Source organism: Cervus canadensis, chromosome 3 (assembly GCF_019320065.1).
Source record: "Cervus canadensis isolate Bull #8, Minnesota chromosome 3, ASM1932006v1, whole genome shotgun sequence".
NCBI lineage: Eukaryota > Metazoa > Chordata > Mammalia > Artiodactyla > Cervidae > Cervus > Cervus canadensis.
Genome location: NC_057388.1, coordinates 52,663,157 through 53,698,286, shown reverse-complemented (window position 1 = coordinate 53,698,286; position 1,035,130 = coordinate 52,663,157). Strand labels below are relative to the sequence as shown.

At 39.4% G+C, this 1,035,130-nt stretch overlaps 6 protein-coding genes, 3 long non-coding RNA genes and 2 other non-coding genes across 19 annotated transcripts in view; 6 read left to right on the top strand and 5 right to left on the bottom strand.

The window, feature by feature from the left end:
* The window catches only part of IMMP2L (inner mitochondrial membrane peptidase subunit 2), a 921,351-nt gene extending 777,910 nt beyond the window's left edge, over positions 1-143,441 (bottom strand). For 2 of the 4 annotated variants that reach the window (XM_043463176.1, XM_043463177.1), the window contains exons 1-4: positions 143,360-143,399; positions 142,781-142,853; positions 99,320-99,456; positions 64,736-64,839 (exon numbers count right to left, since the gene is read on the bottom strand). In XM_043463176.1, coding sequence (XP_043319111.1) covers positions 64,736-64,839; positions 99,320-99,454 — 239 coding nt within the window. In that variant the 5' untranslated portion in view covers positions 99,455-99,456; positions 142,781-142,853; positions 143,360-143,399. Of the gene's footprint in view, positions 1-64,735; positions 64,840-99,319; positions 99,457-108,134; positions 108,260-142,780; positions 142,854-143,359 lie in introns of those variants that run through there. The other 2 variants (XM_043463178.1, XM_043463175.1) reach the window with 2 other exon arrangements.
* A 31,681-nt stretch (positions 143,442-175,122) lies between these two features.
* LOC122438997 lies at positions 175,123-175,227 on the top strand. The gene has a single exon (XR_006268738.1). It is a non-coding gene; the product is annotated as a U6 spliceosomal RNA (small nuclear RNA).
* Positions 175,228-284,685: 109,458 nt separating this feature from the next.
* On the bottom strand, positions 284,686-756,202 carry DOCK4 (dedicator of cytokinesis 4). 3 transcript variants are annotated; one of them, XM_043463173.1, is made up of 53 exons: positions 755,829-756,202; positions 553,602-553,685; positions 551,191-551,231; positions 549,176-549,231; positions 544,352-544,448; positions 538,503-538,651; positions 534,523-534,607; positions 527,745-527,896; positions 504,964-505,045; positions 504,145-504,205; positions 500,021-500,153; positions 495,662-495,750; positions 472,882-473,007; positions 463,434-463,558; positions 462,296-462,458; positions 458,146-458,252; positions 437,557-437,713; positions 431,636-431,733; positions 431,445-431,528; positions 431,079-431,179; positions 428,181-428,262; positions 426,555-426,725; positions 420,573-420,765; positions 410,067-410,194; positions 407,531-407,665; positions 398,209-398,307; positions 380,784-380,878; positions 370,122-370,197; positions 367,888-367,988; positions 367,098-367,156; positions 355,402-355,550; positions 353,577-353,662; positions 348,480-348,506; positions 348,242-348,337; positions 347,358-347,418; positions 343,114-343,207; positions 333,827-333,975; positions 331,517-331,603; positions 329,547-329,651; positions 319,295-319,436; positions 317,503-317,669; positions 313,947-314,033; positions 304,914-305,090; positions 303,848-303,931; positions 298,839-298,958; positions 298,365-298,486; positions 297,969-298,035; positions 296,836-296,917; positions 296,593-296,702; positions 294,363-294,435; positions 292,528-292,641; positions 289,863-289,924; positions 284,686-287,268 (listed from the first exon to the last, which is right to left on the bottom strand). In XM_043463173.1, the coding sequence occupies exons 1-53, from the start codon at positions 755,863-755,865 to the stop codon at positions 286,852-286,854; spliced, it is 5,844 nt and encodes a 1,947-aa protein (XP_043319108.1). In that variant the 5' UTR covers positions 755,866-756,202; the 3' UTR covers positions 284,686-286,851. The 3 variants fall into 3 exon arrangements, with proteins under 3 accessions (XP_043319108.1, XP_043319106.1, XP_043319107.1); XM_043463171.1 differs by having other exon boundaries at positions 297,915-298,035; positions 755,829-756,201; XM_043463172.1 differs by lacking the exon at positions 348,480-348,506 and having other exon boundaries at positions 297,915-298,035; positions 755,829-756,201.
* LOC122438370 lies at positions 617,883-620,411 on the top strand. The gene is made up of 3 exons (XR_006268534.1): positions 617,883-617,934; positions 620,078-620,169; positions 620,282-620,411. It is a non-coding gene; the product is annotated as an uncharacterized LOC122438370 (long non-coding RNA).
* A 203-nt stretch (positions 756,203-756,405) lies between the features above and the next one.
* Positions 756,406-887,420, top strand: ZNF277 (zinc finger protein 277). 2 transcript variants are annotated; one of them, XM_043463168.1, is made up of 12 exons: positions 756,406-756,551; positions 824,763-824,964; positions 832,755-832,843; positions 833,083-833,165; positions 861,498-861,589; positions 868,356-868,466; positions 871,263-871,395; positions 879,883-879,950; positions 882,013-882,109; positions 883,801-883,843; positions 884,957-885,131; positions 886,572-887,420. In XM_043463168.1, the coding sequence occupies exons 1-12, from the start codon at positions 756,464-756,466 to the stop codon at positions 886,756-886,758; spliced, it is 1,368 nt and encodes a 455-aa protein (XP_043319103.1). In that variant the 5' UTR covers positions 756,406-756,463; the 3' UTR covers positions 886,759-887,420. The 2 variants fall into 2 exon arrangements, with proteins under 2 accessions (XP_043319103.1, XP_043319105.1); XM_043463170.1 differs by lacking the exon at positions 756,406-756,551 and adding an exon at positions 763,523-763,576.
* A 40,308-nt stretch (positions 887,421-927,728) lies between these two features.
* LOC122438367 (E3 ubiquitin-protein ligase RNF146-B-like) lies at positions 927,729-929,650 on the top strand. The gene is given in 2 exon segments (XM_043463167.1): positions 927,729-928,316; positions 928,319-929,650. Coding segments are annotated over 2 exon segments (1,056 nt in total). The 5' UTR covers positions 927,729-927,916; the 3' UTR covers positions 928,975-929,650.
* Positions 929,651-976,273: 46,623 nt separating this feature from the next.
* Positions 976,274-1,000,428, top strand: IFRD1 (interferon related developmental regulator 1). Of its 2 annotated transcripts, none has more exons than XM_043463165.1 (12): positions 976,274-976,755; positions 981,141-981,245; positions 981,386-981,470; positions 982,209-982,333; positions 984,236-984,393; positions 987,315-987,365; positions 987,449-987,627; positions 987,716-987,824; positions 992,876-993,010; positions 996,635-996,763; positions 997,219-997,314; positions 999,675-1,000,428. In XM_043463165.1, exons 1-12 carry the CDS (start codon positions 976,665-976,667, stop codon positions 999,762-999,764), a joined length of 1,353 nt encoding a protein of 450 aa, XP_043319100.1. In that variant the 5' UTR covers positions 976,274-976,664; the 3' UTR covers positions 999,765-1,000,428. The 2 variants fall into 2 exon arrangements, with proteins under 2 accessions (XP_043319100.1, XP_043319101.1); XM_043463166.1 differs by lacking the exon at positions 976,274-976,755 and adding an exon at positions 977,034-977,738.
* On the bottom strand, positions 985,583-989,565 carry LOC122438366. The gene is made up of 3 exons (XR_006268533.1): positions 989,461-989,565; positions 985,772-985,952; positions 985,583-985,698 (listed from the first exon to the last, which is right to left on the bottom strand). It is a non-coding gene; the product is annotated as an uncharacterized LOC122438366 (long non-coding RNA).
* LOC122439014 lies at positions 991,642-991,768 on the bottom strand. The gene has a single exon (XR_006268755.1). It is a non-coding gene; the product is annotated as a small nucleolar RNA SNORA40 (small nucleolar RNA).
* Positions 1,000,429-1,004,366: 3,938 nt separating the features above from the next.
* On the bottom strand, positions 1,004,367-1,005,925 carry LOC122438363. The gene is made up of 3 exons (XR_006268532.1): positions 1,005,791-1,005,925; positions 1,004,820-1,004,977; positions 1,004,367-1,004,418 (listed from the first exon to the last, which is right to left on the bottom strand). It is a non-coding gene; the product is annotated as an uncharacterized LOC122438363 (long non-coding RNA).
* LSMEM1 (leucine rich single-pass membrane protein 1) lies at positions 1,004,448-1,015,024 on the top strand. Of its 2 annotated transcripts, none has more exons than XM_043463164.1 (4): positions 1,004,448-1,005,065; positions 1,008,711-1,008,842; positions 1,010,632-1,010,760; positions 1,014,439-1,015,024. In XM_043463164.1, exons 2-4 carry the CDS (start codon positions 1,008,716-1,008,718, stop codon positions 1,014,567-1,014,569), a joined length of 387 nt encoding a protein of 128 aa, XP_043319099.1. In that variant the 5' UTR covers positions 1,004,448-1,005,065; positions 1,008,711-1,008,715; the 3' UTR covers positions 1,014,570-1,015,024. The 2 variants fall into 2 exon arrangements, with proteins under 2 accessions (XP_043319099.1, XP_043319098.1); XM_043463163.1 differs by having other exon boundaries at positions 1,004,452-1,005,344.
* The last annotated feature ends 20,106 nt before the right edge of the window (positions 1,015,025-1,035,130 follow it).

The window sequence follows — 1,035,130 nt, the reverse complement described above, 5'->3', positions numbered from 1 at the left end:
ACCAACAGTGTAAGAGGGTTCCATTTTCTCCACACCCTCTCCAGCATTTATTGCTTGTAGACTTTTGGATAGCAGCCATCCTGACTGGTGTGTTGTACCTCATTGTGGTTTTGATTTGCATTTCTCTGATAATGAGTGATGTTGAGCATCTTTTCATGTGTTGTTAGCCATCTGTATGTCTTCTTTGGAGAAATGTCTGTTTAGTTCTTTGGCCCATTTTTTGATTGGGTCATTTATTTTTCTGGAATTGAGCTGCAGGAGTTGCTTTTATATTTTTGAGATTAATCCTTTGTCTGCTGCTTCATTTGCTATTATTTTTCTCCCAATCTGAGGGCTGTCTTTTCACCTTACTTATAGTTTCCTTTGTAGTGCAAAAGCTTAAGTTTCATTCGGTCCCATTTGTTTAGTTTTGCTTTTATTTCCAATATTCTGGGAGGTGGGTCATAGAGGATCTTGCTGTGATTTCTGTCGGAGAGTGTTTTGCCTATGTTCTCCTCTAGGAGTTTTATAGTTTCTGGTCTTACATTTAGATCTTTAATCCGTTTTGAGTTTATTTTTGTGTATGGTGTTGGAAGGTGTTCTAGTTTCATTCTTTTACAAGTGGTTGACCAGTTTTCCCAGCACCACTTGTTAAAGAGGTTGTCTTTTTTCCATTGTATATCCTTGCCCCCTTTGTTGAAGATAAGGTGTCCATAGGTTTGTGGATTTATCTCTGGGTTTTCTATCCTGTTCCATTGATCTGTATTTCTGTCTTGTGCCAGTACCATACTGTCTTGAATGATGTGGCTTTGTAGTAGAGTCTGAAGTCAGGCAGGTTGATTCCTCCAGTTCCATTCTTCTTTTTCAAGATTACTTTGGCTATTCGAGGTTTTTTGTATTTCCATACAAATTGTGAAATTCTTTGGTCTAGTTCTGTGAAAAATACCGTTGGTAGCTTGATAGGGATTGCATTGAATCTATAGATTGCTTTGGGTAGAATAGCCATTTTGACAATATTGATTCTTCCAATCCATGAACACGGTATGTTTCTCCATCTGTTTCAGAAAAATACTCTTAAATTTAGGTATAGATTTAGATAAGAAAGCTGATAAATGAACTATCTGGTAAGTAGTTGATATTTTTTTTAAACTAAAGCACCGTGTATAAATGACCACCACGGCCATATATTTCAAAACAATTTATTTTAAACAGTCTAATAAAACACAATACCCAGACTGTGGAAGAAACAGAATGTGTAAATAAATCTAAATTCACCTTCAATACCTTTCCAACTTAAGACAAAAATCGACATCAGCACTTTCTGCCTAAATGATATATCGATGAAGGCTAGAATAAAAATGGTGCTTTAAAAAGTGCCATTTATAACTGAGGATAAATGTTTCTAAGCACTGACATGCTTCTGTCAGTTAAATTGCTTTTATGTGGAAATATTTTTCCCTAAATGTTTCATCTACTATTTTTATTAAAAAACTTTCCAATTAATTTGTGTTCCAAACTAATAATTAATCAACTATTTTTATGTATTGACTATACAAATCAGTAATGTGGATATTTAAACCATTCATTTAAAGTTGAAGACACCATTCCATAACAGAAATGTAATTCTAATCCTTAATTCTCTTAAAGTATAACATGTCTGCCTAGAAAGCAATGCATCAATAATAAATTTATGATTCAATATGGATATCAGCCTAGACCTAAAAATTTGCAGATCTATATAACCATGCACATTTAGTAGTCCTCCTAGGTAACAAACAACCATGAGTGACTCTCATAACTCAATACTCACTATCGTAAGAACCAGTACAACAGCCTGTATTCATTCTGAGTCCCAATTCAATTTTAAAAGAACCTGTAGATACTGCCAATGTAACGAGTTAAATAACTGATGTGCAACAAAAAGAGGGAATGGATGACCTAAAGGGTATTATCCTCTACGAAAAAAATCTCTGTGGATATTATTCTAAGATATTGGTCCAACTTTCATTAAATGCTCTTTTGGTCTTTATAAAACAACTCTTTGAAATCTCTGAAAATAATGTACTACAATATAAAGCTTGCTTCTGAAAGTAACTAGATTCTATATTCAGGTATAGAGCAACTACATTTAACACAATGCATTTCAATGGAAAAAGTAACTTTGCTGGACTGCTATAAGGGTGCTCTCCCAATTCTCTGTATAACTACAAAATGAGTAAAATATATAAAGCTATTTCAGATACTGAACAAAAGGCAATAAGCCCTATGAATTAAGAGAAGGGAAACAAATCAGGTCTAAGACTTCCCATATTTCATTCTAAAGGCAAAGTTCAATCTGTGGTATAGAGATTGTTGTTTAGTCACTAAATTGTGTACGACACTTTGCTCCCCCATGGACTGACTGTAACCCACAAGGCTCCTCTGTCCATGGGATTTACCAGGCAGGAATATTGGAGTGGATTGCCATTTCCTTCTCCAGGTATAGGGAAGGGGAACCCAAAAAAAGAAACTTCACAGACCATGTAAGAAACAAAAGTTACTGTCTGGGGCAGAGTACTGGTTGGGATGGGGGGAAAAAATTAGGTGGGGAGAGCTAAGCAGAAAAAAAGCTGAAGTAACTGGCATAGGAATCCAGACAGGCTCTGAGTATCCATGTGTTCTGAATAGGATAAATAAAGGTTGAAAGTGAAAGTGAAGTTGCTCAGTTGTGTCCTACTCTTTGCGACCCTGTGGACTGTAGCCCACCAGCCTCCTCCATCCATGGGATTCTCCAGGCCAGAGTACTGGAGTGGGTTGCCATTTCCTTCTCCAGGGGACCTTCCTGACCCAGGAATCGAACCTGGGTCTCCCTCATTGTAGGCAGACGCTTTACCGTCTGAGCCACCAGGGAAGTCTTTAATAAAGGTTATTGATATATATAAATAAAGGTTAAATCCTACTTAAAGGAAATAATAAAATTCAGCTAAAAAATGTACTGGGTTGGCCAAAAGATTCATTTGGATTTTTCCTTTCCTAAATGAAACTTTTGGCAAATAAATCCTAGAGTCCAATAAATCCTAATGCTCAATGCCTAATTGAAAAAAAAAAAAAAAGAAAGAAACTGACAAAAAAGAGGCAGGAAAAATGTTACCTATAACCCAGAGAAATACTGATCAATAAAAATAGGTCCAGAATTAAGACAGATTAAGTTAACATAAAAGGACTTTAAAAATAGGTTTGATGAAATTAAGACTTGAAGGAAAATATGAATATAATGAGAAAAGAAAGTGAAGATATCAAAAAACACCAGATTAAATGTCTAAAGATAAATATATATATACATATATATAGTATTTGACATAAACCTTTCACTGGGTGAGATTATCAGCAGATTAAGCACAGAAGAAAAAAAAAAATCAGGGAACTGAAAACATAGCAGTATAAATTGTCTTAGCCAAAGCATAGAGGGGAAAAAAGGCAAAGAAGTGAATACAGCATCAATAAAATGTGAGACAATATCAATTATCTAATATTTGTGTAATTAGAGTCCTAATAGGGGAAGGAAAAGAAAACAATGTCCAAAAATGTTGTAAATTTAATTAAAAAAAAAAAATCTACCTACAAACGTTAAGACATTCAACAAAGTCCAGGCAGAACAGTCTAAAGAAAATACACATACAAGACATGTTATAACCAAATTGCTCTAAGCCAGTAATAGAAAATCTTAAAAGCAGCAAGGAAAATATTAAAGTACATTATACATACATATATATGTAGGAACAAAGATAAAAATCTAGCAGATATCTCATCAGGATTATGCAAGCCAGAGGAAATGGGATACCATTTTTAAGAAGCTCAAAAAAAAAAAAGAAAGAAACTAAAATTCTATGTCCAGCCCAAGTGTCTCTCAAAAATAAACACAAAATAAAGGCAGAGACGTTGTCGTCAGCATACTTACATTAAGAGGAAACAATGAAGTTCCTCAAGTTAAAAGAAAAATAATACCAAGATAGAAACTTGCATCTACATAAATTAATAGAAAATAGTGTGAAGAATATGAGGAAAAAGTTATCTTCATTACAAATTTTTCAGTATCTTTAAGAAATACTTGTGTACAGCAAAAATAATGTATTGTGGAGTTCAAACACATGTAGATGTAAAATGTATCACCACAATAGCACAAAAGATGGAAGGGGCTACTGGAAGTACATAATTATAAGATAATTATAAGTGTAAAGGCATAAAATGATTTGAAGGTATACTATAAAGTGTTACTAATACATATTATACATAAGGTATTTGTGTACTAATATATATAAATTGCTGTTGTTTAGTAACTAAGTCACGTCCAACTCTTTTGCAACCCCATGGACTGTAGTCCACCAAGCTCCACAGTCCATGGGATTTCCTAGGGAAGAAAACGAGTGGACTGACATTTCCTCCTTCAGGGAATCTTTGCAACCCAGGGATTGAACCTGCATCTCCAGCACTGCAGGAGAATTCTTTACCACTAGTGTCACCTGTGAAGCCCTAATATATATAAACACAGCCAGTCAACTCCAAAGCAACCACTGGTTGGTTGGTACAAAGCAAAGTACTGACATAGAACAACAGTAGAGATAAAATAGCACATGAAATACCCTCAGTTACCCAAAAAGGCCACAGAAAAAGAAGAAATTACATCAGCCACCAAAACAAAGAAAGAAAGAAAAAACAAAGGAACAAAAAGATGACAGATTTAAGTAATTATATTACATGGAAATTCAACCCAGCCTCTCTAGCAGGGCTCCCCAAAAGAATCAAGTTCTAGTGCCTAAGGCATTTACTATATGCAGTAAATTAACTTCTCCCCTGAGCACTTAGATTGAGATATGTTTAGTCCCACACTCAGGAAAATTGGGAAAATACCTATTCAAATCATTTTCTGCAGACTTATTTCTCTTGCAGAAGTCTAGCTGAGTGAGGCTAGTATATATTCAATTTGAAAGGCACAGATTGTTTGGATTATAAGTAAAACAAGGCCAAATATATGCTAAGTTAAATCCAGATTAATTACAAAAACATTTTAAAAGTAAATTTTTTTAAGATTTATCATGCACACACTAATCATAAGAAAGCTTGAGTAGTTACATTAATAGCAACGTAGATCTCAGAATAAGTAATATTAGCAAAGATAAATATGGGCATTTTATTATGGTAAGAGTCAATTCATCAAGAATACTTAACAATCCTTAATGCACATGTGCCCAATAACAGAGAGTTATCAGGACACATGAAGCAACAATTAACAGAACTGAATGATGAAATAAACATCAATAAAGTGTGGAGATTAGCACACTTCTCACAGTAATTCATTGAACAAAAAGACCAAAACATACATAGGTACATAGGATACTTGACTAACACCATCAATACATCTGATCTAATAACATTTACAGAATACTCCAGCCAACAATGGCAAAATACACATTAATTTCCCAGTGCACATGAAACATCAACCAAGATTCATCACACAGCAGGCCTGAATTTTCAAAGTCCAATAAATTTTATAATGTTAAAATCACTCAGAATATTTACTGTGATCACAGGAAATCAAGAAAAAAGAAAGAAAAAAGAGAAACTGAAATATTTGAGAATCAAACAATGTGCTTCTAAATTACCAATGGAAAAGAGAGAAATCACAAGGGAAATTTTTAAATATCTTGAAATGAATTAAAATGAAAACACTATCAAATTTTGTGGGAGAAGCTAAATTGTGAAGCTCAGAGCAATGCTTCACAGAATGTGCTACACATCGGAATCAAGAATTCCTAAATATCCCATTGTAGCCCATGTCTACTTCCACAATTAAATCACAGTGTCTTGTGTTGGGAAACAGTCACTAGTATATTTAAAAATTCTTAGATCATTTTCATTTGCAACAGAACTTTGGGATCACTGGTTTAGAGTAAAATTTGTAGCTTTAAAAGTCAAATTTCTACCATAAAAAATTAGAGAAAGGAAAGCAACTTAAAAAAAGAAGTAAATAGAAGAGAGAAAATTGTTTTTTAAGAGCAAATAAGCAAAGACATTGAAAAGAGACAAGCCAAAGGTGCATTTTTTTTAATGCAAATGCTTTCATACTGTGATTCAGTGAATCTCTCAGGTATAGAAAGATGAATTAGAAGTATATGAGATAGAAAAAAAGAAGTATTATAGTTCCTGATAAAATGTCAGAGTTTAATGAAAACCTCACTTTTACCATAAAGTGAATTGATTCACCTGAAACTATCACAACACTGTTAATCAGCTACACCCCAGTACAAAATTGAATTTTGAAAAATAGTATTTAACATTCAATTATATTGTATCACTTTTTCCAAAATTCTTTTCATTCATTATTCATAACACACACACAATAATACACAGCACCATAGCTAATATCAAACCTTGAGTACTTCGTTTTCACTTGAATATAGTTTACTAACTAAAGATGCTTTAAAGAAAAAAAGAACTTAAGTGATAAACCTCTACCTAGAATGACTAAGGGAATAAAATAGGGAAGGTAAAATCGACAAGTACAAGAAATAAAAACAAAGACACTCTACAGATGCTTCTAACACTAAAACAATTAGGGAACGTTAAGAATAATTTTATATCAATATCCTTGAAATTTAAATGGATAAATTGCTTGACAGATGCAAAGTATGAGTGATTCAAAATGAAGCTCATCATCAATCTCAAAAATTGAATTTGTAACTAAATGTATTCTCACAAAGAAGCTTCCAGGACCAAAGCCTTCACTGGTAAATTCTATCAAAAATTTAAGGAAGAATTGAGACAAATCCTATATAAACTTGTTCACAAAAAGAGAGGAAGAAGGAATACTTCCCAACTTATTTTATGAAGCCACCAAACCCTCCAAAACCAAATGGCATTACAGAAAAAGAAAATCATAGACAACCCTTCCACCACACACACAGGGGGAGCAAGAGAGTAAAGTACATTGGAACCAGAAAGAGAAACCCCTTCCTTCTATCCCAAAGAAGGCTTCCTAGTGAGTTTCACCTCTACAGACCATTTCCCAGCAATGCTCAATAAGATCTAGAGAGCAGCCTACCAGATTAAGCAAACTGTGGTACAACTGTACAATGTAGTATTTTTCAGCAATAAAAAGGAATAAGCTATCAAGTCACAGAAACACATGAAAGAACATTAAATGCCTATTATTAACTGAAAGAAACCAGTCTGGAAAGGCTATATATTTTATGATCGCACCTATATGATATTCTGGCAAAGCAGTACTATTAGAGATAGTAAAAAGACCAGAAGTTGCCAAAGGCTCAGGGGAGGGAGGAGGGAAGGATGACTAGATGGAGCACAGGGGATTCTTTAGGAAAGTGATATCATTTTGTTCGATACTGTAATGGTACATACATGATATTATGCATCTGTCAAAACCCATAGAACAATATGAAGCATAAACCCTAACATAAACTATGGACTTGAGTTAATAATATAGTATTAGTATTGACTCAATTTTAACAAGTATACTGCATTAATGCAACAACAACAACAAAAAAAACCAGCAAACTGTGCAGAGGGAAAGAGTATAGGGAGCTCTGTACTTCACACTCTGTTTTCCTGTGAACCTAAAGTTGCTCTTGAATATATTGCCTGTTATTTTTAAAAATATATACAGATACAATTTAAAATTACCACCTAACTTCTGTGTAGTTGACAGTATTCCAAGATGGCCTCCATCTTAGAGGATGCCTGCTCCCTGGGGTAGAGTCTCTGTAATCTCTTCCTCTTGAGTACCGCAGGACTATAAATATGATAGGGTTCATTCTCTGTATTAGATGATATTCTATGACAGAGGTAAGAGGATTTTACAGCTGTAATTAAGGTTAAAAACTAGCTGACTTTAAGTCTGTCAAAGGAAGATTATTCTGGGCTAACCAGGGGAGCTCTCAGAAGAGACTTGGCCTTTCCTGAAGGAAGAGCCTCAGAGCCTAGGAGGGATTCTCCTGCTGCCTTTAGGAAAAGGGCCTCATAAGAGGGGCATGTAGCAAGGCCCTAAAAGGGCCTCTAGAGACTAAGAGCTGTCTCCAGTCAACAGTTAGCCAAAAAAAAAAGAAAAAGAAAATTAGGGCCTCAATCAGACAACCCCAAGAAAATGAATTATTCCAACAACAAGACAAATATGCAAGAAGACCCCATGAGCCCTCAGTCCAGCCAAGACCTTGAACTCAGCCTGTGAGATCCTGAGCACAGAATCCAACTATTCTGATCCTGTACTCTTGACCCACAGAAACTGTAAGATCAGCTACTTATGTTGTTTTAAGCCACTGTGTTTGTGGTAACTTGTTACTCGGGGATGGAAAACTAATACAGTCTGTTACTCACACACTGACAAATCACCAAAGTCAACAAATTAGACTAAAAGAAGTCATTTGAGGTTTCTGTTTATTCTGAAAAATGAGCTAAATTTCACAGTCATAAAAATGTAAATTACCTTATTTTGCATATGGCTGGCATTTGACATTTTGAAAAGCCAAATTACAACGAGCATATATGACACAACCACAGCCTGTTTTTTTAAAAAAAAAAGTGCACAACCAAGAAAGAATGCAAGAATAAATCCATCAGGAAGCAACTTTTTAAGATGCCACTGAGAATTTTGCAAATGGTTACCAAGTGATAATTTTTTAAAAACATAGACAGGTTCTGCTCCTCCAAAAAATACCAGGAGAAAACAAAATTTTAAAAATCTGCAAATAACACATATCATGAGTCCTGAGTTTCTGAAGAGAGATTTACTATGAGCAATGTTCATATCTCTCTATGTGTCAGTCTCTAGAAAAGTGAGGCCCAGCCCAGTGGAACAAGAGATTAAAAACAAAGAGCCCTTACAACATGATGCAATACATCTTATATCACAGATTTAAGATGGTGAAGCTCACCATTTTTTAAAGAAGTCTACATTCACTGATAGGAAAGGGAATATTAAAAATCTAATTTCTCGAGATTTCTTATGACTTTCCTTTTAAAAAAACTGGAGTATAGCCACTTTACAATATTGTGTTAATGTTTTAGTTTCTGCTATACAACGAAGTGAATCAGTTATATGTGTACATATATCCTCTCCCTCCTGGATCTCCCTCTCAAACGTCACCACACACAATCTAGGGACCACAGAGAACCAAGCTGAGCTTCCTGTGATATATAGCAGGTTCCCACTAGCTATCTGTTTTAGACATGGTAGTGTATACATGTCAATCCCAATCTCTCAATTCATCCCACCTCCCTAACCCCTACTCCATGTCTACACATCTGTTCTCTCCATCTGCATCTCTATTCCTGCCCTACAAATGACTTTCCTCAATGGATAAAAAGGATATTTGATTTTACTGTTTATTTTCTTATCAAATTATAGTTTAAAATATTAGTCTCATAGATCAAATTTTATTTTTACTTCAGCTTTATCATTCTATGATTTAGAATAAATTTAGACTATATCAGACTATCTCACTAACATTTAAAAAGAATTTTTAGAGAGGTTTATATAAAATGTTTAGCACAAACAGCATTAAAAAATGAGCAAATGGGAATGTGATTGAGGGTAAAAAATGAAACACTGGTCATATTTCAATAAGCTAAACCTGAAGAGTATTGAATAACTATAAACAAGAATGTTCATGGTCAATTAAGGCTTAGAAGTGATTAAGAAAAATTACTGGAGGACCTAGTTTTAATTTTATTTAAAAGCTATTCTACATAGCATTATGAATCAACTCTATTTCAATTTAAAATTTTTTTTTAATTTCTTAAAACTTAGTCTAATTGATGAATAGAAAAACAAAATGTGGTATATTTATATAAGAGAATATTGCTATTGTTTGTTGTTTAGTCACTAAGTCATGCCTAAATCTTTTGCAAACCTATGGACTGTAGCCCACCAGGCTCTTGTGTCCAAGAGATTCTCCAGGCAAGAAATCTAGAGCGGGTTGCCATTTCCTTCTCAAGGGGATCTTCCCAATCCCGGGATTGAACATGCATTTCCTTCACTGGCAGGCAGATTCTCTACCACTGAGCCACAAGTGAAGCCTTAAAATATAATATTCAAACTTAAAATGAAATAAGTACTAATACAAAGATAAGCCTTGAAAAAATTATATTAAAATGTGAAAGAAGCCAAGAAACAAAGTCCATGTGCTGTATTATTTCATTTCTATGAAATATTTGCAATAGCTATATCCATTTTGAATATGGGAGATTTCTTCAGTGATGTTGAAAATGTTTTGGAACTAAACAGAGGTAAAACAACATTGTGAATGTCAATTATTATATACTTCAAAACAGTTAATTTTATATTATTCAAATTTTACCTCAATTAAAAAAGTCAATCCAGTAAATCTAAATATTAATCACAATTATTACATGCAGATGTACAGAAAAAATCTATTCCCAATTTCTATCAACACTCAGCTGTTCAAATAAAAATCACCAGCACACGAACAGAAAATTATTAATTATCCCATTTAAATACACACTGAAATTTTATACACAAATCTTGAAAGGTCACCTGTACACTGCATTAATAATTATGAAAATGCTTCATTCTACATGAGGCATATAATGAATAAAATTTGTAAAGTTTCAGAAAATTGTATGTAATGATAAGCCATAGAAGTGGTTCCCAGAACTCTACTAAGCAATATTCATGTTTCCCCTTTTCTTTGACCAATTTAAATATTCATGAATTACTGTCAAATGCCAAGTCATAGCAAAACAAGATCTAGCCCAAATCTTGGAATCTTGTTTGGAGCACTTGAATTAGCAAACTAATCAGCCAAAAATAATATTAAACACATCAACCAAATATTACACTTGCCCCTTGTCTCTGGAAATGTTCCATTAGGTTTCTAAAGAAAAAAATAAAATGCTTCATACAAAAAGGCTTTAACTCCTACTTTGAAAACACATTTCAGCCCATAATATTTTAATACTTCTGATTCAAGATAACTTTCCAGCAAGACAATATCCCCACAAGAAGAAACACTTCTTTCAGCTAAATTTAAATAGATCTTCAAATATATATATCTTGGCTTCTTTAGTTTACGAGAATTCCCTACTTTGCTCAATAGGCAGTATCATGTAATCAAGAATGCAGGTTACAATGGAGAGTTTATATCTAAATAGTGTAAGTAAAGCCTAATATGATACATCAATACATAATATCTTTAACATGAGCACTAATTACATGAGCACTAATTTTATGTAAAATAGTAATAAAAATGCTAGACCTATACTGTCCAACACAGTACATTAGTCACAAATATCTCTTTAATTTTAAAGTATAAAATTAAGGATTCATTTCTTTAGTGGCACTAATCACATTTCAAGTATTCAACACAAGTGACTAGTGGCAACCATACTGGATAGCAGATTTCCCTCACCATAGAAACAGCACCACAGAATCCACAGAGGTGAATTTACCATAAATTTGCTTCATGAAGCTTAGGCTTCAGGGTTATTTTCTCATGTCAAATGGTGTGAGTCATAGCAGGCACTTTGAGGTTCCAATAAAGAGGAGAGGGAATTGGTGACACTGTCAATTTGGGTTAAGCAGGATCTATGTATGTGGGTCTCACTCATTTCCATGTGTAATTAATTAATGCTATCTATTCCACTGTAAGACTAGCTTCTAAGAATACACCTTTTTTACCCATTGCACCAACTACCCAGAGTCATGAAAACTTTCTGAAATGCAAGTTCAGAGACAGAGGTCTAACGAGACATATGATGTGTCCCATGGAAACTAGAACTACAGGTATGTGGTAAGTCGGGGAGGAAGTCTGAAACATACACAGCTAAAAGATAGTCTGTGGTAAGTTCTTCCAATCATGATATATGAAATAGTATAAGCATATAATTCAGTCTTTAGCCAATGCCTAGTAAATCAGGCATTTTCTTTTATTAGGAATATATTTGATAAGTCTTATCTAATTATAAATGCAGCACACATTTCCCTTTTCATTTTGTAGAACTCTTGAAATAGAATTTCTCAAACTCTTTTTTTGTAGAGCACAAACATGTAGCATAATCATGCCATAGGAAGAGGCATTCAAAGACTACACATCCTATGGGTGTCAATTTTTAAATTTTAGTAGTTTAAAGTGTGATCAGGAATTCGAAAATGTCGATTTTTCAATATTCTGATGATTATGTCATTGGCCATCTTTTTAAAAACATGTCATCCATTTTCTTTTCTCATTGTAAGTATTAAACTTGTATACATTAATCTGTAGTTGCAATTTTGTATTTTTTTTTCTCAAAAAATGTCTAAATTTCAGGTCCCCAACAAAGCTTTCATGCCCCTGAAACGAGGAAATTTTGTCTTGATCAAAGTATTTACCAATTAACAATATCTACATTTTTGTTTTTTCATTCCAGGAGTCACTTAATAACTCAGTTACATCACTGTCATTGAATCCCAGGATTTAAAAAGGTTAATTTGAAAAGCTTGTGTCCCACCCACTCTGGACCTTTTCTGGTATCTCTTCAACCTTCAGTACCAAAAAAAAGCAAAGACAGAAACATCATTCTATCTCACTGGCACTCAACAAACATCATTTCTGGTAACTAGGTTACATGGAGTACCTTTAAGCTTTGTACTGCTTATACCAGTGAAATTCCTCATACAATTAGAGCTGTGGCTATTCAAATAACTAGGACTTTTCTTTTAGTACACAATATATTGAACCAAATGCTGGCCTGAAAATACCAAATCGTTGAAAATAAAAAACAAAAATTTCAAACATCTAATTACCTTTATAAAATGTTCTAAATGAAACCAACATTAGTAAAACCACTTTTATGCATTATAAAAAAGCACTTGTAGTATAAATTTTAAAATGCCCAACAGCTAAATGCCATTTATGCAAATATTCCTAGGTTACATATTAGTTATCTTTCATTTCATACCCTTTACACTTCATTAAGCCATACTTCAAATAACCTAAGTTCTAATTATTGCATTGCAAAGATACACAACCTGAAATCACATCAAATAAATTGTAAATCAAACTTCTCAAAGCCATAGCCATAGGTGGAAATCAAATGAAATGCCTAATATTATATAAATGGCTAGTTTAAATTATTACATTTATACAATTGCCTAGGCACATTTCTTTCAAAGTATTTTTCTTGCTGCCTCCATGGCTATAGAATAAAAATTAGAGAATATGTTAAAAAATTAAAGAACTGAATTTAGGCTTGGAATATACATATTCTAGTAGTTAACCCTCAATAATAGTGTTACTAAAAAGAAAAACACTTCTTAAAACTAAGAGGAATGGAAGGAAAGAGAAAATTTAGCCCTCTTAATCCTCTCCCCCCCCCAAAAAAAAAACCGTCTATAATCCTAAAGACAAAAGATATGGTGGTGTCCAGAGGTGGAAAACTTGGAAAACTCAGCAATGGCCACAGGACTGGAAAAGGTCAGTTTTCATTCCAATCCCTAAGACAGGCAATGCTAAAGAATGCTCAAACTACCACACAATTGCACTCATCTCACACGTTAGTAAAGTGATGCTCAAAATTCTCCAAGCCAGGCTTCAACAATACGTGAACCATGAACTTCCATATGTTCCAGCTGGTTTTAGAAAAGTCAGAGGAACCAGAGATCAAATTGCCAACATCCGCTGGATCATCAAAAAAGCAAAAGATTTCCAGAAAAACATCTATTTCTGCTTTATTGTCTATGTCAAAGCCTTTGACTGTGTGGATCACAATAAACTGTGGGAAATTCTGAAAGAGATGGGAATACCAGACTACCTGACCTGCCTCTTGAGAAACCTGTATGCAGGTCAGGAAGCAACAGTTAGAACTGGACATGAAACAACAGACTGGTTCTAAATAGGGAAAGGAGTATGTCAAGGCTGTATACTGTCACCCTGGTTATTTAACTTAAATGCAGAGTACATCATGAGAAACGTTGGGCTGGAAGAAGCACAAGCTGGAATCAAGATTGCAGGGAAAAATATCAATAGCCTCAGATATGCGGATGACCCCACCCTTATGGCAGAAAGTGAAGAACTAAAGAGCCTCTTGATGAAAGTGAAAGAGGAGAGTGAAAAAGTTGGCTTAAAGCTCAACAGTCAGAAAACTGAGATCATGGCATCTGGGCCCATCACTTCATAGCAAATAGATGGGGAAACAGTGGCTGACTTTATTTTGGGAGGCTCCAAAATCACTGCAGATGGTGACTGCAGCCATGAAATCAAAAGACGCTTACTCCTTGGAAAGAAAGTTATGACCAACCTAGACTGCATATTAAAAAGCACAGACATTCCTTTGCCAACAAAAGCCCATCTAGTCAAGGCTATAGTTTTTCCAGTAGTCATGTATGGATGTAAGAGTTGGACTATAAAGAAAGCTGAGTGCCAAAGAATTGATGCTTTTGAACTGTGGTGTTGGAGAAGACTCTTGAGAGTCCCTTGGACTGCAAGGAGATCTAACCAGTCCATCCTAAAGGAGATCAGTCCTGGGTGTTCACTGGAAGGACTGATGTTGAAGCTGAAACTCCAATAGTTTGGCCACCTGATGCGAAGAACTGACTCATTTGAAAAGGCCCTGATGCTGAGTAAGATTGAAGGCAGGAGGAGAAGGGGACGACAGAGAATGAGATGGTTGAATGGTATCACCAACTCAATGGACATGAGTTTGAGTAAACTCTGGGAGTTGATGATGGACAGGGAGGCCTGGCGTGCTGTAGTCCATGGGGTCGCAAAACATTGGACACAACTGAGTGACTGAACTGAACAGAACTGAACTGAGAGGTGGCAGGGAGGGAGGTATGAGGAGTCACCGAGTTACTATTTAACAGGTACAGACTTTCAGTGTGGAAAAGATGAAAAATTCTGGAGATGGATGGGGGTGACGGTGGTACAACAAGGAGAATATGTTTAAGGTACTGAAAATGCTTAAAATAATACATTCTAAGTTATGATATTTTCCTACTAAAAAAATAGTTCTAAAGTAATTACACTTCAATTTTTGTATACATATATTTTTTCTTTTCTGTGATGCAGCCTAAATTGAAAAGTACTTCATTGTAAGTAACAGCAACTAAGCACGTAAGTTGTCCCAGGTCATAGCTAATAAAATGGAGAAAATCAGTTTCCTGACTTCTAGCTTCGTGAACTTTGTTCTCTAATACTATGCAAATTGAGAGATCACATAAGAAATTCCAGACTTCTCTGACTAAGAACAGATCTTTTTTTTTTTTTTTTTCATTTATTTTTATTAGTTGGAGGCTAATCACAATATTGTAGTGGTTTTTGCCATACATTGACATGAATCAACCATGGATTTACATGTGTTCCCCATCCCAATCCCCCCTCCCGCCTCCCTCCCCATCCCATCCCTCTGGGTCTTCCCAGTGCACCAGCCCTGAGCACTTGTCTCATGCATCCAACCTGGGCTGGCGATCTGTTTCACCCTTGATAGTATACTTGTTTCAATGCTATTCTCTCAGAACATCCCACCCTCGCCTTCTCCCACAGAGTCCAAAAGTCTGTTCTGTACATCTGTGTCTCTTTCTTTTAAAACAAATTTAAAAAGCTACCTGTAGAAGCAGATGCACAAATGAATCTTTATTAAAGTAAAAGAGTGTTAAATACACAGATGACTACACTGAGCATGAAGAGTTGATAGGTAGCGCAGGTGTCAATGATAAACCAGGTCCAGTGTTTCAGTTGTGAAAAGAAAAGAATTATGTCCACACCACAAATATTCAATCAACTTAGATCATGTATACCACCATATTTCGTTTTCTACAAAAGCTATTGACAAACTTTAAGATGCATGATGCTTTTAAAGTGAGCTCTGACTCATTAGAATTTAATGTTTACAAATCTAAGTACTAGTTTTAGAATCTGATTTACATTAAGATACTTTCTACTCACAGTATCTCCAGAATCTTATACAATGTTATATAGCCAGTGCACAATAAATACATTTTTAAGTAGCAGGAAAGGAAGGAGAAAGGGAAGGAGAGAATTAAGGAAGAGAAGAAAGGTGGGTGGGGGTGGGGGTGGGGTGGTGGACATTCTAACAAACCATCCACTAACATTCAGCCTTTATGCAAAAAGAGAGGTTAGAGACTAGAAATAGTGATAAATTGAAGATCAGTTCCCAAACTATGTTCTACTATTTCATAGATTTTAATGGTGATTTCTTTTTCTATTGGCTAAAGCTCAGAATTTAAACATATTAGTGATGGATACAAAGGACATGATTAATTCATTACACCTGCACAACCCTATATGATGTATAACTACACTATTAAAACTGTATTTTCAAATACAAAGACTCTTGATATTAAGTGATTTTATACATTCCAAAATATTTTTCTCTGTTGTACAATTAAAACTTGGTATTTGCATTAACGTTTTATAATTATTTTAAAAGCCAAGTATTAGCTAGCTCAATCACAAAAGCAAAACACTTGAAACAAATGTCATATTTCAACTTTACAACCTTTGTAAAGATATGCATTTATTTGGGTCATAGAATTATGTCACTCTCGCTGACCACCAGACAAAAATCTATCAAGTGACTTTCAGGTTTATATGGTCCAATACCATTAGAAGCAATTACAAGACTTAATGGCCGCTACCTGTGTGTACTTCTGGCATTGCCCTGAATTCATGTCATAAGTCATCTCATGAAGTCTTTTAGCTTTCCTTCATCAACTGCCCTCTCGGGTTTTACAGATGTCATTCTTAAGATCATTTCACACGACAATCTGTCACCTTCCTATGTTTTCCAGCTAAACATTTACATACTTTGACTTCTTAAAGATGTCATGTTTTGGCAAAACTTACCAAGGAACAGAAAAAAATCAGAAAAATTGTTTCCCATGAGGTGTGAGGGTAAAGGCTGACTGGGAATGGACATGCAGGAACTTTCTGAGGTGATGGTAATGTTATCTTGATAGAAGTTTGGGTTAACAGATATAAGCATCTGCCAAAATTAGCAAACGTTCACTTAAGACTATGCATGTCCATTGTACTTCAATTTACCTCAAGAAGAAAAAAAACGGAAACTACTACTGAAGTCTAGTTGATGATGTGCATGCTGAAGCATTTACCTTTAAATGTATCATAAGATGGATGGAATAGAGGGACGAACAAATGGACCAGATAATTGACTAATGTTTGCTCCCCCAGTGGATCACAGTAAAGAAACCACCTGCAATGCAGGAGACACAGGTTTGATCCCAGGGTCAGGAACATCCCCTGGAAGGAAATGGCAACCCACCCCTGTATGCTTGCCTTGGAAATCCCTCGGACAGAGAATCCTGGTGGGCTGCAGTCCCTGGAGTCAGACACAACTAAGCAACTAAACAAAAACAACAATTGCTAAAATGAGTGGTGGATAAACTGGTATTCACTAAATTTCTTTCAACTTCCCTATGTATGAAAACTTTCATAATAAAATGTTTTAAAATTTAGACTGTCATTATTCATAACGCTTTTTACTTTAAAACTCACCGGGTAAAGAAAGCGAAATCAGCAAGTGTTCCCAAAGACAATGAACTATGATGGTAGTTGCTCGTTTACTTGAATGTTTCAAATGTTTATATAAATTGATCTGAATAGCTAAAACTGGCTAAAAATTTTGTTAAATTAATTAAAAGTATAACCTATTCACCTATTCTTTCATTCATTCTGCAAATACTTGCCAATCACCTTCTATGTACCAGATGTCTCCAAGTCCTAAAGAAGAAGGACAACTTAACTGTAATACATCATAATTTTTACTGTTTCAGGAATATGGCTGGAAGGACATTTTCTGGACCATGAAGGATAAGTGAAATTTTTCCAGATAGAGGAAGCTGATTCTAAACTGTAGAAAAATGTGTACATAAGCATATAATACAAAAACTTTATTTTATAGCAAAAAGCAACACATTTATGGTAGTTGCTTCTTAAATATGTCAAGATATTTAAAATAAAAAAATAAAATAAATGTATATATATATATATTAGACTCTTCTTTTACTATCTAATATACTGCTATTGAAAAACTCTTCAATCTTTTCAGTCTCCAATATAATCCTGGTGTCTCTTGTTTACCATTCAACCCAAGCTGCAAATAATGAATTTTAAATAATTGAAAGTATGCTGTTGTTTGTATGTCACTAAGTCAGGTCTCACTCTTTTTTATGACCTCATGGACCATAGCCTGCCAGGCTCCTGTGTCTACGGGATTTCTCAGACAAGAATACTGGAGTGGGTAGCCATTTCCTTTCCCAGGGGATTTTCCTGACCCAGGGATCAAACCTACATTTCCTGCTTGGCAGGCAGATTCTTTCACTGAGCCACCTGGGAAACCTAACTGAAAGTATATCATATCTGATTTTATTACTTTGTAGGGATTTTTTTTCCATTACAAATTTTACCTGGTACTCACTACATGAAACACTTGCTCTAAAGTCTTAAAATTCCAAGAGTATATATTCTGGAGTTAGAAAGCTTTCTAGACCAGGCAGCAAATAAAAATGTGACTGTCTCACACAGCAACTTGGCCCACTATAAAATGCACAAAGGACAAATATCAACATCAAAGTACTGTCTAGATTGTATATAATCTACTTAGGTATTTTAAATATTTTAAACCTTTTTTAAGGCATATGGATAGTCACATTAACTTTAAAGAGCAGTCTACCTCTCTAACCAACTCTAACAAAATTCTAGCATATGTGGGTTTACTTCAATGTATCATATCTACAAAATGTAGGTATCACTAAAATACTCACATGTTTAATGAGAATTAAATGATGTTTTGTTTAGAAATAAACGCAGTTAGTGCTTACTGCTCAGTAAATAGCAATTAATAATAAAAAGTGTTTATCCATACATATTCATGCAATTCCACAGACACTTTTTAATCTGGGTCATGAACTAGATTAAACGTAAACCAGAATTCATTATATCTTTTCTGTTTAGTTACAAAGTCCAAATTCTCAGTCTTACTGCATTACTGACCACTTCAGAGTCATAATAGTTTTTCATTTGCTCCTTTTCAGATCCAAACTCCTTACTTCACTGCTCACCCAAGACTGGCACTCTTTACAGAGTTCACTAGCAAAGACCTTAAAATTCTTTTATCATTTATCTGTTAGTGGCCAAGAATAGAAATATCACTGGACCTTCACCTCGAATAATCCTCTAAAAAAATACTGAGTGACTGAGTTGGGCCAGAGGTTCAGACTCAAGATGCTTTATAATTTGCTTCAAACCATTTTCTATAGGTACCTTCAAATGATCCCTGGGCTGAATGAGATATTTTTGTTCTTGGGAAAAAGTCAGGTAGGAAAAGTAGTATGTGGAGAGTTCTTAAGACTGAACACTGCATTATTAAAGGAGAGGCAGAATATTCAGAAAGTCTAAAGAAAAGAGATATCCAGGATGGAAAAAATGAAACAGAAAGCCTGATTTCATCCTCTAGTACATACAACAATGACTTACACTATTTAATATAAAACTATATTATCACTTGGAGACAGAAAAAGACCTTTCTATTGATGAGCTTACTAATCTCCATGCTTTATTTCCACTAGGAAAAAATATTCTTCATATTTACCATTAAATTACAAATCTACCACAATATATCAAATATTTCAAAAGAGTTAAATTTTCCTTAATACCCTAAGAGCAAAGACAGAACCTAAAGCTTAGTTGTATTAGGCAAGTCCATAACATTGACATTTTCTTCTCATGAAATATGTTGAATTTAAGATATAGGAATGAATCTTTTTTGTTAGAATATTATATTTGTTTAAAACCTGAATGCTATCAAAGCTGATTTGTATTTTTTCATTTTTCATGATATGCTCTTGATACAACTGTTGGTTATGAGGATCCACTCAGGCTGCACTCCTCATTGGCTAAGACTCTGCAGCAGGTTGTACACATGTGAACACATTGCTTTTTCTCATGTGCATTATGCTGAGAGTGACTCTTTCTTCCCTGATCTTATATTTCAGCCTTAATGAAAATGATAGGGCAATGAGGACTTTATTTAGCAAATAAGTCAGTTTGCCTTTCTTGTCTACATAAAAAAATAGATGCTTGATTTCTTATCTAAGTGAGAAAGACATGGGCAGTAGAAAAATGAATACTGAAAATAAACATCAAAAAGAAATAAGGTTTCAACACTAATTTTTTAAGGTAATAAGGACTAGGAGGAAAACAATGTAATACGAAAATTTTTCGTGTCTAAAATTACTTACGTGAATCCCTACAGTCCTAAAAGTATCTTCACAAAATGACTTATATGTGAAATAAACAAATAACTTCAAAAAGAAAAAAGAAACTTTTGGTAAAAGGAGTAAAATCTTCATTTAAAACGTTTAAAAAAATACTCTGATTGAGTACTTTTCTGAAGAAATGATCAGATGCCTAGTGATTTTATTTTTACCCAAGAAAATCTATTCTGCTTTACTGACAATGTACTTTATTTTAAAACTAGAGCAGAACAAAAGGTTCAAAGGAATACTTGCCAAAGGAGAAAAAAAAGAGACGACGGTAAACCAAGCCAAGCTAAAATGACTATCTGTACAACCTTCCCAAAGTTATAAATGCTTAAAATTGTAGTATTATACAAAAACAAATATGTGTATATTCTCTACTTGAACAGCTTCATAGTTGCCATGAATCATTCTTCCATTTTCTGTATTTAGAAAGCAGTCTAGTTCCTGATTTAAGAAGAAAGAAAAGAAAGGAAAAGCAGAAAATAAAGTGTTTCAACAACAAAAAAAGCATCTGATAAAACACGGATAGATGGGTGGGTGGATGAACAGATGCTAAAGAATGACAGGTGATTAAATAAATAAGCTGCCTTTTACCCAGGTGTAGGGTAGGGTGGGGTGGGGTGGGGGTGAGAGGGAACAACATCTTGCTTTCTTCCTTTCACTTAAAACTTGTGTAAGTTCTTAAACTGGAGGTTGTCAACGTACTTCAAGAGGGGATTTATGAACCCCCAGGAACTAGGAAGGATGGGGATGCATGTTGATAAGAGTATACACATGAACTGGGGTGGAGAGGTGAATGTATGTAGACATCCACTCATGCATGTATTTCTGAATTAGATTAAGAGCTTCTAAAAGGCATAGTGACCTAGAAGAAGACGAAGGGCCACAACTGCAGATTGTTTTGCTTGTTTAATTAAATGGTAGGGCAATACTAGGTAGTCTTCTTTAAGCTGGGGAGCCATACTAAGAATTTCAAGCAAACAAAGCCTCAAACGCAGGGCTCTCATTAACCAGAGTTGTTGGCTACCCTAAGAGGTGGGAAATAGTATTGTTTAACATAAAAAGCACTTTTTAAAAAATGAAATTAAAAGCCTAAATGGGCAAAAACTCACTTTTAATGTTCTTGGAACTTACTTTTAATGAGACTGACGTTAGGACACAAAAGCTCTCAGGTGTCAGCACCGAGTACTCTGTGCAGGGAAAATTCTCCACAGTGTGGCCTGAGTTCCCACAGTGCGCCTGAACACACAGACACACGGAACCATCTCTCTAATTATTAGAGTATACACCAAAGGCCCCTTCTTCTGTCCCCAGAAACATATTAACCCACTCTTTCTTAGAAGTCTAGTTCACCAGAGTCTTTCATCTGTCACCAAAAGCAGCAAGACCTGAGTGAAGAGGCTGGCAAGGCGGCCTTTACAAGTGAATCTCCCTGCACAGACTAGGCAGGTCTGGTGCTCACAGATGGTGCAGACACAGGTCCTGAATTGACAGCAGCAGGAAACTGTCTACCCAATAGATAACAAAGCCACTGAAAGTCAGCCAAAAACAAAAATAAAAATTTTTTTTAAATTCCTGCCTTCGTATTTATCAAGCCTTTCACAATAGCCAAGAAGAATTTAGAATTTAAAGTCTCATCTAATTTAACTCCAACCCAGATGAAACAGTGTTTCTTAAATTGAAACTTCCTCCACTAAATTTTGCCTTTCAATAGCAACAGAACTTTAGAGAAATGATACCTTCTCAGGGATCTTTGCCAGCTTTTCACAAACATTTATCATGGTGGCAAATAACTTCGTAAGTTTCTTTACTGGACATGTCAGCTCACAATTTGAGAAATGCAGACTGAAGAATCAAATTCACAGCAGGAGAGGAAAGCATGCGGGACCAGAATTACATCAGAAGGCTTAGGGTTTTAGCTTTAAAACTAGATGGACGAGAATTCCTAGACATGAATGGTCATAATACATCTGGCTTTAAGTAGCTACTGCCACATGTATACAAAGCAAACACAAGGTAACACACTATACACTTAAGTCACTCTACTTCCTGTCTGGCTGGCTTTATCTCATACATAAAAAGCCCTGTTTGAGGTCCCAGTTAGAACATTCTAATTGGGAGAAAAAAAAAGTGAATTTTGAGAATATATAATAAGGTCAGGATACTGAAAATTAATACAATGAAAAAACATATTTAATATTTTTGCAATATCTGCAATATGCCTCCTGAATAACATAAATGACATGTCTGAAAACTACTGCTATTTTATGTAAAAATAACACACACTAAAATATTGTTCCTTCTTTCATTCCTGGTAGGAAGAAGTTTTTAGGCTTCCCTGATGGTTCAGTTGGTAAAGAACCTGCCCGCAACGTAGGTGACCTGGGTTCGATCCCTGGGTCAGGAAGATCCCCTGGAGAAGGAAATGGCAACCCACACCAGCAATCTTGCCTAGGAAATCCCAAGGACAGAGGAGCCCAGTGGGTTACAGTCCATGGGGTCACAAGAGTCAGACACAACTTAGCAACTAAACCACAGGCAGAAGTTTTTAAAGCATGTAAATATAAATTTTTAGGGAAAGTTAGATATCAAGCTTGCCTTTTACCTTGTCTAACTTTTTCTTAATCTGGGTTTATAACAGATCTATAATTCTGGAGAGTATCTTTGCTACTAGCTTATAGAACAGATGAGTAACTGAAGATAAAATTTTTGTACTTTTCACCCAATTTTCTTAATTCAGCAGATACTGCATCCTCAAACCAAAAGCCTTACTTAAGCAAACCAAATACAATGAACTTTTTTTTGGCCACACTGTGTTGCATAGCATGTGGGATCTTAGTTTCTGGACCACACTTCAAACCTGTGCCCCCTGCACTGGAAGGTTGGAATCTTAACCCCTGGACTTTGTTTTAAAGAATCTAAGTCGGGTAACAAAGTATTTTCCTGGATGCTGTACGCAAAAACTAAGAATATTTACCAGCTTATGAATATTTTTATTTTCTTTTTTACTCCAGGAAGTGAACAAACAATACACACTATTAAATTTAACTATTATTGTGCCCTATTTTACGTTGGGGACAAAAAATGCTCGATCTCAGTAACAGTTACTACAAGTGCAGCACTCCTATGGTATAAGGCCAGAATTTATAGCGCTTCTTTTAGATAATAAAACCCAGATAAGTAAAAGAAGAAATGCAATTCATGACAAGGTAACATCCATCAGTAATGCACTTAAGACCTTTAAGAATTCACTGGTCGAAGAGAAAGGAAAGTGGTGTACACTCACAAGCAAGCTGTTTGGCTACCGGATCTCCAGTTCTCATAGAGCATTTTACTTATTAGTTTTATTAATCCGTTAACCGATTGTTGGCAAAGACCATAGAATCCTAACAACCATCCACCCAGAAGTGGCCAGAGAAACAATGCTCAGGCTGCAAACAACCAAGGTTCTCTCTAGTCTATTTAATCTTCAAAGATTTTTTAAGTCTGGTCACTGGGTGGGAAGTCCATAAAATGTCATCAAACAAATAAGAGGACAGGAGATCCATAAAAGCATGGTAGAACTGAACTGAAGAGTGTAAGAGAAAGAAATGACCTGCATAGTTGAGGATTAGCTGAAGAATTATCAGCCTTTATCTTTTTTTGTTAACTAGAAAGTTTTCAGAGGATCCCAAAGATAGAAATTAAGACATGAGAAGATAAATTATATCAGTTAAACTTTAACATTGCTTTTTGAAAAATATAACTGGTGGCAAGCTTTGAATTCCCACTTGAGTAAATCGTTGCCTCCATCAGACTTTACCAAAACTATACCAAATACTCTAGTTCTAAACTTTGTTCTACAAAGTATAGTTTCTCTTTCAGATTTTTTTGCTTTGTTTTTTCTAGTTAAAACCTTCTTAGAATGGCTGATCATAATTTTTTTACAACCATAAAATGAAAACTTCCTTAAATTCTATGTAAAAAAAATGTTTACAATTTTTTAAAATTTTTTTAAATTTATTTGTTTTAATTGGAGGCTAACTACTTACAATATTGTAGTGGGTTTTGCCATACATTGACATGAATTACACTCTTGGCAACAAAGGAATTAATACTTAGAAATTCACATTTGGATAATCTCCCTTAAGATATCCAACATGCATTAAAAAATCTGTAAGCCACAGAATGTCTATCACAGAAATACTTATAACAGTGAAATTCCAGTAATAATTTTTAAAATTATGAAAAAAAGAATGAGTATATAAATAAACATATGCCTACTTTATCTTCTGTTTTGAAGCTATTTAAAATAACTGACATAAAATCCAAGTAGCAACATGGAAACACTTTGTGAAAAACAAAAGAGAGATAGAAAGTAGACTGGAAAAAAATACAGTATTTCCTAAAAAATGAACATTTTTAAGCAAACAATGTAAGAACACAAGCTAAACTGCTCATAACATTTTATAGACATTAGAAAAGTTAAATAAAGACTCATTTTTAACTGAAGACTAACTTATCTTCTGAGTCTTTTCTTTTCAAGCTTAGATATACATATCACTGAAAACTTAAAAAATTTTTTTCTCATTGTATAAAACCAAAGTTACTCAAATTTTTTTTTTTCATTTATTTTTATTAGTTGGAGGCTAATTACTTCACAACATTGCAGTAGGTTTTGTCATACATTGACATGAATCAGCCATGGAGTTACATGTATTCCCCATCCCGATCCCCCCTCCCCAAAGTTACTCAAACTTTTTAAACCTCGGTTTTATACTTGGAATCTTGTCACTGAGTTAAACTCAAAGAATTTGACATTATATAGGTTATTCTTTATTTATGAAAACCAGCCAAAATAAATCTTTTAAAAAATACATCCACTGCTAAAACAGTTTGAAAAAGTCCAGAGTGAAACAAAGAACTGTGTCAGACTCAGTATCCTTAGCAACAGAAGTATAAAAATGACAAACTTAAAAGATGTATATAAAATACTTTTAATTGTGCCACTTAAAGGTTTTTACATTGTTTTTTCATTATATTATTTCTTTCTGACCACCTAATCTAAAGTAGCTATCGGGCCACTATCACATCACACTTTTTTGTATAGCACTTATTATTATCTGATTTACTTGACAGAAATATCTACTAGTTTATTATCTCAGTTCAGTTCAATTCAGTTCAGTCACTAAGTAGTGTCCGACTCTTTGCAACCCCATGGACTGCAGCACTCCAGGCCTCCCTGTCCACCACCAACTCCCAGAGTTTACTCAAACTCATGTCCATTGAGTCGGTGATGCCATCCAACCATCTCATCCTCTGTTGTTCCCTTCTCCTCCTGCCCCCAATCTGTCTGAGCATCAGGGTCTTTTCAAATGAGTCAGCTCTTCGCATCAGGTGGCAAAAGTATTGGAGTTTCAGCTTCAACATCAGTCCTTCCAATGAACACCCAGGACTGATCTCCTTTAGGATGGACTGGTTGGATCTCCTGGCATACAGAAATACAGACCTCGAGAATAAAAGAGTATTTTCCATCTTATTCACCCCCAGAGTTGCATCATACAGGCTTGTAAGCTCTACATACATCTCTACAGTTATGCAATGCACAACCTGTAAAACTGAATATGACTTGCTTATAAATGATTAATTATATACATGTCATAAAGCACCACAATCTTAACAATGTCATTCTCTCTCATGATGCAACACTCTCAGCAAGCATACCAGAAAAACCTGTTCCTCAAAGTTTAAGTCCTAAATTTTCTTTAATATTTTTTCACATTAGCATGTATGAATTTGTTTCTTGTTAGGCCATGAAATTTATAAAAGCAAAATATTCCTGAGGCAGAAACCAATCCACAAGATTGGTGAACCAATGCTTTCACCATTAAAGGTTCATCCATAATGAGTTATGATAGCACTACATTTTTTAAAGTATCTCTCAATCAAAAATACTCAGTTTCTTACTACTGGCTACATCTCATTTTTAAAATGACCTCCAGGTAGTTTTAAAGAATACTGCTTATACATGCATACATATATACATACACACACACATATACCACAATCTAATCCACTTGAACTGTAAATACATAAGAGATTTTTAACATTAAAAAGTATAGAATTATTTACAGAACTACTAAGACTAAGTAGTCTTAAATTATTATTTTATTTGAGAGCCCCATACTGCTTCCAAACATGGTTTTTTGTTTGTTTGTTTGTTTTGTTTTTTTTTTATTAGTTGGAGGCTAATTACTAACATGGTTCTTTTTATAATAATGTCTGGAAAGACTCTGGAAAACAAAACCTCCAATTTTAATAAAAGGTAAAGGCTAGAACTATTTCCTAGGAAGCCTAATGAAAGGTAAACAACCTCTCCTTTACTAGACTGTTCTATTCACACAACTGTTTGGCTAGAAGAAATGATAATGGAGTATAAAACCGCTGTCTTCTGGGCTCCTGTTTACAACCTGGATGAAGCTGATGGCCAAAAGAAATCACACAGAGGCCAATGTGAGAAGAATGTGCAGGCTTGGTCAGTCACCTTCCTAGAAGACGTGTGCTGATCAGTAAGACTTTCAGCTACTAAATAATGACTTTCTCATCTCCCCACACACATGAAATATAAATTACAACCCTTACAACCCACTTGGAAAATATAAACTAAATTCAATATTTTTTTTAATGTGTCTACTATGTGCTAGGCAACAATAGGATAACATATGACTAGAAAACACTATCTGCCCCCAGAGAAGCTTCACATTCATATGAAGGCATGATTTGGCAACAAAGAAGCAATGGACACAGTATCAAATCCAGCTATTAGAAGGTGCGGTCCAGCTATTAGAAGCAGCCTGCCTATGCACAGACCCAGGACAGTCTTATCTCAAACCATGCACCCCAGTATCTACTCCTCTTCTAGAACTTCTTCCCTCTGGATCCACCCAGATAGTCCACAGCTAATGCTCTCATCTCTGTTTTTCAGAAATGGTTCTTCCCAATCACCCTTCCAATCTCCACTCTACCACTCAGGGTCCCCATCTCAGGCACTCTGTCTGCCTCAATTATTCTCACACCTCCTCAGAACTGCACTCGCAGACTTGATGACCTGGAGAGAGCAAACTTGTGTCTGCACATTATGTCAGAGAAAGTCAAGTACAGAGCTACCTAGAACACAAGGCAGGGTGAAAATGCATGAGAGCGCTGCAGGTACTGTGATCTGAGCTGGTCATCACAGGAACATCCAAACAGATGTCTGTTCACTGGACAGATAAGTGTCCACTGGAGAGTGGAGATTCCCTTGGGAGCCACCTACCATGTTCCACAAATCAGTCCCAAGATAGTGTGACTGCACTTTTTCTACAGGAAGTTTTATCAGAAACTATTTCAAGTTTTCACATTTTCAAAATTGGTTTCAATCACTGGAAGTAGCTTTAGAGACATACATTTGAAAACTTCATCATTTGCAGTTGACTGATTTTCTAGACTTTCCAAATGCTGGATTTTACCCCTTTAATGACCCTTTGCTCCCAATACAAACTTTCATCAAAGCCAGGATATTGGACAAAATAACCCTGAAACCAGGTGTCAGATTAAAGATGGACACAAGGATGTCTCTAGCTTTCAGTAATGGCCTGTGCTAATGAGAAGGCCCAGGTGTTCATTGAAATGTATGTGGAGCTACCTCAAAAGATTGCCAGCTACCAACCAAAAAAATCTGGTACAAATAAAGTAGGACTGGATGCAATTAATGAGGCAAAAATCACTGCAATGCTGAATGTAAATACTAACAAAATTTTCTAAAGTTACATGAGAGATGGTTCCTTGTAAATCATAGGAAGAAAACTGTTTTTAACCTTAAATTTTCCCGTATAATTAACTGCTGCTACCCAAGCAAGTCCTTTGAATCCAAAAACCAAACTGAGCTGGCTTGGTCCTAGTTATAATTACCATTTAAATACAACAGAACAAAAGCCTCTATGTTGACAAGAATATCAAAGGGGAACACAACACAAAATCTAGAATGTCTCAATTACACAACTGCTTTAGAAATACTGAGGGTTGTTCACTCCACTTTTCTTTTTTCCCCCCAGAATATCCAACAAAACTTTTAAATCAGTCAGTGAAAATACATACATATAATAACATAGTTGTTGTTTTTTTTTAAGATGGAGACTTCAAGATTATCTCATGAATCCTCTTCCTTTTAAAAGTGAGAAAATGAAGCCTAGAAAAGGTAAATCACATAATACCACACAATATATATATTAAACAAAAAATTCCTGTGCCCCATGACACAGCCCTTTCTTCAAATACAACAGAGTGAGTTATTTTGTGAGTCTATCCAAGCACTAGGCTACCTTCAAAACAGTATTATGACTACAGTCACCAGAGGAGGAAACCTGAGAGGACTGGTAAAGAACACAAGCATGACGCGCTTAACGGTGAGAACTTAATCCCCAGGAAACCAGAAGTGTCTTGGCTCACCTAAGCACATAGAACTCAAATGTGTATCAAGGCACCTCTGAACAGTTCTCAGTATGCGGACATCTTAGAGTGCTGCTTTACATTCCAAGTCCAAGCTTCACACAACAGAATTCTCCTCAAAATATCTAAGTGGGCCTTCACAGTCTACTTTTTCAAATGCTCTGACAAAACATTGAAAAGGCTGAAATTATAAAATCTCAAAAGCTATTCTGTTGAATTCAAATGTGTTCAGCTACTACCCATTTTCCCTCTATTTTTAAATACGTGGATCACTGTAAACATTCTAAAACTTACTGTATTTTCAACTCTTTCTACAGAGGCACAGTGAAAAGAAATGGAGATGTGGTAGAAGGGGAGTACTTTTATTTTCTATCCATTATATCACACATATAATTTAAATACATTATATGTGTGAAAATTTAAGTGTAAAGAACATTGTGTATATATCTTGACAGTATCCAATTTTGAAAAACAAAAATGTTTAAACAGAATTTCAAATTACTTCTCTATAAATCATACATTAAATGTATAGCCTTAGTTACCATGAAATTTTTAAATGCAGTATTTTTATTTAAAAAAAAAAAAAAAAACAGTTCCCTTATCCTTTGGAAGAAGTAAGCTTGTTATTTACTTCTGTTTCCCTATTATCAGACTCATGAATTTGTTTTTCTACATTGCTTTGTCTTAGTCACATAAGACATTTTTTCTTAAACTCTGAGTTGTTATGACAACAATCTTTATGACTAACTTTCTTTAAGCCCAGAGCTAATGATTACACAACAAAACAACTCATCCTGCTCAAGGGTATATTCTCCCTTAAGCTCTATACTAACAATTATATAACAACAAGTATCTTGCTCAAGGAAAAGTTTCTCCATCTTAACAGGAACCTTCTGATTAATCTGATTATCTTATACAGGAGCAGGTCTGGTAAGACCTTTGTATTGTTCTAATCTTGTTAATTTAAGATGTATGTAGTGGGAGTGGATGTGGTAAAAGTATATAAGGCCTTGATAAGACTAGAGAGTAGGACACCCCTTCTGATGTCTCTGTCAGAAGCTTTCTCTGTCCCTTTTTGTGCTTCGTCGCACTGTTTGGGACCGCATGGACTGCAGCCCTCCAGCCCTCTTGTCGCTTTTTACACTTTAATAAAATGCTGCTACACAGAAACCTTTGAGTGATCAAGCCTGGTCCCTGGTCCCGAAGCTAGATCCTCGGAGATCATGAATCTGATATAGTTCACTGTAAGCTATCACTTTCTCTTATGTTTTAACACAATCTGCATGTTTATATATCTGTTAATAAACACACACACATTTGTATTATAGCTCAGCTAATGCACTGGCAAACGTGTGTGTATGCACACACACACACACACACACACACACTCACACACACACATCAGTTTAAACTGTTGTAGGCTTCAGAGGAACACCACCATACAAGGTTATGGTGAATAAAAAGAAGCACAATTTGAAGACTGAGAATAATTTAAAGTACAAGTAGAGAATAGGAGTTCAAGTGCACTCAAGATATGAGCATTTTCAAGTACTTTTTAAAGCTCAAATTAGAAGATCCTTTTTGTGGGATGCTGAAAGGGTAAAGGTTGGAAAATGGGATTAACTAAAGAAAAGGGAGGGACAAAAAAACAAAGTAGGAAAGAAAAAAGGATGAAAGGCACACAATGTAGTATTAAAGGATGAAATCTTATCAAACAGACCAACTGCACAAAGGCCAGAAATTAATAGAGCTTAATCAATGATTGAAACACCTTATTAGCAGAACAAAATGCCCAAATGCTACTTAGTCAAGAAATAAATCCTTCATTTCTTCTGGACATAGCACTCATAGCATAAGAAATCAATAAATACTTTTTTTAAAAGGCAGGCTTAAGCAGAACATAAGATAAAATATATAGGTCATCGGAAATATAAAACTAATAATGTCTTTCCATACCTACTTAAAACAATTTTAGTCACTAATAGAATAATAGGCAGTGGAACTGAGTTAGAGAGATACTTCTAGGAGATACTAGACTCATGTTATTCACAGGGAGGATCTCTACCCTTTTGTTCACTCACCTATCCCAAGTACCTAGAGCAGTGCCAGAAACATAATGAAAAGTGAAAAGTGAAGTCACTCAGTCGTGTCCAACTCTTTGCGACGCTGTGGACTGTAGCCCACCAGGCTCCTCGGTCCATGGGATTCTCCAGGCAAGAATACTGGAGTGGGTTGCCATTTCCTTCTCCAGGGGATCTTCCCAACCCAGGGATCGAACCCTGGTCTCCCGCATTGCAGGCAGACGCTTTACCCTCTGAGCCACAATAGATCCACATAATAGGTACTCAAAAAAAAAAAAAAAATGAAGGAAGAGACTATCACTTTGCCTGAGGCTCTATCTATACCAAATTCCCCATCTGAGATTGCACTAACTAAATACATTCTGGTTACTTAATTTGCATTTGACTTTTCTCACTCTATTGTCATTATCATGGGTAATAGTCTAAAACAACTGAAAGTGTTCTCTGTACAGATCAGCTTTTATTAAAGCTTTAAGGATGCTTCTCTGCTGATTTCATTTCTTGGCCTTAAGAAATGGAAGCATCTAATCCTTTAGCTTGTTTACTTTATGCCTCCCCCCACCTTTACAATAGGTTTACTCCTCTGAGTTTTCCTTGATCAACAAAGTCCCTCAACAACCTCCATGAAAACTCATTAACATAAAAAAAGATAGTAATGATTAAATTAAATAACTATGGTGGACCCAAATCTAATATGACCAGTATCCTTATAAGAAGAGGAAATCTGAAGAGTCTTGTGCACAGAGTGACCATGTGAAGACACAAGAGGTCAACCATCTACAAGGCAAGCAGAGAGCCTTCAAAAGAAACCAACATTTGCTAACACTTGGATCTCAGACTTCTAGCCTCTTGAACTGTAAGAAAATAATGTCTGTTGTTTAAGATCAAGAAAAAAAATGTTCCTTAGTAATAGATTCATAGACACATTTGTGAATCTATTTAACTTACAAATGGATGTTGTAACATGTATTACTGTAAAAGTATTCAAATTAAGTCGTAGTTTTATTTGATGTCAACTTCAGCCTTAAATTAAGTACATATAGAGGTTAATGTCACCTACAGGACAGGATGAAACAAAGAGATGACCATTACTATTAATATGGACTCTACAATCTGTCCTTGAATCAGTGAGGGACAAGAAAAAAAGACTGGAGGGGAGCTGCCACTAGCGCACAGGGTGATTTTGAGCAGTGCAGGTATTAACTGACTGGCTACCAGTTACCTCTTACCAAAGTCTCAAACTAACCCTAAGTCACTTCCACAAAGTTAAGCCCAATCATTCCTGTTCTTTCAGTTGTGGAAAGGAAAAAACTCCTTAAAATAACATGCAAGTTACAAATGATTAGTACACAGAAGGCACTCAAATGTTTGCTAAAGTAATGAGTACCTCCCTATGGTTTGGGAAATTCAGCCCAAATTGAATGCCAAATTTTTTAATGTAAAGGGTTATGTCTAAAAAATGTGTATTACCAACATATTAGCAGATGAAAAAAATGTGTCTGGATACTCAATAAGATCTTTATGCATTCATATATTCAACACAGGCAGTTTTGTAACAATAAATTGAGACACTTTTGATTTGAAGTAATTCTCAAGTGACAATTTATGCTCAGTCATACAGTTACCAGAAAATGAAATACCTGTTTTCAAAAGTAATGAGTCAAAAACACTAAGAAACTGCTAATTTATTCTCAATTTTGAAGTAATACATATTTTGTTATAATAATTTTCATTCTGCTCTCTACAAAGCACACTTAATTTCCTATTTTTCCATATTTAAGAAGATCACACAAAATATGGAAATATTTTATTCTCAGTTCACTAACGTATACAAGGTATTAAATACAAAGACTCATTTTCAGATATTGCTAAGTTCATTAAGAATCTGTTGTTTATATGGTTTCAAAGAAACATTTCTAGAAAGTATTGCTAGAAATTCTTACTTTGGATAATTTCATTATTAATAATTATTCTTGGGACAAATATAATTGTCTTAATTTGCTGGGCTTTAACAAGGTATGCAATCAGTAAGTATTCTTTTTTGTTGTTTTTTTTTTTTTCCGGCCACACTGTGCAGCATGTGGGATCCTAGTTCCCCCATCAGGGATCAAACTCTTTTCCCCTGCATTGGAAGTACAGAGTTTAACCACTGGACCCAACAGGGAATTCCAATTCTTAATTTGTAAGTTCTTTTTTTTTTTTTTTTTACATTTTTTTCTCTACCCCAAAATATAATCTGGGCTAAATTCAATCTACTGACCCAAGATATGAGAAATTCAAAATTAGTAACATTCTGGAGTTTTCTGGTGGCCCAGTGGTTAAGTATCTGCACTCTCATTGCCAGAGCCTGGGTTCACACTCTAGTTAGGGAACTGAGATCTGGCAAGCTACACAGGGTAGCCAAAAAGAAGAAAAAAGAAAAGAGTAACATGGAATAATGAGTGATGGAGGAAGAGGCCATAAGATAAGGTACTGATCTTTCTAGCATGGCCTAAATGCAATCCTTTCTATGAAATTCAGTAAAAGGCCAGTTGGGAAATCTTCCAAACACTAGGATTTCTCAGAAAATGTGAAAGACTTTTAAAAAATGCAAAAAAGTATTAATGGGTATTCTGTCAGTGTACCCATCTAGATTATCCAATTACATCAGGGCTTTTAAGCCCTTTGGGCTTCCCTGGTGGGTCAGATGGTAAAGAAACAGCCTGCAATGTGGGAGACCTGGGTTCGACCCGTTGGGAAGATCCCCAGGAGAAGGGAACGGCTACCCACTCCAGTACTCTGGCCTAGGGGTCTAGGAGGCTACAGTTCATACAGTCACAAGGAGTCGGACGTGACTGAGCGACTTTCACTTTTTTTAAGTCCTTTAATATCTATCAGCTGCTTCACAACTCTAAGCTATAAAATACATATTAATACGAATGACTTTTTTCCATAGAAGTGCAAATTGTGCCCGTGCGGAGTGGGGGGAATCACTAAAGATCATGATCCACAGGATGGAACGTAAAGGTTGTACACGTGCTCTTTTAACTCTCCTGTGAACAAGTTGTATTATCTTACTGGTTCACTCATTAATTAATGAGCTAAATAAAATCTTTGACACATTCATTTTACATTTGAATAATACTCATGATTTTTTTAAAAAGTAACCTTTAAGAGCTTCTGTAAGTAAAAGTATGACTTTTGAAATGACATTCACTTTCCATAAACACACCTTAACATATCCTCTAGAATGTAAGTCATCTCATTTAAATTATTCAAGCTAAAATAATATAGTGAACCCAATGCTTCAGTGAACCCAAAACACTGGATTATATGATGTACCTTTATTATTCACATACCACCAAGAAAGAAAAAAAGCAATCCATGATGACACAATGGTTATCACTGAAGATTTGTTAGTTGTGTCTCTGTCATATGTTTCACTGCTCTGCTTCTATGCCTTTGTATACGTACGATTTCTCTTTGCAAGGCCAAATCTTAGGATTTGGGAAATATGTGTGTGTGTGTGTGTGTGTGCATGCGCACGCGTGTGCTCAGTTGTGTCCGACTCTTTGCAACCCCATGGACTGTACCCCACCAGGCAACTCTGTCCATGGGATTTTCCAGGCAAGAAAACTGGAGTGGATCGCCATTTCCTACTCTACTGGGAAATATAGTGTTACCTAAAATACGCATAACTCAATTAAAACATTGACACTATGACTACATTCATACATGCACAGACAATGATAATTCCATCAAAATCACCACCTGGCCAACAAGGAATTTAAGAAGGTATCGATTTAAAGATGTACTGAAATATGAACAAAAATGTACATTTTAGAAATCACAAAATACTTATAAATGTATACATACATAGCACAATCATAAATGACAAATAGCTTACAGTCGGAAACCCAATCACTAGATGGTCATAATTTGCTTAAATATTAAAAGCTAGAATACTCCATAAAGATTGCCAGCCATGTACGAATCTTAAAATTGAGGCCAAAAATCTCAGTGAATTCAAATTATCCTTTAGAGGTAAAATTAAAAGATGGGGTCTTTGACTGAAACACAGATATTCAGTCTCTTGCTGACTCAAAGAGTAATTATAGTGCTTTGATCTCTAGTAGGAGGACAAGAAAGATGTTACAGAATAAAAGGGGTGGTTTAAAGTAAAACAATGAAAAAAAATATTACCCCATGCTTTCTAAGCAAATAATCTTCCTCCTCCTTTTTGATATACTGCTGACATTCCTTTTCCATCTTCGATCTAGAATTAACAGTTTGCAAAAGTGATTTATTATAACAATGACCTCCATAAACATGGGTTTTTTGCTTAAAAGGATCATCTCTCCAACTAGTCATAATCTCCTTGAGGATAAAAGAAGACAAAGTCCTATTCTGAAGAGTCAGGTACTTCTTCCAAGTTACAAACCTATTATTCTAAATACTTATCAGATTTCCTGGTAAATTTTACTTAATTTCTGGCCTTTCATAGTGTTGTACAAAAAGAATCTAATTGTCTATTACTGGGATCTGCAGTAATGTCTAGAAGGTAGTAGTTGTCATAAATATTGGTAAACGACTGAATCTTCCTCTCCATAGCTTGATTAATTTATTCTCACAATTAATCTATGAAGTAGATTAATCATGACTCCTAGCTCATACATGAAGAAACTTGAGAGTTTAGGACTTTGCCCAAAGTCACACAATTAATGTTAAGTGGCACCATCAAAATTGAACCCCAGTCCCTCTGACACCAAGCCCTGAATGTTTTTTACTACCTTGATGTTACTATCACAGACTCAATGTCCTATGCCTAGGAGCTGTCCCTCCCTCTCTCTTTTCTCACTTAACAAATGGTACTTGCTGTCTGGATCTGACTTGCTCAGTTACTGAATGAAACCACATCAATGATTTTATCATTATTCATGAAGAAATTCTCTACCTGGTTACAGGGGTATTTTAGCACTAATATTATAATAGGTACAGCAGAAACTATAGGAAATACCTAATAGCCTGACAGGTAAAGCCAGGTTCTAGTAGGACTAGATCACTTAATTTTCCTGTGCCTCAAATTCTTCATTTGCTAAAGTGAGGTAAAATGTAAATGACCTAAGTCTTACCCTAATTAAAAAACCTAATATTCTAAATCTTTTCGATGATACTAATCAGATCCTGCTAATTTTTACATCTTAAAGTTTAGTCTTCCATAATGTGATACCACTCTAATGGCAGAAGGTGAAAAGGGACTCTTGATCAAGGTGAAAGAGGAAAGTGTAAAAGCTGGCTTAAAACTCAACATTCAAAAAACTAAGATCATGGCACCCAGTCCCATCATTTCATGCCAAACAGATGGAAGAAAAGTGGAAGCAGTGACAGATTTTACTTTCTTGGGCTCCAAAATCATTACGGATGGTGCCTGTAGCTATGAAATTTTAAAAGACACTTGCTCCTTGGAAGGAAAGCTATGACAAACCTAGACAGCATATTAAAAAGTAAAGACATCACTTTGCCGACAAAGGTCCATATAGTCAAAGCTGTGGTTTTTCCAGTAGTTATGTACTGATATGACAGTTGGACCATAAAGAAGGCTGAGCACCGAAGAACTGATGCTATCGAACTGTGGTGCTGGAGAAGACTCTTGAGAGTTCCTTGGACAGCAAGGAAATCAAACCAGTCAATCCTAAAGAAAATCAATTCTGAATATTCATTGGAAGAACTGATGCTGAAACTCCAATACTCATGCTGGGAAAGACTGAAGGCAAAAGAGGGTGGCAAAAGATGGAATAATTAGACAGCATCACTGACTCAGAGGACATGAATCTGAGCCAACTCGCAGATGGGGAAGGATAGGGAAGCGTGGCATGCTGCAGTCCATGGAATCACAGAGTCAGACATGACTTCGCAACTGAACAACAACAGCAGTGTCTAAAGGAAAGGGGAAAACTATAAAAGCCTGACTGTTATGCTCTACTGTGGGAGAAGAACATGGAATCCATCGGCAAAAACTTAAATATATTCCAAACATACCACCTGACTAAGGATGCGGTACTCATTTAAAACTAGAAAATTTGGAGGATCAAAGAGATCTATATAGATTCAACTGCCTCGGCAGTCGTTCTGGATATATAGTAGCTGTTACATTTTACTAGCTTACGGTATTTTTTTGGACATGGCAAAACTACACTTTTCTCAGTGCAAATGTCCTAGTTCTTCCCACAAAGTTATTGAAAAGTCTTCAAACATCACCAATTTGTCCCTTAAAGCAAACAAAGAAAATATTCTATGACATGAAAATTGGTCACCATGTCCTCTAGTTGCTTCAAGATATAGTATATAAATCACTGAGTTGAAAAGAAACATTCTACCCAGATATTTTTTTCTAAATGATTTTTTAAATTTCCCATCTTTTCTCTTTCTCTTTTGCATCTTCAGACCACTTAATCTGCTTCAGTCTCAGAGATATAAATTTCTTTACAGTAAGTGAATAAGGTTGGTATTTTTGACTACTTGGTTAGCGTGTAACTTTATATGAATTTTCCTTGTATGAATACATGTTCTTTGTATGAGCAAATTTCTATTAAGACTTAAATTATTTCTACTTATCACTTAAGCCTTTTACTAAAAATGGTTTTAAAATGGACCAAAAAACTTGTCAGTTTTTATGGAATGGTATTATTACCATCAATATCTATCATATGCTTCAATTTTAATAAGCTACCTAGCATTGTACTAGCCTGTTCAAGAAAAAAAAAACAAACTACTTTAAATAACCAATAAAATTACTCCCCCAATCTCTTTCTCCTTTGCCTCTCAGTTCTATTTCAATCAAAAAATTCTTTCCTCAAAAATTTCCCCAAACTGCAAATTTTCTAGCTCTCCTGTCCCTCTCAACTTTTCATCACTTTTGCCACGATCCTTTTCATCCTTTCTCCCACAACCACTCCTCTTTGATTTTCTGCCTGCATTCTTCTTCCTCTCAATTCACTTCTTTGAAGTTCATCTACTTCCAAGTTCAACTAACATTTCTAGATTGATGAATCCCCAAAGTACATTTTTAACCCTTATCTCCAACCAATCTCTGATCCCATATTTCCAGTTGTCTATAGGATCTGTCTACTTGAATGACTTGACATCCTATCAGAACTCAAAACGTCCTCTCCATCCTCCTTACCTTCCTATCCATTTAATCATACTTGAGTGAAGTCTCTCAGTCGTGTCTGAGTCTTTTAAATCATACTTGGAGACATCTAACTTATCTATGTAATCCTAAAAACTTAAAATCCTCACAATCTTGCTAGCCCCCAAGCTCAGATACAACTATGTTACCTGCTTTATTTCATCAGAGATGCTATAATGGTCACTAAGTCACCACTACAAATGAAGCAACTGCTTTCAGTAGAAACTCATAAGTTCATAATATTCCATAAGCAAATTTATTATAGCTATTTCCCTACTGGATAGTTGTTGCTAATTTTTCAGCATTACAAAATAAATTATAAAGTTTATCATTTCCCATAGTTTTGTATTTAAGAATATTGCTTTACTGTTGCAATTCAGAAGTGGAATTATGGGGGCCAGAAGATATATTCATAATGAAGATTCTTAATTAATATTGACAAGCTGATTTCCTAAATAGTGCTATCACAAGAATATTGGCTCCAGGAGAGCTATATACTGTTTTGTATATATGGCAGGCATGATAACACAACAATGTACAATAAAAAGGACTCAGGTTTAAACAAATTAATCAACCAATCATATCTATGAAAATACTCTCAAATACTTAACATTATTTTATATACTCACTATACTTTTCCATTTACCTTTAACAGTGACCATGTCATTTGTTTTGACTAATAAAATATGAGCAAAAGCTACCTGTGATACTTCTAGACAAAAGTTTCAAGAACCATTTGTCAGATTTTTCCCTCTGTTAGGGCACTGAAAATGACAGGCAAAAGTTTCTATTACTTTATTACAATGAATCATTATTATTTTCATGTGGTAAAATGCAGTTTTCTTCCTTAAAGCATACCCTCTTTGTTGAGCAGAGAGTCACAGGGCACTTCCAACAAGAAGCTCAATGCAAGGAGGCCGTTTGACAGGAAGATTGCAGGTGTGTAGTCCCCTCTCCTAACATAAAATGTGGAGCAACAAAGGAAATTGCTAAAAACTAGAAAGGTCATTGAAATCAAGCTGACTTCAAAAATTAGAGAATGTTTGAATTCAGAGAATTCAGATCAAATTTTGATAGATTTCAGGGGGAAAAAAAAATGCTTCTTAGCACAGCTCTAAGATAGTTTTACTGCAGCTCTACTGGCTCCAAAAAGGCATCTAGAAACAAGGAAAAATGCTTCATTCAGCTGTATGGGCTGAAATGCTAGCCTAGCATAAGGGCAGGGTGATAAAGGAGAGAAAGCGGGCAGAGCCTCAGATACAAAATGCAATTCAAACTCAACATGTCTGAATTGCAAAGAATAAAGCAAATGCACATATAAAGATGTGCATACAGAAATTTAGTTTTTAAAGACACTTTAGTTGCTTGCCACAATACTCAGTCATGTCTGACTCTCTGCAGCCCCATAAACAGTAGCCCACCAGGTTCCTCTGTCCATGGGATTTTCCAGGCAAGAATACTGGAGTGGGTGGCCATTTCCTCCTTCAGGGGATCTTCCCAACCCAGGAATCAAACCCACCTCTCCTATGTCTCCTGCATTGCAGGCAGATTCTTAAGGAATACTTCTACAAATGCAGCTAAACATTGGGATTACGAGTTTTAGTGGAAATTTCAAGACCAGTAAGAACTTTAAAAGAAGCCCAATCAGAAATGAGAACCAAGTTTAATGCCAATCAACATTTCAAAAGTTAGAGAGAAGAATGGGGTACTTATAATTGCTTTTCTTTGTATTTCATAGGTAAAGATATTTGTGGGAGATTTTTAAGTAAATGTTTGCCTTTTTTTTTTTTTTAAAGTGGTAAGGGTAGAAAAGGTAACTAAGAAATGGAGGGAAAGAGAGCATTCAGTTGTACAATTGCAATCCAGGAAAACCCTATTATTTCTTTGATGTTATTCTTCTAAGTAGGTCCCACAATTACCATAAATGACTAGAGCCAGGTAGTATGATTATCAAAAGTCAAATACCGTGTACCTTGTTTTTAATCACAATTCAAGTTTATTGCATTTTTCCCATCATAAAACTATATATGATATGGAACATATTGACTAGCAGACAAAAGGAAAAATAACTCACAATACTGTGATTCAAGTAAATCATTATTTCATATTTTGGTTGATTGCCTTCTCATGATTTCTCCAAGCCAAGCTTTTGTTTGCTTATTTTATTCTATACATCTTTTAAGTTCTCATTATTTAAACATAAGCTTTTACTCATGTTGCCTACAACTGTTTACAGGCTTCAGTTTAATACAGCATTCCATCAAATGGACATTTTACAAATTATATTTTGCCTTAGTGCTCGATAGTTGCTTTCAATTTCTTCTACCATTATAAATAATTCTGTAAGGAACATATTGGGTAAAAAGGTTTTCAATTATTTCAAATTCTTTCCTTGGAATAGAATCCTCAAAATTGAACTATTTATCAAAAACAATAATCAAAATTAAAGGGCAATGTGATGTCTGGGATTTGTAACAAAATTATACAGAGGAGCAAAATGGATGGGAGTTACAGATGAAATAAAATTGTATATATTTAAAATTTTCCAGAACAGTATGTTCAAACAAAAATAAAAAGCAGGGAATGTCCTGAGGGAGAAAAAAAAAATATATATATATATATATATATATACACAAACATTATATAATACTAGCAAAGATGAAAGTTAAGACTCTTTCTGCACATTGTGAAATTGCTTCCCTCAAGGACTGTAATCACTTTTACTTCCAACATATAGCTTAAGGTTTATTGTGAAGTATTCTTTAACTTTGAAATCTTTGTTTATACATTGACTTTGGCACATCTCTCCAACCTACTGAAATTTTTTTCTACTGAGATATGATGCTGAGTTTTCACTTTACCCTGGAAACTGGCAATTGCTTTTTTGATGCTCTGTTGTTTATCATGCAAACATGATCTTAAGCAGAATAAAATTAAGTTATTTATCTATAGGAATATTTATCATATGGTTTTTAATCTACCTCATATAACAAGAAAATGCTGGTTCAAGTACAAACTAGGAACATACCAACAATTAATGCCCCCAAATTATTAACGTATAAAAATCTGAAAACTTATAGTGATAAGGCTTTTCTTACCTAAAAGTTGAGCAATGCAGTGTCTATATACATGTTTTACCTGTATGGCTCTAGCTCTGACTCTGCCATTAAAGTTCTGCGACCCTGGGAAAGGCTCTCATCTCCAAAATCAGTGTTTTACACTAGTTCTCATTTCTAAACTCTTTATGGCTCTATGATTCTATATAAGCTTAAAGTAAAATTTTAAAAACAGTTGGTCAATGAGAAACTTCATCACCATATATGGTATATCAGTTTCCTGGATCTGCTATCACAAAGTACCAAGAACTAAACGGCTGAGAGCAATGGCAATGTATTGTGTCACAGATATGGAGGTCAGAAGTGTGAATGAAGCGGTGTGCACAGCCATATTCTCTCTACAGTGGCTAGGAAGAGATCTGCTCCAGGCATCTTGCCTAGTTTCTAGTAGATGCAATTAATACTTGGCTTGTAAACAGCCATCTTCTCCCTGTGTCAACGTCATCTTCTTCTATGTATGTTCGTTCAAATCTCCCCGTTTTATAAAGACACCACTCATACTGGATTAGGGATCACCCTTATGAGCTCAGTTTATATGATTACCTATTTCCCAAAAGATCCACATTCTGAGAAACTGAGGTTTAAAAATTCAATATATATGAGGTTTTGGAGCAGGGGAGGGGGGTGAGTACACACAATTTGACCCACAATAAATGGCAAACTGGTTAATCCCTGTTGCCCTCTAGATCCATTCCCTGATCTTTTCTGACCTCCACTCCAGAGACCTCTACCGCAAGTCTGTGAACTACATCACCCAAGCTTCCTTGACTTCTAGCTTCCAGTTGGGTTCAGCGAATAGGAGATACCTGGAGGAGATCACAAGCTAATGGAAGAGAGAAGGTGGGAAATCTGCTGCCACCGCTAATCTCCCAGCAGGCTGCTGTTTTGGTAGTCACTACATTCAGTCACTCAGGGCTCTGAATCCCGTCCACTGGCCCCTTCCTCGCGCTCTCATCAGTAAAGTCCATTCCCTCCCCCTCACCCTCCAGCACAAGGCTGTCATGACTTCCCACTGCTCCTAGTCCCTGGGTGCTTCACTATTTCTGGCTGAATCCTGTACTACTGTCTACCCCTTTGTGAACAGCCCCATTCATTAACCTCTCTCCATCACCCTCATTCATGTACCATCTGTTTCTTACCAAGACCCTGTGTGGCACATAGGGATAAGCCACTTCTTTACTTCAGATGATCTACACGGTTTATCAAACTCTAAACAAGAGTGTAACCTCAGGCATGGATGCCTCCAGTCAATATTTGAAACAAGTGGTAGTAAAGGTATCACTCTATATCATATATGCATTTGTTACTCTTTGCCCTCTCTCCTCCATCTCCATCTGGAGAATATATGAGAGAGCTTAATAACATGGATTGTGGAGGCAGACTGCTTCCCTTCGACTCTTGCCTCCACAACTTACCAGATGGTGTAAACTGAGCAAGTTACTTAACCTTGCTGTATATTAATAAAATGGACATTAAAGTAATAGTATACAAGTCATAGGGTTGCTATATGAGATAGACATCAAATTACTTACATTAATTTGATGTTTTTCACTTGATCTATGCTTTTAAGTCCATCTAGCCTCATCATTTCATGTGGACCCCAACTGCCCATTCAAAGGTATGCTAGAAATACATAAAAGCACAGCCAATCCTTTAACTTTTACCATCCAAACTACCTACCGAACTCAGAAGGTCAATAAGACCTATTACTCCTGCCACACCTGGCTCTCTGACCATTACTGCATACCTTCAATTGTCAGTTTTATTTCCTTACAATTCATTTTTGATGACTTCACATGCTGTCAGACAAGCCCATGATGTTCATCAATCCCCAACCTGGGCTACTCCAGGCTACATGTGAGACACCATGCTCCACCCACTACCCCAAGCTCTATTCAGCCTTTTAAACAACAGTTATCAAAATCCTCCTTCAGCCAGAGAGACAGCCTTTAACAGAGATTTTCATCTCAAGATGTTTACATTTGGTGTTATAATTGTGGAGAAAATGTTACTCAAAAAAGACATAATGTATAGTCAAAACTATAGTTTTTTCCAGTAGTCATGTACAGATGTGAGTGTTGGACCATAAAGAAGGCTGAGTGCTGAAGAATTGATGCTTTCCACCTGTGGTGTTGGGGAAGACTCTCGAAAGTCCCTTGGACAGTAAGGAGATCAAACCAGTCAATCCTAAAGGAAATCAACCCTGAATATTCATTGGAAGGACCGATGCTGAAGCAAAAGTTCCAATACTTTTGCCACCTGATGATTTGAAGAGACCCTGATGCTGGGAAAGATTGAGGGCAGAAGGAGAAAGGGGTGACAGAGAATGAGATGGTTGGATGGCATCATCAACTCAATGGGCATGAGTTTGAGCAAACTCTGGGAGATGATGAAGGACAGGGAAGCCTGGCATCCTGCAGTCCACGGGGTTGCAAAGAGACACAACTGAGCGACTGAACAACAGCAACAATTTGTGTGTTTATATAAGCACTTATTTATTAACACATCAAAATATTTTATCAACATCCCAAGAGAGGTTCAACTTAGAAATCAGAGTACTAGCTTTGAGTTGACTGGTAGCTATAGAGTTCATTGTTATAAAGCCAGACTGACTGGCTGACCTTGTGACTAGTTGGTAGAAAGGCCCAGTGGCCAAGAGCACAGATCTGAGGTGAGAAAGCCCTGGTCAGAGTCCTCACTCCCACACTTACTTAATGACCTTGGGCATGTTAAAGTCACCACATACCAGAAGTTTCTCACAGTGAAATAATAGTTCTTACCTCCCAGGATATTGGAAAGATTAAATGAGATGATATGTACAAAGTATTTAGGACAAATCACTAATAGGACAATTCCTGACACACAGTAAACTCTCAAACACTTTCAGTTCTAAAACTTCCAATTGTATATAATCAGTCCAGAACTACCTACAGTTCTATAAAAGATCATTTTTATAATATTCTGAATAACTCTCTTAATTATTAACTGGGAATGTGGGCCAGTTCTTTGACTTCCCTTAGCCTTGGCTTCCTCATGAGTAAAACAAGCATAATATAGTTTCAAGGGCTCCTTGTGATGTTCAAATGAAACAGTGAATACATAAAGCCCAAAATGAGTACAAGGGGCCATTCTCATTGATATACCCCAGACTCGGGACTAGGAAGAACATATGGTGGTGGTAAGGAAATAATGTGGGGTCTAAATTTCCACAATAGGAGACAAGGGTTCAATCCCTGGATCGGGAAAATCCACTGGAGAAGAGAATGGCTACCCACTCCATTATTCTTGCCTGGAGAATCCCATGGACAGATGAGCCAGGGGGGCAATAGTCCACAGGGTCGCTGAAGAGTCGAACACAACTCAGCAACTAAAGAACAAAAACATGCTTAGTAATCCTCCACAGGGAACCTGGAACACAGTCTGGGATGTGGGGAAGCATTTTTTCTCCTTAAAAATTAACAGGAAAATGGCATGAAGAGCTTAAACTTTGGAGTTAAATAAATTTGAGTCAAATCTGGTTCTGTCACATACTAGGTAAATGGATGGAATCAAGCAAATTATTTCTCTAAGCCTCAACTTAATTATCTGTAAACGGAAAAACAACAATATCTGCTTCATGATACTGTTTGAGAAAAAAGAGGGAAAATGTTTAAAAGGTATTTAGCAGAGTATCTAGAAGATCATATGTGCCAAGTAAATGGCAGTAACTGTTGTCTTAAAAAAAAAAAAAAAGATTAATTTTACTTTAAAGGAAGTATTCTGTGACAGTTACAGTTTGGCACTTTTTTATCCTCCTACCTACAACTCTCACTGCTCATATTCACTTTACCATCATATTGGTGATTTTAGAAAATAAGTTTTCACTGATGACCCATGTTTACATTAAAACAATATATGCTGAATCCTGAGTTCACATTTGGACTTGCTTGGAATTATAGAGGTGAGAAGGTATCACTACCATTTTAAATATGATTATTGGCTATTATCTTGCTTTCATTTTAAGACAAGGGCAAAACATTTTTACTATATGCAAAAGCATTCCTGTTGACAATTTATTCATTGCTGTTTATGACCTGCAGTTTTCTTTCAAATCAAGCAATTAGATTTTACACAAACTTCCATAAAATAGCAGCAAAAATGACTTCCTCAGCATATTTAGTATTTTTTTAAGGTTTCCCAGATCTAACACCCTCCAATTAATATTTATCTTCTTCCTCCCAGCATCAATGACTATGCTGCCTAAGGGAAGCCCCATGCCAGCTAAGGCACATGAGGTTAGTAATAAGATTGGGCTGGATGAAATAATACGTTGCATTATAAAGGATGAACATCTCATCCAAATGAAATACACTAGGAGAAGAAAGAGGCTAGGAGACAACCAATTATAGTAATATTAAGAAACAGGTAACAAGTCATTCTTTCTCAATGCAACTAGATGTACTAACTGCCATAGTTACTTTCTACTTACATTAGTATTACCTCAGGGGATCTATTGTTTTTCCTATAAAAGTCAGCCAAGCTGAACAGCTTAACTAAGATATTTCTCTATATTAGTTTCCAAGTGCAGAAAGTATATCTGTAAATAAAATATAAATCATTCATTGCTACCAGGATGTTATTAATTCTTGCTGCTCAGAAACTGAAATCGCTATACAGGACTTCTTTTACAGGGAAACAAAGAAACCTGCTTATTAACCTAGCTTTGACCACCACATAGCCGCACCATGCATCTTGCCATTTGTTATGAGCGCCCAAGTGCTGTCAAGCCATACTGTCCACACTTGATGCCTAGTTCCTTCCATTAATATCAAGAAGCCTAAAATTTCATCTTTAAAATAAATTTAGGTCTTAAAAGAGTTTCAGAGGAAAGGAAAATACTGAAGAGTATGTCTAGGGTTAAAGATAGAATAGCAGTCTAGGACATACATGTCACACAAGAGAACAAATGGAACTGGTAGAAGTTTTGACAGGAAAATAGCATTATCCGACTGTGCTCAGAACTTTGGTAGCAATGTCAAAAATATATTAGAGGAAACAAAGTAAGGGAGACCATGTGGGATTTTAGCACGGGTGGGAGGGACATGAAGTAAAACATTGCAAGAAAAGAGAAAATAAAAATATTCAGTATGTATTTCACAGGTAAACCCCAAAATATTGAGTCTCTAATTGTATGTAGCTGGTTAAAAAAAAAAAATTTTTTTTAAAGGAAGAAGCCGAAGATTATAGTAAACTCTCTAACTTTGACTTGTGACCAAATATGGGAGGTCAAGAACCAAAATAATAACCAGGGGAAGAAAAGTTTGGTATGGAGCAAAGGCTAGGTTGGGTTGGAATAATTCACAGAGTATCATCGTACAGATATATCCAATAAATAGCTAAAAGTATAGGCTTGATTCTTAGGAAAGAAGTCAAGGACAGTGGGCAAAGGAAACAGAAAATATATCCAAGAGAAGAACCAGCAAAACACAGGACTCAGGGAATAAGCAAGAAAGAGGAATGCAGTACATGACAAGGGACAAGGCAGTTTCAAGGAGGAAGTATGTACAGTGCCTGAGTTAGCTATGGTATAAGGAAGCATTCACACTGTGGCCACTATATTTAGCACCAAGAAGGTATGGGAGCTTTTTCAAGGAGTTTCTGTCCAGTATTGAACACAGAAGTCTGACTTCACTAAACTAAGGAAGTAAGTTAAGAACTGAAAAGAACTCAGACTACTCTTTCTGGATGTTTGAAAATATAGAGAAAATGTGCCGATTCAGCTCTAAGCTCTGTCACTACTGAATAAAAAAAGGGGAGAAAACAAGAGGAATTAAAGGTGATTCTAAAGTTCCTAAATTTGATTGATGGGTAGTGATGTAAAGATCCAATCTTCTCAGCTGCACAGTCCAGTACAGTAGCCATGAGCCTCCATGAAGCTACCAAACACTGGAAAAGGAGTTAGTCCCAAGTTGAGATGCGCTCTTGGAAAGCCACACCAGATTTATGACTTGGCATCTCAAACATGGTGAATATCTCATTAATAGTTCAATATTAATTACATGTGGAAATAATATTTGGGATACTACACTGAGCTAAATAATTATTAAAATTAATTTCACCTCTTTTTAGTTTGGCAATGTGCCAAGTAGACAATTTAAAATTACATATATAGCTCACATTGTATTTTTTTAGATATCTCTGATCTAAAGAATGAATACTGGAATTGGAATAAGAGTAGGGGTCAAAAAGGTTCTGTTGAAACCAGCCCTTCTATTTCACTTTAGGGTAAAAGTTTATGATACGGTCACCCCGGACAATGTCATGACACTATAACTTAAGAAACTTAAGTCCTAGCTGATGAGGTGGCTTACTCAGGTTCTCTGCCTAGTCAGAAGCAAAACTCAAACTAGAACTCACCCATGAGTATTACTATTATTCCACCTCTTGAAATGTCAGTGAAAACTTTAAAAGCTTGAATTTTAAAAAAGGTAATAGCAGCTTGGCTGTAATATATATCCCATTCTATGCCACATCTAATAAAATCACTAAGCAAAAAACACAACCTCGAAACATTAAAATCATGACCTCAGTAAAAACAGCATCCTATGTTCACCGCTCAATCCATACTGGAACTAATCTTTTAAGGTACCCATGCTAGGTTTTGCTTTTATTTGGGGCATATATGCACTCTGAATTTATTTCAACACAATTCCACATTAAAGACAGTATCATCCATTCAAGTATATGTCTCTTAAAAAATAGGTTTAAGAAAAAATTTGAAAAAGCTCAAATAATTTACTTCTCAATTCCTGTATTATTGTCTGCCATTCATGAGTGGTAACTCAGTAAAACATCAGGGGTTTTTAGTGCAATACTCATGAGAAGTTAAAAATTACTATGTTCAAAGCATAGCTACAGTATATAATATACTATATTTCAAATTCTTACAGAAGTCCAACTTTGTCCAATGAAACCTTAAAAGTTCATTCAATCTCTACGTTAGAGGTTAGCCACAGTTTCAGGATCACCAATAATTATAAACAACCAACAATCTCTGGTTATAATTTCTTCAATATTCCAAGCTCCTATAAATCTGTTCATATTTCCCATGTAAAAATGGGTGCAATTGTATTGTTAATGACCTGTTCTTTTCAAGCTAATTTTCCATAAGAAACTGAAAAAATAAACTTACTGCTTTCAACAGTACATACTACTAAATTTTGTGGAACAGTTTAATAAGCTATTAACTGCCAAAATGATGATAGCTATTTTCGTTGTAGAGTTATTGCTCCAAATGCAGTGCTGAAAAATGAAGATTATTTGATTAGGCAGCATGTTTATTTCATTTTATATATACACACCCTGTATTTATTTTAACAAAGAAAACTACTATTGGTATTCCAAAATGACATGATTGAGAGAAATAAAGAATGCCAGCTTCCACCTCTTGTCTACGTGCTGCTCTCTCATTGCACCAGGCTGATAACAGGCTGATACAAATCTAGCTAATGTAGTCAGGCATGCACATACCAGTTGTGTTTTCCAAAGGGGCATTTTCCATTTTGATCCACATGTTTGCATTTCTTTGCTTGCTGTTTGTGACCCCCCTTCACATAACTGGAGTTGGTGTGCTCAACTATTTCAAAGATTCCAGATTCCTGTATGGCAGCCTGTCCACCGGCTCCAGATATCACATTTAAAGCAGAGCTTCAGCACATTTTTAAAGATCTGTCCAGTTTCCCCTGCTTGTACTGGCCTCTTCCAGCTTACTACACAGTCACCGTGTTATATACATGCCAACCCATTGCACAGTAAGAGAAACTTGCAATTCATGGTGAGGAAATTGCGTATCTGTGATACACTCAGTATCAATATTCAGTAAAATTTTTACTGCAAGCAACATGTTACAGGCCTTCAGTTTGGTATAGAGTCTATAATCTACTGTAAAGGATTTTTATTTCCTTAACTCTCAAAGCATCACTAAGATAAAGTCAAAAAATTCAAGAATGGTCTTCCATTTTTAACTACAGTGCTAGTGAAAACCTGGCCATGTTTAGGACTTCTGATACAGCTTAACACATAATTTAGACACTGATACAGCTTAACACATGATTTAGACATTGTTATATTCCTATGAGGTGAAGCTTTGACACCTCTTCAACAAACCTACTTAACCACTTCTCCCACATAGCTATTCACTCTTTCCTCAAAATTCTTACACATGCCACCTCCTCCCCATGCCTCAAAATTGTTACATATGCCATCTCTGAAACTCTCCTGCTTCTCTGGTCAAGCATTAACCACCCCATCTTTAAAATCAGGTTTCAAATTCACACCTACTTTTCTTCCAGTGCCTCTCTTTTTACTAACTCATTACTTTCAATATCCTATCTATAGCAGTTCCTATGGTTCTATAAACTCACATACACCTGGTGTCTCTGCTGTGGCTATTTTAATCATAAGATACATATAGATAGGAACCATGTCTGCCATTTCTGTTGCACCACCTGACAACATTTTACACAAATGATATGCTATTAACCAGATAATTTTAAAACCTGTAAGCCCTCATGTGAAGTGTTTACCAATTTTGATGATATAAATACTCCCACCATGGCTAATTTCAAGCAACCAACACAGAGTCACTGAATCTTGGGATAGGAAGATATGGGCACACTGACTCTGGAACCAGAACAAAGCATTGTACCATGTTCACCATAACTCCTGAGTTGTGCTGAGCACAATTTACTGAATATTAAGTTTCCCCTTCTGATAGGCCCAACCTGCTACATTTTTGACAAGTTTCAAAAATGTCTGTTTTCAATTTGGGCTCATTCAAAACACAACTATCTAGTGGAATCATAAGTTACACAAGGGAAGAGGCTTTTCCTGTCTATTTTCTTTACAGCTGTACAAATGGCTAGTTCTGGGCCCAGAGTAAACACTTGAAAAATTAAATGCCAAATGAATTAATTGTCAATAATTTAAATATAGGAAAACACTATGTAAAATCCAGTAGGAGTTGCTATTTGCCTCCCATCATAAAATAAATTTAACCTACATGTGAAAATAAAACAATCATGTAGAAAAGAACTATCAAGTTAAAAGATACCTTAGAAATTATCGGGTGTGATCCTGATAATTTTATTAAAAAGGAAAACCTTTTCACAGTAGTTAATTGACAAGTTAATTGACATGCAGTCCCACAGTGCCAGAGGAAGCCTACAACTCAGGTCTCTTGGTATCTGGTCCAAATCTTTTTTGACTAGGTAATCATTAACTGCCCCTTGGGTTATTACCTATTTGAGCTATTAACCTATTGGGAAACTGCTAACATTTTGAAAAGCAGACTTTTTCACTGTATATTGATGTTGAAAACCAACACGGAAAAACATTTGATATAATATCTAATAAAAGAAAAGCCAAACTAATTGTATGACTATCAGTGACAAAGACAGATTATAATTATATAGTTCTGTATAAATTAAATGACATTTCCCTCAACATAGCATCATAAGAGCTGAGATTAGCCCAATTTCTATATTCATACCATCTTTAAATTTGGAATCATCTATGAACTTAATTATCTTGGTTACTATTCCCCCTAACTGATCATTAGTACAGAGATCATATAAAATTAGTCCTTATGTTGATTCCAAAAATTACCACCAAGATCTTCCCTTAATTCAGAAGCATAAGATACTTTAAAAATGGCCAACTAATAAAAATAAATGAAAAAATAAATAAATAAAAATAATAAAAATTACATCCACTGTGGGGAAAAAAAATGGCCAAGAATCTACCATCTTTAAAAGTTTAATTTATTTATATATGTGTATATATAATTATACATGTTATTTATGTTATTGGGTTAATTAGAAGTGTATCTCAGTTAAGGTCTTATTAAAAACACCTAAGTAACAATTCCAAATATTGCATGAAGATTTTTTTCTAAGAATTGTAATATTCTATACTGAATTTCTGTGAATGAGTCAAGTAGGTTGATAGTCTCTAAAGTTGTTTATACTATGAAACAGATGAGTAAAGCAGAATCCAAGTGTAAATAACCAGTAATATGTGTAGTGAAAAATTACAGTATTTTAACAAGTGACAGATGTTACATATGTTTCTCATGAGAAATCCTTTATCCATTTCATTATTTGCTACCATTTTAAAAATCCACAATAAAAGTGCTAAATATGCTATTTCCTTCTTGAAAATAACCAAAATCCCCACCATCTCCATTCCTAGACCAAAAGTGAATATTCGAAGATAACTGCAGCAGGTGAAGTTCATAAGCCAATATTCCCCTAACACCTAAGGCAGTTTTCTGATTTTTTTTGGTATGATCTTATTACTGTCTAATTATCCATATTGCTTTTCTTCCTTTTTGTTAGACAGAAATTCACAGAAGCAGTTTAACCTTTCATTTAGAATCATTAAATACACCCCCCTCCTTCACTGATAATTGGCCTCTTTATTAACTGATTTCTCCCGTTGATTTATTACATATCTTTTTCTTTTTTTGCCAAATTTGTATGCATTCCGTTAATACATTCTTTACCTTCTTTCAACTCGATTAACACACTGTCACTGTTACCAAGCTTTCCTATTATTTCTTCAGGTTCTTACTGCTCTTTAAAGATCCTCTAGTAGAATAATGAATTCTTAATAACCTGAAACATTTTGATGATTCATACTTAATTGTACAGTACAATTTATGTGAGACATACAACTAACACTTAAATGTTTCCTATTGTGTTGTCTTAATACTCTACAGTAATTTTGCAGCAATCCAAATACACAAATCTTTGCAATGTAACTTATGACCTCTAAAAGCACAGAGAGCCATATTACAATTATCATATTCATAGCCAAATCAAACTGAGTCAGCCTGTCAGCAGTTTCCACACAGTTTTTAATAAAATGAAACGGATACTTGTTGTGCCTTCAGTAAATATTAATGTGACCTCTGAATGTGAGTAAACCGGTCACTAGATTATGCAATAAGTAACCTTTCATAATAATGGGTTACTGAGGCTTCTCTTTAATGGAAATAAACAATTGCCAAAAAAAAAAAAAAAGGTATTTCTGTTCTTGGAAAGAAATGTTCTCCTGAACTCCAAAACACTGATAAAGTTTGGCTGTCACTTTAAGCCCTCTCCCTTTCTTATCAGCCACAGACACACTTCCCAGCAATGCCACCCCCTCTCATCAAAAACAGTGCTTTTGTTTTTTTGTAAAAGGAAAAAAAAAAAAAACAGGAAGGCAGCTATTGACCTTAGATCAAATAAGGTGATATTGAAGTTTTGAGATTTCTTCCACTTCTCCAGGACTTAAGCTATGAAATGGAATATGGGATCTAGAATCTTTTTTTTTTTTTTCCCTAAGAACAGGTACACAGAGTATTGACTGGTGGAAAGTGCATATGAAGTTGACAAAAGAGATGGAAGCCATCAGAACTAGATTAACCAGTGGAGCCAAAAACTCAACACCCAGGATAAATGACAAGAGATAAAGAAATAGATGTCTATAGCTTTTGTATTAATAATATGAAATCTGAATACATATCTGAATAATTACCTGTCTGCCAACTTTAGATTTTTTGATTTTCAATCATTTCAACTGAAGAGGATCTTAATAAGCATACATTCATCTGACTTCTTAGACCAAAAAAGCCCTGGTGTTCAAAGTCCCCTTATCTGTTATGAAGTGCCTGTTTAATGTATCTACAGAGCTTCTCATATTTTAAAAATGTCATATTAATTTGACTCCAGCTTCAAAAGTTCGCAGCATATTTTTCCAGTGTTCTGAGGGATTGAGTCTTATGTCTAGCTCTTTTAACAATTTCATCTGGATTCCTAAAACTATTTCATGCAATTTATTTTGAATGGAAGACACCTTAAAGATCAACTAGTCTATACGTCTTACTTTGCAGGTGCTAAAACTTGAGCCTACGAGTAGTCAAGAAAACCTCTCCCAGGTCACTCAGCTACTTAGTGACTGAAAACAGCTAAAAGGAGCAATATTTTCTGAAGCTTATTCTTCTATCTGGGGCTTCCCTAGTGGCTCAGTTGGTAAAGAATTTGCCTGCAATGCAGGAGACCATGGTTCGATCCCTGGGTCAGGAAGATCCCCTAGAGAAGGAGATGGTAACCCACTTCAGTACTCTTGCCTGGAAAATCCCTTGGACAGAGGACAGAGATGCCTGGTGGGCTACAGTCCCTGGGGTCGCAAGAGTCAGACATGACTTAGCAACTAAACCACCACCACTCTTATATTCTTATACAAAGCAACTTGCAAGTAGAGGCTTACAGGTTTGTTTTACACAAAAGAAAATAATTTTTAATTACTTAGGCAAGTGCTTAATAAAATTTTTCAAATACTTAGTAAGAGTCTTCCATAAAAGTTCATCCCTTTATACATTCTAAGGGTAGTATTAGAACCATTTGCATCTTTCCATTGCTAAACACAATTTTATATTGCCATTCTAACAAATTAAAACAAATGAAGGGGCTTAAAGTCAAAATTACAGCCATTTAAAATTTAAAAAGCTCACCGTCCTTCAGGACTGCAGTCTGGCAAGTTCAGCTGGGTACTCTGCTTGGAGTCTCCAAAGGCCCAAATCAAGCTGTAGGCCACTCTGGGTCCTTCTGTAGAGACTGGGGGAGAGTCCATTTCCAGGCTCACTAGCTTGTTGGCAAAATTCAATTCTGTGTATGACTGGCCTTTGGCAAGAGTTCGTTCTTAGTTTCTAGAGGTAACCTGTTTTCTTCTTCTCATGGTCCTTGAATCTTCAAAGCCAGCAAAAGTGCATGGAATACTTCCCATTCTCTGGCTCTCTCTGACTTGTTCCACTGCACTCTTCCTCACTTCTGCCTCTGCCTGCTTTTAAAGACTCATGTGACTACACTGGGCCCACCTGGATAATCAAGGCTAGCTTCTGCTCCTAAGGATTCCTGAGACATTGATTGGGCTCACCAGGATAACCTAGGCCAGCCTCCTCACTTTAAGGTCAACTGAAGGTCAACCTTAATTACAACCACAAAATCCCTTTGCCAATACAAGGTAACGTATCCATGAGCACAATATCTCAACATATTCACTGTCCTAGAAATTAGGTATGGAAACTTGAGGGCCAAAATTCTGCCTACTATACCTAGCACCTATTTTATTGATGTAACCTTAAAAAAATGTGACTTTTTTTTAAACAGATCATATTGTTCAAACTTAACAACTCTAACAAAAATGTAAATTTTCACCCTTAATATTTAGACATCCATTTCCAGGAATGACTCAGATTGGCCCTGTTTAGATGCAGTGCCTACCAATGAACCAATCACCCATGGCCTACGAATTTCCTAACTGACCTATCACCCAGTTCATAATCCTGCCCCTAGTTGTCTCTAATTTGCATTAAAGTGATCTAGCTCTTCAGTTATACTAGTTTTCATCTCTAGAATCCCTTTCAATTCTTCTTCTACATTCTGATTCTCTAATAAACTCTATCTTTTCATCAATTTTTAATATATTGATTATAATTATTTTATACATCATGTCCAATAACTCCAAAAACTAGAACACCATAAGAGTGTTTCTACTGTTTGCTATTTTATATTTTTAAAATCTTGGACCTGGTTTGTGATACGCATGGTAATTTTATATAGAATGCGAGGTGCTGTGTATAAAACGTATAGAGACTCTGCATGATATCTCTTGCTTCTGGCAATGAGAGATAGTTAAAGTGGAGGCAGATTACCTTAAAATCAAGATTGAGTTTATCAGAGGCTGCATTGTAATTTTTGTAACTTATAGTCTATTTCTAGTTCTCCCTAACTCCTATGACATAGCCTTTCAAGGATTTCAATTAAACATTGAAAGCGCTTCACTAGGGTCCTGCATATGCCTGAATTCTACTTTGCGACTTCTTAGCCCTGTGACACTGCCAAAAACTATGCCCAGCATCTCCCATCTTAGCCTCCACTGTTTCACGTCTCAGCCTCATGGCATGAGCTGTTTATAAAGTGACAGAAAGCCCAAGGTGAGAAGTGGCACTAAATATAGGGCTCACCTCAGCGTGTTTCTCTTCACTCTGGGATCTTTCCTGCTTGGTAGTACTATAATGCCTTTAGATATTCTTTATAACAATGTTTTCTCATTTTGTCAATATGTGCCTTAGTTTGAAATAAACTCGCCTATCATACTTGAAGAAATCAGACACTGATTGATCTCAGTGGTCTCTGTTTATGTGAGCATACATATCTTATTGATTCCAAAATTATTAAAGATGGGATGACATACATATGGGATAGTTGATTTTTTGTGTATTATATCTTCTGCTTGAAAGCTCAACAATTTACTTCTTAAATTTTTAAGTTATTCCTCTGTTAGAATTATTATTTAAAGCTTATATTCAAAATGCTTCTCCTTCACAGTTCAATCTGACACCTTACATATAACAAACAACAAGCATTTAGGAGTGTCTTTTTTGTAAACGCTGTCCTGCACTTTTTTTTTTAAGTAGGGTAACAGTGTCCTCTGAGATTGGTTTTTTTTCCACAATAAAAATAAAAAGTTACAAACATAAGTACCACTATTTCATGGACTGTGGCCTATATAACTTCGTTCTTTGACAACTTCTAGTCATCTCTCAGAGGATATAAGATTTATGAAAAGGGTTGAGCAGAGGCTATGGATAGCTCCTATAGTTACATTACCATAAAATCTCAATAATTCAAAATTGAAATTTATGATCACTGAAATATCTCTAAGCTATAATTTGTCTCTGAACTAAGAAAATGTTTTATTGCATAATTAAATGTATAAAAATTGTGAAGGCAGTTTATCCTACTCAAGAAAGGAAATTGCTTTTAAGGACCACCTTAAGGTTACCAACTTTCTATCCATATGCCTCTAAACAGTATTTATAAAATCAATTTAATCGAGATCAAATAGTAGCAAACAAAACTTATACTATCTCATTTTTTAAGTATCATTTGTAAATATACTCAGTAATGAATACAAATTATTATGGGTAAATGGAAGTGCCAAAACCTAAATCTCTCATTAAAGTAAATTACAGTCTAGGACTTCACTCTGCAGCATTTTGAATACCAATTAATTAAAAACAACGAACAAAAGCCTAGGCACTTCCTCCTACCTATAGAACCTTTCTCTTAAAGTCATGTTCTTTCTAGATTTGGTTCCTGAAATGTACAATATTAACTACAAACTCAAAACAAAAAAATGGCTCTCAACCAAAAACATTAGGAATAAGTACAATGGATACACCAGCTAAGTATTCACGATTATATTCTCCCAGCTCAACAGATTAAATGGCTTTTAATACAATTATAAGTCATTATTTGGTATTATCATTGCCCTGGGCATTTGTTACAAAACATGAATTTCGTGTTTTAGCAGACTGCAGTTAATTTCCCATGGTGGGTCAAGGGACCTTTAAAGATTTACAAGCAATCAAGACACAAAGGAACTAGCACCTTTCTTTTTTTTCCCAAAGGCTCTATTCTATTTCATCTATTTCCCTGGCTCACATCTTTGCATACTTACCGCTACAGAAGTAGCCATCACTGAAAGTGGCAATTAGCTTAGCATATTGCAAATCAGCTGTCAAAATTGTATGCAGATTCTATGTTTATAATAAAGTATTACTGCTATTAATGAAGAGACTACATTTCAGGAACCAGTGTATCAGAAACTTCATGGGATAATCCAATTGATGTAGAGATGCACGGGCTTGTGTGACTTCTTTGCTAAGAATGAGTAAGGATCCTCAACCAAACCATCACCTCTATGTACAGAAGCTTTACAGGTGGATAGTCAAGAACACTGATTTGATGGGAAGCCCTTCAAACCTTCATTCTTCCATTTACCACTCAGCTATATGATCTTAAACAAGTTACTTAACCTCTTTGTACCTCAGTGTTCTCACCTATAAATGGGAATAACCACATACCTACTTTACTGGGGTTTATTTTAATGAGGATTAAATAAAAATGAACATAGAATTCAGTCTGGGGACTGGAAAATGATAAACAGTCAATAAATACTAAAACTGTTGTGAAGCACATAAAAGAGATGCTCAATTATAATTATTAGTAAAATATAAATCAAACCTACAATGGGATATCACGTCACACTGATCAGAATGGTTACCAACAAAAATTCTACAAACAATAAATGCTGGGGACGGTGTGGAGAAAAGGGAACCCTCCTATACTGTTGGTGGGAATTTAAACTGGTGAACCCACTATGGAAAACAATATAGAGGTTACTTAAGAAACTAAAAATAGAGCTACCATATGATACAGCAATCCCACTCCTGGACATATATCCAGAAAAGATAAAAATTCTAATTCAAAAAGATACATGCACCCCAAAGTTCACAGCAGTACTATTTACAATAACCAAGACATGGAAGCAATCCAAATGCCCATCAAGAGATGACTGGTGAGATATATATAAATATAAGATGTGAGGTCTATACACACAATGGAATATTACTTAACCATAAAAAAGCATGAAATATTGCCATTTGCAGCAACACAAATGGACCTAGAAAATATCATATGAAGTGAGGTAAGTCAGAGAAAGACAAATATATGATACCACTTTCATGTGGAATCTAAAAATAATACAAATGAATCCACAGACGAAACAGAAGCAGACTTATAGACACAGAAAACAAACTTATGGTTACCAAAGGGGGGAAAGAGGTAAAAAAGAATAAATCTGGAACTTCGGATCGACAGATACAAACTGCTACATATAAAATAGATAAGCAAAAAAAAATGTACTGTATAGCACAAGGAACTATATTCAGTATCTTATAATAGCCTATAGTGGAAAATAATCTGAAAATATATATTTACATATAAAACTGATCATTGTGCTGTACACTGGAACCTAATGTTGTAAATCAACTATACTTCAATAAGTAAATATTTTTTTAAAAAAACAAAGAGACTTCAGTCCTACAAGAAAAAAAAATAATAAACTATATTGGATACTTTTCTCTCTTTGTAAATTACATGTCTTTTTTCCTTTGTCTCTGAACCTCATCATCCCAACACTCACCAACATAGTATTTACCTCTCTTTTGGAGTCTACTGTACTTCATAGCAACTACATTAGTATTTTTCCACTTCAGACTTTAGGATCTCATCTTAGTTCATCCTTACATGAGACACCATAGACACACTCCAGGAAAGCAACAGGTACAATAGAAAAAGATTTAGACAGAGCATTTGTCCATTTAAAATGTAATGTGTCATAGCAGCACTGTTTATAATAGCCAGAACATGGAAGCAACCTAGATGACCACCAGCAGACAAATGGATAAGAAAGCTGTGGTACATATACACCATGGAATATTACTCAGCCATTAAAAAGAATTCATTTGAATCAGTTCTAATGAGATGGATAAAACTGGAGCCCATTATACAGAGTGAAGTAAGCCAGAAAGAAAAACACCAATACAGTATACTAGCGCATATATATGGAATTTAGAAAGATGGTAACGATAACCCTATACGCAAGACAGAAAAAGAGACACAGATGTATAGAACAGACTTTTTGACTATATGGGAGAAGGCAAGGGTGGGATGATCTGAGAGAACGGCATCAAAACATATATATTATCAAGGGTAAAACCCTTGATCACCGGCCCAGGTTGGATGCATGAGACAAGTGCTCAGGGCTGGTGCACTGGGATGACCCAGAGGGATGGGATGGGGAGGGAGGCAGGAGAGGGGATCGGGATGGGGAACACATGTAAATCCATGGCTGATTCATGTCAATGTATGGCAAAAACCACTACAATATTGTAAAGTAATTAGCCTCCAACTAATAAAAATAAATGGAAAAAAAAAAACGTAATGTGTGTCACATAGGTAATTTCAAATTTTCTACTAGCTACATTAAAAAAAGGAAAAAGAAACAGGTGAAGTTAATTTCAATAATATATTTTATTTGACTGAATATATCCAAAATATGTCTTTCCCAGTGGTTCAGTGCTAAAGAACCCACCTGCCAAATGCAGGTGATGCAAGAGACTCAGGTTCAAACTCTGAGTTGGGACGATCCCCTGGAGAAGGAAATGACAACCCATTCCAATATTCTTGCCTGGAAAATCCCATGGACAGAGGAGCCTGGCGGGCTGCAGCCCATGGGGTCGCAAAGACGTGGACATGCCTGAGCACACAAGCAGCTGGCACACAAACACTGTCACGTTAACAAGCAGCAGCCACGGGACGTAACAAGCGCACAGTGGCAGCAGTAAGGAAGGCAGAGCGCCGAAGAATTGGTGCCTTTGAACTGTGGTGCTGGAAGGGACGCCCGAGAGTCCCTGGGACTGCAAGGAGATCCAACCAGCCCATCTAAAGGGAAATCAACCCTGAATATTCATTGGAAGGACTGATGCTGAAACTGAAACTCCAGTATTTTGGTCATCTAATGCTGACTCATTAGAAAAGTCCCTGATGCTGGGAAAGATTGAGGACAGAAGAAGAGGGTGTCAGAGGATGAGATGGCTGGATGGCATCACCAACGCAACAGACATGAACTTGGGCAAACTTTGGGAGATGGTGAGGGAGAGAGAGGCCTGGTGCATTGCAGCCCATGGGGTCACAGAGTGGGACACTCCTGGGCAACTGAATAACAAAAGCCACATTTAACAGCTCAGTAGCCACATATGCATACTATATGAAGCAATACAGGTTTAAATGGACCTGAATTCAAATTCTGGCTCTGCCATTTACTTGCTAAATCTTAGTTTTACCACTTTATGTCTGATAGATTTAGTGTATACAGAAGTAGAAATATAATGATTACATATGAAACATATAATATTATAAACCAAAGTTACCTAAATAAAAAGTACATTAAAAAATAAATTAATAATGTCTACTGCTGCTGCTGCTACTAAGTCGCTTCAGTCATGTCCGACTCTGTGCGACCCCATAGACGCAGCCCACCAGGCTCCACCGTCCCTGGGATTCTCCAGGCAAGAACGCTGGAGTGGGTTGCCATTTCCTTCTCCAATGCATGAAAGTGAAAAGTGAAAGTGAAGTCGCTCAGTCGTGTCTGACTCTCGCGACCCCATGGACCGCAGCCTACCAGGCTCCTCTGCCCATAGGATTTTCCAGGCAAGAGTACTGGAGTGGGGTGCCATTGCCTTCTCCAATAATGTCTACTACCCACAAAAATAATAATAACTATTTCCTGATACTGTTATGAGAATTAAAATGGCAACCCAAAGCGCTTAGTGTAATGCCTGACATACAGCAGTGTGCATTAAAGGAGAATTCGCTCACCCTCACCTTCTACTGTAGAAGTGAATGCTGCCATCTGTCACCTAGCCTTAGTTTCTTCCCTTCTACCCCTACTACAAACTGTAGCCTTCCCCACCTGCACAGGCCTCCCTCCTTACTTCCTAGCATCTAAAGAATCATCTGTGTGGACTTATAGAAGCCATGGGATCTATTAGTCAGGACACAAATATGTGGTTGCAAGAACCTGAAAAGCTCTGTGCCTGACCATTTCCATCTCCTCCCACCCTGTCTCATCCACCTTCCCACTGTTACCACTGCGGCAGCCTCCCCAGCAACTGCCATCAACAGCACCACCTCCTCACTGGAGACAGACTGACCCTCACACATTCAAAGGGATCATTCCCCAAAACATCTGGCCAGGACCCTTCAAAAGTGTCAAGCTTAAAAAAGACAAAGAGTGACCAAGGAACTGTTGCAGATTAGAAGAGACTAGAGAGACAAGAAAAATAAAAACAAAATACAGGATCCTGGGTAGGAGTTTGGCCTAGAAAGAGGACATTAGTGGGAACACTAGTGAAATTTAAATAAGGTCTGTAGACTAGTTAACAGTATTGTATCAATGTCAATTTCCCAGTCTCCATAATTAGACTATGGTTGTGTATGATGTTAATATTTGGAGGGTATAAGAAGAATAAGGTTTGAGAAGCTAATGTATAACATGGTGATGATAGTTAATAAATTGTGTTATATAACTGAAATTCACCAACAGTAGAACTTAAATGTTCTCTCTCTCTCTCTAGCTTATGCCCAACCCCCTCCCCACGCCCCCCACGTACAAAATGTAAATAGATGATGGGTGAGTTAATTAACTTGATGAGGGAAATTCTTTCACAATGTGTACATATATCAATTCATCCCAGTATACACTTTAAATATCTTACAATTTTGTCAATTTTATCTTAATAAAATTTAAAAAAATAAATAAGGGGATATGCGGGAACTCCCTGTACTATTTTTACAATCTTTAAGTCAATAATATCTCAAAGTGAAAAGTTAAAACACTCTTAAACGTGATTATTTGAAACTTTATTATGAAGGAAACTCTGTCCCAATGGTTCTGTTAATTGATATATCATTATAAAATAGTGCTACTTATGTTAAGTCTATGGCAGTAAGGCCATCACACAGGTTAATGAAAAGTCAATTCCGAGGTATAGAAAATCCACCTTAATCACCACTTTTAGTCTGCAAATCCACCAAGAGAGTATGATGTCTCCTCCATACACTCAGTAACACTGAGGACTCAATGACAGCAAATAATGTTTTGTGTGATGTTATTAAACAAAGACACTTTTCAATTTAACATTACTGAATAACGTGCTTAAACAGTTGCTGCCCTGCTACAGTCTTTTACAGAAAGAAAGTGACAGGAAAAGAGAAGGAAGAGATGAAAAGAAGCATATTTCAGTACGTACCCTTCCCTCACCCAGACCTTCCTTGCATTAGGGAATAGCGTTGGTCAATAAACTCTGAACGAAACAGAAGGGACAGTCTGCTCTGCTACATACTGTCTTACTGTAACATGAATTAGTTCATAGGCAGCTGGTGAGAAAGAATGGAGAAAGAAGTCGATATAAAGCAGAAGCTTCACTGGTTCACATCTGATTTTCTCCCAAAATCATTAATGTTATCTCATTAATAGCAGTTGAAGGCTGAGTATACTAAAGGCAGCAAGCTAAGAAGGAATCAGTATTATACATTCAACTTTTTCCTAGAAAGCTTACTGCAAGTTTAACCGGGATCTTTGTTTAAAAAATAAAAATTTACAACAAATAAAATAACACAAAACAATGAGCTGAACATCCATCTCTGGGATTAGTACATTTTGTACAAAGCCTGCAATCTTTTCTCTACTTGCAAATTCTGATAATAATAACTCTGGCCCTTGAAAACATAGATAGCCTCAAACCTTCCTTATATCTTCTTCCATCAAGCTATCTTCACCTTTATTGTTTTAAGTAAATCCAACATCTACTGCAGTGTTTATTTATTAGAAACTTCAGATGTCTTTTAAATAGTGCTATTGGAATTATTGTTATTTTCATTGGTGTTCTGGTTATGAAGATGCATAAGCCCTAGTAATTTAAGAATGAATTTGCAAACCACAAAGTTTGCCAGAAAGGCATATATAATATTATAGTAGAAATGCTGCATTTCCACATACTCTGAATACATAAAATGCTGTCCAGGAATGATTTAAAATATAAGCTGTCACACTACTTTGTTACCAAAGATTACTTATGTATCAATAAAATGCATAATTAACATCAATTTGTTATCTTTGTATTTTATATTTAGCCATAAATTCAAAATTTAGTCATGTGTTTCTGTATTAGTCACACATTTCTTATATTGACAGGATATTCTAATGTAAGGACATGTGTCCAGAAAGCATTTTTGCTCATAAAACTAAAAAGATACTTTAAACAGTGTCTTTTATTAGTATTGCATCATACTAAAGAAGTATAAGTCTGGTTGTTCATCAAAAGAAAGCAACAGTTACTGCTTGATGATTATTTGTTGTTAAATAATATGATACCAATCACTAAGCATTTTTATATGTAAATAGCTCCTACTAACAACAAGCATTATGAAAGAAAATTTGTGTTATTTATACCTGACAGAGATACATCACATGGTTAACTCATTTAAAATACAGTTCAACTGAAGTAGCTATCATTTAGTATGGCAACAACAATTTGAATATACTATTTTTGAAATTAATTTATATAATAAATATCAATCACTTTAATATTTACATAAAAGGATAACACTCTCTTTTTTTAATATAATCTAGGATATGCTAGGGTACCGTTTTGGATCCATGCAAACCTGGATTTTAAGGAGCCCTTTTTCCTCCCCAATTACCTATTCAAATTCATTTGGTTAAAGATAGTCAGCATGTTTCTCACAGAAAAAATATACCGCACAATAGTCTGCTTATAAGGTGACCTCTTTCACTTGGGTGGGTATCCTCTCCATCACAGACTAAGTGAGGATGTAACCTTGTCAAACCAAAAGCGAAAGAATAATGAGCACACGACAGGCTAACCCAGCATGGGAAGGTTGTTAGGAGGTTGCAGAAACAGTTCCCTGAATGACAAAGTAAAAGGATACTCTGAAGAGTAGTAATATTAAAGAAAGCACTCAAGAATATGAGAAGCATTAATCCCCATCCTTGGATGTCTGCCATACAAAACTCCACTCAAATTTATTTCATTAGTTACTGACCAGGTTTAGTTAATATGTTTTCAAATAAATCTTAGTAGAACAGGCTTGACTGAGACACATTTAGAAAACATCTCTTTCCACAAAGCAGTAACCAAAGGTAAGTAAGAACAAGTAGATAACGTTTTACTTTTACCAATTATAAATTATCACCCAAAAATAAACAATTATTCTAATTCAAGAATCATACTTAGAAGTTGGCAGTCTTCACCAAACAGTAGGATTTTACTATCATTAAAACAAATAACAGTAACTACTACATTAATTGCTTCCCCAATGCACTAACTGGCATAACAGGGAATCATATTAAAACATTTGTATAAGTAGCTGAAAACAGTAGAAATTAGGCAAGTTCTGTAGCAGTCTTCTCAGTGTAAATTTACTTTTAAAATAAACAAACAAATCTCAAGTCTAAATCATTCAAACATTAGGAATATCATTGTGTCAGTCATGTACATTTTGACATTCCTTCTCTACACTAAGATTGGAATGAAATTCTTCTTCCTGACCAGTCGTAATGCTTTAACAGAGAAACAGTGCCACCTTTTGGTCCCAAACAAAAGCCTCCAGTCTACCATCTTCCAAACTTCCTTTTTTCAGTTAAATTACTGATATATATATACATATATATATATGTATATATATGCCACTGAATTTCATGTCACATTTACAATGGTCTAGAAATATTTTGTAGCTACACAGCTAATAAAGCATGAGAGTAACATACAAGTTGCTTCCAAAATGCAATATTTCAAAATAACTCAAATACCAGATACATGTACCTTAGATCATCAATATAATAATTTCCAATCAATATTTCACTAAACACATTTTGCCAAAACCAAGTATGTCAATCAACGGATAAATTTTAAGTATAATAGGAAAAAATCTTCTTTCATAGTATTGTTACATTTCAAAATAGATTTTGAAAAATGTATTACATTTTAAGTGAACCTATTTAGTAACTGACTGTATGGTCATTACATTAAATATTATATAAAAAACAGGGAATTACTAGCTAAATCAGATCATTATAAATCGTCTCCTATAGGAATATAGTATGTTTCTGATTTACTCACACTAATGACACAACGTCACCACGTTGTACTTCAAAATTCCTCACTTTCCAGTGGTTCAAAAGCACCACATCAGATGACTGGCTGCCCCCAGGATTCAAAGAAGGCTAAAAAGTAAGAAGAAAGAGACACATCTGTCATTTGTAATTTTCAATCTTCATGGTTCCTTGCACTTCATAGCTGTAGTGCAGTGCAATAAAACATTTCTAACACAGTAGCTTTCAATAAATTGCTGTTCTAAAATAACTGCAAATGATGAGTTTTCAAAAAGGCTCATTGGGATTGTTCACAGGTAACCAGAAAAAAAAAAATTACCTATACTCATTTCAAAGGAAAATGTGCTAGATGGTCAACTCTTTACTAAACTCCCATAAAGAGGCATGGAAAATCGTAAGAAGAAAAGAAAAAAGTGAATCAAGCCTCCCCATAGAATATTCAGATAGGACCTAATTCCATAGTAAGTACATGTGATTGCTCCATTTGGAGAGAAGAAACAACCTCAAATCAACCAGGAAAATACCACAGGAAGCAGTAAAGAGACCAGAAGTAGCAAGTGATGAAATAATCTTGGAAAATATGGGAATTTCCCACTTTGATCTCTCTTTTCTCCAGAGAGCTTCCAGGAAGGGTCCTGGCTTCAGCTTAAGCCTAGTAAGCAGCCTTCACCCTAGGATTTAGACAAGTCTAGATATGCCTAAAGACCAATGGGGCAGACACTGAGAAATATTTTCTGTTAGAGTTTATCTGATGGTCAGGAATCATCTAGGCATAAGAAACTGATTAAGGAACCATAAAGTCAATACATCTGTCACCTGGACAGAACTGCTGAAAAAGTCAATGGATATCAAGTCTGAAACTTGATGGAAGAATAAGAAAAAGTAGAAGAGCTTTTTCACCACTGACTCTCCAGGGTCTCTGAGAACGTCATTGGTCTAAAAGAGCAATTGCTGTGGTGGTGGGGAAGGTGCTAAACCACAACGGAAGCTCCCCCCATTCACAGACGGTGGGGTGGCAGCAAGAGGAGACAGAGCCACAGAAAGCAGGGCAGCAGCGAGCAAAACAATACACGCCCAAAAACACACTGTCCCTGGAGCAGTAGTGACATGGTGATGGTTTAATCACTCAGTCGTGTCTGACTCTTGTGACCCATGGACTGTAACCTGCCAGTCTCTGTCTCCGAGATTTCCCAGGCAAGAATTCTGGAGTGGGTTGCCATTTCCTTCTCCAGGGGATCTTCTCAACACAGGCATCAAACTCCTGCATTGCAGGAGGCTTCTTTGCAGACTGAGCCACCAGGGAAGTCCCAGTAGTGACATACTCTTTTAAAGATTCCTGGAACTGCTCATAGATTTTCTAAAAAGCAGGTGTGGACAAAGGCGTAGAAATGTTGTGTGGGGGCTATTATTATGGCTTTATTTTTGACTCCCCAGATTTTTTGTGACCAAAAACTTATTGGTTATCCTTGGGGATCTCAAACACTCTTAAAGCATCTGCAACTCCTTTATGTGATAATGCCTAAACATCTCTAACTTTAGTTTTGAATTCCCTGATAATCCTCACTTGACTATCTGACATAAAATTCAATACTATTAAACGGAATTTATCATCATTTCCCAGCATAAAAGTTTTTTCCCTTTTCTTATATCCTACTCACTATTTCCCTAGACAACCAACTTAAAATCTTACTTACCCTTTTACTTCATATCCAACCAGTCACCAAGCTAAAGGGATTTTTTTTTCATAATGTCTTTCACTTAAGACCTATTTTGTCTATTCTTTCTTCTATCATCATATTTCAAGCACCAATCACCATATAACCCTTCACTGTTGTTTAGTTGCCAAGTCATGTCCAACTCTTTTGTAACCCCATGGACTGTAGTCCACCAGACTCCTCTGTCCGTGGGATTTGGCAGGCAAGAATACTGGAGTGGGTAGCTGTGTACCTATACTAATCAGTCTCTCACCTCCAACTCAAAAGTGAATGATTCTATTTCTTTCCAGCTCTAAGATTCTGAGAAACTTACTTTGCTATACTTTGTTATACTTCAATTTCCTTACTAGTAAAATGGTGATATTTAGTAACTTTTCCCTAATTAGTAATTAAATAATAATAATATCCAATACTCACCAAGTGCTTACCATGTGCCAGACATTGTTCTAAGGGCTTAACAAATATTTACTTACTTGGTGAGATCATGCATTTAAAGTGCTTAGAATAGTTCTTGACGCCTAGTTAAGCTCTCAATAACTTTTATTAGTGATATAACTAAATCACAATTTTAATTAGAGGTAGTTTTGTACCCTTACCCCAGGTTCTTCATCCAGCTTTATCTCTAATAGGAAACAGAGCTGCCGTGGCAGGACAAATCCAAGGGGCATTTTTGGGCCATGGTGCTAGGAAATGGAGCTTCTGGAGCCACTCAGTCAGGTTAGGCTAAAAGCCAGGCTTCCATATGGGGTTTATTCTCTCTCATCCATATTTCTTATTCATACTTTCTCTTTCTTCCTCTCCATCTCTACCCTTCAGTTCATTATCTTGCAAGCCCTTTCCCCTTATTTCTTTGTATTTTCCCTCCTTACATTACTGATGTGGTAAAGGTGGCCTGGGGGAAAGCAACTGTACAATGAAAAGGAAAATCTACTTCCCACGGCACTTTCACTGGGTCCATTTCTTTTCCTTGCCATCAGAGAAGTGAAGAACAAAAGTGATTTAATTATTTCCAACTGTTCTTCCTTAGTCTCTTTTGTTTTTTTTTTCAAAAGTTTGTGATTACAACTCATAATAAAGACATTTTATACTGTACCCAAAGTACAAATGCACATATCTGAACAAAACATCACAAAACAATAATCACCTTTACCACACATACCCTGATATCATAATTTCTATTCTCTCCTAATCCATGTTTTTAAAATCCTGTCTATAATCAATCATATTAATTTCCCATTCACTATTATTGATTTTGGTAGTGGTGGTTTAGTCGCTAAGTCATTATTGATTTTGCAACCTAATAATCGATTATAACCCACAGTGCTAACATCATAGATTTAGATGATTCTTCTTTAACTGTTATCCTATGAAGGTTGCTTTTGTCTAGAAGTCTACCTTCAGGTCTTTTATCTCTGTTTTAAATTATTTTCTTAGAAAATCTCATGAATATTCTAGGTGCAAACACCACCCATAGACCTATGACTCTTAAATGTGCAGTCCCAAACGACTTGCTCCTCTTCTACATGCAATCCATACCACTTCATACTACAACACTCAGAATGCAGTAATGTCATATTTATTTTCCTGCCTCACAACCAAGTAAGACGTATGTTTTACCCGTTATTGTGTCCCTTAGTTAAATTTATACTCTACCCTCAACTGTATTTCTGAGATTCTAGAACATGATTCTAACTGGTTGTTCAGCATCAAATCTGATCAAGTCATTCTACTTAAAATCCTTTATAATAAGCTTCCCTGACTACCAACAAGACTGTCTTCAACATAAAAATCAACACACACATGACATGTAGGACCCTACCCATCCCTACTTATATTGTTCCTACAAGTGACACTCAATCACAAGCAGACTGTATGCACAAGTTACTTCCTCACACTCCCAAGACATCATGTTGTTCTTGTTCAGTTGCTAAGTCACGTCCAACTCTTTGTGACCCCATGGACTGCAGCACACCAGGCTTCCCTGTCCTTCACTATCTCCCAGAGTTTGCTCAAACTCATGTCCATAGAGTCAGTGATGCCATCCAACCATCTTATCCTCTGTCGCCACCTTCTCTTCCTGCCTTCAATCTTTCTCAGATCAAGGTCTTCTACAGTGAGTCAGCTCTTTGCATCAGGTGGCCAACGTATTGGAGCTTCAGCTTCAGCATGAGTCCTTTTAATGAACATTCAGAATTGATTTTCCTTAGGATTGACTGGTTTGATCTCCTTGCTGCCCACGGGACTCTCAAGAGTCTTCTCTAGCACAACACTTGGCAAGCATCAAATTGTCAATGCTCAGCCTTCTTTGTGGTCCAACTCTCACATTCATACTTGACTCATGGAAAAACCACAGCTTTGACTATATGGACCTTCGTCAGCAAAGTGACGTCACTACTTTTTAATATGCTGCCTAGGTTTGTCATAGCTTTCCTTTCAAGGAGCAAGTGTCTTAATCTCAAGGCTGCGGTCACCATCTGCAGTGATTTTGGAGTCCAAGAAAATAAAGTTCACCACTGTTTCTACTTTTCCCCCATCTATTTGCCATGAAATGATGGGAGCAGATGCCACGATCTTAGTTTTTTTAATGTTCCATTGTAGGCCAGCTTTTTCACTCTCCTCTTTCACCTTCATCAAGAGGCTCTTTAGTTCCTCTTCACTTTCTACCATTAGAGTTGTATCATCTGCATATCTGAGGCTGTTGATATTTCTCCTGACAATCTTGATTCCAGTTTGTGATTCATCCAGCCTGGCATTTTGCATCATGTACTCTGAATATAGGTTAAATAAGCAGAGTGACAATATACGGCCCTGATTTTCTCAATTTTTAACCAGTCCTCTGTTCCATGTAAGGTTCTAACTGTTGCCTCTTGACCTGCATAGAGGTTTCTGAGGAGACAGGTAAGGTGGTCTGGTATTCCCATCTTTTTATGAATTCCCCAGTCTGTTGTGATCCACATAGTCAAAGGCTTTCACATAGTCAATGAAGCAGAAGTAGATTTTTTTTAAATTCCTTTCCTTTTACTATGATCCAACAGATGTTGGCAATTTGGTCTCTGGTTTCTCTGCCATTTCTAAATCCAGTTTGTATATCTGGAAGTTCTTGGTTCACATACTGTTGAAGCCTAGCTTGAAGGATTTTGAGCATTACCTTGCTAGCATGTAAATGAGTACAATTGTGTGGTAGTTTGAACATTCTTTGGCATTGTCTTTCTTTGGAATTGGAATGAAAACTGACTTTTTCCAGTCCTGTGACCACTGCTGAGTTTTCCAAATTTGTTGACATACTGAGTACAGTGCTTTAATAGTATCATCTTTTAGGATTTGAAATAATTCACTGGAATTCCATCACCTCCACTAGCTTTGTTCGTAGTAATGCTTCCTAAGGCCCACTTGACTTTGCATTCTGGCTCTAGATGAGTGTTACAGTGACTACACCATCATGGTTATCCAGGTCATTAAGACCTTTTTCATATATTTCTTCTGTGTATTCTTGCTACCTCTTCTTAGTATCTTCTGCTTGTTAGATTTCTTACGACTTCTGTCCTTTATTGTGCCCATCTTTGTTCCCTTGGTATCTCCAATTTTCTTGAAGAGATCTCCGGTCTTTGTCATTCTATTGTTTTCCTCAATTTCTCTGCATTGTTCACTTAAGGTTTTCTTATATCTCCTTGCTATTCTCTGGAACTCTGCATTCAGCTGAGTGTATCTTTTCTTGTCTCCTTTGTCTTTGGCTTCTCTTCGTTTCTCAGCTATTTTTAAGGCCTCCTCAGACAACCACTTTGCCTTCTTGCATTTCTTTTTCTTTGGGGTGGTTTTGGTCACTGCCTCCTTTGCAGTGTTATGAACCTCTATCCATAGGTCTTCATCCACAGTTCCCAAGGCATTATATAAGCAAAATTTTTAACTGAAATGTTTCCCTCTTTCCCCTTCCCACCATTTAACTCATTCTTCAAAAAAACACTTGAATTCTGTGAGGCAATCTCCGAGGAATTCTTTCACATGACTCCTCACCTCTCCTCCTCATTCCCATCTTCAGTCTCCATTAGATAAACAAATGTCCCCAAGTTCCTCATCAAGACCTGTGACTCTTACTATCATAGACGGTTTTTTAATATTAATTTATTCAGCTGCATCAGGTCTTACTTATGGCATGTGGGATCCTTTTAGTTGAAGCATGCAAGATCTTTAGCTATGGCTTGGGAACTTTTGGTTCCCAAGAGTTATATGGATCTAGTTCCCCAGTAGATGGATCTAGTTCCCTGACCAGAGAGCAAACCTGAGATCCTACATTGGGAGCTCAGAGTCTTCACCACTGGACCACCAAGGATGCCCAATTATAGCGGTTTTAAGCATTTTTATAATTATCTGATTGGCTCTCTTTCCAGGAAAATAAAAGCATTTTAAGAAGAGATTAGTTCTAAGTCTGTGTTTTTGATACCTAGGCAAGTACGGATATTAATACATTTTAATGAAAAGAATTTTTTTAAATAAACTAATGAAATTTCCAAAGACTTTACAAATTAATATCCCCAATACAGAGCCCTTTTTCCATCTTAGACCCAAAGTCTACTTCTACATTACCTTCCTTAGTAAACAATGTCAAAATTCACCCAATCCCCTATTCCAGAAAATCTTGTCATTCTGAACTTCTAACTCTCTCTGAGTCAGCTATCCTCAGACTTTCCCTCTTCCCAGAGTGCCTCTTCCCTACATGGAAAAGTTCTATTTATCTTTCCAAGCCCAGCTCAGTCGATGATGACTTCTCTGTGAAGCCTTAAAACGGAAGCTGAAGTTTCCTTGAGGAAATTAGCAAATTACATGCTGGTGCTCCACGGTTAGGGACAGAATAATCTCTAGAGACTCAAATCTTGACACCTGCATTCATCTTTCCCTTACAGAATCAATCATCCACCAACTTTTCTAATGTTAATTGTTAGAACCTAAAGATAATGCCTTGTAAACTACAGATTCATGCAGGGGAAAGGAAAATCCCCAAAGCAAGCATGCCAAATTTCAAGCAGTAAAATATCAGAATCATCAGTCAACACCTGGAAGACCTTGTTTGATTTTATAAAAGAAACAATGGTTTTTTAACTTTCCTCTTCTGCACAAGGCTAAATTAATTATCTCCCAATCTGTGCTCCTGTAGCAATTCAGGTAAACTTCAGGGATAGCCCTTAAAACCTGATTATAGGTATCCGCCTATACATACAACTCTTTCATTCACTTAACTGTAAGTTTCTCAGTTACAGGAACCATATTTCATGTTTGTATATACCCAACCCCAGAACAGTGGCTGGAAAATAGTATGTCTATACTTTTAAGCTTAAAAGATTAAAAGTATTTGAAAACATATTTAACTAAGATATTTCCCACCGAATGTACATTATATTAACAATGTATACATCTCTTTCAAAGAAAACACACTCTGGATAAGTAAGCTTAGTAAGAAATTTCTTGTGTTGGGCCAACTAGGTAATTTAAGCCTTAAGAATAAAGTTGGACAGTACTTCACTAGTATCCATAATGAAATAATGCTAATCAGAACATGAATTTTTTCTTTACAGTTTATTTATAATAAACAATACTTATGAATATGAGTAACATTATTCATAAAGAAAAAATTTCTTTAATTGGGAAACTGTTCCTACACCACTATAAAAACCCATAGTTGTTTGTACTTCAATTAAATTTCTTTATAAAAAGAAAAAAAATTTACTTCTTAAGTTTTCTAAAGCAACTTTTCAGAAGAAAAATAATGCTCTAACTTCAAAATGAAAATATTATATAAGAAATGAAAGAAACTTCATTTGGATGCTGCAATTTTAGAAAAATTAGTAAAACCATGTTATTTCTTAGAAATTTTACATCTTGTTTTTCCCCCCTGTGGGAATGGCAGTTTGCTTCAGACAGAACAAGAAGTCCTTTCAAACCAAAGAAGTTATACATATGAAATCTAAATTAAAAGTCATAAACTTTGGGAACTTGATGTAACCAGAGAGTCTATATTTTCTTGTCATGTTTTTAATACTTTAAATCCTAGATTTCCAGAGACTACATCAAAATTACAACCAATGGAAAATAACAAAGTTTTTTGAAGTAAGAAATAGCAGAGAATATTTAATTTAGGAGGGTTTTTTTTTTTAATTGTAGTTGATTTACAATGTTGTGTTAGTTTCTGGTATACAGCAAATGATCCAGTTGTATATTTTTTAAATATTATTTTCCATATATATGTAACAGAATATATTCATTCTGGTTTTTTGTATTACTAGAACACTGTGCTATACAATAGGACCTTGTTATTTACCCATTTTATATACAGTAGTGCATATCTGCTAATTCCAAACTCCTAATTTACCCCTTCCCGCTCTCCCCTTTGGTAATCATAAGTTTGCTTTCTACATCTGTGGACCTCTTTCTGTTTTGTACATAAGATCGTTTGTATCATATTTTAGAGTCCACATATAAATGACATCATATTCTCCTTCTGAACTTACTTCATTTAATATGATAACCTCTAGGTCCATCCATGTTGCTCCAAATGTTATTATGTCATTCTTTATCCATTCACCTTTTGATGGGCATTTAAGTTGCTTCCATGTCTTGGCTATCATAAATAGTGCACCTGTAAACACTGGGGTGCATGTATCTTTTCAAATTAGAGTTTTCTCCAAATAGCTGCCCAGAAGTGGGGGTGCTAGATCATATAGTAACCGTATTTTTCATTTTTTAAGGGACCTCAATAATGGTTTCCATAAGGCCAGCACCCATTTATATTCCTACCAACAATGTGGAACAATTACATTTCACCATGCCCTTTCCTATGTAGAAGTTTCTACCTGTATCTCAAAATGTGTGATTGTATCAGATGTTCCTACCAGCAGTGGAGATTTCCAGTAGTAAGAGGGAAGACATCACTAGTCATTGGGATTCCTGACAAAACAAACCCAAAGGCAGTCCTGCCTTTCTTTTCTTAAATGAAGAAAAGAATTTTCTTTTCTTGCATTCTCACACAATTCCTTAGCTTTTGCTGTGGAGCACTAGGATTAAAAAACAAACAACTTAGATAAGTCTTTTGGACATGAACACACTGCTAAATTTAAAACAGATAACCAACGAGGACCTACTATACAGCACAGGGAATGCTGCTCCATATTCTGTAATAACCTAAATGGGAAAAGAATTTGAAAAAGAATAGATACATGTATATCTATAACTGGAAAAAAAAGAAAAAATCGAACAACTTAGATAAATCTTTTGGATAGCCCTTACTCTAAAGAGAGAAAACTATGTTCAGATCTGGTCTCTACTTCCTTACTAGCCACTGTGTGTGTGTGTGTGTGTGTGTGCATGTGCGCTCACTCAGTCATATTCAGTTCTTTGGACTGTAGCAAGCCAGGCTCCTTTGTCCATGGAATTTTCCAGGCTAGAATACTGGAGTGTGATGCCATTTCCTCCTCCAGGAGATCTTCCCAACCCAGGGATCAAACCCACATCTCCTTCATCCCTTGCACTGGCAGGTGGATTCTTTACCCACCTGGGAAGCCCACTAGCCAGATTATCTGGCACAGATTACTTAACCTTTTTCAAACCTCATTTCCACATCTATAAAGTGGGGGTTGCAGTGCCACCCAGCTCACAGGATTGTTATAAGAATTAAAAGAGAGGTATAGGAAATTTTTTAACAGTGCATACAGTTAAAAAACTGTTGCAACAGTCAACAAATACGATGAAAATGATAACTACAGCAATTATAGGACAAAGGGAAACAAAATCAAGTACAATATCCTTTCCATAACATTCAAGACAAGATCAATCCTTTGCTTATTGCCTAGAATGTTTTTCCTTTTAAATACTGGCATATCTCTTCTTATTGCTTTTCACTTTATTATGCTTCACAGATACTGTGTTTTCACAAATTGAAGGCTTGTGTCAGTCCTGGATCAAGTCTACCAGTGCTATTTTTCCAACAATATATGTTCACTTCGTGTCTCTGTGCCACATTTTGGTAATCCTGGCAACATTTTGAACTGTCTTATTATATGATACTTACTGTGGTGATCTGTGGTCAGTAATCTTTCATGTTATTATAGTTGTTTGGGGGCACCACAGACTGCACCCATGTAAGACAGAAAATTTAACTGATAAATGTCGTTTGTAGTTTGACTGCTTTACCAACGAGCCACTGCCCTGCTCTGGCCTCCCTATTCCCTGAGACACAACAATATTGAAATTAGGCCCATGAATAACCTTACAATCACCTCTGTGTTCAAGTGAAAGAAAGAGTTGCACACAAAAGCTAGAAATGATTGAGCTTCATGAGGAAAGCATGTGGAAAGCCAAGAAAAGCTGAAAGCTAGGCCTCTTAAGCCAGTTACCCTAAATCAGCCAATTGTGAATGCAAAGGAAACGTTATCAGCAGAAATTAAATGTGCTACACCGGTGAACACACAAATGCTAAGAAAGTGAAATACCCTTATTGCTGATATCGAGAAAGTTTTAAGTCTAGAAGATCAAACTAGTCACAGCATTCTCTTTAGCCAAAGCCTAATGCACAGCAAAGGCCCTAAATTTCTTCGGTTTTATGAAGACCAAGAGAGGTGAAGAAACTGCAGAAGGGAAGTTTGCAGCTGGCAGAGATGTTTCATGAGGTTAAAGGAAAGAAGCCATCTCCCTAACATCAGAGTACAAGGGGACATATCAAGTGTTGATGTAGAAGCTGCAGCAATTTATCTAGAAGATCTAGCTAAGATAATTCATGATGGTGGCTGGCTACACTAAACAACTTATTTTCAATGTAGATGAAATACCCTTATACAAGAAGATACCATCCAGAACTTTCATAGCTAGAGAGAAGTTAATGTCTGGTTTCAAAATCTCAAAGGATAGGCTGATCAGGGGCTAATGCAGCTGGAGGCTAAGTTGAAGCAGAACTCACTTGCCATTCTGAAAATCATAGGGCCTTTAAGAATTATGCTAAACCTACTCTGCTTGTGCTCTGTAAATGGAACAAAGAGGTCTGAATTACAGCACATCTGTTTACAACATGGTTTCCTGAATATTTTAAGGTCTGTGGAGACATATTGCTCAGGAAAAAAAAAATTCCTTTCAAAACAGTACTGCTCATTGACAATGCACCTGGTTCTCAAAAAGCTCTGATGGCTATGTTGTTGTTTAGTCACTCAGTCATGTCTAACTCTTTTGCAACCCCATTGACTGTAGCCCACCAGGCTCCTCTGTCCATGGAATTTTCCAGGCAAGAATACTGGAGTGGGTTACCATATCCTTCTCAAATGGATCTTCTGTAGCCCAGAGATCAAACCCGAGTCTCCTGCATTAGCAGGCAGATTCTTTACTACTGAGCCACCAAGGAAGCCCTCTGATGGATATATTATACAATAAGACTAATGTTTTCATGCCTGTTAACACAACATCCATTCTGCAGTCCATAGATCAGAGTAACTTCAACTTTCAAGTCTCATTATTTAAGAAATACATTTTCAGACCTAAGAATAAAGATCCTTGGTACTTTAAACACACACACACACACACACACACAAACACACACACACATTTTTGTAACTCTATAGCCTTAGCTGTCAACCTTAGCCACCACAGTCAGTGATTTCTTGGATGGATCAGGGCAAAGTCAATTGAAAACCTACTTTATAGAGTGCACCATTCTAGATGCCATTAAAAAAACCTTTGTAATTCACGGGAAGAGGTCAAAATACCAACATTAGCAGAAGTTTGGAAGAAGGTGATTCCAGCCCTCATGGATGACTTTGAGGCGTTCAAGACTTCAGGGAAATAAGTCATTACAGACGTGGTAGAAAAAGAAAGGAACTAGAATTAGAAGTAGAGCCTAAAGATGTGACTGAATTGCTACAATCTCATGAAACACTAAAGGATGAGGAGTTGCTCCTTACTGAGCAAAGAAAGTGGTTTCTTGAGATGGAATCTACTTCTGGTGAAGATGATGAGAAGACTGCTGAAATGATAACAAGGACTCAGAATATTACACAACCTCTGTTAATAAAGCTTTGGCAGGTTTTGAGAGGACTGATTCCAATTCTGCAGAAGTTCTACTGCTATTTAATAACAGCACAAGCTATAGAGATACTCTTCATGAAAGGAAGAGTCAATCAATGCAGCAAACTTCATTTTTGTCTCATTTTGAGAAATTCCTACAGCCATCCCAACTTACAGCAACCACCACCCTGATGAGTCAGCAGTCAGCAACAATGAGACGCAACCTGACACCAGCAGAAAGATTATGAAGAGCTAAAGGCTTAGAAGCTAATAAAGCATTTTTTAATTAAGTAACGCTCAGTGATAAAGATAAAGGATCTGTTTGCCAATGAAAGAGACGTGGGTTTTATCCCTCAGTCGAGCAGATGCTCTGGAGAAGGAAATGGCAACCCCCTCCAGTATTCCTCCCTGGGAAATCCCATGACAGAGGAGCCTGGCAGGCTACAGTCCATGGTGTCGCAAAGAGTCAGACACTTAGCAACTGAACAACAACAACAACAAATACTTTATTTTTAGATATAATGCTCTTGCACTTAATAGACTACAATACAATGTAAACGTCTGTTATATGCAATGGGAAACAAACAAAAACATCATGTGAGTTGCTTTACACTATTCACTTTACTGAGGTGGTCTGAAACCAAACTTTCAATATCTCTGAGGTATGCCTAAACTAATCGGGAAGTCTTCAGGCTGAAATTTTTACTACCACCGCACACCCACCAGGCTTCCCTTGTGGCTCAGCTGGCAAAGAATCTGCCTGCAATGCAGGAGACCTGAGTTTGATCCCCAAGTCAGGAAGATATCCTGGAGAAGGAAATGGCAACCCAGTCCAGTACTCTTGCCTGGAGAATTCTATGGACAGAAGAGTGGGACAGACTGCAGTCCAAGAATCCCAGTCGGACATGACTGTGCAACTTTCTTTCACACACCCCCACTACTAAATTCTTTGTGCAGTGTTTCATTTCATCTAAGCAAATAAAGTAAGTCTACTTTTAGATTTCAATTGTTCTGCCTCTAGGAATTAACCCAGAAAAAACTTCAATGTGCATAACTACTGAAAAATAGCTTCTTCAGACACATTATGCTCATTATGTTTTCAAGTTTCATTTTTAAAACATACATACATATACAAATAAAGGTACACATTAAAAAAAATCTAAGTTCTTAGCTCTGGTTGATGAAATATAATTTTCTTTTCCTTTCTTTTTCTTAAGTTACATGAAAAAAAGGTTAAATGCTTTGCTCTGACCTAAGTACTATATCATTCACTCTAAGAAAGACCATATAAGTCAGCAGATTTCAACAGATGTTAGTAAATTATCCTAAAGCTTGAAACAGCAGGTATCAAACCTGTTTTAGAAACAAATATAACACAGAAGTTGAGCTTTAATGTTCTCTATGATCGAAGACGATGTGGAAGGATTTTTATTCCTCCTACAAACAAATATTATTGTCAAGGTATCCTAAATTCTCAGCTTGTGCCTAAGTTCAAATCATATGCAGTTGGGGTAAAATTTATGTCTTGATTCAGGAAAATAAAACTCCCCTAGAGAATTAAACAGAGACATGATAGATTTCTCACCTTGTAAGATTTAGCCACAGCCATCCATCAGTACATGATATTATTACAGTTTCAATTTTTTCTATAAATCTCTCATTCATTTATTTTCTCTTTCACTTTTTAATTAAAAAAAAAAAAAAAGTCCACAGCCACAATTCACTAACAATGATCTACCAACAAAGCCCAGTTTTAACCTCACTTCTTTGGGAGCTGTACTGTCAACCATTTCAGACCTCTATAAAGAGCACCACCCACCCTGCCTATATATACAATCTAAAATGTTTAAACAGAAGTTTGTGCTTTTCTGGCTTCCCTGATAGTTCAGTTGGTAAAAAAAATCTGCCTGCAATTCAGGAGATCCCAGTTCAGGGTTGGGAGGATTCCCTGGAGAAGGGAATGGCTACCCACTCCAGTATTCTGGCCTAGAGAATTCCATGGACTATATAGTGATGGGGCTGCAAAGAGTCGGACACGACTGAGCAATTTTCACTTGTGCTTTTCAATGACATAGTCCCCAGTTGCAGCCATGAGGAACCAACAGTGGCCCTCAGATTTCCTTTGAAGAACCATTATTTTAGGGAAATTATTGGGGTGGGGGTGGAGGACTATTAAAGTAAGAGAAGAAACTGATATAGCACTCTGCTGTAAACTTTTAACATTGTAGCACTAGCCAGGAAGCAATGAAGTATAGTTACGATAAATGTATATTCTGGTCATAAAATTATTATTATTATTATTATTATTATTAGATGGCATACTTTTGAAAGAACATGCATAAGATGGTCTAAAATGCCATCTTCCTTCTGTTACTATTCAGGTGTCTTACAGTTTGCATTATACAGTGGAAGTGAGAAATAGATTTAAGGGACTAGATCTGATAGACAGTGTCTGATGAACTATGGATGGAGGTTCGTGAAATTGTACAGGAGACAGGAATCAAAACAATCCCCAAGAAAAAGAAATGCAAAAAAGCAAAATGGCTCTCTGAGGAGGCCTTACAAATAGCTGTGAAAAGAAGAGAAGCAAAAAGCAAAGGAGAAAAGGAAAGATATACCCATTTGAATGCACAGTTCCAAAGAATAGCCAGGAGAGATAAGAAAGCCTTCCTCAGTGATCAATGCAGAGAAACAGAGGAAAGCAATAGAATGGGAAACACTAGAGATCTCTTCAAGATGATTAGAGATACCAAAGGAACATTTCATCCAAAGATGGGCTCAATAAAGGACAGAGATGGTAGGGACCTAACAGAAGCAGAAGATATTAAGAAAAGAGGTGGCAAAAATACACAGAACTGTACAAAAAAGATCTTCATGACCCAGATAATCACGATGGTGTGATCACTCACATAGAGCCAGACATCCTGGAGTGTGAAGTCAAGTGGGCCTTAGGAAGCTTCACTACAAACAAAGCTAGTGGAGGTGATGGAATTCCAGTTGAGCTATTTCAAATCCTAAAAGATGATCCTGTGAAAGTGCTGCACTCAATACACCAGCAAACTTGGAAAACTCAGCAGTGGCCACAGGACTGGGAAAGGTCAGTTTTCATTCCAATCACTAAGACAGGCAATGCTAAAGAATGCTCAAACTACCGCACAATTGTACTCTTCTTACACGCTAGTAAAGTAATGCCTAAAATTCTGCAAGCCAGGCTTCAACAATACGTGAACCATGAACTTCCATATGTTCCAGCTGGTTTTAGAAAAGGCAGAGGAACCAGAGATCAAATTGCCAACATCCGCTGGATCATTGAAAAAGCAAGAGAGTTCCAGAAAAACATCTATTTCTGCTTTATAGATTATGCCAAAGCCTTTGACTGTGTGGATCACAATGAACTGTGGAAAAGTCTGAAAGAGATGGGAATACCAGACCACCTGACCTGCCTCTTGAGAAATCTGTATGCAGGTCAAGAAGCAATAATTAGAACTGGACATGGAACAATAGACTGGTTCCAAATAAGACAAGGAGTATGTCAAGGCTGTCTATTGTCACCCTGCTTATTTAACTTATATGCAGAGTACATCATGAGAAACGCTGGGCTGGATGAAGCGCAAGCTGGAGGCAAGATTGCCGGGAAAAATATCAATAACCTCAGATACGCAGATGACACCACCCTTATGGCAGAAAGTGAAAAAGAACTAAAGAGCGTCTTGATGAAAGTGAAAGAGGAGAGTGAAAAAGTTGGCTTAAAGCTCAACATTCAGAAAACTAAGATCATGGCATCTGGGACCATCACTTCATGGTAAATAGATGGGGAAACTGGAAACAGTGGCTGACTTTATTTTGGGGGGCTCCAAAATCACTGCAGATGGTGACTGTGGCCATGAAATTAAAAGAAGCTTACTCCTTGTAAGGAAAGTTATGACCAACCTAGACAGCATATTACAAAGCAGAGACATTACTTTGCCAACAAAGGTCCGTCTAGTCAAAGCTATGATTTTTCCAGTCGTCATGTATGGATGTGAGAGTTGGACTATAAAGACAGCTGAGCACTGAAGAATTGATGCTTTTGAACTGTGGTGTTGGAGGAGACTCTTGAGAGTCCCTTGGACTGCAGGGAGATCCAACCAGTCCATCCTAAAGGAGATCAGTCCTGAATATTCACTGGAAGGACTGATGCTGAAGCGGAAACTCCAATACTTTTGCCACCTGATGCGAAGAGCTGAATCATTTGAAAAGACCCTGATGCTGGGTAAAACTGAAGGCAGAAGGAGAAGCGGACAACATAGGATGAGATGGTTGGATGGCATCACCGACTCAATGGACATGAATTTGGGTAAACTCCGGGAGTTGGTGACGGACAGGGAGGCCTGACGCGCTGTGGTCCACGGGGTCACGAATAGTCAGACAAAACTGAGCAACTGAACTGAACTGTTTGCACGGTTTCTAGAGTTACCAGATTTGTCTTACTAGGTGTGCATAATAAAATGGACTATGCTGTACCCAAGTCTGCATGAAGCTTTAAGTTAGAAGAGGAGCACTTTTTCTAGGTAAAAGGTACTTATTACCCATAGCCTTTAATACTTGACCCCCTACAATGACCATCCATCTAATTTAAAAATTAATCAAACTTTTGACCTCAGAGCCCTTAACCTGGCAAGGTGATTAAAACCTAGAGTCACATATACATACTCAGTTACACTTGAGTGCTACAAAGAAGAAATTCAAATCATAAAGCATCGCAGGAAATTTATACTTATTAATTCCTAGTTACATTTGACACTTTATTAGTAAGTATAGAATAATGGGCTCCTCACACCTGCTCCAATGTCCAGAGGCTGCCCACAGGAGCATTTGGCAATAAACAGTAAGTCCCAGAGAGAAAGTCCCTTTCATAGAGTTATTTCAGAGCTCTGGCTTAGACCAGTTACTGCACCTTGGCCAGACAATCCTGGTAGCCTCTCTCTGCTCACATGTGTAGACTTCGTACAGGTTTCACATGAGCTGGAACAGAGATATATTTTTATATGTCCAAATTAAAAGGCAACAAAGGATGCCTTCATTAAGGAAGTGAAGCTATAAAAATTCATTTGTGCTTTCTTTTACTCTTTCATTCCTTCATCACTGAAAAACTCCTGAATTCCAGTTCTGCCAAGCATTGTGTTAGACAATGGGATTCCATATCCTTGAAAGCCCAGATATGAATCTAATCACATTTTATTCAGAGATTTAAGAGCTTTTAAAAAAATATTCACTTTAAATTGAGGTGACTATTTTCCTCACCCTTTTGATATTTCTGCACGAAACTTTATTCACATAAAAATAACTTGTATTTCTGTAGATACTAAATTTCTCAACTTTTCTTCAAAAAGCAAGCCTTTAAAGCTATATTAATAAATTTTTTAATGGATACATACCATTTTAACTTAGAAGTAGAGTGAGTTGCTAATTTTTCATTCTCCTAGACTTAACTTGTATTCTTTATATACAGAGAGTGATACATCAAAGTTTTACAGACACTCCCATATATTGCTTGCACAAATAAAAATCTTTACTAACTATTCAAAAGGTGATTTGTCAAAATATATCTAAAGTCTTTAAAGTGGTCTTATCCTTAGGCCTAAAAATGTCATATTTAGAAAGTTATCCTCAGGAAATAATCAAAAAACATGTATAAGGATGCTCATCTTGCATTATTTATAATAGCTTAATACTTAAGCCAACCTAAATACAAGTAACAGAAAACTGATTAAAATAGTAATGGTTAAACCATGTAGTATATGGATACCAAAAGTGAAAGTGAAGTCGCTCAGTCGTGTCCAATGCTTTGCGACCTCATGGACTGTAGACTACCAGTCTACACTAGATACTAGATGTTATTAAAAATCACATTGCAGAGAAATACTTAAGGATATTTGGGTATGTTTGGTAAAATAAATTAGGTGAAAATGTGATAAATGGAAAAAAATTAATTGGTGGGATCAAGTTTAGAAAGGGAAGGGAGAAAAGAAAAGGAAGAAGGCAGGGAGGGAGGGAGGAAAATTGCAGAAAGGGTAGGAGAAACTTATAATGGTTTAGAAATGCAAACTTTTAAGTCAAAAGTCTGGGTTTAAATCTTTGTAATCTTCAACAGATTAATCTCTCTACTCTTTCTTCATCTGTAAAATGGATTAGTAATAGTTCCTTCATCATAGGATTTGCAGGCATTTAAACTACTTTATTTAAAGTGAATACAATACTATAATGCCTGTAACACATAGATCATTCAGTATTTTTTAACTGTGAGTTTCGTACAATAATATCTTAGAGTAACTAATTTTGGAAGGTGGTATAGATTATTTTTATGTTGTGTATTTTTTTATATCTTCCAAGTTTTCTTCAATCAAAATGTAATGCTTTTAAACGAAAAATGAAGCAATTAACTTTTTAAAATGAAAAAAGAGCATTTGATTCTTATACCCTTTTATTACAAATACTTTTTAAGTTTTCTGTCTTTTTAATAAATTCTTTAGTGTTTAAGCAACCCCTTTATTCAGATCACTGTAACTAGACTGCAAGGGTACATTCTGCAAACTTTCTGGTTCAATGCAATAATTCAGTTACTACAAAACACTACTATTAAACATGTGTATGGTGTTTCCTGCTAATAAAACAGATATTGAGATAGCTATTCAAATTAATAGTTTTAATTATGAAATAGATGATATACAATTAATGAAATATTAAATTGAGATAATAAACATGTCTACATATTAACAAGAAGACAGATTATTATATGTAATCCAAGTCAGCTACATAGATATGTCTATGTACTGACACCAAGATATATCTATATACCAATGAATCTTCAACATCCTCATAAAACTGAATAAGTCTTTCTTATTCACTGCTATGTCCTTCCCCATTGCCCAGAAGAAATCATGTTTCCCTCTGATTCATCCTCCTGACCTAAAAAGAGGTTCATAGTAAGGTGTGAAGCAACATCAAGAAGTTGGCTCAACAAATAAAAAGGATTTTAGAAGGGTGCTGGAATTATTTCCCCAGACGTACATAACTGAAAAGTACAACCTCCCAAACAGGTACAGGGCACAGTGATCTAGTCACTTCACTTTACTATATCTGTGAACAAATCTGTGAAGATAAAACCATGGATTTTAGATCCTTTAGCTCTTCATTGCTGAACCTGATACTGCATCATATTGGGGGTGGGGGGTAGACTTCATTCTAGCAGCATGATTGGGTATCAGTAGAAATTTTGGTCCATGGAACTTCTGAATTACATAAATCAAAGCTATTAGAATGGAAGGGATCAAAAACAAAATGGAAGGGATTAGAAAACAAAGAACCTACTGAAAGGAATCAAAAACCACTGTGGCAGAGGAAAGGGACAAAAGCAAATAATCCTTAAATTACTCACCTGCTGCTATAAAACAAAGTACTCCAAAACTTAAAACAACAATCAGTTATTTATTCTTCGTTCTGCACTTAGGCTATGCTGAATGACTAATCTGGCTGCCCTGGTGGCTCAACCGTAAAGAATCCAACTGCCAATGTAGGAGGCTCAAGTTCAATCCCTGACCCAGGCAACGAAACGGCAACCCACTCCAGTATCCTTGCCTGGGAAATCCATGAAGAGAGGACCTGGTGGGCTAGAGTCCATGGGGTCACAAGAGTCGGACACAACTGAGCAACCAAACCACCACCACCAAATGACTAACTGAGAGGTTAGTCAGCTAGTTTGACCTGAGATTATTCAGGCAACTGCAGTCATAGAGACAGCAGTGATGTCAGAGAACAAGCCCCACTGTGCAAGCTTCTAACAAGCCTCTGTTGAGTAATGTCTGCTATCATTCCTCTGGCCAAAGGGAGTCCTATGACCAAGTCAAGAGTCAGGGAAGTGGTCTACAAAAGAGCTTGAGAACCAAAAGGCATGACTTATGGGGGCTGGGGACAGGGGAGGTGATGTTAATGTAACACTCTATTGAAGTCTTGCCCTCTGGCCCCAGTGAATCACATCCCTCCCACATGCAGACACGTGGGACCCTTTCCAGGATTCCTGACGTCTCCTCTGACGTCTGCAAAAGGATCAAAGTCTATTACCTCATAATATGCACCAGTTCTAAATATGGATGAGAATCCTAGGGTATAACTTGAATGCAGCTCATCTTGAATCAGAGGTTTATAAAGCAAAAAGAGAAACTGTCTGTCCCCCAAATAGGCAACATACAATGGAAAGACAGGGACAGTATAACTGCAATAAATTTTAAAAGGGAAGAGGAGAAACACGGAAGTCATTTCTCCACAGCAGGTCTAAAATCCAGCAGCAGGTGTTTTGAGAGCCTCATACCTCAGGGACAGGAGTGTTCCTTTTGTTAGGGCCCACTTCTGTTCTCTGGAATGGTTTACTAGTCTATTCTCCAGGGCTCTTAGCTTTCCCTCTGGGCTTTGCGTGCATGTTCAGTCACTTCAGTCATGTCCAACTCTGCGCAACTCTATGGACTGTAGCCTGCCAGGTTCCTCTATCCTTGGGAATCTCCAGACAAGAATACTGGAGTGGGTTGCCATGCCCTTCTCCAGGGGAATCTTCCCAACCCAGGGATCGAACCTACATTCTCCCATCTCCTGCACTGCCAGGCAGGTTCTTTACCACTAGCACCATCAAGGCTTTGGGGTTCTTTTTAAACAGAAATGCTTCTATTCTTAGGAAATTGAGGCCCAGAGGCCTTTTTTTAAACTGACCTTCCCTTTTAGTGTAAGCCAATTCCAACCCTTTAAAACTTCATTGACTTTCTATTCAGTTAACTGAGGTTCACTCTATTCCCCCTTAAACTATAACCATAACTCTTTTTCAAACTAGACCTTTCTCTAATTTTGAAGTGTTGGGTTGCTAGGGCACAAAACCCTTAACATTCTTATGATTGTATCATCCTTTTCATCTAGCTAAAAGGATCTACCTTAAATTTTTCTAAGGTCTTAATAAAGAATACTTGATATTTACTCCAGACCGCTTCTCCCTACAAGAATCTTTTGCCTGCCAGAGACAACTAAAGACAGTTTTATTTTCCAACACAGAAATTTCTGGGCACCCTTTATTTCCTCTAATTTCTGCTTTAAGTTCAGTTCTCTCTCCCCATACCTTACACAGAGCTATCAGAAGCCAGCTGACAATTTCAATGTTCTGCCTGGATCTGCAGCCAGATCCACAAACTCAGTACATAGATCTTCTGGATTCTAAGTTCCTGCAGGTAATAGCTTTTAAAATTGTTTCAGTACCATAAAAATGGGTCACCACCACTCCAATCTCCAAAAACAGTTTCCCCACCACCTTTCAAGCTTCCACTGACAGTTGTTTGTCGTTTTCCCAGCCTCTGCCGACAATCCCATCACCATTTTTCTAGCCCCCAACTGCCACCCAGTCCCAAAACCGATGAGACACATTTTGGGATCTTGTTATGTCAGCACCTCACTAATAACACCAGTTTTTGTTTCAGCTACCTATTGCTTCCTAACAAATCATTCTAAAACTATGTCTTAAAAGAACAACCATTTATTTGATTGTGATGCTGCAATTTGGGCTCTAGTCAGTGGGGCAGATTCTCTGCTGCTCTCTCCTGTGGTCACTCAGGTGGCCATAACCATCTGGGGCTCAAATGGAACTGAAAAGCCCAACATGGCCCTAGTCACATGTCAGGCACCTACCTGGGGCTTGTTAGCCAGAATGTCTCTTTGGTCCTCCAATGTCCCCTCTAGCAGCATAGCCTGAGTGTCTTGCATGTTCCCAGTTCAAAAGTGCTTACCAAGTTTCCACTTGGATAACATCCGCTGATGCTAGCAAGGCACAAGGCCAGAGTCAATGCGTGGGTGTAGGGGGTGGGGGCAACTATATAAAGCAACGAGGCAGGTATGATTCATCGAGGGGCAATTACTATAAAAATCTACAAATCTCCCATCCAAAAATTGACACTTTCAAACTGTGGTGCTGGAGAAGACTCTTGAGAGTCCTTTGGACGACAAGGAGCTCAAATCAGTCAATCCTAAAGGAAATCAACCCTGACTATTCATTGGAAGGACTGGTGCTGAAGCTGAAACTCCAGTACTTTGGCCACCTGATGCGAAGAGCTGACTCATTGGAAAAGACCCTGATGCTGGGAGAGATTAAGGACAAGAAGAGAAGGGGCAACAGAGATTGAAATGGTTGGATGTCATCACCGAATCAATGAACATGAGTTTGAGCAAACTCCAGGAGATAGCGAAGGACAGGGAAGCTTGGCATGCTGCAGTCCATGTGGTCACAGAGAGTCAGACAGGACTTAGTGACACATGTTTTCAGACACAACTGAACAATACAGCTGGTAAAACAAAGAAACTAAATTTTAAAAATTAATAGATAACTATCATTAATAGTAGTTAACTATCATTAACAGATAACTAGAAAATGTAGGTCACACATTTTTAAAGATTTAATAAAGTAGGAAGATAACATAAAAGTAAAATTAGGAAGAAGAAATAAAAAAAACAAAGTTTAGAAATTCTAAAAATCAACAATGAAAATATTATAAATTTATATAACAATTGGTATGAGGTTAGAAACAAAAATAAGCTAAAACTAGCCCAAGTATATGGTGAATAACTCAACAAACAAACAAAAATATTAAAAAATTACTAAGAGTTAGAATTCAAAGGCTTGACAAACCAAGGCAATCAGGATTTTTTAAGCAAAAGTAGTTCTCATTTTGGCAAATTGCCCAACAATCTGTCATACCCAAGAGCTGGGACTCTATGGAAAAAACAACAACAATTCTCAAACTTAAGTATTTACAGAGCTTGTCACAATGCAGATTCCAAGGTCCCAGCAGTGATTCTAATTCCACAGATATGAAATGGGGCTCAGGTACCCAAGTAGTGTTAATTTAAAAGACCCAAAGACAACACTAACTACTACAGGGGCTTTCTCAGACCACGGGCCTCCTTATCCTTTGTGTGTTACATCTACTGCTTGAAGTTCTTACGACAAGCCCACCTTTAAAATGTCAGACTCAAGGGCTAACATGCTCCACGTCCTTAGCTAATAGCTCAGTTTGAGCAGGTTTGCCTTTCAATCCTCCCTCTTGCAGTAAAGCAGCATTTTTCATATTACAGGTCATGACCAATGAATGAGTCACAGAATCAATTTAATGGGTTGCGACCAAAATAGAAAATATCAGAGGGCATTGCACATAATGATGGCAATTACAGTTTAAGTACTGTTACATGAAACTTTTGTTTCAGTCATGTGTCTGTGTGTACAATGAAAATCTATGATATGAGTCATAGGTAAAAAGGTTTGAAAATTTCTGCTATAAAGAATATGATGGAGTCATCAAGGAGCTAAAAGTTTTTCAGGTGAAAAGTGCAGAAACACCCTCAAATTCAAAGGAAAAAAAATTTAATGATGATAATTTCATTTTATCATTATTGCTGTAGGGTTTAATTATTCAGGCACTTCAATGCTTCAAAGAACAAATTTAATATGCAGTTATTAAGCATCCCCATGAACAGGTAGGTGAGAGGAATATGGTCCCTATCTTTTAGAAGCTTATAGTATTAACATGTGGTTAAGATGACTAGAGAACAATATAAAAAAAAAGTATAATCATAAGTTAAATTTACAGGGCTGTAGGATTTCAAATAAGTGAATGATGGGATTAGGGAAAGTTGTATGAAAACAACCGAATTTGAGTTTAGCTTTAAAGGACGTGTAAAACAAGAAAAAGCAGAGAGGAAAAGGTATAGTATTAAGTCTTACTGTATAACCAAACTAGGCTAACTGTGAAAAGAATCTCCAAAGCTCAAGTGTATGACACAACAGTAAGTGGATTTACTACACCTGGTCATTGAGAAACCCAGGTTCTTTCTATATGGTAGATTCACCATCTCGCCTGTTGTCTGAGTCCTCAACTGGGTCCTCTGTCTGGCCAGCAGACAGAAGATAGAGCATCAGGCCTGGAAATGGCACCTCACTTTTCTGGTCTTTTTTCACAGGGCAGAACTCATTCACATTTGACTACTAGTAAAAATAAAAAACATAGTCTCGGACCAAAATGGTGTACCTCCATTCATCACTGGTCCTCTCTCACAACTAAAACATTCCAGACGTAATTAACAAATACAAGAAGATTCTGAAAGGTGTAAAGATATACTGGAGCCTAGGGACCTGAGGACATAAGGAATGACATGGTGGGTGAGTTCCCTGGGTGTCCCTTCTGCTTTCCGTGCATCCTAGATGAAGTGCCAGAGAAACCTGCAACCAGGAAATACCAACAGGCAGGACAAAAAAGCTGAAGAAGAGCCCACTTTATAGCCAAAAGACTGGAAAAGGATGGCCAAGGGGAACAAAAAATATTTTTATAATACCTGTCCTAATCCAGCCAAACACCAAAGGGAAACCTGGCCCAACACCAGAAATGAAAACATGTTCACAGAGTGTGCCCGTCTGCTAAGTCGCTTCAGTCATGTATAACTCTGGGCGACCGTATGGACTAGCCTGCCAGGCTGCCAGGCTCCTCTGTCCACGGGATTCTCCTGGGAATACTGGAGTGTATTGCCATGCCCTCCTCCAGGGGATCTTCTGCACCCAAGGGTGGAACTTGCATCTCTTATGTCTCCTGCATTGTCAAGTGGGTTCTTTACCATTAATGCCACCTGGCGAACCTATTTATAAGACCTGCACACAAATGTCTACAGAAGCATTATTCACAATAACGAAAATGCAGAAATAATCTAAATGTTCACTGACTGGTGAACAGATAAACAAAATGTGGTATATCCATACAATTCAATACTATTCAGCAAGAAAACTTTACAAACTATTGATATATGGTACAACAGAGATAGGGCTTCCCAGGTGGCTGGCTCAGTGATAAAGAATCTGCTGCCAATGCAAGAGATGTAAGAGACACAGGTTCAATCCCTGCGTAGGGAAGATACCCTGGAGGAGGGCATGGCGACCCACTCCAGTATTCTTTCCTGGAGAATCCCATGGACAGAGAAGCCTGATGGGTCACAAAGAGTGGGAAATGACTGAAGTGACTTCACAACAGAGATAAACCTCAAAACACATTATGGTAAGTAAAAGAAGCCAGACAAAAAGAGTACATACTGTTTGCTTCTATTTACAAGAAATATCCAGAAAAGGAAAATCTATAAAGCAGATCAGTGGCTGACAAACTCAAGATGGAACCAAGAATTAACTTCAAACAGGTATGAGGGATCTTGGAAATGTTCTAAAAAGTGATGACTGTATACCTCTATAAACTTACTAAAAATCACTCAAAATGGGTATAAACCCTTTTTTAAAAAAAGGAAACAGAATAGAATAATGAGCTACCATGTTATGCACCATCTAGATTCAACATTATGAACTCATGGCCAATGTTGTTTCATCTCTAACCCCATTGCACTTTTCCTCCTCCATATTAAAGTAAATCTCTGTTTTTTATATATATATAATATATATTATATTATATTGTATATATATTATATATGTTATATTATTATATATTATATATATAACATCTACATGTTATTATATATATATATTTCATTGCAAATTTTACCAGATTCATAGTATAGAAGATAAGGATTTTTAACCTAATCACAATTCCATTTCTATATCTTAAAAAATATATTAAAGCACAAGAGATTAAAAAATGGTACTTTGTTTGACCATTTTAAATAAGCTTTTGTTGCTTTCACATTATTTTCACTTTCCTTTTTATTTCTTCAAACATGCTACGTTGAACAGATGATAGTTCTAATATCAGAGAAGGCAATGGCACCCCACTCCAGTACTCTTGCCTGGAAAATCCCATGGATGGAGGAGCCTGGTAGGCTGCAGTCCATGGGGTCGCTAAGAGTCGGACATGACTGAGCGACTTCACTTTCACTTTTCACTTTCATGCATTGGAGAAGGAAATGGCAACCCACTCCAGTGTTCTTGCCTGGGGAATCCCAGGGATGGCGGAGTCTGGTGGGCTGCCGTCTATGAGATCACACAGAGTCGGACACGACTGAAGCACCTTAGCAGCAGCAGCAGCAGCAGTTCTAATATCTAAAGTCTTTAAGATCTGATTCTACTAAAGGTTACTAAACTCTAGTAGCACTCACTTCACTGTGTGACAGTTTTCACTGTGAAATCACGCTCGTCAAACTTTGCATGTGCCCAGGAGGACTGGAGATAACTCCTGCCAGGTGACTGAGACTACCCTAAACCCCTCGCCACTATAAATTAATATCTTTGTTTAGGGTTTTTCAGTTATAGTGAAGGTGAATTTAAATCTCAATCCCACATTAGGGCTTTTCCTCTGTACTCAGAACCTAGACAATTTTTCCCTCAGAACAGATTCTGGTGTTAGTTTATTCATTCCCTAACGACGTGTCTTTTTCATGATCCTGAATTTATTCAGAATTCCTGTGCCAACCACCTTGTATGAACCCAGGACCTTGTCTTCTGCTCTCCTGCGGCCATTAAAACCAAAACTCTAAGTTACCAGGTACTGACAAATGTCCATAGGAAAGCTGCTTATTTTAATGCATACTTACTACTCTGGAAATGCATTTCCTCTTATCTGTGGTCTGTGATCATTTCCCTTACCTTCCAGCAAGGTCACTATGCATTTTTAAAGATTCTTAATGTTTTATTTATACTTTTTAATGAGTTCTGCATGGGAAATACTTTCAATATGTCTACTCTGCCTAATTTTGTCTAATTCCTTCTTAGAGAGTCTATAGTCTTCAGTTTAAAATAGGGTATCTTTTATCAACCTGAGTTTCAAAATTTTTAAATCTTTCATCTCCCACTTATAAATGTAATTTCTATCTTTTTTAAATGCCAAATATACTATAAAACCATCCCCAAATTAAATAACTTGCTAATTATATCATTCAATAAATAAAAATCAAAATGGAACATATCTCCATGAGCAGGAATACTATCAGGAGACACTTGTAGCACTGCAATAAAGCACAACTTTTGTGGGTTATTATTTAGTAAAATGCAAAGGATTAACAGAGTTGGTTCAAATCATTTCTCAAACTTAATGGCTCTGCCACTTTATGTAAATCATCTCCAATGTCTGGCCTCCATTTTTCAAATGTAAAATTTAGAACTTGAATCAACATCTCAATGTATCAAATGTTCTATGCATATAAATCTGAATAAAATATTAAATTTAAAATTTTAATCATTTTTTAAAATTTAAAAAACATATAAAAGAAAAGCAGTAATATGCCAATTAGCAAACATCATGAATATACTCAGCAGAGAATACAGAAGTACTGTATACAACCTACTCTCCACTGGCTCAATAGCAATGTTTGTGGGTATATTTATTCATACATTCCAACTGACTCATTGCAAAAGACCCTGAAGCCGGAAAAGATTGAAAGCAGGAGGAAGAGGGGACGACAGAGGATGAGATAGTTGGACGGCATCATGGACTTGATGGACATGAGTTTGAGAAAGCTGCAAGAGTTGGTGATGGACAGGGAAGCCTGATGTGCTGCAGTCCATGGGGTCGCAGAGAGTCAGACACGACTGAGCAACTGAACTGAACTTACTCATACATGTGAGTGGTAAAGAACCCGCCTGCCAATGTAGGACACATAAGAGACATGGGTTCAATTCCTGGGTCCAAAAGATCCCTGGAGGAGCGCATGGCAACCTACTCCAGTATTGTTGTCTCGAGAATCCCACGGACAGAGGAACCTGGCAGGCTACAATCCAAAGGGTCGCAAAGAGTTGGAGATGACTAAAGCGACTTAACATATATACATGTGAGTATATACACATAGAAACACAGCTGCATATATTATATGTTATATATTATCTATCATATGTTACAAATTGGGGGAGGAGAGGGAAGGAAAGAGAAAGAGGAAGAGAATAAAATAAATGTGGCAAAATATTGAAAGCTGGGGAATCTGAGCAGAGAACACATGGGAGTTATCTGCTCTACTCTTACAACATTTCTATAAGTCTAAAAATACTCCAACATTAAAAAAAGAGAGAGTGCTATGAAGTCAGTGTTTAAATAACAGATCTAACCCTGGCTATATTGAACAGAAGCACCCTGTTATTTTATCATGGGACATGAAGAAAACCTCCAAAGGAACATTTTAAAGTCATCACTCATTCATGGTTTTAGTATCACATATGTTTCTTGCTATAAATGCAAACTGATCTATTTGAATTCTCTATTAATGACAGGTTGCAGAACTATATAAAAATGCATAACATCCTAAGGTGTAAAAACCTCAGGTGAGATTTTTTGAGCCAAAAGTAATTTGAGAAGAATGCACACACGTAAGCCAATAAAGGCTTCCAACATTAACTCCTGGCTTCCCAAAGTCAGCCCTAGGCCACCAAGAGCAAGTAGGAAGAGCACAGAGCAGTCAGCTTCACAGGAAACGTGTGCCAGGCAATTCCCAGCACCTTGGAAGTGCAAATTCAGCAAGTAACATAAAACTCCCTAACTCTACCTTAAACTGTGGCAGGTAAATCATGATACATCTCTTTCCTTGAGAGTCTGTTTATATCTAGTGTCTCAGAGTAGCAAAGAATAATTAACTACCACAACCATTGTATATTAAGCTCACTATAGGTTTAAATTTTTTCTAATAAAATAAAATAAATAATGTGACAAAAAGAGAGAAAGAGCATCAGCCTCTTTGCTTATTTTTTTTTATGGAACTTTTAATTTTAAACTCAGAAGGCAACAGACAATGAGTGCAAAGAGCCAGGCAGAAGTCTAAAAGGTTTATTACAAGCCAGTTTCTTCAGGATCATTATTCTCAGGTAGCTGAAAATCTACAATTTTGGACAAATGAATGTGTGGTATTGATAAATAAAGACCTCAATGTTGATTAGACTCTATTTTCCCTCAAATTTTCTAATTTTCTAATCTATTCTGCATAAATCTTTCTCTGAAGTCTGAGCTAAAGAGATAGTATTGTGCACTGTTTTCAAACATTTTCCCCTCTGGTTCTGGAAGAAGGCAAAGAGCATACTATGTAAAATTATGTGGCAACTGCAACAAAAAAAGAACAGTGACACAAAATGATTTCTTTCCGTTGTTCTTTTAAGTTTTACATCTTAATTGTGCATGTAGAACACATACACCTTTTATAAGAACCAGTGACCCTGCTTCAGGCATTCTTACTCAAATAAATTCTAAAACTTTGGCGTGAGGTCATTAAACTATTCCTAGGGCACCTTTTTATTCTAAAAGCCTTTGTAAGCGATTGAACTTCTAATTTGAATAATTGCATCTCACCGACATAAATTCCCTATGTAGTTTCAACTGTATGCAATATCAGCCTTCGCTTCCTGAGTTAAATTAATGTTGAGTAATGTGGTGCTTCTTGAAAAAAAAAAAAAAGGGTGCATCTACTTTCATGGTAACCTTTCAGCAGCCAGTGGTAGAAGTGATTCAGGTCAGTATGAATAATCATTAACCAACAATGTCTGCTAGCGCTCTGTGTGGGCAGAGCATGGCTAAAGGTACATCTCATCCAAGAAAAGAGACATGCCTATATAACTTGATAAAACAAAAAAGATCAACTATTTCATAAACTGAATCCTATTTTCCATTGAATTACATCACGTACCTTTTTTATATTGATGACTTACCTTTAACTAGCTGTGACTCCTCATGATGGACCTCCCCCATCCTTCTAGTCATACTGTAAATTAATACTGGAAAACCTAACCTCAAAAAAGAACTACTGAGTAGTATTTTAAAAGTAAAGAATTATTTCTTATAAGACAGAATCCTGAAAATGAGTTTCTCCTATTAAACCTCAAGCCAACAGAATTTTTTTTCAAGACATAAAAAGAGCTCTGGCGCAAAATTTGTCACTCAAAGCAAATTTCCAGGGTTGCTATAACAGTATTTATTCAATAAACTCCAAAAGATTGGCATTATGTGTACTTTTAATGAAATTCAAACTCTCTCAATTCTTGGATTTTCTTAAATAACATGTATACAAGTTGCAGAGTGACCTTTTTAAGAAGTCACTCTAAAGATCCAATTGGCCCTGGGCTATTTCAATCCATCCCAGAATTCAGTGACTTAGAATTTCAACCTATTACAATTTTGTCAGACTTGGACTATAAAGATTAGGGTTATTCTAGGTAGACTCAAAGGTTAATACAACTTTTTATATTACCTCTGAAATCTAGCATGTATCTTTGGCATCCTAGTGGTTGTGGTAGATATACCTGCCCTATTCACAATTCATCCTTCCCTCGTCACCTTGCCATGACTTCCCTATGGGTGGAATATACTTCCATCTAATTGCTTTGTGTTTTCGTGTGACTTGCTTTGATCAAAGGAATGTAGACAGAAGAGTAGAAGTTCTGAACTGAGGCTCTAAGATGTTCTGAGCATTTTCATTCACCCTGTGTCCTGCTATCACCCACAAGAAGGGCACACCCCAGACTGTCACTATTCCTTCAGCAGAGGGCCCACAATGAGAGATACAGGAAGCAGACTGATCCAAACCCTTAGTCTAGAGTGACTATAATCAATCTACAGACCAATGAGCAAGAAATAAAAATGTTATATAAACTCTAAAATTTTAGGGTTGTTTGTTGCCACAGTAAAAATAATAATGTTGAACTATAAAAGAGCTCAAGGTATTATTTTTCTGGTACCATTCTGTCTCATATTAAAACTTCCAGGTTCATTCTCTAAAACAGTACGCTAAACCAAACAAGTTTTTTTTTTCTTTTTCCATTTCCGGATGTGCTAGGCACTGGCCAAATATCTGACAGCTCGATATCTTCTATATCAAATCTCATCTGAAGATGTAGCAATTATCTAGGATTAATAATTCTTAAACCTCTGCTATAGCAAGACGACCTTGAATACAGAATCTGTATCTGACTCCCATACCTCAAGAGCAGTTTTGCACATACCAGCCATTTGATAAATGATTCCCTATTCCAACTCATAGTTACCAGTGCCTTTATTATTGTCTGTAGTTGCAAATGTGCAAATGCCCCCTGAGTCACAAAATGATTCCTATAGTTGAAATGAAAGAAATGACTACATGTGGTCTTTCTACCTGAATGCACAGGAGCACTCAGGTACTACGCAATGAGTGACGCTCAAGACTGGTTGTTGCTGTTGTTGTTCGGTCACTAAGTCAGGTCTGACACTTTGCAGCCCCATGGACTACAGCATGCCAGGCTCTCCTGGCCTTCACTGTCACCTGGAGCTTGCTCAAACTCATGTCCATTGAGTCGGTGATGCCATCCAACCTCTCATCCTCTGTTGCCCCCTTCTCCTCCTGCTCTCAATCTTTCCCAGCATCAGGGTCTTTTCTAGCGAGTCAGCTCTTCACATCAGGTGGCCAAAGTGTTGGCGCTTCAGTGTCAGCATCAATCCTTCCAATGAAGACTGATAACCTATTTCAATAGCGGTTCCCTCAAAATGGCACACAGATTCCTTCGATGAATACTGAGATTTAGAATGGATGGCTGGGTGACAAATCTCATGGTGTTATACACAAATGTGCAGCAGAGATGGGTCAGCATTCAAGGGTACAGTTCCAAGGAAGGTTCCACAAAAGGAGCCATGAGCGCCTTCACTGGAGCGGTTTTCTCCCTGTTTGTCACTGATCCTTTGTGCCGCTCTCGTCTCCTACTCAGGTGTTTAATTTTCTCCGTCACCCAACTGATCTATGATATTTTCCTTCCTCTTCTTCTCCACATATTTTTCTTTCTTGCTATTGTTTTATCTCTCTTCCTTTCACACTTTAAGCCTTGATATAACAAGACATCACCACACATCCAGAATACTCCTTCTGTTCACAACAAATCAACCAACTGCAATAAACCGGGAATAATTTTCAGGCCTGGTTGAATAAAAAGAGTCAATAAAAGCAGGTGTGTTCCTTGCAGGAAGCTCAGGGATTTCCAGAGAGTACCACACACCCTGCCAACTATTTAGTACTTGCATCATTAGAGAAATTTGAAGACAAGAATTTTTTTGAATTTTTTGTCAAAAATTCTGCTGAACCCCATGGCCTAAACATGTTCAGTTCATCAAAGCTGTAGCATAGCAAAGATCTCTTCAAATATGCTGAATTAATTAATAACAATATCTCATGACTACACTTTCTAGTCCAAAATAATTTTAAGTGTGATTCAGTTATATCTAATGAAAGTGTAAACAAATTACCTATTATCCTCAAAAGTAATCTAAAATTCTTATAATATAGACAAAACCATACATTTTTTTTTCCTTTCTTCCCAGAATATCTTTTTCCCTTTTATTCCAAAAATAACACCTCCTCATCTTCTGGGAAGTATCACCACTACCTCACCTTGAAAGCCCACAGAAAAATGTGATTCAAATATATGTTGCTGCTTTCTCATTCCTCCTAGCCACAGGCTAGGGGTGTGTACCTGTCCAAAGGTAGGCCAATCATGGCACCCTAACCTTCTGGTCAAAGTGGATCTGTATTTGCATGGATCAGGGCATATGGTCCAAGTTAAGTCAATCACAGTCCTTCTTCAAGATTTTTCAAAGTGAAATTAAGGCATAAGGAGAAATCTCGCTCAGACGGTAAAGAAACTGGGCATCTAAAGGCATGAGAGCTGCCAGCAGCCATGTGCCCTGAGTCGAGACGAAAGCTGGTCTGAGAGAACTAAGCCAAGATGCTGACAGAAGCAGATGTTCAAACAGAAAAGACTGAGCACCCTGGCAGCATTCAAGTCCCTGGTTCCAGCTGTCCCTGACGACTGCCACATTCCTGCCTTCCACCACCGTACTCACAAGCCTTCCAATCAATTTCCCTGTAGATCAAAGTCAATTCAAACTGCTCTTCTCTAACCAACAGCTAAGGAAATCCTACCAAACAAACCACAAGGTAATAAATTTGATTCTTGGGGTAGTGGTCCAGGAATACTGTAAGAAATTCTAATGTATCTGGAATAAACTTACTATTTAATCAACAGATCTGGCATTTAAATGACAGATCTTGTCATCTAAAGGCTTTAGAAGACAAGATCTGGCATATTCAAGACTTTCTTCATTGTCTTCTTCACTGGGGATAAGCTTTGTGTTTTCATAAAACAGCTAGTTCCTTGTGTTTTTTCCCTCTGAGCACAAGTCATAAACATACTGGGCTATACTGGGCTAAAGGCATGGAGACTGCAATACTATGATTGCCATATGATTCTCTGGAATATCATGAGATCCAAAATTATGAGGTTCTGTGTTCTGGAAAAATTCCATCTCAGGATAGTGCGGGTTGTGTAACAAGATAGCACTAGCAAAACTGGAAAAAAGTCATTACTCATGTGATCATTTGTTATCAAAAAATAATACCTGTAAATGGGTTCAAAGGGATGAAAGGGACCAAAAAGGAATTTGGATGGCTGTGGACAAGGCAGTTTTAATCTCAAATGAGGAATCTGATTCAAAAGCTCAACAAAGAAAGTTTAATTTCCCCAAAGAATTGGGTCTAAGATGAGGCTGCTAGGAATTTAAAATTAAAGAGGAAGGAAATGTAAAACCCACCTCTGTTAAAGGTATTAAACTGCATTTAGGAATAAAGCCATACACTTATAAACCCCTCTTCCTTTGTTTGCTGTACCCAGGCACTACAATATTTTTGCATTCAAAGTAAGTAACCGGTTTGCTTGGAGCTGGTGACCCACTCTAGAGTGAAAGTGAGAGACAGGGTTTAACTCAGAAGCCCCAACCCAAGAGAAGGCCCCCATCATTCTCAAATGATGGAAGCACAAGTCAATAAGTAAATATTCAGGCAGCCATGCTTTAGAACCCTAGTTTCACCCCAAAAGCACTCACTCAGGATCTCACTAAGCACCTGAACTCAGGAAGAGACCTGATTCTCAGTGCAATGGTTACAACTTTAACAAAGCAATTTCATTCTAACTCTTCAAAGCTGATGTCTATGCCCTCACCTAGTTTAAAGACTAAAAAAGGGAGGGGGAGTAAGCTGGTTACTCTCTGTATCATTTTAAACTCTTACAAGTTTATACATTCATTTTATTTGTTTTATAGAAATATTTAGTATAATGCATAAACTTAATATACAAAATAATGGAAGAAAACAAATTATATTACAAAATGCAAATTCTTCTTAGTTGATAAACTTCCTGAAACAGCTAAGTTCCAGATATCAACATTAGAATAATCAAGTTTTCTTTGAGTTACTGGAGACTATTTGTGTTATAACTTTTGGAAATCTCCACTCCAAAATTTTTCCAATGCAAATGGCATTTAATCTTCTTAATCAGCAACATGCTTAAAAAACACACTAGAATATCTGAAATCAGTGCCGTAGACTTTTCTACCTATCAGAATTCTATGTGTGCATAAATGAGTGTGTGAGTGCATGTGTGAGAGTGTAAAATAATCAGGTAACTGAGTTGGAGACAAATTCATCCTGCAATTGAACTCATAAATCTGATCTCAGTCATATATGGATAATTGAAAAAAAAAAAACAAACCTTAAAATCTCAGGCCACAGCAACAGAAAGTGATATTATTTTGTAAAATTCCTTTAGAATCTCAATTTATCATTTCTAAGGTAGGGGGAACTATAGATAAAGAGAACTATCAGAGAATTATTTTTATTCACCATTGCTTATAATATGACTGCATTAGAAGACCTTATAAAGACATTTAGTAATGTTAAAATTTAGTTCAAGGCCTTTCAAAAACCTTTCCGTTTCTAGCATGGAGACAATATACAGAAATCTCATCTCTAGTGCTTGAGAAACAAGCAAACGTGTATTTCAAAGAAAGGAGTCATATCAGTTTTACCTGCATCGATGCTCCTTCCACTCTTGCCACGCAGGCAACTCGATCCAAGAAAGTCACTGCCACAGGTACTGCCACAAAGAAGCCTTTACAAAAGGCCTTGAGGTACCTTCTCACCCAGCCTTGTGACTGCGCCATGCCTAAAAGCACAACAAAAATAATATTAGATTAGCCCCAAGAAAGGTAAAAAAAGAAAACATAAAAACAGTCCAAGAAAAATAAGAGTTAAGAAAAAGCAACCTCATCTCAATATGTTTCATACTCATCCCTGCTGCTGCTGCTGCCAAGTCACTTCAGTGGTGTCCGACTCTGTGCGACCCCATAGACGGCAGCCCACCAGGCTCCCCCGTCCCTGGGATTCCCCAGGCAAGAACACTGGAGTGGGTTGCCATTTCCTTCTCCAATGCACGAAAGTGAAAAGTGAAAGTGAAGTTACTCAGTTGCGTCCGACTCTTCGCGACCCCATGGACTGTAGCCTACCGGGCTCCTCCGTCCCTGGGATTTTCCAGGCAAGAGTCCTGGAGTGGGTTGCCATTTCCTTCTCCAATACTCATCCCTATAACCACTGAAATATATCTGACTTAAAATCCCAAAGTCAAATACAATAACTCAGGTGAATTCTTTCCCACAGGTCAAGTAGCTTAATCATTTCAATAGAAAATTTCTCCTCATAAAGCAGTGTTAGAAAAAAAAAAAAGCATTCCAAAAGTAAATCCTTTCCTGTTGCTGACTATGGTGCAAATGCTCCTTAGGCCCTGATACCTGTCCTCTTCTGCAGTAATAGAAGTTTTAGGGAAACACATGGCTGCCCAGCCTCCCTTGCAGCTAAGTATGACCATGTGAGTGGGACTGATGAATGGCATATAAGCAGAAACACTGCCTTAGAAGAATTATGTCCTCCCCTCCGTTCCCATTTGCTGACACTTGTGATGGTGTTTGTAGGTACAGGAGTAGCCATTTCAAGTTAAAGATGGCAAAGCAATAAAATAGAAGGGTCCTACATCTCCAACACCATGGAAGCACTGTAACTGTCCTGTGTTGCTTATGTTCAAGTTGTTAATTAAGAGATAAATCACTCTACATGTTTAAACCAATGTTATGGGGCCTATGTTATGGCAGCCAAATTTATCCTAATATAACCATGAAATATATGAGAAATCAAGAAAAAATATCACTGCGTGAATTCAATACAGATAATTATCAACCCTCACTTACCCTGTAACCACTTGGTTAATTTTCAGATTTTCTAGGGCTAATGCAACCCTTTCATGGTCTTAGGCAATGAAAAACAAAATAGTGAGAGATCAAGAGATTCTACCCTACAAGACCAAAATGGAGCTAAACACAGTCTAACAGATGAAGAACCCTCCTGGCTGGGGAAGATAAATGACCAGTTTGTTCACAAGTTTCTCAAAATAATACTGATTCATACTATGTGATAAGCTATAATTTCAGTCCATTCTATTTCTTGACTAGGACTAGATAAATACAGGAAGACCAGATTATTCTAGTGGGCTAGGGCAAGAGATGATGGTAGGATGGATTATAGTGGTGGTGGTGGTGGTGGTGATGGAAATGGATCAAAATGGGCAAACTTCACATATGCCTTTTGGAGGTTAAACAGACAGAAATGAAAATAGATGGGCAAGGATTGGGGAGAGGAGATGAGAAAAGTGTTGAGGTAGTTGTGACCTATTCAAGCACTGTTATTTTATCATGTCCTTGGATTACATTCCAAAGTACTAAAAACATGTTCATCATTCAATTTCTCAAAACTCTAATAAGTACAAGGCTGGATGCTAGAGATACACAAATGAAAAGCAGACACAGTCCTCGCTCTCAAGGAGTTACAAAGTGGCACGGAAGATTGCCTTTAGACAAATATTTCCAAGGGAAAAAGGCATTGAAAAGGGCCAATGTGCCTGGGGCAAGGAAGTGCATGCATTAGAAAATGATTAAGAAATGTCTCCCAAAGGAAAACGCATTTGAGGTAAGACCTGGGCACTTCGGGCAAAAGCAGCAGTGTGCATGAAGACCTCAGAGCAAAATAAAACATAGTTATTTAAGAAACTATAAGAAATTCAGTTTTGTATATATACAAACTTTAATATGCTCATGTTTAATTCAGTAAACATTTATTTCCTGCTAAACACCAATGCTAAGTTCAGGGGATATAAAGACAGAGATATACAGTATAAAATCATTTAAAAACTCTCATGAAACAATACTTCACATTGTTCCATGATCTGAGAACTAGATCCCACATGCTGCAACTAAACTCCCACATATGGCAACTAAGATCTAGTGTAGCCAAAAAAAAAAAAAAAAAGTAAGGGGTCGGATTCAATTTCTAACATTCTTTCCAGGGCTGTCACTCTATATTCCTATATATTTTTCTTTTATTTCTCCAACTCTTTGAGAAGATACTAAAATAAAGAAATGCACTTAGATTATTATTGCCCAAGAAGAGAGATTATGTTGCCTTTTAGGTTTGAGAATTGTTGTTTTTGTTTTTTTAATGTTGAAAGGAAAGAAGACTTTTATTACACAACTAGTCACAAAAGGGGAGCAGAGATAAAGTTGGAATTAGTGCAAATTATGTGAAGGGACATATTAAATACAGGTAAGACCTGAAAGTCACTGCCCTTTCCCTTCTCAGGGTCACAACTCCACCACTGACCCAAGAACTGCTGCCATCTCCTGCACAACTCAGAACGAATATTTTTCTACTGTTGTTGTCACTGATAAGCCACTAAGTCATGTCTGACTCTGTGACCCGATGGACTGCAGCATGCCAGGTTTCACTGTCCTTCACCATCTCCCAGAGCTTGCTCAAACTGATTCCATTGAATCAGTGATGCCATCCAACCATCTCATCCTCTGCTGCCCCCTTCTCCCGCTGCCTTCAATCTTTCCCAGCACAGGGTCTTTTCCAATGAGTTGACCCTTCATAACAGGTAGCCAAAGTATTGGAGCTTCAGCTTTAGCATCAGTCCTTCCAATGAATACTCAGGGTTGACTTCCTTTAGGATTGACTGGTTTGATCTCTTTGCTGTCCAAGGGACTCTCAAGAGTCTTCTCCAGCACCACAGTTCAAAAGTATCCATCCTTCAACACTCAGCTTTCTTTATGGCCCAACTCACAACTGTACATGACTTCTGGAAAAACCACAGCTTTGACTATATGGACTTCTGTCAGTAAAGAGATGTCTTTGCTTTTTAATAGTTGTCTAAGTTTGCCATAGCTTTCCTTCCAAGGAGCAATTATCTTTTAATTCCATGGCTGCAGTCACCATCTGCAATGATTTTGGAGCCTAAGAAAACAAAATGTCACTGCTTCCATTTTTTTCCCCTTCTATTTGCCATGAAAATTATGTGGGCAGTGTGTCAGTTGAGGGTATGCGGACTCTGCCCAAGCCCAGGGTAAAAATAAAAGCTCCCTTGCAGATGAGGGGCCACTATTTTCAGAGGCTCAAAGCAAAAGTCTCAGTATCGTCCTGTCCTACCTGAATTGTGAATGATATCTTTAACTCATAATAATAAAACCCTCTTTGGGATTTCTATCATTAAAATACTAAAGCTATGCACAAAGGAAGAAATGAACATTACACTTCTATGTCAAGTTATATTAAATAAAATGTTTAAAGTGCTATGGCATTCACATTTTGGTAAAGTTAATACATTTCCTTTTTTATAAAGAATCATTGGGATGATCTGGTCTTTTGTTCACATCTTAAATATTTAAAGCTACCATACTAATAAGCACTGAGCATCTGCTTTCTCTGAGAAAATTTCCCTTAAAGCAATAATAATGTGATATCCCAAGCAAAAAAGGAATAATTTTTATCAGTAACCTCATTCTTCCAGTAACCATGCAAGGCATTTAGGTTCAAAACATTGCTCCTGAGAAAATTACTGTTTAAATAGTAGGCACACCTGATTGACTGCTGAAGTACCTAAACAGAATATTTTTAAATAAGCTTTCAGATTCCATTGAAATCATATTTGCCACTTAGTATATACTACCTGCAAGTAAAAGTTTTTTTGGCATTACTGACCTCAACTGCCTAATGACCTCCACTCTAAATACCTGTCTTTCCTCTCACGTGTTATGGTTTGATCACGCATGAATTCATCTAAAATCATTCTTAAATTCCCATACATTTCATCTTATACAAAGTCACTAATCACTCACCCAGGGCAACCAAGTGAATAAATATACCTCAAGTCATCCTAATTATAAAAACTATTTTAAAAGAGACACGTGCACCCCAATGTTCATCGCAGCACTGTTTACAATAGCCAGAACATGGAAGCAACCTAGATGCCCATCAGCAGACGAATGGATAAGGAAGCTGTGGTACATATACACCATGGAATACGACTCAGCCATTAAAAAGAATTCATTTGAATCAGTTCTAATGAGATGGATGAAACTGGAGCCCATTATACAAAGTGAACTAAGCCAGAAAGATAAAGACCATTACAGTATACTAACGCATGTATATGGAATTTAGAAAGATGCTAATGATAACCCTATATGCAAAACAGAAAAAGAGACACAGATGTACACAACAGACTTTTGGACTCTGTGGGAGAAGGCGAGGGTGGGATGTTTCAAGAGAACAGCATCGAAACATGTATATTATCTAGGGTGAAACAGATCACCAGCCCAGGTTGGATGCATGAGACAAGTGCTTGGACCTGGTGCACTGGGAAGACCCAGAGGGATCGGGTAGAGAGGGAGGTGGGAGGGGGGATCGGGATGGGGAATACATGTAAATCCATGGCTAATTCATGTCAATGTATGACAAAAACCACTACAATATTGTAAAGTAATTAGCCTCCAACTAATAAAAATAAATGAAAAAAAAAAACTATTTTAAAACTGTGTGGCAGGTTTGGAGGTAAGAGAAAAACAATAAATGACAAAGCAGTATCTTATACAAAATGTAACCTTTCGATCATAGAAATCAGCCCACACATTTGGACAACCAAATCAAAATTTTATTTGTAATTCAAACTGTATATCAAACTACAAATGTCAGAAAATACAAAAGCAGGGATCCAAACAAACCTGACACTAAATTCCTGATTCAGTCATTATATACTTTATTGATCACCTACTATGTAACTGTGCTAAGCGGCACATACAATGCACAACAAGGAAGGCGTGGTCCCTGGCCATGTGGAGCTTACATTTTCATTCTTTCTTCATTAAGTGCCTACTTTGTGCTACTCACTATGCTAAGGTTTTGTTGTTGTTCAGTTGCTAAGTCGTGTCGAACTCTTTGTGACCCCCATGGACTGCAGCATGCAAGGCCTCCCTATGTCTCACTAAGATACCAAGAGTAAAAAGGCACACAGAGCCACAGTTCCTTCCCAAAGGTCCTGCGACAAGATCACAAGAAATAGATGACCACACAAGATCAGGCCACCTCCTCCATGTATCTCTCCGGAAGCTCCTGATACCAATAACCTCACTCTGCAAACAGAGCCTAAGCATGCATGTTACGAGGCAGGAGGCATCTGAACTAAATCAGGGAAAAAATAATAACTGATGAATGAGAACAATTTTTATTCCACTAGAAGCAGATCTGGGAAAGTAATCAATGGATACTAACCTAGAAAAAAATTGGGGGGCTAACTTCCTCTTTTCAGATTATAAATAAATAATGTATTATAAAAATAGATATTTAATGCTTAAGGTTTTCTACACAATACTGAACAATGGTAGGGATTTCAGGCAGTTTGCTAGATAGGAATCTTGTTGACATGTACAGAACTGGCAGTGACCCCTCGATGGATAGCAATAGCACTTTAATTTTTTTGAAGTTTTTTGAAATGTTTTCTCTCCTACAAAACTGTATTTTTCTAAAAACAATAGGAACATTTAGCCATCATCTCTAGCAATCTAATTTTTTTGGCAAACTTGACAATCAGGAAAATAAAGCCATTGAAGGTGACTGCAAATGCTCTGTTTTCTGTTTCCTGTGTTCTTCCAAGAATGGGAGACTTCTGTCAACTCAGGAATGACAAAATGCTTCAAAGGAAAAGACATTACTTCTTAAAAGGGAAAGTAGAGACCCAAGAGTTTTCAACCCAAGGGACCACAACTAGGCACAAATATAGCAGATTATCTCATAGCTAGGAAATGGCAACCCACTCCAGTATTCCTGCCTGGAAAATCCCATGAAGAGAGGAGCCTGGAATCACAAACTGTTAGACATAAGTGAGCATGCAAGCACACATCTCACAGCTAACACATTACATGAATAAGTCATAATCGTAACAAAATGGTTGGCCTTTTTGGTATTGAATTCAGACAGATTCTTTTCAATGAACCAGAATCCCCACCAAAAGTGGAGTAACTGGGAGTCTTAATTATTGGTTTAATTCATTAAAACTGCTAGGTATTGGCTGCCCCCAGTATCTGGGTAGATGTGATTTTAAAAGGGTCAGAAAATAGATTTTCCCAGAGTAACATTTATCCCACTGTGCTCTGCCACAATGCTGAAAGTTCTTAGCATTGTAGAACATGGGCAGAGTTTCTTAAACTTAAGTGATCACAATAGTCACCTGTCTTGCTTATGGAAAACATAGACTCCTGGGACTCAACCTGATTAAGAGGAGATTCTCAAGGGTAGATGTGTGGATCGTGTATATCAGAATCATGTAGGGGAGCATTTGCAAATGATATATGTGTGCTTAATCACTCAGCTGTGTCCAACTCTTTGCGACTGTATGAATTATAGTCTGCCAGGCTCCTCTGTGCATGGGATTTTTTCAGGCTAGAATACTGGAGTGGGTATTCATTTCCTTCTCCAGGGGATCTTCCCAACCCAGGGATCGAACCTGAGTTTCCTATATCTCTTGCATTGCAGGAGGATTCTTTACCCACTCCTCATAATATATGGTGATATTCTGTGATCTCTAGGGATTATAGGGAAGAACAAATACTTGTGTGTTAAAAAGAACTCTTAGTTAATTCTAATATGCTGTCTCTGGTCTTCCTCTCTGTCCACAACCCCCATTCACCCTCATCGGAGAACCACTAACCCAAAAAATGAAGTCTTTTAAGGGAAATATTTTTTTAGTAGCTTCATTGAAGTATCATTTATATACCATAAAATTTACCCACTGTAAGTGTATACAGTTCAAAGATTTTTAGCAAATTTATGCTGTTGTGGAATCATCACAATACATTTTTGGAGCATTCTGTCACCCCCATAAGTTCACCCATGCCTATCTGAAGGCCAGTTCCCATTCCCATCCAAGCCCCAGGAATATACTGCTCTCTTCTCTAAGAGATGTGCATTTTAAAGAAATTTTAGTAGTTTTTTTTTTATCTGGCTTGTTTCATTTAACAATATTTTTAAGGTTCACCCATGTTGTTGCATTTATAAGTAGTTCATTTTTTTATTGCTAAACATTTCATTGTATTGATATGTCATAATTTACCTGTTCATCAGCTGATGGGACATTTGGATTATTTCCAGTTTTGAGCCATTGTGAATAAGACTGCTAAGTCTCCGCATACAAGTCCTTGTGTGAATTTATGCTTTCCTTTCTCTTGAGTAGTTACTTAGGAGTGGAATTGCTTGGCTATATGAAAAGTGTGTTTTTAGTATTTTGAGGACTGCCAAACTGTTTTCCAAGGTGATTTTATCATTTTACATTTTCACTAGCAATATATGAAGGTTTTTTGGCTTCTCCAGATCCTAGCCAACACTGGGCATTCTTAGTCCTTTAGATTATGACCATTCAAATGGGCATGCAGTGTGGTATTTAATTGTGGTTTTGATTGGCATTTCCCTAATAAGTGATAATGTCAAACATCTTTTCATGAGCTAAGTAGGAAGTCTTGCCTTTATTAAAGTGTCTGCTCAAATCTTTTGCCAATTTTGTGATTGGTTTGTCTTCTTATTTGAGCTGTAAGGATGTGTGTGTTTGTATAAATATACATATACATATGTGCTTAGTTGCTCAGTCATGTCTGACTCTTTGTGAACCCATGGACTGTAGTCTGCCAGGCTTCTCTGTCCGTGGGGATTCTCCAGGCAAGAATACTGGAGTGGGTTGCCATGCCCTCCTCCCGGGCTTCTTCCCAACCCAGGGATCGAACTCAGGTCTTACATGTTGCAGGCAGATTCTTTACCATCTGAGCCACCAGGGAAAACCATGTGTGTACATGTATATAGGTACAAGTCTTTTATCAGATACATGTTTTGCACATATTTTCTCCCTCTCTGTGTCTTGCTTTTTAATTTTCTAAAAGATATCTTTTGAAGATCAAAACAAAAAGATAATTAGTAATCTTCAGAAATGTGAACTCCAGCATCAAATTATTTATCTTTGAACTGTGTGACCTATATGTACAGTTTAAGTCAAAAATTCTCAGAAGGAACAAAATGGCAAGCAAAATTAAAGAATGAAAAACTGTCAAAAGTAATAAAGGAGAGAAATACAATGGGGTTAGACATAAAGTGAATCATGTTCTGGCAAAGAAACCAACTTTAAAAGTCTACACTGGTAGACTGATGAAGATAAAGGTCCTCTATTTTGACCTAAAACCACTTCTCTGACAGAGATAATTATAATTGTCTATTGCAGAGTGATAAACACCTGGATGCTAAGAGAAGAGAGGTGAAATTTTAAGTCAGAAACATTAAAATGCAAATGAATGCCAAGGGCATGTTGTACTACAATGATGTAGAGAGAAAACACCACCCAAAATCAATAAGAAATGCAATTTCATATAAGCTTCCTGAGTTTGGGGAAGGACTCCTTCCACTTGCAAACCTCGCATTTATCCCCACCTCTCCTTCCGCCTTTGTCGGAGCTGAGGCTGGCAGCGCTCTGCAGAGGCAGCGTCACCAAACAGGGGACTCAGCAGGAAGGTGAGTGGCTCCAACCGTGCTCAGCCACTCAGTCGTGTCCGACTCTTTGCGGCCCCATGAACTGTAGCCCACCAAGCTCCTCTGTGCTTAGGATTTCCAGGCAAGAATACTGGAGTGACTTGCCATTTCCTACTCCAGAGGATCTTCCTGACCCAGGGATTTAACCTGTGTCTCTCACGTCTCCTTCATTGGCAGGCAGGTTCTTTACCACTAGTGCAACCTGGGAAACAGATCTCAGGTCAAATCATGATCCAATCATGTGAATTTGGGCAAACTACTTCATCTTTCCAAGCCACAATTTTTTCAAATAAGAAATCTTGTAGGGTGTTTCAGATATTCAAAATGTTCATATTGTGTGTGTGTGTGTTTCAGTAAACATTTGCATGAAGAAAGGAAAACACCCATAAAACTAGCATATTATGTCCAATGTATTAGAGAACAACGGTGAGATAATGAAATTAAAGGTATTTCTTCAGATAAAAGCATTAGCCATGTCCAAAGAAGAGGACTAACAATGACAAATTTAAAAAGGGCAAGAAACTTAAGAACATCCATTACTTATAATTAAACCAATAAAGCCTATTTTCTAAATAATGGGACACCTAATATCCAGATGATAGTTTTCTTCTGCTTTGAACCTGATCTTTTTCTAAGATTTGATGGGTTAAGGATGATCATAGTTCCTGATACCAGCCAATTAATAAGAATTATGAGTGCCAACACCAGCAATGCCTTAGGTGTCTTGAGGATTATTTTTAAGCAGAATATAAAAAACATATGACTTAGCAACAAAATTGGACCACAGGAATAAATCATATATTAGATACTGGAAAAAAAGAAAAGAAAGATAAGAGATGGAATTGGAAGAAAAAAATTCATGAAAGAAACTTTAAAGAAAAAAATTAATTAGAATGTATGTGGCAGGTTTAGGAATGTTCACTATAAAATTCTCAAAACTTTTCCATATGCTTAAAAGTTTTCATTGAAATGTTGAAAAATAAAAGAAGTATAAATTACACTTAGTAAATGTCTCAGGCAAGAGGAAAATGTGATTATGAGAGTAAAGGTACAAATGGGCCTACTGAGATAGTGTGAATGCTGGCCAAACCAGGGAACAAGAGATATATTAAGAGCAGTGAGGGATAGGACTGGATTTAAAACTTATTTTTTATTTTGTTTTGCTTTGTTTCTTAGCAATATGGAAATCTTCATCACTCTAATATTTTTGGAAACCACATAAAACAAAATCACAACAGTTGCCCTCTCTAAGAGCTGGCTCAGGCCATCCTAATCCTACGGATTATCCTTATCCTTTAACTCCACATAGACACCATTTGACTGCATTTACAACTAAGGCCCAATCACAAATTTCAGTTATTAAGATGCCATAAATTCTGCAAAAAACAGTTTACCCTAAAAATTAACAGGACAGCAAATAGTTCTTTATGGAATGAGAAAAATCCTATTAAGTGATAACCATTAGCAAGGAGAAGCTAGGTAAGATTTAAACTCTAATAACCACAAAACTGAGATTTCAACACTGCACTCTATATATTTTTTTCCAATTTAATAGGAAAGCATAACTGCTGTCATTAAGAAGAAGCTAAAGGCAATGTGGATGTTAAGCTAACAATGTGGCAACTTAAATATATGTGTAAATGAAACAGACCAGGTACTTATCCACAACCCAAACAAAGTAATTAGAGGACTTTGGACTATTTCACCATAAGCCTATTTATTCCTAAAGCAATAAAATTTTGAATTAGCTAAAGAACTTATTTCCTGCATCAGAATACTTGCTGAACAGCTAAAAAGAAAATACCACATTATTTAGCATTTAAGCTATGAGTGCAACTGGCTTTTAAAAAGTTAAGCAAGCCTATAAAAAGAAAAAAGCATGCCCATCAAAAGCAAAATCTCAAAACCCTTCAAAAATCAAAACTAAGAAATAAAAGTGAGACAAGGGAAATAGGGAAAAAATAATGACACTGAGAATGTATAAGAAGAAGGACACAAGATAAACAAGAAGAATATTAGAAAGTAAGTGTCAGGCAATAACATGGGTGATGGGGAAATGGCCCCAGAAACACCATGTGACACATATTTCCTAGAGCATAGCTGTCCTACTGTCCACTACTACTTCATACTCATTTATGCTAGTTACTTTTCACAATACCTCTGCTTCTGCCCTATTTTTATATGGCACAAGGGTCTCAATGGGTTGGACAGAAAAGGCAATTTTTCAAAACAAATATGCCATTAGGGTCTCATGAAAATCCTATCCTGACCCCCTCTCCCCACCATGCCTCAAATATGTTGCTTTCTTTAACTAGACACCAACTCAAATTCACAACAGGAGATAAGGAGCAAAAACATGGCTTTTGGGGCGGGACAAATTGGGAGATTGGGATTGACATGTATACACTTTGTTGTTGTTGTTTAGTCGTTGTTGTGTCCAACTCTTTGCGACCACATGGACTGTAGCCCACCAGACTCCTCTGTCCATGGGATTCTCCAGGCAAGAATATTGGGGAGGTTTACCATTTCCTTCTCTAATACACTATCATGTGCAAAACAGATAACTAGTGAGGACCTGCTGTATAGTGCACGGAGCTCAGGTTGGTGCTCTGTGATGACCTAGAAGGGTGGGATAGGGGCTAGAGGTGGGAGGCAGGCCCAAGAGGGAAGGGATGTATGTATACTTATAGCTGATTTCACTTCATTGTACAGCAGAGACATAACACTGTAAAGCAATTATACTCCAATTTTTTTTAATGACTTTTCCTTTGATCAGGATTGGAAAGAGGACGTAGGCAGGTTTCTCAAGGTAGTCAAGCCCACCAGACCTCAAAGAGGCAAAGATGGGAAGAGAAGGTCACAAAAAAAAAGTGAGATCAGGAAATACAAGGTAACCAGCAGACAGACAGCCAGCCCAGGGACTTATTCTACTCTTCAGAGAATCAGAAATCTAAAAATTAGAAACACAGGCTCCCCCAGCAGGGGAAGCATATTAAGGCTCTGATTAGTCTGTCAAAAATAAAGCCTGTCCAAACCACGGTTGCAATTTTTGGAAGGCTGCCACAGCTGGTCCACGGCAGCCGCGTGTCCACGGGGAGCCAACACACTGGCAGTGCCAACTCAGAACCAGATAAAGACGCAGCCGGGTGAGAAGATTCGTGCGATTTAAAGGGAGAGCAACAGTGACCAAGGTCTTGAGGGCGAGTGGCTGTGGTCTTTTAAACTTTCAAGTGTAAGTGCACCCTCAGGCATACACACTTGTTGAAACGGCAACAAAGGCCAGGCTGGCAACATGTTTTAAAAAAAAAAAAGGCAGCCTAGAGGTCAGAACACAAAGAGGCTCCTCCGGTACAGCCTGGGGACTGAGGCAGATGGAGCCCAGCACTCCATGGACTCGCGTGTCTGCTGCACAGAAAATCCAGGGATCGTGACGAGCCCCTGGTGAACGTCACAGCATATGGAGCTGAGATGCTTATTTAGATTGCTCCCCACACAGAAATGCCTTCTTTTGATTCTGCTTCCTTGCTGGTATATTAGAAGATTCTGTTTCAGATATCTGTGAAATTTCATTAACATGCAATGCCCTGAAGTTACAATGTATCTGCCAAAGTATTTAAAATTACTCATAGAAATATGGAAGGGTGTGAAAAAAAAAATGGTTTAATAAGGTAAGCAGGGATCTGCAATGAACTATAATGACCCCTACTACATAATTCCAAAGAATTATCGGAAGTTGAAGGAATAAAGCAATTTAAAAAGCCCTCCATTATTATCATTATTATTTTGTGGATCTGTTTTCAAATACTTGATCAGTAAGAGTTGATGGCTGTCAAATATAGCTTAGCAGAGTGTTATGGAACATTCCATCAGTTCAATATAAGACTCTTTAAATAAACTAATGTAATATTAGAGAAGTAGTCAAATATAGGGCTTCCCAGGTGGCTCAATGGTAAAGAATCGGCCTGCCAAGAGGGAGGTGTGGGTTCGATCCCTGCCCTGGAGAAGGAAATGGCAACCCACTCCAGTATTTTTGCCTGGAAAACCCCATGGTCAGAGAAGCCTAGGGTCACAAGAGTCAGACACAACTTAGCAACTAAACCACAAGCCGAATACATGAACGGAACAGTCAAGGGACCTATGGAGGTGTAGATATATTCCTGCAAATTCCTTGTCAGGTCTCCCTTCAAAATGAGTAGTCCAATTTCCATCTTTTCAAGGGTGGGCTGATCTTAGAAAGAGACTTGTTTCTAGCAAAGAGAATGTGGTAGAACTGATGCTGTGTGACTTCTGAAGCTAGTCAAAAAAAAAGGTAGCTTTCTCTTGCCTCTCTCTGCTGGATGACTACCTCGAGGCAAGCTAGCACCAGGTCCTAAGGACAGCCAGACCTGGCAAAAGTCCAATCAGAGAACAGTTGAGGCCCCCCTCCCTGCAAGAGCCAGCACTCTCTGGCCAGACATGGGAGTGAGCCACCTGTAAGGCAGACCCTCCCACCTCAGTTAAGCCTTCAGATGACAATGGTTCCCGTTGAAATCTTAACCTCAACTTCAAAAGAAATCATGAGCTAGAATTGTAGAGCTGAGCTGCTCCCAAATTTCTCATCCATGGAAACTCTGAAAGAGAATAAATGTTTAAAGCCACTGAGTTTGGAGGTAATTTATTTAGCAGAAATAACTAACACAATAGTAAACCCAGAAATTAATACAAAGACACAAAGAAATTGGGTATATTATGGAGACTTTCACACTGATGGAGAGGAGCTTAAATTAACAAATGATGTTAAATAATCAGGGTTTGGAGGAAGAAAAAAAAATAAGGTGGATATTCATTTTACTCATTATAGAAAGATAAATTCCAGATAATTCAAAGATTAAATATAAGAAATAAACACAAATGCAATAAAAGAAAATAAAGGCAGACAGTCTTTTAGGAGTGGAAATAGGCATTTTTGAACACTTTACAAATGCAAGAAACATAAAAAAGATTGATGGATTTGACTTCATAAAAATCAAAAAAAAAAAAAAAGAAAAAAAAAAATCAAAACATCCCATAAATAAGGTTATGAAATAATCAGCATGATATTAAAAACTGCAATATATATTCATCTCAAAGGTGTAATATCCCTAAAATCACACAATTCTTATTTTTTAAAAAGGTAAATGTTCTGAGAGAAAAGTGAGTAACATGAAATACATGAAAGGCACTTCACTGAAAGCAAAATATGGGTGTTATACAGAGGTATGAAAAAATGTTCAATCACATTAATAATAAAATCGATACAAATAAAAACAAAATATTGCCTCTTTAACCTATCAGACTGGCAAAGATTCAGAAAACTAAAACCATCCTGTGTAGGAACACAGACTTTCTCATGCTCTCCTGGGAGCATAAATAGGTACAATCTTTCTTGAAAGCAACATTGCAATAAGGACCAAAGTGTTATGCAAACACATACCCCTGATGCAGAGACACCACTCCCTGGGTACAAAGATACGATCTAGAATTTTCAGTACACCACTCTTTATAACAGTGAAAAACTGAAAATAGTCTAAACATCCACAAAAAAAGAAAGAAATGAACTTCGACATGCATATAGTAAAATCATTTGCAATCATTAAAAAGGACATTGTATAGCTATATTGTTTGACATTGCCCTAAAAGAAAGTTGGAAGACACTAAGTGTAATATGAATTCATTTATGTGAAATTTTATATACACACATCATCAAAAGAGGTCAGATGAAGAACAGTAGGCACACAGATGATGACAGTAATATTTACTGGCAGTCAAGGGATTTTTCTTTCTTCTTTATTCTTTCCCACATTATTTAAATTCTCTATAGTGGGTATATATTATGTTTACATACTAAAGCAAATTAACATTAGCCTCTTCTGCTACAAAAGGTATTTCTTTAATGTAAATTAGTTCACATGCAGGAAAGTCTCATTTCCTGCCTTCAAGACTCTCCACTATAGTAAACTATCCAAGGAAGCTGAGAGTACAGATGAAGAAATGAAAAGTATTTCCCCCTGTGTTTAAAATAAAACTGATAAGTCAACACTCTGGACCAGATTTTTAACTTTGATGAAAATGGTCTCTGTTAAAAGTGAGTAACTTTAAGGACCAAAAACTCAAAGGAGGAAAATCACGGTGTAAGGCCAAGGACTGATGGTGATGCTGGGTATAAATGCCAATTGAGATTTAATCATGCTGTTATTTTTATTGCAATTGTCATTTCTTGGTGCCAGTTCTGTTTACAAAATTCCACTGGTTTCAAACCATCTGTTCCCAACCCTATTTTCCCTGGAAGTTCTATCACGTTTAGCACAAGATTTTGCAGAATTAAAGATTTTCCAGGAATGCAAACACGGCAGGAAGAGAGAACTGCCTCTGCAATTCTGAGTAAAACACAGAGGTAGAGAAACATTCCATAAGTAAAAAAGAAAAATGAAAAGAAACATTAAACTTTATTTTGATTCAGCAAGAGTTTCTAAGAAAAGATGTGAAATACAGGACAAAACAATCTCAATATTCTTGGTTTTGACGACACATTTATATACATATAGCTATGCAAGTCAGAAAAGTCTAAGCAAGACAGAAAATTGAACAGGCATCAATTACAGTGGATGAAGGGGCATTAATTCGATTAACGCTTTTAAGTGGCACAAACAGGGGAGAGTTTTTTTTTTCTGATATAAAAAATTTCTTGAAGTGGGCAGTTTAAACTAACCCTATATTGCCCACCATGGCAGTTCACCTGTCATCTTTTTTTTAAGCTATCTTATTAAGCTTATCTTATGATTGATATACCAAAAGCTATACATATTTAATGTATCCAAAACTTAGTAAGTTTAGAGACAAGTATACACTCATGAAACCATCACTACAACACATATCATAAACATAGCAGACCTCTCCAAAAGTTTTCTCCCACCCTCTTTTAATCCCATTAATTTTTGAATATCATATTTAATTACATATTTAAGCTGGATTTAGAAAAAGCAGAGAAACCAGAGATCAAATAACCAACATCCATTAGATCACAGCAAAAGCAAGCGAATTCCAGAAAAACATCTACTTCTACTTCATTGACTATGCTAAAACCTTTGGTTGTGTGGATCACAACAAAAAACCATGGAAAATTCTTAGAGATGGGAATACCAGACCACCTTACCCGCCTCCTGAGAAAACTATATGCAGATCAAGAAGCAACAGTTAGAACTGGACATGGAACAACAGACTGGTTCAAAATTGGGAAAGGAGTATGTCAAGGCTGTATATTGTCACCCTGCTTATTTAACTAATACACAGAGTACATCATGCTGGACTGGATGAAGCACAAGCTGGAGTCAAGACTTCCAGAAGAAATATCAGTAACCTCAGATATGCAGATGACACCATATGGCAGAAATCAAAGAGGAACTAAAGAGCCTCTTGATGAAGGTGAAAGAGGAATGAAAAAGTTGGCTTAAAACTCCACATTTAAAAAACTAAGATCATGGCCTCTGGTCCCATCAGTTCATGGCCAATAGAGGAGCAAACAATGGAAACAGTGACAGACTTTATTTTCTTGGGCTCCAAAATCACTGCAGATGGTGACTGCAGCCACGAAATTAAAACACCCTTGCTCCTTGGAAGAAAAGCTATGACAAACCTAGACAGCATATTAAAAAGCAGACATTACTCTACCAACAAAGGTCTGTCTAGTCAAAGCTATGGTTTTACCAGTAGTCATGTATGAATGTGAGAGTTGGACCATAAAGAAGGTTGAGCAGCGAAAAATTGATGGCTTTTGAACTGTGGTGTTCAGTAAGACTCTTGAGAGTCCCTTGGACTGCAAGGAGATCAAACCAGTCAATCCTAAAGGAAATCAACCCTGAATATTCATTGGAAGAACTGATACTGAAGCTGAAGCTCCAATTCTTTGGCCACCTGACGCAAAGAGCCGACTCATTAGAAAAGACCCTGATGCTAGGAAAGATTGAAGAAAGGTGGAGAAGGGGACTACAGAGGATGAGACGGTTGAATGGCATCATCAACTCAATGGACATGAGTTTGAGCAAGCTCTGGGAGATGGTGAAGGACAGGGAAGACTGGCAGTGCTGCAGTCCATGGGGTCACAAAGAGTTGGACAGGACTGAGAGCCTGGACAACAACAATAATTGAGGTAGGTGGAGGAGAAATCCAAACAATGAGGGCAGCAGTTATGAAACTATTTTAGATACATTGTAGAACTGAGCAAAGGAAAAATGGTGTTAGCTGGGAGCCAGGGTGCTCACTATGGAAAAGAGGCAATACAAATACAGAGGAGAACCAAGGAATAACCTTTCACACACCTAAAAGCAAAGTCACCCTAGTAGCAAAGTGTATATCTAGAACTTGAATACTAGGTTCGAATATGATTTGTTACAATAAAAAACCAGGGCTCTTCAAGAAAGGATTGATTCCAGGGCTGGGCAGGGAAGGTACAGAATGGAAAGTAAAATGGAAAAGTGTGTGAATCTAAACTATTTCAAATGTACAGTTTTAGTAGTTACACCAGTAGTATAAAATGATTAGACCTTTGCAGGTTTAAGAAACAGCTGATATTAACATTATCTAAATTTAAAGAATATGGGACGAGGGTGGTGGGGCTGGGGGGAACTGAGTGATGATTACCAAAAAAAGAGAACTGAGTTGGCATCTCTTTCTTCAGCATTTACTCCTTTCATGTCAATAAACATTTATTGATTACCTATTATGTGCTAGGCATCATACCAGTGTCTTTACTGAAAGAATGAAGATATATCTATGTATCTGTATAGACATTGAACATTAAACACTGTTCTTTTGAATTACACTAGCCTTGTGATAAGGTTAAAAGGGCCATAAAAATAAGATGAAGAAAGACAGATTTCATAAAGGACAGGGGTGACTGGGGATGTTATGGAAAGACAAACTACACTGTATTCTATAATCTTTGGCCTTTCTACTCCCAGAGAATGACTTTATCACCCAAACAGCTTCCCCAAGGTCAACATGGTAGTTAACCAAAGGGATCTCTCCTGAAAAAAATACAAATGGTAACTTTTCTGGCTTGAAGTCCTTTAATATGTTTCCACTTCCTATAGCACATCCTGTTCTAGCCAAACCCAGCAACACAGCATTTATCACACTTGTTTTTCTCATCCTCACCTCCAATTAGCTGTGAGTTGTATGATGGCAGGGACACTTGTTCACTGCCATACCTCATTGTCCTGCAATGAAGTGTTCAATACAGCTTTATTAATAAATAAATCATTTCCAATAACATTACTAAAAATAATTCTTCATTTAATGATTTTTGGTATGCTAGCCTCAAAATTTCCTGTCCAGGTCAACTATCTATATTAGATTCAGAATGAGATGGCTGTTGGAGATGCATGGGTTGAGGAAAGGCAATTACCCAATCAACATGAAACAAACTGTGAGTTGTATGTGTGTGCACACACAGGTGAGCATGTGTGTACGTTTATCTGATTATCTTCGTCTCTCATCTCGTGTGTGTGTATGTGTGTGTGTGTGTGTGTAACTTCCAGAGGTTTTTTGCTTTTTGGGTTTTTTTGGTGCTTTTTTCTTTTTTTCTTCAATAAACCATAGCACAGCATTCATGTCTAAAGGCAGTAAGGATGGGTAACAAGATCAAGTAGCTTTCACAATCCATTCAATTATCAGACAGTAAGAACTTTCTTTAAAGGCTTACTTTTACAAAGTATTTAGCTTGTTTTTCCTTAAAAGCAGTGTTTTTCAAGCCATGCTCCATGGTGTCCTGAGGATTCCCTAAGGCCAAAAGAAGCAGGTACTAAGTGAGCAGAGCTCTGAGCCCCGACTCCTGGCTTCAATCAGAGCCACTCTGCTTTTATCTTTTTTTTTCTTTTAATAATAATTGAATTCCAAAAAAAACTTTCCTTGAAGAAGAGTGCACCATATTAAAATAAGAAGAAAAGAAAAAAGGTTAAAAAAATCACCACCTTAAAGAATTAGTGGTAGATTGAGGCTCACACTCTATAATTCAAGCCCTTAATGTCTTTCATATTTCTTGTTTAGAGTACATTCATCTCTGTCAGGTTTATAGGCCCTTATTTGTGCTAAAATGAGAAATACCATTTGAATACAGAAATATCTAGGTAGAGAGAAAATAGCATGAGTTCTGAGAAGTGTATTTAATCTCTGATGCAGCTGTTTCTAAATTTATTTATCTTATAATGTTTAATGGCATTATTTATGTACCAATCTTCAAGTTAACGATTCATAACACAGAATACCAAAATATTCTAATTGAACAACAGAAAACCCCAATGTAAATGCCAGCTGCTGCTGTTTTCATGTACTATTGACAAATATCCCATCTGACTTTAATACTCTTAGGAAAAAGATTTTTGTAAGTGGAAAAACCCACCAAACTCACATTTAACAAGCAATTTTAGCTATTTTTGCCAAGAAACAGAAGAGGAACAAGATAACTGAAACCAGGCCCTCTAACATGCAACATTCAGAAGACCAGTGGGGAGAGTGTGATCTGCTGTTGAACACACTCACAGAAGAGAAGCAGAAGTGGGATTCTCTCACATAGAAGGCTTCTGCTACCGATGCACAATGGCATGGAGACTGTGGAATGGCACACCCTAGAGAACACCTGCTGTAAGTTGAAAGTGTTAGTCGCTCAGTTGTGTCTGACTCTTTGTGACTCCATGGACTGTAGCCCACCAGGCTCCTCTGTCCATGGGGATTCTCCAGGCAAGAATACTAGAGTAGGTTGCTACGGCCTCCTTCAGGGGAACTTCCCAAACCAGGGATCAAGCCCAGGTCTCCTGCATTGCAGGCAGATTCTTTACCATCTGAGCCACCAGGGAAGCCAAGCAGTAAGTTCAGTTCAGTTCAGTTCAGTCACTCGGTCGTGTCCAACTCTTTGCGACCCCATGAATCGCAGTAAATTAGGGGAATCCAAAATCTTTAGAGCTGAACACATATAATTATTGACAAGATCTAATAAGCTGAGAAAGGTTCAAAGATAAACTGAGGCATATTAAAATGCTAACAGTTTATTTGAGCAAAAATCAATTCAAACAGGTCAGTGCCAAACCAGAAGTGGTAAGAAGTGCTACACTAAGAGGAGTTCAAGGAGACATTTTTAAACCAAAAAGAAGGAACCAAAGAATGGAAATATTTGATTGGCTACAGATGAAAGTTGAGTTAGTGGCTGGTGATTTGTTGTCCTTAGGTTTCAATTTTGTAAATTTGAAGCATCTACAGGCTTAGATTTTGGCTTAAATAGGTCACTCTCACGGCATTAGAGCTACCTCGATCAAATGGCCTCCTTGTTTAACAGAAGCAACCAACCTCATTTTTACCTCTTCTGGGGAAACTTACGTGAGTATTCTGACTCACAGAGCCATCTTCCACCCCTCAACTCCTCTGGCATGTACTAGCCACACCCACATATGCCAGCCAGTATTGTTATATTTTCATAGAATGTCTCTTCTCCCCAGCTGGACTGTGTGCCACCAAAGGGCAAGCACCATGTTTCACTCCTTCCTATATATCCTAAAAGTCTGAGAATTTTACTAAGCATTTGCAGGTGCTAAATAAATATTTCTTGACTGCTTGTTTAATTTTACATATGGTTTGTATTAATACCCACTTACAGTGTTGATGGAAAGACAATTTGGCATGGTAGTATCTGACAGTCCATTCTTTTTTTTTTTTTTTTTTTTTTTTATTATTTGGAGGCTAATTACTTCACAACATTTCAGTGGGTTTTGTCATACATTGATATGAATCAGCCATAGATTTACACTTATTCCCCATCCCGATCCCCCCTCCCACCTCCCCCCGATTCCTCTGGGTCTTCCCAGTGCACCAGGCCGGAGCACTTGTCTCATGCATCCCACCTGGGCTGGTGATCTGTTTCACCATAGATAGTATACATGCTGTTCTTTTGAAACATCCCACCCTCACCTTCTCCCACAGAGTTCAAAAGTCTGTTCTGTATTTCTGTGTCTCTTTTTCTGTTTTGCATATAGGGTTATCGTTACCATCTTTCTAAATTCCATATATATGTGTTAGTATGCTGTAATGTTCTTTATCTTTCTGGCTTACTTCACTCTGTATAATGGGCTCCAGTTTCATCCATCTCATTAGAACTGATTCAAATGAATTCTTTTTAATGGCTGAGTAATATTCCATGGTGTATATGTACCACAGCTTCCTTATCCATTCATCTGCTGATGGGCATCTAGGTTGCTTCCATGTCCTGGCTATTATAAACAGTGCTGCGATGAACATTGGGGTGCACGTGTCTCTTTCAGATCTGGTTTCCTCAGTGTGTATGCCAGGAGTGGGATTGCTGGGTCATATGGCAGTTCTATTTCCAGTTTTTTAAGAAATCTCCACACTGTTCTCCATAGCGGCTGTACTAGTTTGCATTCCCACCAACAGTGTAAGAGGGTTCCCTTTTCTCCACACCCTCTCCAGCATTATTGCTTGTAGACTTTTGGATAGCAGCCATCCTGACTGGCGTGTAATGGTACCTCATTGTGGTTTTGATTTGCATTTCTCTGATAATGAGTGATGTTGAGCATCTTTTCATGTGTTTGTTAGCCATCTGTATGTCTTCTTTGGAGAAATGTCTGTTTAGTTCTTTGGCCCATTTTTTGATTGGGTCATTTATTTTTCTGGAATTGAGCTGCAGGAGTTGCTTGTATATTTTTGAGATTAATCCTTTGTCTGTTTCTTCATTTGCTATTATTTTCTCCCAATCTGAGGGCTGTCTTTTCACCTTGCTTATAGTTTCCTTTGTTGTGCAAAAGCTTTTAAGTTTCATTAGGTCCCATTTGTTTATTTTTGCTTTTATTTCCAATATTCTGGGAGGTGGGTCATAGAGGATCCTGCTGTGATTTATGTCGGAGAGGGTTTTGCCTATGTTCTCCTCTAGGAGTTTTATAGTTTCCGTTCTTACATTTAGATCTTTAATCCATTTTGAGTTTATTTTTGTGTATGGTGTTAGAAAGTGTTCTAGTTTCATTCTTTTACAAGTGGTTGACCAGTTTTCCCAGCACCACTTGTTAAAGAGGTTGTCTTTTTTCCATTGTATATCCTTGCCTCCTTTGTCAAAGATAAGGTGTCCATAGGTTCGTGGATTTATCTCTGGGCTTTCTATTCTGTTCCATTGATCTATATTTCTGTCTTTGTGCCAGTACCATACTGTCTTGATGACTGTGGCTTTGTAGTAGAGTCTGAAGTCAGGCAGGTTGATTCCTCCAGTTCCATTCTTCTTTCTCAAGATTACTTTGGCTATTCGAGGTTTTTTGTATTTCCATACAAATTGTGAAATTATTTGGTCTAGTTCTGTGAAAAATACCGTTGGTAGCTTGATAGGGATTGCATTGAATCTATAGATTGCTTTGGGTAGAATAGCCATTTTGACAATATTGATTCTTCCAATCCATGAACACGGTATGTTTCTCCATCTGTTTGTGTCCTCTTTGATTTCTTTCATCAGTGTTTTATAGTTTTCTATGTATAGGTCTTTTGTTTCTTTAGGTAGATTTACTCCTAAGTATTTTATTCTTTTTGTTGCAATGGTGAATGGTATTGTTTCCTTAATTTCTCTTTCTGTTTTTCATTGTTAGTATATAGGAATGCAAGGGATTTCTGTGTGTTAATTTTATATCCTGCAACTTTACTATATTCATTGAATTGTTCTCGTAATTTTCTGGTTAGAGTCTTTAGGGTTTTCTATTTAGAGGATCATTGTCATCTGCAAACAGTGAGAGTTTTACTTTCTTCTTTCATTGGATTCTTTTACTTCTTTTCTGTCGTGTTGCTGTGGCCAAAACTTCTCCAACACTATGTGAACTATAGTGGTGAGAGTGGGCACCTGTTTGTTCCTGATTGCAGGAAATGCTTTTCAATTTCACCATTGAGGTTGATGGCTGCTGTGGTTTGTCATAAGCTTTTATTAATGTTGAGGTAGTTCCTCTATTCCTGCTTTTTCTGGAGAGTTTTAATCATAAATGAGTGTTGAATTTTGTCAAAGGCTTCCTCTGCATCTATTGAGATAATCATATGGTTTTTATCTTTCAATTTGTTAATGTGGTGTATTACATTGATTGATTTGCGGATATTGAAGAATCCTTGCATTCCTGGGATAAAGCCCACTTGATCGTGGTGTATGATTTTTTTAATATGTTGTTGGATTCTGTTTGCTAGAATTTTGTTAAGGATTTTTGCATCTATGTTCATCAGTGATATTGGCCTGTAGTTTTCTTTTTTTGTGGCATCTTTGTCAGGTTTTGGAATTAGGGTGATGGTGGCCTCATAGAATGAGTTTGGAAGTTTACCTTCTTCTGCAATTTTCTGGAAGAGTTTGAGTAAGGTAGGTGTTAGCTCTTCTCTAAATTTTGACAGTCCATTCTTTTAAATGCTTGGGAGCATAAGGGAGCAATCGGTCAGCCTGTGTTGAGATTCACCCAATCAATCTGATAATACCTCCATGCCTGTATCACCCCCAAAGAACCAAGTACCCAGCCTCTCCTAGAGCCAAACCTCTTCTCCTCTTCCCCTGCTCAGCACCAAATCAGAAATCAGAAAACTTGGATTCAAGACCCAACTGCGCCAAGGACTAGGCAATACATTTCATCTACATAAGTAGACTAACTCTAAGGTTCTCTGCTCTATCTATAATTCTGTGAGACTAATTTCAAACCTTTACCTTCCACATCAGAAATTCATGGAATGGTCCCTTCCTCCCATACTAAAATAACCTGTCTTTCATGATACCTCTCATCATTATCATCATTGCACCTGTGCTCCAACACCTTTTGGACTTCTGTAAGTTAACATACTCATGAAAGTACATTCATTTCTAATGATGACACTGTGAAATTTCTCTTCTGATCTTTATTTCATATCTGTGTTTATGTAACTAACATACATCAAGTAACTAATTGGATAGTATAGAACAAAACACACACTTGGGGAAACCTCTTAACATGTCCCTACTTTCAGCAGCAAAGATAAGTATACCCCTATTTACAAAGAAGCACCAGTAATAATAAATAAAATTAAATTATCTTCATGTTGGTCACCAAATAAGTTCTTTTCAAACTAATCAACAGCTCAGTGGCCCCGAAAACAATACTCTGATCCTTTCAATTTTGTAAGAAACTTACTGTCTAATCAATATTAAATGATATTAGGGAATGTCACAATGTTACAGTAAATGACTTAGAAAGAAAATCCAGTAAAATTTTTGATAGGTTTGGATGAATATATAAGCTAGATAAAAAAAGAATACAAGAGTCATATAGAAATTCAAATTAATTTAAATTAATATTTTAAATAATGAATAAGTTTTGCAGAACCTAATGTATCTCTGTACTACAAAAAGACTAGGCATATCACTCAAAGACCTTTCCCTAGCCAAGTAACTTGTTAACCAATTAATTAAAAAGTAGGGTGGCAATTTCAGTTCTTCTTAGCTAGAAAAAAAGAGCCATGATAAAACCCAGACAAAAGATCCAGCTTTACAAGTGAGATATATGTATCTGAATCCTTCAGGAAATATTTAAATGTTATTTTTCCTTGGTGAAAATTATACCAACACTTTGTGACATTCTTACTCAGTAGTAAAGAATCTGCCTGCCAATGCAGGAAACGTGAGTTTGATCCCTCGATCCAGAAGATCCCCTGGAAGAGGAAATGGCAATCCACTCCAGTATTCTTGCCTGGAGAATCCCATGGACAGAGGAGCCTGGCTGGATGCAATCTGTGAGGTCACGGAGAGTCAGACAAGATTAAACATATTACGTTTGTGACATTTGAGGTATTAACCTCAAACACCCAATAACCTCAATATTAAACAGTTGCCTAAAAATTTTTGACTAACAGAACATGAGTTTTGCTTCATTTTTAACAAACATAGAGCTATTGGCCAATCATACAAAATCAGTGAAAAGTACTCTTCCACAAATTATCAAATCCATAAACCCTGAAAGAAGCCTTAATTGGAAAAAGAAGGAAAAATTAAAAAAAAAAAAAAACAACTTTGTGAAACTAATGAAATAAAAATTTTAGTCTAGTGAAGAAAGTTCATTTTGTATTGTCTAAAATAGTATATCACTATGTCAATGACAGACACTACAACAAAAATTTTTGTTATTCTAATTATATCAACTAATCCCTACATTAACTCTATTTTTATCCCTAAACACAGATGTAAACTGATGCTCAGAGCATTTAGTAATCTTCCTAAGGTCACATAGATATTAGGCAGCAGAGCTGAATCCAGATAATCTGACCCTGTGGCCTGTACACTTATGCACTATGCTCCACTGGCTCCCAGTAAATATTCACCACTCCCAGTAAACACAGATCAGGATGGGTTATTGATCTCATAGCTGCTATTATAGCAATGAGGTGCAAATTATAGGAAAAGTGTCTGAATACTCAATTAGTTCAATCCACCATAATAGTCGGACCCAACTTAGCGACTGAACAACAACAAATATAAAAGACATATTCTTAAGTCTCTTTCATTTCTAATAAATGTTCAAATCAGGAAAGGATACAAAAGGAAGTATAGTACAAACGTATACAGAGAATCAACTAATAGAAAGATATAACTAGAGTTGTCTTTGAACTTAACAAGTACTGAAAACCCGAAACCCGTACTATCACACTGTCCTTTCAGCTCTCTGAACTGCCTCTTAGAATTTGAAATTCCACTGCTGAAACAAAGGAAAGGTGGAAGACAAGTGCATTCCAAAGCATTGTGCCCTTTTGCAATTTCCCTTCCACATTTACTACCCTGGATCTTTAAACACTCTATCAGAAGCTAAACCAATTCAAATGTATGTGTAAAATGTATAACTGGAAATGTCGCAAAATCAACATGACCTTTAAAGTGTAACATTCCCCATAATCATTTAGTTAATACTAGAAAAACATTTTACAGTGTTTAAAGCATAATCTTCATGTGTAATATCTGCAGCAAATATAAAAGCAAATACAGAACAAAGTACTTAAAAATCAACCACGTTTTTTAAACAAAAGCTGCAATTAATTTTAAACTATGACTTCTTCTGTAGTAGTTACATTACCTTTTAAACATCCATAACCTTACTAGGGTACTCAGCTTCTCAAATACAAAGCTGATGAAACCCCAGTCACCTCCTGCAAGTGGTAGGGACTACTAGTATGACTAATTTTTCCCCAATTTACCCATATTCATCTGCTTGAGAGCAAAAATATCTATCAGGCAAAAAGCCAACTGGGCCCTCTCTGACAGCCAACAAGACCACACTTGATTAATCCCAAGGCACTGGTCTCAACAGCACATTTTCTAACCAACCAGTCTCCTCAGTCAAAGATACTTTAAGCAAAAACAATAATTAGGTAGTCGATATTATCATAAAATTAAATTTTGAATGAGAGCAAATGTAGTCTTCTCACTTCAGATCCAATCATACATTTGTTAAAAGTAAAGATATGCAAATCGATGCTAATAGGATGGCAAACTTTCCCCAAGAGAGAATCACACTTGAGATAAATCGACACTCATAATTTTTTTATTTCATAATCAAGTAGCAATCCTTGAGAATCTCTTTCCCTTTTGACTACTTTGATTAAGTATTTTCAATAGAAGCTGATCAGAAAATACATTTTCTCAGACTCTTTTTTTTTCTGCACCTCTCCAAGTAGGAGAGAAAAATTAGCTAGAAAAATGAAATCAGAATCCACCCCATTCCCATTTACTAAACGGTGCAGATGTGTATATCCCACTGCCTTTAACACTTGAGAATTAGGAAAAAAAAGACTTCAAGAAAACAAGCTGAGCAATCTAATATTTGGCTAAAGGACAGATGCTCTCTTTAGAATTGAATATAGTTTCTATCAACTCTAGGAATTCAGTTCATATTTCTTTAATGCAAAGAGTGAATGAAAAAGGTTACAGCATGAAGAGATAAAACAGTGAAACATCAACAAAGGAACTAAATTAGATACCTTCACCTGTCACAGAGAAAAATCAATAAGACTCAATGAATTTATATTGTACATGGACTTAAGGAAAAACTGTGAAATATAATGTCTCCATGGCCTCTGGGTGGAGGGCAAATAGGACTCAAGCTATATTTTAACAGAAAAGCAAAACAAGATGGGAGAAAAGCAGCTGGGGAGGGAAGGTTTACATTCAATTTATGTAAAAATCAAATATATTGGGTTTTTTTACAGGGAAAGGAATATAACTGGCAACTCTAAGAATGAAACAGGCAGAATCAACTTGGCAAGAAACAAAACAGCAAGGGGATTAAGTAGCCCTGAGGGTGGTTAACAGCCCCAAACAAGACAAGAGTGAGGTTAACTCAAGTAGGAAAAAGACAAAACCCCCACCTCCTTGTATACTCTGAGAGACAGGAACAAAGTCTCAACCCAGAATTCAGGTGCTCTGGTTCTCTCTTTCTCCTTTCCTTCTTCCCTTCCTCACCCCTTCTATCTCTCTTTACTTCCCTCTCTCTCATACTCTGAGAGCAAAGGGATGACATATTTTACATCAAGAGAAAACCAAGAAGAAAACAGCTTTGCCTGGTTGGTCATCTCCGCCCCCCCCAGAGGCATCCTACAAACCCCATGAAACTTCTTTTGACCACATCTTCATTTCCCAGAGTTGGCCCTAGAATCTATCCTGATTCTTTTCCAGCATCATCTTGTTCTGCTGTATGACGATACCATTCACTTTCCCTCATTTCACTTTTACTTGTGCTACTCCTGTACCGAATTTTTTTCTATTTTCTCTACCCTATCAATACTGTACCCTAATATCAGCTCAAAGTACCACCCCCTATCATGTGAAATCATAAGCAATCTCCCTTATCTACGTCCCACCCTATGCCACCCCAAAGCTTCAATTATACCCATTTTGGACACAGATTACATTCTGAATTACAGCCATTTATTTACATATTCATCTTCCCTACCTCTACACCACAGGGTTCTTGGTGGCAGCAGCGGGGAGTTACATTATCTTTTTTCAAAGTGTGGTATACATGGCATAAAATTTACTGTCTTCACCATTTTTTAAGTATACAGCTCAGTAGTGATAAGTATACTTACATTGTTCCACCATCTTGTAAAACTGAAACTCTTTACCCACTAAACAACATCTCCTCCAATTCCCTCCTACCCCCAGCCCCTGGCGTTCATCTTCCTACTTTCTGCCTCTATGAATTTGACTATTCTAGGTACCTTATGTAAATTGAATCATACAGTATTTGTCTTCTCATGACTGGTTTATTTTAGTTAGCATAATATCCATCTTGTCACATGTGTCAGAATTTCCTTCCTCTTTAAGACTTAATAAAACTCTACTGCATGCATACACCACATTTTGTTTATTCATTCATCCCCCAGTGGAACTTGTGTTGCTCCTATCTTTTAGTTATTATGAATACTGCCACTATGAACACGGGTCTTCAAGATCTTGCTTCCAGTTCTTTAGGGCATACACCCAAAAGTGGAATTGCTGGATCATACGGAAACATGCCAGGAAAAATATCAATAACCTCAGATATGCAGATGACACCATCCTAATAGCAGAAAGAGAAGAGAAACTAAAGAACCTCTTGACGAAGATGAAAGAGGAGAGTTGAAAAAGCTTGTCTCAAACTCAACATTCAAAGAACTAAGATCATGGCATCCAGTATCATCACTTCATGGCAAATAGATGAAGATAAGATAGAAAACAGTGAAAGACTTTATTTTCGTGGGGTCCAAAATCACTGTGGATGGTGACTGCAGCCATGAAATTAAAACACCCTTGCTCCTTGGAAGAACAGCTATGACAAACCTAGACAGTATGTTAAAAAGCAGAGACGTCACTTTGCTGACAAAGGTCCATATAGTCAAAGCTATGGTTTTTCCAGTAGTTGTATATGGATATGAGAGTTGGACTATAAAGAAGACTGAGCACCAAAGAATTGATGCTTTTAAACTGTGGTACTGGAGAAGATTCTTGAGAGTTCTTTGGACTGCAAGGAGATCAAACCAGTCAGTCCTCAAGGAAATCAACCTTGAATATTCAACGGGAGGACTGATGCTAAAGCTGAAGCTCTAATACTTTGGCCACCTGATGTAAAAAGCTGACTCACTGGAAAAGACCCTGATGCTGGGAAGGACTGAGGGTATGAGGAGAAGGGGACGACAGAGGTTGAGATGGTTGGATGCCATCATCAACTCAACAGACATAAGTTTGAGCAAATTCCAGGAGATAGCAAAGGACAAGGAAGCCTGGTGTGCTGCAATCCGTGGGGTTGCAAAGAGTCGGACACGACTGTGCAACTGAACAACAACGGAAACACTATTTTCATTTTTTCAAGGAACTGTTTTCCAAAGCAGCTGCAGCATTTCACATTCTCATTAACAGTACACAAGGTTTCCAATTTCTCCACATCCTCACCAACACCTGTTACTTTCTATTTTTAATAACAGCCATCCTAATAAGTGTGCATGTCCCTAGTGATTAGTGATTTTGAGCTTTTCACGTGCTTATAGGTCACTTATCTTATCACTTATCTATCTTATTCAAGAAATGGTTCAAGTCCTTTGCTCAATTTTTAATTGTACTGTTTGCTTTTGTTGTGTTATAAGAATTTTTTCATATACTCTAGATATTAATCCCTTATCAAATATATGAATAACAACTTCTTTTTAAATTTAGTTTTCTAATTCTCTAATTTCTCAGAGTTGGCTATAAGTATTACAGAAATATATTTTGAGTTGAACACGTTTCTTCTTTTTAGGATTTTTTTTTTCTTTTGTATAATACAAAATTCAGGATATCCAAAGATGAATACACAGTGGAAAATGAAACCCCCTCCCATCCCAGTTGTCCAATATCCGAGTTTCAATCCCCAGGGGCATTTTCCATTTTGCTGTAATTCCCTCCAGAGACTTTCTATGCATTTAGGAGAAAATACGTATCTTAATTTAGTCTCCTACAAAATAATAACCTATTAATACCCACTGTTCTGTACCTTGCCTTTTTGACTTAATAATGATTGCATTTCAGTGTATATATATGCAGCTTTATTCTTTTTAACAGCTACTAAATATTCTACTATATGTCCCATAATTTATCCAGTCCCCAAAGGATGAGCATTTATTTCAAACTGCTGCCAGGAATATCCTTAAATATATACTATTTCACACAAGTACAAGATTTATGGGTTAAATTCTAGGAGGATAAAATAATATGTGCATTTTAAGTTCTGATAACTATTTCTAAATTGTTCTCAACAAAAACTACAAAAATACCTACATCCATTAGCAATAATGGCATTGTCTATTTCCTCATATCCTCAGTAACTCCTCACATTTTCAAAATTTTTTGTTAGCCAATTTGATAGGTTAAAAAAGAGTTTCTCACTGAAGTTTTATTTTGCATTTCTCTTTTATGAATTGCCTATTCCTAATCTTTCATATCTTTGCCCATTTTTCCTCTGATTGTTGATTTTTCCCCATTGAGTTGTTGGTATTTTTAATATATGTATGAAATTAGTCCTTTTTCTATGGTATGGATTGCTAATCTTCCGAGTTTGTCTTTGCTTTTTGTTACAGTTTTTACTTTTTATAGTTTTTTAATCTATTTTTGGCAATGCATAATTTTAATACAGTCAGGTTTTACTATTCTTTTCTTAATGGTTTCTGAGCATCTCTTATTTTCCATTCACACAATTATGACAATGAAAATCCTCACTACCTTGTAAGCAAATTACAGCTTCCCAAATGGTCTACTTCTCATTACTCCTTCTACCTCCAACTGATTCCATACACTTGTCAGATTAACCTTCTTAAAATACTGTAAATTAGTAGGGCCACAAAAAGTTTAGATTGCAATATATTAAAGATGCCAACTGTCCTGCCAAGAAGTGACCATTACACTTTTGTCTGGTACTAATTAAGATCTGTCAAGCATTCTCAAACTCAGAAGTGTACAGTTTTGTATAATATCACAATATCACTGACCATACCTCTAAGTATATTAAACAAGGACATTTTGATTGTAAATTAAGATTATATTAAATTTTCCAGCTGCATCAGGATTTCAACTTCATGGGACTATTTTTATTCTCTCACACCAGAATCTTTCTACCAAAGTCTCCGCTGCCCCAGTGGCTTCAACTACACAAAGACTGGTCATAAGAGCTTAAGAATCCAGACTTTTCTCACAATAAATAAGAAATAATGTGTCTCTGACTCTGTACAGAACGTGGCACTATAACTCATGCTTTTGCAAGAAGGACTAACATTTCAAGCTGACAGTTAGGTAATAAATACAACCAGGAGCCAAGCACACAAGCAGAATACCCCAAAGTGTATACCTTTCACAAGAAGAAACAAGCAGGCCTATCAGTAAGACAAATTCAGATAAAAAATGCAGGGTTTTTTTCCCCTCAGGCACAGTTAAATAAGCATCTTTTCAGCAGTATTGCCTTCTTAAATCCAAATCATTATTTCCCTTGATTACTTGGGAAAAAAGAAATTAAGTTGGAAATAGTAACCAAGTATGACTTATTAACCAAATAACTCTTCACATTTCTTTGTAATAAGTTTAAATTTACTTAGGATTCTTACTAACAGCTTACATACACAGTCCTCAAAATTAACCAATGAAGTATATTTTATCTCCATTTTCCCAAAAGGAAAATGAAATTCAGAGACCAAAAGTTCATGTTCACATAGATAACAGTAGAGCTAGCATTTGAATAAAAGTCTTCATAACCTCATTTCATATTCTATATCACCACTTTAATGTCTGGAAATTTACATTTAATGCCTATTTTTTAATTTCAAAATAAGACTTTGAATAAATTGTTTATAGTATTAATGCCATGCAGCCATATACAACAAACATGCCTCAAACTATTAATATTCTAATGTATTTTCACAACCTATTTGTTCAGATTATAGTACTTTTCTTACCCAGAAGAAACAGGGAGGCTCATAAAAAATACAAGCTAATTAGTTTATAAAGTGCCTCAAACTACTGTTTGATAACAGCAACACTAAATAGTTATTATTTAACAAATCAAGTAATAGTTATTTAGTATCCTCATCTGACACTAATACAACTCTTATTAAAGTAACTATTAAACAAATAAGCTTTTGGAAAATTATCAAAATGCTTTGTAAACAATCAGCTATACCAGGAAAACTAAAAATTCAGGCAAATTGGCAGCATACTGAATACACTGATTCCAAGTATATGATATTCTAGTAAAGGCAAAACTATGGAGATAGTAGCAAAATCTGTGGTTGCCAGGGGTTAGGAAGAGGGATGAATGCATGGAATATAGTGGATTATTAGAGCAGTGAAACTACTCTGCGTGATGAATCCATAGTGAATCCAAGACATTATACATTGCCCACACCCACAGAATGTATAACAACAAGAGGGAACCCTATACAAGCTATGAGCATTAGGCATAATGACATGTCAACACAGGTTTATCAACTGTAATAAATATACCATTCTGGAAAGTAAGGTTGATAATGGGAGAAGTTCTGCATGTGTAGGGATGGGAAGTATATGGGAAACCTCTGTACCTTCCTCTCAATTTTGCCATAAACCTAAAACTACTCCAAAAAAAATAAAGTGTAGTTTAAAAATTAAGGTTAAAATATCTGTGGCAACTCTAACCTTTTCCACCAGTGCTTTAGTGGTCCACTTTTACCTATTTAGTGAAAAAGTACCCTTGTCCATCAACCCTAACCTTCAGAGATATTCTGCCTTACATACCCTCTGCTCCTTCCAATACTGCTCCACCCCTCACAAGCAGCTCACCGTCGTATATGACATCGGTCAACTAAGTCCAAAGACTTAATACAAACAACAGGTGGAGAAGGCAGGTAGTGACTAAGAAGATAAATAATGCCTGCAGAAAAGTTCCCAAGAGAGAGTAGAGAGGAGGAAACAATTCTAAGATGCTCTGAACTTACCTGTCTACATAATGCAAAAATCACGTGAAATTAAATTGTCGTTAAAATATAAAACATGATCTTACAAGCATTTCTTTTCTTTAAAAAACGTCTTTGCTGAACATGATTCCTAAACTCGACCCTGATAATGTGTTGACAATGTGTCCTTCAGTCACAGAAAGATGGTTTTTCAATAGTAAACCATAAATACTATACTTTTCAACAGAAAGATACATCTAAAAGTGTGTGTGTCAAAGTGCCAAAGACCTAGCTCTCAGAATAAACTTTTGGATAAAATGGCAAAGATTAAGTTTTGATGATTTATTATGTGGAAGAAAGATGTACACTTGTATCTTCTGGGTATCCTTAATCTCAGATGTCAGAAACATATAAGCTACCAAGTAGAGCAGGAGTTCAATGAGATCTTGAAGCAGTCACACAGAAAAACAGTGGGGGTGCTTGTTTGCCTGTTCGCTGGCTTCCTCCGTTTACCTATGAGGAGGTCAGGCCGAGCACTGGAAGCCCCAAACACCTGAGTCATTTGGAAGAGGCTCAGGACTCCAGGGGCAAAAACAGGGACCCATAAGACAGGCTTAAAAGTGTTCTGGCAGGAGCCATGACCATCACCACCACCACCACCCGAGCAAAAATCAACCTTCTGTATCTCAAGTTTCAAGGGAGGCACAGTCTGGAGCTTGACCAGCAACCCATCTCAGTTTAGGAAATACCAATTAAGCATCAACAAAGTACTAGGGTAAAGATGCAGGGAGACACCAAAGAGACCTTGGTCTCCTGTATCGCAGTCTGGGGAAGCCTGAGAAGGAACAGCCCCATGGAAAGCCAACTTCGTCGTGAAGAGAAACCAACTCACCAACACTGACTTGTCAATCCCCTAAGCAGGTCACTGTGGAAGAATCTTTTAGACTCAGGCAGGTCCTCCACTACCTGTACGTTTACCTGACATCTGATGACAACCTCACGAGACCGTGAGCAAGGGCCAACTGAATGGCAGACCCACAGAAACCATGAGATAATAAACGATTACTGCAGTCTGCAGCCACTAAATTTTTGTCACGCTACAAAGTAACCGAGAATAAACGCATCCAGATTTTACATACAAGGCTCAGAGAGGCTAGCTCACCTCCTGTCATAGGAGCGAGCACTAAGTCACATCTGGAAGCCAGTCTCTAGGCTTCAGATTCAATTTCCTTGTTGTTAAGTGACACCACTTCTCAAGTAAAATCATTTATAATGCCACAAGAACAATCATACCCATACAATCACATGACTGGCACTAACACACCAGGCTTTCCAGAGCACAGAGACACAGCGCCATGTCTCCGCAAACCCAAAAGACATGACAGGACCTGCGATATAATCGAATTTGTGACTCTCCAAGAATCCCATGGACAGGGGAGCCTGGAGGGATAGAGTCCGTTGGGTTGCAAAGAGTCGGACACCACTGAAGCAACTACACGCACGTGCTATTTGGGGGGTTTTTACTATCTTCTAAAAGAACTGGTTTTTTTTTTCCAATGTACAGATTTTTTGAATAAAAATCTAACGTATTTATAGAATTTTACACTAAACAATTACATTATTGATATTGAGAATATTTATACACTTTACAATCTTAATCACAATATATATTTGTATAATTTTAAACAGAATTCATATATCACACTAAGAAAAGTTCAACTGCTCATTGTTTTAAGGATTTGATTTTGTGCTTTCAGTCTCCAACTTTTAACATTACACAAACATTGCAAAATGAATTACCAAAATGCTCATGATAGTGAAATCATAAGTCCCAATCCACCAAATGGTTACTATCTTGCAAGACATAGTGGCTGGCTCTTAGCCTGTCTCCCGCTGGAGAAGGTGAACAGAACATTTCACTGTTACAACCGCGTCTGCAAGCAATGTTCCTTTGCACAATTGCCCCTTTTGACTCACATGATCTTACAAGACAGACAGGACAGGCATACCACCATCCCCATTTTCCAAAAGATGATGGGGCTTAGGAAAGTCTAAGTAACTCAAATAAAGACACCTAGTTATTAAAAGGAATTGCAAGAATTCAACCTACAATTTTTTAGCTCCATATCCCAGACTTCTCTTCTGCCCCATGTTTTAGCCAGTGGTTCTCTGCCTTGAACGCCTAGGGCACTCTGAAAATTACCAGTACCTGGACATCATCCCCCAGAAATTCTGATTTGATTGCTTTGGTCTGTTTTAGCCATCTAATATATTAAAAACTGGCTTCCCAGGTAGTGCTAGCGGTAAAGAACTCACCTGCCAATGCAGGTAGATGTAACAGACTCGGATTTGATCCCTGGGTTGGGAAGATTCCCTGGAGGAGGGCATAGCAACCCATTCCAGAATTTTTTCCTGGAGAATCTCAGGGACAGAAGAGCGTGGCAGGCTATGGTCTACAGGGTCACAAAGAGTTTGACATGACTGAAGCAGCTCAGCACACACACACACACACATATAATAAACCAGTGGTGATCAATTCACAGCAAGTTTATGCCATAAAGGGAGAAACTGTGGATATCTCTCCATGTAAGCTAAAATAGCCTTATCCCCTAAGACAAAAAAACTTTGCAACAAATAAAGCAGAACAAGTCCAGTAGTCATGAATGGATGTGAGGGTTGGACCATAAAGAAGGCTGAGCACCAAAGAATTGATGCTTTCAAACTGTGGTGCTGGGGAAGATTTTTGAGAGTCCCTTGGACAATAAGGAGATCAAACTAGTCAGTCCTCAAGGAAATCAACTCTATTCATTGGAAGGACTGATGCTGAAGCTGAAGCTCCAATACTTTGGCTCTTTGATGCACAGAGTCAAATCTCTGGAAAAGACATTGATGCTGGGAAAGGTTGAAGGCAGGAGGAGAAGGGGAGAACAGAGGATGATATGGTTGTTTGGCATCACCGACTCGATGGATATGAGTTTGAGCAAAGTCCAGGAGATAGTGAAGGGCAGGGAAGCCTGGCGTGCTGCAGGCCATGGAGTCGCAGAGTCAGACACAACTTAACGACTGAACAGTTCCATGTAAGCTAAAATATCCTTATCCCCTAAGACTAAGAAATCCGGCAACAAACGAAGCAGAACAAGAAGGAAGAGGAGATGGGAAAGTCAAAACCATTCTACAGCTTTCATGGAGTCAAGGAATATTTTATTCCCCTTATCCCACTCCCTGAACCTCACCATTCTATACCTTTACTCCACTGCAAGTTTTAACTAAAGTGATCACCTCTTCCATGAACCCTTTTGGATCACACCAAATAAAGAAACCTATTGTTTTGCATCCATCTTACCCTGAACTCTACCTCTAAACAGCATATAGTGCACAGGGCATTTATTTACACATACATTTCACTTACTGGATTCTTTTATTCTCTTAAGGAGCTCCTTAAGGGTAGGGTCCCTATCTTATTCAGCTTTTCCATCTAATACATTTTGTTTATCCAGAGCCTTGAAGAGAGAAAATATTAAAAAGCTGAATGGTATGATTTTTTTTTTTAATGTTTAGTATGGTTATTTTCCCCTTGGCCTCCTAGTAGACACTCTTCTGAAATTTTTCAACTTAAATAAAAGAAAGGGGACATGCCCCCCCCATACAACTGGATTGGGTTAGAGAATAATGTATGCAATAAGGCCAAATATGGTAAGAATAAGACAATTGTGGAACTCTAGCCCAAGAAAGAATAGGATGAATGGGATAAAATGAGATACTCAAAGTAAGATCAGTTATGATTTTTTTTTTTAAGGGAGGATTAAGCAAACAAAGGGACAACCTGATTTGTCATTCCCAAGAGAGTGTGACAAAGAACAGTGATTGCTGGCAACTGTATCTTCAACAGAGATTTTAAAATTCTGGACTAAAGACCAGTGAAGCCAGAAGCTCTGAGGAGGAACCCAAGCACATCGACTCTCTCCTCACTCCCCTTCTCCTGCTCACCCCTTCACCCAGGGCAGTTCAGTGTCTAGTCCATCACTCCAACCAAGGACCTCTACCAGGCACTTTACAATCTTCATTGTACTTAATGATTTGTAGATTTAAATTTTAACTGCATTCTACTTTGTGAAACTCTGCCCTGAATCTTGAAAAGTTTTGCTTTTTCTTCTCTCCCAGCCTATCCGGTCACTCTCCTCCAGCATCCTTATATCTTTCTTTCTCTTGGCTTGTAACTAACTTGGTTTATCCTCTAAAACTTACATTCAGCCCTTTCTTCTTCTCTTTCCATGCGGTTCCTCTGAGCATTTTCATCCTTACCATGCTTCCAACTACTCTCCATAAGCAAGCACTCAGAAGCCTGTGTCTCCAGCCTCTCCCCAGCTCTCATGATGCTCCAGGACCCTACATCCAGTTGCCTTCAAGATGCCTCCAATGCACCAATGATATGCCCCACAACACAGTAAACACAATGTCTTCAAACCTGAACTTCCCCTCAGAACTGCTTCCTCTGCTCTGATCTCTCCATGACCCAGAAACCTGGCAGTCCTTCTAGCTGCTCACTTTCCCATTCCCTTGACATTCAAACAGTCCCAAAGACCAGCCAGTTCTCCATCCTCCTAAATATTTTCCTAAACATTCTCACTTCTGAGCATCACCATGACTTCTGCCTTTGTCTGTGCTCACAACCTCATATTATCCACACTAATCACACTGTCCACTCTGGCCCCCAATCTCACCACATCCCCATCACACAACACCCCAAGCTACCCAGCACTCTGCGCTCATGGTGATCTTCCACTCAGAGTTCTTCAGAGCTCATTACAAGGCATGGGATAGCAAATGCATCCAGAGTTAGCATTTCACTTGCATCTCCTTTCACTCCTGACCTTGCCCTTCACACTCTAATAGAATGACCCACGTACAGTTCCAGAACACACAATGCTCTCATAATCCACATGACTATTCATGCTATTAGCTCCACCTGGAAATGCTCTGAGCTGCTTGTCACCCTGCCCAACTCTACTCAGATTTCAAGACCTAGCTCAAATACAACCACAGCTAGAGCCCTTCTCTGGCACTGCCATCAGACAGCAAGCGCTTCTGCCAGGCATGCTTTGCATGTGTACCTACCTCCATTAGAGCACATTTCACACAATGTTTCATCTGTTGGTCAAGATGTCTACTGTCCTACGAGACTATAAGCTTCTTGTTCAAGGAAAGTGACTTTTCAACTTTATATCCTCAGAACTAGTTCAAGGCACACAGCATACTAAGCATAACAAAAAGGAAAAAAGAAAGAAGAAAAGAAATTCATGAACTACAGACCAGTAACAGGACAAGAAGATCAACTGGACTTTGAAGTCAAGTGAAGTGAAAGTCGCTCAGTCATGTCTGACTCTTTGCAACCCCAGGGACTATACAGTCCATGGAATTCTCCAGGCCAGAATACTGGAGTGTGTAGCCTTTCCCTTCTCCAAGTGATCTTCCCAACCCAGGGATCGAACCCAGGTCTTCCACATTGCAGGTGGATTCTTTACCAGCTGAGCAACGAGGGAAGCCCCAACAGGACTTTAAGCATTAAAAAAAAAAAAATCCTGATCTTAAGGAAGTACAGACATTATTAAGTCCCATGCATTTTTTAAAAATAGAAATATATAGTTATTCATGAATTATGAAGGTGACAAAGAAAAAAATTTGTCATTGGACTAAGCAGGCAATAAGGAGCTAATCATCTCCAATGGAGCAGCTGACAAAAGATTAACAGGTCAGAGATAAAGGTGGTTCTTTCTCTGAGTCAAGCAATTCATCAACCTGAGTCCAGAGACTGAGCAAAAGACTGGCACCTTCCTCTCTCAGATCCCACTCTTCCCCTTTGTCAGGATTCTCTGTACCCCTTTCCCCATCCCATTAAGGCCCAGCTTCCAAGGGAAATTCCCTTCAGATGGAGCCATAAGCCTAGATATGAGAGGGGGAGTCTTTGTTCTCATGGCCAGGACCTAGAGGAATGGAAACGAACTGCTATTTGCTGAGGAACCTATTCTGTACCAGTTATTGTGTTCATTTAAGAACACTCACTAAATCTCACAGTAATGATAAGTAATGACCCCATTTTACAGATGAGGAATGTGTGTTCAAGGTCACACAGCTAAGCAATGACAGAGCTGGCCCAAGAACCTAGTAATGACAACCTCCAGAGTATTTCTACACCCCTGACCACCTCAAAATGGAGTGGGATGTGGTCCAGACATTCTAGGTTGGAACTCAGAATACATTATTCTCCAAAACACTATCATAAGCGTATGTTAGAATCTTGCTGTTGTTTAGTAGCTCAGTCGTACTTGACTCTTTGTGATCCATGGACTGTAGCCCGCCAGGCTCCTCCATCCAAGGGATTTTCCAGGCAAGAATACTGGAGTGGAGTGCCATTTCCTTCTCCAGGGGATTTTCTCAACCCAGAGATTCCACAGATCCTGCTTGGCAAGCAGATTCTTTATCAGTGAGCTGCCATGGAAGCCCCCAGGTTTAGAGTCTATAGTACCACTAATACATAATGGCACACAATGAGTTAACAAAGTCTGGGGACCCTGGCTTGGAAATCTACATACTCTGTTATTTTATCCCTGTAAGGACACTGTTCAAAATGATAAAAATGGTCTTGAAATTTTATTTGGGGAATACCAGGGGTTCTTCAGTGAGGTTTTTCCTTAAGAATATTTTCTTCCACCCAAAAAAAAAAAAAAATCAGTAAGGATAGAAACCATTTTGCCCTGTTAACTTGTAAGAACAATGACACCAGAAGACACCTGTGGGAAATGTGCTTATCTGACCAGGTGCTCATTGACAATGTGCTGTCATTTGAATAAAACATCATACTAAACCCTACAGACTAGAGCTTATGATAGAAATACCACAGACTATAGCAGTACAGTTGATATGCCTGTAATCTACTAACAAAACGTAGTCCTTAGCAAAGTGAAAGCAGATGTCTGGTCTGAAATCAGATGTCTGGGGACTTGTCTCTCTCTTGGCTTCCAGAGCAACATTAGCTACACTAAATACCCAGCTTAGCTGTATGTTAAAACCCACAACTTGGCAAAATCATGACAGTTTGGATGTGAAGCATCAGCATTTTTATTGTAATTCTTATAAACCAAAGACATTTCTGAAATAGAAATCCTAACTTTAAGCTAAATGTGGTAGTATGTCTTTCTCCCTTTGGAAACAGTGTCAGAGCTTTTTAAACACCTGGTGGACACCTTTCCCCTTCACTTTTCAAGCTGACATTCTTTCCCCAGGGCTGTGGAATGATCTGATAGGGAGAATCAGGTGTTGGCCCTTGTCCCAGAAATTTGAGAACCAGTCAGAACAGGTACTACCTGTGAAAATGTAAATACCTGGGAAGCTTAGGACCTTTAAGAAAGTAAGGACCAGACTGCTTTCTATAGTCACAAGTAAGATCAAAAGAAAGTTTTGTGACCAGACAGAGAAACAGGGAGGGAAGTCAACAGTATCTGCATGCCAGGCACTGTTCTTACACCTTCTTTTTAATATACTGACTGTTGTGTTTTGATACACAAAGAGTTAAGGGGCAAAGAAGTTTATCTATCTCCTGAGAAACCAGTATGCAGTTCAGGAAGACACAGTTAGAATCGGAAATGGAACACGAGACTGGTTCAAAATTTGGAAAGGAGTACACCAGGTTGTATATTGTCACGCCACTTATTTAACATATGCAGAGTACATTATGCAAAATGCCAGACTGGATGAAGCACAAGCTGGAATCAAGACTGCTTGAAGGAATATCAACAATGTCAGATATGCAGATGATACCACTCTAATGGCAGAAAGCGAAGAGGAATTAAAGAGCCTCTTGATAAGAGTAAAAAAGGAGAGTGAAAAAGTTGGCTTAAAACTCAATATTCAAAAAACTAAGATCATGGCATCTGGTCCCATCACTTTATGGTAAATAGATGTGGAAAAAGTAGAAACAGATTTTATTTTCTTGGGCTCCAAAATCACTGCAGATGGTAACTGCAGCCAGCCACAAAATTAAATAACACTTGGTCCTTGGAAGAAAATTAAATAACACTTGGTCCTTGGAAGAAAATTAAATAACACTTGGTCCTTGGAAGAAAAGCTATGACAAACCCAGACAGCATATTAAGAAGCAAAGACATGATTTTGCCCACAAAGGTCCATATAATCAAAGCTATGGATTTTTCCAGTAGTCATGTATGGATGTGAGGGTTAGACCATAAAGAAGGCTGAGTGTCAAAGAACTGGTGCTTTCAAACTGTGGTGCTGGAGAAGACTCTTGAGAGTCTCTGGGACAGCAAGGAGATCAAACCAGGAAATCAACCCTGAATATCCATTGAAAGGACTGATGCTAAAGCTGAAGCTCCAGTACTTTGGCCACCTGACACGAATAGCTGACTTATTGGAAAAGTCAGCTGGGAAAGATTGCTGGGAAAAGATTGAGGGCAAGAGAAGGGGGTGGCAGAACTGCCCTTGCGGGATCTTGATGCTGGGAAAGATTAAGGGCGAGAGAAGGGGGTGGCAGAGGATCAGATGGTTAGATAACATCACTGACACAACGGACATGAGTTTGAGCAAACTCTGGGAGATAGTGAAGGACAGAGAAGCCTGGCGTGCTGAATTCCATGGGGTCGCAAAGAATTGGACACAACTTGGCAAGTGAACAACAACAGCAGCAGCAGAGCTAATACATTCAGCAATAAGAATCAAGATTCACATCCATGTCTAACAGACTATATCAAAAGCATGCAACTTTTACATAGGATTTGGAATGGAACAAAGAGCAGTGGTAAACAGCCAAGAATACAGAAGTAAAAGGCAGAAACTCCGAATTTTATCAAGCAGTGGTCCTCTGACACTGACTGAGATTAACTTTCTATTGCAACATCCCTAAGATGGCACAGAACAATCCAAAGGAACTTTCTGGCCAACCCATTCCTTTTCTATTCTTGCAAGATTTAAGGAACTTTGTTTTAACCTTATATAATCTTTGTAACCCAAAAAAAGACACTTTCTTTCATGTCGATGTAAAAAATGAGGTTATAGAAATTCCTTGGTGGTCCAGTGGTTAGGACTCAGTGCTGCCATTGCCGCAGGCCTGGTTTCAATCCCTGGTTGGGGAATTAAGATCCTGCAAGTTGCACACAGGCTCAAAAAAAAAAAAAAAAAAAAGATTGACATATACACACTACTTTATGGGCTTCCCTTGTGGCTCAGATGGTAAAGAATCTACCTGCATACAGGAGACCCAGGTTTGATCCCATGGTTTAGAAGATCCCCTGGAGAAGGAAATCGCTACCTATTCCAGTATTTCTGCCTGGAGAATTCCATATACAGAGGAGCCTAGCAGGCTACAGTCCATGGGCATGCAAGTCAGACATGACTAAGTGACTAAGCACAGCACAGCACATTTAGAAAAGTCACAGAAAACTGGTAAAAGGTCTGACCCCAAATGGCCGTCTTCTACATACCTTCCTCATTTTCCCCATCCTACTCAAAGTGCTCAGCACTTTGATAAAAAAGATAAATATCTATTGAATAAATAAATGAACCTATCACAAATAGACAACTATTTTCTGTTTTTTCATAAAGTAAATTAAGGGGCCATCCGCCACTTGAGCACAAACAAATAAGAAGGCAGGTTCAGGACACAGGAAACCAATGTCAAGATGTCACAGAGGACCATTTTAGTTTTCCTGTGTAAGCATCCAAGAATGTGACTCACAAACTCCTTGCTTGTGGCTAACATGAATTTTAACTAATTCAAAACATTCTTTATATAGGACTTCAGGGATGCCTAAGGTATTTCCAAACTTCTGAGAGCAGTTGTGTTTCATTTCACCAATTTGAGGAGAGGAGAGAGTGGTGGAGTCGGGAAGTAATGGAAAAGTCCCAGAGAAGAATCTTTTAAAGAGCCCACACTGAAAATCACAGCAAACTTTCAGAAATGTCAGTGTGCTGTTTGGCAACTTTTCAATAGTGAAGAGAATGCTGGGGGGTGGGGGATGGGTATCAAAGTGAAAGTCAAGAGAAAAAGGCCCAGTCTGGCCACTTCTCCCTCCCAAAATACCGTTCCCTATGAGCTCGAGAGAAGATCCCAAAGGAACGTCAACACTTGTGATACTGCTATTAACTTTATCCTTGGAGTTTCGTGTTAATTATCACGGAAAGCCATGATGCTTTAATTTTACAGTCTCAGAGATTAGTCCAAGTGAGCTAAGGGGACTGAGACACACAACTACAAAACAACCACAAGACAGACAACTACAGAGAGGTTAAGGGTAATCGCAGTTTTCTGCCAGGTCAAGTGGCTAAAGGGGACGCATGCCAGCTGTCAAACTCCCAGCTAACTCTACAGATTCCGAAAAATCTGAAATAAGTTCTTTGAGCTTGGAGCCTGTGACCCTTGAATGTGGCTCTCAGGTTCCTGCTGAAAAGGTAGAATTTGGCCCCAAGATTCCGCAAGAGCAGTTCTGGATGTAGTCCTTCTCTTCCTGGCTCGCTCCCTCTCAGCATAAAGTCCTAGCTGCTTCCACCTTTAATCATTCCTTACTTACCCTTTCTCCCGTTCTTCCTCGGTGAGAAGGGGTAAGTGGTTATTTTGTGCCCTCTCCCAATTTGGCCAAAACCCTAAAAGTAAAAATGACAAACACGTGTTTTAAATCCCTGACGTTCAAGCCTCAGGAACTCCCACCACCTGCCCAACACGTCCAGACACGTCCAGCGTCTCCACAGCGCTCCCTCACGGCCAGACTCTGGGCCCGAGTTGTCCCCTCTGCTAGCGGGTACAAGAGAGGGCGCGATATGGGGCGCCCGCCCGGCGGGGAACGGCTGGCCGGCTCTAGGCCTGGCGTAGCTCTTTCCCGGCTCGGGTTTCCTGCTGGAATTAACGGGAGGAGGAAGGGGCCGAGGGGGCCGGGTCCGCTGCCCCGCGGAGCCTCAGATAAACACGCGCACGCACACATGTCCGCGATCACAGCCAAGGACTCGCGGCCAAGCAGCCCTCTGCCTCCCAGCAAAGCCCTTCCCCTCTGGGGCTAAGTCCCCGGGAAGGGTCCCAAGCCCTGGGGATCACCAAGTGGCGGCGGCAGCAGCGCGCCTGCCCACCCCCGCCAACCTCACAGCCCCCGACTCGCCTCCCGGCGCCCGCCCTCCGCACTCGCTGCGCCGCTCAGCCCAAGGGACTTCCCCGCGCGGGCCCCGCCCTCCGCCGACGGCAAGCTCCGCCCCCGCCCCCTGCGAGCGGGAGCCACGCGAAGCTCCGCCCCGGCGGTAAAGCTGCGCTTCCGAATGCCTGCGCGGGTTAGATCCAAAACCCGGCCTGGATCTGCAGCGGATCAAAAATAACCCTTGCTTAGCGCCAGCTCTGAGGAGAAGGCAATGGCAACCCACTCCAGTGTTCTTGCCTGGAGAATCCCAGGGACCGGGGAGCCTGGTGGGCTGCCGTCTGTGGGGTCGCACAGAGTCGGACACGACTGAAGCGACTTAGCAGCAGCAGCAGCAGCGCTAGCTCTGAGCTCTGCATTGTACTATCCGCTGAGAGGGCGACAAAGAGTTGAAAATGTATGAAACTGTGGCTCCATCCTCTCCCCTCGTTTACAGGTGAGGAAACCGAGACCCCAGCCGTTGCTTTGAGTGCACAGCTATGGGGACAAACTATCTTATGGGGACACTCCCCTCTGGAAGCCTCATTATGGCCTTGTTTCTGCTAAAATGGGCACAGGAAAAAGATTAATCCAGAACAAGTGGTTTACTTTGGAGAAACTGGAATTTCATACCTAAGCTTTTGACGTCAAACGACAAACTCTTAACTGGGTTTTTTAAACTTTCAAAGAAAGTGGAACTTGCAATTACGTTTTCCCTTTATTCTCTTTCTGGATACTGACAAACTGATCTGTGCAAATCATTCAATATAAATCAAAGGACAAGACACTCTAGTACTTAGGGTTCAAAACTAATTATAAAGGTTTAAAAACCTACTCAGAGACTTAGATGAAACTGATAGCTAGAACTTCGAGAATCTCCTGAATCTTCCCAGGTGGCTCAGAGATTAAGATTCCAACGGCCAGTGCAAGAGACTCGTGTTCAGTCTCTGGGTGGGGAAGAGCCCCTGGAGAAGAAAAGGGGCAACCCACTCAAGTATTCCTGCCTGAGAAATCCCGTGGACAGAGGAGCTTGGTGGGCTAACAGTCCATAGGGCCACAAAGAGTTGGACACCACTTAGCAACTAAGCAACAACCACAAGTTAAGTAGACGGAGTTCCTGGCAACCAGGAGCTGACAGTCTGGAATCGAATGTATGCGGACAAACAAGACAGGTGTGTGATTTTTATTATAATGGAATGGAATTAAACATACAAAAAGAGTTGCTAAGTCTGACCTGTTACAAAGATTCATCAAATGTACTTCCCTGGTGGCTCAGATGGTAAAGCGTCTGCCTACAATGCGGGAAACCTGGGTTCGATCCCTGGGTCGGGAAGATCCCCTGGAGAAGGAAATGGCAACCCACTCCAGTACTCTTGCCTGGAAAATTCCGTGGACGGAGGAGCCTGGTAGGCTTCAGTCCATGGGGTTGCAAAGAGTCGGACACGACTGAATGACTTCACTTAAGAAACTGAAGCAATGGTACCCATGAACCTATTTGCAGGACAGGAATAGAGACACAGACATAGAGAACAGACTTGTAGACAAGGAGGAAGGTGAGGGTGGATGAACTGAGAATGTAGCACTGATTCATGTACACTACCATATGTAAATTAGATAGCTAGTGGGACTCTTTGTATAGCACAGGGAGCTCAACTGGGTGCTCTGTGATGACCTAGAGGGGTGGTGTGGGGGTTAGGGTGGAGGTGGGGTGGGAGGGAGGCTCAAGAGATTAGGGATATACATATATACTTGGCTGATTTGCATTGTCATACAGCAGAAATCAACACAACATTGTAAAGCAAATATCCTCCAATTAAAAATGTATTTAAAAATAAAGTATAAATAAGAAATTCTAAAAAAGAAGCTGAGGTAATCTGAAAAGGCTATGGTATACTGTTTGACTCCAACTATCTGACACTCTGGAAAGGGCAAAACAATGGAGACAGTCAAATGATCTGTGGTTGACAAGGGTTATGATGGAAGAAGGTACAAATAGGCAGAGCATTAGTCAAACCCCATGGAATGGATAACACCAAGAGTGAACCTGTTGTAAACTGCAGACTGGGTCATAGTGATGTGTCAATGTGGGTTCCTCAGTTGTAACAAATGTACCATTTGGGTCCTGAGATGTTGATAGTTGAGGAGGCTGTGCAGGTGTGGGGTGTCTGTAGTTTCTGCTCAATTTTGCTGTGAACATAAAACTGGTCTTTAAGAAAGAAATAGACTTTTAAAGAAAAAGAAGATGGGGTAAAGCCTCAGAACATCCCATATTCTTCAAATTCATCAGTTAAATTCCAAACAGGATATTTGGCTTCCTGTGTGGAGTTGCCTTCCATTCAGCATTAATAACATCAAGAAGAAAATGAATCATGTATTCCTGCTGCTGCTGCTGCTGCTAAGTCACTTCAGTCGTGTCTGACTCTGTGCGACCCCATAGACAACAGCCCACTAGGCTCCCCCATCCCTGGGATTCTCCAGGCAAGAATACTGGAGTGGGTTGCCATGCCCTCCTCCAGGGGATCTTCTTATGACTGGCATCTCTTATGTCTTCTGCATTGGCTGGCAAGTTCTTTACTGCTAGCACCACCTAGGCAGCCCATTCCTATTCATACATACTTACAATTAGTAAGCAAATAGTGCAAAATATCATAGAATAATGTTCTTGAAATTCTTGGTTTCAAGATCTCTTTACATTCTTAAAAATGAGGGCTTTAAAGAGCTTTTGTTTGTGCTGGTTACATATGTCCCTATTTACTATATTAAAAATTAACATAGAAAATGTAGATGTATGTTTATTAACTCATTTTTAAGATAATAAACCCATTTTGTTTACTCCAAAAAATATTTTTTTAATGGTGACCACATTAAAAAAAATTAGTGAGAAAAATGGGTTTCTTCACGTCTTTTTCAAGTCGGTCTACTCTCTGTCATGAGAGAGCTGGAAGCTCACATTTTGATTCTACATTCAGTCTGTTGTGATATGTTGTAATAGCTAAGATATTATGGAGAAAACTGGCTCTCAATCAAATTCCTGGTTGAAAAAGGAAAGACCTTGAAAATCCTGTAAAAGGGTCTCAAAAAACCCCAAGGGTCCTCAGACCTCACTTTGAAAATTGCTGCCAGATAGCATTTTGCATTTCATTGACTTGAATACCATGCATTCCCACACCAGAGTTTACTAACACCTGAAATTATAGTCCTTCACTTATTCCAAGTTAAAACTCTGACTTGACAGCTAACATAAAACCCATCCCATTTCTGAAAGTTTTTTCAAAGCTTTTACTATAGCAACTCTGATGAAATTTATATTCTTTTTGTGTACATATAAAAACATTTGAGATTTCATTTATATCCTTCATTACAAACACTTTTGGGAAATTTTTAATATAAATTGTGCCATCTGGAAAAATGAAACATTGATATATAGTTATTAACCAGTTTAGGCATACTTATAATGAACAACGCACATCTTCTTTTACATAAGTAATGTAAAAGTGAACTTAAAATAAAAATAAAACAGGCAATTACAGTATTTATTACCTAAATAAATACTAGGTTCTAAAGTTATTGCCTTGGAATAAAACATTATATGTATAAGCTTTTATTTTTACTACAAATGAAGTAACTTAAGTCATCCATTGTGGATTTTTAATACAATTTCCAACTAAAAGGCACCTGGGCCACTCAGAGGAGTGTCTGATTTCACCTCTGGGGAGAATACATACAAAAGACAAATGTGATATCTTGTGACACAAACAAAGGAATCCATTCACAATAAATAAGTGTGTCAAAAGGTGACTGAAACCAAAATCAAAGGATCTCTTTGGCTAAAGATGGGACAATCAAAAAAAGTAATAAATACTGTTGTTTGAAACACATTCAGTATATGAAAATCTATGAATTCTTAATCATGCTTCAAAGGAGAGAGACAAAAATAAACAAACAAAAAAGTCACTAGACACTATTTCAAGTAACTAGGGCACACACCCCTTATTCTAAAATTGTCAATTAAAAGAATTAGAACTTTCACTGTCTTTCTTGATTTAATTGTATTTCAGAAAACCAAATGGTTGTTGAGGGTAAGTTGTTTTTTTACAATACATGAAAGAAATTTCCAGAATTGGAAGGACCAAACAACATGGTTGTCTGCGGAGGCCTCACAAATAGCTAAGAAAAGAAGAGAAGCTAAAGGCAAAGGAGAAAAGGAAAGATATACCCATCTGAATGCAGAGTTCCAAAGAATAGCAAGGAGAGATAAGAAAGCCTTCCTCAGAAATCAATGCAAAGAAATAGAGGAAAACAATAGAGTGCGAAAGACTAGAGATCTCTTCAAGAAAATTAGAGATATCGAGGGAACATTTCAGGCAAAGATGGGCTCAATAAAGGACAGAAATGGTAGGGACCTAACAGAAGCAGAAGATATTAAGAAGAGGTGGCAAGAATACACAGAAGAACTATACAAAAAAGATCTTTTGTATATCTGACCCAGGTAACAAGATGATGTGATCACTCACCTAGAGCCAGACAATCTGGAATGCGAAGTCAAGTGGGCCTTAGGAAGCATCACTACAAACAAAGCTAGTGGAAGTAATGGAATTCCAGTTGAGCTATTTCAAATCCTAAAAGACGATGCTGTGAAAGTGCTGCACTAGTATGCCAGCAAATTTGGAAAACTCAGCAGTGGCCGCAGGACTGGAAATGGTCAGTTTTCATTCCAATCCCAAAGAAAGGCAATGCCAGAGAATTTTCAAACTACCACACAATTGCACTCATCTCACATGCGAACAAAGTAATGCTCAAAATTCTCCAACCAGGCTTCAGCAAAATCGTGAACTTCCAGATGTTCAAGATGGATTTAGAAGAGGCAGAGGAAGCAGAGATCAAATTGCTAACATCCGTTGGATCACAGAAAAAGCAAGAGAGTTCCAGAAAAACATCTACTTCTGCTTTATTGATTATGCCAAAGCCTCTGACTGTGGATCACAACAAACTGTGGAAAATTCTTCAGGAGATGGGAATACCAGACCACCTTACCTGCCTCCTGAGAAATCTGTATGCAGGTCAAGAAGCAACAGTTAGAACTGGACATGGAGCAACAGACTGGTTCCAAATTGGGAATGGAGTACGTCACTGCTGTATATTGTCATCCTGTTTATTTAGCTTATATGCAGAGTACATCATGCAAAATGCCAGGCTGGATGAAGCACAAGCTGGAATCAAAATTGACGGGAGAAATAATAACTTCAGATATGCAGATAATACCAACCTTATGGCAGAAAGCAAAAAGTAAACAGCCTCTTGAAAGTGAAAGAGGAGAGTGAAAAAGTTGGCTTAAAACTCAGCATTCAGAAAACTAAGATCATGGCATCCTGTCCCATCACTTCATGGCAAATAGATGGGGAAACAATGGAAATGGTGAGAGACTTTATTTTGGGGGGCTCAAAAATGACTGCAGATGGTGACTGCAGCCATGAAATTAAAAGACCCTTGCTCCTTGGAAGAAAAGCTATGACAAACCTAGACAGCATATTAAAAAGCAAAGATATCATTTTGCCAACAAAGGTCCATCTAGTCAAAGCTATTGTTTTTCCAGTAGTCATGTATGGATGTAAGAATTGGACTATAAAGAAAGCTGAGTGCCAAAGAATTGATGCTTTTAAACTGTGGTGTTGGAGAAGACTCTTGAGAGTCCCTTGGACTCCAAGGAGATCCAACCAGTCCATCCTAAAGGAAATCAGTCTTGAATATTCATTGGAAGGACTGATGCTGAAGCTGAAACTCCAATACTTTGGCCACCAAATGCAAAGAGCTGACTCATTGGAAAAGATGCTGATGCTGGGAAAGACTGAAGGCGGGAGGAGAAGGGGATGACAGAGGATGAGATGGTTGGATGGCATCACCGACTCTATGGACATGAGTTTGAGTAAGCTCCAGGAGTTGGTGTTGGACAGGGAAGCCTGGCATGCTTCAGTCCATGGGGTCACAAAGAGTCAGACGTGACTGAGTGACTGAACTGAACAATCCTTCCTGAAACAAATGATTCAGGCAACAATCATCAATGGATAGTCCAACATATAAGAAATAAATCTCATATCTTACTTATTTAAAACAATATCAATTTCCAAAATCAAAACAAGCAGACAAAATAAAAATTAATAAAGGTGCTTATATGATGTTAATGTGCTATAATACTCAATTTCAAGATGCTTTTAGACACACTCAACAATTCAATGGGCGTCAATGGGAAATAAAATTTTCTACATGTAGAATATTTGTTACAAAACAAAAATCAAGATCATCAGGGCAATTTATGTTTTCTGTATTTTTGTTCCTTTGTTTTGTGACTGATAACTGAAATTTTCATTTTTTAGTCCGCTTCACTGGGTGTTTATTTAGTGTTAATTTTCTCTTCTTAATTTTTTTCTATTATGAGGTAAAGATCATTGTTATATGTTATTCAAATATATACTCTTTGGCATTTTTTTGGCTTTTAATTAATTAATTAATTTGCTTATTTAATTTTTATCTGCACTGGGTCTTGGTTGCTGCACGCATGGTCTCTCTGGTTTTAGCAAGCAGGGCTGCTACTCTTTGAGGTGCGGGCTTCTCACTGTAGTGGCTTCTCTTGTTGCGACTTGTGGGCTCGGGTGCCTGGCTCAGTAGTTGTGCTGCATGGGCTTATTTGCTCCTTCGCATGTGTTATCTTCCCACACCAGGGACCAAACCCATTTCCCCTGTATTGAAAGGTGGATTGTTAACCACTGGGCCATCAGGAAAGCCCCACATTTTTTCTCTTTATTTTTACAGAAAACCTCTGAGACTTTCAGAATAATCCTGTTAGTAAAAAAATGATGCACTGCTTATTATTATGGTCACTTATCATTATATAAAAACACATAAATACAATAAAAAATTCATAATAATTTATGATTCGTGGAATTCCTGTTTTTTCTTAATTATAAAATTATCTGTTGGGAATTTGAAATCACTGTAAAAATGTGAATACACAGCCTGATGGCCTTATTAACAAAGTCTTTTTTTTTTTCCCCAATGGTATAGACCTTAATCAAAATTTTTTTCTCTCTCCAACTCATAGATCCAAACGAGTTGGTCATTGTAGGCACTCTGATGGAGGGAAATCTTAACACATATTTAAACAACCTGAGAATGTTCAGCCTTTAGAAGAAAATAGCTTTGGTGAAAATTTGATAGCTATCTTCATAAACTTCAAGGCTGTCCTGAACAAGAGAAACTGCATTTATTCTGTAAGACTCAAGAGGATAATAAGATAAATGAGATGGAGTTACAGGGAAGAAAATTTTGATTTTGTGTATATATATATAAGTTTCTAACAACCAGAGAACTCTGAAAAGAGAACAGATTGCCTCAAGAAATAGTGGTTTCCTGTCAAGGAAAAAGGCTGGACAACCATTTATTGGGGATATTATTAAAGGGAATCTTAAAAGTTTATGATTCTTTCTAACTGTTATTTTATTCTCTTCATGAGATACATAAGTGTTAAAATTGCCACTTATGGTTAAGAATAACGAAATTCAGAGAGTTATGTTGGTTAGGATACTTGGTAAATTATAAAAGCAACTTGACCTAGCCTAAGCAAAACTGAAGGACTGTATAAGACAGAGTGCTATTTCTTAGAACCCAAGGCTGAATATTGTCACCCTGCCTGTTTAACTTCATGCGAAATGCTGGGCTGGATAAATCACAAGCTGGAATCAAGATTGCTGCAAGAAATACCAATGACCTCAGATATGCAGATGATACCACAATAATGGTAGAAAGAGGAACTAAAGAGCCTCTTGATAAGGGTGAAAGAGGAGAATGAAAAAGCTGGCTTAAAACTCAACATTCAAAAAACTAAGATGATGGCATCTGGTCCCATCACTTCATGGCAAATAGATGGGGAAAAAATGGGAACAGTGAAAGACTATTTTCTTGGACTTGAAAATCACTGGAGACAGTGACTGCAGCCGTGAAATTAAAAGATTTTTGCTCCTTGGAAGAAAAGCTATGACAAATCTAGACAGCATGTTAAAAAGCAGAGCACCTTACTGACAAAGATCCATATAATCAAAGCTATGGTTTTTCCAATAGTCATGTACAGATGTGAGTGTTGCACCATAAAGAAGGCAGAGCACTGAAGAATCGATGCTTTTGAACTGTGATGCCAAAGAAGACTCTTGAGAGTCCCTTGCACAGCAAGGAAATCAAACCAGTCAATCCTAAAGGAAATCAACCTGAATATTCATTGGAAGCACTGATGCTGAAGCTGAAGTTACAGGGTTACCTGATGCAAAGAGCCGACTCATTGGAAAAGACCCTAATGCTGGGAAAGATTGAGGACAGGAGGAGAAGGGGGTGACAGAGAACAAAATGATTGGATGGCATCACCAACTCAATGGACATGAGTTTGAGCAAGCTCTGGGAGTGATGAAGAACAGGGAAGCCTGGCGTGCTGCAATACATGGGGTCACAAAGAGTCAAACACAACTTGGCAACTAAACAACAAGAGTAGTATAATGCAGGTAGGGACTGAAGTCAACAGAACTTTATGTCTCAACTCTGAGTCTCTCTATAAATTGCTTTGTTCTCTTTTTCTACAGATATATTTTCTGTGCTTCCCAGCCACATGATAGGTAGAAATTCCACGGCTCCCTAGTTTACATCTCTGTCATTCAAGAGAACAGCCCAGAATGACTGACTGCCTCAATTATTTTGAACTTTATGGTATCAATTCATCACATTGTTCTCCCTTCTGATTCCTGTGCCAATTGATAAATAACCACAGTAAAACTGGGTTGGATAATGTGACTTGAACTTGGGGCACAGATGGAGTTTTCTACAGCTTTCCTTTCAATTGAACTCACTTGGTAAAAAGCAGATCCTCTTGTCTGAAACTTTGAATTTGCAACAAGTGATACAAACATTTTGAAAAATTTTTTTTCTGTAACTGTTTTTCTATAACCAATGACCCTAGCGTCTAGTTCTCTGTGGCAGTAGTACCAGTAGCAGCTTCCAATATCTGGTGTTACAGTGATGACTGCAGGGCAATGACATCAGTTACATGTTACCCAGATTCTTTCTGCAGCATGACTTTGACTGTCCTACTATTGTCTCCTTTAGATGTTGCTCATTTTTTCCCAAGCCCAGCTTTTCAGGTCTTCTCAGGGATTCTGTGAGCATTCCTAAATTCTCACAATAATTATTTTTTATTTTCAAATATCCCAGAGTCGTTTTGTGTTGTTTACAACTAAAAACTTGCCTGTCTTACAATCAGTTATACCAACTGGTCAAACTCTTGTAGAGGAGACCTGATTGTCAGAGATTCACCCCATCAATGACAAGACCATTCCCCAGGAAAGAAAGGATGACCAAATACACCCAAATAAGCATCTTTTGGCATAAATATTCAGTGAGTTGTTCAAGACGATAGAGGAGATTAATATCAGGAACCTAAAAAAAAAAGTCTTAACAATCACTGTTTAGTTCATTCTTTTATCCCTGTTACCCTTGACTTGTAAATTAATAATTAGTAGGGAAAACTAGGGTTTTTGAATAGAAAGACCAACATAAGCAATTTTAGAGTCTCAACAGTTTACTCTTCCATCGAACTTAGAAAACAATTCAGAAGAAGAATAGGCTGAATTCAATTCGACAACTTAATTCTTTCAAACTTGTCACTTAATTAAACTTTGTGTGCATCCGTGCTAAGTCATTTCAGTCATGTCAGACTTTGCGACCCTATGGACTGTAGCCCACCAGGCTCCTCTGTTCATGGGATTCTCCAGGCAAGAATATTGGAGTATGTTGCCATGCCCTCTTCCAGGGGATCTTCCCGACCCAGGGATCAATTCAGTATCTCTTAGGTCTCCTGCATTGGCAGCAGCTTCTTTACCACCAGCGCCACCTGGGAAGCCCCACTTAAACTTTATTGTTTCTTTAAATTGTGTAAGCATAGCCTAAACTCTACTATGCTAACATGGGAATAAAAAAATGAATTACTGATTAAACAAATAGTTTAATTGAAAATTGTGTTTAAAGTATCCTAATACTTTCCATCATGTAATATAAAATAAAACTGTGTGGTCTATCTATTTTTAGTGACCTATTTGATTTTTGTGAGGGAGATAATTTTTTAAATTGAGCAAAATTAAAAAGAAAGGGAAATAATGATTTGAATAATCAGTCCCAAATAAGTAAGATTTATTTTTTGTATTTTACTTATACATAACTAAGATTAGATTAAAAATTCAAAGTATGAAACACAAAGATTATCATTGAGCATAAATAATTAAAATTAATTAGAATCTTAAACTGAGAACTCCTAGACTCCCGAGGATGTGGAGACTATTAGAAATCTGTAAAGATTTCTCCTCTTCTTTCATTAGGAATGGCAGGAACAGATCATAAGAGTTAATGTTTAAATGCTTAAGAATGTGGGTTTCAATATTTTTGGAAACACCAAACGGTCCTTTCTAAATTAACTGACAAGTCATTGTGTACTTGCAATACAGACTGGCTTTTTTGTGGTGATAAGCTGCATCATATCTGTCTGAGAGACAAGCTATGAGAGAATCGTGAAAGAAACAGCAAGTATAATCAGTAATCAAGTGTAGATTCTTGAGACAGCAATTGTATAAACCTCAGTGTTGAGAATTGATAGACTTTACTCTTCACTTCATGGTTGGGAAGTATCTGTAATTAGCTTCCAAATAAGAGAGACAAAGAGGTGTACTACACTCCTATGGAATTATATTATGTTGGAACTGAAAGTGATCTTCGTGTATTAGTTAGCCAATGCTGAATAACAAGCCATCGTAAAACTTGCTGGCTCAAAACAACAAACACGTGTTTGTTAATGGCTGTGGATTAGCTAGGGATTGACTGATCTAGTCTGGGCTCAACTGAGCTAATTCCATTCCATGTGTTTCTCATTCTCCTTGGATCACAGGCAAAATAATAATAATAGTGTTTTTTAAAAAGTGCCTCTTGAAGTCTTACTGTGCGCCAGATTTTGTGCTAGAAACACTTAAAAGTGTTACCTCTTTTACTCTTCATAAAAACATTGTGAAGAAGGTTGAATTTTTCTCACTCTTTTTTGGCTCTCCAGTTCTTCCAGACTACTTTGTATTAATTTTAGGGCCTAAAGCATCACCCTCCACTGAAACCCAAAGATCTGTGAGGAGCTTCAAGCTGTGACTAGACTCCCAGCAGACTCATCAAAGCTTAACCTAACCTTGACCCTGGAGTCTCCATCAATGAAAACTCCCAGAATGTTCTAGCTGCCTCTCAACCTGTCTCTGTTAAAGAAACTTAGTAAGTTGACTCTCAACCCTAGTAGCAAATTGCCTTCTATTCTACCAGAATATTCACCTCAACAAAGTGGACACAGACTTGGTGAAGGCATACTATGTAGGAGGAAAAGTGTGAGAAAGTTGTTAATTGCTCAGAAAGAAAAAATAAGCCACTATGAAGTAGATACTTTTTGTCTTTTTTACAGGTAAGGGAACTAAAAAGAAGCTTTTTTAAGGTCATGAAATTAGTGTATGATGGACTTGGAATACACATATAGGTCTGCCTGACATCAAACTTCTTGTTCTTAACCACTCTGCTTTCTTCTGCCTCATGAAATATATTGCTCCATTTTCAGAGAGCCCTGACAACTAAAAAGTTGCTCTTTTATATTCAGTGAAATTATTTTCCCTGTAACTTTAAGTTATAGATCTTAATTTGGCCCTTGAACACAGACTCATGCTGTTTTTCAGGCACTTTTACTGTATCATCTAATTTAAATAATACAGTAGAAGTGCCTGAAAAACAGCATGTGTTCAATAAAAATTAATTTAAATCATCCCCACAATGGATATAACACTCATTGGTAAAATACTCATTGAGACAGGGCCAGCACTAATTGTAGTCTCACACAGTTTGCACTTGTTCAGTTTATTCAGAAAGCTATAAGATAATAATAAACTCCAGATATTTAGATATTTAACTCAGATAAACAGACAAACTGTTTCTACAATTTACCTTAATCTACTAGCTGAGTGACCTTGTCCAAAAGAGAAATGACTCCTAGATTTGATAAGCAACAGACAATTAGAATGCTTTGGCAGAGTGGAGAGGGAAAGAAGGTGAAATGACATTAAATAATGCTTCTTAAAATTAGTAAATGTTTATCTTATTAATAGGTAAATACGCAGTATTGACTCTCTTTATAAATGTTGACTTTATTAGTGGAAAAAATGGAATTTGTTCAAAGGTAAAACATAGCTTACATTAAAAATTTACTTAAAGCCACAAGGGGACTAAGTACATAATCAGGATTGAAAATAAGGAGGTTGTTCAAGGATGATTTTCAAAAATGGTAAAAAACAAATACAAAGTGAACATATGTTTAAGATTTTATTGAACTCATTAATTAACAAGGTCAATCTTGGGTGGCCTCAGCTTGCAAAGAGCTTGAAGCAGGATTTCGGTTTCCGGCCAGAGATTGAAGTCAGGCTGCAGCAGCTAGAGTGCTGAATCCTAGCTACTAGACCAGTGACCAGAGATGAGGCTCTGGCCTATCAGCTTTATAGTAACAAATTCCCACAGAGATGAACAGTAGTGAAATAAGTGTTTATTATGAGGAAAAAGAGTATAAGTGGGTAGACACACAAGCAGGTCCAGAGAGATCCATGCCCTTCTGGTAGTTTGAATTACTTATATGAGCATTTCTTCCAGGTTTCCTTTGGTTAGTCATCTCATTTTGCTGGTTCTGAGTCTGCATTTGGTTATCTCCGGGTCCTCCCATATTTGCATGGACATGTCTTAGCCAAGATGGATTCTAGTGAAGAGGCCTATGGGTAGGTTGACATTACTCCCTTTTGATCTCCAAGGAGCCTCTCTGGGAATGTATAGTTGGAAAGACCTCCTCGACCTCCAGAACGAGTAATATGTGGTCTCTTTTATCTGGGCGGGGCTCAGCTCCGCTCTAGTTCCTGCTATTATCTTCCTCTTGGAGGATCTATCCACAGGGAACAAATTCCAGCGGCTCAGTCTGGAGCCCATCTATCTCCTTCCTCAAAGGAACCAGTAAGCTATTGCAGCCTGTTCAAAAAAGAATCAAAACAGACATATGGAAGGCAATCAGGAATCCTAAAGTACATTTGCTAATGGATGCAAAAAATAGAGATTCTATAGGCACTAAACTATAATGCTGGAATCATCTTTTCTATAGAGAGGAAAGCAGTTGTGTCTCTATGACAAATTATGAACAAAAATAATTAACATTTTACTATCAGTCAGTTTTCTATAATATCCTGACTTATAAAATAGCTAAATCAAAGACAGTTCAAAGCACAGGCCCCAAGAAGATCAGGTAACCTAAAAGGAGAACCAGGAGATGTCAAACGTTCCATTGAAAGGACACCAAGTAATCATGCCCATTTCAAAATCTCTAACAATTTTTCCTAATGGATTTTCCTAACAGGACATGAAGGAGAAAAATTGGGAAAATCTTGGGTTAAGTGAAAATTTGCATGCATGCTTGCTTAGTTGTTTAGTCATATCTGACTCTTTGCAATCCCATGGATTGTAGCCTACATAGCTCCTCTGTCCATGGATTTTCTAGGCAAGAATACTGGAGTGGGTTGCCATTTCCTACTCCAGGGGATCTTCCCAATTCATGTCTCCTGCATTGGCGGCAGATTCTTTACCACTGTACCAACCAGGAATCCGCAAATGAAAATTTATAATGCTTGAAATATTTTATATTTTTTAAAAAGACATATGAAAATTTATAAGAAATGGAATAATCCAGAAAAATCATAAAATTACTTTTTAGATTCTTCTTTGTCACATTCTTCAAATAAACCTAGTTACTCACTAAGGTCAGATGGGAACTGGAAAAAAGAGAAAGATAAGAAAATTAATAAATTCTATTCATGTACCTTCTCATTCTTCTGCCACAAATTATATTTAAAAATAATAATTTATAACATTTTATATGTCTAGATGATCACTGACAAGCTGAAGCATTCCCTGATCTTGTCATGTTAAAAGATGATTGGTTGGAATTAAAAAATGGACAAAGAAAGTATTAAAATGACCAATAGGCCCATAAAAAGATGGTTAACATCCCTAGTTATTAGGGAACTACAATTCAAAACTACAATGAGATACTGTTTCATACCTGTTAGAATGACTGTTATCAAAAAGCAGAAAATAGCAGATGTTGGTGTTGATGAGGTGGTTGTTCATTTGCTCAGTCGTGTCCAACCCTTTGCAACCCTATGTCCTGCAGCACACAAGGCTGCCCTGGCCTTCACTGTCTCCCAGAGTTTGCTCACACCCATGTCCCTTGAGTCAGTGATGCCATCCAAACATCTCATCCTCTGTTGCCCACTTCTCCTCCTGCCCTAACTCTTTCCCAGCATCAGGTTCTTTTCTAATGAGTCAGTTCTTCACATCAGGTGGCCAAAGTATTTGAGCTTCAGCATCAGTCCTTCCAAAGAATATTCAGGGTTGATTTCCTTGAGGATTGACTGGTTGGATCTCTTTGCTGTCCAAGGCACTTTCAATAGTCTTTCAAGGGACTTTGAAGAGTCTTCTCTATCACCACAGTTTGAAAGCATCAGTTCTTCAGTGTTCAGCCTTCTTTATGGTCAAACTGTCACATCTGTACATGACTATGGAGGCTGACAAATTGGACCTTTTATGCTTTGCTGAAGGAAATAGTGATACACCATAGAAAACAATATAGTGATTCCTCAAAATTAAACATATGATCCAGCCATTCTACTTCCAGGAGTATACCCAAAAGACTGGAAAGCGGGAGCTCAAACAAATACTTGCATACCAATGTTCATAGGAACTGTCAACTAAAAGAAAAAAGCACAGTGCAAGAGTTGTGGGTTTCAGTTTTATTCAAGGACCTTACTGAGGACTATACTATAGCCTGGGAAATAATCTCTAAGCACTGAGGTAATGATCTTAAGATTATATGTGTGTGTGTGTGTGTGTGTGTATATACATATATGTATATATATATACATATATGTATATATATATACATATATGTATATATATATACAGGCTTCCCAAGTGGTGCTAGTGGTAAAGAGCCTGCCTGCCAATGCAAGAGACATAAGAAATGCAGGTAGTTCTAATGAGATGGATGAAACTGGAGCCCATTATACAGAGTGAAGTAAGCCGGAAATATAAAGACCAATACAGTATACTAACGCATATATATGGAATTTTAAAAGATGGTAACAATAACCCTATATGCAAAACAGAAAAAGAGACACAGATGTACAGAACAGATTTTTGGACTCTGTGGAAGAAGGCGAGGGTGGGATGTTCTAAGAGAATAGCATTGAAACAAGTATACTATCAAGGGTGAAACAGACCACCAGCCCAGGTTGGATGCATGAGACAAGTGCTCAGGGCTGGTGCACTGGGAAGACCCAGAGAGATGGGATGGAGAGGGAGGCTGGAGGGGGGATTGAGATGGGGAACACATGTAAATCCATGGTTGATTGATGTCAATGTATGGCAAAAACCACTACAATATTGTAAAGTAATTAGCCTCCAACTAATAAAAATAAATGAAAAAAAGAAAAAAAAAGAAATGCAGGTTCGATTCCTAAGTTGGGAAGATTCCCTGGAGAAGGGAATGGCAAAGCACTCCACTGTTCTTGCCTGGAGAATCCCATGGACAGAGGACCTTTGTGGGCTACAGACCCTACCATAGTGTCACAAAGAGTTGGACACGACTAAAGCGACTTCTTACGCACGCATGTATATTACACAGATATATGTATATATCTGGTTATATCACTTGGGTTATAGAATGCTTGCAGTCAAGCATAAATCTCAGTAAAAGCGTACTGCTAGTCATGAGGATCAGGTATCTCAGTTAATGATTTTAGTGCCATTCTGTGTATGCGAAGAGTTAAGAATCTGGGTTCATTAAAATTTTTTCCAGAGATATCTATCTAAGGGGTCTATGTTTCCAAAGCATGGAGTGCCTTACCTGTTTTTCATCCTGAATTTCTTTTGGGGTTTACCGTCAGTCAGCTACTACAGTGACTAATGACCTGAAACTCCTATCCTCATAGAACTGGAGAGTGAGCTATATTATTTGTTTTACACTACATTATTTACATTAGTCAAAAATTAGAAATAATCCAAGTGCCCATCAACAGATGAATTAATTAACAAAATGTGGTTTATAGGGGAGGGAAATTTTCCTTTTTACCTTTGTAGTCTATATGGCTGGGCCTATGAGTTAAACTGACAGAACAGTTCAACAGGAGGAAAACATACAAATGTTATCTAATATTTTTCCATGTACTCAGGAAATAGTCAAAAGGAAAATGAAGACATTAGGTTCCAAAACTTGCATACCTTTTTAAACAAAGAATGAGAAATTGTGCAGGTGTGACAAGACATAAGGCTTTGGGTCAGGGGCAAAAAATTATGGGACAGCAGATTGAAATATATGAGGGAAACTAATGGAAGTTCTTTTAATTGGTTTGTTTTATTTTAGCAGAATTTGTACAGATCATTTCAGTATAGGCTCCCGGTCTTGTGATAAAAGCATTCTTCTCTTCCTAGTATAGAGGTGGCACCCCTCTAATGGGAAATTTTATGATCCGATTTTAGGTAGAAAAAGGGAGATCAGAGATCTCTTCCTGGGACTTCCCTGGTGGTCCAGCGGTTAAGACTTCACACTTTCACTGCAGGAGACGCAGGTTCCATCCAAGGTCAGAGAACTAAGATACTGCATGACCAGTGACACAGCCAAAAAAAAAAAAAAGCGAAACAAAAGAGAGTGTCCTCCCTGCATCTATTGCTTTTCTCAAGTGCTTTCAGCTCAAAATAATTAATATGCCACAATGGCATATATTGTGGCATGTTCTGTACCCTTTCATTATATAGATATTACAGAGGAGGAACACTTTTCCTTCTACCCTTCTAGGGTTTTTAGCTAGTCTAATGAGCAAACTGACATAAGACGGCATCACAGGAGAAAACCAGTTTAATTTTGTACATGCAGGAGTACTTAAAAATATAAGACCCCAAAAGGTAGTCAGGCAATAGAGGCTTATATGCCATCCTGAGCTAAGGAATGGGATAGGGTCCTGAGTCTTCAAAGCGGAGGAAAGTGATTCACAGGATAGTAAGAAGAGTGGATGTTCGGTGATCGGATGTTTGCCCTGCCATACAGATAGGTCATTCAAATAAAAGTTATCTTTGGTGATAGTGCTCTCTCTGAGCCAGGGCCCCTAATTTCTTACAGATATTTAATAGGAAGGTTAAAAAAATTGCTTCCTAGGTTTTTTGGGCTTTAATTATCTTCAGCTCAAAATAACCCACATACCAAAGTGATCCATTTTGGGAAGGCTCATCTTGAACCCTTTCAGTACAATGAAATATCATTCAGCCTTAAAAAGTAATAAAATTCTGATACATGATGTAATGTGGATGAACTTTTGAAGCATTATGCTAAGTAGAATAAGTGAAGTATTGTAAGATTCCATTTACATGAAGTATCTAGAATTGGCAAATGTCTAGAAAGAGAAAGAATAGAGGTTTCCAGAAACTGAAGAGTGTGCAGAATTGGGTTATTGCCTAATAATGATGGGGTTCAGGACTCACTACTCCAAAATATGGCAACTTGCCATATTGAATATGAATATTCCTTTCAAGCTGAAGGAATCTGAGGATGACATGTGCAATAAGGACTTTCTGACTTTCCCCTGAAGCAAGTTTTAAGAGCCCTATGTGATATATATGGAATTTAGAAAGATGGTAACGACAACCCTATATGCAAAACAGAAAAAGAGACACAGAAGTACAGAACAGACTTTTGAACTCTGTGGGAGAAGGTGAGGGTGGGATGTTGTGAAAGAACAGCATGTATATTATCTATGGTGAAACAGGTCACCAGCCCAGGTGGGATGCATGAGACAAGTGCTCGGGCCTGGTGCACTGGGAAGACCCAGAGGAATCGGGTGGACAGGGAGGTGGGAGGGGGGATCGGGATGGGGAATACATGTAAATCTATGGCTGATTCATATCAATGTATGACAAAACCCACTGAAAAAATAAATAAATTTTTAAAAAAAAAATCAGAAGAAAAAAAAAAAAAAGAGCCCTATGTGAGAGGTACCATTCCTATATCTGGAGAGAGTCTCCTTATCTCTAAGGAGGAGGGCATTGAGAAGAATCTGAACTAACTGGCCTTGCTAGATTCCCCCAGTTTACCATACTTGGCTCACCTTTGTCCTCTGACATCTTCCCACAGCTTTTCCCTCTTCCCCAAATTTGGTGTGAGAACACTCAGGATTAACCATTTCTTTGGGTCTTCATTTCCTTATGAAGGCTCCCAAGTCACATAAAACTTGCATAAACTCAATTTGTATGTTCTTCTCCTATTAATCTGTCTTTGTCAGTTTAATTTTCAGACCCATCCAGGGACCCTAAGAGGGTAGAGGAAAACTTTTTTCCTCCCCTGCAATAGGCACAGAGTTTCTCTTGGGCATGATGAAAAGGTTTTAGAGAGAAACACACACAATGATATGAATGTACTTAATTCGCCTGAATTGTACATGTTTAAAAGGTTAGAATGGTAAATTTTCAATATATATATTAGTGCACACACACCAAAGATCACTGGTTGGAAGTCAAGTAGGTTTCAAAGCTCTCTCAAAGCTCTAGACACTCCAAATTGTCTTCCTTTTTTTCTTCTCATTAAGTTAAATAATTGTTAAGCATTTGTTGAGAGCTTTTGTACTAAACACTGTGCTAGGCACAGCAGAAAATTCAAAATAAGACATCTTTCTTTCCATGAAATCCATCACTGAGTTTTCTTAAATTGAGATTAGAGGAAAGCTGTTCAATTTTTTATACAGTTTTGTGTTCTTTGTTGGGAAAGGCTTGTTAATAGGTGTGTTCAGGGGGTAAAAAATCTTTCTTTTACAAATAAATAATTAGGCAAAGTTAAATGGATTTATTTTAAACATGGGACTTCTTTAATATGCTAATGTGCATTTTTGAATCTCCTAGATGGGGACTTAGTAAATGGCCTTCCTAAACTTATTTGATCAGGATTCTCTGTTCTCTTGAAGTCCAGTTAATTAACACCTCCCTTGTACTGTGTCTACAGAAGTTGAGCTACAGATGTACCAGCCATGTGGGGGATTCTGTTTATGCGGGGCTCAATATGTGATGCAAGCTGTAATTATGATACAAATGTGCAGTTTATTTTATCCCTAAGTGTTCTAGCATGTGTACATGATGATTTTTAACATTTTTTTAAAATTAAAAACATAGATTAAATGTTAAATAGAGACAATAAAAGTAACTTTCCAAAGTAATTTATTTCTTCAATTGAGAGTTCTCTATCTCCTTTAGATGACTTTTAGAATTCCTTTTAAAAAGTTATTTCCATTTTGGGGAGAAGGACTTGCTAATGGAGATTTTGCAGAAAATGTGATGCTGGCTTTGTGGTCTGTAACTTTTAAACATTTTTACTTTTAAAAAAATAAAGCACCAATTCTCCTTTTTTTTTCTTGATAATAGTATTTCTACTAAGCTGTATTCCAATAAACAGCTGTAGGACCTGTGATATTATCTATGCCTTTGGATAATTGCACTATATTTTGCAGTTCATTTAATCCATCATTTAAAACATGTCTCCTTTTCCCATTACTAGACCTGGACTTCAAGTCATAACCTGCAACAATATACTCTCTCATTTTCTACATATTCTCTATTTTTGTACCATTTCTTCACAATTAAACATGGTGGACCAATTTAAGTGCAATGAGTATCTGATTAAAGCCAAAGATACAGCAAATCTGAGCCCATTTCATGACTTTAATGTTGGTGCCAATTATATTTTCATTAGTAGTATCACTTTCATGTTTATAAAATATTGAGTGAATGCGATAGGATATTCAAATAATTGCATGGGGATTGCAAAGGGATCGAGATGATGAAGCTGTCAAGATCAAATATTTGGCTGTCAGGTAGAAGGCCCTTGTGATGGTGTGAAATGTTTATCATTGAAGGATGAAAGTCTACACTCAGCATGGGAAAGAGGAGTTAGCTGTGTAAATGCGCGGTAGATGGAAGTGCAAGTTATCTGAAAGTCACACATTTTAAAGCTAGAGGCTTCCTGAAATAGCACATGACATCCTATGTGGGTTCAAGGATTAAAATCCTACTGGATGACTACAGAGGCCTTCATGGAGGAGGACACATTTGGGCTGGATTCTGAGGGATCAACAGGAGTTCCCCCAATTATTCCAGATGGAAGAAAGAGGCTGAGATATGAAAATACACAGGTGACTCTAGTGGTAAAGAGCCCACCTGCCAATGCAGGAGACCTAACAGACACAGGTTCTATTCCTGGGTCTGGAAGATCCCCTGGAGGAGGGCATGGCAACCCACTCCTGTATTCTTGTCTGGAGAATCCCATGGACAGAGGAGCATAGCTACAGAGGGCTACAGTCCATAGAGTTGCAGAGTCAGACAAGACTGAAGCGACTTATCACGCAGGCACGCACGCACTAAGAAAGTCATCTGGTGGTGCCAAGGGTAGAGCAAATGAGAGATATGCAAGTAAATGAGACTAGAAAACAATAGATTAAGGCCAGATCATTAATGCTGACAATTTTAGACTTTATTCTCTAAATAATTGGGAGCTGAGGAACGTTTCTGAGCAGAGGGCACGATCTGTGTTGCAAACAATTACCTGGCGGACCCACAGGGAACAGATGAGACTGGAATGAGGCAGGGGGGCTGGGAGGCTAATGAGGATGTTATAATTGTCTACCGAGAAATGAGTGAGTGATGCCATCAACCATCTCAGCCTCTGTCACCCCCTTCTCCTGCCTTCAGTCTTTGCCAGCATTAGTGTCTTTCCTAATGAGTCAGCTCTTCAAATAAGGAGACCAAAGTATTGGAGCTTCAGCTTCAGCAACAGTCCTTCCAATGAATATTCAGGATTGATATTCTTCAGGATTGACTGGCTGAATCTCCTTGCAGTCCAAGGGATTCTCAAGAGTCTTCTCCAATTGATGTTCAAAAGCATCAATTCTTCGGTGCTCAGCTTTCTTTATAGTTCAACTCTCACATCCATACATGAGTACTGGAAAAACCATAGCTTTGACTAGATAGACCTTTGTTGGCAAAGTGATGTCTCTGCTTTTTAATATGCTGTCTAGGTTGTTCATAGCTTTTCTTACAAGGAGCAAGCATCTTTTAATGTCATGGCTGCAGTCACCATCTGCAGTGATTTTGGAGCCCCCCCCCCAAAAAAAAAAAGTATTTGACTGTTTACATTGTTTCCCCATCATTTGCCATGAAGTTTTGGGCTTCCCTGGTGGCTCCAAGGTTAAAGCGTCTGCCTGCAATGCGGGAGACCTGGATTGGATCCCTGGATCAGAAAGATCCCCTGGAGAAGGAAATGGCAAACCACTCCAGAATTCTTGCCTGGAGAATCCCATGGATGGAAGATCCTGGTGGGCTACAGTCCACAGGGTCGCAAAGAGCTGGACACGACTGAGCGATTTAACTAACTACAGGACCAGATGCCATGATCCTCATTTTATGAATCTTGAGTTTTAAGCCAGCTTTTTCACTCTCTTCTCACTTTCATCAAAAGGCTCTTTACTTCCTCTTCACTTTCTGTCATAAGGATGGTGTCATCTGCATATCTGATGCTACTGGTATGTCTCCCTGCAAGCTTGATTCCAGTTTGTGATTCATTCAGTGTGGCATTTCGCATGATATATACTCTGCACAAATGTTAAATAAGCAGGGTGACAGTATACAGCCTTGACATACTCCTCTTCCAACTTTGAATGAGTCCATTGTTCCCAGTTCCCATGCCCAGTTCTAACAGTTGCTTCTTGACCTACATAGAGATTTCTCAGGAGGCAGGTCAGGTGGTCTGGTATTCCCAACTCTTGAAGAATTTTCCAGTTCGTTGTGATCCATACAGTCAAAGGCTTTAGCATAGTCAATGAAGCAGAAGTAGTTGTTTTTCTGGAACTCTCTTGCCTTTTCTTTGATGCAACAGATGTTGGCAATTTGATCTCTGGTTCCCCTGCCTCTTCTAAATCCAGCTTGAACATCTGGAAGTTCTCAGTTCACATACTGTTGAACCCTAGCTTAGAGAATTTTGAGCATTACTTTGCTAGTGTGTGAGATGAGTGCAATTGTGCAGTAGTTTGAACATTCTTTGGCATTGCCTTTCTTTGGAACTGGAATGAAAACTGACCTTTTCCAGTCCTGTGGCCACTGCTGAGTTTTCCAAATTTGCTAGCATAATGAATGCAGCACTTTCACAGCATCATCTTTTAGGATTTGAAATAGCTCAGCTGGAATTCTATCACCACCACTAGCTTTGTTTGCAGTGATGCTTCTTAAGGCCCACTTAACTTCACATTCCAGGATATCTGGCTCTAGATGAGTCATCACAACACTGAGGTTATCTGGGCCATTAAGATCTTTTTTGTATAGTTCTTCTGTGTATCCTTGCCACCTCTTCCTAATATCTTCTGCTTCTGTTAGGTCCATACCATTTCTGTCATTTATAGTGTCCATCTTTGCATGAAATATTCACTTAGTATCTCTATTTTTCTTGAAGAGATCTCTAGTCTTTCCCATTCTATTGTTTTCCTCTATCTTTCTCTGGGTTTGTTAACTGTCACTTATCAGAGTTAGTCTTCTACCCTCACACAGAGACTGGGAGATAAGCCTATCAGTAGGTGCTGGCTGAAGCAAACAGGATATCACCTAGAGCCAGACATCCTAGAATGTGAAGTTAAGTGGGCCTTAGGAAGCATCACTACGAACAAAGCTAGTGGAGTTGATGGAATTCCAGTTGAGCTATTTTAAATCCTAAAAGATGATGCTGTGAAAGTACTGCACTCAATATGCCAGCAAAGTTGGAAAACTCAGCAGTGGCCACAGGACTGGAAAAGGTGAGTTTTCATTCCAATCCCAAAGAAAGGCAATCCCAAAGAATGCTGAAACTATGACACAATTGCACGCATCTCACATGCTAGTTAAGTAATGCTCAAAATTCTCCAAGCCAGGCTTCAGCAATACGTGAACCGAGAACTTGTAGATGTTCAAGCTGGTTTTAGAAAAGGCAGAGGAGCCAGAGATCAAATTGCCAATATCCACTGGATCATTGAAAAAGCAAGAGAATACCAGAAAAACAACTACTTCTGCTTTATTGACTATGCCCAAGCCTTTGACTGTGTGGATCACAATAAACTGTGGAAAATTCTGAAAGAGATGGGAATACCAGACCACCTGACCTGCCTCTTGAGAAACCTGTATGCAGGTCAGAGAGCAACAGTTATAACTGGACATGGAAGAACAGACTGGTTCCAAATAGGAAGAGGAGTACGTCAAGGCTGTATATTGTCACCCTGCTTATTTAACTTATATGCAGAGTACATCATGAGAAACGCTGGGCTGGAAGAAGCACAAGCTGGAATCAAGACTGCCAGGAGAAATATCAATAAACTCAGATGTGCAGATGACACCACCCTTATGGCAGAAAGTGAAGATGAACTAAAGAGCCTCTTGATGAAAGTGAAAGAGGAGAGTGAAAAAGTTGGTTTAAAGCTCAACATTCAAAAAAGCATGATCATGACATCTGGTCCCATCACTTCATGGCAAATAGTTAGGGAAACAGTGGAAACAGTGGCAGACTTTATTTTGGGGGCTCCAAACTCACTGCAGATGGTGATTGCAGCCCTGAAATTAAAAGACGCTTACTCCTTGGAAGGAAAGTTATGACCAACCTAGACAGCACATTAAAAAGCAGAGACATTACTTTGTCAACAAAGGTCTGTCTAGTCAAGGCTATGGTTTTTTCAGTAGTCATGTTTGGTTGTGAGATTTGGACTATAAGGAAGGCTGAGCACAGAAGAATTGATGCTTTTGAACTGTGGTTTGGAAAAGACTTTTGAGAGTCCCTTGGACTGCAAGGAGATCCAACCAGTCCATCCTAAAGGAGATCAGTCCTGGGTGTTCATTGGAAGGACTGATGCTAAAGCTGAAACTCCAATACTTTGGCCATGTGATGTGAAGAACTGACTCATTTGAAAAGACCCTGATGCTGGGAAAGATCGAGGGCAGGAAGAGAAGGGGACAACAGAGGATGAGATGGTTGGATGGCATCACTAACTCAATGGACATGAGTTTGGGTAAACTCTGGGAGTTGGTGATGGACAGGGGGGCCGGGTGTGCTGCGGTTCATGAGGTCGCAAAGAGTCCTACACGACTGAGCGACTGAACTGAACTGAACTGAGCTAATGCAAACAAGAAATTCTTTGGACAGCCTTGAGTTTAAGAAGGTCATCCTAGGAATTCGACATTGAACTGTTAGAAACCACACTAGTGTTTGTTCAAGTCTTTGTGTGTAGATGGAAAAGTGAAAGTGAAAGTCACTCAGTCGTGTCCAATTCTTTGTGCCCCCATGGACTATACAGTCCATGGAATTCTCCAGGCCAGAACACTGGAGTGCTTACTTTCCCTTCTCCGTGGGATCTTCCCAACCCAGGGACCGAACCCAGGTCTCCCACATTGCAGGCAGATTCTTTACCAGCTGAGCCACAAGCGAAACCCAAGAGTACTGGAGTGGGTAGCCTATCCCTTTTCCAGCAGATTTTCCCAACCCAGGAATCGCACCAGGGTCTCCTGCATTTCAGATGGATTCTTTACCAGCTGAGCCATCAGGGAAGCCCAGATGTGAAGGGAAGATGTACAAAATCATTTGCTGACTCTGCAGTTTTAATAGACAAAGTCTAAGGCCTCATCAAAAAGAGGGCTTAGAGGAGCCTGAGTAGAGTTTGGTAAAAGGAGAGAATGGTGGTCATAAGATGTGGACAGAAAGTGGAAAAGGCCATGTGAAGATGAAGGCAGAGATTGGAGTTATGCTCCCCAAAATCAAAGAACACCAGGGGCCATCAGAAGAGACAAGAGGCAAAATAAAATCCTCCCCTAGAACATTTGGAAGGAGTATGGGTTTGCTATTTTGATTTTTAATTTCTGACCTCTTAAACTCTGGGAAAATCAGTTTCTGCTTTCAAAGCGACTTTGTGGCAAATTTTCCCAGCAGCTCGGGAAACTAATATCCATGTGAAGGAGAGGGAGGCACTTTGAACCATAGGAGTCTGGGAAGACATCACTACCGTGGATTGACATGTTGCCTACAAGACATCTGGGAAATATTAACAAGGGGATGAGAATATGGCAGGGTTTGGGATTATGGACTTAGGCTTGAAGAGTGAATGATAATGAGACTTCTGGGGAAAGAAAAGTAAATTTCATCAAAAAATAGTGTACAACTTAGACCATAATTAAAGAGCTTAATTGCCCACTTCAACACAGTTGTTTCCCTCCCATTTCCAAGTTCTATTTCTGTGTGGTGGGGTGGGGAGAAAGCTAGCATCGTTGAGGGTTAATGAATTTGGCTTATAAGAACCAACAAATTTCCACGAGTTTGGAAGCAGTCATTAGCAGAGCTTTAATTTCCTATTTGCCTTAGTAGCAAATTTAGCATCCCTTTCTAAACTTCACCTTGGATTGCTATCTCTATTAGTTGTTATTTTTTTTAATAAGAAAACAACACCATAGTGTTGTTGCATCCTCAGTGTTCATAATGTAATTCGTTTATATTTCTAGTATTGTATTTATCCCAATGCATTGTAATTATCATTCTGTCTCCCCCTCTAAATTGTGAGTTTCTTGAGAGCAATGATCCATATTTGTATCTCAATTACCTAACACAGAATTCAGCACTTAAGTAATTTGTGTAATAATTGTAGCATCTATTGCAGTAACAACAGAAGTTAAGGGCCAGGCTCTGGAGCTAGATCACCTAGGATAAATTTTGGCTCTCACATATTATCTTTGTGACCTTGGGCAGATTACTAAACCTCTCTGTGCCTCAGTTTCCTCATTGTAATCTGGAATAACAATAAGACCCTCTGCATTAAAATTGTTGTGATGATTAGTAGGCACTCAGTACGTGATCAATATCCACAAATATGGTATTAAATTATTATGTAAAATAAAACCTTCTCACATTCCATACTGCAACCCAAAGTAGGCCTTCCTTATTTTATTTTAGGTTTTCATATCTTCCTATTTCCTTCATGATGATATTATAATCTGTAGTTTAACTTACTTGTCTGCTAACAAGTCCCATGAAGGCAAGAACCTGGTCTGTTTCGTTTCCCACCCATTCCATGCTTAACACCTCATCCACAGAAGAAATAAAATTGATGAATGTTTCATTTCACTCAATGATCTTTGAATGATCATTGATGACTCGTCTATAATGTCTAGTTGAAATCGTTCTCACATAGCTAACATTTGTCAACTGAAAAAAAGTTCACAACCTTAACGTTGAGAGGTATGTTTTATTCCATGGACAAAACTGAGGACTTAAGCCTAGGACACAGTATCTCAGATAACTCTAAGGGACTGTTCTGAAGGGACAGAAACCAGGACATACAGAAGGTTTTGCAACAAAGACCAGGTAGTTGAAACATCAAAAGAAGGAAAGAAAGAAAGTGAAGTCGCTCAGTCGTGTCTGACTCTTTGTGACTTCATGAACCAGGCTTCTCTGTCCATGGGGTTTTCCAGGCAAGAATACTAGAGTGGGTTGCCATTTCCTTCTCCAGGGGATCTTCCCCACCTAGGGATTGAATTCAGGTCTCCTGCATTGCAGGAAACATCAAAAGATTGCTGTTAATTAAAGAATACCAGATATCTTGAGTTAAGGAATTGAGTCCTTTACTGTGTTTGGGAAGATGCAAAAGTCTGACCTTGGTGAAATCAACCCTTTGAAATGTACCTCAGCTATCTGGGGTCAGTATCCTATGCTCAGGTTGAAGACAGACTTCATCCTGAGTCTCTTTAGGGTATATCATCAGAGGTGACTGCAGTGACTGACTGATAGATAGAGGTACAAGTCCAGTCTCCATCCCGAGTTCCCTCAGGGTACATGATCAGGGTGACTGTAATGTGCTGGCTTGATGGTAGCAATACCCCTTGTTTCCTGATAGTTCACACACTGAAATTCCTTCTAACTTGAAATTCAAAGAAAAGTAATGTGACAACAATAGGCCTTCAGCCAGATCTGAAAAAGAAGGACTTATTATTTCTAAGACCAACTACCTGAAAATAGGATAATATATCATTACAGGCATATACTGATTTTATCTCCTATTTCTGCTCTTCAGGGCAGTTTTGACATTGGAATAACTAACAATAATATCATGTTCTTAGAGAAAGAATGATCATTCTCTTATGAGAAGATTCAAGACAGGTTCAGGGGAGCAAAAATTGCCACCCCAAAATGTCTTGTTGGCATGCAGATTATTTCCAGCTGAAAACAATGCCCAAGAGACTCAGAAAGAAACTGGCCTTCTCCTGGATGCCTAAAAGAATATAGATAGAAGACTTGTTCCTGGAAGGGAGCTGTTACCATAGAAAACTATAGTGTGAACTAAGTGTGCAGACTACAGTCCTCAGTAAGATCCCGAATAAAACTTAACTCACAACTCATACGTTGTACACTTTTCTATAGTTGACACTACGCAGGGTACCTCCCAAATATTGCAACTTAGCATATTAGATATTTTTAGCTGTTGAAATTTTTAAAAAGCCATGTAAAGGAAGGACTTTTTTACTTCCCCTGAAGTGAAGTGAAGTGGCTCAGTCGTGTCCGACTCTTTGCGACCCCACGGGCTGTAGCCTAGCAGTCTCCTCGGTCCATGGGATTTTCCAGGCATGAATACTGGAGTTGGTTGCCATTTCCTTCTCCAGGGGATCTTCCTGACCCAGGGATCGAACCCAGGTCTCCCACATTGTAGGCAAACGCTTTACTGTCTGAGCTACCAGGGAAGCACTTCCCCTGAAGCAGGTCATAAAACATTCAATGAGAAGTGCCCTCCCTATACCTGGAGGAAAGGAATATCCTAATCTCTAAAGACAGAGGGCCACAGAGAAGAATCCAAGTGCACAGTCCCTATCCCACCCCCATGGTCCCTCTGACTATACAGTTCATTCATACTCTATGCCGTAGTGTCTTTCCAGAACTTTCCACTCTTCATCAAATCTAGCATAAAAACAGGTTTAACCATTCTTTGAGTTACTTTATGAAGTCTCTTGTGTCACATAAAACTTACATTTAATAGATTGCCATGTTTTTCTCTTGCTAATCTTCCTTGTGTTACAGGGATCCCAACAGAGAACTTAGAAAGGTAAAGGAAAAAGATATTCTTCCCCCTCTCCACTGGAATAAAGATTATGCGAATTTCCTGTTTTCTTTAAATATGATTCATAGAGAGGGGAATTCAATGATGAAGAGTCAGCTATTTTTAAAATTGATCCCTCTGTTGGGATGCTAAAAGGATTTGGAAAATAAAAACTAATAGAATCTTTACAATATTAAAAATTTTCAAATCAAAATGCAAGCTAGTCTTATTTACTGTAAAGCCTGTCCCATTGCTTTGTTCTGCCATCCTTCTATACATTTGCCTGGAGAGGACAGCAAACAAAGGAGGAATATGTAAACATTTTAATCATTTCTAACTTGCCATCTGCGACAATTCATGGTGCTGAAATCAGAAAGGATGGGATCACTTTTCCATTTCTTTAAGGTCACCAAGGACAGACAAGCTCAGGACATACTGTATTTGTCAGAAGCAAAAGAGATGACTAGGGAGATGGCAATGACAAATCTGTTCTAGGCTTAGCTCATTTTACTGAAGAATGTGTGTGCCCTTCTGACATTTATCAAGAGAAATTCAATTTTATAAAAAGAAGGATGTCAAATAATAGTACATAGCTAATACTCATTCTGCGTCTGTCAGAAGGCCAGATGGGGGCAAAAAGGAAAAGGGTAGATGGAAGAAAAAGTCATGCTGGCCAGAAACAGAAAACCAAACAGGGTGAAAGTTCAGTCCTAATATGCTTACAGGCTTGAATACATTTCTAATTAAGTCACATAGTTTTGAGATCCGTATTAGTGCCTACTTCACACTTTGGAATACTGTTTTTCATTTTCTACAAATACAAGGAATGACACAAAGTAAAGGTTTTGTGTCTGTGTGTGTATTTTTGTTTTTTGTTGTTCTTGTTTTATATTTTTTTCTTCCACATCTGGGAAGGAGGCTAATGAAACCTGGTAAAATCCCACAGCACCAGGTACAATGAAATGTACCCCATGGGCCAGCAATCTATATTTCTTACAGTGATGATGATGATTTTTCTCTGGCAGGAAAGGATATTCTGGGTCAAAGAATAAAACCAAAAGTTGAGGCAGAGGTAGTAGGAAAAAAAGAAGTCAGATTAAGATCAAAGGAGGGGATTCTATTAGGAGACTAATGATGAAGCTGACAAAATACTGTAACAAGTGAGTGTTTTTACCATACTGCATAAAAATATTGGATTAAGCTACAAATTAAATCTCTTTCTCGGTAAGGGGTTTCTGCAGGACAGAAGCAATTAGGCTGCTGTCTAGTGAAGACAGGAAACTTGATTAACAGATCCAAAAAGACAGCGTAGGGAAGATGGGTTTAACACCAGGAGGTGAAACACCAACTGTTATGCAAATTGACTTTTCTCAAAATGTTGGATAATTTCAATCAAGGACTGAAATACACTTTTTTTTTTTTTTAAACATCACTGTTCTCTGGCCTTAAACCCGTCAATGCAATTTCTTATTAAATAACTGCTACTGATGCATGTGTCTCAGTCAGATTCCTGAGGTGGGCACTGAGACACTAGAACATTTCACCATAAAACGGATTTTTGCTTCTTTTCCAAATTTTCAAATATTCAAGGTGTTCTAAGGATGGCTGAGCAGGCAGCTTGTGGGACACTAGCTGTGAAGTGTTTGTGTCTGACCTTTTTGAGTCCCGTACTCTCTGTAAGGTACCTATTTGGTGCAGTCCAAGTCAAGTGGTTCTTGTTTAGAATAGGGACTCTAAGGAGTGGCTACAATTTGTTAATGACAAAATACTTGTGTGTATTTCTCCCACATTGTGCTAAAGCCAGAGACAGGACAGTAGAAATCCAGGAAACATTGTAACTATTTATTCTCCATTCTCAAATTTGTACTTAATGTCCTGGAGATTTTCAAATTCAGCAAATAAGGCATTGCGCTAAAACCAGAGACAGGACACCAGAAATCGAGGAAACGTTGTAACTATTTATTCTCCATTCTCAAACTTGTACTTATTGTCCTGGAGATTTTCAAATTCAAAATCCTAAAAGTATGCAGAATATTTAAAAATGTATCTGTAATCGAGTATCTTTCCTTTAACCAAAATAAGTCAGGCTCCACAGCACATAAACCAGATCATTCTACTCCTTCTTGGAAGATGTTGAGAAGAATTAAAATCATGTAGATGATCTTCTACATGAAATTAATTTAGTCATCTTCATACATATTATTACCAGCAAAGTTTTCAAGGTTTACATTTTTTCATGAGACTGGCCATACACATTTGCATAAATCCTTTGAGTCCAGGAAATATGATCAAATCAACTAAACAAGTTAACATACAGACTTTTAACTCTTCACATCAAAGGTTGTCGAACTTTTTCTCTGAAGTAAATGTGCTCACCTTTGCATTCCAGACAGCCCCTCACAAGTACTCAGCTTTGTTCTCTAGGGACACAAAAGCAGCCAGAGGACTCTCCAGAAGCAAACGGGCTTGGCTGTGCTCCAATACAGTGTTATTTACAATAACAGGCAACGAACTTTGGCCTGCAAGCCACAGTTTGCTGACTCATGCTTTATATCCTTTTATCCCCTTCATTTCTTTTCATTTATTCTCTATCACGATGTCACAGCCTCATACTGAAAATGCAGCAAAGCTGTGGCTACAGACCAAACACTGTAAACAAAGATTGCAGGGGGTGGGTGGGGGGGACGTGAAAATTTGTTTAAAAAATCTGTACTAAATTAGTAATAGAATATACACTGAAAAACATTAGAGTTAACAGTCCTTTCCTCACCCTGCTGCTTGAGAGATCTTTCTAAAATGCAAATTTGATCTTGGAACTCTCTAGCTTAAAATGTTTTACCTGCAGCAGACAGCCGGCTCTTTAGCTTGTCACAATCGGCTCATCCCATGGCTGACCCTGCTTTCCTCCCAATCTCATCTCTTGCTATGTCTTCTTCTCACATTCTATGCTCCAGGTACACAGACGGAATCATAATTTCCATAGTGCTATGTGCATTCTGGCCTTCCAACACATGCACTTGTTATTCACTGTGCTTGAAACCTGTTAACAACCCTGACCTTGCTAACTTTGAGGACTGAACTCAGGTGTCTCAGGTGACTTACTCCCAGGCTGTGCTACCAAGAGGTGACTATTTCCTTGTCTATTGACCCTGATAAATATTAAATTCTTGAAAGTTGAAACTGCATTTTTTAAAAGCATGAAGCCTAGCAATGGAGAACAATCCATAAGTAATTATTCAATCAATCAATCAGTTAATTAAATGAACTTTGTGGGTCCCTCCACTTCAGCCTATAAATACAATTGTTCCTAACAATGAACAATCTCTTTTCTTTAGCATACCATCTATAAATGATACACAAACAACTAATAGAGAAGTGGAAAAATTATAGTTAAAGCAATCTTTTATATCCTATAAGCAGGGGGAAGTGTTAACAAAGTCAGTTTGCATGCTTGTTTCAGCAGCACATATGCTAAAATCGGAATGATACAGAGATTAGCATGGTCTCTGTGAAAGGATAACCTACATGGGAAAAGAATCTGAAAAAGAATATATATATATGTGTATGAAGTATGAAGTGTTAGTTGTTTAGTCATGTCCAACTCTTTGCGGCCTCATGGACTGTAGCCTGCTAGACTTCTCTATCCATGGAATTCTCCAGGCAAGACTACTGGTGTGGGTAGCCATTCCCTTGTCCAGGGGATCTTCCTGACCCAGGGATCAAACCTGGGTCTCCTGCATTGCAAGCAGATTCTTTACCATCTGAGCCACCGGGGAAGCTCCACATATTTGTATATGTACAACTAAACCACTTTGTTGTACACCTGAAACTAATACAACATTGTAAATCAACTATACCTCAATATAAAATAAATTTTTAAAAACTGCTTTGCATTTACCACAGAAGTAGGAATCTTTTCTCAACTGCTCATCATAGGAGAGCCAGGTTTTATATGAAGAGCAGTTAAACATTTATGGGATCTACAGGAAACATGAACAGATGCTATATAAAGACATCTAGGAGAACAGACTACAGAAAAAATAAATTTGTGTTTCAGTGGGAAACTATGCATTAGACTTTAGCCTTTCATAATCTTTGCACCGTTTTACAACTTTTATAAGTTGAAGCACGTGCACATTCTGTCTGGTCTGGAAGAGTCTCAGTTGACTTCCCTCCATTCCTTTTTGTGCCGTGCTTCAGTCGTGTCCAGCTCTTTATGACCCCTGTGGTTGGTAGCCCACCAGGCTCCTCTGTCCATGGGGTTCTCTAGGCAAGAATACTGCAGTGGGCTGCCATGCCCTCCTCTCATTCCTGTCTGCTTCATAGAAATCACTGCCTTTTGACTTCTCCTTTAAGCCTGTTACACCAACTACCTGATTCTCTCATTGAACGAGTAAAATAAAATCTTCAACACATGCTTGCTTTAAAATCCATATGAGAGTCATGATTTTACCTTTTCCAGAAAAAATTATCTTTTAACAGTTTTGGAGGTTCCACTGAGATGCTCGATGGATTCAGGCACCAGAGCCAGGAAAACTTCATAAGGAGAGAAGTGCACTCCATGGGCAGCTTACGCCCAAGGTAGTCTTCTCTTGGCTTCCAAAGGTAAACCCAAAATGGCAATAAAACTTTGCTTCCTCTCTGCTTTTCTAATTTTAAGTTGCCTCTCTACCAGTTTTACATTTGTGTTTGGATTTTTGGGGGTCAATACGTTCCTTCCCAGTAGTTGTTAGCAATTTGATTTTATGACCTGATCATTGATGATCTCTGTAAATGAAGTAATAGTAATAGAGAACACAGCTGGCTGAGAGAAAGCAGAGAATCTGGCATGTGAGTCTTTTCTTGTTTGCCTGTTTTGAGACCTAATCAATTAAGAATTTTGTGTCCATTCATGAATTTTATACTTCTGTGTTTACTCTTGACCCATGGCTAAAATTTTAGAAAGGATGCTATAAGCTTTCTCCCTTTCTCTTTGTATATCTGTATGTTGCTATAATTTAGAAAGACTTTTACCTCTTATGTGACGAGCCTGACGGGTTATGGTCCATAGGGTTGCAAAGAGTCACACACCACTGAAGTGATTTAGGATGCAAAATTCTCAGAAAATAGGGAAATTGAAGTTCTCTTACTTTCAGTGTGGCAGATTTAAAAAGTATTCAGCTCAGAAGTGTTTTAAGATTTCACTTTCAAATAATTTAATGAGACAAGTTTAATATTACTGGTTTTATTTTTTGAAAGTTATATATCATCTATGATTTGTCAATATTAAGTAAAATACATAAGTATAGATGTTTACTTGAATATGTACTACCTAATCTTAAATAGATTCACTGATTAAATAAACTTACTTCTACTTAATGTTTAACATTATGAAAACATAAATTTGATTTTACCCAGATTAAATTATTATTCCAATAAATTTATGTCAACGATAATTATGTTTTGTCATATGTCAGCTTAAAGATAATTTCTAAGAACTGTAGGTAACTTAAAACCTTGGACCGACAGTAACTTGAGTTAATTACTGGACTTTCATTAGATAATTACTATAGCAGTAAGTATCTTAAGACAGTAAGATAAAATATTGAAACACTAATTATTAATCATAATTTCAAGTTAATATCCATTTCCTTCTTATTTTTATGAATCTTTCTTTGCATTGGTAATGAATGTGCTCATTTCTGCCACTTTGAGAAGCAAACATAAATGATGTGTGTGGTTCTAGAAAGCTGCATTAGGTGTGTTCATGGCCTCTGCAAATGTACTATAGAATGCTGGTGAGTGACAGACAATTATTCACTCCCCAATTTTTTTTCTGTGAAATAGAAGTTAGCTGCTTTGAGTAAAAGTTATAACTGCTATATGGTTTACACTATACTTAGGAGTCATAGCTTCAAAGAAATACAGCTATGTACATACTTCCATTTGGAGAGAAAAAGAGTAATTCTTTCCCAAAGGAGCTGGGCCTATGTGGTCTCCAACCCTCTCTGGGGTCCTCAAGCTTCTTGAGAACCACAAATAATTAAAACTGTCTTTGAGATTTTCCAGAGGGCTCCTTGAAAATCACAAAGATTTGTTCCTTCACCTTATAAAAAGAGACATGCTAGAAAAAAAATTAGGTTTATTTGATATGTTATTGTTGATGAGTTATGTGAAAAGAGCTCTCAAATCGGAAAAGATGGTTAGCCTAATCTAGGTTAAATTTGTATATAAGCTTGTTAATACAAACACTTCAGAAATTGAAATATAAATGTGGCATTTCTGGAGATTTGCTTATTCCCTCACTGTCAATGACATATTTCCATTTATCAGAGTCCTGGTGTGACTCTGCTTACTATCAGACAACAACAATGTAGAGTTATCATTATATAACTTATATATACCATTATATAACTCTACAACAATGTAGGGTTATAATTTTAGTTATTATTTTTTATATACCAGTTTTACTGAGATATAATTCCATACAATTCAACCATTTAAAGTGTATAATTCAGTGGTTCTTGGTATATTATACAGCCATCATCACAGTCCATTTTAGAATAATTTTATCACCTTTAAACATTGTGTTGTTGTTGTTCAGTCACTAAGTCATGTCCAACTCTTTGCGACCCCACAGACTACAGCACACCAGGCTTCCCTGTCCTTCACTATCTCCTGGAGTTTGTTCATATTCATGTCCATTGAATTGGTGCTGTTATCTAACCATCTGATCCTCTGCCACCCCCTGCTTTTGCCCTCAATCTTTCCCATCATCAGGGTCTTTTCCAATGAGTCAGTTCTTCGAATCAGGTAATCAAAGTATTGGAGCTTCAGCTTCAGCATCAGTTCTTCCAATGAATATCCAGGGTTGATTTCCTTTAGGATTGACTGGTTTCATCCCCTTGCTGTCCAATTAGGTCTCAAGAGTCTTCTCCAGCACCACAATTTGAAAGCCCATTAGCAATAATTCCCCATTTGCCTACAAACTCACCAACCCAGATTTGCCTATTCTGGACATTTCATATAAATAGAATCTTATAATATGTGATCTTTTGCAACTGATTTCTTCCCCTTAGCATAACATTTCAAGAGTCATCCATATTGTAATATGTACCAACATTTCGTTCCTTGTTATTGTCAATTGTTACACTGTATGAATATAACACACTTTACTTATCCATTCATCAGTTTGTGGGCATTTGGTGTGGTTTTTTCATTTTTTGAATGCTGCTATAAATATTTATAGGCTTCCCTGGTGGCTCAGATGGTAAAGCGTCTGCCTACAATGTAGGAGGCCCGGGTTTGACCCCTGGGTCGGGAAGATCCTGTGGAGAAGGAAATGGCAACCCACTACAGTACTCTTCCTTGGAAAATCCCATGGACGGAAGAGCATGGTAGACTATAGTCCATGGGGTTACAAAGAGTCAGACATGACTGGGCTACTTCACTTTCAGTTTTTCATAAATATTTATAGATATTTATATATATCTATAGATAAATATTATAGATCCAAGTTTATGTGTGGATATATGTTTTCACTTCTCTTGAATATATACCTTAAAGTAGAATTGCTAGGTTGTATGGTAACTCTGTGTTTGACTGTTTTTATGGTAACTGTATGTTTACCTGACAGACTGTTTTCCAGAATGGTGGCTGTACCATTTTACATTACATACAGCTGCGTATGAGGAGTCCAATTTCTCTACATCTTTGCCAATACTTGCTATTTTCTGTCTTTTTTATTTTAGCCACTGCTGCTGCTGCTAGTCACTTCAGTCGTGTGCAACTTTGTGCGACCCTATGGACTACAGCCTGTCAGGCTCCTCCGTCCATGGGATTCTGTCAGCAGGACTACTAGAGTGGGTTGCCATGGCCTCTTCCAGAGGATCTTCCCAACCCAGGGATTGAACCTGGGTCTCCTGCATTGCAGGCAGATTCTTTACCGCTGAGCCACCAAGGAAGTATCACTCTGTGATTTTGACTTACGTTTCCCTGACGGGTAATGATGTTGTGCATCTTTTCATCTGTTTATTGGCCATTCTTATATCTAAATCTTTTTTTTTTTTTTTTGGCTGCTCTGGGTCTTTGTTGCTGCACGTGGGCTTTCTCTGGCTGCAGTGAGTGGTGCTGCTCTCTAGCTACAGTGCTTGGGCTTCTTACGGCAGTGGCTTCTTTTGCTCTGGAGCATGAGCTCTAGACACGCAGGCTCAGTAATTGCTCCACACTGGCCCAGGGCTTTTGGTGTACAGCTTAGTTGCTCCACAGCAGGTGAAATCTTCCTGGATCAGGGATCGAACTCACCGTATCCCATGTATTAGCAGGCAGACTGTAACCACTGGACCACCAGGGAAGTCCTTGAGAAATCTTTTTTACAAATCCCTTACCCATTTAAAAATTTGAGATACTTATCTTTTTATTATTGAGTTGTAAGACTTCTTTGTGTAGTCTAGATACAAGTTCTTTATCAGATAAATGTTTTGCTAACATTTTCTCCCATTCTGTGGGTTGTCTTTTCGTTTTCTTAATGGTGTCCTTTGAAGCACAGTTGTGATGAGGTCCAAATCACCTAATTTTTTGTCACTTGTATTTTTGGTGTTTTATCTAGGAAGCCTTTGCCCAGCCCAAGGTCGCAAAGGTTTACCTCCTATATTTTGTTCCAAGAATTTTATTATTTTAGTTCTTATATTTAGGTCTGTGTTCTATTTTTAATTAATTTTGTGCACAATATAAGAAAAGCATCCAACCTTATTGTTTTGTGTGTGGTTATTCCGTTGTTATATTTGAGAATGATGATAATTTAGTCAAGCATGACATGTACTTTTAAGCAAGTAACATTTTAGGCTTTACAAGCAAATGCTTACAAACCCTCCTGGGTACACTGGACTGGCACTCTCACAGGATCCCCAGCCTTCCAGGTAAGTGTGATAATTTACTTCCTGGTAGGCTTAAGAATCTTAGAATACTTGGGAGAACTGGAAAAGAGAGGAATTTGTCCACATTTCTAGGTAATGCAGGTGAAATCTAGTGGTGAGCTCTTACTTTGGTCTCCTAATCTCAGAATAACACATGTCAAGAAGCTTTTAAAAGTCCATTCTGAGATTACTTATGAAAACTTACAATAAAGCAGATTTTAAAAGGCTTACAGGGTGAAGTAGTAGTCTTATTGCCTCTGTATAAACTACCAGGGCAAATCTACTAAGACCAATCTTATTTTATAATCAAGAATAATCGTTTGAGATCATTTTTGATCAAAAGGGAAAACACTGTAGAAAAAAATTGTGTTTCAGTGTAAAACTATATATTATATGCAAATAGCTTAGTTTTTTGTATTAACACATGCTAGCCTTTCATAGTCTTTGAGCTATTTTACAACTTTAAAAAAATTCATAGTTATGTTCTGTCTTGTTTGTTAGAGTTTCAATTGACTTCCTTCTTCCCTCAGGGAAAAAAAACACTTTTTCCTTCATTTGCTATTCCATTCATTTACTCTACATAGATTGGTGCCTTTTGACTTTCCTTGGAACTGGTATAACATTTGCCAGGATTCCTCATCAGATAAGTAAAGTAAAATCTTGAACACATGTTCATTTGTATATCTGCATAAGAGTCATGATTTTTACTTTTTTAAAAAATTATCTTCTAATAATATATTTCAGAATGGGATGGAGATAAAATAAAGTAAGAGAGAAAAGGACAATCAAAATGCATAGGTTTTGAATGTGTCTTATTTGAACAGTGTATAGATAGTAAGCAAAGCCTCAGGGAGGTTGACTCTTATCAAAGTGATAAAACCAGAAAATGAGGGTGACATAAAGATAAAGGATAAGCATTAATTAGAGCTTCACTGGTAGCCCAGCTGGTAAAGAATCCACCTGCAAAGCAGGAGACCCTGGTTCGATTCCTGGGTTGGGAAGATCCCCTGGAGAAGGGATAGGTTACCCACTCCCGTTTTCTTGGGCTTCCCTGGTGCCTCAGATGGTAAAGAATCTGCCTGTAATGCAGGATACCTGAGTTAGATCCCTGGGTTGGGAAGATCCCTGGAGGAGGGCATGGCAACCCACTTCAGTATTCTTGCCTGGATAACCCCATGGACAGAGGAGCCTGGCAGGCTACAGTCCATAGGGTCGCCAAGAGTCGGACACAAGTGACTAAGCGCAGCACAGCACAAACAATAAGAAAGAAAAGGGGTTTGTTTTGTTTTGTTTTGTTTTTTACTGTGGTGCACGTATGTGGGATCTTAGTTCCCCAACCAGGATTCAAACCCATGCCCCCTGCATTGGAAGTCTGGAGTCTTAACCACTGGACCGCCAGGTTGAGACCTCTGGTAAATATATTACAATGACCAAAAACAGATGAATGAATGTTCAATCCCATAGTAGTCTCAAACCTCTAAACAACAACAACAAAAAAAACAAGAACTACCTTTTCTTATCTAAGAGAATGGCCAAAATTTAAAAGTGATACTGTCCAGAGCAAGTAAGGGGTAGCAGGAATAGATTTGTTGTTGTTGTTTAGTTGCTCTGTCATGTCCGACTCTTTTGCGACCCTATGGACTGTAGCCGACCAGGCTGCTCTATCCATGGAATTCTCCAGGCAAGAATGCTAGAGTGGGTTGCCATTTCCTTCTCCAAGGGAATCTTCCCAGCCCAGGGATCAAGCCCCAGGTCTCCTACATTGGCAGGTAGATTCTTTACATTGAGCCACCTGGGAAGCCTAGCAGGAATAGGTACACTTCTGCTTTGTAAGTAAGTTATAAACTATTTATGTGGCTGTTTAGTAATATTTATTCAAAACTTGCCTGGAAAATTCCATGGACAGAGGAGCCTGGCAGGCTACAGTCCATGGGGTTGCAAAGAGCCAGACATGACTTAGAGACTCAGCATGCACACACGCACCTTTTAACCCAGCAACTCTACTTTTAGATATTTAACCAGTTAAAGACTGGCAAAAGTATATGATGATATATATTCAAGGACATTTATTTCTAGTAATGTTCTAATAGAAAATTTCAGGAACACTCTACATTTCCATCAATTAGGGGTTACTTCAGAACAGAGTACATAATGTAGTTTGTAAAAATTATATATATATATATATAAAGTAGTTATCTTAGACAGCTGCAACTATGGAAGTCCACCATTACACATTTTCTGTTTATGTGTTTGTATTACTTTTATAACATCCAAAAATAATGTAGTGAAAATTTAACTGTAGGAGAATCCAAGCTTTTAAACTTGAGGCAGTATCTTTTCCGCTATTATGTAATGGACCATATCATACAAATTAGCTCATCTTTTCAATGCTTCATTGGAAGCTTATCAGCAGGAATGGGGAGGGTTGTACAACAGCTTTCTGAAATTGACCTACACGGAATGAAGAGAGGTCATTACTCTCAGAGGATTTTTCTGTGCCTGTGCACAATATTCAGGCTAGGCTTTAATAAAGATCTGTACACCCTGCCCAAACCAGTCATACCCTTTACGTTTTCCTAACCAACTCCTTGTCTTTGGGCCAATAACCATGAGAAGTTTATGTAAATGATTTTGAACAACTTATGGACTACGGAATGTATATATGTGTATGTGTATATACATGTGTATATATGCTGTGTTCACTTAGTCATGTCCAACTCTTTGCAACCCCATGAACTGTAGCCCACCAGGCTCCTCTGTCCATGGAATTCTCTAGGCAAGAATACTGGAGTGGGTCGTCATTTCCTACTCCACATATGTGTGTGTATATATACATATATGCATATTTTTAAAATTAAAAATGACTAGTTGTCTTTTGACTGTAGTACCCAGTGAAGAACTAAGTTGCTGGAAGATGAATTAATGCCAAAAAATCTGAATATGCATCATGTAAATAATCACTTCCAAGTGAATATAATGCAGATAGAATCAATATATCTTAAAAAGTTATTTGTGGAGTTGATTGATTTCAAACTGTATATACTCCCAATTGCAAAACAAGCTAATTTGAAGCTGACCCTTCAGTAGATGCATAACATAATATCACTTTAAGAATTTAGATCGTAAGTTACACTGAAGTGCTATAGGAAATAGATTTAGTCAGGCAACCAAACCAATGTCATGGTTCAGTAACCATAAATACTGTGGCAAATAATAGTAATTAACATTTACCACAGCCTCAGTGCATTGAAATTACTTCTGTCAGCTACACATCTGAGCAACCCAGTGACGTAGGTTATGTTTATCCTGGTTTAACAGGAGGTAACTAGGGGCACAGGATGAGAAAATGATTGATTCCAGATAACCAGTATGCAGATCAATCTTCTGGAGGACAGCTCCATGTGTATTGATTTTACAAAGCCATATTTTGGAGCCTTCTATTTATTGAAAACAATTTTAGTGAAATAAATCAAACACAGACATGTATAAGTCCCTCAACAAGGCTGTATGTGTAAAAGAAATAACATAATAGACTTAACCAGGTTCCATTCCAAATTTATTTTTTTGTTCAATATGTATAGTTTCCAACTGTTTTCTATTTACACTAAAGCTACAACAAGAAGCAATAGGAATATTGTGAAAGAAAAAGCATGCGATCAGACTTTAAATTTTTGGCAATGATGGTGTTTAACTTTGTCATCTGTGGTTAATTCTCAAATTGCTCAGGACTGGGCTCTGAACATAGTAACCAGTGGACGCTACTGACAGATGGAGATTACAGTGGGTCACAAAGGGATATTGGAGACTATTTCCCAGGAGGTGCTCAGCAAATATTTATCTGTTGGTGTGGAGGCCACAGAGGCTACACCAATAATAGGTGGCACTTTTAGGACAATAATTTCTGAGGGAAAAAAAAAAGGTTTCTTTTTTTCCCCTTCACGGTTGGTTGTCTAAATAGTTAAATATAGCCTCTTCTGCCATGATACTTGTCCACCACCCTCCCCCTTAGAGAAACTGATTTCTGAATAATTTCTCTTGTACATGCATTTTAAAGGTGTGTAATTAACTGGTAACAGGTTGTTAGGTAGCTGATGAGGTGTGAACCAGTCACTAATTTGTTTTCTTTATTTACAACTTTCCTTGCACTTGAAGATGACAGCGTGGTGTTTTTCATTCCCTGCTTACTTCACCAGATTAAAAAGTGATTTGTGAAGCCATTTTTAATTCCTCAAATTCCATTAAAAAGGAATATCCAGGGGAGTCTTAATCAAGACATAATAGGCACTAAAATGTGATCACACACAGCACTCCTAATGTGGCCCTATCAGCTACAATGTTAAGGGATTGCCTCCAGTTAACTGAATTCAGCCCTAACATCGACCTACAACTTCTGGAATAACCCTTACGCTTTTGGCACTGGCTTTGTTGCAAATGTTTGCAGCTAACACACTTTATTGTTTTAGAATTTATCACATGATCCACAGGGACAATTTGTTACAAAAGTATTATTATTGAATTATCACTAAAATAGTTTGCTTTTCCCTTCAAATTGCCCTGCCTTCTATTCAATAATAGATTTTTAAAAATCAGCTTGAGAAGAAATTAAAATAGAAACATAATGAAATGAGAACTGCTAAAAAATACAAGGCTGGAAGATTGAAAACGCAGCTAAAACAGAAATAGCTAAGTGTAGAGTCCGAAGGTAACCAAAAGGGGTAATTTGGGATCAGAGAGAATACTGAGTTATTAGATAAGTTTGAAAAATAAATAAGAATAAAAACTGTGTCCTGGCCTTTAAAAAAATATAACCAGAAATGAAGTTATAGAATATGTGAAAACATATGTCCAAAATACCCGTAAGCCTTGGATAGACAGTTAACCAACATGCAACAAAGCACAGATGCTAGTTAAGTGGTAACATTCTCTTTTTTACTTGTCAAAGCTACATCAATATTTCCATCTAGAACATTGTAACTTTCAAAATCTGTTTCTAGATGCTGATATGTCTTGGGGGGATCAACTCCAGAAGCAGCTATGGTGATCATCACTTCTGTATGATATTAACAGCCAATGTTTTTTGAGTTCTTGATTTATAGCAATCATTTGTGGTTTTTTATCTGTCTTTTTTAAAAATTATAAAACATTTTATTTGACCAAATATATTAAAGATATCATTGGTTTAACATATGCTAATATAAAATTATTAATAAGGTATTTTACATTTTTTCCAGCTAAATCTTTGAAATCCAATATGAGTTAATACTCATATTGTTAACTGGCCTCATTTCAAGTGGACAGCAGCACAGCATTAAAGAGTGTCTTACTGGTCCCCAGCAGGAGAAGGTCCCCTGCCCAGCTACCTAAAACAACCCGGCTGCTCTTCTACCACATTATCTATTAATATTTTGTCTTCTTTACAGCCCTCACTAATACCTCTAATTATCTTATTTGCTTGTGTATTCTTTGTCCCTTAAGACAAGGACTCACCTTGAATGGTGCCCAGCACAGCATAGGCTCTCATAAGCACTCAATGTACACTCCCTTCTCCTCAAGAAAGGGACGACAGAGGATGAGATGGTTGGATGGCATCACCGACTCAACGGACATGAGTTTGAACAAACTCTGGGAGTTGGTGATGGACAGGGAAGCCTGGCGTGCTGCAGTCCATGGGGCTGCAGGGAGTCGGACACAACTGAGGGACTGAACTGAATTGAACTGTACACTGTCCCTGACTGAATCCATGTTCGGCCAGGCCCCTGGGGCCCCTCACCCTCCCTGGAGCTGCTCCTTGGCACACCTGGCCTGCCCCCACCCTTCCTTCTCCAGGTCCATTTCCAGAGTATGGATCATGGAGCTGTGTGTAGTGGCGCTCTGCCAGAAGACCCACCGTGACTTCCCATAGGCTCTGCATTAAGTTCTTTATGGTATTAATTCACTGAATCTCCCCAGTGACCCCATGGAAAGTACCTTAGGATGCTTATTTTATAGATGCAGGAACTGGGGCACAGTTTTTCAGTTAAAAGTAACTTGCCTAAGGTTACAGAGTGTTGGGGAAATATAATTAAAATGAAATCTGCCAACCAAGAAAATCTTCCCATAGAGGTTAGAAGAGAAAGAAAACAGTTTTATTATCAAACAAACATCAAACCAGAGTGTGATGCACATCACAGGCAATCCGCTAACAAAGACAGGAGAAGTCTCATCTTTTTTTCTCCTTTTTTGTAGTCAAACAGATACAACCATGACATACATGTTCTCAAGATAAATGATAGCTAATCCTCAAGTAAGAGGCCTAGATAGCTCCTTTTGTGACACATAATTCATCTTAGATGTACCTAGGGATACTTAGATGTACATGGGGATGACCATCCATATTAACTAATTGATTTTATTCAGAGGAAACACAAACCTCTTATATTTTTATGACAGGAGAGAGTTTTGCAACTTGGAGCAAGGCGCCTAAATAAGGGATGCTTGCACCTTTCACAGAAATAGGGAGATAGTGGTGCTCTCTTTTTTTTTTAAATTTCATATTATTTTTCATTTATTGCCAAAACTTTGCTCATGATGTTATCTTATATATTTCTTTTCTTAAATTTTTGTTGGAGTATAGTTGCCTTACAATATTGTATTCGTTTCTGCTGCGCAGCAAAGTGAATCAGCTATACATATGCATATATCCCCTCTTTTTTGGATTTCCTTCCTGTTCAGGTCACCAGAGCACTGGTAGAGTTCCCTGTGCTGCCCAGGAGGTTCTCATTAGCTATCTGTTTTATACAGAGTATAAATATATACGTGAGCCCCAATTTCCTAATCCATCCCACCCCCTCCCCATCCCCCCTTAGTGTGCTATCACTTAATATTTACATTTCACATGGATGACTCCTGGTCCTTCAGAAAGGATTACTAGGTTGCAAAGCTGACAAAAAGCATATCTAGTTTTCAAAAAGATTTTTATATATTTCAAATAGAGGAGAAAGTACTTGTGATTAAAAGTTTTCTAAAGTAAATGCCTTAAAAAGAAGAGATGAGAGAAATTTATTATTTTTATTAAGTCTCTTATTTTTCATTTTTATTTGTCCTTATAATAGCTAGTATATAGTAGAATTAGAGGTCAAGCCCAGATAGTGTGGCGTTAAAGTCCTTTTTTAAAAATATGTATTATACTGCCTCTACAAACTTCCTACTTGAGAGGAAATGCACTGAGAGAATTCATACATTCCATCAATGGCTTTTTATTGAGCATCTACTATGTACTAGGGATTTTGCTAGGAATTAAGAATGTAATTATGGATAAAACAGGTGAGATTTTTGTCCTCATGAAACTTACATGGAGAGACCTGTATTAAACAAATAGTTTTCCAAATCAAACGAAATTATGGAAATTGAGAAGAATGAAAACTACAGAGTATTTTGAGAGCATCTGACAGAGAGAATTTGAGCTAGCCTAGGTGGTCTGGGAGGCTGTTTAAGTTCAAAATGGAAAGTTTGATGAAAAGGAAAGGAAGACAATAAAGAGTTGATTTGAAGTTTGGAGTATTAAATAGTTTGGGAAGAATAAAATGAACAAGTAAGTATGCCCTAATCACTGAACACTTATTCTGCCAGAGTGAAATAACTCTTGATATAAAATATCATGTCCTTGTCTTTGATTGATTACACTGTTTTACAGCTTATAGAGAAAGCAGTTAAATTGTAGAAAATGAAAAAGGATAACAACACAAATGTTTCTTGTCCATAATATTGCAAGTGATTTTTTTTCATAAAAATCCAAATAAATTTTGTCCGGTAGAGTTACAGATGATTTCCACCCAAAATATTACATTTTATTGCCCAATAAAGTATAGTGTTTCCCAGGTGGCTCAGTGGTAAAGAATCCGCCTGCCAATGCAAGACAGGCAGGAAATGCAGATTCAGTCCCTGGGTTGGGAAGATCCCCTGGAGAAAGGAATGGCAACCCACCCCAGTATTCCTGCCTAGGAATTCCCATGGACAGAGGAGGCTGGTGGGCTATAGAGTCCATGGGGTTGCAAAAGAGTTACATACAACCCAGTGACTGAGCACACCCACACATAGAATATTAACCAATTTGCATTTGTTGACAAGTTCATTTCAGAATTTCTAGTAGCCGCTATGTATGTCTGTACTTCAAAAAAAAAATGTTTGAGCTGGTTTTAACATCTTACTAGTTCCTTTACCAACAATGAGTTAAAATATTTGACATGTATTCATTGTGTATTTAGATAAGACTTATAATTCTGACTTTTTGAAAATTATAATTTAGCAAGTGTTGGTGTAAGGTTTGATATCATATATTCAGGCAAGGGCTCTTCCTGGTTTGACAATGAAAAAAATAACCTATGGAAACAGCCTAACTCAGATGGAATCTAAACCCAGCCAAAACCCAGACTGGGGCTCTAACCGACTGTCTTTTAGTTAAAATCACACACTTGGTCTCAGAACTTAATGAAGCTCAGGTTATGTCTCACTACAGAAGGAATTCAGCTAGAGGCAAAATGATAGGAAGGGGATTTATTTAGAGAGATACGTATTCCATAGACAGAATGCCATCTGTCTCAAAAGACAAGAGTGGCCCTGGGAGAAGCACACTCCACAGACAGAGTGGGCCGTCTCAGAAGGCGTGAGGCCCTGATGTATGGGATGGCTGGTTTTTTATGGGCTGGATAATTTCATAGGCTTAAATAAGTGGGACTTCCCTGGTAGCTCAACTGGTAAAGAATCCACCTGCAATGCAGGAGACCCCCAGTTCAATTCCTGGGTCGGGAAGATCCCCTGGAGAAGGGATAGGGTACCCACTCCAGTATTCTTGGGCTTCCCTGGTAGCTCTCACGGTAAAGAATCCTCCTGCAATGTGGGAGAACTGGATTCGATCCCTGAGTTGGGAAGATGCCCTGGAGGAGGGCATGGCAACCCACTCCCAGTGCTCTTGCCTGGAGAATCCCCATGAACAGAGGAGCCTGGCAGGCTACAGTCCACAGTGTCACAAAGAGTCAGACATGAGACCCTGAGTGACTAAGTACAGCACAGCAATGAGTGGGAATATTATTCCAACTATTTTGGAGAAGGGCTGGAGATTTCCAGGAATTGGGCCACTGACCACATTTTGCACTTTTATGTTCAGCCTTAGAACTGTCAAGTCGCTAGTGGGTATGTCATTTAGCATGCTAATATATTACAATGAGCATATAATGAGGCTCAAGGCCTATTGGAAGTCGAATCTTCCACCATCTTGTGCCTAATTTGTTCTAACCAGTTACGTCATATCCCCAACAGCTATGTCCTTCTTGAAAAGGTTGTGCCCTGCCTCCTTCTCTCCTGTTTCACGGTGACCATATTTTCATTATACGCCTCTGCGTAGATGTCACATGAAATGTACATCAATCCTTTAACCCTCCCCCTGCAAAATGCTACTCCAGGAACTTTTTCTTTAATCCTAAAGAAATTCTAAATTTGACATGACTCAAGGTTGGGGGGTGGGGGTGGTGGAACAAATAAACCAGAAAGAAAAAAATAAGCCATACAAAAACTGAGGAGCAGACATGGTCCATATCAATATATTAGCTGGAGTTCTCCAGGTTGTACCTCTGCTCTCTCTAGGAAAAGACGTTTGTCTTAACTTTGTATTTTATACAGGAACTTAGCCAGTTAACAATGTTGTGGTAGTTTCCGGTGAACAGCAAAGGGACTCAGCCATACACACACAGGTATCCATTCTCCCCTGAGCTACTTCCGCATCCAGACTGCCACCCTGAGCAGTCTGTGCTATACAGTAGGTCCTTGTTGGTTATCCATCTTAAACGTGGCGGTGTGTACATGTCCATCCCAATCTCCCTAATATTGCTTCCCCTCATCTTTCCCTCCAGCAACCATAAATTCATTTTGGAAGTGTGTAAAGTTTGTTTCTTTTCTGTAAATACGTTCATTTGTATCATTCTTTTTTTTTTTTTTTTTTAGATTCTCCATGTAAGGGATGTCATACGATATTTCTTCTTCTCTGTCTGGCTGACTTCTGACTTCATTCACTGTGTCAATCTCTAGATCCATCCAGTTCAGTTTCAGTTCAGTCGCTCAGTTGTGTCCAACTCTTTGCGACCCCATAAACTGCAGCACGCCAGGCCTCCCTGTCCATCACCAACTCCCAGAGTCCACCCAAACCCATGTCCATCGAGTTGGTGATGCCATCCAACCATCTCATCCTCTGTCATCCCCTTCTCCTCCTGCCCTCAATCTTTCCCAGCATCAGGGTCTTTCCATCCATGTTGTTCAAATAGCATTATTTCATTCTTTTTAATGGCTGAATAATATCCCATTGCATATGTATACCACATCTTTATCTATGCCTCTGTTGATAGACATTTAGGTTGTTTTCATGGGAAAAGACTTGCTTGGCTCTATCATCTGGAGCATATTGTTGTGTGGGTTGTGGCAAGAGTTTTGCTTATTTTTGTTCTCTGTTGTTAGGGAAGCCTAGTCTATTGGATGGGTCTATATTCGATGGCTAACTCCACACCTCCAGGTTGATGTGAAGGAGTAGGCATTTGCCTCTTACTAAATGGAAAGTGTACCTCAAAATGTTGGCCTGCCCGTGCTATCCTAATTCTTAGCAATAAAATCAATCCTATTTTTAAAAGGTAATCTTGTTTTAAATAAAATGGATTCCATGTTGGACATACTTTAGTATAAATTCATTACTAGCCCTAGTAACTTTCTTGAGGTCACGAGGCTCTTTTTCTGCCTCCACACAAGTCCTCCACCAAGGCAATCATCATGATTCTTGTTCCCTTTGCCAGTTTTCAATGGGGACCAGCAGTGGAAGCCAAAGATATCCCTCTCTTATCACACCCATGAAGATACATCTATTAGGGTGTGTGTGTGTTGGATGTGTTTTTTAAAAACTGTTATGTTTTTTAAAATCTGATATGTTTTGCCAGAAAGTGAATCCCACTCTTAAGAATTTCTAATCTATGAGAATAAAACCTGAGAGAGTGGATGTATGGAACTGAGGAGGTGGGAACAGTGTGAAGAGAGGGGAGGGGTTTAAAGATGGAGTGTTGCTCAGAGAGGGTAAGCCTGGTCAGGACATCCAAACGTAGGAGGCTCGATGGTCACTGGAACCCGGGAGAGGGAGTGCATGTGGAAAGAGAAGGCCTGCCGAGCATCCACAACCTATCGAACCCACTTTACACTTTCAGCCTGAGCTGGCCGGATTCATCCACTATTAGGAGAAGCATTTCTGTGGACTTACCTGGGGAAGAAATCCGTATCTTCCTGCATCTGCAAGTTTTCCTGAAAAGGAGAGTCTGTAGCCTTCTCAGACTCTCAGACTTCAGACTCTCAGACTTCTCAGCCTTCACAGACTGCCAGTGGGGTCAGTGGCTCAAAATAGTCTCAGCCATTTTTCTTATTACTGTGTTCTTTCAATACCATTTTCTTTTCTTATCGCCTCCTCTCTAAAAACTTTTCCAATTTACTCTTCTGAGAGAACTTTATATCTTTGTGGCTATTTGATACTGTCCTTACATACACTTCTTATGAAATCTGTCTTGGTTTGCAGGGACTTGGAAAGAATGGGATACCAGGAGAAAAATTGCCACAAACTAAGATACAGCTGAGGACAAGAGCCCTACTTCAGTTTAGAATATGGTGGTGGACTTGTTGACAGTATCAATGATGCATTTAAAATCTGCAAAACGCTTTACCAACACACCCACCAGCTTTTGTCCAAATGCCAAAGAAGAAAATAACAAAATGCCTTTCACAGAAAGGCATTATAAACACGATGGTGTTCAGCCCTATTGCCATTTATTTCAGGCTGCTCAATGCTAAACCCTATTCATCTTCTTCTAGGAAGGGGCATTAGTAAATTGCATCAAAATGATTCCAGACTATCAGTCAGACTGGTCAGCCTGAACTCTCAGAGCAGTTAGACAAGCGCTCATCTGTAATGTTATGTTGGTTTCTTATTATTTAATATGTCAGCCACAGGGGGACAAGTGCGCAGAGATTTGCATTCACAGCAGTATGTGATCACATCTCTTCTTGTATGAAGAATTTCAAGAGGAAGATGATCACCTTGAAGTGCTTGATTGTAAGAAAAAGGTGCGTGTCTGTCATTAGTCGCTCATAATTGTTTTGGGCTAATTTTCTGCTGCAGGTGTTTTTACGCATTATTCCAGATGTGTAGTTTCAGATTTTAGTGGAAACAACACAATTCAAAGCACATTCAAAGTATTTTAGTGAGTAGAGAGCAATTTTAAATTCTGTTTACCTATTCCTTTTAGAAACGCTAGGAAAAAAGTAATTATTCTCTGACAGACTGTTTCACACTCTGTCAAGAATGCTCAAGAAGAAAGGACAGTTTCTTCTCATTTGTTTCTAAACAATCAAATAGAAACTGTTCACTTATTTTGTTCTCTAATTGATATATACATATTTATATACATAGTATAATGTGTGTGTGTGTGTGTGTGTGTGTGTGCATGCTTAGTCACTTTAACTGTCTTCAGTGGCTTCTTTGTGACCCTATGGATCATAGCCTGCCAGGCTCCTTTGTTCATGGGATTCTCCAGGCAAGAATACTGGAGTGAGTTCCCATGCCCTCCTCCAAGGGATCTTCCTGACCCAAGGATCGAACCAGCATCTCCTGTGTCTCCTGCATTACAGGTGGATTCTTTACCCACTGAGCCATCTGGGAAGCCCATACCCGTGTGTATATATGGCTAAAAATGTCAATGCGTTTAGATATCTACCATTTCAAATATTTAATTAACCGTGTACACCATCAGATATAAATCTTACTCGTGAATATAACAAATGTCCATTATTTAGGTTCTTTAGTCTGTTGATATCTTTGCTTTATTGACAGGTTGCTACAATTTGAAGAACATTTAAGGATGTAAGATACCTGTGGGTGGGAGGCAGTTAAGTTTCTCCTCTCTAGTATTGCATGAACTGTTTCAGGCTACAAGAATCCCATTTGCTAGATTACCTTTTCTAATAGACTTCCCAGTACCCTAGAACCAAGGTTAGTTGTGTTTCAAGGAGTGAATGAGAACACTGAAGAGTATTGTTAGAAGTCTAAAAATCAATCAAGAAAGCACTCACCTGTGAGTTGACAGGTTCAAAAGACATTTGAGTTCAGCCCGAGCTTGCTGGTAAGAAGCCAGTAAATTGCTCTCTTTCAAGAAGGTTATGATTTTTTTTCCCCCAGGATAATTTGATATGGTATAGTAAATTACTCTCCATTTTAAAAAGTAGAACTCTTCAACTAAAGTTCCTTTGAGTAACATTCTAAAAGTGAAGTTAATGGCCTTCCAGACACCCCCTATCTACCTTCAAAGGAGGACCAGCTGTATGGACTCTGCCCAGAGTTGATGAGACTCGGAGGAAATTTCTAGTAAACTGCTACATTATTCCCTTAAACTGTCAGAAAGTGAAGTCGCTCAGTTGTGTCTGACTTTTTGTGACCCCATGGACTGTAGCCTGCCAGGCTCCTCTGTCCATGCGATTTTCCAGGCAAGAATACTGGAGTGGGCTTCCATTTCCTTCTCCAGGGGATCTGCCCAACCCAGGGATCAAACACGGGTCTTCCGCATTGTAAGCGGACGCTTTTACCAGGGAAGATTCCACCAGGGAAGTCCTTAAACTGTCAAGGGAATCTTAAATTAAAATTCATGAAAAACCAGAGCCTGCAGAGGGCATCCTAGGAAAACTGGCAGAGGCCAGAGAAAGTGAGGTTTCTTATCAGAGCCAGCACTCCCAAATATCTATATGTAGTGTGTAACCATGAAAGGAAATAAAATTTCACACTGCCCCTCCCTTTCCAAACCAAAACCCATTGGTCATTGATCTTCCTGTCCTTGGAATAGCTATTCCTTTCTTCTTGTCTTGTTTTACATTCTAAGTCCCTGGCTTTGCTATCTGCCTCCCTGGGCCATGCAAGTTGTCAGTTCTTTCTTTTGGCTGGCCTTTGGGAGCAACTCTAGATCTTGCAAAAAATAATATATTTTACACCCTTTGGGGAGATAACTCCTGAATCCAAAACACTGTTTAATATTGCCAGAAATAATCATTGCTTGTCCCAGCAGAGACCTGAGAAGATGTTTGAAGAGATTTAATAACTTTATAACCATAACTTAAGCCAAATTGAAAACATATTCAGCGGCTGATAGAAAAAAAGTTTTTTGGCCATCTCCTCTTAGCTGAATGAAACGGGAGGGAAATATTCCAATAAAGGTGGCTGAGTGTGTCAGTCCTTTAGCACCAAGGCAATAACCCAGTTCTTTGCAGAATTGAGGTCAACTGTCCTTATTGGCAGCAGTAAAGAATCTGTCTGCCAATGCAGGAGGTACAAGAGATGCAGGTTCAATCCCTGGATTGGGAAGATCCCCTGGAGGAGGGCATGGCAACCCACTCCAGTACTCTTGCCTGGAGAACTTCATGGACAGAGAAGGAGCTAGATGGGCTACAGTCCATAGGGTTGCAAAGAGTCAGAAACCACTGAAGTGACTTAGCATGCATGCACAAAGAAATCAAGATACATCCCAGGCAGAGCTGCTTGTTGAAGGTGGCCTTGGGGAAGAGATTTCTGAGCGCTGTGGGGGAAATAAAGTCTGGCTACCCTGGAAAAGGGCTGGTTTGTGCCCCCTTTTTCTCTACAGCTATGACATTTGTGCAATGCCTTGAAGGACCAGCTGGGTTATACATGGCAGACTTTTCTACTTGTCCCCAGGGCTCCAAAATATGTCACCAGAGATGGAATTAAGTGGAACTAGCTGATCAGGATTTACAACTCCCTACAAATCCGGCTGCTCTTTTTGTGCTGTCGGCTGTGTTTTGCTAAGTCAGTTTTCTGGCAGATATGAAGCATGAGAATCTGACTACTATGTTTGCCAACAGATTTACTGTCTTACTTTTGACCACAGGACTTACAAGCATCCTCCAGGCCAGAAAAATGGCAAACACAGTATGAATCATAATGCACAGCATCAATGCAGGCCCTCCCCATAGTCTTGTGTATCCCACTTTACATAATAGCATGTTTTAAAAAGTCTAAAGACAGCGACACTCTTGTAAATCAAATCATACTCTGCCATTGACTTTTGTTTTATAAGATATACATTCTTACACAGCATAAATCTTGACTCTAAAAACATTGTGAAGAATTCATATTTTTAGCTGAAAAATAAAATTTTATAATGAAAGAATAGCATTAGATAGTTAAATATGATTTAAATATAATTGCTATACCTAATGGAAAAGTGGTTATTGTCAGTGAAGAATAGAACACGAAGCATTTTTAAAAGTTCTCAAAGAACAATTTTTCAAAGTGTACACTTGTCTGTTTTTAAAAATAGGTTAGTTTCCTTCCAGTAACCTTTAAACTACAAGTAATAATGGTCAACAATAAAAATCTCAAACCAAACAAAATGACAGGTAACTCCCAACCCCCAGTAGCATTAGCTGTGTGCAAAGCACCATACTAAGAGATTTACATGGATTATCTAATTTTATCCTCACAGCAATTGACTGTTACTATTACTACTGGTGAAGATGTCCTAGACATGCAGAGGTATGAATGTGAAGTATTAATTATTTGCTCTGCAGTTGTTCTCAGAGTATATTGCTCAGACTGCCTGTGCCAGAATCATTTGAAGTGAAGTGCTAAGTGAAGTTGCTCAGTCGTGTTCGACTCTTTGTGACCCCATGGACTGTAGCCTACCAGGCTTCTCTGTCCATGGGATTTTCCAGGCAAGAGTACCAAAGTTGGTTGCCATTTCCTTCTCCAGGGGATCTTCCCGACCCAGAATCATTTGAAACCCTTGTTAAAATTTTATTATTTTAGACTCCCAACATACAGAGATTTTAATTCAGAGGTTTGAGGTGGGAGTCTGGAATTTGGTTTTTAAGAAGCACTTCAGGTGATTCTGGTGCACAATAAAGTTTGAGAATCACCTGAGAATATTCATTGTTTTTTATTGGTATATAATTGCTTTACAATGTTGTGTTAGTCTCTGATGTACAGTGAAGCAAATCAGCCATATGCGTATGTATATTCCCTGCCTCTTGGACTGCCCTCCCACCCTCCCCGCCATCCCACCTCTCTAGGTCATCATAGACCACAGAGCTGAGCTCTCTGTACTTTACAGCAAGTTCCCACTAGCTGCCCATTTTACACATGGTAGTGTGTTTATGGGGCTTCTCTGGGAGCTCAGCTGGTAAAGAATCTGCCTGCAATGCAGGAGACCCCAGTTCAATTCTGGGTCAGGAAGATCCCCTGGAGAAGGGACAGGCTACCCACTCCAGTATTCTTGCCTGAAGAATCCCAATGGACAGAAGAGCCTGGCGAGCTACAGTCCATGAGGTCACAAAAGCACAACACAGCACAGTGTATATATGTCAATTCCAATTTCTCAATTTGCTCCCATCTACCCTCCCGCCCTGCCACTGTGTCCACAGATGAACCTATTTCCAAAGCAGAAATAGAGAATATTCATTTTCAATGTAATTTTCATACCTACTTTTAATACAGGGACATATAAAAAAGGAAAAATGACACATAACACTGCTTTTGTTATAAAAATTAAAATGTACATTAAAAATTCCAGCAAAATAGAAAATTAGAGGTAATATCTCCCTCCTTGTCACACTCTTCATCACCAGCACCCCTCCAAAACACATAAATACTCCTGATTCTCCAAATAACCACTATCAAGTTTCTTGTTAATCTCCAGAAAAATGTTGCCATATATATGTGTATACTTTATATTATGCCCAGAAATTGAATCATACTATGTTTACTGTTCTCCATCTTTTTAATATATAACTCAAACTCTCTCTACAGCATATAAAGTTCTACTTCATTCTTTTAAATTGCTGCACAGTATTTCATTAACTTTATGCATTAAAATTTAATACATTTTATCTATCCAGTTTTTATTACTGTAAATAAAGAACATTGCCTGAATCTTATAGATGATACATATTTGTATAATATGTTGACTGCGTTGTCTCTTTCAAACTGTAAATCTGGTATTAAAATTGCCCAGATAGAGAATTCTATGTTTTCAAAAGCTTTAAATCCCTCTTTTAATCTCATTTCTGCTATAGTGAAAAGAAAGATTTTTAGCAAGGATTGTTGTTGTTCAGTCACTGAGTCCAACTCTTCACGACCCCATGGACCACACCCCTCCAGGTTTCCCTGACCTTCACTCTCATCAGAGTTTGCTCAAACTTGATTATACCATCCAACCATCTCATCCTCTATTGCCCCCTTCTCCTGCCCTCTGTCTTTTCCAGAATCAGAGTCTTTTCCAATGAGTCAGCTCTTCATATCAGATGACCTAAGTACTGGAGCTTCAGTTTCAGCAACAGTCCTTCCTATGAATATTCAGGGTTGATTTCCTTTAGGATTGACTGCTTTGATCTCCTTGCTGTCCAAGAGGCTCTCTAGAGTTTGAAAGCATCATTTCTTCAGTGCTCACCTTTCTTTTTATTTATTTATTTATTTATTTATTTTTCCCAGTGGGTTTTGTCATACATTGATATGAATCAGCCATGGATTTACATGTATTCCCAATCCCGATCCCCTCTCCCACCTCCCTCTCCACCCGATTCCTCTGGGTCTTCCCAGTGTACCAGGCCGGAGCACTTGTCTCATGCATCCCACCTGGGCTGGTGATCTGTTTCACCATAGATAGTATACATGCTGTTCTTTTGAAATATCCCACCCTCACATTCTCCCACAAAGTTCAAAAGTCTGTTCTGTATTTCTGTGTCTCTTTTTGTTTGCATATAGCCTTATCGTTACATCTTTCTAAATCTATATATGTGTTAGTATGCTGTAATGTTCTTTATCTTTTCTGGCTTACTTCACTCTGTATAATGGGCTCCAGCTCATCCATCTCATTAGACTGGTTCAAATGAATTCTTTTTAATGGCTGAGTAATATTCCATGGTGTATATGTACCACAGCTTCCTTATCCATTCATCTGCTGATGGGCATCTAGGTTGCTTCCATGTCCTGGCTATTATAAACAGTGCTGCGATGAACATTGGGGTGCACGTGTCTCTTTCAGATCTGGTTTCCTCAGTGTGTATGCCCAGAAGTGGGATTGCTGGGTCATATGGCAGTTCTATTTCCAGTTTTTTAAGAAATCTCCACACTGTTTCCATAGTGGCTGTACTAGTTTGCATTCCCACCAACAGTGTAAGAGGGTTCCCTTTTCTCCACACCCTCTCCAGCATTTATTGCTTGTAGACTTTTGGATAGCAGCCATCCTGACTGGCGTGTAATGGTACCTCATTGTGGTTTTGATTTGCATTTCTCTAATAATGAGTGATGTTGAGCATCTTTTCATGTGTTTGTTAGCCATCTTATGTTCTTCTTTGAGAAATGTCTGTTTAGTTCTTTGGCCCATTTTTTGATTTGGGTCATTATTTTTCTGGAATTGAGCTCAGGAGTTGCTTGTATATTTTTGAGATTAATCCTTTGTCTGTTTCTTCATTTGCTATTATTTTCTCCCAATCTGAGGGCTGTCTTTTCACCTTACTTATAGTTTCCTTTGTAGTGCAAAAGCTTTTAAGTTTCATTAGGTCCCATTTGTTTAGTTTTGCTTTTATTTCCAATATTCTGGGAGGTGGGTCATAGAGGATCTGCTGTGATTTATGTCGGAGAGTGTTTTGCCTATGTTCTCCTCTAGGAGTTTTATAGTTTCTGGTCTTACATTTAGATCTTTAATCCATTTTGAGTTTATTTTTGTGTATGGTGTTAGAAAGTGTTCTAGTTTCATTCTTTTACAAGTGGTTGACCAGTTTTCCCAGCACCACTTGTTAAAGAGGTTGTCTTTTTTCCATTGTATATCCTTGCCTCCTTTGTCAAAGATAAGGGCTCACCTTTCTTTATGGTCCAACTCTCACATCTGTACATGACTGCTGGAAAAACCATTGCTTTGATTATATGGACCTTTGTCAGCCAAGTGATATCTCTGCTTTTTAATATGCTATCTAGGTTTGTCATAGTTTTCCTCCAAGAAGCCAGTGTCTTTTTAATTTCATGGCTGCAGTCACCATCTGCAGCGATTTTGGAGCACAAGAAAATAAAATCTGCCACTGTTTCCATTTCCCCCCATCTATTTGGTGTGAAGTGATGCAACTGGATGCCGTGATCTTAGTTTTTTGAATCTTGAGTTTTAAGCCAGCTTGTTCACTCTCCTCTTTCACCTTCATCAAGAGGCTCTTTAGTTCCTCTTTGCTTTCTGCCATAAAGGTGGTGTCATCTGCCTATCTGAAGTTGTTGATATTTCATCTGCCAATAGACATATAGGTTGCTTCCATGTCCTGGCTATTGTAAACAGTGCTGTGATGAACATTGGGGAACACGTGTCTCCTTCAATTCTGGTTTCCTTGGTGTGTATGCTCAGCAGTGGGATTTCTGGGTCATATGGCAGTTCTGTTTCCAGTTTTTTAAGGAATCTCCACACTGTTCTCCATAGTGGCTGTACTAGTTTGCATTCCCACCAACAGTGTAAGAGGGTTCCCTTTTCTCCACACCCTCTCCAGCATTTATTGTTTGTGGACTTTTGGATAGCAGCCATTCTGACCTGTGTGAGAAGGTACCTCATTGTGGTTTTGATTTGCATTTCTCTGATAATGAGTGATGTTGAGCATCTTTTCATGTGTTTGTTAGCCATCTGCATGTCTTCTTTGGAGAAATGTCTGTTTAGTTCTTTGGCACATTTTTTGACTGGGTCATTTATTTTTCTGGAATTGAGCTGCAGGAGTTGCTTGTAATTTTTTGAGATTAATTCATTGTCAGTTGCTTCATTTGTTATTATTTTCTCCTGTTCTGAAGGCTGTCTTTTCACCTTGCTTATAGTTTCCTTTGCTGTGCAAAAGCTTTTAAGTTTAATTTGTTTATTTTTGCTTTTATTTCCATTACTCTGGGAAGTGGATCATAGAGGATCTTGCTGTGATTTACATCAGTGAGTGTTTTGCCTATATTTTCCTCTTGAGAGTTTTATAGTTTCTGGTCTTACATTTAGATCTTTAATCCATCTTTGGATTAATAGAACTTTAATCCAATCTTTAATCTTTGAGTTTATTTATGTGTATGGTGTTAAAAAGTGTTCTAGTTTCATTCTTCTACAGGTGATTGACCAGTTTTTCCGGCATCACTTGTTAAAGAGATTGTCTTTTCTCCATTGTATATTTTTGCCTCCTTTGTTAAAGATAAGGTGTCCATAGGTGCATGGATTTATCTCTGGGCTTTCTATTCCGTTCCATTGATCTATATTTCTGTCTTTGTGCCAGTACCATACTGTCTTGATGACTGTATCTTTGTAGTATAGTCTGAAGACAGACAGGTTGATTCCTCCATATCCATTCTTCTTCCTCAAGATTGCTTTGGCTATTTGAGGTTTTTGGTATTTCCATACAAATTGTGAAATTATTTGTTCTAATTCTGTGAAAAATACCGTTGGTAGCTTGATAGGGATTGCATTGAATCTATAGATTGCTTTGGGTAGTATACTCGTTTCCACTACATTGGGTCTTCTGATCCATGAACATGGTATATTTCTCCATCTATTTGTGTCATCTTTCATTTCTTTCATCAGTGTTTTATAGTTTTCTACATTTAGGTCTTTTGTTTCTTTAGGTAGATATATTCCTAAGTATTTTATTCTTTTTGTCACAATGGTGAATGGGACTGTTTCCTTAATTTCTCTTTATGTTTTCTCATTGTTAGTGTATAAGAATGCAAGGGAATTCTGTGTATTAATTTTATATCCTGCAACTTTACTATATTCATTGATCAGCTCTAGGAATTTTCTGATGGTGTCTTTAGGGTTTTCTATGTAGAGGATCATGTCATGTGCAAACAATGAGAGTTTTACTTCTTTTCTGATCTGGATTCCTTTTATTTCTTTTTCTTCTCTGACTGCTATAGCTAAAACTTCCAAAGCTATGTTGAATTGCAGTGATGAGAGTGGGCTTTCCAAAGCTTTCCCTTGTCTTGTTTCTGACTTTAGGGAAAATGCTTTCAACTTTTTGCCATTGAGGATAATGTTTGCTGTGGGTTTATCATACATGGCTTTTATTATGTTGATGTATGTTCCTTCTATGCCTGCTTTCTGGAGGACTTTTATCATAAATGTGTGTTGAATTTTGTCAAAGGCTTTCTCTGCATCCATTGAGATAATCATATGGTTTTTATCTTTCAATTTGTTAATGTGCTGTATCACATTGATTAATTTCCTAATACTGAAGAATCCTTGCATCCCTGGGATAAGGCCCACTTGGTCATGATGTTTGATCTTTTTAATATGTTGTTGGATTCTGTTTGCTAGAATTTTGTTGAGGATTTTTGCATCTATGTTCATCAGTAATATTGGCCTGTAGTTCTGTTTTTTTGTGGCATCTTTGCCTGGTTTTGGTATTAGGGTGATGATGGCCTCATAGAATGAGTTTGGGAGTTTACCCTCCTCTGCAATTTTCTGAAAGAGTGTGAGTAGGATAGATGTTAGGTCTTCTCTACATTTTTGGTAGATTTCAGCTGTGAAGCCATCTGGTCCTGGGCTTTTGTTTGTTGGGAGATTTTTTATTACAGTTTCTATTTCTGTGCTTGTGATGAGTCTATTAAGATTTTCTATTTCTTCCTGGTTCAGTTTTGGAAGGTTATACTTTTCTGAGAATTTGTCCATTTCTTCCAAGTTGTCCATTTTATTGGCATATAGTTGCTGATAGTAGTCTCTTATGATCCTTTGTATTTCTGTGTTGTCTGTTGTAATTTCTCCACTTTCATTTCAATTTTGTTGATTCGATTCTTCTCCCTTATTTTTCTTGATGAGTCTGGCTAATGGTTTGTCTAGTATTTATCTTCTCAAAGAACCAGCTTTTAGCTTTGTTGATTTTGGCTATGGTATCCTTTGTTTCTTTTTCATTTATTTCTGCCCTAATTTTTATTATTTCTTTCCTTCTACTAACCCTGGGGTGCTTCATTTCTTCTTTTTCTAGTTGCTTTACGTGTAGAGTTAGGTTATTTATTTGATTTCTCTCCTGTTTCTTAAGGTAGGCTTGTATTGCTATGAACATTCCCCTTAGCACTGCTTTTACTGAATTCCTTAGGTTTTGGGTTGTCGTGCTTTCATTTTCATTTGTTTCTATGCATATTTGATTTCCTTTTCTATTTCTTCTGTGATTTGTTGGTTATTCAGAAGTGTGTTGTTTAGCCTCCATATGTTTGTATTTTTAATAGTTTTTTCCTGTAGTTGACATCTAATCTTACCACACTGTGATCGGAACAGATGCTTGGAATGATTTCAATTTTTTTGAAATTACCAAGGCTAGATTTATGGCCCAGGATGTGATCTATCCTGGAGAATGTTCTGTGTGCACTTGTGAAAAAGGTGAAATTCATTGTTTTGGGGTGAAATGTCCTGTAGATATCAATTAGGTCTAACAGGTCCATTGTATCATTTAAAGTTTGTGCTTCCTTGCTAATTTTCTATTTGGTTGATCTATCCATATGTGTGAGTGGGATATTAAAGTCTCCCACTATTATTGTGTTACTGTTAATTTACCCTTTCATACTTGTTAGCATTTGCCTTACATATTGAGGTGCTCCTATGTTGGGTGCATATGTATTTATAATTGTTATATCTTCTTCATGGATTGATCCTTTGATCATTATGTAGTGTCCTACTTTGTCTCTTTTCATGGCCTTTATTTTAGTCTATTTTATCTGATATGAGTATTGCTACTCCTGCTTTCTTTTTTTCTCCATTTTCATGAAATATCTTTTTCCAGCCCTTCACTTTCAGTCTGTATGTGTCCCTTTTTTTGAGGTGGGTCTTTTGTAGACAGCATATATAGGGGTCTTCTTTTTGTATCCGTTCAGCCAGTCTTTGTCTTTTGGTTGGGGCATTCAACTCATTTACATTTAAGGTAGTTATTGATAAGTATGATCCCATTGCCATTTATTTCATTGTTTTGGGTTTGAGTTTATAAACCTTTTCTGTGTTTCCTGTCTAGAGAAGATCCTTTAGCATTTGTTGAAGAGCTGGTTTGGTGGTGCTGAATTCTCTCAGCCTTTGCTTGTCTGTATAGCTTTTGATTTCTCCTTCATATCTGAATGAGATCCTTGCTGGATATAGTAATCTCGGTTGTAGTTTTTCTCTTTCATCACTTTAAGTATATCCTGCCATTCCCTTCTGGCCTGAAGAGTTTCTATTGAAAGATCAACTATTATCCTTATGGGAATCCCCTTGTGTGTTATTTGCTACTTTTCCCTTGCTGCTTTTAATATTTGCTCTTTGTGTTTGATCTTCATTAATTTGATTAATATGTGTCTTGGGGTGTTTTGCCTTGGGTTTATCCTGTTTGGGACTCTCTGGGTTTCTTGGACTTGTGTGACTATTTCCTTCCCCATTTTAGGGAAGTTTTCAACTATTATTTCCTCAAGTATTTTCTCATGCCCTTTCTTTTTGCCTTTTTCTTCGGGGACTCCTATGATTTGAATGGTGTTTAACATTCTGCCAGATGTATCTGAGGTTGTCCTCATTTCTTTTAATTCTTTTTTCTTTTTTCCTGTCTGCTTCATTTATTTCCACATTTTATCTTCCACCTTACTTATCCTGTCTTCTGCCTCAGTTATTCTACTGTTGGTTCCCTCCAGATTGCTTTTGATCTCAGTTATTGCATTATTCATTATTGATTGACTCTTCTTTATCTCTTCTCAGTCCTTGTTAAGCGTTTCTTGCATCTTCTCAATCCTTGTCTTAAAAATTTGGGACGTCTTTACTATCATTACTTTGAGTTCTTTTTAAGGTAGATTCCCTATCTCTTCCTCTTTGGTTTGGTTTGGTGGGCATTTATCATGTTCCTTTACCTGCTGAATATTTCTCTGCCTTTTCATTTTGTTTAGATTGCTGTGTTTGGGATGCCTTTTCTGTAGGCTGGAAGTTTGTGGTTCCTCTTTATCGTGGAACCTGCTCCCTGTGGGTGGGGTTGGACTAGTGGCTTGTCAAGGTTTCCTGGGTTAGGGGAGCTTGCATCTGTGTTCTGGTGGGTGGAGCTTTATCTCTTCTCTCTGAAGTGCAATGAATTGTCCAGTAGTGGGTTTTGGGGTGTCTATGGGTTTGGCAAGGCTTTGGGTAGCCTATCTTTTAATGCTCAGGGCTGTGTTCCTGCTTTGCTGGAGAATTATAGTGGTATGTCTTGCTCTGGAACTTGTTGGCTCTTGGGTGGAGCTTAGTTTCATTGTAGGCATGGAGGCTTTTGGATGAGCTCTTGTCTATTAACATTCCCTGGAATCAGGAGTTCTCTGATGTTCTCAGGTTTTGAAGTTAAGTCTCCTGCCTATGACTTTCATTCTTATTCTTACAGTAGCCTCAAGATGTCTCCATCCATACAGCACAGACGATAAAACATCTAGGTTAATGGTGAAACAATTTTTCACAGCGAGGGACACCCTGAGAGGTTCACAGAGTTACATGGAGAAGAGAAGAGGGAGGAGAGAGATAGAGATGACCAGGGTGAGAAGAGGGGGAGTCAAAAGAGGAAAGAGCAATCTAGCCAGTAATCAGTTCCCTAAGCGTTCTCCACAGCCTGGAACAGCTGGAGAGATTCACAGAGTTAAATAGAGAAGAGAAGGAGGGAGGGAGAAGATAGAGGTGACCTGGGGGAGAAAGTGAAAAGCGAAAGTGAAGTCACTCAGTCGTGTCCAACTCTTTGTGACCCCATGGACTATAGCCTACCAGGCTTCTCTGTCCATGGGATTTTCCAGGCAAGAGTACTGGAGTGGGTTGCCATTTCCTTCTCCAGGGGATCTTCCCAACTCAGGGATCAAACTTAGGTCTCCTGCATTGCAGGCAGATGCTTTACCCTCTGAGCCACCAGGGAATCCCTGGGGGAGAAGAGGGAGAGTCAAAAGGGGAGAGAGCAATCAAGTCAGTAACCTCACCCCTAAGTGAAAATGGGTACTGATTAGATTCTTAATGGTACACAATTGATATACCAAAAAGCAAAGATTAAAAATCTAGAATAAAGGTTAGACTCTCAAAAATACAACATTAAAATACAAAACAAAATCTGTCACAAAAATTATAAAATATATATATATATGAAATTGTCTTTAAAAATAGGGTCTTTCTTTTTCAAGTAATATTAGGTTATAAAAATGAAAATTAAAGGAGTAATAAAGAACTTAAATTTTAAAAAAATTAAAAAGTAATAATAGTAAAAATTTATCTAGGAATTTCTCTGGAGCTGTTGTGGGCAGTGTAGGGTCAGTTCAGTTTCAAATATTTCCTTTTTCCAGTTTGTACTTATTCTCAAGGTCTATGGGCCCCCCTCTAATGCTTAATGTTAACTACAGGGTTTTATTTATTTATTTATTTATTTATTTTTGAATGCCTGGCATGTGCCAGGCACTGTTTATTTATTTATTTATTTATTTATTTTATTTTTTTATTAGTTGGAGGCTAATTACTTCACAACATTTCAGTGGGTTTTGTCATACATTGATATGAATCAGCCATAGATTTACACGTATTCCCCATCCCGATCCCCCCTCCCACCTCCCTCTCCACCCGATTCCTCTGGGTCTTCCCAGTGCACCAGGTCCAAGCACTTGTCTCATGCATCCTACCTGGGCTGGTGATCTGTTTCACCATAGATAGTATACATGCTGTTCTTTTGAAATATCCCACCCTCACATTCTCCCACAAAGTTCAAAAGTCTGTTCTGTATTTCTGTGTCTCTTTTTCTGTTTTGCATATAGGGTTATCGTTACCATCTTTCTAAATTCCATATATATGTGTTAGTATGCTGTAATGTTCTTTATCTTTCTGGCTTACTTCACTCTGTATAAGGGGCTCCAGTTTCATCCATCTCATTAGGACTGGTTCAAATGAATTCTTTTTAACGGCTGAGTAATATTCCATGGTGTATATGTACCACAGCTTCCTTATCCATTCATCTGCTGATGGGCATCTAGGTTGCTTCCATGTCCTGGCTATTATAAACAGTGCTGCGATGAACATAACTACAGGGTTTTAATCTGTTGCACCTGTCACTTCCAGAGCAGTTCCCTCTTCTTTGTTTATTTTGGCTTCCTCTGTTTGCAAGTCTTTTCAGTGTTTAATTTCTGCCCTGACACAAGGGGGTGAAGGTGGTCACTTATTTAGGCTCACTTGTTCAATTGTGTTGTGGGGAGGGAGGGACACTGCAAATAAATATCTCTGGCGTGTGGGGAGTGCTCCTGGTGTATGGCCCACAATGGGTTTGTCCCAGCTCTCTGGTGTGTGCTTTCTGGGTCTACACTGCTCAGGCTCCAGGTCTGCAGGAGCACCATCCAAAGCGGGCCCTGCATTTCTTGCACTTCCCAGGTCTAAGCCGCTCACGTTCAGGTTCTCAGGTACTCCGCAGGGGCACAGACTCGGCTGGGCGTGCATGTTTTGCCCTTCCCAGGTTCCAGCCGTTCAGGTGACCAGGTGCTTGGCGAGCGCACTGTCCCAGGTGGACCGTGTGTCCTAATCACCTCCCCAGTCCTGGCCACTCAGTTTCCTGAGTGCGCTGTGACAGCACGGTCTCAGGTGTGCCGTGTGTCTCCTCTGGGGAGCTGATCTCAGGCTGCGACCCTCCTGGTGGATATCAACTGTCCAGGATCCCAGGAAGATGTGATTAGCAACTGGGAGCCTGCTCACAGTTTGGTGGAGTAGGCTGGTCTCTGGCTGAGATTGCAGCAGCCCCTTCCTTTAGCCTCCGGCGGTGGCTCGCCTGCCTCTCTGCCTCCGCAGAAGGGAGGGGCCTGTATGTAGCTGGTTAGCTCACCTTTGGCATTCACTCAATCCTTTGTTCTGTGAGCCGGCCAGGCTGCACATTAGAGCCTTTCACAGGAAAGTTCTCTCTCTCTCTTTTTCCCCTCTCTGGCGATCCCACAGCTTGGGTTGCTACCTCACCTTAGCTCCCTCAGATTGTCCTCAGGGCATTCAGACCTGGTCCTTACCCTAAGCACCACTGTTGCAGCCCGCCCCTCCCTGTCCTGCCTCCACTGGCTGGTGGCAGACATGAGCATCTGGGCTGCTTCTCTGCTGGCAGTTGCAATTAGGTGCGTATTCTGTGGGTTTTTTTTTTTTTTTTTTTTTTTCTTTCCTCCCAGTTATGTTGCTCTCTGAGATTCCAAAACTCCCCATAGACCCACCTGTGAGAGCGTTTCCTACTGTTTGGAAACTTCTCCTCCTTCACGACTCCCTCCCCAGGATGGGTTTCCATCCCTAACTCTTTTGTCTCTCTTTTTGTCTTTTATATTTTGTCCTACCTCCTTTTGAAGGGAATGGGCTGCCTTTCTGGGTGCCTGGTGTCCTTCGCGAGCATTCAGAAGTTGTTCTGTGGAAGTTGCTCAGCATTCAGATGATCTTTTGATGAATTTGTGGGGGAGAAAGTGATCTCCCAACCTATTCCTCCACCATTGTGGTGTGAGGCGAGCAGAAGTAACGCAACTTAGATTAGGAGTAGGCCTTCCTACTATCAGGTAGCTTTCGCTTAACAATGACCACTGTTTGCCAATTAGGACCAATTAGCTTTCACCGATGTTTGCCAATTAGGAAATTAGGAACGGGGCGGAAACCCCCAGGAAAGTCCCACGCCTACGAAAGTATTGACCGATGAAATTGCTTTGCAAACGTGTAACCAATCCTCTTCTCACCCTATAAATTTGTGTAACAGCTTGGGCTCCGGGCTCTCTGACTCACACCACTGCGTTGGTTGCGGGCAGAGTCCTGGCTCGAGTCAGTAATAAACTTCCCTTCCTGCGAGTTGCATTGTCTTGGAGGCCTTCTCTCTTCCCGCTCGGGTATTCGGACATCGGGCATAACACTGGGACTTCCCTCTGAATAGAATTTTGAAATAAATAAATAGAAGACGAATAAAAGAGCATTCCCAATACAGAGAAGAGTACAAAGAAGGCGTAAAAAAGGAGAATACAGGATGATCTTTGGCTTTGAAGGCTGAGTGACAAGAAATTGATGCTTTCAAATTGTAGTGCTAGAGAAGACTCTTGAGAGTTCCTTGGACAGCAAGGAGGTCAAACCAGTCAATCCTAAAGGAAATCAACCCTGAATATTCATTGGAACGACTGATACTGAAGCTGAAGCTCCAATACTTTGGTCACCTGATGCGAAGAGATGAATCACTGGAAAAGACTGTGATGTTGAGAAAAATGGAAGGCAAAAGAAGGGGGCAGCAAGAGATGAGATGGTTAGATAGCATCACTGACTCAGTGGACATGAATTTGAGCAAACTGCAGGAGATAGTGAAGGACAGGGAAGCCTGACAAGCTGTAGTCCATGGGGTCACAAAGAGTTGGACACAGCTTAGCAACTGAACAAAAACAATGACAGAAACTACATGGAGTTGGTTTAATGAAGCTGGAGAGTATGTTCTGGTTAGTTAAAAGCATTTAGACTTTAATAATCTCAGTTGAACATTATCTTGCTTTGGTAAGTTATTTGCATTAATCAGCAGCTTGAATAATTTTATTTTCCAATAAATATTGAATAGATCGTCTTTAAGCTAGCCCTGCCCAAATGATCTCAAATTCCAAAGTGCTGAAGTACAAATTAATGAGATTTTATTGTCCAAATTGATAAAGTCACATTAAAGAGAGTTTGAAGGTAATGAGTGAATATAAAAATAGATTTCTTGTCTTTTCATATAATGTCAGGCTTGAAAGGATCAAATGAGGTATTTTGTACTTTTTCTTCTGTATAGTAATTTTGAGAAGTGGACATTTATGACTGCTGCAATGATGTCAAGAAAAGAAGAAAAAACAAAAACAGGTAGGGGATAAGTAAAAACTTGAGAGAAGAGAATGAATTCTGTTAAATTACTTCCTAAGATGGCCCATGTTAACATTCTATCATTTAAATAATAGTTTCCTTTTTAAAATATAAAGATGTACAGTTCTAAGACATTTGTTAATTATCCTTACTAGAAGACAATAAAATATAAATTCCATTCAGGCAATATTCTTCTCAGAATAATTAACATCTCTCTCTCTTTTTTTTAAATTTTATGTTATTTTCTGCCTGAAATGCCCCATTAGATTTTCAAAGCCTTACCTACCTTCTCTTCAGACATTCATTTGTCTAAGGAGACAGCCACAGAAAACAGGAACAGAACCCTCAAATAGTTCCACACATTTTAAGTCTCATAAATAATTGAGATGACGTGTATGGTTGCTAGGCTTCAGTTGATTTCATCCTATCCCATTATAATTTAATTTAGGTTTGTTTAGGATTTTTTTTTTTCCTTCTTTGTAATCCTTTAGGAGCAAAGATTTTGGTGATTGAACTGCTATATATGATAGTACCTATTCTAAGGCAAAGGCTTTGAGGTGTTTCATGTCATTTCTTCTCATATCTCTGAAAACAGAATGTAAAGAAACCCAGTGCTGGCCCCAGCAATGACAAAATGAAAGAGAATGAGAATGTTGTTGCTGTTCAGTCGCTAAATCATGTCCAACTCTTTGCAACCCCATGTACTGTGGCCCGCCAAACTCCTCTGTCCATGGGATTTCCCAGGTAAGAATACTGGAGTGCGTTGCCATTTCCTTCTCCAGGAGATCTTCCTGATGCAGAGATCAAACCCAAGTCTCCTGCTTTGACAGGTATTCTTTACCACTCAGCCACCAGGGAAGCCCTGAAACTTGTTCTCCTTGGTCCCAAAGTGACTTTTAACTTCAAGACACTCAGAGTTGAGGGCCCCAAACTCAGTTAAATCAGCTCCTCAGGTGGAAGTCAATTCATGAAGGGAGTAAAACCTGAAACATTGTAGCATCATGTACTTCAGCCCAGGAACATCAGATAGGTTCCAATTTTAGATGGCAACTCTGACTGGTGGTAGGTATTTAGAGCAGGGGCCTGCAAACTATGTCCAACAAACCACTGGACTACAACCCAGAGGCCAAATCCAGCCAGCCACTCATTGCTTGTAAATAATGTTTTGTTGGAACACAGCCACATTCATTCATTCCTTATTGTCTGTGACTGTTTTCACCCTAAAGGGGCCGAGCTGAGTCGTTGCAACAAAAACTGTCTGGTTCGAAAAGCCTAAAATATTTACTTACATTTTATTTACAGAAAATGTTTGGTGATTCCTGGTCTGGGGTATTATGTTGGGAAGACTGTTGTCTGGAGTATTGTGTTGGGAAGGCCTCAACTAGTCCTAGAAGGAAAGAGTGCTAAGATTTATTTTCTATGTCTGCTATGTTCATGGGAGACGAGTGCCATATGTTTTATCAACCCTGCCCTGTGCCCTGCCCAGAAGGCAGAATATCATGATGGGAGGCATGAGATGGAAAAGAGTAGTGCTGTGCTAAGTCACTCAGTCGTGTCCGACTCTTTGCAACCCTGTGGTCTGTAGCCCACCAGGCTCCTCTGTCCACGGGATTCTCCAGGCAAGAATACTGGAGTGGGTTGCCATGCCCTCCTCTAGGGCATGTCCCAGCCCAGGAATCAAACCTGCCTCTCTTATGTCTCCTGCATTGGCAGGCAGGTTCTTTACCACTAGCACCACCCACGAAGCCCATGGAAAAGAGTAGCTTCAGCATCAAATCCAGAGCCTAATGATCTCCACCTGAAATAGGAGGATATTGAATAATAGGTCAGAAGACTTGGTAGCAAGGAAGCAGGAAGTGGTGTCAGGAAAAAGAGATGACTCCTCAGGGGATGATAGAAAACTTAGAATAAATCAAGCCTTTATTCTATCATTCAAAATATAAGTGCACTGAGTTTAGTTTTCTATACTATGGACTGATTTATACTCATTAGTGATATAGAAAATTTGGAGGAAATCTCTCTGGTTTATTTAAGGAAAGGAAGCAAAGCAGAGTGATAAGAAAGAATCCACCTTGCCTTCAAAAACTGTGACTGCTTCCTTCCTGTGTACCATCTTTCGCAAGCACACATACACTCACACCCTCAGTCTTCCTCATCTCACAAAGCTGGCTGATTTCATTCAAATAAGGACACTTTGCCCTGAGATTCTGCAGTCAGAAGTGGAATGTAAAGACAACCATTCTCTAGTGGCCAGTACTTATTTGTTTGAAATGGCCTTAAACATAAAAAGCCTCTTTATGAAGGTGAAAGAGGAGAGTGAAGAAGCCGACTTAAAACTCAACATTCAAAAAACTAAGAACACAGCATCCAGTCCCATCACTTCATGGCAAATAGAAAGGGAAAAAGTTGAAACAGTGGCAGATTTTATTTTTGTGGGCTCCAAAATCACTGTGGATGGTGACTGCAGCCATGAAATTAAAAGATGCTTCCTCCTTGGAAGAAAAGCCATGACAAACCTAGACAACGTATTAAAAAGCAGAGACATCACTTGGCTGACAAAGGTCCATATAGTCAAAGCTATGGTTTTTCCAGCAGTCATGTACAGATGTGAGAGTTGGACAGGACCATAAAGAAGGCTGAACGCCAAAGAATTGATGCTTTTGAACCACAGTGCCACAGTCCATGGGGTTGCAAAGAGTTGGACATGAGTTAGTACTAAACAACAACAAACAACAATAGGACTTGTGAATGGACAAAAGGAATCTTTTCACTACTCCTGGGTCCTAAGGGCTTATTTCTATACTGCACAGAGTCAGAATAGAAATCTAGTGAAAGACAGTCTAAAAGTGTCTGAAGATTTTTAAAACATTGTATTAGGGATGCTTGCAGTTGACATGCAAAAGCTTCTGGTAAGATACAAACAAGCCATTCATTGGCAAATTAATAAATAAGAGGTGTTGGATAGTCACCTACATATCTGTAGGAAGCAACCAGGAAAGTAAGTTTAATTTCTTTCTTTGACACATTGACAAAGGAAGAGTAATAGATATCATATATCTAGACTTCAGAGAGGCTTTTGCTACCATATCACATGACATTTCTTTTCAACGACTGTAATACATAGCTTGGCTCACAGTGCTGTCAAGTGGCTGAAGAGTTGCAATCAAAGAGGAGCTATCAGTGACTTCTTGTCATCCTGAGGACATTTATCAAGTAGTGTCCATCTATAAGGGTTGGTTGAGGGCCAGAGTCATCCACAGGGTGATGGAAGGGAACATAAGTTCAATAAATTTGCTGATAACACCAATCTGGAGCAGCCTCTTACACCTGGCAAGAGAGGAACAGTTTTCAATGACCTTGATTAAGTCGGGCTGGTAGAGTGGAACAATCTCAAAGCCAGGATGCCAGGCCAAGACACAGTGGGCAGATTTTCTATGCAGGAGGGCTTATGGCATGTTGCAGTAAATGGAAGTACTGTTTTGTTTCCAAAATTTTCTAAGGCACTATAATTAATTAGCAGCTCTCCATGATGCCAAGTGGTTTAGAGCTACTTTTATTGTACTAGTTTTCTAATGTGCAAAATGGAAACTCAAAGACATGTCTCACCGTATTCTTTATTTTTAATGTATATACTTTTAATTGAAGGATAATTGCTTTACAATATTGCGCTGGCTTCTGCCATACATACATCAACATGAATCTCACCATATTCTTTTAAAATTTAATTAACTCCTGGATAATGCCTGACAGATTTGTTCTTGTTGTTTAGTCGCTAAGCTATGTCAGAGTCTTTGTGACCCCTTGGACTGTAGCCCAGCAGGCTCCTCTATCCATGGATTTCCCAGGCAAGAATACTGGAGTGGTTGCCATTTCCTTCTCCAGGGGATCTTCCTAAACCAGGGAAAGAACCCACATCTCCTGCATTGTCAGGTGGATTATTTACCACTGAGCCACCAGAGAGATATTGGATGCAAGATGTTAGTTTCCCTCTTCCTCCTTGTCTTCCTATCCTTGTTATAGTGTAACCAGCAGTGGGAAGGGAAAGCCTAGAATTTGATACAGAAAAATTAAAAAGGATCTTCCTAGAAACATAAATACTGGTACTGAACCTTAAAATGCCCTCTGGTTTCCCCTTAACATTATCTTAACCATCAAGTAGAATACTTTTTCAAGGATTATTCAAAATTATGCTGTGAAAGTTCTACACTCAATATGCCAGCAAATTTGGAAAACTCAGCAGTGGACACAGGACTGGAAAAGGTCAGTTTTCATTCCAATCCCAAAGAAAGACAATCCCAAAGAATGCTCAAACTATGGCACAATTGCACGCATCTCACACGCTAGTTAAGTAATGCTCAAAATTCTCCAAGCCAGGCTTCAGCAATACATGAACCATGAACTTCAGATGTTCAAGCTGGTTTTAGAAAAGGCAGAGGAACCAGAGATCAAATTGCCAACATCCGCTGGATCATCAAAAATGCAAGAGAGTTCCAGAAAAACATCTATTTCTGCTTTATTGACTATGCCAAAGCCTTTGACTGTGTGGATCACAATAAACTGTGGAAAATTCTGAAAGAGATGGGAATACCAGACCACCTGACCTGCCTCTTGAGAAACCTATATGCAGGTCAGGAAGCAACAGTTAGAACTGGACATGGAACAACAGACGGGTTCCAAATAGGAAAAGGAGTACATCAAGGCTGTCTATTGTCACCCTGCGTATTTAACTTATATACAGAGTACATCATGAGAAACACTGGGCTGGATAAAGCACAAGCTGGAATCAAGATTGCTGGGAGAAATATCAATAATCTCAGATATGCAGATGACATCACCCTTATGGCAGAAAGTGAAGAGGAACTAAAAAACCTCTTGATGAAAGTGAAAGAAGGGAGTGAAAAAGTTGGCTTAAAGCTCAACATTCAGAAAACTAAGATCATGGCATCTGGTCCCATTACTTCATGGGAAATAGATAGGGAAACAGTGGAAACAATGGCTGACTTTATTTTTTTAGGCTCCAAACTCACTGCAGATGGTGATTGCAGCCATGAAATTAAAAGATGCTTACTCCTTGGAAGGAAAGTTATGACCAACCTAGATAGCATATTAAAAAGCAGAGACATTACTTTGCCAACAAATATATGTCTAGTCAAGGCTATGGTTTTTCCAGTGGTCATGTATGGATGTGAGAGTTGGACTGTGAAGAAAGCTGAGCACCAAAAAATTGATGCTTTTGAACTATGGTGTTGGAGAAGACTCTTGGGAGTCCCTTGGACTGCAAGGAAATCCAACCAGTTCATCCTAAAGGAGATCAGTCCTGAGTGTTCATTGGAAGGACTGATGCAGTAGCTGAAACTCCAATACTTTGGTCACCTCCTGTGAAGAGTTGACTCATTGGAAAAAACCCTGATGCTAGGAGGGATTGAGGGCAGGAGAAGACGGAGACGACAGAGGATGAGATGGCTGGATGGCATCACCGATTCGATGGACATGAGTTTGAATAGACTCCAGGAGTTGGTGATGGACAGGGAGGCCTGGCATGCTGTGATTCATGGGGTCACAAAGAGTTGGACACAACTGAGGAACTGAACTGAACTGAAGAATTTTAAGACATTTACCTTCAGCAGTTATAGGAATCAGAGAATTATTGCTTCTTTTGCTTCATGGATCTTACAAAAACTTAGTATCATGCATATAGTGGATACTCAATAGGTACTTGTTTTATATTCCTTGTAAGTTGTCAGAGAAATGATTTTTTTAAAATCAGTGCTTAATTGTATTCCAAAGCAGGTGTTCTTAACACCTTTGGGGATAAGATTTTTCTTTGAAAATGGAGGACTGGTAACAAGAGCCAGTGTAGTACCTAGAACACAGTTTTACTCCTAAATTATTTTTTTCCATTTAAAAATTTATTTTATTCAAGTATAGTTGATTTACAGTGCTGTGTTAACTTCTACTGCATAACAAGTTGACACAGTTATATACACACACACTTTTTTAGTATTATTTTCCATTATGTTTTGTCACAGGATATAATTACCTGTGTTATATAGTACAACTTGTTGTTTATACATTCTATATATAGTAGGTTTCATCTGCTAACCCTAAACTCCCACTCCATCCCTCCCCACAACTCTCCTCTGCCTCAACAGCCACAAGTCTATTCTCTATGTTTGTGAGTCTGTTTCTAAATAACTTCATTTGTGTCATATCTCAGATTTCACATATAAGTGGTATTATATGGTGCCTGTCTTTCTCTTTTTGACTTCACTTGGTATGATAATCTCTAGGTTCATCCATGTTGCTGGAAATGGCATTATTTCATTGTTTTTTATGGCTGAGCAGTATTCCATTGGATGTATGTACCACGTGTCTATCCATTCATCTGTCAACAAACATTCAGGTTGTTTCCATGCCTTGGCAATCATGAATTGTGCTGCTATATTTCAATCTTTATTGCTATAAAAAGATAGCCTGCTTGAATTTTATAAATACATATCAGTGGCACACCACTTACATTTCCAGGGCAGAATGAACTCATCTTTGGTCAATATCTGTATTAAATGACGGTCGTGCTTGAAGGCTCAGCCCTTACTAGAGCAAAAAAGTTATTAGCCATCAAGAAGGGACTGCTAACAGGACCACTCATAAGCTCTTATCTAGGCTGAGATAGAAATTCAAGATTGTGTTCCCATTAACAATGACTCTGAACAGACCCTGGTGCCTATAGCAGTGGAAGGGCAGCAGGTTAGGCAATGAGAAATCTGGTAGATGTTCTTGGGCAACTTTTTTCCAGAATAAACTCAAAGATGTTCTCAGTCATAAACCCTTCTCTTGGAGAGGATAAGATAGTCTCCTGCTCCCAATTCCTTAAATTAAACTGAAGAAAATAGAGAACCACTGTCAAAAAAGAAAGTTCCTGGCATTTAACATCTCTTCCCCTATCTTCACTCTCTCCTTATTGCTTTTACTTTATTGAAATAAACTGGCCAGTCAAAAGAGAGTTTCCCCACTCTCCAAACCTCAAAACTCTGAAGAGAGTCACCTAAGTTTTCATCTACACTCCTCCTCTAAGTCATTCTTGAATAGACTCTGATTAGTCTTTTGTTTTCTCTACCATAGTCAAACTCCTGTTAGCAAGACTCTGATAAACCTCCACATTGGTAAATCCAGTCACTAAGTCTCAGTCTTCATTACACTTGACCTGTCTGTTGATCATGTTCCTTTATTTGGAACACTTCCTTCACTTTTCCTCTAAGACCTCACTTTCTCTGGCTTTTTCTTCTACATCACTGGCTGCTCCTTCTTAGTGTCTTTACCTTGGCACAATTCCTCTTCTGCCCTTTAAACACTGGAGTGTCCCAAGACTTTGACCTTAGACTTCTCCTCTTCAGTTTCTATGTTTACCCTCTGGGGTATTTCATCCAATCTCATGACCTTTCTAAACCACCTAAACACTAGCAATTCCTGAATACATATCTTGGGCAGAGACCTCACCCCTGAATTCCACACTAATATATCTAGCTGCCTTCTTGACCTTTCTGCTTAATTGTCTGATTGACACTTCAAGTGCACCATGTCCAAAACCAGTTCCTTAATTCACTCCCCTGTGTACACCCTCCGTTTTTCCTCTCCCAGATTTTTGCATCTGAATAAAGTCAACTCCATTCTTCTACTTGTTCAAGAGAAAAAACATGTGGTCATCCTTGACTCCCCTCTTTCTTTTTCTGTTCTTCCAGCCCCACTTTTGAAAGATATCCAACTCTACTGTCCCATTATCATCATTTCCTGGTAGGATTACTGCTCTTCCACCATTTCTCTCCCTGACCTTTGCATGTACTCTGTATACACACACACTCCAGTCTCTAGAGTAGCCTAAGTTCAGTTCAGTTCAGTTCAGTCGCTCAGTCGTGTCCGACTCTTTGTGACCCCATGAATCGAAGCACGCCAGGCCTCCCTGTCCATCACCAACTCCCAGAGTCTATTCAAGCTCATGTCCATTGAATTGGTGATGCCATCCAGCATTCTCATCCTCTGTCGCCCCTTCTCCTTCTGCCCTCAGTCCCTTCCAGCATCAGGGTCTTTTCCAGTGAGTCAACTCTTCATGTGAGATGGCCAAAGTATTGGAGTTTCATCATCAGTCCTTCCAGTGAACACCCTGGACTGATCTCCTTTAGGATGGACTGGTTGGATCTCCTTGCAGTCCAAGGGACTCTCAAGAGTCTTCTCCAACAGCCAGTTCAAAATCATCAATTTTTCAGTGCTCAGCTTTCTTCACAATCCAACTCTCACATCCATACATGACCACTGGAAAAACCATAGCCTTGACTAGACATATATTTGTTGGCAAAGTAATGTCTCTGCTTTTTAATATGCTATCTAGGTTGGTCATAACTTTCCTTCCAAGGAGTAAGCATCTTTTAATTTCATGGCTGCAATCATCATCTTCAGTGATTTTGGAGCCCAAAAAAATGAAGTCTGACACTGTTTCCCCATCTATTTCCCATGAAGTGATGGGACCAGATGCCATGATCTTAGTTTTCTGAATGTTGAGCTTTAAGCCAACTTTTTCACTCCCCTCTTTCACTTTCATCAAGAGTAGCCTAAGGGAGACTGCTAAAGCTTAAGTTCAATTATGCAAAGCTTCTGTTCTAAACCTTCCCTTTGTTTTCCATTTCCTTCCAAACAAAATCTTCAGTCTTTATGACCTAAAAGGCCCTACATGGTCAAGTCCTGGGAACTCCGGGCTTCATCTCCTACCACGCTCCCCTGCTCACTCCTCCTCAGCCTACTGCCTTCCTTGTGTTTCCCTAATTCCCTGCACACATTTCTGCCCCACAGCCCTTTCCTTTGGCGCTCTCTGTGCTGGGATCTTCTCCCACTCATGACTCTCTTTCACTTCATTCAGATTTCTTTCTGCTAAAATGTCACTTACTCCAAACACTTGATATAAAATCCCACAGACGCACTTTATCTCCTCACTCTCCAGCTTAAAGCAGGGTGACTATTTTAGCTCCTCTTCTTATATGATCCCCACCCCGCCCACCCCCGGGGCCTGTCCTATGCAAATTGGGCTTAGGCAGGAGCGCTGTTCTACCTGAAGTCCTCACTCCAGTCCTCAGACCTTCCTTTGACCTTCCTCTGTTCTATTTTCCCAGGCTTTTCCCTTCCTTGTCTTTTAGCCACCGCCATTTTGGACTCCTTTTCCCTATTCTAACTACCTAAACAAGACCTGGAGCTGACTGTGGCTCAGATCATGAACTCCGTATTGCCAAATTCAGACTTAAACTGAAGAAAGTAGGGAAAACCACTAGACCATTCAGGTATGACCTAAATCAAATCCCTTATGACTATACAGTGGAAGTAGGAAATAGATTTAAGGGACTAGATCTGATAGACAGAGAGCCTGATGAACTATGGATGGAGGTTCATGACATTGTACAGGAGACAGGGATCAAGACCATCCCCAAGGAAAAGAAATGCAAAAAGGCAAAATGGTGTCTGAGGAGGCCTTACAAATAGCTGTGAAAAGAAGAGAAGTGAAAAGCAAAGGAGAAAAGGAAAGATATTCCCATTTGAATGCAGAGTTCCAAAGAATAGCCAGGAGAGATAAGAAAGCCTTCCTCAGCGATCAATGCAAAGAAATAGAGGAAAACAACAGAATGGGAAAGACTAGAGATCTCTTCAAGAAAATTAGAGATATCAAGGAACATTTTCAGGCAAAGATGGGTTTGATAAAGGACAGAAATGGTATGGACCTAACAGAAGCAGAAGATATTAAGAAGAGGTGGCAAGAATACACAGAAGAACTGTACAAAAAAGATCTTCACGACCCAGATAATCACAATGGTGTGATCACTGACCTAGAGCCAGACATCCTGGAATGTGAAGTCAAGTGGGCCTTAGAAAGCATCACTATGAACAAAGCTAGTGGAGGTGATGGAATTCCAGTTGAGCTATTTCAAATCCTAAAGATGATGCTGTGAAAGTGCTGCACTCAATTATGCCAGCAAATTTGGAACTCAGCAGTGGCCACAGGACTGGAAAAGGTCAGTTTTCATTCCAATCCAAAGAATGCTCAAAACTACCACCAATTGCACTCATCTCAACCCTAGTAAAGTAATGCTCAAAATTCTCCAAGCCGGCTTCAGCAATACGTGAACTGAGAACTTCCAGATGTTCAAGCGGTTTAGAAAAGGCAGAGGAACCAGAGATCAAAATTGCCAATATCTGCTGGATCATTGAAAAAGCAAGAGAGTTCCAGAAAAACATCTATTTCTGCTTTATTGACTATGCCAAAGCCTTCGACTGTGTGATCACAATAAACTGTGGAAAATTCTGAAAGAGATGGGAATACCAGACACCTGACCTGCCTCTTGAGAAACCTATATGCAGGTCAGGAAGCACAGTTAGAACTGGACATGGAACAACAGACTGGTTCCAAATAGGAAAAGGAGTACATCAAGGCTGTATATTGTCACCCTGCTATTTAACTTATATGCAGAGTACATCATGAGAAACGCTGGGCTGGAAGAAGCACAAGCTGGAATCAAGATTGCCGGGAGAAATATCAATAACCTCAGATATGCAGATGACACCACCCTTATGGCAGAAAGTGAAGAGGAACTAAAAAAGCCTCTTGATGAAAGTGAAAGAGGAGAGTGAAAAAGTTGGCTTAAACTTAACATTCAGAAAACTAAGATCATGGCATCTGGTCCCATCACTTCATGGGAAATAGATGGGGAAACAGTGGAAACAGTGGCTGACTTTTATTTTTTGGGGCTCCAAAATCACTGCAGATGGTGATTGCAGCCATAAAATTAAAAGACGCTTACTCCTTGGAAGGAAAGTTATGACCAACCTAGATAGCATATTAAAAAGCAGAGACATTACTTTGCCAACAAATATATGTCTAGTCAAGGCTATGGTTTTTCCAGTGGTCATGTATGGATGTGAGAGTTGGACTGTGAAGAAAGCTGAGCGCTGAAAAATTGATGCTTTTGAACTATGGTGTTGGAGAAGACTCTTGGGAGTCCCTTGGACTGCAAGGAAATCCAACCAGTTCATCCTGAAGGAGATCAGTCCTGGGTGTTCACTGGAAGGACTGATGCTGAAGCTGAAGCTCCAGTACTTTGGCCACCTCATGCGAAGAGTTGACTCATTGGAAAAGACCCTGATGCTGGGAGGGATTGAGGGCAGGAGGAGAAGGGGGCGACAGAGGATGAGAATGCTGGATGGCATCACCAACTCGATGGGCATGAGTTTGAGTAAACTCTGGGAGTTGGTGATGGACAGGGAGGCCTGGTGTGCTTCGATTCATGGGGTCACAAAGAGTCGGACACGACTGAGCGACTGAACTGAACTGAACTGAACTACCTAAACAGTAGTATATTCATTGCTGCTGCTGCTAAGTCACTTCAGTTGTGTCCGACTCTGTGCGACCCCATAGATAGCAGCCCACCAGGCTCCCCTGTCCCTGGGATTCTCCAGGCAAGAACACTAGAGTGGGCTGCCATTTCCTTCTCCAATGTGTGAAAGTAAAGTCGCTCAGTCATGTCTGACTCTAGCGACCCCATGGACTGCAGCCTACCAGGCTACTCCGTCCATGGGATTTTCCAGGCAAGAGTACTGGAGTGGGTTGTTATTGCCTTTTCCAAGTATATTCATTAGGGTTATCCAAAAAACAGAAGCAACAGATTTTTGTTTGTGTGTGTGTGTGCGTGTGTGTGTGTGTGTAGAGAGAGAGATTTATTTTAAGGAATTGGCTCATATGATTGTACAGACTTGGCAAGGTAGGCTGGAAACTGAGAGAAGAGTTGTAGTTTGTGTTTCAAGGCAGTCTGCTGGCACAATTTTTTCTTTCTCAGGAGAGATCAGTCTTTGTTTTATTAAGGCTTGATTTTTTGTTGAGGTCCTCCCACATTACAGAGGGTGATGTGCTTTTCTCAAAGTCCACCAGCTTTATTGTTAATCCCACACCCAGACACACACACACACACACACACACAAAAAAAAAACTTTCACAGAAATATTTGACAAAATCTAGGCCCAGCAAGTTGACATCACAGGTCTATAAAATTAGGCCTCAGAGGTAAGTTATTCCATATATATATATAGCCTTTGCCTCCTTTGTCTCTTCAATTATCTATAAGCTCCCTGGGCACATTGATTTTCAGGACAGCAGGTGATTGATAGATGAATACAGGTCTCCTAACAGATTGACACCAGTAGCTCCAATTTCATATTTCTATTTGTTCACTTGGATCCCTGATAAATTGTAATTAAGGGATCAGCTTTGGTCATCCTGCCCTTTCAAATTTAAATAAAACTGGTCTAAGTCTCTTTGTTCTGCCCTGTGGGAAGGCTAATGCTTTCCCTGGTATTTTCACAAAGGTCTTAGGACTCACATCTGTATGGATATATCTGCTCTGAGTTCTCACTTCTGTTAACCTCTCGGTGTCACTTTTGTCTGGCCCCCATCCTCGCCTCTTCTCCACTTTTCTCTGCTAAGTGCTGACCCAGATGTGGATGATAGCCCCATTTCCTTCTTGAGAAAAGCACATAGATGGGGAGCTAGTCTTTATTGAAGATTTGGGGAAAGGGTGGTTAAATGCCAAGAAGGCAAGCAACTTTAAATTTACACAGCTCTAGCATCTAGCATCAGAGAAGGCAATGGCACCGCACTCCAGTACTCTTGCCTGGAAAATCCCACGGATGGAGGAGCCTGGTGGGCTGCAGTCCATGGAGTAGCTAAGAGCTGGACATGACTGAGCGACTTCCCTTTCACTTTTCACTTTCATGCATTGGAGAAGGAAATGGCAACCCACTTCAGTGTTCTTGCCTGGAGAATCCCAGCGACGGGGGAGCCTGGTGGGCTGCCGTCTATGGGGTCGCACAGAGTCGGACACAACTGAAGTGACTTAGCAGCAGCAGCATCTAGCATAACTATTTCCTCTTTTATCTCCTACCCCCATCTTTGCTTCCTTCCATTCTCTGCTTTCCCTCATCACCAAATTTCTTTTATTTCTTATTCAGAGTAGTTTAGTCTTCTTCTAGATCACACCTTCAGGGGGTCTTGTCTTCCCTCTGAGCATGATCTTTCACTGTGTAGTCTTAAGTCAACAACAGCAACACTGCCTAAAGGGTCTAGTGCAAGCTGTTAAATTAGTTTTTCCATCTATATTTGAAAAGGTGACATGGAAAGTTCCAAATCCAAATCTACTTCTGTCTCTGAACTTAGATTTTCATGCACCAAAATGCTGAAGACTTTCTGAAGTTTTTTGCAATTTTATCCTTTGCAATAAGCATTACCTTTTAAAAATTGAATGTGCTTTGCAAAATTCTACCTTTATAGTCTTATAAGCAGATCATGGTGCAGACTTTGTAACCTGAGAAGTAGTTAATGTATCTGAGCTGATTTGTAGACAGACTTTTATTACAATTGTTACCTATTCTACTGTAATAGTTCTCTGTTTACATTATTTAAATCATTCTATATCCAGAATACTAGAAAGCAGAGTCTCAGTATTGAATTAGAAAATTTCAGAAACATCAGATTATAAAGTAAAGATGCTTGAATTTAAACATCTCTCAGTAAGTAAGTGGGCACTGTTTGGGTACCTCCAGCAGTATCACTAGCAATTGTTTATCAGTAAATCCCAAGACCTTAGTCTAATAGTTGCTCAAAATAGCTCTTTTTCATTGGAGTAAAAAGTGCATTGTGTAAAGTTACAAATGGTGGAACATCTGAATCCAGGTGGAAATTTCAGTTCCTCAGAGAATCCATTCCCTTTATTTTGGCAAAAAAAAAAAAAAAAAAAAGCATTTAAGCATTTAAGTGTTTGTGCACCAAACGTTGTATTAAGATATATATGAATTAAATAATTTAGTTGTGATCATCACCCCACAAGGTAACTATTTTTATCTATATTTCAGATATGAAAATACTGAGGTTTGAGAAAGTTTTAGTAACTTGTCCAAGATCATGAGATGCTATCACCCTCAGGTGTATCAGACAGGGCCCTGGCCAGAGAAGCTTGGTACACCTAAACAAGATAATGGGGGCTAGTTTAATGAAGGATCTGCTTGTTGAGGTGTGGGCAGGGACAGGCAGAATCAGCGATGGGAAAGATGCCCACCCCAAGGCCTCCAAGACCAAGAGCAGGAAGCACTCCCTGCAACCAGGAGAGACCTGCAGTCACAGGAGAGGGGGTACCCAATAGACACTGTCATCTTAGGGAGAGAAAAGCAGATACTGGCACATTGAGGCCCAAAAGGATGAAGATTGACAATATACTCTTTGAACTCTTCAAGCCCTCTGATCTGCTAGTCACTAGCAGATAGTGCATCCTTTTGTCCAAACTCAACCCTAAGGTAGAGGGCAAAGGCACCTGTGAGGTACAGTCCATAAAGGTGAAATTTTTTTAAGAGTAGAAATGTAATTAATGTAAACCCCTCTTCCTCTCGGATTTTGCATCACGACTTTCCCAACACATGATCTAAAAATCCTCAGGTTGTACTGTTGAGAGAAGGTCTACAGCTTTGTCACCAAGGCAACAGGGCTTTCATCAGGCTGTGTGTGATTTGGAGTGTAAATCTCTAATAGTAACAGTTGATGAGAGTAGACAGCAGTCATCCTGTAAGCTCTCGATTACCAGTGTTTTCTTAAAACAGGAGCACTAGGAGACTGCATTATGTTCTTTAAATTGAATGCTGTGTCCCCACATTCATACTTTGAAATCTTAACCTCCAGTATGATGATAATCAGAGGTGGGGCCTTTGGGAGGTAATTAGCTATGAGGGTGAAGTCCTCACAAATGGGGTTAATAACCTTATGAAAAGACAGGAGAGAGCGTGCTTCTTCTATAAGAAACTGGCAGTCTGAAACCCAGGAGAGGGCTCTCATTAGAATTTGTCCAAGCTGGCACAGTTATCTCAGACTTCTAGCCTTCAGATAACTGTGAAATACTAGCCTGGTGTGCTTCTGCACAGAGGTCTGTGGTCAGCAGCATAAATGCCCCCTAAAGATGCCCACATCTTACTCCCAAACCTGTGAATGTTTCTTTCATGGCAATAGGGACCCAGCAGGTATGATTAACGTTAAGGACCTGGAGATGTGGAGATTAGTCCAAGTTATCCAGGTGAGGCCAATGTACTCAACCAAGTCTTTAAAAACAGAACCACGCTCAGCTGTGGGAAACCAGAGAAACAGCGGCAGGAGGGTATCTTGAACACCTCTTGCTGGTTTGAAAAATGGAGGAAGGAAGCCAGGAGCTGAGGAACATGGGAAGACACTGGAAAAGGTAAGATAAGAAATTCTATTCCCAAGCCTCCTCTTGCCAGCACCTTGATTTTAGCCCAGTGACAATTATATCGGATTTATGGTCTACAGAACTGTAAGATAGTTAAGTTTGTACTGTTTTAAGTGGCTATGGTTGTTTGTTAGGCCAGAAATAGAAAAGTAATACTAGGCCCTTCATCTTTTTGTTTTGGGTTAGAAAATAAGCCTCTTATTTCCTAACGTTTCCAGTACATGCATTTCTGGATGTGTGATGACTGACGCCAAGGTATTCAAAAGCCCCACATATTAATCTTTAAGCATCGATTGGAAATATTCAAATTCTAGGGTAGAAGCTGTTTTCAATTGCATACCAGCACCACTTGAGAGTAGGTTGATGATTCACACTCTTGTTGTTTTTTATTTTTTATTTTTTATTTTTTTAATTTTTTATTAGTTGGAGGCTAATTACTTCACAACATTTCAGTGGGTTTTGTCATACATTGATATGAATCAGCCATAGATTTACACGTATTCCCCATCCCAATCCCCCCTCCCACCTCCCTCTCCACCCGATTCCTCTGGGTCTTCCCAGTGCACCAGGCCCGAGCACTTGTCTCATGTATCCCACCTGGGCTGGGGATCTGTTTCACCATAGATCGTATACATGCTGTTCTTTTGAAATATCCCACCCTCACATTCTCCCACAGAGTTCAAAAGTCTGTTCTGTATTTCTGTGTCTCTTTTTCTGTTTTGCATATAGGGTTATCATTACCATCTTTCTAAATTCCATATATATGCATTAGTATGCTGTAATGTTCTTTATCTTTCTGGCTTACTTCACTCTGTATAAGGGGCTCCAGTTTCATCCATCTCATTAGGACTGGTTCAAATGAATTCTTTTTAACGGCTGAGTAATATTCCATGGTGTATATGTACCACAGCTTCCTTATCCATTCATCTGCTGATGGGCATCTAGGTTGCTTCCATGTCCTGGCTATTTCTGTATGTCTTCTTTGGAGAAATGTCTGTTTAGTTCTTTGGCCCATTTTTTGATTGGGTCATTTATTTTTCTGGAATTGAGCTGCAGGAGTTGCTTGTATATTTTTGAGATTAATCCTTTGTCTGTTTCTTCATTTGCTATTATTTTCTCCCAATCTGAGGGCTGTCTTTTCACCTTGCTTATAGTTTCCTTTGTAGTGCAAAAGCTTTTAAGTTTCATTAGGTCCCATTTGTTTAGTTTTGCTTTTATTTCCAATATTCTGGGAGGTGGGTCATAGAGGATCTTGCTGTGATTTATGTCGGAGAGTGTTTTGCCTATGTTCTCCTCTAGGAGTTTTATAGTTTCTGGTCTTACATTTAGATCTTTAATCCATTTTGAGTTTATTTTTGTGTATGGTGTTAGAAAGTGTTCTAGTTTCATTCTTTTACAAGTGGTTGACCAGTTTTCCCAGCACCACTTGTTAAAGAGGTTGTCTTTTTTCCATTGTATATCCTTGCCTCCTTTGTCAAAGATAAGGGGTCTGTAGGTTTGTGGATTTATCTCTGGGCTTTCTATTCTGTTCCATTGATCTATATTTCTGTCTTTGTGCCAGTACCATACTGTCTTGATGACTGTGGCTTTGTAGTAGAGTCTGAAGTCAGGCAGGTTGATTCCTCCAGTTCCATTCTTCTTTCTCAGGATTACTTTGGCTATTCGAGGTTTTTTGTATTTCCATACAAATTGTGAAATTCTTTGGTCTAGTTCTGTGAAAAATACCATTGGTAGCTTGATAGGGATTGCATTGAATCTATAGATTGCTTTGGGTAGAATAGCCATTTTGACAATATTGATTCTTCCAATCCATGAACACGGTATGTTTCTCCATCTGTTTGTGTCCTCTTTGATTTCTTTCATCAGTGTTTTATAGTTTTCTATGTATAGGTCTTTTGTTTCTTTAGGTAGATATACTCCTAAGTATTTTATTCTTTTTGTTGCAATGGTGAATGGTATTGTTTCCTTAATTTCTCTTTCTGTTTTTTCATTGTTAGTATATAGGAATGCAAGGGATTTCTGTGTGTTAATTTTGTATCCTGCAACTTTACTATATTCATTGATTAGCTCTAGTAATTTTCTGGTAGAGTCTTTAGGGTTTTCTATGTAGAGGATCATGTCATCTGCAAACAGTGAGAGTTTCACTTCTTCTTTTCCTATCTGGATTCCTTTTACTTCTTTTTCTGCTCTGATTGCTGTGGCCAAAACTTCCAACACTATGTTGAACAGTAGTGGTGAGAGTGGGCACCCTTGTCTTGTTCCTGATTTCAGGGGAAATGCTTTCAATTTTTCACCATTGAGGGTGATGCTTGCTGTGGGTTTGTCATATATAGCTTTTATTATGTTGAGGTATGTTCCTTCTATTCCTGCTTTTTGGAGAGTTTTAATCATAAATGAGTGTTGAATTTTGTCAAAGGCTTTCTCTGCATCTATTGAGATAATCATATGGTTTTTATCTTTCAATTTGTTAATGTGGTGTATTACATTGATTGATTTGCGGATATTGAAGAATCCTTGCATTCCTGGGATAAAGCCCACTTGGTAGTGGTGTATGATTTTTTTAATATGTTGTTGGATTCTGTTTGCTAGAATTTTGTTAAGGATTTTTGCATCTATGTTCATCAGTGATATTGGTCTGTAGTTTTCTTTTTTTGTGGCATCTTTGTCTGGTTTTGGAATAAGGGTGATGGTGGCCTCATAGAATGAGTTTGGAAGCTTACCTTCTTCTGCAATTTTCTGGAAGAGTTTGAGTAAGATAGGTGTTAGCTCTTCTCTAAATTTTTGGTAGAATTCAGCTGTGAAGCCATCTGGTCCTGGGCTTTTGTTTGCTGGAAGATTTTTGATTACAGTTTCGATTTCCTTGCTTGTGATGGGTCTGTTAAGATCTTCTATTTCTTCCTGGTTCAGTTTTGGAAGGTTATACTTTTCTAAGAATTTGTCCATTCCTTCCAAGTTGTCCATTTTATTGGCATAGAGCTGCTGGTAGTAGTCTCTTATGATCCTTTGTATTTCAGTGTTGTCTGTTGTGATCTTGTTGTTTTTTAAAAATACCTGCCTCATCATTAGAAAAAGTTTCATTTTGGGTGTAAGACAATCAGGGGAGGATAGTCTTTGAGAAATGGTCCCAGAAATAATTGCCTAACTCCTGGCCATGGGTAAATAGAAGAACCAAACTCCAAAAAACCAGCAAGTGAACCACAAGGTCATCGATATACAGCACATCATTTGAGCACCAAAGTCATTGCTGGGTTGCACACACTCATGTCTATGGGTGTTCAATCTGTGTTCACCATAGAGGTGATCATCTGATGTATGTGTGTGCTTAGTCACTCAGTTGTATCTGACTCTTGGCGGCTCCATGGACTGTAGCACACCAGGCTCCTCTGTCCATGGAATTCTCTAGGCAAGAATACTGGAGTGGGTTGCCATTTCCTTCTCCAGGGAATCTTTCTGACCCAGGGATCGAACCCAGGTCTCCTGCGTTGCAGGCAGTCTCTCACATTGCAGGTGGATTCTTTACCACTGAACCACCAGGGAAGCCAATAAAATGCTAGTGTTCCTCAGAATCCAGAATATTCTAATTGCTTTATGGAGCCACATGGGAAGAGTAAAGTGAGCTGTTTAAGCCTAAGTCTGAGAGGTAAAACAGGTAAGAAGTTTGGGAAGGCCCGAATTATTCAGGTATGAACCTCAATTTTTCTTGTTTGATGTATACATGAATGTAACCCTCAGACCTTCCAGTGTACTGAGAGGTAGGAGCCAAAGGAAGCTCATTCTGGTGTTGCAGCAACTACAGGATCCCCAAAGCACAATTCACGCCACAGAACGAAGCTCATTTCCAGATTCTTCCCTCCGTTTTGCAGGTGACACCACCTGAAAGGATGAGAGTCTGCTTTGATATTAAGCTCCCTTTGTTGTTTTTGCTTCAGACCTGATTTCTGAGTTTGAAGTCCAGGGGTTTTAGATGAAGAGAATTTTCAAGTTCATTAAGGGGTGAGTGGGGGGTGAAGGCAGGGTCACTACACAGGAATACCCGTTTCTAATCTAACAGAGTGACTGCACGCTGAGGGGCTGATTAGACAAAAGCCAGGGAAAGAAAACAAGGAAATTGGCTGTAGTGGGATGGGGGATCCAAGTTTCACTGTGGGTGACAAGTGTTTGTTTTAGGTTTGTAATCAGTTTCCCAAGGGAGAAAGGAGAAATGTTTTACTCTTCCCCCAAGATTATTGTAGACCCATCAGGGCCAAGGAGGATCCTGCAGAGAGACAGAGCAAGGACACACAAGGTCACTCTCTGTACCTTTGTATCTGGATGTTCTTCTGTATCCTTTGTCATATTCTTTAATATAAACCCGTAAATGTAAGTAAGTGTTTCCCTGAGTTCTGTGAATCATTATAGCAAATTATTGAATCTGAGAGTGAAGTTGTGAGGATCACGGATTTGTAGGTGAGTTGAATAGTACGCAGGCTCCCAGGTGGCACAGTGGTAAGGAATCCACCTGGAATTCAGGAAATGCAGATTCGATCCCTGTGTTGGGAAGATCCCCTGGAGAAGGAAATGGCTATCCACTCCAGTAATCCTGCCTGGAGATCTCATGGACAGAGGAGCCTGGCAGGCTACAGTACATGGGGTTGCAAAAGAATTGGACATGATTCAGTGACTAAACAACAATCTAAATGGAATCACACAAAGTAAACCTGTTAAGATGGGCTTTTTTCCATCAGCATAGTGATCTTGATGTCCACCTAGGTTTTTGCGTGTATCAGTAGCTTATGCCTTATTACTGAGTTGCATTCCATTGTATGGATCTAACATTTTGTTTGACTGTTACCTGTTGAAATTGTATTCTGAGTTATTACCATTTGGGGGCTATTAAAAATAATGTTGTGAACACTGATATACAGGCTTTTGCATGAAATAAGTTTTTGTTAATCTGGGATAAATGCCAAGAGTGTTATTGCTGTGAAATTTACTCTTTGATTCAATTCAATGTCTAGATCACAAAAACACAGAATTAAAAAAAAAACACCAGTTTCTGCAAAAAGATATGATTATTTCATTTGTTTTTACAAACAAGTTTTTCTCCAGGTTTATTGAGCTATATTTCACAAGTGAAATAAGGTTTTTAAAGTGTACAATGTGAGGAATTGATGTATCTGATAAATGTATACACTGTGAAAGAATCCCACCATCAGGTCAATTAATACATCCCTCAATACACATATTTACTTTGTTGAAAATATTTAAGTTCTACTCTCTTAGCGAAGTTCAATTATATAATACAGTGTTAGTGACTGTAGTCACCATGTGATACATTATACCCTCAGACCTTATTTATTTTATAGCTATATAACTGAAAATTTGTACCCATTTACAGACCTCTGCCTATTTCTCCCATCCACCAACCCCTGGCAAGCACTTTTATACTGTAAACTTGAGTCTGACTTTCTTTCCGGGTTTCACATAAATGTGATATCATTCGGCATTCTTTGCCTGGTCTATTTCACTTTGTGTAATACCCACCAGCTTTGTCTATGATGTCACAGATGAGAGGATTTCTTTTTATAACTGAATGATATTCAGCTATTATATACGTAAACATGTGTATATTCACATATATGTATATATATGTGCCTACATATATGTGTGCCACATTTTTTTTTATTTCATTCATCAGTTGTCATGCACTTAGGTCATTTCCGTACCTTGTCTATTGTGAATAATGCTGCTATGAACATGGACGTGCAGATAGCTTTTTGAGATGATTTCACTTCCTTGGGATATATACTCAGAAGTGGAATTGCTGGGATCATACAGTAGTTCTAGATAAAATTTCTTCAGGAAACTCCATACTGTTTTCCATAATGACTGTACTAGTTTACATTCCTACCAACAGTGTACAAGGGTTTCCTTTTCTCTATAGCCTTGCTTTGTCATTGTTTGATAATTGACAGCCTAACAGGTATAAGGGGATGTCACCTTGGTATTATTCTGCATTTCCCTGATAATTAGCCATGTTGAGCACTTTTTCATGTACCTATTGGCTACCTGTATGTTGTCTTTAGAAAAATGTCTATTCAGATCCTTTGTCCATTTTAAAATTGAATTGCTTGACTTTTTGCTATTGAACTGTATTCCTTACACATTTTGGATGTTAACTCCTTATCAGATATGTGGTTTGAATTTTTTATTGAGGTATAATTGCTTTACAATATTGTGTTTGTTTCTGCTGTACAACGAAATGAATCAGCTGTATGTATACAAATATCCCCTCGCTCCTGGGTCTCCCTCCTACCCCACCCCCCATACTCATCTGGGTCACCACAGAGCATTGAGTAGAGTTTCCTGTGCTATATACAGCATATTCTCACTAGTGTCTGTTTTAACTATTACATGCCAATCCCAGTATTCCCATTCATCCCCTTCTCCCCCAACCTGTGTCCACATGTCTGTTCTCTATGTCTGCACCTCTGTTCCTGCCCTGCAAATAAATTTATCTGTACCATTTTTTTAGATTACACATATATGTGCTAATATACGATATTTGTTTTTCTTCTTCTGATTTGCTCCACACTGTATCACAGTCTCTAGGTTCATCCACTCTCTACAAAAGACCCAATTTTATTCCTTTTAACGGCTGAGTAATATCCCATTGTGTGTACATACCACATCTTTATACATTCATCTATCAATGGACATTTAGATTGCTTCCATGTCCTGGCTATTGTAAATAGTGCTCCAATGAACATTGAGGTGTCTTTTTGAATTATGATTTTCTTTGGCTATATACCCAGTAGAGGAATTGCTGTGTCATATGTTACTTCTATTTTTAGTTTTTTTAAGGACCCTCCATACTGTTCTCCATAGTCTGTCAGTTTACATTCCTACCAACAGTGCAAGAGGGTCCCCCTTTCTCCATACACTCTCCAGTATTTATTGTTTGTAGATTTTTTAATGATGGCCATTCTGACCATGCAAGGTGATACCTCTTTGTAGTTTTTTTAATTAATTTATTTTAATTAGAGGCTAATTACTTTACAATATTGTAGTTCAGTTCAGTTCATTCACTCGGTTGTGTCCAACTCTTTGTGACCCCATGAATAGCAGCACGCCAGGCCTCCCTGTCCATCACCAGCTCCCGGAGTTTACTCAAACTCATGCCCATTGAGTCGGTGATGCCATCCAGTCATCTCATCCTCTGTCGTCCCCTTCTCCTCCTGCCCCCAATCCCTCCCAGCATCAGGGTCTTTTCCAATGAGTCAACTCTTCACATGAGGTGGCCAAAGTACTGGAGTTTCAGCTTTAGCATCAGTCCTTCCAATGAACACCCAGGACTGATCTCCTTTAGAATGGACTGGTTGGATCTCCTTGCAGTCCAAGGGACTCTTGTAGTGGTTTTTGCCAAACATCGACATTAATCAGTCACGGTGTACACATGTTCCCCATCCAGAACCCCCCTCCCCATCCTATCCCCCAGGGTCATCCCAGTGCACCAGCTCTGAGCACCCTGTCTCATGCATCAAACCTGGACTGGCGATCTGCTTCGCATATGCTAATATACACGTTTCAACGCTACCCTCTCAGATCATACCACCCTCGCTTTCTCCCCCAGAGTCCAAGACTGTTCTTTACATCTGTGTCTCTTTTGCTGTCTTGCATATAGGGTCATTGTTACCATCTTTATAAATTTCATATTGCATTTCTCTAATGATTAATGGTATTGAGCATCTTTTTATGTGCTTGTTGACCATCTGTATATGTCTTCTTTGGAGAAATGTCTATTTAGGTCTTCTGCCCATTTTTCCTTGTGTTTTTTTGGATATTTGGTTGCATGAGCTGTTTGTATTATTTTGGAGATTAATCTTTATTATTTGCTTCATTTGCAAATATTTTCTCCCATTCTGAGGGTTGTCTTTTTATCTTATTTATGGTTTCTTTTGCTGTGCAAAAGCTTTTAAGTATAACTAGGTCCCATTTGTTTATTTCTGTTTTTATTTTCTTTAGAAAGTGGGTCAAAAAAGATTTTGATGCAATTTATGTCAATAAGTATTCTTACTGTGTTTTCCTCTAAGAGTTTTATACTGTCTGGTCTTACATTCAGGTCTTTAATCCATTTTGAATTTATTTTTGAGTATGGTGTTAGGGAGTTTTCTAATTTCATTCTTTTACCTTAGCTGTCAAATAACCCGTATTGAAGAGGCTGTCCTTTCTCCATTGTATATTCTCACCTTCTCTGTTATAGATTAGTTGGTCATATGTGCATAGGTTTATCTCTGGGTTTGCTATTGGTTTGCTATTGCTATTCTTCCATTTCTTGGTTGTCTATTGATTTTGTTGATGGTTTCCTTTGCTGGGCAGAAACTTTTAAATCTGATGTAGTCCTACTTTGGTTATTTTGCTTTTGTAGACTTTGCTTTTTTTTTTTTTAGCTTTTATTTACTTTTGGCTGTGCTGGGTCTTTTTTGTGGTGTGAGGGCTTCTCATTGCAGTGTTGTTGAGGAGCACAGGCTCTAGCACATGGGCCTGAGTTGTTGTGGCACACAAGCTTCAGTAGTTGTAGCATGCTGGCTCGGTAGTTGCAGCTCATGAGCTCCAGGATGTGGGCTCAGTAGTTGTGGCACATGGGCTCAGTTGCTCTGCAGCACATGGAATATTTTGAACTAGGGATTGAATCTGTGCACCCTGCATTGGCAGGTGGATTCTTATCCACTGCGCCACTAAGGAAGCCCTGACCATATATCCATGCGTTTATTTCTGGGCTCTCTATTCTATTCCATCTGTCTACGTGTCAATTTTTATGCCAGTACTATGCCGTTTTGATCGCTATGTGTGTGTTAGTCACTCAGCTGTGTCTGACTCTCTGCAGCTCCATGGACTGTAACCCACCAGGTTCCTCTGTCCATAGGATTCTCCAGGCAAGAGTACTGGAGAACTGTGTAGCCATTCCCTTCTCCACGGGATCTTCCCCACCCAGGGATGGAACCCAGGTCTCCCACATTACAGGCAAGTTCTTTACCATCTGAGCCACCATCACTGTAGCTTTGTAAAGTAGAAATCAAAGTGTGATACATTTGGCTTTGTTCCTCATTCTCAGTATTCCTCCAGCTATTTTGCTTCTTTTGTGATTCCATACAAGTTTTAGAATTGTTTTGTTTATTTTTGTGAAAAATACCATTGGGATTTTGATAGGAATTGCATTGAATCTGTAGGTGGCTTTGAGTATATGGACATTTTAGCACTATTAATTATTCCACTCCACCAGCACAGAACATCTTTTCATTTACTTTTGTCTTCTTCAATTTCTTTCATCATTTATAATTTTCATAGCACAGATATTTTACCTCTTTGGTTAAATTTATTCATAGGTATTGTTTTTGATGCTACTGTGAATGGAATTGTTTTCTTCTCTTTCTGTTCGGTGGTGGTATATAGAAATACAGGTGATGTTACATTGATTTGGTATTCAGCAATTTTATTAAATTTATTAGTTCTGACAGGTTTTTTTGGTGTTGTCTTTTGAGTTTTCTGATTAAATGTAATGTAATCTGCAAATAGAGACAATTTTACTTTTTCTTTTCCCATTTGAGTGCCTTGTATTTCCTTATCTTGCCTAATTGCTCTGGCTGAGACTTCCAGTACTATATCGAATAAAAGTGATGAGAGTGGTTACCTTAATCTTGTTCCTTGTCTTGAAAGTTTTCAGCATTTTATCATTAAGTATAATGTTAGTCGTGGATTTATATATGGCCTTTACTATGTTGTAGTAAGTTCCTCTATACCCAGATTATTGAGAGTTTTTTATCATCAATGAATGTTAAATTTTGTCAAATGCTTTTTCTGCATCTATTGAGAGGATTATATGACTTTTGTCCTTTGTTATGTTGATATGATGTATCACATTTATTGATTTTCAGATGTTGAGTCATCCTTGCATTCTCTGGAATAAATCATGGTGTATGATTCTTTTAATGTATTGTTGAATTCAGTTTGCCAATATTTATTGAGGATTTTTGCATGGTCAAATATGACCAGAGCTCCCACTTGAAAACAAAGTTAGGAATAGGTGTGCATGATACATCTAGGGTAGGTATATTTAAATTTAAAGTATTAATTATTTTTTTAAAATTAGGCCTGACACTTTTTACATTTGTCCTAGGGTCAAGTTAGCAATGATATTTGTTTTAAAATCATGCACCACTGTAAAAAAAAAAAAGTGATGGTAAGATACTTTTTAGCTTCCCCTTTCACAATTTTTGCTATATATGTGAAACTATCTCTTTAAAACAACTCAGAGTTTAAGCATAATTTATAAAGCTCCAAATCACTACTATAAACTGGATAACATTATTGTTTGTCATGAGTAAAAGATAAACGCAAATAAAAATTGTTGTTAAATTCCAGCTGGTTACCATTACGTCCCAATTTTTTTTTGTTGGAGATATTATCAGTACCAGAAAGATTTTAAAGATTTAATAACGCCAAACTGAGACTTGGTGAAAATTAAAAGAATTTTGAATATTAAAAAAACTGAAAAAGAATCGGAAAAAACATTTCCTTATAATAGTTCAACATATACGTAATGCAGTTGCCGTGGCACCACCTAAAACCATCAGAAGTATCAAACAGCTGTGAAGCAACTAACATTGCACATCTTCCACCACTAAGATTCATGCAGAAAATCTGACTTATGAGAAGATTTAGCTATGGAATAGGAGTGAAAAAAAACTTTATTTCACTAAAAGCTAACCTAGATAACATCTTTGGGATCATCCCAGTTGATCTGTTTTGCAGTATTTCTGCAAACAACATTTGTAGTGTGTATCCCTTGGTCCGTTGACCTATATCTTACAACAGCATCTGCCTTCTTCTCTTCAAAGCTAAGCTCATCCTCTTTTGCAAAACTTCTTTGGCTCAATAAGGACTCTAGGCACTGAGCCTGGAGCATCATCCTGGGGGTGGCAAGCAAAACCTGAGATGGGCACTAGGTGATGCCCCCAGGATCACACATCAGTAGGAACACACCTTGACCTCAAAGATGAGAAGAGATTCAAACCCAGGCAGTCCTTCCCTATCACTGGCCAATGTGTCAAGCCAACAACCAGGTACTTGCAACATGAGATGGACAAGTGCAAAAACTTTCAAAGGTTTGAGCAGCAGACTTTTCTGAGAATTGGTTGCATAGTTGTTACCCTGCAGGGAAAGCTTGGCAGGTTCACCTCATTCCTGATGAGCCCCTCAGTTGCTCCCCAAGGTCCATTAACCAGGGCCACAGGGAGCAACCTCTTGAGGACTTTTAAATGCCCGCAGCCAGCCTCATTCCTAAATACTGTGTTTTAGTTGGCATGTAGTAGTTGCAGATGTATTTACAAAGAGCTCCCCAAGTGGTTGTGAGGGGCAGTCAGGGTTGAGAGCCAAGAAGACCTCCTACTTAGCAGACAGTGTCCACCCGTGGAACTTGGGCAGCAGTCAAGTTCCCTGGACTGGATGAGGGATGGGAGGGCGAAGCAGGCACCTCCAGGATTAGATGCCAAGACTGTGCTGGTGGTTGGAGCAGGCCAGCTGTGCTGTCTGTCTACCGGGAAATAGGCAGCCTAGATTTCTGGGCCAGAGGAGATCACTGTAATAACTGGTAAAGTAACATTAGAAAGAAAATGGCTTTTAAAAACTCCCGCGGAAAGTTTAAGTTAGGTTAATAAATAAAGATCTATTTGTTTAACTTGAAGCATCTTGATCTCTGCAGTTCATATCTCATGACTGGAGAAGAGTCAGTATCATTTACTCAGTACCATCTTTTCTTCATTTTTTTCAGTGTGCCTAGTTTTTTTTTAGTGATTTTTTGTTTGTTTTCTTTTTTATTTGTTTGTTAATATATTTTAGCTGAGGTATAGTTGATTTACAATGTGTTAGTTTTAGGTGTACAGCAAAGAGATTCAGATATATATATATCCTTTTTCAGACTTTTTTCTACATATAGGTTATTATATACATGTAGATTTTTGTTTAATTGCCAGTTGCTTTAAGCTAAGGTTATATGTGAACTTTTGAAGGTGGAATGAAATCCATATTATCTAGAAGCAGACACTTCTCCAGCTATACTCTGTAATTTCTCATTTTCAAATAGCTGGTTGCATAAAGTGGTGCTACTCAAGCAGTATTTATGAATGAAACAGGGTAGGTAGAACATTGAATTTCAGCTGATTTCAAACATTTATTTAATAAAACAAAGTATCATTTATTCAGAATCATAGATTAAAAATAAAGTAAGATGACTTTATAGAGTCGCCCCATCTTCCCTTGTTAGCACCAGCAGAGGCATCATAGTGTCATCTGAAATTCTGGCAGGATCCGCACATCCTCTCCTCCCACAGGTTAGAGCCCCATGTGCTGATTCTGAGCGACAGGAACAAATGTCATTCCAATCACCCTCTCTGCAGGAGGAGGACTCCTGGGTGTGATGCTGGCCTTCTCCCTTGCTGGGGTATTGCAAAGCTTAATTAATGTTTGCAAAACACTTGAAGGACCTTCTATAGAAATCACTATGTAACTGCAAAAGATTATTGTGAGGGAAAATGCTAGTAAAATTTACTGGGAGAGGAAGGGAGTTTAATTGGTAAATCTTATGCTTTGCTTTGAAAATTATGTCAGACAGAAGCAAATCAATTTTATAAGCACCCAGGAATAAAGGGAGTTATCAAGAATAGTGGTCTATAAATCCAAGGTATAAAGAGTGTCATGACTCAGTTTAATTTTGTTTAAATTCATAATATTAGTACAAACCTAACCACCTCCATTAAAACCATTTTTTACAGAGATTAAGATCTGCTGTTTATTTGTTATCTGTCTCCTAAAAAAGCCCTTGTGCATGAGGATCTTTAGTTTTCTGTGAAGCTGAACCAGGAAACACACCCCAACCACCACGATCATAATTGGATTTACTTTGAGGTCTTCCCTTCTCCACATATCTTTTGAATGCCTGTCAGTGCTGCTTATTTGTGTTTGATTACTCCTTGAGAAACTTCAGCAACATCAGAAGTGACTAGCATTTTATTAGTTTTTTTTTTTTTAAACAGAACATCTGAACTGAACTTGTTTATTTAGTAACACAATTTCATAACCCATATAACTCGTAGTGGTTTCTCTACCTCCTGCCCCCACCCAGTCCATCTTATGGTACAAGGTTAATCTTATCTATTGATTCTCATTTCAGGGCTTATGGATTAAGTAGAATAATTATTTGAGCTAATTCATAGAAGGCAAGGTTTGCAAACCCTTGTTACTGTGTGGCTCAGGGCTTGAATGGCCAGATACTGAGCAGCCAAATTCAGAACTGTGCTTTCTCGTGGGTCCAAAGCCAAGTCAGCTTATACCCCAACCTGCAGGAGCTGGAGTCTAGATCCCAAGGGCCATCCGTTGTCCAGGCTGTGGGACAACACCCCAACTGTTGGGAGAGCAGATGGGCTGCTGCAGCAATGCAGGATTTGCCAACATCTTTCTTTGCCCAGGAAGAGGTGTTGATCCAAGACATTGATAGAATGGATTGGAAACTGTGACCGGGAATGAAATGGAGGAGATTGAAAAGATAAGGTTCTCCAAGAGAACAGGTAAAAATATGGTAATGATTTAGTTAGGTCTCAGGTGTGAACAAGTCCCAAGGTAAGAGGTAGGAACTAGAGACCCCCTGGTCGTCAAACTAAGGCATGATGCTTGGACTGGGATCCAGAGAACACAGGGATGACGTCAAAAATGAAAGTGTTGCCAAACTGAACTTCATTCTGCTTGCCCGCCTCACTGTGAAGCTGATTTACTGACACCAGGTTATAGTGGAGGAAACGACTGTGTTTGCTGCAGGAACCAAGCAAGGAGAATAGGCAGCTCATATTCAAAAGACCCATGCACTTTGCTGGCCTTCAAGGAACGGTTTTTAAAGGTAACATTAGGGCTGAGGGGTACATGACTTTCTTCTGATTGGTTGGTGGTGAAGCAACAGAGTGGTATTCCAGGAATCTTGATAATCAACCTTCTGGTTCCAACCAGTCTGGGGTTTATGTTTGTGGTCAGCATGTAGCCACCTGGACCACTGTCTTAGTTTCTCAGAACAACTCAAAGATATGAGTCAGATTGTTAGGTATATTCCTTGAGGAAAAGCTAGGATTGTCTTATTGCTGATCTAGTACAATTACTTCTCTTGAGAAAGAGGTTAATCATAAACTCTGCAAGGAGTTCGGTTTTAAAGGGGACTCGGGCTTCCCCTGTGGCTCAGCTGGTAAGGAATCCATCTGCAATGTGAGAGACCTGGGTTCAATCCCTGGGTTGGGAAGATCCCTGGGAGAAGGGAAAGGTCACCCACTCCAGTATTCTGGCCTGGAGAATTCCATGGAGGGTATAGTCCATGGGGCTGCAAAGAGTTGGACATGACTTAGCGACTTCCACTTTCTTTTCAGTTTCAAAAGCAAGGAACAGGGGCCAGGGGCAAGTTTTTCTGAGAGGGCAAGTGGTGGCAGCTGGCTTGTTTATCCATCATTTTACAGCACTCATCTGATCAGGTCTCACTTCTGCTTACAAACCTTGAATACCTCTGTTCCTGGTGAATTTGGGTTCTTGATGTCTCGTCACAGCAGTAGTTCAGTGAGAGACAAAGTTATAGGTAAGAAGTGGATTTATTTAAAGAGAAACACACACCACAGGCATAGTGTGGGCCATCTCAGAAGGTGAGAAAGAGGCCCCAAATATGGTGTGGTTAATTTTTATGGGCTGGGTAATTTCACAGGCTAATTAGTGGGAGAATTATTCCAATTATTTTGCGGAAGGGGTGGAGATTTCCAGGAATTGGGCCACCATCCATTTTATGGTCTTTGGTTAGCCTTGGAACTGTGATGGTGCTTGTGGGTGAGTCAATTAGCATGCTAATATATTACAGTTAGTGTATAATGGGCTTCAAGATCCACCAGAAGTCAAATCTTCCACTATCTTGAACCTAATTGGTTCCAAGCAGTTTTTGTTACGTGCTATGGATATGTCATTCTTTTAAAGGTTGAATCCTGCACCCTTCCCTCTTGTTTCAACTTGATTATCCTCTGTGGTACAACCAGGACTTCAAATCTGATAATCCTGAACTTTATCATGGCTTCCCAGGTGGTGCAATGGTAAAAAATCTGCCTGCCAATGCAGGAGATGTGATTCAATCCCTAGGTCAGGAAGATTCCTTAGAGAAGGAAATGGCAACCAACTCCAGTGGTCTTGGGCTTCCCTCATAGCTCAGTTGATAAAGAATCCACCTGCAATGCAGGAGATCCTGGTTAGATTCCTGGGTCAGAAAAATCCCCTGGAGAACAGAAAGGCTACCCACTCCAGTATTCTGGCCTGGAGAATTCCATGGGCTGTATAGTCCATGGGGTCGCAAAGAGTTGGGCACGACTGAGCGACTTTCACTTTCACCAGTGGTCTTGCCTGGAAAATTCCATAGACAGAGGAGCCTGGTGCGCTATAGTCCATGGGGTCACAGAGTTGGACATGACTGAGCATGTACATGCACACATACACACACGCACACACACACCCACCCACCCCACATATGCTACAAGACGCAGCAGTGGTAGAGAAACCACCCTTCTATCCTTGTGATCCCTCTATGCTCTGAGAAAAGACTCACTGAGGGACCAGCCTGACCTTGCCTGTTCCCAGATAAGACCCACCTTCACTGTTCCTCAGTGACTTGCCTGTTTTATAAAACCTTTAGTTGTCTCTCTTCCTGAGACTGTCCTCATTAATGAATGTTCTCTCTATTGCAGTTGCCTGAATAAATCATTTCCTTAACTGCTGGATGCATTTTCTTTCACAAGTCCAAACTCCTTCGCAGTTCCCAGAAGGCCCTTCACAGTCCAAGTCCAGACTCTCCTTTTGCTACTCTTCCAACAAGCCCTAATCTCCAGCCCCACAGTCTACTTGCATCTGATTATTAGCACCATGTTCTCCTGGGTCTCTCTGCATAAGCTACACCATCTGGGCAGAACTCCTTGCCCACCTCATCTTCCAGCTGGTCCCGGAGCATTGCTTAGGACTAAAATGAGCTCTTCCCTTCTTTTGGAAGTCTTCCTCGACCCCCTCTACAACTCCGCATTTTGTTTACCTACATCAGAGTACTTACCACACTATTTTGGGCATACTGTGTTACAAGTCCTCCTTTTACTTATCTTAAAATGGGTAAAACACTATTAGACTCACATATGGAGTGGCTGATGAGAAAGTACTCCATAAATGTTTGCTGGAAAAAAATCTGCCTGATTAATGATCACAGGTTTAAAGCGGACTGGCTCTGACAGTAACCACCTCTGTGCTGTTTATGTGAGAATGAACATTGCTGCTGCTCTGATTTGATTGATGACTTCTCACCCAGATGAGAAGCCCTAATTAAATGTCAAAAGGGACTAAATTGCAAAGCATGAATTGTCTTTTAATTAAAGGCAGGAAACAATTGAATTAAATGACCTGATAATTGTTTAAAGTGGCCATGCTGAATCCTGAGACTCATCCTCAGCTCTGGATTAGAGCTGGGGGACAGGCATTATAATGTCAAAAGCAGGGTCCCATGAAGAAAACCTTGGACTACCTGAATGAGAGGGTCCTACCTACATTCTTGTCTCTTTTACCTTCCTTCTTTCTCCTTCACATTTTAGTTTACTCCTTGCCAAATTATAGTCATTACCACAGAGGATATACTTTAAAAATTTCTTCCATTCTTGTGTCCCATTAATATTTTTATGTGGCTCGTGTCTTTTCTTAATGCACACAAGAGGCAAATTTGAGGTGACTACCTTAAACAGTAACCAATATTACTTGTCATGAGCCAAAAGTCACCCCCAAAGTACATAACATATCCTAGGTTTCTAGCCTGCCAAGAAATCTGCTCCACCCTGACAGAGCAGAAAAATTCATGGGGCCCCTCCCTAGGGTCCTGATTACCTCTAGAGGTTTCTCCCCTTGATTATCTTCTTTGGATGTGGTGAAAGGCTGTGTTTCAAATTATCATTCAGGTCCTATCTAAAGCCAGGTAGCTAACAAATCTGGGGAAGCAGTAAAGAACCTGCCCACCAGTGCAGGAGACTCGGATTCCATCCCTGGGTTGGGAAGATCCCCTAGAGAAGGAAATGGTGACCCACTCCAATATTCTTGCCTGGGAAATCCCATGGAGAGAGGAACCTGTTGGCCCACAGTTCAAGGGATCGCAAAAAGTCAGAAATGACTTAGCAACTAAAACAACAACTAACAAGTCACCATTTTAAGGCAAGGCAAGAAAAATTTAAACATAAAATTTTTCTCTTTTGGCCTCTGCCCTCACCCCCAGTAAGCATTGTACATCTGCATTATGTGCTAACCAGACCTCCTCAGTAGTAGAAATACCTGCTTAACCATGAACATCAGTTTTGTTTTTTTTTTCTCTTTCTGGGGCCAATACCTTAGAAGATAACATTCTTTTTTCAATTCTGTAAGGGGTTAATGATGACCCACCACTCAATTGCATGTGCAGACATCTTTGAACTTTATGTGCAATGCTAATATATCATTCCCCTTAAAGACAGCAATTGATTTAGAACAGATTGGTCAGATGACTTGGGGCAGGCATGGCATGGGGGGATACTGAGTCTCACCTAATTGAAGTTCTTAGCTTAAATACTTGATTATGACTTATTTGTGTTACTAACCATATTACCTGTATTCTGCCTATTTTACTAGATTGATTGTTTCTTTTAAATTTTTGTCTGTGCTGGGTCTTCATTGCTGCATACGCTTTTCTCTAGTTCCAGCAAGTGGGGGCTACTCTGGTTGCAGTGCATGAGCTTCTCCTTGAAGTGGCTTCTCCCACTGCGGAACACAGGCTCTAGAGTGTGCAGGCTCCAGGAGTTGCAGCACTCGTGGCTCCCGGGTTCCAGAGCACAGGCTCAATAGTTGTGCAGATGGGCTTAGTTGCTCTGCAGCATGTGGAATCCTCCCAGATTAGGGCTTGAACCGGTATCTCCTGCATTGGCAGGCGGATTCCTTACCACTGAGCCACCAGGGAAGCCCTAGATCATTTCTTGAATTACTAAACATGTGACTGAAACTCAGATCAAATTAATGATTAGGTGACTTGAAACAGTTGACCAACTATGTAGCTCTATAAGATCAATGATTGTAACAGTGTAACTCTAGATATGGGAAGAAGTGGCTAAAGGGAACCACTTCTTGGACCATAACAGACTAGTAAGACAGTGGGTCGAAAGGCTTTTGGCTACTCTTAACAGAGCCTAGTCCAGTAAGAGCTAGTTGAGGGGCCTGTCAATGAAATCCTTACCTGACCTGGGAATGAGCATTCCCAACACTGTGGGACAAATTCGTCCTGAAATGCCTCCCAAATTTTGGTTGAAATTAAAATAAAAAGGGAAAGGATTGTGGCATAATGTTGCCCACCATTCAGTTCTATGAGAACCAAGCCATTAGCCACTTAGCCACTGTAGTCATTGACCCACATCACATCCTGCAAGGAATTCAGGGCAAAGATCAGGATGAAGCGCTCTGTGCTCTAGGAAAATTGGAAGAATGGGGTTTCAGATAGTCAGATGTTTTCAGGAGCTACTTTTTATGAATCTGAATTCTCATATCTTAGAAACCACTAAACCATTAGGGTATCTATTCCTAACGGCTAGCAGCAACCTTCTACAGAAATGTGTGCTTCATTGACTGTCCTCTTTTGCCAAAATCACATATATACTGACCTCCCCCTTTGCCTTTTCAGTTCAGTTCTCAGAACTCTCTGAGAGACTGTCTCCCAGGTTATAACCCTTAGATTGGCTTGAATAAGAATGCCCATTTTTTTCTTTATATCAACTATTAATTTTTTATTGACACCATTGGTCATGCACCACTGCTAATACACGTACCACACTTTGGATGACATTGCTGGAGTTCCCAGCATCAGAACAGGTGAAAACCTTGTTGCTATCTGTGTTGAGTAGGAATTCCTGATTGTTTTTCATTTTTGTGCCTGAAACAGTTCTGATTAATATCTTTCCTATTTTACTTTCCAACACTTTTAACCACTTCATATGTGTTGCTCTGGCCCCTCCTCGGGCATGCATGCTCAGTAACTTCAGCCATGTCCAACCTTGTGTTACCCCACGGACTCCTCTGTCCATGAGATACTCTAGGCAAAACCACTGGAGCAGATTGCCATGCCCTCCTCCAAGGGATCTTCCCAACCCAGAGATCAAACCCACATCTCCGCGTCTCCTGTACTGGCAGGTGGGTTTGTTACCACTAGCACCACCTAGGAAGTGGGCCCTTCTTCATGTCCCTTTAAAGGTCATGCTGTTAGAATTTGGAGCTGACATTTGTTATTGTTTAGTCGCTAAGTCATGTCGATGAGCTAGCACCTATTTAAGGTAATTTACATGGTCTGTCTCTATTAATCTTCATAACAAACTTGAGAAATAGGCATCATCCCTGTTCTACAGATGCTGTGAAAATTCTGCTGTCCATTATAGAGATAGGGATTGCCGGGAGCCATTATGGGGGGTCCCGCCCGTGACGAGGTCATGAAGAAAATACTGGGCAGGCAAGACCGTCCAGGACCCCATCCATGACAAGGTCACGAGGACAAAACCTGACAGGCAAGGCCGTCTAGGATAAGGGACCCTCCAGGTTGGCCTCGGCCTCTACCTCACCCTGTATCCTCCCCCCTTTTTCTGCTGTCGTTCTTGTTTGCCCTGTTGCAGATTCTTGTATTGCCTGCCAAGAGCTCTCCTGCTCCTCTTTCACTGGATGAGGAGCAACTTAAAACCCTAATTAATAAATCTCCTGGACACTGCTACCCTATGAAGGGGCCAGGGATGAAGGAAATGCTTCAGTTCAAACCCTTTTGCTGGCATTCTGGTTTGTTTGATAAATGTGTGCTCTCATTGCAAAAAATGCTCTTGATTGTTCTAAACATCCTAAGCACAATATGCTAACAAAAGAAACTATTAAGCAAAGGCCCCTTCACGGGGTGAGAAAAGCTCCACAAATATTATAGCCACAAATGTGCCTAACAGAAAATAGTTTAGATAGAGTTTAGCTGGCGACTTCTTGCAGGTAGTTAACTTTTAAACTTAGAGCCTGTTTTGTGCCATATCTGCTGTTTTTGCAGTCCTTCGCATTTCTGTTCTGTAAAAATGTAATCCTATCTAGTTCCCATGGAGATGACACTTATTAGAAAGAAAATAGATTAATTATAAGAAAAACAGGGTCGGCTACTGAAGTTGCTTAAGTCACACCAGGTGCAAGCCATAAAATGTTAGCAGGCCTGAAGGCCAAATGATAAGAGTCTTGTGAACGAAAAGTATGTGGGTGACATTCTGTTTCTGTTGAAGGTCAAGTTGCTGTAATGTTTTGAGATGACCTGTGTATAAGCAATATGCACTTCCCCCAAAAAGATGTTGTTAAGGGTATAAAGGGGCCGTGCAAAAATAAACTTCAGACTTAGCCCCCGAGCTTTGTCTCACTCTCTCTCTCATTCGCCAACGCTGTTCATCCTGAGGGTTCCCCTGGATCCTGCTGGGGCTGGACCCCGGCAAGGGATTTAACTGGCCTGTTGGTTCACCCCTACTGGTGCTGCCTCTGAGAACGAGTTGGAATTTTTTCAGTAGTCACCTCATGGCTGAGGATCACAGTACCACTGCCTTGAAGTTTCTGCTTGCTATATTCCAAGTGATAAAATCAAATCAGTATGCCCCTAACTCATTTTCATTTTGGGATCACTATGACCATTTCATTCAGAGATGGCAGATAGGTTTCATCTGAATGTCCATGTCAAAAAACAAGCAGAAGCTCTGCGTTGGGACAGAGTTTCAAGGTTTCTCAGGAAAAGATAATTAATTAGAAATGTCTCCCATGGGTTCTGGAGCTGGGTGTGGCAGCACAAGTACCATGCATTTGTGATGCTTGCTATAATCTTTTCTGTAAATAAATCTGTGCTCAGCAGTTTCCCAGTTAGCATTTGCATGCTTTCTATTTTTGCAGTTTATTTATAATATAAAGTTGCTTTTTGGTTTCATATTATTTCTTGCGCCACCCAAGTTTTAAAATTTAAATTCAATTTTGTGAAGGTGCTGGCAAACCTTATTATTTCTCTTCTTTACATAACCCAGAATTATCTACCTACCTAAGGTGATATAACATAAACTAATGTAAGTACCTAAGAGGGCGCAGCAATATGCCACCCCAAAATGTGCCACTTTTGACATATGGACTGCTTTGAGCTAAAGGCAATTAAGACCCAGCAAACTCAAGAAAAGCCTCTCTGCCTCTCTCAACTGCCTAAAAGAATTTGTATAGAGGGCCTGGACCAGGACAAGCTAGTACCAAAGATAACTTGTTATGTCAGAAGGACCCATCTGCAGACTTCCCTGGTTGTCCAGTGGTTAAGATTCTGAGCTTCCACTGCATGATTTGGTCCCTGGTCAGGGAACTAAGATTCCGAATGCAATAGACAAATAAAGATTTATTTATTTATTTATTTATTTTTAAAGAGAAAGCCTCACCTGCATGGCATGTCACACAGCTGTTTCCCTGACATCTGCCTGTGATTTGTCTTCCTTTCCTTTGAAGCCCCAGGCTCCTCTCCCATCCTTTAGCTCAGATGAACATGAGCATCAGTTGCCTGGCTGATAACTTTGAATCTGGTGTTTTGATTATACTCCAGCATGTTCAAATTTTGTTTTTCTTCTGTGAATCCATCTTACGTCAGTTTAATGATTAAGCCAACCAAAGAACAGAGAGGATGTTGGAAGGAAGAACTTTTCCTCTGCCCTTTAAGGTTCTTGCTGATATGAATTAAATAGACGTGAGACAAATTAACAGGAGAAAACCAAACTGAAGCTTAATAACATGTTTACATGGGAGAGACTCACGATAACTGAGTAATTCAGCAAAGCAGCTAAAGCTGTCACTTTGAATATCATCCTTAGCTACAGACAAAGGGTTTCCCAAGTGGCGCAGTGTTAAAGAACCTGCCTGCCAATGCAGGAGACACAAGAGATGTGGGTTTGACCCCTGAGTCAGGAAGATCCCTTGAAGTAGGAAATGGCAACCCACTACAGTATTCTTGCTTAGAAAATTTCACAGAGAAATCTGACAGGCTACAGTCCATGGTGCCTCAAAGAGTCAGACAACTGAGCAACTAACCATACACAGCTATGGACAAAAGATGTTGAACATGGGTAGTCAGAGAAGTTACCAGGAAAAGTGCAATAAATGAGGGTAAATTTGTTATGCAGGTTTAAGTCCTGGCCTTCTCCATCTTTAAGTTCCTAATGAGAACCCTTACAAATGGAGATTTCTCATGTAAGTGTAATTGTTTCTTACAAAACAGTAACTCCTACATGGTTATCAGTTTATACTATGTCTGCTTATTTCTTAGAAAATAACCAGCTTAAAATATGCCAAAGAAACATATTTTGGAATGGCAAATTTTGCTCCCCTATGAATGGAAAAAGGAAAGGTTTTCCTGCCTTACATGCTTCATGGAAACAGCCACCAGAACTGTCTGCCTCCATGAGATTTTATAACCTGCTAAAAATAAATTTCACAAAGTATATATTAGGTTTTACCAATTTTTGTAATTGTGATTGCTAAATCCAAAATTGTTTGCCTCTGAATGAACAAGTCTAAAATGAAATGGATTACATAATTAATTTCTGATTTCATAGATCAAATTTTTTTCCATTTGAAGACCAGTTTAAATGTTCAAAAACAACTTTGGTTGTTTAAGAGTTTTACCATTTAAATTGTTAACTTGGATTCAATAAAAGTGATTTTGAAAATTTATGGTTTTTAAGGCACCAAATAATCATTTTTCTTTCTTTATACACTTAAGGAGTCCTCAGATAACTAGTTGGCAAACAGATTTCCAATGAGTATCTGAGAAGGTCTGAGAAGTATCTGAGAAGGTTTTCTAATATTCAGACAAAGAAAATAAAATTCTTTCCTGTGATATAATTGTTGATATAAACAAGGAATATGTTTGGCAGAAAGGGAGTGAAAACATACACATATTATTATGGCTAAATTTAAAACTGTTAGCTTGTGTTCTAAAGTGGGGAAGGCATAGGTGATTTTTCCCTATAAAAACTCTTACTCATAATTTAAGAGAATGAAGTTCTAAGAAGTATTTCCTCTTTGAGTTATTCATAATTAGAATATTCTAAGCTTACAATTTGCATACTGATTCTTAGTAAAAAAGAAAAAAAAAGTCGGTCCTGAAAACTAAAATTACTTGCTCCAAATTAGAGTATTTTCTGGGAGAGTTTTGCTTCTCTGTTCCCCCAACCAAAGGCAGATGAAATAAGAGCAAGCAGAGTCATGTGGCAGTCTCAAGAGAAAATTCATTTTAATTGCATTGATCTTACTTCATAAGGTTAAATACAATTGTTCCCCAAGTTATATATCATTTTTATTGAGGTTAATGTTGAGTCAAGATCTAATTTCAGCAGCTCCTTGAAGTTATTTGAACTGTTTCCTGCAGCTACATGATGATACTTATTGTTCATTTGAAATTCCAATTCACGACATCTCATTCCATTCATGTGTGGTTGGATACGCTTTTGTGTTTCAAAATAAGAGATGTGCTAGTCAAGCAAAGAAACTTAAGAGGACTTCAATTTCTGAACTATGGTCAAATTGATAAAATAAGTTTGTGGTTGTTTAAAAGCTTTTGCAATCTGGCCTCACATTGTTTGACACTCCTCCCCTTAAGAGGGGAAGTCTGTACCCATCTCATGGAATTTGGGTAGGTTTTGAAGATTTCAACAATAGAGTTCAGCAGAAATAACACTGAATGCTAGATGAAAACCACAAAACTTGTTTGCTGGCAAACTGGTGGTTGTTGTTCATGCCCTCAATCATATCCGACCCTGCTATCCCATGGATTACAGCATACCAGGCTTCCCTGTCTTTCACCATCTCCCAGAATTTGCTTAGATCCATGTCCATTGAGTTGATGATGCCATCTAACCATCTCATCTGTCACCTCCTTCTCCTCCTGCCCTCAATTTTTCCCAGCATCAGGTCTTTTCCAGTGAGCCAGCTCTTCGCATCAGGTGGTCAAAGTATTGGAGTTTCAGGTTCAGTATCAGTCCTTCCAAGGTATATTCAGTGCTGATTTCCTTGAGGATTGACTGGTATGATCACCTTGCTGTCCAAGCGACTCTCAACAGTCTTCGCCAGCATCACAATTCAAAAACATTAATTCATCGACGCTCAGCCTTCTTTATCGTCCAGCTCTCACATCCGTACATGACTACTGGAAAAACCATAGCTTTGACTATACAGACTTTTGTCAGCCAAGTGATGTCTCTGTTTTTTAATATGCTGTCTAGGTTTGTCATAGCTTTTCTTCCAAGGAGGAAGAGTCTTAATATCACGGCTGCAGTCACAATCCACAGTGATTTTGGAGCCCAAGAAAATAAAGTCTGTCACTGTTTCCATTTCTTCCCCCCATCTATGTGCTATGAAATGATGGGACTGGATGCCATAATCTTAGTTTTTTGAATGTTGAGTTTTAAGCCAGCTTTTTCACTCTCACCTTCATCAAGATGCTCTTTAACTCCTCTTAGTTTTCTGCCATTAGGGTGGTATCTGCATATTTGCATATCTGAGGTTATTGATATTTCTTCCAGCAGCAGTGTTGATTCCAGCTTGATCTTCATCCAGCCCAGCATTTCACATGATGTACTCTGCATATAATTTAAATAAGCAGGGTGACAGTATACAGCCTTGGCATACTCCTTTCCCAATTTTGAACCAGTCTGTCATTCCATGTCTGGTTCTAATGTTGCTTCTTGACCTGCATACAGGTTTCTCAGGATGCAGGTAAGGTAGTCTGGTATTTCCATCTCTTTAAGAATTTTCCGCAGCTTGCTGTGATCCACAGTCAAAGGCTCCAGAGTAGTCAATGAAGCAGATGTTTTTCTGGAACTCTCTTGCTTTTTCTTTGATCCAACAGACTTTGGCAATTTGATCTCTGCTTGCTCTGCCTTTTCTAAACTCAGATTGTACATCTGGAACTTATCAGTTCACACACTGCTGAAGCCTAGCTTGAAGGATTTTGAGCATTACCTTGCTAGCATGTGAAAGGAGCACAATTGTCTGGTAGTTTGAGCATTCTTTGGCATTGCCCTTCTTTGGGATTGGCGTGAAAACTGACCTTTTCCAGTCCTGTGGTGACTGCTGAATTTTCCAAATTTGCCGACATACTGAGTACAGCACTTTAACAGCATCGTCTTTTAGAATTTTGAGTAGCTCATCTAGAATTCCACCACCTCCACTAGCTTTGTTTATAGTAATGCTTCCTAAGGCTCACTTGACTTCACACTCCAGGATGTCTGGCTATAGGTGAGTGATTACACCATCCTGGTTATCCTATTAAGAACTTATTAATACAATTCTCTGCATTCTTGACACCTCTTCTTAATCTCTTCTGCCTCTGTTAGGTCCTTTATTGTGCCCATCCTTACATGAAATGTTCCTTTGATATCTCTAGTTTCTTGAAGAGATCTCTAGTCTTTTCCATTCTCTTGTTTTCCTCTACTTCTTTGAATTGTTCATTGGTACTCTGAATTCTGTTGAGTATATCTTCCCTTTCTCCCTTGCTTTTTGCTTCTCTTCTTTCCTCATCTATTTGTAAAGCCTCTTCAGATAACCACTTTGACTTCTTGCATTTCTTTCTCTTCAGAATGGTTTTGGTTGCTGCCTCCCATACAGTGTTACAAACCTCTGTCCATAGTTCTTTAGGCACTCTGTCTACCAGATCTAGTCCCTTGATCTATTAGTCACCTCCAATGTATAATCGTAAGGGATTTGATTTAGGTCATACCTGAATGGCATAGTGGTTTTCCCAACTTTGTTCAATTTTAGTCTGAATTTTGTAATAAGTTCATGATCTGAGCCACAGTCAACTTCCGGTCTTGTTTTTGCTGACTGTATAGAGCTTCTCCATCTTTGGCTGCAAAGAATATAATCAATCTGATTTTGGTATTAACCATTTGGAGATGTCTATGTGTAGAGTCACCACTTGTGTTGTTGGAAAACAGTGTTTGCTGTGACCAATGTATCCTCTTGACAAAACTGTTAGCCTTTGTCCTGCTCCACTTTGTACTCCAAGGCCAAACTTGCCTATTATTCCAGGTATCTCTTGACTTCCTACTTCTACATTATAATCCCCTATGATAAAAAGGATGTCTCTTTTTTTGCTGTCTGTTTTAGAAGATCTTGCAGGTCTTCTTAGAACTGTTCAACTTCAGCTTCTTTGGCATTAGTGGTTGGAGTATAGACTTGGATTACTGTGATGTTGAATGGTTTGTCTTGGAAAGGAAGAGAGATTATTCTGTCATTTTTGAGATTGCACCCAAGTACTGCATTTCAGACTCTTGCTGATTATGAGGGCTACTCCATTTCTCCTAAGGGATTCTTGCCCACAGTAGTAGATATAATGGTCATTGAATTAAATTCCCCCATTCCCGTCCATGGCTATTTTAGTTCACTGATTCCTAAGATGTTGATGTTCCCTCTTACCATCTCCTGCTTGACCATGTCCAATTTACCTTGATTCATGGAGCTAACATTTCAAGTTCCTAGGCAATATTACTCTTTACAGCATTGGATGTTACTTTTACCATCAGACATATCCACAGCTTAGTGTCATTTCTGCTTTGGTCCAGCTGCTTCATTATTTCTGGAGCTATTAGTCATTGCCCTCTGGTCTTCCCCAGTAGCATATTGGACACCCTCCAACCTGGGGGGTTCATCTTCTGGTGTCATATCTTTTTCTTTTCATGTTGTTCATGGGGTTCTCTCAGCAAGAATACTATAGTGGTTTTGCCATTCCCTCCTCCAGTAGTTGATGTTTTGTTAGAACTCTGCACTAGGACCTGTCCATCTTGGTTGGTCCTGCATGGCAGGGCTCATAGCTGCCCTTGTGTCACAACAAAGTTGTAATCCATTAAGTGGCTTATTTATTAGTTCCCCTCTTTTTGATCAAGAGTATCACAGTAATTCTAGACTTGTCATGCCTCGATATGTTTGCCACATAGGGGGAAGTTAGCGTGTCTGTTTGGTTCACAGGTTTTTAAATCAGGAGAAATCATATCCTAGGAACTATACCCCAGGAGTCTCATCCACATCCAGACCTGATTTTGACAACTAACCTCAAACCTAAACTTGTAAAATAATGGGACTTTTGTAAGTTCTTGATAGAGAGTGAGTATGTTTTATATGTCATAAGAATGTAAGTATATTTATGTATGTAAATATTTACATATTTATGGCCACTGGGTCAATTGTGGAGGTTTGAAAACTTGGCCACAAATTCTTTGACACTGTTCTCTTTAAAAGGTGAGGTGCTGTAGACTCCCCCAATCCACGAGCACTGTTATCTTTTCATTTATTGTGTCGTCTTCAGTTTCTTTCATTAGCGTTTTAATGTTTTGGGCGTATAGATCTTTCACCTAATTGGTTAAATTTATCCCTAAGTATTTTGCTGTTTTTGATGCAATTATAAGCGGGGTTGCTTTTTAAAAATTTTCTTCTTTGAATAATTTATTGTTACTTAAAGAAATATAACTTATTCTTGTATACTGATTTTTTAAAACAATTTATTTGTTTTTGGCTGTGTAGGCTTAGTTGCTGAGTGGCACATGGGATCTTCTGGACCAGGGATTGAACCCATGTGCTCTGCATTGACAGGTGGATTCTTAACCATTGAACCACCAGGGAATCCCTGAATATTGATTTTGAAATCTTCAAGTTTACTGAATTTGATTATTAGTTCTAACAGTTTTTTGGTGGAGGCTTTAGGATTTTCTATAAAAGATTATTTCATATGCAAATAGAGAAACTTTACTTCTTCCTGATTACTTGCATGCCTTTTCTTTCTGTTTTTGAGGGGCAGGGGTTGATTGTTCTGGCTGGAACTTCCAGCACTATTCTGAAAGCTTTTAAGATTTTGCTATTGAGCATAATGTTCTAAGCATAGAACATCTGGTATAATGTTGGCTTCTCACATTTAGCCTTTGTTATGTTGAAGTGGGCTTCCTGGTGGCTCAGATAGTAAAAAATCTGCCTGCAATGCAGGAGACCTGGATTCAGTTCCTGGGTTGGGAAGATCTGTTGAAGTATGTTCTTTGTTGAAGTATGTTCTTTGTGAACCCAATTAGAGAGCTTTCATCGTGAATGGATGTTTAATTTGTTAAATGCCTTTTCTGCATCTATTGAGGTGATTGTGACTTTTATTTTTCATTCTATTAAGTGATACACCACGCTGATTGATTTGCACATGTTGAACCATCTTTGTATCCCAGGGGTGAATCCCACTTGATCACAGTATGTGATCATTTTAATGTGTTGTTGATTTTTGTTTGCTAGTATTCTGGCAAGAACTTTTTTGGTCTATATTAATCAGAAATATTGGCCTATAGTTTTCTTTTCTTGCAGTGTCCTTTTCTGGCTTTAGTATCAGGGTAATGCCAGCCACATAAAATGAGTTTGGGAGTGTTCCCTCCTCTTTCATTTTTTTTCTTTTTCTTTTGGAGTGATTTGGGAGAAATTGGATTTAATTCATCTATAATTGTTGGATATGATTCACCAATGAAAAAAATTGTCCTGGGTGTCCTTTTATGACTGGTTTATTTCGTTTAGCATGATATCCTCAGTTTGATTCGTCATAGTGTATGACAAGATTTCCTTTTTATGTAATTACGTATAATTTCCATTTTATGTAAAAGCCACATGATTCCACTTACATGAGGTATCTAAAACAGTTACACTCGGAGAGACAGAAAATAGAATGGTGATTGCAAGGGGCCGAGGGAAGGAGGAAATGGGAAGTTGCTATTCAGTGAGTTTAGAGTTTCAGTCACATAAGATGAAAAAGTTCTACAGGTCTGCTGTGCAGCATTGAGCTTATAGTTACTATTCTGTACTATACTCTTAACACATTTTTAAAAACAGATCTCATGTATTTTTACCACAATAAAAATAAACACATTATTAAATCATATCAGTACATTAAAAAATCATTAAGGCATTCTAAGGTGTATATATGTCTGGAGTTTCAGATTTTTGTAAATAATGGTCTCTCTTAAAATGTGTGCAACTGTATATGTATAATTCTCATAGAGCTTACGGGAACCTCACTTTGGTTCTGAGCACACTGTGGAGGAGATAACTGCTAGAGCTTATCTCAGAGTACTAAGGGATCCTGGATCCATGGCCCATAGAATGTTTGGAGGAATGTATAATCTGGCACCAACCAGACTAAGATGTATTTAAACACAAGAAGAGTTGTCCTTGGGTACAGAGACACTTGTTTCCCAAAGAATCAGTGGGCTAAGATTCAGCAAGAAAGCCTTTGGCTCTGTCAAAGTGCCCCCAAACTTCTCAATAAGAAAATACAATGTTTCATGAGGGGGCGAGATGAGCCAAGTAGCGGCTATGTGGCCATCTGCTAGGGGAATCATAGGAAAGTCCTTCCTGGTCTGAAACTCATTGACTCAGTGACAACACTTATCAATTACATTAACAAATTATTCTGTGTTAAGCACTGAAGTTTCAACAAGGACTCCCTCTATTCATTCTCTACTATGTGATGAATATTAGCTGTGATTCAGAACTTGGAAAAAAATGTCAAAACCTTCTTTAGAGACCTCTATGCACATTGACATGATGCCCTGACACTCTGGCTTTCTGGCCTCCACAGTTGGGGCCGTGTAACCTCCTGCTTGGAGAACTGGGCTCTTGTGTTTGTGAATCAAAAAAATAAAAACCATTGCAAACCAGCATAGGAACAATGTAGAATTTCTCTTAAGTTCTAGCAGAGTTGTTTCACAAAATCCAAGGCAGGAAGTATAGTCAAGTCTGGGGGAATCCAGACTGGGAGAGCCATCAGGCAGCCATTCTGTTTCTCTCCACGGCTTTGTCTGTCTCTCTGTATATCTCAATTTCTGTGGCCACACGGTCCTTTTGTACCTGTAATCAGCCCACCGGCTTCATTCTTCTGTCTGCAGATGAGTTATCTTGGCTTTTCCACATACAGTGCTGCCTCAAAGGTCTATATGCAGGCTTAAAGCCCTGTCCAGATTTCTAAACTCCTGACAAAGGGTTTTGGTTGGCTGAGCTTGGTCAGGTGTCCATACCTGCTCTGGATGCTCATGAGTGTGTGGTATATATGTGGTCTCAGGGTTTGTCATTATAGATAGAAGATAGATCTCAGAAATACAGCAGTTAATGAACAGAGCAGATACCTAAGTGATAGGTTTTATCACAGTACTTGGTACATAGTAACGGCTAAATAAATGTTAAATTTAGATAACAAAAAAGTTGACCTGAGATAGGGATTCTGTAGGGAGTGAACTAGGCTCATACATTAACTATGTAACTGGAAATTTATGGAATTCAAATTTGTGTCTCAGAGAAGACATATGGTTGCCAACAGGGGGAGGGTTGGATTGGGAGCTTGGAGTTAGCAGATACAAACTAGTATATATATGTGTGTGTTGGTGTGTATGCGCTAAGTCACTTCAGTCATGTCCAACTCTTTGCAGCCCTATGGACTGTAGCCTGCCCTCTGTCCATGGGATTCTCCAGGCAATAATATTGGAGTGGGTTGCCATGCCCTTCTCCAGGGGATTTTCCCGACCCAAGGACCGATCCCAAATCACTTGTGGCTCCTGCATTGCAGGCAGATTCTTTATCACTGAGTCACTGGGGGAAGTATATACATAGGTTGGATAAACAACAAGTTCCTACTATATAGCATAGAAAACCATATTCAATATCCTGTGATAAACTGTAATGGAAAAGAATATGAAAAAGAATGTGTATATGTATATATAGTTAATATATATATAATTGAATCACTTTGCTGTACAGCAGAAGTTAGCACAACACTGTAAATCAACTACACTTCAATTAAAATAAACTGTCTTAACAAAGTTCCAATTTATAATATCACAGACTTCCAAGGTCACTATTAACAAGTCAAGTTTGTGATTTTTAAACTTGGTAATGTCAGAGATCTATTATAACTTTCTCCTAAATATCCCACTTATAGAAAAGAAAAAGTCAAGATTTCAATATGCAGTTCCTAATATATAACACTGATTTTTGGTTAAATATGATAGAGCTAAGCTAGTTCCTTGAACATTTCAAGTTTGTTCCCACATAATGACCAAGAAAATATAATTTAAAAGCAAGAAGAAGAATTGCTGAGTATATTATATTTTTGAAGTCATTTTTGGAAAGTATTAGATAAACTTCAATATTTTACTTAAAATCATCTATCACTTTCAGTGAAATTTTCATTGGGAATATCAAAACTATCCCAATGGGATTAAAACAGGCCCAGAGGCTGAGAAATTTGCTTTACAAGAAAATATAATCTACAGAGCTCGAAGGTCTGAGTTGATGTGATTTTTTTTTTTATATGACAAAGCCAATTATAGGCATGTCTAATTCCTGCTTGCTGAGAGCTAATTTAAGCTAACATTATTTCATATAATATTCTTTGGGAACTAAATACTTTAATTCTTAGGTAAGTAAAACTGTATTTGACTTCAAAGGGAGTTTTGCCCATCTTAGAAACTGGACCATGTTTCTAGGCATATTACCCTTATATGATCTCCTGTTTTTCTTCTTTTTAGTTCCTTGATGTCTGAAAATTCTGGTGGATGGTGTATTAATGGATAGGTGCAAATCCCATGCTAGCTTTACTTTGTCACAACTGCCTAGTTTTTAAGAAAAAATTTGTTGATGTACTCCTGGAAAAATGGACATTGTAATAGACATAATTTAAAAATATACCAATATGTATTTAAAATATTAGGATATGTGTTATATAAGCAACTATAAAGTCCACAGCATTGGCAGAATGAACAGGAAAAAAATGCATATGTTCTGGTTTTGCTCTATCACACTAATAAATTGCTTTTGAAATGCATGTAAGAGGGTAGAGTAGCCATACCAAAGGGTTGAATTTCACCAGTTAGTTGATACCTTTAAGAACTGATGAAATACATTCTTTTGGCTCTTGGAATTCCTTTCAAATGAAAATTCTTAATCAGTCTTCCTTGCTTCTCTGAAGAGAGACCAGATATCAAGCTTTCTCTCTTAGCAAGTAAGGCTAATTTTACTCGATGGATTTAATGCAAATTGATATTTTAGGTGAAGGTATCTAAAATAAAGGTCAAGACAGTGCCCCAAACTGGATTTGGTTTCAAAGGGCAAATAGGAATTCCAGACTCATTTGTTTTCATCAATACTTTGCTGTGCCCACAATGCATGTCAAAATCAAATTCAGTCCCAACAGAGAAGTTTGACCATAGCTCTCTGATTTATAATGGTACCTGGCTGTAGAATCAAAATACATCCATATGACAAGCATTTTCCATCCCATCCCATCCCCCTCCCTGCTGTCAGTCATCACTCCTGTTGCGGGGAGTAATGCCAAGCTCTGTTATTTGAGTTGTTTTCTTAATTAATTGAGATTATGTGATCATAACAAAGATTTGGCAGCAGGGACTAGAACAGACTTATTAATAAGGACCCATTATGACCAGGTGGACTTTTTGACAGCTGATTTTTACCTGACAATGTGTATAAAGCCTTTAATTAGATAAATATAGCTAACAAGCTGACCTCACCATCTGCTGTCATTTCCCTTCCTGGGTAGAGCATTTTATCCATTGCCTATGAAATGTTAACCCTTTTCAGTGGAGGCCCTTTCAAGCAGCCCTGCAAGAGCTTACAATTCATCTCTCAATATAGTCCGTGGTTCTGTACCTCTCAACCTGTTTATGGCCGCCCAGGCATCACGGACGAGTAAACTCCGGGAGTTGGTGATGGACAGGGAGGCCTGGCATGCTGCGATTCATGGGGTCGCAAAGAGTCGGACATGACTGAACAACTGAACTGAACTGACCTGAACAAGAAAACAATTTTCCAAAATCAGTTGGTGGAAATCTAAACAATTCCCTTCTAGCTCCAAAACCAAGGGAGTACATGAAGCCCCTTTCTCTTTTATCCAGTCAATAAATCACTGCACATCAAAGAATTCTGAGGCTTGAAGTGCTTTCTTTGTTGCGGGGACTGATGATAGGGTATAATAACAGCAGTGAGACAAGTAAACAGGCAGAGCAGTGATCCTGTCATACCCAACTTGAATTCTTTCCAGGACAGAGCTGTTCCTTTGCCCAGCCACTAGGAGTTGGGGCAGGGTTGACTCACAGATGTGTTCTCTCCCTTTCCCCAGTAACTGCACTTGGTCAAAGGGAAATGCCTCGCTCTGTTACATAACCTCTGCCCCAGAGCTCCCAGTGGGATTAGCTCAGGCTCTTTGGCAGGAGCATCTTCATTCAACTTCTCCCTCTGTCTAATCTTGCTTTCCTTACTGCTTACAACTGTATTCCTGAATTCCTCAATAAAATCTGGTACCGAAATCTCTTTCTCAGAGGTTGTTTCCTGGACACTCAAGTTATAACATACAGTTAGGTCATAAGACCTTGCTTGCAGACAAATGTTGCAATGTTGGACTTGGACCACACTGATTTTGTTTGCCATAAGACTTTCTCCACATTTCTTTGTCTCTTTCCTGTGGGTAGGAGGGATTGTGTCTTTATTGTGTACTTCATTATGGACGCAGTGTGGTGATGGCTGCAAGCTATCAGGATTCACATATACTCTCAATGCATCACTCATCCCAGATACAACTGAAGCACTCATACCTCAGTTAAGGATTTCAAGGGCACAAATTGACTTTGGAATGCCTCCTGTCTACAGCTTGCCCATTTCTATGGAGCATCCCTCTATTTCCTCCCTCAAATGATCATCCACTCGAACTCCTAGCAGCTCTCCTAAGCTATAGTTTTGCTCCCAATACAGTTTGTGTACTTTGTGTAGTTCAAGTTCAGTTTTGGGGTGAAACTAAAGCTAAGATGCTTCTAAGATATTCAAGAAGAGATTTCAAGTAAGCTATTTGATCAAGCAGTCATGAACTTGGAGAAGGAATGATGTTAGCCTAACAGTACTATATGAAACTGTGGGGATGGGGTGAGGATTTTCTAGGGGGAGAGGAAAGACAGAGAAGAGAACTTATGATGAGCTTGAAAACTCATCCTAGAGGGCCTAGCAGAGGGTGAAAGGAATGAAAAGGAGACTGAGAAAATGGAGCTACACAGAGAAAATTAGGAGGGTGCGGTATTCTGGGAGGCAGAGTACTTCAAGAGGGCTGGGGTGGTCAACTGAGGATCTTTTAAGCAACAGCTTTATTGAGAAATAATTCACATACCATAGAGTTGACACTTTTAAAGTATACAGTTCAGCGACTTCAGCATCTATTGTTTGTTGTTTTAGTTGCTAAGTTCTGTCCGACTCTTTTTTGCAACCCCATGGACCCCACCAGACTCCTCTGTCCATGGGATTTCCCAGGTAAGGATCCTGGAATGGGTTGCCATTTCCTTCTCTAGGGTATCTTCCCAATCTGAAGATCAAACTCACATCTCCTACACGCAGGCAGATTCTCTGCCACTGAGCCTCCTGAGAAACCCTAAGCATCTATTACCACTAATTCCAGAATATTTTGGTCCCCTCAAAACATGAATTGGCCTAGTCTGGATATTTTATGTCAGTGGAATCATGAAATATGTCATCATTTGTGATTAGCTTCATGTACATATGTTTTCAAGATTCATCAAGTTATGTAGCATTATCAAGACCTTACTCTTGTTTATTGACAAATAATATTTTATCATATAAATATACCACACTTTGTTATCTGATATGCATCAGTTGACAGACATTTGAGTTGTTTGACTTTTTGGCTATTATGAATAATGCTGCTAGGATCATTAATATAGAAGTTTTTGTGTGCATGTAGGTCTTCAGATCTCTTGCATATATTTGGAAGTGGAATTGCTAAGTCATACAGTAGCTCTAGTTTAACTCTTTGAGGAATGGCTAGATTGTTTTCCAAAATGGTTTCACTATTTTATATTTATAGTATTTTACTCTCTTCAGCAGAAATGAATGAGAGCCCCAATTTCTCCACATCCTCATCAGCATTTGTTATTGTCCATCATTTTGATTATAGCTTTTCTAGTCTATGTGAAGGTTTGATTTGCATTTCTCTGAGGATTATGGATGTTGGGTATCTTTTCATGTGCTAATTGGTCATTTATAAGTCTTCTTTGGAGAAATCTTGTGCTAGATTTTTTTCAAGTCTTTATCGAATTCATTACAATATTGCTTCTTTTTATGTTTTGTTTTTTTGGCCAAGAGGCATGTGGGATCTTACCTTCCTGATCAGGGATCGAACCCACACTCCTTGTTCAGTTCAGTTCAGTCACTCTTGTGTCCAACTCTTTGCGACCTGATGGACTGCAGCCCACCAGGCTTCCCTGCCCATCACCAACTCCTGGAGCTTATTGAAACTCATGTCCGTTGAGTGATGCCTTCCAACCATCTCATCCTCTGTCGTCCCCTTCTCCTCCCACCTTCAATCTTTACCAGCATCAACGTCTTTTCCAATGAGTCAGTTCTTCACATCAGGTGGCCAAAATATTGGAGTTTCAGCTTCAGCATCAGTCCTTCCAATGAATATTCAGGATTGATCTCCTTTAGGATGGACTGGTTGGATCTCCTTGCAGTCCAAGTTACTCTCAAGAGTCTTCTCCAACACCACAGTTCAAAAGCATCAATTCTTCAGTGGTCAGCTTTCTTTATAGTCCAACTCTCACATCCATACGTGACTACTGGGAAAACCATAGCTTTGACTAGATGGACCTTTGTTGGCAAAGTAATGTCTCTGCTTTTTTAACATGCTGTCTAGGTTGGTCATAACTTTTCTTCCAAGGAACAAGAGTCTTAATTTCATTGCTGCAGTCACCATCTGTAGCGATTTTGGAGTCCAAAAAATAAAGTCTGCCATTGTTTCCCCACCTATTTGCCATGAAGTGATGGAACTGGATGCCATGATCTTAGTTTTCTGAATGTTGAGTTTTAAGTCAACTTTTTCACTCTCCTCTTTCATCAAGAGGCTCTTTAGTTCTTCTTTGCTTTCTGCCATAAGGGTGGTGTCATCTGCATATCTGAGGTTATTGATATTTCTCCCAGCATCTTGATTCCAGCTTGTGCTTCATCCAGTCCAGCATTTCCCATAATGTATGCCACATATAAGTTAAATAAGCAGGGTGACAATATACAGCCTTGACGTATTCCTTTCCTGATTTGGAACCACTCCTTGTACTGAAAGGCGAAGTCTTAACCGTGCACCACCAGGGACGTACCCTTTGCTAGATTTTTAATTGGAGTATTTGTCTCTTATAATTGAGTTGTAAGAATTCTTTATATTTAAGTCCCTTACCAAACATATGTTTTGCAAATATTTTCTCTCATTCTGTGGGTTGTCTTTTCACTTTCTTAGTGATGCCCTTTGAAGCATAAAGTTTTTAATTTTGATAAAGTCCAAGTTTATTTTTAATTTAGATGCTCCTGCTCTAAGTGTCATGGTCAACTGTGTTTTGCCTGCTGGGAGAGATCAGGTAAAGTGAAAACAAAGAAATACCCACAGGTTTGGCAACAAAGAAGTCATTTGTGGCCTTGGAAGATTTGTAAAATGTGGTTAGGCTCCTGAACTAAATTGGAAGGACTATGGAGAACTCCTAAGCCAACTCAGAGTCTTGAAGTCCATGGAATATAAGAGAAAACAGTCTCCACTTGAGAGAGCTGCAACTTGCAAGGGAGATGATCTCAGAGGTGTCACTTTTCAGTTAAGACAGGGAGTTATGGAAAAGTCCATGGACAGAGGAGCCTGGCGGGCTGCAGTCCATGGGGTTACATGACTGAGTATGTGTGCATGAGGGTGGAGGGAGATGGGTTGGTAGCAATAAAGTGGTAGAACTGGAAAAAAAAAAAAGGGAGTTAAAGGAATATTCAGGAAAGAGATTAAAAACATTGTTTATCAGTGCTGGGAAGTTAGAGGACACAGGGAGGGTTGGGGGCTGGGGTGTGATTAGTAGATTGGGGTTGAGAGGAAGTCTGAACTGAATTCTAAGTTGAAACTTTGTCTTTATATCACTAGAGCAAGACTCAAAATACTGAGGTGATCTATCCAGTTAAAGAGGCCTCTTTCTGCTGGGGAGCATAAAGAAATAAGGTCTAGCACTCTTGGCTTATACGGTGGAAAATTGAGCACTGCCTCCTATCAATACTACCCACAGTGGAGGCATCCTCCAATTGGGAATGGAGATTGGTTTCTAGGTTGTTATTTCTCCCCAAACAGAAAATACACTATATAAACTTGTTAAATTTTTTGTGTCTACTTTAAAAGAATGTTTTAGATAACATCTTCTTGACTAAGTGACAGAGATTCAATATCAAGTCAAATTCACATATAAATATCTGCTTTGCCATCACTTTTAACTATATGTTTGGTCTAGATGGTTTGAGGTATGAATTAAATCTGCCTGGATTTTGAGGGGAGAATGTAATCTTCAAAAGTATTTTTAAGGCATCATATATTCTTGGAGTTAAAGTATTTTCAAGCCATGCACACACACTTAAAGAGACTCACTGAAGATAATCTTTCCTGTATATGTAAAAATATGCTAAGCATCTGCTTTGATTTATCCCATTCTACCTATGGCTGCTTGCTGCAGTATAAAAATCCAACAAGAAGCCCTTGGCAAACACAATTTAATTTTACTGACACACTTTCATCAATTCTCTAATTTAAATTCTACATGTGTTAGGGTTTAGCCTAAGCTGCTTAAATTCTGTGGATTAAGTTTGATTTTTTTCCCTTTCTCCCCACATAATAATCCAAATGTTTAAGGATGGGTAAATGGCTCTACTCTGTGGCTAGTAATCTTTGCTCTCAATGTGTGGTTTCCATCTCCAGGCCCAAAGCCACTGCTATAGTTCATCCCATTTCCAACTGGCAGTAAGGAGGAAAGGCTGTGGACCAGGGCAAATAGCTTGTCTTTTTTCTTTTTTTTTAAGATTTATTTATTTATTTCAATTGGAGGCTAATTACTTTACAATATTGTAGTGCTTTTTGCCATACATTGACATGAATTAGCCATGGGTGAACATGTATTCCCCATCCTGAACCCCCCTTCCACCTCCTTCCGCATCCCATCCCTCAGGATTGTCCCAGTGCACCAGCCCTAGGCGCCCTGTCTCATGCATCAGACCTGGACTGGTGATCTATTTCGCATAGGGTAATATACATGTTTCAACAGTTTGTCTTTTCGTTAAAGTTGCCTCAGAATTTGTATACATCATTTATGATCACATCCCATTGGCCTGAATTTAGTCACATGGCCACTCCTGGTTGAAAAGAAGGCTGGGAAAAGTCTTTGCCATGAGTCCAGCTAAAACAAACAAGTTCTAGCCCTCAGGGAAGAAGGAAAAAATGGATACTAGTTCAGCAATGTCCACCAAATCAGGGGACAGGTAAAGTGTGAGAGTTTACCAGTTTTTTTCACAGCTCAATCTTTGTTGCAATAAAGTGCAGAGAGGAATGTCTTGTTGAACAAGAAACCTCTTCCTGTCTGTTCTTTAGAGGGAAAAAGCAATTAAACATTAGAGTCGAGAGCATGGGAACTATCTTGGTTGATAACTCAAGCTTTGTTGTGTATTCGTTTTGAGACTTTGAGTAAATAATTTCACTCTTCTATGCTTTATTTCCTCATATGGATAATGGTGATGAAACATGCTTGGCACAGTGTCTAGGTTATAGTAAGCATTCAATTTATATTAATTTGTATTTTAGCAGCCACTAGGGGTAATTAGTTGCTTTTAAGCCAACATTTTTTGTTATTAAAATATCCTGAAATTGTTGTTTGTATTAATATGCACATTTATGAACATGTATTATACTCCCAATAGTTGTTAAATGAATGAATAATAAGTCACTAAGGCCAGGAAACAGGTCAAAGTAATGACAGGGCTCTCTTTTCAGAGTCTTGTCTTCTGAACAGACTCAGGGAGTGTGGTCTGGTTGTAATTGATAAGGAAAATAGGAGTCTTTAATTCTTTCCAGCCGCTGCCTTGTCTGATTAACACCATGATTTACGGCTGTAGTTCCATGGGGGGAAAAATGATCTCAGCATTTAAGCTCGTAATTCCAAATGTGACACAGATGACCTGGACACCACTCATAGCAGAAAATAGGAAAGTAGCTTAATGTAAAGTCCAGTTTTTGAGGCCTTTTGTGGCTACCTCTGCTACTCAGGATCCACTCAGGCCTGATGGGCACCACACCTGTTTTTTTTTTTTTTAAAAAAAAAAAACCATTATATTTTATTTTATTTCATTTTACCTATTTATTTTTGACTGTGCTGGGTCTTCACTGCTACACTCGGCTCTCTCCAGCTGTGGCAAGCAGGCCTACTCTCGAGTTGCAGCACACGCGCTTCTCGCTTTGGTGGCTTCTCTTGTTGCACAGCACAGGCCCTAAAGCACGGGCTCAGTAGTTGTGCTGCACAGGCTTAACTACCCTGAGGCATGTGGAATCTTCCTGAATCAGGGATCGAACCCATGTCTCCTTCATTGGCAGGTGGACTTTTAACCACTGAACCACCAGGGAAGTCCCCACCGCCTGGTTTTAGTGCACATGCGTGGTTGACCAGATGATGCTGCAATCATTATATCTGACAGTGTTCCCAAGGCACTAAAATGATTCTCTGTTTTTCATTTGTTTTAAAATAAGGAAACACACATTTTCATCTTTTTGTTGCTATTTCTAGTAGCACATCAACATTTGGGGGAGTCATATTTGCAGTGATGACTAGTCAGTGAAAAAGTGCTGGAGCATGAATAACAACTCTAGAAAAGTTGGTACAGAGAACGTCCAAATTGCCACCTAGAAGCTAAAAATATGGATGAAGGGGCTCACTTAGGACAAGTTCATGAACAATATCTCTGAGGTTGTATCTCCATGGGTTTGAGTCAATAAATGTTCACTTAATTCACTGTCAGTTCCTTGGAGATAGAAATGTTGGAAAACTTGGCTCTTTCTACTGAAGAAGAGTTTTTGAGTAATATCAAACAGGGATCTTGGAGTCCAAAGCTTCTTGTGATGAATCTATCGAGGTGTTATAATGAAACCTCCCAAATGTAGGTTAAAGTCTGGAGAAGGCTACTTTACAGTGTGGGTCAATGAGTGAACCAGGAGACCCCACCTCATCCCCTCCTCACCCCCTTGCTTGAGCTTGCCTGCTAAGTTGCTTTAGTCATGTCCAACTCTTTGTGACCCTATGTATTGTAGCCCACCAGGCTTCTCTGCCCATGGGATTCTCCAGGCAAGAATACTGGAGTGGGTTGCCATTTCCTCCTCCAGGGCATCTTTCTGAATCAGGGATGGAACCCACGTCTCTTATATCTCCTGCATTGGCAGGCAGATTCTTTACCATGAGCCATCTGGGAGGCCCCCCTCACCCCCACCCTGAAGAAATTGAGTCTATAGAACAGGAGGAATAATTCAGTGTTTTGACTAATGGAAAATAAAACATCTCTAAAGACATGAGCTGGAATAGTAAATGGCATCTCACTCCAGTATTCTTGCCTGGAGAATTCTGTGGAGAGGAGCCTGGTAGGCTACAGTCAATGGGTTGCAAAGAGTTGGACATGACTGAGTGACTAACACTTCACAACACAAAGACATAAGCAATAGTATATTTTGGGTAGAAATTTATATTAGCCTACAAATAATAAAACAGTTAAAGTATTCCAAAGAAGAATGCACCAATGACCATTACACCAATCTACATAAACATTAGGATTATATACTGTGCTGCATTTTGATTTTTACTTTCACTTTCCTTTAACATCAACCATTCACTTCCACTGTACCCTGTGGACTACTGGTCCCCCAGAACCTCTCTGAAATAATCCCCAATATCCTACTCTTGACCCAACACTTCTCCTTCCAGCTCTCACTCCTTCCAACATCTCCTCTTTGGCTTTATCCAAACATCCAGTCACATTCCTCCAAGTCTATTAGACCCCCACAAGTTTCACTCCCTTCTCTGTCTGACCCACCCTAGTTGATCCATTGCTTTATGTGTGTCTTTGGTCTTTCATGCCCCACTAACATTCAACTATGATGAACTAATATGAAGGCAACTTTCATCTGCCCTCCTGGGAGTTAGGCCTTGAGCACTAAGTACTCCTGGAGAAAGTTACAAAATTGCACCAATTGATGCCATCACAAAATCATGATTTCTAATCTCAGTGGGCCCTTCACTGCCTGATAATTCTTATATGTGTTTAGTAACACACATATAAGTGTTTAGTGATGTCTTTTTCTCTCAGCAAATAATTCTCCGTCTACTACATGGATAAAACAGGACCACTAGTAGTGAAGTCGCTCAGTCGTGTCCAACTCTTTGCGACCCCATGGACTATAGCCAGGCTCCTCTGTCCATGGGATTCTCCAGGCAAGAATACTGGAGTGAGTTTCCATTTCCTTCTCCAGGGGATCTTCCCAACCCAGGGATCGAACCCGGGTCTCCCACATTGCAGGCAGACGCTTCATCCTCTGAGCCACCAGGGAAGCCCATTAATTCTTACTATATCTCTTTAAAAAACTGTTCTATAGTCATCATCAAGAGCCTGAAATGAAGAGACATCCTCCTCTTTATCTACCCTCTGAATCCCTTCCTATCTTCGAAAGCATCTTCACCTACCCTATGTGTGTGTGTATCAGGGGCTCAGTCAAGTCCGTCTCTTTGTGACCCAACAGACTGTAGCCCACCAGGCTCCTCTGTCCATGGAATTCTCCAGGCAAGAATACTGGAGTGGATTGCCTTTCCCTTCTCCAGGGAATCTTCCCAACCCAGGGACTGAACCTGGGTCTCCCGCATTGCATGCAGATTCTTTACTGTCTGAGCCACTTGGGAAGCCTATCTTATAGGTCAACTTCCCTACAGGTGACCTACCCTATAGGTCAACTATGTCTCTCCCAGATGCATCCTATTATTTCTGTTGCAGACAGATCTGTTCTTTTTGTCCTTCCTGTTTCTCCACTTTTCCGGCTTTAGTCAGATTGCCCTTACTGAAAACCCCAATAGGAGCCCCTAGCTGGTCTTTCTGCCTCTTCCATTCTTCGCTTCTCCCAGTCTGTCCTCCTCAACCCTGTAAACTGGCACAAAAACCTTTCTAAAACATAGGTCTGAACATGCTTTTGTCCTGCTTAAAATCTTCTAGAGGCTCCTTTAAACCACTAGAAAAAAGACCAAGATGCCTGGCATGGCAAACCATGCTTTTTGTAACCTTGTCCCTGCCCACCTCTTTAGCTCCACTCCTCTTCGCTCAGTTTGTTTCCAGGTGCTCCTACAATCAGAGCCCACTTACCATCCCCTGAACACTCTTGCTCGCTCCCAGGTCTCTGCTTGCGCAAGTTTCTCTCCCTGGAATGTCTTTTCCCTGCCGTGTCATTCTTGGTGGTTCTTCAAGTCTTTGAATAAGGGCTCCCAACTCTGTGTTGTCTCCTCTTGTCCCACTTTTCCCCAGCACTCCCACTCTAAGTTAAATGCCTGAGCACTACCATACAGCCTCCTCATGATTCTTTTATAATCCTTATCATGCCCTATTTTTTATTCATCATTTTAGCTAGTTATTTTTTATAGTAGTAAATTAATCATAGATAAATTGAAAATATGTATAAAAAAAAAAGAAAAACCCAAACCTAAAATTCTTCTACCAAGATTTAGTCAATATTAACTTTTGGGCATATACCTAAGACTATATTTCTATGTGTTATATATAAATAATTATTTGATAGTGGGTTTATATTATATAGAGAGTATTATACTTAAAAATTTTTTTCTATGATATAGTTTTTGAGTTAGTGTTGTAAATATATTACAATGTCAAAAATATACATACATATCATAATTTTAATAGCTGCAGAGAATTAGTGTATACATATTTTATTAAAGCTACTCCCTACTGTTAGCCATTTAGAATATCTTAGATTTTTTTATTATGATCAGTGTTATTCATTGAATATCTCAGTATTTTTTCTTATGATCGGTGTTGTTTATGACCATAGTTTTTTATTATGATCAGTATGATTATACATAGATATTTGTGTACATTTCTGATAAGGGTATTTTCTTAAACTTTTAGAAGTTGAATTTCTGGATCAAGGAGAATTTTAGAGTGTGTTGGTAGTTATTTGTCCAATTGCAGAATCACCCTGTGTTTAAGTATTGGTCTATTTCTCTTCCTTCCCATCAGGGTAGAGACTCCTACAAGCTGGAAACAGTTTTGTTATTTTCTTTGTCCCTGGGACCACATTTGGAAGTATCACTGCCTCACATCAAACGTGTCAGATTCATGTCATCAGGCTGATTACCCTTGTCTAGAATAAGGAAACACAACACAGATCAGGATCATCAGCCCCGCATAAGTTTAGTTCCAGTGTTTTCATGAAAATAAATCAAACCCAACAGCAAGATGAACAGGGTGTTTGAACCTATGTTTTTTGTTTGTCCTTAACATTTTATTTTATGTTGGAGTATAGCTGATTAACAATTTTGTGACAGTTTCAGGTGCACAACAAAGTGATTTAGCCATACGTACCCATGTATCCATTCTCCTCCAAATTCCTCTCCCATCCAGGCTGCCACATAACATCGAGCAGAGTTCCATGTGCCTTACAGTAGGTCCTTGTTGGTTATCCATTTTAAATATAGCAGTGTGTACATGTTGATCTCAAACTCCCTAACTATCTCTTCTCCCCAACCCTCCCCAGTGGTAACCGTAAGTTCTGAAGCTATGTTTTGAATGGGATGTATATCATGTAAAGTCTGCATTATGGGCTGGGTCACTCATTTGGTGATTAATCACTTGTTCATGCTCTTCATGGCACTTCTTATGATTTTTTTAACTAGTTAATATAAATGCCTCCATTTTTTCTTAAGAATAAATTCCTGGAAAATGGGAATGATTATACTTTCTTGTATGTCTAGAAGTTGTGCTCTTAGTAGGCCCTCAATAAATATTTTTAATCACCCCAATAAATCTAATCTTGATCATGAAACTGCTAGGGGGAAGGGAGGGACATGGGCCTCATTCTGCTAATGTTTTCCATCCCTCATAAAGGACCAAGTGAGATAATTAACTGCATTTGTGCATGGGTGTTAAGTGGCTTCAGTCATGTTTGACTCTGAGACCCTATGGACCAAAGCCCACCAGATTTCTCTGTTTATGGGATTGTCCAGGCAAGAATACTAGAGTGGGTTGCCAAGCCCTCCTCTAGGGCATCTTCCCGACCCAGGGATCAATTGAGTGAAGCCCTAACTGCCTCCCACACTCCTTAAATATAGCTGGAGGTGCTCCCTACTCAGTGTTATTCATGGGTGGTAATGAGTGGATGATCTTGCCTGAGACAGCTGGCATTGCTAAGAGTCATATAGGAGGCCAAGGACCATTTCAACGTTCAAATAACTGCATACTTTCTGTTGCCACCCAGCCCCCACCCTTCAGCCCACTAGCTGAAGCTATGGGCTTCAGCTTTTTTAGCACCATGTTCTTTTTTTCTGAATAACAGTCTTCCACCAATTTAAGGAATATAAGAATGTTCTTTTAAAGCCAGTAGCAGGAATATGGGAGAAGAACTAATCAGTTTCTGGCAGCCATTACCCACTCACCAGTTTACTCAACTACTTTTGACTGGAATTCTATAGCAGTGAAGCATTCAGGGTTCAAAATGAACCCCAGGCTCTTAGCCTAGAAAGGCTTTGAAATCACAGCTAAGCATGATGAAATAGAGAGGAAGGGGTAAAACAGGTTGAAACTTACTACATGACAGAAAATTACTATTAAGAAACTACATCTCATTAAATATGTGAGTCTAAAGTGATAACTCAGCTCCTTTCTGTACATTTTGACTCTATTTTTTAATTTTTTTAATTGAAGTATAGTTGATTTACAATGTTGTGTTAATCTCTGCTATATGATAAAGTGATTCTGTTATATATACATTCTTTAAATATTCATTTCCATTTTGGTTTATCGTAGGATATTGAATATAGTTTTCTATGCTATACAGTAGGACCTTGTTTATCCATCCTATAATAAAAGCTTAAATTAACCCCATCATTTCACTCCATCCCCTCCCTCCTCCTTGGCAACTACCAGCCTGTTCTGTGTGTCTGTGACTCTGTTTCTGTTTCACAGGTAGGTTCATTTGTGTCCTATTTTATATTCCACATAAAAGTGATTATCATATGGTATTTGTCTTTCTCTTTCTGGCTGCACCTAGAATGATAATCTCCAGTTCATCCTTTAGACTCTTGGATGAGGAGAATTAAAGGTAGTTTCTGCATCTGTCCCATCTTTTTTTTATCAAGAGTAATGGAATCTCCAGGCCCTGGTCCCCTACCCATACCCACGTGATGCTCCATTTAGAGAGCTGGGCTTCTGAGAGAGTCAATTTCTAGGCAGGCTGTTAAGAAGTCTGGGGTCCTCAAGGAGGAGAAAGGGGTCTGGAATTCTCAAGGAGGAGGAAAGGACAAACATCTTTTTTTTCCCCTCTACTTTCCTTAGTCTTAGTCATGTAAGACATTTCTCTCTTTCAGCCTGGATCTGATGATTATACAGCAAGCAACTCAGTTTAAACTCTGTACTAAGGATTATATAACAACAATGTATCCTGCTTGAGGACAGTTTCTCCTTCCTGAAAACCTTCTGGCTAATCCTGTTATTTTAAAATGCAAATTATGGGAGTGAGTCTAGTAAGATCTTTACCACCTTGAGACATTCTTTTGATTTACTGTAATAACTAATTGAAAAAGTATATAACTCCCTTGCTAACACTAGCAAGGGGGGCATTCTCCATCCCCCTTCTGATGTCTATGTCAGAAGCTTTCTCTGTCCCTTTTTATACTTTAAAAAACTCTGCTATACAAAATGTCTTGAGTGATCAAGCCTGGTCTCTGATCCTGAAGTTAAATCATCTTCTTCAGAGATCACGAATCCAACACAGTTCATCACAAACTATCACTTCCACCTCCATCGATCTTATCCTGCTCCCCAGCCTTTGAGGTTTCATGAAGCAGTATGATGGGAAAATGGGGAACAGTAACAAGAGTATTAACTTTTAGTTGTGCAAGTGAAGATATTGGGGAAAAGCCCCTCATCTACCACCACTAACAGTTCAAAAATTGTAACACCCTAGATAAAGGTCACACAAAGGAAGGTTTTTCCCAAGTTACAACAATTGGAAATTTAAGCCAATATATCGATATCATGGGGCTTCCCAGGTGGTGCAGTTGTAAAGAATGCACCTGCCAATGCTGGAAATGCAGGAGAGGCCGGTTTGGTCCCTGGGTCTGGAAGATCCCTGGAGGAAGACATGGCAGCCCACTCCAGTATTCTTGCCTGGAGAATTCTATGGACAGAGGAGTCTGGTGGGCTGCAGCCCATGAGTTGCAAAGAGTCGACTGAGCACATATGTATCGATATCATATTGTTCTTATTTTTTTTTTCATTTTACAAAAAATGTGTGGAAACTTTATAGTGGAAAAGCAACAGAATTTGAGAAACTCTGTTAGTCCACACTAGCATGCCTGCCACTTTCCCCAGCCATAATCCTCAACATGCTGTCTTTCAGTTTCCAGGCTGCAGTTCTCTCCTGTTCCCCTCCCCAGGTACTTTGCCTCTTCTGCTTACACTCATCCATTTTCTTAACCCCATGGAGCACTGATTCCATTGTGGGCCAGTACCCCCCCTTTTCTTGCCTCTTACCTCTGTCTCTCCCCAGTTCTCTGCTTTAAATTATGTTCCAGATGCTCTGATTACACTCCGTTTCCAAGGGTCCCCAGCATTACTAAGTAGGAGGAATCAGTCTACCCCACTCAATTCCAGGAGACTGATGAACTTGACCAGATCCAGGCCTGGGGCTGCTCCTGCTTCTCCTGGTCCCGGCAGATTTTCCCACTTCTAGATAAGTTGGTTGTTCCTTGGCCTTCTTTTCTAATTCCTTTGAAACTTTATGTATACACATACATACACACACATACATACATACACACACATTGTTTTGTTTAGTCACTCAGTCGTGTCTGAAACTTTGCGACCCCATGGACTGCAGCTCACCAGGCTTCCCTGTCCTTTACCACCTCCTGGAGTTTACTCAAACTCATGTCCATTGAGTCAATGATACCATCCAACCATCTCATCCTTTGTTGTCCCCTTCTGCTGCCTTCAATCTTCCTCAGCATCAGGGTCTTTTCCAATGAGTCAGCTCTTCGCCTCAGGTGGCCGAATTATTGCAGCTTTAGCATCCAGGGTATGAATATTCAGGGTTGATTTCCTTGAGGATTGACTGGTTTGATCTCCTGTCTAAGGGACTCTCAGAGAGTCTTCTCCAGCACGACAGTTGGAAGGCATCAATTCTTCAGCACTCAGCTTTTTTTATTGTCTAGCTCTCACATTTGTACATGACTACTGGGAAAACCATAGCTTTGACTATATGGATCTATGAGGCAAAGTAATGCCTCTGCTTTTTAATACGCTGTGTAGGTTTGTCATAGCTTTTCTTCCAAGGAGCAAGTGTCTTTTAATTTCATGGCTGCAGTGATTTTGGAGCCTAAGAAAATAAAGTCTGTCACTGTTTCCATTGTTTCCCCATCTATTTGCCATGAAGAGATAGGATCAGATGCCCTGATCTTTGTTTTTGAATGCTGAGTTTTAAGCCAGCTTTTTCGCTCTCCTCTTTTACCTTCATCAAGAGACTCTTTAATTCCTCTTCACTTTCTGCCATGAAGGTGGTATTATCTGCCTATCTTGTAAAACTATGTGTTCATAAATTTAAAAAATTTAAAATAAATACATGTTGTCACCCTTAATTTCACTTCTTAAACCAACTATTACTATTATCACTTTGTTATATTTTTTAAAGTATACAACTTTAAAAACACTGGTGTAATCATAGTTTGCATATACATTATATTTTTCTTTTATATTGGCATATAGTTAATTAACAATGTTGTGTTAGTCTTATACGTACAGTAGAGTGATTCAGTTATACATGTATCTATTCTTTTTCAAATTCTTTTCCCATTTAGGTTATTAGAGTATTGAGCAGAGTTCCCTGTGCTATACAGTAGATCCTTGTTAGTTTTCTATTTTAAATATAGCAGTGTGTACATGTCAATCCCAAACTCCCAATCTATCCCTTCCCCACAACTAATCCCTGCTGGAAACCTTAAATTCATTCACTAAGCCTGAGTCTGTTTCTGTTTTGTAAATAAGTTCATTTGTACCATTTTTTTTTTTTTAAGATTCTGCTTTTAAGTGATACCATATGGTATTTGTCTTCCTCTGTCTGACTTTTTTTAGTATGATAATCCCTAGGTCCATTCATATTTCTGGAAATAGCATTATTTCCTTCTTTTAAATTACATATTCCACTGTATATGTGTACCACATGTTCTTTATCCATTCCTCTGTCCATGGATATTTAGGTTGTTCCCACGTCTTGGCTATTTTAAACAGTAGTGCTGCTATGAACACTGGAGTTGTGCATCATTATGAATTAGAGTTTTCTCTGGATATATGCCCAGGACTAGGGTTGCTGGGTCATCTGGCAGTCTATTTTTAGTTTCTTAAGGAATCTCCATACTGTTAGCCATAGTGGCTGTACCAGTTTACATTCCCAGCAGCAGTGTAGAAGAGTTCCCTTTTCTCCAAAAAAGAATTCTCTTTTTTCCAGTTGTTATTCTTTGTAGACTTTTTGATGATAGCCACTCTGACTGATATGAGGTGATATCTCATTGTAGTTTTGATTTGCATCTCTGTAATAATGAGAGATATTGAGCATCTTTTCATGTGATTGTTGGCCATCTGTATGACTTCTCTGGAGAAATGTCTATGTAGGTCTTCTGCCCATTTTTTGATTGGGTTGTTTGGGGTTTTTTTTTTTTTAATATATATTGAGCTACTTGAGCAATTTGTAAATTTTGTCAATCACATTGATTGCAAATATTTTCTCACATTCTGAGGGTTGTCTTTTCATTTTGTTTATGGTTTCCTTTGTTGTGCAAAAGCTGTTGATTTTAATTAGGTTCCATTTGTTTATTTTTATTTCCATTACTCTAGGAGATGGATGGAAAAAGATAGGCTGTGATTTATGTCAGAGTGTTCTGCCTATATTGTTCTCTAGAATTTTATAGTATTCAGTCATACATTTAGGTCTTTAATTTATTTTGAGTTTATTTTTGCATATGGTGTTAAAGTATGTTCTAGTTTCTTCTTTTGCATACAGTTGTCCAGTTATCTCAGCACCATTTATTGAAGAGACTATCTTTTCTCTGTTATATAGTCTTGCCTCCTTTGTTGTAGATTAATGGACCATAGGTGCATGGGTTTATTTCTAGGCTTTCTATCCTTTCCCATTGATCTATATTTCTGTTTTTGGGCCAGTGCCATACTGCTTTAATGATTGTAGCTTTACTGTATAGTGTGATATCATGAACCTGATTCCTCCAGTTCCATTTTATTTGTTAAGATTACTTTGATTATTTAAGGTCTTTTGCATATCCATACAAATTTTAAGAATTTTTGTTGTTGTTCTCTGAAAAATGCCATTGATAATTGATAGGAATTGCATTGAACCTGTGGATTGCCTTGAGTAGTACAGTCATTTTGACAATACTGATTCTTCAGTCTAAGAACAGAGTATATCTTTCTGTTTGTGTCATCTCCAATTTCTTTCATCAGCATCTCATAGTTTTTGGAGTACAGGTCTTAGGTATGGTCCCGTTGCCATTTACTTTGTTGTTTTGGGTTCACGTTTATACAACCTTTCTATGTTTCCTGTCTAGAGAAGATCCTTTAGCATTTGTTGAAGAGTTGGTTTGGTGGTGCTGAATTCTCTCAGCTTTTGCTTGTAGCATAAAGTCCTCCACTCACAGGAAATTTAGCCAAGTTCAATTCAATACAGCCTCTTTCCTTTCTAGCTATACTGAGGTAGTTCTGGGGACAGGGACAAGGACGAGCACCCACTGTGATGGGTTCCCTTCTCGTTCCCTGGTCTGAGAGTCAGTACAAGACAACCCCGTTGCACAGGTCCTTCCCATGAATATTTCATGTACCTCTGGGCCTGTGGATCTTTTTCAACCACTGGCAGATGCCTCTCAGAAGCCTGAGTCCTGTAACTCCCCTCTGTCAGGGTCAGACATTTCATTACCTACTCTGGACCAGAGAATAAGGTTGGATGATCTGAGGAAGTGCACCCATTTTGTTTAAGATTTAGATTATGTGAGACATTTGCAAACGCTTTGCATGTGGTGGTTTAGTTGCTAAGTCGTGTCCAACTCTTGCGACCCCATGGACAGGGAAGCCTGACAGGGATTCTCCAGGCAAGATGGAGTACAGGTCTTTTGCTTCATTAGGTAAGATTATTCCTAAGTATTTGCCTCTTTTTGATGCAACAGTAAATGGGATTGTTTTTTTATCTTTCTGATCTTTCATTGGTAGTGTATAGAACTCCGACAGACATCTGGGTATTTTTGTATCCTGCAACTTTACCAAAGTCATTAATGAGGTCTAGTAGTTTTCTGGTAGCATCTTTAGGATTTTCTGTGTATGCGTGCATGCCAAGTCATTTCAGTCTAGTTCAACTCTTTGCAACCCTATGAACTGTAGCCCACCATGCTTCTCTGTCTATGGGATTCTCCAGGCAAAAATACTGGAGTGGGTTGCCATGCCCTTCTCCAGGAGATCTTCCTGACCCAGGGATCAAACCCACATCTCTTACATCTCCTTCATTGGCAAGTGGGTTCATTACCACTAGCAACAACTGGGAAGACCCTTTCTATGTATCAGCTCAGTTCGGTTTAGTTGCTCAGTCATGTCCAACTCTTTGCAACCCCATGAATCGCAGCACGCCAGGCCTCCCTGTCTATCACCAACTCCCGGAGTTTACCCAAACTTGTATCCATCGAGTCAGTGATGCCATCCAGCCATCTCATCCTCTGTCATCCCCTTCTCCTTCTGCCCCCAATCCCTCCCAGCATCAGGGTCTTTTCCAATGAGTCAACTCTTTGCGTGAGGTGGCCAAAGTATTGGAGTTTCAGCTTCAGCATCAGTCCTTCCAGTGAACACCCAGGACTGATCTCCTTTAGGATGGACTGGTTGGATCTCCTTGCAGTCCAAGGGACTCTCAAGAGTCTTCTGCAACACCACAGTTCAAAAGCATCAATTCTTCAGCGCTCAGCTTTCTTCACAGTCCAACTCTCACATCCATACATGACCACTGGAAAAACCAGAGCCTTGACTAGACAGACCTTTGTTGGCAAAGTAATGTCTCTGCTTTTTAATATGCTATCTAGGTTGGTCATAACTTTCCTCCAAAGGAGTAAGCGTCTTTTAATTTCATGGCTGCAATCACCATCTTCAGTGATTTTGGAGCCCCCAAAAATAAAGTCAGCCACTGTTTCCACTGTTTCCCTATCTATTTCCCATGAAGTGATGGGACCAGATGCCATGATCTTAGTTTTCTGAATGTTAAGCTTTAAGCCAACTTTTTCACTCTCCTCTTTCACTTTCATCAAGAGGCTCTTTAGTTCTTCTTCACTTTCTGCCATAAGGGTGGTGTCATCTGCATATCTGAGGTTATTGATGTTTCTCCTGGCAATCTTGATTCCAGCTTGTGCTTCTTTCAGTCCAATGTTTCTCATGATGTACTCTGCATATAAGTTAAATAAGCAGGGTGACAATATACAACCTTGACGTACTCCTTTTCCTATTTGGAACCAGTCTGTTGTTTCAAGTCCAGTTTTTGGAGAATTTGAGCATTACTTTGCTAGCATGTGAAATGAGTGCAATTGTGCAGTAGTTTGAACATTCTTTGGCAGTGCCTTTCTTTGGGATTAGAATGAAAATCGACCTTTTGCAGTCCTGTGACCACTGCTGGGTTTTTCAAATTTGCTGGCTTATTGGGTGCAGCACTTTGTGATTTGGGATTTGATTTAGGTCATACCTGAATGGCCTAGTGGTTTTCCCTACTTTCTTCAATTTAAGTCTGAATTTGGCAATAAGAAGTTCATGATCTGAGCCACAGTCAGCTCCAGGTCTTGTTTTTGATGACTGTATAGAGCTTCTCTATCTTCGGCTGCCAAAAATAAAATCAGTCTGATTTCGTTATTGATCATCTGGTGATGTCCATGTGTAGGGTCGTCTCTTATTTTGTTGGAAGAGGGTGTTTGCTATTTCCAGTGCATTCTCTTGACAAAACTCTGTTAGCCTTTGCCCTGCTTCATTTTGTACACCACAATTACACTGCCTGCTACTCCAGGTATCTCTCTTGGCTTCCTACTTTTGCATCTAGTCCCCTATCATGAAAAAGACATCTTGTTTTGGTGTTCTAGAAGGACTTGTAGATCTTCATAGAACCATTCAACTTCAGCTTCTTCAACATTACTGGTTGGGGCATAGACTTGGATTACTGTGATATTGAATGGTTTGCCTTGGAAGCAAACAGAGATCATTCTGTTGTTTTTGAGATGGCATCCAAGTACTGCATTTTCGACTCTTGTTGACTATGAGGGCCACTCCATTTCTTCTAAGGAATTCTTGTCCACAGTAGTAGAAATGATGGTCATCTGAATTAAATTCCCCCATTCCTGTTCATGTCCATTTTAGTTCACTGATTCCTAAGATGTTGATGTGCACTCTTGCCATTTCCTGCTTGACCATGTCCAATTTACCTTGATTCATGGACCTAACATTCTAGGTTCCTATGCAATACTGTTCTTCATAGCATCAGACTTTACTTTCACCACCAGACACATCCACAGCTGAGCGTTGTTTCAGCTTTGGCTCAGCCTCTTCATTCCTTCTGGAGTTATTTCTCCACTCTTCTCCAGTAGCATATTGGGCACCTATCAACCTGGGGAGTTCATCTTTCAGTGCATATCTTTTTGCCTTTTCATACTGTTCATGAGGTTCTCAAGGCAAGAATACTGAAGTGGTTTGACATTCTCTTCTCCAGTGGACCACATTTTGTCCAAACTCTCCACCATGACCCATCCGTCTTGGGTGCCCCCACATGGCATGGCTCGTAGCTTCATTGAGCTAGACAAGGCTGTGATCCATGTGATCAGTTTGATTAGTTTTCTGTGATTTCTGTTTTCATTCTTTCTGCCCTCTGATGGATGAGGATAAGAAGCTTGCGGAAGCTTCCTGATGGGAGGGACTGACTTGGGAAAACTGGATCTTGCTCTGGTGGGTGAGGCCAAGCTCAGTAAATCTTTAATCCAATTTTCTGCTGATGGCTTGGGCTGTGTTCCCTCCCTGTAGTTTGGCCTGAGGCCAAACTATGGTAGGAGTAATGGCTATAATGGCCACCCCCTTCAAATGGACTTAGGGCAGCATGTTATGGCTCCCAGGACTGTTGCGGTCAGTGCCCCTGACCCTGCAGCAGGCCACTGTCAACTCACGCCTTCACCAGAGAGTCCAGGACTCTCACAGGCAAGTCTGCTCAGTTCCTTTTGGGGTCACTGCTCCTTTCTCCTGGGTCCTGGGGTGCACAAGCTTTTGTTGTGCCCTTCAAGAGTCTGTTTTCCCAGTCCTGTGGAAGTTCTGTAATCAAATCCCACTGGCTTTCAAAGTCAAATTCCCTAGGGGTTCTCAGTCCCTCTGCTGGATCCCCAGGTTGGGAAATCTGTGGGCCCTAGAACTTTTACAGCACTGGGGACATAGCTTGGTGAGACAGGCTGTTGGGTGAGGCCACATTTGGTGAGAAAATGGCTGCCTCAGGAGTGCTCACGCCAATGAGTACTCACCAGAACTGCCACCGCCAGTGTACTTGTCCGCAGAGTGAGCCGCCACCGCCCCTTCCTCCGCAGGAGACCTCGCGGGACTAGCAGATATGTCTGACCCAATCTCTTATGCGGTCACCTGCTTTTTTCCCTGGGTCCTGGTCTGCACAAGATTCTGTGTGTGTCCTCCAAGGGTGGAGTTTCTGTTTCACCCAGTCCCGTGGAATTCCCACAATCAAACCCCATTGGTCTTCAAAACTAGATTCTCTGGGGACTCCTCATCTTGTTGCCTGGGAAGCCTGATGTGGGAGGCAGAACTTTCACTCCTCTGGTAGAACTTCTGTGGTATAACTCTTTTCCAGTCTTTAGGTTGCCACCTAGAATGTATGGAACTTTATTTTACTGTGATTGTACCCTTCCTGCCTTCTCTTGTGGCTTCTTCTTTGGCTTTGGATGTAAGGTATCTTTTTTTTTTTTTTTTTAAGGTTCCAGAATTTTTTTTTTGTTGTTGTTGATTGGTGTTTATTTAGCAGTTTGTTGTGATTTTGGTGTTTGTGTTAGAAGAAATCACTCATGTTCTTTTACTTTGTCATCTTGTCTCTTCTACTATACCACCAGTGTGCATATACTTTAAATGTTTTTCCCGCATTTTAAACACTATTAGTTTTACCTCTTTGTTGTGCTTGTGTGCTTATTTGCTCAGTCATGTCCAACTCTTTGTGACCTCATGGAGTGTAGCCCAGAACAATCTCCTGTCCATGGAATTTTCTAGGCAAGAATACTTAAGTGGATAGCCATTTCCTACTCCAGGGGATCGTCCCAACTCAGGGATTGAACCCAGGTCTTCTGCATTGCAGGCAGATTCTTTATCTTCTGAGCCACCTGGGAAGCCTTTCCTCCTAGTTAGTGAAGTCACTCAATTGTGTCCAACTACTCGTGACCCCATGGGCTGTAGCCTACCATGCTCCTCTGTCCATGGGATTTTCCAGGCAAGAGTACTGGAGTGAGTGGGCTGCCATTTCCTTCTCCAGAGGATCCTCCCGACCCAGGGATCGAACGTGGGTCTCCCGCATTGTAGGCAGACACCTTACTGTCTGAGCCACCAGGGAAGTCCTGACCTCAAATACATGTTTTAAAATAGCATATACCATTCTTTTGATTGGATGTTATATTTTATGTAACCACCTTCTTTAAAGTCCCAGGAACTAATATTTCTAGGACTTTAAATTTTTGCCTGTTGCTTCTCCATACACACATATTACATTTTGAATTATTATTTTCTCATACATTTCCAGTAATGAGTTATGGCTCAAAGGACATGACCATTTTTAAGATTTTGGATCTATTCTGCCAAATTGCATTTCAAAAAGGTTATGCTTGGGATTTGGGGGAGAACAGATACATGTTTATGTATGGTTGAGTCTCTTCTCTGTTCAACTGAAAGTATCACAACATTCTTAATCAGCTATACCCCAATACAAAATAAAAAGTTTAAATAAATAAAATTACAAACAAAAAGTTATCCTAATTTAGTGCCACTAGCAATATCATTGAGGACAACTTGTCACCATAGTCTTCCCAGAACTGGGTGCTATTATTTTATACATACAACTAATTTCATAAGCAATAAATGTTACTTCATTGTTTCCATGTGTTTTTCTTTGATTAGTAGTTCAGTTAACTATTTTACCATATGTTTATGGTTCATCTTTTGTAAATTATCTATTTATTTGCCTGTTGGCATATTTTCTCCCCTCCTTTCTAATACTTATACCTCTTAACAGTCTGAATACTTTTAAAATCAATTTAGATGAATTCTTTACAAGGATATTAACACTGTCACATTTGGTGCAATTTTTTTTAGTCTGTTTGCTCTTACATCTTGGCTATATTTTTCTTTGACTTATGTAAGTTTTGAAATTTAATGCTGACTTATAAATTCTTAAGCTCAGACATTTGCCTGACCAAGGAGAAAAAAAAAAAAAAGAGAGGGGAAAGTTATCTGAAGCTGGTAAACATTTAGTTATATTTGTTCTTATCTTCAGACCCAGTCATCAAGATCAATTGCTTTAAGTAGATCAAAGGTCACAGATTCCCCTCACTTCCTCATTGATAAAGAAGGATTCCGAGGGAGATGAAGTGGGATCAACTCTAGGGTAAAAAACTTAATCCCAATGAAGGGGTTTCTTCTTTTTCTGGTTTTGGAACAAAGATTTGGATAAGTTGTGGGTGGTGAGGCAAGAGGTTGAGGTATAGTGAGGGAATGAACAATGGATGTGCCAGGAGACCCTCTGCCAAATTTCGTTTCAGGCTTGAAGTTCTAATGCTCACCATTTTTTACCTTTAAAAAAAAAAAAAAACTAATTATTTGTTAATAACCTAATTTTCTCCCTCTTGAAGGGAAATAACATGGGACTATTGACTGTTATTCCCAAGTCAGTCACACTAAGACCTGAGTGGTTTTTTGGGATGAGAAAATTCATGTTGTTGACAAAAAAGGAACTTGTGAACTGTTGATGTGTGCAGTGTTCTTTTCAGACAGGCCTAAAAATTTTATCTATTGGCTGCCTCACTCTGCTACTAAAACACAAGGAGGACCAGCCCCTTAAAAATAACTGCAAATGACTTAGTGGACAGGATTAAGTCATGATTGGAATTAAAATGTTTGTATTACTGCCAATCACTTCGCCCAGAGGAGTTTTATATAGGTCCAAACTCCCCTTTACTCCCTATAACCTGTCGCACCCATGCTTTTGAAGTAGAAATCTTCTGGCAAGCTCTATATGTGCTTCTCAAAGAGTTCCAAATCCAGGTCTGCTTTGAATTTGGAAGGAAAAAAACAAGAGTGAAGCCGGAGTGGTGAACATTGTAGAAATCATTTTTTAAAAAATCTGTTAAAATATGCATATAGTTTCTTAAACCACTGTGAAAAACAGGAATGTCCTGCAGCCATTATTTCACTCCACAGAAGGCATTATTTCCAAGTTATTTCTTAATTTTTGCTTTTATATCTAGATTAAAAAAAAATCTTAAATTGCTACTTTTTGATGGTCTTTAAATTTTAGGCATTTCTGATTGACATCCCTATATGAGAGAATTTGTTATTCTCCACATACACATCATGGCCTATTAGCTCAATTGGTTCGAGCGTGGTGCTAACAATGCCAAGGTCACGGGTTTGATCCCTCTGCAGGTCAGGGGAACTTTTCCTTCTTACCACTCAAGGTGGTTACACGTTTGCTGCTGCTGCTACGTTGCTTCAGTCGTGTCCAACTCTGTGTGACTCCATAGACGGCAGCCCACCAGGCTCCCCCATCCCTGGGGTTCTCCAGGGAAAAACACTGGAGTGGGTTGCCATTTCCTTCTCCAATGCTTGAAAGTGAAAGTGAAGTCGCTCAGTCTTGTCTGACTCTTCTCGACCCCATGGACTGCAGCCTACCAGGCTCCTCCATCCATGGGATTTTCCAGGCAAGAGTACTGGAGTGGGGTGCCATTGCCTTCTCTGGGTTACACGTTTAGGTTTCCCTGATAGCTCAGTTGGTAAGGAATCCTCCTGCAATGCAGGAGACCTTGATTTGATTCCTGGGTAGAGAAGATCTACTGGAGAAGCGATAGGCTACCCACTCCAGTATTCTTGGGCTTCCCTTGTGGCTCAGCTGGTAAAGAATCAGCCTGCAATGCAGGAAGAATCTGCCTGCAATGTGGGAGACCTGGGTTTGATCCCTGGGTTGGGAAGATCCCCTGGAGAGGGGAAAGGCTACCCACTTCAGTATTCTGGCCTGGAGAATTCCATGGACTGTATAGTCCATGGGGTTGCAGAGTCAGAGACGACTGAACAACTTTTGCTCACTTTCACCACATACTTCTTCCTTACCTTCATCTTTCCAAAATAACTTGGAGTTAAATACTTTACATTTCTAAGACTATGTAAAATGTAGAGCTGACTCCATGGTATACTATAATTACATTTACTTATTTAAACATTTTTCTTTTTTCTCTGAAGTTTTTTCCTTTCCCTTTGACTTGCGTAGATTTCTAGGTACTTCTCTCATCCATCCCTCAACTGTCTTATAAAAGTTTCATCTCCTGTCAGTAGTTTAAAAACATCAAGCATTTCATCAGCCTCATCTTCTTGGGACATTCCACTCAGCTGACGATGGCATTTATTATGGCTGTTCAGTGTCCTCACTTACAGGTTTTTGGCTTCTTCACTGGTTGTGAATGATGGCCGGGCCGGGGTGGGGGGCGCGGTAAACTGGATAAGTGAGATGGTACTTGTGTTCAGAATGTCGGGGATTTTCTAGTATTCCATACAAATAGAGGATCTAAAGTGCCTTCTCTGTGATGAAGTATCTTCAGTAGGTGATATGCTTAAGTGTTAGTGCCTATTACTCTAATGTTGTCTTCTCTCTCCTTTATAGATATCAACTTCCTTATACACAATTCTGTAAAATACTTAATTAGTGGAGTAATATTTTCTCAAATTTTAGGTAAAGTAGCAATATTTTCTCCCCACATAGCAAAAAATAACGGCATGGATATTCAACCTTGGAAGAATATTGCTGGTGGCATTAAAATTGTTAAAATTACATCTGAGAAATAATTTGCCAATATGCAAGATAGCAACAAAAATCATCCTTCCCTTGGCTTTGCAATTTTAGTCTAGGATTCCATGTTAAGGAATTAATCTAAAACATGGAAAAAGCTGTATGTCCCAATGGTATTATTTGCTTTGGTGCAAAACTGGAAATAATATCATGCCCATTAATAGGGGAATGGCTAAGTAAATGGTGGGAATATATACTTTGCTTTTTATGTACATGTAAAAATATGAAAATACTTACTGTACTGTAACATTAAACAACAACCAAAAACTGAGTAGTCTGCCCAGTACCCTGTTCTTACAACTATGTAAAACATAGATGTTGAAAACTGAAGCCATCTACTCCATACAGTTTACATGAACATGACCTCCATATTCCAACATTTGCTGGTATAACTTTACTCTTCCAGGAGCCTTTTTGCCGGGTAAATAACTTTATTTTTATGATGTAATTTTTCAACAGACTCATCAAGTTGTCAATAGAAAGTATCAACTAACAGTTATGTCCTAAGACTCTCTGAACCCTGCTGTTTCTTACCAATCCTCAATAATTATATCATGACCTGTACTCAGTCTTAAGCCCTGCTTCTTCAAAGATCTCCCTTAAACAAAACTCTGGAATTTCAGTAAAATCTGATATTGCCCTTGCCCCTCTGAGATACTGCCAAAGCTCTGTTGAAGTGATGTTCTCTGTTATGTCAGTTGGCAGTGAACTCAGCCCTGTATTATTAATTATGTTGGGATACTTGGGGAACCAGCACTTAACAATGTAGGAAAAGTGTGCAATATATGCACAGAGAAAAGACAAAAGGAATATGTAAAAATAATAGTTACATAAGGGGACTGTCAAATTTTCAAGTTTTTTTAAAATGGTATTATGTAATGAGGACAAGGTTTATTTCAGTTAATAACTAAGAATTCATTCTGGTAGAGCTATCTTTTAATGTGTAAAGATCAAATAAGGGCAAAGCTGTGTAACTTATTTTCTTTGTTGTATTTTGTAGAACAATCAATATCAATCCAGAGAGAAGACTACTAAGGCAGAGAAAGAAGCTATTCATATTGTAATTAGGCTTGTAGAATCGAAACACTTGTGGATTCAGTGGTGATGAAAATGTTCCCCAAATGCTCTAAAATCACTTAATGTTGAGAAATAATCAGGAAGACATTGACAATGACCTTTAAGTGAGTTCTGGTACTTAATTTAGCCAGTGGTTTGCTTAGCACTGAGTGACCTAAATGTTGTAAATCTAACACAATATATAGATGCAGCTCACAAAATTAAAAGTCAGGCTTTATTAGCAAATTTGGTAGTCAATGGACTTTGCAGTGTTAAATATATTTCCTATCATTTTACGAACATCAGGGAGAAAGCAGGCATGCAGACAGTTTGTGCAGCTGGCAAAAGCAGCACTCAACTGTTCCTTTTGTACATTTGGCAATTATTTACACAGCTTCTGTTCAAGTAAGGATGTGCTTATGACAGGAATAAAGACAGAAATACCAAGATTAATCAGGTAATTTTATTTAATATTTACCACTCAGCAGCAACCAACATGAACATCTGGGCTAATAGAATCTCTTGAAATGTTCTGCTATATAGCTGCTTCAGAAATACACGCACATGATCGACTGTTCATTGCCCCAATTTTTTTTTTTAAAAAATGGATTCAAGAGCAAATAACACTGATTTACACTGTGCCCAAGCACTAGTCAAGAAATCTATTAAATTACAGAAGAAAAGGAAATCAAAGCTTTGTTATCTTAAGCATGTCACCTTATTTAAATGGAGGGAAGGCTTTACTTCTTTAAAGCAACAGAAATATGTATCTTCCTATATATAGAGAGATATATATATACTTAAGGATGTGATTACAAACACAAAGTGTTATCATCAAAAGCAAAAGCTAGTTCAAGAAATTTTCAACTGAAAAACTTGCAAGATACAAAGCTAAAATTCATGTTCCTTTTCTCTATTAAGAATACTTTCACTAAACATAAATATTTTAACATATATTAATTTTTCTGACATTCAAAACTGTAGTCAATATGGCAGAATTATTGTTAAAAGCACATATGTACAAATATTCTTTTTCCATACATAAAGTATTTGGCATAATTATAACAATCATACTGCATCCACAACAGTTTGCTTTTATTTTTAATTTTTTTACACGTAATGGTATCTCTTATTAAAATTAACCAGTTATGTACAAAAATACTTGAACATTTATTATAGAAAACCTCTATAACCAGTCTCAACAGCATATACCTGCTGAATGGTTTTGAAGGGAATATAAAAAAGTGGTCACTGCCTTCTGGGTAAGCTATCAACAAAAACACACACAGTTAAACTAAAATGAGCTTCCCAACAAAAGAGGGAAAATATTCAACAGTATGATTTAAAATACAGTTCATATCTATTGTCAGTTGAGTGTTATAAACAGTCAGTAAAGAAAACAAGATATAAAATACATTACTACATACAAGGTGCTTTTCTCTTTTCACACTCCTACGACTGTGGCATTAGCATCCCTATCTAGATCTAAGATGCTATGTTGTAATGTTCAAGCTAGCGCAGTCTATAGCCATCCTCCTTCAACAAAAGGACAACAGGATTAGTTCAGCAGACAAGCCCCACTGGTAACAATGGAGTTGTGAGGAATTTCTTATTTTGTGCAGGACTGAAAGTTAATGCCCTTGCCTTTTAAAAGTCCTCTTGCCATTTAATCATGCTAATATATTTTCTCTACTTTTTTTCTTCATTTACTCTATCGATTTAATACTGTCCTGTATTGATTCCTGAATTCTTGTTAATGGGACACATTAATTTGTGCCTACCTAATACATGAACATCTCTTCTTCAATGACAAATTGGGTAGCAGAAATTATCTAAGGAAGCACAAGATTCAAGTAAACATTTCTCCTGGGGTCTTTTGCTTCATCAACCTGATGGGAACTCTGGAAGTAAATTGCACCTTGAAAAAAAATACAGTAGATACCATGGTGTCAGGGTACTAAACGGTTTACCAGCCAAATGGTATAGTAGCTTCTGAAGAATGCAGACAGCAGTCAAGGTCAAAAGCAACCTTCAAGAAGTATGTTTCAAGAACAAAACCGCTTCCAGTCCCAATCTTTGCAACTCCTTTAGTGTATATCTCATTAGCCTGCTTTAACTTTTAATTATGACGATGTGCATTCATTTGTCTGTTGATAGAAAGAGTCAGAAACCTCACCTTATTTACAGAAGTCTTCTGAAGTAAGGACCACTGCCTTAGGATGTGCACTGACTTAATAAGCTTTCATGAAGTATCAAGTATTCAGTAAAAAGTATACAACATTATCACGCTTCGTATTGTTCGACAATATTTTACTGGTTGAGATTATGTAAAAAAAAAAGTGAACAAAAAAAGATACAAAAGAAGGCTTTATCACTATTTATCACTTTCAAACGAGAAACGGTGTCATGAAATTCAGCCATACTTGGGACATCTGGCGTTGGGGATCAGTAACTTTTAATATTGTGCAACATATTCTATTAAGCGAGTTTAAATTCCATTCATCTAAAGACAAATCTGAGTTATTAAAGTGCCTACACTAAAGATGTCTTCTCACCATACCTCTTGATGTCTTGTAAACGGCAAAGAATGCGTCGCAGGGAAGTAGAAAAGGGACTTATAACTGGGAGACTTTCCGGGGCAGGGGCCTGGGCCGCGGGCCGGGGTCCGTCCTCCTGGTCCCGTTCTCCAGGTGGCCCGAGCGCGCCGCCAGGGGCTTGGGGGGCAAGGCGGGCGGCTCGGCGGTGGCGGGGATGGAGAGGCTGTGAGGCAGCGGCACGGGGCGCCGCAGAGTCCGCTCGTACACGCTGTAGGGCGGCGGCGTCTTGCTCTCCTTGCGCACCGGCTCCTCCGACCCCAGCGGCGCCGCGGACGGCTCATTCACCTGATTCTCAAAGCCTGAGGTCTCCGACGTGCTACACCGGCTGAGGGACGAAATCCCGCTGCTGTAGCTGCCCGACAGCACCGGGGAGTTGGAGATGAGTCCTGGGGAGTGGTACTCCACGGGGGACGGGGTGAAGGACTGCACGGAGCCCTGTGCGGAGGGGAAACGGCAGAGCGTTCAGCGTCAGGGTGATGAGCTCTGCTGCGTCCCCCATCAAACCCAGAGGCTGAAGCCCTTCTCTCCCCCACCCCTGGGGAAGGCATGGCAGGCCCTGCCCTGGAGACTTCTGGGCTCTTGCCAGGCTCAAAAGCTGAAGGTTGGCAGCCCTCAGGCTAGGTAGCCTGAGAGACCAGATGTTTCATCTGCAGTGTTTTTAAAAGCCTCGGTTGTTAATTCTGTAAAACAGAGGGTAAAGAATCTGCCTGCAATGCAGGAGACCTGGGCTCCATCTCCGGGTGGGCAAGGTCCCCTGGAGAAGGAAATAGCAACCCACTCCAGTACTCTTGCCTGGGAAATCCCATGGACAGCGGAGCCTGGCCGGCTACAGTCCGTGGGGTCACAGAGTCGGACACGACTGAGTCACACACACACACTCTCCCTCTCTCTCTCCACCTCTTTCTCCTTCTCTCCTAACAGCGCTCTGTGAAAAGAGGATTCTACTGGGAAATACTGCATCCTATGTACTCCTTGAGTCCATTCAAAGCCTATTAGCTCATTAAAGTCTGACAATAAAGGAACCTCAATGACTTTGTTCAGTTCAGTGTTTGCTAAACTTATTTCACCACAGACCTTTTTTTTATACCTCCTCATTTATCACATAATGGCCTATAAAACCAAGAAATGTTATCCTACACTAACTTTACCTCGGTCTCTCTTTTTAAACATGAGAATGCTGGTAGACACAAATCCTTCCACTTATCAGGAGCCTAAGATCAAGAATGGCCAATTAAAAGATCCAAATTCACTGGTGTTTTTTGTTAAAAGTTCGACCCCAAGTGCAAAATAGGGCAGGTAAGCTGAGTCTTCTTCACAGGGTTAATTTCCTCATTTAATTGCTGAAAAAAACTCTTAAGGAGTTTTCTGCATTCTAAGCACAGCAAGAGAAGGGGATGACAGAGGATGAGATGGTTGGATGGCATCACCGACTCGATGGACATGAGTTTGAGCAAGCTCTGGGAGCTGAAGATGGACAGGGAAGCCTGGCGTGCTGCCGTCCATGGGGTTGCAGAGTCGGCCACAACTGAGTGACTGAACTGAACTGAAGCACAGCAAAGCTAGTAACGTGTGGCACTACGCCCTCTAATGTCACCGGGAGTTACAACACAGTGTTTCATCTTTTCAAAGCCTGATTTGTAGATACTGCTACAAGGCTACCTGTGGCCAGCAAGAACACAGCCAGGTCTGTGGAAAGAAGAGTGGCTAATTGGTGGCTACTTGAATATTTTCAACTCTTTGACTCTATTATTAGGAATTATTCTTTTTAAATTTTATCTGATTACTAATTTATACAATCAAGTTAAAAAATGCATATGTGAATCCCATAGCAACATGTGGGGTTCTTTGTGAGTAAGGGGAAATGTAACGATGCGGACACCTTGTTTCTTTGTTTCCAACACATTAAGATAACAGTCTGTGGCTCCCGGGGTGAATGCAGTCACATGAACTTTACCATTAACAGCTGCATGGCAGTATGACAACCAAACCAGCAGATAATTTGCACCCACTAGCAAATTTTGACATCAGAAATGTCAGCAATGCAAATCACGCTTTTTTTTTTTTGCAATTTTCTCCACTGCAGGGATGGGGTGGGGGAGGGGAGGTTTCCTTCCAGATTCTCAATTTCTACCAGCAACAATCCTGAGTACCACAGATGCACAGGATCACAATCTGCCCTTAGGTGTTTGCAGAAGCTAGTTTCTGTTTTTCTTTTACATTAGTTTGAAATGTCTCATCAACAAAAAGGACACAAGAGTATGTGAATCCTAAGTCATTCAGGAACAAATCATTCTTTCCATAGTCACTTCATCTTTAAGCCTCTGGTGTAGCAGCTCTGAACACCTACCTCTGAATGCACCAACAATCCTTGCAGCCAGTCTGATTCAATTTGGATAGAGACTAAATATTATTCTTTACCTTCAGGAGGAATTTTGTATGTTTAGAGATGTTAAATAGCCTATGTCTTCATATTAAATCAAATGTCTGACCTTTAAAGCTTTCCAGTTTGTTTCCCAGAGATTTTAAAATTCATTTTACTGTCTTGTTTTTCATGATCAAGTATGTACCTCTAATGTAAATAGAAGCCTTGGTATAATATGTTAAAAGAGAAAAAGTTGGGTTTGGCATTTTCAAAATGAGTGAAACTGATGAAAAAGGCACTTGAGAATATTTAGTAGATCTTGGTTATTTTTCAGCATTATCCTTTAGTTTAAGGCACATCAAAAACAAACACTTAAGTTGAAAATATCCTAGAAGATACCTAGGGACCATTTCTTTCTAATTCAGTGTATATACTCACTCTAGTTTGTACATTCTCATTGCCACCATTTGGAGAAAAAGGCTAATAATCTGAAACCAAACGGCAGACTCCCCAAAGGGAAAGTCTAATGTTGTTTTCTTACCCATCTTCCTCTCCCCCTTCTATGTTCTCTGCCTGGTCTTTGTAGATGAAAGCACCTTATTGATGTAACAGGGGAAAAAGTAGCAAGGGGCCAATTTCTAGCTCCCATCTAAACAAGAGCCTGTACCTTCAGTGGAGATCGCCCAGCAGGCGAGGGGGATACTGACGCTGTGTGCCTTGCTGGTGAAGCTGTGAAGAGAGAGAGAGATCATTTCAGTTCAGAAAACCAGACAGCTGACTATCTGAAAAAGCCCTCTGTGTGTACAAACCCATACAAGGATCTAGGCAAGGTGGGTGCGTGGGTGGAAAGACTGAATGGTGCCCACCCAAAATGGATTCCCCACAAAGGATGGCAGCTCCAAGACATGGGGTGATCAGTGAAAAGTCACCAGAGCACACATGATGCTTTAACCAAGTGACTGGTCCAGCGTCCTTTCCACTTCCTCAAAGCCCAGATGCTTCTCTGCCCCTGGTCTCTTTCAAAAGGTGCTTTTACGCGTGAGGTGCCAGGGAGCAGACTTTGGGCTGAGCAGGAATGAAAAGACCCAGGTCACCCAGACAGCTTCGAATAGGTCCCTGGGAATGTACTGACATCAGTCTCCTCTTTCACCACCCCTCGCCCTGCCCCCCCATGCAATATTCCTGAAATTGACAGAAACCCCTTGGCTACATCCATATAAAAGGTAAGAAGTTTTCCATTTTTCTCCCTAATGTCTGTACTTGGGTTAGGAGGTCATCATTAAGATGAGAAGAACCCTCTCTGTTTCTCCCAGCAGATTTTCAAGCCGTACACCTGGGACATGGCCAGTGTGAAGACACTGCTGTGTGTGTGCCCTCGTGGACCAAATCCAGCTCTAAAGCGTAAGCACACATACGACAGCCAGCCGTGACACTGTCAGCACGGGAGTATAAGCCAGATTTCCCAGGTCTGCCTACAGCGTTTTCCGTGGGCTCGGGGTTTGCTGCTCTGCGATGAGCTGCCATGCTCCCAGCTGTCACAGTGGGGTTTGCAGCTCGTAAGAAAACCAGAGAAAGGCCGAAGGAAGAGAGACGGTTACAGATCCCACCAGCAGTGAGCACACAGGATGACAGGAGGACAGACCATGACAGCAGTGAGTGCAGAAGGGGAGGCAGCGCTGCCAAGGTAACCGGGGAGAGGTACGGTCACCTGCGTGCTCTGGGCCTAAGGCACTAGGGAGAGTGGCCGGTCCCCCCGCTGTGGGGTCGTGCAGATCCATCTTGCATGCCAGGGCATGCTGTCAGCACGTGCCATGTTCCATTGCCACTGTTAGTTCTCAATTGTGGGTATCGAGTATAGAAGAAGAGCATGGACGTCTAGGGAAGCACCTCTTGATTGGGAAATGGTATTTTTTATTGTCTGGGACCCTCATCCTCTCAACTTAGGCATTCCCTGACACCACCACTGTGGACCACCCAGCAGCCCCTGCACCCTCTGCATGTTTAGAGTGATGTTTCTCCAGAAAAGACCTAAAATAGTTCTATCCCTGTCCTTGCCTACAAGGTAGAGTTAGCCTAGGAAACTAAATACCATGAATATTATTGTCCCTTTGAAAACACTTTTCAAGTTTCCAACTTTAGGAACACAACCAGGTTTAAGCTGGAGGTTGCTGCAATGTACCAACATCATGAATAAAACACCAAGTACTGGTCGGTGAGTTTTAAACTTCCATGGTCACACTGACCTAGCAATGCAGATTATCAAGGAAGGCTACAGGTATTTCTTGTTCTGTTTGAAGATCTCACATGTCTTTCCAAATCTACTGGCAACTTCTAGCTTTGGGAAGGACAAAAAAAACTGGGTAGCACACAGTTTATTTTAAAAAGAGAGTCATTTTTCTTCCTTTGGTTAAAAAAAAAGAAACTAGAAAGATGTTAAAATACAGCAAACGAAACAGGGTGATCAATCCAGAAAAATCCATGAAAAACATAGGTGTCGTATTTTCTCATGCCTTTAGGCTAGTTGTATTTGTAAAGCTTCAAAACGACTCTAAATATAGGCGAAGTGTTGAAAAAGCTCTCCCCATCAAGAGGACACAGTAAAGTGCAACAGCCTCTCTCAAAAACTGCCCTCATATGCAGGTCACCCAGCAATGGCTTCTACAAGAGGAAAAGGGGGTCCATTACTGTTATAAACTCAGGAAGTTTCTTAAGAATAATTTTCAGTGGCTCTCAAAATTTAGAAAGGTTTGGTAAAACACAGATTCTAGGGCTTTGGCCCAGATATAGTAAAATTCTGATTCAGTAGGTCTGCTGCTTAAACCACCTCCCTAGGAGATGCAGTGCCTTGAATGAACCCTTTGAGAAAGATGACCCTGGAATACAGTCTTGGCTAAGCCATAGGGGCAAGGTACTGGTTGGTTGTTCTCCACAAGCCTATCCAAATCACAGTCAATCCTACTCACGGACAACCTGAAATGGGGGCATCAGTCCTGCAGAAAGTGGCTGGAGTTCGCAGAGGCTGATAAGAATGAGGTGCTTCAAGCGAAGGATAGAGAAGATGCTAGTGGTTCAGCAAGGTTAGGGTGCCCCCCCCCAATTCTGAGGATGGTATCTAGGAAAAGAATGTTCTACAGTTTAGGAGTGGTGCGCTTGTAGACTTAGTATAACAGGAGTTGAGGAAAAAGAAGGAACACTGCAGATGAATTCTGTAGCTACTACAAAGGCTTTTACCTTGGACACATCAAACGCTGACCTTTCTGAGGAATTCAGGTCGGAGTAGTCAATAAAAGTTATTTTTATAAAAATGATCATTAAATGCTTCAAATACCCACCAGTCTGTGTGGGCCGTGGAGGGACTGGGGGAGAGATGAGCTTCCCACCATCTGCCATGTTCTTGGCTTCCTTCCCACTGTCCAGGCTCCAGCTGCTAGGGGTGGGGTTCACAGCTGGAAGGGAATAATACAGCTAAAATCACATGGTCCACGTCACCCTGCGAACACTCAATCTTAGAAGTCAGAGTTATCCAGAATGAACACAGCAGCTGGATTAAAAATAAGGAAACTTCCTAAATGCGAACCCTTTATTTAATTGCCCACCTCACAATTATAGTTGACATTTCATTGGGTGATAGCATGTCTCTCTTTTTCCCTCAAGCAGTCAGAACTACACATCTCGACAAAAGAGTGTAGAAACTTGAGATTTACAAATGTGTTTAGACACTGGATAACAGATGGAAGATGTAGTCACTCGACTATTTTAAAACTTGATTTTTAGCGGAATTTTCTGGACAAATAGCACCCTAAAAGGGGGAAGGCAGTGGACGCTAATATCTCCACTTCCTGGCAGAATTACTGGCAAGGAACAGCCACACCACACCATCCTGTTGGCCCTTGTTCCTCAAGTCAAAGGGCTATAGTGGAGAACGTCCTAAAAAAATAATTTGCAATGCTGACAGTATCATTCCTTTTTTGTAATCTATCTGCTGCACACTTCAGTAAGATGCAGAAATATGGAACAACCCCGTTAGGAACAAGGGCAAGACATACAAGGTTATAAATAGCTGCTCTGAGAGGAGGTTTACAAAATCAAGTCTTTAGAGAGTTCCAGTCTGTTGCTCACTGAGCAGACCCTGCCACCTGGTGGACATAGCCAGAATTTCAACATTTTGTGATTATATTACCACTTTAATTGGATGGAACCACCACTCGTAAAATACATTTCCTCTGATCCTTTTAAAGGTAGCTTTGTGGGTTTTCTTTGGTAGAAGAGGTGAGAAAACGACCACATTTCTAAGTTATCCAGACAGAGATCCATATTTGACTTGTAGCGTAAAGCAAAATGTGTGCTTTAAAATAATTTAGGCTACAGTCTTGCTGATTCCCATCTCCCGAGGAAAGTTTTAATGTATCGGTGTACTCAAATGACAATGCAGCCGAGATCTTAATGGGGACAATTAAAATGCACTTTACAGGGATATGTCATTAGTGACTGTTAATTTGCGGGCTCGGGGACTGCTCTGATTTTTGAGGCTGACTCTGGGAGGTGAACGAGTGCCCTGCTGCCAGTCCCCACCCCGCTAGCTGAGGAAGTCACATTTAATTCACCCTTCTTCCTCTGCTGTGTTGCACAGACCAATGCTAATTGGCTATTAACTGCTATGCATATGTTGGTTTCTCATTTTTCACATGACCTTGAGGCAGGGCACACTCCATTATGCACTGGATTGCAAACTTTCAATAGCATCTGAGTCACCCACAAGCAACAGATGAGCTGACTGAATGAGCTTGGTAAGGCAGACAAAAAGTGGGACCAAGGATCCATCTGGGAAGGTGCTTACTGTCCTTGTGTTGAACAAGTAGCCTAATTGGCCACTTTGTTTCAGGTAGCCCTGGGATTGCCTCAGTGGCTCTCTGAATGACACCAAAAGTCATTAAACAGAGGCGTCCCTACCTTGCTCAGATTCTGCTGCTAAATCCTACAAGAAAACAGTTTGTGAAGAATGTATCAGAAATAACTGTCTTCCATCTATCCCCTAAAGAGCAGATCAGTCCTGATCATTAAAGGTCTGCACATCTGCCTTCCACAGGGACACGAGGGCGACGGGAGGAAATGAAGACAATACACTGTTACACATTCCATGACTGGAAGACGCTGGCTTCATACCCACCTTTCTCAGGCGCAGAAAGATTGGGGTCACTGCGTGGCAAAGCTCCATCTCCAATGTGATTAAACAGCAGCCTCTGGAAAGGCACAAGAATCTATTTTTATGGTGCAAGATACTGACAGGTGAGATCTAGAAAACGAGGTGATTATTTTATTACTGAATGGTGTATGCTACTGCTCCATCGTGTCTGACTGTCTGCGACCCTCTGACCCACCAGGCTCTTCTGTTCATGTAATTTTCCAGGCAAGAAGGCTGGAGTGTGTTACCATTGCCTACTCTAGGAGGTCTTCCCAGCCCAGGGATGTAACCCACAGCTCTGTGTCTCCTGCATTGGCAGGCGGGTTCTTTACCACTAGTGACACCTGGGAAGCCCTTACTGAACCTTTTGTTTTAAAAAAATGTTTCATATGGCAAAATAAGCCATATAAAACATTACTTGCTTAACATTGTTGATGATTGGCTTATCATTATTGAATTATTGTTCAATAATGACTCAGTTATATTTAAGGGAAAAAAAGGAGAAGACCCTTAGGTTTCAAACAGTGTTTCTAAATGGTGTTTTAAAAGTCTATACAGGATTTCAAATATTGGTTTGGCCAAAAAGTTTGTTTGGGTTCTCCCATACCATCCTCAAATGAACTTTTTGGCCAACCGAATATAACTGGCAAATAAATTTTTGTAACAAAATATGGAAAAAATAAACAGTAAGTAGCAGTTAAGCTACGGTGCTCTTTATAAATACAAATGCTAGACTGGCAATATAAAATATAAGTAAGAAAGAAGAAATATTAGCTCCAAAAATCTCTAGTCAATGAACTTTACATTTTAAATCCTAGATTAGGTTAAAACATATGAAATGGTTAGTATGTTGCAACCTTTAACCCACAAAAATGCCAGTTTTACATAGTTCTACCTAATATATTAAATGAAAGGCACCAAGTCCTTAAAAATAGATACACCAGAGGAATGTGTATTATGGAAATTTTGGCAACACACACTGCTTCAAATTTTACCAAAAGCAGAAAACTCGGGAGGCTAATCTGGAAGTCTTTCAGAGTTCCCCACGCTGGTGACCTGCTCTCCAGGAGCAGAGGGAACAAACTGAAAGTCCTGGGCAACAAGTGACAAGGGGAAATTAAACCAGCCAGGTGGTTCAGGAAAATGCACTCGGCTACAGTTTCTGCAACGCGTCCGTGCTGTGCGGATGGGGTACCCTGGAACTTTTGGGAAGATCAGAATCAGCAAAGAAACCAATCCAGACAAATTCCCCTCATTCTCATCCATTTCCAGATGCAACTAGCCTTCTGCCAGGATGGTGTGGAAAAACAGAAAATGAGCTGGAGGATAAACAATGATTATTCTCTGCTCCTCAGTTATCCACAAATAACCAATAAAACTGAGGGCTCCATAGGAATCTTTACCTTTGAAACCCCGCCTCAAGGTGCTTAAAGGGCCCAGAGGGTGAAAACGTTGGCCATGCAGTCACTGAGGCTGAGAGAGATCACTGCAAAGCCAAGAGAAGCTGAGCAGGTGAAGAGGGCTGCCGGGGAGGCCCCAGGGTTCAGCCACTCCCTCCTCAGTGCATTTAAGAACAGCAGAGGCAAAAAGACACCCTCTTCACTCTTGGATACCTCGGTAAGCAATCCGTGGCAGCCATGCCTCTCCTCAAGGAGGCGCTAGTGGTAAAGAACCCAATGCAGGAGACATAAGAGATGCGGGTTCAAACCCTGGGTTGGGAGGATCCCCTGGAGGAGGGCATGGTAACCCACTCCAGTGTTCTCGCCTGGAGAATCCCACAGACAGAGGAGCCTGCTGGGCTGCTGTCCATGGGGTCACAAAGAATCGGACATGACCGAAGCGACCTAACACGAAGTACAAGGAGTTCCTCCGAATTTCTGCAGACAGACACCCCCGCCTCTAACTCATTCACCCGTGACCTCTCTTAATGTTCAAGTGGCAGCAACAAAACAGTCAGATCAAAGTGGGTAAAATCATTTCCCAATTCCCTCTCAGCTCTACTGCTCGGGCAACCACCAGGCATCCACGTCAGATTCGACGGTTCACACAGAACTTCCTAACACCAGGCCCGGGGCCGAGGTGTGGACTTCACCCAGCTGGACTTGTCAGCACGGCCCGTCTGTGGTCTCTGGCAGCTCCCGTGACTTTCTGCAGCCCTGGAAGTAGCATCCAGACTTCTCCTTGTTTCCTAGAATTTCCATCCCCCACACTCTACCTGAGAAGGTTCCACAGGTGTCGGATAGATGGCGCTGCATGGCCGCTCTCTCGGGGACAGGCAAGCGTTTTCTCTGGAATGTTTGTGTTTGTCGGACAACAAAGGAGAGGCTGGGAAGAGACGGGAAGAGAGGCTCCTCAGGGTGGTGGTGAGCTGGGACCATTTGGAGGAGAAAACCTGAGCCTGCGGGAGGCTAGAAGGTCCTCTGGGCACCCTCAGTCCACCCCACGCCTTGGCACTGACCTCTGGCACTCGAGGGAGCAGAACTTGTCACATTAGGCGAGGCGGAGTGAGTAGAACTCAAACTTGAGGTAGATGGACTTGGCTGGAAAACACGGGAGCTGTTATCAGATAAGGCTTAGAGGCTGCAGACTACACTGATGCGTTTGAAACAAAATCACCATTTTTTTTTTTTTCAAAGTAGAAAAAGCTCATTAAGAATTATGGGAAAATCTCACTAACTCAGACCAATATGGATGCCTGTCTGAATTAATAAAAAAAAAAATCTGAGATTTTTGACACCTGCCAAAGGAATGCCTTTGTGTTCAATTCAGCTCCATACAGCCTGTGACTAAAGACCAGTCAGCAGCGGCTCCCTGACTAAAGCACTAGCAGAAAGGCTCCCAGCCTCGGGCAGATAAACAGATGAGTGCTTCTAAAAGGCAGAGAACATGTCTGCGCCTTTTCTCCAATGTCATACATTCAAATCGTAAATTTGGCAATATGTGTTATGGCCCCTTTCCAAAGACAGAGGTGAGGAAAATTTCAGCTGAGTCTTACCGAGTGATTATCAATGTCCTATTAGCTGTATCTAAACACAAATTTTTGTTCCAAGAGTTACACTGACACTTAAATCCCTAAAAACCTCTGTTTTTCTTTAGTAAACAGTTTTTTATTATGGGAAATTTCCAACATATACCTAAGTAGAGGAATCTTAGAATGGGCCCCTAAACGGTATCTTCTTAAAAGAACAAAACACTTAGGAATGCTAAGAGGCAGCTGGTCGGTGGTGACAAGCTCCAGGACACCCAACTGAAGACCTGACTCAGAGGCAGAGCTCAAAGTTCCCCTCGTAGGGCCTGGCTGGGCTTGCCCACCGCTGGCTCAGGTCTTCCTAGAGTGGCCGGGGCAGCTTTGAGAGAATCAGCTTTGCAGACTCCAGGGACCAATAAGGCAATACAGGTGTGTAAAGGTTTGTCCTTAGGTCAAGTTCTCGCTCGTAGGTCTGTTCCTAAGCATAGCAGAGTGAATGGAAACACTCATGATTGAGACAGAAAGGGAATAAACAGGACCAGACAAAAAGAAAACAGCTGATCAAGTACCTGCATGTTAAAGACTTCATCAGAGCTTTCTGATTGCCCTGTAATATTGCTTACTTCAGCAGACGCTTGTGAGGACAGTGAGGAGGAAGAGTATCGGTTGACAGCTGGGTAACTTAATGGGCTGTTTTCAGGGAGAAAAAGAAATGGTCGTTAACTTAGTCTCTACATTGCACTTTATCACATGCTGGCATGGTATAAAAACCAAAGGGAAAAAATATATATACATCCCATTTTGTCGCCTCCCGTTTGCCTCAATGTGATCAAATGTCTGAGTTTATTTCTCATGCTGTTGCTGTTTTACCAGTGGCAGATGTCTGCAGCTGCCTCTAGGGTTACTTATTTCATTAAGAAACCGCATATTTGACAAATTGTGCCATAAAGAACGAGACAATCGTTCCGCATCATCTTGTGGGAATGCCAAATTGTCAGATAATGCAGAATGTGACTTACCTGCGTCGAGGAATTACCCTGGTGCCATCTGGGCTCATGGAAGCAGGTGCTGAGTTTCTACACACACGAGGGCTTCCATTAGGAAAATGGACTGGACTGGCTTGTATACAAGCGGAGAATTCCTAAAGAGGTAGTAAAGAAAATATTTCAGAATTGTAACGGTAAGGGCTGAATCACTCGAGAGGTGCTGTGTGGTACTAGATGTGCATTCTGATGGTCATAAAACCTTTATATAGGCACTTAGGAATGTAAGTTATTAAGCCTTCCCTCATTTACTTTTTCATTTTCATGAAAGTTAAGTGTGGTAAACCAAAGTTAATACAATTTTAATATTTGAGGGCTCTCTGGTAAAATTTTGGTGCAGTTTGGCAGACAAACCAAAAGATGTCACTGTTGTATACTTCATGGTTCCTCTTAACAAAAAGCAAATGGAAGAAGTCGGACTGCCCCCTGGCGGACCCTTCGTGTACATACCTGAATCCCCAAGCTGGACTTCATCACAAAGAACTGGTCGACCAGCTTCTTGTGAAGGGGTCTCATATCCTGAGGCACAAACTTCTCGTGCACGGCCAAGCCAAATTCCAAAATCTGTGCCTTGAGAGTAATAGAAGGAAAAAATCCCCATCAGTGAGTACCGCCTTAAGTGCCTGCTGGGGATTCAAGCATGGTGCCCTGCGTTTTGCATGCATTACTGTTAACCTCCCCATCCGACAAGACAGGAGCAAACCTTAGTTTACTGCGGAGAGCACTGAGGATCAGAAAATTCTGCATGTGCAGATGTAGCAAATGGACTGGTGGACACAGCTGGGGCAGGAAAGGGTGGGGTGGATTGACAGCGTAGCATTGACATACACTATAATGCCCTGTGTAAGACAGCTCGCTAGTGGGAAGTGCCCTATAACACAGGGGGCTCAGCTCAGTGCTCTCAATGACCCAGAGGGCTGGGAGGGGGAATCCAGAGCGCGGGGACACATATACACATATGGCAGATTCCCACCGCTGTACGGCAGAAACTAACACAACACTGCAAAGCAATTATACATAGTTTTAAAAAAGAGAATTCTGCACGTACTAAAGGACAAATGGGAATCTGAACTTAAGTCTGATTCCAAGGACTTAACTGTCCTACTACCCCAAGTTTCTTTCCCATGTATTTTCAACCTGTAACAACAACCATATTTAACAGTTAAGCGTCCCTTTGGCCCTTTCCTGCACTTCTCAGAAGGGGGCAAGGGATGCAGCTCCCTGTTAGGAGGGTCAGGTGGTTCTCCCCTTAGTGATAAAGAACCTGCCTGCCAATGCAGGAGATGTAAGAGACGCAGGTTCAATCCCCGGGTCGGGACGATCCCCTGGAGGGAGGGCAAGGCAACCCGCTCCAGTATTCTTGCCTGGAGAATCCCATGGACAGAGGAGCCTGGCGGGCTACAGTCCATGGGGTCACAAAGAGTCGGACACGACAGAAGTGACTTAGCACGCGCCACGTGGTACTCCCCACGGGACCTCTTTTCTGGCTGGCACTCTTTCAGCCACGTTACCCTTCTATCTCCTGTCAGTTCCTCTGTCCCTACCCCTCCCTCCCTCAGATTTTCAAAATCTGTCAGGGAGGAAGGAATGAGAGGGTGTTCTGTAACAGTTGCTATGTTCTTGTTTTTGTTAAAAAATATTCTTCTTCTTCTCCTTTATAATGCAAAAAGGAACAGTTCCTATTTTCAAAAAAGGTTTCCTGCTCTGAGAACCTAAACTGAGATGAATGTAAACATTCAAGTTTCCTTTGTACAGCTAGGTCAAAAGTGCTTAATCCCTTTGATGGGAGTAGAAGACATCTTTTACATTTTAAAAAACGCCCCATGCTACAGTGGTCAAAAGGACAAATTTCAGAGGCTGAGAGGAAAACAAATCGCACATCACTACTAGACGGTCCTTTATCTTTACAGCCAATGATGGTTCAAGTTTGAAAGCTTCAGGGCAGACATGAGTGACGCTGGGTGGGTGAGAGCATCCAGTACCGCCCTAAGGGTCAGAACGGTGGCAACTTTGCCTGTAATATTTGCATAAAGATAAAAAAAACACCTTGAAATAAATGTCAAGTGCAGTATGTCTGAGGCCAAAGGGCAAGCCCGGTCTCTGTGGGCAGGGAGGAGGGCTGGAGGAGTCAAGTCTACGGGCAGGGCCCTTGGTCCTCTGCATCTGAGACTCTGGCTGCGAAGAGCCCGCCCTTTGGTCCAGGTAAGGCTGCAGGTTGGGTGCTCCTGGAGGCAGCTTCGGCATGGAGACTGGGCTATTCACTGGGGAGTACCCCTGGGATCACTGCCCATGGGAGGGAGGGGCAGAGCGGGACTTGACTGAATAGGAAACTGAACCGGCACGGCAGCCTGAAAGCCTTTGCCGACCCCAGGGCAGCTCGGGGCCTTGAATGATTCGTCACAACTGCACTGTGTGTGCCCCAAATGGCCAGGCTGGGCCTCTCCTTCCCGGTTACCGGATGCAGGTCATCCAGGAAAGTAGGGACATTAGGCTAGGTGACACTGCAGCAGAGGCAATGCTGGAGGATCTGAGAGGCCAAGGTGTCTTCCAGCAGGTGGGGCCACAGGTCCTTTCTGGAAGGAGCCCTGGGGCTGTGCAGCTCCGAGTCTACTAGACAGGTCTCTGAACCGCTTCCCAGAGGACCATTGCTCTCCAGCCCTCCCAGCTTCCTACAGTCCTGCAAAGACATGTGACTCGCCCAAGGTCACAAGGCTATACCGTGCATGACTTGATAGGCTCTAATGCTCCCTAGGCCACAGCTCTTTCCACAGGGTCCCATGATGCAGACAAAACAAAGGTTCCTCAATCTTTTTCTTGAGAGACTGCTTCAGTCAGTCAGTTCAGTTGCTCAGTTGTGTCTGACTCTTTATGATCCCCTGAACTGCAGGATGCCAGGCCTCCCTGTCCATCTCCAACTCCCAGAGCCTACTCAAACTCATGTCCATCGAGTCAGTGATGCCATCCAACCATCTCATCCTCTGTCGTCCCCTTCTCCTCCTGCCTTCAATTGTTCCCAGCATCGGGTCTTTTCAAATGAGTCAGCTCGTCACACCAGGTGGCCAAAGTTTTGGAGTTTTAGCTTCAGCATCAGTCCTTCCAATGAATATTCAGGACTGATTTCCTTTAGGATGGACTGGCTGGATCTCCTTGCTGTCCAAGGGACTCTCAAGAGTCTTCTCCAACACTACAGTTCAAAAGCATCAATTCTTCTACACTCAGCTTTCTTTATAGTCCAACTCTCACATCCACACACGACTATTGGAAAAACCAAAGCTTTGACTAGATGGACCTATGTCGGCAAAGTAATGTCTCTGCTTTTTAATATGCTGTCTAAGTTGGTCATAGCTTTTCTTCCAAGGAGCAAGTGTCTTTTAATTTCATGGCTGGAGTCGCCATCTGCAGTGATTTTGGAGCCCAAGAAAATAAAGTCTGCCCCTGTTTCCATTGTTTCCCCATCTATTTGCCATGAAGTGATGGGACCGGATGCCATGATCTTAGTTTTCTGAATGTTGAGTTTTAAGCCAACTTTTTGACTCCCCTCTTCCACTTTCATTAAGAGGCTCTTTAGTCCTTTTTCACTTTCTGCCATAAGGGTGGTATCATCTGCATGTCTGAGGTTATTGATATTTCTCCCAGCAATCTTGATTCCAGTTTGTGCTTCATCCAGCCTGGCATTTCACATGATGTACTCTGCATATGAGTTAAATAAGCAGGGTGACAATACATAGCCTTGACGTATTCCTTTCCCGATTTGGAACTGGTCTGTTTCATGTCCAGTTCTAACTGTTGCTTCTTGACCAGCATACAGGTTTCTCAAGAGGCAGATCAGGTGGTCTGATATTCTGATCTGTTTCCACAGTTTGTTGTGATCCACACAGTCAAAGGCTTTGGCGTAGTCAATAAAGCAGAAGTAGAGTTTTTCTGGAACTCTTGCTTTTTCAATGATCCAGTGGATGTTGGCAATTTGATCTCTGGTTCCTCTGCCTTTTCTAAAACCAGCTTGAACATCTGGAAGTTCATGGTTCACGTATTGCTGAAGCCTGACTTGGAGAATTTTGAGCATTACTTTACTAGCATGCGAGATGAGTGCAACTGTGCAGTAGTTTGAGCATCTTTGGCATTGCCTTTCTTAGGGATTGGAATGAAAACTGACCTTTTCCAGTCCTGTGGCCACTGCTGAGTTTTCCAAATTTGCCGGCATATTGAGAGGCTTTTTAGCCCTTTTGATTTTAACTTGAGGGAAAGAGTTCAGTCATACTGAATACAGCAGGTAAGAATCCTGGGGTGACACAAACTGCTCACGAGAGAATTAAAAATCAACAAAGGCTAAAGGCATTCCATAATCCTAAGTACTTGATGACCTAAGCTGCTCACTTCATTTCTAGCAACTACATCATCCCCAGGGCCACAATGAGAATTTAACTTCTCTTTCCTTTCAGGTCAAATTCAAGTAATCCCTCTTTTCCAGAAGCTGTCCAACTGACTCTTCCACCCACGGTCCTGGTCCATGGCCACTTCTCTCCCTTCAGTATCAATTTTGTGGACCAAGCCTACAGAGCATAAAATATGGACTAAAACCAGATACAGCCTCATCATTTCCTAGTCCAACAGAACATGCTTTGTTTATTAATTTGGCATTATCAAATGTCACATTTTATCATACATATTCCATTTTTCATAGATATAAAATGTTTCCTATTGATTTCCTATTGATTTATTTCCTATTTAACCCAGCCTCTCACCATAATGTCTCCCACCTCAGACGTTTTCAAACCATTTTCAGGCCAAGAGCTATCAACAGGGGAAGAGAAAGCAACAGGTTATTCACCCTGGCTCTTCGTATTTGATGGAACCAAAGAAACAAAAGCCAATTGTGCTTTTGTAGAACTGAAAATGATGAGATTGTATGTAGATCTGTCTATGTCATATGATCTACAGGCTTTGTCTGCACAGCGTGATACTGTTTTAAAGCAAAGGGTATTACTGATTGCCCACTTCCTTAGTCTAACATTTAAGTACGAATCTCATTCATTCCTTTACTGAATCATTCATGTTAAATTGGCCTGAAGTTACACGATCCCAAAATCTTGAGTGAAAAGTTGGCATCAAGTCTTTGGGGACTGAGCATTCAAAGAACGTGCCAAGGGCTGACATGATGTTTGCTCTAAGGGGCTGCCATAGTCGACTCATTTTTTCGTTTTCCCCCCTACATCTAAGTGGGAAGAAAAAGTAGAAATTAGCAAGTCAGGATATATGACAAGTGAATCTGTAACCTGTGACTGCTAGATTGCTGACATGTGGGGCTGGCCAAAAAAGTTTGTTTTTCTGACACAGCTTATGGAACAACACAGACAAACTTTTTGGCCAACCCAGAGAAAACCATGTAGATGGGACCCTGGGTAGGCAAGCACATGTGTGCATGGAAGAGGGAGAAGGTGATGGGCTTCTGCCCCCCTTACCTGCTCAAGCATCAGCTCTCTTAACCGTGCGATTTTCTCTCCATCTTCGGGGTGACTTAAGATATATTCCTTGACAAAGAATGCCTGGTAAGAAGAAAGGCAGTCAGTTTACTTCAAGAGGGTTACAAAGGAAGTGGAAGACACACTTATTGTTTCTAAGGCTTCTTTAAAGAAATATCACTATTATATATCACTTTTGGGGGCTGGATGGAATGATTCAAAGTGTGGCAGCTGGTCAGAGGGAATACAAGGAGGTGATTGTTAACAGGCGATCAGAGATTGCATGAACTTTGTATCTTTGGTAAAACAGCAAATCTAAATCCATAAGCTTTTATGACATCATGTTGCTGTTCAGTCGCTCAGTCGTGTCCGACTCTGCGACTGCAAGGACTGCAGCACACCAGGCCTCCCTGTCCTTCACTGTCTCCCAGAGTTTGCCCAAGTTGTGCTAAAGAATGTTCAAACTACTGGACAATTGAGCTCACTTCCCATGCTAGTCAGGTTATGTTCAAAATCCTTCAAGCTAAGTTTCAGCAGTACTTGAATCGAGAACCTCCAGATTTATAAGCTGTGTTTAGGAAAGGAAGAGAAATCAGAGATCAAATTTTCAATATTTGTTGGATCATAGAGAAAGCAAGGGAATTCCAGAAAAACATCTGCTTATGACATGCTATCCTAAAATAAGCTGCCTAAAGACTCAGAATGATCAAGATGGTAGCCCCATCTTCCAAACAAGATTAGATTCTTTTATGTCCAAGGATCACTCTTTGCTTAGGGAAATGGGTTTAGGTAGCCATTTATTAAACAACTGTGATACCTTCACTACTTTTATTCAAGAAAACACACACATGCACATACTTTTAACCTCAAAATATCACATTCTGGGAAACAGAGTAAGTGTGCATCCCCAGTGATTACACATTTGCTCTATTAAGCAAAGAAATCTGGTTGTATTGATTGTGGCCCTATGTCAGCAGGCTGATGTATGGGCCTATCTTGAAAAAAGACTTCTGAAACCTTAAGAAATCACATATGAAAACTTTCACATAACAATACAAATCCTTACCTCTTGATACCTGGAAACTCCACCATTAACCGCAGCGTCTATAACTCCATTCAGGCACATGGTTAGGGGATTAATATTCTGCATCTGTCTTGTCTGACACTGACCAATCAGAGTCTTCAGCTGCTGATTCTTATTCTCCAGCACTTCAATGGCATTTTCCAGAGGACTCATTTCTACCTGAGAACAAATGAGCATAAATATATATTGGATTTTGTGACATTCAAGAAGAAAGACAAAGTAGATTATCCACATTCTGAATTATCTGTGCTCCCCTCAATATCTCTACCAGGGGCCATCAGTATAGAACAGACAAGGATATAGAAGACAAATTAGCTGTTTGTAAGGCCTGGGAAGAGAAGGTGATTATGTTCACTGGCTGAAATGTGGTTCGAATAATCAACAATCACTGATTATATATTAGCACTAAAACAATTTAATTCTTGAAACAAAATTCAAGCCTATGTATTTTACAATTTATTTTTTCTTTTCTTTTGAAGGCTAGGTGTTCAAGGACCCTGCATATTCTTAGCATCTTTCTAGATACTTAATGCGAAGTACCACAGGAGATAACAAAATGCATTTACAGATCCTCTGATGTCAAGGAGATTTCAGCCCAGTTGGGAAGATGGGACATATGCCCACATGGACCCCATATGCGTATATAACAGCACCATAAGGTGGCACAGGATGGCACACAGTTTTGAGTTATAGAAAATAAGATAATCAGATATGCTGCAGGATCTATTTGTTCCAGGAGAGCCAAATAGAATCATAATGACTTTTCCACTCTGAGTTTTAATGGGAGACTCATTGTGAAAATGATGAAACTGCTCTTCAAATGTACAGCATTGTGACCGTTACTGACATTGACATACTCTTTGAAGAGAAGGTCTGCCAAGCTCTCATCTGTATAATAATCTAAGCTTAAGGATTATTAAGGAAGGGAAATTATTATTGGTTAAGGAAATAGTTTTTAAAGGTCACCTGAATCATCTTAAACCAACACTGAAAAGTACTAGAATGATTTGACTATGTCAGAATTCAGAATGTACATTTATCAAAAGACATTATACAAGAGGACAGATAAACCAGAAAGTAGGAGAAGGTATTTGTAACGTAAAAATCATCAGTCTATGTCCAGAATATATAAAGAACTCTTATAAGCCATTAAGAGAAAGGCAAACAGCCCACTTAAACATGGACAAAAAACATAGCCATTTTATGAAGGAAGAAACCGAAATGACCAGTAGACATATGAAAAGTGTCAAAACTGCATTTTTGATCTAAGAAGTGAAAAATAATACCACACTGATATACTATTAAGCACTTACCAGAATGGCAAAATAAGTATAACAGTAGCAAATGAAGTGAGAATGTGAGGAACTGAATCTCTTAATTCCTGCTGTTGAATGTTCAAATTGGTTCAATCACTTTGGGATTATTTATTAAAGATGAAGATATCTATATATTGTGTGAGCCAGTAATTCTACTCCTAGGCATATATCTGAGGAGAAGTGGAGTAGAAGATCTGTATACATGTGTACTAGGAAACATGTACAAAATATTCATACTCATCTCCAAAATCTGTACATCCATCAAGAAAAGAATGCATAAACATATGGTAGTATACAATGGAATACAGCAATGAAAACAAGTCACATGTAATAACATGGACTAATATTGTAAATCATACTGACAGATGCAGTTACACTAGAATATATACAGAATTACATTATTGCACAGGTGTACCTCTTTTTATTGTACTTTGCTTTACTGCACTTCACAGATACTATGTTTTTCCTAAATTGACACCCTCCATCGAGTAAGTCTATTGGAATCATTTTTTTCAACAGCATTTGCTCACTGCATGTTCTGTATCACACTGGTAATTCTCACAATATTTTACGCTTTTTCATTACTACATTTGTCATGGTGAACTGTGATCAGTGGTCTTCGATGTTACTATTATAACTGATGTGGCATTTTTTAGGAATAAAGTATTTTCATATTCTTGAAGGTATATACATTGTTTTTTTAGACAATGTTATCACATACTTAATACACTATAGTATAATGTGAACATCACTTTTATATTCACTGGGACATCAACTAATCCGTGTGACTTGCTTTATTGTGGTAGTCTGAAACTGAACTTGCACCATCTCCAGGATATGCCTGTATAAAGTTTAAAACCACGTAAACTAAACTGACTTGTTTAAAGAGATATATATAGGTAATAAACAAAGCAAGAGAATGGGTACCATAAAAGTTATGATAAGGGAGGGAGTAGCAACTGAAAAATGAGGCACAAGAGGCCAGTAGGGTGCTATTGCCAGTATGCTGTTTCTTTACCTGAGTGGTGGTAAACAGGGTTTTATTTATTTATGACATTAAGCTTTTGTTTTGAGATCACAAGAGTTAACTCACAAAGAAGAAGTCTGAGAGTTCTGATGAACTGAAAGTTAAAAAGTCAGCAAAACCTCTTGGAACCAGAAAGCAGAACAGCGGTTGCCAGGTGCTGGGGGATGGGGGAAAAGGGAAATTGCTATTCAATGGATATTGCACAACAATGTGCATATAGTTAATACCATTGTATTATACATTTAAAAATGGTTATTATGGTGACTTGTATGTGATTTTGATCACAATTTTTAAAAAATTTATGCTTACCCTTTAAATGTTAGTAATATGAAGAAATTTTACAAGTAAGCAAAATAAAATATAGTAAATACAGACAAAAGACAAATAACAACCTAGGAAAATATTTCCAACATATATTTCAGATGAATTATCAATATATCTCAAATACTGATGAAAACTATACAAAGAATATAATCAGTGCATTCACCAAAACTGAGTTAATGAAAACATACCATGTTCATTAGCACTCAACAAATGCCAAAAAAAGCCAACCCTACTGTGACCATTTTTGGCCTAATATCTGGAAATTTTAAAATAATATACAGCACCCTGTGTTGAAGAGAATGCTGGGAAAATGGTTATTCCCAAGAACAGTTACCTCCTCCAGACAGGGCATAAATTAATACATGCCATTGCTGATCCATGAGTCAATATTACTGATTATATGTTGGTGAAATTATTCTAAGGAGATGGTCAAAGAAGTGCATAAAGAATAATGTGTAGAAATGTTTATCAATAAATTATTTTCCATTGGTCCCAGATTGTGATCTTTAATTACTATCCACCACTGAAAAGAATCAGGAGTCACAGGAGGCATGGTTGCTTTCAGGTCTGGGGCAAGATTGCACAAGTGAGTCTGGACTACCCAGAGAGCAAGGAAGGCTTCATTAAAGCAGCTGGCCTGCTGGCAATTCACTCTCCTTACTGGAGGGATGTCCTTGGGGAACAGGAAAGAAAGCAGGTGACTGAGGTCTTATCTTCTTGTCAATTAAAGCTACAATATAGATTAACTGCTAAGAGGAAGAGATGGTATCTATGGAATGCTCTTAGCAGGAAGTCCCCAGCTACAAGATTGCTTACAGTAAATAAACCCAGAGTCCCTCAGGCATGCTTCACTAGGGAATGTTCCAGAGAAGTCTGACAACTCTCTGGAGTATAAATTGGAATGATTCACAATTTAAATTTTATGATTCAAATGTGCCCTCTGTACGAGGAACTCTGTGAACTTCCCTTAGAGACTCTGCCTCCAGATCTGAATTATTAGTGATACGGGAAAGAAGGATGTGGAGGACAAAACTTGAGGTCTCAGATATCTCTCTGCTTCATCCCAGCCTCTTGACTGCCTAAAAGTTGTTGGTAAAGTTTGATGCTGATTCCTGTGCTTGATTTGACAACTGGCCTGTGTATTAGCTCAGTGACAAAGACAACTTGGATACTGTCAAAAGGACTGAGGAGCCAACCTGAAAATGCTTTCAATGGGCAAAATGGAACAATGTGAAAAGTAATGAGTAATAATGTGAAAAGTAATGAGTAATAATTGCAATTGTAATAATTGCAATTGAAACAAAACAAATATGTTTAAATCCATGATGCTAAACAAAACTAACAAAATAAAACCCTCTCTGGTCACATTTATAGGGTGTTGTGGGTGCTAAGTCACTTCAGTCATGTCCGACTCTCTATGACCCTATGGACTGTAGCCCACCAGGCTCTTCCGTCCACGGGATTCTCCAGGCAAGAATACTGGAGCGCGTTGCCATGCCCTCCTCCAGGGGATCTTCCTGATCCAGGGATTGAATCCACATTTCTTATGCCCTCTGAACTGACAGGCAGGTTCTTAACCACTGGTGCCACCTGGGAAGCCCTTATAGGGTGTTAGGAAACCAAATTATTATTTTTAAAATTGGTAACTCAAAGGAAAGAAAAAAGTATTAGACTTCCTTTCCTATACCTTAGGGTAATCAGATTGTCGATGAAGGGATGTTTCTCTATAGAAGTATTCTAATCAATAAATGAAGAAAGAACGATGAAATATCACCCTTTTGTAACCTCTAATAGATTCCTGGACAGGGGCAATGATCAGCGCTACTTGCCAACCACAGCATATAACACCACCTGAGAAGTAGTCTTGCAAAAAATAAAAGACAAAAAAACATTTTATCAAGCTTTTAGATATAGCTATCAATTTACCAAAAAATATAGGAGCAAAGAAACACACTAAATGACCTCACTGATTCATAGCCTGCAAAATCCAGACTCAAGGAAACACTTCAGTATAAACAACCTGATTTCTTCAACAAAAAAGCTGCAAGGAAAAAATAATTTGGGGGAACCTAAAGATCAAATGAGATCTAGGAGGTATTTCTACCAATGTGAATGTGTGGCCCTTATCTGGGTCCAGGTTCAAACAATAGATGACAAAAGCAAACAAAAACCTATAAAATGAAGAATTAGATAATTGTGAATAAACTGGATATTTTGTGATCAAGGAATTACTGTTAAAATTTTTAGATGGAAAACGTAAACACAATAATGGTATTGTGTGTACGCTTCTGATAAATATACAGACTGAAATATTCTTGCATAGTGTCTAGGACTGACTTCCAAATAATCCAGTGTAGAAGGGAATGGAGGGAGGTGTAGATGACACAAAGTCGGCCTTTTTGATAACTGAAGTAAAATAATGGGTAACTAAGTTTATTACATCTTTTCTCTATTTTTATATGACATAACTTTAGTTTTAAAAAGGAGACTGGCTACTGTGTACAGAGGTGTCTGCAGCAGGGGGAGGGAAGAAAGGCAGAAGCAGGTGACCTCTTAGGAGACTGCTTCAAAATCAGGCACTAGATGTATGGCAAAAACCACCACAATACCCTAAAGTAATTAGCCTCCAATTAAAATAAATTAAATGTTAAAAAGAAATCAGGCACTAGATGGCGCCATCAGAAGGGAGATGAGCAGGGCTCAGGTGCTGGGTAATTTTGAAAGTACCTGGAGCCACACAACTTTCTGATGGATCTGATGCGAAGTGTGATAATATTCTCAGGGGGTAAAGACTCCATCTGCAGTGAAGGAGACACAGGAGGTGTGTTTAATCCCCAGTGGGGAAGATCCCTTGGTGGAGGAAAATGACAACCCATTCCCGTATTCTTGAAAAATCCCAAGGACAGAGGAGCCTGGAGGGCCACAGTCCGTGAGGTCACAGTCAGATACAACTGAGCGACGAAGCACACACGTGATAATATTGGGGCTTCCCAGGTGGCACCGGTGGTAAAGAACCCTCCTGTCAGTGCCGGAGTCACAGGAGATGCAAGTTCGATCCCTGGGTCGGGAAGATCCCCTGGAGGAGAGTGTGGCACCCTATTCCAGTATTCTTGCCTGGAGAATCCCATGGACAGGAGAGCCTGCAGGCTATAGCATACAGGATCACAAAGAGTCAGATACGACTGAAGTGGCTTAGCATAGCACACGGCACATGAGAATACTGTCACTATCTGTAAGGCTTAAAAATATCATTATCTGTACATTCTATTTTATAGCTTTTTCACGATGTTTAAGATGTTTTAAATAAGCTTATTTTTAATCAAAAATATTTTGTTTTAAAAACAATTACTGAGGAAACAGTAGTTCAAAGAGGCTTATCATCTTTGAAACAATGGGATAATATGTTCAATAATGTTCTGGGGTTATGATTTAGAGAATAAAGGCCCATTATCTCATCTGAAATCTTTGCTGCCAGATGTATCAGAACTCAGAATTTTTCTGAGTTCTTCAGAAAGGTAACATAGGGCACCTATAGTATATTACACCATCCTCAGGCAGGGTCTGAAGAAGTTTCCTTTAATCAAATGTGTTAATATTTTCTGTAGTAAAGTATATGAGTAGTCCTACTAAGTGAGATAAAGATCATAAATGGTCTTAGATTGGGTTAGGTATATTCACAACTGAATTTTGGAGCCAAACTTATGAAAACATCTTTTGGTACTCAGAATCTTTTAGAGATTGGTAAGGTCCAAAAGGAATTTCAATTCAGTGCGGCACATATGTCTTGAGTGCCCCAATCATGAGGACCTTCTACACTGGCAATTGAAGCAGGAAACCAACAACACTAACAGAAGATGGGGATATGCCAGGCAGCGGGGATAAGAGAAGGACACGAGGTTGTCACAAGTGGGCTGTGTTCAGGGAACAAAACAGCCCAGTTGGATTTGTTCTGCTTGACAGTGTAAGATTGCATATTCTAATAAAGTAGGCCGCTGCTATTTGAAAGGCTGTGTTTAGTAACTCTCCCTTAATCACCATCAGCATGCTGCTTTTTATTAGCAGGCTGTGTGTGTGTGTATAATATTTCTAAGGTTAGGCACACTGGTGAGACTTCACAGAATTTACTGCTCTGGGTAGTAAGTAGCTGACAAGGCTCTCGGAATCATTAATGCAGCAAGGATGACTAAGAACATTCCTGTGGTTTGGGCCCATGCCATTCAGCAGGAAGCAAAACATTAAAGACTTTCTGAGCACTGAACTCAGCAGCCTCTTCCACAGGAGGCCACGGGGTCCACCATGGAAGCAGCCAACTCTGTGGACCCTTGAATCAGACTTGACAAGAACACACCCACACTGGTGTAATCTGCTGGCTGGAGTGCAGTTTGTGAAGAGAGCTGTATGAATTTTTTAGCCTTGCAAAATGAAAATGCCATTAAATCCCTAGCGTGATTGAACAGAATAAGCTGAGGGTGGTTTTGATGCTTAGAGAGACTGCAGGTAGGACAAGCCATTCTTGGAAGACAATTTGGGTGGGATCTGCTCTTACGGATTCATTGACAGAGAAGCTTGTTACCTAAGAAAGGAAGGGGCTACATTACATTTTCACGACTGGCACATTTTTCTATCAGGACTGTGGCAAAGGGCTGGCCCCTGACATAATGGATATGCCAAGGGTGGGAGGGGGGCTTCTTGGGGGCATAGGTCTGTGACTGACAGCAAGGGGCTGGGGCCTTGATAACTGCTCGGGAGGGGTTCTCACTCCATGGCTGCCTTCCACAAACGCTCTCTCCCTTCCCACAGCAGGGGGCATGTTTTACAACCGAAGGTTCTTCAGTTCTGCAAGGAGATCCAACCAGTCCCTCCTAAAGGAAATCAGTCCTGAATATTCATTGGAAGGACTGATGTTGAAGCTGAAACTCCAATAGTTTGGCCATCTGATGTGAAGAACTGACTCGTTAGAAAAGACCCTGATGCTGGGAAAGATTGAAAGCAGGAGGAGAAGGGGAAGACAGGATGAGATGGTTGGATGGCATCACCGACTCAATGGACATGAGTCTGAGTAAACTCTGGGAGTTGGTGATGGACAGGGAGGCCTGGCGTGCTGTAGTCCATGGGGTTGCAAAGTGTCAGACACGACTGAGTGACTGAATGAACTGGACTGCTCTTTGGTTGCTGTGATTCCCACATTCTCAGTGACACCCGCTGATTGCTCCACCGGAGCTCAGCGACAACAGCGCAGCGGCATCCTTCTCCTGTGAACTGTCACCGCACGGACCTACTGTGTGTCAGATACTGTGCTGGGCTTGACACTGGCCTCACACTGCTTATACGGCTAGAAGAAATAAACATACCTGGCTTTGGAGTCAGAAAAATCTGGGTTTGAGTTTATCCCCTTTCAGTATCTTGCTACGGGATCTGTGGCAAAGGTTTTAACCTCTTGTCAAAACTTATGAAAAGAGGGGTAAGAATATGTACCTTGGACATGGAGAAATGAGAACCACAGCACACTGTTGGTGGGAATGTAAATTGGTTCACCTTAGAAAATATGATGGAAGTTCCTCAAAAACTAAAAACAGAATTACCATATAATCCAGCAATCCTATTCCTGGCTATACAGCAAAAAAAAAAAAAAAAAAGAAAGAAAATACTAATTCAAAAAGATACACGCACCTCAGTGTTCATAGCAGCATTGTGTACAACAGCCAAGATATGCAAACAACCCAAGTGTCCATCCACAGATGAATGGATAGAGAAGATAGAGGTGATGTATATAATTGCATATATATACATACACATACACACAATGGTATATTACTCAGCCATAGAAAAGAATTAAATTTGTAACAATGTAGATGAACCTAGAGGGTATTATACTTAGTGAAATAAGTCAAAGAAAGATAAACACTTTTATCACTTACATGTGAAATCTAAAAATAAAGAAATGCAAATAACAAAACAAAAATGCATACATACCTTGTAGCTTTGACATGGTGATTAAATAAGATAATGTAGATAACTTTCTTCCACTGAAGATAAACAGTGAAGGTCTCATAGCTAGAGTGGTTAGGGGAGCTGGAATTCCAGTTTCTCTAACTCAAGGGCCTGAGGTGTTGACATACTGCAGTCAGAGCTATTTTGGAGGGATCACTCAGACTGGCTGGGCTAGGCCAATGGGTCCCCTTCCAGCTTTCATCATAGCAGTCAACATCACAAACATTCACTAGCTTACTATGAGTGTTTCCAGGGACTTGGAGTCCAAAGCAGAAGCAGTGAATACATGGCCTGACTCCAGGTGAACAACTGTGCTGAGCAAGTATTCAATACTTGAGAATAAGCTCTGATCCTTACCACTTCACGCTTCTCCACTTCAAACCAGCGGGAAATTCCAGGTAAACTCTGCACCAAGTATAGTGATGTTCTTTCCACCCAGAGACTCTATGAAATACAAAACAAATTAAGTCCCCAAGTTACCTTCTTTCCAGTTACTGAGCAATGACTAATGTTTGCCATTCAATTTTACCAAGTTCTCAGTCTTTGTCAGCTTTTCTTTAGTATTCATTCCAGTGCTTCAGCAATCTCTTTGCACTCAGGAAGCTATCTCAGTAAGACATGCTGAAGCTTACGTTAATTTCATTGTATATAATCTGAAACTTTTTTTTTTGTGCAGAATACATGATCTGCTTCACACAGTAACCTTAAAAATGTAAAAACAGGTCATCACATTCTTTCCTTTTTCTCTAAACTTCTAATTTAAAGTTTCTCAACTCCTCAAGGGGGTCTAGCCATTTTTACTTGGAATGGGATATAGTATGAGCTAATCGTCATGAGATTAGAATAACAGAATCCTCAAGAAGGAATGGGCTTTAGGAATCTCATAGCCTAATCTTTCTGTATTAAAGATGAAAGACACTGGCCCCCCAAAAGCCATGTGTGCTGTGCTGTGCTTAGTCGTGTCTGACTCTTTGTGACCCCATGGGCTGTAGCCCACCAGGCACCTCTGTCCACGGGGATTCTCCAGGCAAGAATACTGGAGTGGGTAGCCTATTCCTTCTCCAGGGGATCTTCCCGACCCAGGAATTGAACCAGGGTCTCCTGCATTACAGGCAGATTCTTAACCAGCTGAGCTGCCAGGGAAGCCCGAGAGGCATGTGACCTGCTCAAAGCAACATCCTCATCACCTGGACTGCAGCCCCAGGACCCCCGCACGAGAACGCCTGACTGCCCCACGGCTCCAGCTACTGGGCCATCTGCGCTGCCATGATCCAGGAAGATCCGTACTTAGAGCGGGGCCTCCCTCTGGCCAGGATGAGCACCCCCATGACACATGCAATCACAGGTGCCTTTGGTAAGAGCTGCTGTTGACAACGGGTCTCTCTCTTGTCCACAGGCTTCTGCATTTCCGCCTCATGTTTCCTGGTTAAACAAAGTGTATTCTCACATGTAGTAAACCTGACAGGGTTTCTGAAACACTGCCATTTATTCAACAACAACAACAAATGGAAGGATTTCTTTGTGCCAGCCAAGATCTAGTGAGATGAATATGGCAGCAGCCCTGTGACAGGAGGCCAGAGCACTCTGCTGCTGATGAGGGGCAAAGCAGATCAAGAAGGGCTCAGGGGGCTTCCCTGGCATCTCAGGGGAAAAGAATCCGCCTGCCAATGCAGGAGACACAGGTTTGATCTCTGATCTGGGAAGATGCCACATGATGAGGAGCAACTAATCACATGTGCAACAACTACTGAGCCTGTGTTCTAGAGCTGGGGAACCGCATCTACTGAGCCCACATGCCCTAGAGTGTGCTCTGCAACAAGAGAAGCCACCACAATGAGAAGCCCGAGCCCCCGTTTGCTGCAATTAGAGAAAAGCCTGAGTGGGAAGGAAGACCCAGCACAGATTTAAAAAAACAGAAGGGCTCAGGGAGAAGAGAGAGGAAGAGCCCAGGTGCTGGGAAGCCAGGAGGGGGCAGCGCACCAGGCGTCCTGTGGGAGGAGGGCCGCCTCACTGAGGAGTGACACGTGAGCGGAATTTTGAAGAGTGAGTAGGAGTTTGCCAGGCGGGGAGCGGGGGAAGCGGTGCAGGCAGCAGGAAGCAGAGACGCACGCGGCTTGTGAAAGGGCACGGCAGGCAGGAGATGGAGGGAGAGCTCCGCGCTGCCAGAGCTGAGAGTGGGTGAGTGGGCTGCGGCAGAGACGAGGCTTCCGGAAGGGCAGCTTGGAGCCAGATGCTGAGGGCTGTGAGCACAAGAAAAAGCAGCCAGATTTATTATTTTTTTTAAGGAGGGCTGCTACACCATTGATAAATATTTAAAGTGATGGCCAAAAGGAAATGTGGTGCAGCAGAAAAAGCAATGGAGAGGCATCAGAAGATGGACATTCCAGTGCAGGGTCTGGGGTAGTGAGAATGCCATTCTGAGCAAGTCACCTGCCTGATTCTGGGGGACCTTGGCCTTTTTACCTACTGGAAACTTGCAGTGAAAACTATATTATACACTAATGATCTTTAATCAGTTTTGGAAGGCAGAAAGAAAAATTATCCAGAGGGATTAGAACATGGTCATGGATCTTTTCAGTAACATCGTAGCGTTATTTTTCCAGTGGTTTCCTGGCCTTGATGTTTAACCCATCAACGTCCTTGCCCAAAGGACTGTGCTTTGCTCGGTCTCATCATAACACTGCAAAACTATCCAGCTTTCCCTCTGATCACTTGCTTGTGAGCAATTCTGGAGTTACTGTGAGGAGTACCAGGGACCGAAACTTGGGCAGGAGTGACAGGCGAGTTCACATCAGACAATCACAGCTGATAGTGTTAGAAGAACATTTTCTAGCTTCCCTGATAGCTCACTTGGTAAAGAATCCACCTGCAATGCAGGAGACCCTGGTTTGATTTCGTAGTCGGGAAGATCCTCTGGAGAAGGGATAGGCTACCCACTCCAGTATTATTGGGTTTTCCTGGTGGCTCAGCTGGTAAAGAATCTGCCCGCAATGCTGGAGACCTGGGTTCAATCCCTGGGTTGGGAAGATCCCCTGGAAAAGGGAAAGACTACCCACTCTAGTATTCTGGCCTGGAGAATTCCATGGACTGTATAGTCCATGGGGTAGCAAAGAGTCAGACATGCTGAGCGACTTTCACTTCACTGTGATGAAAGAAGCTAAGCCAAGTCACCCAGGATCCTAGGTTCATTTTACATTTTTTTGCTTGGGGGGAGATACTGGGGATCTGTATGATCTCACTTTGTCACTGTTATCAAGGAAAGGGCAGATTATAATTTATATGTGGAACAATTTCATCCCTTTCCCCCAGTAGGGCTGTGAGAAACCTTGCCCTTTCTGGCTGAGAGAGAACTAGCAAGGCTTATCAGAACTGAGGATGGAAAACTCAACCTATGCAAGAATCTATGGTTGGTCCTCTCGGAAGTCTGAGTTACACATCATTCTATTAAGAAAAAGCAGCAAAAGACAGCACAGTCCCTCTCACTGGGCCAGGAGCCTCCCCAGTGGTTCTATCTCAGAATCACCTGTTCCTTCAGTATCCTTTACTCGTGGCAGTCTCCTATATCTGAGATTAAATACCCGAGGTTCCCACAGTTACTTCAACATGAACGAATGGAGGACTGAGCTGAACCCTGAGATCTCAAAAACTGGACAGAGGACCACTGCCATTAGAATCATCATAAACTTCGGGGCCTCCTCTGTGACCCAACGAGTCAGAATTTTCAGGCCAAGAAATCTGCTTGGTTAGAAAACACCCCCTGTCACCCTGATACACGGTAAAGTTTAAGAATAATTAGACCACCTTCTGGTTTTATCACCTGACTGTATCTTGAGTAAATATTTAACAAGCATCTTGATAAAAAAAGCTCTCAGTCTATTTGAGGAAACCATGTGTCACAAGAATTGCTCAGTACCTTGAATTCATTCTCTTTATCTTTCGTGCCTTTGTGAAACGGTCTGTCGTAGCGGAATTTCCAGATGTGATTCACTTTATAGAAACTTTTGATGTTGTCTGGGACACCTTCTCTCTGAAGGACCTCCTGGCTTTCTGGGATGGGAGTCACGGCATATATCTGCAAATCTAGGATTCAAGAGTCAAGGAGGGAACCTGATTTGGCAGACTCTCTGGGGCGTCTGGCTCGACCTGAGCTATGGCAGAAAGAAAAGGATGGCGAACAATTGAGTGTTTCTATTGGGGTAAAGTCAAAACTGCCAAGAAGGTACCAAGAACTCAGTTTATAGCAAATCACTTCTCAAACTATAAGCCTTAAAATAGCTTCACATTGGTCATTCTGACAAAGTATCAGTTTGAAATTTCTATGTCCTGTAAATTCATTTATCATAGATTTTTTTGGGGGTGGGGGTGGGTTTGAATGGCTTGGATCCTAGGTACTAAGGATTGTATTCATTTTAACCCTTGTTTATGAGGCTCTGATCTTTAGTGCATGTATGGTTCTTTTAAAATGTGTTTGTTTGAAAAATAATGTATAAATACCTATGCAACCAAAGACAGCAAACAGTACTGAGAGTAACTCATATGTTCCCTGTCTCTAGCCTTTGCACATTTGAGGTATCCACTCTCCCAAACCTTGTATTGATAAGCAGAGTGTTTAGTTATAGTTGGTATTTTTGAAAACTATATTAAAGGGGTATTATATTTACTTATACATTTACCATCTTTTCTTCTCATTCAAAGAAAGATAGCAAAATCTTTTCCCTTAAGTAATTGATTGCTTCTGGTACATTTAAGTTTCTACTTTGGAATGGTATCCATAATTTTCAGGGGGGAATTTCTGATCTTCTTTAAGATTGTCAATTTCAGGAAGAGAGAACAATTCATAAAGGAGTGCTGGGGCGAATTCCCTTTGTCTCTAATGCCTGTGTAATTTCAGTTGAGTTGTTTATGTTTGCACAAATGGGAGTATCAACTACACGACAATTGTTAAATGCTGTCTGGAATGCCATGGCTAAGAGTCCCTGAAAGATATGGGGCTACCTCCTCCTCTTCCCTTTCATTCAGAATAAAAATATTAAGGGAAAAGTGGGTAAGTGATATATGCCAGTAAACATAATGCTATCATTTCCTTGAACTGAAGTAGTTTCTACAGGGTGTGTGTGAGTGTGTATGTGAGTGTGTGTGTGTGTGTGCACACACACACGCATGCATGCATGCACACTCAGTTGCGTCTGGCTCTTTGAGACCCCATGGACTGTAACCCAACAGGCTCCTCTGTCCATGGAATTCCTTGGGCAAGAATACTTGAGTGGGTTGCCATTTCCTTCTCCAGGGGATCTTCCCAATTCAGGGATCAAACCAAGCCTCATGCAGTGGCAGGTGGATTCTTTACCAATGAGCCACCTGGGAAGCCCATTTCTACAGGGGATGCCAGAGCAAAATTATTCTAGGGGAAATCCCTAAAAAGGAGCTTTAAAAGCAGGGTTGAGATATAGAAAAGCTGCAACTAAAAGGAAAAAAGAATATTCTTAACAGAATCCTTCAGGGATTTCTTTTCAACTGACATTATGAGAATACCTAGCATAATTCTGTTTGGAAGGAGCTAAGCTAAAATTAAGATGATGAGAAAGAAGGAGAGTGAAACAGGGCTATTGACAAGGGGCCAGTGCCTGAAGCACCTGCACAGAAACACTCTGCAGCCCAAGGCCAGTGGGACCTAGTCAGAATCCGGCCTTTCTAGGCGTGGATACACTGAGCTTCTGCCTGGAAGATGGTCTCGTCGGGTTGGTTGGCATGCTGCATGGCGATGGCGTGGGGGAACTCGTTCAGCATTCTCTGCTGGAAGGCCTCCAGTCTTTCGTAGTCATGCCCTCGACACACAAACTCTTTATTCTGGAGATAAAATCAGAAAAAGAAACATTAGGACTATGTAATTGAGTGCAATCACTACAGAGAGAAGCCAAAATATGCAACACTGGCAGTAACTAAGCATAGGCCCAACATCAATAGAATAGAACCAAAAAAGCCACACCGGAACAGTCTAGAGAATTTGTCCGAATATTAAAAATACAGGGCAAAGGTCATAAGCATCACTCTCTATTGCTTCTAGTAAGTTCCACAGCATGCCTCACTTTTCCAGGTTCACCTGCTTGAGGTGAAAAGGGGTGTCTGGTTCTCAGAGCACCAAATTACAAAACAAAGCAATGGTGTTCCCTCCAAATGTTAGTGAACACATGTTACAGACTATTTTAAAAACTGTATAACAAAGTTAAGTGGGCAAATTCTCAATTTGGAAGAAAGCAAAGTAAGCGCAATCCCTAAAAATACATTTTATGCATCCTTTCTATAAAGGTCACAGAGATTGGCCTTAACCCTTTCACTGCGAGATCCTTCCATGGAGAGGAAGGCCAAGCCGCCTGCATGCCAGCTCTCCGCAGGGCTGCTGCTGCAAGCATCCTGGCCATCCCTGACTCCGCTCAGCGTCCTGTAGTCAGGACCTCTGTTAACTGACTGAAGCCAAGATTGGGGACGTTTAAGGTCTTGTTAAATGTTGAACAAATCTTTGTCTGTTTCCGTTTTGTTTTTACAATACATATAAATATTCTGTTAGGACTCTCTCATTCAGATAAGAAAGGTGAAGGTTATCCTTGATGGAAGCCACAGAGCTGGCAGGATGGGGACCTTCTCAACAAGTACCTTCATGATCTGGTTATCGATATGGAACAACACTTCCTGACAGTTTCAAGTGAAAGTATTAGTCGCTCAGTCATGTCCTACTCTTTGCGACCCCATGGACCAGAGCCTGCCAGCCTCCTGTATCCATGGAATTCTTCAGGTGAGACTACAGAAATGGGTAGCCATTCCCTTACCAGGGGGTATTCCCGGCCCAGGGATCAAACCCAAATCCAGTGCAGGCGGATTCTTAATGGTCATGAGCCACCAGGGAAGTTTAATGACAGTCTAATGATAATGAATTTATAATTGTTAAGCACAGCCAGCACATACCTTATTTAACCCAAAGAAACTTGAGAGGGTGTCCCCACCCCCATTCTGTAGCTGGGAACTGAGGATCAAGATCATTACATACTTTGTCCACATGTATGAGATTTAAGCTCAGGTCTGAGTCCAAGGCCTTAGCTCCCTCTGTTCTGAACATGGCCTGGTACATGGAAAAACTCCTAAGAGCTACGGAGACCAAGAAAGACTGTGGGATAAGATGCCCTGAAGATCTTTAAGGAGTAAAGTGCTTCATGGTCTGGGGAGTTAAGGCCCAAAGATCTCAGCAGTTCTCAGCTCTGGGAGGTTTCTGTGATTGCACCAAATGCACAGAGGAAGTACTCTGGGTGAGTACTCTCTCTGAGTGAGAGTACTTCGAGCCTCACTCTGAGTGAGGAAGTCAGAAAGGGGCTCAGGGTTGCAGCTGAGAAAAAGCAGCTGCAGGCAGAGGAGCCAACAGAAGTGAGCTCTGAGAACCTGCTACAATGCCCCAAGCCACTCAATAAACCAATAAACCCTTGAGAAACACAAGCTAAGACAGACTCCTTAGGAATCAGGATTGCCCTCCCCACAAATAATCCTATATTTAAAATTTCTTGATTGAAGTCATACCTTCTGATGATGTGTTATTTTATTTTGCTCAAAAGATATTCGACAAGGACCTACTGTATAGCAAAGGGAACTCTACTCACTACTCTGTAATAACCTATATGGGAAGAAAATCTAAAAAAGAATAGATACATGTATCAGTTCAGTTCAGTTCAGTTGCTCAGTCGTGTCTGACTCTTTGCGACCCCATGGACTGCAGCACGCCAGGCCTCCCGGTCCATCATCAACTCCCAGAGTTTACTCAAACTCATGTCCATTGAGTCAGTGATGCCATCCAACCATCTCATCCTCTGTTGTCCCCTTCTCCTCCCGCCTTCAGTCTTACCCATATCAGGGTCTTTTCAAAAGAGTCAGCTCTTTACATAAGGTGGCCAAAGTACTGGAGTTTCAGCTTCAACATCAGTCCTTACAATGAACCCCCAGGACTGATCTTCAGGATTGACTGGTTTGATCTCCTTGCAGTCCAAGGGACTCTCAAGAGTCTTCTCCAACACCACAGTTCAAAAGCATCAATTCTTCAGTGCTCAGCTTTCTTTATAGTCCAACTCAGAGAAAGATTGGCCAAAGAGGCCTTCTGATTGCCAGCTACATCCATACATGACTACTGGAAAAACCATAGCTTTGACTAGACAGGCCTTTGTGGGCAAAGTAACATCTCTGCTTTTTAATATGCTGTCTAGGTTAGCCATAGCTTTTCTTCCAAGGAGCAAGCATCTTTTAATTTCATGGCTGCACTCACCGTCTGCAGTGATTTTGGAGCCCCCCAAAATAAAGTCTGTCACTGTTTCTATTCTTTCCCCAACTATTTTCCATGAAGTGATGGGACCAGATGCCATGATCTTCGTTTTCTGAATGGTGAGTATTAAGTCAACTTTTTGACTCCCCTCTTTCACTTTCATCAAGAGGTTCTTTAGTTCTTTGCTTTTTGCCATAAGGGTGGTGTCAGCTGCATATCTGAGGTTATTGATATTTCTCCCAGCAATCTTGATTCTAGCTTGTCCTTCATCCAGTCCAGCATTTCTCATGATGTACTCTGTATATAAATTAAAAAAACAGGGTGACAATATACAGCTTTGACATACTCCTTTTCCTATTTGGAACCAGTCTGTTGTTCCATGTCCACTTCTAACTGTTGCTTCCTGACCTGCATACAGGTTTCTCAAGAGGCAGGTCAGGTGGTCTGGTATTCCCATCTCTTTCATAATTTTTCACAGTTTATTGTGATCCACACAGTCAAAGGCTTTGGCATAGTCAATAAAGCAGAAGTAGATGTTTTTCTGGAACTCTCGTACTTTTTTTTGATGATCCAGCAGATGTTGGCAATTTGATCTCTGGTTCCTCTGCCTTTTCTAAAACCAACTTGAACATCTGGAAGTTCTCAGTTCATGTATTGCTGAAGCCTGGCTTGAAGAATTTTGAGCATTACTTTACTAGCGTGTGAGATGAGTGCAACTGTGCAGTAGTTTGAGCATTCTTTGGCATTGCCTTTCTTAGGGACTGGAATGAAAACTGACCTTTTCCAGTCCTGTGGCCACTGCTGAGTTTTCCAAATTTGCTGGCATATTGAGTGCAGCACTTTCACAGCATCATCTTTTATTTTATTTATTTATTTTATTGTGGTGGTTTTTGCCATACATTCACATGAACCAGCCATGGGTACACATGTGTTCCCCACTCCGAACCTCCCTCCCACCTCCCTTTTGAAATAGCTCAGCTGGAATTCTGTGACCTCCACTAGTTTTGTTCATAGTGATGCTTCTTAAGGCCCACTTGACTTTGCATTCCAGAATGTCTGGCTATAGGTGAGTGATCACACCATTGTGATTTTCTGGGTTGTGTAGATCTTTTTTGCATAGTTCTTCTGTGTATTCTAGCCACCTCTTCTTAATATCTTCTGTTTCTGTCAGGCCCATACCATTTCTTTCCTTTATTGTGCCCATCTTTGCATGAAATGTTCCCTTGGTATCTCTAATTTTCTTGAAAAGATCTCTAGTCTTTCCCATTCCATTGTTTTCCTCTATTTCTTTGCGTTGATCACTGAGGAAGGCTTTCTTATCTCTCCTTGCTATTCTTTGGAACTCTGCATTCAAATGGGTTTATCTTTCCTTTTCTCCTTTGCCTTTCACTTGCTTCTTTTCTCAGCTATTTGTAAGGCCTCCTTAGAGGCCTTTTTGCATTTCTTTTCTTGGGGATGGTCTTGATCACTGCCTCCTGTACAATGTCACGAACCTCCGTCCATAGTTCTTCAGGCACTCTGTCTATCAGATCTAATCCCTTGAATCTATTTCTCACTTCCATTGTATAACCATAAGGGATTCGATTTAGGTCATACCTGAATGGTCTAGTGGTTTTCCCTACTTTCTTCAATATAAGTCTGAATTTGGCAATAAGGAGTCATGATCTGAGCCACAGATACATGTGTACATGTGACTGCATTGCTTTGCTGTATGCCTGAAACTAACACAACATTGCAAATCAACTATGCTCAGTATAAAATTAAAAAATTTAAATATAATAAATTTGCTTGATAAAATAAGACAATACATATCTTCTTGCATATTACTGAAGTCCCCAAATAAGTACCTGAAAACTGAAACACTTCTAAAGCAATGCTCCTCCATCACAACAGTTTGTAAAATCAGGGGAATGCCTCTAAGTGTAAGGTCATTCAAAGGTAGTAAGAAATCATTTTGGAATAAACATAAATTTGGGGCCTGATATTTGAGTTATGGAGAAATAAAAAGGAGTTAAGCCTTCTTTCCATCAATTATTTTTTAAAACCACAGTTTTGAGATATAGTTCACAAGCCATAAAATTTACCCTTTTCTAGTATGCAATTCGGTTGTTTTTGGTATATTCACGGAGTTGTGCAACTATCAGCATTACGTAATTTCAGATTATTTTCATTACTGCAAAAATAAATTTGTACCTATTAACAGTCACTCCCCAACTCCCCCTCCCCTTGGCACCTGGCAGCCACTAATCTCCTTTCGGTTTCCATGGATTTACCTATTCTGTACATTTCATATACATGGAATTACATAACATGTGACCTTTTGTAACTGGCTTCTTTCACTTAACATAATATTATCAAGGTTCACCCATTCTGTAGCATTATCAGTACTTCATTCCTTTCTTATTGCTGAATATCCCGTTGTATAGCTATACCATATTTTGTGTATCCATTCATCAGTGGATGGACATTTGGACTGTTTCTACTTTTAGGCAGTTGTGAATAATGCTGCTGTGAATACTCATGTACATGTCTTTGTGTGGCTCTGGATGCTGGGAAAGATTGAGGGCAAGAGGAGAAGGGGGCAACAGACAGCGAGATGGTTGTATGACATCACTGACTCAACAGACATGAGTTTGAACAAACTTCAGGAGTCGGTGAAGGACAGGGAAGCATAGCATGCTGCAGTCCATGGGGTCACAGACAGTTGGACAGGACTTAGTGACTGAACAACAACAATTTGTTAATAATTACTTTTTAAAATTGTCTTTCTTTAAAAAGGAAATATATACCTATGGGATAAAAAATTCCCAAATAGTATAAGCATACAATAAAAAGTAAGTATCTCTCCCATCCTTGACCTCAGTCATCCTCCTCAGACAAATCACTATTCAAAGATATTTTATGCATTTAAACACTGTCAATAAAGAACTCATTTTCCACGAGGGTAAAAAAAAAAAGTTACCTCAATCACACAAACATATTAACTTATTTTAGCTTTAAAAATTATCAGGAAATTGATCACACAATGAAAGGAAATTTTTAAAGTTGATATTTGTTTTTAAATCAAAGAACAGACTAGATAGAAGCTGATTTCTTAAAACGTCTAGTCCCATGATTCCAAAGGGTGCAGTGCCATTTAGAAACCAATAGAGGGTGACACTTCTCTTTCATTTAGAAGGAAATGCCATTTATTTCTAGAAAAGTTGTTTTCAAAAGAAAGATGATATATTGATCTATTCCAATTGATATATTAACAAAATTCACTTTATTAGCTGATACGTCTTCTAATTTGCCAAATTTCCTTTAAAATAACGGCTCCTAAACTACTTCTGACTTTTAAAAATCTTCACACTTTTAATTAACACTAATCACACATACACGATAGAGATCTATGGTACTTTATAATATACTTGTTAGCTGAATTCAGAATTTGATCAGGGCTACAATACAACTTTTATGGGCTGCTTTCTCTATTAAAAATATTAAAAATCATACTGTATGACTCATTTGGTATAAAGACAAATATATCAATAATAACCTAATGTACAATATACACTATTAAATAACAATCTAGTGTATAGTATACACTATGGGATTCCCTAATGGCTCAACAGATAAAGAATGCGTCTGCAATGCAGGAGATGCAGGTTCAATCTCTGGGTTGAGAAGATCTCCTGGAGGAGGAAATGGCAACCTACTGCAGTATTCTTGCCTGGAAAATTCCATGGACAGAGGAGTCTGGCAGGCTACAGTCCATGGGGTTGCAAACAGTCAGGCATGACAGTGTGCACTCACACCCATAATATACACTATAATATATATTTTAACATTTTCTTTAACCTGAAAGTTCACTGTTTTCTTCTGATTTTTAAAAGAAAACAGTTTTATGAACCATCTATGAATATTATGGTCCCTAAGCACTGTACCTACTGTGTATAATGGATCAGGTAGCCCTGAGAATGATATGGAAAAAAACAGAATCACTGCATTATTTTGAGCCAAGAGAAGAAGGGGTGGTCTGCAGCATAAGAATCATGTCTTGCAAGGGTGCCCACTCTCACCACTACTGTTCAACATAGTGTTGGAAGTTTTGGCCACAGCAATCAGAGCAGAAAAAGAAGTAAAAGGAATCCGGATAGGAAAAGAAGAAGTGAAACTCTCACTGTTTGCAGATGACATGATCCTCTACATAGAAAACCCCTAAAGACTCTACCAGAAAATTACTAGAACTAATCAATGAATATAGTAAAGTTGCAGGATATAAAATTAACACACAGAAATCCCCTTGCATTCCTATATACTAACAATGAAAAAACAGAAAGAGAAATTAAGGAAACAATACCATTCACCATTGCAACAAAAAGAATAAAATACTTAGGAGTATATCTACCTAAAGAAACAAAAGACCTATACATAGAAAACTATAAAACACTGATGAAAGAAATCAAAGAGGACACAAACAGATGGAGAAACATACCGTGTTCATGGATTGGAAGAATCAATATTGTCAAAATGGCTATTCTACCCAAAGCAATCTATAGATTCAATGCAATCCCTATCAAGCTACCAACGGTATTTTTCACAGAACTAGAACAAATAATTTCACAATTTGTATGGAAATACAAAAAACCTCGAATAGGCCAAAGTAATCTTGAGAAAGAAGAATGGAACTGGAGGAATCAACCTGCCTGACTTCAGACTCTACTACAAAGCCACAGTCATCAAGACAGTGGGTACTGGCACAAAAGAGAGAAATATAGATCCATGGAACAGAATAGAAAGCCGAGATAAATCCACGAACCTATGGACACCTTATCTTTGACAAAGGAGGCAAGGATATACAATGGAAAAAAGACAACCTCTTTAACAAGTGGTGCTGGGAAAACTGGTCAACCACTTGTAAAAGAATGAAACTAGAACACTTTCTAACACCATACACAAAAATAAACTCAAAATGGATTAAAGATCTAAATGTAAGACCAGAAACTATAAAACTCCTAGAGGAGAACATAGGCAAAACACTCTCCGACATAAATCACAGCAAGATCCTCTATGACCCACCTCCCAGAATATTGGAAATAAAAGCAAAACTAAACAAATGGGATCTAATGAAACTTAAAAGCTTTTGCACTACAAAGGAAACTATAAGTAAGGTGAAAAGACAGCCGTCAGATTGGGAGAAAATAATAGCAAATGAAGAAACAGACAAAGGATTAATCTCAAAAATATACAAGCAACTCCTGAAGCTCAATTCCAGAAAAATAAATGACCCAATCAAAAAATGGGCCAAGAACTAACAGACATTTCTCCAAAGAAGACATACAGATGGCTAACAAACACATGAAAAGGTGCTCAACATCACTCATTATTAGAGAAATGCAAATCAAAACCACAATGAGGTACAATTACACACCAGTCAGGATGGCTGCTATCCAAAAGACTACAAGCAATAAATGCTGGAGAGGGTGTGGAGAAAAGGGAACCCTCTTACACTGTTGGTGGGAATGCAAACTAGTACAGCCCTATGGAAAACAGTGTGGAGATTCCTTAAAAAACTGAAATAGAACTGCCAATATGAACCAGCAATCCCACTTCTGGGCATACACACTGAGGAAACCAGATCTGAAAGAGACACGTGCACCCCAATGTTCATCGCAGCACTGTTTATAATAGCCAGGACATGGAAGCAACCTAGATGCCCATCAGCAGATGAATGGATAAGGAAGCTGTGGTACATATACACCATGGAATATTACTCAGCCGTTAAAAAGAATTCATTTGAATCAGTCCTAATGAGATGGATGAAACTGGAGCCCCTTATACAGAGTGAAGTAAGCCAGAAAGATAAAGACCAATACAGTATACTAACACATATATATGGAATTTAGAAAGATGGTAACGATAACCCTATATGCAAAACAGAAAAAGAGACACAGAAATACAGAACAGACTTTTGAACTCTGTGGGAGAAGGTGAGGGTGGGATGTTTCAAAAGAACAGCATGTATACTATCTATGGTGAAACAGATCACCAGCCCAGGTGGGATGCATGAGACAAGTGCTCGGGCCTGGTGCACTGGGAAGACCCAGAGGAATCGGGTGGAGAGGGAGGTGGGAGGGGGGATCGGGATGGGGAATACGTGTAAATCTATGGCTGATTCATATCAATGTATGACAAAACCCACTGAAATGTTGTGAAGTAATTAGCCTCCAACTAATAAAAAAATTTAAAAAAAAAAAAAAAATAAATGGTAGAAAAGCCCCCCCCCCCAAAAAAAAAAAAAAAAGAATCATGTCTTGGCCCTACTGTGGGGTCTCCAGCCCTCTGCGCTGCTCACAGCTCCAGAATGTCCCTCCTTCCCCTCAGAACTTGGACCCAGACCCTGCACTCTGCAGGAAGTGGCTGATGACAGCCCAGGACCAGCGTGTCCACTTTCAAGACACAGTCTTTCAAATTCAGTTAAGTGTTCTGAATTTGCCACTAGTTTTGACTTGGAATGAAGGTTTCCTCTGTCTGCAGGCAGGTCCATCTGCAGAGCCGACAATGTGACATGTCTGTCATGTGGGTCCTCCTTAACCGAGCAAAGAGATCTTACTTAGGTCTGCGTGGTACCCAAATACATGGTTATTTCAATCAGTTAGACGACTGATTTGCTATTTGAGCATTTGTTTTATGCGATACTAAGTGACTCTTTGCCTATGGTGTTTAGGTATTTTATACATATATATATATATATATACACACACACACATATATATCTTCATTCTGAAAGGCAGATACATGAATGATTATTAAAGAAGCAATGAAGTCAAATGTTTCTCCTCTCTGTCCTCCTTTAAGTACACCCCCATCCTGTATCTATTCATAGGTACCAACAGCTAAAGGAAGATATTTAAGATTTAAACTTTGTACTGAATTCACTCAATGTTACAAATTATTCCAGACACTCCCCTTAGTTGCTGGAGAAGGTGCATTCTCCTCCTTTCCAATGCTTTTAGGTGAGTATAAATGAGATGTACAAACTGAAGTGTTATGTAAGTTATTTCAGCAAATAAGAGACTACTTGGCCAAATGCGAACAGTGGTAAGAATGGAGTAAAATATTTTATTATCTGGTAGGTACTTTAGAAAGTCTCGAAAATTTCCCTTTGTAGAAATAGTTTCTACTAGCAATAAGTTGAATCTCTTTGCTGGGTGGCATTTATCTTTTCAAAGTCAGCTAGGACAAACAATGGTCCTCTGGAGCCTGGAGGCAGAGTTTCCACAAGACGTGAAACTTCGTGTTTTCTGCAGTCTGCGACTCCCAGGCCCTATAGCGCCCGCCATTTTTCTCTAGACTAACTCTATGGAAATTGCAGGCTGAACAGAAGTAATGCTACCAATCATACAAGGGAAACAACTGTAATTGCCAAAGATTGCTCATAAAATATAATAAGCTTTGAAATGTAGGAAGAAAATTCAACTCATTGTTTGAAATCTTGGGAAATTATTCAAAACAACAGCATTCTATATGAGTATGGGGTTTGCAAACTAAAGTTAAAAGAGAATCTTGTAATGTTATTACCTGCCTTAAAAGGAAAACATGTCGTTCATATTTTAGTTTGCTTGATTGGGATAGCTATACTGAAAGCATGAAAGCAAATTAAGTAGTATATTACTTACTCTTAAGAAAAATGGAAACTTTTTCCCATAAAATCCAACTCTGAAGAACTCTGGTTCAAGACGCTGCTGGTCCATAATTTTGTCATACAAAGAGGCTTCCATCATCTAGCAAAGAACAGGGGGTGTTTTAATCATTTTATCTCATTTTTTAGCTCCACCACTTTATAGAAGAGGATATTTCCTCTATAAAAAAAGGAGGACGTCACTTTCGTTCCATTTGCAGAAAAGAAGGTTGACCTCCTTTTCTATGCTTTAAGGCAGAGATCAGCAAACTTACTCTGTAAATGGCCAGACAATAAATATTTCAGACCTTACAAGTCACCTGGTCCCTGTCAAAACTACTCAATTCTGTGAGGTCCACAGGCTGTAGTTTCCTGACCTCTGCTTTAAAGGATCGAGTATATTACTACTTGTTCTCACCAGAGGAAATAATTTCTATGCACGTAGTCTATCAAAATATTTTCTTCATAATAAAAATTAACATGAACTCTTAGAGGCAAAATCTTTCTGGAGAATTCTTGTACTCACCTGAGCATTCAGCTCTCCTAGGTCATGGTAATTCAGGACATCTGGAAGATGTAACCTTGTACAGGTTGAATGGGGATAAACCAACAAATCAAACGGGGCCCATAGTGAAAGTGCTGTGGGAGCTGAAGGCTGTTAACTGTGTCTTTGATGAGGTTGGAAGCATGAAGTACATAAAGATAATGGCTTTCCATTCATGGTATTATCATCCCCAGGGTTTCCAGAGAAAGACTAACATTGCAATTGAAAATATCTCCCCTTTCTCCACTCCCAGTAATAACACCCAAAAGAGCACTTGGCATGAAGTGCAAAGCTTTGGGTTTATAAAAATCTTAGTGACTATGGCACCCAAGAGCCCTCACAGGTAAACATTGTAACCTCGCGTCTGTTCTGGGGACAGGATGCAAAGAGAAGCACAGGGACATTTTTATATGAAACTGCAGTGCCTGCCAAAGCCAGCGTGATGGGCTGAAGTTAAAACAAGGCTTTTCCTCCTTGGTTTTCCTGTTACGAGAAATATCGATGAACTCCTGACATGAAACAGTATGCCCAAAATACAGGGCTGGCTCCTGCCAGAGGAAGAAGTTACTTGTGGTATAAGGGATACTGGGTTGTTAAAGGTTTATGAGTATCATCTCTTATATTGCTACCTTGGAATGAAAAGGTAATATCATCATTTTTTAAAATATATATGTATATGCATATGTATATATAATCTGATGATCCTGTTTAAGAAGCCCTGAAGAGCTTAAATGTAACACGATGATATCACATGTTTGACCTGACAAGAATAAGGATGTGGAGTACCAGAGGGACTTGCTTGAACCTTCAAGAAGAGAAGGTATTGAGTTAGCCAAAGTTCATTTGGGTTTTTGTATGATGTTTCGCAAAAACCCAAGCGAACTTTTTGGCTACCTCAATATAAAAGATTTGGTTTAGGGACACAGAATATTAAACTCCTTGAGCTCTTGGGTACTAAGACCTTGGTTTCAGTTTTAGCAAATAAAAACATATTTCTGAAGCTAAAAAGATTTGATACCTACAGAAGTTAGCCCCCAAATCTTTCAAAATGTGTCAGCTAGCCATTTCTGCTATTTTACTGCACAGATTATGGGACTAAGAATGGAATATTACTGAGATTTGTGTGCAAGTGATAAGCTCTTCCAACAAAAAGTATTAATCCTGTGTTAAATTTTATATTTCAGATGTAGTGTTTAGAATAGATCAACAGCTTACATTTTGCATATTAATCAAAAGCATCACAGAGGTCAACATGCTATTTCTCTGGATAAATAGAGGAGTATGCTTCAGAGGAAAGGTATCTTTCAAAAGCTTTCTACAAGATACATCAAGACGATCACAAAGTTGACTTTCTAGCACCATGTGGGGAAGTTAATCTAAAAAAGGATTCCATAACCTGATTAGGATGCATGCAGGTACCTTACCCTCATCTTGCTCAGGTTTCTGTAATCATAGTAACTTTCATACTGCTCTGCAATCTTCCGGCACAAGATGATGCCGTTCTCCCAACACTGTGGACAAGTGAATGTCATAAATGTTAACAATCTCATGGCATTTACTAATTTCCACCCAGAGGTCAAGAGGGGACCACTCTCAGATGATCAGGTCTTACTTCTTAACCTTTAAAACCTACCCTTAATAGGACCACTGCAATTTTAAGCATGAAAACAGAATGTAATTAACAAGTTCATTATTAAAAATATTTAGAGAGTTGAAAATGATAACCTACAAGTCATTAACATATGGTGCAAAAACAACATTTCATGGTATCATCTCAAAACTATTATCCTGAAGATGTGGTGTACACACACACATATATATTAGACTATTAGTCGACCATCAAAAAGAATGAAATCATGCCATTTGCAACAACATGGGTGGACCTAAAGACTATCACGCTAAGTGAAATAAGTCAGAGAAAGACAAATACCATATGATATCACTTATGTGGAATCTAAAATACAACACATATCAACACACCTGTGAAACAAAAACATACTCACAGACATGGGAACAGACATGTGGTTGCCAAGCAGGGGTGGGGAAGGAATGGATGGATGGATTGGGAGTTTGGGATTAGCAGATGCAAACTAGTACATATAGGATGAATAAACAACAAGGTCCTATTGTGTGACACAGGGAACTATATCCAACATCCCGTGACAAACCGAAATGGAAAAGAATATGAAAAAGAATATATATATATGTACAGATGAGTCACTTTGCTGTACGGAAGAAATTAACACAACACTGTAACTCACTACACTTCAATAAAATGAAAAAAAAAAAAAGTAATAATTTGTAGGTAAAAAATAAACAAAACGATCATGCTGAAATAACTGCAATTCCACAGTGGCCAAGGAGATGAATGAGCAGCCCCTTAGGGCTGGGGTAGGGGGAACTGCCACTGACCCTTAAGGTCCAATTATCCACAGCTGGCTCAGTGGATTCCTTGTTGGCCCAAGTGTACTTGTAAACTGTAAGGGTCTAAGCCAGCTAGTTACTGTCAGCAGAAATGCAAAAATTCTTTGATCTAGCTCAGGTGTCTGCAAATTTTTCCACCAAAGAGTAAATGCTTTAGGTGTTGTGGGCCAAACACCCTTTGTCACAACTGCCATTAAACTACGAAAACATCCGCAGACACATATGAGCTTGGCTGTGTTCCAATAAAACTTTATTGACAACTGAAATATGAATTTCATATAATTTTCACAGGCCAAATACCATTCTTCTTTTGAGTTCTTTTGACCACTTAAAAACGTAAAAGTGATTCTTAGTTTGTGGGCTGAACTGAAACAGGCAGTGAGCTGTTTGACCCGTGGGCCATAGTCTCCAAGTCCTCATAAAGCACAGACTCCTGGGAATGAGCCGAGAGGTTCTGTAACAGCTTATTTTACAGGTGGAAAGTTTACTGTGGGAGGACACAGAGGCATTTCTTTGCTATTAACGCAATGAACAATATGTCAGGGTAGTTAGATAAATAATAGAAGAGGATAGGAAAGAAGCAATTCCCTTGCATCAAATTTTTAGGAGTACCCAATTATGTTTTATAAAAGAATGACAGCCACTGGGTGTATTTTCATTTCCTGTTTAACCTTGGCACTTTGAAAGATATATTTAAATCTAAGACATGTATCACCAAAGCATCCAAGTGTTCAAATCAACTGGGGTCAGATTCACGTGTTTTTTCAAGAGCATTGCAAACCCTTGAAGAGGGAGCAGGTGGCAGGGAGGTGACATGCTGAATTGCTTTATTAGCTCAGGGAGGTTTTCAACACCCCATGGCAACTCTGAGTACATGACGGGATGTCATAAAATTCTGTAAATAAATTTAGTTTCATTTATTTCACCTTAAAAAAAGTGGACTGGGACAGAATACTATGTGCCAGTTTGGGGAGGTAGGGGAGGTGTGATAGGGGTTTTTCAGATAATAAAATGCCTGGATGTTGAAACTTCTAGATGAGGATCTCTCAAGGTGGGGTACAAGTTCATACACACTGGAATTTTCTGGAGTCCTCATTAAAATCGCAGAATCCCCTGGTCCAAGCGAGACCTACTTAATCAGAATTTGCAGGAGTAGAGCCTGGGATCTTAATTTCAGTCAACTCTTGGGAGTTGTTAATGCACTGAAAATTTGAGGGCCCCTGCTTGAAGAGGTGGCCATCAATGAACTAGAAATAAAGGAAATGTGACAGTCACCTTGGGAAGGGACACCGGTGGCTGGGGCCACTTACCTTGCCTCTGTCAAAGTTCTGGATGATGGCGAGGTGCAGGTGCTCCTTGCGCTGCCATTCCGTTTGCATGGGGTAGGTCAGGAACTCCCGGAGGGGCCGGTCAGACCATTCCAGCAGCTCATCATATAACAACAGCGTATATGCAGCCTCTGAAAGACAAGCGGGAAGGTGAGGATCGAGACAGGACCCCAATGCAGCTGGCTCAGGACAAGCTGGATTAAGCACTTTTTTCTGAATTTCACGATACTGAAGAACACATGTCCAGGACATATGCAATGGAAGGTGAATGAATGAGAAGTGCCTCGGGAGATGGAATTACTGGAGACTTGTGTTTGATCTTTTGGTTCTCTTTATCTTCTCTTTCCTTCCCGTCTATGCTTCCCCCTACTGTTCATAGGTACTGGCATAATAAAAATGTTTAAGGATAGCTCTGAAGCTGATGCAAAATGTAGGGGAGACACGCTTTTGTTTGCTGCACAGGTTCCCTGGTGAATCCCGTGGCAGGGGACTATGGGCAGTTTCCACAGGGCACGCTGTGTTGTTTGTTGTTCAGTCACTCTGCCGTCTTCACCCCTTTGCGACCCCATGGACTGCAGCACGCCAGGCTTCCCTGTCCTTCACCATCTCCTGATGTTTGCTCACACTCCTGTTCATTGAATCGGTGATGCCATCCAACCATTTGTTCTCTGTCGCCCCCTTCTCCTGCCTTCAGTCTTTCCCAGCATCAGATTCTTTTCCAGTGAGTCAGCTCTTCACATCAGATGGCCAAAGTATTGAAGCTTCAACATCAGTCCTTTCAATGAATATTGAGGATTGATTTCCTTTAGTATTGATTTGACCCTGCTGGTGTGATCTCCTTGCTGTCCAAGGGACTCTCAAGAGTCTTCTCTAACACCACAGTTTAAAAGCATCAATTCTTTAGCACTCAGCCTTGTTCATGGTCCAACTCTTACATCCTTACATGACTACTAGAAAAACCATAGCTTTGACTATATGGATCTTTGTTGGCAAAAAAAGGGCATGCTGAAGAAATAAAAAATGATAGCTCAATTCTCTTGACTAATAAAAGGCTGAAAAATGTGAATGTGATACAGTGAGTCCCCTATATACAAATGAGTTCTGTTCTGCGAGTGTGTTCTTAAGTGTAATTTGTTCCTAAGTCCACAAAGTTAGCCTAGGTACCCACAAACATAATCAGCTTTATAGTGCTGTACCGTAATAGGTTTGTAATACTTTTCACACAAATAATACATTAAAAAAACACAAAAAAATAAAGAAAACATCTTTAATCTAAAGTGCAGCACCTTGAAAGTACAGTAGTATGGTACAACAGCTGACACACAGGGGCTGGCATCGAGTGAACAGGCAAGAAGAGTTACTCACTGGAGAAGTGAGAGGAGGTGGGAGACAGCAGAGCTGAAGGATCGTCAGCAATAGGAGACGGAGGGCAAGCTGTCATTTCACTCACGCTGACATTGATGGAACACATGTTCACATCTTTGAAAGTTCGTATGTAGGGGACTTATTGGATATGTGTGTGGGGGGTATCAGGGTACAGACAGAATGTAGAAGGGGAAAAGCTAGAGAAAAGCTGAGTTCAGAGAAGAAAAACTTTTAAAATCTTTTAACAGCCAACAGAGAAAGGACCAGAAAAGGTAGAAGTATTGGGTAAGAAGAGTGTGTGTGTGTGAGAGAGAGAGAACAACTGGGTGGGCTGTGTACTCTGACAGCCCCTCTGGCTGGCCCCACAAAGCTTCAGTAATGGTCACTAAAGTCATGACATGTTTGGTGTAGTGAGAATTTCCTGGGGAAGCATGTAAAGGGATGCCATTCTATCCACATGCATAGAAACGGTGACCCACAGGCTTAAGCACGGTTGACAGGTGATGTATTTAATAGGATACTTGCCATTCTGCAGGTCTCTTCTTTTCCTGAGCCATAAATACAGCCAAATACATCAAGAATGGGAACCAGAATTCACTGTCCCTGATGAAAGACTATAATAATTTTTTTCACCTGACACTATAACAGCCAACTTATTTACTAAACTGAATAAAATGATAAAACCCTTATGTTAGGTATCCATTTACCTACCATCCCCACACATGTCTGAAATGACACAGTAGTAACTTTTAATACAATATCCATAAATGGTAATTCTTTTTCTTCACTTATTTGCTTTAAGGATAACTACACATAAGGCTCCTAAGTAACATGTTATGTTCCAGTACTGTGATCTGGCCATCTTAATGTATAAAATATAGCTGTGATAAGAAAGGCCTGGGTCCCATCACTATTCTCTTGTCTCTTAAGTGTAGAAGTCCTATAAGGCACAGGTTCTGGCTGGGTCTGCCTCTAATTACCTTTGGTGAGCTCAACCCAGTAACTTCAACGATTGCAGCAAAACTTTTCATCACCCACCAGCAGTCTCTTATCCCCCAGCATCCAGTGTGTAAGCTGTTACTAATACAAGTTTTCTTTACTGTAAATGATCACATTGCTCCCATGATTAAAACAAGTCAATGATTTTCAGTAACTATTAACAATAGAATGAATTTAGACTTCCTAAAGTGACACAGAAGGCCGCCCATGATCTGGTCCCTCCACTCACATTTTCCCAATGTCCCCACTTATGATGGGTAAGAAGGAGCCTGCTACTATGAGCCTGCTACTGTCTCCCTAAAAAGCATCCAGTCCCCTGACCCCATCATCACTTTTGCTGAATGAAACTGATGCATCCTGATCCAGAGGTGGCTGCCTGTCAGGGACACAGGTGCCTTCCACTGCATGGGCACGGGGCAGGCCCTTTCCTGGGGTGAGACGGACAGAGCGAATGTCTGCTGGAGGGTGTCGATTAATCAGTGGATGTAGAAGCAGCCAAATCTGCCATGACGTGGGTTGCCATGGAAGACTGCTTTGCAGGGGACAAGACAGATGATGATGATAACAAGATCATCAGAGCTGTGCCTATTTGAACAGCATCCTCATTTTCCCTGAGGCCTCCTGAGATCACTTCCTAATCTTTAATTATCCACATACTCTTATAATGCCAAGCATCTAAGAAAACCCTAAGGGCATCTTTGTTTTTCTGTCCACACTCTTTGCTCCTGTCACCTGAACAAACTACGACTCCTCTCCCTTATCACACCAACCCACACCTGGGGTCCTTCATAGCCTGTTCCTTCAAGCCTTTAGTTGCTGAATAATTCCTATTTTCTCTTAATGACACAGCTCCAGAATGATCATCTTTGCCTCTCAGATTTCTTTTGTATCTCCCTGAGCTCTCAAAAAATATCCTTGAGATTAACCATGCCACAGTGTAAAGGTGGAATAGTGAGTGGGGAGGTCAGAGGGAACCCCTTCCCACATCTCAGCTGCCCGCAGGGAGGGACCAAAAGGGCAATGAAGGTCAAATTCACACAGAGAGAAAGTAGCATAGTGGTGCCAGAGACGGGGGAGGGGAAAATGGGAAGTTACTGTTTAATGCATACAGGGTTTCAGATTGGGTGGATGAAGAAGTTCTGGAGACAGATGGTGGTGATGGTGGCCCAACAACATGAATGCACTTAATGGCCACTGAAGTGTACACTGAAAAATGGGTAAGACGGCAAATTTTATGTTATGTACATTTTGCCACAAGAAATAAAATGACAAAAGGGGGGAGTAATGAAGTGTTTCTAATCTGTAAACTGCTGTTCAAGTAATGTTTGCCCTGGAAAGGTCCAAGGGATGGCTGGAAGGTCAGGTGTGGGTGAGCTGCCCCTGAGAAGGGTGGGAAGAAGTAACTACTCGCAGGTTTTTTGGTACAGTTCTTCTGTGTATTCTTGCCACCTTAATCTCTTCTGTTTCTGTTAAGTCCTTGGTGTTTCTGTCATTTGTTGTATACATCTTTGCATGAAATGTTCCCTTGGTATCTCCAATTTTCTTCAGGAGATCTCTAGTCTTTCCCATTTTATTGTTTTCCTCTATTTCTTTGCATTGTTCACTTAAGAAGGTTTTCTTATCTCTCCTTGCTTTTCCCTGGAACTCTGCATGGCAGAAAGCGAAGAGAAACTAAAGAGCCTCTTGATGAAGGTGAAGGAGGAGAGGGAAAAGGCTGGATTAAAACTCAACATTCAAAAAACTAAGATCAAAGCATCCAGTCCCATCACTTCATGGTACAGAGATAGGGAAAAAGTGGAAACAGTGGCTGATTTTATGTTCTTGGGCTCCAAAATCACTGCAGATGGAGACTGTAGCCATGAAATTAAAACATGCTTGCTCTTTGGATGAAAAGCTATGACAAACCTAGACAGTGTGTTAAAAAGCAGAGACATCACTTTGCTGACCAAGGTCTGGTTTAGTCAAAGCTATGTTTTTTCCAGTAGTCATGTATGGATGTGACAGTTAGACCATAGAGAAGGCTGAGTGTCAAAGAATTGATGCTTTTGAACAGTGGTGCTGGAGAAGACTCTTGAGAGTCCCTTGGACAACAAGGAGATCAAACCAGTCAATCCTAAAGGAAATCAACCCTAAATATTCATTGGAAGGACTGATGCTGAAACTGAAGCTTCAATACTTTGGCCACCTGATGTGAAGAGCTGACTCACTGGTAAAGAACCTGATGCTGGGAAAGATTGATGACAGGAGGAGAAGGGGGTGACAGATGATGAGATAGTTGGATGGCATCACCAACTCAATGGACATGAGTTTGAGCAAACTCCAGGAGATAATGAAAAACAGGGAAGCTTGTTGTGCTTCAGTCCATGGGGTCACAAAGAGTCAGACATGACTTTAGTGAATGAACAACAACTGGCAGGCCAGCAGAGTAAGCTGACAAATGACCGGTGGGTGACGTGGGAAAGTGTGAAAGCAAGTTACACCTGGATCAGAATTTGATTCCAGAAGATAATGATGTATATCAGGGGTAAACGGTGTGTGTGAAGGAAACTGCAGAAAACGTTCATTAAAGGAAACGTATGCCTCCGAGGTGTCAGCAATAGACTACTGAGGTTTTTGGAAAACATCGGCACATCAAGGATGTTTTATTACAATATGTTGCATGTTTATTCCTATGTATCTTTAGAAGACTGTATTACATACTGAAAAGAGAAAGATGACTCACATCCAAAATTATGAACAATGTATTTAAAAGTGTTTATAATTTTGAACAAAAGGCCATCTCACATAATTAAATATGGGCCATCTCATTCCATCATTTTGAGAATTGCACAGGGAAGATATCAATATGCAGAAAGAAGTAACACAGGATAAATGTGGAGACAAATCATGCAATGGAGGGCATTGTCACAGACGGCTGGAAGGGATTAAGCCATAAGAAACAAATCCTGTAAAGACAGAAGTTTTTCCATCAATTCCACTTTCTCCAAGGACCCACAGAAATGAGGACAGAGGAGAAATGAGTAAAATGTTATATGGGAAAATAACTTATTTCTTATGGCTTTGGGGAAACATAAAAACTCCAAGTTGAGTAAACAAATTAAAGAAAAAAGATTTACACATTTTCAAAATATAAGGTGACAGATTTGGAGTTTCAGAAAACCAAAATATATCTGTTACATATCTGCAAGAGCTTGTCCTCACTTCCCTGTCTTATTTCTTCTGTTTTTTTTTTTTTTTTTTTTTTTATGGGCTTCAAAATTAAACAAGTCTACTAGATTGTTTTCACAGATAAAAAAACAAAAAACAGGTTCACCATTTTTCTAATATTAGCTACAAACTACTTTAAAATGACTACTTAAACTTCTAGACAACAGAGTCAGCTAAAAAATCTTGGTTTATTTAATTAAGACTATCAGGACGTCTGTGTGAGGAGATACTGGGGCTTCCTTGGTGGTTAAGGAATTAACAATATTAAAGGAGGAAAATCTGCTCTTGGGGTGTTAAAATCTGAGTGCATTCTTAGTGATGCATTTATCTAAATCTCACAGCACTAGGCACTAATCTACGAACTGAGGAGACTAAGAAGAAAATATCATCTCTGTCCTCAAGGAATTTACCCTTCAACTAAAGATCTCTCAACCTACCTACCTACCTGCTTGTCAACACTCACACACACACACACATTTGTTATATAACTATGAATAAAATGATATGATAAATACTTGAATGGAAACCTGAAAAAACTGCAATGGGAAAAGAGTAGGAAACATTAATTCAGCCCATGGCAGGGGGTGCAAGCTCATGGAATTGGTGAGGGAGAGAGAAGGAAGATAAAGACTTCATGAAAAAGATGACATAGGAGCTGGCTCTGAAGGATAAAAAGAACGAACACAGTATTAGAGGTAAACAAGAATACATTAGGCTGAATGGACAGGTGTTGCTTCAATTGTTATGGGCCTTGAATAAAGACTTTGAGCTTTACTTTGTAGAAGACATGAATTGATAGCGTTACTTCTAGAGAAGGGGGTGACAGTTTTTTCTCAAAGGATCAGACAGTTAAAAATTTAGGCTTGTAGGACACACAGTCTTTGTTGCAACTACTCAACTACGCCATTTGAGTGCTGCAGCAACCATACACAATATGTAATTAAGTGGGTGTGGCTGGAGTTTTAATAAAACATTCTTTAAAAAATCAAACGACAGGGCTGCAGGTTGAAGTTTACTGATCCCTGCTCTAGTGAATAACTCGGGATAGTTAAGCAGCAGTACAAGAGAGAGACAATGAAAGCCTGATTGGGGCAGTGAAACTGGAAACAATAAGAAAGGATATGGCTTTCATTTTTAGGAAGCAGAACCAATAGCACCTCATGAATGGGAGGTATCAAAGATATCATAAAGGTCTCCAGTCTGAGTCAAGAACTGGGAACTTTTAACTTTTAAGCAATGCTCTTAACTGATATAGTGGAACCGTAGCTAGAGGCATGCTTAAATCCTGGGAACATGAGCATCACTTCAGAAAGCGTTCCTTTACTCTTTCAAAGCTGGGGGAGGAACCAAGATTCAGGAGTTCCTTGGAAGAACAGCATGCCAAAACACTAAGATTTGTAATTTCTAAATCCAATTAAGGGGTTCTCATTCTGGTTAAGATGTGGTATGCACATTTTAGTGTATTTTTCTCACTGATTCAACTAAAAACCCAAGACAGAAAATATAAAGCAACTATTAGAGAATTCTGAAAAGTAAACGAGAAGGTAGACAGAACAGGAAAATCAATACTCAAAGGAGGATGACAGAGTGGTGAGCTCCTGGTTTTTACCTTTTTGCCTTTTATATCTCCAGGCTTAGCCTTCCCTGTTTCTTGTAACTTCGAATGGAAAACAGACAGAAAAAGCTCCTCTAGTCAGAGAACTGGGAAAAGGACCTTCTGTGCGATGGAGTACTTTGTGTTCTTCTGGTCCACTCTGAGACCCAGGAACAAAGCTGCAAACCCGCACTGTGACATGAGGGGCAGTCACAGTGGCAGCTTCCATCTTTCTGTTTTCTTTCACTGCCTTCCCCCTACCAGGGAGGCCGACTATACATAGTAGATCATAGTGTGGAGGATCAAATCTCGGCTCTGAGTCCTCGGCTCTGATTAAGCGAGAGTATCGGGAAAAGGAGCCCTTGCGAGATGCTAAGAGTGAGAAAGATCAGAGAGAGCAAGGAGATGGAGAAAGGAATTTTCAAATTATGTGTATGACTTCCTGGGCTCACCCTTAAGCTGTACATGTATAGAATGAATCAGAATCAACATAACAAAACTTTTGATAAATGAACTATGGTATAGATAACTGTCCTTGTCCCAGGCTCTCCCCAGGGGGCACACAGCAGGAAAGACCACGGAAGTGCAGCAAAGGCTTTGAAAACTAAACTGACCTTCAAAAGGTAACTCGGGACTTTAAGTCTGAACTTAGCTGGATTGATTTTCTGAAGATTTTAACAAAACCCAGAATCTCACAGTATTCAAAATGTCTGGGATACAATCCAAAATTACTTGACATTCAGAGAACCAGGAAAACTAAATAAATCTCAGAGGGAAAAAGCAATTAACAGATGCCAACTCTAAGATGATTCAGTTGTTGAAATTATAGGCAAATACTATGAAACAGCTATTATAACCGTGCTACTTGAAGTAAAAGTGAACACTTGTGAAATAAAGAGAAAAATACAAATTTTGCAAAGCCATTGAAGCTATTAAAAATAACTAAATAAACTTTTAGACAAATAATAAAAAATTAAAAAAATTAAAAGTTCACTGGAAGGGCTCCGTAGTTGAATGGAAATGATAAAGAAGAGCCAATGAACTTGAAAATGGATAAATGGAAATTATCCAATCTGAAAAACAGAAAGAATAAAAAAATTGAACCCCCCCCCACAAAACAGCACCCCAGGAAATTATAGAACAACACCAAATGGTCTAACATCCATAAAACTGGAGTACCAAAACAGAGAATCAGTGCAGAAAATATATTTGAAGAAATAATGCCTGAACATTTCCCAAATTTGGTGAAAGAAATGTTTAGAGATCCAAGAGGCTCAGCAAACCCAACCAGGATAGACTTTAAAAAAACCATGCTGATATATATATATCATAATTGAAGTGCTGAAAACCAAAGTCTTAAAGGCAACCAGAGAAAATTACACATTACATACAGGGGAACAATTTAAATGACTATAGCTCTCATCAAAAACAATGGAGGCCAAAAGAAAATAAAAGTTTTAAAGTACTGATACAAAGACACTGTCCAACTGTATCCAGCAAACATTTCCTTCAGGGATAAAGGTAAAATAAAGATGAAGGACAACTAAGAATTCTTCACTACTAGATCTGTTCTAAAAGAAATACTATAACAAGCTCTGGAGGTTGGATGAAAATGTTAAGAGGAAAACTGAGAATTTCATGAGTGAAGAAAGAGCAACAGGAATGGTAAATATCTGAGTAAATACAATAGATAATTTTTATCCTCTTAAATTCTTTAAAATAGGTATGACTTAAAAATTATGACACTATCCAATGGATTTCTCAATGTACATACATGTATGCTTATGACTATTACAATGTCCAGTGGGGAGGTTGTAAAGTTCCTATATTTAACTTGAAGTGGTGAAATACTAACTCTAAACGGACTGTGAAAAGCTAGGTGTGTATTTTATAAACCACTCAAAAACCAATCCCAAAACCAACTCCTAAAAAATTATGTAAATAGATACAGTAAAGAAAAAACATATATATTCCAGTTCCAAATTCCAATTTTAAAAGGAGAAATGGTTGAGTCTTCAGCTCTAATTTAAAAAACAGAGGAATTATATTTAATATAACAGTGACCAGCCCACTTCCCCCAACTCAAGTCAAAAGACACAATTACCTGTGAAATTCTGTGCTTTGAGGTGCAGATCATAGAGTTTGTGGATGTAGCGTATATACATCTCTTCCTTGTTCAGTTCAGTCTTATAGAAGTTCTAAGAGAAAAAAAAAAAGAGTGTAAGTATGGATAATTTTTCAACAGTTAGGTTGGCAGGTATCTACCCTTTACTCTGCTTGAAGTTTCATGTCTTGAACCAAGAAAACAGACAAATTTTTCATACAAATGTCTTACAAAATTAAGTAAGGGACACAGTCATTCATGTATATACATATATATTTGACATTTCTTTCATTTTATTTTGGCTGTGCCGCATGGCATGTGGAATCTCAGTCCCCTGACTAAGGATAGAACCCGCACTCCCTGCATTGTTAGCGCAGTCTTAACCTTTGGACTGCCAGTCAAGTGCAAAAGACAGTGACATATCTTTAATTCAACACTGTCTGTATTAAAAATTACCTATCAATAACTGGATAGACTGGTAACTCCTGGGAGGATGTTATTACCACTGATTCACATTTCTTTTGTTACTTTCTACTGTTTTTTGGTTAAGTTTAACTGCCAATGAACTACTCTAAAAATTCAACTAAAATATTAAAAATATGTTAAGATATTAACCTATTTATTACATTTGATCACTGACAGTCAAAGGATAATTTCTTTCATCTTAAAATTATTTTATGGTGAATTAAAGGTTTCCAGTTTATGACTACAACATAAAGGGATTTGTAAGAGATTTTATTTCAAATTATTGCTACAAGGGCACGCTTACTGGAAATATTTGGTTTATGAAAACAAAGTATCTGGATCTTATTTAAACTTCTCTAAAATGTTTAACATCCACCATCAAAAACTCAACTTTGACTTAACTGAACACATTATGTTGTCATTTTAAATGTTTGCATTACAGGTCGCCACATCTATTTCTTTATCAATATCAATTTTCTAATATAGGAAGTATGTTAGCCCTCACTGAACTTTGTAAACATAGGAGCAAAAGTGTAAGAAGTTGGAATTCAGCAAAAGCATGAGGCTGTGAGGCTCTGTATAAGGCTCCTTCAGCAAGCAGATCACTGCAGATATTATGAAATCTCTGCTTACAGCCATCTGAACTACTATCATTACTATTGCTATTATTGTGACAGATGCTACTTGGTGTGGAGAATGAAAAATGAATAGTGATGGGGAGACAAATCTGTTGACTTGAAGGAGTAACAGGATTTTCTAGGGGGAAAGGCCAGGAATTGTAAACATTTCTAAAGTTGATTAGCTAGAGAGGGCTTTGGTTACAGACCAAACTAGCCAGTGTGGCTGCTTAACTGTGCTTGGGCTTGAAGCCTGAGGGCCTCCTGTCAATGTAGTTTGTGGCCACTACCCAACAGGGATCCATTCTTCAATATGAGGACTCATCTAATTTCAAGAAGCTGACATGTAGTTGAATGCATCATAGAAAAATATCTCCTCCAATTTATACCATTATCCCTTCCCTTTCCTCTTGTGTCCTGTAGATCTTGGGTGGCACTAATCTTGGGTGGCTTGCCAGGTGGCACTAATCGTAAAGAACCCAGCTGCCAATGCAGGAGACATAATAGACCTGGGCTCAATTCTTGGGTTGGAAAGATCTCCAAGAGGAGGGCGCAGCACCCTACTCCAACATTCTTGCCTGGAGAATCCCATGGACAGGAGGCTGGTAGGCTACAGTTTCCTGTAGATCTTAGCATTCTTTAAAAAGCTAAGTAAACAATGCTCTTTACCTCTCTCTTATTATAACCAAAATCATTTTAATTAGCAAGAATTATTGTACCATAAACATAAATCTAACCACTCAATAGCAGACCTTTACATTATTAAACAATGTTTTGTTTTGTTTTTTCCCAATAGCTTTCTGGTAAGAAGCAGATTTCTTTGGGAACAAAATAACTGATCATTCTGTAAATGAATAATAGTTCTTTAAAAAAAAAAGAAAGAAAAGATATCTCCAGTCAGCAGATGAGTCTCTTTCATGTATGTCTGGCAAAACTAGTGACAGAAAGAACAAAACAATAATTAATTTCCTAGTTTTAGTCATGTCAAAGATTACACATTTTTAGCAGTCTAATACTACCGTTTAACTCAGAGCTTGTAGAGAAAGTCAGAGTTCCTCTGAAGACAATCTGGAATTGATCTTTCCAAAGAGTTAAGAAAAATCTCCAGGAGGAAGTGAGTGATTAAAGAGAAGCATATTGCAGCTAGAAAACATCAGAAAACTTTCCATATGGAGTATAAGCTAAAAAGATCAGCTTCAGAGCTATATATTCGGTCCTTTAATAATAAGTATTCCTGTGCAGTTGAAATTAAAACAGTGTTCAAAATGTTAGCATTTCCTATAAGGACTATTCTTGGTCAGTGCAAAACTAACAAGATAGATTCTTTGTCTCATGTGAACACTGATGGGGGCCACAGATTTTATTGTCTCTGGCTCATTCCTCCTGGGAAACTAGAGTAAACACATGTAGGTCAAGAGTATTCAGTCTTTCATCTGAGGAAATGATATCTTCTGTTTATACCAGTTGAGGAAATGGACCCAGAGTCTACACTTAAGAGTGTACTTCCCAAGGTCACAGAAGGTGCTGTGAAAGCAGATGGAGACAATGGAAGACGATTCCTTCGGGAAAAGGTAAAGGCTTTCCTTTGAGGTTATTTATGAGATTTCGGGCTTGGAGCTGGGGAAGAGCCAGGATTAAGGAGACAGGCTGAGAAAACCTGAAGACGACAGAGTACTTGGCTTCTTTCCTCAAATACTGACGTACAAGCAGAGACACGGAAGGAGATCAGGCTGAGGACCTTGACCACGGCCAAAGGCTGGCAAACAGTGGGGAAACCACAGAAAGGAAATTTAGAAGTGGGAATGACTCTGCTCAAGGTTAGACATTAAGTGCCAAGAGGAGAGGTAATGGGCTGACCCCATGAGCTTGGCCTGATGGCCTGCAGGTTACTATTGGGTCTGATGATAAAAATTATGGAAGAAACTGCATAACAAGAGGTGGCCTGACAAAGGATACTCAGATCTCACTATTTTTAGCACCTGGTATCAGAGGTGGGATGTAACAATTAAATGCAAAAATGAGGAGGAAGTGGTGGGTGTGGTTAAAAAAAAAAGGATAAAGTCATATACTCAGTGATGAACAGTACAGTGAGAAAAGAAATAAAGGAAAAAGATAGTCCTAAGAAAGTTAAAATTCTGAGTTCTGAAGAGGGACTGTGAGGGGAATAAACAAAACAAAACAAAAAAATCTGAAATCAATGAGCTAAGACAAGACAGAATCAGATTGGGGAAAAAACAAAATTTTAAGGTGCAGACAAATAGTGAACAAAAAGGCATGGATGTAAGAGACTCGTGGATCAGAGTAAGAATTAGAATTGTTTGTGCAAATACTTAGGATAGATGATGAGGTATACCTATTCTGCGAAATAAGAAAAAGAAACCATGATATATACAAATTTAGAACCAGAAACAGTCACAGAGTATGCTTGCATTTTAAATCTGATCAATGTAAATTATTAAAAGCATCAATTTATCCTACACCTAAATTTGAAAAAGGAATGTAAATGTATAGTCCTTCTTTTGCTCTGTACTGAGAATACCATTCTATTTGATAATTAGTTATGAGAAATTTCAGGATAAATTTTGTGTTCCTAGAACTGTTCTGCTGTAGCCTATTATCCTTACGATACTGATTTTTATTTTCAAAAATTTCTTGTTTGGATGAGAAACTATATGGTTATCCCAGGTATAGTCCAAACTTTAACCACAGATGGCTTTAATTTGCAAAGATGCTATAGAGTGAAAATATGTGTGTTAAACAGAAAACTGTCATTTGTTCAGAAAGGAACATTAATATTTATTAAAATCTAGAATAAATATAAGCAGGGTAGAAAGGAACTGTTTACACAGAAGTGAAAAGACCTTTTCCCAGGGACATCATCCTTTTTCCTAGGAGAGCAACAAAGGACTCCAGGGCAGAAAAGCGAGACAAGAGGGAGAAGCTGGCATCACCCTGGGATCTTACAGTGGGTACTTTCTGCAACACTGGGGAGCTGAGAATTCTCTAGCATTTAATTCAAACTAAAGCAAAGAACACTTCTAAACTCTTCTAAGAAATACTCAGATAAAGACACACTGTGGTGGAAAAACAAACAAGACATAGAATCTCTGAGAAAAAGCAAACATTAGAATGCAAGGAGGAAAAGGGAAGTCATTGACTAACCAGGAGGCTCACGGTGCAGCCAATCTTTTTGCCATCTACCTCGCCCATTTTCATGCAGTCCCTGAAAACAAGAAGCAAGAGTCAGAACTCAGAACTTCCTTCCTAAGGGCAAACAACAGTTTGTTCTTCTAGGGGAAAAAAGGAAACTGTCAGAGACTACAGGCTATTTGCAAGTTGCTGTTTGGATCAAGGAGGCCAGAGCCCCAAGAGGCTTGGGGTTTGGTGGGGGGCGGTGGTCAGACCCTCCCTGAGCACCAGTGTGACTGTAGATTTCACTTCCAGGTGGGCTGTGCCCTCTCTCAACAGACTAAGGAAGAGGAGGAGTGAGGGGATGTTGTGACACACCTTTTACTGGGCTGAAAAGGAGCCGGTCAGCCAGGCCATCAGCAGTAACAATGAGGCTTTTTTTCTTAAAATACCATGCGTTTAAGTGGGATGACCTGCTTCAACAGTTTAGATCACTTCAAAATAAAAAAATCATGTCTCTGAAAGGTAACGGTGTGAGTTTCATTCCCTCTCTCCTTCTATAAGAAAGCAGCATGGTTATACAATTCCTTGTTACAACATCGTCACACTAAGATGAATGGGTCTGTTGATTCTAATGGGTGAGTTTCAAAAACAGCAACAAAGGATTTCCTTAATAACAGGACTCTCTCAATTTACTCAAACTTTAAAAGACCTGCCGTAAACCCCAGAACAAAACATTAAAAAAGGAAAAACAAACACAGAGGAAACTGAGCTAGCTAGTTAAAAGTCCACTATTTTACTGCACAAGGTTCCATGGTCTGATTATCAGTTCTTTGAGTGATTAACTCAAGTGCAACTGTATTCTGACTCTTCTACTTCCTAACTGGAGCGCAGTGTATCTGGGAAACAGGGCTTACCTGTAATCTAACAACCTCTCCATCAGCCGAGTTACAGTGGCGATTAAGGAAACGCCACTTTCTCTCCATGTTTCCCGCTCAATTTTCTTTAGTAGACTGGAAAAGAAAGAACCCAGGGCATTTTCAACATTTATTTTTATCAGTCACCATGACAACCATTTTACTTTCATCAGTACCTTAAATGCCTTAGCAACCACCGCAACATCTCACAAGTACCACGATGCAAACAATGTCTTACCTAGGATAGGGACCAAAGAGTGGAATTCTAATCCAGGAAGCATTGACAAAGCAAATCGATTTTCAGATTATCCAAGTCATCAAATACGAACACATGCATATAAATCATACTTTCAAAATATGCAAGCACCTCAGAGCTCAAAGACATTGTTTCCTAGCTTCTCTCTTCCACTAATATTAGAGGCTTGTGCCTTCCCACAGCAAACAACATTGAGAAAAGCAAAAACAGAAGTGCCTCAAAGTTTACTTTTAAGTAAGATCTTGCTTTAGTCACACGAAAATGTTTTCCTACCTCTCAGTGGAATGCATCTTCATCCAAGCAATTTTACTGCAATGCAACTGCTACAGGAAAATCCTTGTACAGACGGTATGACGTTTTGCGTTTTTTCCTTTCACTTAACATTTGCCCACTCAATACATATTGTACTATCTGTGCACTCACTCAACAGTTTCATTCATTTTGTCATTAATCACCAAGGATTTTCTATGTGGTTGTTACAGCAGATTGATGGCAAGTACCGAACCACATCTCTCCTCCTACATTTTTCCCCTAATCTTAAGCACCTTGGAGCAGAGGCACTGCTATGTAAACACAAAACAATAACAATCATAATAATTAGGATCTCTTTTTACTTTCACTCCCTCCTCTCGGCAAATTAACCATATACTTGGCAAAACCCCTTTAAGATTGAACTTTCCCCAAAAGAAAAAAAGAACATAGGCATGACAACATGAGGATACTCTGTCTCCTAAATTTAATGATGATTATTTCTAAAATCTTGTTTCCCTCTTATCCTGGATTCAGGAATAACAGAGAGAGAAGACATTTTTTATTTTTTATTTTTTTCACAAGTACCATCTCAGTCTAGCCTGTATTGTGCTTAGTAGGAAAAAAAAACTATTTCGTCAAAGCTTTTTTCTTTTTTTGGTCTTTGGCTATGTTCTCTCTCAATTGTCCCTCCTGTTCCCCCCACCTTCTTTCTGCCATTGCCCTTCCAGTGCCCAGTCTTCTGTCCTGGCTCCTCATCTGGTGCCTAGGCATCCCTGATCATTTGTTTTTCTGGCTTATTCTGAACTGCTTCCTAAACTAAGGAGGGGGAGGAAGGGAGAGGTAACACATGAAGGAATGGAGTGTGCCCTGACTAATCCCCCAGGGAAAAGGCCCCTAGTTTGTTCTAAATGTGTTTTTTTTAAAAAAAAAAAAAAAAAAAAAGGAAAAAACCCTCTGAAAAGCACCTGTTTCAAGCTTAAATGCCAAACTGGTATTGAACCAAGCACGCAAATGAAACTCTGCCTGCCAAAGCAAGGCAGGATGATGGAGAAATCTTCCCAAGCGACAGCCCACACCTCATATACTTTAGAGGCTGAAAAACAAAGAACCCAAGTTAAGTAATAATTCTAAAAATAAATGGGAGACTTCTTTTATAGGCATGAGCTTCACTAACTTGCACAGCCCCTGGATGCAGTCAGAAATCAGAGCTACAGAATCCTCTTGCGAAAAGAGGCACAGCTCTGCAGAGCCCGCTGCCTTGACTAACCTGAGACTCAAATTAGCAGGACCAAGCCTAGAACCGGGTTCATCTGCTTTCTTGGCCAGGATTATTCCTTCTGTGGGAAAGCTGGCCCTCCAAGCTTACTTGATACACCCGGACAAGGAGAGGCTATCAGACAAGAAGAGTCTTTCTAGGTAACTTGGGTGACACAGGTCTATAATTTGGTCTATAATCATGCCAGTGTGCCCATGCTGAGTACACAGGGAACTCATCTAGTAACAGTGAAAGTTTTCTATTTTTTTTTTTTGAGGCAATAAGATGATAAATGGTTGCTACATAAACTAATGCGCTAACTTTACATACATGTCACAAGAGCATAAATGATGCATCATTTCCTTATAACTTTTAAAAACCATTTTAAAAAACTGAACTACAGTTAATTTACAATGTTGTTAGTTTCAAGGGTACAGCAAAATGATTCAGATACATATATATACAAATATATCTCCCTTTTTTTCTTTTCTATTATAGATTATTACAAGATATTGAATATAGCTCTCTGTGCTATACAATAGGTCCTTTCTGTTGAGATATAGAAGTTCGTCTGTGTTAAAACCAAACTCCTAATTTATCTCGCCACTACTCACTTCCTGGCTCCAAGGTGATTTTTTATTGCTAATGATAGGCAATTGGATGCCATGGCAATGAGGAGCCACATAAATAACGTCCTGCAGGACTATACACTTGCTCATTAGGCTTTTCCCCTCTGATGGGATGAAGGGTACAGAATTTGACCCTCACTCTACCTCTCTCTGTATCTTAACAGGATTGTGTGGAGGCCAATGTTTTATATACATAGGTGGCTCAGATGGTAAAGCATCTGCCTGCAATGTAGGAGACCTGGGTTCGATCCCTGGGTCAGGAAGATCCCCTGGAGAAGGGAATGGCAACCCACTCCAGTATTCTTGCGTGGAGAATGCCAAGGACAGAGGAGCCTGGTGGGCTGCAGTCTATGGGGTTGCAGAGTCGGACACAACTGAGCAACTTTCACTTCACTTCTTTACTTCAAATACACACACGCACACACACACACACACACACACACAGCTCTATGAAATTATTTGGAGCCTTACTGAATTATTCAGAGCAACACACAATAAAACACAGTGGAGGACTGAGGTGGAGGTTACATCTTCCAGAAATCCCCTTCGTGACCCCCGAGGCTGTCAGTACCCTCGCTGTGCGCGCCAACAGCCAGCCACCGATGCACCCTCAGCCTCAGAAGACCAGCAAGCACAGGGAGATGCTCAATTAATGAAGCTGAAGGAGTCAACGAAGTGGATGCAGGGAAGCAGAATTTCATTCTGATACCTTATTCTGCATATCTCATGGGCAGCGATGGTCCATAATTTCAGCATTATCAAAACCAATATATCCCGACCCTCATTTATTTCAAAAAGATGTAGTGTGGGAAAATGAGGATAACATGAGGGTCAGGGAAAGACGAGTTCTTAGGAAGGACTGTACTTTATAAATTTATAGTTCCATTCTAAGGAGGCTATTTTGGCAAGTATATATCACATTTTCAGGAAGCAATGAGCTACTTTCAGCTTCTGACCGAATTTTAAGAAGTTTTAGACATGAATTACAGAGAAAAAATGAAAATCTGTACCACAATGGCACGTGTTCCCAATTCATACTGTGTGCAGTGACACAGTGTGATTACCCTAATTCTTTGTGATTTCTGTTGCCAAAAAAGCATTTTATTGTTTCCTGAAATATAGTTGGATTTTCCCTTTCTTTTCTGAGCCCAGGTAGTAATGACATTTAATTATCACTTTAGATTTTATTTATTCTCAATATGCTGATCATAAAAGTATGAGAAACATTTATAGTAAGATTTCTAGTGATATGCTAGAAAATCAAGAAAAGAATAAAAATCTCCAGTGAATGAATCAGGGACCTTAAAATAGTCCTAATTACAGAGGCTTAATATTTTAATTATTGGTTTGATTTTAATGTCAAGGTACATCTTCTACTTCAAAGCCATATTTACACACAAGCAGTCCAAATTGCATGCTATCAGGCCTTTATTAAAGTAGATAAGAGGCACTACAGAGCTATGCGAGTGCTTATTAATCTTGTGAATTTATTATAAATAATTAATCACAAATCTCAAGAGATTCATTTCACCAAGTGCTTTCTCATTTTAGTTCTTTGTTCAAACCAAAGACTGGTAACGGAATTGAGAGTGGTTTTCAAAAGTAATTTATTATACTGGATGAGGTTTTAATCAGAATTCTTGCTAAACTCCAGCTGTCATGAAAGACAGATGCTTTGTACAGTAGAATGAACAAAGGCTTGGTGAATAATTATTAAAAGTTCCAGTTTAATTACAGTATCAGAAGAAAATGCCATTGTTCAGGATTCAGTACAAAGAATGTATTTTATCACGTACCACCACCACAAGAGATCTGTATACCCCTTCTTGGCTTTCCCTTTAATATAATTTTCTTAAAAGCGTCAAGAATGACTTTAAATCAGGCAAGTTGAAATCTATCAACCATTAGTAACACTTTTCAACCCTATATATTAATATATCTGCTGCTCTAAATTTATGATCATAAATAAATTACAGAGTTTTCTATCTGGCTATCAGTGCTAAAGCAGTAGTATTTAGTTTTAGATTTACTTGGTTGTAACTACAAGGAAAAGCTTATTTTGTAACAGAAAAATATATTGCTAAATTGTTTCTGCACTTCTGAAAGAACTGCAAACATTTCCCAAGCACAATGAGCTGGTTCTTCCTTCAAAAAGAAACACTTCATTAAGTATAAAAGGTTAGACAATGACTAAGATCCTTAGAAAGCTGTAGAGAAAACAAGTGCTAGAATTAAAATCCTTAAGCACTGGAACCTTCTTACATATTGTCTGTGGCCATTTTACACAGTGAATGACTACTCAGAACAAGCACTTCATCCTGGGACAGTGATCACAGTCTTACCTTAGTAAGGACAACTTCAAGTCTCCTTAAAATACTCCATTACTTCTTTATCCTCCTTACAAATCCTAATTACAGAATCTACTAGAAATTATTTGCTTCTGTGATATTCTAGTAAGGAACATTTAGGAAGCAATTAATAATGCTGAATGAGCAATAAGCATTGCTGAATTAAAGCAAGCGCTGAAGAACAGATGCAAACTAGGTTAATTTTCCTAACAGCAAATCAGCCAAGGACATCTTGGAAAGCATTGCACACAAACACAACAATCGCACCACTATTTTGTTTTCCTCTCCCACTATCTACCCAATTGAAAATCATTATCTTGCAGCCCCAACTTTAAAATTGTTAGTCACAAAAAGAGTGAGATTTGTTATGTAACACTTGTAACCTGTCCTAATCAGAGATTAATACAAGGAGATATGTCTAATCATCAGCATAATAAGATCCATTCACCAGAGTTAGGCAATGATCCTTTATTTCACACTCCACAAAGACAAAGCACTCTGGGGAGACCCAAGCTATCTTTGCAGCTCTCAGCTGCTTAACACTGACACCCAAATCCCCCAAAAAGAATCAACTGGAGGTACACATGTTACTCACATACTGTTGAAGAGCTCACGGTAGGTTTCATCGCCTTTGCCTTCGGACATCAGGCTGTCCAGTTTGTCAATGAGCTTGGCTTCCACCTAAAACAGACCCAAATGTTACTCTCTTTCTTTCCTTCTCACAAGGAGGATTTTCTAGGCACATGGAAACATATTTATTTCTGCAAGGGAAAAAGCCACAGTAAATTTTGTGAATTTATCAGCTGTGGTTAACCGGAGACACCCCCTTGGAATTCTAGGGGGCCAATTTAGATGCAGGAACATGACTTCAAACTCCCGGTGGGGTAGCGTGTGCTGCCGCGAAAGACTTCTATTTGTTGATTCAAACACAAATGCCTGCAGCCCAGCTTAAATGTTTGAATTCTTTTTTTAGGAGCTGTAAAAACTGGCAAGGCTTTTTTGTTTTTTTCAAATCATGATATATATACACATACACACACACACACACATACATATATATAAGAACATCAGCAAACTACCATATCCACAAACATTCAGTTAAATCTTTGATGCGTTTTGTATCTATTTTCTTTCTCAAAACAGTTTGAGGTTGCACTAAATCTTTGCTGAAGTTGAGAATTTGCCCTAACCATGTACAGATGGTAGATCCATAGACATATTCTAAGTCAGCAATCGGCAGCATGAGACAGAAAGGACATATTTCCTGAAAACTGTAGTCAAAACATTTATATTTTCAAGAACATAAATCCTTTAGGACTTCAGTGTCAGGAAAGCAGAAATAAATATCCCTTCATCTCTCGGAGACAGCAGAGGGGACAGGAAAGGAAGAGTTTCTGCAAGGCCAGAGAGTTAACAACTAGGGGTATGGAGGGATATCTGACTTTGTCAGAGGACTGAGCACTATTATTTTCTTTGAATCAAATTTCAATAAATGGGTAAAGAGATAAGGGAAGAAAGGTGTGTTTTCCCCAATATAATTTTTAAATAGGCTTTCATTCACGTATTGACTCTCCTGAAAATAAATGAAGGTCTTGATACAGATGAAATGTCATGCTTTTGGCAATGGGAGGGTTCTATGTATGCATTCAGCTTGTTCATACAGTTGACCATCATTTCTAAGACTTGAGAAGGGCTCACAGGGAGAAGCAAGAAGCTTCCTTCATGCAGCTGAGTGCACACAGGTGAGTGCCATGACTGTGTGAACAGTTGGCCTGCTGTCTCCAATAGGAGTGACTTGCCCTGGCAAAGGCAGTTGATTTCTGCTATGAGATCTGGTTTTGGAATAAGAACAAGTGTCTTTCCAAAACTGGAGCCTGTGACAAGGAGATCCTGTATCAAAGAGAAATGATAAGCTCATGCTCATCTTCTTGGAATTTCCTTTACAACAATTTTGACTGCTTTTCCCTTTAAATTAATTCTCAGCACTTCAAGCAAAGAGCAATAAAACATACTGTGCATCAAATGCTCAAAGCTAAGCCATTCACCAAACACAATGTGCAGACCACTGAGAGGTCAGCAATTTTAGGAATCATTAACCTTCTGATTCCTCTGTGCTGTGTCCAGCTGGGAGCAAATAAAGTTTCTGCTAGTTCTTAAACACAGACCTAGGGAATCACAGGATTTTTTTTTTTTTTTTTTTTAGCTGAAAGGTAATGACATTTTTTTTCAGGGCTTCTCAGAGATTCAGGGAGACAGTCCCCGAAAGGTGTCCAAGGCTACGTATTCAGCTTGGAAGTAAGCAGCCTAGGTTGAAATCTGGTTCAGAGCTCATTCCTCAACTCGGAGCATCTCTGAGCCGCCGCGCTCACCTCTGAGAGAACTGAGACTCTTCTGACTGCTCCGAGAGCACATCCACCTACCTGTTTAAAATTGCCACTCCGCCTCTGCTCCCAGTCCATCATATCGTGGAAAATAGGAATCATGACATTGCGGAGATCTGGCTGGGGTATCAAGGTTACTTCCAGGAAGGGGCCGATCAGGGCAGGGATGAAATGGAGCTTGTGCTCTCCTAAAATGAATGAAATATTTACCTTTCTGTAGATCTAGTTTTAATAAGATTTTAGAAAATCAGTATTATATGACTTGTTTAAAACTACTGTCACAAGAACAGGATTGATTATAGTTGTCTCAAGCAAGAAAATATTTCTCTAAGCAGCTATATAAACAGTAGATTTCCATGAGTTAGTATTTCTGCATCATTTTTAATTAAAAAAAAAACCTAGGGATTTACCTTTTCACAGTTTAAAAAAAAAGCCATAAGATACAATTAAACATTATATAAATCATCAGGAATTTGTTATGTATACTACTGCACTTCACATATTAAAATTCTTATGCAATCATTAAAAAGGAGGTTGAAGAATAACGCAGATAAGTTTCTCAATATAATTAACTGTAAAAGCAAACCACCACACAGTACGCAAAGGTACATCTTTCATTTAAAAAGAATATGTATATGATAGTCTAAAAGGTTATATCCCCTAGTAGTAACCACATTGGTTATCTCTGGGTGATAATATATTACTGGTGACTTTTATATATGAAAAAGGTGGTTCCTATCTGCATTATGTAATTTGTCTTCCTTCTTTACATAATAAACATAACAGCCTAAGTAGCATATAAACATTGGCCCAAACAACAACAGAACAATTTTCTGAAAAGACTACAATGCAATAATAGTGAATTCAAAACGGTATTTAGCAAGTCCTGAAAAGTATACTGTTGATAATTCAGAGCAAAGGAAAGTGGAGGGTGGGGTAGACACAGATGATTTTGTCTAGCAGATATGTTTTGAGTTCAGTCTATTACCCTAGTCATCTATGTTAAATCTCAGAGAGTTTCTATTTTTATAATAAAAAAACTGCACACTACAGAAAATGTACAATGTACATTTCATGTATGCACATTACATGCACAACTTTTTGCATCATGGACAAAAGCATATGATCCTGGGAGGCTGAGCAGAAGAAAGCTGGCTTCATGAAAAAGGATCATTTCCCTCCTATTAATTTTTCCATCTTGGATCTTTTTTAGTAAGTGTTGAATACACACAAAATCTCGCTGTTCAGACTTACTTGCCAATTTCGGAGTTAAATATCTTCACATTAATTATCATTTTCTCTATTTTGTTTCTGTAGCAGAAGGCATGAAGGTGAACACAGATTTGGACAGACATAAATCCAGGATGCAAACATACAGTTTAAATTTGTATTGACTTTAGAGGGATTTTTAAAGGAAGGAGAACATGAAGAAGAGAATTTGGAAAGAAAAGAAAAATGATGGATGGGCAAACCCAAGTAGGTGTTGTGAAGTCACTGTTTTTTGTGACTGCAAACACCTTGGGATATTTTTGATGTCTTCAGAAAGTGGCTCTCATCCTTTGTACTCAATATGGGATGATAACAGGACACAACTATCGGGCCCCTCTGTATCTGAAAATCCCGGTACTTCAGTGACGCCACATGGTCCTTTCCTCTTTTTCTGTTTCATTGAAAGTAACTTCGCAGTTTGTTATCATCTCTAAATTACTTATATATCAAGGCATCCATTACATGTGAGGAGGAAACATGGTTTGTAATTCTTTTTGCCTTCCTAACTTTATTCTTGACCTGGGTAATATTTTATCTTTTCCAAGGGACTACTTAGTTTTCCTCTTCAGAGCAAGAACACTTCCCTCTTATTCATCAAAAGAAATGTCCTTATTAATCTGCCCTTGTACATTTTCCTCCAAAAGAATGAATAATTTCAAGACCAACAAACTCACTGTGGCAGAATATACAAAAACATCAACTCATGGTCTTCTCCCTGCATTTTCCCCATGCTCCCAACATACACATTTAGAGCAGGTAACTAGCAGCCAGCATTTGCAATTCCTTTCTGCAGTTATTTTTGTCAGGGCAGAATGCAGAACAACCTGAACTCAATCATTCTTCCTGTCATTTGCAAAAGTCTAAACCCACTCACTGCTTCTTCAAGGTGTTCTGGCAAGTGAGGGGAAGAAAGAGAAAAGAGGAAAGGAGATTTCTGCAGAGATGAAGGCTGGCAAGTCTTGAGATCAGCCAGCCTTACTCTTATCTCTGACCCTGCCCCAGGAGATGGCTGCAGGGCTTCAGAGTCCAGCCACAGATGCTCTGCTTCCGCAGAGCCATGGGCTGAAGGGACTCTGTACACAGAACAATGGCCACCCTGGCATGTGACTAATAACCAAGAGGACCTTTCTGCTTCCTTGACACTGTGTAAGACACCAATCCTTTGCACAGTTTTGGGGTATGCATGGGGTGAGGGGGATGAGTGAAGCAACAAATATAGAATAAAATGAAAACTCCTGCCAGCCAGATAGTCCTCCCACAGCTACTATGGTGGAATGATATTCAGAACTGCTCCATTACAGAATTTTTACTTTTAATCTTCCCTGAGCCTGGCATCCTTTGACCTCCTAGCAAAGAACATCATTAGCATGCACTTAGTTTATTTACCACTATTTCTTTGAGCATCCATGAATCTTTTTAAAAACTCTCTTCCATTTATAGGCATTTTACAACATGAATTTCTCTTTTAAAATTTTCTTACTTTGAAAAATCTCAAATGTACACAGAATTACAAAGAACAGTAAGATAAATCCCCACATCCCTATCATCTAGCTTAAAAAATTATCAACATTTTTTTTTCTAATTTTGTTTCACTTATCAACCCAACTATTTTGTCACTGAGAAATTTTAAACCAAGTCAGAGACATCATAACATTCTACTTGTATAAACATCAGTAAACATCTTTCACAGGCAGGTCATTTTGTAAATATAGGATCACAACACCTTTATCACATCTTTAAAAAAGGGAGACAGTAATTCTTCAAATTAATCTAAAACCAGTCTATATTACAAATTTCCAGATTGTCTTAAAATATGTCATTTATAGTTGGCTTCTTTCAATCACAATCCAAACAAAATACATATAGTATTTTGTAGCCTGATTTTCTATGACAGTAAAGAAACCATGTTGTTGTTTAGTCGCTAAGTTGTGTCCAACTCTTTTGTGACCCTATGAACTGTAGCCTGCTAGGCTCCTTTGTCTATGGGATTTCTCAGGCAAGAATACTGGAGTCATTTCCTAGGACTTCCCTGATAGCTCAGTTGGTAGAGAATCTGCCTGCAATGCAGGAGACACTGGTTCAATTTCTGGTTTGGGAAGATCCGCTGGAGAAGGGATAGGCTACCCACTCCAGTATTCCTGGGCTTCCCATGTGGCTCAGCTGGTAAAGAATCCACCTGCAATGCGGGAGACCTGGGTTCCATTCCTGGAAGGGAAAGGCTACCCACTCCAGTATTCTGGCCTGGAGAATTCCATGGACCAGAGTCGCAGAGTCAGACACGACTGAGTGACTTTCACTTTCACTTTCTCCAGGGGTTCTTCCTGACCCAGGGACTGAACCTGTGTCTTCTGCATTGGCAGGCATGTTCTTTACCGCTGAGCCACAGGGAAGCCATACCCACATTTAAATTATTGTGCAGACTGTATGAGGCTAGCCTTCTTTACTGAGAACACACTTTGGAAACAAAGAATCTGTGCAACTGTACAAGTTTTCCACCACAGAAAATGTTACTCTTACCCAATCCGCAAAGCAAAATCTTGAGCTATGTATAGCAGCAGGAAAATAAACTTCACTTAGATTATTTCTCCTTAAATCACAGATTTAGTATACTTTTCCCATCTCTAATTGTCAGCCACATGGTCTTGTTTTGAAGTATTTAGGGCACCTGCTAGTTGGGCTGCTGGAGTTGTGTATTTATGCACACATAGCAGTCTGTTAGGGAAGTATTGATTTTTCTACAGCAGTTATAAGATGCTGTGTTTGCCAATGTGGAAGAGGAGCCCACTTTATATTTAGTAAGGATGTTAGTTCAACTAAAAATAGAAAGAAAAAACTTAACCTTGCAGCATGATGAATGGCAAAGGTGGAACACAGCAGTAGAGAATCACCTCTTTCTTTGTAGACTACTCTTCCAAGTATAGGTACAAATAAATAAATTTGAGGGGATTTCATGCTTTACTCACTTTCATTTTTTATGGAGGTAACACTGGTTTATAACATCATATAAATTTCATGTGTATATTATATTTTGACTTCTGTATACACTACAGCATGCTCATTACCAAAAATTTAGTTTTCATCCATCATCGAACTGTTGACCCCTTTACTTATTTCACCCTTTTCTACCTCCCTTCAGAGGTCAGACAGAAGAAGCAAGACCTAAAGCCCCACGCCCTCCAGAATGAAAACAACAATCACAGAAAGCTAACCAAAATGATCATATGGATCACAGCTTTGTGTAACTCAATGGAGCTATGAGCCATGCAGGTCCACCCAAGACAGACAGGTCATGGTGGAGAGTTCTGACAAAACGTGGTCCATTGGAGAAGGGAATGGCAAATCACTCACGTATTCTTGTTTCAAGAACTCCATGAACAGTATGAAAAGGCAAAATGATATGATACTAGAAGATGAGCCCTCCAGGTCAGTAGATGTCCAATACACTACTGGGGAAGAGTGGAGAAATAGCTTTAGAAAGAATGAAAAGGCTGGGCCAAAGTGGAAATGATGCTCAGCTGTGGATGTTTCTGGTGGCGAAAGTAAAGTCCAATGCTGTAAAGAATAGTATTGGACAGGAACCTGAAATGTTAGGCCCATGAATCAAGGTAAACTGGACATGGTCAAGCAGGAGATGGCATTTTAGGAATCAGTGAACTAAAATGGATGGGAATGAGTGAATTTAATTCAGATGACCATAATATCTTCTAGTGGGCAAGAATCCCTTGGAAAAGGAGTAGCCCTCATAGTCAACATAAGAGTAGAAAATTCAGTACTTGGGAGCAATCTCAAAAAAGACAAAATAATCTTAGTTCATTTCCAAGGCAAACAACACAGTAACCCAAGTCTATGCCCCAACTACTAATGCCGAAGAAGCTGAAGTTGAATAGTTCTATGAAGACCTAAGATCTTCTGTAACACAAAAAAGAGATGTTCTTTTTAATCACAGGGGACTCATATGTAGAAGTAGAAAGTAAAGAGATGTCTGGAGTAACAGGCAAGTTTGACCTTGGAGTACAAAATGAAGCAGGGCAAAGGTTAACAGAGGTTGCCAAGAGAACACACTGGTCATAGCAAATATCTTTTTTCAACAACACAAGAGATGACGCTACACATGGACATCATCAGATGGTCAATACGGAAATCAGACTGATTACATTCTTCGCAGCTGAAGATGGAGAAGCTCTCTACAGTCAAAAACAAGACCTGAAGCTGACTGTGGCTCAGGTCATGAGCTCCTTATTGCCAAATTCAGGCTTAAATTGAAGTAGGGAAACTCACTAGGCCATTCAGGTATGACCTAAATCAAATCCCTTATGACTTTACAGTGCAGTTGACAAAGATTCAAGAGATTAGATCTGGTAGACAAAGTGCCTGAAGAACTACAGACAGAGGTTAGTAACACTGTATGGGAGGCAGTGACCAAAAGCATCCCAAAGGAAAAGCATTGCAAGAACGTGAAATAGTTGTTTGAAGAGATCTTATAAATAGCTGAGAAAAGAAGAGAAGTGAGAGGCAAAGGAGAAAGGGAAAGATATACACAACTGAATGCAGAGTTCCAGAGAATAGCAAGGAGGGATAAGAAAGCCTTCCTAAGTGAACAATGGAAGTAGAGGAAAACAATAGAATGGAAAAGACTAGAGAATTGTTCAAGAAAATTGGAGATATCAAGGGAATATTTCATGCAAGGATGGGCACAATAAAGGACAGAAATGGCAAGGCCCTAACAGAAGCAGAAGAAATTAAGAAGTGGCAAGAATACACAGAAGAACTGTACATAAAGGTCTTAATGACCTGGATAACCATGAAGGTGTGGTCATTTACCTAGAGCCAGACATCCTGGAGTATGAAGTCAAGTGGACCTTAGGAAGCATTACTAAGAAATGAACTAGTAGAGATGATGAAATTCCAGCTGAGCTATTTCAAATCCTAAAAGATGATGCTGTGAAAGTGCTGCACTCAATATATCAGCAAATTTGGAAAACTCAGCAGGGGCCACAGGACTGGAAAAGGTCAATTTTCATTACAATCCCAAAGGGCAATGCCAAAGAATATTCAAACTACTGTACAATTGCACTACTTTCACATGCTAGTAAGGTAATGTTCAAAAGCCTTAAAGCTAGACTTCAGCAGTACATGAACAAAGAACTTCCAGATGTACCAGCTGGATTTAGAAAAGGCAGAGGAACCAGAGATCAAATTGCCAACATCCATTGGATCATAAACATAGCAGAAAATTCTAGAAAAACATCTACTTCTGCTTCATTGACTATGGTAAAGCCTTTGACTGTGTGATTACAACAAACTGTGGAAAATTCTTAAAGAGATGGCAATACCAGAACCCTTTACCTGCCTCCTTAGAAATCTGTATGCAGGTCAAGAAGCAACAGTTAGAATCGGACATGGAACAATGGACTGGTTCAAAACTAGGAAAGGAGTACATCAAGGCTATATATTATTACTGTGCTTATTTAACTTACAGACAGAGTACATTAGGCAAAATGCCAGGTTGGTTGAAGCACAAGCTGGAATTAAGATTGCCGAGAAAAATATCAAAAACCTCCCATATGCAGATGATAGCACTTTAATGGCAGAAAGTGAAGAGGAACTAAAGAGCCTCTTGATGAGGGTGAAAGAGGAGTGAAATGCTGACTTAAAACTCAACATTCAAAAAACTAAGATGATGGCATCCAGGCCCATCACTTCATGGCAAATATTAACAGAAGGGGGAAAAGTGGAAGCAGTAACAGACTTTATTTTTTTGGGCTCCAGAATCACTGCAGATGGTGATTGTAGCCATGAAATTAAAAGACGCTTGCTCCTTGGAGAAAAGTTATGATAAAACTAGATAGCATATTAAAAAGCAGAGACATCACTTTGCCGACAGAGGTCTATACAGTCAAAGCTATCCTTTTTCCAGTTATTATGTGTGGATGTGAGAGTTGGAACATAAAGAAGGCTGAGTGCCGAAGAATTGATGCTTTCAAACTGTGATGCTGGAGAAGACTCCTGAGGGTCCCTTGGACAGCAAGTGGATTAAGTCCTAAAGGAAATCAACCCTGAATATTCATTGGAATATTCACTGAAGCTGAAGCTCCAATACTCTGGCCACTTGATGCGAAGAGCTGACTCATTGAAAAAGACCATGATGCTGGGCAAGATTGATGACAGGAAGGGAAGTGGGTGACAGAGGATGAGATAGCTGGATGGCATCACCGACTCAATGAATGTGAGTTTGAGCAGACTCCAGGAGAATGTGAAAGATACGGAAGCCTGGTGTGCTGCAGTCCATGGGGTCTTGAAGAGTTGGACATAACTTACGGACTGAACAACAGCAGCAGCTTCCCTTCCCATCTGGTAGCCACTAATCCATCCTCTATATGCTTACTTTTGTCTCCCTTTGTTCATTTATTTACTTTAATATTCTTCATGAGTGAAGTCATATGATAACTGTCATTGCCTGATTTGTTTCACTTAGCATAACACCCTCTCAGTTTTGGTTTCAGTGAAAGTCGCTCAGTCGTGTTCGACTCTTTGTTGACCCCATGGACTATACAGTCCATGGAATTTTCCAGGCTAGAATACTGGAGTGGGTAGCCATTCCCTTCTCCAGGGGTTCTTCCCAACCCAGAGATCGAACCCAGGTCTCCTGCATCGCAGGCGGATTCTTCACCATCTGAGCCATCAGGGACACCCATAATACCCTCTATGTTATCACAAATGACAATATTTCACCTTTCCTATAACAGAGTAGTATTCCATTCTTTGTATATACAACCTCTTGACCCATTTTTCTGTTAATGGAGAGTTAGGTTGTTTCCATATCTTGGCTATAATAAATAACGCTGCAATGAATACAGGAGTGCATATATCTGTACAAATTAATTTTTTGGTATTCTTTGGATATCCAGAAGTGGAATTGCTGGGTCACATGGTAGATCTAATCTTAATTTTTTGAGGACTCTTCATACTTTTTTCCATAGTGGCTGCACCAATTTACCAAATTTATCAATGTAAATTGGTGCAGCCACTACAGAAAATTACCACCAACAGTATATGATGGTTCCCCTTCTTTCACACCCTGTTCAGCACTATTACTTCTTATCTTTTTGATAACAGCCATTCTAATGGGCATGAAATGATATCTCATTGTGGTTTTGATTGACATTTCCCTAATAGTTAGTGATGTTAAACATCTTTCCATGTGCCTGCTGGTCATCTGCACATCTCCTTTGAAAATATGTCTATTCAGATTCTCTGCCCATTTTTTAATCATTTATTGTTGTGGTTGAGTTGCATGAGTGCTAAGTTGCGCAGTCGTTTCTAACTCTTTGTGACCCCATGGACTGTAGCCTGCCAGGCTCCTCTGTCCGTGGAATTCTCCAGGAAGAATACTACAGTGGGGTAGCCACCCCTTCTCTAGGGGATCTTCCCGACGCAGGGATCAAACCTGTGTCTCCTGCATTGGCAGGGCAGATTCTTTACCACTGTGCCACCTGGGATGCCCCATATATTTGGATAATAACCTCTTATTGGATATACGATCTGCAAATATCTTCTCCCACTCAGTAGGTGGTGTGTTGTTTTGTTGATTGTATCCTTTGCTGTGCAGACATTTCTAAGTTTTATTTAATCCCACTGGTTTATATTTGCTTTTGTTTCCCTTGCCTAAGTAGACGTACTTAGGAAGATATTGCTAAGACTGATGTCAAAGACTGTACTGTCTATGTTTTCTTTTTAGAGTTTTATAGTTTCAGGTCTTATATTCAAGTCTTTAATCCATTTAAAATTTTTGTGTATGGTATAAAATGAAAACCTTTAACTATCTGAATAAATTCTCCTTTAGCAAGCAAAACACTCAATATTATACACTTATAGGTGATCCAAATTATAACTAATATATACTGATATTCTTAAGTAACATGCTGACTTAGGCCCTTTGAGGGGTGTTAAAATAGTACCATGAATACTTAATTTTTCTTAACATTTTGTAAAAATATATGTTGGAAAAGAGGTTTTTACATTTCTAAACAGTTTCCAATTCCAGTTGTTGTATGGCAGCAATGACCTTTAAAATTCACCTCATGTTTTGGAAGGCTATGACCACAACTCTAAGGAAATAATGCAGAAACCAAGGAATGAAGTGAAAATGTACACACACCTTATACTTGAACTATGTCATGCTGGGAATTTGCACTTGATTATAATGAGCCTTTTATAACAGGGTGCTAGAGCTAGACTTTAGGGTTGGAAAAACAAAGAAAGGCTAGAGTGCTGTCTACAGCAGTGCTTTTCAGTCTTTAGCCAAGTGCCTAAGAATCACCTGGAGAACTTGGAAACTCAAGACTGTTGTGCCTCCTCTCAGAGGTTCTTGAGAGGAGCCAAAGAATTTGCATTTCTTACAAGCTTCCAGGCGATGCTGTTTACTGAGTGCTATTGTTGTTGTTCAGTCACTAAGTTGTGTCCAGCTCTTTGCGATCCCATGGACTGTAGCCTACCAGGCTCCTCTGCCCATGAGATTCTCCAGGCAAGAATACTGGAGTGGATTGCCATTTCCTTCCCCCAGGTATCTTCCCAACCCAGGGATTGAACCCACATTTCCTGTTTGGCAGGGGGGATTCTTTATCACTGAGCCTCCTGGAACCACTGTTCAAAAGAGCACTGACATCATAATATGTTATGGGGACCAGCATGCTTTAGAGATGTTTTACATTCTTTAGGTTTCTGAGGAAAACAAAACCCAGAGAGGTAGACATATTTTTGTTAAAGACAAAATAGAGGAGAAAAGTTTATGAAGCAAACAATGACATCTTTAATGCAACAAAAGGTGCCAGTTTTATTTAGCAGACCATGGGCCTAAGGGCACAGGTATGCTGGCTTAGAGAAAGATTCATGTGGAAATAACCACACATGACTGTGCTAAGATTTATCTAGAAGATGTTAACCTGCCATTTTCTCACATTCTGTTAACTCAAGTGAACTGTCCAGGTCTTATCATTTGAGCTCTGACAAGAGCCTAAGCCACAACCGCACTTCAATGTAACCTTCTTTGGAAAACACTTTGCTAAATTAATGCCAAAAGCAATAGGGACATTCCAAGGGTCTTGATCTGTTTTTGAAAAACAAAGCACAAAGAATCAATGAAACATGAAGACTGAGAGGAGGTGTTCTTCAAATAAGACAAATTGAGGTTATTTTTCAGTTGAATCTAAACATATGTCATGGGCTTCTCTGGCTGGTTTTAGACAGTTGGAGGTTGCTTTCAAGTGGTAACTTCCTTTTTTTCCCCCCTGAAATTATCAGTGAGCATCAAACCCTGGGCTCAATTATATATAACAAGGTTTCTTCAAATTGCCCTGTATGTATTCTACATTTGAGGGGTATCTTGGTCAAATATCACTTCTGTAACATGAATTGAAGTAAAATGATAAGGGTTGTATTTCTAGTTACAGAAAACAAATTCTGCCCTTTTCAAGTTGTGTTTGGATAAGTCCAAGAGAAAATATAGTTTCAGGTCATTATATATTCAATTCAAATAGGTCCATCACTTTAATAAATCACAAGGGAGAATTACAATAGTAAATGAATGCTATGAACTTAGGGCTTCCTAGAAGGCTCAGCGATAAAGAATCTGCCTGCAATGCAGGGGATGTGGGTTCAATCCCTGGGTGGGGAAGATCCCCTGGAGGAGGAAATGGCAACCCACTCCAGTATTCCTGCCTCAAAAATCTCAGGGACAGAGGGGCCTGGTGGGCTACAGTCCAAAGGGTTGAAAAGAATGGGACACAACTGAGCAACTAAGCAGAGCAGAGCTATAAACATGCATAATTAACATGTCAAATTAAGTAAGTTATGACTTTCTATAAAGAAACCCAATGCCAATGAGATTTTAAAACAACGTTTCTTCTAAATATTATTCTTTTTTATGCAACCAGATCTGTGTCATCAATTTGCTGGATAATATGCTCTATCTGCTGTGGCAGATTAACAAAACTGGATCTAATCGTTTCTTAGCAACTACAGATGCTTTAAAATCCTTTGGCTATAGTCTTTATGATATAGGCCATTGGTTTCAAAATTTTAAGAGTACAGATGCTCAGGTCAATGTTTCATGAACCTTATTCTAAATTCGTTATGATTCACAGCCTCAATTCATTCTGAGTTGCTATAATTCCAAATTCTGAAAGGTTAGCTCATTGCAGGTCTTACTGGAATAATGCTAGATTATAAAATTTGTCATTCAGTGGAACACACAAAAGAAAGGTGATTTTTCAGATAGATACCAATTTAAAGAATCAGTTGTAGCCTTATTCAACGCCAGACTGTCCCTTAGTCTCTCTAGACTTCTTTATTGATTTAGACACTTGGTTTCAAATGCTGTCAATGGTCAACTGTCCATCTTCATTTGTTTCCTTACAAGGACAGTGATAAGCTACAAAATAGGGGTGGCTTCTTTTTTCATTACTTACCTAGATTTTGCCACATGCTGAAAATTTCACAACCCATTGTTACCCGCATGTCACCATATCTGAAATAGAACAGAAATCAAACCTGATACAAAGACTCCAGAAAAAAGAAGTTATCTGTGTCTTTTTAGGACACAATCTATCTTTCTGAATTAAAAGACAACATGTTCTTAACTAAAAATGTTTAATGTACACATCTTTTACTGAGGTATAACTGACATAATATCATATTATAGCCTTTAGGTACACAACGTAACAATTTGAATATTTGTATATATTGCAAAATTGCCACCACAGTAAGTCCAGTTAATATCCATCACCATAACTAGTTACAATGTTTTTTCTTTCGATGAAAACTTTCAAGATGCACTCTCTTAGCTACTTTCAAATATGCAATGCAGTATTATTAACTAGAATCACCAGTGTTGTATGTACATTACATCCCCATGACATTCATTTTAAAACTGGAAATTTGTACAATGTATTAATACATGTCTTGAGGCCTCTAATTCAAATTCACATATTAACCCTTGAGTGAAACATATTTGTCTCATAATTTTTGGCTCCTATAGTATTTTTGAATCCTGAAAGACTGAGGACAAAGATTTCTAAATAAGCTCAAAATAGTGAAATTCCCAGAAAAGTCGCTTGCTGTCCTCTTGGTCATTGCCTCTCCACTTTGATTTCTAGTTATGGAGATCAGATTTATGAATCACTCCAAGTAAAATACTTTTTAAAGGGCACAACATTTGATTTGCCTCATATTCTTACCCAATTATACACTGGTACTTACTTTTCTAATACCTTTTTCTTTTTGGAAGGTGTAAACATCTCTAACTGCAGACACAACTGGTTTATAAAAATGACCGCAAGGTAAAAGTAGGAATCCCAGATCTAAAATGAGAATGACATATTTAAATACTATGGGGTTACAAAAATATTTACAGGTGAAGTGACAAAATATCTTGGATTTGCTTCAAAAGTGGTAAGTGGATGGGGGGAGAGTTGCAATAAGATGGGCCATGAGTTGATAGTAGCTGTACCTGGGTATGGGTACATGAGGGATTCATCGTATTATTCTCTTTACTTTTATACATCCGTGAAATTTCCTATAACAAAGAAGCAAACTAACTAAATAGATACTATTTTTATATTGCTGTATCCCAAGTTTCATGGGATCTCTGGTATATGCTAAATGGTAGATACTTCATTTCTCTCATAACATGTCTGTGTGTCTCCAAGAAGGCTGAGGCATAAGCTGGATAACTTTATTTTGGTGTGATTTCATTTTGGAACCCCTTTAAATGTAGGACTCAAAAAAAAAAAAAAGAAAGATACATACACTATTTTGGATATGCTAATTGATTTAAATTCAGAGAGTACATAAAAATTCCCCACCCAGACAAATCTTCTAAGTTCTCTTACACCAAAAACGCATTAGAAAGAGATCAAAATAAAATTTCCAGAAATAAATGTAACCAAAAACATGGAGGACATAGGGAAAGAAATGACTTTTCTATTGACACCATGTAAAATTAAAGATTAATATGAAACATTATAAAGAATATATTTTATACATAAAGAGTGCTCACAAATAAAAAAGAATATAAAACTCTAAGCAAAATAATGAACAAAAGAACAGATACCTCACAAAACATGAATTTTAGTCAATAATTAGTCAATAGCTAATAACTAGTTAATGATTAATAACCAATGAATAATTAAAAACATAACTAGTGAGAAATGTGGGCTTCCTCTTGGCTCAGACGGTAAAGAATCTGCCTGCAATACAGGAGACCCGGGTTTGATCCCTGGGTTGGGAAGGTCCCCTGGAGAAGGAAATGGCAACCCACTCCAGTATCCTTGTCTGGAAAATCCCATGGACGGAGGAACCTGGCAGGCTACAGTCCATGGGGTTGCAAAGAGGCAGACATGACTGAGCGACTTCACTTCACCTCAGTGAGAAATGTAAATAAAGCAAAAAATTGTTCCGCTTATCAGAGTGCCCCCCAAAATGGACTCCTCTAGTGCGGGTGTACGCCAAGGCAATCAAATAGAATTGTTACAACCTTTACCTCAACATTTTCATTTACAAATATTCATCCAAAGAAACAATTAGGAATATAAGTCAAATTTTATTTTGTAAGAAATATATAAAAAGAGTAATTTACGAGAATAAAACAGTAGAAACAAACTGAATATTAAGAAGTAATGTGGTGATTATGAAATTTTGATATTTTGATTATTATAAAGTATAAAGACATCTATTATGCAACCATTAAAATTCCACTGGTTTCTATTATACTTTTTGCATTTTCTAGTTCTCTGATAAGGAAATTTTATTGAATGTTTAGTATAAAATGTTACTTTTAAAAGAATGGGAAATTAAGATGTCAAAAACATAAAACACCACTCAGAAGGGAAACCAGGATAGGCACTGCCCATCTTTATTTACCATTTTTCATTCTCTATTTAAAAAATGGTATACTGAGAATTCCTAGAGACCCAGGCATATCACATTACATTACAAACTTACAGAGAGATCTGCCCTAAAGAATCTTACTAATTTTTCATTTTTTTTTCTTTTCACTAGTTCATTCTAAATTATAAGAAGATAGAGATCTAAAGGAACTAAACAGTTTACTTCGTAAATATATTCTTTATATAAACTCTATTTTAAAAGATGTTTTAAAACATTATGCTCTAAGTTCTTTTTGTCATGCAGGGGATCAAAAAGAAAAAGAATTAAAATTTACAGTAACAGTAAAGAACATTCTTTCCTCTTAAGCACTATGATTTTGACCAGGTTGATGAACATAGTTATAGACCTAACTTATTCACAAATAGAATGAGGAACTCTTAACATTATTCATAATTGAAACTAATATGTTCCAAGATTAATTTGAGGTAGCCAGAATAATTTTATCTTCCTATTACTAAGAGAAAGAAAATTCATGAGGCAATTTCTTGAGGGATAATGTAAAACCTTTTAGCCTAAGCAAGATAGTTATCTAAATGGATACTGACCTTATAATCAAAGTTTTCATTTAAGAAGTTCTTCCGAAGTGCATCTGACAGGTACAGAACTGTTGTAATAATGACGCTAGTGATAAAAAAGAATACATTTTAAGTTGAAAACTTCACATTAGTGAAAACCATTTATTAGGCAAGACTAAAGTAATTAAGACAAAAGAAAACCTCTTCAGTAAGCCTGTGGAACAATATTAGATAATTCATATTTGAAATGAAAAAGAGGACACCTAGAAAAAAAAAAGTAAAAGAATCTGCCACTGAAATGATATGCAGAAAAATCTATAAATTCATATGACTCAGAACTATATTGTCTTGATGTTTTACAATTTTTAAATTTCTAAACAAAGCAAAAATTTTTAAACAAATTTACAATAGTCTATATTTTATTAACATAGAAGAAAGTATAAAAACTTATATAATACAGCAAGAGAGAGAGCCCACAGATGAAATGGGCAGGCTAAAGCAATAGATTATATTGAGTATTTATTTGACTGTCTTCTCCCTGCTCTTCCCTATTTAAGGTGTTAGCGGGCATGTGAGAGCTATGGGAGTCAGATTCCCTCTCCATGGTGACAACATTGCCACTAAAGAAACCATTACAGACTGTGAAATTGTCTATATCCCAGTACTAAGCTGTGTGAAACTGACAGTGTTACAGCAGTTTAGAGAATGGGGCATCTCTGGGCTGGAGAATTAGGGAAAGCCTGTCAGAGGGGCCATATATAGTCATCTGTATCTTGTTAGGGAGATTATAAAAGGAAGATTTAGTAAGCATCCTTGGTTAACTCTTGAGTTAAGCAATTTGTTAAAAATCTGCTCCTTTTAACAGCTACAAGAGCATATGTTCAAAACTGAATGCAATTCCAATTGGCTCATTTAATGTCAGATAACAGCATTTATTGAAACAAGATAGGTCACTCCCCAAACCACCAGAAACCAAGCACCAATTTATAAATGATTGATCTTTAAAATCTCTTTGGCCTTTCCTAAGATGCATGCATAAGGAAGTGCTTGTGATGTGATGAGGCCCTAGTTCTCATTGCAGGATTTGTAAATGAGGGATGTAGTTGTATGACCCTAGGTAAAATAACATGAAACAAAACAAAACACCTCATCAACCTCACACCTTGGTTATCCTACTGGTAAAATAGAGATTAAAAGAATATTTACTCATTAGAAGAATATTTATAGTTTTTGGAGAACATAAATGTTCACTGATGAAATCCAAGGTGGTAACTGGTTAAGTTTCTAAAGCAGTTCATTCAAATCTTACTGTATAAAACTAAAGCTTATTCATCAGAAAATGGAACGCTATCAGGCAAGGAAGGGGCTCTTTGTCCAGCACCTATTGCATTGTTGGGCTTCTAAGTTTAAAGAAGAAAAATTTGCATCCTTAACAAATGTTTTCCTTCAATAGTCAATGAAGAAATATACACAGAACCATGATACCTGAGTTTCACATCAAAACCACCTTCTGGCCCACAACTCTAGCTTGAACTGTTGTTCAGAAACAGTAACCTCTAGTGTTAGTAAAACATGATGTATCTGAGATTTGGATTATTGGGCCCAATGCTGTGGAAAGGAGCCAACAAACTCAACCTTCCAAGTGAGATGATTCCTTGGCAAAGACTACTCATTTGTAATCTATATGCTGGATCCCAAACACATGAACAAAATCCATGGCTTCTTGAACAGTGCTTGCTGGTAAACAACAAGGACTCTCTCTGGCTTTATGAAGGACCTGTGAGCTTCAAGCTGACTGCTTACTGGAATCACTGAGGAACTTTAAAAAACACAGATGTCTGGATCACACCCAAAAGATTTAATAATTGGACTGGGGTGCAATGTGGACCTCAGGATCAGTAAAGCTCCCAGGTGATTTCTTTGTACACCCAGAGTTGAGAACCATTGCTCTAGACAAACATTTTTAAAAGTTAGACAAACTTCCATGGATGCCTGGTGATCATTTAAGATGCAGATCATGATTCAGCAGGCTTGGGATAGGGCCAAAAGTTCTGCATTTCTTACAAGCGCCAGGAAATGTTCACGCTGTTGATTCACAATCCAACTTTTGAAGAGCAAGGTTCTGGAGAGGTTCAAGTCAGAAACACATTCCAAACAACACTGCTTCACACTCTCCTGCCTTCAAGAATTTTAGGCCAGTGACTACTGTGGTTCTTTAACAGGACATGCATCCTTGCTCTACACTGAACATCTCACCCTCATACCAAGGGTGCTTTATCATCAGGCATAAGAAGTACAGGGCACAGGCCTTTTCAGGGGCTTTGGAAAGTACTGCGTGTGTTTGTTAGTTGCTCAGTCATGTCTGACTCTGTGCGACCCCATGGGTTGAAGCCTGCCAGACTTCTCTGTCCATGAGGTTTTCCAGGTAAGAATATTGGAGTGGGTTGTCATTTCCTTCTCCAGGGGATCTTCCTGACCCAGGGATCGAACCCGGGTCTCTTACATTGCAGGAAGATTCTTTACTGTCTCAGTCACCAGGGAAGCCTGGCAATTTATTCCATAGGCCAATACTTCAAAAAACAAAATGTAAAAACTGCTTTTCATTTTGGCATGCGGCAGGTGGTATGATGAGGGATAAGACCTTCAAAAATATGACTTCCCAGGGCTAAAAAGATCTTAAAATGACTATTTCAATCGCTTTTCATTTATGCTTATAATCCTCAGCCCAAGTCACAGAGGCAGCTCCCAGAGCTTTTTATGTCTCAGCACTAAGACAGTTTCCTGGCATACAGGCCCTCAATCAGCTAAAAAGGCATATATATATTATGGCTCCTTCACTGTGGTGGAAACCTGTAGTGTTTAAGGATTTTTTTTTACTTGTTCTAATTTACCCAAAACCATGTGGCTCCTTTGGTTTTATTCTTTTACTCATGACTCAGTTTCTGAATATGTGGACTTTTCAAATCTCAGGGCTCCAATTTAATAGCCAAGAAAGGTTTGCAATCTGTTGCTACAAATGGTCAAAATACTGATGTCTGCCATAGGAATGCAAGCATAAAGACCACTTTTGACAACCCTAATCTATGGCACAGCATGATAAATGTATACATAAACGGGAAACTAGCACACAGGAAATCAAAACTCTTTCTTCAAATTTTCCAGCTGCCACTTCATTTCTGGCATTTAGAAAGTATTTTTATGCAATGCCATCCCCCCTAGAGAAACCTCATCCTATAAACTGTCCTTTTGAAAACTACTCTAACCTGATAATCTGCTCAAGCAAAAGCCCATCTCCATAAATTATAAATAAACTGAATATTTTGGATTCCGATATCCAGTTTTTGGATAAACTGGCCATCAACAAGGTTAATGTTTGTGCACTGAAAAACTAAGGAGATCTAAACTTGGAGGATGACAAATTCCCTATAAACTAGAGGGTTAAGAGGGCAGATCAAAACCCTGGACAGCCATCAGAGAAACTGACCTAAGCTAGTGGTCCTCAAATGTCAGTACATGAGTAGCACCTGAAAGATACATAAGGCTTTAGGGCCTCACCAGAGGCTATGGCTTGGTGAGATCATGCCAGGGCTCAGCCACGTAATTCTGATGCATGTGATCATTCATCTTGAGGTCTGGTGTTAGAGATGGAAAAGAAGATAGATGAGGGTTGGAACTTGGTGAGCAATGACATTTGGGAAATTTGTCTATGGTAAACACTGCATCACCAAGGGCCTAGCCCAGTAAGTGTTTGCTGAATGACTGTAGTTTCAAACAGGTATTTAAATCTATGGTTTGTGATAATTATTTGCTGTACTAGATATTTCTAAAATGTAAGCCTTGTAGAACTTTTTATACTTTTCTATAGCTACTTTTTTTTAAATAAACTTTTTTTTAACAACAGTTTTAGGCTTACAGGATTATTGCAAAGATAATACAGAGTTCCTGTATACATCATACCCAGTTTCCCTTATATTAACATCTATTATTGGTATGGTACATTTATCACTGTGAAGGAACCAATACTGTTTCTATAGATATTTTGAAGAAGAGACTGAGATTAAGACAAGCAAAGCTGATGGAGAAAGCCACTCTAAATGGAGGTCACAGAATAAGCCAAAACAGGAAGGCAAGAAAAGAAGTGATTTTGCTTTTAGTCAAGGAGGTATGCAGTGCAGGTGAGGTCAAAAGAATCAACGAGGATTGAAAGGGAAGGATTTTTAGAAATTCCATGACCTTCTCCTTTGGGCAGTGTTGGTACAAAATCACTCATGTGGCAACAGCCTCAGTTTTTGTTTGTTTGGCCTACTAGACTTAAATCCTAATATATTCTTGCCTTTCCTCATATATTCATTCTACCAACTCCTCACACCTCACCAGGAGATGCAGGCAATTCTTTTTTAAATATTTACTATAACTCTGGAAGTATGGCACATTTCTCTTAGTAATATACAGTTTTTGGTAAAAATCACTATCTTCTCCCATGCCCCCACCCCCCACCACAGTAAAGTATTTAAAGATAATAACCCTAATAGAAAAACCCCACCATCAACAAAAAACAATAGTAATTATTTTTCAATGGATCTTCAACAGATAATGGGCTTCCCTGATGGCTCAGATGATAAAGAATCTGCGTGCAAGCCAGGAGACCCTGGCTCAATCCCTGGGTTGGAAGAACATTTGGAGAAGGGAATGGCTACCTTCTCCAGTATTCCTGCCTGGAAAATTCCATGGACAGAGAAGCCTGGCAGACCTCAGGCTTCCCTGGTGGCTCAGATGGTAAAGAATTTGCCTGCAATGCAGCAGATATGGTTCAATCCCCAGGTGGGGAAGATCCCCTGGAAAAGGGACTGGTAACCCACTTCAGTATTCTTGCTTGGAAAATTCCATGAATAGAGGAGCCTAAAGGGCTGCAGTCCACGGGGTTGAAAAGAGTCAGACATGACTGAGCAACTAACACTTTCAATTTTTCACTTTCAACAGATCATCTACTCTAACATAAAACTTTTCATAGTCAGTATCACATACTTTGTCTTCCTTCCTGTTACAATGGATCAATGCTCCTAGCTAAAGTATCAAAGCTCCTGGCTAAAGCCAAGCTTCCTGGTGGGTACTTTATCAGTGCTACCCTAAGTGTGGTGAGCTTCCTTCATTGAGAAAGTCTCACCACAAAAAACAATGTCAATGGAACTAAACTGTATGCTTACGCAGCTGACCCAATTTCCAGTGCAAGTTGACAGTGGACAGCGCTACCTTCAGGAAAGGTGATCTCAGACAGGCACAATGAGAAATCCTGTACTTTATCTCACCCCTACTGGCTTACCCAAGGACACTGTTTCTTCACTTAGGCCTGTTTTCTTTAGCACTATCAATATTTCTTTTTTCTGTGCCCTTCCTATCTGTAAACCAACATGCATAATATTCCATATTCAGAAATGAATCTTAGCGTTCATATCTCCTTCCAGATATAGCCACATTTCTCTGCTCCTTCTTATAGCAAAATCTTCTAAAGAGCTGATAATTATTGCTTTCATTTTTTCAATTCCCATCTGCTCTTGAATTCACTCTGATAAGACTTTCATCTCTACTGCTCCACTGAAACAGTACTTGTCAAGGTCACCAGTATCTGCATCCCACTGCCAAAACCCAGGGATAATTGTCAATCTTCATCCTCCAACCTCCCAGAAGCTCTTTACCTCCTTCCTTTATGAAATATTTCCCTCATGTGGTTGGTATTATGCCCTTCTGGTTCTCATCTTACATCATAGGCTACTCCTTTTCCATCTCTGTTGCTGGTGGCTTCCAAACATCTTGACCTTGGAAGGTTGGCATGTTCCAGGGCCCAGTCTTAAGTAGATTTCTCTTTTCAATCTGTACTTTCCTCTAGAGTGCTCTCGTTCAGTTTGATGACTTCAAACACTACCCAATGCCGAGGACCTCAAACGTATTAGCATGTCGCTAGTCTTAACTTCTCTGAGCTCCATACAAGCATGTCCAGCCTCTTCTCTTACATCTCCACTTGGGTATCTAACAGCATCTTAAATTTCTGCTCGATAAAGGATCCCTCACCTCTCCCACTCCTCTCTCAGTATCTTCCATTTAAGTGAATGTTACCACCATTTGTCATTCTGTTGAGGCCACAATTCTAAGAGCCATCTTCAAACTTTTTTCTCTCCCACCCACATCCAGCCATCTGCAAGACTTGTCATCTCTGTCTTCAAACAGGGGCTCTGTATCAACCCAGGAGGGTGGGGTGGGGAGGGAGATGGGAGGGAATTTCAAAAGGGAGGGGATATATGTATAACTATGGCTGATTCATGTTGAGGTTTGACAGAAAACAACAAAATTCTGTAAAGCAACTATCCTTCAATAAAAAAATTAATAAATTTAAAAAAAATCGATCTTCCTACTACCATTATTGCAATCCACCTGTTCAAGTCATCATCGTCTCTTACCCAGACTGCTGTATTAAGCTCCTAACTGGTCCTTCCTGGTTTCTCTCTTGTCTCTTTACCCCCTAATATCTGGACCTTGTCTTCTTCCAACCTCATTTTTATTGGTTCCTTCGCACCTCACACTTCCTCCACACAGTCTTCCAGATCCTTGAATGTACCATCTTCACTCTGACCACAGGGCCTGTGTGTATGCTATTCCTGCTGATAAGAAGTCTTCCTTTGCTGTCTGCCTATTAACTCCTGCTACAGATTTCAGCACAAGTTTCACTCCTTCATAAAAACTCCTCCTATTCCAGTCCAGAACAAAGTTCCTTTCATAGCTCCCCTCTCAGAACTGTGCTTTTTAATGATGACATTAAAATTTTACAGATTAGGCACTAGAAAATATTTACTGAATGAAAGAGTCAATGAAGGAATGGATGACCTTCCTAAGAATCTCTGATTCCATAAATCACTTATTTGCTATATATATCTCATTTGAACATAAACTGGTGAAGGTAATAATCAGCTAAACAATTCAGTGTTTGGTGGGAAAACACACACACACACACACACACACAAGTAAATGTTTGAAGCCAACATGCAGAGAAGATAAACAAAATAAGGGTCTGAAATTTTAACTGCAGGGCCAGGGAATTTTTACTTTCCTCAGTAAGCAAATCTTGAAAATATGTATAAAGCTGTGACTTTATTTTTGTACTATATTTTGCAATGTGTATGGAAGAGGGTGGAGAGAAGCCTGTCTCAAAGTGTCCTGTATTTTTGGTACTCAATTTTCATCTTCCTTATGTTCCTTCTTTCTCAGATTGAGCAGTTGTCCTCATGTGAAACATCTACCAAGAACTTACAGTGGCCAGGCACAATTAAGCTTTGCAGGCAAGCAGAAGTCAGCTTTCTTATCCTTGGGAAATTTAGCCTGAACACACAATGTGAGACATTCAGGTAGAAAAAAAACAAAAGACCATACTAACAGCCAGGTTTTTATAGTCATAGCTTTTGGTAGGACTTCACATAATGCAGAGAAGCTACAGGATTAGGGACAGCACAGTTTAAAGACAGCATTTAACTGACTTGAAAACACTGGAAGAAAGGACCCACATATAAAAGAACACATTCTTTGTGAGATGAGCTATTCAATTGAGTTCAAGCCTAGACAACGGTGACTTCTGGGCCAGTTACCATCAATGTGACATGTATCAAGCATACAAGTGGGTAGTAAAAGTGGAAGTTTGGGTGAAAATGCCTCTTTGAGGGGCGCTTCTCAAATATTTCTCTAGTGTCATGGAAGAAAAGGTGGTCAACTGCAGGGACCTAGATCTAGCTTCTGAAACTTGCTTCTATATAATTTAACAAAGTAAAACCTTTTAATTTCTGGTGTGGGCTCTTTAACATATTTAAAATATCTTTCAGAGATTTATTTCTCTATCAATACTATTGATGTTTATATTTTTTAACAGATAAGACACAAATAGCTGAAGGTTTATTTCTGAACTATCAGTTCAGTCACTCAGTCGTGTCTGACTCTGTGACCCCATGGACTGCAGCATGCCAGGCCCCCCTGTCCATCACCAACTCCCAGAGTTTACGCAAACTCATGTCCGTTGAGTCGGTGGTGCCATCCAACCATCTCATCCTTTGTCATCCCCTTCTCCTCCCGACTCTAATCTTTCCCAGCATCAGGGTCTTTCCCAATGAGTCAGTTCTTCGTATCAGGTGGCCAAAGTATTGGGGTTTCAGTGTCAGAATCAGTCCTTTCAATGAATATTCAGGACTGATTTCCTTTAGGGTGGACTGGTTGGATCTCTTTGCAGTCCAAGGGACTCTCAAGAGTCTTCACCAACACCACAGTTCAAAAGCATCAATTCTTAGTGCTCACCTTTATAGTCCAACTCTCATATCCATACATGACTACTGGAAAAACCATGATCACACAAGAAAGATCCCACATGCTTTCAAGGTTTGAATGGGAAATGACTATGACAGTTAAATGAGGAGAGGACAGGAAACTGAACAGCTGAAATCAGGGGGTCTATTCCAACTTGGCAGGTGGTTCACAGGCTGTGGAGTCCTGTCTATGAATTAGGTTGGATATACCACAGCCAGACATCACCAGGGGAAAAGCAGTGCCAGATTCCTATCAGCACTGACTTGGGTGTCAATGGAATGATGGTACTGCATTCAGCAAAGTCTTACGACCTTTTTCTTAGGTTTGCTATGGGACTAATCTTTGGTTTAAACACATTACACAGAGCTCATCTCTAACAGAACCATGCTCCTATTTAGCTAACATTAGGGATGGAAATCTTGAACATTGTAAGTTTACTCAAAAACAGAATCTGACTTCTAAGTTTGCTCCCCACTCACATGACAAGTCTTCCCAAGTGTAGTAGCGATTTTTAGGTGGCGGCAGAGTGAGATGGCATTTCCTATCATAAGCCACATGACTGTCATGGCTTTCAGAAGCTAAACCACTACCTTTGTACAAAAGGAACAAAATGTTAAATTCACTTTCAGTTTGAATGTCTGCCACTGGAAATTCTAATTCAAGTCAAAATATCCCTCTGCACACAGATGCAGGCAGGATGACCAAATAATGATGCTGTATGATGATGATGTCAACAGCATAGACCCCTTCCTGTGCTGGCTCCCTGGACCACTCAACACCCTCTCCAGGTACCCAGAATATTTGTTATTTGGTAATGAGGCCAGAAACATGACCAATGGTTCCCACTTAAACCTGTAGCATCTGGACATCCAGATGAAGAGTTATTTGATTCTACTCACAGATATCAAACTAAATATGCTAAACTCTAAAGAGAGCTATTTCAGGATTCTCAATTAGTCTTCAAAATGGAAAAGCTGTTTCTGTACTTATGTAAAATATAATATGCTATATTATACAATTTGTTACTTCACAAAGTTTTTAACACGGCATTTTAACACCTCCTCGTCTCTAAATGTGTACTGCAGCAGAAGCCACATTAGGCATATCTAATCAACATCAAACCCTATCTTCCTGGGGCTCTTACCTTCATCATATTTGGGTACCTGGGGAAGACAAATGGTGTTTTTGACCCATGAACAGATACCTGAAGAATCCAAGCTTCACCTGAGCATGAGGGTTTTGGGGATGGGAGAAGAGGAGGAAGGAGAGGGAGGCAAATGTGGGCTGGAAGGAAAGGATGCTTATGAAATAGGGTAAATTATAAATGTGGAGGTAAAGATCAAGCCACTTTCCTAAAAACAAACAAACAAACCCACTTCATCTTCATTTCACATCCTGAGATAATAGAGACCAGAAGCGTGAGAGCAGATAAACCCATGACGCTGTGCCCTCCAGGAATAGCTCCTGGAATAGAAGGCCGTTCTGACCACCCCTTACTCTCCTCTCCTGGTTCCTACTCATTCAACTATTGACCTGAGATCATTTTACTTTCCCCCCCAATATGCTTAATATAAGCTAATTTTGTCAACATCAGTAACTCCCCAGATGCCTGTGTCTCTTCCTGAACTTCCTTCAGAACACTATTTTCAGCCTTCTGAAAATACACATCACTCAGGTATGTAAAAGGAACTTTAATCTTCACCTGTCTAACTCAGGGGTCCTATCTTATTCCCAGTGCTCAGCATATGGGAGAGGCTGAATGTATTCTCTGAGTTAAAGTGAGTTAAGAAAGATCAGAAATGACTCAAGGGTCCAGAAATAAAGCTGGTATTAAATAACCTATGGTACACCTAGTCAGTGGAATATTATACAGCTACAAAAGAAAAAGAAACCATAAATGAATGAGGGACTTTCTACGTATTGATTTGGAAAGATTGCTAGGATTTTTATTTAAAAGAAAGATTTGCAGGACAGTTCATTTATTCTGCTACCTGCTAAGCTCTGCATAAAGGAACAGTGGAAGGACATGCAAGAAACAAATAAAAGTGGTTACTGCAGGCTGGGAGTAGGGGTAAATAAAGTAGGTGGGAGACGGACTTCTTGAGGCATATTCTGTTATAGTTTGATTTTTGAACTATGTTAACATACTACCTATTTAAAACAAATAGTAATGATTAGGAAAAGCAAGCAGGCAAGCAAAGAGACAGACAAAACAAGTGAGACGAGTTAACTCAGAAGCAAAGAAAAAGAACTTCAGGATTTGGAGGTTTCAAATTTGAGATCAAAGTGAATGTACCATATTCTCCACTTCCCATATTCAATGAGTTGCAATTATCATCAATGTAAATGTCTTACTTGTTAGCCACCAAGCGCATGACAGTCCAGTCCTTTGGAAACATCTCTGGGCGTATCAATATTCGGAACACAGTAAATATCTGCAGCAGGAAATCCTTGGGTAAGGAGGAAAGAGACCATTTTACTGAGTTATTGTAATTGTTCACACACACACACACACACACACACACACACACACACACACACACACACACACACACACACAGCTATTGTTACTATTTCCAAAGCACTTACAGAGAAAGGAGCCATACTCAATACTTTACCCAGGAGAAAAAATCATCTCCCTGCTCATTCTCAGTGACCAGTTGATTTGCTACCCTTCCCAAACGTTCCTCCTTCTTTCTCTTTCTCATGCCTGGTGGAAATGACACTTTGTTTCTCTCCACAAGCTCTAAACATTTAGGTTTGAGAAATAAAACAGAAAACTACTAACAGATTAGCAGGGAAATGTATTTTCTTTCTTCTATTATAGTATCCTAAACTTCAGTACTTTTCAGTTCAAGAGAACTGCAAAGGGTTTTAGTTCAATCATGCTTTCATTTAAGTGGGTGTTAGAATTTAGAAAGCTATGCTCATTGGAAAGCATCTTAGGCAAAAACCCATGTTTCTTAAAGGGCATTCTGAAAATGCAGGATTAATGGGATGCATGCAGGTTTATAGAATCTGAAGGTCCTAGGCAGAATAAATAGAGAGAGGGATGTGTATAAAGCTGAGCCCAGTGACAAGTCCTTAGAAACCAAGAGTGTGTCAAGGTATTCTTCACAGAGATGCCATTCTAGGGGGCAGTGGTATTTATGACGATGGTATCTTTAAGCTGACCACCTGGAAACACTCTTGACAAAAAGCTTTTGTCAGGCATGGAAATACCATTTCTTAAAACATTGTAAGAAACAGACCCAAATTGCTGGAGCACATTATACTTAACAAGAACTCAAGAAGCTAACACACCGCAGGTAATGAATGAAATGGAGCTTGCCCTACTCAAAAAGAGATTGGCTCAATCTAATTATGATTTAGATTTGTTAACTAGAAAACTTAAAGATAGTTCTGTAACTTAATTACTGCTAGGAAAACATATTTCACAATTTCACTGAAGGTAGTAGTATTGTGTTGCTTAGAAAAATACCCCAAATATAAGAGTTTTATTTATCAAACCTAACAACACATTAGGTTAAACATGTAAGCCACTTGAATATAAGATTATCATTGTCACCCATATCATCAGTAGACAGAAAGATCCTAAAAAGCTAGAAACATGTGGGAGCTGTGTGTGTGTGTGTGTTTACATATTCTAACAGCTTTGATCAAACTCATAAATATTTTGACAAGGATTTAATTTAGTTTCTTTGGCATCAGCACACATACGCTGATGTGTAGTCCATGCCATGTGGAAACATGCCCCCTAGGTCGTCTGTCTTTAAATGGTGAGACAGACCCTTCCTGTGTTGGCAGAACTACCACAGTTTCCCAAACGTATTCTCCTTCAGGTCAGATAATTTTGGGAAACCTCCCATTCTAGCCCTCCACTGGGATAGGGGGTCATTAGCATATCAAAACTATGAGAAGCTCTTTTTAATGCACTTCTAGATCTTTTTTCAGTTTTCCTGTTGATTCTTCTGAGTTTTGCAGACATGAACACATATAATCCTTGCAAAAACTGTTTGCATTTACCTTTCAAAGTGTTATACCTCACTTTAGTTTTCTGTCTTGAGGTATTTGCTTAGATAGATATTAAAGAAAAATCCTGAAGGTGGGGAGTCACTTGTTTTCCATAGTTTACAAGTACTTTTGTTGGGAGAATGAAATGGCAGCCCACTCCAGTATTCTTGCCTGGAGAATCCCATGGACTGAGGATTCAGGTGGGCTATAGAATATAGGGTCGTTAGGAGTCAGACGGTACTGAAGCAGCTTAGCACACATGCACTTGTGTGTGTGTGTGTGTGTGTGTGTGCGCGCGCGCACGCGCACACACGTGCCCTCAGTTGCTAAGTCGTGTCTGACTGTTTGTAACCCCATGGACTGTCCCCAAAGGCTCCTCTATCCATGGACTTTTCCAGGCAAAAAAACTGGAGTGGATTACCATTTCCTTCTCCAGTGGATCTTCCCGACCCAGGGATCGAATCCACGTCTCTTGTTGCACCTCCTGTATTGGCAGGTGGAATCTTTACCACTGTAGGTTCTAAAATGGTGATGTTTCATCTTTTCTCCTCTAATCAGTAAACAGAATTGGAAATTGGAGGCAGCACCCCTCACTAGGGAATAGGAGAGAGGGATGTCTCTTGCACAGAGGGAAAAAAAATGGCTGAAAAATTGGCTACAGGAGGCAAGATATCTATCTTCAGGGCTAGCAATTTTGACTGCTGTTTTGCAGCGCAGGGGACAAAGGCAGTTATTCCAGGTGTAGGACTGGAGACAAACAACCTGTTTCTGTACCATCTCATTTTCCTACTCCCATTTATCTCACACAATAAAAGGCGTGGCAGCATGGGGCCTCGGGCCAATGCCTACAAACTGACATCAACTTTTATTTCCCTGAAGAAAACCTCTCACTATCTTAAGTAGCTTTCTGAGCTTCATCTACCTTTGTGGAACCAAACACATTCATTTGTAGAAATCTTATAATGAAAAATAAAAGAACATTATACTGAGATCAGAAAATCTAGATTCTAATCCTGCCTCTGTCATTAACAAGCTCAATGACCTAGATAATTTATTTAACCTCTCTGGAGTTGAGCTCTGAGGCTTTATAATGCGAGGGCTTGGGCTTTCCTGGTGACTTGGATGGTAAAATGGAGAAAGATATGGCAACCCACTCCAGTATTCTTGCCTAGATAATCCTGTGGACAGGGGAGCCTGGTGGGCTGCTGGACATGGGGTCCCACAGGGTCAGACACAACTGAAGCGACTTAGCATGCATGCATGCATTAGAGAAGGAAATGGCAACCCACTCCAGTGTTTTTGCTTGGAGAACCCCAGGGACAGAGGAGCCTGGTGGGCTGCTATCTATGGGGTTGCACATGGTCAGACACGACTAAAGCGGCTTAGCAGCAGCAGCAGATGGTAAAAAATATGCCTGCAATGCATGACCCAGGTTCAATCCCTGAATTGGGAAGATCCTCTGGAGAAGGGAGTGGCTACCCACTCTAGTATTCTTGTCTGGAGAATTCCATGGACAGAGGAGCCTGGTAGACGACAGTCCATGGAGTCTCAAAGAGTCAGACATGACTGAGTGACTAACACTTTAAAGTCTCTTGTAGTTAGAAGAGACTAAAAATAATTAATATGGCCACTCATCTATTCATGCAGTATACAAAACTTTTTATATTTCTAAACTGAAGGTTAATGTTTCGGTAGATGGTATCACAAGTACATTCCACTGCGGTACTTACATGGATTCAGCAAGTATTCTTGTCAACTGCCTTGTGACAGGTTACATTTCAAACTCAGTGCCAATATTTTAAAGCACTGAGACCTGAATGTGAGGCTCACCATCCCATCCCTCCCCAAATGCAAGGGTATTTCCTTGTCTATTCTAAGTACTTTTCACTAAACAAGACTGTCTGCACAGATAAGTGAAATTATTTTGCACATATAAACAATAAGTAACAGGTTCTTTTTAAAATTTAAAAAAAGAACACTGTTGCAATCATACTCTGGTTTGGATAGACACAAAAATAAGTGTTTCATATGCCATTATTTTAAAATTGGCAGCCTGGAAGCAGTTTCTTTTATGTTTGTTAACTTCAAATAGCACAACATAGGTATTTAGTTGCATTACTGGTTATTATTCAAATAAGGCAACAAATTAAAAAAAATAGGGAGGAGTTTTATTTCACAGCAACATTTCTTTTCTGCAGTGCGAGAGGTTCAAAGAAGGTTCAGGTGAAAACCTTCACAAACAATAAAAGTCTCACATTCAAATAGAAAAGAAAGCAGAAGTAACCGTTATGATGTTAGATTATCATTAACATTTATTCATTCATAAATATTGGATGCTTTAATATGTGCTAGGCACAGTAAAAGAGACTGGGGACACCTAGTGGGATAAAATATATTCTTTCCTTTATTCATGTAAGAATATTTACACAGTATCTGCAATAGGCCACACGATGATGAGTTAGCTGAATGTGACCTTTGCTTTCCTCAAACTCAGTTTTGTGGGAGAGATGAGTGCTCATCTGTTTAAGGATGTGTTACAAACTAGGATAAATCTGTGGGCCAGTTATTTCACTGCTTCCCTGATAGCTCAGATAGTAGACGACAGTCCATGGAGTCTCAAAGAGTCAGACATGACTGAGTGAATAACACTTTAAAGTCTCTTATAGTTAGAAGAGACTGAAAATAATTAATATGGTCATTAATTGCAGTGACTATACTGCAGGTCACTGCAACTGACCTGCATTGCAGACCTGCAATGCGGAGACCCGGGATCAATCCCTGGGTCAGGAAGAGCCCCTGGAGAAGGAAATGGCAACCCACTCCAGTATTCTTGCCTGGAAAATCCCATGGATGGAAGAGTTTGGCGGGCTAGGTGGGCTACAGTCCATGGCGTCGCAAAGAGTCAGACAGGACTGAGGGACTAACACTTTCACTTTCACAGGTATTTCACACCAAGGGAAGGGCACTTCCCAGCCCCAGAGGCAAGACAGAACATAGGCTCACCCAGGCTGCAAAACGGAGTACTCAGAAATGGGGTGTGTAGGTGGGTCAGTTCAGTTCAGTTGCTCAGTCATGTCCGACTCTTTGCGACCTCATGGACTGCAGCACGCCAGGCTTCCCTGTCCATCTCCAACTCCCAGAGCCTACTCAAACTCATGTCCATTGAGTTGGTGATGCCATCCAACCATCTCATCCTCTGTCGTTCCCTTCTCCTCCTGCCTTCAATCTTTCCCAGCATCAGGGTCAGTTCTAATGAGTCAGTTCTTTGCATCAGGTGGCCAAAGTACTGGAATTTCAGCTTCACCATCAATCCTTCCAATGAATATTCAGGACTGATTTCCTTTGGGATAGATGGGTTGGATCTCCTTGCAGTCCAAGGGATTCTCAAGAGTCTTCACCAACACCACAGTTCAAAAGCATCAATTCTTCAGTGCTCAGCTTTCTTTATAGTCCAACTCTCACTTCCATACATGACTACTGGAAAAACCATAGCTTTGATTAGATGGACCTTTGTTGGCAAAGGAATGTCTCTGCTTTTTAATATGCTGTCTAGGTTGGTCATAACTTTTCTTCCAAGGAGCAAGCATCTTTTAATTTCATGGCTGCAGTTCCCCATCTGCAGTGATTCTGGAGCCCCAAAAATAAAATCTGTCACTCTTTCCACTGTTTTCCCATCTATCTGCTATGAAGTGATGGGGCCAGGTGCCATGATCTTAGTTTTCTGAATGTGGAGATTTAAGCCAACTTTTTCACTCTCCTCTTTCACTTTCATCATGAGGCTCTATAGTTCTTCGCTTTCTGCCATAGAGGTGGTGTCATCATCTTTCTCCCGGCAATCTTGATTCCAGCTTGCATTTCTTTCAGCCCAGTGTTTCTCATGATGTACTCTGCATATAAGTTAAATAAGCAGGATGACAATATACAGCCTTGACGTACTCCTTTTCCAATTTGGAACGAGTCTGTTGTTCCATGTCCAGTTCTAACTGTTGCTTCTTGACCTGCATACAGATTTCTCAGGAGGCAGGTCAGGTGATCTGATAGTCCCATCTCTCAAAGAATTTTCCACAGTTTGTTGTGATCCACACAGTCAAAGGCTTTGGCATAGTCAATAAAGCAGAAGTAGATGGTTTTCTGAAACTCTTGTGCTTTTTCAATGATACAATGGTTGTTGGCAATTTGATCTCTGCTTCATCTGCCTTTTTTAAATCCAGCTTGAACATCTGGAAGTTCATGGTTCACATACTGTTGAAGTCTGGCTTGGAAAATTTTGAGCATTACTTTGCTAGCATGTGAGATGAGTGCAACTGTGTGGTAGTTTGAACATTCTTTGGCATTACCTTTCTTTGGGATTGGAAAGAAAACTGACCTTTTCCAGTCATGTGGCCACTGCTGAGTTTTCCAAATTTGCTGGCATATTGAGTGCGGTACTTTCACAGCATCATCTTTTAGGATTTGAGATGGCTCAATTGGAATTCCATCACCTATAAGAAAAGAGTCGTACAACTTTTTCTGGAGCGATGCTTCCTAAGACCCACTTGACTTTGCATTCCAGGATGTCTGGCTATAGGTGAGTGATCACACCATCATGATTTATCTGGGTCCTGAAGACCTTTTTTGTATATTCTTCTCTTTATTCTTGCCACCGCTTCTTAATATATTCTGCTTCTGTTAGGTCCATACCATTTCCATCCTTTATTGAGCCCATCTTTGCATGAAAATTTCCCTTGGTATCCCTAATTTTCTTGAAGAGATCTCTAGTCTTTCCCATTCTATTGTTTTCCTCTATTTCTTTGCATTGATTACTGAGGAGGGCTTTCTTATCTCTCCTTGCTATTCTTTGGAACTCTGCAATCAAATGGGTATATCTTTCCTTTTCTCCTTTGCCTTTTGCTTCTCTTCTTTTCATAGCTGTTTGTAAGCCCTCCTCAGACAATCATTTTGCCTTTTTTGCATTTCTTTTTCTTGGGGATCGTCTTGATCCCTACCTCCTGTACAATGTTCCGAACCTTCTCCATCCATACTTCTTCAGGCACTCTTTCTATTGGATCTAATCCCTTGAATGAATCTACTTGTCACTTCCACTGTATAATCATAAGGGATTTGATTTAGGTCATACCTGAATGGTCTGGTGGTTTTCACTACTTTCTTCAATTTAAGTCTGAATTTGGCAATAAGGAGTTCATGATCTGAGCCACAGTCAGCTCCCAGCCTTGTTTTTGCTGACTGTATAGAGCTTCTCCATCTTTGGCTGCAAAGAATACAATCAATCTGATTTCAGTATTGATCATCTGATGATGTCCATGTGTAGAGTCTTCTCTTGTGTTGTTGGAAGAGGGTGTTTGCTATGACCAGTGCGTTCTCTTGGCAAAACTCTGTTAGCCTTTGCCCTGCTTCATTCTGTACTCCAAGACCAAATTAGTCTGTTACTCCAGATATTTCCTGACTTCCTACTTTTGCATACAAGTCCCCTATAATGAAAAGGACATATTTTTGGGGTGTTAGTTCTAGAAGGTCTTGTAGGTCTTCATAGAACCGTTCAACTTCAGCTTCTTCAGCATTATTGGTCAGGGCATAGACTTGGATTACTGTGTTATTGAATGGCTTGTCTTGGAAACAAACAGAGATCATTCTGTCATTTCTGAGACTGCATCCAAGTACTGCATTTTGGGCTCTTTTGTGGACTATGATGGTGACTCCATTTCTTCTAAGGGATTCTTGCCCACAGTAGTAGATATAATGGTAGGTGGGTAGGGATACATAAAAGATGGATAGATAGATAAACAGGAAGATAGCAATAAATATGGACCAAGGATATACAAACAGAAAAGAGACAAATGAATCTCCTACCTTTTCCCTGGTAAGCAGTTTGGAAATTCATCCTGAGGACAATGCAGAGACACTGAGGGACTTTATACATACATGTAAGAAGATCACACTCCTCTTTCACAGAGATTTTCTGACTACAATATACAACACAATGTTTTGTGTTTAAATATATTATGGTATCAGAACAACACAAGATAGAAATCAGCTGTATATGAAACAGAATTGGTGAGACACAGAAGGAGACCTTTGGAGATCAGGAAACCTGAGTTAAGAAATCTGGGGGAGTTGGACCATAAAGAAGGCTGAGCACTGAAGAACTGATGCTTTCGAAATGTGGTTCTGGAGAAGACTCTTGAGAGTCCCTTGGACAGCTAGGAGATCAAACCAGTCAATCCTAAAGGAAACCAACCCTGAATATTCATTGGAAGGACTGATGCTGAAGCTCCAATGCCACCTCTTGCAAAGAGCTGACTCATTGGAAAAGATCCTGATGCTGGGAAAGACTGAAGGCAAAAGGAGAAAAGGGTGGCAGAGTATAAGATGGTTAGATAGCATCACTGGCTCGATGGAAACGAATTTGAGTAATTCCTCTCCAGAAGACAGTGAAGGACACGGGAGCCTGGTGCACTGCAGTCCGTGGGCTAACATAGACACAGCTCAGCGCCTCAACAATAACAACATGATTCAGGCTATAGTCAAATATTATTTTAAAAATCTGCCACAAATTTCAAATATGTGACACCGTTGATTCAGGGTCTGAACTCAGTTAAAGAGTGTTAATCAAAATTATCACATTGAAATTTATATTTATACCCTTACAATTTACTAAGTAGATTATGCAAAAATAACTTCCAAATGGTCCTCAATCTTCAAGAACTATAGAATTTTTTTTTTTTGTAATAAAATAAAGACTATAAGTTGAAATAACTTAATGGAAAAAGACAGCTTCTGAAGCAATCAGACATTTATTATGAGGGTTGAGTCACTCAATAAAGATTTAATGCTTAGGACACAGAGTCCTTACTCTCAGAGAGCTCATAGTCATCAAGAATACAAGAAAACATGCACATGTTCTCACAGAGAGGGACTGTGGTCTGTAAAGGCTTCATTTTTAAAAAGTGACATCTGGGGCTTCCCTGTGGCTCAGTGGTAAAGAATCCACCTGCCAATGCAGGAGACGTGGGTTTGATCCCTGATTCAGGAAGATCCCACATGCTACAGAGCACCTAAGCCCATGCCCCACAACTGTTCAGCCCATGCTCTAGAACCCGGGAGCTACAGCTGCTGACACCACAACAAGAGACGCCACTGCGATGAAAAGCCCACACACCACAGCTGGAGAGGAGCCCCCGTTCACTGCAACTAGAGAAAAAGCCCACACAGCAAGGAAGACCCAACACACTGTAAAATAAAATGTTCTAAAAAGTGACTCCTGAGCCAGATTTAAAGCAGGAGGTGAAACAGGAATTTAAAATTATCTATAGTTTGTGAGGAATATACAAGTAATCACAGTAATCTTAAGTGACAGGAATGAGAGGTGTTTGGAAAGGGATGGAGGACAATGAGGATGGAAGGAAGATTGAGGATAAGGAAGACGATGAAGAGACTGGGTTTTGTCCTGTAGACAATGTTAAGGCCTCAGATTTTACAGATGGCTTGAGACTTGATCAGATATGACTGTTGCAAGCTAGTGGGCTAATATAAGGGAGACAATGAAAGGTAATAATAGTGCTGTATCTAACTTTCAGAACATGTATACTCTCAAGCTGAGGGCAAGATCCTCACAGCTCTATATGAAAAGTCATAATCAACAAAAAACAGGAGTTTTACTGCTCTCTATATACATAAAATGTCAGGGATATGGACAAAACTTTAGCCCACAGTAGAAGGTGGGTGTATTATAAAGGGTCAGTTGTAATAAAACATTACTGACTACAGAAGAAGGAAAGAAACTCTAATCACTGCTTAGTTTTCGCTTTTGTTCATTTCTAAAATAATGGCAGGTTCTAGAGAAGGAAGGCAACAATCCAGAGGACTAGCACGGAGGGCCGCGCTCCTCCTCACTTCAGCTGACTCTGTGCCTCACACACAAGGACCTGAAGACCAAGGAGAAACAGCCTACTGTGCACCACGCTAGAAGCGACTCCAATAGTAACCCTGGAGACACCCCAGGTTTCCAAGCAAGAATGGAATTCAAACACTCGAGGCTTAGCAGATACTTGAGAACTACATACTTTCAACAATCATTTTGATTTAGAGACTCATGGGGAACTGCTAGGCCAAATCTCTCTTTGAATTGATAAGAAGGAAAAAAAAAAGAACAACCAAAACAGTAATTTGAAAATCTCAGTATATAATTTGTCAGCACCAAATAAGATTTAGAATGTGTATATCCCATGATCCAACAGTTCAAATTCCAGAAATTCATTCTACAGCAATAAGGGCACAAGTCCATGGAGATCTATGTATTGACATTAAGATGTACATGGCAGGATCCCTTCTTTATATTAATATGTATATTTTTTTGATAGAAGGTAGTTATTTCATTTTTTAAATATTTTTATTGAAGTATAGTTAATTTACAATGTTGTGTTAGTTTCAGGTGTGAATTGTATATACATACCACAACTTTATGCATTCCTCCATTGATAGACATTTAGGTTGCTTTCATATCTTGACTATTGTAAATTGTGTAGCTATGAAATTGGAGTGCATGTAGCTTTTCAATTTAGAATTTTGTCTAGATATATGGCCAGGATTAAGATTACAGGACAATATAGTAGCTCTATTTTTAGTTTTGTAAGGAATCTCTATACTGTTCTCTGCAATAGCTTTCCAATTTACATCCCCATGTATCCTTTCTAATGGAAAAAGTCATAAACATACTGAATGCTCACCAAAAGGGGAATGATTAAGTTTGGAACATTATGTAATGAGATTCAGAAAAATGAATGATGCAGTGGGCCATATAATGTCCATGATACATTATTGTGTGAAAAGAAGTGCAACCCATATGAATAATATGATCCATAGGCATGCGGATGCAGCAAAGAAAACAGTCTATGAAGATACACCCTGATGTGTTAACAGTAGTTACCTCTGGGAATTAGAATACATATGTGTGAAGGAAAAGAGGATGTATGCTTTATTACTTTAAACTGGTAGGCTTATTGGGATTTTCAGTGTCTAATTCCAGGATCAGCTATGATTTTTCACTAATCACTCTAGAAAGTTAGCAGAGAGATCACTTTGTTGACAAAGGTCCGTCTAGTCAAAGCTATGGTTTTCCATTAGTCATGTATGGATGTGAGAGTTGGGCCATTAAGAAAGCTGAGTGCTGAATTGATGCTTTTGAACTGTGGTGTTGGAGAAGACTCTTGAGAGTCCCTTGGACTGCAAGGAAGTCCAACCATCCATCCTAAAGGAGATCAGTCCTGAAGATTCATTGGAAGGACTGATGCTGAAGCTCCAATACTTTGGCCACCTGATGTGAAGAGCAGACTCACTGGAAAATACCCTGATGCTGGGAAAAATTGAGGGCAAGAGGAGAAAGGGGCAACAGAGGATAAGGTGGTTGGGTGGCATCATTGACTCAACAGACATGAGTTTTAGCAAACTCAGGGAGATAATGATGGACAGAGAAGCCTCACATGCCGCAGTTTACGGGGTCACAAAGGGTTGGACATGACTTAGAGACTAAACAACAACAACAATGAAGCTTTATCTTTCCTTACCTGATACTCCTTATTTATTCAATTTCTAACCTAAGCAAAAAAAACTCCCCAAACTCTCCCTCTGCTACTTTGGTATTTTCAGACACCTCCAATCATGACTAGAATAGCTCATTTCTTATAAAGAGGTAATAAAGGAAAAGGTTATACAATTTTAGATCAAAGATTTTGGGTTATGAACGTATGGGGGAAAGTTGGGTTTTGCTGACTAAGCCAAGAGCTGAGACATTAAAAGAATTCCTAGCCCTCTCAGTTACTTGGGAATGAAATAGTATCAATCTTCACTGCAGGGGGTGATGAAATGAGACACTGTAGAAAAGTTTAGCACTGTATCTGGTTCATGGCTATGAGGGTGAGAGTAAGGAGGGACTCTATAACTGTTGGAGAAGGAAATGGCAACCCACTCCAGTACTCTTGCCTGGAAAATCCTATGGATGGAAGAGCCTGGTAGGCTACAGTCCGTGGGGTCGCAAAGAGTCAGACATGACTTAGTGACTTCACCTTCACCCATAACTGTTAGCCATCATAACTGTTGTTTATATCAATACAGATCACACACATTTATAACTGAGTGATTTAGATGCCCTAATAACATAAAGGCATTAATAGAGACTGTTTTATTAGTCTTGATATCCCAGACATCTAGTCAAGGTACTCAACAAATATTTATTGAGTCAAGCGACTGACACAATAAAATGATAATAGTGCCTACCTCATGGGGTTCTTTTCAGGATTAAATGAGTCAATGCTAACCAACCTCTTAGAACAGTGCTGCATATGTACTGAGTTGGTCAAAAAGTTTGTTCAGGTTTCCATAAAATTCAGCTCCATGAGACTAAATGTTTGCTTTTTGAGGATCTCAGTTCCTTTATGAGAATACCAAAGCCCACAGTCCTCTTAAGACTTTTGGTTTGAGGATCCATTTGGCAGCAAAACCAAACTACTTAGAAGGTCTTTATATATCCCACCTAGAGTGAATATTTTGTTTAGCTGCAGAAAAACTGAGTGTTTGATTATTCAGTGGACCCTTGACAATATGGGTTTGGGCTGTGCAGATTCACTTAAACAGATTTTTTTCAATAGTTCAATTCAATTCAGTTCAGTTCAGTCGCTCAGTCATGTCTGACTCTTTGCAACCCCATGGACTGCAGCACACCAGGCTTCCCTGTCCATCACCAACTTCCAGAGCTTGCTCAAACTCATATCCATTGAGTCGGTGATGCTATCCAACCATCTCATCCTCTGTTGTCCCCTTCTCCTCCCGCCTTCAGTCTTTCCCAGCATCAGGGCCTTTTCAAATGAGTCAGTTCTTTGCATCAGGTGGCCAAAGTATTGTAGCTTCAGCTTTTCAGTAGTAAATACCCCAATACTGCACAATCGTAGCTGGTTGAATCCATGTATGTGGAGCTACAGATACAGAGGAAACTGGGATAGGGAGGAACCACATATACAGAGGACTGACCATAAGTTCCCTGTGGATTTTTAATTGCACACTGTTCAAGGGTCAAACTGTAGTTGCTATAGATGTAGTTGCTATAGCATCAAACTATAGTTGCTATAGCATCTCCTGGAGATGCTATAGATGTTACTACACAGTATATGTGCTACACTGTCTTTCTGGAATAGCAAACATTCTGATTTCTGAAATACATGTGGTATGAGGACTCTAGTTAAGGGACTGTGGACCACTGCAATCATCTTTGGAAAGTCTTGTAACATAGGTTTCAGTAGCATGAATACAGATATCTGACTTTGAAGAAAACTGAGAACATGAAAAACATATGCTAAAAGGTGGCATCTGCATTTTTTAAGTACAAATGAAAACCAGATGACTAATTAGCCTTTCATAAGATAAATGCCCTCCAGCCTGCCTTCACTCCAGTTATTTCCCTTCCAGTCTTACACTGGGCAAGGCGTAAGATTAATTAGATCCCTCCAGCTGCTTTCTTAGGGACTTTCCCCGGTGAGTTAGCACCTTTTTATTTTTAGTGTCTCCCTTTCTACCAGCTCTGATTATTAACAATTCAATATGTTTAAGCTTTCTCCATGATAAATATTCCTCTAATAGCTCAAGTTCTCCTTCAGTAGACACCTTGTACTCCTCTTCTTGAAACACAGTTTACATCCACTACATCTTTTTCTTTTTTAATCCTTCAGTCTATGACACCTTGGCTTCCCACTCTTACCAATGCATTGAAAATGCTCATCAAATTTACCAAATATGCAATAATTCCATAGTGCATCCAGATAGGTCTTTCTTAATACAAATGTGATCATGTCTGTCCCTTCTTAAAACCCTCCACAGTTTTCCAATGTCTTCATAATAAAATCTATATATACATATATATATTTTCAGAGAGGCTTATGTTTTACAACTCTCTTCTAAACTCTACAGTCAGTCCATTCACAGATGTTGCCTGAATACCGACAATGTGTTAGGCAAGCTCTGGGCTTGAGGATATAGCAGTGACCCAGCAATAGTTTCAGATGTCAAGAAGCTTATATAACCTAATAGCTAGGAGTTGGGATATATATAAACAAGCAAAAAGATTCCAGATTCTAGTAACTATTATAATGGTAGAATGGCAGATGTGGTGTATCAGGATATCTGGGTGACATTACAGCTGAAAGAAGCGGGTGGCAGCGGATGAGATGTTGAGATAGGCATCACCAACTCAATGGACATGAATCTGAGCAAACTCCGGGAGAGAGTGAAGGACAGAGGAACCTGGCGTGCTGCAGCCCGCTGGGTCACAAAGAGTCAGACACAGCTTCGAGACTGAGCAACAACATAGTTGAGAGAGCCGAATGTCTTAGCCAAACAGGGCCAGCACACTCCTACTCAGTTTTCAGCCAAGACTTCCTTTGGCAAGGTTTCCTCTACCCTTGAGTTTGGGCTGGCTGCAATTCCTAGATGCTCCGAGGCACTGCGTGTTAACTGTGTCTTCACCACTTCCTCTGCCTATGTCACTGCCCGTTAACCTGTTTGATCCCACCCCCAGCAGGAAGTGGCCTTTTTGTCGCTGGTTACATAACAACACTGATAGCACTTGGTATGCCTCTCAATCTGTACTTCCCGAAGGATAGATAAAGTATCCTCATTAAATCATTTTCCTGACCTGAAAGTCCAGTTTTGTTTTGTTTTTAGGCCCCACTATTTTGAAGAGGGACATATGTCTTTTGAAAAAGTATATGGCTGACCAAAGGAAAAGTCACATGAAACATTCCATTATTTTCATTATTCCATTATCATTCATTATTTTCATTTGCCTTATTATTGTTAACATGAATATTAAAGCATAAAACTCAATACCTAGATTAAACAATGTTTTTTTGGCTTATGCTTTTCCACTATTTTTTTTTATTCCCAGGCTCTGTGAAAATACGTAATCTTTTCCTATGTGAATTTTGAAATACGAAGTTATAGACTTCGTAAAATCTAATGATTTACTGTGTTAAATATTCAACTTGTGATGATAGTTCATAACTGCACAATTATTTTCCTTTTTAATCACATGGATTTCTGTATGTAGAGTAGATAAGCTCTAAGATCCATTTATCCATTTTAAATTCTAACCTCAAGATTAAATATTAATACAAGCATGAAAAACATGATATTTTCAGGCTTGGACATATGCTAATCAACTTTCAAATAGATTACACCTGCCCAAATCTATTCTTTGTTTCATATGACTCTGCTTATAAACTGATCCAAGGTAATTGAAAAATTCATCTGAGATTATACAACATTTAAAAGTCAAAAAGAAGTGACCCTTATGCACTATCTATATTAAAACTATAAATCTTGCTCTAAGACACCATTGTTCAATCACTAAGTCATGTCCAACTATCTGTGACCCCAAGGACTGCAGCACGTCGGGCTTCCCTGTTCTTCACTGAGTTTGCTCAAACTCATGTCCAATGAGTCAGTGATATCATCCATCACATCTCATCCTCTATCGCACCCTCAATCTTTCCCAGCATCAGGGTCTTTTCCAACAAGTCAGCTCTTTGTATCAGGTGGCCAAAGTACTGGAGCTTCAACTTCAGCACCAGTCCTTCCAATGAGTATTCAGGACTGATTTCCTTTAGGATTGACTGGTTTAATCTCCCCGCCATCCAAGGGACTCTCAAGATTCTTCTCCAACACTACAGTTCAAAAGCATCAATTCTTCAGTGCTCAGTCTTCTTTATGGTCCGACTCTCACATCCATACATGACTACTGGAAAAACCATAGCTTTGACTATATGGACCTTTGTTAGCAAAGTGACCTCTCTAATCTTTAATACACTGTCTAGGTTTGCCATAGCTTTTCTTCCAAGGAGCATGAGTCTTTTAATTTCAAGGCTGCAGTCCCCATCTGCAGCGATTCTGGAGCCCAAAAAAATGAAATCCAACACTGTTTCCACTTTTTCCCTATCCATTGACACCATGAAGGCTTTTAATCATGTAATTCTTACAGTGTAACTATATCCACTGTCTTATAATTCTTCATCCCTTAGTGATAGGGACAGAGGAGGAAAATTAAACAGTTTGGAAATCTCACTAGAGGCTTAAAAACAAACAGAATTTTAACAGGGTTTGCGAGACTGTTATAGGCTAATCACTCAAGAAAAGACAGTAACCTAGCAACAATCTATACCACCTTTAAGGAAGATCAGGTACATTCAAGTGCAAGGCACACTCAACCTGTGAACAAGTTGTGATAGTTAAAACACAAGACAATAGATATGTTACATGAAGTCAGGAAATTAATGGTCTGTGAAGAGCAGCATTTCTGCATGTAGTCAAGATAGGAATACAGGTGAAAGGGGAAATAAACTATTTGAAAAAGGATATTATACCAAAATCTGAGATGAATTACTATATTTGCTAATATACATATCACTTAAATAGTGCCATGACAGTCTCAGTCCACACTGGGTTCAAAGGCAGAACTGATGATGTAAAACCTTTATATCTACCCCCAAACGAGGAAGAAGGTGGTCTTTTCCCCATTTTTTCTTTGATTAAAAAAATGTAGCCCTCTTTGTTCTTGGGGTTGCACTGTCTTGCTGGCCCACTTGTGTATCTCTCACAAGCGTTCTATGCTAATGATCTCACTGTTCGCCTATCACTTTGCCTCTTGCTGAATTCTTTCTGTGACAAAAGAACCTGAGCTTCAGTGAGTTCAGGTGAGAAGGTGAGCAGTTTCAATAGAAAGATGGGGTTTGAGTCCCCTCCTAAGTCAGAGATTGTGGGTTTAAGTCCCATCTGAGAAGGAGGGTGGTTTCACCAGCACTAAAGAAACCCTTCCATTTTGATGGTTTATGTATGAACCTGTCTGGAAACTGAAGCAATGGAAGAGAAATAGACATAATTAATGACAGATGACAGATCATTCCTATCACTGAGGACAATCAACTTCTAAGATTTTAGTGAACACCATGAAGGAAGCATTGTTGTTCAGTTGCCATTTGTATCCAACTCTTTGCAACCCATGGACTGCAGCACACCAGGAAACATTAAAGGAAGGAAGCATTAAGGTTCCCTAAATCTTAGCAAAGATCAGACTTTTACAAACTAGACATCAATATTTTCTATTTAATGTCAGACTGTCAGAGTAGCATAGCATAATGATTAGACTACAGCCTATAGAGAATATCAAATATAAACTCTGCCTCCCTAGTCAGAATGCTGTAGCCAGAACTTCTCACTGTGGCTTTTAGTTCAATTCAGTTGCTCAGTCGTGTCCGACTCTTTGTGACCCCATGAATTGCAGCATGCCAGGCCTCCCTGTCCATCGGTTTTAGCAGGATGAAATCAGCTAAAATATATTCTCCCTTATTTTATAGTAAGGCTATTTCTATTAAGATAATATATTCTCCCTTATTTTCTATTAAGGCAACATTACCACTATTAGACTTAGTCTATTTGATTTTTGTCTCATTAGTTCTGTTACTCTATTTCTAGGTTATTTTATTGGACTTTGATGATAGGCGTTTCAAATCTTATATGCTTGCCCAAAATTAGAGTTAATTTCTCGGCCTGGGTACAGAAATTTTAAAGAGTCAATTTACAGAAGAGCAAATCTACGGATAAATCTGATAAAAAACAGAATTTAATGGAATCAGATAAAGCAATTGTGAAAAAATTATCTGAATGATGATAAATAAGAAAAAGAGAAACTAAAAAGATATACTAAAGAACACCATATAATGTCACTTACCCTTAGTTCTTCTTTTGTATTGAAACTATCGAGAAGCTGCTGATAATGTCTATCTGTCATTTGCCGTAATAGGGACAGGAGACAAGCAACAAACTCCCCCTAATGAAAAAAAAGAGCAAGCACACTGTTTTAGCAAGTACATAAAGCAACATCAGCAACTTACTTTCAACTCTAAAGTGCTCTCAAAAGAACACTTGGAGAAAAAACCCACTATGATCCAAATTTACAGTATGATATTGTCTTACTCTAAATTAACCATGACATTACAGTTGAAATTTCTCCCTGTGATGATGGTAGACCTGCACTTTAGAATTTAAAATTTAGAGTTGTTTTTTTTTTTTTTTAACTTAGGTGGAAGCTTTTCAGTAGGGCAGTAACTACATACACTTAGAGAAGGTGAGGCAATGAGGCTCCCGACTATTTATTAAGCATTTACTGTGCCTTGGTTCATTGCATCATTTGAGCTTCATATCGGTGCTATAAGGTAGGGAATATAATACTAATTTTTTTCTTTCTTTTTTTTAATTGAAGCATAGTTGATTACAATGTTGTATTAATTTCTGATGTACAGCATAGGGAATACTAATTGAAAGAAAGTAAAATAAAGGTTTGGCGGGCTAAAAAAGATATTGGCAGAATTGGAGTTATTTCCAGCTTTTTATACTCCAAAGCTCTTCCTGTAACTTCCTGCTCAATATTTGAATTCCTATGTTCTTCTCCAGCTCATTAGAGGGCCTATCAGCTAACTTGCTGGATGTAAAGAAAGTCATACACTGCATAATGTTGGTTTCAATCTCCTTTTAAGACCAGCTAATTTTTAAAAATTTTGTTGAAATATAGTTGATTTACAATGTTGTATTAACTTCTGTGGTACAGCAAAGTGATTGTTACACAGAACATATAAACATCCTTTTTCATATTCTTTTCCATTATGGCTTATCACAGGATACTGAAGACAGTCCATTGTGCTATACAGGAGGATCTTGTTGTTTATCCATCCTGTATATACTAGATTGCCTCTGCTAACCCCCAATTCCCAATCCATCCCTCCCCTTTCACCCCCAGTTTCCCCGGCAACCACAAGTCTAAGAATAGTTGAAGTTAATTGTGATTCTTCTGTGCTTGGGTGCTATGCGACTGACTCCCATAAAATCCAAATCTTAAAAATTAATAATGAAAAGAAAAAAATACATATAGCATCCATAGATTTGAGGACTTATAAAATTATCAGGCTTCCCTGGTGACTCAGAGGGAAAAGAATCTGCCCACCAAAGTAGGAGACATAGGAGATGTGGGTGGGTTAGGTCCCTTGGTTGGGAAGATCCTTTGGAGAAGGAAATGGCAACACACTCCAGTGCTCTTGCCTGGAAAATCCAATGGACAGAGCAGATTGGAGGGCTTCAGTCCATGGGGTAACAAAGAGTCAGACACAACTGAGTGACTGAGAACACATACACACACACAAAATCATTATTGCTGCATTTCCTGATGCATTTCTAACTTAAAATATTTGTTTTCAATGAAACTTTTGCTCAGCGAAGAATTTACCTACTTTTAAGTACATTTAAAACAGTATAAGCACAACAAGACAGGTAACCAGTGATAAGTGACTGTGGATTTAGAGAAATGCAGTTTAACTGGGAGTTGAATTCTTTGAGTTTACATGGGAAAATATTATAGACTCATATGTACAACTTGAGACTAAAAGCTTTGAGAAATGGAATTTACCCATAGCAGTAGCCAAGTCAAGACAGTTAAAGTCACCAAGGCCATGGGAGGCCCAAGGATGCTACTTTATGGCCATGTTAGTGGTAAAGAATCCACCTGCCAATGCAGGTGATGCAAAAGACGCAGATTCAATCCCTGGGTCAGGAAGATCCCCTGGAGGAGGATGTGGCAACTGACTCCAGTATTCTTAACTGGAAAATCCCATGGACAGAAAAGCCTAGTGGACTATAGACCACTGGGTTCCAAGAGTCAGACATGACTGAGTGAATGAATGTGCACACGCGTGTGCACACACACACACACACACACACACACACGAACCAGAGATGCAAGTTGACTCCTTGCATGTGTATAATAATTTGCAACACATAGATACAACAAATTAATATTCCTACACACTTTTTAGGGCAAATATTTAAGAGCTCACCAGTATGGGCTAGCAGAAATACCCTCTAAGCTCAATATATTACTTTGTTAATGTCTGCGCATTTTAGCTGCTCTTATGTCTCAACCTGAAAACACAAATCTAGTTAGTAGTAATGCATTCAATTTTTCATCTTTGGTTTTTCTGCATCTTAACCAAACTATCTCCAATGTATCTATGAGATTAACATTCTTAGACTATTTCAACATACATTCTGTCTATGAATAGTGATATATCTTAAATGACATTATTTTTAATGATTTTAGTAAATCATAAAAATTACTCAAAAATGAAAAGATATTCATTTCATTAAATCTTTACAGTCACTGTACTAAGAGAATCTCTCTCTGAATCCATATTATTGACTATTTATCTCTGTCACATCCGGTTTAGGTCCAATGCAAACAACTTGTCATGCTAATATCTCATCCTGGCACATTTACGACATGTTGTCATTTCCAATATCTACCTTATGATATCATTTTATTTATTCACTTCATCAGTTTAGGAACATTTAACCCTGTTAAGAGGCCGAGATGTCCAATATTTCACTGACATATTTTTCACCTGCAATTTTGTTTTTAAGAGACTTTAAGTGTCTGCATGAAAGCCGTAGACTCATAATTTGTTAAAAATAAAAAAATAAATTATTGTCAGCCAAGGTTCAATTCATTTTAATGTTGGAATTTAAGTACAAATCATCTTTAGCAAGAACTCCACGCCACAGTGGTTTCATCCATATTACAACTAGATTGAGTAAAATGGCCATTTCCACCAATAACTGGGAATAAGATTAGTAGATGGCTATAAGGTCTTCAAGAAACCTTTCATTATATATACCCAAATGTCCCCCAGAACTCCCCCTTACAGAATTCTGCCTTCTTCTTCCCCCAACCACAGCCCGTAGCACACAAAAACTGCAGACAAATGTAGAGCTATGTCTTAGACATGGTTCCTGCTGACTGAGTCACCTGTACTATAAATGGTGCTGAATAGAACTATGTACCCAGATGCATTTACCAACTGTAAGCAACTCTGGAGTCCAATAGTTGAGGGTGTGAACAAATGGCCATACATGCCTCTTAATAAAATCTGCTTCCATGTACAATTAGATGTTTGAAAGGAACTGATTATGATGGTGCTTTACCCTCCCCCAACTCCCCTCAACTAGTGAGAGTATTTTAAAGCTTAAACAACAGTTGGTAGAAGAACAAAAAGTACAACCCATTTAGATGGTAAAAATAAGGCTACTGTTATCTGGAATTATGACAAGAGTGGACACCAGTCATCCTGTTGGCATTACCAGGAGACAGGGTGACAGATGTGGCACTTACAGAGAGCTGAAACACTTCACCATGACACACGGTGGGACTGGCTCTTACCCACAGCATGACCACTTATAGTGGGCACTTTTTCTGTAAAGACAGAAAGGTGCTCAGGGTAGGACTGCCATGGAAAACCTCCCTATTCAGAGAGCCTGTTCTCTAATTCAGAAAGAGGAAGAAATCAGATAGGTCTTCAGTGCCCAGAGAAATAACCTTGCCAATGATCAGGACCCATTTCTCACCTTAGAATTAGTTAAAAAGTAAGTAGCTCTTTAAGGTCTTTCCTGGTGGCTCAGTAGTAAAAATCTGCCTGCCTATGCAGTAGATGCAGGTTCAACCCCTGGGTCAGGAAAATCTTCTGGAGAAGGAAACAGCAACCCATTACAGTATTCTTGCCTGGAAAATCCCATGGACAGAGGACCTGGCAGGCTACAGTCCATTGGGTCACGAGTTGGACATGACTTAGCAACTAAACAACAATAATAAACAACAACAACAAAGCAGCTCTTATAGGAAACTGCCTTCAGCAGGAAGCCCCTTTTCCCTGTCACTTTAGCAGAGCTACACTATAAGTTTTAAACCAGGCACCCTCATGTTCTACTCATCTCTAGCCCAACACACCTTTCAAATCTTTTAGTCACACAATACTTTGCCTAACTTGTCTGTTCCTTCTGTAGATCAAAGAAGAAATGAAGAATAAGTAATGAACAAATGACCAGATCTCTTCTCTAGCTTTCCCTTCAGTAATCTGAACAAAATGTGTGACCGAACTGTATGAACAAGATAACATCTAGAGGAAGATCACGAGGGTAGGACAAGCCTGCACGCAGCTGAAGAATGGTGGTGATTCTAACACCCGATCTCAGTGATGAACTGAGGTTACTGCCTTATTTTTTTTTTAAGCTGTTGTTGCTGAGCAGAATCTTTGGAGGTGGTTTTGGGGGATGCTGAGTTCACCATCTCCCCAGATGGCTGGCATTTTGATTAAAGGCATCTTTCTCTTCTACCATTTGTGAGTGTGTAATTGATCTTGTAAGTGGGAAGCAGCCGAACTCGATTCATTCAATAACAACATAGATATTACTTCTACAATAATAATAATATTACAGACTGGTGTTGCTACCACAATTACTAATGGCTAAAATGTACTCATGTTGCTTAAACACTTTTATAGATTTGATGAAACCCTTAAACTCACGTTGAGATAAGTATAATTACTTTCTCTATTTTAAAGGCAATTAAACAGAAGCTTGCCCAAGAGCATGCACAGCTAATCAAAGGGCAGAGTAGGATTTAGACCAGGTCTGCTTGAGGATTCGAAAAAAAAAAAACTATCTTGCAGCACAAAATCTATAAAATCTAAGATACCAAACTATTTACGTGGACATTTCTTGCAAACTTCATCCCACATACCCAGAGTTTGGTTTGGCACACGGCAAGGGCCACACAACAGCTACATGAGGGAAAGGTTTCACTATATGTGATTTTCCTAAAATTGTAGCAAACCGGACAAACCCCGTCTGCCCAAACCCACCCATGAGCATCACTCACTGCCTTCTTAAGTCTCTTAATTTGCACTGATTATTATACTGTGAGGACTTCCCAGGTAACTCACTGGTAAAGAATTCACCTGCCAAGAAGGAGACACAGGTTCGATCCCTGGGTGGGGAAGATCCCCTGGAGGAGGAAATGGCAGCCCACTCCAGTATTCTTGCTGGGGAAATCCTATGGACAGAGGAGCCTAGAGGGCTACAGTCCAAGGGGTTGCAAAGAGTTGGACACAACTGAGCAACTAAACTACAACATTACGCTGTGAAGACCTACAGGTCTTCATGGCCCAGAAAAATTTGACAGTTTCAACCCTGTTGATAGATACAAAGCAGTTTGACAAAGTGTTTTAGCTTTTGACCTTGGGCAGTCTTTGACCACATGGAGCATTTGCTGTGATTTTGTTTGCTTGGCCATTATAATTTTAGGACTGTGTTGGAGCTGTATTGCCAGGAAGCAATTGAAATGTTACCAGCAAAACCAAAATGAAGGAGACTTTCTTCTGCTTTTGGGAAGCTGGAGTATATATGCTTTCCCCAATTCCTTCTACCAAGTACAACAAAAACCCCTCCATTATATACAAAACAAACAAGATGACTCTGGAAAGTGGAAAGAAGAGAACAGGCCTGCTAGAGACCTCAGACCCAAGGAAGGACAGGGTGCTGCGTTCTCTGGGTTTTCTTTTTGCCTCCTATATCCTGCCCCTGGAGTTGAAAAAGCTGGCCTCCTTGAAATAACAGTATTTGCAACAATCTCCCTAACCCCCCACCTCCGCTTGGCACCTCCCAGAAAGCCTGCTCTCTTAAGCCAAAGGACCAGTAAAGGGGAAGTTTAACAAGACAAAACTTTTAGCAGTCACTTCTCTACTGTAGCTCAACATCACAAAAATCTGGCTGTTTTCAAACCTGCAAGAGCCAAATGGGGAGTCCAGATTTCCATCTTTACAAGGCTGTGATGGGATACCCCAACATCTGTCTCCAGAATGCAGAGCCAAATAGGGGGCAGGTATTTTCATGACCACTGGTCTGTGTCAGTGAAGCCAAGGCAAGGAGCCTGGATTTCTGCCTCCAACTGCCCATCGTGAGTTGGCATCCTCACCCTTTCCTTGCTAAGTAGTGTCACATAAAGCCACGTGAAACAGAAGGTTTAAATAAGAGCTGGAGTCTTATAATACAAAAATGTCCAGGTTTCAACTGAAAATCACTCGTCATACAAAAACCCAAGAAGATCTCAAACCGAATGAAAAACGACAAGAGATGTCAACACTGAGATAATAGAGATGTTAAAATTATCTGACACAGTGAATATAAAAATCAACTCAAAATGGTTCACAGACTTTAATGTGACATATAAAACTATAATACTTTTAGGCAAAAAGAAAAAAAAAAAAAACCTAGGAGATAACCTTCAGAATATAGGGCTAGACAAAAAGAGTTCTTAAACTTGACATCAAAAGCATGATCCATCAAAGGAAAAACTGATAAACTGGACTTCATCAAAATTAAAAACTTTTGCTCTACAACAAAAAGACCCTGTTAAAAGGATGAAAAAACAAGCTACAGAGTGGGATAAAATATTTGTAAATGACATATTCAACCAAGGACAGCAATCCAATTAGAAAAAGGAGAAAAGACATAAAAAGATATTCCACTGAAAGTGAAATATAGATGGCAAACAAGTATGCGAAAAGATGTTTGGCCTCATTAATCATTAGGGAAATGCAAGTCAAAACCACGATGAGATATTACTACCCACCTTTCCGAGGGTCCCCATCCCTTCCCCAGTCCTCAAAGTGACAACACTAAATGCTTATGAGGGTCTGAGAAATTGGATCATTCATTATACACTGAATATATGAGAAGGTAAAGTGACACACCCATTATGGAAGTAGGTAAGACCATTTATTAAAAACCAAAATAGGCTACTACCATACAATCCAGCAGCCATACTCCTGGGAGTATTTATCCTAGAGAAATGAAGACTTATGCTTACATAAAAACTTGCATGCAAATATCTATAGTAGCTTTGTTAGTAGCAGCCAAAATCTGGAAACAACCAAGATGGCCTTCAGTGGAGATAGCTAAACATACTATAGCACATCTACACCATGTAAACTACTGAGTAAGAAAAAGGAACAGATATATACATATATATTTATTTATATATGTGTATATATACACATACACAATGACCTGGATGAATTTCTAGAGGATTAAGCTGAGTAAAAAAAAAAAAAAGCCAAAAAAAAAAAAACAAAAAAAAAAAAAAAAAAAAAAAAAAAAAAAAAAAAAAAGCCAATCACAAAAGTTACGTACTGTATGGTTCTACTTGTATAACATTCTTTTTAAAAATTTTTAAAAATCATTGTCAATTTACAATGTTGTACCGATTCTCTGTTGTACAGCAAAGTGACTCAAGTACAGCATTCTTAAAAGGACAAAATAACAAGAAAAGGAGAACAGATTTTGTGGTTGACAGGCTTAATAAGGAGGTGGAGTTGGGAGAGAATTGAGTTTGGCTATAAAAGGGCAAGACAGGGGATTCTTGGGGTGGTGGAATATTCTGCATCTTGACTGCACTACTGTTGATATCCTAGTTGTGATACTGTGCTATAGTTCTGAAAGACATTACCATTAGGGAAACTGGATAAAAGGAACATGGAATATCTGTATTATTTTTCACAACTGCATGTGACTCAAATTATCACAAAATAAAAATTTCAGAAAAACATGAGAAGACAGGACAAAAAAATTCAAAACAAACTCACGCAAACTTTCAAACCCATAATGATCTCCAGTAGTTTTAAGAAAAAACAACATGTTTTGAGCATTTACTGTGGATCAAAGAGTTGGCAAATACACAAAGCTAACCCTGTGAGGTAGGTGGCATTCTACAAATGAAATTCCACCAGATCGTGAGAAATTAATAGCTTGCTCTTCTTTTCTTTAATGAGGCAGTACAACTATTACATATATTAGGAAATTTTTTCGTACAATCTTTAACCTCTGCTTGTTACAAGAAATTGAGTAACTTTACTTCCCAAACCAGGAGCTTGGTAGGAAGAATCAGGTAAATCTCAGCTCTGAAAGCAGAGAAAATAAAATGCAATAGAAGATGGCCATCCTTAAGACACTCAACCTTGGCAGGACAGCCGGGGTGGGCTTTCTATTTTGTTGTTGTTTTTTGTTTAGTCCCTAAGTCCTGCCCAACTCTTTTGCGACACCATGGACTACGCCTCACTCTGTCTAGGGGACTTCCCAGACAAGAATACTGCAGTGGGTTGCTGTTTCCTCCTCCAGGGGATCTTCCTGACCCAGGAATCGAACCTGCACCTCCTGGATTGGCAGGTGGGTTGTTTTTTTTTTTTTTACTACTAAGACACCTGGAAAACCCTCTACTTCCTTAAGTAAAAGAAAAAAAAAAATTATCTTCATCAGGAGCTAGGCAAACATTCTTATGATAGTAGTTCTATAGTGCACAATTTGTAAAAATAATAGCAAAAGGCTGACATTTTGGTTAATAACCTATATGTGAAAACTAGAGCATCTACTGCCATTTCTGCGAGTGGTATTTACAAGAATGTTCTGAATCAGACCTTAAAAAAAAAAAAGGCCACATTGGTCAACTGAATGTGAGTTTCAAATGTGAAAATTTATGTACCCATCCATCCATCTATACATCTCTCTCTCTACACACACACATATAAATATATATACAAATAAACTATCACATAAATTATGTCTTAATATTTATAACTCATGTTACATTAGATCCATAAAATGGTGGAGCTTGAAGATATCTCAAAATCACCAGGTCAAACTTTCACAATTCATAGCTGAGGAAACTGACCTCCCCCACCAACCTGCCACCAAATTAAGATCCTTACTAGCCATAGTGAAAAATTCACAATCAAAATTTAGGACCCTTGACTGCTATTGCTCTGTTTCACTGTTCTAACTTTCTCAAGCAATTTGATGAATGAAAAGAGAATGGATAATTATCAAGGAGACTGAGGATATAGAGCCACAGATTAACTTGAATTGCGCAAAATGGGGGGGAAAAAAACTGGGCCAATTTGGCCTTTCTGCCATTAGAAATATCTTAATCGAAGATCTTGTAACAAACATGCATCTTATTCCCATCCCCTGGTAAAACGAAGGTAAACTTACACACATTTGAAATGAACACAGATCAACCTCCCAAGTTCAGATTCCCCAGATTCTTACAGAAACCCACCCTCAAAGCAACTGAGGCTTTAACAAGCAAAACTCTGCAGTTTTGTGCGCCGTGGCCTTACCGTGACATCCTGAAACTGAAGCCTCATGGTGGAGCCAGATGGCTGCGGACGACTGGTGATCTCCAAGATGGTTCTCAGCAGGATGTCCAGCAGGCTAGCCACTATCACATCTATTTCCTCCAGCACAGATTTTTCCTAAAGGAAAAAAAAACAATGTGCTCAGGAAATTGTGGCCTAAAATAAGAGTCCTAACAAAGGACTCGAGCTCGTCAGTCCTGGACCTCCCTAATTTATCTAAATGAATGACCTTTCATAGAAAACAAAAGGCACAGATATATTAACACCTCACCCAAGAGTACGTGACTCTGCAGTGCAGTGGGAACCTGAGATCAAGTAAAAAGGTGGAGTGATGGTCTGAAACACACCCCAGACTAATTCAGAACACCAGCTATGCCAATAACATTGTGTGTGTCTCTCTGTGAGGTAAGTTTGCCTCTCTGGGCCTGACAGTTCACTAAACATCCCTCTTGGTTTTAAGAGTTTGCAATTTTTTGATTTCAGATTGTTTTTACATTTATTCTTCTCATCACTGGAGTTGCATGGGTCATTTTCCAAAACTCCTAAGTGCAAATGACTATTTCTATAAAGTGATTTTTAAAAATCCCTACATGTAAAGATTAGCAAACAGCATTCAGTCTGAATGATGTTAGTTACAGACTGGACTTAATGTCAGTGGTTGTGCTGGGACTGCTCTCCCGAAGCAAAATGTATACTATCTAAGCCCCAGAACTTGAGAGAGCGAGCGAAATTTTCTGTACTGACTAAAGGTACTGGATTTGAGTTCTTATTATACTGCACCAGACAAAGCACTATGATGACAAATGCTTTGTGTAGCAAGAAGATTACTTTTGCAAGGAAAACTTTTAGAAAGTATGAGTTGGAAAGACCCTTTTCACTGGGATTTTATGATAAACTTTCCTACACTGGAAAGAAAACCACTAAAGATTTTCCCCCAGAACAGAGTTTCTGCTCTGACTTCCTCATCAGATAAGTGCAAAAACTGACCAAAACTTCAACAATGAAATAGGAGGGAAAAAAAAAAAAATCATCTCTACTAACACCTGACGTTTTTGGTTTTCTGCAGTAACCTTTTAAACTTACTTCTCACTCTCAGCAATGAGAGTTAGCAAAAACATTCTCACTAGGCACGGTATAGCTATACTTTACTGAATTGGGTACGTAAAAAGCAATGATCCCTCCTATGCAGGTATCTCATACCATACTTTCAGACACAGAGTTTCTGGTCTTTTTCTCTCAAGGGCCAACTCTGTTCCCACAAAAGACCTGATGCTTTTGAAATGAGGTACTGAAGAAGACTCTTGAGAGTCCCTTGGACAGTAAGGAGATCAAAGTAGTTAACCTAAAGGAAATCAACCCTGAATACACATTGGAAGGACTGACGCTGAAGCTGAAGCTCCAGTACTTTGACCACCTGATGCAAAGAGCCGACTCACTGGAAAAGATCCTGATGCTGGGAAAGATTGAAGGCAGGAGGAGAAGGGGGTGACAGAGGATGAGACTGTTACATAAGCATCACTGACTCAATAGACATGAGTCTGAGCAAACTCCGGACGATGGTGAAGGACAGATGAGCCTGGTGTGCTGCAGTCCATGGGGTCACAAAGAGTTGGACATGATTTAGCAACTGAACAACAACTGTTCCCACAGTGCTGGAGTCCTATGTCCAAGACTTCTACTGGAAGCTCTTCAGAAGGTGATCATAACTCAGAGGGATGAAAATGGGAAAATTATAGCATGCTAGTAGTAGGAGGCAGAGAAACAGGCATCCCAACATTCACTGCCAATCCTACTTTGTAAAAGTTGTTACGGGTGAGGCTGCGTAGTAAACAGGTGCAAACTGATGTAACTAAACTAGGACATCCTTCGCACGTGGACTTCACACCAGACCTCTGAACCATGAGCATGCAGGGGGTTACCCCCGGTTATAAGCAAGCATGCCACTTTTCTCTGTTTACACTCTATCGCCTAATACAAACTGCAATTCCTCAAGAGTCAGGAACATTGACAGGAATTTCTAGAGCCATGACAATGGTGAGATTAGTAATGGTTGTGGTGCAAGATACCACCAGGTTCCTGGGCCTCTCTTTAGCTTTCACTATCAGCATAGGGCTTGGCCCAAGGCCCGTGGCCAAGCTCTGACCATCATCATCCAGTCTTTCACTGAATGGGCCCAAACAGACTGTCTTTGCAAGCAATAATTTATTCTTGCCACAGAGTATTTATCAAGATTAAAGACACATGTGGGAGGCTTTGAGATTTCTAATTTTTCTCATTGGGTATACAGTTCTTCCTTGAAATACAAGTTTAAGACATGCAGGTTATTTGGGGCTACAGACATCCTACAAGGTTAAAAAAAAGAATTCCTTTAGAAGAAAAGTAAAAAGTCCAACACAGATGGAAATGAAAGTGAGAGTCTCCAAGGATGACTCTTTGGTGTGCTTTCTCAGAAAACTTAAAATTTTCTTTCCAGAAGCCATCTGATGGGCACTATATCCTATGACCTGTGTTTACTTACTGAGCTATTTTTCTTGATGAGACAAAATACATTGCTCAGGATCCGTGCACACATGATCAGGTCCTTCTGTTCTTGCAAGTGCATGTGGAGGTGATGTAGCACGACAGGCAAAAGAATATACCGGGAATCTGGAGGGAGAAGAAGTATTAGTGTCATATTCAGCAGGCCCACGCAAACCTCGTGCAAATCCTTATCTACTATTTAATTTTAACTGCTAAATTATTAACACATATAGTTAGAAAAGCACTTGTTCTACAAAGTTGATACTGAAAAACGGTAGTCCCTTCCCCAGCCCATGACCACTGTATTCACAAGGCCTTTCACTCTTTTATTGAAACAGGCTTTTTTGTTTGTTGTTTGTTTTTACTACCAAATACCTAAATGGCATGCTTTTCTTGCTATCTCCAGACTTTTCATTGAGATGAATTATCGAATCACTTCTTACTATGATAGATGAGAATTTAGTTTTTTTGTTTTGGTTTTTTTTTAACCTTTTTTTCTTCTCTCCAGCCTCTGAAAAGAGTTATATCACAATTTCTGGCTAAATTAACACTTTTCATTTCCTGCTATTCTGATTTCCAACCCTTTCTCCATGATCAGATTTTTGTTTTATTTTTGTTTCTCTCTCTGAAAGCTTTTAGGAGATTATTCCTTGCAATTCAAAACGTCACGATCATATACTTTGTCATGGCTCTTAAAATCTATAAACCCATGCCCTTGAGTTCTGGGAACTTGCCTTGAATTATTTCTAGTATTATTTCCTTCCTGCTACTAATAGTTCTTCTGTCCTCTGTCTGGAACTTTGACTACATTCATGTCATGAATATCATCTACTTTTCTTGAATATTTTTTCATATTTTTGATCTCTAACTTGTCATAAGTATTTGAAATAGTAAGGTGATAAGTAATCTAAAAATTAACTTATATGCAGTATATATTTCAATATTTTGAAAAAGTAACAGTGAATATGCCTATTGTCCTGAAGGTTTATTTTTCAATGTGATGTCATGAACACAAAATTATTGTCTATCTTGGGCCCATAATGGGAATTTTATTTATAGGATGTGCCCACTTGCAAATACCCCAACCCATCCTGCTTGATTTTCTAAAAGATGTCATCTGTGAAATAATTCAAATGAATTAATTTTGGGTTATACAAATCCATATGTCTTATAGACAGCTTGTATAAGCTATAATCCCACCTCACTCATTCCAGGAAAAATGGATAAGCTAAATAACTCTATACCTATTAAAGAAACTCAACTTGCTATTAGGAGAATACAAGGAAAATTCCAGACCCAGGTGGCTTCTATGAGTTCTATGAAGCAATAATTAGAAGAAAGCATATCAAATCTACATAAATCCTCCCAAAATATAGAATAAACAGGGAATACAATTAACTCATGTTATGAGGTCAGCATTATCTATGACAAAATTAGTCAAAGACATTTTAAGACAAAACTGCAGATTTGCTATCTCTCATCAACATAGATGCAAATATTCTTATATAAAATTTTAGTATAACACACATACAGTGATTAAATAGGTTTATCCTGGTAATGAACGATCGCTTTAACATTTGAAAGTCAATCAATCAATGTGATTCACTATATTAGCAGATGTATTAAAAATGTGAAAAATTCAGCATCCATTAATGATAAAAGGTGATAAGAACAGCTAAAGAATAATAGATTTCTCAAATTGATAAAGGGCATTGATGAAATATCTACTGTTAGCTACATAATAGTAAAAGGTTGAATGCTTTGTCTTTAAGATAAAAAATGAAGGAAGGCCAATTTCACCAATTCAACACTACACTAGATTCCTAGCTAGTATAATAAGGTATATCCAACAAAGTGAAAAAATGTATGATTCTGTATCCTAATAAAAATTTTAAGTATTCACAATTCGGAAAGTGCCTTTACTGGTGTTTGCCTGACTTCTCTTGTCTTCTTGGTTTCTTTCAGTAGTGAGGTTGGGAGTTATATTTCTTTTAATGCCTGCCACTAGACTACCAACACAATGAGGCGCGGCCTGAGGTTTACCATCAAAACAAACCACATAAGTCACAGTCGTGCTTCACTTTCAGAAAATGAACACAAAGTGTTAAAATACAGTAGAACTCATTGCAGGCTTCCCTGCAACAGGAAGCCTGAACCAGGAACTTCAATGAAACCAAAAGTGAAAGTCACTCTGTTCTGTCAGACTCTTTGCGATCCCATGGACTATACAGTCCATGGAATTCTCTAAGCTGAAATACTGGCGTGGGTAGCCTTTCCCTTCTCCAGGTGATCTTCCTGATCCAGGAATCGAACCGGGGTCTCCTGCATTGCAGGCAGATTCTTTACCAGCTGAATCACCACGGAAGCCCAAGAATACCGGAGTGGGTAGCCTTTTCCTTCTTCAGGGGATCTTCTTGACCCAGGAATCAAACCAGGGTCTCCTGCATTGCAGGTGGATCCTTTACCAGCTGAGCTGTACTTATTTACAAAACAATTACTTGACAAAAAGAACCAAGAAAAGGAACCTGAAAGCTTAAATGACAGGAGTCACTGCCTAGTGATGCTTAATTAGAAGGAAGATAAAGCTTGTCTGATATGTTCCTGCAGCCAGTGGGATTTGATTTCTAAAAATTCAATTTGCAACCAACTGTTAAGGAAATCTCTACTGCCAAAATGCAAGGCAGACAAATAATTGGTGTGTGGCATGTGTAAAAAGAAATATATGAGTTGCCTGAAGATTTGCTGCTTCTCCATTACTAGGGCAATATCAGCCAATGCACATGATAGAATCGAGGGGTAAGTGCCAAAAGAGCTGACTGGTTAAAATGCTAATTCTTAACTTTAAAACAAAACACCTAGAGTGATCAAGAAGGCTCAAAGGAAAAAAGAAAAAGGCTCAAAGAAAAAACAAAACCCAGACTTGAACATACAGTAAGTTTCTAAACAGTAGAATCTGTTATGCAGGTTCTGTCCTTGAAAGGGTCAAAACACTCAGATTCAGATTCTCAGATAAAGCTCACTGTATAGTGTGTCTTACTTTTTATTTTGTCTGTACACACGTGAAGAGATAAAGCCAGCTCCCATTAGCAATTTCCAATAGATGTGGGGCTAGGAAGAGGAAGCAGCAGCTAAGAAATGCTGATAAACTTCCTCCTTGAGGTTAATTTCATGGGAAGTTCTCATCTTTGCTCCTCTAGCAACAAAGCTTTAGACAATCGTCCTTGTAGTCCTCTGCCCCAGGTGAGTGAGGGCTGCGAGTCCTGCAGGGGCATGCAGGGTTTCCATCCACCCTCCACCAGTTGTCCCAGTACAGGCTGGACACCAGCAGCACCCCCAAGCAGCTGCTCCGTGGCAGCCTCAGGATGCGAGGTGGTACCTCAGGTGGGCAGGGGCTCTGGCTGTGGGACAGCTCTGAACGGAGCAGAGCTGCCGGATGCAGGGAAGCACCAGCAGGGCAGAAAGCCCTGAAATCAGAGCTGGTTTAGGCCTTTGTGATCCAAGATACCAGGAAATGAACTGCTGATGTCACAGCAACAGAAGCTGCAAACAAGCCCTTCAGACGCTGGTGGACAGAAAACGCTCAGAATGGATAGGACCGATGATGATTTAGGGGCTTCCTGCCGTGCACACACAGTCAGGACCACACAGGTAGACAACAGCCCAGGGCTAGGGATGATCTCTGTGTGGCCCAGGTTTCTTACCCAGTGGGTTCAATCTCCCACCCTTAAAGCAAAATACTAAGGGATGCAGAGGAACCAGAGATCAAACACCAGAATACGCTGGATCATGGAGAAAGCAAGGGAGTTCCAGAAAAACATCTATTTCTGCTTCATGACTATGCTAAAGCCTTTCAAGTGTGTGATTACAACAAACTGTGGAAAGTTCTTAAAGAGACGGGAGTACCAGACCACCTTACCTGTCTCCTGAGAAACCTGTATACAAGTCAAGAAGCAAGTTAGAACCTGACATAGAACAACTGACTGGTTCAAAATTCTGAAAGGAATACGACAAGGCTGTATATTGTCACACTGCCTATTTAACTCATATGCAGAGCATATCATGAGAAGTGCTGGGCTGGATTAACCACAAGCTGGAATCAAGATGGACGGAAGAAATATCAACGACCTATATGCAGATGATACTACTCTAATGGCAGAAAGTGAAGAGCAACTAAAGAACCTGTTGATGAAAGTGAAAGAGGAGAGTGAAAAAGCTGGCTTAAAATTCAACATTCAAAAAATTAAGATCATGGCATCCAGTCTCATCACTTCATGGCAAATAGAAGGGGAAAAGCAGGGAAGCAGTGACAGATTTTCTCTTCCTGGGCTCCAAAATCACTGTAGACAGTGACTGCAGCTATGAAATTAAAAGGCACTTGCTCCCTGAAAGAAAAGCTACGACAAACTTAGACAGCATATTAAAAAACAGAGACACTGCCGACAAAGCTATGGTTTTTCCAGTAGTCACGTGTGGATGTGTGAGTGCCGAAGAATTGATGCTTTTGAACTGTGGTGTTGGAGAAGACTCTTGAGAGTCCCTTGGACTGCAAGGAGATTAAACCAGTCAATCTTAAAGGAAATCAGTCCTGAATATTCATTGGAAGGACTGATGCTAAAGCTGAAACTCCAATATTTTGGCCACTTGATGCAAAGAACTGCCTCATTTGAAAAAGACCCTGATGCTGGGAAAGATTGAAGGCAGGATGAGAAGGGGATGACAGAGGATGAGACAGTTGGATGGCATCACTGACTCAATGGATATGAGTTTGAGTAAGCTCCGGGAGTTGGTAATGGACAGGGAGGCCTGGCATGCTGCAGTCCATGGAGTCGCAAAGAGTTGGACCTGATTGAGCGACTGAACAACAATTCTTGCTCCATCCTGATCCTGGTCATGACCTAGTACATAGCATTCATGAAGCATCTATCAAGTATCTGTTATGTACCAGGCACTGTTATGGAAGCTAGAGATAAAACTGTCTTCAGGATAAATACAACTCATGTTATCTTAGGCTCTTCTGGGATGAGGGGGGAGAGACAGATTTGAAACAACTAAATCACCAGTTCTTCAGTTATTTCAGATGTGTTAGGTTACCCGAGAAGTAAAAAGCCCAAGAATGAGACTGATGATGGGATGGGTGAGGCAGATAAGAGATTTCTTGAGAAAATGAGAGTTCAACTGAATCCTGAAGGGTAAAGATGGGTCAACTTGATTCAGAAAGGAACAGGAGAAAGTCGGTTCCAAGCAGAGTGAAGTAACACTGAGATGGGACTAGGCGGGTGGACAGGGCATTATCATTCTACTTTGAGGGGAAAAAGAGCATTCTTCATTCCTGCAACTCCATGCATCTTTACAAGGCCTGTCTGCTACAGTGTAAGCTGTGGTTAATAGAAAAGTTGCGAGTAAGTGACATTTTCTAATGTGAAAGAAATTTAATCACAGTGCAAGAAAAGTCAATACTCAACTAGGCTTTACCTAAAGTTCAAAGAAAGAAAAGCTACAGGCACCCATCAACTGTAGTAGCATTTTATTCTTCAAGTCGTCAAATTAATAGATACACCATCACACATCCTTTTTTTATATTGTGGCCTAAAATGGGGGGTGGGATGGACAGGTAGAGGCATTCTTTCCCAGAATAAACTTTAAAAACAGTCTTATGGGGACTTTCCTGTGGTGGTCCAGTGGCTAAGACTCCACGGTCTCAATGCAGGAGGGCCAAGTTTGATCCCTGCTCAGGGAACTAGATCTCGCATGCCACAACTGAGACCTGTGCAGCCAAATATTAAAAATAACAACAACAACAAAGATGTCCTTAAAAAAAACAGTCTTATAGTCCACCTTCCTCCCCTTCTCCTTTTCTTTTTCATTGCTGCCATCAAGTCCACAAAAGAGCTAATAGGGAACTGGGGAGTTTCTGGCAGAAGGAAAAAACAATGACTTCTGGGCACTTTCTTACGAAATCCCTATGATACCTGGCTTTTCAGTTTGTGGGAACAGAAAGTAGCACCAGCGTGCTTCTCATCACTACATGCTCAGTGCATTTATGCTCACCTCTATCACCTACACTGTGGTTTGCCTGAGAAACTGCTCAATTATCCCAAAGGAAAAACATGTATGACCTTATCTTAGCAAGCAAATAGCTCGGGAATGACTGCAGACCTCTGCTGAACAAGTCAAGCACCAAGCGATGGGGCCCAATGAAAATGGAGGCAAAACCACAATCCCCCAGAGCCTGCCCTGTGGTCTGAGAAGACTCAATGTCCACCTTCTCACTCCCACAACTTCAACTGCCACTCAGCTCCCATTCTCCATGCTTCTGCCTCCTCCTGCCTCAATCTCTATCCTTCAAATCTGCTCTTTACTCACGGCAAGCTGTTTTCTCCAACATCACTGAGACCTTTTCCTGGCCTTCAAAAAACAGGAAGAATAGAATTGTGGGGAGAAAAGGAAAAGTGAGCAGCTCAACTTTTATACCTTAAATAAGCCTGCCTGGACCCCAGATGATTTAGGCGTGGAATGACAACCTGCTTAAATTTCAAATCTGAGCTAAGTCTTTCAGGTCTAGCCAGATACTCTAGACTCTCACCTTGCGGTACAGCTCAAAGGGACTGATTCAGTTCTGCCTGGCTGTGGAATGCCTCCAGCCCTGAGGCTGCCCCCTGGCCCTTAACTCAAGATGGCTTGAACCTTCCTACCACGTTTTTTTTTTTTTGTTCCCTTCTGTGGTGTTGACCTTGTGTGTCCCTCTTTGCCTTCTGTGAGTATTAATTTCTAATGTAGGCTCAACTAGAAGTATTCTGCAGCCATACCGCTTCCTTTGTGTATCTCCTCCACTTTTTTTCTCTCTGGGGTTTGCATTGGTTAATTTTGTATGTCAACGTGTCCCATGGCAGCTCAGGTGTTTGGTTAAATGCTATCTTTGGTGTGCCAGTGTATTTCTGGATGAGAATTATGTGTGATTTGGTAGTCTAAGTAAAGCAGATTGTCCTCCCCAACATGCGTGGGCCTCACCTAATCCGTTGAAGCTCTGAATATAAGAAAAGGTGGAGTAAGGAAGAGTTTACTCCCTCTGCCTGTCATTCAGCTGAGATATCCACCTTCTCCTGCCTTCAGATTTAGACTGGAATTTATACAAACACCTCTCCTGGTTTTTAGACCTTGGAACTCAGACTGGAACTATATCACCAACTTTGAATCTCCAGCTTGCTAACTGCAGATTTTGGGACTTCTCAGCCTCCATAAACACATAAGACAATTCCTTACAATAAATCTATACACACACACACTATTGGGTCTACTTCTCTGGAGAAGCCTAATATAGGATTCTAGTACAAAGACAGCTTTCAAAACTTTCTACCTCTCCTAAGGAGCTTGTAACATCTACAGTTTTGTCCTTCAAAATATTTTGAGATCTATTTTCTTAAAGCATGGGCTGACTGTACTCTGTACGCCTTTCTAGCTAATATGAATGCCCCAGAAAATGAGGTCACTTTCTCAGGTCCCTCTCACTCTCTATCACCAACCAGTTCATCTTTGTTGATCAGAATTCAGCTCAGAGTAGCAATTATCTCTGCCACACTCAGTGTTCTGAGAAACGGAACTGTCATTAAGGCCATCAAGAATTAAATACTTTGTCTTCAGCTAAATACATAGCCAGCTGATACCCTGTAATGTACTTATCCCTATTTTATTTTCCCCTGTTCAGATTTATAATTTTAATCAGCAAAGTGTCATTTGTAACTTCCATCTGGCCAAGATGTGTTTACTTATATAACTGTAGGACTTCATGTTCCATTTATTTTACTTCCAACAAGTAAATAAAATTCATAGACTCCTGAGTGTTTTTGCCTTTCATATATGGAGCTACACCATCACACTGCTTTTAAATTGTTCGTTTTACCCCTATGTAGTAGGCAGAATAAATTGTTTCCCTCAAAGATATCTACATCTTAATTCTCAGAACCTGTGAATATGTTATGTGAATAGATTATGTTAAAGATATTTTTTTGGAAATGATTAAAATAAGGATACTGAACTGGGGAGATTATCCTGAATTCTAGGTGGGACCCATGTAAACATAGAGGTCCTTACAAGTGAAAGCAGCTAGACAGAGTCAGAGATGTGAAGATGCTAAACTGCTGGCTTTAAAGATGAAGGAGTGGGGAATGTAGGTAGCCTCTAGAAGCTGTCAGAGGCAAGAAAACAAATTATTCCCTAGACACTACACAAAGGAATGTTGCTCCATCCACACCCTGATTTTAGGCCAGTGAGAAGCATTTTGGACTTCTGCCCTACAGACATGTAACATAAGAAATTTGAGTTACATTAATCCACTAAGTTTGTGGTAGTCACTGTGGCACCAGCAGGAAGCTAACAGGTCAAAACTTATCTAAAACATGAATCTGATTTCACCATAGTTTGGTGATGCTATTCATGGTTTTTCCTTGTTGTTGTTATGGTTCCTGGGTAACTTTTTTACTACTGTGCCACCTGGGAAGCTCAGTGAGTCACTAAATCACAAGCTAATCCCATCTTCCTGGGGGCCCTGAGGGGAGTCAAGCCTCTTACCAGCATCTGCGTCCATGTGTTCCATTGGTCGGGAGTTACTTGTTTCTCAGAAGTTTATGTTTCCCCAGCATCACCCTCCACGAGCAGTGTCCCACATAACAAGGGAGGCAGGCTTCCCCTGCCCCTCTTCACATCAGTGTCACCATCACTAATCCCCAGCACTGGCTCTGAGTCTCTCCTCTAGGTCACGAGCACAGGTCTTTCAGGGTCCACGTTCCCTGGGTCTCGTGAGTCCTTCTATTCTGGCCCCAGTAAATAATCTCGTCACCTCCCACAGAGACCCAGTATGATTTCTCTACCATCTCTTGAGCATCAGTAATCAACAAGGAACTGAGTCCACAGACAGAACACATCTCCCAGGGGCAATAATGAACAAAAATAATTTCCTTACATTTAAAAACGGTTTTCATTATCTATGTTGCTCTTTTTGTGTCAGACTTTAACCTAACAAAGAATTATCTAGCCAGTAAGAGAGAAATATGGTAAAAATCACCAATTCCTCTGACAGGAGAATAAACTCTTCTTAGTTTGGTAATTGATATTGACAGAATTTATATTCTAGTCAAATTTGGATGCCTAATTGGGACCTTCATCCTTTCTACTTCATACTGCCTATTCTTCACCCTCAAGGAAGCCCTAATCATTGCAGCAGAACCCTAGGACTCTGAGAGGTACAGTCTGAAAACTACTACAAAAGCATCTTTCCAGGATGAGATGTGTTTTCATGGGGAGAAATCAGAAGGTTGAAGCCTCTTTCACACTGAAACATTGTTTATCTCAGAAAAAAATCAGAAACATACTAACAGTCTATCAACAGGGAAAAGATAAATTAACCATGATATACAAATATTCGTTGGACTACTATACAATAGTAAAAAAGAACAAGAGCTATATCTAATAGCATGGAAAAATAAAAAAGTGCAATATTAATCAAAAAGAAGCACTCTACAGAATGACATTCAATATAATATTATGTAAAAACTAAAAGATGAAAAAAATTTGAAAAGGTAAAAAATGATGTTTTTATAGCTACAGAATAAAGGCATAGAAAACAGAAATGAATCTGATAGTGGAAACATATATGAAGGAAGTGAGTATATACAAGAGGGTCTATTTCTATAATGACAAATCTCTTAAAAGACCTAAAGTAAATATCCCCCATTGTTGAGATTTATTATGCTCTAGTCTAGTTTGTATGTTTAAAGTGTTTCACAATAATGTAAAAAAGGTTTCTTAACTATATTTTAGACCTTTTTCAAAAATATAACACACACATATATGTATTCATGTGAAAAGAGATTTCTCAAAATATAATTTTTTAAAGTTTTTGATTCAGTGATAATTATGGAAACTTTTAAAATATAATTTAAAATGAGGCTGGCATTTTTTTTTTTTTAAACTGGAGGAATTTCTAGTATGTACTGGGATTTCATAGTAGACATTATGACAAAATCAACTTAGTAAGTAGTCACTTGCTATTAGGATAAAATATATAAAAAATGACAATACACTGTAACTTTCACCCAGTTTCAGAACACAAATTGATGGAAAACTTTTAAGGACAAATGAGATAAACAAACAAGGATTATACCAGTTCCCTGTAAGCATCTCTGAAAAGAAAAATTTTTAATTTTGTTGACTAAAGAAGAAAAAAAAAATCTACAGCAAGGAAAAAAGCATGCCCTACACTACAACTTGTTGTGATCTGAATTAACAATTTAATTATTAGAATTTTCATTCTTTCCAGAAACAAAGTTTTAAGAGCCATACTTTTGTGTTTGACTATTTAATAAACTTATTCTACCATCCAAATACACAATGCTTCTGAGAAAGAAGTTTTTAGTTTCCTTTTTCAATTGCTTCTGCTGACCTATGACTAGAAAATGTAAGCAATGGCTTTCTAGAGACACTGTTTTATCCGAGAGACACAGCACCTTACCTGGGTTGGTATAGAGCTGGCTTTCCACGGTCTTGCCAATGCACTGCAGTTTAACAGCCTGCAGGGCGTCATCCACGTGCACGATCGTTGGCAGACTGCCCAGGGTGTCCTGGACCAAGTTGGCCACCTCCCGGACGTCAAAGAGCTTCAACAGCTCTGAATACACAGCTGGGAAGGAGCTCAGAAACACAGCCTTTAAAAGAAGAATTTAAGTCAATTCCCAGATATGCCCTGAGAAATCAGCTATAAAAATGTCAGTGAGTTTAAGACTGTGACAAATATTTTTAAATGGTAGGAAATAGAATGTCAAATGCTTCTGGTACCTAAATCTAAAAAGACTAAAAGGGCAAAATTTAAGGGAAAAAGGTATACCAAAATAGAGCAATTTTTCAAAATATGCAAAGGTATAACATAGTAAAAAACTGGGAAATCCTGTAAAACAACTGACATTAGCAAAATGATGGACAAAACCCCCACAGATTCAGCAGAAGGTAGCATGATCAAAAGGTAGAAATACTCAGCCAAGACCTGGATTGTAATTACTTATGTTTCATTCTTTTTGGAGAAGCATTCTGAAGTGCTCATTTAAATATCATTTACCTTTAAGAAGCCAAACACATTAATTCCTTAAAACACTCAATTTATGATTAAAGAAAAAACACAGGACATCAGAAGGCATCAGAAGACCTAGATTACATGTAGGACTAGCTTGACTTCTAATCAACTCTGTGACCTGGACAAGTCATTTTAAACCCCTAGCTTTCAGTTTCATCACCTGTAAAATGACAAGATCATTAGAATAATCCCTCGGGTTACTTCAAGATCTAATGAAAATCCAAAACTGTGTTTATTAAGAACAATATTGTTTACATAAATAAAGAAACCTGATTGTTATTTTTTAAAAGAAAAAAAATAGGTGCTAACATCAAACCCTGAGGGGCATACTTTTAAAAATTGGGCTAAGACTGCACATCAAAACAAACTCAGCCTTTTAAAATTCCACAAAAGGAGGGCAGTGGAAAGAAAAATTGATCAACCACCTGGTGGAGGAAGAGGCACATGTTTCTAATATGCTGAGATTCAATGGCTGTCGGATTCACCAATGAGATCTGACACCAGCAGAAAGTGGGTCAGGTTTCCATGTGCTGATGATTCAAACACAGAATCGAATTCAAATTTGTGGACTCTGGTATCTACCTATATAGCGGTAGCAGAAATACGTTGAAGAGCTGAGACCTGTTTTTGATATCAGAACCATCAGAATGCTCAGGGTCAGCAGCTATGTTCTCCCTTTGACTTTTAAAAATTATAGATTTACTTGAATGCTTTTAAAATTAATTACTTGATATTTTTTGGTAAAGACTTTATTTATATAACCTTCATTTCACTCTGCAAAGAATTGAGTCATAAGATGAAGTTTAAAAAGAGTAAATGAGGCCAGCTTTCTGATCACTGAAAAATCACCTAACTTGATGTTCCTCAGAAATCCCTTAATGTATGCATCAATTCTTTATTTATACCTCTTTATTTCAAAAAGATATTTGTGCCTGCAGTGTAAGATACAATTATTTAAAAAGATAAAGAAAAAAGGACCTTGTGATGAGGGTAGAAAGAGACTTGTACAGGTATCTAAGCTAAAGATTTCTACTGCAAATAATAAAAACACAATATTGTTTTGATCTTCCTCGTAGCCAAGACAAAAAGAGAAAAGATAATTAATAGGAATTTGGGGCAGGGTCTCAGGGCTGAATGCCTTCCACCATTCTTCTTTTTTGGGGGTTCCCAGGGTAGAGAGCTGCCTTTGGAATGAACTACAGACAGCTGAGTTAGTCTTCTGTCCTGCTCCCAACGACAGAATCATTAACAGGCTGGGCTTAGGCCAGGAGGACCAAATGAACCTCCAAGCAGTACCAGCTCTACAGAGCAGCTGTCTACTGATCCAACTGGAAGGATTGCTGGGATGGCCTATTCTGCCTCCAGGAGACAGAATTTGCTGAGTTGTAACTCACATGGAAAAAATCCAAAATGGAGCAAGGAAACTGGGACTTTTGTGTTTAAGGCAAGAATCCAGACCAATGGCTATCCTCGGCTCTGGACACGGTAGGCAGAGTTCCAAGATGATCTCCAAGAAATCTGTCCCCTGATGCTGTTCCCAGGCAGAAGTGTTCTCTGGCACATGGTAGGGGAACTCAGAGATTTGAAGCATGAGAAAGATTTGATAAACTGTGCCTGGCTTTGAGGATTGGAGGGGCCATAAACCAAGGAATGTGTGGTCTCTAGGAGCTAAGAGCACCCAGCTCCTTCCCCACCTCTGGCTGACAGCCAGCAAGGAAATGGGACTCTCACTCATAAGGAAACTGATTCCTGTCTGAAGTCTGAAAGATCTAGAAGGTGAATTCCTCCCGAAAGCCTCCAGATAAGCCGTCAAAGCCAACCCCTTGATATTGGCTACAGGAAACCCTAAGCCAAAAATTCGACCACATCTTTTGATCTACAGAATCTGACCTGATAAATGGGTGTCATAACACCATCATGAGAAACGCTGGGCTGGAGGAAGCACAAGCTGGAATCAAGACTGCCAGGAGAAATATCAATAACCTCAGATATGCAGATGACACCACCCTTATGGCAGAAAGCAAAGAACTGAAGAGCCTCTTGATGAAAGTGAAAGAGGAGAGCAAAAAAGTTGGCTTAAAGTTCAACATTCAGAAAACTAAGATCATGGCATCTGGTCCCATCACTTCATGGGAAATAGATGGGGAAACGGTGGAAACAGTGGCTGACTTTATTTTTATGGGCTCCAAAATCACTGCAGATGGTGATTGCAGCCATGAAATTAAAAGACGCTTACTCCTTGGAAGGAAAGTTATGACGAACCTAGACAGCATATTAAAAAGCAGAGACATAACTTTGCCAACAAAGGTCCGTCTAGTCAAAGCTATAGTTTTTCCAGTGGTCATGTATGGATGTGAGAGTTGGACTATAAAGAAAGCTGAGTGCTGAAGAATTGATGCTTTTGAACTGTGGTGTTGGTGAAGACTCTTGAGAGTCCCTTGGACTACAAGGAGATCCAATCAGTCCATCCTAAAGGAGATCAGTCCTGAGTGTTGCTTGGAAGGACTGATGTTGAAGTTGAAACTCCAATACTTTGGCCACCTGATGCGAAGAGCTGTATCATTTGAAAAGACCCTGATGCTGGGTAAGACTGAAGGCAGGAGGAGAAGGGGACAACAGAGGATGAGATGGATGGATGGCATCATCGACTCAATGGACATGGGTTTGGGTGGACTCCGGGAGTTGGTGATGGACAGGGAGGCCTGGCGTGCTGCGGTTCATGGGGTCACAAAGAGTCGGACACGACTGGGCAACCGAACTGAACTGAACTGAACACTATCATGGTCATCTGTTGCGCAGTGACAGAAACCTAACGTATGGGATCAATCAGATTAGTGACACCTTCCATCTTAGAAGAGAGAGCAATGACAGTGTGGGGTCAAATGGGGACTTGGAATGGGAAGAAGTGTTTAAAATTCTCCTTCCTCCCAAAATATAGAGGGACAAAGTCCTCCTTGCTTAATGAAGAAAACTAACTGCTTATTTATAGAAATTTTCTCTTAGCACCAAACTAAGAAACTATGTACACATTTTATATATTATCTCCTGATAAAAAGCTAACAGTCAAAAATGAAGAATCAAATATGATTCTTTGAAGGTGCAGCAGTTTCACTATTTTAAAAAAAAGTTATTTTAATATTTTAATTTTTCTTTGGCCATGCCCCAAGGCATTTGGGATCTTACTACCCCAACCAGGGATACAGCCCACACACCCTGCATTGGAAGGTGAAGTCTTAACCACTGCACGTCCAGGGAGGTCCCAACTGCTTCACTATCCTGATGGAGGGGTAGAATTTAGAGAATCAAAAGCAGTTGGAGGTTAAATATAGAAAAGGAAGCTGCTCTATATCACGGCTGTCCCTCAGAGCCCAAATTTCTCAGAGTGATGGCTAGGATTCAGTGTAACATAACTAAGGTAAAAGAATGTTTCTCTAACTTTAAAGAAGAAAAAAAAAATCTCATGAGTCCATAGCAAGACATTCTCATTTGAGAAACCATGATTTAAGATTACTCTTGAGAGAATATTTTTCAGATATGAATTAGGTATGTTATATCCTTGATAGAGGTTTTTCTTTTTTTTTTTAATGAAAAATCTCAAAATGAAAACTGAAATTTTCAACAGTTTTTATAAAAGTAGTGAACTTATGAGAATATTGATCTAAAGGAATATATGGTTAGCCTGTTGGAATATCCTTTTCAAATATCACCAGCTGGTAAGTAAGGTTTGATTAGTTGGCAACTTGACATTGAGATCTCTGGCAAGTCTCCTAAAGTTCAGTGATTGTACCATTGACAAGAGAAGCCAAAATGATATTAAAAGAGCCCATATCCTTACCCAGGGGCTTCCCCGGTAGCTCAGTGGTAAAAGAATCCACCTGCAACTCAGGAGACACGGGTTTGATCCCTGGGTTGGGAAGATCCCCTGGAGAAGGAAATGGTAACCCACTCCAGTATTTTTGCCTGGAAAATCCCATGGACAGAGCAGCCTGGTAGGCTATAGTCTGTGGGGTCGCAGAAGAGTCAGACACGACTTAGTGACTAAATAACAACATCCCTACCCAGATGGAAGAGAAGTCCACCTCTGCAAAGAAGAAAGTAACAAGAACAGCTCCCAAACAGTCAGAAAAACACGGCATTATTATTGTAGGGGGGGTTGTACATTTCTAGTGTTTTGCCTTTAGATATTAATGCCTTCCAAATGGCAAACAACACCAAGTTACAACAATACTCCTAGGGATCTAGTTTCCTACTATCCCTTTTTGTATCCAAATTCACAGTGATTGTAAGTCTCAAGTCTCCAGGGGAGGGTAATAAGGAAGTTGCTTCCCCATCTGAACGGGTTTTTTAATCAAGTTATTAGAATTAAACAGGTACAAGAAGTATCAAGAAAGTGTAGAGAAAGGTATTCAGAATGATCTCACAGCACAATGACCTCTTGGCACAACTATTTGAAAAGTAGATAGATCCTGTTCTTAAACAAAACATGAGAGCTACTCCTGGTAATATACTTTGGCAGCGACCGCTGAGCACTGGTGATAGAGTAACTCCCAGGATGATTAGGGTCAACTGGAAACAAAACAACATGCAGTTTAGCCGAGACCAGTACAATGAGCCTCAAGTGCAGGGATTAAAATGCAGCACGAGGGAATTCTCCGGCGGTCCAGTGGTTAGGACTCACCAGTCTCATTCCCGGGATTGGGTTCCATCCCTGGTTGGGGAACTGGTCACACAGTGTACCAAAAAAAACAAAAAGGCAGGCTTGGGGGAAACAACTGCAGCAGATTGTTGTTTTTGTTGCTCAAAACAATACTCTTTATGACCCCATGGACTGCAGCACATCAGGCTTCTCTGTCCTCCACTATCTTTCGGAGTTTGCACAAACTCATGTCCATTGAGTCAGTGATGCCATCCAACCGTCTCATCCTCTGTCACCCTCTTCTCCCCCTGCCCTCAGTCTTGCCTTCCTGAGTCAGCTCTTCACATCAGGTGGCCAAAAGATTGGAGCTTCAGCATCAGTCCTTCCAGTAGCAGACGAGTTAGAGAAAAATTCCTCCCCACAGGTGACACTGACAGGGTGTCTCCAATCAGCAGTGTGAGTTCTAGAAACTGGAATGGAGGCCGATGCAAACCAACAGGCTCTCCATTTGGGGTGATAACAGTCCAAAGAAAGACATTACCAACTTTTGCTCTGCTGGTGCTCAGAAGCTGGGGGACTTTTTAAAAGGCTATTCCGAGTCATTTAAGCTACAAATATAACCTGGAGTTATGAAATGCTGATGGAGAAAATATTCACTTAGGTGGCTATGTAAAAACAAATAAATTGGACTCATTTTTTCCTCCATTCAGCAGAGATGAAAAAAAAATTACCTGTGATTGAGATAATGCTCCAGATCCTTTGCTTTCTTGTGAAAGAAAAAAACGAACTGACATGAGCAGCTCCTGAATACAGCAGCGAAATTCCTCCTCATTCTGTCCTCCGGTGGCAAGGGAAAACAGCCTTCGAGACTGAACAATATACTTAAAAATATATTCTTGGGCCTTAAAACAAAATTTTTAAAATGTTAGTTTCAAAAAAAAAAAAAAATCAAAGGTATTTATTTAACAATGACCCAACACAAAACTATAGTACAACATTAGACTTTTAAATTATTGATTTAAGTACTAAGGCCCTGTGTAATTTTTGAACAGTATTTACTCATAGAGAAAGAGCTGTTTTTCTCTAATGCCTAATGAGAGGAAACAAACATATAGATAATTTTTAAATTCTATATAATTCTTAAAGAGGTATTAACATTAAATGGTTTTGATCCTCAGATGATTTTTTTTAGTATAATTAACAAAGATACGGTGGTCTGTTTTTCAAAAATAATTCTGCTTTGCTGGTAGGTTCTCTTGCCACTTGCATTTTACCTTCAATCAGCCCCAAATGACAAATTTATGATGAGTAAAATGCTTGTTTTTCAGAATGTACACCTGTTTACTTTTACCTACTGACATCAAATACTATGTACTCAATTACAGAAATCAAAAGGCTGCCAAGGCTGTTACTGGACAAACCTCTTAAGAATCTGTTGACAGATGGGAGGGAGGTAAGAGAGGGGTTCAGAATGCAGGGGACACATGCATATCTGTGGCGGATTCATGATGATGTATGGCAAAAGCCATCACAATATTGCAAAGTAATTGCCCTCCAATTAAAATCAATTAACTAATTTAAAAAAGAATCTATTGGTAGATTCTTTACAAATATGTTGCAAGAAAGGTATCAACATCTTCATATACACAGAGCTCGTAGGGCCCAGAGATATGGGCAGTGTTAAATCACAAGACCCCGTAAAACCTCAGGTTTCCTCATTATGATCCCTGCTAAGCCATCCTCCAGGCAAGAATACTGGATTGGGTTGCCATGCCCTCCTCCAGGGGATCTTCCCAACCAAGGGATCGAAGCCAGGTCTCCCACATTGCAGGTAGATTCTTTGCCATCTGAGCCACCAGGGAAGCCCATGAATACCGGAGTGGGTAACCTATCCCTTCTCCAGGGGATCTTCCCAATCCAGGAATTGAACTGGGGTCTCCTGCATTGCAGATGGATTCTTTACCAGCAGACCTACCAGGGAAGCCCTTAAAATGTAAGACAAATGGTTCTCAGATGGTCTCTGTCAGGGTGGTAGAAGCAAGAACAGGGAAATTCTAAGCTTAACTGCTCATCTGCAGTCTTGTCTTCTCAATCCTTCCTTCTAGATTTCAAGTGTTCAGAGCCTGGAGGAGTAAGGATTTAATGCCAGGGAGGTTCCAGTGGGTGAGTCTGGCAAAGTTCTTTTCAAATCTCATCACCTCCAGAGAAGCCACAAACTGATTAAGATCATTGCACTGGAATGTCAGTGATACATCATCAGCAATTACTGTCTGTGTAGAGGAAACCAATTTGCTTAGGCATTGCCACGCAGCAGTGGGCTGCTGGGCTACGACATGCTATCCACAGCATGTCATTACCTTCAACACCTCTTGGATGTGCTCTTGTCTCTCCGCTTCTGTGATCCGGTCCACATACCACTTGAGTACTTTGATGAGATCTCTAAAATACAGGGGAAATGTGCAGAAGGGAGACTTGGTCTCATTCTCAATTAGAAGCCAACAAATCAAACACTTATTTTTATCACAAGGAGGTGTCATTTTCCATCAGTTCTCAACGTTTCTGTCAAACTGTTATAATATGATAAGTTTACAAAGTCTGCATATCAACATCATTATCCCTCTTTTGAAGCTGAAGAGAGAAACAACATTTCCTCCCAGCGAGATTCCTTTCAATCTGGACATATTCCATGAGCCCTGCTGCTTCTGGCCATGCTTCCAATGAGTGAACACAAATATCAGAAGAAAGGACTCCAGCCAGGGCAGTGTCTGAATCTGACTGCCACGGTCAATCTCGGACAACTGCTAATTAGGATTTCCTCCCCAGTGAAATCCTAATTTGGATGAAATATTTAGCGGGAGGCAAAAGGAGATGTGGGGAAGGATAAAGGTACCACCTCCTCATTTCAAATCACAACCCCATGGACTTAACAAGCCAATTCTCTGACCTGTGGGAAGAATGAGGCTTACCATCAGAGAATGCCCTAGTAATTTCCAGAAAAGCCAAGTTTTATTTTTTCCAAGTAATTTTTAGAAGTTTTATTGTTTTAAGAAACAAAAATTGAATTAACCTCCACCCCTTAAATTCTCAAGATTGCAGTTACGTGACCTTTAACACCGGCCAATTCTTGGCATCTAGAAAACAGCAATTTTTTAAAATTTTCTCTCTGTCCGAGGAGAATTCATGGTTGCTCCAGTTGATAGATGCTGATGGGAACACTACTTTTGAGGATGAGTGGTCATGATTCTGGCCCATGAAGATTCCGTGGGCCTTATTTGTCTTATTAGAACTGATCAGCTGCCTTCCTGGCTAATCTGAAGTTTACACCACTGTTTTCTAGTTTCCAGTGACAGTGTCAGTCAGAATGGTGACCCCTCACACCAGGGCCCAAACTGTTAGGTCATGGGCAAAACTATCCTTGCTCAAACATTTCACCCTTGGAAAAACTCATGTCGGTAGAAGGCCAAGTCTTGCAAAAATGACTCCATTCACTTAAACGTCAGAGGTGTAAATCTTACCAGGCTATGGAAGCAAACAACCAAAGGAACTGGATGAAATGCTTAGCTGATTACCTACTATCTTCTATACAGCACACAGATGGGGAGAAAGGGCAAAGCCCTGATTCCATGCCCCTTTAACGCACCTCTAGGAATAGATGACTACGTGCACATACCCACAGGTGTTTAGTGTATAAGATAAAAGCACTGGCAGCTGCTGTATAACATAGGGAGCTGGGCTCGGTGCTCTGTGACACCCTAAAGCGGTGGGATGGGGGGCGGTGGTGGGAGGCTAGGGAGGAGATATATGTATACATACTGATTCATGTTGTTGTGTAGCAGGAACTAACACAACATTGTAAAGCAATTATCCTCTAATAAAAAACAACAATTATAAACTAAAAAAAACCTGGCAGAATAGCAATGACGGCAGTGGAATGGGGAGACGGAACTTTGGGGTACATTTCAGGGCTGTATTTAAGCAGGCCCATGACCAGGAAGATGTCACCCACAGGACAGAAAGAGGGGAGCCAATCTTCTAGGCTACATGTAGGCAGGTACCAGCTACAGCATGTCATTATTCATTCACTTTTAGTTTGCTTGCCTTATCTGAGCTGATAAGAAAGGAGCAGCAGTTAAAATGGCAGCTGGTAACAAAGGATAGAGTCTAATAACTGAACTCCTTGCATCCACGGGTCAGCTCTTCATATGATCAGCACAAAACTTAGTGCCTGGCATGCAGGAGGCACTCAACAAATATTAACAAACGGATGAACAAAGGACTTTAAAATGGATGATTGCAAAGGCTGTTTTCCCATTGTATTTCTTTCTTAAAAACATCTAGAATTACCAAGGAGTGTGATGATTAAATGGGGTTCTTGACTGTCAAAATGAAACAACCAGCAACCTAGATGTCCATCAGCAGATGAATGGATAAGGAAGCTGTGGTACATATACACCATGGAATATTACTCAGCCGTCAAAAAGAATTCATTTGAACCAGTCCTAATGAGATGGATGAAACTGGAGCCCATTATACAGAGTGAAGTAAGCCAGAAAGATAAAGAACATTACAGCATACTAACACATATATATGGAATTTAGAAAGATGGTAACGACAACCCTATATGCAAAACAGAAAAAGAGACACAGAAGTACAGAACAGACTTTTGAACTCTGTGGGAGAAGGTGAGGGTGGGATGTCTCAAAAGAACAGCATGTATACTATCTATGGTGAAACAGATCACCAGCCCAGGTGGGATGCATGAGACAAGTGCTCGGGCCTGGTGCACTGGGAAGACCCAGAGGAATCGGGTGGAGAGGGAGGTGGGAGGGGGGATCGGGATGGGGAATACGTGTAAATCTATGGCTGATTCATATCAATGTATGACAAAACCCACTGAAAAAATAAATAAATAAATTTAAAAAAAAAAAGAAACAACCAGGTATTTTAGACTAGAGAAGACCAAGTGAAACAGAGGCAAGAAGAAAACATATTTTAGGTTTTTCAGGACTAGAACTCAGGAAGTTCTCCCCCCACCCCCACCTCCCCCCCCCACCTCCGCTCCTTTTTAATCAAAATAAGTTTCAGCCATCAAAAAAAAGTGTGTGAAAAAGGAAGATACTGTCTCAAGAGACACTTGAGTAGCTGTACTTCATTTCTTCCTACACTCTCTTTTAAATTTTCCTATATAGCTGGTTCTGCTTTAAAAAGTTCAAAAGAAACTGTTTCTAAACCAATTACAAGATAAAGGACCTTACCTGTATGCAAGTGCCCCAGCAAAATGACTCTCAATGTAAGTGTCCATTACAGGTTTAAAATGATGAAATTTGCTATCTTGCAGCAAATTGATTATGTGAACCTAAAACAAAACAAAACAGAGTTTTACAAAACTGAATGCAAACCAAGAACTTTTTTGGCAGGGGAGTGGGAAGGTTTCTTCTTCTTTTTTTTTTGTTTGTTTTTTTGTTGTGTTTTTCTTTTCTCTCTCTCTCTTTTTTTTTTTTTTGATTTGGGAAGGTTTCTTTTCAAGTGAGCTCATTCTATTAAGTGCACATTCCTAAAATGGTCTTATGAAAGTCGAGATTTAAAGACAAAATTAAGGTAAAAAGTTAATTTAAACTCACCAATGAATCAAACACTTTAGACCCATATTTTTGGGAATTTTCATCTAAAATTCCAAATAAGGTATCCAGTGTATCTTGCAGAAACTGTTGGATAAAGAAGTAAAAGCATAAATAAAATATCCTCTGTATTTCCCCTCTAAATATTCTTTATCCCACAAATTTCTAAGAGAAGGATAACAGGATGCATTTACCTTTACTATCTCGGAGCCATCAATTTCTTTTAATTTAGAGAGACAGCCTGTGATCTTGTCTGGGTGGGTTCTCCATTTCAAAAGATCAAGCATATCACCTGTCCAAATAGAAAAGGAAGATTGTTGCCTTGATAGAGAACAGGCTCTCACAGGAAAGTGTTCTAACTGGTAAACACTGAATTCTTAAATATGTTTCCACCTGGTCACCCAAACTGCAGGCTCCCCCAGACTCCAACTAACCCTCTAAGATGGCATTTGTTACAGTGTCTTCTCTTTCTCCCTTCCCAGTGCCCTTGACTGACAAACTCTTGCTTATCCTTCAGTTCTCAGGCTACTTGTATTTGCCCAAAGACTGTAAACTCCAAGAGAAAAAAACCACATTGAGTTTGGCCCTAACAGTGCTAGCGCTGGAACAGAGGAGGCACACAGCAGGCAGTTGGTAAGTACTGGTTGAAGAATTTTCTAACTCCTCCAATTAAACTGGGAGACTTGAGGGCTGGGATCCCACTTGATTCATTTTTCTGTTCCCAAGACATAGCACTTGGCCAAGCAACCAATTCCATTTGGCAATGAAGGTCTTCTTGACAATGTGACCCAAACCTGGCAGGACGAGAAGGTTCCTGCAGAATGAAGCCATGCCATGCCATGCCAAGTTGCTTCAGTTGGGTCTCTTTGCAACACTATGGACTGTAGCCCACCAGGCTCCTCTGGCCATGGAATTCTCTAGGCAAGAATACTGGACTGGGTTGTCATGCCCTCCTCCAGAAGATCTTCTTGACCCAGGGATCGAACCTGTGTCTCCTGCATTGGCGGATGGGTTTTAACCAGAGAGACACCTGGGAAACCATACAGTGATGACAAGTCCAGTCAACTGTCAGACCATCAAATGAGCCCTTGGACCTGAGAGGGCCAATTCCTGGACTCTGTGATCATCTTCCACCCTAGACTCTGGGCAAGAGCAGCTCCCAGCTCTTCAATTCCCTTTTCTTTCTGACCTGACAACATGTGAGCCCTGTGTCCAGCAGAGTCCTCAGGGAACCTCTTCACTGGTGAGGGAATAAATCCTTTCCTCCTCCTTCCCGGGCAGAAGCTCCTGCACATGGCACCCATCTTCACTGGTCTCCAAAGGGAACAAGGAGTCAGTGGCATCGGAGGCCAATGACAGCAGTAACAACTGACAAGGCTCATGGAAGCAGGACGTGCCCAGGACTATTCTCCTGGTGCCCAGTGGGGCTGAGACACTAGAGAAGCCATGAGAGAAGCCAGCAGGGGTTTTCTGCTTCAAAGCACTTGTTTCAGGAGAAACTTGAATGGGACTTGCCAAGAGGCAAGAAAGACTAAAAAATACAAACACCAACCATAACAACAAATAATCCAAAAAAATCAAGGAAGCAGTTATGATAAGAAAGAAAATATGATGTAATAAATAAAGATCCCTAGGTCAGGAAGATCTTCTGGAGAAGGAAATGGCTACCCACTCCAGTATCCTTGCCTGGAGAATCCTATGGACAGAGGAGCCTTGTGGGCTACAGTCCATAGAGTCACAAAGAGTTGGAAGCAATGGAGCATCTAACATACACAGTAAATAAAGAGAAAAAACATGAGAATCTCAAGAGGAAGTAGAAGCAACCTCCACCAAAGCCAATTTCAAGGGAAAAACTTCACAAAGGAACCAAAAGTAGGAAACTTAGCACTAAATAGGAATATTTTTCTGTAACAAATAGGGGGATGAGGAAGGGAAGATTTAGAATTAGAAAAAATGAGGGAATTTTTCAAAAACTGACATTGAAAAAGAAATTTATGATTATTTTATAGCAGAAAACCCTGAAAATGTTGAACATTCATGTCTAACTCAGACGTTCTGGAGGTATGACTGAAACATTTTAAAATATGATCGGTTACATTTAGATGAGAGATTCTACAGGGTGAGACCAGATGACTAAAGAAAGTTCTCCAGGACTCTCCTGGTCTGCTTGCTGCCCCGCTCCGACTTCCCGCATCTAGCTTCAGGATGCCTGCCTCCTTCCCTGGCAGCCCTCTTTTACAATTTGCCCTGCCATTCACTTCCCAATCCCCCTCCCATCCGGGTCTGTCCCCTTCTTCTCTCTCCCTGCCCTTTAGAATGAGGCCTTTGCAGGAGCATCCAATGTGAGGGGTGGACCCTGTGCAGAGGAAGAAGGAGGCTCTATGGGCTGCAAAGTGGCATCAGTAAAGGACCAAGGATAGGACTGTCATCAGCAGAGCCGGATAGCAGATGACAGCGGTCCAGGGTGGGGCTATTCATCTTTCCTGCAAGAAGTCTGAGGAATTGTTAGACTGCTCCCAATGGAGCCAAAAGGAGAATAAAGTGTTATACTTTGTCCATCTAGACACAATTAATCATGTATGCCATGTACTCAGAATCAAGTCAAAATTATCATCTCTTAGGTCTTTATTATAGCCCTTTGAAGATACATCAGTTGCAATTTTGCAGCTAGGATCTATTACTGAAAATGAGAATTTTATACATTCCATTCAACTATCATTTAAGTGTGTACTGACTGTATGCCTGGTCTGCCAAGAGCTATAAAATAGGTGGATGACCTGATCCCTATTTTTTTTTTTAAAACCACAGTCTCAGGAAGAGACTGAATAAACCACCTGTTACTGGGGGGAGGGGGGGATATGGAGCAGTCAGTATGGGCACAAATATTAGACTGAATTTAAACATTGTTTTCATTTTTTCTTAACGTTTTAAAAAGTTGTTTCTAACAGTCCAAGGAAGCTAACAAACAAGTTAAGTGGTTCCTTTTCTGATCCTCACCTTTAAGAAACTTAAAATATTTCCTTGATCTGGCAATCACAGATGTCCAGTCCAGCCAGTGCACTAGCCTCACTATGCTATCTAAGAACGACACTGGAACACACAGAACGTGTAGACAGACACACTTTAGAAATCCTGAAATGCAAATCTGCTCTAGGAAAACTGTCCTAGAGACCACATCACTTACTAAATGCCCAACTGTAATGGAAATGGGATTTGTATATTTTCCAAGTCGAGTAAAATGAATACAAAGCAATTTAATTCCAATTTGGAAGTGGATTACTTCTACGCAGAGGCATGTGTCTAGCATGTAAATTTCAGAAAAAAGAACTTCCTTCCTTCCTCTGTCCCATGTCTTTAAACACACTATTCATTTCCTGCCTCATTTTGAGCTGTTCAACATTGACAAGGTTAATCAAAGTCACAATGGTAATTAAGCACTTATTAGTCTTCAATAATGCTTTCTATATAGCGAGATGTTTAATTTAATGACTTCGTGAATAGTTTATTTACTTGAAAAATGTTCTCTGCTTTTACAGAGCAGCAGCTTCTAGTTATCAGGATTTGTTTCCTTCTGTCTTATGTTCACAGTTCTGTCTAATAGCCTAAACCCTAGAACTAGAAATAATTAAGCAGGCAGTGCCAAATATTTTCACGGCAGAGAATCTATTGTTAGGTTTATATCTTTGGAAGAATAATGGCCCCCAAAGATGTCCATATTCTAATCCATGGATTTATCTTAACTGACAAAAGAGTTTTACAAGTGTGATTAAGTTAAAGATCTTTTAAATGGGGTATTATCCTGGATGATTTGGTAGGAGCACTCTCATCACAGGGGTCCTTAAAAGATGGAAGATGATCAGAGTCAGAGAGATCTGAATATGCTTTGTTGCTGTCTTGGAAGATGGAGAAAGGGGCCTGTAGCCAGGGAATACAGGTGGTTCCTAGGAGCTAGGAAAGGTAAGTAAAGGGATTCCCTCCTAGAGATTTCAAGAGGGAACGTGGCCCCGCTAACACCTTGATTTTAGCCCAGGGAATAAGATTGCAGACTTTCGACTTCCAAAATTATAAGATAACAAATAATTGTTTTAAGCCAATAAGTTTATAGTAATTACTACAGCAGTAACTGACAACTAATACCAGCTGAAAATAATCTAATGGAGGCAGAGAGTTAAATATGAAGCAGATTCTTTAGAGACACACAACTCATCCATATAGGACGAATGACAATACCACCTAAGGGAGTCAATAACGTTGATTTTATTATTTTCACAACCTCTATGGGGTTAGACTCCTCTCACAAAAAAAGGCCTGAGATTTGGTAAATGCTGTATAGTCATTACAGAATTCTGTCAATGAAGGTTTTATTTAAGTAAGATCATTAACCACTGAATACTGATAGTCTGGTGTAATGACCTAACTTGGCAATAGCTACCTTCAATCAAATTTACTAAAAATAAATTACATAGTTTATTTTTTAAAATATGTCTCTAAAAATACCTTGGGAAGGGGAGAAATGAAATCCAATATAAATGTAAAAAAAACAATTTGCCAAGATGCTATATAAATACAGTAGCACTGTTTGACAAATTGGGTGGTATCATTAAAAGTGGTCATTATAATAACAACAAAATTTGCTTATTTTCTCATTCCACGTTCTGAGAAAATATATGTATTTCTTACTGTATGACACAGAAGAAAGTAATAATAACACTTTAAAAAGTTTAAGCACAGGAGCATATTTTGCCTAACAATACAGAGCCCTGACTTACTATGGTTTGACTTCAGATTTTTGACTTTACATGGGTGCAAAAGTGGTATGAAATCATTTAGAAACTATACTTCAATTTTTGAGTTCTGATCTTTTCCTGGGTTAGCTACATGCAATACAACAGCCTCCTATGATGCTGAGCATTGAGCCGCAGATCCCAGACAGCCAAGTGATTATGAAGGTAAAGAAGCAATATGGTTATTAATACAACCATTCTGCTTTTCACTCTCAGTACAGTATCCAATAAGTTATGTGAGACATTCAACATTTTATTATAAAATAGGCTCTGTGTTAGATAATTTTGCCCAACTGTAAGCTACTGTGAGTGTTCTGAGCTTGTTTAGTGTAGGCTGGGCTAAGCTGTATGACACAGAAGAAAGAACTTCTTTTCTTAGATGTTTTGTGGTGGTGGTGGTGTGTGCATGCTCAGTCATGTCTGACTCTTTGCGACCCTATGGACTGTAGCCCACCAGATTCCTCTGTCCATGGAATTCTCCAGGCAAGAAGACTGGAGTGAGTTGCCAGTTCCTGCTCCAAGGGATCTTCCTGATTCAGGGATTGAACCTGCATCTCTAGCATTGCAGGCAGATTCTTTGCCATCTGAGCCACCTGGGAAGCCCCATGATGCTTTGTAGGTTAGGTGTACTAAATGCATATTCTATTTATCTTATTCAAGTTACCGTGGGCTTATCAAAAGAATGTAACCCAATCCTAAAGTCAAGGAAGAGCCATACCTTATTATAAAGTGATTGTCTTTAACAGAATGAAACTAATTTTATTATATGGCATTCAGGATGATTTCCAGAAGCCTTACATGGCAACCATGAAGAATTCAAAAATATTTAATTTACTTCCTTCATTACAGACAATGCTTTCAGGACAATTTGTCAAGGAGAAGAGCTTGCTTTATTAATCATAACTTGCTAAACAATCATTGACATAAAAAGTAATGCTAGAATAGAAAAGTAATATCCATCTAATTAAACAGAAAACAGCATTTACTTTGAAGCCTGCAATTAGCACGGTTTATGAAGCAAGAGAGATTAAGGTTGTGGTAATCTTTGTCTTTTTTTTTTAAGCAGCTGGGTTTTGATGGTTTATTTGAGGACTTGTGTACTTGGGTTCCAATACTAGGATAATTCTGTAGTCCTTAAACTATACACATTTAACTCTTCATTGGGTCACAATTATTTTCATATTATTAGAAACCACAAACAGAAGGATCGACAACAATTTTTCTAGTGCAAAGTTCTTAAATATAAAACTGATGTTTACAGAATATCCTACTAAAATTCACATGAGTACTTAAATACAGGGGCTTTCAAATAAAACAGTATTATACATTACCATTTTGTGTCAGTTTTGTGGAACAGAGAAAAGATGTTATCCAAAAAGACTCCTTTGTGGCCTTCGTGGCTTGATTATTATTCCCAAGGAGAATGCCCTTGGAAAAAGGAAGTTTGAGGTAGCGGGTAGTATCCTGAAGATTTGTGTTTTCTTCACACTGCAAAAAAATATTTTAAAAAATGGAAGCGGGAGAGGTAAGAGACCTCTTGAGAATTATTAAGCATAATATCCATTTCTAGTTTTTAAGAACTGGGAAATATTCCAAATATCATTACAAACAGAATTTTGCTTTTAAGTAAAATGCAACAAAAGTGTCTAAGAAAAATAACTCACTTATTTTGGACGCAGACCCATTTGGGTTTGAATTCCATCTCTGTTACTTCCCACACAAGTAACTGTATCAAGTTATTCAGCCTCTTATGATTTCCATTTTCTATCTCTATGACCTCACTGTGCTCCCATATGAATTAGATTACATGAGGCCTTTACACAGAGCCTGATACATTGGAAGTGCTCAAGAAATCATACTGCAGTGACCATAGCATTTTAAAAAATCTTTTAACTGGAGGATAATTGCTTTACAATGTTGTGTTGGTTTCTGTCATACAATGCGAATCAACCATAACTGTATGTGTATATATATACACACTACAACTATATATATATGTATACACAACATAACTATATACACACACACACACACACACACACACACACCCTCCATCTTGAGCCTCCCTCTCACCCCCCCATCCCACAACCATAGCATTTTAAAAAAGTGCTTAAATTCTTCCCACATTTCCTCTGAGGTAGATATTAAACAACTCCTTACTTTGAAAACAGGCAATTAAAGGACTCTATATTTCATGATAACCTAATAATCCCACTATGTTGAGAAATCCCTACAGAAAATGTCCGTCAACAAATGTAAAAGAAATTATAGGTTTTATAAATATAGTTTCATATTCCTAGTGTAATTCTTTCTTTAGTCAAGGGTTGTTGCTAAATGTTAAAATCAGCAGGAAAATTGTTGATGAGCAAATGAACATTCAATGCTACCACAGAGATTCCCTCCTACTGGCAAGGGGACAAATATAACTGCACATAGGGGCATCGCCCTGTCGGCCCTCTGATGCAGGGCAACGCAAAACAACACATCATCCTCGCAACGCATTCCTCCCAAAGCTGTGGAGCCTAAACGGATGACACCGACAGATTCACCTTCTACTTCACAGAAAATACAAAGGACAGAGCAACATGCTGAATGCCATGGGGAAGCAACCCCCATGGGTTTGTCTGGGGACAAACCCAGAAGGCAGCACTTTCTGTAGGCACCTGTCTTTGACTCTTCAAGTCAAGTTTTGCGGCGGGGGGCGGGGGGGGGGGAAGGATTACTCTAGATTAAATAATACTTAGGAGATAAGTAAGAGCCAGATACAATATAGTGGCCCTGGATTTGGACAAACTTGCTGAAAAGAATTTTCTTTTGGAATTTATACATTATTAAGTTCTAGATGAGATAAAAAAAATTAATGATTGGAAGTCATTAACTGGCAAAAGCAAATTTAAAAAAATAATAAGTTCCTATTGTATAGCACAGGAAATTATATTCAATATCTTGCAATAAACCATAATGGAAAAGAATATTAAAATAAGCATGTCTATTACATGTGTATCTCTGAGCTACTTTGCTGTATAGCGGATATTGGCACAACATTGTAAATAAACTATACTTCAATAAAAAAAATTTAAAAAATATATAATAAAGCAACTGAGATAATCCTTCAGTACATGAATAGATAAATGCGGTACATCCAGAAACCAGAATATCATTTCAGTGCTAAAAATAAATGAGCTACCAAGCCATGAAAAGACATGGAGGAGATAATGCATATCAAAAAGTGAAAGAAACCAATCTGAAAAGTCTACAAACTCCATGATTCCAAATACGTAATATTCTAGAAAGTGCAGAACTATGAAGACAGTTAAAAAAACAATGAGTGGTTTCCAGGGGTTGGGAGTAGGAGAAAGAATGAACAGACAGACCACAGAAGATTTTTCTAGGGCAGTATGATATTATGATGATGAATACATGTCACTATACATTTGTTGAAATCCACAGAATACACAAAAACAGGAGTGAAAGCTAGGGTTTCCTGGTGGCTCAGTGGTAAAGAATCCATCTGCCAAAGCAGGAGACATGGGTCCGATCCCTGATCTGGGAAGATCCCTCATGATGTGGAGCAATTGAGCCTGTGTGCCCCAACAACTGAGCCTGTGTTCCAGAGCCCGGGAGCCACAACTACGGAGCCCACGTGCCTCAGCGACTGCAGCCTGTACGCCCTTGAGCCGGTGCTCTGCAACAAGAGAGGCCACCGCAATGAGAAGCCTGAGCACCACAGCCAGAGAGAGTCCCTCACTCTCTGTGAGTAGAGAAAAGCCTACACAGCAACAAAGACCCAGCACAGCCAAAAGTCAAGAAAAATAAACTTATATATAAAAAAGGGTGGACCCTGGTAAACTATGGGCTTTGGGTAATGATGATGTGTCAATGCAGATTCAACCCTGGTTAAAATAAATACGCACCATTCCAGTGAATGATGCTGACAATGGAGGAAGCTACACACATGCCGGGCCAGAGGGTGGAAGGGAAGTCTCTATCCTTTACTCTCAACTTTATCGTATACTAAGCTACTCTTTTAAAAGTCTGCTAAAATAAATAACATCATTTGGGTAAAAAAAAAAGTTCATACAGAAAAACCTCCAGAAAGATATACCCTAAGGGATAAATAGTTAACATCATCTGAGCAATCAGAATATGGTATTTTTATTTTTGTTTATCTATATACTGTTTCTGTAATGAAGGTGACTTTAAATTAAAATTTTGAGAAAAATATATTGTAACAGATATAGAATCGGTATTAGTTCAGTTCAGTCACTCAGTCGTGTCCGACTCTTTGTGACCCCATGAATCGCAGCACGCCAGGCCTCCCTGTCCATCACCAACTCCCGGAGTTTACTCAAACTTATGTCCATCGAGTCGGTGATGCCATCCAGCCATCTCATCCTCTGTCGTCCCCTTCTCCTCCTGCCCCCAATCCCTTCCAGCAACAGGGTCTTTTCCCATGAGCCAACTCTTCACGTGAGGTGGCCAAAGTATTGGAGTTTCAGCTTCAGGATCAGTCCTTCCAATGAACACCCAGGACTGATTTCCTTTAGGATGGACTGGCTGGATCTCCTTGCAGTCCAAGGGACTCTCAAGAGTCTTCTCCAACACCACTGTTCAAAAGCATCAATTCTTTGGCGTTCAGCTTTCTTCACAGTCCAACTCTCACATCCATACATGACCACTGGAAATCGGTATAGCTTAACTTATTTTGAGTATAAATTTAGGAACTTTATTATTTTTTAATGTATATATTTATTTTTAAGGCTAGTGTTTTGGGAACAGGTAGGAAATTAAGCACAGAACCTCTTGGGTATTCTAGGCTAATCTGTGTGATTTACAAAAAATTTTTAATACTAAATCTTTAAGAAAGACACCTCTAATAAGCTTAGAGAAACAAAATCAGAATATTACAAGATGTTCTTCCTGGCACACCTGCCCAGTAACAGGAGGACCAATAAACACAAGAAACAGTCTCCATAACTCTCTTCTCACGTTATGGCTCCAAATGCTTTATTACTGTACGATATTTCACTTAGACAGAAGAATGCCTATATAGTTTAGAAATAATTATAACGTGAACACTTCAGATGCTTTCCTGAATAAAAGTGCTTAGCAAAGTAAAGTTCTGGAACCTGGGGTCACCATCCCCCTCTCCTCAGTCTTGTTCTGGTATCAGGGCTTGGAGCACAGCGTCCTACACTGGCCCTGTTTTTTTCTGCCTGGATCTTGTCTGTAGGGTCAGTAACATGCTCTGCTCCCATCCCCAGCATGACCTGTGGTCTGTATGTTGAACCACTCCTTCCTATTGAAACTGAAGCTTCATACAAACCCAGTCCAGACACCATCCAGGTTTCTTCCTCAGAAGAAACTTCCAGAAGCTGAAGCGTGCCCTGGTCTGGTATGCTCTATCTGTGTACAGAAATCCTGAAGCCATAGATGGCTTTCTTATCCTCATCCCTACAAATGGTTCTTGAAGACTTCTGGAAGCCTCTTGGAATGCCTGCTTGCTGAACTCATGCAACTCAACTGGCAGTCAAGGATCAACCACTTCTGTGATTGAAGATGCGATGGCCATGTTCTACCCATAGGGGACACTGTGGATAGACACCTTGGCTGCCTTGACAGGGGGCAGTCACTGTGGCCAGGCGAGCGCCATCTATTATAGTTCACTGCACTTCTCCCCCAGGCTGGGGGCAAGACCTCAGCATCAGAGTCTCTCTCATTTCAAGCTGTGACACCTTGAATACCTTCTTACAACTGAACTCTATCACCCTTACTCAACACAAAATACAGTAACTAACACAAACATTACTCTGGACACAGAAGTTATTTTAAGACCTTCCTTCCACGAATAATATCAGTGTGTGTTATGCATGTGTTGTGTGTATTTTGGTGCTGGTGTGGGGAGGAAGTGGGGAGGATGGGTAAGAATTCTACCTATTAATTTAATAAAGAAAAGTACATAATAACTCTTTGGTCTCTGTGAACCCTTTGCTATAATATTTACTGTATTATAATATTTACTAATACTAGGTGTTCAAAATTGATTTTTTTTGCTTTGTCCAACAGGAGTCAAAATCATATGTTAGGTATGGGGTTAGAGTTTAAATCTATTTCCAAAGAACTTAAGTGGCCTTCAGGGAAAATCTCACAGCCTGGCTTTTCTTGTCCTCTGAGGTTTTTAGCATGCATCCTCAACACATCACACAGCACTAGAGATTTTATAGGCAATCCAGGCAACCATCATTCTGTTGTTGTTCAGTTGCTAAGTCATATGCTAAGTTGTGTCTGACTCTTTGTGATCCCATGGTCTGCATTTACATTTATTTACATTCCTTTGCCATCATTTACAAAGGCTTACTAAATGTCAGACTAAGCACTCTGCGTGAGTTTTTTTACTCTGATAATAATCCTATGAGGCAGGACATCATAACCTGAAGGGCTTATGTGATTTGCTCAATATTACAAAGTTAGTAAGAGTCAGAGCCAGGATGTGAACCAAAGTTCATGCTCACAACTACTATACAAAATAGCAGTCATGACTTCAATGACTTTTCCACTGTTGTCTTAACCAGGTTTTGACTTTTGCTGTAACAAATTTTAAAATTAATTAACAGATAACATATTGAATGGCAGGTATGGTTAAGAAAGATCGCCCCCAAGATTTCATTTTTCACACAAAGTATGTTTGTGGGAAATACCCTGGGAGAGAGCTTAGAGTGGTCTTTGGAGCTGAAATAGTTTCATATCTAACAAGCCTGTGAGTCCTACAGTGAAATGGCTGATCTGTGTTCTGAAGCCACCCAGGGAGCAAAAGGGATCATGTGATCTGGATGCGGTTGGCGGGGAGAAGCATATAGGAGCAGAGAAGGCGTGTCACGGGAGCTGTGGAACACAACAGATGAGTCAGAGATCATTTGTTCATTCACTGGATGAAACAGAATTTACAGAAAAGAAATGAGACTGAAGAGCAGTGAAGGCTAGAAACAGGTTCCAGAAGATAGGCCTGTAGGGCACGGCAGATGTTGTAAAGGGTTAAGCCAAAAAGGTTGTCCAGAGTCTTCAGAGGAAATGCTCAGCTTACCAGCAGAAGCCAGGGAGTGAGAAAGAGTCAGCTGTGAATTTCTCGAGCATTCTTCTGCCAGGTGGGAGAAGAGTCTGGACTGTGAGGAGGAGTCTGAACAAGGGTGTGGATGGGAGAGAATAAATGGGTAGGAGCAGTCTTCCCCCAGGTGAAGGGCTAAAAGTCAAGGAAGTCACAGAAATGAAGCTGGTAAAGTACAGCATGGAAACATCAGTGCAAAAGAGTTGTGGCTAGATGTCTGAATGCCTGTGAATCTGAACAGTAAAAAACTGCAGCTTTGCACAAAGCTACATCACTGTGTTTTTTTGATGGATGGTTTTGTCACCACAGTAAAATGCAGTTACATCCCTAAACTGATGAGTAGTTAAATACAGACCACTTGCATTCTGGGGAACACCTGTAATGCAACTATTTTCGTTTTAGCATAGGGATGATTTTTTTCATCAAATCCAGTGTGGGCATGGAACAAGGCAACACGGATATTAGAATAAGAAGAAATATCCTCCCCTCCTCTTGCAGCAGACACAAGCAAAAGTCTTGCTGGTATTATGTCAGATGGGGGAGACAGACAGAGAGATGCAGGAACAATCAACTGAGCCATTCTTTCTAGGAGAGACAAGGCCACACGACTACAACCCCCTGAGGTTGCTCCTGGATTATGGGAACAAAACAATGTCACTGTCAGAGAAAAGGACAATTCTCTGTGTTTACTTTGATAGGGTGGGATCTGTGCAAGTCATTTTAAAATGGCATGAAGTTAATTTATTACAAATTAGAGAAGAGGGAGATGAAACGCAGCCTGCTGCTTTACTCGAGACTGAAATCAGATCTGACAGGAGGGATGGACTCCCTAGATTATTAAAGAAGAGTTAAAACAAAGGCTCTGTGGCAGCAGTAGTAGCCTCTGTCTTCTTTGAGATGATATAGCCTGGCTCACAATCTATTTCTTTGCCCAGAATGAAAATCAGTTGGTGGAGCAATGAATTATGCATCACACCCCAGGCCACTATTTGTCCACTGTCTTGAGCAAGAAAGAGATGCAGTGGTCAGTCACAGTCATCCAGAAAAGGGATAGGTGCAAAAATGCAAGCTACATAATTGAGAGAAATAAACAAGAAGTTTCTTCAGATATTAACTGGTACAGAGATTCATAGTATATTAATCAAATTAAGGGGCCTGTAAGTTTCAGGATGTAGAAAATTAAATTAAAAACTATAGTAAGTTAGACAATCCATTTGAAACTACTGCCAGTTAACTGAACCAGATTTATCAATAGCTGTGGCAGAAAAAACCTTCTTCTGGGGATCCTTTCAACATGATTCGTCATTTTTAATGTCAGTATTAAACATGTATTAAAATTCTACTATTTGACTGTCTTTTAATTCAGTATAAAGAATGTAACAAGGAGATAAAAATAGTCTCTGTACATGAGGGCATTACATGTCTGACCTCTGCACTCATTTGTTAAGACTGATGACAAAGCAGCAATAAAGACCCCCGGATTTTAGCTCTGCCAGGGAAGTAGAGAAAAATCTGTGGGGAAAAAGGCTATTTGACTTCAGTCATAAAGAGTAAGAGGCTTGCCAGGCAAGAGAGAGAAAGACATGTTATACAGAAGAAACAAAACATAAAAAGACACTGGGGGAGAAAAACACATATATGAGATGATGAAGATATGGCAACTAAATGCAATATGGGTTCTAGACTGGATCCTAGAAGAGAAAAATAAAAGTACTGGAAAAATGTGTAACATCTAAATAAGTTTTGTGTTAACAGTATTGTATCAAGGTTAATTTAGTTTCAATAAATGTTCTGTGGTTATGTAAGATGCTAACATAAGGAGAAGTTGGGTGAAGGGTATATGGGAATTTTCTGTACTATTTTTGCAACTAAGTCTAAAATAACTGAAAAAACAACTGTTTTAAAAAAGTACAGGTGTAGTCAGACAACTATATGTAGTTGAGTGTGGCCTAAATGATGTGATTTTTTTTTTCAGGACCAAAAAAGCCTTGGGACTACTCTGAACTTCTTAAAGAAGGAAAACTCAGACTGATTCTGATATCTGTCTCTGGTTTAAATTCCTTAAAGAACCACCAAGGAAGAGGCAGTGATTGGTCATGAAACCAAGTGTTTAGATGGTGAGGTAAAGTGTGAGCAGTCAAGAAAAACTGAAGGTTTCAATTCACCACAGGAGAGGATGGAGATGGAATAAAAAAATTCAGTTTTGGACAAGCCAAGTTAAGAGGTGTCTCTGGCGGACCCCACTGAAGATGCTCAGTAGGCTGGTAAAAGTCCTGAACTACAAACCCAGATCTGGACATCATCAGCAGAGATGTAGCAAATTAACCCACAGAAGTGGGTGAGATGGTTCCAGAGTGTAGGAGACACAGACAGGGTCCAAAGATTAAATCTATGATAACACCAAGATTTAAGATGCAGGTAAGATGCACACTAGTATATACAGGAAGGGTAAACAACAAAGTCTTACTGTATAGCACAGGGAACTATATTCAACATACTGTGATAAGCCATAACATAAAAGAATATGAAAAAGAATATATATGTGTATAGCTGAGTCATTTTGCAGTATAGCAGTAATTAACACAATGTTTCTAAGTTAACTATACTTCACTAGGGGATTCCAAGGTGGCACTAGTGCTAAGAATCCATCTGCCAATGCAGGAGACAAGAGACACAGGTTCAATCCCTGAGACACAAGAGACACAGGTTTGATCCCTGGAGTGGCAAGATCTTCTGCAGCAGGGAATGACAACCCACTGCAGTATTCTTGCATGGGAAATTTTATGCAAAGAGCCTGGCAGGCTACAGTTATGGGGCCACAAAGAGTTGGACATGACTGAGTGAGCACATGCAACAAAAAACATACTTTACTAAAAAAAACTTTTTAAAATACAGATAAGAGAGAAGAGTACTCAAAGGAGTAGAAGGATCAGACTCAGGAGAACACTGTCAGACCATGAAATCTGGGATTTTTAAAAAGGGTAATCAATAGTATTACATGTTATAGGGAAATCAAGTAAGGGAAGATTTAGGAAGTGTCTAGAAGGTGGGCCACAGCGTAGGTGCTAGTGACCTTGAGGGGAAAACTTCATTTGAGCTTCAAGGACAGAGAGTAGCCCAAGGGACAGATGGGATGGAGGGAAGTAGAGACAGTGAGTGAAGACCAGCCTTTCCTGCAGGTGACTGAGATGGGAAAGGAAGAGACAGTGTGGTAGCTATTACAATGTAGTTTGTCTTTAAAGAAAAAGGGCTAGTAGAAGGGAAGAAATTATAAAAATTAGGGCAGAAATAAATGCAAAAGAAACAAAAGAGACCATAGCAAAAATCAACAAAGCTAAAAGCTGGTTCTTTGAGAAGATAAATAAAATTGACAAACGATTAGCCAGACTCATCAAGAAACAAAGGGAGAAGAATCAAATCAACAAAATTAGAAGTGAAAATGGAGAAATCACAACAGACAACACAGAAATACAAGGGATCATAAGAGACTACTATCAGCAACTATATGCCAATAAAATGGACAACTTGGAAGAAATGGACAACTTCTTAGAAAAGTATAACTTTCCAAAACTGAACGAGGAAGAAATAGAAAATCTTAACAGACCCATTACAAGCATGGAAATTGAAACTGTAATCAGAAATCTTCCAGCAAACAAAAGCCCAGGACCAGATGGCTTCACAGCTGAATTCTACCAGAAATTTAGAGACGACCTAACACCTATCCTACTCAAACTCTTCCAGAAATTGCAGAGGAAGGTAAACTTCCAAACTCATTCTATGAGGCCACCATCACCCTAATACCACCACCAGACAAAGATGCCACAAAAAAAGAAAACTACAGGCCAATATCTCCGATGAACATAGATGTAAAAATCCTTAACAAAATCCTAGCAAACAGAATCCAACAACATATTAAAAAGATCATACATCATGACCAAGTGGGCTTTATCCCAGGGATGCAAGGATTCTTTAATATCTGCAAATCAATCAATGTAATATACCACATTAACAAATTGAAAGATAAAAACCATATGATTATCTCAATATGCAGAAAAAGGCTTTGACAAAATTCAACATCCATTTATGATAAAAACCTTCCAGAAAGCAGGAATAGAAAGAACATATCTCAACATAGTAAAAGCTATATATGACAGACTCACAGCAAACATTATCCTCAATGGTGAAAAATTGAAAGCATTTCCCCTAAAGTCAGGAACAAGACAAGGGTGCCCACTCTCACCACTACTATTCAATAGAGTTTTGGAAGTTTCAGCCACATCAATCAGAGAAGAAAAAGAAATAAAAGGAATCCAGATAGGAAAAAAAGAAATAAAACTCTCACTGTTTGCAGATGGCATAATCCTCTACAAAGAAAACCTTAAAGCCTCTACCAGAAAATTACTAGAGATAATCAATGAATATAGTAAAGTTGCAGGATAAAAAATTAACACACAGAAGTCCCTTGCATTCCTATACACTAACAATGAGAAAACAGAAAGAGAAATTAAGGAAACAATCCCATTCACCATTGCAACAAAAGATTAAAATACTTAGGAATAAATCTACCTAAAGAAACAAAAGACCTATATATAGAAAACTATAAAACACTGATGAAAGAAATCAAAGAGGACACAAACAGATGGAGAAATAGACCATGTTCATGGATTGGAAGAATCAATACAGTGAAAATAAGTATATTACCCAAAGCAATCTATAGATTCAATACAAGCCCTAACAAACGACCAATGGTATTTTTCACAGAACTAGAACAAATAACTTCACAATTTGTATGGAAATACAAAAAACCTCGAATAGCCAAAACAATTCTTGAGAAAGAAGAATGGAACTGGAGGAATCAACTTGCCTGACTTCAGGCTATACTACAAAGCTGCTATCATCAAGACAGTATGGTACTGGCACAAAGACAGAAATATAGATCAATGGAACAGAATAGAAAGCCCAGAGGTAATTCCACTCACCTATGGACATCTTATCTTTGACAAAGGAGGCAAGAATATACAATGGAAAAAAGACAATCTCTTTAACAAGTGTGCTGGGAAAACTGGTCAACCATTTGTAAAAGAATGAAACTAGAACACTTTCTAACACCATACAGAAAAATAAACTCAAAATGGATTAAAGATCTAAACGTAAGACCAGAAACTATAAAACTCCTAGAGGAAAACATAGGCAAAACACTCTCAGACATAAATCACAGCAGGATCCTCTATGACCCACCTCCCAGAGTAATGGAAATAAAAGCAAAAATAAATAAATGGGACCTAATTAAACTTAAAAGCTTTTGCACAACGAAGGAAACTATAAGCAAGGTGAAAAGACAGCCTTCAGAATGGGAGAAAATAATAGCAAATGAAGCAACTGACAAAGAATTAATTTCAAAAATATACAAGCAACTCCTGCAGCTCAATTCCAGAAAAGTAAATGACCCAATCAAAAAATGGGCCAAAGAACTATAGACATTTCTCCAAAGAAGACATACAGATGGCTAACAAACATATGAAAAGATGCTCAACATCACTTACTATCAGAGAAATGCAAATCAAAACCACAATGAGGTACCACCTCACACCGGTCAGAATGGCTGCTATCCAAAAGTCTACAAGCAATAAATGCTGGAGAGGGTGTGGAGACAAGGGAACCCTCTTACACTGTTGGTGGGAATGCAAACTAGGACAGCCACTATGGAGAACAGAGTGGCAATTCCTTAAAAAACTGGAAATAGAACTGCCATATGACCCAGTAATCCCACTGCTGGGCATACACACCAAGGAAACCAGAATTGAAAGAGACATGTGGACCACAATGTTCATCACAGCACTGTTTATAATAGCTGGGACATGGAAGCAACCTAGATGTCCATCAACAGATGAATGGATAAGAAAACTGTGGTACATATATACAATGGAATATTACTCAGCCATTAAAAAGAATGCATTTGAATCAGTTCTAATGAGGTGGATGAAACTGGAGCCTATTATACAGAGTGAAGTAAGTCAGAATGAAAAACACCAATACAGTATACTAACACATATATATGGAATTTAGCAAGATGGTAACGATGACCATATATGCAAGGCAGCAAAAGAGACACAGATATATAGAACAGTCTTTTGGACTCTGTGGGAGAAGGTGAGGGTGGGATGATTTGAGAGAAAAGCATTGAAACATGTATATTATCATATGTGAAACAGATCACCAGTCCAGATTCGATGCATGAGACAAGGTACTCAGGGCTGGTACACTGGGATGACCCTGAGGGATGGGATGGGGAGGGAAGTGGGAGGGGGGTTCAGGATGGGGAACACATGCACACCCATGGCTGATTCATGTCAATGTATGGCAAAACCCACTACAATATTGTAAAGTAATTAGCCTCCAATTAAAATAAATAAATGTTTTAAAAAAAGAAAAAGGATTGAGAGTGTTAAAAATCTGAGAACTCTGCCAGAAGAGAGGAAACAAGAGGGGATGCTAAGAGGAGCAAGGTCCCAGGGGAGCCAGGAGAAGAGGAAGATCCTGAGAGAAGCAGGTAGAAGCATCAGCCTTGAAGGGAAGGAGTCTTGTCCCACCCCATGAGACAGGAAGCAGGAGGTAAAGGAATGAGGCAGATAAGTGTGCAGGTGGCAAAGGAGAGAACACATGAAGTTAAGGAAGTTCCTGTCTCACAGCCTCTGTTTTCTCTGTTAAGGACAGGAGAAGTGGTGAGGCAGGCAAAGTGGTAAAGTCTTGTCAGTAGTTCTTATGAGGACTAAGAAGGGAACTATGGACAGAGGTTTTTAACACCATACAGGAGTTGGTGACCAAACCATCACCAAGGAAAAGAAATGCAAGAAGACAAAGCGGTTGTCTAAGGAAGCTTTACAAATGGCTAAGAAAAAAAGAGAAGAAAAGTCCAGGGACAGAGGGAAAGATATACCCAAATGAATGCAGAGTTCCAGAGAACAGAAAGGAGAGATAAGAAAGATTTCTTAAATGAACAATGCAAAGAAATAGAGGAAAACAATAGAATGGAAAAGACTAGAGATCTCTTCAAGAAAATTGGAGACAACAAGGGAACATGTCATGCAAGGATGAGCATGATAAAGAACAGAAACGGCAAGGACCTAACAGAAGCAGAAGAGATTAAGAAGAGGTGGCAAGAATACACAGAAGAACTATACAAAAAAATCTTAATGACCCAGATAATGTCGATGGTATGGTCACTCACCTAGAGCCAGACATCCTGGAGTGTGAAGTCAAGTAGGCCTTAGGAAGCATTACTCTGAACAAGTTAGTGGAGGTGATGGAATTCCAGCTGAGCTATTTCAAATCCTAAAAGATGATGCTGTTAAAGTGTTGCACTCAATATATCAGCAAATTTGGAAAACCCAGCAGTGGCCACAGGACTGGAAAAGGTCAGTTTTCATTCCAGTTCCAAAGAAGGGCAGTGCCAAAGAATGTTCAAACTACTGTACAACTGCACTCATTTCACATATTAACAAGGTAATGCTCAAAATCCTTCAAGCTAGGCTTCAACAGTATGTGAACTGAGAACTTCCAGGTATGCAAGCTGGATTTAGAAAAGGCAGAGGAAGCAGAGATCAAATTGCCAACATTAGTTGGATCACAGAAAAAGCAACGTAATTCCAGAAAAACATCTACTTCTGCTTTACTGACTATGCTAAAGCCTTTCACTGTGTGGATGACAACAAATTGCAGAAAATTCTTAAAGAGATGGGAATACCAGACCACCTTACCTGTCTCCTGAGAAATCTGTATGCAGGTCAAGACACAACAGTTAGAACTGGATGTGGAACAACAGACTGGCTCAAAACTGGGAAAGGTGTACACTGAGGTGGTATATTGTCACTCTGCTTATTTAACATCCATGCAGAGTATATTATATGAAATGCCAGGCTAGATAAATCATAAGGTGCAATCAAGATTGCTGGGAGAAATATCAATAACCTCAGATACACAGATGATATCACTCCATTGGCAGAAAATGAAGAGGAACTAAAGATCCTATCGATGAAGGTAAAGGAGGAGAGGGAAAAAGCTGGCTTGAAACTCAACATTCGAAAAACTAAGATTATGGCATCTGGCCCCATCACTTCATGGCAAACAGAAAGGGAAAAAGTGGAAGCAGTGACAGATTTGGTTTTCTTGGGCTCCAAATCACTGCAGACAGTGACTGCAGCCATGAAATTAAAAGACACTTGCTCCTTGAAAGGAAAGCTATGACAAACTTAGAGAGCATTTTAAAAAAGCACAGACATCTCTTTGCTGACATAAAGAGTTGGACTATAAAGAAGGCCGAGTGCCGAAGAATTGATGACTTCAAAATGTGGTATTGGAGTTGACTCTTGAGAGTCCCTTAGACAGCAAGGAGATCAAACCAATCAATCCTAAAGGAAATCAACCCTGAATAATCACTGGAAGGACTGTTGCTAAAGCTGAAGTTCTATTATTTTGGCCACCTGACGCGAAGAGCCAACTTATTGGAAAATGCCCTGATGCTGGGAAAAGACTGAAGGCAAAAGGAGAAGAGGGTGACAGAGGATGAGATGGTTAGATAGCATCACGGACTCAATGGAATTTGAGCAAACTCTGGGAGATAGTGGAGGACAGAGGAGCCTGGTGTGCTTAATCTATGTGGTCACAAAGATTTGGACATGATTTAGTGACTGAACAACAAAGAAGACAGTAACCAGGACAGGTAGAAAGTTGCCATGTTGTATGGAATAAGTTTTACAGAGAGAGGGCATGGAAACTCTTCACAAAAGGATGGAGAATGGTATCTTTACATGCACCGAGGCATTTAAAGAGATTGAGCGTCAGGACACTGAACACGAGGCTTCAGAAAAGGAGCTTTCTGTACTCCAGAGGTCACCCAGGAAGCTCTCTCAGCCAAGAGCCAGAGTTCAACAGAGGCAGAGATTTTAAAAGATTGTGTAGTGGTATTAATTACTGAGAATGAAAGCACTTTCTGCCCGTCACATTAGTAGCCTTCAGGGCTGAGACCAAGTCCACTTATTAAGTCATCTTAGCTGTCTTCTTTCTTTTTCTTTGCTTGATTTAGCTTGTGTTGGACTGTGTTAGTCACTCAGTCATGTCCAACTCTTTGCCACTCCACGGACTGTAGCCAGCCAGGCTTCTCTGTTCAGGGACTTCTCCAGGCAAGAATACTGGAGTGGATTACCATTCCCTTCTCCAGAGCAACTTTCCAACCCAGAGATTGAACCCTGGTCTCCTGCCTCGCAGGCAGATTATTTACCATTTGAGCTACAGGGAAGTCTGGTTTGGCTTACGTTTATGCTAAATTCACCAGGCTACTTACATTTTAATTTAATTTTGCAGGTGTATGCTACTTAATTTCTCTCACAGTCTGTAACAAAACAAGGATTATGTGGCCAATGCTCCTATGCCTAAGCCCAGGGTGGACAGATATGTTTTGTGCTTGTCTAAGATCTATTGTTCATGATTATAGGGGTGTTCTTGTGGGGTTCCCTTGTGACTCAGCTGGCAAAGAATCTGCCTGCAATGCAGGAGACCTGGGTTTAATCCCTGGGTTGGGAAGATCCCTTGGAGAGGGGAAAGGCTAACCACTCCAGTATTCTGGCTTGGAGAATTCCATGGACTATGTAGTCCAGGGGGTCGCAAAGAGTCAGACACAACTGAGCGACTTTCACTTACAGGGGTGTCTCTTTCAGAACTGTTGGAGAAGTATGTAGAGTTTTCTGCACAGCAAGATGGGTGGCAAACCTATCAGTCTATTAAATTTTTCAGACTCCTGTCATTTTTCCGTTTTACTTATAAACACAAACATCGTATAGGAAAGGATAAGTGGAAAGCAACTCAATCTGAGAAATTCACCTCAAAGAAGGTAACTAGTGCAGAGGGGCTGTGCTGGACTTCTCTGGATCAGGTAGGGAACTAGAGTATAGCATAAGAAACTGAAACATTGAAGGGAAAAAATGAGACACAAAGCATTTATGAACAAACTTCTAGGGAGCAAAAGTGAAATGAATTCATCAAAGACTCTTGCAATCTAGGCCATACATTAAACTAATCACTTTCCAACCAGGAAACACGATCATCCTCTATTTAGCTGATTTCTTATCTGACCCTTCTCTTGTTCAGAAACAATAAATCCCACCCTAAGGATTCAGATTCTCTACTAAGCAAATCCCTAGTCTGGCTGAGTTGGGTCACTTGAGTCATAGTGGTGTTAATCAACATAATGAATTTGCAAAACCCCAATTTCTTTAAAAGTAGACTGTATTATTATTTGTTTATCTATACACACAAACTAGACCCGAGAGTATTTTGGCATGTACTTCAAAGAAATAAAAATCCTTCACTAGAATAGGTCAGAATGAAGACTTGAAGGCACAGTTATTAACTTCCTATCCTTCTTTTTTGAACCTTCATATTATTATCTTTAACAGACTTGACCTTTGGAAAATGAATTTTCTTAAGCTTATTATTTCAATTTCTTTTTTTAACTTTGCTTTCCAACAGGTAGTTGGCAAGGAGTAGCCAAAAATATCTCTACAAATTTAAGGAAGACAACAAACCTAGCAGAACGCAGCAAAATAACAAAACTTAGCAAGATTAAATGCTGTTACAATCAACTTAGGAATTCCAAAGACAAGTTTTGGTCTTAGCCATCAACTACTTGGAGATATTACTGATGTCCTCAGAGGTGAAAAGGGACCCTGGAAGCACAAAATCTCTAATGATGACTAATCAAGTTCTTTCACTTCCCTTTCTAAAGCTATAATATTTGGATTTTTTTAGATTTCAGAGGTTATGTCCATGGAATACCACTGCAAACATACTATCAATTATGTAAAGGTGAAATTACTTTGAAAGGGAGCTTTGCCCTCAGAATTCTTCAGCTTCTGCCCTAAAGGATGAATCCAGGTTCTTGCCAGACCACTGACTGATAACAACTCTGTCACAATGATTTCCTTAAAACACACTCAGAAATCCAGTCACTGTCACAAGGGGAAATTATTATCTTTTCATAAATTTTAGGCCCAAATTAGGCTATTAAACAGTTTTCAACATACCAATTTTTTTTTTTTCTTAGTTCACTGTAGAAATGAATCTTCTAAACCAGAAACTTACATGAGGAGGAAAGTAGATTTTAAATATCCTACTATGAGGGATTCCCTGGTGGCTCAGATGGTAAAGAGTCTGCCTGCAATGTGGGAGACTGGGTTTGATCCCTGGGTTGGGAAGATCCCCTGGAGAAGGAAATGGCAACCCACTCCTGGAAAATCCCATGGACAGAGGAGACTATCATGCTACAGTCTATATGATCTTATACATAAATTAGTTTTAAACTTTATGTAGCTAAAGTTATACATTTTGGGGGTACCTGACTCTTTGAGACCCCATGGACTGTAGCCTACCAGGCTCCTCCCTCCATGGGATTCTCCAGGCAAGAATACTGGAGTGGGTTGCCATTTCCTTCTCCAGGGGATCTTCCCAACTCAGGGATCAAACCCGGGTCTCCTGTACTGCAGGCAGATGCTTTAACCTCTGAGCCACCAGGGAAGCCCAATTTCTAACATTGAAGAGGGATCATTAGAAAGGCCCTCCTTACCTTAACTTTCTAAAAATGTTCACTCATATTATAAAGGCTCTTACAGTTTTATTTTTTACATTTAATCAGAATTTGCTTTGGTATAAGAAGCAAGGTAGGGATCCAGAGCTTAATTTTTCCCTGCAACACCTATTGTGGTCATCTCAGTTATCTCAACATCACTTATTAAATGGGCTATTTTTTTACCCCGTAATTTGAAATCCATTCCTCTTCCTAGCTTCCTTTTTCATTCAAATTTTTAAATTAATAAATTCAAGGCTGTAATCATCAGCAGGCTGTGAGATTGCCCATCATGGCAGAGGAAGAATAACATTATGCTCATAATACGGTTTTATAATCATAACCTGCAAGTGCCCTTAAGTAGAAATTGTACTTCTTGACTCAGTACTATGAAAAAGAAAACCATGGCATCAACTAGATGAAAAACAAAAGATGTATGCTTGACAGGTATTCCAGTTCTCTTTAAGCAAATGCTGAATAATCCTAATCATAAGACTCAGCTACTTAGGGTTGTTCTGTGGAGCTAACGCTTCCTCATGGGTCTACACAATGTAGGCCTGCCCTGTATGAGATGATCTACAGATACCATCCTGAGCCTCCTTTGTGATGGAGGAAGATCACTGGGAAGAGCTGCTCTTTACACTGTTGATGCTCAAATAAATTTTCTTATGCTTTCTGGATTGGAATTCTGTATATCCACTGAAAATTTGTGCAAGGGCTTGAGATGATTCAAAGTTCCACTTTTGAGAAAAATGGTGGTTCTGTCAAAGGCATCCTGACAGACCCCAGGTAATGGGAGTACATGAGCCTATGCCTGGGAACCAATACCAGCTGGAATGCTAAATGCTCACATGTAGAAGCAAGCCCTGCTACCTGTCCTCCTGGCATTTTAAGTACATGGGTGTCTCTAATCAGCAGCTAAGAGTCTTAATATTATTTATACTTCTTTAGAGGAAGTCAACCTAGACTTGACTGGAAAGTTAGTACCTACCACCCAAAAACACCCTCCAAGCCACAGGTGAGAGCCTACATTGTGCAATGTCATGTACGTGCAGTCATGTCCAACTCTCTTCGACCCTGTGGACTGTAGCTCACCAGGCTCCTCTGTCCATGGGATTTTCCAGGCAAGAATGCTAGAGTGGGTTGCCATTTCCTCCTCCAGGGGATTTTCCCAACCCAGGGATCAAACCCACATTTCTTGCATCTCCTATATTGGTGGGTGGATCCTTTACCAATGTGCCACTTGGGAAGCCTTGTGAAATGTCATAAAGAAGTGATTTATTCTTCTAAATATTATTAGGAAGTTAATAATTACCTTAGCCCTGCCTTTTCTGTGTGAAGATTTAATGGTACACAGAGTCAAGATCACAAACATTCATATCAAGTACCACTTATGTCTTTTGGTAAACTGTAGCTGAAGACACAGCCTGTCATATTACCCATCTCACATAAAGGGGCCGCAGACCTTTATTTATATAAATAGATCATCTCACATGCCTAGTGCATTTAAATCCTCTGTATGCCTTAGTGTCACTCTACTTGAAAATATTTTTTCCCTGTATTTTAACATCACGAATTCCTTTAAGTCACTTTTGAAGTCTAGAGGATGTATATGCCAGAAATGGAGGCACTTTAATGGTCTTATTCACCACTATATTCCCAGTTGCTAGAAGAATGTCTGCCCTGTGGTCTGTGGTAGTCAATGCCCTGAACAAACAACCAGAAGATAAATGATTCAAGAAATATGTACATACATACCAATGCACAAACAAGAATTACCCGGTGTCTTGTGCATGGACACTCATTTTACCAGCAATAATCCAAATGTAAAAAAGTCTCTGTCATCTCCTTCCTTCACTCAGTGTATCTTCACTGCACATCTGCCACATACCAGAACCCCTCTGACTCAGCTGTTGCTCCTGAAGGGCTCCTAAACCTACCCTGGTGAGTTGAGGGGTCATCAGACAACCATTTGACAATGTAATGAGGATAATGGTAAGAGATTCGTGCAGATACCCGGGGAACTCATGGGCGGGCACATCGTCAGCTGGGAACACAGAGAGTAGGAACTAGGGTGAGGGGACTGTTTTCCCAAAGGTTCTGGCCCAGGTGAGCCTCTGCAGATGAGGAGAAGCCAACTGTTGGGAGACAGGGGAAGCATGGCTGCAGGAACGTCAAGTGGAACTGGGGGAACCAGCAGGCAGGAAGTGACTGGGGCATTAGGTAGAGGACTGGAAATGAGATGACGTGAGGCATAAGGGAGGAGGCAGCCCGACATACCTGAAAGCCTGCCATTTCCACTGTTGGCAATGGGAAGCTTTTCCATGGGTTGAAGTCAGGCAGGGGCCTGGTAAGATTTGCACCTTAGACAGGTCACCCTAATGGCTGACTGGAAAATGGACTAAAGGCAGAGAAAGCCCAGGTGGGCAGGACTAGTGACCCCAGGTAAGAGCTGACAAGAGCCTGGAAGAGCATGTGGTTACAGAAATGGAGAAATGCAAAGGAGAAAGATTTTGGAGAAAATCATATACTTTAGTGCTTGATTTCATAGTTACGAGTGCTTCTGTTCTGTATTTCATTATTACTAGTATTCTCTGATAATTCCTAAGGATCTCCTGTTAGGTGAATTTTCTTTTTATTGCCTACTACACTATATTCCCCGCCCCACCCCCCCCCCCCCGCAAATGTTTGCATGCCAATTCTTACAGCAAAAAATAGAGAGAAACAACCACTGAGATTGTCATGACAAAGAACAGCCACTTACTTCTCCCTTGCTTCGTGAGAACAGCAAACAAGACAAATGGAAAGGTGACCTTGCAAAATTTGCTTCTGGGGTATTCAGATAAGAAAGCAAGTATTGGGAATATTTTTAAAATATTAATATATTAAAATATTAAAAACCTTATTTGTAAGGTTTATCTAATCCTATCACAGCTATGGATAGGATTTCAAGGTCACCCTATAGACTTAGCCAAATACCCTTATTTCAATTAAGTTTTAAAAAAAAATCTTTAAAATACATGTCAGAATATGACAGAATCTAGAGATACTACTCTCAAAAATGCACTCTCCCTGCCAGTAATCATCCAAAAGAGTATCTTTGCAGTCCATTTTTGCTCTTTTCCAGAGTGAGGGTAAGACTGCGAGTTAGTACTTCTGCCCTGTTTTACACAACTGCTCCCAACCTCTGACTGATGTTACCTTATGCACAATGAGCTCGTGCGTGCCATCTGGAAGTGTCCTACCATCTTCCTGCATCAGGGGAACAAAGGAGAAGCCAAACAATTTCTTCTCTCCTTTCTCCTTTGCTGTAGAAGGGAAAAAAAAAAAAAGAATCAGTCAGTTACTTCACTGTATGCTTACACAACTGTGTTCAGACACACAGATTGTGGAGATGAGTGATCATGAAGAAATAGAACCCCCCCACCCCCCACCCCCGCTTCTTTACACAATGAAGAGCAGCTCTTATGACGGGACTTCTGTCTACAGTTGGCCACCCTCTAACCCCATAGTCCTGCCTCATAACCCTAAGTTATTTTCCTTGACTAATTTTCTTCAAGGGATTCACTATTTGAAATTACGTGTTTTGTTTGTTTGTTTTTTGAAGTTGTAGATTTCCCATTTCTTCTCCTCACAACCCAAACTCCACCCCTTAACATAAGCACCATGGAGGGCAAGATTCTTGTCTGCTCTATTTTACTCTATGCTTGGTATCTCAAAGAATGCCAAGAACATAGTAGGTTCCCAACAAATGTATGGAACACAAATGAATGAGTGAATGAATGAACTCTCCCTACAGACACATGTATAAACAGAGACCTCTGAAAGCCACCTCCTTGGAATCAGGCACGCAGACAAACATAAACTGCAATCAATAGTTTGACAAGAGCTTACTGCAGTAGTATTTGTATGCCAGAAACGAGGCACTGAGGTTTTCAGATGCCCAACTGAATTACAATGGCTAGAACAAGGGTCATGGGCAACTGTTTACAGATAAGGAAACTGAGAGGTCTATCACAATGTCACCTGCTCCAGACCTCTTGTGTGCCATTCTAGTACTTTCCACCCAGCTTCACCTTCTCCAAAAATGAAGACCGCATGAAAGAGAATCTGGTTTGTTCAACTGGACTCTGTCCTTGTATTTAGACATGCAAAGAAGAGTTGCAGGCTGGCAGCCATCATGGGCTGGCCTGTTTTTCTTGCCCACACAACTGTGGAAGTGGAGGTTTTACTTGACAGAAAAGTCCAGCTTTGGGATACAGTAAGCCCCATGCTAGAGGAGTCAGATCCTGAGGATTGGACAAGAGACTCTAATAATAAACACATTATCCCCCTTCCAATTCTTTCTGGCATTTAACCACAGGGATGTGGAACCCTGTGCACAGATTAATTCTAGCTGGCTGGGTTAGGTTCCTGGCATGAGGGCAGCCCTCAATTGTGATTACAGTAAAGGATTTTCTTTTTAAATCATTAATTTCAAGCCTAGAGAGAAAATGGGGAAATACCAACACTCTTCAAACAAAAGTCACAGCAAAGATCTCTGGAAAGAGATTTCTACGTCAGTGAGTGTGCTGGGTATGGAACTTGTGATTTACGGGGCAAGACTTATTTAGAAATAGTTTCTTAAGTTGCTTTGACTGTCTTTTTGGTGTGGTTTTTGGTATTCAATTCGGAAAGATAAACAAAATTCCAAGATGCATAAAATTAGCAAAGGTAAGGAACAAAGCAATAGCTTCCCCAAATGTGCCCTTGGTTATAAGGTAATATAAATACCAAGTAAAGTTTAAAGTACGTAGCCTTTTCCCCTAAGCTATTAGATCAGGACTAATGAACTAAATAGACTGTTACATATAATATGTATAATACAATCCCCTTTTATTAATAAAACCCCTGAATCTATGGATTTCACCTCTTGACTTTCCAATATATTTCTTCTTGTAGCTCAACTTGTACAATTCTGCCCCCTGGGACCTCCAATATATTGACTCACCACTCCTTACCCCTCCACTTCCACTTTCCATTTCTATAGCCCATCATTCTAATCACCTCAGTGAAAATACCCTCAACCCTCCCCCTTCCACATGTCCACTCATAACACTACACCTTGGCAGAATCCAATTTGTGGCTTATTCTATGCCTAATCTAAGCTTAATTAATGTGCACTAACTACAGAAGCGTCCTGGGAGAGGCAAACTTTCTGCGTTTACCTCATCAGCACACTCCTCTACTTTTCTAGACAATAATTTCATCCATTCTCCTCGTCTCTCAAGCCTCCAATACCTTGATACTTTCACTTTCAGCTCATGGAGACAGCACTCCCTCACACCCTCACATCCACCTATCACTCACCTGCATCTGCCCTCCTAGCCCTGAACTGCCCACACTCCCACCCAAGGCTAATTTTTATCCTTGAGTCCTAGGTCCTGTGCTCCTTTCCCAACTCAAGGACACTGTTCCTACAGGTGTCCCCACTCTCTACATCATCAGGTTTTCCCCTCTACTGAATGATTTCTCCCAAACGAACATACTTTAAAAGTTCCATTTAAAAAAAGAAACAACAGCAAAAACTTCCTATGACCTACTTGTTTTATAGCTACTATCTCACTTCTCTGCTCACCAGTATTCTTTATAGCAAAGCTTCTTAAAAGATCTGTCTATACTCACTGCCTGCCCTTCCTTTTCTCCATCTTACTCTTCGACTGACTCCAGTCAGCTTTCAACTCCACAAATCCAAGAGAACCACCTGTCAGGTTCAATGACTTCCATGATGCCAAATCAGGAGATCATTTCTTGGTCCTTAATTTATTTATCATTGTCACCTGACACATGATCAATCCCCTTGTGAAAAACTTTCTTCATTTAGTCTCCTAGGTTCTATTCTTCCTTGATTCTCCTTCAACCTTACTAGCTATTCCTTTTTAATCTTCTTAATGACTACTTCTCACTCTCCCCAAATCCAAATGTGTCAGTGACCCAAGGATCCATTCTTGGACTTCTCTTTGCTATCTAAACTTTATACGTAGACATCTTGTCCAGTTTCGGCTTTGAAAACCACGGATATTTGTGATATGCTGGAGCTGACCTGTACTGGTTCATAAGAACTGACAGTATGCATCTTCCCTCAACTACAAGATCAGTGATGTCATGTTGGCAGCTTGAAATTGACCATGGTAGGAGTATTTACCCCATGGAAGTCAGCAAGTGCCATAATTTAGGGCTTCCCCTCCCTTCTCCATCACTCTGAGTGCTGGTTAAATATTTACAGCACACCAATGAACTACATGTTCTCATTATCAAGTTTAAGTCTCCAGCTTGGATCTCATTCAACTGCCTACTTGATGTCTTGAATATCTAATAGACTTCTCAGACTTAGCATATTTAAAATGGAATGTTTGATTTTTTTCTCTCCAAACAGATTCTTCCTGTTGTCTTCCCCACTTCATTAAATGACCCCTTTACTCTGAGGCCAAAATCTTGAGATCAACCTTGAATTTTCTCCTCCTTTCACATCCAATCTGTCAATAAATCTGTATAAAAGAATCAAACCACTTAAATCTCGTACTTGGAATTCTGCAAAAGCCTCCTGAATGGCTTTTCTGTTCCCATCTGGCCCACCTACAATCTATCATCCATACAGTTGGCAGACTTAACTTCAATCTAAAACCTCTAATGCTTCTTTCTCACTCCAAATAAAGTCCAAAGTCCTCCTTCCCATGACCTAAAACACAACAGAGGATCTGGTTCTGCTGGTCCCTCTCTGGTTCTCACCTCCAACTCTCTCACTTGCTCATTCTGGCCTTCTTACTAGTCCTGTAAAGTACCAATCACGTTTGAGAATGCACAGTATTAATAGATATATGCAAATCAAATATGAATCTGAGCCAATCAGAGGCTTTCCTGGTAACTTCACATGCCTAGGAAAGTCCATGAGGGTTCCCTTGAGCTGTCTAAGGGCTGAATCAGCTCCTGGCTGAAAAGACAGCACAAGAGTCAGGGGTGCCTAAGACCACACAAGCCAGTCAGGCCTTTAATAACCCATCTCCTCTTTCTGTGTAGTCTTCCTAGACTGTGAAAGTGATGAATTGATTTTTATGAAGTGATCACCTTCAGAAAAACCTTGTAGATTTCTACAGCCACTTCGTTTCCTCCTTCTCTTTCATCTCTTTCCATAGAGGTTATTGGTTCTTTGAGAATGGCACCCATTTACCTCCAGGATTCCATTCACCTCCATTTCTCTCTCATGGAGGTCTCTGGTTGGTGACGCACTTTCTACAGACTATCCCACACTGTTGTTTCTGCTTAGTAAGCAGTACCCAACATAACAAGGCCACGGAGACACTCATCCACTTACTGGAACAATGCCGGAACTCGAAGCGGATATGCGCACCCCTGAATTTATCCACGGGGATAGGAAGTTTCAGCAGCTCGGACCACCTGGGGCTGTTGTTATGATAAAGCACAAAGGAGTGGTACTCGCTAGCCGGTGGCTCTCCAGAGCCGAAGGATATAAAATCCTGACAAAAGAAACACGCAAGTTAAAGACAGCTTCATTTCAAGATGATTTTGGAAGGAGCAGAACAATTGCTTTGCTGTGTCTGTGTGCTCCCAAAACAGCACTTAATGCGAAATTACGTCCTCAGTCCTCTTCGGGGCTGTTTTTGCACCTGCTTCTGCAGGCAGGCTGTGTTTGGTTCATCCTGAGGCTGGTCTCCCAGGGCCTAATTGCTCAAAGGTGGACCTCAGTGACACATGCTGGCTGAGCAACTGCATGCCCAACTCAGAGTCAACTACAAAGCAAAATTCTCAACCAGCCACAGCCAAAAGCCTTCTGTGCCTTCCTATAAAACTCAGTAAGCCCCGGGGCTCCCATGAAATACTTCTTCCACAAAGGAATCTGAAATGATCACCCTGATTAGCAATACTCTAATCTCCACGTCCTATTTTGGTCATAATGAAAATACATAGGATTAAATATGGGCTCAGACACTAAAGAATGCCTGCAATGTGGGAAACCAGGGTTTGATCCCTGGGTAGGGAAGATCTCCCGAAGAAGGAAATGGCTACCCACTCCAGTATTCTTGCCTGGAGAATCCCATGGACAGAAGAGCCTAGAGAGCTACAGTCCACGGGGTTGCAAAGAGTCAGACATGACTGAGCGACTAAAAATAAAAAAACCCAACTGCACAAAGAAAAAGTATACCTCTCCAAAACTATAACAGATGAAAGAGAAAAAATGAAATGGGATAAAAATGCTGCATTTAAGGAGTAGCTGCTATGAGGATGTTTTTGACATGATTAATTAAACAAACTGAAAGTTTATTTTCCCTCTTTTCATGATTAAAAACAAACAAACAAACAAACTACATGGGGTGGAGAAGAAAAATAAGATTGAAAATATTGCAAATCATAAGTTAACTGATCACACTAAAGATGAACCCAAGGCAAGGATGTGAAATTGTTTTACCAAAAAGAATTCAGCATTAACGTACCTTCAGGGTCTGGCCACTACTCTCTACAATGAACATCGTAACTTCCACGTTTCTGGCCACACTCTTTCCTCCTTTCTCAAATTCTCCCCTTTCTATAGTGATATATAAATCATTCCGCATTTCACCTAGCAGGAGAGGAAAATTGAAATGGCATTTTATATATATAGTAGGAAGTATAATAAGAGTACTCTATCAAGGAAAAGTTTAGTTCACAAAAAATAGTGTTATAGCATACAACATACAATATTTATACTTCTATAATAAGATCCTCACCCTTACTGCCAACATCCAAGAAAAGCAAAGGCCAGCCTCTGCTAGCTTGAAATTAGCAATACTGAAAATGTACATTTAGGAGGGAAATAAAGGACCTGGGTAGAAAGGTGCTGTCAAGTTTCACCATTTTTCAATATTTCCTTCATCTCATTTATGAGGTGTGATTACAGAATGACAGCTGAGAAGGGGTGGTTCAAAGAAACTAGTCTCAATACTTTATAGTCAAGGCACTTAGAGAAGAAGAAATACTTAAGTGGAAGAAAATGATAGGACTGCAAAGGGTACAGTTACAATTTAAATCTTCTAAAATTCATGGACGAAATGATCTCACTCCTGGAAGAAGCCAGGTTAGTGCTTTACAAACACAGATGTAGAATAATTCAGGCATACAGAGACACTTGGCTTAATATTTCTTGCCATCAAGCTATAAAACAAATGAGAAAGGCCCTGGATTCAAACTGACATAGTCTATGTACACATATATCATCTATTGTTTTTTCTCCACTGGCTATTTATGAAACTTGAATGTTTTTTCATTTTGCCCCTTTCTGACTACAGCAAGAAAAAAAAAAAAAAAAAGAAATTGTATGCCAAACAGCAAAGAGAGGCAAACACCTGCTTTTATTTCTCCTTGACAACCTGCTTTTATTTCTCCTGTAAGAATTAAATTAGGGGTAGGCAATAAGTGGATACGGACACAAGAAGTAAGTCAACAACGTGTGACTAGAAAATTTTTGAAAGTAAATATTGGTAAGGTCAGCAAGGTTGAATGTACTTTTACTTAACACAGCTTCCAAACATTTGAACACTCAAAAGCAATATTGCTTTGTTCTAATAAAAAACAAAAAACAAAAAAACCCTCTCCTTAAGAAAGCAAATCACCAGAAGGAGCAATAACCATACAAATGTACCCACATTTGGGAAATTTATCAAACTTCCTGACCGAAATGTATATAAGAAAGTACCCTAGCTTTCAAAACCATGGGGGAATACCAGTGGCATGGGCTCCTTCCTCCACAAAGGCCGGCTTTTAATAAGAGCATCATCTGCAAATGACCTTGTCTGACCAGGAAACAGATGGGCCACAAAAGGGAGACACTGAATAAGTTCTAAAAAAGATGAAATCTCACTCCCTCTTTAGAAAGTGTATGTAAGGAACACATTAATGAAAACAATTGATACAGTGGTCTCTGCCTTATAAATTTCTCAGTACTCTCATGTAGCTCCTACAAATCAACTTGAACAGGCAATGAACTTGGAACTCCAGGAGAAAAGCAAGGTATTTCAACACATATAAAATTATATTTGCATGCTTTGAAAGTTTTCTTGTTTAACCATCTCAATTTTTTAAAAAATTAGGAAAATATGACCCCACAAATTTCACAAATTCTCTACAGTTTTATAACCTGATTCATTTAATTTCTATATATTTATCATTAAGTTTATACATATTTATTTATATATATATATTCATACATACACACATACATTCTCAACACTATTTATTTTAACAATTCCAATGCAGAATAAATAAGCTCACAAAGTATGTCCTCCAAATTCACCAGTTTCAACTCAAAACAGGCCTGCAGTGCTAATGGTCTGCACATGTGCTATTTCAACAACTGTCTGAGGGGAAACTCTTGACAATACTGTTCCAATGAACAGATCTGCCAGGTGAAAAAACAATACAAAAATCAAGGTACTTTAGAACACACACCCACACACACAACAGTAGGAAAATTCCTTTGCTTCTGGAGTAGGTGACATATGATGAGTGGCTGAGGTGACACACAGACTATAAAACACACGCTGATTAATGGGAAGTGTAGCTACAGGGGCTTTTACCTTAGAAATTTCTCATAATGAGTGATTAGCTTGTCCAAACCACATGGGGATTAACTGTCCTGCAAAATGAAGCGTAAGTGTTTCTTGGGAGGGGGACTTCCAACTCTCATCTATTGGCAGGGCCAGTAATTCTGGCTTAAGCAAAGTGGAGGGAGGGAGGCCTGCAAGATAACCTGTTTCTCCCTGTATGCATGGGCCCTGCAGAGGAACAGGGATGGAGGGAGAGTAAAATACCACCAGGGCCGTGAAATTCTTTCTCCATGTATTCATTCAGCAAATAGACTGTGAGCACCTACTATGTGTCAGATGTTATCTTAAGTCCAACAGACTCAGCAATGAACAAAGCAAAGATGTCTTCACTGCAGAGCTTAGATTCTAGCAGGAAAGGATTTTGAACAAAGAAGAAAAACACAGAGCACACTGAATAATGCCAAGAGCTATGGATCAAAGTGAGACAGACAAGGCGACAGGGTGCTGAATGAGGCAGAGGGGCTGTCCCCTGAGAGGAGCCCTCACGAAGAGGATGAGACTTCCGGGGAAGCGAGGCTATCTTTCCAAAGGGAGGTTTAACATGGCCTTCGCTTCCCAAATGGACCCCTGCAGTTGGTTTTGCTTGTAACTGAGCTGGATTCTTCTCTCTCTTCTGAGTTCAAATAAGCCTAAAGAATGTAGGGTCTCAGGAAGACTTGAATAAGGAGATCTGGATTCCACCCTTCCCTGCCACTGTCTCCTGTCTGTGACATTAGTCTAGACAGGGCAAGATAAACCTTGGGCCTCAAGCGTTTATATCACTCAAGTGGGATGCGGTAAAGGTAGATGTAGGGGTGGGAGAGCCAGTAGGAGGGACAAGGCTACTTTATTATGTTATGTTTCCTTTTCTGTAGAATTTCTAACATACAACACATTCATATATAAAAACACCTTATACATACATTCTACTTTTCTGTTCTTTAACTGTCACTGTCCCTGAAACTCTCTTCATCTTTCCCCAAACTTTTAAAAAAATTTTATTTTTATTTTGCAAAGTTTTTAGACTGAAGTAAGATTTCTCTGAAAAGAGAACACACGACAAGAACATTTCTCCCAGATGACATTCTACATGTGTCCACCCCCCTCAGGAATCCATAGCTTGCTGTGTTCTAATATGGCAAGGTGCCGTGTTTTGCCAAAATATGTCGAAGGATAAAGTTGAAACAAGTGTTAATTAAAGTTAATACATTTGAGGTTGACTCTAGAGAAAGCCAACCTAAAGAAAACTAAGCCCAAATGGTGTTAAGAAAGCAAATCCTGGGTAATTAAGAGAGAAATCATAAGGTGAGTATTGAAATGGAGTCACAGCACCAGTCATGAAAAGCTACTTGCCTGACAATGTTTATTAACACCTTGCACCTCTTAAATTTATTACTCTGTAAATTTGACGGGCTTGACACTTTCCTCTGTTTCACAGGCCCTGTTCTGCTGGTAAGCCTTCAAAATATCACTGTAGATGAGAAAAAGATAAGGCCACAGCAGTAGGAACAAATTCAAAAAGAGTTCAGTAACTACAATCAAATGGGGTTGATTTGTGGCTTATCCTCAATGGGCAACAGGCTTTTTTTTTTTATCAGTATCCGTAAACGTTGATTCTGTCCTATGAATGCCTTGGATAAAGTCACAGAGGACAAGCTCATCACACCAAGTAAAACACTGTCCTCAGCCATAGGGGCTAGTCCAGGGCCTCTTCTGCGCTAGACAATTGTCACTTTTGGAACTGGAAAATAAGTTTCTGTACTTCTTAAAAACAAAAGACCATATGTAAATGACTATAGGATTTTTGTGACTTAGATTATGATGATGGTGCTTAGTAGTAGATAGACAGTAGTCAGGTATTTTGCCAAGTACTGTAAGTAGAATATCTCATTAAATCCTCACATTAAAACCTCATTAAAACCTTAAACAAGGTCCTATTATTTCCATTTTACAGATGAGGAAACTGAAGTACAGAGATTAAGAAACATGTCCAATGTGTTATCAGTATCTCTGCTTTACCCATGAAAATGTAATTCAACAGGTAAGAACATTCATCAAATAAGCTAGCGCAATTTAGCCTTTGCTTCCAAAAGACCAGTGCCCTAAGCAAGGAAGATACTAGTCCCACCCTAATTGGCCAGACTAGTTGTCAAGCAATGATTTCATTTCTAGGAATGAGACAGAACATGTATGCTTCTGATCATAAACAATACGGAGAAGGTACTCATCAGTGGAGAGATGAGGGTGACAAGAAGTTAACTGAACTTTGAAATGTTGAGGTTACAAGCAGGAAAACTCAGCCCAGCAGAAAGAAGGTAGAAGGAAACTAGTTGAACATGAAAGAAGTCATTTTGAGAGATAACATGAGATGTGATGATGTGATCTTGGCCATTTAAGTACTCAAGTACAGCCAGGAAACCATCCCCAGGGACCCGAGGAAGAAATTCATGCCTGGACATGTAGCTGAGCTGAATGGCCCTTTGTCTGTGTAGCAGGCACTTCCTTACCTCCCCAAAGATGTCCAGGTCCTAATCCCATGAACCTGCGAATAGGTTACCTTACATGACAAAAGGGGCTTTACAGACATAATTAAGTTGAGGCTCTTGCGATGGGAAAATTTTCTTCAATTATGAGAATGGGCTCAATTTAATTTCAAAGGTCCTTATAAGAGGGAGGCAAAAAGTCAGGGTCAGAGAAGGAGATACGATGAGAGAATCAGAGGTTGAATGATGTGGGGCCATGAGCCAAGGAGTACAGGCCACCTCCAGGAGCTAGAAAAGGCAAGGAAATGGTTTCTCCCTCAGAATCATCAGAAGAAATACAGCCCTGCTGATCCCGTGATATTAGCCCAGAGAGACCCGTGCAAACTTCTCATCCCCAGAACTGTAGTCTATTTGCATTGTTTTAAGCCACTCCACGTGTGCTGATCTGTTACAGCAGTCATAGGAAATGAATACAACATGCCATGCACACTTAAACTTCCATTACCTCAGGACATTTTCAAGGAGGGGACAGAGCAAGGGGCAAGGGCAAGGTTTCCACGTAACTGAAATCAAAGCAAACCACATACAAGGAAAATTTATGCATGGGATGAAAAATTAACTTTGGATTTCTCACATGGAGTACGCTTAAGTAAAACATACCTGGTGTTTCGTTTCTGTTTTATTTTAAAAGCGTACACTGAGATGTTGAACTTTTGAGGGGGTAGATTTTTAATTCTTTTTTGATGACTATCAAACAAGCAGTGGCAAGTGATAGCAATAGCAGTCATGAGGGGCTTTCCAGGTAGCAGTGCAGAGAAAAAGGAGCAGGAACAGGGTGCCTTTTACACTCTAGAACAAGACATGCATCTCTGATAGTAGCAGTAAGGAAAAGTCCTATACCCATGGGCAGTGGGGCATGTCATCTTACTAATCTGGGGGCACCAGCCTCTCCCCCAGTGTGAACTTGGATGGGGATCCACCCTTAGGGTGACACAGTAGACTCTTAGCCTCTCTCTCTCCTTGGTCACTGTGGCATTTGTTGGTTGAGAGACCACTGTCCCCTTGGTAAGGGCATCATCAGGGGGTTCAGATTTAAACAGACCAGTTGCAACTGTGTGATGGAGAGGTCCATGACTTGGTCTAGGGGGTGGTGAATTTTAGTTAGATTTAGGATATATTTTTTAGAGAAGACCAATTCAAGTAGGTTCCTACCTCTTTAAAAGAATTGAGGCAATTCCATCTGGTGATGTACGTATCTCTTCCAGTAAGTGGTAAATAATACTAATAATATATATATTTAAAAGAATAAAACTATATATCTTCTTAAATGGGAGGCAAATATATCTACAACATTTTTCTTTCCCCAGTCTTGTAAATCATTATCTAGTCAACTTTGACCAAATAGAAGTTCGACTTACCTGAACTGTTGCCTAAAAAACAAAAAGGAGGCTTACTCTTGAAGACACTTGGAAAATAAACTTAAATCTTGGAATCACTATCACAGCTACTATTGCTGGCAACCATTTGAAACATAGGCTCTGTTAGTAATTTTTAGCAAGGTCTTCTAGTCTCCAAATCTCAACCCTTCATGGCTCCATCATTCTACGACTTTCCCGTAAGTCCTTGTAGGATTAGGAACTTTAAAGATGTACTAAAAGTGAATGCACTGGAAGGTATTAATTAGAGTGGCTCAGTGGTAAAGAATCCAGCTAGCAATGCAAGAGGCTCAGGAGATGTGGGTTTGATCCCTGGGTCAGGAAGATCCCCTGGAGGAGGAAATGGTAACCCACTCCAGTATTCTTGCCTGGAGAATCTCATGGACAGAAGAGCCAGGTGGGCTACAGTCCATGGGGTCACACGGAGTTGGACGCAACTGAGCCACTGAGCATACACACACAACAATCAGGGACAGTTTTACTGGTTTATACGTGAGAATCCCACAGACAGAGGAGCCTGGTGGGCTATATAGTCCATGAGGTCGCAAAGAGTCGGACATGACTAAGCAATAAACACACACACACCCATGAGAACGAGTCTCCAGGAGAGTGTGTACAGGTAGGGAGATAAAGCATGGAGACCAGGATGACTGACTCAGAATAAGAGTGGACCCCTAGGTCCACTAGGGTGGGAGGAGGGCATGGACTGATCGCCCATGACGTTCCTGACACATCAGCCGACTTTGTTCCAAAATGTCTGGCGGGTGGAAAATTAGTCCTTCCTGGTATTCAGCAAAGGCTCAAGCTCTGCTTTGTACAGTCTGTTAAGACATTTAGAGTTTGGCTGTTCAATCCTGTAACCACTGCCACATGTGGCAACTGACTCCTTGAAATGGGACTTGGCTGAAAAGAGATGTGCTGTAAAGTGTAACAGTTACCAGCCTTCAAAGACTTAAGTTGAAATAGTGTAAAATAACTCATTACAAAATTTTTATATGGGCTATCTATGAAAAGGATATTTTGGATGCATTGGGTTAAATAAAATATGCTGTTAAAATTAATTTCATCTCTTTCTTCCTACCTTTTTTTTTAAGTGGTTACTAGAAAAGTTAGTTATATTTGTGGCTTGTATTATATTTCTACTGGAGAGCACTGATTGAAACATTTTCAGTGCCCTCCCTCTCATAAGCTCAGAGACCAGACCATGGAACTTTCTGCAGGGTTATTTGGTTTGTAAGTGGCAGTAATGGAGCTTCATAGAGAGAAATTTTTCTTCTTTGGAAATTCCGTAGGGCTAAGAAATAAAGTGCTGAATGACTGACCCTTAGTAACAGAGGGCTTCGTGACAAGGCAAAAACATAGGGGCAGGTTGCCTCTTTATACCAGGTGACATTCCAGAGATCAACCCGTGTAAAAGATAGACCAAGACTTGAATCTCTATTTCCATGTTTTTCCCATTCCAAAAAGAGTTTGGCATTGATGACACTCTGTGACCCTCAAGAAAAGTTGTGTGTATGTTCCCATTAGTGTCAGGACCACAGATAATTCATTCTGCAGAAAGGCAGTGACTAAGTTAATGAAGGTCCTGTAGGTATAAACACACGCCTCACCCATCCTGACCTCTATCAGAACCCAAATTAACCCTGAAGGACAAGTCTAGAAAAAGAAAAAAAAACCCATCACATTAGCAGACTGTCAGTACAACACTGGGATCAGAAATGCTGTTCACATACATTTTTCTCATTGAAAACTCAGCTCAAATTTTCATCAAAGCCACGAGTGAGACAGTGAAAATTAATTGGCAAGTCAAAATTCTGAAAATAAAGAAAAACAAAACAACGGCTGGTACGTTTGCCAATGTAAAACATTCCATTGAGTTGTAAAGTTGCTTTCTTTTCAGCTGTTTAAGTTTATACACACATCTCTCCATCCAATTTGTAAGACTCAAAAGCCAAAGAAGAAAAAAAATGAAAGAAGAAAAGGAAAGTGCTTTAAAAAAAATCTCTTGCAGTCTCAGGCACTGTAGACATGTGTCTGGGAAGATTGAGTCCCTCGTCAGCATCAACCCTGCCATTATAACGTGGTGCAGGGAAGGGACAGAAGCAAGCCTGATTCCACAGTAAGTTCATTTCCATCATTAAAGCCAGACAAGATCTGCGTGAGCAGAGCACATCCCAGACAATTATTCAGTCAGTGAAGTGTCATGTTGCTTGATATTTTTTCCATTTCTCAATGATACTGCTCGGAGACCAAGCTGAGGAATTCTTCTAGCAGCTGGCTGCATTCTGTTCTAAAATATGTTTTTCATATTAGATTTACCCATCAATTTGCTTCCCAGTGGGATGAAATTTTTTTCTTTTCTGCTAAAGAGGAAATACTAGCTATTTATAGCAACTAAAGGAAATAATGAATGGTTCCAAGAGCCAGTGGATAACATGCCATCAAGTAAACAGTGCTGTAAACAGTCATTTTTGACAATAGTAACAGGAGATGCTCAGGCAGACTGGGTCTTCAGGCTGGGTCAGGTCATCTCAGGAAACTTTCCAGGCTATTCTCTTAGCCCTCCCTGCATGAGTGATTTCCATCAGGAGATCAAATGCCACAGCGATCAATGCCGGTCAGTTTCTGCAATGTGTTAGGTCTTTATGGACAACAATCCCACCACTAAGTCTTACAGCTGTAATAGAGGCCTCGTCTGAAGCAATATTCATGGTTTGCTTTTTACACATGGGATTTAAACAGTGACTTAAAGGATCTTATTTCTAAAAATACTGTCAACAATTTGAGACTGTTTGGTTTTTCTATTTTTTTGCTCGGTTGTGTAGAGTAGGATGCAGGACCCTATGAAAGACTATTACTTGGCATTTACTTTGATAGTGTGAATTTCCTTAATCTCGACCATTTCCACTCAAACATTTTTTTGGATTCTCTTTTGGAGTCTCTTTTGGTTGCTAGTATAGATCTGATGTATATATACAAATAGAACTAAAAATATATATGGTATTTGCATATGACTGCTTAGTTACACACACATATACCTCTGGTGGAAAATCCTCCAAGAAAGGCTAACCATTGCTTAATAAACGTTCTTATCAAAACTTGTAAGGATTTCCCCAAGTGACTTCAATAATACTTCCCACCAAAGGGTAAAATATTTTCTGTATTCAACTTCAGTTTTCCTTCTTATTATGGTCATAATGAAAAGCAGGCATGGCCCCCACAAGTTATCCATCCTGATATGAAAGAAATGTAAAGATTAAAAAAAAAGAATTAAGTATCTCAATTTATTCTTCAGCATGGCCCATTTGAACTCTTTGAAGCTGACAGTTTGAAACTTTCTCAAGTGCCAAAAGGAGACAAAATAGCCATATTTCATCATGTGGTTCATTCTGAGTCACTTACCAGGCATAATAATATTAGAAAAACCCAACTTCCTGGTGATGGATACTCCATGAGAAAACACCGATGAGTATTCCCTTCTGATTTGTTCAATGTCTCCATGCAAGAGTTGTAAAGAAACAGCTAAACCTAAATTAAATGAGAACAGAATTAAAAACAGAAGGACAGAAATAGCATGAACAGAAACTGAAATTGTTTCATCAAGTCCAAATCTATGGTGTCATTGTTTTAAACTAAAGATTAACATTCAGACAAAATTAACAGAGTCTATAAGACAAATATCTAGAGAACACTTTTCCAATTTGACCACCTTAGTTTATCCACTTATAAAGAAGCTTCCTAGAAGCTGGAAAAAACTTGGAACAGAACACTAAGAAGAGGAAGTTTGACTGCTAGTCCCAAAACCCACTTCTCCATTCCCTGCCTGACGGAAACACCCCTGCACCAAACTCATCCTTGCAAATGGCAGGGGCTATTCAGCCCTGGAAGACACTGATCTTAAAATGGGAGTTCTAATTCCTTAAAAACTCTATAAAGTCTGTGAATAATTACTTACCAAATACCATAAAGATGAGCACAAATCTAAAGACATTAAAATTCAAGGATTTTAAGGATATCCATAGCTGTTTCTTTTTTTTTTTTTTAAGTAAGAAAGGTGATTAAAATGAAACCAACATTGTATTCTTAATATTATATATGGTACAAACTCATAATCACATTATTTTCTACTGAGCATATATAGCAAGATGCAGGCCATTTTGATAAACAAGAAGAAATTTAGTCAGTAAAATGGCAAAAATTATCTTTTTTGGTTAGCCCAATTATAGTGACATGACCACAGTAGAATTTATTGAAGACACTAAACGACACATTTTTCATACCTCATTTTTCCAAATCTCAGGCAAGAGCTAGAGAAAAAAATTAATGTCTTATATTTTTAATATGTTTCCCTATTGTCAACATGCTGCTTCTCTTTAAGCCTTTTAGTTCCCTGTTCCTTTTTCCCTCTATTATTTTAAAACAAAGAAAAAAATAAGCCCATCACTTACATTAGTAATAGAAAATGAAACCAGTCAAAGGTGACTTATTTTTTTAAAAAAACTTTCAATCATCATTAACCTGAACTCAAAATGAATGTGGATGATGGAATCAAGAGGATGATCAAACCGTACTCTAAAAATCCTCCATCTACATTCTTATCACCCTTTTCACTCAATAACACCCTTACTATTTGCCACTTGTTACTCCCAATTCCTACCACACAGCACTATGAAGTTAATTGCCAACATCCACCATAAGCCTGGCAACGATCAGGCTGGGATGAAACAAATGTGTAAGACATTTGCCATGCATCTAGATCAGGATCTCCCTTTCATTCCCCTTCAGTAATAAGAAACAACAACAACAAAAGCAGTGCTCTGTTGGCTTTGCTTGCTTTACAGAGTGCATAAAACATCAGAAAAATTTGTCTTTTTACAAAAAGCATTATGCTCAGAGAGAAGATGAAGCCTTTCCTGGGGTTCAAAGCAAACCAGGATGAGGCAGCGACGTAAGCAAAGAAGGCCCGCACGTGGCTGCATCACCGAGTGCCCTGGCGTGTGGGTCTAACAGAATGTTGGTGCTGGAAAGTTGTTGTGAGAATTAGATTAAATCTGGCAGGCACTCAGGAACTTTAATTAAATCTTCATCTTATTTTTACCTAACTGTCTTTTAGCTCACTCCCCACCCTCACCCCACGTGAGCTGGGTGACTGAGGCGATAAAATGGAGGGCATCAGCCCTCCGAAAGCCACATGGGATGAAGCAGGGAGAATAAGTCTGGGTGGTTTGATGGTGACAACTTTGATGTGGTACTATTGGCTCCTTTTAAAACCCAGAGGCAAAAAAAAAAAAAAAAGAAACCAAACCCAGAGGCAGGCGAACAAAGATAAACTAACACATGTTGTAATCCATCTGTCTCAGCAGCTATTTCTTCTTGACTCATGCTCTTCACTACCCCCACCTCATTACTGGTGTCTCTGTTCTCCTCCTACTTCTGTCCTTTTGCCTTCAAAACATTCACCCACACTGTCACCATCATCATGAACATCATCAGGGTCTGGTATTTGTAGAATAGCAGTGTGTGCCAGATAGGGTATGTAATAACAGTCTCTCCTGCTGGGTAGAACACTGTTCCAGTCCTGGGCTACTATCAGCAATGCTTTCAAATAGAGAATCACATGCACTAAATTCCTGAGGTCCTGTGATGTTTTGCAAGAGCAGGTCATTTCATTAGAACTTGTCATCAAAGGACCTGATCAGAGATACTAGCAACCTTATATGGTTTGTATAAAGTAAGAAGAGAAAAGAACTAAACAATAATGAAAAAATAAACAGATCCTGCTATTCAGGATAGAGGCTGGAGGAAGGAAAAGTGACCAGGATTCTTGTTTGGCTCTATTGGAGCCAGAATTCATTTAACCATCAGTGAATTTATATATATATATAATATGTATTATATATTTTATATATATATAAAACATATATTTTTTGGAGAAGGAAATGGCAACCCACTCCAGTATGCTTGCCTAGAGAATCCCGTGGACAGAGGAGCCTGGTGGGCTGCCATTCATGGGGTCGCAAAGAGCCGGATAAGAAAAGAAAAAAAAAAAAACCAAAACATATATTTTTTATGGCTCAGTGGTAAAGAATCTGCCTTCAATGCAGGAGCCACAGGAGATGCAGGTTCTATCCCTGGGTTGGGAAGATCCTCTGGAGGAGGACATGGCAACCCACTCCAGTATTCCTGCCTGGAGAATCCCATGGACAGAGGAGTCTGGTGGGCTACAGTTCAAGGGTTGCAAAGAGTTGGACACGACTGAAGTGACTTAGCACTCCTATGTGTGTGTGAGAGTGTGAGTGTGTGTGTGTGTGTGTGTGTGCACACGCGCGCTGAAAGGATAAGACAATGAGAAAATAAAGGCATTCAATCAATGTGAACGTTAAAGACAACTGAACATAGGAAATAGAGAAAAAATATGTTTTCAGGGAAGACATAGATGTAATCATGAACAAAAAAATGCCTCAACGTTCTCCAGACAGCCAGAGTCATAGAGATGAGAGAATGCAAGAGGATAGAGAGGGAGGATCCACGTAGGAGACAATGGACAGAAAGGAGCCAATGAGGCAATGAGGAAGTGATGAGGGAAGATATACAAAATAGTATGGAGGGAAAAAAAACAGACATTCTAGAGTTGGATGCATCCTAACATTTGGTTAGAAGACATAGTAGTTCTCAACCTGAAGGTTTAGAAAGACACAGACGAAAGCCCAGGATAATGATTTCATTTGTTTGGCCAACTGATATCAATTTGCAGGGAGGGCAAGGTATTGTTGAAGTGACCCAATTTCTTCAGAATGAAGAACTCACAGAGAATTAAGAACTGGGAAGGTCAGGTGGGCCAAGGGCTTGACCACAGTGTACTTGGCTCTTCCCAAATCATCTATTCGATTTCCATAAAAAATCACAACACATAACAAACTTCAGAGAGTGGCAAGTCAAAGAAACATGATATAATAGTGAGTCCACAGGAACCAGCCCACCAAGAGCCATAGCAATATTATTTATTTTTCAATCAGGGAAACTCCTGATCCTGTTTTTCTAGTGGTTCTTAATTATGCTGACTACAATGAACAGGTTGGACAAATGACTCACTAGATAATAAGAAATATGGTATTAACACTAAGAAACTATTCTTCACTATAAAGGAGAGACTTGTCAAATATTCACTCATTATGATGACCTGAGGATTCATCCTCTCCTTTCAGGAGAGTAGCTCAAGATGTAAGGCATGTTCACAGAGCAGTATTTTCTTCCTATTCTCTTTCTTGTCAGATCACTTTACTGTCCTCACCTTAACCCTCTCTCTAGGGCTGAAGCAACTTCTAAAATTCTATCTGCACACTTTAACTTACTGCTACCACAATTTAAACTGTCCTCTTTGGGCAAGGCAATAACTTTCAGCTTGAGGAATATGAAAGGCAAGATATAAGAATGTATTAATATGTGATAGGGTTCCTGCTCCATAGAAGCTGATCATCCAATAATAAAAGACACACACACGTAAGTAGAATATGAAGCAGTATGGGTTAAATGCATGATAGGAATATTATAGTAAAGAAAAATTATGACTGATGGAATTTGAAATTTCAGGGAAGAATTTTTATGACAACCAATCAAATTAGGTTAAATTTTTAATTTTACAAATAGATCAATAATGTCCCACAATCAGTTTTTTTCTGGCACTTAACATAAATACCAAAAAGGAAATTGCTAAGGAAAAAATGTTACTCTTAATAGGAGAAACAAGAATTAAGCTAAACTTTAAAAAATCACTCTAGATATTTAAGACCCAATTATAAAGATTTTTAAACTAATTTTAAACAGAGACTTAGTCATTAATTAATAATGAATCTAGAATCACAAAGCAACATTTTTTCAAAATTAAATAGCTTATGGAACAGAACTACAGGAGAGAAAGGCTTAGTATCTGTTAAACCAAATGTGCTTGATTCTTTGGGAACTCTAATTTCTTAGGAATTGAAGCTAATTCACTCTGTGAGATGATTTCTTTTAAATTCATGAAATTCTGCACTTTTACATAAAATGGCAAGCACAGCAAGGTTTATTAAGTAGCAGGCAAAATTGATTTTAGACTAGATCAGCCATTTTGCCACCAATGAACCAAATAACACATAGCAAATGTATAACAATGCAAACACGGAAATTCATGGCAAATATATTTGATAAATACATGTTGTGATTAAGTGGGCAGTTTAAAGAGCCTGTCATACAGCATCATGACTCTGCCTCAATGTTAACTTCTCTGTGCTTGCTTTGGTTTTCACATCTGTAAAATAACTCCATAAAATACTTTGGGCAATGCCTGCTATAAAGGAAGTGCTTTAAAATGTTAGCAGCTACTACTACAACTACCACTGCTGTTATAATCACATGATTGCTTCTCTTTCCATTGTGCTCATTTGCTATTTAAGCAGTACACTAATTTTTCTTCAATGACTTCTTCTTTAAAATAATTTAAGAAATTCTATTTATTTCTTTCTCACCAATAAAGCTAAGCACCAAGAGGACAGTTCAGTTCAGTTGCTCAGTCATGTCCGACTCTGTGACCCCAGCTCAGCAGCTCAAGCTTCCCTGTCCATCACCAACTACCAGAGCTTGCTCAAACTCATATCCATCGAGTTGGTGATGCCATCCAACCATCTAATCCTCTGTCATCCCCTTCTCCTCCTGTCTTCAATCTTTCCCAGTATCAGGGTCTTTTCCAGTGAGTTATTCTTTACATCAGGTGGCCAAAGTATTGGAGCCTCAGCTTCAGCATCAGTTCTTCTAATGAATATTAAGGACCGATTTCCTTTAGGATTGACTGGTTGGATCTCCTTGCAGTCCAAGGGACTCTCAAAAGTCTTCTCCATCACCACAGTTCAAAAGCATCAGTTCTTTGGTGCTCAGCTTTCTTTATAGTCCAACACTCACATCCATACATGATTACTGGAAAAACCATAGCTTTGACTAGAGAGACCTTTGTTGACAAAGTAATGTCTCTGCTTTTTAATATGCTATCTAGGTTGGTCACAGCTTTTCTTCCAAGGAGCAAGTGTCTTTTAATTTCATGGCTGCAAGTCACCATCTACAACGATTTTGGAGCCCAAGAAAATAAAATCTGTCACTATTTCCATTGTTTTTCCATCTATTTGCCATGGAGTGATGGGAATGGATGCCGTAATCTTAGTTTTTTGAATGCTGAGTTTTAAGCCAGCTTTTTCACTCTCCTCTTTCACTTCCATCAAGAGGCTCTTTAGTTCCTCTTGATTAGATTAGAGATGCTTAATATTTTTTGATGAATGGATTAAAAAACTCTCCCTGGTCATTGCTTCCTATTTTCTTTTTCATTATGAACCCATTTTTCTACCTTTTATTTAGTCTTTTCCTGATAGTTTATTATCTAAACTTCTAGGAGACATGGTTTAGGGAATACACAAGTGATGCTTGGAAATGAGTTCTCTAATACTGGGCTTGAAAGAACTGTTCTCTGTTTGAAAAAGGTGATGAGAGGAGATGATTCCCCAATGAGACAGAAAAACGTAAGCTTAAGCCATTGAATTTAAATTAACTCAGCAGTTTGGAAAAATCCATAGCAATGAAATCCAGGGTAAGTAACCAGTCCCAGTGGAGGAGCCTGAAAAAAGGAAATGTATATTCATTCCACACTATCATGTTCACTCCCACAGTTCATGGAATTCCTGTGAATTAAGCAACACCCACTGAAAATGGGTCACAGTAAAATAAACAACAACAATAATCCATCATAAAATAATCAGCAATGAGGGAAAGGGAGCAGATATAACAAATCACGTCTCGACTTCCATGGAATATTTAAAACTTAAACTTCCAACTGTCAGGACCTATGTTCACACCCTTCCTCCCTGTTGGAGCACCGACTGGAGTGTTTATCCCTCCAGTTTGGACCTCCCTATACAAGTCAGTGGGGCTTCCCTCATAGCTCAGTTGGTAAAGAATCTGCCTGCAATGCAGGAGACCAGGGTTCGAGTCCTGAGTCCAGAAGATCCTCTGGAGAAGGAAATGGCAACCCACTCCAGAATCCTCGCCTGGAGAATCCCATGGACAGAGGAGCCTGGCAGGCTACAGTCCATGGGATCGCAAGAGTCGGGTACAACTTGGCGACTAAACCACCACTACCACCATACAAGTCAGCAAGATGGCCCTTCCTTTCTTTGAAGCTTTGTTTTCTATTTCTTACCACATCTTGGTTATAATTTATCCAGCATTTTTATGTGTTTGTAGTTGAAGAGGAAGTTACAAGAGGCAGTCTACCATGTTTCAAAAGCCAATTTATTTAACAATCTTTGCAATCTCTATTGTTTCTCAATAACACAAGCAGTCTGTGAAGAATATAGAATAGTGTGCCTTCAATGTACAATTAAATTGTAAATGGGTAAGTTAATTAAGTGAGCAAAAATTTACTCTATTTATATAGTATTTAAGAACTATCAATCTCATAAATATTTAATTCAAAGACTGCCTTTTGTGTCAAAAAAAATTTACAAATGTGCCAAATTAAAGTATGAAATAAAATCATAATAGATTAAGTAACAGACTTAAAAAATGTAAAAAGTACTTGACACCACACAGTTACATTTTTCTTTTTAATTCGCCTGAGTTTCTATACAAGTATAGAAGAAAAATGGTAGCATATTACAGTATATGTTCTATAAATACATGTGCTAAAAACATCTGAGCTAAGAATAGATACGATAATAGTGCAAAAATATCATCACAAGTGGGGTATCCAAAGATCAAATTACAAATCCAAACTAATAACAAATTTCTGAAGTGACCTATAGGGGAGGAAACAAAGAACATAGCTGGCATATATCTATTAATCCTGAGTCATTTAATCCTCTCAATTAGAAATCTCATGAAGTTTGATGACCAAACTGAAATGGTCTTTTCTTTTCATTTTCAGCATTTAAAAACATCCACATGCTAAGAGAAGGCCAAAAAACTAGCTTCATTTACTTTTTCTCAAATTAAAGTGTGGCAAATAGAGAACCTTGAATTAGGTTTTTATCTCAATACAGCCAGAATACTGTAAAATTTAAAGAAACTCAGTTTGGAAGATAAGAATAATTGAACAAGCGTAAAAGATTTGAAAAAAAAAAATCATCATATATAACATAGCAAAATCTAAATGAAAAAAGGCAGGGAATAATTTATCAAAGGGGTTTTTTTTTTTTTTTTTTTTTTAGAAGCGAGTAAAGAGAAGACACATAAAATACAGCAGGGAGTTGTGAGCAAAGACAGAAAAACATAGAATGGGTAAAAGACATGTGTTTGCCTCGCTTTGTTTTGAAATCACTGAGGTCTTCTAGTTCCTAGTAAAATTATTGAAGGCTGTATCAATAAATTAGTTTAATTTCTAATACTATCATAAAGGCATACACTTCTGGGGTATGAACACTTACAGTACCATAACTCTATGTGGCTACTAATTCCAAAATCCAAAGAAGGGTATGTTGGGTTGAAGGTAGAATGTAGGGGGAGACACGAAAGGGGGCTGGGTCAGAGACTGAAAGCCTGCCTTACAAACCACACAGGAAGGAGTCAAGTTGGCATCACAAGTGATGAACCAATAAAACCTGAAATGGGAAAAGAGATACAGAACAGGTTTTTATATGACAAAGAGGATTCTGGCAGTACAACAGAAGAAAACTTGGCAGGATACAAATTATGGATAAATTTAACAGTCTAGGTGAGAACTAAGGAGGGATCAAAATTAATATCATTGGTTGTCACAGAGGATAGGCATGAACTTCAGTGATTGTTTTGAGCACACAGAGACTGTGAAAGTAAATCTACGTCTGAAACCAGTCTCTTCCACTCAGTCTCCAATTTCTTCTTTTTTCCACTCTTATGAATTAATACTGCAATCCTGAATCTACAGGTTCCAAACTTTTCAAAAATCTCTGACATCTGTCTTTGATGTCCTCAATAACCTGTCCCAGGTTTTATTCCAAAATGACCATCCAAGCTGCTGTTTACCTTGTTAATGTGGCAAAATTCATCAAAAATCTCATATTCTTCCTTAATAATCCCATTTCTAAGGCTTTATTTTAAAGTCATATTCTGAAATACAGGAGATGTTCCTCACATTATTACTTACAAATGTGAAAAAACTTGAGAGCATTTGAGTCTAACAAGCAGGGCTGGATACAGAAATTAGGGTCTTAAGTCTCAAAGCTAGAAAAGACAATGCAACCTCCTTAGAGCTCAGTAGATTATTTTTTAATGTTTTCCTATTTGGTACTAGGAAGCCAAAGAAACAAACTTAAGCAAATATCTGATAAGTGTCTTTGATTCATTCATGAAATAGATGTTGTCTGTTAGTCATTAAAGAATTGCGCATTTTAAAATTTAACTAGATTAAAAAAATTTTAAGTAGTACATGCATATGTCAAACTGTACTAAAGTTTCTGCTATGGAAGGAAATGTACTTCTTTACCTCAATTACTGAGTTCAGTTTACTAGAATTAATACATGTTTAACAACTTCTTGAGTATCCTACCACAATTTTTCTTTTTAAACTGTGATAATTGTCATAAAGAAATTAAACCAGAAGTTGAGATAAAAATAATAAAAGATAAATGGTTTTAGAAGTCATTTCTGAAAGAGTAACATTCAAGCTTGGAAAGAGAAACAAATGGCAATGCAAAAAATGGGGAGACGGTGCTCCAGACAGAGAAAAGAGCATGTGTAAAGATCCTGCAACAGAAAAGAGCTTGGGGTGATGGAGAAGATGGAAGAAGGCCACTGTGTCTGAGCAGAGTCAAATGAGGGTGCAGGGGAGACCAGAAGATAAGCAGCAGTCATGGAAGCCATGACCAATTACTTTTATTCTAAATGCAACAAGGGGATCCCTCCTGGTGGCTGAGATGGCAGTCTACCTGCAATGCAGGAGACGGGGGTTCAATCCCTAGGTCCAGAAGATACCCTGAAGAAGGAAATGGCTACCCACTCCAGTCTTCTTGTCTGGGAAATCCCATGGTCAGAAGAGCCTGGTGGGCTCAAAGAGTCAGACATGACTGAGCAACTAACATCTAACACAAATGCAACAAGAAGTTATTGGAGAATTTTAAATAAAGAAAACATGATTCAATTTGTGTTTTAAGAAAGTGTTCTTACTGTTGTCTGGAAAATGGGATCAGAAAGAGGAAGAGTAAAACTGATGAGTCATTGAGCTTCCTGGACATGAACATCAGCTTTTTATCAAATTTGTAAAGTTTTTTGTCAATATTTCTTTTAATATGTTTTCTGCTCCTTTCTCTCTCTCCTTTCCTTTTGGTATTCTCATTTTATATGTTGGTGAGCTTGGTGGAATTTTTCTGAGGTTCTGTTCCTTTTCTTTCAGTCTTTTCTGACAAAAAAATTTTCCCTGCCATGTCCACTGTTTTCAAGAGATCCTATAGATTTAAATTTCTGCAGAGTGTATCAAATGAAGCCATTTTCTTTCAGGAGAGCTTCTTTTTATAAACTGCCTCTTCCCTGGGCCAAATCTATGATCCACCACTCCAGAACTGGAGGTGGGTACAGCAGTCCATTCTTTAGTGACACCCCTGCTTTATGTGGCAAAAGCTAGGCTGGAGCAGTAGCCTCTGGCCTCCTCGTGTGGAATCTCCAGCCAATGAGTGAGCTGGAGCAAGGGCAATTGACGCCTCAGTATTCTCAACTTTCTGTGTCTGGGACAGAGCCTCTGCCTTATGAGTGGCAGCCAGATGGTAGAAGGGAGACCTCAACCTCTGAGCCACTTCTGCCAGGAATGTAGCCTGTGCAACTCACAATTAATGGAGGTGAGAGACACTGGAGGTCTTCACTTCTTGATAAGATACAGTATCCCTTGACTGAGAGCTGAAAGGAGAAGCAGTCCTACCTTCTTGGCCACAAAGCACCCAGAGCAGAATTTCCATCATGCTGAGTAGGGCCAGGTGGAAGGGAAGAAGTCGACTGTAACACACGTGGCACAAACGCTCTCTGTTCTCACCAAGATTTAATATTATTCTTTTTTTTTAAGCAATTCTTACTGGAGTATAGTTGCTTTACAATGTTGTATTAGTTTTTGCTGTGTAGCAAACTGAACCAACTATATGTGTATATAATCTTTTCTGGATTTCCTTACCATTTAGGTCACCACAGAGCACTGAGTACTTCCCTGAGCTCTACAGTAAGTTCCGGTATTTTATCCATAGTATCAATAGTGTATATATATCAATTCCAGTCTCCCAATTCATCCCACACCCCCTTCTTTCATTGGTATACACACATTTGTTCTCTACATCTGTATCTCTATTTTAGCTTTGCAAATAAGTTCATCTGTATCATTTTTCTAGATTCCACTTTTAAGTGATGTTATATGATATTAATTTTTCTATTTCTCACTTTGCTCTATATCAGGGTCTCTAGGTTCATCCATGTCTCTGCAAATGGCAGTTTTGTTCCTTTTTATGGATGAGTAATATTCTGTTGTATACATGTACCACATCTTCTTCATCTATTTCTCTGTTGATGGACATTTAGGTTGCTTCCTTGTCCTGGCTATTGTAAATAGTGCTGCAGTGAACACTGGGATGCATGTATCATTTTGAATTATGGTTTTCTCCCAGTATATGTCCAGGGGAGGGATTTCTGGGTCATATGGTAACTCTATGTTTAGTTTTTTAAGGAACCTCCATACTGTTCTCCATAGGGGATGTTTCAATTTACATTCCCCCCAACAGTGTAAGAGGATTACATTTCAAAATCCACACCCTCTCCAGCAATTTTTGTTTGTAGATTTTTTTGTTAATGGCCATTCTTACTGGTATTTTGATTTGCATTTATCTAATAACTAGTGATGTTGAGCATCTTTTCATATGCTTTTTGGCCATCTGCATGTTTCCTTTGGAGAAGTGTCTACTTAGGTCTTCCATCAATTTTTGATTGGGTTGTTTATTTTTTTGATATTGGAGCTGCATGAGTTGTTTGTGTATTTTAGAAATTAACCTCTTGTTAGTTGTTTCATTTAAAAATATTTTCTCATATTCTGAGGGTTTTCATCTTGTTTACAGTTTCCTTTGTTGTGCAAAAGCTTTTAAGTTTAATTAGGTCCCATTTGTTTACTTTTGTTTTAATTTTCAAAATTAAAAAGTATTAAATTTTATTCTTGAGTATTTCTTCATTTGCTGTATGCTCTCAAGAAAATTTTCAGACTTCAATGCTTTTTTAAAAATATGATCATTACTAGTTATATTTTGGAGTGAGTCCATGCAGCGCTTTATGCTGCCATTCTGGGGCAAGACTCTGAAAACATTATTTCATGACAGTACTTACATACTTTGTGTTTGGTAGGCATGGGCCAAGGGGTAAAACCTAATTGCCAGGATTTCTCAACATGAATGATAATTACTAACATCATCTGGTATCAGAAAAACTTCCTAAAGGTGATTATCAATAGATCCTTCCATAATTCACCTTCAGTAAAATCTATTAATTTCTGAAGTCCTAAGACCTCATTATTATCAGAGCAAGAATTTTTACTTCTATTCCCTTCTTTGTGTTTGATCTACAAAATCTGTCATCTGAGTTTTGCTTTGGACACTACAGTATTCTATGTTGTGTCTATAAGGTAAGATAATTGAGTTTTAAAATAAAACACCAGAAGCATATATAACTTTCAGGGATACATCCTGATTGCATCAAGCAGTAAAACCCTGACGGGATCAGGCGAGGAGTTCACACAGCAAAGTCAGCGACAGTCTCAGGGCCTCTGGAACACAGGAAAGAAAGGAAGCCAAATGTCTGGTAGGAGTGGTGTGAGGTGAGACAACACTGTTGGAAAGTGAGTCAGCTGAGGAAAACCAAGAAGCATTAGGAAGAGATTAGAGTGTAGAAATGGACCAGGTTCAGTTCAATTGGGTTCAGTCGCTCAGTCGTGTCTGACGCTTTGCGACCCCATGGACTGCAGCACGCCAGGCTTCCCTGTCCATCGCCAACTCCCAGAGTTTACTCAAACTCATGTCCATTGAGTTGGTGATGCCATCCAACCATCTCATCCTCTGTCGTCCCCTCTCCTCCTGCCCTCAATATTTCCCAGCATCAGGGTCTTTTCAAATGAGTCAACTCTTCGCATGAGGTGGCCAAAGTATTGGAGTTTCAGTGTCAGCATCAGTCCTTTCAGTGAACACCCAGGACTGATCTCCTTTAGGATGCACTGGTTGGATCTCCATGCAGTCCAAGGGACTCTCAAGGGTCTTCCAACACCACAGTTCAAAAGCATCGATTCTTTGGCGCTCAGCTTTCTTTATAGTCCAACTCTCACATCCATACAGGACCACTGGATAAACCAGAGCTTGGACAAGGTTAGATGAAGAATTAAAACGGGAGCTACGACAGCACTGCAGGCCTTCTGAAATGTGTGCTCACTGCGCAACTGAGGACGCCGAGCTGCTCAAAGCCTCCCGCCAGCAAGACCACATTACCCAAAGGACGCAACGTTTCCATACTGAAAACCAGACACTTATGTCTTTAATGCTGCAAAGCTCAAATCTCCTCTTTCAGATGCACTTTCAAAGCCATATAAAGTAAACAATAAAAAAAAATCACTCCTCTTTCTAAAGGGTCATATCTTGATTTCTGACTTTCATCCTGTATTATTCAATCTGTGAATAACGAAGCTAACAGCAATAGGTATAAACTGCCTGATGAAATAAAAATTCATATTTCAAGGCAAGACAAGAAAATTTTAAACATAACATTTTTCTCTGCCTTTTTGGGCCCTTCTCCCCTTCTGCGTGCATTGTGCGTCTGCATTATAATGTGTTCATCAGACCTCCCCAATGGCAGAAACACCTGATCAACCATAAATTGATCAGTTTTTCTTCTTGTGGTGCCAGTCATGAAGCTCCTTGGAAGATAACATTTCCTTCTTAATCCTGTAACGAACCCACCACTCACCTTATATGTCAACTTTATGTACAATGCCGATATACCATTTCTTTTAAAGACAGCAACTGGTGCAGAACAGACTGCTCAGATAATCTGGGCTGAACCTAATTGAAGCTCTTAGTGTAAATACTCACTTATGACCTGATTAATGTTACTAGCTATACTACTTGATGGGCTTCCCAGGTAGCTCAGTGGGTAAAGAATCTGCCTGCAATGCAGGAGACACAGGACACTTGGGTTCGATCCCTGAGTTGGGAAGAACCCCTGGAGGAGGGCATGGCAACCTACTCCAGTATTCTCGCCTGGAGAATCCCATGGACAGAGGAGCCTGGCGGACTACAGTCCATAGGGTTGCAAAGTCAGACACAACTGAAGCAACTGAGCACTCATACAACTTGTGTTTTCCCTATTTTACAAGATTATTATTTCTTGATTACCAAGTGGATGGCTGAGCTAATGATAATTAGGAAACTTGAAACAACTGACCAAATATATAATCCCATAAGGCCAAAGATTTTAAGAGTGTAAGTCTAGATACCAGAACAAGCAACAAGAAGGAACCATTCCCTAGACCATAAGAGACTAGTAAGGCAGGTGGCTGAGAAGTTTTGGTTACCGTGAACAGGACTTGGTCCAGAAATAGCACACTGAGTGGCCCGACAACAAAATCCTTGCTTGTTCTGGGAAGGAGCATTCCTAGCTCAATGGGACAAATTGGTCATAAAATGCCTCCAAAACCATGCTCAAAATTAAGACTGAAAGGGAAAAAAATAAAGCATGTTGTCCATCAACTAGTTACACAAGAATCAAGTCACTGCAATTGTTGACTTACAGTACAGGGCAAAGATCAGGATGAGGTACTTGTGCTAGGGGAAGACTGGCAGAACTGGTCCTCACAGATTATTTTCAGGAGAAAATTTTATGAACTCAGTTTCCCGCATCTTCCCATACTGAGAAAACCACCAATAACTAAGATATTTATTCCTCAAGAGTAGCAGTAACCTTCTATCAAGATATTTGATTGCATATACCCCTTTGTCAAGGTCACATGTACACTGTTCTCTCCATCCCCCAACTTTTACTTCTTCAGAATAGTTCTCCAACTCTCTGAGAGACGGTCTCCCGGGTTATAATTCTCAGGTTGGCTTAAAGAAAATTTTCCATTTTTTTGGTAGTATGACATAGTCTGTTTCTTTAATTATTATTAATTAGAAGATCATTATTTCACAGTATTGTGCTTGTTTCTGCCATACAACATCATTTCTCCTTTAGATTACTATGAATTAATGTTTTTGTTGACATATTTAAGTCTGGTGTGTGTGTGTTAGTTGCTCAGTTGTGTCTGACTCTTTGCGACCCCATGGACTGTAGCCCACCAGGCTCCTCTGTCCATGGGATTCTCCAGGCAAGAATACTGGAGTGGGTAGCCATTTCCTTCTCCAGGGTTTAAGTCATAAAGGATGTAATTCTAAAGGAGGATGAACAACAGGCTGACCTTCAGAAAATCATTGCCCTGATATGTCTGCATAGGTAAACTCATCCATTGGGATGCTGACTTCCTAACAGGTAAAAGATATGAGAAGCATGGGTACAAAGATATTAACTGCTAGTCCACAGATGTGCTATTTCCAAGTATTGGGAAGGCTTTTATGTTTTCCTTAAAGAAGTGATTAGCCCATGGCTAAACAGTTATTGAAAAAATATGATTAAGTGGAAGGACTGATGCTGAAGCTGAAACTCCAATATTTTGGCCACCTCATGCGAAGAGTTGACTCACTGGAAAAGACTCTGATGCTGGGAGGGATTGGGGGCAGGAGGAGAAGGGGACGACAGAGGATGAGATGATTGGATGGCATCACCGACTCAATGGACATGAGTTTGGGTAAACTCCGGGAGTTGGTGATGGACAGGGAGGCCTGAAGTGCTGCGATTCATGGGGTCACAAAGAGTCAGACACAACTGAGCGACTGAACTGAACTGAACTGAACACATAATAAGTCATGGAATGTCAAACTAAGGCATATAAGCGACATCTGGAATTGTTTAGTTTCATCACGTCTTAACCAGAAAAGAAATATATTGATCAGAAATGAAAGACAAAGGCCATTGGCATATAGTGGAAGCTATAATTGTTTGAGTGGATGAGCCTATTTAGAGGGAATTCACAGTTTTTTAACAAAGGACTTTCACCTTAAAGTTTCCATACTTATTTTTAAAGGCAAACACCGAGGATTAGGTTAATAGATAAAAGGTTGTTTATTTGCTTTCTATTGTAACTATTACTACTTATTTGTAATTTTTTCAAAGGACACAGTAAGCCACTGGCTAAAAACAACTTTTTAGAAGTGTATATAGAGCATGGCATAAGTAAGTGTATGTCATATCTGATGTTTTTAATTTATTGAAATACTTATTATAAACTACATTTTTTTCTATGTTGTATATCTTTTCCTATGTAGTATAGAAGATAAGATGTTGGATGGCATCATTGATTCAATGGACATGAGTTTAAGCAAACTCTAGGAAACAGAGAAGGACAGGGAAGCCTGGCATGCTGCACTCCACAGGGTTGCAAAGCTGGACATGACTGAGCGACTGAACAACAACAAGAAATATCTAAATTGGCAAAATGTAAGTAACTCAGAGAATAAAACAAGGCTAGAATCACTACTTCCATTACCTTATAATTTGAGTTTGTGTTTGTGGTTTTTTTTAAATACTACATGAAGTTTTACAAATACCTTCCATAGACAGGTTTGGTCACTGTCATGTCCTACTCTTGTGACCTCATGGACTGTAGCCCGCCAGGCTCCTCTGTCCATGGGATTCTCCAGGCAAGAATACTGGAGTGGGTTGCCATTCCCTTCTCCAGGGGATCTTCCTGACAGGTATCCTGCACTGCAGGCAGACTCTTTATCAACTAAGCCACCAGAGAAGCATATTTTAATATATTTTGCACTCCATCTTTTTTCTTCACTGTCATGAAAAGAGAATTGCTTAAAGGAAACTAAAAAGATATGACAACTGCATGCAATACAGCCTGAGTTCCTTTTGTTATAAAGGACATTGAGAAAATTGTCAAAATCTGAACAAGATCTACAGATTAGGTAAGACTATTGTATCAGTGTTCACTTTCTGATTTTGATTATTGTACTGTGGTTATGTTGCCATGTTCTGAGTAAGTAGAGATAAAGAGGAACAGTTCCTACAATTTTTTCTGAAACAGTTCAGGTGGGAAAAAACATGTAAGTGTGATATATACGCATGTACATATACATGTATATATGTGCATGTATAAACATCAGGGGCATTAATGCAATCTTTAAGAATTACACCAATTCAGTAATAGTAAGTTACTATCTATAGAGAGAATCTATATAAGATACACACAAATATATATATATATAACACACAAATATATATATATACATATATATATATATATGAATAAAGTGCCTGTGTGTGTGTATGTAGACAGAAAGAAAGCAAGAGAAGGATAATGCAAACATAGCGAAAAGTTAAACTTTGAGAAGTTACATATTTGCTGTACTATTCTTCAAATTTTTCTGAAAGTAAAATTAATTGAAAGCTAAAAACTCAAAAAGAATAAAAATAAAGCATTATTTAATAATTGTGTGTGTGAGCTCAGTAATGTCCGACTCTCTGTGAACTTATGGACTGTGTCCTGCCAGGCTCCTCTACCCATGGAATATTCCCAGCAAGAATAGTGGAGTGGGTTGCCATTTCCTCCTCCAAGGGATTTTCTAGACCCAGGAATCGAATCTAGGTCTCTCACATCTCCTGCATTACAGGCAGATTCTTTTACCTCTGAGCCACCAGGGGTGCCTTCATTTAATAATTAGGAAATTATTAATAATTAGGAAATTCCAAAAGTGAGCCAAAAGGCCATATACTATATGTCTAGCCAATAGGTGGCGCCAATGAGTACCTGTTTTCTTTAAACAATATTAGAAAGCAAAGTTTCCAAGTGCAGTGTTCAAAAGTCAGGAGTATAGACACAATCTTTAAGAAGTACACCAGTTCAATACTATTGAATTAAACAACTACCTGGCTATGTGAGGACAGGATGCTCACCTCCCCCAAATACAGTCTGACTCTCTCAAAAGCCTCCTTTCACCTCAGTTAAATGAAGAACACCATTTACTTCCTGCATGGGGTTAAACTGCCCTCCGTGTACAAGTATGTGGGCTTCTTATCTAGGTAATTCTGAAGGAGTTTCACCTTCTGTGGGGGTTAAAATGTATAACTGGCAGGAATGCAATCACATTGCTCATCTGGCTAAGGCAAAAAGCAGATTGTAGAAACTGACCTGATTAGCAAATATGATTTCTTCTAGTTGTAAGTTACATGTACAAACTACAGGAAATAGGATTTCATAAACACATAGATAATATTAAAAGATTCTGAATTTTCTCTTAGGACATACTGAACAGGAGCCAAGGATTTTTACACAATTTATTTCAAATAATAGAACTGAATGTGTCTCAGGAAATCATATTGGCTCAGTCTTATTTCACATTCCTAGAATTCAACTGCTAATGTCTTTCAGAGGTGATGTTAATAATAACCATTTGCTCAACAAACTTCAACCAGGCTGATTCTAATGACTATTTTTAGAAGTTCAAATTCTCACAATATGATTTTTGGATTTAAAAATTCTCACAGAGTACAACTTTGGAAATTTTGAATTACTGCAATGAACTAAATCTAACCATACAAATATGTTAATTCAATTATATTTTTACCTTTAACAGTTAAATGGATCACCTGAAATTTTCTTCCAGTTTCTAAACCCAATAAAGGTAGTGGTTAATGTACTTTAGCAACACAAGTCTTAGGTTAGAGGGGGAGAAAAAACCCAGTTATCTAGACAAATCCTTTTACCTATTAAATAGACAAGATTACAACTCCAAAAGATAGGAGCACTTCAGTGAAGCATAAAAGGCCTGAAAATTAGGTGGTAGAATTTGATTCTAAAACTAATTTCGAAGTTATTCTTCTTTTTTTTTTTTTAGTATAATGACCAAGGAATAGCAGGAGGAAAGCAGGGACTAAAACAAGACTTTGTCGAGTGCACTTAATTCTCTTGAAAACATTTGACTGCACTGCTTCCATTTAATCAACTACTCCATGGTCCATGGAGAAAAAGTCAACATTTCACTGCGATAATTTAATCATGAGGCATCCCAATTTCCAACTTCAATTTCCTATATTCTTGTTTCCCCCTTAAGTACGCTAGCAGATGCCTCCCTTTCAATAATAAAGCCAAACAGCTCCTAAAACTCTACCCACTATTTTTATAATTGCCTTCCCTCAAGACAGGTGACAACAGAACAATGTTCCACTCTCCAAGAAGAGTGGAAACTTAAATGGAAAGAAAGAGTAAAGGGTTCATTTACTAATTTTTAAAAGTTTCTGTCTGAACTTTCTCTCTCTGGAGCAGTATTTTGGAGTGACAAGGCTTAGGGCTGGGTTTGCCTTGCTATGAGCGAGCTAGAAGGGACCAGAAGGACCCAAGGAATAGAAGGCGAGCTGATGCTGGCTGGGTGCAGCTGGCTGGGACTCAGGCTTGATAGGAGGGGGAAGGAGAGGAGTGGGCTGTAAGGGCAGGAGAGCAGGCAGGGCTTTGCAGCCAATGCCAAGCATAAAGCGTATATATTCAATCTAGCAATCTCAGCATCAAGATAGGCAGCAAAATGCAGGATTGATTCTGCCAAAGGCAGAGAAAACCTGCTAGGCAGGGTTGTATGGTAAAATGGCTTCTTTCACTCTTTCCAAAGATGGAACAAGTGGTTTTTCATTTCAGTATAATGGATGTAAACACAACAGGTAACACCCAGGGAACTTCCCAGGGAAACATAATACCGCTGCCTTTCCTTCCTGGGGTTAATCTATATGTGTCAGAAGGAAGACCTGGGAAGAGAGGTTAGCAGTCGACTGAACACAGACGAGACGGAAGAAACAAAGAATAGGAAGAATCAATTTGATGATTCAGCCTACCAATAATTCAGCTGTATGATTCTCAAAGTCTCCATCTAGAAGATCAAATCAGGATCCATTTTGAGAAAATGAAGCAAGGTGCTTGACAAAAGAAGGGTAAAATATTCTAGAGGATGACCCCAAAGTTGTAACAATGAATAGACACATCATGTATCAAATGCCAGCTATGCACTCTGCAACATTTTCTCTTTTAATCCTTCAGTGACCCTTACAGGGTGATACTACCTTTATCCCAGTAAAACTTGATTCAAACTGAGGACATCCCACTTCCAGGAGCAAATATCTTTGGGCTATCCTCTCTAAGAGATGACTCCCATCTGTAAGCAGAGAGAAATGTATGGTTTGGCTTGACTGGCATCCCGATCTCATAGGATATAGGGTCAATTATGCAAGGAATCTACCTGGACATATAAATAAATCAAAGCCCATTATCCAGGACTTCAGCATGATTCGAGAGGCCAGTGAGCATCACTTCAGTCAGGACGATGATAAACTCAAAGGATCCAACAACAGAAGAATTGTAAGGCACACTGGAAAGAGGAAAGACCTGGGACTTGACAAGGAATTTGGAAACAAGTATATTGGAGCAGATCAACACACCTTGCTTAGTCAACACTGCATCTCTGAGGGTAAGGAGGGAAGGGAATACCAGGGAAAAATTAGAAGGTCAGGGTTAGTTTTATATTTATTTATTCACATAGGAGGCAAATGCAAGCAAACTAAAAATAATGGGACTCTGGGAGAGAAAGAAAAAGATACACAATAGCTACAAACTTCTCCACCCAAAGTCAGTGGGCAGAAGCAAGGGGGTGAGGCATAATGAATGTGAGGCATCAAAAGAGCTCAAAAAGGAAATTCTTAAATGGAGTCTAGAGCAGCACTGCCTAATAGAACTATGATATGAGCCACCTTTGTGGCTAGTAACCACTTAAAAAATAGAAACAAAATTAACTTTTGTAATATATTATGTTTAAACCAATATATCCACAATGTTACCTTTGAACATATAATCAATATAAAAATTATTAAAGGGGTGTTTTATATTCATTATATATGTATCAAGTCTTCAAAATCAAGTGTGTATTTTACAAGTACTACACACTGCAATGACATCTCCAGTGGCTCAGGGGTAAAGAAACCGCCTGCAGTGCAGGAGACCCAGGAGACGCAGGTTCAATCCCTGGGTCAGGAAGATCCCCTGGAGAAGGAAATGGCAACCCAATCCAGTATTCTTGCTGCAAAAATCCCGTGGACAGAGGAGCCTGGCGGGCCACAGTCCATAGGGTTGCAAAGAGTCGGACACAACTGATCAACTGAACATCATGCTCACACTTTAGTCCCAGTGCTATACTAGTCTCCTGTCTAAGGCTCAACAGCCACAGGTGGCTGGTACCTATCAAGGTGGACAGCACAGGTACAAAATACATTTAATGATAAAAAATAATCCATGGCATCAAGAAATACCAAAAAGTCTGTCAAAAGTAATGAATTTGGTTAGAAGTTTGTCAATGAATTTGGCAAGGTAAGTTTTTAAAAAGCACTAGGCCTACCATCTTACTGAAAGTATATTTAAAATAAATTGCTTGGTCTCTACACAATAAGTGCTATTTCTTTCGCAGAAAAATTGAAGACAAGTGGACACAGCAGTTTCTGAGGTATTCTTCTTATTTCAAGTTATATTCACTACTAAAATCCCCTGGTCCTTCAGAGACTCTACCTTCAATAGCAAGTGCAAGTATTTTGTTTATTTAGTGATAGATGGAGGACTTTGTGTGGATCAAAGGAAGCCAAGTTCCCTCCCCTACTCTTGGGAAACTGGAGAGAAAACTGACCTCACCATTCATTACGGACTGAAGTGCTGCCACATGAATGAACTGTGACTACTTACAGCTCTCGTGTGAACAAACCACAGAGTTTCTGTCTGCAGTTACTTTGTGGGTTGTTTTGGGCCGGTGATGTGGGATCGTCATATGCAAAGGGTCCTCTGTCCATGGAATTCTCCAGGCAAGAATACTGCAGTGGATCCCCTGGAGAAGGGAATGGCAACCCACTCTAGTAATCTTGCCTGGACAATTTCACGGACAGAGGAGCCTGGTGGGCTACAGTCCATAGGATTGCAAAGAATTGGACACGACTGAGTGACTAACGTTGTCACTTGACCTGGTGAGATGTACACAGGTCTGAAGAAAAGGTGGTCTATATTTAAATTCAGGTTCTTTTAACTGCCAGGCAAGTTGGACTATTACACAACCATCTATATTCAGGGTACTTTAAAAATCAGCTGCAAAAAGCAATGCATTCAGTTCAAATACCAGTTGATTTACATGTTTCTTTAATTAAAGCACACAACTGCATAGTTTATTCTGCTTCAACATGGGTTTGGAGGTGGGACAGGGAACAAATAATATTCACCATGTTTTTGTATACTGATCAAACTTAAAGATGTCATTCAATATATTATATACTCTACATATGCTATATAATACTAGTATGTTACTAGTATAAGAGTATGCGCCACCTGATGTATTATATGTGCTTCTCTGGTAGCTCAGCTGGTAAAGAATCTGCCTGCAATGCAGGAGACCTCGGTTCGATTCCTGGATCAGGAAGATCCCCTGGAGAAGGGAAAGGCTACCCACTTCAGTATTCTGGGCTGGAGAATTCCATGAACTGTACAGTCCATGGGGTTTCAAAGAGTCAGACACAACTGAATGATTTAAACCACTCAGTGATTTAAACCACTTATATTATATATAACTTATAATGCTATGTTATATTACAGTTCCTGCCGATGGCATGCATATGCTTTTCTCTATATAACACTACAGCTATAGGCAGAGAAGCATGGTTTTCTTGGACCTTATTGACAAAAATTCCTGTTCATCAAACCCATTCCACACAACTGTCATGAACAGAGGTATATTTGTCATTTGGTTTTCAGCAATCAGCAATAACCTGGAGATCCCAAGACTAGAGAATAAACTCAGATACTCTACCTTGATTCAAACCAGAAAAGAATAGATCTTTTAGAGTTATAGTTACAAACCTATCATAGAGTAAGGAGACATACCAGCATGCTGACCGAGCACTTTTAGGGAGTGAGTAGAGAGAAAAACAAAGGGCTACAAATCTTCTTCTTCACAGACAAATAAAGCAAAGCAACTGAAATGAAGAGTGTGGGGAGTCAGACAGACCATATACTCACCCGCATTGGAGCCAGTCAAATTATAACGCGCGTTCAACTTCTTGATGATATTCTCGTGGATCTGATACCACTCACTCTCTGTATTACACCTGTGAAATCACGGCCACTCTGTTAAGCTTTGATGATGCATGAGATGACCTTACTACACACCTGCCCCTTTTCATATAACCACTATAATGTACTTCCTTAAACCTCCCTGCAGTTCTCAACACAGAGAACATGGCTTGGCTTAGCTGCCCCAGGATAAGCAGAAATGACCATATCAGGTAATGCACAACCAACTACTTCATGAAGTGGCTGAGATGAACAATTCAGGTTATGAGAAGCTCAGAGAACAATGCATACAGTGGAAGGAAGTACAGGCTAAGATTCTGACTCCCTGGATTTGGATCCTCACTATTAACTGAGCTATGTTCTTTGGGTGAGTTACTTACTCTGTGCCTTGATCTGTTCATCTGTGAAATGGGGGGTAATATACTAGAACCCTGAACAAGCTTGGGTTTAGGATAATCCCTGGCATAAAGTAAATGCTCAGTAAATGTTATTTCTCATTATTGAATCTCCACCTATTATATCATGACCAAGTTGGCTAGCATCAAAATGCAACTGAGGTTAACACAACTTGAACTGGCAAAAACCTGGGATTTACTGAAGGGTAATTAAGGTAACTCTTCCAGATTTTCTACTTCTAGGCCAAAAGGCGTTTCTCCATCTCTCACACTGACAGCCATCTGTACCTTAGTCTTTCAGCTTTTGTCTTTCACCAACTCATGCTATCTTTGTGTACGTGGTACATTTCACCTAGGAGACTCTGAAGATTCTTGAGAATTGGATCTAGGACTGGTAGATACTTGTGTTTCCCTCAGTACTTTGAACATTGGAGGTGCTTAAAAAAATACCGGCTACATGAATGACTGAATGGATATCCCTCTGACTGTTACTCCCGATGATTTGTTAATATCTGGGTCTGTTCTCTTCTTACTGCTGAGACTCCCCCCTCCACCAGTTAGGTGTTTGTAAATTCACTACTATCTTTCACTAGCAACAAAGGCTCCCTCCAAAGGGTCCTGACAATCAAAGATTCTATAACTATCAATCAAAATATTACACCTTAGAGAGACTTCTTCCTTGTGATCTCATCTGTAGCCAATAATTCACAATGTGCTTACATATTTATTTATTTCACCACCATAAGCTTTTCCAGGATGAACTTGATGAAGGTTACCTCTGAACCAGTTAACAGTAGGATAGCAAATAAGAGCACTGACACTGAGAAAGCTGGAAAATTAAGATGAAATAAAACCATTCCACTTGTCCAGCTGTAAGATACCAAATTGCCACTTAGTACACCCTGCTTCTAGCTTTCTTAGTTCAGCTCAGTGGGGAAGGAAGAAAGATAGCTTGCTTCCTATTAAATAGTTAAGGGACTCCGGAATTCATGCTTTTAACCTACAAAACTCCAAATAAAATAAAAGCTCCTAAAGTATGCGACTGAAATATCTTCCAGGCTCAGATGAGGTATTTCTTGCTATTCTCTGTTTGAGTCCCAGTTTGGGCTAAGGGTTTGGTCACGTTAACAAATAGAAATTTCTTCCAAATTGTTTCTAACAGTCACTCCTCTAAAATGTTTTAATAAATTCTAGTTTCTTTTTCATCTACAATAACTGTTTTGACTGCCTAGCATTCATCCTGGAATGGATTCATAAATTGCTGAACTGTAATTTTTAAGGGATCTCTCTTGCATCAAGAATAACCCCAAACTTTATTTGATATATTTGAAAAAACAGACAATAACAACCACAAAGAGCAGTACAACTTAATTCTAGGAGAGTGAGTATCCCCCACAGAACTGGAATTCATGGGTCTTCCTTGGCTGGGTGCATAATCAAGAGGAATGCAAGCAACTCCAGGTCCCTCAGTTTTCCCATTGACAAGATTAATCTAACACTTCCTACACATACCTGGAAAGATCACTCGAAGAAACAATAAGATTGTTTGTGAGGAATTTTAGTTTTTCTTAAAAAGCAAGGTCACCTAACAGCATCATTGTCACATCACTAGAAAGTGGTGTGAAATAGCACCCTGAAATAGCACATATGACCTGGGAGCTAACATGAGAGCTCAGGTTCTGAGTCAGGAGTCCTGACTTCACAGCTGGTCCCTGTTCTGATTAGTCAGGTGATTTTGGGTGCTATTTAGCCTCTCTGTCCCCTTATGTGGAAAACAGAGCCAACAGCATCTGCTTCATGAGTTTGTCATGAAGATAAAGTGATACGGCACATGCAAAGTGCTTATTAACATGGTTCCTTGCACATAGTAAGCACAAAGTAAATAGTGGCTTTTTAATAAAAAAAAGTAAATAGTGGCTAATTATCATCAGTATTGTTGCAATTAAATTATGTTTCACAATCACCAGTAAAATTTAGAAAGGGGATTATACTGGATTTACGCTCCACTGTGGGAGAAAAGAGTAGCATGCTTTACTACCCAGTAGTTTCACCAAAAGTTTTCAAGTTTAGTATCAAGGTCACAGATTTTATCACTCTTAAAAGGGGCAAAGAGAGTTTCTAGTCCTAAACCACAGGCTATAAGTGAATCTTTGACAACTGATTAGCAAACATGTGGGGCAGGTCCCAGGGCCTCCGGGTAGAAGATGGATAAATCCAAGAAACCCTGCAGCTGTGGTCAAAAGCAACCTGAAGTGTATATCCCGCAGGGAGTGGGACACGCGGGTCCCCTCCACATATGGAAAAACTCTTGGCACATGCTACAACAGCTGGAACAGATAACTAAAGCAAGCTCACTCACAGAGGAGGTCAGTAGTGTGGTCCTCAAATCAGGAATGCGGACCCCAGACCCCCCACCCCCCAGTGCATCTGCTCTGAGGATATCACTGTGTGCCATCTCTCCATTGTCAGACCTGTGGGGAGGTGCTCAGGCAAGGGCAATCAAAAGCCATGTGCCTTTTTAAAAACTTAGGATGTGGAATACATTCAGTGGATTTTCTTCGTGGAATGTTCAAACTGAACTGTATCTGCTGCCACTGGCCCATAAAAGATGCATAAACCACATTCTGAGGATCTTATTTGGAAATAGGGTCTTTACACAGAAAATCAAGTTAAAATTAGGTTGTTTAGGGTGGGTCCTAACCCAATATAACTAACTGCTGCTGCTGCTAAGTCACTTTAGTCGTGTCCGACTCTATGCCACCCCATAGACAGCAGCCCACCAGGCTCCCCCGTCTCTGGGATTCTCCAGGCAAGAACACTGGAGTGGGTTGCCATTTCCTTCTCCAATGCATGAAAGTGAAAAGTGAAAGAGAAGTTGCTCAGTCATGTCCTACTCTTAGCGACCCCATGGACCGCAGCCTACCAGGCTCTGCCATCCATGGGATTTTTCAGGCAAGAGTACTGGAGTGGGGTGCCATTGCCTTTTCCGAATATAACTAACTAGGCCCGTGTAAAAAGGGGAGATGTGGTTACAGAAACAGACACACACACCTGGACAAAGTCATGTGATGATGAAGGTACACATGAGGTCCTGCATCTACAGGACACCAGAAACCAGGAGAGAGAAGCAGGGAACAGAAGCCCCCTCACAGCCCTCAGAAAGAATCAGTGTAGCCAACACTGTGATCTGGGAATTGTGGTTTCCATTACAGCGAGACCATAAATGTTTGTGGCTTAAGCCTCCCTGTTTATGGTGCTTTGTTAGCGAAGCCCTAAAATGGGCTTCCCTGGTGACTCGGTCAGTAAAGAATCCTCCTGCTACGCGGGAGACCTGTGTTCCATCTCTGGGTTGAGAAGATCCCCTGCAGGAGGAAATGGCAACCCACTCCTGTATTCTTGCCTGGGAAATCTCATGGACAGAGGACCCTGGCGGAATATAGTCCATGGGGTTGCAAAGCGTCAGACATGACTTAACAACTAAACCACCACATAATAAACTAATAATACACGAAGTAGGAGGGGAATCACCCAATCTGAACTTCCTTTTCCTTAATTCTAATTAGTTTACGTTAAAAGTTATTTCCATTTTCCAAGAACAAATGAACTTTCTGAGGGTAAAGCTATAACAGGTTTTAAAGTCTTGGGAGGTATTCTATGCAGTGGATGGTCCACCCAGTGGGAAAACTATCTGTTCTTTTTGGTTCTCAATTTCATAACTCCTCTGCAAGGCAAATGATGATTTGTAGGCTTAATTGTAGAAGGCCTAGAGATTATTAAATTTTTGAGGAATGGCTCATAAACTTGGCCCATCCCTGTCTCTTCCATTACCCACAGAAAGCAGGATTCACCACATAGGATGCCCATGTACCCCCATGCCCACCCCAGTCCACATCATGTGCAAGCTTCTTACATGTACACTTTCAGGATGAGGTCATCTTTCGTCTCTCCCGTCAGCAGGTCAGCAATGCTAAGAACTGCACAGCCAAAGGGTCGCCGGTACTGGACACTGCAGGCATTCTTTTTTTCTCCTGCCCCCATTCGACCTGTTCAACGAAAAAGCACACCTAGTTCAAGGAGCCATTTGATTAATCCAGCTTAAGACGAGACACATACAGCCATAATATAAGTCATATGAAATGTAACGGGTGATGGTAAAGACACAGAGTTGGGGCAACTGCTGCCTCCGTTCTGAACTCTCCCCTCAGATCACATAGTTGTGTGACCTTGGGTACGCAGTGCAAACTCTGGCCATTGGCTGTTACCTATAAAACATGAAGACTGAAGCTGAGCCCATGTGTGGGTACCCTTCCCGAAGCATTCACGAAGGCACCCCAGGAGAACTGCATCCAAAAAGTAAGGGTGCCCATTTCATTTTCTACTTGTAAGATTCTCCATATTTCAAAAAATGATTTCAAACATTTCACCTCTGAAAAGAAGTGATTTGAGATTACCTGAAGGTATAGCAAGTAAGCACAGATGAGCAAATGAGCATATTCTTTCCTGACTCAGTATGCAGACTGAGGTTTCCAGGGATCCTTTTTTAACCCTGAAATGGTTTCTACTTGTTTAAATTGTTAGGTGTTTTTAAGTCTGTGGTTGACATACTGTTTTAATTTATCGTTGCATTTAATTACCAACAGGTTATTTTGAAAACGGAAAGCAAAAAGCACACTGGAGCTGTAACATAACAAGCTAAAGTGAGGAGAAATAATGAAAAAAGTCTGTCAGTCTGTTTCCAGATGCTAGGGAACAGATCTGTACATTGTTTCCACCTGACTGAAGTCCTGCTACAACATGTCTGCATGGCTCTAGTACTTTTCCAAATCCAATGCTAAATAGAAAAAAAGAAACGAATGGCAGTATTCAATTTGGCTTTCATTCTTCAGTAAAAAAGGAAAATTGCCCCTCTGATATATCAACTTCAGAGTAATACTTATAAACAGAAGCTGGAATACCACTTAATGGTGGTAAAAACCACAGAAAAAACAACAAAAAGAAGAGGATTTCTGACATAATGAAAAGGGTTTTTCCCTGTTGAAGTCCCTTTTGAATAATTAATGTGTGACAGTCTTGAAATGTACTTTCTTGGATGATGTTTCATTTTCATTGGTATATTACTAATATATTGATTAACAGGCCTAAGGATAATAAGATGCTGATTTACAATGGAATCATGTGCTAGACTCAACACTATAAAAAGAGTTGAGAGGACTCCTCTGAGACCAGGGACCGGTGTTCACTATGTGGCATGCATGGGTTGGCGAATCATTAGGTATTACCATGTAGGTACAGGGTTTCCCAGATGCGGTGGTAGAGAATTCACCTGCCAATGTAGGAGACGCAAGGAATGTGGGTGTGATCCCTGGGTCGGAAAGACCCCCAGGAGAAGGGAATGGCAACCCACTCCAGTATTCTTGCCCTGAGAATCCCATGGGCAGAGGAGCCTGGTGGGCTGCAATCCATGGGGTCACGAAGAATCAGCCACAACTGAGTGTACATGCAGGCAGCGCAGGGGGTCATGTGGGTCCAGGCTTATTAACAGGGTGAATATGTAAACCTGGCTACTGTGAACTCAAGAATAGTAAGCAAAACAAGGACAATAAATGTAATGAAGGCTGTAGTAGGACTAATAATTATTAGAGCAAAGGTTGTTCTTCGAATTACATGAATTAGTAGGTGTTCAGCTGTAATATTAGCTGTTAGTCATATAGCTAGGGCTATTGGTTGGGTGAATATGCAAATAGTTTCAATAACTACAAATATACTGGTAAGAGGAATCGGTATTCCCTATGGTAGAAAATACATTAGAGATGCTTTTGTTTTATGGTGAAAGCCTATAATAATTATTCATGATAAAAAAGGGATAAATATACCTAAAATTATTAAAAAGTTGTGTGGTGGGTATAAATGAATGTGGTAAAAGACTAACTAAGTTTGTTGGGTTGATAAATAAGCACTATAAGTATTTCTGTTCAGGTCTGCCCTTTATAGTTATGAATGGCCATTATCTGTTTTGTCGCAAGTTGAACCAGTCATAGAAATCATGCAGTTATTCATGAATCTAGTGTGTGGAAACTCTCTCTCTTTATTTCCTCCCCTTCTTTCTGATCGAAGACCAGGCCTCAAATTCCAGGGCAGGTGCTGTCACTCCCGTCTCGGCAGCCAGTGCAGGCCAGTGTGCCCTTTTCTTACTAAGTCCATGCAAGGAATATTCTAGGAAAAGTTCTTACTCTTTTCTAGAATGATTTTTCTATTTGTCCCTGATAGACAAGGATCTTCCACTCCTTCATTTCACTGAAGCAGATTAAATCTTAACCTTTCTGAGTTTCTTACCTCCATTATTACTGGACTGATCATCAGGCAAGTTTTTGCAGTAATGTCAATATAGAGTTAATTTGACCAAAGCTTAGGGAAGGAAGGTAGGTAATTTGGGATTCAACATTCATTCTGATGACTTAATGATCATAAATAGCTTAGTAAAATATACAGCCACTAATCAAATGCCAGGTATCTGAAAGGCAGCCCTGTGATGGGTAATACTATGCAGTCGTTTCCTCAACTGTATCCTGGGAGTGAAGGACAGAGATACCCAGCCCATGGGCAAGCAAGACATGTGATCATTTTCTACCACCAAAAACCTGTAGATACTTCTCTACAAGTTCTGAAAGCTAAAGTGGTTTACTTTTTATCTCAACCTTGTAGAAGATTATATTCAAATTGTATCCATGTTTACATGAAGATGTCCAAAATCACATTTTACATTAACAATTGCTGTGACAAATTTGAATACATTTTAAAAAACCACAAAGAATTACATAAACTGCACCCCTGCCATCCTAGGCACAGACAGAGGCTCTTATCTCATAAATACACAGAAACACGCATTACAAGGTTGACCATTTTAAAAGACTCTTTCCAATTTCTACACCCCATACTCATGTATAAAAAGAAAATTAAAACAAAACCAAAGACAGTTCACTTATTTACTTATTTCTGCTGTCCCTCAAATATAAAAAGAGGATAAAATTAAATGGGTTTTAAGAACAGACTTTTATGAGGAAAAAATGCTGAGAAAATCTTTGTTGAAACAACGTTTTATAGTCTCTCTCAATGCAAAATGGGGTCATCGTGTGTATAAAATAAAAAACCATAAAAAAAAAATAAAAGTCACCATGCAGGACTGCATGGTGAGATATTACTGTCCTGCAGAAGTCTCCTCAGCAAGCCGTGTAGCAGTTAGTGAGGAACGGGGAGCCGGTTCTCAGCATCAGTTGGTTAGCTTTCCTAGAGAAATGACTTAGGTTCCACCATGTATTTCCTCTGCCATAAAATGCCTGCTTTTAGAGGTCTTATATGTGTAAACCTAGGACCATGTTTTGGTTTTGATGTGCAAGGGCATTGTAGAACACTGAAAGTGTGTTCTGCAAGAGGTTAGTAAGTGTTACATTATATAAGTGTTTCCACAGTCAAATCAAATCTGGAGAGAGCTAGGGTCAACAAAGTTAGAGAAGCAATTTTATTCTTCCCTGTAGGATTTCTCAGACTCTTTAATAAGCTGATGAAATTATACAAGTGAAAAATATATATACAGCACTCAGTTTTTCATAGCCTTTTTCTTATAGCACCCAGTGTAATAATGCTCTGCAGCCTTCCACACTTTGGGAAATGCCAGTTGGTGTAAAGTTTTCATAAATGTGTAGAAAATCCAGCTCCTAAAAGTTTAATGTATGCTGTTAACAGAAATTAGAATTTGAGTAGACAAATACCAAGTGTATGAATCCAATATTTTTAGAAAGTCCAATAAAACAAAATGAAATGCAGCAAACTAACTAATGACTTATATGGACAGAGAACAAACTCTATTTATGGCGGTGTGAGCGTTTGGGGAGACCAGAATCCCAAATTCTGCGAATATTGGATTCGGATCTTGCTTGGACTTCTTTTGGATCCAGTCAGCACATAAACCACGAGTACACAGAAACCTCGCGGCGATTCTCCCCGCCGTGCTCCTGTCACACCGAGCGTCACACCTACCGATTCGGATGATGTGCACAGTGATGTAGATGTCCTTCCTGAGCTCGCTGCTGCCCAAATCCTACCAAAAAACAAAGCCTGGTCATTGTAGAACTCATCCTTTAGGCAGAAGCACTTACAGGGCATAGCACATTGTTTTAACAAATAACAGAAGAAAGACACATATGAACATTCTTAATGGATTTTTTTTTTTTTTTGGAGCAGAAGCACATAATTCAAATCCTGTTCTAAAAAGACCACTGTGATCAACTTTACTGTAAGCCTACAGATATCAAATAAGACTTAAAAAAGAAAAGCCCATTCTTTTTTCAGTCTCTGGTTCACTCATTCTTTAAACATTTCTTAAATAAATACTAAATAGCACGTGCCACTCTGAGCCCTGTCACGCTGGGCTTCGGCCATAGAGAACAGGCTCTCACACACACTGAAGGAACAAAGGTGTGTTGTGAAAGCTGGCATTCAGATTTCAGGGCATTATTGTAATTTACACTCTTCCCTGGCGGCTCTGACAGCAAACAATCTCCTGCAATGCAGGAGATCTGGGTTTGATCCTTGTGTCGGGAAGATTCCCTGGAGGAGCAAATGGCAACCTACTCCAGTATTCTTGCCTGGGAAATCCCCTGGACAGTGGAGCCTGATGGGCAAAGAGTTAGACACCACTGAGCAACTAACACTTTCATTCCACTTTCACTGTAATTTGTGTGTTATTTACAAAGTTTCAGCAAATCCACTATGTTCTCTCATAATAACTTACTCTCTTAAATAAGATAAAGTACTTAAGAAAGAATCTGCCTCCTTGATAAAACAAGATCCACTTACCACGAAGAGAGAGCAGTGTCGTTCTGGTTTATCTGGGGCTTTGGGAAGACCGTTTCTATTTAGCCTCAAGAAAAATCTCTCACTACAAGAGAAAAGAAGTTGAATATTTTTAGAATTAATTAATATTTAAGGACTCGTCACCTTTCTAGCTGCTCTTTGTCCTAAGGGTTAAACTCAAAATTTTTTAGGCTTTTCACTAATATCAAAACTGTGTATATAAATTAGAAGAGCACCCAAGACAGTAAACATTTGCTTCACTTCTGACAAAGCTAGCAAAGCAGAATGTGCAAAAGCAGAAAACATACATATGCAAACAAAAAAAAGAACTTTTAGAAAGTTTCCATATCCATGAAATCATCACTATTACTTTAAAAAGTAGAAACAAGGACACTAAAAGGAAAAAATCTGACTTAACATGTTCTGTGTATTTGTACCTAAAATTATTTTTCATGCTTTGTGTCATTGTATTTACTTCACATCATACATGAACACTATTCCAAGTACTAACAATCCATTAGAAGGCTTAGTATTTTATGCTCCTATAAACCTAATCCAAAACACAAAAAGAGAGACCAGGTAGTGAAACCTGAATATTCTTTGGTCCACAAAGAAATAGAAAACCTCACAATGCCTGCAGAACTTGCAATTGAAATCGCAGCAACACCTGGATATAATGCAAATACAAATAATGCTGTTGATCAGTCACTAATTCAAGTCATTTCAAGGTAATGTGTTACAATATTTATATTAAAAAAAAATGAGTATCACCCTTGCCCCCACATTAATGTACCAGCTACCACAAGCTTCTGAATTTCAATATCCTGGTGCCCATGGTAGAATCAAATGGCTGGCTGCCTCAGGCAGAGAACACACAGCTAACATCTCCAAAATGTGAAATTAGTAAATGGCATGGCCTTGGTCAGTAGCTTCCTTCGGTCTAGGGATCAGGCAGAGAAAGGGAGAGCAGAGCATCAGGAGGACTCAGACCCTTCCAAGTCTCCATGCATATTCATCACTTGGTTCTTGCCATAAATAATGGTGCTGTATTTATATCAAAATCTCCCTTCTCCCCTACAGGGGGAGAAATGAGAACCATAATCAGATCTCTAAGGAAGCATATGGTTTTAAATTTATGGCTGTTTTGGAACATTTTTATTCTCTTTTGCCATCTAAATCAAGACAGATATATTTAACAGATTCAACTACCTGGCTCACCCTGTCCTTTTTTAATGCCTATCCCTGATCTTTCACACAACAAAGCGCAAGCAATACACATGTCTATGGGGTCACTTCCTGCACCTATTACCTATGTCTTATTCCATAGAGCAGTGGCCGATGAGATCTGATGAAGAGAATATAAATTGCTGCAAGGATTCTCAAATGAAGCCTACGAAGTTCCCATATAATTCTGAGGCAGAGGCTGGAAATGACAGATTCGACCAAGACTGCAGAGTTAAATTAATCTTATTCAATTGTCATTTACTATAATTCATGGCAAAGGACTGCAAGCTCACCTCAGAGTGGAAGAATATTCACTATTATTTCAAATTCATCTTGGGGAAAAATGAATTACACTTGAAAATAATCATAGCACTAGGTAACACTACTTCTTTAAGAAAACACTATTTTTTATTTGAGAATGGGCACTCTGTTAAGGACTTTACACGGATTGATCTCTTTTACCCTCACAATACTCTTATTCTGTCATTTTATAGTTGGGAAAACTAAGAAATAGTAAATAGTTTTGTTCAAGATCACAGAGCTGATGTGTGACTGAGTAGGAATTCTATGCCACATAACACCTACCTTCATTTGAATGCTATAAAATAAATTCTTTCTCTACTTCATAGAATAACTGAGAATATTTACAGATTATTGAGATAGGGAAGAAGTCATTCATCTGACTCAGTCAAGCCTGGTCCTAACTCTCTCCATATTCTTTCTGGGCTAAACTTGATTTAGTAGGTTTCAAAGCCATCCCTGGCTTGAAAGTATTCCTTGGTAATTTTTTCAATGAAGTATTCTTAGAAAAATGACTTTGGAAATAAATTCTTTGCTAAACAAATGCGAAGCTTCAGAAAGATCTAAGTATTTGGTTTTAGTTGGTCAAAGCTCCTAAAGTTTAAGACCAGTATTTGGTTTTGCTTCTTAGTCCGCACCTACTGACATATTTATTGATTATATTTTAGCCCCAAATGAAAACAGTGTGATCATTTTCTGCTGATTATAGGCAGCATGCTCCATTCTATATTTTTGAGGTGCATTTATGTTTGAGACTACTCTTACAGACTAAAACATTCAAAATAAATGCCACTTTATCTTCTGAAAGGTCAGTCAAAATGATAAATAACAAAAATATTAATATACAAAAGTCAACATGGCATTCCAGATATTGAGACCTTAACTTTAATGTTGATATAAAATAATATTTTATATTCACAAATTTTATCAATATTTTGGTAAAATGTTTTCTAAAGCATTCCATTTCAGAGATTCCTTTTGCTCTGTCACTATTTTAATTTCACTAGTCTAGACAGAATCCTGATTATGCAAGTATTATATCATATCCTGTTTCAGAAAGAATATCAATATTTACTAAGCCATATCCCTTAACTTAAGCATGCCTTCAGTCTAAAAATAGACTGAAGATGGGTACTACAGAGAAAAAAGTCATGTGCAATTTCCTTAAAACACAGACTTCTAAGAGGGGGAAAAACTCTCTTATGGTCAATTAAACAAAATCTTTTTTATTCATCTGGTGACAAGCTGTTGGTATACAAACTCAATTTCTTTCAGCTTTAGTGATACAGCAACCACTTAATCGGCAAATGGTTTCAGAAGAAAAGAAAAGAACTACAGCAAAACATTTCAGAGTCTTTGAATTACAAATAAATACCCACCCACATGCTCACCAGATGATATTAGTGTTAAAGAACCTGTCACCCATCTGCCAGTGCAGGAGACGCAAGAGATGTGGGTTCAGTCCCTGGGCCGGGAATATCCCCTGGAGGAGGGCATAGCACCTCTCTCCAGTTTTCTTGCCTGGAGAATGCCATGGACAGAGGAGGTCACACAGAGTCAGACAGGACTGAGTGATAAACATTTTCATGCTTTCACACACTCACACACATTTGGAGAATGCCCACATGTTGCCTTTAAGGCAAGGGAAGAAACTAAATAAGTCAGTGACATTCCACTATGGCACATCTTCTAAAATTCTTTCAAAAACTTTTGTGGCCACCCACAAAGATATTTTCAACTTTCTACAGTTGATTCAAAGAGTGGCAACTCTGATTAGAAAACAAAATTAGTTTTCATCAATTAAAAAATTGTCCTATTACCAGCCTGGAAGAGAAGGGGAGGTTGGGAGCGAATGGATACATGTATGTATGGCTGAGTCCCTTTGCTGTCTATCTACAACTACCACAATATTGTTAAGTGGCTATACTCCAAGAAAATAAAAAGTTTAAAAACAAAGCAAAAAAAGTGTTCTATTATAAGATGTGCATACTTCCTATTTCCATTCCCAGATATCAACTAACGATTTGGTACCTTCTAGGTATTTAAAGACTGAACAAATACAATCTTTTAGGAAAAAAATACAAATTATTAGGTAGCAACGTTCGCTCTCTTCCATGTAACATCTTTTACACTTCATGGTAGCGAAACACATGAAATTCTCCACGGACATATCAATCAATGGCACCTTACCATCAGACGTGAGAGTCACCTAATTAACTTCAAGGCCACTCTAGATTCTAGTCCATGCCATGTAACTCTGTCCACCACGCACATTCTAGGTCTTTATTATAACAAATATATTGTAATGGAAGTATCTATGGTGACATATTTTCAAACGGGAATGCCTCCTTCTTCATCATCAAACAATGAATTAGCACATAGAACACTTTCAGCAACACTGAAGAAATGGGATTTGATATTATTAGTAGCAGAGAAAAATCATCATTTGACTTCCCCTTACAGTGCTATGCGCTCCCAGAGGAAATTTCACTGCCAGAGAAATTTAGTGTCCACCTGAATTCCTTGTGTGAGCCATTATGAATCACTGTGTGATAAATCAACAAGAGTAAATTATGTCTTTGGAAATAAAGAATAAAAAATCACAATTATTTATTATTTATAATGTGCCTTCTTCTAAAAAGGATTTGAGAAAACCAAGATAGTGAAGTAACAGTGGGCATATTCATCCCCAGATATCCCAGGGGAAAATAGTACAACTCAAAATAAAATACATACATTTTATACGGATTTTCTCTAAGTCTCACAATCACCCTATAAGGGAGGAGCCCCTCCCATCCTCACTTTACAAATGAGAAAGCTGGAGCTTGGAGATACTGGGTAAATTGGCCAAAGTTGCATGGTCAGTCAAGGATGGAGCCAAGAAATTAATTTCCAGGGTCTGATTCCAAAGTCTCAGGTCTTAACCACAAAGCTATCTTCATAAGAACAGAACACCTCATAACAGACACAAAAAGAGCAAGTCTAACCATATCATGTGAACCCAGGGTTTTTATTGTGAATATGTACAATAAAATACAAAAATAATTATTAAAACATTCATGAAGCCAGACAAAAATAAATAAAGCCACAAACCTATCTGTGTTTAGGGAGTTTAGGTCTGTTTCAACAGCATAGTTGGTAGAAAAGTTCTTACCAATGATGCAAATAACATGGGTGGCACAGTAGGGATCTGAAGACCCCAATGGCTTCTCTTCTCAGCAGGATAGGATGCTCCTATCTTCCCACTCCTCCTTTTAACACGCAGAAGCAGCTGTCCTTCTAAAGGCCCTACCTAGGGTCTTGGAGGCCTTCTGGACAGATGTGGGAGGGTCCTCCCAGCTTTCTGAGTCATCATATCAAGTGACTCTCCGATAACAGCATTCCTAGGACAATCATTTGCTTTCACAGAGCAATGTACCCATAGTTAGGGATGACCAGCATCAAGGACATTTTTTTATTTCTCTATATGAATTTTTGTTTATAACTCTATAGCTCCCTTCTCATAAGAAGCAATGTACCTATAGTTAGGAATGCCTAGTGGTTTAATGTTTGTGAAAGTTACACAATGTATAGCTACCTAGTGGTTTAATGTTTGTGAAAGTTACACAATGTATATTTTATACAGTAATTCATGATGATAATATATTGAAGTTGAAGTCTGACTAATCCACAAAAATTGCAAAGAATACTTTCAAAATCATTTTGGACAGTTAAAACACTGAAATAAATTTATGTTCTCCAAAAGCAACAGTAACAAAAGAGAGAAAACACTTGGATGGTTGTGTTCTGGTACACAAACTGGAAAAAGAACTATCTGGTTCTTTTGTGCTTATACTTGATAGAAGGCTTCCCTGGTGGCTCAGCAGTAAAGAATCCACCTGCAATGCAGGAGACACAGGTGTCACCCCTGGGTCGGGAAGAGCCCCGGAGCAGGTCACAGCAACACACTCCAGTATTCTTGCCTGGAGAATCCCATGGACAGCAGTGTCTGCCAGGCTACAGTCCATGGGGTCACACAGAGTCAGATACCACTGAAGCAACTTAGCACACAGGCATGCATATTTTATAAAACAGCTGTACCAAAAAAATACCCCATGTAGCATCTCTGAAAGAACCAAGTTCCTTGTCTTAAATATAACTATGCTGTGTGTGAGGACAATTACTATTTATTGTACATTGAGTAGTCATGCAGGGAGATGCGCCAAGAGCCAAGGAGGAAGCATTCGGAGCAAGAAGATGGAAGGAGAAGAGGAAAGAAAAAGGCTCTGCTGAGCTGACTTTAGGGCCTCTCCCCAAAACGCCATAGTACACGATAGATGTTGATCTCAGTGCTTCTGTTTCACTGTTTCTCCTGCATTTTCTCAAATGCTTTCTGATTGACTAACATTGTAAGCTGCTTCCAACAACCTGCGCAGGGAACTGTTACTGTGTTCTTTCCTAGGACAAGTGGCAAAGCACAACCCACGGAGCATTCTAGTCACAGTACCGGGAGCTGGTACTGCCACCGGCCAGGTAAGATACTCTGGGAAGTGAGGGGAAAGTGCGCCGGCTGCCCTGGGGCGGCCACTGGACTGTTTCAGTGTCACCATGGCACAGCAGAAGGGGCTGTCGGCCAGGCCATCTCCTAACGTGGGTGTGCACAACATTCCCCTGGGGACCTGTAGAAAGCCCAGGTCCCAGCCTGGGGTTCCTGACTTACTGGAATATGGATCTAAAAGCTCTTGAATGTTTAAAAGCACAGTCACAGTTAACGGCCACAGTTTTGACCCAAATGCTTAAGCTCTAATCAGTCAGAATTGCTGACTGTCCTTTGGAAACAGGCAACACATGCCTGATATGTTCAGGTCAATGGCTTCTCCCCTTTGTCTCCCAACATATGACGGATGCAAACAAAGTGCTTCCTTGTCAATAAATAAAAGCAACTCCTCAAGCAAGTCTTCCTAGATAAAGCTATTAATATGCTTTCTAATTTTAAAAGTAAAGCAACACAAGGGTCATGAGCTCTTCTGCTAACTAGAGGGAAATGAAACAAGAAGGATCGTTGATACCAGGATTTCCACAGTAGTTTACTTAAAGAGCAGACAGATTCTGAGTTTTCTTTTTTAATATTACTGTCCAAACCCAGATTCACTTGACAAATATTTAAAGCTGAAGGACTAAGCAGTCAACTAAAGGGATGCTTTGTTAGGACAATAAAGGATTTTGCTTTAGTTGAACAATGAAAAAGAAGATAATTTTTTAAACTATAGTCAACTCTATAGCCAATGCTGAACATCAAGCTGATTCTTTCTTACTAGTTAGAATGACTTAAAACCATTTCATGTTTTGTTTTTTTTCTTTCAGAGTATAAAGCTAGTTGAATCAGAACTCTTTTTAGGAAGGTAAAGCTCAAAAAAGGAATGCGGTTTAAAGTTACAAATAAGTGATGTACAGACCACCTGCTGATAGACCAATGAACGAAAGAAAAGATTTGGATCAACTGTTGATTTGAGAAAATCCATAATGGCAATAAGTTCTAAAAAGTTGATGTTCTAAAAATCCCATTGTTGAATTCAAGTAAAATCCTTAGAAACAGTTAAACTGTTCAATTAGGCAACTCAGGAAAATGCTTGTGTCTATCTCTAGAGAACTCATTAAGAATTTCACTAGAAAAAAGCTCCTGAGAGGTAACTAAAAGTAGGTGATAATGCGATCTGGTCAACAGAACCAGGGACTGTGAAATAGGAAAGCTTGTTTTTAGGCAGAATGTCTTATGCTTATTCTTGGAATTTTCATTAATTTGATTATGGTAAACACTGTATCTATGACATTTCATGAAGGAGGAATTGCTCTGATTTATATACAGTAATTATTTTGACCTTTCTAACAATGGTTCTTTGTTAGGGAAAGTATCTATAATAAGGAATCTTGAAAGTAAAGCAAACCTGAGCTCTTTATAACTATTCTGGGTTGAAGCATGCAGTTCTTTGCAAAGGTAAAGGAAACCTTTATGAAAACAGAATAAATAATAAAAATCCAAGTAATTCAAGCCCTGCAAAAACAGTAAGTAAAATATCTTTCATACATCCATCATCTCAAAAATATGTCCTAAGTTTTAAAATGAAATAAACCAAAATCAAATGTCCCTTTCAACAGCTTACTGATACTGACAGATTCTTTATATTCATTATAACTTAAAAAAATGAAAACTTATGGTGGTCACCAAAGGGGAAAGGTATCGGGAATAGGGGAAGGATAAATTAGGAGTACAGGATTAACAGATGTATACCACTATATATAAAAATAGATAAAGATTTGCTACATAGCACAGGGAAGTATAATAATCTGTAATGGAAAAGAATCTGAGAAAAACATATGTATGTGTTTAACGGAATCAATTTGCTATACATCTGAAACTAATACAATGTTGTAAATCAACTATACTTCAATCAAAAAAAATTATCAACTACACTCATCATTCAATACTATTTATTAACTAGATGATGCATGCAATTGGACTTTCTAAAGGTCAAATGCTTTTTCTTTTTAACCAGGAAACTACAAGGCCTCTGCATTGAAATGCAAATATTCATGTGTATGAGAATAAGTACATTATTTTCTGAAGAGCTCTACAGTGTTAGTAGGTTGGAAAATGCACTGAGAAGTTTAGGAAGCACTGCTCTAGACACCACAAATATCTTTGTAAAATGAAAACAGCATATTGATTACATACACAGAGAAACTCTAGTGTTTAAAAATATTCCTTGATTTCAAGCTTAATAGTCTTTTGAAGATCAACAAAATGTAAGTTTTGGGAGGGCAATAATTTTTAAATTTTTTATTCATTGATGTGTCCCCAGTGTCCAGATCAGTGCCTGGGGACAGTGCTCGATCAGTAATTGTTTGCTGAATGAATGAAGATCAGTGATTCAACAACAATAGCATGTGATCTCTGACGCTCAACTGAAATAAAAAGACGCAGTCTCTGTTTAGCTTTTTTATCAAAGATCTCCAAATGGAAGTACTTAGGAAAAGATGCTACACAGATTTTCCTCAGCTTATAGGGTTACGTCCTGATAAACCCACTTAGCTTCAACAGAGTACTATAGCTCTATAGCTCACATGGCTAGCCCAGGGAAAGATCAAAATTCCAAGTACAGTTTTCAGTGAATGTTCATTGCTTTCATACCACTGGAAAGTCAAAAAACCCTATTGAAACACTGTAAGTCGAGGATAGTCTATAAATTTATCTGCCAGCTTTTATTTACTTTTTTTTTCTAAAACAGATTTTGCAAATGATGCTCCCTGCTCCCATAGAGACATATCTAAGAGCATACCTCTGCTTAACCCAAGAGAGCATGAAACAAAACTATGGACTTTTCTGATGCACTCAACCTTGAGTTCTCTCTCTTATCAAGAAGCACATTGTCACTGGAGATGAAGGAAAACAGCAAAAAAAAAAAAAAAAAGACAACAATGACATGATCTTTTCATACTTTGCCTCAACAATAGTGACAGATTTGTAAATTACTTTTAACCGTATCAATGCCCAGCCTGTGTAGGGCATTCTGCAAGGTTCTGGGAACAGAAAGATAACAAGAGGGTAGCCTTATCTTCAAAAAAGGAACTAACTAGGGCCATATCATGAACAATTCTTTTGTTGGTGTTGAATCACTTACAAAACAAATGTCAGTGAAGAGCAAAGAAGTCCTAGCAAGTTGGGTTGCTCTGTGTAAGCATGATTTAGTTAGTAGCGAATTAAGGGAAACTAAATTAATCTGAATTCCCTCTAGGCAGCAGACAGGGCAGAGGAGGAAAGACACAGCTGATAAGAATCCTGGTGAAAAGAACACCAATCTGGTAATCTTTTAAAACACAGGAATGTGGGTTAAATCTGATCAATTTCTAAAACACTGCACAAAGCACCATGAGACAAATAGGCTGCACAGTGTCTGGAGCTAAAGGGGATGATAAAGTCAATCTAAATCCACTTATTCAATGAGTTTTCAGTTTTTTACCCCTTAAAATTCCAGTCACTTTTTCTTATAATAATATAATAATTCACAATTTCAAAAAATAACTGGAATTGTATGGCTCTTAAAATGCTACAGAGAAAAACAGTGGATCACTTCTATGTTGTGTGTTCTCGCAGCATGAACACAGTTATTTGTTTCTTTTAATTTACATCCTCCTCCTGGTCCGTTTCTGAAAATCTCTCCTATTAACATCACTACACCTCTAAAGCAATATTTTTGTATATGCAACATAATGTGACCGAAGAATCTGATTAACTTCAAAGTGACAACAATCTCAATTTTCGTGCACCTGCTGGAGGAGTCAAATGATAGAAAAGATGTGGGAGAGTGGAAAGCACTCATGCCTTTAAACAGGAGGCCCGAGGGAAGGTCACTGTGGGGTCAGTGATGTACAGACACCCACAGAGAAATCTGTGCCAGCGCGTCTAGACACAGCAGGAAGCACGCTGGGCCGTATGGAATGGTTGATGTTGCCACAATCCGAAGAGGACCTCTGAACGCCTTCGTCTATTTCTGTTCTCGGTCATGCTCCCTGCATGCATGGCCAGTCAGAAATTTTCCCCTCCGTTATTGCTTGACTTTGGAGAGGTTACAATTTCCAGTTAATTTTATAACATAAAACTATAAAAAGAGATCTACACCAACCATCTTTCTACATTCCAAACAACAAATGCTCCTAATTTATGTAAAAACATAGATGCTGAATTTGTGCGATCACACTATAATAAGTTGTAAATGAGGTATGAAATGAGAAATTCTAGCACAGTGCTCGAAGAATTAAAAAATCACATGTGCTCTCTTAACTATGTTATGTACTATAATATAGACACCAAAAGATTAGCATTTTTTTCTAAGAGTGGACTAAATAACTTTTCTCCAACAGCTGTAAGGCCTTGAAAAAATTTCCCAGTACCTAAGTCTTTTCAAAAGAAGCGTGAGTTCTTTAATTTCCTCTTAAAAATGAAAGGCTTATGGATCATGTCAGCCTCTGAAGAGACCAACTGGAAGCTATGGTTGTAATTTCTTTTAATTCCCTCATTGTGCTAGACTCCCATTCTCAGTTTTATCTAAATATGATGTGTCAGGCTCCAGCTCTACCACCTGACAGCTCCATCCTGAGCACACCTGGCAAAAGGTAGCTAACTCGGGAGCCAGGATTCACCACCAGTTTCAGACATCTCTCTTGCAGCGGCCTTCCTGAGCTCGGCGATTCCGTTATTCATCAGTAGCTCACTTCCTATCACATTTGTGCTCAAAGGCCACTGACCTCGTTTGTGCAACTCACTTTCCGCCCTGAGCTCCCTTTCATTCTCCTTTCTGCTCTCCAACAGCAGTTCATCTTGTTCCTCCACTTTTCTTATGAAAGGTCAAGGCCACAGACCCAGGCCCTCTTTTCCATTTCAACATCTGAAACTCATTTCGCTGCCCTCCCTTCCTCCCACATTAGTAGAAGCAGCAACCTTCCTCTTTCTCAAATTAATTTCTTCATGGGTGCCCTGCATCCCTTCTGCCATCTGCCCCAGAAGTCACCTGTGAGTCTCCAGCAGGGCCTCATGCCACAGGCATCCCACTGCTGCTTCTGTGACCGTAAGACCAGTGCATGAATGAACAAGGGAGTGGCGAGAGGTAACACGCCAGTCATGTACATGTAGAAATTCCTCACCTTTGGGAGGACAAACCTCTATTATTATTGTTTATAAAATTTATTTTATTGAAATATAATTGATTTATGATGTGTTAATTTCTCTGTATAAGCAAAGTGACTAGGTTATACACATATAAATATATGTATATATATACATACATTCTTTTTCATATTCTTTTCCATTACACTTTATCACAGTATACTGAATATAGTTCCCTGTGCTATACAGGAGGACCTTGTTGTTTTGGACAAACCTCTATTAATTCAGAGTTTCTGGGAACCTGGTCCTTATATAGACATAGAATTTTGCTTAAGCATATAAGGTATTTCCTCTCACAGAACATTCATCTTCTAAAAGTCGCCTATTTTATTTTATATATGAGTCAGACTTTACACTTTAAAGACAATATTACTATAATATATTTGTTACTGTAACACTGAATGTCCTAGACCTTCAGAAAACATTCCTGTTAAGTTCTGCCAAATATAATATCAAAAATATTATTGTCAGTTTATAGGAACCCAGGAATATTATTCCAAGCAGAATGGAATCCAAACCATGTATGGGGCTAGTGACTAGATCAGAGTAATAAATCTATCATCTTTCAAAGAAACTGAGAAAAAGGCCTGCCTTCATTGTTTTACTGCTTGTATGCATAGAAAATTGATAATTTCAAGGAGATAATGCATTATCATACACACTATATGCTAAAAGGTAAACCAAGCACGCACAGATCTTATATCATAAGAAATTTACAACCATTCAATTCTGCCACATTGCTCCACCTACTTCTCTTTGTTCCTTCTTTCTTTCTTCTCCTTTTTCTTTCTCCCTTTCTTCCTTCTCCCTCTTTTTTTCTTTTTTTCTGTTGCTAAAGTATTTAAAAGCAAAGCATATCCCTGGATGCTGTTCCACATGTTTACTAGTCTCTCCAAATCTTATGCAACTATAATAACATACACTTTAAAGATTAATAATACTTCCTTAAAATATATGACTCCTTTAAGAATTCAAGACCAAATACCACATATCATTTCTGGTTATGTTAAAGTGCATTTCCTAGTTTTTTGTTTTGTTTTAAATCATCATCATCATAGCTTATAATTACTGACCAATGATCCAGTGTCAAGCATTAGACTAAGAAGTATATGCATTATCTCATGTAATCCTAAAACAATTCCATGAGACAAGTACTATTCTTATCTTCACTTAGCAGACAAATTACAGCCATAAGAGACATGAATTCACTTGCTCAGGCTGATGGAGCTACTGAATGACAGTGGAGGGTCCTCTGACTACAGAGTCTGACCATTTCTGTACTATAGAATGGTACCTGTAAGATACAAGATATACATCTTGAGTATGGAGAGGATTTCAGATAAATTTCATAGTTCAGAATTGGCTCATGTAAAAAAAAATCTGCAAGCTAGGACATGGAAGCAACCTAGATGTTCATCGACAGATGAATGGATAAAGAAGTTATGGTGTGTGTGTGTGTGTTTGTGTGTGTATATATATATATATATATATATATATAATGGAATACTACTCAGCCATAAAAAGGAAAGCATTTGAGTCAGTTCTAGGGAGGTGGATGAAACTAGAGCCTATTAAACAGAATGAAATTAGTCAGAAAGAGAAAAACAAATATCATGCATTAACACATACATATATAATCTAGAAAGATAGTACTGATGAACCTATTTGCAGGGCAGCAATGCAGACGCAGACATAGAGAAGACTTGTGGACACAGTTGGGGAAGGAGAGGGGTGGGACAAATTGAGAGACAATTTGAGCATGGAAAACATACACATGACCATATGTAAAAGAGATAGCAAGTGGGGAAGGTGCTATGTGACTCAGGGATCTCAAACCAGTGCTCTGTGTCAACCTAGAGGGGTGGGGTGGGAGGTAGGAGGGAGGCTCGAGAGGATGGGGACATATCTATATCTAGGCTGTTGATATATGGCAGAAACCAACACCATAGGGTAAAGCAATTATCCTCCAATTAAAAATAAAAGAAATCTGTGCCTCACCAATAATATTCATCACTTTTACTTAAATATTACTTAAATAACAGACTTGAGTATACTGAAAAAGAAGGCAGTTTTAGGCAATATAAAATTTATACAGAAATGAAGCATTTAATGGAGAGTTCAACTGTGTGATGGTGGAAAAAACACAACTTTAGTCAAGTAAGTGAGTTAGGCACCAGCAAGAAAGTCAACTTTATCTGAACTTAATTACATGAAAGGACTTTTTGTATTTAATCACTAGAATAAGACTTTTTTAGAAGCACTACTCTGCTGCTATTTTCTCAAACAGAAGCCCACACCAGCAGTCTGCACACACAAGCAGACCTATAATAAGCCGAGAACCCACTGGCGGCACTTAGCAGTAGGAATGCTAGTTGCTCAGTTGTGCCCCACTCTCTGCAATCCCATGGACTGTAGCCTGCTAGGCTCCTCTGTCCGTGGGATTCGGCAGACAAGATTAGTGGAGTGGGTTGCCATTCCCTTCTCTAGGGGATCTTCCCAACCCAGGGATCAAACCTGGGTCTTCTACATTGAGGGCAAATTCTTCACCATCTGAGCCACCAGGGAAGCCTTGGTGGCACTTAGGTCATAATAAATATATTCTCTGATAAGAATGAAATACAGTAACAGATTAGTCCTAAAACTTAGAATACAGCAGTAACCAAAGTAGCAAAACTTATATGGGAAATAGTCAACAAAAAGGACCATGTCATTATCACTGGTCCATGTAACTTACACTCTGTTGTAGATTAACTGACACATTAATATGTAAATAGGGCTTCCCTGGTGGCTCAGATGGGCAAAGCCAACTGAAAGCCTTCTGAAAGGATTCATCATTCAAGAAGCCATTAAGAACACTTGTGCTTCATGGGAAGATGTCCAAATAACATTAACAGGAGCTTGGAAGAAGTTTATCTAATCCTTATGGGTGAGTTTGAGGAGTTCAAAACCTCAGTGGAGATAGTAATTGTACATGTGGTAGCAATAGCAAGAGAACTGGAATTAGAAGTAGAGCCTGAAGATGTGACTAAATTGCCACAATCTCACATTTAAACCTTGAATGGATGAGAAGTTGCTTCTTAAGGATAAGCAACAAAAGTGGTTTCCTGAGATGAAAGCTACTTCCAGTGAAGATGCTGTGAAGATGGTTGAAATGACAACAAAGGACCTAGAATATAATATAAACATAGTTGATAAGGCAGAGTTTGAAAGGGTTGACTCCCGTTTTGGAAAGAAGCTCTGCTGTGGGTAGAAGGCTATAAAACAGCATAGCATACTATAGAGAGATAAAACATGTTAAAAAAAAGTCAACGGATAGAGCAAATTTCACTTCTGTCTTAGCTGAAGAAATTGCCACAGCCACCGGGCCTTCACTAACCACCATCCAGATCAATCAGTAGCCATCAAAATCAAAGCAAGATAGTCCACCAGCAAAAGAGATGAGGGCTCAGACAATGGTCAGTGTATTTTAGCAATAAAGTGTTTTTGATTAAGATATGCACATTCATTTTTTTTCAGACAGAACACTCCTGTACTCTTAAAAAACTATAGTATAGTGTAAACATAACTTTTATATGCACTAGGAAACCAAAACATCCACGTGACTTCCTTTATTGTGATACTCACTTTATTTTAGTTGTCTGTGGTATTTTAGTTGTCTGTGATATCAAAGCTGTGGTTTGATATCTTTGCACAAATCCCCTCTCCCTGATATTCCCAGTCCTGTGCCCCAGGTTATGCATATCCACACTCTGCCCTTTCTCCCCTTCTCTGCTCCTTGGCTGGTCTTCCCACCTGCAATTTCAAGCCTGTTTCCTGATACCTCCCCTAAGGGACCTTGATCCAGACCTCTGCTGCTCCCCGAGTGTAACCTTTCCCATGTTACTGGATCCTTCCTGTCAATTCTTAGTAAGCTCAAGCTTCTTTCACTTCAGTTTCTTAAAAACACACACACACACACAAAAAAAAACCTTCAACAGACATCTTGCTATATGCTGCTGCTGCTGCTGCTGCTGCTGCTAAGTCACTTCAGTCGTGTCCGACTCTATGCGACCCCATAGATGGCAGCCCACCAGGCTCCCTCGTCCCTGGGAAGGAAATGGCAAGAACACTAGAGTGAATTGCCATTTCCTTCTCCAATGCATGAAAGTGAAAAGTGAACGTGAAGTCGCTCAGTCATGTCCAACTCTTAGCGACCCCATGGACTGCAGCCTACCAGGCTCCTCTGTCCGTGGGAGTTTCCAGGCAAGAGTACTGGAGTGGGATGCCATTGCCTTCTCTGACCTTGCTATATACTGGTGATTTAAAAATCGGTTGAGGAAGCAAACAGAATACTATTAACATTGAAGTTCATGAGAATGGGTATAGAAAAGTTATTAAGGATACTGATGCCTGATCAAACAGCATGTTAAAATACGGTCTCACTGTATATACCAGCTGTGTGGCCTTTGGCAAGTTATTAATCTCTCTGATTAATAAGTTTCCCCATGGATAATAATGAGGACATAGTCAGTCTTCTGTATCTATAGGCAATACATCTGCAGATTCAACCAACTGTAGACAGAAAATGTTCAGGAAAAAAAAATTCCATAAAGTTTTCCAAAAAAGCAACTATTTAGACAGGATTTATATTTTATTAGGTATTCTAAGTAATCTAGAGATGATTAAGAGTACATGGGAGGATGTGCACAGGTTATATGCAAATACCATGTCATTTTATATAAGGGACTTGAGTAACTGTGGATTTTGGTACCTGAGGGGTGTCCTGGAACCAATTCCCCACAGATACCAAGGAAAGACTATACTAATAGTGCCTACCTCATAGGGTTGTTACAAGGGATACATAAGTTAATATTTTTTAAACAGCTTAGAAAACAGTGTCTGGCACATGGTAAGCAATATATGTTAGTTAAATGAAATGAATAGAACTGAATAAAATTACAGATGCTATCTAGGGAATTGACTCCCTGACTTTTCTAGCTATACCCTTATAGCCTGGAGAAATTACAAACTTTCAACCAGATAGATGTGCTCTAAAAATATTTTACTCCTATAAAACTTAATTGAGTAAATATTTTTTAAACTAAGAAATTACATTTAAAAAAAAAGAAATTACCTTTTATGGTGAGAAATTATGTCAAAGACTGGGAAAAACTCACTCAGGAAAAGTACGTTATTTCTCCTTATAACTGAGTTCAGTGTGTAGCTGTACCCACCGTGGCAGATGTTGTTAAACAAATGAGGGAAAATTGGAAAATAAGCATGGGCTAGGTGTACATTAGCAACATGCTGTTAGAATATGTCTGACTCTTTCCGGTACAGTAAAAGGCATCTGCAACATGCATCAGAGGATTAACACTAGAGGCCATCTTCACGCAGAAACTGTTTGGAAATACTAATGGGCTTTCTAAATATCATCCAGCATCAATGACACATTGTTCTAAGTTTCTGTCAGAGAACATACCCCTCCTGGTACTGAGGAAATACTGTGTGCTTTGATGCACATGGTGAAGTAGAAGGGAGTAATCTTCACGTGCTGATTCCTTTTGCATTTGATATCTCCAAGTACTAACTCAACGTTTTGATCACTAGTACATGGTAAGAGTCAGTGCTATGTTGCTATTCTTCAAGTATCTTGAGAAGGACTCACTTTTATTTATTTATTTTCATCTATTTTTATTAGTTGGAGGCTAATTAATTTAAAACATTGTAGTGGTTTTTGCAATACATTGTAGTGGTTTTTGCCATACATTGACATGAATCCACCATGTATTTACATGTGTTCCCCATCCTGATCCCCCCACCCGCCTCCCTCCCCATCCCACCCCTCTGGGTCTTCCCAGTGTACCAGCCTTGAGCACGTTTCATGCATCCAACCTGGGCTGGTGATCTGTCTCACCCTTTATAGTATACTTGTTTCAATGCTATTCTCTCAGAACATCCCACCCTCGGCTTCTCCCACAGAGTCCAAAAATCTGTTCTGTACATCTGTGTCTCTTTTTCTATTTTGCATATAGGGTTATCGTTACCATCTTTTTAAATTCCACATATATGCGTTAGTATACTGTATTGGTTTTTATCTTTCTGGCTTACTTCACTCTGTATAAGGGGCTCCAGTTTCATCCATCTCATTAGGACTGATTCAAATGTATTCTTTTTAATGGCTGAGTAATATTCCATTGTGTATATGTACCATCGCTTCCTTATCCATTCATCTGCTGATGGGCATCTAGGTTGCTTCCATGTCCTGACTATTATAAACAGTGCTGCGATGAACATTGGGGTACACGTGTCTCTTTCAGATCTGGTTTCCTCGGTGTGTATGCCCAGGAGTGGGATTCCTGGGTCATATGGCAGTTCTATTTCCAGTTTTTTAAGAAATCTCCACACTGTTCTCTATAGTGACTATAATAGTTTGCATTCCCACCAACAGTGTAAGAGGGTTTCCTTTTTTCCACACCCTCTCCAGCATTTATTGCTTGTAGACTTTTGGATAGCAGCCATCCTGACTGGTGTGTAATGGTACCTCATTGTGGTTTTGATTTGCATTTCTCTGATAATGAGTGATGTTGAGCATCTTTTCATGTGTTTGTTAGCCATCTGTATGTCTTCTTTGGGGAAATGTCTGTTTAGTTCTTTGGCCCATTTTTTGACTGGGTCATTTATTTTTCTGGAATTGAACTACAGGAGTTGCTTGTATATTTTTTAGATTAATCCTTTGTCTGTTGCTTTGTTTGCTATTATTTTCTCCCATTCTGAAGGCTGTCTTTTCACCTTGCTTATAGTTTCCTTTGTTGTGCAAAAACTTTTAAGTTTACTTAGATGGAGAAATATACCGTGTTCATGGATTGGAAGAATCAATATTGTGAAAATGACTGTACTACCCAAAGCAATCTATAGATTCAATGTAATCCCTATCAAGCTACCAACGGTATTTTTCACAGAACTAGAACAAATAATTTCACAATTTGTATGGAAATACAAAAAAAATCTCGAATAGCCAAAGCAATCTTGAGAAAGAAGAATGGAACTGGAGGAATCAACCTGCTTGACTTCAGGCTTTACGACAAAGTCACAGTCATCAAGACAGTATGGTACTGGCACAAAGACAGAAATATAGATCAATGGAACAGAATAGAAAGCCCAGAGATAAATCCACGAACCTATGGACACCTTATCTTTGACAAAGGAGGCAAGGATATACAATGGAAAAAAGACAACCTCTTTAACAAGTGGTGCTGGGAAAACTGGTCACCACTTGTAAAAGAATGAAACTAGAACACTTTCTAACACCATACACAAAAATAAACTCAAAATGGATTAAAGATCTAAATGTAAGACCAGAAACTATAAAACTCCTAGAGGAGAACATAGGCAAAACACTCTCCGACATAAATCACAGTAGAATCCTCTATGACCCACCTCCCAGAATATTGGAAATAAAAGCAAAAATAAACAAATGGGACCTAATTAAATTCAAAAGCTTTTGCACAACAAAGGATTCGATTTTAAAAACAATTTCTATAGTATAGAATATTTCTGAGGTCCTATATTAGTTTCAGTGTTATCATTACCAATAAGTTGTCACAATTTATTATTAGGGCTACCAGTCTCTGGAGCTCTCACTCTGGCTAATGAAATCTTGCTGTGATGGAAATGTCCAGAAGCCCTTGATGAGGCCGATGGGGTGGTGTTCAGAGGGCAGACTTTGGGGCCACGTAGCTGGCCTGCCACTCTGCTTCACCTCTTACCAGTTTGGTAAACTCAGGCCAGTTTCCTGACCTTACTGTGCCTGACTTCCTCACCTATACAATCAGGGCATATAATATAAAGTATTTAAAACAAACTCTGGCAGATGTGCTTAATAAAATGCTGGCTGTTTGATTCTTAGAGAAGTTAAATGAATAAATTCTAGCCAGTTGTCTGCCTTATGAAAGGAATAAACTTATTTCTTTCCTAATCAAACCTCTACGGGCTTTGTACATGTTGGTCCCCCCATCTGTACCTGGACAAGGTTATTTCCCATGATTAATGGTCAGCACAATGCCATAAAATTACACTTAGACTGTATTTTCTCTTTTTGTAAATTTCAGCACTAATGATCCTATTTACCAACAAATGCATTCCCTAACGGAGAAGGAAATGGCAACCCACTCCAATGTTCTTGCCTGGAGAATCCCAGGGACAGGGGAGTCTGGTGGGCTGCCGTCTATGAGGTTGCACAGAGTTGGACACAACTAAAGCTACGTAGCAGCAGCAGCAGCATTCCCTGAATTACACCATCTTTTGCCTACTAAATTTCATTGTTTGGATTGGACTTCAAATGCAGAAAAAGAAAGGAAAATCATGATCCAGTCTCTTCAGCAAATAAATTAGAAGGAATTTAAAAAAGAGAGAGGGAAAGGGAAACTACATATGAAAGGTGGCCCGTGAAACTTATCAATCATACAATGGGTGGACTTTATTTGGGTCTCATGAATTACAAATTCCTTATCTAGAATCTGTAAAACAATAATCATCGGTCAATAGCAGAACAGAATACTGACCAAAAACAGATATTTGATGATGTTAAGGGAATATTTATTTGGCAGGGAAAGACAGTGAGGACTGGCGTGCTGCAGTCAATGAGATTGCAAAGAGTCGGACATGACTTAGCGACTGAATGACAAGATTTTTTTTAGTTTTTTTCTTTTTTTTTTTTTTTTTCAGATAGGTGTACCCTGAAATATTTACATGTGAAAATTTGATCTCAGGGATTTGCCTCCATATAAGCTGGGAGCAAAGAGGAGGACTGGAAAGATATGTAGTTGAAACAAGATCAGCCCTGAGTTGATCACTGTTGTCACTGGTGGTGGGTCTATGAAGCTTTATGACACTATTCTACTTTTTGATACATCTGAAATTTTTAAAAGTAAGAAGCTTTAAAAAATAGTATGAGTTGATCTTAAAATACTCACACATCCATTACTTTCTCTCTCTAAACCTCATCTTTTATAGGTGATAGTGATGTTATTTACCTCATTGTTTCTAAGTTTACATGCCAGAGCACACTGGAGAGTTTATCTTACGGCCTGCCACATGGTAAACCTGCAAATGTAACTCAAGGAGGTGAGAAGCAGTTATAATCTCTGTATGTATGCAAATCAAAAAATGAAAAAAAGTATACTGTTATATTTAAAGGAGAAAAACTGTTAACGAGAAAAAAATAACCCACACATCTCACACTACATTTGCTGTTGGGCATAAGAAGAAATACAACAATGCCTCAAATATCATATTTTGGCTTTATACTACCTTTTTCTGAGAAGATGCAACTATTTTGCAATGCTCAGCTCTGCCAGAAGCAATGAAGGAAACAAGACTTGTCACCAGTTTCAATATGAAGAACAAGACAGAGGTTAAGTTAAAGGGTCAGGGCAGCAGCATTCAACTGCAGAGACAAGAATCAAGCTCGTTCTCAGATCTGTGCATCCCAAGGCCTCTTCAAAAGGTAAGTATGAGTCCAAGCTACTCATAGCAAGGTTTTGAACACTCCCTAAAAGAATAATCACCACCATCTGAAACCTCAGAAAGTTAAGAAATTTGAGATCCTTCCAAACACCTAGTAATTGTGTATTTTCATTCTTCCTCATTCTTTTGCCAATCAACTTCATAGAGATGATGAGTTTGGGAGCTGAGAGCCCATGGCCAAACTCATCAAGTAGAAGCAAGGGAGAGAGATTCAGGCTTGATTTCTCCAAGGTCATTCTACACCAGGGGTGTCACAGAGGGAAATGGAGATTAGAGAGGGGAAGCAGGAGGAGAGGAGTTGGGGGAAGAAAGGGTTTGATGGAGAGAGGGGAAGCCTGGAGGCTGGAGGAGGGAGTCAGGCACAGATACAGCCCAATCACATCATAGACCCAGCTTCTGGGCAGAACCTAGGAACCACAGAAACAGTATTTTGTTTCTGCACCCAGGTTTTTTTTCCTACTTTCACCAAGTAAACAGGAATAAAAGAGGAGGAACTCTGTCAGTCAAAGCCTGAAGGAATGTTTTAGAAAATCTCAAAATGTTTATAACAAGACAAAACTGACAGACAAGCTAATATTAATCTTATGTCAATGCCATTTGAAAATTACTGGCAAAGGGGAATGTATATTTCTCAAAAACTTTAGCTGAACAGGAATGAGCAAAAGCTTGACCTCCTTTCTCCATTTTACACTCCATACAGTTCATTAAATATTTCAGAGACCATACATGACACAGACAATGTTACAAAGCCATTGGTTAAATTACACTACCTGGAAACCAAGCTTTCTAAAACACTTCAATGTGTAAGCAGGTATTATCTCTAAGGAATCTTTCACATCTCTAAAGTCAGTGCTAAACTGTAACGTGGATCCTTTTTTCAGGCCTTTATCTTCCCTTTTTAGTGGTGTTGATTTGGGAAGGGGAAAGGTTCTTTTAACTCACTGACTCATTTCCTGCAACAGTGTATAAAGTAGATTTGAAACTGTATTCCCATCATTACTTCCACACCTCATAAATCTTGCCCTTGCTGTATAAACCAACACCTTTAAACTCTATGGACACAGTTCACTGTTAGGAAATAGAAAGTATACTTTCTAGCAGGCAATGAATAACATATAAGCTAATTAAAAGATTATATGGCTATAAACGCATTAAAAACAAACTTCACACAGATTTCCTTAAAAAAAGATTTTCTTTTTACCAGAAAAGAAATAGTTTGTGTTTATAAAATAATATGCAGCTCATTGTTGCCTAAAACTGTCAACACTTATTTTAGTAAGTATTATTTTTTAAAGTGGGGTACAGTTGGATCATTATGTGTGATTTGTGGTATAATATTAATTCTAATTTCAAACTAAAATTTTTTCATGTAAAATATGGTGTGGATTATGCTCAACTTTAAGATGAAAACATTTTTACACATAAAGAAGTCTCAAAAAAGGTTGAGACTTCTGGATAACAGCCAAAACATCCATTGTAAGTTTTTCTTAAATACAGAAAACTTGCCATAACAGAAATACAACAGGTAAGACAGAGAAAGAAAAAAATGTATGTGAAAACTGTTTATTATTTCCCACCTTTGAAACGCTAGTGGAAAGGTTTCTAAGTATTTAGTTTTTCCTCAATATCATTTGATGTGAACAGGGTAAGAATAATTTACTGTTTACTGAAAATTTGAAAAATACAATGTATTGACCTTGAGATGCAAATGAACTTCAGGTTTAGAGATATTATGTCTTTTTTGCATTATCAACACAAAACAACTCAAACAAATAACAGACCTGCTATCAATGACATACTTTCATTTAATAATAAGTATGGTTCTATGGCCTTTTTGAGTTTTTCAAAACAAACCTTTTCATGACTCATGTCATTTAATTTTCAGGGAAACCTCCAGAAGGTACGCAACTTAGAAATTCATAAAGTTCTAAAGGCGAGAAAATAGGCTGATAAAGTAAAAGTGTACAAGGTCACACATCCCAAAGTTTGCCAGTTGCAAACACCCACCACTTCACCATTAAGGAATTCAAGTCATACCTCCACATGCATTTACCTGATCGGTCGATTCTCTTTACTGTCAAACAGTGAAAAGATGACCTCAAGCTCCTCTCCCAGGTTGGAACACATGAGACTCTTCATCTGCACAAAGAGGTGGTGACTGCTGGCCTGCACTGGGGTATCTTTCTTCCGATGTCGATGCTCCATCTGCATGACGTCCACCAAAACACAAGATCAGCGTGGGCCACGGGAAACGATGGAACCCAACAAACTAGTTAGCTGTGGTGTGATCATAATGTCCTGTGCTTTTTTTTAGGCTGTGAATTTGGTATCCAGTCGGATGTTAAACTCCAAATTTTATTTCAACTTCTACTGAAGTCTGCAGACCATCAGGAATCCTACTTTAAGAAGATTTGTTTCTTAATTATTAACATTAAAATGATACAAACTCACAGCGTGAAAATGTAAAGGATTCTACTGGTCCCTTGTCAACTCCCAGGGTGAGAACAAATTATGGGTCATCTTTTAAAACATCAGACTAAATTAAAAATCTAACTGATCATTTCACTGATGGGAGCTAAACAATGTAGCTATGATTTCACTTTTCTCATAATTAAAAGTTCTTTTAAATTATACTAAAGGTTTGGTAGTTTTCCAAGGCAGGCAGTGGCAGATGATATTCAATCATTAGAAAAAGAAAATGTTTCTAATCTGATGTGGAGATAAAGGGAAGCAGACCTACAAAACTCAGTGAGTGTCTAAAGGCAGGAATAGTCTCTGTGTCCATCTCTAGTTTCTCTTTTAATACAGCCAGCCTAGGCTACATGTGAGAGGTGGGACCAGAAGTAAGAGTTCCCACATGCTAAGGAAGGAAAGGAATCACCCAGGGTTCCAGAGGTGAGGAGAACATGGAAATGATCATTTATTAACATATTTGTTATGTGTCTACAACATGCCCAACACTGGGAATGCAATGATGGGTAAACACAGAAATAGCCTATGCCTTTGTGGAGCTTTTCTACTAGGGGGAACAGCTATCAACAAAACTGTCCCACAAGCAGATAGAAAATTGCAACTATGATGAATGGAGGATCTGACTTGTGTCTGAGCAGTCAGAGAAAGCATTTTGGGAAAGCAACACTTTAACTAAGAGCTAAAGGGTGAGAAGGAATTATGAACCATCTAGATAGCACTTCTCAAATTACCTGCAGTCAAGGACCAGTCTGTTTTCCCCTCTAATCTACCACAGGTTGATATTTTCATAAAATACAGTCAAAATGTCATGGCAATGGCAAAACGTCATTAAGGCTTCTATACATTTACTCACCATCTTTCTACTTGGGTCAGTTACAAACAGTTCATGATTCAGCCAGTTCTTGAACCACACTGAGCAGAACTAATACGTGTAAATCTATGGCTGATTCATATCAATGTATGACAAAAAAATAAATAAATAAAAATTTAAAAAAAAATAGAATAAAATAAAATAAATATTCTTGATCTCAAAAAAAAAAAAACAAAAAAACTCCAAAGGAGTCATATCTTTGCTTGAAGTTAAGGTACAAAACTCTTTGTCTACCTCAGCCACCTTTTAATGTTTCTAAGTATAGTTCAAAAACTAATGACTGAAAAAAAAAAAACAACTAATGACTGACTAACCAAGATTTGAATGCAAAAAAATGCTATTTACATTTAGTTATAAATGCAACAACATAAAATCACCAGAATTTTTTCATGCTTTTATCATTTAATCTGAACCACTTGAAAAGTAAATAGCTAAAAAAAAAAATGCAATTAACCAAATATATCTATAATTGTTGTATACTCAACAGGGACACTGAACATGCTTCTGTAAAAGTGAGGAGTAAGTGCATTTTCTTTTAAAGTGGACGTCAACGTTGTGGTATGTGTTGGCCATAATTACCAGAAAAGGCTTCCTGGAGAGAAAAAAAGCATAATTCTGTCTTTTTTCTATGATGGTTGCTCTATTTTGTACTTTAAAAACTCCTTAAAACAGGGCAAAGGAAGCATCATACATTCATAAAACTACATCTCTTTAGTTTCCCAAGTAGTTTTTTATTTTCTGAAATTGCTCATTTATTTACTGCTTTACTTAAAAGTTCAGGGTAACAAAGCACAAACTGCTATGAAGAAATGAGTAACTACTAAAGGTTAAAGCTGGAAAAACAGATATAAGAACTAGGAGATGTCTGGTCTTTACTTCAAACAGTGCAAAGTTCCCAGCATCCAACATGACATTCACTAAACGCTGAACAGAAGAATTAGCTCCCTTACACATGCAGAGAATCCAATATATCTAGATCAGTGGTTCTCAACCTTGGCTGCACTTTAGAATCACCAAGAGAGCTTTTAAAAAATACTTATGTCCAGGTCCTATCCCAGAACAATTAAACTAGAATTTCTAGGGGGTGGGGGTCCAGAGAAGAGAAGTTTTAAAAGCTCCCCAGGTGATTCTAATGTGCAGTGAAGGCTGAGAATCACTGATTAAGATCACGCGAAGAGAGATGCAAATCCTAGCGGATTGAAAAACGTATTGTTTCATCTTTTGTATAATTACTGCCTTGAAATATTTGGTCTCTGAAATCACCTCTCTTCCCTCACCTATAATGTTTCCAAGCCTGAGATGGATTTGAACTTGAGTAGGTTATGAAGACTTGTTTATCTTTTGGTAATTTACTACTTTTGGGAACTGCTAAAAATATCTCTGTGAAGATATTATTACAACAGCAAAATGAAAAAGGCAAGTTCGTACTTCAAGAGCTATGATTTGATAGTTATAACACACAGACAAAAATCCATCTCTGAAATAGACAAATCTATCTCTGAAATAATTTACGGTTACAAAGGCACCTAGCAGTTATTCTAAATGTACTTACATTTTAACTAGACCTTTGACTGTGGAAAGAAAAAGATGTATTCCAAAGACTTATTAAAGTGCTACAGATTTTTAATCCTCACCAATGCATCAGTTACTAGGTAAACTGTCTATATATACCAGGGTTCTCACCTTCAGCACTACTGATAATTGGGGCTGGTTCTTTCTGCGTTGTGAGAGCTTTGTGGGATGTTTCCCATTTTCTGGCATGTACCCGCCAGATGTCAGTAGCACCTCTCCTGATCCCCTAGCCCACACATCCCCAACTGTGACAATCAAAACATGTCTACAGACATGGCCAAATGTACCCTGTTCTATGTTCGAGAACCACTGGCCTACCCACTAAGGATCACACAGCAAGCTGCTAACATGATCTTATAAAAACCAAGAAAGTTTCCTAAAAAGATCCTCCTTATGCACAAATTAACTAGAGAATCCAGCCAATAAGGTCCTCTTTATTTAGCGAAGGATTGAACTCTGGTCATTGGCAGTAACCCAAGTGGACATATGTTAACACTGTGAGGTTTAGCACATTTTACTGCTTAGATGAACACAATGAGGTGAGAAAGATCTGCTAACAGGGCTATCAAAAACCGAAAACAAGACTTTTTTTTTTCCCTAATGATGCAATATGGAGTTAGTAAGATGCAAATACCTGTGTTTCAAATATGACATAGCGAAGACAACCCCCACCCCCAGCCACAAGGGATTTGGTGGTGGTGCCCGCCAACTCTCCTCAGTGAAGTCAGCACAGTCAGTCATGTTTACATTGCATAGAGAAAAGGGCCAGTGCTACAGACAACCTGATTACTGCTGTGCCAGGACATAAACAGGAACTTGAAGCTGCCTTAAAGAGAAAACATGTCCTTCTGACGTTTATAATCATTTGAGGTTTCCTGGAGTATTGTCTTTACTTCAGAAACAGTAAAATGCAAAGGAGGAGGAGAATCCCAATTTCATTTAAAATCACGTTTCTAATGAATGAAGACTGTGGACTAAGTTCTGAGCTATAAAATACAAAAAAATCCTTCTCATCTGGCAGTCATCACAGCCCAGATGAGATCCCAGAATCCTATCAACATAACACTCCCAGCAGCCACAACTAGCAAATTGGAAAGTCCAAAGAGATGAAATAAATTTCTCATCCTGCAGATGACATTAAGTAAAAAGCAGATAGATAAAATTACATGCATACAAAATCAAACTTGGGAAAATAAAACATATTTGTGTCAGATACTATTAGTTGCTTATCAAATATCTGACATCCCTAGCTAAATATGGGGATGTGACCATGCCCTAGCCAAAGAAATATAAGGGCAAGTATTATGTGGAGTTTCCAAAAGGACTCATTAAAGTAGCTGAGTCAACTGAAAGAAATCATTCTCCTTCCTACTGTTGGAGAGCAATGTAATGGCTGGAGTTCTTGCAGCCATGTTGTACTATGATGCATCCTGGATAAAGGATCCTTTTTTTGCTTCTGACATCATGAATCCACAAACAAGCCCAAGACCTGCTGCCTGGGCTTGTGTACTGTCAAAGAGAAATAAATTTCTGTCATGTCTAAGCTTCTATTACTTATTTCATTGAACGCAGTCAAATCTAATTTTAAGAAGTAGCATAGTGAAATTCACTCAGTCGTGTCTGACTCTTTGTGATGCCATGGCCTATACAGTCCACGGAATTCTCTTCTCCAGGGGATCTTTCCAATCCAGGGATCAAACCCAGTCTCCTGCATTGCAGGCTGATTCTTTATTAGCTGAGCCACCAGGGAAGCCTAAAAATACTGGAGTGGGTAGCCTCTCCCTTCTCCAGTGGATCTTCCCAACCCAGGAATCGAACCGGGGTCTCCTGCATTGCAGGTGGATTCTTTAACACCTGAATTACCAGGGAAGCCCCAATGACATAGCATGTAAGGTAAAAATTATTCTTGCCACCATGCCTCTTTAACAAGGATGAAATAAAGATGAGAAAAGAATGAAGACTGACTGAATGCTTAGGTGCTTTGCAAATGTTATCTGCCAAGGAAAGGCATTTCACATGAATGTCTTATTTAATCTCCCAAACAAACATGGTAAGAATGATTTCTCCGTTTAATAGAAGAAGAAACTGAAGCTCTGAAACACTGAGCAATAAATCCAAGATCAGAGAGTGGTAGAAGGAAGAGATGATATTCAAATCTAGTTTTTTTGATCTACAGCCATGGTCCTCTCATAATATCATAATGACTGCAAAACCATTACGTGATTGCTTATTGAGTGCAAAGCACTGTACGAGATGACCTCAGATGTAACAAAGGGAGATAAGACATGGTGCTCACTCTGAAGAAACTTCAGATTGATTGAGAAATTAAAACAAAAGTGAGAGACAAAATTTGATGCCCAATAGTTAAATAAACTATAATAAAAATATCCCATTAGAGGATGTGTCTGACAAATTCTAGTGATTTTGTTATATATACATAAGCTAAGAATTAGTGATGACTTTAAACTTTACTTGTAATCATCTCTGCCCTCCTCCCTCCAACCAATCTTTAACTGTGTTTTTGCTCTGTGCTTGACACTCCACTTAGCACTAACATCAGAGAGGGGTGCGGCATGAAGCACCACTCTCAAGAAGCTCAATGTAAAGGAAATTCTTTACAGAAAAAGAATTTATTCCAACTGACATGATGAGCTTTAAATCATCTGAACAGATTGATGACAAAGGGAAAAAAAACTGAATGTGGTATTAAAAATCACTTTCTCAAATCAGACATATGCATACTGGATTTTTTTCTCATGTTTTTCAGATAATCTCAGGTCAAGAATAACCTGTGATTCTATGAAGAAGGTTGGGAAGTTACCTCCAAATAGGCAGGATCTTCCAAAAAAGGAATCCAGTGTTGACCACAGTGATTCCTCCTCGGAACATTATGGAAAGACACAGCAGTAACTAGAGCAAAGCAAAATGACACCTGGGATGGTGACTGAATGTCTTTCCAGCCACATTTTTCTTTGATTTGATGTTTCAAAAGAGCTTAGTGAATAACAGGGGCTTCCCTGGTGGCTCAGTTGGTAAAGAACCCATCTGCAATGAAGAAGACCCAGGTCTGATCCCTGGGTCAGGAAGACCCGTAGAGAGGGAATGGCAACCCATCCCAGTATTCTTACCTGGGAAATCCCATGGACAGAGGAGCCCTGACAGACTACAGAGCCTGGGGTTGCAAGAGTAAAAGATGACAGCGACTGAAACATCACACCACCAGTGAATAACAAGAGATTAGGTAAACTTTATACAAATATTAAGAATATGAGGCAAAATACAAGACAGAGGATCATTCAGGGAACCTAGATGCCAAGTAAATAACTAGACTGTAACCTATCATGTAACTAGGGAAAAAACTCAAGTCATGGGTGATGCCATGGTGGGTGATATGACCAAATATCTTATGATTATTAATAAGCTTCAGTACTTAGAAATGGTCTCAGAGAGATGGGGGCTAAGACCAGCATTTGGAGACCAAGGAGGAGACACTTTCAGGAGTCTGTGCATGTAGTGATAAGACAGGAGGGAAGGGAGTTAACACGCTGATGAGCACTAACTGGAAACCATTAGTCATAACAATGTCTTGATACACAACAGATAAATATACAACTTGTAAGCATTTCACTAGTCCAGGCTAAGTAGAAAGATTTAGGAAAAGAACTTAAAATTTCTTTGGCTTTACTTCCTAGAGCCTGGGAGTTGAGGGCTCAGTAGGAATGTCAGGTAATTCTTAGATGGGTAAATTATCTTAGTTTTGTACTTGGGGCAGGGTCACCTCAGCTTTCAATTCTCTTTACTTGCTCCAAATTAAACCTGGAACATCCTGTTCTTACAAAATCAAGCAAGTATGAAAAGTGTCATGGAAACCACAAAATTAGCAGTGAGACTGTGAGCCACAGGTTCCTGTACCTACCAATCGGTAGAGCTCAGTAATGCTGATGTCCTCTGGATCCACCATTGCATACTCTTTCCTAGGTACCAGGTCCAGTCCCAGTTGTCTAGAAAACAAATTGCAAATGTTTGGAAGAAATGTCACCTCAACAGAATATATTTAAAATAATTATCTTAACTGTATCACTCTACAATTCAATACATCACCCATTGTGTTTCTCTCACCCAAACTTTTTACCTTATAATAACCTTTTACTGTGCTCGGACTAAGTAAGTAGGCTGAACGCTGGTTATAACTTGAGAAACAGAAGATGATAAAGGCAAGGAAATAGGGATGGGGTGGGGATGGGCCGGCTCTCTTGGTGCAACGCCTTTGCCACTGGGGGCCTTGGTTCTACAGAGTGGGGAGCCTTTAGCACCCTACAAACTATTACCACAGAAACCCTTCCTCATTGTGCTGGCCTGGAAACTAGACACAGACATAATTTTGTTCTAGAACACAGAGTTGAGGAGAGGGAAGTCTGACCTTGAGGATTTGACCTGGCATCAGGGGTTGGTTTTACGTTAACACAGTCACTGAACTGTTCTGGGACATCAGGAAGGAAGAATGAATTGATTCTCCCTCCAGGACCATCACAGGAGCGTCATAAGACAGCACAGGGCTCTGTGGAGAATGGAGACGCCGCCACTGCTGCAACTCTGTTTGAGGCTTTCAGGCAAGAACACTTCTGATGGCCCTGATAGGGAATGAGATGACTATCTCCTCCTCCTCCCAAGTTTCCTCCACTTTTGTTTTTCCCGTTCAGTAAGAAAACTATATTTAAAGGAATACAGTAAATGCACAATCTGTAAACTGTAAGTCATTTTAAATAAGTTGTCAAACTCAAAGAAAGCAAAATCAGACCTCTGAAAATTCATGAATTTGAGGATGATCTAAATAAATTATATTGCTCATTTTCATACATCCATGTTTTACCAACTTACCATAAATTAGCCATAGAATTGCCCAAAGCATAAGCTGGAACTTACATGAGTCAAAACTGAGCCATGATTCAGTCATAATTAATGTTTTTCCCTCTTTTCCCTTCCTTATGTCATCATCTTCCTTCCTAAAACTGAAAAAGTATCATCTTCTTGCCTGCCCTCTATTTCTAAGCTATTTTTGATAAGCTAACTTCGTCCAACTTTCTTCTTGTTTACAAACTAGTCTTTTAAAGGAGAACCGGCATGATGACTAAGGGCCAACATGATTCAGAGAACCAAGTTTTTTCAAAACAATAAGGAAAAACATTCAAAAACATTCAAAACATGAAAGATGGGCAGCCTAGGTCATGGTCAAACAGTCTTCAGATCTACCCCTCAAAGGGCCACCCCATCACACACAGTGAGACCAGAGGCTCCATGCACGTGGCTGGCATATCCCATCTCTCAGGAAGCGCTCCATGCTGTGAATCACATTGGTCTGGAGTGGATGGGGCCTTACATCTCTTCTGGCCCAACTTACCCCTTCGACAAGCGACAAGCGACGAAACTGAAGCCAAGGAGGGCTCAGGAATTTGCCTCACATCTTAAAAGAGGAGAGTTCCGAGTGCAGTGTCTTGCTGTATTCTACCCCTGCCCTTGATTCCCCATAAAGAATGAATCTCCCCGAGATAACTGAATTAGGGCTGCTCTCTTGACTGTCTATAAAAGGATGAATGGCGCAGCTCACTCAGCAAAATAACAGAAGGACTGGACAAGATAGAGCTTTAAAATGTGTTATATACTTCACTCCTGTAGTATACGATGTCTTAGCAGGAATCAAAACTGCCTTCTGATAAAGTGATATCCTATACTTAAAGGAAGCATTACTCTTGATTTCAAATTGGTTTTTCCAGATTCAGTAAAAGGAAAATTCATCTGTGGTATCTTTTACTGCTTTCTCCTTTCCTGTCTGCTTTTCTTTTTTTCTGTTGCTCTAAGATGCTCTGATCCACAGAGGATCACAATAAACTGTGTGGATCACAATAAACTATGGAAAATTCTGGAAGAGATGGGAATACCAGACCACCTGACCTGCCTCTTGAGAAACCTGTATGCAGGTCAGGAACTGGATATGGAAGAACAGACTGGTTCCAAATAGGAAAAGGAGTACGTCAAGGCTATATATTGTCACCCTGCTTATTTAACTTATATGCAGAGTACATCATGAGAAACGCTGGGCTGGAAGAAACACAAGCTGGAATCAAGATTGCCAGGAGAAATACCAATAACTTCAGATATGCAGATGGTACCACCCTTATGGCAAAAAGTGAAGAACTAAAGAGCCTCTTGATGAAAGTGAAAGAGGAGAGTGAAAAAGTTGGCTTAAAGCTCAACGTTCAGAAAACTAAGATCATAGCATCCGGTCCCATCACTTCATGGCAAATAGATGGGGAAACAGTGGAAACAGTGGCTGACTTTAATTTGGGGGGGCTCCAAAATCACTACAGATGGTGACTGCAGCCATGAAATTAAAAGATGCTTACTCCTTGGAAGGAAAGTTATGACCAACCTAGACAGCATGTTAAAAAGCAAAGACATTACTTTGTCAACAAAGGTCTGTCTAGTCAAGGCTATGGTTTTTCCAGTAGTCATGTATGGATGTGAGAGTTGGACTATAAAGAAAGCTGAGCACCGAAGAATAGATGCTTTTGAACTGTGGTGTTGGAGAAGATTCTTGAGAGTCCCTTGGACTGCAAGGAGATCCAAGCAGGCCCTCCTAAAGGAGATCAGTCCTGGGTGTTCATTGGAAGGACTGATGCTGAAGCTGAAACTCCAATACTTTGGCTACCTGATGCGAAGAGCTGACTCATTGGAAAAGACCCTGATGCTGGGAAAGACTGAAGGCGGGAGCAGAAGGGGACAACAGAGGATGAGATGGCTGGATGGCATCACCGACTCAATGGACATGGTTTGGGTAAACTCTGGGAGTTGGTGATGGACAGGGAGGCCTGGCGTGCTGCCGTTCATGGAGTCACAAAGAGTCAAACACGACTGAGCAACTGAACTGAATAGAAGATGCTCTGAAGGTCCAAACAGTGAATGGGGATTTGGGGAGAGAGGGAGGCCATGACCTTATAGGATACCAAGGGACCAGTTACCTTCCTTATGCTTGAGCAACCACATAAGCCTAACATCATTGTCAAAGTTGGCTTATTCTAATTTCTCACCCGTATATTAACATTCATATTTAGCACAACATCAGCCTTGATCACTGCTTTAAGTGACTAGATTTACTATTTAAAGTACTTGGCTATTATTTTAGATTAGTCAGTTATGTCTTATTTAAGAGCAAATCTTGGTCAAGATCAGTTTTCCCAAGCAGCTCCTCAAAAGACACTAACATATATGCACAAGTAGAATCAGGGCAGTGAGGAAAGCCACCCCTCAGCCTTTCCCCACCACCACCCAGGATCCCTGTCCCTAAGACTTTTAACAGAAGCCATCTCCCTCCGCATAACATCAACAATCTATGACCACAACAGAAAAGAGGAATGTATTTAGAAAGAAATACACATGTCAAGCCCAAAGCCTTTTTGAAACAAGATGTACTCTCAGTGTGGAGAAGGAAATGGCAACCTACTCCAGTATTCTTGCCTGGAAAAGTCCATGGACAGGAAAGCCTGGTGGGTTTCAGTCTATGGAGTTGCAAAGAGTCGGACGCAACTGAGCACACAGTAGTAGTAGTACTCTCAGTGGGAGTCACATCTGATTGACCCCGGTGAACATTTTGTATTTGGTGAGCACGTGCACACTGTCAGACCACACAGGGCAGTAGAGAAGTGACAACGTCCTGGGACCAACACCAGCCCTAGAAGATGCCGTTCTCAGCTCCATCAGTGACAGTCTGCACCAAGCCCCCCAAAGGAGGAAACTGGAAAGTTTTCCAGAGATACGAGCACACGGCGGCTCACACCACTGTTACAGTCACACCCTCGTGTGCACCCACCAGAGCTCGTCCCCAGGGTGGCAGGTACTCACTCGTTGCCCCAGTCCAGGCGGGCGGTGATGTGGCGCTTCACGTCCTTCATCCGGTCATGGGTGAGGTGCCCCACCAACACCTGCCGCCGCAGATCCAGGATTTCATTCATGATATGCCACAGTCGGTGGAAGAGATCACCTTCATTTCTCTAGGAAACACGCAAATGCGGAGATTCAGTGGTCAGACTCTGAGACACGGGGTAACCACAGAGGAGCAGAGGGCGAGTCCCGTATACCCTCTATGTGCCGGGCACTCTGAAGACAGACTTTCCATTAACAAACTCTCTCCTCTGGTCCTGAAACGCACTCACTTCTCTACATCCTTTCATCCTGTTTCACGATGCTGCTCTCCTGCCCAAGAATCCAAATCCAACTGCACTTCTCAGGCTCCCCAAAACACATATCATGTCACAGGATCCTGATTACGTCTCCACACCTGAGTTTGGCCCTATCTCTGACTTTACATTCTCTGCTTCCCTTTCCACCTCAAATCCTCTCTTTCTTTAGCTCCATCCAATTCTACTGTCCTTCAAGGCTACAACTGACTTCCACCTGCCTCAGGAAATCGTCCCTGACAACTCTTGCTCGCATGCTTTTCTCCCTTCTCTCAAGTATGGCTGCATGCAATGAAAGCCAATTCAAAGGAAAATCTTATTTTTCAATTACTTCTTGTGTGTTGGTCTTAATGCTTTACTGTTTCCCATCAGAAGCTGGGTACATAGAGGACTCTAATGCTCGCTTATTGATAAATTTTCACTGCTAGCAACTGGCCAGTATTTAGACTTTAAAAAAATGTTTTCTTTCTTACTTATTAAATTTTCTTGTAAATTCAAGCTAATCTCTTGTGAAATTCATCAAGTGAGGAGGCTTAGTTGGAAAGAAGATTGGTCAAACTCCTGGCTTCAAATCTTGGTTTTGCCACTTAACTAGTTTTATAGGCTTTGAGTATGGCTTTTGTCATCTGTGAAACACGCACATGGAAGGTTATTAGAGATAACATTTGTGAAGAGAGCCTGATAAGACAGTGATTAAGAGCACAGACTTGAAAGACAAACTATCTCACTCTGCATTCTAATTTTGCCCTTCACTGGCTAAAAAACCTGTGGCAATGTATCAAGCTCATGGTGCTTGCTTTCCTATCTACAGAGTGGCTATCATAGTCCCTATCTCATAGGCTTGTTATGAAGATTGATTAAATGAAGATTAAAACTCTGAGAACGATGTCTGACCCACAATAAACACCACGTAAGTATCAGGTGTTGCTAGTGCTGTTATCATTACAGTTTTGATCCAGAGTAAACCCTCTTATAAATACTGCATCTTTATCAAAATCTAAGTGTATGTCTCTTTCCCACAGATATTTAGGGTAAGCCTTTGGTAAGTATTTCACCTTTCATTAACTCTTCATCTTTCTTAAGCAGAAGCTATGCTTTCCTGTTCTATGAAAATTGTTAATAGGCTATATGAATAATGGTATGAAAGTATTGAGATTATCATTTACCAGAAGTTCTCTACAGAGATAAGCTGCCAAAAATTTCAAATTCTGTGTGATGGATAAAGATAGTCATAAAATTCTTTAGAAAACAAATGGTAGAGATGGATCTTCTGCTTCATTGATGCTTGGTGACTGGGAGTGTTTTTTTGTACTGAGCAGGTTAGACAATGTGCCAGTTGAGCAAGAAACGTTCTCCATGACACCATCCCTGATACTCTGAGATAGAAGTAATCTTGCTCTCAATTCCTATAGCACTCCCTTGAGCCTGTTCTACGATCTCTCACTCTTTCCTCACGTTATACACTCCCTGCAGTGCAATACTACTGTAAGTCACTGGTCAATGCCTGTGTTCTTCATCTGATGTGAGCACCAACCACAGTGGCTGAAACTGCCCTGTGTAGTCCCAGTAGCTGGAGAATGAAGCAAGAAACACCTTGATTTAAACGAGCTTTAGGGAATCTTAAGAGGTGGGTTCTATTTAGATCATATAAGAGAATAAGCAGGGAAGATCAAGAAAAATTTGAGGAGAACAGACCTAGGGATTATCATACTAAGGGAAGGAAGCCAGACGAAGACAAATATCATATGATATCAATCATACTTTGAATCTAAAAAAAATGATACAAATGAACTTATTTATAAAACAGAAAGACACAGACACAGAAAACAAACACTGTTATCAAAGGGGAAAAGGGTGGGGGTGTAAATTAGGAGTTTGGGATTAGCAGACACATACTACTATATATAAAACAGATAAACAACAAGGGAACTGTATAGCATAGGGAACTATAGCTGTATAGTGCACAAACTATATTTAGTATCTTGTAATAATCTATAATGGAACATAATCTGAAAAATAATACACACACATACACACGAACTTCCCTGGTGGGGGGCTCAAACAGTAAAGAATCTGCCTGCAATGCGGGAGACCTGGGTTCCTTTACTGGGTCAGGAAGATCCCCTGGGGAAGGGGATGGCAACCCATTCCAGTATTCTCGCCTGGAGAATTCCATGGACAGAGGAGCTTGGTGGGCTATAGTCCAAGGGGTCACAAAGAGTTGGACATGACTGAGCGACTAACAGTTTCACTTTCATATATACACATACATATACACAGACACATACACATACATATACATATATATATAACTGAATCTCTCTGTTCTTCATCTAAAACTCACACATTGTAAATCAACTATACTTCAATTAAAAATTAATTAAAAAATTAAAACTCAAAAAACTTGAGGAACTCCACAGGCAGAAGGAAAAGTCCACTCAAGTAGTCAAAGAAATTACTTACCTACGGAAGATATAATACAAGTCAAATCTCATGTGGCAGGGAGACAGCCAACTCCTGCTTAACATGACCACCACCATGTGAAAGGCACCTGTCTTGCTTTCGGGAAAGGTGTCCTGGTGTTGTCCAGAGGGATGGGCTTGATTTCCTAATAATGTCACCTCTAGCACTTAAGTTCAAGAGCACACTGAGCTGAGAAGAGGTTGGATTTACAAAAAGAAAAACCGGTCGGTCTGCTCTCCCTTTCAGAAAGGGGTGGCCAGAACAGTGACATACCACAGCACCCTCCCCACTAATGCACAAAAACAGTACATAACTGTTTTGATAGCTAGTCAGAAAATGATGCCTCTTTAAAAACTAGATTAAAAAAAAAAAAAAAAGGATAGTTAAGAAGACTCTTCAGGAAACATGAAAAATGCTTTTAATTTAATGTTCAATGAAAGAGGCAGGGTAAATAAACACTTAAAATAGAAAAATACATAAACATTTTTACAATATATCAGAAAACTTCTGCAACATTTATCTGCTAAAAATGAACTGTAAGTATTTTAGCATCGTAGAGAATGAGCAAGTTTTGATTTGCCTCAAGATGGAAATAATATAAATTTTGGAGCAGCAGACCATGTACAGCCAGGTTTTCCCACTTAGCATGTGACCCTAGATAGATTATCTCTGATAAGATTTGAGAATAAAAACTACCTGGTAAAGTCTCAGGGAAGAGAGCTGTGCAATACCCAGCCGAAGGCCCGCACAAAGGTACTTGGTAGAAGATAGTCGGTATTTCACCTAATGTTTTTGTTGTTACTGCTATTTTATTAAGTGATACTTTAAAGGACATTATTTAGACCATGACCAATGCACTGAAGAAAGCAAATAGCACTTCTTGAGCATCTACCATGTGTTTTTTTTTTTTAAATGCTAAATGTTATACGTTATATTAAGATAAAGTATATCTCACATACTGGTTACCGTTGACAACATATGAGTAGCTCATCAAACACCTTCCAGTGGAGAAGCTAGGTGTCTTAAAGCTGTTAGGAAAGACCATAAGTATCCTGATACACTTATGCATGATGAACTTGAACAAAAACATTTAAATTAGGAAAAGAGAAATCAAAAGGTCCAACATATCCAAGTCAGCCAAATTCTCAGGGTTAAAAATCTAGTATCTCCAGGTTAAATTTTATATTTGTTCCTAAGAGAACTATTATTCCAGTATTCAAGGAAACTTTGAAATAATCATTTATCTCCATCACTCAGGATGGTAGGAGGTAAGGGAGTTACTCTTAGAGCTTCCAACACGTAGATTTTCAAGCCAATCAAGTAGTCCCCAAAATAGATGCTCACAGCCTCAAAAGCAGGTAAAAATAGCTAGATGAGGCAGAATCAAGAGGAATTCAACTTTGATCCTCACTAGCAGCTACATAAAAGGGAAAGTGCTCATCACTTAGCTCAATTAATGGTTCATACTTACACTGTCATTATTTTTATGGTGGGTATTTAAGATGCAGCGATTTGCACATTTCACATAGTTTTAATTTTCATCTTAATGTCATGCAATATTAAGTGAAATAATACTTGGGTTTTATTCTTTCCAAGACAAATTTTGAAAATCTAAAAAGGAGATCTGCATTTCTTTTGTACTCTCCCAGCCCAGAGCCCGAGTTCAGTTATCCTGACAGAGCATTTACTGCACCCCAGCAAAGCCCAGATGCCGTGTTTCATCTAAGATCATCTTGTGGATTTTAGTAGCGAGCCCTAAAGCCACCAGCTCCAAGAGGGCATGGTCAGAGAAATCCAACATCAAATGGGTTTTTATTAGTGACTTTTAAAGATTTTCTTGACTCAGTGAAATATCCTATTGCGTTTTCTATGGAGCAGAGAATAAAAATGGTCATTCTTTGTCCATGTCCCTCACTAATTTGGATTCTTTTCTTTGACAGGCTATTTCAAATAGTGTTGTCAGGATAAGTACACCTTTGTATTTTGAGCACATCCCTTCAAAAATGACTAAGCTGTTCACTAAATTCCTTTGAAAATCAAAGAAGAAATAAACTCATCTTTCCCAAAACATCACCCCCAATTCCCCACAGACAGTGCTTCAGTGAGGATGCTAGACTTACATGTGAATCCCAGCTTAGTCATAGTCATTTTTCAACTGCTTGGCCTCCAGTAAGTACTTCACTCTCAATTTTCTTCATTTGTAAGCTAGGGATGATCATAGTCTTTATTTCCTTGAGTGGCTGTAAGGCTTAAATGAGATACTACATGTAGAGTAGTTCTTACAGGGTTTGCAACATAGAAGGTTCTCAGTAAGTATAATATGTAAATAGGTATGTGTTTCTGTGCATGCTTCAGTTGTGCTCAACTGTTTGTGACCCTGTGAACTGTAGCCTGCCAGGCTCCTCTGTCCATGGCATTCTTTAGGCAAGAATACCGGAGTGGACTGCCCCTTCCTCCAGGGGATCTTTCTGACACAGGGATCGAATCTGCAACTTTTATGTCTCCTGCACTGGCAAGCAGGTTCTTTACCACTAGCATCACCTGGAAAGCCATATATACGTATATACCCAAAACACTGGCTCCTTTTTTTCCCAAGAAGCATCCCTTTCTCTTGGAGTTCTAGAATCTTCTCATTGATTCTAAATAGACTATCATTTTTAGTATACCTGAGCAATGTACAGAGAATTAGAATATAATTGAATGTCATCATTATGAAAATTATATTGAAAAATAAGCTTATTTCTCTGTGACAATTAAAATTATTCAGAAAGCCTAAACCTAGGTTCCATGTACATCATCCTATTTGATTAGATGCCAGGGAAGTAATTTTTTACCTTCATGCAGCTTGAAAAAGACCTTACAAAATCCATGCTGGATGGACATAGGGATAAAAATCAGACTATTTTGTATTAAGCTCTCCATCCCCAATTCCCAGAGGAGTAGTAGAGACTTACAGCAGGTCCTCAAATACTAGTTGACACTGACCCCTGTTCAGATATTTTTTGAAACAATTCTCTACTGAAAAAACAATGCCATTAAAAAGTTACATACCACATAGAGTTGTTTCCACATAGTTCCCCAGTCTCTTAATGTTGATGTCATTTCTGTGATCACAGAGTCTTCAGTGGGAATAACCATTTCAAATTGTCTGTGAAATTGAACAACAAGTATATATGCAAATGACATAGACAATAATCTTCTTTTAAATATTCTAAAAGACCAACTAGGAAAGGAAGCTGCCTAGTTATTTTTGGTTCTGCAAACAGAAATCAGGATCTGAATATGAACTTGTGTGAGGAATGTGATGTGGGTTATGGCAGTACAACACCAGAATGACCAGCCGCTTCATCTAGATCAAAGTTTAAGCAGTGTGGTGAAGCAACAGTATCAGCGAGGTTGTGCGCCAGGCACAGTTTGACCTCTAAACAGTAACTCACTTAAATTCTCCAAGTCCAAAAGTCCTTGTATGTAACATGAGGTTACCAGGCTATCTAGACTGTAAGATGGCTCTTGCCTTCCAAGCGCTATGACCACTGGGCTCAAAGAGAGTGAAAGCCTCATTCAATGATCAGGATATGATGGCTGCAAACATCCAAACTAACTCAGTATTATAAACAACTAGACACTGAGGTACTGACTGAACACTCACTTGATCTCATTAACACCTCATTTTTATTACTTGCAAACAGGACCATGAAAAATGATTACTACTATCAGTAATGTTGTCATGCATCACAGAACTTATAAAGGGTTTAAGACCTCACAGGTATTTGAATATCCATTGCAGAATGCTCCTCTCCATGATTAGGGTAATATATTCCTTCTATTTCTTTCCTATGTGTCAGAAACTATACTTGGAAAATATTCATACCAATATTAGCAGAGTATCTATGGTGGTCCTGATGTTAAGCGTATATATAAGGAGATGGAGAGAAAAAAATCAGATTGAATTTGACTTCTGCATCCTATCTTTGACATACAATAACCTTTATTTTTTTCATCTCTCGTTTCTTTTTTTTAAATTCTTCATTTTTGTGCAGGTTAAAATGGGTAAGTGCCTTTAATACTACTTCCCAAAAGTACGCTAATTGACCATACTGAGGGGGATTATCTTCTTCATTTGAGCATCTTTTTCTAAGGACAATATTCAGTGTTCAGTGGACACTGAACCAGGTTAAGTAGATGATCAAGGGAAATTTTTATTTCTTATCATGAGACTATTAACTGTTCTGTGTTCCTTCTTGATGTTAAGTCCAAAGTGTACATAACTGTCTTTTGTAAAGTTTTCTCGGCAAGTATGGGAATTAAAATCTTGCCTTGATTTCTTCACCAACAAAGCCTCATTTCATACTGCTGCTAAAATATCCTGAGAATATTTTACTTCTTTCTAGAGCTTAAACATAGCTGAAGATGTAAAACCAGAAATAAAAGTAAACAGTAATATATGAACTGTGACATATACAGAACCTTTTATCAAGTCTACATAATTGATATTTTCAAATGGTAGTGCATTTATTTTGCTTTTCAAGCAGCTGTTGCAATTTAAATGATGAGTATTTGGAGACAGGCATTATAAAATGATAGATGCAAAGTCTGGGCAGGAACAATGAATTCCCAAGAAAACTTAACAACCTACTTAGCATTTAAAAACTGACATGACCACAGCAAGAATTAAACAACAAAGAAGTGACCTCACCATTCACAACTATAATTTAAGGACCCCCACCCCCCACCCCCATCAGTCTTGCATTGCTCTGAGACCCAGGAAAGAATTTAAAGGCAATTTAGTCTGCGGGAAGTTGGTCTGGGGTTTGCTCAACCAAAATGTACATTTTTAAGAAGCACAAAATTGCCATTTTAGGTGAGGCAGCTGTTTCCTCTTAATTATACCAAAATCAACATTCAAGCAGTCTGGCATAAGTAACTGCCCTTGAAATTATATTCTGTTGAGTTATTCTGAGATGTACACTGCAGTTATTTCATCCTGGTGGGCCATCAGCCTGCTAATCCCCTTAAAATAAGACAGGCAACATCAAAAGCCTAAAGAGACTGCTCTCTGGGAAAGCAATCATCTGGCAATACGTGTTCTGGAATGTTTTCAGGTTAAAGTTTTTCTTCTAGTTAACGGTCCTAGAACCTAAAGTCTCCATCAATTCTAACTTTTTTTTTTAAGAAAAGAAACTTTGGTTCTACCCTGAGGTTCTCTTGCTGTATAATGCTCATCATGCCCTGTGTCCGGTGTCGAACCCACACCAAGTCTTAAACTAACAGGACCAAATTTTGAGACAATTTTATCTATTGTTAAACTTCCTCAGACTCAAGGGAGTCAGATATTCACCAGTTACTGGCTAGGACAAACAAACAAGGTACTTGTTTCAATTAAAACTATGTCCCACCACAATGCATTTTCAGAGAGAGGACTTAAAGTACACAGAACGATGCTTGACATCATCTTTGCTAGCATGCTGTCTATTTTCTCTTCCTCGGTCTGCATGCAGGATGGGGGCAGGGTGGCTCTCTACTCTGGAGGGTTTTTAGGATCAGGGTTGGGTTTGAGGCAAAGGCAGCAAAGAGACTGAGTACAGGGGTTGGATCCTTTAAGGGACAGGGTAGAAAGATCCAGATCACTAGGCCAGAAAGGTCAGAACAAAGAGTAAGCGTGTGTTTTCTGGACAGTCCCTTGGTTTACTTGAGGAGGGTTGGATAGACTCTGGTTGGAGAATTCCAAAAGGACTGATAACTCTGCCTGACTCATTTCTGGTGGGCTATAGCTGCACATTTCTGAAGAACATACATTCATTAAAACAGTAATAGTAGAGGCAATTATTAGTATTAGAAATATATTTTCAATTTAATGTTTTAAGTACTTACTATTGTTACTATCAAAAAAGGTCTTAACGACCGGGATAACCATGATGGTATGGTCACTCACCTAAAGCCAGACATCCTGGAATGTGAGGTCAAGTGGGCCTTAGGAAGTATTACTACAAGCAAAGCTAGTAGAGATGACAGAATTCCAGTTAAGCTATTTCAAATCCTAAAAGATGATGCTGTTAGAGTGCTGTACTTAATACGTTAGCAAATTTGGAAAACTCAGCAGGGGCCACAGGACTGGAAATGGTCAGTTTTCATTCGAAACCCAAAGAAGGGCAGTGGCAAAGAATGTTCAAACTACCAGATAATTGCGCTTATTTTATATGCCAGCAAGATTACACTCAAAATCCTTCAAGTTAGGCTTCAGTATTATGTGTACTGAGAACTTCCAGATGTACAAGATGGGTTTAGAAAAGGCAGAGGAACCAAAGATCAAATTGTTAACATTCACTGGATCACAGAGAAAGCAAGGGAATTCCAGAAAAACATCTTCTGCCTCACTGACTACACTAAAGCCTTTGACTGTGTGGATCACAGCAAACTGTGGAAAATTCTTCAAGAGATGGGAATACCAGACCACCTTACCTGTCTCCTGAGAAACCTATATGCAGGTCAAGAAGCAACAGTTGGAACCCAACATAGAATAATGGACTGCTTCAAAATTGGGAAAAGAGTATGTCAAGGATGTATATTGTCATCCTGCTTGTTTAACTTATAGGCAAAGTACATCACGCGAAATGCCAGGCTGGATGAGTCACAAGCTGGAATCCAGCCTGCCAGGAGAAATATCAACAACCTCAGATATGTAGATGATACCATTCTAATGGCAGAAAGTGAAGAGGAACTAAAGAGTTTCTTGATAAAGGTGAAAGAGGAGAGTGAAAACACTGGCCTAAAACTCAACATTAAAAAAACTAAGATCATGACATCTGGTCCCATCACTTCATGGCGAACAGATGGGGAAAAACTGGAAATAGGGACAGATTATGTTTTGGGGGGCTCCAAAATCATTGCAGACAGTGACTGGACCCATTAAAAGATGCTTGATCCTTGGAAGGAAAGTTGTGACAAACTTAGACAGTGTATTAAAAAGCAGAGACATCACCTTGCCAACAGAAGTCAAAGCTGTGGTTTTTCCAGTAGTGATGTATGGTTGTGAGAGTTGGACCATAAAGAAGACTGAGCACTGAAGAACTGATGCTTTGGAACTGTGGTGCTGGAGAAGACTCTTGAGAGTCCCTTGGACTACAAGGAGATCAGACCAGTCAATCTTAAGGGAAATCAACCCTGAATATTCATTGGAAAGACTGATGCTAAAGCTCAGTATCAGCTGAAGCTCCAATACTTTGGCTACCTGATGCCAAGAGATGACTCATGGGAAAAGACCCTAATTCTGGGAAAGATTGAAGACAAAAGGAGAAGGGGTTGGCAGAGGATGAGATGGTTGGATAGCATCACGCACTCAATGAACATGAATTTGAGCAAACTCTGGGAGACTGCGGGAGGCAGAGGAGCCTGGTGTGCTGCAGTTCATGGAGTTGCAAAGAGTCGAACAGGACTTAGCGACTGAACAATAACAATAACACACAAGGATATGTTTTTAAGTCCAATTAGGAAAATAATGACAGACTCAGCTACTAATGATCAGTAGTGAATCTAGGAAATTCCTGGGTTGAGATATGACTCAGCATTTGATGGCTATGATTCCTTGCTTCCCTACACAACAGGAAACCAAGAAGAACCAACTCCTCTTGCTTAAGATTAGGTGGATTCTATGATTTCCAATGAGAGACCTCTAGTGCCCTAGATTGTACTGCTGTCCAACATATAGATGTGGTTCTTTCATTTTCTCCACGAACTGCCTTCATGTCATCTGTCTTTTATCTAACAACACAAACAATGGTAAGAATCGGTTCATTTTTTCAAGACAATAAGTCTTTCAAATTCCAAAATAAGCAATGATTGTGTGAAAACTCTCCATCAATAAAATTTATTTCTCACCCTTTGTTCTTTACACAGGCATTTTTCAAGTGAACATAGCTGGAAGGAAATATACCCTGGAAGAGAAAACATGAAGGTTATGGTGCTAGCTGTCTATTACGGCAGAGTAAATTTCATAAGTCATATATATAAAATATCACCACACAACCATAACAATACCAGGAAGATGGAATCTCTAACACATTATCTAGGTGAAATCTAATGTAGCTTAGAACCAGTCATTTTATTTCTACTACTTATCAGTTTACAAATTTAGAGATACTTTAAAATAAATATAACCAAAACATTAAATCCCACTCAAAAATATATTCTACAATTTTTTTGTATTTTCAAGAATATTCTATATAGAAAGCATGCTAAATAATTTTTTTTAATATTGCAGTTTTGAAAAAGGGGTTTTAGTTTGCTTCTCTTGGTTGTAGTTCTTTTTCTTTTCTTCAAACTACTCATGTGTCTATTTCAAAATACATACTAAAAAACAGCACTACTACGAATTTAGAAACAGTATGTATATTACATGTTTAGGAACAATCCTTAATGAAAACATAGCAGCAAATCATCACCAGGCTGCCATTCTGATGGAACAAAAATTAAACAAAAGAAGACATGCTAGCTTAAAGCTCTTTATTGTAGGGAAAGGCTAGGGCAAGGAAATTGTTCCTTTGTTCTAAATGAGAAATTGAAAAAAAAAATTAAAAAAGAGAGCAATTTTATTATCCATTAAATGACAATATTCTCTGAATGATTTTTTATGTACAACTAAATGGAAAATTCAATTAAATATTTAGGAAAAACAAATGTCATTTGAATACATTATCACCATTGTGGGTCCAAGCATAACATAAAATTTAACTAGCAAGCTCTGTATATACAACAGTAGTAAATAGGCATAGGTTTTAAAAAAAGAAAAAAAACACCCTTTCCTTTGGAATTTAAATTTACCTCAATATAGTAGGAATATCAAATAAGAGTAACTATTAGAATTAACAAGAAGTCAGAAATTGAGGTTCTTTAGAAGAGAAATAGAAGCAACAAATCTTAACACTTTTTAAAGCATGTTCTAAATGAAAAATATTGAAGTTACATATGCATGTGCCTGCAGATGACCAAAAATAACTTTATATGAGAGCTAAAGTATAGGCTCTCCTTTAGAACAACCTAAAATAAATGAAATACAGTAATTAACACAGTTGGATGATCCAGGAAAAAAGGTATACTTAAACAGAAATGTAGGCAAAATAGATTAGATTATTTATATTTTGGAAATGAGAAATGATACTTTCTTATCTACAATCCTAAGAAAACCAGGATTAAACCAAAAAATGAACATGACATGTAAGAAAATATTAGTGAATGTGGGTAGCATGGGTAAAGATGGGAAGATAGGAACAAAGTAGAAAAATATAGAAGTAAGAATTAGTGTTAACATCATAAACTACACAAAGGAAAGGTAAAAGAAAAATCATATTACTTCCTACTATAATTCCTTATGATTTATATAAATATATAAACAATAATAAGTCTTAGTTTTTGTCTGGAATGGTAAGAAAGATGGACTCTTTATAATTTGATTTTCCCACATTTCAGCTCCTCACACCTAAAAGGACTCATAACATACCTAAAATAAACCACTCTCCACACCAACTTTTACAACTGAGAAAACAAAGATTAAATACCTCTATTCATTATTTCTTTTGGAATATATATTTCCACTGCCTGAATTTTAATTTAGCTCTCTGCAAAGCTTACACTTCAAAAAGATTTTGTTTATATATCATGAGCTTATTAAGGTCTTCTCAGTATAAATTTCAACAGCGACACAGGATTATCATCTGAGTAGCGTGTCTTAAGTATAATCCAAGTTCAAAGGAATTTCAAAAATTATGAAAATCTGTATTGCCATTTAGTATTTCAACTAAGAGTCCCAACTGTAATTTCAATTGTATAATGAAATAAAGTAAATTAACTGTCTTTCTTTAAAATCCCATAATTATAGTAAAAGTGATTATTTTTACCTTGATATTCGGGTTTTTTAAGGCAAAGCCTCTGTACCAGCCTGTGGAGAAATAATCATGGTCATGTTTCAATAAATCATTACAATACTTAGAAGAAATGATTAGAAATCAATCTATCCTTTGCTGACAGAATTTTACCTTACGTGTGGGAGTTGGAATTAGGCTAGACTATAAAAGTCAAGTAACTACAAGTGTAAGTCTTCTATCAATAAAATCATTTAAAAATTGTATTGGAAAAAAAAAATTGTATTGGAAATGTACATAAAAAATACAAACATGCATAATGGAAGTAAAGGCTTGGGAATCAGAGTACTGGGCTTTAAATTCTAGTTTTACTATCAATAAGTATTAGCTGTTGAATCTTGGGCAAGTTAAGTGACCTCTCTGAGCTTAGTTTCACTCCATTTTATAAAATGTCACACTATATCTCAAAGAAATTCAAGAATCTACGCAAGACTTAATACAGTTCCAAACTGTCTTTGCCTGAATACAAAGCCCTGACTCTACCACCAAAGAGCAGTGCTTAGCCAGCAATTCTGTGCTGAACTCACACATTCTTTAGCCTACCATCCTGCATGAGGATCAGCATAAGAAGAAAGAAGCCAGGTCTCATCCACTTAGAGCATTAATGGCACTCTTTCATCCACACAATGTCCCATCAACTGAGCTCACCATAATTTTTATTCTGCAGAATGTCTATAACTTAACCTCCAAAGTGACTCAATCAGTTTTACAGCACTGTCCTTAAGGGGGAACATAACTTTTTATAGTTTAAAACAATTACAGGGCATATATATTATATATATGAATTTATATAGCTAATATACGTGTGCTGTGTGTGTGTTCAGTTGGTTAGTTGTGTCCAACTCTTTGTGACCCCATGGATTGTAGCCCTCCAGACTCCTCTGTCCATGGAATTTTCCAAGAAAGAATACTTGAGCGGGTTACCATTTCCTACTTCAGGAAGCTAATATACAGCCTCCTATAAATGTATTATTTTCAATTTATTGTTTCTTCAACTATAGAAACCATTTTGCTTATTGGAAGAAATTATTTTATCATAAAACCAATTTCTATTGAATTGAATCTTTTTGATTAATTGAACTTTTAGAAAAAAGTATTTGAGTTTTGTATTTAAATATTTTTGTTCCTCATGAGTTTTCTTAAAAAAATATTTTGTAAAACATCATTTTACAATCAGTCTGGAAAAGAATGAATTGAGAATTGCAATCTCTATAATGTCAGGATTTATTAGATTCCTTAAAGACATCCATCCAAGAAATATATCCATTCTTAAATAATTATTTTAACAGTAACCAAAACTTCTTAAGAAATGCAGAAATGTCACAGTGAGGTCTCTGTCCAACTACACCACACAGAAAGGTTTTTACATTACAAAACAGCTCCCATTAGCTGGGAAGTACATTTTCACCCATTCATAACAGATTTTATATTTATCTGTAAATGAAGTGGAAACAGACAAAATATATCTGGCAATAACAGAGAAAAACCTTATATTTTTAAATATATCAGTGACACTGTACAAAATAAATGTTCGTGTATCACCACCATTTAATGACAGGCTCTAAATAAAAGTAATAGTTCTATTTGGAAGAACACGATTTTACCAATAATGAACCTTAATATGATAGAGTCTTACCATATTATAAATTCCTAATAAGGACAATGTATTGAGAGGAAAACCATATATTTGGATATGCTGATGGAACTTTACAATATGGCCATTTTGTTAAGAAAAAAAAAGAGTAGTCATTTTATCTGGGATCTTTTTAAGGACAAGAGTTTAAGGATGTTTTGTTACAAGGAACAGAAGCATTTGAAAACATACTAACTTGATTTAATGAGGTGCCTCTTATATAAATTAATCATACAAGTTCACTTAACATTTCAAATGGAGTAAATAATTTCAGTCCAAATTTGGGGGAGGTGAGGAGGAAGAGGTTACAGGACTAGAGCAGAGTTGGCCAGGGCAGGAGTCCCACCCCAAGGAATCTGGTTACCCAACCTTGGTTAAAGCATTTCTGCTCTGGACCTCTGTTTCTTTCTGTCCTGGGGAGCCCACCAGACTCTTGACATTCCAAGAAAGGCCTTTGAGTTTGGCCCTGAGTCATGAACTCTCAGAAATTCAACAGTCTCAATAGTATCTAGCAAATATAAATAAATAATATTAGGAAAAAATATAATCAGCTTAAAAATACCAAACAATATTTTCTCATAAGCCAAACATTGAACATGCAAGAAAATAGTTTTGTAAAAAATGGTTCATTGTGACTAAAGGGAAAATCCCAGAGATTAATAGAAGTATGAAAAGAATTTGTACACTTTATGAGCTGCCCAATGCTGAGGAGATCGCTTACCCAACTGCAAACAATCAATACTAGTCTACTCACCATCGCACTTCTCCAGGATCTGAACTGTATCTCCAATTTCCAATGACAGACCATATGGCACAGTTCCTCGAAAACTGGCAATAACTGTAAGAAATGACACGGAATATATGGGGATAATCATGTCAGTTATGGCCAGTTATACTGCTTACTATTGCATGTTACTGACCAAGAAAAATGAACATGGGCAGGAAATACGTACCGATAGCTAGAACTGGCTGTCATATTTTAACATGACACGTTTCGGAAGAAAACCAAAGTTTACATATTTTGCTAACCTCTTGGTCAAACAAGTGTTATTAATACAAATTTCAAAGGTGTGATAGTCACTAAGATAGTAGACAAAATATCAACATCACCCGATAACATACGTAAGCAAAGATACTGCCTGAAGAGCTTCGCAAGGAGTGTCCCTCTCCCTCACTGCTAAAATCACTCCCCATTCAGAAGCCCATCCCATGGTAGTGACTCAATAAATACGTGTTCAATAATAAATGAGGACTATATGTCTTACTCATTAATAAGCTTGGTTGACCTTTCTGCTAAGCTGTCTTCAGGATATTTCCTTTCCATACACCGTAAGGTCCTCAAGAGAAGGGACTGTGTCCTCACTATTGTGTCCTCAGGGTCTAGCCCAGTACATGGTGTTAAAGCAGTCTTCTTCTCTGCATTAATCAATGGTAATGATTACTTCTCTCCCTTGGGTCTAAACACGTGGCCAAAATGACAATTCCCACATGCCTTAGCTCTCAGATAATTTGGAAGTGGGGGAAAAGGGGGCACACAGAGATTGGAGTCACTGTTTAGCCTCACCTAATGTTTACAGACTGTCTGGTTTTTGAAACACAGTGTGGGGCTGGGCAGGACTAGGATATAACACCAGAGATTAACCATCCCTAGGCTATTTGAGGGGTTAAGAGAGAATGAAGGACAGAGATTCTTCCCAGGAAATTAACACCTGAGTCACGAGAGACAAGACTAGAAAATAAAGAAAAGGACCTCAACATACGGAAAGAGAAGACACATTTCCTGTTAAATATTTCACATGCTAAAATCTTCTTGCAATTCACATCCAAAAAATGATAGTAAATGCTTCGACCGCCTGATTTTTAAGAGCCTCCAACTTTGGAAGTGAATTTTACAATTCTCTCTCTTTCAGATCTTAAGATTTAGAAACAAGACCAATCCCCCAAATAAATTATTGTTACTGCTGTGTATGTATTTTAAAAGCCTGAAGGAACACATGAATCTCTCAAAAATCAAAACATGCCAATAAGTAATGGGCTTTCAGAGAAGTCTAAAGCCATTTTATGATCTTAAAACAAAATTAGCAGTAGCAATCAAAGCACAGGACAGAAAACATAGCCCAAAGTACACGAGACAGATAAAAATAACTACACAGTAACCAAGTTAAAACATTTTAGATAAGCACTAATCCATGATGTCATTTTCCAACTATACCCATAAATACCCTATGACCTCATGTTGATGGCCTCAACAGTGTTTGCTTAAAAGATAATCAAAGGTCTGTATCTTGACAGATTACTTCAAATAACTTTCAGGGACCTCTTCTGAAAAGGAATCAACAACCAAATAGACAGCAGATTGAGTACCATTTAAGACTCCAAAGCAAACTTACCCTCAGAATTGCCTTTTTACATTCATGAAGTTACCTTAACCTCTCACAATCCTAGTGGTTCAACCCTGCACTACTGATGCTTCTCCTAGAGGTCTAAGGGTGTGGGTGCCCTAACTCGGCTCTGTGTATAGCTCTTACCACTCACGAATGCCCGTGTTAACTCCCAGGCAGCCAGAAATACCTCCCCTACTGCTGGTGGCTCTCTCCTACACCATCACCTTCTTGAACATGGCAGTACCATTCATTAGTTTCATTCTTCACCACCCCTTCACGCCTCAGCCCTTCACTTCACTGTGTTCTGAAATTGCTCTCTCCCCCACTGTCACTACATTCATATCACCTTTGAGGAGGCCATCCTCTCTTCTACTACTCCTCTCATACCTTCCAGCCTTCTGCTGTAGATCTACTTTCTTAGCCCTCTTTTTAAAAATGTATTTATTTTTAACTGGAGGATAATTGCTTTACAATATTGTGTTGGTTTCTGCCATACATCAACATGAATCAGCCATAGGTATATAAATGCACCCTCCCTCTTGAACCTTCCTCCTACCTTCCTCCCCATCCCTTCCCTCTATGCTGTCACAGAGCACCAGGTTTGAGCTCCCTGCATCATACAGTGAATTTTCACTGTCTATTTTACCTAAGATAATGCACATTTTCCATGTCACTCTCTCAATTCGTCCCACCCTGTCCTTCCCCTACAGCGTCCACAAGTCTGTTCTCTGTGTCTGCATCTCCACTGCAGGCATGCCGACAGGTTCATCAATACCACCTTTCTATACAGTGGAAACAGTGGCAGACTTTATTTTTTTGGGCTCCAAAATCACTGCAGATGGTGATTGCAGCCAGGAAATTAAAAGACGCTTACTCCTTGGAAGGAAAGTTATGACCAACCTAGACAGCATATTAGAAAGCAGAGACATTACTTTGTCAACAAAGGTCCATCTAGTCAAGGCTATGGTTTTTCCAGTAGTCATGTATGGATGTGAGAGTTGGACTATGAAGAAAGCTGAGCGCCGAAAAATTGGTGCTTTTGAACTGTGGTGTTGGAGAAGATTCTTGAGAGTCTCTTGGACTACAAGGAGATCCAACCAGTCCATCCTAAAGGAGATCAGTCCTGGGTGTTCATTGGAAGGACTGATGCTGAAGCTGTAACTCCAGTACTTTGGCCACCTCATGTGAAGAGTTGACTCATTGGAAAAGACCCTGATGCTGGGAGTGATTGGGGGCAGGAGGAGAAGGGGATGACAGAGGATGAGATGGTTGGATGGCATCACCGACTTGATGTACATGAGTTTGAGTAAACTCCAGGAGTTGGTGATGGACAGGGAGGCCTGGTGTGCTGGGATTCATGAGGTCGCAAAGAGTCAGACACAACTGAGTGACTGAACTGAACTGATACTTCATATATATGCATTAATATCCGAGTTAGCTTTCTTCTTAAATGTTGACATCAAACAGGCTGGGTGTAGGGATTTCCCTGGCTGTCCAGTGGTTAAGACTTCAAGCTTGAACTGCAGGGAAAATGAGTTGGAGAACTAAGACCCCACATGCTGAGTGGCCAAAAACAATAGACAAACGAAAAGCCTGGGTGTAGGAAAAGAACATCAAACTTGGTATCATGAGATGTGGGTTTGAGCCCAGGTCTTATTAGCTGTGTGATTCGGTCCAAGATACCAATCTCTCAGAGTCTCCATTACCTCATCAGGAAAATGGGGTCAATGATAAAGAAACTGCAAAAGGTAGTAAAGGATTAAATAAGGCTCCTCAAAGCAGACTTCCTTGATACACATCATCTCACCTTAATTCCATATGCTCATAGCACCATATACCACTTAACCAGCCTCCCTTATTTGTGCAAGTTTTGGAAGGATGTCTCCTGCAACAGACTGAAAATTCCATGGATATAAGGACTAGGTTGGTTTCAGCTCCCAGTTGTCTACATAATTCAGTACAGAGCCTAGCACAAAAATTGAGCCTGGTAAATAATCACTGAGGGAATGAATGAGGGCAGGGCCATTACTGTTAAGTGTTCTGGTCTTAGGCAGTCAAGTTCCTTTTTTATGGGCAATTCTATTTTAAGAGGGCACACAAAATTCTAAGAACCAAACTATATTACCTGTGAAAACTCATTCTTTCACAGGAAATGTTTAAAATTGGGATGACAGGTTGTCTGGGTCATAACTGTGCATCATCTTATTTCTTGCCCAAGGAACCTATGTGGGTGAATTCTGACTTCACTCTTCACCTATATACTATCTGATAACTATTAAAGGTGAGCTATTATGTTCTTCAGTCTCATTGAGCTTCAGATGCCTCTTCTATGAAACAAAGGAGTTGAACAAGGTGAAATGAAAGGTCCCTGCCAGCCTGCAATTCCGAGAGTCTGGAAGAAGTCTTTCAGCTCAGCACTGAGAGGGTATAATATATAACTGAAGCACTCTGTCCCCACACCAGCCTTGCTTCAGTTTTAGTCACTGCCTGAGTTCTGAACGAATGGACATTGGTCCCCACCGTCTGATAAAGCAGAAGGGAAGGTCTGCTCTCAGCATCTCCTACCAAGTCCGTTACCACTGTGCTCCCGTTCCTTTCCAGGCTCCCATCCCACCTGCCTCTCCACACAATGCCTTCCACGCTACACCATATCCAAATTCTCATCAAGCTCTTTCATGCAGAACTCATTGCCTTCATACGTATTATCCCCCTTGGGGGCAGTTGCCTTCCCCACCCCTTCTAGACAGCGAACTACAAAGTAGCCTGAGTTGAAGCTCTAGCTCCAAGGTAAACCCTTTCAATTTCCTGATGCTACCCTTTCTCTTTCCCCATCCTTGGACCCAAATGAAATCAACTATTCTCTTATCTGTGCTCCAAGGGTACTATGACCATATCTTAAATAGAGTAAGGTATCCCATACACTTAACTTATCTTTGTTTCTCTACTTGAAAACTTTAATTGTTTCGAATTCATCTTCCATACACCAGCACTGGATTATGTTAGTGCAGAAACAGTAACACACGGAATGAATGAATGAAGCCACTGAAAAATGGTACTCAAGTTTTAACAGAGTCAGAGAGTGTCAAGGGCACCTCTCATAACTTAAAATGTCTAAAATATATTAAACCACAGATCATACTGGAGAGTAACACTTTTTTAAGATATAGTTCAAGGCAGGACTTTGATCTTCACCTTCTAAAATGGCTAGCCATTTTCAGTCTTTGAATTACACAAGTAATTCTACCTTGCAATGTACTAAGCTCATGAATGGATAGATAAATGCTATTCTGTTTATGCTTCAGGTTATGCAATTGAAAGGGGAAGGCAGTTCTAGGCCAAAGAGCAAAAGATCTGAAAACATGATCGGCTTGTGTTTACTAATGGTAGCATATAGTGTATCATAAAGGAAGGAAAACTGGTCTCACAAAGCAAAGATTCAAAGAAAACTCAGGCATTCATGAAATCTCAATCTGCATTTCTATCAAATGCACTTGGAACATATGGTATGCTTAGATTCCACTCTGGATACAACTTTTCAAGTAAGTCCCCAAATCCTCCAAGCATTTTTGCATGAAACAAGTCTATAGCTGAAAAGTAATCTTGCCACCAGTTGTTATAGAGTAGCTCTGTCTTCAAATGAAAGTCTTCTCATCCTATCTTTCCAGGGGCATCCCAATAATACTTGGGTTTACTGAACATGACCACATACTGTCTTGATTCCCTTGTTTATTTTCTGATAAATTGAAAAGGAGCTACAGAAAAGATCATAGAGAATGAATGCTTCATAGAGCTGGAAATAAAAAGGTTCAATGCTATTGTTTGAGTCCTAAGGATCCTGAGAGTACAGTTTTAAACAGACATAAAAACTACTGTATGGTATTGTTTTCATCTCTGTCCATTTGCTACTATATAGAAATTTATTTGGATTAACAAACATGTATATAAACATAGCTTATGTTCAAGTCTTTTAAAATTATATGTGGAGAATTCGGGTAGAGAGGGAGGTGGGAGGGGCGATCAGGATGGGGAACACATGTAAATCCATGGCTGATTCATGTCAATGTATGACAGAACCCACTACAATATTGTAAAGTGGTTAGCCTCCAACTAATAAAAATAAATGAAAAAAAATTTTATACAAACACGTTTTTGGTCGCAAAAAAATAAATAAATAAAATAAAATAAAATAAAATAATTTGTGGAGAATTCCTTGGCAGTCCAATAGCACTCCATGCTTCTAATGCATGGGGCACAGGTTCGATCCATGGTCAGGAAACTAAGATCCTGCATGCCACGTAGTAGGGCCAACACTTCCCCCCCCCCCAAAAGAAAAACTAGCTAAAATTATGTGTATAAGGTGAAAGTGTTAATTAAATGTATAGCTTAAGCATCTTGAAAATCAGAAACAGTTGCCTCTTACCACATATTATTCCTTTACATAATATCAGTTTAGTATCTAGTGACTTTATTAAAAATTAAGTGGTTTTAAAAAGCATCCTATCTATAACTCACCAGTATTTTCTATGAAGGCAGTGAAAAAAAAGCAAAATCATGCTGTGAAGCAGGAACTTATTTCTCAGTTTCAGTGACATTGCTTGTTTTTGCAAAGAACAAATTCATACTGTAAAACTTTTAAACTTAGTATGGAGCAATTCAATCACAGTTGTGATTTTAAAAGCAAAAACAGAAACAAATTAGAAAAACTACTAGAAGACAATCATGTAGCTCTACATCACAGATGATACCATATTCATCATCATGATCAAAATAATATTGATGATGATGCTACACACCACAATTCAAGTCAAGCCTGGCAAACGCTGCCTTTGCCCTTTATGGGTTGACAATCTAAGACGAATGGAACATAATGTGGGGGGAAAAAAATAATGAAATGTTTTGTTCCTTGTGACACAAAGGAAGGAAACTCATCCCTCAAAGTCAAAGTTTTGGCTTCATCTTTCTGATAAAAGGATTTCCAACTCAGAAACAGGTTGTGGTCTGAAAGGTCAGTTGAAAGTTATTTACAACACAGAACACGATGGATGCTGCTGTTCTCAAGTTCTGAGACTATCCCATGGAATCCCATTTAACACAAAATAAATGAAACTCCTGTTTTTCACAATAGAAATGAGCTATGACTGCACCAGAAATTAAATAAACATTTTTATGCAAGTAGTTGTAAAATTCTGAATGCTGGTACTTGAAGCATGTCAGCAACAGTGAGAAGGCAGTGACAAAAGCAGGGCTTTGTAAAGAACTCAGGGATTTAAAACCGATTCTTTCCATCTTCACATGTATTTCATACTATATTTCACTTTGGTTTGTCATGAATATATATCTACATTCAGGTTTATCAGCTTTATGAGTATCATTGTGCGTATTGGGGGCACGCACAAATGGAAAAAAGCAGGGAGGAAAAGGTAGAAATTCTGAAGTGTCATAAGATTTTTTTCTGGATAAGAGCTGGAGGACACAGTGAAAAGGGAAAGGGTATTATGCAGAACTAAATTCTTTTTCAGGGATTTTACTTCATAAAATAGGAAACAGCGGAAGAAGAGGACAAGGGGTCATCTCCTCTGCACATGCACAAAATTCTCCTGTAGGGAAAGATAAAATATGATGGGGAAATCCAAGTTAATAGTCTTATCAAAGACACCACCTTATTTTTTAAAGAGCTGTCTGGATAGGCCTTGAGGGAAGATGAAATAGAAGTCATCTGGAGATTTCGATTGGTATGATCACAAGTGTAGGATGGAACTGTCTTTGTCTCACAGCCCCTTAACATCTTCCCCCTCCATGAGATGAAGTTAAGAGCAAAGGGGTCATTTCTACCTTCAAGGGACTCCCAGCTGGCCATCAGTATGACAACAGGGCCATAGGAGCAGGCGGTCTAGAAAGACTGGAAAAAAAATTTCAAAGGAAATGTGGGAGGGGGCAATGGGATGCCTGCTCCTGAACATGGCTTTGATGCTGAAGGTGAACTCCACAGGAAAATCAAAGGAAGGCTCACTCTGCTCCATCTTCTCGTCCTCATAATTGCCATGCATTTGAGATCAGTTCCGTTCTGTCTATGCAGGCATGCCTCTGGGGCAGACATATGCACACTGACCAACAGGACTTCATTCTGATGCCACGGGTACCACGGTCAGGCCTTCAGACAGCTCACAGGACTCTCTCGGGCCTAAGTGACTTTGAAAAATCAGAAGCGCATGGAATAAAATGTATTCATTTCTAACATTTGACAAGTGCTACTTGAAAATATATTGCTGTCCTTGACTGTTAAGAGGACATTTCTACCAACTGCAGAACCCCATTCTGCTTGAACCTCTGCCCTTTGGACTCCAGGTAAACACAAAGTAAGGTCGTGGGTACAGCCACACCAAGATCTTGGAAGATCAGCTGAAGGGAGCTGCTTTGCCCAAGGCCATGTCCTCTTCCCAGGGGGCCTGCACCCAGTGACAGCGAGGGCCAGGCCCTCCTGCTACAACTCTGAAGGGCCACTCCAGCTGAAGCTGATAAGGGCTGTCACTGGGCCAGCATCACAGGTCATGTGTTCCCTCTGCCCATTCCTACTTCTCCCCTGTTCCTTCCACCGGTGTGACACCCAAGAACACTCTCTGATACACACCCTGCAAGCTAATCTCTACATCTCAACATCTGCTTTCTGGGGAGGCCAACCTGCTCCAAGCTTACAGTGTCCCATGTTCAGAACCAACTTCTTGCCAGATCCATTTTCAAGGGAGAAGGAAAGTAGCCTTGTTGTAATACTATCTGGTGGTTTTGCTAAGTTCTTTGTGCATTATTTCTGATCTTCTATGACGGGGCTGTTTCTATTCCCATTTTAGAGATAGAGAAGAGGACAGAGGCCAACAACAGAACGAATGAACTTCAGGAGGCTACTGTTCCACACTAAGATTCATTTGAAGACACTGTCACTGTGGCAGTAAAGGAACCCGATTTATTCCCCAAAGAGTCATAAACATACTCTTTCCCTTGGTTTTAATGTTACAAATGCAAAGGCACTTTCCTAAGTGGCTACAAGAACAACTGAAGGTCAAACAGTAAAATTCTGAACTGATGACTGCATCCACCCATCAGTACTTCTAAAAACAACTTTCAGATGATAGAAAAGGTTATGGTTTTGGTCAGATGCCAGTCAAAAGGAGCATCTTGGAAAACACAGAGTTTAAGCAATTATCTCAGAAGTATCTCAGCACCAAGGAAAAGGAGACAATATTGGAAGCTCACAGTACTGCTTTTTTTGGCAGGGGCGCACAACATGGGGAATCTTAGCAGCCGACCAGGGATTGAATCTGTGCCCCTTGCACTGGAAGTGCAGAGTCTTGACCCCTGGATCACCAGAGAGGTCCCCTAAGGGGACAATACTGAATAGCGAGATGAAGGACCTGGGTTTAGCTCCACTACTTATGAACCATCTGTCTTGAGTCCTACCATTTGCAGGCAGAATGACATCACCTGCCCAGACTAGCTCCCAGAAATGTCATGAGGATCAAACAAATGTATGAGAACTGGATTTGTAACCCTATAAATGTAAGTAAATACAGGGTATTCTTTTTTTCATAGTCACTGTTAACTGGAAGCTTGGAGACTAGGTCTGAATCTATAACAGGCAAAAATAACATTTCCATTCATAATCATTAAGTCAAAAACCCTTGCTCCATTTTGTGATTATGGATTCTCAGAAACCACTATTAACAAGTTAAACTTAGAAAGATTCAGGTTCAACTGCTCCAGAGCGGAAAGAAGGCTGGTACTATTGCATTTTCTGATAAAAGAGGAAAGTATCTTTGGCAAATGAGATAGATTTTAAAAAAGGAAAGTAACAGAGTTAAGAAAGATTTTCCTAAAATGCTGAAGCAGAGATAGGAAGGGAAGAAGATTCAACTTTTAATACACTCTCTGCCAAACAGTGCATTATTTGTCCTAGGAATACTAGACAGCATCAGGAGGAAAAATTACAATGCAGACTTCATGTCACAGAAAATAATAACTACTTTCCCCATACTCCAAGGGAAAAATTTTCACTGGGAAGTAAAATACTATTTCCTAAGCAGACATATTAAATCTACCACCAAATATTTGGTTTAAAAAATGTATATATAAAATTTATAGACATGTATATAAATCATTATATAAAATATATTTCCTTTCCCAATGTGAGATGGTTAATGTTAAAATTACATCCTTCAAGAGAATTTTTGAAATATAGGATTAAGCTTCAACACTTTTTTTTTTTTTTAACACTTTTTTTTTAAACTTAATTTTTTGCTATAAGGGAAGGGAAAAAAAAACAAAACCTTGTTACATCTTTCTGTGCTCTGTTCTGATTTCTCTCTCCAAGTACTAAATACTCAAAGTCACAAAATGGCACAGAAGAACTCAAGTGGTCCATCTGGGCCTAGTCATCCAGCCGTCTCACCCTCTCCCCCTGCACCAGAGGGACTCACAGGTCACCCCCAAACGTGTGTGCTTAGTCGCTGAGTTCGTGGCCGACTCTTTGTGACCCCATGGGCTGTAGCCCACTATGCTCCTCTGTTCATGGGGATTCTCCAGGCAAGAATACTGGAGTGAGTTGCCATGCCCTCCTCCAGGCGATCTTCCCAACCCAGGGATTGAACCCAGGTCTCCCGCATTGCAGGCGAATTCTTTACCAGCTGAGCTACCTCCAAATGGGGAGAGGTCAATCTGTTCTCACAGCCTCTCCTAATGTTCTCTCCAAAAGTTGTCTCATTTGGTTATTTGTCTGGCTCACACAATAAAGCACTCTAATTTTTTCTTCCACAGGGTTTTCTTTTTTCAACTTGAATTTGACTTCTATTCCCAATACTCACCTTTCAAGAGGTCCACTGGGATATTACCTGCAAACCATGTAACTCCCACCAGAAGAGAACCAATCCCATGTTCTTATACTTTATTACTCCCTCTTCTCCTTTGATGAATAAGCCAATTTCCAATTTTGAACAAACACTAGTTCTGACTGGCTTTGACCACTGAAAACCAGTTGAAAGCAACTTCTCTAGAAAATGGGAAGCCAGTGAACAGGTCAATGGAGAAAAGGAAGAAAGTTCACAGTTCTCTAAGAATCTGGTGCCTGCGTACTTTTCGAATCTCAGCCTTTACAAACCATAGTCAACAGTCATACTGAACCTCTTCACTGGGTCTTAGCAAGTGCTGTAAATGCTTTTCTCTATAGTCAGGATCCCCTTTTGCCTGTTTCCAACAGATATTCTTCAAATCACCTCCAGCCTCCTTGACTCCATGGTACCCCTCCTATTTACATCTCTCTAACACTTAACTATATCCAGCATCTCTAGGTTTGAGATCCCCTTAAGTTCCCGACCCCACCAAGTGGCTGTTCAATAAATACTGATCAAAGTAACACGTGTACAGTTTACTCCTTCATTCACCTTCTATGCCCCAGCTCTGTGGCCGGTACTGGAAAGACAATGGCGAAGGAAACCCTCTACATCTGCTTCACCTAGCTCACGGGCTTCCCTTGTGGCTCAGCTGGTAAAGAATCTGCCTGCAATGCGGGTAGAACTGGGTTCGATCCCTGGGTTGGGAAGATCCCCTGGAGAAGGGAAAGGCTACCCACTCTAGTATTCTGGCCTGGAGAATTCCATGGACTGTATACCCCATGGACTCACAGAGTCAGACACGATCGAGCAACTTTCACTTCACTTCACTTTCCTAGTTCATAAGTTACGAGAAAGAATATTTCCCATATCTTTTCGTTCCTAAAAAATTCAACACTGAATTTTATATTTCCAGTGATTTTTTAATTGTAAAATTGTTTTTATACAAAACCAACACATTTATAATTTATCATTCTTGTGTGGGAGAAAAAATTAAGTCTCTTGTCCATTTTCTTAACTTTCAATTTTTAAATTGCAGATTTATATATTAAAAAACCTATGAAAATAGTATAAAAATTGATTTAGCCTTCAGTTAGTTTCAGGAAGTGTTAAGATATTAAATAAAGCACACTTGCCAAAACCAGGGCTTCCCTCATAGCTCAGTTGGTAAAGAATCTGCCTACAATGCTGGAGACCCCAGTTCAATTCCTGGGTTGGGAAGATCCCCTGGAGAAAGGAAAGGCTACCCACTCCAGTATTCTGGCCTGGAGAATTCCATGGACTGTATAGTCCATGGTGTCACAAAGAGTCAGACACGACTGAGTCACTTTCACTTTCTTTCATTGCCAAAACCAAGAAATTAAGGTTGATATAATATTCTTAACTATCCTAAAGATCATATGCAGATTTTACCAACTGTCCAACCAATGTCCTTTGGTTAAGGATTCAATCTTGGATTCCACATTACATTCAGTTGCTTTATTTCTTTAGTCTCCTCTCATTTGACAGGTTCTCAGTCTTTGTCTTTCATAACCTTGATGCTTTCAAGAATAATGCCCAATTATTTTGCAGAAAGTCTCTGACTTTAGTTTTGTCTGATGTTTCCTCCTGATTAAGTGCAGGATATGCAATTTTGGCAAGAATACCACAGAAGTGATGATGTGTACCTGCTCAGTGTACCTTATCAGAAGATATACAATGGCAATGTGTCTCATTGCTGGTGATGTTAACCTCGATCACTTGGTTAAGGTGGTTTCTCCACTGTAAAGTTACTACTTTTTTCTTTGCAGTTAACTATAGTATCTTGTGGGGACATACTTTGAGACTGCAAATATACCATTTTTTTCACCATATTTTATAGCATCCATTGATAGTTCTTGCCTGGAATCCTAGCAAATTTAACTCTGGTGTTTTTTCATAGGGTTATCCAGACACAGCTGGTTTATTTCAATTGCAGTTAAAACCTATAATGGGTCCTTGTTGAAGCTGGCACAATATCCTGACTTCAGCCATGATGTCTTGATTTCGTAAGTAGAGAGCATAGAATTAACACCACTACTACCATAGGTATTCTTGACATGACCTACTCATCATATCAAATAAAATCTCAACCATAACATTTCATTCATTTCAGAAAATGAACAGAATTAACATTTTTTGCTTAATTTTCAGTATACTTCTTGGTCTCCTTAAGTACTTCTTTCTTAACCAAAGAACAGATATGTGCATTTGGTAAAAGACAGCTTTTGAACTATTTCAGCCAATATTTTCAAGAAAGATTGAATGGGCTTGCATTAACTATAATCATTCACAGGTTTGAATTAAGCCTTTCAGTCTTTACTTATGAGTCACTGACAGGGAATTGCGGGAAAAATTTCAATTTCTTTTATTTCAGTGAGAGAATCTAGTCTTCTGCGATGGCTAATTTTATGTGTCAACTTGGCTGGGACATAGGGTGCCCAGATAAAGCATTATTTCTGAGTGTGCCTGTGAGGGTGTTTCTGGAAGAGATTAGTATTTAAATAGGTGGACTGAGTAAAGTAGACTGCCTTCGGCAAGATGGATAAACACCAACCAACCTGCTGGAGGGCCAGAATACAGCAAAAAGGTAGGAGGAGGAGTTTGATCTCTCCGCCTGTTTGAGCTGGGACCTCAAACTTCTCTCACCTTGCCTAGGACTTAAGTCATTGGCCCTCCAGTTCTCACAAAGACATCACTGGCTTCCCTTGGTCTCTGCTGCTATAATCATGAGATAATTCTTTATAGGAAGTCATATACATACATAAATATATCCATATACACATGCACATGTATATGTATGTATCTGTATATATGTATGTATCTTATAGGGGTTTCCCTGGTGGCCAAGGGTAAAGAATCTGCCTGCAACGCAGGAGACACAGGTTTGATCCCTGGATTGGGAAGATCCCCTGGAGAAGGGAATGTCTAACCACTCCAGAATTCTTGCTTGGAAAATTCCATGGACAGAGGAGCCTGGAAGGCTACAGTTCATGGGTTTGCAACAGGGTCAGACACAACTGAGCGACTCAACAATATCATGTATGTATTTTCTGGAGAACCCTGACCTAATACACCCTCCTAATGACTGTGTACAATAATACTGATTTTAAACTAAAGTCTTAGGTTTTACTGATGTTCCCAACAGCTTCTAAAGTTATTAATTCTGGCACACTATATTAGAACTGATTATAAAAATCTTACTTAAACTAAGATATTGACTACAAACTAGAACATCTAACTTATAAGTGATTTGTGTTTTGGAAATTTTATGAAGTTGGTTATTTAAAATGAATGGATTCTCAAGCTACCATGTAATAGTCTTATTTGATTGATGAAGCAACTGAAACAATCATTCCACATGCAATGAAACTTCAGGGATGGGAGGGATTTATAATCCGGGAGATACACTATGCGTAGAGGTGGAGCAGTACTGGTTAATGTGGAGAGAGAGTGGGTATACTCTTAATTCCTCACCAGTACCTTAATTCTCATCCTGGACTCCTATAAGACCCCATGCACAGGGAGCACCACCATACTTCAACTCTGTGGTGACCTGGTGAATCATCTACATCCCTCAGCACCCTCAATACAAACTATGATTATGAATCCATCTTGGCCTTCCTTCATTATTTCCTTTTCTCCAGGGAAACACAGCTGTATTCGAATATCTCGCTCAACCTCACTCCCACCCCTATCCACAGGGCAGACCCAGTAGCCATCTGACCAGTGAGACAGGAAGGAGTGAACATCCAAGTCCTCTGGGATCTGGCAGGAGCCCAGCCCAATCATTCTTTAGACTTACAGTATTAGAACTGAAAGGACTTTACAGGAGTAATGACATCATTATATATGTGGTATTTGTAAACCTGGGACTCATGTGGCTTATATTATCCAGGAAATTCACTGAACCCTGCTCTTTCTAATTTATAAATTCTCAATGACTATTTTTCAAATTAAAAGATATTGAGAAAGGAAGCACTGCCACTTTATCATTGAGATTTTAATGACAAGTTAAGGCAAAACTCATGAAACTGTAATAGCCAAATCAGGGAACCAGGATAAAAACAACATTACCGACTCAGTACTTATCAATTATAAATGAACTTTTAAATCCTTCCTTGGGGTTTTTAGAGGGTGTCAAGTTCTCTGGGGATCATGCCCTCTGTTCTTTGACTCTTCCAATTTTATGAACTAATGAAGCAGTTGCTTCCCACGTCTTTCTTCTCACTGTAAATTTCAGCTAACTATTGGTCCCAGGTGTTGTCTACAGTAATTGAAATCTGCACTCTTTGTTAGCAAATCAATACGCTGTTGAAAAGAAACTTTTAAAAACTATCCCCTTAAACAGACTGCTTTTTTTAAAAATAGATATTAAAAAAATCACTGTGCTTGGTTAAAATCTTTGTAATTATTTGTCCTTTCTCCCCTCTGCAATGAAATTTGCCAAGAAAATTTGATACGTTTTCCAAAATATCTTCAAAAACAGACAACAGGTCTGGTGTTAGGGCCAAACCCAGTCATTTGTTTCACAATATGTTAATTAGGAACAATCCATCTATTGCAATTCTTTGGTTTGAAGGATAATTCTGCATTTGTTTTTATTTTTCTGAGCACCACTGGAGGTGACTCAGTCTGCTCGTGAACTAAATCTGACAACGTGAAAGCCCTTGGGGTTATGTACAAAGTGAATGACTTTAATATTCCAGCCAACACAGACTGAAATAACAAATGCCCAAAGATGATAAGATTGAAAAGGGAAAACATTTCTAAAACATAGAAATTTCTATTTTTTCGAAGATAACTCTAATTCCCAAAAATAACCTCAATATAAAAAAATTTAATAAAAAATGTGATGGATTCTTCCACAGGTGTGTGGGAATTAGAGGATAATTCCATTTAACAAAGAAAAATGAGGAGGTCAAATTCCTAAGCTTCACTAGAGGAGTACATCTACATGAAATGTACATATAAGAAAGTATGGATATTTCCTTTTTTATTCATGACTATAATTAAAAGCATCTTATTTTAGAACCTCTGGGAATAGCTATGTTAGTTATGTTTTATAAAGCATTGACAATTTACTGAAAGTTTTACTATTGCTAATAAATGTAGGTGAGTGTAATGAATTCTTAAAGTTAAAAAGCTATATATTGTATTTTCATTTATATAAATGAATAATTTAGCTATTGAAACTCCAATACTTTGGCCACCTCATGCAAACAGTTGACTCATTGAAAAGACCCTGATGCTGGGAGGGATTGGGAGCAGGAGGAGAAGGGGACGACAGAGGATGAGATGGCTGGGTGGCATCACCGATTCGATGGACATGAGTTTGGGTACCTCCGGGAGTTGGTGATGGGCAGGGAGGCCTGGCGTGCTGAGATTCATGGGGTTGCAAACAGTTGGACACGACTGAGCGACTGAACTGAACTGAATATAAATAAATTGATCTAAAGCTGATCAGGATCCCCCCATAGGCTATCAAGACCCCCATAATAATATGCTTAAAAATCCTGAATCTATCAACTTCTTATAAAATTCAAATACAAAAGTATAAATGAATAAATAAATGTTTCTGCCATCTCTCTTAACTCTAGCTCTGACAGCTCAGTGAAATATTAGCAAAAGATACTTTTTCAAAGATTTTTCAATCATTGAGTTTTAAGGTCTTTGTGTTCCAAATATTTGTGCATTAAACATTTTCAGTGAATCCAGCGTAGTATGTCTACCCAAAAGAAAACCCAGTTTAAGAAAATTCTGCATTTTTCTGTGAGTTCTTCCGAAAAAGATTCACGACAAGGTCAACTTTTTTTGTTTGTTTGTATATATAGGAGAAATTTGTAGTTCTAAGTTGTTTCATGCCATGAAATTTCAATTTACAATTAGGACTACACAGTTAAAAACAATAAACCTTATAGGGAAAAACTTCCCTACACTGTATTTGAAGCTGTGTGACAAATGTCTTAGGTTTTCTCAATTATTTCATCTCTGCCACCTGCCCCAATTCTGACAGACACAGTAAGCAAATAGAACATATTAACCAAAATCTCATCAAAATAGGTAAGGTGGATCTCTTCTTACCTCCATCAAGCTAATATTTTCATTCTTTGCCATAAGATTGAAACTTATTTAGTTCCTGACACATGCAGAAAAAATAAATCATCCTGTCAGTTTCCCAAAGACTAGTGGGGTCCTGCTAGAAGTAACATATGTCAAGCTACTTAATGTGCATGCATCTCAAAGCCCCAGGGTGAAAAAGCTCAGCTTCACACAATTCCCCAGATATGGCAGGTCCTCCTGTTTGTTAAAAAACAGAAAACCATCTCTGATGCCCTTCATTTAGTCTGCAGCTTGCACCTACTGGCCTTATGAAAAACAAACGTCTTATTTCCATTTGTTTTTTGGAAAATGAATAGATATCAATCATTTCTGGAAAACTAGTCTCTGGCTTAAATGATCAAATCTGCAGTATCCCAAATCCGAGAGCCTTATAAGATCACATGGCATAGAAATGAGTTTTGTTTTCTATGCCAAAGAGCCACTGGTAGCCCATAAGTAAAAATTTAAAAAATTTAATGAATGGGCAAAAGCTGGGCATGAGGGTTGCTGCTGCTGCTGCTAAGTTGCTTCAGTCGTGTCCAACTCTGTGCGACCCCATAGACAGAAGCCCACCAGGCTCCTCCGTTCCTGGGATTCTCTAGGCAAGAATACTGGAGTGGGTTGCCATTTCCTTCTCCAATGCATGAAAGTGAAAAGTGAAAGGGAAGTCGCTCAGTCATGTCCGACTCTTAGCGACCCCATGGACTGCAGCCTACCAGGCTCCTCCATCCATGGGATTTTCCAGGCAAGAGTACTGGAGTGGGGTGCCATTGCCTTCTCTGGGGCAGGAGGGGTAGGGAGCCAGAAACAATGAGAGGGTGTGGTAGCTTCTAATCACAATGGCCTGGCTCAAGATGAACATTCTCTCTGGAGATCAGTTCCTAAAGACTTCCAGGATCTACACAATAATGTAGTTTAAAATTCTTAGGGAATTCACTGGTTGCCCAGTGGTTAGGACTCCTCCATGCTCTCACTGACAAGGGTCCAGGTTCAATCCCTGGCTGGGAAGTTAAAATTCCACAAGTCATGCTGGGCAGCTGAAAGGGAAAACTATGAAAAGAGTTTACATAGTGAAACTAAAAAAAAAAACAAAAAAAAAACAAAAAATCCCGAGAGCTGCAACTAACACCCAATGCAGCCAAATAAATAAATAAATATTTTAAAATAATAAAATTGAAAGTAAAAAAAATAAAAACTTGCCATCGACTCATATAATGAAAAAGAGAACTTTCCTCACTGTGTTTCTGCTCTCTCTACTCTCCACTCCCACTACTCAAACAGAATACCGTCACAGATAAGTTTCAACATCCAGGAATCTGGGAGGGTGGTTCTCGGATTTACCAGCCCACACTGGATTCTCTAGCCGAACAATATGTTTCCATATCATCATTTGTGTTCTTCCTTCCCAGTAGTTTCCTGTGCTCCTTAGCCCTCCTCCCCCCGAGGCAGCTGAATGGTTTCTTGGGGACAACAAAAGAAAGGAGACACGCTCAGTCTTCTACTTCCCAAACAGACATGGCTCATTTCCCAGTCAATAGTTGTGAAAGTCAAGGCTTCCGTTTGCCAAGGCTTTTATGAACAAGGGCCTGGCTTTATTGGTAGAAGTGTACTCTAAATTCCTAAGGCTGTCCTTTAAATATCTATATTAGAATCTAGAGATCTCAGAGTTCTGCTATAAACCACAGAGCATGAAAGATGCAGGATGGTTTCCCAACATGAAAGGGGAAAATCTCTACCAGTCTAGGAAGGGAGAGAAGGGGAAGAGGGAAGAAAGAGGTATTTGGGGTGTTGTACTTATATGCAGAGTGTGGATCGCAACAAACTGTGGAAAATTCTGAAAGAGATGGGCATACCAGACCACCTGATCTACCTCTTGAGAAACCTGTATGCAGGCCAGGAAGCAACAGTTAGAACTGGACATGGAACAACAGACTGGTTCCAAACAGGAAAAGGAGTACTTCAAGGCTGTGAATTGTCACCCTGCTTATTTAACTTATATGCAGAGTACATCATGAGAAACGCTGGGCTGGAAGAAGCACAAGCTGGAATCAAGATTGCCAGGAGAAATATCAATAACCTCAGATATGCAGATGATACCACCCTTATGGGAGAAAGTGAAGGGGAACTAAAAAGCCTCTTGATGAAAGTGAAAGAGGAGAGTGAAAAAGTTGGCTTAAAGCTCAACATTCAGAAAACTAAGATCATGGCTTCCGGTCCCATCACTTTATGGGAAATAGATCAGGAAACAGTGTCAGACTTTATTTTGGGGGGCTCCAAAATCACTGCAGATGGTGACTGTAGCTATGAGATTAAAAGATGCTTATTCCTTGGAAGGAAAGTTATGACCAACCTAGACAGGATATTAAAAAGCAGAGACATTACTTTGCCAACAAAGGTCCGTCTAGTCAAGGCTATGGCTTTTCCAGTGGTCACGTATGGATGTGACAGTTAGACTGTGAAGAAAGCTGAGTGCTGAAGAATTGATGCTTTTGAACTGTGGTGTTGGAGAAGACTCTTGAGAGTCCCTTGGACTGCAAGGAGATCCAACCAGTCCATCTTAAAAGAGATCAGTCCTGAATGTTCATTGGAAGGAATGATGCTGAAGCTGAAACTCCAATACTTTGGCCACCTGATGTGAAGAGTTGACTCATTGGAAAAGACCCTGATTCTGGGAGTGACTAGGGGCAGGAGGAGAAGGGGATGACAGAGAATGAGATGGCCGGATGGCATCACCGACTCTATGGACATAAGTTTGAGTAAAATCCAGGAGTTGGTGATGGACAGGGAGGCCTGGCGTGCTGCGATTCATGGGGTCGCAAAGAGTCAGACACGACTGAGCGACTGAACTGAACTGAACTGAACTGACACAAGCATAGCACCTGCTTGGTATCCTACTGGGGCCAAGACCCAGGAATGGGGGGAAAGGTTGAATAGATTCCCTGACAAAGTCTGGAAATGGCAAAGCAAAGAGGTCTGTCCTCCCTGCTCTGTGGAACTTTGCAAAGGATGGCAATAAGAACAGTAGCCAAAGTACAACAGAAATGATAGCCTGCTATGAGTTGGATCTGAATAAGGTAACATCCCTCCCTCCCCTCAAGACAAACTCTCCCAGTTAAGAGGACAGTAGAAGGCAACTGAGAACACAGAATCACATTCCTGCCAGGAATCCAGAGTCAACAGCCCAGAGTCTGCACTGAACGAAGTCTGCAAACTGAGGCTTGAAGGGTCCACAGCATCTGCTAGACCTAAGGTGGAGGCTTAGTGAGGATGGGAAATGGCCCATCACCATGTCCCACCCCTGGCCCAGCCCCGACCCATCACCACGTCCCAAACATGGATGGTACACAGAGGGTAAGGGCCGATACCCAAAGTCAGTGTAATTTTTCTCCTGTAAATTATTTTGGCCCAGAAATCGGCCCTTTTGATTTATCATGAAAAAAGAAAATCAATAAACTGCTAGAATGAGTATCATGAGCTTCAGAGCACAGACTTCAGCAAACCTATCCTGTTAGTTCAGAAAATTCCTTGTTAGTTCTTGGCCATGTGGTATAAAGGTGTGGTAAGTCCCAGAAACACGGGATCTTACAGACACCTAAGACGAGACACCTGTCTTCAAAGTGCCTATACCTTGGTGAAGAAAAAGGGCAGATACAAATGAAAAAATAGGTAAAAACTCAATCCTGTCAATCCTTTGACCAGCTTATTAGAAAAAGGAGGAGTGCATGAATGTCATACATAGTTCTCTTGTATAAAGTGAATTAAAAAAACAACTCCCTAGGCTACTTGGCAATTCAGGAGGAAGTGTAACATACTTCCATCAGGCAAGTTACACTGATCCAACTCCATAAGTCTGAGTGGCAGCTTAAGCATTTTTATCATCTGCAAAGGATCTCATCATCATTTCCATAAATTCACCCACATCTACTCAGTAAGCTACTTGCCCTGCATCTTTTCACAGCTTCCTTAAAATCTGTGTCTTTTCATTGACTTACTGCACAGAGTGTTCTCGTTTAAAACTTCCTCGAACAATTCCAGAACCGTTCCTATCTGCCAAACACAGATATGCACAAATGGACCACAGCTCTTCTTCACAGGTGTACTGCCAAGCACCTTCTCCCTGATTTCCTAGTTTAAATAAGACAGTTGGTCCCCACCACCCACAGACTGCAGGGCGGGCATCTGGAACAGTCTCCTGAAAGTCCAACATTATGTTCAGGGCATACAAAATGTGGCTTTTATAAAATATTCACTTGATTATTTATGCTAATTAATATAAAAAAAGGTAAGCTGAGAAAGACTACACCTTAACAGCAGGAATGCAATTTCCTTGGTACTAGTCTGTATCATGATGATGTGAGAAACACCTAGAATGGCAAGTTTTACCCTTCCCTCTCCACATGCAATCTCCTTTATCCCCACCTGGGTTTCTCCCAGAGGAGGGTATGGTATGAGCTTAGAATCAGTAAATGTTTATTAAAGATCTACCACAAAACAAAATGGTCTACCATAGATTGAGCACTGCTCTCAATACTGAGGCAGGAAAAAGTGAAAGTGAAAGTCACTCAGTCGTGTCCAACTCTTTGCAACCCCATGGACTATACGGTCCATGGAATTCTCCATGCCAGAAAACTGGAGTGGGTAGCCTTTCCCTTCTCCAGGGGATCTTCCCAACCCAGGGATCAAACCCAGGTCTTCCCCACTGCAGGCAGATTCTTTACCAGCTGAGCCACAAGGGTAGCCCTTCCCTCTACTGAGCCAGGAGCATCCACAAATGCATTGTAATGACTCCTCTCAGCAACTCTCTGCAGTAGCTACTTCTATCTCTTCCTCATAGAGGAGGAAGGCTGGGCTTAGCCAAGAGAAGTCATTTGCTTAAGGTCACAAAGCTTGAAAGTGGTACCCAGGAGAGTTCAAACCTCGGTTGGCTGATGGATGTTCCAGCCGCAATTACTGCTGCTTGAGAGGAGAACAGGTACCACAGCCATGGTGAAGAAAACCACTGGACTTCTGCATAGATGAGGCTGTATATTGTCACCCTGCTTATTAACTTATATGCAGAGTACATCATGTGAAATGCTGGGATGGATGAAGCACAAGCTGGATTCAAGATTGCTGGGAGAAATATCAATAACTTCAGATATGCAGATGAAATCATCTTTATGGCAGAAAGCAAAGACTAAAGAACCTCTTGATGAAAGTGAAAGAGGAAAGCCAAAAAGTTAGCTTAAAACTCAACATTCAGAAAACTAAGATCACAGCATCCGGTCCCATCACTTCATAGCAAATAGATGGGGAAACAATGGAGACAGTGAGAGACTCCAAAATCACTGCAGATGGTGATTGCAGCCATGAACTTAAAAGACGCTTGCTCCTTGGAAGGAAAGTTATAACCAACCTAGACAGCATATTAAAAAGCAGAGACATAACTTTGCCAACAAAGGTCCATATAGTCAAAGCTATGGTTTTTCCAATAGTCATGTATGGATGTAAGAGTTGGACTATAGAGAAAGTTGAGCACTGAAGAATTGATGCTTTTGAACCATGGTGTTGGAGAAGACTTGCGAGTCCCTTGGACTGCAAGGAGATTGAACCAGTCAATCACAAAGGAAATCATCCTGAATATTCATTGGAAGGACTGATGCTAAAACTGACACTCCAGTACTCTGGCCACCTACTATGAAAAACTGATTCATTGGAAAAGACCCTGATGCTGGGAAAGATTGAAGACAGGAGGAGCAGGGGACAAGAGAGGATGAGATGGTTGGATGGAACCACCAATGTGATGGACATGAGTTTGAGTAGGCTCCGGGAGCTGGTAATGGACAGGGAAGCCTAGCATGCTGCAGTCCATGGGGTCACAAAGAGTTGGACACAACTCAGCTACTGAACTCAACTGATAGATGAGCTCAAATCCTATTTCTGCTACTTATTCACCAAGTGCCCTCATCAAGCTATTATTCTTATTGTGCCTTGGTTTCCTCAAACTGTGCAAGTGAGGTGATAACAGTATCTGCCTCACAGGGTCATATGTCCATGGAGAACAGGGAAGGCACTCAGCACAGTGACCGGCATACATGTGCAGTCAGTACCTGTGAGCTGTGACCACTGCCTCCCTTCTACCACCATGACTACCATCACCTGGCTAGTAGTTAACACCAAGGAATGTTTCCTTGATAAAATACTTCCAGTACTTCCTTCATTTCCCACCTGTAATTTACTGGCTATAATTTTCTATTAAAAATAAGCACACAAAGTTAAAGGTCCATAAACTGCCCCAGAAATAAAGTACAACTTCTAATCACAGGGAAGCCTTTTCTAAGGAGCCATCCTGATGGGACTTCCAGAGTTACTGCAAGAAGTGAGGAAGGCATGTGGAAGTAGCAACCCAGAAGCTGACAGGTACTATGACACGGGGTTAAGTTTCTTCATGGCAAAGGCCTCTGTTTCCCACCTAAGGATTTGGTATCGATTCCCATTCAGGTTGTAGAGAGCATCGAAGAAAACCAGGCCAGGATACGGGGCAAAGCTGCATTTCTCACTCATCCAGATACTTCACCTGCTTCTCATGGGTCAAAAATCTCAGTAAGAAAACTATTAGACAACATCATGTCTTCTCATTCCAAGAACAAAGATTTTAGGTTATTGTGCTTACTATTTTTAAAATCAGTAATGGTGAAGGCTTTTTCCTCCCCCTAAACTTTGTCCTTTGAATCAAACTAGAATTTTCCTAGAATACTAATGAGAGAGAGATGGGCATTTTGTACTCCATCCCCTGAAAGATGGTTGTGTGCATTATTTCTGCAACTTGAAAATCCACAAAGAAAATCCTCAACTTGTCATTCATTATGTGCCTTTGGGGAATTAACAAAAATAAGTCTCAAAGACAGGCTTATTCTTTAATTTACATTCTAGTTCTTTTCATGTTACAAAATCAAACTTTGATATTTAGTGTTGCTAACTGCTAGCCAAGAGACCAAGTGATACCAACACATACAAGTGTTTCTTTTCTTTGGTTTCTTAGCCATGTGCTGGTCAATAGCTTTCCCTCCTAAGCTGCTTTGCTTATGCCCTTCAGAGTCAAGAAAATGTTTATCATGTACATTTTGGTTCATCTTCAAGAAAGATTGCTTACGTGCACGTCTTTTAGAAGACATGATCAAGGATACAATGCTTTCAACGTTCTAATTTAAAAAAAAACTTCATAAAAATACTTAATTTGCCCTAAAAATTTAATAAGTATATAATCCAAATGTTTCCAGAGACCTTTGTCAGCCTCCTGGCTTATACATCATCTAAAGGCTAATGATTCCCACACTGATGTATCTACATGGGACTTGCTTGAATACCAGATTAGTATATTCAACTTTCTGCTTGGTTTCTCCATTAAACAACTCTTCATCTCTCCTTCCCACATGACCTATCTCCACACTCTAAAGCCTGTTCTACTCTCAGCCATCCGTCTCAGGAAATAGGACTGCCATCTCCCAGCTGCTCAAGCTCAAACCTAAAAGTCATCCTTGTCCTCTTCTCTTACACCTTTTAACCAACCCATCAACAAATCCTGTCCTCTACTTGTAAAGCATATATCGAGTATGGTCGCTTCTTACCCTCTCTAACAATAACTACTTCGTCAAACCACTCATCTCTAACCTGGATTATTACATTCTGTCTCCTAAAACCCTCACGGCTTCCAAAACCTTGACTTTCAAATAGTGAATTCTCCACATTGTAGCCAGAGTGATTTTTCTAAAACTGAAGACAGATCATGCCATGTCTCTGTGCAAAATAAACACAACCTCTTCCTCGACGGCCCCATTGACATTGGTTATTTTCATCTATTTTGCTCTTCTGAACAGTGCCATCAAGACCTGTATTTTTAGCTATGCATAATGTCAAATTAGCAAAGTGATACAAAATCTTTCACAAAATTAGCAAAGTGATACAACTCCTTCCTTAGTATTTCATGCTACCAAAGACATTTACAAAATAACCAAATTTCCAAGTTTAGAAACTTGGTTTGCATAACACAGCTGGTCACTGAGAAAGCACTAATCAACAGAAATATAGAAGATCAACCTTAAGTACTCACTGATGATAGTACAGATGTCTTCCAAATGCTGACACAAGACAAATCCTCGACATTCACTCAGCACCACCCATATGTTGGCACTGTGCTGGGGCCAAGGAAGCCAGTGAAGTGTTTTTTTGTTTTTTTTTTAAAAAAGCTGCTGTTTCTACCTTACCCTCACTGAGTTCCTAAGCTTTCACGGAGCTTCCAATTCAGCTCTATTCTATGCACATGAACTCACCACCAGCTCAGAGACACCCGGGGCGAAGACAAGGATGAAAAACAGATCCAGCATCTGATCTAAATTGTGGATGGTATGACACAGTGTTTAGAGCTGTTTTGAATATGTCTTGGCCTTTCTGTCTCAGTTCTAACTGCTGAGTTATCAGACCAGCCAAGGAGAGGACAACCTACTCTCCCAGTACGATCCACTCCTTTTTCGGCCATCCTTATGCTGCCTCCTGCCTCAGTACCTCAGACCCCCATTCCAGTGACAGCGCAATCTACCCCCAGCTGAGCTGATCAGGTCTCTCACCCACAAAACCCTTCGATGGTCCCCCTGTAACTGCTAAGATGATAGTCTCATCCTCAGTGGCCTGGCCCAATTGCCTACCTCTCCTGTCTCCTCATCCTTTATCTTCCATCAGTCCTTGTAGTCCTGCTCACTCACGATGCTGTTTCTTAACTCTTACCGGCTCATGCGGGCCCTGGTGCTAGGAACAGCCTTCAGCCTTTCACTGCCTGTTTCATTCTAGATTGTTTCAAATTCAGCAGAGTGTCACCTCCACCCAGGCAGCTTCCCCTGCCCACTCCTGTACTCAGGCAGAGATATCTCCTCGTTTGCTTAGGCTTGACAACCTAACAGGTGACCACACAGACAAGAAATGGATTTCCATCTTCCTAGGATGCTGTGAAAACAAATATACTACTTTTCCAAGAGCAAAAGCAGTTTGTTGGCAAGAGTCCAGGCCAGAGGATGTGTCAAAAGGACCAATCAGTGTATGTCTGAAAACTTCTACCCCACTGTTCCTAACACAGACCAATTTCATCTCACTAGTAGGGGCTCAGCATTACTTGGCTGCATTGCAATTGCCTGATTATACCTTTAAAAGATCTAGTTAACCTCTTCTCTTAAAGAATCAGCACATGGCTAAAATCAAGCGGGAACAATTTTAACCCAGAAGGAAAGCTTTCTGCAAGAACCTGGATCAAGTGAAATGGAAACTTGGAGAAGAATGAACATCTCTAATGACCCTCTGCACAGCGAGTCACAGCAGCACTCTGAGTCTAATTGCCTCCCCAGGCTCCTTCAGTCCATTTCCCTCTCAGCATGGACAACACACATTTCACAGTGAATCATACCACAACTCTAATCATTTAAAAATAATAATGCTAGAGCTAGCATTTTCCGACTGACTACCCAAAATGTAAATCACATACCGAGCCAGGCTGTTCCGGCGATATCATGATACAAAGGTATGGATACATCTGAGTTTTTCCTCCTTTCTCTAAGCACCCAGCTCCTTCCAGCTGCCCTTGAAGGATCTGTCACTGAGCTGTGGCCCCCAGCTCAGAAACGTTTCTTCTCATTCCTTGGTTCTGTGCCCCATCACTGTACCCACAAGATTCAAACCAAATCCGGTAACTTAACCGTGAATGCACAACTACAGAAAGGCTAACCAGTTGCTCCTGGGGAGCAAAGGCACTTCAACCATAACCTCTCAGCTGAAGGACACCCACTTACTCTCCCATTTGACCACATCTGATTTCCTGGGCACCCACAGGAGCCTTTTGGACCTCCCAAATTATGTAGCATAGGACCTCTTCTTTCATAGGGAGTTTTGGATATAAATCTGCTCTGTCAAAATGAAAAATCCTAAGCAGCCTCAAGGGACAAGAATGGGGAAATATAATTCATAAAATGTCACCATTCATTTTCCTCCCAGGACAAATGGTTAGTGCTGGCAACATCTCCTGCGAAGTCAAACTGACATTGGATGAGCACTCTTATTAACCCCTGAACTTCCATGCTAATGTGATGGACAAAACTTGTCACTTGGGTTTGGATAATCTAAAATGTCAGCCAGCAGTCACTCCTGAACTTAGGTGGAAATTCATTAGTTCCAACAGACAGCAGTGTTAATGAAGAAGGTAATTGTATTCAATGGGTGGTTTATTTGCTACTGCCGATGGAAGGAGATACGCTGATGGATGAATCTGATCCCACGGAATCCTTGGAAGTACAAGGGTAAACTACTGAAGCATTACAGAAAGAAATTATTTGTGGTATGGTTGAACCTAAACAGGATCACAATTCATTGTTTCTCTAAACACGTCTGACAATTAAATAGCCATAATATTTCAAAAAAGATCCAAATGTCTAAACCACCGAAAAATATAACTTTCTGGTTCAAAACAACTAATCGCTTTCTTAATATAAGCAAACCAGGTAAGTGTGCAAACACTACATCTGTAGCAAAAACTACTGAGAGCAAAGTCAAGAACTTTGCTACTGGTGTGCTGTGTCTCTCATTTAAATGCTGCTTTCAGATTCATACTGATCAACCCAAAGTACCAGGACCTTGGTTTTATAGAAAGCAGGTATGATGCCCTTTATACCTAAATTAGCAGTTGGGCATGGAACAGCAAGTTCTACACTATCTACTTCCTAAGGAAAACATACATCAAAATGGTGAAGAGGCCAGTCTGGAAGCTCAGGTTGGGTATGAACAGCAAATATTCACATCTGCAACACACATATCCCACTGTACAAACACAATCACCATCCAAAGTCAACCACAGAGAAAACACTTGGCAGTGTTAATGCTGCCTCAACTAATGCAGCTAAGTAATGGATTCACATTTCCAAGTGTATCTAAACCACAATGAAATTACAAAAATCATAAAACAGTAAGATAGGAAAAGGAATACGTCAAGGCTGTATATTGTCACCCTGCTTATTTAACTTATATGCAGAATACATCATGAGAAACGCTGGGCTGGAAGAAGCACAAGCTGGAATCAAGATTGCCAGGAGAAATATCAATAACCTCAGATATGCAGATCACACCACCCTTATGGCAGGAAGTGAAGAAGAACTAAAGAGCCTCTTGATGAAAGTGAAAGGGGAGAGTGAAAAAGTTGGCTTAAAGCTCAACATTCAGAAAACTAAGATCATGGCATCTGGTCCCATCACTTCATGGCAAGTAGATGGGGAAACAGTGGAAACAGTGGCAGACTTTATTTTGGGGGGCTCCAAAATCACTGCAGATGGTGATTGCAGCCATGAAATAAAAGACGCTTACTACTTGGAAGGAAAGTTATGACCAACCTAGACAGCATGTTAAAAAGCAGAGACATTACTTTGTCAACAAAGGTCTGTCTAGTCAAGGCTATGGTTTTTCCAGTGGTCATGTATGGATGTGAGAGTTGGACTATAAAGAAAACTGAGCACTGAAGAATTGATGTTTTTGAACTGTGGTGTTGGAGAAGATTCTTGAGAGTCCCTTGGACTGTAAGGAGATCCAACCAGACCATCCTAAAGGAGATCAGTCCTGGGTGTTTGTTGGAAGGACTGATGTTGAAGCTGAAACTCCAATACTTTGGCCACCTGATGTGAAGAGCTGACTCATTGGAAAAGACCCTGATGCTGGGAAAGACTGACGGCAGGAGGAGAAGGGGATGACAGAGGATGAGATGGCTGGATGGCATCACCGACTCAATGGACATGAGTTTGGGTAAACTCTGGGAGTTGGTGATGGACAAGGAGGCCTGGCGTGCTGTGGTTCATGGGGTCGCAAAGAGTCAGACACGACTGAGCGACTGAACTGAACTGAACTGAAGATGCAAGATGGCTGGAGGGAACACACTTGTTCCATGTGCGCCTCATCTTTTCTAATCACTGTACATGGCACCTGTAGTTTAAGGGGGATGGCTCCACACATTTGACACCACCCCCAGCCCACTAACGAAGAGGAATTAACAGATTCTTTGCTTCGACTTTAACAAGAGCTGATGATAAAGAATATCTTTCATTCTTTAGGGACTTGAAGCTCTAAAAGACGTGAAAGGCTAGAGCCACATGGAAAGAGCTGCTAGAAACAGAAGTGTTGCTAGAGGGATGAAGAGAGCTCTGATGATACAGTGAACTCCTGGATCTAGTAGAAGGTGTTACAAAAGTTAACACTTAAGATTTCTCATTTTAATGAATGTTTTTTAAGTTCATTTGGCAGGGTTGATGCTTTGTAACTAAGAGTACTGGCCCTATACCATGGCAAATACTCAGAGAGGGATGTAATGAAAGACAAGGGATGGAGTTTTATAAGGCAGAAGTCATTGATGTGTATTCTCTATGACTTAAGAGTTCATCATGGTAAACACATGACCTGTCGGTGCCCTTCATTTAGTGCCACCAAACCAGAATAGAGCAGAGGGGGAAAGAGCAGGACTAAAAAGTGAGCAGCAGAGGCACTATACAACCATGGTCATTACTAACAACAACTAGGCTACAAAATAAGAGCTACCAGCAACCATGAAAAAGCATGTAGGGAGGATACTGGAACCATGGATGCTGAAACAGGAACTGGTTCAGATCCTGTCTTAGTCAGTTTGGGCTACTCTACCAAAGTACCATAGGGTCTCGGTGGCTTATAAGCAATAGAAATTTACTTCTCACAGTTCTGGAGGCTGGAAGTCTGAGATTAGAGTGTTAGAATCATCCTCCTGGTTTGCAGATGGCCAGCCTCTCACTGAATCCTTACATGGTGAAAAGACAGTCAGCTAGCTCTGGGAATAAGCACACTAATCTCATTCATGTGGATTCCACTGTCATGACCTGATTACTTCCCAAAGGCCTCAACCTCGAAATATCATCATACTGGGGTTAGATTTCACCATACAAGTTTGGAGGGAACACAAACATTCAGCAAGTAAGATCCCTAGCAAGTAAGGTTAGCCTTCAACTCAATTCACTGTTGATTCAACTAAGACATCCTCCATTCAGTCAGTCAATGGATTCCCTTGTCTGCTTCTCTTCAGTGGAGCTGGAGTATCACTCTCCCACCTACTTAGGTTAGATGCCAGAGAGTTTTTTCTTCCTTAGGGAACCTTAATTCCAATCTTATTCTTCAGTTCTCTTCCTTTCTCCTTCTCTCCCTGCCTCCCTCCCTCCCTTCATTCTCTCTCATCTGTCCTTCTTCATATCAGCTTTATTTTGTCAAAGATTAAATCTTCTGACAAACTTATCAAAAAAGAAAACCAGGCCTGTTTTTTTACAAGCTTTCAGAGAGTGTCCTGCTTTCTAAGCTTTAATCATATTGGAGCCTCTTACTTCACTCCTCACCCTCCTCCTTCCCCTCTCTTGAGCTGTAACTCATGGACTGACTTTGTTTCAAAGAGAATTTGCTATGTGTGGTTCATCATTTCAAGCCTCTTCAAATTAATCTCATTGCTACAGGGTGATTTCCTGCTTTACTCCAAGAACATTTTTTAAACCATTAGATTAACCCTTGAAAAATACAGACTTCTGAGTAAAAATGCTGACAAACCAAAATTAAAGTGAGGTGAACACATCATTAAAATGTCTCCAGTCAAAATACCAAAAGACACATGCGGGGTACATTAGAAACTCAACTCAACCATATCAAATGATATTGCTTCCTGAGAGTCAAAACACAAAGCATGTCTACCAAAAAAAGAAGGCAGTGGGTTTGCATGACAAGCCTGGCCATTATCTCCATAGGAACAAGGCTGGAAAATACAATGTACAATTGTTGAATCCACTGCAGTCTGCAGCATGCAACTCAACAGAATTTTTAATCTTGTCAGAAGACCCTTAAGTAGGTCACAGCAAGCTTAAAAAATTTTGACAGCAAACAAAGTGTGATGGGTGACAATGTGTACATCATCTTGGAGGGAAAGTCAGTATTTTGTTATTCTGACCAAATCTCAGCAACATTAAAATTATTAAATATTTAGGAAGAGCATGTACAAAAATATCTACTCCAACAGAAACTGAAAGACGTATTACACCATCTTAAACTAAAATATTTGCTAACTAATTAGGCTTAAAGTGCTGTTTACCTAGAATTGGAAATTCTAAGTGAATGGCTATAAACATCAAATACAATTAAGAAGTGACCTAAGCAAGTGAGTTGATTAAATAAAACTAAATCTTTACTGTCTTACTAGGGTGACATCTCATGTAATTACTGTCCTTGGCACTTTCATGTCTGGGGCTGCTTGCTTTGTTCCTTTATAAAAATTTTTATTGGAATATAGTTGCTTTAGAATGCTGTGTTCATTTCCACCATACAGCAAAGTGAATCAGCTACACATATAGTCCCTCTTTTTTGGATTCTTAAAAATGGCTTTTTGGTGTTTTGGTATTCATTGCAAGGCACCAAAGCATTGAGGAAGGATCTGTCTTAATCTGAATTCCTCCCTACGTGATACTGTGTTGCAGTTGAATTCCTCTGAGGTATGTGAATACCATATAAAATAGTAAATAAGGAAGTGGCTGAAAGACAGACTAGATTTCATCCCATTGCACTGTGACCCTACCTTAGTTACTTTTGTCTCATTTCACCCTCATGTACCACACTCATCTAAAAGGGAAGATGGGTAGGGAAGGGGTGAAAAACAATGTCCAGTCATCCCCCAGTACCTGTGGGGGACTGGTCCCAGGACTTCCTGCAAATACCAAAACTTGAGGATGCTCAAATCCCTTCTATAAAGTGGAGTAGTCCAGCTGACCATCTGTATCCACGGGAGGTTGAATCCACAGATGTGGAATCCATGAATATAGAGGGTCTACTGCATTGCCTTTTATTCGTAGCTTCAAATTAACATTTAAGTATTAATTAATTTTCTCCAACATATTTTTACTTTCCATAAGAAGAATACATTCTAACCTCTGAGGGGAAATTTTTTTTATTACAACCTCCTTAAAGGGAGGTATTAAAGCACTCATTTATTTAGCTAACAAATGTAAATAAAATAAAACTCACTGGAATCACCTCTGACTTCAATCACTCCATGCATCTGTTTTTTCAGCTGTAAGAAATCTGAATGAACAATCCAATGAGACATAGAGGTGTATTCTACCTTTTATTTTAATTTTTAATTAAAATAATTGCAAGTATTTCTGAAAAGTTCAATATAAAGTAAATAGTTCCAAAAGAAATACAGTATCCTAACAGACAGAAAAAAGAGAATTTAAAAATAGGCCAAACTCCTTTACCTTTCTAGACTAGAAAAAACTTTGCTAACAAAAACAAATATAAAAAAATGACTATTTCTCTTGTTAGCTATTGTTTGAAACCTGAATGTGCTAAGTCGCTTCAGTCGTATCCAACTCTGCAATCCTATCTGCTTGTAGCCCACGAGGCTCCTCTGCCCACGGGATTCTCCAGGCGAGAATACAGGAGTGGGTGGCCATTTCCTACTCCAACATTTCCTACTCCCCTGATCCCGGGGATCTTCCTGACCCAGGGATCAAACCCAAGTCTTCTGCACTGCAGGGAAGTTCTTTACCATCTGAGCTACCAGCAAAGCCCCAACAGGAAGATGAAAAAGCCTAAAACTTCAAATTTATAAATGGAGTTTCAATGCTCCCAACCCCATCCCTTAAAACAAAAGAAAGCCAGACAAAAAACCCTCTTTGGGAGGGTAGAGGTAAATGTCTTTTATTCTGATGGCACATGCTATGTCCTACTAACAAGTTTGGCATTTTCAAGGTGTGCCTTAAAATTCTTCCTGAAATTTGCCTATAATGCTTTCTCACCTTCATTCAAAACTTCAAACCTTCCCCTCTTTCAGGCTGTATCACTGCAGCATTATCCTCCTGACCTTATCAGAAGTCCCCAAGATTGGGCTTCTCTTTCAACTCTACCCGTTAAGACTGTTGGATCAACTTTAGAGGATACACACTTCTTCAAGCAGTTCTGCAAACAACATGGATGGAGACCCAGCACTAGATTATAAAGTACATACTCATTGTGCCAAGTAACACAGTCCTTGGAAATATGAACCACTACTTCACTATTGGGAGATAATCTTCTTTATACTTTTAAAGAAATAATCTTAGGAGAACAAGTAAGCTCAACTTAAAACCCATATCAGCATTAATGTTTCAGTGTTAAATATAGTGATCAGTCTGGAAAAATCCCTAGAAATAGAAGTCTTAAATGATAGGATCTCAATAGACAAATCCTGCAATAAAGGAGACCATTTTCAATTTATGGGCTAATCTAGTATGCTTTTGATTGGGTTTTGGTTACAAGACCACTCTCAAAGCTCTATTTTTTATTTAAGTGCCTAATATTTCCTCCTGCATACGTGTATGGGAAAGAGAAAGCAAGAGAGATTCATGTTTGCTTTTTGGTGGGGGAGAAGAGAATGAGCAAAGAGAGAATATATAAGGATGAATCATTTGACCAGCTTTACGAACTGGGTAAAATGTTAGTCATTCAGTTGTATCCGACTCTTTGCGGCCCCATGGACTGTAGACCGCCAGGCTCCTCTGTCCATGAAATTCTCCAGGCAAAAACACTCGAGTGGATTGCCATCCCCTTCTCCAGGGGATCTTCCCAAACCAGGGATTGAACCCGGGTCTCCTGCAATGCAGGCAGATTCCTTACTGTCTGGACTACCAGAGAAGCCCAAACTGGATAACAGCAGTAGAATCAAACAGGATTACTGAATCTATTTCCCCAAGGGCTAAGTGGAAATTTTAAAATATCTTTTTAAAGTAACTAAACAAGGAAAGGAAACTATGCATGTGCCTGCCATCTTTTGAAAAGTGCAGCTGAGGGATGGAGCAAGACTCTGAGCGCTGCATCCAGCATGGCCCTGAGTCCTGTTCGCATATTCTGCCTCAGAAGTGGTGTTGAAGAAAAGAATAAGCTGATGAAACTCTGAACATTCTTACTCAAATGCTCTCAATTGGTGAAAAGTTGACTTGGAATTAGAAGTCTTAAAGGGAAAAAAAAAAAAATCCATGAGACTAGAGTCCTGTACTTCCTCAAGTGCCCCAGGCTAGCCACATCCCAGGATACTAAGGAGAACTGGGGTCAAGCTGAACCAGCTACAGCTACATGGAGTGGACAGGGGCCTAGAATATTTAAAAATTAGTAGAAAAGAAAGTTGATCCAGATAGGGTGACCAACCTTCCTTGAGACTGAGAGGGTTTCCTGGGATATAGGACTTCCAGTGTGAAATTGGGGAAAGTCCTGGAGATAGAACGATGCTTAGCCATGCTAGATCCAGGTCTTCCAGCAAAGACTGTACTCATCTCCAAGGGCATTCTCCCCACTCTTCCACCCTTGGATTATGAGTACTGCAGTGAAACTGACAGCAAGCCCTCAAACTGGAGGCAGGGATTTAGAAGATAATATAGTCCCAGACAAAGCAGAAACAAGATCAAGTAAATTCACTTCTACTTGATCAGAACAAATAGATGATGTGGAGAGTGGCCTCTATCATTCATGAGTGAGAATAAATAAGAAGGATTATAAAACTCTGCTAAAACAAAAATGGAAGAAAAGGATCCAGCATGTGAACAACAGATGTGGAACTAAGATTGTAAGGAACATAACCCTAGAAACAGACAACTCTCAGTGAGTGTTTGGCATTCTATTAAAAACTTCCTAAGACTGAATTCTATAAAACAAGGACCCAAAGACTAGAAGACTCAAAGACAGAATGAAAGGAAAATTATCGATATACAGAAATGCACACAAAACCACAGTATTATGTCCTTAATAAACCAATCAGAAACATCAAGGAGCCAAAGAGAAGAAAAGCCAACTAATGAATGGCCCAGAGTAAAGGTTAGAGATAATCACACTGAATGGGGCAAAACAAAGGAATTAAGGGACCTAGAGAGGAGGTGATACATGGAGGCTCAAGGTAAGAAAATTAAGGACGATTGTTGTTCCTGAAGTAACACACACAGGAAAGAGAAAAGAAGGGTTCATATTTAAAAACTAGAGGCTTACAACACACTCCCCCCAAAGCTCTTCAAATAAAGGAAGAACTGAAACTGTAAATCAAAAGGACATTCTTATGCCAGGGAAAATTTATACATAGAAAAAAAAAAAATCAAGCAATAGCTTGAGTTATTGAATATAAGAATTAAACATTTTTCAGATACCAAGTATGAAAAACCAAGTAATCTACTAGAGGGAGAAAGAAAACAAAACAAGGCTGACTACAGATATCATCACAGTAATATTCAATGTCGAAGACAGTGCAGTATCTAAAGACAGGCAATATCTTTAAATGAGGAAGCTTATACCTGAAGAATATTAGGTCCAGCTAATTGACAGTTCAAGTATAAAAGCAAAAGGCAAACATTTGAAAACTCAAGAAACAGGATATCCATGAGTCTTCCTTTAGAATAAACAAACCAAAAAAACTGCTTGACCATAAAATCTGGATAAACAAGAGATGAATCCAAATAAAGAACTCAGAAATGGAAAAACTGTGGCAAAAGGACGCGTGGTTCTATTTAAATGCAGAACTAAGACTAAACAACTAGGGCATTATGATTGCAAATCAGAGTATGAATGTTGTGAAGCCTGAAAAAAGAAAAACTAATATAAGCAACATAAGGGCAGGTGGGAGGAAGCACAAGTTTGTTAATTCCTCTTGTTTCTGAACAGAAAGACAATCCGTAACAGCTCAGAGGTTTAAATTGAGTTTGTTTTTTAAACGTTTGAGACTTAATTATATACAATCAAGTACACAGCTCTTAGGTATACAGTTTGATGGGTTTTGATAAATACATACATTCATTTAACCAATATCCCAATTATGATAAAGAATACTGACATCATCCTAGAAAGTTCCTTTCCAGTCTATACTCCATTCATCTCACAGCAAACCCTCTTCTAATTTCTATCACCAGAGAAACAGTTGTACATGTTCTAGGACATAATATAAATGGGTTTATAGAATATGTACTCTTTTGCATCTGTCTTCTTGGCTCAACACAATGTCTATGAGTCATTCATGTTGTTGCATGTCTTAACTATGAATGAATGTGAAATGACTATTCTTGCACAAATCTTCTTGTGGACATGGGGCTTCATTTCGGGGAGGAAATTACAGTGGAATTACCAGGTCCTCAGATAGAGGTATATTTAATTTTATAAGAAACACTTTCCCATAGGGTCTATACCATGTTACATTCCCATTAGGAATGTAAAAATAAAGAATCCCAGCTGTTCCACATCCCCATACCTGTGAAAGTGAAAGTGTTAGTTGCTCAGTCATGTCTGACTCTTTGCATTCCCATGCATCACGATCTCCATACGCGGAATTCTCCAGGCAAGAATACTAGAGTGGGTTGCTGCTCCCTTTTCCAGAGGACCTTCCCAACCCCGGGATCAAACCTAGGTCTCCTGCACTGCAAGGCAAAGTCCTTACTGTCTGAGGCACCAGGGAAGCCCATGTCCCCATATAAACTTTGTATTTTCAGTATTTTGTGTGTGTGTGTGTGTGTGTGTAATAAAGTTTTATTAAAGTATAAAGAAGATAGAGAAAACTTCTGACATAGGCATCAGAAGGGGGTAGGAAGAGTACCCACTTGCTAGTGTTAGCAATGGAGTTATATACTCTCCAATGAATCCAAAGAATGTCTGGAGGTTGTAAAGACCTTACCAGACCTACGTCCATAATTCACATTTTAAGATAACAGAATTAGTCAGAAGGTTTAATCCAGAGACTGTCCTCAGGCAGGATACATTATTATTATATAAATAAGGAATATAGAGAAAAAAAGTAAAAAGTTTGTCCTTTCTTCCTCCTTGAGAATTCCAGACCTCTCTCTCCTTGGGGATCCCTAGACTTCTTATCAACCTACCTGGGGAATGATGCTCTCATTCCCCCCTTTTCTTTTAGGAGAATTATGTTGCCAAGGGAAAGGGGCATCGTTTTCGTTCCATAACTACTTCCTGCTGTTTAGGGGCGTGGTCCCTAAATTGTTAAGGCAACATATTCTCCTAACCCTCATATTGAGGGTGTCTGATCCAGGGACCCATGTAATAGTTGGAGGAGGCTGTGGTACTCATAGGAGCTCGGACAACCATTTGTAAATTAAAAGCTTTTAGATGGCTAGAAAACCCCATTATACAGTTACAAACGTAAGGCAAAATAGTCCTCAAAATGAAAAGTCACGTTATGTCCATAGTTAAATGGTGCACAGTGGTCAGACTATGATGGCTCTAATCTCCTAATGGTTCTTCTTAACTCTTTGAATTACCTTGGAGGCATTATTTTAGATATTAATGATTTTTAAATAAAGAAACTTAGAAGTTCAAAAATTCCTCCAGTTTCATTTCATTGAATATAACGATTTAACTTTTAAAATAACATGTACACACACTATTATAAAATTATTTGTGCCCATCTACCTATATCCAGTCATTCATCCTTCTATTTTTAAATTTTCAGATGCTGACATTCCCCAAATGATAACATTTTATTTCTGGCAGGTAAGACTTGGAGATGATTGGTAACTGTCTTCTTTATATTTTTCTATAGTTCTTGAGTTTTAGAAAAATGAGCATATCTCCTATTTTAGAAAAGCTGTAAAGTTGTTTTCTGTCATTTTAGTGGGGACTGGACACCATATAAAGTCACACAGAGAAAGATATGGATATGAAATCTAAATATTTTTTGAAAAAATAATTAACAAACATATCAACAGGTCATCACTATTCTGGGGACTTTGATTCTTCAAAAACTTTGTAGAGAGGAGCAAAAGGAGAGGCTTAATGGTGATGAATACTAATGTCATCCTGCCACAAAAATGAATGAAGACTGAAGATCAATATATCAAGTGAGGTCAAGAACAAACAGCTTGGAAATGGCAGAACTGTCATACCAGTGCCATGGCTGGCTGGGGAGCTTCAACTGCACCCAGGACAGGGTACACCCTACCCTGTCATTGAGTTTGTATCCTGAAAATCAACACCAGTAGGACCATGCTTCTCCCCCAGCTGGCAAAGTAACAGAAATATAAAATCCAAGTAGTAGGTGGATAATCCTCAATCAGAGGTGTAAGTCAAACCCTGTTTGGTTCTATGGAAAAGACCTAACTTTTGGCTAGAGCTAACCAGCTACAGCTGATTTCAACCCTTGCTCCTTAATTACCAGCTCTAATATAAAGAGGATCACGTCTGTCTCACTCAGTAGAAACTTATTAGAAAACCAGCATATTGGACCAAAGTCACTACCTTCTGGACCAAAGAACTGATGCATCAACAAGAGATGTCCACATGACTTTAGATGGGTCCTTGGCTTCTGAGAAATGGTTTAGTTTCTTCACAACAGAGTAAATAACAGGAAAGGGATTTAAACAAGGGAGTCAGAACATAAAAGTAGGAGTGTTTACATTCATATACCATAATATATTGTACTATTTCAGGCTTAGTGAATCTTCACGTTTCCCCAGAATCATCATCCATATTTAAACACAGACTTCAAATGCATTCCACTCTTAAGTGATGTCAGAATTATCTCCAGCTCTTACATTATTATTTCACTGGAAATATATTTACTGATTACCCACAGTGTGAGGAACCCTGCCACAATTCCTGCTGATAAGGTTGAATTATCAAGCACTTACTGTGCAACAAAGAAAACTGAGGGTTATAAAGGATTTCATTTGGGTGCCTTAGAAGTGCATAAATCTAGTTATAAGCTGTCATTTGTTCCTTTTTTTCTTTATTTCTTCTTAAGTAATTGCCTACTTGAAAACTTCTGGCTTTTATATTATTATACCTATCTTTTTTTAAAAAAGGCTTGATTGTCACTGTTAAGTAAAAATCTAGTTAGCCTCGCAAAGAGATGACTGGACATGCTGGATTTCACATCTGTGGGTAAAAGGAGACTTCAAACCTGGGTTTTCTCACTCTCAATCATGTGCTTTTTCCACTGACCATTCAGTCCTAGTTTTCATCAACATCTTACTTTGGCCACAAGTCATTCATGTTTTCCAAAAAGCATAGGCTGGGGCAGCAGAGATCTAGACATGATGGCACTCCAGATGACAGGATGTTAAGACAACTAGTTTCCACAACCCCTTCTTGTCTGATGCCTGTTGGCTTCAGGGACATTCCCAACTGCAAAGGTCTCATCTTGGGATAACTGGGAAGCTTCTAGAGTGGCACTTGAAGAGGCTTCATCATCTGAATATTTTATCTATCCTTAAAGTAACTCTGAAAAGATGGATATAGGAAGCAAAGCTTTCTCCTTCTGAAGGATTTCTCAGTTTCCAAAGAGCTGAAGGCCTGCACAGACATGTGGACTAGATTAGATGTCTCCCATTTCATCTGCACTGTGTTTTCAAACAAATATGACTACTATCAACATTTGAGAATTAGGAGTCTTTCATAAATTAATTTTCAGCTTTTCTTGAAAAATGAGAAAATCCAGTTAATCAGAGTCCTTATTTCCCATGCTAATAATGTAATTTGATTTAAATAACAGCTGACCTCTTTAGATGAGAAAACAGCCTCTGAATACCCCTAGTACTTACCCCTGGCCATATCTACTCATGCCTGGCACCAATAAACATTTGAATTTTCAGTCTCCACTACAAATCAAGTGCATTTCATTGGTAGCTGCCTTATTCAATTCTGCATATATTTTCATTAATAAAATGTGAATGACTCAGGCACAGCCTCAAGCCATCTTATATGTAGCTCACTGGTTGGGAAAATAAAGACTCTCCACATATGCATGCTGACCCAATTTAAACTGGGTCAAAATGTTTTACAGAGAAAATTTAATCAATATGAAAGAACAATAAGTGATTAAGTGGAAATCCTTCAACAGGATTCTCAAATGATCAAGATTAAATCTCTAGCTTCTATACTATCAAATCTTATCTTCTGATTAGAATACTAAATAGGAAGGCTTTCATACTGAATGACAAAAATATGGGAAATGATGCCACAGGTAGACTGTGTACTTTTGCTTTAAAATGTCCAATAATAGGGGTTTGATGAAATAATTCATAATGTCCATACAGAAGGATACTAGCATTAAGAATGATATATAGAAGGAAATTTAACTACATAAAAAACTGACCAAGATGTTAAAAGATTACAGTGAACAGTGTTGGATTCGTGATCTCTGAAGAAGAAGATTTAGCTTCTTTGGGACTAGGGACCAGGCTTGATCACTCAAGAGCTTTTGTGTAGCAGAGTTTTATTAAAGTGAAAAGGGACAGAGAAACCTTCTGACACAGACATCAGACGGGGGACAGACAGTGCCTTCCCCTGCTAGTTTTAGCAAGCTGCTTTAAGTCTGTTAGAAAGTTATTAATCAGTGAGACATCTCAAGGCTGAGGGAGTTTCACCAGGCCCCTCTCCCACAATATGCATTTTTGAAATAGGATGGCATGAGGTGTGTCATCCCCCAGCCATAAAACAATTGATATGAATACTGGTTTGTTGAGTTAGTATTAGCCCAAGTTTTGAGAAAAGGAAAAAAGTCTTAGCTTAGGAACCATTTTGAAGAAAGGCAAATTCCAAAGCAAATACATCGTTTCATTAACCTAGATTAAGAAAAACATTTCCATAAGAAAAACGCATTGGTTAGCTCAAGCTTTGACAAAAGTTAAGTTCAGGTGGAACCAGGTGTCATCACAGCAACACAGAATTTTAAGAGACACTTGCAGCCTATTTCCTCCATTTGGAGACCCCTGGCCTTCCTGCCTGTTACCCTCTCACTATCATTCAATGAAAGGATCACATTCTCAAATAGTATATTCAGTGTAACTACTTTTAAAAAATGTATAAAGTATACATACATGCATTAAGAATGTACAGTTATACATATGATACTCTATAAACATGCAATTAAAAAGATAGAAAGTATATACAGTGTCTAAAGTAGTTATCTCTGGGTGGTGGACTCTGAAGTAATTATTGTTTTTCTATTTTTTTAACATTTTTAACTATAACTAAATATTATTCTTTAGTAAGGCAGTGATAAACAGACCAGTTCAGACGGAGATGCAGCCCTAAGTTGAAACCATTAGTTGAGGCATCTTATGAACTATTTTCCTTGGGTTTAATAGGAAAACAGTGATGAACACTGCTGATAAAAATCCTTCCAGAGTTTCTAGTACCCATCTATTGCGACAGGAAGGTCACAGAACGCCCAATTATTATCTCTCAGGAGAGGTGAGGCCGTGAGATGTAGCTGTCAAAGTAGATAAGAATATACAAGTATAGGAGTTAAAAAATATATTTCCCCTGACCTCAAGGTAATGGGGAAGAGAAGAAAATGAGGTCATAGTGTATCTCCACATTAGTCACCATTTTTCTATCCAATCACAATTTTGAACAAATTTTAATTATCAAAATATGATATAACTCAATGAACAGACAAATTTTAGGTGAAGGCAGGGTCATCAACAAATCCACCATTCAATGGATAATGAACAATTTTGAAAATGATTGCAGTTAATTACTTTGAATCATAAAACTACTATATAACAACAGACCTGGGCATAAAACCTCCAGTCTTCAAATTGTAAACTTGATACTGTTTCTACTCTATCATTCTGCCTGTTGTTTCATTTCACCATAAGGGTAACACAGGACTACAAAGACGTTTTAGTTAGGGTTCCTGTGCTGCTATTAACTATCATTTTGGCAGACACTTTCCATTTGTAAGTTTCCTTTAAAGAACAAACTGACATGATATCCATGATCCCTCTAGCCCTAGAATGCTATGATTCCACAGCAGAGAGAAGATATTTGCTTGGGCCCCAGACTGACCCTTTTTACTCAGAAAAGTCTACTTCTGGAGAGTCAAGCTGTACATGCATTGGTTTAAGAGCACCAGTCTGTGGGTTTATAGGGGTGCAGCAGTCAAAGTAAATGTTCTCCACAGGATGAAAAAAACAACCAGCTGCAAGGTGATAAAGAGTGATAATCTCTGAGGATGTTAACATCATTTCAGTGACTCCCCAACACTGCTCACTGGAACAGACATCACTGTAGTCCAGAGTAGTCAATGATGGGGAGATATTATTCTCATGCCTTATGTGCCTTGGAACAGGAAGATTAGGCCAAAATATGAAAGATACTGGACTATAGACGAGAAAGAATCAGGCAGTTAGCAAACACAACTAGTAAAACTCATATCCAAGACAGCAAAGATGAATAAAATCTATAGTTATATGAGACTAGGCCAGTATGTGCTGAGTGATAATTCCTTGAATATCACATGACAAGAATTAGAGCTAATATATCATGGGTGGGGAGGGGAAGGTAGTAGATAATGCACACGCTACACAAAATTAAATCTTTGCTGTTCAACTGCCTGCTATAGGAATACCCGATTATCCATGGGCAATAATGACTCTCTTCACTCACCTTACCTGACAATCAGCATGTCAGGCAAAGGAGGAAAATAAACAGACATCATTACCTACCCAATTAAACAGAAAGAGACTTTCACACGTCTTGACCAAAATGATGTCATTAAATCTCTTTTATAATCAAAAAGAACCTAATCAATAATCTCATCATTCCCTCTGAAAAACTTAACACTTTCACTAACAATAATAATCAATTCTTCTACATTCAAGAGATTGCTATAAATCAGTTCTTAACCACAAAGGATGGGGGCCTTAAAAACAGGAGCTTACTTGTTTTGATCCATATACAATGATGCATTGATAACATAAAAACACACCAGTGAGAGGTTACAGTGCAGATAACCAAGACATTGTTTAAAATGCTAACGGCTAGATTAAGATCTCTATTAAAAAGAAATCCATAAAAGCCATCAATGGAGAGAATAAAGTGTCACAGAATCATGAATGTTTAATGAAGAGGCAGATAAGCCACTCTCACAGAATACAGTCAATTAAAAGAACAAAATGATGCAAAAGAGCAGAGTTTGTTTCCAACTAATTACCAGCACTAGGAGATCCAAATGTCAGCAAGAGAACAAACTTGGATAGAAAGGATATGAGAATATCTGACTGCAATAGGGTTTATCAGTAGTATTTGAATATTCCCAGACACCTAGACAATTCCGGGTCTCCCAGAAGTTGTAATAAAAGTGCTTCGCTTCCACTCTGAAATAAGAATCTTAAAGACAACATTTAGCAGAATACACATTTTATACGTGAGCCATGGACACTCAGACTAAAAAACAGACTTTCTGAAGATACCCCAACTAGTTACTTAGCATAATAAAAATTAATAATAATAATAGTTATTATTATTACCTCTGCTGCAGCTTCACTTGCGTAGCATTAACAATCTAAAAGATATTGTTTGAAGTGCTTTATATATATATATATCCTGTCAATTAATCTTCCCATTTACTCTATGAGGTAAGTACTATTATCGATCACATTTACAGATATGGAAATTAAAGTGCAGAGAAACGAAGTTATTTATCCAAGGTCACACACAGGGTGAGTGAGAGGTCCAGGATTAGAACCCCAGGAAATTTGCTCCTGAATCTGTGCTTTTCAACACTGCCCACACTGAAAGTGAAGGGCTGGAAAAAAATATTTCACGCAAACGGAGACCAAAAGAAAGCAGAAGTCGCAATACTCATATCAGATAAAATAGACTTTAAAATAATGGCTGGGAAAACAGACAAAGAAAGACACTACATAATGATCAAAGGATCAATCCAAGAAGAAGATATAACAATTATAAATATATATGCACCCAACATAGGAGCACCACAATATGTAAGGCAAATGCTAACAAGAATGAAAGGGGAAATTAACAATAACACAATAATAGTGGGAGACTTTAATACCCCACTCACACCTATGGACAGATCAACTAAACAGAAAATTAACAAGGAAACACAAACTTTAAATGACACAATGGTCCAGCTAGACCTAATTGATATCTATAGGATATTTCACCCCAAAACAATTAATTTCACCTTTTTCTCAAGTGTACACGGAACCTTCTCCAAAATAGATCACATCCTGGGCCATAAATCTAGCCTTGCTAAATTCAAAAAAACTGAAATCATTCCAGTCATCTTTTCTGACCACAGTGCAGTAAGATTAGATCTCAATTACAGGAAAAAAAATTATTAAAAATTCCAAAATATAGAGGCTAAATAACACACTTCTGAATAACCAATAAATCATAGAAGAAATCAAAAAAGAAATCAAAATATGCATAGAAACGAATCAAAATGAAAACACAACAACCCAAAACCTACAGGACACTGTAAAAGCAGTGCTAAGGGGAAGGTTCATACTAATACAGGATTACCTCAAGAAACAAGAAAAAAGTCAAATAAATAACCTAACTCTATACCTAAAGCAACTAGACAAAGAAGAAATAAAGAACCCCAGGGTTAATAGAAGGAAAGAAACCTTAAAAATTAGAGCAGAAATAAATGCAAAAGAAACAAAAGAGACCATAGCAAAAATCAACAAAGCTAAAAGCTGGTTTTTTGAAAAGGTAAATAAAATTGACAAACCGTTAGCCAGACTCATCAAGAAACAAAGGGAGATGAACCAAATTAACAAAATTAGAAATGAAACTGGAGAGATCACAACAGACAACACTGAAATACAAAGGATCATAAGAGACTACTACCAGCAGCTCTATGCCAATAAAATGAACAACTTGGAAGAAATGGACAAATTCTTAGAAAAGTATAACTTTCCAAAATTGAACCAGGAAGAAATAGAAGATCTTAACAGACCCATCACAAGCAAGGAAATCGAAACTGTAATCAGAAATCTTCCAGCAAACAAAAGCCCAGGACCAGATGGCTTCACAGCTGAATTCTACCAAAAATTTAGAGAAGAGCTAACACCTATCTTACTCAAACTCTTCAGAAAATTGCAGAAGAAGGCAAACTTCCAAACTCATTCTATGGGGCCACCATCACCTTAATATCAAAACCAGACAAGGATGCCACAAAAAAGAAAACTACAGGCCAATATCACTGATGAACATAGACGCAAAAATCCTTAACAAAATTCTAGCAAACAGAATCCAACAACATATTAAAAAAAATCATACATCATGACTAAGTGGGCTTTATCCCAGGAATGCAAGGATTCTTTAATATCCACAAATCAATCAATGTAATACACCACATTAACAAATTGAAAGATTAAAAACCATATGATTATCTCAATAGATGCAGAGAAAGCCTTTGACAAAATTCAACATCCATTTATGATAAAAACTCTCCAGAAAGCAGGAATAGAAGGAAAACACCTCAACATAATAAAAGCTATATATGACAAACCCACAGCAAACATTATGCTCAATGGTGAAAAATTGAAAGCATTTCTCTTAGAGTCAGGAACAAGACAAGGGTGCCCACTCTCACCACTACTATTCAACATAGTGTTGGAAGTTTTGGCCACAGCAATCAGAGCAGAAAAAGAAATAAAAGGAATCCAGATAGGAAAAGAAGAAGTGAAACTCTCACTGTTTGCAGACAACATGATCCTCTACATAGAAAACCCTAAAGACTCTACCAGAAAATTACTAGAGCTAATCAATGAATATAGTAAAGTTGCAGAATATAAAATTAACACACAGAAATCCCTTGCATTCCTATACACTAAAAATGAGAAAACAGACAGAGAAATTAAGGAAACGATACCATTCACCATTGCAACAGAAAGAATAAAATACTTAGGAGTATATCTACCTAAAGAAATGAAAGACCTATATATAGAAAACTATAAAACACTGATGAAAGAAATCAAAGAGGACACAAATAGATGGAGAAATATACCGTGTTCATGGATTGGAAGAATCAATATTGTGAAAATGACTACAATACCCAAAGCAATCTATAGATTCAATGCAATCCCTATCAAGCTACCAACGGTATTCTTCACAGAACTAGAACAAATAATTTCACAATTTGTATGGAAATACAAAAAAACCTCAAATAGACTAAGTAATCTTGAGAAAGAAGAATGGAACTGGAGGAATCAACCTGCCTGACTTCAGGCTCTACTACAAAGCCACAGTCATCAAGACAGTATGGTACTGTCAATGGAACAGAATAGAAAGAATAGAATAGAAACAGAAAGAACAGAATAGAAAGAATAGAATAGAAACAGAAAGAACAGAATAGAAAGCCCAGAGATAAATCCATGTGGACACCTTATCTTCGACAAAGGAGGCAAGGATATGCAATGGAAGAAAGACAATCTCTTTAACAAGTGGTGCTGGGAAAACTGGTCAACCACTTGTAAAATAATGAAACTAGAACAATTTCTACACAAAAATAAACTCAAAATGGATTAAAGATCTAAATGTAAGACCAGAAACTACAAAACTCCTAGAGGAGAACATAGGCAAAACACTCTCCGACATAAATCACAGCAGGATCCTCTATGACCCACCTCCCAGAATATTGGAAATAAAAGCAAAAATAAACAAATGGGACCTAATTAAACTCAAAAGCTTTTGCACAACAAAGGAAACTATAAGCAAGGTGAAAAGACAGCCTTCAGAATGGGAGAAAATAATAGCAAACAAAGCAACAAAGGATTAATCTCAAAAATATACAAGCAACTCCTGCAGCTCAATTCCAGAAAAATAAATGACCCAATCAAAATATATGCCAAAGAACTAAACAGATATTTCTCCAAAGAAGACATACAGATGGCTAACAAACACATGAAAAGATGCTCAACATTACTCATTATCAGAGAAATGCAAATTAAAACCACAATGAGGTACCATTACACGCCAGTCAGGATGGCTGCTATCCAAAAGTCTACAAGCAATAAATGCTGGAGAGGATGTGGATGAAAGGGAACCCTCTTACACTGTTGGTGGGAATGCAAACTAGTACAGCTGCTATGGAGAACAGTGTGGAGATTCCTTAAAAAACTGGAAATAGAACTGCCATATGTCCCAGCAATCCCACTCCTGGGCATACACACCGAGGAAACCAGATATGAAAGAGACACGTGTACCCCAGTGTTCATGGCAGCACTGTTTATAATAGCTAGGACATGGAAGCAACCTAGATGTCCATCAGCAGACGAATGGATAAGGAAGCTGTGGTACATACACACTATGGAATATTACTCAGCCATTAAAAAGAATTCATTTGAATCAGTTCTAATGAGATGGATGAAACCAGAGCCCATTATACAGAGTGAAGTAAGCCAGAAAGATAAAGACCAATACAGTATACTAACGCATATATATGGAATTTAGAAAGATAGTAATGATAACCCTATATGCAAAACAGAAAAAGAGACACAGATGTACAGAACAGACTTTTGGACTCTGTGGGAGAAGGCGAGGGTGGGATGTTCTGAGAGAACAGCATTGAAACAAGTATACTATCAAGAGTGAAACAGATCACCAGCCCAGGTTGGATGCATGAGACAAGTGCTCAGGGCTGGTGCACTGGGAAGACCCAGAGGGATGGGATGGGGAGGGAGGTGGGAGGGGGGATCAGGATGGGGAACACATGTAAATCCATGGCTGATTCATGTCAATGTATGGCAAAACCCACAAAAACCACTACAAGATTGTAAAGTAATTAGCTTTCAACTAATAAAAATAAATGAAAAAAAAAAAAAAAAAAAGGAAAAGTAGAAAAGAAGAGAGGTAATGAGGAGAGGGAGGGGGAAGAAATGAATGAAAGAAGGAAGGAAAAATGGACTTGAATCTGGTCCTATAATTTGCCTCAGGGCCCTGAAAGCCACCGTGACCCAGTGTGTTAACTCTCCCAAGTAACGGCCTGTGGAAAAAAAAAAACACTGCCCAACACCACTGCTACCATCCTCAGCTTTTATGTTAGTGTAGCTCCACCTATTCTATTACTACAGCAACACGGATCGTGAGCTATGCAGCGAGACGGAAATAGTACTGATGATGGGTTGAGTGACATGGGTGCCACAACATCTTGTGTGTCCTTGGGCATCTCATTCTAGTTTTCCAGCTTTAGAATCTTCATTTGTAAAAAAATGTGTTCTGTATTAGATAATGCTAAATATTTTCTCTTTACTGCTCAGCAATATACATGAATTTGTTTATTCTCCTTTCATTATAATATGCCATAAGATATTTATACCTCTTAGCTCCAACTCCTCCCCTCACTTTACATTGATAAAGTCAAGTACCTACTTGATATCTCCATTTATGTCTAACCTGTGTATTAAACATACCAGGTCCAAAATCACATTCTTTCTTCCTACTCCCTCCTCCAAAACCCCTCATTCCATCCTGGTTTCAAACTCTCTACTAAACAAAATTCTCTTCTATCAGTTGTAAAGACCAAAAACATTAGAACCACCCTGGATTCCTTTCCTACATTCCTTTCCTACATACCCTACATCCAACCCTTCGGCAAACCCAAGGATGCGTCCTTCAAAATATATCCTGAATTCTTAAACTGACCACTCTCACAATATAACTAACCCCACCTGAGCCAGAGCTCGCGGTCCTCTCTCATCTGGACTAGTGTTTCAATAGCGTCTCATGGCCCCCCACCACCCGCAAAGCAGCTTCCCTTGCTTCACAGGACAGCAATTCACCAGATTCCTTCTAACACTCAAGCTCCTCAGATCTCTCCTATACACGGAATCGTTCACTCACATTCTTCCCACCAGGGTAATCAAAGTCAGGAGATCTGGCTCCGCCCCTACCCCTTCTCTGGGCAGAGCGAACTTCCCGCCATTCTCCCCTGCTCATTCCACTGGCCACTCCACTCTCTCTGTGATTCCACAATCCATGTCAAGTACATGTTCTTTTTTTTTTTTTTTGATCAACTTTGGCTCCTTTTTATTCAGGAAGCATACGCTATTTCATTTTATACATTTTTTTTTTACATTCCAGAAATAAGCGAAAATAGCAGTTTTAAATATGTTACAAAGTTGGCTTTGGGGGCTAAAGAAGCTTTTCGAGAGAGGACCAGCCAACTGACCTTTTCATCAAAGCACCAATGTATCTTCAGTCTTTTACCAAGCTCTACCACAGGTGTGGCCACCTTGGATGTGTTGTACATCCAAGCCACGTGAAAGCTGTTAACGGAGAGTTGCTGCGAGTCTCTCTGCAAGGCACCAAGAATAGACAGTTCCAGCTTCCTTTCTTCAGACTGAATCAAAATTTTGGAAACTTTTCAATTGCTCTCTCAAGTAGTGCTCTCTCAGTGTGAAGACTGCTGCTGCTGCTAAGTCGCTTCAGTCGTGTCCGACTCTGTGCGACCCCTTAGACGGCAGCCCACCAGGCTCCGCCGTCCCTGGGATTCTCCAGGCAAGAGTACTGGAGTGGGTTGCCATTGCCTTCTCCAATGCATGAAAGTGAAAAGTGAAAGTGAAGTCGCTCAGTCGTGTCTGACTCTTCGCGACCCCATGGACTGCAGCCCACCAGGCTCCTCCATCCATGGGATTTTCCAGGCAAGAGTACTGGAGTGGGGTGCCATTGCCTTCTCCAGTACATGTTCTTTTAATACTTTTTATACCTACCTCTGTCTAGAACACTCTTTCCTCACATGGCTGCATGATTGTGTTAATTTTTTTAAAGTTTCTGCTCAAATGTCATTTTACAAAGAAAGACTTTCCTAACTAGTGGAAAATATAGAACTTTTCCTTTGTTAAGAACTATCTCTTTACATTAATTCACTTTTATAGCATTTACTAAATACCCCCATCCCAGCAACCCCTTATTAAAATGTTACCTCCATGAGACAGGGAATTGTTTCCTGCTACTGAACTGAACTGAACTGATGAACACACAGACTGTAATAGTATCTGACAAACAGCAGATTCTCAATACATACTTATTAAACAAACAAACAAACAAGTAAGTGATTATCACAATGTGGTATAATAATCATCTGACACTAAACATCCTTGGCTGAGGACAAGGATCAAGTCTTTTTATCCATATGCACCCAAAACTCAGCACTTACCTGAAAGATAATAATTGCTCAGTAATATTTGTCAAACAAGCGAGGGCATTTCCTCCTGAAAATTAAGTCCTTTCTATGACCTGTTAAGGGGCTTCTGTCATAGCTCAGTTGGTAAAGAATCTGCCGGCAATGCAGGAGACCCGGGTTCGATTCCTGGGTGGGGTAGATCCTCTGGGGAAGTAAATGGCAACCCACTCCAGTATTCTTGCCTGGAGAATCCCATAGACAGAGGAACCTGGCAGGCTACAGTCCATGGGATCGCAAAAGTCAGACATGACCTAGTGACTAAACCCCGACTACCACATGGCATGTTAATAACTAGCAGATTTAAAAGCCATGCCTCTAAATCTGATAGGCTGGTGAAAGTTTGCCATTTTGTTCAAGAGAGCACTGTTGACTCTCTCCCACACACAAAAAAACCCTAACATATTTCAAAGGCACTGCCATTAAGAAGGATATCATTTAAAAGATGAGAGAATATATGTCAACTGCCATTTGGCACAAAAAAAGGTATATTAAAATTTATGCTTCATGATGTGAAGAAAAATAATAGTACATTTTCATGGAACAAAAAGCAAGCAAATTCCCCTTAGCTATCATTTATCATTCATAAGTTTATATTCATGGCATATTGAACAACTGCTTAGGGAAATCATTGCTCAGTACCCTGTTTCTTGCATAACAACTGTATTTTTAAAAAAACAGAGAAACTTGTCAACAGAAAACCTGCATCTGATTTGAGCTTGTTTCTTTGCTGGATATATGTTTTATTTGCTAGATTCTGGGAGCTTTTATTGGTACTAGTGGAAAAAGTAATCCTGGCCAATTATACCTTAAAATTGACACAAGACAATATAAAAGGCAATAATCAGTCAAACCCATGTAAGCAATCATCATCTGACAACCTTTGAGTTAACATAAAGAGCATCCACCACGGAGCACTGGATACCAGTTAGCCTTTGTTCAAACCCAGGGTTCGTGCCAAAGAACGAAGTTTCTCGTTTGTCCCAGCTAGAGATATTTAAGAAAATTCAGACAGTAGAAAAAATCAGTTCAGGGAAATTGTACCCCTGTAATAAAGGATGCATGCATGCATATATGCTAAGTCACTTCAGTTATGTCTGACTCTTTGCAACCTTATGGACTGTAACCTGCCAGGCTCCTATTGAACCCGCATCTCTTACGTCTCTTGTATTGGCAGGCAAGTTCTTTACCCTTAATGCCACCTGGGAAGCCCCGTAATAAAGGATAAGGGCCAGGAATAAAGAAGTAAAAAACAAGGGAAAGGAAAATGGTCTCCCAGAAAGCTGGCAAATGGGAAAAGAAAAAAAAAAAATCCTTTGGTGAAAATTTACATCTAATACTTCAGTCTCCAACTGAGATGGAGTAATAGGAACTAGATATAGTCTTCTACTGAAACAACCAAAAATCTGAATAAAATATATGTAACAATAGTTTTTAATACAATGGACATGAGACACCAAAGGACAGTGATCCCCGAGAGATGAGATACACATGGGGTATCTCAGTTTTCTGCCCTGAAAGACAGTCCAGGCCATAGAGCCCTGAGAGGAAGCCTGGATGGAGTCCAGCAGACTCCTTGAGTTGAGGAAATAGAGTTGGGGGTCTGGGGAGATCAAGGAAGCTTACAGGAGCAGAGAGGATAGAGTTAAAAGAGAAAGAACTGCACAGGTCTACAGAAGGTCTACCTTGAGTATTTAGGAGAAGACTGATCAGTGCAGGCATGTGAGGAAACTACATGAGTATGGGGCTGGGGGTGGGGGCAGGGGTGGGCAGGAATCACCCTGAAGGATTAGAAGAAACAGTGTCTGGAACTCACACAAGACCTGCTCCCAACAGTCAGACTGGAAATCCTCCTCATAATTCATGGGATATTAAGTACAGAAGGGTTTTGCCTCAGTATTGGGACAAAATATTTACGTACCTAACAACTGATCTTCAAAATGAATCTAAGTCAGATGGGCTGGAAAGAGTATGGTGCTTGGAGACCTAGAGACTTAAATCTGAATATTAGCCATACCACTGCTAATTTTATGATCCAGGGCAAGTGATAAAACCTCTCCTGAGCATCATTACTTTACCTATACTAATGACAACCACAAACCTACCTATTTTAAGAATTTAGGAGGATTTGTCTCAACACTTAGCATGTCTGATAAAGAGCAGGATCTCAGAATTGGTTGTTCTCCCTTCCTTTTGCAATATCTATTGTAGCATTCCTTCTAAAATAAGAGGTTCACCATCATAAATAAAATCTGGCATTTCCTCCCAGAATTTAAAGAGGCTTTTCTCCTAAAAGTCTTTAAAGTATTGGTCACCTTTGGACCAGTCTTGTTTTGTTTAAATTTTATGGGCAGCCTCCTGCTGAGATAAGAGGCAAGTGGACTAGTGGGGGGTAGCTTTGTTGCCATAAATGCTAAAGTCACTGGATTTATTCCCTGACTTGAAATGAACTGTTCCCTGGTGGCTTAGACAGTAAAAAATCTGCCCACAATTCAAAGACCCGGGTTCAATCCCTGGGCCAGGAAGATCCCCTGGAGTAAGAAATGGCTACCCACTCCATATTCTTGCCTGGAGAATCCCATGGACAGAGGAGCCTGGTGGGCTATAGTTCATGGGGTCACAGAGTCCAACATGACTGAAGTGAATTAGCACGTCATCTGCATAGGTTATAGAACATCATACTTATGCAGAAAAAAAATACTTTTCAGTACTGAATTCAAATTTTTCTTCCACATTGTCAAACAGCTATCTATGTAGAAAATGAAAAATAGCCATTATTATGAATGACTTACAAAAGTAGTCATGATAGTCCTTTCTTAAACAAAAGTCAAATACATTCACTGGGAAATTATTTAAAAAAAAAAAAGCAACAACAGAGAGCTCCAGCTTCCCGTGCAAATTTCCTTTTACCATTAACTTTCACAATAAGGAAACTGCTGACTGAAATAAACTCTGATTTTTCACTGATTTAAAGTCTACATAAGATTTCATCTCATCAAGACAAATTAAGATTGCCAAATATTACTAAAATGCAAATTCTGAACCAAAAATATCTATGGGCTGTTTTATGTTTAGCTCAGTATTTCACAATTAATAATTCCTGATTCAGTAATATACAGATGAATCAGTGATTTGTGAAAATTTTTTGAGGCTTTGTAATATGGCCTATCAGGTATTTAATTCTAAGAGTGAAATACAGCCATTGCTCAATTTTTTTTTTTTAAAGACAGTATTAGGTACACATATTAGTGCTATTTAATACTACATACAATACTAACCTCACACTAATATCAACTGGTAGTACAATTTTAAAAAAATAAGGTTTAAGGTTTAGGGTGGAGAAGGAAATGGCAACCCACTCCAGTACTCTTGCCTGGAAAATCGCATGGACGGAGGAGCCTGGGAGGCTCCAGTCCGGTGGCATCGCAGAGTCGGACACGACCGAGCGACTTCACTTCACTTTAAGGTTCAGGGAGTGTTGTGGCAATGGAAATAGCAAAATGAGGGCGGGCAGGGATTGTAATGAAAAGTTTCAGGAATGTGTTGGGAATTCTTCAAGGCTTTGAGGGTGGGAGGTTAAAAAACTCTGAGAGGATGTGGTAGGACATTTCAGCAGCAGGATTTATTCATATGATGGAGAGAAAATTTAGTGGCACCAGATTACAAAACACCTTGAAGTTTCTGCATACACACTAGTTACACTTTTCAGGTAGGGAAGTACCAATGACACTAAATTACAGATTCTTTTAAAATGACCTCTTTTATTGAGGAAAACAGGAGCCAGGAAGAGTGAAGGAGGAGTTAGGAGATGAATAAGTAGGCTCAACACCTTCTGGTGTTAATTTCTGAAATAAGAGATCTAAAAATGATGGCAATCATTTTCAGAGAAGCCATTAATAGGTCAGGAAAAAGATCAGAGAAAAGAATGATATTTTGCAACAATAAAAAGTTTAATTTGCACCTGGCTGCAAACAGTTTTTCAATAAAAATTTGAGAATATGAAGGAAAGAACCTCTAGAGTTGTTCAAATGATACTGTATTATTATGTGAGATGATTTGATAGCACTACGAAAAATATTAAGGCATTTTTCAAAAAGGCAAAAAAAGAAAATGCTTATATCTTCCCAAGGTTATTCCAATTTATTTTTCAGAAGACTTACTTTTAATTAAAACCTTAAAGAGGTCAATCTAGATAGTTTCCTATATATTGATAACTGTATTTATGGGTCTATATTCATATTTATCTTTATGTATATATACAGACTTTTAATTTTATTCAAGTATAATTGATCTACAATGTTAACTTCTGCTTTATAGCAAAGTGATTCAGTTACACACATATATGAGACAGGTAATTTTTTATAAATACGTATGTGCTCAGTCGCTAAGTCATGTCCAACTCTTTGTGACCCCATGGCTGTAGCTCTCCAGGCTCCTCTGTTCATGGAATTTCCAGGCAAGACTATACGTATATATGTATATGCTAAGCCACTTCAGTTGTGTCTGACTCCTTGCAACCCGATAGACCATAGCCCACCAGGCTATTCTGTCCATGGGATTCTCCAGGCAAGAATACTGAAGTGGGTTGCCATACTCTCCTCCAGGAGATCTTCCCAACCCAGGGATCGAACTCACATTTCCTATGTCTCCTGCATTGGCAAGAGGGTTCTTTACCACTAGCACCACCTGGGAAACCACTTAGATGTGTATGTATACATATACAAACACACACACACACACACACATAATATATATATTTAAGCTATCTTTTAACATCCAGATTTCAATACTCCTCTTAGAGAAAACTCTATAAATATGTGTTGCATTCAGTAGAATTTTAAACTTTCAACATTCTTTCCTATTCCCCCCTTTTTCTTTCTTTTGGGGCATATGTGGTATTACAGATTCCCATGCTAGATTTCTCTGAAACCAATTACAAAGTTACATTATTTCCGTGCTGGATCATCAGGCCTGTGTTGGGTCAGAGTTGTTTCCAAACATATCAATTTACCATCTGTATCTCCACTTTCTGTCATGATGCCCTACACCCAGCCCCAGACTATTACATAAGAAGTTTTGCTGTTTCCCACTCACCCACCAGCAATAATGGCTACAGCTTCCTCACAGCAGCCACTGGACTTGAACACCGACTCCCTCTCACCACTCCCATTTAAAATGTCCATTTAGTGATTCAACACTCCTCTCTTCGTTCTTCTCACCCTCATATTACAGTTTTACAAACTAAAGTGAAGTAACTCAGTCGTGTCCGACTCTTTGCAACCCCATAGACTGTAGCCGACCAGGCTCCTTGGTCCATGGGATTTTCCAGGCATGAATACTGGAGTGGGTTGCCGTTTCCTTCTCCAGGGGATCTCCCCGACCCAGGGATCGAACCCGGATCTCCCACATTGTAGGCAGACGCTTTACTGTCTGAGCTACAAATTTGCATAATTCATACCACATATGAGGTTTGTCTGTTTTAGAATCACTTAACAGAACACACACATATGATTCCAATTTCTTGCTCTGCTTTCCATATCACCAAACTGACAGTTTAAAGGCCAAGAGAAAAGCTAGTTAAATACTATAGTCTCCCCTACCCAGAGTTTATTCATCTCAATTATTACTATTTCAAAGGACTCATATATAAAGAGATTCAATTCTCTTAACTATTCAAAACCTGGAGCTAATAAAAGCACTCATTCTTACTGGCCAGCCATCATTCTGGAGAGGCAATGGCAGTCCATAAACCTTACTAATTATAGTACAATATTTGGCCACATGCAAGACCCCAGGGTGCTATTTATATTCTACTCCTCAGATCAAGTTCAAGGGTTTGAAGTTCAAGGGAAGGACAAGCAAGGCGGCACACTCAGACTTCACTGCTACAGACCATACCACAAAGCAAGTAAACACACCTCTGTTCAACTTATGACTTGACCCATGTGCATATCTTTAAAGGGAGTTTTCTGTAAGGGAAAAAAATTATTCCACTCATTTCCTCCCTACTCCAATCTCTGTTTTTCAAAAGTTTAAGAAGTAACTCTGCCCTCTCTCATGAGAAAGCCCCAATAACTAGTACAACTCAAGGGGGCATCCAGCTTAATTGCAAAGTGACACAGACATGGTAACAACAACCAAAAAAGGCTTTCCAAACACTTGACAATACTCAACTTATGCTATAAAATAGGAGGATTCGTTTCCATGGCTTATTTAGAATTTCACTTGCTTTCTCTCCCAGTGGTGTGCATACAATAACTACATCTTGCAAAACCAGTAATGTCTGTCAGAACCCGGAGGAGAGAGATCCCAGGGAAAGGAAATGTCAGCTATATCATCACCACCAGACCATGAGTCAATCCCTCGGACTGGAATCTGACCCAAACACCTGGGGAAAGAGGAGTAATGAAAGCTGAATCGCAAATGAAGAGGAGAGCTGGTCAGGGAAGAGGAGGCAATGGTGGCCAGAGGGGCCGACCCTGCAGGAGCTCAGCCTGGAAGCTTCTCCTGATCCCCCTGTGTGAGGTCTCGAGGCCGCTTAGGAAGCACTCCTCCAATGGGACCAATGAACAAATTAAAGCATTCAGGACGGGGACATTCAGAACTACCTCCATCTCTGGGCCAGGTAGCAAAATAATGACTCCCACATCCTGTTTAGGACTACAAAACCTTTAATTCCTCAGATAAGAGTTATTTAATATCACTTTCCAATTTCAAAATAACGAACTCTATCATTACACACCTTGATAAATCTCCATTTGTCTCTACCACAGCTGACCCCAGTTTCCAGAGAACACAATCTCCATTCTCCAAGTAATCCCAGCGTGAAACCCCTGATCAAAAACCACACAGAAGTCAGGACTGTATTAACTGTTAACTTAGAAAGAGAACCTGGATGTTCTTTTCTAAACTAGCCTCTGAACTTGAGAATTACTGAACAGTGACAACACATCTACAAAATAAAGAAATAAAAATGATTTATTTACCATTTCTTACAGAGAAAAAAGATTTTTCATGTAACATTAGATTTACCTGTCTCTACTCTCAAAGCAAGTCTAAATCATTCACTGCATTTTGAATTCACTTACATTTATTTAGAACTTTCCTTCCAAATATATTAAGGTTGATTTTTGAATAACAATAAAATAGGGCATATTTTCAGAGCCCTTGTACTTATTCCAAAAGAGATTAAAGTAATTTAAGCTACACACACACACAAATATAATGGGAATTTAAAATTTAATTTAATACAAAAATAAAATGTAAATTAAATATGAAGCAAAGGAAAATAAAGGCACGAAAGCAAGATAAAGCCAGGAGTAGGCCTGGTATCTAAAAGGTATCCCATGCATTTCCATACACTGCAAGATACAACAGATGGAACTAAACACCATATCAAACTCAGTACAAAAGATGGAGCTGGTGCTAAGCTCTTCCTAAAGGAAGGCAAAGAGGGAAATGTGATCACTGACAAGAATCTCGGGATCCAGGAGAGGAAAACGAAGAGACAGCAAAGGAGAAGTACAGGGAGATCTGATACTAAGATCAGAGAGAAGTCTTTCCTGACTATTGTGAGTCAAACTGTGCTCTGCTAGCTCTGGCTGGGAGCAAGGAAGGGGCAGGTGGGAAAGGAACGCGGCAGGTGAGATGAATCCCCAGTCCTTCGATGCGGCTGCCTCAAGAAGAGCAGCTCTGGGTGTTTTTACATAATTGGCCTTTGTGCAAGAAGTTGTTGGTGGGAGGGAGAAGATAGGTGGCTCTACTTTAAATAATAAATTTATGACCACTGATAGAGTCAGGTCCACAAGATGAGCCACTGGGGAACAGGAGAACAAATGAGGATTTCTGTGTGTGTGTATGATATGATATATACATAATATATAATAATTTTTTACCTTAAAAATAAAGGACTTTAAAAAACTAGGAAGGGAATTATAATATGACCCAACAATCCCACTACTGGACATATGCCCTGAGAAAAGCATAACTGAAAGAGATACATGTACCCCAATGTTCATTGCAGCACTTTTTACAATAGCTAGGACATGGAAGTAACCTAGATGTCCATCAACAGATGAATGGATAATGAAGTCGTGGTACATATATACAACAGAATATTAGTCAGCTATTAAAAAAAAAAACTCAGTCGAGTCAGTCCTAATGAGGTAGATGAACCTAAAGCCTATTATACAGAGTGAAGTCAGTCAGAAAAAGCGAGACAAATATTGCATATAAACACATGTGTACGGAATCTAGAAAGACGGTGCTGATGAACCTATTTGCAGGGCAGAAATGGAGACCAGACCCAGAGAACAGACTTGTGGACAGAGTGGTAGAAGAAGAGGGTGGGATAAACTGAGAGGATGGTATGGAAACACACACTACCATGTGTAAAATGGAAACCAAGCGGGAATTTGCTCTGTGACACAGGAAGCTCACCCCAGTGTTCTGTGACAACCTAGAAGGATGGGGTAGGGCGGGAAACGGGAAGGGGGTTCAGGAGAGAGGGGACATATGTATACCTGTGGTTGATTCATGTTGATGCATGGCAGAAACCAACACAATACTGTAAAGCAATTACCCTCCAATTTTAAAAAAAATGCAATCCAAAAATAAAAAAAATAAAGGAAGCTCTCCTAAAGTCTCATATTTGAGCTTTCCCTGGTACATTCCCTAAATCACATGCTACTGGAACTGTGAAGTGTGGCATGAGAAAAGGGGGTTTGCCCAGAGGAAAGAATCCACACAGTTTTTTGTTCCCAGCATATGGTGAAAACTGCACAGCACCTGGGCCTGGCTAAGTAGATTTATAAATAAGATTACATCAGTTTAACTGAACTCATTTACAAATGTGCAAGTGGCTTAAAAAGGTTCCTGCAAAGAAAACATGGATTAAGGTTAGTACTAATATAAGCCCATGCAAACAGATAGAAAATGGTAAAAATGGACCTTTCTATGGATTTAGCTTAATCAGCCATATGTTATAGGTAGAAATTGAAAATCCAATCAGATCTGAAAATAAGAGGGCAAAATCAAATTATGTAACACAGGCTGTAATCAGTATTTATAAACTAACCTTCAAATATCTATATCAAAAGAAGTAAGCTTAGGTTAAAAATAATGAAGCATATTTAATCACATTGCTATCACTAAAATTATATGAATCTGTTCCCTGATTAAAAAGACTTTATAATACTGATAATAAATAACAGTTTATCTTATAAAATATGTTTTTGGAAGAGCTTTATGTTATGCTTAATAAGAGTATATAGTACATAGATATAATTTGTAAATAAAAACACATATCCTGTGCATGCAGACATCAATTTTCTATTAGTGGAATTTCACTAATATAGAAGATACTGTATGAATTATATTCAACAGAAATGTTTGAAAAGCGTTTGGATAGATCCTTGGCGAGAAAGAAGTCCAGTAGCAGTAACAGCACCTTATCTTTGCATTCCCCCTTCTTATTCCTCTATCTTCACCTCTACCATGGCAAACGTTATTATATAATACATGGTCTAGGCAATTTGTTTGTTTTTAATATATCATTAAAATCTCTGTTATAAAGAACAGCAAGCATCACCTCCTCTACTGCTGGAGGTTTCAAAAGCAGTATGAAGTGATAACAATGTTATATGCCTAAATTATTTTCGTAGTATGAATTACCCTAGCCTAATTCACATTAAATTTCATTTATGACCTTTCATCTAAGCCACGCTGCTTGATTAGAATCTCTGGTATGTCTTTCCAACCCTTTCAAATGCTTACTGTCCTGAATGGGGTTCCATAAACTAAATTTGTCACCTGATCCCTGTTTCATTAACTCAATCATGAACATAGTCAATATTGAGTCCCTTGGGCAAAGGCCTCATGTAACCAATTCTCAAAGCTTCAGTCAGGCAAGAGCCTTGATTATAGGCTTGTCTGCTGTCTCAGAGGAAACAGGGGCAGATAATGAGCATGAAGACAATAGAGTAAAGCAGGAGAGAAGAACGGGGGAGAGGAGAAAATGAAAAAGGCGAACTCTAGAAGTGGGCTCCGTGGGGATACACTGACAAAGGTCAAAGCCTGATTCCTCTTCCTCTTCCCACATCTCCGAGGCTCCCACTATAAAACTGGGAAATGAAAGTGAGGAGCTCTGCTTCAGACAGGAGAGAAAGCTCTTCCTAAGTCACAGGTTAAAACTGAAAGAAAAGCTGATTTGGGTGAAAGATGAAACTATAACCTGAGGACATCAGGGGTTACCTCATCTACTCAGAATCTGAAATTTAGATTCAGAAGTTGGACCTTCTTTGGAACCACTCATGACATTCTTAGGCAAATCAAATCACAGTAATATTCTTATATACATGTGACAATTTCACAATCACAAAATTATACTACATTTCAGAATTTTTTCACTTCAGTGAAAACCATCCTGACCAAACTTAGGAATCTATTCTCTTTCACATATCAAGTCAAGATGTGATGATAACAAGCATCTTGCATTTACCTTCAATTTCATTTAACAGCAAAAATGATATACAATTATTTTATCAACTCATGATATAATTCTAGACATGCAGCCCTGACTAATCAACCCTGTTTCCTTAAAGAAGTCCCCACACTGGATTTATCAGCAACAGCTGACTCAAGCAAGGATTTTTTGATTAATATAAAAATTAATTTAAGATAAACATGGACATATCCAAAGGAAAAGGATGAAAGCTATGGGATACAGACACAGTTACACAGATGAAGATATGAACACTTTTGCACGGCTGTGTCCAAAACTTTGAGAAATCCTCCTTTTCAGACACTTGGATTTATAATACTAAACTCCCTCGCAGTGCACTGCAGACAACCACTCGCAACTACTGCGGTCAAGGTCTACACCAACTCAGAAGAAAGAGAATATATTTAAGAAGTTAATAAATTTTTTTCTTGAAAATTAAAATTAAGAATTTCTTTAACTTTTAAGAGAAAGCCTTAGTTGTAACAGAAAGAATTAAGCTCATTTCCAAGGTGGTGACTAAAAGGAGCACCACATTCAATTCAGCAGCTTCACAGGCTTGACATCAAGCCCATGTAGCAGGTTTCACGGTTAGGCAGAGAGAAAACACAAGTGCCAAGGACTGCCAACTCCAACAGAGAGACGACTTAATCTCCAACTCCTTCAAGGAGAATTACAGAGATAAAGAATAAAAGAGTTTTCCTCCATGATTTTTAAGCCATTTAAAGGTTAAATGTACGATCTAAAAGGAAAAGAATGGTCCGAATTCACAAGGTTATGAGGTAATTGAAATGATAATCTCTTATGTCCTACTTTACCACTTGTTCTCTCTTTTGCATTCCTTCATTTCACACGCAGAGATACTTTCCAATATAAAAGGGAAAGGATGGAGTTAAAAACTGCTCACCTCCCCCAACCCATCTGTGCATGACTTTCCTACAAAGACAAGATCACACACATGTACATCACCATTTCCAATAATCACCACTTTGGGTGGGTGTGTACAGCCCCTGGAGAGAAGGGATCACGGTGCACCCTGTGAAAAACAGCTGCATGACGTCCCAGCTGGCCTCCCCAGCACCTAGAGGAATGCAGACACGGGTCACACCACAGGCAGTGGCAGAATTAAGCCACAGAGACATTCACAGTCACAGAGGGACTGAGAGCCACACTAGAAAAGACTGTCCCAAAGTGCCAGGCTTCTGGTTCATGAGGTAGCTCAAGACAGATGCCCAGAAGCCAGGGTGCACACAAGGCTTTTCCTTCAAGGGAGCTTACTTAGCCCTGGGCCTGCTACACACCAGCCTTGCAGTCATCACCTGCTATCCCACCATCTATTCACTATCCCATCCTTCCACGTGATACTGAATGGGGGCCAGCACACACAGCAAAGTCTAAGTTCTCTCTGGCCACTTAAAATGTCTTCAAGATAAACACACCAAAGTTTTGCTTTAAAAAGAATTATCAGTGTAACTGTGATTTGTAGTAGCCTTTCCCAAATTTTATTTTGTGGAAATAATTTCTCTGGGAAGATGTTAATAATGTTCCATACACACACACACACACACACACACACACACACACACGTGTATACAGTTTTTTTAAATGTTAAGAGATTCTTTTGCTGGAGAGCTTCCCAGTGTCTTTGTTATGATAACCTTCACTGGGAATTTCCCAGGGAAGAATAAAGTGGTGATAGTGGCATTGATGGAAATGTTTACTGAGTGCTTTAACAGAAGCCAGAGCAGCAGCATCTAATTTTTTTTAACATAAATTAGCTTATTTAATTCTCAAAACACACTTATGAGTAAGTAAAATTGTACAGTATAAAGACAAGGAAACAGACTCAGAGAGTTCATTATAACACAACTAGGAAGGAGCAGATCAGAAATCTGAACCCAGACCTGGCTGAAGAGTACCGCTTCCATCCATCCATTCATTCATTCATTCACTCACACAGTGAGCTAGGAAGTATTTACTGTTGGTAAATACTAGTTAGGATACTCCTTATATGTATTTCTCTCCAATAATAACATTGATAATTATGACATCTATCCTCCTACCAACCTCATATTTTTGTAAATGTCCAACTTGCATGAAAAAGCTTGAAAAAAAAAGACTCAATGAATATCCACTCCACCTGTGAAATTCACTTTGTGTAAAGCAAAGTAAGTTTCAAAGAGGAAAAGAAAATAATGGAATCAAGGAAGTGGGAAAATGCATTACAAACATTCATAAGACCTTCTGAAGGGGCAGTTCTGTCTCCAATAAAAGCAAGGCTAATTTTTCAAATCTTATATTTTATACCAAAGTAAAGGCAGTTGTCAATACGTGAATGAATATTCAGCTCCTTAATCAGCACCTCTTTATGAATACATTGTCAGGATCATTAAGATGTGCTAACATACCTTTATTGCTGCTCTATCCCTAGCACCAAAAACGGTGATACCTCGAGCTGACATTAAACAATTCTATTTGAAAACACGTGCATAAACAGAAGTATACATCCTGTGAGTTTTACTGTGTCCTCCCTGATGGGACCACAGTGCTTATCGTCTTGACCTCTTGCATATACTCAGGTGCTGCTGGACATTTCCACACGGATGCTCCCCCCTCCTCCCTCCCCACAAAGGATAGAGAAGCTATAAGCAGAAAACTCAGTAATAATGAGAGCCCACCTCAAAGTCACGAAGTATGAAAAATTCCCCAGTTTAAAATAAATCACCATTAAGCAAAAACATCTACAAAACCTTCCACTCTGACGAAAATGGAAAAGACTCTCTTGAAACTGAAAGCTACGGTTCTAGAAAGGCCTTGAGAATACTTAGTCTGCATTTACTACCTGCCAGCCTTTCTCCACAACCTCCTATCCCCTTTCACTCCTGCGTGATACAATCATAAAAATGAAAAGCATTAGCCAGTGGGACGCTTAAGATCTCATCACATCTTATCTTCTACTTGATGCTCTCTGTATCTCACTTGAACCCTCCCAAAGATGAACAGACAATGAACACAGACTCTGCTCCTGTTCTACAATTTTGCCAGGGTAGGGTTGGGAGACTTACATTATAATGTGAGCATATCTTGATTTGCTTGTTTTGGCCAGGCCGCATGGCTTGCGGGATCTTAGTTCCCCAACTGGGGATTGAACCCGGGTCCCAGCAGTGAAAGTGCTGAGTCCTAACCACTGGACTGTCATGGAATTCCCGTTGTAAGCAGAAAAGAGGATTATTGAGAAGGACATGGGTGGGCATCCAAAATCTCGTTCTTTCCTTTTTTTTTCCAAAGAGGAAGGGGTTATCTTTGACAGTTCCCCATACTGTGAATCCTCCCTTGTGAACAGAAGGTATAGCCATGAGAACAGGCTCTATCACTCACATGTGAGATTTGATTTGGCAGTGAACTATGTGAGAAAAGAGCCAGGCCCAGGACACCCTCAGAGCTGGCACAGGTGATGGCAGAGGTATGAGGGCTGGAGTCACATGTGGCAGCTTCGTGGGTCACGGCAGAGGCGGTGTGGTTCGGAGGCTGGCGGCAATGGCAGCCTGCTTGTCAGGCTAGTCCCGTGGGGTGGTTCTAGGAAATGTTCATGGAAATGTAGCCTGGAGCGTGTTTCTGCATCTTTTCAGAGAGTCTGTAAGCCAGCTAATATCCCATAACAAATCCCATTTAAACCAGCTGGGGCGGATTCTATTATCTGCATCAGAGAACTCTAGCAGATGCAGAACTCTGTGCAAATGAAAGGTTTTGAAGCTGCAAAATATCCCAGTAAGTGGAGCAAAAATTTCATAAGCCAGTTCCACACCACTTACCACAGCTCCATCGACATGAGAGCTTGTAAGGACACTAAGCCAGTCTCTCTTTTGCTTATGATTCTTTCAATCCAAAAAAGTAATACAGCTTTCTCTCTTGGTGAGAAAACAGGTGTCTTGTCTTGTTAGACAAGCTCCTATGATGATGGGGGACTGTCAATTACAAGAAGGCAGCTGGTACGGGCTGAACTGTCACAAAATAGAGCTTCTGGCCAAAGATCCAAAAATAAATAAATAAATAAAAGGTCCATGGCACTCCCACGTGATAAAACTTCAGGTGCCCAGCTTCTGCTCAAGGACAGAACAAACATAAACAGTGCCATTCACATCTGACAAGGAAAGCAAATGGCCCAAAAGGTCAACTCTGGTTGTTTCCAGGCGGTAAGTTCATGGGCGATTTCATACCCTTTCTTTTTACCTCTCTTAAAAAATGCTACACAATGAATATTATTACATTTATAATCAGGAAAACTAATCACATTAGTTAAGAAATAACCTTATTCCTAGAATCGAACCGGAAAGCACCATGACAGCAAGTAAACAAAACACACCGGCAGTTGAATGTCCAGGGCCTGCCGAGGAAAGCCGTGGAGGCAGGGCATCCGACTCGCGAAGGGCTGGCCAGAGCAATGCCAGGCATCCTAAGAGGGGTAGGGGGCAGGAGCGTGGGTTTGAGCTAGCTGGGGAGGTGTTCCCAGAGGAGGTTCCACTTCAGCTAAGTTGTAAAGGAGTGGAAAATATACTGAGCAAAAAAAAGTAAGTCTTGTACATGCTCTCGGAGTGAAAACTGGAGGGCTAAAAAAAAAAGAAAAGAAAAGAAAGAAAAAATGTGTAAATGACATGGTATGGCCCTGGGCCTGCTGCCTGCTGCAAAGAGGCATTCATTGCTTGCAGGAAACAGGCAGGGACCGGTTTCCTGCCAGCCCTTCTAGAGCTGATAGCTTTGACTGGCCTCTAGCACCTCTACAGGGAAGAGGAAACTCCCCAGAGCAGCCCTTTGAAATCCCCAGAAGCTCTGACACCCTTGCCATGTGACTGCCACGGAGAACCACAGCAGACACCTATCAGATGAAGTCTGGCTGTCTGCTGCCAGGAGCAGCTTCTTTATTTACATTTTTTGTGGAAGATACTGAATGACTTTACAGGGTGACCACATTCCATCTCAGCCCATTACTCACTGTGCTCAGAGTATTCATCTTGAAGCAGGTATGTAATTATATAGTCAAGAAAAGTATGCATGGCCACACAATAGGGAAAGGGAAAATGGATTGAAGGAAAATATAATAAACCCCAGATCGCTTTGTTCCTGCATAGTAAGTGGTTCCTATTTGTTTCATTGCTACTGGGAGTGGTATTAAGAAGACTGGGCTATTGTGTTCACAACCTAGTATTACCAGTTAGTAACAGACGTATAACTTTGCTTCAGACAAGCCCTCTAGGTCAGTTTCTTCAACTATATAATAGAAAAGATGTCTTGTATCCTTCATCAGTTCACTGAAATGATCAAATGATTCTAAAGGCTCCTGTAATGGCTCTGAAGATTCTATTTTTCTAGATTGTTCTGGGTCAGACGAGGTAAATTAATACAGCGATTTAGAGCACAGGCTTTGGGTGTGAATTCCAGCTCCATCCCTCTGGGTATATGAATGTGGACAAGTTATTAACCTCTCTCTAAGCCTCAGTTTCCTCATCTGTAAGACAGAGATAATAATATCTATCCCATGGGTTTATTATGAAATTAAAAAAAAATAATCCACATAAAGTGTTAAGCACAGTTCCAGACACATTACAAATAAAAATTATTATAACGAATGATAACTTCTGTCTTGAGCAAGGATCAGCTTATTATGTAACCTAAAGAAAAGCACACCATCCCATATTGAAACTTTCAGGAATCTCCCCACTGGCTGGAGGGAGTCTCACCTTTCTAGAGACAGAGGTGGTATCCTATTCATCTCTATATCCCTGGGCATCTCCCACAGGGCCCTGCACTTGGGAGTGTCCACACTTGCATTCAATTAATGGTCCCAAATCCTTCTTGTGGATTCAGAGACCCTCTGATAGGAAGTAGGATCTCTGTCTCCCTGGATTACCCCCAAGTGGTTCACCAGGAAATCACTTCTTTAACGAGGTACCATGAGAGTACCCAAGTGAAGCAGTTCAAAACAACAAAAAAGAGCAATATTAATGAATGATCTCATTAGGATGATCTCCCAACTTTCATCTCTCATCCCTCCATGTTAACAAAATGAGCCTCCTTCAGAGTAGTAGTATATGTGCCTGCCAGTTAAAACGCACTGTGAGAGCCTTGAATTAACACTGACTGGCTATTCTGAGCACCCAAATGATTACCTATTGCTTGACATGAGTACTGCCAGACAGTGACTAAAACAATAAACGATAACCTTAGGTCACCAGGTGGATGCAGGCTCAATGCTTTTCTTCTGAGAAGAATGAGTTAACTTTGGCCCTGTAGGCTAAACATACTTATAACTCTCACATCTTTGCTCTTCTTATTTGGCAGTCATAGGATGGGCTATTAACAAAAGACAGAATTCTTGCTTTCAAGGGACTCTCAGCCCAATGAGGGAAGCAGCATGGGGTCACTGCTAAAAGGTAAGGCTCAACAGTAAGAATAACTTATTTAAATCTCAACTCCGCCCCTTGTTGGAAGATTTAGAGAAAAGGGCTTAAGTTCTCCAATTCTTGGTTTGCTTATTTATAATAGGGAGGAAATAGGACCTACCACTCTCCTAAGAAGAGAAGAGAGAGCCACCTATCTCTCCTTCCATCTCGTGAAGACACAGCAAGAAAAGCCCTCCCCAAGATCCCTGACCATGCCGACACCTGGATCTCAGCCCACCGGCCTCCAGAACTGACAGAAATAAATGCTTGTCACTTAAGCCATCCAGTCTATGGTCATTTGTTACAGCCGCCCGGACTAAGACATGACTATCGTTGGCAGACGTGGTGGTGGAGGAGAAGGACGTGCCAAGATAGACATGGTTGGGGTCACAGCACAGATGAAGAGCACCCAATTCACTGGGAGGACACAAAAAAGACTTCCCGGAAAAGGAAGGCATCATTGATGCAATGGACATGAATTTGGGAAAACTCCAGGAGACGGTGCGGGACAGGGAGGCCTGGTGTGCTGCAGTCCATGGGATCACAAAGAGTCAGGCACGACTTGGCAACTGAACAACAAAAAAAGAAGTAGTTAAACAGCGAAGAGAGAACAGGAAAGATGGCAAACCGAGGATGGCATTTGCACATGGGTTCGTTTTACTTGGAAGGTCGGAAGAGGATGTAGCTAGATGGTCCACACTTGGGTCAGTTTTTCTTTGAGCAGCAGCCACTGTTCATCTTAGCCAGGAAAGTGCCTAGAGTGAAGCTCTGGAGCAGAAGATGCTTCATTCTACAGAATTTCTTGCAACCAAATCAGTGTTTTGGGTTACATGACAGAAAGACAATTTGTTCTACAAAGCTATTCTGCTTTCTAAAATAATAGCATTGGTGATAATATGATTTTACCACAGCCCACAATAGGACTCTCCTCCCAAAAATCTGACATTTTTATTCATATCTGACATGGGCATCTTACACCATTTTTTTTTCCCCTCCTCTTCTTAACCATTATTACTTAGTTCTCCTTCATTTTATCTTCCTCCCAACTAGCAATTTTAAGTATTTTCGGACGAGGAACTTCTACCTTTTGTATTAATATTTTCCACAACCCCTACCAGGCAGAGTGTACTACACATGTGAGAAGGATCAATAAGTGCTAACTAAAAGAAGAATTTTTTTTAGCATCCTTATTAAGGATAGTTTGAAATTTCAATGACTCTACCAGATTTAAGTTATAAATCTTTATGGCTCTACCACCTGAAGGCAAGAACACTTTTTTTAAATTATAGTTCTATTACTTCTCTAACTGGAATGAACTCAAGAATGATTCTATTTCAATAGGAACGTTATACAAACTGACAAAGTGTTACATTCTCAGAGCAGTCTTCAATCTTCTCAAAGGAATGCAAGTATAATCCTCTTGAATATTTTCTAACCTTTGAAATTATTATTATTCACAATCACCTGCCAAATACTTACCTTCTTACTTGCATGTCCTTGCCCTTAGCATAGAAAACTAAAAGTACACTAGCTTTAGAAAATTGTACCAGGAGCAATATTCAACGCTGTTAGAAATAAAGCTGGAAGGAAGCTACCATCTGAGCCTTGCCAAGGAAAGAGGAGCCTTTTTTGATATGATTTTCAGTAAAAAAAAGATTAGATGAAACCCCAAATTACTCCTCTTTTTATATGTTTAAGATTTTAGTGGAATTTTCTTGACTCTCTTAAATTCATGTGAAATACATACCCCTTCATCCTGCTGAACTCACTTTTCTAAAAACTGTTGGGAAAATTCATCCCTGAGTCAGAACTTGCTAAATGACATAGAGACTGGGAATCCACAATCACTTCAGGTCTTTTTCTCAACAGCTCTAACCAAAGAGCTCCCATTTCCAGTTGGAAAGCTCTAATAAACCTTAACAATTCCATGAACTCAGGAAGTACAAAGTGTTCACAGACTTGCTATCTCTTTAGAAATTCTCCTGTGTTACAAAAGAAGGAAAGAAAAAAAGAAACTATCCATGACCAGATTATCAGCTTGCAAAATAAAATAACAGACAGGCAATCAACAATTTGCATTTCACTGAATCGCTACTGAACACGTCCACAACAAAATACAGACGCTAGGCCCCTGTGATCCAGGTTCACTTATCAGAAACCTTAGCATCAGACATATCATGTGATTCAGTATGTTTCCAGACTTCGCCAAGTAACTTGGATTAAATATCAAGTATTACTAACCTTTCCAAACAGATATGGATCAATGTTAATGTCTCTGCACAAACATGTATGAATATCATATCAACAATTTAGATTAGGTTTTACTGTCAAATAAGTAGATGGAGATTTTACAGGGATTTGGGGATGACAGGTAAATGATACACTAGTAATACTCCTGTATCAAGGAGCTCGTGATCAGGTAAGATGACAGCAGTTATTTATCCCTTGAGTCAGTTAAAAGCCACTACCCATCAGCTCCAAGTTCACCCCTCTATGCTCTGTTCTGGGATGCTAGGTTCAGCAAACCCCATTTCAGCTTTGCCAGATGCTGGTTCCTCTGCCTGCCACAGGACATCCTGGGAGACTAGAAGACTGGGGAGGGAGAAGGGAATTCTGGTGGGTGGACGCTCCCACGTGACCTCCTGTCTGTTGGCAGCTCCTCTGATTATCATCCAGGCAACACGTCTTCCCCTGGGCAGTGGCCAGTCCCTCCAGCAGCACTGGGATCCAGTTGGCTGGACTCCACACACCAGCAGAACAAGCCACAGCCAGAGATCTCAGGGGAAGCTAGCTCCACGCTGGGTCCCAGCCCACAGGACTCGCAAGCCAGGGCACCACCCTCACCTCAGGTCGATTTCAGTCCTGCAGCTGTTGCTGTTCAGTCGCTCAGTCGTGTCCGACCCTTTGCAACCCCATGGACTGCAGCACACCAGGCTTCTCTGCTCCTCACCATCTCCCGGAGTTCGCCCAAGTTCACGTCCAGTGAATCGGTGATGCCATCCAACCATCTCATCCCGTCGCCCTTTTCTCCTCCTGCTTTCAGTCTTTCCCAGCTTCAAGGTCTCTTCCAATGAATGGGCTGTAGGGCCCGACAATTCTGTAGGGTCCCCCTCTAAGCTTCTAGGTTTCAGTAACCTAACCTCTTTCTTGCCACCAGCCCCCAACCCACCCAGCGGTTTCTCAGGTAACACCGTTATACAAGTTAACAATCCTTTATATTAAAGTATCTCTGTTCTGTAATTAGTGTGGTTACTGTAGTTGATTGGACTCCTGCTGACATGAAACCCCAGACATGCTATAATAAATCCGGAAATACAGATTATGAAACAACATATTATAACAGTGGGCTCAGGGAAATATTCTGAAGACCTAATTGTTGAACTAGAACCTTACAAGACAAGAAGAATTCACCCAGTAGAAAACGGGGCAAAGAGACATTCTGATAGAAGAGAAGTAGCCACACAGCAAAGGCTCACAGAATTTTGCAGGGGAGGGGAAGGAGGCAAAGGTGGAGAGAGACCTTTTGCTTGTGCTCAGAAATGTTTGCTGGAGACAGTAGAGAGTTGCTAGAGACTCACATGCAGCTCCCTGCTCTGGCTGGCCCAGCGCTGATGGTGGTGTAGAGGGCCGCTTGCAGGGGAGTGCCGCGAACTCGGAGATCAGTTAGACAGCTTAATGCTAAGATAGTCTCTCCTCTAAAAATGTAGATAATTTAGCAGGAAATTCAGACATAGTTCATTAAATACTATAATTAAATATAACTAGATCCCAAATATTGAGCCATACTCATTGGCAGCAAACAATGAAATTTCAATCCACTTCAAAAAGTGGTGTGACAACTTTAATTTCTGAACTAAAGATTTTCATTAAAAAGTACTTTCACATAGACCCAACCCCCCTCCCACATACACACAAAACCATGATGAAACTTGTGATTATGCAAACGTTAGTGGGGCTAAATTTTGCCTTAATTAAGGAAGGAAGAGAGGGAGGGAAGGAGAATAGTTCCCTAGAAAAACAAATTCAGGGTACAATGGTAATAAACTCTTCCAGTCCAAAAGAAGTACCCCAATAAATGCAGTGACTACTGATCTCTTAACTTGATTTTCTTTGTACCCTTGTAGCACTTACAATTTTAATACAATTATCATTGACTTGTTTCCTTGCATTATCTGTTATTTCATATTCTCTCTTAAGTTAGATCATAAAGTTACTTTGTCAAGAGAAAGAATCACATGTGACATTTTTGCTATATTCTCCTAGAGTCTTTCACAGTGAATAAAAATTCCTAAAGTATTTTTTGTTGATATGTATGCTAAAAATATTTTCAGATATAGACTTAAAGAACTCTTTAACAAGCGGTATGTGAAATTTTTTTTTAGAATAATTCTCAGTAGTTTGAATAGTGTGATTTATTTACTTTTGCATTCCCTGGAAACAAGCATAACTTCTTGCTCATAGTAGGCATGCAATAAATATTTGCTGATTTGAGTTGTCTGAGAGTCAAGGGTCATCAAAATATTTTGAAATCTAATTCTTCATTAGTTTAGGATCTGGACAACCAGAGTTAACAACGACAAACTGGATTTGGCAAAAATAGTTAAAATTTTTGGAACTCATTTTCGTATTAAATAGGTTAGTTAAAAGAAAAAAACAGATGAGGAAAGCTTAGGACACATTGGCACACTTCCACAGATTATTTGATGATCAAAGACATCTGGCTTCTTTGATTATTTACGGAATTCCACCCTAAGTATCACTTGATAATTCCAAAATATGTTTTGCAATATTTGGACACTCTCCAGGCGGCTGGTTTAATTCACATTTCCCCAAACACTCATCTTATTAGGAAGCTTGATTATTATTTCTTTATGGTTACAATTAAGTCCTAAATTCTAGGCAGAGTGTGTTCAGAGTTTTATGAAACAAAATGAAACTTTTAAAATTTAATTTTTAATTTAAAACTGAAATTAAGCTTTGATCCACTCAGTTTGTCATTAAATCTCGTTTTTCTGTGTATGATGTAGAGAAGAACTAACCGTTACATAGAATTTCATTTTTTCAGGAAAAAATACTACATTTAATCAAGATATAAATAAATACACTAGTTCTTAAAGATTGACAAACATAAGTATTATTTCCAACAGTATACAACAAAACAGTATAGGTAAGAGATTCTCTTCTCCAAGATATCTGTTAAACATAAACGTCAAGGTGATTATGGTAAGTAGAATACTTAGACATGTTTAATTTTATTCAATGTGATGCCAAATGAGAAAAAGGCAGAAAAAAATCAACAGGACTAGGAAAGAGCAACTGAATGCCAACCAATATTCAACAGATGAGGTTAATGTCTGTCAGTAGTCAGAAGTTAGAAATTCAAAAACAGTACACTTTTCTGACCAAAGTAACCTTTGGAATAAATCTTTTCCTCATCCCCAACATGAATGACTACAGAGTAAATTAAATTACACAAAAGGGAAAATGCTACAAGTTAGCCAAATATCCTACTAGCCAAAATAAATGCAACATATTTGGGCTCCCTATGAACATTAAGAACAAAAACGCAATGGTATTCACATCTACACAGTGGGAAAAATAAACCACATAAAAGGAAACCAAATTAGAACATGCTTCATTTTTTACTTCTTATAGTATAAAAATATTTCAGAAGTTCCCTGGCAGTCTAGTAGTTAGGACTGCATACTTCCATTGCCAGGGACCCAGGTTCAATCCCTGGTCGGGAAACAAAGATCCCACAGGTTGTGGGGTACAGTCAAAAAGAAAAAAAAAATTTTAATGTTTGTAGAAGACGGCAAGTCTTTTTGAAAATAATTGTGTACAAAACAGAAAATTATAAACTTTAAAGTACATGGTAGTGCCATGTACTTAAGAATGATGGAATAAGTATTTTGAAAAAGTCTTTCACTAATAAATCATTTATAAGTGTTTTATATTGAGTTGCAGTACCACGTATTATGAAACCTTATTTTAAACCATGGTATGTAACAGACGGCCTTGGAAAGAGCACTGATCATTTTTATATACACAGATACAGATATAGATTTATGCATATGCTGTTGCTATTGTTCAGTCCCTAAGTGATGTCTGACTCTTTGCAGCGCTGTGGACTGCAGCACACCAGGCCCCTCTGTTCTCCACTGTCTCCTGGAGCTTGCTCAAATTCATGTTCACTGAGTTAGCTGTGCTATCTAAATATTTTTTAACATGCAGTTATTTGTCTAAAATATTATGGCAGCATTTTATGCTGAATGTTGATACTAGAAAGTGTGAAGTAATATTTATAATTTTCTGCAAAATTTTCTCAAATTTTTATAAAACACTATTCATTTTAATACTTTGGGGAAGGAAACACTATAATCAGTAAACTTAAAGGATAAAGGGTAGCAAAGAAATGTCAAAGCAGTCCCAGAAGAAGAATAAACATCAATTATGCTGTCCTAGGTATTCATGACAAGTACAAGGCCAAGTGAGTAAAATTCTGACTACTTTGTTGAACATTTTCATAGATGCTACACTTTATTGATAAGGCTGGCAAATATATAAAATTGTTCTCTACTAAATGGGTTTCTAGATGGATTAATTGAAAATATATACATTTATCAAATTCTTTTTAGAATGTTAGGGTTATCAGTGTATGAAAATAATTTTGTCTCCTTTTTTTAAATTAAGAAATGCTTAATTAATTGACATCGAAGTTAGAACCTTCCTTAAAACAAACGAAAAGTGCCTTTTATTTCACATTCTACTCCACTTCTCTCAATATATTCTGCCCCCAGCTATATCTCACACCACTTGCTCAGTCACTCAGCCATGTCCAACACTTTTACAACCCCATGAACTGTAGCCCATCAGGCTCCTCTATCCATGGAATCTCCCAGCAAGGATGCTACCATGGGTTGCCATTTCCTTCTTCAGGGGATCGTCCCTACCCAGGGATTGAACCCTGTCTTCTCCATTGGCAGGCAGGTTCTTCACTGCTGAGCTACTAGGGAAGCCCATCTAATACCACTAGAGATGTCCTATTTCCTTACATGAAACAGAAATAGCCTAAAATCGCCCAGGAAAATACTTTTTCCTATTATTAACTTTCTAACACTTTGATTACTATGAGCAAAGTACGATGAGTAACAGTTTCATTATTTTGTGAGAAACTTTACAGCTGCAAATAGGGCACAGAAAGAGTGATTTCAGGATAGTGTATCTGACTAGACTGGATTGATGGGTATTATGAAAGGAAAGTGATTTATTATGAGTTTGTCAGAAAAATGCTGTCACACAGCTCCAACCTTCTTCCCCAAAGACAATAGGGTCAAACAGAACAGATACACTGATGTCACTCTGTAGGATGTCTACGTAAGCCGGTTGGGAAGACAGGCAGAGACTGCTGATGGTCTAGGTGAGGAAGAGCACAGAGGAGCTCATGCATCTTACACGTCCTTTCCCTTGGAATCTGGGTCTCTGTTCTAAACATGTATCATTATTTCCATTATGTATATTACAAAGGATTACACAGGATGATATCAGGGGCTGCTCTGATGGCTCAGCAGTGAAGAATCTGCCTGTCAATGCAGGAGATACAGGCTCGATCCTGATGCAGGAGGGTCCCACATGCTGCATAACAAAGCCTGTGTGCACCACAACTAGAGAAAGCCTGCTCGCCAACTAGGGAAAAGCCCACACATCAATGAAGACCCAGCACAGCCAAAAATAAAATGAATCAATAAAAATTGTAAAGATGATATCAGGCAGGAAGAATGAGGTACAACAAAACACTTCCTAACAATTATACAAATAAGTGTACAAACTGAGGGAGACTTGGCTTACTTGCATTTTGTGTAGATAGAGATCCCGGAAGTTTTACCTGACTAAAAGTCCAGTCTGAGGCAATGGTGTCATGTGGAAGTATCTTTGCCACAAAAAAACAAACAAACAATCTCCCATAATGCTTGGGCCACTATCTGAACTCCAGCATTCTGTACAAAGGCAATTAAAAACCCCGCTGTACTCTGCCTATAAATTATATTACATGCGAACTAGACTTTAAAATTTTGGCTATAACATAGTCAAGGGCACTAGCAAACCGCAGCAAGCCTAGAGCTGAGGGAAAACAGAAAGGAATCTAGAGACATTGTCCTACAAGGTATGACAGAAGTAACTAAAACTCAAAGGCTATAAAAGAGAAGATAATTCAAGAATTGACAGAGAGATGTGGCCTTGGTTAAGCCAATCAACATCTTTGCGCTTTAGTTTCCAATCTGTAAGACAGAAATCACAAAAGCACCTATTTCGCAAGGCTGTTGTAAAGATTAAATAAACTAAAACAAACACTAAAATAGTACCTTGCACATAATTAATCTCATTAATATAGTGCCATCATTAATAACATCATTTTCATTTTTTTCTATAACCTCCAGAGGGCAGAATTAGTAGCAATGGGGAAACTATAAAGGAAAACAAATATTGACTGGATATTAGCTATAAATCCTGCTTTGCTGTTTTGAGGATTCCATTCCATCTCTTCAATTTAATCTAATCAAGTTGCAGTCACATCTGCTTTTAAATGCCTATGCCTCCTTGGTTATCCAAGTTAAATTTCTATCAGAAGAACTAAATTTAGAGAAATTGCTTCTGTAAAGATTATTTACATTTCAAAAAGTACTCTAACTTACCTAGTAAGTAAATATAGATCATTAAACATTTTTTTAAAAGTTGGATTTGCATATAAAATACAGAGTGAAAGTCGTTCAGTCGTGTCCAACTCTTTATGACCCCATGGACTTATACAGTCCACGGAATTCATCAGGCCAGAATACTGGAGTGGGTAGCCGTTCCCTTCTCCAGGGGATCTTCCCAACCCAGGGATCAAACCCAGGCCTCCCACATTGTAGGCAGATTTTTTACCAGCTGAGCCACAAGGGAAGCCCATAAAATACAGAATGCTCAAATAATTAAGAATTTCATAAAATGACAAATAATGTTTTTAGTATAAGAAGGTCCTGCAAATTCCATGAACACATTTTAGCTTAAAAAAAAAGTATTTAAATAAAAAATTCAATCATTTACCTGAAATTAAAATTTAACTGGGTGATTTGTACTTTTATTTGCTAAATCTGGCAAAGGTTTCAAAGGGTCAACGTTAACAAAACTCAGTCTCTGAAAAAAAACTTTTTTTAACGAATTTTTTGAAGATCCTTTAACAATTTAGATGTTTTCTAACATGGATAGGGAAACGTTATGTATCTACCACTTTGTGTTTAACACCATTTAAGAAAATTTTCCTTCCTGACGCATTCTTTAGTCATATCTTAGATTTCCGGTGCCAGCTTAAATTGCTCAAGAGGAGGTTAGGATCAGCCATCTACTTGTGGCAACTTGCAGGAACATCACTTCCCACTTGGCTGTAGGAATACAGACCTTGTGGTCAATTTCTGTTTTCAACTCCGTTAGGCACAGATAACACAGTTCCTCTGCTGTAAGCATATTTACACGAACAATGTACCCAAATATTTGAAAATGACCATTGTCAAAGAACACAGCTTCTATCATTTTCCTCAGGCTCTACCAATAGAGCAGTAACAAAAGTGCTGAGATGTGAAAGGGAGTGGGGTACTGTAAAAAGCCTACGAAAGAAGAAGCGAAACAGGAAGAAGGAACCCCAAGTCAGAAGAATGCAAGTCCAGTGGATAATTCAAGGAAGCAGTGAGGTTTGGAGGAGCCTGACAGAATGTGGGCAAGCTGTGTTTATATGACTCAGTTTCGATTTGACTGCTGCTTCTCAAAGTTGTAGGGAACAAACTAGACAGTCCATATGAAATTATTCTGCACACTACAAAATCTTAGGAGACACTGCTCATCATGGTCACGAATCAAGATGACTTGAACCCAGGGCTCAAGGTGAGGGAGACCTCTAAGAAGTCTGAGAGGGAAAGTGCCCACAGAAGAATCCCTCAGAACAGACCAGGTAGACAAAGAACATGCAAGAAGGCCCTGCAAGTGGGACTCTCGTTCCCTTGAAGGAAGCTATTATACCTTCATATCTTCATGGTCTTTGAGATTTACTTGTATCTATTTTATCAGTTCCCTCAAATGTTTTACAGATTGTAATATTAAGAAAAAAACAAAAAACAAAATCTTTGTAGCTCCAAATTCCTAACACAGTACTCCACACACACCTGACGTATAATACACGTCTATTAAATTAAATGATTAAGTAATGGTCGTTTCCTTTAGAGGACTAAAAAGAAAGATGGTAACTAAACTTGAGACTCAAGAATGAAAAGAGGGAAAACTACGTGAAGTACCATAATTCAAAAGGTCAAGACCAAAGGAAGCGGATCACAGGGTAATGGGGCACATGACATCGTGCTCATGGCTGCAACCTCGAAGGGGACATAGACTTGAGTTAGAGCCCTAGTCTGCTTCTTACCAGCCATGTGACAAACTGCTGATCCTCTCTGCACCTCCAAACCCTGGGTGCATCCAATGGATGTTGGAGGAACACTTGCCAAAGAGAGCTGTGGGAATTAATTGAGATTCCTACACATGTAGAGTCCTTAGCACAGTGCCCAGCATGGAATAAACCCACAATAAATGTTAAGAGAAACAGTAATAAAATATTTAAAAATGAAAAATTTTTTAAAAACCTTTGTCATGCCTGGGATGAGAGAAAATCTATGTCAAGAGAACCATGCCTTCAATGAAGGCATGCCTTGGGATCCTGAATACATGATATTTTACCCTGAAATTCTCATAAATCATGATGTTAATGGTGGTTTTAACAGCCATCACTACATCCTCATCTGTGGGTCTGGAAGAACCCTTGAGGTCGGGGTTGGTTAATCCCACAGGAGAGTCATGGAGAGAAGAATGGCTAGAAACAGGGGCAGTGGTTTCTGTAGTATAAAATCTACCTTAAAAAAATTTTTTTTTTTTTTTATTATTATCTCTACCGAGGGATGACAAGATTGCAAATCCCCCAGCAGCCTGGGATTTCCCATCAAGTCCAGCATCAAAGTGGTTTATTACAAAATTCTTTTTTCTTCCTACAAGAAACTGAAAGGCCAAAGGAGAATGTATTGTTAAATTAAACCCTTAGCTAACATACACAGGGAGGCACTTGTGGAAGTGGCAACTCCACTTCTCTCTCCCACTTAGAATACACTACATTTAAGGCTTTACACACACACACACACACACGAGAGAGAGAGAGAGAGAGAGGACTCAAAGGGAGAGAAAAATACTAGCCACCAACTACTGAAACATGAGACATTTCATATCGAACATTACTGTGAGATTGGCAGTGCTCTTCTTGTGCCTGAAAAATACACAATCTTGTAAACGTGGTAAAATCCTACCCATGTGATTTAGTTAAAAATAAACCTTGAATAAGAAAATATGATTTATTGTGGAACATATTTAAGTAAAAAACTCTATTACTTTTAATTCATTATGAAGATTGTGAATTTAAAGTCCATTGGGTCTGCTTTGTGAACAGATTAAGCACACTGAAAATTAGCACTAATTATAATTAGCATCGATCATACCCCCAAATAAATGTTCTAATTTTTATAATGTACTTTTTTAAAGTAGGTTCAAAACATTAATTTTTTAAAAAATGCCTTTCTCCACTGATTGCACTAAGGTAAAGCAAATTTCAATGCATCTTAGGCAAAATAATTAGAAATCAGGAGAATTTTATACTAATAGGATTTTAAAATAGTTGAAAATAACTTTATTTGCTATTTGATTGCTACCACAATTCTTCAAGCTTTCATTTTGATCATCTCCACTGGCTACACTTACAAGCACCCAGAGATAAGACAATTTGCCCCTGCTGTTCTGTGAGCTGGTTGAAAATATAAGATTAGAACCTGAAAGTCTAGAGTTACTAGTATAGTACATGACTCAGTTACTGTAACAAAATGAATTAACCTCTGTTTCCTAGCAGTTTACCTTTACATATTGAGTTAACCTCTTACTCCCAGAAGTCAAGTTTCTGGCAACATCAGAGATTCTTTTTAGAACAAACTGTATACAGAAAAGTAAAGGAAAAGTTTGCCAAGTACCCAAAACAGCCATGAAAATGCTTCACGTCCCAGGAGAAGGCCTGAAATTCTCATACAGAATTTATTTATCCTTACCTAAAAATGTTTCTTAAAAGACTTGTTTATCTGTGGTTCAAAATAAGCAGGTTGAAAGTAGTACTGATGGCTGAGCAACTAAAGGTACAAATAATAATTGTACATAACGTAAAGCCATGTTAGATAATCATATCAATGACTCTGGTTAGTATGATCAAATAGATTGGTGTTCAGCAAACTCTTTCCTTTCCCACATTTATGGAAGAGGTATACTTCTCTGTGTTACTGATGTTAGGTTCAGTATGTGACCTACTTTGACCAATGGAATGGAATCAAATGAATATAAGAAGAGACTTGAAATGTGCTTGCACCCTTGGACTAGCTCTATTGTATCTCTTCCATCACTCTAAGAAAAGCTTTCCTTGGTTTGCTGCCCCTTCATATTGGACCCTATACCCAAGCCCAATCCACAGTGAGAACACAAGGTCAGATAGACTTGCAATATAACCTACTGGAATAATCCCTAGCCAATCCCTCAGCATCTGGGTAAAGGCAAATGAATGAAAATCATTTTAAGCCATTGAGTTGTGGGATTATTTGTTACACAACAATAGTTGTCTGATGCAGACATAAAGAAAAGGTTAAGAGATGTTTCAACAGTTTCTGCTTAAGGCAGTTACATTTTTAGTAAAATTTTTATCAGGAGCTATTAAAGTATTTTTAAAGTTTAGCATTTGAAGAGAGTAACTTTCAACTGAATGGAAAATTCGTTTATATGAAAGCATCCCCAAGCCACTACTTAACAAAGTAATGCATAATTCTTATGAGTTGTGTGTCCAGAAAAAGAGAACGAGTGCTTTCTTTAAATAAAGCCTGCTTAGTTTTGCTGAACTGTTGTCCTGGATCCAGAGTTAATATACTTCCATCTGAGATTTCACACTGATGGTAGGAAATAGTCACATGATGCTGTGGACTGAGTAAACAAATCAACCACACAGGAAACTTCAAGGCCTGCATAGTGAAAATGAAAGAAAACCCTTGCTTTCTCAAAAAATCCTGCTTCACATCTGTACAGCGTGAAGTAAAAAATTGAGACTTAATGCCAGAATCCCATGGATATGACTTGCTGCCATTTTGATGTTACCAACTATTGACTGAGCATTTCCTGTGCATGGCAGGCCTTTGTACTGGGTGCTTTACTGTTATTACTTCAAGTAAATCATACAGCCACTCTAAGAGGTCTGTATTATTACCATCAGCACTTTAGAGAATTGGAAAAACAGAAATGTACTGAGTATGAATAACGTGACCAAGCTGTAGAGTCAGGAAGTGGTCAGGGGATTTGGAGCCAGTATGTCTTACTACAGACCAGTGCCCTTACTCATACCATGTTGTATGAGAAAACAGTTCCAGAATCTTCATTTTAACATCAGAACCTGCCATAGAAATCTTACCACAAAGCTACCTTCCAACCTTTTCTCCTCAAAAAGAAGATCTAACACAGTGACATCTAGAGAAATACTCAATTGCTCCCTCTCAACCCCCAAATGCCAACTTGTCATCAGATACTCAACATGCCCACAGAGTTATTTCCAGCATCCTTTAGAAATCAGTAAACGAGATGAGAGATTTGATCCATTCTTGATCAGAGATTGATAAGATTGTGTCAAAAAGACACAGGGGTCAAAGTGGCCTAAGACAGGGCAATTTGAGCAAAAAGAATAATGACTGCAGTAGATAACCAATGTCTAAAAATGTATGAGTTCATAATACTTACAGGAAAGATTTCACTTCTCTTTACTAGAGGTTGCAAGGACACAAATTTATTACCCTCTAAATTTATAAACATGGAAAAAGAATCAAACATTTATCTTGTCTCTTTTGTGCAAACTGTATGTCAAGGTACTCAAACAGTAGATGAGGGGGAATTCCTTTTTATAAGAGAATTCTAGTCAATAAATGTGTAAGACATGACAGAATTAGAAAAATCAGCACTATCTAATTTCAAAGAGAAAGAATGGATCTAGGCAATGATTATCAATGGACACTACATTCATCCAATACTTTGGCTACCTGATGCAAAGAGCTGACTCATTTGAAAAGACCTTGATGCTGGGGAAGATTGAGGGCAGGAGGAGAAGGGGATGACAGAGGATGAGATGGTTGGATGGCATCACCGACTCAATGGACATGAGTTTGGGTAAACTCTGGGAGTTGGTGATGGACAGGGAGGTCTGGTGTGCTGCAGCCCATGGGGTTGCAAAGAGTTGGACACGAGTGAGCGACTGAACTGAACTGAACATTCATCAGGTGAGAGGATAACGGGGAACTTTATAAAGGAATCAAGCTGACACCTCCTGATTGAGTAACCTTGAGTAGGGCCAGTGAAGGGGCGACAGTGACACCAAGTTCTTGTTGAAGGAAGATAAAGGTACAGAGCACCAACTATGAGATATTTTCCCCAAAGTAAACAAGTAAACAAACAAGGCTGAATCTAATCACATCTCTAGACCTAATGTCCAATTTACAGAAAATACAGGTTGTAGAGGAACCAATGAAAGATTAATACAACATGAGAAAGCCACCAGCTAAATCCACAATATGGACATCTGAATCTACACACGGACTCATTCTGAAACCATTTACTTCAGATCAGGACTTGAACCCATGTGCTGGGACTTGAACTCAGCCAAATCCTTGCTTGGGACTCTAACCAATGTGGTTGGGACTCGAACCCAGTCAAAACTTCTGGTCTTCCAATTGAGATCACAGATCTGGTTTCAGGACCTAATGAAGCTCAGGCTCTTGATGTCTCATCGCGGAAAGAATTCAGTGAGAGACAAAGTGATAGGTAAGAAGTGGATTTATTCAGAGAGAAACACGCTCCACAGTGTATAGGCTTTCACAGAGGGCTAGAGCAGGGGCCCTGAAATGTGGTGTGGTAAGTTTTTAGTTTTTATGGGCTGGGTAATTTCATTGACTAATGAGTGGGAGGATTATTCCAACTATTTTGGAGAAAGAGTGGAGATTTCCAGGAATTGGGCCCACATTTTGGTCTTTTGAAGGTGCCTTGGAACTGTCATTGTGTCTCTGGGTGTGTCATTTAGCTTGTTGATTGAGGATCAAGGTCTAGTCCAAGTTGACTTGTCTGCCACCTTGGACCATTTGATTCTAATTGGTTTATGATACGTCTCTGAGTTATGTCACTCCTTCAAAGGTTGTGCCCTGCCCCCTTCCCTCCTGTTTCAATTTTGCCAATAAGTCAAAAGAAGGAAGGGGAAAAACCAGAATAGCTGGGAAAGAAGGACAATAACAAAACAAAAGACTTAAGAGACCAAATAATCACTTCAAAATGTAGATTCTGTTTAGATCCTAATTTGAGAGAGAGCTAAGGCAGCAAACTATAAAAACATATCCCTTCTCAGGCAGCATTAGTGGTAAAGAATCCACCTGCCAATTCAGAGACATAAGAGACACAAGATCCCTGGGTTGGGAAGATCCCCTAGAGGAGGGCATGGCCACCCAGTCCAGTATTCTCGCCTGGAGAATCCCATGGACAGAGGAGCCTGGCGGGCTACAAGTCCATGGGGTTGCAGAGTCAGACACAACTGAAACAACTTAGCATGCACGCATAGGCTGACTCTTATATTAACCCTTGATATTAATATTCATTCTATTAGGTATGATGAAATAACAATTACTTTTAAAAAAACAATTGTCAGTTAGAAGTACACACTGAAGACTTTTGAGGTAAAATGACATAACATCTAGGATTTGCTTTAAAGTACTCCAGAAACAGGAAAAATAAAAGGACATGATGTGATGTTAGATAAGTTAGATAAGCAAACTGTAGCTAATTCTTGAAGCTCAGAAAATACATGAAGATACGTTATACTACCTTTATATACATATGTGTTCAAATTGCCATACTAAAATAATGCAGAAAAGGAAAAAAACAAACACACACATGACAGCTAAAACTCTTAGATCTAGGGACTGTTAGTCACATTTCACTTGGTGTTTACTTGCCTGTCTCTCTGCTCTTATTCTTTATTTTCAAAATTATCAGTTTAGTTCAGTCACTCAGTCGTGTCCGACTCTGTGTGACCCCACGGGCTGCAGCACGCCAGGCTTCCCCGTCCATCACCAAATCCCAGAGCTTACTCAAACACATGTCCATCGAGTTGGTGATGCCATCCAACCATCTCATCCTCTGTGTCCCCTTCTCCTCCCACCTTCAATCTTTCCCAGCATCAGGGTCTTTTCCAAGGAGTCACTTCTTCACATCAGGTGGCCAAAGTATTGGAGCTTCAGCTTCAGCATCAGTCCTTCCAATGAATATTCAGGACTGATCTCCTTTACGATTGACTGGTTCGATCTCCTTCCAGTCCAAGGGACTCTCAAGAGTCTTCTCCAACACCACAGTTCAAAAGCATCAATTCTTTGGCGCTCAGCTTTCTTTATAGTCCCAACTCTCACATCCACACATGACTACTGAAAAAACCATAACTTTGACTAGACAGACCTTTGTTGGCAAAGGAATGTTTCTGCTTTTTAATATGCTGTCTGGGTTGGTCATAGCTTTTCTTCCAAGGAGCAAGCATCTTTCAATTTCATGGCTGTATTTACTATCTGCAGTAATTCTGGAGCCAAAAAAAATAAAGTCTCTCATTGTTTCCATTCTTTCCCCATCTATTTGCCATGAAGTGATGGGACTGGATGCCAGAATCTTAGTTTTCTGAATGTTGAGTTTGAAGCCAACTTTTTCACTCTCCCCTTTTACTTTCATCAAGAGGCTCTTTAGTTCTTCTTTGCTTTCTGCCATAAGGATGGTGTCATCTGTATATCTGAGGTCATTGATATTTCTCCCGGCAATCTTGATTCCAGCTTGTGCTTCAGCCAGTCTGGCATTTTGCGTGATGTACTCTGCATATAAGTTAAATAAGCAGGGTGACAATATACGGCCTTGATGTACTCCTTTCCCAATTTGAAACCATCTGTTGTTCCATGTCCAGTTCTAACTGCTGCTTCTTGACCTGCATACAGATTTCTCAGGAGAAATTTTCAAAAATTTATATAATTTCTTATAATTATCAAAATTATAATTTTTATAATTATCAAAATTATAGTTTTGTATTAAATAACTAAGTTTGAGAGAAGTGTTTCCTAAAACAAGAGTCAAAGAAACAAAAATTAAAAAGAAATAGAACTGAGAGTATCAAAATTCATTCACTTAATAAATATTTGAGTCCCTATTTGACTTCTCCTCATCAGTCCAGGGGGAAATCTGTGGAAGAGACATAGGTTCCTCTCGCTAAAATAGTGGTTGCTAAAAATCTGGCAAATATCAGCTTCTCCATCAGCGTCAGAAAAAGGATGTGGTAACAGATGCAATTTCCTAAATCAAGTTTATAAAACTTAACTCCAGAGTCTTATCAAACTGATTCTGACAGGGTTTATGCTGAGCCCAGGCTGTTCTGCACCAGATCATTAAATGTTAACTGTGAATGAAGTGCGTGCAAGCAACCTAAGAAGCTCAGTCATCTCTGACTCTTTGCGACTGCACGGACTGTAGCCCACCAGGCTCCTCTATCCATGGGATTCTCCAAGCAAGAATACTGGAGTGGGTTGCCATTTCTTTCTCAAGGGGATCTTATTGACCTGGGGATCAAACCTGAGTCTGCTGCATTGGTAGGTGGATTCTTTACCACTGTGTCACCTGGGAAGCCCTTGAACAAAGCATATGCAGAGCTAAATAGTATCCAAAGACCAGATGGGGATTTATCACAGTTCACATGGTCAGGAGTCCCAGGGAGAGGAAAGTAAAAGCACTCAGGAAGACTGGAACATTCCACCACCACCTCCACCCCCAGAGGAAAAAACAATTCAGGACATACAGGATTTCAGTGAAGAACACTGCATGCTAAACCCAGAGCAAGAAAGAAGAAGGGTCAGAAAATTAAAGAGGAAACTCTTCGGATTATCAGTTCTACATTTTGTGGTGCAGACAAGACAGCTGACCACACCAGGGCTGTGGTAAAGGATTCCATTTTTTACATTTCAAGATGCCAGTTTAGACCATGTCAGTCTCCACCACTGATCTCTCTTTTTCAGTGACAGAGTTCTACTCATTCAGTGTCCTACACTGAAGGATCATGTTAACTGCGGCAGCATAACCTCCTATTAACAGCACACATTTTGGAGCCGGATGGCTTGAGACTGTATCCTAGCTCTGCCACCTAGTTGCTCTGACCTTAACCTCGCTAAGCCTGTTTCCTCATCTATAAAATGGAAATAACACTAGTATCTAGGGTCTGACATTTAAGATTTGATTAAATAACATGTTTAAAGAGCTTACAATAAGTGCTTGTTATTATACAGTGTCTATGTAAAAGACACTCTAGATTTTGAAGATTTGATTCTAAAAAAAAAATATAGAGTATCTAAATTTTTATGTGTTTACATATAGAAATGATAACATTTTGAACATATGGGGTTAAATAAAATAGTATCAGAATTAATTTCACTTTTACTTCTATCACTTTTTAAACTTTTTGGTGTAGCTACTAAGACATTTAAAATAATATGTGTGACTGGCATTCTATTGGACAGGACTGCTCTAGAAGGTTGATCTTTGAAACCAGAGATCCATCATGTCTCCCCCTATCCAGAGCTGCAAATTAGGTTTACCTGAATTTAAGAATATCTGTGTATATGCGGTCAATAACGTAATCTCCACACATTCCACAGTCCTATAAAGAACAATAATCTTCCTTAGGTCTTTCTTCACCAAGAGAAGGCTCTGCCCATCTATAAGCCTTCGGCTGGCAATGTACATGCTCCTGAGATCTGAAATGAATGGCAGTCCCTAACTGACACCTAGGATCTTTCCTGCACCTTCTGAAGGCATCAAGAGTTGAAAAGCATTAAGCCTATATAAAGTCCATTTCATAAACTTGTTATCTTTTTCTGAGTATCATCAAAGCAACCTAACTGGCCTTATCTCCCTACTCCCCATTTGCTCACATCAGCAATTCATTCTATCCTAGGTGGGATGCTCACAATGACTTACAAAAAAATCAAATCTGAGCACTCTGCAAACAAACTGCTAAAGCAGGGGTCCCCAACTTCCGGGATCAAATGCCTGATGTTCTGAGGTGAAACCGATGTAATAATAATAGAGATAAAGTGCACAATAAATGGAAAGTGCCTGAATCATCCCAAACCCATCTCCCCCTCCCCCAGCGCATAGAAAAATTGTCTTCCGTGAAACTTGTCCCTGGTGCCGAAAAAGTTGGGACTAATGTACTAGAGGTTTCTGGGTGAATCCTTATAGAGTCAGGCCCACTTTTAGCTCTGCTCTCTAGCACCCTACATCTTCACCAAGGCTGCTTGTGCAGCCTTCATTGGTTTAATGAAGGCTGCACAAACTTGGTTTAATCAATGAAGATGCCAGGGACTGCCATGAATTATTTCTTGCCTGACTAACTAACATACTGCAAATATTCTTATCCTGCCTCATGCTCACCTACCATGGAAGATGTGGGCTACAACGGTCTGTCACATGCAAGGAAATAAATGAACATTCACTAAGGGCTTATCACATATGAAACACTATTTTGAGTTATCACATTTTATTTTTTAATCCCCTCAACAACTCTGTGAGATATGTTTACTTACACTTTCCCACAGATGAAGATGTTAAAATTCAATTATATGTCCACCAAACAGTTCCCTATAGCTCTGACTTGTGCGCACTTTTGGTATCAAAGATCAGAGACCTCTAGCCACGGGAGCGACAGCCTGTCTCCAACTGAACAGGAAGAATCTGGGCTCTGGCTTGTCCTTGGACCTGCACAAGGACTTCAGCCCCAAGCATCCAGTGTCTTCAAAGCAACATATGAAAGCACTCAGGTGAAAAACAGGTTCTCCAAAGGCTACTGCAGTGTGAAACAACTAAAGATGACCTGGCCTCAAAGAGACGGCGATTTGCATTAAACTTCCCTTCCTTTTCTTTTTTAACATGCCTGGCAGGCAGCAGTAGATCAGAAAGTCATAATCACGATTCCAGTTTTGAAACCGCACTGTCCTCCTTCCCCAAGAAGATGGAATAAAACACACAGCCAGCAGGCTCTGGGTACCAGTAAATTACACCCTCCACACACCTCAGGATGTCAGAGGGGTGTTGCTCTCAGCAGGCATCTGGGAGAAGTGGGGACAGAATGCTGAAATCTGTAGCAGCCCAGAAACTGAAGGTGTCCTAAGGAATCAAACCCCAGTTTGACAACAAAGGATTTACCTTTTCTATCCTTCGCATATCGGTGTCATTATGGAAGATTTCACATACTGGTGTCATTATGAAAGATTTGAACACATGTGGAGATAATTATATCAGGAAGCAGAAAAGAAAGTAGCCCAAACACAGTGGAGGGGTGTCACAGAATTCTTAAAGAGCCAGATAGTTACCCTATGGCTTGAAAGAATACAAGTGGGTACATTATTACCCAGAAATTGTCTAATGGTCACCTGATCACAAATAAACATGAAGGAGTTCTTGTTCCGTGTGCTGTCTCTCAATGCCCCCTCTATTTCCTATTACCCCACAAACCGCTATTCTTATTAATGCTATAATTAATTCTCTCTCTAAAATTTTAATATTTTAAAAATATTGTTAAAAATATCATTTAAGCTGGTCTGCAAACCATCATTAATATTCTCATCACAAAATAATACTACAGCCAGAATTAAAAGTCATCATGCATTTCAAAAAGGGAAGAAGACAATTATATTAATATTATTGCTTTGAAGTTAGTGATGACTGTGCCCCTGATTGATTCATGTGGGCCAACAATTCTAAGAAGCAGGACCGTTGTCTCTGCTTTAACACATTCCTGCAGTAGAGTGGGCAGTCAGCAAAGATGTGGTTTCTTTTAAATGAGAGATGCTTTATAAGCAAAATTACCTTTCCATAAGGAAACTCTTATTACTAAAATATATCATTTCAAAGACTAGTGCAAAAAATCCAGATTTTGATCCTTATTTTTAAGAAACAGAATGCCCTATGCCCCATCTAATATGCAGTTAACTTTATAAAACTTGCCTTTAAAAAATTCTATTGAAATATGAGATTAAGAAATTAAGCCATCAGGATTATTGGTTCTTATTTTAAAAAAATAGTGACTGTCTATGATATAGGAAAAATAAAAGAAAAAATTGTCTAAAATGGTTATTTTTAAAATCTAAAAACTGGAAATTTAGTTTCTATCTTGAAAAAACATACTGAACCTAGATACAAGACCATTTGGCTTACCTGGAGCAGGCAGAAAAATGTACTTAAATTGACAGATGATTAGAAAATATTTATATTATAATGAACATTAATAGGGCTTTTCAAAAGCACATTCATGCCATCTTTCTCTCAAAAACATTGTAATTTATTCAATTCCACCAAGATAATATACTTCTTTCTTCAAAAACATTGGTCTATCATAGGTTAAACTAACAGCCATCACAAGGGGAAAAAATGCAGTAATATCAGGTCAGGGCCCAGGGATAAGCCACAGGGAATTTTCTCTGTGACACAGTGACAAGCTATACAAATGAAAACAGAATATGAGAAACAGAGCTGAAATACAGCTTTGTAAATTACATCAGCTTAGTTGTGACTAACTTGAAAGAAAGAAATATGACAACTGTCTATAAAAATAAAAAATACATGTAGGAATTTTAAAAATATACTATATACATTATAATAATAGAAATTATCTTATATATATTATATTTAATAGAAAATGACAAAAACAGCAACAAAAAGTTCTAAAATTGAAAACTGATCAACTCTTAAGGCTATATTTCAATGATTATAATAGAGACTATCACTAATTTTTAAAAATTTTCCCCCTTAACTCTTTTTTTAATTTTAAATTTATTTATTTTTTAATTGAAAGATAATTTCTTTACAGAATTGTGTTGGTTTCTGCCAAACATCAACATGAATCTGCCATAGGTATCATTAATTTTTGAATAGCAATAGAATAACTTACAATCCTGAAAAAAAAATTTCTCTGTTTTACTTATCATTGATAAGCCTTTCAAAGATAGAGTGCTAAATTTAGCCTTCTTTATTTTATACAGAACATGGACAAGCTGGAGTCAAAAAAAGGCAATACAATGAGTTGACAGGGTAATGCTGAATCATGGAGTCATGGATAAAGATATTCAGCTGCTAAAAGAAAATAAAAGACTTGAAAAGGAAGAAATAGGGAATGGTTGTTCAATTGTTATAAGAAATATTTAGTTTAGATTTACTTGAAAATCAAAAGAGAAATGGTGAACAGGACCCAAAAGGAAGTTAAACCCCTAAGTTTTAATCTATTAAAGAGACAATATGTAATTAAGTGTCCCATGACACTTCTTAAAGTTATTTAACTCTATGAATTCTATGGACAGAGAATTCAGCAAACATTTCATAGAAGTCTTCTTTCTCCTATTGGTTATAGTGGTAACTTTCTCATAAAATGGTTTCATTCTTTCCAAAACATGTATGCTGATTTGAAATACTTTCGTAAAAGTTCACTGAGGTAGAGGGACAAAAGTAAAAGCAAAAAATCTTAAGAAACAATAAAACATTTCAACAGATTCCCTCAAGAACATTGAATAAGCAAGTTTCATGAATTTAGGTGTATCCAGAACTGAAAAAGCATGGGTATAATTAGGCCTTTCTGAAGCAAGTTCTACAATTATATAAAATGGTGTGTGGGCTATATTTTTAGGTCATTACTTTACTAATCATGTATCATGAACCAATTTTATTTTCTTCTCTCAACTGATTATGTGGCTCAAGAAGTTGAGATCAGGTCTCACTAATCTCTCTGTCAAAATACAAAGCACTGCCTTACATCCAGCTGCTGCTCAAAATAACGTTTCTTCAGCCAAAATGAATTCTCATACCTTTGAATGCCACACAGGAGCCACGACAATGTTAAATGTCAGTGAGGTGCCCTACAGTGAGTGAGATGTGGTTCTGGCCAAACCCAAAGACCAAGATGTAGGTGACTAGTAAATATCCCAGTGAGAAGAACAGAAAGACACAAGCCTAGCCAGCATGACGTGGGCAAGTGGAGGTTCCAGCACTGGACCACAGGCACAGCACTGGGAATACAGGAAGAGTCAGCTGGTGTTGAGCAGAGAAGTGAACCGCCTGTGTACAAGAGGCATAGTGGCAGGGGTTTAGGGGCAAGGCTCAGTCACTAAGGGGGCCTGTCTGTAAAAAGCAGGGCACCGATACAGAATAAATGCAACATATATCTGAGAGAACACACCAAGGCAGGGCATAGGAGTGAACACAGGATCTGGTAACCACAGCTAGAGCCAACTCTCATTCAAAGGAAAAAAGGCAGCAGCTTACTCAACAGAACCCAAGTAAACCAATCAAAAGGAAACAAGTGGTAGGAGAATACTGGTCCTAAGTCATTAAAATGAGGGTTTTGAGACTTTTGGGGCTAGGAAAAGGGTTATTTTCAGAACTCAGGGTAAGTCTAAACATACTGAAATGTTTTAAAAGCTCTAGGGTTAGGGACTTTCCTGGTGATCCAGTGGCTAGGATTCCAGGTTCCCAATGCAGAGAGCCTAGGTTCTATCCCTGGTCAGGGAACTAGATCCCAAATGCCGCAACTATGACCCAATGCAGCCAAATAAATAAATAAAGCTCTAGGTTAACGTGCAAAATAGATAGCAGTGGGAAGCACAGGAAGCCCAACTCAGTGCTCTGTGATGACCTAGATGAGTGGGATGGGGGTTGGTGGGAGGGAAGCACAAGAGGAAGGGGATATATGTATATTTATAGCTGAATCATGTTGTTTACAGCAGAAAGTAACACAACATTTTAAGGCAATTATCTTCCAGTTAAAATTTACATTTTTTTTTTAATTTAAAAGAAAAATAAGCTCTAGATAAAGGGATGAGGATTTAGGTTGTTTCACAAGCCTTCTGTAGACTAAACTTATGTTTTGAACAATTTTTTAAAATATCAACATGGTACACCTAGCCACATATACTTCTGGAGATTTATAGAAGTGAACATGTAAACAGAACTCTTAAGAAGTTGTGGGTCTACAAATTCAAAGCCAACTGGTATTCCCTAAATTGAGAACAATGTATTAATAATATTCCTGTCATTAGGCCAAGATGCAGAAGGGACTCCTAAATGTCAGAATGCCAGACTAACTCCCAGTTCTAACAGTTAGGACACCAGAGGTTTGCCCATAGGAAGCTGAAAAGTTTTGGTGGGACTCAAAGGATTCCACAGTGTATTAGAGCATGGAAATTTTGTTATATAATCAGAGCTTTAAATATGCCATACAAATAATACACTCTTTGAGGAAATGCTTTCCTTCTCTTATGCCTGTATCTCAAATGGTTTCATCCTGCACAATGATTAGAAACTGCTTACATGTGAGTAAATACCAAAATTAAAAGTCGTAAGTGCTAGGGACTTCCCTCGTGGTCCAGTGGCTAAGACTTCACACTCCCATTGCAGGGGCCCAGGTTCAATCCCTGGTCAGGGACCTAGATCCCACATGCTGCAAATAAAATAAGACCCAGCACTGCCAAATAAATAAAAATAAAAGTAAAAAATAAATACTTTTTATAAGTCATAAGTGCTAAAAAATGCAAAGATAATCCACATTCCTCCTCTCAAATTCTCTAAAATATAAACTACCACTAAAGGAGATTTTCTTATTTTATAAATTATATAATTTTATAGTTAAATTATATAATTTCCTTTAGCAATGAATAGTTTAATATATACATGACACAATGTGAAAAAATACCTAGACCCAAATTAACATGCACTGAACTTTAAATCATCCAAGAAATATTTATACAACACTAAAAAGTGCAGAACAAATTTAAATTCCTAAAACTTGCTATCACTATGTACAGTCTAGAATGGCGAATAAAAGTCCACATAAATAGCAGGCATTAGCCCTGATAACCACGTCTGTAGTAGGATCCTCCACACACAAGCCTCTCTTTAATAATAGCCCCTTATTCTCTTTAACAGGAAGAAAAAGTTTATTGTATTCCTAAACACAATTGATAATTTGTATTTACTTGTTGGTTTACTCATTCAATGCCTGTCTCCAGGACTTCACTGTCTGTTCCATGAGGTCAGGGAAGGTGACAGTTCTGTTTACCACTAAGCAACTATCCTAGCACGTGGTGGGTATTCATTAAAATCGATAGATTGATTGGCTGAATCTGTGAGTAAAGACTACTTTCTTTTAGGTTGACAGACCTTATATAGACACATCAATCAGAAAAACTTGCCTTTCAAATCAACCAAGTATAAAGAAACCCCATAATATGTATGCACAAGAAAAGTAACAGATGCAATTAAATAAGACAACTAGCTAGATGTGAACACAATAGCAGATAAAACTACTCCCTCACCCACATTTACAAATATATTTAGAGGAATTGAGTACATTAATATATTCCTACTGACATAACTGTTGGAAAGACTTAAAAATCAATGAAAAAATAATGAACAGGTTTTGTTTCTGTATATTAATTGTAAAAATTAAATACTGATAAATATTTGCAAACTCCAAATAGATTTTATCCTCTTAATTCTAGGTTATTATAATTTTACAATCAGATCTTTATTTTTAGACTCCACGGGATAGTATAACAAAAATAAACTCTGGCAGTGAAAATGAGTCGTGTTTCAAACCTACATATGCCAGCTATCATACCTCCTTCCAACTGTGAATAAGGAATATTACATTATGCATGAAGTATTTAATAGAATGTTTTGATATAGTTACAATTCAGGTATTGTTAACTATGTAAAGCACTTGTTAGAAGTGTGAGGGTCTCCGAGGAAGTGAATGTGGTGTGTATTATGGAAGGATAGGATGAAGGAACACACAAAGTGAAAAGATTTCACTTTTGGCATCACTTCTAAAGATGAGAACTATTACAGTCAGCAATCCACCAAAAAAAAAAAAAAAAATCATCTACTAAGAATTAACAAGCAATTTTATCACAAGCAGACAGTGCCTAGGTATAAATTCAGCTCCATTATCCCAGTGTAATATCATGTTGATTTACTATATATTTCACATGCTAGTTAGAAATTCACCTATAAAATATATCTCAAAATGTCTTTTGAATTAAGACAATGATGACCCTACCTACGTCATAGCTCTGGTCTCCAGAGGGGTGAAATATGCGCTATAAAGAAGGAAGGCTTGATTTTTTGCATGCGGTTGCTTAGCATCAAGTACTTTTATGTCAAAAGACAAATGGCACCAATAAAACAGCTTATTTCAAAGGCTACCAATCAGCCCTAGAAAAGTCATGACCCACTGCCAACTTCCCAGAGCAATTCTCAGTTGAATTTGATATTTATTGTTGTTATGATTCTCCACACAATGAATCCCTCAGAACCTCTGTCCCTTGGTATTTTTAACTCCAATACTTCACTTTCCAGCTATAACTTTTTTTCCTTTCACCTACTGGTAAATATATTCATTTTCCTTTTGTCTTCAAATAGAATTGCAGTTCATTCCTGAACCATCTACATTTTATGCCCACTGACTAATTTTTCCTAATCTTGTGTGTGTGTGTGTGTGCGCATGTGTGGTGCATGTGTGGTGCATGTGCACACACACACACACACACACACACACACGTGCGTGCAGTGGGCTGCTGATGCTCTGAGGTCTTTCTTCAGATTCACATCCTCTACCACCTCCCTCAATAGAACAGATCTGTCTTTCTCCTCCCAACCTCCCCAACAGTTCTTGTTCTAGTTCCCAATTCTGAATGCTCCTCGTCTGCAACTGATATATCTATATCCCACTGACAGTCTGAGTTTCTGAGGACAGGACATATACTCAACCACAACATCTAATTAATAGCAGGTCTCAGTAAGTGTAAGATTGTGAGCAAGTGGCTGAGACACTGAGAATTGGGTGAGGAAGAAAGAGAAGCTAGAAACATTGCAAGTTCTGAAACCAGACACAGCACAGTGGTTAAGAAGAAAAACTCCAGAACAAACTGCCAAGGTTCAAATCCCAGCCCAGCCATCTTCTAGTCCTCAGGAAAAGTACCTAGCCGGTGAATGTCACGAGGAATACCTGAGTTAATATATGTTAAACACTTAGAAAAGTGCCTTTAAGGATTCTAAACATGCTGCATGCTGGAAATTAACACAGTGGATTAACCTTTAAAGAATTCTAGTTTCCCTAAGCTAATAAAATCTTTTAAGTTATTAGTAAAATCACAAGTTCAAAATTTTTTTACAGTTTCCTTATTGAAAGGAAGCAAACCCACAGATGCTTAGACCTCTGCCTCTGGTAATGCCGATTTGTGCACTCCTGAGTTCACACATGAAAACCAAGAAGTCACTTAAAATATGAACAAAATTAACTCCAGTCACATGAAACACTGCCACTTTTTAAACTTATCAATTATACACATTTTCTCCAGAATACTATAGGACAATAACACATCATTAGCTTTTCTAATTCTCTGGTGGTGGTGGTGGTTTAGTCGCCAAGTCGTGTCCGACTCTTGCAACCCCGTGGACTGTAGTCTGCCAGGCTCCTCTGTTCATGGGATTCTCCAGGCAAAAATACTGCAGTATGTTGCCATTTCCTTCTCCAGGGCATCTTCCTAATCCAGGAATCGAACCAGGGTCTCCTGCATTGCAGGCAGATTCTTTACCAACTGAGCTACAAGCCCCCCAAATTTGGGGAGCAAATGGGAAGTAAAGAACAAGGTGGAATTTTTCTACCAAGACTAAGATGCAAAGGTACTGAAAAACAAATGGGAAGTTCAGTCCAGGGAAGTCAGAATCACAAATTCAGACCTTCTCCTTCCCACCTGTTGAATCTCAGCCCCAGACCCTGAGAGGCAATAGGAAAGCCTGAAGGACCACCTCTTAAACTGGGCATGCATGTGTGCTCCGTCGCTCAGTTGTGTTTGACTCTTTGCGACCCCATGGATCGTAGCCTGCCAGGCTCCTCTCACCACGGACTTCACCAAGCAGTAATACTGGAGTGGGTCATCATGCTTTTCTCCAGCGGATCTTTCTAACCCAGGGACTGAACCTGCGTCTCCTACATTGCAGGTATATTCTTCACCCACCGAGCCACCGCCTGGACAGAAGATTTATTTAGTCAAGGGAATCAGAGCTGCAGAATATTTGATTATGGCCCTCAGTCTTGGGGTAGGATAAATTGATGAAAAAAAGTCTATTTACAGGATTAAAAAAAAAAAAAAAAACACTCATGAGTGCTCTTGTCCTAAGAACAGCTCTAAACAATCATTCCTTTTTTTTTCCCAAATAAGCTTATTTTATTTTTTGGCCACTCTGTGCACATTCAGGATCTTAGCTCCTTGACCAGGGATCAAACCTGTGCCCCCTACAATGGAAGCTGAGTCAACCACTCCATTACTAAGAAAGTGCCAGTTCCCTTGATCTGAGACCAAGGATGCAGTCCTGCTTATCTCTGTGGGACAGGACACAAGGCCAACTTCTCTGAGGTAGACCCATCTTATCAGCTGGAGCTTTAGGGCAAGACAAGGAGAATACACCCAAGTTCCTGTGCCCCCACTGCACCCTCTTCTCCCTTCTGAGGCCAGTGCTTCAGGGAAGGCACTTGAGAAAGCCGAGGTCTGCATTTTTCCCGGGTACTGCAGCCATCAGGGAACACAGGGTGGGTGAGTTAACGCCCTCTCAGTCTTACAATGGAACTTTCATAACTGACGTGCTATTGCCACTGGGTGCTCTGGAATATGAATCACAACATGCAGCAATTATTACTGAATTACTTTCAAGTACACCACTGAAACAGAATGCCTCATTAACCAGCCCTGCTCTCTCCATTAGCAAACTAATCATTTAAAGAGGGAGGGCATGCTAAGACGAAGGGAGGGAAATGCCCAGCTCAGAACCTTTACAGCTTCTTTGCACAAAATCGTAGGCCAAGACTTGTGAAGCCTGGCTCTCTGATTGCAAGGGAAGCACCAAAGTTCAAATTTATCCTTGGCTGCTAGCAAACCCAGAGAATCAGCCATCAGAAGGAATCTGCTTTCTCCTTCCTTCCCATATTGGACAGCATGATGTAGAATGGACAGGTGGAAAATACCACTTTTTAGAAGAAAAATATCCAAATGACCTCCTGTATTTTAAATTTGTGCTAAAGAATATAGTAAGAATATTAAAAGTATAAGGCAGAAAGGTTCAAAGTGCTTATAATCTGGGACAGGTGAGAGGAAAAGGGGAAGAATAGACTAAAAAGTAAATTTGGAAAAAATATAAGACACTATATGGTTAACCCAATGTGAAATGGTGTGATATATCAATAATAAGCAGTAAAGGGAATCAAGCAAGCATGAGATCAGTAATGCTTAGAGGATGATAGTTTCAAGAAAAATAATTAAGACTCAAGAAAAAGGTTAAATCCACATTTTAGATGATTATCTAGAGAGTATTAGTTTAATAATCTACTGGTATCATTAAAAAAATAAGAAAAGACCATCAGAAACATGTCAGAGACTATATTGAGCAATATTGAGGATGTCATTCTGTGTTTGAATCTTGGAAGAAAAACTCCTAATCCCTGTTATCTAGTAAAGTAATCTGAAACATGCTCAAGTTAACACACAGTTGACAGATCCTGTTATTCTTCCTTATTTATCAGTTTTTACTTATTTTCAACTTTTCTCTAAATAAATAATGGAAAGTTATAACAAAAAACATAGCAGTCATCTTAAGGAAACAAATTTAAAAATTAGTGTGAAAATCTAAAACCCTCCTAAAATAAAAAAAGTAGACATAAAGCATGAGGAAAGCTGAGTAATGAGTACACATGACTTCTCTATATTGTTTACAAAACTTCTTACAAGTGAATAATTATGCAAATATATATTTTTTTAATCAGAAGATCAAAATCAAAATCCAAACATGATAATTATATGAGTTGACCTGAGTAACCATGATGAAGTTTCAAATTTGGTTCTAAGCTTCTTTGAGTAAAAGGCATAAAACCTGAAAACATTAACAGAAAGTCCTTATAAGAATCTTTATGGTTACATGAAAGATGGGAAGGCACATAATGGACAACGGACTCCACAGCAGATTCCACTGGGTGGCTCCTAATGGATTATTCACTAGTCTGAATGATTACGCTGTCCCTCCCCTGACCCCTGTAAATTCATACCTTGGATCCTAACTACCAGCATAACTGTATTAAGAGATGACTAGGTCATGAGAGCAAAGCCTAACGACTGGGATTGCATGTGTGAGTGCTAAGTCACTTAAGTCATGTCCAACTCTTTGCGACTCCATGGACTGTAGCCTTCCAGATTTCTCTGTCCATGGGATTTTCCAGGCCAGAATACTGGAATGGATTGCCATGCCCTCCTCCAGGGGAATCTTCCCAAACCAGGGATCGAACCCGTGTCTTCTGCAACTCCAGCATTAGCAGGCAGGTTCTTTACCACTAGCGCCACCTGGGAAGCCCAATGACTGGGATTAGTGCCCTTATAACAGAAGCCTGAGAAAGCACACCTGCCTCCTTCCACACTGTGAAGACACAGCGAGAAGAGGGTCCTCTATTATCCAGAAAGTAGGCCTTGATCAGACGCCCAATCTGCCAGCACCTTAATCATGGACCTTCCAGCCTCCAGAACTGTGAGCAATTAATGTCTGTTGTTTATAAACCATCCCATTTGTGGGATTTTTGTAATAGCAGCCTGATCAGACTAAGACATGTCCACAGCCTTCAGCAAGAGCAGACAGCAGCACGACATTCAGATTCAGCTCAGGGAGGTAGCAAAGCAATCTATAGGGACCTGGTAACTTGGGGCGTGAAAGGATACAAGTCTTCAGGCATGCTAAAAGCCCCCTCCTCCAGATAAAAGCTGTCAGAAAGGCTGAGGGTACACTCTAATCTGCACCCAGAGATTGATATTTCAAACCTCTGATGAGGACAACTCTATAAACACACAGAAGATCAGACTAGCAGACGGCAGAGCAGGACCTTGCAAATCAAACTGAGAAACTGAACCAGACCTTTCCAAACAAAGCATCCACCCAGAGGTGGGGTGCTGAGGATGCTGTGGGCTAAACAAGACATTTTCTTTCACAGCAGCGAAGATTCTCCCCTGACACACAGACATGTATTTGACATCCCCCACACATTGGAGAAAGACAGAAATGCTTTGAACGTTATGGGTTTTTCAAGTGGGAATAACCACTTTCTTAACATAACCAATGATAACTTCAGAAATATTCCCAAGGAACATCTAATTCTGAGTAGCTAGGCTTGCTGATGAATCCTTTGATGTCACCAGCTCCAGAGAGCTAAGTGAATTGGCTTGTTACACCCAAGCATTATTTAACATTTGCCAATCGAACACAGAAAATGACAGCCAAAGGCAATGAAGATTCTTGTGTGGATTTAAAAGGTAGATGTATTAAGTTCTGTCTTGACCTCTATTTTCACCTTGAGTTTATAAGACTGAAAGGGGGTATATGAGCATTACTTAAGTCTGAAGAAAGAAGAGTAACATAGTATTCTGGCAGTGTTTAGTTTTTATAAATTACTTGGCAACATTCAGCTAAATCCATCAAGAAACTGTAAGTACCCTGTTTTGGCCATAGATCATTTCCATAAAAGTATAATAGTAACACTAGATTTCTGAAGAGTTTATTTAAATTTAAATCTAGCAGATACTTATTGATTATTTATTATGTATGAGGCATTATACTAAAATCTAGTAAATCCATTTGTACAAGGCCCTACCTTCGACTTCGAATCCCTCACAATTTAACCAGGGAAAAGAAAGAGGAGAAGACATGTAATGTATTCAAAGAGTCAGTGTTTTGGACTGAACTGTGTCCCACCCAACCCCACCACCAAATTCATATACTGAAGTTCTAAGCCCCAGGACTTTAGAATATGGCTGTACTTAGAGACAAGGCCTTCGGGGAGTCAATTAAAGTTAAATGAGGTCATACGCAGGATGCCCTACCCAATCTGACTGGTGTCCTTCTGAGAGAAGGAAGATATCTCAGGGTACAAGGGAGATGCATTCACAGCAACAGTGACCATGTGAGGCCACAAAGGGAACTCTGAAAGTCAGAGGAACAGGCTTCAGGAGAAATCAACCCTGCTGACACCCTTGATCTGGGGCTTCTGGCCTCCAGAACTGTGAGAAAATAAATTTCTGTAGGTTAAGTCACCCAGCGTGTGGTATTCAGTTACAGTCACTCTAGCAGACTAATATAGCCACTCTGAAGGGGGAGGTAATGATACATACTGTAAGAGGAAAGTGAAATTTTACTCAACTAAAGGAATCAGGAGAGGTTTCATGGAAGAAGCTCATGGGATAGATGGGTGAAATTATGAAACATAAAGGGGCGGGAAGCGTGGGGGAAAAGTGTCATTCCAGGAATAAACCATGATTCCAGGGTAGCAAAGAGGCCATTTAGAAAGCAGCCAGTTGCCCAGTTTGGTGACATTCTAATTTCCTGTGGGCAAGGAAGTGAGACCCTATTAAAGGCATACTTTAGCAAAGGGCTTTGAATGTCAGCATGAGGAATGTATGCTAAATTTGGTAGAGGCAAGGCTGCACATATAAGAAATAAACTGTCAATTATATAGCTCTAAGTGCAATAGGAAGGATTATTTCTGAATATGAAGAAGAGTCTTATATACAGCAGTGAAGTTAATAAAGCTTCTCAGTTTTTCTTTTTCAAAAAATACACACACTAAAGTTTCAAGTTTAAATTTATTATAAAGAGTCTAAGATTAGAGTAATACAAACATTTCTGGGATTGCATCCTTAGATAGACATTGATATTATTTCACTGCAAGCTCATCTGAATTCTGAAGAGCTTGCAAAAATAAATGTTACTCTCTAGAAAAGGATACCAACCCGAAGACTAAATACATATTCATTACATAATCTGTTAGGTGTCACATACAACACTGGAGTGATACATATCTTTCTAGGAAACTGAACAGAAAAAATGACTGAACTAAACAAACCTGTCATGAGAAGCATGCTAAGTTTGATAGTACAAGGAGAAACACTCCTCCTGAATTGAAATTTTCACCTCAATTAAGAAATGAGAAGGTGTAATACTTTACACCATTAACTGAGCTATTTATTATCACACCATTGAGGATACTTTTAGATCACCTCCTGGCAATGAGACACTTATTTATACTCCCTTAATTTGCAAACTCTAGTGAAACTGAGATAATTAAAAGGGTGGTTAAGATCCAGGTCATTAGAAGAACACTGGCCAAACACAAGAAGTTTCCAGTGGTACCAAAACAAACTAAAAACCCACTTCAGAAGCTGATCTTTCATCATATCCTTTCTATTTATCACAGACAAATGTCAAAATACCCATACGGTTCCATTCCAGTGTGAGGAGAAACCCAACAACTGCTAAATCGCATCCATGAATATGGACGCTATAATCCCACTTCACAGGGATTTAATCTGGTAGAATGTAGGGAATTTCAATCTGCAGTAAATAAAACCAGACACCTCTTCTTTGTATGCTGCCAGGAACCAGGGATGTAAAGTTGACCAACCTCTTTCAGTATCTGGCCCACTTTTATTTATTGGAGGAAGAGAAAAGGAGAAAGGAAAAAAAAACAATCATTATACCGTTTCTAATAACTGATGTGAGAAGAAAGTGCTTTGCTACTCTTTAAGGATCTCTCTCAGAAAGAGAAGTTTCCTTCACTGAGGAGAAAGAAATTACCTCCCTTCCACATGATAACATTGCCCTGGCATGGCCAGGAGGCTGTGGTTCCTCACATGCAGCAAATGGACAGGATGCCCAAGAAGGCTGTAGCACTGGTTCCCAAATGCCCTCTCGGGGCCATTTCCCCAGCAAAACACACACACACACACACACACACACACATACACACATGTGAACAATATGGGACCCCTTGCCAACCTCCAAACATACAAGATGAAAGATCTTTGCTGATCAGGCTTCCTTCCTCCAGGTAGGATTAAGGAGGAGGCAACATTGAGGTGGTAAGCCACTGGCCAACACAATTTCTCCACAGTACCAAATGAGACACAGAGAAGGAAAATATATATATATGGTAAGCTTAAAATATAAAAAGCAAGACTGTTCTCTTGAAGAAAATGCTATATAAAGTCAGGCAATGCAACTCTCACAGAAATGTAACCAGCTTTCATTACAGAAACTTCTGGGCTACCTGCTCTCTCAAGGTAAAACTACTGAACTAAAAATAAGATTGTATTGATTTTTAGGAATATTGTATCTCAGAAGAAAAGGAGAGTCCTCAGGTGTTAAGAAACTTTAGAAGGAGGCTGGTTATTGAACAAAAGCTACATATTTGTGAGTGAGCGACCAGGGTGAATTTCTATATATAGCAATATTTTTCTGTTAAGCTGCAGTAAAAATCATCTTTGAATGCAGTATTTGTATCCAAAAGCAAAGTCATTTGCAGATGGGCTCCCAGAAAAGTCAAAGGATGGCCAAACATGAAAATGAGCCTCCAAATCTCCTGAAACTTTTTTTTTCTCATCAAAATGTAATATATTAACAGATATCTTTCCAATAAAGGCTTAAAAATAATCAAATACCAGAAAACCTTGTCTTAAAACACTGTTAACATTTGTAGAACTCCATTAGGATTAGAATAAAATTCTAAGGCAAAGAGTATTTCATAAAACTGTGCACAGAGACATGCATCTCTCCACCTACACGCCTCACTCTGTGGATTGAATTCATAGTGATACAGGTCTACTACTCACCTATCCAGCTCAGAGCTTGAGGCTTCAAAGACAGGACTAGATTATTATATTTCAAGAAACTAAATAAAATAGGATATGAAATATTTATGTTATTACCCCTGTATCTCCTACCCCTGTAGGAGAAGAGGGCAGCAGAGAATGAGATAGTTGGATGGCATCACCAACTCAATGGATATGAGTTTGAGCAAACTCCAGGAGATAGTGAAAGACAGGGAAACCTGGTGTGCTGCAGTCCATGGGGTGGCAGAGTTGAACACGGCTTAGGGACTGAACAACAACCACCCCTGTATCAGGTCCCAGACACTGGGTCTTTCTAGGGAAGAGTGACATGGCAGACAGACCTCCAGGCCACCTCCATCAGCAGACGAAGCAGAGCAAAGGCCGAATCTGGCAAGCGTCACTCATAGTGGGGTCATCCAGAAATCTCTCAGCTAAGAAGACGGTGGTCCTGTTTGTAGAGGCAACCTGGTCCCTGGTTGGGTGACTTGCTGATTATAGCCTTTTCAGATCAGACACTCCCCATTCCCATCCTCTAGCCACTCTCACAACAGACCCAAAATCCATGCTCAGGGAAATCAGACAGGTATTCAGCTGGAGGGTGCATGCAGTTCACATGCTGCAGGAGGAGCCTGTCCTCTAGAGTCCATGCAACTCACCTTCCACAGTGAAATGCAGCTGTCTGCATCTTCCCCATTCAGAACGCACCTGAACCTCAGCAAGGAGAAGTCCAAACTATGTCCCATCTACTGCTCTCCTCCAAGCTCCCCTCACCCTCCAACACCCACCCTCAGGTCTTCACATAGCAGAGCACTGGATGTGCAGGTGACCCCCATGAGAAAAGGGTGCAGCCTTTTCTGAAAAGCACTCACAACAGGTAGCGTCACCTGGGCACAAGAAGAGTTGGCCCTTTCAGCTCTTCACATCTGGACTCTTGGTCCTGCCTCAACAGCTAGCTCTTGACAGCATTCGAGTAGACCAGATGATGCTGAGGAAGGGATGCAAACTCCCTAGGGAAGAATGGACCCACTTCAAGGGTTCCAGACTGTCTAGGAAGGTCTTAAAGTGTGAGCAGTGAACATGCAGACATTCCCTTCTAACCCTTCTCAATGGGAGTGAGGTTCGAGGGAGAATGGCTATACATATATGTACGGCTGAGTCCATTCACTGTTCACCTCTAACTATCACAATATTGTTAATCAGCTATATTCCAACACAAAATAAAAAGTTAAAAAAAAAAAAGGGCACTCCCTTATGTGGAGAGGGGATAAGGGATTGTTTTAGTTCCAATTATTTCTGCCTGCCTGTCCTCAGGCCATAAGTGGGACTCTTGGTCTCAATGCTGTTTACATCAGATTGAGAAAAACATTGTAATTATACAAACTGGTGAAAATCATTCATTTTCATTGACATCAGTTACTATACATAGAACTTCTGCCTGTGTGGGGCATTTTTGCTAGTCATTTGTTATCTGTTTTAATTCCAACTAGTGATTTCTATTTTACATAGTGAGACATCTTTTGCAACTTTCCATTGAATAGTTTTCAATGTTTATAAAGTTTTTATTCATAAAACTTATCACTCCATAACACTTCAGTTACCATCGTTGCCTTTTGTTCTCAGAATGCCTGTAACTAGGACCCTGAACTGCAGAGGCCCTGCTTCTATGTGTAAGGGTTAGGGCTGAAATTTCTGTACTGGATGGGGTATGACCTGCCTGTCCAACCTCGGATCACTAGCTATTTTAATTAAGTATAGACGTCTTCATTCATAAAGAAAAGATGAGTAGTCTACATGGTTTACATAACCCTCAGAACAGTCTCCAAGGGCCTCTACGTTGTTCCTCAGCCCCAATGTGGAAGATGATTTTTCCACATTCATCAAGAAGATTCCTCCATGTAAACTGTAAGTGACTGGATTTTGCTAAAGATTTCACAGAGAGAGGTGTCAGGGTGTTTATACCCACACAACCACATCAAGCCTTGTAGGCAGAGCTCTTCTCAAGATCTTCTTTTCAACCTCCGGCCACCAGTCTGCCCTCTCATCACCTTTCCATGAGTGGTCTTTGATTCTCGTTGGCTTTTGTGCCCCCCTGGGGACATTTTCAGGGACCTCTCCATCTCTCCCATTTTCCTCTACAGAAAAACTTGGTTCTATTCCAGTTTCTACCTCTTATCTTATACCCTTCACCCAGCACTTAACACTGTCTTCGAGGACATATCGGGCTATCACTGTGAGAGAGCTGATTCTACGCTCAGCAAACCACAGACGTCCCACAACTAGGATCCTTGAAAGGTGGAGATGTTATTACCAAAGGGAAAATTAAAAATTACACTACTGCATATCCAATAAAAAAACAAGCTTGCAAATTAAAAAACAAAAAGCAAAAAATTACGTCAGAGGCTATGGTGAAAGAAGCCAGGATTAGGAATTCCTGAGGCAAAGTGGGGTACAGGCCACTTCGAGCAATTTATAAACCAGAGAGCTCTGTCCTGAGTTCCCAAATACACTGACTAGTACCTGAGACCAGGAAGACAGGTCCCAAGTGAGCAGAAGCACCAGAAGAACCGGGCCCTGGTGAAAACAGCTGTACTGAGAAGGCAGCTGGGCAAAATCCAGTGTTTCTCACAGTGAGGTCAGTAGCCCCAAGTGGGCTAACTTTTGGCACCATACAAGACTTTTTAAAAAAGCAACAAAAAAGAAAATTATGATTATTAAGAAAAGGAAAAAAAAAACTCAGGAAAACGAATTTCTCTGTATCATAATGCCATCCCCAAACAGAAAGCTTCATTAAGTTTAGCTTCTTGTCAAAAGATCTGATGAAGGATTAAGACAATTTCATATCAGGATCCAGCCAAAAGCAGAACATCATTTTCCTTTAGCCTCCCCACCTCCCTATCAGCTCCGTTGGTTGACTCTCATTTCTCATTAAAAGGACCAATGCTAAGTCCATCAGGTCAAAACATCTGTGCGGTTTTTGGCTTTTTGACTGACCTTGCCTCATGCAAGGGCCAAATCCTGCAAATCTGACCTACCTCATTATGCTCTCCGAATGAAAGCATGAATACATGAGCCATCTCAGTTAAGCCCTCATGACACAGTCACTCCCAATGACTAATATTGGAAAATCTTGGTTCACTTAAGAGAAACAGGGATTCCAAATGCTGATACATCTCATCATACAATAGCAAGATATCACAACTCTCATCAGAAAAGTTTTCAAGTATTGGTACACAGGTGTGCACTGGCAGATAAAAATCTTTGAAATTCTCATTTTTGTTCAAGAGGGCAAATTGTCTCATTGGCAATAACTGCTGTCAAACATCTTGAAGTGACAGACTCATGTCGTTCACTTCCAAAAAGATGTCTGCCAAATACTCAAGATTGCATGACTACAATATGTCGATTTGTCTTCCACGTAAAAAGACTGTTTCTTGGGGAAAAAAGCAGCTAGTACAGTCTGCAGCTCAAACATTTGTGTGAATACTTTTCCTCCTCAAGACAACCAATGCTGTCTGCATTCAGCAGAAGTGCTTTAGGAGTGCTTCCTATATTGCTGCACGGAATATTAAAACAATGTGAACCGAAGGTTTGAGATTTTTACTGCTCCATCAAGGATATTCTTAAGTGAAACTGAAACCTTTTCTGTAGGTGCACAGAAATGAAAAAGAAAAATGAAGACTACAGCTTGATGCCATGGCCTTGATTTGTGCTAAGGCACCAAAAGTTTTCCTGGCATGGCTTTTGAATCATCAGTATAAATGTCAAATCCAGTGAAAAAGGCAAATAACATCTTAGTATGATGAAAATAGCTTTGTCTTGGCAGACCCTCCCCCAGAAAAGACCCCCTGCAGATTTCACCTTTCAAATGCATTCCTTACAGGTCTTCCTGTCTCTAGTGAGTTATACAGCAGATCATTTTTATCTCAAAATGCTGCCAGAGTCACCTATCTAAAGCACGGGTATCTGTTCCTCACTCCTACATCAAAATCATCTGAGTCCTTCCCACTGAGAGCAAAACTAACTGCAGATTCCCACATGTACATGAAAGATATCCAGTGAGGTTGCTTAAGCTGCTTTTCCTGCCTGACTCCTCCATCTCTTGCATTTATATCCTCTTGTCTAGTCAAACAAAACTTACATTCTTCCCAGCTGGGCATTTATTTGCTTCTTTAATTTCCTCTGCCCAGAATGCAGCTGTCAATATCCCACTGTTCCTTAAACCTGTGGTCCTCACCCCCACTGCATGTGAGAATCCCATGGGAGATCCAGAGATTTTGATTTAATTTGAATAGGGCCAGGCCTGGGGATAGGTGCTTTTTAGAGCTTCCTAGGTGACATTCAGTTGAGATCCAATGAGTCCACCTTTCATGCTACTGCCCGAAAGGAAAGCGTTTCAGATTCCTCCAGAAGAACAGGTGCACTTTTGGGGGGATACCTGCAGCCATCTGTTGTCATCTTCTCTGCAGAGCATCTCATTTCCATCTTGTAATCTAGCTCTTGCTCTGTTTATCTCACCTCCCTGCTAAGCTGCACAATCCTTTGAGACAGCACCTCACCGCGCTCCTTGCTGTGTCCCGTGCAGTGACGAACACAGAGCTCTGCCCAGGACACAGATTCAAGACATAAAGTTTACCATTTTCACCATTTTAAAGCATGCAATTCATTAGCACAAAGTATAATCACAATGCTGTTGCACCATCACCACTCTCTAGTTCCAGAATGTTCTCCTCACCCGAAATGGAAACCCCACCTCGATTAGCAATCATTCCCCATAACCCTGTCTCTCCCAGCCCCTGGCAACCACTCATTTGCTGTCTCTATGGATTATATATAGATATAGTATGGAAGCCAATGTGTGTTTATCTATATACAGTTGACCTTTGAACAACATGAGTTTGAATTACATACGTCCACTTACATGTAGATTGTTTCTTCAATAGTAAATACAGTACTACACGACCACTGGCAGTTGAATCCACAGATGAGGAGCCTTGGATACAGAGGCACCACAGATACAAAGGACCAACTATAAATTCTACGTGGATTTTTGACTGTGTGGAAGGTTGGAGCCCCAACTCCCACATGATTCAAAGGTAAATTGTGTATTTTATGTATCTCCATATGTGTGTGAGGTGTGTGCGTGCATGAGCGCTCAGTCGAGTCTGACTCTGTGTGACCCCATGGACTGTAGCCCACCAGGCTCCTCTGTCCATGGAATTTTCCAGGCAAGAATACCAGAGTGGGTTGCCATTTCCTTCTCTGGGGATCTTTCCAACACAGGGATCAAACCGTGTCTCTTCGGTCTTCTGCACTGGCAGTCAGGTTCTTTACCAGCTGAGCCACCAGGGAAGCCCATATCTCCCTATGATATATGATAAATATACACAAGCATTGATGTTATATATCAGAGTTCACACAGCCTTCCTTCCATCACTTCACAGTTGACTCCCACACTGTAGCTCTCTGAAGCCCACCTTCACAATCAAACTTCAGGTCTTTGCAGTGCCATATTTTTGCAGTAATTATGTATGTCTTAACCATTCAACATGTGCAAAACATACTCCCATTTTTATTTGGTTACTATCTTTATTTAAAAAAAATGTGTCATTGATTACATTTTTGCATGTTGGGTCCTGACTTTTCCCATAAGTGCTGTGGGTTTTGTTATGCAATTTTGGGCAGCATGGTGATTTGGGAAAATTCAAGAGTTGCATTATAGCAGAACTGACTGGATGACGTTTAATTCCAAGTAGAAGCTTGGGTCAAAGACCAAGCTTTCATGACCTGCATCTTCCTTTGTCAATCCTGGATATACAAACAAAGATGTCACTGCACTCATTAAAAGTCTCTCTCCATTCAACTCTCTTTAAAACTTATTCTCACACCATCATAAGTATAATAGGAATAGCCTCCTACTCCACAGTCAGAAAAATCCATGCAAGATTTCCTGCACAAGACGCAGCACTGTTATGTAAGAAAACTCTCTTCACACTTACCAAATCATCCCCATTTTCCACAAAAATCTGTGGTCTGCTTGCCAATTCTTGTTTACAAATGAATGATACCAGAACCACGGACACAAAATTTAAAACATCATTTCTCTGAAAATCCCTGGAGCTTACTTATACTATACTCAATTTTCTCCATCTTAAAGTTTAAAGAGTTTATGGGAATTACTGAGTAAGTTAGTGTCACAATGAACAAGACTGAACTGAACTACTTCAAGTGAAAATCATTCAGAGAGATGCAAGATGACAATCAGAGATTTCAGATTAATTTGGGAAGCCCATTTAGGCCTCTTACTGTACCCAAATATTCCTCTTAGTTGAAATTAATTAATACTTCACATAAAAGTAAAGTGGAACTTCCCTGGTAGCCCAGAGATTAAGACTCCTGCTCCCACTGCAGGGGCTGAGAGTTCGATCCCTGGTTGGGGAGCTAAGATCCCACATGCTGCGTGGCCACCAAAGAAAGGTAGAGTAAAAAATACTCAATAGCTCTACATTATATATAGCAATACTGGCCCCAAAAGCTGTCCTCCTAGACTTTATAGTCAGGTGGCCACTAGAACTTCACTGCTTACTGTGATTCCCACTCTTACCTCCCCCTTCTCTGTAATACAGCCTGTGGGGCTAAAACCATCTTCTCTCACTCCTCGAAACCCAGTCCAGGGACTGTCTTCAACCTATGAATCAAACAGGCCTATTTGGAAAACACAGAGAGTGGCAAGGAGGGGAGGAAGCTCTGGCAATTGTCACTCCTCTACCCACCCCTCCTGCTACTTCCCAAACTTCACATCTGCTGTGTACAAGGAGCCGCAGCCCAACTGCTTCAATGTCTCCCCAGTAGATGCATGGAATCTTCACTTCCCCCTCAATGTAGAGGTGTCTTTCCTCCGAAATCTAAATGTTCAGTGTCCACAGATAGCTCTTATATGTCTTCATCTTTTCCTAATGACCTTGTGCATCTTAAAATGAGATTAATGGACTTCCCTGGTGTTCCAGGGGTAATAACCCTGTGCTTCCAATGCAAGAGGTGCAGGCTTGACTCCTGGTCAGGGAACTATGATTCCACATGCAGAGAAGTGCGACTAAGGAAATAAAAACAAGCTGTAAGAATTTAAAAAAAAGAGTTCTCATATCTTTTGCTTTGGGAGATTTGGTTGGGTTGTTTCAGAACTCCCCAGTGGTCCACTGGTTAAGACTCCAAGCTCCCAGTGCAGGGGGCATGGGTTTGATCCCTGGTCAGGGAACTAAGATCACACATGCCACTTGGTACAGCCCAAAAGAGAGAGAGACAGAGACAGGCTGGGGCCAGAGCTAGTCACTCTTATTAGTTGCCTGCTTCCAACCATTCCAATTCCAATATAGAAGCATCCATAGCAACAGACAAGGTGTTAATGTCAGTCCATCAAGGCCCTAGTACAGGAGACAGGAATTCCACTTCAAGACAAGAAGTGGAAACCACTGCAGAAAAGCAGAGGAGAAAAAAAAATCAGAGGAAGACAGGGCACTGAATAAATGGCAGAATCCCAAAGGCTTTGCTAGAAGCCCCCACCCCAGCACCGCCAAGCCCAGGCAGTAGGTGGAGAGCTGCAGGAGAGGTTAGAAATGCCTGCCCTGTGGAATGAACGGTCCCTAGCCGTGAAAAAACCAACACTGTTTCAGGATCTCACTAGAGTTTTAAGATCTACGGTGCTGTTGACACTCGGATGCCTCAGACATATCAAGGTTGGCCCACAAACCTAATACTGACCAGAACACAGAATACTATTATTATCAATAGCAATATGTGTGCCAACTCCATTTAACTGCATCCTAAATGAATTTTGGAAACACAGCCCTTTCATGAAGAAGCAGTCAGGATGGTGACAAAGTGTGGGCTCTCAAGTCAGACAGCATGGGTGCAGGGTCGAGCCCCACTTTCTGTGGCCTTGGTTTCAGGCTGTCAACCTACAAAAGCTGCATTAGTGAACTAGCAGCACTCACAGATTGAGCCCCTACTGTACACCAGACATCATGCTAGGTATTTTATGTATGTTCTATCCTCATAATAACACTGCAAGATTCAGTAACTTGTCCAACATCACATGTGTAGAAAATGGCAAAGCTGAGATTTGAACCTAGGGCAGCCTGATTCCAAATCTCATGCCTCCTTCCTTTCTCAAATAGCATTTCTACATTATATATGATAAGTATGTATGATAGATATCATGATATATGACATATGATACTCGTCTGTCAGTAAAAAGTCTCTAACTTTCAAGCAGTCTTTGTCCTTCTGGGGGCAGGAGCAGAACTTCCTCCTGTGATTAGACTCGATGAGTTCCCCGTGGGTATGGCTGAGCACAGAGTCCTAGCACTGCTTAAAGAGGTCCACACATACTCTCCACTGGTAAAATATTTAGCGTAGTTTCCTACAAATCCATATGGACAGCAGTTCTCCTTTTTGACCACTTCATGCTCTCACAGTTACAAACCTCTTGGCATTAGGTTCAATTCCCTTGAACTTTCAGAGCCTTCTCACTTCTATTATCTCATCAGCCTTGTCGAGGAACCCTCACCCACTCCCCAACATGAGAGAACAACATCACAGTTTGAAGACCTTCACTGTTCACAAATTAGGTTGCATTTGCACATATCAGTAGAGAATAACTCTAGGCAGGAAGACTCACAGACCAATATGTAGATACTTTAGTCTGTGAGTCCCCTCTTAATGGCTGCCTTTCATTCCTCTACATGAGGCATGTGGTTTTTGACCCCATCCATCCACCGAGACTGCTCTCATCAAAGTTGCTGATGATATTCTGGTGCAAAATGAATAACTGAACTTATTTAACATAGAGAAAGCTATCTTGTATCTGAATATAGAGTATAAAAGTTTCCAACACTACTCTACTTCAAACAGTTTCTCCATCCACTTCTATTAGTATTTGATTTACATTTATTCTTGAGTGCAAAAAATGCAGCAAATAATATTAATTAAATTCTGCTTTGTCAGATATTAATATTGTCACATTTGACTCTTACTTGCTACTGCTAATAGATCCTGTCTTTTTAATTTTGATAGGTTATATTTGGCTAATTGTGGCAAAAAACACAATGGAAAATTTACCATCTTTAACCATTTTTAAGTGTCAGTTCAATGTGTGAAGTATATTCATATTGCTGTGAAGCAGTTCTCCAGGACTTTTTATCCTACAAATCTGAAACTCTATACCCATTAGAAAGCAAATCCTCATTCCTTCTCCCTACCCTCCGCCCCCTGGAAACCACCACCATTCTACTTTCCAGTTCTATGAATTCGATTACTTAAAAGTTGAGTCATTATGTTTTAAGACTGTGCCTTACAAATAGTATTTACTTGAATTTTTTAAAACCCAATCTGAGACTTCACCTTCTAGTGTTTAGCCCAAATGTATTTACTGAAATGACAGATATGTTTGCATTTATTTTTGATATTTTATTGAACTCTTTTTTGTGTTTCTGTGCTATGTACTTTATCTTCCACTTCATTATAAAGACTAGGGTTTTGCCTGCTTTTATCTATTTTAGTATTTTCGAAGTTGAACTCTATTTTTATTTTACTGGTGGCTATCTTTAAGTTCTCAAATACATCTAAACCCTTTATTCCTCTGATGATGAAATCAAGAGCAAGATCTCTTGCCACTCTCTCACAGGCAGGGATAAGAAATTTACCAACATCATCAACAGAGAGGCCTGAGGGGATGGGGTTTTGTAAAAAGTACCACAAACAAACTTTTGGCCAAAAGGCAACATAAAGGTCTAGTTACTAAATTTAGTTTCCATTAATCGTTTCTATAATTCAAGCATCTGGAGTTTTAGCTATCAAGATAGGAAACCTCTTATCCCTATACAGAAAAGGAAATAATTTTCTAAATTACTCCACCAACCGTATCAACTATTTAATAAACTGTCCACCATTTACCCGTGAAATATTCATGGTAAACTATACATTCTTAATCAAGCATGGCGTTGAACCATCTTCTTACTATGTCCTTCTGTTAGAACTCAAGTCACTCAAACAAATTTTCATGCTTGCCTAAATCAGCTGTAACAGGAAGGAAGTGAAGTGACAGTCGCTCAGTCGTGTCCGACTCTTTGCGACTCCGTGGATTATATAGTCCATGGAATTCTCCAGGCCAGAGTACTGGAGTGGGTAGCCGTTCCCATTTCTAGGAAATCTTCCCAACCCAGGGATCGAACCCAGGTCTCTCGTATTGCATGCAGATTCTTCGCCATCTGAGCCACAAGGGAAGTCCAATAGGGAAGAGAAATCTGCTTCAAAAACTAAAGAATATATTCTAAATGCTGATGGAAGGACTCGTATCTATATAGAAGGAATTTGTCTAGAAGTAACAGAAGGGGCATCCACATTTAAGTGGCATCCCTACCACTCTGTCCTGTACTAATTATAATCAGGACATTATCATAAAAATAGGGTATTCATTTTATTGATCATGGAGAAAACATTCTAGATGATATCATAAAGCAACATTCCCTGTAATTTACTTTTATGTGTAACAATCAGATAAGTGAGAAGTGATTAACCTGGACACATTTTGTCATTTTCATTTAAATAAGAAATTAATTAGCTATTTTAGTCCACCTGTGACCTTACAGTCATATTAAAGGACACTCCACCAGCGGGTCCCTTCTTTTGGCCAAGGTCCAAATCCCAGCTCTATTTCTCTTTTCTCCAGTTTAACAGAGGGAAGATCATAGTTTGAAAACAGAATAACAATAAAAGGAGGAACATCTAGCCACTCGCTGGCCACATGACTTGGGAAACCTCATTTCTCATTTTAAAAATGAGAATAATATCACCAACTACTTCATAAAATCATTTTAAGGCTAAAATAAAATAATGCATTATCAACCACCTAGCCTGGTACCTGGCCCCTAACAGGTATTCATTAAATATTGTTTCTCAAAAAAATAAACGCTTAGTCAATTTCCTTGTTTATAATATAAAGAACAAATCCACATTCATTAACATAATACATTCATAGATATGCATATTCCATGTATAAGTTACATTCTTTTTTTTTAGTCACTTCCGTAAATATAACCTTGATGTACTCCTTTCCCAATTTGGAACCAGTCTGTTTTTTTTGCACGTCCAGTTATAACTGTTGCTTCTTGACCTGCATACAGATTTCTCAGGAAACAGGTCAGGTGGTCTAGTATTCCCATCTCTTGAAGAATTTTCTACAGTTTGTTGTGATCCACACAGTCAAAGGTTTTGGCGTAGTCAATAAAGCAGAAATAGATGGTTTTCTGGAACTCCTGTGCTTTTTTGATGATCCAACGGATGTTGGCAATTTGATCTCTGGCTCCTCTGCCTTTTCTAAATCCAGCTTGAACATGTGGAAGTTCACAGTTCACGTACTGTTGAAGATGAGCTTGGAGAATTTTGAGCGTTACTTTGTTAGCATGTGAGATGAGTGCAATTGTGTGGTAGTTTGAGCATTCTTTGGCATTGTCTTTCTTGGGGACTGGAATGAAAACTGATCTTTCCCAGTCCTGTGGCCACTGGTCAGCTAATTTTCCAAATTAGCTGGCATACTGAGTGCAGCACTTTCACAGCATCATCTTTTAGGAATTTAAATAGCTCAACTGGAATTCTATCACCTACACTAGCTTTGTTCATAGTGATACTTCCTAAGGCCCACTTGACTTTGCATTCCAGGATATCTAGCTCTAGGTAAGTGATCACACCATCATGGTTATTTGGGTCATGAAGATCTTTTTTGTATAGTTCTTCTCTGTATTCTTGCCACCTCTTCTTAGTATATTTTGCTTCTGTTAGGTCCATAACATTTCTGTCCTTTATTGTGCCCATCTTTGCATGAAATGTTCCCTTGGTACCTGTACTTTTCTTGAAGAGATCTCTAGTCTTTCCCATTCTATTGTTTTCCTCTATTTTTTTGCATTGATCACTGAGGAAGGCTTTTTTTATCTCTCCTTGCTATTCTTTGGAACTCTGCATTCAAATGGGTATATCTTTCCTTTTCTCCTTTGCCTTTTGCTTCTCTTCTTTTCTCAGCTATTTGTAAGTCCTCCTCAAACAACCATTTTGCCTTGTTGCATTTCTTTTTCTTGGGGATGGTCTTGATCCCTGCCTCCTGTACAATGTCACAAACCTCCGTCCATAGTTCTTCAGGCACTCTATCAGATATAATCCCTTGGATGTATTTGTCACTTCCACTGTGTAATCGTAAGGGATTTGATAGGTCATGCCTGAATGGTCTAGTGGTTTTCCCTACATTCTTCAATTTAAGTCTGAATTTGGCAATAAGGAGTTCATGATCTGAGCCACAGTCAGCTCCCGGTCTTGTTTTTGCTGACTGTATAGAGCTTCTCCATCTTTGGCTGCAAAGAATATAATCAATCTGATTTCAGTATTGACCATCTGGTGATGTCCATGTGTAGAGTTTCTCTTGTGTTGCTGGAAGAGGGTGTTTACTATGACCAGTGCATTCTCTTAGCAAAACTCTGTTAGCCTTTGACCTGCTTCAATTTGTACTCCAAGCCCAAATGTACCTGTTACTCCAGGTATCTCTTGACTTCCTACTTTTGCATTCCCGTCCCCTATAATGAAAAGGACATCTTTTTTGGGGTGTTAGTTCTAGAAGGTCTTATAGGTCTTCATAGAACCTTTCAACTTCAGCTTCTTCACCATTACTGGTCAGGGCATAGACTTGGATTACTGATACTGAATAGTTTGCCTTGGAAGTGAACAGAGATCTTTCTGTCATTTTTGAGATTGCATCCAAGTACTGCATTTCAGACTCTTGTTTAGCATGATGGCTACTCCATTTCTTCTAAGGGATTCTTGCCCACAGTAGTAGACATAATGGTCATCTGAGTTAAATTCACCCATTCCAGTCCATTTTAGTTCAATGATTCCTAAAATGTTGATGTTCACTCTTGCCATCTCCTGTTTGACCACTTCCAATTTGCCTTGGTTCATGGACCTAACTTTCCAGGTTCCTATGTAATTTTGCTCTTTACAGCATTTGGCTTTATTTCCGTCACCAGTCACATCCACAACTGGGTATTGTCTTTGCTTTGGGTCAGTCTCTTTATTCTTTCTGGAGTTATTTCTCCACTGATCTCCAGTAGCATATTGGGCAACTACCAACCTGGGGAGTTCATCTTTCAGTGTCCTATCTTTTTGCCTTTTCATACTGTTCATTGGGTTCTCAAGGCAAGAATATTGAAGTGGTTTTCCATTCCATTCTCCAGTGGACCACGTTTTGTCAGAACTCACCACCATGACCTGTCTGTCTTGGGTGGCCCTGCAAGGCATGGCTCATAGTTTCATTGAGTTAGACAAGGCTGGGGTCCATGTGATCAGTTTGGTTAGTTTTCTGTGACTGTGGTTTTCATTCTGTCTGCCCTCTGATGGATGAGGACTCAATGGATAAGAACTGACTCGATGGACATGAGTTTGAATAAGCTCTGGAAGTTGGTGATGGACAGGGAAGCCTAGCGTGCTGCAGTCCATGGGGTTGCAAAGCGTTGGACACGACTGAGCAACTGAATCGAACTGAAATACAACCTGCTGAATCTTTTAAAAGATAGGCTCCACTTCAACCTATTAGTGTACTAATAAGTGATAAGAAATGAACAGACATAGATGAAACATTCATATCAAAAATGAGTTCCACTCCCCAAGTATAAAAAACTCTCACTTAAGGAAATTTCCTATGTGAGCATAGCCCTAAAGCACTGAGTTAAACCAGGCCTCCCTGTAAAAACAATTAACCTGAAAGCCCACAGCTCCACCAAGTTTGAAATTAAAAACAAGCCTGAATTATACATTTGAAAGGTTATGTGCCTGATGAAGAGATGGGTGAGTTCACTCTCAGGTAATTGTAATATCTAGTACTTTCTACAATATCTTTATGATCTAAATTACAGTGTGTGGGAAAAATCATATGCTTTAGAAACAATGCCTCCCTGCCTCCCCCCACAACAGGATGACCCAAAGCCTTCTCTATCATGTCATTTAGAGCAATTATCCTGCCTCTCAAAAATCCAAACCAGTTATTTAAAAAATACTAAGGTTAGTTGGATTCCTTCTTTCTGAAATGTGAGGTGATCTTGTGTGTGTGGTTGCTTCCACTGACCCCTAGACAAAACTTAAGAGCACTTCCTAGTGGAGCTGACTCCTAATGAATGCAGTGAGTGTACCTGCCACTTCAGTTACAAAACATGGTGCAGAAAATTGTATTTGAAAAAGCAACTGACGCCAAGAAAGAGGTATAGGTTAATGATGAGTGCACTAGAGACAGACTGTCTAGGTTCAAATTCCAGCTTCCCAAGACACAGGCCTGTGACCTTTGTCAAGTTAACTAATTTCTCTATGCCTCACTTTCCCTCATCTGAAACTAAATATTACAAGAATACCCAGCCATGGATTTGCTGTAAAGTTTAAATGAGACAGGTAATCCCCACTCATCAAGCATGGCAACACACTCAATGTGTTATCAAAAAACAGAAGGCTCATCACACTATTCTGATTATAAAGAATTATCAATGAATTTCTATCTCTTATGGAAAACTAGCAGCTACTGAAAATATTAGCTATTTCTAATCACCATAAAAACTAATCTAAAAGGCACCGAAATCCTCAAAGACACAGAATCTCTGAGCACCTACCATAATCCAGAAAAACAGCCTATTATCCTGCTAAATCCTCCCAACAGGCCAGTGAATTAGGTATTATCATCTCCAAATTAAACATAAAGCTAAAACTCAGATAAATAATCACAGCTAAAATGGAGGAAGAGCTGTGAGTTAAACACCATCTCCTTCACTCCCAAATCTAGATCCACACATGAGATCAGGTTGTTCCCCTTGGTTTCCGATACTAGCATATCTCACTAAACGCTTGCCAATGAAAACACTGAAGAACGGCAACAATATAAACCAATATAGAATAATCAATAAGTATGTACACATGTGTCTTTGTTAAGAAAGCCTAAACTATGGCTCATTTATTTAAAGCAACATTCAATTAGACAAACAGGACCATAAACACATAATTTAGATAGTCTCTTAATATGTCTCAGTAAGGGAAGATCCAGTACCATCTTTCTCCAATCTTACAAGATTTAGAATCCTGTACCCAGATGTTTTTTCAGTGTTAAATTACTACCACCTTGAAAACTGAGCCCTCTTATACATTGCTAGTGAAAATGTAAAATGGTTGAGTCACTGCGGAAAGCAGTTTGACAGTTTCTTATAAAACTAAATATGCATTTACAATATGACCTAGCAACTGTACTCTTGAGCATTTATCCCAGAGAAATAAAATTTGTCTGCACACAAAAACTTGTATATGAACACTCATTGCACCGTTATTCACTATAGCCCCTAACTAGAAACAGCCCAAATGTTCTTCAAGGGATGAATGCTTAAACAAACTCGGATACAACCATACTACAGATCAGTACTGTTCAATAAATAGGGATGAACTGATTGATACATGCAACAATTTGTGTGGACCTTGAGGCATTATTCTTAGTTTAAAAAAAAGTCAATCTCAAAAAGTCATATACAGTACAATTCTAATTGGATACCATCTTCAAAATGACTAAATTATAAAGGTGGAGAACAGAAAAGTAGTTACCAGAGGCCACGAAAAGTGGAGTGATCAGTGAATGTATAATGGAATAGCTTAGGGAAGGTCCTTTATGGTGACAAACAGTGCATATCATGATTATGGAGGTGGTGACATGAATCTATGCATAGGAATAAATGGCACAGAAATACATACATACACACACACCAGAGCATGTACAGACGGAACAAGCCATGTGCCAATGTCAATGTTCTGGAGTCGATACCGTGTTACAGCTATTAAAGATGTCGTCACTGAGGGAGATGGGTGAGGGGAACACAGGCCTCTTCATGTACCAGTAACTTTCAATGAGTCTATAATTATAATTAGTTCCAGAGTAAAAGTAAAAACAACAAAATACCAAGCAGGTTTTTTAGCTTATCCTTATATGGAACCTTCGAAACAGCCTGAGCAACATTCTTCCCTTTACGAGGCTGCGATTGTCCCAAAACTCTTAATTCTAGCAGCAGCCTGGAGACTAGAACCCATGTCAACTAACTCACCATCCAATTCTCCACCACAGCTTTTATATGGGAAGACAATGAAAACACAAACATATTAACATAGCCATAATAGTAATACTGTTAGTTGCTCAGCTGCGTCTGACGCTTTGCAACCCCATGGACTGTAGCCCTCCAGGCTCCTCTGTCCATGGAATTCTCCAGGCAAGAATACTGGAGTGGGTAGCCATTCCCTTCTCCAGGGGATCTTCCAGACCCAAAGATCAAACCCGGGTCTCCTGAATTGCCGGGTATGAGCCACCAGGTAAGCCCAACATAGCCATAGGCTCTGGCTTTCAGTAATGTCATTCCCGCAGTGTCCAATCCTTGGGAGTCTACCCAAATGAACAAGGCCATGAGTACATCTAGACTTGGAAGCAATCAACTCTGCCTGAAAAGGTCAGGAGAGGCTTCTTCCAAGAAGGGAAATTGGAGCTGAGTTTGAAGGTTAAGAAGAACGTCACCTGGCAGAACTGGAAAGAAAGAGCATTCCAGGAAGCGACAGGCCTGGGACAGCACCTCAAATTTAGAGGGCTGCAAGGAAGGGGGAAGAGGGTGTGATAAAGGTGCAACATAGCTGTGGGAAAGAAGGGGCACAAGGTCATAAAAGCCCACAGTGCTGTGTTATAAGCAGAAAGTTTTCAAGCTCAAGGTTACATATCCACCATAAACCACTGAGGACAGGAGGTCTCTTAACACTTCTCTTTTATTTTGCTTAAGACACCTACATGATACTTCTTTTCCTCACATGTGTAACTTCTGCTAGTTAATAGAAACAAGATATCATGGTTCTAACAATTCTCCCAATAATTATGATAATGGGATGCTTTGTCAGTTTGTCTTCTGACTAAGCAAAGCAAGTAGATTCTTTTGGGGAAGTAAAATTAAGCCAAGGAGGAAAGAGATCAAAATCACCACACCAAATTATACACAAAAGCTAATCTTATTAACATGTCCCATGCATATTTATTTTTATCCAATCTTACCTTTTCTCAAAGCTTGTTTATTCTCTCAAAATGAATATAAGCTATGTTTTAAGTTAGTAAACTGGAAAAAAACAAAATGTTCAGGGGGGGAGTAAAAATGCAGAGGAATCCTGCCACAAGGAACCAATAATTCTTGATTTAAATTTAACAGCTTTGTTCACTGTGGCAGTAAAGTATTAATGGCATTGCAAAGTTGAATTCACATGGGCAGTAATTCACAATCTCTGGAACACAGTCTTTATTTTATGTCAAGTCATTACATCAGTAAAAGTTACCAAAAATAAACCCATTTGACTTTCAGTATTTTAGACAATAAATAGAGTCCTTTCTTCCAATGTCAAGTTAGCTTTGAAATATGCAGGCTTATTAACAGTGAAAATCTCCATGACATCAAAGAAATGGTACACCCTATCTCATAAATATATCTCATAACTAACAAATATGATTCTGTTTCTTATAGTTTGTGAGGTGTCTTTTGTTCTTTGAATTAACCTAAAACCTCAAGTATGAAAAACATGCTTTGTGCTGAATGAGGTCAGCTTTATGTTCAGCACTTTAGATTGTTTTCAAATGTGCTTTGGCCCAGAATGATGGATCACTCTGCAATGACCATAGCATAGGGTACACAAAGTCGTGGGATCCCCCGTCTGCCTGGGGAGGGCAGAGGGAGGCAAGCAATTCTAGGGGGATACAGGGATGCCACTTAAAGGTCAAACATCAGGGTGGGTCATTCACCTACAGCAAGTACCTAACGCACGCCACTACCACCCCCCCCCCCCCCCCCAGCTTATAAGAAAGGAAGGAACCAACTACCTTCACATCTAATAAACCATGGACTTAATCAGGAATAAGTCTTATTCCTTCTGCGCTTCCCTAGTGGCTCAAACTGGAGAAGGCAATGGCAACCCACTCCAGTACTCTTGCCTGGGAAATCCCATGGACGGAGGAGCCTGGTAGGCTGCAGTTCGTGGGGTTGCTGAGTTGGGCAGGACTGAGCAACTTCACTTTCACTTTTCACTTTCATGCACTGGAGAAGGAAATGGCAACCCACTCCAGTGTTCTTGCCTGGAGAATCCCAGGGACGGGGGAGCCTGGTGGGCTGCCGTCTATGGGGTCGCACGGAGTCGGACACGACTGACGTGACTCAGCAGCAGCAGCAGCAGTGCTTCAAACAGTAAAGAATCTGCCTCCAATGCAGGAGACTCGGGTTCGATCCCTGGGTCAGGAAGATTCCCTGGAGAAGGGAATGGCTACCCACTCCAGTATTCCTGCCTGGAGAATCCCAGGGACAGAGGATCCTGGCAAGCCACAGTCCATGGGGTCGCATAGTCGGACTCATTTGAACAACTAACAGCTGGCGTCTTATGTCTTTTCATGTTCTCAGTCCCTACAATGCTGCTCAATACTTTTTTGGACTAAATGAGTGACTGACTGAATGGATGCATTGGTGCAATGCAAAAAACAGTTAAAAGATGGTACAATGCATTATTAATTCACTTATTTTTTTGTTATAAACATTTATCAGGTGCTTGTTATGAGCCAAATAGCATGCTAGCTAATAAGAAACAGGCAATAGGAGATAGCAGATTGATGACAGCAGGGAAAAAATAGGACCAAAGAGAGAAAAAAGGAAAAAGGATTAAGGATGGTCCTAACAAATGTCATGATTTCAAACTGATACTGGTTCCAGGACAGAAGGAGATACTTTTAAAATTCTGTCCCTGGAAAGAGGCTGATGTCCTGTGGGGAGAATAGGCAATGTCTAAAGCCCGAAGACTAGCTCACAAACAACAGGCCTTCATCATCACCGTGAGGCTGAAAGCTTTAAAAATCTCATTTCAGAAGTATTTATTAATCCCGCACAAGAGCTCAGATGAAAGGGATGTGGGGAGGGGGGCTGGCAGTTTCTCAGACCATTAGGAAATCAGTGGACTTTCGTGGTGTCTGGCTTAGGAGTCTCACTTAGATAGGATCCCTTAACCCCATGTAAATTGGCCCCCTACTTCAGAGCCAGGGGTCATTTTCTCTGTGGTCAGTTTGTCTTAACCACAGGGATTCTTAAAGAAGCTTAAGCCACACAATTTCAAAGGCACGGTTTTGCTTCAAAATTCGATTCAACACAGTCAAAGAACAGATTACCATCCCAAAAGGATTTTGAGCTATCCTGAACAAAAGAATGGAACTTAACCAGGAAAAACCTGGGGGAGAAAACAGGACATTTGGTCATCCCAGCCTGGTGGCAGCTCGCACAAAGGATGCAACGTTAAAAATAGAATCAACAAACATTCACGTGGAGATGGTATCTAGAAACAGGACAAAGACTGATGGCATCCCTCCCCTGAAAGGACCTTGAAGGAGGAAGCTACAGACCACAGGCATGCATGCACACAGCAAGACATTTGGAGAAATGCTTCAGAGGAAAAAAAAAAAAAAAAGCCCTTGATTTTGCTATTTCACCTACATTCAATATCCCTGGTTACAGAGTAGGAGGGAGCATGGGACAAAGAAAGGTTATTAAAGGATAAATAGACTATTCTCTGGTCTCAGGGACATTTACTCCTGGTTATACTGCTCTTTGGGCACTTGGCCCCATGGTTTGCAGACCCATTCTCCTTGCAGGGTTCATTAAGCACAGAGGCCCATACAAACCAGTCCTTTTTCTCTATCAGAAGTTCCGAATTTCACTCCCAAGTTTCAACTGACAGTGGATGGAAGTGAAATGGATGAATTCAGACATTTAGTATTCAGGTTCCCTAGAATTCAGAATCCCAAATTCCAGAATCACCACATATCCTTAAATCTCAAAAGAATCATCGACATCTGTGATACTAATATACCCCTGAGACTTAATCTTCATTCTGTTAAATGTAGGTAGTTCGAACAGGAAAAAAGGAGTCCAGAATGGCAGTGGCTAAAAGACAAGGAAGGGAAAATCCCGTGAAAATAGAACAAAGGAAGGTCTGCGGACCGGAGTGAGGACCTCAGGTAGAACAAACAGCACTCCTGGCTCCTCTTTTTATATGCTTTTTCCTCCCCCTGGGCCTGCCCTATGTAAATTGGGCTAGCCAGGACTGCAGTTTGTTCTACCTGAGATCCTCACTCTGGTCCTCAGACCTTCCTTTGTTCACGGGCTTCTCCCTTCCTTGTCTTTTAGCCACCACCATTCTGGACTCCTTTGTCCTATTCTAACTACCTAACAATCCCAACCTAATTCCCGTAATACAGACACAGGTCATATCTCTTTCTATGAAGTGTTGCAGGAGGGTGAGGATGATACAGCCCTGTGTGTACCTGTGGGAGCCAGTGAGCCTCCAACACACAGGAGCATGTCTAGAAAGAAACCAGAATAGAAGCCAGGACTGATGGAGGCAGAACATCATCTTATCATTCCATGAATGTTTCTGTCATGAGTCTTCTCAAACTTCCTCAAATAAATAAGCCATGCTTTCTTGTTTAATCTTTTAACTGGGCCTTGATCTTACATCTCTTTGCCTGAATGAAGAAAGGATACACTCTAAAAAGGCTGCCTGAATGTACACTTATAAAGGACAAAGACTGCTTTTTTTGGAAAAGCACTATATACAAGCAGGTGTTTATTACTCTGAATCAGTGGCTTTAGAACTGTGAGTTGTGTCTCATTTATGGTTCCTAAAATGGCTCGTGAAATTGACTTTTTGAATGGAATAAAATGCAAGGGAATGAAATAGAATGGAAAGGAAAATATTAGAATGTATCACATAATGTCAGGCTATTATTTGGTGAAACTTTTACTATAGTGCTGACCCAAGATTTGGTTTTTAAAATAAAAAACCACTACTTTGGATGATGTCAAACTGACATTTTGAAAAATATAATGTACTATTCATAACATTCACATTACTTTGAATTTCTCACTCCATTACAATGCTTCAGAATCATTTCAGCTGTAATTAGACAAAGTCTCAAATCCTTCACAGTTTAGTCTCAAGATAAAGAAAACTAATAAAATGAGTTGGGCCTTTACAACAACATTCCTCGTCCCTGAGGCATGGACCAGCAAATGGAAAAAGGTGTAAATCCACCATCCAAACCATCAAGATCCTGTATCTTTTAAAGCGATCTGTTCCAAAGACATGGCATCCCGACCCCATGAACTGTGGGACAGACCCAATGAACCACAGAGGGTTTTCACTAATATTTTTAAATGACTTAAAAAATTATAATAGATAAAATATCCAAGACTAGAAAAATAAAGTAAGTATACTCTAAAATAAGTATATCAAGTATGTTTCAAAAATCTCCATGCGTATTATGTTTTTAGTAAGAAAAATGCCTGACCTATGATTCAATCAGGCATCTCAGAATATGTCATGATAAAAAAAACTTATTTCCATAATTTTCTTAATCAGTATTTATCCTTGATTGCTGCAAAACTTATTTCATCCTTAGAACACACATACACAAATAAACTTAAATAAAATTCAATATTTAATAAATTCCTTTCTGTATAATTCACTGTTTCTACATCTTTAATCAACTTTGCTTTAACAAAGGCACAATTATTCTAATTGGGGCTCTTTAAATTGATCATTTTACATTGCTAAATTAAAAGTCAGTGTATTTTTCAAGTAAGTATGATTCAAGCTTATTGATAAAGGTCATTGATTCAGGTGGACTGAACTTATTTAAAGTCATTTAAAAATCACTAAAACCATGCAAGTAAAAGGCTTATTATTATCTATTTAAGCTTTACCTTCCTCTCCTTCTTTATGCTTTTGTCAGAACTAGGGTATTAAGATATCCCTATCTATATATCCATACATCTCTTCATCTAGCAATTAATCATCTTTCTTTCTTTATACTTCCCTGACATAGTACCATATGTATAGTAGGTACTTTGAGAAAAAAAATTTCTGAGTTGAAAGATTGCAAATGACATTAAATTTATTCTAACACTAATTACAGCCTAACTTATTTATTAATTTTATCCCCTAAAGCAAGTTCTTTCTACCTCTACAACCTGTCTTCTTTAATCAATAGGAAGCCATCAATCCAAGCATTGAGTGTTATATCCTCTCAATTGACAGCTTGCTGCCTTGATTAAGCTGCATGAAGACCATTATGCAAGGAATTCAAGAGCATAGAGAAAAGAAATTCAACCATCAGAAATATTACAAACAAAAAAACCTTCTAACTCTCTTTTCCAAATGTTATATAAAATTCCAATCATTCCTCTCATCAAAAAATTGAATCACTCCAGAGTACCCCAAATATATAATAATGAAAAACTGAATTTTGTTGTTTTCCCAGGAATATCTCAAAGACCAGTTGAAAAGACCGATGGGTACAGAAAATGATGTAAAACATCAACTATCCCTATCAATTCCCTTCCACATTCATCTTAATTACAGGCTATCTTCCCCCAAATAACCACCTAAACCTACAGCCAAAAGGAGAAAACCAAGTGTTAGCAGTCAAAGGTAATCATATTTTTCTCTTGTGTCATACACCATTGCCACAGGTAAAAAGCAGGATTATTCTGAGCAGTTTCCAAAGATGTCACTGTAAATTAAATATACTCGCATAAGTTTTTATCTCATTGTGGTTTCAAATCAATAGTTTGCAAAATTTCAAAGTTCTGAAGAAACTGAGAACAGAATAAATGAAACCTGTTTTATGTCTAAGTGTTTTCATACTTTAAAAAAAAAAATCATAGAAACTATGAAGAATAGCAACACAGAAAAAGCCATTATCTGCTTGTAGATTTTTCTCTGTGGTTTATGTTATGTCTCCAATCCCAGGCTGGCTTGTAAATCACTCAGCCTAAAATCATGGCACAGTTCCCACTCCCATAGACAAGTACAATGCACTCAGGGAACACAAAATAATTTTTATTAGTTTAATCCAGACACTTATGAAAAGATAAGCCTGCTATGGAATGCTGTAATTCATTCACTTATTCACATATGCATATAACACCAGCTATGTGTCAAGCCCTCTGCTGGAGGATGATCGGGGAGGAAATGTGCCTCCACCCCTCGGAGAGTTTATAATCAGGTGGTACACAAAAGACCAGATACAAACAACCAGAGGTCAAGGTCAAATGCTGTAAATAGCACTACAATGAAATAAACAAGATTCTCTAAGCAAGAAGGGGCCAATTATCCTCGGTTTATGTGATCAGGCAGGGTTTTTTTGCAGCACATCACATTTAGATTGGGTTTTGAAGGATGAACAGGATTTTGAAAAGCAGAGATGGATGGATAATTTGAAAAATAAGAAGAGAATGCTGACACTCCTCAGAGGTCTAGTACATATGCTAACACCAGGCTATGAGCTTTCATGTATGGTATCTCATAATCCTTTTTCAATGGGGAAGGACAATAGGATTCAGCTACAGGATCTGAGAAGAAGCAAAAAGGAAGGCAAGGTGAGATGAATACAAGTAAAGAATATCTCCAGTGTTAATAAGTCAAAAAGTCTGAACTTCACCAGAAAGAAAAATGGAATGCAGTACTTCAGTTCCCTCATCTGTATAATGGGCCTAACAGCTATACCTGCCTTACAGGCTTTTCATATGATCAATGCATGGAATAACATACATAAACACTTTTGCACACTGTTTGGCATACAATCAACACTCAGTTCAGTGTTAGCCACCAGCATCATCCACCTCTAAACTAAATAATTCCCTCCCCACCATCATCCTCCATATGACATGGTTTTTAAGACACTTGCCACTTTGTGGTCTACTCCAACCTGTCAACATCCTCCTAAGATATGGTTTATCCAGAAAGGAACCAACATACTCTCAGTGGTTTGGCTGGAATATGATACAGAAGGACAATTATTGCCCGTACTCTCTCGGCAATGAATAGAGAGAACAGGCTATGGTCCCTTTGATAGGCTAACGTAAAATGACCAGGAGAGAATCTGCAGATGAAATGTTACAATTTAAACATTCAGGTAACACACGTAGAGATCAAGAATGAATACTACAAGGGCAGAATACCATACAGGAAGGGGCCATGAGAGGTCACTGACTCCAAATAGCTTAGAGAAACTCACTACATGTCCAAATTCTAAGAGAAGCCACTCAAAGCATTCCTGGCCGTATCCAGCTCCACCACAACTACCTACCCTACAAGAAGCTGGCAGCAGCAGCAGCTCCAGTAACCAACTGATACACATTCAAAACCAGGGCCTCAGGGATTCAGAAAACAACCGCAAATGGCAATGGCACCTCTAACTAACAAAGAAGCTAGCTCTTGCATGTAAAGTAGGAAACATGAAAATAACCCCCAAAAGGTGTGATTCCTTTGAATAAAACCATTATGAGCCCCCAAAGCAAGGCAATCTTTCACAAGAAAAAAGAGGTTCTACTTCCAGTGATCCCAATAATCCCAATAGCAGTAACCATTAATCCCAATGGCAGGTACTCCCATCATTCTTTATGCAGCACTGTCATCAAAAGTATCATTTTTTAAGTATTAAGGACAACCTGTGGAAAAGACACAGCCTAGGAAAAGGACAGAGCTAAGTCTAACCTTAGAATATGGGAGAATGCAATTTCATTTTATCTAACCTAAAGTGAGAGGGAAAGAAAAAAGTATTAAATTAAATTCAGCAGCAGGCTGATAATTCTGTAGCCTGGTGTGACAAAATAGTACAGTGCTTTACAGGTTAACAGTGATAATTAAAAGTTTTTGGGGGAAGGGTTTGTAGAATCAAAGCCATACAATTAAGAGAACCAATAAAGATAATGCTGAAAGGATAGTAAAGTCATTGATGAGGAGGAACAAAAAAATAGCAGAGTCAGGTGGCTTGAAGAGAGAAGAGACACCGCTGAGAGAGCAATTGATGGCTAGACCATGCAGCTCACCACTGAATAAAGAGAGGATGTTAGTTGCAGGAAAACTAAAGGAATCAAGGGACTGTAAGAGTTTCCAACAAGGCTCCAACCAAACTTAAAAGTTTCTCCCAAGGAACCGTTTACAAAGCAAGGAAAATTTTCAGAGTATCTCTACATTTTAGTTACTATCCCATTCAACCTCCTTGTGGTTAAGTAGAGGAAGACACAGCCCAAGTGACCTGCCTAAGTCTACCAAGTTAAGGTACTGCCTGAGCAGAGACTGGACACCCAGCTCCCAAGTCCAAATTCACTGCTCTTCCTTCCTAATGACCTTGTCCAAGAATAAAAATTAATATAGCTAGAATTCTCTCAAGAAACAATCAAAGCTAATCTTCATGGTTCTAATGAAGGATACAAGTAGAAGATTAGTTGGAATAGCAACCCATTCACTTCAAGGCTCTATGATCCACCCTTGAACAGGAAGCTCTGAAAAGTAGAAATATTGGCACCTCTATCTCACACGCTAGTAAAGCAATGCTTACAATTCTCCAAGCCAGGCTTCAGTAATACATGAACTGTGAACTTCCAGATGTTCAAGCTGGTTTTAGAAAAGGCACAGGAACCAGAGATCAAATTGCCAACATCTGCTGGATCATCGAAAAAGCAAGAGAGTTCCAGAAAAACATCTATATCTGCTTTATTGACTATGCCAAAGCCTTTGACTGTGTGGATCACAATAAACTGTGGAAAATTCTAAAAGAGATGGGAATACCAGACCACCTGACCTGCCTCTTGAGAAACCTGTATGCAGGTCAGGAAGCAACAGGTTAGAATTGGACATGGAACAACAGACTGGTTCCAAATAGGAAAAGGAATACGTCAAGGCTGTATATTGTCACCCTGCTTATTTAACTTCTATGCAGAGTACATCATGAGGAAACGCTGGGCTGGAGGAAGCACAAGCTGGAATCAAGATTGCCGGGAGAAATATCAATAACTTCAGATATGTAGATGACACCACCCTTATGGCAGGAAGTGAAGAGCCTCTTGATGAAAGTGAAAGAAGATAGTGAAAAAGTTGGCTTAAAGCCCAACATTCAGAAAACTAAGATCATGGCATCTGGTCCCCACCGCTTCATGGCAAATAGATGGGGAAACAGTGGAAACACTGGCTGACTTTATTTTTCTGGGCTTCAAAATCACTGCAGATGGTGATTGCAGCAATGAAATTAAAAGACACTTACTCCTTGGAAGAAAAGCTATGACCAACCTAGACAGCATATTAAAAAGCAGAGACATCACTTTGCCAACAAAGGTCCGTCTAGTCAAGGCTATGGTTTTTTCAGTAGTCATGTATGGATGTGAGAGTTGGACTATAAAGAAAGCTGAGAACTGAAGAACTGATGCTTTTGAACTGTGGTGTTGGAGAAGACTCTTGAGAGTCCCTTGGACTGCAAGGAGATCCATCCAGTCCATCCTAAAGGAGATCAGTCCTGGGTGTTCACTGGAAGGACTGATGTTAAAGCTGAAACGCCAGTACTTTGGCCACCTGATGCAGAGAGCTGACTCATTTGAAAAGACCCTGATGCTGGGAAAGACTAAGGGCAGGAGGAGAAGGGGACCACAGAGGATGAGATGGTTGGATGGCATCACCAACTCGACGGACACGGGTTTGGGTGGACTCCGGGAGTTGGTGATGGACAGGGTGGCCTGGCGTGCTGCGATTCATGGGGTCACAAAGAGTCAGACACGACTGAGTGACTGAACTGAACTACACTACTGGTCACCTGTAAGATACTGTCCTTCACACGAAGCAGCCACTGTCCAGACTGCACCCAGAGCCCATGATCTCAGCTCTTATATGTTTGCTCCTCAGCATCTTAGTATGTCCCACACAGAACATACTCTTTGAGATTAAAGCTCTGAGGCTGAGCTCCTGGGATTTTTGCATCATTCCTGAAGATTATTTTTGGATCTTCTAGCCAGTCTATTTTTTCTCAGAAATAAAACATAAATATTCAGGATTTTAAGTTGTTGTAAATTAGCACAACACACACAGAAATAGAGTCTTAAGGCTTTATTCAAACTCCCTATTCACCTATTCTCCACAAATGAAAAACTAAGCTTAGAATCATCTTAACTGATGCTTTACAAAAAATAGTAATGCAGAGACAAACATACATGGAAGATTGTTTTTGCCTTGTGTTTCAGCTTCTCCTTAGCAGCTTCGGAAAATCTCTAGGAAACAAAGAAGGTTTTGAGAGGATTCCTTTTGAGTTCTGCTGGCAGCCTTCCAATGCACAAAGCCACATAGAGGCTAACAATAGAGATGGGTATTGAGAACCTGCATTAATACCTGACCTGAAGCAGGAACAGCACACACCTATACACCTGGTTTATAGGAGGCTCTACAACTGCTGTAGAAATCTAGTTCTTCTTCAACATCCTGTCTTCTTCCAAAACTCCTCTGAGCATCTGCAAATGACTAGTCTCCACCCTGAATGGCAGAGCCAGTACTGCCAAACCCAGGATCCCTGTTACACCCTGCCTGGAGGAAGCATCCTGCCTCATGGATCACAGCATTCAGCCTCTTAGATCCCAACCCAGACACAGCAGCTTTATTTGCAAAGCTCAAGGTTCTCAGAGATTTTTAAGTTCAGCTCCTCCAAAAAAATCCTAAATGCCACCACTATCCTTTACTATAAAGAACAGAAAAAAGTCTATAGGTGCCACATAGATATCATGAAGTGAAGTGAAGTTGTTCAGCTGCTTCCGACTCTTTGCGACCCCATGGACTGTAGCCTACCATGCTCCTCCATCCATGGGATTTTCCAGGCAAGAGTACTGGAGTGGGTTGCCATTTCCTTCTCCAGAGGATCTTCCCGACCCAGGGGTCGAACCCGGGTCTCCCGCATTGTAGGCAGAAGCTTTACCGTCTGAGCCACCAGGGAAGCCCTATCGATAACATAAGATTGCTCAAAAAAAAACCATAAACTGGGATGGTTTGTTTCATACTTGGCTAAGCTATGGTATCCAGTTATCCAGTCAAATACTAACCTAATCAAAACTAACTGCTCTGAAGATATTTTATGGATATGGTGACACCTATAACATGATGACTTTAAGACAATTATTCTAGATTATGTAGGGGGGCCTCATCCAACCATTAGGAAGGCCTTGACAAAAACACTGAGGTCCTGAAGAAATTCTGCTTCGAGACTTGCAGCATCAATTCTCGTCCAAGGGTTTCCTCATATAGAGAGAGATATTAACATAAATACAAAGATAGATACAAAAATCTCCTACCAGTTCAAGTTCTCTGGAAAGCCCCATTGCTGATATATAATCCAGTTCCATATTTGTATCACTGCAAACCCATTAAAATCAATTGTAAACTCAAATGTTGATGGGAGGCCAAGGAGGCAACGTCACTGGGAAGAAGTGGGTGGTAGACATCACAGGGCAATACACAGGCTGCCTTAGTGCCCGGAAGACATGTGGAGGTTGCTGGGAATTACACTGAACGGTGGATACGTCTACCTACAGGAGATGGCAGTGCTGCCAGGCTGCAATGGGGAATCAGTGCCAGTAGATGTTCCATTTGTTAAACAGAAGCCAGAAGTCCATACTTTTAAAAGTTAACCCCCCACCCCAACCAAATTTAAAGCATCCGATAATCCAATCCTTCAGAGATCAAATAAAACAAGTCTGTGAGCCAGAAGGGAGAGAGAAGGAAAACTGGCTCTACGGATTCTACATACATTAACTCATTTAGTTTTGAAAACATTGTCGTAAGCAGATACTACTATTATGCTATTTTTGCAGATGAGGAAACTGAAGCATGGTCACATGACTAGTAAGTGGGGCAGCCAGGACGTCAATTCTGGCAGAATACATAGCCACAGACAATTTTGCTTACCTTTTGTCTGCAGTTCTCACCGTGAAGAGCCTGAAACTCTGACTTTTCATTTCCGGATGTTACAATAGGCTCATAAAGACAGCCACAGAAACTTTACAGGTGGAGAAAATGTGACTCAGAAAACTAAAGACATAGTGAAGGGTTCACCCAAGTAGTCAAGCCAATAATTCAACAGACGCCGCTCTCCTCTGCCTTTCAACTCAGAGGGTACACGATTCTCAGGGAAGCTAATCACTACTGCAATTCTAATGAATGGCCTGGCTGGGCTTTTGCATTATTATAATTTACCAAGTTTTAAATTAAACATTTTAGTCACTGAAAAACAGTCAGGAGTAAATATAGTAACCCCAGAGTGTCCACCACTTAGTTTAAAAAACTAAATGCCACAAGTACAATAGAAAGCTCACCAGTGTTTTTTTAACCACTTACAGAAGAAACCAGAATCCTGAACTTTGTGTGTATCATCTACTTGTATGTGGCAGTGTTTACACTATTACTTCACATGCAAGTACAGCATGTAATACCACTTTGCATGCTTTCAAACCTGAAGAAAATGGCACCGTAAGGTATATATACTCTTCGGCAACTTGTTTTTATTTTCTCACTGTGATGCATTTGACATTTCTTTCTTCCTATACTGTATAACATTCCATTGTATGACAAAAACAGGTTACATATCCATTTGTTTGTTATTAGATATCTAATTCACATTATGCACAAGGCAACAAAACACGTTCTTACATGTGTCTTCTTGTGGACAAGAGGTGACAATTATACTATGGCAATGAGTCAGATATATAAGGGGATTCTGTATAATTTTGCAATTCTCCTGTAATTCTAAAATTAATTCAAAATAAAGTTTTGCTTTGTTTTTTTAAAAGAACATTTTCTTGAGGCCACTCAAAGGAATCCTTCCATACGACTGCAAAGCTTTATGCTAAATACCAAACACAGATGAGGCCTCCATAGTCAGTGGGCACAAAGAGGCTGCCTCCTCAGCACCCAAGCCCAGAAATGTCACAACTCCACCATGTGAATGTGGCTGTTTAGAATGCCTCAAATATCTGAGCTTACATATGGTCAAGTATGTTAAGTAAAATCAATGCAATTCCTTGCATATTTATGAACCAAGACAGGAAGAAGCTATTTAAATTGAAAAGACTCACTAGAGTCAAAAAGCCTCTCAAGCTATAGCACCTCTCTATATGTTATGACTTGTCATTTTCATAGGGTAAAACGGAATCTAAGATTTAATTCTATGCATTCAGGGCATATCTAAAAGTTTGAGGCCCCTTAAAGTATGAAAGGGGAAAAAAAACTCTCTGAATTCAAACATTTCTTCCTTCTTTTCTTATTCTTTCCAAGAGGGCAGATTCCTTGTGCTATGAGTAAATCGTGTTTATGTAAAGGTTCAGAGTGTGGGACTTACAAGAGCTAATGCACCAAATCCAAGCCCAACCGCCTCCCCTAGGAAGCCTGCCAGGACTAACCTCATCTGAACCACATCACTCAGCTCCCCCTCTCTCCCTTTGGCCTTGCACATTTTCTTTGGCCTCAGTCACTTAGCACTTGTGGATGTTTTGATTGGGATAATCTGTAAGTCCCTGTTATGTTGTTTTGTCTTCCTACACAGATCGTAAACTTCTTGAGGCATTATGTCAGTCCATCAACAAGGGCAATTGCCAAAATATAGCAGAAAGAAGCCGAACTGGAAACTAGAAGAATGTTTAGTTTCCAGTAAGATCTCTGCAGCCACAGACTAAGGATGTTATCATCTTTGGGAAGATTTAGATCCTTCAAACTCTTTCTTCAGTTTCTGAGACTATTGCTTCCCATTAGATTCTATTTATAGATCATCCATTCATTTCACTTTCTTCTACTGACAGTTTATTACATGCAAGATACAGGAACCCTGGGAGATTTAATCTTTGCCAATAAGAAACAAATGATTTTATTTTGCTACCTCCCCAAATATAAGTAGCTCACTATCAACCAAAGATTACTTAATAAATGTTCGTTCAAGCATCCAAGTGATGAAGCCAGTGGCTGGGGAATAAACAAGCTCAGCAGATCCTTTATCTGAAGGGTGTTTTCTCTATCTAGCCTCTTCAATCGTGGCCCACACTTGGGAACAGTTTGACATTTTAGCACCATATGGCTCAGCGTGGATGCAAAGGCCACACTAAAACCTGCCAGGCCGCCTGGCATTTCCCACACTTGCCCACGCGGGCGGCAGCCGGCACCCAGCTCCCAGCTGCAGCCTGAGTCAGGTCTGGGGGGCCCGGGGGCCCTAGTGGACACCAGGTCAGCAATAGCCAGAGCAGCAGCCACAGAGCTGTGTGGTTCAGCACCACAATGCCAAAACTAATAATCTAATGCCCATTTGCCCAGATTTCTGGCACAGCTGTGAAAATACCCTAGTGGTTTTGGAACCACGTGTCTTTTCATCAGAGAAATCTCGGAATCGCACCCTACGCCAGAAAGCCATCTCTCTGAAGCACACCACGGTACGCTCATTCTCTGAGTGATGCTTGCCAATGTCAAGGAACCTACTGGGACTATCGGGACAGACAAAGAACCAAGAGGTGAAAAGAGGGTTCCCATCCTGTAACAACCTCCTTTTCCAAAAGCCTGAGCTTCATCATCAGAGATTCGTTTCCTACTAGATTATAAAATACCTTTTGCTTGTTAAAATTGCAAAGAGTGCTATACTTCGTAAGTTATAAATTCAGACCTCTTCTTGTGCCTCTGTAAGAGCAGCTTGCTCTGCGATGAACAATATTTATGTTGTGAGAAGGAACCATGTAGGAGCCAAGGCAGGGATGGGGTACCTTGCAGGGGATAAAGGCAGGTGTCAGAGATGGGGGAACCAGCAGCAGGAAAACAGGACAGAAAAAGGCAGGTGTAAATGGAAGACCACGGCTTTACTCAAGGGCTGTACTGAGGGTGTTTTGTAAACATAGTGTTAAGGACCAGGCTGTGATCAAGGAACCATGTCCCTAGGCAATGCTTTGCTGTAACTGGCCATGTCTCATTATTCCAGGCCTTAAAATCTCTCTTAAACAACACACACAGGCACATATACACGCACTAGTAAGCTCCTATCCTAGACCTGAGATTGGTTCAGCTCACATAAAACCGACTACATGCAAGCATATGCTCTTCTGGAAAAGGGCCTCAGGGTTTGTGATACTGCAGTATTATATATTAAGAGATACAACAGAAGTCTTCTCGGTTTATAGTAGCAAAACTAGCTATTCAGAGGATGAGAAATTCCAGAGAGACTGAGCATTCCTTACTTAATAACAGCTAATCTATATAAAAAAACTAACATAGTCATTAAACAAGATTTTTATACTTCTTCGGGCTCACCTAAATTCATCCTTCTCTCTAGTAAGCTCTGCATTTTACTAGACATACATGCACTCCAAGGATGATTTTAGAAACATGATTTGCATGGAAATGCTTATTTTCATCTGACTTAGACTCTAAAGTCAGAAGTCTAGGTCACAGCAGCCAAGTCAAAAAATTAAAACAAAATGAGGGAGGGGCATGAGAGCAAGTATGCAAAACTATGACAACCTATTATTTGGCATCATCTAAGTTCTCTTAAACTTCATACTTCATTAGAATGTGCTCAAATGTTCATTTCCAATATAGAAAATGAAATAACTGGAAGATACAATATTCTAACAGGATAAAACACGCTTCCCACAGTAAGTGGCCCATGCAACAAATCCGAAGATCTGACATCTAAAGTCACAATGTGGCAGTATTTATCAAACACTACTAACAACATCCATCAGTTTTTGCAGCAGGAATCCAAGGTGACATTACAGAGGGACTCAGCTTTGGGAAGCAGTTGGATATTAAAGGCTTTGCCAGAAAGATTTTGCAAAATCAGCCTTTTCTAAGGCTGGCATGAGGAGGAGTTTTGAAGTCTCCAAAACAGAGCTACAGAAGTCCCCAGAGCTTGGTCATCCTGCAAAGGGTTTACTAAGCCTTCCCTTAACAAACAGGCAAAAGCTGATCCCTTTCCTTTTTGGCTATCCCAACTTCAGAAGCGCCAAACAAAAGGCAGGAATTTCAAGATCTGAACCTGGACTCTGCTATTACCAGAATAAACATTTTTAATTCCCCAGAATTAATTTTTAAGCATAGCCATTTATAGATATATCAATCAGTACATGCATGTCACTTTACATTCTGGCCTCATCCACTTGACCTGTAACTTTTATCTTTTGGCTTCACAAAGACTCAACATTCTTATTGTTACTGGAGATACTGCCTAAAAATATGTTCTTTTGGAATGATTTTCTACCCATTTCCATGCCCAACACTTCCAAAATCCTCAAAGGTAAAAGTCATCAGTTGGCCTGTGTTCCCCCATTTAGTATAAAATCTGACAAAAACACATCAGTTAAACAATGTGAACTAAAATAAGGGAGTTATCTGGGAGGCAAGGGAGCCTTCACAGAAAAGCCTTGAGTCACAGAAGCTCTAAACTGAACTGAACTGCTTGTAGTTACAGGTGAAGAATCCACCCTTAACTACACAGGAACAGTTCCCAGGAGCAAATGTAGATTTGGACAAGGAGACGCCTCCATCAGGAATCGGCTGGAAGGCCTCAATTTAATTACCTCTCCGTCTTCTTATTCCACCCAGCTTCCTTCCTTTCCCACCTCATCTCACAGCCTCCACCAGCTCTCCTTTCAGGCCTCCTCCTATCCGTTTGTACAAGCACACTCTCACTCTCCCTCCTCCGCACTCCCATGGCTAAATGTGCTCTGCTTGCTGGGTCTTGCTTTCAGCATCCAGCTTTCCAATGAACTGTCATGAATCAATGTCTTTCACTAGAAACTTCTGTAGACAATACTGCCCTAGAGCAGCAGAAGAGCTAAAGAAAGTATGCTCTTTTAAGACACGTAAACCGCAGACGAAACCAAAGAAGCTTCATCACCAGAGTCAAGAATACAGAACAGATTCTAGCGATGCAACTGATGCTGAACTTTTCAAAAGTCTGTCTCTCAGCTCTCCAGAGCGCAGGCAGAGGGGTGTGGTGCAGAAGAAAACAGAAGCATGGCAAAGAATCGGGACCAACAGAGAGCAGGCTTCTTACCTTTGTTTGCCCCAGAACTCTGGCAATCTGGTGAAGTCTAGGGATCACTTCTCAGAATAATGTTTTTAAAAGCATTAAAACACAGGACTTAAAAAGGAACACAATTGCACTGAAAGACAGTGATAAAATTATTTTACAAAGACAAATTCTGATACAGCTGCCTTCTTGCTTCTGTATTACAACACTGAATAACAGGATGTAGTGGCATATTTCATAAGTACTATAATTCAAAGGCTAAATGCTACTATGATTTGTTGCCTACATTCATATTTAAAAGGAAATGCTAGATTTCACTTAGGGATTAGAGAAAACGAAGAATTTTTTTTTTTTTTTTTTTTGCCCATCCAGGTTCAGAGAGTCAGAATTCTATCCATGGGCTCCCTGGTTAAGAGTCCCTGCCACAGTTAATTCTTCCCAGATCCTAACTTAAAAAACGACCTCCAAGTTCATGTCGATGCAACTCCAATGCCACATCCAATTCAGCCACAATTTGGTACACAACCACTATACAAGAAGATGGAACATTAGCTCCAGCGTTGTGTGAATACAGCGGAGACCCTGCGGCCCTAAAGTGCGATTCCTTGGAACTAAGGTGGATGACTCTGGCCACTGAGAATGCTGGTCCTTCCTTCAACAGGTAGGTGCACCATTTCCCTTGTTCCTAGATATTAATTTTGAACTTTCCAACTGAAGATACATAAACACATCTGTGTGGACTCTTGTATCACTGTTTCCTATTCAAAGACAAGATCACTTTTTTGACTGCAACATTAACTAAGTAACAGCTTTATGGGGTGGAGGCGGGGGAGAGGGGAGTGCAATATTAAGTACACCCATGGATTTTAAGATGCATACAATTTCCAGACATTAAAGTATAGCGGGAGGGGTAGAATGCCTCAGACTTAGAACTGAATAAAAAAAACTGTAAGTGATTTTGTTATTCTGAGTATGCCAAATAGTTGTGCTTAGGCTGAAGATATTTGAGAAGTGAAATGTTACATAAAGTCTCAAAATATTAGGCAACAGATTTTATGAATTCATGGAATCTATTTAACCAATGCTTATTCATATTTTAGTCTTACACAGAAATATGCCAACCAATCAGCTCAGCAAATACCCATTATTATCATTTTCAGCATTTAATATTTAACAGATGCTTATATAATGCCAGGTATTATTTTAAACACTTCATAAACATTAACATGATTAATTTTCAAGACAAGCCTATGAGATGGTAGATAACATCCCCATCTTACAGATGAAGAAACTGAGGTTGAATGATGAGCTCAGATTCATACAACTACTAGGGCTTCCCAAGTGGCTCCGTGGTAAAGAATCCACCTGCCAAAGCAAGGAGACTCAAGAGTGATAGGTTTGATTCCAGAGTCGGGAAGATCCCCTGGAAGAGGAAACGGCAACCCACTCAGGTATTCTTGGCTGGAAAATCCCATTGGACAGAAGAGCCTGGAGGGCTGCGGCCCATTGAGTTGCAAAGAGTCAGAAACGACTGAGCACATATGCACACATACAGCTACTAAGCTGCACAACTTGCTTGAACCCAGGCAGTATGACTGCCGGATCCGCATTCTCAACTATGCCCCGTAGCTTTGTCTTGCTCAATTCCTGATTACTGGAACAACACTTTTTCATTTCTTTTTCTCACATTTTATGAAGTGCTATTTGCTAACACATCTCTTTCTGGCATGTGGATAAAGAGACTCCCTATGGAAATTTTTCATGCCAGTCAACAGGGACTTATGATTCTTTAACATCTGTGGAGTAAAAGATGGTGCAGCTATAGGACCAGTCCCAGGCTCTGCAAGGCAGAGTCATTGCCATCCCTTTGTCATTACCAATTCTTAGCTTCCCACTTGAATATATCACTATTTCTATGCTCAAGCATTGAGCCAAGAGGCTGATATAACTCCGGCACTAAGGGAGAAAAATGCAAAACCATCATGTTTTCCTTAATTGGGCCTTTCAGAGTACAGATTCAGAGCACACATGATAACTTTCCTGTTATCACTCACATGCCAACATGGGTCTGATAACTTTTCTATGCATGAAGATACAGGGTCTTAAAAGCTTCCCATGCAGGTCAGCTGGTAAAGAATACACCTGCAATGCAGGAGACCCCAGTTTGATTCCTGGGTTGGAAAGATCCCCTGGAGAAGGGAGTCTACCCACTTCAGTATTCTTGGGCTTCCCTGGTGGCTCAGCTGGTAAAGAATCCACCTGCAATGTGGGAGACCTGGGTTTGATCCCTGCATTGGGAAGATCCCCTGGAGAAGGGAACAGCTACCTCCTCCAGTATTCTGGCCTGGAGAAGTCCATGGACTGTATAGTCCATGGGGTCATAAAGAGTCAGACATGACTGAGCAACTTTCACTTTCAAAGCTTCTATATAAAAGAAAACATCTTACAAAGAAAATTAGAAGAAAAGAACATTATAAAAAGTATACAGAGTTTCCTATTTTGCAGAAAATAAGACTATCAAAGAACAGAATATCCTTCATCAACAGGAGAACCGAAGTTCACATACACTCAGAACAGAAGGTTCATCTCATAATAGAAGATATCATTTCTAAAGTTCTTATTTCCTGGACTCAGTATATCTGGAAGAAGGATGAAAAATATTGGTACAGAACAGAAATAGAATAGAATCTAGCCAAGCCACCAGATCTGCTTGGCAAGTACCCAAAGACTTATGAAACATGCCCTAAGGGCAGCCCCCAGAGATGTCTGGGTCAGATTCAGTGGCATGTGCCTGGTGCATCTTCCGGGAGAATGGGAAGAGGCAATAGCTGCTGACACTCACTGCACATTTACTGTGGGCCAAGTGCTTCACATGTACTATCTAATTCTCACAAAAGCTCTACTGTCCACCATTTTACAAAACAAACAACTGACTTATTAATTTGCCTAAAATAACAAAACTAGTTAAGAGCCTACGCCTGGATTTGAAACTAAGTGGGAATCCAAAGCTTTCAAATACTTCCTTGCCCAAGGAATTTCTACTCCTAAGATTGGAAGACTACCTTTTTAAACAGGCATCTCCCAAAATGACCACAGCATATTGTAATTGCAGTGGTAAGTGCATAAAACCATGCAAATGTTTTATTATAGCTGGCAGAAATATCAAAGTACAAATTACCCAACAATCAGGTAGTTTACAGGTAAATAGTTCCAATGTTCTCAATTATCTTTACTTCAAGAATGAGACTTTTTTCATATATACGCAGAACAAACTTATGTTTACCAGAGGGGATAGTGAAGGTGGGCATGGGGGGTGGGCAGGGAATAAAATACGAGTTTGGGATTGACATACATACACTACTATGTATAAAATAAATAAACGGCAAGGACCTACTATACAGGGAACCATATGCAGTGTCTTATAATAACCTATAGGGGAAAAAATCTGAGTCACTTTGCTGCACACCTGAAAAAAACTCAACACTGTAAATTAATTTCATTTTTTAATTGTTCAAAACAGAATGAGTCTTTCTGAGAAGCACAAATCAAACCAATGAGATATCACCTCACACCTGTCAGAGTGGCTATTATCAAAAATTCTACAAAAAACAAATGTTGGAGAGGATGTGGGAAAAAAAGGAAGCCCTCATGCACTATTGGTAAGAATGTAAACTGGTACAGGCACTGTGTGAAACAGCATGGACATTCCTGAAACTAAAACCAGAACTACCACGTGACCCAGCAATGCAACTCCTGGGTATATATCTGCAAAAAACAAAAACCCTAACTGAAAAAGATATATGCATCTCAATATTCATAGAAGCACTATTTGCAATATATGGAAGCAACCCAACTGCCCAACAAGAGACAAATAGATTAAGAAGATGTGGTATTGTAATACAATGGAATATTACTCAGCCATAAAAAGAATGAAATACTGTCACCTGCAGCAACACAGACGGACCTAGAGAATACTATACTTAGTGTAATAAGTCAGACAAATCAGAGTATCATTTATATGTGGAATATAAAAAAATACAAGTGAATGTTTGTGTAAAACAGAAACAGACTCAGAGGGATAGAAAACACACCTGCTGTTACCAAAAGGGAGAGGGAAGCAAGGAGGGACAAATTAGGGGTATGGGATTAACAGATACACACTATGATGTATAAAACAGATAAGCAGCAAGGGTATTGTGTATATACAGTGCAGAGAATTATAGCAATTATCTAGTAAATGCCTGTAACAGAGTATAGGAAGAAAGAAAATGGAGGGAGGGACAAAGAAAAGAAGGAAGGATTTTTCTCTGTCAACACTAGTTCTAGGTTTTTGAGTTCCCAACTCTCAGCCTCCACCCCATCCTCAGAGATCAGCCCTCACAGAACCATTCCTTCAAAAAAGGAACAAAGCCCAGCATTTCAACAGCAAGTCAGTCCTGCTCCCACGTGGAACCCTCCTGATGTAGCCTAGTTTTCACTCACAGACCTTCCCCACTTTCCCATCATCTGTTCAACTCAGCAACTGCTCATCCCTTGAGTCCAGTTTCTGATACACCTCCACGTTCTCTGCCCCAGCATGCCTCATGGCCCTCAGCACCAGCGTGACTTAACAAACCCCATCCCCAACCTCCCAGGACCTTCAAAGTACACCCTGGGACCAAGAGTACCTTCTCAGGGCTTCCATAAGTTCAGATGTCAATTCCTAGTCAACTTCTTCTAAAACATTAATAAGACTAACACCATCTTCACAGCATAATTACAACACGTCGCCGGGTACCAGCCAGACCGGGGATGCTGAAAACCTTAGGAAAGCATATCTTCAAGATTGGTCTTCCAGAGTTAGTAAGTGGAGATTGGGAAACCAGTCCTATATCTAAAGAAAACATATATAAAGTAAGTGGCATTCAGCTACTTAGGGAGTAACTTAATTCTGGATACTTTTCTTATACCTTGGAGAGAGTTCCTAGGAGAGACGATGCAATAGCCATGTCTGAAGCAGTTTTACAACAGTAAAGATCTGCACTTATAGCCAGGTCAGCTGAGTAGCTGAAGCCTGGGGCTGTGGCATCTGACCTGAGCAAGTGGCCCATACTCAGCAGCCACATTAGTTTCTTGCAGGCTCAGTTTCCTGACAGGTACAATGGCAATAATAAAAATACCTACCTTATAGGACTATAGAGAGCAAATAAAATAACGCATGTTAGGTACTTGACACATCACTTACTGCGCTCATCACTAAACTGTGTTCAACTCTTTGAGATGCCGTGGATTGAAGACCGCCAGGTTCCTCTGTCCATAGCATTCTCCGCAAGAATACTAGAGTGGGTTGTCATTTCCTTCTCCAGGGGATCTTCCCAACCCAGGGATCAAACCCCCGTCTCCTGCATTGGCAGGTAGATTCTTTACCACTGAGCTACCAAGGAAGCCCCTATTACTTATTAGCAGTAGTTTAAAAAAAAAAAAGAGTAACTCAATAGCATACACACTTGACCACAACCTTCACACAGCCAGGGTAAGAGACAGTTGCAAGACTGATTTAACTTTTAGTTCAGTGGGAAAGCAGGCACATTCAAGACACAGATGGACACCCCTGTGTGTGGAGCTCTTCACCAACACACACCTCTGCGTTATGCACAGTAGTGGAGCATCTTTTCCCAAATCTCACTTTTATGTTGAGGTTAAATTCAGCAAACATAAGCTTCTGTTATTGTGAGCCTCTAAATGCTTCTCTCACAGAGCGCTCTGCTATTTTTACTTTTATCAAATGGATATCTTTTTTCAATAAGAGAAAGTTCAAAAAACTACAGACATGTAGTTGAACATAAAGGTTTCTATGACCCAACCACCTACACAAATTTGATCATGAAGAAAAGAACTTGTGTGTGGCTGTAGATTGAGCTTGATAAGAAGAAAGCAGTCACACACAAATGCAGATTGTAGAATACTTTTAACTACAGCAAAAACTGCTGCTGATTTGTTACAAAACAAACTCCAACTAAGTGCAGCTAATATGCAATAAGCTGATGCCTAGTTGCATTTGAAACAGAGGGAAAAACTAGAATCCATTCAAAGATGTATAAATGAATGCTATTTTTGCAAATGCTCTATTTACATAAAGGCACATGTTCAACTTTAAGTTTAGAAGACCTCAAGAAAAAAAATAACTCTTTCATTTACTATGTAAGTAACAATCTCAGAAAATGGACAATTAGACCATTCCATGACTGAGAATATTAGCATTTAACAAACTCATCTAAAAATATAAGCAGTAAATACTTCTAGCACAGCTGGCTTCTGAAGACTTCAATATTAACAAACAGACTTAATATTCTTGATTTACTACAGATTTTTCCATCAAGTGAAATAGTCATGAGGATGATAATTGGGCCCACATGCATCCCAAGGACACAGTTCTGTGGTGTGATGGGGAGAAAGTCACAGAGCCCCACAGGACAGCCGTGCATACTGCAAGTCTTAGCCTGCAGTATTGGAAAGATTCTGTTTCCTCAATTCAACTAAAAATAAACAAATGGGGGTATGCGCAGTCTCAGTGTCCCCATCACAGATTTTAAACCAGAAAAAGACTCACCAGTTACTCAAAACGTACCAAAGATTGACTCTTAGAGAGTATTTCTACAGTTTACATCCATCAAGCTGAAGGACATATCTTGAATAATAAAAAATGAAACCATTAACATTTATTCAAACTAAGGTCCTATAAAAGTAAATGTATAGTCTATGATGTAAAGAGAATGTAAACATATTTTTATGTTAAGTCATTTCAATAACATGTCACCAATAGGATCAGTGTTCACACAGGATACTGGTGTCAGTTTCAACAGTAATTCAAAGACTACAATTTGGAATGGAAGATGGGAAATACCTATATAAAGTAATCTTTATACATGAACATTATTTTACAATAAACTGCATTTACCTCTTCAGGATTTGGCACAATAAACTCTCAGATTATGCTTGTGCTACCACCACCACGTGGCTTCCCTGGTAAAGAATCCCCCTGCCAGTCCAAGAGATGCAGGTTCAATCCCTGGGTAAAGAAGATCCCCTGAACATAGAAAGAAAACCACTCAGTATTCTTGCCTGGGAAATCCCACGGACAGAGGAGCCTGGCAGGCTACAGTCTTTAGGGTTGCAAAGAGCTGGACACAACTAACCGACTAAACAGCAAGAACAAACACCACTATGTACTGTCTTGTTGAGTTTTTAAAGAATTCTCTGTACAACATGGGAAAAATAGTGTAAATCAGTAAAATGAGACCATTTCAAAATTATATTTAATCAAAAGAAAAAAAAATTTAAACCATGGAGCTAGTTTTTAGCAAAACTTTTGACACATAAACAGGCAACACTAAATTTAGATCATCATCCACCAGTTGCTGAATTTTTATTTGTTTCAGATTGTAAGTTAAAGCTCCTATGAAGGGAGATGATTCATACACTGAGAAGTCAGAAATAACCAAAAATGTAACAGACATGATAGTCATTTATAATTTATACTATAAAAATGAATAGGCAATTACCAACTTTTCAGTGTAAGTTATCAGTTATGTAAAATGTACCTCTGAGTTTTTGAGAGCATCTCCACATTCTAGCAAATATTGGGGTGGCCAAAAAATTCTTCCAGGTTTTTCTGGAAACAGTTATGGGAAAACCCGAATGAAATTTTTGGCCAACCCAGTATGTTTCTCCTTCAGCTAAACCATACTATGGGTTAATTTAGTTTGGTGGACCATTCTGGGAACAAATCCATTATTTATAACATTATTTCAACTGGAAAATTAATTGTCAGTTCCAATATAGAATGTGGGATATGTGTGAAGGACACATTGTCCTCGCAAAATAGAGAGATCACCCTCCAATTTCTACCAACTGCAGTTACTGAATCAACAAGTGATGTGCTCAAGGCATCATACGAGGTACTTTGGGGGACCAAAAGCAATAATATTTCAGTAGAATCAGCCTTCAGTTTAAAAGCTAGCAATAATAAAAACAAACCATTGAGACAGAGGTGACAAACTTCCTGTCAAAATAATCTAATGATGTAGCAAATTTTTAATATTGTTGTAGGTGAAAAAAATAAGTAATCTTTAAATGACACTATACCCAAAGAAACTGCACGTTTGAAAGTTACAAACATCACTAATCAAAACCGTGCTACCTTCCCAGCTAAGAGCAACATCTCCATTCTGCTTAGATTTTGTTTGAATGACTCCTTTTTCTTTGCACTGGGTTTCTGAAATACAGAATACTGTGAAATTCTACAATGATGTTCTACATTTGTCACAACATCCTTCTAGGCCTTACCAGTGAAAGTATTAGATAACTTCTCCCTTTCATGAATTAAGATGGCAGCTGATACACAGAGTACTGTCTACTACATATCAAGACAACTGTTCTCTGCTATAGATGTGCTAAGACGGAGACTGGTATTTATTCCTCCATGAGATAAAGACTCTCTCATTTCCCAGGAAGGCTGGCTCAGAGTGAACAAGTTCATAAAGTGAAGACAGCTCATGGAGTCCATGGCATCAGGACTGCTCCTCCCCAAACAAAGCATTTTTCATCACATCATCATTATCACCATTGACCCACTCTCAAGAACAAGGTCTATCATTGACAGTGCATGCCAGAGATGTGAAACAAGAGTGCCCTTAAGGAGAGTTGGGCCTCATGCAAAACCTTGATGTTCTTTAGATTCAAAAAGGATTTAGAAAATAAAGGATACAAACACAATGCCACATTGACATTTGGAAAGAATCAGTAATTTCCCAAGGGCTACCATCACTTCATTTGAGACTCCAATGATTCTGACAAGCAAGGCAGATGTTACTGTCCCAACTTACTGATGAAGAAACGGATAAGCAAACTGATAAACTTTAGAAGGTTAAATGACTTCTCAGAGATCCAAAGCAAAGCATTTTTTCTTTTATAGGACACTGTCTCAGTTGTTAAAATGATCTTTTTTGCTGAACTACTTTAAAAAATCATCATAATAAAATAAATACACATTAGGTTAAAAACCCCTTTTATGTATCCCCTTCCCCAAAAAGTCCTTTAAAAAGTCTATTTTCCCTGTACCATAAAAATTTCCTGAGGAGAATGCTAAGGATTTTGGTATTCACCAGAGTATATTCTAAATTTCAATTCTGATTAATTTCTCCCCATTCTGGTTTATCCTTCTCCAAATGAATTAAGACCCTGTGTTAAGGAAATATTAAACAGATGTAAAAGAATAATTTGTAGCTGGGAGGTACATTTTGGCACTTACCAGGCAAAGAAACAAATCATTCCTCTTCTATGCCTGACCTATTCAAGAAACAAACGCTCTTTGGGTAATATGCCACATATACTAGTATCATGATTCTGCTGCAATCAGCAACCAATGGGTTATGCAAGCTCCCTCCTCTCTTCAGTCAAGAGGCTCTAGACTGTGGACAATGTGGATTGTTGTTGTTTAGTCACTCAGCGGTGTCCAACTCTTTTGTGACGCCTTGGACCGCAGCCCTCTAGGCTCCTCTCTCCATGGGATTTCCCAGGCAAGAACACTGAAGTGGGTTGCCATTTCCTCCTCCAGGGAATCTTCCTGACCCAGGGGTCAGACCTGCATCTCCTGCATTGCAGGCAGATTCTTAACCACTGAGCTACCTGGAAAGCACAGACTATGGGGATTCCAGAGTTCAAAAAGATAGGACAGTGCATGAGTGGCTAAGGGTAAGTAGAACTCAAGAGTCCCAACAGTATTTCTAGGTGTATTAGTAATGCGACCAACGAAGATAGTGGATGGGCACTTGAAATAACTGCTCCAGAGGCAGCCTCCAGGCCAGCCCTGTCCAACAGGACTTCCTGTGACAAGGGACATGCTCTATATCTACACTATCCCATGTGGTACTCCCAAGCAACACGTGACTATTAAACACTTGAAATATGACTAGTGCAACAGAAAAATACATTTTCAATTTTATGTAAATTTACTTAAATCTAAAGACTGACATCTGAACAGCCCAAGCCAAGAGCAATGACATTGCTCCATGCAGGACCCTCAGCAGTTTGTTTCACAGAACTCAGACCCCAGGGCACCTGGGTGTAATGAAAACAGCAGGGGCTTTGGAGGCTGACAGACTAGGGTCTCTAACAAGCTGTACCACCTTGCAAGTTTACTTTATTGAGTCTCAGCTTCTATATCTCTATAGTGCAGATCTCAACATCCATTTCTCAGGATAAGTAAGAAGGAAGGGCTTCCCTCCCTCTATGTCTAGCACACAAAACACTCTGTAAAACAACAATCCCTCTTCCCTACCATTCTACCCCATCTCCTCAATCCAAAAGAACTGTACACTTGGAACCTACCAGGCAATTATGAGAGAGAATTTCATGAGCAGTTTTAAAAAAAAAAAAAAGAACACCTGAGCTTCTTAGAAGTAAGGTAAAGAAGGAAAAAGAAAATCACAACTGGCTAACATTTTTTAACTTGGCAAAAAATTTTACAGCAACAAAGAATTATAAACTGTACGCATTTTTCAATATTTGGTTAATTACAATTGTGCTTTATTTATGAGCTGAAAAGCTAAACCATGTTCGTCTCTTATCTCACAAAGCATAACATTCTATAACAGAGATGATAAAAACCACATAATGTTGTTTCAACATTACTTTATATGATATAGTCTTCACAAGAAGCAGATTGGAAATTCCCTCATATCTGTGTAAGGGATGAACTATCCAGCATTTCTCTAGTGTTAAATGTTTCACTGATTGTCAGGTGGATAGAGTTCAAGAGGAACTACTGATATCCTTAACTGTATACCTGATCTTAGAGATTATTAAAAGACTATTTATACACACAAACATTATTCACAACATTCCATGTAGTTTTATTTACAATGAATAATGTGGACAAAAACTTTAGCATTCCATTCCAGTGGAATTATATAAGTAACCAGAGATACATTCATTCAATGGAATTTCATGTAGTCGTGGAGAGTTTATAATGAGAGGTGTATAGTGTAACAAATAAGACTATAAAATTACATACAGCATGTCTTGTCATGCTGTCGTTTCCGTCGTGTCTGACTCTTTGTGACCCCATGGACGGTAGCTCACCAGGCTCCTCTGTCCATGGGATTTTTCAGGCAAGAATAGTGGAGTGGGTTGCCATGCCCTCCTCCAGGGGATCTTCCCAACCCAGGGAACAAACCCACATCTCCTGCATTGCAGGCAGATTTCTTACTGCTGAGCCACTGGAGAAGCCCATATACAGCATAACTCTTTAAATTAAAAATATATATGGAAAAGGTGAAAAAATTAATAATAATAATAGCCGGTTTCATTAAAAGTTGGAGCAACATATAATTCTTCCCTCATACTTCTCTCCTGTCTTCCTAGATTTCAGTAATGAGTATGTACGACTTTGAGGGTGGGTGGTGGGCACAAACGCTTTTAAAGTTATTCACTGTGTTGGAACCCGAATCATCTCTGTTTCCCATCATTTGAAAGCAGCTCACTATACGGGGAAAGACAAGAGCTCAAACCACAATACCTCAAATGTTTTCTGGCTGCCGGCAGCCTGGCAACCAGGCAATGAGAGTGATTACAGAGTGCTCAGCCCACACCCTCCCTGTGGCCACCACTGGCGACACCATCTTCTCCTCAATGCCCTGAATGATGGCATACCAGGTTCTACACAAGCTGCTGGCTTGCTCCCCAGAGACAGGAACATTTATTTAAAGTGGGAAGAAATACCCTCCAATAGCAATGACACACCTAAGTAACCTGCTTGAAAGGTCTTCATAGGGTCCCAAACTTGCTTTTTAAATGAGGTCTGTGGTCTAATCATTTTTGGAATAACTATTTGGAGGAAAACCGCAGCAACAGCTCAGAGAATGGAGCTGCTAACCCAGACTGGGTTGCTGAGGAATACCTGGTTATGGAACTTACATGTAAACAGAAGTTAAACAGGCAAAGAAAGAGTGGGGTGTTCCACATGGAGGAACAGTTAGGACAAAGGGGAGATGTCACAGGACTCTCAAAACCAGGAGAATAGCTTCAGCAAAAGCTAAGGTCGAAGGCATGTGCTAAAAAGCCTAAGAGGGGAACCTGGAAATGCAGACAATGTCTAGGTCATGAAAACAACCTGCATGTCAGTTTAATGAATTTGGAGATGATCCTATCCAATTAGTGACTGATTTAAAGGGGTGTGATGATTTGCAGCTAAGAACTATCCCATCCCTTTGCTGCAGTCAGGAGGATGAACTGGGGGAGTGGAGAGCCTGCTGAGAGACAGGACATGTTGGCTGTGACTGCAGTAGTTTAAGAAGGAGATAAGCCTGAAGCTAAACTAACAAATGTGGGGATAAGGAAAGAAGGGCAGATTTCAAAGATATCTCAATAGTAGAATCCACAGGATTTGATGAACTGATAGAAGAGGAAGAGGGAGAAAGGAAGGAATTCAAGGTCATAGAATTCCTAACTAAGCTCCTCTGTGCCACAAACTGCTTTTGTAGTATGGTAAGGCCAAGCAATGTTTCTCAGAACGTTTTTAAGTGCATGAAATAAAACACACAGAATTAAAAGAAACTAATAACATCTTAGGAAGCATTATTACAAACAAAGCTAATGGAGGTGATGGAATTCCAGCTGAGCTATTTGAAATTCTAAAAGTTGATGCTGTTAAAGTGCTACACTCAATATGCCAGCAAATTTAGAAAACTCAGCAATGGTCACAGGACTGGAAAATGTCAGTTTTCACTACAATCCCAAAGAATGGCACTGCCAAAGAACATTCAAACTACGGCACAACTGCGCTTATTTCACATGCTAGCAAGGTCATGCTGAAAATCCTTCAAGTTAGGCTTCCACAATATGGGAACTGAGAACTCTCAGATGTACAAGCTGGATTTAGAAAAGGCAGAGGAATCAGAAATCAAATTGCCAACATCTGCTGGATCATAGAAAAAAACAAGAGAATTCCAGAAAAATATCTACTTGTCTTCATTGACTACACTAAAGCCTTTGATTGGTTGGATCACAACAAACTGTAGAAAATTCTTAAAAGAGATGGAAATATCAGACCATCTTACCTGCCTCCTGAGAAACCTGTATGCAGGTCAAGAAGCAACAGTTAGAAGCAGACATGGAACAACGGACTGGTTCCAAATTGGGAAAGGAGTACATAAGGCTGTATAGTGTCACCCTGCTTATTTAACTTATATGCAGAGTACATCACATGAAGTGCCCAGCTGGATGAATCACAAGCTAGAATCAAGACTGACAGGAGAAATATCAATAACCTCAGATATGCAGATAACACCACCCTTACGACAGAAAGCAAAGAGAAACCAAAGAGCCCTTGATGAAGGTGAAAGAGGAGAGTGAAAAAGCTGGCTTAAAACTCAACATTCAGAAAACTAAGATCACAGCATCCAGTCTCATCACTTCATGGCAAACAGATAGGGAAAAAATAGAAACAGTGGCAGATTTTATTTCCTTGGGCTCCAAAATCACTGCGGATGGTGACTGCAGCCATGAAATTAAAAGACGCTTGCTCCTAGGAAGAAAAGTTATGACAAACCTAGACAGTGTTATTAAAAAGCAAAGACATTACTTTGCCAACAAAGGTCCATCTAGTCAAAGCTATGGTTTTTCCAGTGGTCATGTATGGATATGAGAGTTGGCCCATGAAGAAAGCTGAGTGCCAAAGAATTGATGCTTTCAAACTGTGGTGCTGGACAAGACTCTTGGGAGTCCCTTGGACAGCAAGGGGATCAAAATAATCAGTCCTAAAGGAAATCAATCCTGAATATTCATTGGAAGGACTGATGCCAGAGCTGAAGCTCCAATACTTTGGTGACCTGATGCGAAGAGCAAACTCATTAGAAAAGACCCTGATGCTACGAAAGACTGAGGACAGAAGAGGCAGACAGAGGATGAGATGGACGGATGGCATCACTGACTCATTGGACATCGAGTTTGAGCAATCTCCAGAAGACAGTGAAGGACAGGGAAGCCTGGCATGCTGCAGTCTGTGGGGTAGCAAAGAGTCGGACACGACTTAGTGACTGAACAACAATAATACTAAAATACATTTCTCCCCATGGAAGCCCTTAAGAGCCTATGGCTTTCAACCTTTAGTCCATCTCTGAATCACTAGGAAGGCTTGTTTAAACATTTGTTGTTGCTCCTCTGTCCATGGGATTTTCCAGGCAAGAATACTGGAATGGGTTGCCATTTCCTTCTCCAAAGGATCATCTGGACCCAAGGATCAAACCCACATGTCCTGCATTGGCAGGCAGGCTCTTTACCACTGAGCCACCAAAGAAGCCCAAAACAGACTGCTGGCTAAATAAGATACAAGGGTACAGTGTACAACACAGGAAACACAGCCAATATTTTATAACTATAAATGGATATACCTTTTAAAAATTGTGAACGACTAGTCTGTATACTTGTTTGAGCATGCAAGCACACACACTTGAAAATTATAAAATATCATACATCGACTACATCTCAATTAAGAAATAAAACCGATTTCCAGACTCCACCTCCAAGTTTCCATGATGCTGACGATGCTGGTCTGGGGAACACACTTAGAAACCATTTACCAGGGTGTTCCCCAGGTTTCTGGCTAGAAACCTAAGTGGACTGGTACCACTGATATGCTTGCTTCCCTCTGTATCCCCAGAGCCTACAGCTTGGTGTACGTGCATGCTATGTCACTAAGGACGTGCAGTCATGTCCGACTCTTTGCGACCCCATGGACTGTGGCCTGCCCAGCTCCCCTGTCCATGGGGTTCTCCAGGCAAGAATCCTGGAGTGGCTGCCACTGTATGAATTCAATACGTACTTTGTGAACAAATGAAGCAGCAATACAGATATAATAGTGAATTTAGTGCTTAATATTTGGCTAGGTTATAGCTTCATTTTTTTAAATGCTTTTTCTGTAATCCTTGGAAGTCCTGAAGACAATGGATTACAATGTTTTGATCTAATTTACAAGTCCTGATTCACCTCCTTACAAGAATCAGAAAATGACCTTCAAGTTGCCAGTTATATTCCTCTATATATAAGAAAAATACTTAAAAGTATGCATTTACATTTTAAAATATTACTTGGGCAGTTGGTAAAAATGCTGAATCCTCTTTATTCATATACAAGGAATCTCTCTCTTATTAAGGCATACAGTGTCAAACACTGAAAATTTCAAAGAAACTATCACTTTTAATAAACTCAGCACAGTTCAAAGAATTGTCCATAGAGAGATTTTAGGGAATCTTTTGTAATAAATGACTAAAAACTATTTTCACTTAGCATTTCAATAGTTTAGTTACAAATGGATGTTTCTCTAGCTCCTGACAGTGCTTTAAAAAATTTTTTCTTTCCATAATATTTTCAGTATTCCTCCTCCGTTCTCATTTACTATAACCACAGTGTAAAGTTTACACGAAAGGTAAGATTTAGCACAGATTCACCTAAGTTACTACAAGCCAACTAAAAAAAACCCAACTATTGAAGTCCACACGTATTAAGGCTTGCCCTGCGCTGGTTGCTATGGAGATTGCAAAAGCCAAAGAGAAAGCCAAATTTAGCTCTGGGAGCAGCCTTACCAAATCCCTTTGGTATTCTACCTATGGGGATATCTCCACAAACACATCCATCTCAGAAATATGTTATCTTCCCTTGGAAAGAAGCTCTGGGACCTTTCCAAGTCCACTTGTGTGTTTTAAGTTGCTTCAGTCGTGAACTACAGCTGCCAGGCTCCTCTGTCCATGTGATTCTCCAGGCAAGAGTACTGGAGTAGGGTGCCATGTCCTCCTCCAGGGGATCTTCCAAACAGAAAGATGGAACCTACTCCTGTTAAGTCTCCTGCACTGACAGGCAGGTTCTTTATTATTAGCGCCACCTGGGAAGCCCTTCCAGGTCCACAACATTATACAAATTATACAGCCCCACCCACATCACTTGCCTGGAGTTGTGTTATTTTTTCCTTCACAATCTGGCTCATACCTGAATTTCTTTGCCTCTAGCTCCCATCACCCCTGTTCAAGGGTCTGTCAGGCAGGCCTCTATAGCTGTCCCTCATCTTTCTCCCCCTCCCCAGAAGCTGTCTGCTGCACTCCCACCACAAAGCCTTTATCACATTACCCTCTCTTCCTCAGACACATTCCTGGCCCAAGCAAGACTCTAGATCTGGCAACCAAGGTCCTCCATCATTTGATCCCAACCTGAGCTCCCCACCAAGTTCCTTCCTGCTTCTCCAAACAAACTCTTCACTCCAGCCAAATTGTTCTGCTTCCTCTGATCAAAACACGCCTTTTGGCACTTCAAGTAAGAAAAAAACAAGAATATTTATGCTGGGAAATTACCGCACAGTCATTACGTCAATGTGGTAAATAAGAATACTGGTTTGCTTATTAATCTAGAATATATGCTCACAGCACACACACCTGGAGGGTGGAGACCCTGAAAGGGTGATGCGATCATGACTTATGAGGGGTTCCTGTCTGAGCTTCAATGCTAGAATCATGCAAGCCAAGGGTGTCTTCTTCAACAGTAATGAGAGCAACAGCTCTTAGTAAGCCAACCCCCTGTGCCTGGAATTTAATTCACATGGCAATCCTGAGAAGTAGGGAGAAGGCAAGAAGTATCAGCCCCATTTTAAGAGGCAGAAACAGAGGTTTTAAAAATAACAGGTAGCCCATTAAAGACGGCACTGGCACCCCACTCCAGTACTCTTGCCTGGAAAATCCCATGGACAGAGGAGCCTGGTAGGCTGCAGTCCATGGGGTCGCTAAGAGTCAGAGACGACTGAGTGACTTCACTTTCACTTTTCACTTTCATGTATTAGAGAAGGAAATGGCAACCCACTCCAGTGTTCTTGCCTGAAGAATCCCAGGGATGGGGAAGCCTGGTGGGCTGCCGTCTCTGGGGTCGCACAGAGTCGGACATGACTGACGCAACTTAGCAGCAGCAGCAGCATTAAAGATCACACCACTCCAGGCTAGGTTGGGCTTCAAACTCAGGTCTGACTTAAAGGAAAATTTATCAGAGTTACACTGGGTGGGAGAGTTTCTGGTGATTTTTATGTTTTTGATAGTTTCCTATCAAATTTTCAAATTTTATACAATAAACTTGCATTATCTTTTAGAATCTAAACAAACAAACAAACAAACAAACAAAAAATGCCATTTGCTTCCATATTTCTTTTGCTCGGTTTCCTCTCTGACAATGATACCCTGCACCCAGGGAAGTCTTACTCATCTACTGAGATACAGCACATGTATGGCCCCTTCCCCAGGAGCCTTCCTTATCCCAATAAACAATCCCCTCCCCACTGTCCACAGACTAAAACTGTCACTAATTCAGGTAACTGTACATACTCTTCTTGGAGTGACTGTAAGCTTCTACATGACGATTGTGTATCACACTTCCCAACACTCACCCCATCTGTCCACCACAGCGCACCTGCACTCAGAGCAATGCTCCAAAAATAACCTGACTTCAGGGACCATGAATCTGGGTCTCAGTACATCTGCAAACTAGGCTCCTTTGGTACCTCTCTCTAAGGGCCTTTGTGAATACCAAATGAGATAACAAAAGGTTTCTTGGAAAACACTCTATAAATTGAATGCAAAGGACAACACCACTGAGAAGGCAAAGGTGCATTCACAAAATACCAGAGACCCAAACAAGGCAGCAGGCTCTCAAGCTGGACGCTGTCAGATGCCACAGGAACTCCAAGACAGCAAGGACTGCTCCAGGCAACCACAGGATTCCTGGGGAAAGTATTCCCTAGAGAGGAGGCTCTGCGGCCAGCCCTGAGGGAGGTGCAGGATCTCTATTAACAAACAGAAGAGGAGCAGCGAGGACGGACAAGGCCTGTCCAGTCTTCCTGAAACATCTTCACCTCCTAGAAAGTCATCAAGAATCTGCAGTCAGAGGTTACTTGGAAATCTTGGGGAAAGTGCTGGGTGGTCTCCTTCAACAGGCACCACCCCTTCCCCAGCGAGAGGTCAGCGGACACGTAGAAAAGGAAACACAATGTTCCTTCAGCAGGGAACAACAATAAATTTGTTAAACTTTAGCTGTTCTATACATTTATCTTTCTAAATGCCTAGTACTTGGCCACTGTCTCGACCTATCATTCCACTTATCAGCCTGCGTTTCACAACTTTTTCCTGAGAATGCAGGCTTAGCAAATATTTTCCTGGGCTAAAATGGACTCTGGATTCTACGACACAGGACCTCAGGCCCACCATCAGGATCGCCACTGTGATCCTGCGATTCCTCTGATATAGGCATGTAACTAATATTTGCAGGGGGGCAGAAAGAATTTCCGACCAAAGTGAGTCATAGGATTTTAACAATTAAAAAATAGCTTTGAAAGCAGATGTACAGAAAAGGCCAATCAGTGTCAAATTTCCTGTTGTTTTCTTTCCTGTTTTGTCTACCAAGTGATAGCTAGTCTCCAAAAATACCCGATACAGAAATATTTCTAGAATATTTGTGTAACATGCTTACCACTACTAATAAAAATTTAACATATGAGAAGCCTAAGAAAACACTTCTGTGGACTACTGAATTTGCTGTACTTGTTTAGAAAACTGACACATATGTCTGCTGCAGAATCCTAAGTGAAAGAAACCAGTTTCTTTCACTTTACCACGTAACCTGGTAGCGAACAGCACAAAATAATCTGACTGGGCACACAGTAACAGGAAGGAAAGCTAAATACATCTTTCATGCCCAGCATGGAAAATCTAATGGAGGGCTACATTTTCGATAAATTCTAATTAGACAGGAAAGGGAAATAAAAGGATTCTGCTTTGATCCTGGGATCTGTCTTAATCTTAGGATCAACCTGTGTAACAAGAAAGCAGCTTATTAATTCTGCATTCCTATTTCACACAGCAAAGCCTTTTAGGGTAAAACAAAATGCAGTCCATGTTGGCTGTCTAGAAAGACTGGGTTAATTTATGTGATGTTAGGGATGCCTTATTTATGGAAAGGAGGTAGGTTAAGCGCTCCGGGGGATAACAACTTCAGCTCTGGAAGGGTCTCTCTGGACCACTTAAGCAGTATCAATAGTTCACTTACGACATTTACACATCTTGGTTAATGTGGCATAACAAAACTGGAGGAACTTCGTGCCAAACTAACTTTTTCCTCTGTGACTGTAAGAAACGGATGACAAAAGCCTTCATCCTGAGCATGCTAACTAAAGAGTATGGCATACTAAACTCATAGTTGCTACACCCACCCGGATTGGTTTCAACTCTCCTCTTAAGCTTGGGAGGGTGGAAAGAGGGTACATCATTTCTACTGTAGTGGTTAAAAAGTGCATTGAAAAAAGGCTTATTTTCCATCATACTATATGTAATAAAGTTTGGCTAAAAATGATGATTAATTTTTTTATTTTTTAACTGCATCACAATTTTTATTTTGCATGTTCCCAAAGAGAGTAAGTAACTCTAAATAGGGTGAAACCTTATGTATCTGGCATCAAGAGAGTAGAGCTCTAGAGGAGTGGTTTCCTGAATAACAAACACTCTGCCATTCATTTGCCTGGAGTGGAAGTGTCTCTCCTGCCAGCGCTCCTCCCCTCAATCTCCCCTCCTCCACTCTGCCTGGCCTGGCTGGACTGTCACTCATGGTATCCAGGCCTCCTGGCAGCATGTGATCCAAACTGGACTAATCACAGCCAACAACCCCTGGACTGAGTGGTACATCAAGAAGTAAGCATGAGACCGAAACAGTATCTGCATTCTTTCACTTAATTTTGTGTAGGGACATTGAGAGGAAAAGGGTTTGTTTTCTCATTTATCTAAAAACTCCAACCTTGTAGATCTGGAGCAAAAGCAACAGAAGAAAGAACCCTAAGAAATTCCACTTAACCTCCTGGGTACTGCTTTGCCCCAAGTCAGCCAGGCCTTTGAACGACTCTACATGATCAATATTTTCCAGATAGGTTTTTAGCACTTGCAACTAAAAGAATTGCGATTCAATGTCCAGACTTTATCTGATTTAAAGTTTACTTGATATTACAGGAAAACTTCCCAAAATAAACTGCATGCTTCTTAGTTTAAGGAAATAAGCCATAGTAAACATAATTTAACCTTTTCTTATTGATCTAGTCAGTTAAATGTTAATGTATGTTCTCAAGCACTACTGAATTATCCAGGTATACCGGACTTCACTAAATAGGTCAATACTGCTTTGTATCAGATTTCTGGGTTTATTATATTCTAAGCAACATAACACTGCCTGAGTGAGTGGGGGGCCAGATGTGGATCTGTCCTCCCTTGCAGTTGTCTCTACTGCCACATTCCACGACAACAGACCATGCACAGACCAGAAACCATTTACTAAAGGAGAATAAATTAAGACACGCCAAGCTAGTTGTTGTGAATGACTAATCACACCCTGTCCTTTGTCACGCATGGAACAGAGCTTCACTCAAATTACAAGACAAACAAACAATAAGATGGGGAGGTGGGGAGAGGCAGGAAGTACATGCTACACAAATAGAGCCGCTCTCACGAAGCCCAGCCCCCATGCTCCTCCTTCTGCCCTGCCCCCAGCCCCATTCCACCGTTTCTCTGTGCACAACACACACCACCCGCACCACTGCCCAGACTAGCGGCGGCCCTGGTTGCCTCTAGTGGCCGCCCTTCTCCGGACGGTCAATCACTTTTCTCAAAGCTAATTGGCTTAATTTCTCAACTTCCCAAGGGTAACATCCTGGAATGTGGTCTAGCTCTTCTTCTAGAGCTAGATGGACATCCTGCTAACGTCACCCAAATTCAGCTGATGGATGACAGTCTCTGGCTTGTGTGTCCATTCTGGACACAATTAGTGGTAGCCAAAGAAATTCCTTTTATTTACTTCTTCACTGTTTATTTAATAATTTATTTAACAAACATTTACATAGAACTTAGTAGAAACAAGGCAAATACTTTTCTAAGCACTTTACACATATTCATTAATTTAGTACTCATGATAAACCAGTGAGGGCAGTACAATTATTTTCCCATTATGCAGATGAGAAAACTAAGGCATACAGAATAACTGCCCCAAGGTTCACAATCAATAAGTGGATCTGAGATGAGACTGTCTTGGGAGAAGAATCTATACTGTTAATCACTATGTCACAGAAATTTTCATAATGAGGACTGCATGAAGCTGGGCATGCACACATTCCAAAATGACTTTAATATACATTCATCCACCCATTCATCATTCATTCACACATTCTGAGCATCTATTATGTGCAAGGCACATTTTAGCTTCTGAGGAGACAACAGTGAATAAAACACCCAGAGACCTTGCCTTGAGGAATTTATATCTGATCCTATTAAGATTACTCTGCTCATCTTTACTGGTTACAAAGCAAACTTGGTGTTTTTGAATACATAATCTTATTCTTGTTATATAGTCTACATTTAGCCATATTAATAAAGTACCCATTTGATAGACTTTATAAAAACTGAATAAATAACAATAATCAGAGCTATTGCTCTTTAACCAATCTGGATCACTTATTCACTCTGTGTCAGAAACTGCACTAAACATGCCTTCTTTCATTTGTACATATACCCCAAGCCTACGTGCTCTATCTAAATTTCAAAGATGGACATCTCATCTACCCAATCTTGCAACGATCCTGAGAGCTTATATTATGCTCTCATTATTTACAACTGAAATTTTCAAACCCTTCCATAGCATTAATGTGTCCCACAGTGTGTAAAGGGCATTGCATGTCTTACTTCATTTAATATTCATGGCCATCCTGAGGTGGATACTATTACTTCATTATACAGATGAGGAAGCTAAGGCTCAAAAACCTACTAAAAGGCAAAGCCATAATACAAATCAGGATCTGCTTGAGCTCCACTACAGACTATTGGAAAAATATCACCCATTGTGATAGACACATTATTACAACTTCATGGGGCAAAGAAGTATCTGTAAAGAAGTAAAGAAATCTTTATCTTTCTAAACACTAACATCAGCATAAACTGCCTAATTAATAATAATTAATACTACTAATATTAATTAGTAGCAGATTAATTAGTAGAAATGCAAAAAAGTAAAATGGCTGTTTGAGGAGGCCTTACTAATAACTGTGAAAAGAAGAGAAGTGAAAAGCAAAGGAGAAAAGGAAAGATATACCCATTTGAATGCAGAGTTCCAAAGAACAGCAAGGAGAGATAAGAAAGCCTTCCTCACTGATCAATGCAAAGAAATAGAGGAAAACAATAGAACTGGAAAGACTAGAGATCTCTTCAAGAATATTAGAGATACCAAGGGAACATTTCATGCAAAGATGGGCACAATATAAGACAGAAATGGTATGGACCAAACAGAAGCAGAAGATATTAAGAAGAGGTGGCAAGAATACACAGATGAATTATACAAGAAAGATCTTCATGACCCAGATAATCACGATGGTGTGATCACTCACCTAGACCAAGACATCCTGGAATGCGAAGTGGGCCTTAGGAAACATCACTACGAACAAAACTAGTGGAGGTGATGGAATTCCAGCTGGGCTATTTCAAATCCTAAAAGATGATGCTGTGAAAGTGCTGCCCTCAATATGCCAGCAAATTTGGAAAACTCAGCAGTGGCCACAGGACTGGAAAAGGTCAGTTTTCATTCCAATCCCTAAGAAAGGCAATGCCAAAGAATGCTCAAACTATCACACAATTGCATGCATCTCACACGCTAGTAAAGTAATGCTCAAAATTCTCCAAGCCAGGCTTCAACAATACGTGAACCGTGAACTTCCAGATGTTCAAACTGGTTTTAGAAAAGGCAGAGATCAAATTGCCAACATCCGCTGGATCACTGAAAAAGCAAGAGAGTTCTAGAGAAACATCTACTTCTGCTTTACTGACTCTGCCAAAGCCTTTGACTATATGGATCACAATAAACTGTGGAAAATTCTGAGAGATGGGCATACTAGACCACCTGAGCTGCCTCTTAGAAATCTCTATGCAGGTCAGGAAGCAACAGTTAGAACTGGACATGGAACAAAAGACTGGTTCCAAATAGGAAAAGGAGTACGGCAAGGTTGTATATTGTCACCCTGCTTATTTAACTTATACGCTGAGTACATCATGAGAAACACTGGGCTGGATAAAGCAGAAGATAGAATCAAGATTGACAGGAGAAATATCAATAACCTCACATATGCAGATGACACCACTCTTATGGCAGAAAGTGAAGAAGAACTAAAGAGCCTCTTGATGAAAGTGAAAGAGGAGAGTGAAAGAGTTGGCTTAAAGCTCAACATTCGGAAAACTAAGATCATGGCATCCAGTCCCATCACTACATGGCAAATAGATGGGGAAACAGTGGAAACAATGGCAGACTTTATTTTTGGGGGCTCCAAAATCACTGCAGATGGTGACTGCAGCCATGAAATTAAAAGACACTTACTCCTTGGAAGGAAAGTTATGACTAATCTAGATAGCATATTAAAAAGCAGAGACATCACTTTGCCAACAAAGGTCAGTCTAGTCAAGGCTATGGTTTTTCCACCAGTCATATATGGATGTGAGAGTTGGACTATAAAGAAAGCTGAGCACCAAAGAACTGATGCTTTTGAACTGTGGTGTTGGAGAAGACTCTTGAGAGTCCCTTGGACTGCAAGGAGATCCAACAAGTCCATCCTAAAGGAGATCAGTCCTGAATATTCATTGGAAGGACTGATGTTGAAACTGAAACTCTAATACTTTGGCTACCTGATGTGAAGAGCTGACTCATTTGAAAAAACCCTGATGCTGGGAAAGATTGAAGGCGGGAGGAGAAGGGGACAACAAAGGGTGAGATGGTTGGATGGCATCACTGACTCAGTGGACGTGAGCTTGAGTAAACACCAGGAGTTGGTGATGGACATGGAGGCCTGGCGTGCTACAGTCCATGGGGTCGCAAAGAGTTGGACATGACTGAGCAACTGAACTGAACTGGATATTAATACTAAGCAGACCATTAATCTGGACTTCAATTTATGAATACAAACAAAAATTGTCCACTATGGACTATAAAGTGGATTGCTTTCTTTGGGTGACAAACTCCAGTATGAGATTATACATAATAATGAGTAATTATTAATGTAATATAATGGAGAGGATATAGATAAAAGGGAACTCTCCCACACTGTTCGTGGGATATGAATCGGTGCAACCACTGTGGAAAACAGTGTACAGGCTTCTCAAAAAACTAAAAATAGAACTGCCATATAATCCAGCAATTCCACTCCTGGGAACATATCTGGAAAAAAGAAACAAAAACACTAATTCAAAACCATAATGCACCCAGTGTTCATAGCAGCATTATTTACAATTGCCAAGATATGAAAAAAACACAAGTGTCCATCAATAGATTGTTAATAAATAAAGATATGGTACATATATACAATGGAATGCTACTCAGCCATAAAAAGAATGAGATTTTGCCATTTGCAACAACATGGATGAACTTGAAGGACATTATGCTAAGTGAAATAAGTCAACAAAAGACAAATTCTATATATCACTTATATGTGGAATCTACACAACTAGCGAATATAACAAAAAAGCAGCAGACTCACAGATACAGAGAACGAACCAGTGGTTACCTGTGAGGAGAGGTAAGGGGGAAGGGCAATACAGGGGTACAGGATTAAGAGGTACAAACTACTAGGTATAAAATGAGCTACAACAATAAACTGTGCAACACAGGAAATACAGCCAATACTTTAAAATAACTAGAAATAGAGTACAACCTTTAAAAATTATAAATCATTGTACAGTATACCTGTTAAGTTGCATAATATTACATAGCAACTATACTCCAATTTTTAACAATTCTTCTGTTTTCAATAAAGGCAATAGTACTGAAAAACATTAAATATTTAAAGTAATTTCTCTTAGGTCCTAATAGTTGCTTGGAAGAATAAATTCTGATGATTATAACTGTTTCAATTCTCATTAATGAAATCCACTGCATATTTATTGAGGCAGGGGTAACAGAAAAATATGTGAAATGGTTTACAATTTTCAAGGTTCCCATCAGACACATCTCCAATAGTTCTCAACTACAAAAGAATTTATCAGTGGACAAAATTTCTTTCAGTCAAATGGCCTATAGATGGACCAACGTGCTGGGGTCTCAATTAAGAGTTGTTATTCTTTAGGGAACAAAACCAGGAACAGTGATCAACCTTTTACTTCCCCTTTCCAACTTTTTCCAAGGAATTTTTTTGGAAATTGATGTTGATGCCAGAAGAACAAACAACATACATTTGCAAGTGAAACAGAAAAACAGAAGCAGGTGGTCAAGCAGCTAAACTGGCAACACATCTAGCCAGTAGCCGGATGGCCTGAATTCAGTCTTGGCTGAGGTCACCAATGACTCCCTAATGCACAGCTGCACAGCGGCCAGTCCTTCCTTTATAGGAAAACGCTTGTGAAAGACAAGAAAAGAGATGTCCAAGAAAATACACCTGAACACAGAATCTATTAGTGCCATTTGACCATTAGAAAATCAGCCCACTAGTTTACAATACTCATGGCTAAAAGAGGAACAGCAAAGATACCAAAAACTCTTGGTGGAGATGGGTCATGTATATTCAGAGAATTTAAGCTATCAATCATCAAAACTGTCCATCTCTCCATCCCTCACTCTTAGTGATCATCCTTTATAAAGTTCATGGTTCATTTTACATGCTCTAGGACTCTGTACTGTTACCTTAATCACTGGTTCACACACACCCGAGTAAACTTGAGAAATTTCACTACCTACTCTAGGCCTTGATTGTTTCTTCAGGAACAAAAAAAAAAAGAGAGAGAGAGACATACAACTGACTTTTGAACAATAGGAATTCAAAATTTATAGGCTCACTTCTATGCAGATTTTTTTCAACTGTACATACTACAGTACTATATGATCTGCAGTTGGTTAAATCAGAGAATTTGGAATGGTGGATACAGAGGACCAATTATAAGTTACCTTTGGATTTTCTGTTGCACAGAGGGTTGGTATGACTATTTCCCGCACGGTCCAAGGGTCAACTGTACTAGACTAAATAATCTAAGACTTGTTCAAGCCTTTTCATTTCATCATTATAAAATTAAAACATCTTGACTTTCTTCTATGCCACCAAATTCTTCACCAGCTCCTTCTCACTCTCCATGACTCTAGATAACAACTGTCCTACATGCTAAAAACCTGTTGACTAAGATGCATAATACAGTCAAGATCGTGGTTCACTTAAATTAAAATCTGAAGACCATATCACACTTCTGAATCACTGAATTCATCACGCTACATTTTCTGGCAGAAAAACTCTACTCTTCACGAGTATTTGAAAATAATCTCTGTTTGGAAGAAAAGCTATCTGGCATTTGCTAGTAAAAGAAAAACTCAAGTATTAATCAAGTTTTAAATATAACATCTTTGATCCATCTTAGGTAAAGTCTCCAGAGAAAGTAGCTCATCATTTTTGGACAAACTGCCAGCTCATATACAAAATGCTTCTCTATAAACACAGTTAAGTAATACATGGAATTAGGCAAGGTAAGCGCTGACCATGGCTGATGAAAAAATTAATTTTTAATTCTACTTGCAGCTCTATTTGTAAACCACTGAAGAAGAAAATCAGGTACATCTGTGTCCTCATTTGGGTCAGAAGTCCATGAAAAATTGCAAGTTAAGCATGGTGATCTGAAATGAACCCATCAGCCTGGGTGGTCCTTCATAGGACAATACCTACACACACATTTATGTTACCATTATCTCTCTGAAGCCACAGTTTTCTAAGTAAAATAGTAGTAACACAACTTGAAGGATGAAATTTTATACACTGAAATTAAGATGCCTCTTAGGAAAAGCTCGTTTAAGTCTCTAAAGGATTAAAGTGAGAATTTTACAACCCAAATATTTGATCTTTTAGAAGAAGCACTTTCTATGGGGGAAGATTATCAACTCTTCTGTGGCTGACTCCACGAAGAAATTTTTGAAAAATATGACAATAGCTAAGGGACATAGAATTAGGCAAATAAGTCTAAATGATGCCCTTATAGCCTTGGATGAGACTTTTGGCCCCTATCCCAAAGTACAAATCAAGACTGGGAAAAGCAGAAATTTTTATTTCTCAACTGCATAAATGGTCATAGCTGTTAAAACAGCAAGCAGATAGAACACCTCTGTGCTTCACCAGCTGAAATGTAAGGAACTGACAGGTGCCTGCACTGGGTGGGGCTTACCTGTAACAGGCACCCAGGAGAGGTTATATTAATCTTAACAGGTGAGCAACTCAACTAGATACCACAAAGTCTATTAGCACTTTTTTTTCCTAATGCAGAGGTTCTTAGTTCTCTAAGGCCACTGATTAATATACAATCACTATTAGTTCAATTATTACAATCTCCATCTCCAGACGCAAAGCATACAGCAAATGAGGAAGAAGTGCTACAAAAAGCAACAAAGAAAATTACAAGTGATAATCTAATAACAAAACAGGAAAGGAATAAAGTAAAAGAGTAAAGAAAACATTCAAAAATCATATATTTGGGTTATTTATCATAGGAACAAATGCTACTGAATTCCATAGCTCCAAAGACATCATTATATTGCAGAATAAGAAATGTTTTCATAAATAATCATGACCTTAATTAATTACACAAAAGGTCAAGCTACATTCAGAATGTCTAACAGGGAAAGGATAACTAACATCTTTTACAAAAATTTTCTTAAGAAATATTTTTAATTAGGGTGCTAAAGGGAAAACCTTAGGTATCCAGAAAGCCTGATAAAATGCTTTAACTTAAGAAACGTTAAAGCCCAAAGCTCTCTATGAATAATTATCACGATATTGACACATGCAGAAATGTTGTCAGCTATTGCCTCAGAGGACAGAATACTCAGAAGCAGTACCGTATGTGCTAAAAAGGGTGTTTTTCCAGCACAATGCTCCAGTCAATTCCACCTTGCAACCACTGCCATGCATTTCAAATGTGATTTATCAATGTGAGAAATCTCTATTGTCACAGTATCCAAAAAAAAAAAAAAAAAAATGGCTAAAGTGACATGAACCTGGATTGGACCCATTTTCACTAAATACCCACACCCCCAGGGGCTTCCCCTGCAGTCTAGTGGTTAAGATTCTGCCTTCCAATGCAGGGGGTGTGAGTTCAATCCCTGGTCGGGGAACTAAGGTCCCACACGTGGGACACAGCCAAAAATAAATAAAATTTATTTAAAATTTAAAAATAAATACCCTCATTCCCACACTCTACTTTCTAATTCTAAATGTTAGATAGCTTTCACACACAGTCCTGGTCTTCCTTCACAGCCACTATTTTAGGATCACGCTTCAATGGCATAAGCTTCCACATTTCAACACTGGCAAAGCTGAATGGCTCACTTCTGATATTAATTTTCCCTTTAAATGGAAAAATAATCTAGTTCCTCTAAGAAATAACTAGTGAATCCCATTTCAATTTGCTTGAGAGAACAGACTAGCTATTGAAAAGAAAAACTAAGTCAGTGATGGCAATGAGAAGGTATTCTGACCATGTCATATTTCATTTCACTAAATATCCATAAAAACAAGTGGGTTTTTTTCTTTTTATACTTAATAGGTCTTTTCTTTATTTTTAATAGACCATTTGATACATGGAAAATCACATAATGTTAAAAAGATGTAAGTTATAAAGCACTGTAATGTCAAAAAACACAATGAACAGACTACAAGATCCAGGATTGGGAACTTTATCGAAACTCTGCATCCATCCAGGTATACCTCTCCCAGATCCCTGCCTCCTAAGGTGACTCATTCACATCCACAGAGAAATGTTCCTGTACTATCATATTCAGAAAATACACTACCAAATGGGCTTCCCAGGTGGGGCTAGTGGTAAAGAACCCACGTGCCAAGGCAAGATACCTAAGAGACTTGGGTCCAATTCCTGGGGCGGGAAGAAATCCTGGAGGAGGGCATGGCAACCTACTCCAGTATTCATGTCTGGAGAATCCCATGGACAGAGGAACCTGGTGGGCTAGGGTCCACTGGGCTGCAAAGAGTCGGACATGACTGAAGCAGCTTAGCATGCATACACACATACTACCCTGCTTTATTCATTTGCTTGGCTGTCATGAAAAAAAATACCACAGACTGTATGCATGGCTGAAAATACAGAAATTTATTTTTCTCACAGTTTTGAATGCTGGAAGTCCAAGGTCAACGCAGCTAGTGGGAAGAGCTGGTTTCCTCTAAGGCCTCTCTCTTTGGCTTGCAGACAGCCACCTTCTTGCTGTATCTTCACATAGCTGTCCCTCTGTGCACACAAGCTACTGGAGTCACTCTGTATATCCCAATTTCCTTTTCTAATAAGGACACCAATCAGACTGGATTACTACCCACTCTAAGGCTTCATTTAAATTAACCATCTCTTTCAAGGCCCTATCTCCAAAGACAGCTACATGCTGAGGTACTGGGAACTAGGGCTTCAACATATAAATTTGGTGGGGGGGTGGGGGATTGGGGGGGAGACAGTTCATCCCATTGTTGTTGTTGCTTAGTTTGCTAAGTCATGTCTGACTTTTTGCAATCCCATGGGTTGCAGCATGCCAGGATTCCCTGTCCTTGACTATTTCCCAGAATTTGCTCCAACTGAAGCGACTTAGCAGCAGCAGCATGTTCATTGAGTAGGTGATGCTGTCCAACCATTTCATCCTCTGTCACGCCCTTTTCCTCCTCCTTCATCCCTGTTATCACTGACCAAATAAAATTCAAAGGAAATATTCCAATAAGTTTCTGGTGCTGTGCATCTCAGGATTCTTCACAGGCGTGTAAGGAAATATTCCATCTAGAAAGTCAATATTCATTTAGCCACAAGAAAGGCCCTCAAAAAGAAGAGAAATACTTCCAGAATAATAAAAATGTATCTCTTCTTTGTGGGCTTACTTTAGTGTGACAGCCTCTCTCTTCTGGTCCTATAGTAGGTCCCTGTAAGAAGAGAATTTTGACCAAATCGCTTGAGATCTATCCTCTATCTCTGACAGAAACAAACCTTTAGAAGCATACAATCTCAAATAAAGGCCAGGTAATGCTGTTTTCAGCATATGAAGAGAAAAGTGACTTTTAGTTACTGTCAGTGTTAGAGGTAAAAATCAGGACAATTGCTCCTTCCAAAGCCAGATGACACTAATCAAGTAAAATTACAGTAATTCACATTTTCAAGTGTTTATCTTCTGCAACAGAGACAAATTCATTAGCTTAAACTCTACTGTTAAGTGGAAGAACCATACTACCAAATGGTACACATTACACAATCCTGTTACGAGAAAGAATATATCAAATACAAAAATAAAAAATATAAAATACATGAAGAATAGACCTTAAAAAATAACAGTAAGTTAGTCCTGGTAGTGAGAATATATATAAATTTTGATTCCTTTTCTTAACACTTTTTGATAGCTCCACATTTTCAACCATGAAGTATAAAATCTTATTTTCTGCCATGGATGTGCTGGTAAAAATGACAGCCTCCTGTCCTGAAGGACCCTCATGGGCAGACCTTAGCCACAGTCTCAGACCCAAACAAAATCGAGAAAGAAGGAACTAGAAGAAGCTTAATCACCTCCTGTGAGTGTTTCATGACAACAAGTCCGATCGCATGGATATTTATCATTTCACTGATACCAAAGACATCTGGCATGTCAACAGTTCAAAGGCCAACCAATGATTACCCAGAATCCAATGTAATCCCTCTGACATTCTATACATTTGCCTGATTAATTTAGTGTCAGATTTTTATGGGATTTCTGTTCAAAAAGCAGGGAGGAAACAAACCGCTAAAAAGCATTATCTCCCTTGTGCATTGGGTAAGAAAGAAACAGTCAAAGGCATGATGTCCCCCCTCCTCAATTTATAATTACTTTTCCATGTTTCCACACAACTGTTTCAACTCCAGGGAAGGAGGGAAATGTCACTTCTGGACAATAGCCCTTGTTGTACTAGATTATTTTCCATGGTCTCTATCTAAAGACAGCTGTTTTGTAGGCAGCAGGTCCTCTTATCCTGGTTCCCTAAGGAATCATCTCCTAAAGAGATTAATAACAGAGCCAGACAGAAGAGGCTCTGAAGCCTGCACTGCTCTTTTAAAGACAGGCAGCACTTAGTTCAAAAGGGTTCCACTGGGATCCACTCTGGCTTTCCAGATAGTTATTAGCTGGGCAATATTTAGGAATCACCGGCTCCCAAAAGCTACCACACACTCTGAATACACTACAAAGACCTCCCCAAGACCCAGGTCATGGCTATATCAGTCAAGAGAAAGCTTGGAAATGCCCGAGGACAGGAGCTGGCCCAGCACAACGCCACAGCAAGACATTTTCACTAGAAATTCAAAGTGGAAAATGGCCTCCAAGAAAGTTACCTAAGCAAATGTTACATCCAATAATACACTGACCAAAGTCAGTCTAGAAGAGAGCAAGCAGGTATCTGTCCAAGCTGACAGCATGGGGACTGGGCCTCCAGGAGCAAGGACGGCAGGTAACTCATAGGACATCTCAGAGAGGACGGCTCTGGCCCTCCCAGCACAGGCTATCCCCTCCTCTGGGCCTTTCCCCACCTCCCCTCCTCTACACCAATTCCCTCCCGATTTGTCAACTCTTCTGCTCTGCTCTGGCCTGCCAGGTATGGTGTGGAGCATGGCCAGAGCCATGTCATCTGCAGACTCTCAATCTTGACCATCAGAAGTCCCTCCACTTTTCAGTTGGCCGGGAGAGACTGTGAGATCCCATCAGACGGCAGTATACAGCCTGAGATGGTCCCTATCGTCAGAGAACAGAAACTGCCCACATGTGCACACATTGAATGGAAGAGACAGCGATCCTTGAATCACAGTCTTGAATCACACTCTGCCTTTCCTACCTTGATCTGTTCTCCTCCAATGACCTTAAAGACGCAGAAACTCTTCCAAATCACTGTTTAAGGCTCAGCTGTGGGCATTCCATCACAGAAAGGTATGTGTGTGCCGCCCTGCACACAATCACAAACTCCCTGACTTTTACTTCTAGTGTAAGGACTCCCAAAACTTTCTCTTTACCATCACACCATATGATCACACACACAGACACATACAAACACATCCATAAATATACGAAAGACAGCTTGATTTTAAGGAATAAAGGCAGGCTCTTAAATAATACAATAATAATAACAATTATCACTACTAATTTAACTTAAAGTTCTCACCAGCTCTTCAGGAGAGTAAACAATGCTTCTCCCAGTACCTTTCTTCATGTGACCCCAGAGGGCTTCAGAGATGCGTAACATCTGATTTTAAGGCTCTGTCACTTTCACATTGTGTTAATATTCTAGCATGACCAGCACCTAGTTCCCACTAGATCTCAAGTGTTTTCCAGAAGGTTTTTGCTTGCCTGTCTGCTAAAAGAACTACAACAACAACGTTTCCCCTTGCACACATTTAAACTGACACCTAAGTTTTTCCGTCTGAAATTTCAACAGTTTGAAAGAATTAAATTTCCAACGCATCATATAATGAATTTGAAAATTAAGTATATGATTCTTTAAAATGTATCCAACTTAAAACACCAGAGCCTTTTGATGTCTATTATTATTCATAAACAAACTGAAAAGCTCTTGCATAACAAAACTTTTCATCGTTCCTTATTCCCTTTGAATTTATATGTCCATTCCAGTATCCCCAAAGAATTTTATCTTAACATAAAAAATTTTTAACATTTAAAAATTTTATTAGTCATTCTACCAAATATCTCTGCAAATTAAGGATGTATAATATATATGCATAATTTACAGAAAATGTCATACATATGTAAATCTTATGATCTCAAGAAACTTTAAAAATTTACATATAAATATTTTATGGTCACAGGATCCTTAAATTTCCATACATAAAAATGTAAACATGAGTATCTAAATTTCCTGTAACCATAAGAGGCTCATTTTTTCACCTGAATTGATGTGCATTATTTATTAGTTATACACAACTAATACCATAAACATTACAATTTCATAAATGATTATTAAAATAAAAATCAGTTGTTAGAAATGCATCAGTTAATGAGATGAATCAGTTACTTCTATTAAGCATCTGTAGATGAAAATGGCTAACATGAGACAAAATTCAGCATAAATTTTATTCCTATCTGCCTCTCCCTCTTTTTTAATATAAAAGCTGAGAAAACTTGTTCACACAAATAACTACATGGAAATTCAAATTCGTCGTGATAATTTTCCTCAGTAGTTTGAAGTCCTTCTGGGACATATGCCAAAAACAATCTCAGGGTGATCTATCATCAAAATTATTTTTAATGATCAACTGACAACTCAATTAAGTCCTCTTTCAATTTATGGAAAATAAAGGATTGGACACCACCTGAATTGCAAAAGTATTTGTTATCCTGTCATTAGGGTCATTAATTTTCATCAACACCAACACCACTACTTCAATCTTCCCTTTGTCTGGAATTCAGGAGTCTGGAACTCAGAGTCAGAAGGACTGCCTGGTAAGACTAGAGATGAGAGAGACTGGCCAGAGGCAGAAGACTTATTTGAGAAGGAAGTGGGAGGAAAAGGATACTACAAGTACTACAAGAACATTTATGAAAGGTGAGATCTAAAAAGAGATTCCCTGAAGTCCACTCACACTGACCACCACATCATACTCATCACAAGTCTATTCATCCATGAACCCCTGTCTGAAGATCTCCCCTGACCCTGCTATGTTCTGTTTTGTTCTGACTTCATAAATAACACAGGGTTGGGAGTCCTGTCCTTCCCTCCTACAGTAATCCAATTCTGTCTGCCTCACATCTCATTTTACCTTCCCATTATTAACAATAAAAAAATTTCAATGCCCTTCAGTTTATTGGGAGAAAAAAAAAAAACCTCATACAAACAATGCAAAATCAGTCTCATACAAACAAAGAAAGATTTGGCTTTTTCAGAATCAAAACAGAAAAATCTGTATTGTGCACAAACCTGCCAACTACTGTATTTTAATTACAGCCCTTTTTAACCCCCTGGAGTCTTCTAAGCACCTCGTCCTGCTCAGTAACAATGTTGAGGCTGGCTCATTATAGTAAGCTGTCTCATGAGTGTCTACTTCTTTAACCAAGTGCGTTTGCTCTGAAAGCACAGTGCTCAGTGCTGATGCTGCACTTAAGACAAAAGCAAGTTTAGTGAGTTATTTGTGTTTAATGAAATTACTGCACAGATGCTGATCATCTAAGTGTGAGAAGCCTGATATACCATTCAGCATCAAGACCTTGGGTAAGGTCATCCTTTTGGGACCTAGGTTACAGAAACAGTGAGATAGGGTAAGGGTGGGAGGGAAAAGAATTTTCTTGCCAGCCAACTTCTCATTCCACTCAGACAATTAAGCTCCAGGGCACACAGTTACAGTCAGACCAAGTAGTTATGCAGAGACACTGGGAATATGTGTTGTCCCTAAAAAGTGGTGCCTGTCTTGCAGTTATAGATATCAGCCACAATCAGGACACACTGGGGAATTTGTCACGAGTTTATGCTGTTATCACACAACCCAGGGTGCAAATTACTGTACCTGTGTGTCCTTGGTCAAGCAACCTTTCCAAATCTTACACAGCTCTCCTGGAATATGTGTCTGTGTGTTTAGTCATTTAGTCAAGTCCAACTCTTTGCCATTGCATGGACTGCAGCCCACCAGGCTCCTCTGTCCATGGGATTCTCCAGGCAAAAGTACTGGAGTGGGGTGCCATTTCCTCCTCCAGGGGATCTTCCCCACCCAGGGAAAGAACCCACAGCTCCTGCCCTGCAGGCGTATTCTTTACCACTGCACCACCGGGGCTCCCCCTCCTGAAATATAGGGATGATATTAACAGCACCTACTTCACAAGGTTATTGTGAGACGTAGACAAGCTAATAATCCACTTAAAAGCACTTAACCCAGTACATGACAAATGGAATTGTTCCTTATACCAGTAGCTATTGTTATTAAAGAAAATACTCTCACACATGTGCAAACCAATTTCTCTTAAAATCAATTCCTAGATGATATGTCAAATACAATAGGGGAATACTGATTTTTTTTTTCACAGAAATTTGAAATAAGCCTTTTCATAAGGTTAAAAATAAATTAAAAAAAAAAAAAACCAGTTGCTCTTTTGGGGAAATCTCAATCTTTATCAACATGACATGAGGTGTGCTTAAAACAAAGACACCTGCTTTGCAGAAATGCTGTTCTTCATGCTATGGGGGCACCTTGGGCAGTCTCTTGGGCATGACGGCCACCAGCTGTCATCTGCTGAGCACAAGCTCTACACAACACATCCTATGACATTCATCCTATGGGACTTTCAGTCATGGTAAAACAGCTGTGGAACCATGGTCAACCCAATAAACAAACTGTTTTCAATGACCACTATCAGGATTAGGACAATCTCAAAATGCTTATTGATATCAGAAGCATTCTCTCATTCCTAAGATCTTCCTGAAGGCTGTTTTGGTCTCCTTCTTCCTTATCATAGCTACAGATGAAATCAACACGTGGTACTAGTACTAAAACTTGCAGTGTTTTTGCTGCAAGCTGTAAGGAGTTTGGCCATATCACTTGCCTAGGTACTTATGAAGTGAAGCGTAAGGTATACCTTTCTGCTTACTTAATTGTGAATGGTCCTAAGTTATTCTAGAATATAAATAAATAAAGAGCTTTCCCAGAAGAGAGTTAAGGAGGGGAGAAGATGAGACATCAGCAAGGGAATGAGGGAGCTGTGAGAGAATTCAGCGACCTCAGTACCCTGATCTCCCAGCCATATGTATTCAAAAGATGCACATAACAAAACTTTTCAACTTCTCTGCTTCTAGCCTCCACAATTTAGCCAGAAACAGAAACACCTACCAGAAGGGAGTGCAGAGAAACACTAGGAAAAGAGCTATATACCTTCTCCTCCTATCAGTCTGCAAGCACCAGACACACACACCATACACAAGAGTCCCAGCCTATGAAGCAGCTGCCTGAACTACAAAGACAAAGCCATCATTTTGTTGCTGCTAGCAGGTAGTCATGTAGAAATGACTCGTTTGCATGCTTTGAAAAAAAGTGAGGCAAAGAGTAAAAATAATATTTCTATCCATCACACTTCCCTTCAATGGTCCCTTTCATTCTCAGTTCAGAACCACAGAAGAGTTTGAACACAGAATATATGTGCAAAGGACAGTAGGCTACTGAACTTGGGGTTTGTGTAAGATCTCACTACACATATCAATTCACAAGAAATCAGGACAATATTTATTATAAAGGTCACCTGAAAGATGCAGCAACTTCAGACATAAAATGAACCTATGATGACTAAAAAAATGAAAAAAAAAAAAAAATTGAATTGTGTATGCCTGTAGCCAACTTCTCAAAAGTTAAAAGTACCCAGAAAGTTAGAATGCTTACTTAGGAATAGGATGCTCGGGGCTGGTGCAGTGGGATGACCCAGAGGGATGGGATGGGGAGGGGGTGGGGAGGGGGGTTCAGGATGGGGAACACATACACACCCATGGCGGATTCAAGTCAATGTATGGCAAAACCAATACAATGTTGTAAAGTAAAATAAATAAATAATTTTAAAAAAGAAATAGACAGAGGTGACCACAAGAGAAAAGATTCTGTGTGAACTCTCTAAAAACCCTCCCTTATAGACATTGAGCAATACAGTGTTAATGTACCATTATTCATTACAGAGTTTCAGCAAAACACCCAACACAAAGAGTCTTCTTTTAAACCAAGACACAAACATAAAAATGAAGATGCTTGGCACTCAACACCTTCAAGAACACAACTGCTTCAAAAGGAACTTTTTCTAGAATCACTACTTGATTTTTAACTGACACAAACTAGTGTACCTTAAAACCCTTTCTTCCCCATCTTACAGATACATAGCTTAATTAGAAATATGGAAATAAAACTGGCAGTTCTACTGTCTAGATTTAGGAGATTAGGACAGCTTTATTGAAAAGCCTCAAAATCAGGAATGTGCCAATGAAACAGGCATCTGAAATGTGTGATGAATATTAAACTTACACTGGTATCACTTTAGCTTAAGCATAAACACTTTCAATTTAGACTCTTCCTATTATACGCACTTCTAGTAAGTCGTTAGGAAACTGACAAGCTGTCAATTCAGTTTTAAAGGGGAAGGGGAGGGTCACGACATCAGTTTCTTGTTCTATAGCAAGTTCAAAAGTCTAAATTTAAAAGAACATGACTAGCAAACAAAATTTCAAAGTGAAAACTACAACTTGAGAACTTCAAGGTCAACCTGAGCGGTTGTCAGCATGACAGACCCGGAGTTCATTAGGCAGAAAATGGACCAGACGAGAAACAGCATCCACTGAGCCCAAGGCTGGGCAGCACAGAACACAGCAAGGAAGCACCCAACTTAGCCCAACCCTGAACCCCCTGCTGGCTATAAAACCTCTTCCTTCTCAAATCACTTAATAACTACTCAAAGGATCAGAGGCCTAGGGGCATAGCACACCCTGATACACAAAATTCCCTTCTTCCTTCAGCAAGCAATCTAGTACCCCACAGAAAACAATCTGGGATCCGTCCAACAGATCAGATGGAAATTCTGCTCTTCAAGGCTTGAAAGTTAAAATGAGCTGATCCTGTGGAGCCAAAGATTTCCGAAAGGGAATCTGAGGGCATGTAGTTAAAGGCACTGGTTTTTCCTTAGAAAATGCTCAGAGAAGAAGCATTTCCCCTAAAATCAGGAAGAAGACAAGGGTGCCCACTCTCACCACTACTATTCAACATAGTGTTGGAAGTTTTGGCCACAGCAATCAGAGCAGAAAAAGAAATAAAAGGAATCCAGATAGGAAAAGAAGAAGTGAAACTCTCACTGTTTGCAGACAACATGATCCTCTACATAGAAAACCCTAAAGACTCTACCAGAAAATTACTAGAGCTAATCAATGAATATAGTAAAGTTGCAGGATATAAAATAAACACACAGAAATCCCTTGCATTCCTATAAACTAACAATGAGAAAATAGAAAGAGAATTTAAGGAAATAATACCATTCACCATTGCAACAAAAAGAATAAAATACTTAGGAGTATATCTACCTAAAGAAACAAAAGACCTATACATAGAAAACTATAAAACACTGATGAAAGAAATCAAAGAGGACACAAACAGATGGGAGAAATATACTGTGTTCGTGGATTGGAAGAATCAATACTGTGAGAATGAGTATACGACCCAAAGCAATCTATAGATTCAATGCAATCCCTATCAAGCTACCAACAGTATTCTTCACAGAACTAGAACAAATAATTTCACAATTTGTATGGAAATACAAAAAAAACCTTGAATAGCCAAAGCAATCTTGAGAAAGAAGAATGGAACTGGAGGAATCAACCTGCCTGACTTCAGGCTCTACTACAAAGCCACAGTCATCCAGACACTATGGTACTGGCACAAAGACAGACATATAGATCAGTGGAACAGAACAGAAAGCCCAGAGATAAATCCGCGTATCTATGGACACCTTATCTTCAACAAAGGAGACAAGAATATACAATGGAAAAAAGACAACCTCTTTAACAAGTGGTGCTGGAAAACTGGTCAATCACTTGTAAAAGAATGAAACTAGAACACTTTCTAACACCATACACAAAAATAAACTCAAAATGGATTAAAGATCTAAATGTAAGACCAGAAACTATAAAACTCCTAGAGGAGAACATAGGCAAAACACTCTCCGACATAAATCACAGCAGGATCCTCTATGACCCACCTCCCAGAATATTGGAAATAAAAGCAAAAATAAACAAATGGGACCCCTAATGAAACTTAAAAGCTTTTGCACAACAAAGGAAACTATAAGCAAGGTGAAAAGACAGCCCTCAGATTGGGAGAAAATAATAGCAAATGAAGAAACAGACAAAGGATTAATCTCAAAAATATACAAGCAACTCCTGCAGCTCAATTCCAGAAAAATAAATAACCCAATCAAAAAATGGACCAAAAATCTAAACAGACATTTCTCCAAAGAAGACATACAGATGGCTAACAAACACATGAAACAATGCTCAACATCACTCCTTATCAGAGAAATGCAAATCAAAACCTCAGTGAGGTACCATTACACGCTACTCAGAATGGCTGCTATCCAAAAGTCTACAAGCAATAAATGCTGGAGAGGGTGTGGAGAAAAGGGAACCCTCTTACACTGTTGGTGGGAATGCAAACTAGTACAGCCATTATGGAGAACAGTGTGGAGATTCCTTAAAAAACTGGAAATAGAACTGCCATATGACCCAGCAATCCCACTTCTGGGCATACACACTGAGGAAACCAGATCTGAAAGAGACACATGTACCCCAATGTTCATCGCAGCACTGTTTATAATAGCCAGGACATGGAAGCAACCTAGATGCCCACTGGCAGACGAATGGATAAGAAAGCTGTGGTACATATACACAATGGAATATTACTCAGCCATTAAAAAGAATACATTTGAATCAGTTCTAATGAGATGGATAAAACTGGAGCCCATTATACAGAGTGAAGTAAGCCAGAAAGATAAAGACCAACACAGTATACTAACACATATATATGGAATTTAGAAAGATGGTAACGATAACCCTATATACAAGACAGAAAAAGAGACACAGAGGTATAGAACAGACTTTTGGACTCTATGCAAGAAGGCGAGGGTGGGATGATCTGAGAGAACAGCATCAAAACATGTATATTATCAAGTGTGAAACAGATCGTCAGTCCAAGTTGGATGCATGAGACGAGTGCTTGGGGCTGGTGCACTGGGATGACCCAAAGGGATGGGGTGGGGAGGGAGGTGGGAGGGGGGTTCAGGATGGGGAACACATGTAAATCCATGGCTGATTCACTTCAATGTATGGCAAAAATCACTACAATATTGTAAAGTAATTAGCCTCCAACTAATAAAAATAAATGGGAAAAAAAAAGAAAGAAACAAGACGGAGATAAAAACACAAGCTGGAGAGACACTTACGGAGCTTTCTCAATTCCACAATGACAGCATGAGCTTCCTGCCAGTTTGTGTGAGACACTGCCTCAGTGATGACATCCTTCTTTAGAGTAGCTGGGGTCCCCACAGTGCCACCCAGGACTTTGTGGCTCCTTACTGCTTCTCTGCTTTCAAGGGAGGGGCTGGCAAAGAGGGCTGAAGTACAGACTCCCTAATCAATAACTGCTCTGCCCTAGTCTAGGAAGCATTCCCTGGCTGTGAAGCTGCCAAGGTGGTTTTCCTAAAGTAGGTGAAAATGATACGTAATAGCTGCACTTTTAAAGGCACTTTTAAAGTCTTTTAAAGACTGGAAGATATTTCTTAATAATACAGGGAGTTTCTGAATAACTTACACATAACTCTTCTTAAGCAAGTGAATCCTAGCATGACAGGATAAGCTAAAAGATCACCAAAGTCGAACATTACTGATTTTGCTACCTGACATCACTTTTATAGACTAATAAATTACTAGTGATAATATCCAATGTCAGCATGGGAAAAGCAAAGCAGGTTGGTGGAAATATAAATGGTAGAGGTTTGGGGGAATATAATTTGTCAAGATAAATTATAAAAAGTTTTAAATGTGCATCCCTTTTGACAAAGCAATTACACTTCCAAGTATATTTTCTACAGAGATATTCACATATGCATAACTACATGAGTGCATATAGTTGCATATTAATATAAAAGCAGACTCTTTGAGGCAGTATTGTTTAGAAGAACATAGAACAGGAAACCACAAAAAGAGGTTTAAATTATCACATAATCCAAGTGTGGAGTGAAAGTGTTAATTGCAACCCCATGGACTGTAGCCTGTCAGGCTCCTTTGTCCAAGGAATTCTCCAGGCAAGAATACTGGAGTGGGTAGCCATTCCCTTTTCCAGGGGATCTTCCCAACCCAGGGATCAAACCCAAATTTGCACTGCAGGCAAATTCTTTACTGTCTGAGCCACCAGGAAAGCCCAGTGTGGAACATTATGCAACTATTAAAAAGATTCACAATTATTATTATTATTATTATTATGAATTAATTATTCACAATAACCAAGGTATGAAAACAAGTAAAATATACATTGAGTGATGAATGGATAAAGGAAAAGTGGTATATGCATACAATGAACCATTATTCAGTCTTAAAAAAGAAAGAAATCCCTGCCATTTGTAACTGTAATATGGATGGACCTAGAAGACATTATGCTAAATGAAATAAGTCAGACACAGAAAGAAATACCCTGCATGATTTCATTTATATTTTGAATCTAAAATATTCAAATACATAGAGTAAAGAGTAGAATGGTGGTTTCCAGGGACTAAACAAAAGAAAGAATGGGTAACAGGAAGCATGACTACATGAATGAAATGAATGGGAACCTCTATCTCTGTATCACAAATATTTGGCACTTTTTGAATTTGATATCATATGTTGTCAAATATATTTAAGAGCATGCATTATGGAGCCATGCCACCTGGCTTCAAATACCAGTTTTATACCCTTGTTCTGCACAATCTTAGACAAGTTACCTGAATTCTGTGCCTCAGTTTCTTGAGTTAAAAAACATTATGAACAGTACACATCCCATAAGGTTGTTCTCATACACAAAAAATGCTTACAACAGTGCAGGCACACAGTAAGCCTCAAATTTAAGTATTATAGTTATGATTATTATAAATTTAAAAATATATTAGTTTATAAAAGAGCTAGATTTATAATGTATACTTACATGAACAGATATGATCTTTTTTAAGCCACAGAAAATAACATGATCACATTTTTAAAAATATACACACCAACAGAACAGAAAAGGATCTGATGTTCTACCCCAAACCATTAGCAATGATAGCTTCTAAAAAAGAAAGCAGAGAAAAAGGTCAAGGGAGACTTCAGCTTCATGATTTACATTCTTCAATACTATTAAACTTGTAATCATAAGCAGGTATAAACTGCAAGTGAAACAAAATTTAGATCTCACAGAGCATCAAAACCTCATTCCATTAAGGAAACTAAAGGACCAGATATATGTATATATGTGTGTGTGTATATATATACACACACAGCATCCCTTTCATCCACTGGAGAAGTAGAGGAAGCAGGTCAAACCAATGGGGATCAAAATGTCAGCTTCTGACATTTACCACCACAGGGAAGGACACAATTGAGTGTGTAGACCTTTGGCTCACTACCAAGGCAGTGCACACAAGACCTAGAACAGCAGACACAGACCACAATGAGAACACAACGGTGCCCTCTGGGGTTGTGCAACAGGACCACCACTCTACACAATGGCCTCGTTCAAATGAGCAAAAGGAACTGCCTGGGTCCCAGTACAGCTGGCGGGGTCCAGCAGAGTTCTGGCCGGCTTCCAAATGCCACTTTCCCCCATTATGCAGTACACAAACCACCTTACTGTAAGCAGGACTCGGCTGACACTCCCCTAGATTGAGTTTAGGTCAGGAACATGCAGGCCTCCAGCACCATCACTAAGCTCACAAATCAGAAGGCAGATTCCCCGGGGACAGGAAGGATTGAGCCAGGCCACCCTGGTCTCCAGGCTCAAACTGGCCAACCAACTGCCAATCAAACCAGGCAGGGAAGGAAGGAGAGAAGGGCCAGAGAAGAAACAGACTGTTACGTTAGTGGAGTTCTCCACTTGGGAACAGGAAGAAAATAAGTGCTTGCTCTTAACAAAGATATTGGCAACATAAGGTATTAGAATTTTATAAATCAGAATAGCAATTAAACATGGAAACTAGAAGCAGCAAAAGCAATTTCAAACATAAGAGAGTAATGGAACAAGCATTCCAGACCCTACTAATAACCTACAAGCTGTGGACTTTGACTTTTGTGTCTTAAGATTAACAGTAGACATACTCACTGACTTGTGACCTCATGAGATGAAGCCTACGAGGGCTTGGCAAAGAGTGAGCACATCATAGATATTTGAGACAACAGAGTTCTTTCTTCTAAAGGCAGGTACCATCCCTGGCCCTGTCCAGTGAAAGTCACCAGGACTTCTCAAATACTTGTCAAAAACAACACATTTCCAAACACCCTTGGGAATAGGGGTAGGGGGTGAGTGATTCAGCCAAGCAAGTTGAGAGTCACTGATCTAAACTGGAATAAGGCAACATGTCAGCTACATGTAGCAGTTTTAAGATGATGATAATTTATATGGAAGTCACATATGTGCAACTCCCAGTCATTCCACACACACCTTTAGCTTACTTGCCTTTACTTATTCCATTTCATTCCCATATTTCTTCTACCTCGTAACCTCCTGCAATTCCTTCAACTCTATTTAGATACCATTTCTCCAGGACACTTGCCTGCCCTGACAGAAGGGGCCTTTCCTCTGGACATACCTGCCTCTCCCAGGACCACAATCAGTGATCGCTTCTCTGCCTTGTCCATGCAGATTTGAGCTCCTTGGAGTTCACTCTTTACCTCTGAAATCACAGCACAGTGCACACGCCTAGTGCGTGTACCTAACACATATTGAATGGAGGAGTAAATTTCCTGAGGTCCAAAATCCCTCCCCTCCCCATGTTAATACAGCACCTGGCAAAAGAAGACCTTGTAAACCCGTGACTATCCCAGGAATATAGCTGCATGGGTGACCATCACTTTGTACACCGGAGCAGGAACAGGCTATTTCAAACCTTCCTTCCCTCCCTCCCTCCCTCCCTGCATCATCAGGGGGCACTTTCTGTGGGTGCTGCTTTAGGCAATATCTTCACAGTGCAATGTACTCTCCACCACAGCCTCATACAGGAGCATTGTGCAGGAAACACTAGCATCTGGGCTAACGTCAACTGATTCAAGGTTTAGTAAAGCATGTGCTCCAACTTGTCTCTCATTTCTCCCTTTCTTATTTTTTTTTTTTTTTTTGAGACTAAAGATGCAAGCTACTATCTTTGTTTTGGCTCATTCCAGGCAATATGTCACTGACCCTCCTTATCAATACCCAGCTGATTCCTGGAGATTAGCTGGTGATTCCTTCCTGATAGTAGAACTCTGTTTCTATGGTCACACACCTTGGACACTGGCTCCCGGAAGTGAGCCAAGTCTTTCCCAAGGGACCTTAGAAGTCTTTCTGCTCCTTCACAAACATCTGGGTGACCCCTACACCTCCCCCTTTGGGCTTGTAGAGGGTCTTGAGAGAAGCAGATATGGATGGTATCATGAGCAATTACTCTAACTAGTGTAGACTTCCATCTTGAATACAGGGTCATTCGTCCATAATAATTTCTTAAGCTTGTAAAGCACTTTATGATGTACACAGCTTCACAAGAATGATCTCACCTGATCATGATAATTACCCCCTGAATAAGCAAGGCTGATATTACTAGCCTAGTTTACAGAGCAAGAAACTAAAGCTTCCCATTAGTTTCCCTTAAAAGGACCCTTAACATGTTTTTTTTAAAAAAAAAAATGACATGGACTGTAAAAATGATAAAGAATCCATTTGCATACTCAGTCATGTCCAGCACTTTGCAACTCCATGGACTGTAGCCCACCAGGCTCCTCTGCCCATGGGACTTTCCAGGCAAGAACACTGAAGTGGGCTGTCATCTCCTCCTCCAGGGGATCTTCTCAACTCAGGGATCGAATCTGTCTCCTGCATCTTCCACATGGGCAGGTGAATTCTTTACCACTGAGTCACCTAGCAAGCCCAAAGAATCTATAGGTCACCAGTAATACTGTACTACAGAGTAGGCAGGATACTGTAGTACAGAGCTGCACCACTTGCAGCATGGTCCTGAGGTCGGTCTGTGGATGCAGCAGCAAAGTACAGGCTTCACGCTGGTGTTTTCATCTAAAGATGGTGGCCACCCATCAAGTTCTGGTTGGATTCACTGTCTGGACACATATATGCACAAAGCATGTGGTAGACGGTTGTACAGAGGTGTAAAGTAAGTACACAGAGAAATAAACTGAGATGGTTCTTCAAATGAACAGTAGATCTGGGCTGTCTTGACCAGTGAAATTTGATTTATGCTCCACTGGTCACTTCATCTGCTGTGCCTTCACCATCTCATTCTTTAAAGAGGAATAGCTCCCTCCTAGCCACCTTCTAGGAGGCTAAAAGGATCTGAAAGGACAAGTGAGAAAGCACTGAAAATAGTTAAAAACCCCCCAAAAATGGAAAAGGGTATTACTATTTTATACACAGGGAAGTTAGGACGTAAGCAGTCAAGTAACATTCCGTCTATCAGGCCCAAAGAATTCACAAGGGAATCCAAACATGGGTCACCCTCAGACAGCTATCTGGGGTAAAAGTCACTTGAAATGAAAGAGACACTCAGCCTGACTGCAATACTTGCACAATGATTTATAATTAGTTTTCCCTGATACTGCCCAGATCCCCCTGACCCAACCCAAAGGTCCAGCAGGTCTCCACTGTTATGCGCTTCTACTTTCCTAATCTGCCTTTCCCACATTATGACGGCACAGTCCTAAACTGCTTTTCCTAAGTGGCACCTAGTCTTTTACACATCACCTGGCAAATGGCGACTACCATAAGGTGGGAGATTGCCTGCCACCATTGGCGGCAGTTGAGGGAAGGGGTCACTTTGATGTAAGGGCCATCTCACCAGCGCACTTAGGGATGCTCCAACCCCAGGCTCCTGCAAACACTCCCTAAGTAGCTGAGTCTCAGTCTACACGTCTGTTGAGCCCTGTGACGGTGATGGGCTGAGTTGGTCTGGAGAACCTCTCCAGGACATCAAGGGAGCTCTCAAGGGGAACTGATGGTCAAGGACCCAACCCAATGCAAAGATTTCAAAGTCATGAGCTGTCCAACCATTAGCTTTGTCTCTGTGTCAGTAGCTACCTACACCCCTTTATCCCAAGGGACTTGCCTGTTTAAAAAAAAAAAAAAAGTACAATTAAATGCTGCAGTAATAACTACGCCTTTTGTCAACAGTTTAACTTGAGGGTAATTGACGGCCTCCAGTCCCACACCACCACCACCAACACAAAACAAAACAAATGAGCAAAAAGACCTGACTGGGGAGACACTAACAGTATGCTAAAGGCATGACAGCAAATTACAGTTCCACACCTCTTTTGAGATCATGGGCAGGTTCTGACACATTTCAGTGCCTCAGTTTTCTCATTTGTAAAAATACAAACAATAATAAGAACAGTATCCACATCATGCAATTGTCAGGAGCATGAAATGAGACATCATGCACACAACCTGGGCATCATGGGGCCTGACACAATGTTCACTATTACTATAACAGCAAGGTACCGCCTGTAATCAACTATATCATCAGAAAATATTGTTGCATCAACAATTTGACACCAAATTAACATTAGTATTTGAGGAGGAAATATAAATACAAGAAATGTCCCATGGTGCTTAATCAGACACTCAAAAAAAAAAAAAAAAAAAAAAAAGGAAGTTTGCAGTATTTGAACATGATGTTCACCAAATATGTCATAATAGTTTTCCCTCTTGAAGAGATTAAAGACACCAAAATGGTTAGTACCTTCTCTAAAGAGCAGCAAGAATTCTGTGAAGGGGGAGAGAAACTCCAGGGACATACAGAAGAAGCTGCTTACATTAGAGAAACAGAAATCTTACAGCAAAAATGCTATTATTATATTAAAGGGGTGGTGGTGCAGAGGTGGTCTCTAATTACACTTTTTTTTCAACAGATACTTATGCTTGTTTCTCTTTTTCAAAAAAGCTAATACAAGTTAATATTGATGCCTAAAGAAAAAAGTTGTATTTTTAAAAGCTAAACATGAGACAGACTAGCATTTGTCAATTACCCTTTTCTTCTAAATCCTGTTTAAAATGTGCAGTGTGCAATTGCCCAAGTTAAGTTTTAAGTATGCCAAAACATTAAGAAATTACAAAACTCAATACCAAAATAATTCATGTGTTACAACCATAATTAGTTCTATACTAAGAAAATTATTATCCTCATAAGAAAATTCTGGCAAATTACTTCAAACATTGCCCTTCTGAGTGCATCTAGGAGTAATAAAAGGAAAATTCAGAGTTCAGTCATTTTGATGTCCCCATGCCTAAGAAGACTTTGTCTATTTGTCAATTAGCAACATGCAATAATTTTAAATGTCTGTGTAACAGTCACATTTCCTTGGTTTGGGAGGTCTTCCCTCCCCTCCCCCATTTTCATTTTCACAGATGTTTCTGCGGAATACAAAACAAAGGAACGCTTTCTTCCTCTGTTCCTGTGCCCTCTGCCTTTTTGTAAGTCTTTGTCTGATCTACTGCAGAGAGCTACAGCCAGAAAGGAAATGGGGAGAGAAAGTGGGGGAAGGAGGGTTTGGTTCTGCCCTCAGAAGCCACCATTTCTCAGGTGGAAAATAAGACTGTCATGCCACGATGACATTTTGCCTTGTGTCACAATGATTAATAGTCCTAATTTTTTCCAATTAGGGAAGTAATCACAACCAGTTGGTGGAATCTGACCAATTTTATATAGTGTGATCTGTGAGTGCTATAATTTCAACGTGGAATAAGATCTAAGATGATTCTTTTCTTTTTGACAGCTAAGTGTAATATTGTATTTCCATCTCCGAGTTCCTTTTTCATATCCAAAAGAGAAAAGAAGCTTTTCCTAAATAAATTATTTCCAAATCTGACCTCCTCCACCAATCTGCTCTCTATGAATTGGTACACTGCAATTCAGAAAGGGGGTATGGAGTTTAGTATATTCAAATGAGTATGTTAATAAACCTGGCAATGCCTTAGTAGGGACAGAAAGACTTAGGGGAATAGAGTGCTTTTATATGATACTTATAAACACTTGCCAAATTCACAGAACCAAATTCCATAGGGAACTGCCCAAGAGTATCAAGAAACACACAAGGCCGCACAGGCGGTAAATTGCCTGGCAGAAGAGACCACTACAAAGAGTAAATATCTCATACACTTCACCTTCAGTTACCTAAACACAAACCGAAACATTTCAGATACAGAATATTCCAGACAGTTCCACTGACATCTAGTCAAATGACTGGCCAAGGAAATTAACTTACAGTGAATTTCAAGCAAACTGGAAAACCACCTCATCCAACTCTATAATTTTACAGAGGCCCTAAAAGAGAAATGCTTTCCTACAGTTCAGACAATTATTATGAAGGAACCAAAATTAGAACCCTAAGCTCTTACTTTCGCAAGACAAACTTATAAGTATGTAATTTATAGCATGATGGTATCAAATGGTTTTTTCAGACATGAAGAGCTTTATTACATCAATATAAATGGTGCAAACTGTGCCACATGGCAAATGTGCTCTGGAAAATGCAATAATTCCATGACAATTCCTAACCCCAAACCAGATTTCTCTCTACCACCAATCAAAGCAGAAAGAGGTGAGCTCATCAAGAGAATTCTGATAGGAATTATGAAGCCTGTTGTAACTTAAATTTACCTGTAATACTCCAGTCTCATGTCAAGAAATTCTGCTATGTCAATGGTTTTCAAATTTTGGTTTTCAGAGTAAAGTTATCCTGTTTGTTTTTTTTTTTTTTTTTTTCCTTAAGTGAGCTCTTAAATAGAACCTCAATAGCTAACATCAATAAAATCAACATTTTATCCTAATAAATTTATATTTTCAAATATTTATCTGCTCAGTAGGGCTCCCCTGGTGGCGCAGTTGGTAATGAATCCACCTGCCAATGCAGGAGACATGAGACACAGATTCAATCCCTGGGACGGGAAGATCCCCTGGAGTAGGAAACAGCAACCCCCTCCAGTATTCTTGCCTGGAAAATTTCATCGACAGAGGAGCCTGGTGGGCTACAGTCGATGGGACCACAAAGGGTTGGACATGACTGAGAACACATGCACAAATACACATCAAATCAGTCAGTGAGGACACTAATCAGGGTTCCTGTGAGCCCATATCACTCCACTATGCAGACCAAAAAGAGGACCCCTCTCCTTCCCAGCAGAGACTTTCCCACAGCCAGCCACCTTGTGCAGAGCACATCCTGCAATACAACACATGGGACATGACAGATGGCTTCTAATAAAAAGTTCTAATGAATAAGGCTGTTCCCATGAAAACAAAAATTTTAAATAGGAAGTTATAAGTGATAACTGTAGTCTCTCTCTTCAACATGCCACATATCTCTATATTTTGTTTTTGTTGCACAGTAGAGTGAAAAATGATGTTTCTTGCCAATGGCTAATTGCATATTTGATAACAGTTTTGTTTCTGTCTTTTGACAGTAGCTTGCCTTGCCTTGCAATCTCAGGATACTCTTATTCTGAAAAAGCAGAGGTAGGAAATTTTTGTTGCAAAGTTGAATCACTTAGAAGTTGGAAAAGCATCCCAAACTTGCAAGAAGCACTAAGAATGTCTAAGATACATTGTTCGCCAGAGAATTATATATAGTTGACTGGAACATGGTGACCAGAGCATGTAAAAACAGATATGCCTGAGCATCTTCTGGCATTTAAGTATAATCCAAGCCATGCTAACGTGAATACTTGACTGATAAACACTCTTAAAAATTTAGACTTGTCCATACTAACTCAAAGGCTTCCCTGGTGGCTTGGATGGTAAAGACTCTCCTGCAATGCAGGATCCCTGGGTCGGGAAGATCCCTTAGAGAAAGAAATGGCAACTCACTCCAGTAATCTTGCCTGGAGAATTCCATTGACAGAGGAGCCTGGAAGGCTATAGTCCAGGGGGTTGCAAAGAGTCAGGCATGACTGAGCAACCATCACTCACATACTGGCTCAAATAGAATTTATTTTTATAGTTTATCATAAATTATAATGTATTATGTAGCAAATATTACACTAAGAACAGAAAATACAACAGGAAGAAAAATCCAGTCCTGTCTTCATGGAGTTCAGCGGTTAGCAGTAGGTTTCTTTATGAAATAGCACTCACAACTTTCTGGTTTTTATTCTCCATCTGGATTTTTGGGTGCCAATTTTACTTGGTCACAGAACAAACAGAACTATGTCGCATGCTTCAGAATTTCTGTAGGTAATTTTACATACTTTTGACAAATTCTGTCACTTCTCTGGCAGTTACTTGTCTCCTCTGGATGAGCCCTGTAGGATGTAGGGGGCAGGCCATGATTAGTCTGTTTGACCTCTTCTCCTCAGAGCCTTGTTTATACACTCTGGACAACCTGACAGATAAACTCAACAAGAAACTACGACACAGTGAGCTTAGGTTTCCCCCTCCTCAACTGAACTCATTGGCTATGGTCTCAAGGACTGTGTCCCTGCTACATCCACAGGTTGAAATCCTAATGCCCAATGTGATGGTATTAGAAGGCAAGGCCTTTGGGAGGTACTTAGGTCATGAAGACCCTGTCCTCATGAAGGGGATTAGTGCTCTTGTAAAAGACACCCCAGAGAGCTCCCTGATCCCTTCCACCATGTGAGGAGACAATGAGAAGTCGGCAACCCCAAAGAGGGCCTTCACCAGAACCCGGCCAGGTGGGCACCATGACTGTGAACCCCCAGGCTCGAGAACTGTGAAAAATCAATTGCTGGTGTTTATAAGTCACCCAGTCTGCAGTATTTTGTCGGAGCAGCCTGAATGGACTAGAATACCATTTATTCATTGATTCACCGCTTACTGAGCCTACTAAAAGCTAGCTCTGTGCTACCCCCCAGGGAAATCAAATGGACAGAACAGCATCAAGGGCTTCCCCAGCCTGTAGCAGGGGTAGACGGTTTCAAACGATAGTAACAAGAGCCCTGGGAGAGGCAGCTGCAGGCACAGATGTGGAATAAAGAGCGGTTTTCGTTTCTGCTAGGAGTCAGATGTAGGAGCTTTTAGAGAAGAGACACCCCAGTTAGGTTCTCAGGTAAAGATCCGAAGGAGGATGGACCAGCCAGGCTGAGTGCAAGCCAAGTGCAAAGACCAAGAGTCCAGACGCAGCTCAGCACCTCTGAAAAGCTCTACCTAGCCCCTTAGCATGGAGCTCAGGGTGCGGGAGGAAGAAATGCCCAGTTGGGATTGGACAGTGGTTGGGGGCCAACTCACGAAGGGCCTGATGTGCATTTGACTTTGGATTCTATCCTGACTGCACAGGAAACATTACAGGTATTTGTTTTTGGGTTTCCAAATGAAGTACAACAAATTTGGCCTAGAGAAAAGATCATTTGCAGTTAAAATGCAAGGCATGTGCTAGAGAAAGAAGGGACTACAAGTAGGCAACAAACGAGGAGATTATTGCAGTAGTCCACACAAGGGGTGCCTACCCAGCACACCCAGGTGGCTCATGGCATTTGATCCTCAGCCCAGCAAGATGAGGCTTCTCTGAGCACGGATGGGGCCCAGGTCCATGCAAAGCAAGAGCTTCCAATATCAGAACCATCAGCCTCAAAGACTAGGGTTTCCATGGCTGTTCCAATCAATGCTGATCAGCTCGCCCTCCCAGCTAGCTCTCTTTCTTCTAGTCCCACCATCACTGAGAACTTGCATTTTACTCCAGGGTTCTTCCTTGGTCCTGGTCACACTTGGCCGAGGTCCATCCTCACTCACAGATGCACACTTTTACTTCCTTCCTATCATGCAACCTTGTTTGGTGGTTGGCTCTCGGCCCCCATATTTCCCCCAAACCTTCTGGTACCCAGCCATTTCCTGACCCACCTCAAGGCCCCTCCAGCACCACTGGGCTCCACATGCCCTACCCACAGGCAGGCAGCACAGCAGCACACGAGGGGCTGACCATGACCACCAGAGGCTAAGGTTGAAGTGAAAAGACAATGCAGATACTTATTTCATATAATACTGGAAGCCAGCATCTTACATAGCTAGTAAGGTATAGTGAGCAATTTCTTCATCACTGTCCACAGAACCCAAAGCCAGGGGCTAGGCCTCCAGATTCTGACCACAGGCCTCTCTGCGTGCAGAGAGGCCACAGGCTTCAGACTTGGACTATGCATCCGAATCTCAGTCAGTCACCTTGAACAAATACTTGCCCTCTAGGTTTGCTAAGGCTTCAGTGTGCATACACGGCACCAATCACACAGGCCTAACCGCTGGAAAACATGCATCTTGAGGCTGGATTTTCCCCTGCCTACCCACTCTTCCTGGTAACTCAGATGATAAAGGATCCACCTGCAATGCAGGAGACCTGGGTTCGATCCCTGGGTTGGGAAGATCCCCTGGAGAAGAGCATGGCAATCCACTCTGGTATTCTGGCCTGGAGAATCCCATGGACAGAGGAGCCTGACAGGCTATAGCCCATGGGGTCACAAAGAGTCGGACAAGACTGAGTGACTAAGTTGGACACAGCACCCACTTGTAGTTAATACTGAATCCATCTTTCTTCCTCTGCCCAGTCTTAGAAGGAAATTACAAAAAAAGACAACCCATTGTCCAAGATACTTAACATTGTTTAGGTGACAAGAATGAGTCCAAGGTTGGGGGGAGGGGAAAGTGGAAATTACCCAGAAGGAAGAGGAAGAAGGTTTTCCAGCTATTTAAAGTACAGCTCCACTCAGGTGTTTATACTGGACAGTCTCAGCAGCTGGTGACTCACTGTGCAGGGAATATCTTAAAATGAACCTTCTATTCTTCTGGGTAAGTTCTGAGTTATCCAGGATATGAGACACTCCCTCCTCGGGGCTATTTCCTAAGGCTCACAAGTGAATAGCATCACCATTTTGAGTCCTTATCTTCCTTTTAAAGCTTGAGGGAAAATATGTCTTAAGCTTCACACTAATTTCTCTCTGATATATTTATACATTGCCTTACTAAGCCCACCTGGGGCTTCCCAGGTGGTCCTAGTGATAAAGAATCGGCCTGCCAGTGTAAGAGATGCAAGAGACGTGGGAACGATCCCTGAGTTGAGAAGATCCCCTGGAATAGGAAATGGCAAGCCACTCCAGTATTCATGCATGAAAAATTCCATGGACAGAGGAACCATGAAAGGCTACATACAGTCCATGGGGTCGCAAAGAGTCGGACACAACTGAGTGACTGAGCGTGAAGGATTACCAAGTAAATATTAAAAAAAAAAGATAACACCTACCTTGAAAAAAATGTTTTATGAAAACTAAATAGAAAACTAAGAAATATTTCTAGCTTCTTCACTTGTCCAGGGACTCAGTTCTATACCTATTCATATGCCCCCATAAAGTTAGCACAATGCCTCATGGACAGCGGGCACACCCGATAAATTTTTCCATCAATGTGTCACAGGATATGCCTTTATATTTATCATCACTAAAGAAAAAAAAATGTGACAAACTCTTAACAGGATGTAGTATCTGCTACCAGGAAACACATACTTAAGGACAGAAAATGGAAAAAAAAAATTACCTAATATTATTTATTCCCCTCAGGGACTTGGTATATACTATATCCAGGCAGGCCTTTCAAAAACAAAGTACACTTGAAGTGATGTCTCCAACCAAATTTCAATATAGTAAAACTTCAATGACCTGTTCTAAGTGCTAACCCAGACGGTTAAACTTATTGACCTGAGTTTTTCATAAATAATTATAGCAGGGAGAAATGACTCATTTCAAGACCCTACTTTTACTGGTTTCTTTGAAAGAACCCAAGGTGATTTAATGACTTAAGATGCTATGAGCAACTCTACATAAATGCCATTATTCAAATAAACACATTCCTGGAGTTACTGGTAGATAAACATCATCAAACAGTGACTCAATTAACTCTGTGCTTCCAAGGGCAGACTAAGGGAGTTAGATCTCAGACCACAGTAAAGGGCTACAGTGATGACATGTCTCACACAGAGGTCCAGGATTCTGCTTCTATTTTCTTTGTTCCTCTTCCTACAATGCCTAAAACTGCTTTAACCCATTGTGTTAGCTCAGGCTGCCATAGTAAGATTGAAGAAGAAAATGGTAACCCTCTCCAGTATTCTTGCCTGGAGAATCCCGTGGATGGAGGAGCCTGGTAGGCTACAGTCCACGGGGTCACAAAGAGTCAGACACAACTGAGCGACTTCATTTTACGTGAAGTAAGATACAATAACCTGGGTGGCTCAATAGCAGAAATTTATTTTCTCGCAGCTGTGGAGGCTGTAAGTCCTAGATCAAGGTCCAGCCTGGTCAATTTCTGGTGAGGGCTCTTTCTCTGGTTTACAGATTAGTCTCCTTCTCTCTATATCCTCACATGCCTTTTCTCAGGTACATGCATGCTTGAATTCCTGGAGAGAGCTAGCAAGCTCTCTAGGGTCTCTTCTTATAAAGACAGTGGTCCAATTAGAACAGGGCTCCACCCTCATGATTCATTCAACCTTAATTACCTCCTTTCTTCAAATACAACCAGGCTGGGTGTTAGAGTTTCAACATAAGAATTTTGGAGAGACACAAATATGCAAACCTAGACAGCATATTAAAAAGCAGAGACATTACTCTGCCTACAAAGGTCCGTATAGTCAAAGCTATGGTTTTCCAGTAGTCATGTATGGATGTGAGAGCTGGACAATAAAAAAGGCTGAGGGCCGAAGAACTGATGCCTTCGAACTGTGGTGCTGGAGAAGACTCCTGAGAGTCTCTTGGACTGCAAGGAGATCAAACCAGTCAATCCTAAAGGAAATCAGTCATGAATATTTATTGGAAGGACTGATGCTGAAGTTGAAGCTCCAATACTTTGGCCACCTGATGCAAAGAGCCAAGTCATTGGAAAAGACCCTGACGCTAGGAAAGATTGAGGGCAGGAGGAGAAGGGGACAGCAGAGGACAGGATGGCTGGATGACATCACCGACTCAATGGACATGACTTTGAGCAAACTCTAGGAGATAGGAAGGACAGGGAAGCCTGGCATGCTGCAGTCCATGGAGTCACAAAGAGTCGGACATGCCTGAGCGATTGAACAACAACAAACATCCAGTCCATAGCACCCATAAAGAAGCAATTATCCCCCACAATGGCCAAATAAAACCTCTTCAAGTTCTTGACCCTCTACATTGATCAATTTCTCTTACATAAATTATCCCAGGACCCACATTCTCACTGGAGAGTTTACAGAACAATGGTAAGTGAGCAGTGACATCAACATTCATCTTCTTAACAAACACTTCTTGGAAAGAACAGTATTTTTTATATTAGATGAATTTGTTTGAAGCTCTTTCTCAAAGAGGAATTGGGGCTCTTTTCCAAAATTCGTACCCCACAGTCATCTGAAAACACTGTTCTGTGACTACTGGGAAATGAACAAAGCAGCAACATCACAAGTAATCAAGCACCTTAGAGCAAGAAAAGCCAGTTTGAAACTTTTTTTTTTCCCACTTTGAAACAGAAAAACTTTCAGGCATAAATGACAAACTAAACTCAGGCCTTCCAGACTCAATTTCCACCAGTCTAACCTCCAATCCTGAAAGGAAAACTCTATATAGGAAATAGTGCTCAGCTTATAAAAGAGTTCATATAATTATTTCTGATTACAAAAGAAATTCATGTTAACTTTTGAAAATTATTAAAAAGTAGAAAGTCTAAAAAAATGCCACCTCTCAATGGTAACAATTGGTTATAACAACACTGCAATATGTAACTTTGTATCCCAATTCTTCACTTCTCGAATTTTCTCATTTTGAAACTCATTACCATAATTTTTACATAATTTATACATAATATTTCCTCTTCTAACTTGGGGCCAAGAACATAAATGGCTGGTTTTCTGAATCAATTTATATAAACTACAAATGGGAATATTAAATGAAATGTAGGATGCAATTAATACAAATATGATTTTCCTAGGGAAAAAAACTGAGGAAGGGGCTGAGGGCTAACTTTTACCCATATGCAAAGTTTTTATAGGAATCCTCATACTTTGTTGTTAGTGTTCATCATTCACATTTCTGGAGAAAACTCTCAGACATTTTTCTTCTTTTCGATCTTTACAGAACTGCTTATACATGTTTGGATTTTCTTATTTCATTGAGAGTCTAGCTAAACCCTAAGCCTGTTATTATGGAAGCCCCACAGACTCTTCAACCCATTCTGGACATCCTTCAAGAAAGGCCAACAGGTTTCTTCCTCTCCCCAGGATAGTGAGTACTGTTTTCTCCAGGACCTGGGTTAGGGCTATTTTTAGTTGCCTCACACACATTCAGGCTTTCCAGGTGGCTCAGTGGTAAAGAATCCGCCTGTAGTGCAAAAGACAAAGGACGACACAGGTTCCATCCCTGGGTGAGGAAGATCCCCTGGAGGAGGAAACGGGAACCCACTCCAGTACTCTTGCCTGGGAAATCCCAAGGACAGAGGAGCCTGGCAGGCTATAGTCTGTGGGGTGGCAAAAGAGTAGGACACTACTGAGTGACCAAGCAATAACAACACACAAATATATGCCCATGTTCCCGAACATGCTCACCCCTGGTCACCAAGGCAGAGATGATCGTTTTCATTTTGGAGGGAAAAAAACACCTCATCTCTACATTTCTGCTTAAAGATCTCAGGGAGACATGTTTAGAGAAATAACTTTCCTGTGGTCCAGTGGTTAAGACTCCACACTTCCAAAGGAGGGGGAACAAGTCTGAATCCTCATCAGGAAACTAAGATTCCAAATGCTGTGCAGCACAGCCAAAAACAAAACAAAACAATAATAGATTACCTTTATTTTAAAAATGCCCAATTAACACTATCATAAAATGGAACAATAAATTGCTTGGTTTAAGAAAACAGTTCACAACTTGGGGGAGGAAAGGTTATCAAATTCACCCAAGAAGACATGCAAATTTCATAACCAGAAGAGTTCTCACCAGTCTCAATCCCACCAACTTCCTCTTTCTGGCACACACACAGGGGTCATGAATCGGGGTGGAAAACAAATACACATGTGTGGCTGGCAATTTCCCAAAGCCTTCTGGGCCAATGTCACGCTTTCTCTCTTCTTTCCCAGCTGAGAAGCAGCCATGTTTTAGTTCATTACAGAGTGACAGATGCCTGTTTCTGGATTTAGTTGCTTTTCTTCTTCGATAGGGACACAAATGTGATCCTGACTGATACAACCTGAGTCTTGAACCTCCCTGCAATACCAAAGCCAGGGCTAAACATAAAGGAGTATGTTCAGTCCCATTTTCAAGTCTTCCTTCCTGGAAGAGGTACACTGCTCCAATCCAAGTTCCCAGTGATAAGTCATCCTGTACCATGAAAAACTGTTGGTTGCTAAGTTGTGTCCAACTCTTTGCAACTCCATGGATTATAGCCTGCCAGGTTCCTCTGTCCCTGGAATTCTCCGGGCATTGAAGGCAAATTCTTTACCATCTGAGCCACCAGGGAAGCCCTCCATCCTGTACCATTGTGTGAAAGTGTGAAAGTATAGTTGTTCAGTTGTGGCTGACTCTTTGGAACCCCATGGACTGTAGCCCACCAAGCTCCTCTGTCCATGGAATTCTCCAGGCAAGAGTACTGGAGTGGGTAGCCATTCCCTTCTCCAGAGGATCTTCCTGATCCAGGGATCGAACCTAGGTCTCATGTATTGCAGGTGGATTCTTTATGGTCTGAGCCACCAGGGAAACTGCACCATGGTTTACAGCAATTAAGATGAGATTATCTCTTATCCCATCGCTTCTTCCTCTGTACCCAACAGACTGCAAGCAAAACTATCAATATAATATCTAGCATGCCTTGTTACTGCAGTACTTCAAAGGTGCCCATGAAAGCACACTTTGTATGAAGGCCATAGTACACCTGTCAAAGACAAAATGGTGTCCTCAAAGACTCCGTTCCACCCACCCACCTTCCGGTCCCAGCTGTTTCTACACAGGTCATCTCTCATACAAAGATGATTTGGAATGAGAGGGACTAGAGATACTTGAGGTGGTAAAGGACACACTCCATGTTGAAGGTATTGACCTGGCCTCCAACTTGGTGATAGTAGAGAAGGGCAATGGGTCTTCCTGCCCAGGTCACTGAGGTCCCTGAAGCTTCTCTATTAAGGAGGGAAAGCAGAGGGAAGCCACCAACTGGTTTTCACAATGTAGTTGCACCTGCCTTGGAGAAATTGCTCCTGAATTTGGCAGTTGGTTTTCTGTCAGACTTCATTTCTAATATCATTAATGTCTGCCTCTTTGTGTACATCTAGCAGTATGTGTGGGAGGTTATGACAGGCTACATTAGGGGAAAGGAACATAAAGCTATCTTAAGCTGGAATCCCTCACTTCAAATCACATATTTTTTCAGGAGTACAGTGGTGTAACTTTAAGAATTCTAAATCTGACCTTGTGGTTCCTAAGATGTATTACATATTTACCACACACACATACACACACAGGCTGTATGCACAAATATATTGCTTTGGGTATCTGAGCATTTTCCCATTTCCAGATGTGTGTATACACTTAGATGCTGTTTGAGGGATATATAAATCATGTTTATTGAAATACTGTTTGTGGTTTCTGTTTTTCAACATCCTGCTGGGGAAATCTTACAAACATGCAAAATCTGGCATGAGACATTTGCTTCAGAAAGAACTGTCAGAGAAAGAGAAGTAACTTATGCCTTACCCAGGCAATGCACCAATGGGAAGCAAGAAAAAACCATGAAATCTAGCTTCCTACCAACTCTACATGACAGCTAATCGTTCTTATTTTATAGTCCCCGGATATCTGTATTAATAAAGTGCTTCGAGATGACTGCTTTTGAAAAATTCAGGCTCTATCACTTTAAAACTTAGACAAGCAGACTACATAATCAAAATCAATACAATTAATAAAGTGGATCATTTCAGTTATCACACCTAAATCAAATGACTCTCAAATCATGCTCTTTAGTCTATAACCTCTCTCCTATTCTTGTTTATGCAGATATTGCCACCTGAATGTTTGATGGGGATGGCCAACTCTAGGAAGCCAAACAAAACTCTTAATCCTACGCTATAAACCAGCCCCCCCTGCAAAAACATCTCTTTTGTTAAATGGCACCTATGTTCACCTGGGGCTTCCCTGGTGGCTCAGTGGTAAAGAACTCATCTGCCAATGCAGAAGACTCAGGTTCAATCCCTGGGTTGGGAAGATACCCTGGAGAAAGAAATGGTAAGCTGCCCACTCCAGTATTCTTGCCAAGGAAACTAGATGGACCCAGGAGTCTGGCGGGTTATGGTTCATGGGGTCACAAAAGAGTTGGACACAACTTGGCAACTAAACAACAACAATCTATGTTCCCCAACTTGTTCAAGCCAGAAATCAGGAAGACATCCTAAACTTCTTCCTTCCCCTAACTCCTCACATTCAATGATAAACTCTATTGTTTCCATATTCCAAACATCTTAGATTTATCCACATTACACCATGCAGGACTGCTCACCTGATTCAGGAACTTATCTCTTAACCTCATCTACTGCAATAATCTTTCTTAGATCACCTTTATGTCACCTCCATCATCCAGAAGGAACAATGTGCATGCTTTAAAGGTGCATAATGCTCATATCTCCAACCAGGAGGAGTTTTTTAAAAAATAATTTGCTGGTAATCTTAATATTCTAACAATTATCACCTGTGCATTAATTATTGAATACATCTTCTCTATATGCTACACATTAACTACCATCTTCTCTATAATGCCAGGCATTTTATGGAATTTCAATCACTATCTATGTTTCATTTATTTTGTCACCTGACACTAGGTATGTGGAATGTATTTTATTTTTTTAACATGGACCATTTTGAAAGTTGCTACTAAATTTGTTACAATATTGTTTCTGTTTTACATTTTGGTGTTTTGGCTGCAAGTTAGGTGGGATCTTAGCTCCCTGACCAGGGGTGGAACCTGCACCCCCTGTACTGCCTGAGAAGTCTCTTGGAATGTATTTTAGAAATGGCATTATTTATGGAATTCTTTCATTTTATGACTATAAGTATTCTGCTGTGCTGATAATCAAATGTGATTCAACTATTCCTATATTGGAACTGATGTTGTTTCACAGACCACATGGCAAGGAATAACTGCATAAAGTGTTTGCCATAAAGTGTTTTGCCACTATTGATTTTGTTTCATGCGAACTTTGAGGGGTGGAATTACTGATTCAAGCTCCTGCTTTTGACCATCATGTTAGACAATACAGCAGAGTGGCTAAGAAAGCACACTCGAAGACTTTTGAGGTTCCAATCCTAGTTCCACCACTTCCTGTATGACCTTAGACAACTTACTTAACCTCTCTATGACTCAGTTTCCTGTAAAATGAATGAAAACTGAACCTTCCCTTATGGAGCTGTCACGAGGATTAGACAGAAAACACATGAGAAGCTCTCAGAACAAAGCTTGGTGAAAAGCAAGTGCTCCACAAAGCCTATTTTACATGTTTATACACCCACACACACATATACATACACCTTCATTTCCAAAAGGATCACATTAATATTTAATACAACCAGTAGGGTACTGCATATCAGTTTTATTGCAATTCTGTCACCAAAAGGCATTAACAATATTTTTGGTGATTCTTACTTGGTAAATATCCAGTGTATCTTAGCACACATTTTTTTAAATGCCAAAGAGTAAAACAGTTGTTCCTTAAGTACATTTATAGAAAGTGAAAGTGAAGTCACTCAGTCGTGTCCGACTCTTTGCGACCCCGTGGACTAATGTAGCCCACCAGGCTCCTCCGTCCATGGGATTCTCCAGGCAAAAATACTGGAGTGGGTTGCTATTTCCTTCTCCGGGGGATCTTCCCGACCCAGGGATCGAACCCTGGTCTCCCGCATTGCAGGCAGATGCTTTAACCTCTGAGCCACCAGGGAAGCCAAAATAAAAATAGCTTGGGGGACATTACTTCTTCATTCTTTAGTATTATATATACTCTGACCAAATAAGCTTACCAGTTTATGTTTTTAAGAAAATAAGTCACATGAGTTGCCTTGTTTCTTCTAATAATGATCAGCAATACATAAAAGGATGGAAAAGAATGGTGTGGGTAACCCTTCAATTGGCAAGAAATTAATAGCTCATTAGATTCATTCTTCTGCTATAGAGGCCAGAGATCATTGTCAAAGGAAATTAAATATATATATAAAAACTTAAAATTGGGCTTTATGCAGTTGATCCCAGCCCTTGTCAAAAAGACCCTAGCAGAAAGACACACCTAGCCTAAAAGAAACAATTCATGCAATGCATGTGATGGCTTTGGATACTTGTTTCATAGTTAATGAGAAATATTATATAAAAAGACAAACTTTGACTTTTATTATAGGAAAAAAGTATGATTAAAGTCTAAGTTTAAATACAAATACACATTTGTCAAAAAATAACAACATAATGAATGAACTTATCTAGAAACCCAACAAGGCCTAAATTCCAGTCCTTCCTGTATCCTGGTATCATTTAGATACCAAATGAGGTATCTAAAGCAGTGTCATTCAAACTATCGGTGAGGACCCACTGAGTCATTAAGTAAAGTTAGTGATAGTCTTTTTAAGTTTATAAATAAATTTATTTTATTGAGGTATAGCTGGCATACAACATTTTATTAGTTTCAGGTGTAAAACATAATGATTTGAGTCCTGTATATATGTATGTTTTAAATGAAAAACAATAGGAGATCACAGAAAGTATGAGTAAATATTGTTTCACTTATATGTGTGTAGGGTGGTGCTGGAATCAGGAAATGAATTTCCTATTATGGATGACAGTTAAGCAATGTCAAAACTCACTGATGGAGAGTGCCTCATTTTACTATGCTTCACCAATACTGCATTTTTTACAAATTGAAAGTTTGTAGCAACCTTGCATTGTCAGATGATGGCTTGTGGTTTCCCTTTTTATTTATTTATTTATTTATTGCTGGTTTTCTTTTTAAATTAAGGTATATACATGGTTTTTTAAACATAACGCTATTGCACTCTTAAAAGACTACAATATAGTGTAAACATAACCTATATGCACTAGGAAACCAAAAAATGTGTGTGATTCACTCTATCGTGATAATTTGCTTCACTGCAATGGTCTAGAACCAAACCTGCAATATCTCCAACGCATGCCTGTAAGTCATTTAATCTCTGTGAAGTTGTTTCCTCATCTCTTAAATGGAAAGTATTCTACTTCAGAGAGTAGATTCAAATAAAATAATTTCACAACATCTTTTTAACTATAAAACATTGTATTAATAAGCTAAGATTACAGCATTATGGCTGGGTTTCCTTAGAGTTAGATTAATGTTTCTTGGCTGTATATGTTCACAACATAAAATGACTATGCTAGAACTTGGACATACTGTATCAAAGATAATTCTGCAAATGTAGTCTCCTAAAAAAAATGGAGCTAGAGACAGGAAATCCTTAAGTTTCTTGAAATGTTTATAGTCTCCTTTGTAGTTCTGACTATACAGCCTCTGAGGGAAAAAATAAGACTAAAGAAGAAAGGCAGCATCTCAGTGTCACTGTGGGGCCTTGTGAAAGAGTCATCACTTATGAGAATGACCAAAAGGGGGAAATGTTTACAGGCTATTCCCACAGGAGGCCAGATCATGAATGTAGGCTGCCACCTCACTGTCTGCACAGCCCTTCAGTAATACTTTACTTGCAAGTACAATCACTGCTCTTTGCTTCCCACTGAAAGTTTAGAATCCTGTACCAGTCTCTAAATACCACAAACAATTCCAGGTAGCACATCTTTATCTAGCTACACATGTTATCTGCACACATCATGGTACCACAAGATAAGAAACATCTCAAGACTGCCAGCTAACAAACTGAAAACAGCTAGGAGGAAAGGTACACTCCCTCATAACTCTTCCACACAGGCTACCAATAAATCACGCTTCTGAAGAAAAAGACATTCTAAAGATCCTGAGTAAATAAGAGATGGTACCTCTCCCCATTAAAATAGAAGGGACTTTTAAAAAGGAACAGAATTCCTACTTTGCTGTTGTTTAGTTACTAAGTCATGGCCAACTCTTTTGTTACCCCATGGACTGTAGCCCACCAGGCTCCTCTGTCCATGTGATTTCCAGGCAAGAATACTGGAGTGGGTTGCCATTTCCTTCTCCAGGGGATCTTCCTGACCCAAGGATCAAACCCACATCTCCTGCGTGGCAGGCGGACTCTTTACCACTGAGCCACCTAGGAAACCTGAATTCCTACTTAGATGATTTAAAAAACCAATTTAGGATAAATGGAAGACAGGGATGTTTGTGAGGACTCAGTGATATAAGTATGATGACACTTCATTTTTTAAAGGATATCTGTGACCTTCAGATCAGCTTGTTCTGAGTTTTGTTTCCTGTATGCCTTAGGGGTGTTTTTTTACACTGATCAATCCAGCCCACATTACCCCTCTAAGCCTAAACAGGTTCACAAATGTAAAACATCTGGCTTGGGTGAGGGGCTCAGTCTGCAGCTCTCAAAGGCTCACTGGCTCACACATGCCTGCTGAGCAAATGAATGTAGAAATAGACCTGCAATGGCCCTAACTTTCTCTGTGACTAATTCCCATCACTTTAAGGGAGGGGACGGGGGACTATGACAGACGAGAACATACAGAAGGCAGATAGTCAGCGTGAGGAAAGTTGTCAGGGGGTGATCAAGAATGTTTTAGTCACTGCCCATTGAGTTCCTGCTAGAGAGAGAGAATCAAACAGCCTGAATCACCTTGGTTCTGGCAGCCTGCCAGGTAGCTTTTGCTTACCTGTGATCTTAGTTGAAAACCATGTGGCATGTGTCACAGGAAACGTGCCTTTCTCATAACAGTCTCAACACAATGGAAATATCTTCCTAACCAAAGGACACACTTGTTTGGAAGAACTCCACAGAATTAATACTGAGAAAAACCTTGGCTATTCTTCGACTGTGTATTGAGACCCTGGAAGGTTAAGTGACTTACCCTATGTCACACAGCTGCAAGCAAGCACTGTCTTGACTAAGACCAAGAGCTAAACAGACTCTCCCAAGATAAAATATGTCTACAATTGTGCCTATTAACATGTTTCAAAGAGACAAGGTTCCTTACTACTCAGAACTCTAGTTTAATCACTATACCTGTCTAATACCCTAGAACACTTGGATATATGACTAAGTATGCATTGTTTTAAGACCATTCATCAATTAAATGGAGGGGATAGTACCCACACATCAGGTTTGAAAAGGAATTCCTATCTCTGATACACCTCACTACAGGTATGAAATTTAAGTAATTTTATCCATATTTACAGTATGTTGCTTGAGACTGAAACAATAATATATAAAGATACATAATTCTCTCATAGATAGTGAGAGATAAGTATGTTAGAAATATACAATGTGCATGGAAACTTCAAGCAAAGTTACAAAGATCGATTTATATCAAAGAATACGGAAATTGATTTACTACTACACCTAATATCAGCAAAACATCTGTGCCCATAAAATAAATTTTCTTGAGTATTTATAAAAAGCTAGAAAGAAAAGCACACACAGTAACCAAGTTTATTATAAAAAAAAAAAACAACTTGTAGCGCGTGTGTGTTTTAGTTGCTAAGTACAAGCAGCTACAAATAGTCCTTTCTGTGGTGAGAAATAAAGTCCACACATAAGAATCCCTGCAAAATTTTCACCATACACACACACACATGTAACAGATGGAGTCTAAAAAACACCTAAGCATTTCATAAGCCAAATGCTCAAAAATTAATAGTAAAAGATGGTAACAATCCTGTATTATACTGCATAAATGAGCACAACAGATCCCTGCCCTCTGCTTTCACCGCGCATCTCATCCCACCTTTCTCCAAATGTGTGCTCACCCATCTACATCCCCTACTCTGCAACCAAATCACAACCACCCAAAGGCGAGGTGTCTGCTGCAGCCCAAAACACTTGACTGATAACATCCGGTTTGCCATTCCAGGAAATCCCAGAGTGTGTTTTAATCCTCTGCCCACAGCTTGCAAAAGAAAAGCAAGAGAAGATCTAATCGATACCAGCACCCCAGCTGTGACCTGGCACATAAAGAAATCAAGAAAATAAATCCCATCCATAATCTGTATAATTTAACACTTGGAAGAAAGCAACATCTGGGATCAACTCCAAGCGGGACAGTGCTGCTGGCCATGTCTGTGCTTCCTGGACCGAGTGCTAAACCGGTGACAAGGGGCCACTCCGCATCCTCAACACTTCAGCAAAAACAATGTCTCTTCCTCACAAGAAGTAGTCTACCCCCAAAAAGGAGGCAGGTGAAGAGAAGGAAACATCTCCCTGACAGCTGAGCGCCTGATAAAGGCTCCCCTTACATTTCAAAGACAGGGAAAACTGGAACTCCTTCCCAAAGGTGGGTCCTGGGCAAACTATTGTCTTGCTGATCAGTCAAAATCCAAAATGAAAGCTCATATAATACAGGGGAATGACTCTGTTTAATCCTACAGCCCTTTCAGGACACTCCAAAGTCCTATCCCCAGATGAAGTTGGGGGGGGGAAAAAATCCCCTGTAATTATGATTCCCTGGAAAGGCTTTCCAGATTTTTTAAATTACAGGAAAATGAATTTAGAACATAAGTAGATACCTACATATCATCTGAATCATTAGATCTACACCCAATTTTTAAAAAAGTAAACCAATAAGCAGGACAGGGCATTACAGGAAACTATGTACTATGGATTTTTAGTATAAAATTTTATTTTATACTATAAAATTATAATACTTTCTCTGTCAAACCTTCTGAGAGGTTATAATTGCATTTGGCTGCTTCAGGCTTGTCAGAGAGCCTTCCTTCTTAACAGTCGCAACCTAAAAGGAGTAACTGTCAAGGAGCGACCCAGCTGAAATCAAACAACAAAAACGGGAACTGTAATCCGCCTGAAATGGGAGGAGGGAAAGGAAGGGAGACTCCTGTATTCATCCGTCAATATTAATGTCCTTTGTTGTTCACCTTTACACAGAACAGGGAGCGCTACCCTGCTCCTTTTCCTCCTAACACCCGTGTCAGGGTAGTCTTTCCTAAAAGCTGTCTCGTTGCCTCGAAGACCCAGGCTTTCGGAGTCTCTCTCCCCATTAACACTCCACAGCTGTCCTCCAGCACCACCCCCACCATGGGCAGAGAGGGTGGTCAGAAGTAAAAACATTGCTGAAATACCCGTTCCCCTCCAAAGACCAAAGAGCAGAGCGGCGCAGATGTTGAAATTTACCAATTCCCCCCGCCTCTCCGAGCGCACACACACACACCGGGTAACCCGGGATGGGAGGGAGGAGGAAGGCTCGGGCCGGACAGTCAGAGCGGCTCTTCTGAGGACGGTGCCACATTCCGCACTCCGGGAATGTGGAAGGCACAGGGAAGGTTCTGCGCCTCCCTTCTGTTTTGGGGATGTTCTCTCTCCGCGACTGTTGTTGTCTCCCTCTCCACCCTGGGAAGTCGTTGCAGCCCTTGCCATCTTTAAGGTAAAGGAGAAAGAGGGAGAGGAAAGCCGTCCGTCCTCCTTTTCCAACTTGACACACACACGCCCGGTAGCCACTCCAAACTCCGCAGGCAGAGCCCACAGCAGGCGGGCTGGCCGCGCGCTCCCCGGAGCCGTCCCGGCGCTCCCTCGGGGAGCCCGTGCCGAGAGCTCCCATCCGGCGTTGAGGGGCGAGACCCCGACGCGCACCCCTGTGCCAGGAGGTGGCTGAGCAAAGCCCCGGACCCGCAGCGCGATGCCAGAATTAGGCATTTGCAGCCGGGCTGAGCGAGAGGGGCACAGGGGCAAGGACGCGAAATTCGCACTCGCTCGGACTAGGACCAAAGCAGAATAAAACTTCGCCCCGCGGAGACTCACCCACGCCGTATTTCTCGTGCTCCGTAGGTATCCACATGGCTAAACAGGGGTGCGGGGTCTTCAGGCTTTGTAATCCCCGCGCCCCTTCTCCGGCTCACGACAATGCACAGCTCCCGAGCAGTGGCTGCAGCGCTGGAGCCCCGCGGCTCCGCGCGGGCTGCGGTCTCTGGGCAGGGTCTGCGCTGAAGGCTCCCGAGGCTAACGTTGACACCGCACGGCCGAGGCTGCGCCGCCCGCCGCTCTCCCGGCGGCGGCTGCTCACAGTCCTCCGACGCGCTCCCGGGAACCCGGAGGCGCAGTCATTGTTCTGATTCACTGAACTAAGCGAACACGCCGGGGCACTCTCCGGCGCACCCCCGCCCGTCAGCGCCTCTTCTAGCCCTCCCTGCCTAGCGCCCCGCAGCACGCTGGGAACTGTAGTTCTGCAACAGCTCCATCCCGGAAGGAGGCGGGAGTTAGCGGCTAGGGGCGGGGATACGTCCCGCTCGCCACATTCTATTGGCCCAGATCGTGACTGCGCGGAGTGGGCGTGGAGGAAAAGTCGCGTCAGTGGGGAATTCGTTTCCAACCGCGTTTCCATTGGTCCCGCGCCTGTTCTGCGGCCCTCTTTTTTTTTTTTTTTTCTCAGCCGCGTAATGGCTGCTCCCAAGACCCAGGGGGCTGCTACCCAAGGGGAGGACAGGGATGGCAACTGTGGTGGAGCCGGCGGTGTCAGTTATGAGGGTGAGTACGGTGCCTCTGAGGTGCAAATGGTTTTTTGTCTTCGTTTCTCTCCGACCTGGAATACAGCTGACTGCTGGACGGACCTCAGCTCTAGGGCCACTTGAGCGCGAGGGGGCCACGGGTGGAGCCCCGCGGGACACGATGGGGTGGGAGGAGGCTACTTGCTGGAGACTGTCTGGGAGGGAAGCAAAAATGGGATGAAATGGCCTTATCCGCAGCCAGGGAAGTTCCCTGGGTTCTGTCCTACGTGTGGAGTTCCCTCCTTTACTCTCGCTGCCGAGTGGGCGTGGGTCAACGTTTGCTCGTGTGTGATTGTAACTCTGGAGTTAGCTGTCCTCTTTCCTCGCCAGTACTCTACCCTTGCCTCGGTTTGCTTGATTTGGCCTAGGGAGATAGGTTTTATTTGGGTTCGGGCGGATTTCCATTTGCAGACTGGTTGGTCACTGCTCTTTACAGATCTTTCTCAGTTGTTGGCTGGAGCAGCCTCTGAAGGGAAAGTCTGTATGGCTCTCACAGCTTCTTCCCCTGTCAACTGCCCCGGGGGGTTCTCCAGGATTGAACGTCGAGCCTGGGAGATCTTCCCAAACTCTGGGTCCTTAGAGCAGTAGGAAAGGAAATGGTAATTTGTAGTCATGGCTTCAGAGAAAGTCATCGCAGCTAACTTTGGCTTTGCTTGCCTTTCAGGTTGTCTTCTGACCTAGTATAGAGAGCAAAAATCAAACTTTGAAAGCTGCCAAGGAGGTTATCTTTAGAATCCCTAGCTTCTTTCTTTTGTTGTTGTTCTATTCATCTATCATCTATCCATCTATCAATGAATCCTATCCAACTCTTTGCATCCCCATAGACTGCAGCATTCCTGGGTTTCCGTCTTTGACTGTTTCCCTGAGTTTGCTCAAACACATGTCCATTGAGTCAGTTATGCCATCCAACCATCTCATACTCTGTCGCCCACTTCTCCTCATGTCCTTGTTCTTTCCCAGCATTAGGGGCTTTTCCAGTGGGTCAACTCTTCGCATCAGGTGGTCAAAGTATTGGAACTTCAGCATCAGTCCTTCCAATGAATATTTTGGGTTGATTTCTTTTAGGATTGACTGGTTTGTTCTTCTTGCAGTCCAAGGGACTCTTAAGGGTCTTCTCCAGTTCCACAGTTTTAAAGTATCAATTCTTTAACCCTCAGCCTTCTTTATGGTCGAACTCTCACATCCATGCATGACTACGGGAAAAACCATAGACAGCCCTTTGTCAGTAAAGTGATGTAAAGTGTCAGTAAAAGAAAGTAAAATGTTTCTGCTTTTTAATACACGGTCTGGTTTGTCATAGCTGTATCCTTACAGTCTGTGTATCACCAACCTTACCCCCTTCTTTTTTTGTCTGATACATAATTTAACACAGCTAGTTGTCTTTTTCCTTTTGATTTCTGTTTTGTTTGGCCACACCGTGCAGCTTGCAGGGACTTAGTTCCTTGACCAGGGACCCAGACTAGGCCTCCTGCAGTGGAAACCCTGCCCTCTGCAGAGTCTTATCCACTGACTGCCAGGGAGGTCTGTTGATGTTTTTTCTGTGAGGTCAGTTTATTTCTCTTCCTAGTTTCTTGCCTTGTCACACCAAAAACTTAAGAGTGATAGACTAAAGGGTACAGAATAACAGACAAGTTACAGTTCAGTTTGGCTCAGGCAGACAGATCTTTTATTAGACAGACAGACACTCCTAAAACATGGGAGCAGACTAACTCCAAAGGAGTTCTCCTCTTCCTTCCTGTTGATCCTGTTCGGTGTCCCACTTTCATACTTCCAGTCTCTCCCTTTTGCCTATGGTGTGTGCAGAGTAGAACTTGTACCCACCACTAGTCAAGGAAAGGGAATGCAAATGGGCATATACTCAAGGCTGATTGACAGTTGTAACATATGCAGGATATGTTGTTTGTGTCCTCTCATAATTCAGCCTGTTATAATTAGATGTAGAATGTTCATGAGCCTTACTGGGCTCCTAAGTGCCTAAGGTTGCTTGGAGAAGCCCCTTGATTATTTTGTATCCACTCACTGTGTCCCTAGGGCACATGTGCAAGAGTTGAAAAGTCTCTGGTTATTTTGTAGCATATCTGTGAGCTCTCCTGGGTGTGTCTGGGATGGAATTTAGAGATCAGCTTGCATCCCTTTCAGCCAGGCCTCCCTTGCTGCTCATGTCTAACTTCCTAACATAACAAATGTGGTTTGAGGCTTAAATGTGGTTCTTCATCCTTGTCACTGGTGTTTTTTTTGTTGTTGTTGTTAATTTCTTGCTTTTTTTGTGCTTTCATGGTTAAATTGACATTTAGTCTTAAATTTTTGTCTTAGCAGAGTTGGTGCTACTTATTCCCACTTCAGTGAAACCCCTAGTTCTGAAATTATTTCAGTACCTCTTTGTAGAAATTTTTAGTAAGCTCCATTCTTAAATATTGTGTTATATTCATACTCTAAACAGTTCATTTTGGGATATGCCATATAGTCAACTCTTATCTTATGGTAACATACTAAAAGTTTTCCACATTCTCAAAGTTCCAAAAGGCTACCTGTTTAACATTTGAAGGTGGAATCTTTGGTAAATTTATCCCACAAAGTAACTCATAAAAAAGAAAATTGGGTGTGCCTTTCAAAAGCATTGTGTGACTTTTAAATACATTAGTCATTTTAAAATTGTAAAACTTTTAATCACCAAGAGTTCAAACCATTCAGAGATGTGTAAGGTAAAAAAATCAAAGTTCCTGCACCTCACACAGTCTCAGTCCCAAAGTAACAGTTCTTGGGGGTTGGGTAAGTATTCTTTTCAATAAATTTTATGTATGACACACGTCTGTATGGTTTTTATTTCTTTTGAATAAAAAAGGATCATTCAGTGTAAGCTTAAAGACCTGCCACCTTCTTTCTTCCAGTGTTCTATTATAGACATTCTTCCATGTCAGTACATCTGCTGCTTCATTGTTTTTAAGGACTGTGCCCATAGTATTCCATGATATGAATGTACCATATGTTAACCATTCCTCTGTTAATGAACATGTAAGTGTAGCTTTAGTTTTTCACTAATGTAGAGAACAGCTCTACATACATATCCTTGTCCACCGGGTGTATATTTCTTGAGAAATTAGATCAAAGGTGACACATGTTTATAATTGTGATAGATGTCAGATTTTCCCCTTCAATGGGGAGTAGACATTCCCACCAATAATAATATGAGTATCCTTTCCTCCAGATCCTTACAAAACTGGGATTACCATCATTAATTCAGGATAAATGTTCAGATGACTATTAGAGTGAGTTGAGTATCTGATGGAAAGCGTAATTTTAGATTCCAGTTTATTTTCAATGAAAGTATTGAACAGTGAATTTGCTGTCTGTACCAGAAAAAAATTCCTCACCCTGACTCAGAACTGCCCAGTAGTCTCAGTAATGGTTGGTTTTTAGGACATAAGGTAAAGTTGTCGTTAAGAATTCCTTTGATAACCCATGTTTCGTGTGACTTTATCCACATTCTTTTCCAAGTCTATAAAGTGTGATACAAATTTTGGGTGAAACTACAGATGTTAAAGGTATACATATTTTTTGCTAAGCAGCCAGTTCAGTTATCAATTATGTCTTTCCCTGTAAAAATCTTTAATTTCTTAAAAACTGTCTCTTTTAAGAGGTTTCCCTCTAATTCTAATTAAAATGTCAGTCTGTGTGTTTAATATTCTGGGACCGAAGGAACTATGGAGTCTTTTTATAGAAACCCTCCCAACTGTGCAAGATTTCTGCTGGAATGAGTCACTTTGTGGTGTGCAGGCAGGTATGACACCTTCCCTGAGGTCTGTGTGCTAGACTCCATCTTCCTTCAGGGAATCCTCTGATCAGACACACACCACCTTCCAAACATTCAAACAGTGACTAGGACTTCATATTTTTCCCTAAAACTGGGAACAGATAATAAATAGACTCAACACTTCTCACATTTGGGGAGGTTACTGGGGAAGTTTTTCTGATGGAGGTGATTTCTTCTGACAGTTAATCTGTGCTTCCGTATTGTAGCATTCTGATAGAGTCAACTTTTTTCCCTACAAATGCATGCCCAGTAGATGATGATAAGGATAATGCTTCTTTGGACTTACAATGCATATCCCCTATGCTCCAGACTCTGCTTTTGGGACCAAAACCATGTCTTTTGTTTTTGTCTGCTTGACCCTGTTCTTGTCCTCTTGTCAGTGTTTAATAAATGTTTGACCCAAACTGAATTCTAGCCTGGATGATTGCAAAACCTTCATATTGATCTTACTGACTCTTGATTTTGCTGTTCGTAATCCACCTTCCAAAACTGAAATGTATTCATGGATCTTCACTTCACATCTTCAGTGTAACTCTAATGCATTGCATTTAAGGTTCTTAATCGACTTTTCCAGCCTCATCGTCAGACACCCTGCTTCCCTTCCCAGATCTCCATTATCACACTTAACGTAATAGGTTTTAGTTATTTGTTGGCAATTTTGTCTACATCAGTAGACTGTGAGCTTCTTGAGGGTAAGAGGTGTCTTATTTTATGTTTATACATCCAGTGCTTATCAGAGCTGTGTGTAGTTAACATTCTATAGCAATTTGATGGTTAGAATCTGTTTGAAATTTATCCAAAGTACTTAAAATGACTGCTGTTTTAAGCAGAGGAAATGAAGTAGAATAAAAAACTCAGTAGATGCTGTGTGCTTGTGAAAGTTATGCATATCAATTGGAAAATGTAGAATATCATCATGAAGTCTCAACTTGGTTAGAGATAATCACAGTTAGCATTTTAGCATAGTTTTTCAGTCTTTTTTTAAGTGAACGGTTAGTTTTTAGATAATGATTAAATTTTTGAAAGAATACTTCAGACCTGTCCTTTATAACCTTGCACTCATAACTGAGTAAACTGCTGCATAGACCTTGAAATCTGTCTTCCATTATCTATGTGGCTGTTACCCAGTTTTCCAGAGGTTGTCATCTTTCAGAATTAAGGCTTAAGTCCAGTCTCATATATTTGACATGACAGTGGAAGGAGGACTAGAGCCTGTCTTGGAAAAACTGTATTTAAATTTCAATTCTGACATTTAGCAGCTATGTGTGGTAGATTTATTGCACATTTGCTACATTTATGAAAACATAGCTGTAATACCTACCTTGCAGAGTTTGTGATTATTTCATTGAATTTTATATTTATGAAAGACTAACATACTTCCTTTTATAAAGTTAGAAATCAGTAAATATCAGTTGAATTAAGTATAAAAATATGCCTAATTGAATTGTAAAACTGCCTACTCTGCTTCACTTAGAAGTAGTCCAAATTATGGTGTAACCAAGGGGAAGCTTAGGAATGTAGTGGTGATAACTGCTTAGGCTGCCCATGCATTCCTAGGGCTTGTCAGAGTGTCTGTTGGTGCTCTGTACTGGTATTGCAACTATGTGCTCTGAAGGCCGTTTGTATTATCTTTATACCCTTTCTCAGCTCTGCCCAGTGCAGCCCCCTCATACCCAGCTCCCAGCTCTTCACACATACACCACCCACATTTAGACTCATGGGCAAGAAGCTCAAACAACCTTCCATACTCAGATGGCCTGGAAAGTACAGGCCAGAGGGTGTGAAGGAAGAAAAAGAATTATAGCTGCTGGGTTTGATGTCAGGTTCTGAAGGGGCCTTCTTTAGAACATCCTTCGTTTTCCTTTAAAATGTACATGAGACCCAACTTGTAGGATATTAAGAGGAGATATTATAATAATGATGATGCTGATAGTAGCTAACATTTGTTGAGCAATCATTGTGCCAAGTACTGTTTCAAATGCTTTTGGAGATCTTACTTTGTGTCACAGCATCCCTGGGATAGATATTCATATTATCCCCTTTTTATTTACAAAGGAGGAAACTGGTGCAAAGAGCGGCTGGCACAAGGTCACACAGTAAATGAAAGAGAACTTTTAGTCCAATTACTATTAGAAAGATGTCTCACAGTAACTAAAGTCCATTGGATGAGGTCTGAAACAGACTTTCCTGAAACATAAATTTGTTCTAAAGCTTATGTTACTATAGAAAGGCAACACAGTATGAGAAAAGAGATCAGGCCAACTTAGCATCAAACCCTGGTTACTTAACCAGCCACAGGCAAGTTAAACAACCTCTGATCTTCAGTTTCTCACCTATTAACAATGGGAGCTAATCATGTCTGTCTTGCTGGAATATTAAAACAGTGAAATGATGGGTATAATTCCTGGTCTTCAATAAATGGTGACTTTTATTTCCGCCATAGGTTCAGGAATACGTCCAACATGTGTGCCAGTGGTGGTACAGGTGCTGGTTTTGAGTGTCTCTTGTTCATTTTATGACCAGGTTTCTATTAAGGGATTTGGTCAGTCCTTGTAGTATCAGACACTGAGTTAATCTACACTTCTTAGTATACTGACATAGATATTCCATTCATGGAGAAGAATAGCTCCAGTCTCCACAACACAAACGCATATACAACCCCATCTTGAAACACTGAACATGATATTGACCAGACTGATAATAAAAATCATATTAATACTTTCCTGATGCTCATCACCGTTTGATACCTGAAAACTCTTTTCTCTCCAGTTGGACAGATGAGCTGAAGGAAAAGTCTTTCCCTAAAAGGACTTTCTGCCAGGGATCAAAGAGTTCATTTAAAAGGGAAGTGAGCAGAGGTAAAGAGGATCAGTTACTGTAATGCTAAAAACTATAAAATAAAACTGATTCTGTGAAAAATAAAATAGAAAAATAAAAATCATACTTTCTTCTATACATAAATTCATGAGCATTTAATAAGAAGTGTATCTAAACTGTCCTTCCAGTCATTGAATCTTTAAATATCTCTATTAACTGTTCATGGGCAACTTTGTCACAAACTGGGGTTCAGTTTTGCTGTGATTTATTTAACAAATTTATGAGACCTAATGGATTGTCATTTCACTGACAGTGCCTTGAAGAATTGCCATCTCTCGCTGAAACAAGTGTGTTGTATTGACTTCTTTGACCCAAAGGTGAGCAGGGCAGCTTTTTCCAGAAGTGATGGATTCGACTTATCAGTCTTCTGCCTTTCTTTACATCTCAGCCAATGGTCTTTGTGACCAGTGTCATTTATTTGTAAAATAGCCAACTGGAGTTGGGTGCTGTCTTCAGGAACCAAGTAAAATTTCTAGTATTAAACAGGACTTAATTTTAAACCTTTGCTTCATCAAGGGTGCAGAGGGACATTAGGGGGGATTCAATAATAAATGGTAGAATATTTTAAGTATTAATAATATAATCTAATATGGGATAATTTGGGGCTTTCTTTATGTGTAATATATTTAAATTAATACATTGAGTAAAAATACGTGGAAGGAAAACCTGGATTAAGAGTTAGAAATCTGCACTTTGATCCTGAATTTGCTGCTTTGTCACAGTGTGAACTTGGGGGGTAAAAATTGCTTAACCTCTCTGAGCCTCAATCTCATAAAAATGCTGCAGGTTAATTACCTTACTGATATTTTGGAAGGTTGAGTGAGGCATTATATGTGAAAGCACTCTGTAAGCTTTGATATACTGTGAAGATAGATATGAATAATGTTGATGAAGGTATATCACAAGAGGCAATTGTGAGTCTTTGGAATTAGACAACCTGGATTCCAAAGTAGCTGTGAGTTAAAACCTGTGTGACCTTTAACAAGTCGTATGACCTCCCTGTTATCATCACAACTGCTGCCACTACTGTGGCAGTCTGGAGGTAGAACTTTAAAAGGATTACAGGCTAATTAGCATTAGAGTTTGAATCAAGATACACCCCTGATTTTATAATAATCCCTTTGAGGACGGGACTGTCACATGTAGCTTTGGATCACCTCGTCTTCTGGGACAGTGCTGTGCTGTGATGGCATTTGCTGTTGAATGGGTTGTGACTGTCAGTCAGCTCCATGTTGGGTGCTGTATGGGGCACAAATGAGGAAGAACCCCTGGCCTTGTCCTTGAGGATGTTTCAGTGCAGTCGGTGGGGCTCCACATTCGTATTTTACCGGAGCTAATTGGAAAGTCCTTTCTGTTTCCATATTGTACTCTGGGAAGAATTGGAAACATTTGAATCTGCAATTTGTATTCATTGACTGAGGAGCTGACCAGAATAAAGCTTTTAAGCGTGGTTATTTTTAAAAGAAAGGAAATGCATGCTCCATCTCCTGGTTTCCCTAACGCTGTCCTTATTTCGTGTTTTTTTTTTTTCTAAACTGAAAGATGAACCCTCCCCCAAGTAATTACTGAGGCCCTGCCTTTAACAATTTTTTTAGTGGTTTTATTCAAAACTTTGATTTGTTTTTTAAGAGAAGGACTTCAGAATTGTAATTGTGGTTATTTATTTAACACAGTCTTTCTGTTATGTAACAAGCTGCTATTCACCAGTAATAGCCAATTAGAAAAGAAAATAATCTTGTACCACAAATCGTAATTACCATTATAAAGCAATTAATAGCAGGAACTGTTGTTGAACAGTAACATAACATCAATCAAGCTATCTTTGCTAAAGCACCATACAACTAATTTTCACAAATGGAGGAGGGAAGAGGAAAGTGAAAGAGAGTCTGAAAGCTTATTGGAATTGCTTACATACTAGTTGATGGATGATTTTTGAAAGCTTTATAAACATGCATCCTCATGAGGGAAAGTAATGCTGTAATCTACTGGGACTTTTGAGTTATTTTTCCAACATCAGTGATCATAGACTATATTGTTTGGTGGCGCGTTCACAAGGAGTCAAAAGATCTGGGTTTTAATCCCTCTTTTGCTTCTGACTGGCTCTGTGGTTTTAGAGAAGTTATTTGCACTCATATTTAAGATTTTCTGGTATGCAAATGGGGGAATTCTTTATGTTAGCATTCTTTCAACTGATCATCTGTACATCCACAAAAGAAAGAGAAGACAGACTTAACATCTAGGGAGTCTAATTATACATTAATTCTAGAGTCTGTGTAGAAAGAATATATATATATATATATATATATATATATATATATATATATATATATGGATTTTCCCTTGGGAATTAGATACACATTAGTTGCACATGTTAATGTCACTAATCGAGTGTATCAAGTTAGAAAATTGGTGCAGAGCCACAGGCAACAGACAACTTCTAGAGTTTCTTAATCCAAGAGATTACGGATAGATCATCATGACGTTTCATCTTACCCCATCCCTTCTCCTTTCCATATTTTAATAAATGATGCAAATCTGAAAGGGCTTTGATAGAACTGAGAATTAGTTCATTCAAAAAACTGTATTAAGCATCTACTGTGTGCAAGCTTCTGTATTTTAGATGCTGTAGAATACAAAGATGGAAATAAGATAAGTCTTGCAGTCCAGGGTTTTATGGCCTAATAGGAAAGATAATGAGGTATAAGTACCTATATTACAAAGTAGAAAGTGTTAAGGACCATCAGAGTGATTAGAATAGAGTTGAGCAAGAAAGAGATGGTACCCAGCAAGTGGTGCTGGGCCTTGAAGTTGAGTAGGATTTGGACATGCAGAAATAAGGCAAAGCATCCTAGGCTTAGGCAAAGGGAGGGAACAGTGAAAACCTAAAGGCATAGGCATCAGGTCACAACTCATCTCATTTTGCCCCGAGAAAATGTTAGGTAGATAGAACAATGAAAAGAGTTTTGAACAGTTTGAGGCAGATGATGTGATTTCAAATGTTAGATCCTGACTCAGCAGACTTGAGGAAAGGAAATGATAAGATCAAACTTTAATCAGATAATAATATACTGAAGAGGGAAAGTTGAGTCAGGAGGCATCGGTATGTGCCAGAGAAAGAGATACTGAAGACTCAAGGGTGTGTATTCAGTCGTGTCTGGCTCTTTGCGACCCCATGGACAATAATCTGCCAGGCTCCTCTGTCCGTGGAATTTTCCAGACAAGGATACTGAAATGGGTTGCCATTACTAGACTTTAATTATATGCTGTCTTTAATAAAGTCAGGTGATCCATCAGTCCTGTAAGGAAATTCCTGAGATTTGAAAGACATTCCAGGACAAAGCAGGTTGTGTATGGAGATTCTTTCTTTTATAGGTTGGGGGTTGCTTGGGCTCTGTCATCAGGAAGCCCCTGAGAGCGTAGGCAGAGAACTCCATAATGATGACAAAACAGGCATCAGAGCACAGACAGGTAGAAAGTCTGGTGTCTGGTAGTGTTAAAGAAAACCAGAGCTGGACAGTAAAGGAGTAAAAAAATAGATTTTATTCAGCAACTATTGGAGTGGAAGGGAAGAGACCACAATACAGAACTGGACTCAATTCTTAGTTTAAGGAAAGGTAGGGATTTTTAGATAAGGAACAGGTTGGGTAGGTTAGGTGATAGAAAATTCCTAATAGGAAACATTAGGGACATTCTGGTGTAATGGACCAAAGGGTCCATGTGCCTGTGGTGCAGAAAGCCAAACTCTTAACAGCAGGAGTTTGCAGCAAAGTCAGAATTTATCGCCGGCTGGGCTCCAAGCAGGAGAAACAAGCCTCACAAACGCTCCAACTTGGTCTTGGAGTTAGGGGTTTTTTAAAGGGGAAGGAAGAAAGAAGCTGGTTGTGACATTTATTAATCGTAGTTTGGGGAGTTAGGATGTCTCTGGTTTACAATTCTCGGGCCAGGTGATCCATGCCTCGGGGGTCTATTAGCTCATCTTGCCCTGGAGAAAGAACCTGAGTTTGTATTTTAATGATAATATCAACAACGGCAATTTTAGTCACCTGACTCTGGTTGTTTAGTGTTCAGTTAGCACAGGATTGAGGTCAGAGGGGACACGAAAGGGAATAAATTTTCAGATAGGTAGTCATAAACTCAGCAGGGCAACTACATTTTAGGAGGACACAGTTTCACAGGTTATACAGACTCAACAAGACTCTTGCCACAGGTCTGCCATGGTAGTAAGGTATCACCTGGAGGATAGTAGAGACAGAGGAACCCCATCAGAGATGGAGAATGGGGGGTTCTTTCCAGACTGACTTACCAGGATTCTTGCTAAAACCTGTCTATGCAGGTCTAGCATGGCCTGATCAAGAAAAAGATTCAGAGGAACCTGACTATAAAGTTTGGTCAAGGAGAGTCTTTGTCAGTAACAAGAACACACTCACAAGAAAACTGGACTTGAGAGACAGGATTCAAGTCAGTTAAAAAGCCTTAGGGAAACAGGTTTACAGGGACATTTATTCTGGCTGAGGTATGAAATCAGACAGTTTACAGAGTCAGGACAGCAGGTTGAAGGCTCAGTTACTAAAAAAGATATACAAGTTGAGGCTTCGTTCTGAGAAATGAGTCACATGCCCAGTGACTAGCATTCCAGACCCAGATGGAGATGAAGCCAACAAGACTGACTTGGTTTAGAGCCGCTGGCTCAAGGTGGTCCCTGCTGGGGCAGAGCCAGACTGCTGCTGTAGGGCCCCTGCCACGCGGACTGGCTGTGCCGCAGGGCCCCAGCTCCAGGCAGCTCATTACAGTTGCCCATCTGGCCACTGAACTCCTAACCCTGCGCTCATTAATCGTGAATAATCAGCCAGTTGTAATATAATTCTCAAGTATAAGGTGATAATAGCCTTTCTTTCTCATGACCCCTGGACTACGTGGGTATTTGATGCCACAGAGAAAGATTCCTGTCTTGGGTCTTTTTCCTTTTGAAACATCTTAGTTTTTCTTGACAAAACAGATAGTTTTTTTTGACAAAACAGATGAAAATTCAGTGTTAATTGTTTCCCACTTGTTAATAAGGTATTTTTAAGTATCACTTGTTATCATTGTTTCCATAAATAGGGCACAGTTTGGTTTTACTTTCATTTAATGAAACTCAGAGTACATCCAACCATATAGATTTACATGTTCTTAGAGTCTAAATGAATTTAAAAATGAATTAAACCTGTAAGTAATGGACAGAAAAGAACTTGATTTCTTTGACATCATACTTTTGAGATACATTCATAGAAAATTGTGTTCTTGTTTTTGTTCATCTGTGTGATGGAAGTAGGTAGGGCTGATGTGAATTTAGTATGCTATTTATGTTTTTAGGGACAGTATTTCAGGACTCCATTGATTTCTAAGGTGGAAAAAGTATTTTAACCAAAGAGACTTTCAGGTGCAAATACTGAGTTAAATAGAATGTCAAAGCATTCTTACTTCAGGACTTTTTAGCATACAAATTTTTGTGGCTGTTAAAGAGATAAATGTTACATTACAGTTTCCCAAATATTTAACTGCACTATCTTTTTCTCAAATAGCACCTATTAACATTTAATGAGACCCTAGTGTTCCATGGAATTTCATTTGGCAAATGCTTATCAGGGTCATCTCCTCCATAAACTGATCATATTTATTAAGAGCTTAGACACCCTCAGTAGTTCCATCTGTAAACATCTTCAAGAAGAGATTGTTCTCCCTATTTCTATAATAATAGCTATAACCATTGTTGTTCATTTTATAGCTTTCTTGTTTTACTTCAAGCCCTTAGTGGGGAAGGAATAAGTGTAGAGTGCTAAACACAGGGTAAAAACGGTAAATACAGCTATTTGTTCTATCTCAGAGAGATGTGACATCCTCTAAGGAGCATTCCTCCCCACCCTCCCCGTGCCCCACTCCGCCCCCCTCCCATATTCAGAAAGTCAAAATTCTTTTGAAAACGTTCCACGAAGCATTGAAATAAATATTTGTATAAACAAAACCTACCCACTTTAGCACAATATGAGAACTCTTCAAATTTTCTTTTGTTTATTTTAGTGTCCTGCTCTTAGTATATTTGAACTGAGATTTGAATATTGAGCGATATAAAAGGAAATTGTTCCTAAGTAACCAATCTCTGATCTACTGTTCCAGAGCACTCAAGCCTATGCTTCTTATTAAACCAGGTAACCATAGCTATTTAATGCATTATTTAAGGTTATAAAATTTTAATTTACATTCTCCTATCAAGTTTCATTGACTTCAAGAATGTAGGTTAGTTGCAGTTTTTTTCATTGCCTGTGTTTGGCATCATTGTCAGAAATGTCAGAGTTTCTGAATTACTGTTTATAAATGAAATGATGAATCCAGACATCTCTTTGATGTAAAAATCCACAACTAGTGTGATGCAGAGGAATTTTTTATTGAAAGTTTTTTTTTTTTTAACAATTTAGAAGTGATTCATGGGGCCATTGTTATTCACTTCTAGTTAGCAGTATTCAGAGCCAGCTGGCAAGTCTCCATTTCTTCAGGATTCTCACTATTAAACTAAATGTGGTTTCAAAGTAAACTGATTTAGGCAAGCAGTGTATAAGTGAAACAATTGGATTGCGCTTTTGTCACCTTTTCTAAAAATCACATGTTTGCTGGCCTTTTTGATAGTATATTAATCAGATTCTGAATTCACCTTATTTATAGATATCAAAAATTATTAGAATGTTATCAATGTTTGCTGATCCTTGGACCCTTCTGTGAAATGCACACATACTTGTGTAAACTCAAACACATTTTCATATACTTATGGGCAACATTTTTTATGTTATATCCTTCATAAGTTATACTTCATAAATATTATAATCCTCATTATAAATATATACCTCCTCCGTTTCTCTTTCTGGGCTAGTCATACTCATTTTTCAAGTCTTAGCTTAAGTGTCACTTTTTATGTGAAGCTTTTCTTGAACCATAGTATGAATTAGCTACACACTTCTTTGTAGCTTTAATCATATTACACTTCATAATTATCTAGGAGAATCCCATTACCTGCTTGTAGAGAGAAAAGTTTTAATGCTAATAGTTCCATTGATATATATTATGTTCATTCTCAAAGGCTGCGTGTAACAGATTATACAAACAGGGTGATTTAAAGCAGCAGAAATTGATTCTGTCTCAGTTCTGAAGGCCAGAGGCAGAAATCAAAATGTCAGCAGTGTCACTCTGCCTCTTCTCTAGAGGAGAAGCCCTTCCTTGCCTCTCTCAGCTCCTGATGGCACGGGGCGTTCCTCGGCTTGTGGCAGCATAGCTGTAGTGCCTGCCTCCGTCTTTAGCCTGTTGGAGAGGTCGGGTGGGCTTCACGAGGTGAGGCTTAGGCAGTGGTCTTTGCCGGGTGCGGTGGGTCTTCTTAACAGTGGAAGCCACATGAGAAAAGGCCAGGAGAACCCACACCCCGGCATGTCAGCAGAGCCTGAGATGACGTGGTAGAGGGGGAGGCAAGGCTAGATGGGGCATGATGGCTGTATTAAAAAGGAGTTGGCGGGCCTTGTAAAAATAACCTGGGTTAGCTCCTACATGGTGAGGAGTGCTTTATGGGTGAGAAATATGAAGCAGGTTTGCTGGAGAGGAACAGCCTTGCAACAGTTCTGATGTAAAGATGAATACAGACTTCAGAGGCTCTTGTGAGAATAGCACAGTCCTCATGTAGTCCAAACTGGGTGCCAAGCTAAACGTGCTTGTGCATGCTCAGTTGTGTCCTGCTCATTGTGACCCCCATGGACTGTAGCCCTCCAGGCTGCTCTATCCTTGGGATTTCTCAGGCCAGAATATTGGAGTGGGTTGCCATGTCCTTCTCCAGGATATCTTCCCTATCCAAGGATTGACCCTGCATCTCCTACAGGGGCGGGTGGATTCTTTACCACTGAGCCACCAAGTAAGTCTCTCTAAAGCATCATATAACCTTCCGGCTCACAAACCAGCTATAATGTCTCTGTGCCAATAGGAAAAATCCCAAAATGAAAGAGTATTTTTATTCAGGACTCCTCATTGCCTGGCCCTGCTAATTTAATCTGCTGCTTCTCAACCATGGGGATAGCTGTGAGTTTTCTTTTTCTACCTTGTTTGTAACCACATTTCAGGTGTGAGTCCCACATTAGATGATTAAGGGGCACAAATGGAAGAGTAAAGCCTGCTCATGAAGCGCTCACTAGACTGTCATATGGAAATTTGCGCTTTTAAATTTTATTTTCTAGATGAAAGTATACTTTTGAAGTTGTGTTTTTATTATCTCTATGAAATTTTTGTTTTCTCAGAAAATTTGATATATTTTCCATAATTAAAAATGACCATATACCCCTGAAATTTTTGCTTTGATCCATGTCAAGTTTTGTCAGGTACTCCTAATTAAGCTCCAGATTTTTTGCAGACTGTCTAAGAATTTTCAACCAAGACCTCACATCATTTGGGAGAGAAGATGATTATATATCTTTAAAATTGTGCCTATTGTATTTATGTAAAAAAGAATGTTGATGTGTTAATTGGAGTGAAGTTTAGTCTGATTAACCCAAATGGGGAAATGCTGCTTTGTTGCTGTAAGTTTTCTCTTATTGAAAACTTACATACATATCTAATACAAATCCTTAACTCTGTTTTAGCACAGCTGATAAGTCCAAAGTCATCCTTTCAGAGGTATTTAGTCTTCCACTGTAATACTTCTTTTTAGTGATAAGCTGCATTTTGTATGTGTGTATGTATGAGAGAGCAGTCCAGTTACTTCTGAAGTGTCTAATGAATGCCATCTGATCCTAAAGACAGACTGCGATTTTTCATATTGCTTCCATCTCCACATTCTCCTGTTTTTCCATTTTGATAATTTATTGTTGTAAGAGATTACTTCATTGCCCATAAATGTCCTTTACTGTTTTTCTTTAACATGAATGACATCTTTTTTCATTTCTGAAGTAAGGAAGCATCAGCATGGTACTGTTTTATATCGTGTATTAGGAACAAGTCACCTGTAAGACTTTACTAATTAAAAGAATCTTTTGGTTGATCAGTGTATGGCTTATCTTATGTATTCCTTCTTAAAATCAGTTGCATTTGCTTGAAGTCGGTAATTTGTGGGAGAGGAGTCTAATCTACTATTTCAGAAAAGCAGACAAGATAGTAGTTTCCATTTCATTGGGATAGAAGATTGATATCAATTTAAAATATTCTATTTTCTCTAGTTCTCTTAATGAAAATGGAGTAGTATCCAGGGACTGCCACCCCCTTCACCTAAAAAAGGATTTTTTCCCCTTTAACTACAGTGTTTTCAAAGCCTTTGTCCCATAAATGTAGTATACTAAAGACTAGATAGACTATTTTAAAAGTGAATAATGAGATCTGGGGAATCAAGATAGAGATTTCAAGTCAACATAATTGGAATTAAAGTCTCAGGGGAAGACAACATGAATTGCAGGAAAAAGGAACAAGGTATCAACTAGACAATAGAAGAAACTTTGTGAAATCAAATAGGATGTGTTCATTTAGAGAATAAGAACAAAGCATCCTGTCTGGAGGAGAAGGCAATGGCACCCCACTCCAGTACTCTTGCCTGGAAAATCCCATGGATGGAGGAGCCTGGTAGGCTGCGGTCCATGGGGTCGCTAAGAGTCAGACACGACTGAGCGACTTCACTTTCACTTTTCACTTTCATGCATTGGAGAAGGAAATGGCAACCCACTCCAGTGTTCTTGCCTGGAGAATCCCACGGGAGAGCCTGGTGGGCTGCCGTCTCTGGGGTTGCACCGAGTCGGACACGACTGAAGTGACTTAGCAGCAGCAGCATCCTGTCTGGAATAGTTTGTAGATTAACACTTAAATTCATGCAGGACGATGTTCTGAATTTTCAGGTGTTCCTCTGCAGCACCTACTTTGAGTTGATTTGCCTTCTTTGAATTAATTTGAAAGCCAGATTACAAATAAAGTGCTGAGAATTGAGCCCACTTCTCTGTAAGTGTAGACATACGTGTGCATAAATAATCCACAGCTAGTTGATGATAGTCTAGGCATTGTAAGGGATGGGTAAGAGTTGAAACTGGTTGCTGTCTGGCATGTCCTCTCCTCAAGATCCCCTTGAGTCCTGAATCTGAGTAATAATTTAATAGCAGTTTTGTTGTTAGAGAGGTTGTGTATCATATGCTTTATGCAGTGTCCAAAGCAAGAGTCTAGTGATGCATTTCTTACCCCATTAACCTCATGACACTGAATTTTAGTCTGTAGCCATTGGAGTACCATGTAATCTTGAGAGTGATGGCGGGTGGTTCCAAAGCCTAAGGTTACTTCAATAGTTCCCTTCCATTATCTCTGCATATTTTGAGAAATTTTGTCATCTTCTTACCAATCTAATCTTAACTCGTAGTCTCTCTGCCTAGAATCTCTTTTCCCTAACATTCTACTTTATGTTGTTTAGTCACTAAGTTGTGTCTGACTCTTTTGCAACCCTATGGACTACAGCCCGCCAAGCTCCTCTGTCCATGGGATTTTCCAGGCAAAAATACTGCAGTAGGTTGACATTCTTCCTCCAAGGGATCTTCCCAACCCTGGAGTCAAACCCCTACTTATTCCTCAGACCAGTTTAGATAGCACCTTCACCTTTTCAATGAAATGTTCCTGTTGACTGCCTGCCACCACACAAAAGGTAACCCAGCGTTTTCTCTTCTTAGTGTTTTATTTCTATCATCAGTTTCTGGTTTCAGCTCCCATTTTGGGATTGTGACTTCAATACACTCTGCTCCTGTATTTTATGTTCAGATGCTCAGTCAGTGATATCAGAATTACATCTGACATAACACTGGCCACTTGGATGGGATTAGAAATGTGTCTCCTGTATGTCCAGATCTGAAGCTGAGGCACCATTGGATTTGTCTTCTTTCTCCTGCCTTTTAGCTATTGGAAGCTACTGTCCTTGCAGACCCAGAACACTGAGTGTCCTCCACAGTCCTCCCCATGTTGTTAGCAGGTCATATTTTCTGGAACATTATTCCATGCTTGATCTCATTTTATCACTTCAGCTACATTTAGAAGATAAGCAAGTTACTGAGCAAAAATTGCAAGTCACACAACTAGCTTTTAGCAAGCAGTGCTGTCATTGGAACCCCCAAATCTATTTACTCTTAGTGCATTACCATTATACCAAAACATATTCTCTCATGTTATCATTTTACTTATCTCCATTTGAATGGATAGCATTTTTAGGTAATTTCTGTGTATAGTACAAAGAAGTGACCCAGCTTTTTCCTTTTGCATGTGGACATCCAGGTGTTCCAGCACCATTTGTTGAAAAGACAGTTGTTTCCCCAACTGAATTATCTTGGCATCCTTGTCAAAAATCAGTTGATTATAAATTCTGAGGATAAATTTATGAACTCTCAGTTCTCTTCCATTGACCTGTATTGATCTTTTTTTATGCCAGTACCACCCTGTCTTAATTACTGTAGCCTTTTAGAAAGTTTTGAAATCAGTTAAGTGTGAGACACTCAACTTTGTTTTTCTGTTTCAAGATTTTTTTTTTTTAACTTACCTGCTGATTTTTTAGCATTTGAGATCAAAAACGAAAGACAGATACCAGCAGTAGTAACCCTTTGTTTTGCCATAACTCTTCTTAATGGGCTATTTGCAGGTTCTGTTCTTTAATTACACTAGACCCAGGTAGTACTTTGGGGCAGATGGTGTCTGAGCCTTTCTGGGCTTTAGTTTCTTCTGGTTAGAGATTGAGTCCATTAGACAGTCTTCCATGCCCCTGCTAGTGTTTCAAAATGTAGGGTCAATAATTTCTTATTTCCTTCTGTAGTGAATAGGTAAAGAAAATATAGATGAGAAAGAGGATTTCCAGGGAGTCAGTATTAATGGAGCACCCAGGTTATACAATTGAAGTAAGTAAATATTAGAATGAAAAGCTTAAATGGTTGTGAGTGCTTTGGTAAATAGCTTAAGTTTTATTGATCCTTAAAATTCTACATTATCTTTTCACTAACAATCACTCACTTTCTATGTTTGAAATTAAACACAGTCTAATAGTTTAAACTATAACCCAAATGACATTTTTAGAAACATTTATAAAAGGAGGTCTGTCTGTGCAAATAAGATATAGTTCCTGTGACAGTGAATGCATTATTAAACCTGATTAAAACATATATTTGTATTTCTTTGTCACCCATATTTCTAATAACAGGCATTCTTCTAGACTCAGTGTAACGTATTGAGGTTTGAAGTCGTTTTTTCTGTTGTAATTTTAGATCATTATATACCTCTCTTCATCAGATCGGTATATTCTGCTACAGGTGACTTTAACTTCTTTAGAATTAAAACAGAAACCTTATTAGATATGAATTTTTAAATAAAGAGAGGTACACAGAATAAAAAAAAGGATAGATACATTTTCTTTAACCAGGTGGTTTTTAAAAGTAAATATTAAATATTCTGTAATATATCTTTTTGATAAAATACCTGACAATGTCTATGTTTATGAAGTCAGTTAGATGCCTAATTGTATTAACTATCTAGATTAAAATTTATGGTCTTGTGATCAGTTGATATGTTTCTTAAAACATTAATTTACATTTTCTCCATGCATTAAATGTAACTTTTATAATTTAGTAGTTTAAGGCCTAATATAGAATTATTTGTGTGATTAGAAAAAATTTTCAAAAGGCAGTTATAACCAGTTGAAGTATAATGAAGTGTAATGTGTTGTACACACTGCTAATCTAAGAAAAGAAGCACAAATTCTGTTATTTTATTTCACTTTGAATACCTGGTTACTGGCAACAAGAGCTCAGATTATGTCCGTTGAACATTTATTTTTGTTTACAATATTCAAAAAAATTATTTTTCTCATACATGTTCTTTTTAACTAACTTTCTGTTCAGGAACTTAACTCCTCTTCTTGGCTTTCTGATGGGTTTGTGACTACTCTTCTACCAGTCATTTTTCCTCATAGTTTCTTCAGGTCCTCATTTTCTCTTTTCAGTTGTCCTTTCACCTCCACCCTAAGCCACTTACAGTGGTTAACCCATACATTGCTTTGGGATCCACAGCTTTGAGGGCTAGTGCAGCTGGGTGAAGGTGAGAAAGACTGTGAGCTAAAGCTTCAAGCCACCCTTTTCACACAGGTTGAAAGTGAAAGAAGGAAAAGAAGGAAGAGCAGGCAGAGGAAAGGAGTGAAGAACTTGGGCTCTTTGTGGTTGTGACCTCTTAGACCTTGCCCTGATGTTCTTTCCACACCATTCCAAGGGAGATGCTTCGTTCACAGTTAGTTTGCTATGGTTGCCATAATACAGTACCACCAACTGGATACCTTAAACAGGAGAAATTTGTCATCTCAAAGTTGTGGAAGGTTCTAGGACCCACAACAGATTTCCCAACCTGGGGATCCAGCAAAGGGACTGAGAACCCACAAGGAATTTAACTTTGGAGGGCACACACGAAACCTTGTGCACACCAGGAGCTGGGAGAAAGGAGCCATGTCCCCACAAGAGACTGAGCCAGACTTGCCTGTGACTGCCCAAGAGTCTCCAGCGGAGGTGTGGGTCGACAGTGGCCTGCTGTGGGGTCAGGGGCTCTAAATACAAAAGTGCGGGCATCAGTCCTTTTGAAGGAGGTCGCCATTACTGTCATTACACCTACCATAGTTTAGCCTCAGGCCAAACAACAGGAAGGGAACACAGCCACGCCCATCAACAGAAAATTGGATTAAAGATTTACTGAGCATGGCCCCGCCCTCCACCCAGCCCCCACCCCCGCCCCCACCTCAGATATAGACCAGATTCCCCCACAGTAACTCTCTCCCATCAGGAAACTTCCATAAGTCTCTTATCCTTCTCCATCAGAGGGCAGACGGAATGAAAACCGCAATCACAGAAAAGTAACCAAACTGATCACATGAATCACAGCCTTGTGTAATTCAATGAAACTATGAGCCATGCCCTGTAGGGCCACCCAAGACAGACGGGTCATGGTGGAGAGTTCTGACAAAACGTGGTCCACTGGAGAAGGGAATGGCAAACCTCTTCAGTGTCCTTTCTTTCAGAACCCCATGAACAATGTGAAAAGGCAAAATGATATGGCACTAAAAGATGAACTCCCCAGGTCGGTAGGTGCATAATATGCTATGGGAGAAGAGTAGAGAAATAACTCCAGAAGGAATAAAGAGACGGAGCCAAAGCAAAAACAGCACTCAGTGGTGGATGTGACTGGTGATGGAAGTAAAGTGCCGAGCTGTAAAGAACAATAATGCATAGGTACCTGGAATGTTAAGTCCACTAATCAAGGCAAATTGGAAGTGGTCAATCAGATGGCAAGAGGGAACGTTGACATTTTAGGAAGCAGTGAACTAAAATGGACAGGAATGGGCACATTTAATTCAGATGACCATTTTATCTACTACTGTGGGCAAGGATCCCTTAAAAGAAATGGAGTAGCCATCATAGTGAACAAAAGAGTCCGAAATGCAGTACTTGGGCACAGTCTCAAGAATGACATAATGATCTCTGTTCATTTCCTAGGTAAACCATTCAGTATCACAGTAATCCAAGTCTATGCCCCAACCACTAGTGCCAAAGAAGCTGAAGTTGAGTGGTTCTATGATGACCTACACGACCTTCTGTAACTAACACCAAAAAAAGATGTCCTTCTCATCATAGGGGACAGGAACACATAAGTAGGAAGTCAAGAGATACCTGGAATAACAGGCAACTTTGGCCTTGGAGTACAAAATGAAGCAGAGCAAAGGTTAACAGAGTTTGCCAAGAGAATGCACTGGTCATAGCAAACACCCTCTTCTAACAATACAGTAGACGACTCTACACATGGATGTCACCAGATGGTCAATACTGAAATCAGATTGATTATATTCTTTGCAGACAAAGATGGAGAAGCTCTACAAGGTCAGCAAAAACAAGACCGGGAGCTGACTGTGGCTCAAATTATGAACTCCTTAATACCAAATTCAGACTAAAATTTAAGAAAGTAGGGAAAACCACTAGACCATTCACATGTGACCTAAATCAAATCCCTTACGATTATACAGTAGAAGTGAGAAATAGATTCAGTGGGTTATATCTGATAGACAGAGTGCCTGAAGAACTATAGATGGAGGTTTCTGACATGGCACAGGAGGCAGGGATCAAGACCATCCCCAAGAAAAAGAAATGCAACAAGGCAAAATGGTTGTCTGAAGAGGCCTTACAAATAGTTGAGAAAAGAAGAGAAGCAAAAGGCAAAGGAGAAAAGGAAAGATATACCCATCTGAATGCAGAGTTCCAAAGAATAGCAAGGAGAGATAAGAAAGCCTTCCTCACTGATCAAAGAAATAGAGGAAAAACAATAGAATGGGAAAGACTAGAGATCTCTTCAAGAAAAGTACAGGTACCAAGGGAACATTTCATGCAAAGATGGGCACAATAAAGGACAGAAATGGTAATGACCTAACAGAAGCAGAAGATATTAAGAAGAGGTGGCAAGAATACACAGAAGAACTACACAAAAAAGATCTTCATGACCCAGATAATCACCTAGAGCCAGACATACTGGAATGTGAAGTCAAGTGGGCCTTAGGAAGCATCACTATGAACAAAGCTAGTGGAGGTGATGGAATTCCAGTTGAGCTATTTCAAATCCTAAATGATAATGCTGTGAAAGTGCTGCACTCAATATGCCAGCAAATTTGGAAAACTGACCAGTGGCCACAGGACTGGGGAAGGTCAGTTTTCATTCCAATCCCAAAGGAAGGCAATGCCAAAGAATGCTCAAATTGCCGCACAGTTGCACTCATCTCACACGCTAGCAAAGTAATGCTGAAAATTCTCCAGGCGAAGCTTTAGCAGTATGTGAACCGTGACCTTCCAGATGTTCAAGCTGGATTTAGAAAAGGCAGAGGAACCAGAAATCAAATTGCCAATATTCGTTGGATCATCAAAAAAGCAAGAGAGTTCCAGAAAAACATCTACTTCTGCTTTATTGACTACGCCAAAACCTTTGACTGTGCGGGTCACAACAGTTGGGAAAATTCTTCAGGAGAATGGAACACCAGACCACCTTTCCTGCCTCCTGAGAAATCTCTATGCAGGTCAAGAAGCAACATTAGAACCGGACATGGAACAACGGACTGGTTCCAAATTGGGCAAGGAGTATGTCAAGGCTGTATACTGTCACCCTGCTTATTTAACTTATAGGCAGAGTACATCATATGAAATGCTGGACTGGATGAAACACAAGCCAGAATCAAGGCTGCGGGGAGAAATACCAATAACCTCAGATATGCAGGTGACACCACGCTTATGACAGAAAGCCATAAGAAGAACTAAAGATTCTCTTGATGATAGTGAAAGGGGAAAGTGAAAACGGGGGCTTAAAACTCAATATTCAAAAAACTAAGGTCATGACATCCAGTCCCATCACTTCATGGCAAATAGATGGGGAAACAATGGAAACAGTGACAGACTATTTTTTTGGGCTCCAAAATCACTGCAGATGGTGATTGCAGCCATGAAATTAAAAGGCTCTTGTCCCTTTGAAAGAAAAGCTATGACCAACCTAGACAGCATAGTAAAAAGAAGAGACATTGCTTTGCTGACAAAGGTTCTTCTAGTCAAAGATATGGTTTTTCCAATAGTCATGCATGGGTTGGATCATAAAGAAAGCTGAGAACTGAAGAATTGATGCTTTTGAATTGTGGTGTTGGAGAAGAATCTTGAGTGTCCCTTAGACTGCAAGGAGATCCAGTCAGTCAATCCTAAAGGAAATCAATCCTGAATATTCATTCATTGGAAGGACTGATGCTGAAGCTCCAAAACTTTAGCCAGCTGATGTGAGGAACTGACTCATTGAAAAAGACCCTGATGCTGGGAAAGATTGAAGGTGGGAGGAGAAGGGGATGACAGAGGATGAGATGGTTGGATGGCATCACCAATTCGATGGACAAGAGTTTTTGAGCAAGCTCCGGGAGTTGGTGATGGACAGGGAAGCCTGGCATGCTGCAGTCCATGGGGTATTATTGGCCATCTCTGCGTTCCTTGGCTTGTAGGTACATCATCTGTGCCATCTCCATCACATTGTATTCTCTGTATTTGTGTGTGGCTTTCTCTGTGTCCAAATATCCCCTTTCTATAAGGATACCTGTCATGTTGGGATTATGACCTCTAATGACTCATTTGAACTTAATTCTAAAAACACTTTTCAAATAAGGTCAGATTCTGAGCTATTCTAGGGACTAGGACTTAAATGTGTCTTTTTGAGAGGACACAATTCAACCCATAACTTTGGACATCTTATAAAAATCCATGCCCAGAACATCCTAAATCAAGACACTCGCCTTCTTTTCTTTGATAAGCAGTTTCCACAATGGAAGGAGGTTGAGGGCAAGTATCATTAGGAAATCAGTGACCCTTGGGATTTCCCTGGTGGTCTAGTGGTTAAGAATCCACCCTAAGGCTGGGGATGTTGGTTTGATCCCTAGTGGGGGAACCAAGATCCCATATGCTGTGGGGCAACTAGACCCATGTGCTGCAATTAGAGAAGCCCAAACACCGCAGCGAAGACCCAGCACAGCCAAAAAATAAAATTAGTGGCCCCTGATTGTTTATGCATCATAGTTTGCCTGGGTTTAAAAAGGATGTTTACAGTAGAACGTTAGGCTTCACCCAGTTTTGGCAAACAAAGATGCCGGTCTCCATGGAACTTTCTCCCCCATTTTCTGTTTCAAATTTTAGTTCTTTGATTTTAGAAAACAATTTAGACTACTAAATTCTTAATTATGTTTCTATAACAAAGAACCAAGATTTATCATACCTCAAATTTGATGTTGAATGCCTAGTAACGTAGACTTAAATAAACCTCCTCTTGGAGACTTCTCTGTTACAGCATCCCGTGTGAAAACTTCCAGAAATCATATTCACCCCCATGAGCATTCCTTGTCAAAATACCTGCCTGTCACCTCCCTTCACAAGACACCACTCAGTAGACCATCTTGGGCTTTACCTGTTTAGAGTCCTGCTCTCCTCTCTGACTTTCTCAAGGACAAAATCAATGTTCATTCATTGTTCTGTGCCCAGTAACTAGCCCGGTTCCTGAAACAGTCTGTGTAGCTACTTCAGAAATACTCTTTAGTTGATTTCCTTCTCTGTGTACTGACTCACCAATTCTGCAAACCTGAAATGCTGAATATCTTTAGTGTCTTACTGGATCTCATGGTCAGGATGTTATTCATATTGTCACTGCACTTAAATGAAAAGGCCTAAACGCTTTTGAGTATGCTTCATCATTACTTTTCAGATAAGAAAGCAGAGCTGGAAAGTATCAAATGTTTTGTCTGAGATCACTGGCAGAGAACATTGCAGGTCCCTAGATTCTAGGTTTGCTATCCTACCTTGACTTCAGGAATCAGGCAGTTAGATTCCTTTGGGCATATTTATACATCTGAGAGTGTGTGCGTGCTCAGTCGTGTCTGACTCTTTGTGACCCCATGGACTGTAGCCCTCCAGGCTCCTCTGTCCATGAGATTTCCCAGGCAAGAAGACTGGAGTGGGTTGCCATTTCCTCCTCCAGGGAATCTTCCTGACCCAGGGATCAAACCTGTTTCTCTTGTGCCTCCTGCACTGGCAGGCGGATTCTTTACCACTGAGCCACCTGGGAAACCCCTACCTATGTATAATGTACTCTTTTGCCAGGAAAGAGGTTTTTTTGTTTTGTTTTGTTTTGTTTTCTTTAGTGACTCAAGAAAACCACAGTTCTACTCCTGTACTGGACACAGGAACAGTATTACCATGCTGTCCTGCTCTCTTCATTCACCCTTTTAGGAAATGCTTAAAGAACAACAGGGCCCTATGGTGACAAAGACACTTTATTCTCAGCTCAGTGTTCCACTTGGCAGCCTTGTCTTTCTTCTCCTTAATTGCAATAAGCTAACCTCTTGCATCTCAAATGTCCTCATAATCCAAAGGAAATAACCAAAGTGAATGTTTTGTTAGTTATACATTTCCTAACTAATGAGGTAAGAGAAATATAAGTAACCAGTCTTAGCAATGCATGTAGTTTAGCAAAATGTAGTAATTTGTATTTTTGTGCATCAGTCTACAAAAATTTTTGTAAACCCAAAAGGCATGAACAGAGTTAGTTAAGTATATGTCCCAAAACTGATCCAGTGCCACAAATTGCTAATTTAGGTGGCTTGATTTAATAGGCATTGAAAAACCTCCATTCCACAAAAATGTGTCTTCTTTTCTGCTGATATTTAAAACATCATGTCTTTATCAGTCCATTGCTTTGCATTATACCCTACCTTCTGTGAAGCATTGATTTTAAAAATCTGAAATATTCATTGCAGAGAGGCAAAACATCGTGTCACTCACCTCAGTAGAGGTCAGCTCAGTATGAATTTTACCAGTTCATTTACAAAATGAATTTTAAAATGAGTCAGTCAAGAAAATGGACTCCTTTTGCTCATTGCTGAGCTGAGCACACTGGGGAAAAAAGCTTATTTTAAGGAGCTTCCAGTATAATTTATGAGACAAAACATATATACATGAAACAAAAGTGCCAGTAACAATATTTTATTGAATAACAAATGATTTGGTACATTAGAGAGATGTGTTTCTCAAGCTTTTTCCTTAAGCAGTAGCACTATTTTCCAAATTATCTTACCCAAAATCCCAATATATAAAACCTCTGAAAGTTGGGCTTCTTTAGTTAGAGAGAGTGGGAGGAAGCCAAAGGAGCCATCTGCTCCAGGTGTCCTTTCATCCCTGAAGGGATTCCTTGGGGTCTACGGCATTTGGGATCACAATTAAAAGTCATTAAATTTAGGACTTCCCTGGTGGCTCAGTGGTGAAGAATCTGCCTGCCAATGCAGGAAACATGGAGTCAATCCCTGATTTGGGAAGATCCCACATGCCACAGAGCATCTAAGCCTGTACACCACAACTGTTGAGCCTGTGCTCTGGAGCCCGGGAGCCATAACTACTGAGTTCATGCGCCACAACTACGGAAGCCCTTGCGCCCGAGACCCCCTGCTCTGCAGCGAGAGAAACCACTGCCGTGAGAAGGCCTCATACTGCAACTAGAGAGTAGGCCCAGGGGCCCAGAACTAAAGAAAAGGACATGCGGCAACGAAGACCCGGCACAGCCAAAAATAAATAAATGATTTTTTAAAAAAATCATTAAATTTAGCACACAAACATGGGGTGAGTTGACAGAAGGGAAAATACACTCTGGGTCTGACAAGGAGAGGAAAATCCCAAGTAGGAATTCCTCCTCAAGTTGTTGTAAAAAAAAAAAAAGACAACAACTTTTTTTAGTATGAGGGACAGTGAGAAAAAAGCTGGGTTAAGGTAGGTAGGTAGACATTAGGTCTAAGCTAAAAAAGCAGGCAGAAAATTTGAGATTTGTTGAGAAAGAGAATAGGGAGGCACTAGGGCTTAATCTTAGGAACTGATGTAATGAAAGCAGACTTGAAGAGGGAAGATTGGTAGCAGGTGCAAGATGGTTTAGAAACCGAATTGATTCTTATTCTCAAGTTATTCCTTCCTCTCTGTCTCAAGTTATTCTTCCTCTCTTCCTCTTGGTTTCATTATTTGCGAAACTGCAAGCAGGCCATCCACCTATCCTCCCCGCTTCCCCATCCACAGAGGATGTGTGGTACCTGCCTGAGCCTTCTGTTCCCCATTCTGTGCAAAGGTGGATCTAACTGAGCAGAATGTGCATCCTTCCCACACAGCCCCTAGCCTTGGGGTCATCATGCCTAACCGTAAACCCCATAATGCCACTTTCCTTTCTTCTTAAAATTTTATTTCCTTCCCTGAATTCTGCATCTTCTGAAATCAGAAAGATTTGTATGTGAATCTTTATAGATCTCCTTATTAAAGGAGAATTTATACCTTAATTTACATAAGTGCCAGAAAATGGGCAATATGACTTGACTGTTTTCTCAGAAATGGTTGTTTTTTTTTTTAATTCAACAATTCCCTCTTTTCATTTTCTTGTGTACTGATGATTCCTCGCCAGTTGGTCCCCATAGCAACACTGGATAATGCTAATGAAACTGCAACATCTTAAGCTCTCTCCCACAGAGCATCTCTGTTAAAATAGCCATGAAACACGGTTGCATTTATTATTTTCTTTGCTTAAAAGAAATTGCTATTTTGGAATCTTTCCCATGATCAAGGCTTAACTTGCTAAACTTTCTGGCTTGAATTGGAGCCTGTGATTTAGAGAGGATTTTTCGAAGGTGATAAACCACAATTGGAATGCCACTTTCTCTCCCCACGTTCATGCCCCATGTTGGTGTATGGCGGTGGTTCTCAAAATGTGTTTCCCCAGCAGCAGCAGCATCTGGGCACGTGTTAGAAATGCAAATTCATTTGCCACATCCCATACCTTTTGAATCAGCTTTACTCAGGATGGATCCCAGTACTCTTTTTATATATATAATTTTATTTATTATTTATTTGGCTGTGCTGGATCTTCATTGCTGTGAGAGCTTGTCTCTAGTTGTGACAAGTGAGGGCCTCACTCTAGTTGCAGTTTGGGGGCTTTTCATTGCTGTGGCTTCTCTTGTTGTAGAACACAGGCTCTGGGTCTCATGGGCTCAGTAGTTGCAGTTCCTGGGCCCTAGAACATAGGCTCAATAGTTGTGACACATGGGCTTCATTGCTCCTCAGCATGTGGGATCTTCCTGGATCAGGGATCGATCCCATGTCTCCACTTCGGCAGGTGGATTCTTTACCACTGAGCCACCAGGAAGCCCTAATACTGTTTTAACAAGTCCTCCAGGTGATTTGGATACACGCCGAAGTTTGAGAACCATGGGTGTAAAGTTCCAAAATAGAACTGTAGTAGGCAACAGCATCACATCCAGTTTGCTGGATTTTGCTAACAAAGTTAGAAATTATTTTACTTTTTGTTTCTTATATCACCTAAATTTGTTTATGCTATGAAACATTGCTGAATATCAATTTTTGTTGAGATAATATATGACAGTGGAGAGTGTAATTGATTTTAGCTCCTGAAAATGTTTTGTGATCCTTGTTTATCCATTATTAACAGGCATTTTAAAAAGCTAATTAATTGCCAGTAAGTCTATGATAATAGGTAATGGCTCAGACCATGAAAGCATGTGGTGTTTTTTGTTTTTTGTTTCTGTTCCTTGTGCGTAGATGCTGACACATATCTGCCTCTTTGAAAGGAGTGCAGTTGACCCTTGAACAACACGGTGGTTAGGAACTCTGACCCTCCGCACGGCTGTAAATATGAATATAACCAAATTCACGATTCCACATCTGCAGATTCAACCAACTGCAGATTACGTGGTGCTGTAGTATTTACTAATGGAAAAAATCCACATATAAGTAGACCTGTGCAGGTCAAACTCATGCTGTTCCAGGGTCAACTGTATCTTAAATAGTGCCTTGTCTGCTTATACTAATTCATCCTTTATATGCAGAAACACACCAAAAGCAAGCAGTAAAAGCAAGAATCTTTGGGAGGCATGATTTAGAGAACTTTTGTTCGAAAGATAGGAATCAGATGGAACAGAGAAGTGCAAAAAGGATAAGTTTATTTTGTTATATAAAGTTTTAAGAGGCAAAAAAAAAACCCCAAAATATGGATATCCAGGCAGAAATCTGAGCTGGAGACAGGCACTCTGAAAGTTAAGGTATTTTGAGCTGGTGGTTATCACAAAGCTGAACTATCTGTATACCAGGATGTTGGAGCAGGACCTAAGGAAGTTGTACTTGTTGGTGATTAGGCCCAGTCTTAAAGCCAGATGGTCAGGCATTACAAAAACGAGCCAGATGGGGTTCAGAAACCAAGATCAGCAAGATTCCCCTGGTTGGGAATCCAGAGGTTGATCCAGCCAAACATTACAAACAGAATGATTCTGATCAGCACCTGGCCCTTGCTCCTTTCTCTTGATCACCACTGTCCTAGTTCAAACCCTCTCTGTATCTCACCAAGACTGTTGCCTTTGCTTCCATACTGGGCATTACTAATGCTCAGATCCCTGAGCATTAGTAATATTCATCAGAATTCATTCATCATATTCATTAGTCAATTCAGTTGCTCAGTCGCGTCCAATTCTTTGTGACTGCAGCACGCCAGGCTTCCCTGTCTACCACCAACTCCCGGAGCTTGCTCAAGCTCATGTTCATCAAGCTGGTGATGCCATCCAACCGTTTCATCCTCTGTCCACCCCTTCTCCTGCCTTCAATCTTTCCCAGCATCAGGGTCTTCTCCAGTGAGTCAGTTCTTTGCATCAGGTAGCCAAAGTATTGGAGCTTCAGCATCAGTCCTTCCAATGAATGAATATTCAGGACTGATTTCCTTTAGGGTTGACTGGTTTGGTCTCCTTGCAGTCCAGGGGATTCTCAAGAATCTTCTCCAACACTACAGATCAAAAACATCAATTCTTCAGTTAAGTTCAGTTCAGTTCAGTCACTCAGTCATGTCTGACTCTTTGTGACCCCATGAATCGCAGCACGCCAGGCCTCCCTGCCCATCACCAACTCCCAGAGTTTACTCAAACTCATGTCCATTTAGTCGGTGATGCCATCCAGCCATCTCATCCTCTGTCGTCCCCTTTGCCTCCTGCCCCCAGTCCCTCCCAGCATCAGGGTCTTTTCCAGTGAGTCAACTCTTCGCATGAGGTGGCCAAAGTATTGGAGTTTCAGTTTCAGCATCAGTCCTTCCAATGAACACCCAGGACTGATCTCCTTTAGGATGGACTGGTGCTCAGCCTTTTTTATGGTCCAGCTCTGACATCCATAAATGACTACTGGGAAAACCATAGCTTTGACTAGATGGACCTTTATCGGTAAAGTAATATCTCTGCTTGTTAGTATGCTGTCTAAGTTTCTCATAGCTTTTCTTCCAAGGAGCGAGCGTCTTTTAATTTCATGGCTGAAGTCACCATCTGCAATGATTTTGGAGCCCAAGAAAATAAAATCTGTCACTGTTTCCATTGGTTTTCCATTTATTTGCCATGAAGTGATGGGACCGGATGTCATGATCTTCATTTTTTGAATGTTGAGTTTTAAGCCAGGTTTTTCACTCTCCTCTTTCACTTTCATCAAGAGGCTCTTTAGTTCTTTGCTTTCTGCCATAAGGGTGGTGTCATCTGCATTATCTGAGGTTATTGATATTTCTCCCAGCAATCTTGATTCTGGCTTGTACTTCATCTAGCCCGGCATTTTGCATGATGTACTCTGCATATAAGTTAAATAAACAGGGTGACAATATAGAGCCTTGACGTACTCCTTTCCCAACTTTGAACCAGTCCATTGTTCCATGTCTGGTTCTAACTGTTGTTTCTTGACCTGCATAAGGTTTCTCAGGAGGCAGGTAAGGTGATCTGCTACTCCCATCTCTTTAAGAATTTTCCACAGTTTGTTGTGATCCACACAGTCAAAGGCTTTAGCGTAGTCCATGAAGCAGAAATAGATGTATTACTGAAATTCTCTTGCCTTTTCTGTGATCCAACAAATCATCCTGTCTCTGCCTTTCTTGCTCCTCAAAGTGCCTGTGGCCAACCTGCTCCCTCCAACTAGGTGTGCTCCTCTCAGTTGATCATATTTGCACTTAAGGTTTTAGTTCAAACAATGAACATCTTCAACTTTGATTGACAGACTTAGGTGCTCTATGTACCCTGTATTTTTCCCTGTATTTATACTTACCATTATTTATAGCAGATGCACACATTTTTAATTGTGTCTCTACTTGCACTTTGGTAGCTGGATCTATACTTTCTTCTCTCTAATCCTTTCTCTTGGCTTGGTGCCTAGACTGTAGATTTTCAATAAATATTTTTGAAATAAATAAGAGATTTTTACCTGCTATAGGCATGGCAAACAGATTTTGGATTTTCTGAAATAATTCTGATTTGAAGTCTTTTTGTCCTTTTCTCTCAACTAGTCCAGCTCCAGCTGTTTCAGTGACCTCAGATTTATCTCCTAAATGTCTTATATGCAATATCACAAAAATCCTTTAAATAAAGTTACAATATACCAGGGATCTGGAAAGATGGAAGAAATAGAAGTATATAATAGTCATTTAAGAAAATCTGCAGGGAAGTCCATTAGTGAAATCTGAAAGTGGGAGTTTAGAATAGGATGTTTCTTCTGTGCTTTTTTGAGGTATTTAATTAATATAATTCTTGGACTGAATTGGTCAAGCCTTATAGAAAAACCCTTCTGTTCTTTCCTCTCTTTGCATTGCCATGTTATTCCAAAATTCACAGTACTAAGGGAATGTGGTTAGAATTGAGAAATAAAAAGAAATTCCAAATTCTTTCCATGGGTAACAGATTGTAGTGCCCTTTAATTTACCAACAGCATCTCAGAAAACAATATGATGTTTTGTTTAAGGAGCTTTGCCAGGTTTCTGAAGATTATTATGTTGAGTATTTTTCCAAAGGGCTTGCATATATCACTGACTGCAAACATTATGTCTTGATGGCTGTCAACAATAAACACTCATATTTTTACCTACTAATTCCATTGAGATATTTCTAAATAGCTTTCCTTGTTTTGTTTTTTTGTTGCCATAGTTATTCTTGCTTCACCCTCTTTGATGATCATTCAATTAATCAAATAAATACTCACTTAGCATCTACTGTATGTTGGGCACTGGGCTGAGGAGAAGTAGACTTTAGTGGCATTTCATCTCTCCATATCATAATTTGTGGCTTCAGATCTTTGGTGAAGATAACTGGGTATAAAATAAATATGTATAGCAGAACCCAGGTCACAAATTCAGTGAAATTCAAGGGGCCGCCAGATAACAGAAATGTTGGAAGTGGATAGAAAATATCACTCTAAATTACTGCTGTCTTCAGCATGATTTTGGAATAATAGCGAGTGGTGAGGGTCATGGCAAGTGGGAACGTGCCTCCACTGCCTGAGGAAGCAACCATCTGATCTGAATTACTGACATGTGGAAATGGACTCCCAGTGTTGTCAGAATCTGAAATTATTATATTTAATGTGTAATGTACTCTTTCAGTTTTAATGATGGTAGCTAACTGATACTAAAATACTGTGCATATCAAGTAAAATATATCAGATGGGTAGATTTGGCATGAGGCTGCTAGTGTATAGACTCTGAGAATCTTGAGCTTCCTGTGAATAAACTGCATGAGTTTTAACATCTAATTTGAATACACAGCAACCCTTTTTTCTCCCTTCCTTGTTAGATTCCCGATTAAGCAAATGAAGATAAAAGTTGCTGACCAGTTTTATTTTCATTTCAGATAAGCAACTAATAACATTTTTGTTATATACCACAAACATTACTCAGCATATACCCTGCAATATCATGCAGTATTTGGGACACACTTATATTAAAACAGTATTCGTTGTATATCTGAAATTTGAATTTAACTGGGCATTCTATATTTTATCTGACAACCCTATTCCTACTATTGTCTCCTATTTTGAATTTAAATTTGCCAGATAAGTGACCTATTGGTGAAATATTTCATCATTTTTCCTATTCACTAATAACTAATCATTAAAATTTTTATTTTTATTAAATGATGACTCAGTGCAACCTGTGCATATCTTCAAATAGGAATGGGTTTTTTGTTTGTTTCTTTGTATTATTTTTAAATCTGGCCGTCTAATGGGGAAGCCTTCTTACTTAGCTGTTATATTTAAACTTCTAAAAACGTTTTTCATAATGTTTACTGTTTTGGCACAAAAATAGTAATTCTGTAGTTCCAGTGAACATTTTTATCTATTTTTATCCGCATGTTACCAGCTTGCCTTTATGACCTTAAACAAAAGAAAGCGAAACAAGCTGGATTTCTGCAAGTGTCATTTCCACATTGGCACATTGATCTTTAGTTTAATCTTTGCAAAGCCAAGTTCTGAGCACTCTGCTTCAGTAGTATTCTCCCTGATGGCCACATCACTTGGCGGTGCTTGTGTACTTTTTGAGATTCTCCTATTCTTCCCTTCGTGATATTAACCATCTGTATTAATGAGCTAATAAACCAGACTTGTTGCTAATGAATTGATTCATTCAACTGCTAGATTTAATTAGAAAGACATTTAGCATGCCAGCAGATGTTCTGGTTTTGTTTAATGGTCCCCAAATATAATAAAATAAAATACAATGAATTTTTTTTGTTTTTGAATAAATTAAGCCAAATCAAGATTTGTTATTCTACCATGTATTATAAAGGACTAAATGATGGAGTTTTGTTACCATTGTATTCCAAATATCAGAAGGAAAATCAGTTTCCTTCTAAAAAACACTCACCTAACTCTAATTGGCACAAGAGTAAAGTTGAGGAGTGAAGAATATCCTGACCCTCAAATCTGTATAAAATAAACTAACCCGAGATACATCCCAAAGTTGTTTTTCCCCCCAGTACTTTGATAGGGGGTGTATCTTCTAAATTATTAACCATTAAAAAAGTTACTTAACTATAATTCTGGAGACACTATCTAGTGAAGTTTTTTAATTGCTTGCTTTTCATAGTTTTGTTTGCAATGTTCAAAGGGACTTTTATTTTTAAAAAAGAGAAAAAGAAAAAGACAACGTTTTAGGAGAGACTTTGTTGTTCAGGGCTTTTATTAGAGAAATTGGCAGGGGAAGTTTTGAATGTGTTAGTGCATGCCCAGAAGTAACAGCTCAGACAGACTGAGCAGCCCTCACTTCGGGGCTTCAGCCTCTAGCACGCCCGTCCTAGGAAAGAGATTAAAGGGTTCTATGCAAGATCCCAGATACCAAGTCAGTCAGTCCGTTCAGTCGCTCAGTTGTGTCCGACTCCTCGCAACTCCATGAACCACAACATGCCAGGCTTCCCTGTCCATCACCAACTCCCGGAGATTACTCAAACCCATGTGCATCAAGGCGGTGATGCCATCCAGTCATCTCATCCTCTGTCGTCCCCTTCTCCTCCTGCCCTCAGTCTTTCCCAGCATCAGGGTCTTTTCAAATGAGTCAGCTCTTCGCATCAGGTGGCCAAAGTATTGGAGTTTCAGCTTCAACATCAGTCCTTCCAGTGAACACCCAGGACTGATCTCCTTTAGGATGGACTGGTTGGATCTCTTTACAGTCCAAGGGACTCTCAAGAGTCTTCTCCAACACCACAGTTCAAAAGCATCAGTTGTTCGGCGCTCAGCTTTCTTTATAGATGATGTGAATTAAGCATTACTCAGACACAGGGTAAATTGCAAATAAATTAGGGAAAAAATAAAATCTTAAAAAAATTACCAAATGATTCAGTTCATCCATCCTGGGCACATAGGGGCATAAAGGCTTGCATGGTAGTTAAAGAGAAAGAGGAAGAAGATGAGAGTAATTCCTTTCACCCTTCTAGCTTAGCTTTCTTTGCTTCTGTTTTTTGCTTGGTAGTTCTTTCTGTTTAAAAATGTGTATTTTTTTAAAAGTAAGGATCATAGTATGAATATGGGTTTGTTCAGGTTTTTTCCTGAGTATTTCCCCATCCCACTAAATCTCTCGAAACACATTTTTTGATGACTTGCTTTGTTTCTGTAATTCATTTAGTCATTCTCTTATTGTTGGGTATTAGGTTGTTTTTTTGTTGTTGTTGTTTTTCCTATCATTAAAACCAAAAGGTATTCTTTAGCAAACACTCCAATCCTGCTTTTATAGGGCTGTTATTTCTAGGAAGCAGTCAGCCTTAGGTGCTGGTTAAATTTTAGTATTCACATTACATTTCAGAGTGTAAGGAATGCAACAGTTTTCAAAAACTAGGGCAAGAAGAGAATGAAATCAGGAGGGTCGGCTCGGCAGAGAGCAAAGGTTATGGAACAGAAAGTTGTGCCTGCCGGTTGCTGTACCATCCCAACTTCTGTGATGAATAGTTAGAGCATAGATAATTACCTTTTTCTTCATTTGAGGTTTACTTCTTACAGATTAGCAGTATTTTTCTTTTCGTTTTAACAGTTCTTCCAAGGACTTGGTAGAATTGTTAATATCATTCACGTACAACCATGGAGGCGTATGTGAGAAACAGATTAGGCCTTGTGATAGTAGGCTGCCATAACTCCTGATAACAATCTCTAAGCAGAACTTGCCTCAGTGGTTCTCCTACACAGAAGGTTGCTCAGGCAGATTGAGATAATTCCAACCAGTATAAAAACTTGAGGCATTTAGTAGCTTCATGAATTTTGAGTGTCTTTCTAGGAACAGCATTAGAATCTTTGAATTACATGCTGAGCATCCCCTATATATATTATGGCATTGTCTGCTTCAGCCAGGTACTTGGGTGTTTGGAATGAAGTTTCAGCTTTGACATTTTCCTTCAAAAGTAGTCATAATGTACCTGGAGACCAACTGTATCTCATTTCACAATTCATGAAGTCTGTTTTGGGCTTCCCTGGTGGCTCAGACGGTTAAGAATCCACCTGCAATCCAGGAGACCAGTATTCGATCTCTGGGTTGCAAAGATGTCCTGGAGAAGGGAATAGCTTCCCTCAGAGCTCAGCCGGTAAAGAATCTGCCTGCAATGCAAGAGACCCTGGTTCGATCCCTGGGCTGGGAAAATCCTCTGGAGAAGGAAATGGCAACCCACTCCAGGATTCTCACCTGGAGAATCCCATGGACAGAGGAGCCTGGCAGTCTACAGTCCGTGGGATCACAAGAGTCGGACATGACTTAGTGACTACACCACCACCCACTCCAGGATTCTGTCCTGGAGATTTCCGTGGACAGAGGAGCCTGGTGGGCTACAGTCCCTGGAGTCACAAAGAGTCAGACACGACTGAGTGACTTTCACTTTCACTTTACTTTCAAAGTCTGTTTTACGTAACAGCCAACAAAGGTTTTCTGCCTATTAAAAACCAAAAAAAATGAGAAGATGCTAAATAAGTTTGCTAAATTCCATAAAGAGTTAATGAATGGCCTTTTATATGCCTAGCTGTGTCTACTTTTTGATTGTATTTTTGATTTTTCAGATCAAGAATGGTGTTTATATTTAACCCTTGAACAGCAGGGTTTTGAACAAGGAGAGTCTGTTTACACCTGGATTTTTTTCCTGTAGATACAGTGGTACTGCATGATCCGCAGCGACTGCTGAGGCTGTGGGGCCACAGGGGAGGAGAGCCTGCCGTAAGGTTAATGCGGATTCTCAGCTGCAAGGGTCTTGGTGCTCCTCACCCCCGCCTTGTTCAAGGGTCAACTGTGCTTCATTTGGGCCCTGATTTCATGCTTTTTGTGGGAGAAAAGAATGATAATTTGTATTGAAGGTGGAAACAAAATCTCATTTTCTAGTGTTAACCTCTCCCCTAATTTATTTTTGTGCTTCTTGTCTGAATTTTACCACATGTAACATTTGGTCCCAAATCCTTACATTCTTTAACCTTCATGGTCCCTTTAGAATTGTGTTTTTATGAGTTTCTTCATAATCTGCTCTCCATTAAAAGACACCATGCTCATCTGTTTAATCCTCTTGAATATCAAAGCCTTTAGTCAAAGCTTTCGTGTCATTGTGTTTGCTGTTACTTGAATATTCTGTAATAAAAGACTTTCTTAAAGCAAGGTGACCTGAATTACATTTTGTTCCAAATAAAGTTATTTCATTTTTAAGTAGCATCCTTTGACTTATACCAAGGCAATAAACATTTAAAAAATCTACTTAGTTTTTTAAGCACTGTGCTAATAGAGTCTTATCCTCTACTAAACATTTATTCTTCTGTTCAGGGTCTTGTAGCATATGAGTACCAAGGGTATATTCACTTCCTGTAGAATTTGGTGTTCTCTAATCATTACTTTATATTTCTCTACAATGAATCCTGTACACTGCTTTCAGCCTTAGTTGAGTTCAGTTGCTCAGTCATGTCTGACTCTTTGCAACCCTATAGACTGCAGCACACCAGGCTTCCCTGTCCATCACCAACTCCCGGAGCTTGCTTTCAGCCTGCCTGCATTTAATAACTCTCCTCCTTCCTACAATCTGCCCCTCTAGTTTTCTGGCCTTAGTAGATTTTATCTCTCTCATGTTCTGTCTTCCAAATTACTGAGATGTTTTAAAAAGCAATTAAATTTAAACAGATTGTTATTGAGCCATGTGTATAGACCGCTTGCCCACGTTTATGGATTGTAAAATGGTCAAGCTACTGGCCAGGAATTTTCAGCTTTATATTAAAGCTCAGAAAGAAATCCAAGGGGAGAACAGTGTAGGGAATATTGTCATTAAAAAGAGAACTTTGGACTTAAAGTTCCCATGGCAGATAATATTTTTAGTTTCTTTTTTTTGGTTTTTTTCCTTTTTGTCTATTTGCCTTAAATATTTTTTATCTATGAAAAAATTACTGCATGTGATTTATTTTCTGCACTAATATGTTAAAAGCTTAATAAGTTAATTAAAAAGCTTAATAAGTTAGTTATATAAATAAGCATCATTTAATGATGTAAAAAATTTGTTCCATGGAATTATCTCTCAATGTTTTAAACAATATAGCTGATTGTCTATTTTTGAAAATACATTTTGTCTTATTACTACAAAAGTATGCTGTTATTCATATTTAGAAACTCTTCAAAGCTTGTTATTTTAAGTTTGTTTCAGTTAAAATATGGATACTTTTGCTTGTAAATGTTGATGACTAGTACTGCCTAACTTCAATAAGGACTTTGCCATTCACGGTGTCCATAAAAAGATAATAAAAATAGAAAGGAGCAATAATAAGTCACTATATGCTGTATTTAAATAACAATATTTCTATGGTCATGAAAGGAAAGAGGGTGTCAAGATCTCTCCATTATAGTCCAAATATTAGGATATTTGTTCAAGGAAAGTATAATGACTCTAAGGTTGGGTTCTGAAATCAGACTGCCTGGCTTCCAATCCTCTGCATAACCCTTTGGTCAAGGAGGTCATTACTCAATCTCTGAATCAAAAAGCTAGATTTATTGTTGCTGGACTTGAAAGGCATAGTCTTTCTGACAGAGCAGAGTGCTGATCATATTTTTGGTTTGGGGAGGCATGGTGATTAGAGACTGTTGGACTCTCAGAAGCAGTACTGTCTGGGGGGGAGGGGGGCGGAGGGGGGGGCGTTGGTAGACCTTTAGCTAGCTACACAGTAGAGACACTGAATGAGGCTGCTGCCTGTTAAGTGATTTTCAGAAGTTTGGTAATGGATTGAGTTGTCACTGACCCATTTGGAGGAGTTTAGAAACTGTGATTCTCTTACTTAATAATAAGACTGCCTTGCTTATAGACTATTTTCTGATAATTAAATCAGAGATTGTGTATGAACTTCCTAGCATACTGCCTAATAGAAACAATCCATCATCTTCATCAATCTGGCCTTAAACAGAGTAAAGGCCTTAAACTATAAAAGCCCAGCTTTAGACCATTAAATCATCATAGCAGGGCAGTGTACCACCTCAAATTTGCCCCATTCCCCAGTGTTGCATAGTACATGATGTTCGTTTTCATTTTTATGTATGCTTAATACATGACTTTACACTGTCAGCATTTTATGCCATGTTTATTTCACCTTTAAACAGATATCATTTGCTTTCTACACTAGGAGGCTTTTTGTATATTTGGTTTTAGATGATTCTAGTCCTAACTACTCTTAGAGAAAAACTGAATTACTTTTCTTTTTTTTTTTTTTCTTTTTTCTGAATTACTTTTCTAATCCAAACATTGTTATGACACAGCAAGTTCTCCCCACCTTCCTCTCTAATTTTTTTAAGTACATGTGGCGCTTGTACCTTAACGGACCCTCCAAAGCAATGTAAGCATTTCCCTAGAGGATTTTGTGGTGTCGGGTCAGTAGGCCTTTGGTTCTTAAATTGCATCACCTGTTAAAACAGGTTACTTGTTAAAATGCAGGTTTCTGGGCCCCATCCCCAGAATTTCTGATTCAGTAGGTCTTGGACGGGAGCCCAGTGATTTGCATTTCTAGCAAGTTTTCAGGTGATGCTGATGCTCCTGGTCCAGGGACCACACTTTGAGAACTACTGCTCTGGGCATTGATACATAATTGGCCCTCAGACCCCAGTTACCACTGGTCATAAACACAAGATTGCTTATACCACCCACTCAAACTCAGTGATTTAACTCATATTAAGTAATTATTTATAATAACTCTAGATCAGTTGAATGGGGTAATTGCTCTTGGTTAGTGGCTAACAATCAATAAAAGTATTGCAGAAATGTCTTCAGGCTTGAGAAATGGCAGAAATAATCTTGTAAGCAAATTTTTTAGTAAGATTTAAAAAAAAAAACAAACCAGCAACCCTGACTTCAGTAAAATGCAAGGTGCTTCCTCTGGGCCCTAGCTGACATCCAGTTGAGAGAAACATTTGAGCAAAGGCTGCATCTGTAAGCAGGAATAAGTCACACTTATAGTATGGCCCTCCCTGTGGGGCCATGTTTCCCTGGAGAGGAAGTAAGGAACTCCTACAGCTGGAGATTGTTGACCTTCTTTCCTGACTCTTCATACCAGAATAAAAGAAAGGAATCAAGTTTATGTTCAGAGTCAAGCAGTATGATGTCTAATTCCCTCTGCTAATGTCACCTTTTATTAGCTAGGGACCAGACCTTCTTTACCAATTCCATAATAAGAGATATAAATGATCCACACTAAAATATTGGTACCCTTTGACCTAGAAATTCTGCTTCTCATTAATCCTAAGAAAATCATTATTTTTAAAAGGGCAGGAAAAATAAAAATTTTTTTAAAAGGGCAGGAATTTAGTTACACTTATATTCACTGCAATTTTGTTTATAATAGCAAGAAATCCGTGAACTGTTATGTTCCAAGGTTAGAATACTCTGGTTATTATAAGTAATTTTATACAAGACATTTAGTGGTATGGAAAGTTCCTTACAGCATATTAAGTGGAGGAAAAAACATGTATGAGGAAAGTATTTTGGGGATTTTTAATAAAATATGTGCTGAGATATATATTAAGAAAAATCATTATAATGTTAGTTATGCTTATTTCTGAATGGTTTTGCTTAAAAGTTCTACAGTGTACTCATTTTTGTTGTCTGAAAATTTTGTTTTAGAAATTTATATGACAAACTATTTTAGTGAGAGTTTTAATCAAAGTATTACACCAGTCAACCAAGATGTAAAGAAAATAGCTGAGAGCACTTTCTTACATTTTGTTTTGAATAAGAAGGAAAGGTGAAAGTTGCAGAACAATTCTGGATGCTTCTCTGTAGGGAAGAAAGCTCAGCTTTGTCAGAGCAGAGAGTGCAGAATGAAGCTACTGGAGGCAATCATGTTGTTGACTGTGCTCTGTCAGCCTTTAAATGGTAAAAATAAATGGAAACTGTGAGGAGTATTGTCATCTTACTACAGGGAAAGGCAACTCTGCCTATTATCAACATTTCTGCTTTTTTTTTAATTCCTAAGATGACAGTATAGTTACTGTCTGGCCAGTGGATCACTAACAATGGTCCAGGGTTATCACTGGCTGTAAAAATCACAAACCGAGAAATGATGACGTTTTTGGATAGTGGGTAAGAGTTACAATAACTTATGAAATATCCAGTAAGATATTTGAAGACCTCACCAGCATATCATAACAAACTTACTTTTGAAAATAATTATAAGGCTTAGGTTTGTTGAACACTAAAAACCCCATTGAAAGCTCTAAAGTTTTACTGTACTCCTAAAACAATTGCTTACCAGAAATTGCAGTGCCAATAACGTGTTTTGTAAAATATCCCTTGGCTATTTATAGGTCTAGGTCTTCTCTTTGGGAACTATTGATGTCACACATATGTTCAATTTTGAAGAACTCATGTAATCCCTTAATGCACCAGAACAGTGTATTTATCTTAATAAATGTAGAACTCAACTCTTTAATATCAATAAACTTTTCTATGCTTCATTTTTTTAAATAAGAATTTCTTCAACACAATGGCTTTCATCTGGATGAGTGGTTTACAAAGCTTCCCAAATTATTATAACAATATCCCCTTCCCCTGCTTTAAAGTACACGTTTGGAACACAGCAGAAGTGACAGCTGGTAGTGAAATTCAGAGTGAAGCACCTTTCTGCTCTGTAATAGATTCCTTTGACCACTGCTATATCCTCTTATAGTCTTAAGTATATTGGATGTGTTAAACAGAATTATTATCCCATTAGCTTATTTTATACAACCCAAATAACTTATTTTGCCTCTTCTGTTTTAATTAGTAGGTATTGTGCATGTTCAGTATTCAGTATTCAGTAGAGTGCTGGGACTTGGAAAACCTCATGTCTTTTTTTTTTTTTTTTAGTTGGAGGCTAATTACTTTACAATATTTTAGTGGTTTTTGTCATACATTGACATGAATCAGCCATGGATTTACATGTATTCCCCATCCTGATCCCCCCTCCCATCTCCCTCTCTACCCGATCCCTCTGGGTCTTCCCAGTGCACCAGGCCCGAGCACTTGTCTCATGCATCCAACCTAGGCTGGTGATCTGTTTCACCCTATATAATATACATGTTTCGATGCTGTTCTCTCGAAACATCCCACCCTCGCCTTCTCCCACAGAGTCCAAAATTCTGTTCTGTACATCTGTGTCTCTTTTTCTGTTTTGCATATAGGGTTAGCGTTACCATCTTTTTCAATTCCATATATATGCGTTAGTATACTGTATTGGTCTTTATCTTTCTGGCTTACTTCACTCTGTATAATGGGCTCCAGTTTCATCCATCTCATTAGAACTGATTCAAATGTATTCTTTTTAATGGCTGAGTAATATTCCATGGTGTATATGTACCACAGCTTCCTTATCCATTTGTCTGCTGATGGGCATCTAGGTTGCTTCCATGTCCTGGCTATTATAAACAGTGCTGCGATAAACATTGGGGTGCACGTGTCTCTTTCAGATCTGGTTTCCTCAGTGTGTATGCCCAGAAGTGGGATTGCTGGGTCATATGGCAGTTCTATTTCCAGTTTTTTAAGAAATCTCCACACTGTTCTCCATAGTGGCTGTACTAGTTTGCATTCCCACCAACAGTGTAAGAGGGTTCCCTTTCCTCCACACCCTCTCCAGCATTTATTGCTTGTAGACTTTTGGATAGCAGCCATCCTGACTGGCATGTAATGGTACCTCATTGTGGTTTTGATTTGCACTTCTCTGATAATGAGTGATGTTGAGCATCTTTTCATGTGCTTGTTAGCCATCTGTATGTCTTCTTTGGAGAAATGTCTGTTTAGTTCTTTGGCCCATTTTTTGATTGGGTCATTTGTTTTTCTGGAATTGAGCTGCAGGAGTTGCTTGTATATTTTTGAGATTAATCCTTTGTCTGTTGCTTCATTTGCTATTATTTTCTCCCATTCTGAAGGCTGTCTTTTCACCTTGCTTATAGTTTCCTTTGTTGTGCAAAAGCTTTTAAGTTTCATTAGGTCCCATTTGTTTATTTTTGCTTTTATTTCCAATATTCTGGGAGGTGGGTCATAGAGGATCCTGCTGTGATTTATGTCAGAGAGTGTTTTGCCTATGTTCTCCTCTAGGAGTGTTATAGTTTCTGGTCTTACATTTAGATCTTTAATCCATTTTGAGTTTATTTTTGTGTATGGTGTTAGAAAGTGTTCTAGTTTCATTCTTTTACAAGTGGTTGACCAGTTTTCCCAGCACCACTTGTTAAAGAAAACCTCATGTCTTTTGATGCTGTTCAGTTCAGTTCATTCTCTCAGTCGTGTCTGACTCTTTGCGACCCCATGGACTACAGCACTTCAGGCCTCCCTGTCCATCACCAACTCCCAGAGATTGCTCAAACTCATGTCCATAGAGTTGGTGATGGCATCCAACCATCTCATTCTCTGTTGTCCTCTTCTCCTGCCTTCAATCTTTCCCAGCATCAGGGTCTTTTTCAAGGAGTCAGTTCTTCGCATCAAGTGGCCAGAGTATTGGAGATTCAGCTTTAGCATCAGTCCTTCCAATTTGATGCTGATCTTATCTTTATTAATTTTATCAATCAAATGTTTCCCTATTATGTTTTAAGTCTTATTTCATATGTGCTTTAAAGCTTTATAGAGTCAGATCTGAGAATGGAAAGAGGTGGAGGAATGGAGGGAAGAGAGCAAGGGCAATGAACAGCCCTTTTAATGATTGCTAACATGTGACTTGCTTTGCTGGCTGTTTGGAGTGTTTTTGTTTTTTAATCTCTTGCCTGCTTCCAAAAGTTCTCTTCATTTTTTTTTTCCCTTTCCTGTTTTTCCATTCTTTTTTTGTAGTGTACGTCTCACTGGTAGGGAATATCTGCTGACTGGAAGAGGACTAGGAGGTTTGAGTCATCAGACCTGAGAAGCATAGGGGAAAACCGAGTGTTCTCTACTATTGATGTCTCATTCCACAGAGGGATCTGAGGCCACTGCACTTTCAAAATAACAGTGGTGGCAGCTTGTTCCATTGGAGACCTTACCCAAGATTTCCCTGCATGTTCCCTCTGATAATTGAAATTCTCAAGAAGTGGAGCTCAGCATCTCCTTTCATGGAGAAAGCTGAAGTTTTGTTAACTCTGGCTCAATATAAGACTCATCCAAATGATTCTGAATGGTTTTGAATGGATTTCTGAAAAGTCTAAGGTACCTCATGACAATTTGGTATGAAGGTGAGTTTATCTGTATGGTCCTTAAGGATTTACAATGTGTTTCTTTTCTGTCTTTTTCTGTTCTTTTTGTATAGAATTTTATCCACATAGAATCATGTGGTGAAAACTTGAAATTAGAAGTGATTTTATAACACAGGAATTACAAAGAATGATTTATAGATTATTGCTTCTGAACTTTCTTTTCTTTTTTTTTTTTTTTTTTTTTTTTTTGCATGTCCAAATTAAAATCCAAAGTGGATTTTGTGGAATTATGTACCTTCAAATCAAAGTAAATCACATCAAAACTAGGGATGGGCTGTAATTTTGTCAGTATATATACTCTTTCCTTGGGTTCCTTATTTTGAATTACTGTCAATTTTTTAATTGACAGTAATTTTTAAATTATTGTATATCTATTTTAGGTGGTTTAGATAAACAGGTTTCATTGATTTGCCACTTAATAACTTCAAATGCACGGTCACTTGAACACTTTGTTTTAGTCTAGATTTCTTGAGAGGTTTCTTCACTTTTAAGACTCTGCACCTCTTTGATATTCCATGTGTCAGTGCCCTGAATCTTACAGACTGGGACTCTTGAGTGATACCTTCTGTCTTTCTCTATCTAGTATTTCTCTCTCAGGATGGCAATTTTATATCTAGATTAGGGGGGAATAAATCCATTCCAGTAAAATTGGTTATAATGCTTGTCCTGGTAAGACAAGTACTATTTTGTAATTGTTTTGCAGAATAAAACTGGAACTGCATTGGGGAAGGACAAAGCCTCCTTGTTGACTTGGCTATAACGTGATGCAGAAACTGTTACGATGGCCAGTCATTTGGCATAATGAGCATTGGCCTCTTCAAGAAAGCTTGTTGTAATACTTTACTAGGGAGACAAGATTTAAAGTAGAAAAAAGATTTTAGGTCACAGTTTTCTTATCCCTAAAGTGGAGTTTTGATTCTACGTCCTCACTAACTGTAAGCTGAGATGTGCTATAGCAGAAGCACTTTTTCTCTGTGTGGAGTACTGTGATTCCCTAGCCCCAGGGTCCTTTTATTAAGGGTTTTTAAGTCTAAAAGCTGAGCTATATTATCACTAGATGCCCTTCTCTGTCCCAGTGTGAAATAATGGAAGTCACTCAGTCGTGTCCGACTCTTTGCAACCCCATGGACTATACATATACAGTCCATGGAATTCTCCAGACCAGAATACTGGAGTTGGTAGCCTTTCCCTTATCTAGGGGATCTTCCCAACCCAGGAATCAAACCCAGGTCTCCCGCATTACAGGTGGATGCCTTACCAGCTGAGCCAGGAGGGGAAGCCCTAAAAATACTTCATTATGTACAAGTAACAAAGGTGCTTCTATTCTAGTAACCTTATATGCATTCCTGAAAAACTTTGCATTCTACTGAAGCATGCAATACAAATAGGCTTTGTTGGGGGTGGAGGCTGGGAGATAAGGGTAAGGATAGATGACTCAAAACCAATAGAACTTTGTAAACCAGAGCAGTCCTAATAAAAAGAGCAGCATGGTTAAGTCTCCACTGGGTTTACGTTCAGAATCACAGTCCAGTTAATTCTTTGTCATTGAACACTGGAATTCACGCTGTCTCCTTCAAACTGTAGCTCCTTGGAGACATTTGCTCCTAATGAAGGTCAGTTTTATCAGAATTAAATATGCAGCTCAGTGTGTAGACATCTATCAATCAGGTATTTTGTTTTAAGACATTTTTTAAGAACAGTTTGAGATTCACAGCAAAATCGAGAGGTACAGAGGTTTCTCATATACTCCTTACGCCAACACACGAATAGCTTTTCCCATTATCAACATTATTCACGAGAATGGTACATTTTTTTTTTTTTTTGACCAAGGGTGAACCTACATTAAGGACTTCCCTGGTGGCTCAGACAGTAAAGCATCTGCCTACAATGCAGGAGACCCAAGTTTAATCCCTGGCTCGGGAAGATCTCCTGGAGAAGGAAATGGCAACCCACTCCAGTGTTCTTGCCTGAAAAATCCCATGGATGGTGGAACCTGATAGGCTACAGTCCATGGGGTCGGTCAAAGCCCATTGTTTATTCTGGACTACATAGTTCATCCTTGGTGTTGTACATTCTAAGGGTTTGGACAAATGTGTAATGGCATATATCCATTATTATAATATCATGCAGAGTATTTTCACTGCTTTAAAAATCATCTATGCTCTATATATAATCGTCCGTTCCCACCCCCATCCCAGCTACCACTGATCTTTTCATGGTCTCCATAGTTTTGCCTTTCCAAAATGTCATGTAATTAGAATCATACACTATGCAGCGTTTTTAGATTGGCTTCTTTCACTTAGTCATATGCATTTAAGATTGTTCCATGTACTTTTATGTCTCGATAGCTCATTTATTTTTTTAGTGCTGAATAATATTCCATTTTCTGGATTGTACCAAGATTGATTTATCCACTTGCCTACTGAAGGACATCTTGGTTGCTTCCAAGTTTTACCAATTGTGCTTAAAGCTGCTGTAAACTGTGCAGATTTTGGTGTGGACATCAGTTTTCAACTCCTTTGGATAAACACCAAGCAGTACAATTGCTGGATTGTATGGTAAAAGTGTGTTTAGTTTTGTAAGAAACTGCCACACAGTCTCCCAAAGTAACCGCAGCATTTGGTGTTCCAACCAGCAGTGAATGAGAGTCTGTTGCTCCATATCCTCACCAGCGTTTGGTGTTCCAACCAGCAGTGAATGAGAGTTCCTGTTGCTCCGTATCTTCACCAGCGTTTGGTGTGTTCAGTGTCTTGGCCATTCTAATAGCTGCATAGTGGAATCTTGTTTTAATTTGCATTTACCTGGAACCATATGATATAGAACATCTCTTCACATGCTCATTTGCCTTCTGTATATCTTCTTTGATGTCTGTTAATGTCTTCAGCCTCATATAATATTGTGAATTAACTATACTTAAATGAAAAAATTAAATGAAAAGGTAATAAAAATCCTCAGCCCGTTTTCTAACCAGGCTGTTTGTTATCTTATTGTTCAGTTTTAAGAGTTCTTATATATTTTTGGATGACAGTCTTTTATCTGGTATATCTTTTGCAAATCTTCTCTCCCAGTCTGTGGCTCAGCTTCAGCTTCTTATTTTATTGATACTGTCTTTTTCAGATTGGAAGCTTTTAATTTTAATGAAGTTCAGCTTATCGGTTATCTTTCATGGATCCTTTCTTTAGGGTTGTGTCTAAAAAGGCATTACAAAGGTCATCAAGGTTTTCTCCTCTGTTATTATTGACTTTAAAATGAGCAACATAAAAGCTGTAAGTCTAGTTTATTCACTTTCTTACTAAGGACTGTTGCCCAGAAGACAGCCTCTCAGACAGCTCTGAGAAACCTTTCCAAAGAGGTAATCAAGGACATATATTTATGATTTAGGCAAAGGTGGCATATGCAACTAAGCACTCCTCTTGGTAGAAGATTGCTGCTAATCATGAGGTGCAAATATCTTAGTTAATAGTTTTAGTGCTTTTCTAAGTATAGGAAGATGCAAGAATCCAGGTTCATTAAAAAAAAAACAACAACAACAACTTTCTCTTGAAAATATCTCAGTATCTGAAGGCCTGTTCTGCCAGTTTTCCCAGAACAGAGTGCCTCTTTCCTGATCTCCTCCCTGAATTCCTTTCAGGGTGTGTTGAAGGTTAGCAACCATGGTGGCTAATTACTCAGTCCTTATAGAGCCAGATGGCCAGTGGCATCTTTAGTTTGCATTGTTGTCTAAGAGTTTTACAATTTTGTGTTTTGCAACTAAACCTTTGATCCATTTTAAGTTAAATTTTTTCAAGGTTGTAAGGTCTGTGCCTAGATTCTTTTTGGGTTTGTTTGTTGTTGTTGTTTTTTGGTTTTTTTTTGCCTGTGAATGTCCATTCGTTCCATACCATTTGTTGAAAATACTCTCTTTGTCAGTCAGGTGTTTTTTAAATACAGGAAGAAAAGTCATTGCACCTTGCTCATCTGCATTATCAGCTTCCTTGAATAGCTTGACTTATGGAAAGAGTAGCAGTCTTGAAACCCCTGCTTGCTGTAAGGAAGAACTTAACTAGAATTCTCAGGAGTTTTGTTAAAGATTGTTATATATTGCTAAGACTTTCTTTAAATAATGGGAAAGCATGCTGTGAGTGCTTCAAATCATTATTTTGCTGGGAAAAAAAATACACATGAAATAATACAACTTCTTTGTTATGCTGATATTATTCTTCAATTTATCCAATGTGTATGAGCAGGTTTCCCCCATCCCTGTAGCTCAAACAGTAAAGAATCCAACTGCAATACAAGAGACCAGGGTTCAATCCCTGGGTCAGGAAGATCCTCTGGAGAAGGGAATGGCAAGCCACTCCAGTATTCTTGCCTGGAGAATCCTATGGACAGAGGAACCTGTCCGGCTACAGTCTTTGGGGTTGCAAAGAGTTGGACAAACTGAGTGACTAACACACACATGAGCAGGTTTATATTAAAGAAACATATTGTAATGACTAATTTGATTACCTTTCATAAATACAGTGCTTGCTTTCTTTGTGCTCTTGTGCTTCGTCGCTCAGTCGTGTCTGACTCTTTGCGACCCCATGGGCTGTAGCCTGCCAGTCTCCTCTGTCCCTGGGGACAGGTCACCAGCCCAGGTGGGATGCATGAGACAAGTGCTCGGGCCTGGTGCACTGGGAAGACCCAGAGGAATCGGGTGGAGGGGGAGGTGGGAGGGGGGATCAGGATGGGGAAATACGTGTAAATCTATTGCTGATTCATGTCAATGTATGACAAAACCCACTGAAAAAATAAATTAATTAAAAAAATAAAAATTAAAAAAAAAAAAAAAGAATACTGGAGTGGGTTGCCATGCCCTCCTCCAGGGAATCTTCCCAACCCAGGGATCAAACCCACGTCTCCTGTATTGCAGACGGATTCTTTTACTGTCTGATCCTCCAGGGAAGCCCTTTCTCTCTCTAGTCAGCGTATTATCTACAAAATATAATTTTTATCTATCACAAAATAGCCCTTCTAAAACCTGTAGAAAAGATGTTGTTTTTCTAAAAACAAGGAATCATTTTTTAATCTTCCTCCGTAAAATGTCTGTCATTTTACTCTTATACTAAATTATGAAGTCATAGAATTGATCATAACACGTTTTCCTTTCAACAGTACTTTGTGGATGTACATAAAACATGTTCCAGTCACCATAGAGTGATTACGTTAGAATGTCTATGTGAAAAGCAGCATGTTGCCAAAGCTCCCTAGGTGAGTTATATGTACTGTCAGGTTTGAGAATCACTACCTGAAAATAGAAACAGCTAAAGGTATTTATTAAGTATCATTTTTAGTAAAGTTGCAATTGGACATCACAAGGAAGCCAGCACTAGTCAGATTAACTGCTGGCAAAAGTCTGTATTTGCTGTTGCCTGAGTAATTTGCAACATGTACAACCTTATGTAGACTACCTTCCACCTATTCTTTTAGAGATACAAAATTTATATCACTTTTTGGGTTAATTTTTGTAATTATGATGTAAACCATGGGAAATTAGTACTATATCTAAAATTCTAGAACTAAAATCTGTTGTGTATTTTATTGTCCAGCTGTTTTTTATTTCCCCTTTTTTGTATTGGAAGTCAAGTGATTTTTGTGATGTAGTCACATTTAGAGAAGATTATTTTGTATTATGGAGGTAGGATTTATACTAAACTTCACTGAAGATAGAAGAGAGGTTGTCAGTGGACGAGTAAATTAAGAATTACTTCCTTTAATTGTCCTGAAATAAAATGATCGAATCTCAAGCGTTTTGCCGAAGCTTTTTAAAAGACTACTCATAAGTATGTTGTTATAAAAGCAGCAGCTCCAGATAAGGTGAAGAGAAAGGATTTGTTAAAGACCTCAAAGTAAGACCGAACAACTACCCAAGCTTGCTGGCATGTGACTGGAACTGAGAAATGCATCCAGGGTTTCATATTTCACTTGGTGGATACAGGCTGCCTTGGCATTGTGCTTCGTTCTTTTCTCTCCTCTGGTTCTTCTGACATTCTAGGTTGTGTGAAATGTATCTGAACATGACCAGCCTCCCTGGTGGAAAAGACATGAGTTCCTTGAAGGCAGAGTTGCTCTTCTTCATTTGCTCCCCAGTATCTAGCACAACCTTTTGCCTGAAAGTGGGCTTGAGGGAAAAATTACTTTCTAGAGATATATTTTTGTAAAACTGAATGATACAGTGACTATCAGCTAAGACTGCCTAACTTTTGGAAAGTTTCTATTTCAATATCAGGGCTTAGAGGCAATCTGTTATTATTTTTTATCCTCATATTCTTCAGAGCCTCATTATTACAGAGCTGCTTTATTGCTGAGAAGGCTTTTATAAAGAGGTCTTTTACTATTTCTACAATTAAAATCCATCAGACGGAATCTCAGCTGATTTATCCAGTGTTGAATAATCTCGTAAGTACTACCATAGCCAAGGTCCACTGTATTAATAATCAATTTTCTTCTAAAGGAGTTAGAATAAATTAGTAGTTGTTAATGTTAACATATCATGCAAAAATCAAGAAAGAATTAACAGATTTTCTTAGTTTTACAGTTTGTCATTGTATTTAGTATTAAAAAGAGCAAAATTGCTTGTCAAAAGAGCAGAGATACTCAGTTAATGTATTCTTTTCTCCACATGAAAATCCATTCAGCACACATACTGATTTGGAACTACTGCTTGTCTTTATTCTACATTATTAATATGTTTGGGACATAAGCCAAATACAGAAATGCATCTGTAGAACTGTTAACAACACATTTCATTAAGTGAAAGAAAAAAACTAATTTTTTCAGGGAACTCATTGACATCTGATATATACATACATATACATGTATATAAGAGTGAAGAAGTAAAATGTTCTAAAACAAGAATTTGAATCAGTGGTCTGTGGTGCTTTTGAGAAGTTCCTATTTCTTAATGTACTTTTCTGTGCCTAAAAATATTTTTAACTTGTCCTATAAACAAAACTGTCTCTTGTACTAACAAATTATTTATATTGATGAATTAAGATATCAGACATTAAAAGTAAAAGATGACATAGCTCTTTAATTTTTTAACTAGAAATATATTAGTTCCATAACTCAGAAAAAATTATGATTCTATCAAAAACACTAATTATACTTGATAAGGAAATATCAGATAGGTATTCACAATTTTCTAGTTGCCAACCCATTTCATTAAAATATTGACTAGAATATTCATTCCAAGGTAATTGTCTGTCAAATCAAATCAGTTAAATTAGGTTAAACCCAACCTCTGTGGCTGCACTGTGAAATCTCCACTGGACACCACTTGTTTAGAAAGCATAAGGTAGGCAAATAACCATCAGGTGTTTATGAGTCAGCATTTACCCTTCCTTCCTTTCCATCTTTTCCCTCCGTGTGTGCATACTACATGCTAAGTTGCTTCAGTTGTGTGACTCTGCGACCCTTTGGACTGTAGCCAGCCAGGCTTCTCTGTCCATGGGATTGTCCAGGCAAGAATACTGGAGTGGACTGCCATGCCCATCTCCAAGGGATCTTCCTGACCCAGGGATTGAACCCATGTCTCCTGCAGCCCCTGCACTGCAGGCAGATTCTTTACCACTTCAGTAAATAAGAGTATTCATTCACCAATTAGCTTTGTTTCTCCATTCATGTCTAAAAGTCTTGTTTGTCAGTGTCTTTTGTTATATTGGTCTTCTGTCAGGATCATCAGCATTGTTTGAAATAGGTTATCCTGGTTAACTAAGTTTTCCATTAACTGAGGTGAAAATTTTAATACTTTTTTTATTTCCAGATTTATAGTCCCAAATCCCCCATGTCTGCCTCTTGCCTACTGCTGCCTTCTACTGGTGGGAGGGAGATAAAGTTGAGGGCATAATTCCTATTTGTTGCATTACTTAGAATGAAATACACACACACACCACAACCTTGAACTCTACTTACACACACACACACACACACACACACACACACACACAGCCTTGAATTCTACTTGGAATCCCAGCACTTCTATCAAATAAAAACTTACAGTAGTTTTACATTGAAATACTCCGAGGTGTCTTTGATAGTATACAGTCGGAGCAGTAGAGGATGTGAGATATCAGTGATGTGAGGCAGCATTTAAAATAATAACACAAAATATGGTTTTTTAATCTTTCATTCCAACTCCTTTTGGATTTGAAATCTCTCCTTGCCAATAAAGTTTAGCATTAGAGAAAATATTTCTGTTGAAATGAATATACTTAACCATATATGTTTTAAAGTATATTTTTAACAGTAGAAATCTTGTCTGGTTTAAAATCTACAAATAATCATTTATCATATTAATAAGAAAGGATTTATTTTTATCCGTTTACTTTCTCTTCCTAGGATTTATTTCCCTCTGAAATGTCATGAACTTATATTTCAAACAGCTGTTGCTTTCACATTATTGTTACTACTGCATTATTAAAGTAGACACTACTAATTCCTCTTTATGGAATGGAGTAAGATAAGAATGAATCATGTGTAAACCAGACAAGTAATCGATTGCCAAGAAAGCTGCCTGAGAAAGGAAACTTAATCACAGTTCACCATTCACTAGTTTTGAAAGTAAGAATTTGTAGCATGGTAATGAGGCCCCAGCCAACATTTTAGATTCTGCACAGCCTTCATATTACAGGAATGCAAAGGAGCTTAATATCATCTCATGAGTCGTAATCTGAGCAGGAAATCAAGCCATTTCTGCAGCCTCTAATCTACTACATGGTACAAATCTTTCTGCCCCTTCGGTTAAGTTTATTCCTACATATTGTTTTCTTTTTGATGCTATTATAAATTGAATTGCTTGAATTAACTTTTCAGAAAATTCATTGCTGGTATATAGCAGAAACACAACTGATTTTTATATGTTGATTATGTGTCCTGCAAATTTGCTGAATTTGTTTATTAGTTCTAAGCAATTTTTTCTGTGTGTATAACCTTTACAATATTCTACATCCGAGATTATGTAATCTGCAAAGATAATTTCATTTCTTTTCTTATTTGGATGCCATTTTTGTTTCTTGTTTGTTTCTAGGCTAGTCTCTAGGACTTCCAGTATTATATTGAATATAAATACCAAGAGTGGGCATCCTTAATTTGTTCCTCATCTTAGAGTGAAAGCATTCAATTTTCACAATGATTATATATGATATTCACTATGAGCTTTTTATATGTGGCCTTTATTATGTTAAGGTGATCTCCTTTTTTTAAAAGGTAAGCTCCTTCTTTTTCTAGTTTGTTGAGTGTTTTTATCATGAAAGGATGTTGGATTCTGTCAGTGCTTTTTTTCATCTATTGAGATGGTCCTGTGATATAGAGCTTTCGTTCTGTTAATGTGGTATATACCATAATGATTGATTTTCATATGCTTAACCATTCTTGCATCCCAAGGATAAATTCCACTCAATTATAATGTGTGATCCTTTTAATGTGCTGTTGAATTTGGCTTGCTAGCATTTTGTGGGGAATTTTTGCATCTTTACACGTTAAGGATATTAGCCTGTAGTTTTCTTGTAGTGTCTTTGTCTAGCTTTGTCATCAAAGTAATGCTGACCTCATAAAATAAGTTTGGAAGTGTTCCTTCCTCTTCAGTATTTTGGAGAAGTTTGAGGATTGGCACTAATTCTTTAAATGTTTTATAGAATTCTTCTGTGAAGACATTTGTTCCTGAGCTTTTCTTTGTTTTTCCTTACCGATTCAATCTCCTTATAGTTATAGATTTTCTGTTTCTTCGTGATTCAGTTTTGGTACATTGTATGTTTCTAGGAATGTATTAATTTCTTCTAGGTTATCCAGTTTGTTGGAGTATAATTATTCGTGGTAGCCTCGAATGATCCTTTGTACTTCTGTGTTATCAGTTATAGTATTTCCCTCTTTCATTCCTGATTTTGAGTTTATCGTTTCAAAACACCAGCTCTTAATTTTGTTGACTTTTTTCTGTATTTTTTCCTATTCTCTTTATCTCTATTCTCTATTTCATTTATTTCATTACTTCATTCATTTGTTTCCCTTCTGTCCACTTGAAGCTTGGTTTGTTCTTCTTTGACTAGTTCCTTGAGTTACAGTTTGTTTATGTGAGATCTTCCTTTTAACATACACATTTACCAATATAAACTTCTCTGTAAATACTAGTTTTGCTGCATCCCACAAATGTTTGTATCTTGTGTTTTCATTTTGTTAGGACTTGCTTTGTGACCTAATACATCGTGTTACTTCCCTGATTAAAGACTTTCAGGATCTACTCACAACTTTCAAATTAAATATAAATCTTTGGCTTGGCATTAAGGTTCATCAGCATGTGATCCACCTACTTTTGCAGCCTTTTCTTAATGAGACTCTAGCACTAGTTGAACTGTTTGGACTTTTAAACAACCTATGTGTACTTGCTGAAATTCTTTACCTTTGAATCCTCTATGAAGACACCCCTTTGTTTCTCCATATTTATTTTTTCATCCTTATCCTTAGCCCTTGATGTATATGGTCAACTTCACTCATATTATAATTGTTGTATAGCTGTCTCATATTTTCTTCTAGACTAACAACTTCTTCACTATAGGGGATTTTACTAATGATCTTTCTGTTTCTTATAGTATCTAGAATATACCTTATGCATAATAGGCATTCAATTTTTAAATAGCAAGTTTAATCAAAATTTTTCATCTCAGGTAGCAAGACTTAGTGACTGAGTAAAACTGTCACATTTAGGAACTCATCAGATAGCATATTTTTATTTAAGAAATTTTCAATGTTAAAGAAAATTTAGGGTAAATAAATGCATTCATAATCTCATTATTTTGTATATTTTCTTTCAAACCTCGCAGTTATGTTTGAGTGTATGTACATGTATGTTTGTGTATGTGTGAGGAATTGTTTGCCATTCATTGTGGATTAGGGAGAAGGCAATGGCACCCCACTCCAGTATTCTTGCCTGGAAAATCCCATGGACAGAGGAGCCTGGTGGGCTACAGTCCATGGGGTCTCTAAGAGTCAGACACGACTGAGCGACTTTACTTTCACTTTTCACTTTCATGCACTGGAGAAGGAAATTGCAACTCACTCCAATGTTCTTGCCTGGAGAATCCCAGGGACGGAAGAGCCTGGTGGGCTGCCATCTATGGGGTCACACAGAGTCGGACATGACTGACGCGACTTAGCAGCAGCAGCAGCATTGTGAATTGGGCTCTTTTCAGATAATATCAAACATGTTTGTCAGTGTTTCTCCATTGTTTTCATAATTGCCAGTTAGCAAATTCATAATGTTATGCAGCATAGATTTGCCATGTATTATGGAACAATTTCCATTTGCATGACATTTAGGTTGTTTCTATTACTTTATAGATGATGCTGTAATAAAGTTTTCATAGCTTTTTGCCTGTTAAATTAGCTCCTTAAATTTTCAAGTATGGATTTATTAGGTTTAAGGGTTGAATGTGCTGTTAACTTTTTCACACCAGAGGACAGGGCGGGCCTTCCACCAGTATCCATGTGTGTACTGACCCAGCGCAACCTCATCCTCTGTCCCAGTGTGCCGCTGAAACGATGTGACAGGGCCGGTGTACGTCCGTCCCCACACACACTCCCACTCTTAGTAGGAGTTTAGTAAATTGGCCTTTTAAATATTGGGCCTCATTAATTTACAGAATGAATTATTAGCCCTGGGGTAATTAAATAAATATATTAATTATATTCTTATTCTAAGCTTTATAGATTAATTATGGTTAAATCCTAGACCCCATCTTTGCAGTTTTTCACATGCATCTGCAGGGGAACCACTTGTGGAAATCAAAGAACTGACTGATTTAGGAAGTAGAAGGCCATTTTGTAGTGTAATTTTACTTTCAAGAATTTAGAAATCAATCAGCCTTGGAGTTTAATTTTTTTCAGAATAAAATCAACACATAACCAATGAATTGATTAGGCATTTAAATCCTCTGGAAAGACATGGTTTCTTCAGATCAAAAGCTTAGAGAACAGGCCTCAAAATATTGTCCAGGCTTGTTAAAATACGTAAGTAAACTGTAATCAGAGGCTTCCCAGGTGGCTCAGACGGTTCAGAATCTGCCTGCAAATGTAGGAGACATGGGTTCAACCCCTGGTCGGAAAGATTCTCTGGAGGAGGAAATGGCAACCCACCCAAGTATTCTTACCTGGACGGTATTCTTGTCCATGGAAATCCCATGGACAGAGGAGCCTGGCAGGCTACAGTCTATGACATTGCAAAAGAGTTGGACACGACTGAGTGAGTAAGCACGCATGTAAGCTATAATCAAATAAATTACATTAATATCTATAAAGAACAAGTGTAAAGGAAATGTTTGCCTAGGAAACTAGGAGTTTATTTATAGCATTTTCATAATTAAAACAGCAAAAGCAAAATAAAGTACTCTACCTATCTCAGTATTCCAGTTTTTATGCCCTTTTGGAACTAACACACAAAAAAGATGTCCTTTTCATTATAGGGGACTGGAATGCAAAAGTAGGAAGCCAAGAAATACCTGGAGTAACAGGCATATTTGGCCTTGGAGTACAAATTGAAGCAGGTCAAAGGCTAACAGAGTTTTGCCAAGAGAACACACTGGTAATAGTAAACACCCTCTTCCAGCAACACAAGAGAAGACTCTATACATGGACATCACCAGATGGTCAATACTGAAATCAGATTGATTATATTCTTTGCAGCCAAAGATGGAGAAGCTCTATGCAGTCAGCAAAAACAAGGCTGGAAGCTGACTGTGCCTCAGATCATGAACTCCTTATTGCCAAATTCAGACTTAAATTGAAGAAAGTAGGGAAAACCACTAGACCATTCAGGTATGACCTATCAAATCCCTTACGATTATACAGTGGAAGTGAGAAATAGATTTAAGGGATTAGATCTTTTAGACAGAGTGCCTGAAGAACTATGGACTGAGGTTCGTGACATTGTACAGGAGGCAGGGATCAAGACCATCCCCAAGAAAAACAACTGCAAAAAGGCAAAATGGTTGTCTGAGGACAACCATTATAAAAGCTGAGAAAAGAAGAGAAACGAAAGGCAAAGGAGAATAGGCAGGATATACTCATTTGAATGCAGAGTTCCAAAGAATAGCAAGGAGAGATAAGAAAGCCTTCCTCAGTGATCAGTGCAGAGAAATAGAGGAAAAACAATAGAATGGGAAAGACTCGAGATCTCTTCAAGAAAATTAAGAGATACCAAGGGAAATTTTCATGCAAAGATGGGCACAATAAAGGACAGAAATGGTATGGACCATTTCTGGTATGGACAGAAGCAGAAGACATTAAGAAGAGGTGGCAAGAATACACAGAAGAACTGTACAAAAAAGATCTTCATGACCCAGATAATCATGATGGTGTGATCACTCACCTAGAGCCAGACATCCTGGAATTCGAACTCAAGTGGGCCTTAGGAAAACATCACTATGAACAAAGCTAGTGAAGGTGATGGAATTCCAGCTGGGCTATTTCAAATCCTAAAAGATGATGCTGTGAAAGTGCTGCCCTCAATATGCCAGCAAATTTGGAAAACTCACCAGTGGCCAGAGGACTGGGAAAGGTCAGTTTTCATTCCAATCCCAAAGAAAGGCAATGCCAAAGAGTGACCAAACTACCACACAATTGCACTCATCTCGCATGCTAGTAAAGTAATACTCAAAATTCTCTAGGCCAGGCTTCAACAATATGTGAACCCTGAACTTCCAGATGTTCAAGCTGGTTTTAGAAAAGGCAGAGGAACCAGAGATCAAATTGCCAACATACGCAGGATCATTGAAAAAGCAAGAGAGTTCCAGAAATAACATCTACTTTCACTTTATTGACTATGCCAAAGCCTTTGACTGTGTGGATCACAATAAACTGTGGAAAATTCTGAAAGAGATGGGAATACCAGACCACCTGACCTGCCTCTTGAGAAACCTGTATGCAGGTCAGGAAGCAACAGTTAGAAGTGGACATGGAACAACAGACTGGTTCCAAATCGGGAAAGGAGTACGTCAAGCCTGTATATTGTCACCGTGCTTATTTAATTTATATGCAGAGTATATCATGAGAAACACTGGGCTAGATGAAGCACAAGCTGGAATCAAGATTGCTGGAGAAATATCAATAACCTCAGATATGCAGGTGACACCACCCTTATGGCAGAAAGTGAAGAAGAACTGAAGAACCTCTTGATGAAAGTGAAAAAGGAGAGTGAAAAAGTTGGCTTAAAGCTCAACATTCAGAAAACTAAGATCATGGCATCCAGTCCCATCACTTCATGGCAGATAGGTGGGGAAACAGTAGAAACAGTGGCAGACTTTATTTTTTGGGGTTCCAAAATCACTGTAGATGGTGACTTCAGCCATGAAATTAAAAGATGCTTACTCCTTGGAAGAAAAGTTATGACCAACCTAGATAGCATATTAAAAAGCAAAGACGTTACTTTGCCAACAAAGGTCCGTCTAGTCAAAGCTATGTTTTTTCCAGTAGTCATATATGGATGTGAGAGTTGGACTGTAAAGAAAGCTGAGCGCCAAAGAGTTGACACTTTTGAACTGTGGTTTTAGAGAAGACTATTGAGAGTCCCTTCGACTGCAAGGAGATCCAGCCCGTCCATCCTAAAGGAAATCGGTCCTGAATATTCATTGGAAAGACTGATGCTGAAGCTGAAGCTCCAATACTTTGGCCACCTGATGTGAAGAACTGACTCTTTGGAACAGACCCTGATGCTGGGAGGGATTGGGGGCAGGAGGAGAAGTGGACGACAGAGGATGAGATGGTTGGATGGCATCACCGACTCAGTGGGCGTGAGTTTGAGTGAACTCCGGGAGTTGGTGACGGACAGGGAGGCCTGGCGTCCTGCAGTGTGTAGGGTCGCAAAGAGTCAGACACAACTGAGCGACTCAACTGAGCTGAACTGATCAATTAAGTAGATGATCATATGAGAGTAGGAACTAAACCAGCTTTATCTGGATTGAATATATCACCAAATTACTCCTTTTTTGTTTGTTTGTTTTCAGTTTCACTAATGGTGTGGTGATAGTGGAGCTTCCCTGGTGGCTGAGATAGTAAAGAAGCTGCCTACAGTGCAGGAGACCTGGGTTCAATCCCTGGGTCAGGAAGATCCCCTGGTGAAGGGCATGATTACTTACAGTGTGCAAAAGGAGGTTGCAGGGTTTTATTTAAAGGGGAAATGTGTGGGATATACCGCAGGTCCTTACAAAGGAATGCTGGGAAAGTTATCAGTTATTTGTTGACTTGGGCTTTTATTCTCTCATTGGACTAAGACCGACAGAAACCTCAGTCATCTTGTTTTTTCTTCAAGGTGCCAGCAGCCAACTATCTGTTTGGCAGTAATGATGTATTGTAAAGTCTAGGACTACCTCTCCTAGCACCTCGGTATGTTGTGAATTTGTGACTGCTTTGTTCCCTGGAGAGAACCTTGCCACTCAAAGTGTGGTTTATGGATGGATGAGTGGGCTGACATCATCTGGGAACTGAGACATGCAGAATTTTAAGCCTATCTGCCTCCTGGTTCTACTTTGATAATTCATGTCCTCCAAGAACCACACACGGAGATGGGATTTGACATCTTAAGAGATGTGTTAGGGAAGACGCCAGAGGGAAAAAGGAGAAGTAGGTCTGACCTGTGTGAAGGAAGAGCTAAGGGAAGATTGTGTAGGATCTAAGAGTGTAGCAGCAGAAAACAGCACTAAGCAGTTTTCTGGCAAGCCAGGGGGGAGTCCTCCAGCCAGTATTACATGTCTTGAAGTTCCATCTCTCACAGGAATGAGTCTGCCTTACTATTTCTGCTGCCTCCAGTCATTTACTGAGAGCACTGTATGGAAAGCTCTGCTTCAGTGGAAGTGGGATTTCAGAGCACGCACTGAGGCCTTCTTTCAATTACGGTCATAGCAGCCAGAGATCTCATCAGCACGTTTCCCTGGTTGCGACACCTTCTGAATCAGGTGCATCAACAAAATCTCCAGGTGATTATGTGCACGTTAAACTTGAGAAGCACTATTCTAGAATACTTATCTGCCACTTTGAGGATCTTACCCACAGTCAATAAAATTGTTTATGATCGGCATAGCATCTCCTCAAAAATGCAGTTCTTTGGGGCTAGTATTTTTCACAGTTCATTTGAACAGAGTTGCTGTTCAAAGTGAGAACTAGAGCAGATAATTTGTTGTTAATTTGTAACAAATGTGTGAAGCCAACTTGGGGCCAAAGCAGAATTTCCAAGATGCTTTGCTTGCTGGCTAAAGGGAGCTAGATACAATTTACTTCCTCTGGCCTTTTTGAGTTTAAGGTTCTTGTAACAAAGAATTATATATTTCTGCTTCTGTTGTCTTTTTACCACTTGGTAAGATATAAATATGATTCTTATGGTGACTGCTGGAAATAAACTGTTAGGAAAATCTTACTGAGTTGCCTCTGCTGATAGAGTGCTTAGTATTTGAGGGGCTCACTTCAACCAGACTAATTTACATGAACTATTTACATTTGTTTTTTGTTTTTTTTTTACAATTTGCATTACTAATTTACAGGAAAAATCAAGAGTACTTTTTAAATCCCTAATTAAAGGTAAAATACTTTTACTACACTCAATAGTATTTTTTGTGATCTTGGAATTCAATGTAATTTTTATATCATTATTTATTAATTAGTAATGGGCTGTTGCCCCAAGGGCCACAGCACTGAAGATCTGGCTATAAATAAAGTTGGACTACTCTCAATCTTGGGCAGAGAAAGTTCCTCTAAAGACAGACAGCCACACGTGTTCCCTAAAATAGAATTTACCTAGAAACTGAGTTAAAGGTGTAAGTCTAGGTGTAAGAACCTCTGGTCCACTATTTATCAGCAAACACTTGTCAAATGTAATCTATATTTCAGGCACTGTATAATTACACCAGAGACCTGGAAATCAGTAAGACTTAGTCCTCAACCTTGAAGAATTCACAGAGTACCCTAGTGGCAGAAATATGCCTGAAAACAATTAACTGCAGCAGAGATATTTGCTGTTGTTGAGCATGGAGAGATGGAATAGGTCAAGCAGCTGGGGAGCTGGCAGACACAAAGAATGCTACAAATCCATCGCATGAGACACTAGTAAGTGCTGTCTTTGTCCACCAGGCCTGTCAGGAGTATCTAAAATTCTGAGCAGATCACCTGAGCTATCTAAAACTTAACTTATTACCATCCTTCTCACAAAATAGGGCTTCCCTGGTGGCTGAACTGGTAAAGAATCCACCTGCAATGCAGGAGACCTGGGTTCGATCCCTGGGTTGGGAAGATCCCCTAGAGAAGGGAAAGGCTACTCACTCCAGTATTCTGGCCTGGAGAATTCCATGGACTGTATAGTCCATGGGGTCACAAAGAGTCGGACATGACTGAGTGACTTTCACTTTTTAGTAAATAAAAATCCTGCTTCTTTACATGTATTCATAGAATTGTGATTGGTACCCCTATTCATACAGTCCTTTCAGACAGAAACCTGAGCGGCTTCCTCATGTCCTTCTCCTTTACTCCCCGTGACCAACATTAATCAGGAGCTCTCAGTTTAATCTTCAGAGCCTCTTCTCTGTTCCTCCCTTCTGAGCACTCCAACGTTGCTGCCTCAGACAACCTCTTAAACTTGAACATCTGCAATAGTCTTCCCACTGGTTAGTCTCCCCCATCTTCAGATATGACCTCTTTCCAATCCATTCTCCCCATATCAGTTTAAAACAGGAGTGGCCCTTCTTCCTGTAGGAAAAGGCCTAAACTCCGTAAGGAGTTAGGTATAGGTTGAGAGATCAAAAAAGATCTTAATGACCCAGATAACCACAGTGGTGTGATCACTCACCTAGAGCCAGATATCCTGGAGTGTTAAGTCATATGGGCCTTAAGAAGCATCACTATGAACAAAGCTAGTGGAGGTGATGGAATTCCAGCTGGGCTATTTCAAATCCTAAAAGATGATGCTGTGAAAGTGCTGCCCTCAACATGCCAGCAAATTTGGAAAACTCACCAGTGGCCATAGGACTGGAAAAGATCAGTTTACATTTCAATCCCAAAGAAGGGCAATGAATGCCAAGGAATGGTCAAACTACTGCACTATTGCACTTATTTCACATGCTAGCAAGGTCATGCTCAAAATTCTCCAAGCTAGTCTTCAACAGTATGTGAATCAAGAAATTCCAGATGTTCAAGCTGGATTTAGAAAAGGCAGAGGAACCAGAGATCAAATTGTCAACATCTGTTGGATCATAGAAAAAGCCAACACATTAGAAAAGACCCTGATGCTGGGAAAGATACAAGGCAGGAGCAAAAGGGGATGACAGAGGATGAGATGATTGGATGGCATCACCAACTCAATGGATATGAGTTTGAGCAAGCTCCAGGAGATGGTGAAGGACAGGGAAACCTAGATGTGCTGCAGTCCATGGGGTCACAGTCAGATGCAACAGAACAACGTAGGTTGAGAGTGCTACTAATGCTTGAGAGCCAAACTGCTTGGATTCAAATCCTGGCTCTACCACTTACTAGCTGTCTAGGGCAAGCCACTTAGCCTCTCAGTGACTAAGTTTCCTCAACTGTAGTATAGATGTAGAAACTGACTCTCTGTCAAAGGATTATTGAGGGGATTAATTGACTCAATACTGTACCTATAAAGTGCTTAACAGTGCCTGGCACAAAGTCAATACACTGCTTGATGGTGGGTACTCATGGTAGGATAATAGTACACAGAGTATGTGCCAGGTAAATAAAGATGAGCGGTACTCCCCTTGTCTTCCAGAGACTAACAATCTGAAGGCAAACATTGCGTCTTATAATCAATGCTGTTAGAATTTGAGCACAATGCTAAATGATCGGGGAGTAAGGAGAAAATTATTAACTCTTGTAATCTAAAATTGTTCTGTTAATTTTTTTTTGTTTTCTGGATACATAGTAACTCAACTTCCCAAATACAGCTTAGTGTCTCTCAAACCACACATGCCTTATACATAAAATTTGAAGACTCTTGATTTTGTTCCTGTATCCCCTTACAGTGACAATAAGCAATTGGTTCTAGTATGTGTGAACATTTAGGTCCATTGAGGAATAGTTTGAAAAAAAGAGAAACTGGCATTGAACACATATACAAAACGGAAGGCACATGATACACAGAAGAATAGTAGAGAGTTTGCAGTAAAGCCTCAGGAAATAATAACAGTGGTAAAGATAACTGTAGAGATGACTGGTTGGGAAAGACCGTGATGCTGAGAAATGAGAAAGACTGAAGGCAGAAGCAGAAGGGGACGACAGAGGATGAGATGGTTGGATAGCATCACCAACTCGATGGACATGAGTTTGAGCAAGCTCCGGGAGTTGGTGATGGACAGGGAAGACTGGCGTGCTGCAGTCCATGGGGTCGCAAAGAGTTGGACCAGACTGAGCAACTGAACTGAACTGAGTGATAACTGTACCCACTGGTTTTTGAAGTATGTGGGCTGCTGAGATTTGAGAGTTGCTGATGGGGGTGATACGAGGGAGATTTGAGGACACTGGCAGAATATATGTAAATTCAGTATGTCTTATAAGTACATATGAATTCAAAACTGAACACAGAGTTTAAAGAAGAAATACAGATTGAGGAATTGCCTTTCGATATTGGAGGCAGAAGAATGTTCTGTTTGAATTTGGGTTCAAATTACTAGTTCAGTTCAGTTGCTCAGTCCTGTCTGACTCTGAGTTTCAGCTTCAACATCAGTCCTTCCAATGAACACTCAGGACTGATCTCCTTTAGGATGGACTAGTTGGATCTCCTTGCAGTCCAAGGGACTCTCAAGAGTCTTCTCCAACACCACAATTCAAAAGCATCAATTCTTCGATGCTCAGCTTTCTTTACAGTCCAACTACACATCCACATGTGACTACTGGAAAAACCATAGCTTTGACTAGACGGACCTTTGTTGGCAAAGTAATGTCTCTTGCTTCTTTATATGCTGTCTAGGTTGGTCATAACTTTCCTTCCAAGTAGTAAGCATCTTTTAATTTCATGGCTGAAGTCACCATCTACAGTGATTTTGGAGCCCCCCAAAATAAAGTCTGCCACTGTTTCCACTGTTTCCCCATCTACTTGCCATGAAGTGATGGGACCAGATGCCATGATCTTAGTTTTCTGAATGTTGAGCTTTAAGCCAACTTTTTCACTCTCCTCTTTCACTTTCATCAAGAGGTTCTTCAGTTCTTCTTCACTTTCTGCCATAAGGGTGGCGTCACCTGCATATCTGAGGTTATTGATATTTCTCCCAGCAGTCTTGATTCCAGCTTGTGCTTCATCCAGCCCAGTGTTTCTCATGATGTACTCTGCATATAAATTAAATAAGCACGGTGACAATATACAGCCTTGACGTACTCCTTTCCCGATTTGGAACCAGTCTGTTGTTCCATGTCCACTTTTAACTGTTGCTTCCTGACCTGCATACAGGTTTCTCAAGAGGCAGGTCAGGTGGTCTGGTATTCCCATCTCTTTCAGAATTTTCCACAGTTTATTGCGATCCACACAGTCAAAGGCTTTGGCATAGTCAATAAAGTGAAAGTAGATGTTATTTCTGGAACTCTCTTGCTTTTTCAATGATCCTGCGTATGTTGGCAATTTGATCTCTGGTTCCTCTGCCTTTTCTAAAACCAGCTTGAACATCTGGAAGTTCAGGGTTCACATATTGTTGAAGCCTAGCTTGGAGAATTTTGAGTATTACTTTACTAGCATGCGAGATGAGTACAATTGTGAGGTAGTTTGGTCACTCTTTGGCATTGCCTTTCTTTGGGATTGGAATAAAAACTGACCTTTCCCAGTCCTCTGGCCACTGGTGAGTTTTCCAAATTTGCTGGCATGTTGAGGGCAGCACTTTCACAGCATCATCTTTTAGGATTTGAAATAGCCCAGCTGGAATTCCATCACCTCCACTAGCTTTGTTCATAGTGATGCTTCTTAAGGCCCATTTGACTTCACACTCCAGGATGTCTGGCTCTAGATGAGTGATCACACCACTGTGATAATTTGGGTCATTAAGATCTTTTTTGATCTCTCAACCTATACCTAACTCCTTACGGAGTTTAGGCCTTTTCCTACAGGAAGAAGGGCCACTCCTGTTTTAAACTGATATGGGGAGAATGGATTGGAAAGAGGTCATGTCTGAAGATGGGGAGACTAACCAGTGGGAAGACTATTTCAGATGTTCAAGTTTAAGAGCTTGTCTGGCTTACTTCACTCTGTATAATGAGCTCCAGTTTCATTCATCTCATTAGAACTGATTCAAATATATTCTTTTTAAAAAATAGTAAGATGACCAACAAGGACCTACTTAAAAAAAAAAAAAAAAACAAGCTTGTCTGAGGCAGCAATGTTGGCAGTGCTCAGAAGGGAGGAACAAGAAGAAGCTCTGGAGATTAAACTGAGAGTTCCTGATTAATGTTGGCCACGGGGAGTAAAGGAGAAGGACATGAGGAAGCCGCTCAGGTTTCTGTCTGAAAGGACTGTATGAATAGGGGTACCAGTCACAATTCTATGAATACATGTAAAGAATACATGTACAGTTCTGTGTATTCTTGCCACCTTTTTTAATATCTTCTGCTTCTGTTAGTTTGGTCCATACCATTTCTGTCTGTTATTGTGTCGGTCTTTGCATGAAATGTTCCCTTGGTATCTCTAATTTTCTTGAAGAAATCTCTAGTCTTTCCCATTGTATTGTTTTCCTCTATTTCTTTGCACTGATCACTGAGGAAGGCTTTCTTATCTCTGCTTGCTATTCTTTGGAACTCTGCATTCAAATAGGTATATCTTTCCTTTTCTCCTTTGCTTTTCACTTGTCTTCTTTTCACAGCTATTTGTAAGGCTTAGACCATTTACTAACACTGTAATTTTGGGAAATTATTTAATTTTTTAAGTCTCAGTTCTCATCTGAAAGATGGGGGTTGTGATAATACTAATCAAACAAGAAAGTTAGGATTTAGAAAGTTCTCTGAACACTTTGCTGCTTATTTACAAATAGTGAACATCTAGTAAGGTCAGTTCTTGCTGTTGATGGTGATTATTAATATATTGTTTCTTTTCTTCAGTCAAGATAGGTGAATTTACAGATACTTCAGGCAAATTTAGGAGAAGATGATTTCCTAGTGGCAGGTTATTGTCTACTTAGAATATGCTGCCTTTTGTTATCTTATTCTAGGGAATGTAAAATATTGTAGAGTTTCATAAGTATATCTGTATCTCTTTCCTCACCTATTTTTCATGTGCAGGTTTAAGTTCCTACAGAATTTAACAGGTAATTGAAAAATATATCCTACAACTAAAGAGCTATAGAATTCCAGAAATCCTTGATTTCATTACCTGATTTAATGAATGTAATAATTGGTAACATTCCAATTTTACTAATAATGCTTTTAAAGTGCTTAAACATTTTTCATATTCTCCCTATTGTCATGTGTACCCTGTTTTCTCCTTTCTTGATATTTAATAACTTTATGTAATTAAGATAAACAGTTTGATTTAGCACCCTCTATTACGAGTGGTGTGTCAGAGGACATCCCCTACAGGACGCTCTCCTGAAGCTCACTTAGACTCCTCTACCCCGTGTCCCGTAAGCCCTGTGCACTCCCTGCTTCTCTCCCCCCCGCCTCTCGCTCTCTCCCTCCCCCTCTCCCCTTTCTTCTCTCCCTGCTTCTCTCTTTCCCTCTCTCTCTCTCTGTCCTTTTAACTTATCTGCCCCTTAGCCTTGATGGTAAGAATAGTATCATGCAGCATCAAACAGGAAACGGCCAGCACTCAGTAGATACTTAGCTAGGTTTTGTTGAGTGAGTGAATGAATGCTGCCCTCTTGCATCATTTATCCAGTTCTGAGACCAGGGTCAGCAGTGTACCAGTAACTGATTCAATTAGTTATTCATTTAAGAAGGCCTTTAGGAATAAGGTAAAGTAAAATAAAAAATAAATAAAATTTAACAATAGAATTAAATAGTAACCTAATTCCAGAGACTGCTGTCTGTGAAATAGCTGTCTTTCTAAAGTTGTCTGCACTTCTTCAAACGCCAAATGCCTTCCACTAGTTACCTGGTTGCTAACTACTCAGTAGTGTACCTACAGTGACAGGTTCAGTCTAGAAGACTGAAGAGGACTCCTGATAAAACTGTCTCTAATTCAAGGCCCTTAATTCAGAGCTGTAGACCTTAAACACCTCAACTCTTAAAGATTCTGTCGGTGATGTTAGGGAAAGGAATAGTGTAGACATGAAAAAGGTTCATCATGTATGTCTAGTGATTGAGCATTCATCTCTTTGTTCACAAGAACTTGAATTATGATGCATAACTGTGTAAGAAGCAAATGATAGACATAAATCAAATCACAAATTGCCACCTGAGCCACCCAGCACATGCTGTGTCAACCCAGTGTGAGACTTACCTTCTTCTCACATGACAGATAATCAGACACAGGAAAAAGTTTGCAGGTGCAAGAGGAAGCAGCTAAAAAGATTGTCCTGGCATCACCTGTAGCCTCAATATATACCATTTACCTCCCAGTGTCATGACTCTCGGCCATAGGTCACATTTGAGACTTACAACCTTAACCCAGCGTGCTGCTGCCTCCCCCTCAAGTTCCCCTAGAGTTGCTGCCATTGGCCACTGTCCAAGAATGAGGTTGCACAGCTGTCCTGACAAATGAGTTTCCCCCATTCAGGCCAACAAATGGGGAGTTTGAGCTGCTTTGTAATACTCTTTGCCTCTGGGTTGCAGAAGCTATTTAAGATGTAATAAAGTATCTTGCTCTCTGGTACTGTGTATTTTCTTTTTGAAATTATGTAAACATCTTTAGGATCCTTTTAATGCAATAGTCAAGAAGTCATCCTTCTAAAGGGAGTTGATTTCAGCTTTTTTCCTCTTTCTTTTTGTCTCTCCCAGATACTAAGGATTATATCTTGGAGCCGCTTTCTCTGCCAGAAAGTCCAGGTGGCACCACCAGCTTAGAAGGTTCTCCATCTGTGCCTTGTATTTTCTGTGAAGAACATTTTCCTGTGGTTGAACAAGACAAACTTCTGAAACACATGATTATTGAACATAAGATTGTCATAGCTGATGTCAAGTTGGTTGCTGATTTCCGAAGGTAAATTTTGTTTTCATCCATAGAAGAATTAGGTTTACTATTTCATAGTGGAAAGGTATAACTTAATTATTCCTGTAGAAATATGAAAATTCATACTCTTTTTCAGGTTTCACCTTAGCCTTTTTTCAACTTTGAGCTTATTTGCATTCTTGAGCAAGTTGTATTTGAAAATGTTACATACTCTTGTATTTCTACAAATTCTGGAAGCAGACCAACTTTCTAAAGAGTTGATAATACTCCCTTTACCACACCTCATGAAATTTTTGGCATTGTTGGTCTCTATCAGATTGATGTCCTTTTTATATTTCAGGATACACACATTCTCCAGCTAAGTGAGTTCTTCCTGACAGCCCAGAATAAACTTGGTAAAAAAAAAAAATTTTTTTTAAGCCACCCAAAGGGAGGTTTGGGGGAAAGGGGATCCTTGGATCTTAAGTGTTATGATAAAGTTGAAAATCAGAAAAAGTGAGTCTTTCAACAATCCAGAGGGGTATAAGGGGTATAAAAGGAGACAGCAGCTAAGGTAAGTGACTGAGGTGCTCAGAGGAAGAGGATGAAGAAGATGAAGAGAAGATAGGTGTGAGTGGCTGAGTAACTGCCAACACTGGACGTGGTGAGAAATGTAGGAACCTAACCTGTATAGCCGGATCCTGAAGTGAGCTAGACTTGCTGATTCTAGACTGCTTCTTGGAAGTGATTGTCTAAGAGACATGCCTTCTCTTAAGCAGGTCTAATGGAGTAGTTATGTATAGGTCATTATACATAATGACCTATATATATAGGTCATATATATTGTTGCAAATATGGTGGTAGTTAACTAGCTTAGGATAGTTACTGACAGCACACATTTTGGTATATCTGGTAAAGTCCCATTTTGAGATATTCTGCATTGATTTCCCTACAGAACATAGAGTAGCCCAGATATTGTAATGTCCTTGCATCTAAATTCTGTATCTGCCAGACCACATTATTCTTAGCAAGAGACTTCTTTCTTAGGATGGGTTTTGCAAACATCAAGCTGTATTATTAAGAGTGGACTGTGAAACCCAGCCAGCCTAGGATTGAATGCAGGCTCAGTGACTTTCTTACCATATGACTTCCAGCAAGCTACTTACTTCTCTAAGCATCAGTTTTCTTATCTATAAAATGGGGGTAACACCAGCCCTAAGATTGTTGAGCATTATATAAAAGCAGGATATGTGTAGCACCAACTAGCATCTGATATCTTTCATACCCAATAAATAGTAGCCAAGTTTTTAATTATATTTTGGTTACAAAAGACATATTTTAAGTCTTAGTTTTCTGCAACTAGAGCTTAAGTTTTCAATAGGCATTTGTTGCTGACCTGAAAATCTAATTATGGTTTGTAAAATTTGTTTTGAGAAATTTTCATTTCAGGTTCTAAGTACTCTAAACTTCTAGAGTAACAGTTTGTTTTTTAAGGACAAATAACCACAGTGCCCACAGGGGTAATATTAGCTGTTCTGTAGCCCTTTTGTCCTTCTCAGCCGCGTAGCACCTATTCTGAATGTCCACTGTGTGCCTCCTGTGTGGTGGCTGCTTTTATCCATTCAGCATTGCCACTCAGCATTTGAGTAGCCTTGGGGCTGTATGCTTAGGGGGCATAGAAAGTTATATGAAGAATATATGTCACCAACTCCTAGAATGAGTTTTTTTTTTGGCCACACCATACAACGCTTGTGGGAATCTTAGTTCCCTGCTGGAGGTCAAACCTGGGCCCCCTGCAGTGGGAGCGTACAGTCCTAACCACTAAACCAGCAAAGAATTTCCTAGAATAAACTGATTTTTACAAGCTTTCAGTGGAGAAGCTGTGCTTCTCATTCTCATCCATTGTTCTTTATTTTCAATTAAAATATTTGTATATGTATGTATATATGTATATACGTGTGTGTATGTGTGTTTTGGGAGTTTTCTCTTACATGCTACAAAGTTACATGTAGTCAGATCTGTTGGTTTTGTTTTAGACACTTCTTAAGCTAGAGAGCTTTAAATTGTTTACTTACTCAAATAACCATTGATAGGAGTATCAGCTAAGTTATGCTTTTCTAAATTTTGTATCACTTGGTTTTTCTTTGATGTAAAACTATATTTCCTTACTCTTTTTTGTGATATAAATGCAAATTCTCCCTCAGAAATTGCAGAAAAATGTGATGATCAACCAGTGATAATTGAGTAATGTTGAATTTTTCTTTCTCTTCTAAAATCTGTAAGGAATGTCTGAATCGGAGTTTGTATTTTATCCTCTGTACTTACGTAAGATAGCTGAGTGGCTATATTTGTTCTAATCCATCTCTCTTTTTATCATTGTTGTCAATCTCATCTGTATGTGGGCAGGAAAATCAAATTATTTGCTAGGTCTCAGGTCTTCGGAGTTGATAATCAAATGTTAAGATCAATCACATTCTAAATGCAACCATGTAATAAAATGGATGCTTTAAGTAAAAAGAAAAAGGTGCTTGTCTGATAGAAGTGCTTTCTAAATAAAATGTGTAGTTAGCATGTACTTTACATTTGGAAATCTAGATTTTCCTTGTCAACTGTCGTAATTAAATTAGTTTCATTCTCAGGAAGTAAAAACATGATGAATTCAAATTGACCAGGAATGTATATGAATAGACTTTAATATCTTTTAAAATATTCAGCCTCTTTTAGGTATTACCTGCCTGCTTTTAAGGAAACTAAAAATTCCTCTCCAAAACAGTGCACGCATTGACTGCTGTGATCAGAATTAAACTGGAACCTTCTCAGCATTATATGACTTTTTCTTAACAGTTATTGAGGGGAGGAAGGGACAGTGAGTTCAGTTGGCATGGATTAATTCACTCAGAACTGCTTTATAGGTTGAATAATTAATATATGTAATAATTATTATATATGCTTCTCAGAGAAGAGTTGTTGCTTCTGAGCACAATAAGTAATAAAGATCATAAATAATAGATAAGAGATGCACTTACCTCATCCTTTGTAAGAAATAAGCTCTCACCTAAAAATGTGGAATATATTTAACATTTTCTTTATTGGAACAAAGTAACAGTAAAACTTTCCATGAGCAAATAAACAAAATCTCTCCTTTGATCCATTTATTAACATAGCTATTTATATAAGCTATTTGCTAGCTTTATGCAGTAGGTAAAACTTTTCCAGAAGAAAAATGTTAACTCCTAATTCTTTGCTGCTTTCTATATTAGATTCCACTCATTCCATGCTACTTAATTAACAACTATATCTCAAATCTTTATGCTTCTGTCAGTATCACACCAGTTACAGTGGGGAGTTGGACAGGGAAGATGATATTACTACAAAGATTTCTGGCTAGACATGATTAAAATTCTTTGAAAGAAAGTATTTGCTGATGACCAAATAATTACTTTTGTGGCTTTTTAATAAAATATGAAATGCTGTGATAACTATCCTCCAAATAAAGGGTGCATACCACATATTATTTCTTGGCTTCCTTTAGGTATTGGGTGGCTGCAACTGTAGCTTTAAGTAAACTAAAGAAGTAGGAAAAAAATGAAGAAATACTAAATGATTTCTTAACATGGAACAATAAGTTTTAGTGGGTAGGAAAAAATGCCATAAATGCATGTGTTGAACATCTGCTGTCTTTAAGACATCTCTCGGTTGAATACAGTTTATCTGAATGTTTTTACCAACCACAGGAAAATGGACATATTGACACTTCTTAATTCTGTGGTAAACTAAAAGTATTATTATGTGATAACTGTGATGCATCTTAAATCTAGACTTAGGTCAAAAATTTGTTGTAGTTCAGATCTGTTCATATACCATAAGATATGATAATATATTTAACTTATATGGTAGTTTATGATAATATTTCACTTTTGTAGCATGATTTTTTTCATTTGATATTGGTGTCACCCAACCTTTGGTCAGGAGGAGACCACTCAAATGACAACTTTGTGTCTATTGGACTGACCTCTTACCTGCATTATTCTCTTTTCCTCAGAAACTGCCTAACAACATCTCAGAGATGTTCCTAGAGCTGGTGTCTAAAAAACATCCTTTCCAGAATTCATAACTACTTGTTCATGGAGCAATAAAATAACTTTTAATGAATGTAAAGGCCTCTAGACTGTAAGAATATAACAACATTTTCTCTCCCTTCACACCATGGGAAGCCTTAACAATTTGAGGAGCGTAACTGAGGTTCTGTCAGACAGGCTCTCTCCATGATTTTAAGTCAGCTGCTGTTAGTTATCATGTCCCTTGTGCCTACCACATTGAGGTAAACAGTGATACAAAACAAATATGTGACGTGAACCTTCTTGTCAAAGACCATAGAGAATAGGAGTGAACATCGAAGTCCTTGGAGACTCAGAGTCATTGACTTTTGGAATCAGGACTTCAGAAGAATTAGTGCCACTGTAGGGTCTCTCTTGGGCTCTTCCTTGGTGGCTCAGTGGGTAAAGAATCTGCCTGCAGTGCAGGAGACCAGGGTTCAATCCCTGAGTTCGGAAGATCCCCTGGAGAAGGAAATGGCAACTCACTCCAGAATTCTTGCCTGGAGAATCTCTTGGACAGAGGAGCCTGGCGGGCTACCGTCCACGGGGTCACAAGGAGTCAGACACGACTGAGTGACTTTCACTTCACTTCAGAATCTCTCTTGCCTAGTCAAGCAGTTCCAATTCCACAGCCCCAAACAGCTGGTGTAAACTCTCAATACCTACACAGGAGATTAGGAGCAGTTCAGATTAAGAGCTGCTTTTAGGGAGTATGCTTTTCAGAAAGGGAAGACCTTCCCTCTCCCTTCAGACATCATTTCTGTACTTTGGTTTTTCCCTGTCAAAAACTGTTTTCCAAGGGCTCTAAGGAAGTTGAGTCTCTCCATGGTCTCTGAGGAAATTCTTCAACTATCCTTTACAACTATTAATATAATTCTAGAGGCTTTCTCCTGCTTTTTTCTTGTTTTGAGGTTCTTATGTAAATTGGTACTCAAGTGACATGAGAGACATGATGTTGTAGAAGACTTAAAATTTGGAGACAGCAGATCCCAATTTGAAAGGTCACAGTTGTGTGACCTTGGGCAGGTAGGGTCTCAGTAACAGGAGCTGCTCATAGTTATCATCCTCTGATCACTCTACTCTTCCTCCACCTTAGGCACCTGTGTGTGCCTTCTGACACTACTAATACAACTGTTGTAACTTGCTCATTACATGTTTGATGAAATGTTATCATTGTTTTTGTTGTTGTTTTGGATGCCAGGATTTCTTTGGAATAAACAAATTCTTTATTACTCTAGTTTTATCTAATTATGTTATTTTTCCTTATAATATTAACCGGCCATTTATTAAACACCCAGAATGGTGGGTGCTGCTTTACATGTATCATCCTATTTAATTATCAGCAATCCATTTTGCAAATGAGTAAGCCAAGTTTCAGAAGTTTTAAAAAACCTTTCAATTCAAATTTATATCTCTAAAGGCAAAGGCCCTGCTTCTCTCTACTCACTGTTGCCTGCGGGGCTGGTGTAATCAGTTAATAAAACATCAACTATGAGGGTTTGACCATAGGTTTAATTTGGAAAGCTAAACTACTTCTAGCTCACGATATGTGCAGGTAAGAGACTCTTATTGTGTTGACTCTGTTACAGAATTAGTCAATGACAGTTCACAGGACAGTCTCATCACTAGTATCTGCTCTTATCTGGTCATCTGCTTCATGCAGTTATGATTGCCTTTTAACAAACTGTAGGCTAATGGGCTGGTCACTATTCTGTTTTTCCCAGAGGATATCACCCACTTCAGTGGAATAGTAATCAAGAGTGATGAGCCTTTCCTTGGTGTATTCTAGTGGTAGCCATGAGGGAGCTCCAGATAAAACGTGACTCTTCTAGTTTTTTAAGTCAGTTATCTTAGCACCTGGTCCTGCTGTGTGAATTTGATTAGTCATGAAAATAGATGTGTGTGTATTTCTGTTTGGAAGAACGATCCATCTTCCATTCCTGACATCTCTACTGGACCTTCTCTTGTGGTCCTTCATCCGTGTCACCACTCTGCAATAGAAAATATGCTGAGGGAAGAGTAAGAAGAGTGTCTGGGAATGTCACTTTTATTCTCTTAAGTCTTCTCTTGCCTTTTTTTTCTCTTTCCCCTGGAGAGGGAAAAAAAGCAACTAGTGGGAAATGGAAAGGAGGAGAATGAGAGTAACTGTGTAAGATAACTGGGAAGTGGAAGGTTGCTGAAGCTGGCCAGAATGGCAAAAGAAATAAGCCTTTTAGAGGTGCCTTTTCTCTTTCTGTGTTCTTTGATGAATCTGAAATGCTTTCTGCTCTGTTACTTCTAATGTGGAAGCCAGTAAGCTAGCCATAGGGTTGTAGTTCATTATTTATACTATTTATCATTTGAGGGTGAGCTGGAGCCTAAGATACATCATTTTCAGATCTCTTAAAATAAGGTCTAGCACTGTTTTATAAGGAAAGGTTTCTCCCCCTTCTTACCCATCCAGGTTGACAGCATGGTTATACATGAGAAGAATGAACTAAAGCATGTGGTTCTATTGTTACACATTATTCTTTTACTTCTTTTACTTGTATATTCTATACATGGTGTTGTTATCCATTTATATTTTATATAAGCTCATGTCATGGTTCTCTCTTTCTCTCAGACCTCTCTCCCAGCACATTTTTTTCCCCTAATATGTAATGTATGTCCTTTCTATAGGGGACTATAGGTTTGGGAAATTAAGGAGAGAATTAAAAAGAGCTGAAATACTGGGGGTTGGAGGCTACTTAGAGAACCTTACAAGAGTCTTTAGATACTCTTCTACCTCTTTAAAACATTTAGTGTGGACCTACTATATGCAGAACACTGCTTGGTGCTGTAGCAGGCCATTTAAATGTATTGTTTCTGTGTACTTTATCTGTATCACTAAGTTCCATCTCTTTCACAGGTTTTGGTTCTTTGTTGTAAGTTTCTTTTTTTATCCATTGACCATGTGTTCTGATAAATTGTCAACTATATAGTCCACCTTTCCATCTCCTTTCTCCTCCATGAAGGAGATCACATTCTCTTCTTTGTAAATTTGATAAATGGGATTGCAGTTGTTAATATAAATCTTTTTAGGTAAATGGAAAGATGAGCAGTCTGTTGAATCCTGTCATCTTTCTCCCTCTTTCGTCAAATGACACAAGTCTGGCTATTATGCTTTGCTTTTAAATTTAGCCAGTGTCCTGCTTCTAACTCAGCTCATTAGATACAGGAATTGTAAGCTTGGCTATTTTTCTAAAAGCTAAATTTCCCTCCTTTCAGATACAGCATGGACAATATGGAATTGTTCTATCTTGTTATATAGATATTCAATTTAGACAGACCTTTTGTTGCATTGTCATCATGATCTCTTCTTTTGATGTATAAGGTAAACACCCAGCTTTCAATTTATTGGAAAATGTGTGATGAAGCCTTTTTAATCATTGTTGCATTTTAAATTCACATAAACATAGATGTGATTTTCAAAAAAACTTCACTATTACATAAAAATAGTTCATTTTAATTTTCCCGTATGTCTGTTTCTTGAATTTGTGGATGGTAAAATGTAATCATTTTCATGCCCTTACAGGGTAATGTTATTTCATTAAATATTTCATGGTTCTACAATGCTCTATTGCCTTTCTATTCACAAATTTTCTAGCAGTTTTCAGTCAACATTTGATTTGTTGCTTTAAGATAATGTTCTTATAAAATCCTGTCATTCTCAAGTAAGTAGTTCATTGCGTCTTCTCACTATTCTTTCTTTATGATTGTTCTAAGGTACATTTTATATTGGAGGAAAAGGTTCACTGAACAGCCCATTACAGATTTTTGTAGTGTGATAAGAATCAATTCTGCAGCTCCATCTGGTAAGTGTACATCTTGACTACCATCTTTCCCCTGCAATCCAAAAATTCAAATGAATAATCTTTCTTTAGTTGTAATTCTCTAAAATAATAGCTAAAATTAAATTTCTCTGTTTATATTTTCTAATAACTTCAATGAAGCTAAAACAGAACTATACACCAGAAGAGATTTTTTTAAGAAATAAAACAATTTTTTAAGTGAAAAATAACATTTCTCATTTATTTTTCTCATATCTCAACAGAAGAACAAGACAATTATTTTTTGTTATGTGATGTTTTACCAGAAGATAGAATTCTTAGAGAAGAACTTCAAAAGCAGAGACTGGTAAGTAGTAAGACTTATTTTAAACAATGAATAGTGTGTTGGAAATACAGAATCATTTTTGTTATTGTTCTTTTTGTTTGTTTGTTTTTATTCTGGAAACTTTCAAATATACACAAAAAAGGAGATAATGCATAAAGATCTTAAAACAGAAAAAGTATACATTCGATTGAAGATTAAAGCATTTCATGTTAAAAATGCAGAGAGAATTTTTGGCTTTGTTTTGCTTCCTGGATTATCTCTAAAATAACAACAGAGCTTACACACTTTAGTGTAATTTTAGTTGCCTGACACATGCTAGGGTTCAGCAGTCGTGGAAAAATGCCCTCAGCTAAAATTGAGTTGAATTGATTAACTTTTTTCTCCCACTGGAATGTGCTACGCACGAGCACTTCTTCTGTTCCTCTTTATGAATTAAGCATATAGTTTGATGGTAATACCCTTTCTCATTTTCAGCCTTAACAGTAAGTACACTAATTTGAAAATTACAGTATCTTTTCAAAAGATAACAGCATATACAATTGTGAAAATTTTCATTTTCAGAAGTTGAATAGAAATTGGTTAATTTTTTGAAGTTACTAATTTTATTTAAAAGTATCCAATTTTCCATTATTTGTCAATAAATCTCAATTATTACTTGAAAATGACTGGCTCGTTTTTTCTTCTTTTAGTATTTACTGAAGTGTTCCCTGTATCTTTGGACTCAGCTAGATATATTGTAAGAGAATGTAGTACTTCTGCTAAATCCTCAAGAGATCTAGGAGGAAAATAATATCTGTCTACTAAAGTCATAAGATTTGAGAAAGTCCCCTGAAGCACATTATGTTTTATAAACATCCCAGCTGTTTATTTCTCCCATAAGCAGAGATGGTATTGTTGGGTATTGATTTATATATAAGAAAAATTATGCTTTTCCTGTAGCAACAAACCCAATGAAGAAAGAGGACTTCTCTTCTTTCCTTATTGTAATATATAAGAAATCCACAGAGTCAGGATAAATTTGCTAACATTTTATGAATTTTGTTTGGTAGTACTTATTCATAATTTTTTATTTTCATGAATTTTTTCACTCTTACAGTGTTCTTAGTCAAGAATACTCAGCTATCATAATCCTAGTGCTCCTATAGGTTTCTTTATAAGAACTTAAACTGTACTACTTCAGTGGTTACTGTTACTCAGTACACAGAATCTTTACTGTATACCTGTAGATAGATTCAAGTTTCCAGAAATATGTGCATCTATAAAGTTGAGGTAACCTTTGAAGATTCTGACACCAGCTTCAGCATATGGGCTCTTAACTCACACCACCAAGCAATTCTCTGACACCAGCTGGATACTCTGTCGATATAGTAAAACTCAGTCCTGACATTGTCTATCCAAAGACAGCATCAGATGCCACAGGTCAAGGGCTCAGACCTACAAGACTGACATCCACTTCATATGTTGTTCAGTCCCTCAGTTGACACTTTGCGACCTGATGGACTGCAGCATCCCAGGCTTCCCTGTCCTTCACCATCTCCCAGAGCTGGTTCAAACTCATGTCCATTGAATTGGTGATGCCATCCAACCATCTCATCCTCTGGCGCCCCCTTCTCCTTCTGCCTTCTATCTTTCCCAGCATCAGGCTCTTTTCCAAAGAATCAGCTCTTCACAGCAGGTAGCCAAAGTATTGGAGCTTCAGCTTCAGCATCAGTCCTTCCAGTGAATACTCAGGGTTGATTTCCTTCAGGATTGACTGGTTTGATCTCCTTGCTGTCCAAGGGAGTCTCTATAGTCTTCTCCAACACTGCAGTTTAAAAGTATCAATTCTTCAGCGCTCAGTTTTCTTTATGATCCATCTCTCACATCCATACATGACTACTGGAAGTTGGCAAAGGAATGTCGCTGCTTTTTATTATGTTCTCTAGGTTTGTCATAGCTTTTCTTCAAGATGCAAGTGTCTTTTAATTTCATGGCTGCAGTCACTATCTGCAGTGATTTTAGAGCCCAAGAAAATAAAATCTGTCACTGTTCCCATTGTTTCCCCATCTGTTTGCTGTGAAGTGATGGGACCAGGTGTCATGGTCTTCGTTTTTTGAATGTTGAGTTTTAAGCCAGCTTTTTCACTCTCCTCTTTCACTGTCATCAACAGGCTCTTTAGTTCTTCTTTGCTTTCTGCCATAAGGGTTATGTCATCTACACATCTGAGGTTATTGATATTTCTCCTGGCAATCTTGATTCCAGCTTGTCTTTCATCCAGCCCAGCCTAGCATTTCTCATGATGTACTCTGTATTTAAGTTAAATAAGCAAGATGATAGTATACATCCTTGACATACTCCTTTCCCAGTTTTGAACCAGTCCATTGTTCCATGTCTGGTTCTAACTGTTGCTCATTGACCTGCATACAGGTTTCTCAGGAGGCAGGTCACATGGTCTGGTATTCCCATCTCTTGAAGAATTTTCCACAGTTTGTTATGATCCACACAGTCAAAGGCTTTAGCATAGTCAGTGAAGCAGAAGTAGATGTTTTTCTGGAATTGTCTTGCTTTTTCTATTATACAACGGATGCTGGAAATTTGATCTCTGGTTCCTCTCTCTGCCTTTTCTCAATCCAGCTTGAACATCTGGGAGTTCTCGGTTCACATACTGTTGAAGCCTAGCTTAGAGAATTTTGAACATTCCTTTGCTAGCATGTGAAATGACTGTAATTGTGTGGTGGTTTGAACATTCTTTATATATCTACTTCATATACCATTCACAAATCGAGGTTTTACCTGTACTTCTGACCAACTGGCTATAAACGTCTATAAAGTGGCTGTCACGACCACCCACCTTCCTTGGTTTTGGTTCACAGAACTCAGGAAGCTAGTTTACTCACTAGATGACTGGTAATGATACAAAGCATGCTAATGAATGTGAACTGACATCCAGATGAAAAGATACTTAGGGTGAGATACCAAAGAAGCTCTGTCCCCGTGAAATCTGAGGCCCACCAAGGCAGCATGTTCAGGTGGCTCAGTGGTATAGAATCTGCCTGCAATTCAGGAGACATGAGTTCAATCCCTGGGTCAGGAAGATCCCCTGGAGAAAATGGCAGCTCACTCCTATATTCTTGCCAGGAAAATCTCATGGACAGAGGAGCCTGATGGGCTACAGTCCTCGGGGTGGCAAAACGCTGGACATGACTGAGCGACTGAGCATGCACACATGCAAGGCAGCATGTAGACATTTTCTGATTCATCAACCTGGAGGCTGTCTGAACCGTGTCCTTTTGGGGTTTTATGGTAGGCTTCCCAGGTAGTGCTTGGATTTTTATAAAAACCTCATTAAATACTAGGCATGATTGATTAAATCATTGGCCATTGAGGGATATGAAGTTCCAACCTTCAAAATCACATTGTAGGCCTTCATCCTTAAGTTGCCTATGTGCTCTCCAAAAGTCAGTTCATTAACATAACAAGAAACACGTTTATGACTCTCAACACTTATGAAATTCCCAGCATTTTAGGAGCTAAGTGCCAGAAATGGGGACTAAAGCCAAATACATATTTCTTATAACAAATCACAACATCCCATCTTTTTAGCAACTTTATACTCTGACAAAGTGGTAAATTTGATGAAAGTGAGCATTATGGCAGCTTAAAAGAAAAAAATGATGAAGTCAGTTCATACATACATGCATATTCACTGAATTCCAGCTTAACTAGATGTTTATACAAGGTGTAATTCATGTCATAAGAGAGTGTAGAATCTAGAGAAATAAAGGCAAATGTGTTATCTCAGGAATAGAGATAATGATAGAACGTAGGGCTTGTGAAGTTTAAGTGAGATAATGTGTGTAATATACTTACCCCAGTACCTGTTAGGAAGAAAGCACTCAGTAAATGTTGCCAGTAGTACAAATAGCAATAATACTGGGACTTCCCTGGAGCTCCAGTGGTTAAGACTTCATGCTACCAATGCAGGGGGCATGGGTTTGATCCCTGGTGGGGGAACTAAGGCCCCACATGCCTCACAGCGTCAGTGTGGCCAAAAAAAGAAAAAAACACAATAATATTGTGCCTTAACAGTGACATTGATTTGGGTATTTGAAGAGTTGTAGAAAAAGGAGGAAAATACATGTGGATCCACACTGTTGTTGTTCAGTCGCTCCATCATGTCTGACTCTTTGCAACCCCATGAACTGCAACACATGAGGCTTCCCTGTCCTTCAAGTCTCCTGGAGTTTGCTCAGACTCATGTCCATTGAGTCAGTGATGCCATCCAACCATCTCATACTGTTGCCCCCTATTCCTTCTACTGTCAATCTTTCCCAGCATCAGGGTCTTTTCAGTGAGTTGACTCTTTGCATCAGGTGGCCAAAGTATTGGAACTTCAGTTTCAGCATCAATCCTTCCAGTGAATATTCAGGGTTGTTTTCCTTTAGGATTGACTGGTTTGATCCCCTTTCTCACCAAGGGATTCTCAAGAGTATTCTCTAGCACCACAGTTTGAAAGCATCAGTTCTTTGGTGCTCAACCTTTTCTGTGGTCTAGCTCTCACATCCATACATGACTACTGGAAAAACCATAGCTTGACTATATAGACCTTTGTTGGCAAAGTGATGTCTCTGCTTTTTAATATGCTTTCTAGCTTTGTCATAACTTTTCTTCCAAGGAGCAAGTGTCTTTTAATCCCATGGCTGCAGTTATCGTCCGCAGTGATTTTGGAGCCCAAGAAAATAAAGTCTGTCACTTTGGGAATTGGCAATGACAACAGGATGTCTTTTAGCTATAACAAGCTCTACAAATCAGTAACAGACATTTCCAGAAAGAAACCCAAATGATCAAATGAAAACTTTCAACCAAAACAATAATACACCTTTTTCCTTCTATCATGTTAACAAGATTTGAGAAGAGTAACAGTGAATGGTGGTAAGGATGTTAAAAGACAAGCACTTTTTCAACCACTTTAAATAGTGTGCATTGGTATACTATACCTGAAAGGTGCATAAATGTAGTTTAAACCCATTAACTTGCTTTATGGTAATGGGTATATAATCCATTCTGTGTTTGAATGATCTCAACTCAGTGTCAATAGGATCTCAAGTCCGTGAGAGAGGACGTCAAACCAGAGTGGCATTTGCCCTCCTGATTTGCATTAGTGAGACTTGCATTGATATCCTTCGTCTGTACTCTCTCAGTTGGAACTCTAAAGAAAGGATTTGGTGTAAATACCTTTGTATGATTTGCTCTTAGTTCAAAATGGCTTTGTAATATCTTTGAGGCAGGAATTATGTCTTGTATTTAAATATCCTTCAGTAGTACTCACTATACTGCTAAATTCATGTTAGTATTTTTTACAAACTTCATTTTTTAAAAAAAATTGCTTCTGAACAAGTAACAGAGGTATATAGAGTCTAAATGATCCACTTTTTTCCATTTTCTTCTAGACCTCACTGGTTCCTTGTGACATTTATAAGATTTGTCTCTGTTTCCAGGTTTGCTTTTTTTTTTTTTTAAGAGCTTGACTCCTACTTCACACTTACTTGAACTTTTTCATGTGCACTCTGAAGGGAGAATGACAGAATTAGGAAAGATTCTTGAGGGTTTGAATACCTTGTACCCCTTCCTCCCTTTAGCTTCCTTCTTTAAAAATACTCCCTTGATCTCATCATTCTATCTTAATCTCTTCCAGTAATCCTTTCCCCTTTTTTGTTTTAAATGGGTAAGTTCTCCAAGGTCCCTGTATGCACATTCATAAATACCACTGATATGCTGATGGCTTAAATTTTGGTGCTGCCACAGAAATAGGCAGTCAAAGTCAATATCCATTGATTGAGTTCATCTCCAGCTTTCTTGCTGGCTTACCTCTCAATGCCAATTCTAACTTCCAATATGTTGAACTTTTCCATATGAATTTTCAATCCGCACCTTAATTTTAATGTGCCTAAAACTGACTTTGTTTTTTTCTGAACCAGAATTTGCAGTTTGCTTGTTTTCTTCTTCTTACATAATAGTACCACCATTTCCCTGGTCACTCAGTTTGGAAATTTCTGGAATTATCTTTAACTCATTTGCACACCTTAGTCATTTGCCAAGTCCTGTCAGTTCCAACTCTGAGTCCTGTATCCATACTTTTCTTTGTGCTCCTGGTGCATTTTACGTTACCTTGTAAATGGAATCACCTCTCTAATCAGTTGGCATTGCCTTTAGAAGTTTAATATTAAAACACATAGCAGATCACTTTATCCTCCTAAAACTTGCAGTGGTCTTTTTCACCTACATTTTCTTAAGCTTATCTGGGCTCACACTACATTTCCAGTATCTTTCCCCATTTTTTTTTCTTTCAGTTACCCAGGGTCCAGTTTATTCATTCATTTATTTAATATTTATCTTGCCCCAGACACTGTTCCAAATGCTGTTGATATAGCAGTGGGTGAGATAGGCCACAGCCCCTGCTCTTTTAGAGACTGCACGCTAGTGAAGACACTCCGTTATCTCTCAGTTACTCGTGTTAGGTGCTTGCAGGAATATGCTTCATCAATCAGGAACGCCAGCCTCACCTGTGTAAATAACATACCCCTCAAGACATTGCTCAAATACCACACTTTCCACAAAAACTTCCTGATGCCGTCAGTCAGAATTAATAACCTTTTCTAAACTCTATTAGTAACAGTATTTTACTTGGCTTTTCAATTATAGTTATCTAAAAACCTTTCCTCCCTACTGGATTAGATGCCTCTTAATGGTTGAGACTGTCAGGTTCCGTTTTGTATCTTCTCTGAGCCTTGTTCATAAAGTATTAACTTAAATTTGATCCTGAAGTATTGGTGTGGTATTTCTATAGTGCCATATAGTCAGATCTCCTGGATTAAAGGAAGAGAGATAAAATAGCTGAGGCAGACATACTTAATCATGGCATACACTTTTCACTTAAGCATAAAAAAAAAAATAATACTAGTTTTTTACATTTGCCCACAGTAGAAGATAAATGACATTCATAAGTTCTCAGGGCAAGATACAACTTTTAATTAAATTGGGATGAGGGGAAACATCCATTTAGCTGCATGAAAGTGGGTGTTTGGTGTTTTTTGTTTTTTTTTTTTTTTGTCACTATTATAAATGTCAGCCTGAGAGGTCATTCATGACAATTATAAATATTTTATGAAAAATTTAACCTATATAACAATTTGTTCCTCTGGAGAGAAACGGTTTTTTGTTGTGGTTGTTTTTAATGCTACTTCATATATCCCACCTCCCCACCCCACAGTAAAACAGCAAAATGAAATTATATATCCCTACTAAAATTTTTCTCCCTTGTGCCACTTTCTTTATAGATTTCAGAGATTGTTAATAAAGGATCAAAATATATCAGTGACTTTAAAATAAAATATATTTATACCTTTCTTGCATAATTCCTAGCTTTGTAGCATAAATCTTATAATTGCATCTAGAGTGACTCCCAAATATAAGATGTTTCCCATTGACTATAACATTATTATTAACAATGCAACAGAGATGAAGTTAGCTTGAGTGACCTTTGAGTCATATTAACCTTCATTTTAGTTGTTTTCATTTAGGAAACAAATATAAGCACAGTCTGAAACAATACTAAACTGAATCCTAAAGTTTACCACTTTGAACTTCAACAAGAACTTAAAATTTACATGGCAATTTGTATATACATTGGCTCTGTGAGATCACTAAGGCAATACCATTGTCTCTGTTTAGATGGAAAAACAAGTTTGAAGATACGAGGAGATGTGCTCAAGGCCTCAGTCCTGTTCTGTATTAAGTAGGAATGAAAGAGTTCAAGCTCTTGTTTTCCAAGCCCAAGCTCCATTCTTTACCAGGATCCTTTATCATATTGGAACTTCCTTCTATAAGCAAATGTGACATTTTCAAAATAGGCAGTTTTTAGAATTAATAAAAATGGATGAACAGGAAAATAAATAGTGGTATTCTGTTTCCATTGCTAAGATTTTTTTTCATCTAATTTCTTGTTATCTTAGGTCAGTGGTAAATAGAAATTCTTATTTCTTTCAGCGTAAGCTACTTATGGCCTTCCCCGGTGGCCCAGCAGTAAAGAATCTGCCTGCAATGCAGGAGACTCAAGTTCAGTCCCTGGGTCAGGACAATCCCTGGAGGAAGGCATGGCAACCCACTCTAGTATTCTTACCTGGAGAATCTCATGGACAGAGGAGCCTGGCGGGCTACAGTCCACAGGGTCAAAAAGTCAGACACGACTGAAGTGACTGAGCACGAGCACAAAGCTGCTTATGTTTTCTTTTAAAACTCGAAGGTTATGTGTTTTTCAAATTTCTTCTATCTTTATAGAAACATAGGGTATACCTGACCCTGAGTTTAGCCAATAAAATACTTTCATAAGTAGATAATACTATAGTGATTCATGCTGATAGCCTCTCTCTTCTTTAGTGTAAAAGGCAAGTAAATATTTCACAGTCTCCCATGGCACTTTTCAATTTTTTAAAGTCTGTCTTTTCTTGCCTAGGTAGGGTAGAGTCCCTTATATCTTTAATACAAATAGAAATTAAGAAACTTCCCTGGCAGTCCAGTGGCTATGACTTCACCTTCCAATGCAGAGGGTCTGGGTTCATTCCCTAGTTAGGCAGCTAAGATCCCGTATACCTCATGGCCAAAAATCCAAAACATAAAACAGAAACAATATTGTAACAAATTAATTAAAAATCTTTTAAACAAAAGTTTCATTAAGAAATGTAGGCAATCCAAGTAATATATACAATAAGAAATAAAGTCCTGAATTTTTAAGCAATTTAATTAAGAAAAAAAAGTTGGGCTTTTCTAGCTCTCATGTGTTTAATTAACTCTTGCAATTTTTTGTTCTGCAATTCAAATTCTCTTTTTTTCATTGTGATGATCTATTCCATGTAAATGGTTAAAGCTATATAATTTTTTTTTCTCTTCTAGTTAGTTTTTTAAAGATATTCTCACTATCCTGTCTCTTCCTTACTCTTCAAAAGCCACCTCATAGAGATTCAAAATAGGAGAAAATTACTGACAGTGTGTCCTGTGTAGCAAACAGATGGTTATTGCCTTCATCTTTGCAGTTTCAAAAAGGGTGGGAGGTACTGATATCTTTCAAAAAGGTGAGATATTAGTCAGATCAGATCTCATGGATTTGGGGGAGTGTGTATCATCATCCAGTTAAGAAATTTCTCCGTGGCTTTTTTGTTTTACTGTCTTCCTTTAGTCATTGACATACATTTTCTTATTCATTTAAGACATCTTGATATTGCCATAAACTTAACTTTTCACCATCTCAAAATGCAGAGAACACTGGATTTTTACATTTAGGAAACTGCATTGTACCTTTGATAATCCTTGTTTTAATGCAGTTATTCCTGCCTCTACCTGCAGAGATGTGTTTTTAAGTATATTGCATGATTTACATTGCTAACATAAATTCAAATGCTTACATCATCAGATTCTGGCAGGCAAGTTAGTCTTTCCCAGGGTTGTGTAGCAATTTTTGACACTTAAGAGAGCAATTCTTTGGGGAAAAGTAGCTTTTTACTTGACCCCAGGTCAGAGAGTTTCTAAAATATTTAAGTTACAGGCAGATTCTGTCCTGAAAGTGGTTGAAACAGGACATCAATATCATATATAAAATTTGTCCATGTTTCCATTTTACTTTGTTACATACTTGTCCCCTAATCCTTATATTATTAATGTTATCGGGCTTTTTATACTTTAATTTTCTCATTTTGAGTGTTAGATAAAATAAAGGGTATGATAGAAAAAATAAGCTTTTACTGTAACTTGTTCAGGTCACATAACTCTAGTATTAAAACTTGCCAATACTTTTAAATTTATTTAAAATAAAAATCCAGCCTCCTTACCAAGATCTCAAAGGGTGGGTGCCTGTTTCCCTCACCCACTCTCTTTGCTCACTGTGTCCCATCACACTGGCCATGTCTCTCTCTGTTCCTCAGATACAGGAAGCTCCAGCCAACACCACTTACTATTTGTTCTACTTGGAATGCTCTTCTCTAAAATCTCATGACTTTTCTTAAGGGAAAGGAAGAGATTTTGGAGATGGTTGTATCCAAGATAAGCCTTTAAAATGGATTTATAGGCTAATGAATGCCTTTGGAATACTTCTGGAACATAAAGATATTTAGAGTAATTCAAATGGGTGACTAGAATGATTTAAGAAAAATTGCCTTCTGTTGGAGCATTGATTGAGCTACCAGTTACAGTGTGGATACTCAAAACTTATGTTGACTGGTTAATTTACTAAAGTCTTTTTTCAGTGGGTAGGAAAAATTGAAACCTATTCTGAATTTGAAATTATGACCCAGAAGAAGTCATAGGTTGCAATGCCCAGTGTAAAGCCAAATCTTTAGTTAACTTTTGAGAAATTTTGGCTCAATAAGTGACGTGTGTTTTAGCCAGTTGAAGTGTCCATGTCACCTGTTTAAAATAGACCTATCCATGTTATTTTCAAATCATTTACTCTGGTTGGTACAGGGGAGGAAGAGTAGGAAGTAGGCAGCAGACTTCTTTGATTGCTTTCTTTATTGCCAGCAGTGGCTGACGTACCATTCTTCATGCCTCGATGTCTGTTCCCCAAAGGAGTGCCAGTCCAGAATCCCCAGTGCTGTGCTTGGAAGTAGCAAATGTTCCCACTCTTTAAGAGCAAAGGCTCCTCAGGGTTCCATATGTGTATCAGGGGCTTTGTCATTTGGTATGCCTTCTGGGTTTTCGTATTGGAAACAAGTCACTTCAGAAGAAAGCAAGTGACTCATTTGTATCAACAGTACAGACCTTTTTCTGCATCTGCCTAAAAAGAATTTTTATTAGTTTCTTTTAACCATCTACTGCTTCATTTTTTACCCTGAACTTTAATCAAGTAGCTGAAAACACAAATAAATTCTAAACTGTTCCAGGATTGATTCTTCTTCAAGGTGTGTCCTCCTCAAAGATTCCCAAACGCTCATGTTTTATCCATTTTTCTTGTGAGGATCTTTCGTAATCTCAGCGTGTAAGCAAAAAGTGAATATACTCAGGACCTTTACTGGTCCCTGGATTTAGCCAGGTGTGCAGAATGGGCAGAGGCTGGTACTGCAGGTCTCCTCCATCTGCCGTCTTTCCCTGCTGTTCCATCAGCTTCTTGCTACACCTGCCCCAAGTTTAAGCAGAAAAACCTTCATCTCTGTAAATTTTAAGCATTGTAAATTTTTTTATTTTATGTTTAAATCCTTTTATACCAAAATACATGCCTATAACTTTCTTGAACGTTCTAAGAAAAATGCACTGTCAGACTTGCTTACAAACTTCCAAGTTAGAATCTTCCAGGTCTGTCTTTATATCCAGCTCTTATACCACAAAACACTCTTGTACAGTCAGAAAGAACTCAGTGATACTCTAATTTACTTCTTAGTGTCCCCGCCCCATCCCCCAGCAGCGCAGACCGCTGCTTTGTATCCGTGTGGTACTGCGGTCCCTCCCCTGGCCAGCAGCTGTGTGCTAAAGAACTGACGGAAGCTAGCAAGGTCCCAGGAAGCAAGCAGATTCAAAAACGAAGGCCAGAAGTGGAGTTTTAGTGAAGTATTCAGACAGTAATTTGTGATTTATGTGACAAAAACAGAAGTATGTTAAGCAACAGGGAACTGAACATTATTTTTCATACAAAGTTAAAAGCACGTTGTATTTTCTTCCTGACTACTTGCCCAGTCCTCATCTCTTCGAGAGAGACAAGCTTCATCTAAATTATTTCATCTAATTGATGATTGTCATTTAGAACTTTATTGCTACTTCTGTTTCAGGTATTCCTTTGAAAAAGGTGTATGGATTCATTAAATATTCTAATACATTATCTATAGATTATAAGATAAAATCAAGCATGTTATCTGCAGATACTTTTTAATTGACTTGTCTTTATACTTAGAAATGTCTCTTAATAGTAGGCTTCCCTGGTGACTCAGATGGTAAAGAATCTGCCTGCAGTGCAGAAGACCCATGTTTGATCCCTGGGTTGGGAAGATCTCCTGGAGAAGGAAATGGTAGCCCACTCCAGTATTCTTGCCTGGAGAATTCCACAGACAGAGGAGCCTGGCAGGCTATAGTCCATGGGGGCACAGAGTCGAACATGACTGAGTGACTATCACACCATGGGAGGGCTATTGTTCATGTTTCTTTGCCCTACTGCCAGTCTTTCTCCTGAGGTCTCGGAGGAAGCCTGTGGAAAAGAGCTGGATCCCCTTTTGTCCAATTTTGTTTGTTTGGGGTTTGTCTTTTTTTTTTTTTTAATCCAACTTTCTCTCATTGTAAGGATGTTCTCTTGTGGCTTTCCTCATCCTAAGCAGAGTGAAATTCTTCCTCCCTCTGCTTTATTTTAATTAATATCTAAGTGATTCAGTTCAATTCAGTTCAGTTGCTCAGTCGTGTCCAATTCTTTGCGACCCCATGGACTGGGCTTTCCTGTCCATCACCAACTCCCAGAGCTGAAACTCATGTCCATCACATCGGTGATGCCATCCAACTATCTCATTCCCTGTTGTTCCCTTTGCCTCCCGCCTTCAATCTTTCTCAGCATCATGGTCTTCTCCAATGAGTTGGTTCTTTGCATCAGACAGCCAAAGTATTGGAGTTTCAGCTTCAGCATCAGTCATTCCAATGAATATCCAGGACTGATTTCCTTTAGGATGGACTGGAAGGATCTCCTTGCATTCCAAGGGACTCTCAAGAGTCTTCTCCAACACCACAGTTAAAAGTTATCAATTCTAAGTGATTAAATGCCACTTTTGGTTAAAGTAGATGCTTCTCCTCTTTTCATAGAATTCAGAAAGATATGCACACATATGTATTTGTCTACTAAAAGAGACAATTGGCCTTACTAACTAGTTGTCATGAATAAATTCCAAAACCTGTTATTGTTTAATATCTATTTATTTTATTTTCTTTTTTTCTTTTTTCCATTTATTTTTATTAGTTGGAGGCTAATTACTTTACAATATTGTAGTGGTTTTTGTCATACATTGACATGAATCAGCCATGGATTTACATGTATTCCCCATCTTGATTTCCCCCCCCACCGCCCTCCCTACTCCATCCCTCTGGGTTTTCCCAGTGCACCAGCCCCAAGCACTTGTCTCATGCATCCAACCTGGGCTGGTGATCTGTTTCACCCTATATAATATACATGTTTCGATGCTGTTCTCTCGAAACATCCCACCCTCGCCTTCTCCCACAGAGTCTAAAAGTGTTCTGTACATCTGTGTCTCTTTTTCTGTTTTGCATATAGGGTTAGCGTTACCATCTTTTTCAATTCCATATATATGCATTAGTATACTGTATTGGTCTTTATCTTTCTGGCTTACTTCACTCTGTATAATGGGCTCCAGTTTCATCCATCTCATTAGAACTGATTCAAATGAATTCTTTTTAATGGCTGAGTAATATTCCATTGTGTATATGTACCACAGCTTCCTTATCCATTCATCTGCCGATGGGCATCTAGGTTGCTTCCATGTCCTGGCTATTATAAACAGTGCTGTGATGAACATTGGGGTGCACGTGTCTCTTTCAGATCTGGTTTCCTTGGTGTGTATGCCCAGAAGTGGGATTGCTGGGTCATATGGCAGTTCTATTTCCAGTTTTTTAAGAAATCTCCACACTGTTCTCCATAGTGGCTGTACTAGTTTGCATTCCCACCAACAGTGTAAGAGGGTTCCCTTTTCTCCACACCCTCTCCAGCATTTATTGCTTGTAGACTTTTGGATAGCAGCCATCCTGACTGGCGTGTAATGGTACCTCATTGTGGTTTTGATTTGCATTTCTCTGATAATGAGTGATGTTGAGCATCTTTTCATGTGTTTGTTAGCCATCTGTATGTCTTCTTTGGAGAAATGTCTGTTTAGTTCTTTAGCCCATTTTTTGATTGGGTCATTTATTTTTCTGGAATTGAGCTGCAGGAGTTGCTTGTATATTTTTGAGATTAATCCTTTGTCTGTGCTTCATTTGCTATTATTTTCTCCCATTCTGAAGGCTGTCTTTTCACCTTGCTTATAGTTTCCTTTGTTGTGCAAAAGCTTTTAAGTTTCATTAGGTCCCATTTGTTTATTTTTGCTTTTATTTCCAATATTCTGGGAGGTGGGTCATAGAGGATCCTGCTGTGATTTATGTCAGTCTTGGCCTTTTGACATAGTTATCAGTGAATATTGTATTAGTAAATTACTATGTTTAATGTACCTTGGTATACATTTTGCTGGAAGTTTGTCATTGGAGGATGTGCCAACAAATTATGTCACTCATTGGCAGGTGTTCTTTGGGTACATTCCTGACAGCCCCCAACTTACCCCCTCCCCAAAATCGGAGCTGGGCATCTGGTGACACCTTCTTTAAACTTTAATCTGTGTTAAAAATTGTGGCCATGATAAATGAGGTACAACTTTGGAGGCTAGTAGTTGGTGTAGTGGGGGGTGAGATGGGGAATAACAATGATTTTTTTAGGGGACTCTTTTTTTATCTAGTGTGTGGCTGTCCCCTTGAGTCATTTTTGACAAAGAATTAAATTACTTCCCATGTCAACTCCTGTCCATGTTTAGGACTCTGCAGCTTTTATAAGACAGAGTCAACTCAGATGTCTCCCAGTTGCCTTCTAAGGCCAGTAGCTGCACATCCAAGTCAGAGCTTAGAAAAGCAACAATCAAGCTGCTTGACCAGAATGACAAAGTTGAGAATATTACCAGCCAATATTTATAAAAGCCATGTTCAGGGAAAATTTTTTAAAGGAGGGTCACAGTTTTTCTAGGAAGTCTTAAACTGTCAACCTCCAGTCAGAAGGAAACAGCTATCTATTGTATCATGATGATTCTTACCCTACCCCTATGCATTGCTTTCACCAAGTTTTGGGATATGCTTTGGCATGAGAGCTGGCTTTGGAGAATCAATATGAGACACAGTCTATCTTGTTTGGTCTATTTGTTCTAAGTATATGGACTTCACTGTAGCTCAAACGGTAAAAGAACCTGCCTGTGATGCAGGAGACCAGGGTTCAGTCCCTGGGCTGGGAAGTTCCTCTGGAGAAGGGAATGGCTATCCATTCCAGTATTCTTGCCTGGGGAATTCCATGGACGGAGAAGACTGGAGGGCTACAGTCCGTGGGGTCACAAAGAGTCAGACACGACTGAGCCACTAACACGCATATACATTCTAAGTCTATTGCCCATTCTGTCACATGGTATACTTATTATTAATGGCTTCTGACTTCCCAGAGTTAGGCCAGACTTCACAAGACTATCCTCTCTTCAAACAGCAGCCATAATTGTGGGCTCCCTAAGTTGCCTTCAGCTCTGACCAGCTGGCTACAAATTCAAGGGGTTTCCACTATGCCCCCTCAGATTCATTAGTTTGCTATAATAACTCACAAAGCTCAGGAAAGCCTACATTTATGATTACAGATTTTATTGTAGAAATAAGCGCAAATCAGAACCAGCCAAAGAGATACATAGGGTGAGGTCTGGGAGAACCCCAGACACAAAGCTTTCATCATCCCCAGGGAGGTATTGCTCTTCTGATACATCAGTGTATAACAGTACACACAGTATTGTATTATAACAATACACACTCAGGAAACCTTACCTGAGCTTTGGTGTCTAGAGTTTTTGCTGAAACTCCATTAAGTTTGATTGACTGACTCACTGACCACATGATTGAACTCAAACTCCCATTCCCCTCCCCTTCCTGAAGTCAGGCTGATGTCCTGTGGTTCAAAACCCATAGCCCACTGATCACATGTTGGTCTTTGAACATGGCAGTCCCATCCTGGAGTTATCTCATTAGCGTAAACTATCAGGTGACTTCAAAAGGCCCACCAGGAGTAACAAAGACACTCCAAACACTCAAGAAATCCCAGGGCTTTAGAGGTTATCTCCTAGGAACAGGGGACAAAGCCAGCAAAATTCTTTGTTACATGAACTCCTGTCCAACTGTTTCCCTTTTCTAAGAAAGCCAATGGCCAAATTTGAAGCACCTAGAGATTTGAATGTGTGGATGTACATTTTTATTTCTTCTTTTTATTTTTTATCTTCAATTTGTGTGCCCTTCCCACCCTAATTTTTCTTTCTTCCTTTACTAATTTTTCTGCTATGTTGTTTTATAACCACTTGAAATACTTATGAGAACAAGATGGAGGTGTAAATTAAATAATCCCAGATACCTCAGAGATAATCCATGGTTCTAGAAACGGAAAGCAGGAGGAATAAGGAGTTCTGCTGCCTTTCTGTGGAGCCTTTGGGCCACTGTTCTAACTTTGGTAGGGAGATCTGTGGTGTTCTGTATGGGAGGAGCGCAACTAGGCCCCTGGACTGAGAATTCCTAGCAGGTTCTGCCATGCTGCTGCCTTTGAGCTGGTTGGGAGGGAACCTTAGGGGTGTGCTCTTTTCTCTCGTAGTCACTTGTGTAGCCATTCAGCCAGGAAACTATTATGAATCTGATATGTCAGTATCTATGAAATGTTTTTGATATTATATGAATAACATCAACCTTAGTTTTACTTCCTTATGTTAATACAAGCTGTTTCCATTGGATTTGTCATTTAAGCATCAGCGTTTTTCTTTCCTGTATACAAATACTTACCTAAATTGACATTTTCTAAATTGCTTTTTCCCAAATTGGCTGATTTTTATAATCTCCAAACTAACTCACAGATTTCATTTTCTACCTACATGTCAGTCCTCTATGACTGTGTTGCATGCCATCTGCTATGTCTGCCGTTTCATTAATGTTTCCTCTGCTTCAGCTTATGAATAAAGATGAAACACTTTGTGCTGACCCCTTTGCTACCATTCTTGACATTTTAAACCAATTACACAAACATACAGCTTGTTATTATGACTCTTTGCTTAATACATCAGCTGATGTTATATTCTTACAACTATGGTTTTTTTCCAAGCCTATTTTGTAATGAAAATTTTATCTTATTTCATCAGCCACCTTGATCAGTTCAAACAGATAACATCTGTGACATTCTCTTCGTCCCTCTATTCTATAAATCCATGAATAAAATCTAGTATATCTACCCAGCATGGGACTTTTTTAGAAAAAATAAAAGCACAAAAATGGTGGCTTGGATATGCCGTCAAAGATGCTTTCTATGGATTGTCTCCAAAACTTATATTTTTCTGTTTGTAAATGACTTCAAGCATAGCTATCATTAATCCTAACCAACACCAATCTTACCAAAGGAAGAAAGGAAGGAAGGGCAGGAGGAAAGGGAAAAAAAGAAGAAAAAAAATTGTTCTTATTTGTCACAAGTGTCTTCCATTCAGTTTCTTCCTCACTAATACTTCATCAGCAGTGAGCAATATGTATGCTACAGAAGAAAGAAATACAGACTCCTTAAAGTTCTGTATTGTTTTATCTCATCATACCAAGTTAGCATCAATGGAAATAAGAGTGGAGGGGCATAGTGGTGATGTGGCTGTCTTTCACCTAGATTTTTGCTAACCATTCAAGGGGTCTGAGTAAGTAGAGATCTTAGGAAGCAGAGCACTTCCATTGAACAGTTATTGTCCATATACTTTAGAAGACCATTATTGAGTTGGGAAAAGCTTCCCTTTTCCAGACATCAGAGTCATTTAGTTAACAGACATCAGGCTGTTTAGTTATTTTGTGGTTTATGATTCAGAGGGTGGGGGAATTGGATTAAAAATAATAAGAAAAAATGGGTGGGGGGAGGTGGACTTGGAGGCAGAAGTGAAGTCACTTAGTCGTGTCCGACTCTTTGCAACCCCGTGGATTGTAGCCTACCAGGCTCCTCCATCCATGGGATTCTCCAGGCAAGAATACTGGAGTGGGTTGCCATTTCCTTCTCCGGGGGATCTTCCCGACCCAGGGATCGAACCCGGGTCTCCCACATTGGAGGCAGACACTTTAAACTCTGAGCCACCAGGGAAGCCCAAGCACCTAACAAACAAATGAAATGTGTAAACCTAGGAAGGTCTTGGTGGGAGCTGGGGAAGAGATGAACAGTAAAAGACATACTTGAGGCAGCTGAAGAAATTTAACTATTACCCAGGTGTTAGACACTACTTTGGAATTATTGATTTTCTTAGATACAGTGATAGTGGCACTGTGGTTGTATATAGGAAAATGCCCTTATTTTCAGTAGAAGAATGCTGAAGTATTTAGGAGTGAAGTGTTGTGAAGTCTGCAGCTTAACTTTCAAATGGTTCAGCAAAGCAAGAGGTGTTTAGTGCTAAATATATATGTGTGTATGGTGTGTGGGAGGGGAGGAGAGAGAGAGAAGCTGTGGCAAAATGTGAAGTTATTGAGTATAGATATTGGTGATGGACAGGGAGGCCTGGCATGCTGCAGTTCACAGGGGTCGCAGAGTCGGACACGACTGAGCAACTGAACTGAACTGAACTGATTCGGTATACAGATGTGCATTGTACTAGTCTTTCAACTTTCCTGCTTGTGAAATTTTTCACAATTAAAAAAATAAATAAATCAGACAGTAACCGAATTACCTGACTTGAATAGCTTCCAGGTTTACTAACTATTTGGTGTTCTTAACATAACTGTCAGCAGAGCCAATTTCAGCAAATAAATAACTGTCTCCTTAATTTGCTGAGTTGATTACAAGATGAGGAAAGCTATTATAGACATAATAGTTACGGAATTAAAATAGTTTCTTTTTCATCTTCACATGATTTATGCATAAGTAAAATTTGATTCAAAGTATATCAGTATATATTTGGTATTCCTATATTAAGAAATAATAATTTCCTATTTGTTTTATAATGTATAGACAGACACTTCATAGAGTAGGCTCTGTAAGAGTGGATAAGAGGGAAAGCATGTTGCCATTATTTTATTTCTTAATATATTTAAAGAATAAAACAAAAACAATTACATTCTACTTCAATATATTTAGATTCCTTAATTATTGGATTTATCATTCTAGTTCATTTCTACATCTTGACTTGCATCTCCTGTTTTTCTCAAAAAGTCATCTTAGTGACAAACATGTAATTATGCTTTTTAGATATATACTTATTAAAGGGCTTCCCTGTATTTTGCTGAGAGTTTTCACTTTCATCTTAGGTTCAAAGGATTTGTTAACAAAATAAATCACTCATTATATACAAATAAATAATACCAATATTTATTAGAGAATTATCTAGCTTACTTTCAATATACTAACATTAAAAGAAAAAAGGGAATAGAAACAACAAAGGATATATATCACCGAATTGGGTGTTGACCAACATCCAGACTTAAGTGGATGCAGCACAGAAATCCTGTGCTACAGTACATCTGGAGTCCCAGTTGGGAAAGGGTCCCAGGCAGTACATCTGCTCTGTGGGTGAGACTTCAGAAAGTTGAGGGTTCCCAGTTGCAATCTCAGGATGCAAACTGATAGTATCATCAATCTGTGAGCAAATTGCAGCTCTTGTTTCATTATAATGCTGTTTGCTCTATCCTGTAAAACTTGAGGGTTAAGCCTGGGGCTTGGTTGGCCAATCCCCCTCCAGGGGCTCAACAGTCCCAAGATTTGTCCCATATCTTATCTATGGCGCCGCAAGGCTTACACTCAGAGCAGGCAGTCAGGGCACGCACATCAGGGCAGTGTCCATGCAGCTTAGAAGCAAGGCCAGAGGCCTGCTGTGCTTTGTCTCTTAAGCCTAAACAAGACTTATTTATTTAATTTCCCCAACATCCTGGTGATCATTGTGAAGATCAGTGATCAATGCAAAGAAATAGAGGAAAACAATAGAATGGGAAAGACTCGAGATCTCTTCAAGAAAATTAGAGATACCAAGGGAACATTTCATTCAAAGATGGGCAAAATAAAGGACAGAAATGATATGGACCTAACTAACAGAAGCAGAAGATATTAAGAAGAGTTGGCAAGAACATACAGAAGAACTATACAAAAAAGATCTTTGTAACCCAAATAACCATGATGGTGTGATCACTCATCTAGAGCCAGACATCCTGGAATGTGAAATCAAGTGGGCCTTAGAAAGCCTCATTACAAACAAAACTAGTGGAGGTGATGGAATTCCAGTTGAGCCATTCCAAATCCTAAAAGATGATGCTATCAAAGTGCTGCACTCAATATGCCAGCACATTTGGAAAACTCAGCAGTGGCCACAGGACTGGAAAAGGTCAGCTTTCATTCCAATCCCAAAGAGGGGCAATGCCAAAGAATGCTCAAACTACTGCACAATTGCACTCATCTCACACAGTAGCAAAGTAATGTGCAAAATTCTCCAAGCCAGGCTTCGACAGCATGTGAACTGTGAACTTCCAGATGTTCAAGCTGGTTTTAGAAAAGGAAGAGGAACCAGAGATCAAATTGCCAACATCTGCTGAATCATTGAAAAAGCAAGAGAGTTCCAGAAAAATATCTACTTCTGCTTTATTGACTAAGCCAAAGCCTTTGACTGTGTGTATTACAATAAACTGTGGGAAATTCTGAAAAAGATGGGAATCCCATACCACCTAACCTGCCTCCTGAGAAATCTCTATGCAGGTCAGGAAGCAACAGTTAGAACTGGACATGGAACAACAGACTGGTTCCAAATTGGGAAAGGAGTACATCAGGGCTATATATTGTCACTCTGCTTATTTAACTTCTGTGCAGAGTACATCATGAGAAATGCTGGGCTGGAGGAAGCACAAGCTGGAATCAGGATTGCCAGAAGAAATATCAATAACATCATAAATGCAGATGACACCACTCTTATGGCAGAAAGTGAAGAAGAACTGAAGAACCTCTTGATGAAAGTGAAAGAGGAGAGTGAAAAAAGTTGGCTTAAAGCTCAACATTCAGAAAACTAAGATCATAGCATCCAGCCCCATACTTCATGGTAAATAGATGGGAAAACAATGGAAACAGTGAGAGACTTTATTTTTAGGGGCTCCAAAATCACTGCAGATGGTGACTGCAGCCATGAAATTAAAAGATGCTTACTCCTTGGAAGAAAAGCTATGACCAACCTAGACAGCATATTATAAAGCAGAGACATTACTTTGCCAACATAGGTCCGTCTGGTCAAAGCTATGATTTTTCCGGTAGTCATGTGTGGATGTGAGAGTTGGACTATAAAGAAAGCTGAGCACCAAAGAACTGATGCTTTTGAACTGTGGTGTTGGAGAAGACTCTTGAGTCTCTTGAACTGCAAAGAGATCAAACCGGTCCATCCTAAAGGAGATCAGTCCTGAGTGTTCATTGGAAGGACTGATGTTGAAGCTGAAACTCCAGTACTTTGGCCACCTGATGTGAAGAACTGACACATTGGAAAAGACCCTGATGCTGGGAAAGATTGAAGGCAGGAGGAGAAGGGGACAACAGAGGATGAGATGGTTGGATGGCATCACCAACGTGATATACGGTGAGTTTGAGCAAGCTCCAGGAGTTGGTGATGGACAGAAAAGCCTGGCATGCTGCAGTCTGTAGGGTCGCATTGAGTCAGACACGACTGAGCTACTGAACTGAACTGAACATCTTGGTGGCTCAGTGGCAGAGAATCCACCTATCAGTGCAAGAGATACCATTTCGATCCCTGGTCTGGGAAGATCCCACGTGCTGCAGGGCAGCTAAGCCTTTGTGCCACAGCTATTTAGCCGGTGCTCTACAGCCCCAGAGCAGCAACCACTGAGCCCACATGCTGCAGCTCCTGAAGCCCACCTGCCGTTGAGTCCACACTCCACAACGAGCGAAGCCACCGCGATGAGAAGCCCACGCCCTGCAACCAAAGAGTAGCGCCCACTCGCCACAACTAAGGGGAAGCCCTCGCAGCGACAAAGACCCAGCATGGCCAAAAATAAATAAATAAATAAGTAAAAATTTAAAAAAATTTTTGAGATATATACTTATTAAAATATATTGCTGTATCAAGTGAAAGCAATTCATTGAAAAAAAGTAAAACTCATCCTCCACTTTCCTTTCCCATAACAATATAAAATTCTCTGTGTAACTCTATTTCTAAAAATTATCAGTTGTGACTTCTTAAAAAAGCACTTTAGAACTTTTAAATTAATAACCAATAATAAATTCCAATTTTTAGGATAACTTACATATACAGTACGCTGTTATATTTGTTTATGTAAATATCTTACCAACTTACTATTGCTGCGGAAAGTTCTCCATTTTATAGCCTATTCAGTTCAGTTCAGTCGCTCAGTCGTGTCTGACTCTTTGCGACCCCATGAACCGTAGCACGCCAGGCCTCTCTGTCCATCACCAGCTCCCAGAGTTTACCCAAACTCACGTCCATTGAGTCGGTGGTGCCATCCAACCATCTCATCCTCTTTCATCCCCTTCTCCTCCTGCCCTCAGTCTTTCCCAGCATCAAGGTCTTTTCCAGTGAGTCAGTTCTTCACATCAGGTGGCCAAAGTATTGGAGTTTCAGCTTCAACATCAGTCCTTCCAATGAACACCCAGGACTGATCTCCTTTAGGATGGGCTGGTTGGATCTCCTTGCAGTCCAAGGGACTCTCAAGAGTCTTCTCCAACACTACAGTTCAAAAGCATCAATTCGGTGCTCAGCTTTCTTTATAGTCCAACTCTCACATCCATACATGACCACTGGAAAAGCCATAGCTTTGACTACCCAGACCTTTGTTGGCAAAGTAATGTCTCTGCTTTTTAGTATGCTGTCTAGGTTGGTCATAGCTTTTCTTCCAAGGAACAAGCGTCTTTTAACTTCATGACTGCAGTCACCATGTGCAGTGATTTTGGAGCCCCCAAAAATAAAGTCTGCCACTGTTTCCACTGTTTCCCCATCTATCTGCCATGAAGTGATGGGACCGGATGCCATGATCTTAATTTTCTGAATGTTGAGCTTTAAGCCAACTTTTTCACTGTCCTCTTTTACTTTCATCAAGCAGTTCTTTAGTTATTCTTCACTTTCTGCCATAAGGGTGGTGTCATCTGCATTTCTGAGGTTATTGATATTTCTCCCCAGCAATCTTGATTCCAGCTTGTGCTTCCTCCAGCCCAGCATTTCTCATGATGTACTCTGCATAGAAGTTAAATAAGCAGGGTGACAATATACAGCCTTGACGTACTCCTTTTCCTATTTGGAACCAGTCTGTTGTTCCATGTCCAGTTCTAACTGTTGCTTCCTGACCTGCATAGAGATTTCTCAGGAGGCAAGTCAGGTGGTCTGGTATGCCCATCTCTTTCAGAATTTTCCAGTTTATTGTGATCCACACAGTCAAAGGCTTTGGCATAGTCAGTAAAGCAGAAGTAGATGTTTTTCTGGAACTCTTGTTTCTTTTTCAGTGATCCAGCAGATGTTGGCAATTTGATCTCTGGTTCCTCTGCCTTTTCTAAAACCAGCTTGAACATCTGGAAGTTCAGGGTTCACATATTGCTGAAGCCTGGCTTGGAGAATTTTGAGCATTACTTTACTAGCATGTGAGATGAGTGCAATTGTGCAGTAGTTTGAGCATTCTTTGGGATTGCCTTTCTTTGGGATTGGAATGAAAACTGACCTTTTCCAGTCCTGTGGCCACTGCTGAGTTTTCCAAATTTGCTGACATATTGAGTGCAGCGCTTTCACAGCATCATCTTTTAGGATTTGAAGTAGCTCAACTGAAATTCCATTACCTCCACTAGGTTTGTTTGTAGTGATGCTTCCTAAGGCCCACTTGACTTCACATTCCAGGATGTCTGACTCTGGATGAGTGATCACACCATCGTAATTATCTGGGTCGTGAAGATCTTTTTTGTACAGTTCTTCTGTGTATTCTTGCCACCTCTTTATAGCCTATATGAGATGCTATTAAGAATTGGCATAAGATGTGCCAATCTTTTTTTTTTTTTAGGATGTGCCAATCTTTTATGAGTAAGGGATAATCAAGTGTTTTATAAATTCCTCTCCTTTGAGAATTTTATTTTGATTTTAAGAGAGCATTCAGGTTTGTAGTGAGTTTGTTGTTGCACCAGGGGTATAAACTTAGTTATCTGGTATTTTTAAGACTCTACTATAATAATAATAAGTTGTGCATAAAGGAGCTCATGTTCTATTAGTAGAGATGGTTGGGACATAGTTTTCTTGAAGACTAAACAATATAGATGTCAGTGTAACATTGTAAACTGTGGCATAAGAAGATAGTATGTCGATATTCTGTAAGAAATTTTTTAAATTGCCCTGCCTTTGCATATATCTACGCCTTGGATTCTGAACTTGGTTTGTTTACTAAATATAACACTTATTGTCATATACTTTGTGTCTAAATATGCTACACTGGGTACCATCTGGGGAAAAAAGCAAATTTGGTATTCAAATATGGCACCAAGTAGCTTTGTAGCTTTAAATAGGTCACCCTAACATCTCTTTATAGGGAGTTAGTAAGTAGTTTCATGAGGTCCCTTTCAGTTCTCAAATTCTAAAAGGTCAGTACTGAGCAGTATTGGTCAGAAAGGAAATCTTATTGGAGAGGTTAGTTGTGGCTAGTAGAAATAGAATATGTTAATGGAGAGATAGGAAAATAACCAAGAAGGAATAGGTAGAGTATGCATGTCATTGCAATCACAAGAGTCAAATATGGCCAGAATACAAGTTGGAACTGAACAGTTGGAGCAGTGAATCTGACTAAAGCTGAACTACCTGACATGCCACGTCCATTATTCCCTGCCTTATAGAACTCTTTCTTACATTGATAATATTAAGATGAGAGAGGTCTTATGCAAATAAAGAGAAAGCAGAGGTGAAACAACACATGGTTTAAGCAGCTTCACTTGGCAAAAGGTCTGGGAAAGAGTTTAAAAAAAGTTTGGGCAGCGAGCAGAAGGCAGATCTCAAAAGAATGAACTTAAATAAAAATGAAAGAAGTTGTACGGGACCAGCCAGATCAAGGGTGACACAAGAACGCTAGAGTCCTTGTCTCTCTCACTGTGGTTGTAGGTAGTGCAGATAAACTAGCCAAGAAGCCATAGTTCCACCACGTGAGAGAAGCTCAAGGATGCAAGTAGAATGGAGCAGTTTTAGCTACTTGCCACTAAAAAGTGGCTTCTGGCTTTACTGCCCTGTCTAGGCCATGCTCCTTCTAACTCACCAAAATGCAAATTAGGCTCTCCTAAGAAGAATTTACACACAGCTTCAGGTGTCTATACTTAGGTTGTACCAATTAGGGTCAACTGATAAAACTTAAATTTGGCCAAAGTAAACTGTAGATGGCTTAGTATCACTGTGGTTTAAACTCAGAAATGTGTTATGTTTGTGCTGAATCAAAACCAGGGAAATATTCAGTAAGATATTTCTTTAGCCAACTTTGGGTTATATCATCACCAGCCTGAGAAATATGAGCCAGAAAGATGATTTTAATAAGTGTTAACTGGTCTCATAGTCCAAAAACAGGAGCAGGCCAAGAAAGTATTGCTCAGCCTTACTGCGGGGTATTTAAAGTGATCTTTATTTATCAAGAGCATTATCTGTTGGGTTTTTTTGGTTGCTGCTAACATAGCTGTAAATAAAAGGCTCTGAGATGTGTTTTCTCTTTTTCAGTTGGACTATACATGTTTGTGAAGGTTCGCTTTTCCTTTAATTTGACTTTTACTGTCACTTTCAGTTTTTATGTATGATTAACTTAAAAAGCAATAATTAAAATTTTCTGATACATCAACTTTACTCCCTTTGTTTCTTTTGCTTTTATCTATCCACTTGCCACCAACAGAAAGCCCTAAGCTTCATGGAGTAAAAAGTGTTCTTTTATATTTGCTGTGTGCCTGAAGTGTTGAGTAAGGTCTCTCCATTCTGTATGTCAGGTTCCAACATACTGAGTCCAATGCTGTGGCTTCTAGAATCCCCATTAAGCTTCACAGCCCCTGGAAACTCCCCTATCAGGCCTCACAGAGTCTTGTCCTATACATTGGTTGTGATGGTGGTTTAGTCACTCAGTTGTGTCCAACCCTTTTGATCCCATGGACTGTAGCCCACCAGACTTCGTTCATGAATTTCCCAGGCAGGATACTGGAGTGGGTTACTATTTCCTTCTCCAGGGGATCTTCCCAACCCCAGGATCAAACCCATGTCTCCTGCATTGCAGTGGATCCTTTATCACTGAGCCACCAGGGACTAACCCTATATAGAGAGAAAGCTCAGTGTTTGGACAAAGATATAAAGAATCCCAGTCCAGGTTTCTTGAGCTCTTCCTCTGAAGCTCTCTTCTCTGTAGTACATTGTCCCACAAATTTCTCTTGCTTTTAAAGTATGCTGAATGCCAGTCTTTTTTTTTTCTTCTCCACCAACTGAGGTAGATATATACCCTTCTTTTGGGTTTAACTTCCCTGTGTTGTGATTTGGAAAATACTACCCAACAGAAAACTGGCAATGTATTATTTATTTTTACTCATCCATCACAGTGCTATTATCCATTTTCTGAAAACAGGTACAATATATGAAGCAACTTGTTTTATAGTAGTTTACAGGGGAAGGGGAAGTCCAGTATCCATTATTTTCATCATGACTGAAAGCAAAAGTTGATTGAATTGATTTTTATTGTGGCAGTATCTTAATTTTTTTTCTTCAGTGGATTAATATTTCTAAATGTTTGGTGATAGATTTCCAGACGTACCAATGGAATTTGTTAAGCTTCTAGATACTAGCTCATTTTTAGGCTGTCCTACAAATATTTATAGAGTCAGTAATAGACTTTATGAAGTTCCTATTTTGAGCTTCATGTTACAAGAGTAGCTGAAGAGTAGTATACAGATGTAAAATAAGAACAGCATAAAATACTCTCTTTTAATTTCAAAGAGCTTTCATATCCATTCAGAAGATAAAGCAAGCAAAAGAGACGATGGTAAAGCAAGTTACCAATTAGAGGGGAAGTGAGGTCAGATGAGCTCCTTAGTTACCAGGAGACCAGTAAAGGGGCATGCCCCTCACTGCCCCTTTGATAAGAACAATCACTAGCTGGGGCCTGAGGCTTGTGTGTAGGAATGTCAGTCATGTGTTGTTGTTATTATTCAGTCACTCAGTCGTATTCCACACTTTGCAACCCCATGGACTGCAGTACGCTAGGCTTCCCTGTCCTTCATCTCCCAGAGCTTGCTCAAACTCATGTGCATTGAGTCAGTGATACCATCCAACCATCTCATCCTCTGTCACCCACTTCTCCTGCCTTCAATCTTTCCCAGCATCAGGGTCTTTTCCAATAAGTGGGCTTTTCACATCAGGTGGCCAAAGTGTTGGAGCTTCAGCTTCAGCATCAGTCCTTCCAATGAATATTCAGTGTTGATTTCCTTTAAAATTGACTTATTTGATCTCCTTTTAGTCCAAGAGACTCTTAAGAGTCTTCTCCAACACCTCAGTTCAAAAGCATCAATTCTTCGGCGCTCAGCCTTCTTTATGGTCAGTCCTGTACGTAAGATAGAAGTGAAGCAGGGGCTGGTAGGGCAGGAGATGTACAGAGAGCAGGAGAACAGCCATCTTGAGTGGCCTGACCATACACATGTGCAATTTGAATTCTTTATGCAAATTTCTGATGTTATCCTGTAAACAATGCTGTGAGGTAATATTTTCATCTTAAAATTGAGAAAACTAAGTATTATAGAGGTTAAATAAAATATCAAGTACAAGTGAGTTGTAGTTGTTGTTCAGTCACTAAGTGGTGTCCGGCTCCTTGCAAACCCATAGGGCGCAGCACACCAGGCTTCAAATCTAGTTCTTCTCAATGTTTCAGATTCTGAACTCTTTACCTGTTGTACTGTAGTTCAGAACTGACTACATGGCAGAAATGGGAATAGACTAGGATGTTACTGACGCATGTTTTAAATTATATGAATTGGAGAGTAACAAGATAATTGTACATGAAAATAATTTTAAGAGGTTTTTCCACCTGCCAAAGAGAGGATGAATATGGTAGAAAAAAGGACTAAAATCAGGCAGACCCTCTAGGGGACTTACTCATAGTCATCTCGTAATGACTGACTAGAGACTGGATTGAGGGTGATGGCATTGGGATTGGTGGCGAGAAGTAACATGAAAGATCAAGTAAAAAGCTTTGATCAGAACTTGATTACAAACTGAGAATTCCAGAAAGGAGCACATTTTTGCTTTTGGAAGAGAGTGAGATTGGGAGATGACTGATAAAGAGAGGAGAAAGGACAGAGTCGGGAAAGGATGGTAAGACCCTGTTGACTTTGTTTCTTACATAGCTATCCAAATACTATGTTTTCTGGCATTTAACTGTATAGACCTGGAGTTTGGGTCCAAGAACAGGAATGCAGAAATTTGAAATATCATCAGTGTTCGTATACTTCCTTTGTGCCTCTCTCCAGTTTCCTCTCAACCAGACCATGACATTTTTCACTAGCTATGCATTTATTAAAGATAACATAATGTATCTGTTTTTCCTTTACAGAAAGAAATTCTGGAGCAACAGCAACAAGAACGAAATGACAACAGCTTTCATGGCATTTGTATGTTTTGCAGTGAGGAATTCCTCGGAAACAGGTAGCTGTTGAGTGTGTATTTAAATGTTACTGTTTTTCATCTGAAAACTTACCAAAACACTGACAGTGGGTGTTTTAATCTTATATAGATTAAGTTACATGAATTGGCTCAGTCCCCTTTAATATATCCACAGTAATTTTTTTTTAATACACCAAACATCAAAGATGGAATGTTTTGCTCTAAGCAAAGTAGGGGAATAAAATTTTTTAAAAGCCAGAAATAGATTTGTGTTTAATGTTGTAGGGCTTTTTAAAATCTGTTGACAGGCCAAGATCATGTGCAACAGATGTGCCCTTCTGTATTAACTTGTAAACTCTAAACCTTCAGCAGCTTTTGGTGTTTTATTTTTAAACATTAAAAACGATAAAGATCTAAGGGGGAAAATAAATGGGGAATTGGTAATTCTGTCACCAACCCCAACTGGCCTAAAACCAACTGATATACTCTGATTCAGTTCTAAAACTAACCACACAGAGTTAGCATCAGACTCCACTGGAAAAGGGATAGGCTACCCACTCCAGTATTCTTGGGCTTCCCTTGTGGCTCAGCTGGTAAAGAATCCGCCTGCAGTGCAGGAGACCTGGGTTCGATCCCTGGGTTGGGAAGATCCCCTGGAGAAGGAAAAGGCTACCCACTCCAGTATTCTGGCTGGGAGAATTCCATGGACTATACAGTCCATGGGTTCGCAAAGAGTTGGACACAACTGAGTGACTTTCACTTCACTTCACTTCACTTCACTGTGGGTTTAAGGGCGGTCATCCCCTACAAGACTGCCCCCTCTTTAGACACCACACAAGTTCAGAGATTCCCTTGGATAGCTGCACTTCTGACGAACTGGCTACAAATTCAGGGATTTCCACCAATAATTTGCTTCAGTTCAGTTCAGTTCAGTTGCTCATTCATGTCCAACTCTTTGCGACCCCATGAATCGCAGCATGCCAGGCCTCCTTATCCATCACCAACTCCCAGAGTTTACTCAAACTCATGTCCATCGAGTCAGTGATACCATCCAACCATCTCATCCTCTGTCGTCCCCTTCTCCTCCTGCCCCCAATCCCTCCCAGCAGCGGTGTCTTTTCCAGTGAGTCAACTCTTCACATGTGGTGGCCAAAGTCTTGGAGTTTCAGCTTCAGCATCAGTCCTTCCAATGAATACCCAGGACTGATCTCCTTTAGGATGGGCTGGTTGGATCTCCTTACAGTCCAAGGGACTCTCAAGAGTCTTCTCCAACACCACAGTTCAAGAGCATCAATTCTTCAGCACTCAGCTTTCTTCACAGTCCAACTCTCACGTCCATACATGACCACTGGAAAAACCATAGCCTTGACCAGACAGACCTTTGTTGGCAAAGTAATGTCTCTGCTTTTTAATATGCTATCTAAGTTGGTCATAACTTTCCTTCCAAGGAGTAAGCGTCTTTTAATTTCATAGCTGCAATCACCATCTGCAGTGATTTTTGGGTCCAAAAAAATAAAGTCTGCCACTGTTTCCACTGTTTCTCCGTCTATTTCCCATGAAGTGAGGGGACCAGATGCCATGATCTTAGTTTTCTGAATGTTGAGCTTTAAGCCAACTTTTTCACTCTCCTCTTTCACTTTCATCAAGAGGCTTTTACTTCCTCTTCACTTTCTACCGTAAGGGTGGCGTCATCTGCATATCTGAGGTTATTGATAATTCTCCCGGCAATCTTGATTCCAGCTTGTGCTTCTAATTTGCTTAGGTTCATTAATTCACTAGAATGACTCACAAAACTCAGAAAAGTGTTAACCATAAAAGATACAGATCAGGAATAGTCAGATTAAGAGACATGTAGAGCTGGGTCCGGATGGATCCTTAACACAGAACTTCTGTGCCTTCTCAAAGAATCAGAATCTATCACCTCCTGGCATGTCAGTGTATTCACCAACCAAGAATCTTCACTGAGTTTTGGTATCCAGAATTTTTACATGCTTCATTATGTGAGCATACTTAATTTAATTATGGAACTTAGTCTCCAGTTCCTCTCTCCTTTCTGAAGGTCAGGGTGGCTCTGGATTCCTAAACTTTGATCACTTAGTTATTTAGTCTTTCTGGCAATCAACCCCCATTCTGAAGCATTCTAGAAGCCTACCACAAGTCACTTTATTGGCATAACAAAAGTAATCTTAGAGAACTTTCGAGGGTTTTTGAGGTCCAGTGCCTGGAGCCAAAGACAAAGACCAGACTAAGTTCTTTTTATACAACAGTAATATTTACAAGTGTACATTAACTTAAATACAAGTCATGAAGTTGTAACCTCTAGGGAATGGGAATAGTTTTAGTGACAACCTAGAGTGGACAACCATTCTGCTGCCCACTTGAAGGAAAGCAGTCTTTAGTTTTAAAAAAACGGCTAAGCACAGTAACTGACATTGTTGTCTGAAAAACATGGAAAAGGAGAGGGTGACTATTTGTTTGAATTTAGAAAAGGGTTTGGATGAAGCATCAATGTTGAAAACACCAGTTATGAAGATTTGATACTCATATAGATCAGTTAGCATAGAGGAAAACCTATGCCAAGGCCAGTCATTATGCTTTTAACACTGTCTATATCAAAAAGATTTATGGGGATGGAAGTGAGGACCACCTCCCTATCAAAAAGCTTACCAAGCACTGCTACTTCCTTTTAACATGTTATTTCTGATTTAACATTAAGACTATTATTAACCCAGTGAGGAGCCATGTGACTATTATTAAGAATCTCTAGTATTAAAAATCTACAAATATTTTTGTTTTCTATAGCTTAAGATTTTATGATAAATGTAGATACTGACATGATTTGAAATATATATCCTTATGATTTATATTAAACTCAGGGATACATGGGTATCAGGATATAAGGATTGAAAGTTTGACAGAGAAAGGCAGTCAGCCTGTTGCAGAGACAGAAGTTTGCTTTATCTTGCACCATACAGCCAAGTGCACGTGCATGTGTGGGTGCTCACTCTTTGACTCTTTGCAACCCCATGGACTGTAGCCTGCCAGGCTCCTCTGTCCATGGAATTTATCAGGCAAGATTACTGGAGTGGGTTGCCATTTCCTACTCCAGGGGATCTTCCCAACCCAGGGATCGAACCTGTGTCTCCTGCATCTTCTCCGTTGGTAGGCAGATTCTTTATCACTGCACCACTTGCCAGGTAACTTTAACCAATGATAAAGATAAGCATGTCTTATTTTTATAAAATGTCCTCTTTCCTTCTGCAGCTCTTATTTATGAAAAGGTCTGTTTATAATGAAAGATTAACAATATAACCTGATTCTAGCTATGCACAATATTAGCAATGTTTGGGGATTATATTTGTGTTCTTCCAGCCCAGGCACAAAAAGAATAGAAAAACATATGGCGTGGGTAATGGTCAAGGATAGAAAAACGAGTACATTCTTGCTATCCTATATTTATGTTTATTGTAGTGTAATTACTGATGAGATGGGATTTACTTATACCATTTTGCTGTTTACTTTATTTATTAAGTTTTTAAGAAGTTCTTTCCTCCATTACTGCCTTCTTTATTGTTGAGTAGACATTTTCTAGCACACCATTTCAATTCCCTTGTTTCTTTTACCTTATTTTTTGAGTTATTTTCTAGTGGTCCACTCACTATCCACTATAATTCACTGGGGAATACAATTGAGATTTTAACTTAAAACAGTTGAACTCAGGTTAATACCAGTGTAATTTCAACAATACACAAAAAATTTGCTCCAAGATGGATTGCTTTTCCCCCACTCCTTGTGCTATTGTTGTCACATAAATTACATCTTTATACATAATAAGCTCATTAACATGTCTTTAAAATTTTTGTTTCATGCAGTTATTTTTACATCAGATACGGGAAGAAAAGATTTATAAACAAATTCATTTATACTGCCTTTTATATTTGACTATGTGACTACCTTTACTGGTGCTTATTTTTTTAATGTATGTTTTTATTTTTTATTTTTTTTAATGTATGTTTGAATTACTATCTAGCATCATTTTATTTTATCCCAAAGAATTTGTTTTAGTTTCTTATTGGCCAAGTCCTTTAACAATGAATTTTCTCAGGTTTTATTATCTGGGAATGTCTTGATTTCATCTTCATTTTTTCTCTCGGTATGAGTCTCTCTGATTTATTCTACATGAAGTTTGTTGGGCTTCTTCAATGTTTGAGTTAATGTTTTCCATCAAATTTGGGGAGTTTTTAGTTGTTATTTCTTCAAATATTATTTCTGCCCCTATCCTTTTTGCTTTTGGGGAATCCTATTATACATAGATTGGTAGATGTAATAATCTCTAAGGCTCAATTTAATTTTCAGCATTGTTTCTTCTTCTCTTCCGCAGACTGGAAAATCTCAATTGATCTTCAAGTTCATTGATTCTTTGTTCTGCCAGTTCAAATTTTCTTTTGGGCCCTTCTAGTGAATTTTTCATTTCAGTTACTATACATTTCATCTCCAGAATTTGTCTGTTTTGTTGAATTTCTGTCTTTTTATTAGTATTCCCATTTTGGTCAGGGTATCCTTCTCATACCTTTTTTTTGATTATTTAGTCATGGTTTTCTTTAGTTCTTTGCACATATTTTTATAATCTAATTTATCTTATGATCTTTGTTATGTCCAACATTTGGGCTTACTCAGAAATAGTGACAGTTTCTACTGACTACTTTCTTTTCATATGGTAGACCATAGTTTCTTTTCTTTGCACGTCTTGTAATTTGTTTGTTGAAAACTCAACATTTTAAATAATGTGATAACTACAGAAGTTAGATTTGTCCCCTACCCAACCAGAGTTTTTGTTGTTGCTATTTGTGTATTTAGTGAGTGTCCTGAACTCGTTCTCTGAAGCATGTATTCTTTGTCAGGTATGGCTGCTGAACATATATACTCAGCTCAGTGTTCAATAATGATATGGCAGCAATTTACTTAAATGCCTTGAGAAAACGTACCTTCTTCCCTTTGACAAGGAGTTCTGTGTTTGACTTGGGACCTATCTTCAGTGCTCCATCAGTTTACAACTCTGCCTTAACCTTCACTCCCTGCTTGTGTAGAGTCTCAGAGTCAGCCACAGGTGAAAGATTAGGGTATTCTCAGGGATTTCCTTGGGATGCACACAGCCCTGCACATGTGTGTTTCTAGATACTTAGAACGGTGCTTGAACTTTGTTGAAAATCCCCTATGATCATCTCATTCCCCAGATTTTCCTTTTAAGTTTTGTGGCCAATCTATCATTTATCCCAATTGATACTGCTTCAGGCAAACTACATTGTTTAACTATGTAGGGAAACCTTTATTCCTACTATGAAACAAGGGAGAAATATTTGAGAGAGGAAAAATGCATTGGCTTAGCTCCCATCTCCTAACTTATGAACCCTAGATATCAAGCCTTTAGGTCCCAGAGAAATGAGAGTAGTAATCTCCCATAAGTACATTCAGTACAACTCTTAAAAAAGTGAGAGATCCTAATGCCACACAGACTAGGGTGAAGTAATCCTCCTAATTCATCCATAGGCCTTGAACCAGCTGTTAATGATTGCTGAATCCTTCCAGGTACAATATAGGGTCTGGATCTAGAGGCACTGAACTCTGCCCCAGTACAGCCTTGAGGTTAGGGGAAGCTCTCCAACCGTCTGCCTCACATAGCCTGCCACTCACCCATCCCAACCCCTGAAAGAGGACCCCACCTCTGCTTCTGCCTGGACCCTTCCTCAGCCTGGGCCTCATGCCTAGAACCCCTGGAAAAGTCCAGCTCTGTCTGGGCTGTCCCTGGGGGATCCCCTTACAGGCCCAGAAGGTACTGTGGAGTAGTCCAGCACATACTAGTTTTATTCATATTTGTCTGTAATACTTAAGTGATTTTACAAATGGACATATGAACTATGAGATTCATAAATGTATCTATTATATAGTAAAGAAAAAAGCAAAACATTTTCATGAAGGTGGTTGCTATATTTCACTTTCTGAAGAGAAAAAAAAAACAATGAAAGCAATTTGGGGCCAGCTATGTGTCTAAACAAGCTAGAAAAAATAAACTGTGTAATGTCACTGTACATAGTCTATCATTGGTATGTGTACTAATAAGTTCCCAAAAACTGTCACCTTTGTTTTATGAACTAAATTTATGGTAAACACCCAAAGTATGTATTTTACACATAAGATTTTTTCTGTGTAAAAGTTACACTATATTACATAAATTAAAATTTTCCTTCTATACATGAACTGATCAAAAGATGGTCATTGTGTATGCAAGTTATCATAACCTTTACATGAAATTAGATATGTGAACTGTGGATTCCAGTTTTGCATCCAATGATAAGATAACTAAATATCTGTGATCCTGGGTTATATTTGTTTATATATTTCACTTGAGCGGTTGTCGCTTCCTCATTAATTGGAAGAGTAGGCAAAGCACATTTATTTAATAGTTTAAAGGACAGATACTCAATTCACCAGTAGAGTGTAATCCTGCTCAGTGACAGATTGTGGACTCCCTTTAAAGAACTGATATGTTTATGCATACTATTACATAGACTTCCCTGGTGGCTCAGTGGTAAAAAAAAAATACACCTGCCAATGCAGGAGACTCAGGTTCCATCCCTGAGTTGGGAAGATTCCCTAGAGAAGGAAATGGTAACCCACTCTGGTATGTCGCGGTGTTTAACCTTTGCTTGTCTTCTAATTAGTATTGTTATCATTATATAAATGCTACTTCTGACCTGATTTGTTCCTAGATGAGTTATAAATAATGCAGATGGCTCAAATTTCTTCCTAGATCTGTTCTTTTGAACCACATGGCCAGAGAACATGCTTTCAACATTGGATTGCCAGACAACATTGTAAACTGCAGTGAATTTCTGTGTACATTACAGAAAAAGCTTGACAAGTAAGTACATCTTTATGAAACACAGCCTAAAGCTATCTTAACCTCGGACTCCACTGAATTTTTAAAAATTAATAGTCACAAGTAATTAAAAAAATAGAATTTTCTCATTTCTCATGTTGGAGGAGTTCCCATTTTATATGACAGTCTATTTTGTGTAGATCATATTGCCTTTTAGTCACCTTTAAATATAAATGTCATATGTAGCAAACAATGTATATACCACTATAAGGTATGTTATATAGGGTATGAAAAATATACTTACCAGCATAAGAAAGAGAATGTTACTATGTCCCTTGAGTCTCCCTTTGTTCCCTTCCTCATTAGTATCTCCCTGAGTAACTACTGTTCTTCACTTTGGATTCATAATTTCTATACTTCTCTCTATAATTATTCTACACATTTAGTAAAGTCAGATTCCTAGACATTTTTCAACTTTAGGCGAAACATAGCATCCTGCTTGTATTTTTTTAACTTTAGTGTTAATTTACATTTATATATCATAACACTCCACTTTTCTTGAGGTTATATTCTGACTGTTTAACTTGTAGAAATAGGGAAGAAAATTCTCTACATCACCAAAATGTGGGCTCACTCTTCTTTCTAAGGAAGGGCTCAAGATTTTACTCTCAAACCCTAACTTTATTCACTTAAATATAGTACTAATAATGTGGTGTCTCAGCCCACAACATTTGGAGCCGTAACATTGAGCAAGAAATACCTACTATAAAATTCTAAATTCATATTCTGGTATCAACAGTACATTAAAACAGGTCTCTTCACTCTTTTAATGAATGATCCTTCATTTATAAAATAATACCAGGTGTGTTCTCTAGCAAGACTAGCAGTAATGAATATCCTTAATCAACTTATTGCTATAAAAGAATATAGTTACTTCTGTGGCATAAAAAATAATTGAGATGTTGTTTGGTAAAGATGGAAAAGAATTCAAAATAGCAACAAAAACTTATTTCAGTCATTTTGTTGTCAAACCCAAGTTCATGTGCCCAACACACAGTGAGACCAAGCACACCAAAACATCCGTTTAACACAGAAAGGTTTTCGCAAGGGCCACACAAGGACAACAGGTGGCTCGTGCTCAGAAGACCAGAACTCCCTACTGGGTTTCAGGGAAGCAGTTTTTTAATTTAATTTATTTAGTTTTTAATTGAAGGATAATTGCTTTACAGAATTTTGTTGGCTTCTGCCAAACATCAGTCATAGGTATATGTATGTCCCCTCCCTCTTGAACCCCCTCCCACCTCCTTCCCCAGCCCACCCCTCTAGATAGTCACAGAGGCCCTGTTTGAGTTCCCTGAGTCATAGTGCAAATCCCCCCTGGCTCTCGATTTCACATATGGTAACACAAGTTTCCATGTGACTCTCTCCATACATTTCACCCTCTCCTTCCTCCTCCCTCCCACCACCCCATGTCCATACATCTGTTCTCTATGTCTGTGTCCAGGGAAGCATTTTTAAAGGCAAGTTGAGGGAGGATAATCACAGGATGTTTGATCAGCTTATGTACAGTTCTCTGATTGATTGATGTTGAGGTAACAGGCCGGTGTCACAAGGGTTAACATTATCAATCCTCAGGTTCCAGTAGATCTGGAGCCCACGTGCCCATGGTCTTCAGGTACTTCAAGAAGGAACTAAAGATGCCATGACTGCCATATGGCTGATTTACTATTCAAATTCATGCAAGTTCTCCTGACCCAACTGCTGTTTTTGTCACTACATGTTCCTATCTTGTCAATCATTAATTCTTGAGAAAGACTTTTGTGAGTCAGGGGAGGCCTGGAAGACTACAACTTTTCTACAGGCAAGAGGCAGACAGAGGACATGGTGGAAGTGTTGTGTCCTGGGAATGCCCCACAGTGTCCTGCTCAGTTATAATTTTAGTGTTTTCATGAATTCTTTGTGACTAGAAAGTAGAACTCTTATGACTGTTGGGTAGAAGTTCCAGGCAGTATCAACTGTCCAGCTTAGTATGAGAAAAGACATTTTGCTAGTAATCTGTTCAAAACTGGTCATTACTGCCTCATTAGGTAATGATTCCCAGTTAGGGAAAATACTCTAGCAGAAGGTACATGTGAATGATAATATAGTAAAAGTAGCACTTACTGTGTGCCATGAATATGCTAGGCATTTTATTCATATATATATATAAATAAAGCATGGTTTAAATGTGTTCATGTATTGTTCATATTTTGTGTAAATTAGTCTCATGGTTATGAATTTATTTGTATACATTGTCGTAAGTATACTCTAAAATGTGTTATCTTCAGGTTAGAGATCAGAAAATGAGTGGTAACAGAGATAGCAAGTAACTTGACCAAGTCCCACAGCTGGAGCTAGGAGTTAAACCCTGCAAATCAGGTCACAGGATATGCCAAACCAGACTAATCGTTACACTCAGTGGAAGCAGCCAGTGCGGGTTATCATTATAATTATATGAAGAACATACCTTCATTTTCATTTTTAGAATAGATATTTCAATTCAATTAGTAAAGCACCAAAATCATTTTTGGGTGATTGATACCTTTATCATAGTTTTGACTAAATAGCCAAGTTGGCAAGTATAGCCAACTACAAAATAAACCACAATACACATCCTTTAAAGCCAAATGAATAAAGGGAGAGGGATTCCAAAAAAGATATTATATCCCATTTGAAAACTGTATGAGACCTAAAAAATGAGTAAATTTTAAGGCCCAATAATAATAATAATTATAAAGGTCTGCTGCAGGAGCTATTCAAGGGACTTATTTAATCTCAGTGTTTGTGTCTTTCTTGTAGCTTGCAGTGCTTGTATTGTGAGAAGACCTTCAGGGACAAAAATACACTTAAAGATCATATGAGGAAAAAACAGCATCGTCGGATCAATCCTAAGAACAGAGAATATGACCGATTTTATGTCATCAATTATTTGGTAAGGCTTTCTTTTCTCTTCATAATTTAAAATTTGATTGCCTGTCTACAAACATCAAAATGTGGTTGAGGGATACTTTGAAGCAATGGTTAATTTTTAAATGGTTAGTTTACAAAAGGTAACGTGATTTGATTTGTCTCTTAGTTTGCCAGGTATTTATATAGTAAAAAGGTTGTGTCTCTAGAACTTGTTTATATAGTAAAAAGGTTGTGTCTCTAGAAATCGTAGGGATCTTGCTCAAATAAATAAATGTAAAACATCTGGATAGCCACACATTGCCACCCATTTATTGTCTATTACTTGTTGGGAAGATCCCCTGGAGAAGGAAATGGCAATCCACTCCAGTATCCTTGCCTGGAAAATCCCATGGACAGAGGAGCCTGGAGGGCTACAGTCCACAGGGTCGCAAGAGTCAGACACGACTGAGTGACTAAACCACCACCACCACTTTGAGTACAGGGACTTCTATATACTATTATATTCCGTACACTATATGTATGTATGTGTGTTAGTTGCTTAGTTGTGCCCAACTCTGCAACCCCATAGACTGTAGCCCACCAGGCCCCTCTGTCCATGGGGATTCTGCAGGCAAGAACACTGGAGTGGGTTGCCATTTCGTTCTCCAAAAGGAACTATAGAAAGAAAGTGAAGTCGCTCAGTCATGTCCGACTCTTTGCGACCCCATGGACTGTAGCCTACCAGGCTCCTCCATCCATGGAATTTTGCAGGCGAGAGTACTGGAGTGGTTTGCCATTTCCTTCTCCAGTATACTATATACTTCTGTATATATTAATACAGGGACTTCTATATTCTTTTCTAAATTCTTTTCTGGGTGTGCTGGGTACTGTGCTAGATAATCATTTATAGTCTCTTCACTCATGACCTTTTCCCCCTTTAAAATATCTTTGCCTTTCTTTCACACACACACACACACCCCAAATATATATATATATGATGGATTGATGGGGTTACCATGTCAAGGATTTTAAATACTTTGTAAACTCTCCTTGCCCAGAAACCTCCATACCATTTACTGGCCTCTGTAGATTACAGTCCTTTTTGTGTAAGAAGAGGTATTCAATTGGAGGCAAATGTCCTTCTCTTTAGGTGCATTTGGAAATTTAAAAAGAGATTTTTTATTGACATACTGACTGGAGAGTGCTACCAGCCCTGCACCCAGTCTGCTGATTTTTGTTTTACATATACATAGCAAAGGAAGGAAACTCTTGTGGGAAGGGGGACCCTTTCCAGGGCCCAAGAGTGGGCTCTTGTCTAACACTTGGAAATGAATTGTCCAAGGAGATTCTTATGCTGACAAAGCAAGAGACTTTATTGAGAAGGGGCACCAGGGGAAGAGCAGCAAAGGAACCCAGGAGAACTGTTCTGCCACATGGCTCACAGTTTCAGGTTTTATGGTAAGTGGTTTAGTTTCCTGGTTGTCTGTGGCCAATCATTTTGACTCATGGGTATTCCTGGTGGCGTGCACATCTCTCAGCTAAGATGGATTTCAGCAGGAAGGATTCTGGGAAATTAGTAGGACATATGGACTGGCATCTCCTCTCTCCCTTTGACCTTTCCTGAATTCTTCCAGTTGGTGGTAACTTGTTAGTTGTACATTACTTCCCAGGACCTCCTGTTGTTTATGATAACTCCTACAAAGTGGTTGTTATCGTGCCTGTCTAGGATTAGCAGTTGCAGTCAGTGGTTCTCTAACAAGACTACTCATGACAAGAGAAGGAGTTAAGTAATTCTGCATTGGAATTGATAGAAAGATGAGGAGTTCCAGTTCTGACAGCTTTCTAAAGCAAATAGAAAGTGTTTTTTGCTCTTAATTTGAAAGAATTTTAATCCAAATCCATTGGCCACAAAAGGCATAATTGATAATAATGAGCCATTTTATCTATTGGACAGAAAACATATTCTGAATTATGTTGGAAGTCTCTGCTTTAGGATAAAATTTTTGCCTGTTCTAACTAATCCTTAGCATATTAAAATAAAATTCCCCTTGAGAAATAAGGTTAGCATGTGTTTAAAGATTGTCTCTGAGAGGTTGCTGTGGTTTGCTACAAATGTTTTACAACTAGCTAAAGGTAAAGGCACCCTTTGAGTCTTTCAATCTTCTCTTGAAATCACTCAGTCATTAATTCATAGAGCAAACGCTACTTCAGGGCCCAGCCCAATCTAACAGGGAATGGACTTCAGTGTTAGCTCTAAGAAATATTCAGCTACTGCAGGAAGCTGTGGAAGCAATTTACTAGTACTTCCTTCTGGGGTTCTTTTAAACTAATAGTCAAGAGTTTAGGATTAGCAGAACATTGTACATAGCTGGAGGTGTTTATCTTTTAGAGGATACTTCAGAGAAACTGCTCACTCAGATTTTGCTGGCATTTTTAGAAAAGTTCAATACGGGCATCAAATAGTGCGGCTGGGAAAACTGGAATTATCCGTGAGGACCAGCTGGCTCTAGATGAGCGTGCTAGATTGTACTGCCCACGGAGAGCCCAGATTTCATGTGGGATGAATCATGGCTTGAAAGAAGTACTTCAGGAGAATGTAAAGGCTTTAATAACATATAAAATGAAAATTAAATCACTTCAGGGTAATATTGATAGTTTTTTTTTTTAAGGCTTTTGGTGGGGGGGTTCAACTTTTCATTTTGTATTGGGAAGTAACTGGTTAACAATGTTGTGATAGTTTCAGGTAGACAGCAGACTCAGCCGTACATCGTGTACACGTACCCATTCTCCCTGGTTTGGTTTTAATTAGCAGCTTTTGAGTACCAACTATGTGCCAGGTACCGGCTTCCCAGGTGGTGCTAGTAAAGAGGTAAAGAACCCTCTTGAGAATGCAGGAGACATAAGAGATCCACATTCATTCCTGGGGTCAGGAAAATCCCCTAGAGGAGGGCTTGGCAACCCACTCCAGTATTCTTGCTTGGAGAATTCTACTGACAGAGGAACCTGGGGGGGCTATGGTCCATAGGGTGGCAAAGAGTCGGACACAACTGAAGCAACTTAGCACGCATGCACGGATGTGCCAGGTACTGTCTTAGGTATTTATATTAAGTCATTTACTCTTAACCACCTCCCTGTGACACAGGTTTTGTCATTATCCTCTTTTATAGATGAGGTAACTAGAGCATAGAGAAGTTAATTTTCCAGGGTCACATAGCTAAAGCTTTCTGCATCAGTTTCCTTCAATTTTTCCTCAGTTTTTACAGTTGAAATAGTACCAGTACCCACCTCTTACACTTTGGGTTGGTTTGGGGATTTGGTCAGTTAATGGTGATAAATTCTTAATGATCTGCACACATACACACCCTTTGCCTATTATCGTTTATACCAAAGGAGAAGATGACCCATGGTCAAGGTAAAGCTGACTTTAATTGAATCCTTAAGGGCTCTAACCCACAACCCTAACCATCTTAGCTCTCTATGCTTTTCCATTGAGGCCAAAAACAATAAAGTGTTTTGTTTCTGGATTTTTTGGTTTTGTTTGTTTTTTTCCTTTTTTGACCACACTACACAGCTTATGGGATCTTAGTTCCCCAACTAGGGATTGAACCTTTGGCAATGAAAGCTCAGAGTCCTAACCACTGAACTGCCAGGGAAAGCATAGGAAAGATTTTTTTTAAAAAAACTTAGAAAGTGTTATGATGCCTTGTTGTTGTTGTTCAGTCACTCAGTCGTGTCCGACGCTTTGCAGCCCCATGGACTGCAGCATGCCGGGCTTCCCGGTCCTTCACTATCTCCCGGAGTTTGCTCAAACTCATGTCCATTGAGTCAGTGATGCCATTCAACTGATTCATCCTTTGTCATCCCCTTATCCTCCTTCCCCCAGTCTTTCCCAGCATCAGAGTCTTTTCCAGTGAGTCGGCTCTCCGCATCAGGTGGCCAAAGTATTGGAGTTTCGGCTTCAGCATCAGTCCTTCCAATGAATATTCAGGGTTGACTTCTTTTAGGATTGACTGATTTGATCTCTTTGCTATCCATGGAACTCTCAAGAGTCTTCTCCAGGCACCACAGTTTGAAAGCAATCATCCTTTGACACTCAGCCTTCTTTGTGGTCCAACTCTCACACCCATACATGACTACTGGAAAATCCATAGCTTTGACTATATGGACCTTTGTCAGCAAAGTAATGTCTCTGCTTTTTAATACATTGTCTAGGTTTGTCATAGCTTGGAAATGATGTAAACTTAACCTTTGGAAAGAATTGAAAAAGCTAATAACATCTCTAAAGATGTATCAGTGCCTTAAGCTAGAGGAGTGCTTATCAGAAGTATTAATCTTAATAGTGTTCTTGGAATATTACAAATAAAGGTATAAAAAATATATAGGCTAAATATATTTTAAAAAACTGTTCCAAATATTAATAGTGTATAGTTGGAGAAAAATGAGGGCCAATGGTTTTTCATTTTAGTTTTATTTTAGACTTCATTAATGAAAAGTAAATATTATCAAGAGTAAACTATTCTAAAAGTTTAGTTAAGCAATAAACACATTTTTTTTTCTTAAGGACTTTAAAGAGCAGGTCAATTTTTTATTGTTATTTTATAAAATTTTGGCTGCGCTACCTAGCTTGCAAGATCTTAGTTCCCCAACCAGGGATCAAACCCAGGCCCGCAGCAGTGGAAGTTCATAGTCCTAACCACTGGACCACCAGGGATTTCCTGCTTTATTTTTTTTTAAGGATTAAAAAGAAGAAAAAAAGGAAAACAGAAATGAGAGTCATTCATTGTTTATTCCTCTGAGGGAAAAAACTGACATGAGTACGTGGATGTAGGCAAAAGATTGAATTGTTGTTTTAGTAGCTAGTGTCTGCACATCCATTTCTCACATCCTCTTTCCTTCAGAAGAAATTTCATTGACTTCATACATTCTACAAACGTTTGAGTGCTTTCCAGGTACCAGATGCTGGTGGAACAGAAAGAAAAATATGGCAGAACAGCTGCTACTTTCAAGGAACTTAGAGATTGGTATGAGAACCAGATGTGTAAGCACATTAATTTCAACACTTTGTAATGGTGTGTGCAGAATTAATGTTTTGACCTCTCCTGTAGGTCTGTGCGGTAATTGAGTCATGCACCCACAGAGTGTCCCACTTCAGAACAGAATTTTTAGACCAGCAGTAATGGAAGCATCCAGGGTATTCCTGGCAAGATACACTCTGAGAGTCATAAAAGGTGGGAGATCAATAAACAACAAACAAAGAGGCTATTTGGGGTCCCTTTTGGGCTCAGCAAATTGATAGATTCCATCTTCTTTCTTGGGAGAAATAATTTTCCTGTTTAATAATTCATATCAGTTTTTAAATACTGATAGATTTGCAAATAAATATATTAAAGGTCTTTTGCATAATCTAAATTATCTACTTAGAGTTCATGCTTTGTTTTCTCACAAACAGAAGGGTTCAATGAAATGGAGGTTGGGGTGGGGGGAACAGCTAAGGGGAGAATGTCCCAGGCAGTTTCATTTTCAAATACTCTTGCCTCAGAGGGCAGCAGACTGTTTAACATCATCTTCAAGGCTTCAGCTACATGTTCTGTAGGTGCTCATGGTTCAAGGCCTGAGTTTTACTAAAGGGAAGTATTTTTGCAGTGGTATCATTTTTTTATTTAAATTTTTTTAGTTTTAAAATATACAAACCCATCTGTAACAAAAAATTGTTGTTTAGTGACTGAGGCATGTCCAACTCTTTGTGACCCCATGGACTGTAGCCCACCAGACTCCTCTGTCCATGGGATTTCCCAGGCAAGAACACTGGAATGGGTTGCCATTTCCTTCTCCAGGGGATCTTCCCAACCCAGGGACCGAACTCACGTCTCCTGCACTGGCAGGCAGATTCTTTACTGTTGAGCCACCAGGGAAGCCCCAACACAAGTAGGCTCTTAACCTGTTTTTCAGTTTTGTTATAATTCTCTCTACTGTAATTATTTACATTTAAACACTGTCTCTGTTTCTGATGGATTTTTTTGTGTGTAAGCATGTATAAGTGTGTGAGTTTTAGGGATGAAAGGGTGCTGGGTGAAAGGGACCTTTTTTACCCATGTTTTTTCCCACCCTCTCATTGATCATAAGCCATCTGATGCAGAGGTTTGAGGAGGTGTTCTGAACATCTTTACTGACATGCCTTCCCAACTTTGTTTTCTATGTGTGTGTTCTTCTCTTTCCTGATATGATTCATTAGTAGGCACAGTGTCTTAATCAGAGACTAAATTTTTTTTTCTCTTTGTGTCTTGTTCTTATAATAAATCATACATATAACTGTACCAAGGCAGAGCACTCTAGGAAAGTCTCAGCCACTGTCACATTCAAATCACTTGTTTCCTATTATACTAATGAACACAGAGTTCCATTTTGTTCTCAAGCGGTAAATGGTTAGTGCTGTATTGCCTAGATAAATCCCTGTGTTGTACTCAATACTGAGAAAGCTGTAAAGTAATGCTTTGACTTTGGAAGTTTGACAGTGAAAGATATTTTTCATCATTTTGGGCTCAAAACATTTATTGATAAGTAACATTTGCCTGTGTTGTTGAATGGTAATACCCCAAATGACCCATCCTTGAGTAATATCTTGCAGCAGTGGCCTTGAGTCCATGTGCAAAGAGACCAACCAGTGCATAAAAGATTTAATTCATCACCAAAAATTCTATCTAATAAGAATCCTGTTGGCAATGGTGAGGCCATTCTTACTGTTCATAATGATGCTTAGACACTTCATGACGACTCTGGGAAGTCCATTATGGAGTCCAAATTAACTGTCTCTAATGACGTTATGGTAAATCTCTGCGTGTCTGAGTTTATGCATCATTTAGCTCATAGATAATGACAGCTGCAAAACCTCTCATTAAGTTGACGAATGATAGATTTTCTTTTTGTCTAAATCATAATGGCTCTTGTAGTCCTTTGTTTTTAGTTAAATGAGTACCTTCCTTGAGAAGATGTTTCTAACTGAGAGTGAATTCTGGTAATGTTTTTCTAAAAGAAAAGGATATAAAACAGGAATATCTGTATTATATCAGGTGAGGTTGGACTTGACAGTTACCATAGTTTAACTGCTTGGAAAAGTGCCCAGTAATATTTCTCTGTATCCCTCTTTAATGCAGTGTCTGTTTTCGCATGGCACAGTAGGAAGATTGAGTAGAGAGAGAAGAAAGGCCAAGAGAAAGAAAAAATGACTCAAGGGAGAAAAGAGACATGGTTGGGCCAAAAGAAAGCATTCCTGCTCATCACTGCATTAAGTTTTGCTGAAACTATGACTAAATTTGTCTGACATAGCCCTGCAAAGGTGGAACTCCTCCATGAACTGTAAGAGATAAAAAGGATTTGAGTAGATATTTGAGTACCAACTATTACCTGGTACCATGTGATTTTTATACATTAACTATTTACTCAACATGCACAAAACTTCTGAAGTAAGATCTAAATTGGCATCACATTTTTTAGACGTTTTCAGTTACAATTCAACTCAAATAATTTCTAGTACCCGCTGTATGCCCGACTCTGGAAATATAAGTGAACAAAACCCGTGTCTTCACAGACATTCTAGTGCAGAAGACAGAAAATAAGAAAACAGATCCACAAAATGATTTCAGGGTATGATCAATGCTTTGAAGGAAAATAAAGCATCCTAGCAGAATAAAAAGTAACTTGAAAAAGGGGTGTTTTAGACAGTGTTCAGAAAAAGAAGTGGTTACATTCAGGATGACAGAGCCGTGTTAGGATATGTGAGGCAAACGATGCCAACAAGTGTAGAAGTAGCCAGGTGGAAGTCGGCTTGCTGTGTTCAAGCAAGAACCAAAGGGTGGTCTGACCAGAGCCAGCTAAGCATGAGAAAAAGTGCTGGAACACAGTGATAGGGAGGGAGCCTGGCAGACCATGGAGGCCTTATAAGCCATGGGAAGACCTCTGAATTTTGTCTTGAGTGTGAGCAGCCCTGGGAGGGGTTAGACAAACAGCAAGATACCCTGCAGAAAGTTCACTGTGGCTGCTGTCTGGGAAATTGACTTTTGGGAACCTCAGATGGAAACAGAGTCCAGCTAGGAGGGTCTCTCTCAAAAGATATTAGTGGTTTTTCTAAAAGATTCCCAAGAGGTTCCTGTGTACATCCAGGGCTGAGAAATGCTAATTTACATTTAAGAGAAAAGAATTTGACTGAAAGGTTACCTCTGCTTCTCCAAAAAAGAAAAGCATATTAAAATGTTATTAAACATTGTTACATGCTTTTTAAATGTTTGATTTAGGATATATCTGAAATCCTAACCATTTAGGATATATCCTAAATCCTAAACTTTGAGTTAGAATATATCATTTCTTACCCTGAAATAACAGCTTTGCTATATTCTGCTTATGTTGTTTTAAAACCGTTTGCGTTTAGGTACTGTCTTGTTTTGTTTCGAGTTCAGTGTCTACTTTCTCTCTCCTCTCCCCTCTTCCCCCTTCACCTCCCCTCTTTATCTCTAACCCCTCTGTTCTTCCTTCAAAGGAACTTGGAAAATCTTGGGAAGAAGTTCAACTAGAAGATGATCGGGAGTTGCTAGAGCATCAGGAAGAGTAAGACTTATTATTGATGGTGCTTAATCACAGTATTTTAAGAAAAGGAAACTAGTTCTTTAGTTTGATTTTTAAGTTGCCATTCTGAAAAGATAGAATAAAAAGAAAGAGAACCCTTTCTGTAAGCCATGCATCATTTCATGTAATATAGCCAAAACTTGAAATCAAAATAACTTTTGATACCTCATACCAGTCAGAATGGCCATCATCAAAAAGTCTGCATATAATAAGTGCTGAAGAAAGTGTGGAGAAAAGGGTACCTACACTTTTGATGAGAATGTAAATTGGTGCAGCTACTGTGGAGAACATTATGTAGGTTCCTTAAAAAACTAAAAGTAGAGCTAGCATATGATCCAACAATCCCCCTCATGTGCATATATCTGGAAAAGATGAAAACTCTAATTTGAAAACATACATGTACCCCAACATTCATAGCAGCACTATTTATAGTAACCAAAAGATGGAAGCAACCTAAATGTCCATGGACAGATGAATGGATAAAGAAGATATGGTATACAAACAGTGGAATATTACTCAGCCATAAAAAAGAATGATATAATGATATGCCATTTGCAACAACATAGATGGACTGAGAGATTATTATACTAAATAAAGTCAGTCAGAGAAAAACAGATATCAATTGATATCACTTGTATGTGGAATCTAAAGATATGACACAAATGAATTTATTTACAAAACATAAACTAACAGACATAGAAAACAAATTTCTGGTTACTAAAAGGGAAAGGGGTTGATTAATTTAGGAGTTTGCCATTAATAGATATACACTCCTATATATAAAATAGGTAAACAACAAGGTTCTGCTGTATAACATGGGAGATTAGACAATATCTTGTAATAAAGCCTTTAATGGAAAAGAATCTGATAAAAATACCAGATTTTTTATCAGATATTTTATTAAAAACATATGTTTATAAAATGATTTTATATATATATATACATATATAACTGAATATATACATATAACTGAATCACTTTGCTACATACCTGAAACTAGCACAGCATTGTAAATCAACTATACTTCAATAAAATTAATGATAACACCAAAATAAGTTGGACATAATTAAAACAACTGTTATTCCAACTAAATAGTGTTTTGCTACTACAGCTGATCGTTGAACACACAGGTAATATATAATTCAGAGAAAAATATACTCCAAAATTCTTTACTCGTTAGTCCATTGATCCCTAGACCTTAAACTGATATGATCTTTGAACTCTTCATGCTTCTTACTGTTAGAATAGAGAATTTAACAACTAAATTGCGGTTAACTTTGTTCTGTGTTCATCCCATTGATGACTAACTTAAAACATTCACAGCTTCTTTGCTTGAAATTATAAGCTCAAGAAGTATTCTTTTCAACCTAAAAGGATTCCCCATTATTCATCTTCCTCTCACTCAAAGCTGTTCAGCCTTTTGTCTCTCCTGGGATTTTGCTTCTCCTGGTTTAGCAGTGACAAGAAGTTGACAGTATCTCAAAAAATAAATGCAAGGAAGGGAGAAAGTGGTTAAAAAAAAAAAAAAGGCCCTGTATGCTTTTTTATATCTGCCATCAAATTTAACACTTACCCCATTTAAAATGATCAGTACTTCCCACATGAAAGATACAAGGTTGCCTTTTTAAAATATGCCATTTTTCATGCAGAAACACACTCTCAGCACTGACTGCACCTCTCAGCATGCGCACTTAGTGGTTGTAGTTAATGAGAGAGCATCCCATCTCCTGATATGTCTTCTCTGCAAATTAAATCTGGTTGTCTCAGAAAGACATGGTGCTGATTTTGTAGTGAAATAGCTGCTCAGAAAGAGAGGCAAATATAAGAAAATAGAGCAGCACCTGTTTGCTATTTATATTAATTTCATGGTGCTGCTTTGAATTTCAAAAATTGTATCAAAAAGTCATAATATAATATGACAGTCTTTACAGAAATGTCAGAGTTGAAAGGGACTGGCAGGGTTTCTTAGGGAGCAGAAAGTAATACCAGGTCACTGTTCAGTTACCCTTGAAGCTCCATGTTTGCTGTTTTATTTTTAACACAGTGACTGGTCTGATTGGGAAGAGCACCCTGTGTCTGCTGTCTGCCTGTTTTGTGAAAAGCAAGCAGAAACAATTGAGAAATTATGTGTCCACATGGAGGTGAGATACTTTGATTCATTTGACATTTGTTTTGTTTTGACAGGGAGAAGTTGATAATTACTGCAACCTCATCATGCCTTTAGTCATTTATACCTTTAGTCTCTTGATTATTTTCCCCTTCCTTAAAGTGCTGTAAGCAAAATGGGAGTCAGGGCAGGTCCATCAAAGAGAAGCAGAACTCGGGGCAGTTAAATGGAATTCACTGAACCTGGGTGGACTGTTAGTTTGATATTTCACAGACCACTGATGCCATCCCACCTCTGAGGTGTTTATGAGATAGTTCTGCCTTAACCTGTTGGATCTGCAACCACGATTAACAGTACCCGGGGTGTGGGCAGGTTCTGAGTCTATACCCAAGGTGTGGGCAGGTTCTGAGTCTGTACCCAGGGTTGGGCAGCTTCTGAGTCTGTACCCGGGGTGTGGGCAGGTTCTGAGTCTTTCCCAGTGCTTCCCCTGCTGGTGAACAAGGAGAGCAGGAGAGAGAAAGCTGCCATTTACAGAGCCCTTGGGAGGGCTGAGGGTGCGGAACCATGGAGGTGGACAGGGACCAGGGTGTGGTTTTACAGCCCCCCCAGTTACCAGGATTTGAGGAGAAGAAATTTGAGGACATTTCCAGTTCGTGTTTTCTCTTCTGCATGCTATTCTTTTGTTATATTGGGAGCTGAGTTGAGTATAATAGAAAAATATTACTGGATTATTCTGATATGCCCTCTCTCCCATCCCCCCACTCAGCTCTTTACTAGTGGAGCAGACTCTCCTGTTTGACCCACCTTCATTCTCATTCATAAAAACTGTTCTTAGTTCAGTAAAACAAGGACCTGGAAGGTGTTCAAAAGGCTGTGGACATTTACTCAAGAGAAAGGAGAGTTATTTTGTCTGAAGCAGGTTGTCACTAATACATGTGTATAGTTTCCAGTCTTAAATATCCTAATCTCACAATATCCTAACTTCTTTGAATTGAAAGGTGCCTTGGTCCCTCTATCCTGCGTAAGAATTCCCTTTGCAGGATCCTTGACTGGTGTCCTCAACCTCTGCTGAGTCACTTTAAGTGATAACATATCATGGAATTCTTAATTATCCTGCCTGTGATGCTACACTGAATGCCTTCACAGAGAGTTAGACGGTCTTTATTCTCTGTAAGCTTGTAAGTTGAAGCATTTACCCAGATGGGCGATTGCAGGAATGGAACAGAATAAAAATAAGCCTGTGCATCGTAAAAATCAAAAGACATGTAATTTGTGGGAAGATATGAGTGAGAAGAAACTTGCAGGTTTAAACACCATATTTGACAGTATAAAAGGAAAAGCAGAATATTTAAAATTACCTATCTACTTGTGAAGCAAAGGACCTATAGTCATAATTCTAGTCCAGACACACAGTACAGTAGGTCTGCGTTTACCTAGAGACTGAGGACCCTTTTGTTAGACTGCAGAATGCATACAGAGTAAATAATAAAAACTGGAGAGAGAAGCTGTGAACAACTAAAATGTTTTAACTGATTGACATGACTTATTTGGACTGTGCTTTATAAAGCAATTGGATGTAGATTTCGAAGACTTTGAAAACAGATGATGAACTGAGACTGAGTTCTGCAGTGTTCAAACTCCTGTGAGTAAGCTGTCTGTTTATACTTTCATCCTGAAAGATTAAATAATTTATATGCTCACAGATACATTCATTCCTTTTTTTAGGATGCACATGAATTTGATCTCCTCAAAATAAAGTCAGAACTTGGTAAGTTTGATTCAGAAATTGTTTTCCATGATGCTGCTTTTTTTCATACACTATTCCGTGAACGATGCCTATGTTCTGCAGTTGTGATTGGACAGTGTACAGCCAAAATGTGTCTCTCCACAGATGGTCTCAGTGGGACTGCCTGAAACAGTGATTCACAGTCTGAACTACAACATTCAATTATGGTTTTGATTTATAGTTTTTTTTTTTCCTACATATATGATGTCAAATAAAACAGGGCTTCCCAGGTGGCACTAGTGGTAAGAACCTGCCTACCACTGCAGGAGACATAAGAGACGTTAGTTCGATCCCTGGGTTGGGACAATCCCCTGGAGGAGGGCATACAAGTTAATGATTAATATCTATCGTAAAGTGGAGGGGGCTAGTGGGAAAAAGCATGGATTTTGAAGTCAGACTGGAGTTCACAGTCCAGCTCCAGCACTTACTAGCTGTGTGACATTGGGCCTCAGCTCAGCAGAATGTTGTAGAGAATGGATAGTGAATGAAAAACACCTACTGCACTGCTTGGTAGTGTAGTTCGAGTGTTTATTGTAGATGTACCCAAGTAGATCACTGTGACAGAAATATTAGTGTCATGAAGACGTAAAGTACTGACTTGCTAATATATCCAAGACCATAAAAGCTCACGTCCCACCCCTCAACTCACCGACTACTTTCCTAGACTCTTGAAAGTGTTACTTTACTTTATAGCTCTTACAGACATGTATATGTGTTGTGTATGTAATAGGCTAATAGTCAAGAACATGGGCTGTGGAGCCAACAGCCTGGTGTCAAATCCTGGCTCTACCACTTACTGGCTGTGCAGCCTTGGACAGTTTCCTGGTGTATAACGTGGATACGGTAACACCTATGTGGTAGGGTATTGTGGAGATTAAACGTATCAACGCATGAGAAGTGATTAGAGCAGTGCCTGGTACATAAGCACTATATAAGTACTGGCTGTTATTATTTTCTGTCTATTATTTTGCTTTAAATCTGCACTGCCTCTTCAGGTTGGTTAATAAAGAGAAGTGGTTCTTTTAAAAAAAATTGTAACAGTGCAAAAATGGGTCTGGTCAGCTGTCTGATGATCCTGTATACTGTCATTTTCAGGATTGAATTTCTATCAGCAAGTGAAATTGGTCAATTTCATTCGGAGGCAGATTCACCAATGTAGATGCTATGGCTGCCATGAGAAGTTCAGGTCCAAAGCAGACTTAAGGATTCATATGGAAGAAGCTAAACATACTTCGCTGCTTCCTGAAAAACAGACATGGGATCAACCACAGTGAGTTCTGCTCAACCAGACATATATTTCTTTGCTCCTTCTCCATTATCTCATCCATTTATTTAATTCCTTTAAACTTAAATAAAAAATAAATGCAAATCTATGGTAAAAAGTAAAAATCTTCAAAAACCTTGCTTTTAAAATAATCTCCCTGTTATAGATGTAATCAACTACTTCACATTTTATGGTGTAGTGATATGGATAGCTATATATAGGTATAGAAATATAGGTTTTTAAGTTATATTTTATTAAGAAAGTATTTAAAAGCATATCCACTACACATCTATTGAATCATTTTTAATGGTTGCCAAATATTCCATTGTATGGATGTTACCCTAATTTGCTAGATGTTTAGGATTTTTATGTTTTGCTCTTCTAAATAGGTGCATATGCCTGCATTTTTGCACACTTACATAATTATTTCATTTAGATAAACTCCTAGACATAAAACTACTGTGTCATACAGTATACCACTACTAGGGCTTTTGATGCATATTTTGCATCCTGGCGCTTTTAAAAACATCAAGCATTTGTTCTTCTAGTATGTACCTGTTGAGATGGTCTCAGACTCCCAGGTATCCTTTGCCAGTCTCGCCTTCTGAGATGGTTCTCAAATCACTCTGGATAATCTCAGTTGAGGGAACCTCTGGGAGGTTGTGGGATTCCAGCTCAAGAGAGATACCTCTATTCTCAGGGGATGTTAAATCAGAGCCCCCAGGAGTCAAGGCAAAAAGCTCTAGTTTTTCCTCTTTAGAAAATTCAGATTTATGAGAGGCAGAGTCAGTCCTGGACTAACCTGAGACCCAGTTCCTATAATTCTTCTTATACAAGTCAAAACCTTTATATTTCAGAGTTAACTCCAGAGTCTGTTGTCCAGAGAAGGAACCAGAGTAGTAGACTTAAAATTCCGTAGATGTTTTTAATTTTTTAAATTTATAATGAAGAAAATAGTGATGATTAGATTGGAGGTGGGGGGAACCCCACGCTCGGAAACAGTTGTTTTTATTGGATATTTGAAGGAGTAGTGTATGAAAGAGTAACTGTATTTGAACTTTACTATCCCTAGGGGAGAACTGAAACCTTTGAATAGAAATGAGAGGAATGTCATTTTTAGCTTTATACAAGAAGGTATTAAATTAATAGCTAGAGCTGCCTGATAGTAGAGTAGGCTACCTTTTAAGATGGTATCTTGTTATGTTAAATATCAAGCAAAGGCTGAAATGCCAGCTAACAAAGATACTAGTAAAACTGATGTCAGCCAATAAAGGTCAAAGTAAAATTAATTCAGAAGTTCTATCCTTTACAGCCTTTGCAAAATGTGGTTGAAACTATTGGCAAAGAAACCCAGCAAAATTATAGTAATGTGTGCATTCAACTGCTGAGAAATTTTCTAGATAATCTGTAGTTTTGGTTGTTCAGTATATTTGTGGTTGTTTTCAGGTATTACTTTCCAACTTATGAAAATGACACTCTGCTCTGTACACTGTCTGACAGTGAAAGTGACCTGACAGCTCAGGAACAAAATGGAAATATTGCCATCATTAGTGAAGATACATCTAAACTGCATGCTTTGAAACAAAGCAGTATTTTGAACCAGTTGCTACTACATGAGTCCTTGAAAAACTAGAAGAAACTGCCACAGAAGGAACGTTTCATGTCTTCTCCTATGAGACAGACACGAAAGAATACTTTAAAGTTGAACATCAGCAAAGGATTAGTCCTTGCTAAAATAAACTTTTAAAAAATGATTTTTTTTCCAAAAGTAAAGTAGAAACTAAATAAAATGAAGGCTTTTTGTATTTTGGCTCTAAAGTTTTATTATGTAATCATTGTAACTCATATCTATAATAAGGAAGACATGTAAATCAGAAAGAAATGAAATGTTCAAATTATTTATACATCTGATTTTAACCAGTAGTTTCAGCCTCCTCCCCACAGACTTTCTTCATCCAACAAGTCACAAAATTTGATAGATGTGTGCTTTTTGTACTACATTGGGTCAGCTGTAAATGTTGTGACCATCAGAGGAGCCGCAGAAGAGAGGAGCAATGGTCAAAGTCCTGGACGATGCACGCTTTGGACACTATTTGGGGATAATCAAGATCTGACTATATTATTATTATTATTGCTTTCCACCTAGAGTTATTAAACTCCTTAAAAATGAACTTCAAGACAACTTCACTTTCCCCTACAGTGTGTACATGGCTAACAGATGAGTATCATTTTTTTATAAACATGACCACAATAGCATGATAACATTTAAATAAAATTAACAATATCTTCTTAGTATCATGTTTTCCATTGTCCCTAGTTGAAAAGTGTGTTTAGTCTGCTGCATCTGGTGCTGTCAGTTTGAAGCACCATTATAAAGTTTGCCATCAAACCATTTTAGTGTCCATTGGTATATATTATCTAGAATACTTTTTTAGGGCTTGCAAAATGGTGATTTTCTAATTCTATCATTTCTTTACCAATGGGTTCCTTACAGCGTGGGTGCTCGAGAGCACTGGAGTCTGAAGTTTTCGTTTTCTTTTTTAATTTATTTTTTAATTGGAGGAAGATTGCTTTACAGTATTGTGTTGGTTTCTACCCCACAGCAACTCAAATCAGCCATAATTATACATATATCCCCTCTCTCAGGAGCCTCTCTCCCCTCACCCCACCCCTGCAGTCCATCACAGAGCACCAAACTGATGGCAGCTTCCTGCCAGCTGTCCATTTTACACATGAGCGTGTATAACATGTCAGTGCTACTTTTTCCATTTTCCCACCCTCTCCTTCCCTCCCTGGGTCTACGAGTCCATTCTCTACATCTGTGTCTCCATTCTGAAGTTCTAGTTTTCAGTTATTAATGCCAACTTATGGAGGCATTGCCCCAAGACTAATCTTGAAGTTGTATGGTATGACCTGTGCAGAATCTCAAGACTAATCTCCCACTATGTGATCCAAAATTGACTAGAATTGTAAGTTATTATGAGCTCTGGCCAAGGCCCCATGCAGGCACCCATAACAAGGCTTTTCATTGAAAACCAGCAAATAATAAATAGGAGCCCTTATTGAATGAAAAAACTATCTAAGTTAAAGACACAAGTTGTTTTAAATAAAACAAAAGTCAGGCTTCTCTGGGGGTCCAGTGGTTAAGAATTCGCCATGTAATGCAGGGGACACCAGTTCAATCCCTGGTCCCGGAAGATCCCACATGCAATGAAACAGCTAAGCCCATGGGCCACAACTACTAAGCCTGCACTCTAGAGCCTGCAAACTGCATCTACTGAGCCCACGTCCTGCAACTACATAGGCTAGAGCACCTAGAACCTGTGCTCTGAAACAAGAGAAGCCACCGCAGTGAGAAGCCCGTGCACCACGATAAAGAGCCCCCACTTGCCACAACTAGAGAAAGCCCGCATGCAGCAACGAGGACCCAGCACAGCCACGAAATTAATAAATAAATCTTTTTTTAAAAAAAGAAAAAAGGTCAAGAAGGTGATTATCCTGTGCCTAGAAACTTGGGTCTCTAGAAACCAGATCTGTTTGGGAAATCAGGGAATGTCTGGAGTGTTCCTAGAATGTGCTTCAGTCTCAGGTCAGGAACAATGACAGGATGAGAACAAATAAGTGAAGGGTAACTAGGCTTTAGAAGGAGAAACCTTTTTTGGAGATAAAGTTGAGATCTTGCAGAACGGATTCAATAGACATTAACGGAAAAGTGAAATTGAAGGACAGACTTTCAATGTCTGTCCTGTACTTGAAGGGACAGGATACTGTACTTGAAGTTTCATTCATTTAAGAGATTATTTCTTAAATTGGTAGATATTTGGTGGGATCATCTGGAAGATAAGGACAGAAATAGTTAACTTAGTTCCAAGGAAATTGAATAAGAATTATAAGCAAAGCCTCAGCAAACTGTACTAACTGTCCCAGAGGGAGCACGGAGCACAGATACAGGCCACTACCGTGCAGGTGCTCTGTTAGAGCCACGCAGAGCGTCCTTGGAAAGAACCCCTAGGGAACTGTTCGTTCAAGACTGGACAGCGGTGCCAAATGTACCTGAAAGTCTGGACCACTTGAGAGGGGAATAGCAGTCCAATGCAAGTAAACTATTCATGGGATTATTAAAGGAGTTTCCAGATGTCACTATAATGTGCCCAGAGAGAGCACACCTGAGAAATTTTGAGAATTAAGACTCTAAATGAAGGCAACAAGAAAGGCGAAACATAGTAGGCACGAGTGACCAGGACAATGATAAATGAAATACAACCCTGAATTGGCCATGAGCCCAGTCAAAAAATCCATGCTGAATATCTAACTCAGAAAAGTGAGAGTGCCCAAGGTGTTTTTTTTAACAATGATTGCCTTTGAGAAGACCAGAATCTAGTAACTTACCTCTCAGAACACAAGACTCCATTAGACAAAATCTAGGTGAGAAAGGTAACACTGTCTGGACCAGAAAGGAGAGTTAAGTTTTTTTTTTAAAAAAAAAAAAAGAAAGCATCAGATCCGACACATACTATTAGCCTATATGTGTTAGGGAAGGACAGGGATCAACTTAAGAAATAAGTTACACTGTGACAAACTCAGCTGTTCCTTCTAGAAAGGTATAGTGAGGAAATCAGGCACTAGGACATATCCACTATTGCTGGAAAAGGCAGAGCAGAGAAGATTACTGCCGGAAGCCTGGACCAATCAAAAGCAGGAGAAGTTCTGGTGTGCTGAGGAGGCTTGCCAGAGGTGTGTATCCTCACCACTGCTCTTAGTCTGGTAGTCCAGTTCCCTTCAGTATTTGTTTATTTCTGGTAATAATACTTCCCTGGTAGCTCAGATGGTAAACAATCTGCCTGCAGTGAGGGAGACCTGGGTTTGATCCCTGTTAGATCCAAGTAAGATCCCCTGGAGAAGGGAATGGCAACCCACTCCAGTATTCTTGCCTGGAGAATTCCATGGACAGAGGAGCCTGGTGAGCTACAGAGTCGCAAAGAGTTGGACACAACTAAGCTACATGGACAAAGGAGCCTGGCAAGCTGCAGGGTCACAGAGAGTCAGACACGACTAAGTGACTCACTTTCCTTTTCACTTCACGATAATAGTAATGTTTGGTTGGGTATATGGCTGCCTAGGATGAAGACCACATTTCTCAGCCTCTCTTGCAGTACAGAGTATCTATTGTATTTTGCTATATTGGACTTCCCTGGTGGCTCAGATAGTAAAGTGTCTGCCTATAATGCGGGACACCTGGGTTCGATCCCTCAGTCAGGAAGATCCCCTGGAGAAGGAGATGGCAACCCACTCCAGTACTCTTGCCTGGAGAATCCCATGAATGGAGGAGCCTGGTGGCTACAGTCCATGGGGTCACAGAGAGCTGGACAAGACTGAGCGACTTCACTTATTGCATTTATCAAATACTGCATTTTCTACAAATTGATGTTCATGGCAATCCTGCATCAATCAAGTTTATCAGCTTCATTTGTCCAACAGCATTTGCTTACTTCACGTCTCTCCCGTTTTGATAATGCTCACAGTATTTCAAACTTTTTTGTTATTATTATATTTGTTATGGTGATCTGTGATCATCAATCTTTGATGTTTCTGTTGTCATTGTTTTGGGATGCCATGAGCACACCAAAACAGCCCATCTCTCTCTTCAGGCCTCCCTATTCCCTGAAACACAGTGTTGAACATAGGCCAATGAATGTTGGCCTCTAAGTGTTCAAGTAAGAGTCACATGTCTCTCACTTTAAATCAAAAACTAGAAATTATTAAGCTTAGTGAGGAAGGCACATTGGAAGGTGAAATAGAAAAGCTAGGCCTGCCAAACAGCGAAGTTGTGACCACAAAGGAAAAGTTCTTGAAGGAGATGAAAAGTGCTACTCCAGTGAACACATACATGATAAGGCAAAACAGCCTTGCTGCTGATACAGGGAAAATTTTAATGGTCTGGATAGAAGATCAGACAAGCCACAATATTCCATGAAGCTAAAGCCTGATCCACATCAAGGCCCTAACTCTCCTCAGTTCTTTGAAAACTTGAGAGAGGAGAGGAACTTGCAGATGAAGTTTGAAACTGCCAGAGGGTGGTTGATGAAGTTTAAGGAAAGAAGCCATCTTCATCACATCAAAGTGCAAGGTTAAGCAGCAAGTGCTGATGCAGAAGCTGCTGCAAGGTATTCAGAAGATCCAGCTAAGATAATTTACCAAGGTGACTATTCCAAACAACAGATTTGAGTGTAGACAGAGCAGCCTTCTGTTGGAAGAAGATGGCATCCAGGACTTTCATAGCTGGAGGAAAGATGTCAGTGCTTGGCTTCAAGCCTTCAGAAACCAAACTGACTCTCCTGTTTGGGCTAATGCATCAGGTGACTTTAAGTTGAAGCCAGTGCACATTTACCATTCTGAAAATTGTGGGGTTCTTAAGAATTATGCGAAGTCTACTCTACCTGTGCTCTGTAAATGGAACAAAAAGCTTGCGTGACAGCGCAACTATTTTACAACATGTTTGACTGAGTATTTTGAGCCCACTCTTTAGATCTGCCCAGAAAAAAAGATTCCTTTCAAAATATTAGTGTTCATTGACAATATACCTGGTCACCCGAGAGCTCTGATGGAGATGTGCAACTGGATCAGTGTTGTCTTGATGCCTGCTAACCCAGTATCCATTCTGCAGCCCATCGATCAGAGTCATTTCAACTTTCAAGTCTAATTATTAATAAATGCATTTTCTAAGACTCTAGCTGCTAAAGATAGTGATTCTTCTAATGGATCTGGGCAAAGCCAATTGAATCCTTCTGGAAGGGATTCAGCATTCTAGATACCACTAAGAGTATTTGTGATTTCTGGGAAGAGGTCAAAATATCAACATTAACAGGAGATTGAAAGAAGATTGCAACCCTTGTGGATGACTGAGGAGTTCAGGACTTCAGTGGAGGAGATAACTGCATATGTGGTGGAAATAGCAAGACAACTAGAATTGGAAGTGGAGCCTGAAGATGTGACTGAACTGCCACAACCTCATATAAAACATGAATGGAAGCAAAGTTGCTCCTTAAGGATGAGCAATGAAAGTTGTGTCTTGCGATGGAATCTGTTCCTGGTGAAGACGCTGTGACGATTGTTGAAATGACAACAGAGGATTTAGAATGTTACATAAACTTAGTTCATAAAGCAGCAGCAGGGCTTGAGTGGATTGACTCCAATATTGAAAGAAATGCTATGGATAAAATGCTATCTAAACAGCATTTTATGCTGCAGAGAAAGCATTCGTGAAAGGAGGAGTCAGTTGATGAGTCAAACTTCATTGTTGTTCTATTTCAAGCCAGCCCAGCTTTCAACAGCCATCACCCTAATCAGTCAGTACCATCAATATAAAGGTAAGACTTCCACCAGCAAAAAGATTATGACTCACAGATGATGGTTAGCATTTTTAGCAGTATTTTTTTAGCAGTATTTTTAAATTAAGGTATGTACATTGTGTTTTTACACATAACACTATTGCACACTTAGTATAGTGTAAACACAACTTTTATATGCACAGAGAAATCAAACAATTCATGTGACCTGCTTTCTTGCGATACTCACTTTGTTGCAGTGGTCTGGAACCAAACCTGCAGTGTCTCTACGGCATGCCTGTTCTTACATGTCTTCCTTAAGAAACTGGGCAGAAGTACCCTTTGCTTTACTTTCATCCTTTCCTACCTTCTTTTGCTTAGGATGTAGATGTCTGCATATGGGACAGTGAGGTGTAGCTGGAAGGCTACACCAGCACTGGAATGCTGACCTAGACATTTATGTGAGCAAAGTAAACCTCAACCTTCTCCCTCTTATTTTGGATTTCCTATCATTCATATCTGAAACTAATCCTAATACACCTAGAAATTCAAGCTGCAGAAATGTCAACAACAGCTTTAGTTCAGGAGCCTGGTGAGGACATTTTCCAGCTGAAACAAACTGCGGGGGATGAGGGAAAAACTCCCCTTACATGGAAGGCTTCACACACCCAAGCGATTCCACAGCAAAAGGCAACAGTAGGAGCCACTGTGTCATTATTTAAAGCCCAGATTCCATGGATCAGGGAATGTTGGAGACAGAGGGTTGAAAGGGGAAATAGAAGTTAAGGGGTGTTAAGAGTCAAGGTGGGAGAGAAAGATCTCACAACAGACTCATGGCTGGCCTTCCCATCATTGCAAGGATGCAAAAATTGTGGGGAATAACATTCTTTACCCTCTTAGGTTCTCTGGCTGGGTCTGCACAATAGGCTGATAACAGACATATTAAAATGAGAAAAGACAAGTTTCTTTGATGTTACAAGTTTTGTATGATGAGGGAGTTTCCCAGAAAGAGAGAAAACTCACAAAGAAACAACTTAAAGCTGGAGGTTTTATGTCATTTGAACAAAAGGTTATATTTAAAAAGTGTCAAGGGTGCATGGCTAGCTCAGTCAGTAGGGCATGATACTCTTAGAAATGCAAAGACAAATGGAAAGGACTTGGGAGCTTCTAGGGGCAGCAAACTGTAGGAAGGCAAATATATGGGCAACCAATGGGAGCTAACTAACCTAGTTAGTGAGGTTTGGTTGTGTAGACTCATGGGGCCAGCCTGTCTCCTATGTTACTGGGAGTTGTCATTCTCTTTCTGTTACGGACAATGAGGGGCTGCCTGGCGCTGGGATGGGGAAACCTTCACAGAGGAATTTGTGATACCATTTTTCACAAGATAGGAGACAGCAAAGAGCTCATATTGTGCCTGCTTTTGCTCAGTTGCCTTCAGTTCAAAATGATCCTTATGCCAGAGGGCATATATTGGGATGGTGTATTCTGACCTCCTACAGTCTCATATGTCACCCTGAGAGAAATATCTGTTGATTCTTGCCACAGGAATGGCAAAATATGTTGCCAGCTTTAACTTCTTGAGGGAGCTTCCTCCCAGTTGAGTCTGTTTACAGATCAAGGATTCAGATAACTTACACAGATGGACTAGCATCCTGTGAAGCCCGAGTCAAGATGACACTGAGTTTCATTTATGAAAAGTGCAAAGTTCTGGAAGCATCACTTTGTCTTGATAACTACTTGAAGGTCTTGGTATTGATTGTTTTCTATTGTTTCATTTTGTTGGTATTGAGTGCTTTGATGATACTCCTTAAAAAGTGGCATATAATGGAAATGTGATGTTTAACTTCTGAGACTCTGAAAAAAGCCACACCAGTGGTTCTAATGAGACCCTGTCCAAGCTGCTGAAAGAACCACAGATATGAAGAACCCCTCTGGTTCACAATGAGCAGAATTAGGGACTTTCTGGCAGTCCAGTGGTTAAGACTTCGATTCCACTGTGGAGGGCATGGGTTTGAACCCTGATTGGGGAACTAAGATCCTACATGCTGCCTGGCACAGCTGGGGGTGGGGGGTTGAGGGGATGTCAGGCAAGAATTAGAACCTGGGAAGGATAAGTTTTAGGCTCATGCCTTTTAACTTTAACTCACGCAGAAAAGAGAATTCTAATCTTAGAACTCTGATTTCTCCCTGGGAAATTCACAATGGTAGAGGGGTTGTATTTAAGTTGGGAACATCAGTATTTTACTGGAATATTTTCTCCGAAAACATCTTTACAATGTTATATAATCTCCTGGCAGAACCTCTGATAGACTGTCCAAAACAACATGGTTAGATATAATTCAGAATGAAAAGTGAACTGGGGAACTTTCTCCTGGGTTCAGCATGGCCTATGATTACTTCAGTCACTAAATTGCCTTCTTAGGGCAATAGCTACACTTTTCACCACCAGGACCAGGAGAACACAGGAAGAAAGAGTAGTTGCCATTTGAGTGGGAAGGGTGGGGGGTATGATCATGGTGGGGGCTACACTGTTATCATATTAAAAGATGGTTGATCTCCTGCAAGGGAGCCGGTCACACTCTGAGTCAGCCCAGAGTGTAATGGTTAAACCCAGGGAGCTAAGAGAATAAAAACCTGGGGAATGTTGGAAAGAGGGAACTCCTTTCTCCTAGCATCTTGTTTCTATGAGGAAAGGAATCCATTACAATAACATTCTGGGTTTCTTTCTGGCCCCACTCATTCCTGCAAGGGAGGAATGAATTTTCTAACGGGAAATTTGGACTAACGGGAAATTTGGAGAATAGGAGCTCGGCATGTGTGACGCAGCCCCTTCCTCCTCCTTTTTCTCTTTGGGATCTGTCTCCACAGAAAAAACACATCCTGTTCTGCTCCTCCTTTCTGCAGACTTCAGAGTAGCAGGCTCTGCCGGGGCAGTTGGAGTCCTTCAGCTGTCCAACACTGCCTATGACCTTGTGCATGAGACTGCCTGGCTTTGGGGTTCAACGTTAGAAAACTCACTTGCCCACAGCTGTAAGCCATGTTTTTTAATATCATCTTTATTAGCAATAATGGTGATATTTCATCTCCATCTGCTTGACTCATGTTTCAGCTGGCTCTTCTGTAAGGTACAGTCTCTCAGCAAATGGTAGGTGTGGCCAGAATTACTAGGAAACTACCTCTCAGAGAATTAGCACTAAATACACTAAGTCCCAGTAATCAGGAGACAAAGTAGACTTAGTCCCATTCAGGACTAAGGCTGAGCGATAAAGCCCTAGAATTCTAGAATGTCATTGGTGAGCTGGCTGCACGAATACTGTTTGAAAAGCTGTTGGAACTAGAGTCTTAGGCTAAGTCTCCCCAGAAACAGACCTTAAGAATTTGAAGACAGGTGGTCAATTTGAGAGGTAAACCCAGGAAATACCAGTTAAGAAAGTGAAAAATAAAATGGAAGGAGCACACAACCGTGTGCATTAAAGAAGCTTTACTGAGTACCTCTGAGAGATTGCATAGAACACTTGTTAGAGTTGCCCTCTGCCTACCAGCACCACCAAGGGGCAAAAAGCTGGGGATATTTGTCCACCAACTCCACTGGTCATGGGTTGAGCCTTGCACATAGGTCCGGTGCCCTCAGGAGACTGGCGAAAACCCTCACACAAAGACTGAAGAAGCTGTAATACAAAAGGGCCTGGACAGTAACTGCTACAACTACAGATGCTGTATTATCACAAAAGTAAACGTGTTATGTAAACCTTAGCAGTCCTCACAGCTTCTCCAAATGATCTTCAAAACAGTGTTGTGAGGTATCTAGTCAGGAACTTGGATCCTAAACAGGAGTAAAAAGAGGTCAAGATAAACTGACGATCAGAGAGATGGAGCGGAGCACAGCAAAGAAATCCATGACGTGATACATGGAAATTCAAAATGAGACAAAGCCAAGTCCCGAAGTTCTTTAATGAATGAAGTAATAGGAATTGTTTTTGAGAGGATGGAGCCGAACTTGACTGAGAACAAGAGCAAATTCTTTACTTTGCTGAATTTATATGTAGAATTAACATACCAGTCCACTTCTATCGAGGGCATCAAATTGCAGCTATTGTTTGCTTAGTCTGCAAAAATAGCCACCCTGCATCCTTGAAGTTTAATTCAACTATTTCTGTAAGCTTTAGATGATGGATAGCTAAAGGATTAAACCAGGAGCTGTAGTTGAACTCTTAGGCCTTATAATTGATACTTTGAAAAGCTAAAGCACGTTCAGTTCCTGAGGATAGCAATTTGCAAGATTGAATGGCATTGCAAGCATGTTAATTCAAACTGAAAACATTCAGCTAAATTAATATTAATCTCACAGTGTTCTAATATTCAAGTGAAGCTATGTCCTTTGGGCTTGTAAAATTAGACTACAAAAAGCATTTTTGAGGATATTTTCAGTCACTTGACTTGGATACACAGTAAGCAGTAAATAAAACTCTAGTAAAACCATGTAGATTATGATTTTCAAAAACATTAGAAGAACAAAAGAATATGCTGTGGTAAATTGCAAACAGTAAAAAAAAAAAAAAAGGAGGAAGAGAAAGTGAAAGACAAATCAAAAAATAAAAATCATTACTTGCTTACTGTCACAAAAGGCAACTTATTTCATCACCTCTGTTGCTGACTACAAAGATGAAGTCCAAACCAGCAGCCATGCCATTGGGATTGACCCCAGCCCTAGCTTCAAGGGGTTCCTGCTGGGGGTAAGAACGTCACTGCAGAGATTGGGTTATGCAGAGAGGGGCATAGCAAAGGCCTGCACACCATGACTGGTGCAGGTTGACCCAGAGTGAAGGTGAGGAATTCTGTTATGCTGCTTAGGGAAGCTAGACCGTCCCTTTCCTTTTGGAAAAAAGACACCTGTACCCTGGTTGCTGCCAAAACCACCTTTCAACCTTGAGAGAAACTAGCCCAAAGACTCTCAAGAGAAGGGTGAAGAAGAGAATTCCTGAGAAATGAAACCAGAGCCTTCACCTCAAGGTCCCCTGGACTTTTCAGTTCCTTGGGTCAATAAATCCCCTTTGTTATTTAAACCCTCAAAGTGGGTTTTCTATTTCATACAGAGAGAGATTCCCATCAAATGTGGAGGCAAGGCAGCTTCTTACACAATCTCCAAAGCCCCTAAGAGTTTCACCTCCACCCTCATTTCATGTCACTCTCCTGTGCCCGCTACTCTCCAGGCAACCGGGCCTCCTCCTGTTCACTGAACCGAACTCGCTTTTCCTACTTTGGTGTGTTCTCTCCATCTGTCTGCTATTGCCCCAGCTCTTTAACATTAATGTCTCCTCAACATTCCACCCTCACTTTGACCCGCCCTACCTACTGGCCCAGCCCACTTCCTATCCCTGCAGTGCAGTTTCCAAAGGCCAGTGCAGTTTCAGCAACCCCGTAAGACAGATGTAGAGGGGGACAGTCAGGCTGTGAGTTGGAAATAGTCTTGGGTGCAACAGGCAAATGGTGCACTTGGTCTCCTTCCACTGTCACCTCTAAGAGGAAATTATACAATAGATTTGTGGGGACATCAAGTTTTTCTAGACTTCCCTGGTGGCTCAGCGGTAAAGAATCCTCTTGCCAATGCAGGAGACATGGATTCGATCCCTGGATCTTCTCCCTTGGAGAAGAGAATGGCAACCTACTCCAATATTCTTGCCTGGAGAATCCCATGGACAGAGGAGCCTGGTGGGCTACAGTCCATAGGGTAGCAAAGAGTCAGACATGAATGAGTGACTAAACAAGTTTTTCTGGAGTTAAAATGGAATACAAGAGGCTGCTCCCCCTGAGACTGAAGCCAGACTGCACTTTGCCACTGGCTATGTGGGTGGAGAAGGTCTCAGGCTGAGAGCTGGTGGAGGTGGGACACAAAGCGAAGGTGAAGGGAGAGACAGCAGCAAGACGGTAAAGATGAGGGAGGCTGCAGGGGTCAGAGAGGGCAGACCATCCAGTGCAGAGAGAGTTGAAGACTCTGAGGATATTTTGAGGAAGAATGTAAGCTGTCTTCCTTAAATACATTCCTTGGAAAACCGAAAATAGATTAGAGGTTACCAGGACTTGGGGAGGGGGAATGGGAGTGACTGACAATTATAGTTTCCATTCAGTGTAAGGGAAAAGTTCTAGAAATAGACTGGTGTTGTTGCACAACATGTGAATTTAATGCCATTTAAAATGTCAAAATGGTCAATTGCATGTTAGGCATATTTTACCAGTTTTCAAAAAAAAAGAATAGATTTAAAAAAAAAAAAGAAAAACTAGCTAATTGTGTGAAGGATGAACTTGGAGTGGGTCCAGCTTACAAAGGAGGCTAGCAAATTAATCTGATCAGAAGGTGACGAGAACTTCAGTTAGGATAGTGAAAGTCAGAGGGAAAAGTTGAAAACAGAATGGTCAGGATCAAATGCGTCTGGTTTTGGACCCTGCTGAGTTTGGGGGGGTGTGGTGGATACTGCCCAACTCCCTTCTTTAGGACTGAGGGCTGCCCTGAGTGCAGGTTGATAAGAGCCCACAGCTGCAGCTCTTCTGGGCATTGTTGTTGGCCAAATGGCGTTGTATTACACAAGGGATAGTGGAAACTTGGGAAGAAATGGTTTCTATCAGAAGGAGGGAGTAGTAGACAGAGAAGGCAATCTGAGCGTCTCCTTTGGATTTGGCAGCATGGAGGTCCTTGGTGACTTTGGAAGGAGGAGTTTATGCGGAAGGACAAGGTCTGGATCACAGCAGGATGGAGGCCACGTGGGAGGCAACAAGGATGAGCTGGGCCTGCATCTGGAAGGAAGGGTAGGAATTAGGGGCATAGAAAGACCTGCCAGGCAGGGAAACAGTATTAGCCAGGGAACCTAGGCTGGGGAATCGCTTAAGTTAATTAGAGGAGGTCAGGGGAAGGCAGGAGGGATGGCTGGAGAGGTGGGTAATACCTAGACATGGCTATGGGGTTTTAGCAGAATTAACCAGGCTATCTCCACACATAGGCCTGAGTTCCAGAAACCGTCCTCTGGTGGGCACTGGGCATTCTCTCCCTAGAGTGACTCTGACCATTCATGCCAGGTGAATGTTTTGACTACAGTCCCTTGGACTCCATGTTTACGAATCCTGGCATAATACATTTTCTGAAGTGAGAGAATTTATTTCTGTTTTGTGTTGTGTGTGTGTGCATGCTCAGTCACATCCGACTCTTTTATGACCCCATGGACTGTAGCCTGCCAGGCTCCTCTGGAATTTTTCAGGTAAGAATACTGGAGTGGGTTGCCATTTCCTACTCCAGGGGATCTTCCCAACTCAGGGATCAAACCTCCATCTCTTATGTCTGCTGCATTGGCAGGCAAATTCTTTACCATTGTACCACCTCAGGAAGTATCTAATACATCTATCAAATATCAAATTGCATCCATTATAGCTTCTGCCATTGTAAATTTTCTTTTGTGACCATTGTTTTTATGAAATTTAATTACCCTTAACAAATATTTGCAGATCTAAATTTTATCAAGGCAATTTGGTCTTTTTAAAAATCTCTAACAAATTGTACAATGTGACTTTTTAACCATCATCAGTTCTATTTTGAGATTATTCCTTCTAATAAAATTCATTAAGACTAGGAAAAGAATATTCCTTGATGAAAGTTTCTTGTCAAGGCTTCTGGAGTTGATCTGTTTTTTTTTGTTTTTTGTTTTTTTTGGATGTACCAGGCAAAACCTGGACCCAAAAAAGCCTCGTGGTAGTCCAGTTACAAAGGGCTAAAAGAAATTTCAGCGTGATACTTAATATTTCCTGTAATCAATGAAATTCCAAGGCACTAATTAAAGAGTTCTAACTCTCCATGCCCCTGCCTTACAATCAATGAATGATTTAAGCCCTGGAGAGAATTTGGCTTATTAATTTAAAAGATAGCTTTCATCTTTGTACATTGTTCTTTCCCTCAGAAAATGACAATATAGTTATTTAAATCTCCCTTGAAACCAATGACAATATTAATCATGTTTTTTAAATGCCTTGGTTAGTGAAATTCTTTCAGTAGCATGTTATTACGCCAACCATTGAAGTAAACTGGGTTAAATTATAAAAGCAAGCTCTCACCATGATACATATAATAAGCAGACTTACTTTTAACAAGTCCCTTACTGGTTTTGAGTCCAAAAGCCCAAGAATCAGGCTTTGTAAACACAGGCATATTATTAGTAGAGGCTTTTGAGTCAGAAGATCCTGGGTTCAAATCTTGCCTCTGACATTGATCAGCCACAGAACTTTTTAAAAGTGAACTTTAACTTCTCAAAGCTGCAATTTTCTCCTTTGTGAGATGGGCATCTTACAAATAATAATAATAATGGCTATCTCTTAAGTTTGTAAGATGGTGCTTCAGTTCAGTTCAGTTCAGTTGCTCAGTCGTGTCCAACTCTGCGACCCCATGAATTGCAGCACGCCAGGCCTCCCTGTCCATCACAAACTCCCGGAGTTTACTCAAACTCATGTCCATCGAATCGGTGATGCCATCCAACCATCTCAACTTCTGTTGTCCCCTTCTCCTCCTGTCCCCAATCCCTCCCAGCATCAGGGTCTTTTCCAAGGAGTTAACTACTTCACATGAGGTGGCCAAAGTATTGGAGTTTCAGCTTCAGCATCAGTCCTTCCAATGAACACCCAGGACTGATCTTTAGGATGGACTGGTTGGATCTCCTTGCAGTCCAAGGGACTCTCAAGAGTCTTCTCCAACACCACAGTGCAAAAGCATCAATTCTTCGGCACTCAGCTTTCCTCACAGTCCAACTCTCACATCCATACATGACCACTGGAAAAACCATAGCCTTGACCAGACGGACCTTTGCTGGCAAAATAATGTCTCTGCTTTTTAATATGCTATCTAAGTTGGTCATAACTTTCCTTCCAATGAGTAAGTGTCTTTTAATTTCATGGCTGCAGTCACCATCTGCAGTGATTTTGGAACCACAAAAAATAAAGTCTGACACTGTTTCCACTGTCTCCCTATCTATTTCCCATGAAGTGATGGGACCAGATGCCATGATCTTAGTTTTCTGAATGTTGAGCTTTAAACCAACTTTTTCACTCTCCTCTTTCACTTTCATCAAGAGGCTTTTTAGTTCGTCTTCACTTTCTGCCATAAGGGTGGCGTCATCTGCATATCTGAGGTTATTGATATTTCTCCCGGCAATCTTGATTCCAGCTTATGCTTCTTCCAGCCCAGTGTTTCTCATGATGTACCCTGCATATAAGTTAAATAAGCAGGGTGACAATATACAGCCTTGATGTAGTCCTTTTCCTATTTGGAACCAGTCTGTTGGTCCATGTCCAATTCTAACTATTGCTTCCTGACCTGCATATAGGTTTCTCAAGAGGCAGGTCAGGTGGTCTGGTATTCCCATCTATTTCAGAATTTCCCACAGTTTATTGTGATCCACACAGTCAAAGACTTTGCCATAGTCTATAAAGCAGAAATAAATGTTTTTCTGGAACTCTCTTGCTTTTTCGATGGTGCTTAGCACCATAATAATAATGGCTGCCTCTCAAGTTTATAGGATCATGCTTAGCACATAGGAAAGGCAATATTAACTTTTGTTATGATGGATTTATTCCTAAATCCTGTGGGAGGCATCAGGAATGTTCCTAAGGGTGTGGTGCACCATCACTCTGTCATCCATCTTACAAAGAGCCTTTGTCTGAGCACAGCCCCTCCCTTTTATCACTCCCTCCTTTGTGTCTTCTTTCTCAAATTGTTTTCCTCTTCAGAGCTGTCCTTGATGTTCTTTCTAACTTAATTTCATCCATATAAAAATACTCACAGACATGGGCAGTCATGATACTACTCTATACTTAAGAATATGTTAGAACTTTTCCCTAAGAAAAATTGTTTAAAAATCATTTTTCATTTGGGCTGCTCCACACACACCTTCCCTAAGGATGGTTCTGACTAATATCACATGAAATGTACACCTGGGCAATAAATTTCAGGCACCATCTCTGGAACTCCTACCACATGTGAATCACTGGAGAGCTGCTCCCACAGCAACACGCACAGGGGTAAGGCTTAGTCATGGCCCTAGCATGGTCCTCTGTGAAGAGCATCAACCATCCCAGTATATACAATGCTAATTTGTTAGAGCTGTGGGGGTTGATTTTTCCAGGCAGACTGTGATCTCACTGCTGGGATAATCCAGTTGTCAAAGCCCAGTCTGGGGACCTGGGGCTCTGGAGCCAAATCTCTTAACTCCTATCAAGACACTCCACAGACAAAAGTAGATTATAGGAATAAGGTAAAAGAATGGAGATAGATGATAATAATATTCATTGTTAGTAGTGGGAAAGAAAGTTAAAACTCTTGCCTGAATTTCCACAGCTCAGTATCAACATTTTGTAAAAAGGTACAAGATCACTGCCTCCACTTTCTTATGTGCATTTCAGAAATAATAGAACCTATCTCATAGGGTGTCACAAGAAATAAATAAGGTTGTATTTTTAAAGTGCATCCCCTAATTCCCACAGTACAACCCTATCAAAATGTCAATGGCATTTTTTGCACAAATGGAAAAACTCTATCATAAAATGCATATGGAATCTCAAGCAACCCAAATAGCCAAAGTAATCTTGGAAAAGAACAAGATTGGAGATCTCACACTTCCTGATTTCAGAGCATATCACAAAATTATGGTAATCAAAGCAGTGTGGTGGTAGCATAAAGACACACAGGTGTTAGCTCATAAATCACAGAGTTTCCACTGTGTAGGAGGCATTTAATAAATGTGCCATCATCATCTTCATCATCATGAATCCTGATTATAATTACCCATTTTTCTCCTGACCTCCTTCTCTATATTCTGAATATTGATGTCAGTCATTTAATTCAGATTCCTTCCTTTACTTCTTTATAGACTGAGTTTGGCAAGGTTTGACTAGGTATAAGGAGAAATGTGACTTAGGTAGGGATTAAATGAGGAAGAACAGGTTCCAGTCTCATTAGGCCATGAGGACTCAACCTGACAGAATCTTAGCTTCCAGGGTTTTGATGAAGATGAAAGAGGAGTGAAAAAGCTGACTTAAAACTCAACATTCAAAAAACTAAGATAATTGCATCCAGTCCCACCCCTTCATGGCAAATGGATGGGGAAAAAATAGAAGCAGTGACAAACTTTATTTTCTTGGGTTCCAGAATCACGGCAGATGATGACTATAGCCATGAAATTAAAAGTTGCTTGCTCCTTGGGAGGAAAGCTATGACAAACCTAAAGAATGCATTAAAAAGCAGAGACATCACTTTGCCAGCAAAAGTCTGTATAGTCAAAACTGTAGTTTTTCCAGTAGTCACATATGGATGTGAGAGTTGAACTGTAAAGAAGGCTGAGCACCCAATTATTGATGCTTTCAAACTGTGGTGCTGGAGAAGATGCTTGAGAGTCTTTTGAACTACAAGGAGATCAAACCAGTCAATCCCAAAGGAAATCAACCCTGAATATTCATTGGAAGCTCTGATGCTGAAGCTGAAGCTCCAGTACTTTGGCCACCTGATCCGAAGACCTGGCTCATTGGAAAAGACCTGGATACTGGGAAAGTTTGAGGGCAAGAGGAGAAAAGCGGGCGTCAGAGGATAAGATGGTTGGATGACATCATCAATACAATGGACAGGAGTTTGAGCAAACTCTGGGAGATAGTGAAAGATGGGAAGCCTGGCATGCTGCAGTCCATGGGGTCACAAAGAGTCAGTCAGTCAGTCAGTCAGTTCAGTCATTCAGTCGTATCCGACTTGGACAAGTATTAGAGCTTCAGCTTCAGCATCAGTCCTTCCAATGAATATCCAGTACTGATTTCCTTTAGGATTGACTGGTTGGATCTTGTGCAGTCCAAGGGACTCTCAAGAGTCTTCTCCAACACCACAGTTCAAAAACATCAATTCTTCAGCACTCAGCTTTCTTTATGATCCAACTCTCACATCCATACCTGACTACTGGAAAAACCAAAGCTTTGACTAGACAGACCTTTGTCGGCAAAGTAAGGTGTCTGCTTTTTAATACAAATGAGCAACTGAACAACAAAAGGGTTTTGAGTAGAAATGAAGGAGCTATCTTTGTCCCACCACTGGCAGTTACTGGTCAGCAAGTCTAAAGGCAAAGCTATAGCTCACACAAAGCCAATTATGGAACCGTGGGCCCTGTTAATAACTTACACAGAATCTTCAGTGTATGGATGGCCAAATGGTATTTATATTCTTGAATGCCACACTGCTGGGTACATTCTCAATGTCTGACAGCACAGAGTCTAAAACAAACAGTCTAAAGGAGAATTTCATTGTGTAGGTAATTTCAGAGCATCATTGAGGTCAAGAAATAAAATGTTGGGCAGATAGCTCAGAGGTCAAGATCTGGGCATGTGTTTTTCACTGCCTCCAGCTACAGCTACTTCTGGTGTTCAGAAAGGCTTAACAAGAGTCAGGACAGTTTCTGAGTGTTTATCAGCAGCTTCCAGAATTGTGGGTTGACATTCTCTTTGAGCAACAATTAAAAAAAATTTTTTTATTGCAGGATAGTTGGTTTACAATATTGTGTCAGTTTCTGGTGTATAGCACAAAGAGCAGCATTATTTGGTGTCCTGGGTGGAAGCTGTTTGCTTTTTTCTTCCCTGAAATAATAGCTACAACTTAAATATCATCAGTGGTAATGATCAAATTTGAGTTTCATTTTATGTTGCAAAATTTGTTAGTCCCAGCTTACTCTACTCATGCCATAGTAAATCTACTACTGCTAACTTTTATTTAAAGGTCTTTGTGTGGGAGATGGTCTTTCTTCAACCCTATTTTTACCAGGAGATAATTATAAATTCATCAACCTATACATAGGTATAAGTCTTACAAACACAGTCAAGGAAGGAATGTCAGGCATTCTTCTCCATGACGTGCCATCCATGCCATCACAGGCGGATTCTATCTTGTGTCTAGCTTGTGTCTCAAGCATTACCAAGACAGTTGGTGATCACACTCACATCACACTCACACACTGCAACAGGGAGCAGTTGGTGATCACACTCACACCACACTCACACACGACAACAGGGAGCTGTCCCCTCACTGGGTACCTGGATGCTTGATATGTGCAGCTGTATACTGGGGATCCCAGGGCAACCTGAGCTTTGCAAGGAATTTACATCATAAAGGGAGCATTTTCTGTCTTCCCAGGAATTGGGTCATAATGGAAATCAGGACACTAGTGTACTCACCTCATACCTCCCATGGAATCATGGGTTGATAAGCATTTAGGCACCAGCTGCTGGGGCGCACAACTCAGGACTTCAGTGTACACGAATTCAGGATGTCTTAGCATGAAACATCAGGGACTGGGTCTGTGCTACGGTCTTAAATGGAGATTAGCAACCTGGGGTCTGGACTTTCCCCACTGGCTCTCTGAATATGAATGGGAGAAATGATATCTTTATTGCCATTAACCTTAAAGTCATAAAGTCAAATTTAGTACTTCCTTCCCCTGTGAATATAGGCAAGAAATCACAGTCGAATTAGCAGTGCTTTTGAGAATAGAAACCACAGGTACATTCATATCACATCCAGCTGTCACAGACATCTCAAAATACCATTTACATTCATTACTAATTCAATAGTTACTTCACCCACCGCTGGATCTTGTTGTTGAATGCATTAATAAAGATGCACATATATTACCGTATCTTAACTTTCATTAGTATTTTGACTATATTTAACATATGTGGTTTCCTCTGTATTTAATTTTATTTGCAGTGTGTCTCCAGGTGTCCAGACAACTCTGGAAGAAGACTGGCCCCTGGCAGAAATGATCAGTAGCCCAAGGATTTCTGGTCACAGCGCTGTGCAGAGATCTTCCAGTATTCCTCAGGAGCCTATCCTGTCTCCATGTGTCATAACCAGGGCCGTTCCCAGTACATCAGTGAGCATCAGGAAAATATTAAATGCTTCTTAACTGGTTAGTGACTAGGCACTGGTCTGAGCTCTCTGAGTGCGCTTCCACCTCTCCAGACACCCCGGCTGCAGGAATCCCTGGTGGGCACTAAAGCGGAACAGACTTTGAACCAGCTAATTCTTCTGCTGCCTGAGGTCGTCCTGCATTTCCCCCCTCCCCATCCACCTCCCACCATTGCTGCCAGAGCTATCCGACCCCAACCCTCCTGGGAGAGGGACTGTCCTCCTGCAGGGAAACGTGCCCAATGCCCACCTGGCCACCCAAGGCTGCAGCGTCCTGCTTGCCCTTCCCCCAGGTCCCACTTCTCTATATTTTTCTAAAAATATTACCACTGGATGGACCTAATAAGATTCACAGGAATGACAGTATTGCACTGGAGAAGAGCCTGATGCTGGGAAAGATTGAAGGGAAAGGGCGAAGGAGGCAGCAGAGGATGAGATGGTTAGAGAGCATCACTGACTCAATGGACATGAATTTGAGCAAATTCCAGGAGACAGTGAAGGACAGGGGAGCCTGGTGTGCTGCAGTCCATGAGGTTGCGAAGAGTCAGACAACAGCAGTGTTGCATTGGAGGGGAGGCAGCTCATAGGTGCTCTGCCTCTACCCTGTCAGCTGTCATTCACTGAACTAAACCCCGCACTGGGGCTCAGCACTGTGTGGTCCTTGAGGGACTGAGGCCACAGCGTTCTCCTTGGCTCTGAGCACACATCTACAACAGCTGACCTTCACCAAGATCTATACTCAGATTTCTGAATGAAAAATGGCTAAGTAGCAGCTCTCCATCCCCACCTGTGGGAGCTCCCCAGGTGGCGCAGTGGTAAAGGATTCATCTGTCAATGCAGGAGAGGCAAGAGACATGGGTTTGACCCCTGGTCAGGAAGATCCCCGAAGTAGGAAATGGCAATCCACTCCAGTATTCTTGCCTGGAGAATTCCATGGACAGAGGAGCCTGATGGACTTGGTCCATAGTGTTGCAAAGAGCCAGACACAATTGAGCGTGAGCACCTCACCAATATCACACCTCACACGCCAAAATAAGGGCCTTTTCCTAACTCACAGCTCTCACACGGGTAGGTACCTAGCTTCATTATTGCTTAAAGTAAAGAAATTAACACAAAACTTTGGAAATTTCTCTACTGATCCAAGACTGTCCGACTCAAACATTTTGTCCGCAGGCTGGTATATTACTTCAGACCTTACATGGCGAACAATACCTTTTGGATGTGTATCGAACAGTAAACTGTGTGCGGGTCTCTGTGCTGTCCTGCTGAGCTGTTGCTAAGGCTGCCTGGCTTGTGTGTCGGCTGGGAGTGGCTTTCCGGCTGCTCCAGTGGGCCGGGCACTCAAAGTCAAAATAGCTGAGTGGATTTTCTCTCTGTCATTTCCAAGCTGCGTGCCCCTGGGGAACCACTTGGTTTTCCAAGCCTCAGCTATGTAGCTAACCCAAAGTTGGTGTGGGGTTTAGAGGAATGTAAAAGGCCCAGCCCATGGCTAGCATATAATAAAGACTCAGTCATTTGTTATTTTTGTTATCTTAATGCTCTTGGCCTGAACCAAGGGGTTGCATGCAGCCAACAGTGTGTTTGGAAGGGTAGAGGGAGCACTCAACTTTGCTATTATGTCATTGTTGCCTGAAATTCTTCATTATAAAGGCATTCTTGGGGTTAATAACTTTTAAAAAATGCAAATAGCTCTACGGTTTACTTCATTAAGCTATTAGCTGTCACTGTCACTGAAAGGATATGTGTGATTGGGACAAAAATATAACCTGTGATTGTCCAGAGCTTCCTCTCCCCTGGGGACTGGCAGTGAATGAGGTGAAATATGCTTTCAAAGAGAGAGAGGCTGAGAGGGAGGGGTAGGTCCATAGTCCTGGGTCCCCAGGGATTCCTGACAGGTAGGCCCGAAGTCTGGGGCCCACTTTCCACTGTGCAGCCTAAGGAGGAAGAAGGTGCTTTGGGGAAGCACTAAAAAGAGAAAATTTGAGGCGGTTAAAGTTTAGAAGAAAGTTGATGGGAGAAGGGGGACAGAGACTCTGATGTACCACTGCTGTGGTCGACATAATTCTTAATTCCAGGTCAGGTGCTCCAGAAGCAGGACTAAGATGGAGTCTATGCTCTGAAGACTAACCAGTCGGTACGTCTGGGAAAAGCGTAAAAAGGTCTTTCATTTGATGATGATTTCGCACCCTAGAGATTGGGACCCCATCCTGTCAGAGTAATGCCAGTGACCGTTCTTCAGCTGCGCCCTCAAGCCGACTGCCAAGGCGCTCTCGGCTGGGCGGTTTCTGAGAGATGTGGAATGTGCTGCAGCCCGTGGAGCCCATGGTCCTGGGCCCACTCTTGCTCTTCTGCTGGGACATGGTCCCACAGTCTGATGTGATGTTGTATGGGATCTCATACCAGTGGATCAAACACTCTGTAAGCCCTTAAGATAGTGGTCGTGGCTAAGGCCTACAGATGGAAAAGGCAAATCTATAGCCAAAATATGTGTATATTCTTGGAGTGCTGGTTTTTCTAGGTTTGAGGGGGCCCAGTATAGTCAATTTGTTGCAAGTTGGCCACTTGGTCTCTTCAAGGAATGGTGTCATACCAGGGGCTGGCTCATTGCTGGTCTCTGTTCAACAATGGTAATTATTAGCCTTAGGCCCTTCTCTTTCCACTCAAAAGGGGTGACCATTACGAAGATCTGTCTTGCTAATTGAGAGTCCATACTTCTGGCCCATGAATCACCTCCATCTTTGCCACTGTGGTCAGAAGGGCTGCTCACATCACAACCTGAATCTGCTCTAGAGCCCTTTCCCATTTTGCAGTCCTCAAAATCCAGCAGCCAATCACCTCACTCAGTACATGGGCCATGAAACTATCACTAGCTGTAGAAAACAACATCTTCAGAATCCGAACAGACCTACCAGCATTGTGCATCCTTCTTTATGGTAGATGGTAAAAGATGTATAATTTGTCTTTCCTCTAGAAGGGGATTTCAGCATACCCCTGACCACTGAGCTATAAATGTAGCAGGCCCCTATATATTCAGAGTTTATCTCACATCTCCTGGAACATCTGTGAAGGTGTTACCAAGGCCTCTAGCCTGTTGGTCACCTCTTGCTTGTCTGGTCTAATCAACATAATGCCCATAATGTAATTGGTAAATGTCATGTTCTGAGGAATACCAGGATAGTACAGAGATCTCCTGTAATATATCTATGTAATAAATACAACAGAGGGCAGAAGTTTACATAGCTCTAGGGTAAAACTAAAAATGTATGTTGTCCATTTGATGTGAATGTGAACTATTTTTGATTCCCCCCCCCCCCCCCCGCTTTTTAACAACAACAAAAAAAACCCTAATTTTATTTAGCCCAGTATTTCCCAAGCCAAGTGGCTCATGGAAACTTCTGCATACTTTGTGGGATAGTCCACAGGACACCAGTTTGGGAAGTGCTATGGGGTAAGGCTCTGAAAGTGGAGGAAGGGGTCTCCAGGAGAAGCTATGTGGCAGGATTGAGCCACGGCAAGATTCCAGTGCCAAGAGAGGAGGGAAGGAGGGAGCTGAAATGCCAGGGCTGAGAGCCGCAGAGCATAGGGAAAGGCAAACGGCAGAGAGCAAGGTCAGGGGGTAGAGAAGGAGCTGTTTGGATGCAGAGAGGAGAGAGGAGGCAGAGGCAACTCTGAGCATTCGCCTCTGAGGAGGGAGGAAAGGAGAGGGCAGAAAGGGGGTGAGGAGTGGAGGACATCCCTCACTCAGCACGTTCCCCTGTCACTCTTCCCAGCTTGTGAATGAGGGGGATCTAAAACCTGTGGCTTCCCCAAGTCGGGGCTGATCACCTTTCTTGGCTGTGATAGAAACGTCATTCACCATATCAAGACCACAGGACATATTCCTGAGGCCACGCTACTTTCTCGAGCAAAGATGGTGGCTGTAATTTAGGCTCCTATGTGGTCGTGCTTGTTGTGGTCTAACAGGAGTCAGCAAACCTGAGCCTGAGGGTCACATCTGCCTGTTTTGTGTATTAAATTTATTTTATTTAAAAAATATATTACTGTGTTTTTTTGGAAGCCAGCCACATTTACAAATTTCCGTAGTTGCTTTCATGCTACAACTGTAGAATTGAGTAATTGAAACTGAAACTCTATGACCAGCAAAATCTAAATATTTATTACCCTTACCTTTATGGGGAAAGTTCATTGACCCCTGGTCTACAGTTATCTTCCAGGGTCCATTTGGTTTCTTCAGGGTCTGGATTAGCAAATTAGATGGAGATATTTGGGAACCACCACTCCTGCATCTTTTTTATCTTTAAGAGTGACACTAATCTCTACTTTTCCCCCCAGGATGCAGAGTCACTGTCTTGAAGGGAGAAGGGGCTCAAGAGCCTTCCACATGGCCTTTCCCATGACAGCTCTTAACCATGCAGACCAAGGACTTGATGTGGGAGTTTACACCAGTTGCCAAGTATGTCAGTCTAATGGTACATTTGGCGAGAGGGGAACAGAACACAGGGTGGGTTCATTATCTTTCTGTAGCACATCACTGACTCCTAGCGATCACACCAATACTCTTATCCATGCACCTGCTCTTTTCTCCACACATCTCAAATGCCTGATAAATCATTCTAGCTGGTACCTTCCCTCCTACCAGTACAGGCTCCCAATTCACCACAGGTGAAAGTTTTAACAGTTAGGCTACCACCTTGCCCCAGAGCTGTGTTCCTCCTACCAGTAACTGGTGTCCTCACCACCTGCCCGAGGTAAATGATAATTGCTCCAGAACCCCATCTTATTGCCTACTTTGTTGGACTACTCCTGGTACAAACTCACATAGCTTGGGTTCTCTGGAACCAGATGCTGAGATGGGTGTAAGATGTTTATTAGGAATCAACACCTGTGAAGGGAAGATCAAGGAAACAGTATTGGGCGGAGGTTGAAGCTGAACTATAATGCAGGCTCAACAGAACCTTGGCCAATTTGGCAAGGAACTGTGGAGAGAGTGTTCTCTGCCAGACCAGAATGAATGTGCCTTTAAATCTCCAATTTGCTCAGTCAGAGAATGTGGGCTGCCTTGGAAAGGGAGAGAACTCAGGAGAAGCAGCTCCTTGCAGCTGACTGCACCACATGTTCCTCCTTCTACTCCCAGCTGGGAAGAAAGTCCTTCCTTCCTTCAGAGGGGTTTGGACCATGTGTCTGTGTGTCTACCCCAACTCCTTTCTTGGTGTTGAGAAATCAAGGAAAGAACTTGAGTTATTGTAAAATGATGTTTGGGGTTGTTAATCTGCACTTCTTGAGTGTGGCACCCCTCAGGGACTTCAAGGATAAAGCATAATGGCTGAGGAATTAAGAAGGAATCAGTGCTCTAGAGTTTGGGCAATAGCAGTTTATAGGAATGAAAAGAGACGTTGCCTGGGAAAGGCACTGGGTTCTTGACAGAAGACCCAGTTAGGAAGGAGAGGGAATAAAAGGGAATAGGAGTCCAGGAGTCAGAATCTGCCTACCTTACAAGATTGTCTTGTGTTAAAAAAAAAAACAAGATAAAAACAAGGGTGAATGAGGGTGAGGAACAATGGGAACCCTCACATTTTGCTGATGGGATGTAAAATGGTACAGTTGCTTTGGGAAAGAGTGTGCATTTCTTCAAATGGTTAAACATAGAAATAATGAATGACCCCAAAATTCCCCTCTGTGCCATACCCAAGGGAAATGAAAATGTTATGTCCACAAAAAAAATTGCACATGACTGTTTATGGAAGCATTGTTAATAATAGTCAAAAAATGTAAACAACCCAGAAGTCAATCAATTGCTGAATGGATAAACAGAATGTGATATGCATGAGAACATTTTACAGTGATCAAAAGGAGTTAAGTACATATACATGCTACAGTGTAGATGAACCTTGAAGACATCATGCAAAGTGAAAGAAGCCAGTCACAAAAGACCACATATTCCATGATTGTGTTTATATGAAATGTCCAGAACAGGAAATCTATAGAAATAGAGAGGAGATAAGTGGTTTCCAGGAGATGAGGGAAAGAGAAATAAGAAGAGGCTGCTATTGGGTATAGGGTTTCTTTTGGAGTGATGAAAATGTTCTAAAATTCATTTTGGCAGTTGCACAATTCTGTGAAAATACTAAAACCCATTGAGTTGTCTGCTTTAAATGGGTAAATCATATGGTATGTGAATTATTTCTCAATAAGGCTTTAAAATAAGGAAAGATTTCAGTCAAAAAAAGATAGCTTTTCATTGACTGACCAGAGCTGTCTCTGAAAGGTGTTGCCGATTGTGAGAATGTGGTATATTTTATATCAGTTTTTAGGTTTGGATTTCTAAGATTATTCTTCCAACATTTGAAATTTTTTGAAGGTAAGCACCAGGAATTTGAGCAAACGGTTGCAGAGGTTAGTGGTATCTGACAGATGATTGTGATTGTGGCATTTGCATCCCAGCTTCCCATGGGCATGAGGAAACTTTCCTATTTACTGTCGCCAAGGATTGTGCAGCTCCCTAACACCAGAGACACCTGAGCTAATCCATTCCCCTACCCATCCACCCATCCGTTTATTCACCCACCTACCCACCTACCCATCCATCTGCCCACCAATCCATCCATTCATCCATTCAGTTACTAGTACCTACTGTGTGTTAGACCGTGTGTAATTATTGGAAACACAGTGAAGAACACTGTAGTCACCAGCTTTAACCTTAAGCTTAGAGTATAGTGGTAAGGGAAGCAGATAAACAGGTCATTGCAACAGTCTACTTCACATGCTGTAAGAGGTGAACATAGGAGTTATGGATAAAAATAGGTCCACCCTAACCAGATCTGAAAGAGACACATGCACCCCAATGTTCATCGCAGCACTGTTTATAATAGCCAGGACATGGAAGCAACCTAGATGCCCATCAGCAGATGAATGGATAAGGAAGCTGTGGTACATATACACCATGGAATATTACTCAGCCATTAAAAAGAATTCATTTGAACCAGTCCTAATGAGATGGATGAAGCTGGAGCCCATTATACAGAGTGAAGTAAGCCAGAAAGATAAAGAACATTACAGCATACTAACACATATATATGGAATTTAGAAAGGTGATAACGATAACCCTATATGCAAAACAGAAAAAGAGACACAGAAATACAGAACAGACTTTTGAACTTTGTAGGAGAATGTGAGGGTGGGATATTTCAAAAGAACAGCATGTATACTATCTATGGTGAAACAGATCACCAGCCCAGGTGGGATGCATGAGACAAGTGCTCCGGCCTGGTGCACTGGGAAGACCCAGAGGAATCGGGTGGAGAGGGAGGTGGGAGGGGGGATCGGGATTGGGAATACATGTAAATCCATGGCTGATTCATATCAATGCATGACAAAACCCACTGGAAAAAATAATAATAATAATAAAAAAAATAAATAAATAAAAATAAAAAAAAAATGGAAGAGAGAAAAAAAAAAAAAAAATAGGTCCACCCTGATAAATCAGCCCTCTCAGTGCTCAACTTATACAATCATCTTTCTATACAGATGAACGCCTTTAATTTTCCCTTTTCCTCTTACTCCTTAATAACCATTTCCCCTTACTTTAAGATATATCCTGTTAGTGAGTAATCAGAGTATCAAATTTTAACTGTATATATTAATAAAGTACTCTTGGGATATTATAATTTTGTATCAAATCCTTGCTGCTGTATTATAAATAGATGACTGTACTGTCAAGATCACAGTCACATGGATGTTCTAGAAATATTGTAGTAAGAAGTCCAAGTTTATTGAAATAACTGGATTAATTGCCTTTCCTTCTGTGGCTTGGGGTTTTTCTCCCCCTAAGAGCTCTCTTTAGAGAAGGTTTTATCGCTCAGCTCTCTGCATCCGTCTCTGTCTGTCTTGGATGGCTGGTATGGGTTTTCCTACGTGCTTCGGGTGGTTCTGTGAAATTGTTTGCCATTACATCCTCAGCTCTGTCGTGGTTTGAGATACTTTGAAAGAAGAGTAATTCATTGCTGACTGCATTATGTTGACCACATCCTCACTTGTGTCAATTTACTTCAGAGTTCCTTTTTTACCATCTTATCAGTCCTGAGATTTTAAGTATTACGGACACTTTTCCATAATTTATTTTGATGTATATAGTCTCCCAATTAAAAAAATATTTATCATTTATTTATTTTTGGCTGCACTGGGTTTTCGTTCCTGCCTGCGGGCTTTCTCCACTCGTGGTAAGCAAGTTTCTCATTGCTGCGACATCTCTTGTTGCAGAGCATAGGCCCTAGGGCCCTCAGGCTTGGTAGTTGTGGTGCATGGACTTAGTTGCCCCAAGGCATGTGGAATCTTGCCCAACGAGGGATCAAACCCTGGGTCCCCTGCATTGACAGGTGAATTCTTAACCACTAAACCACCAGGGATGTCCTTTAGTTTCCCAACTTAGAAGAAACCAGTGGTATTCATACTTCAGGAAGATCTGGGCAAACTCTGAGATTTTGAGTCCTTTGAAGTAGGGCACTGAAGGAGGTGTGCTATTTCTAGTTTTCTTTGTAATATCTCAGCATTGAAAATTCAAAAAAGAAAAGAATTTAAGAAATACTATATAGATATAAATGGGGCTTCTCCAGTGGCTCAGCAGTGAAGAATCCACCTGCAATGCAAGAATCACAGGAGATGTGGGTTTGATCCCTGGGTCACAAAGATTCCCCTGGAGGAGGGCATGGAAACCCACTCCAGTATTCTTGCCTGGAGAATCCCTGTGGACAGAGGAGCCTGGCAGGCTACAGTCCATAGGGTCACAAAGAGTCAGGCATGACTGAAGTGACTTAGCACGAGTATGGATATAAATATCACTTTGAGAGATGATTAAAAGGACAACTGAGTGCTATTAATTTATCAGTCTGTCAGTTAGTTCAGTCCCCCAGTCATGTCCGACTCTTTGTGACCCCATGGACTGCAGCACACCAGGCTTGCCTGTCCATCACCTACTCCCAGAGCCTACTCACACTTCCATCGTGTCAGTGATGCCATTCAACCATCTCTTCCTCTTTCATCCTCTTCTCCTCCCGCCTTGAATTTTTCCCAGCATCAGGGTCTTTTCCAAATGAGTTGGTTCTTCGCATCAGGTGGCAAAAGTATTGGACTTTGAGCTTCAGCATCAGTCCTTCCAATGAATATTCAGTACTGATTTCCTTTAGGATGGACTGGTTGGATCTCCTTGCAGTCCAAGAGACTCTCAAGAGTCTCCAACACCACAGTTCAAAAGCATCAATTTTTTGGCACTCAGCTTCCTTTATAGTCCAACACATGACTACTGGAAAAACCATAGCTTTGACTAGATGGACCTTTGTCAGTAAAGTAATGTCTCTGCTTTTTAATATGCTGTCTAGGTTGGTCATAGCTTTTTTCCCAAGGAGCAAGCATCTTTTAATTTCATGGCTGCAGTCACCATCTGCAGTGATTTTGGAGCCCCCAAAAATAAAGTCTCTCACTGTTTCCATTGTTTCCCCATCTATTTGCTGTGAAGTTATGGGACCAGATGCCATGATCTTAGTTTTTTGAATGCTGAGTTTTAAGCCAAATACTCTCCTCTTTCACTTTCATCAAGAGGTTCTTTAGTTCTTCTTCACTTTCTGCCATAAAGGTGGTGTCATCTGTGTATCTAAAGTTATTGATATTTCTCCTGGCAATCTTGATTCCAGCTTGTGCTTTATTCCTGCTTGTGCCTGGCATTTCACATGATGTACTCTGCATTAATGGGACAAATGTAAATATTTTGTAATAATTTTTTCAATAAGGATGCTGTTATAATGCTTGAATATTATATCTAAATTTCAGTTTGTTTCCAATCTAAGTATTGCTTTAAAAATTATTGACAATTCCAGTTGTTTCAGCCTCAGCAGGGCAGTTTCCTCAAACTGAAATTAAGGAAAAAAACTTTAATTACTCAATAATGATTTACTAATTTAACACACTGTCTATAGAACTCAAAATATGCAAAAATCTTGATTCAGTTCAGTTCAGTTCAGTCGCTCAGTCGTGTCTGACTCTTTGCGACCCCATATATCACAGCACACCAGGCCTCCCTGTCCATCACCAACTCCTGGAGTTTACTCAAACTCATGTCCATCGAGTCGGTGATGCCATCCAGCCATCTCATCCTCTGTCGTCCCCTTCTCCTCCTGCCCCCAATCCCTCCCAGCATCAGGGTCTTTTCCAATGAGTCAGCTCTTCACATGTGGTGGCCAAAGTATTGGAGTTTCAGCTTCAGTATCAGTCCTTCCAATGAACATCCAGGACTGATCTCCTTTAGGATGGAGTGGTTGGCTCTCCCTGCAGTCCAAGGGACTCTCAAGAGTCTTCTCCAACACCACAGTTCAAAAGCATCAATTCTTTGGTGCTCAGCTTTCTTCACAATCCAACTCTCACATCCATACATGACCACTGGAAAAACCATAGCATTGACCAGACGGACCTTTGTTGGCAAAGCAATGTCTCTGCTTTTTAATATGCTGTCTAGGTTGGTCATAACTTTCCTTCCAAGGAGTAAATGTCTTTTAATTTCATGGCTGCAATCACCAACTGCAATGATTTTGGAGCCCAAAAGAATAAAGTCTGCCACTGTTTCCCCATCTACTTGCCATGAAGTGATGGGACCAGATGCCATGATCTTAGTTTTCTGAATGGTGAGCTTTAAGCCAACTTTTTCACTCTCCTCTTTCACTTTCAAAAATCTTGATTAAAACTACATAATTAGTGGTTTTATTGAAATGAAGTCCAAAACAAAAGTGTGGAGTAAATAAAAAACACATTGTGTATTATGTACATCATTATTGTATCACTCTTCCAAACATCACCAAACCATCAATGGACCACTCTTATTTATCTTTTTTTGTCATTAAGAAACTTATTTTTCAAGGTAGGAGAAGAGAACATGTTTTATTTAACAGTTTGTTAGTTTGATTTATGGCTTCTATACGGTGTATGGCGCTACCCTGAACAAGCCTGATCTCTTTGTGTAACTTCTACAGGTTTAGACTTAGAGTCTGTGGGCAGCCATTTCTGTTCTTGGCCCAGATTCCACAAATGCTTGAGGGAAACCTACCCCACCCCCTATTTCTTAGTTAAAAAAAACAGCACAATGTTCATGACTTTAATTTCTTTCTTTCTTTCTTTTTTTTTTTAGAAAAAGGCAGGGACTTCCCTGGCACTCCAGTGGTTAAGACTTCACACTTACACTTCCAATGCAGGGGTCTTAGGTTCCATGTCTGGATGAGAAACTAAGACCCCACTTGCTGTGGAGCACAGCCAAAAAATTTTAAAAATGGAAAAAAAAGGAAAAAGGCAGACATTGAAAAACTCTACCTATCCCATCTACCTCATTCCTACCTCTGCCTGTAAACCCTTTCCTGCATAACCATGTTTTTTAATTTCTTGTATTTTGTATACTAATAAAATAATATGTAAATATGGCTTCTTATCTGCTCCCAAGTGTTAGCATGCTATGTACATCACTCTTTTCCTACTTAATATTGAAGACATTTTGGAAATCTCTCCATATTAGCATACAGGGAAGTTTCTCAATCTTTGTAAACAGCTGCATAGCATTCCGTTAGTTGAATGTACTGCATATTATTATTTAGTCCCATGTTAACAAGGACATTTGGTTTATTTCGTAACTGTTACTATGATCAACAAAACTACATTGAATAAACTTCTACACTTACCATTTTTGCTTGTTTGTCTGCAAATAAATCTGTGGGAAAGGAATGACAGGAAGTGGGATCGCGGCGTTAAGAGGAACGGCAATGTTTCTCTATAGTGACCTTAGAAGTGAGCGAATTCTTCATTGTTCAAGACTGTCCTTCTTGTAGCTTGGTCACTGTTGCTGTTCTTTCTCTACTAAATGCCACCAACACCCTCTCATCTCAGAGGTTAGCTGGTGTGTGGTCTCTCACCTTTCTGACTTTCTCTGAGCAGCTATCTACCGAATGTGTCCATGAACCATTTGTAGGGAATTGAGTTATGATATATCCTTTTAATGAAATATCATTTGTCCTATTAAACCTTCTTGTATGCTAGGCCCTGTTCTGAGTACTTTAAATTTAATATGTCTTTGATCTTCATAACATCTTATGAGATAGACGGTGTTGTTACATTTCACAGATGTAACCAAAACTATAATTAAAGTAGTTGATTGAACCGTGCATGAAATATGTAACATCATGATCTCATACTTAGATATTACTTATTATAATCCAGTATAGTGAGCTCTTTTAAATTATCCATTATTACTATTTATTTGGGGAGAAGGAAATGGCAACCCACTCCAGTACTCTTGCCTGGAAAATTCCATGGATGGAGGAGCCTGGTAGGCTACAGTCTATGGGGTCGCAAAGAGTTGGACACGACTGAGCGACTTCACTTTCTTTCTTTCTATAGTTCCTTTTGGAGAAGGAAATGGCAACCCACTCCAGTGTTCTTGCCTGGAGAATCCCATGGACAGAGGGGCCTGCTGGGGCTGCGGTCTATGGGGTTGCAGAGAGTTGGACACGACTAAGCAACTAAAACACACTGTTTATTTGTGCCAGAAGAAAGCATCCTCTGAGATTTTTGGCTCTATGCCTAAACATTTTAGTGTGGATGATAAAATTATGCCAATTCTATAGTTATATATATATGTATGTACAGACACATATATGTGCACACACACATATTTTTAAGGATTTCCTCCTTGTATGAGGCAAATGTTCTACTTTATCAATTAAAACCTGTTAGTGAAACTGTTCATTTTGGTAGGAAAACATAAAGTACATGAGGTTTAATAAGTAGTTTCTAGAAAGCTGCATGGCTGTTGTTGTGTAACTGTTACTACAAGATTGTTATTACTCGATTAGCTCACTGCAGAGGAGTCTTCTGCTGAGACTTTGCCATGGATCACTGTCTGCATTGGATGGTTTGTCTCCTTAGCTGTGGGAGGAACCCAGCAGTTCCCTCTGGAGGCTCGCCTTGGGGATGTTGCTATACTGTGCTCTAAGGAAGCATCCCAGGTGTGATTAATCTCTTTTAGACTGGTTGAAAATGAATTTCCATAGCCTAATTTGGAAAAAGAAAACACTTTCTTGTTGATAAGCCTAGAAACAACTCTTAAATATGCAGAAGTGTAACCACTCTCTTCAGTAGTTTGAAACCTGGTGAAAAAAATCCCTTTCGGTGGTAGTTTTCTCTCATTTAAGCAACCCTTCTCTTGTCTTTTGCCTCTGACCCAGCCCTTAGTTTTGTGTTTAGTATAGTTCTATAATAGCTATTTCTTGCTATTTGCCTTGGTATGCAGTATTGAGCTTTCTTACCTTTTTCCCAGCACCAATACACTATAATTTGTATAGTTTATGTTTAAGACAACACTTACTTGCTTTGTAAAACCCAATGATAAAAATAAAAGGTACTCAGAATAAAAAACATGGGGACCTAAGACTCAAAGAGGGAAATACAAATCACCTCTACTCCTTCCTCCAAGAGATGCCTGTTGTTCACGTAGGAACATGTGCTGTGATTGAATTTATACATAGCTGTACTCAACATTTTTTAATTAACATAATGCTCTTTTACTGCTTCTCTTTGGAAAATACATTTAAAAATAGAGAAAAGTTTCAGATACCTTGAAAGTTCTGAAGAGTGATAACATGTTTGAGGAGCAAGTATTTTTTCAGTTAGTTTCCTAATTAAACATTTTGCTTTCTTCATTAAGGCCCTTGTTCAAGCAGCAGAAAACTAACTCTTGCTAAATTAAGCAAAAGATGTTCTACCAGAAGAATATAGTGGTCTCATGAGATTGAAGAGAAGCTGAAGAACAAGACTTTTTTTTAGCCAGACTGTGCCACGTGTAGGATCTTAGTTCCCTGACCAGATATAGACCCCACACCCCCTGCTGTAGAAGTGCAGAGTTTTAATCACTGGACCACCAGGGAAGTCCCCAACAGGGCTTATAAAAAACAGGGATCTGGCAGTCCTGGCCTGGCCTTCCTTACTTGTTTTCCCACCTCTCCTCAAAAATCAAAGTACCATGAGAAAGTGTTTTTTCTTCTTTTTTTTTCTTTCACTGAATTTAAGTTATATAAAACCAGTTGGGAGAATTCCTCAGAGGTCCAGTGATGAGTCTCTTAGCTTTAGCTGCCAGGCCCTAGGTTTATTCCCTGACTGGGGAACTAAGATCTCTCAAGTCCTGTGGTACAGCCAAAAGAAAAGAAAAGGGAAAAAAAAAAACACTCAAAACTAGCTGGCCTTGGTGATAGACTGACTATGGGTGGAGAGGGAAAGGAGTCAGGAATGACCTCCAGGTTTCTGGTTTCCATAAATATATTGCTAATGGAGCATGAAAGAAGACCAGGTTGGCTGTATCTTAAGAGGGGTTAGATGAATGGTTTGGTTGGGGACATGCTGAATTTGAAGTGCCTTGAGACATCAAAAGATGTGAAGTAGGCAACTGGATACATGGGTTGTGCCACAGCTTTTCTATCTGCATCTCCAGCCTTCTCTCCACACTGCCTGCAGCCCTGGGAAGTTCATCTACAGCAAACAAGTCCCTTTGCTTTTGGCTTTAGGTTGGGTCGGTTCAATGGGAGCAATTGCAGAGGATCAAAGGAGGAAAAGGAGTGAGGCAGGTCTTTACTTACCTGGTTCTTCCCTGCAGAGTTGCTGGCTGACTGCAACCCTGAACCAAATGCCATTACTCTTCTCAGACAGCCTCACCCACCAAGCCCTTTCTCTCTAGGGTCCAGCAGTGCTCTTGCTTGTCTCAGAATACTGTGCTGCCTCCAGTGGTTTTCCTATGTTCTGTCCACCCACTCAAATTACACCAATCTGAGGGTGCAATTTGAGTGATACCACTCATTTCCAGGGTCCTGGCTGATACACATGTTACTTATTCACCAAGTTGTGTTCAACTCTTTGTGACCCCGTGGACTGAGCACACCAGGCTTCCCTGTCCTTCATCATCTGCTGGTGTTTGCTCAGATTGATGTCCATCGAGTCAGTGATGCCATCCAACCAACTCATCCTCTGCCATCCCCTCTCCTCCTGCCTTCAATCTTTCCCAGCATCCGGGTCTTTTCCGATGAGTCAGGTCTTCGCATCAGGTGGCCAAAGAATTGGGGCTTCAGCTTTAGCATCAGTCCTTCCAATGAATATTCAGGGTTGATTTCCTTTAGGATTGACTGGTTTGATCTCCTTGTAGTTCAAAGGACTCTGAAGCATCTACTCTAGCACTACAGTTCAAAAGCATCTGTTCTTTGGCACTCAGCCTTCTTTATGGTTCAATTCTCACATCCGTACATGACTACTGGAAAAACCATAGCTTTGACTATATGGACTTTTGTTGGCAAAATGATGTCTCTGCTTTTTAAATACATTCTCTAGGTTTGTCATAGCTTTCCTTCCAAGGATCAAGCAGTTTTTAATTTCATGGCTGCAGTCACCATCTGCAGCGATTTTGGAGCCCAATAAAATAAAATCTGTTATTGGTTCCACTTTTTCCCCATCTGTTTCCTATGAAGTGATGGGACCAGATGCCATGATCTTGGTTTTTTGAATGCTGAGATTTAAGCCAGCTTTTTCACTCTCCTCTTGGCACCCTCATCAAGAGGCTCTTTAGTTCTCTTTACTCTCTGCCATTAGGGTGGTATCATCCGCATATCAGAGGTTGTTGATATTTCTCCCAGCAGTCTTGATTGCAGCTTGTGATTCATCCAACCTGGCATTTCACATGATGTACTCTGCATGTAAGTTAAATAAGCAGGGTGACAGTATACAGCCTTGTTGCACTCCTTTCCCAATTTGGAACCAATAAGTTGTTCCATGTCTGGTTCTAACTGTTACTTCTTAACCTGCATACAGGTTTCTTAGGATACAGGTAAGGTGGTCTGGTACACCCATTTCTTTAAGAACTTTCCACAATTTCTTGTGGTCCACATAGTCAAAGGCTTTAGTGCAGTCAATGAAGCAGAAGTAGATGTTTTTCTGGTATTCCCTTGCTTTCTCCATGATACAACTAATGTTGGCAATTTGATCTCTGGTCCCTCTGCCTTTTCTAAACCCAGGTTGTACATCTGGGTTGTACTGCTGAAGCCTAGCTTGAAGAATTTTGAACATGACCTTGCTAGCATGTGGTGTTTCCCCAGTGGCTCAGCAGTAAAGAATCCACCTGCAATGCAGGAAGCACAGGTTCGATCCCTGGGTTGGGAAGATCCCCTGGAGTAGGAAAGGGTAACCCACTCCAGTATTCTTCCCTGAAAAATCCCATGGACAGAGGAGCTTGGTGGCTTACATTCCAAAGGGTTGCAAAAGTCAGACATGACTGAGCACACACACACACAAAATTGTTATTAATGAAACACTTTTTGGCATTGCTCTTCTTTGGGATTAGAATGAAAACTGACCTTTTTCAGTCCCATGGCTACTGCTGAGTTTTCCAAATTTGCTGACATATTGGGTGCAGCACATTAACAGCATCATCTTTTAGGATTTGAAATAGCTCAGCTGGAATTCTGTCACCTCCACTAGCTTTATTTATAGTGATGCTTCCTTAGGTCCACTTAACTTCACACTCCAGGATGTCTGGCTCTGGTGAGTGACCACATCATCACAATTATCCAGGTCATTAAGACCTTTTTTGTAGAGTTCTTCTGTGTATTCTTGCCACCTCTTCTTAATCTCTTCTGCTTCTATTAGATCTTTACCATTTCTGTCCTTTATTGTGTCCTCCTTGCATGAAATGTTTCCTTTATATCTCCAATTTTCTTGAAGAGATCTCTAGTCTTTCCCATTCTATTGTTTTCCTGTATTTCTTTGCATTGTTCATTTAAGAAGGCTTTCTTATCTCTCCTTGCTATTCTCTGGAACTCTGCATTCAGTTAGGTATATCTTTCCCTTTCTCCCTTGCCTTTTACTTCTCTTTTTTCCTCAACTATGTGTATAGTCTCCTCAGATAGCTACTTTGCCTTCTTGCATTTCTTTTCCTTTGGGATGGTTTTGGTCACTGCCTCCTGTACAATGCTACAAACTTCCCTCCATAGTTCTTCAGAAACTCTGTCTACCAGATCTAATCCCTTGAATCTATTCATCACCACCACTGTATAATCATAAGGGATTTGATTAGGTCATACCTGAATGGCCTTGTGGTTTTCCCTTCTTTCTTCAATTTCAGCCCAAATTTTGCAATAAAGAGCTCATGATCTGAGCCTCAGTCAACTCCAGGTCTTGTTTTTGCTGACTGTATAGAGCTTCTCCATCTTCAGCTGCAAAGAATATAATCAATCTGATTTTGGTATTGACCATTTGGTGATGTCCATGTGTAGAGCTGTCTCTTGAGTTGTTGGAAAAGGGGTTTGCTATGACCAGCATGTTCTCTTGACAAAACTGTTAGCCTTTGTGCTGCTTCATTTTGTACTCCAAGGCCAAACTTGCCTGTTATTCTGGGTGTCTCTTGACTTCCTACTTTTGCATTCCAATCCCATATGATGAAAAGGACATCTTTTTTTTTGGTATTAGTTCTAGAAAGCATTTTTAGTGCTTCCCTGGTGGCTCAGACAGTAAAGAGCCTGCCTGCAGCGCAGGAGACCCAGGTTCGATCCCTGGGTCAGGAAGATCCCCTGGAGAAGGAAATGGTAACCCACTCCTGTATTCTTGCCTGGAAAATCCTATGGACTGAGGAGCCTGGCAGGCTACAGTGTATATTGTAGGTCTTTACAGAACCAGTCAACTTCAGCTTCTTCAGGATCAGTGGTTGGGGCATAGACTTGGATCATTGTGATGTTGAATGGTTTGCCTTGGAAACAAACTGAGATCATTCTGTCATTTCTGAGGTTGCACCCAAGTACTGCATTTCAGATTCTTCTGTTGACTATGAGGGCTACTCCATTTCTTCTAAGGGATTATTGCCCACAGTAGTAGATATAATGGCCTTCTGAATTAAATTTGCCCATTTCCATCCATTTTAGTTCATTGATTCCTAAGATGTTGATATTCAGTCTTGTCATCTCCTGCTTGACTACATCCAATTTACCTTGATTCATGGATCTAACATTCCAGGTTTCTATGCAGTATTGTTCTTTATAGCATCAGACTTTACTTTCACCACCAGACACATCCACAACTGAGTGTTGTTTCTGCTTTTGCCCAGCTGCTTCATTCTTTCTGGAGCTATTAGTAATTGCCCTCCGCTCTTCCCCAGTAGCATATTGGACACCTTCCAACCTGGGGGGCTCATCTAGTGTCATACCTTTTTGCCTTTTCATACTGTTCATGGTGTTCTCCAGGCAAGAATACTGGAGTGGTTTTCTATTTTCTCCTCCAGTGGACCACGTTTTGTCAGAACTCTTCACTATGACCCGTCTGTCTTAGGTAGCCCTGCATGGCATGGCTCAGAGCTTCACTGAGTTACACACATCTCTTTACCATGACAAGGCTGTGATCCATGAAGGGAAATAGAAGTATACAGAATTCAAAGCACAGGTTAAGGCTGGAGATGTATTTTTTGAATTACCTGTTTTTAAAAATAGCAGAAACTGATGTGGATTAAATTAAATTCCTTTGTGGGGAAGTGCAGTCAAGAAGTGGAGAGTGCTTAGGACTGAGCTTAAGAAATTCTGCCTTGCCTCTCACTGAAACAGGGCAGTGGAAAGAAGAACCTGATGAACAGAGAGTCCAGGGACCACCTTGGGAGGGAGGCACCTAGTTTTGGCCATCCACCATGGCATCACACAGCAAAAGAGGAGAAATTCACTAAAAGGAAATCAGAATGATATTAAAATGGTAGAATGAATGCTGGGAGGCTGGATGCAACACACCCACATACACCTACACAACCCTTATGCAAACATACCTACATAAGTTTACTGAAATGGAATACACATATTTTTGCCCTGTTGACAAGATTGATTCTGTTGTGTGAATGGCAGAAAATCCAAAATGGTAATAATATAAGCAAGATAATTTATTACTCTATTATGTAAGCAAAGTTTGGAGGTAACTCAGGGCTGTTTTAGATAGTACTCATGGTGTAGGGATCACGGTTCCTTTATCTTGTGGTTCCACCATCCTCACTGTACAAGTTCTACCTCATGGTTCAGGATGGCTACTTGTGCTTCAGTCATCTTGTCTGCGTTCCAGTCAGCAGGACATTTTTCAGATATTGCACACAACACATGTCTCATTGGCCAGAACTGGGATATATGACCATATCTCCTGGGGAGCTACTGAGGAATAGCTTTGCTTCACATGACCATATGCCTAGCTTAAAACCAAGAGTTCTAATATAAAATAAATAGGCTGGGACTTCCCTGGTAGTATAGTGGATAAGAATCTGCCTGCCAACCCTGGGGACACAGGTTCCATCCCTGGTCTGGGAAGATTCCACATGTCATGGAGCATGCGTCACAGCTACTGAGCCTGCGTGCTGCAACTACTGAAACCTGTGTGCCTAGCGCCTGTGCTCCACAACAGGGGAAGCCACCGCAGTGAGAAGCCGGCGGACTGCAAGGAGGAGCAGCCCTGCCGTCCACAAGTAGAGAAGGCCCGCAGACAGCAGCTAAGACCCAGTGGAACCAAAAATAAAACAATAGATAAATAAATAATTTTTTAAAAAAAAAAGAAATGGAGAATGGAAATTGGGACACCACTAGTGGTCTTTGCCAAACATGTTATTGTACAACGTATTTTCTTTTTCATTCAAAGATTTTCCAGCTTTCGATGACTCTTGCCAGCGATAGTTATTGTATAATATCCTTCCATGTATGTGCTATGTCTTCTAATCCAAAACACCCATGAAAAATATTAGATAACATCAAGGATCCAATATATGGCTAGTACAGCTTAAGAAGATTTTTAAAACTAACTTGGCTTGTCCTCATATCTTACAACATTAGAGTCAAAAGAACCTGTAGCGAGCATCTTTCAGCTAAGTGCAGCCTGGCTGCAGAAGCATGCCTCCTGAAGCTAGCTCTGACTAGAGAACTTTTAAATTCATGGGCACATTTTACACCCTGCCTTAGGCAGATGAACATGCACATGTTACCCTCGGCTACACATCAATTTCTAGACAGGGATGAACCACCCATTGCTGCTTTTTCTAGGAGGCATATGACGCTGTGGTGAATGGGGCCATGAATTTCTGCAGGAGATGGAAATCCCACAGTAGGCACTCATTACCATGTCTTTGGACTGCCTTTTCCCATAACAAATATGGTCAATTTTGTTTATGGGGATGGTAGGGAAGGTATCATTGGCTCAAAGAATTTGGCTCATTAAGTCAGAGTAAAGCAACCAAAATTTTTCTTATGCAATGTGGAATAGACACAGTTTCAAAGTCCAGCCAAGTGTAGATTGGGAAGGTAATAGGGTAGCAAGATTTTTCTCATTACAGTAGGTCTATTTACTTCTTATGCAAGAATTTCATGGCTTAAGGGATCAACAACAATCTGTGGCACATTGTCTTTGAATTCTAGAGTTATCAAACCCTGTCTTAGATACATGGCAAAGAATGTAGCATGGTGAAAGAGGCTTGTAATAAAAACAGCATTTAGTACATAAGAATTTTGGTAAGAAGCAAATGAAACTATGAATGACAAATAACATTATCAACTTTAGACTGCTCCACCAGTATTATTTTAATTATCTTTTTGTGTCATGGTTCCAGCCCAGATGTTATTATTTAGTCAGCAGGGGTTAACATGTATTAGTCTGATATAATTATTAGGTCCCAGAGAGTTCTAGATTATTAGTCCCAAAGGTGCTTTCTTAACCAGATGGCCAAAAGGTTGTGTGCAGCTCTGTTCAGTGGGAGAATTAGTGAGTCATCATGTAATTCTACCCATTTGTGTGGGTAGAAAGTTGTTTAATTTGAACCTAGCATCAGCAATTACAGATATCTCTGGAACACTTTTAAAAGAACCTAATAATTCTCTAAGATTATAAAACAGTAACAAGAGTTGGATAATACCAGTGTTACTTTGGTTCCTGGTAAATTCTGTCTTCTTACAACATTGCTCATTGATGACAATAGTTGACTAGATTATGGTGCCTAATCATTACTGACTTTGTATCTCCATGTAATAGCTTGCCACATGCTGACTTGCTAACCAATCTATGATAATACCATTGTACACAAAGTAACAAGTAGAATGATTTCCCCATATGTTACATAGAAAGGATCTTCAGAAATTTTTTATAAGTAAAACAGTGGAACTGCTGATAACTGTCTTAGTTATCTTCTGTTGTGTAATAAATCATCCCAATCCTTAGAGACTTTAAAGTGTTCTTGTGGACCGCGCGCGCGCACGCGAGCGCTTATGCCCGGCCGCTGCGGGCTCGGAGGCCGAAGAGAAAAGACGGCGAGGCGGCTTCGGCTGTGTCCACAGAGCACAGGATGATCCAGCAATGGAGGAGAAAATACTGCAAACTGGCTGATTACTCATGAAGATGAGATTTTATTTTTGTGGCAGGCATCTGTGGGGTCTGTAATAGAAATGATGGCTGGCTGTGGAGAAATTGATCACTCTATAAACATGCTTCCTACGAACAGGAAAGCAAATGAGTCCTGTTCTAATACTGCACCTTCTCTAACTGTCCCTGAATGTGCCATTTGTCTGCAGACATGTGTTCACCCAGTCAGTCTGCCTTGTAAGCATGTTTTCTGCTATCTATGTGTGAAGGGAGCTTCGTGGCTTGGAAAGCGATGTGCCCTCTGTCGACAAGAAATTCCCGAAGATTTCCTTGATAAGCCAACCTTGTTGTCACCAGAAGAACTCAAAGCAGCAAGTAGAGGAAATGGTGAATATGCCTGGTATTATGAAGGAAGAAATCGGTGGTGGCAGTATGATGAGCGCACTAGCAGAGAGCTGGAAGATGCGTTTTCCAAAGGTAAAAGAGCACTGAAATGTTAATTGCCGGGTTTCTGTATGTTGCCGATCTTGAAAATATGGTACAGTATAGGAGAAACGAACATGGACATCGCAGGAAGATCAAGCGGGATATAATAGATATACCAAAGAAGGGAGTAGCTGGACTTAGGCTGGACTGTGATGCTAACACCGTAAACCTAGCGAGAGAGAGCTCTGCTGATGGAGCGGACAGTGTACCGGCTCAGAGCGGAGCTTCTGTTCAGTCTTCTTCTGTGAGGCCCCTGACGTCAGTAGATGGTCAGCTAACAAGCCCCGCCACGCCATCCCCTGATGCAAGCACTTCTCTGGAAGACTCTTTTGCACATTTACAACTCAGTGGAGACAGCATAGCGGAAAGGAGTCATAGAGGGGGAGGAGAAGAAGAGCATGAATCGCCATCTTCAGGCAGGGTACCAGCACCAGACACTTCGATTGAAGAAACCGAATCCGATGCCAGTAGTGATAGTGAGGATGTATCTGCGCTTGTTGCACAACACTCCTTGACCCAACAGAGACTTTTGGTTCCTAATCCAAATCAGACAGTATCTGATCGGTCAGGAACTGATCGATCAGTGGCAGCGGGTGGAACAGTGAGTGTCAGATCTCGAAGGCCTGATGGACAGTGCACAGTAACGGAAGTTTAAATAAAAAAGTTTTCAGATCCATGCTCAAGATGAAAATGGTTATCTGTAAATTTCTGCCCACGTAACATTATACTCATCCCTAGTAGTGCATTTTGGGAGTTGGGGTGGGAAGGGGTATGGGAAGGATAGACCTGTAATTAAAATGTCTAACACATCTCTGTTGAGAAATTTATTTAATATAAGGAACTTGGGTGTTAATAGTTGAGAGCTGTTTAGTAATAACCCAGTTTTCTTGAGGTCTGTTTATTCTATAGTTTTTTAAAAATATCTTCAGTTCTTTTGGCCAGCGTGTGTGTATTATCTGTGCATTAATGGTCCTTATCTGACTACTGCATTGGTTCCTATTTTTCTGCATGGATTGACATAAAACCATTACTAAAATTTGGCACCTACAAGAAGTCTGGTATCAGTATGAACAGAAAGCTTAATGTGAGAACAAATGTGAATTTGGGGTTTTAAAATAGAATAACAGCAACTATTTAATAGTAAAGTTAACTGAAATGGAAATGTAAAGAAAACAGCTTATAACTTATGTTTCAGAATCTTGTCTGTAACACACTTCATGGCGTTCCCATAGGCTTTGCTGTCTAGTCCTTGTAGTTAGAGGTTTCTCTTGATCCACATTTTTTTTTGATTACAGACTTTATAATTTAATAAATACTAGAATTTAAAAAAATAAATAAATAAATAAAGTATTCTTGTGAGTCAGGAATCCGAGCATAGCATGGTTGCGTGCCTCCAGGTCTGTCAGGAGTTTGCAGTCAACTGTCAGCTGGGGTTGTGATCTCATCTAACAGCTCAGCTGGGGGTAGAGCCGGGGTCCACCCTAAAGCTCCCTCACGTGGTCATCGGCAGGCCTGAGTCACTTGCCATTAGGCCTTTTCCACGGGGCTGCCTCATGACATGGAAACTGGCTTTTCATGGCCGGCAAGAGAGAGAAAGAGAGAACCAGAAGCTATTCTTTTATAATTTAATCCCCAGAGTAGCATGTTATCCCTTCCGCCATATTTCGTTCATTAGAAGTGAGCCAATAAATCCAGTCCATAGGACTAGGGGGGAGTAAACAAGGGCATGAATATTAGCTAGTGGGAATCATTAGGGATTATCATAGTGGCTTCTTACAACAATGGCATTGGAGTTTTTTATAATTTTGAAATAATTATTTGGCAGATGGTCTTCAGTTTAATAAATTATTTTGTTTTTACATAATAGCTAATGTTGAATATTTGTTAATGAAGTGAGGTTAGATATCTGCTGATAATTTCCTAGAATGTGCTTAATGTCAGTTCAAGTTTTATGATCTACTTGGAGGCACTGAGCCTGTAAAATCTACATAGTAGTTTTTATAGGTTCATTACAGTTCATCTAGTATATTCTCTTTCAGTAAATTAATTAGTAAATTAATTTCTATGCCTCCCATTTTTTAATATTTATTTTTTTAATTGGAGGATAATTGCTTTACAGAATTGTGTTGGTTTCTGCCAAACACCAACATGAATCAGCCATAGGTGTACATCTGTCCCCTCCCTCCCCCTCCCTCCCACCTGCCTCCCCATCCCCCCCACCCCCCGTGTTGTTGCAGAGCCCAGGTTTGGGTTCCCTGAGTCATATAGCAAATTCCTATTGTATGCCTCCCATTGTTTAAAAACTAATGAGCAGAAAGTATATTTTACATGGTAAGAATTTGGGTTATTGTATATTTGGCATGACTGGGCTAAATGTTATTCATGCTTTCTAAACATAAAACAAATCGTGTGTGTGTGTATGTGTGCATTCATGACTTGAATCTCGAGGTTCTTATATCAATTAGCAGAAGATACATTATGATAAAATCAACCAATATCATTTTCTTTTTGCCTGAAGAACTTTATTTCATATTTCTTTTAATACAGGTCCTCTAGCAATGAATTCTCTGTTGTTATTTACCTAATGTTTACTTTGAGTAAAGCATTTTAGCATGACAGTTTTCTTTCAGTATTTTAAAAATATTGTACCAGACTCTTCTGGCCTGCATGGTTTCTGATGAAAAGTTTTCTCTCATTCTTATCTTTGTTCTCTGTACATAGTGTTTCACATTTGTCTGGCATTTTTTTAAATATATATTCTACTTGGAGTTTGTTGAGATGTTCAGATCTGTGGATTATAGTTTTCATCAAATTTGGAAAAATTTTGGCCATTATATCTTCAGATATCTCTCCTCCCCCTTTCTTCTGAAACTCCAACTATACATTTATTGGACTCCTTGATATTGCTTACAGTTGCTGATGTTATGTATGTGCACAAGTATGTTTATCTCTTTTATCTCTGATTCATGGATAAGTTTTCTATTGCTGTGTAACAAACGACCACCAACTTTGAGGCCTAAAATAATACTGACTTATTAACTCACAGTTCTGTAGGTCAGAAGTCTGGCATAGTATACGTCTGGATTCTTTGCTCAAGATCTCACATGGTTGAGATCAAGGTGTTAACTGGGAATGAGACTCTCATCTGAGGCTGGCATCCTCTTTCAAGCTCACTGGTTGTTGACAAAATTTATTTTCTTGGGGCTGTAGAATTGAGGTTGCCATTTCCTTGCTGCTTCTCAGCCCATTGCTGGTCTTTGCAAGTGGAGGCTGCCCACATTCCTTACCACATAGGCTTCTCCATCATCAAGCCAGCTGTAGCACTTTGGCTATTTCTGCTGCTTTTCATCCCTTACTTCCTCTTTGTGACTATCCAGAGAAGCACTATGCTTTCAAAGCCTCTCATCCTCGGGTCAGACCCGCTTGGATGATCTCTCTTTTTTTAACAGCATCTGTATCCTCATGCTTAGTCACTCAGTCGTGTGTGACTCTTTATGACCCCAGGGACTCTAGCTCACCAGGCCCCTCTGTCCATGGGATTCCCCAGGCAAGAATACTGGAGTGGGTTGCCATTTTCTACTCCCAGGGATCTTCCCAATGCAGGGATTGAACTGCATCTCCTGCACTGGCAGGCAGATTTTTTACTGCTGAGCCACCTGGGAAGCCTCATCTGTATCCTAGAATATGACAATCACCAGAGTGGAATCCATTATATTCATTGTCTTGTGGATTATGTTACATGCACATACACAAGACACAAACTCTTTGGGAACATTTTAGAACTCTGTCTAGCACAGATAGTTTACTGCTATTTCTTTAACTTTAGTTATCTTTTCTTCTCCAGCATCATTCTTGTTATCCATCTCATTTAGTATATCTTCCAACCAAACATTGTATTTTTTAATCTCTAAAAGCACCACTTAGGTCATTTAAAAATCTTCCATTTCTTTCCTTATAATGGTCATGTTTTCCTCTATCTTCTTGGTTAGAGATCACATTTATAAAGACTGTTTCAGCATCTTTGCTAATTCCACCATTTTCTTCATTTCTAGTTCTATGGTTTTTTAATAAAAATTTCTCTTGGTTATAGATAACATTTCATGCTTCTTTGCATGCATGGTGATTTATGGTTAGATATTGGACATTGTGAACTTTACATTTTTGAATGTTTGGTTATACTGCATTATTTTAAATTGTGCTGGATTTTGTTTTGGCACACAGTTAAGTTACTTGGAGTCAGTTGGATTCTTTCAACTTCTTGCCTTTAAGCTTTGTCAGGGCAAGTCCAGAGTTGCTTTCAGTCAGGAAATAACTTAGCCCTCCTGCTAAGGTGGCACACTCTTGATGATTCTTCTTAGTGCCCCACGTACGAAAAACTTTTCCATTCAGGCTTGTAGACCAGACACCGTTACCAGCCCTGTGAGAGCACTGGGAATTGTTATGCCTTCTCATTTCCAGTGGGTCTTTTCCTGACCTTGGGTAATTTCCTTTCACACAAGAGAACAGTAGAACTCAGCCAAATACTTGAGGGTATTTGTAGAGTTCCAGAGCTCTCTTTCGCAGCAACTCCCTTCTTTCTGGTAATTTGTCTTGAAAATTCTACTTGCCTTGGCCAGTATCTGCTTTTCAGCTCAACAAGACTTCTGGGGTCTGTTTGGGTTCCCGTTTTTAATTTTTTCTGTACTGCAGCCTGGAAATTACCTCCAGGTAGTATGGTACAATTGTAGGGCTGACCTTGTTTATTTCCTTTCTTTCAGAGGTCATGGATCTGCTCTGCCTGTTCTCCAGTGTGTGAAAAGAGTTGTTTCATATATTTTTCCATTTTTTCTACCTATTTAAGGTGAGAGAATAAATATGGTCCCTGTTATTCCATCTTGGCTTGTAGTGGAATATTTATGATGAAACCAAAATAAATATAGAATTTTACTTTTAAGAATTTTTAGAGTATAGCATGATCTTCATTTTAGGTCTAATTGAACTGTAATTGAGCCTGTACTAAGTATTAGGATGTAGTTGCTTCTCTGTGTCTTGAATAGCGAGGAGTTCATATAGGAAGAAGGTATGTGGGAGGTTTTTGAAAGAGTAGGAAAATGTTAAGAGGAACATGGAAGAAGACACAATATCAAGGAAACTGTTGGACTGGCTGGGTTCTTTGATTCAGCAAGTATTCCCTGAACAAACATTTGTGCCGAGTACCTGTTATCCTGGCTTGCCCACTGGCTGGAGCAAGCCAAGGATCATGTGCAGCCAAGTGTGGCTAGGACCTCTGGACTCCCAGGTGCTCCCTCTGTATGTGCTCAGGAACTGCTGTGACTGCCTCCCTCTTTTCATCCTTTGGATGCCATTGTTAAGGGTCAGCACCATCCTTAGATCCAGGCAAGATGGTTTTCTGTCCTGAGCCCTGTGCTTTCAACATCTGTATTTCACAGACACAGAAAACATAAGTTTATTAAAAACACGCAATACCCTGTCACTGGGACCCAGAGCTCAGCCCTGATGTAGTACAGTGCGTAACATCATACACCTACCCTCATGACTCCTGCTATTCAGGACCCAGGGAAACACTTCTCCACAACTCGTGCCCAAAGTGCTTTTAGGCAACTGGTGATGGCATCTGAGTGTCCTGAAAGTCTGTGTCTGACTACAGTGGACGTTAGAGATCAATGCTGCCTCGGCATGAGGATTTGAGTAGCAGAGATGTATGGTAAAGAGAAGACAGATTAACTGTTGAGTACCTCCTCTCAGATAACTTGAATGCAATAGATTTTTGCACAGTGAAATATCCTTTTCCAGCTCTGCTGAGTGCTCATGTCCTTGCTTTTCCTCATGTTCCAATCTGTGGTTCCAGAGCATAGTTCACAGCAATTGCATATGGTAGCTGATAAATAGTTTGCAGTATTTATTCATATTGTTTTAAAATTTGTTTATATGTAGGCCTAAATGTAATATGAGTAAAATGCAATACCAGTTCTTTACACTGTTGACTAAATGGTTACTAAACACTAGAACATCGTGCCAGTTTGAGTTTTCCAGGAAGCAAATGCCAAGACAGAGTCGGGAGTGCAAGAGATTTATTTGGGGAGATGCCTGTGAAAGGCGCAGGGAAGAGGGAGCAGGAGTGGGCAGGAAAAGCCTTTGGACCACAAAGTAGATCTCACACCTGTGAAAGGAGAGAGGAAAATAAGGAAATTTGGGTAGAAAGAGTCTCAGACTTCAGTACAGCTCAGAGAAAATCTCAGTCAGCCCAATAAAAAATAAGATTTAGTTTTACCTGAGCCCTTGTTCCTACAAACATTAAGACCTGCGGAGTTCCCATTTCTTTCAGAGCTAAACCTCTTTGCCCTAAGTGTAGCAATCTGACCTAATGGCCTGTTTTTTTATGCCCACTTTTTGTTTCAGAAATCTGATTCTTGATTTTAACTTGTCCCAATTCATTTAAAATGTGCCAGAGCCCCTTATCCTGGCCCAAGCTGTGTCAGATGGATAAAAGGAGGGGCAAAATGGGAGGAATAAAATCTCATGGCAGTGGGAGCGGGGGTGGCGGGAAGAGTGAAAAGACTGGTAGTATTTGGTGCAAATTTCGCCAGGATGGAAACTAGGAATGAAGAGTGAATGTTATAAGGCAGGAAAAACATATTGTCCTCAGAGAAATTGAACACTGAACTTAATGACAGCCCACAGCTGACATAGTGAACTTCTTGTCTTAAAGAGAAAAGTAGTGTAACGGATCCACTCTTAAGATGCACTTGCAAGTGCTGTTTTAAGGTGTCAAACAAATCAGTGCATGCTAAGAAATATTAAGAAACCTTGAGCTCATTCTCAAGATTTGCATCAAATCAGACCCACCTGGCTCTGTTACTGCTTTCAAAAGGCTAAACGCTTGGCAGACAGCATAGGTATTTGGGGAAAATTTAGAATTGCATATATTGGAGCAAACTGGTTGTCTCCAGAAAGTGGCTGTTATTGGGAGCATTGAATTACTATGTTGCTGTGCGAATGAATACAAAATAATGGGCACAGCATCCAGATGGCAGCCCTTACAAACTGGCTTTGGAATAGTCAGTTGACCTCTCTGTGCCTTGGGTTCCTCCTCCATAGCAGAAGGATAATGATAGCTCTTATCTCCTTTAGACTATGGTGATGATGAAATGAAATTATACATGTGAATAAAACACTAGAATGGGCCCTCGCACCTACCAACCTTTCAATAAGTATTGTTTATAATGATTGTTTCTTTACCCATCTGTATTTGCTCCCTTCCATGGATTGATTGTACTTCTAATCCAAGCTGGCTGCCTTGCAATATGTGTTCATTAGAAGAGTGTTGAGTAGATCAGTTCAAACTTATCATCACTACAAATTACTAAGATAAAACAGCTCAAGGATCTTGTGATAATAGCAGTGGATCACCCTTGCAGCAAAAGATGAGGTGGATGAGGGTGCATTGTCCATTTAAATCACTGCCATCAATCTACCACACAAGTTTTGAAATGATTCTTCTAAAGGGCAAAAAAAAAAAAAAAAGTTTCTTTTTCATCCTGTTCTTGAAATATGCTACAGATGCTATGAAAAACAAGGACAAGAAGTGGGAGGTAAGAGTTCTTAGATGAGATTTAAGATATTACTTGCCAAAGAGTTTAGGTCTGGATTTCTTATATTTCAAAATTGTGTCCCACAGGTCTCCATAGTGACATCTTGAAGTCAATTGAGTGGCTGATGAGAAAAACACATGGTTCTCTCTGACACCCTAGGGTCTCTGCTCTGTTACTGTCCACCATTCACCCCCAAAGACCAAGGAGCCATCGGACCAGAAATCTATATATTCCTTTGGAATTCCCAATTGGTAATAACAACAGGGAATATGGGAATTTGCAGGCCTTGAAAATAACTTGAAATCATTAAATTGAATTCTATTTGACCTGGTTAGATTTGCTAAGATTTCTTTCTTCCATTCTGGCCGACCTCACTATGTATTAGAAACCATGATCTCTCCCATTTTCCCCCAGGATTCACTTCTGAAGGTTTTTCCTTCTTGAGATGCAGACCTTGGAGGACTAGACTTAAGATATGCAAGTCCATCCTTGCTAGCTTCTCAGGCCACCTTTCAGTTCCAAATCCATGTCTGAAGAATTATTCTCTCCTCAACACTGGACATTTCAAGGGAGAGGGAGCGCGCCAGGAGGGAATGGCCTTGTCCATTATGCCTGAGGATAACCCTCTCTCTGAGAAGACAGTTTGGGGGAGCACAAAGGTTCCTGAGACAAAGCTCACCCCCTCCAACACTCCAAATGGCAGTGTGCCATTTGGAAGCACTGCCAGCAGGAGACAGGCCTCGGCTCTGAAAATGCATCCCTTCAGTCTCTTCCAGGCTTGACATCCTGGGTTCCATCCACTTGCTCATCTATCAAGGCTTGGAATTTTCTCCCTCTCCTCTTCACAATTCTTAAATTGCTTTGGGGTCACTTGCTTCTAAAAGTGAGGCCTCTGGAATGAAAGCCTTGACTCAGGTGTGTTGTGACAGAGCCAGGGAGATAAATGATAACCAGTGAGGCAGATTATTTCAGCTCAGGAAGCTTGTAGAGAAATCCTAGACTATAGACTATACTCAGTAAGTATTTTTGTGTGTTCTTAGGATGGTTAAGGTGTCCAGGCGGTCGTTTTCATCTTCCTGCTTTGAAGCTCCGGGAAGAACTTGAATCACCTACTATAAGCCTCTCACATTTCTTTTTCTCTATTCTGGCTCTGCTGGGTCTCAGCTGTGGTGCTAAGTTGCGGGCTCTTAGTTGCCACATGTGGGCTCTTAGTAGCGGCATGCAGGATCTAGTACCCTGACCAGAGATCGAACCCGGGTCCCCTGCATTGGGAACACTAGCCTCTCTTATTAAAAAATTTCCCCATCTCACCCCAAATCCTGCCGAAGAATCCAAACACTTTGTGCTATAGGAAAACTGACAGAACTGGCCCCCAGGTAATAAGATATTTTCGGGAGAAATTTTTTATGAACCTGGATTCTTGCATCTTCTTATACTTAGAAAAGCACTAAAGCATTCAAAAGAAATCTGTTTCTCATTGACTAGTAGCAACACTCTACCGAGATGCATGCTTGGTTACACATACCCTCTTCACCAAAATCACATTTATACCAACCTCCCTGCCTTGTTATTGGAGTATAGTTGATTTACAATGTTGTATAAGTTTCAGGTGTATGACAAAGTGATTCATTTATAACGTATATTTTTATATATCCATTCCTTTTCAGATTCTTTTCCTGTAAAGGTTATTACAGAATATTGAATAGAGTTCCCTATACTATACACTAGGTTCTTGTTGTTTATCTATTTTATATATAGTAGTGTGTATATGTTAATCCCAAACTCCTACAAATGTATTCCTCCTCCCAATACTAATTTTTCATTGACCTATACTCTTAATATTTTTGTAATTTTCTGCAAGTATGCTAAACTTCAGTAGACAAGTCTATTTGAACATTTATCTTGCATTTACAGTTACAACTTCAATGGAGTTATTGTTCAGCTACAACCTCTGACAAGCTTAGAAATACACACACGCATGTGGGGAATGTCATTAGCTACATGAGGACATGCCACATGGTTTCCGTAAAGCAGTGGTGAGCGTACTTGTGTGACCTAGGGGTTCATTTGCAATCACCATTAACCAAAATAATGAGGCAATGTCTGCGTACCCTGGAGAATCTAACAGAAGAGTTAGAGGTTTTCAAGGGCTGCAAGTCAAAGAATTCCAGCTGCTAAAAGGCTTGTGATTTGATAATGAGAATGCAGGGGTATTTGTGGGGTTTTTTTGGTTTGTTTGTTTTGTAACTTCAGACTTGTTAGGGTTTTCAGAGCCAAGATGTATATGAACTCTTTTGTTGAAATAAAAAAGAGTCAGTTGGACTAAAAAGTAAGCTAGGTGACTGAAGGGCACTTCCTCACCTCAAACAGAAATAGGTACTTTTGTGTATATATATACTCATGTTTGCCTTATGGCTTAAATACTAAGGATAGTGACAAATAGGTAAGACCTTTTATATCTTGCCTCTCATTAATCACTCCCTGATAGAAAGTGTCTTACCCAAACAGAAACAAAAACTTCCCTTGGGGGAGATGATTCTGTGTTTCTAGGTATTAGCAATGGTCTCATCAATTGTCCTCTAAACCCTTTAGCCCATCTTGACTATTCTGGGTACCAGTGGCAGTACCATGCTTTGATTGAATATGTCTGCCTTAACCTAGAATACTTCTTTATCTCATTTGGATGACCGTGAAGGTCATGCCACAGCCTTGCTGTCTTTGGGTGTTTCCTTTTAAATAAAGATGGTTAGAGAAGGTGATCTTCTGATACACTCCTCATGGTTTAACATGAGGCACACTAGCTGTTTTCTGTGAAATAAGCAACTTTCCCAAACAATGACCCTTACTCATCATTAAGGCTTTCACAGGGAGGTAAAAAGCACCCTTTCAAGTTAAAAACAGGTTAACCAAATTTGCCGACCACTCTTTTTAGTGTACTGTGTTACTGTGCAATTTGAAAGGTAGAAAGACACAGTCTCATGGCTTACAGCAAAGAATTTGCTTGAAGGTTACAGATTTTTTGATGGGTTATAAATGGGATTTCACTCACAGGGGCAAATCTCTCTTGTAATCCTGAAGGCATTATTTTTTAAAACTGCACAGTTACTTTATGCACAATAGTTTTGATGTTTTATCAGCATGCAATTAAAATCCCTTTGTCTAAGGTTCTGGCTTTAAACTCTTGAATAGATAGGAGGCAGAATGAACTGTGTTATGCATTTCAGAAAGAAGAAAGAAATTAATTTGACAACTGGTGCGGTCCCACCCCCAGGAGGGAGTGAGCGGCGCAGTGCTGCTCTCTGTTGGGCTGCTGCGGAAACACACAGGATGCATTTTGTTTGTCTGCCAAGAAAGTCTTCCCAAGGAAGTGTCTCTAGTCACTTCCCTGGGAATAGTCTGGCTGCTTATTCAACACAGAGACTTTTCTTTCAGCCAAAGGGCAAGAGAAACCCAGTAAGCTAAGTAGTAGAGCAGAAAACAAAATATGTTAAAACTCCTCTGCGGGGCACTGAATGCTTCTATCTCCCCAGATTCATATGTTGAAGCCCTAATCCCCAGTGCGATGGTATTTGGAGTGGAGTCACTGGCAAATGATTAGCTCATGAAGGCACCGCCCTCGTGAATGGGGTTAGTGCCTTTTTGAAACCACTGCTCTCACCCATATTGTAAATCAGCTGTTTGTTTCATGCATGTATGCTCAGTCGTGTCTGACTCTTTGCAACTCCTTGGACTATATATAGCCTTCCAGGCCCCTCTGTCCATGGGATTTTCCCGGCAACAATCCTGGAGTGGGTAGCCATTCTGTCCTCTTGGGGATCTTCCCGATGAAGGGATCAAACCCAGGTCTCCTGCATTGACAGGCAGGTTCTTTACCACTGAGCCATGTGGGAATCCCCAAATCAACTACATTCCAATAAAAATAGAAATTCTTTTAAAACGTCCTTTCTGCGTTGATTTAAATGATCACGTGATTTTTCTCCTTTATTCTGTTAATGTGGTGTAGCACGTTTATTGATTTGTAATTGTTGATTCATCATTGCGTCCTAGTGATAAGCCACACTTGATCATGGTGTATGATCCTTTTATAATGCTGTTGAATTCGGTTTGTTAGTATTTTGTTGAGGATTTCTCATTCAGTTGGTACTTTGATCTTAGACTTCCCAGCTTCTAGAACTGTTAGAAATAAACGTGATCTGGTCCTGGCCAATGAAATATAAGAGCAAGTCAAGGGGTGGGGGAAGTGTTTTTCCTCCCTGAGAAGAACAAGAGATGCAGGAGAAGAAGGCTACATTTGCCCCTTCATTCCTCCCTGCTTATAGAGCTGGTATGTGAGGCTGGGCTGCCTGGGACCTGGCAGACATCTGGAGACAAGCAGGTTTTAATTTTCTGGATGAAACCACTGAGCTGCCAACCACCCTGGAAAAGCAGCTTTGAACTTCTCGTTCCTTATGGTTTAAGCTCCTCTGGTTGACTCTTCTGTTCATTAGCGCTGAGTATGTTTCAGACAGTACAGATGGTCTAAAGTCTGGGCAGGAAATAATGCTTCCTTACTCCACAGCCTACAGGAGTATTGGAACTAGCTGACCTACCTTCTGTTAATTGTCTTCGTTGCTACATGGATTGTTCAATGACCTAGGAGCCCCAAGGATCATGGTTCAGTAAGACTCAGGGATGTGTAAAAGCAGGCTGTATATCCAAGCTGAAGCTGACTTCAAAAATGTGGTTTGAACAGCACCAAAATCCTCCACTCAGCATATGAAATAAAATAAAATGAATGTCCTTACATCCTGCTTTCAGGTTTGGAAGTCTGTTGGTAGAGATTTATTTTCTCAGGGTCTTGTCTTCATGAGTCTTTTCTTAAATTACACATTTTCCTGTACAGAGACTAGTATCTTACACTTTTGTTAGCTCACATGTTAACTGAGATGGGGAAACAGAAGGCAGGGACAAAATGAACAGTATTTTAGGATCTATGAGTTGGTTGGGATCTTTGAGATCACCTGCTCTTATACTTTCCTTTCATAGATGAAAAACTATGTGGACCAGGGAGGTTCGGTGGTTTACCCAGTTAATCTCCACCTTAGAGCCAGAACCCTGGTTACCAGGCTTCCAGTCTGGGGGATTTTATACTCTCCTGTCATTCTCAAAGTAACTGTGTGAATGGCACATTGGCACATTTTAAACACCTGGAGGAACTTTGCTGCAATTTCTATATATGGGTCTGGAGTCTGTGGGTTTGAAACTTCATTTGAGTAGTAAAGATTGTTTTTGCAGCATGAGAAGAGCTGATGGACCCTGGAGGGAGCAGATATGTAGCCAGTGGCCTCAAGGGTTTGCTGAGGTTCAAGCCTGCTCTTGCTCTCTGTATACTAAAAAGGGCCGTTCTCACTAGTTCTGCCTCCGTTTTTACTTAGCTGGTAGATAAAACAGGTTTGTTTTTTAAAAAACAACCCATTTAACATTTTGACATTTGTTAGCCCATTTTACCGAACATGCAGCGTTTACAATAGCATTAAGTTCTTCAGAGATATCTGTTTCTGAGGCTTATCATATTAATCACTGCTATGTATGTTTATTGAAGTTGTAGAGCCTTTATGGGATCTTCAAACAAGAGTGTTTCTCAAAATGTTAGGTCGTATTATTCAGACATATTCTCATATTTTTGTCAAGCATGTAAGGATCTATAGAGAAATGCATGTACCATTTAAAGAAAGTGTGACTTTCAATTTTAAAACAGCAAGAATTTGTTGAAACATCAACAGTAATCAATCTCTGCTTTAGACATGCAGTTTTAAAATATATTATTTTTCAAAACGGCTACATTTGTGATTATTTCTGTTGTTTGCTTTTGCAAAGACACACCTATCTACAGTCCTTCAATTCTGAACATTTATAAAACCATAAATTCTGGAACAATTTCTGTGTTCTCTTGCCCTCTGCTGGTTAAATTGAGACCTTTTAATGGAAACACGTCCATCAGCTACCTTACGATCACCAATGTACACCCTCTGACCTGTTCATTTTTGAGTCCATTTGGCAAAAGTCTCCTTAATCTTTTGCCAGAGGTAAGAATCTACCTTGAGGCTCCATTTCTCATCAAGATACGCATGCCCTGATGGTTCCAGCTCAGGACTCATGTCCATTCTCAATCATCTTTTGTATTTACCCCTGCATCCTTTGATTAGCACCTTATTGTATACTGTACTATTCCTGACTTGTCTCTACTGCATAATTTAACAGATATATCAGTGTGTAAATATAAGCTGGTTATTAATTGCTTGGTGTTTGTCTTGTTTTCCCAGTGTGACTGTCAGTTCTCCAGGCCTTCACCCCCATCAACTGAATTTAGAAGAGGCCTCAGTCATGGAAATCAAGCCTTCACACATGCCCTAGACTTTCCTGGAGTGATGCAGGAACCCTCATTCTGGTTGTGACCTGCCTTCCTGGGCGTCCCCCAGTCTCCCTGCAGTGGTCAAGATGGACCACACACACTTGGGTAAGATCAGCCCTTCCCTGGAGAGCTCAGTGGAGGAGCGTGAACCAGCTCACCGTCTTAGACCTGATTCCCCCCTCTCTCCTGCTGGTGGTGAACCCCAGCTGATGTTATTTAGGTTCTGCTACCCTGCTGCTCTCTCTTTTCTACCCAGTTCTCACAAGTCTGATGTTCTGGGGGTAAACTCTGAGTGACTGCTACTCTGGATTTCTACTTTCTTATTTACATCTAAATTAAAATTTGCATTATTCTGTCTCCTACTTATTCTGAAGATACAAGCTTTTCTCTCTCTCTGTATTGATCTGTATCTTTCCCCCCCCACCCAGCAGGAGTAGATTTGAATTTGGGTGGCTGGCATTATTTTCCTATGGGAAAGCTGCAGAAGTTCTCTTTTGATTTCTTCTTTTTTGTTGTGTGTGGTTTTCTCGGTGAGCTGAGTGAGAATAGGGGAGGAGAGGAAGAGAGAGTGTGAGTAGCTGTCGAGGGGAGCAGGAGGCTGAAAGACAGGGCAGTGTGACTGCCTATGAGCACTAAGGTACCACTTGAGGTTTGTGGTAATAAATGTAAAGTAAGACCAGTCAGTATGATCATGGGCTTTTCTCCAACCACGTTCAGTTCAGCTGCATCCTGTTGTGGTTTTGCCAAATGAGTACAAAGAAATGTGCAAAACAGATAGGAGGAAAACTTCAAAGCTCTCCTGTGAAGGACAGAAGTAGAGTTGAACAGACATGGAGACACACCACGTTCTTGGATCCAACAGCGCAGTGCCAGATGCCGGTTCTCCTCAAGCTAATATGAGCGTTTATGATGACTGTGTTCAAAGTGACCTTCCCCCCCACCCCCCACTGGAATCAGAAAAGCTGATTCCAAACAAGAATACTCAGGAAAACTCTGGAAAAAAAAAAAAAGGCACACTGGACAAAAGATATGAACAGTCTGTTCAAAAAAGGAAAACAAACAAAAACAAAAAAACAAACAAACAAAAAAGGAAAACAAAACAAAACAGAAAAATGTCCCTTATGTATCTAAACAACTGCTCAATCTTGCTTCTATTAAGAGAAAATTGATTTATAACTGTTTTAGAATAACAAATGCTCACCTATCTGACTGGCAAAACTCAAAATGTTTGGTAGTACCCTCTGTGGGTGAGGCTGTGGAGAAACAGCCATTCTCATAATTGTTGGGAGTTCAAAATGGTCCAGCCTCTATGGAAAGTAATTTGGACTTAACTAATACCGCTGCACATGCATTTGCCTATTGACTTAGCAGTTCTATTTTTAAGATTCTCTATAAATTCATGACTATGTGCAGGGAGTTATTCATTCTGACATTGTTTATAATTGCAAAAGATTATAAACAATCCAAATATCCATCAATAGGGAACTTGTTACATGAAAAATAGAAAAGCTATTAGAAAACAGAAAATGGCTCCCTTTTTAGGAGCTTGCTTTTGCAAGATTCAGAACCAAGATTAGATAAGTAAATAACAGGTACAGAGCCCTACCTTTTGTATAAGGAAATAAAATTATTTGCTTATTTTTGCCCAAAACAAAGGTCATGGAATAAATAAAAAATTAGTAGATAAGAAAGAAATGAAAACAGTAGCTGGCTCTCAAAAAAAGTTAGTAAATATGATTTCCTAGAAGGAGCAGGAGAAAGGGACCAAGAAGACAGAGGAGGAGATTCAGTTCAGTTCAGTTCAGTCGCTCAGTCGTGTCCGACTCTTTGCGACCCCATGAATCGCAGCACGCCAGGCCTCCCTGTCCATCACCAACTCCGGGAGTTTACTCAAACTCATGCCCATTGAGTCAGTGATGCCATCCAGCCATCTCATCCTCTGTCGTCCCCTTCTCCTCCTGCCCCCAATCCCTCCCAGCATCAGGGTCTTTTCCAGTGAGTCAACTCTTCACATGAGCTGGCCAAAGTATTGGAATTTCAGCTTCAGCATCAATCCTTCCAGTGAACACCCAGGACTGATCTCCTTTAGGATGGACTGGTTGGATCTCCTTGCAGTCCAAGGGACTCTCAAGAGTCTTCTCCAACACCACAGTTCAAAAGCATCAATTTTTCGGTGCTCAGCTTTCTTCACAGTCCAACTCTCATATCCATACATACTATCCCAAAGCCTTTGACTGTGTGGTCACAATAAACTGTGGAAAATTCTGAAAGAGATGGGAATACCACACCACCTGACCTGCCTCTTGAGGAGGAGGTTACACTTCTCTAAATATAGTGAACAGTGGAAACAGCTTACAAATTTTGAAACTAATAATAATATAAAATGAAAGAGGAAAATAAAAGCAAACCCTAACATTGAAAATAAATGCATTTCGTGTGAATAACTGATTGAAGGACCATGTATGTTTCCTTGTTGACCGTCGACTTGTGAGCTTTCCTGGTAAGGCTTCCTCTTCTTACTCTAGCCATTGAAAGCTGTGGAATTTGTACAGCTTGCCTCAGTTTACTGGTTGCTTTCTGTTGTCTGTCTTTTCCTACTGAATAGTCAGCTCCACTGGGCAGGGGTTGGTATTTGTTTTGTTCACTGATAATCCAAACAGCTCACACAATGTCTGGCGTATAGTAAGAACTCAGTAAATATTTGTTGAATGAATTAAGCTCCTTGTGGGCAGTGAAGCCATTTCTTTCTCTCTCTCTCTCTTTTTTTTAGTCTTTTTAAAAAAATTTGAAGTTTAATAAGGACCTAGTGTATAGCACAGGGAACTCTAGCAGTACTGTGAAATGGCCTATATGGGAAAAGAACCTAAAAAAGAGTGAATATATGTATATGTATCACTGACTCACTTTGCTGTACATCTGGAACTAAGATAACATTGTAAATCAACTAAATTCCAACTTTTTTTTTTTTTTTTAATTCCAACTTTTTAAAGACAAAGAATTAAAAAAGTTTAAAAATAAAAGCATAGATAATTGAAGTGTAGTTAATTTACAATGTTGTGTTAGTTTCAGGCATACAGCAAAGTGATTCAGTTTGTGTGTGTATATATATATTCTTTATATATATGTATTTTTTTCAGGTTCTTTTCCATTATAGGATAAGATATCGAATATAATTTCTTTTGCTATACAGTAGTTCCTTATTTTCCTTCTGTTTTATATATAGTAGTATGTATATATTAACCCAAAACTCCTAATTTGTTCCCCAGCCCCCAGCTATCCCCTTTGGAAACCACAAGTTTGTTTTCTACATCTGTGAGTCTATTTCTGTTTTGTAAACAAGTTCATTTAAATCATTTTTTAATATTGCACATTTTAGTGATATCATATGATATTTGTCTTTCTCTGTATGACTTCACTTAATGAGATAATCTCTAGGTCCACTCATGCCGCTGCAAATGAGAGAAGCCATTTCTTGTATGTTCTTCCTTTAATGCTCCAAAGCTAGTAGTGGGCTAGTACAGGAATTGCTAAATATATATTTTAGTCTGAGCCCAGATGATTTTAGCAGAACTCCAATTACATTTCTGTCCTCATTGTTGTTATTCATGTCTGGCCAATAACCCGGGACCCCATCCCTGGGACTTCATCTGCAGCTGGCAGTCCCTAGCAGCCAAGACATTGCCCAGCTTCATGCTGTGTTGACTGTGGCCCAAATTGCTAACGATTTACTCTTTCTCCTTTTGTGTACAAACTTCCAGCTGAGCTGCTTTGCAGATATTTCAGAAGTATGTCTCCATTTCTTTCTAGTTATTTCTTCCTGGTCTTTCTTATAATGACCAGCAGTGAATGTTTGGGGTTTAGAAATAAGTGTCTCTTTTTAAAATGTCTCTTCATTTTTAAAATGAAGAAATTTCTTTCAGTAGATCAAATTCCATGATAAACTGGATAGATCGAACTCTCACTAAGAATAGCATCAACCTTCCCACATTCCTCTCATCATTTCATTCTCTCTGCAAAATTCACTAGCAGGCTTCAGTTTGGAGTCCACTTAGAAAATTTTGCTCTGAGAGTGATTTGAACTAACTTGGATTTCAACTAATTTATCTTCTTGGGGCTCAGTTTCCACAATTTCAGCAACACCTATGTTTCCAAGTTGCTGGAAATGCAAGCAAATATTTATGTCAGTTTCCTAGCACAGTGCCTGTTCTTGGCTGAAGAGCATTGTTAATAAAAACAGGCCTCCTAGTCCCACTAAAGATTGTAGGGAAAAGGGATTGGAAGGAAATATCAGTATATCAAAATGTGGACAGTTATTACTGTGGGATGTTGAGATTATTGTGCTTTTTATCTTGGTGATTTAAACTTTTCTGGGCTTGCCATATCTTATAAAATGATTATATAGTAGTTTTATAATCAGAAAATGTTAATAAAATGATCATTTTTATAACCTTTAACAGTTAATTTTTTTTCTCTTTCCATGATTCTGTCCCATTTCTCATTAAGTAATAACTCACAACAAAAAATCCAACTAACTAGATGAATTCATGTTGGTTCATTTCATTAACAACCAAAAGAATTGATATGAACACACCGACCAGGACCTGAAGAAAAATCAGCCTGCAAACAAATGTGAATAAGAATGAAAACTGAGGACTTGATCTTTGGCACAAGTGTTGGAATAAATCATAACTTTTAGGACCTAATGAGCAGATGACAAGTCTTTACTAGGTTGGTGCAAATGTAATTGCAATTTCAGACTGTGAATTTTAAATTATTATAACTAGGCTCAAACACATCTTTATTCATCAAAATAGGAACCAATACAATCAACACATTTTTGCCAACGAGAAATAAGTTTGTTTACTCCTGTAGTGTGAAAATCTATGCTTTGGGATTTGATGAACTCTTGGAAAGCATTTTTTTGCCTCCTGCTGATTGTGGAGGCATTTTCCCTGCAAAAAGTTGTCAAGATGTTTGAAGAAGTGGTAGTCAGTTGGCAAGAGCTTGGGTGAATATGGCAGATGAGGCAAAACTTTGTAGCCCAGTTCGTTCAACTCTTGAAGCACTGGTCATGCGACGTGCGATCAGTCACGTCGTGGAGAACTGGGCCCTTTCTTTTGACCAGTGCCAGCTGCAGGCCTTGCAGTTCTCAGTGCCTTCTGCTGAGCATGCTTCTCAGATGCAATGGTTTTGCTGGGATTCAGAAAGCTGTAGTGGATCAGACAGGCAGCAGATCACCAAACAGGGACCATGACCTTTTTTTTGGTACAAGTTTGGCTTTGGGAAGTGCTCTGGAACTTCTTCTTGGTCCAGCCACTTAGCTGGTTATTGCTTTTTGCCACCAGTCACAATCGATTGAGAAATGGTTTGTTGTCGTAAGAGAAGATGACACTTCAAAAAGATGATTTTTTTTTAAATTTTCAGTCAGCTCCTGAGGCCCCCACTTAGCAAGCTTTTTCACCTTTCCCAATTGCTCCAAATGCCGAATGACCATAGAATGTTCAATGTGGAGTTCTTCAGCGACTTTTCATGTAGTTTTAACAGAATCATATTTTTCAAACAGAATCAGCTTCAATGATCCTCTCAATTGTCAACTTCCGATGGCCAGCCACTGCGCTCCTCATTTTCAAGGCTCTTGTCTCCTTTGCAAAACTTCTTGAACCACCACTGCACTATACATTTGTTCACAGTTCCTGAGCCAAATGCATTGATGTTGTGAGTTGTCTCTGCTGCTTCATGATTCATTTTTTAGCTAGAATAAGAAAATTGCTCAAATTTTCTTTTTGTCTAACATCATTTCCTATTCATTGGAAGGACTGAAGCTGAAGCTGAAACTCCAACATTCTGGCCACCTGATGCGAAGAACTGACTGGAAAAGACCCTGATGCTAGGGAAGATTAAAGGCAGGAGGAGAAGGGGAAGACAGAGGATGAGATGGTTGGATGGCATCACTGACTCGATGGACATGAGTTGGAGTAAGCTCCAGGAGTTGGTGATGGACAGAGAAGCCTGGCATGCTGCAGTCCATGGGGTTGCAGAGTCAGACACGACTGAGCGACTCAACTGAACTGATTTCCCTAGTCTAAATAAATATAAAATAAACAGCAAGTAATAAGTCATCAGCAAAAAAAGAAAAAAAAAACCCAAAAAACCATAAAGTAAGAAATGTCCATTAAAATGATGATGTATAATATAACCACATTTATTTAAGAATGTATTCTCATAGCAAACAGCAAAGTTCAACAACGCAAAACTGTGATAACTTTTGCACCAAAATAATATTTCTTTATTTATGGCTGTGCTGGGTGTTCATTGCTCTGCAGGCTTTTCTCTAGTTGAGGCAAATGGGGGCTGTTCTCTAGTTGTGACGTGCAGGCTCCTCATTGCCGTGGCTTCTCTTGTTGTGGAGCGTGGCCTCTAGGGAGCGTGGACTTCAGGTGCAGCACAGGCTCAGTAGTTGTGGCTCATGGGCATAGTTGCCCCATGGCATGTGGGATCATTCTGGACCAGGGATCAAACCCATGTCCCCTGCGTTGGCAGGCAGATTCTTTACCACTGAGCCACCAGGGAAGCCTGTAAGTCTTTAAAGTGCTGGCTAACAGTGGCCTCCATGAGCCAGAGAGTAGAGCGGGGGGTACATGTCTCCTGTGGAGAGCTGCACCCTCTCTCTTCGCTGGGAAGGGATCCTCTTCAGTGGCCCTTCTGGAGGGTCATGCATGGAGCAGCCAGGCTGGAAGCCCTCACCCACGCTACAGCCACGCTTGGTAGTCAGCATGGAGAAAGATGTCACGGCCAGGTTTGCATGTCCCCACAGCCAGATGGCTGTGTTTGCATCACCAGGTCGGGGGGAGGTGGCTGAGGCTGCTTATCAGAGACTGGAACCCAAGAGGGAAGGAAGTGGCTGAATTGGTGACTGCTGCTCTTTGGACTGCCGGCCACTCCCACCTACTGTCACTTGCAGGGGCTGTGGTCAGGGTTGCAAGAGGGGCAGTGGGGACAGAGAAGACCTTTGTGACCATTCAGACCTTATGCATGAGACTTCTAACCACTCCACATTTCACAACTGGGGAAATAGGAAGTAAGGGCTTAGAAGGGAGTGTGGGGCTGGCAGCTGTACACTCAGGACTTCAAAGGGCAAGTATTTTTGTCAACACAGGTTCTCCGGTTAGTGAAGATGCTGAAATGCATTTCCGGTGTGGCTCTATTTTAATAGGGTGTTGACCAGCTCGCTAACTCTGGGCATCTGCAGCCTGTCTCAGGGGTTTGCAGCCTGAAAATCAGAACCAACCATTCATCTCATGGTCCTACTGCATAAAGCACGGGTCAATTAGTTACCAACACTGATATTTATTATGGGAGAATTTATAACAGAGAAGAGATGACAAGCCACCTCCATAACTCTGGCAGCACCCTCAGACTGCACAGATCGGATTAGGAAATTCATCATAGAAATAGATGAGTAGTTGCACTCATCTATCTTCTGCAAAACACATCTAATTTTTTCCCTTTCCTTCACTTTCATCCGTTTCCACTATGAGCAAGTTTTAAAATCTGTTTTCCCCTCCCCCCATTCAGCTCTTTTAAAAGAAGAATCTGAGCAATGTTCCCAGGAAGAAAGTTAGCACCTTCCTCTGCCCAGAGCCTCCCCTGATTAGCAGGTGGAAATTCCCAGGTAAGAGCACCTGCTCATTTGGCTGTGGCTCAAGAACTGAGGCTGGGAGGTTCATGCCCATGGAAGGAAAATAACCAGTTGGATCAGTGGGCAAGAGATGAGAACATAAATAGGCCTGAGACAAAGAAAAGGTCAGCTGCAAGTGGGTCAGGAGATCAGAGTGGATGAGTAGGCTCTGGAAGGGAGGCCTGCCATAGAGAATTTCAGTTCCCACCTCACCCTGGGGGCTGGATGATTCAGCATTTCCTATTATTACTATTATTAAGGCCAACCCCAGAGGCCCTAGCAAGGCTGACTGCTGTTAAAACTGGACTATTCTCCTTCTGGCCTCTGGTTCATTCTAGGTAAACATAGTAGAAGGCTGATCCAGAAGGGCTATGTAATTCATCCTGATGTTTAATGCTCTTTTATTCTTTTTTTTTTTTAAACTTCACTCAATAGCCCAAACTGGTCAGGCTTTCGGTGGGCTGACATCAGCTGCTTTATCTGGTCACATTGTCACCTATTTATTGGTGATTTATTGTCATAAATGACAATTTATTTATTGTCATTTATTGGTGATTGCCAGGTGCTGACATTTCATGAAGACTTGACAGGAACATCGCTTTTAATTCTCAGAAGCAGGCCACAAGGTAGGTGTTATTATTTGCATCTGCAGACAAGAAAGCTGAGGCTTAGAGATGTTCATTGCTCAAAGACTGAGAGTCCAACTTAAGCCTTTTCACTTAAGTCTATGCTCTTCACCTGTACCCTCTACCGCCTGGCAGAGATTAGAAATGGTTTATTGAGCTTAAACACAAATCAGAAGGTGATCCTGGGCAGGAGAGCATGGAGAAAATGAAAAGCACAGAGCAGACCAGGAATGTGACAAGAAGAGAAGGATAGAGGGAGGGAAGCATATGCTGCTGGTGGAAAATCAGGGTGGGAAAACCACTGCCCCTTTATGGGCACATAAGGTCCTCCCTAGAGTTTGTTTACCTTGCTAACATGTCTTCAAGATGGACAAGTTTTGTTATCTTTGCTTTTCATGTATGCGTTCCATGGACTTATTACCTAGATGATCGGTATTCTTCCAGCCACCAAGGGACTGAGTATGTGAGCATGGGGCATCTCTCATACTGCCACTCGTCTCCTACCCTCCCTGGAAATTTCACTCTTCAAGTAACTGTGTCAGGCTGTAGAGGCTGGGCATTGTTTTCAGAAGGTTATTGTTGAAATGTACATGTTTTCCCTCAAAATCAAACTCTGTGAAGGCAGGGATTTCTGTCTTGCTTGCCTTACATCCCTAGGAACGTAGAAAATGATCTTTATAAATGGAATTAAGAATGTATAAATAAATGAATGAAAGACATGAACAGGAGGCAGAGTGTCCCTGAAAGCCTTTGCTGATCCATTCCCTTTGCAAAGTAGAAAATGGGGCGGAATGGGTTGCAGGGAACATGTTAAGGGGAGGTGTGGTGGGGTAGGATCAGGGATGGGTAACTTTGGATCTTGGGGCTTTAGGGCAGGAGACATTGGAGAGCTGGTGGGAAGTGTCACCTCCCCAACCCACCTCCTCTCCGCTTCAATATTATGGCCTCTGTACTGTCCTCTCCCGCTTCCTTCATTTTCAGGAACAGAGTCTTGATTTACCAAAGCTAAAATCACTAGTTTTAATTCTTCTCCAGCATTTTTATGAGCACAGGTATTTCTCCTTCAAGAAAAACAAAACAAACAAAAACTAAACCTGGTTTCACTCTGTAGTTCTTTCTAAGTCATCACCCTAAGGAAACCATTGACATCATATCATTCTTCTCCTCAAAAGCTTTTGTCATCTTGTCAACAGCCTTTTGCCAGCTTGACATTTTTTACCTTGAGTCTACCTTTTACCTCCTCTCTCTGAAATGCTCTCCAGATGTTTATAGTTTCAAACATCCCTGTCTGCCAAAGGTGCTTTGGCCCTTTATGACCTATCTACTGTAGAGCTGCTTTAGTTGCGGTTACAGTTGGCCCTTGAACAAGATGGGGGTTAATCCATATATAACTTATGGTCAGTTCTCCATATCCTCAGCTTCTCAGCATCTGCATATTCAACCAACCGCTGACAGTGTGGTACTCTAGTGTTTACTGCTGAAAAATATCCTGTCTAAGTAGACCCACACAGTTAAGTCCCATTGTTCCAGGGCCAACTGTATTCTGTTGCACTTTGTTTACTCGCAATCTTCTTGCCTTATTTTTATACCAGTTGTGGCTTCTCTATCTTCAATATGTGTGTAATCTGACTTGGCTCTTCAGTGGTGACTGGTGTTGGGAATGTCTCATACCCACAGAAAGCCTCTGGTGTAAGCAGACATCACTGTATATTATGGCCATGGTATACAGCCAACATGTGATGACACTTTAAAATTCTGATTTTTTATAATATTAAGTCAAAGACAATTTGTACTTTAGAATGTTCATCCTGGGCTATAAGGCCTTGAACGTTAGTTATTCAGTAGTTCTAATATCTGGAACATGACATCCTGTCAACGCAGTCACAGAGCTGTCCCAGACCATCCTCTCCCCTAAAAGAAGAGTTGTCTTTTTTTGCTGCATTGCCACCTGATGAATGGCTTTGCAGGATTTTTCTGCTATCTGAGCAGCTCCTACTCCAGGTATGAAAAATCTAATTTCACTCCCTAAGACTTTTCCCCATAATGTCCCTTCTGCTTCAACAGATTCTCACTCAGACACATTAAAATGGGACTCATAATATCGATTTATTATCTTAGCAATCTCAGTACACAGGGCAGTCTCATTGTGTTTTTTTTTTCTTCAGAGATAAGGCAGGCCTAGCATCTTCCTTAAAAGAACATACTCTATGGCCTCATGTTACAAAAATTGCAGCTTGGTTCAAATTCCCACTGATAGTCCTTCAGTTTTTCTTGTAAGGAGATAACTTATTATGGAGAAATGTTGTTACGTAAATAAAATAAAGCTAGAATGTTAATATTAGGAGACAGTTCTGAGCTTGGAAGCCCAGTGCTGCTGTTACATACTGAATTTTTCTCATCTCCTCCTTCTCAGCATCCTCACACTACTTCTGTCTCTCTGTTACATGTTGGCAGATACAAATCGAAGGTGTGATACAGCTGACAGCACCTGCAGAGGTCAAGGGCCTTCTCTTAGACAAAGAGATTTGGGTCTGTCCATCATAATTCCAAAATAGGAATTTTGAACCAAAGAAAACAAAAAATTCTGATTCTAAGTGACATAGAATGGATGCAACCTAGGGCTGCAGGACTTGGCAGCCCAATTCTTTTTTGGGAAAATATTGTTTGTTATATTGTGATTCTCTTCTATAGCCCTAGCCTTCTTATCTTTGAGGCTTTGTGCATGGAGGGTTGGAGTAAATTAAACAGGAAATGAAGTCCGGTAGCAGCCTAGGAAGGTAGTTATGAGACGGGAGAGGTGACCTGCTGAGAGCCGAGCCTGGCTTCCTGCTGATCCCTGAGAACAGACAGTGGCTGGTGCAGAGGCTGGGAGCAAGCAAGTAGTCCTCAAGGATTCTCAGAGGTAGCTGGAAGAAGAATCTGGTAAAAGATAAGCTTCCTTTTTGTTAAACGTGGCATGAGCTCTGACCTTATTGGCCTTGGAAGACTAGTAAGGTCTCTGACCTCTGGCTTGCCCAGACTAAACCCTGCTGAACCCATGTCCAGGAATGGGGCCATTTCCCACCTCCCTTCCACACACCCACTCACTCCTAGCTGCCTTTCATTCCACTTCTGTCTCTTCCAATGGGGACTGCCCAAATGAGAGGAGAAAACTAAAAGGTATTTTATATAAAGGGAGCAAGGAGAATGTCAAAGACTCATGTCAAAGACTCATCTGTTTGCAGCTTGGTACCCCCAGAAGTGGCCCTGGGCACTGGAAGCCTGATGTCTGAAATCAAGGGTTCTCCCAGCATCCTGTTTCATACAGGTCAGCACCACGTTTCTCAGCTAATTGATAGACACCGCCGCCCCGCCCACCCCAGCCCCGCCCCCGCCCGTCACCCAGAGGCCAGGATGAGTGGAAGGGCTATTTCTCACAGCTCCTTCGACTCAGTGTTTTACATCGTTACTCCTTGAGATGGATGGAACTTGTTAGGTTCGTTTCTTTCTTTTGTCGATCTTTCTTCTCCTCTTCCTCCCACCTTCTCTCTGCCCTCCCTTCTTTCCTTCCTGCATCCTTGGTCCTAGAAAGTTTTCTGCTCAGTATCTTCCAAGCAGTGTTGCTGCTCCTTCCAGTGCCCTGCGTTCCCTGCAGTAGCCAGAAATCTGCTCCCCCCATCAAAGACTTAAAAAGCTCACAGGGAGTCGAGGAAGCTCAAGTCTAGGCCTCAAGGTTAGACCTTTTTGCCTAGAAATGATTATATGAAGACATGAAACGTTTTAACTCTATGTCCTACTTTGTATTTTAAATTAAAACTCTCAATATATAGATATGGGAAATTCAGATTGATCACTCAGCATGACAGCCTTGGACTTTTCCCTCTTTCATCAGTAGTACTCTGATATGGTTTATGGAGTCTGCTTTCCTACCTTGGAGAACAAGGATGATGTGTGTTGATTTGGAATGTTTAGGTGAGATCACCTTGGGAGCCAAGTTACAGATGACGTGTAATCATTTATCTTTAGACTCCCAGCTTTGATTTATCCATCCTCCACCCATTCCTCATCTTCCACTAATGGGAGTGTAGTATCCAGGGCAGTAGAAAACGCCCTTGTCCTGACATCCATACTTTGTGTTTCTATACTATCTGTATTTGTGACAAAAGTCATTGAGGCTACCTCCTTTTGCCAAAATATTAATAGGTAGGAGCAGAAAGGTCACAGTTATGAAAGTAATATTTGGAAAAAAAGACTGATTCTGTTCATTATGCTCTTTTCGGAATCTCTCTTTTTTAGGAGGGGTGGCGGGTGGGGCGGGGGTGGTGGTAGGAAACCTGCGCTGCACAGCATGTGGGATCTTATATCACCAACCAGTGACTGAACTTGTTCCCTCTGCAGTGGAGGTGCGGCGTCTCAACCACTGGACTGCCAGGGAATTCCCTGGAACTTCTTTGGGACATGGAAATTCCCATCATCTATGATCTCAGATTCTTGGAAAGCAGGCATGGCCGTGTTCTGTCGCTGACATAGATGCATTTGTTCCTAAATATTTTATCCATTTTGGTGTTTTCCATATCCTTAGTGCTCCACAAAGTTATTAAACACCTGATTCTTGCTGCCAGTATCAGTGTTGCTTTGGAGATTAGTTTAATAGTAGAAGGTATTAGTCATTGGCCTGTCATACAGCCACATGCTCTTATTGCCTCTTCCTGTAATTACATGATAAATACATGGGTGTGGGTGTTCATAGCATTGTTTTTTGCTCGTAGCATTTTAAAAAATGATTTTATTTATTTATTTTTGGCTGTTCTGGGTCTTCGTTGGTGCGCGGGCTTTTCTCTAGTTGTGGTAAGTGGGGCTACTCGTTGCTGTGACTTCTCTTGTTGTGGAGCATGTGCTTTAGAGCCTGAGGGCTTCAGTGCTTGTGGTTCCTGGGCTTTGGAGGACAAGCACCACAATTGTGGCGCACAGGCTTAGCTGCTCTGAGGCATGTGGGATCTTCCTGGATCAGGGATCAAACTGGTGTCTCCTGCATGGGCAGGCAGATTCTTTACCACTGAGCTACCTGGAAAGCCTGCTCAGAGCATTTTTAGTCCAATTTTTTCATATCCATTTGTTTTGAGAATCAGAAGTCAGTTGTTGTGGCCTATTTACCAGGCACTGTAACCATGACTAGCACTTTATATATACATTCTTTGTAATTTTTACAATAGTGTTGTAAGGAATTACCTTCATTTTTTCATCCATTCGTTGGGCCATTCAGCAACTGCTAGGTTCTGTGTTAGAAGGTAAAGACATCAATGAGACAGGGGGAAAAAAAAATCTAACATTCACAATGCTTAGAAACTGAAACTTAGAGATGTGACTTGTAGTCAGGAGACACCCTGAGTGACAAGCTGGGATTTGAATCTGTCCAGTCCCAAAACTCAGGCTGCCTCCAAAAAATAGTGATAGTCAGTGCCAGTCATTCACAGCTTCATTTGTTTTCAAGCCTTCAGACCAGTCTCATGTGTTCAGTGTCATGGTCTCCACTTCACAGGTGAGGAAATAGGACTTGGAGAGGCTGAATAACTTACTCACGATCTTGCAGGCAGTCGGTTCCCAGGGCCACACTGCTTCTACTTGTCCTCTCTGCTGCCCACGTAGCAGAGAAGGCAGAGGTTCACAGACCCTGCCCAGCAGGAGTTTGCAGAACAGCAGGCTATTACAACACAAAGCAGAATGGAATAAGGCCACAAGAAGAGCGTAAAAAAAGTGCTATGGGATTGAGCAGGGATTATTTTAGTCTAAGGAGTATTTGAAAACAGAGGACAAGGAAAAGCACTCTGTTTATAATTTACAGGGTATCATATTTCAAGCAGGAAATAATATATTATTCTAAGTAAAAACATAACAAATAGGAGTTAGAATTATTTTACTTCTCTTTTTTGCCTAGTAAGTGTATTCATTATATAAAATTTATTGAGTGGCTGACTGGGTATAGTACTGTAAGAAACAATTCATTTTCAGAGATGTTAAATTGCTAAAATAATGTGGATCTTAAAATTGATTAGTTTTGTTTATTTTTTTAGTAAGAGTATGTCTTGGTCTGTGTTCAGATATTTTAAGTAGAGAAAGTGGAGAAGGGTCATAACATATTTTCACTTTCACTGGGGTCCCAGCAGGGCTGTGTACAGTTGTATGATCTGTGTACTACACAGAAGTACCCAGATGGGTAAAGAGGGTACTGAAATCTAGTCTGCATTTCCCATGCCCAGCAATGCTCCCCAGCACAAGACTGCCTCCCTCCCAAAAGGAAGGACATCTTGGTGCCTTCTAAAATTTTGTACGAGTAAGAAAAGGTTGTTGATGGGTTTGCAGTTATGCTGGGTCCCACAGCAAGAGCAATAACAATGGTACTATAGCACCCAGGGTTGAAGGTGCTTAATATGATGGTTTTTTTATCTTTCTACTGTAGACTTTAAAATACCATAGGAGTTTATTACATTCTAAATTAAACATTAACTTAGTAATTAAGTAATAACCAACAGCACTGTAAAATCTGGTAATGAAAAATTTTATTGATTCCATGTTATTACATAAAACCAAATTGTAATGTGGGATAAAATGAAACAACTTTAATTCTCAACCACACAATATTTTTGCATGTAATTTTAGAGATTTCACAGACCATCTAAGTTCTATTTCGGACCACAGATTAGCATACCCATATTATAGTGCAGAATGATTCAAAAAGAATTGACAATATAATGTGTTTATGGTATTTGTTTATAGCAAATATAAACATGTAGTTGAAACCTAATACTTTCCCTATGGCTAAACGCTCAAGAAGTCACCACAGAATGTATATTTACTGGTTACTGAGTCATCCATTTTGGAAGTGTTTAATTCTTTTTGAATCACTCTTCTCATTTAGCAAGTTCCTCTGAGAAAGTGCCTAGATTTGGATGCTATTGTGCCATGAATACGTACTTATTGTGGCTCACTTTGCAAGGTGCCTTTTATAGGTTGGATTAATGGTGAACAGAGTAATTTGAATTTATTGGATGACAATAATTTTACTTTAGATTTCAATGAGTGATGGTGGTGTTACCTCCCTACTCCAGCATTCCCTAAAAATCAGATCCACAGATCCAGAGCGTCTCTGAGAGGTTCAGAATTGTCATAGTGACCATGAAATTACAAGCTACTCCAGGGCTCATTCTCATAGAAAGGGAAGTTTCCCAGGACAATGAGTCATTATTGAAGCAGAGAATGCCTCTAAATGGCTCCCTCATTAGACCAGTCAGTGTGAGACTGTAGAACATCCATCTGGCAGTGTGGTTATCATCACTAGCCAGAGGCTGTCTTCCACATCACAGACTATGTCATGAAACTGTCATGTTAAGTGTTTATTTTCCTGGCCAAACATCATTTTTTTTTTTAATAAAAGTTTGTTTTACTTTAATATTTTGAGATTCTGTTTCAAATTTTTTTTGTTTTGTAATGCTATGAATTTTATTTTATACTTTTAAAAGCATAAATGTAAGAAGAGTCCATGGTTTCACTAGACTGCTAAAGTGGTTTGTGGCTCAAAAAAGTTAAGAAAGCGGACCTCAAATTTGTCCCAGTCTGCTGTGCTCTGCTAATTTAGAACATTAACATGGTCCATTATATTTTCATACCAAAGTTTGTTTAGATTAGAGTAGTACAAATTAGCTTCTCTGGGACTTTTCTTCATGGACCTCCTGGATATCATGTGTTCCCATTGAGTAGGTAGGAATATTTCCTGCCTTGTACCTTGGCTTCTTCCTGCCATGGTCTCCTTCCTGTTCTCGATGCTTCTCTGAGTCTCCCAAATGTCATTTTTAAGAACTATTTCATTGAAGAGTTTGCTGAAAGGAGACTGACTTGGGATTTTTATCATAAGCCAGATGAAATCTGCTATGGGTGGGAGGGGTGAGTGTATGCTAAGTCACTTCAGTTGTGTCCAACTCTTTAAGACCCTATGGACCATAGCCTGCCAGGCTCCTCTGTCCATGGGATTCTTCAGGCAAGAATACTGAGGTGGGTTGCATGCCTTTCTTTAGGAGATCTTCCCAACCCAGGGACCAAACCTGCATCTCCTGCATTGGCAGGCAGATTCTTTACCACTGAGCTAGCAAAGAAGCCCAGTTTAGAAACTAGCTCTTTATAAAGTTTCAATTGGCTTTTATTAATATGAACATTCATATTTAAATGTGCCACTGATTTTGAAATGCTTTATTTATTTTGTGCTTGTGTGGTCTGTTGTGTCCAACTCTTTGTGACCCCATGGACTGTATGTAGCCCACCAGGTTCCTTGGTCCATGCGATTTTCCAGGCAAGAATACTGGAGTGGGTTGCCATCCCCTTCTCCAGGGGATCTTCCCAAGCCAGGGATCAATCTCCTGCATTGGCAGGTGATTTCTTTAACACCAAGCCTTTTGGGAATCCCTTTATTTATTTTACTGTCTATCAATATTTTTCTTTTTGAAGTTATCAAATAATGATGACTGATTAAAGTAGACCCATTTTCTTAAATTTTCCCTTTGTCAAAAATGGGAATATTTATTCAAAGAAGACATGACTGCTAAGTGCAGGAAATGCAGCATGAGATCAGTAGGGCACATGGCAAGCATTTTGCTTCCCTGCCTGGAGCAGCAGGGATAACGTGATTGCAGGAGGGGATTTTTATGTTGGAGATATTCACTATCAGTGATTCAGAGGGTGGCTATTTTCCTTACCTTATACATCGAGGATCCAAAAATGTTTGTTGAAATTTTACTCATTCAAAAAGTATTCAGTGACATGTGTCGTCTATGTCAGTCATAGAATTGGGTGGTTGGGATACAAAGATGAATAAGAGCCTCTGTGTGCTGAGTCCTAGGTCATCCATGCTTACAGAAGAGGCAAACAGAAGAGGCTTACAGAAGAGGTTGATGTGAGAGCATGAAGAAGGGAAGGATCAGTTTTAGCCACAGGGTGGCCATGAAGTCTGGAAGTGAAGATACATTATTTCATCCTGAATGGTAATATAATATAAGTTCAGTTCAGTTCAGTTGCTCAGTCGGGTCTGACTTTTGCGACCCCATGGACTGCAGCACGCCAGGCCTCCCTGTCCATCACCAACTACTGGAGTTTACTTAACTCATGACCATTGAGTCAGTGATGCCATCCAACCATCTCATCCAATTTTTTCATTCTTCTTTCACTTTCATCAAGAGGCTCTTTAGTTCTTCTTCACTTTCTGCCATAAGGGTGGTGTCATCTGCATATCTGAGGTTATTGATATTTCTCCTGGCGATCTTGATTCCAGCTTGTGCTTCCTCCAGCCCAGCATTTCTCATTAAGTACTCTTCATATAAGTTAAATAAGTACGGTGACAATATACAGCCTTGACGTACTCCTTTTCCTATTTGGAACCCGTCTGTTGTTCCATGTCCAGTTCTAACTGTTGCTTCCTGACCTGCATACAGATTTCTCAAGAGGCAGGTCAGGTGGTCTGGTATTCCCATCTCTTTCAGAATTTTCCACAGTTTATTGTGATCCACAATCAAAGGCTTTGGCATAGTCAATAAAGCAGAACTAGATGTTTTTCTGGAACTCTCTTGCTTTTTCGATGATTCAGAGGATGTTGGCAATTTGATCTCTGGTTCCTCTTCCTTTTCTAAAACCAGCTAGAACATCTGAAAGTTCACGGTTCACATACTGTTAAAGCCTGGCTTGGAGAATTTTGAGCATTACTTTACTAGTGTGTCAGATGAGTGCAATTGTGTGGTAGTTTGAGCAATCTTTGGCATTGCCCTTCTTTGGGATTGGAATGAAAACTGACCTTTTCCAGTCCTGTGGCCGCTGCTGAGTTTTCCAAATTTGCTGGCATATTGAAGGCAGCATTTTCACAGCATCATCTTTTAGGATTTGAAATAGCTCAACTGGAATTCCATCACCTCCACTAGGTTTGTTCATAATGAACAAAGGCCCACTTGACTTCACATTCCAGGATGTCCAGCTCTAGGTGAGTGATCACACCATCATGATTATCTGGGTCATCAAGATCTTTTTTGTATAGTTCTGTGTATTCTTGCCACCTCTTAATATCTTCTGCTTCTGTTAGGTCCATACCATTTATCTCCTTTATTGAGCACATCTTTGCATGAAATTTTCCTTTGGTATCTCTAATTTTCTTGAAGAGATCTCTAGTCTTTCCCATTCTGTTGTTTTCCTCTATTTCTTTGTACTGATCACTGAGGAAGGCTTTCTTATCTCTCCTTGCTATTCTTTGGAACTCTGCATTCAAATGGGTATATCTTTCCTTTTCTCCTTTGCTTTTTGCTTCTCTTCTTTTCACAGCTATTTGTAAGGCCTCCTCAGACAACCATTTTGCTTTTTTTGCATTTCTTTTTCTTGGGGCTGGTCTTGCTCCCTGACCCCTATAAAATGTCACGAACCTCCGTCCATAGTTCATCAGGCATTCTGTCTATCAGATCTAGTCCCTTAAATCTCTTTCTCACTTCCACTCTGTAATTGTAGGGGATCTGATTTAGGTCATACCTGAATGGTCTAGTGGTTTTCCCTGCTGCTGCTGCTAAGTCGCTTCAGGCGTGTCCGACTCTGTGCGACCCCATAGATGGCAGCCCACCAGGCTCCTCCGTCCCTGGGATTCTCCAGGCAAGAACACTGGAGTGGGTTGCCATTTCCTTCTCCAGTGCATGAAAGTGAAAAGTGAAAGTGAAGTCGCTCAGTCGTGTCTGACTCTTCTCGACCCCATGGACTGCAGCCTACTAGGTTCCTCCATCCATGGGATTTTCCCAGGTAAGAGTACTGGAGTGGGGTGCCATTGCCTTCTCCCGTGGCTTTCCCTACTTTCTTCAATTTAAGTCTGAATTTGGCAATAAGAAGTTCATGATGTGAGCCACAGTCAGCTCCCAGTCTTGTTTTTGCTGCCTGTATAGAGCTTCTCCATCTTTGGCTGCAAAGAATATAATCAGTCTGAATTCAGTGCTGACCATCTGGTGATGTCCATTTGTAGAGTTTTCTCTTGTGTTGTTGGAAGAGGGTGTTTGCTATGACCAGTGGTTCTCCTGGCAAAACTCTATTAGCCTTTTCCCTGCTTCATTCTGTATTCCAAGGCCAAATTTGCCTGTTACTCCAGGTGTTTCTTGACTTCGTACTTTTGCATTCCAGTTCCCTATAATGAAAAGGACATCTTTTATGGGGTGTTAGTTCTAGAAGGTCTTGTAGGACTTCATAGAACCTTTCAACTTCAGCTTCTTCAGCATTACTAGTTGGGGCATAGACTTGGATTACTGTGATATTGAATGGTTTGCCTTGGAAATGAACAGAGATCATTCTGTAGTTTTTGAGATTGCATCCAAGTACTGCATTTCGGACTCTTTTGTTGACTATGATGGCTACTCCATTTCTTCTAAGGGATTCCTGCCCAGAGTAGTAGATGTAATGGTCATCTGAGTTAAATTCACCCATTCCAGTCCATTTTAGTTCTCAGATTCCTAAAATGTCGATGTTCATTCTTGCCATCTCCTGTTTGACCACTTCCAATTTGCCTTCATTCATGGACCTAACATTCCAGTTTCCTATGCAATATTGCTCTTATATCTTTGGGCCTTATACTTCCATCACCAGTCACATCCATAACTGGATGTTATTTTTGCTTTGGCTCTATCTCTTCATTCTTTCTGGAGTTGTTTCTCCACTGATCTCCAGTAGCATATTGGGCACCTACCAACCTGGGGGGTTCATCTTTCAGTGTCCTATCTTTTTGCCTTTTCGTACTATTCATGGGGTTCTCGAGGCAAGAATACTGAAGTGGTTTGCCATTCCCTTCTCCAGTGGACCACATTTTGTCAAAACTCTCCACCATGACCCAGCCATCTTGGGTGGACCTACACAGCATGGCTCATAGTTTCACTGAGTTAGACAAGGCTGTGGTTCATGTGATTAGATTGGTTAGTTTCCTGTGATTACGGTTTTGAGTCTGTCTGTCCCCTGATGGAGAAGGATCAGAGGCTTATGGAAGCTTCCTGATGGGAGAGACTGAGGTGGAAACTGGGTCTTGTTCTGATGGGCGGGGCCATGCTCATTAAATCTTTAATCCAATTTTCTGTTGATGGGTGGAGCTGTTTCCCTCCCTGCTATTTACCTGGGGCCAAACTATGGTGGATAAAGATAATGAAGATAATGCTGACCTCCCTCAAAAGATCCCAGGAATGTATTGCTACACTCAGTGCCCCCAACCCTGCAGCAGGCCACCACTGACCCACGCCTCTGCCAGAGACTCCCAGACATTCACGGGCAAGCCTGGAACAGTCTCTTGTGGGGTCACTGCTCCTTTCTCCTGGGTCCTGGTGCACAAGGTTCTATAACATAATATAAACAGACCATTTATTATGTATTTGCCTGTGTTTTCAGATGTGCTGGTTATCTGTAAGAAGGTCAGGAAAGACTTTAAAGAAAAGATAGTTGACTACGGTCTTGAATATCAAAAGTTCACTGGGTTTGGGGAAAGGGATTGGGAAGACATTCATGGTTGACGGAAAAGTGTATTTGGGGGAACTGTGAGTGATCTTGTTTAGCTGGAGTGTAGAAGATGAGACAGAATACATGGGTAGGAGGCAGATTTCAGAGGTTTTGGAAACTGTTCTAAAGAGTATGGATTTTATACTGCAGGCAGTCAGGAGCCAGTGAAGGGTGACAAGCCAGGCAGTAACATGGTCGATCAATCAAAAAGTATTTTTGGCATGTCCACTACTTTTCAGACCAGTGCCAGGTGCTCAGCTACAAGGATGAATTAGATGCAAGAAACTCAAAATATATTAAAGAAAACTATAAGCAAGTTAGTGCAATGGAAGTCATGGATTTTCTGAAATGATATCATTATTATTATATTTACTGGGGCTTCCCTTGTGGCTCAGCTGGTAAAGAATCTGCCTGCAATGAGAGACCTGGGTTCGATCCCTAGGTTGTGAAGATACCCTGGTGAAGGGAAAGGCTACCCACTCTAGTATTCTGGCCTGGAGAATTCCATGGACTGTATAGTCCATGGGCTCACAAAGAGTCACACATGACTGAGTGACTTTCACTTTCACTTACTATGTTCCAGGCTTGTACTGAGTGCTAAAATGTATTGTCTGATTTAATTTTCCCAGTAAGCCCCAAAACACTAAGGCTTGGTGCTATTTTGTAGAAACTGAAGCACAGAAATTTGGTAACTTGTCTCAGGTAAGTGGTGGAGCCAGGGTTCAAATCCTAATGGTCTGACTCCAGAAAATGCACTTTTTACCACTAAGGGCTACACTGCCTCCCCATGACAGAAACCTCTCTGAATTCCAAGTACTAGGGGCCGCATGAGCCATTCTGCAGAAACAGAAGTAGGATCTGGAAAATCTTCATGAAGATAGTGATGGGGTTTGTCTTATGGAAGATCACTCTGTCCACTTGGAGCTGAGCAAGACCAGAAGCAAGAAGGTGATTTAGGCGACTGGGTAACAGTTGGCAGTTATCAGTGAGAATGAGGGTAGGCTTCTCACTTGGATATCAAGGTGGATAGTGGAGCCCTTAACCATGATTCATAATGCCAAAGGAGAAACAGGTGTCAGATAGGGGCAGAGTAGGTGTGTACATTTTTAATTTGTTGAATATGTGGAGTTTGTGGGGGCAGTAAATGTCAGTAAAATTCAGTGACTGGATGCACAGTATTAGAATTTAGAAGAAATATCAAAAGCTAGATATTACATTGGGTGTCATCTTTGAAAATTTAAAAACTAACATATTAGTTAATTGAAGGTATCTAAGTGTTAAATCAGAGCTATTGATTCTATCTAAAAAATTGGGGGAAATATAACAAATGGATAATATTAATAAAAAGTAAACAGTAGAGCTGGCAAAATGTGCCACTCCACTTTAAAGAAAACATGTAGGCAGGTCTTCTAGCTTCTGAGGTTGTGAAAAAATGGTATTGTAGCACTGTGCATACCTTTGGTGAGGAACACCAGGGATGGGGAGAAGGTGGTTTAAGATATAAGAGGTAGAACTTCAGAGAACAAGAGTAGGGAAAGAACATTGCTGAATTTTGCCTTAAGCATATGGAGAGCACAAAAGTATAAAACTTGTTGGTTTGCTTCCTATTTTGAGAGTTCATTGATCAGCCTGAGGCTTCTTAAAATGCATGCTGAAAACCAGAACTAGGAGACAAAAGGCAAATTTGCATGGATGCATGAATGGAAATAATTTGAGACTAGAAGATACCTCCTATATAAAAAGTCTGGGCTATTGAAATCAGGCCAACAAAAAAAATAATCTTGAAAGAAATTACAGTTATAACCTATATGTTTAGAATCAAATTAACCCTATTACCATGTGGGTAGAATACATTTTAGTCCTTTGGTCTTTAGAGAGGGCACCATTGCCCACTCATCATGGCAGTCCTTGTTTAGAAGGAAGACTACCATTCATGAATCATCAACCTAAGCATAATGAAAGTTAGCTACCTGGGATACCAGTGACAGAAAAATTGATTCCTCTGGTTGAAAGATATTTCAGTTACAAAAATTCTGATGCCAATTAACAATAACAACAAATGACTCTATTAAGAACATTAAGGGAAATACAGACTCTTAATGAGGAATGCCAAAGATGGAGAAAGAAAAGGACACTGAGGGGAAAAGCCCATAAAACACTTGTACATGCTAATGGCAGGAGTGGAGGAAAGGAAGCTCTCCAAAGAAAGAGTTTTTAACAGGGTGTTCTCGGACAGAATCCTGTGGAGGCGGCATGAAGTGGGCAGTGGTACTGTGTTGGCACATTCTCTGTACAAAACAGCAGATGACAGGAGTGAGGATTCCAAAGACATTTTCTCTCTGAAACCATATGGGAATTTTAAGGGTTGTAGGGGAAGAGTTGGGGATTATTTCTATTCAACTCACTCTTAAACACATATAAGAATGTTAGAAATTGCCAAATGCTACCATCTTTTTAAGGGGATCATTAGATATAACATATCAATTGGGATACTTTCAGCCCCAAGTCACAGAAATCTCCGGTTAAAATTGACTGAAATATTGAGAGACTTTATTATCTCACATAATGGGTGGTCTAGGGGTGGTAGGTGGTGCCAGTTGTTGAGTGATTCAGTGATTCAAAAATCTCACACAGGTTCTCTCAGGGAATCTGGACTGGGGCTTTGTAACAACTTAGAGTGGTGGGATAGTGATAGAGCCAGGAGGGAAGTTTAAGAGGAAGGGGAGGGACACAGGTATCCCTATGGCTGATTCATGTTGGTGTTTGGCAGAAACCAACACAATACTGCGAAGCAGTCATCCTTCAGTTAAAAATAAATAAACTAATTTTTTAAAAGTCTTATACAGGTTCTTTAATCCTTTCCTTTGGCCATTTGTTGGGGCTTCCCTGGTAGCTCAGTTGGTAAAGAATCTGCCTGCAATGCAGAAGACCCCAGTTTGATTCCTGGGTCGGGAGGATCCTCTGGAGAGGGGATAGGCTACCCCACTCCAGTATTTTGGGGCTTCCCTTGTGGCTCAGCTGGTAAAGAATCTGCCTGCAATGCAGGAGACCTGGGTTTGATCCCTGGGTTGGGAAGATCCCCTGGAGAAGGGAAAGGCTACCCACTCCAGTATTGTGGCCTGGAGAATTCCATGGACTATACAGTCACAAACAGTCGGAGACAACTGAGCGACTTTCACTTTCACTTTGGCCATTCCTGGAATGTTAACTTTCTATGCCCTCATGGTCACAAATGACAACATTCAAAGAAAGAGAAAACCATCTTTTCATTTGTATTTCTCTTGGAAAATCCTTCTGTAAAACCCTTCACCACTTAGACTTCATTGACTAGAATTACGTCTAAGTGTCTAAGACTAAACCAACCATTTGTAAGAGGAATCGATCATGGGATCCATGATGACCCAACTCCTGGAGCTGAGGCTGGGTTCAGCCTTCCCTGAAGCACCTGGCCACTCACAGCAGTTGCCAGTCTGGACAAAACTGGACTTTTGTGAATGCAGGAGGGTCGCCTAGTTTTGGGGTAGGCAATCAATGATGTCTCGTACAAAGTAATTGCAAAAGCCTTTCTTGAGTGGAATGAAAAAATATTAAATGTTTCTTATTAATAAAATTTTGTCTTTTAGTTTGTGTTCAGGAGCCAGTTTTCTCTTATTTTTGGTAAAATAATTAAAGTGATAATTTTAGAACTATTTAATATGATTATTTCAGTGTGATAAACCTAGTATGGTCAGTTTAGTTTGGCTTAAGTTTTTTAAAATAGCTTTTCAGAATTCTTTTGGCTGGATTGGTTCACAGTAAATATCACTGATGATGAATGAAATTTGGCAGTTCACTCATTCTCCATAATTTAGAAAAATGCTAACATGCCTCCAAAGTGTTGGAGAATCTGTTCCTACTTCCTACTGCCTTTCATCTGGGACTAAAAGATAGGCTTTGCAAGTTCCACTTGCCGCTACCTGGACAGTTTCCTGGATTTCCCAGAGACACTAGGCTCAAGAAAACAGGAGGAGTGCCAAGAAGAATTATCAGTTACTCTGGCTTGTAACTGACTAGACTTAACCTAAGCAAAAAGAAAGAGTTTATATTTTAACAGTTCAGGGTTGTATCTTGGAACCCAGAGCAGGAATTCAGTCGAGTCTTTGGAAGTTCTGCTGTCTAGAAGTGGAAGACCACTGGGAGCTGGGCTGTTCCATCTCTTGTCTCTACTTCTTGTTATAATCCTATTTCATTCTTTTCTTTCTGCACATGCTTTAATGTTTTTTCATGTCTGTAGTGGGCAGATGAGAGTCACTTTTTACTGCTTGATATGACTTCACCTCTGCTTAAAAGACTAGTTCAGACTTTCAGTGTCTCTCAGTTATGATTCAGCTGTGGCTTAGATGAAGCATCTCGTTCAAGGTCACCCAACTACGAAGCAGTAGAAAAAAGCATTTTGACTTTAGGTCTGTTTGGATCTAAAACTTGGTGACCTTCCAACAAAATATGCAAGCACTAGTGAGATTTGGGGAAACAATGCTTCATAGCTTGTTGACTCAGTCCATTTGTGTTTAGAGATGAACCTGATTTGGGGGCTTGGTATAGTTCCTCTTCTCACTGCCTCTGTCAGCTCCCAGCCAAAAGAGCTTCCCTTCCCATCATTAGAGGAGTCATTTCTTTCTTTGACTTAACACAAAAGAGTATCTCATCATTATAGAGTAGCTGACAGATTCCAAAGACCACATAAAAATCTCCTTTTATTTTACAACAGTCCAGTGATGTAGTATTCTGGAATTACTTACTCCCATTTACAGATAAAGAAATGGAGGCTCACAGAGGCAAGTAGTAGAAAGACTGAATTCCCTGGGGAGCTGGACTAGTTGCTTAGGAGAAGACGGAGCTCCTTGGTCATGTCCCTGGGGGACCCAAGTGGGCAGAGAGGGCAGGATAGCCACAGGTCACCTGGTGCTGAGCTCTCTTGCTAGACTGGGGACTTTGTGAGGCCAGATACTTTGTTCTCACCTCTTCGTTCTCAGGTTCTAGCACAGTATTTGGTACATAGCAGACTCTTGATGAATGTTTGTTGAAGGAATATGAGACTTTCCTAAAAATGATAACTATTCAATATTTGAATGAACTGCCTTGAAAAGTTCGGTGATCCTAGCACTGGCAGAGTTTAAGATGGATAAATATCTGCTTGCTAATTTTTAAAAACTTTTTATTTTGTGTTGGGGTATAGCTGATTAACAATATTATGATAGTTTAAGGTGAACAGCAGGGGCTCCGCCATACATATCCATGTATCCATTCTCCCCCAAAGGCACCTCCCACTCATGCTGCCACAAAACATTGAGCAGAGTTCCATGTGCTATCCAGTGGGTCCCTGTTGGTTATCCACTTTAAATATCATTGTGTACATGTTCATCCCAAACTCCCTAATTATTCCTTCCCGTGTCCTTCCTCCTGGCAACCATAAGTTCGTTTTCTAAGTCTGTGAGTCTGTGTCTCTTTTGCAAATAAGTTCATTTGTATCATTTCTAATTAGATTCCTACAGTATTTCTCTTTCTCTGTGTGACTTACTTCACTCAGTATGAAAATTACTAGGTCCATTCATCTTGCTACAAATGTCATTAATTCATTCTTTTTAATGTCTAAGCAATATTCCATTGTATAAATGTACCACATCTTCATCCATTCTCTGTCAGTAGATATTTAGATTGCTTCCATGTCTTGGCTGTTGTAAACAGTGCTGCAATGAATACTGGGGTGCATGTATCTTTTTGGATCATGTTTTTCTCCAGATTTATGTCCTGGAGTGGGATTGCTGGGTCACACAGTGGCTCTATTTTTAGTTTTCTAAGGAACTTCTATAGTGTGCTCCATAGTGGTCTGTTAGCTAATTTTAAAGGCTAACATTTATTGAGCATTTACTATGTGCTGGGCACTGGGTTAAGTGTTCTACATGTGTTATTGCATGTATTCCTCACTCCATTCCCCTGAAACAGTTTCTATTATTATCCTCATTGAAACGAAGGCATAGTATGATGAAATGACTTGCTCAAGAATCCATTGCAAGTTGTGTGGCCAGGGTTTGAAATCCTGGAAGACTGAGTTAGAGATCTGAATCTTAGTCATGTTGTTCAAGTGTTTCTAGATGAGACAGGACTTTGAAGTAGATCACCTCTCAAGTCTTTTTCAATCTGGAGATTCTCTGATATTTTGGCCGGGAGATTGGTGCTACCACATACAGGGAAAGCACAGAAGGAGAACTGGTTGTATAAGGCTAGAGGGATTGTTAGAGGGCAAGATGATTTTGATTTTGTTTGGTATGAATGTCAGAGGATATCCAAATGAAAAACTCCAACAGTATCTTTATGTTGAAAGAAAAAATAATTCATATGTGTGCTGTTGGCATGAAAAGTTCTTCCAATATAAGATATCATAAAAATTACTGCCTGGTTCTACATATGATGTTGCTTATAGCTCACAGTACTCCTCTAACACAGCCTTACACTGTGTTATGGATAATACCATAGCTTTGAGAGATAAGCAACATTCTCTTTTTAGAAATTGAGCTTACTCTTACTGTCCTTTATTTATCAGAAATTTCATTAAATTGAAATGCAATTTCAGAACTGAAAACCACAAAGAAATGCCTCCAGAATTAGAAAAAAGGCAAATAAAATATATTTTAAGGCTTCAGAGTCCTAGGTAAATTTGCCACTTTATCCGTTCTTCCTTTCTTAAAACAGGGACCTCAAATTTAGCATGTTGCATTATCACCATTCCTATCAACAAAACAAAACTTACAAACATTTAAGAAAGTAATGTAGCCTAAAACATGACAATAAAAATTCAACCTAGAGGGGTGGGATGGGGAGGCAGATGGGAGGGAGGTTCAAAAGGGAAGGGATATATGTTTACCTATGGCTGACTCATGTTGAGATTTGACAGAAAACAACAAAATTCTGTAAAGCAATTACCCTTCAATTAAAAAATAAATAAATTTTAAAAAATTATTTGATTGAAAAATATTGCTCTTTGACAATATAATTCTGCCACAGCCTTAGAAATATCAGAAAAATCTAAATCTACTGAACAATCAGGCAGTCAGAAACTCTAGAGAGAGACACTATAAAAAAGGAACAAGGCAAGATTTTGCCCAGATGGACCTGTGCTAGCAGACTGCACATATAACCTGCGATTCCTAGGAACACGCAGTCAGGTTCCTGTGTAGCCAAGGCCAGCCAGGGGTGACCTTGGAGTCACATGGGCCTGGGTTTTAATCACAGACTCACTGTTTATTAATGGTACGATCTTGGGGAAGTTGCAAAACTTCTCTGAGCCCATTTCTTCATCCACAAAATAGACTAATCTTTCCTTCATGGGGGTGTTGTAAGAAGTACATGACATGACATGTGTGAAAAGAACCTAGAATGAAGTGTTCTTAACACACACACACACACACACACATACACACACAAGGGTGAGAGGAAACTTTTGGAGGTGGTATGATAGATATGTTTTATGGCATTGATTAGCTGATGGTTTCACAGGTACATACTTTATCCAAATTTATCAAATTGTGTACAGTAAACATGTACAGCTTAAAAAAAAACTTTTTATTTTGTATTGGAGTATAAGCTGTTAACAAATGCAACCCACTCCAGTATTCTTGCCTGGAGAATCTCATGGACAGAGGAGCCTGGTGGGCTACTGTGCACAGGGTCACAAAGCATCAGACACGACTAAGTGACTTAGCATAGGTGGTTACCAATGTGATAGTTTCAGGTGACCAGGGAAGGAGCTCAGCCATACATACACATGTATCTATTTTCCCCTGAACCCCCCTCCCATCCAGGCTGCTACATAACATTAGGCAGAGTTTCGTGTGCTATACAATGGGTCCTTGTTGGTTATCCATTTTTAAAATAGTAATGTGTAACATATACAGCTTTTTATATGTCAATTATACCTCAGTAGTGGTTTTAAAAAAACCCGATAACCCTAAATAGTACTAGAGACAGACTTTTGGTAATGGTTCGGTCTCATCCTTTCCCCCACCTTAATTTCTTTGCCTTTAAGAAACTAAGATGTAGAGGAAATTGACTCCCTCATTGAATTAAACAATTAGTGTCTACCAGGCGTACTATGTACAGGTATACAGGTTGTTCCCTGCTAAGGTGAGGAGGGTGAATTCCAGTCCATTAGCACTCATCAAGCTGGGTGCCGGGGCCTCTCTTTCTAATTTGCAAAAAGGTACTATATGTGTGTGTAAAGTCCCAGCATCTGATTCAGAGATAATGAATTTGAACTATGCCCACTTTGTGACTGATGGGAAATGGACAAGCAATCAAGCGTTACAATACCTATAATTAATGCTACTACAGGGAAGATACTATGGGAACACAGAAAAGAGACACTTAAATGAGATGGCATGAAGAATGGAGTATTCAGAATCTGTGACTTAAAGGATGGTGGCAGGGTGCACAGATTGTGGAGAATGTTCCAGGCAGAGCAGTGAAATTGAATTATTTATCCATTTATTCATTCAGTAAACACAAATTGAATAGCTACCAAGTTCCAGTACTGAACTTGAAGAAAAAAACAGTAAATAATGAAAGAAAAACTCCTTACTCAAAATCCTAACATTCTGGTAGGGCAGAAGGATGACGGTAATTGAACTAGAAAAATACTAGGTAGTGGAGATGTGCTTTAGGAGAATAACACAGGCCAGGCAGGGGTGGTGGGTTGGGTTGGATTGGCACCCCTTCCACACGAAAGTGGAGAGCAGCAGGCATAGTCAGGGAGGCATCACTTTAAGCTGAGGTTTAAATGGCAACCGTAGGAAGCTCACAAGATAATCTTCTCAGGCAGAGGGAAAAGCTGTTACAAGTCTTGAAAGTTAGTTGCTCAGTTGTGTCTGACTCTTTGCGACCCCATGGACTACAGCTCACCAGACTCCTCTGTCCATGGAATTCTCTAGGCAAGAATACTGGAGTGGGTAGCCATTCCCTTCTCTAGGGGATCTTCCCAGCCCAGGGATCAAACTGGGTCTCCTGAATTGCAGGCAGATTCTTTACTGTCTGAGGCACCAGGGAAGCCCGTTACAAGTCTTAAGCGGGGATGAACTCTGTTTTTAGTTGGCAAAGAAGACACTTGAGGTGTGTCTGAAGTGGCACGGGAGAGAAGAGGCTCAGGAGATGAGACAGAGAGGTAGGCCAGTACCAGACCTGTGTGAGCATGGTGACCTCACAGACCTGCAAGGCGTCCCATATGGCAGGAGGGAAAGGTCTGTGTTATTAGGGGAGGACAAGTGAGTTGGGAGAAACAGGCAGGAACCAGATGATGACAAGTCTTACATGGAGAATCTGGGAGGCATTTATTTCTGCTTAAAGCTATGCAAAGAATTCCAAGGAAGCCATGACTAAAGCCAGTCAAAGAAATCCTTTCATGTTTGTCTTCAATACCAAGACTTGAATACCGAGTCTTATTTGTGTTCCTTGTTCCTGAACCCAAATCCTCAATATATAGACCCCATGAAAGGTTAGAACCCTTCTCAAGTGTGACCACATGTTCAGATTAATGTAAAATTTATTTTTGCAACATGATGGTGACAATTGTTAGGAGAAATGTTAAACTGGGTAGGTTGTGTTTTTTAGGAAGATACATCTTCCTCTGATTTCAAGAAGTAAGAAGAAATACATAAGGTCAAGTTGGTAACAAATAAGTAATATTTATTTATTAGACTATTTCCTGTCTTATATCCGTGATCTTCATTCTCATCAACAAAACCTCAGATTTGATTATCAATGAGCTTAACTAAAAATCTTGTCTTCTAGACTCCCATGTGACTTGGAGTCATATTTGACTAAAATGTAATTGTTGAGATATAGGCTGAAGTCCCTGCAGAGGCAGAGCCTGGCTGGGAGAAAGCTTTTTTGTTCTGTTCCCCTTTCTTCCTGGTATTTGTATTTATTTTGTGACTTCTTGATATGGTTTGGAGTCTTATAATTTCTTCAAATATGTTGCAAAACCAATACACTGAGTTAAGGATTACAGCTTTATAAGGTCTATGGGTACATTTTTCAGGTACTTGTACTGATTTGGAACTAACTGTGGATGTAAAAAGATAGTAAGATGATTTTATCAAAAATACCTCGTAGGGTTCATTATGCTGAAAGTGACATTCCATGTATGTAATGTTTCTGCTGTTTCTTGACCCAGAAAAATTTAGTCAACAAGTATTTCTCAAACATTCATTTAACACATAGTATCTGTAATTACAAAGATGGCATGAGAGAGAGAGATAATGAAAACAAGGTTCTCATTTTTAGGGAGTTAATTTCATGAGATGACAGATGTGTTTACAAATAAACATAAAACAAGTATGTATCTGATGTGGTAGGCCATGACTAGGCTTGCCCAAGAAAAGCCTCTAAGTGGATGTGAATGAATGCAGATGAAAGGGGTGTGCCCCAAATGCAGGCAGAGCACAAGCTTCAAGGCTTGGAACTGGTGCATGAAACCTGGGTGATCTGGCTCAAAGAGTAGCAAAATCATTGCCTTATGAATAGTATGAGTTGTTTCTGAAGGATGAAGAGCCTGGGGTTATGGAAGGTATAGTTCTATGATCCTCCAGTCTGGGGTCATCTCACTCAATGTGGGCCAACGCCACTGGGCTTCACATGCACAGTCATCAGTAGGAGCTGTGTCCACCAACTTGCATCCTTATCAGGTTTACTTGCTGCTTCAGGATTAAACAAAGTAAAAGCAACCCTGAAATGTTGCCCTTTGAATAGGATGTGTGGCCTGTGGGGATGTAATAAGTGTCATGGGTGCATTACAGACAGTTTTAAAGAGTTTTAAGAGCTGTGAGGAAAAAGAAACATTTCTGGTTGGAGGCTTCATGAAGGAAGTAGAATTGTTTTCTTTTTTAAATTTTATTGAAGTATAGTTGATTTATAATATTGCATTAATTTATGCTGTATAGCAAAGTGATTCAGTTTTACATATATATACTCTTTTTCATATTTTCCATTATGATTTATCACAGGATATTGAATATAGTTCCCTGAGCTATACAGCCAGACCTTCTTGTTTATCCACTTTTTTAAAAAAAAAATTTTACTTTGTATTGGAGTATAGTTGATTTACAATGTTGTTAGTTTCAGGTGTATAGCAAAGTTATTCAGTTATACATATACATATATCTATTCTTTTTCAGAGTATTGAGTAGAGTTGTTACAGAGTATTGAGTAGAGTTCCCTGTGCTATACAATTAGTCCTTGTTGACTATTTTATATATAACAGTGGCTGTATGTTAATCCCAAACTCCTAATTTATCCACCGTCTACCTTTCCCCTTTGGTAACCGTAAATTTGTTTTCTAAGTCTGTGAGTCTGTTTCTGGTTTGTAAATAGGTTCATTTGTATTGTATTTTAGATTTCACATAGAAGTGGTATCATGATATTTGTCTTGCTCTAACAGAAGGAAGTAGAATTTGAGCTAAATCTTGAAAGATGAACAACATTCTAAGGTGAAGGTGGGTGGAAGAACATTACAAGAACACTGGACAATGAATGATAAAATGGAGGCAGGAGAGTAGAGCTGTGTACTGTTGATGAGGAGCAGGTTAGTGTGGCTGAAGTACAGGGCATGTACCAGGAAGCAGTGAAACGTGGGCTGCAGAGGAAGTCCAGACCAGGGGAAGGGGACTGGCATTTAACATATTGGTAATGGGAACCAAAAATGTTTTTGAGCAACTACTAAACCATGTGAATTAGTAAAATAGGGGAGATATCAATAAATTTGGCAACATTATCATGCATGAGATAGCATAATGCCAATGAAATGACTGGCAAGATCCTTTAAAATGCCCAGGCACCAACTAAGGTCATGTGTGATTGGAGAAGAGCTTATGAATTCAGGAGTTTTTAGAAAAACTAATTGTTTTAGGGAAACCAGGTTTCGATTTGGGCATATTGGAGGATAGCAGTAATTGTGAACACACGAAAGGACGACAGGGAGAGGGAAATGCAGTATTCGAGAAGCTGGATTGAGTGCATATGGAACATTCAGGTGGAAATGTGCTATATGCCATTCAAAAGAAAATAAGAGAAGCAGCTCAGGAGAGAGGTGGAGTGGGGGATGAGTCACCTACATTGAAGTGAGTCAGTGAGTTCGGTCTGTCATAAGCATAATATATGAACTCAATAACAGGTTCTAAATATGTAGCAAATATAACAAGGAAGACAGATCTTAGACTCACCTTGAAAATAAAACAAAAAACGCTGAGATTATTGGTATTTATAGCTCATGTTTGTTTTACCAGCTGTTAAATTCCCCAAGCCCAATACTTATCCCAGCCTGACCTCCTAACTGGCAGGAAGAATTTGTCAAAGGACACATTCTTTCATAGAAATCTGAGTCGCCAGATCTTTCTAGTCTAGAATACGAGAAATACAAGAACTACACGACTAAGTAGATTGTCAACGTGCCTTGTGCTCAGTGGTGTCCGACTCTTTGTGACCCCGTGGGCTGTAACCTGCCAGGCTCCTCTCTCGATCGCATTTTCCAGGCAAGAATACTGGAGTTGGTCACCATTTCCTTCTCCATGGGATCTTCCCCACCTAGGGATCAAACCCAAGTCTCCTCTGTCTTCTGCGTTGCAGGCGGATTCCTTACCCGCTGAGCCATCTGGGAAGCCCAAGCAGATTAAAGCACGTCGTTTTGAAGGTGAGGGGGGGCACATAGCCCTGAACCACAATTCAGTTATAGATACTGATTATCGCTAAACGAATTCAACTACTAAAACCACGGAAACGTTCCCAACTAGAGGGGTTTCTGTGCCAGGGCAGAGGCCGCAAGCAAGGGAAAGGTTAAAGAGAAGAACGCGAGTCTCTGGAGACAGACCAGCGACGCGGATTGCGTAGCTCCCAGTTGGAAGCTGGCTGTCGTCATGTGGCATACCCGCGGCATTGCTCACCGCCGGCGGCCACCTCCGTCAATTCCAAGGCTGGGCCGCCAGCAGGCAGTGGAAGGGTCACGAGAAAGGAAGCATGTGCGCAGAAAAGCCAGTTGGGAGGAGCTGGGAGGCGGCTCCACGGGGCCGACTACATATCCCATGATTCAGCACAGCAACGAAGGCCGGCTCCCCGGGCGCCGCTGGAAGACTTGCGGCATGGGAGCTGTGGTGAGCATCCTTCGCCCGCCCGAAGTCGGCCTTTGGTGGGGAGATATATGGGGATTGGCTAGTGAGAGTTCGAGTTCCGCCCACAGATGGTGACGACAGGCGGCGGTCCTGCTACTTAAGGCGTCGTGGCCTCGACCGCCCCGCCTTAGCTCCCGCGCTAGAGAGAAACATGTATCGTTTCCGATCACAGCTCTTCACGGGGATTTCAGCTGCCGCCATCGCCCACTCTTACCCGCGCCGCTTCTCGCCTCTGTTGTTAGCCGAAGACTCGCCACTCAGCCGCCCGTCGCACAGACGCACGAGTAAAAAGTGCAGCTCCATCGGCTGATCCTCGCTAAGCTAGAGTTTAGGCGGCACCGGGCGTCCCACGATGCCGAAGAATAAGAAGCGGAACACTGCCCACCGCGGTGGCAGTGGTGGCGGCGGCTCAGGGGCAGCTGCAGCGACGGCGGCGACAGCAGGTAAGAAAGTATTCCCGTCGCCGGCATCCCAGATACCGGCCGGGTTGGCGAGTCGCTTAGCCTTGGGCACCCTGGGAGTTGTAGTTCTATTCCTCTAGACGTATGCGTTGGCGGGGCGATTGGCGTGGCCGGCGGACTACGCTTCCCAGCATGCCTTGGGGGCCGAACCTCGCGCGATTTGGATCTGGCGTGCGAACCGAACTCTTGGGCACCGGCCGCGGGGCAGGGAGAGGGGCAGATGGATTCTTGCGCCTGAGAATGGGTCGGGGTTGGGGGTGACTGGGAGCTGGGCGGGAGAGGAAGTGTTTTCAGAGACTGGTACTGGCTCTCTAGAGCTCTTCTTGACAGAGGGTGGTGCCGAGCTCGGAGTTCTGTCCATGCTGTCACTGGTCGTCTTGGACCACTCGGCTCCAACATGGAGTTCTCGGGAATGCCAAACGTCCGGCGGGTTTGGACCGGCTCTTGCGTCACGCGGCCTGGGCCTTGCGCCGTGGGGCCGGGGTGACGCAGAGGAGCCCATGTGGCATCCCATTCGGCTGCCTTCCTGCGCATCCCGCGTGTGCACCTGGCCCGGCCGAGGCGCCAGAGGCTGGGGTCCACTGTCCCAGCGTAGACTCTGCTCCTACCTTTATCTGGCACCCGCACAAATCCCGAGTCCCTGGCTCTGGTGCGACCCGTCGAAGCCAGCTCCTACTCCCGGGGGCAGAAACTGCGTTCTCCTTTGTGCTATATTTTGTAGGTTCTCCGCTGGGAGTCCGGAATAGGCTGGAGTGGTGAGGAGCTCAGATTGCAGTTGGCCAAAAGTTTAGGTTTTTTTTGTTTTTTTTTTTTTTGATTCCTCTTTGCAGAGTTGAAACTTCCTGGATGGGTAGGTGCTTAACTGAATTAATGATTTTTTAGTCCTAACTATACGGCTAAGAAAAAATGACTTCAAGCAGAAACTCCAACGAGACACACCATACTGAAAGCTAGTGTTAAACCTGGTAAAGTCATCTCACTTAATAATTGCTTTGTTGAAACTTTGAAATTAAGTATTAACCTCAGGTGTTATCACATCGAATCTATTAGCCATATATATTTGTGAACACAGTTGCCACTTTAACCCTCAGATTGATATGCCTTTGTTCTTTAGCAAATAAATAGGCCAGTTTTTTTTTTTAAAGAATTGGAAACTGATATTTAAAAAGCAAGACGAAAACTTGCAATCATGTATTATTTAATAATTGACAGTAGAAATGAATTATTATAGATGCAGTTCCCCCCCCTTTAATATCTTTATTTTGATTGAATGCTTGCTTTCGGTGTGTATGAAGTTCATTCTTGATCAAAATATAAAATACATCTAGTTGCTCTGTGTGAATTGATACCTCTTTACCTTTCTGCTTCGTCTTCTCGTCAGAAGTAAACATTTAAATTCTGTCCAGAAGGTCCTTATTAATTTTAATTCTTCAAGTTTACCTTTTGTTGAAACAAACACAGAGATGGAGCAAGCTAAAGTCATTTTGAAAGTGGTAATGGCCTCCTTGATTTGCTAAGGAACATTTATTCCCTTCTGAAGCTTCCTGTCCAGCCTCCTTCCTTCCTGGTACTTAGAGAATAATCTCAGAAGGCAATGGGGGGTTGCCTTGCAAATTTTACTTCGAGGTTCTCATTTGTGACTTTTCAGCAGCAGGAAAACAATTCTTCGATAGTTTATAAAACTATACATGCTTTCACTATCTTTGGACGTTTACACTAGAACTTGTTAGCTGTGCTTGCCTCTGATTGGGGCTTGGGGGTGAGATTTACTTTTTGAAAAGGTTAAATTGGTTCCACCTGAATATTACTTACTCAAATAAATAATAGTTGAATAGAAGAGATGGAAAATTTTCACAAACTTGTACTTAAAAGTCTCTTACCTTACTGATATTTTAAAATGACATCTATAGAAGAAATGGGATTCATATGAAATCTTCACATGTACAACCAAGAAATAACCAACTTCTATCGTTTTGGGTTTCCCATTTAAATACTTTTTAAGTTAGTGGAGGGGGTCCAGGAAGCTAATAAAATTGACCTGTTGTTCAAGTGTGTGTGTTTTTCAAAGCACTTATTTTGAAGGGAGCATTTTTAGGAAAGAACAAAGCCTTGTTAGTAAGTAAGCCCTTTAAGAAATAAGGACTTAATGTGTCTAAAGGGCCACCTCATTAATGGTACTTAGGATCACAAGGTGGGTGAGTGTGACCTAGATATTAGACACTCATACAGGGTTTTTTCCCCTCGATTTTTTTTTTTTTAAATGATCTCTTTCCTCTTGAGCTTTGGGAAATCATTGAAACTTAGAGAGGGGAGCTGAGTAACACCTGGATAGGACACTCTTTTTGACAGTTTAAAAATAGGCTGAATGTGAAAAATAAAAGATTATTTGTGAATAAATATTTGTAAAAATTAAGCTGATGACTCAACTATTGCCATGACTTCAGATCATGAAAACACATGAAGACAGATCCAAAAATAGAATGTGATGTCATAGGTCTTTGTTTGTTTGTTTATTCTTTCCTAAGCACTATGATTAGGAAGTTTTGGTGTCTTGGATTCATTGCTTATTCTTTATACTTCACTACTTTGATTGGCACACTTTATTCTCTTTTGGATAGCAAGCAGATTTGAAGGCCACTTGCTTTCTGTGTTGATTTAAAAATCTGCTAAAGCCTCATCTCTGTTTTGATTTTTTAAAGCTATAAAAAAGACAGCAACAGGCTTAATTATACGCAGAGAATTTTTGAGAAGCCTTTCTTAAGATTTATTAAATGATACAGATTTCTTGAACATAGGGACCTAAGAGATATCTAGTGCAATCTAAATCAGGTGACTCATGGTCACTTTTGGGGCGGAATTGGGGACTTCTTTTAACTCAGTGCTCATTGTAATTGATGACTGAATAATCTTTCTATTAATATGAAGTTCCCACAAAACAAAAATAATTAGAAGTGACAGTGACTAGGAGTGTAGATTTATTCCTTAGATTAATGAAATTGAGAGGAAGATTCTAGTTTAAAAAAAGATTTTAATTTTTTAATAATAGCACTGATATTTTAAAACTTTTGGGTATATTAGAACCTTTCTTTTGAACGTGATTTGTCTAACAGGCTTTTTATGCTATATCAAATACCAGAACATCTTTTTAAGGTCTTAAAATTCGACTCTTAGTTGACCAAAAATACTCAGACAAACTGAAAGAGCTCTGTCTGTCTTCCCAAGGGAGTGACAGGAATGTTAACACTTGACTAGGAACAAATGTAAATGTGTGCAGCCATCACAGTAGGAAAGTCATCATCCAGCTTAGTCACTAGTCACTACAGTAAAGTAGGTTTTTAAAATACTGTAGTCATTTCTGAAATTGGCATGTGAAAAAAGTCAAGTCTTGAGCATTGCTCAAGGTCTTCAAAGCAGATTCTCAATTTTAAGCACACCATGCTTACAATCTTTATCAGCTTGCATCTTGCCTATAATTCTTTACTTGCAAACATGAGACAACTCTGTTAAGAGGACTCTTGAGTAGATGCTTTCTCCAGTGGACTTGGCCCTGTGAAGTCCACTGTAGAGTGCTGGTAAGAGGAAGGAGGGCCTCTCTGCAGTGCTTGAGGACCATTTCATAGTCCTGCCTCTTAAGTGATTTGTATGCTAGTTCGCAACACTTCTCAGCTCTTCTGTCTTCCATGACTTGGGAACAAAAATCCTGCAGTTCACTGCACTGGTATCATGTAGAAAGTCCATCAGAGCTCTTTGTATTTTCTTACACATCTTACCAACACTAGTTCTTTCGTGATCAGTCACTTCATCCAGTTGCTGTCCTCATTTTCTGTGCCATGTTGGATCCACTTATCAGCATCTAAAACTTCTATCTTAAACTTTTTTGATCCTCTCAATTCAAATTGTCTTACTTAAAACTACCATCCCACAACTCCTCACATTTCCCTTTGTATAAGACATGTGTAACCTAAAAACTAACCTATTCACCAGTTAATGTTATTCTCATTGGAAAATGCGTTTTTCTTATTTTTATGTTGATCTACTTTTATTGTCTTAATGATTTGAAGTAATTGGGAAGTAGTTTTTTTATCCGTAATACTGGTTTTATTTTACCAAAAATGGTCACATACTAGATGGTTGATATATTTCTGCAGTTGATGTATATTGTAAATAGCTGGTGCTCTGAAATACATAGTAGGTGAGTTGACTTATATTAGTAATATTTAAGTGAGTTCTTTTGTTAAAAAAAAAATTATCTCCCAAGTAAGTTTGGGTTTTTATTACTGGCTTTAAGTAAGTTTTAAAATTCCCAAGTTAAGTATTTGTATATATGACAACAAAATCATTGACCTCCACCCTCTTTTACCTACTAGGTGGCCAGCATCGAAATGTTCAGCCTTTTAGTGATGAGGATGCATCGATTGAAACAATGAGCCATTGCAGTGGGTACAGCGATCCTTCCAGTTTTGCTGAAGATGGTATGAGTTTTCAGTCTAGATTTTCGACATTAGATAAAAGGATGTTAAGGTCAAGGAATTCTTGTAGCTAAGTATTCTATTACTTTCCCTATCTGCTTTTTTCTGTTTAAATTACAGTGGTTGGTTTTATTATTCCGTAGGGCCAGAAGTCCTTGACGAGGAAGGAACTCAAGAAGACTTAGAGTATAAGTTGAAGGGATTCATTGACCTGACCCTGGATAAGAGGTGGGAATTACTGGAAGCTCTTTTCATTCTGGTTGATTTTGATCGGCCACCTTTTATATAAAATATGTGCAGTTATTTCTTTGAGCATTGTTTTCCTAAAGCTTGATTTGTTTACTTTGGATATTTTAGTTTTTTGCGCCTTTGGACTTTTAATGTAGATAGGAACATGCCACTAGAATTTAGATTAACAGACTCAGATTAGTTGTTGTTCTAGAATAAGAGCATATATTTGTGTTTGATAATTGAAGTGTATTTGTTGAATTAAAAGTTAATCTTCAACTAGAAAGGATAGCTATTGAAAAATACTAAAGCCAAATTGTTTTGTTACTTAACAGTAACTCTAGAACCAAATTAAAACAAATGGAATTAAAAACCCCAGAAGATGCAAACAAGAACTCTGGACTTTTGTTCTGTTAAAAAAAAAAAAAATATGTGTTTACTTGAATATGTAATAAGGCATGTAAGAAGAACATGCCTTATACACTGAAACTATGAAATACTATGTGGCCATTTAATGTTGTTATTAAATGAATAAGCAGAAAAATGCTATGATATGTAGTAGGGTGAGTTGTAGATGAAAATTAAATTATTATTTGAAAAGTGGTGTGAACATGAAAATTATATGTTAAAAAATCTATAAATAGAAAAAATTGAGAGGAAACTAGTCTTTTACAAGTCTCATTGACTGATGGTACACTCCAGCTGTATCTTCTTTCTCTTACATTTTGTTTTAAATAGTGCGAAAACAAGGCAGGCAGCCCTTGAAGGTATTAAAAATGCACTGGCTTCAAAGATGCTTTATGAATTTATTCTGGAAAGAAGAATGACTTTAACTGATAGCATTGAGCGCTGCCTCAAAAAAGGTAATGTCCTTACTTTAGAGCCACAGTTACAGAACCTAAAAGGAATTTGCTACCTTCTGTGCAGTAACATTTGTTAATAGCACTAAAAGTCTGGCTCACTCTTGTAACCTTGTACTTGACAGGGAATATATCAGTCTTGTTAAAACTCAAAATCAAACTTGTTAGCTTTTGAAACTGTAGTTTCAAAATGTAAAAATGTAGTAAGCATTTGAAACTAGGAAAGACTGGGGTGGATTGTCAACTTCAGTTGTATTAAAAGAGGTGTTTGCCATTCTCTTGTACATAAACAAAGGCTTGAAAACTTGTGTGAGATGTCAACAAAAAGTATTACTTAAAAAGCCATCCTACTTCCTTTTTCTAAAATTAAAACAATACCATAATTATCTACCTCATTTTCTTATTTAAAACATTGATCATACTTTCAATGACATCATTTCAGAATATCCCTTGGAATATTTGAATTCTTGAACTTTGTCATAGAGATTCTAGAATTCATATTAGGATCTTCTATGATCAAAGAACTTTTAAGAATAAAGAGAGACCTTAAAGATTAAGTCTAGTATTATCAAAGACTTTGAATTTTAGAAAATGCCAGAATTCAAAAGGTTTGGGGATACCAGCTTAATTATTTTGCCAAGTAAGAACATTTGTCTTTATTCTCATTTTCCCTCAGGTGAAAGCTTTGTCAAGAATGGGTGTTTGGAAACCTTTGGTCTAATCCACCTCTCACTGTGCAGAGAAATGAAAGGCCTAGGAAATGCGAGACTGGTCTAAAGTTATATAACTTGTTATTGGTATAGTTGATAGCAGAGCCAACTTCTTTGAGATACTACAATGGCTGTGTTAAAAGTTATTGAAACGGTATCCTATAAGGTAGTTGGATTAGACCTTTTAAAATTTCGTTACAATGTGCATAGACATTTAATTTATCAGATAATAACTTAAATTCAAAATTTGTGCAGACCCTTGATGTATACAGTTGTCAAGAGAGTTAGTTTACACTTACCTTTATATTAACATGCTTCCCTGGTGGCTCAGATTGTAAAGAATCTGCCTGCCGTGCAGGAGACCCAGGTTTGATCCCTGGGTCAGGAAGATCCCCTGGAGAAGGAAATGGCAACCCCCTCCAGTGTACTTGCCTAGGAAATCCTGTGGATGGAGGAGCCTGGCAGGTACACTCCATTGGGTTGCAAAGAGTCAGACACAACTGAGTGACTTCACTCACTCACTCACTTACATTAACGTATTTGTATAGTTTTAAAGACTCTGTTATTTATAGTTGGCTGTGCCATGCAGCTTATGGGACTTTAGTTCCCTAACGAAAGATTGAATGAAAAAAGCCCTCTACAGTGAGAATGTGGAGTCCTAACCACTGTACCACCAGGGAATTCCCAAGAATACCTGTTTTTAATCCCTTGCTTATTTTAAACAATATTGGTGGAGGAGAGCCCTGAAGGTTTAGTTTACCTCATGGGCTGTGTACATCTGAAATGCTTGACAAGTTATTTCAAGAGCTCTTTGTGCACTATTCTGTGAGTTCATGAAGGATTTAGAAAGTCAGATTAGCTTGAAATGCATTATTTTGCTGACCTGTTACAGTACTCTTCTTTAAAATCGGTGTTAATTTCCATTTTACAGACGAGCAACTGTTTTGAGAATAAGAGTAATTGGTTGAAGGTCATTTGGCTAGTATGTGATAGATCTAGGATTCGAGTGTGGCCTGCTTCCAGAGTTTGAGATCTTTAACCTCACTAGATTTATAGGTCATGCCAAAGCGTTGAGCATACTTTGAGTTTCATAATTGGTAGATGCTATTTTGAAATAGAACAAATTTGGGAAATTGCTGCCTTAAGAAGTCTACTGAAAATGATCTGTCATAATTGCTGGTGACTTCTTTTATAGGTAAAGGTGATGAGCAGCGTGCAGCTGCAGCATTAGCGTCTGTTCTTTGTATTCAGTTGGGCCCTGGAATTGAAAGTGAAGAGGTTTTAAAGACTCTTGGACCAATCCTGAAGAAAATAATTTGTGATGGAACAGCTAGTATCCAGGCCAGGCAAACTGTAAGTATAGAATTTCTAATTATAGATCTATCTAGGCATGATACTCAGACCTTGTGATGATCTAGGAAAATAGCATCTTCAAAAATATAGAAGGTTTTTATTATCATTTTATTCTCATTTGTTTTTTAGTGAGCGGATTCAATATGACAATTCTTTTCTTAAATTTTCTGATGCTCAATAGAACATCCCTTATAGAGCAGATTTCTACATTTTGAAATTGAAGATCATGTGCTTATATGAAGTACAGTGCAATGTTGATTTAGGATTACCCACTTTTTATTGGAGCTTAAACAAATGGTCTAGACAATGTTTATTGTGTAGTTATTTTTTTAATTCTAAGAAATGTAATGGAGTGTTGTTGTTGTTTTAATTCTGACCTAGAAGTCCTTAATTGAAAGGGCTGAGTGCTGTAGTTACATGGGTGGGTTTGGTTGATGTAGGGAACTCTGACTTTTGAAATATTCATCTGATTTGGGGGGTTTGGAAAAGCTTTCATTTTCTAATTGATATTTACCACTTATATACGTAAGATTGTGAATTTTGGTGGAGGAGTTGGTTGTTGGTTTCTGTTAGGCTAAATAAGTGATTTAAATGATCACACAAAACATCTTTTGCTTTATCACAGAAACATGAGGCAGTCTTAGCGGATTTAGGAAGTGGATTTTAATCTTAATGGATGTTAAGAATCTTAAGAGCCTTAATAGATCATAAGGATTTATTGTTAGTGAATTTGAATCTTAAGCTGTTTCTCTAGCAAGAGAGCCAGTTTGTTTAAAACTTTTTAATACTAATTATTAGCCTCCTCTTTAGTGTTACTTAAGGTAAATGATGGGCTTTCCCAGTGGCTCAGTGGTAAAGAATCCACCTGTAGTCCAGGAGCCGCAGGAGACTTGGGTTCTTTCCTGGGTTGGGAAGAACCCCTGGAGGAAGGCATGGCAGCCCACTCCGGTATCCTTGCCTAGACACTCCCATGGACAGAGGAGCCTGGTGGGCTACACCCCACAGGATCACAGAGTCAGACACAACTGAAGCAACTTAGCATGCACACACACAAGGTAAATGACATTACTCTATCAGGTAAACCCTGAAGTCTTAGTAGCTTAGTAAAAGCTTATTCTTGTACATATCAGTGCCCAGTCAAGCCAGCAAGGTCCCTTGGCATATCCGTCTTGCAGCTCTGCCCTGCCTCTAGGTTCTTTTCAAATGGCAGCAGTGGTGGTGAGATGAGGAAAGCTGGAGGTCAGAGGCAGGTCACTTCTGCTGAGAGTTCCTTGGTTTACCAACTGTATAGATGCTGGGAGGAGTCTAGAGGAAAAGGAGTAGGAGTTTGGTAACGTTATAGGAATCTCTGCCCCCCAGTAGTTAGTAATCTCTTTACCTTTCTGTTCTTCCTTTTTGGCTGGTTTCTTGCAGCTTTAAAATTGCTCGGGAGTATGAGGGGTATTTGAAATGTTTTGACAGAAAACACTGTTGATGGTATTTGGGGCGATCACTTAGTTTTGGTTGCATGTGAGTTGTTGTGGTTGTCCAAGGCACTTTCTTCATCCTTCTCACTCTTTCTGTGAGTTAAAAAAAAAGCAAAACTCTGGCATTCTTCTGCATATTAGTAGAAGGAATCTTTATTAAATGAAGGCAGTCCTACTTTTTAATCTGCCATTTCTCTTAGGAGATGTGTTCTGGCTTCTGCTGCTTACTTAGGAGAGGATTACATATTGAAATCTTCTTTTACTGAGAATAATGCTTCAGCTACTTGCGAATTTTAACAGTGTCTAATTTTTACGATAACCTAATGAGAATAAAATAGTGGCAGCAAGCAGATTAATATTACAGGTGTCCTCATAGTACTGGGACAGAACTCGCTAAAATTGGGGGCATGTGAATGATGCCTTTAAAGGCTTACACCTTAGTGGTACTTGGAACAACATGAGGGCATTTTAGTGATAACGTATGGAGAAAAGGGAAATGAAGAGTAATAAAACCTTATAAATTTCAAATTCTGCTTTTATACAATTAGCACAAGTGTTCTGAGACTTAATGACTCCTATAATGTTGGAAGTAGATTATATATAAATGTACTGAATCTGTTTTATTAGGTAGGTTTTTCCTTGGTAATCTTGGATGTCTTGTTCACTTGCTCAGTTGTTTCCAGCTCTTTGTGACCCCATGGACAGGTTTCCCTTCCTTGCCTCCCAGAGTTTGCTCAGATTGATGTCCACTGAGTCAGTGATGTTATCTAACCATTTCATCCTCTACCGCCCTGTTCTCCTTTTGCCTTCAGTCTTTCTTAGTATCAGGGTCTTTTCCAATGAGTCGACTCTTTGCATCAGGTGGCCAAAGTATTGGAGCTTCAACTTCAGCATCAGTCCTTCCAATGAATATTCAGAGTTGATTTCCTGTAGGATTGACTGATTTGATCTCCTTGCAGTCCAAGGGACTCTCAAGAGTCTTCTCCAGGACTACACTTTGAAGGCATCAATTCTTCAGTGCTCAGCCTTTTTATGGTCCAACTCTCACATCTGTACATGACTGCTAGAAAAACCATAGCTTTGACAATACGGACTTTTGTCAGCAAAGTGATGCCTCTGCTTTTTAATATGCTGTCTAGGTTTATCTTAGCTTTTCTTCTAAAGAGTTGGAGTTGGCTTGAAATGATCTGCTAGATGAATGAAGACCCAAGTGAAATGGAGTAACTTTGCTAGAGTTGAACTCTTAAGTTTACTAGCAGACCTTACTGGGTTTTAGCTGAAGCCCACTTCCCTTAACTCTTAACCCTGTTTTTTCCTTCTTTTTATACTATACTTGGGACCTAACATAGTCATGTAGCTGATAAGTTTTTCACGTTGAATTATAAAAGCAGGAGTATGTAAAATTAATAAGAAAATGGCAAAAATAATGTCTGACTGATTTTTTCCTTTTTTTAGTGTGCAACTTGCTTTGGTGTTTGCTGTTTTATTGCCACAGATGACATTACTGTAAGTAGAGAGCCTTCTGAATCCAGTTATTTGCACATTTCTCATTTAAGATGGTAATCTTATTTCCTGCTCTTATGCATTAGGAGCTGTATTCAACTCTGCAGTGTTTGGAAAACATCTTCACCAAGTCCTATCTCAAAGAGAAAGACACTAATGTTATCTGTAGCACCCCTAATACAGCACTTCACATCAGCTCGCTTCTCGCGTGGACATTATTACTGACCATATGCCCAATCAATGAAGTGAAGAAAAAGCTTGAGGTGTATGTATTTTTTGTTCTTATTTTATAAAAACAACATTTGTTGATATAATTGGTTGTGTTCACATAGTAATGACTGGCTGTTCTCCAGGCATTTCCATAAACTTCCAAGTCTCCTTTCTTCTGATGATGTAAACATGAGAATAGCTGCTGGTGAATCTTTGGCACTTCTGTTTGAATTGGCCAGAGGAATGGAGAGTGTAAGTATCTGATGGTAAAGATGTCACAAGAACCATTATTCTGTCATTACCCTCACAATTAAGAATTGGATGATAACTCAAGAGCATGGCCCGCTTGAGAACCTAATGATTGGTTGTCCTGCTTCTTGGCAGTGATGATGTAATACTTAATAAGAGCATAAACCAATACTGGTTGGTTGGTAGAGCAGTATTTGAATGTAGTTCATTATACTTAATCATTGCTGCCTATAGAACTGAAGTTAAAGTACACTCTTATTACTCATGGAGAGTTGTCCTGTATAATCTTTTGGATCTGCTTGGATTTCTCAGACCTGAGACACATTAAGGTAATTCAGGCACTTACAATAAATGTTAGACAAATGGATGAAATATGATGTCAATGTAGGTTTGGGATTAAGTTAGATGAGTTTAGTTACCATCATGTTTAACTTTTCTAAGCCAAGTGTGTTATTCGTTCAGTCCTGTTCGACTCTTTGCGATCCTATGGAATGTAGCCTGCCAGGCGCCTCTGTCCATGGGATTCTCCAGGCAAGGGTTGCCATTTCCTTCTCCAGGGGATCTTCCTTACCCAGGGATGGAATCTGGGTCTTCCACATTGCAGGCAGATTCTTTACTGTCTGAGCCCCCAGAGAAGCCCTTTCTAACCCAAAGATGAAAATAAACATGTCCCTTTAACCTGGGACATGTGCTTTGTAGTTCTCCACTGCTGGCCACTCATGGTTGCTTTTTTTCTTTTCTTTTCTTTTTTTTATACCACAATTTTGCTTTTGGGGGTATTTGAGTTTGTGGTAGGTGACCGAGAGATGATGCACCATCCTGGTGGTATTCCATGTTTAGCACTGAAAAGTCCTATGTCCTGAAGCCCTTTGTCTTAGGCTAGTTATATGGAACAGTTGGTCACCCTGGTTTGTGACCTCTATTGTGAATCTTAGGTTACTTCCTAGCTGCTTTTCAATTTAAGGAGAAAGATTATTTTCTGGAATGATGCTTTTCTGCAATTAAAGAAGTTAGTTAACAGTGGATAATTCTAAATAAGATTAATACATGTTCCGAGTTGCCTTGGTTTTTCACATTCCATTATTGGCCTGTGTTTGGCTGCCCCCCCCCCCGCCCCACCCCCCGCCTACCTTCCTTATTTTGAAAGAAAGCTAGTATGAATTAAAAGTAAGTTATTCACACTGTCAGTAGGTAATGAGTCTCCATATGTGAGAAATTGGACTCAAGTTTAGCAATCCATTTAATTTTATTGAACTAGTTAATAGCACCTTAACCTCAAGGCACGGAAGCCAGGTGTCCTAGTTTTTAATCTTGTATTCCTCTACTGACTAGAAATGTTAATTTCTTTTCTTTTTCCTTTGAAATGCATCCTAAAAGTGAAATAATGATGCAATTTAAATTATATATATTGAATTTGTTTAAATTTGCATAAATGTAAATAGTATTGCCACCTGCATATCTTCTCTGACTTAATTAATCATATGTGATAGTCAAGAGAAGTCACTCAAACATGTTTAATTTGACCAAATCCTTGTCAAAGACAAAAATGAACTGTTATAAAACAGAACCATAAGTGTTTTGTTTGCTATTTTTGTTAAGTAAGTTTTGTATTTGTTTATTTTTAAAAATATTCACTTACTTATTTGGCTGCCTTGGGTCTTAGTTGTGGTTGGTAGGATGGTTGTTGCAGTGGGCGGGCTTCTCCAGTGGCAGGCGGGCTGCAGAGGGCGCAGGCCCAGTTGTGGTGCACCAGCTAGTTGCCCTGCAGCGTGTGGGCTCTTCACTGACGAGATTGAAGCCATCCCCCCTACATTGGCAGGCGAATTCTTGCCCACGGGACCACCTTGGAAGTCCTATTCCTACCTTTAAAGTGGAGATGGTAATAGTTTATGCCTCACAAGTTGTTGGAACACGTGCCAAGTACCGTGTGCATGAAAGTGTTAGTCACTCAGTCATGTCCCACAGCTTGGACTGTATTCATGGGACTGCATGGAGCCCACCAGGCTCCTCTGTTGTTGGGATTTTCCAGGCAAGAACACTGGAGTGGGTAGCCATTCCATGAGTTGTTGGAACATGTGCCAAGTACAGTGTAAGTGGTAGCTATTCCTACACTGTTAGCTGAAATGCATGTCACCTCCCCCTTGCTAGTAGTCTAGTAGTAGCCTTTTTAGAGCTCTCTAGTCAAACTTAAACTAAGAGAAGGACTATTTAGTGGATAAAATTATAGGTCTGAGGGCCATGTGATAAACTAGTTCAGGAAATTGTACCAAAATACAGTATTCTCAGACCGTCCCTAATTCTCTCTGTTCCATCTTCCACCTAAGCTGACAGGGGCAGTGCTTCAGGACAGAGATACAATGGAAGTAAAATCTGATTACTCAAAACACATTTCCCAGGCCTTAAATCGCATGCTTCTCACTTCTTGATTTTGTTTGTAGGATAACCGGATCATGTAAAAATGTCTCCATACCCTGACAGAAACATTCTGCCTCAATTAGCAGGAGTGAAAAGAATAAAAGTTTCTGTAGTTGAATTGTCAGATAAAACCATTCTGGAAATAGTAGTCAGCGTTTTGCAGTGAAGTGGGGAGGGATCAAACTCTGTTTTAATGTTTGGCTTCCCTATAGTTATTTCTTAACACTTAGTACAGCTTGTTTCATTTTATTTACAATCAGTGCTCCGGTGACTACTATATAGAAAATACTAGTTTAGGGCATGATTTTTGTGACCATCAGCATCTCATCTTGTGTACTTGAACTCTTAAGTTTTCTATGGTTTCATTTCATTTTAATTCCACTCAACTTTTGAAACCATTTAACTTATTACAGCTGTTTGAAATAATTATCTTTAGACTTGTTTGAAACATTTAAATTATTATACTGAAACAGACTGTATCATAAAAAAACTATAGCATAATGGATATTTATGTACTGTGTTTTATGTAATTTTAGAATATATAAATATACTTTACTTAGGCCTTACAATAAACTTACGAGATGTGGGTGGTATTAACTATCCCCTTTTTATATCAGATTCCTCTGATTAAAAAAATGTCTGCTGGGAGATAAGATTCTTGAGAACCACTGGCAGTGATTCCCAGTTCTTAGAACAAATTACGGTAATGCATAGAGTCTTGTTAATTTTTGGTGTATTCTCCCATATATATGTTTAAATCTTCCATACTTTTTTTTTTTTGAGAATAATACAAAAGAACTAATAGCCAGTGAAATAAGCAGGAAACTGTTAATCCCTAAAATGTACTTGTTTCTACAAGTAAAACAATTCTTTTTTTTTTTTCCTGCACAAAGGTTTCTTTTTATTCATAACATAGGCAAAGTTATTTAAGTCAATAAATTTTTAAGGATTTTCACACGTCCTGATTCTTTCCACTGCCAGTCACCATAGTTCCTCCAAAGTTGTCAGCTTCAAGGCAGCCCTTACAAAAAGTTCTGCTCAGTCCACAGCTGTGATGTCTTTAAGATCCAATTTCCTTAAGCAGTTCACTATAGGATCCTGTTTAGGGTCAGGAGATGGGATGTCTAGTTCTCTAAAAGCTTATCAAGTTCAAATCATATTAATTCCTAAGTTATCACACCCTAAAACTTGACAGAGATCATTGGGATATGCCAATACCTTTGGAAAATCCAGACACTGTATTCCGAAGATAAAAGCCTAAAAAAAGGAGCCCACCTTTGTTTGTTTTATGTCAACATTAAAACTGAGTACTAGGATCAATACAGCTGGCAATTTAAAAGCTTATTTAATTTTATAGCCCTGGAAGCAATCTTTATGCTCATCAATACACATCCATTTTATGAATCATGTTCCTTCTTATCTGTATCAAAACTCATACTGAACAATGAGTTGTGGGTTGCAAAAGAGGACTTACTTTCGCACTTGTTTGTAAGTCCTTGTCCACAAATTAAACAAAAACAAACACAAGTGCTAAAAACAATTCTTATTTTGTTATGATGGAATCAAATTTAGTGAAATATAAATACAGACATCAATATAACATTGAACTGTTTTAATAATACCTTTTCAGTTTTGGTAACCGTTTTTCTAGATGAAAGTCTTATTAACAGGTGTCATTTCCAGCTAATTCAGCCATAGGAAGTTGAATTAGAACATGAAAGAAAACATTCATTAGAACAGTTAAGAATATACAATCTCTAAAATACTGACATAAGAAAATACTTGTACTTAAAAAAATAGCTGTGTTGATTTCAAGCTTATTTTCCATGAGTATAATAATCTTTTTCATTTTAGGCATTAACAGAAATTACATCTGTACCTTTTTAGATTGAACAATTAATAAATATATACAGTACAATGTGAAGAATGCCCAAAATAAGAGTTTCTTGTTTTAATAGAATAAGTTAAATGATTGTTACCACTAATGCAAAAAAGGTTAATAACTAGAGCTGGAGATGTCTCACCTTCTGTCTGCTTTAGTTTTGGTCAACTAAATAATTCTGAATCATTGCTTAGTTTTTAATGTGTTGTAAAATTTAATTAGAGAATAAAAACACCCAAAATAGACTTCTTAAAAGTATAGCCATTTAAACTGTAATAAAGAAGCCTATAGTCAACTTAAGGTCATAGCAAATAGCAATATATTTGTGGCTTCCCTCCAAAAGGAATTAAAATATATTTCTTTCTGAAATAATTTAATCACTTGAGTTGTGCACCTGATGTAAATACTTGGTTGCTTATTTGAAATATGGCTAGTGAATTAGAAATTAGGAGCTTTAAAAAGCATTACTAATAGCTTGCCCTTTTGCTATAAAGAAATTTGGAGTTCTGGGAATATGCACCTTGGGGTCTGAGGAACCAGAGGGTAGAAACTATATTGGTTTATGTGTATCTGACTGTCACTGAACTTGGAAGTCCCAGTAACGTCTTGAATACAGTTGGAACACAGTTAAGTGTTAGTTGAGTGTATCTGGATATACTTAGAAGAGGAATGTTCATTATTTGGTGGTAGTGTATCATCTTGTAGACAGTATTTCTGGATTAAATTTTTACATGTTAATAAGTGTTTTTCTGACCAGGACTTTTTTTATGAAGACATGGAGTCTTTAACTCAGGTGCTTAGGACTTTGGCTACAGATGGAAATAAGCACCGGGCCAAGGTGGACAAGAGAAAGCAGCGGTCAGTGTTCAGAGACATCCTGAGGGCGGTGGAGGTAGGCTTCTTAATGCTTTAATAGTTAATTAATTCTTTTGATATTAGATTGTTTTAAGCCAGACTTGTCAATTGGGTGATTCTGCTGATTGAACTTCACCTTTGAGCTAAATAATTTCCTCATTTTAAGACTGAGCAAGTTTTTAACAACAAAAATGAAAAAAATTTCTTTCTTTTTAAACAAAGGAAAAATTAATTCTGATGTTATAAAGGTTTTTTTTTTTTTCTTTTGTTGATGTTGAAAAAGATAAAAAAGATTCATAGTGATAGAAATACACTTCACTTTGGTGTACTTGGCCATCATTCAAGACCTGGTGCTTATCATTAGCACATAGATACTTAGTATTGTATGAATAGTGAATTATTTTTGTAAATAGTAAATTATTGCCTATCCCTCAGTACCTTTAATCAGAGACCTTTGTGAGCTCTTTGGGAAAGCTAGGTGCTGAAAGTCAAAATAACAAAACCCAGCATATCATTTTCTGATGCTTGAATCCTTTCTATAGACCTCTAACCTGCATTAGCCAACCTGGCAAATAAATTGATTTAGAAACCTTTAGGGCTTATAGTGCATGGTTAAGGATAAGTTTCTTCGATAAATGTTAATAGGGCATTTCTTTCAAGAATATTAGTAAAGAGTCCTTCAGTGTGATGTGTATGAAATTTTAGAATGGGCATTTAAAGGAAAATACTAAAGCCCCTCTCAGATCCAATTTTTAAGTGTTCCAATGATTCTTATGTAGCCTGCTTAAGAACTACTCTCTTCATTTTAATTTACATTAAAAAAAGTAAAACCTAGGGTATAAATTAGTATACAGGTCCTCTGTGATCTAAATTTTTGGTTAATGTTAATACTAATTGCTTTTTTATAATATTTTATGTTTATTCAGGTAATACTTTATTCAGGATGTTTTTTTAAAAACAAAATGAGAAAAAAAAAACAACCCTGACTTGAACAGACCTACATACATACTAAGCATTGATCTTGTTGGTCTTAAAATTAGTGTGGTAAAATCCCCAAATAAGCAAGTGATTTTCTTGAGTGGAATTTAGAAACAACCTATTCCTGTATTTAGATCCTATAGCCTCCAAAAGGTAAAATAATGACATGTTGTAGATTTTCTGGATTATAGCTGATTTCTAATTTTCTGTCTTTGGATCCTCTCTGGGTAACAGATTTTAAGGTCAGTAGGATTCCACAGACTCTAACAGGTCCCTCAGCCAAGGCCAGTCATGGTGGAAAGTACTGAGTCTCTTGAGAAAGATAGGTCTGAAATCTCGATGTGAACCAGTTTTAACAGGCCTCTTGTCTCCTCCCTCTGCCCCCCCACCCTCTCTGCTATCAATAGAAATGAAAGCCCTGTGTTTGCCTCATAATTCTATCCTCTGGTGACCTCCCTCCCAGGCCTGACCCACCCTCTCTTCTTCATCTCAGAATTTCTGTTCCTTCTTTGCCCTTTGATTGGTTCCCTGTTCCTCCAGCTCAGCTTCAGTCTACCTGCGTGTGTCAGAGCTTTCCTCAGTGATCTTGTCTCTTTTCTTATATTGAAACCCAGCTTTCTTTGAGGGACACTGCTTCCTTGTTGGATCTTGTTCAGTTGCTGCAGAGAATGGTCCATTTGGGGTGTGGTGGTTTAGCCATACCATTTCTTTTCATCCAAAAACCCATTTTGAAGTTCATGTATTAAATTGGTAAACATTTGATATGTTGGTGCTTTAACATACAGTTTTCTTGTTTCGGTCCCAGTATAGGTCTTAAGCAGTAGAATTATCTTTTTAAGGAAAAATGGAGACCAGAGGAATAGTCAAAAAACAGCAAGTAGCAACGCTGGCATCTGAGTGCACTGTACTGTGCTGTTTTTGAGGGCCAAACACTGTGGAGAGGTCCAGAGAGGGAATGGAAAGTGTCAGTGAGATTTGTCACAAAGGACGTGACCTTTGTAAGACCAGCTTCAGTAGAATGAAGGGAGAAAAACCAGGCTGAAGTGAATTGAAAAGTGAATGGGAGGTGAAAAAGTGGAGATAGTGTGTCTTGACTTAAAAAACATGGCTGTGATGGGAAGAAGAGAGCTGATGACTGGATTGTGGGAGGGTTTGCTGTTTTAAATGCTAGAGACAGTTTATGGGAAAAGGAGTCAATGGAGAAAGGAGCCTGTGAAAATAAAGTGAAAGATTTGTGGTATGAGGCGTTGAAAGAATAATGATTAGCCTTGAACTGGGGAGGAGGGTCTGTCTGATTTAAGAGAGAGGAATAGGTAAGGATACACGTGAGTTTATAGGGAGTTATTTCCTGGTGTCTCTGTTTTCTGAAATAAGAAATGATGAAATAATAGAATCCTACTGTTTTCTCGTTGTTGTTTTGAGCTGTTGTAATAGCCCAAGCACTGTATGTGCTTCACAAAACATGCTTATACCTGTAATAATTCTATGTGGTAGACGTATAGATGGCCTTTATAGGCAAGGGAACAGACCCAAACAGGTTAAATTACTTGCCAAAGTCACAAGCCCAGGGAGTGGCATATCCATGTGAATCTAGCATTCACATTCTTTTTTATTACATGAGATCCTGTGTCTGCTGAGAGAGGTGGGGACAGCAGTTGGATTGGTCCCGCCCAGTCAGGTCCCATTGCTTTGTTCCTCCTGCCTCTGTGGAAATCACTTCCTCCCTTCTGGGTTGTGTGTGCGTGCTCAAGTCCCTCAGTCCTGTCTGACCCACGGACTGTAGCCCACTAGATTCCTGTCCATAGAATTTCCCAGGCAAGGATACTGGAGTGGGTTGCCATTTCCTCCTCCAGGGGCTCTTCCCGACAGGGATGGAAACCATGTCTCTTGAGTCTCTTGCATTGGCAGGTGGATTCTCTACCACTGCACCACGTGGGTTACTCTTCCTTGTTCATGATTTATTAAAATATAGAGCACCTATTTTGTTTTTGTCTCAAGTTCTGTCAGTATTCTGGATTTCTTCTCTGTTCATTTGGAAAACCCTATCCTGTATTTGTTCCTGTTTCCATTTCACTTCCACCACTACCTCTTCTCCCCCCATGGTTATACTTTAGAAATTGTCTTCTGGCAAAATTATTCCATCTCTGAAATGGTAAATGTTATCTCTCATTTTCTTAATAAGAATCTTCAAAGGCCCTCTGAACCCTCTGGTTGCTCCTCCTCTTTGGTTGGTCTGTTAGTAACACCATTTGTCTTTACTTCCTTTCCTAGATTTCTGCTTCGCTAATTTCACCACTGGCTTGTGGGGGCATCCTGTCTCTCTGACTTGTCCCATAACCCTCCCGACCCCCAGCCCTAAACCGGTGCAAATACCTGACTTTTCCAGCAAGTTTGTTGAGTGCTTTTGAAATGAAAAAACATTCACAACAAGGTAGTTTTGCCATGTTTACTGCAGCTAGACAAATTCTGCACTCTTTATGTAGGATAGTACTTCTGCTTTCCAGTCTATTCCTATTTTAGGGATGGAGGTATTGGTTTAAACCATACTATTCAAAGAAAAAATAAATAAATAAACCATACTATTCATTTCAACATGTATGTGTGTATTTAGTAATTGTGTTTATGTAGGATCTCTTTAGATCATTTTGGTTCCTCTTAAAATTTTTATTCTTCTATTGACCAGGAACGGGATTTTCCAACAGAAACTGTTAAATTTGGTCCTGAAAGGATGTATATTGATTGCTGGGTCAAAAAACATACGTATGATACCTTTAAGGAGATTCTCGGATCAGGAATGCAGTACCACTTGCAGGTGAGTGGGTGACATCCTTTCTGTATGTTTACTTTTAAATTTGAGAGTAGTTTTGAATGTACCTCACTCCACTGCTTTTGAAGTTAGTTTGAATATGCAGACTGTTTTCAGTATATGTTATGTTCAATAGCAAATGTATTTTTGAAAGTTAAGGTGAATAAATATGAAACTGTCCTTTTTGTTTTGTATAGTGTAAACTTGGTGGAGCATCTCTGACTGTTGGAGCACTATTGACATCTTTGTAGGAAAGCAACTAGTTTGACATAGCTTTCTTGAACTCAGGGCATTGGAAAACAATTTGGTCTTATGAGAAACAGAAAGAAAATAAGTGACATACGTTCATATTTATCAACTTCACGTAACTTCTGTTAACCAGATTTCAGATTTCAGTTTATGTAGTAAAAAAAAAGAAAACTGATGTTTAATACTGAGCCTTATTGCCTCTTTTATTTAAGTCAAATGAATTCCTCCGCAATGTATTTGAACTTGGACCCCCAGTGATGCTTGATGCTGCTGCATTGAAGACAATGAAGATTTCTCGATTTGAAAGGGTAGGTTTGGTTTTTGTTTTCAAGAGAACTGAATGCACAAAAGTGGAGCCAAAGCTTTGATTCTGCTAGGTGACAGGCATTTAGCTATGTCTATGAACTATATTTAGTTCTCCATGGTGTTTCAGACAGCTCGACTAATAAGTATAGAAACTTTAGTTCATTTAGAGTATGGAGGGTTAAGACAAGAAATTTTTATCCATAATCCTATTAACATAGAAACTATTTTCATTTTTTGTTTCCCTTTGTTCTATGAAGTTTATATATTTAAGGATAAATATTGACAAAAGTGCTTTCATATCTGATGACTGAGCCTAAACTTAGTCAGTACCAGATTCATTTTACAGATGAGAACAAATGTGCTTAGAGAGTTTATAACATTAAATAGTGATTAATATTATTTGGCTTCCCCAGTGGCTCAGCATTAAAGAATCTGTCTGCAATGCAGGAGACCTGTGTTCATTCCCTGGGTGGGGAAGATCCCTTGGAGAAGGGAATGGCTACCCACTCCAGTATTCTTGCCTGGAGAATTTCATAACATTTCAAAAATCCATGTTATTTTTTTTACTAAGGTAAAATTCACGTAACATAAAATAAAGTGTACAGTTCAGTGGTATTTAATACACTTACAGTGTTGCACAACCATCACCACTGTCTAGTTCCCAAACATTTTCATCACCTCAGAAAGGAAACTGAGGTTCATTAAATATTCACTCTCTGTTCACCTCTTCTTTCCTCCCAGCTGCTGATAAGCAGTCACTCATGTGCATTCTTTCTCTGGATTTACCTGTGGTGGGTATTTCACAGAGAATCATATAATGTGACCTTTTGTGACTTTTTTTTTTTTCACTTAGCATTTTGTTTGGAGAAGGAAATGGCAACCCACTCCAGTATTTTTGCCTGGAAAATCCCATAGACGGAGGAGCCTGGTAGGCTACAGTCCATGGGGTCGAAAAGAGTCGGACATGACTGAGCGACTTCACATCACAGCATATTGTTGCCAAGTTTCATCCATATTGTAGGGTGGTCAGTACTTCAGTACTTTCTGTGGCCGAATAATCCTCAATTGTATGGATACACCACATGTTTATCTCTGTTAGTTTGTGGACATTCGGCTTGTTTCCACTTTTGATCCTTTTAAATCGTGCTTTTTTTGAACATACACGTGCAAGTTTTTATTAGAGCACCTGTTTTCAATTCTTTTAGGTATATACCTAGGAGTGGAGTTGCTCAGTCATGTGTAATTCTGTTGTTTAACTTTTTAAGGAACCACCAAACTGTTTTCTATAGTGCTGCAGTGTATTTTACCTTCCCACTAGCAATATGAGAGTTCAAATTTTGACATCCTTACCAATACTTTTTTTTGTTTTTATTTTCCTTTTAAGTTATAGCCATCCTAGTGGATGTGAATTATTTTATTGTATGTTTATAAAACCTTTATATTTAATTATTTTGATGGACATATACTTGATGGGCGTTGTAAAATTTTCTAATAAATACGGATATTTTTACATTTATTTCTCTTTTGGATTATTTCTTGGATAAAGTCCTTGCATGGGACTATAGGGCTTGATTATGATTTTTTGAGATGTATTGCCAAATTACCTTCCAAAATTATTCTACTACTTTTAATTATTTTCAGTGTTGAATGAATGCATGTAGCTATTAAACACATATTTAACAGCATTGGTTTTATTATTTAAAAAATTTTCTTGACATTTTATGTTGGATTATTTTTTTCATACAGAATCGTCATGAACTATCATGTGTTAATCTTCTCCCTCACTCTTTGTGTCTTTTAAACATTTAAAGTATATCTAAAGTCAGATTAGTTCATTTCTTTCCTTTCAGTCCGTGGCGACCCCATGGACTGTGGCCTGCCAGGCTCCTCTGTCCATGGGAGTTCCCCAGGCAAGAATACTGGAGTGAGATGCCATTCATTTCCTGCTCAGGAAATCATCCCAACCCAGGAACTAAACCCCGGTCTCCTGTATTGCAGGTGGATTCTTTATACCACTGAGCCACCAAGGATGCATATATATGGTTTCAGTAGTACTTCAGTGCTTATAAGCAAGTTAGTTCTCTGCTTCTTCCTTTCCCATTTCTCAGGCTTTCATTTCAGCCTTTAGTTTTTTCCTAGCACTTTGGTTTCAGATTTCTAAGTAAAATGCTTATACAGCTATTTCTTTATTTGATAGGTAAGGATTTCTGCCTTTTTACTTCTCCCCCCCTCCCCCCCCTTTTTTTTTCTAAATCAGCATCATTGTTTACATTATAGTAACATTGTAATTTTTTTTTCTTACTTTATAAGAATACCTAAAACTTTATCGGCTCACACATATTTTCCTTTTTTTCCATTTCAGCATTTATATAATTCTGCAGCCTTCAAAGCTCGAACAAAAGCTCGAAGCAAATGTCGTGATAAGAGAGCAGATGTTGGAGAATTCTTCTAAATTTTTAGCATTTGAAGACCACTTTCTAATTTCCCTTTTTTTTTTTTTGTAATTTTTAATGTATTTAATCTCTAAAGACAGTTTTTATCTTAGTCAACAGATAGCTTTTGTAGTAGGGGTTATATTATAATTTAATGTATATAGTATTGCAGATGGTAAGTCCTGATTATTGAATATTCTTTGTATATATAATCAGTAAACATAAATAAATTGTAATGTTTGGTCATTTTTTATTTATGAAAAAAGCAAACATAAGATATTTCACTTGATTTCATGATGAGAAAAACTGTTAGCCAAAGTTAAATTTCTTATGCTGTGATTGTCAGAAATACTGATTATAATGATATAGATAAAGTTTTTAACTTAAAGATCTTAAACAGATGAGTTCAGGATACAATTTTGGGAGCTAGATATGGAAAAGCTGCTGTTATTTCCAATTTTAAGTGGAACCTAATAATTTTGTCACTAGGATCAACAAAAGGAATTATACCATGCGACCATACAGCTGCACTTACAGGCCAATCAGTCCATCCGTTGTTGATGATGAATTAATATAAGCCAGAAAAGTTGCCAGCCTTGACCACTGAGGGCAGTAACACTAATTTTATCTGCTGTGTAAGACCTTGTGCTCTTTATTTTGAAATAAAGATCTTTTCACACTAAAGGTGCTTCTTTTCTAATAGAAGAAACATTTCTGAGTTTATGTATAGAGTTCAAAATGATAAAGTGGGGTAGTGAGAGTAAAACAACTTCCTTTTGTATATTTGGAAACATGAAAATAAATGAAAAAAATGGTGCAGTGTATCGTTGACATTTCAGCTACTTCTAAGACCATTGTTTCTTGGTTGCCCCATGAGATGCTTTTTTTTTTTTTACTTTATGGGAAGTTGTAGGCATTTTGACAATGCACTAGGATTTTTTATTATAAAACTTTATGTTAAAACAACATTGCATACATAATACCTACAGTTTAGAAGTTACAGATTTCTTTATATTAATGCAGTAAACAGTAATAAGAGGGGTGGAAGAAGCATGCAAATAAGGACCAGAATCCACAGAGGTTTTTTTTCTAAACTAGTCTTCCTCTGCCACATCTTCAACCCCTCCTGGAAGGTCTGATGCGTCCCCTATTGGCTGCCTCATGGAGCTGTGACTGCTGCTGGGAGGGTGAATTCCAGCCCTCAGATACAATGCAATGGAAAACCAACTTGGAATCCCAAACCTGGGGTTGCATGTTGTCACCTCTTTATATTCCGAGTAGTTTAGGACCATGGAGAAGAGATTGTAAGTAGTATTTTTTCTAAATTTTCAATTTACTCTTTATATATTTTAGAATATTAATGAATTTTTATTAAAACAATGTATAGTGGTGGTTTAGTCACTAGTTGTGTCCGACTCTTGGCGACCCCACGGACTGTAGCCTGCCAGGCTCCTCTGTCCATGGGAGTTCCCTGGGCAAGAATACTGGAGTGAGATGCCATTCATTTCCTTCTCAGGAAATCATCCCAACCCAGGAACTGAATCCTAGTCTCCTGCATTGCAGGCGAATTCTTTATACCACTGAGCCGCCAGGGATGTATATATATAGTTTTAGTAGTACTTCAGTGCTTATAAGCAAGTTAGTTCCCTGCTCCTTTCTTTCCCATTTCTCAGGGTTTCATTTCAGCCTTTAGTTTTTTCCTAGCACTTTGGTTTCAGAGTGCTAAGTAAAATGCTTATACAGCTATTTCTCAATTTGATAGGTAAGGATTTCTGCCTTTTTACCCACCCCCCTTTTTTTTTCTAAATCAGCATCATTGTTTACATTATAGTCACCATATTTTCTATTCATTTCTGAACCAGATGGTTTCCTGTGCTTACATTACCATTCTCAGGACATCTTGTCTTGGTTTTATACACACATCATTTAACTCTTCCAGAACAGTCCCAGTAAGTCTGCAAAACTCCTCTTTAGTCTCTTTGTCACATAGTCAATGCCCAAAAGAATATTGAATTCTTTGTTTCAGTCTAGACTACCTTCTCGCATCTGAGTGTACAGCTGTTGCCTGAGATTCCATGCTGGGATCTGTTTTCCACTCAAGTTGGATTCCACATCTGGATCCCATGTCTTCACGATGAGATTAAAGTTAAGTCACTCAGTCGTGTCCAACTCTTTGCGATCCTGTGGACCGTGGCCCACCAGGCTCCTCCATCCATGGGATTCTCCAGGCAAGAATACTGGAGTGGGTTGCCATTTCTTTCTCCAGGGGATCTTCCTGACCCAGGGATTGAACCTGGGTCTCCCGCATCACAGGCGGATGCTTTACCCTCTGAGCCATTACTTCCCTGTTAAAATGGAATGAGTGAAACTTCTGGGAATGAGTGTGTGGGAGGTCAATTATGTTGAAACTTTACGTGTCTAACAGGTACTTTGGCTTGGTATATAAAATTCTAGGTAGAAAACCAAACTCGGAATTTTGAAGGCATTGCTCTACTCTAATTAAAAGTGTTGCAACAATGTCTGATGCAGTTTTACTTTGTGATTTGTTTTGTTTTGTTCTTTGAATCTCTGTCTCTGCTGTAAAAATGTGTGGTACTGTGTTTTGGTAGACTGGCGATCTGGGAAATACTAAGTTCTTGACACCACCCTCCCATCCTCCACGTAGACACATGCACATTGTCTATGAGCTGGAACTCCCATGAAATGGTAGAGCTGCTGGATTGAGCCTCTGGCCTTACTTCTTTTTCTTTTGGGAGAGATTGTAACAGCTTTTAAATCTTGCTGTTGCATTATATTTTTAGCTAACATGAAATTACCTGCCTGTATTTAGCTCCTTACTTCACTGTTGCCTTCAGTTCCTGAGCCTACTTGAATTCTATAGGGTCCATCACTTACTCAGCAGTGATGGTCCTGTGACTGTCTGCTAAGGTACGTACCAACCACTCTCTCCTTCCTATATTCAATACATTTGCTGAAATCTTGCTCAGTATTGTTACCTCCTATGTTTATTATTATGGCTCTATAACTTTTATTCTGCCTTTTTTATTGGAATTTTGGGAGGAAGAAGTAGTAAGCAAGTATTAATTATACATTAAATTTATGATTATATATTTATTTAATTTATATATATATTTAATATATATATAAATATATATTTATATATAAATAATATATGTATTTATAAATATAAATAAACATTAAATGTGTAAAATTAAATATATAAATATTAAATATTAAAATATAAATATTGTATATTTAATCATATATAAACACATGATTAAATTATAATTATAAAATTATATTAAATATACATCAATTTTCATGAAATTGATGAGCAGCTGCTAGGCAGGATAACTGGGGATTCAATGTGAAAGTGCTTGAGTTTTCTTCAGAGCAGTAAAATGGTGTATGATAGACCAATTTATTCCTTGATACTGGTTAACCTTGCTGGCTTACAGGAATTTTAAATGGTCCCTGCCTAGTAACTTCTTTGAGGTTTAGTCATTCATTTTGAATCAGTTGGCATCTTTGACTCAAGTCTTTGATAGTATATGCTTTAATTTCCTGGGAATGAGATATAATATTTGAAAGAAAAAGTAAGAAATAGTTGAAAATATCCCCAAATTGATCAGTTCTTATGAAAATACCTGTTTTCTTCTTGTGACTCAAAACCCTTCAGGATCTCACCTTTTAGATACATACCAGATAAAATGAAGTAGGTTGTCTTGCTTTGCTCTTAAGTGGTTCTCCAGAAGTCTACCTGGTCACACATCATTAAAAAAACCTTATCCCCCTCTCTGATGTAAAATATGGTTGAATCCAGACTTTGGTGTGAGGAACTGTTAATTTCCACTTTCCTTGTCCTTGAGGGCAAAAGGGGGTGACTAATACTTCAAGGGTTAGGTTTACAGGAGAGAGAAAAATACATAGTGTTCAAAATGAGGTGTTTTTTTTTCTTTGAAGAATAGATGGTTTAAAACAGATCAGGTAGTTGGGAGATTAAAGCTGAACATGATGATTAAAATAGCAAACATTCTTATTTTTTCAAGAAATTTTGCATAACTTTTAATGCATTATGTGCTTCGGAGAAAACAGTTACTGGTTAACAGTCTTTCTTCATGAATTTTAGAAGATGACATTCTTTTTCCCCCAAAGGAGAGTGAGGTCCATACTAAATACAGATATAAAAGAAATTTTGTAGAGCAAACATTTTCTAATCGATGTGCTCAAGGGTGAGTTAATGTCTGTCTCAGTTCAGTTAGTTCAGTTGCTCAGTTGTGTCCAACTCTTTGCGACCCCATGGATTGCAGCACACGAGGCTTCCCTGTTCATCACCAACTCCTGGAGCCTGCTCAGACTAATGTACATCAAGTCAGTGATGCCATCCAACCACCTCATCCTCTGTCATCCCCTTCTCCTGCCTTCAGTCTTTCCCAGCATCATGGTCTTTTCCAATGAGTCAGTTCTTTGCATCAAGTGGCCACAGTATTGGAGTTTCAGGTTCAGCGTCAGTCCTTCCAATGAATATTCAGGACTGATTTTCTTTAGGATTGACTGGCTTAATCTCCTTGCAGTCCAAGGGACTCAAGCGTCTTCTCCAATACCACAGTTCAAAAGCATCAATTGTTTGGTGCTCAGCTTTCTTTATGGTTCAGCTCTCACATCCATACATGACTGCCGGAAAAACCATAGATAGCTTTGATTAGACGGACCTTTGTCGGCAAGGTAATGTCTGTCTAGTCATGGCAATAGAGAGTAGGATTATAAAGGGTTACATATCCGTTTACCACTTAATCATTAGTATCCTGCCCGGGCAGTCAGTCTGGGGCGGTGGGCCTGTGGGATTGTCTCACCACAGCTTCTTTGCTATACATGGGAGAGGGAACCACATCAGAGGCTGACATTCCCGAGAAAGGAGGATGCGTTAAAAACTCACAGAATAAAGCCTTTGAAAAGGAAAGTTGATGAGATTAAGTGCTTCCACCACCGGCAGTGGGGACAGTGGGCCAGTAGCCATGTAAGCTCCCACGCACCATCCCCTTTTGTAGCTGCTGGAAGCTCTGGAGTCCGCTGACCTGCTGTCCTCCTGGTTAGACTTGTCACAACCTCATTCTCTTCCTGTTGACTGTCGTACTCTGATTGGTCTGGAGTCTTGTGTGGTTAGCTGTCAGTGGCAGCTCCAGCCTGCTTCCCCGTATTTATCCATGGGAGCTCCCGTGGCAGAATGCAGGAGCTTCGTCAGGTTAAAAATATCAGCCAAATAAGGACATAAATCTCCGTCCAGTAAGAACCTCATCAGTTACCAATTAAAGCAAGGCATGGTAGTGTTTTTTTTTTTTTTTCTTTTTAAAGCATAGTTTCAGTAATATATTTATTTAAACCTTAGACATTATAGAAAAAAATCAATATTTGGGATCTTAACTACTTGGCCAAATTAACACTGGATATAGACCAACAGTTTCATGCTGGGGTTTATGGGCCTTCTAGGAGCACCCGTGTGCTGAAGGAAGGCAAAGAGCTACAGAATTTCTAGAAAGTCTTATAGTTGCTTCTGAATATTTTTCCCCCCTGGCAACCCAGCAGGCAAAGCTCACTTTTTTGTAAGTAATTTGCATGCTGTTACTCAGACTGAATTCTGATTCTTGAGGTTGGGATGTCTTTTGTTGCATGTGCTGTGTGCTTTTCTAACTTGTGTTAGAAATGATTTAGACTTGATTTTAAAAATTACTTCCTGAATGTGAAGAAGCACTACCTCTGAAATGGAATTAAAGAACAAATTATCATGACTCACTCAATAAAGCTTCTATTAGATTTGAATTAAGCTCTATTATAACAATTCTGATTTTGTAGCAAGCAATACCCATATGAGTTATTTCTGTGGTATGATACCAAGCACCTTTGGGAAAAAGTAAAGAGCAAAGCAAACTTTATAGACAATTACATTGGTCAGAATGTTTATTAGTAGGCAGTTAAAGAATTCTTAAAAGACAAAAAAGAACCATCTGTTAGCATTGATCTAAACTGGAGAAAAAATGAAATTACTTACATGTTTGGGCTAGAGGTATTAATATTAGAAAGGTTCTGGGAAACGGGTGAGGCTTTGCAGACTTGCACAGCGCAGTCAAGAAGGAGGGTCAAGTTAGAGAAGCGCAGAATTTAGTAACACTCTGGCTTTTCCAGCCATACTGGTTGTTCTCAGATGCCCTTCATACGGAAATGCCAAAGATAGCAACAACTGGGTGTCAAACAGCTGTGGGTCCCGGTCTGAGGGCCATGTGATCTTGTATCCATTTACTCAGGGTTGTTTGCTGACTCTTAGCGGCCACGAAACAACCCCCAACTTGGTTTTCTCACTGGCTGTTTATTTGCCATTTGCATGTTGCACTTAATTTAAAAATGCATTGACATAGCATCTATAGTATTTACATTGTGACTTTACCCAAATGAAGATTATTCCTTTCAGAGCACTTTTCATTCTAAGTTGTTATCTTAGTGCTTTTGTATTTGATGTTGCATTGAATTACTTAAGTTGACAGCAAGGATAGTGATTTGGAGATTTTATTAGCTACATGGCTCTTAAGTCAGTTTTTGTGGCTATGATTTTCTAGCTAGTCTTCTACTTTGTAAATGCTGATTAAGCCTCAGTATGAGATTTAAGCAATGGCAGTTACATTCCTAAAGGGGAAGCTAAGGCTCAAGGATGGCAAGTCAGATCCAAAAATGAAGCACGTGTCAGCTACCAAGCCTAAAATAGAAGCTGTGTTTAAATGATGATCCTGTGATGTGACACAACCTTTATGCCTCATCCAATATTGGTGTTTGGGATAGCAAAGTGTAAAGTGATGATAAAATATAAAACCCTTTTAAAAGAGTAGTTTAGAAATCTGTAACCACGCATCAGTCAACACGTTTGGTTTTATCTATGAAAGAATAAGATTTGATTGATCTCTTAGGCCCTGCTGCTCTATATGCTCTTTTTTTCATTTCTGGTCAGAGTCATTCCCTTCAGAATGCTCCATGAAGTATATTTGGAATTCAGTATATCTAAAGTGCTTCAGTAGTATCTTATCTAAAATACTCAGGGAGCTAGTTGTTCTTGTTAATTAAAATTTCAGAATAACTGAAATGCCCTTTAAGTTTTAGACTTTTTTAAAAAAATTTTAACTAGTCCATAACTTTACAAGCCCACTGCTTTTCTTAGCTAGGGTTCTGATGGCATGTTTTTTTTTTTTTACAAGTACTAATAGGTTTTTAGATATTGCTAGGAAATTGATGGGTTTTAATGTTTTTAGAATGCAGTTTAATCTGTTTATTAAATGATTGATTACCATTTACCATTTCTGAGTTTGGTTTCTCCTAACTCTAATCATATTTCTCTTTATTTGGTAGCTGGGTATTAAAGGAAATTTTTAAAATGTTAAGAGGAAGTCAATAGTGTTGCCATATATAGGCAAGCATGAAGCTTATTACATTGCTTTTTACTAAAGTTCAGATAGATATGAGGATTTTTAACCTCAGTTTTATGTTAGTGTTCTTATTGTTAACAGCTTCAAATTCTTCTGGAAATAGTGAGATTTAAATCCTAGATAAAATATTTTAGATATTGGCTTCTAAACTGGGTACTGGACATTTGAAGAATAGAATGGGTACTTACCCTACAGAGTGTTCAGTCAGTTGAGGAAATCAAAGAAGTAAGCAAATAAATGTGATGAAATAGTACAGATGTTATGATGGAAGAAAGTATAGCATCCAGCAAGGGCACAAAGGAAAGACAGGTTGGAGGTGAGGTTTGAGCTGAGTCTTCACAAAGGATTAGGGAAGGTGATGGAGAAGAAAGGTCACACAGGGAAGGGGCAGTGATCTCAGAAGTAAGAGGCCTGCTTCCGGCTCTGCACCTAGCTAATGTGTGATCTTGGGCATTTACCTTCTGAGCTTCAGCTTCCTCATTTGTGGAATGAAAAGGGGCTTAAATGAGAGCATGTCTAAAATCCTTTCTCAATCAAAAAATCACACATCACTATTAGACTCATGAAAAGAGATGACTGTGAAAGAGAAAGCTTTGATAGCAATTGGAATTTGTCTTCCTATCACCTTCTTTTCATGTATTTAAAATGCCACAAGTTTTCTGTTGTGCTAGAGAGACAACTTAAAAAGAGAACTTTTCAATCTGTTCTGATTTTTTCAGCATAGCTTGAACTTATGCTGTCATTAGAGAATATTACCTTAAATGTAAACCACAATTTCAGAATTAACTACGTAAGTGGCCAAAATCTAAAGGAGCTCGGGGGAGGAAACCTCAGAGGTCCTGAAGTTTAGCCTCCAACAGCTGAAACATTTCTCTCTGTATCATCTCAGTTTGCTAAGATTTTGTCCTGAGGTCTCAGAGCCAGTCTGTAATGACTAAAGGATATATTTAAGATATGAACTTCTAGCCTATTGAAGGGGAATATAAGAAGTATAGTTTTGTATTATAAGCCTATTCTATTAGAATAGTTCACAATATTTTCTTCTTCTCTTAGAATCTTTATGACCACAGGCTTGCTTGGCATAATTTTATCTTTTTGTGTGTTTAAACATAGTCATCTTGTACAAAGGATTTGAGAAGTCTCACCAGAATATGAAATATTTAAAAATCAACTACAAAATTAAAAAAAAGAGAGAGACCCAGGGGAAATATAGACAAAATTGAGAAATCTGAGCAGGAGGAAGGGGCATGTTCTGATAAGCAGGGTCTGAGAGCATTAAAATTGTGCCACGCACTTGACTCTGAGCTCCCTGGTAAGCAAAGCAGAAAGAAGAGTTAGAGTGTCATCCCCCAAAGGAAAAGCTAGCTTTCCTAGCCCTTCATCTGGCAGTCATATGTGTGGGTGGGTCTTTACGTGCCGGCCCAGCTTCCTGTGGGCTGTGATGTGAAGGCCAGCTCCCCAGCCCAGCCTGTCTGGCTTAACAGCAGTGTTTTCTTCCAGGGACAATGAAACGTTCTTCCCAGGACAGCGGCTCTCGCAACATTCCTGAAGATAGAAAGCTTTATGTTGTGGATTCCATAAATGATCTGAACAAACTAAACCTCTGTCCTGCCGGATCACAGCAGCTGTTCCGTACGTGTGCCCTCCCAGGCTTGGCGGCCAGTCCTGGCTTCTAGGTCACCTAAAAATAGCCAGCGCTGAGCTGGGCCTGTGGGTGTGGTGGGGCGGGGTGGGCATTAGAGTTGCTGTTTAGTATTAGGCAATGTTTGCTTTTGCTCTCTGAATACCTGCCAGGCTATGGGCTTTCCTGGACCTTAAGCAGGATTCAAACTCTTATCTTCAAAAGTTCTGAGAAGTTTCCTGTGGAGTTTCTCTCCCTGGAAAGGAGTGGATGCTGCGAGATGGCCTCCAAGAGGCTAATTCATGCCTCTTGGCTGCTTCTGTGTCTTCTGGTGACCACAGCCAGGTTACTGAGTGTGCCCACTTTCCTAGACAGGTCTGACTTCATAGCAGATTGCTGAGAAAATGTTCCACACATTTATCTAGTATAACAAAGATCATTCATGTTCTGTTGGGCAGAGAAGTCATCTTCATCTTTTTAAATTTACAAATCTCCTCAATGAACACATTAGAAAGAAGAGGGGGAAAACAAAAACACGCTAAATACTAAATGCTACTTGTGTATCTTGTCCCCTAAATATTATAAATGAGTTCTATCAGGTTATTTGAGCCCCATCTTTTCTAGTTTAAATGCTGACCTGCCAACTCAGGGATAAATGTCCACTTGATGTTTCACATGTACTCGAAACTCGTACTGTCCCAGTTTCATGTCTGTTATTTATCTTCTGTATCCTTTTTGAATGCTTGTTTTTCTCTTTCACTCATTCAGAATTTCACCGGTTTTTACTACAGTTGGTCTTAATAAAGGTTGGTGTTTGAGTGCCAGCTTATGCCTTGGCTGTGATTAGGAAGGAAAGGCTGTGGAGGGTGTGAGGCAGGATATCTTTATAAAGCATGGGACCTCTGCCCCCTCTCTCTCCGTAATCAAGCAGTAGAGGGGTGGGACTGATACATAGTAGGAGAAAATACAGAAGGTAATTCAAGGATCTCCATGATCCCAAGTTTCTATATTTATTTTTCAATTTAATTTGGATGTTATTAAGCAAAGAGGCCTTACAAAGCAGCGACCAAATGCGGACAGTTCATGGTTTGGGTGAGCCAAGCATAGTTGCATTCTCAGTTCAACAGCAAAGCGTTTAAGAGAATCTTGCTTTCAGAGCATGTCCATCCTGAAAACAACTTTAAGAAACCAAGTACATCAGGCTCATTTTGATGTTGTTGTGTAAAGAGATGTAGGAATAACTGGTTATTTTTATAGGAAATAAAGTTTTCTGGGAGATATCTCAGAATGCTCAGACTTTCAGTCAGAGTAAGTGGCCCACAGCCAGCTGTGTTGTATTCCTGGGTCGCTTTGGGGAAAAGGGCAATAGAGCCTCTGTCACTCCAAATCCTTAACTTTTTACACCACCCCACCCCCACCCCGTGCAAAAGAAAGTTCCATGTCCGGCTACACCAGTGTTAACATGATCGTCAAAGAATTTTCCAAACAGGGGTTATAGAGACAGCTTGACCAGGCTTTTTCTTTGAATATACTAATGTAAAAGAAGGTGAAAATTTCTCAAAGAGCACTAGTGCAAAGACATTTCTAAAGTGTACGTCTCTTTTCAGAGAGATCAGAGGGAAACGGGTGTATCCCTTACTCACATCTTTTTTTTTCTTTTTTAAATTTTATTGGAGTATAGTTGATTTACAATGTTGTATCATCTTACATCTCTAACTCTGGGGGACTGTTCGGTTCACTGACAGCCTGTATGCTGAGGAGTCCTTTTTTTTGTTGTTGTTGTTATTTGTTTCACATCAGCTCTAGAGGAGAAACTCCAGGACGTCAGCACTGATTCAGGAAATGGAAGCCACAGTCTGTTTTTGGTGGGGCTGATCATCGTGCTGATCATCAGCCTGGCACTGGTTTCCTTTGTGATATTTCTGATAGGTAGGTACCATTGACACTCTTCATCACTGCTTTGCCCTTACTTGACAGCTAGTTCAGCTTTGCTTCCGTAAGGAGGCGGTGCTTCCTGCACCCAGTACGGCCGCTGAAGGACGAGACGGCACCCTGCTGCTCTGGGGGGGTTACTGGGGCACACAGAAACCCTCCATGCCAGAAGTTCACACACTTGGGTGTTGTTTCTGTACCACTTTAATTTCTCACCCAGAGTCCCTAGCTGCTAATGGTAGGCAGCTTATCCTAGTTAATTCTGGGTTTTCTTAATCCAACACACAGTTTCTCCGTGAATTCGGCCTGTAACTTTCAATCACCCTCCCAGTTTTCCTCACTTCCCTGAAATCGGTTAGAAGCACCAGCTGGGCTTTGCAAGGGCCCAGAGGCAGGGCTGGGATGTGAGGCGATCGCTTGTCTATTGCATGACCCTGTCTGGGCTGGTGTCCCGCCTGCCCTCGTCCCGGCCCCGCACGTCCGCCCTTGAGCGGCGGCCCACGCTTTCCCACACGGCTCCTCAGCCAGGAGATCCCCGGAGCCTCAGTGCCACGCTTCTCCGCCTCAGGTTGGGGCGGGGTGCTGTCCACTCAATGCTGCGCTCTCCTTGTGCGTGTTGCCCCTTCAGGGGAGCCCCCCGTGTTCTCTCTGAGCAGTCCCCGTAGACCACCGTCTGGAGTCACTTCAGTTCTCTCCCACACCCACGAAGAGTGGAAGAGCCTGAGAAGAGGGAGGCCTCCTTGATACCCGTTTGCCTGCATCCACCACAATCATTTCTTCTGCCCTGCAGGCCTTGTAGCCTTCACAAAGCCTAAATGAGAAGTGGATTCCATGTGTTTGAAATGCCTCTAATTCAAGTTCACTCAGGATTAGTGGAGGTAGCAGTGGTGGTGATGGGAGGTGGGCAGAGGGCGTGACTCTCACAGCTTCTAACCTTTTCCCTTTTCCTCCCCAAAACTTCATCTCCCATCCAGCTTAAAGCTCTATCTCTGGTCTAGGTTTCAGAGCTGGCGTGAAGGGGTGATGTAATTTAATTGCTTCTCTGTCACCCTGCTAATGCCCTTTTGCACTTAGAAGCTACAGTGTGAACTCTCCTGACAGTAACGGTGCCCTTGGATCTGATTATTCTATGGAGGATGGGCAGGAAAGAGGGTGTGGATTACTCTTCAGAAATGTTACACCACAAAAGTGGATGCTGCAAATATCATCCTGCCTCAGTGTCTGGGGAAATGACTGAGTTAAACTACTGGGAAATTTTAGGTTTGTCATCTCTACAGGGAAGCAGCCCAGAGGGACTGCTTTCTTTTGTGGGAAAAGACTAAGGGTAATGATAATTAAAAATATGATGTATTGGGTTCTCACTCTCTTTCAGGCACCATGGTAAACATTCATATCTGCTCACTACCTCATAACAATTCTATTGTGTGGGACCTGTTGTTATTCTGGTTTTATCAATACTGAAACTAAAGCTTAGAGAGATTAATTACTGTGCTGAAGGTCCACAGACAAGGGTGCCTAATCAGGGCTCAGAGACACCCCTGCCTGACATCAAATGCCATGTTCTTTATTACCATCTTATACCCTCTTTTATGAATAGGATTTATTTTATGTTTGCTTCTAGGGTTTTATATTGAGGGCAAAGTCATATCAAGAAACAGAAAGAAGATGTGAATAAAGAAGAATGTCTTTTTATTGGACAATTGCTCTGTGCCAGATGCATTAAATTCATTATCTTAAATCTTTACCCTTCAGGGTAGTGTCTAATATTTCTATTTTACTGATGAAAGGTGAAAGCCCAGAGAGTTTAACTCTCCCTGTTTGTTTAGCTAATCCGAGGCAGGACTGGGATTCATACTCTGGCCCATCTGCCTCCAGAACTCCTGGCACTCCACTGCCTTTTGCAGTAACAATAAGAGGCTTCCGGTGGTTAGCAGATAAACTTTAGCCCAACCTAAGACCAGAGTTGACATATGCTTGCATGCTTAGTCACTCAGTTGTGTCTGACTCTGCGACCCCATGGACTGTAGCCTGCCAGGCTCCTCTGTCCATGGGGATTCTTCAGGCAAGAACACTGGAGTGGGTTACCATGCCCTCCTCCAGGGGATCTCCCCAACCCAGAGATCAAACCCAGGTCTCCCGCATTGCAGGTGGATTCTTTACCATCTGAGCCAACAGGGATGCCCTGTTGGCACAGGCCTCGGTAGATGAACTTGGCCTGTGCTCATCTTTGAAAAGGGAAACTTTCTGCTCTCACTGGGATTTGGTGCAGATTTGTATCATTTTAACTGAAGTGTAAGAACTTATATCTGGCATTTTTATGCGACAGAAATAGGCTATTTTACACTGATTACATTGATTAAACTACTGGGCCTTGTGTTTTTGTCACAATCGCTGTTCTGAAGAGGAATACCGGCCAGCAAGGGTAGATTACCCAGGATGCTTACCTGCTTCTGTAGGTTTACAGGGGCCAAGCAATGTTAGATACTAGGTGTGTGGGATGTGATTAAGTATTGCCTTCATTTAAGAAAGGGTTCCATGGTCTAGTGAGTTTGAGAATTGCTAGGTTGGTAATACTCAAGGTATTTTATTTTACTTTTTGTGAATTTCCAATGTGCAAGTCAGTATGTGATTTTTCTCTAATGTTTTTGCATGTAGAATCCTTTTTCTCTTTTGGAATTTAATTTGGAGGTAATATACTGTGGAACAGACTTAGTCCAACATGCCTGCTACTTCCTTTTGTGTTTGACTCATGTAGAAGGTTCCAGAGAGAGGAAAGGATGTCGCATGCTGTGGATTTACTTGTTTCACACTTTTCTCCAGCAGCGAGTGGTGTTTCTTCTGTCTGGCTCTGCACCAACACACTCATGTTCTAGACCACAGTTCATCCAAACGTAATTTTCAGACACAAAGGGGAGGCAGCTTCTGGGCAGCAGTTTGTCCCGAGGCCGGAAGGTGAAGTTCTGACATCTTCCCACAGTAGTTTTTGGGTCACTCAGTGGTATGTCACCACCTTCATTAGTTCCTGAAAGCTATCTTGGAAAACACTTGCCTGAAATGGAAATGATACAGAGTCCATGTATTAAATACTGATTTTGTGCTGCCTTTCTTGGAAATTTTAACTGCCAAGTAGGCCTCAGAGTGTTCCACTTCCTGGCTTACTCAATACCCAGGGGTTCTATTTATTTTGTAAATATGGTCTCTCTGCTCTCAAAATGGCTGGGGAGAATTATTATTATACATTCATTATGGACTAGTAATTTAGAACCAGGAGACCTATGTGTTGGAACCCAAAATATCTCACCTCCCAAATGATGAGTGAAAAGCCTTTGCTGAGAACGGGTCTCAGAATGAGATAACATAACAATCCCTTCTCCGGGGATAATCAGACACTGGCAGTTTTCCTGTGGTTGTTCACGCAGTGTCTTTCTCAGCCAAAATCTGAGCAGAGCTGCCAAAGGTAGTCAAGTCTGGCACAAAAGGGTTGTAAAAATAATTCACTTCATAGAAAAACTTCAGCAGTTTCTCTCCTGGGCCTCTAGGCTGCATGGGCCATTGGAGCAGAGGATTTGCCGAGAGGGCATCTCAGCTTCCAGCTGAGCACCCCCATGGGCTCTGATGAGTCACGATGGAACACTCTGGAAACCAGCATAACGCTGTCTATTTTTCACTTTTAAGTTCAAACCGGCAACAAGATGGAAGATGTGTCAAGACGACTAGCAGCTGAAGGAAAGGACATAGATGATCTTAAGAAAATCAACAGCATCATCGTAAAGCGACTCAACCAGCTGGACTCAGAACAGAACTAAAGAAATGAATCGTCCAAGAGCAACTGCTAACACCTGAGCTTCTCATGGTCCAGGGAGGGTGTAGGGTTTAAGAACCACCAAGGGCATTTCTGTGGATCTTGAAAGGCTGAGTTTCTATTACAGGGATGGGAGCAACTCCAAGGCGAGGGAGGCTGGGGGCAGCTGCCAGAAAGGGGCTCGTTCTGTGGCAGTGTCCTTCAGCTTTCGCAGGATCAAGGGTGGCAGGCACGGAGGAAAAACAACAGTAAATGAGAAAGGGAATTTGGCTCTGCCTGTCAGCCTCTACCAAAGGAGCTTTGTCACCAAAATAAGGTCACGGTGGCCAGTAAAGTTCATGGCCCCGCATGTATCTTTATGAACTCCCGGGAAAGCCTAAGGGATTTGTTGAATTGTTTGTATTCAAAGGAATCAGGTGATAATTCTTTTCAATAAAACAGATTCTGCTCAGGTGATTATACTTGACTCTTCCTTCTTCAGGCATGGGGGATGGATCGACTCAGAGCTATTTGCCTACAGTTATTTGTTGATAGTAGTTAAGTGCATATGGTAGGTGGGTACCACAAGAGAGAGCCTGAGTTAGTCAAACAATGTTTACTGAGCTATTGCTTTTTGCAAACCACTGTATTCTACAGAAGCTTACATTCAAGTAGGGAACAAAGGAGATACGTAGTTATATATAGATACATAAGCTTTTTGACTTTCCGACAGGAAAAATAATCCTTCAGTACCCGTTGATTAATTGTGCAGAAATATGATAGGTTTATAGGTTATAGGTTTATTAAATTACAGTGAGAAATTGTATATTTGGAATATATGTAACCTGCCTTGTTTCAGCAAAAAGGTAAGGCACAGAGTTTGTGAAATTAGATATGTTGCAATATAAATGAGTTTAAAAGCACGAATCTTAGAAAATGTTTACTATAAATATATTGTGTAAGTCTGTTGTGTGAAATATATTATTGTTCTACCATTTTGGGTTCATTAAAAACATTTGAGTTTATTCTAAAGTTATATACATACATAAAAACACATTTTGTAACAGTAAATAATGAAATAAACACAAGATGTTTCACCTATTCATTTTTATACTCAACCCTTTTTAAAGTTAATTTTTTAATGTATTTATTTATTTTAATTAATTTATTTTTTATTGAAGGATAATTGCTTTACAATATTGCATTGGTTTCTGCCATACATCAACATGAATTAGCCATAGGTATATGTATGTCCCCTTCCTCTTGAATCTCTCTCCCACTCAAAAACATTTGTACTACATAGTTATTTTTTTAAAATTGATGTCATGCAGGATATTTTAATACTGAAATTTGCATTTATTGGAAAATTATTATTGACCTGTTGATGTGGTGTGGCAAAATTATTTGTCAAGATTTGTTGTAACATTGTGTCAGAGACCACAGATGAGCTGATGCAACAACTCTTTAAAAATAGCCATTTTTCTTTGAACTCATTTGTTCTTGTAACGCTTTTTTCCCCCTTTCTACCTACAAAGTGGATATTTTGTGCTCGGTACTAAGTGATCTTTATTGTAAGAAATACATGATTTTTATAATGTGAAGTAGTATAGTGCCTGATGCATCATTTCATCCATCTTTTTGGATCCATCCTGTTGGATCTACACTGTATGGTGTCTATGGAGCCATAGTCATCCACACAGCCTGGGGAACTCCAGGCACCCTGGCTCCAGGTATTTGGATTCACAGACTCACAACTTCTATTGATGGTGTTTTATGTTTTAAAATATTGCTGGCTACATGTAGTCTCTTTTTTTGCTACACAAGGATTTAAGTTTGTTATTAAAGCTATTATTGGAGCAACTGGAATAATATGAATAGGGTCTGTAGGCTAGATAATGGTATTATGTCAGTGTTAATTCCCTGATTTAATAATCATATCATGGTTATATGAGAATCTTTGTTTTTAGGAAACACACATGTATGCATTTAAGGATAAAGTGACATCATGTCTTCAATTCCAAAATGGTTCGGAACATAAAAGTGTGTGTTTGTGTGTGTGTGTGTATGTATGTTTAAAGGAACTATGGTAAATGTTAACATTTGGAAAATTTTTATTTAATAAGATCATGCAGCAACCTAGATGTCAATTGACAGATGAATGGATAAAGAGGTCTTGTCACATATATATAATGGAATATTACTTAGCCATAAAAAGGAAGGAATTTGCATCAGTTCCAGTGAGGTGGATAAAACTAGAGCTTGTTATACAGAGTGAAGTAAGTCAGAAAGAGAAAAACAGATATCATGTAATAATGCATATATATGGAATATAGAAAAAATGGTATGATGAACCTATTTGTAGGTTAGCAATAGAGACACAAGGGCTTCCTGGTGGCTCAGATGGTAAAGAATCTGCCTGCAATGCAGGACATTGGGGTTCAATCCCTGGGTCGGGAAGACCCCCCTGGAGAAGGGAATGGCAACCCACTCCAGTATTCTTGCCTGGAAAATTCCATGGACAGAGGAGCCTTGCAGGTTGTAGTCCAAGGGGTTGCAAAGAGTCAGACACGACTGAGCGACTAACACTTCCAGAAGAGACACAAACATAGAGAACAGACTTGGGGACATAGTGGGGGAGGAGCAGGTGGGATGAATTGAGAGAGTAGCACTGAAACATGTACCTTACCATATGTACAATAGATAGCCAGTGGGAATTTGCTGTGTGAGGCAGGAAGCTCACCAGGTGCTCTGTGACAGCCTAGAGGGGTGGGATGGGGAGGCAGGTGGGAGGGAGGGGACATATGTATACCTATGGCTGATTCATGTTCATGTGTGGCAGAAACCAACACAACATTGTAAAGCAATTATCCTCCAAATAAAAATAAATTTTAAAAAAATCATGCATTTTTTTCCTTTAAAAAATAGCTTTGACATATAATTGACATAGATTTGTTTGTATTTAAGGTCTGTAGTGATGTTTTGATCTATGCATACATTGTTAAACAGTCACATAATTAAGCTAAGTGACATATTCATCACCTTCATAGTTGCTATTTGTATGAATGTGTGTGCTGTGTATGGAAAGATCTAAGACCTATACTCCTAGAAAATTTCAAGTATACAATACGGTACTGCTAAACTATTGTCACTATACCGGACATTAGGTCTTGAGAACTTGTTCATCTTGCATAACAACCTTCATATCTTTTGGTTACAAGTAGTCTCTTGGCAGTCAGATATGGTGGTTGAGACACAGGCTGGGGAACCCAACTGTCTGATTTGTCCTGGTGCTACCATTTACTGTGGCTTTGGGGAAACGAACCTCTTTCCTCTTTTATCAGTAAAGTTGGATAACTATGAAATCTACTGTTACTATTGTGAGTCTTGAAAGAAATGATGAATGGCTTACAACAGTGTCAGAAACAAAGTACTCAATAAATGCTAGTTTTTGTTGTAATTATTATTGTTAATGTTAAAAGTAGTAGATGTATAAGAGAAATAACTAAATTTAACATCTCCTGATGGGGCCTTAGGGCTAAATGTTTTTCTGCTGTGCATCCTGATCTGATCTGACCAGGGATAGTGGAGATAGATAGCTTTTTGGCAAAACAACTTAAGCTAATTTACAAGTTCTTGTTGTTCAGTCACTAAGTCATGTCCAACTTTTTGTGATCCAATGGACTGCAGTATGCCAGGCTCCCCTATCCTTCACTGTGTCCAGGAGTTTGCTCAGATTCATGTCCGTTTAGTCAGTGATGCCAGTCAACCATCTCATCCTCTTCTCCTCCTGCCCTCAATCTCTCCCAGCATCAGGGTCTTTTCCAATGAGTAGGCTCTTTGCATCAGCATCAGTCCTTCCAATGAATATTCAGGGTTGATTTCCTTTAGGATTGACTGGTCTCATCTCCTTGCAGTCACAGGGACACTCTAAAGTCTTCTGCAGCTCCACAGTTCCAAACCCTCAATTCTTTGGCACTCAGTCTTCTTTTTCCAAGCCTTCAGTTTACAAGAGGTGGTCAATGTAAGCCGGAGGATTGGTTGTTGCCTAAATGATCTAGTATGAAGAACAGAAGGATCTGCATTTGCCTCCCTGAGTGGAGCCAGGAGTTGCCTGTCTGTCCTGGATTAATGCCTTGCCCACGAGTGGGCAGTATCAGGGGAGAGCCAGGACAGGAAAGGAAGGCAAAGGAGTAGAAAAATAAATAGAAGGGACTGTTTGACTGACTCATGTCCTGATAGGGAAAGAGAAGGAAAGTTTTGTATTTTTTTGGACTTTGTATATGTTCACGAGAGGCTCAGAAAGAGATGATTTTTTTTTTTTTTTTTGTCTGCATGCCCTTCCTGGTGTTGCTGTGGTGGAAGGATTACTGTGTCTTCTGACCCCAGGGTCAGCCATCGTGAGGCCCCTGGGGAGCCTTGCTGACGCTCCTCAGATGGTTCTGACTGGCAACCACCTGTGGGTGACCCAGGCCCAGCCCCACACACACACCCTGCTGTGACACCTGGAGGCCATCGGGTGTGGAACAGCCTGGAAGGAGGAGGTCCCAGCTTCACAGTGTGGATGCCGGCCGCAATTTAGGGAACATGGGCCCTGTCTCTCCCGGAAAGACCAGGGTCATCTGACCAGAACTCCCCCAGTGGACTCCAGCCTCCAAAGCAAGGTTCTTGGGTAAGAACAAGAAAACCAGGAGGGTTAAAATAACACAGAACAGTAGCTTTTTTTCTTTTTTTTCTAACAGCAGTCTGTGATGGAAAAGAGAACAATTTTGGTATGTGTGACATTTGGACTGAGGCGTCTTGGGGAATTATACTGCACAAACCATTGTATTATAACCCATTTTTATGTCTTAGAATTTTAATGGAAACAAGATCTCTCTGAATTACGGTATATAAAATAATTTTATTCCCTCTTAAAATAATGACCCCATTTAAATTCAGTAGAGGATGAGCAAAAGAAACAGATCACCAGAAAAGATTGGTAATCTATCTCCTCTGTGAATGAATTTGCCCGGAAGAAGCTGTGAAAAGGAGAAAGAATTCTAGGACTATGAACTATCTTTCCACAGAGTCAGGAAATATATTTTCTTTTAAAGAGGAAATTAAAAATATTCTTATTGGAATCCATATGTCTGCTTATTCTCATTTGGTGAAGATAAAAACTTCTCAGTAAATTTTCTTTTTATAGGGGAAAACTTACTGAAATATAATTTTGCTTTGCAGGAAGATGAAAGGATTAAAAAAAAAAACAGTGAAAGGCAACTCAGAACAAACTTAATTCCCTGTAATGAGCAAGCATTGGGTATATACATGGTGCCCACCTGTGTGGGCTGACACTGCAGAGGATTTAAGGGTCTAGGGCGTCATCCTGGCTCCAAATGGGTTTCTGATCTGGTTGTGCAAATAAAATGTGTAAGAAACCAGTCATGATCTGCTACCACGACAGGAAAAAGCAGGTCCATGGCTGTCCAAGTATCACCTGGGAGACTTAGACCTGGGTTCTTGGATCCTACTCTCCATGATTCTGACTTAGCAGGTAGGGCTTGGGATTGGGGATTCATGGTCTTACAAAGTTGCTGTGATGAGTCTGATGTACAGTTTGGTACAGTGGCTGGACAGATGATGGATTCAGTATAAGCTTGTGTTTGGATTCTCTATGCATGAGGTCTTCACCTCTCTTGACTCTGTTCCTGACTTTAGAGAATTTTGTCTGTAAAGTGGGTGTTTTGCTGCTGGTGAGAACCAGGAAGTTGATAGAAAGTCTTTCAGGGTCTGTTGTTTTTAAGTCACTAATAAATTGTATATAAATAGGGGGACCGTCTGATCATCTGTGGTTATTAGTTTTAATCCCCAGGGAACACTATTAGTCTCTAGTCAAAGGACCCATAAAAGTCTTCAGAAGAATCCACCATTTCTTCCTGCACATATCTTTTCTCTTTCCTCTCCCTTCCTCTCTAGTTTCTCAACCTGCTTGGCTGAGGCTCCACTTTAAGGGGCTGTTCACTTGTCTGGAGAGCCCATGGAGGGCTATTCTAATAGCAGAAGATGTGAATGAGAACCTGGGAACGCTGAAGGGTGAGGAGTCCATCGGGGGAAGCCAAACAAGGGGTCTGCTCCACTTTCTGTCCCAGGAGAGCAGAGAATAATTATTTTTGCAGTAGAAGCTTTGCAGTATCATAACCTGAGGGCTTCTTGGAACATGAGACAGACAGGCCTGGCCAGGCTGGTCGACTTTCTGGCAGTTTGTCTTTTCAAAGGTTGAAAAAATTGTGATCAATCTTAATCTCAAGACACAGATTTCAGTTTTGTTTTTAAGAAAAGTGATGCTGCTCAGGGTTCTTAGAATCCCCCTGCCCTCACCCCAGTTACATCAGACTATGCCTCGTGGTCGTTTGGAATGGAACCTTCCTGTCTTGTGTATTTTCATCTGAAGACGTTTTATGGATTCTTGGACAGAATATTGACATTTCCTGGGTACTGAGAATCACATCTAGAAATGGTCACCCTTCTCTTTGATATAACAGCTTTAAGTGACTCAGAGTTGGTGGGATTAAAAAAAGTCAATACCAAAATAGTCAATAGTCACCTGAAGCCAATGACAGTGATAGGCCATGAAGTGAGTCAAGTGATTAATTCAATCTTCAGCACCTGAGGAGCAAAACTGTTGAGACAGGGACTCGATCAGCTATTAGGTGGTGAGGTGCAACTCTTTAAACTGCAAGGATTAAAAACTTGTCCAATTTAGTTGCATTTTCTGTTTTTTTAAGAGTTCATTTGGATACAACTTGTGTTACCTCTGAATTTCTCACCATCCAAGGGAAGTTAAATTGCACCTAGAGGAAGGTGACATTATTGATCAAAAACAAATCAGAGAAATTTAAAATTTTGTTCTTCTTTACTTCAAGGTTGGTCTTGCCAATAAAATACGTAGGGATTTTCCTGTAGACAATTGTTTTTAGGCCAGGAATTTGGGGCTTCCCAGGTGGCACAGTGGTAAAGAATCTGCCTGCTAATACAGGGGAGACAGAGATGCAAATTCAATCCCTTGGTCAAGAAGATCACCTGGAGTAGGAAATGGCAACCTACTCCAGTATTCTTGTGTGGAACATTCCATGGACAAAGGGGGCTGAGGGACTACAGTCCATGGGGTCGCAAAGAGTTGAACATGACTGAGCATGCACTTGCCTCATGGGGAGTAGGATGTAAAGGTTAATAAGGGCAGATAAGGCCCCTTTGGAGTGATGTACATATCCCACCTGTCAGGCTGTGGCATCTTAAATTTCCCGGATGGAGGCTGGCAAATGCTGCCTGTGTCTTCTCCACACATAAAGAATAAATGGACTGTGGAAACAGAAGTCATGATCCTAATTTCTCTTTGTTTCTTGGCCTCCTCTGACTCTCACATCCTCTTTTAAGTTGTGAAACATGATTCATTCTTCATGCATGAATCCTCAAAGAAATGGACTGTAACAAGCTTATTCTATGAGGAATATCCTTCTTGAATGTGGAATACTGCTGCTACAGAGCATTTATTGTCTGATGAACAAACGGGGCAGGTCAAACAATCAAAAAACCAGTTAATAATTTAATTACGATTTCTTGAAGGCTAAAAATGTCTAATGTTCCATGCCCCAAAGTGGTTTCAAATATTGCCACAAAAAGGCTAAATTAGAATTCTATTCCACATCCTCTTCACTGATCCCACCCAACTTAGCAAACTGCTTTAATATTGATGAGATGGGGTCAACTTCTGAATTACTGTAAATCCATTTAGGGGCTCAAAAACAGTTTCTTATAGACTCAAAAAATAATGATGGAAAAGACATTAGCTAGCCTTTGAGGTACATGCCAGGACCTATTTTTAAACTTCATTTAGAACAGATGAGAGAAAACCCAGGTTTTTTCCAGAATACTTGTGGCAGTCACAAAGGAATCATTCATAATTGTTTCCTCATGCCTTCAGTGCAAGCTGTACCTCCTCTGAGCCCAGAACTTCATGTGACCCTCTCAGATTTTGCCTTGTCATTGTGTATTTGTGCTGTACCCTTTGCATGATGTTCGCATTTGGGCATCCCCAGGCTCTAACTGATGGCTCAATAATGGGAATTAGTGTAACTGGATTAAGCTAGGATGGGTTTCCAGGCTGCCTGCATTGCTTTGACTTGCAACAGAGCCAAGTGGTGCGACTAGTAGGAGAGGAGGGACACCTGGTGGCAGTTGGTTATTTCGGAGGAAGGAGGACAATTTGAAAGGAAGAAAGAAGGCAAGAGTTAAAATGTAGTGGGTGATGCTGAAGGGAGAGTGAATGGTTGCATCAGACATAGGACAGCTGGGGGCTACACCTGGGAGAAACAGCCACCCAGCTAGGAGGCCACCTTGATGGTGGTGAAGATGGTGGGCTTTAGGATTGAAGGACTTGCCTTTGAATCTGGATCTGTTGCTCATGAGCTGTGTGACTGGCTGAGTTACTTACCTTTTCTGAGCCTTGGTCACATCATCTAAAAAATGAGAAAAATACCTGCCTCACAGTGTTGCCATGCAGATTGGACAGAGCGACACCTAGCACTTGGTAAGAACTTGGTTAATGAGAGTGGCCATTCCTTTTCTTACTCACATAAAGAAGGTGACAGTGGGGTTTGAGGTGAGGGAGAGATTTTCTGCTGGCTCTAGTGAGGGGCTGATAGCTCTTTTGGATTTGGAGAAATTCTCTGGAAGGGTCCTCTCTGACCTGGCTTTTAGGAAGGTCCACACAAGGTAACTGATTGTCAGGCCTCTGTTGGGAAGTATCTTCCTATGAAACAACAGGAATTTATTAAGTTCCAGAGTCTTTTCACCATGCAGACATGCTGCTCTCCTGGAACTTATCCCTAAGAGGGGAGACAAGATTACCACACAGAGGCAAAACAAGAGATAAGGCATGGTTAAGTTTCCAATTTTGTGGCCCAGAGACTAGGAGCTGGAAAAATTCAGAGGAGGGAAGGCACCCTCCCAGACAATAGGCTGGCCATCACTCATGGGAGTCTTCATTCCCTGGAAGGCTGGGATGGTTGGTCATTCTACCTTCAGAGAGAAGGTTGATGCCATCTGGAAGATTGCTCCAGATGCCACCTTTTCTCTCTATAGACCTACCTATGACCTCACCCCAACCATGGCTTCTTCTCAAGACTCAGGTCAAGGTGAACTGCCTTCTCACTTTGATACCAACCTCTTTTCCTAACCTAGGACCATGCTCTGATTAGTCAATTGGTCCCCTTCCACTAGCTCCTTCTTTTCCTGTAGATACCCGTTTGAGTCTCTCCTATTCATAGAGATCTTTCTCCATTTACCCCTACTGGCCACTATCTTTTTTTCTTACTCTCCTTGTCTAGACTTCTCAAAATGATAGCCTACACTCACTGTCTCTTATTGTTTAACCTCCCATCCATTCCTCAAAGCACTATGCTATCTGACACTTGCCTCTACCTGTCTACCAAAACTGTCCTTGTTAAGGTTATAATGGATGACCTCATTGCTAGATCCCATGACCATTTCTCAAACTTGTTCTTTCCCCCCCAACAAATTTATTTATTTTTGGCTGCACTGGATCTTTGTTGCTGCACGTGGATGTTTTCTAGTTGCAGCAAGCAGGAGTTGCTCTCTAGTCGTGGTTCATGCGCTTCTCATTGTGGGGGTTTCTCTTGTCATGGAGCACAGGCTCCAGGGTGTGCAGATTTCAGAAGCTGCATCTTGCAGGCTCCGTAGTTGTAGCACTGGGCTTAGCTGCCCTGCAGTACGTGGAATCTTCTCAGACCACTGATCAAACCCGCGTCTCCTGCATCAGCGGGTGGATTTTTAACCAGTGGGCCACCAGGAAGGGCCTTAAACTTCTTAATGAATCTTTTTTGTTTGTTTGACATTGTTGATCATTCCCTTCGCAAAGCTCCTCACCCCCTTGACCTCTGGGTCAGCACTCTCCTGGGTTCCTTCTGTACCTGTAGGCTTTCTCTTCTATTTCTCCCTAGTTCCCCTCTTGCTCTGCCTGCCTCTTTGTTGATGCTGCTCCTGCTCTTCTGGATTACTTCATTTTATGTTTTCAAACACCTTTTTTACTTATAGATGAACTTCTACATCTATTTCTTCAATTTAGATCTTTCTACTGTGCTTCAGGTATGGAGCTAATTGCCTTTCCAGTATCCAGACTTAGATAAACCCAACATGTCCAATATAAAGCTAATTGCCTTTCCCCATGAAACTTACTCCTCTTCTTGTATACCCTGGCTTAGATGGGAGCACCACCATCTGCAAACCAGAACTTGAGGGCCACCTCTGCTCCCTTTTCCTTACTACCATATGCAATTTAGTCATCAAGGTTTTTTTATTTTACCTTCTATTGGTAAATCATTTCTCATATCCATTCTTTCCTCCCCCTACCCCCCCTCCCCCAGCTGTGCCCTACTTAGGGTCATCATTGTTTTTTGTCTGAATGATCACAACATCCTCCTAACTGGTTTCTCAGACTCAAGGTTGGTTTGTTTCAAGTTCTCATTCTGTGAAGTCATTAGAATAAACTTTCTAAAAATGTAAATCCATATTCTCCCTGGTAAAAAATCTATAATAGTTCCCAAATCCTGCTTTGTGGGTCCTTACTCATAGCATGTCATTTCCACTGCAATGTCTTCATTCATGGTGTCTTTTCTGTTTGGGGGGACCTTTTCTAATCCCTCCATCTCAACACCTCTTCTTCAGGTATTCAGACTCTTCTCAGACAGAGTCTCTAAAACATTTTTGGATTTATTACCTCAGGCAGACTTACCCTAATATTTTCAGGCACCAGAAAGACTTGGAGTTGGGCACACTAGATTATTATCTTAGGTCTGCTTCCTGATAGCTGTGTGGCTTTGGGAAGGGAGCTTAACCTCTCTCCATCTTAGTTCTCTTTATAAGACTGAGAATGATAATCATCAACCTAATGGTATGTTTGAAGAGAGATAACACGCTTGTGAAGCACATAGCATAGCCCTTGGCTCATAGTCAGTTTTACCTGGACTCTAATCACCATGGCAACAGAGGCCATGTCTTAAAAAAAAATCAGTTAAGGCAAAAAGGGAATTTATTGGCTCACAGAACCTGGGTCTCAGGAACAATTGCAACTAGGAATTCATAAACCATCAGGGCCATCCTACTCCTCTCTCGATCCTCTGTCTTCTGTGTGTTGGCTTTGTTCTTTTTAATTATTTTTATTTTCCTACAGATTTATCCTTCCAGATACTAGAACCATGGCACCAGCAACTTCTGGTTTAATGTGAAACCATGTCTTTCTTATTCATCCATGAATCTTTAGTGCCTGACAGTGTCTGGCAACAGGAGGAGACTTTCTGAATAAATGAATAAAGAATCTTCAGCTGTTAGGGATGTATTTATGTACTTGTGTCTTTCCTACAATTTTCTGCTTATTGATAATATTTTGGGGTAATGAGTCTATTGTGCTCCTAGGCCTTGAAGGCCCACTCTCCTGTTTAACAGTGGTAGCTCTTTACTCATCAAAGGCAGATTGTGGATTCTGCAAGAAGAAAGGTGGTATAATACGGAAAGATTTGAGTTGTCAGTTGAGCAAAGAAAGACTTTATTAACATGGAGTGTTAATGTCAGCCTCTAAGGAGGAATTCACTGCTTGGTGGATTCTGACCAGGCTGAGTCAGAGGCTGTCAAGTCATGTCGTCTTTAAACATGTGCCTGCTGTCCTGGGGCGGGATAACTGGGAAGCTCAGGTGTCAAGGAAGACAGAAAGGGGATCTTGCAGAGAAAGGAGGTGAGTGGATTGCCTTGTTATTGCTTTAGTCTCTCTGCAGGTTTGTCTGTTATTTCAGACGTGAGGGAAAAAAGACACTTTGCCAATACTGGTAATGTTCCTTGCACTCTGAATTTATTGCAGGATCAACAAATTTGTGGGTGTCTGGTGCAAAATGGAAAGGCAGGCCCCTTGTCTGTAAATTACTAAGAATTTCAAGAAGGCAACAGTGGAGCCTTAAACCAAGCCCAGGGTCCTGTGCTAACACACAGGGTGACACCGCATTTCCTCTTCTCAAGCTTTTCCTGTATCTATTTAGTATCAGTTTCCTAGACAGAGTTTCCATTTCCAATTGTTTTAGCACTCACCTTTAGTCCCATTTTGAGTGGTTTTTGAGTCTCTGCTCTTTAGCTCCATATCTAATTATTCTTTGGTCTTTACTGTTGTCCTAGTTTAAGAAATTGTTAGATCAGAGATTTATTTAGCTTAGAATTCTGCCTCTGACACTCAAGGATACTTTATGGGTGAATACAGTGGTTTTCTAGGGCTTCCCAAGTGGCACTAGTGGTGAAGAATCTGTCTGTCAAAGCAGAAGACCCAAGAGACATGGGTTTTGAACCCTGGGTTGAAAAGATCCCCTGGAATAGGAAATGGCAACCTACTCCAGTATTCTTGCCTATAAAATTCTAGGGCAGAGGAGCCTGGTGGACTACAGTCCATTGGGCTGCAAAGAGTCAGATACCACTGAACACTTAGAGTGGTTCTCCAAAGCTCATCTGAGAGATTAGAAATAAGAGACGTTATGGATCTATAGCCTATGGTATTAGTTATGTTATTCTCTTTAGTTACTTGTTTGTATATTCTATTTTATTTTTATTTTGGACTTCCTGACATCCCCTGCAAAGCTATGACCTATATCAGAGATATAATGTGTCCCCTGCAATTTGCTCTCTTTTGCCTCCTTTTTAGGAAGTTAGGTATACTTGAAAAGATGCTAAAGTTGAGTACTCCCATCAAACTGTCTGCCTTGCATTTCCCCCACAAGATCAGAAGAATGTTTGCTTTTTCATGAAGAGATTTAAAGGTACAGAAGACAGAAATATAGTTGTGTGTATTCTTATTTAAAGAATTCATTTAAAAAGCAAATGAGTTCTACTAGTTCAATGTGTCAGATGCTTCTGCTTAGGCCCAAAAGGGAATTTCTTTGAAGGACATCGGTTAATGTGAAGAAATCTGAGAAAAATATTGGCAACAAGCCTTCAGAAATGGGAGATGGAGCTTCTGCTTCTGATCAGGACTGAGTAACCGGGAATGGATTCTAGAGTGTGAAATGTGAAAGTGCAAGATGAATGGGGAAACAGGACACTCTATTTCATGGTGCAGGAATCCCAAAGTGAACAAATCAAATGCTGGGTGATGTGCAAGCACTGGAATATTCTAGCAGATAAGCAGGCAAGACATAACACATACCAGGCAGGATGTTGGAATATCAGCAGTATTATTCTTGTGTCCCTATTGACAGATTTTTTTTCTTCTACCCTGTCTGTAGTCATCTCGGGCTGGGGCCAGTGATGGCATGAACTAAAACTAAGATTCCATCTGGAAGACGAAAGCAATTGTGGAAAAGTGCAAAGATCTTATTTTTCTTTCAAGGTCAATTCATGTTGATCTCGTGTTGAAATAGACTGAGGTCTCCCAGGAAAATTTCAGTTTTTCCCTTCTCTTCTCTCTCTCTCTGCTCCATTGCCTTAGTCAGATCTTCGGTCTGTAATTTCTGTGGCAAGGTTTCTGCCTTTAACATGATTTCCTGTGATAGAGTAGTCAAGCTAAATAAAGCATCAGGAAATTCATATCTATGAATAAGCAGAATTGCTGTGTGTTCATTGTAAACATGCAACCTCAAAATCTATTGAAAGAAGGGGATCCTGCTTCACAGACTTCAGGGTGAAGGTTACATTTTTTCTGAGTTTGATTGACTCCCAGAGACAGATGTGGATGTGAGTTTATCTTGCTCAACATGTGCAGGAGATTAAAACTGTGCCTCCTGTCATCCGCTTGTACCCATATCTTGATGTTATCAATGCTAAACACAAAAATGGAAAAAAGTCCTCACAGTGGTTGGAGATCTCTGCATTTCCCAGTGACTACTTCCCACCTAAGAGGTGGTAACACTGATGAAACCTCTGAGGCCAAAATTTACACAGTCTTTCATTGCTTAAAGGTGTTTTTTTTAGCAGCTCATTCCCCTAAAACCTACATATGTAACCAAAGGCAAACAGCTCATGCATTCTGAATTCTAAAAAGGATCTAGAATGAAGGATGGAGAATTTTTCCACTAGGTGGTAGGATTTTGCCATGGTCCTAAGTCTCAAAATGTGGAGAGGAGGGAAAGTAACTTGAAATTAAGAAGAGTTGAGTCAAGATAGAAAGTGACATTAATAATGACACTACACACAGATTGGGTAGATTTTTTTTTCTTGGCACAGAGAAAATTACTTCTAATGCTATTCTTAAATTAAGCAAAAATAACACAATTCAAAGATTCTAAAACTTCAGAATAAAACTGGGACTTTAAAGTTCACTCTTAGGGAGTCTTAGTTTGTAGTTTATACTCTTTAATACCCATTGAATTATTTTACTTTTCTTTTTTTAATTGAAGTATAGTTGATTTATAATGTTGTGTTGGGCCTCTGGTATACAGCAAAGTGATTCAGTTATATATATAAGATTATGTATGCATTTATATACATACATAAATATACTGGGCTTCCTCAATGGCTCAGTGGGTAAAGAATCTGCCTTCAATGCATTAGACGCAGGAGATGAGGGTTTGATCCCTTGGTTGGGAAGCTCTGCTGGAGAAGGGCATGGCAACCCACTCTAGTACTCTCGCCTGGAAAATCCCATGGACAGAGGATCCTGGCAGCTACAGTCCATAAGATCGCAGCATTGGACATGACTGAAATGACTGAGCACACATAAATATATATAATATATAAAGGGTTATATAACTATATAACTATATATTTGTTATACTATATATATACATAAAAATATATGTAATATATAAAGGGTTTTATATATATAAGACTATATATATGTTATATATATACATAAAATGATATACATAACTATATATATATACACATAAAAATATATGTAATATATAAAGGGTTATAACTATATAACTATATATATAAAACTATATAACTATATTATATAATTATAATATTTTTCATATTCTTTTCCATTATGGTTTATTATACTTGCTGAACTTTATATCATGTGTGTATTTTACATATTAAAAAAATCAGTAAAAATTTGAGTCTTTTAAATTTTTAAAGAACCATCTTTAATGTTTCCAAGACTTCAGTCCTCTCCAGTGGTTGAGTGTCTTTTAGCAAGTATGTCCCTCCATCATTTACCAGAATTGGTTGTTTTGTCTGGCTTCTCTGAATAAAATCTTGTCTCCTTAGGAAAACTTCTTTAATTTTCCATATTCAGTAAATGAAGTCTTCCCTAGTGGCTCAGCTGGTAAAGAATCTGCCTGCAATGTGGGAGACCTGGATTCGATCCCTGGGTTGGGAAGATCCCCTGGAGAGGGGAAAGCTACCCACTCCAATATTTTGGTCTGGAGAATTTCATGGACTGCATGCTGCTGCTGCTGCTAAGTCGCTTCAGTGGTGTCCGACTCTGTGCGACCCCATAGAGGGCAGCCTACCAGGCTCCCCCGTCCCTGGGATTCTCCAGGCAAGAACACTGGAGTGCGTTGCCATTTCCTTCTCTAATGCATGAAAGTGAAAAGTGAAAGGGAGGTCGCTCAGTCGTGTCCGACTCTTAGCGACCCCGTGGACTGCAGCCCACCAGGCTCCTCCATCCATGGGATTTTCCAGGCAAGAGTACTGGAGTGGGGTGCCATTGCCTTCTCCATGGACTGCATAGATTAGATTAAATTAGATTAAATAAGGTTAGATATATTCCATGTTTTTAAAGTTTTTACTTGGCCAAGGAGTTAAAGTGTTTATATTTCCATAATTAATAGTTAATCTTTAATTTTCCATATCCAGTAAATGAAACTTCCTGATCCTATCATCATTGCCCTGTGTGACACCCTGGCCCTTTTCCTTAGATCTTTTGAGCAGCATAGAAGACTTTCTTGAAAACAGGATTCAGTTCTCACCTCAGTAGCTTTGGGTCAGGCTTTATGATTAATAATTAATTTTAGGCCTTAGATAAAGTTTGGCTGGATATTGTTTCTTTGAATCCTTTTGTGGTCTAAACTCATAGTGTAATTTACCATCCAGAGCCATACTCCTGACCTTTTGGCCTCTCTGCTATCTGGATCTTTCTTCCAGGGCAGAACTTGCTTTCCTTTCATGAAAAATTCACAAATTGAAAGCTATTTTTGTAGTGGAACTGGGCTTGGTCTCTTGTTAACCCTCTCATTGACTTGAGGTGCTTCGCTTCATACAGTAAAATGATACATCTGACTCACCAGGTGCACGTTCTGGACTTTTTGTCCTGCTGTATGCTGTTTTTGGAAGGTCGTCTTGTGCTCTTGTGGCACAATTTTATGGGTTATTTGTTGAAAAATTATTATTGATTACCCTTTTTTTTTTTTTTGCTAGACACTGCATAGAGTGCTGAGGAGATAGATACCTAATGTAGTCTCTGACTTCACAGAAAATATCTAGCATGGGGTACAGATGAGTGAGTTGACAATGATAATAGAGTACAAAATGTTAGAATGGGAAAGGCACAAGATGTCATAGGAGTCCAGAGAATGGGAGTCTAATCCATACTTGGATTAGACTAATCTAATCCACAATTAGATTAGACTAATCTAATCCATGACCAGGAAAGTGTATCAGCTACCTGCTGGGTAACAAACTGGATGAAAACTTAGAGGCACAATGCCACCATTTTGTTACACTCATAGAATTCAGTGTTCAGGAATTTGGGAAGAGCACAGTGGAATCAGTTCCCTGTTTCACAATATCTGAGACCTCAGCCAAGAAGACTCGAATGGCTGGGGGTAACTCGATGGCTGGGGGCTGGAACCATTGGTGTTTTCACTCACATGTTGACACCTGGGCAGAGGGTATCAACTGAAATACCCGCATATGGCCTTCTTTACAACATGACAGCCTCAGAATAGTTGGATCCTTTACACGGTCAGCTCAGACCTTCAAAGGGCACATGGAATAAAAGATATTGTTGTGGCCATCTTTGGAAAATCCTCCTAACCCAGTTCCTACCTAGCATCCCATAAATCACACATTATATTATCTGAGGGCCCCAGCTCAACAAATCAGGAATGACATTTCAAGGGCCTAGAGATCACCTCCCAGGAGCCAAGGGCAAAGGCCAGACCTCTATTCTGGGTGAGGTTAATTCTTCACTACACAGTGGGTTTATGGGTAGGGTTAGGGGAGGGAAAGTATGTCTGGTGATTGAGAAAACAGAGGTGCTCTTGTAAGAAACAGAGCTAGGAAGTGGATCTGGTTGGGAGATGAGAACAGGAACAGAGGAGCATGTTCGTGAATTGTGCTTTTGTGTCGACACAGTCCCACATCCAAGAACATTAATCGACTTCAGAATGGCAGTGGTGGTGGAGCTGGCAACCCTGTCCCAGCAGGATGGGAGGTGGAGGTCAGTGGCTAAGGTGGGGAGTGCAGATAGTTTCAAGGCCGCAAAGACAGACAGCGATGGAGTTTCTGGGGCACCTGTATCCACATCTTACCCTGCCCAGCAAGTCTCAAATTAGGAAAATGACCTCTGAATAGTCCTCCTACCAGGCGCTTTGGGGGCAATTGCTCTTCATAAATGCCTCCGGTAACAAACCTAATCTTTATGCGGAGCACAGGGTATACAGATCTCAGACTGGCTTCTCTTGGTAACTTCCAAATAAATGTTCATTTTCCTAGCAGACCCATAACACTTCCTGTTTACAATAACACTTACTTTATTCTAGTCCAAATTTGCCTTTGAGTTTTCTTTGTAAAGATGTTTCGGGGATGAACAGAGCTAAAAAGCCTTCCCTGGGTATGCTTCTGCTTTCAACCAAGAAAAAAATTTCCAAGACCCCTGGGCCCTCTCGACTACAGAGTCTTTGAATTACCACTGCTTTTGCCTGGAGCCTTCCTGATGATGGCAGTAAAGCTGTAAATTAAGGAAGAGCCAAAGCCAGGAATTTCAGTGGGGCTCTGCAAAGCCCTATGCAGATGTTCCTGGAGCTCGGAAAACAAACACACACAAGTTCTCGGAGAGGTAACAGGCTGGGCTACTTCAGGAGTAGTAGAAGAGAGACTTCTCTCCTCTCCTTGTGGGGGTGGGGAGGTGGGGCTGTGGTAAGAGGGTAGGGGGAATGGAGGGAACAAAGTGTCGAGTCTCACTCTGCTGAAAGATCGCAAAGCTCCCTGCTGTTGACTATCTCCCATCCTTGCAGGGCTGGGCTGTCTATGTGTCTCTCCGAGTGCGGAAAGGAGATGAGCCACCGGTATGTGCTGTTTCTCAGAATTTCCCACACTCTTAACAGAGTCTAAAGTTGGGAGGAGGGGACCTATTGGGGTCCCTTCCAGAGGCCAGTCTCTCTGACACATCATCCAGCTGACCAGCCACTGTTACTGTCCTCACAGTTCTCTGCCAAGGGCACCACTTTCTCATGTCCCCTCAACTCTTCTCCCAGAAGTACCTGTATGCAAATCTAATCAACAGGTCTCAGTGAGGCAGAGACCAGATTGGTAACTGTATCGGTATCACAAGACCTAAAAGAGAGGTGCAGCCTTATCTGGCATATGGGGTGACAACCTTTCCCCTCATGCATCTACTTGCCTCCACCTGTGCAACAAGGGGCCCCATAGGCTGCTGTCCTTGAGCCTTGTTTATTTGAGAGAAACTGACAGTTCTGTTCTTAGTGAGTGGCATCACCTGGGGCTAGATATTTCACTGAAGTGTCAGTGGAGTGGCTTCACTGCCTGATTGTCATGAGATTCATACAGAACAGAAAGGGACTGGTTCCTCCAAATAGAGAGTTGCTGGCAGGCAAAAATGGGAACCATCTACTGCTGTTGATTGATAGCAAGATGTTGGGTAGAGTGGAAGAGCTTCTCTCATTATAATTCTGTGCGCTGTGGCACTTGATCCAACCCATATCTTGGGCGCTGCTTCTGAAATGTGTTGGGGGAGACCCCCAAGGACTGAACTGGTGATGAAAATGGTGAAGGGAGGGTGACTTGGCTTCCTTCTGTGTGGGTTTGCAGATGAATTATGGGGTCCTCTGTTCTGCATTTCCCTGCAACTGTCTAGAAACACTGGTGTAGGGCAGGGCAGGAGAGGAGCCCAGAGACTTTCTCCTGTGACCTGTCACCCACACAGACCTCCCTCATCTTGCACATGCTGCTTCCATCCAGGGCGTGGAGAAGGAGTTCCTCCTGGGGCAATGAGGAGATGCTGGATTAATCTATTCTATTTTTTAAAGGCTTATTTTTATCAGTTGTGGGTGAGATGGAGTCAGAAGGTAGTTGATGTGGTTTAGGTTTGAGTGGTAACCAGCCTCCTATTTCCAGTCACGATAATCAAATGTGGATGGGTTTTGGGGGAGAAGGCAGGACTAGAGGGGGCTTACAGAAATGAGGGTAGGGCCCACAATGGGAGGTGTCTCTAGGCAGAACACCTAGAGAGCAGGGAGGATTTATAGTCATAGGTGTGCGAAGTCAACAGAAAGGGTGAGGAGGAAAAGACATCTTCCCAGGAGGAAAGGCTGTGGGTGGAGATGGATGGAGATGCATAAAGAAAAGAAGGTTCAATGGAGGATTTGCAACTTAAGAGTGATTTAATGAAACAGCCATATAGAAAAAGGGATTTGAAGAGAATTGTGATGTTTGTGAATCAGCCACTCAGATAAATAATTTTAGCTGTCATGGTAGAAAATGTGCATTAGTTTATGGGGTATACAAAGTAAAATCTAGGATGCGAAGATTACAGATGGATGTCCCCCATCACCTGTACTTTGATAATCTGATTCCGTAGCCCCTTAACAGAAGCTAACTTACATTTATTCTATGTTTACCATGTGAGGCTAGCCATGTGACTAGGATTATCTCATTTAATCCTCATAACAAACCTATGGACAGGCACTATCTAAGCAATTTTTTAAAAATAATTTTATTTATTTATTTATTTAGGGCTGTGCTGGATCTTTACAGCATCGAATCTTGCTTCTATCACCAGTCCCATCCACAACTGGGTGTTGTTCTTGCTTTGGCTCCATCCCTTCACTCTTTCTGGAGTTATTTCTCCACTGATCTCCAGTAGCATATTGGGCACCTACTGACCTGGGGAGTTCATCTTCCAATGTCCTATCTTTTGCCTTTTCAAACTGTGCATGGGGTTATTGAGGCAAGAATATTGAAGTGGTTTTCCATTCCCTTCTCCAGTGGACCACATTCTGTCAGACCTCTCCACAATGAGCCGTCCATCTTGGGTGGCCCCACACATAAAAGCAATATTGTAAAGAGCAATATTGCATAGGAACCTGGAATGTTAGGTCCATGAATCAAGGCAAACTAGAAGTGGTCAAACAGGATATGGCAAGAGTGAACATCGACATTCTAGGAATCAGCGAACTAAGATGGACTGGAATGTGTGAATTTAACTCAGATGACCATTACATCTACTACTATGGGCAGGAATCCCTTAGAAGAAATGGAGTAGCCATCATAGTCAACAAAAGAGTCTGAAATGCAGTACTTGGATGCAATCTCAAAAATGACAGAATGATCTCTGTTCGTTTCCAAGGCAAACCATTCAATATCATGGTA

Bases quoted from the DNA above. Each gene is read 5' to 3' on its own strand.
- LSMEM1 (XM_043463164.1), top strand. From the start codon at position 1,008,716: ATGAAACGTTCTTCCCAGGACAGCGGCTCTCGCAACATTCCTGAAGAT. The intron at 1,008,843-1,010,631 runs GTACGTGTGCCC...GTTTCACATCAG, and splicing joins CGGATCACAGCAGCTGTTCC to CTCTAGAGGAGAAACTCCAG. The intron at 1,010,761-1,014,438 runs GTAGGTACCATT...TTCACTTTTAAG, and splicing joins CTTTGTGATATTTCTGATAG to TTCAAACCGGCAACAAGATG.
- ZNF277 (XM_043463168.1), top strand. From the start codon at position 756,464: ATGGCTGCTCCCAAGACCCAGGGGGCTGCTACCCAAGGGGAGGACAGG. The intron at 879,951-882,012 runs GTAAGACTTATT...TTTTTAACACAG, and splicing joins TTGCTAGAGCATCAGGAAGA to TGACTGGTCTGATTGGGAAG. The intron at 885,132-886,571 runs GTGAGTTCTGCT...GGTTGTTTTCAG, and splicing joins CAGACATGGGATCAACCACA to GTATTACTTTCCAACTTATG.
- DOCK4 (XM_043463171.1), bottom strand. From the start codon at position 755,865: ATGTGGATACCTACGGAGCACGAGAAATACGGCGTGG. The intron at 355,551-367,097 runs GTAAGTAATGAA...CATTCATTTTAG, and splicing joins CAGCATGTGGCAAAATCTAG to GAGAGCACAAGCTCCATTTC. The intron at 343,208-347,357 runs GTTAGTCAATGA...TTTTTCTCTTAG, and splicing joins GCTGCACCGTGAGCCTCCTG to AACTTCTATAAGACTGAACT.
- IFRD1 (XM_043463165.1), top strand. From the start codon at position 976,665: ATGCCGAAGAATAAGAAGCGGAACACTGCCCACCGCGGTGGCAGTGGT. The intron at 984,394-987,314 runs GTAAGTATAGAA...TCCTTTTTTTAG, and splicing joins GTATCCAGGCCAGGCAAACT to TGTGCAACTTGCTTTGGTGT. The intron at 993,011-996,634 runs GTAGGCTTCTTA...TCTATTGACCAG, and splicing joins ACATCCTGAGGGCGGTGGAG to GAACGGGATTTTCCAACAGA.